Here is a 988,536-nt window from a genome sequence, read left to right on the forward strand (position 1 = left end):
GAACTTCATCTGCGCTGACAATTCCGCTGTCCTGTCGTAAATCTGGTCATGTTCGGGACGAACATAACTAAGGAGGGGTCAGTGTTGTGATTCTACATTGCGCACTGTCATTTAGCGCGATATTGTGTACAGAGGAGAGATGGAAAACAAGAAGGCCTGAGATGTGATTATTAGTTTGGCTCTAGATGTAGTTTATAATTGATTATTAAACGTTCTGTTTTATATCACTTTCGTTGAGGTTATTGCTAAGTTATAGCAATATATATATATATATAATGCCAAAAATTATTGAAAACCAAAAATAAAAATTTAAAATTTTGAATTGTACAATCAATAAAATAATATTCTTCTGTAATAATATAGAAATAATCTCAGACGCAGAAAGTGCAGACATTTAAATCTCCTACATGAACAGAACAGCACAGCACAATCAACAGAGACTTTGGTGTTTTTTTTTGTCATATGTATGACATACATTTATTAAAGCAAATAATAGAAGAAATTGTATGCTAAGTATTGGTACAACATTACATTTAATTGTTATTGCTAGAAATATATTACATATAATTGTAAAAATTAAAGTTGAAGTAAATATTTAATAAGTAGACTAACAGAGTCCATAGAAATGTTGTGCTGATCACATGACATGACCTTTACAACATACAGATTCTGAGTTTGCAAAATCTGAAATTTTGTTCCGATTACTTTGTATCAAATAAAATACACCAGGGGTGGCTAACCTTTTTCTTCCATGCGCCAATTTTTTTTCTCATCTTATTCAGTTCTTTAGAGTATGGTCATTTGTAGATTTGTATTAGGTTAGTTATTCATATTTGTGTGTTGTAGGGGAAGGGATTTAAGAAAAAAAAAACAACAGATAAACTTTACTTAGTAAGTCTGTCTTTGTTAAAATGTTTATATTGCATTTATAATTTTAATTATTATTTCAGTGTGGCCCATAGCCATGAGAAATATGAGCCAACAGGACAGTTGCCTGTCCTGCAATGTGCTATATAATAGCTTACTCAGACCTGGACAGTCTCCACCACGGGGAAGTGCGGTCAGGGCGCCTCATGCGCTCCCAGACTCCATGGGCCTTGTGGGACTTGTTCCAGCACTTAAACCACTTTTCCATTTCTATTTTTTGCACCATAGATTGGCCACCCCTGTAAAAGACAATAGAGAAAATTCAAAAATTGATAAATGTAAATCAACATATTGATAATTGTAAATTTAGATATTGATAAGTAATAAATAACTATCTCTCGTGTCTTCAAGAAATCTTAGTTGATTTGACGACGCAAAATTTTTTGACTCAGAACCGGACACAACAGAATGAGACAACATATGTTCCAAAAGCTTAAAAGCGGGACGAGCGAAACCTGCCTTTGTGGAGCATCAAAAGAGCATGCTGACTATGTTCATCAAAGCTGTATACTATATCAAGAGGCACGAACAAGATTCTGGCCCCAAAACCCTCCTATAGAACAAAAACTATACGGAGAACTGCCTAATCTGGAAACCAATGTCCGGTTCATCTCAGATATAGGATTACTGATCTGAACCCTCCGCCATGTAAAATGAGGACGAAGAAGAAGTGTTTTTAAGATCAAAAGTGAAAAAAAATTATACTAATGCATTTTGAAACTTTTATCTGAAACAGATATATATATATAGTTCGTCCATTGTGGTTCGATGATGACCATTTTGTCATCCAGGGGGCTGAGGGCTTTGCACTGGGGTTTTATGCCTCCTCATGTGGTTGGTGAGACCTATGTGAGCCCGGAATGTTCGGCGGCACACTGGGCAGGTTATTCCAGGGAGGTTTCGGGGTTCAAAATCTCTCGAAATGAAATACCTCCCTGGAATTTAGTGACTTGTTTTGCTTTATTTCATTTTTTTATTGGAGGGGAGATTTTAATTTTAAACAATCACTTGCTCAAGTGATGCCAAGGAGGGTTTGAGGTTAAAAACCCTATCTTCCATTTAAAAAAAATTTAAGCAAACTAGATTTGAGTACAAAATTTAATGAGCTTAGCCATTAGGGACTGGGGTAGTTTTAAATCCTCCTCCAGATGGTTTTGAGTTTCACGCCCCTCTAGAGGGATTCGAGTTTAAAACCTCCTCCAGAGGTTTTTAAGTTTAAAACACCCTTCCAGTGAGTTTTAAAGCTAAATAAAATAAATAAAAAAAAATTAAGCGAACTACAGTCGCCAAATTCCATGAGCGTAGCCATGGAAAGGGGGTTTGACTTTAAAAAAACACACAAAATAAAAACAACGTAGTTTCTATAAATTCCATAAATGTAGCCAATAGGGGTTTTGAGGTTAAAACCCCCCTTTCAATAAAAAGAAAGCATAGCTACAGTCTCTAAATTACATTAGATTAGCTTAAAAGGGGTTTAGAGTTGAACATACCCTGTACTTTTCCAATAAAAAGAACTAGATATAATCACCAAATTTCATGATTGTAGTCAAGTGGGTTAAAATCTATTTAAACCTTTAGAAAGAAAGCTACTTTCATTTTTTAATTCTATTGACTTATTATATAACGGATAACCATACAGTAAAGTTTAAAACCACATAAAAGAAAATAATCAATATCACCACATAGATCTAGCTAAGATTATTAATCTAGGAAACAAAGAAATAATATGCTGGAGTGTTAAGAAACACTTGACCTCTGTAACTAGTATATTGGTATAATAGATCTACATGCTTGACTGACCATGCCAATGTGTTAGTTTTTTGCCTGACCACTCACCACTATTGCGTATGGCCAAGAAAAAAAAACGCATGATGATCAAAACCATCAACTATACACAACACAATATAACTACATATGCAGGCTATATAATAGGTTACAGTGACAAATAAGGAATCCACATCATACATTCTCAACCTCTTTTTTCCATTGCAGACTAAATTAACAGTATATTTAATATATACATAAGTAGTGATGGGAACTAAACTAATCTTTAAAAGTTAAACTAAAACTAGTTTTCAACTAAAATTTCAAATTATAGTTAAACTAAACCAAAGAAAATTAATTAAACTTTTCATAACTTTTTTTTTTTGGGGGGGGGGGGAGCGAGTTGAACTAGACCTATGATATAATCATCCGACTCGATGCCTACGGTTCGATCTTATTCTTTTAACATTGTAAAAATATTTATCCATTATAAAATCAGTAATAAAGAATATGTTTCTTACATAAACGTTAATGTACAATAAAATTTTAAAAAGATGTCTAAATAAATATGTGTGCTTGTATAGGCCTATACGTGTACATCAATCTAGTCAGGTTATTAAAATCAGTCGGACACACCGTCTATTTACTTTCTATTTTAGTGTAAAGATCAACGAACGAAAGGTCTACGAACATGCTTGACTAGCTATGCCAGTGTGTTATTTTCTTGTCTGACCACTCCACATTACTTATTTAGACTAGACTTAGGTCCTCCCGTGCCCTTCGGCGCATTGTGTTGTGCGGCAAGCTGTCTCCATAAAGATCTGTCCTTGGCAATGTCTGAAGCCTCCTCCCACCTGGTGTCCACTGTTCTGAGGTCCTCCATGAAGGTGTGTCGCCAAGTAATACGAGGACGTCCCTGTTTGCGCTTTCCTCGTATTGGCTTCCATGTTATCGCAACTCTTGGTGTGCGTAATTCATTTTGTCGTAAAACATGTCCCGCAAACCACATGCGACGCTCTGTCACAACCTCCCTTAGTGTTCGACTCCCAGTTCGGCATAGGATTTCCCTGTTTGAGACCCGATCTGTGTAAATGACTCCCAAAATCCATCTCAGCCATTTTTGTTGAGCCACATTTAGTCTTTCCTCAAATTTGACAGATGACTTCCATGTCTCACATGCATATATGACGATTGTTTTGAGAAGATGTTTTTTTGTCTCCAGTCCAATGGCTTGGCTAGTCCAAATAGGCTGCAGCTTTTGGAAAATGCTCCCTGCCTGTCCTATTCGGCACGCTACATCATGGTAGGCATCTCCATCATTTGTAATGATGCTGTAATGACTTCTGTATTGCTCGTGCCAGTGCTGCTTTTGGCAGACTTCAAGAACAAGCGTGGCAACGGAGACGATTCAGCATATCCACAAAATTGAAAGTCTACAGTGCTGTTGTTCTCCCGTCACTCCTATATGCATCAGAGTCCTGGACCCTATACTCCCGCCACACCAAAAAAGCTAAATTCCTTCCATATACGCTGTCTAAGGAGTATCCATAAGTGCGTTGGTCCGACCACATACCACACACAGAAATCTTAAAGCTGTCCAACATGCACAGTATCAATGCGACAGTAAAAAGGTAGTCCACATCTAGTCCGCATGCCAGACAATCGCCTTCCCAAGCAACTTCTGTACGGGGAGTTGTGTGCAGGAAAGCACTCCCAAGAAGCCAATACAAGCGCTACAAAGACACATTCAAGAACTCCTTCAAGGAATGCGATATCGACATTCACGGCTGGGAAGCACTAGCTCTCGATCGCTCCTCGTGGCGTGAAGCTGTGAGTCTCGGAGTCTCAAGATTTGAAGAAGAGTGGCCAGGACAAAAGAGCGCGAACTAACAAAAAGTTGAGAGAAGAAGCAGGCCTATCTGAAACTGACCTAACCCACCCATGCCACATATGCGAGGATTGGACTTTACAGCCATCTTCGAGTCCATAAGAAATGAGAAATGTGCTCATCTTCGACCACGAAGGAGGAGCTAGATACAGTACTCTAGGCCTACACGTGTATGTCTAGCTGACCAGGTTATTTAAATCAGTTGGACACAGTCTATTTACTTTATGGCCAGAGAGGGGGTGGATTAAGATTTTTTTTTCTAGAGTTGGTTATCCTAATGCTTTTAGATCTACATAGGCCTAGCTGTCGATTTAGACTTATAACTCAATAATAAGTCTTAAGACTATAAAAAGAGAGTACTTGATGTTCCTGCAGTTAAAAAATTATTGTTTGCAGCAAATGAAAAAAAAATATTAACTACGATTTTAACAAAGCTTTTTTTTTCTAGTTAAACCATGGCCTTAATTTTTTATTTTTTGTTAAACTAAAAGTTTCTAACGTTTTAGTTAACTTTTGCCCATCACTATACGTAGGCCTACCAATTATTTTTTATACTGTAATGCAAGAATGTGGTCTAGCTCCAACACTATTCGGCATCTTCTTTTCAGTGGTACTCACCAGCGCTTTTAAATCCCTGGAAGATGAAGTAGATACGATGAAACGCTATTTAACCTGGCACGCCTTGAAGTCAAAACGAAGAGACGGCGTATCTTGATTAGGGAACTGCTGTTCACCGATGATGGAAACAAAATTTAAAAAGTTAAACTAAAACTAAGTTTGAACTAAAATAAAGTAGTCTAACATGGTTAAACTAAAAGTTAATCATGAATTTTAAAATGTAGTTAAACTAAACTAAACAAAATTAATTAAACTATACAAACTTTTCATAACTTTTTTTTTTTTGGGAGGGGGGGAGGGTGATCTAGACCTAGCAAATCACCCGGCTTACTGTATGCCTGCGTATGGTTTGATCGAATTCTTATACCATTGTTGAAATATTTGTCCAAAATAAAATCAGTAGCCTAACAAGAAAGATGTTTCGTACATAAACGTTATTGCACATTAGGCCTAAAATGTAACAAAAAAGTCTAAATAAATATGTGTGCTTGTATTTCAGCCTTGAATTAAAATCTTTAGAAAAGAAGGGTACTTTTATTTTTAAAAAGTATATTAACTTATTATATAACAGGAAATTTTACTTATACCGGTAAAGTTTAAAATCTCATTAAATAAAATGGATCCAGAATTTCACATTGAAATGTTGTTACGTGAGAATATATAGAAACGAAACAGTTGGAGTTTTATGAAACATTTGACCTGTGTAACTATTTTAGTGTAAACTAGTCTACCCACGGCGAAGCATACACCGTTATTTTACAGGGCTGACCTTGGGCCAATGCAACCTATGCGACCGCAGTGGGCCCCGCACTTTCAAAGGAACCCCACTAATTCACCTGATTTACCAGGAGCTCCATGAAATCTCCTGAAATTTCAAAATATATGAAAAAGTCATGGAAATCACCGGAAATTAATAAAATCTTTTGAAAACTAAAAAAAAAAAACAAAACAAAACAAAAAAAAAATGAAATATATAGACAAAATATTGTCATTTCGGGGTGTCATTCAAAATGGAAAACGCCAATCCTACGCGCGATGAAAAACAAATGGCATTATGCAATACCCGTAATTGTGAAATCTGGTGAAAGAAGCTTCTCGCGCCTCAAACTAATGAAGAATTACTTGAGGTCAACTATTCTCGAAGATAGATTGCAACATTTGGTAATTCTTGCTATTGAGCGTGATTTATGTAGGAAATTTTTATGATATACTGTATGGCTTCGCCTCACCTTAGGCTCGTTAAGTATTTCTGTACGCAGAAAAGGATTAATAAAATGCAATGACGAATGTATTTTCTAATATAAACTCTTAATTTTCACTTATAATCCGTATCCCTACCCAAACTGGGCCCCGCAAAGTCCGTTTCGCATAGGGCTCCACAATGTTTAAGCCTGGCCCTGCTATTTAGTGGCGGGAGAATACAGAGTAGATTACTTGTTATATATATATAGTCAACCCACGGCGTAAGATACGTCGCTATTTTGCAGGGCCGTCCATAGGCCACTGCAACCTATGTGACCGCAGTGGGTCCCATTGGCATTATGCAATACCCGTAATTGTGGAATCTGGTGAAAGAAGCTTATAGCGCCTCAAACTAATGAAGAATTACTTGAGGTCAACAATTCTCAAAGATAGATTAAAACATTTGGTAATTCTTGCTATTGAGCGTGATCTATGTAGAAAACAGAATTATTATGATATACTGTATTATTTTGCAACACGCAAGGCTCGTAAAGTAGTTCTGTACGTAGTAAAGAATGAATAAAATTCAAACTCCCTAACCAAACTTGGCCTCGCGAAATCCGTTATGCATAGGGCCCCACAATAGTTAAGTCCGGTCCTGCTATTTAGTGACGGATAATCTACATAGTAGATTACTTGTTCTCTTTCCATCAATTCTTGGTCACAATGGTTAAGTCCGGCGCTGCTACTTAGTGTTTATAAAATGTTTGTTTGTAAAATGTTTTAAATGTTTCGGATGTTCCTTCAGAGTTGACGGACTGTGACGAAACAAAATAAGCAAGCGTACTAGGGGCTGACTACAACCGCAAGAGCGACCCCTCAAGCACTAAAACACGGCCACCACCCCTCCAATCCTACCCCATCCCTGTGGCACAGACGTCAAATTCAACTATCCCCACCTTGACACGTGCCACACTAGACTATTAACAAGAGTACACCCCCTCTGTCTTGGCAAACATCCGTTGTCCCCCCCCCCCCCCTTTTTGGGGAGCGGCTGGTCACTTCGAAGAGCTCCATTCAACTCAACACCTTGGACGGCGATCTCCCCGACCGTATAGCGCTAGCAGTTATCAAGGTATAATCTCCCTTGATCTGGCCTAGCTCTGATAATCCCCCCCCCCTTTTATATCCTCTGACCACCTGGGCGAACTCCCTGGACTTTCAACTCGCGCCTTCGCGCGATGTCTATTTCCCGGAAACGGTCACGGTCACGCGGGATCCCTTTGTCCAAAGACGCCAGGTAGTCTACGCCACCTTTGCACCCCCCCCCCCCACTCTCCACGTGTATATGGACGAAACTTTATTGTCCGATCTCATTCTCGCTGCAGAGCTGACAGGGAACACTTTGGATTGGTGGTATCTAACTTACTAAAGTGCTTGAGAACCATTGGTGTATATATTTGTGCATTTATTTACTACATTATTATTGTGTACATATTTGTGTATTCCTTATGGATAATGTAAGTAGAATACCTTATGCTTATATTTTATATCATGACTTTTGTGGCTAAATGTTCAAGCCATCTGGACTAGAATTTATTAACAATCTTATCGCATGTATTTAGCTCTTTAGCTATTATTATTTTATCGCTGATATTATCGCTCAGCACGAACCCTTTGTATATTATTACTGATTAATTCCTTGGCAGGGAATTATCATAACATTTCTGTAAGCATATCATCATACTAGCTATTTATGTACTACATTAACCGGCCATGTTGGCCAACACATACTACGTTAGTAAGTCATGTCTATTTGCTTACATTCTATGTTTACTTATGTGAGAGCATAGGCGAGTATCAGTCGTTGATCTCCCCCTCCCCTTTCATCTCATTTATCTAAGCGATGTATGTACTTGCTATTCACCGTGATTGGTGAACATCACTTGTATTACTTTATCATATATCACTTATTACTGTTTATTATTTCCCTTTAGGGGAGTCCCCATCATTATTGTTATTTCCCTTAATGGGATGCACTATTTATTTGTTAGCTACCTTTAGTATTTATGAAACTAGTTTATAGTTTCTCTACATCATTCTGAAGATGTCCTTCACGGAAAGGCATCTACCTCCCAGTGTTATCATTATGGCTAAACCGATTCGTACATCATGTCGTTGCAGCTTTTATTTATAGGCAACATCCGCCTGAAATCTTAGCAACCTAAAGCTGATACCAGATTTGTTGGCACCAGATTTGCAGACATCAGTCCTACTCATCCTTCAAGAGTCCAAGTAACAACGCTAGCCACAGACTCGTCACTGGCTTAACTGAATGGTAGACGCAGCTTAGATCTGCAACCATACAACGTTGGACTGCACCCGGAGCCTGGATCCACTACGTCAGCCCACCAGCAGACAGCATCAGTACCAGCCACACCCGTCTCATCAGTGCAGCACCGGACCAAAAGCTAAGCAACCTGCCTAATGACACTCAGACCATATGGTTCTCAAAATCTAATGATGATAGACCTATATATGTAAATACGCTAGATCCCATCCTAGCAACTGTACATCATTTCACCTTTATATTATCTTTTGTATAATAAACTGTACATATTTTTACATTTAAATATAGTATTTGTTGCCTGCATTATAACGCTGTGCTTGTAGGTTATGTGTGCAAGTGTAGGTTCTCAAACTATAAAATCCCCTAGACACCCAAAACGGCCAAATCTTAATCCAACTTGTCACACGGACGAAGGGGGATGGGAGCGGGCAGGGTTTGATAAATCCAAACGACAGTCCAGCGCGCAAACCGCACGACCAGGCAGCCATCCTTAGTGACCGGTGAATACTTGTTCTCCCCCCCCCCTCTTGTTTTTTCGTCGGGTGACTATCCGCAGAACTAAGAGAGTGATCTTTCCTTTACTTCTTCTTCTCGTCCAAACTCTTGAGCGATGAATTTAATTATATATATATAGACTAGCCATATGTTACCCGCGGGTCTTAATTTGCGTATCACTGAGAGTGTTTTGTAAACAATTAAACTAAATAATAATGTTATAACTAAAGCGAATGCGTGAATGTAAAAATAGTATGAATGGAGCTATCAAATTAGCTTATCAACCTAAATCCATTTTTTCAAATAAAAACATTTGCTTGTAGGCCTACATATATTTGATTAAAGTATGAAATGAATAGACTTTATTTTGTACCAGTTTATCTGTGGGGTTGGGGCATTTGTCTTGGTGTAGACTGCTATTGAAGAATGTATTTTTTTTTAATTACTATGTATAAAGTGTAAGTTAATAAGTAGATCTAGACTTTCTAGAATCTAGATATTTCTAGTATAAGTATAAGTATCATCTAAAGGCTACACAGATGACAGAGATAGATGGTTTACCCAAGCAGAGAATGATTGTGTACAGATCTATATTCTAGACCTAGATCTACTTGTAAAATAAATTTTTGTTGGTTTTTGTTTCAATTATGAAAGCTATATTAGTATATAGGCCTATAGACAAATAGAAGTTGAAATGTTTTCTGTATAATAGTGTAGATCTATAATTAGAAAAGATATATCTAGTAGGTTTTAGATTTATTTTTAAAATGTGTGTTCTCCAAACGTATATTTAAGAGAGTAAAATATTGAACTCTCAATGATTTAAATCTAAAAAATAACGCAAAATTGAGTTTATTAAATTTATTAGTCAAAAGCCAACATCTGTTTTTAATTTTACTTAGAGCCGAAAGTTCATGACCTCAATACGCGTTGACTTGGTAAATACTGTAATAACTTAAGTGAGGCAACTCAACGAGGACATAGACGTTTATTTACACTGAGACATGACAAACACAAAGGGCATCTGCCTTGAGTACAGCATCTCCATATTGGCTCTCTACTTGGGCGGAAATCGTTAGTCTCTTATGTCAACATCCGACTTGTCTGGTCACTGATAGTGCGCACCTTCTTTCTGCACTATCTTGGATGGCGGTGCGCATTGCAAAGTCATAACAAAACTGTAAACATTAGGTGACAAAAAGCAATAAATATATATTTAATAATCAAATCGAACGCGCGAAAGTAATTGTTTATATAACATTGTTAGTTTAATTTTATTTAGATCTAGATCTAGAATTTAAACAATTTGAATGCCACAGTAGTCTAGTCAATAAATAAAAACTTAGAACCTATTATAGTAAAAGACTATACACTTCGTGTTGCCCTAGAAAATAGCCTAGACACAGTATGTTATAGTGTTGACCTAGAAACCGCGCCATGATAAATGGAATTTTTTTGTCAACACAGCAAATGTATATGTGTAGCTATGTTGGTAAGAGGTCTAAGTGCGCATAAGTAAATATGAAAGAAAACAGTAAATTGAAAATAAAGATTCAAAATTAAACCTAATCGGTAGTTGTGATCAACATGCTCAAAACAAAAGCTGCCAACTAGAAAATAAAACTAAATATATCTTGCATATTTACACAGTGTGACATAGATTTAGTAAAAGAAAATATAAAATATTTCTACACTTACAGGCCGTCCCAGGTACAGAATAATAAAATAATTACACGACAGACCACAAGCTGTCACACAGACAGAGATACTGTACTGACCACTGGTCAAATGTACACTCAACTGTTTTAAGACAGAATTTAAGTCATTGGTTAATATGCATGACTAAATGCATGACGCGTAGGACGTAATCATCTTCTTTTTTGAAGTAACGTCTGTATTATATAAGATAAGATAAGACATCACTTTTTTTATATTATCCCGCACTAACCTATATAAAAATATGCGGAAGTACAATTATAAAATCTGACACTAACCTATAAAAATAAAATATATAAAAATAGCTCTAACCTATACAACAAAAAATACATATAAAAATAGCTCTGGGAGCGCAAGCTCACACAATCTTGATAAAACTTGGTAGAAATGTTCCTTGGGTACTAACTTAGACTGTGATATTCTAGCCCTAAAACAAAGTTAGACCCTCAAAAAAAAAAGTTGAACAACTATATGAAAGCGTTATAACTCCATCGATCTAGGCTATGTTTACCATATTTACATGAAAAGATCGAAAGGATCTAGATCTAGATCTAATTTTAGAAACTACGTACACTTCGCACAGATAGTTTTTACTTTGACACATGATAATACAAAATGTTGTCTATTGATTTCATTATTTAATAAAATTAAGCTTCAAGTGTGTGTTTCAAATGCATTTTACATGCATTTTACATAAATTCTGCGAATTTAGAATTTCTGACGAACATTCTTTCATTAGACATTACGCGAAATGTTACACATCTCTCTATTCCTAGGTCTAAAACTCTAATTCCACTCTAAGCTTATACAACTTCTCTTCGCAAAGATAGTTTTATAATTAAACACATGAACATACTAATTATAGCTCATTCATTTCATATTTTAATCAAATTAACATTCAAATTTTTTTTTCTAAAGCATTTTTCATACATTCGTTCGCTAAAGCTGCGAAGTCGTGCTGAGATATATTCTATAATGCATTTGGCGTTGAACAATGGGAGGTGGGGCGACTCGATATAAGAATTTAATTTGTAGCATATATAAGCTACATTATATTAGTGACATTTTTTATTATTTTTATTTTGTAATTTCTTAACTAAAATACAATAAGAAAAAAAGCTTTTGTTTGTCCGATAGGCGCCCCTCCCACCTGGTACAAATCTTCATTATTTTATATTTACTAATGATAAAATTTGAGATCAGAGTCCGTGTGCAACATAATATACAAATGGGTTAAAACATCAGTATAATGTACCTTATAGTCCTTATATTACATTATGTAGATATTCAACTAATTTTTTTAAAAACTATGATTTCTCCATAAAAATAGGACCGCCTCCCCACTATTTTTATGCGATAGGCTTGAAGACATTTTCTGGTAATTGGTAGATCTAATTCTAAGTATAAATAATAATCAAATGAATTCAATATATGAATATATTATAATAATTATATATTATAATTTATATCAATATGATATATTTATATGCTTTTTATATGGGTCTGTTCCGAATTGTTTGGAACCACGGTACTAGTAGCAATGCTAACGATAATTTAGATCTATATGACAGATCAAGTAATGCAATAAGTAATTATTTTTATGTGAAAATGTTTGTGAGTATTGAAAAAAAATGTTTTTCTTGTTTTAGTATAAGTCCATGATTTAGAGTTGACAAATATAAGGGAGATTAATCTGGTTAATTTTTGTTTCTCTCTCTATACTAGTCTCTAATATCCAGGTTAGACATTTTCTGGTAATTGGTAGAAAAGATCTAATTATAAATAATAATCGTAAGAATTAATTATTTGAATATTTTATATTTTACATCAATATGATACATTTATATGCTTTTTTATATGGGTTTGTTCCGAATTTCTTCCGAGTTCTCACGACTCACGTGCCGTGGTTGCACTTGACTTGATTCGACTTGAAACTAATGAATTGAAATTGAAACTTCAACTTGCTGTGTAAAGTGTAACGAGCGTGTGTACAGTGTGTTTACATTGTCGCTGTGCTTAGTTTTTGTTAGTTTAGGGCAGTTTAGGCTTAGGAGTTTAGGACAATATTTAGTGGTCTTAACTTAATTATCATATAATTAATTAGCGCAAAACTATAACTTGTTAATAACACTAATAATAATATTAGTTTTTATTACTAATAACACTAGACCCTAGAGAATCTAGTCTTTTTATACTTTATAGATCATCATATCATCTGAATCTATCATCTAGTCTGACACTAGTCAATCTTATTTATTATTATCAATATCAATCTAGTCCAGACTAGTTCCAACTTGAACTTAACTAAACAGATTTTACAGACAGATAGAATAGATTCTAGATCTAGAATGTCTAGATCTATCTAGATTATTCTAGATCTAAACTCTAAACATTATTAGACTAATACTTAGAATCAGAGGTAATCATGAATGAGAGCGTCAAAAATTATTTTTCGCGACATTACTTGTAACCTTGTTGTCACTGCCTGGCCAAAAACAAATCCAGATTTTTTTTTATCAAAAATAATTTTGGCATCATTAAGTGGTGCCAACTAGAAATGAGAAACACCCATTAACGTACAGATGTATTAATATTAGAGAAAATAATTTAGACCACAATAAAATAGTTCTATTTTTTTTTTTCAGATTTATTGCAATGAATTTTTTTGTGTGCTAAATAGATGTTACTTTTCATTGTCACAGAATTATGAATTATTACATTCTTTGAGTAAATGTGTTTTTACATTAAATATTAAATGCTAGTCGACCCACTGTGTAGCATACGCTGCTACTTTGCAGAGCCGGCCTTAGGTCACTGCAACCTATGCGACCGCAGTGAGTCACGCACTGTCATAGGTGTAAATTATTCAAATAAAACTATTTTATAACTTATAACATATTTTCCGTGGCCTCCTGATTTACAAGAATTAACTTCTGATACGAAGCAACTTAGCATGTAGTGATTTCACTGAAATAAAGTTTATGAGAATAAGATATACAATTGTAATAAACTGGAATAAGTTAATCTGTAGTTCATGTCCGGCCATGCACGCTTTATTATGGGCTTGCAATTCAAAATTCTGTAGCACGTAGTCGTGACGATTTTTTTTTCATTTGCACATAATTATAGCTATCATTATATTTAGTAAAGGCCTATAATATGATAAAATGTTATTTTCTTTTTGTCTCGGAGGAAAAATTCTAGTCAGCTGTCAATTTGAGAAGATCTTTGAATTGGATGGCTGCTTGGTCGTGCGGTTTGCGCTCTGGACTGTCGTTCAGATTTATCAATGGTCCAGGGCTCAAATACTGCACGGTCCCATCCCCCGTCGTCCTGGGGGAGGTTTGGACTAGGAAGTAATTATCTTCAACTCTGAAGGAACAACCGAAACATGTAAAACATTTTACAATCAAACAAAACAACATGTTTGGTGCATTTTAAAATAGTTACTATAAGTGAAACCAGACAAACTGCTTTATGTGTAATCAGTGCCTGCTTCTCGTGTGCTTCTGATGTGTGTTTTAATTGTAATCAATTATTCATCTGTTCTTGAACCAGTTTTCGTGTTGTACGTTGCAGTCTGTCCACCTTAGCATAAGTGGCCGCTCAAAAGCACACCAGCAGTCACATTAATTACATAATCAAAAACCAAATTGACCATGGTGAGGAACACTTCAGGGATGGCATCTTGAGGAAGGCGAGACTATTGGCAGACAAACTATAATAGGTAATGAGTTAGTGCTGCCGATAATTTGTAGTTGACAGACACACCAAGCAAAAAACATTTGTTTGGATTTTGGGATTATTAAAGAACACTGCTTTACTGTCTGTATCTGGATTCGTTAGTTTCTTTGTTAACGTCTCTCTTTTCAAGCAATACTAATGCTCAGTTTAACCAGTTTTGTTTACATCCTTAAACGATGCAAGAGCATGAAACAAGTATTTATCTTCTTATCTAATCCTAACCCATACAGACGTTACTTTAAAAAAGAAGATGATTACGTCCTACGCGTCATGCATTTACAGTGAAATTAATATCGTATAGGTATAGGGGGGGGGCGAGGGGGCACCAGTTCTTTTCTTAAATATGCTCCGGGAAAAAAAACTTGAAGCTACGACTTTGAGCCATAGGTGGCAACTTGCATCCCCCTGCAAAAAATCCTGCGGGCGCCCATGAACACCCGAAATATCTTGTCTATGAAATATACAATGAAATATGTCTTGATGTGAAATGAAATCTACATGTTCTTAGCAGCTTAGCCCAGATACTTAACTACTATTAAAGACGAGCACATCAATTTCAACACATAAAATAGTCAATTACTTCATCCAGACTTTTATAATTGCTTCTCACGTGACTTCTACTGTGACCTAATCACTTCTCTTTACATCGCTACTTTTCTAAAAACGTCTTACAACTCTCAGGTCGACCGACTACTAGCCTACTTAGTTACTAGACTTTGATTTCCTTCTACGTTGTTTTTTTTTTACACGGCTACTACAGCTTGACTTTCTTTTTAAATGGCTTATAGCCTTGCCGATTCTTTTATCCATGGTTCAGTAGAAGCGGGTCACAATGTCATCCTTTCAAGCTCTTTATTAGCCAAAATCACCTAAATATTAGAAACTGCTACAGGATTACTATTTTACCAGTGACTCAAATACAACAGAACAAAACATAATATTGATCTTTATTGTCCGTATGGAAATTTGTCTTACAATTTGTGCATTACACCAAACAAAAAACATAACCATAAGAAACCAAAGTGTACATTCACCCAGACTCACTCATAATTTACATGTGACAAAGTTTAGACCAGATTGTTCATATTTAATGATTTGATTGCCAGGGGAACAAAAGAAAGTTTGTGTCTGTTTGTCTTTGCTATCGGTGTCTTGTATCTCTTTTGTGATGGTAAAATGACAAAATCCTGACACTAAGGGTGATTCTTTATTTCGAGGATCTTGTTACAATTTGTGCATTACACCAAACAAAAAACATAACTATAAGAAACCAAAGTGTACATTCACCCAGACTCACTCATAATTTACATGTGACAAAGTTTATACCAGATTGTTCGTATTTAATGATTTGATTGCCAGGGGAACAAAAGAGAGTTTGTGTCTGTTTGTCTTTGCTATCGGTGTCTTGTATCTCTTTTGTGATGGTAAAATCACAAAATCCTGACACTAAGGGTGTTTCTTTATTTCGAGGATCTTGTTAGCTTTTTTTTTATAGATGTTTGTCTCAAACAACTGCCCAAATGGGGTTTGTTTTTTGCCAATGATTTTATCAGCAGCATTTAGGATTCTATAAAGTTTATTTTTAATTCTCAGATTGTCATACCAGGCAGCGATATTGAAACTTACAATATTGCAGATATGAGCGTGATAAAACATAGCCAAGGCCTTTTCGCTAACATTAAACGAGGACAGTTTTCTTAGTAATCGTAATATTTGCTGCCCTTTTTAGCGGCCCCCGTAAGGGGAAAAAGCCGCTATTAGGTTTGTGCAAAATGTCCGTCTGTCACACTCAGATCTCGAAAACTAGAAGAGATATGAAAAATATTATTTCATCATTAAATGCGGCTTGAAAAGTTTAGGTGCAACGGCTACTTTTGGTTTTCTAAAAGCAAACCGTTTAATTTATAAAATTAATTATGCAAGCGATTTTTTCATAAAAATACACCAATTCTAAAACAATTACGTAAATGTAAGGGAGGCAATGTTACAATATGCTAACAAAGATGTACAATTTTTGTGTATTTTCAGTATCACGAAGTCAAATATATTTAAAAAATGTACACAAAATGTTTACAACAAAAATAAATAATAGTTAAAGATGTTTTTTCTGGTCAACTAGCTGCTAAAATTAAAAGAAAACATTTCTGTTTGTTTATAAAGGCTAATAATGCATTTTGTATGTAAATATCACGCACATTTTTTTTAATGGACTTTTTATGCAGCGATTTTCGTGCAGTAGCGTAACGTCGCTACATGATCAGTTGCTAAACCAATTCCTTAAACTTTTTTAAAAAATCAGATTTTATTTATTTTTGTTTAGTGCCCCCATCCAAATAAAAGAAGATTATTTTTGTGCGTTTTGTCTGTTGGTCGGTCTGTCCGTCACGATTAGATTTAAAAAATCTAGAACTCTAAAAGCTATTGAAAATCTGTTTGTTTGCTCTTCTAATTTATATTACATTCAATTTCCATGCTTAAACGTTGCAAAAACACATTATCAATAATATGTTGTTCCGTTTTTTATGTAAATATCATATTAATGCTAAATCAAAATCTCTATACTGACTTATATTTCATTAAGTGTAAAAATGTTCCGGATATTGTTTTATAAAGCATGAATTATGCCTAATGATTGTTTGAAATCGCATAATTTACTAATATTACACTTATATTATTTGACTATGCGTCACTATAATTTGGTTATCAATATCAAATTGTTCCGTATTTTCATCTTTAAACAAATTTTAAAAATATCGACAATAGGTTGTTCAGGGCTTTAAAAAAAAGTAATTTACTAGAATTAATTACTGAAAATTACTTTTTAGACATTTATTTTTCTTGCTAAAACATAACATAGAAGTTTTGTAATCGATAAAGAAAGTTCCGGATTTTGTTTCTTACAAATCGTCGCCAGAAATTTCCGAATTTATTTAAAAATCTACTAACGCCAAATAATTGTTTGAACTCCCTCTTCTAATTAATTAACAAATAATCTTCTCATTTACGAAATAATGTTTTTACGGATTTTTATGAAAAATATTTTAACTCACTACTCTCTTACAGTACATTTAACTTTCTACCTAAAACATTAAAAAATCTAATTATCGTTAATATTATGTTCCGATTTTTAAGGAAAACAGAATCCAAACACCAAAGTAAGGTATGAAAATCTCTCCACATGGCTGTAGTACATCTAATTTTTATACGAGGCATTCCAAAAAATTTAATTAACGGTATTACATTTAACTGAAATTCTCTTTTTCTTTTACTATTTATTCAAACATCCGGAACAATCTATTATAAACTTTTCAATTGTGTTCATACCTAAAAATTATTGCGATGTTTTGAAACGTAAAATAAAGGTTAATCAATTTTTAATAACTTTTAGTTGTTGTTTTTTTTATATCAAGATGATGGACAGACCGACTGACAGACAAAACGCAAAAACAATGCGGCTTTGATCCTTTTTAAATAAATTCTATTAGAACTCAGTACACCAATGTCCATGAACCCTCGTTAAATATCTCGTGTAAATAAAGACATTTTTTTTTTTATGGTACCGGTACTAGCCTATTGTGAGGTAATGGAATTTTTTTTTCTTTGACGTCATATGAATGGACTCTTTATTTAAATGTAATGTTAAAAGAACGCACTCGGTGCACCAATGTCTATGAACACTCGATAAATGGCTCGTAATAATAAAGGCGATTTTTAGTCTAGCTAGGCCGTGTGACGTAGTGTTTTTTTTTCTTTTGACGTCATATGGAATGAATTCTTTAAAAGAAATGCTAAAAGAACGCACTCGGTGCACCAATGTCTATGAACACTCGATAAATGGCTCGTAATGATGAAGGCGATTTTTATTCTAGCTAGACCGTGTGACGTAGTGTTTTTTTTTTCCTTTGACGTCATATGGAATTAATTCTTCAAATGAAATGAAAAAAGAACTCGGTATAGTGATGTTTATTAAGCCTCGTTATGTGACTCGCGTTTAAAAAATGAATGATATCTTGATTTAGATCTAATCTAGATTTTTTAAACTAGATCTAGATTTTTATTACAGTATATCTAGATCTGGATTTATATTCTAATTAAAATTATTCTAGATCTAGAATTTCTAGATCTAGTTTAGACTAAAATAGACTAGATTAAGATTTAGAATTTCAATTTCTAAACTTAAAGTGTAAAAAAAAAAGTGTAGATTTTCATTTCCAAACGTTTTGATCAATATTGTAATGTTTTAATATACTAAAACTAATCTACTATTTTTATTTAATTTAAATTTAAATTTACGGCAAATGAATCTTTGAAACATTATTACTTTTGACCATCAAAATTAAATCACCTCTTAAATATTATTTGCGAATATGCAGATCCGACAGGGATCCGACTTCGACGGGGGCCGCCTCTGAGTTTGTGTAACACAAACTCTCTTTGTAATCTTTTTTGCTGATATAATCAGTATTTGCAGTAAATTGTTACTCTTATACTGAAAAATTTCTTTTGAATTCTAAATTTTCCAAAACAAAGTCTTTCTTAAAATAATTATTAAATGATAAATTCATGGGCAATTACATAAACTCTGTTGCCATATTTGACTATTGTCTTTTAAAATGTCATGTTTTCGTCTGAAAAGGGGAGTGGGGCGGTAGAGTGAAAACTATTAATCATCGCTCCTTTTTATAATTTCTGCTGAAGATTGCATTTGGCATTAAAGAATAGGTGGTGGGGATATATTCGATATAAGAATTTGATTTATATAGCATAATTTATAAATTATATTAGTGACACATTTGTCCAAGCTAAAGTGCTGTAATTACAGAGGAATCTCTCTACTAAATGTGACTTATAGGCCTAAGATCCTGTCTAGGCTTATAACTAAGAGGCTTGGAAAATATTCAGAAGAAATCTTAGGTGACTACCAATGTGGTTTCAGACCCAATAAATCCACAACCGATCACATCTTCACACTAAGATGTATACTAGAAAAATGCCATGAATATAACATACCAATCCACCAACTCTTTATAGGCTATAAAAAGGATTATGACAGTATCAGAAGGAAATATCTATATGACACTCTACCGGATTTTGGAATACGTTAGCATGTAACAAGACTTATACATATGACATTAAACAACTCAAAAAGTATTGGGGTTATAAGAGCCGTTTCCTATTCTGTTGGTATTACTTCTTCTTCACAAATTGTTGATATTAGTCTGTGTATTTCAGAATGGAAGTCTTTCCCTCCATATTTAATTAGTTCTGGTGTAATTTGGTCCTCTCTTGGTGCTTTGTGATTCTTCATGGTCCTAATTATTTCTGATGTTTCAATGAATGTTGGTGGGTTCACTAAGGGATCTCGTCCTCCATGTGGCAGTTCATATTCTCCATTGTCTCCATCTTCAGTGGTATTTAGCATCTCCTCAAATTATTCAGCCACTCTCTCAATGACCCTGCCGTTTCTGTAATTAGCTGACCATCTTTGTTCTCACACATGTGTGATCTAGCTTGAAATCCGTTCTTTTCATCTTTAATTTTCATATACAATCCTCTCATGTATGTAATAGTATTGTTACGATCTTCTCTATCAGGCCTTCTGTAAACGCTGCCCAACAACACAACACATCTAAAACATCAAGAACTTCAATAAACAATGTGGCGGTTTATTTACAATTACATCAACAACAGCCAATAAATACAATTGGCTATACTAACTTCAAATGCTTTGCTACACAACAGAACTGCCTAACTAATCTAGCTCGTACAGCTACATTTTCGAGGACTCACTTCGTAGCACACAGTCCTTACTGCTTGCTGTCCTGGACTGTACTAACTTCTTTCTAACACACTGTCTCTCGTCTGTAAAGGCTTTTTGGTCATATGACCATAACATTGGTCATGTTGCGTGCATTAGCAGTAATGTCCCTTGTTCAGCAGCCCTTGACCTGTGTGATTGAATCATGTGTGTCAGTAGGCCGCTGTCACAGATTACATTATGGAATTGTTTGTACATTTCACTTTTGAAAGAAATATAAGCCCTCGACATGAGTCTCGGGATTTAATCCTCAAATTTAGACACTTGACATTCAAGTCAGGATTTACCCAAGGGACGTAATTAGTATGTTTGAAATCTATTGGTTGATTTGAATTTAAACAAAGACATTTTTGAAAAGAGTTAGCGCCAGAGAATTGGCGGTAGTAAGAAAGTAAAGTCAGTCGAATAAATAATGTCCTTGTAGTCAGTCACGTTTCTAAGAGCTCTGTTTGAAAAGCCTTTGTAATATGTTCCATGCTCATTGATTTGTAATTTGTACATAAACTGTACTTACGTTGTGTTTAAATAAAGTTCCAGAGTTTTGTTTTATCAAAAGAATCATCAATTGTAATTCTAGATCGTCATTTTTGTTAACTATTGAATTCAAGTAAAATCCCCGGCATCACAACACATCATACCATCAAAATGTTGTGACATAATTGGCACTCTCCGACTAACAAAAGTTCATGGACAACTTTTAACGAAATTTATTCAAGATCTAGGACCAATTTCTAAACTCTTCAAAGGAACTTCATTCTTATTTAACGGAGGACAGAATTTCTGTGTTTAACAGGTCAGTTGGTTATCGATAATTCTTTTATAAAGATTTTCGTTAGAGTTACGTCTAACTCACGAAAACTATTATTATATGTAATTGGCAAAAGGAATAAGACCAATATACATAATAACTGGCATTATTAAAAGACCAGTAAAGCAAATAACTGGCAATATTAAAAGACCAGTAAAGCAAATAACTGGCAATATAAAAGACCAGTAAATCAAATAACTGGCATTACAAAGAAGACCAGTAAATAATCATTTGTGCAGCACAAAGTAAACAGAAGACCAGATTTAACCAACTGTTAAACCAGTAAAAAGTACTCGGCTCAATAGATCTATATATTCAATCATACGACTCCAGTAACTACAAGTCTACTGTCAAGAATTTATCAGCAAATTAAGGCTTCAAGAACTTTGTCACTAGATCTATATTATTATTATATCTGAGATAAAGCCAAAATCCAGATATCGAACATTTTGCTCCAATACAAGAAACTAACAAAAAAATTAAATATGGCTTCCAGTTCTAGAACACAACGATTCTTCGAATTAATAGAATTTGCCAAAGAAAAGCAAATTTCAAAGCCAGACCAGTGGGCAGAGAAACAAGAAGAGAAAGAATATCAAGAGCAAGAAGCTGAAAAACAAAGGCAAGAAGCTGAAAAACAAAGGCAAGAAGCTGAAAAACAAAGGCAAGATTCTGAAAAACGCATGCAATTAGAAGAAAAAAAAAATGCAAGACGCCGAGAAACAAAGGCAAGAAGCCGAGAAACAAAGGCAACATGAAAAAGAAAAAATGGAATTCGAAAAACAAAATAAAGAAAATAAAGAAAGCATTCCAATTCAAGGTCAATCAAATATGTTTGACAAATACAGATTAATGAACAAAATATCGGCTTTCAACGAAAACATTGACAATATGGACTCGTATCTCATAAGATTTGAAGAAATAGCTACAACATCCGGTCTACCTGAAGCACATTGGTCGAGCTCACTCCTCACCCTTTTGACTGGCAAAGCTGTCAACATTTGCTCACAACTGTCCATCAATGAACGCAGCACTTACTCTGATATCAAGGAAGCTCTACTGCGCCAATACGGAGCAACTTCAGCCAACTATAGAAAGAAATTCTATAATGAAAGGCCACAGCAAAATGATGATCCTCAAATTTTTGTAGCTAATATGTCAATGTGGTTTGATAGATGGGTATCCATGGCAAAAATAGAAGAAAGTTACCAAGCTTTTCGTCAACATATTATTATCGACAACATTACCCATGCTCACTCAGAAGATATTCAATCCTATATTATAGAGAGAAATCCTACTGATATCCAGACATTAACCAAGATCATCAGACAGTATAAAGCAGCATATCCAAACAAGTCAGTCAAACCATCTGTTGAAGAAAATTTTGTCTGTTTTGCTCAAGACAAAAATGCAAGATATAAGTCAGATGACAAAATCAAATGCAACAAATGTCATAAACTAGGGCATTTCACGTCTCAATGCCGCAGCAGAACCACAGAATGTTCATATTGTCATAAAAAGGGTCACCAAACTCATGAATGTTGGAAAAAACAGGCAGTCTCCAAAAATCAAAATTTTGATAGACCCACATCACCAACTCAAAGATACAGCAATAGAGAGCAATACAATCTCAACAAAGCACCTGGAAACAATAAACCAGATAACAACAAACCTCGCTACAGAAGTCATTCACAGGACTCCAGACCACAATATATGCCAAACAGAAGCTCATATAACAGAAGCTATTACAATGAGCACTCAACTATGACAGTCATTGCAAAGTCCAATGGTCTCAAATTTTATCCAGGCTTTGTAGGAGACAAGAAGGTGGAAGTTCTTCGTGACACCGGAAGCACGTCCACATTAGTACATGAACGCTTCGTACACGCAAACCGTTTCACAGGCAACCACGTCCAAGCCACTGCATTCAACGGAACTGTCAGCAAGTTACCTGAAGCCATCATTTATGTTACTACACCATTCTTCAGTGGTCAAACAAAAGCATTAGTAACACCCAATCTACCAGTGGACCTAATCATTGGAAACATAGAAGGAGTTAAAGAATGCACTCCTCAAGAACTTACTGAATGTACAAATGCCATAGAGCAAGGTCAAAAATGTTTGGCAGTAATGACAAGATCCATGTCCAGACAACAAGAACATTTGGCACCTGAACAAGTTGGCCAAAATAATCACATGGCTACCTCAGTTACTCAAGTTATGCAGAATGCAACAGAACCAGTTACTAGTCCAGTAGCCAGCAACAATCAAGAACACTCAACATGGACACCCCCAGTTACATCAAGCCCATCCCTACCGGTCATAAGTCCACCTCCAATTCCCGAATGTCCATTGTTGAACTTTGAAGAACAAGACGACATGCCCAGAGTCTCTAACAATGATACAAGAACTCTAACTGGCCAAACTGAAGTCCATCAAGACAAGTCATATTTCACACATGATGACTTCATGCATCAAGACTTGAACAAGACTGCATCTGCATCATTATCTACCAATACTATGGTATTCATTGAAAATTCTTGCTACAATCAAGACAAGTCTCAAGAACCAGAAGCAGAAATTAAAGAAACTTATCTTCAATCAATTTTGGCTATAACAGACAAAAGGAAAACAGTTCAACTTGACTCTAAAATTTATACAAAAATTCCTCATTTGAAAGAATGTGAGTCAACTCAAGAAGCCATTACATCCAAGAACATTGAAAGTCAAAGAATAGTACATGAACACATGAAATCAAGATATTTTGCTCAAGGAGATCAAGTCAATTTACTGTTACCAGATTGGAGTAACAAGCTATTCTACAAATGGCAAGGTCCATTTACCATCACCAGAAAGATTTCCAACCTGCTTTATGAAATCAATGTCAACAAGTTTACCAGAGTATTTCATGTTCATATGTTTGAACATTACCATGAAACAGATAATGAAGACATCAAAGCGGAAGTTGAACATTTTACAAGCTTAGCAACTATTCCTGAGGAAGAAGAAACATCATCAACACCCATTCCTGAGATAGATGTTTCATTACCAACATCAAATAACATTGACATTCCCAAGGTCATCACTCTGAATGACATAGCACTACAAACAGTGAAGAACATTAAAGTATTTACAGACCATGCAGATTTCTTTACCAGTGTTTCTGAGACATTTCCAGTACTGCAATTTGAAAGAAACTCAGAAAGCAATAACATTGACAACACCAAGTTTCATCCTCCGTCCACTCAAGGGGCAACTTTTCTTCAGAAAGGAACAAATGAACTTCTTCAACATTGCTGTATCGACCGATTGAACTCAGACATGTTCAGTCATTGCTCTATTGAACATTATAACGCAAAGCATTCTGCTACCATTGTCCTACAGCATCAAAGTTCATCAACCAGAAAATTGAGTTTTGGTTTCGGACAGTTCTTATTTTCACCAAACTCAAACGCGGTTCAATCAGACATTATCTGTGAGATCATTATGACATGGAGACAACAGCTTCATAAACTGAAAGACCTTTTCTTCAAGTTTAGAAAACGCACATGCACATCCATGTCGGCAATTCAGAAGGGTTCCGAACTTTACATTTCTACTCTACATATGTACTATAGCATATTTAGTGCCACTTGATCCATTATCATTCATACTCGTCAAGGAAGAACAGTATTCAGTTGTACTTAATCAATTAATTTGTCTACTCATTTTCCACAGGTATTCTATATCAGATGTTACATTTATTTTAGCACCAAGCAACCCACTGAGGAAGGTCACTCATTCAAGATACTTTGTTTATTATGTTTCAGCATCTTTGCTTATGACATGCATCAGACATCTTAATTTTTAAATCATGTGCATTTTATTTCAGGTATCTTATTTCAGGTATATTACTATTGCATATATCCTATTATAATAGTACAGATACATGACAGACAATTGGAATTTTTCATTGCTTCACACATGTTGAGATTTATATCACATTGAGTATTATTATTCAGAAGATTGATCACATTGAGTACTATTTTCTCAGAAGATTGTCATGTACTATCACAATTATTTTTTCTCAGAAGATTGTCATGTACTATCACAATTATTTTTTCTATGTCAATTTTTCATATGCAATATATTTTTCCATGTACACATTTTCACATTAGTACTAACCAAATGAGTTATAATGTCATATTTTAATTTTATCATAAGGCACCATGAAGCTTCATAACCTATTCAATTCAAGATTTAATTTATCCAAGTATTATGCTTTGTACAACTTTTGATATTGTTCATGACAAGCATTGTCTCATTTTCATAACCACTTGAATAGTGAAACAGGTGTCCAAAGTCATCAATAATTTTATTCTCTGCATTTACATTTTTTATTATTGTTGTTATCTCCAAGTTGACTTTATTTTGTCATATGTTACCTCAACCATTTTTTCTATAATTTTATATGGTATTTTGTGTATATTTAAATAATTTTAATACATATGAGCATTTCTATTACCATATAAATGCTAAATGGAGGGGGGGGGTAATATGTCACAGATTACATTATGGAATTGTTTGTACATTTCACTTTTGAAAGAAATATAAGCCCTCGACATGAGTCTCGGGATTTAATCCTCAAATTTAGACACTTGACATTCAAGTCAGGATTTACCCAAGGGACGTAATTAGTATGTTTGAAATCTATTGGTTGATTTGAATTTAAACAAAGACATTTTTGAAAAGAGTTAGCGCCAGAGAATTGGCGGTAGTAAGAAAGTAAAGTCAGTCGAATAAATAATGTCCTGGTAGTCAGTCACGTTTCTAAGAGCTCTGTTTGAAAAGCCTTTGTAATATGTTCCATGCTCATTGATTAGTAATTTGTACATAAACTGTACTTACGTTGTGTTTAAATAAAGTTCCAGAGTTTTGTTTTATCAAAAGAATCATCAATTGTAATTCTAGATCGTCATTTTTGTTAACTATTGAATTCAAGTAAAATCCCCGGCATCACAACACATCATACCATCAAAATGTTGTGACAGCCGCATACACATTAACCCTTTCAGTCCGCCACTAGGGTTATAACAGTACCGTATATTACTTTTAGTATTTTATAATATTGCAATATTGATCTAGACATTTGGAAATAAAACATCTACACTTTAGTCTAGAAATTGTAATTAAATTGATTTAGTCTATATAATTCTAAACTAGACATAGAAATTCTATACCTAAAAATCTACAATGATTTTAATTAGAATATAAATGTAAATCTAGTTTAAAAATCTAGATCTAGTGTAAAAAAAATCTAGCTCAATTGTAAACACTTTAGATTAGATCTAAATCTAGCTAGTATGTCTTTTTATAATACGAGAAATATGACGAGGTCTAATAAACATTTAGTCATTAATGCACAGAGTTCTTTTAACATTTCATTTGAAGAATTCATTCCATATAATGTCACACGGCTTAGTTAGACCAAAAAAAATGTCTTTATCATTACGAGCAAATTGTCGATGGTTCATAGACATTGGTGCTTCGAGTTATTTTAGTATTTCATCTAAAGAATTAACTCCATATGACGTCAAAGAAAAAAAATCCATTACGTCACATTGTGCTAGTTAGACTAAAAGCTATTGGAAATCTGTTAACCTTTGATTTCCCTTCTGAAACATTGCAATAGTTAAATATCTATAATAGATTGTTCCGGATGTTTATATATATATATAGTAAGAGAATTCCAGATAAATCTAATACCGTTAATTACATTTTTGGGATCTGGAGTTCGAATCCTGGTGAAGACCGGGATTTTTAATTTCGGGATATTTGGGCGCCTCTGAGTCCACCCAGCTCTAATGGATACCTGACATTAATTGGGGAAAAGTAAGGGCGGTTGGTCGTTGTGCTGGCCACATGACACCCTGGTTAACCGTAGGCCTCAGAAACAGATGACGTTTTCATCATCTGCCCTATAGACCACAAGGTCTGAAAAGGGAACTTTTCTTTACTTTTTGAGATGGTCTCGTATGAAAATTAGATGTACTATAGCCTTGTGGAGAGATTTTCAAACCATACTTTGGTGTTAGGAAGTTGTTTTCCTTAAAACTGGGAACATAATATTAACGATAATTAGATTTTGTAACGTTTTAGCTAGAAAATTAAATGTAGTGTAAGAGAGAAGTGCGATTTTACAGAGTTAAAATGTTTTTCATAAAAAATTCCGGAACAACCAATTTTTGTAAATGAGAAGTTATTTGTTTTATTTATTAGAAAAGGGTTTTCAGTTATTTAGCGTTAGTAGAATTTTCATATAAAATTCGAAAGGATTTTGGCGACGATTTGTAAGAAAATCAAAGTAATGTAGGTCGATTTCTCTTTCAAATAAAAATCCGGAACATATTAAAAAAACAGCTTTAGGCCTATGTTTCAGCAAGAAAATTAAAAAGTGATTATCAATAATCGTTTCTAGTAAACTACTTCCTTATTTTAAAATCATGAACAACCTATTGTCGATATTTTTGAAAAATAAAACCTATTGGTCGATATTTTTGAAGAAAAAAAACAACAACCTACTGTGTAAGTTTAAGTTGAAAATACGGAACAATTTGATATCGATAATTAAACTATAATTCGTATTGTCCAAGAATATAAGTATAATGTAAGTCACTTATGCGATTTCAAACAATCATTTGACATAATTTATTTTTTATAAAACAATATCCGGAACAACTTAATAGTTAATGAAATATAAGTCAATATAGAGATTTTCATTTAGCATTTATATGTTATTTAAATTAAAAAACTGGAACAACGTATGGTTGATCATGTGTTTTTTGACATTGATTTGTTTTTCACAAAAACACCCGCAACAATTTATTATAGATACTTAAAACTATTGCAATGTTTTGGAAGGAACATTAAAGGTTAAATTAGATTTTCAATAGCTTTAAGTGTTTTTTTTTAAAATCTAAATGTGACTGACAAACCGACCAACAGACAAAATGCACAAAAATAAGTCCTGATGGGGGCACTAAAATAAATATGATTATTAAAAATTTTTGAGGGAACTAGTTTAGTACCACGCCTTGCCGTCACGCTATTGCATGAAATTCGCTGCATAAAAAGTCCATTTTAACAAATGTGCGTGATGTTTACATACAAAGTGCATTCTTAGCCTTTATAAACAACAATAAATGTTTTCTTATAATTTTAGCAGCTAGTTGACCAGAAAAAAACACAGTTAACTAATATTTATATTTGTTAAGAACATTTCTTGTACATTTTATAAATATATTTGACTTAGTGATACTGAAAATACAAAAAAAAAAAATCATTCTTTGTTAACATAATGTAACATTAGCTCCCTTAAATGTATGTATTTATATAAAAATACCGCTTGCATAATTAATTTTATAAACTAAACGGTTTTCTTTTAGAAAACCAAAAGTAGCCGTTTCACCTAAACTTTGCAAGCCGCATCGCATGGTGAAATAATATTTTTCATTCCTTTTCTGTTTTTTTGAGATCTGAGTGTGGGATACGGACATTTTGCACAAACCTAATTGCGGCTTTTTCCCTACAGGGACAGCTAAAAATTAACATCTCTAGCAAGCAAAAAAATTTTTTTTTTATAAATAATAGCTACAAATGTTTTAATGTAAAAAAATAAACATGCAATGAAAATATACATGTTACTATCCAGTGAACGATTTGTCAGTGAACCAACTGTTTGTGAATAAATTGTCGATGAGCGATAAGTCGGGTGAACGAATTGTCGTGGAACCATCATTTAGTCGCTGAGGACATTTTGAAGTATTTTAAAATATAATGGTTTTCTTTTTACAACCAAATCATTTAAAACATTCTGTACATTTATCAAATGTATTTATTAATTTTTAGATTCCATTACTTCATGATTGCGTCACGAGGCATACTGTTAAACTGCACGCCTCTTTGCTTCTTTTCTATCATTGTGTCTGCTCCTCTTTACCTCGGCCTGCCTTCATTACCCATCACTTTCTCCTTAACTTAAAAATCTCCTTACTTCTTGAGACCAGTCCGTTTGCCCTGGACTGCGATGGGTAAGGGGGGATAAAGAGATCCTGGTATTTGAGTAGTTGCTTATCTGAGAATAAGCTACTACAACACAGTACTTTGGCTCTATGTTCCTCTAGACCTGAGGCCCAGATGTTTGCTCTGGGTCAACTGGCTGGTCATGCTGAACTACTAGCATGGGTCATCAACCTATGCTGGAGGGCGATGGCTAGAGGGTAAATCACTTTAATCAGCGAGTTGCTGTATCGAACACAGGGCCAATGCAGCAGCTGACTGAATATAGCACCTGTGTAATTCTGGTAAGCTCATGCTGGACATCCGAGTGGCTTTTACGATGCAGGAGACTCTTTGATCTCCACGTGGAAGTCATGCCACACAAGAGTCTGAGCATCAGCTGAGATTTAATCAGCTTGAGACCTGCTGGAATGTTCCGAGTAGGAAATACCGGTAATGGATGGAAGTCACCTATGCCCGTTGCATTACCAGGCGTAGGGATGGTGAAGAAGTAAAAATTATCCTCACATTAGAAACTAGTACACCACCAGAGTACGTTAAGACAAGACACCTATGAGTTTCAATGGGCCCTACATACCTAACCCATGAGGTGCTTTAAGTGCTATGTTTATGGACACGGCAGTCTGCAAAAAGAACACTTTGTGCGCCAGATGTGCTGTCATAGAACAAGGGCTGCACAGCCCAGTTCAAATGCCTTAACTGTCATGCTGGCCACTCAGCTTACTTCAAGGACTGCCCTGTTTTGAAACAGTGAAACGGATGTACCAGTGGTTAAGATAGGAAAGTCCATAGCAACACAGACTGACCCCACCACCCCCTGCTCCTCCTCCAACTCAAAAAAAGACTGCCGCTAAGCTCACCTCCAACGCGGAGTGAGAGACCTGTTGTGAAGATCAGGTTAAAGAACTTCTCTCCATCCAAACCAAAAATACAAAGGTCATGGGAATTAAGGGAAAACTCTCCACGGGCCTTCCTAGGCCCAATACTGCCAATAGCTCCAAGTACATCATTTAATGTATAATGCAATAATTTAAATGCTGTTTAAAATAAATATCTTCATTGTGATGCATAAACTTACTTTAAATGTATTAAATACTGTTATTACCTTTTTTTTTATACTAGGAAATTTGATGTGTTAATCATCAGTGAGGAAAAGCATACAGTATTGGAATAAAACAACAAACTAACAATGAGGTAAATAATTATTTTGAATAAATAAATATTTCTCAAAATTATTGTTAAAGTTACATAAATTTATTGTTATCCAAAAATGGTTCTAGTTTTATTTTTTTTTGAAAATATAATCTTAATGAATTGTAAACAAATAATATTTAAAAAAAAATTAAAATACATTCCTACTTAATGAGACTTATGGTGGTCTATTATTTCTTGAAATTCTTCAATTTTGCAAAAAAAAAAGTCTTTCCAGTGAGCTTTTGCACATCATGTCTATTAACAGTCCAGCTAATGATTTTATAAGGGCATGTGGACTGGAATTTCATGTCTACATAAGACAGTGGTCAAAATGTTCATTTACTCTTTACCAAATACAAAGAAACATCTTTCATAAGAGGGGTACTTCTTGCTAAAGCTGTTGTTTTTTTTTTAACAAATATCCAAATTTAATTATACAATTATTACAATTAAATTATAACTAGAGTTTTTACTGTGTGGCCAATTCAAGTATTTTTTCCCCAAAATATAAATAAGCTGTCAAATTTCTACAACTATCTTTGTACCGGTAGCTATTTTCGCAATACTCGTCCAACTTTCGGTTTCCACCTACCACCCATGAAGAGTTGACAATCTCAATACTCTGTGCCATTCATTTCTTGCTGTTGTTTTCCAAACTTCCTGTTTTTTTTATTTCCAGTTTCAATAAAGATTCGAACAATGTTCACTCATAACAAAAGACCATTTACTTTTTAGATTATTTAAAATACCAGTAATATATACTTTAAAATGATATACAAAAAAAGAAATTCATGGTCATTATTAAGCTGAATTTGAAAAGCAGCAAATTTTTGCACCTTATCTCAGTAATAGGTATCAAAGGCTTAGCTAGGATAAATTTTCAGGGGGAGGGGGTTTCTTCGCACCTCCGCCATATAATATATATTGTAATTTCTTAACTAAAAAATAATGCAGTGTTTCTCAACAAAACAAAGCAAAGCAGCCATGTTGAGACCTTTCTCCTGACAGCTAGAAGGTCTAGAGGAGCGCTGTAAGCTCCCCCAGCCAAAAGCGTTTTCTTGCATTCCTCACTGCAGAAACGCATTTGTGACATCTACAGCTCATTATTCATTTTTTTAAAAAAGGACCTTTTGAAAAATGTTTTACTTGAAAAATATTTTAAAAATATTCTAGAAATACAACCGATTAATTCCTTGAAAATATAAGATACCCTACATATTTAGATTAAGGCTTTGATGATCGCCGCCTAAAAAAAAAAATATTCGAAAAATAATAAAAATAAAAAAAACAGCCATGTTTTACAGCCTTTCTTTTGACAGTTAGGGGGTCTGGGGAAGCGCTGTAAGCTCCCCCAGTGGCGTCCAGGGCGAAGCTCCGACGCCAAAAGCGTTTTCTTGCATTCTTCACTGCAGAAACGCATTCTACTGTATTCATCATATATTCATAAGATTTTTTTTTAAAATCTCATTTGTAAGTGATACATTTTGTTCAGTAGGCATGTTTGTAACTTTGGTTTGTTACAGAACTATAATTCAAAGCTCTAAACAAAAAAATTCGGAAGTGGGAAGAGAAATTAAGTGGACCATTTAGATTCTACTTTAAAATATTTTGCATTTTTAGGATTCAAGTATAATCTATATTGTGAGTTATAGTCCCCATTTTTTTTTTTATAAAATAGAAAAATATCAGTATTAGTAAAGGTTGGAAAAAAGTGTCTAGGAAAATAACATTTGAGTTTAGAACTCATCTCAATTGTTACTCTTATAATGAAAAATTTCGTATTAATTCTAAATTTTCCAAAACAAAGTCTCTCTCCAACTCTTTCAGTCTAAGGCTATCTCTTCGCAATGGTCAGTATCAATGTTTACATCCCTTTTCATCACATCAACGTAACGGAGTTGGGGAGACCAGTTTTTCTTTAGCCAGACGCAAGTTGCTCGTACAGAATGATTTTCGGGATGCGATTGTCCTCCATCCGGCGAACATGTCCGAGCCAGCGCGGCGTTGCCTGAGGACCGTAAAGATGCTGGGAAGGCCTGTTCTCGCGAGTATCTCAGTATTACACATTCTTTTTTACCATGTTATTTTTAAGATCCTTCGAAGGCAGCGCAAGTGGAATGAGTTTAGTTTTCTCTCTTGTTTTATGTAGGTAGTCAACGACTCACTGCCATACAAAAGCGTGCTAGGAACGCATGCATTGTAGACCTCCATTTTGGTCGCTGTGGTGAGATTCTGGTTTTCCCAAACTCTTGGTCGGAGTCTAGCGAAGGTTGATGCGGCCTTCCCTAAGCGTTTTTTGATCTCCTCTTCTAGTGACAGGTCACATTGAATTGTACATCCAAGGTAGCAGAATTCGTTTACGGCATCCAGCTTGTTATCATCAATGAGGATGGATGGTGGTGCTGTAGCAGGTGGTCCAATAACATTAGTTTTCTTTGTGCTAATGGTTAGGCCATACTCTTTGCAAGCCTTAGAAAAGCAGGACATTAGTAACCGAAGCTCCAATTGTGAGTGTGTCACTACCGCTGCGTCGTCCGCGAAGAGCAAATCTCTCATGAGGGTGGTTCTAGTTTTAGTTTTGGCCCTCAGTCTGGCAATATTTAGAAGTTTGCCATGGAATCTGGAATGCAGATATATGCCTTCAGTGGATTTGGCAAACGCGTGGTTGATTAGCATTGAAAAGATTATTCCAAAGAGGGTTGGGACCAGGACACATCCTTGTTTAACTCCGCTGTTGATACTGAAACTTTCGGAGCAGGCGCCGTTGAACTGTACTGTACCCATCATATTTTGGTGGAAAGAGACAATAATATTTAGCAGCTTGGGTGGACAGCCTATCAGCTGTAAGATTTTTAAAGAGGCCATTTCTGCTGACTAGATCAAAGGCCTTTGTCAGGTAGACGAATGCAATGTACAAAGGCATTCTTTGCTCTCTGCACTTTTCCGGAAGTTGAATGATGGGGAAAATCATGTCAATTGTGGATCTCCCTGAGCGTATTCGCACTGTGATTCTGGATAGACTCGATCAGCAAGTTTTCTAGCCTGGAAAGTCTCATTCGAGCAAAGACTTTGCCTACAATGCTTATTAGAGAGATTCCCTTGTAGTTGTTGCAGTCGCTTCTGTCACCTGTGTTCTTATATTGGGTGATGATTTTTGCAAAGGGTTTATGTGGGAAGGGCACTAGATGTATTCGCCCCTACCCCACCCAATCGGCTAACAGGGGAACGACATAACATAAAGATCGGTTAAAATATCAATAACAAGTTTTAATTATATAGATATTTTAATTCATTCTGTTAACAAGCTGGGGTTAGGGTTAGGTTAGGAGGCTCACACCAGTTTATTTTCTGTAGCGAAGGTTGCTCTAAAGTCTAAAGTGTAGACGATGCCATCCTAAATATTTTAAATTGTGTCTACAAACATCTGGACTTACCGAACACTTATGTAAGATTGTTCTTTATAGATTTCTCTCAGCTTTTAACACTATACAACTTCATTTACTCATTGAAAAGATGAAAGCGTTGAAGATTAGTCCATACATAATACTATGGGCTAATGAATTTTTGACCCAGAGATCTCAGAGGGTTAGGGTAAACAATGTTATATCAAATGCACACATAGTTAACACAGGGGTGCCCCAGGGGGCTGTGACATCGCTATTGTGGTTCATTTTGTACACCAATGATTTTCAATCCTATAGTCCTTTTTGCTCCTTCACAAAATTCACTGATGATGCGGCTCTTCTTGCTCTGCTCTCAGAGAGCTCAGACGTAAATGAGTATTTCAGAGAAATAGAACACATTGAAAAATACTGTAAAGATAATTTTTTATTATTAAATGTAGAAAAAAACAAAGAAATGATAATCGATTTTCGTAGGGAAAAGAAGCAAAGTGATATTGTTTCTGTAGCTGGGGAGACTATTGAAATAGTGCAAACTTTTAAATGCCTTGGTACTATCCTAGACAATAAACTAAATTTTATTGCAAATACTTATTATATCAGCAAAAAAGGGCAGCAAAGATTAAGATTACTAAGAAAACTGTCCTGTTTAATGTTAGCGAAAAGGCCTTGGCTATGTTTTATCACGCTCACATCTGCAATATTTTAAGTTTCAATATCACTGCCTGGTATGGTAATCTGAGCATTAAAAATAAAAATAAACTTTATAGAATCCTAAATGTTGCTGTTAAAATCATTGGCAAAAAACAAACCCCATTTGGGCAGTTGTTTGAGACAAACATCTATAAAATATAAGCTAACAAGATCCTCGAAATAAAGAACCACCCTTTGTGTCAGGATTTTGTGATTTTACTATCACAAAAGAGATACAAGACACCGATAGCAAAGACAAACAGACACAAACACTCTTTTGTTCCCCTGGCAATCAAATCATTAAATAGGAACAATCTTTGTCACATGTAAATTATGAGTGAGTCTGGTGTGAATGTATACTTTGGTTTCTTATAGTTATAATGTTTTTTGTTTGGTGTAATGCACAAATTGTAAGACGAATTTCCATACGGACAATAAAGATTATTATTATTATTATTATTTTTATTTACTCCTTTTGAACCTGTAATGTCTTTATTTATTTATTCCCAAAACAACCGATATGGACCATTAAATGCAGAATATAGTGACTCGAAACACAGAAGCTTTTGACTATCAAACTTTTTCAACGTTTCGTAAACTTTGATAATGATTATCACGATTATATTTTTTTGGAGAGATGTGCATTTTGTCTACAATCATCTGACATGCGCGGATTCGGAGGTGCCTACAAATTTATCCAACACACATTTAAGACAAAATGAAGCAACTAGACGCTGAATGTTTTTTTCCCAAAAGCAGGAAAACAGGAAAAAGGGGCTATCTGCCTCCTATTGTCATGGGCAATGTTAGATCACTAAATAACAAAATCGACGAACTTGATTGTTGCTGCAGACATTTCTACCAATTCGTGAAAGATCGCTAATCTGTCTAACTTAAAAATGGCTAAATGAAAGTATTCCTTACACATCAGTAGACTTGGATGCGTTTCTTTTGTACAGATCATACAGAACAACAGATAGTGGCAAAACAAGAGGGGGAGGACTGGTCATTTCTTCAAATAAACAGTATTGCTGTGTCAACAATATTTCAATCAAAACTAAAGTGTGTACGACCGGTGTACGACCGATATTGAACTACTATGTATCAATCTCAGGCCATACTACCTGCCGAGAGAGTTTACACAAATCTACGTCATACTTGTGTATATACCACCCTCAGCCAACACAGAGAAAGCAACAGAACATATAATAGACATTGTACTCAATGTATAGATGAAAAGTCCTGATGCTGTCCGACTAGTTATGGTAGATTTCAATCATCTTTCGTTAGCTCAACACTTGCCAACATATAGTCAATATGTTGATTGTCCTACAAGGCACGATAAAACCTTGGACATGTATTATAGCAACATACAAATGGCCTCCACATCTCGATCGCTATTCCCCCTCGGAGAGTCGGACCACACAATGATCCATCTTACACCCACGTACAAACCGGTTTTAAAAACAACAAAACCCATAGTACAGTCCACCCAGTCATGGTCTGACGACGCTGTCTTACAACTACAAAGCTGTCTGGAGTAAACAGTTTGGGACATGTTTGTAAACAACTGCCCTGACATAGATGAACTTACCACAACCGTTAATTCGTACATCCAGTTCTGTGAAAACATAATTGTACCAAAGAAGAAAATTAAAATATGCAGTTATAATAGACCCTGGATGACCAAAGACATTAAGGAAGCGATTCTATGCAAGAAAAGAATGTTCAATAGCAGTTCTTCTGACTTCATCTCAGCCAAAAAAGCCCTTAAAAAAGACATTATTTGAAGGAAAAGAGAGAACCAAGGAAAAAATTGAAAGCTCTTTCAAGAAAAATAACTCTAAAGCTTGTTGGAGTGGCTTGAAGCAAATTACTGGCTATATACCAAAGCGCGAACCAATGTGCGTCGCTGACAATAACAAATTTGCCAATGATTTCTACAGCCGATTTGACTGCCACAACTTCGAGAAAGATCACCGTGATTTATTGGCATCATTTGAAAACGGCATAATGCAGTCTCAAGAACTGTTTAATAATTAAGAAGTGACTAAAATATTTAAACAAGTAAACACCGCTAAAGCCTCGGGACCCGATAAATTAAGTGGCAAACTTGTAAAACTATGTGCGGAACAACTGGCTTATATCTTTTGTGCTGTATTCAACAAGTCCTGGCAAACGCACAAAATACCTTCCATTTGGAAGACATTTGAAATAATTCCATTACCCAAAAAGAAGTTCATTGCTTCCAACAACGACCTACGTCCCGTAGCCCTTACATCAATTCCTATGAAGTGCCTGGAGAAAATGATTTTAAAATATCTACTGAAAGAAGCCGAAACACGTCTCGATCCGCACCAGTTCGCTTACAAACCGCCAAGAAGTACAGAAGATGCAATACTATTTATGCTGAATTGTCTATACCATCATCTTGATACTCAGAGACACTACGCCAGAGTATTATTCGTAGATCTTTCATCCGCATTCAATACCATGCAACCACCTCGCATGATACAAAAACTATCTGAATTGAACGTTAGCAAAAACATACAAGCTTGGATTCTAAACTTTCTTATCAAACGCCCACAATGGCCACAATATGTAAAAGTGAACGGGCATGTGTCAGGCACGAGAGAGCTTAGCACTGGAGCGCCGCAGGGGTGCGTCCTGTCACCAGTATTGTATACCATATACACAAATGGCATTCAGAGCTCATCAGCTGACACTCCCATCATACAACTTACTGACCACACATCAATCATTGGCCTTATTGCAGGTGACGAAAATATGTACCATTCAACAATTAACACCTTTTACCAATGGTATATAGATAACTTTCTAATTTTAAATGTTCAGAAAACTAATGAAATGATTATTGACTTCAGGAAAAACAAAGTCCATATTGTAGAAATTCAGATAAATAATCAACCCATCGAACAAGTACAAGAATATAAATATCTAGGTATAACTATCAACAACAAACAGAAATGGAGTGAACACTGTCAAAACATGTACAAGAAAATTCACCAGCGACTCTTCTATCTCAGAAAGCTAAGAAAATTTAACACAGACAAAACAATAATCAAACTCTTCTACACAGCAACTATCAGCAGTCTAATCAACTTTGCCATCACCTGCTGGTATGGTAATAGTTCACTGGCACAAAGACAGACTTAATAGACTAATTAAAAAAGCATCGTAAATCACTCAAATACAGCTACCATCTCTTGAAGAGCTTTTTCAAGAAAGATGCATTTCCAAAACATTCACGATTCTTAAAGACAACCTGCACATAAGATCTGAACGAAGTGGTCGTCTCCTTTTCATTAGGACTAAAACAGAAAGATTTAAAAACTCCTTTATTCTACTATCGGTCAGAGTGTTACAAGATCAGCTGTCGTCATCGAGAAGTACATAGAAGCCAAACTCATAAAGCGCTGGTTGTGAATGTGTATGTGTTTTCGCGTGTGAAGGTTGTTCGAATTTTTAATCAATATTGTTTGTTGTAAAGTAGTTACGCTGAGGTTGTCAATTGTAGTCAAACTGAATTTTCATTTGTTTGGATCAATAAAATTATCTTATCTTTATTGACTTGATATAAAATAAATAATCCTAAGTACAAGTCTCTTATACAATGACTTGAAATAAAACATGTTCAGCAGTGTTTTTCAAACATTTTCGGGTGGCGATCCCCTCCATGACAAAGTTTTCGTTCGAGATCGCCCTTAGAAACTGGGGACCTAGAGGAGCAATGTAGGCTCCTACAGTGAGGTCCGTGAGTTTTTCTAAGAATGTAATGAAAAAGAAAAAAAAACAACGTATTCATAATAATAACACAATATTTAAGTTTTATTTTTCATTTATAGTAATTTAACACTGTTAAAAATCCAAAATTACATAATGAGATTTCACTAAAAAGAGTCATTTTTTAGCGGCCCCCGAAAGGGGAAAAGACGCTATTAGTTTTGTGTGAAATGTCTGTCCGTCCGTCCCGTTTAGATCTCGTAAACAAGAAAGATATTGAAAATCCGACATGACAATATTTTAGACCATTCAAAGTTCTAATGCAACGGCTATTTTTTTTTTCTGAAAGCGAAAAATCTAATTTTTTAAAATCAGTTATGCAAGCAGTTTTTTTTTTAAGAGAAAAAGCTAATTAGTATGCATTATAAGTTAGACCTAATTTAAAACGAACAGTAATCTTGTAAACTTAATTTTCCTTTTTTTTTTTTTTTTTTTTTATTATAGAGGATTCGAATTAGAGATAGAGCCTTTTCAAAACAATTAGATCAGTTATGAGACATCAGTTAGGCCAGGGGAGGCGCGGTGGCTGAGCGGTAAAGCGCTTGGCTTCCGAACCGGGGGTCCCGAGTTCTAATCCTGGTGAAGACTGGGATTTTCAACTTTGGAATCTTTGGACGTCTCTAAGTCCACTCAGCTCTAACCTGACATTAGTTGGGGAAAAGTAAAGGCGGTTGGTCGTTTTGCTGGCTACATGACACCCTCGTTAACCGTAGGCCACACAAACTGATGAACTTTACATCATCTGCCTATAGACCACAAGGTCTGAAAGGGCAACTAGTTAGGCCAGGTTCACATCTAACTTTCCATTCACTTTCACCTATCCTTTGATCTGCTGGACCGTTGGGGCACTACAGAAGATCTGTTAACCTTCTTTCTCCATTCTTATCTCTCATTTGTCTTTAATATAATTTCATTCGGATGTTCTTTCTGAAAATATTGAAGCCTGTCTGGGTGGACCAATTCGGGGGCCGATTTCGAGTTTGTTTCCACACAAACTGTCTTTTGTAACCTTGTTTTTTTTTTTTTTTTTGGAATTAGTGTTGCCTACATAATTTAAATAGTTATAGAAGTTCTTTATGGAGATAGAACAACATTAAGCGGGTTTCTGCAAGGGTCTGATTTTGGGGCCGGGCACGGCGCTGAGCGTATTCGGCCGTTTCAAGCTTTTTTTTTTCTTCTCAGAAATTCTTTCTCCTAGCGTCTACCCCTTTTTCTCGTAACAAGAAGAAAGAATATAAAAAAGGCCGACAGTAATGAGTTTTGTTTTGGAACGCACTATTCATCCCAGTAAAAAAATACAATAATAAAGAGACAGCCCTGGTCAATAGTATCTAGGGATATCTAGGTTATATATAGCACACGGACGTCTGTAATGGGCGTGATCTTTTTTAAGATCATCTTCGTGCTACGTACAACGTCTCTGTCGCGGACCTTTTTTCGCACAAAATCGTCACTATAATAGTGTAATAGTCGGAAGAAATTCGACCAATATCAGATAAGAAAATCCAGAAGAATCACACTAGCGGAGACGTTTTGAAATGTTATCTTCAAAATTTTTTTAACCCATATTGTAGCTTACGCCTCTTGCATAAACATTTGACAAGGTCTTATTAGAAGATGAAACGACGTCTCTTACTTAAGATATTTTGATATTTTAATTTATAAACATTGGTAATATTCAAACACGGATTAATAGCTACAATGAAAATAAAACATTCCCCCCCCCCAACAACAATACGTGTATATGTATTATTTTTTATTCATATATTCATATGTAGTAAGTAGAGTCAGTAGACTAAGAATAAAAATTTTTTTTTGACTGATCTGCTTCTTTAAGTGTCATTCGAAACAAATATTACAGAAAACCCGCGAAAATTCAAGGTCAGAAATAGAGGCGCCTGTGGAAAAACCAGTGGGAATCCTTCACACGTTGCTTCATTTTTAGCGGCCCCCGAAAGGGGAAAAGACGCTATTAGTTTTGTGTGAAATGCCTGTCCGTCCGTCCCGTTTAGATCTCGTAAACTAGAAAAGATAGTGAAAATCCGACATCACAATATTTTAGACCATTCAAGGTTCTGATGCAACGGCTACTTTTTTCTTTTCTGAAAGCGAAAAATCTCATTTTTAAAATCACTTATGCAAGCAGTTTTTTCATAAAAATACACCACAACTATTAACTTTCAAACACTCAAACACTTAAGGCTCTTTATTAGGGGAGACGACTGTTCTCCATATTTTTAACACATTTATGCAAATGGTTGTAGATTTTTTGTCAAAAATTTTTGTTTTTATATTTGTATTGTTAAGTTATGTAAGTTCTGTTATACTAAGTTCTTGAGGATACGAATAAGAGATTGAGCCTTTTCAAAACAATAACATCAATTATATGACATCAGTTAGGCCAGGGGAGGCGCGGTGGCTGAGCGGTAAAGCGCTTGGCTTTCGAAATGGGGGTCCCAGGTTCGAATCCTGGTGAAGACTGGGATTTTCAACTTCGGAATTTTGGGCGCCTCTGAGTCCACCCAGCTCTAATGAGTACCTGACATTAGTTTGGGGAAAAGTAAAGGCGGTTGGTCGTTGTGCAGGCTACATGATATGGCCTCCTTCAGTCGCGAAGCGACTATGGATCATCTCATGGAAATGAGATGAATGCCCGGGCGTTAGCTGTGGTCGGAACGATGTCGCCCACACATCAGTTCCCCCCTCTCCACGTAGCTGATGTATCCAAAGAAACTGCAGTGCAGGACTGGGTGCTGCAAACTGCCTTAGGGTCGCCAGCTCCTGACTCCCGAAGCCTTTCCCATGATTGGGTATAGCTGCAAGGCAACAGAGTTTTGAATTCAGAGTTTTCCTTCTCCTAGGTGGGTTCCACAAGGTTGTCATTGCCGGAAGTGGTAATGGATGTAAGCACTCCACTACCTATAAAATGCTTCCTAATGGCATGCTTCTCAAATAGCCTCTGACAACCAGTCCAACTCCTGGCCTTCACGTGTGGCTTAGATTGAGTCCGGCGGAACTGTTCTCACTAACAGGAGAAGGGGAAAAGGCGAGTAACTGGCGCCTTAACCAGTAAGCTTCGGGCAGGATGGGCTCGTTAGCCATGGCTGGCTACCCACCTAGGAGAAGGAAAACTCTGGCTACATAACACTCTCGTTAACCGTAGGCCACAAAAACTGATGAACTTTACATCATCTGCCCTATAGACCACAAGGTCTGAAAGGGTAACTAGTTAGGCCAGGTTTACATCTAACTTTACATTCACTTTAACCTATCCTTTCATCTGTTGGGGGCACTACACAAGATCTGTCAACCTTCTTTCTCCATTCTTACCTGTCATTTGTCTTTGATATAATTTCATTCGGATGTTCTTTCTGAAAATGTTGAAGCCTGCCTGGGTGGACCAAAAACGGGGGCCGATTTTGAGTTTGTGTTTTCACACAAACAAAACACAAACTGTCTTTGTAACCTTATTTTTTTATTATGAAGTTTCCAAAATAGCTTCTTATGTACGAATATCGTTTTTTTTTTTAAATTTTCAAAGGATAATGGAATAATTAGAATTTATATAAAATATTAAATATTTGAGTATTTTTTCATTAAACTAAAAAAAAAAAAAAAAATAAAGGTACCGTTAACCTTGGAATAATGTTTTGGTTTCCGCCTGCGTGCAATGCACACATTGCACAATAGGTAGTGGCGGCCATGGTAATAGTGAGCTATGCTGTTCGCATGGGAAACCGGTTTAGTTATGCGGGCTCATTTTTTTTTTGTAATTTCCTAGCCCGTCTATTCCAATATATCCAATCGAAATTGTGGGAAGAGGTAGGTATCTTGGAGCACTGGCGTCGCTTGGGGGGGGCGAGGGGTGATACCGCACTAGGTGCCACCGACACTGTATCGGGAGGTTTCCATGCTATTCTTAGGTAATCAGTTAACGCTACTCTACTTATTCCATAAGAGTAAGTAGAGTATTATGAAAGACGTGGTGTTGCACTGATTGCTTTAAGTAAAAAATAACGTCAAATGATTTTTAAAAATGTATTACTTTAAACACGACCAAAACAATATTATGGTTTTAATATTCCTGGTCCATTGGTGACTTCGATGGGGGCCGCCTCTGAGTTTGTGTGATAACACAAACTCTCTTTGTAATCTTGTTTTAATTACATCTAATGCGGACAAAACCCTCGTTATGTTATCTTTTCACCTTCTGCGCCTGTTGTCTTTTGATAGTAGTTCAAAAATCAGTTATCTAGTTTGCAGTTTTTATTATGACCAGCCAAGTAGGCCTAAATTTAGATGCTATAACTTTTGTTATAAACTAATTACACTACCGGTATTTAAAATACAATTATTTTTAACCAAGGCAAAAAAGCAAAAATAGAAGTTTACTGTGTTGTCAAAGTTTACTTAGTCAAGATGATCTATCTAAACTTTATTTTGTCATTAAATATTTAAATACATTACGATATACTGTCACATCAACAGTTGATCTTATTGTGGTAATTGCTACATCTAGTAATATTTTATCTCTTATTATCAATATCAATATTTTTTAAAATTATTTCTTTTTTTTTTTTTAGCTCAAATGATAATTGTGTGAAATGTAATCAGTCCATTACCTCTGTTTCACATTTACATGGTGCTTTTTGTAAGTAAGTATTTTTTACAAAGCTTTTATAAACTCATTCTGTCTGCCTGTCTGTCTGGTGAAAAGTTTGTACACGTTACGTTATTTCTCCCACACCCAATTTCGGATTAAGTTGAAATTATTTCTTTTACCTGACTGACAAGGGGGGGGGGTAAAAGGTGGCCGTTTTGGTGCGTCTAGGGGGTTTTAGAGTTTGAGAACCCACACTTGCACAAAATTACATACAGGCACAGCGTTAAAAATGCAGGCAACAGATGCTATGTATAGATGTAAAATTATACAGGTTTATTATACAAAAAAAAAAATAAAAGGTGTAATGTTTTACAGTGAGCTGGGATGAGATCTAGTACATTTATATGGTATATATAATATATCATTATATGCTTGTGGCCAAGTGGTCCCAGTGTCATCAGGCTTTTCTTCTTAGCTTACCTGTGTCCGGTGCTGCCGTAAGGAGACTGGTGCTAACGCTGTCTGCTGGTGGAGTGGATCTAGGCCGTGTGTAGTCCAACTGTTTGTAGGGGCATGGATCAGCTGCGGCTACTGTCAGCAAAGCCAGCGTCGGGTCTTTGGCGAGCGTTGTTGTTTGCACGCAGGTGATGTATTAGTAAGGCTGAGGTATCAACAAATCTAGTATCAGTAGCGAGTCGATAAGTCGCCAAGTGCAGATTACCTATAGATAAAAGCTGCAACGACATGATGTATAAGTCGGTTAGCTATATAATGACACCACTGGGAAGTAGATGCATTTCTGGGAAGGACATCTTCAGAATGATGTAAGGAAACTATAAGCTAGGCTCATAAATTAAGGGAGCTAACAAATAATTATTGTATCCCATCAAGGGATATAACAATAATAATGGGAAATCCAATAAAGGGAAATAACAAGTAGTAATAAGTAATAAGGTAATAATACAAGTAATGTTCACCAGTCGCGGTGAATAGTCATTACATAAATACTGACGAGAAGGAAGGAGAGATCAACAAGTAATACTCACCCATGTCTTAATATAAGTATACAATAAGTAAATTAATATGATTTTACCGAAGTAGTATATTCTGGTCAATGAGGTGGAATACATAAATAATTAAGGGATTCCTTATAAAGGAATGAGAGTAAATACACACTTGGTAATACGACATGTTACAGAAACGTGACTTCCCGTAAACTTAAAGCCATAGATATTGCCTTCTTCAAAATGGACGTGATCTCTTTGCTGTTGCAACAGAGCAACACAGACGTTCTCAGCAATTACAATTCTTGCTTGAAAAAGTTGCTGGACAGCCATGCACCTCTTGTCACTCGTACAGTCTCAGTTAGGCCATCTGCACCCTGGATGACAGAAGACATAAAGACTGCCAAACTTATTCGCCGACGTGCCGAACGTACATTTCAAAAGACAGGTCTGACGATACATCGACAAATATACATACTAGAAAAAAACAAGGTTAACCGTATGATTAGAGACGCAAAAGCTAGTCATATTCGACAAAAAATCGAAACTTCTGATTCATCGAAGTAGCTATTCAGGATCACCGCTGAAATGTTAGGGGGAGCTAATAACGAACGTTTGCCGTCATCTATCCCAGTATCTGAACTCCCTGATTCCTTCAATAGATTCTTCATTGGCAAGATTGAGCAAATCAGACATGACATGTCATCCCTCTCATCACAGCTTGACCACTCTCCAATTTTTCAAAATTCTCCTTTTTGCGAGTTTTAGCGTGTATCTGAAGATTATGTCAAGAGTACTATTTTAAAGATGCCAAATAAGTCATGTGACCTTGATCTCATTCCAACCCCCTTGCTCCTTGAATGTTCAGATGAGATTGTACCCACAATTACTAACATTGTGAACTCTCCACTGAGTTCAGGCATTAATGTTTAATCTAAGCTTTGTTTTTTTTTAAAGCACTTTTTATGTATTTTGGCGGCCCCCGAAAGGGGAAAAGACGCTATTAGTTTTGTGCGAAATGTTTGTCCGTCTGTCCCGTTTAGATCTCGTAAACTAAAAAAGATATTGAAAATCCGACATCACTACTTTTTTTTTTCTGAAAGCGAAAAGTCTAATTTTTAAAATCAGTTATGCAAGCAGTTTTTTTTAAAGAGAAAAAGCTAATTAGTATGCATTATAAGTTAGACCTAAATTAAAACGAATAGTAATCTTGTAAACGTCATTTTCGTGCACACGTGTCATACTATAGGACAATTCTTCACATTTGTATTGCTAAGTTAGGTAAGTTCTGTCATACTAACTACTACATTTACACACACAAATGTTTGCAAGAGAAAAAATCTATTTAGTATACATATAAGTTAGACATAATTTAAAACAACAATTAATAAGTAGTTTTTCATATTGCGTGAACAGCGGAGCAAACAACATAGACCAACAATAGACTAACGAAAAATATACAGTTCTCATAACACACAGTAAGGTCCATGGATGTAGCCAGGATTTTTTTTTCTGGGGGGGGGGATTTTTCTCTTCCCCCCCCCCCCCCGCAAAAAATATGTGTGTTTGTGTGTGTGTACATATGCAGTATTATCCGAGGGTAACCTGTTCTCGCAAATATTGCTGCTAGTGCGTCTCCCACATTTTCGGAAGAAATTCTTTTCAATGGTATTGCTTCTGGAAACCGTGTGCACATGTCTACAACAGTCAATATGTTGCGATGGCCTCTTCCGGATATTACTGGTATTGCTCCATTAATATCTACAGCTATCTTCTCAAATGGCATTTCACTTAAGTCTGTTGTTTGTATTGGAGCTTGCATATATGTTCCCTCTGCTTCATGTATTTGGCAAATATGGCAAGATTTTATATAGGCCTTGACTTCTTGCATAATTCTAGGCAAAAAAAAGAAATCATTCAAGATTCTATTCAATGTTCTCTTTACTCCCATATGTCCGGCAAACGGGGTGTCATGTGCAAGCTTTAAAAAAATTGTTGCTCTATATTTCTTTGGAATTAGCATTTGTTGTGTCTTGCCTGCTTTCAGATGAATTTCTCTCACATACACACCATCTTCGCCTATTTTGATTAACCCTCGTCTTGGTGGAGCTTCACTATCTATGAGTTTTATTAGATCTGGATCCTTTTTCTGTTCACTGACAAATTGTTCTGTTTTAATCTGTAGTGGGTCTTGACTTTCTGTGGAGATTTCATTCGGGTTGTTTACTTGATTATGGCTTCTCATATCGCTATTTTCTGTATTTTCATTTTTATTGTTATAAAGAACTTGTATCTTATCGTTTATATTTAGCACTTCTGCTTTCTTCTGAGCTCTTGTAGTAACCATGGAACATTTCTGTGTGTATTTTTCTTTCCACTTGTTCAATTCTTCTACTGTGCAAGGTTTAGAGCCTTTGATACAGCCTATGATAAGGCCAATGTTGTCAGGGTTATTATCTAGTACTAAAGCCTCATGCCAACCACTGATGAACGGTGTGTGTATGTTGATACGTGCTACCAGATGTGTAGTTACTTGGCCAATGTAACCAACACAGTCTTGTCTTCTTCCGGTGTACTCTTGTGGGTTGACGGGGTGTGGGTTGACGTATTCTTTTGCGACTAAAATTGCGGTTGCACCTGTATCGTACAGTACGTTGGTCATTTGTTCTCCCACAAAGCCTGGGTATACCTGCAGCTTATTAGCGTGTTTGGCAGCAAACGCTCGATCTCTGGGTCTGTTGTTCCAATCTCTATTGCGTCGGTTGTAGAAGCAATAGTCTGTAGTGTGGTTTGTTCTACCGGAAATTTGACATTGGAAACGAACTTTTTACTGATAACGTCTGTATTCTCGTTCCTTTCAGGTATATGTTGGGCTGTTTTCTTCATCCTTCCCTCTTCTATATGTATATGTTGGGCTCTTAGCTGTGTCTTTCTTATATGTATAGGTTGGGCTCTTATCTTCGTTCTTTCTTAGATATCTATGTGTTGGGCTCTTTCTTCGTCTTTCTCTCTTCGATATCTATATGTTGGGCTAATTTCTTCATCTTTCTTCGTTATCTATATGTTGGGCTCATTTCATTAGCTTCCTCTCTTCTTTCTGTATATGTTGGGCTTATGTCAGCGTTCTCTCTTTTATATAGAGGGCTTAGAGTCCTCATTCTTGCAGCGTTGTTCACCATAAAAGCTGATACCGCAGTTGGGTTTTCTCTAGCTAACACTTCCCTTGGGTGTGCAGCCTTATACTGTCTTAGTTGTGCTATCAGGCTGCTGCTGGTCTTTGGCTCTCGCTCTGTGACGCATGTTTTCACGTTATTATTGTAAGCTTCCATCACAGCGTCCATTATGATGTGTTCTCTGAGGGTTTCATATTTGTGATCCACTTCTGACAGGTCTACCCATCGATCGAAGTAAATCGACATGTTGGTGACGAACATTTGTGGATCGTCGTTAGAGGTGTCGACTCTTTCTATCTCCTTCGGTATTCGTAACTTGTGGAGCCAAATTGTCTCAGCAAAGCCTCCTTCACAGCCACGTAATCTTTTCTTTCTACTTCTCTCATCTGTATACAGATGTTCATGGCGCTTCCTTTCAATCGCCCCATTAGGCTTCTTGCCCATTCTGACTGTGGGAGGTTGCAGGCTGTTGCTATGTCCTCAAATCTCAGTAGATATGAGTCAGTGCACTCATTCTGGCTCTCGTCGAATGGAGACATTCTGTCCAATTGTTTGTATTTGTCGAAATGTTCCTCCTTTTCATTTTGCTGTTCTTTGTCTTTCTTTTCTTTAAGTTTAGTTCTTGTTGTAAGATTTCCTTCCTTCTACTATCTTCTTTCTTTTTGGATTCTTCTAGTTGTAAGATTTCCTTCCTTCTTCTTTCCTTCTAATATCTTCTTCTTTCTTTTTGGCATCTTCCCTATTAAATCTCCTTTCTTCCCTTTCTTCCTCCTGTGTTATTTTTAGTGTTATGAACTTTTCCAGTTGTTCGCCTTGCAGGCCATTTTCCTTGCCCGCTTCTCTATATATTTTGTATATCGACATTTTCACTTACTTGTTCCTTTAATTGTAAAGTGCCTTTAATTGTAAAGTATTTAATAGTAACATATGTACAAGGCTAACATTTATAATTTATATACAAAACAACTCCACTAGATGACATCCGTCTTCTTGTTTACAACACACTCGTGACTTCCCGCAAGTCCCTTAACTCCCAGGTACCCAACACTTGACCGTGTGTCACGGTTGACCACACATAGTAACCGTGTCACAACACTTGCTAGTAAATCTGTATTAGGGGTCTGAATTTCAAGCCACACCTCTACACGGGTAACCGGACAATGAGCTTATTCGTAGAAAAATCTTAACTACGGCGCTGGGCTAAGGCCACACGAGTGCCGAGTTTGCTTACTTGGAAATAAATCTCATATAAGAAGCTGGACTAAAGAACACACACCTAAACGAGTGACCTATTGCTATACAGAACACAAACCGCGAGATTTCATAGCCCAGAAAGCCAGTAACTAATTATTTTGTAGATATAAGTACAAGGTTCGCATTTGTGTATATTAGCGTAAAAGACAGGACCAGGGCTATCTTTAAAGGGAGAGCTTAACACCCCCCTACTCCTTATTTTATTTATTTAGTCCCTGACTCTCAATTTATTGATAGACAGTGAGCATTTTTAAGCCAGAATGGATAAACGCAACATGCTAAGACACAGTACTGACACAGTAAATAAATATTACGGTTAAACTACTTTTCCTAACGTGCTTTTTGTTACAGTCACAGAAACCACGATAAAATCAGTAATAATTAAGGAAGATGTATCTTACATACGTTCTTGCATAATAATACGTTCTTGCACAATAAAATAAATAAGAGATGTGCATGTGTGTGTGTGTCTATGTATTTTTGGTCTTGTATCAAAACCTTTAGAAAGAAAGCTTCTTTGATTTTTTAAATTCTATTGACTTATTATATTAAAGTAAAGTATTATACAGTAAAGTTTAAAATCGCATAAAAGAAATTGATCCCAATCACTTCATTTAGATCTAGCAAACAAAGAAAATAATATGCTGAAGTGTTAAACACTTACAAACTCGAAAAACGTTTGTTTGAGAAGTGTCCAAACTTCACTATTGTGAGAGAAATTTTGTCAAATATTTTAAATGCCAACAGCCATGTCAAGGTCAGCATAGGCCTAGCAATATTTTTAAATAAAATACCCAAAGCAAAAAGTAAAAAACTTAGATATGAACTTGATTTTATTAGCAGAGTATAGGATACTTATATGGAACATGTATTTAAAAGCTACTTACGACAACAAAATCCTAAATAGAATTCAAGTAGATCATATATACAGAAGGATTATACAATGTAGGATAGAAAAGTTTTAAATAAAATATATGTTTAAAAAAAAAAGTAAAATGTACATTAAAGTAAATGAATTATTGAAAAAAAAAAAAAAAATAAAAATAAAATTACAGCGAAAAATATGTAAATGTATACATGGAGAAAATGATCCCCTTATACATTTAAAGACCCTTTTGTTCCAAGGCGGAAGGAAAAGAAAAGGAGGGGGGAAGGAAGAGAAAAGGGAAGAAAAAAAAAAGATGGGTAAACAAAGTTACTGTTGTGTGAACATCTAAGTCACTTAGAGGAGTGCCCCAACGCTAGTGCACAAACTCACAAGTGCTTACGGTCCTTCTCTACAAGAAGTCGGAGTCTTACAACACCGACAAGAAATTATGTTATTCGAACTCACACTACTACAAACTTAAAAAATGAAGGAGGAATTCAGACAACGCTAGCGCTCCGAGTTTCGATCCACCAATTGCCTCATAAACAATGAACGCCAATGATATTCTAAACATTAAAGATCAGAAATAGACTGAAAAACTACTTGAGGGTATCTTCATGCCTGTCATCCTTGGTTATTTGGAACTGCGGGCGGTGCGTCCTGCTCAATACTAAGTCCTTTAACTTATTGACAATTATTGCCATATTATCCCAAAATTTTTATTGTTTTTATAATTATGTTTTGTAAGAAAAAGTTTCTTGCATCTTGTCCCTAACTTGTTGCAGTATTATCCCTAAATTTTATTGTTTTTTAGCGGCCCCAGAAAGGGGAAAAGACGCTATTAGTTTTATGTGAAATGTCTGTCCGTCCGTCCCGTCGTAAACTAGAAAAGATAGTGAAAATCCGACATCGCAATGTTTTAGACCATTAAAAGTTCTGATGCAACGGCTACTTTTTTTTTTCTGAAAGCGAAAAATCTAATTTTTTAAATCACTTATGCAAGCAGTTGTTAAAAAGAAAAAGCTAATTAGTATGCATTATAAGTTAGACCTAATTTAAAACGAATAGTAATCTTGTAAACTGCATTTTCTTGAACCATTTTAATTGCAGATGATATAATTTTTTGATAAGATGGCCCATAAAAGAGGCACATAAAGCCCCAAAAAGAGGCAAAGAAAAGAGGCCTAAGGCCCAAGGATTCCTATGATGATAAAGCTAAAACTGAATAGCGCAAATTCTGAGGTTTCCTTTAAAAAAATAAATAATAAGACTTCAGTTAGGCCAGGAGAGGCGCGGTAGCTGAGCGGTAAAGCGCTTGTTATAATTATGTTTTGTAAGAAAAAGTTTCTTGTATCTCGTCCCTAACTTGTTGTGCAATAAAAAGCTTGTTTTACTGCTCTTGGCTCAGCTGATGGGAAATAGGGTCAGTCTGAGATATCATATTAGACACTGAAAGAAGAAATGTTTTAGTTTCAGATTGGTGGGAGTAATAGTCTCTACATTAATTTGTTTATATTTTCAATTTATATATTTTCAAATAATTCACTGATTGATGCATCAAAAGATCATGGATTCCTATACAATTTCATACACAGGTAACGATTTTAATATGTCACGTCCCTAGTTCACAAAATGAGGACATTGTACCTATCTCAAATCAGGTCAGCGTACCCACGCTTAAACGCTTAAGACGCCGATTAAAACTTAATTCAAGGCTACAGCAGGGAAACATAATTAACGTTGGTTAAATTACAAAAACAATTAAAAGGAAAATTAAATGTAAACGGGTCAAGGATGGGTATTGAGATGTCATGGTTCTTTTTTCTAAGAAAAGATATAAAAGGAGGAGTGTTAGCTTGAGACGAGAGAGAGCTAGAAAGTTAGACTTGGAAGTCGCTAGTTTTAAAGTAAATAGTTACTCAGTTTATTCATCATTTTCACTGAATCCTGTATCTGTTATATATAACTTTGTACATACATTTATTGTTTCAAATTCAAGTTTTAAATAATTAAAACTCAAGAAAAACATATCAGCACTTTGTTACTTCATTGATTATTAAAGTGTTTGAACTATAATCAAGGCACCTCCGGACCTGCATATGTCACAAGTTTGTATCATCAAGATCTTCAAGTCGAATAAACATAATAAACACGTGACATTTGACAGATTCTAAGCCTGAACACCAGAAATTTGTGAAAAAAAAACGCAAGCATTCTATTAAATCTTTGTATTTAAATTTGGTATTTTCCAAAAAGGGAAATATAAAGCATACATACAAATGTTTAATGACACAAAATAGACTTCTGTATATTTAAGCGGCCCCTGAAAGGGGAAAAGCCGATTTTAGGTTTGTGCAAAATCTCCGTCTGTCACAGTCAGATCTCGAAAACTAGAAGAGAAATGAAAAATTATATTTCACCATGCTTTGTGGCTTGCAAAGTTTAGGTGCAACGGCTACTTTTTTGTTTTCTAAAAGCAAACCGTTTAGTTTATAAAATTAATTATGTAAGCGATTTTTTTCATAAAAATACACCAATTTAAAAACAATACATAAATTTAAGGGAGATAGTGTTACATTATGTTAACAAAGAAAGATATTTTTTTTTGTGTATTTTCAGTATGACTAAGTCAAATGTATTTATAAAATGTATAAGAAATTTTCACGACAAATATAAATATTAGTTAACTATGTTTTTTTCTGGTCAACTAGTTGCTAAAATGAAAATAAAACATTTATGCTTGTTTATAAAGGCTAAGACTGCACTTTGTATGTAAATATCACGCACATTTTTAAAATGGGCATTTTATGCAGCGACTTTCATGCCGTAACGTAATCGGATTTATTTTCCGTGTAATGCCCCCATCAGGATGAAAGTCGCTTGGGTATATTTACTTATTGTCTGTTAGTCGGTCCGTCACGTTTAGATAAAAATACAAACAACACTAAAATCACTAGGAATCACTTAATATATAATACACAATATACAAATAAAACAGTTCAAGTTAAATATCTTCTTCCAGGCGCGTAATAAAACTAAATCTAACAGTGGTATTGATTCTATAACTCAATTCGCGGTTTATTTAAATAATATTCTGTCTACAACTTTACTTTAAGAGGTCCCGTCTACAACTCTAAAATATCTACAACTGACAAGTTTCAATCGAAGACTTCTCTTTTCTCGCACAAGCCACGCCTATTCATCTATGACGTCACAGTTGTTTGCGCGTCACTTCATTTTATGGTTGTCAGGTACTAAAGTTTCTGGGAATTATTGGGAATTACATGCTCTATTCTTCGAATTCTGGCATGTAGGCGGAGTTAGTTGCTAGGAGACCGCTGGGGAAAGATGAAAATTAGACTCAGCTAGTCTGCTACGTGACAAAATATATTATTTGGCCAACACTAGGATAAGTCTTTTTTTTTTTTTTTTGGCTGGGGGATGTCTTTAACTCAAGTGAAAGTTTGAAAAAGACTAAAACAGCTCTCAAAAAGAACAAGAAGGTTTATTTATTACAATTGAATTGAAACACCATTGCTAAATTTAGAGACACCCAGGGAAAGATGATTAAAGATTAAACCAGCAATAATATTGGGCATGTTTTTTACTCTTTGATATATATTGTGCATCCAATGTGCATCCTTCAACCAACAATTAAAGTCTGTGGCATTTTACGTCTCGAGATAAGATCTTTTTCCTTTGCAACTTCTTGTGTGACTAAAGAGGCCAATCCTTGATACACAGCTGCGGTCACAGATTTGGCATATGTTATCACCAGGCGCCGTTGCATTTTCACCCTTCTTTCTGCTGTTGTTGTGGATGGCATCTGCAATCCTAGAACCTTCCTTTATGCTCTCTCTCCATATGGATCTATCCAGTATAACTTTTTCCCAGTGTCGATTTTGAAGAGCTTCATGTCGCGTTTGCATACATCCGTATACCGTAAAAGTGGGCGACCAGCGGCTCTCCTGCCTTCTGTTAGATCGCCATACAGAATGTCTTGTGGAAGTCGACCTACTGGCATTCTACGAACGTGGCCCAGCCAGCCAAGGCATCTGCTGCGGATGTCCTGGCACCCTGCTCTTCGTAGCACTTTCTCATTGGTTATTTTATCTTGCCACCTTATTTTAAAGGTCCGCCTTAGGCATTGGGGGTGGAAGACATTCAGCTTTTTTTTCCTGCTATGAGTAGGTTGACCATGTTTCACTTTCGTATAGCAAAGTGCTCATCACAAAGGTCCGGTAGACTAGGGCTTTACTATTGTTAGTCAGCAATATGTTGTCCCACACTCTTTTCTGCAACCGTGACATGGTGCACCTTGCTTTGACTATCCTGTTGTTATGTCATTATCCAGAAGAGCATCGTTGGCTATGATGGAGCCAAGATAGCAAAAATGGTCAACAATTTCTAGGGGTTGGCCATTAATGGTTACGTTAGGGGCAGTATTTGTGTTCTGAACTGGTATCGGTGAACTAGTATCTTAGTCTTGCTTTGACAAATATTTAAACCAAACATCTGGCAAGCAGCAGAATTGCCATAAAAGTTGATGCTGAAACCCTTGGAACTCTTGTCCTATGGAAGCTGGCCTCCATTTGCCTGTTTGAACAAATTTTTGTCTTGGAAAGATCCAAACAGATATAAATTAGTACAGTTTCCCTTTCAGACCTTGTGATCTATGTGGCAAATAATAATAAGGTCATCTGTTTTTATGGCCAATGGTTAACAAGCAGGGTGTCATGTGGCCAGCACAACGACCAGCCGCCTTTACGTTCCCTAACTAAAGTCAGGTACCCATTAGAGTCGGGTGGACTCATGGGGTGCCCTAAAAATCCCAAAATTCAAAATCCCAGAGAGATTCAAACCCAGGACCCCAGGTTCAAAAGCTGAGCGCTTAACCCCCTCAGCAACCGGGTCCCCCACATTTAAATTATTACATCCCTATTACAGATGGCTCATATCTAAAAATGCTCTGATTAGATGCCAGGCCAATGGCCGAGCACACTGGGGAAACTCCCCCATATTCCTTCTTTCTTCTACATCAGCCATGGAAGTGTCCGTCATAAAAAGGCTCTTTAAGAAATGGTTTGTGGATAGTGATATATTTTGTTGGGGCTTTCTTCCATCCCTACCAGTTCAATGGACTTGGTCCTTTGGCACCTCAACCCAACCAGAGTTCTTTTTTGCATCCCTATTGGCCTAATTGTTTCAACTAATGACCATTTCCACTCCAGCATAAATGTTTTACAGGACAATTGTTTCTTAGCAACACTTCTTTGTTGTTGTAGCTTACACATTTTATGACAAATCAGCTGTTCTCTGATTTAGTATTTTTTATTTTAGGAATTGCTTCCAAGTTTTTGTTATTCATAAATTTCGAGCAGCTATTGGAAGGACAAAGCTAATTACAAATGGTGAAGATGTCTTGGTTGCATGTTCAGGAGGAGACAACTCTTCTGCATTATTACATCTGATACAACATGTATGTACCTCAAAAATATACAAATAGTCTCTAGTTGTTTTATCACTTCTTTGTTTAAATAAAACATCTGTATAAAGTAAGCCAGAATGTGATTTTTTCTTTATTTAGATTCTTTATGATTCTTTAAAATAGTCTGCAAAAATAGCATGTTCCACTGCTCTAAGCTACTGGCTTAGGGAAGATGTTTCCTAGAGAGAAGTTATTGCCCACCTCCATTTAAATTAAGTCATGAATCTTGATTAGCAGGAATATCATTTAGTAATGTATGTTCTTTGTTTGCTCCATATTACTGTATGGAAACACATAAGACAAATTTTAACTTTCTTTTCTATTACTGAAATGCCTTTTGAAAAAAAAATTATAAGCTGTACTTTCAAATATGTAGTAGAGTTCTTTGAGAGACATAGAGGCTCATAAGAAGATGATGTAAATGTTGCATCTTTTCTGACCATGGAAGTGAGACATGTGAACCACAGGCATCAATGAAAATATATGGGAGGACATAGCCCAAGACAGCATGGAGGCTTACTGTGCATGCAGGTAATAGCCTTCCAGAGAGCAAAAGAAAAGAAGCTGCCTTAGTCCAGATAAAGAAAGCTGCCCTATCGGTTAGCCCTAAAACAGATGCATATACATGCATGAACTGTGGCAAACTCTACAGCTCCTGAATTGGCTTGATTAGTCACATCAGATTCTGCCCCGTCTCAAGACAAAACCAAAACCAGTGACTCATCTGGTCGCATACATTGTCTTCCGAGTCAGAAGGAGCCATATATCATTTATATTTTGTCAATACAGTGTTTTGTTAGCTGTGTTTCCTTTATTCCTTATAAGTAACCTGGGAAAAATATGATATGTAATTTCAAATTTATACTATACTGTATCAAAAGAAAAAAGTTACTACATGTTCTACAGTTAAAAAATAATTAATACCTAACCCAAATCTAGGGTCACACATAACCATGAATGAAACATGCTTACGACTGACTTTCTGGTCTCTAACCCCATTCTTAAGTGGAGACTTACTGTAATAAAAAAAATAAAAATAAGTTCATTTAATTGCCTTTTTTCTTCTATCATGGGGATAATTTGTATTGGGAACAAAGGTTACCCAAAAATGTAAAAATGTTTGTTTTGTTTGTAAAATGTTTAACCTGTTTCAGATGTTCCTTCAGAGTTGAAGATAGTTTACTTCCTAGTCCAAGCCTCCTGCAGGGGATGGGAGTGGGCAGGTTTTGAACCCAGGGTCCATCGTTAAATCCAAACGACAGTCCAGCATGCAGTTTGCACAACTAAATTTGATTTCATAACATACATGTGTAGGTCTAATCCTTAATAAAAAATTTTTTTATTGGTTTTAAAAATTTCTGTTGTATATTTTGATAAAAACAATATTTATATCAATTGTATATTTTGATAAAAATAATATTTATATCAAGTAATATAAACATCAATGCTGTATAACCATATTTTATTGTTAATGATAAGCAAGGCACAACTAGAAGAAAATCTGTGAGTGACAAATAAAGTGATCATTTCACTAAGATAGAATGTCATGTTATCATTACAATGTACTGATGAATATTGTGGCCACGTTAAAATGATTCTAGCACTCACAGGGAAACAATTGAATGTAACTGGGATAAAATATATTTATTTTGAGTTTATTGTTGACCATCCAGATACTTCCACTTGTAAGAACTCCACTAATTATCTTTGGTTGTTCAATACAAAATACAAGACCTCCTAGGAAAATGAACAACCATACAACTGTTAGTAGTCAATGAACTAGTATGAAATACCAGTTAGCTATAAAACACCTGAGTGAATAGGTCTACATTGTAAACATCACTGGGCCTAGAATTGATCCATGAGGTAATCCATACTGAGCTTGCTGAGACTATCCCATTTTCAAATGATGCTTTAGGTTTTTAAAGTCTAGTGAGACAAAAGGAACTTGAGAACATTCCTTTGCCAAGCCTAGCATCACTATAAACATTTTGTGTCTTGTGATACAAATCTAGATTTATTTTTCAGAGGTCTTTAGCCTATGATTTCTACATCTATATAAAACGTATAAGAAATATGATAGAGTTTGAGTTTTTAATGTTTTTGTTCCCTTTGACTAAAAAAATTACAAGCAGAAGTAATAATAATAATAATAATAATAATAATAATAATCTTTATTATCCGTAAGGAAATTTGTCTTACAATTTGTGCATTACACCAAACAAAAAACATTATAACTATAAGAAACCAAAGTGTACATTCACACCAGACGCACTCATAATTTACATGTGACAAAGTTTATACCAGATTGTTCTTATTTAATGATTTGATTGCCAGGGGAACAAAAGAGTGTTTGTGTCTGTTTGTCTTTGCTATCGGTGTCTTGTATCTCTTTTGTGATGGTAAAATCACAAAATCCTGACACAAAGGGTGATTCTTTATTTCGAGGATCTTGTTAGCTTTTTTATAGATGTTTGTCTCAAACAACTGACCAAATGGGGTTTGTTTTTTGCCAATGATTTTGCCAGCAGCATTTAGGATTCTATAAAGTTTATTCCTATTTTTAATGCTCAGATTGCCATACCAGGCAGTGATATTGAAACTTAAAATATTGCAGTAGAATAACTAAATAAAAAATCTTTTCATTGACATAGAGCTTATCTGGGACATATCTGATGTAATGACTAAGTCATATTGACTTTTTTTTTGTTTATTCTGTTTTGCAGGGGAAAAGTGAAAGTGCTCACAGAAAGCTACGATTTATACCTCAAGTTCTTTATGTAGATGGTAATTACACATTTCTTAAAGCATATTCAACAAATTTATTTTAAAGATATTAATTTATATGTTTTAGACCTTGGTAATTTACCTGCCACACCTCATATACTGAAGTCAAGGTCTTAAAATATCATTCAGATTTGTAAATGGTAATTTGTAAATAAATAATTTAATCTGAAATTAGTAGTACCGGTAGCTAAAATGGTCCTGTTAAATTGACATAAGTTATTTGATTAAGGTCCTTAACAAAAAAAGGCTATATTCAAGTAAATTTTTTAAAAAGTCACCTTAACAGGCTCACAATCAAAATATCTCCTGCAGAAAAGGCTGGTTGAAAAAGAATTTAATTCTTTTATTTTAATGTTTGTCTATGAAAAAAAAAGTGCTTTCCTTGTAAACTTTTATCTCCAAACAGTTATTATTCATTTTCCTAGAATATGGTGCTCTAGAAGTGTCATCGGAGGACAGAATGGCAAAAAGAGCAGAGATTTTACAAGTTCTAATTGCAGCAGGCTTTCCAGTCTATGTTTCTAGTTTGGAACAGGTTTTTTTTTTAAATCAAATTTTTAACATTATTTGAATCATAATAGTGTTTAACAATGTGAAGCATAAGTTATACCATTGGCTATATTAGTTAAATTTGGGTTAAATGAGAGACATTGTATCCTTTTATACAGTTTAAATGTTAAAGTTCTTCACTCCTTAGTTTGTTGGACAGCTGGGGTACTGTGACCTTGTATTAGGATAGGTCATAAGACCAGTGGCTTCTGCTGTACTGGCAAGTTAGTCCAGTGGTACTTTGTGGTCCCAAATTATATTATCTAGGCTATTAACTATAGCCTCTAGATATTCAAAACTGCTGAGACAGACAAGTAATAATTCTGAGATTTCAGTTGCAACAAAAAAAAAAGAGTTTATTTAGAAACAAAAAAAAAAGACCATGAAAAGTATAAATGGAAATAAAGGCTCACAAAATAAAATAAAATAATGAAACAAATCAAAGTAGTAAGACAGGTTCAGGTCTACATAATTAAAGAACCACCATCACAGAGGTACAATAATATCTTATGTCAAATACCAAAAAGATGGTTTACAATAATATCATACATGCATTAACAATGAAATGACATCCTCCATGAGACACACTACTGTCTGTATCAAAACAAAAGATGTCTTTTACAAAAAAAAAAACACAGGAGAGGATAAGAGACTAAGTAGACATATATTTACATAAACCAACTTATTACTAACAAATAAATAAAGTCTACTTAACTCATTATCGAAACACTCTTCCCATAACAGTGGCACACTCCTCTTGAGTAACACAGTAATAGAACATCAACACAAGTATTAGATACACTTTGTAGAGATATAGTTCAAACTACACTGGTCAGCTCAAAGACTCCAGAGAGAGTGGCAATTGTAAACAGTTAACAGGGACTTAAATCAAGCACTAAAGGGGACTAACTCTTATTTAAAATACCGTCCCGAGACATGACGTTAAACTGCGCTCCTCTTTCCTTAGCACTTTTGGAGCTCAAAAGTGCCCTACTTCTTTTCTATCATTGTGTCTGCCTCTTCTTTTCCTAAGTCTGCCTTCATTGATCATCACTCTGTCTCCTTAACTTTAAATTCTCACTACGTCCTAGACCAGTCCGTTTGCCGTGGACTTCGACGGGTAAGGGGGGATAAAGAGATCCTGGTGTTTGAGTGGTGGCTATCTGAGGATAAACCACAACAACACAATACTTTGGCTCCAAGTTCCCCTAGACCAGAGACCCAGATGGCCTGCTCTGGGTCAACCGGCTGGTCATGCCGAGCTACCAGCATAGGTCGTCGACCTATGCTGGAGGGCGGTGGCTGGAGGGTCAATCAGGGAGCTGCTGTATCGGACACATGTCTGATGTAGCAGCTGATTGAGTATAGCACCTGTGTAGCCCTGGCGGGCTCATTCTGGACATCCGAATGGCCCGTCCCCTTGTTGGACTCGATGGCGGGTGGGGAGCACAGGTGCCAAATTAACAAAAATATATATGGACAAAAAAACACACACAAAACTACTTGCCCCAGACCTATGTCTGGGCAAGAAACGTCGAATTGATGATAAAAAAGAGGAGGTCCCAAAAAGCTGTGCCACCTGGCCATCATTTCTGGTGGTTAGGTGCACAGAGGAGGGAAAAAGCCTGACAAAGTTGAGCCCTTTTATTATCTATAAGGGACTCAAGTCAGTAGTGGGAGAGCCCAAGAGTGTGTCTAAGCTACACAAATCACTGGAACTCCTTGTAGAAGTAGACAGCAAGACACACTCTGATGGGCTTTTAAGATGCCGAAGACTCTGTGATCTCCAAGTGGAAGTCATGCCACACAAGAGTCTGAACACCAGCAGAGGTGTAATCAGCTCTAGGGACCTACTGGAATGTTCCGAGAAGGAAATAGTGGAGGGCATTGAAGGAGTCACCCATGCCCGGCGCATTACCAGGCGCAGGGAGGGTGAGGAGGTCAAAACAGCCACTATTATCCTCACATTCGGAACTAGGACACCGCCAGAGTATGTGAAGGCAGGATACCTACGAGTTCCAGTGAGGCCCTACATACCTAACCCCATGAGGTGCTTCAAGTTCCAGGGTTATGGACACGGCGCGGCAGTCTGCAAGAGGAACACTGTGTGTGCCAGATGTGCTGGAGAGGGTCATGAGGACAAGGGCTGCACAGCCCAGTTCAAATGCCCAAACTGTCAAGCTGGCCACTCAGCCTACTCCAAGGACTGCCCTGTGTGGAAACAGGAGGTTGCCGTGCAGGAGTACAAGGCAAGAAACGGATGTACCTTTAGCCAGGCGAAATCGGCTGTACTGGCCCTACCCAAGGGCCAATTCGGCTTGACAAAGACCCACGCCCAGGCTGTTGCTAAGAAAGGAAGATCCATAGCCACACAGACGGACACATTGACCCCACCACCCCCTCCTCCTCCTCCAACTCAGAAGAAAACACCGCCAAAGAACACACCTCTGAAGAAACAAGAAAGCCCTGTTGTCATGCTAAAGAACAGGTTCTCTGTGCTCGCTGATGAGAGCATGGAGACTGAGCAGCATGTCCAAACCAATACTCTGAGAGAACCCGGAGACATCATGTCTGACACAGGTTCTCCTCAGAGAACCCAGCCAGACACCCCAACCTCTACCGAGTTAGAGGTTGACCAACTCCCTAAGGGGAGAAATCAAAGCGGAGAGGATGCCCGAGGTGAGAGAGGAGGAAATAACCTCCGCTCTAACCAGAGGGATCTCCCCTCTCCAGAGAGAAAGACTTCCCCCAAAAGGGGGTTGTCCTCCTCTCCATCCAAACCCAAGAATAAAAATACCAAGGTCACTGGAATAAAGGGAAACCCCTCCGGGGGCCTCCCAAGGCCAAATAGCTCCAAGTAGGTCATCTAGAATAAGCCATGGATTCATGAATTGTACAGTGGAATTGTAGAGGCCTCAAGGCCAATTACGAGGAAATGCAGCTACTGATGGACTCTGAGACTCCTGTAGCTGTCTGCTTACAGGAAACATTTCTGAAAGATTCCATCAGCTTCCGAAGCTACAGTGCTTACAGCAAGAATGTTGAGGATGCAGAGAGAGCATCAGGTGGAGTCTGTATCCTTGTGAAGGATAGCATCCCCCATGAGAGGGTAGAACTACAGACCACACTACAGGCCGTAGCAGCTAGGATAACCCTTCACAAGGTTATCACTTACTGCAGCCTGTATCTACCACCAGGCGCTCCATTAAACCGAACAGACATGGAGGACCTATTGAACAACTCCCCCGGCCTTATTTAATCCTTGGGGATTTCAATGCCCATAACACCATGTGGGGATCCAACAATACCGACACAAGAGGTCGTATGCTGGAGGATATCTTCCTCCAACATGATTTATGCATACTTAATGATGCATCACCGACCTACTTGCACCCAGGAACTGGATCACTCACATGCATTGACCTCACCGTATGCGTCCCCGGACTTCTGGACGACTTTAAATGGTCAGTTAGCAATGATCTATGGGGAAGTGATCACTTCCCAATCATCATTACTAACAATCTCCCTTCATTAGGACGACCTCAGCGGTGGAAACTGAATAAGGCCGATTGGGAACAATTCCTAAAAAGATGCTCCGAGGATATCACAGAAAATATCCTCGATGAACAGAACCCAGCTGATACCTTTGCTAGCAAGCTACTAAGTATAGCCAGGAAAGTTGTACCCCTAACCTCTGCAAACCCAAAACGGCCTAGAAAACCATGGTTTGATACAGCTTGCAAAAGTGCTATTGGCGATAGGAAAAAACGACTGGCTGCATTTATAAAGAATCCTTCCCAGGAAAACCTAAAGCTATTTAGGATAGCTAGAGCAAAGGCTAGACAAACCATACGGTCAGCCAAAAGGAATTCCTTGAGAAGTTTTGTCGGCAGTCTGGATGCCAAAACTTCTGCTAGAGCGGTTTGGAAGGCAGTAAGGCGAATCAAAGGGAAAGAATCAAATGCAATAGGGCATTTGAAAAACCAAGGACGAACTGTCACGTCCCCCAGAGAAATAGCTGACTGCCTTGCATCCTCAATAGCAGAAAAATCATCCACTGCACACTACACGCCAGAGTTCCAAAAAGTCAAAACCAGGGAGGAAAGACATCCCATTGATTTCAGGTCAGAGAACAATGAAGACTACAACAAACCGTTCTCGCTTGAGGAACTGAGGGAATCGCTGGACAAGTCACATGACACAGCGCCTGGAGAAGACGAAATCCATTACCAGTTCCTCAAGCACCTTCCCGAACCCTCATTGGCAGTCCTGCTAGGGGTCTATAACTGTGTGTGGCAAACAGGCGCTTTCCCAAACAGCTGGAGGAAAGCCACAGTTATACCGATACCTAAACTGGGAAGAGACGGCTCTGACCCAGCTAACTATCGACCAATAGCACTAACAAGCTGCATCTGCAAAACCATGGAAAGAATGATTAACAGTAGGCTGGTCTGGTACCTGGAAAGGAATAAAGTGATCTCAAACTACCAGTGCTGATTCTGGCAGGGGCGGACAACAACTGACCACCTGGTAAGGCTGGAAGCTTATATTAGAAATGCATTACTCAGAAGAGAACATCTAGTAGCTGTATTCTTCGATATAGAAAAGGCCTATGACACAACCTGGAAACATGGCATTCTACGTGACCTGGCGCTTATGGGGCTTAAGGGACACCTCCCCCGTTTTGTGGAGGAATTCCTGAAAGATCGAAAATTTCAGGTTCGAGTGGGCAACTCCGCTTTTGACACTCATGACCAGGAAATGGGTGTACCCCAGGGCAGCATTCTGTCAGTCACCCTGTTCAACATTAAAATAAATAGCATCATAAATGCGCTGTCCCCTGGCATAGAGTGCTCTTTGTATGTTGATGACTTTGTCATTCTCACTTATGGGAAAAACATGAGCACTTTAGAAAGAAAATTACAGTTATGTTTAAACAAAATTCAGGGTTGGGCAAACTATAATGGTTTCAAATTCTCAGACTCCAAAACAGTTAGTATGCATTTTTGTAATCTAAGGGGACTCCACCCAGACCCTGAACTATTTATACACAAAAAGAAGATCCCTGTCGTGAAAACTACAAAATTTTTAGGCCTCACCTTAGATTCCAAATTTAATTTTCTCCCCCACATTAAGGAACTTAAGAAGAAATGCCAAAAGTCCTTAAACATACTAAGAGTACTCAGCCATACGGACTGGGGAGCTGACAGAGATACCTTGCTGCTGCTCTATCGGAGTCTAATTCGATCCAAGCTAGACTACGGATCCATAATATATGGAGCAGCAAGGAAGTCGTACCTAAAAATACTGGAACCAATACAAAATGCTGCCCTGCGTCTCTGTCTCGGCGCGTTTCGTACATCACCTATCCCAAGTCTCCATGTGGAGGCTGGAGAACTCCCCATGGATATAAGAATGAAAAAGCTTGCAATGCAAGTATATAGTCAAGCTAAAATCCAACCCCACGAACCCTTCTTTTGACTCCATATTTAACCCCACAGAGGTAGAATTATACAATCGAAGGCCTAACGTCATACAGCCGTTGGGCCTTCGAATGAGAGAACCCATCCAAAATTTACCCCCACCCATTGACCAAATCTCTAAAATAGAAACCCCTCAGAACCCTCCTTGGCTAATGAATAAACCCAAATTAAATTTATCCCTCCTTAATTTCAAAAAAGAAAATACAGACCCAAGCATACTACAAGTCCACTTTAGGGAACGGAGATTGTGGCACCATCTACACAGACGGATCCAAAATGGAGGGAAAGGTCACGTGTGCCTGCTCCTTTCGGAACAAAACAATCTCCCGTAGACTCCCTGATGGCTGCTCCATCTTTACGGCCGAATTGCATGCAATATTGCTTGCACTTATGGCCGTAAAAGCATCAGAAAGGAGGAAATTTATAATCTGCTCCGACTCCAAATCTGCATTGCAAGCTTTGGGGCGGATGAAGACTGACATCCCATTGGTACATAAGAGCCTGAAGCTGTTAGACCAAATAACAGCCAACCGTAGGGATGTCACCTTCATCTGGGTCCCCTCCCATGTTGGCATTGAGGGAAACGAAGCCGCAGACAGAGAAGCAAAGAGAGCCCTAAATCATGTGGTGTCAGGAACCCAAATTCCTTACTCGGACCTGAGACAAAGTATTGCCTCTGCCACCTATCGAGAGTGGCAGAACCGATGGGAGGCTGAGACTCACAGTAAACTCAGGCAGATTGTGGCGGATGTCAGGTGGCGGCCCACATCTAAGGGTCTGACAAGGCGTGGTAGCACGACCATGTCCAGACTTAGGATTGGCCACACCTACATCACGCACTCTTTTTGTACTGAAAAGAGAGGAGCCCCCACTTTGTGAGTACTGTGACTCTCGACTCACCGTGGAACATATCCTCGTTGATTGCCCCAGATACCAGGATGTCAGGGTGAAATATTTTAGAGCCACTAATTTAAAAACACTATTTGATAATGTCGACCCTGGTAAGGTACTGGGCTTTATTCGGGAAGTGGGGCTATCTACGAAGATCTGATTTATGAATTTGTGAACATGCACTATTTACATTAGATTTTTACCAAATATTTAAATTTTTACTACCTTTACTATTTTAACTGTGAATAGACCTTGATTTTAATGATATGACTGTATAGAATCTAGCCCTTGTTGTTTAGAGAGAGAGTAGTCCTTAAGGGACTGCAGGCACGATATGGCCTAAATTGTGCCGATGTGCCTCAAATTAAAAATCAAAAATCAAATCTGACTTATTTTTAGACAAAAAGAAGATCTCTTTTTTTAAAACCACTAAATTTTTAGGCCTTACCCTAGATTCAAAATTTAATTTTCTTCCCATATTTAAGAACTTAAGAAGAAGTCATTAAATATACTCAGAGTACTCAGCAATACATACTGTGGAGCTGACAGAGATACCTTGCTGCTGCTATATCAGAGTCTGATCCGATCCAACTTAGACTATGGATCCATAATATATGGAGCAGCTAGGAAATCATACCTAAAAATACTAGAGCCTGTACTAGATGCTGCCCTATGGCTCTGTCTTGATGCATTTCGTACATCACCAATCCCAAGTCTCCATGAGTGGCTGGAGAACTCCCCATGGACATCAGAATGAAAAAGCTTGCAATGCAGTATACAGTTAAATTAAAATCCAACCCCACGAACCATGCTTCCGACTCCATATTTCACCCTACCTATGTAGAACTATACAATTGAAGACCTAATGTAATAAGACCTTCGAAAGAGAGAATTTATTTAAAATTAAACCCCACCCATTAACCAAGTCTCCAAAATGAAATCTCAAAGACCTTGGTTGATGAATAAACCTAATTTAAATTTATACTTCCTTAATTTTAAAAAGAAAATACAGACTCTAACATACTACAAGTCCACTTTAGGGCGTAAAATCTAAAATCCTAAAAATTCTACTAGACTCAAAAAAGAATTTTGAGCTCCTTCAAATTAAATTTTTTTTTCCATGGAACACCATGTGGTGGACTTTGTGTGATAAATAACATCTTACTATTATAAATATTGTTTTTCTATTTCTACAGACCAGATGCTTGCATGCCAAATATTTCTCTTGTACTTTCATAAAATGTTATAGGCTTAATATTATTGTGAAAACATTTTTTTTTCCTTTTAGAGCTTAAAAAACTTAGTAGTGTAAAGAAAGGAATTTTTTTTTCTGTTTCACATGATTTATACACTCAGTTTATTTAACTGTTTTTTTTTTTATAAAACCCTTACAATTCTAATTATTTTTTTTATCTCCAGGCATTAAATCAGAAGAGATCAGAGACTACTGCTAGATCAGTCTTTGTTAAAGCTATTACTTCCAACATACCACTTCCTCCAAATGTTGAAACAAGTGAATTAAAATCTATTCTTTCCAGAATTTCTTCTTTGACTAGCCTTGAAGATTTTATTAAACAGTTAAGGTAAATAGAAACTTCAGAATTTTGAAATTATTAGGAATACAATCATATTTTACAAAGCTTATATCAACTCAGTCAGTCTGTCTGTCTGGTACAAATTTTTTCCACACATTCTCAGATCAAGTTTACATAGTTATTTATTTTACCTAACAAAACATACATCAATTTTTAAAAATTAATCAATTAGTCTATTAATTACTGGTAATCAAAGGATTACGGGCACGACATGGCCTAAATTGTGCCGATGCGCCTAAACTCAAAACTCAAACTCAAACTTAATCCTTTAGAATTAGAGAGATGGCTAAATTTGTGGGGTTTTGTTCATGCTATTTCTTACACCAATTCTCAGATGCCTTAACCAGTAAGCTTTGGGCAAGATTGTCTCATTAGCCATGGATTGCTACCCACCTAGAAAAAGGAAAACTTGCAGCTATACCCAATCATGGGTATTGCTTTGGGAGTCAAACCTGAGTAAAGATCAGGAGCCAGCGACCTTAAGCCAGTTTGCAGCACTTGATGCTACACCCTGGCAGAGCCTGTGATGTCACTGACCCCAAACTATATCGGCACTTGCCATTCCTTTGGATACATCAGCTCTGTGGAGAGGGGGAAAACTGCTTCGTGGGCAACATCTTTCTGACCATAGCTAATGCCCAGGCATTCATCTCATTTCCATGAGATGATCTATAGTTGTTTTGTGACTGAGAGGGGGCATAACAAAAAATAACATAAGGTTCTCAGGTCAATTATTTATTGTACCTAATGAAACATAAATAAATATTTAAAATATATATATATATTTATATAGATGTCTACATTCTGAAACAGATATATGTATTCCCAGGTCTCAAAATGGAAAAACAGGAGTAGCACCATTAAAAGAAGATAATTTAACACATAATGATAATGAAACTAAAGCTAACATCCTAAATAAATACTTTGCTTCAGCATTCTCAGTCCCAGTAGACAAAAACATATATTACTTAATTTGAAACAAATTGACAACATAGGAGTTTTAGAAGTACAAGAAAAGGGAATCCAAAAACTATTAGCATAAATTTAACTGAATAAAGCATCTAGACCTGGTAATACTTTGGCTAGATTACTCAAAAAATTAAGGTAGCACCAGTGTTCAAAATCCTTTTTAGGCATCTCTTAACCAAGGCAAAGTACCAAGGGACTGTAAAAAGGAGAAAAATATTAGCCAGGAAACTACAGACCAGCAATCAATAATCTCTAACCCAATACCTATATCACCTTTAAAGTCTGTCTACTAAAGTAGACAGACTTTGAACGTGACATTTTAGTTAGGACATAGGTATTGGGTTAGAGATTATTGATGTAGACTGTTACGACAGTTACCACTAGACTCTCAAAGGGATAACATAAAATTTTGTTACTGACTCGACTGTGGCCCATTCTGTATTAAAGTTCATTATTCTATTTCATCAAGTGAACTTAGCTACTGTGCATTGATCCTTTTGTGATGGTGTATGTTTCTTGTTCGTACTTGCATATGTAATATACTATAAGTATACCTAAGCATCTAGGATTATTAGCAAGGTACTGCAGAAATACATTAATCATAACTCCCACACATATCCCTTACACCAGTAACACAGGCTAAAAACTTGAAATACTTAGGTGTTATAATAAATGAAAAACTATCATGGAATCCCCATATTGATGAAACTATCAAAAATCAAACAACACCTTTAGTAAAATCACTCTTCAGGATAGTAAAGTAACAATTATACATAAACAATGAACCATAATCTTGAAATACAAAAAATACTCAGAAAGACACAAAGATAAAGGCACATTTCTTGTTCCATATGCTTCCCTAGTGCTATCAGAGCAAAAATGGGTTGCCTGAGGCAGCCAGGAAAACCATGACTTGGCAGAATTTAAGTCATTGATTAGCATGCATGACTAGATTCACCTAGGAACACACGTAGGATGTAATCATCTTCTTTTTATAAGTAAAATCTATATTTAGTAAGATAAAAAAGAAAAATGTGTATTTTGAGGGGCAAAAGTGTATTTTCCTAAATATAAAGAAGTATACTCACAAAAACTAAAATCAATAGAGCACACAACATACATGAAATGCGGCAATCATAAAAATTAATACTGCACTCCTCTTTATTTGGCACATTAGAAGCTCAAAAGTGCTCTATTTCTTTTCTGTCATCATGTCTGCCTCCTCTCTACTTCAGTCTGCCTTCATAACCCAGTGTCTTAGACATAACGTTTAACTGTGCTCCTCTTTGTTTGGCATTTTTGGAGCTCAAATGTGTTTGGCACTTTTGGGGCTCAGATGTGCCCAATTGCGCGTCCTTAGACATGGCATTAAACTGCACTCCTCTTTGCTTAGCATTTTTGGAGCTCAAAAGTGCCCTACTTCTTTTCATTGTGTCTGCCTCCTCTTTACCTCGGTCTGCCTTCATTACTCATCGCTCTGTTTCCTTTTTAATAAGTCAATAGAATTTCCATAATGATTAATAAAGCAGTCTTAGTCGTCTTAGTCTTTCTAAAGGTTTTAATACAAGGCAAAAATTTACACTCCCACACACATGCATATCTGTTTTATTTGTGCAAAGAACGTATGTAAGAAACATCTTCCTTAATTATTACTGATTTTATGTAATAGTAACAAAAGGGCATGGTAGTAAACCTATGGGTGTCAGGTGTGTAATTCATTTCACATGCGCTCTTTGAGTTTATAGCACGGTGAACTAGGTTCTTAGATAGTACTCAGATTCACATTAATTACTAAAATTCAGAAATGGGTAAAATGTAACATATCAAATATAATAAAGGAACATATAACTATGGTTTCAAATATAGACAGCCGTAGTTACATTGATGAAATAATGTATGAAGATATAGCATCGATATAAAATAATACAATACTTATGGGTAAAGAAGTAATAATATAATAATGTAATGACTGGGAACGTGGTTATGTACATACACATTGCTATAAAATAAATATAGTAAAGGTATTCCACCCGCCTGTTTGTCCCTAAGGAAATCTCGTTAAAGAGGCTGTATGAATTTTAGCAGCCCTATCTTAAAATGTTTTAGGGTCTCTCTTTATAGAGATGGGACTGAGTTAATTATACTTTTGTTGGGCAGGTTAACAAGAAAGTTAATAGAAGTTCCCACATGTATCTAAATATTGAAGATTTCAGTCGTCAGATATATTTATTGTTTTCAATCGTCTACTAACGCATGAATAGAAACCTAAACAAATATGTCTCTATCCAGCCTGTGCGACTCTATTTTATGGCCGTGTGTATCTTACCTGGGGAGGGTGTGTGTGTGAATAGTTATTATGCAGCTGTGATTATTGCTAGGGCAGCTTCTAAAGTGTTGTTGGTTATGTCCTAGAGGCAAAAAATTAAAACTAACCATAGAGAAGCTAGTTAATGTTTAAGTCGATTTCTGTCCCTTTAGAGCCAGTACTTTAGTCTTTACGAGGGGAGATTAATCTTAGAAAAATTAGTTTCTGGGTAGAAAAGAAAAGAATAATTATTTAAAAATAAATATTTCTCAGATTTGGTGGGGAAAACTCAAATGAACTTTTGTTTGCAAACTTCTTTTCGTGACAGGAACCAAAATTCCCTGCTTGGGTCTGAGAAGTATAAAATGTCTGTCTCCTATCGAGAGTTAGGGTTAGGATCAATGGGAAACTGAGGCCCATAATAAACTGAAACAAATTGTAGCAGATGTGAGGAGGTGGCCCACATATCGTGGTCTCACATTATGTGGAAATGTGACCATGTACAGACTTAGGATTAGCAACACCTACATCACACACTCATTTGTGTTAAAGGGAGAGGAGGCTCTACTGTGTGGTTATTGTGACTCTGGCCTCACTGTACAGCACATCCTCAATTGCCTCAGATATTAGAGGGAAATATTTTAGAATAAAAAACCTCAAAACGATGTTAGATTAAATTGATCATGGGGAAGTACTGGGCTTTATCCAGGAGGGGAAATTGACAGCTAAAATCTGAGTTGGGCAAAGTACACATATATATATATAACAAAAAGTCTGAAATTTTACCCATGTCTGGTTGGAAGTCAAATGAGTACCTGTTTTAAGCACATCTGTCGTAGTCAAACATTTGTTAAGCCTTACCAAAACACAGGCAACATTGTAACACGACAACACACTTCTTCAATGACAATGTAAATGCCTTAGTATAAAAAATTTGCCGGTTGACTTGTTAATCTGTAAGTTAAAAGGGGCACAAGATTTTTCACAAGATCTATCAGACTGGTTTAATGTCATAAATCTAGTTGAAAATGCAACATAGTCTTGACTTTGACTAGATCAATGACAAGAGAAAAGAAGAAGCAGAAAAACTACAGGATGAATGAAATTAAAACAAGCCAGCTGACAATGCTAACGAAAAAAATAAGAGTCATTACGAAATGATACAATACAAACATTCCTCCACACATCAACAATGAAAAATTTTGAGAATAACAAAAGAATGATCCAACTTTTTCAAGGCTAAACAAGAAAGCATTTGTTTAGTCCATCACATTGAGTCTATAGATAGACAGAGGACCACATTAAGACAACATGTTGACACTGTCTAGACATCACATCCTAGGAGGAAACTGAGTTTGCTTACTTGTAGATAAATCTCAGTTAGGGGACTAGTGGGCCTACATTATACATGCCTACTAGTATGACCTTTGGCCACACAAACTACGAGTATATAATTATGTTTCATTAGTTATAGTAACTTAGCTAAATTTAAAAAATAAAAATATAGCAAAGTTGAAGCTAAAAATATAGTAGTTAACTAAAAGTTAATCAGCAATTAAAAAAAATGTTAAACTAAAGAAAGTAATTAAACTTTGAGAACTTTTCTTACATTTTTTGTGTGCTTTAATTGTTTAATCTAGGCCTAGCTAATCTATCCTGCTGTAGTATAATATAATATAATATAATAATATAATTCTTTTATCATTGTAGAAATATTTCTCCAAAGATGCTTCTTACATATATTTTAGTATGATGTGCTTGTGTATATTTTTGTTTGGAATTAAAACCTTAGAAAAAATAGTTTACTTTCATTTAAAAATTCTATTGACTTTTTAAATAACGGAAAAACTAGTAAAGTAAAAACTGTCGTAAAAGAACTTTACTATTACATCTTGTAACCAAAGGCTGGAGTGTTAAGAAACTTTAGACCTCTGTAACTGTAAGGGTAGGATAGATCTACATGCTAGACTAACTATGCCAATGTGTTATTTTCTTGCCTGACCATTCAACATAAAACAATGACTTTTGTGTATGCATAAGGAAAAAAATGCACAATAGTCATGACCATCATCGTCTATACACTTTACACTAGACTAGTGATGGGAAAATAAACTAACTTTTAAAAGTTAAACTAAAACTAGTTTTCAACTAAAATTAAGTAATTAAACTAAAATTTTATCATGAATTTCAAAATATAGTTAAACTAAACTAAAGAAAATTAATTAAACTATACAAACTTTCTATTTTTTTTGGGGGTGTGGGGGGCAGGGTTGAACTAGACCTATATAGATATAATCATCCGACTGTATGCCTACGGTTCGATCTTATTCTTTTAACATTGTAAAAATATTTATCCATTATAAAATCAGTAATAAAGAATATGTTTCTTACATAAACGTTAATGCACAATAAAATTAAAAAAAAGATGTCTAAATAAATATGTGTGCTTGTACTTTTGCTTTGAATTAAAACCTTTAGAAAAGAATGGTACTCTTTTTTTTAAAATTATATTAGCTGAACTTATTATATAACGAAAAATCTTACCTATACCGGTAAAGTTTAAAATCTCATTAAATAATATAAATTTAGTATTTTAACACTTCTCTCCATAATTATTTTTCTCATTCCGATAGTATTATTCGTTCTGCTCATTTGTATTTCACTATCATGTTATGATTAAGCTTCAATAACCTTTTTGTTTGTTATCAGAAAATGTTATATTTGGTATTGCATTATAGGAGAATGCATGCTCTTTTTGCACAACACAAATTCAAGTTTATAAATCCAAAAGCCAATTTAGTTTAATGGGAGTCAAATCAACGTTGGCATCGTCAGTTAGGAGAGAAAGAGTTAAATTTAGAAACAAATTCGTTGGAGTTTTATAGTGTAAAATACATCTTGCCTAAGCATGCCAATGTGCTATTTTCTTGTCTGACCACTAAATATACAACTAACACTATTGCATAACCGTTAAACGCGCAAGGAAAAAAAACAGGGTGGTCTTGTCATTATGGACTGCACACTCAGTACACTATATAGGCCTACACATGTACGTCTATCTGGCCAGCTTGTTAAAATCAGTCAGACTATCAGTCTATTTACTTTCTGGGAAGGGAGGGTGTGTAATTATTTTATTGTTAAGATATATCTACAAACATGCTTGACTAGCCACGCTTACCAGTGTGTTATTTTCTTGTCCGACCACTCCACATTAATCAAACACTATTGCATAACGCGTAATGAAAAAAATACAGGGTAGTCTTGTAGTATAATCAACTACACACACACAGTACACTAGGCCTATATCTGTATGTCTACCTGACCAGCTTGTTAAAATCAGTTGGACACAGTCTATTTACTTTATGTTCAGAGAGGGTGTGGATTTAGATTTTTTTTTCTATAGTTGGTTATCCTAATGCTTTTAGATCTATATAGGCCTAGCTTTTGATTTAGACTAAGATCTAAATAATATGTCTTAAGAATATAAAAAGGGTGTTCCTGCAGTTAAAAAATTATTGTTTGTCGCAATGAATTGATCAAAACAACAAAATTTAAATAATATTGACCTAACTCAATAATCAGATTCCCACTACAAACAGAAATTAAACAACAACACCAAATGTTTAACGTTTTATAATACTGCTACTTTCAGTTGCAAATATTTACTCCCATAACTTCTACCAGAATCTTACTTTACCCTCTTCAAATGCAGACTGACTAAATAGTTTTTAACTGCATCATTTTTATTTGATAATCAAAGTTATTGATATCACATGACCACATGTTGAAAAGTTATTCAGATTTTAATTAAACTTTTTAGATAGTAACTAAAAAAAAATAATTAAACTATGATTTTAATCAAACTTTTTTTTTTCTAGTTAAACAATGGCCTTAATTATTTTTTTTTTAGTTAAACTAAAAGTTTCTAACTCTTGCCCATCACTACACTAGACCTAATGTATACATCAGGACACATTTTTTTTCACATACTTTTTGGGTTGGGAGGGGGTGAATGAATTTTTTCTTCTAGATATGGTTTTCCTAATTCTCTTTCTCCTAGATTTACAGGGGAAATGCAGATCTTCAAATTTCACTGGCTACTAGGCAGTGTGGAAAGTTAGGGAGACAAATGTTGTTTTTATTATGTGTGTGTGTTTAATAATGCGTGAATGAAACCTTTTTTTTTTCATTTGAACAGTTTTTAATTTTTGTTTCATTCTGTAGAACAAAAAAAAATTTACTGAAATCCAAGGAATGGGGGAATCATACGTTCGCGAAAACTTAAATTGTAATAAATGTATTTGATTAACGATAGAGAAGGCGGACTTGATTTGTTTGATTTTCTGATAGGGAGAGAACAAACTGTAATAATAAATGGCTCTAAATTAACACCAATAACAGTAAACTCAGGCGTACCTCAAGGAACAGTCTTATGTCCACTACTATTTTTGATTTACATTAACGATTTACTACATTGCATTAGTTCAGGAACAAAAGTCAGATTATTCGCAGACGATTGCATAATATATAGAACAATAAAAACAACACAAGATTCAGAAATTTTACAATGAGAATTAGATGAATTACAGAAATAACAGTCATTGATTAACATGCATGACATGAATGATATGATGAATGCATAGGACGTAATTATCTTCTTTTTTGAAGTTATGTCTGTAATGTATAAGATGGGATTAAATTGGAGCATGTCTTACCACCCAGAAAAATGTCAGTTATTAAGAGTAACAAAAAAACTAAAACAGATTAATTCCACTTATCTTATTCATGATAAACCAGTAACACAGACTAAAAACGCAAAATAACTAGGTGTTATAATAAATGAAAAACTGTCATGGAATCCCCATATTGATGAAACTATAAAAAAAATCAAACAAAGCATTAGGGTTTATTAAAAGAAATTTCTATAAATCAAATAAGTTCATAAAAGTAAAATGTTATTTAACCTTGGTTAGGCCAATAATAGAATATGCATTCTCTGTTTGGTACCCCTCAACTCAAGAAAACATTATATAAGATAAGATAAGGAACATCATTTTTATTGCCCCACCACTCCCCTTTCAAAAAGTAAGACCCTCTTTAAAAAGAAGTACATCTTAAGGGTTAAGTTTGTTGTCAACACTCCCCGATCCAACTAGTTATCTATAATCATAATATTTTGCTTTAATGTTGAGTTGGAGGAAGGGGACTGTTTTGGTGACATTTGCTACCCTACTCTCAAACTTAAACTAACATTTACTTACGATTTATAAGTTGATGAATTTTACTTTAGAGGAGCGGGTAATCATCTCTACCATCCCTCCCCTGAATCCAGTGATGTCTATATCATATAATGACTCTTAATAAGGAACCATTTTTTCCCCACATTCTTATGATTACAATAATTTTTCACGTTTTGTCAGTTTTTCTATCTTGAAAATACAGTTAGAAATTGTTATAGTTTCATTTTTGATAATGTAGCCAAAAGTCCATATTTAAGGGTAAAATGTATGTTAAAATTATGCTCAAAATAAAGGTCGCTATTAAAGAGTGACTAATTTTCCAGGTGTTTAAAATACTGGGTGCCTAAATTTCCAGTGCCTAAATTTATAGATTCCATTACAACAATCCAAGATCTTTAGAAAAAAATACAATTAACTTACTAAAAGTGGATATATGACAAAGGTTTTTCAACAGCAACAACATCTGATATAATACCAAACAGTAGTTAAGTGAATAACATGGCTTCATCATACACATTACAGGGCTACTTGCCTTCTATATACTGGTCATTTCGCAAATCAAAACATTGAGGAATCATTCACAGCAACAGTAAATAGGAGTCATCCAGACAAACATTTATAATAAACATACTAAAAAATAAGTGTGAAGATAGTGACAGAGCGTTCATACCCAACTACACTGCACTTACATCAACATTGACAAACCTAATCAAGAAATGTTAGGTAAGCATGATACCTTTTCAACAGAACTATAAAAAACTGTAGATATAATTAAAGACTTTTTTACAGAACTCTATTCTCTACTGTCAACTCTAGAAACCAGGAATTCCAGAATTGAGAAAGTGTTTAACCATAGACTATAATTCACTTTACTGAAAACTAATTAGGTAAACCATTCATTCTTCTCCTATTACAATTTCTCAACACTAGAAAAATTACTAACAGTTACTTAACTGGTTAGAGTTTATTGTTAACTGATTATCAATTTACAGACAAGACCATACTAGGAAAAATGAATGTGTTAGCAGATACTCTTTCAAGATGTACAGTACTTAAATAAAATTGTATTTTTGTACTACTTGTAACTTCATACAATCAATTACATTTTTTTTGTTTCTGTTGATATCAGCTATAAAAATAATATAAAATACACATACTTATTGTTAACACATATTCAATGAGTCACTAAATAATTCCATGTGAACTTTGTTTCATTGATGACACAATTTTTTAAAAATACATTTCATTTTTCACTTCATTAGTATTGTTTCTTACATTAATTTTGTTCACTTTTGGTACATTTTTTTGGTTTTACATAGCAACTAAAACATGTCTCAATGTTACAAATTAAATATTATGTGGGTTAGATAAATTATAATGTCTAGGTCTACATGCTTGTAATATGTGTGTACAAGCATCTTAAGATGGCTTGAGTTAGTGTCATGCTTAAATATATAAGTCAGCTGGTAGAGATGGATCATTAATGTGGATCGAGTAGTGTTTGTGTAATGACCAAGTTAATAGGTTATATTGAAATATATAGCTGTGTCAGATTTAGATAGACTTAGAAAGATAGAAATAGTCAAATATTGTATAACAATCCAGAAGTCTTTTTAGTAGACAGTAAAAAGAAAACAAAGCTAGCTATCAGAGTTGTTGGTCATCAGCATTTCATAGTCAAAATTGTATTCACTGTGCTTTGTTTAACAATAACATATGCATTCTCAATCAAGTTACTCTACTATTCATTTAATTTGTTCAAGTGATTTATGTGAATTTGTTCATTGCTTGATTTATTTATTTTAGTGAAATTAAATTGAAGACATTAAACTTAAGAAAAATTACATTCAACTATTTGTTTCTTCAGTGTGTTTATACAAAGGAACTTCCTTACTTGCAGATGTCATGTTAGTCTGAACATTTTTTTTAAAACTTTATCTCCCCCCCCCCCCCTTTTTTTTTTGGCATTTAAATATTTTTAGTAGCAATGTATTTTTGTATTATATTATTTTTGTAAAATTAAAAAAAAATGATTTATTTTATTTATTTTAAGATGCCAGTTGATTGTGACCATTGCTACCGAACTAGGTATATCTAAAGTACTAACAGCTGAAAACTGCACTAAACTAGCTATTCAAGTTCTGTCTTGTGTGGCTCAGGGAAGGGGATCACAGATTTCTCAGAGCACTGTAAGCTTAATTAAATTCTAAACTTTTTTATGATTTATATATGCATATTTATCATAGATCCTACTCTCCAATGCCTGATATTTTGACTATGTCTTGACATTTGGGACTTGGGAGGATGATAGCAGATTTGCAAAACTTTATAGGAAAGATTATAGGAACATTTAATCAGTTTCAGTGTATCAGTATTTTTTTAGGGAAAAATGCTACGGGATATGTAGGCTACATGTAATCTATTGTCCAAAAAGTTTTTAAACAAGTTTTGATAAAAGTTTGGAAATGAAATTTTTTACAAGCTTACAAGCTTATATCAAGTCACTCTGTCTGGTAAAAATTTTGTACATGTTATTTCTCCCACACCCAATCTCAAATCAAGTTGAAATTTTACAAAATTATTTTTAGTACCTGACTAAACAAGAATCCATAAAAAAACAACAACTAATTAATCAATTAACTAATTGTAATTAATTATTTTGTTTGGCATCTTGGATGAAGGAAAGAAATTGTACTTCACTGAGGTGTTGGCATAAGTTGCATTAGTTCCCTTTATACTTTGTAGAGAGAAAAGTTTGAATTTAACAGTAGATAACTATAAAACCTTCTATTTTCTTAAGCACTTCCCTGGCACATTAGCTTGAGGAAGCTTTAACCCACAAGTTTGAATTCAGGTCGTTCAACGTTTTTTAAATTCAACTTTTTTTTACAAATGCATTTAAAAAGCGAAGATGGTAACATTCACCCAGATACCCCTTCTTTCAGATGTTTCCCAATTGTTTATTGCCTCAAAAAACTGTCCCATTGAAGAAAGATAGCTTAGCTTTCCTTGTATCATATTTTATTCTCATGCATTATATTTGCCTTAATTCATCCTTTACTAATTGGATCATATCATTCCCCAGTAGAGACATTTGATTCACTTCTCAAGTAAATTAATTTTTTAAAAGACAAGGCAAGATGTTCTATACAAAAGCGATTTTTCTTAAAAATTTACATTATTTGAATTCATCAGTACCTATATATCTAGAGACTAAAAATGGTAGCCTAAGCAGTATAAATAGGGATCAAAATATTCTTTAAGGTAAATTTGTCATGGCTAATCTCACTGCCTAAAATAACTGATACCAAGACCTACTAGCATTAGTTCACAGTAGCAGTTCATTTTTCATTTTTTGTTTGAGCTTCATATCTTGGTTTCATTGCCTTAATTTAGTTTAGTTTTTCATCCTGAAAAGTACCTCTTAATTTCTCTCAATATTTTGACAAGGTCATCCTCAACTCAAGAAAACCTAAGAAACTAGAACAGAAATAAAATAGAGCAGTAAATTTATAACAAACAAATATTCACATTTGATTTGAGAAACACCATTGGTAAAATCACTAAATTTAGAGTCACTTTAGTATAGAAGAATAAAAAGTAACATAGAAATAATACATAAAACACTGAACCAAATTTAGAAATAGAAAAACAAGGTTACAAAGGCAGTTTGTGTTTAAAACAAGCTCAAAATTGGCTCCTGAAGTGGTCCACCCAGGCAGATAAAAAGACAGATTTCAATATTTTCAGAAAGAATATCATAATGAAATTCTATCAAAGGCAAATAACAGAGAAGAATGGAGAAAGAAGGTTGACATATCTTTTTTGGTGCACCAATGGTCCAGCAGATTAAGGAATAGGTGAACCTGGCCTAACTGATGTCATATAATGATTTTATAATTGATCTCATTGTTTTGTAAAGGGTCAATCTGTTATTGAAAGCCTCAAAAAAAAAAACAACATTATTTACACTAAAAAAAAAATAGTTTAATGTTTTATGACTTCCATGCTGCACTGCAGTTCAAACGATAATATGAAAAACTACTTATTAATTGTTGTTTTAAATTATGTTCCACTTATATGCATACTAAATAGATTTTTTCTCTTAAAAAAAAGTACACATTTTTAAAAATAAATGTATTAGTTAATATGACAGAACTTAATTAACTTAGCAATAAAATTAAAAAAAAAAAATCTTTGCATAAATGTGTTAAAATATGGTAAATGGTCATGAATAGTTGTAAATTTTTCGCTCTCAGAAAAGAAAACGTAGCCGTTCCATCAGAACTCATAATGGTCTAAAATATACTATCTAGTTTACGAGATCTAAACAGGATGGACGGACAGACAGACAGATCACAAAAAACTAATAGCGTCTATTCCCCTTTCGGCTAAAAACCAACCAACCAATTAGACAATTAATTACTGGTAATTTATTATTTTGTTAAATAGCAACAATGGAAACTAATACTTCAGTATCCACAGATATGGCTAAATTTGTTGGGTTTAGTTCCTAAAATAATTTCCACTATTTCTTCCTCACTCAGTCTCCGATAAAGTTGATACTTTAAACAATTATTTATTGTAATTATTGTTTTAAGGACAGAGTTCTTCCCCTTCATATAAGTTTTTTTTTTTAAATAGGATTTTTTATATTTTGCTTGTTTATATGTACTGTCAGAAATCCCACTCTTGATTGATAACACTCGCTGTAATATCCAATGCATGCATAGTTAAGTTGTGGTTCATTTTGTACACCAATGATTTTCAATCCGATAGTCCTTTTTGCTCTTTCACAAAATTCGCCGATAATGATGCTTTTCTTGTCCTGCTCTTGGAGAGCTCTGATGTAAATGAGTATTTCAGAGAAATAGAACACATTGAAAAATACTGTAAAGATAATTTTTTATTATTAAAATAAAAAAAAACAAAGAAATGATAATCGATTTTTGTAGGGAAAAGAAGGAAAATGATATTGTTTCTGTAGCTGGAGAGACCACTGAAATAGTGCAAGCTTTTAAAATGTTTAATTATTTCATTTTATTCATATAATTAAATATTTATACCCAGGGATTTTCAGATTCAAGAAATAATGTCATGTTTATCCGGCCCTTAAGGTAAGCTTTACACTTACATATTTTATCATATTGTAAAGTTTTAACATTTTATTTTAATTATGGATTTCTGTGAATATAAAAAAAAATATAACATAATTAAATTAAATTGATAAGTAATATCTTCTTCTTATCTTATATAATACAGACGTTACTTCAAAAAAGAAGATGATTACGTCCTACGCGTCATGCATTTAGTCATGCATATTAACCAATGACTTAAATTCTGCCAAGTCACTGGTTTTCCTGGCTAGCTCAGGCAACCCATTCCATGCTCTAATAGCACTAGGGAAGAAGGAGTATTTGTACAAATTTGTCCTAGCATATGGGACGAGGAATGTGCCTTTATCTTTGTGTCTTTCAGAGTATTTTATTAAATTTTGTTTTTGTATTTGAAGATTATGGTTCAGTGTTTTATGTATGATTGCTACTTTACTTTTGAGCCTTCTCTCCTGAAGGCTTTCTAAATTTAGTGATTTTACTAAAGGTGTTACTCTAGTCAAATGTGAATATTCGTTTGTTATGAATCTCACTGCTCTATTTTGTGTCTGTTCCAGTTTCTTAATGTTTTCTTGAGTTGAGGGGTCCCAAACGGAGGATGCATATTCTATTATTGGCCTAACCAAGGTTAAGTAACATTTTAGTTTTATGTTCTTATTTGATTTATAGAAATTTCTTTTAATAAATCCTAATGCTTTGTTTGATTTTTTTGTAGTTTCATCAATATGTGGATTCCATGATAGTTTTTCATTTATTATAACACCTAGGTATTTTGCGTTTTTAGTCTGTGATACTGGTTTGCCATGAATAAGATAAGTGGAATTAATTTGTTTTAGTTTTTTTGTTACTCTTAACAACTGACATTTTTCTGGGTGGAAAGACATGCTCCAATTTGATTCCCATTTCTGTAATTCATCTAATTCTCTTTGTAAAATATCTGTGTCTTGTGTTGTTTTTATTGTTCTATATATTATGCAATCGTCTGCAAATAATCTGACTTTTGTTCCTGAACTAATGCAATTTGGTAAATCATTTATGTAAATTAAAAATAGTAGTGGACCCAAGACTGTACCTTGAGGTACACCTGAGTTTACTGTTATCGGTGTTGATTTAGAGCCATTTATTATTACAGTTTGTTCTCTCCCTATCAGAAAGTCTTTAATCCACTGATGCAGTGGACCATTAATGCCGAAATATTTTAATTTTTTAAGCAAACTATGGTGGTGAACTTTGTCAAAAGCCTTAGAAAAATCTAGTAAGATAGCATCTATTTGTTCACTATTATCTAAACCTTTTGAAAAATCATCAATTAGTCCTATTAGTTGTGTTTCACATGATCTATATTTCCTAAAGCCATGTTGGTATGGTGTGAGGACATTATGTTTGTCTAAGTGGTTTATGATGTTGCTACATATTATGTGTTCTAGGATTTTACATGTGATGCTGGTAAGTGATACTGGTCTGTAGTTCCCTGGGTCAGATTTTTCTCCTTTTTTAAATAGGGGGGTGACATTAGCTTCTTTCCAGTCCTTTGGTACTCTGCCCTGGTTAAGTGAAGCCTGAAAGAGTATTTTGAACACTGGGGCTAGCTCATTACTTAGTTCTTTGAGTAATCTAGCTGGAATACCATCAGGTCCAGAAGCTTTATTTGGTTTGGTGTTGGCTAATAGTTTCTGAATTCCATTTTCTTGTACTACTATATCTTCTATGTTGTCTACTTGGTTCAAATTCAGTAATATGTCTTTGTCTCCTGGGGCTGAGAATGCTGATGCAAAGTATTTGTTTAGAATGTTTGCTTTAGTTTCATTATCATTATGTATTATGTTATGTTCATCTTTTAATGGCGCTACGCCTGTTGTTTCCATTTTCTTAGACTTAATGTATGACCATAGGTTTTTGTTGTTATCTTTAGATATTACATTGTTTATGTATTCACTCTGCAGCTGTCTGCTTACTTTTTGGGTTAAGTGTTTAATTTTTATATACTTTTTGTAAACTCTTTCTGCATTAGTTTCTTTAAATTTTCTATAGAGGTTTTCCTTCTGTTTACAAAGCTTCTTTAGTCTATTATTAAACCAGCATTTATTTATTTTGTTTGATGTGTATTTAGTTGGTATATGATTTTCTATTATGCTTTTAAGATGGTTTTTAATGAAATTCCAGAGGTCATCGACTGGTTGGTTAATGTCTTTTTCTAATAAGAATGTTTGTTGAAAGTTTAGTGCAGCTTGGTGTAGTTGTGTTAGGTTACATTTATTCCAGAGTAAGATTTTTCTTTTGAGTTTTGTATTGGCTACTGCTTTTATCTGACTGTGTATTTTTATGATCTCATGGTCTGATAGACCAGGGATAATTTCATAATCAACTACTAATCCAGGTCTGTTGGTTAAGAAGAGATCTAATGTGTTGTTTAATCTAGTTGGCTTTTTAATGATTTGATCTAAACTTAGGTTGTGTAAAGTTTCTATGAAAAGCTCATTTATGTCCTTAAGGTTTTGGTGTTTATCTATGGTTAGTGTTTTCCAATTTATATCAGGTAGGTTGAAATCACCCATAATCCAAAAAACTGCATTTTTATTTGTCTCTTTAAGTGTAGTAATCTGATTACATAGTTCCTGCATGTATTCTAAACTAGAATTTGGTGGTCTGTAAATGCTGCCTATTATTAGGGATGTTGAGGTGGTATTAATTTTACAAAATGTTGATTCTACATTTTTTGAGTTAGGTAAGGTAATTTCTTCTGCTATAAGAGTGTTTTTTATTGCTAAAAGAACTCCTCCATGATTATCAGCCCTATCTTTTCTAAAAATTTCATAATTACTATTGAAAATTTCTGCATTATAAATTTCAGGATGCAGCCAAGTTTCTGTTCCTGCAATTATGTCTGGTTTCTCACATTCTAATAAAATTTCTAAGTCTGCTGTTTTGTTCCTAATGCTTTGAAAATTTATAACTAAGGTTTTAAGGTATTTTGGTATTACTTCTTTAGTAGGTTTGTTTAGTGAGGCTGTTGTATTAATTTTAGTAGATTTAGGTTTAACAGGAGTGGATCTGGCTAGTGGTTGGTGAGTTTGGTTCGGGATGGTGTTTAGGATGTTGTATGGGTTAGATGTGTCCGCATCAAAGGAATCAAACAGTCCTGATGTAAACTGAGGTAACCCACACGGTACACAGTGCCATGATGCGTCTTTGTTGCCTAAGGCATAATACACAGGTGTATTCATATGGAGACATGATGCATGGTACCATTCATCGCACGTGTCACATTGAATGGCTTTCTGTTTCAGGGTGCATATTTTTTTGCAGATGTTGCATCTATCTTTAGATCTAGGCCCTGGATTTGACTCTACATCTCCTGCCATTAATATTAACAGTGATAGGTATTTATTTCTGCTGTGTCTGATTGAGAACTTCCATTTGTGATGGGTAATCTTCTTTAATGTTATAGATGTGTATGTTAGGTTATTTTTGAAGTTGCATTGTTCTAAAGTGTGATGATTGATTATGACTGTTGTTTCCTTTTTAAGTTTAGTGTTGACAAAGGTAGATCTAGTTCTGTGTTCAGCTAGTGTGCATTTGGTGATTATTAGGATAAATTTTGTATACCAACTATTTACAAACGATTTCTACCTTTTTTTTAAGCAAAATCTAGTACATTGCTTCATTAATTGAAGATTAAATATTCAGATCAATTAGAAAATGAAAGTTTTAGGAGTATACACACTTTCACTGGGAGATTTATAGTGCAGTAAATACATAAATTTAATTAAAATAAATCTCTTCCTAAGTTTTAAAATAAATGAAAATGGCCACACAAAAATAAAGAATATTCAATAAATCATAACACGAAAAACAAAACTTAAAAAAAACAAAGCTAATATGAAGTGTAATTGTATCAATTAGTTTTGTAATTAATGTAATTAAGTTTGTAATAGATCTAGACCAGGTTTCTCAATATGTAATTAAGTTTGTAATAGATCTAGACCAGGGGTTCTCAATCTGTGGGTCGTGACTTTCTTATGGGTTCAAATGACGATATGCCAGGGGTTGCCTGGGACCATTCGCTATGTAATGTTTTTTCTTGTCTTGTCTTCCATTGGAAGTTACTTTTTTTTAATAGTTGTAAAAGTGGTGTATTTATATGAAAAAACTGCTTGCATAAGTGATTTATAAAATTAGATTTTTCGCTTTCAGAAAAGAAAAAAGTAGCTGTTGCATCAGAACTTCGAATGGTCTAAAATATTGAGATGTCGGATTTTCACTATCTTTTCTAGTTTACAAGATCTAAACGGGACAGACAGACAAATATTTCACTCAAAACTAATAGTGTCTTTTCCCCTTTCGGGGGCCGCTAAAAAGAGAATAATTACAGAAATGGGAATGAAATTGGAGTATGTCTTTCCACCCAGAAAAATGCCAGTTATTAAGAGTAACAAAAAAAAAAACTAAAGCAAATAAAAATTACTTCCCAATACTTTATTCATGATAAACCAGTCACACAGACTAAAAATTCAAAATATCTAGGTGTAATAATAAATGACTGAATCTACTCTTGTGAGTGTGCCACTACCCCTGCGTCGTCTGCGAAGAGCATATCTCTTATGGGGGTGGTTCTGGTTTTAGTTTTGTCCCTCAGTCTAGCAATATTTAGAAGTTTGCCATCGAATCTGGAATGGAGATATATGCCTTCGGTGAATTTGTCAACTGCTGGTGGATTAGCATTGCTTCTCTAAGGCTTGCAAAGAGTATGGCCTAACCATTAGCACAAAGAAAACTTAAGTTATGGGACCACCTGCTGCAGCATCACCATCCATCCTCATTGACAATAAACGAATTCTGCTACTTCAGTTCTACAATTCAAGGTGACCTGTCACTAGAAGAGGAGATAAAAAAAAGCGCATAGGGAAGGCCGCATCAACCTTCGCTAGAAAACCAGAAGCTCACCACAGCAACCTAAATGGAGGTCTACAAGGCATGCGTTGTTAGCACGCTACTGGACGGCAGCGAGTCATGGACAACCTACACAAAACAAGAGAGAAAACTAAACTCATTCCACCTACACTCCCTTCAAAGGATCTTAAAAATAACATGAAAAGAAAGAGTGTGTAATACTGAGATCCTCGCAAGAACGGGCCTTTTCAGCATCTTTACAGTCCTCAGGCAACACTGCCTATGCTGGCTTGGACATGTTCGCCGGATGGAGGACAATTGCATCCCAAAAATCATTCTGTACGAGCAGCTTGCGTCTGGCTCATGAAAAACTGGTCACCCCCACCTCTGTTATGTTGATGTGATAAAAAGGGATATAAACATTGATACTGACCATTGGGAAGAGATAGCCTTAGACTGCAAGAGTTAGAGAGAGACAGTGACCAAGAAAGCTATCATTGGCCTCCTTCAGTCGTAGAACGACTATGGTTCATCTCAGAGCACACTTCCTCATGTGGCTGTGGAGCCATATTTTGGAGAGACACTCCCGTCCACAGATAGCGCAGGTTAAGGTGGCTTTTGCTTCTGTGGTAGAGGAGCAGGCCGTTTTTCGGATTGTAAGTTTTTCTTCCTGAGCTGAGACCCATGTACTTTCACTGTCCATAGCTTTTTTGGTCACTGTCTCTCTCCATCTTTTGCGGTCTAGAGCTATGTCAGTATTGATGTTCACTGATTTGAGGTCACATTTTATTACATCTATGTAACAGAGGTGGGGGCGACCAGTTTTTCTTGTGCCAGTCGCGAGTTGACCATAGAGGATGACTTTCGGGATGCGCTTGTCCTCCATCCGGCGAACATGTCCAAGCCAGCGTTGTCTGAGGGCTGTAAAGATGCTGGAAATACCTGATTGCGCAAGGATCTCAGTATTGCACACTTTTTCTTTCCATGTGACATTCAAGATCCTACGGAGACATCTCAAATGGAATGAGTTCAGTTTTCTCTCTTGCTTTGCGTAGGTGGTCCATGATTCACTGCCATACAGCAGTGTACTCAAAACGCATGCCTTGTAGACTTCCATTTTGGTCACCGTAGTTGGCTTATGGTTTTCCCAAACTCTTGACCTGAGTCTAGCGAAGGTCGAGGCAGCCTTCCCTATGTGTTTTTTTATCTCCTCTTCTAGAGACAGGTCATCTGTAATTGTGGATCCCAGATAGCAGAATTCCTTTACAGCGTCCAGCTTGTTATCGTCAATGAGGATGGAGGGTGGTGCTGTAGCAGGTGGTCCCATAACATTTCTTTTCTTTGTGCTAATAGTCAAGCCATATTCTTTACTGGCCTGAGAGAAGCGGGACATTAGTGACTGAAGTTCTTCTTGCGTGTGTGCCACTACCGCTGCGTCATCCGCGGATAGCATATCTCTTAGGAGGGTGGCTCTTATTTTAGTTTTGGCCCTCAGTCTGGCAATATTTAGGAGTTTGCCATCAAATCTGGAATGGAGATAGATGCCTTCGGTGGATTTGTCAAATGCGTTGTGGATTAGCAGTGAAAATAGTATTCCATTGATAGCCTGGCTCAAGAAAAACTGGTCACCCCCACCTCTGTTGTGTTGATGTGATAAAAAGAGATATAAACATTGATACTGACCATTGGGAAGAGATAGCCTTAGACTGCAAGAGTTGGAGAGAGACAGTGACCAAGAAAGCTATAGACAGCGAGAAAACATGGGCCTTGACTCTTGAAGAAAAGCGTGTCACACGGAAAATGGCCAGCTCCTCTACCACCAAAGCGAAAGCTACCTTGACATGAAATATATGTCTCTCCAAAATAGGGCTTAACAGCCATATGAAAAAGTGTTCGAGATGAACCATAGTTGTTTCATGACTGAAGGAGGCCGATGATGAATAATAAATTAAAAGTTATCATGAAATCCCCATATTGATTAACTTGCAAGACTAGATTGACACATGAAATGCGTCTGTATATATTCAAAAGCTGATTTTGATTCAAGTGTCACTCCTGAAAAAATTGACTTAAAAATATTATTTTAAAAGGACATTCATATTTCAGTAATTAATTTGTATGAAGCTTCATTTTGTTACATAACCATAATTAGTCTTGCAAAAGCTAATACTAGAACAAATATAACAAGAAGACTATACTATTGATTTTCTGTATTTGAAGCAGTTTCCTCTGACATAGATATGACTTATAGGCCCAAAGCTATTTATTCAATAGAAAAGTATAAGATTCAGAAAAGGTTAAACTAAGACTAAGACTGCTTTATTGTTCCTTACGGAAATTTGTTGTAATTACAAGGACTCTTTTCTCATATAAAGACAACACAACAGAAAAATACACATAAATACAACAGACACAACATAAAGAGTTCCTTCAGCGACTACACACAGGCATCTTGATGCTTTTCATGTTCCCTGATCAACGAGTGACGGTGATATAGTCTGACAGAGTGAGGTACGAACGAGTTTTTGAATCGCTCTGTTCTTGTTTTGATTGACAGCAGCCGCCCACTTTGCGACAACCTGACGTAGTTCTGATGGAGCGGGTGGCCTTTGTCTTCCAAAATTTTTTTTCATTTTCCTTAGACACTTTTGTTCAAAAAGTTCCATTAAATGTGGTAATGTTGTGAGTGTAATTTTTGATGCCCTTTTTATGATGGTTTCTAGACGTCGCAACAGTTTAGATGAAGCGTTGCCTTGCCAACAAGTTATTCCATATGTTAGCAGATTTTGTATAGTCCGCCGTAAAAAGTATCTAGGATCTTCTTGTTTAGTTTAAAGCTATTGAGTCTGTATAGAAAAAATAGTCGCTGGGCTGTTTTCTTTGTCAGAGTTCCAAGGTGGTCTTCCCATGAAAGTTTGTTATTAATGATAACGCCTAGATATTTATATGCCTTTACTTGTTCTATAGATGTTGTGTTTATTTGCAGTTCTTGTATAGTTTGTTTTTTCTTTCTGAAATCTATTATAAATTCTTTAGTTTTTGTGACATTCAGTTCTAGAAAGTTGTCGGTGCACAAGTTTGTAAACTCTTCTATCGAGCTTTGATAGTGAGTTTCGTCTCCTGAAATAAGACCGACAATGGCAGTATCATCACCGAATTTAATGAGGACAAGGCGACATGGAAAAACAGATTTAATCTCAAAATTCATCTCATTTATTCCACTTACACAATTTTCTTATGAATTAAAATTTTTTTAGAACAAATCCTTTTTTTTTAATAATTGCAAGAAATTCATGACAGAGAATAAAAATGTTAGAACCTGGGAAATTACATTAAACTCTTGCCTTTAAAAGTCATAATTTCTACAGAAAAGGGAAAGGGGGGGGGGGTTTGAATGTAAACAATCAATCAGATAGGTCTCCATTTTATATTTATCCCTAATGATTACATTTGACATGGGGAGTGGAGCTTGTATAAAAAAAAGCTAATATATTACATGTATAACTTATATTAGTGACTGTTTATTTTTACATAAATTTTGTAATTTCCCCTCTAAAATACATCCGTCTACCCCCTTCCCCAATTAAATTGACCCCTCCCCGAAGGGTTAAGGTTGACAGTGAGGGGAAGCGTTACATAACCCATTCCATCTGATAGAATCAGCTAACATATGACAGGGGGGACAACATAATAAAAAAAACAGGCTAAAATATCAATAAGTAGCATGCATTATATAGATATTTGACTAATTTTTTTCACTGTGATTTCTTAAAAAAAAATTAACCTGCCCACCCAATGGAATATGGTCAGGGGTGGGGGCGATAGATGTAATCCCCCCCCCCCACACACACACACCAAACCTCACCAGAGGGGGCGACATAATTTAAAATCTGGTTAAAGTATAAATAAATAGTATATACAATATTCTTAAAAGTTAATTGTTTTGTACACAAATTGAGTGATTTAATGGGGAATGGGTGGGGAGGGCGATCACCCCAACCCCTCGGAGTCACTTCCCACTTAAACATTGAAGTCAACCAAGACTGCAATCTATTCTGTGAAGTTCTGTGAAGTCCACATGCTTAGGACTCACAAAAAAAACACCATAGAATTTTTCCTTGGCATCTGGTTCTATCAACTAGATGGGAGCTTAGACAATAATGACAGTAAAAAATTTGTGGTAGTTTAATTTAAGTGAGATAATCGGTTCAGTTGGTGTGAACTGTAATTTGTATGACCATAAAGCCTACTATCATTTGCCTACTTTCCTAGGAACCTCTCCCAAACCAGTAGAGCATGTATCCATCTCTCCTCTTTTTCAGTGACCCTTGTCCTGCCAAATGCACCTCACTTAGGGCAGCAAGGTACACATCCAGCTGGAATAGTCATTGTCACTGTCTTGAATTGTATGGATATTCTAACTCCTAATTTGAAAGAAAACTGCTTTTGTTATGCTGTTGATATGCTTAATGGTAGACATATCAAACCATCTAAATTTGTTTTCATTGGAATGTCTTTGTCTCTAACACTTAGTTATTTTTCTGGTCTGTATATCTATTTTTGCATTATCATAACTTTAAGTTTTTCTTAATGTTTTTTCTTATCTTCTTTATTTTCTTTTAGGGACCTGAGCTCTTCAGACCTTGCAGCATATAATAAATTGTTTGATGTACCAAGTACAGTTAATCCTATTGTCATTAAGGTAAATAAGCAACATTAGTAATATTTTTAATATATTTTTCCTACTTATGTAAATGCTAATGCATGAAATTCAAGCATTCTGTAAAATAAGCCAATTTTTTAAAATTCTCAGCTTTGGCATTCTAAATTAATATATTCTTTTAGTCATGTATACAACAAAAAGAAATTTCCTAAATGTATTGACTTTGGAGGAACAAATGAAAAGTACTTTTTCTTTAAGTACTTCTATAATTAACTAGGCAAATAAAAGGAAAAGAACTAAACTTCAGAGTCATCACTCACCCAAAACATCTTTTTTTTATTATTGTGAAATGAATTTGTTATGCCTACTTCTACCAGAAAGTACTGTTGCACTCTCTGCTGCCTAAGGTTAACATGATTATTTTTCTTGGTTGACTCATAAAACCCTTCCCATTGTTGAATTAATCTGCACAGCAGCCATGGTATGAACTTAGTTTTCCTTCTTAACCAAGGCTAAATGAGCTCGAAGGCTACTGAGTAATAATTATTATTATTATTTTTTTGATAATTATAAATATCAAAAGCCCACAAAATAAAGAGCCAGTGACAACTGCAGAAAGATAACTTAACTTTTGATAAGTAGGTATTTTTAAAACAATAATAGAATCAAAGATGCAATGCTGGCTTTTTTTTTTTTTTAAAGGAAAATTCTATTTTTATATAGACTTTTCTTTTTTTTTTTATCTCAAGACAGAGTATTAAAAAGGTCTAGGAACAATATATTTTTAGCATTTTTCAAATATTTCTAATCAAGATCCACAAAAATAAACTGTCACACATACGTCAGATTGTTACATTTATATGTGTATTTATGTTTATGTATGTTGTGTGTGTGTTTGTTTTCTTGTAGTCTCCCTTGATTTCACGGTTTACTCTGAAGTGTGTCAGTAGTGTGTAGTCACTGTGTATTAGTCTCTGCTGGTTGTTCTTTCTTTGATTCAAGTTAATAAAAATGGAGTGTAACTTTAAACATCAGTATTGTTAAGTGTATTGTGATAATATAACACAGATAAATGGCCTTATTAGACAGGCTTTTATTAAAGCCAATGAATCTAAAGATAAGAATAATGGAACAAGGCTAGTCATGAAAGTTCATGAGAGAACTTAAGTGAAATGTATCTATTTTTTTTTTTGGTATAGAGCAATTTCTCTTTATCATTTTCAATCATTCTACATTAAATAAATGATTTAAGCAATCCTCACACAATGGTACTAGCATTTTCATTCATCTACTTTTATGTGCTGTCAATTATTAAATAAGTTCATTTTAAACTTACCTAGAAACTTGTTTTTCAAAAGGTTTTATATTTACAAAAGTAACTGTTTTGTATAACGCAGAAAACTTCATCTTTGAGTATTGAACATTTGACAGAAATGTTTGTTCTAAGCTTGCTTAAAGATTTCCCATCCACTGTTAATAACATTAAGAGGTGAGTCACTAATTCTCATTTTTAGGATTTATGAAATGAAACTGTTTTACAATATTATTTGATTACAATCTTGATGTCTTATTAGGCTTATTTGTATAATCGTTCATGTATTTAGAAGTATAAATTGTATTAATTCATTGGCTTATCATGGCTGATTCACTTCTTATATAAGCGTTTTCTTAGCATATGATATTTTTGTCTTAACAAAATAGTTGGAACGGGAATTTTCTGACTATAACCTAAAACAGGTTTTTTTTTTTTTTTATAAATATAATTTAAGAGGAGTTCTAACCCTAGCCAGGGTTTGCCAAATTATTTATAAAGCTTTAATCAACTCACTATGTTTGTCTGTCTGTTAAAAGTTTTTACATGTTATTTCTCCAACACCCAATCTCGGGCGTCCCGAGACATGACGTTAAACTGCGCCCCTCTTTCCTTAGCACTTTTGGAGCTCAAAAGTGAACTACTTCTTTTCTATCATTGTGTCTGCCTCCTCTTTTCCTCAGTATGCCTTCTTTGATCATCACTCTGTCTTCTTATCTTTAAAATCTCACTACGTCCTAGACCAGTCAATTTGCCGTGGACTGAGACGAGTAAGGGGGGATAAAGAGATCCTGGTGTTTGAGTGGTGGCAATCTGAGGATAAACCACCACAACACAATACTTTGGCTCCAGAGGGTTACTTTGGCTCCAAGTTCCCCTAGACCTGAGGCCCAGATGGCCGCTCTGGGTCAACCGGCTGGTCATGTCTATGCTGGAGGGCGGTGGCTGGAGAGTCAATCAGGGAACTGCCGTATCGGACACATGTCCGATGCAGCATCTGACTGACTATAGCATATAGCTCATTCTGGACATCCGAATGGCCCGTCCCCTTGTTGGACTCGATGGCGGGTGGGAAGCACAGGTGCCGAACTAATAAGAACACCTATGGATAAAAAAACACACAAAAAAACTACTTGCCCCAGACCTATGTCTGGGCAAGAGACGCCGTATGGAGGATAAAAAGGAGAAGACCACAAAAAGCTGTGCTACCAGGCCATCATTTCTGGTGGTTAGGTGCACAGAGGAGGGGAAAAGTCTGACAAAGATGAGCCCTTTTCTCATTTACAAGTCAATAGTGGGAGAGCCCAAGAGTGTATCAAAGCTGTATATGTCATCAGAACTTCTTGTAGAAGTCGATAGTAAGATACAATCTAAAGGGCTTCTAAGATGCAGAAGAATCTGTGATCTCCATGTCTCTCATCTCTCATGCCACACAAGAGTCTGAACACTAGCAGAGGTGTAATCAGCTCTAGGGACCAACTGGAATGTTCCGAGAAGGAAATAATGGAGGGCATTGAAGGAATCACCCATGCCCGGCGCATTACCAGGCGCATGGATGGTGAGGAGGTCAAAACCGCCACTATTATCCTCACATTCGGAACTAGGACACCGCCAGAGTATGTGAAGGGTTCCAGTGAGGCCCTACATACCCAACCCCATGAGGTGCTTGAAGTGCCAGGGTTATGGACACGGCGCGGCAGTCTGCAAGAGGAACAATGTGTGTGCCAGATGTGCTGGAGAGGGTCATGAGGACAAGGGCTGCACAGCCCAGTTCAAATGCCCAAACTGTCACGCTGGCCACTCAGCCTACTCCAAGGACTGCCCTGTGTGGAAACAGGAGGTTGCCGTGAAGGAGTACAAGGCAAGAAATGGATATACCTTCAGGCAGGCGAAATCGGCTGTATTGGCCCTACCCAAGGGCCAATTCGGCTTGACAAAGACCTACGCCCAGTCTGTTGCTAAGATAGGAAGATCCATAGCCACACAGATGGACACATTGACCCCACCACCCCCTCCTCCTCCTCCAACTCAGAAGAAAACACCGCCAAAGAACACACCACCGAAGAGACAAGAAAGCCCTGCTGTCATGCTAAAGAACAGGTTCTCTGTGCTCGCTGATGAGAGCATGGAGACTGAGCAGCACGTCAAAACCAACACTCCGGGAGAACCCGGAGACATCATGTCTGACACAAATTCTCCACAGAGAACCCAGCCAGACACCCCAACCTCTATTGAATTAGAGGTTGACCAACTCCCTAAAGGGAGAAATCAAAGCAGAGAAGATGCCCGAGGTGAGGGAGGAGGAAATAACCTCCGCTCTAACCAGAAGGATCTCCCCTCTCCAGAGAGAAAGACTTTCCCCAAATGGGTGTTGCCCTCCATCCAAACCCAAGAATAAAAATACCAAGGTCACTGGAATAAAGGGAAACCCCTCCGGGGGCCTCCCAAGGCCTAATAGCTCCAAGTAGGTCATTTAGAATAAGTCATGGATTCCAGAATTGTACAGTGGAACTGTAGAGGCCTCAAGGCCAATTATGAGGAAATGCAGCTACTGATGGACTCTGAGACTCCTGTAGCTGGCTGCTTACAGGAAACATTTCTGAAAGATAGCATCAGCTTCCGAAGCTACAGTGCTTACAGCAAGAATGTTGAGGATGCAGAGAGAGCATCAGGTGGAGTCTGTATCCTTGTGAAGGATAGCATCCCCCATGAGAGGGTAGAACTACAGACCACACTACAGACCGTAGCAGCTAGGATAACCCTTCACAAGGTTATCATTTGCTGCAGCCTGTATCTACCACCAGGCGCTCCATTAAACCCAACAGACATGGAGGACCTATTGAATCAACTCCCCCGGTCTTATATAATCCTTGGGGATTTCAATGCCCATAACACCATGTGGGGATCCAACAATACCGACACAAGAGGTCGTATGCTGGAGGATATCTTCCTCCAACATGATTTATGCATACTTAATGATGAATCACAGACCTACTTGCACCCAGGAACTGGATCTCTCACCGTATGCTTCCCTGGACTTCTGGACGACTTTAAATGGTCAGTTAGCAATGATCTACAGGGAAGTGATCACTTCCCAATCATCATTACTAACAATCTTCCCTCATTGGGACGACCTCAGCGGTGGAAACTGAATAAGGCCGATTGGGAACAATTCCAAAAAAGATGCTCCGAGGATATCACAGAAAATATCCTCGATGAACAGAACCCAGCTGATACCTTTGCAAGCAAGCTACTTAGTATAGCCAAGAAAGTTGTCCCCCTAACCTCCGCAAATCCAAAACGGCCTAGCAAACCATGGTTTGATACAGCTTGCAAAAGTGCTATTGGCGTTCAGCATAGACCCAGGCACCTGGGAGACAGAGGCACATGACAGGTTGCTGAGGAAAAAAGAACAACGCTGGCAGAAGAAAAACGCCAGATAAGAAAAGCAAGGCAAACGACACTAGCTCCAGCTGGAATAACCTGCCCATTGTGCGGCCGAACATTCCGGGCTCACATAGGTCTCACCAGCCACATGAGGAGGCATAAAACCCCAGTGCAAAGCCCTCAGCCCCCTGGATGACAAAGTGGTCATCATCGAACCACGATGGACGAACTATATATATATATATATCGAGAGTGGCAGAACCGATGGGAGGCTGAGACTCACAACAAACTTTTCTTATGTGACATTTACTTGTGTATGTTACGGTAATCAAAGATGTCTTGTTTAATTTGAGCTGGTGTAGTACTTTTTACCTCGCATGTCTACTTTATTCAGCTCAGCACAACAAATATTGATATTGATCACAAAGTCACCAAGTAGCAGACATTTCTTTTATTATCCGTAAAATAAGATACACATAAAACTGGCAAATCCAGCCATAAAGAAATATATATTGTGCCTCACAAATCCAATGAAATATTCTACGTACACACTTAATATTAAATTGTTGAATCCATTACATTAGACATCCTTACAGCTTGAGAACATGGCCACTATTGCTTCTTGACCATGTGGTTAACTTCCAGAATTCTGATTAGATTTCACTTTCACGTAAAACACAACAAAAAGTTATACTTCGTGATTCCCACTCATTCAGGTCACAAACCTTGATGTGACAACCACTTTGGCCTTTCATGATGTTATCAGCGGCATGGTCATAATTATCTAATCGTTCTCATCTGTCAAAAGATTTCAACTACTTCCACCACACCTTGGCCTTTGATCATTACGTCATGCGCAGGATAATATTATAATATTATATCCCCCACATTCAATAGAAGCGCTATAGCTAAGTGCACGCCCAGATTTACAATATATTATAAGATTTGTCATCAAGAATTTAAAGTGGAAGGGGAAACACTACAAACGCGCGTTTATGCATAGGGTTAAGGTTTGGAAAAATATCCCCCCCCCCTCCAAAGTTCTGGTTGTAGGTTGTTGTTTAATGTTGTGACAGCTAGTACAACTAAACCGATGTAGGCGTGTTATATTTTTTAGTGAAATAAACTTTAATAACTTGAACAACCGTCTTATGTGAACAAGAACTCAACATAGCTATTATTAACAATGTACTCAGATTCAACTTAGATTTAAATCTAATAGTAATAATATGAAATGATATTTTAAACAAAATATGACTCACTACAAAAACACGTCGTAACCTTGGAAAGACACCTACAAATGTTAGATATGCCTTCAGATTATATATATATACAAAATAATTGTAAATATCTATATACAAATGCAATATTGAAACTTTTTATTCTTATGATATGAAAGGAGAGTAATCCCTGAAGGGTTACGGGCACGACATTGTGCCGATGTGCCAAAAACTCAAAACTCAAACTCTTATGATGAAGAGGCTAAAGAAACATTGTCTCTACATGGCATTCTAAAAAAATTGAAAGTAAACGAAGATTATTCTAATTTGCAATACGTCGTAACATTTAGTCAAAGACACAAACTCGGGCCAGTATTTATCCAATGCTATGAAGAACTGTGTTTAAAATATTCAGTTGGCAAGGAAGAATATGGCAAGTGTTAATGAAATTAAAGAACAATATACCAAGTTTACAAAAAGCTTCAATGAATTTTAAACAGCAGCTTTCTCTCAATTGCTTTTGGTGGACTTCATGTGCAAAGTTTAATAAACAGTTTCTCCTGCACAAAATTTAATAATCAGTGAAATAAACAGAAGTGTAGCTCATACTTTTGAAGTATTTCCAAAACTCAAGCATGTTTTGATTTTCAAACACATTTACTCTTTATAGTTGTTTGAGAGAGAAGTTGTTACAATACCAGTAAAGTAGTTATAGAATGCTCAGACTGCCTGGACCCGGATATAAAGCATCTGCAAAAAGCTTTCTCCTCTCATCTATATGTACAAACAATAGTGCCTTGCATGCATTTTGTGTGCATGTGTGCAGTAAAGCTTATGCAGTGTAATTATTATGTAATACATTATTTAAAGAAAATATTAAATAATAATAATAATAATAATAATTTTATTTATAAAGCGCTGTTAACAAACAAAATGTAGGCTCAAGGCGCTGTAACAACATTACAAACATAAACACAACTGCCGAAATAACAGTTAATCTAAAAAAGTTTTAAACAAGTAGGTCTTAATGTTCTTCTTAAAAGTGGTATAGCATGTTGTCTGTCTGAGATCAATGGGGAGTGAGTTCCAAACCTTTGGTCCGTGAACTGAAAATTCAGCAACATTTTTTTTAAGTCGTCGTGACAGGCCAGTTCAAAAACGTGTGTATGTGGGGGGGGGGGGTACAAAATTTCTTTAAAAATTTTTAAAGTCTGTTCCCATCACTGTATAAATTTTTCACTTGTAAATTATGAGTGAGTCTGGTGTGAATGTATATTCTGGTTTTCTATAGTTATCATGTTTTGTTTGGTATAATGCAAAAATTGTACGATAAATTTCCATATGGATAACACAGATTATTATTATTATTTTTAAAAGTAATCTCTGGACTTTGATTTATATATTTTACATGTTTAGAACATCAGAAAAACTGGAGCAAGCTGATCTTAGACTTCCGAAATGTTACATATGCAAGGTGAGATGCTTATTTTTATACAAAATTTACATTTTAAATATACTGGCCATTCTCTCCATTCGACCAATGAAAAACAAATTGTTTTGTTAATTAGGAAATCGATTCGACAGGCTATGGGCCCATGATAGTAATATTTCAGTGACACTGCATGACAGTTTCTGGACATCCTAAAAGTTTGTTTTAATAACGGAGACTTGGACCTATACTTGTTCAGTAGCTTCCTTGTGAGGTATGCGGACAGCTCCGGGTAACAACCAAGTGGGAAAATAATTGCTCTTGCAAACGGAGAACTTTTCCTTCCATCAATTTTATAATTGTTAAATTAAATTAAATTATAGCTTTTATATAGCGCTACTATTATGCTTATAGCATGGTTCCACGACAAAATCGTTCACAACTGATTCACTGACAACTGGTTCACACGACAAATGTCTCACTGATAATTTTTTCACCCACAAATCGTTCACTGAATAGTAACTTTTAGTAATATATTGTTAATATTCTCGTCGCGTGTTTATTTGTTTTCATTAAAAGTACTTATTCCTGGATCAAAATGAGGCAGCGATTGCACGAAGGTATCTGCGTCAAGTTTTTCAAAGATAGCAATGTGTTCAACCTTCGATGACGCCTACTGTCCTTACTAAGACAAAAGAAATGTTTGTCACAGAGCTTCTCTAGGCCGATAATTGCGCCCTACATGCTCAACGTAAATGGACACCCCCTTAACATAGTAGACCATTTTACAATATTTTACATATATGGGAAGCTCCCCTGGCCCCTCTACCAACCCCCCCCCCCTCCAACACACACAGAAGGGGAGGTGCGGGCTAATTTTAGTAAAGAAATCACACAATTACAATTAGTTATATTTTATCCTATTTTTAATCATGTCGCCTCCCCCTCTAGTATGATGACCGATTTGGTGGAGTGGGATTGTATGATCCCGCCCCCTCCCACCTTAAATTTTCGAATGGGGGGGGCAGTCAATATTGTGTGTGTGTGTAGAAATCACAGTTTGTTAACAGGATTAGTTTACATATCTATATGATAAAAGCTTCTTATTTATATTTTAACTGTTCTATATATTATGTTGTTCCCCTTCTGCTATGTTGGTCTGTTGTGGGTGAGGGGTGATTATATATACTGAGGTCCAATTTTTAAGCAGAAATCATAGTGTGTGAACAAAATTAGTTGAATATCTCTATAATATAAGCTCTAATTGATATTTGAACTAGGGGTGCACCGGATAGTAGCTCTGGCTCCTGTCGAATATTCAGCCTTTTTTCCACTATTCGGCTATATTCGGCTCCGGTCGAATATCACTGCAGGATAGTTGGCCGAATAGTAAAAAAAATACCTATTTATTATGCATAAAGTAGACCTCGTTCCATTAATGTCTGTTATAGAATGTATTAACTTTTATATTAAAACATAATAATGTGCTTAAAAATAAGGCCTTATGAATATGCATCAAACATCTTTTATTATATAGACAACGTGTTAATATAAATAGAAACAAAACTTTACATTATAAATGAGCTTTAAATACAGAGCAGCAATGGCCGGCACATTTTTTTCATTTTGTCATGACCTTTGAGTGGGCTAGTTAACATGTTAAGATGTTATATTCCTTGACAATGTCACGCTGATTAGACGTCTGCCTAGCTGTGCGGGGATATCTCCAGAGGTAGAGAGTAATAACTTCCAACCCTTTTTTATTTGTTTGGTCCATCACATTGAGTTCATTGATAGACAGGGGACCACAAGTCAAATAATATGGACGTAGGTTTATTGTTAGCATATTGACACTCTCTAGAGGTCACACCTTACGAGGGAACTGAGTTTGTTTACTTGGCAGTAAATCTTTATTAGGGGGCTGGACTTCGAGCCACACCCCTACACGGGTAAACAGGTATATCTCCAGAGGTAGAGATGAACAACTCCTACCCACTTTTATTTGTTTAGTCCATCACGTTGAGTTCATTGATAGACAGGTGACCACTAGTCAGATACAATGGACCTCTAGAGGTCATACGAGGGAACTAAGTTTGTTTACTTGGTAGTAAATCTTAATTTGGGGGACTGGACTTCAAACCATACCTCTACACGGGTAACTGTACAATGAATTTGCTTATTTGGAGAAAAATCTCAATCACGTGGCTGGACTACAGGTCACATCTCTATACGAATGCCAAGTTTGCTTACTTAGCAAGTTGGACTAAACCTAAACAAGTGACCTTTTGCTACATAGAACACAAACCGCGATATTTCATAGCCCAGTAAGCCAGTAACTAATTATTTTGTAGGAAAAAGTACAAGGGTCAGATGTGTATATATTAGCGTAAAAGACACGACCAGGCCTATCTTTAAAGGGAGAGCTAAACTTCCCCTACTCCTTATTTTATTTATTTAGTCTTTGACATTCAATTTATTGATAGACATTGACCATTTTAAAGCCAGAATTGACAAGTGCAGCTTGCTAAGACAGCATACTGACACTGTAAATAGATATTACGGTTGAATTACTTTTCCTAACGCGTTAACGTGAATATTACTCCTGCGTTAAGTGTCTTGATTTGATAACGGTATTCGTAATAACTTGAGAGTGCCAAGAAACTCCTCTTTACCACTGTTAAAATCGCATAAAAGAAATTGATCTATAATGCCGCAATTAGATCTAGCAAACAAAGGAAAAATATGCTGGAGTGAAACACTTGACCTCTGTAACTAGTGTACGGGTATAATAAATCTACATGCTTGACTTACCATGCCAATGTGTTATTTTTTGCCTGACCACTCAACACTATTGCGTATGCCCAAGGAAAAAAAAACGTGTGATGATCAACACCATCAACTATACTGTTACGTATTTCTGAATCTTCTGGCTAAATATACTAGTAGGCACACAAATAAAAACACTGCAAAGAACTTGACGACTCAATTTTTCAGCTTCATATAACTTTATTGGCTATTAACTCTAACAATTCTTCACTGTAACATGTAGCGTAGAAGACTACAATATCTGTCAGTTTACAGTTAGCTAAACTTCGTTGCAATTCATCTCTTCACTTCGTTGCAATTCATTTCTTCTCAACTTGCATCGAGCCGTATTCCACAGAACAGACCACCGACACACTTTCCAGTGTCGCTACAGGTCTCCCAAAGCTGAACCAAGTCGTATTCAAGTCTACCGAATCAGAGCCGTACACGTCTTACATCGACTGTATCGGCTCAAGTCCACTGTAGTTCGCTGTATAGACTTTAACGACAGTAGTCCACTCCAGTTAACTCTACCCTAGTTAACTTGCATCGAGTCGTACACATCTCTCTTCTACTGTCTCGCACAGTAGACAACAGTAACGACGACTGTACCGACGACTCTACTTACGACTGACTTTCACATTAACTCTCTGGCTTATATAGAGTCCCTAATCGCTCCTCCAAAGTTGCACAAACACTGCTCGTATCTTCTGGAACAACACGTGAGGATACGTCACATCCTGTCTTTGTTTATACACGTAGATTCCAGAGAACACTCGCTGCTGTGTTATCTCGCCGGGGTCACACGTTAACCTCTTCCTGTCACTGGGTCATTTGTAACAATACACACTACACTAGGAATACATGTGTAGGAACACTACGTGTATCTGACGGGTTGTTAAAATCAGTCGAACACTCAGTCTATTTTTTTTTATTGGGCAGAGAGGGTGTGGATGAGTTTTTTCTTCTATATTTGGTTGCTCTTAGATCTATATAACTGTAGATCTAAACATAGATCTCAATAATAGGCTTATAGACTACAATTTAGTCTATGCTTCGGCATCATCTAAGGTTCAAGCTATAAATAGGTAAAATTGAGGTTCCCGCTGTTAATAAAATATCGTTTGCCGCAAACAATAATTATTGACATACAAAGCTTCAGAGTCCAACTGTTAACTAAAGCTAATATCAGTATTTAGCCTTTGAAGCCAGAACCAGAAGTGGTCCTTTGGACTTTAACTTACAAGCCTGATGACAAGTCGTTGGTCTGAAATTCAAGAATACATATATAACAGTTGGTGGCCTCGTAGGCCTACATACACACATCACACAGATTGTGATATGCCTTTTTATAAATACTGTTAAGCTTTAATTCATCAATCAGTAAGAGAATTTAAAACAATAAGGTAAATAAGGTAATAAAAGAAAAAAAAAAACGAATATAGAGTAAAGTGCGAAGTTCGAGCGCATTAAGCCCGCTGGCAGCAATTTTCAAGTTTGGATTTTTATAGCACCGTAACGGTCTGACCTATGAAAAAACTGATGGTATCTCTGAATTCCTCGTCCTTTTTTCTATAAAAATAGATTGGATTTAATGTATCACTAGGCTTAGTTAAAATTAAATACGAAGTCAAAGAGGTGTAGGGTAAGTATCGCCAAGCGTACTTTTCCTCGAGCGGATTTTTCCCCAGTTAGTAAGCTCGATCGGGTTGATGGAAGGTTCGAACAGATCAAAGAAAATATATCTAAAAACATGTTTTAATATTTAATTTTTACTATAAAGTCATTTTCTTTTTACTCCAGCGCAAGAACACCATTCATTGCACCATTTCCAACCCTCCACAACTTCAAATAGTCTCTTTGAGCTGATGAGCCATCAGGCTTAAAAATAGCCCTAAGCCCATTACCCATTTCCTTCACTACCGGGTAGTAAAAAAGAATAATTCCACACCTCCTGAGTTTGACCTCACCATGAACTTAGTCTTTACAAGGAAAAGGAAATAGATCTAGTATGTGTCGGAAGTGAAGAAAAAGGTGCATGCGCAGTAGAAATATAGTAGTAATTTGATAAACATTCAAATAAAAAAGTTATAGCAATAAAAAGTGAACTGTTCGAACCTCTTGTCAAATCGGGACTGCTCGAACTTCGCACTCTAGGTATGTTATTTAAGAGTTTTGCAAAATATTAAGCAACACAAGCTAATTACATGACATGTAGTTATCCGGCTCCGACAGAACACGAACATCATATTGTTATAAACCTGGTGGTGGCACAGATGGGGGTAGTGGTGTGTGTGTAGTCAGCCGACGCAAATCGCCCCAGGCCAGCGCTAGACAAGCGGTCAACCGTGACGAGTTACGACGATCAGCCGAGACGAGTGTCAACACGGCGGTTCGGGAATGATCGACGGCAGTTCGGGAAGGATCGCCGACGTGAACAGAGCTCAGGAGCGTCACGAGAGTTGTAGTCATCTGACCACCTAGAAACGTCGAGCGGCGTTCTGTCCGGTTGGAGAAGGTCAGTAGGGACCCTATATAAGAGCGGAGGTGACGCAGTCAAGACGGTTCAGAAAGCGGGTTCACGACAGGAGTTCAGAACACGGTCGACTACAGCACAGTTCAACGGTGTGGTTCTGTACGGAGCATTACGACGGTTCAGTGCGGAGTACTGTCAAGTACAGTTGAGACGAACGGCGTCTTGATCTTGGTCTGTGATCGAGTCCGACACAACGAGCCCAAGTGTGTGAAGTCAGTCCCGAACTGTTTAACCCAGTGCAAGCCCGGAACGAGACGGAGAGGCCAGTGCAAGACTCGATACGGCGGAACGGTGTTATCGGAGAGATATTTGTTATCGCAGAGCTATTTGTACTGTTCTACGTGCTGCCAATTGTACAGTATTGGCTGTTATTTATGGACATTAAACCTTTACGTTATTTTGGAGCCCTGACTTGTCAAGTTCTTTAAGTTGGTGGTGTATGGTGCAGTTTGCAGAGAGCCTGGATAGTGAGATTCGTAACAATATTTTACTATCCTGTCATATCCGGCCTCCACCGAATATAAAAAAGTACTATCCAATGCACCCAAATTGTAAGACAAATTTCCATACGGACAATAAAGATTATATATATATATATAATGTACACACACTTTATATATATATATATATATATATATATATATATATATATATATATATATATATATATATATATATATATATATATATATATATATATATATATATATATATATATATATATATATATTAAAGTGTGTCTTCCGAGACAGAAGGAGCCACATTCATTCATTAATATAAATATCATTGTTACGGTCGTAGCGCAGCATGGTGTGCATGAATAAAGTTGCGAATTTGTGTAATGAATGGAAGGGATGTTAAAAAGAGGAAGCCGAGAGAAATAGACAGGAAGGGAGATGAAATGCTGATGTTTACATATCTTGTTATAATATTAAAGTATTGCTAGAATCAAACCTGAGAGTGTCTTATTATTTTGAAGAGTCTTGTGTTATAACATGTGGCGCCCAACGGAAAAAGCAAGACCTGCGTTATATCTGTATCTAATTCCTGTCTACTGAGGTATTACTATTACTATAAAGTGCAACAAAATTTCTAGATCTCTAGATCTATTAAGATTGAGAGAGTGTGCGTCATCTAGGCCTCTAAAGCTACGTGCTAAACTCACTGGTAAACATAAACCTTTAGTTGAAACTTAACTAAAAACATTATTGTTGAATTAATCAATTGGCTTAACATTTAAAGCTAGATTTATATCATTATAATTATTATGAAGGCCAATTCTCTACATTCACCAATGTGAATGCGTCGGGGATTACCCACTGTATATGGATGTGTTATCAATTTATCGTCAATAAAAAAAATATTACAAAAAATCATGTCAGTGGCTGCGGAAGTACATGTTCATTATTCCTGCTGGTCATAGTTCTAAAAAATCTTGATGGAAATTTGTTCGATTATTAGTACTGCTTTGGGCAACAATAGTGAATTTTGACTACGGTGGAGAACAGTGCCCAATTAAGAACAACGGATATACACTAACTACGGCATATAGACAAACAACGAAAGACATCATCGGTGGAGAATATACACTAGTGTTGGAAGCTATACCAGCAGGAAGAAGAGTATTCCGGAAAGTAGATACATATTTGTATTCGAATGACAGTAAACGTTTGTTTCATTACATTTCATTTAGATATGAACATTTTTTGGGTCCAGACATTAAGTATATGAGAATCAAATATATTTAATTGATATGGTCAGATAACTCTTTAAAAACAATTTACAAATGGCGGATAAAGCTGAGATAGTTGCTTTGAAAGAAGAAGGGAGACTATTGGAATTAGAAGGAGCAGAGCTGAGAAAATATGTACAAGAAAGATTAATAGAAAGGGAGAAACTAGTCAAGGAAAAGGAAATAGAGAAAGAGAAGTTAGCCATGGAAAAAGAAAGAGAAGTTAGCAATGAAAAAGGAAAGAGAGAAAGATAATTTAGTCATGGAAAAGGAAAAGTTAGCCATGAAAAAAGAAAGAGAGAAAGAGAAGTTAACTATTGAAATTAGCTTGGATAAAGAAATAGAGAAAGAGAAGTTGGCTATCAGTGAAGAGAAATTAGTTGCGGATAAAGAAATTGAGAAAGAAAAGCTAGCTATGGAGAAAGAAAGGTTAGCCATAGAGAAAGAAAAGTTGGCAATAAAAAAAGAAAAAGCTAAAGATGAAGGTACTGGAAAGAAAAATGACGTGTCTGGAAATAAATTGGCAAAATATGAAGGTACAATATTTGATGAGAATAAAATAGACATAGATATTTTCTTAAAGAAGTTTGAAATTGAAATGAAAGAATTGGCTTTTCCTGAAAATAAATGGACATTTTTGTTATCGAAGTCATTTGCAACAGAGGTACCGTCAAAGATTTGCATGAATCAGAATAAATACCAAATAGTAAAGGAGCAATTACTACGAACATTTGGAAAAACTGAGGCGTTTTATCGTCAACAATATGTTAATTGCACCATTGAAACCAACGAGGGTCCCCAAACATTTTTAGACAAGATGAATAGCTACTTTGACAATTGGACAGAGTCATCAAAAATAGAGAAGACGTTTGATGGACTAAAGGTATTTCTTATGCTGGATAAAGTCATTTATGAGAGTCAGGACGAACTAAAAATATTCCTGTTGGAGAGAAAGCCAAAATCTGTAGATGAGATTGTAAAATTAATAAGGACTTACAAAGTGGCACATCCGGAAAAAAGTTAAACAGAGGTAGCGATATTGAAGAAATAGTAGCATTTAATAGAGCTAGAGAAACACAAGACAGTTATAGCAAAAATAGAAGATTTAGATATGAAGAGCAGAATAGGTTTAGAGGACAAGGAAGGAGCCAAATAGATAGTAGGCATGGCCAGTATAATAGCTACAGAGGGCGATATCAAGGAAACAGACAGGGAAGATATGACGGCAGAAGAAATAGAAGAGATCAAATTTTGTCGTTATTGTCGAGTTCAGGAAGTTTAGATTGTTTTCAAACATGTATAGGAAATAAGGCTACAAGAACGATAAGGGACACTGGGAGCACTACTGTTGGAATAAACCGAAAATTGGTCGACGATCATGAATATACTGGGAAAAGCAAAGCATGTATTATGTTTGATGGTAAAACAGTTCGATTACCCGTGGCCCGAGTGAACATTAAAACACCGTATTATACAGGGATCGTAGAGGCATGTGTTATAGACCATGATCAAATTGATTTGATTATTGGCAATATACCAAACATAAAGAAGTGCACGGAAAATGAGATAGAAGATTGGAAAAATTGTTGTGGAATGGCCACTACTCGATCCTGTAGTAAAAATGTAGAGGAAGGAGATTTGGCAAAATTGTTCGAGTTACCAAATAAGGAAAAAGAGTAAGATAAACAACTTGAAAACACAGAAACAATAGAAATAAAAAATATAGTATTTAACAAAGAAAAATTTATCACAAAACAAAAAAATGATCCAGAGTTACGCCAGCTGGCTCAGAAAGGAGGTAGAGGAGGGAGATTCTTTATAGAAAGAGGAGCTCTTGTTAGAGAGATTGAATGGTATGGGAAAAAATAATCCAGCTTGTGGTACCTAGAGAATTCAGGTAGCTTGTTATGGAAAATGGGCACGATGTAGCGCACGCAGGACATATGGGAATACATAAAACGAAACAAAGAATATTTCAGGATTTTTATTGGCCATCTGTTAGTAAGGACATCAAAAACTATGTGACTTCGTGCAAACTATTCCAAATAAAAGGGCAAGAAAAGTAAAAGCGCCATTACAAAGGGTGGATATACCCGATAGACCATTTAGTAAAATAGCGATTGATTTGATTGGTCCAATGCCAGTAGTTTTGAATAGGGGTCACCGTTATATTCTAACTGTGATAGACGTATGCTCAAGATGACCAGAGGCTATTCCACTCAAAAGAATTGAAGCCAGAGACATAGTACAAGCATTATATACGTTATTTACAAGATTTGGATTTCCCAAAGAAATATTATCAGATTATGGGCACTCATTTCAACTGTCAGCTGACTACAACATTCTTGAACATGTTTGGGATTCAGCAAAGGTTTACAGCCCCTTACCACCCACAGAGCAATGGTATTTGCGAACGCTTTAATGGTACGCTAAAGAAAGCATAATCTAAAGTTGTGGACGATAAACCCAAAGAGTGGGATATGGCAATTCCTTCAATACTATTTGCATACAGAGGAAGTCGTAATGAAACAACAGGGTTTTCACCATATCAAATGATTTATGGAGGAAATCCTCTATGTCGAATGATAATAATGAAAGATTTGATTATCCCACATGAACATGTAGGAACTAATGACAGTTATGATATTGTGACAGAAACTAGAAATCAGGTTATAAAGGCATGCAAAGAAGCGGGTAGACAGGTACTAGAGAAAAATGAATTAACACGTTCCAGGGTGAATGAACATAGAAAAATGACGGAATTAGAGGTAGGACAAGATGTTTTGGTCTTACTCAAGGATAAGAATAATGTACTGTTCACAAAATGGCTGGGACCGTACAAAATAACAAGGAAAATTAGCGATGTGGATTATGAAATAGACATTGATTCGAAGATCAAAAATTACATGTAGATTTGTTAAAAGAAATCAGACCAAGACAAAGAAGTGAAGAAATGAGTAAAGATGAGTCAATGACAATGGGTGCCTGTGTGACGGAAGAAATGGAGACAGAGGAAAGGTTTAGATTAATAGAGATAGTGGCAACAGAAAGTAGACAAACGTGGAAGGATGTCACGGTGAATGGAGTTTCTCTTGATAGAGCTAAAGAAATCAAGACACTAATTGAGGATTATAAGAATATTTTTACTGATTTACCTGGAAAAACAAGTATTATAGAACATGATATCAAGTTAACTGGCAAAGTACCGAATAAACTGCCACAATATACGATCCCATTACACCATAGAGAAACATTACAGAAGGAAATTGATGAGCTACTAACACTGGGAGTGATAGAACCATCTAGTTCACCATGTGCTGCACCAGTTGTGCTTGTAAAAAAAAGTATGGTAACTTAAGATTGTGTGTGGATTATCGACAGTTGAATAAAGTCACAGAATTTGATCCATTTCCAATGCCACAAGCAGAAGAAATGTTTACTAAGCTAAAAAATGCAAAGATTTTTAGCACGTTTGATCTGTCTAGAGCAGGGGTGGGCAACCTTTTTGGATCGAGGGCCGCATTTCTTTAAATTTGGGAATGGCGGGCCGCATATGTATATACAACTTAGAAAGATACTCTGCCTATAACTTTTAATTCATAGTCACACTTTATTATATTCACGTTTCTTTTTTTTTCCACACTCCACGTTAATGAATTACAAGAGAGTTAGCTTTTTTTTTAATCAATTAATTTTTTTTTTTAATTGCTGTCGTCTTTTTATATTACAATAACCCCACTAATATACAGTTGTACTTAATGTGCAGCATTTTACTTTTTACACTCGTGCATAATGTTCCGGAACTGTGGAACTAGCTTACTAGTTGTTACCCTTGTGACTGCTGTCAAATTACAGTCAGTCGAAATCGACCAGTAATTATACTTGTATAGTTTCCCCCCACCCAAAATATAATGCTTGTTCACTGGATGAGACAATATATGTTCCGGAAGATAAATATCGGGACGAGCGAAACTTGCCCTTTTGGAGCATTACCAGAGAATGCTGGCCATGTCCTTCAATGGTGCATACTAAATCAGAGACCCGAATATGACTCTAGCCCCAAAGCCCTCCTATAGAACCAAAACTATTTGGAGAACTGCCTGTATCTGGAAAACATTGCGCGGTTCATCTTAGATATAGGATTACTGATCTGAACCCTCCAACATGTAAAATGAGAACAAAGAAGAAGAACAGATGTATGTGTACACTAATAGTGTGAACAGCAGCACATTTTTTAAAGTGTTGACATACAGATTCTGGCACCCATAAGACTCCTATGGAAGTACTGACTAGAAATTCTCTTTGCTCGGAGTTATGTCCTCTGGAGCTAAATCAGCTTCTGCGCTAAATGGTGAGCTAATGGTATTGAAGGCCGGTTCTTGACGTCTTAAAATTTGCTTATATAAATGTGTTGTACTTTTAATCATTTCACTAGAAATAATTTCAACTTTCGGCAAAGGAAAATGACAAAACCTGTTTTCTTTTGCTTGCTTGTAGGAATGGGAAGGCCATTTACCATCCATTTACATTTCATATGCAAGGGACTCATTGCAATGGCAATTATGAAACCTGAAATCTGTCTTCCACTCTTCATTAGAAATATTGGTAACAAAGTCAAAGTCAATGTCCTTCAAGTAACAGAACAATTTCTTCCTTGAGATTTTATAGTGTTCTCGTTTACCTTGCCCATGCTAAGATAGCGGATATATTGGATTACTTTGTTCATAATCGGAACTACCCTAGCTCTAGTATGTTTGATTACTATTTATATTCTGCAATCACGAAATATAAATTTTATGAAGCTTTGTGCAAACTTTCCCGTTTAAAGTTTATGGTTGATGTATTTAAAAAACCCACAATTTTACTCAGTCAAAGAACGAGCTCCACCAGTTGTCACCCTTGCCATCTTCTTCCAAGCATACCCAACATTCAATATAGTTCTTCATAGCATTGAATAAATACTGATCAGAGATTGTGTCTTGAATCGAGTGTATTGATGTATAGCCAATAAGCATAGTCTTCGTTTGCTTGAAAGTTTTTATAATGACAGTTTCAGTAATTTATATTTATATTATTTTTAATATATTTGCATTTTTATAAGTATATACTGTGGGCACACCTGACTTCTGTAGGTGTTGGCGGGCCGCATAAAACACTCCGGCGGGCCGCATGTGGCCCGCGGGCTGTAATTTGCCCACCCCTGGTCTAGAGGATACTGGCAAGTACCTCTAAAACAAGAAGCTAAACCATTATCGGCATTTAAGACACCTTCGGGCATATATCAATGGAATGTGATGAGCTTTGGCTTGGTAAATGCTCCAGCCACGTTTAACAGGATGATGGCCATATTATTCAGCCATAGAAGAGACACAATTTGTTATTTATATGATCTATGCATTTTTAGTGAGCAATGGGATGAGCATATACAAAGCCTTGGCGAGGTTTTTAAAATTATCAAAGAAACATTGAAACCAACAAAGATAAAAATTGGCCTCAGTGAAATTTCATTTTTGGGGTATAAGATTAAAAATGAGTACATTACACCACTAGAAGAAACAGTATCAAAAATATTGGACATTAAGGTACCAAAGACAAAGAAGCAAATCAGAAGCCTATTGGGTCTATGCAACTTTTATAGAAAATTTATCTCAAATTTTTCAGAAATAATTGAACCACTAACAAATCTGACAAAGAAAGGAAAACCTAACAATATAGTGTGGACGGAAGAATGTCAAGAAGCACTGGACATAATTAAAACTTTCTTTTCTGGAGCACCGATTTTGAAATTACCAGACAATACTAAGGAATTTATTTTGGCAATAGATGCATCAGCCATTGCTATAGGAGGCTGTCTAATGCAAAAATGGAATGGTGTCCCACATCCTGTTTTATATGTGAGTAGAAAACTGACAGCAGCTGAGTTGAAATATGCCACCATTGAAAAGGAAGGACTAGCCATTGTATGGTGTATAACAAAATTAGGGTTCTATCTGATGGGAGCTAAATTTGAACTATGGACGGATCACGCTCTCTCGGCCTTCATTAATACAAATAAATTAGGGAACAACAGAATAGCCAGGTGGGCATTGCAACTTATGGATTATAACTTTGATGTCAGGACAATACCAGGGAAAGACAATGTGATAGCTGACACATTATCACGATGTACCAAAGAGAGAGAAGAAATGGAAGTAAGGAAAGGAGCTATGCCACGTCAATTTTGTTTCAGTAAAATCATTTTGATGAGAACATAATGAATAGCAGTGTAATGAATAGGCATGTATAACTGATTGGAATATTTTGTAAATGTACACGTATATGTATATTGGTGTAAGTTAGTGTAATCGAAGACTGTATGGATTGACGAAGCATTGTTACATGCGTGAGGTGTCGAGATATTAATATATGGTGTTATATTGAGAATTTGATGAAACCATTGTTAAACATTTAAAATATATTATTACAGTTACATAGCTAATTATAGTTATAATTGTGAATTATGAGAGTTACTTTGATTGATTCGTTGGGGAAGTCTGGACATTATACATTGGGATGGATGTAAGTAATTTTGAACCTAAAATAATAATATAGTGAATGGTGATATATAATTTTGCTGTTGGATTTTTTTTGTTGTTGTTGGTTTTTACCTGGTTTAACCGAATGAGAATTAATGAAGATAATATAATTATATTGAACAGTGGTTTATAATTTTATTTGATATTTAAATGACGTTCGAGTACATCGAACTTGGCAAACAAGGGGGGTGTTACGGTCGTAGCGCAGCATGGTGTGCATGAATAAAGTTGCGAATTTGTGTAATGAATGGAAGGGATGTTAAAAAGAGGAAGCTAAGAGAAATAGACAGGAAGGGAGATGAAATGCTGATGTTTACATAACTTGTTATAATATTAAAGTATTGCTAGAATAAAACCTGAGAGTGTCTTATTATTTTGAAGAGTCTTGTGTCATAACAATCATATATATATATATATATATATATATATATATATATATATATATATATATATATATATATATATATATATATATATATATATATATATATATATATATATATAGATAGATAGATAGATAGATAGATATAGATAGATAGATAGATAGATATATATATAGATAGATATAGATAGATATATATAGATAGATATATAGATAGATATATATATTTGTTTCTTTTTTTAGTCGCCACTAGATATTCAGATGGAATCATCGTCAGCTCAAAGTGCTCTGAAATTTTCTTATAGTTTGTCACACTCCCAGAGGTACTACATTATATATATATATATTAGCCAGATATGACCCGCGGGCCTTAGATATGTATCTAGCGCCATGGTCCTTTATATAGCTTATATAAAATATTGTGAAAACGGGTTTACACGATTTTTTAAATTTTTTTTTCAATAAAGATACATTTAAATTTTTATTTTATTTTTAGGGCCTTCTTGTTGTAGAAAAGACATTTAACATACACTACGGTCTCCGACGTGATGCAAAAAGCATTCATGCCAAATTTTATCAAGATTGGTCAAACGGTTTTGATTTCTATTCACAACATACGCACACATGCTTTATATATTACTAGCCATATATTGCCCGCGGGTCTTAATTTGCGTATCATTGATATAGTGTATTAGAAACAATAAAACACAATGATACTGTGCAGTGTAAAGCGAATGCGTGAATGTAATAATTTTGTATCCTGCACATGTGTAACTCTTTGGTAGTGTCTAATGTAAGAAGCGCGCGATATCGTGAATGGCTATTAAATGTACGCGAAGACACAGGTCGCAGCATAAGGGAAAAAAATTAAGCAAAAATGCTTTTGAAACATACATTTGAAGGTTAATAATTTTATTAATGAAATGAAAAGATTTTCTACGCATGCGTCACCTATCGGTCTTGTCTCATGTAAACATGGCTATATGACCTAGATCCATGAAATAGTAATACTTTCATAGAGTTGGACAACTTATTTTTTTTTAAGTTTGTTTTAGGGCTACTTTACATATGTTACTTTTTCAGTTCGTACACAAGGAACATTTATGCCAAGTTTGATCAAGGTTGGTTACATACATACATTACATTACATACGCCTTACTTTCTGCTTTATATTATACGAGCCGACCCGCAGCGTAAAATACACCCCCCTCTTTTTTTCTGAGCCTTGCTCGCTCACCGCGAAAAGTTACGTGAGGTAACTCTAGTCCAACATGCAGAAATAAAAGAATTATCTTTCCATGACTTTTTCATCTTAGTGTCTCGCATGGTTGGGCCACGAAGAGAATTATATATATTATATTATGCTATATTATATTATAGCGTGGTATTACCTGCGGCCAGCGGGTCTTGACTTGCGTATCACTGATATAGTCAGTGATATAGTGTGGTAGAAACACACTAAATAATACTGTTATAAAAAAGCTAATAAGTGAAGTAAATATATTATAAATGGAGCTTTTAAAATATCTAATCGACCTAAATCCATTTTAACAAAATTACAAAAGAGTGTGTGTTGTCACACAAACTCAGAGGCGGCTCCCTTGGAGTTTTTATCATGGATCAGCCAAATTCAAGCCATGGTATTGTTTTTATCGTTTAAAGTCATACAATTTTTTAAAACATATTTTTGGCGTTATTTTTCACTTAAAAAGAAAACAGGACAACACATCATCAATAATAAGACTTCTAACTATTCTGACATAAAGATTTGAAATAGAACTCCCTTGAAAGCAGAGCTGCGTCGCCTAATAATCCAAAAACATCACGGAACTTCTCTTATTCTTTTTTTATTTTATTCCACCAAAAGTTTAGTTTGCATGAAACACAAAACAATGAATTTAAATAGCATGTATAATTATTCCAAAATTAAAACTGCTGTCAAAGCATCAATGGATTAAGGATTTTCCGTCAGGAAAAGAACAAAATGTAATAATAAATGGCTCTAAAATGTTTTGTAAAATGTTTTCCATGTTTCGGATGTTCCTTCAGAGTTGAAGATACATTACTTCCTAGTTCAAACCGCAGGATGACGGGGATGTCCGAACGACAGTCCAACGCGCAAACCGTACGACCAGGCAGCCATCCAACAATATAAAGCCTAGGAACCAATCCGGCCATATTAAACAATAAAAAGACAAATCAACGGGCGTAGTAGTTTAATATATAGCAACAAAAATTATCTTGTTATGTAGAGCTTGGTGTAATGTTTTCGACGATACTACAATTATCTTTCTGTATCATATAAAATACGACTAAAGAAAATGTCTGAAAAAAAGTAATATCTTTAACTGTTCATAACTATGTAACTATGATATATAGCAGCTTGAAATTTGGAAATATCATACTTGCTTTGCGTTTCATGTTGTACCAATTCTATGAAATTTACATCACAACTGACCTTCTCTTGGCGCGTTTTTCTAACCTCCAATTTCGACACTTGGCTTAACCAATGAAATAATTTCCTTCAACCTATCTAAATAATTCCCTGTCATGTGTAATAAATGTCATACAGGAGATTTAGAGGTGTCTGCTTACGTCATAGGAAATTCCGTGCTTTACAGGCAAGCTATTTAATCATACTTGACGCATGTAAGTTGCCCATCTCTCACTGCCATAAAGAAGTGTGCTCAGAACGCAGGCATTGTAGACCAGGATTTTTGTAGCCGTTGTCAATTTGATATTTTCCCACACGCGGCTTGGAGAGTTTTGCCTTTGCTGCAGAAGCTTTTCCTATTCTTTTTTGTCACCAAAGTGTCTAAATGTAGATTGCTGGCTATTGTTGTTCCCAAATATGTGTATTCCTGCACCACCTTAAGTTTGTGATTTCCAATATGGTATTTCTGCGACATCTTGTGCCAGGATTTCGGTTTTGGAGAGGCTTATTGTAAGGCTAAACTCTAGACAAGCAGTTGCCAGAGCATTCACAACTCTCTGCAATCCTTATTGTGAATGAGATATCAGTGCGGCAGTTCCCTAATCGAGATACGCCGTCTCTTTGTTTGTTTTTTACTTTAACACATGAACATACAAAATATAGCCCATTCATTTAATTATTTTATCAAATTAACCTTCAAATATGTGTTTCAAAAGCATTTTACATAAATTCGTTCCCTAATGCTGTGACTTTATCCATCTTGACGTACATTTAATAGCCATTCATGATATCGCACGCTTCTTATGCTACATTAGACACTACAAAAGGTCACGCAGAACCTCTCGCGAAGGCTAGATCTACTCTTCGCAAAGATAGTTTTTACTTTAAAACGTGAACATACAAAATATTGTCTATTCATTTCATTAGTTAATAAAATTAACCTTAAAATTTGTGTTTCAAACACATTTTTACATTAACTCGTTCGTTATAGCTACTACTTCAGCCGTGTTGACATACATTTAAATTGTTCCATTCATCATCATGTGTCGCGCACATCTAACATGCGCTGTGTAAATAGTAAATACACTATGATTAGACAAGCTAGATGAGGGATATTAAATATACTAACATACCATAATTAATAAGCTTATTGAATCACTCTTATAATAATAGATCTACATGACTACATCTATTATAGTATCTAGACTCTAGATCAGTGGTTCCCAAACTTTTTTTGTCTCGTAGACCTCCTGCCACGTTTTCCAGTTTTCCCTGCTTCCGTTATATTTCATTTTTGCAAATTCATTAACTTCAAATTTCACGTTTTTTAAACTAATTTATAATCAGTGAATCGAATGGTAAAAAAAAAAGTAATTTACAGCTACAGCTATATTTGTATTAATAAAATTCAGATTTAAACCAAAATACTAGATCCTATGTATTACATACAATTATCAAACACACTGGGAAACGTTTTGGTTTAAAAGGTTTGCAAGTTCACCATCCATTAGAGGCATCGTCTCAAATGATCCTCCAGCTTAATTGGTTTATAACGTCATTAAAAAAAGTCACATAAACACTCGTTTGTTTGACAAGGAAGGCATGAAGTCCAATTTGAAATGCTCAACGCTGTACAGTTTACATTTCTTCTTGTTAAACTTACAATATGACAAAATTAAAGCAATTTAAATAGAGTTATTAAATTAAAGACAACAATTTTTCATTCCAGCATTTAGTAAGGTACAAATCATAAATGTGTGGATAGAATAATTCCATTAACGGGATATCAAAATTCAAGTCATGACCTGCTGAAATGAGATTCATTATCGTAGACCCCCGTGCCCATCTTATAGACCCCCAATTTACTTTTTCACTTTCGTAGACCCCTTGGAAGTCTTCGTAGACCCCTTGGGGTCTATATAGACCACTTTGGGAATCACTGCTCTAGATCAAGCATCCCGAGACATGACGTTAAAGTGCGCTCCTCTTTCCTTAGCACTTTTGGAGCTCAAAAGTGCCCTACTTCTTTTCTATCATTGTAACTGCCTCCTCTTTCTCAGTCTGCCTTCATTATCCATCACTCTGTCTCCTTATCTTTAAAATCTCTCTAGGTCTTAGACCAGTTCGTTTGCCGTGGACTGCGACGGGTAAGGGGGGATAAAGAGATCATTGTATTTGAGTAGGTGTCTATCCGAGGATAAACTACCACAATACAATACTTTGGCTCCAAGTCCCTCTAGACCTGAGGCCCAGATGACCCGCTCTGTGTCAACCGGCTGGTCACGCTGAGCTACCAGTGTAGGTCTCCGACTTATGCTGGAGGGTCAATCAACAACTGACTGAGTATAGCACATGTATAGCCCTGGCGGGCTCATTCTGGACATCCGAATGGCCCGTCCCCTTGTTGGACTCGATGGCTGGTGGGGAGCACAGGTGCCGAATCAATACTAATGTCCATGGATAAAAAAAAAAGAGACGCCGCAAAGACGATAAAAAGGAGGAGGCCACAAAAAGCTGTGCTACCAGGCCATCATTTCTGGTGGTCAATTGCACAGAGGAGGGGAAAAGCCTGACAGATGAGCCCTTTTCTCATTTACAAGGGACTTAAGTCAATAGTGGGAGAGCCCAAGAGTGTATCAAATCTGTATATGTCATCAGAACTTCTTGTAGAAGTCGATAGTAAGATACAATCTAAAGGGCTTCTAAGATGCAGAAGAATCTGTGATCTCCATGTGGAAGTCATGCCACACAAGAGTCTGAACACTAGCAGAGGTGTAATCAGCTCTAGAGACCTACTGGAATGTTCCGAGAAGGAAATAGTGGAGGGCTTTAAAGGAGTCACCCATGCCCGGCGCATTACCAGGCTCAGGGATGGTGAGGAGGTCAAAAACGCCAATATTATCCTCACATTCGGAACTAGGACACCGCCAGAGTATGTGAAGGCAGGATACCTACGAGTTCCAGTGAGGCCCTACATACCTAACCCCATGAGGTCCTTCAAGTGCCAGGGTTATGGACACGGCGCGGCAGTCTGCAAGAGGAACACTGTGTGTGCCACATGTGCTGGAGAGGGTCATGAGGACAAGGGCTGCACAGCCCAGTTCCAATGCCCAAACTGTCACGCTGGTCACTCAGCCTACTCCAAGGACTGCCCTGTGTAGAAACAGGAGGTTGCCGTGCAGGAGTACAGGGCAAGAAATAGATGTACCTTCAGCCAGGCGAAATCCGCTGTATTGGCCCTACCCAAGGGCCAATTCGGCTTGACGAAGACCTACGCCCAGACTGTGGCTAAGATAGGAATATCCATAGCCACACAGACGGACACATTGACCCCCCCCCTCCTCCTCCAACTCAGAAGAAAACACCGCCAAAGAACACACCTCCGAAGAGACAAGAAAGCCCTGTTGTCATGCGAAAGAACAAGTTCTCTGTGCTCGCTGATGAGAGCATGGAGACTGAGCAGCATGTCAAAACCAACACTCCGGGAGAACTCGGAGACATCATGTCTGACACAGGTTTTCCTCAGAGAACCCAGTCAGACACCCCAACCTCTACAGAATTAGAGGTTGACCAACTCCCCAAGGGGAGAAATCAAAGCGGAGAGGATGCCTGAGGTGAGGGAGGAGGAAATAGCCTCCGCTCTTACCGGAGGGATCTCCCCTCTCCAAAAGGGGGGTGTCCTCCTCTCCACCCAAACCAAAGTCGAAAAATACTAAGGTCACTGGAATAAAGGGAAACCCCTCCGGGGGCCTCCCAAGGCCTAATAGATCCTAGTAGGTCATTTAGAATAAGCCATGGATTCCAGAATTGTACAGTGGAACTGTAGAGGCCTCAAGTCCAATTATGAAGAAATGCAGCTACTGATGGACTCATAGACTCCTGTAGCTGTCTGCTTACAGGAAACATTTCTGAAAGATAACACCAGTGCTTAGAACAGGAATGTTGAGGATGCAGAGAGATGCATCAGGTGGAGTCTGTATCCTTGTGAAGGACAGCTCCCCCATGAGAGGGTAGAACTACAGACCACACTGCAGGCTGTAGCAGCTAGGATAACCCTAGACAAGGTTATCACTTGCTGCAGCCTGCATCTACCACCATGCGCTCCATTAAATCCAACAGACATGCAGGACCTATTGAAACCACTCCCTCGGCCATATATAATCCTTGGGGATTTCAATGCCCATAACACTATGTGGGGATCCAACAACACTGACACAAGAGGTCGTGTGCTGGAGGATATCTTCCTCCAACATGATTTATGCATGCTTAATGATGCTTCACCGACCTACTTGCACCCAGGAACTGGATCTCTCACATGCATTGACCTCACTGGATGCGTTTTCGGACTTCTGGACGACTTTAAATGGTCAGTAAGCAATGATCTACGGGGAAGTGATCACTTCCCAATCATCATTACTAACAATCTACCCTTGATATTGCCCGGAAAATTGTTCCCCTAACCTCCGCAAATCCAAAACGGCCTAGTAAACCATGGTTTGATACAGCTTGCAAAAGTGCTATTGGCGATAGGAAAAAACGACTGGCTGCATTTTTAAAGAATCCAAGAAAATCTAAAGCTATTCAGGATAGCTAGAGCAAAGGCTAGACAAACCATACGGTCAGCCAAAAGGAATTCCTGGAGAAATTTTGTCGGCAGTCTGGATGCCAAAACTTCTGCTAGAGCGGTTTGGAAGGCAGTAAGGCGGATCAAAGGGAAAGAATCAAATGCAATAGGGCATTTGAAAAACCAAGGACAAACTGCTACGTCCCCCAGAGATATAGCTGACTGCCTTGCATCCTCAATAGCAGATAAATCATCTACTGCGCACTACATGTCAGAGTTCCAAAAAGTCAAAATCAGGGAGGAAATACACCCCATTGACTTCAGATCAGAGAACAATGAAGACTACATTAAACCGTTTTCGCTTGAAGAACTGAGGGACTCGCTGGACAAATCACATGACACAGCGCCAGGAGAAGATGACATCCATTATCAGTTTCTCAAGCATCTTCCTGAACCCTCATTTGCAATCCTGCTAAAAATCTATAACTGTGTATGGCAAACAGGCGCTTTCCCAAATTGCTGGAGGAAAGCCACAGTTATACCGATATCCAAACCGGGAAGAGATGGGTCTGACTGTGACGAAACGCGTCCCTCCTCAATACAGAACTGATCAGTGCAGAACCCTTCCCTTCTTAACCACTATTTTAGCACCGTATAGCCCCCTCTCAACACTAAACTGACCAGTGTAGAACACAAATATCCTATTACACCAAGGTTAGATCCAACCACCAAATTATAGGCCATAAACACACATTCCAAGTTACGCCCTAAACGCCCACGGCTATTCAAATCGCTCCCGTCCGCTGTACCATCGAGCGATGGTCCAGCCTGATTATTGTTACATGGTTCCGCTTTCATCCTCCCTTGCCTCCCCCCCCCAGGTCGCGAGTTATAGAAGTCAGGTGAGTGAGGCCCAAAACTATTGGTCCAATTTAACAATTTAAGTTCGAAAGACTCGATGGTCATTGGATCGTCACTACTCTAACATACCGCTCGAGAACCTATAAAAGCCGAAGACGAAAGTTTCAGGTTAATGCCATTCTAGATCAGAATCAGTGAGAAGTCAGAAGACTCTCAAGTCAACGACTTCGTTTGGGAACTTGTGTAAGGCAAAGCGGGTGAGTTGGAAAAACTTTATCATTATTATTTAGTGTGTCTTCGCCTGTAACTTTTATATTCATGTATCATTAACATGTTAGCACTTAGTTGAATCTAAACATTGCATTTGTAAAAATCTAAAAATATGTGTTCCTCATTTACTCGTCAATGTTAACTGTACTCCCAGCAGTGGACATCCATCCTACAGTTTAGTTAATTCTATTGTCTATTTATGTACTTGTTATTTTTGCATGCCCATATTCATCTGGACCTACCAACGTCTAGATTATTTCCTTACATGTGCATATATACCTGTATATGAGTACATATATATATATGTATATTTATGCCCCTTTTTGCTATGCACGTACTGTGCTGTTAACATGCCCCCTTAGGCCCGAGAATCAGTCTCGCTTGTCTACCCCATTATATTCGGCGGTTGGCCTGCATTAGTTATGTGCCCTCTTCTACCCCTCCCCCTTTTTCTTGTCACGGTCCTCTGGTCGCGAGCGACCGTGGACTTGTTTACCTGTGGCCCAATGAGGTCACAGGGGCTACAACCCTGTAATATGGTCCCCCTGTTTCCCTCCTCATTTATGCCCCTGCCTTGTACATTTATATATGTATTTGTACTATTATAACTATATTATTTGTAGAACAATTATTTTTAGACCTAGCAAAATGCTGATTAGAACGTATCTTAGTTAGTCTGAGGGAGACACTCCTATCAAGGATGCGCCCCTCGCCAACCAGCCTGCATGGTTTAATAATTCAGGCTCCTCTCACATCTCATCTCATAGCCTCCTACATCAGGGCTGGCGTGTTTTGTTGCCTGAAAGTAGATCTCAGCAGCTCTCCACACATTTCCATCGAGGGTGACTAAGAACTGAAGGCATTCCAGGCTGAAGTCCCAGGACCGGTCTGCACCTACCACAGGAGTAAGCCCACCGCATGGCATCCTCATCCTCATCACATTAGTGCCTGTCTGCTCGCAGGACATCAACCGACTGGCTACCAGCACAGATGAGCCTCAACTCACCCCACCCCCAAGGAGAACCTTGAATACAGATAAGTGAGAGACGGCCGAATAAGCAGACCATACACGAGTTTTATGAGCAACATCCCAGTGATGGTATTGTCGTATAATTTATTATAAATTACCTTGAACATCCCCTCCCCCATAGTCATCGATTGTATTTCTTCTTAGTTGTTCTTCATTAAATATTTGTTCTTCCACAATATTGTTACGTATTTCTGAATCTTCTGGCTAAATGTATTAGTAGGCACACAAATAAAAACACTGCAAAGAACTTGACGACTAAACTCTCAGCTTCATATAACTTTATTGACTATTAACTCTAACAATTTGTTACTGTAACATGTAGCGTAGATGACTGTACAATATCTGTCAGTTTACAGTTAGCTATACTTCGTTGCAATTCATCTCTTCACTTCGTTGCAATTCATCTCTTCTCTACTTTCCTCGAGCCGTATTCCACAGAACAGACCAACGACACACTTCCCAGTGTCGCTCCAGGTCTCCCAAGGCAGAACCAAGTCGTACTCAAGTCTACCGAATCAGAGCCGTACACGTCTTACATCGACTGTATCGACTGTAACGGCTCAAGTCCACTGTAGTACGCTGTATAGACTTTAACGACAGTAGTCCACTCCAGTTAACTCTACCCTAGTTAACTTGCATCGAGTCGTACACATTTCTCTTCCACAGAGCCGCACACGTCTTACATAGTCTGTATCGACTGTAACGGCTCACTGACGACTCCATACGACTCACTTTAACATTAACTCTCTGGCTTATATAGAGTCCCTAATCGCTTGTCCAAAGTTGCACAAACACGGCTAGTATCCTCTGAAATAACACGTGAGGAAACGTCACATCCTGTCTCTGTTTATACATGTAGATTCCAGAAAACATCGGCTGCAGTGTCATCAAGTTGGGGTCACACGTAGTGACCTCTATCTGTCACTGTTCATTAGTAACTGTCCCCCTACTTAGATCTGTTCGTCCCCTGGAACAACACGTGAGGGCACGTCACATCCTGTCTTTGTTTGTACATGTAGATTCCAGAGGACACTCGCTGCTGTGTCATCTCGCCGGGGTCATACGTTGACCTCTACCTATCACTGTTCATTTGTAACAATATCATTAAGCTTTGCGTTTTGCTTGTGCCTGTCTATGTGCCTATATAATACCAACAAAATATTTACCACGTTGTGGCCCTAAGACTTTTCCCCAAGGAGTCACAGGCCATCATCCCCATCGGAAAGTGCAAACGGACCGATCGGCGGACTCATTCCACCACACTGACCCAGCTAACTATCGACCAATAGCACTAACAATCTGCATCTGCAAAACCATGGAAAGGATGATAAAAAATAGGCTGGTCTGGTACCTTGAGAGAAATAAAGTGATCTCCAACTGCCAGTGCGGATTTCGGAGGGGCGGACAACAACTGACCACCTTGTAAGGCTGGAATGCATTGCTAAGACGAGAACATATAGTAGCTGTATTTTTCGACATATTAAAGGCCTACGATACAACCTGGACACATGGCATTCTATGGAAATTTCAGGTTCGAGTGGGCAGCTCCTCTTCTGACACTTATGACCAGGGCAGCATTCTCTCAGTAACCCTGTTCAACATAAAAATAAACAGTATTATAAAGGCTCTGTCCCCTGGCATAGAGTGCTCTCTGTATGTTTATGATTTTGCCATTTTTACATATGGGAAAAACATGAATACTTTAGAAAGATAATTACAATTATGTTTAAATAAAATTCAAAATTGGGCCAACGATAATGGTTTTCAATTTTCGGACTCCAAAAAAGTTAGCATGCATTTTTGTAATTTAAGAGGAATCCACCCAGTCCCTGAACTATTTATACACAAACAGAAGGTCCCTGTTGTGAAAACTACAACATTTTTAGGCCTCATCCTAGATTCCAAATTAAATTTTCTCCCTCACATTAAGGAACTTAAGAAGAAATGCCAAAAGTCATTAAACATATTTAGAGTACTCAGCCATACGGACTGGGGAGCTGACAGAGATACCTTTCTGCTGCTTTATCACGGATCCATGCAACCTTGCAATGCAGTATATAGTCAAGCTAAAATCCAACCCCATGAACCCTGCTTTTGACTCCATATTTAACTCTACAGATGTAGAACTATACAATCGAAGGCCTAACGTCATACAGCCGTCATAAATCCCACAGAACCCTCCTTCGTTGATGAATAAACCCAAATTAAATTTATCCCTCCTTAATTTAAAAAAAGACATTGGTTACAAAGACAGTTTGTGTTTAAACACAAACTTAAAATCGGCCCCCGAAGTGGTCCACCCAGGCAGGCTTCAATATTTCCAGAAAGAACATCCAAATGAAATTATATCAAAGACAAATGAGAGATAAGAATGGAGAAAGAAGGTTGACAGATCTTGTGTAGTGCCCCAACGGTGCTGCAGATCAAAGGATAGGTGCAAGTGAATGCAAAGTTAGATGTGAACCTGGCCTAATTAGTTCCCCTTTCAGACCTTGTGGTCTATAGGGCAGATGATGTAAAGTTCATCTGTTTTTGTGGCCTACGGTTAACAAGGGTGTCATGTAGCCAGCACAACGACCAACCGCCTTTACTTTTCCCCAACTAATGTCAGGTACCCATTAGAGCTGGGTAGACTCAGTGGCGCCCAAGGATTCCAAAGTTGAAAATCCCAGTCTTCACCAGGATTCGAACCCGGGACCCTCGGTTCGGAAGCTAAGCGCTTTACCGAGCCTGTTCTGGTCTTTACATAATGTAATTGTTTTGAAAAAGCTCTATCTTTTATTTAAATTCTCAAATACAATACTTATAAAAGAAAAAAAAATGGTTAAGAAAATGAAGTTTATAAGATTACTATTCGTTTTAAATTAGGTCTAACTTATAATGCATACTAATTAGCTTTTTCTCTTTAAAAAACTGCTTGCATAACTGATTTTATAAATTAGATTTTTCGCTTTCAGGAGAAAAAAAAGTAGCCGTTGCATCAGAACTTTGAATGGTCTAAAATATTGTGAAGTCGGATTTTCAATATCTCTTCTAGTTTACGAGATCTAAACGGGACGGACGGACAGACATTTCGCACAAAACTAATAGCGTCTTTTCCCCTTTCGGGGGCCGCTAAAAATACAGACCCAAGTCCACTTTAGGGAACTGCAGAAGAGCTACGGAGATTGTGGCACCATTTACACTGACGGATCCAAAATGGATGGAAAGGTCGCGTGTGCCTGCTCCTTTCGGAACAAAACAATCTCCCGTAGACTCCCCAATGGATGCTCCATCTTTACGGCCGAATTACATGCAATATCGCATTACTAATGGCCGTCAAAGCATCAGAAAGGAGAAAATGTATCATATGCTCCGACTCCAAATCTGCATTGCAAACTTTGGGGTGGATGAAGACGTTACATTGGTACATAAGAGCCTAAAGCTTTTGGACCAAATAACAGCTGACCATAGGGATGTCACCTTCATCTGGATCCCCTACCATGTGGGCATAGAGGGAAACGAAACTGCAGACAGAGAAGCAAAGAGAGCCCTAAATCAAGCGGTGTCAGGAACCCAAATTCTCTGCTCGGACCTATCGAGAGTGGCAGGATTGATGGGAGGCTGAGACCCACAACAAACTCAGGCTGGTTGTGGCGGTTGTCCGGTGGTGGCCCACATCTAAGGGTCTGACAAGGTGTGGTAGCACGATCATGTCCACACCTACACATTTCGCACTCCTTTGTGCTGAAGAGAGAGGAGCCCCACTTTGTGAGTACTGTGACTCTCGTCTCACTGTGGAACATATCCTCATTGATTGCCCCAGATACCAGGATATTAGGGGAAAATTTTTTAGAGCGCACAACTTAAAAACACTGTTCGATAGTGTCGACCCTGGAAAGGTACTGGGCTTTGTCCGGGAGGTGGGGTCGTCTACGAAGATTTGATTTGTGAAATTGTGAACATATAATATTAACAAAAGATTTTTACTAAATTATTAAATTTTTACTACCTTTACTTTTTAAACTGTAAATAGACCTTGCTATTTATGATTTAACTGTATGAAATTTCATCCCCGGTCACTTCATCCCCTGATCACTTCATCCCCAGGTCACTTCACCCCCTGGTCATTTCATCCCCCGGTCATTTCATCCCCTGATATTTTCATCATCTGATCATTTTATCTAACAAATTTTTAATTTAAAAAGCATTAAATGAGCAATATTTAACACTTTTATTCTAACACTTTAGATTAGAATAAAATTAAAATTAAATGCCATTAAATGCCATTCAAAACTAAAAAAATTTAGCATGTAAAAATAAAGAGGTAATGTAAAAAAAAGTGTTTTTGTGTTCATCTACATCAGTAAGATAGATAAGCTATCGATTGTAAGTACAGAAGACGACCCATAGATTCATATTGATGAATAATGTTTGTTATTCTGTTGTTCTCTTAGCCAGTGTTGCATATTTCTTCCTTGGGCGTTCTTCGGTGCCGCCGCTAGCCTGTAAAACCGATGCCTTCTGCAACTGACTATCCTTTCGTAGACCATTGAAAAATGTCCACATAGTTGGATGGTGGCATGAAAATAGAGATTGGAGGGCGTGATGCCAACCCTCCACAGCGTTATTCGTTCGCGCAACAACACCGATTACGGCCAGGTATTTATTCCATGTACTTGGAGGGAATAAAGCTGAAGCATAGTTATCTCCTCTGCCACTCTTCCAGCAATTTATCATACGTAACTCTGGTTTTGTCCTGAAGCAAGCAGTACAACACGTCGCACTTCTATCTCTCAAAAGATTTCCACTACTTGCACCACACCTTGGCCTTTGATGATTAGTTATCAGCCGCATGGTCATAATTATTCTAATCGCACTTCTATCTGTCAAAAGATTCCCACTACTTGCATTGACCTTGGCCTTTGATCATTACGCTATAGATAAGTACACATCCACATTTACCATATAATATTAGATTTCTCATTAAGAATACAAAGTGGAATAGGAAACACCATAAACGCATTAGTAATATGTCATAAAATGTCAAAAAGAAAGCATTCTACATTATCATATTTATATATAAAATATTTAATTGGGGAAGAAGTGACCGGGAAAAAAAAATATATATATATAAACTATAAACTTTTTTTTTATTTTCAGTACCAAGCAGCAAGAGTTAGCCCATGCAACCTGTTATGGTTGTTGTCTTACTTTAAAAAATTACGTAAGATTTTTTTTTTACTTTTCCAAAAGTTACCATATAACCAGTCTGTTAGAATGTACTTTCTAGCCACCAATAAAGTCGGTTATTGATCAGCTGTACATTCTTCCATGGATGCCCATTTTTCTCATCTTCAAAAAATAGACCTTTTCTCCACACTCTATCATAGGCTTGTTGCAAATCTATAAATACTGTTGTAGTGTGCTTGTTTTCATGAAACCCTTCTACTGTGTCCTGGATAAAACGAAAGAGGTGGTCTTCTGTTCTACTTGCTTTCCTGAAGCCAGCTTGTGTATTATGGAGTGACCAAGTACTTTCCAGCCACCAATAAAGTCGGTTATTAATCATTTTTTCTGCCATTTTGCCAATATTGGATGTTAGAGATATTGGTCTAAACTTTTTGGGTCTTCAGGTGGTTTATTTTTCTTTAAAATGGGTATTATGTTTGCATTTCTCCATTCCTGTGGTATATCTTCAGTTCTCCATGTATGGTTGATAAAGTTTATACAGTTTTGGGCCTGTGGTCCTAGTCTACGGATCATTTCATTTCTTATTTTATCGGGTCCAGGGGATTTTCTTGACTTGAGATTTTTTAGGTCAGTATTCAGCTGATATAGAGTGAAGGGAGTGTCAAAGATCTGGCAGTTGACTATTGGAGCTTTTTCTTCTTTCTTTAGGATATTACTAAAGGCCTGGTCCAGTTGTTTTCTTGGTTTTGTCTTGTTGATGCTGGCAAAGTATTTTTTGTGGATGTTTTGGCCTTTTTAAGGTTTTCTGTTATTAGGTCATCAGTGCCTTTTATAGGTTGGGGGTTTGTTATTTGTTTCTTTCCTGATAGCCGGTGCAGAAGGGTCCAGGCCTTTCGACCAACCTTGTTTAGATCTAGTTGTTCGCATGTTGTGGTCCACTTTTTCTTTTTTTCTGTTTTAATTTTGTATCTACTAATCCCTGTCAATTTGTTGTACTTTGTCTTGTTCTCTCTAGTAGGTTTTTTTTCTATAGTCTTCCTGGCCATGTTTCATTCTTTTATTAATTTATCTAATTCTGGTGTCCAAAAAGGTTTGTATCTCCTAACTTGACCTCGAGGGATGTGTTTTTTTCGCTATTTGTAAGATGTTGGAGACTATAGTTGCGTAGGTTGAGTTGACATCTGTCTCCATTATGCATGATAGTCTTGTGTCTGTTTCTTGAGAAAAAGCTGCCCAGTTAGCTTTTTTTATAGTTCCATCTAGTTGTTTTGCTGGGTTGGTATCTACCTGGTGTTCAAATATTGAGGAGCATAGGCCTGTGGTCACTATATGTCTTCAAGTACAGTTATTTTAGAAGAGTCTGTAATGTCTGTAGAGATAAAAGTTAGGTCATGTCTGCTAGTACTGTTGTGCGCTCTATGGAGAAATGTTGCAGGTGAGGTTTTGTTTTGTAGAAGTTGTAAGTTAGAGGCTTTTGTTACATCCTCTATTTCTTTGCCACTCTTGGTGTAGTATGGGTAGGGTGCGTGTGCATTAAAGTCACCAGCTATTATTGTCCTTGTGTAGTGTGATAGTTGTAGGTCTCATAGACCCCTTGCAACGTTTTCCAGTTTTCGGTAGACCCCCTGATTAAGTAATATTGCTTTTTTTTTGGCAAATTCATTAACTTCATTTATCACTTTTTTTTTTAAACCGAGTTCTAAGTGCAGTGGGTTGAAGAGTGAAATGGTAATTTAAAAGCAACATGTTTTAGATTGCTACATTTATTATAGAAATTCAAATTAAAACTAAGCAAAATTGATGTTAAAATGTATTACATGAAATCCCTAAAAAAAAAAAAACAATAAAATCTTACAAGTGAATGCTATCATCCTGATGCTTTAATAATAAAAGTCAATGTAGAGCTTTAATTTAGGCTCAAACTCTGTTATTATTGTAATGTTAAATCCTTGTCTTCTATATCATTATCATTGGATTTATTATCCATTGAGATAATACCCTTATTTCAGAATATCATCAAACGTCGTTTGAAAATCAGAATGGAGAACATTTAAATGTTCAACATAAGTCAAAACAGTTTGACTGTTTTAAATTCGGAAATAGTGAAAATTCGCCCAGTTCTGATTCACTTATTCAATTTTCGTAAGAAATTCTGACATTATGGTCTTTGTTTGTTTGTTTTTTTTTGTTGTTGTTTTTTTTAATTTAGTTTTATCAATTTGTAACTGCAAGTTATCTCATTTAATTTATGAAATCAGTTCATTCAATAGCAATGTCCAATTTCCGAATGGTGAAAAGAGAAAATTTTGTTTTAAATTTATATCCAAGAATTCCAAGAACTTCGAAAGTGTCAAAAAAAGAAACAAATCTTAGAAATGACTTTTGACAACCATCATACATCAGTGTGAAGGAGCAATTTAATAAAAGTTCTTGTCATCATCTTCATAAACTGAGCAAATAATCGCGTATTCATTACGTTGCTTCAGATGTCTTTAATTGCGTTAATACCAAATTGCTGAGGTTCATGCAATATACTGTATAAATGTTGACGATGAATAAACACAGTATGCTGCTGATATTCTGGGGACATTTCATTTTTAAAGGCTCCAGCTTAAATAGTTTTACAGCGTTTCATAGCATCATTACGCAAACATAACTATTGTCCACCGCTGGTCGATATGGATTCTCTTTTTGCTGTCTGTTCTCGGCAGTGGATTTTCTGCTTGTCTCAACTGTGTATCTCGCAGCTTTTGTAAGTGATCTCGGTTTTTGTTATTCCCGACTCGTATGTACATCTATTCCCGTAACTCATGCGCTTTAACACTTGGGCATCTGGTTGACAAGCTGCAAAAAAGACATCACAAATTCATTTTTATTCTATTAAATCTATAACCCTAATCTTGTTTATTATCCTTTTTTTTTTCTTACAGAAAGATGAGAGCAACAGACCGGCACTACCAGTTTATTTGACAAACTAACAAATCTTCAAAGAAACATTTTAGAATGATAGCACTTTAAAATAGATTTTCACTTGTTTAGACTTTTTTTTTCTGTCTGAATGTTTGTAAAACAAAAAAGGTTTAGAAAAAAGGGTAAGGGAAGTTGTTTCTTGCAAAATTGTACGGTATATAAAATGTTGGTCTGCAACATGTTTTTTAAGAATTATTAGCGAATTAATTCAATAAAAGCAAGCTAATTCAAATTGTACTAAAAATCTATAAGTCATATAAAAAAAAGCATTGAATTTATCAGTTTTTAAACCTAAAATAGTAATTAAAGGAAGATTCGTATTGTGGATCCTAGTCGACTTTTTGGATTAGCATTACCTCATGTATGCTGTAAAGCACACATTTTTATCTTTTTTCTCTGTGTATCTTATTGGTTGAAATATGCGGCGTTGCCCAAACATTCTTAAGGAAAAACCAAAATGATGATTTTTGTGTTCAGTATTCACAAAGTTTGATTAACAGAAACACTCCGATGAGTGGAAAAAGGGATTGCTAATAAAAACTAACAAAGAGTGGAGATCTATCACAATGTGAGAAATGGCGTGGCATCACTTTGTTGTCAGTACCAAGCAAGATTTCCAGCAGAATAAAGGAAACACGTAATGAACACCTAAGGGAAGAACAGGCCGGATTCAGAAAAGGGAGATCTTGTGCTGACCAAATAGTAACACTCGGAATAATTGTAGAACAATGTGTTGAATGGCAAACTCCACTTTATGCAATATTTGTCGACTTTGAAAAGGCCTTTGATAGTATCCACAGGGAAAAACCTTTATGATGGTTTCACCTGTCAAGTAGGCCACTGTGTCAAACTTTCAGAGAAATTTCCAGTCACAACTGGAGTCAAACAGGGATGTGTTATTTCACCACTCGTGTTCATTCTAGTATTGGATTGGGTCACAAAAGAAGCCTACTCTAATTCAGGGAAAGGAATCCAATGGACTTTCACACAAGAGCTGGAATTCGCTGATGGCATAGACTTATTATCACACAGACTACAGAATATGTAAGAAAAGGTCACAGCTTTAAGTGAAGTAGGAGAAAGAGAAGGCCTCAAAATAAACCACCGAAAAACCAAAAGTACCGGTACTTAAACTAAACAACAAACAAATTGGAGACATAGAACTGGAATCTCAGACCATAGACCAAGTAGATAGCATGGGCGTAGCTCCCCCAGCCGGGTTCGGAGCGGAGCCCCGCCGCAAGACACTTTCTCGACATTTAAAACAAAAAAAAAACTCATATTCTGAGGTATCTACAGTGCATTATCCTGCTGTTACAAATTTAAGTTCAAAAACCTAATCTGCTATTCTTACTTACTTAGGACTTAGATCCGCCCACACCGTTCGACGCATTGGGCGGCTAGTTGTCTCCACAAAAATCTGTCACTGGCAATGTCTGACGCCTCTTCCCACCTGGTGTCCACTGCTCTGAGGTCCTTCATGAAAGCGTGGCGCCAAATTATGCTAGGATATCCTGTTTGCGCTTTACTCGTAATGACCTCTATTTCATCGCAACTTTTGGTAAGCGTAATTTATTTTGTCGGAGAACATTTCACGCAAACCTCACGTGACGCTCTGTCACAACCTCACTAAGTGATCGACTGTTAGTTCGGCATAGGATTTCCTTGATTGAGACCCGATCTCTATAACTGGATCCTAAAATCCATCTTAGCCATCTTTGTTGAGCCACATTTGGTCTTTTTAGCGGCCCCCGTAAGGGGAAAAAGCCGCTATTAGGTTTGTGCAAAATGTCCGTCTGTCTGTCTGTCACACTCAGATCTCGAAAACTAGAAGAGATATGAAAAATATTATTTCATCATTAAATGCGGCTTGAAAAGTTTAGGTGCAACGGCTACTTTTGGTTTTCTAAAAGCCAACCGTTTAATTTATAAAATTAATTATGCAAGCGATTTTTTCATAAAAATACACCATATTCTAAAACAATTACGTAAATGTAAGGGAGGCAATGTTACAATATGCTAACAAAGAAGGACAATTTTCATGTATTTTCAGTATCTCTAAGTCAAATATATTTATAAAATGTACAGGAAATGTTTACAACAAATATAAATAATAGTTGAAGATGTTTTTTCTAGTCAACTAGCTGTTAAAGTTAAAAGTTTGTTTGTTTATAAAGGCTAATAATGCTTTTTGTATGTTAATATCACGCACATTTTTTAAAATGGACTTTTTATGCAGCGACTTTCGTGCAGTAGCGTAACGTCGCAACATGACGCAGTGTTAAACCAATTCCTTAAACTTTTTTAAAAAATCAGATTTTACTTATTTTTTGTTTAGTGCCACCATCCGAATAAAAGAAGATTATTTTTGTGCGTTTGTCTGTTGGTCGGTCTGTCCATCACGATTAGATTAACAAATAACACTAGAGGCTCTTCTAACTTTTAGATTTTATTTCCATGCTTAAACATTGCAAGAAACACATTATCTTTAATATATTGTTCCTGTTTTTTTTGTGTGTAAATAGCATATAAATGCTAAATAAAAATATCTATATTGATTTATATTTCATTAACTATAAATTTGTTCCGGATATTGTTTTATAAAAAATAAAAATTATGTCAAATGATTGTTTGAAATCGCATAATTGACTAATATTACACTTATATTCTTTGACACTAGGTCCCTATAGTTTATTTATCAATATCAATTGTTCCGAATTTTTAACTTAAAACAAATTTATGTCAAATAATTTTATTTTTTTCAAAAATATCGACAGGATTTTAAAATAAGAAAGTAATTTACTAGAAACGATTATTGAAAATCACTTTTTAGACTTATTTTACAGTTAATTTTCTTGCCGAAACATAATAAAAGTTGTTTAATCTGTAAAGAATGTTCCGGATTTTGTTTCGAAAAAGAAATCGACCTACATTACCTTAATTTTCTTACAAATCGTCGCCAAAAATGATCCGAATTTTATATGAAAAATCAAATAACGCTAATAAATGTTTGAAATCCCTCTTCTAATAAATAAAACACATAATTTTCTCGTTTACGAAAATTGGTTGTTCCGGATTTTTTATGAAAAATAGTTTAGCTCTAATTATGTAAAAATCGCACTTCTCTCTTACACTACATTTAACTTTCTAGCTAAAACGTTAGAAAATGTAATTATCGTTAATATTATGCTCCGATTTTTAAGGAAAACAACTTCCTAACACCAAAGTATGGTTTAAAAAAATCTCCATAAGGCTATGGTACATCCAATTTTCATAACAGACCATCCCACAAATTTAATTTACGGCATTTGATTAATCTGGAATTCTTATTTTCTCTCACTATAAATATATAAACATCCGGAACAATCTATTATAGAAACTTAAAACTAATGCGATGTTTCGGGAGGGAAATTAGATTTTAATCAGATTTTCAATAGCTTTTAGTCTTTTTTTTCTCGCAATTAACATGACGGACAGACAGACTGACAGACAAAACAAAAAAAAAGCGTCTTTAATCCTTTTATATATATATATTAAGTCTAACTAGCCCATGAAATGAAATGCTAAAAGAACAAACTCGGTGCACCAATGTCTATGATCCCTCGAGAAGCTGCTCGTATAGATGACATTTTTTAGTCTAACTAGGACGTGTGACGTAATGGATTTTTTTTTCCTTTGACGTCATATGGAGTTAATTCTTTAATTGAAATGCTTAAAGAAATCACTCGGTGCACCAATGTCTATGAACCCTCAACAAGCTGCTCGTATAGATGATATTTTTTAGTCTAACTGGGTTGTGTGACGCAGTGGATTTTTTTCCTTTGACGTCACATGGAATAAATTATTTTAATGCTAAAACAACTCGGTATAGTAATGTTTATTAAACCTCGTAATGTGACTCGCATTTTAAAAAGACATAATAGCTAGATTTAGATCTAATCTAGATTTTTTACACTAGATCTAGATTTTTTTTTTTACACTAGAGCTAGATTTTTAAAACTAGATCTAGATTTAAGTTCTAATTAAAATCACACTGCTGGATTTGAATTTTTCCATTCACTCCAATCACACCAAAAGTTACCTAATTTAGTTGGCGTCTATAAACATTTGCATTTTATACTAGGTTCACAAACTAGAAAACGCACAGCTTTGTAAACATTTTATAGAGATTTTTGGACGTGTATCTTAGTTCATTTCGGCTTAGCTTAGTCGAGGAGTAGAGAAAATCTCAAATATTTGGAAGTAGCCTATTCCGTAAAAAATTTATCTACTTATATAATGCTAGAGTCACTTGACCTAAACAATAAAGAACTTGATAAACCAAACAGCGAACCTGAAAGAAGATGGATCTCCAGCTGTTCGGCGCCAGGATTATCCGACCATCACCATCATCAGTACAAGGAACGTCAGGACCATTTACGAGACTGAGAAAACTGCAAGTGGCAGCAAAGATGAGAAACATCAGCGAGTCAAGTTAGACTCTCTCCAACTGTCCCCACGTCTGGCCCATCTGCTTCCAAATTGCGGCACCATATATTCCTGGGCCGTTCCTATCTTTCTCTTTTAAAGTCTGTCGAGTATGATGGTAGTCAGTCTGTTGTAAATATTATCTTCCTCTTCACTATTATCCAAGAAACGTACAAGATTTACCAACAGAGATGTCTGCAAGTGAACTTTGACGACTACAGGTATAAACAAATAGTTTGAGAACACAATAAGCTGTTTGTATTTTTGTAGAGTGGTACGGGCTAGAATGTGACAAGGTGCACCCATGCTGAACGAAGAGCTGCAATGTCGTTCGAAAGCGCTTATGTCAGCATAAGACATGCTAAGAGAAATCCACATGTAATTTGATATTGAGTTCATTTAGATGTGACGTGATGTCTCATAAAATAGCCAAATCCCACAACCTTGAGGGTTGGCCGGATGGAACGACGTCGCGGGCCGCATGTGGCCGTATTTTGGGCATCACTGCTCTAGATATAGAATAAATATCTATATATAGATTATCTATCAGAGAGATAGAGAAAGAGAAAAAGAGACACTTTAGGACTCTAGATCTACTCTAGATTATTTTGTAAATATAGTAGGGTATAGATCTAGATAATAGTCTAATATCTAGATTCAGCCTAAATCTACTAGTTACTGGATTTCTTGTAGATTTAGATGTAAATCTGATCTAGAATAGATTAAAATTTATAGATACAGTGAGGGGAATTTTCCGAAAATTTCATCTGATCCGATTATCTAACAAAAAAAAAATCCAAAATGTTCCCCAACATTTAAAAAAAAAAAAAAAATCCGAATTTTATTATTTTTCCATTTTCGGAAGAATGCGAAATAAGATTTTGATTTATATTGAACATGCGCGCATCCGGTCTTTTGACACAGTTAAAGTTCTATTTTTAGAAAAATCGTATCGTATTGTCTTATAGACTAGACCAGGGGTGGGCAAATTACGAACCGCGGGCCACATGCGGCCCGCCGAGGTGTTTTAAGCGGCCCGCCGACACCTACAGAAATCAGGTGTGCCCACAGTATATAGATATAAAAAAGCAAATATTTTAAAAAAATATCTATATAAATTATTGAACTGTCTCATTAGTTTTAAGTAAACGAAGAATATGCTTATTGGCTATACATCAATTTCAATACAGTCACTTTAAGACACAATGTCTGAGTGTTGGGTAGGCTTGAAACAAGAAAGCAAGTGTAACAACTTATGGAGCTCGATCTTTGACTGAGAACCATAAACTTGAAACAGGAAAGTTTGCACAAAGCTGCATTTAATTTGAACACTAATACATATTAAAGATGTAAACATAGACATAAATAAATATAGACTGGAAGTACGAAGTTATTTTTATTTGGGGGAAGTCAAATATGTTTTATGTACTCTATCTATGTGAAAAAAAAAATGGCGGCAATTGAGCAATAAATTCTTGGACCACATTTCAGCCAATATCTAATTATGATCTTTAGTTTTGAAAAGTACAAAACTGCCATATTCCCAATATTTTGCATTTGTTTCAAAATCATAGACATAGGCAAATATATATAGGTTTGTGATGTGGATCTATGTTTGTCGACACGGCTTCTTTATTAATGTATGGCGGTCGTCTTATCGATTCAAATTGTTAGAATTAGTTTTTAGTAAAAAAAAAAAAAAATGAGCAGAACGTGCTCTAATGTTCGTAGTACGATAGGCCAAGGATAAATTCTAAAGGTTGAAAAAAAAATGAATATTATACACATTAACTTTCAATTCAGTAAGTCAGAATAATTCAGTGTCACTGACACTGTGACTGTCACTAATTTAATATTGATAGATCTAAATCTAATAAATATGACTAATATTTGTAATAACTAGGTCTAATACTTTTCATACTTTTTACTACTAACTATTAAACTAGTCAGTCTATCATCTATGCATGCAGACTATAGACTAGATCTAGTATAAGTATAGATTATAGATCTAGTGACAATCTTGAATCTAGTCCTAGACTATTTATATACTAACTATATAGACTATAGACTAGACAGATTACAATTATAGTTTAAAGTATAGTATAGTAGTATAGTACTAGTAGTAAGTAGTATTTTTTTACTATAGTATTGTTGATGGTCTATTTTGTTGATGAGTATATATATGTTACTGGTGCATGCGAGTCCATATGACACAACAACAGAATGAATCAAGAATATACTTAATAACGCAGGCTGATAACTTCAACAATTTAATAAACAATAAAAAGGGCACAGTCCTCTGTCGTCGCTAGCCTAGCGTCGTCCTCTTAGGCGTCTTGTCCGTTATTCTTTTTGTTCATTATCCTACTCTGTTCTTACTCGTCACATTACTTAGGAAAAACCCGATTCACATCAACTTCTACGCATCTTGTGTCATTACATATTTCCTCCCCCCTTTATCAAAAAAAAATTTTGTCAATTTTTTTTTTTTTCAGTCTAAAACACTATCCCTACTGTCATGTCTGTACAATATACATGGCCAAAATTTTGGGGAAAGACAAAACAAACATATATCTTGATCTTGATGGACATCATCATGTTTCCCATCTTCATCAGTTCCTGGTAAAATTGTCCATGTTCCTATGTCACAAAGTTCACACTGTAGTTGAATGTTGACACCAAGAAAACAATATGTACAGTTCCAATACAGTTATTGGTAAGAAAATATCCGGTATACAGTGTTCTAATCATCACTCATGTCATTGACGATGAAATAGTATAGTACAGTGTAATAGTTTCACCAACTAATAGTACTAAGTCCATCAAGACATGTATACAGTCCCCATACGACGATGCCTTTGTCGATTCCACAGACATAAAACAGAGTTTTTCAGAATAAATACACATGTATATAGTCCACATACGAAGATGCCTTTGCTGACTCCATAGGCATAAAACAGAGTTTTTCAGAGTAAATACTGTTATTGGCTATATGTACGTTGATGGTTGTCTCATATCACACCAAACCCCTCCTGTCAGACAAAATGTAATATTTGTGTCAAAACAACTTTCCAAATTATTCTACCTAACTTTTTTTTGTTGGGTACCAATAAGTATATTTTCTCTCCACTTACCATTTCCAAACTGACCTAGCCTTTTACTAATGGATGATAATGATTATATAAAAAAATAATGACTGTAGATGATCATACTTACTTTAATTTACACCTTTGACTTCAATTATTGAAATTTTATAATTATCTCCCTTGATTTAATAAAATTCCCAATTTATATTTTACTGAGTTATCTTCCTTTAAAGGAAATAAAATATATATAGTCCATATATAAACAACTTATTCATACCCATTGACTAGAACATATACATATATATACATGCATAAACAAATCAAAATGAATAATCATTATTTACAACAGTTTATCTCACTGTAACTCTTGACAACATGTCAGCTACAATATTAATTTCTCCCCTAATAGCCTCCAATTGAAAATTATATTCTTGTAAAATTAGAAACCACCTGTATAATCTACCATTTTTAATACTTTTTTCTTGCATAAACTTAAGAGGCCTGTGATCAGATAACAATATGAATTTGTTTCCCAGTAAATAGCTTTCCAACTTAGTTACAACCCAAACAACAGCTAAAGCCTCCTTCTCTATGACACTGTATCTCTTCTCAGTATCAGATAATTTCCTACTTACATAAATTATTGGGTGTAATTTATCATACTGTTGCATCAAACAACCTCCTATAGCACTACCAGAAGCATCAGTAGTGACATAGAATATTTTAGAAACATCCGGTAATCTCAATATTAAATTTGTAGAAAAAATATGCTTAACTTTCTCTATAGCTTCTACACACTTTCTATTACAAGTCACTTTTCTAGGCTGTCCTTTCTTTAATAACTGGTTTAATGGATCAACTATCTCTGCTAAATTTGGTATGTATTTTCTATAATAGTTTATCATCCCTAGTATTGATTTAATCTGTTTTTGTGTTGTTGGTATTTCTATTTCTAATATCTTCTTTACATTATCTTCAATGGGACTGATAGTATTATTTTTAACTCTATGTCCTAAAAATGTGATTTCTTCTAAGCCTATCTCTACCTTTTCTGCTTGAACTGTTAGACCATTTTGTTTAATTAACTCAAAAATCTCCCTAATTCCTTTTAAATGTTCTTTCCAATCCTCATGAAAAATGCATATATCATCTAAGTAACAGATTACATTTTTTCTATGACCTATAACCGACATCATCATCCTATTAAAGGTAGCTGGAGCATTTATAAGCCCAAAGCTCATAAAGTTCCATTGGAATATTCCATAAGGAGTGATAAATGCAGTATAAGGTTTAGCTCTATTGGTTAAAGGAATTTGCCAATATCCTTTTGTCAGATCCAATTTTGTAAATACTTTAGCATTGGACAATTTGTGTAATATGTCATCAATGTTAGGCATAGGGTAAGGATCAAATTCAGTTATTTTATTTAACTGTCTATAATCTATGCATAACCTTATATCCCCATTCTTTTTCTTTGCTATAACTATTGGTGAAGCATAAGCTGAATTGGATGGTTCTATTATTCCTAGTTTTAATAAGTTGTCTATTTCATCTTTAACTTTTCCCTGTAAGTGTAATGGAATCCTATAAGGCTTCATGAAAATAGGTTTGTCACTAGTTAACTTTATGTCATGCTTTATGATATTTGTTTTTCCTGGCAAACTGGAAAAAATTTCTTTAAAATCATTGATTACATTTATTATGTCTTTTGTTTTTTCTGGAGATAAATTTTCTAAATTCAGTTTTTCCCATGTTTGGTTATCTTTAGTTTCTAGTATAGGAATATTTTTAATATCATTTTCATTAGTTTCCTCATTGATTAAAACAATTAAACATTCATCTACTTGATTTTCATTTTCCACAGTTTCTGTATCTAACTTTTGAGTTTGATTTTCATTGTTTACTTCTGTATCCAAATTTTGAAATTGATTTTCATTTCTCTCATTGTATAACTTCAAATTATTTATATGATATGTTTTTATTTTTCCATTCATATTAATCTTATAGTTTACTTCACTTGTTTTATTTGTAACAACAAATGGACCCTTCCACTGTTTTCCTAATTTGTTTTTTAAGTCAATTACCAAAAGTAATACCTTGTCTCCTACCTCCAATGTTCTTAATTTTCTTTTTTCATTTAAGTTCTCATGTACTGTTTCTTTATATTTCATGTTATTCTCAAAAGCTTCCGCCCATATTTGTTTTAAATCTAAAGCTGTTTCATTGTCATTTTCCTTTTCTATTTTATTTAAGATCAAACTTTCTTTAAAAATTTGTATTTCATCCCTAGGTTTCCTTCCATGTACTAACTCATATGGTGAAAATTGAGTTGCCTCATGAATATTATTTCTAATAGAAAATAGAACAAAATTAATATATTGATCCCAGTTTTTCTGATTATTTTCTACAATTTTAGCTAAGGATCTTTTTATAACACCGTTAAGGCGTTCACAAAGCCCGTTGGCTTCCGGGTGGAATGGCGATGATTTAATGTGTTCTATACCATATTTTAATATCCATCTTTTAAATAACTCAGATGTAAACATAGAAGCATTGTCTGATAGTAATGTTTTTGGTATCCCATGTCTGACTATGAACTTTTGATCTAAAGCATTAATAATATTTTCTGTGTCTATATTGGATAATACCACTGCTTCAGGATATCTACTGAACATGTCTACTATTGTCAATATGTACTTATTATTATGTTCTGTTTTAGTTAAAGGTCCTATGATGTCTATTGCTATTTTTTGAAATGGTTTATTTGGTTCATCCATTGACTGTAATGGAGCTTTACCTAATTTACCCTTAAGTCCCCTTCTTTGACACATATCACATGATCTTATGTATTTTGATATGGTTCCTTTCATTTTAGGCCAAAATACTTGAGTTGCTAAATTTCTAAAACATTTCTTTATACCTCTATGTCCACTTAAATTACTGTCATGTGACAAAATCATGACATCCTTCCAATACTTTTGTGGTAAGACTAATTGTTTTATTTCTCTATCATTTATTTTTGTTTTCCTAAATAGTATTCCTTCTTCTATGACATATTTCTCCATTGGGTTATTATTTCTCCTGTCACTAATTCTGTCATATGTTTTCCCAATGATGTTATCTTGTTTTTGTTCTTGAGCCAATTTGTTTATTCCTTTCAATTTTTCTGTTTTCATTTCTTCAGTTCCATCTTTCTGTTTTTCTGCTTGCGTTTCGTCTTGTTTTTGACCTTGTATTTCAACCTCTTTCTCTTTATCTTCTTCACCATTAACTATTTCATCATTCATATCAATAAGTTCCTGAGTTTCTTGTTTTGGCTTGTTCTTAGATCTGGTTATTACCATATTACTAATGTAATTATCTGTTTCAGTATTCCTATTCTGCTGTAACCTTTCATATTTCTTTTCCCATGCTTCAATTTCCTGTCTTGAACATTCCTTCAAACCTGTTAAGTTTCCAATTAACATATCATGTCTCATGTTAGGCATGGCTACTCCCTCACAATGGCCAGTGTAAAAAGGTGTCTCAATAAACACTTTAAATACTTTAAATTCCTTTATACTGCCATCTGCCAACTCCACTTTCCTTGTATATCCCCTATAATATTGCGCCTCAATGAGATCAGCCCGAACCACGAGTGTGTTACAGCCACTATCTCGGATTGCCTTTATTGGAACATTGTTAATAAAAGCTGGGTAGAAAGCAAAATTGTTTTTATTTTCCCTAACAAAAAACACTCTGTCAGAATCTCTATTTTTATATTCCCTGCTTTTACTCCTATTGTATGTGTTATTATTGTAATTGTTGTTGTAATTGCTGTACCTATTCCTACTGTCTGCTCTGTAATTATTTCTACTATCTGTCCTATTGTAATTATGTGTACTACTTGATTCATTATAATTATTCCTACTGTTTGACCTGTTTTGTGTTCCCCTGCATCTCATAGCCATATGTCCTTTTTTCCCACATCTATAACATGTAACCTCCCTGTTGTTTGACCTATCTCTACTATTGCTATATCTAAAATGTTGGCTATCCCTACTTCTATTTCTACTTCTTTCATTGTTTACCTGTGTATATCCCACTAGATCAATATTCTTTTTATCTTTACATGAAAAAAGGTTGTTGGGATAGGCATTTTTATATGTTCTTATTATCTCAGTAACATCATCCAAAACTTTGGGATTCCTTTCTTTGATAAATGATTGTAATTGAGGGTCACACTTGGCTACAAAATTATCAAGTAATATAAAATTTTTTAATCCCTCAAAGGTACTGTCAATCTTCTCAAATCCCAGCCATTTATTAAAATAGTCTTTTTCCAAATTTATAGTGGTTTGTGGTTCTATCTGATTGGAAGGTGTGTTTTCAAAATATTTTTTTCTGAATGTGCTGGCATTGTGTCCATATGCATTCAGCAATTCCTTTTTTAAAACTTGGTAGCTATTTTGTACGGTATGATTATGGTTTTGACAAATTGTAAGAGCTTGCCCTTGTACAAAGTCTAACAAAATTTGAGACCACTCTTCCTCCCTTATATTACAATTAACCATTTTAATTTCATATCTCTTTAGGTAATCTGAAATGCAATCTCTAGCCTCCTGAAAGGGTTGTAGTTTTTTCCTCAACCAATGGTTGTTATCACTTGAAATATTAGTGTTGTTTGTATGATTATTACTATTATTGGTTTCAATGTGATTGTCTGGGGCACTGGTAGTATTAGTATTAGATCTATCATTAGCATTATTGCTATTAACTTTTTGTTTATTTTGTTTAGCTTCAATTCTCAATTTCTCAAGATCATATTGTAATTTCCTATCTGCTTCTTCTTTTATTAATTGTGCTTCCCTATCTTTTTCTTTCTCCCTTATCTGATCAATTCTATCTCTCTCTATTGTCACCATTTGCTGCACATAGCTAGTTAGGTCCTTTCCTTTAAGTTCTAGCTGTTTAGCCTCAGCAATAATTTGCTGGCGAAAAGTCTCCATATAATCAAAGTTTGGAGCTGTTGCCATTATGCTTATTTTATTTTAAACAATGTCTCAATATAGTTTTGATATGGCCTCCCTATTGGCCTAAATATCCCAATTTAGTTTTCACAAAAACTCACTTTCAAATACTTCTTGTAATATATATATATTTAAATACCTTTGCTCAATGTTATATTAACAAATATTACCTCAGTGGACTTACTCACAGCCACAATACTTGAATACAACTCAAAATTTTATATCACCTTAATTCAGTGGACTTACTTTAGACCACATAAACAAATATCAATACCTCAATACTTAATTCAATGGACTTACTTCTTGCCAATAAATACCCCTAGGACTATTCTAGTCACTAGTCTAGATTCAATACAACTTCAATACAACTTCAAATAGATAAATCAATATTATACCTCCAACAGTAAATCACAATCCAGTGATACTGACAAAAAATTTTATTCTGACCAATTAGACTGTGTTTAAACACATCTATAAAATAATGTCAACCGATTAATCGGGACAAAAGATCTATATATAAATAATTACTCCTTAGACTCAGTTGTCCTCAGGATAAAATAGATCTAAGGCTCTCATAGGTATAACAATTTAGTTAATACCTGGAAACAATCTAGAATTTATAATCTAGATTAAACGTGGCTTACCTTATCTACTTAAGATAAAATTACTAATATATAATAAGAATAGTGTAAAATAAACGTAATAAGACACAAAAAAATAAATCTATTCTAATGAGATGAGACTTTTTAGAGGAAGTATACACTGAAAGAGACAAATAAAGATAACTTCACTTGACTTCTAAAAAAAAATAAAATGTACGTGGATACGAACAAAACAAGACAATCTAAACAATCATTGAGACTTTATTAAATGGAGCAGGTCCACTTTCTAATGTGTCCTATAATGACGCCCTTATCAGGCAACCTGCTCTTAACAAAGATCTACTGTCCCTAATAGACTTAATTTAATAATAATGGAGAGAAAAAATAAACTTATCTTTAGTTAGATCCCCTTTGTTCAGTCCACGGAGCTACAACGGTCAGTTCCACACAAGTTCCCCACTGTCTTAGTCTTAGGCAAGGCAAGGTGTGCTCCCACAAAGGCCACTCGACAGGCAGTACTGAGTTAGGCCAATCTCTCCTGGTGCTGCCACAGTATGGTACGGTTCTCAGATAAAGTCCTCTGGTCAGGTTCCAAGGTTCCGGTTCCACTTGATGATCTGTTGGTGCTGGCTTCTGTCTTCAGGTCAGGAACATAAGTCAATACTGAGACAAGCTGGTGGTGCTGTCTCCAGAGAGGTAAAAAAAAATGACAAAGTCCAACTCTCTCTTTTGATGAATATAAATTAGTCAACTTTACAAGTTGATTAGATGGTCACGCAGTGTGGTAGTAGGGTATACCATCACTCGTGTGTAGATTAGATTGTAAGCTCAGCAACACTGCAACAGTCAATTAATAGCTTGAAAAACAAACCTGACAAGGTGACTCGATCCAACGGTCAGCTTGTAGATACTAGATATGTAGACTCAGATGACTTTCCGTACTCACAATAAACAGATAAACCTGACAAAATGAGGTATCTTCACTCTTGAGTAGTCTTGAGGTATATATATTTAGATAGAGGTATACTGACGACGGACTGCCCTAGATCACTTACACGGACGAAATAGTTCTGGATTCAGACACAATAGATATAGTCAATATAGATCTATATATAGATCCAGGTTCAATCTAAAAATATCTAACCTGGCTGACAAAGCTAGACGCTGGTAACGGTTTCGAATTTTCTCTAATAGAAAGTCTAGATCCACTGGAACAAAGATGCCAAAATCCAGCTGCAGTCCAGATAATTAGCACAGACGTAGGGTAGATCTAGTAGAAATAAACGAATGTTAATCCAGTACTTCTCCAGTGTACTTCGCCAAGTGTAGAATTGTAGATAGATATATCCAGAACACGAAGTTAACTAGATTGTAGATCAAAATGACGCCCTGGCCGTCGTGGGTCGCCACATCTGTTGATGGTCTATTTTGTTGATGAGTATATATATGTTACTGGTGCATGCGAGTCCATATGACACAACAACAGAATGAATCAAGAATATACTTAATAACGCAGGCTGATAACTTCAACAATTTAATAAACAATAAAAAGGGCACAGTCCTCTGTCGTCGCTAGCCTAGCGTCGTCCTCTTAGGCGTCTTGTCCGTTATTCTTTTTGTTCATTATCCTACTCTGTTCTTACTCGTCACATTACTTAGGAAAAACCCGATTCACATCAACTTCTACGCATCTTGTGTCATTACAGTATCTATATAGACTAGATCTAAATCTAGTATTTAAAACTATTTATAATTAGGCACGATTAGAGATATAATAATACAGAAGGGGTTCTATCAATTATATAGGTTATGGCTGATAAAAAAAACAACTATAAATACTTTTAATTTTACACTTCTCATAACTACTGTATAACTCATACAAACTTATCTTTTCCCAAATGTTTCCCATAATAATTTTTACTTTATCGTCCAGTCTATATATATATGGGAAAGGACCAATTGCGAACGCTTTTGTGCCAGTTTTTAGTTTAGAATTTATAACTTCGCAATGGTTAAACTTATTTAAAAAATGAAAACATCTGCGGACTCCTCAGCTATTGGGCGATAAAACTAAATTTGAATCTTTTTTCTATATCAGCTATTAAATTTATAATTCAAGTCAACTTGCGGTAGGGGTCGGACCTAATCAGCGAACGCAATTTTCGCGGGAGTCATAATGAGCGAAAGGCCGTAAAAAATAGCGAAATAGCATGTTAAAATATAGGAAATTATGGTTCAAATAGTTCTATCATCTAACTTCTTCCAAGAAGCATTATAACTATTGTCCTCCTTGTGACATTAGGCCTAAATTTGTTTTCCCTTTTCTCGTGCTCCACATCTCCTTTCTCTGCTTGGAACTGATGTCTATATAGCCTACGAAATTTTCGATCAAATATTTTTCTTTTAGAGAAAGAAAGAAACTACAAAATTCTATCTCGCCTCCTCCCTATAGGCTAGTCCACGTCATTTTACTCCCCATTTCATAAACTCTCGTTACTGTGACTATTTTTTTAAGAACACATGTTCAGTGCACTTAATTTAATCAACATCAGCTCGACCTCCCCCCCCCCCTCACACACACATACGCGCGCTGATTGACCCAAAAAGGCAGATCCCGAATGCGATGGATTGATGATGTATGGGAGGTAGATCTACAACAACTTGGGTTTCGGGCATGGATACGAAAGGCTCAGGAGAGATCTTGTAATTTTATACATGTATATTATATGGTAATTCTTATATTTATTACTAAATATATAGTTAGCGTTTTTTCCGCTCCTGAAATCCAATATTTTCTCCTGGAAAACTCTTGGAAATCTTCTGAAATCCTAATCTCAGAATGGTGGGGGAACCCAGTGAAAATGAATTCTGATCTTCTTTTAAACATCTATACACATATTAATATCATTAATTAGTAACAGCCAGTTAAAAAAAAAAGGAGGACGGCAAAACAGAGGCCCCCCCCCCCCCCGTATAAACCGTATAGGCCTAAGCGCTGTTAAGATCAAATGATGCGTCATTTCACCCTCACTGGCATAGAGGAAAGTAACTGCCAGCATATGACTGTTGGAGAGAGAGGTGCGAGTCAAACATTTTAGACGGAAAGAAAAAGCAGGAAAATATGCTGGTCGTAACTGGGGGTAGTCATGTGAAACACGTAGTGATGCACTCATCCTTAATCTTCGAAATCGAAGACGTTGGGTTAAGGTTAAAAATAGGCCTATTATTTTAATATTTCAGTTAACAAACAATAACAATAGTTAAGACAAAAAGAAAAACAGATTAAATCAGTAACTAAATTATTATTAATGGCTTTTTAAGCTTATAATAGGGGTTTCGCTGAATAGGTTTTCAGTTAAAAAGGTCATTTTGAGCGAACACCCCATAATATTTTTTTTTCAACGGAATGAATAGCCTTAGCTATTCTAGCTAACTATTTCCTCATCAATTTAGAAGCATAATAGGCGATTTTTTTTCGGCCGATGTCCATTGGTGCTTTAAAATCGCCTTAAGTTCGGACCTATTCTCGTTTATCCCGAAACGTTTTGAGAATGAAATTTCCAAGCATGTCAACTTTGACCTTCAGCTATGCTTTATTTCATGAGGGAAAACGAAAGTGAAATGTGGGAAATGTAGAAAAATGGAGCCTTTGTAATACCATTTTATTAGTTCTGCAGTTACTTTTGAAATAAATAAGAATGGATAAAAATTACCGGGAGGTGTTCGCTTTATATGCCATTTCGCTGATGGGCCTTTCCTATATATGTCTATGGGTGTAAAGTAATGGAATGTACAAGAGCTAGGGGAGTTAACCAAGGGCAGCTCTGATTTATGAATCGCAATTGATTGTTTACATATGAAATGTAAGTACATGTTAAATCTTTTCAAACAAGGTTTTCCCATTTCTACAGGCAACCAAAAAAAAATATTTTTTTTTGTCATTTTCCTTTGCTGAAAGGTGAAACTATCTTTAGTGAAATGATTAAAAGTACAACACTTATTAAGAGAAGCCGATTCATCTCCAGAAGACATAACTTAAAGCAAAGAGAAGTTCCAGTCAGCACTACCACGGGATCTTTATGGGTGCCAGAAGCTGTATTTCCACACTTAAAAAAACTTTGCTGCTGTTCACACTATTTGGGTACACATACACCAGTTCTTCTTCTTCGTTATCATTTTACATGTTGAATGGTTCACATCAGTAATCCTATATTTGAGATGAACCGCGTAGTGGTTTCCAGATCAAGCAGTTCTCCCAATAGTCTTTGGAGAGTCTTGTTCGGGTCCCTTGATTTAGTATGCACCATTGAAGGACATGTCAGCATTCTCTGGTGATACTCCACAAGGGCAGGCTTCTCTCGTCCCGACATTTAACTTCCGGAACATAATTTTTTTCATTCAGTGAGCTAGCATTTTTTTGTGGAAACTAAACAAGTATAATCACTGGACATGTCCCGCAAACCTCATGCGTCGCTCTCTCACAATCTTACTAACGGGTCGACAGCAGTCACACACACAGGTAACAACTAGTAAGATAGTTTCACAGTTAAGAAACATTATGCTCGAGTGTAAGAAGTAAAATACTGCACATTAAGTACAACTGTATATTTGTGGGGATATTGTGATATAAAAAGACAATAGCAATTTTTTAAAAATAGTAATACAGTGCATATATGAATTAAAAGACATTCTACACAGCAAGCTTATCTTTCTAAGATATATATGCGGCCCGCCATGCCCAAACTTTTTTTAAAGACCAACTGAAGAGGTTTTGGGGTCAGACGCGGAAACCTGTGTAATACTTTTTTTTAGTTTCATAATGCTTAAAAAAACATACATACGAAATATTAGACATATATTCTTTGTAATTATTTAGATATAGGCTAAGCAATTTAATGTGCGTTTTAGGGACTATTAAATTTCACAATCTCGAAGCCTTTCGAGATCAGTATTTCCCAGACAACCAAGGTCGATGACGTAGTTTAGAGGAGTGCCAGTTTCTGAAAAAAAGGCGACTAAAACACCAATTTATAACAAGGTTACAAAAGACAGTTTGTGTGGAAACACAAACTCAAAATCGGCCCCCGAAGTAAAATGTTTTACATAATTCGGATAATCCTTCAGAGTTGAAGATAGTTTACTTCCTAGTCCAAACCTCCCGCAGGACGACGGGGGATGGGAGCAGGCAGGGTTTGAACCTTCGATCGTCGATAAATCCAAAACGACAGTCCAGCGCGCACACCGCACGACCAGTAGTACACCCAGGTAGGCTTCAATATTTTCAGAAAGAACATCCGAATGAAATTATATCAAAGACAAATGAGAGATAAGAATGGAGAAAGAAGGTTAACAGATCTTGTGTAGTGCCCCAACCGTCCCGCAGATCAAAGAATACGTGAAAATGAATGTAAAGTTAGATGTGAACCTGGCCTAACTAGTTTGTGGTCTATAGAGCAGATGATGTAAAGTTCATCTGTTTTTGTGGCCTACGGTTAACGAGGGTGTCATGTAGCCAGCACAACGACCAACCGCCTTTACTTTTCCCCAACTACTATCAGGTACCCATTAGAGCTGGGTAGACTCAGAAGTTGAAAATCCCAGTCTTCACCAGGATTCGAACCCGGGACCCTCGGTTCGAACTAAATAATTTAATTGTTTTGAAAAGGCTAAATCTCATACTCAATTCCTCAAAAGAAAAAAAAAAATAAATTCCGCTATATAGAAAAAATGTCCACGAAAATGATGTTTATAAGATTACTATTCGTCTTAAATTAGGTCTAACATATAATGCATACTAATTAGTTTTTCTTATAAAAAACTGCTTGCATAATTGATTTTTTAAAAATTAGAATTTTCGCTTTCAGGAAAAAAAAAGTAGCCGTTGCATCAGAACTTTGAATGGTCTAAAATATTAAGAAGTCGGATTTTCAATATCTCTTCTAGTTTACGAGATCTAAACGGGACGGACGGACAGACATTTTGCACAAAACTAATAGCGTCTTTTCCCCTTTCGGAGGCCGCTAAAAAGTGGATGTTAGAGTTGGGGAAATTAGGTCAAGTTACGCAATTTATGGCTTATGTTACTGCTTCAAGCTTATTCTAGTTCTACATCTATTGCTTTTGATCAAGAGCTAGATCTTCTTTTCTCATATCATTAATGATGTATGAAGTAGACTTAAATTTAGATCTAAATTCAATTAGATAAAGTCTAGATCTAGTAATAGTAGTATTGGATATTTAGAGATTAGACCTATATATATAGATCTATCTAGATTCTAGACTAATCCGATCGAGATGCTGGGCCTAGATCTAGAAAAACAAAGTTTAAAATTATATACTCTATCTATACACTTAATAGTGATTATCATGGGCGTAGCCAGGATTTTGTTTCGGGGGGGTGTTGGGTGGATTTTCTCTCCCCCCCCCCCGCAAAAAAATTTATATGTATGTATGTGTGTGTGTGTGTACATTATCTTTATTACATTCTGACCTTTCATTCTTTCAGAAGACGTTTATTGTGCCCTAGAATAGGTTCTTCCTTGAGTTAGTTAAAAATTGTAGATTCCCCGCCATTACTAGCAAGATGGTCTGGGGGAGCGCCAGGAGCTCCCCCAGCGCGGGGCGAAGCCCCGCCGCCAAGCACTATTTCTGATATTGAAAGCCAACAAAATGCATTTTCCTGCTATTAAAAAGTTTATTTTCAAACACCTAATGTGCTACTCTTACTGACTTAGACCCTCCCGCGCCGTTCGGAGCATTAGACGTCAAGCTGTTTCCATAAAAATCTGTCACTGGTAATGTCTGAAGTCTCTTCCCACATGCCTTGAGGACCTCCATGAATGAGTGGCGTCAAGTTGTACTAGGATATCATTGTCCTGACGGTCAGATTGTCTGGTGATGACGTAATCTATGAGGTGCCAGTGTCTTGAGCGGGGATGCATCCAGGAAGTTCACTTTCTCATTGGAAGACTGAATATTGTGTTCGATATGAGCAGCTTGTGTTCAGCACAGGTCTGGAGAAGTAATAATCCGTTGCTGTTGCATTGACCTATCCCAAATTTGCGTAAGACTCCTTTCCAGATGTGATGGTCAGAGCCGACTCTTGCGTTGAAGTCACCGAGAATGAGTAGCTTTTCTGTTTTTGGAATATTAAGCAAGGTGGAGTTTAGTTCTTCGTAAAACTTTACATTGACATCATCTGGGTTGGTCATGGTGGGTGCGTAACAGCTAACATTATATCAAATCTTGCTGTGGTGCAGAGTGTGGAACAGACCACCGCCTCATCATCACAAAACTAAACATTCGTATCCAACCAAAGAGACGTCCGCAAAAATTAAAACCCCTAAAAAGGCTAAAGATGGCCAGCTTAGCAGATGACAAAACTGAAAAGTCGCTTGCAGATGCAATAGAGAACTGCCTCAAGTCCACCGTTCTAATTGAATCAAATGTAGATAAAAGCTGGGAATGCTTCAAAGAAGCTATCTATAGCACAGCATTAAACATACTCGGTCCTATGGAGAGAAAGCATCAGGACTGGTTTGATGAAAACAGTATTGAGATCAGAAAACTATTAGACGAAAAGCACAAGCTCCACAAATTGTGTCTGAACAACCCAAACTCCCAGTCCACTAAAGATGCATTCACTAACATCCGCAAAAAATGTGCAAAAACAGCTACGCCAAATGCAAGATACCTGGCTTAGCAAGAAAGTGGAATCAATACAGGAATTTGCTGACAAGCACGATATGAAGAACTTCTACCATGCCATAAACGAAATCTATGGACCCACAAAGTCAGGCTCATCCCCTCTATTAAATGCTGATGGGACAATCCTATTGACAGATAAGGAAGAAATCCTAAAACGCTGGGCAGAGCACTTCAAAAAGGTTCTCAATACACCTTCCATCATAAATGAAGCGGCCATAGACAGGCTACAGCAAGTACCAATAAATGAAAAAATGGATGACCCACCTACGCTAAAGGAAACCGATCTTGCCATTCAACAGCTTGCAAGCGGAAAAGCCCCAGGAGCTGACTCCATTCCCGCAGAGGTCTACAAAAAAGGTGGATTAGCCCTGATTGAAAGACTTCATAAGCTCTTCTTAATTATGTGGGAAAAAGAGTCAATACCACAAGACTTTAAAGATGCCAAAATTGTTCATTTATACAAGCGAAAAGGAAACCGCCAGATCTGCGACAACCTGAGAGGAATATCTCTTCTCTCTATTGCTGGGAAATCCTTGCACGCATCCTACTAAATCGGCTCATGCAACACATAGAATATGGTCTACTACCAGAAAGCCAGTGCGGCTTCAGAAAAGAGCGTGGAACCATTGACATGATCTTTGCAGCAAGGCAGCTCCAGGAAAAATGCCAAGAACAAAATGCTGACCTGTTATCAATATATGTCGACTTAACAAAGGCATTTGACACTGTTAGCAGAGAAGGACTCTGGAAGATCATGTCAAAGTATGGCTGTCCACAAAAATTCATAACCATGGTGAGACTATTTCATGATGGTATGAAGGCTCGTGTCCAAGAAAGTGGAGAACCATCAGAGTCCTTCGAAGTATCAAACGGGGTAAAACAAGGCTGTGTCCTAGCACCTACACTGTTCAGTATCATGTTCTCCGCTATGCTGACAGATGCATTCACAAATAGAGAAAACAACGGGATAAATATATCATACAGATTTGATGGTAGCCTATTCAACCCGAGGCGGCTTAAAGCAAAATCAAAAACAAATGCAGCAGTAATCAGAGACTTGCTATTTGCTGATGACTGTGCCCTAAATGCCTGCTCTGAAAACGATCTGCAGAGCATCGTCAATGACTTCTCAAGAGCATGCTCAGACTTTGGCCTTACCATCAATACGAACAAGACTGAAGTCTTATATCTACCTGCTCCTGGGAAAGCCTACTCGGATCCAAGCATTACTATAAATGGACAGGATATAAACGCAGTGGACAAATTCACATATCTTGGCAGCACACTCTCCAGAAATGGAAAAATCGATAGTGAAATCGACCTGCGTATCGCCAAGGCCAGTGCATCCTATGGCAGACTGTCAAAAAAAAGTCTGGAACAGACGTGGTATCACCACAAACACCAAGCTAGGGGTCTATAGAGCCGTCATCCTCCCTATATTGCTCTATGCCTCAGAAACATGGACAGTGTACAGTAAACATGCAAAGAGACTAAACCGCTTCCACATGACATGTCTGAGAAAAATACTAAATGTCAAGACAAAATACCAGATACAGAAGTCCTTCGAAGAGCGTGTCTGCAAAGCATCCACACAATCCTGATGCAGTCCCAGCTGCGATGGGCATGTCACGTCTACAGAATGGAAGACCACCGCATCCCAAAACGACTCTTGTATGGCCAACTAAGCGAAGGAAAGCGCTCTCAAGGTGGGCAAAGAAAGCGCTTCAGGGACACCCTCAAAGCTTCTCTGAAGGCGTTCAGCATAGACCCTGGCACCTGGGAGACAAAGGCACACGACAGAGCATCATGGTGTCACGCTGTGAAAACTGGCGCACAGGTTGCTGAGGAAAAAAGAACAACGCAAGCAGAAGAAAAACGCCAGAAAAGAAAAGCAAGACAAACGACACTAGCTCCAGCTGGCATAACCTGCCTAGTGTGCAGCCGAACATTCCGGGCTCACCAGCCACATGAGGAAGCATAAAACCCCAGTGCAAAGCCCTCAGCCCCCTGGATGACAAAGTGGTCATCATCGAACCACGATGGACGAACTATATAGGATATCATTGCAACTCTTCTTATGCGTAATTCATTTTGTCGGAGAACATGTCCCGCAAACCTCATGCGTCGCTCTCTCACAATCTTACTAAGGGGTCGACTCCCAGTTCGGCATAGGATTTCCTTGATTTAGACCCCTTCTCTATAACTGACTCCTAAAATCTGTCTTAGCCATCTTTGTTGAGCCACATTTAGTGTTTTTCAATTTCGGCAGATGACTATTCATTGCAGTTTATTAATGGAGCCCTGCCACTGGTAAAAATGTGTAACCTCTCTTGATAACGCTCTTGGAATTAAGTGACTGTAGTTTGCTTTAGATTTTATATCAAAAAGAGAAGTTGTATCTTCAAAATAATCTGTTGGGGTTTTTCCACCTCAAAATGCTCTGTAGGGAGATCCTAAACTAAAAAAAAAGCCATCTGTAGAAGAGGGGTTCAAACTCAAAACCCCCGATTGGATTGGCTACGCTCAAATAATTTTTGTGTGTTATTTGGTTTTTTTTATATTGAAGAGGTATTTTTAGCATCAAACCCCTCTGAATGGGGGTTTAAACTCAAAACCCTTTTTGACAACGCTCATAACATTTTGAGTGCGTAAATTTTTTTTTATTATTAAAGAGGTATTTTTTACCTTCAAACCCCGCTGAAGTGAGGTTTAAATTCAAAACTGAGTCAAAACCCATTTAGCTACGCTCATAACATTTTGAGGGCGTAATTAGCTTTTTCTTATATTGAAGAGGAGAATTATTGTAAATTTTAAAAATCTTCCTTAACTGTGCTCTTGGAATTAGGGGATTTTCGTTTGCATTTTTTTTTTGTTTTATAGATGAGGGGGGGTTAACTGCAAAAACCCCAGGTAGGGGGCTTAAAACTCAAAACCCCTGGTAGGGGGTTTTAAACTCGAACCTCCCTGGTAGGGGTTTTTAAACTCGAACCCCCCTAGTAGGGGGTTTTAAACTCAAAACCCCTTTGGTTGTGGGGCAAGTGATGGTTTAGTATTAAAATCTCACCTAAAATAAACAAAATCAAAGCAAACAAGATTACAAAGACAGTGTGTGTGGAAACACAAACTCAAAATCGGCACCCGAAGTGGTCCACCCAGGCAGGCTTCAATATTTTCAGAAAGAACATCCAAATGAAATTATATCAAAGACAAATGAGAGATAAGAATGGAGAAAGGTTGACAGATCTTGTGTAGTGCCCCAACGGTACAGCAGATCAAAGGATAGGTGCAAGTGAATGCAAAGTTAAATGTGAACTTGGCCTAACTAGTTCCCCTTTCAGACCCTGTGCTCTAAAGGGCAGATGATGTAAAGTTCATCTGTTTTTGTGGTCTACGCGGTTAACGAGGGTGTCATGTAGCCAGCACAACGTCCAACCGCCTTTACTTTTCCCCAACTAATATCAGGTACCCATTGGAGCTGGGTGGACTCAGAGGCGCCTAAGGATTCCGAAGTTGAAAATCCCAGTCTTCACCAGGATTCGAACCCAGGTCCCCCGGTTCAGAAGCCAAGCGCTTTACCGCTCAGCTACAAGATTACTATTCGTTTTAATTTAGGTCCAACTTATATGTAATGTTGGCGACTGGGCTTAGACTTAACATAGAGGCTAGTCTAGATTACTTTAGATCAGTGGTCTTTAACCTTTTTTGGCCTACCGCCCCCTTTTCGAATTTTTTCTTTAAAAAAATCCGCCAGCGCCCCCCTCTAAGAAAAACAGTTATAAAGAAGCGTGAGAAGGCAAATTGGAACAAAATATCTATCTATTAATTTTTATGCTGTCAATAACACTTATCCCGCTTGGGAGACGACCGCATGCCAAAGGCGATTGTTGTGAACTCCTTGGCCTATGACTGACGAGCTTTGAGGAGCCCCTCTCCCCCGTGAGCGCTATAAAGATTTATTCAGGCGCCATTTCGCTCTCACTGGCATAGAGGAAAGTACCTGGCAGCATCCTCTGGCAGCAGATAGCCTCTGAGAGAAACAGTTCGAGAGCTCTTACAAAAACTGCGGGACAAACATTTGATACTCAAAGAAAAGCCAGCATACAACGGCTTTGTCTGCATAAAATTCGGGAAAATATGTAGGTCGCAGTTGGGTTTCCGTAGTTATGTGAAACACTGGACTCAGCCGTAATCTTCGGAATTAAAGGCAAAAAACAGCCAATATTATCATTATGCAAAAATTAAGTCAAATAATTTGCAGTGATTACACACAAAAATTAATTGTAAAGACTTTCTTTCAAATCCTAAGAATAGTCTCCGTTTGAAGTTTTGAATATTAGGGCCTACTGTTTTTAGGTTTAATTGTAAATTTACTTTTACTTTTTAATATAAATATTATTATTGCTGAATTCACTACAAAATGAAATTAAGCTAATGGTAACCTTGTTTTTTATAATTCCATTTCGACCAAAGTTTGGAATTTTACTGAAACATTAAAATGCAGCTACATCTCTGTTGTGCCTCTAGGGGCGTAGCTAGGAATTTCCATCGTTTGGGGGCCAGGGGGCTTGACATCTTTGGAGGCCGGTGCATTTTGCGTAATATTTAATTTAATTAATTAAAAAAGCAATAATTTGGCCCCCCCTTTAAATGGGGGCCCGGGAGAATTTCAAATTTTCCCCCTCCCCCCACCCTAGCTACGCCAATGTGTGCATCCTATGTTTACATTCTTTTTTACTGAAGACATGATTTTGTAAATTTATTTTTTCATGCAACTCAGTTTGAACGTCTGTAACAGATGTTTAACAATTGTCATTTATATATATTTTTTTAAATTTTAGAAGCGAATCTTAATTTCTTCATAGAGCATTGTTATGTGAATTGCATAGATATCGGTGTCCTTGGGCAGTAATTCATTTGTCAACAAACAAGTTATGTGAGATTGTAAAACTCTTTAAAATAAATTTAATATCTCGATAAAAAGAGAAAATGAGATTATCAATAAAAGTCAATCTCTTTCCTAGCAGTCAGAGGTTCGTTTCATTCATTTGCGTTAGATGCCTACCATGTAAAACAATTTTTTTTTAGCCTGCTTTAAGTCATCGCCAAACGTTGAATCTTCCTGTTTCTCAAAAAAAAAAAAATATTTAAGAGCTTAAAAAACGAGCCAGAACAATTAACAAACCCCTTTCGAAATCCAGCGAACTTCAGTTTACAACAAGTCTATCACCTTTTTCATCATTTGTTTCATAAAACTGTTGAAAGATGCACTTATTTTATGGCATGGGTTTGTATTTTATTTACAGTTTTATAATTAGATTCAAATAGAAATGAAATTGCGGGCTAAACTTTTCTTGTGTATCATAACTCACAATGTGAATAGTGAATAGATTTGTTCTTTATTCTATATTACCTATGAAGTTATTGTAGCGTCCAACCACTGATTGTTTCCTATAAGTCCCCATAAGCTACATAACGAGACAATTTTGAAATAATATTTCATCTCTAACAGAAAAAAAGTGTTTTAGTGTTACACATGTTTTAAAATAAATTTAGTTTTAATCAATTTTTCAACAATATCAAGAATTTTTAAAAAGTTATGCATTTTTCTAAGAAGCCACTAAAACATATCCTGCTTTGCTGTTTTTTTGTTTTAATATTGTTTTAATTGTAGATTTTTATAATTGTTCATGAGTATTCTTAAATTATTTTTGGATATCGCAATATGTTCGTGAAGCCGACTTGGTTTCATAACCTCATCTGAGAATGCCATCAAAGTAGAACTTACTTTTTTTCTAGTGGCAATTCCCTAAATCTCAAGGAAATATTACATGACATACCAGTGAGTTTTCGTAACATTTTATCAATGTTTTTTGTTTTTAAAAAGTTAAATTATTCTATTAAATGTTACCTGTAATGTTTTTTTGCAATTAACATTTACATATTAATATATTAACATATGTCGAAAAAATAAACAATAATCTTAAAGGCGTATTACCTACTTTGTTTATCAAATCTTAAACGTTTATATGCGCAAGATCCATGTCCAATAAATACACTACAATCATAGCAAAACAGTAAGAATTTTTAAAATAGAAAATGGGATTCCCGAACTCAATTTCTAACGCTGTTCCCATTTTTAAATTAGAAGCAAGTTAACTATAATTTTTCTATATTTAGTTTAATCATGGAACTATACTAATGGAACAACAGCTCCTAGTTTTTACTAGGGGAGTGCCGTCGCGCATCATTTTCACGCATGGTGCAATATGGAGAAATTCAGGAGGATGCAAAAGAAGAAATTTACTCCTCCAGTCACTTGGACTGACCTTCAATGAGAGTAAAACTTTCCTAAGCTTTATTTTATTAGATCTCTAAAAACTTCATCCATTTTCTCACAATGTTTTGTGATTTATAAAATTTTCCTGAATAAGGGATCGTCACAAAAGTTATTTTTTTAAGGCCACCCCATTAAAATAGCTGTTTTCAGTATTTTCACATTTATGTATTTTACACAAAATCTGGATTTTTTTTATGTACATTAAATCATTATCATCTGTCCCGGTAACTAAATCCTCCACTTTTCCCGGTCACCAATGTTCTTAACAAGAGAGAGAGAGGCTGGTCCATTATTTGCGTAGTCCAGCCAGCTTTTCTTCTGACAAACCTTTTTTCGTTTATTCTCTTAAAGGATATTTTTTTTTAAAGTTAGTCTTACAAAATACAATTCCAAACCAACTCATGCAGTTATCGTCTTTTCACAGTATTGAGGAGTTATCCTTTTTGCCAGCCAGAGTGTTAACTGGCAAAAGTAAAAAATTCATTATTTTATTTTTTTTAGTAAATATTCACAACTATATCTTTTATATAATAATATATTTTTTTAATAATAATATCTTTTATATAGACATGCTTTAATAGATCTAATCATGGAACTATACTAATGGAACACCAGCTTCGAGATTTTATGATCAGAGTGCCGTCGCGCATCTTTTTTCGCGCACCATACCAATTTGAAAAATCGATGAGGATGCCAAAGAAGAAATTTACTCCGAGAGCCACTTGGATTGACCTTCATTGAGAGTAAAACTTCCCCACACTATATTTTATTAGATCTGTAAAAACTTTATCCATTTTCTGACTATCTGATAAAATAGATACAATTTCCCTGAATAATGGATCGTCACAAAAGATTTTTTTTTAAGGCCACTTCGTTAAAATAGGTGTTTCCAGTACTTCCTCATTTGGGTATTTTACACAAAATCTGGATTTTTTTTAATGTACATGTCATTTTTATCATCTGTCCCGCGCAACCAAACCATCCACTTTTCACGGTCACCAATGTTCTTAACAAGATATCAAGAGAGAGAGGCTGGTCCATTATTTGCGTAGTCCAGCCAGCTTTTTTTTTTTTTGACCTTTTCTCGTTCTCTCTCATGAAGGATATGTTTGAAAATTAGTCTTACAAAATACAATTCCAAACCAACTCATTCAGTTATCGTCTTTTCACAGTATTGATGAGTCATCCTTTTTGCTAGCCAGAGTGTTAATTGGCAAAAGTGAAAAATTCATTTTGTTTAATTTTTTAAAGTAAATATTCATAACTATATCTTTTATATAATAATTTTATATAATAATATATTTTTAAAATAATAATCTTTTATATAGACATGCTTTAATAGATCTAATAAATGATTAACTCGGACCTACCAATATGGGTATATAAATACTTAAATCTGGGTATTTAAAATTTCGAATGCGAATTTTTTAAAAACCGAACTTATATTGATCTAGATTCTAGATCTCTTGTATAATATCTAGAATAATATAGATCTACAACACCTAGACTAAAGTTAAAGACTAAGGTCTAGATTTATTTAACGTTTTAAAAAAAAAATCAATAGATCTAATGTAGACAGATCCACTCTATTTTATCTAGATCTAGACCATACATGAGATCAATAATTGTCAATATGAATATTTATTAAATATTATAGAATAGATTGAGTCTAGATCTATCGATCATCTAGAATCTAGTCTGTCTATAGCTATACTTACTTACTATTATACACTTTTACAGTATATGAGTATACTCATACGAGTCATACTGGCTATACTATAGTATAGACACTATAGTTAGTATAGTTACTACTTTTTAATAGTAGATCTATAATCTATCAATCTATCTAAATCTAGACTTCACTTTCACATCACATTCACACGATTATTGATACAGCTGAGACAGTGAATGAAACGAATGCAGTGGTTATACTGATTATACTTAAAGTGACGATACTACTTATAGATCTACCAGTTGATAAACATCATCATCATAGATAATAATCTGCATCTATAATCATAGTGCCCTTTATTTAGTCAATATAGTCAAGTCAAGATAGTGGAATGTAAACTCGAAGGTTTAATTTTAATTCAATACGGTATGAGTCTATGAGTTAGTATAAGATCAAATTATTTTGTTACTTTGTATGTGACAGTATGTCAATGTCTCAATTAAAATAATTAATATCATCAGCCATATCATTTTAAATATTTAAAAAGTAGACATAGATTTTTATTATATTATAAATAGATAGATTAGATCTACATATAATTTTACAAACTTTAGAAATGATTGATTTTATTTTTTATTGATAAGCCTTCTAGACTAGATTGTCTAGATCTAGCATCTCTAGCTAGACTCTAACATGTAGATTGTAGATCTTTGAATTGGATCGATATTCACCTTCCTAAATTGTCTCTAAAGTATGTAGCTGATTTGAGAGGCCCAACGAGGCAAGACGAGTCTATTAGTACTATGTCTCTTGATCTATCTAGTAGGCCTACTAAGCTAGTGCATTAGCCATAGTGTAGTCAAATCTTGACAACTAGTCTTCTAGATCTAAGCTTCTAGAATAATTAGATCTAGATCCAGTTTAGATTTAGAATATAAAAGTTTTTACTACCTAAAATACTAATTCTACTGATCTAAATTCTACATATATAGATCCAGTTCAGATTAGGATATAAAAATATTCCACTAGCTAAAATTCTAAATCTACTGATCTATACTTAATATGTTAGATATTATATGACATCTACAAAAATTATTATTAAGATATAATTATAGATTCTAGACTAGTTATATATGTACATAAAATATATAAATAAAAGATAAAATTTATGCAGGCCTAGGTCCCATAAATTTATAACTGATCCAGATCTATCAGTAAAAGTTACCTTCGATTGGCAGTTTTACCCAATCTAATCTATACAAGACAATTTATAATCCATGCCTTGCCTACACCCCATATATATTAAATAATAGTTTCCATGCCATACCCAGACCCATGAGTTCATGAAATAATTGATGTGGTGTCAAGTTGGATCTATCCCCTGAAATTCAGTACTTTAATATAAAACTCACATATCTATTTAATTATTTGCTATGACACTCTGATAAACTTGAACTTGTGTGATACATATATGTTTCTTATCAGATTTAATTAATGAAGTTTTGGTGCATTTTAACCAGTAATAAGGCTACAAAAGTAGCATCAGGTGTATTCTAACCATTGGTATTTTTCCTGGCAACATTTCTATTCTAGTCTGTGATAAATTATAAATAAAAAAAATGTTTGTAATGTTTCAGTTATTAACAAGTAGAACCATGGCAACCAGTTCTGATGATGTACCAGATTGGCTCAAGGATCATACTTATACTATTTCTACTCTCTGGGCAGACATTCAATATTTAATGTAAGTACTACTATACAATTTTTTTTTTAGTTATCTAATAGATGTTTTATGAATTGTGTGATTTTCATGGTCAAGCAACATCCAAATATCTGGGATGGAATTTAACATTTTTCTCTAGTTTTTTTTTTTAATTTATAACACTCTTAAGCACATTCATCTTTCATGAATGCCTAATATACCTTGGCTGTTGTGCAGGCCATTCCTTTACAATAAACTGTTTGATGAAATTAGGCAAAATTGTCTGATAATTTGTATGTTTGATACAACGTTTTCAATTTAATAATATTATTTTTTAATTTTAATGTTTTCAAAAGAAATCAACCAATATGCCTAATTGTATAATTACAGTTATGTTTGGAAATGCAAGAAAAAGGCATGCATTCCTGAAAAGTCAATGATTGGTTGCACCTCTTAAAGGTAAGGTACTGCAATTTTTCCCATGTACTTTTCTCATAAGCTGAAGTACTTGTATTTTTGAAAAACTAGTTTTCCATGAAAATGTAAATTATAATATATGTTATAGTTGCTTTTAGATTAGTTCAATGTGCATCAAATTAACTGAACATCTGCCTTCACCTAGATAGTAATAATTCATAACTATTAAGGTCAGGGCCATGTCTACACATTAGCGCAGTAGCTCCTTTTAGGTACAGACTATTTTTAGAATGGCAAAATTATATAACTATAATTAATAACATATATACGTTTAGCATGGTCAACACATATGTCACACATATTTTTTTATTTTTTTTTAAATCCTTTTATTTATTTTTATAACTAGATAACTTTCTGTTATGAGAAAAGATGAGATTCTTGGACTCCTGCATAGCACCACCAGAAAGGAAAATCCCATCATGTTGCAAAATAAAAGTCTTGGACCAATTTTAATTTAAGATATATATATTATACTGTAAGCTGTATACATATTTATGTATATCCTGTCATTCAGCCAACAGGTTTGGATTTAGTATATCTTTAAATCTGTTTGATATTGTACTTGAAAACTATTAATCTGAGCCCCATTAAAACAAGAGGGAGTGCAGTAGATGAGTGGTAAGGGAAATTTTACTTTTTTAAAATTAAAATAAGAATCTAACAAAAGTTAACATATAAAATATGGTGCATTCTCCTTAAAACTAAAACCTGGTGCAAAGGTTTAAAATGTTGGCAAAAAAAAAGCAACATCAATTACATATTCTTAATTCCCTTTGCAAAACTTACTGAGAAGAACATGCATGTTGTTCCCTCATAAGTTTCTTGACAGAGGAAATCTTGTTTATATTAGATTTGAATTAAGCAAATTAAGAAAAAAAAAATTATAATCATTATTTCAAATGGTTTTATCTAAACCTTATGAATTATTTTTCAGTTATAAGTATATTGAAATGAATGGATAATCATGAAATCGTTAAATAATTGCTGCTATCATTTCATTGACTAAAGAACCATAATTTTTTTTTTTAATTAATTTCAAAATGATTTTTTTCAAGCAGAGTTCACATAGATCTTGAGTGAAATTTTTATTTTTTTGACTAATGCTTCAATTTTATTGTATCATTAGTTTTTTATTTTTATTACCCAGAATATTTTAAAAATGAGTACACTATTTTCATGTAATAATGTAACTTGGTATTCATACATCAAAATACGCTATAATCTTTAGGCCATATAGATTTATATAAATATAAATTAACTTGCTTAAATACATTGTAAATGTATATATTGTTTGGATAAGAATAAAGTTTTTCTGTAGACAATTATTGTTCAAGATTTGTTGATGCTCCTGCTTAATAAATTATATATACAGGTCATTAGTTTTAACACACTACTGACACAAGAAAAACTGGTCGCCCCCACTTCCATTACATAGATGTAATAAAACGTGACCTCAAATCAGTGAACATCAATACTGACAATTGGGAAGACATAGCTTTAGACCGCAACAGATGGAGAGACAGTGACCAAGAAAGCTATGGACAGTGAAAGTACATAGGTCTCAGCTCAGGAAGAAAAACGTACAGTCCGAAAAACGGCCAGCTCCTTTACCACCGAAGCAAAAGCCACCTTAACCTGTGCTATCTGTGGACGGGAGTGTCTCCAAAATAGGGCTCCACAGCCACATGAGGAAGTGTGCTCTGAGATGAAACCTTAGTCTTTCTACGACTGAAGGAGGCCAATGATGACGATACAGGTCATTAGTTTTAACACGTCTGATAATAAATGACAGTACAAGTTATTGAATGAAAATTTGTCATTATTTCAGGTGCTTTAGGCCTACATCAATGTGAGGTACCAGTACTTTGATTGTGTCATATTACAATTTAAAGCAACATTTTGAAATGAATAGTGTGTAGAATTGACAGTAAATACATTTAAGTGATGGGCTGTGATCTGCATGAATTGAGAGCTGATCATGTATTGAATTTGTGTTTTTGATCTTTACTTCAAGTAAATGTTAATGAACAATTAATTTTTAATGAATAAATAATTTAAAAATAAATACAAAGAAACCATAAACATCTACTTTATTTTAATAATTTTTTTTCATCAGAACAGAATTTCCAACTTTGCATTCTTAAAATAAAATATAATTTATTTAGAGTAGAGTCAGAACACAAAATCATAGTTTTGAAATTAAGTAAATTAAGTTTTAGAAGCTGTGATCTCTTATAAACATTTGTATATAGACTACACACAATTTAATTATTATTTTTCATCAAATTGCAGGAACTAGTACATGTACTTATGCATATTTGACAATAAAAAACCTTAGTCAATGAAATAGTAATACTAGGAAATGAGATAAAAGTAAACTAAATATCATCAATGCTATTGAAGCCACACTTGTTTCTTTTTATCTTGTTTGGTGGACTGCAATTAAAGTTGCTATTAATTTTACTGATTGTCTTAGCTGAAATGCCAGTGTCGTCTCTTTGAATCCTAAGCTTATTTTCTTGGTTAATGGAAGTCCAGATGTTTGGAGTTTCATTTTAAACACCTATATATTCCGAAATGGCCTTCCGATAGGCAAAACCTATTTGCCTAACATGTCATATGCACATAAAGAGGTACCACAGAAATGCTTTAAAGACAAGCTAAGGCGCCAACTTGCTTTAACTGACATAGAATAAGAGAGCACCTGGTTGCATACAGCTTCAGAATGAGACAGCTGGAGGTCACTTACAAAGGTGTGGTATACACCAATAAAAATTAATTGCCGAGGGTAGACGGCAAAAAGAAAAAAACAACTGATTCTACCACAGGTGGACCATGGTTATGCCTGTGCTCAGTGTGGCATAATATGTAGGTCACAGCTGGGGCTGAGTAGCCACTGGAAACATAGCATTCCTCATAAGTCTTCGGAATCAAAGACAAGCCTATCATTTTTGTAGAATAGTTTGTAGCTTCTGTAAATGCATGAAATGCCGTCACAAATGACACAAGTCCTCTGTGAGTTTGATCATAGTTTGATGGATTATAAACATCTTACTTCTTTGCCTTATATTAAATGGTCCTTCTGTCTGTTCCACTAGGTACTTGCGTTTATCTAAATATCATTGATATATCGTAACATGTCATCAAAATAAAAACTAGAATCTCTGCAACTGGTTTACAAGTCAGAAGTCATCAATAACACTTGCCATTTTAAAAAAACTACAATTTAGATTACTGATTAGTCAAATTAGTGACTGATTATTCAATTCATTTAGGCCTATAATTTTTTTTATGTGAATATATTATATTATCATTATAATGATCCTTTACACTTTGTGACTTTACTAGTAGATCTATACTTTGGAGTAGACTTGTTTGTTATAAGCTAAAGTCGGAAGTACACATTGAATTTTACTGTGATCTAGTAATCATCTAGTCAAATGTAGTGATCTACTAGTACTAGATCTAGATGTAGAGTCTAGTAAAATAGTAGAGAGAGTAGGCCTATGGGCCTATCTGTCATATCGTGATCAGTAGGTGGCTGAAGTTTTATAAATCTATTCCATGACAAAAACCCTGGCTAGATTTAGATCTACTGGTCTAGACATCTAGATCTAACTAGAATTAAACTAGAAAACTGAATTAGAGAAGTAGCTTTCTGGATCTAGAACTAGAATCTATATATTACTAATATTAGATCTAGTTGCGTCAAACGCTTAATTTTTGGTTGCTGTTTTTAATAAATGCACATAAAATACATTGTATTTTGGCAATAAAAATAGTTGGTAGTCAAGTAATTCTAATAATTAATTAATGAATGACTCTATCAGTATTTGTTTTAGATCTATCAGATTAATATGACTTATTATTTATACTTATTTTATATCATTCGTCCAAGAAAATCTAGCTCTGGATCTATTTCATTTTAGATTAGGCTATAGTTGTTTTTTTTTTTTTTTTTGTCATTTTATTTAGGCTACAATATTACCAAGATTAACTTTTTCTTTGTTTCCCACGAGACGTGTATGCCTATAGCCTAGTCCTTTCGATAATAATTAAAAAAAAAAAACGATTAGAAATGCGTAGCTTGGAGTGTCAAAACTGTATTAGGCCTCCTATTTTTATTTCGTGCAATTTAGTATATCGTAACAAATACGCATTTAGCGGAACGGTAGACAGGTCTTCATCCAGATTTAGTGTAAATAAACCAAACACAGAAACACTGAAAGATTGTATTTTCGGAATTTAGATTCTATTTTTTGGAAAATAAGTGGCATTTTATAGGGTGATCGAAAAAAATAACTTTTGTGACGATCTCTTATTCAGGGAAATTGTATCTATTTTATCAGATAGTCAGAAAATGGATAAAGTTTTTACAGATCTAATAAAATATAGTGTGGGGAAGTTTTACTCTCAATGAAGGTCAATCCAAGTGGCTCTCGGAGTAAATTTCTTCTTTGGCATCCTCATCGATTTTTCAAATTGGTATGGTGCGCGAAAAAAGATGCGCGACGGCACTTCGACTCTCTTTGTCTTTGTAAAAAACTCGAAGCTGGTGTTCCATTAGTATAGTTCCATGATCTAATAAATGATTAACGCGGTCCTACCAATATGGCTATATTAATACTTAAATCTGGGTATTTTAAATTTCGAATGCGCATTTTTTAAAAACCGAACTTATCTATAGATCTCTAGAATAATCTAGATCTACAACACCCAGACTTAGACTATGGTTCTAGATCTATTTAAAAGATATTTTTTTAAAAATAACTCAACAGATCTAATAAAGTCATGATTTCCACTCTATTTTCTCTAGATCTAGACCATACATGAGGTAAATATGAATGTTTATAGATCTAGTCTACGTCTAGAACTCTAGATCTATCTATCATGACTATAGTTGACTATAGTCATCATCATAGTCTATAGACTGTATTATACTATACTGTAACTGTATTACTAGTATTATATTAGTGTATAGTGACGGTAATTATAGTCACTATAATCAATAGTGTATTGCCTGTAGATCTAGTACCTGTACTAATATTAGTAGATGTAGATCTATAATAATAATACTTTTTAATAGTAGAAAGTAGATTTATAATCTATCAATTCTATCTAATCTAGATCTAAATCTAGACTTCACTTTCACATCACATGATTATTGATACAGACAGTGAATGAAACGAATGCAGTGATTATATTATAGTTTATACTGACTTATAGCTCTACCAGTTGATTATCATCATCATCATCTGAGGTCATCTCGAATAATAATCTAGACTAGTATGTCAATGTCTCTATTAAAATAATTAATATCATCAGCCATATATCATTTTAAATATTAAAATAGTAGACATAGATTTCTATATTATAAATAGATAGATTAGATCTATAAAATATAATTTTACAAACTTTAGAAATGATTGATTTTATTTTTAATTGATCAGCCTTCTAGACTAGATCTAGCATCTCTAGCTAGACTCTAACCTGTAGTTTGTAGATCTTGGAATTGGATCGAAATTCACCTTCCTAAATTGTCTCTAAAGTCTGTAGCTGATTTGAGAGGCCCAACGAGGCAAGAGTCTATTACTATTAGTACTCTGTCTCTTGATCTATCTAGAAGGCCTACTTAGCTAGTGCATTAGCCTTAGCCATAGTGTAGTCAAATCTTGACAACTAGTCTTCTAGAATAATTAGATCTAGATCCAGTTTAGATTTAGAATATAAAAGTATTTTACTAGCTAAAATACTAAATCTACTGATCTAAATTCTAGATAGATATACAATATATATATAGATCCAGTTTAGATTTGGAATATAAAAATATTTACTAGCTAAAATTCTAAATCTACTGATCTATACTTAATATTTTAGATATTATATGACATCTACAAAAATTATTATTAAGATATAATTATAGAATCTAGACTAGTTATTTATGTACATAAAATATATAAATAAAATATAAAATTTATGCAGGCCTAGATCCCATAAATTTATAATTGATCCAGATCTATCAGTAAAAGTTACCTTCGATGGGAAGTTTTACCCAATCTAATCTATACAAGACAATTTATAATCCATGCCTCGCCTACACCCCATACATTAAATAATAGTTCCCATTCCATGCCATGCCCAGACCCATGAGTTCATGAAATAATAAATGATGTGGTGTCAAGTTGGATCTATCCCCTGAAATTCAGCTTTTTAATATAAAACTCTCATATCTAGTTAATTATTTGCTATGACACTCTGATCAACTTGGACTTGTGTGATACATATATGTTTCTTATCAGATTTAATGAATGAAGTTTTGGTGCATTTTAAGGCTACAAAAGTATCATCAGGTGGATTCTAACCATTGGTATTTTTCCTGGCAACATTTCTATTCTAGTCTGTGATAAATTATAAATTTAAAAAAATTTTGTAATGTTTCAGTTATTAACAAGTAGAACCATGGCAACCAGTTCTGATGATGTACCAGATTGGCTCAAGGATCATACTTATACTATTTCTACTCTCTGGGCAGACATTAATAATATTGGCATCCATTCAATATTTATTGTAAGTACTACTATACAATTTTTATTTTAGTTATCTAAAAGATATTTTATGAAGTGTGATTTTCATGGTCAAGCAACATCCAAATATTGGGGATGGAATTTAACATTTTTCTCTAGTTTTTTTTTATAACACTCTTAAGCAAATTCATCTTTCATGAATGCCTAATATACTTGGCTGTTGTGCAGGCCATTCCTTTACAATAAACTGTTAGATGAAATTAGGCAAAATTATGTCTGATAATTTGTATGTTTGATACAACAATGTATTCAATTTAATAATATTATTTTTTAATTTTAATGTTTTCAAAAGAAATTAGCCATTATGCCTAATTGTATAATTACAGTTATGTTTGGAAATGCAAGAAAAAGGCATGCATTCCTGACAAGTCAATGATTGGTTGCACCTCTTAAAGGTAAGGTACTGCAATTTTTCCCTATGCACTTTTCTCATAAGCTGAAGTACTTGTATTTTTGAAAAACTAGTTTTCCATGAAAATGTAAATCATAATGTATGTTATAGTTGCTTTTAGATGAGTGCAATGTCCATCAAATTAACTGAATATCTGCCTTCACCTTTAGTAATAATCCATAACTATTAAGGTCAGGGCCATGTCTACACATTAACACAGTAGCTCCTTTTAGGTACAGACTATTTTTAGAATAGCAAAATTATATAATTATACTTAATAACATATATACGTTTAGCATGGTCAACACATATGTCACACATATTTTTATTTTTTTTAAATCCTTTTATTTATTTTTATAACTAGATAACTTTCTGTTATGAGAAAAGATGAGATTCTTGGACTCCTGCATAGCACCACCAGAAAGGAAAATCCCATCATGTTGCAAAATAAAAGTCTTGGACCAATTTTAATTTAAGATATATATATTATACTGTAAGCTCTATACATATTTATGTATATCCTGTCATTCAGCCAACAGGTTTGGATTTAGTATTTCTTTAAATCTGTTTGATATTGTACTTGAAAACTATTAATCTGAGCCCCATTAAAACAATAGGGAGTGCAGTGAATGAGTGGTAAAGCACTTGGCTTCTGAACTGAGGGTTCCTGGGTTCAATTAAGACTGGGATTTTCAAATTCAGAATTCAAAAGGCTAGGGATACATGGCAATAGTAAGGAATAAGTAAAGGCAGTTTGGGGATCCATGGCTGAATGGTTAAGTCATGGGTTTGAATCTCTGTGAAGACTCGGGTTAAAATTTTTTTAGATTTTTGGCCCCTGAGTTCACCTAACTCTAATGGGTAGCTGACTTTTGTTTTGGAAAGTAAAGATGGTTGGTTGTTGTGCTGGCCACATGATGCACTGGCCAAAGAATGACCTTAACATCATCTGCCCTATAGATTGTGACGTCTGAAATGGGATTTTTTTTCAAAAGGTGGTTGGTTGTTGTGCTGGGTACATGACACCCTCGCTAACCATGGGGCACAGAAACTGATAAACTTTATATCATCTGCCCCATAGATTGCAAGATATATAAGGGAAATTTTACTTTTTAAAAATTAAAATAAGAATCTATCAAAAGTTAACATAAAATATGGTGCATTCTCCTTAAAACTAAAACCTGGTGCGAAGGTTTAAAATGTTGGCAAAAAAAAGCAACATCATATATTCTTAATTCCCTTTGCAAAACTTACTGAGAAGAACATGCATGTTGTTCCCTCATAATTTTCTTGACAGAGGAAATCTTGTTTATATTAGATTTGAATTAAGCAAATTAAGAAAAAAATTATAATCATTATTTCAAATGGTTGTATCTAAACCTTATGAATTATTTTTCCGTTATAAGTATATTGAGATTAATGGATAATCATGAAATTGTAAAATAATTGCTGCTATCATTCCATTGACTAAAGAACCATATTTTTTTTTTATTTTAAATTAATTTCAAAATGATTTTTTTTCAAGCATAGAGTTCACATAGATCTTGAGTGAATTTTTTTTTTTTATTTGACTAATGCTTCAATTTTATTGTATCATATTAGTTGTTAATTTTTATTACCCAGAATATTTAAAAAATGAGTACACTATTTTCATGTAATAATGTAACTTGGTATTCACACAATGCTCAAAATACACCATAATCTTTAGGCCATACAGATTTGTATAAATTAACTTGTTTAAATACATTGTAAATGTATACTGTTTAGATAAGAATAAAGTTTTTCTGTAGACAATTATTGTTCAAGATTTGTTGATGCTCCTGCTTAATCAATTATATATACAGGTCATTAGTTTTAACACGTCTGATAATAAATGACAGTACAAGTTAATGAATGAAAATTTGTCATTATTTCAGCTGCTTTAGTCCTACATCAATGTGAGGTACCAGTACTTTGATTGTGTCATATAACAATTTAAAGCAACATTTTGAAATGAATAGTCTGTAGAATTGACAGTAAATACATTTAAGTGATGGGCTGTGATCTGCTTGAATTGGGAGCTGATCATGTATTGAATTTGTGTTTTTGATCTTTACTTCAAGTAAATGTTAATGAGCAATTAATTTTTAATGAATAAATAATTTAAAAATAAATACAAAAGAACCATAAACATCTACTTTAGTTTAATTTTTTTTTTCATCAGAACAGAATTTCCAACTTTGCATTCTTAAAATAAAATATAATTTATTTAGAGTAGAGTCAGAACACAAAATCATAGTTTTAAAATATTAAGTAAATTAAGCTAAGCTGTGATCTCTTATAAACATTTGTATATAGACTATACACAATTTAATTATTATTTTTCATCAAATTGCAGGAACTACTACATGTACTTATGCCTATTTGACAATAAAAAACCATAGTCAATGAAATAGTAATACTAGTAAATGAGATAAAAGTAAATTTAATATCATCAATGCTATTGAAGCCACACTTGTTTTTTTTTTATCTTGTTTGGTGGACTGCAATTAAAGTTGCTATTAATTTCACTGATTGTCTTAGCTGAAATGCCAGTGTCGTCTCTTTGAATCCTAAGCTTATTTTCTTGGTAACTGAAAGTCCAGATATTTGGAGTTTCATTTTAAGCACCTATACTTTCCGAAATGGCATTCCGATAGGCTAAACCATTTGCCTAACATGTCATATGCACATAAAGAGGTACCACAGAAATGCTTAGGCGCCAACTTACTTTAACTGACATAGAATAAGAGAGCACCTGGTTGCATACAGCTTCAGAACGAGACAGCAGGAGGTCACTTACAAAGGTGTGGTATACACCAATGAAAATTAATTGCCGAGGGTAGATGGCAAAAAAAAAACAACTGATTCTACCACAGGTGGACAATGGTTATGCCTGTGCTCAGTGTGGCATAATATGTAGGTCACAGCTGGGGCTGAGTAGCCTCTGGAAACAGCATTCCTCATAAGTCTTAGGAATCAAAGACAAGCCTATAATTTTTGTAGCATAGTTTGTAGCTTCTGTAAATGCATGAAATGCCGACACAAGTCCTCTGTGAGTTTGATGGATTATAAACATCTTACTTCTTTGCCTTATATTAAATGGTCCTTCTCTCTGTTCCTCTAGGTACTTGCATTTATCTAAATATCATTGATATATCGTAACATGTCATCAAAATAAAAGCTAGAATCTCTGCAACTCGTTTACAAGTCAGAAGTCATCAATAACACTTGCCATTTAAAAAATAACAATTTAGATTAGTCAAATCAGTGACTGATTATTCGATTCATTTAGGCATTTTAGGCCTATAAATTTTTTATTTGAATATATAATGATCCTTTACACTTTGTGACTTTAATAGTATACTTTGGAGTAGACTTGTTGAGCTAAAGTCGGAAGTACACATTGAGTTTTACTGTGATCTACTAGATTACTAGATCTAGATGTAGATCTATAATCTATATATTATATTAAATATATAAGTAGAGAGAGTATCTCATCAATAGTATCTGTCATATCGTGATCACTAGGCGGCTGCAGGTTTATAGATCTATTCCATGACAAAAACCCTGGCTTGATTTAGATCTACTGGTCTAGACATCTAGATCTAACTAGAATTAAACTAGAAAACTGAATTAGAGAAGTAGCTTTCTGGATCTAGAACCAGAATCTATATTATTAATATTAGATCTAGTTGCGTCGAACGCTTAATTTTTGGTTGTTGTTTTTAATAAATGCACATAAAATACATTGTATTTTGGCAATAAAAATACCCAGTTGGTAGTCCAGTAATTCTAATAATTAATTAATGAATGACTATCAGTATTTGTTTTAGATCTATCAGATTCATATGACTATGACTTATCATTTATACTTATTTTGTATCATTCGTCCAAGAAAATCTAGCTCTAGATCTATTTCATTTTAGATTAGGCTATAGTTGTTTTTTTTTTTTTGTCATTTTATTTAGGCTACAATATTACCGAGATGAACTTTTTCTTTGTTTCCCACGAGACGTGTATGCCTATAGCCTAGTCCTTTCGATAATAATAATAAAAAAAAACGATTAGAAATGCGTAGCTTGGAGTGTCAAAACTATATTAGGCCTCCTATTTTTATTTTTATTTCGTGCAATTTAGTATATCATAACAAATACGCATTTAGAGGAACGGTAGACAGGTCTTCATCCAGATTTAGTGTAAATAAACCAAACACAGAAACACTGAAAGATTGTATTTTCGGAATTTAGATTCTATTTTTTTGAAAAAATGTGGCATTTTATAGGGTGGTCGAAAAAAATAACTTTTGTGACGATCTCTTATTCGGGAAAATTGTATCTATTATATCAGATAGTCAGAAAATGGATGAAGTTTTTACACATCTAATCAAATAGAGCGTACGAAAGTTTTACACCCATTGCAAGGGACTGACGGAGTAAATCTCTTCTTTGGCATCATCATGGATTTCTCCACATTGCACCAAGCGCAAAAATGATGCGCGACGGCACTTCGACTCTCTTTGGCTTTGTAAAAAACTCGAAGCTGGTGTTCCATTAGTATAGTTCCATGGTTTAATGTTGAAGAATTTTAAAATTTGTTTTGTTTCAGAGCACCTCTAGTTTCTTCTTTCCGCCTTTATTATAAACTATTCGTATTATTACAGTGTGTATTACAAGTCAAGTATTATAAACTAGATCTAGTGAGTGACTAGTAAAAGTGTTAGAAGGCCTATATAGGCCTAGCTAGAATTAGAGATAGATAGATCTAGCCATTTAGTTTTGTTATAATAAAAATTATAATAGACTTATATACTGTATAATATACGGTAGTATACCTAGTCTTAGATCTAGTGACTCTAGTCAATCTACTCTACTGAGCTACTCTATCTATAGTAATCTATACTCAGTACTCCAGTGACTAGTCCTAGTAGTAGTAGTAGGCCTAAGTACTAAAGTAGTAGTCCTATCTATTAATCTATCTATAATTATATTAATTAAATAGTCTGCTCTATAATATATTTTGAAAAAGTAGAAGAGTTATCTTCAGGGCATTTTGGTGCATCTCATGATAAGTATCATTTAAAATTGTTTGACAGCTAGATTTAGATAAGTATAGCATCTGCATCGCTATCAATAACGTATCCAGCCATGTCTATTTTTATTTACATTTTCTCAGTCCATTACAAGACCTCACTTCCGCTTTCGGTCATTGAAGCCGATTTTCAAATCTCGTTATTTTTTACACTTTCAAATTACTTTTTCTAATATAAATACACTTTTCTAAAATCTCAAAATTTTAGGAACTAACTTTGATGCTATCTACTATCTAAATCAATCACTATCTCAATTTGGAAAAAAAAAACTCTTCAGTTGGTCTTTAATGCGGCCCGCGATACAAAATGTTGCCCACCCCTGGACTAGACCTATATTTAATTTATCTAGACTACTCTAGACCTAGATCTAGCCTTTGGGTGACCACAGTGGTTTGAATAAGTCTAGATAGATATTGTAATAACTTAAGTGAGGCAACTCAACGAGGACATAGACGTTTATTTACATAGAGACATGACAAACACAAAGGGCATCTGCCTTGAGTACAGCATCTCCATATTGGCTCTCTACTTGGGCGGAAATCGTTAGTCTCCTATGTCAACATCCGACTTGTCTGGTCACTCATAGTGCGCACCTTCTTTCTGCACTATCTTGGATGGCGGTGCGCATGGCAAAGTCATAACAATATATTCTAGATAAGATATCTAGATCTAGTTTCTTTAATTTGAATTCTTTTGATCTAGATTATCTAGAGTCGAGACTTCAATTTCACTGGGTGCTTGCCAGCTTTTGAAAAGTATCAGAGTTGAGAGTTGCCCGGTCGGGCTATGCGCTTTGTCAGGCTTTGAATTTTTACTCTGTTGTTACGATGGCCCCTAGATTTTTTTCTAATTTGAACTCTGCCTGCTGACTTCCATGAGTTCAAATGAGATTAGATTTAGACATCTAGATCTATTATAAGATCTAGAATAAGGCCCACCGGTCATCTATATAGATGTAGGCCTACTTTACATGATTAATGATGATTATAGTGAGTTATTGAGTAGTTTAAGTCTGATGGAATATAAAAAATTATAATAGATCTAGTAATATATTAGGATCTAGAGTCACTAGAGATCTAGATCCAAGTTATTAGATGTAGATCTAGATCTATAGTGAGAAATATATACCGTAGGCTACTAAAAGTTTTTTTCTATATCTAACTAATAACTAATCATTACTAATGCTTTAAAAGCCCAGTGTAGTAAAGATCCACTTCTTGTAAACAACTTGTATCAGCATGAAAAAGAGTCACACAAGGAAGCCTCAATATGCAGTTTTATTGCTTAACATTCTCTTCCTTTAAGCATTGCTCCTCCTCTGGTTGTTCTCCCATGTTTTGCTTAAGTACTCAGCAGAGATTCAGCAGCTTTCTCTCAATTGCTTTTCAAAGCATTCTTTGGTGGACTTTATGTATATAACTGTATAGACCAAGATATATTTCTTTTACGAGAATGTAAACTTTGCTGCATGGTCTCCTGTTATACTGTCAATAGATTAAAACGCATTTGTGACGTCACATAGAAACTCGGTGAAAGTCTGACTGTTTTGGATGCGCAGGAAAATTACGTCGGAAAAACATCAATTACCAAGTTATTATTGCAAAGAAAAAAAAAAGAATTATATATTCATTATCTGTAAATCAAAACACATATTATATCAAAAATTGTCAAAACCATCGGAGTTTCCCTTTAATAAAAAAAAAAATATTCTGTACAAAATTGAATAATCAGTGAAAATAACAGAAGTGTAGATCATACTTTTAAAGTATTTTTAAAACTCAAGCATATTTTGATTTTTAAACTGTTTATAGTTGTTTGAGAGAGAAGTTGTTACAATACCAGTAAAGCAGTGATCTATTATAGAATGTTCAGACTGCCTGAAGACAGATATAAAGCATCTGCAAAAAGCTTTCTCCTCTCATCTATATGTACAAACAATAGTGCCTTGCATGCATTTTGTGTGTATGTGTGCAGTAAAGCTTGTGCAGTGTAATTATTATTTAAAGAAAATCTTAAATAAAATGATTCTACATAATTAAAAAAAAATTCAGCAACATCTTTTTTTTAAAGTCGCGGCCACAGGCCAGTTCAAAAAACGGGGGTGTGCAAAATTGCCTAAAATTTGTTCAAAGTCTGTTCCCATCACTGTAGAAAGATCTAGATCAATATTTAAGTCAAGACTACAACTTGAATCTAGATCTAGACATAGAAGATCAAATAGGCAGTAGATTTGGATCTACATTCAAGACAAAGTTTTCAAATAAGTCCGTACTAGAAAATTAGACAAATTTTAGAATCCTTCTCCTTATTAAATTCTATCCTGTTCTTAGAAATCAGTGTGTTAGATGCAAATCGGAAAAATGTTTTGGCATGATTATAAATGACCCTAGTCATTGAATAAACGAAGCATTACATTAGCGCTTAACCAAATGTAGGCCACAATAGGACGAAATGTAATCATTAATGAATGTTGTATTCAATTTTTCTTTTGATATTAATAAAAATAAAAAAATTATTTTGTCGGAATCCGGACTTCTCGAAACAAAATAAAAGTGCCAATGAGGAACGGCGTAACTTGTGAGTTTTATTTTTATTTTTTCTAGCGGGACGGTTCCGCTTAATGCGGAACAGTAGGCTCATCTGTAAGTAGCACATAAAACTGCACCAGATCTAGTAGAAAAAACCCAACGTTGGAATCCCTACAAAATTATAAAACTGAGTAGGATGATCAAAAATAAAATAATTTTGTGATGGTCTCTTACTCTAAAAAATTATATCTACCATTACAGCTTGTCTGAAAATGGATGAAGTTTTTAAGACTCTTTTTATAAAGAGCTAAAAAAAAACATTTTCTAATTAACAGGGGTAAATCGCGCGCGATCAAAGTGTAAAATCGTTCTTTGTCTCTGTAATTTTTTAAAAATACAGTGCAGGATGCACAAAGACCTGTTTCGAATTTGTTGTTCCTTTAGTATAGTTCTACGGCAAAGAAGGAGTTTACGCCTCGTACGTGCGCGAATTACCCGTGTTGATTAGTAAATGTTTTTTAGCTTTTTATAAACAGATACTTAAAAACCATTCTTATTAGATCTACCTTGAGATAGTATCGCTTTTTTTTTTATTAGATCTATCAGGGGCGTAGCTAGGGATTTGGGGACCCGGGGGTTGACCTCTTTGGGGCCCCTTGCATTTTGACATTCGACATCATGACATTAGATAATGTCTAGTATTTGTGACTTTCTTGACATTAAAGCCATGCTTAGCCTTTCTTGCGTCATCGTGCTCCTGAGATAGTTTTTGATTAATTTGAGATTTTATAATGATCTCTCACATAACGCAATGGAGGTGGCCTGAGTTAACATTATTCGGATGAAGTTTGCAAGATTTGACTACACATCATTGCCAAATGAAGCCAGCTTCCTCAAATTGAACAAGCGATTTGCCTGTATTTCCTCATGCGAACAGGAAAAAGTATCACAGTTTTTCATAAGCGTGTCATCATCCATAGACTCGAAGAAGTGTCCTGGCCCAAGAAGAAACCCAAAGGAGTCCACATGGCTTTTCAGCCTTTGGTATCTGTCTTCCATCTCCATATGAAGTCTATCTAGCACTTCTGACGCAACACGTTTGAATTGCAGTTCTATTGAAAGTCCTACATCAGAACTTAACTGTCCACATGGCTTTTCAGCCTTTGGCATCTGTCTTCCATCTCCATATGAAGTCTATCTAGCACTTCTGACGCAACACGTTTGAATTGCAGTTCTATTGAAAGTCCTACATCAGAACTTAACTCCCCATCAAGTCTTTTCTTTCTCCTGGTTCTTGTTGTTATTTTGATTACAGGGAATCCATAGCATTCACTACCTTCTCTTGCTTTTTCGATAGATTAAGTGATTAATTTCGTCCGTTTCTTATCATTTTGCTGAAAGCATGAAAGGGTTTTAATTTTTTCAGCAGCTTCCCGTATGTGCAGTTCAGGTTTTTAACTCATAACTCTCAACTATATTTATTGGAAGCAAGAGATTTGACTAGTACGGTATTCCAGATAAGTAAAAATTCATAATTTTCCACTGCACGAAGAAGATTCTGTGCACTGTTTCTAGTGTCAATTCTTTCAATTGTTGATTCAGAAAGTTTCTCCAACAGCTTGATTTTGTCGAGATGCAAGGAAACTGCCGACGTAGCTTCTTTTCTTGCGGACCACCTTGTATTGTTCTCCTTTTTTAAACTCCAGGCTCCAGCTTTTTTCAGTTTGCTGGATCTATCTCAGCAGAATGAGAGAGCTATTATCACAGTTCAGAAATGTTGCCTTTGTATTCATGTCTAAGAGACGTTTCTGCAGGCCAGACAGACGGCCACTCATTGTGGCTGCGTTATCATAGATTTGCCCTCTGCACAGATCAAAGTTCAATCCAATGTCTTTAAGAGTTTTCAGAACAAGTTCATCATAATGTTGTTCATCAGGTTTCAAAATTTCAAAGTAACCAATGACTCTTTTATTTCGAAACTATCAACATCCAAGTAACAAACTTGCTTTGACCTACAAGCTTGAGAATATCTTTCAAATGCTGCTGATTTAAAAAAAAACAACTTATGTGACAGTTCGTCTGGTTCTGCCTTAACTTTTCTTCTTCTAACTTCCACTTCAAAAAAGCTTGTCTTTGGCTCCGGCGCATCCAGGAAAGGGGGGGGGGAGGTAGGGGCGAGGACGAATCTTAGTCAAATCACACAATTTGTATACGAATTTATTAGTTATGTTAATAATATATACTAATTATTTATATTTCAACCTATTCTTATACTATTTCGCCGCCCCCTCTCTAGTAAGTTAGCCGATTTGGTGACATGGGGATGTGGCAATGGCATCACTTTCGCCCCCCCCCCCCATAAACGTTCGAGGTGGAAGCGGTCCAATTTATTTGTAGAAATCACAGCTTGTTAACAGAATCCATTAAATATCTATATGATAAAAGCTTTTTATTGATATTTTAACCGGTGGGTGGGGCAAATACATTTTCTGATCTTCCCGCCTAAACCCGAGTAGTTGTCGGACCAGACTAAACTCACTAACTAAAAGAAAGCAAGAACGAAACTTTAATTTAGAATAAATAAAACAAAACGATACTTTATTTACATCAGGGAAAAATAAATCAATAATAAAATATAATATATATTGTTGTAACTCCGCTCCCGAACCACACTGATGGTTCGCATCAGAGCGCCATTAAACACAAGTAGTAGAAGACAGGTTTAGACAGGAAGAAGGACTGTTGTGGAGTCATGGGAGTCTGAACAGTCTGGTGCTGAGCACTGTCCTGTTTGATACTAGGAAACTGTTTGGGAGACCTGGAGCGACACTGGGAAGTGTGTCGGTGGTCTGTTCTGTGTTCTGGTATGAAGTAGGACTCTTAGAAGACATCTTACTCCCTGTGACTTTATAGCAGAAGTCCAAGTCAAACTAGTAACTATTTGTTGTTGCTTATAATAAATAAATACTTCGTTTACTGTTGCCGACCTGCCTTTCGTCGAGTTCCTGTATTACTAACAATATGTACACTAGTAAATGAACCTGACAACTCCACTAACTAAACCCTCATCGAACTATCCTACTATAACACAAACAATATACCAATAGGCGGAATTACAACTACTAATTCTAGCACTAGCCTATAAAAAATATCTAAAAATAGTCCTTACCTATAAAAATAGTAAAAATAAAATACATATAAAAATAGCTCTTGGAGCGCAAGCTCACATATAAATAGATGCTTTCCGATTACCAAAAGATGATGGCTTAGAAAGAAAAAATGGCCAGCGGTAATACCTTAGATCACTAGAGGTATTATTTTATCATATTCTAGAAAACTCTGTGACAAAGATTATAAGTGTAAATATTTTGATAATTATACAAAATGTCTTATATAATTTTATGCTGTGTTAACTTTAGGATTGCTGCATTTCGAGTATATTACGTGCTTGAATAATATTTAGTCTCTCCCGAGTTTATTTCTTTATATTTAGGAAAATACACATTTGCCCCTTAAAATACACATTTCCAGGTCTGGTAATAGACATTTCCATTTTGGCACGTAGGCATCTCTATATCACATCACTATATATTGTATTTTCATGTGTCAAAGTAAAAAACTATGTAAGCCCGCGGGTCTTAATTTGCGTATCACTTTCAATATAGTCACCGAGAGTGATTTGTAAACAATTAAACGAAATAATAATTGCATAAGTAAAGGGAATGCTTGAATGTAAAAATAGTAGGAATGGAGCTATCTAAATAGCTAATGGATCCATTTTTTGTTTTCAAATAAAAACACTTGTTTGTTTGTAAAATGTTTTACATGTTTCGGATGTTCCTTCAGAGTTGAAGATAATTACTTCCTAGTCCAAACCTCCCGCAGGACGACGGGGGATGGGAGCGGGCAGGGTTTGAACCCGGGACCATCGATAAATCTGAACGACAGTCCAGCGTGCAAACCGCACGACCAGGCAGCCATCCTCATCGTCACTTGCTAGTAGGCCTACATATATTTGATTAAAATTTGAAATGAATAGACTTAATTTTGTATGTTCATGTGTTAAAGTATAAAGTAGATCTAGATCTTGAGTTAGACATAGATCTATATCTAAACTAATCTAGAGTCTAGAGTTTATTCTGCGCGTGAAGGCTTCGCTCTGTGCATGTGTGACCTTTTTAAATTAGATTCATGAATGAAACTATTACAATAAATACCTCAACACGGCTTCGAAGCTAGTGAACGAATGTGTGAAAAATGCTTTACGAAAACAAATTTGATTAAAATATGAAATGAATGGACTATAATTAGTATGTTCATATGTTTAATTATAAAACTATCTTTGCGAAGAGAAGTTCTATCATCTTAAAGTTGAATTAAAGTTTTAGACCTAGGAATAGAGATGCGTAACATTTCGCCTAATGTCTAACGAAAGAATGTTCTTCAGGAATTCAAAATTCGCAGATATAAGAAACGAATTTATGTAAAAATGCATTTGAAACACATTATATAATGAAATCAATGGACCTTCTTTTGTATTTTCAAGTGTCAAAGTAAAACAGCTATCTGCGCAAAGTGTAGTTCTTAAAATTAGATCTAGATCTAAATTCTTTCGATCTTTTCTCATGTCAACATAGTAAACATGGCCTAGATTGATGAAGTTATAAAGTTGGTCAACTTTTTTTTTCAGGGTCTTAAGTTTGTTTTAGGGCTACAATACATACACTACGGTTTAAGTTAGCACCCTAGGAACATAACTGCCAAGTTTTATCAAGATTGGTCAGACGGTTTTGATTTCTATTCTTAACATACATACATACAAACAAACATACATACATATATACGCCTTACTTTCTACTTTATAAAGTAGATATATATCTATGGCCTCGGTGAGATGAATGCCTGGGCATTAGCTGTGGTCGGAACGATGTCGCTCACACATCAGTTCCCCCCTCTCCACACAGCAGATGTATCCAAAGGAACGGCAGTGCCGATACAGTTTGGGGTCAGTGGCGTCGCAGGTTCTGCCAGAGTGTAGCACTGGGTGCTGCAAACTGCCTAAGGGTCGCCAGCTCCTGATTTTTCCTCAGGGTTAACTCCCGAAGCCTTTCCCATGATTGTGTATAGCTGCAAGGCTATATATATATACAGTATATACATAGGCTATACAGTGCTTTTTTGTAAAAATTAATAATATACGTTAAAATACAAAAAAAAGTAATACTTTTTCAAAAAGGTGCCGGTACGCCGTACCGGTACGTAACGTCACAAAAATATGTCTATAATCTGAATCTATAAGCCTGTTAGAAAGTTTATCCAGAATATTTTCCAGGAGGGGATAGGGGCGGGGAAATAGTTCAATTTTTTCTATTATTCATTATTCGTTCTTGTTAAAAAATAACATAAGTACACTCTGCGTATGTTCAATAGACAAGATTTCAATCGAATTGGGGCGGAAATCGAATTAATAATGTCTATGGTTTGAATGAAACACGTCATTGAAAACTGAATAGATTTTGAAAACATGTTTCTAGTTCTAGAGAGCTGCTAATAGGAAAAGCTAGAAATGTGATAGGTAGAATTAGATATCAAGGTATTTTCAAAGGTAAGGTCTGTGTTAAATCAGTAAAATAAACGTAAACCTTGTAGATTGGTCTAGTAGATATCTTATTAACTTTTTACAATAGTCTAAAACTATATAGAATATTTCAGTTGAGATATTTACTAGATCTATCTAGATCTAGTTGTTTTTTCTGTGACCTAATATATAGATTCTAGATCTCTAAAAACCTTGTTCTGGTCGTTAAAAACAGAAAATATAAATACGTGCATGTCAGCCTTTAAATATATGCATCATATCCTTTTAGATGATTAAAGTAGTGTTTAAACAAATGAGCCAATGATGGATTGCGATCAAATATTTCCCTGTGAACAAAGTACTGATTATAAAATCGGACACAGAAATATACTACAAGGCACTGAGACTAACAAAGACATCAACTACACTAATGGTCTTTGCAACTCTCTATTTATGAGCTACTGTCAAGATTTTTTGGAATCTACTGAAATCAATCGAACAAATCCAGAACTTCTTCATTTTTTAAGATTTCTTTATAGAGAAGGAGTCGAAAATAATCTCAGAATAAATAGTTCTGACAATCAAGTGCAAAATGAACTGGGAGAACACATTGCCAATTTTTTACAAGATATAAAACGGGGAAAAGATGCTAAAGATTTGCATTCTTCTATCTATCTTTTCCTTGCGTGCTTGCTAGAAAAGTATCTCAAAGTGGGTAATGCAACAGAACCAAAATGTTCACAATACAAAAGTGATCAATCTTTCTGCATTGATTATAACAAAATCAATGATGTATCAAACCTTGACCAGAACAATCACAGAATTATTTGCGTTCCAACACTAAGAATTTTAAGAGATGAATTCAAGCGTGTAATGGATGAAAATATTTCTCTTTGTACAGAGAATCACATGCTCAGGTAAATAATCGATTTCCTTACATTTCTCCTTTTTATTAAATAATGGTTACTTATTTCATCTACGTTACTTATATTTCTTCTTTTGATAAATTTAAAACAAACCTTTCTTTTCACGTTTCATAACATAGAATATTTATTAAAACGAAGCTTTTATTATAGGTTTTCTAGCTAATTGTTAAAAAAAGTAACTGCTTTTTATTCGAATTTTTTGTCTGCTTGGTTATTTCGACTATTATGCTTTCAAAATTATTCTAGTTAAAATAGCTGACGCTCTACGAGTTAATTCCTTCAATAAAAAAAAAAAAAAGATTACAAGAGATTTTGCGTTTAAACTCAGATGCTGTTCATCTGGTGTCTGCAAATTTAACCACCTGTAAATGGGGACCGATAATTTGGCCTTTGGTAAACTGGACACTTTAAATATATATATATATATAGATATATATATATATAGATATATATATATAGATATATATATATATAGATAGATAGATATAGATATATAGATAAATAGATAGATAGATAGATAAGGATTAAAGCCACATTTTTGTGTGCCTTTTGTCTTTCAGTCTGTCTGTCCGTTATGTAAGTATCGAAAACAAAAAGACTAAAAGCTATTGAAAATCTGATTAACCTTTAATTTCCCTTCCGAAACATCACAATAGTATTTAAAATAGATTTTTCCGAATGTTTATATATATATATATATATATATATATATATATATATATATATATATATATATATAGATATATATATATATATATATATATATATATATATATATATTATATATACTATAAAGTAGAATGTGAGGTGTATGTCTGTATGTGACTTATAGACATCAAAACCGCTTGACCAATCTTGATAAAACTAGACAAGAATGTTCCTTGGGAACTAACTTAGACCGTAGTGTATGTATTGTAGCCCTAAAACAAACCTAAGAACCTCAAAAAAAAAAAAAAATTGTCCGACTCTATTAAAGCTATAGTATTTATGGATCTAGGCCATGGTTAACAATGTTGACATGAGAAAAGATCAAAAGGATTTAGACCTAGATCTAATTTTAAGAAATACACTTTGCGCAGATAGTTTTTTTTTACTTTGACACATGAAAATACATAGGAAGGTCCATTGATTTCATTATATAATAAAATTAACCTTCAATTTTGTGTTTCAAAAGCATTTTTTACATAAATTAGTTCCTAATATCTGTGACTACAGATTTCCTGGCGAACATTCCTTCATTAGACAATACCGTAATGAATCGCGTACTAAAAATTAATTCGTTTAATTGTTTACTTTATAATCCCATCCCTTGATCTAAAACTCTAATTCAACTCTGAGATGATTATTCTCTTCGTACAGATAGTTTTATACTTTAACAAATGAACATACTAATTATAGTCCATTCATTTCATATTTTGATCCAATAAACATTCAAATTTGGTTTTCTAAAGCATTTTTAAGAGACTACATTCGTTTACGAAATCTGCGAAGCCGAGTTGAGATAGGCCTAGATCTATATTCATTCATGAATCGCGTACTAAAAATTATTTCGTTTAATTGTTCACTTTATAATCCCATTCATTTAACAAAGCTATCGCTCTTTTTGTTTTTAATAGATATGAATGTGGGTAAACCCATTTTCGCAAAACTAATTTTATTTTCGTAGCGAAAGAGAAAAAAACTTGAAAGGATCATTAGCTAAGTTTAACTTACATCTAAATCCAATCCACTAGATTAGTAAATACAAACTTAGACCCGCAGGCCGCGGGTAATGTCAGGCTAGTATACTATAAAGTAGAATGTTTGGCGTTTGTATGTATGTATGTGACGAATAGACATCAAAATCGCTTGACCAATCTTGATAAAACTTGGCAGGAATGTTCCTTGGGTACTAACTTAGACGGTAGTGTATGTATTGTAGCCCTAAAACAAACCTAAGACCCATAAAAAATAAAGTTGACCGACCCTATTAAAGCTATAGTATTTATGGATCTAGGCCATGTTTACAGTGTTGACATGAAAAAGGATCGAAAGGATTTAGATCTAGATCTAATTTTAAGAAATACACTTTGCGCAGATAGTTTTTTACTTTGACACATGAAAATACAAAGGAAGGTCCATTGATTTCATTATGTAATCAAATTAACCTTCAAATTTGTGTTTCAAAACCATTTTTTACATAAATTAGTTCCATATATTTGTGACTACAGATTTCCTGACGAACATTCCTTCATTAGACAATACCGTAATGTTTCTTTCCATCCCTAGGTCTAAAACTCTAATTCATCTCTAGGATGATAAAACTTCTCTTCGCACAGATAGTTTTATACTTTAACACATGAACATACTAATTATAGTCCATTCATTTCATATTTTGATCAAATAACATTCAAATTTGGTTTTCTAAAGATTTTTAATAGACTACATTCGTTTACTAAAACTGCGAAGCCGAGTTGAGATAGGCCTAGATTCATTCATGAATCACGTACTAAAAATTATTTCGTTTAATTGTTTACTTTATAATCCCATTCATGAATGTATCGGCTTCGGGTAAACCCATTTTCGCAAAACTAATTTTATTTTCGTAGCGAAAGAGAAGAAAACTTAAAAGGATCATTAGCTAAGTTTAACATACATCTAAATCCAATCCACTAGATTAGTAAACACAAACTTACACCCGCAGGCCGCGGATAATGTTAGGCTAGTATATATATATATATATATATATATATATATATATATATATATATATATATATATATATATAGCGAGAGAAAATTAGACTTCTAGATAAATCTAATATCGTTAAATACATTTTTGGGATGGTCTCGTATGAAAATTAGATGTACCATAGCCTTGTGGAGAGAATTTCAAACCATACTTTAGGGTTAGGAGTTGTTTTCCTTGAAAAATCGAAATGTATTATTGACAATAATTAGATTTTGTAATGTTTTAGCTACAAAATTAAATGTAGTGTAAGAGGGAAGTGCGATTTTACATAAATAGAGTTAAAATGTTTTTCATAAAAGATCCGGAACAACCGATTTTCGTAAATGATAATAAGGTTTGTTTTTTTTTTATTAGAAGAGGGATTTCAAACAGTTATTTGGCGTTAGTATATTTTTCATATAAAATTCGGAACAATTTTGGCGACTATTTGTAAGAAACTTAAAGGTCGATTTCTTTTTCAAAACAAAATCCGGAACTTTCTTTACCGATAAAAAAACATCTGTTATGTTTCAGCAAGAAAATTAAATGTAAAATAAGTCTAAAAAAAATGTTCAATAATCGTTTCTAGTAAATTACTTTCTTATTTTAAAATCCTGAAATATTGTCGATATTTTTTAAAAAAAAAAAGTCATTTGACATAGCATTTGTTTTAAGTCTAAAATACGGAACAATTTGATATTGATAATTAAACCATGGAACTATACTAATGGAACACCAGCTTCGAGTTTTTTACAAAGCCAAAGAGAGTCGAAGTGCCGTCGCGCATCATTTTCGCGCATGGTGCAATGTGGAGAAATCCATGATGATGCCAAAGAAAAGATTTACTCCGTCAGTCCCTTGCAATGGGTGTAAAACTTTCGTACGCTCTATTTGATTAGATGTGTAAAAACTTCATCCATTTTCTGACTATCTGATATAATAGATAAAATTTTCCCGAATAAGAGATCGTCACAAAAGTTTTTTTTTTCGACCACCCTATAAAATGCCACTTTTTTTCAAAAAAATAGAATCTAAATTCCGAAAATACAATTTTTCAGTGTTTCTGTGTTTGGTTTATTTACACTAAATCTGGATGAAGACCTGCGTCTACCGTTCCGCTAAATGCGTATTTGTTACGATATATATACTAAATTGCACGAAATAAAAATAAAAATAGGAGGCCTAATACAGTTTTGACACTCCAAGCTACGCATTTCTAATCGTTTTTTTTATTATTATTATCGAAAGGACTAGGCTATAGGCATACACGTCTCATGGGAAACAAAGAAAAAGTTCATCTTGGTAATATTGTAGCCTAAATAAAATGACCAAAAAAAAAAAAAAAAAAACTATAGCCTAATCTAAAATGAAATAGATCTAGATTTTCTTGGACGAATGATATAAAATAAGTATAAATAATAAGTCATATGAATCTGATAGATCTAAAACAAATACTGATAGTCATTCATTAATTAATTATTAGAATTACTTGACTACCAACTGGGTATTTTTATTGCCAAAATACAATGTATTTTATGTGCATTTATTAAAAACAACAACCAAAAATTAAGCGTTCGACGCAACTAGATCTATATAGTAGATTCTTATATTAGGCACACCGTATTCGGGAACTAGGTCAAATTTTTATTTCATTTTTTTATTTGGTGACGGTTTAACTTACAAAAAAACTGAAAGCAGATTCTTATTCTGCAACTAAAGGACTATAAAAATAGCTGTGTTCCTTTGTATTACCACCCATAGTCAAGATTTTATTTTAAAATAAATCAGGTCACTTCATGCTCCTATAATAAACGCAGTTTTTGTGCTTTCTCCTTTAGCGCACATCGAGCACCGTTAAGAAACACCACTATGTTATTGCTAATAAATTATATCTGTGTTAATTAAAAATTATTTAGATTGTATTAAAAGAAGTAGATTCACTTCTGCAATATAATATGTATTTATAGTATATTGCCTCTCTCTCTCTCTAGATATATATATATATATATATATATATATATGCCTACCTATATAATCTATGTGTAGAAACAGACAGAAATAAATTTATATAATTATAGATCTATTAATTATTATAATTTAATAAACATGATATTTTCAACTAGGCTACATGTATTCTTTGTCTCTTTCTTTTAATTCCCATCCAAGGACCCTCTTCTTTTCATAATTTGGATGTTCGTTTTGTTACACCTTAACATCCCCTCCCTCCCATTGATGCTTATAATTCTTTTCATGACTCTCTCCCCCTTCCCTCCACTGCCTGTATGATAGGTTGTGACACTACACGCTTAGTGTATACCTCTCCTCACCACCAGCGCTCGCCTGGCGTGATCACCTGCAGTGGGCATGGTCTCTGGCTTCAAATTAGCAGCCCGCACTTTTTCTTTCATTCATAAATTATATATTCTAGATATCTCGATCTAGGTCACATTTATTTATTGAAAAAAATCATAGATTTATTAATCCCAATAATATTTCTTATTACGATTTTGCCTTGTGCACTATAGGAGAATGTGTTTAATTCATTATTATTTTTTTGAAACACCTCCTTTTTTAATTTTATTTAACAGCTAACAGTATGAATGTGATTGGAATGTCTTTCTACGATCAAACAGGCTCATAATATAGCCTTCATCCCTTATATGGGTATGAATTGCCGGGGGAGGTTTAAACAATAGCTTTACATACTTGGTTACCGAGAATCTAAAAAACTGCCATCTGCTTTGAAAAAGCGGAACAAAAATACAGGAACTTATCTAAAATTGGACATGCACTGTCCCGAAACATCGTTTTTAGCTCCAAACATAAAAACAAATTAATTATAAACAAAAAAAGCGACGTGTTTCTTAAAGGAGATTTCGATGAGCTGTGCCTAATATAAGAAGCTACTATATAATATATATAGATTCTAGTTCTAGATCCAGAAAGCTACTTCTCTAATTCAGTTTTCTAGTTTAATTCTAGTTAGATCTAGATGTCTAGACCAGTAGATCTAAATCTAGCCAGGGTTTTTGTCATCTAGATCTATAAACCTGCAGCCGCCTACTGATCACGATATGACAGATACTACTGATGAGATACTTTCTCTACTTCTATATAATATAGATCTAGTAATCTAGTAGATCACAGTGTACTTCCGACTTCAGCTCAACAAGTCTACTCCAAAGTATACTAGTAAAGTCACAAAGTGTAAAGGATCATTATATATGTGAGCAGGTCAGGCAGGCGCGAGTGGATAGAGAGAGAGACCTATTCTCTGCTGCTCAACATTAAAATTTACCAACAGTAGGCAGATGTTTGCGCTACTGGGTGGGCTCATCTGTGACACCTCAGTCTACGACCAAGGGGCTAGAGTCACCTAAGTAACCAGACATACTAAACTAAACTAAATGGAAACAAGATAACAAACTTTAGTTTAGTATAAATAAACAAAATGAAACTTTATTTACATGGAATCAAATAATAATAAAATATAATATATACACTAACCACTATAAACTACCCTCTAAATCTACACCACTACAAACACTAACAAACTAACCAAACTAACTAACACAAACTGATCAAACCAACTATCTAACAAAATCACTACAACTACTACACTAGACCTAGATCTACACAAACACACTACAATAAACTAGTCTAGATCTACAATATCCTACTATTACACTCATAACACTAACACTATAACAAGAATATCTTATCCTTAGGCTCAGTACCTTACTATTCACTAAGAACAGAACTGAGAAACAAGACTATAAATATAACTATGTTTACTAAGGCGATAATAAAGAAACAAAATAACACTAGCTTAAGCTTCCCTAGAATTAGATCTAGAATAGATCTACAGAAACAATAACAAAACTATCAATAGCAGAAACAAAGTAACACTAGCTTCCCTAGAATTAGATCTAGAATAGATCTACAGAAACAATAACAAAACTATCAATAGCAGAAACAAAATAACACTAGATCCTAGATTCCCTAGAATTAGAATAGATCTAACAACAGCAGTTATAAACAGCAGCTATTAGCAGTAATATTCAACAGCAGCAGCTAAAAGCAGCAGTTAAAAGCAGTAACAATAGCCTGCAATACATAAATGCAAAACTATATTAGATCTATATTCTATTAGGACTAATGGACGCCGCCATCTTCCGTACAGCATGTTGTCAACTATTATGACAAATAGTCCAAGTAGAAAATAAAATAACTACCTTACACATAGTATAGATCAAGTAAAAAATATAAAATATTTCTACACTTACAGGCCGTCCCAGGTACAGGAATAAAAGTATAATTAGACGACAGACCACAAAGATATTCAGCTGTCACAAAGACAGATATGGTACTGACCACTGGTCAACTGTACACTGAACTGTTTTTAAAACAGCGTGGCATCACTTTTTATACACAAAAAGCGGAAGTAGAAATAATAAGTTTGGCACTAGCCTATAAAAATAAAATATATAAAAATATAGCTCTGGGAGCACAAGCTCACATATATTCAAATAAAAAAATTATAGGCCTAAATGAATCGAATAATATCAGTCACTAATTTGACTAATCTAAATTGTTATTTTTTAAATGGCAAGTGTTATTGATGACTTCTGACTTGTACACGAGTTGCAGAGATTCTAGCTTTAATTTGATGACATGTTACGATATATCAATGATATTTAGATAAACGCAAGTACCTAGTGGAACAGAGAGAAGGACCATTTAATATAAGGCAAAGAAGTAAGATGTTTATAATCCATCAAACTCACAGAGGACTTGTGTCATTTGTGACGGCATTTCATGCATTTACAGAAGCTACAAACTATGCTACAAAAATGATAGGCCTGTATTTGATTCCTAAGACTTATGAGGAATGCTATGTTTCCAGAGGCTACTCAGCCCCAGCTGTGACCTACATATTATGCCACACTGAGCACAGGCATAACCATTGTTCACCTGTGGTAGAATCAGTTTTTTTTTTTTGTCGTCTACCCTCAGCAATTAATTTTCATTGGTGTATACCACACCTTTGTAAGTGACCTTCAGCTGTCTCGTTCTGAAGCTGTATGCAACCAGGTGCTCTCTTATTCTATGTCAGTTAAAGTAAGTTGGCGCCTAAGCTTGTCTTTAAAGCATTTCTGTGGTACCTCTTTAAGTGCATATGACATGTTAGGCAAAAGGTTTTGCCTATCGGAATGCCATTTCGGAAATTATAGGTGCTTAAAATGAAACTCCAAATATCTGGACTTCCAGTTACCAAGAAAATAAGCTTAGGTTTCAAAGAGACGACACTGGCATTTCAGCTAAGACGATCAGTAAAATTAATAGGAACTTTAATTGCAGTCCACCAAACAAGATTAAAAAAAAAAAGTGTGGGTTCAATAGCATTGATGATATTTAGTTTACTTTTATCTCATTTACTAGTATTACTTTTTCATTGACTAAGGTTTTTTATTGTCAAATAGGCATAAGTACATGTACTAGTTCCTGCAACTTGATGAAAAATAATAATTAAATTGTGTATAGTCTATATACAAATGTTTATAAGAAATCACAGCTTAGCTTAATTTACTTAATATTTTAAAACTATGATTTTGTGTTCTGACTACTCTAAAAAAATTATATTTTATTTTAAGAATGCAAAGTTGGAAATTCTGTTCTGATGAAAAAAAAATTATTAAACTAAAGTAGATGTTTATGGTTCTTTTGTATTTATTTTGAAATTATTTATTCATTAAAAATTAATTGTTCTTATCTTCTTATCTTATATAATACAGACGTTACTTCAAAAAAGAAGATGATTACGTCCTACGCGTCATGCATTTAGTCATGCATATTAACCAATGACTTAAATTCTGCCAAGTCACTGGTTTTCCTGGCTAGCTCAGGCAACCCATTCCATGCTCTAATAGCACTAGGGAAGAAGGAGTATTTGTACAAATTTGTCCTAGCATATGGGACGAGGAATGTGCCTTTATCTTTGTGTCTTTCAGAGTATTTTATTAAATTTTGTTTTTGTATTTGAAGATTATGGTTCAGTGTTTTATGTATGATTGCTACTTTACTTTTGAGCCTTCTGTCCTGAAGGCTTTCTAAATTTAGTGATTTTACTAAAGGTGTTACTCTAGTCAAATGTGAATATTCGTTTGTTATGAATCTCACTGCTCTATTTTGTGTCTGTTCTAGTTTCTTAATGTTTTCTTGAGTTGAGGGGTCCCAAACGGAGGATGCATATTCTATTATTGGCCTAACCAAGGTTAAGTAACATTTTAGTTTTATGTTCTTATTTGATTTATAGAAATTTCTTTTAATAAATCCTAATGCTTTGTTTGATTTTTTTGTAGTTTCATCAATATGTGGATTCCATGATAGTTTTTCATTTATTATAACACCTAGGTATTTTGCGTTTTTAGTCTGTGATACTGGTTTGCCATGAATAAGATAAGTGGAATTAATTTGTTTTAGTTTTTTTGTTACTCTTAACAACTGACATTTTTCTGGGTGGAAAGACATGCTCCAATTTGATTCCCATTTCTGTAATTCATCTAATTCTCTTTGTAAAATATCTGTGTCTTGTGTTGTTTTTATTGTTCTATATATTATGCAATCGTCTGCAAATAATCTGACTTTTGTTCCTGAACTAATGCAATTTGGTAAATCATTTATGTAAATTAAAAATAGTAGTGGACCCAAGACTGTACCTTGAGGTACACCTGAGTTTACTGTTATCGGTGTTGATTTAGAGCCATTTATTATTACAGTTTGTTCTCTCCCTATCAGAAAGTCTTTAATCCACTGATGCAGTGGACCATTAATGCCGAAATATTTTAATTTTTTAAGCAAACTATGGTGGTGAACTTTGTCAAAAGCCTTAGAAAAATCTAGTAAGATAGCATCTATTTGTTCACTATTATCTAAACCTTTTGAAAAATCATCAATTAGTCCTATTAGTTGTGTTTCACATGATCTATATTTCCTAAAGCCATGTTGGTATGGTGTGAGGACATTATGTTTGTCTAAGTGGTTTATGATGTTGCTACATATTATGTGTTCTAGGATTTTACATGTGATGCTGGTAAGTGATACTGGTCTGTAGTTCCCTGGGTCAGATTTTTCTCCTTTTTTAAATAGGGGGGTGACATTAGCTTCTTTCCAGTCCTTTGGTACTCTGCCCTGGTTAAGTGAAGCCTGAAAGAGTATTTTGAACACTGGGGCTAGCTCATTACTTAGTTCTTTGAGTAATCTAGCTGGAATACCATCAGGTCCAGAAGCTTTATTTGGTTTGGTGTTGGCTTCATTAACATTTACTTGAAGTAAAGATCAAAAACACAAATTCAATACATGATCAGCTATCAATTCATGCAGATCACAGCCCATCACTTAAATGTATTTACTGTCAATTCTACAGACTATTCATTTCAAAATGTTGCTTTAAATTGTTATATGACACAATCAAAGTACTGGTACCTCACATTGATGTAGGCCTAAAGCAGCTGAAATAATGACAAATTTTCATTCACTACTGTCATTTATTATCAGACGTGTTAAAACTAATGGCCTGTATATATAATTGATTAAGCAGGAGTATCAACAAATCTTGAACAATAATTGTCTACAGAAAAACTTTATTCTTATCCAAACAATATACATTTACAATGTATTTAAACAAGTTAATTTATACAAATCTGTATGGCTTAAAGATTATAGCGTATGTTGAGCATTGTGTAAATACCAAGTTACATTATTACATGAAATAGTGTACTCATTTTTTAAATATTCTGGGTAATAAAAATTAAAAACTAATATGATACAATAAAATTGAAGCATAGTCAAATAAAAAAAAAATTCACTCAAGATCTATGTGAACTCTATGCTTGAAAAAAATCATTTTGAAATTAATTAAAAAAAAATAATAATTATGGTACAGTTCTTTAGTCAATGGAATGATAGCAGCAATTATTTAACAATTTCATGATTATCCATTCATCTCAATATACTTATAACTGAAAAATAATTCATAAGGTTTAGATACAACCATTTGAAATAATGATCAAGATTTTTTTCTTAATTTGCTTAATTCAAATCTAATATAAACAAGATTTCCTCTGTCAAGAAACTTATGAGGGAACAACATGCATGTTCTTCTCAGTAAGTTTTGCTAAGGGAATTAAGAATATATGATGTTGCTTTTTTTTTGCCAACATTTTAAACCTTCGCACCAGGTTTTAGTTTTAAGGAGAATGCACCATATTTTATATGTTTACTTTTGTTAGATTCTTATTTTAATTTTAAAAAAGTAAAATTTCCCTTACATATCTTGCAATCTATGGGGCAGATGATATAAAGTTTATCAGTTTATGTGCCCCATGGTTAGCGAGGGTGTCATGTACCCAGCACAACAACCAACCACCTTTTGAAAAAAAATCCCATTTCAGACCTCAAAATCTATAGGGCAGATGATGTTAAGGTCATTTGATTCTTTGGCCAGTGCATCATGTGGCCAGCACAACAACCAACCATCTTTACTTTCCAAAACGAAAGTCAGCTACCCATTAGAGTTAGGTGGACTCAGGGGCACCCAAAAATCTAAAAATTTTAAATCTGAGTCTTCACAGAGATTCAGACCCATGACTTAACCATTCAGCCATGGATCCCCAAACTGCCTTTACTTATTCCTTTATTCCTTACTATTGCCATGTATCCCTAGCCTTTTGAATTCTGAAATTGAAAATCCCAGTCTTAATAGAACCCAGGAACCCTCAATTCAGAAGCCAAGTGCTTTATCACTCATTCACTGCACTCCCTATTGTTTTAATGGGGCTCAGATTAATAGTTTTCAAGTACAATATCAAACAGATTTAAAGAAATACTAAATCCAAACCTGTTGGCTGAATGACAGGATATACATAAATATGTATAGAGCTTACAGTATAATATATATATCTTAAATTAAAATTGGTCCAAGACTTTTATTTTGCAACATGATGGGATTTTCCTTTCTGGTGGTGCTGGAGTCCAAGAATCTCATCTTTTCTCATAACAGAAAGTTATCTAGTTATAAAAATAAATAAAAGGATTTTTAAAAAATATAAAAATATGTGTGACATATGTGTTGACCATGCTAAACGTATATATGTTATTAAGTATAATTATATAATTTTGCCATTCTAAAAATAGTCTGTACCTAAAAGGAGCTACTGTGTTAATGTGTAGACATGGCCCTGACCTTAATAGTTATGAATTATTACTAAAGGTGAAGGCAGATATTCAGTTAATTTGATGGACATTACACTCATCTAAAAGCAACTATAACATATATTATGATTTACATTTTAATGGAAAACTAGTTTTTCAAAAATGCAAGTACTTCAGCTTATGAGAAAAGTGCATAGGGAAAAATTGCAGTACCTTACCTTTAAGAGGTGCAACCAATCATTGACTTGTCAGGAATGCGTGCCTTTTTCTTGCATTTCCAAACATAACTGTAATTATACAATTAGGCATATTGGCTAATTTCTTTTGAAAACATTAAAATAAAAAAATAATATTATTAAATTGAATACATTGTTGTATCAAACATACAAATTATCAGACATAATTTTGCCTAATTTCATCTAACAGTTTATTGTAAAGGAATAGCCTGCACAACAGCCAAGGTATATTAGGCATTCATGAAAGATGAATTTGCTTAAGAGTGTTATGTTAAATTCCATCCCCGATATTTGGATGTTGCTTGACCATGAAAATCATACTTCATAAAACATCTTTTAGATAACTAGTACTTACAATAAATATTGAATGGATGCCAATGTTATTAATGTCTGCCCAGAGAGTAGAAATAGTATAAGTATGATCCTTGAGCCATTCTGGTACATCATCAGAACTGGTTGGCATGGTTCTACTTGTTAATAACTGAAACATTACAAACATTTTTTTAAATTTATAATTTATCACAGACTAGAATAGAAATGTTGCCAGGAAAAATACCAATGGTTAGAATGCACCTGATGATACCTTTGTAGCCTTAAAATGCACCAAAACTTCATTCATTAAATCTGATAAGAAACATATATGTATCACACAAGTCCAAGTTGATCAGAGTGTCATAACAAATAATTAACTAGATATGTGAGTTTTATATTAAAATGCTGAATTTCAGGGGATAGATCCAACTTGACACCACATCATTTATTATTTCATGAACTCATGGGTCTGGGCATGGCATGGGAACTATTATTTAATGTATGGGGTGTAGGCGAGGCATGGATTATAAATTGTCTTGTATAGATTAGATTGGGTAAAACTTCCCGTCAAAGGTAACTTTTACTGATAGATCTGGATCAATTATAAATTTATGGGATCTAGGCCTGCATAAATTTTATCTTTTATTTATATATTTTATGTACATAAATAACTAGTCTAGAATCTATAATTATATCTTAATAATAATTTTTGTAGATGTCATATAATATCTAAAATATTAAGTATAGATCAGTAGATTTAGAATTTTAGCTAGTAAATATTTTTATATTCCAAATTTAAACTGGATCTAGATCTATATATTGTATATCTATCTAGAATTTAGATCAGTAGATTTAGTATTTTAGCTAGTAAAATACATTTATATTCTAAATCTAACCTGTTCTAGATCTAATTATTCTAGAAGCTTAGATCTAGAAGACTAGTTGTCAAGATTTGACTACACTATGGCTAAGGCTAATGCACTAGCTAAGTAGGCCTACTAGATAGATCAAGAGACACAGTCCAGAGTACTAATAGTAATAGACTCTTGCCTCGTTGGGCCTCTCAAATCAACTACAGACTTTAGAGACAATTTAGGAAGAAGGTGAATTTCGATCCAATTTCAAGATCTACAAACTACAAGTTAAAGTAACTTAAAGTCTAGCTTGAAATAGATAGATTAGTATACGACACTAGAAACGCTAAATTAGGTTTCTCTTATATTTTCAGAATATGCAGAAAAAAATGCAGATTACAAATATGTAATTTGATTTCCTCGGAGATAAATAGTTTTTAAAATATATATTTTTAAGTTTTATTTCTTTTTACCATATATTGTCATTGGAAATACGCCATTTTGGTTTTAAGGCTTAGTACTAGAATATCTCCCTTGAATTACTTGCCAACTTTTTTCTGTTGCTGTTTTGTCTTTCTTTCTAGCAGCTATTAGATCTAATATTAAAATTCATTTAAAATGCAAACAATCTTTTGTACTTTGAAAAATAACTAAAAATCGAAATTAAAATCATGTAGTTAAAGTAATAACAACAGACAAAAAAATTAATAGAAAAATAAAAAAAATAACTCTAAGCCTAACAAAATATCTTTTATTGGCAAAATAAAAGTAATTAAATAAATAGATACCGGTACCCTGACTTTAAATACATGAAAATAATGGACATAAAAATTTTTATTTAATGATGAAATTAATGACATGCAAAAGAAAAATGTGGTATCTTTTAAAAAATGGGTATATTTCTATGTATTTTTATGTAATAAAATACAAAGGCAAGAAAAAAAATCAAATAGCAAAATAGATCTAATCTGAATATATTGTAAGATGAAATATTAATCAACACTTAAAAATTTAGGCTAAATCATCATACTCCAAGCAGTGGATTTGTCAAAAAACGGTTACATATGGCCTCTTGTGGTACAACCACATCAAAGTGATTACCATTTGTATGCAATAGTGTTATGTTGCAGCATATATGGTTGTCTGTGTGAGATAGTATGTATGTGTTTGCATCATGAAATAAAGGTTTTAATAATAGCCATGAGTATTTTGTTTTGTTGTGGTTTGGTAAGAATGTATAGATGTCTCTTTGCAGTAGTGTAGCAGCTGCAAGCATTTCTGCAGATTTGTCCCATGTTTTTTCATCAGCTCCATATGCTGCTATAAGTACAAGTTCTTTATCCTTCTCTTATTATGTACGGTAGCTTATAATCATATTGAATGAAAAACAATGCACAATATAAGAACAAGCAATATCTACAACATGGTAGAGAAAGTAATGATAGGCTTGAAGAGTGGAAGGGAACTGCTTTTATAACAGATTCGGGAAATGTTACAATGGCATCACAGTTAGTAACCTTGTGATGGCTCCAAATAGGAATGGGGCGATGAAAATCAAAGGCTTTATCAAATCTCTTTAATGAGATGAAAGAGCTTCAAGATAAAAATACTATGTCACTACTTCTGTGGACCAAATAGGGGAGGGGGACTAGACTCGATGACAATCAGAGTGTATTTGTCATACATAACTACTTCTTGATGTAACTACTTATAGACTGCCGGCCAACACGATATGATCCAACCACGGGAGTTTTTGTCGTACATAACTATCTGTACAAGCTGGCCGACATTATAGGATACAACCAAGAGAGTTTTGATCGTGACATGGTTTATGTTGCATCACGTTTCAGTCTTAGTCTCATCCGACTAGACCTCAGTTGAACTGCATGTCGGTGAAACGAACCGACAAAGAAAGCGAAGAAGGATAAATTTTGACCAAGTAAAACACCGTACCTTGCCCTTCTCCCTTTATGAGCATACCAGCGATCCTAGCAGTAGATGACCTAATATGACCATGGCGCCGGCGAAGCTCCGAGCAGGGGAAGGTGATTACATCACACCTAGTTCTGCCGTAAAGACAAAGATCGCGTTTGACGGCCGGCGCAGCGAGGGTTTAAAGGTACGTAAGAATAAATGGAGACAATCGCCACCTGTACGGTACGGCGGGAGAGAAAAACTTGCTTTGGACTCCGTAACGGAATGTAATACATGGGCGCTAGTGGATCCATGTGAAGAGAAGGGTTGGTAGGTGGAGTCGCTAACCCCCCCCCACAACTACACATCTTAAACAAATTTAGTGTAATAGGTGAGGAGTTTTTTTTTTTTAATGAACTCCGAAAGTAAAGATGCATAAATTATCTAAATAGTAGTGTATATGCTTCTTACCTGTTTCTTTATACATTGGCTTTTGTTCCCCACTCTACGCAAAGTAAATTTCAGATTGTGAAACATGATAGTTTAACAGGTGCTACGTAACGTTTAACAAAGACGTTCGTGATCTAGTTACACTCGACCTATCCTCCCTCCAAGAGAGGTGGAGCCAGAGGTAGTAGTAAGAGTTATAAACACAGACATTAGTCCTATCTGATCATAAAACACACGCCAAAAAATCTCTGGTAGATAGTAGACTCCACTCAGAAGACCTCACGGCGAAAGAGAAAGGGACACTGATCTGTGTCAGCTTCATAAAATTCTTTCTCTTCGTGGTGTGATTTTACGAAAATAGAGAGCGCTCAAAATTCGTTAGAAATGTATAGATCTAACTGTAGTCTTAATCATCAACAGATAAACATAAAAGTATTATTTCTTATAGTAATAAGTTTCCCGTACTAGATCTATATCATTTATTGTCATTGCTCTAAAAAGATCACTAAGTCATAATGCATAATTTTGTTCAAAAAATAATAATAATTAAACATAACATGTATATCTAGATGCGTGTTTCATTTCATTTAATTCATGAATATTTGTTATCATTATTTCGCTTTGGTGAGTTAATATATTAATTATAGATCTAATTGTTAACATATATTTTTTAATTAATAATTTCATAAGTAGAAAAAAAAGAAGAAACAACAAGTTCATCAATTTATTAATAACATTTTATTTAGACCTTCATTTCAGTAAATACACTTAAAAAATCATAAGTTGACAGCATAGGAACAAAACTCTCTTTAAAAAAAAGTTATTGAAAGTTCAAAATAGGTAAGGGAGATAAATATTGTTAACAAACAACACTGTGGTCGGCAAAGGTATCTGCGTATCTAAACTACTACAGCTATAGACTAAGTCACTAAGACTAAGATGATCGGATAGATCTAGACGTAGACTAGATCTATAAACATTCATATTGATCTCATGTATGGTCTGCTGCCTGGTCGTGCGGTTTGCGCGCTGGACTGTCGTTCGGATTTATCGACGGTCGAGGGTTCAAACCCTGCCCGCTCCCATCCCCCGTCGTCCTGCGGGAGGTTTGGACTAGGACATTTGACATAATTTATTTTCTATAAAACAATATCCGGTACAACTTTATGGTTAACGAAATATAAGTCAGTATAGAGATTTTCATTTAGCATTTATATTTTATTTACATTAAAAAACCGTAACAACATATGTAATGTAAGTTAGAAGAGCAAACAAACATTCGTTGACATTGATTTGTTAAACAATCTACTATAGATACTTAAAAACAGGGGTGGGAAACATTTTTCTAAAGAGGGCCGCATTAAAAAAACAGGGGGAATGGGGGGCTGCATGTATATCGATATGAAAACATTTAATTTTGTACACTCACAATTGAGAACTTATAACAAGAGTTAGCGATTTCTGAAACGAATTTTGCGAATAAAGATTTTAAATTTTGTTACTTTCTTTTTACATTACAACATTTCACCACTAGATTACTAGTTGTTATACTTGTGATATATCACATTACAGTCCGTCATAACATCAACCTGTTTTTACACATGTTTATTAAAACAAAAAAAAAAGATTGTTCACATATGTATGTGGACCCAAATAATGTGAAAGTTTAGCTGCAAAGTTTATGGCTTCTGGCATCCATAAAACTCCCGCGGAAGAACTTACTTGAGGTCCTCTTTCAAGTCATAATTTTTTTGGAGGTATGTACCATGAAGCTGAATTAGCTTCTGCATGAAATGGTGAACTGAGGGTATTGAAAACTGTTCCAAGTTCTTGACGTCTTAAAAAAATTGCTTTCAAATTCCACTATAAAAGAGTCCAAATAATTCTTGTACCTTTCAACCATTTCACTAGAAATATTTTCACCTTTTAGCTAAGGAAAATGACAAAAACTGTTTTCAGTTGCTTGCCTGAAGAAATGGGAAAGCTTTATTTTAAAAGATTTAATATGCACATGCATTTCATGTGCAAACAACCCATTGTAATATCTTCAATAAAAAACATGATGTCTGTCTTCTACTCTTCATTAGAAATATTATAAACATAGTCACGGTCAATGTCATTCAAATCAAGGGACATAACTATTTCTTCATTGAGAGTCCATATTCTTCTTAGTTCTCACTGCCTTTCCCATGCTAAGCCATCGGATACTATTGTGTTTCCGAACATCGGAATATTCTGTTTCCAAATTTTCAAGTACTTCTTGGTTAAGACTCCTAGCTCTGATAAGTTTTGATTACTGAGATATTGTGGTGAATATTAGTTATAATATTCAATGCATCTTAGCACAAACATTCCCGTTAAGAGTTTTTGGTTTGGATATTGTTATTTGATTTATTTATAACCTGTTTTTCTCAATCCAAGCACGGGCTTCTGATCAGTTTCTACACTTGCCATCTTATTTCAAGTCAACCAAAACTTTCAACACGGTTATTCATAGCATTGAATAAATACTGACCTGTGTTTGTGTATTAAACTGAAATGTTTCGAAATATTGCCAATAGGAATAATCTTCATTTACTTTAAACTTGTTAGAATGGCATGTATAACCATTGTTTCTTTAGCCTCTTCATCATAAGTGATAAGAAACAGAAGTTCCAATAATTTGTATATTTAAAATAATTTTTTTTTAAATTATTTGCATTTATATATGTTTAGTTTGTGAGCACAAACGCGGCCGCATAAAACACTCTGGCGGGCTGCATATGGCCCGCTTTTCGTAAATTGCCCAGCCCTGATCAAAACTATGGAAATGTTTTGTAAGGAACATTAAAGATTAAATGAGATTTTCAATAGCTTTTAGTGTTTTTTAAAATGTAAACGTGAACGACAGACCGACCAACAGACAAAACGCACGAAAAGTAAGCGCCTTTTATCCTGAACTAAACAAAAAATAAATAAAATCTGATTATTTAAAACTTTTTGAGGGAGCTGGTTTAGTACCATGTTTTGCCGAGGCCGTCACACTACTGCACGAAAGTCGCTGCATAAAAAGTCCATTTTAAAAAATGTGCGTGATATTACCTACAAAGTGCATTCTTAAATGTTTTCTTTTAATTTTATCAGCTAGTTGACCAGAAAAAACACAGTTAATTAATATTTGTTGTGAACATTTCTTGTACATTTTATAAGTATATTTGAATTAGTTATACTGAAAAAATTTTTTTACTTTGCTATTATATTGTAACATTATCTCCCTAACATTTATGCATTGTTTTATAATTGGTGTATTTCTAGGTAAAAATCGCGTGCATAATTCATTTTATACACTAAACGGTTTGCTTTTAGCAAAACAAAAAGTAAAAAGAGGCTTTTTGTTCAACATCCTGGATGTGTAAGTGCATTGAGAGCTTTCTGTTTAGTGTAATGCCTAGATGTTCTGACGTATTTTCGCGTTGGAGTCGCAGCCCACCGAGTTGGAGCTCGAATTGGGCCCCAAAAATGTCGATTCCCAGGCTGAACAGGGACCAGGTCGTTTTGGCAACGTTGATTCGTATCTGCCATTTGGAACAATATGAGGAGTTGGTATGGAGGTCGGCATGTAGGGCTGCCTGTATTTGGTCAGCATTTTCCCCGGTTGACCAGAGGACAATATCATCCGCATAAAGCAGTATGCGAGACCGGAGTAAGCTGGGCAAATCATTAAGATAGGCCATGAAAAGTATGCATAAGAGGGCGGATCCCTGAGGTAACCCTTGGATTTGGGTGTTTTTCTCACTTAGAGAGTACTGGAACTGGGTTCGTGTTTTCCTCTCAGTTAGAAACTGTTTAACCCAGTTATAGGTCCGCCCGCGCACACCCAAGGCTCTAAGCTTAAGATAGAGGCCTGGCATCCACACCCGGTCATTAGCCTGTTTTAGGTCTATAAATACTGCATATGTGCATTCAGACCTCTGGAACCCATCGGCCACCTACTGCATGAAAACTGTGACCTGGTCGATCGGGTTCAAGCCTGCGCTAAAGCCAGCCTGCTCTGGCGCTAGGATACCGGCACACTCAAAGCTCCACACGAGTCGCTCGCTGACCATCCGTTCTGCTATGTTGCCGATAGTGGAGGTCAGGGATGCGGGTCTATAGGACTCTACGCTAGTCGCGTCTTTGCCTTTTTTTTTTGAGTATGGGAACAATGGTTGCACAGCGCTAGGCCCTGGGTAGGCTAGATTCCACCTAGTTTCGATTCACAAACTCCAGGAGTTTGTCTTTCGCTTTACCCCCGAGGTGTTTTTACCATCTTGGGAGTGACATTGTCTGGCCCCGGAGCCTTTCTGTTTTGGCACTTTGCTATCGCTCTGTCCAGCTCAGCACGGCAGAAGGGCGCATTGTACGTGTCAAGGTCTTCTGATCCATTAGACCCCCTCTCGAGTCTCTTACGCTCCTTGTTGAGGGCTATAGACGTGGCTGTCTTTTTTTTTGGACTTGCTTATTGAAGCGAAATGTTTATTAAGCTAATCGGTCATTTTTCTATCTTTTGTCACTCGATCCCCACTGGGTATAAATAATGGGGTGGATTTACGCGCCGTATCTTTGGCCTCAAGATTACGGAGAAGGCGCCAAGCTTTAGTAGTATCCCGAAGATCCAGCCCGGCACAGGCATCCCTCCAGAGGTCCGCCCGTACACGTTGGACCACCTCGCTGGCCTTCCAACACAATGCGTTAAACTCCCTGCGGCATTCAGGAGTACCCTTTCTCTGCGCTCTACGCCTCGCCCGTTACCTGGCCCTACTATCCTATCAAATTCTAGAGACCAGGAGGGTCTATGCTTCCTAGCCGCACCCAAAATCGCTGCACTGATTTCGCCGTATTTGGTGTCGACTGTCCCTTGTCGACTTCCGCCACGTATGCTGGCCAGTCAGCCTTAGTGTAGCTCCATTTTTTTGAGCCGTTTAATGACTACACCCCTGGCTTCTGAGAGGACAATAGGTTGGTAAGGGCTAGGGTGCAAAGGTCCCTCGTCTTCGGCCTCAGGCTCCATTCGGCTTTCTTCACCACCATCAGGATATCTCTCTCTAGTCTCAGCAGTGGGCCAATCGTCTGTTGGTTTCAGACCTTGTCGATGACTTCCATCGTGCAAATGTCCATCACCTTCAACGTCAGGCTTCCTTGGATTCTTCTGACCACTATCATGACTTCTCTCTCTGGTCTGGGCAGCTGGACAAACGCGATGACTTTCGGATCGCAAGGGTCCCTTAACTGCGTTAACAGCTTTATCTGCAGTTGTAATCTCTCTGGTCTTTGCAGCTGGCCACTCGTCTGTTGAGTTTAGACCTTCTTGGTTCCATTCAACTTGCAAATTTCTCTCAGCAACAGGCTTGGAGGCTAACACAATGTTTACTTGATCTGTCTTGCTGTTTGAGGTGCTCATATCAGGTACATCTGCAGGACAACCTTTGATGAAACTATAGGCCTCTTCTCTCGTTTCTTCATCCGTCTCCTTCGCAGAAAGCACAATCTTCATCAGCATTAACGTTGTTTCTGCCTGTTTCTTCAAAGCTTTGGATATGCAGTAGTTCGACGTTTAATGATGGTGCGGCTTCTCCATCTTTCAAATCACTCTGGCAGCATGGGGTTTCTACCAACTCTTTGAAGTTCTCATCAGGGTCTCGTAACTTCCTTCACCGAAGTATACATCTGTTCAAGCCTCCTCGTCTGAGAACTGCCATTTGTCCTGTCATGTACTGGTGTCGAGTTGTTTGTTTTATTCGATTAAGTGTATGTCAGTTGTGTAATTGTCACGTACACTGTATCTATATTTAGCCGCCCAAGGTCTTACTTAGATTGATTTATTATAGAACTATGAAAGAAAAGTAATGAAATTAAATGTGCCGATGTATGATTAGTTATTGTGTTTTAAGTGCTTAATAAATTGTTTACTCTTTAATTGCGTAGGGTGGTGTAGATACCTTTTACATTGTTGTTTATTTTGCTGGTGACCTCCAGCTGTCTCGTTCTGTGCTATCTTCTATGTCAGCTAAGGCAAGTTGGCGCCTAAACTGGTCTTTTAAGCGTTACGGTGTTACGTCGACCACTTTTTAGCTCACCAAAAAAGACTGCCTTTGGCATACGTTCGTCTGAGATTCGTCTCCCATACAGGATACTGCTCTGTCCAGCGTAACTGTCGGACTTAAAGAATTCCATCTATACAAAGGACGCGGATACACATTTGAGACCAAAATAAAATCTGCTGCCGAGGACAGACGCAGACGCTAAAAGAAAATCTTAATCGATCACCGCGGACAATGGTTATGCTTGCCCTGTATGTGGCAAAATATGTAGGTCACAGCTGCAATCCTCATTATTTTTCGGACTCGAAGACAAGCCTTATTATTATTATTATTTTGCTGGTGAATTATTACCATGTGTTCATGCTTCGGTGTCTACTGTCCTGTACCAAAACAAAGGAAATGGTCATAACGCAGCTTCTCTGCGCCTTACTTGCTCACACTAAACATGATATCAATCTAGCGGTCAACGAGTTTGCGTACGCTGCAGCCTCTTTTGATTTAATTATAAACCTCGGTAAAAAGCTTGGAATTAGGGCGTGTTGACGGAAGGCCCAGGAGAGATCTGAATGGAGAGATCTGTAAAAGCAGGCCATATCCCTCCACGGGCTGTAGCACCACTGGGATGGATGGATGGATGACAAAAGCCGTTATGAACTTCTTATAGTCCCACAGTCAGGCTGGGCAGGGCACGTATCCCGTATGGGGGACGAACATATTTTTCGGCGTAACAGAGGTGCCCCACGGAAACGTTTCTTTAGAAAACTAATGCAATGATTTTAAGTCTATTAAGAAAAAAATTGCCATTTTAATTTGTCACAAAGTGCCTATTTTACCCTATAACGTAGAGATTTGCGTCACTTGATGTTTCGTACTAAAGCCATAATGAATATATACTAATTCCATAATTAAATGTCTGAACATAACCATCTGAGAAGTAAGACTGCAAAGACTCTCTTCCAAGCCAATAATAGTAGGCCTACAATAGTTTTACGCAAAAGATGGATTGTAAAACTATAAGACGGATGTTGGTCTAGACTGTAGGAGGACTTAAGAGACTTTATATTTAATCGCCATGTGCAATTACATTTACAACTAACAGAACACTAAAGCAACTCTTCAGATTAGTAGTCTTTATCTGATCGTTCATTTTCGTAATTACAACAATAGCCCAATAGTTTTACGCGAAAGAAGCAATGTAAAACGTTAAGACGTGAGCTGTGGTTTTCTATAGGCCTACTGTTGGGGGGACTTTCTATTCAAATCGCCATGTACAATTACATTGAGAACTAACAGAACGAAAAAGCAACTCTTCGGATTGAGTCTTTACCCGATCGTTCATTTTCGTAATTACAACAATATTCCCAAAATGACTTCCGATATGTATCCTTCCTTCACAAATTATTCATCCGAGCGAGGCTCGGTCACCAGATATTTAAAGTAATTGTTTTAGACTAAGAGAAGTTTCTTCATTGAATATATAATAATATACTTAGATCGTCTTGTCAATTAGTAACTTCTAGATGATCCTATTATCAACTGGCAACTTCTAGATGATCCTATTATCAACTAGCAACTTCTAGATGATCATCTTATCAACTGACGATTTCTGAATCCTCTGCGAACACGGTCAATGATAGTGCAATATAGATCAAGTATAATCGTAACATCCGGCACCATCTTAGATTGTGACATTAGCACTATTGATGATCGTGACAGTAATAATAAATTGCAGCGGTTTCGTGTACTCTTAGAATATTATGGATAGTAAAAAAAACAACACTTAACAATTTCTGTGTTAATAGCAGGAGATGTAGAATCAAACCCATACAACATCTTATACACCTTCTTAAATGAAGCTCACCAACTGGTAGGTAGATCCACTCCTATTAAATCTAAAAAGAGGCAATACCAAAGCAACTTAAAACCCTAGTAATAAACTTCAAAAGCATTAAGAATAAATCAACAGACTTTGAAATTTTATTAGAAAATAAAACCCAGACGTAATTGCAGGAAAATAAACATAGTTAAATCCTGAAATTTATAACTAAAAAATGTTAACAACGATTATGAAATTTTTAGGTAGGATAGGGCAGATAATCATAGAGGATTTCTGTTAGCAATATATATATATATATATATATATATATATATATATATATATATTATATATATATATATAATTCTCTTCATGGCTTAACTGTTTGGGCACCAAGAAGTAAACGAAAGATCACTCTTTTATTTCTGCAAGTCGGACTAGAGTTACCCCACGAAAAAAAAGAGGGGAGGAAGGGTGAACAAGTACTATTCACCCGTCACTAAATATCAGGGCCGGACTTAACCATTGTCATGGAAAGATCACTTTTATTTCTTTCTACCCCACGTAACTTTAGCGGCGAATAGAAAAGGGGGGGGGGGGGACAAATAATCTACTCTGTATCCATCCATCACTAAATGGCAGGGCCGGACTCAACCGTTGTGGGGCCCTATGCGAAACGGATTTCGCGGGGCCAAGTTTGGGTAGGGATACGGATAGTAAGTGAAATTTAAGAGTTTGTATTAGAAAATGAATTCGTCTTTGCATTTTATTAATTCTTTACTACGCACAGAATTACTACACTAGCCTTGCGTGTAGCGAAGTCATACTATTTCCTACATAGATCACGCTCAATAGCAAGAATTACCAAATGTTTCAATCTAATTGTTGACCTCAAGTAATTCTTCATTAGTTTGAGGCGGGAGAAGCTTCTTTCACCAGATTACACAATTACGGGTATTGCCTAATGTCGTTTTTTATCGCGCGTAGGATTGGCGTTTTCCATATTGAATGACACCCCAAAATGACAATTTTGTCTATATATTTCAGGAGATTTGTATGAGTTTTCTAAAGATTTTAATACTTTCCGGAGATTTCCAGGACTTTTTCGTATATTTTGCAATTTCAGTAGATTTCCAGGAGTTCCTGGTAAATTGACAGAAGGCCGCGAGGAATCTATTTAATAATTTATGCACCTAGATTTAGCGCGGGTACTATGAAAGTGCGGGGCCCACTGCGGTCGCATAGGTTGTAGTGACCTAAGGAAGGCCCTGTAAAATAGCGGCGTATGCTACGTCACCGGTTGACTAGTGTAATTATATTTGTAATAAATCTAGACTAATAATAATACATATCTGCGATTACAAATATTTTTATCAATTGCGTTTGCTTAGTGCAATTTCATGCTTTTAGCTTTCTCAATATGCTCTGATCCTATCATTTGTCCGGACCATTTGGAAAGGGGTTGTGGAAGAAAGCAGGGGATATCTGGGTGATCACTCTTTAAATGCAGTTATTAAAAAAAGGTGAATGACCTGAATTGAAACCAAACTACTATGCCAGGGAAGGGCTTATATAAAAGGGGACTAATTCAACTTATACCACTTTATCAGTCTAAGTACAATTTCTTTCCCTTGTTTGAGATATCAAACAAAATAATTAATTAACAATAGTTAATTAACAATTGGAACCTGATGCCTCTCTAATACTATCTCCAGGTAAAATGGTCTGATGACTGTGTGTTGTGATCTCACTACTGCTGGGTTCGTGTGTCTGAGCTTCAACTGCTACACATTTAGTACGCGAGAAACACATCCATTATACACAAACTCGAGTTCGATTTAAAAAGGGAAATGTTTGGAGAACGATGATGGGGGGGGGGGGGGTGAACACCCTGAGCTAAATGCACTGGGGGACACCGACGCCACTGGAACGGTTACAGTTATATGTTTAGTGATGCCAATCGTACATAATTTGACTGTTATTGATCCCATTCATTCAAGTATCCAGTCATTTGGAGCCTAATAGAGAGACCTAGCAATATACTTAGTCATCAATATACTTAGTCATCAATATACTTACTCATCAATATACTTAGTCATCAATATACTTACTCATCAATATACTTACTCATCAATATACTTAGTCATCAATATACTTACTCATCAATATACTTAGTCATCAATATACTTAGTCATCAATATACTTAGTCATCAATTTTCAAAAATATATAGAAGAAAACAACAAATAGTGGTGAAAATAAATAAAAAAGTAAACGAAAGGGCTAGTTAGACATAAAGATTACTAACTATTTTATTCAGATAATATTATGAAATATATATTTAAAAGTAACAGTATTTGTGCATTTGTTAAACATTCGGTCTCTATTTCTCTGATAAAATTCTCAGTGTCCATTGTAATGAGATCCTCCATGTTTGCCTTCTTATGCGGGAACTTGTTAAGGAGGAGGTCATAGCAAGTGGTTGAACGCTCGGTCGGCTTAATACTCCGTTTGTTGGAGAATGATTTCTAAAGAAACAGCATACCGCTCACTGCGTAGCAAAGCATGGACAAATCTAAGTATACGTAAGCCTAAGCTAAACATTACCAGTGGAAAAGCTACATTTCATTGAAAACGTGTGCATTTTTTTGTAAAAGAAAATTATCCTTAACACAAAAAATATATTTTTTATACTGTTGGCTTTTTATTCCTAACAGAAACGAAATTAAGCAGCAAAAGCACACATCTCTGTGTGAATGTAATAAAATATTACAAGCCATCATTAGGTATTGTGAAGAGCAAACGAAAAGCAGCTGTTGGTGTCAATCATGTGGTAACTATTAAGAACTAGCATTAACCAAAAATGTTACGTCCGTTGTTCTTTCACACACTTAACATTGTTTATTGCAAAGGAAATCTACTCGCTTTCTTTGTGCCCTTCCACGGCCATATTCATTGTGTGTGTGCGCGCGTGAGTAATTAATCTTTATTACATTATGACCCTTCATTCTTTCAGAAGACGTTCATTGTAACCTAAAATAGGTTATTCCTGGAGTGAGTGGAATAAACTGTAAACACCCCGTCCTTGCCAGCAAGGGGGTCTGTGGGAGCTCTGTGAGCTCCACCAGCGCAGCCCCGCCGCCATGAACTATTTCCGTTATTTAAAACAAAAAAAAAATTAATGTTCTGAGGTATCTACAGAGCGTTATCCTGCTATAAAAATAATTAGTTCAAAAACCTAATCTGCTATTTTTACTTACTTAGGACTTAGATCTTTCCCGCGTCGTTCGACGCATTGGACGTCAAGCTGTCTCCACTATAATCTGTCTCTGGCAATGTGTGAAACCTCTTCACACCTGGTGTCCACTGCTCTGAGGTTCTCCATGAAAGTGTGGCGCCAAATTATACTATGATTTCCGTTTCCGCTTTCCTCGAAATAGTCTCTATATCATCGCAACTCTTGGTATGCATAATTTATTTTGTCAGAGAACATGTCCCACAAACCTCAAGCAACGCTCTATCACAGCCTCACTAAGTGGTCGACTCTCAGTTCGGCATAGTATTTCCTTTATTGAGACCCGATCTCTATAACTGACTCCTGAAATCCATCTTAGTCATATTTGTTTATCGACATTTAGTCTTTTTCAATTTCAGCAGATGACATCCATGCTATTCACTGCACTTTATTAATGGAGCCCAGCGACTGGTAGAAATGTGTAACCTATCTTGGCTACGCTCTTGGAATTTGGTGATTGTAGTTTGCTTTAGATTTTATATCAAATGGGGAAGTTTTATAGTCAAAACCATCTGTGGTTTTTTTTTAAATAAACAAACTCAAACCCTCGTAGCTACGCTCGTAGAATTAGGTGGCTGTAGTTTGCTTTAGAATAATATTGAATAGGGGGTTTAACCTCAGAACTATCTGTAGGGGGATTTTAAACTCAAAACGATCTGAAGGAGTTTTAAACTGAAAGCCCACTGGAGGAGGGATTTAAACTCAACCCCCCCCCTACGCTAAATGAATTCTGAGTGAGTAATTTGCTTATTTTTTATATTGAAGAGTTGGTTTTTAGGTTCCGCTGGAGTGGGGGTTTAAAACTTTGGAGGGGGTTTGAAATACAAAACCCCTCTTGGCTACGCTCATAGAATCTGGTGACTGATGTATGCTTTAGTCTTATACTGAAGAGGGGGTTTCATTGTAAGAAAAGTTTTGGAGGGGGTTTTTAAATCAAAATCCCCCTTGGCTATGCTCTTGAAATTTGGAGATTTTCGTTTGCCTTATTTTTTTTTGTTTTATATAAGAGGGGGGTTTAATCACAAACCCCCTCGAAAGAGATTTTAAACTCAAAACCCCCATTGGCTGTGCTGGGGCAAGTGATGGTTTAAATATTAAAATCTCACCTAAAATTAACAAAATCGAAGCAAAAATCAGTCACAAAATTCCCTCCCCCTTTCCTTTGAACCCCAAGACCCCCCCCCGGCTACGCCCATAATATATATTCATATTAGAGATGAGAATCGAACCCAACTTTTAAAGTTCGGGTTCGGTTCGGTCAGATTTAAGTTCGAGTTCGGATCGGTCCGATGACGAGTATAGTTCGGATTCGGTTCGGTGTTATGAAATTATGTAATAGCAAAATTAAGTTGTAAAACACTTTCATTTGAATTTTTACATAAAACAAATACTTTGCCACATATAATAGGCCTATGGGCAATACTTTTTCCAAAATAATGTTGCCTACATAAATTTTAAGCGTTGTAAAAATTTCTTAATGGAGATAGAATTGAAGATGCGGCAGGTTTTCGCCTAAGTCGGCAAGGGGTTCAACTCCGGGCGGGACTTGCGTTAAGCGTATTCTAACCTTTTTCTCTTAGTAAGAAGTGAGAATTTAAAAAAAGGTTAATATTGATGTGTTTTCTTTCAGAATGCACTATTCATCCTAATTTTAAAAAAGTCGGGGCAGAAAGTAGGGCGTATATAGGCTATGTATATATGTATGGGTGTATGTCCCGCATAGAAATCACAACCGCTTGACCAGTCTTGATAAAACTTGGCATAAATGTTCCTTGGGTACTAACTGGAACCTTGACGTAGTCCCAACTCTATGAAAGTATTACTATTTCATGGATCTAGGCCATGTTTACAGATACAAGAAGATCAAAAGGATCTAGATCTAATTTTTAGAACTACACTTCGCAAAGATAGTTTTTTACTTTGACACAAAAAAATACAAAGTATTAGTGTACTGATTTCATTATTTAATAAAATTAACCTTCGAATTAATTTGTGTTTCAAAAGCATTTTTACATAAATTTGTTCCTTATATCTGCGAATTGAGACGTCCTGTACTTTATAATCCCATTCAATTAACAAATCGGGTAAACCCGTTTTTATTGTACTTTATATCAAATTCATCTCGCGCTACTTTCATTTTAATTGCTAAATTTATCTTTGTTCGCTTTTAACAAATCGGGTAAATCCGTTTCCATTGTATTTTATATATGATATGGATGTAAACCCATTTTCACAAAACTATTTTATTTTCGTGACGAAATTGAAAAACTTGAAAGGAACATTAGCTAAGTTTGACATAGATATAGAACCAATCCACTAGATTAGTAATACACTAACTAAGGTCCGCAAGCCGCGGGTAATATTCGGCTAGTATTAAATAACGTTTTTGCAAACTGCACGACACGACACAACCAACTCAAAGAACTTGAACATTTTCTTAGGGATTTCAAGAGAAGGGCTTTGGGGATAGGTTTCAGGTCTACAGGATGGGAAATAGTGGCAACGTCATCATCTTCAGCTTTGTCTGGAGGATATATTTGCGGGCTGGTTTGTAACACTCCATATGCAAAGGCCCCTCATCTTCGGCATCTGGCTCCAGTTGAGTTCCTTGACCGTCATCAGGGCTTCTCCCTCTATTCTCAGCAGCGAACCAATCGTCTGTTGGGTTGAGACCTTGTCGACGACTTTATACTTGCAAGGGTCCATCAACTGCATCATCAGGTTTCGGCGGGTATTTATGATCACCATCAGGGCATATCTCGCTGATCTTGGGCATCTAGACAGACATCTGTAGGTTCCAAACCTCTCCAGTAGCTTTGATCATACACCGCGATCAAAGTTTTCAGCACGGGCTTTCTTTCACTGAGGCGTACATCCGTTGTAATCTGGCACAGGTCTCTTTCTGTAAGTCACCCTTCATCACATTCTGAAAGTCAGCCAACATATGTTCTTGAAAGGTAAACAATAGCTCTTCTACATGGGGTTCTAACTCAAACAGGTAGGTGTCCGGATCTTCAGCTTCTTCAGTTAGGTCTTCTTGTAGACGTGCTTATAAGGTTTCCTTGTTTCCGCTTGCCTTCAGCCCTTGCTCACAAAGCGCCTCAGTTTTTTCAATTCAAGTTCATACAGCAGTTTCAGACGAGCCATAGTAGATCCGATCCCACTTCTGACACCAGCTGTAACGTTTCTCACTATCCGGGCTCTCTGCACACTGCACCACACGACACAAACAACTCAAAGAAGTTGAAAACTTAAAGCTCCAAAGTAACGTAACAGTTTAATGTTAAATACATCACAGCCAATACTGTAAAATTGGCAACAACATAGCACTGAATGTAAAAAAAAAACTTGCCTCTGTTCCGGACCGACTTCACACCGTGCTGGTTTTGACTTTGCCTCGTACTGGTGACATTGCGAGGTAACGTGAAGTGCCTTTACTCTGACACATTCGCTCTTATAGGGTTTCTATAGGCCTTCTTGAACCGGATGGAACTTCACTTGACCATTCTAGTTGATAACATAACAACATTCGACGTGACTTGCGAGCGTACTATTTACAACACAGGTCCATCTCAAACTGGCGTGCACTGTCGCTCCTCACTGTTGACCGCTCCTCTTGCGCTGACCTGGGGCGATTTGCGTCGGCCTAAATAACTAGAATTTTATTTTATAACAAACAGTAGGCAGACGGTAGCAGTGGCGTCACTAGGGTCGGTGTCACCCGGTACGTCAAGCCCAGGATGGCACACCCTCCTCCCAAAGAAAAAAAAATCTTCCCCTAAAAAAACGACTTTTTTTTGTTTCTTTATGTTAAATAATAAAATTCTTAGCAAATTAATTGATTGGTTACACACGAATATGGTTTTCGATTCTATTTTAAAATGCCGTTTTCTTTTTACATTTTATCAAAAGTGAGAAACATTTAGTTGAACATATATTTTTTTAAAGATTATTTTAGAGCTTTTTATGGAAAAGGCTTTTAATTATACTAGTATTTCTCAATACTTTCGAGAACGCTATTCTAGCCTGAACAGGTTTACATCCTGCGAAACATCGTCGAGTAAAGCCTGAAATACCAACAAAGGATGTTGATCTGTTTTGTAGATTAAACAAAAGTTTGATAGCATCCATCGGAATCACTCTGGAAAATAGCAAGAGAATATAATAATAATAATAATAATAATCTTTATTATCCGTAAGGAAATTTGTCTTACAATTTGTGCATTACACAAAACAAAAAACATTATAACTATAAGAAACCAAAGTGTACATTCACACCAGACTCACTCATAATTTACATCTGACAACAATTTGTCCAAAATTCAGCGACACATCTAAAGTACATAAATATGTGTGTGTGTGTGTGTGTGTATGTGTGTGTGTATTAGGGGTGTACCGGCTCCGCCCGAAAATCCGGCCACTTATAACTATCTGGTCATATACGCCTCCTGCCGAATATTGCTACAGAATAGTACATATTGTAGCCACATTTCTATTCATCTATTCATTCACCTAAGAAGTGCTTGTGCACAATCTATAAAAGGGGATTGCGAGTTGTTCGACTCAAGGATGAATGAGACATAGAATAAGACGACCAGAAGATTGTGTAGGGGTGGGGGCAGGCCGTTGTAGTGAAGGGTGAGAAAGTATTTCAGGCAAAATAAACATACACCAAGTATTTTAGTTGTAGCAAAGCACGGGTATCATCTAGTATATTCACTCACTTATCACTCTCCCTCATGTACAAAAAAAAGGTAAAGTTCCCCTTTCAGACCTTGTGATCTTTAGTGCAGATGATGTAAAGGTCATCTATTTCTGTGGCAAACGGTTTACGAGGGTGTCATGTGGCCAACACGACAAACCGCAAATCATGTCAGGTACCCATTAGAGCTGGGTGGACTCAGAGGCGCCCAAAGATCCCGAAATTTAAAATCTTCACCAAGTCTTCACCAAGATTCGAACCCGGGACCCCAGTTCGGAAGCCAAGCGCTTAACCTCTCATCCACCGCGCCTCCTTTTCCCTCTAGTTGAGGATAAAAATTAAGAACATTTAACCTGTTTTTACTTGCCTTAGATCTAGAACAACTAAAATATTGTGCGTAAATGACACCTTGGCGAGAAACTTGCTGAATAAAACGATCGGGATCTCTTTTTTACGTCTTCTGCGCTTGTCTTCTTAAAGGCTTATCTTTAGAGCGCTTACGGGGGCAAATCTTCTACGCCGTCCTCCTTTAAGCTTGCCCAAAAGATATTGCCTTTGGAAAGCAGTCTTCTCCAATGCGGGTTAAGTTGCCGCCTTGCGCTGCTGTTTAATGGTAAATAAAGCCTCTGTACTTTCGACACCGACCCATTATAGATCGAAGGTACCATAAAATGAAGCGTTCAATGAGTTTTAGATATCTTCTAAGGAGCACCCAGTTGAGTGGCAAACGTACCATTCTTTATTGTAAAATGTTGATAAACACATAGACATAAGCCCCTTGCGCTCTATTCGACGCATAGTGTTGCAAGAAATCAAAGGCGACACTTTCACAGCCACTTTGCAGCTGGTGCCCCACGAAATTAAGGACTTCTAAAATGTAGACGGCCTTGTTTTTGTGTTGCTCTTTTCGGCTTTCATGTTAAGGCTGACTTTGGTAAACATTTTTCGTCTTGTCTAATGAAAAGTCTCACAAATATCAATCGACGATCAGTCGCCACTTTCCTTAGACGGCGAGTGCCTGTGCGGGAAAAGCTTTCTCTATTTGTTAACATTATCTCGGTATGTTATTCGTAGGAAAACCAGTGACTTGGCAGAATTTAAGTCATTGGTTAATATGCAGGACTAAATGCATGATGCGTAGGACGTAATCATCTTCTTTTTTTGAAGTAACGTCTGAATTATATAAGATAAGATAAGATCCTTCTCAGCCATCACTGCTCAGCCTCTTTTCAACCTACCACGTCTCGAAGCATAGGTGGCCTTTGGAACAAGGATTGTATTGAGTAGGAGGATTTTAATATCCAGGCTAATTAATTTGTTTGTTCAGATAGGACGTACTTTTTGAAAGACGGCTCTTGCTTTCCAATCCGACATGTAACACCAAGATATACAGCTCCATTGCTTGAGATAACACTGCCTAACTAGGTGAACTTTTCTATTTGTATTGGGTAACCTGAACCTAATGTGCATAACTTTGAGGGCGTCATTATCCGTCATCTCGTGTATACATTTCATTGTATTTCAAAGTAATGCTATATCGTCTGCAAAATCCAACTCAGTTTGGTTTAGGCCATGAGAACATTTATTCTCTTGCTGTTTCCCAGAGTGATTCCGATGGACGCTATCATTTTTTTTTTTAAACTACAAAACTGATCAACATCCTTTGTTAGTATTTCAGGCTTTGCTCGATGATGTTTCGCAGGACGTAAACCTGTTCAGTGCTTGATTTGCCTTTTTGGAAGATGAGAAATATTTGTATAATTTAAAACCTTTTCCGTAAGGAGCTCTTAAATAATCTCTAATAAAATGTTTAACTCAACGTTTCTCAATTCAGGTGACACAGATCCTAGTAACGCCTCAGCATACTGTAGAGTTGGTCAGTCAGTCAAGGAGTATTTTCCCGCTACTAATCCCACCGTAATCAGGGATAAGATAGTGGTATCGCGAAGTTCAGGCGGAATGGTTTGTCCCAGCACAAAGTGATATGATTAACTACACATTTTAGTGTGAAATAATAGTTTCATGTTTGCACCTTAACGCACGATTGATATACCTCTAATGACGTAGTGTTATAAAAAAGGAAGTTCCATCGTTTAACATGTATTGTTTTGATCTTTATTTCCATCTACAATAATAATATTAAAAAATTAGAAGATCTATAACAGTCAGGCAACTGCACCGTCACTGGTAACATTTAGCCGTTGAAAATAAAAAGAAAAGTTAGCTTTTATAAAGCTAAAGATCTAGTCTAGATGTCTATATCGATTAGAGTCTAGATCTAAATATAGATCTCAATCTAGTTCAGATCTATGTAGTCTAGTCTAAATCTAGATCTAGATCTACTCCTATCATTGCAAAATAAATACATTCTTAGATTCTAGATCTAGATTCTCCATTTGATATGATTTCTTGTACTGTGACTTAAAGCACGACTAATTCGCACTGCTATTATGTTGTGCACCATCAAAAAAAATGAAATAGACTGCATTCGAAAACGTAATTGTCGAATTCGAAACGCCAATCATCTTCTAAAATTAACATTGAAAAACCTAATGGATAATCCTTATCAAAGCTGTGATAACCTTTTAGAATCTGTATCATCATTGTGTAAAAAGAAATGCTGCGAAAGCAGTTGTGTCAGATGTTGCGATCCCTGTCTCCCTGTGTGTACCTCAAACTCATGTCGATACTCGTCATGCCCTCCTGCACGTCGCTCCATATCACCTTGTCGATATTCATTTTGTTCTCCTGTGCCCAAATCTCCCTGCTGCTATACCTCTTGTCCAGCGCTTTGCACATGTGTCAGTTGCTGTCCACCCAAAGTATGTTCACCACCAATCAAATGTTATTGTCAGAAATGTGTTGACCCTTGCTGTTACTCGACAGTCCGAAAGCTACCCAACTACTGTTGTAAATCACTCTGTTGTAAACCTCTCAAACCTTTATGCTCACCTTGCTCTCCACCTAAGTGCTTTGTGAGGTCAAGAAGCTGCTCACCTGTGTGTTGCCCCAGAGTGAAAACCTTCTGTTGTTCTCCGTGCAAGAAAGGTATGTTTTACAAATTCATTGTAATTCTTTATGTGCATATTTAAACAATAGATTTAGATCTACCTGTTTTGTTGCAATTGTTGTTATTTTGAATAGTACTATTTATAACAATATATTATTAGATAAATGAACCATAGGTCAATTAATTCTGTAGCATATATTTTTTTTACTATATTCGAAGCGATTAAATGAAGTGCATTGTTACAAATGGAACAGGCCAGACTCTTAGAGCACTAGGAGAATATGTCCTTTCCATTAATAGGAATGTCATCGTGTAAAATAAAAATACTTAAAAAATAAAATAAAAGCTTATATTGAGTGAAATTGCATCAATTATTTTGATTCCATCATGCAATTAACTTTTAATAGATCTAGACTAACAATAATAAATTTGTGCGATTGGAAATACTTTATTAATAGTTTTTGTTTAGCGCAGCTTATAGCGTGCTTAGTGCGCTGTTTCAATCACTTTTCTGGACCAGTGGTAGGCGAGGGTAAAGCCGCTTTCTGGGAGAACGACTCCGTTGCTTAAGTCTAAATTTGAACTCGATGTCTCGAGCCTCCATAATGGATGGCCGACGAATAAGCCACTGTTATACAAGTACTTATAAAAATAGAAGGTACTAGTCGACCGGCGGAGTAGCATACGCCGCTATTTTGCAGGGCCGGCCTTAGGCGCCTGCAACCTATGCGACCGCAGTGGGCCCCGCACTTTCATAGGACCCGCACTTTCATAGGGCCCACTCTAATTCAAGGTGTAGAAATTATTAAATTAAACCATTTTATAACTTAAAAAGAGATTTCCCGCGCCCTCCTGTCGATTTACCAGGAACACTTTTATAGGACCCGTACTTTCATAGGACCCACTCTAATTCAAGGTATAGAAATTATTAAATTAAACCATTTTATAACTTAAAAGAGTTTTCCCGCACCCTCCTGTCGATTTACCAGGAGCACTTTCATAGGCCCGCACTTTCATAGGACCCGCGCTAATTCAAGGTGCATAAATTAATTAATTAAACCATTTTATAACTTAAAACAGATTTCCCGCGCCCTCCTGGTGATTTACCAGGAGCTCCTGGAAATCTCCCGAAATCGCAAAATTTACGAAAAAGTTCTTAAAATATACGGAAATATATATACACGAAAATTGTCATTTTCGGTGTCATTCAATATGGAAACCGCCAATCTTACGCGCGACATTATGCATCAGCCGTAATTGTGTAATCTGGTGAAAGAAGCTTCTCGCGCCTCAAACTAATGAAGAATTACTTGAGGTCAACAATTCTCAAAGATAGATTGAAGCATTTGTTAATTCTTGCTATTGAGCGTGATCTATGTAGGAAACAGAATTATTATGATACACTGTATGACATGCAAGGCTCGTAAAGTATTTCTGTACGTAGTAAAGAATGAATAAAACAAATAGACGAATTTATTTTTCTAATACAAACTCTTAAATTTCACTTATTATCCGCTTCCTTACTCAAACTTGGCCCCGCGAAATCCGTTTCGCATAGGGCCCCACAATGGGTAAGTCCGGCCCTGCTATTTACACATACATATATATATATATATTATATATACATAGTAGATTACTTAGATTAGTTCCTAGTTCAAACCTCCCGCTGGACAAAAGGGCAGAGTTTGATACATTTAAACGACAGTCCATCGCGCAGCCAGTCATCCGTAGTGTGAACACTACTCTTCTTTTCTAGTGGACTATACGCAGAAACAAGTTCTTTGCGTTGGTGGTGTAAGGTGCAGATTGCAGAGAGCCTGGATAGTGAGATTCGTAACAATATATAGATTATAAACTTTTAAAAAGTCAATAGTTTAAAATTTTTAGCGAAAGACCTAAATATCTACACAAAGCTTATTTCCCCTTAGTACATTTTCTATATAAAACAAAATTATTTCATTACATCTACTTGATGCAACTGGTTAATTTTTGTGTGGATTCATTTCTTGTCCTGGACCATGAATAATGGCGCAAAGTTTCAACTTGATCCGAGACTGGGAAGTGGAAGAAATAACATGCACAAGATTCCAAGCCAGACAGACAAACAAATAAAGTGAGTTAACATAAGCTTTGAAAAACTGTAACTTCATCCACACGGGTGGCATACATCTAGCACTCCTGGTAGGTTCAATTCTATTGTCCATCTGATTTAAATTACTGAGTTACCTTTTTTTTAAAAATTAATTTACCAACATTATGCTTAAAGATCTGTGCTTTCCTAAATATATATATTTTTCTTTTAACATTCATCTTTTGTTCGAAATACTGTTGTAGTCACCAGCGACTAGCTAAGTTTCATTACTTATGAAGGCCTAAATTAAAAGAATGAAATCAGGGGCATTCAAGTGTGTTTGCAAAAGAAAAGCTTTAATTATGCTAACAAAATTATTAAATTCTTGATTCCTTGCGCCCTCCTTCAATACATGTTTGTTTTATAAAACAACCTAAAACATCAGAAACCAGAATATCTTTATCTTACAACAGCTATTCAGCTGTCTCAACAGCTCAGCTTTTATATTAGAAACAAATTTAATGACTAATTAGGATGACCTTCCTGAAAAACAACACATAGTAAAACAGAAAAAAAAGCACATAGAAAGAAAAAGCAGCCTTAAGAATTTAACTTTAATTTAATTTAATTTTTTGTTAGTGATTATAGAGGATGCCAAAGCTTTCATTGCAAACTCTTGAAAGAATTATCTAAAAGAAGAAAATCTGAATTTTTTGTTAAAATGTGCTAAAATATTTTCAGTGTCTGAATAACTTTTAAAGAAATTGCATATAAACAAAACTACTTTTAAAGACTTTGATGTCACTGTGACGGACCTCGTGCATGACGTGTGTGAATGGCTCGTTTAATGTCTAGGGGATGATTATTTTTTAATTGCCACACACTGGTACATCAGAGATAAATCGGGAGCAGGCACGCAACGAGACAAACAATGGAGAAAGATAAAAATGTTGAAAAATTAAAGAATATTTATTTACATAAATGTACGAGGCAGAATAAAATAGGGGAGGGGATTTGAATCTATCTCGTTAGCAATATTGTGTCATCATACTAAGCCCTTAATTAGAGAGTATGTCACTTTTGTCCTCTGAACTTAGCTGGTTGTCCTACTGATGTCGCAGCTGACTGTGTTCCTGGCTGGAGGTCTTGCAGCTGAAGGTGGCGCTCTAGCTGGTAGAGGGTCGCCGGTGATACAGTTCTTGTGGAGTCTCAATCCAAAGTTGTGATATCTGTAGTGGGCACTGGAGGGCGGGTGGCCGGCTACCGTGGGCACAAGTGTGCTGCGGGCAGAGCTGACCTGCCGTGGGGAGCGTCGTTAGCAGGGTATGTCCAGTGAGTTGCGGACATTTGGCGAAGCTATGACGTCTCGCACAGACACGTGGTCTCTAGGAACGTCGTGCCTAATAGGTTGACAAGTGGATTGTCGAATAGGCAGGCAGGTAGAGCCGATAGCGCCAATTAGGTCGACAAGTGGTGATCTGTAGTGCTGAATAGCACCTAGCAGGCCGATCCAGATAGGTTGACTGGTAGGTAGTCGAACAGTACCAAATAAATAGGCAAGTGATACTAGAAAGGTATGTCCAAATAGGCAGTTGAGTAGTGTCAAGACACTGAATAGCAAATAGACAGACACCTGAGGGAGGCTGAGGATAAACAAAGACAATTTAGGACATGTCTCTCATGCATCTTATCGATGCTCTCGACGGAGGTGCATTCGTCAGATTGGTAAAATTGCTTTTGAGTACAATGGGAGATGATGACAAAAGGGATTGGGAAAACAGATGGCTGATTATAGCAATATAAAATGTACATAGTAAGGGAAATAATAATCTCAATTAAACATCATAAGTTTGAAGAGAGGGGGGGGGGAATGGACGATTGTCAGCGACCATGACGCCATTGCTTACACATGGCCGTCGGCCATGAACAATGGAGCAAGCTTGAATGGGGAGAGCGTCTGTTCAAGGGGCGCAACTCTTGTCAAAGTAAAATGGGTAAAGGGGAGATAACTCATGACTCTTTTCTAAGTGCAGTGTTAATGCGTTAGTAAAATTATCAAGGCGGTCAGCCGAGATAAAGGCAATAAAATAAGGTGTACAAATATATACAAGATTGCGTCAATGATCAATTGTGCAACGTAGTAATAATATTGTGAACATACGTTAATGCAATATAGAAATATGTACATATGCGATGGTTATGTTTCTTACTTACGCCAGTGAGAAATACACAATGCACACATTAAGCATAAAGGAAATATGTAAAATACACATGATAACATCCAGCAGAAATAAAAACTAACTAATTAATATGGAGCTGTGATTAAGTTCGGCTTACAACCAGGTATTCCTCTAGAAGTGAGAAGAAATGATTAGTCCAGACTCAATGTCGGTGAGAATGAGAAATAGAGTGTGTCTATTTCGACCTAGTCTACCTTATAAAGGTCCGGATGAGATGAGCGAAAACAGGAAAGGCGATAGAATAAGTATTATCTCTCACGTGGGTGAGGTCTGGCTCGAGACGGAAGTCGCACCTTGGAGTGTCGAGAGGCGTGTTGACACGAATAATCTCTTTGATCAAAGAGAGACGTGGGTAATGGGTGGAAGAAAGAATGACTTGTACATCCCAGGTGGTGTCAACCGTGACCGTCAGACATCCGGCACGTAAGTGACTGTGTGTTTATCTTTTACCCCGGTCAAGGGGAGATAAGTGAAAGTCGTGGCCTGGTGGTTGGCTCAGTCTAGCGAGACGAGAAAAAGGTGGGGTTCGGGGATGAAATATGGGCTAAAAGTAAGAAATAATTAAATTAAAATAAATAAGTAATAATAAATAATTGAAATAAATAAATAATAATTAATGCTGTGATAAAATTGAGCGACTCTGTCAGCAAGCTTTTGACTTGTGATAGTCACTGATCCAGCTAAGCCAGCCATTAGATCTGGCTTTATTGTAATTTCACTTGTTACAAAAATTTACATTCTTCTGAATGAATTTTCTGTTGCGCTTATTATGGAATGTGAAATAGGCCTACATTAGAGGCATTATGATCATAAAATCATTCCCAAATGACAAGAACGGCATCATTCTAACATAGTCCTCAAAGATTATCAGTGTAAATATTTTGACAAATGTACAAAATGTCTTATATAACCTTATGCTGTGAGTTTGAGTTTTTGGCACATCGGCACAATTTAGGCCATGTCATGCCCGTAATTCTTCAAGGATTACTCACCCTTCATAACTTTATGCTGTGTTAGGATTGCTACACTTCGTGTATATTACGTGCTTTAATGAGTAATTTCTTTAGATATAGGAAAATACACATTTGTCCCTCAAAATACACATTTCCAGGTCTGGGAAAACACATTTCTCTTCTGTCATGTAGGCATTTCTGGATTAGCCAGAGCTATGAAAGTAATGTACAAAGGCTTTAGTCAGATCAATGAAAGTAATGTACAAAGGCTTTAGTCAGATCAATGAAAGTAATGTACAAAGGCTTTAGTCAGATCAATGATAGTAATGTACAAAAGCTTTAGTCAGATCAATGAAAGTAATGTACAAAGGCTTTAGTCAGATCAATGAAAGTAATGTACAAAAGCTTTAGTCAGATCAATGAAAGTAATGTACAAAGGCTTTAGTCAGATCAATGATAGTAATGTACAAAAGCTTTAGTCAGATCAATGAAAGTAATGTACAAAGGCTTTAGTCAGATCAATGAAAGTAATGTACAAAGGCTTTAGTCAGATCAATGATAGTAATGTACAAAAGCTTTAGTCAGATCAATGATAGTAATTGTCAGGTCTTTTTAGAATAATATTACTGCATTATTATTAAATATTAATATGAAGATGTATTACAGTAATTTTGTGAATTACAATTGTGTACTTTGTATTATTTTATAACTTGTAATATTTTAGGCCCAAGTTCAGCCCGACAGTCACAATTGTAATTCACAAAATTACTGTAATACATCTTCACATTGATATGACGAAAGTCACACACACACACACCTCTACGTCACAAGACAAAAACTAGTGACAAGCAACAAGGGGAGATCAGTCCCCGAAACTACACACTAAAATAAAATAGTGCGAATGACGTCATCAATATAGTGATGAACGCCGCACTAAGCAACCAATTCAATGGGTGCGACAGTAATGCACACATGCTTTAGTCAGATCAAAGTAATGTTTAGTCAGATCAATGATAGTGAAAACGGTCATTGAAAGCATCTAATAACGATTCCAAGTGTAGAACATATCTATCAAATGTTGCAGCCGTATTTAATCTTTTTAGTTCCTGACACGTTGAAAAGTGAACATGTTTTTCCCTTGATATTTTGTTTATCCACTGTCGTAACCCCGCTTGCTAAATCGACCATAGTGAACTATGGTTATGCCTGCTCTGGTTGTTGCAAAATATGTAGGTCACAGCTGGGTCTGCGTATCCACAGAAGGTACTGTATTCCTCATTAATCTCACGCAGTCCAAAAAATCTCTTGAATACTTTATGACAGGAGACCCAGCGGATTTCTGTGTACTAGGGAACACAATTAAATTCGTGTTCTATGTCACCCAGAAACATTGAAAATTGGCGATGATTTAAGCCATGGGCACGAATAAAATTGATAACGACTGAAAATTGTCTTAACACATGATGGGAATGTAATGCACTTAATGCTTCTTGGTGAATGATGCACTAAAAATGAGCAAATTTAAAATTAGCACCAGTCTCTTATTTTTGCATTTCTAACCCCAATCATGGTTGGTGTACCATCCGTTGCTAGATTAGCTAGCTCCAACAAAGGTAAATTGTACTGCAATATCTCTTCCTGTAATTTCACAAAAACTTCTTCGCTTGTTGTGGTTCTATGCATAGAACAGCTCAAGTAGTTCCTCATGTATCTCAAAATTCCTGTCAAAGGCCCTTATGAATATAGTCAACTGTGCTACACCAGTTACATTAGTTGACTCATCGAGAGCCAATGAAAAGAATTCAAAATCAGCTATTTTGTTCTTTAATTGTTCAGGCAAGCTGACTGACATGTCATTTATTCTATCTGCCATAGTGTTCCTAGTTAACGCTATTTCTTTGAATACTTTCACCTTTTCTGGACAAATTACTTCCGCAGCTTTAACGACACACTCCTTAATAAAATCACCTTCATGAAATTATTTCAATTAAGTTTGACAAAATGTAGCTGGCTTTTGCTGCACTCACTCTCGTTGTTCAGTTTAACAAATACTGTTTGTTGCCTTCTTAAACTATTTTCAATTCAAGTAGCTTGTCATCCCTCATTTTCCAGGTGTAAGCAGCATACGCCTTTTTGTGATTAACGTAATGTCGTTTGACATTGTACTCTAATGCAGGAATTGCATATTAAGCAGTGAATACCGATGTGTAGAAATAATTTAACTCCCATCTAGAAACGATCTATTTTCGTCCTTAGTTTTTCTTTTAGTACCAGTTACTGCTGTAGTTACTGATTCTTCATCATTCTGGGAAATTAAATTGTCAGTCATCATCATCATCATCAAACTCCATTTGAGTGAGGTCTTGAGAGGCTTAAATCCTCTCTTGCAAAAGCCCTGGACAGAAACTGAATATACAGGGGCCTAGTAGTCACTAAAATGAAATTACATTACAATATTAATCACTCTGTAAGTCTAACTCTAACGTATTGGCTTATTTATGATGTAATTAAAATAGGCCTACATTTTCCAAAATTTACTTGTTTCCAGAAATCTGATCATTAAAGAATACTTCATAAGTTCAACGAAGTTGATTGTTACGTTTTAGTTTTTTTTTTTTTGTTTTTTTTTTTTTTTTTGCAGTAAATATTTTACCTGAAAATTAGTGGTGACTGTTAAACATTTAAAAATTTTAACATTATTTTGATAATTCTTGAGGTGGCCAAGCGGGCCGCGAACGCAGTGTTTGACATGCCTGTACTAGAAGGTAGATTGGTGAATACAGAAATCAGAAACAGATAACATAATAACTCCATAGCGTCACCATCGTGCCTCTTACACATTTTAAGTTTAATCTTAAGAGTCAGGCGCATGGATGCACGTTTAACATGCAATCTCCGACAATCGGTTGTCTTCTAAATGTTACTTTGTTTGTAAAAACAAAACAACAACAAAAAACAACAACAACAACCAATTATCCATAATAATTTTTTTTTCGACGTTTTGGAAAAAAAAGAATGTAAATATCTTAAATAAGCGATTTCCAGCAGTCATTTAACGCTTATATTCGTTTTAATTTTAATATATAACCTATTTTCGATAATAATATTTTTAGACGTTTTGACAAGCGTTGTTGATTTGAAAATGTTATGGCAGTTTAGTTGGGTCTAGGGGATTTTATGTTGAGTCAACACTAACACAAAATTAAAACAGTTACATGCAACTAACAATGAGAACATTGCTATGCAGGCAAATAATAATGAGAATATTTCTTTGCAGACAACTAGCAATGAGAATATTGCTATGCAGGCAACTAACAATGAGAATATTGCTATGCAGGCAACTAATAATGAGAATATTTCTTTGCAGACAACTAGCAATGAGAATATTGCTATGCAGGCAACTAACAATGAGAATATTGCTATGCAGGCAACTAACAATAAGAATATTTCTATGCAGGCAACTAACAATGCAACTGTAGCTATTTTCAATGGTTTATTGAAATTAAAAGTGAAATGAAAATAGGGTGGTAGCTTAACATGGGCAGATGTACATGAACTGCTATATTCGCGTATTTATCATCATCGATTGGAAGTGCTATTTGAGATTGTCCCTATTTACTGTTTGCTTATTTTAGCTGGGTCTCTAGCTTTTGGATGACTGCGGTTGCTCGTTAGTGGTTGTCAGGCTCTAAGTACTGGGCAGTGATTAATGGGCAGTGGCTCTGATCGCTGGGCATATGCAGTAGATAGTAGTGAACACTGAGCGTCGTAGTGGAACTAGTGTAGCTGTAGGGGAGGGAGATAATATGAAGGAGTACAATTTTCTCCATTGTGATGAGTGAGAGGAGTAAAAGGGGGAGGGCAAGTCTCAATGTGTGTCTGGAGTTAGGGGGAGATAATGTTTGGCAAGGTGTTTGAGTTAATTTTGGCTTAATTTTAAGTTAAGCTGGGGGCATTAAATAAAATTAGAAAACCCTCTCCTATTAAAAAGGGTGAAAATATATATATATATAATTCTCTTCTTCCCTCAATGATTTAAACGAGTAGTAAGGAATAAAGGAAAGATCACTCTGTGGATAGTCCACTAGAAAACAAGGGGGGGGGGGAGAACACGTAGTCACAACAGAGCAGGGCAGGACCGTTGCAATATCAATCTTTTTTTTTTTTATTTCTACCTCACGTTAAAAAAAAAAGGGGGGGGGGGTAATATATTCTGTAGCGACAGAGCACGCTCAAGAGTTTGGACAGAATGGAAAGATCACTCTTTTATTTTTGCAACTCGTACGAAGGGAGTTATCCTAGGTAATTTAAGTGAAAAAAAAAAGACAAGTTACGTCTGTATATTTCAGTAGATTGGTTTGAGTTTTCAAAAGATTTTAATAATTTCCGGATATTTCCAGGACTTTTTAGTATATATTGCAATTTCAGGATATTTCCAGGAGCTCCTGTTAAATCGACAGGAGGCCGCGGGAAATCTGTTATAAGTTACAAAATGGTTTAATTTAATAATTTATACACCTGAAATTAGCGCGGGTCCTATAAAATTGCTGGGCCCACTGCGGTCGCATAGGTTGCAGTGGCCTAAGGTTGGCCCTACAAAATATCGGCGTATGCTACGCCGCCGGTCGACTAGTATTAATTAAAAAATGCTATTGACTAATATTTGAGCGGATTTAAATTTGTCACTGACGTCTTGGCAAGAAAATTAAATGTAAACATGTAAAAAAAAACAAACTATTTTCAACACTCATCAATTATCTATATGATTTTTATGGGAAAAAACAACAATCTTGAACACTCATCAATCATTTATCGATATTTTTTTTTCTACCTTTTGACAAAAATATCAAATGTAGGCTAAATATGTCAAATAAGATATTTTTAATGCGTATATGCAGAGTTGTAAAATTGTAAAAGTACGCATCTTGCGTATTTTGTACGCTGATGGACACGAAAATACGCGGGTACGTAGTTGAGTCACTAGGGGTTTGGTCCGCACCGGGTGACACTCATATGGGGGTGACACATAAGCGGGAAAAATAATAGCTAGTTAAAAGGAGACATGAAAAACAAATCGAGTTATTTCCTCAAACATGCACATTTACTGTATCGCTTTAAATCTGTATATTTTATTTGTATTTTTAGCGGCCCCCGTAAGGGGAAAAAGCCCCTATTAGGTTTGTGCAAAATGTCCGTCTGTCCGTCTGTCACACTCAGATCTCGAAAACTAGAAGAGATATGAAAAATATTATTTCATCATTAAATCCGGCTTGAAAAGTTTAGGTGCAACGGCTACTTTTGGTTTTCTAAAAGCAAACCGTTTAATTTATAAAATTAATTATGCAAGCGATTTTTTCATAAAAATACACCAATTCTAAAAAAATTACGTAAATGTAAGGGAGGCAATGTTACAATATGCTAACAAAGATGTACAATTTTTGCGTATTTTCAGTATCACTAAGTCAAATATATTTTAAAAATGTACAGGAAATGTTTACAACAAATATAAATAATAGTTAAAGACGTTTTTTCTGGTCAACTAGCTGCTAAAATTAAAAGAAAACATTTCTGTTTGTTTATAAAGGCTAATAATGCACTTTGTATGTAAATATCACGCACATTTTTTTAAATGGACTTTTTATGCAGCGATTTTCGTGCAGTAGCGTAACGTCGCAACATGATCAGGTGCTAAACCAATTCCTTAAACTTTTTTAAAAAATCAGATTTTATTTATGTTTTGTTTAGTGCCCCCATCCGAATAAAAGAAGCTTATTTTTGTGCGTTTTGTCTGTTGGTCGGTCTGTCCGTCACGATTAGATTTAAAAAACTAGAACTCTAAAAGCTACTGAAAATCTGATTTACCCTTTAATGTTCCTCCCATAACATCTCAATAGTTTTAAGTATCTAAAATTGATTGTTCCGGATTTTTTTGTGCAAAACTAATCAACGCCAACAAATGTTTGTTTGCTCTTCTAACTTATATTACATTCAATTTCCATGCTTAAACGTTGCAAAAACACATTATCAATAATATGTTGTTCTTTTTTTATGTAAATAGCATATTAATGCTAAATCAAAATCTCTATACTGACTTATATTTCATTAAGTGTAAAAATGTTCCGGATATTGTTTTATAAAACATGAATTATGCCTAATGATTGTTTGAAATCGCATAAGGCTTTTAAAAAAAGTAATTTACTAGAATTGATTACTGAAAATTACTTTTTAGACATATAATTTTCTTGTAAAACATAACATAGAAGTTTTGTAATCGATAAAGAAAGTTCCGGATTTTGTTTCTTACAAATCGTCGCCTGAAATTTCCGAATTTATTTAAAAATCTACTAACGCCAAATAATTGTTTGAACTCCCTCTTCTAATTAATAAACAAATAATCTTCTCATTTACGAAATAATGTTTTTACGGATTTTTATGAAAAATATTTTAACTCACTACTCTCTTACAGTACATTTAACTTTCTACCTAAAACATTAAAAAATCTAATTATCGTTAATATTATGTTCCGATTTTTAAGGAAAACAGAATCCAAACACCAAAGTAAGGTATGAAAATCTCTCCACGTGGCTGTAGTACATCTAATTTTTGTACGAGACCATCCAAAAAATTTAATTAACGGTATTACATTTATCTGAAATTCTCTTTTTCTTTTACTATTTATACAAACATCCGGAACAATCTATTATATAAACTTTTCAATTGTGTTCATACCTAAAAATTATTGCGATGTTTTGAAACGTAAAATAAAGGTTAATCAATTTTTAATAACTTTTAGTTGTTTTTTTTTATATCAAGATGACGGACAGAACGACTGACAGACAAAATGCAAAAACAATGCGGCTTTGATCATTTTTAAATAAATTCTATTAGAACTCAGTGCACCAATGTCTATGAACCCTCGTTAAATATCTCGTGTAAATAAAGACATTTTTTTTATGGTACCGGTACTAGCCTATTGTGAGGTAATGGAATTTTTTTTCTTTGACGTCATATGAATGGACTCTTTAAATGTAATGTTAAAAGAACGCACTCGGTGCACCAATGTCTATTAACCCTCGAAAAAATTGCTTGTATTAATGAAAACATATTTTAGTCTAACTAAGCCGTGTGACGTAGTGTTTTTTTTTTCCTTTGACGTCACATGGAATGAATTCTTTAAATGAAATGCTAAAAGAACGCACTCGGTGCACCAATGTCTATGAACACTCGAGAAATGGCTCGTGTTGATGAAGGTGATTTTTAGTCTAGCTAGGCATTGTGACGTAGTGTTTTTTTTCCTTTGACGTCATATGGAATGAATTCTTTAAAAGAAATGCTAAAAGAACGCACTCGGTGCACCAATGTCTATGAATACTCGATAAAAGGCTCGTAATGATGAAGGCAATTTTTATTCTAGCTAGGCCGTGTGACGTAGTGTTTTTTTTTCCTTTGACGTCATATGGAATAAATCCTTTAAATGAAATGCTTAAAGAACGCACTCGGTGCACCAAAGTCTATGAACACTCAATAAATGGCTCTTATAGATGAAGGCGATTTTTATTCTAGCTAGGCCGTGTGACGTAGTGTTTTTTTTCCCTCTGACGTTATATGGAATAAATTATTCAAACGAAATGAAAAAAGAACTCGGCATAGTAATGTTTATTAAGCCTCGTTATGTGACTCGCATTTAAAAAAGGAATGATATCTTGATTTAGATCTAATCTAGATTTTTTAAACTAGATCTAGATTTTTATTACAGTATATCTAGATCTGGATTTATATTCTAATTAAAATTATTTTAGAGTCTAGATCTAGAATTTCTAGATCTAGTTTAGACTAAAATAGACTAAATTAAGATGTAGAATTTCAATTTCTAAACTTAAAGTGTAAAAAAAAGTGTAGATTTTCATTTCCAAACGTTTTGATCAATATTGTAATGTTTTAATATACTAAAACTAATCTACTATTTTTTTTATTAAATTCAAATTTAAATTTACGGCAAATGAATCTTTGAAACATTATTACTTTTGACCATCGGATGGCTGCCTGGTCGTGCGGTTTGCGCGCTAAACTGTCGTTCAGATTTATGGATGGCCCAGGGTTCAAACCCTGCCCGCTCCCATCTCCCGTCGTCCTGCGGGAGGTTTGGACGAGGAAGTAATTATCTTCAACTCTGAAGGAACATCCGAAACGTGTAAAACATTTTACATCAAAATTAAATCACCTCTTGAATATTATTTGCGAATATGTAGATCCGACAGGGATCCGACTTCGACGGGGGCCGCCTCTGAGTTTGTGTAACACAAACTCTCTTTGTAATCTTGTTAACCTATTTTTCTTTGTTGGTTACTGTACGTGTATACAAGGAGATCAAAATATGGTATTTCTTTCAAAATAAAAAAATCGGTTGTATTAGCAAATTATTGCCAAATTTTAAGAAATTTAATTATTATTTTAAAGGACGAGTCGCTTCAATTCTACCTAAGAAACACGATTGATTCCAAACGTTCTTTTAAAGTAAACATTTTAATGCCTCTTCACCAACGCGATTCTATAATCTACTTTCTTTAAGAGGCAGAACGGATCAATTTATCCCATCGTCCCCATCTAAAATAAATTAAATATTAAAAAAAAAAGCAGTTCTTGCTAATCATGTAGGTCTATGTAGATCAGTGGACTATTCTTATTACAGCTATCGCGAGATAGTATCGTTTTTTTAGCGGCCCCCGTAAGGGGAAAAGCCGCTATTAGGTTTGTGGAAAATGTCCGTTTGTCACACTCAGATCTCAAAAACTAGAAGAGAAATGAAAAATATTGTTTCACCATGCTTTGTGGCTTGCAAAGTTTAGGTGCAACGGCTACTTTTTTGTTTTGCTAAAAGCAAACCGTTTAGTTTATAAAATGAATTATGCACGCGATTTTTTCATAAAAATACACCAATTATAAAACAATGCATAAATGTTAGGGAGATAATGTCACAATATAATAACAAAGAAAGATTTATTTTTCAGTATAACTAATTCAAATATACTTATAAAATGTACAAGAAATGTTCACAACAAACATAAATATTAATTAACTGTGTTTTTTCTGGTCAACTAGCTGCTAAAATTAAAAGAAAACAATTATGTTTGTTTATGAAGGCTACGAATGCACTTTGTATGTAAATTTCATGCACATTTTTTTAAAATGGACTTTTTATGCAGCGACTTTCGTGCAGTAGCGTAACGCCGCGACATGATATGGTGCTAAACTAAATCCTTAAAAATTTTTTTAATAATCTGATTTAACCCTTCGTGTTCATTCCGAATCATCGCAATAGTTTTAAGTATCTATAATAAATTGTTCCGGATGTTTTTATGAAAAACAAATCAATGTCAACGAATGTTTGTTTGCTCTTGTAACTTATATTACATTTAATTTCCGTGCTTAAACGGTGCAAAAACTCATAATCCATAATATGTTGTTTCAGGTTTTTTAAAAATAATAAATAGTATGTAAATGCTAAATGAAAATCTCTATACTGAAAAATATTTCATTAACTATAAAGTTGTTCCGGATATTGTTTATAAAAATAAATTACGTCAAACGATTGTTTGAAATCGCATAATTGTCTAATATTACACTTATATTCTGGACAATACGTCACTATAGTCTAATTATGTATATCAAATTAAAACAAATCTATGTCAAATAATTTTTAAAAAAGATATAGACATTATGTTGTTCAAGATTTTAAAACAAGAAAGTAATTTACTACATATGATTATTGAAAATCACTTTTTAGAATTATTTTACATTTAATTTTCTTGCTGAAACATCACAAAGACTTTTTTTTATCGGTAAAGAATTTACGGATTTTATTTTGAAATAGAAATCGACCTACATTACTTTAATTTTCTTACAAATCGTCGCCGATATTGTTCCGAATTTTTAAAATGAAAACTCTACTAACACCAAAAAAAAAAAAAACTGTTTGAAATATCTTCTAATAAAAAAAAACCATAATTTTCTTGGTAACACGTCGCAAAAACTCGTTTACGAAAATCGGTTGTTCCGGTTTTTTAGCGGCCCCCGAAAGAGGAAAAGACGCTATAAGTTTTATGTGAAATGTCTGTCCGTCTGTCCGTCCGTCCCGTTTAGATCTCGTAAACTAGAAAAGATAGTGAAAATCCGATATCATAATATTTTAGTCCATTCAAAGTTCTGATGCAATGGCTACTTTTTTCTTTTTTTAAAGCGAAAAATCTAATTTTTTAAATTACTTATGCATGCAGTTTTTTTCATAAAAATACACCACTTTTACAACTATTCACTATTAATAGTAACAAACACTGGAGTATTTTTAGTAGGGGAGTTATCCAATTTTCATATTTTTAACACATTTATGCTAACGGTTTTGTGAAGATCTGATTTTTGAAATGTAAACATATAATATTTACATAAGATTTTTACCAAATTATTAATTTTTTACTACCTTTACTATTTTAGCTGTGAATAGACCTTGTCTTCAATTATTTAACTGTATAGAAGTTAGCCCTTGTTATGTAAAGGGAGAGTGTTCCTTAAAGGATTATTTGGCACGACATGGCCTAAATTGTGCCGATGTGGCTAAACTCAAAACTCAAACAAACATTTTTTTTTACATTTGTATTGCTTAGTTATGTAAGTTCTGTCATACTATAAACTACATTTACACGAAAAAATAATGTTTACTTTTTTTTTTAAAGAGAAAAAATCTATTTAGAATACATATAAGTTGAACAAAATTTAAAACGTGTGAACTGGTATACACTACTATGAAGTAATACATCTCCACGAATATATAGGAAACTCAATTAAAGGAATTTCAAAGCAAATACATAAATTAAATATTCATTATAAGACATCAGTTAGGCCAGGTTCACATTTAACTTCACATTCACTTTTACCTATCCTTTGGTTTGCTGGACCGCTGGCGCACCACACAAGATCTGTCAACCTTCTTTCTCCATTCTTCTCTGTCATTTGTCTTTGATCGAATTTAATTCTGATGTTCTTTCTGAAAATACTGATACCTGTCTTTTTACCTGCCTGGGTGGACCACTTCGGGGGCCGGTTATGAGTTTGTGTTTTCACACAAACTGTCTTTGTAACCTTGTTTTTTTCTAACATTTTAACTCTATTTATTTAAAATCGCACTTCTAACACTACATTTAATTTTCTAGCTAAAATGTTACAAAATCTAATTATCGTTAATATTATGTTCCGGATTTTTAAGGAAAACAACTTCCTAACACCAAAGTATGGTATAAAAATATCTCCACAAGATACATCTAATTTTTATACTAGACCATCTCTGTATTTGATTTATTTGGGTTACTCTTTTCTTTCTCTCTCTCTCTCCATATATATCATTTCATTAGACATTACCAAATGGTTACACATTAACAGTGATTAACACATCTCTCTACTGAGTCTATTCCTAGGCCTAGGTCTAAGACTCTTATTAAACTCTAAGATGATAAAACTTCTTTTCGCAAAGATAGTTTTATGCTTTAACACATAAATATACTATTTATTGTCCATTCATTTCATATTTTAATCAAATTAACATTCAAATTTGTTTTTCTAAAGCATTTTAATACATTCGTTCGCTGTTCGCTAAAGCTGTGTATCCGTGTTGAGATAGGCCTATATTCATTCATGAAAAAAGGTCACGCATGCGCAACACAGAATGAACTCTATAAAAGCCAATTTTTAACTCTAGATTAGTGTAGATTTAGATCTATGTCTACCTAAAGATCTACTTTATACTGTGACACATGAACATACAAAATTAAGTCTATTCATCTCAAAATTTAATCAAATATATGTAGTCCTACAAGCAAATGTTTTAATTTGAACAAATGGATTTAACCCTATTAGCTATTCTGATTTGATAGCTTCAGTCACACTATTTTTACATTGACACATTCGCTTTACTTATTACATTATTATTTCGTTTAATTGTTTACAAAACACTCTCAGTGACTATATCGAAAGTAATGCGCAAATAAAGACCCACGGGTCGCGGGTAACATATGTCTAGTATATATATATCTATATTATAAAGTAGAATGTGAGGGGTATGTATGTATGTATGTATGTATGTATGTTACTTATAGACATCAAAACCGCTTGACCAATCTTGATAAAACTAGGCAGGAATGTTCCTTGGGTACCAACTTAGACCGTAGTGTATGTATTGTAGCCCTAAAACAAACTTAAGACCCTCAAAAAAAATAAAGTTGTCCGACTCTATTACATCTATAGTATTTTATGGATCTAGGCCATGTCTACAATGTTGACATTAGAAAAGATAGAAAGGATTTAGACCTAGATCTAATTTTAAGAAATACACTTTGCGCAGATAGTTTTTTACTTTGACACATGAAAAGACAAAAGAAGATCCATTGATTTCATTATATAATAAAATTAACCTTCAATTTTGTGTTTCAAAAGCATTTTTTACATTAATTAGTTCTTATATCTGTGATTACAGATTTCCTGACGAACATTCTTTCATTAGACAATTCAGTAATGAATCGCGTACTAAATATTAATTCGTTTAATTGTTTACTTTATAATCCCATCCCTAGATCTAAAACTCTAATTCAACTCTAAGATGATAAAACCTCTCTTCGCACAGATAGTTTTATACTTTAACACATAAACATATTAATTAAAGTCCATTCATTTCATATTTTGATCAAATAAACATTCAAATTTGGTTTTCTAAAGCTACATTCGTTTACGAAAGCTGCGAAGCCGAGTTAAAGGCCTAGATCTATATTCATTCATGAATCGCGTAATAAAAATTATTCCGTTTTATTGTTACTTTATAATCCCATCCCTAGATCTAAAACTCTAATTCAACACTAAGATGATAAAACTTCTCTTCGCACAGATAGTCTTATACTTTAACACATAAACATATTAATTAAAGTCCATTCATTTCATATTTTGATCAAATAAACATTCAAATTTGGTTTTCTAAAGCTACATTCGCATATGAAACTGCGAAGCCGAGTTGAGATAGGCCTAGATCTATATTCATTCATGACTCGCGTACTAAAAATTATTTCGTTTAATTGTTCACTTTATAATCCCATTTATTTAACAAAGCTATCGCTCTTTTCGTTTTTAATAGATAAGAATGTATCGACTTCGGGTAAACCATTTTCGCAAAACTAATTTTATTTTCGTAGCGAAAGAGAAATAACGTGAAAGGATCATTAGCTACGTTTAACATACATCTAAATCCAATCCACTAGATTATTCAAAAGCAAATGTTTTAATTTAAAAAAAAATGGATTTAAGCCTATTAGCTATTTTTACATTGACACATTCGCTTTACTTATTACATTATTATTTCGTTTAATTGTTTACAAAACACTCTCAGTGACTATATCGAAAGTAATGCGCAAATAAAGACCCGCGGGTCGCGGGTAACATATGTCTAGTATATCTATATTATAAAGTAGAATGTGTGGAGTATGTATGTATGTATGTATGTATGTATGTTACTTATAGACATCAAAACCGCTTGACCAATCTTGATAAAACTAGGCAGGAATGTTCCTTGGGTACCATCTTAGACCGTAGTGTATGTATTGTAGCCCTAAAACAAACTTAAGACCCTCAAAAAAAATAAAGTTGTCCGACTCTATTACAGCTATAGTATTTTATGGATCTAGGCCATGTCTACAATGTTGACATGAGAAAAGATAGAAAGGATTTAGACCTCGATCTAATTTTAAGAAATACACTTTGCGCAGATAGTTTTTTACTTTGACACATGAAAATACAAAAGAAGATCCATTGATTTCATTATATAATAAAATTAACCTTCAATTTTGTGTTTCAAAAGCATTTTTTACATTAATTAGTTCATTATATCTGTGATTACAGATTTCCTGACGAACATTCTTTCATTAGACAATTCCGTAATGAATCGCGTACTAAAAATTAATTCGTTTAATTGTTTACTTTATAATCCCATCCCTAGATCTAAAACTCTAATTCAACTCTAAGATGATAAAACTTCTCTTCGAACAGATAGTTTTATACTTTAACACATAAACATATTAATTAAAGTCCATTCATTTCATATTTTGATCAATTAAACATTCAAATTTGGTTTTCTAAAGCTACATTCGTTTACGAAAGCTGCGAAGCCGAGTTGAGATAGGCCTAGATCTATATTCATTCATGAATCGCGTACTAAACATTATTTCGTTTAATTATTCACTTTATAATCCCATTCATTTAACTAAGCTATCGCTCTTTTCGTTTTTAATAGATAAGAATGTATCGACTTCCTTCGGGTAAACCCATTTTCTCAAAACTAATTTTATTTTCGTAGCGAAACAGAAATAACGTGAAAGGATCATTAGCTACGTTTAACATACATCTAAATCCAATCCACTAGATTATCCAAAAGCATTTTTTACATAAATTAGTTCCTGATATCTACAGATTTCCTGGCGAACATTCTTTCATTAGACATTACCAAATGGTTACACATTAACACATCTCTCTTCTGAGGTCTGAGTCTATTCCTAGGCCTAGGTCTAAAACTCTTACTGAACTCTAAGATGATAAAACTTCTTTTCGCAAACATAGTTTTATGCTTTAACACATAAACATACTAATTATTGTCCATTCATTTGATATTTTAATCAAATTAACATTCAAATTTGTTTTTCTAAAGCATTTCTAATACATTCGTTCGCTGTTCGCTAAAGCTGCGTAGCCGTGTTGAGATAGGCCTATATTCATTCATGAAAAAAAGTTCACGCATGCGCAGCACATAACTCTAAATTAGTGTAGATTTAGATCTACGTCTACCTCAAGATCTACTTTATACTTTATACACATGAACATACAAAATTTAGTATATTCATCTCAAATTTTAATCAAATATATGTAGGCCTTCAAGCAAATGTTTTAATTTGAAAAAAAAATGGATTTAATTAAGCCTATTAGCTATTTTGATTTGATAGCTTCATTCACACTATTTTTACATTGACACATTCGCTTTACTTATTACATTATTATTTCGTTTAATTATTTACAAAACACTCTCAGTGACTATATCGAAAGTAATGCGCAAATAAAGACCCGCGGGTCGCGGGTAACATATGTCTAGTATATATATCTATATATATATATATTGTTATAAACCTGGTGGTGGCACAGATGGGGGTAGTGGTGTGTGTGTAGTCAGCCGACGCAAATCGCCCCAGGCCAGCGCTAGACGAGCGGTCAACCGTGACGAGTTACGACTGTCAGCCGAGTCGAGTGTCAACAGGACAGTTCGGGAAGGATCGCCGACGTGAACAGAGCTCAGGAGCGTCACGAGAGTTGTAGTCATCTGACCACCCAGAAACGTCGAGCGGCGTTCTGTCCGGTTCGAGAAGGCCAGCAGGGACCCTATATAAAGTCAGTCACAACTTCCCGATCTACAGTTCGTTACAACGGCTCAGTACAAGTCCGAGACGAGACAGAGAGACCAGTGCTAGAGTTGATACGGCGGAGAGATATTTGTACAGTCTTGTGTTACGTGCTGCCAATTGTACAGTATTGGCTGTTATTTATTGACATTAAACTATTACGTTATTTTCAAGCCCAGAGTTGTCAAGTTCTTTAAGTTGGTGGTGTCGTTTGGTGCAATTTGCAGAGAGCCTGGATAGTGAGATTCGTAACAACTGGTGTCAGAAGTGGGATCTGCAATGGCTACTACGAAAACGCTAGACCAACTCCTTGTGAAGGAACTGAGGCAAGAACTCCGTAATCGAGATCTGAAGACGAGCGGAAACAAAGAAACCTTACAAGCACGCCTTCGGGAAGAACTGGTGAACGAAAAAGAAGATCCGGACACGTATCTTTTTGAAGTTGAACCGGACTTGCTAGAACAGATGGCAGCTATGCAGGGACAGATGGCAGCTATGCAGGGACAGATCGCCAGTAGCAAACAGGAGCAGATGGCAGCGGTTCGTGAGGAGCTAAGAAACACCAATTATAAGATAGACGCCATGGACTAGGGAATCAAAACGGAGTTATTGGCAATGAACCAACGCATACATGCTGTGGAGGAGAGAATCACCAACATTGACGAGCAGATGAATCAGAGGGTCGACGCAGTAGAGAAGGCCATCGACGAAATGAAGATACAAGTCCAACGCAAGCACACAAATGTACCAGAAGCAGATATGACGTCATTTGTACCTGAAGTCTCCGGGAAAATGAAGCCCCCCGTATTTGATGGTTCCGTGTCCTGGTTAGTATACAAGAAACAATTTGACGCAGCAGCCAAAGTTAACAAATGGAACAGTGAGGAGGAAAAAGCAACAGCCCTTGTGTTATCCCTAAGAGGAAAAGCCTCCGAATTGCTACAGTCTCTACCGAACCAGCAAGACTTCGCCGCCCTTGTCCAGGCTATGGAACTCCGATACGGGGATGAACATCTGCAAGAAGTATATCGTGTGCAACTAAAGACCAGACAACAGCGCCCCGATGAAACACTACAGGAGCTAGAGACAGACATCGAACGCCTCGCACATCTGGCCTACCCAACAGCCGCACAAGATTTTCTGGAGGTCATTATCACAGACGCTTTCATTGATGCGCTTCGAGACCCCGAGTTAAAGAAAGCCACCACAGTTAGTGGTAGACGTAAGGCCAGTGAAGCCCTCGTATACGCTCTCTCATATGAAGCCGCCAAAGACGCATCAGGGAGCACTCATCAAGGCCGAAAGCTGGAAGTCAAAGAGGAAGAATTTGAACAACTTGTGAGAAGGGTGACAGAGGCACTAGACGAACGACGAACAAACCAGATACCAGAAAATCAACCTAGGGCTCCTGTACGATGCTGGAATTGTGGTGAACTCGGTCATATACAAAGAAGTTGCACTAGAAGATTTGCACAAACTGGAACCCATTACAGATCAGAAAGGTATGCACGACCAAATTCTCGGGGCTACCAGGGAAACTAGCACGCGCCGGCTTCAAGGGGCAGAACCCGGCGACACAGAGAATGAGAGCCCCTACAACCATCATCCCGGTCGCCGTGCTAGGACAGAGTAAGAATCTGAAAATCATCGGAAAAATTGGATGTCAAAATTATCACTTCCTCCTAGATACTGGTGCCTCACGATCAGTCATCCGGACGGATAAAGTGGACAGTAGCAAGAAAACGCCAGTTAGAGCCTACTCGTTGAAAACAGCCAGTGGAGAACTGATGCCCATAAAAGGCCTGATCGACATAACAGTCGAGATCGGGAATCAGTCATTCGAACACGAATTCCTGATTGCTGACGTCACAGATGACTGCATAATAGGGCTCGACTTCATGCTGAAATATGGCTTTTCCCTAAATATCGGCGGAGGCACTTTACAATGTGGAGACCTCGAAGTACCCTTGCTTGGCGACGAGAATGAAGAAGATGGCCGAGTCAGAAGGATTGAGTTGGTGGAAAATACAACCTTGCCTGCGAAGTCTGAAATGATCATTTGGGGGAAAATTGAGGACGGCTATCCCACGACAGGAACAGCGCTGGTAGAAAGCTTGGACACCAACCACAACGGAATAGCAGTAGGAAAGGCACTAGTCACGATTGGGAAAGACCTAATGGTACCCGTAAGAATTATGAACCTCGGCACAGTACAGAAACACTTTCGGAAAGGTAGCACCATCGCTGGTTGCCATGCTCTTGAGATGATAAGAAACTGTAGCAGTGAAAACCCGGTCGAAAGACTCGAGTCCAGTGAACCGCAGGTTACTAAATTTCTGACAGAAGTCAAAACGATATTGTCGAAAGAACAGTACACCAAAGCAGAACAATTCCTCAGAGAGTTTTCTGACATATTGCCATCTGATGAAATGGACTTTGGGCGGACAAATCTAATCCAGCATCGAATAGACACAGGAAGCACTAGGCCTATACGACAGCAACCACGTCGCCTGCCGCTAGCAAAACACCAAGAAGCTATGGACATCATAGAACGGATGAGGCAGCAAGGGGTTGTTGAACCATCCAACAGCCCATGGTGTTCACCCATCGTCTTGGTAAAGAAGAAAGATGGATCCACGAGATTTTGTGTCGACTATAGATTATTAAATGACGCAACACACAAGGACCGCTACCCGCTTCCTAGGATTGACGACACATTGGACACACTTGCTGGGTCACAGATATTTTCCACCCTTGACCTGAAGAGCGGTTACTGGCAAGTAGGACTACACCCCGAGGACAGAGATAAAACGGCCTTCTCTGCTGGTAATGGTCTCTGGCAATTTACCGTGATGCCTTCTGGACTCTGCAACGCCCCAGCCACCTTTGAAAGACTAATGGAGCATGTGTTAAGAGGACTCAACTGGACCACGTGTCTTGTCTACTTAGATGACATTATCGTCATAGGCAGAACCTTCGAGGAACATATCGCAAACCTGAAGGAAGTATTCGAACGAATCAGAAACGCTGGCATGAAATTGAATCCAAAGAAGTGCTCCTTGTTCAGAAGGAGCGTCAAGTACCTTGGGCATATCGTGTCGAAGGAAGGAGTCAGCACAGACCCGGATAAAGTTGAAGCCGTAAATGAATGGCCGATCCCCGCTAATATCCAGGAGTTAAGAAGCTTTCTTGGACTCTGCACGTACTACAGACGTTTCGTACCAAACTTCTCTAGCCTCTGTAGCGCCCTTCATCAATTGACAGAACCGAAGCGGCCGTTTATTTGGACAACGGAATGCCAGGAGGCCTTTGAGCGACTTAAAAAGGCTCTTGTTTCATCACCCATTCTGGCCTACCCGATACCAGGCGAGACGTTCATACTTGACACCGATGCGAGCAATACTGGAATAGGCGCTGTCTTATCCCAAAAGATAGATGGAACTGAGAGAGTCATAGCTTACTTTAGTCGGAGATTGTCCAAAGCCGAGAGAAACTACTGTGTCACAAGACGTGAGCTACTGGCAGTCGTGGATGCCATACAACATTTCCACAAATACTTATATGGGCAAAAATTCATCCTTAGGACAGATCACGCTGCTCTTCAATGGCTGTTGTCATTTAAAAATCCTGAAGGACAAGTCGCCAGGTGGATTGAACGTTTGCAAACCTATGACTTCGAGACACAGCATCGAAAAGGCCAAACTCACAAGAATGCTGACGCGCTGTCTCGACGGCCTTGCAGAATGGAATGTAAACACTGCAGCAAGGTTGAAGAAAAGGGTGGTATCATTGATTGCCAACGTCTTGGAGTACAAGCTTGTGGATCATGGTCCGACGAAAGAATCCGAGAAGACCAGTTAAAAGATGAAGATCTGGCTCCCATTCTGCTTATGAAGGAAGACGGACAAAGACCGGAATGGCATCACCTTTCTGATAAAGGAGATGCTACCAAGGCATATTGGGCACAATGGGACTCACTGACAATTGACAACAGAGTTCTCAAGAGGGTCTGGGAAACCGCAGATGGAGAAAGCAATCGCTTGCAGCTGTTGCTGCCTAAAGTAAGAGTTGCCGAGGTGTTGCAAGAAATCCATAATAATTCTAGAGGGTCACATTTAGGTGTCAACAAGACCTTTGAAAAAGTGCGCCAGCGGTTTTACTGGTTCGGCTGCCGGGATGATGTAGAAGAATGGTGCCGAAGGTGCGACACGTGTGCAGCAGCGAAGGGCCGCACAGGAGAACGAGGGGACGTATGCAGCAATACAACGTCGGTAATCCCTTCGAAAGAATAGCGATCGATGTAGCCAGCCGGACCATTTCCTGAGTCCCAGAGAGGAAACAAGTACGTTCTAGTGGCGATCGACTATTTTACTAAGTGGCCTGAGGCGTATGCGATACCAAACCAAGAAGCCACCACCATAGTGGAAACCCTTGTAGAAAATTGGATTAGCCGATTCGGTGCTCCCATAGAGTTACACTCCGACCAGGGCCGAAACTTCGAATCCAAGATCTTCCAAGAGATGTGCCAGGTACTCAGCATCGAGAAGACACGCACAACCCCTCTTCACCCCCAGTCAGACGGGATGGTAGAACGATTTAACCGAACACTGGAACAACACCTGTCGAAAGTCGTCGATGATCGTCAAGATGACTGGGACACCTATATACCAATGTTCCTTATGGCATATAGAGGATCGATTCACAGCACCACTGGTTACACTCCAGCAAAGATGTTGTTCGGCCGAGAGCTGCAACTACCATGTGATTTGCTATTCGGGATTCCGGGAGATGTGCCAGCCTCCTCGACAGACTATGTCGCAAATCTCCGAAAACGGATGGAGAAAACTCACGCTCTTGCCCGCAGGAACATCAAGATCAACACTGACCAGGTGAAGACAAGGTACGACAAACGGGCCAACGCCGCTGGGTTTCAGGAGAACGATCTGGTGTGGCTTTACAATCCACAAAGACGAAAAGGCAAGTCCCCAAAGCTTCAAAAAGACTGGGAAGGACCCTACCGAGTGATAAAAAGAATAAACGATGTTGTGTATCGAATACAGAAGAGCCCAAGGTCGAAACTGAAGGTCGTTCACATCGACAGACTCAACAAGTACTATGGTGAAGCTGGATCTGCCCGGGACGGACAGATCTAAGGAGGGGGCAGTGTTATAAACCTGGTGGTGGCACAGATGGGGGTAGTGGTGTGTGTGTAGTCAGCCGACGCAAATCGCCCCAGGCCAGCGCTAGACGAGCGGTCAACCGTGACGAGTTACGACTGTCAGCCGAGTCGAGTGTCAACAGGACAGTTCGGGAAGGATCGCCGACGTGAACAGAGCTCAGGAGCGTCACGAGAGTTGTAGTCATCTGACCACCCAGAAACGTCGAGCGGCGTTCTGTCCGGTTCGAGAAGGCCAGCAGGGACCCTATATAAAGAGCGAAGGTATCAGAGACCAGTCAGTCACAACTTCCCGATCTACAGTTCGTTACAACGGCTCAGTACAAGTCCGAGACGAGACAGAGAGACCAGTGCTAGAGTTGATACGGCGGAGAGATATTTGTACAGTCTTGTGTTACGTGCTGCCAATTGTACAGTATTGGCTGTTATTTATTGACATTAAACTATTACGTTATTTTCAAGCCCAGAGTTGTCAAGTTCTTTAAGTTGGTGGTGTCGTTTGGTGCAATTTGCAGAGAGCCTGGATAGTGAGATTCGTAACAATATATATATATATATATATATATATATATATATATATATATATATATATATATATATATATATATATATATATATAATAAACATCCGAACAATCTATTATAGATACTTTTAACTATTGCGATGTTTCGGAAAATGAATAAAAGGTTAATCAGATTTTCTAAAGCTTTTAATCTCTTTTTTTTTCGATATGACGGACAGATAGACTGACAGACAAAACGCCCAAAAAAAATTCGGCTTTTATCATGATATATATATATAATTAATATTTTAATTTAACAGTTTTTTCTAATATTTATATTTGTTGACAAACATTTCTTGAACATTTTAAGATATATATGAATAAGTGATACTAAAAATACACACAAGACGGTCTATTCTCTGTTCACGCTCGGGACTGGCATTCTCGGGCAACCTTTCCAGCTCTCCCTCAACGGAGTGGCTCTCAGCATGGAAAAGCTACCCAAGTACCTTGGTGTAACTTTAGATAGCAAACTAAAAATGTGTGAGCACATCCAGGATGTTGTAAGAAAGGCCTCAGGGAAACTTTGCATTGTGCGGAAGCTGGCATCCAAGAAGTGGGGAGCCCGAGCAGACATGCTCCGATCCCTGTATTTAGGAGCAGTCCGATCACAGATAGACTACAGCCTACCTGTGCAAATTTATGGCTCTAGGACTGCTCTTGAACAACTTGATAAAATACAGTCCCAAGCACTAAGATTTGTCTGTGGAACCTTTAGGACAAGTCCAGTGAATGCGGCTGAAATAATGGCTAATATAGCTCCACTAACCCTTAGGAGGAAAAGGTCAGTACTGACCTGCTATGAGCGGTATAAAAGGCTGGATGAATACCTCCCAGCTAGAAAACTAGTGGATGGTTGATGCAGAAGACGTATCCAGATGCATTCTTTTATGCATCATGCCACTAGACTATCTGATGAAGCTGGCCTCTCCACCAACCGACAAAACATTCAACGCTTTCATCCCCTTCCCCCTTGGTGTCGCCCAACAACCCCAGACATACGCTTGAAATTAGTAGACCCTAATGCCACTAAGCAAAGCCGTTCATCTAACGACCTTCAAATCCTAGCTCTGGAGACCATTAATACCTTCAAGCCCAGTGCTATTTTTGCATACACTGATGGATCGCATCAATAGATTCTGGAAGAGCAGGCTATGGAGCCTACATCGACTTTCTTGGCTCTCACACAGTCAAAATCTTTGGACCATGTGGTAGTGTTTGCAGTTTTGATGCGGAGACCATGGCAGTCTGTGAAGCCTTAAAAGTCATTGACTCTCAACTCGGCGAGGGACATTTGAGGGCAACACAGATTGTTGTGGTCACTGACTCAAAATCTGTACTACATGCTTTGCAAAGCCCCGGACCATGGCCCCCCAATATCAACACTGTTATCATGGCTTCACATAACATCAAACAACGCTATGGCACCCCTGTAATAATGCAGTGGGTACCGAGTCACATAGGTGTGACTGGCAACACAATCGCAGACTCTTTGGCCCACCAGGGAGGGCAAATTCCACCTACTGATCAGGCTGTAAGCTTTCATCAAGCCTTGGAAAAGTGGTTTGAGTGCTGGGACAAGTCCCAGAAAGCCCGTGGAGTCTGGGAGCGCATGAGGCGCCCTGACCGCACTTCCCCGTGGTGGAGGCTGTCCAGGCCTGAGCAAGCTATTATAGCACAGTGCAGGACAGGCCACTGTCCTGTTGGCTCATATTTCTCGCGGCTATGGCCAAATTTCGATTCACGGTGCCCTCGCTGCGGGGAAGAAGAGGAAACCGTGCCTCATATTCTGTTTGACTGCCCCAGACTTGCTGATCTCCGTCTCGACAGGTCTGGGAAACCCAAAATTCTCGACCTGTATGGCGACATTCATGCACTACGCAAGACAGCAGGGTTTCTGTCCAGGGCTTTTGCAAGAGAGGATTTGAGCCTCTCAAGCCCTCACTCTAATGGAGTTTGATGATGATGATGATGATCATGATATATATATATAATTAATATTTTAATTTAACACTTTTTTCTAATATTTATATTTGTTGACAAACATTTCTTGAACATTTTAAGATATATATGAATAAGTGATACTAAAAATACACACAAATTTTCTTTCTTTGTTCCATATTGTTAACATAATCTCCCTTACATACATAAAAAAATCGATTGCATAATTAAATAATTATAAAAACAAAACTGTTTGATTTTGGAAAACAAAAAGTAGCCGTTGCACCTAAACTTTACAATCAACAACGTATGGTGAAAGAAGATTTTTTATTTTTCTTCTAGTTTTTGAGATGTGAGTATGACAGACGGACTAAAAATATCTATATATATTAAATAACAAAATATTCAAAGCTGCCTTTTTACCTGCCTGCGTTTCCATACAAACTATCTTTGTAAAATTGTTTTTATTACGTTGGATTAGCTATAACTCCAGAATTTTTTTTTTCGGAAGGGAGGTTGGGGTAAACAAATTTGCATACGCTGACGTCTCTTTCGGTCTATCTATAAGCCTCAGGAAAACAGAAGTCATGTTCCAGAAATCGCCCAATTAAACATACTCAGCCCCAAGGATCACCGTATACGGTCAGCCCCTTAATGTGGTAGACTACTTCACATATGTAGGTAGTATAGTGTCAAATGATGCCTTACTTTCAAGGGAAGTTGATAACCGTCTGGCCAGGGCCAGTAGCGCTTTTGGACGCCTTCAGGCGAGAGTTTGCCTGAACAGATCGCTCCGCCTCTTACAAAAATCAGTGGCTACCAGGCGGTGGTTCTCTCAACCCTTCTGTATGGCTCTGAGACATGGACACTATACAGGAAACATCTAAGACTTCTTGAGCGCTTCCACTAAAGATACTTTCGCTCCATCATGGACATACGATGGCAAAACCGCACTACAAACAGCGATGTCCTTGCGAACGCCGGTATGGACAGTATAGAGGGACTTCTTTTGGTCCGACAGTTACGCTGGGTATGGCACGTATCCCGTATAGGAGACGAACGTATGCCAAAGGCAGTCTTTTTTGGTGAGCTAAAAGGTGGTCGAAGTAACAGAGGCGCCCCACGGAAACGCTTCAAAGACCGAATCAGAAACCCCATTAGTAACGAACCATGCTGAGATTACTCCCTTAGAGCACGGAAGAGGAAGCGGGCAGTGAGTTGTAAGGTCGCCTTATCCCCGTACAAGGACAGACCTTTTGCCGCACATGGACCAGTTATCTCTCTCAATTCCTTGTCCCGATCGTCCCTCATGCACAGCTCGGCATTCATAAAGAATGTGCTCTATTGTCTCGTCGTCCTCGATGCAGTGGCGGCACCGTGTGTCGTAGTTCTCCTTCCACCGTCCAAAGTACGTGCCTATTGGACAGTGTCCGACTCGGAACTGGGCTAGGACTGCCTGTTCCGCACGGCAGAGCTCCCAACACGCGTCCTTTCGGTCTGGTCTACTCATCTGCCTGTGTAGCTCTCGGCCCTTCTCGAAAGCGTCCCAACCGTCGTACCAATGTACCAACAAACGGGTGTCGGCTAGGGATCGTACACTTGTGTGAGTGCACGGTTCATCTTATTGGGTGCATGTTGCCGCCGCGGCCTTCGCTAAGAAGTCAGCCTTCTGATGACTGACCAGACCACAATGGGATGGAACCCACTGTATAAAACTATTTACATTGAGCTGTAGAAGTCGCTCCACCACCGCGAGGAGCGCTTCCACCTTCCCGACGCCAGCAAGCTGCCCTTCAAGGGCATCGAGAGCAGAGATTGAATCGGTAAAAATGACCACGTCCGATGGGGCCGTGGACCCATTTCCGACTCTTTCCGACACCCACTTCAATGCTATGAGCATTGCTTCCATCTCAGCTTCCTTGCTGCTTTTCCCATTGCAGGGTCCACTCAACTCTACACTTTCGGGATTACCAGAGAGTCGGACCAGCGAGCGTCTGCACAGATCCGCCCGTGTAGATAGTGGTCACTCCAGCCGGATACGAAGCGATGGTCTCTCTGGCTGCCTGTAGTAGCCGTGTAGGATCACACTGCTTTGTCACCTCCGAGTCAAGAAGGCTCTTCTGTACCGTCGGCATGCCGATAGCTTTGTCAGAGGGGAAGGAACCGGACGGGGAAAGAGAAGCCTGCTCTGTCTGCAGATTCATCTCTCTGACCAGCTCACGTGCCACATGCATAAAGCAGGGCCGGTTTTTGAGACGTCTTTTGCCCTCCCAGTTGTCGACGAGACTTCTGAGCGGGCATCCCTCCTCCAGCCGTCCGTATCTCTCGTGAGCTATCAGGACGGCTCGCTTTCTGTGCAAATTCAACGGCGGCACATTGGCCATAATTTCGCCGGCGGCAATTGGCGTTGTGCGAAACGTGCCACATATGAGTCAAATAGTTTGATTCTGAACAGCATCTGGTTTCGCTAGAGACGTTTGCGATGCCCAGACCTGAAAAGGTAGACTGTAGTCCATATGAGACCGAACTTCACTCGTGTACAGCGATCTCAGCAGGGCAGGTCACGTCTGCAGAATGGAAGACTACCGCATCCCTAAACGACTCTTGTATGGCCAACTAAGCGAAGGAAAGCGCTCGCAAGAGGGTCAAAGAAAGCGCTTCAGGGACACCCTCAAAGCTTCTCTGAAGGCGTTCAGCAAAGACCCAGCCACCTGGGAGACAGAGGCACATGACAGAGCATCATGGCGTCGCGCTGTGAAAACTGGCGCACAGGTTACTGAGGAAAAAAGAACAACGCTGGCAGAAGAAAAACGCCAGAGAAGAAAAACAAGGCAAACGACACTAGCTCCAGCTGGAATAACCTGCCCAGTGTGCGGCCGAACATTCCGGGCTCACATAGGTCTCACCAGCCACATGAGGAGGCACAAAACCCCAGTGCAAAGCCCTCAGCCCCCTGGATGACAAAGTGGTCAGCATTGAACCACGATGGACGAACTATATATAGATATTATATATATATATATATATATATATATATATATATATATATATATATATATATATATATATATATATATATATATATATATATATAATTTGGTGATTGTAGTTTGCTTTACAATAATATTGAAAAGGGGATTTTCAACTTCAAAACTATCTGTAGAGGGATTTTCAACTTCAAAACTATCTGTAGGGGGATTTTAAACTCAAAACCATCTGGAGAGGTTTTAAGTTTATAGCCCTCTGGAGGAGGGGGTTGAAACTCATAGAATTTTGAGTGTATAATGGGCTGTGTTGCTGCACATACAAATTATATATGTGTCAGACGCGAATAGCCCAATTTTTCAGTAATAGAAATTATAAAATTCATTTCTCTATAGAAGAAGTTATGAAGGTTATATAATATAAAACCACAGACCTATATATACTACAATAAATATAGGTATTTGCTCTCTATTTACAATTTATTTAGGTAGGTGCTGTTTTACTATTACACACCAAGTATCATACTATGCTTCCTAGATATGTGAAGAGGTCTACCACGTTAAGGGAACGTCCATTTACGGTGATCTTTAGGGCTGACTTCTGCTTTCCCAAGGTTTATAGATAAACAGAAAGAAGCGGGATCGTATGCGAATTCGTTGACCGCCATCTGGAAATCTAGCAGGGCGCAATCATCAGCATAGAGAAGCTCTGTTATGACCATTTCTTTTGAAGATTGCCGTTCGAACGAAACGTGATGTCGATGCTTTCTTGCAATCGCTGCCTCATTTGACCAAGCATTACGCCAAAGATAGAGTAGGAGCACAGCTTGCTTCACGCAATTTTCTATTGGGAAATGATCGATATATCACCATTGTGTCTAATCTTGCCTTTTTGTCCCACATGAAACTGCTTGAGAATGGATATGAGCGTAGTTGGGCATTTGAGCTTGGCCAAAATCCTCAAATAACCATTGAGCGTGTCGAAAGCCTTGGTAAGGTCCACGAAGGCAGCGTATATATAGGTTTATATAGTGTACTAGACTTAAATGTAGTCTAAAATCAAGACTGTCTAAGACTCTAGATCAAGACTAGATTTGATAGAATTATGACTATTATGACAAGGCCTATGGCATGTGTGAGATCAATTTTTCAAAGCAACTATAATCTAAAACAAGTTCATTCATATATTCACATGCGATTTTTAAAAATATTTATAAGCTTATAAGCTTGCCCTGGATGTGGCAAAATATGTAGGTCACAGCTGGGGCTGCGCAGCCACGGGAAATACTGTATTCCTCACTAATCTTCGGACTCGAAGACAAGCCTTATTATTATTATTATTATAAGCTTAATATTATTTAGGACCAATGTCTCACAACGACTGATAAGAGAAATCAGGTATAAACATCAGAAAACTCAAGAAAACATTAAGAAATTAAAACAGACACATAATAGACAGAGAGATTCATAAGAAACGAATATTCACAATTGATTACAGTAACACCTTTTTAAAAACACCTTTTAAAAAATCATTAAAACTTTAAAATCACAATTTTTTATTTTACAATTATTTTTGTTTGTGAAATTGTGTATCGGAAAATGCCGGTTACTTGAAGTAAGCTAGTCCTAAAAAGAATACACAGATTTAGGGTAACAGACTCATTAAATAAGGTACTGTAAATGCGTAGTTTCACGCCCTAGTTTCAGGTCTTTTATTTTTATAGCCTCTATCGGGTTTTATCCCAGCTATAGCATAATAATGTCAGTTTAATTTAAAAAGAGAACTGAAAAATGCAATATATTAGGAAAAAAGGCACTTCCGGCCCAATTTATGATTCTACTTTTAAATCAAAGAAATGAAACGAATTAGTCCAACATTGCCCTTTTAGCCTTTTTTTATATTAAAGAGGTGATTTTTTTACCTTTAAACCCCACTGGGGGGGGGTTAAACTCAAAACCATCTGGAGGGGTTTTGAACTTAAAGCTCTCTGGAGGAGGGGGGTTTAAACTCAAAACGCCCTTTGGCTACGCTCATAGAATTTTGAGTGTGTAGGTTTTTTTTTTATATTGAAGAGGTCACTTATAGCTTTAAACTCCGCTTGGTTGGGGGGGGGGGTTAAACTCAAAACCTCTCTTGGCTACGCTCATGGAATGGTGACTGATGTATGCTTTAGTCTTAAATTGAAGAGGGGGTATTATCTTAAATTTGAGGATTGATGTTTGCATTTTTTTGTTTTATAGCAGAGAGGGGGGTAACCGCAAATATCTCTGGAATGGGATTTTAAACTAAAAAAAAACCTTCGTTGCACTGAGGCAAGTGATGGTTTAATATGAAAATCTCACCTAAAATAAACAATGTCAAAGTAAAATGTCTGTCACAAAATTCCATCCATTCAATATTTTAAAATCAATAACATAAGTCGTATAATAATTTAACACACACAATACTGGAAGTATAATGACACAATATGAATGAATCAGAATAATAAATTTATGTGTCGAAATGAATAACAATAACAATGATTTTTAAATTTTTTTCCTGTTCTCCAAGCTTGCATTAATGTCGAGAATAAATGTATAGAAAAACAACTTTTATTAAGGTGATGGGACTATGCAAATCGATGTGATTGTATTCTTCTAATAGTTAGTTTTTATTTACCTTTTCTTTTGTAGTTCATGTTTGCTTAATAAAAATTGTTTCAATTGAAGGATGAAAATCGATAAGAGAACTTGAAATAAACATATTATTTCCAATGAACCACTGCACGCGGTAAGGTAGAAATCTCATTGGCCGCGTTGTCCTCACAAAGGTCGGCCTTCTCACTTTTTTGTGATAATATGAAGGACTTCTTCGTCGCGATTGAGGAAATCGGGCTGGCCCAAGATTTGGTGATTCTGCAAAATGGGTGCAATTAAATTATCAACTAGTTAATGGAGGACCATCGAAGAAAGGTCTAGTGAAAGTCGATTTCTCGTGGTCCAGTTAGCCACCTGGACGTATCATTACTTGTTACTTGAATCAGATCTGAACTTTTAATTATTTCTTTTGTTTAGATCCTTGTTCCATTGGTCCTAGTAGACTTGGAGCTGGTTGCAGTACAGGAGGTTGTGGAGGTTACACGCCATCAGGATGGAACAAACTTATGACCAAAGCCAAATTGATGTGTGACGATCCACCGTGTGGATGTTGTTTGTCATCTTGTACATGCAGAGACTGTAGATGTTCACTTGTCAGAAGAAGAGCGAAATGCCGAGCAAACATTTGTACAGATTTTTGTAATTCCCAAACCTCGCCACAAGGTAAGATTGACGATTTAATAACTAGATAGTTTTCTGTATCTATAACACTAGCATTAAACGCTGGCTTCGTCCTTTGATTTTTTTCCCAGGGCATATTTTTTCTGGCTGATAGCCCCCCCCCCTTTTATTTGACAAACAACCGCCTGTTTATGTGAGCTCATATCCCATGGCTAGCTTACAGGTGTTACTGCCTATCCCGCGAAATATCTTCTTCCAGAATGTTCTGTAGAGGCAATTTAGGTGATGACTTTTTGTCATTAAACTGACAGTCAAAAGTAGGTGTCAAGGAGTGTGAAGTGTCTTCTTATAAATCACACAGTATCTATATTGTGTCCATCAAAAAGACAATAACAAAATTCTCTAGATAATTATTGGTGACAAAGTCTAAAGTGTTCACCCATAGACAAGTTATATACTTACTCGTACTAGCTGTACACTCCGGCTACACCCGTTTGTTTGTTCCCAGTCATAAATTGTTTATTATAGCCGGAACACCCACCTTTTTTAATTTTAATAAACGGGCTACATTTTAACGATCAATCTAACATTCTTATTTAGCCCATGAATTAGTGTATCTGTTACAATGAAATTACACAGTCGGCTCTCTCTTTCCTTCTTTCTCTCTCTATATTTCGCTCTCTGGAACCCTTCATTTTTTTTAAACCTATGTATCGTAATTTCTCCGACATAGACTTTTGACTAGATTTGGAAAGACCCGCTTCGTAACACCGAATACATTTCTTCATACTATCAGTTTCAGGCCTAGAGACAAAAAGTGCACTTTCCAAAGGTCCCAATTAAATGACACATTTCCGTTCTCCTTTCTCCATTTATTTTGGTATTTTGTTCAATACGGCTTGTCTTCGAGTCCGAAGATTAACGAGGAATGTAGTATTTGGTATTATTGTGATTGACCCTTTTTGAATATAGTGACATTACAAAAGATCTAAATTTATCTTTTTAATTTAATGCTATTAGGATTTTTTTTTAAATTTAGTCTGCGTCCAAGGGAATCCGCCAATTTATCACCACACACTTTGTAGATTTTGAATCTATATAGCATCTATGGTTAGTTTTAAACTTTTCACATACATCCTTTCATCATAAGAAAACGAATCTAGACAAAGATTATATTTTTAATGCTATTAGGATTTGTTAGGAGGTAAAAGGAACCTGTGTACGAAATTTTAATGCAAATCCGTACGGCAGTTTAAAAGACTTGATCAATGAGTCAGTGATATTTTACAAATATTATAGATTTATACAAAGTTCGTAATATAATTAAATAAGTTGTAAAGTTTAAATGCAAATTGTTTTGAACACAATAATACAATAGAGTCGAAGACAATGTCCACTTAGTAAGGCTTGAACACACTGAATAACTACAGAACACACATCTCTAGCATTTCGTGAACACATTCTTACGGACGAGTTACAAGCACATGTAAACATTTTACATAAGAACGACAACCGATACCGCATATAATTTTTATGACACAAATGCTCATAGCAAAGGTCATAACCTCGCTACGTACGTATAGTCAGTGTCAATTCGTTTAGCAATCGAACGTGCTTTAAAAACTTATATTCATGAAGGTTTTTTTTCCTAAAATAATGTTATACAAATAGTTGAATTGCTAAATAAAATATTTTCTGTTATATAAGATACTTATATTGTTTACTTTTATATAAAAAGAATCCATTTATTATTTACATAAGTCGAATAACAATAAAACAATAAATCATAAACAGTATTTATAAGTGGAGTGTAATTACACCATTCCTACATACATGGAAATATCAACAATGTAATAATAATAACATTAATAAATGTCCGTATCTTGTGGTATCATGTCATTAGTCGGCCTAAAATTACAACAGTACCGGCAACACTTTCGATCAGTACTTCTCTACTTTTTGTATTGGTGGAGAGAGTGTTATGCTTGGTGATAGTTTGCAAATCCTAGCTTCTGATATTCATGCTGAAAATGTTTAAACCTGCATTTTACCACCCTGAGTAAACCACTTTGTTTACACACAAACTATCTATGTAATCTTATTTTTTTTAAATGATGTACACAGCACCAGGTTCGCAAATTAGCCCACTATTTACATAATTTTTTTTTCGGAAATTATATATCTAGAATTTCCATCCATATCTATACTATAAAGTAGAAAGTAAGGCGTATGTATGTGTGTTACCAATAGAAATCTAAACCGTTTGACTAATCTTGATAAAACTTGGCATAAATGTTCCTTGGGTACTAACTGGGACCATAGCGTTTGTATTGTAGCCCTAAAACAAACTTAAGACCCTCAAAAAAAAAGTTGACCAACTCTATGAAAGTATTATAATTTCATTGATCTAGGCTATGTTTACCATGTATAAATCGAAAGAATATAGATCTAGATCTAATTTTAAGAACTACATTTTTCACAGATAGTTTTTTACTTTGACAGATGAAAATTACAAAATATAATCTACTGATTTCATTATTTAATAAAATTAAGCTTCAAATTTGTCTTTCAAAAGCATTTTTGCATAAACTCGTTCCTTATATCTGCGAAGTTAGAAGTCCTAACGTACATTCTTTCATTAGACAAGACTGAAATGTTACACATCTCTCTAATCAACTCTATTCCTAGGTCTAATTCAACTCTGTGATGATAGAACTTCTATTCGCAAAGATAGTTTTATACTTTAACACATGAACATAATAAATATTGTCCATTCATTTCATATTTTAATAAAATTAACTTCCAAATTTGTTTTTCTAAAGCATTTTTACATACATTCGTTTGCTATAGCTGCGAAGCCGTGTTGACATACATTTTAATAGTTCCATTTATGTGTCGCGCACGCCTTACATGCGCAGTGTAAACACTGAGATAGGCAAATGAGGCTCTATATGGGTGATATTAAATATACTAACTTTAAAAAATTAATAAGCTTATTGAACCTTAAATTCAATCTTAAACTGATAGATCAAGAATGTTTAGTGAAAGTAGATGTATTTTACTTAATTTAAACACATGAACCTAAGTTTAATCTAGGTCAAAAACTATTTTAGACTCTAGATCTAGATCTCAATATATATATGCAAGCAACTCTTTTTGTAACAAAAATGGATTTAGGTCGATTAGCTATTTTAATAGCACTATTCTTACTATTTTTACATTCACGCATTCGATTTACTTACATTTTTATTTTATTTAATTGTTTCTAATTATTATTACAGCTTTTATATAGCGCTAATTTAATGCTTTAGAATGCTCAGAGCGCTATGGTGCAATCACACTTGTTTCCGTGCTGCCTTTAGGTGCTCAGTAAACACAGTTCTACTTAAGTCGGGTGTCGAGCCTCCTTCACAGGTAGCCAAGCCAAGCCAAGTTCAAGCGTACTTAGCCTCTCGACCACGCTTCCCACAAACTATTCTAATGCACTAAATCAGTGACCCGCATATTGAGACCCGCGGATAATATACGGCTAGTTTCAAATAAAGACACATCTTATACACCGAAACTTATTTTTCATTGTTAGTTATAGCCCATAAAATTTAAATAACCCCCTGCCACGAACAATTTTATAAAAAACAAAAAAGTTAAAATAAAAAACGTATAATAGATCCTCAGATTCACTTTGTGAGTTAGTTGAGTTTTTAGTTTTAGAACCAGAATACATATCGATATAGATCTAGCCGTAATAAAATAGTGTTTCTAATGCTACAGACACCACACCCACACAAATATATTCAGATATTTGCTCGCGTTCATACAGATATTGTAGGTTCCCGAAAACAGGAAATAACAAATTTATTTTAAAAAAATATTTTTTTATTTTTTTTATCGTGAAAGAACGCAGATCTAATAATTCAGAAGTTCTCAAATTTGTTTGACCCAGGCACCCTTATATAGTCCACACTTGCCACGGACCCCTAAGTAAAAAAAAAGCCACATAAATGCATATAATATATGTAACAAAATGTAAAAAAAAATCTTGTTCAGTAGAGTTTATTGAGATTATACCTTTTTGTTTAAAATAAAATTTAAGAATAATCAATGACTTAGATGATATTGATTAGATTTTATGAGTGTATGTTTATGCCCTGTTGAATGATCACAAATTTCGAGTCAGTTTCTTTTATTTGTGGTGAGTTTCATTGTGGCAATTAATCCCCATTGTGCCAAATAAGAAGATGAGGAAGCAGTAACAAGTTCTTTGCAATCACCCGTACTATAAGGTAAAAATGTGGATATATTTTGTAACCAGAATGTGTATCAATGTTGTACACATTAGTTCCTCGTTTGTGGATATTTCAATACGCTGCTTCTGCATTAATTTGTATTTGGTAATTGCAACTGGTGATCCCTTGGACAGCCACAGTAGCTGGCTCCGGTTACTCAATGGGCTTTTTGAGATTATCCCGAGTATTCCTCTGAACTGCTCTTGTGCGCAATCCAGCCAATAAGCATTTAGTTTTCTTGCCCTAGAAGAGCCTTTTTTTAAGATCATCTTGATGGTGATGTTTAGCTTCCTAAGAACAAGACAATGGTCCGTGTAACAATCGGCGTTTGGTAGTACTGTAGTGTGCATCACATCTTTAACATCGCACTGTCAATGCTTTGAGTGAGGGTGCATTCATGTGGTCTTAAAACGGCTCTTTGGTTTGAAAATTATGCTGATTATTGCAAGCTTTGCTTCAGAGCAGAGTTCCAACATTTTCGTTACAACTACCAATACCAAGTCTACCTAGGACCCCCGGCCAAGCGCTGTAATCGTTCCCCACGCAAGCGTTGAAGTCACCCATGATAATGAGTTTGTCAGCTGTGCCCACCTTGCACAGGACTCTCCTGAGGTCAAAGTAGAATCTTTCCTCGGTATCAGGTTCTGCTTGCAGCGTGGGAGTGTAAGCACTAATGATAGTGACTAGATAGTGTCACGTGTTTATTGTTTATTATGTTTGTTTGATTTGGTGATCTTGATGATTATAAACTTGTGACATACGCGGATTCGGAGGTGCCTTATTTTTAGTTCAAACACTTTACTAATCAATGAAGTAACAAAGTGCTGATATGTTTTCTTGAGTTTTAATTAATGTAAACTTGAACGTGAAACAATAATTGTATGTACAAAATATATAAAACAGATACAGGATTCAGCGAAAATGATCAATAAAATGAGTAAATATTTACTTTAAAACTAGCGACTTCTAAGTCTAACTTTCTAGCTCTCTTTCCCTCTCTCAAGCTAACACTCCGCCTTTTATCTCTTTCTTTAGAATAAAGAACTGTGACATCTCAATACCCATCCTTGACCCGTTTACATTTAATTTTCCTTTTAATTGTTTTTGTAATTTAACCTACGTTAATTATGTTTCCCTGCTGTAGCCTTGAACTAAGTTTTAATCGGCGTCTTAAGCGTTTAAGCGTGGGTACGCTGATCTGATTTGAGATAGGTACAATGTCCTCATTTTGTGAACAATGAGGTGTCACTAGGGACGTGACAGATAGTATCTAGAGCCATCTAGTGGTAGTCTGAGCGACACCAGTAGGTTTGAGTGACCAACAGGGATATCTTGTAGTTTCTTAGCAAGAGATTGTTTTATCATGAAAGCCACCCCCCCCCCAAATTGCACGTGCTCCTCTTCTTCTTCCAAACCAGTAGAGGATCTTCCAACGTCGATTTATAATAGCGAAATCTATTAGGCTACTATAAGGATTGAATTTATAATGGTTATATCTAAACTAGACCTATATAGTAGCAAACCATGCGTGTATATCATCTAGAGGGCATAGTCATCCTAGTTCAAGTTAAAAATTGTACAAGACCACAGAGCTTTAAAACATGACATAGCTTACGGCGGCCACTGAAATCTAATATTTGATACTAGCCAGATATTACAGGCGGCCCGCGGGTCTTTACTTGCGTATCACAGATATAGTCAGTGATACCGTATAGTGTATTAGAAACACTTACAATAATACTGTAATCAGTACAGTGAATGCGTGGATGTCAAAATATTATTAATATTAAAATAGCTAATCGGCCTAAATCTATTTTTCTTAAATCAAAACATTTATACTCTAAACTAGATCTACAGTCTAAAAACTATATATAATAGATGTATATATAAATGTACATTTATGTTTAATCATGATCTCTGATACTTACAGCTTATAGGCCTACTTACTTACTTTGATTTTATATAGGTTACTATAAGAAGTAGATGGTTTACCCAAGCAAAGATGTGACGTTAATTTCATTTTTATCACTACGCGGCGCATGTTAAGTGCTCGCAGTATTATGAATGGAGTTATGAAAATTTATGTCAACACGGTTAAAGCTATTTGCATCTATAGCGAATGAATTTATGTAAAAATGTTTTTGAAACACAAATTTGAAGGTTAATCTGATTAAATAATCAAATGAATAGAATTTATTGTGTTTTAGCACTGGCGAATGACAACATTGCGAGATTCTCTGCTCTGCCCATGCGTGACCTTTCGGTCTTGTCGTATGTAAGCATGGCTATATGACCTAGTACATGAAATTGTAATATTTTCATAGAGTTGGGCAACTTTTTTTTGTTTGTTTTTAGGCTACTTTACATGGTTCGTTTTTCGGTAGTATGCCAAGTTGGATCAAGATTGGTCAAACAATTTTGATTTTCATTCGGGACATACATACATAAATACATACATATACTTTACGCCTAGGCTCTCGGCAAACTCAACCATACACCACGACCGACTCAAAGAACTTGATAACTCAGAACTCCAAAATAAATAACACTTTAATGTCCAATAAATCACAACCAATAATATACAATTGGCAACACGAAACAGTACAAAAGTTTCTGCTTTGATAAACATACGACTGTATCTAATTCTACTGGCCTCTCCGCATCGTCCCAGAATATGCACTGGGTTTCACTGTTCAGGACTGACTTCATACACTGGACTCGTTGAGGTGTCTTCATCATCATCATTATCAAACGCCATTTGAGTGAGGGCTTGAGAGGCGTCTATATTCTATTCCATACTGAACCGTCATAATGCGCAGTGCAGAACCACATCGCTGAACCGTATCGGACTGAACCAAGTCAAGCCATAGTGAACCTTCTTGACTGCGACACCTCCGCTCTTTCTATAGGGTCCTGAAGGTCTTCCAGAAACCGACTGAACGTCGCTCGGTCTTCTGGGTGATCAAATAATCGTATCTGACGTGACTGGCCTGAGTAGTGTTCACATTAGATTTTTCTTGAAATTCTAAAATAAGTAAAGACCAACCAAACATTCCTTCTCCCAGAATTTTATGATCTCCTCTCCCGCTGCTGGAAATGGGTCACGTCCCACAGGGCATGTGTCACGCAAATATAGTCACATTATAAAAGCACAAAGGAGATCGGGGTGATTGCATCAAGTATCTCTTTCCTCAGCATAGTTGGCAAAATGTGTTATAGTGGCACTATCCAGGCTGAATACTGCAGTAGAAATTAAAAGAGACAGACCCCTGTACATCGTATTTGTTGATCTGACGAAAGCCTTTGACATGGTACGCAAAAAAAGGCCTTTTCAAAAAATAGGATGCCCTCCCATCTGCTATTACAATTCATAGTGTTTTCATGCAAAATGTACAGTGAAATGTAATGGAGCCTTTTGAGGTCAACGCAGTGTCAAGCAGGGATGTGTGCTCGCATCTATCTGTTAGGCATTTCTTTTCCTGCCTACTACATTATAACAACATCAACAACGTTGTATTTCTCCATAATGATACTAAAGCCCTAGTCTACTTGACTTATGTGATGAGCACTTTGCTATAAGGTAGTGAAACATGATCAACCTACTCTTGGCAGAAGAAAAAATCTGAATGTCTTCCACATCCGATGCTTAAAGTGGATATTTGAAATAAGGTGGCAAGATAAAATAACCAATGAGGAAAGGCTGTGAAGAGCAGGATGCATGGACATCTGTGCTGTTATCAGCATTAGCCGCCTTATCTGACTTGATAATGCTCACAGTATGCCACAAGGTCGACTCCCAAAAGACATTCTGTATTGTGATCTAATAGAATGCAGGAGAGCCGCTGGTGTCCAATTTTGAGGTATACTGATGACGACTGATGTTTGCATGAAGTTGTTCGCTTCAAAATCGAACTAACAGAAGGAAAAAAGAGGCAATGGATAGCGAGCATGGATTGCAGATGCATACTCAACAGAAGTAGAAAGCTTAAAATTACTAGACAAACATGATCAGGATTTCTAGATCAATCAAGTGCCACCGGTTACCGGTACTAAGGTACATTATGCTGTTCGCGTCCGATCCGCATCTTAATGTGTTTTTAGTCTAGATCTAGATCTAGTCTAGATCTAGAAAGTAAATCTAAATCTAGAATTCTAGATATAGTGTAAGTCTAAAAGATCTAGCAGTAGAAGATGGATTGATGAATACAGATAATATTGCTGCCTCTAAGTCTAGATCTAGGACTAAACTTAATTATAGTCAATGAGCATAGATTATAGATGTAGATCTGAATCTAGATCTATATTCTGTATTTACATTAAGATTTATATCTAGATAAAGTATAGATTATTAGACGCGGTGGCTGTGCGGTAAAGCGCTTATCTTCCAAACCGGGGGTCTCGGGTTCGAATCCTGGGATTTTTTAATTTCGGGATCTTTGCGCACCTCTGAGTCCACCCAGCTCCAATGGGTACCTGACATTAGTTGGAGAAAAGAAAAGGCGGTTGGTCTTTGTCTTGGCCACATGACACCCTTGTTAACAGTAGGCCACAAAAACAGATGACCTTAACACAATCTGCCCTATAGACCACAAGGTCTGTGTCGTACTTTAACATAACAAAAGCCATGTTACAACTAAAGCTTTATTACACTGAATAACAAACAACTACACACATAGTAAAGATCACGACACGAAATATGGCCAGTACACAGTCTAACGTTTAAATTGTATACATACAACACAACAACTGATAGTTAAAGCAAATTACAATGATGAATAAAACATACACATCTAAACACATCAGCAATACTGGTTGATAGCAAACTGTTTATCAAACACATTAGTCAGTTAAACCTTGTAGTTGGGTTTTGATTTCCTTTCTTTTAGGTTGTATCGGCAGGTTGTACTGATAGTACCAACAAAGTTACTTGGCGACTCGATGGTCGGGGCTTCAACCAAGTCCACTTCTTCAGATAAGATTGACTCGTTTGATTGGTTAGCAGGAGGATTCAGAGTAGAGTTCTCTGCGTTGTTTTCTATTTCGCTTTGAAGCGAGGGTGTCGCATTCCCGGAAGAACCGTCTCTAAGTACAAGGGGTCTCACATTTTCTGTGAAACAGTCTTTTTCTTTGGGCGCCAACAATCTTAAAGAAACTGTTTCTTCTCGGCCCGTAGGTGTTCTGATCAGAGCGTAATGAGGGTTGCTGTTCACAAGCTCTACTTCTTCTGTTAATGGGCCATACTTAGAGGATATATTATTTCTTTTTAATAACACGGGACCAGGAGATGTTAACCAAGTTGGTAGGGATGTTCCAGAACTACTTCTGAGATAGAATCCAGAGTCTCTCGTATGGAGTTTTGTTCGTCGCCGTGCACAGGAGTGACCGAATGGAGTGCAACGCGTCTTGTAATACTAGTTCCCATTGAGATGTACTCAAGTCCTGGGAGTGTAAAGCTAAGGTTGTTTTCCAAAGACTACTATTCAGTTTCTCTATTTAACCGTTTCCTCTAGGATTATAAGGCGTGGTCCTGCTCGTAGCCACTCCTCTTTCGTTAAGATACTTCTGTACTTCAGCAGACATAAAAGAAGTACCTCTGTCGGTATGGACATAGGAGGGTAGCCCGAATAAGGCGAACAACTCATTTAGGCATTTAACAACAGTAGCAGATGACATATCTGGAAATGCAAAGGCAAAAGGAAACCTAGAGAATTCGTCGATCATGGTAAGTAGAAGGGAGAGGCCCCTTAAAGTCCATGCTTATTCTTTCGAATGGCTGAGTGACTTTGATTAATTGTCCTGTTGGTTGCCTGAAGAATCGAGGTTTAAGTTCAGCACATGTCTGGCACTGGTTGATCACTGTTCTGACGTCATCACAAGAAAGAGGTAATTTTTTGATCTCACGAAATGTAGCATCCGAGTTACACCAGGGTGACACAAACTATTGTGGAGTAACTTTAATGTTACGTGACATTGCGGATAAGTAGCGATTTCTGCTGAAAGTGTCGGCAGCTGAGTTTTGTGTACCTGATCTGTAAACGATGTCATAGTGAAAGCAGGATACCTCTAGCCGCCACCTTTGGATCTTCTCATTCTTGATCTTGCGTTTATTTTGTCTACAATACATAAAGGACACGGGTCGCTGGTCTGTGACAAGGATAAGAAAGTGTTTCCACTTTCTCTAAGATTCTACTATTGCATACGCTTCTTTTTCCACCGATGAGCGTCTCCTTTCGCTTTTCGATAGTGTCCGGGAAAAGAAATCACAGGCCGGCCCATCTTGGTTTAGTGTAGCTGCTATAGCTATGTCAGAAGCATCTGTCTCCACTGTTAGCGGGCGAGTGTGATCTATGGTGTAAACAGCGGATTCCTCGAGCTCGTCCTTCAGGTCCTGGAATGCTTGTTTGACCTCCTCAGGGACAGGAAGTCGTTTATTTCTAGTTAACAAGCTGATTTTGTCTGAGAAACTAGGAATCTATAGAGAATAATAGGCCAGCAGGCCAACAATTTGTTTCTATTCTCGCAGGTTCAACGGAGCATTTAATTCCCGCAAGGCTCTGAATCTTTCTGGGTCAGGCTTGAGATGACCTTTAGATATTTCATATCCCAGCAGTCTGACACTATGTGTTCCTATCTCAATTTTAGCTTCGTTAAAGGTAATGTCATACTTCTGAGCTACTTTGAAGAATCTCTGCAGGTTTCTATCATGAGATTCGGCATCATGTCCACAGATGGTCACATTGTCCACATAAGCGAATGTATTTTCTAGTTGCTCGTCTTCGATTATTTTATCTACAGTTCGTTGGAAACAAGCCACTCCATTTGTAACTCCAAATGGAATTCTTCGAAACTGGTAAAGTCTACCCCCAGCCAAGAAAGCTGTAAAAGGCCTTTCTTCTTCTATAATCGGTATCCGATGATGGGCATTCTTGAGGTCCAGAATGATGAAGACAGAAATTGTGCTATCTTTTCTGCTAATTGATCCATTCTTGGCATGGGATAGGCGTCTAACAGCGTAAATCTGTTGATCGTCTTTTGTGCCTCTCATTGGCTGTTATTAGAATCTGTGCCCGCCAGGGGGATTTTGAAGGTTCTATTACTTCTTCCTTTAGTAGTCTCTGAAACTCAGCATTAATAAACTTAGTGTCCTGTAATGAGTGTCTGCCCGACTTAGTTGCCACTGGAGTGCACATGGGCGTAGCCAGGATTTTTTACCGGGGGGGGGGGGGTTCTACCCCTCGCCCCCTCCCGAAAAAAATTGTAGACTCCTCGACAACAAGGGGTCTGGGGGAGTGCTCAGAGCTCCCCCAGCGCGGTGCAGAGCCCCGCCGCCAAGTACTATTTATGGTATTGAAAACCAAATAAATGCATATTCTGAGGTACCTACAGTGCATTATTTTGCTATTAAAAAGTTTTATTTCAAAAACCTAATGTGTTATTCTTTCCGAACTAAAACCTCCCGCACCGTTCGGCGCATTTGCTGGCAAGCTGTTTCCACAAAAATCTGTCACTGGCAATGTCCGAAGTTCTGAGGACCTCCATGAAAGTGTGGCGCCAAGTTGTACTAGAATGTCATCGCAACTCTTATTATGCGTAATTCATTTTGTCGGAGAACATGTCTCGCAAACCTCATGCGACGCTCTGTCACAACCTTACTAAGGGGCCGGCTCCCATTTCGGCAAATTGTAGATTCCCCGCCATTACTAGCAATGGAGTCTGGGGGAGCGCCAAGCACTATTTCTGATATTGAAAGCCAACAAAATGCATATTCTGAGGTATGTACAGTGCATTTTCCTGCTATTAAAAAGTTCTATTTCAAAAACCTAATGTGCTATTCTTACTGACTTAGATCCTCCCGAGCCGTTCGGCGCATTGCCGTCAAGCTGTTTCCATGAAATTGTAGACTCCACGACATTTCTAGCAAGGGGATCTGGGGGAGCGCTAGGAGCTCCCCCAGCGCGGGGCGAAGCCCCGCCGCCAAGCACTATTTCTGGTATTAAAAGCCAACAAAGTGCATATTCTGAGGTATCTACACTGCATTTTCCTGCTATTAAAAAGTTTTATTTTAAAAACCTAATGTGCTATTCTTACTGACTTAGACCCTCCCGCGCCGTTCGGCGCATTTGCCGTCAAGCTGTTTCCATAAAAATCTGTCACTGGTAATGTCTGAAGCCTCTTCCCACCTGCCATGAGGACCTCCATGAATGAGTGACGTCAAGTTGTACTAGGATATCATTGCACCTTTTCTTATGCGTAATTCATTTTGTCAGAGAACATGTCCCGCTAACCTCATGCGTCGCTTACTCACAATCTTACTAAGGGGTCGACTCCCAGTTCGGCATAGGATTTCCTTGATTTAGACCAGATCTCTATAACTGACTCCTAAAATACGTCTTAGCCATCTTTTTTGAACCACATTTAGTGCTTTTCAATTTCATTGCACTTTATTAATGAAGCCCAGCCACTGGTAGACATGTGTAACTTCTCTTGACTACGATTTTGGAATTAGGTGACTATTTTGCTTTAGATGTTATATCGAAAAGGGAAGTTTTATCGTCAAAATCATCTGTTGGGGGTTTTAAACTAAATTATATCTGGAGTTGTTGTTTTTTTTAAATTCAAAACCACATTTAGCTACGGTCATAGAATTTGGTGACTGTGGTTTGCTTTAGAAATAATATTGAAGAGAGAGGCTTTCAACCTTAGAAAAGCTCTGTAGAGGGATTTTAAACTCAAAACTATCTTGAGGGGTTTTAAACTTAAAAAAAAACATCTGGAGGAGAAGGGTTGAAACTCAAAACCACCATTGGCTTGGCTACGCTCAAAGAATTTTAGTGTGTAATTTGCTTTTTTTTTATATTGAAGAGGTATTTTTTAGCATCAAACCCATCTGAAGGGAAATTTTATCTCAAAACTCCCGATAGCCTTGGCTACGCTCATAGCATTTTGATTGCGAAAGTTTTGTTTTTTTATTTTGAAGATTTATATTTTAGCTTCAAACCCCGCTGGCTAGGGGTTTAAACTAAAAACCTCTTTGGCTATGCTCATAGCATTTTGAGTGCGTAATTTGTTTTTTTTTATATTGAAGAGGTATTTTTAGCTTCAAACCCAGCTCAAGAGGGGTTTAAACTCAGAACATACAATACAATTTTGAGTGTGTAATTTGCTTTTGTATATTGAAGAGGGGTTTATCGTAAATTTTGGAGAGGGGTTTAAAATCAAAATCTTCATTAGATGTGTTCTTAGAATTTTGGGATTGTCGTTAGCATTTTTTTTTTGTTTTATAAAAAAGGGGGATTTAAATGCAAAACACCCTAGTAGGGGTTTTCAAACTCAAAACCCCCTGGTAAGGGGTTTCAAACTCAAAATCCCTTGGTTGAGGTTTCAAATTCAAAACCCCTCTAAACCCCCTGGTAGGGATTTCCAACTCAAAACCCCCTGGTAGGCGGTTTTAAACTCAAAATCCCTTTGGCTGTGCTGGGGCAAGTGATGGTTTAGTATTAAAATTTCACCTAAAATAAACAAAATTAAAGCAAACAAGGTTAAAAAAGACAGTTTGTGGAAACACAAACTCAAAATCGGCCCCCGAAGAGGTCCACCCAGGCAATTTCCATATTTTCAGAAAGAACATCCAAATGAAATTATATCAAAGACAAATGAGAGATAAGAATGGAGAAAGAAGGTTAACAGATCTTGTGTAGAGCCCCAACGGTCCCGCAGATCAAAGCATAGGTGTAAGTGAATGTAAAGTTAGATGTGAACCTGGCCTAACTAGTTCCCCTTTTAGACCTTGTGGTCTATAGGGTTAGCGAGGGTGTCATGTAGCCAGCACAACAACCAACCGCCTATACTTTTCCCCAACTAATGTCAGGTACCCATTAGAGCTGAGTGGACTCAGAGGCGCCCAAAGATTTCAAAGTTGAAAATCCCAGTCCTCACCAGGATTCGAACCCGGGACCCCCGGTTCGGAAGCTAAGCGCTTTACCGCTCAGCCACCGCGCCTCCCCTGGCCTAACTGATGTCTTATAATTGATCTAATTGTTTTGAAAAGGCTCAATCTCTTATTCGAATCCTCAAAAAAAAAAATAAAAAAAATACATTATTTCCGCAATAAAAAAAATGTTCAGAAAAATGGAGTCTATAAGATTACTATTCGACTTAAATTAGGTCTAACTTATAATGCATACTAATTAGCTTTTTCTCTTTAAAAAACTGCTTGCATAACTGATTTTAAAAATTAGATTTTTCGCTTTAAGAAAAAAAAAAAGTAGCCGTTGCATCAGAATTTTGAATGGTCTAAAATATTGTGATGTCGGATTTTCAATATCTTTTCTAGTTTACGAGATCTAAACGGGACGGACGGACAGACGAACAGACATTTCGCACAAAACTAATAGCGTCTTTTCCCCTTTCGGGGGCCGCTAAATATATAGAAGTTCAGATCTTAGAGAGGAAGTGGAGATGGATTGGTCACACCCTTAGAAAAGATACCAGCAACAGAGCTAGGCAGACCTTAGAGTGGAACCCCCAGGGAACAAGACGCAGAGGAAGACCAAAAAGAACATGGCGACGCAGTGTACTTGAAGAAGTAAAAAAGACCGGGAAGAGCTGGCAAACCATAAAAAGCTAGCAAGAGACCATGGAGAGTGGCGTGTTTTTGTCGAGGCCCTATGTTCTATGAGGAACTCAGAGGAGTGATGATGATGATGATGAAAGCAAAAGATCAGTCACTAAACTCCGACACCCCTGCGGGGGGGGATTTCATTTCACCTCCCCCCCCCCCGGCTACGCCCATGGGAGTGCAGTTTGGAGATAAGTTACCAAAACGACTAGACGCCTCTACTTTACCTGGTGTAAGAGTACTTACACACAGAGTTGGCCTCTTTCCACTAAAGGGAATCTGTAGATTCTCGTGTAGGCTTAAGAAATCTAAGCCTAGAATTACATCTGAACATAATCCATCTAAAAGTGACAGTTTAATATTTTCATGTTTCATCCTTGAGTCGAATGGTATCAAAGATATGACCTTCAGTAACTCGAGACAAGTGAGTAGAAGCTATAAATATTCTATCCACGGAGGTTTTTATCAGCCATTTGTGACTTCTGACAACTCGTGATGATACAAAACTTTCACAACTTCCAGTGTCTATCAGGGCTTTAAGTAGCACCTCATTGAGAAGAATCAAGGAGGTTGATTTTCCTAGTCCTAAAGAGTGCAACGTAGCGAGGGCAAATGCTGTAGATTTTCTTGACTTGCAAGATCTCTGAAAATGTCCCTTCTTGCCACACAGATTACATGTTGCTTCACGTGCGGGGCACTCAAACTCTTCCTCAGCCGCAGTAGTAAGACTTGCTAAATGTAGCGTTTTGCTTGAGCCGAAGTAACTGAGGCTCGTAGATCAGGCAACTGGGGAGCGACAGAATCAGCAGTGTTCTCTTACAGTATTTCTAGTAGCCCCACAAGTGGTTTCTGGCTGTGACTCGTACAACAACGAATGTTATTTAGTGACTGAATAGCATCTTCATACGTTTCTTTGTCACTTATCATCTGGTTCACCGATGACGAAATGTAGTTTATAAATAGCTTCTTGTTATCAATGTTTTCTATGGTAACAACAGATAAAAATGTTTTTAAAGGTCTCATACCAGTGTAGCCACTTTTCTGATGCTTGTGGTGCGGTAGGTTCAACATCAAACCATTCCGGTCGAACAATCTATCCATGTTTAGAATCAATACCACACCTATTAGATTCAGTATAATAAATTGTCGTACTTTAACATAACAAAAACCATGTTACATCTAAAGCTTTATTACACTGAATGACAAACAACTACACACATAGTAAAGATCACGACACGAAAAATGGTCAGTACACAGTCTAACAAATGTAAACAAACACTAGGGGGGACAATCGAACAAACAAATACACGACAGTCTGAAAAGAAAGCTATACTGTAGATTAGATTAACATAGATCTATATGTAGAAAAATAAGACTAAAGCTATACGCTGAAAACGACATTAAATAATCTACAATATCATTATAGCTTGGTTAGCCTACTTTGACCTTTTACCCTTTACCTATCCCTTAGTCTATTGGACCGTTGTAAAATGTTTTACATGTTTGGGATGTTCCTTCAGAGTTGAAGATTGTTATTTCTTAGTCCAAACCTCCCGCAGGACGACGGGGGATGGGAGCGGGCAGGGTTTGAACCCTGACCATCGATAAATCTGAACGACAGTCCAGCGCGCAAACCGCACGACCAGGCAGCCATCCTGGGGCACCAAGCAAGATTTGTCGACGTCTTTCTCCATTCCTCCCTGCCTTCCTCTTTTGCCAAGTCTAAAACCTCTATCAATGGTAGGCCCGTCCATTCTTTTATGTTGTCCTCCCATCGCTTTCTCTGTCTACCTCTTCTTTTTCCTGGTACTGTCATGGGGTCCGATCGCTGCAGAAACCCCATCTCTAATCTCTTGGTATGTGATGCGGTCTTTGAAAGTGATGCCTAGGATCCTTCTGTAGCATCTCAATTCCATAGCTAGGATCCTCCTCTCTAGCTCTTCAGTCAGCGTCTGCTGTGGACTGTGCTATTCGGGCCAGTAGTTCGGGTTTTGTTCCCTCATCTGAGACAATAGCTCCGAGGTATTTGAAGCTGTTAACACAAGTCAGCTTTTCACCTCCAATACAAAGCTACTTTGACTACATTTTTTTAAAATTAATATAATACAACAAAAATGATTTGTGTAGAGCTTAATTTCGGAATTACAGCCATATCAAGATTATTTTTTTTAATGTCATATGGGAAAGAAGTTAATGCATTTTATGTGTATACAATTTGTCGATAGAAAGTATCAGAGAAACTGAGACCGACAAAAATTGCATAATTTAAATAAAAAACGCATTAGAGACGCAAGAAGCTATTTATGTGTTACCAGTTATATCTAGATATAGATTTCGATATGAGGGCAGTGATTGACACCTCTAAACTTGATATGGGACAAACCTAGTTGATATAGATCTACCTGTAAATAAATATCTAAATTTATTTTTAGATCTAAACATCTCTATTAGATTTAGATATTGGCCTATGTAGAAAAATAGGGCTAGATCTAATAATATAAACTGAAAACGACATTAAATAATTCACAAAATCTTCTAGATCTACATATAGGTCAAGAAATGTAGATTTCGTTAGATACTGTGACACACATTTTTTAAATTAGTATGGTTACGTATTTCTGAATCTTCTGGCTAGATGTATTAGTTGGCACACAAATAAAAACACAGCAAAGAATCTGACGACTAAACTTTCAGTTTCATATAACTTTAATGACTATTAACTCTAACAATTCGTTACTGTAACATGTACCGTAGAAGACTGTACAATATCTGTCAGTTTACAGTTAGCTATACTTCGTTTTAATGCATCTCTTTTCTTCGTTGCAATTCCTCTCTTCTCAACTTGCATCGAGCCGTATTCCGCAGAACAGACCAACGACACACTTCCCAGTGTCGCTCCAGGTCTCCTAAAGCTGAACCAAGTCGTACTCAAGTCTACCGAATCAGAGCCGCCACACGACTGTATCGACTGTAACGGCTCAAGTCCACTGTAGTTCGCTGTATAGACTTTAACGACAGTAGTCCACTCCAGTTAACTCTACCCTAGTTAACTTGCATCGAGTCGTACACATTTCTCTTCCACAGAGCCGCACACGTCTTACATCGTCTGTATCGACTGTAACGGCTCACTCACGACTCCATACGACTGACTTTCACATTAACTCTCTGGCTTATATAGAGTCCCTAATCGCTTGTCCAAAGTTGCACAAACACGGCTAGTATCCTCTGGAATAACACGTGAGGAAACGTCACATCCTGTCTTTGTTTATACATGTAGATTCCAGAAAACATCGGCTGCAGTGTCATCTTACCGGGGTCACAAGTTGTGACCTCTATCTGTCACTGGACATTGCTAGTACCTTCTGGAATAACACGTAAGGACACGTCACATCCTGTCTTTGTTGATACATGTACATTCCAGAGAACAACCGCTGCTGTGTTATCTCGCCGGGGTCATACGTTGACCTCTATCTATCACTGTCATTTGTAACAGTATATATCAACAAACATTATCTTGTTATGTAGTAATGTTTACAATTATATTTCTGTATCATATAAGATAGGTGTTACGCGTTTCATGTGTAGGTCTTTGTAACTGGACTAAAGAAAATTTCTGAAAAACTGTGCTTCGAAAAATGATAGATAGCAGCATGAAATTTGAATCAATTATACTTGCTTTTTAAATTCATTGCTTTGCTTTTCATGCAAAATAAACATTTGGTGGGAATAAAACAATGTAGATAAATAAAACATTAGGTTTCTAGAAAATACGAAAACAACAATAATAAAGTGTGAACGAATTTGAAAGTGCGCTTACCTTTAATCAAGATAAACTATTTTTAAAATCTATTTGTATAGCGCAACTTTCATTGTTATGCATTCTCAGTGCGCTGAGACTACTCCAATTGTTGTGGAGAATAAACGTATCTGGAAGGTTTTCGTGCTGTTTGTAGGTGTCAGTTAACGCAGCTCTGCTTTCCATGGAGCTCTATTTTAAATCCTTATTCCAGAAGAGTTTGAAAAGCCTTATTATTGATGACGTATTTTCCTATTTGCTTTTAAATGAAAAAAAAAACGCAAATGATTTTTTGAATTTTTATTACTTAAAACGATCAGAACAAGCTTGAATATTCCTGGTCCATGGATGAATTGGACGGAGGTGATAACACTAACCCTCTTTGTAATTTTTTTTTAAGACTGACTAAGAAGGGATACATTTAATTTTGGTTTATTCTTCAAACCAAGGTGGGTTCTGTGAGATTTCTATTTTAGAGATGGACGATGGGTGGGGTTAAATTTTGAATGGATTCTTTCATACGAAGGCCGAACAGTTGTACAACGTTAGGCCTTCGATTGTTGAGCCTACATCGGTTAAAGTAGGATTTCTTGGCGTTGGATTTTACCTTGACTATATACTGCATTGCAACACTATTCGACAATGTCGACCCAGGGAAGATACTGGGCTTTGTCCAGAAGGTGGGGTTGACTACGAAGATCTGATTTGTGAAATTGTGATCCTATAATATTTACATAAAATTTTTACTAATTATTAAATTTTTACTACCTTTACTATTTTAACTGTGAATAGACCTTGTTTTTAATGATTTAACTGTTTAGCTCTTGTAATGGATAGTAATCCTTGAAGGATTACGGACAGGACATGGCCTAAATTGTGCCGAAGTGCCAAAAACTCAAACTCATTCTGATGTCCATAGGGTGTTCTCCAGTCTCCACGTCTTGGGATTGGTGATGTATGAAACGCGCCGAGACAAAAAATTATTATTTCGTTTAACTGTTTACAAAGCACTCTCAGTGACTATATCGAAAGTGATACGCAAATTAAGACCCGAGGGCCGCGGGTAAATTATGTCTAGTAGAAAATAAAACTCATTAAAATGCGGTATATTTACACATTGCAGCGCTCTCTACCTATTAACTGAATTAGTACATGCCCCTTCGTGGAGAAGATTGCCCACCCCATAAATAAACCTGACCCTCATTGGACACGATGGAGACACCAAGAGGCATTTAACACCAGCGATTCTCAAAAAGATGACATAAATTACATTAAAATCCTACCCATCACATGCCATCTACTGCTACTCGATGGGTCGGTGTTGAGAGACCCCGATATATCAGGGTAAGGGACCTAATAGTCTACCCAGACAGGATCCAACCAGACAAGCTCTCTGATCCATGCTACATAGACGCTCAACTAACATGGATAACTAGGGCGTTTGAGGCTATTAGAGCTAGAATTTCCAACAAAGAAACCAGAGCGACTGTTGTCATACTGGAAAATGGCAATGGACTCTCTCAGTCTTTAAGCCATGGGTGGCGGCGGGGTAGGGTCACCTGTAATAGAAGAGGTAGTTGGCGCCGCCGATTTTTTAGAGCTGTCGTTTTTATGCAGTGGACGTCCTCGCATTGCGATTTGGGAGGGGGGGGGGATGAGCCAGCAGACGTCCTCGCAAGAGAGGGCGCTTTGTCAGCTACGTATCTCGAAGCACCAAGCCCGTTTCTACAGGCAAAGGCAGAAATCCGAGAATTTATTGAAAATAATTTAATAAACGTGTAAGTCTACCTAATTAATGTACCGGTTGCCTAATAGAGCTAGTAGGCCTATGTTAAATTGCAGACGGTATTTATAAGCCTAGAATAGTTCTAATATGATATTACTTAAAACCATGTTAATAAAGTAGGCTACTACAAATCTGGGTATATTTAAACATAGATGTAGGTATTTTCCTTAATGGAAATATATGGCCTTCTTCAGTCGCGAAGCGACTATGGATCATCTCATGGAAATCAGATGAATGCCTGGGCATTAGCTGTGGTCGGAACGATGTCGCTCACACATCAGTTCCCCCTACTCCACGCAGCTGATGTATCCAAAGGAACGGCAGTGCCGATACAGTTTGGGGTCAGCGGCGACGCAGGTTCTGCCAGAGATCTACAGTGTTTACAAAAAAATAAAATTCCGTAATCTTTAAGTATTGTAATTGTGTCTGATCTATGCTGTAATGCTTGAATTCTAAACCTAAATGATGAGTTTTCAGTTTGACTACATTAACACTAATGGTTAAAAATCTAGATCTACATTACAAATTACAGAGATAGATCAATAGAGCCCGACAAAATTTTGGAATCTATTTTAGATCTAATAAATCCTACCTTTAGGCTACCTTAGGGATAAATTCAAACAAAATCTAGAACTTACTTCACAGTCGTAACCTGTAGTATGCTAACTAATAGATCTACATTCTAGATCTACTACTCTAGATCGAGAATAAATAACTAGTTTAACTAGAGAGAGAGAGAGAGAGAGACTCTAGATTATTTTCTAAACCTAATAATACTGCAGCTTGTCTTCTAGTCCGAAGATTAGTGAGGAATGTAGTATTTCCCGTGGCTGCCCCAGCTGTCCATACCAGAAGTCGCAAGGACATCTCTGTTTGTAGTGTGGTCTTCCCACCATGCGTCCATGCTGAGCGCAAGCATCTTAAGAGAAAGCGCTCAAGTCTTACAAAGCAACTAAAACTACTTCTAAATACTTATGGAATGTTAGTGATCAACACAAATGTTCCTCGTTACATAACAGCTTGTCTGAAAATGGATGAAGTTTTTAAAAATCTGCTTGAATAGTGCAAACAAAAATGTTTTAATCAATACGGGTAAATCGCGCGCGGTCGAGGCGTATAATCTTTTTTTATTATCTCAATTTTTTTTAATACAGTGCAGCATGAGCAGATAGGACGTAATCATCTTCTTTTTTTTAAGTAACGTCTGTATTATATAAGATAAGATAAGGACGCGCAAAGATGCAGTTTGAAGTTACTGTTCCTTTAGTACAGTTCCATGGTTACATTTCCGAAAATACATTTTTTGAGCTAGTGCGCGCAATCCTTGAAATTTCGAAAAATGCGCAGCATTTTCCATTAAAACGGCACCATCTTGTAATATACCATCCAAAACACGTACTGAATGTGTTTTTCTTTTCAAATAATTTGTGTATGGAAGTAAAAGAAGTAGCCTAAGGCTTAATATAATTTCCTTTTGTGCCTAGATTAAATGAGATCTATAGTAAGTCATGGTATAAATTATTTTAGTCATCTTAGCGCCAAGTCTAGTGAGTAGAAATAACGAGATCTTACTTTACATAAAAAAACAACAGTAAATCTCTTCATGTTTAACTATCAGTAGGTCACATTGGCAACCAGTCCGATAAGACTCTATAAGAGTCTATAGCATACTTTGTGTTGTAGTTGGAATGTTATCAGCAAACAAGATATTAAGTTCAGATAGTAATAGCTATCAAGTCAAAGGATCACATTACAATAAAATGAAACATCGGTATTTAGAAAATCAACAAAATCAGCGTACTCCACGTAGAGATCCTAAAATGGATCATCTTATTATAGAACCAGAGACCGTCGCAAATTATGACCCTTACACAAAAGCTAAAATCAGAAGACAGGTTGCTGACTGCCTCAAGGAAGAAATACAAAAAGCAAAAGCTTTCGTAGATCGAGAAACGAAGCGATGCCGAAGTTATTTTAACTACACTGGGAAAGAAATTCAACTAAAAAATGTGGACAAGAGAAAAATTAACCCTATGAGTAGTGATTATTTAGATGAACTTGATGAAGTCCTTAGAAAGAAAGGTACAGTAGAAGAATGTCGCATTTTCAACCAGAATAGCAAACAAAGTCAGCAGAAGCTTAAGCGTAGAGCTAAGAAAAACGTTTCTAGTTGTTTCAAAGAAGAAAAACAATCGAAAAAATGTTTGAGCAAAAAAAAGACATGGACACAATTGAAAGTTAATACTTCACGTGAAAAAGTCGAACCAAAATGTTCTTCGTTAGACACAAAGAAAAACAACTTCTCATTAGAATTTCTACAAAATGATTCGGAAAGAAATCTTTTTGGCTGGAATGATAAAACCTCTACAGCTCTGTCCTCTACATCTTCGCCTACTTCTTGTCTCAGACAAGGTCAGTTTTTTAAAACATATTTTGAAAAAGATCAAGTAAACTTTTTAGAAAATCTCACAAACGATTTTAATTTGAAAAAATCAAAATCCTTCATGAAATCCTTAGCATCAATTATACAAGAGAAAACAAAAACTCTCTGTGATTCATCGTGCCTTAATATAGATCCTACCCATACTTGTTGTTGGGATCATCACAGAATAAGAGAAAATAAACCATTTACAACCAAAACTACCAATTCAGCAATAAATGTAGCTGTTGATTCTCAATGTTTATCGCAAACCAACAAGAATTCAGAAAGGGCCAAAACATCTAACTACTTCAATTCTGAAAGACAAGAACCTTTAACCTATTTGTCTAATCATGATGCATTTCAGAACAGTTCTTTCTCAATGAATGGATCAGTTCCACAGAATGAAATCAATGAAATAAATTTGTGTTACAAATATAGACCAAGATATTTGAATACTTCAAGACAACATCTACATTCTGATACACAGATAGATCTAGAAGATACACCTTTGTGTGGCTTCATAAAAAGTTCAATTTCTAAAAACGAGTTATTTGCACATAAATATAAAGATGAAATATTGCCACCCTTACCATCTCCAGCACACACACAAGACAAATCATGTTATCACTATTCCAATAAAACGTTAAATGGTGATGAATTAGTTTACCACAAAAGCTGTTTTCCTGTAGAACCACCACTAGAAAGACCAACCAGTGAAATGTCACACATTTTGTCGATTATAAACAGTAGATGTAATCAGAACAAGTATTTGACAAAGTCTAGGTCTGAATGGAACCCTATTCACGATAATACAATGTATGGAACAAAGAAAAGCATAAATCGAAATAAAGATTCAAACTTTGCAAGTTCTGCAAGACCGTGCCCACATAAATATGATATTGAACAATGCGACAAGTTTTCTAATTCTCGATGCACTTATCCATTGAAAGTCGTAAGCACTGACGATCAAACATTGAGTACTTTTAACACTTTGAGTCCTAATCCTAATAACGTAGCTAGCCTAAATGAAACTATCTCGTTCAACCATTCGTCTTTCAACAGTTCGCCAAAGTCAAGTTTTGACTTGCATGAAGTGAATCTAACACCAAGAAATACTTTATGGAATGTTAGTGATCAACACAAATTTTCCTCGTTACATATGATTGACTTAGATAATCTTTCCTATTCATTTGAAACAGCTGATAGTCCAACATCTTTGACCTGTAAAATATCACAGTTGAATAAACGTTTTCAAAAGAGCGATAAGTATGAAAAAGATTTTACTTATGACAATCGTGACAACGACCTCCAGAAGACCACCAAAGAAATTTCAGTCGAAGAGAAATTTGATATAAAACCCTTTTTAAAACACAGTGAACTTGCTCCACAAGACCTGAAGGGTGATTTATTAGAAAAGCAACAAAGAGATTATACATTTTACATGAAGGAGAAACAAGTTAATAGAAAATTAGAAAGTAATCTGCGAAATACCTGGTACAGAGATCGTACTCTACAAAGTGCAACAAACAAAAGTGACTTTTCACAACAAAAAGATGATTTACGATCTATAGATTTGTGTAAGGACGTCAATCAACACTATGAACTGGACAGAAAATGTAATATAGGAAGTATATACAACAGAAACTTTAGTGAATTAGATAACACTAGCAAATATAAGCTAGATACTTATAGAAAATTTGATCAAGGAGATACTGGTAACAGAGAAGATAATCTACTAGATACTGACCACAGAAAATGTAATCAGGGAGATACTGGTAACAGAGAAGATAATCTACTAGATACTGACCACAAAAAATGTGATCAGGGAGATACTGGTAACAGAGAAGATAATCTACTAGATACTCACCACAGAAAATGTGATCAGGGAGATACTGGTAACAGAGAAGATAATCTACTAGATACTGACCACAGAAAATGTGATCAGGGAGATACTGGTAACAGAGAAGATAATCTACTAGATACTCACCACAGAAAATGTGATCAGGGAGATACTGGTAACAGAGAAGATAATCTACTAGATACTGACCACAGAAAATGTGATCAGGGAGATACTGATAACAGAGAAGATAATCTACTAGATACTCACCACAGAAAATGTGATCAGGGAGATACTGGTAACAGAAAAGATAATCTACTAGATACTGACCACAGAAAATGTGATCAGGGAGATACTGGTAACAGAGAAGGTGATATAGGAAATATGGAATACGGAAAAAGAAGCTTGCGAGATACAGACCACACTGAAGGTAATGTACACGATACAGATAAGAACGACATTAATCCGCAACTTGACAGGAAAGTATTTAATGCTTATACTGGGAACAGAGAAAGTGATATACGAAATATAGACAACAAAGACGACAATCGCCAGTATAAGATGGACTGGGAATGCTATCCACAAGGTACAGAGGACAGAAAATGTAAGTTACAAAATAAAAACGACAACGATATTCAACTACAAAAAAGCAAATTTCAAGTGAGTTTCTATCAGACCAATGTTACTGGAAAAAATCCTCGAAATATTGGCTATAATACCGTACTCTCACAGCAAACTAACAAGCTTGACGTTGGTGACATAGACAAAAGTATGCGATTTACTCCAAACACTAAAACTATTGAGAGTTATACAGAAGATATTAATTCTAGTAAACGAGATGAAAAAATAATTCAAACGAAGTTAATTACGTCAGAAAATAGTCTTCGAAAAGTTTTAACTGCAATTAAAGGAAATGAATTTAAGAAAATATCCAAGATAGAAAAACGTGCCAATTACACAAATGTTAACTGTTTGGACAAAAGATGCAGCCCGGGAAAAGTTTCAGCAAAACTTCTATCTACACCAATTACAGACATTGATAAAGATAGTTACAAAAATATTCTGAAATCAAAACTTAGTGTTGAAAGTCTAGAAAATGTTTCACACCTTACTTTACACAGATCTGAACAAGAAAGTGATGCCAGTATGTACAAAGGTTTCTCAAAGAAATGTGTGGGTCCTCGTACATTAGATGAGGAGATCCACACAATAACATTGGATTGCAAAAATGACAGTTTTTTATTGAATAATAAAATGATACTGAAGAGTTCTTCGGATAATCCAATGCCTCTGGCTTTAACATGTCTTGATCACGTTGCTCACAAATTATTGAACGAAGAAAAACCTGACCTTGGTAGAGCTTTAAACTTTTTGGAAACCTTCTCACATGTCAAACCAGTCATTGCGAATACGAAATATCAACAGCTGCTAACATCCTTATCTCCTAGTAAAGTTGATATGTTTGATGATGACACTAGTACATGGACTACATCTTCCACCATTATTAGATCTAATGAAAACGTTCTTTGTAATGAAAACAATAAAATTCCTACTGCAGGTTCATATTGCCATGCCCTAGTTGATAACGAACGAAATGAAATGAACAAAAAAGATAAGATGACTATGATCAAGGACATAAAGAGGAAAGAGAATAATAACAATGAATATGAGAAAGACTTTATCAATAATGAAACCAGTCCAACTAATAAGATAACAATTGATAGCATGACTCATAACAGAATAGACAAACAAAGTCAAATCCTTCCAACTGCAAACAATTTGAACCTTTCACACGATCCACTAGTTGTGACAAAGGTAGAGACGATAAGTGATACAAAGGATGATAAAGATATAAATTTGGACCAGTCAAACGGTGCATATTATTTTGAAACTATTGAGCCGTCTGTTGATATGTCATGTACACAGTTTGCTAGAAAGTCTTTAAGTTTAAAAACAAAACAACAATGTCAAGATAATGTATGCAGAAAACACGACATAACATTTACAGCATATAAAATAAACAATAAACAAAAAGAACGTAGCGTCAAGTGGCGTGATATTAATGTACACAAAGATTATATCGCTACAGAAAGCACTGAGAAGCATAATATACATTTTGAACCAAACAAAGAAAGTTTTAATTTGGAAAAGACTCGTGAATGTGAAGAAAACATTGAACAAAAAGTGACAAAACCCTTACCCAAGAAATGTGCATTCAACAAAACTCGTAGCTCAATTCCTGTAGTGAATCAAGCTAAAAAATTTGCAAAAACAAGTAAAGAAGTCTTGAGACAAACTTCACCAGCAATTTTACACAAAATTAAAATGAAAACGTCCCTTAAAGCACAATCTACATTACTTGGACTTCCTGACTGTATTGTGCCATGCACTAGAGGAGTTCGAGTTAAGACATTTCACGGTCAGAATGTTTTGTCAGGTTTAGAGTCAAAATTAAGACTTCAGGAATCAAAGCAGCTATCTTTTGCTATTACTAAGAATGTCAATAATCACACAAAATATTCTAAGACCTATTTAAAACCAGAATCTAGTGTTTGTTCAAAGAAATATAACATAATAAAGAGACTAGCTGAAAGCAGTAGGGCTGTTGTCTCCCCATTCAATACCAAAAAGGCTCGAACTCAAGCAGTACCCTATGAACAATGGATCACAAAGTTATCCCAAAGTACAAAACTGAATAGGATGGTTGAAACACAAGATCTTGTGGTTATTGACCTAGATGATGAAACCCTTACGAGACCACCTGTGACAATTAAAACATATGGTTCAAAATCAGCATTACCAGTAAATATTGAAACTTATGAAATAAAATTATCATCTCCTCAATTTACAGTTAAAACTCAAAGATACCCAGTACATCAGTCAAATCAGTCAAGCAAAATGTTCTCTTCTGTTTGCTTGACAGGAAATCAATGACATCAGTTTGATTCAAGTCAACATGATGTCACGCTGCCTTACATTTTGCTTTGTGTTCATTCGGATATTTGAATGAACTGTAAAACATTTCAGAACGAAAGTTCCAGACCTAAAGCATATTGGAGCACTTGCAATCAAACAAATAGTTTGTGTAAGATATTCAATTGTTTGGTAGATATGCTCGTTCCATTGAGAATTGTCTGAACACATAATTAAACATTAGTGATGATATGAGATTCGATTAAAAGTTGGAAATTGTTATTTTTACTTTGCAAAAGGAATGGAAAAACTTACATTTAAAATTCCCTTTTTTATTTGTTTTATTTCTGGAAATTGTACGACCTATCTAGTTGCTAGCTATGAGAGCTCTGAAGCACGGCTTTAGCTTGTTCTAAAGGTATGCGTCAATATCATTTTATTCCCCGAGAATATTAAAGGCTGTATACGCCGAGAGAATACGTAGCACTCTGTAGTGTGACATTTCAATTCTTGATGAAATATCTATTCAATTTACACCAAACTCTATAAAAGTAGATCAAATGTTTACCGAATTTAAACAAGTTGTAACTTTACAATGTCTTCCTATTGCATGTATCAACTAGAAATATTAAACTATACGTTTCAAAGCATTTATCGTATAATTTGAAAAAAAAATTGATTACAAACTTTCCTTACAACAAACTGACGTCATTGTTAAGATCCATGTGTTAGTGCTTGTGTTCAGTTCACTGGGGCATATTGACGCAAATAGTTATATGATTTGACCGATTGCTCGAATTGGGCCCCGCAATTTAACCGTCATGGCTATTGTCACAGGCTTTTAAAGATGTAGGATATATATGTGGCCTCCTTCAGTCGTAGAACGACTATGGTTCATCTCAGAGCACACTTCCTCATGTGGCTGTGGAGCCCTATTTTGGAGAGACACTCCCGTCCACAGATAGCGCAGATTAAGGTGGCTTTTGCTTTGGTGGTAGAGGAGCTGCCCGTTTTTCGGATTGTACGTTTTTCTTTCTGAGGTGAGACTCATGTACTTTCACTGTCCATAGCTTTCTTGGTCACTGTCTCTCCCCATCTGGTGCGGTCTAGAGCTATGTCTTCCCAATTGTCAGTATTAATGTTCACTGATTTGAGGTCACGTTTTATTACGTCTATGTAACGGAGGTGGGGGCGACCAGTTTTTCTTGGATATATATATAGAGACGTCTAGATCTAAATCTCATGGAGGTAGTCAGGGGGGGGGGGGTCAGAATTTAGTGACAGATTCTTTGCTTTGATTATTTTAGGTGAGATTTTAATACTAAACCATCACTTTCCCCAGCACAGCCAAGGGTGTTTTGAGTTTAAACCCCCTACCAGGGGGGTTTGCAGTTAAATCTCCTCTCTTCTATAAAACAAAACAAAAAAAAATGTAAACGACAATCTGTGACAGGTTTTCGCGTGTGACGTGTGTTTGGCTTGTTTAACGTCTAGGGGATGATTATTTTTGAAGCAATCACACACCAACCCATCAGCATATAAATCGGGAGCAGGCACGCAACGAAACAAGCAATGAAAGAGAGATAAAAAGTTAAAAATTGAAGAATATTAATTTACATAAATATTTACATAGAAGAATAAAAAGGGGGAGGGTTTGCATCTATCTCTAATCAATACTATATTTAATCATCACTCTTGCACTTAATAAGAGAGTATGTCACTTTGTCTTCTGAACTTAGCTGGTTGTCCTGCTTGGGTCGCAGCTGGCTGTGTCCTGGCTTGAGGTTCAGCAGCTGGTGGTGGCGCTCTGGCGGGTAGAGGGACGCCGGTGATACAGTTCTTGTGGAGTCTCAATCTAAAGTTCTGATATCTGTAGTGGACTCAGATAGTGAGGGTGGCCGGCTTACGTGGGCACACTTGTACTGCGGGCAAAGCGGATCTGCCGTGGGCAGCATAGTTAACAGGATAAGTCCAGTGAGTTGCGGAGATCTGGCGGAGCTATGACGTCTCGCACAGACACGTGGTCTATAGGGACGTCGTAACTAATAAGTTGACAAATACGCAGGTGAGTAGAGCCGATAGCGCCAAGTAGTATCTCGCAGTGCTGACTAGCACCAAATAGAATAGTTGATTGATGTGGAATAAGTAGGCAAGTGATCCGATAAATAGTTAAGTAGATCCCAGTAGGCAGGAGATGATACTCAATAACAAATAGGCAGGTGATCCAAACAAATAGGCAGAAGTGCAGTGCTGAATAGCACTAAGTACAAAGGCAGACAGGGAGGCTGCGGATAAACAAAGACAGATTAGGACATGTCTCTCATGCTCTCAGATTATCGATGCCCTCGGCTGAGGTGTATTTGTCAGATTGCACAATTGCTTTTGAGCACAATGGGGAGATGATGACAAATGGAATTTGGAAAATAGATGGCTGATAGTAGCAATATAAAAATGTATATAAAAGGGGAAATAATAATCTCAAATAAACAACACAAGTGGAAAGAGAAAAAAAAAAGGGGGGGGGGCGGACGCTGGTCAGCGACCATGACGCTATTGTTTGTCGGACACAAACAAAGGAGCGAGCTTGAAAAGGGAGAGCGAGCTTGAAAAGGGAGAGCGTCCATTCAAGGGACGCAACTCTCGTCAAGGTAGAAGACTAAAGGGGAGATAATTCTTATCTCTTTTCTAAGTGCAGTATTAATGCACTAGTAAAATTATCAAGGCGGTCAGCCGAGATAAGGGGAATAAAATAAGAGGTACAAATATATACAATGTTGCGTCAAGGATCAATTGAGCAACGTGGCAATAATATTGTGGACATAGGTGAATGTAATATATAAATATACACATATGCAATGTTTTGTTTCCTACTTACGACAGTGAGAAATGCACAAAGCACTAATTAAGCATAAATGACATAATAAAATACACATGATAATATCCAGTGAGAAATATGCACAAAGTAATTAAGTGGAACTGTGATTAAGTTCGGCTTACCACCAGGTATTCCTCCAAGAGTAAGAATGTATGAAATGGTCCAGTCTCGATCGCCAGCGATAGAGAAATGAGCGAGTCTGGTTTGACTTAGTCTACCTTATAAAGGTCTGGAAGAGGTGGGCGGAAACAGAAAATGTCCTAGGCTAAAGATAATCTCTCACGTGGGTGAATTTGACTCGAAAGAGTGATTTGTATTGCACCCAAGGTGGAGTCAACTAGGACCGTCAGACATCCGGCGGGTAAGACCAAATAGACTGCGTGTTTATCTTTCCCCGATCAAGGGGAGATAAGTGAAAGCTGTGGCCTAGTTATCTCCAAGGTGGTGGTCTAATGAACGCATAGTTAACACAGGGGCGCCCCAGGGGGCTGTGACATCGCCTTTGTGGTTCATTTTGTACACCAATGATTTTCAATCCGATAGTTCTTGTTGCTCCTTCACAAAATTCGCTGATGATGCGGCTCTTCTTGCCCTGCTCTCAGAGAGCTCAGACGTAAATGAGTATTTCAAAGAATTAGAACACATTGAAGAATACTGTAAAGATAATTTTTTATTATTAAATGTAAAAAAAACCAAAGAAATGATAATCGATTTTGGCAGGGACAAGAAGGAAAATGATATTGTTTCTGTAGCTGGGGAGACTATTGAAATTGTGCAAACCTTTAAATACCTTGGTACTATCCTAGACAATAAACTAAATTTTACTGCAAATACTGATTATATCAGCAAAAAAGGGCAGCAAAGATTACGACTACTAAGAAAACTGTCCTCGTTTAATGTTAGCGAAAAGGCCTTGGCTATGTTTTATCACGCTCACATCTGCAATGTTTTCAGTTTCAATATCACTGCCTGGTATGGCAATCTGAGCATTAAAAATAGGAATAAACTTAACAGAATCCTCAATGCTGCTGGCAAAATCATTGGCAAAAAACAAACCCCATTTGGGCAGTTGTTTGAGACAAACATCTATAAAAAAGCTAACAAGATCCTCGAAATAAAGAATCACACTTTGTGTCAGGATTTTGTGATTTTACCATCACAAAAGAGATACAAGACACCGATAGCAAAGACAAACAGACACAAACACTCTTTTGTTCCCCTGGCAATCAAATCATTAAATAAGAACAATCTGGTACAAACTTTGTCACATGTAAATTATGAGTGAGTCTGGTGTGAATGTACACTTTGGTTTCTTATAGTTATAATGTTTTTTTGTTTGGTAATGCACAAATTGTAAGACAAATTTCCTTACGGATAATAAAGATTATTATTATTATTATTATTAAGTCTAGCGAGAAGAGGAAAGGTGGGGCGGGTGATGAAATTGGGGATAGAACGGGGAAATAATTAAAATAAGATAAATAAATAATAAATAATATGTTAATGCTGTGATAAAAATGAGTGACTCTGACAGCAAGCTTTTGACTTGTCACACAATCCCCAAATTCCAAGAGCAAAGTTAAGGAAGATTTTGATTTTAAAACCCCTCCAAAATTTACGATAAACCCCCTCTTCAATATAAAAAAAGCAAATTACACACTCGAAATTCGATGAGTGTAGCCAAAGGGTTTTGAGTTTAACCCCCCCCCCCTCTTCAGTAGGGTTTGAAGCTAAAAAATACCTCTTCAATATGAAAAAAGCAAATTACACAATAAAATTATTTGAGGGTTGCCAAGCCAATTGGGGGTTTTCAGTTTAAACCCCTCTCCTACAGATGGCTATTTTTAAAGTTTAAACCCCTCCAGATGGTTTTGAGTTTAAAATCCTCCTACAGATCGTTTTGAGGTGGAAAACATCTATCTTCAATATTATTCTAAAGCAAACTACAGTTACCAGTAGCTAAATAGGGTTTTGAATTTAAAAACAAAAACAACTCCAGAGATTTTTTAGTTTAAAAACCCCAACAGATGATTTTGACGATAAAACTTCCCTTTTAGATATAAAATCTAAAGCAAACTACAGTCACCTAATTCCAAGAGCGTATTCAAGAGAGGTTACACATTTCTACCAGTGGCAGGGCTCCATTAAGTGCAGTGAATAGTCATCTGCCGAAATTGAAAAATACTAAATGTGACTCAACAAAGATGGCTAAGACAGATTTTAGGAGTCAGTTATAAAGATCGGGTCAAAATCAAGGAAATCCATTGTAGAACTGGGAGTCGACCCCTTAGTAAGATTGTGACAGAGCGTCGCATGAGGTTTACGGGACATGTTTTCCGACAAAATGAATTACGCATAATAAGAGTTGCGATGATATCCTTGGCGCAACACATTCATGGAGATCCTCAGAGCAGGTGGGAAGAGGCTTCAGACATTACCAGTGACAGATTTTTGTGGCTTGACGGCAAATGCGTCGATTGACACGGGAGAGTCTAAGTCAGTAAGAAAAGCACATTAGGTTTTTAAAATAAGACTTTTTAATAGTAGGAAAATGCACTGTAGATACCTCAGAATATGCATTTTGTTGGCTTTCAAAACCGGAAATAGTGATCCTAGCGCTTCCCCAGACCCCCTTGCTGGCAATGGCGGGGAGTCTACAATTTTCCCACTAACTCCAGGAAGAACCTATTCTAGGGAACAATAAACGTCTTCCGAAAGAATGAAGGGTCAGAATGTAATAAAGATTATGTACACACACACATACACATGCTAAATCTACATCTAGTCTAGATCTAAATCTACATCTATTCTATATCTAAATCTAATATGAATGGCGGTATGCAAGGCAAGATTATAACAATATTTATTAAATCCATAGAGACAGAAAGCTATTATTATAAAAAGAATGTATCATCATATAAATATAGATCCAATAGACCTAGATCTAGACTAGTAATCATAGCAATAAATAATATACACAATCCTCTTTTCATATAGGTCTGTGAGCAGCACATATCTATGTACGGTATTTCTTTTAATTTACTTTCGAAGACTTTAGTAATTTCAAAATGGAAAATTATAATCAAAAATTTGCGCCTCACATATATATTTACACTTGCGTAAATATGCCCCATTATGATTTTTTTATATCAGTTCTAAAGTCATTGAGTTTAAAGTCAATTATCACGCTAACTCAAAGGCGGCACACAAGCACCAGGAATATTCAAGCCATGGTCTTGTTTTAATCTTCAAGGTAATAAATTTTTTTAAAAATCATTAGCGTTATTTTTCACTTAAAAGCAAACAGGACAACAATAATAAGACTCTTCTAACTCTTCTGGAATAAGGATTTAAACTAGAGCTCCCTTGGTACAGCACGGAAACCTCCCAGATACGTACATCTCCCCAACTATTTTACCGAATATATTGGAGTGCAGTGCACTGTGCATGCACAAGAATGAAAGTTGAAATATTCTATCTTGATTCAAATTAAGCGCATTTTCCAATTCGATAACATTTCTCACTTTATAATTAGTGAATTCTTTTTCGTATTTTCACTACATTGTTATATTCCACTTCTGGTTTATTTTTGCATGAAATGCAAAGCTGTGAATTTAAGAAGGATGTAATCATTGTAATGAAGTTATGAACAGGTTTATAGAGTCTAGATCTAGGAACTCTATGAGTTCAGGTTTATAGAATCTAGATTTAGGAACTCTATGAGTTCAGGTTTATAGAATCTAGATCTAGGAACTCTACGAGTTCAGGTTTATAGAATCTAGATCTAGGAACTCTATGAGTTCAGGTTTATAGAATCTAGATCTAGGAATTCTACGAGTTCAGGTTTATAGAATCTAGATTTAGGAATTCTACGAGTTCAGGTTTATAGAATCTAGATTTAGGAACTCTATGAGTTCAGGTTTATAGAATCTAGATCTAGGAACACTATGAGTTCAGGTTTATAGAATCTAGATCTAGGAACTCTATGAGTTCAGGTTGATAGAATCTATATCTAGGAACCCTATGAGTTCAGGTTTATAGAATCTAGATCTAGGAACTCTATGAGTTCAGGTTTATAGAATCTAGATCTAGGAACTCTATGAGTTCAGGTTTATAGAATCTAGATTTAGGAACTCTATGAGTTCAGGTTTATAGAATCTAGATCTAGGAATTCTACGAGTTCAGGTTTATAGAATCTAGATTTAGGAATTCTACGAGTTCAGGTTTATAGAATCTAGATTTAGGAACTCTATGAGTTCAGGTTTATAGAATCTAGATCTAGGAACTCTACGAGTTCAGGTTTATAGAATCTAGATCTAGGTCTCTGAGTTCAGGTTTATAGAATCTAGATCTAGGAACTCTATGAGTTCAGGTTTATAGAATCTAGATCTAGGAACTCTATGAGTTCAGGTTTATAGAATCTAGATTTAGGAACTCTATGAGTTCAGGTTTATAGATGACATGGAAAATCAACAAGCACACTGGAGCACGGTGCTAGAAATGTCGATCAAAGTTTTATGTCACTCTAGTGGATTAAACCAAACATCTGAATGCAGAACGTAGGCCCCTAATTTCCATTTGGAATCTCCTAGTAAGCTCCCATTAAGGTAGCCTGCTTCTGAAACACATAGATATCTTCTCGATAGTTCAATTCGCATCCGCTAAAGATACTTACGACGATCATAATAACAGTTTTAAATCAATGGACTACACTCTGAAATTAATTCAACATGTATGGCATGTGCAAGAACCAAATGTGAAGCAATCGTAAGTAAAGCTTTGGCCGCTTTATAATGAACAAAGCAAAGAAGCAGGTAAGTGATGCCCAGTTTTTAACAGCGTTCACTGATGCTTTTTATATTTCTGCCACCCTTCACGGGAAATAATTTTTTTAAAAGCGAATTCTTCGATTCGTTGATAGCAGAATTTCTAGGTATGGAAAGACCAGAGGGTTAGTTCTAAAGTCTAAAGCCTTCGGTGGTGAAACTAGAGCTATATCCTGCTTTGAAATAATTTCTCTTCACAAGAGAAGTGTCCCACCATATCAAAAGCTTCTTTGAAAAACAGTGTGCTGAATCGTGGCTGCGTTTTGTATACAACTTTACGTCAATACTCCATGCCGAGGTTTTGTTTATTAAAGTACAGAATGTACCATGTAGTTTAGAGAGAGAAGTGGCCCTTCGACAGGTTGATGCTTTTAGAGCAGTGATGCCCAACCTTATTTGGTCTGCGGGCCATTTTAATTCTTGGCATTCGTGTCGCGGGCCATATCACCAAAAAGAAAAAAAAATACAATAAGCTATTTTTATTAGTTTTATTTTTGGACCTACTTACATAAATTCATGTGATGCATGGAGTTTATCCAAAACCATCTTCTGAATATTTGTCTGCATAGATGAAACACCAAGTAGGAGCACTGAATCTAGATGTTCATCCGTGAGTCGATTACGTAACATGGATTTCGCATATTTCATCACTGAAAAAGTTTGTTCACACAAATAAGTGCTTTGAAAACTTGTGATCACCCTTGTAAGTCAATCAGTTCCAGTTGCAGATCTGTCGAAGCACTTGACACATCGGCAGCAAATGGATTTTGAAAAAGACGGATTTCATTTTTTAAATTATGAAAATCCACAAATCTTTCACTGAAATTATCCAAGAGCCTCAGAAGTTGGATCATTTTTTCTTTATTTAGCTGCTCATCATTTTGTAGAGTGGTTCAGGTTGGAAGTGTTGAATGAAGAGTTGCAATTTTGTTTGGAAAGCGCTTATGTCTGCATACACATGTCTGCATACACATGCGAAATCAATTTGTCTTTCCCTTGTAGTTTGGTATTGAGTTCATTTAGATGTGATGTCGCATAAAATAGCCAAAATCCCACAACCATGAGGGGTCGTTCAGTTGTGGCACTTGTTTTGATTTTTCCATCATAAATATTTCAATTTTGTGTCTCAAATAAAAAAACAACGTATTAACACCTTTCCTCGGCTTAACCAGCCCCCGCACTTCACTGTGAAATAGAACGTCTTCATATTTCTGTCAGAAAATCTTTGATAGTTCTGTGAGTCAACACTTGTGATTTGATGGAATGTACAGTACTGAACACAATCAGCATCACATGGTCTAGATTCAAAACCTTTCCTCAGAGATTTTGTTGGTGAATGATGCAGTGAAGCCGCAGGGGTTCAGTTCCATTTGACTCAACAACTTTTTAAAATAACTCTTGCTGTCAGTCCGCTGTGAGATCCAGGCATATTTCTAGCGCAATCAGTAATCACTCCAACTAATTTATTCCAAGGAAGAGCAAGGTCCTCTATGATGGCTGACACTTCTTTGAACATGTCTTCTGCAGTTGTAGTCCCATGCATGCTCCTCATAGCTGCTAACTCCTCTTATATCAAAATTTTTGTTTGTACCGCGAATAAATACCAAGAGTTACGCGGTATCAGTTATGTCAGTGGACTCATCAGCAGCAATAGAAAACATTTCGAATTCTGCTGCTCTGTCTTTTAATGTGAATGGAAATTGTGTAGTGTCATGCGAGAAAAGCTGACAGCTTCTAATGCATTCTTCTTTTCAGGACACATTTCTTCCATCACTGCTAGCAAGCACTTTTTTTTTACACATTCGCCATTGGATAAAGGCTTCATTGCTCTATTTAGGATGTGAGCTGTAGCTGGCCCTTATCGCCGACTCATTTTCTTGTCTCTTTTTGTTAAATATTCTCGTCAATCCCACGATCTCTATTCGTAACTTGGCAATCTTGTCTTCATGGCTCAAATCAAGAATGTCACCATTTGTGTTTATGTATTTGGTTTCATAATGCCTTTTAATGTTATGTTCTTTAAAAACAGCCACACTTTCTTTACAAATGAAAAATGTTGGCTTATTATCGAATTCCGCAAAAAAGTAAAGATCTGTTCACTTTTTAAAAAGTTTCTACATGCAGAATCCACTTTTCGTTTCTTAGGTTTTCCCATTTTATTAAATCACAAACGTTAAACACTACGGTACCAATCGCTTTGACATCAAAAGAACACGACCCAAAACGAGGCATCAATGATGCTCTGTGTTGTACACACAAGGTGTCAAGGACACGGCTAGCTCAAGATAGTAGCGGAATTTTTCAAGATTTTAAAAATAGCTGTCAAGTTTTATCGCCATTGACAAAAAACAACACTTGTGTTCTTACAATAAAAAAAAATATTGAATATGAATATTAGAATACCAAACATAAAGATGGAATTAACCAAAAAAAAGAGTGAGAATTCTAACTTAAAGAAAATATCAAATTTAACTTTCTCATTTTTACATTTTTTTAATCATTTTGTTCCAATGTTTTGGCGGGCCGGATTGAAGCACGTCGCGGGCCGGATCTGGCCCGCGGGCCGTAGTTTGGGCATCGCTGTTTTAGAGGAATCGGACATAAAGATGTTCTTAAATATCGAGGAAAACGTTTTAGAAAGCCTGCAATTATTTAAATTAGTGTGTGTAAATTGTGTGTGTCATGGGCGTAGCCAGGGGGGGGGGTTCAACCCCCCCCCCCCCCCGAAATGAAATGGGGGAGACGGAGTTAATGTTTTTTTGCTTAATTTTATTTATTTTAGGTGAGATTTTATGCTAAACCATCTCTGCCCCAACGCAGCCAAGGGGGTTTTGATTTTAAAACCCCTACCAGTACATTCTGTACTTCAATAAACAAAACCTCTGCATAGAGTATTGACGTAAAGTTGAGTTTAAAAACAAAAAAATGCAAACGACAATCCCCAAATTCCAAAAAATATTTTGATTTTAAAACCCCTCCAGAATTTACGATAAACCCCCTCTTCAATATGAAAAAAAAAGCAAATTATGCACTCAAAATGTTATGAGCGTAGCCAAAGGGGTTTGGAGTTTAAACCCCCTACCAGGTTTTTTTTCAGTTAAATCCCCCCTCGTCTATAAAACAAAACAAAAAAAAAATGCATACGACAATCCCCAAATTCCAAGAGCACAGTTAAGGAAGATTTTGATTTTAAAACCCCCTCCAAAATTTACGATAAACCCCTCTTCAATATGAAAAAAAAAGCAAATTATGCACTCAAAATGTTATAAGCGTAGTTAAATGGGTTTTGACTCAGTTTTAAGTTTAAACTCCACTCCAGTGGAGTTTGAAGCTAAAAAATACATCTTCAATAAAAAAAAATAAATTACACACTCTAAAATCTATGAGCGTAGCTAAAGGGGTTTTGAGTTTAAACCCCCCTCCAGCGGGATTTGAAGCTAAAAAATACCTCTTCAATATAAAAAAAAAAACAAATCACACACTAAAATTATTTGAGCGTAGCCATTGGCGGGTTTTGAGTTTAAACTCCTCTCCTCCAGATGGTTTTGAGTTTAATATCCCCCTACAGAGCGTTTTGAGGTGGAAAACCTCTATCTTCAATATTACTCTAAAGCAAACTACAGTTACCAAATTCTATGATCGTAGCTAAATGGGGTTTTGAATTTAAAAAAAAACAACAAAGTTCTGAGATTTTTTAACGATAAAACTTCCCTTTTCGATATAAAATCTAAAGCAAACTACAGTCAATTCCAAGAGCGTATTCAAGAGAGGTTACACATGTCTACCAGTGGCGGGCTCCATTAATAAAGTGCAGTGAATAGTCATCTGCCGAAATTGAAAAACACTAAATATATGGCTCAACAAAGATGGCTAAGACAGATTTTAGGAGTTAGTTATAGAGATCGGGTCTAAATCAAGGAAATCCTTTGCCGAACTGAAAGTCGACCCCTTAGTAAGATTGTCACAGAGCGTCGCATGAGGTTTACGGGACATGTTCTCCGACAAAATGAATTACGCATAATAAGAAATGGGATGACATCCTAGTACAACTTGTCGCCACACATTCATGGAGGTCCTCAGAGAGCAGGTGGGAAGAGGCTTCAGACATTACCAGTGACAGATTTTTGTGGAAGCAGCTTAACGGCAAATGCGCGAACGGTGAGGGATGGTCAAAGTCAGTAAGAATAGCACACTAGGTTTTTGAAATAAGACTTTTTAATAGCAGGAAAATGCACTGTAGATACCTCAGAATATGCATTTTGTTGGCATTCAATACCAGAAATAGGGCTCTTGGCGGCGGGGCTCCGCCCCGCGCTGAGGGGAACTCCTAGCGCTCCCCCAGACCCACTTGCTAGCAATGGCTGGGAGTCAAACAATTTTTCCACAAACTACAGGAATAACTTATTCTAGGGCACAATAAACGTCTTCCGAAAGAATGAAGGGTCAGAATGTAATAAAGATTATGTACACAAACACATACAACATACAAAAAAATTTTTTCGCGGGGCTACGCCCATGGTGTGTGTACATTCTTATGTATTGTAATAAAGTCTAATCTGTTGAAAGCATGAGTGCTCGAAAAAAATCTAGGCCTGTCCTATTTATGTCTCATGATCGACATGTGTCCCGCTTTCGCTCCCATCTATTCACAGTTCAGCTAAACCCGAGGGACACCTAGAGTCTAGAAAAGTAGTAAGAAATTAGTGTACTTTCTAGTCAATTAAAATATTAGAGAGCTGTAACCTATATATTATATATTTGTAAAATACCACTGACTCATTGATCACAAAGAAGCGGTCCAAATAAAAAACAAAACCAACCCTAATAGCATTAAGGAGATGGATCTAGAGATCTAGAATATTTTTTTTGAGAGAGAGAGAGCAAGTAATGGTACATTGTAACAATATAAAAAAACATTTATTTCTAATAGCATTGAAAAGATAAATCTAAATTTGTCATTTAGCTACATTCAAATGGGGTCAAATAAACTATTACAAATTTACAATTAATAAAACCAAATTGATATTGCTTTTTATTTAGAGAACAAAGTACCTAGATGAAATGTATAAATGGGAACGAAGGACTCACTTTTTGGCGTGGTTGGAGGGAGGGACAAGTGGCTCTTTCCTAATCAAGTCTTTGGGGGACACAAGTATGTTGCGCAGGTAAAAATAAACGAAATGGGACTTTCAGAGAGAGAGAGAGAGAGAGATGAAAAGAGGGAGCGGGCCGTGAAATTTCATTGTAAGAGATGCAGTAATTCACGGGCTAAAAAAGTATGTTATGTTTAGAGTTAAAATGCAGCACGTTTATTAAAATAAAAAAAGGGGGGAGGGTCTGGCCGTAATAAACATTATAAAGCCTTGAACCAAATCAACGGGTGTAGCCGGTGTGTACTACTAGTAAATAAATATCTACTTCAAATTTTGTTTCACCTAGACACTGGTTATAGTGGCCTAAGTACTAACCTCACTAACCTCAAACGGTTGAGCCGCAAAATAGTCTCAAATAATTTATTGACTAATATTTCTTGTGTTACGGTGAGGCTAGTGTAGAGTAGAGAATTCTGTTGTGTGCTTAGATTTAGGTTCCTCTGCATCCGGAAGAAAAGGCAATTTGGTCTCTCCCCTATCCAAGTGGGACATGAACATAGTTGTTTTCCATGTCATGAATTTAATACAGGAATAATTTTGGCACAGTTTTACCTTTTCAAGCGGACACTTGTACATTCATAGAATTGAATCCAGTGAATTAGTCAACACATCACTGAGTCATAGAATTGAATCCAGTGAATTAGTCAACACATCACTGAGTCATAGAATTGAATCCAGTGAATTAGTCAACACATCACTGAGTCATAGAATTGAATCCAGTGAATTAGTCAACACATCACTGAGTCATAGAATTGAATCCAGTGAATTAGTCAACACATCACTAAGTCATAGAATTGAATCCAGTGAATTAGTCAACACATCACTGAGTCATAGAATTGAATCCAGTGAATTAGTCAACACATCACTGAGTCATAGAATTGAATCCAGTGAATTAGTCAACACATCACTGAGTCAACAAATAACCAGGTGCTTCCTAACATGAATGCTTTTAAGAAGACCTTGACCTGACACGACCCACAGACCCATCCTATACCACTTTAAACTATCCGTGGCATTTTACATTTCGAAAACCAATTATTTCCCTTAAACCATCTAATATGACTTCAGTCCTCGATGACATGGTCACAAAATGAGCTTTAAAAACACCAGAGGCTACAACGTTTTCAGCCTTTTGTTTTGTTTTGTAAGTTTGCGATCCAGGATTTTCCCTTTATGCTTGTCCTCCAAGTTGGCCTTACCTGTTTTGTTTCTCTTTCTGTAAGCTATGCTTATAATGCTATTTACTTATAATTTACATCAAGAACTTATATATATATATTTATTTTTTTAGATGAAAGTGGAAGTAATAGTAAAAATCGACCAAGTTTGAAATTACTAGGAGAATTGGCATTTCAACTAGAGAGACGCATTTTGGACTATGTCTTTGGAATGGTGAGACCATTTTTACAAAGCTTCAACTCACTCTTTCTTTCTGTCTGGATAGAATCTTGTACATTGTATTTCTCCCCCCCCCCCCCCCACTTCCCATTCTCATATCAAGCTGAAACTTTGCACAATTATTAAATGTCACTAAAAAAAAACAGGAATCGACAAATCGACTAATTTGTTATGCATTAATCATCATAATTAATTAACTTCGTTCTATAGAGAAAGTAATGGGGGCGATAACCATTAGTAAAGAATTAGGTCTGAAAATTGAAACTAACAGATATCTAAAAAATCTATTTTCATAAGCACTAGGCTGGCTTAGTGGCTAGTGTGTTGGCTTAATGAGTCTTGGGGCTTCAATTTTGAATTCAAGTCGAAAAACATTTTTCATTTCAAAAAAGCCATCTCTGAATTTGTTTTCTCAGATACCCTTTCTCAACCACCTCCATCCCGTCCATACACAAGTAATTGGATCATAGTGCATTAAGCATGATAAAAGCATGAAATTGCGCTAAACCAAAACAATTCTTAAACTTTTTTTTTATTGTCAGTCAAGATCTAATACAATTTATTACCTGATCAATTCAAAATAATTGATACAATTACGCTTAATATAATTTTTGTTTTAAAATTTTAAAAAAAGGTCTTATTAGTGTACAAATATCAAAAGACATTTACAATCAGAGTATCAATCATAAACCGATTTTTTAAATTCAAATCTTACAAAGTAAGGTTAAGGTAACTTATAAAACTTAGAATCTGAAAGAAACAAGATTACAAAGAGAGTTTGTGATTTAAACAAACTCAACCACTGTTTGGTCAGAAATACAGGTTTCGATATTTTTTGCGCACAAATGTCAGAAGTTATAAAGCATGAAGTAAGCAGAAACACATTCACTCTCCATACACAATAGAGGCGGTGAGAAAGTGGTGCCGGTTTGATGGAATCGTTTGGTCAAGCTGATGTTGCTATTATTACATTGTTAATATCCATAAGTATTCGGTGACCGGTCATTTCATCCCGGACACTTCATCCCCGGTCATTTAATCTTTGGTCACTTCATCCCCGGTCATCCTGTATATTTCATCCCCAATTAAATATTTTTCCTAGTCATTGTGTAATTGTGTTGTAATGGCTTTGCCTTTAAGCCCTCATTTCATCTAATATATAAATATGTTTATTCAGAATGCTTTTTTGATAGTTTTGGTATCTCATTATAGTGTTTATAGTGTTCCCCATCCTCTCTTCATATTGTTTAGAAATGACAGAATATATGCAAATAAGTAGATCTAAGGGGTTTGTATTTAGTTCTATTGTTTCTATTTGAGATGAGATGTCAATATTTAAGTTCCCCCTTTCAGACCATGTGGTCTATAGGGCAGACGAGAGGGCAGATGATGCGGTCTACAGTTAACGAGGCCAGCACAAAGAACAACCGCCTTTACTTTTCTACAACTAATGTCAGGTACCCATTAGAGCTGGGTGAACTCAGAGGCGCATGAAGATCCCGAAATTAAAAATTCCAGACTTCACTAGGATTCGAACCCAGACCCCGGTTCGGAAGCCAAGCGCTTTAACATTCGGCCACCGCGCCTCCGATGTCAATATTATTATGCGCATATTGCATGATGAAATGATCAAAGGCCAAGGTGTGGAGGAAGTTGTGGAAATCTTTTGAAAGATGAGAATGATTAGAATACTTATGATCATGCCGCTGATAAATCTCGTGAAGGCCATCTTTCACTTTAGTTTTATTTGTCAATCGTTCTTTCTTGAATTTAGGCGTACGATTTTTATTATCCTCTCGACCTGATTAATTTCGTCAATATAGGTTTTGTTTTAATCTCCATTATAACATAAAAGTAATAAATTCTGGCAATGAAGAACGTCCTAGGAAGAAATATACAACACTGCGCAAGAATTTACAAACGATGGATAGCAATAGGAATCAACGAATCTTCTTCTTTACCTACGTACTGTCTATCTTATTGATTTAGACACGCAAAAACAATTTCTACATTAGCTCTGTTGATAACTGTGCTGAGACATCAAAGTACAAGCACGATATATATGTTCTTTTGTTTTATTTTTTTAAATCACAAATCAATGTTGAAAGATTATCTAAAATCGCTCGTCTGACATATTGTACATATCCGGTAGATGCCATGCCGTAATGTGTAATATATCTCTTTATTAATAATAGGCTATTAGTTTGTTATTAAGTTAAGAGCAATGCCTGGTAGTGCGGTTAGCGTGCTGAACTGATTATCTCGACGGTCCCGGGTTGTTTGTTTTACTTGTTTCGGATGTTCCTTCAGTGTTAGAGATAGTTTACTTCCTAGTCCAAACCACCCGCAGGACGACGGCGGATGGGAGCGGTCAGGGTTTGAACCAGGGACCATCGATAAATCCGAACTACAGTCCAGCGCGCATTTTTTTTTACAACGACTAATGAATCTTTGTTTCTTTTGAACAACCAAAATTAAATCACGTCTTGAATATTGCTTGCGAATAGGCGGATCTGACAGGGATTTAACTCTCTTTGTAATCTTGTTTTATATTGAAGACGTATTTTTTAGCTTCCAACCCCGCTGAAGGGGGGTTTAAACTCTAAACCCCTTTGGCTACGCTCATAGAATTTTGAGTGTGTAATTTGCTTATTTATATTGAAGAGGGGATTTTATCATAAATTTCGGAGGGGGTTTAAACTAAAACCCCTTTGGCTACTCTCATAGATTTTATTCGAGTGTGTAATTTTCTTTTTTTTTTATATTGGAGAGGTATTTTTTTTAGCTTCAAACCCCTCTGAAGGGGAGTTTAAACTCAAAACCTCTTTGGCTAAGCCGCCGCTAAGCTCAAAGAATTTGGAGTGTGTAATTTGCTTATTTATATTGAAAAAAAGGGGGGGGTATCGTAAATTTCGGAGGGGGGTTTCAAATCAAAATCTTCCTTAACTGTGCTTTTAGAATTTGGGGATTGTCGTTTTCATTTTTTTTTTGTTTTATAAAAGAAGAGGATTTTACTGCGAATCCCCATGGTAGGGCGTTTTAAACTCAAAACCCCTTTGGCTGTGCTGGGGCAAGTTATGGTTTAGTATTAAAATCTCACCTAAGATAAACAAAATCAAATCATCAGTCATTAAATTCCAACCTCCCCCCCCAGGGGGGATTTCATTTCGGGGAGGGTTTGAACACCCCCCCCCCGGAGGTTACGCCCATGGATATGCCTAGAACTATAAAAGTCTGACTGCAAGTCTAGATCTAGAGTTCTATCTAGATTCTTGATCAAAAAGATATTACTATTATTACTGGGTGATTTTGATTAGATGGATCTAGAGATTAATAGTCTAGAAAATTATATTGATAATGACATGGGCGTAGCCAGGATTTTTTTTCGGGGGGGGGGGTTGGACTTTTTTCTCCCCCCCCCCCCCCCGCGAATTTCTGATATTGAAAGCCAACAAAATGCATATTCTGAGGTATCTACAGAGCATTTTCCTGCTATTAAAAAGTTCTATTTCAAAAACCTAATGTGCTATTCTTATTGACTTAGATCCTCCCGAGTCGTTCGGCGCATTTGCCGTCAAGCTGTTTCCATGAAATTGTAGACTCCCCGACATTTCTAGCAAGGGGGTCTGGGGGAGCGCTAGGAGCTCCCCCAGCGCGGGGCCGCCAAGCACTATTTCTGGTATTGAAAGCCCACAAAGTGCATATTCTGAGGTATCTACACTGCATTTTCCTGCTATTAAAAAAGTTTTATTTTAAAAACCTAATGTGCTATTCTTACTGACTTAGATCCTCCCGAGTCGTTCGGCGCATTTGCCGTCAAGCTGTTTCCATAAAAATCTGTCACTGGTAATGTCTAAAGCCTCTTCCCACCTGCCTTGAGGACCTCCATGAATGAGTGGCGTCAAGTTGTACTAGGATATCATTGCACCTCTTCTTATGCGTAATTCATTTTGTCAGAGAACATGTCCCGCTAACCTCATGGGTCGCTTACTCACAATCTAACTAAGGGGTCGACTACCAGTTCGGCATAGGATTTCCTTGATTTCTATAACTGAGTCCTAAAATCTGTCTTAGCCATCTTTGTTGAGCCACATTTAGTGTTTTTCAATTTCGGCAGATGACTATTCACTGCAGTTTATTAATGGAGCCCTGCCACTGGTAAAAATGTATAACCTCTCTTGAATACGCTCTTGGAATTAAGTGACTGTAGTTTGCTTTAGATTTTATATCGAAAAGGGAAGTTTTATCGTTGTAGTGTAACTGATTTGATTTTCTGCGTGCGTCCAGCGTGTCTGAAGGTCATGGCCATTGTTGTGTTTCATGTCCAGTGTGTGTGTGTGTGTGTATAGACTGCATCAGTGGTATGCTAGACGTGCTGGTTTCATTCACTGTTTACTGTAGTCTAATTTTGTCGAATAAAGCCATGTTATTGGTATTCTAGTCGTTATCATTTCATTACAATTTATTCGACAAAATTATGTATCTGGATTAGTGTTGGATTCCTTAATCTACAATGGATAAATTACTCAGACCGAAAGAGTTGGACATTGATCCTAATGCTCCTCTGGCCTCAGAAAAAATGGACTCATTGGTATGACACATTTCAGAATTTTCTTTCGTCCATCAAGGATATTAACGAAGACTTTAAACTAAAGTTGTTGAAGAATCACGTATCTGCTACGGTTTATATGCTCATCAGTGATGTATCGTCCTATTCGATGGCCATAGACACACTCAAGACTACTTATATTAAGGTAAAGAATGACATTTTTGCTAGACATTTGGTTGCTACATGTAAACAGCAGCCGGGCCAAACGGTAGAGTCCTTTATGCTAAAGTTGCAAAGCCTGGCCCGGGACTGTGACTTTAAAGAAGTAACTGCTGAACAGCACAGAGACATTTGCATTAGAGACGCCTTCATAACGGGTCTGGCATCCAACACTATTAGACAGCGGTTACTGGAAAAGACATCTCTTACTCTACAAAGCGCTTTTGACGAAGCTAGAGTGTTAGAAACAGCCACAACGCATGCTCAGGCTTACAATTCAACGAACGAAATCTCCTGTGGGGCAATGAGAACACCAACAAGCTCCCATCTAGAAACATACATTTCTAACGAAGACCAGCAATTAAATGCCATTAAGTCGCTATGCTACTTTTGTGGTAGGAGGAGACACTCTAGAACTGAATGCCCTGCTCGAAATGCATTATGTCATCAGTGCGGTAAAAAGGGGCACTTCCAAACTGTTTGTAAATCAAGTAAAACAACAGCCAACAAAGCTGACAGCAAAATATCACTGACCAGTGTGATAACTCCATGTACCTTGTCATCAACGCATTTCTCTGGGCTTACACAGTGTACGGCACAAGTGAACGTCAACGGGTTGCTGTTGCAAGCTCTCATAGACACTGGCATCTGTGAAAGCTACATATCAGAAGCCATCGTCAAGAGAAATAAATGGCCAGTACGTCCGTCTACAAACAGAATATTCATGGCCACTACACATCTTTCTGAAAAGACATTAGGACATACATTTGCCGATGTCCAGTACAAGGGAGAACACTACAAAAAGGTCAAACTTTCTCTACTTGCTGGATTGTGCTCGGATGTAATCCTTGGTGTAGACTTTATAAGTCTTCATAAGGAATTGACCATACCGTACGGAGGAAAACGCAATCCTCTACACATCTGTGGTCTTAAAGCAGCACGAGTCGAAACACCGAGCCTATTCAGTAATCTAACTTCTGACTGCAGACCAGTGGCTACTAAGTCCCGAAAGCACTCAATAGGTGATAACAAATTTATTGAGTCTGAAGTTAGAAAACTCCTCTCGGACAAAATCATTGAACCTTCAAAGTCTCCCTGGAGAGCACAGGTGCTTGTGACAACAAACGAGAGACATAAAAGAAGGATGGTCATTGATTACAGTCAAACAATAAATCGCTTCACCTTACTGGATGCATACCCAATGCCCCGAGTCGATGAACTGGTAGAACGGATATCCAACTATTCCGTTTTTAGTACTCTAGACCTCAAAAGTGCCTACCATCAAATACCAATCAAGACTGAGGAAAGACCGTTTACTGCATTTGAGGCATGTGGCAAACTCTACCAGTTCTGTCGCATCCCTTTCGGTGTATCCAACGGAGTTGCATGCTTTCAGAGAACAATAAATCAAATTATTGAGAATGAAAAGTTGCAGGACACCTTTGCATACGTGGACAATGTAACGGTATGGGGTCATGATCAAGAGTCGCACGATGAGAATATGCAAAGATTTCTAGATGCTTCTAGAAAGTATGGGATCACATTTAATGAAGACAAAAGTACGATAGCCACTGACAAAGTTTGCCTATTGGGATACGAAATTTCTAAAGGCCTTCTCAAGCCAGACCCTGAAAGATTCCAGGCTTTAAGAAACCTTCCTCCCCCTCATTATATGCGCTCACAAAAACGGATCGTGGGCATGTTGGCGTACTACTCACAATGGATACCACATTTTTCTAACAAAATAAATGTTTTGGCAAATAACACGTCGTTCCCTCTTTCAGAAACAGTAAAGACAGCCCTTAACGAATTAAAGCAGGAGCTGGAGAAAACTGCCATCTTCACCATCGACTATACTCGACCTCTGACGGTTGAAACAGACGCTTCGGATGTTGCAATAGCTGCCACCCTCAACCAGGATGGCCGTCCCGTGACGTTCTTTTCAAGAACACTCTCGAAAAGTGAAAGGCGGGACTCAGCTATAGAAAAAGAAGCTTATGCCATTGTAGAATCTTTAAGGAAATGGCACCACTACTTAGTAGGAAATCGCTTTACCCTTGTCACGGATCAACGCTCTGTGGCCTTCATGTATGACAAACAGAGCAAAGGGAAAATAAAGAATGAGAAAATTCAAAGGTGGAGACTGGAACTGAGCTGTTTCCACTACGATGTCTTGTATAGACCAGGCAAACACAATGTAGCGGCTGATACGTTTTCTAGAAACGGGTGTGTGTCAGCTATGAGTCGAAATGAATTGAAACTGCTCCATGACTCTCTGTGTCATCCGGGAGTAACAAGACTATGGCATTTAGTGCGAGCGAAAAACTTACTTTTCTCTTGTGAAGATGTTAGGCTGGTTGTCAACCAGTGCAGAATCTGTGCCGAAGTAAAACCCAGATATTCAGTAATTCTAATGGAACTCTAATTAAGGCGATGCAACCTTTCCAGAGACTAAGTATGGACTTCAAAGGACCGCTCCCTTCTACATCTCGGAACACATACCTGCTAACTATAGTTGACGAATTTTCAAGATTCCCGTTTGCATACGCCTGTTCTGATATGTCGGCTTCAACAGTAATCAGATGTCTAGATAATTTATTTGGACTATTCGGAATGCCTGACTATGTACACTCTGATAGAGGTACCTCATTCATGTCAAGAGAGGTGCAGGAATTTTTACACGAGAGAGGGGTGGCCACAAGCAGGACGACCCCTTATAATCCCAGAGGGAACTCTCAAGTAGAAAGGCTAAACGGGTCATTATGGAAAGCTATAACTCTGGCCTTAAAAACTCAAGGACTCCCGGTTTCCAAATGGGAGCAGGCGTTAAACCAAGCCCTGCACTCTCTTCGTTCTCTGCTCTGTACCGCTACAAACGAGACACCTCACGAGAGAATATTCAAGTTCTATCGCAGGTCCACCTTCGGCAAATCACTCCCGACATGGTTAGCTCAACCAGGAAAAGTGTTGTTAAAAAAGGGAGTCCGTGCATCAAAATATGACGATGGTACAATAGCTGTGGACTTAATTACATGCAACCCACAGTATGCCATTGTAAGACTTCCTGATGGAAGAGAAGAAACAGTGTCATTGCGACATTTGGCCCCCTTTCCAAGAGAGGGAGAATCAGAAGTGTATCAACATATGGAACATGAAGACTTTGAGCCGGAGACAAACCCTATAACACAGATGCAGGTGCCTACTGACCATGTGACTATAGAACCAATGGCTGCTCCTAACACATATGTACAACAAGGGGAAAATGGACATCAAGAAGAAGTAAATGCAGGGGCTGAGTCTCCTGTTAGAGAGCCGCCGATGTCACCAACTCCAAGCGACGGCAGTATTGGTCCTGGTAGATATAACCTAAGACCAAGAACAAGCAGACCTAATTATAAGGTCTAACATTTATTTAATTATTTTTCCATATCACAAGTTCTAACTCAGTATCTGTAGGCTTAATATGACACACTTTGAACTGATCATTTTATAGTGTATAGCTTTTCTAGTTAGACTTTTTGTATTGTATTACTTATTATTATTCAAGACAACTGGTCTTAATATTTGTATGCATAAGGGACTGATAATTTTATAGTGTATAACGTGTTTGTTTATAGTTATACAATGCTTTTCAATAGAGTAAATCTGTAACTATTCTGTAGGGATACTAAGGCCTCTTATATCGCTGTCCTTCACTATTATTTACATGTTTATGTTCCTATAACTTTTAGGCGGGGTGATTGTAGTGTAACTGAGTTGATTTTCTGCGTGCGTCCAGCGTGTCTGAAGGTCATGGCCATTGTTGTGTTTCATGTCCAGTGTGTGTGTGTGTGTATAGACTGCATCAGTGGTATGCTAGACGTGCTGGTTTCATTCACTGTTTACTGTAGTCTAATTTTGTCGAATAAAGCCATGTTATTGGTATTGGTTATCATTTCATTACAATCGTCAAAATAATCTGTTGGGTGTTTTCCACCTCAAAATGCTCTGTAGGGGATCTTAAAGTCAAAACCATCTGGAGGGGTTTTAAACTTTAAAAAAGCCATCTGTAGAAGAGGGGTTTAAACTCAAAACCCCCGATAGGATTGGCTACGCTCAAATAATTTTAGTGTGTAATTTTGCTTTTTTTTTATATTGAAGAGGTATTTTCAGAATCAAACCCCTCTGAATGGGGGTTTAAACTCAGAACCCCTTTTGGCCGTCAAATATAAGTAGCTCGTCAAGGTTGTACAAATATCTCTCCGATAACACCGTTCCGCCGTATCAACTCTTGCACTGGCCTCTCCGTCTCGTTCCGGGCTTGCACTGGGTTCAACAGTTCTGGACTGACTTCACACACTAGGCTCGTTGTGTCGGACTCGATCGCAGACCAAGATCAAGACGCCGTTCGTCTCAACTGTACATGCCTTAAGCCCTCGTTGACGGAGTTCTTGCTTCAGTTCTCTAAATTCAAGTTCGTACAGCAGTTTCAGACGAGCCATAGTATGTTCGATCGCAGACCAAGATCAAGACGCCGTTCGTCTCAACTGTACTTGACAGTACTCCGCACTGAACCGTCGTAATGCTACGTACAGAACCACACCGTTGAACTGTGCTGTAGTCGACCGTGTTCTGAACTCCTGTCGTGAACTCGCTTTCTGAACTCTCTTGACTGCGTCGCCTCCGCTCTTATATAGGGTCCCTACTGGCCTTCTCGAACCGGACAGAACGCCGCTCGACGTTTCTAGGTGGTCAGATGACTACAACTCTCGTGACGCTCCTGAGCTCTTGTTCACGACGGCGATCTTTCCCGAACTGTCCTGTTGACACTCGACTCGGCTGACCGTCGTAGCTCGTCACGGTTGACCGCTCGTCTAGCGCTGGCCTGGGGCGATTTGCGTCGGCTGACTACACATACACCACTACCCCTCTCTGTGCCACCACCAAGTTTATAACAATATATTTAACAACACACTACGCCCAATGTACAATATATTTAACAACACACTACGCCCAATGTACAATATATTTAACAACACACTACGCCCAATGTACAATATATTTAACAACACACTACGCCCAATGTACAATATATTTAACAACACACTACGCCCAATGTACAATATATTTAACAACACACTACGCCCAATGTACAATATATTTAACAACACACTACGCCCAATGTACAATATATTTAACAACACACTACGCCCAATGTACAATATATTTAACAACACACTACGCCCAATGTACAATATATTTAACAACACACTACGCCCATTGCAACACTAAGTCCTATACCTAAAAACACGATGATTAGACAATATGAAATGGGATGCCAATGTTACGAATGAATTAGCAGATTTTAAGACTCTAATTAACACATACGGCTAGAATGACACATAGATACGCGTAGGACGCAATTATCTTGTGTCAAGAAGATACGTCTGTTATTTATAAAATACTATCAGAGTTTTAAGCAAAAGCAACTTTAGGTTTATATTTAACAATGATATGTTCTAACAGCACTCAACTCTGTCTTCTACTACATTCTTAAATCATTAATAAAGAGGTGTTTTTTTTGTCTAATAATTAATTTTCACACCTAACACTAATTCACATTTATTTTTAGCGGCCTCCGAAAGTTAAAAAGCCGTTATTAGTTTTGTGTTGTCTGTCTGTCCGTGTATATATTGTTGGTGGTATTTAAAAACAGCACAACTTTTAACGGAGTTAAATCTTTTGCTTTATTTTACCGTACTTATTTAAAATGATTCTCTATATATTAGCAATAGTATATCGGACTGGTAAGTTCATTCATTTGTATTAGTCTAGGTCAGTGTTTTTCAAACTTTTACCATCGGCATCTTATTTAAAAAAAAAATGGTTCGCCCAACCCACTATTAGCTTTCTGGAGTCCCAGGGCGTTATAAGCTCCTACAGTGGGGTCCAGGACGGTCGTAATGAATAAGAAAAGAAACTTAAATACAACATTCTCCGGTTTTTCTTTGCATATTTTCTTATGTTTTAACTGTACATAATTAATGCTCATTATAGCTAGCCCGTTTAGTGTTTCAGAAAAAGTGTTTATAATATTTTGTTGATTAGGACTAGAACAAAAAATTAGAATATTTTGTTGATTAGGACTAGAACAAAAAATAAGTCATCATGGTGATAGTATTAAGAGGCAGCTGGCGCCCCCTCCAGTCAGCAAGACGTTTATGGGAGCGTAGAAAGCATTCCCAGCACATGGCTCACCTACGTCTGTAATGAACATGATCGTATTAAGATCCTCTTCGTGTTAATGAAGTAAGACTTTTTATCAAGGAACTTTTTTTTATTTTTTTCCGCAAAAGTCGTCAACATAACGATGTTGCAAAGGCATTTCGAGAAAACGGTCATGCTTTTATAACGGGGTCCTATTTCAAAGATGAAACAGGATGTGCCACCCTTCTAACAGTTTGAGAAACTCTGGTCTATGTCTTTCAATATTAAAAATGGCATGTAATGAATAGAAATTTATATCTAGGAGGACTCAAAGCGGCGGCGTTTCTATGGTTACACGGTCAGTAATATTTTCTCAATGATGGAGAAAGAATCTAAAAGCCCAAAGGGTGGAAGTGACGTAATTACCAAAAGTGAATTGGCAGGTAGATTGAAGAAATTACTCACTGCATTGGAAAAGTATGGATACAATATTAAGGTAACTTAAAAGGTTAGCTTCAATATTTCATTCAAATCACAAATACGGCAATATAAATAAAAGTATTACCATTCAGACCCCTGCATGTCATTCATAATACAAAATTTTAACGAAATACAATACAATTTTCTACCCGTGTTATATAGCTCCTCCTTCGTGGTCCTAGATGAGCACATTTCTCATTTCCTATGGACTCGAAGATGACTGTAAAGTCCAATCATCACTTTAAAAAGCCGGCCGCATACGTGTAGCATGGATGGGTATGGTCAATTGCAGATAGGCCTGCTTCTTCTCTCAGCGTTTTGTTGGTTCGGCGCTCTTTCACCCTGGCCACTCTTCTTGCCTCAAATCTTGAGACTCCGAGTCTCACAGCTTCACGCCATGAGGAGCGATCGAGAGCTAGTGCTTCCCAGCCGTGAATGTCGATATCGCATTCCTTGAAGGAGCACTAGAGAGTGTCTTTATAGCGTTTGTATTGCCTTCCCTGGTAGCGCTTTCCTGAACACAACTCGCCGTACAGAAGTCGTTTAGGGAAGCGATTGCCTGGCATGCGGACTACATGTCCCGCTCATCGAAGTTGGGACCTTTTTGCTGTCGCATTGATACTTTTCATGTTGGAAAGCTTTAAGATTTCTGTGTCTGGCATGTGGTCGGACCAACGCATCTTATGGATACTCCTTAGACAGCGTAGGTGGAAGGAGTTTAGCGTTTTGATGTTGCGGGAATATAAGGTCCAAGACGGGAGAACTACAGCACTGTAGACTTTCAGTTTTGTGGATATGCTGAGTATGGAAGATGAGAATGTGACTTGCGCGATGAAAATTTATTAAAGTAAGGGAGATTTGCGCTACATCAGCATCACTCTCTCGCCCCTTGCCAGCTAAATCCAGTGGCAGAACAGAGTCCAGACAACTGGAGCTGGTTTGGGGTCCAGTGGATGTCCAGTGTGCTCTACGTGTCCCACAGTGCTCCAAAACGTTCCACGGCGTTTGCTAGGTGACGCCTGATGGTCCTGGTAGTCCTATTCGACTTGAGCGCCATGCAGCCGCAACTAGATTTCACATGCTGATGGTGGACAGATACTAGCTTTGGCTAACCCTCACCTGGTTTGGCCCGTCAGTCGAGACGGTTTGCCGAGGTGTGGCCTTTGCCGCATGCAGACAACTGCTTGGAGCCACACGTGTTAACTGGTCTCTGAGTGGAGACCAAGGTCAATGAGCTGCTCAGAGAACCCGACTGCCTACTACTTCTCCTACAGAACCCCATACACCCCAACTCATTTACCATAACATTATCGAGGGATATGAAAAATCAACCAGGTGAATAGGTCTGACCTTACCTTTTGCCTATCCCTTAGTCTGTTGGACCGTTGGGGCACCATGCAGGATTTGTCGATCGTCTTTCTCCATTTCTCTCTGTCTTTTGCCTTAGATAGAACCTCTTTCAATGGCAGGCCCGTCCATTCTTTTATATTGTCTTCCCATCGCTTTCCCTGTCTGCCTCTTCTTTTTTTCGTGGTACTGTTCCTTGAATAAAGGTTCTCTCTTTTTTTTTTTTTTGGTTGTTAAGTTGGAGTTAACAATGAAATAAACCACTTTGTGCGGAAAACTACCACAACGCCAAAACGGCAGCACCAAACGGTCGCACTAAAACGGCAGCGCCAAAAGGATAGGGAATGTGTTTACTTAATATACATATACTATAGTAAAAAAAAAGTTAATTAGATTTATTATTGACAGAGTTTCTTCGTGCCTAAACGGCTCGCACCAAAACGATTGGTGTTGTTAGTGGGTAGCCCTGTGCCTATTATTGCCGAATCCACGAAGGCGGAGGTGTACATCTTCGGTAGATAGGTGCATAAAGGGGGAGGTCCCGTAGAAGCCAATTCGAAGGCGGGGAACTGTCAACTTTAGGTGACTATGTCGTAAAGCCCGAGTACCACGGTAGTCCAACAACCAGGCCGTAGTTAGCGCCACCGCCTAGTTTTACGACAATGTTGTTCACGGATTGATGTGAGTGAATGTACATGAGTGAATGAACATAAGTGAATGAACATGTTATATGGAGGACGTTCGAAGTGTGTATATAGTTTTGCAATGCTATCCAATATGGGCCACTTCTTGGTTTGTTTGAAAACAAATACTACCTTTCCAACTTGTCTGCGAGTAACTTTGTTTTGTTTTTTTTATTTTTAGATTCACGGAGAATTCGCCCAGGAAATGGTGAATAAATATGGATTGCTGGCGTGCCCACCGGATGAATCAACCATTCAAATGTTTGGACTTAATGATTCCTCTTCGATAGCATGCTTAATTCAACAATTAGCACAAGGTCCTAGCGAAATAAGCAACTTCACCATTTTACTGAATTGCTTAAAATACTTGTGCAAATGTGATAAAAGACCACTTTTCATGTGGTGATCATTACAACTCAATTCCAATAACTTTAAATAATCTTAACATTGCTGTTGTACTATGTAAAGAAACAAATAACAAAAACTTAAAACCTAATAACTCATTAGATTTGCGCATCCTGTGTAAAGCAACAAAAAAGGTACTTTATTTGAAAAACAAAAGAAAATGTAGCTGCAGTGTTGAAACCGCGAATATGCAGTTACATCTAGAACATATCAAGGCTAAAAAAAATTACAAAAACACAAATAGGTTTGTTAATGTAGTAGTCAATTCTAGTTCTTTTACAGGATATAATTTTGGAAGTTGAGTGATCAGTGCATAGGAAATTAGTACTTAAGAAAAGGTACCGTGATAAAAACAAGAAAGTTAATTATTTAAGATCCATAAACCTTAAAAAATCAAGTTTCTTTATTTGAAGTTTCATTAAGAGATGTAACCAAACTTCTCATGTTGTTTTTATTTTCCTGCCAATTACTTACGAGAAGTCATGTTTCCGATTTCAAAATAATTGACATTTAATTTGTTGAACTAAAATAACTTACAGCAAAAAAATATTGTGAAAAAAATAGTATCATCTTTTAACAACACTGTATCATTCTACTTATCCAACTCTACCAATGACTTGATCACCTATAAATCAATGATACCAGCGCAAAGTAAATAAAGTTGTTGAACAACATACCTCAGTCGTATCATTCTATAAGTGTCAGTTGTGTGTAAGGTAATAACTCTGAATTTTAAAATGGCCTTGTCAGTTTCATGAAAATAAGGAAAACGCAACCACCCCGAAATGAAATCCCCACGCGGGGGGGGGGGGGGGGGAGTGGACCTTTGTGACTGATTTTTTGCTTTGATTTTGTCTATTTTAGGTGAGATTCTAATATTAAACCATCTCTTGCCCCAGTGCAGCCAAGGGGGCTTGAGCTTAAAATCCCCTTCCAGGTTTTTTTGTGGTTTAAACCCCCCTCTTCTATAAAACAAATAAAAATTAATGCAAACAATCCCCAAATCCTTAAAACCTTATCTAGAGGGGTTTTAGTTTAAAACTCCCCTCCAGCGGGGTGGGTTTAAAGCTACAAACCACCTCTTCAATTTAAAAAAAAAGGAAACTACACACTCAAAATTCTATGAGCGTAGGCATGGGGGGTTTGAGTTTAAACCCCCTCCTCCAAAGAGCTTTGAGTTTAAAATCCCCCTACAGATAGTTTTTAGTTTGAAGGTTGTTTTTTTTTTAAACTCCCCAACAGATGGTTTTGATGATAAAACTTCCCTTTTCGATATAAACAAACTACAATCACCAAATTCCAAGAACGTAGCCAAGAGAGGTTACCAATTTCTACCAGTCGCTGGGCTCCATTAATAAAATGCAGTGAATATTATGGAAGTCATCTGCCGAAATAGAAAAAAAGACTAAAAAATGTGGCTCAACAAAGATGGCTAAGACGGATTTTAGGAGTCAGTTATAGAGATCGGGTCTCAAACAAGGAAATCCTATACCCAACTGGGAGTCGAATACTTAGGTTGTGACAGAGCGTCGCATGAGGTTTGCGGGACATGTTCTCCGACAAAAAAGAATTACGCATATCAAAAGTTGTAATGACAAATCTGTACTAATGCTCCTTCTTTCCGTGCTATTAGAGCATGGATGGGTTGCCTGAGACAGCCAAGAAAACCTGTGAGTTGGCAGAATTTAAGTAATTGGTTAACATGCATGACTAGATGCATGACGAAATCATTTTCTTTTTTGAAGTAACGTCTGTTTTATATAAGATAAGAAAGATAACATAGAAATGATCGTTACACTAGTGTTCTTATAAATTAAACATTTTAACATGAGCGTAGGCATGGGGGGGGGGGGTTAAACCCCTCCTCCAAAGAGCTTTAAGTTCAAAACCCCAAACCCTAACCCTTTCTTCGAAAGTTTAAATTTCGTTGTGTTGACATTTTCTTAGGACTGATACAAGCCAACTACAAGAGGTTTCTCCTAACGTGGAGATAATCTTACGAGGAATATACAAAAAAAGACATACTTACATACGTGCCTCAATTGTCATTCACACTTTAGTGTCGGCCCATGCCACCACCTACTTTGTTTCACTTAATTTGACCTACCTTTTTTAATAGGATGAATAGACATAGACGTCAGGATGCTACGATCATCAATAGTGCTAGATGTTACGATCACACTTGATGTCAAGATGTCACGTTAAAGCACAATCAATGATCGTAATTGCCGAGGATTCAGAAATCGTTAGTTGCCAATTGATAAGAGGATCATCTAGAAGTTACTGGTTGACAAGACGATCTAAGTATATTATTATATATTCAATGAAGAAACCTCTCTTCGTCTAAAACAAATACTTTAATTCAAAACTTTGAAAAGCTATTCACAAATAATTACAATGGTTAAATGTACTTGAATAAAATAATTGATCTACACAATAATATAATTGAGTTCTAACACTAGACTCTCGTATATGTTATCTCTAACACGTTCGGTTAAATGTACTTGAATAAAATAACTGATCTACACAATAATATAATTGAGTTCTAACACTAGACTCTCGTATATGTTATCTCTAACACGTTCCACACAAGACTGCCGCAATCTAGAATCTTTCCCGGCCTCTAGAGCGTAACCACGTGACTAACATCTCTACAATGCAAGGCCAACCAATAAATGCAGCTCAAAGTACAATAATTAATATTTCTAACCAAACACATTCACTCCAAAACATACGTTTGTTGCGTGATGGAAATTCTCGAGCTAACAAGTTCTAGCTGGTAACCTTGGGCGGCTAAATATAGATACAGTGTACGTGACACAGGAGAATGCGCTTGTGCTTTTAAGAATGCAAGAGAACGCTTGGCATTGGAGCAGAAGAGGAACACCAACGTAATTTGTTTTCGCTGAATGTTGAGAAACACTGCTCTCAAATATCCAACACAAACGGAGGAGCTGGCATACTAATTGAATGTGCCCAAAAACAAACCAAACTAATTGAATGGCCCAATGGACAAAAGACGGGAAAAGTCAATTACAGCAGGCGATCTCTCAGAAAGCGATAGAGCAGAAAGGCAAGCAATGGAACTAGCATCTACCATACTAATAAACTACCCATGTACACCAAACACCCATGTTCAGCAATGTGGCTCTAATAAATAATGAAGCTTGTAAACAAATCGGGTAAACCCTTTTACACAGAAGTTTAGAAAAGACCAGTGGCGTAGCAAGGTACCCGTAGGCCCGGATTCAAGAATATTTTAGTGGGTACCCCACCCCTCAATAAGACAAATTTAGTGTGTGACAAACAAAAAAAATAAATGTGATCTGAATGTAACAGTACATTTACCAAAAGACATTCCAATGCAAGGATTGTACTTTTTTTTTAGAATTAAAAATGTCATTACGTTTGATTTAGTTAGGACTCCTTACCAGTCTCGAAGGTCAATGTTTGTACGTAAAACTTCTTGACACAATTAAACCACGTCAGGTGTTCCAAACGAAAATGTAAAGTATTGTTCTATATAAAAATTGTAAAAAATGTTCTATGTCAATTATTTAACAGTAAATAGATCTAACATGTATTAACTAAAATTGATTTTTTTTTGCCTTCTAAGTAGCATCTATTTCTAAATTTTTTGCTGCTTTTAGTTCAATGAAAAGAACATCAAGTGAAGCCAACCTGTGTCATAGAAATTCTGATGTTTTGATCAATTTCGAGAATGACCTGCTGAGCTATCAAGTCTTCTCTACACTTTTATTTTTATTTTTCACAGTAGTTAGTGGTAGCCTCACCAAATGGCCTTTTAACTTTCCGCAACCGTGTAGAGCAAAAAACTAGATCACAATGCAAGATCGATCTACATAAATAGCCTCATTTTTACACTATCGAAGTCATTCAATCTAGATCTTCTCCAGTTGATTTTCTGCTTTTATTTAGATCTTGTTGCTCACTTTCCAACATTTTTTTAAACCACGTTGGTTGCTTTTCCAATTTTGTACTCGGCAATATGCAGAACAATAGTATTGAATATTTCAAATCAACCCATAAATGTCTCAGCCTCCAGACTTTCTTTTTTCTTTGATTAAAACAAAGTAATTTGTATTAACATCTTTCATTAATACATCAAAATACCTAAATCTCATTCTTTGAAGCCATATTTTTATATACAATGTAGTCAGGGTCCTATAAACTATGCTCTCCCAAATGGATTCAAAAGGCGCCACGTGAGCTAAAAGGACATGACATACCAAGTCATAGAAATCTGCAATTTCTTGAACACAGCTGACGGAAACATTGAAGACCAAATAAACGTTGTGGTTAGCACCGTGAACATAATGCACTAGCCGCCGCTAGCGGCTACTTTTGATAAAGAAATGCTTGATGAACATTGTACTATCCACTCATATAAGAGGCACCATCATAGCATTAGCTACGCAGTTTATGTAAGGATAATTGGGAATTTATCATTACTTTAAGCATTTCTTCAGCCATTACTCATAAAAATATGAAAACCTAGATATGGTTCTCTAATTCTTTGGTAATTTCGTCATCGATGATCACAAATTTTGCTAATTGGATCAATTTTTCTTATGTATTGGTGATGTCACCAATAAAAAAAGAAAAGCGAATCAATTTAGTCCTCTCCCTATTAGCTAGATTTTGTTATAATTGGTTTCACTATTCATTGCAATAACACAAAAAATTCAACATCTCTAACGATTGCAGAAGATTTGTTTTTGCTTGCTAATATTTAATGTAAAGTCTAGATATAGATTTAGGCATAAAGTGCAAATATTAGCAGCTGTCTGAAATTTTAATTCGTGACCATCAGAATCTAATTGTCATCCCTTACTTTTTGTGTGTCCTACACATCAATATTCTCTTCATGAAACTCTCTATCTCTTTCTCACTCCCCCCCCCCTCCACAGATTCCTTTAATAGGGGACTATTATCAATGGTTTTATTCACATACAGGAAAGAAAAAGAATGGGATGATCTAGCAACATTTGTCACCACAAACGCATGTTTAGGCCTAGCCACCACTACCTGATCAAAGTAGTTCTATTCATTAAAAAAGTCCTTACAACCAAGCCTTACAACTCGGGTTAACGTTTTGAAGATTATATAGAGCGTCATATGAAATGTAGGGCCATTGTATTTTGTAGGGCATTTTGAGGGAACTTTTTTTATTTTATTTTTAATTGGTTTTTATAATAGTGTTATTATTTTTGTTCAAGTTCTCATGTGGACCCCCAACTGGTCATGAGCCATAGGCCCAAGCGCAATGAACCCCTTTGGGCCATGGTTGCTGCATCCCAGGCTATGGGCCCCTAATTGTCATGGGCCCGGGTTCATTGAACACCTTCGCGCCATGGATGCTACGCCACTGGATATGACGGGTAAACTCACCGATTCTCAGTTCGCCGGTATCTTTCTGATTGCAAAAGCACAATCCAACTATGATCAGTCAATACTCGTAGTAAAAAAAAAATAATTTCACAGCCTACTACTAATGAAATTTACACATATCCTGATTCACAAAAACAAATTAAAGAAAAACAATCCTCAGTCGAAAAATCAATGATCATAACTCAAATTCCTAAACACATCAACACACTCGCCCAGGTCACAACTTATACAAAATTCAAACAGTTCTCACGTGGAAAAATGGTTATCATAGGGTCTAGGGAACAGGGTTACAACAATATATATATATATACTAGTCGACCGGTGGCGTAGCATACGCCCCTATTTTGCAGGGCCGGCCTTAGGCCACTGCAACCTGTGCGACCGCAGTGGGCCCGCACTTTTATAGGATCCGCACTTTCATATTACCCGCGTTAATTCAAGGTGTATAAATTATTAAATTAAACCATTTTATAACTCAAACTCAGATTTCCCGCGCCCTCCTTTCGATTTACCAGAAGCTCCTGGAAATCTCCCGAAATTGCAAAATATACGAAAAAGTCCTTAAAATTAACGGAATATATGATCTATCCATGTGATCTATGTGGGGTTCAGGGGTCGTGTCGGATTGCCCAAAACCTTATATGTCTGGGACCATGGAGAAGTACAGGAAATTATTAAGAACCAACAGAAATGCTATTTAATAGACGTGTATAACATTCACTTAATCTTTGTGTTCAACATTCTTGTTCAGAAAATGTTTTGTGTCGAGCATTTATTGCAGTGGCGTAACTAAGATTAGGGAGGGGGGAGAATTTTAAAATCCCCCCGGGCCCACACCTGGGGGGCCCAAATGGGTGTACGAAATTTATTTGTAAATACATAAATTAATATATTTGATTGACAAATAGTGTCAACGGGTGTCCTTTTTTTTTCAACATTTATGGATTAAATTTATAACAAAGACTAAAATTAGATCTAGGTCTATCAGTACGTTGACTTTGTTGACATTTTAAAAATATTTTTCCCTACAGAGATCAAAGTTTTTTTTTTAAAGTTGGTTTTACATTTTAAACTTTGTTGCCACGAATAAAACTGCATGATATACAGCGAATTACAGGTATCTCGTTACCTTTACTAATAATAGATCTAAATGGCGAGTATTTTATGACTACACTAATTAACCTTGTGTTAATATTAGAAGATATTACGTCATTGTTTGTTGTTTTTGTTTTATGCGAAAGCAAAGACTCGGACGGAAATAAAAGTTAGTTATATATGTCTACCTTGATCAAAACAGTCTCGTTATTATCATTATTAAATAATTTATTATTAATCTGTGACTACAGAACATGCAAGTCCCAGATACCCTCAATCAAATGGACAAAGTGAGGTGTATGTTGGTATCGTAAAGCAGATATTCAACAAAGCATACAAAAGTGGGAAAGATCCATATCTCGCTATGCTCGAGTATAGAAATACTCCGATAAGCGGACTGCTTTATTCGCCATCACAACTGCTGATGAGTAGAAGACTCAGGGACATCATTCCAACTGATTCCAAACTATTGAAACCATCGGTAGCTGAAAATGCAGAGACATTACTCAACGAAAGACAGAGGAAAAGCAAAGTGAGGTACGATGCAAAAGCAAGGTTACCTAAAGACTACTCTGTCGGGGAGAAGGTGAGAGTTCGTCTAGGACAAACATGGCAGAAAGCAGTCGTCATTAAGAAACATCCATCACCCAGATCTTACATCATAAAGACAAATGATGGGAAAACATACAGACGAAATCAACGGTTTTTAAACAAGAGCTACGAAGAAGACATCTCTGGGTACTATGACACCGACGAAGACAATGATCAGCAAACTGTTAGAACAAAAGAAATTGACAATTATAAACCAACATCTAGAACTTGCTGTGCCGGTTAAGACAACCAGAAGTGGTCGAGTTGTCAAAATTCCTTGTAAATATAAGTATTAAGAACTTTAAAAGGAAGGATGTGATGATAGCTTCAAAAGGAAGGATATGTTAATATTAGAAGATATTACGTCATTGTTTGTTGTTTATGTTTTATGCGAAAGCAGAGACTCGGACGGAAATAAAAGTTAGTTATATATGTCTACCTTGATCAAAACAGTCTCGTTATTATCATTATTAAATAGTAACGTTTACAGTAATTTATTATTAATCTGTGACTACAGAACAAACCTTGAAGCAAAATTTAAAGAATCGAGTATAACAGATCTAAAAGTTATTCTTAATAATGCGAAAATAGTCCATTATTCGGGTTTGGCGTCTATAATTTCAGAATTAAACTTCACACTCGAGTTATTACCCCTCTGTTAATCTTTCCTCCATTCAATAGAAACTCCCTTTTTATTTCCATCTAATCCTTTTGCTTTCGCACAAAACATAAACAACAAACTATGACGTAATATCATATAATATTAGCACATCCTTCCTTTTGAAGTTCTTAAGACTGATATCTACTAGGAACTTTAACAATTCGACCACTTCTGGTTGTCTTGACTGGCACAACAAGTTCTCTAGACGTTGGTCTATAACTGTCTGTTTCGTTTGTTCCAACAGTTTGCAGTTCTTTGTCTTCATCGGTATCATAGTACCCAGAGATGTCTTCATCGAAACTCTTATTCAAAAAGCGTTGATTTCTTCTGTATATTTTTCCATCGATTGTCTTTATGATGTAAGATCTGGGTGCTTTCTGCCATGTTTGTCCTAAACTAACTCTCCAACAGAATAATCTTTAGGTAGTCTTGTTTTTGCATCGTATTTCACTTTGCTTTTCATCTGTAGTTCGTTGAGTAATGTTTCTGCATTTTCAACTACCAATGGCTTCAATAGTTTGGGATCAGTTGGAATGATTCCCTGAGTCTTCTACTCGTCAGCAGTTGTGATGGTGAATACGGCAGTCCGCTTATCGGAGTATTTCTATACTCGAGCATAACGAGATATGGATCTTTCTAACTTTTGTATGCTTTGAATACTTTTGCTTTCGCACAAAACATAAACAACCAACAATGACGTAATATCATATAATATTAGCACAGAATCTTCTTCATGCAGTGGAAAATTAAGAATTTTTTGCCTATCTGGAATTCTGGTCAAAGCTCCTGCGCTCAATTAATATAGTTCAGAAGAAACTACATAAGTCTGGGCTGCATATACGGGAAGCTGCTGAAGAAATTAGTACTCTTTCATGCTTTCTGCATGATGAGAATGATGAGAAACTGACAAAAACCCAATCCATCGAAAAAGCAAAAGAAGGTAGTGAATACTATGGATTCCCTGTAATCAAAACAACCAGAAGAAAGAAAAGACTTGATGGGAATTTGAGTTCTAATATAGGACTGTCAATAGAACTGCAATTCAAACGTGTTGCGACAGAAGTACTGGACAGATTTCATATGGAGATGAAGGGCAGATTCCAAAGGCTGGAAGAAAAATGGATACCTTTGGGTTTCTTCTTGAACCTGAAGTCACGCTTATGACTTATGACAACTGTGCTACTTTTCCTGTTTGTATGATGAAATAAATGCCAAATCGCTTTTTCAATGATGTCATTGATGCACGAGCACTTTTCATCAACAAACCAGTAATACAATCACCAATAGACATATTGAGGAAACAGGCTTCATATGGTAATTACGTGTGCTCAAACCTTGCAACCGCCTCCGAATACCGCTAACTCAGGCCACTTACATTACGTCATGTGAGAGATCAATCTCAAAGCTCAAGTTCATCAAAAACTATCTCAGGAGCACAATGACGCAAGAAAGGCTTATCATGGCTTTAATGTCAGTGAAGTCACAAGTACTAGAAAGTATGATGTAGATTGAGATTTGTCACTTCTGCATTATTTAACTAATAAACAACGGTATTATTCATTAAAAGAGTCTTAATGATTATTTTTTGTTAAGTTTACTGATATACTGAACCAATTTGATTTTGGGCTTATATATTTTTGCGTACATTATCTCATGTCATATGTCGAATGTCAAAATGCAAGGGGCCCCTAAAAAGGTCAATACCCCCCGGGACCACAAATCCCTAGTTACGCCCCTGATTTATTTTACGATAGAAATACTTTATTCTGACATTAGAGCCTCTAGAGGCGCAGCTTTAGGTCTTTTATTTGACCTAATAAATTGAATCTAATTAAGTAGTGGTCTCTTGAAAATTCGAGGTTGGGAATAAGGGCTTTACGTAATGAAGAAGACATGTCAACAAAAATAGATCCATATCACAAACCTATATATATTTTCCTATGTCTATGATTATCAAACAAATATTGGGAACTAGACATATGTTACCCGCGACCCGCGGGTCTTTATTTGCGCATTACTGTCGATATAGTCACTGAGAGTGTTTTGTAAACAATTAAACGAAATAATAATGTAATAAGTAAAGCGAATGTGTCAATGTAAAAATAGTGTGAATGAAGCTATCAAATCAGAATAGCTAATAGGCTTAAATCCATTTGTTCAAATTAAAACATTTGCTTTTGAATAATCTAGTGGATTGGATTTAGATGTATGTTAAACGTAGCTAATGATCCTTTCACGTTATTTCTCTTTCGCTACGAAAATAAAATATAGTTTTGCGAAAATGGGTTTACCCGAAGTCGATACATTCTTATCTATTAAAAACGAAAGGAGCGATAGCTTTGTTAAATGGATGGGATTATAAAGTGAACAATTAAACGAAATAATGTTTAGTACGCGATTCATGAATGAATATAGATCTAGGCCTATCTCAACTCGGCTTCGCAGCTTTCGTAAACGAATGTAGCTATAGAAAACCAAATTTGAATGTTTATTTGATCAAAATATGAAATGAATGGACTTTAATTAATATGTTTATGTGTTAAAGTATAAAACTATCTGTGCGAAGAGAAGTTTTATCATCTTAGAGTTGAATTAGAGTTTTAGATCTAGGGATGGGATTATAAAGCAAACAATTAAACGAATTAATTTTTAGTGCGCGATTCATTACGGTAAGAATGTTCGTCAGGAAATCTGTAATCACAGATATAAGGAACTAATTAATGTAAAAAATGCTTTTGAAACACAAAATTGAAGGTTAATTTTATTATATAATGAAATCAATGGATCTTCTTTTGTCTTTTCATGTGTCAAAGTAAAAAACTATCTGCGCAAAGTGTATTTCTTAAAATTAGATCTAGGTCTAAATCCTTTCGATCTTTTCTCATGTCAACATTGTAGACATGGCCTAGATCCATAAAATACTATAGCTGTAATACAGTCGGACAACTTTATTTTTTTTTAGGGTCTTAAGTTTGTTTTAGGGCTACAATACATACACTACGGTCTAAGTTGGTACCCAAGGAACATTCCTGCCTAGTTTTATCAAGATTGGTCAAGCGGCTTTGATGTCTATAAGTAACATACATCCATACATACACCTCACATTCTACTTTATAGTATAGAAGATATGGCAGTTTTGTACTATTCAAAACTAAAGATCATAGTTAGAATATATATAGGCTGAAATTTACGTCCTATCATTTATAGCTCAATTGTTTTTTACAAAGATAGAGTACATAAAACATATTTGACTCTCCCCAAATAAAAATAACTTCCTACTTCCAGTCCCTATTTATTTATGTCTATGGTCTTCCCTCTTAAACACGGGTTTGTTATTTGTGTAATACAAATATTCTACAAGGGCTTCGCTGGCTTTGCGCTTGCCTCGTGATTCTGACAGCTTTCTTTAGCTCCGGGTCTCGAATGTCATCGATGACTACCTCTAGAAACTCTAAGAAAGCTAATTAAAATATCTCTATCTTCACTTCGTCAACGCAAATTTTGAAGCAACTTAATCTCGTTTGTTTCAGAGTACCTACAATTTCTTCTTTCATTTCTACTTGCCCCTTTTGAGCCAGCGCCCCCCCCATTTGCACCACCTTTGTAGCTAGCTCCCCTTTGGTTCCCAGTGCAACCATTTCATGAAATCGCTTTTCTGGGGGTGGGGGGGGGGGGGTGGGGGTGCAGTGATCTAGAATCTAGACGATTTACGACAAACCTCAAACCACACGACCAGGCAGCCATACTAATAGCCTATTAGCGACGAAAACATTAAATTGTATAAGATTAAAGACATAGACTATGTATTACATGGAGTGCCAACTCTACGCACTAAGCCTATATTTTTCAATAAACAAGTCCCGTTCATGGTTGCATGGTAAATTGACTTCCGGTAGATTTTTTTTACTATATAAAGAAACCATTCCCGAAGATTTTTACCACCACTTTTACAGCAAATCACAGTGGCGTAGCTAGAGTATATGATGCCTGGTGCGGTACCTCATCTTGATGCCCCCCCCCCCCTCAAAAAAAAAATAATTCAAAATAATATGTATCCATTAATCAAATATTGTTAATTCAAAAAAATCACTTTTACATAAACATACTACAAATGAATTTTATGCGCTTTCTTGCTGGCAAAAGTATCAATAATTTTATAGAAAACAATTTATTCCACTAGCACTTGTTCAATGGACAAAATGGCCAAATTAGTGAGTCGTAAATTTGTCGTCGTTGATCGCAAGTAATTCTTGATCAGTTTAAGTTTGGAAAAACTTCTCTCGCATGTAGTGACGTTTACCGCAATAGTAAAAAATATGCGAATCATGATGACGATATTCGGGACTGAATTATCTAGTTGATATTTTTTTATAAAATTCAAGAGCTCAACAGGTCCTTGTTTTGGAAGTTCGGAGGCTTCTGATGAAACTGTGACAAACCGTTGAAGCCTCTTTCACTCCAGCAGAAATTCGTTTTTATCAATGTCGCTAGGATTACTATCGAGATTTATTTCGACCCGAGGATTTAATAGCTGGGAAGGCGACAAAAATTCATATCCATCTGCTACATCATGAAGTTGCTCGAATCGGGTGATTATTTCTTGAACAATTCTGTCCAAGGTAGAATAAATTTTCCTTCGTAGCTCTTCTTTGTGTGTAAGTACAGAGTAGTCACTTTTCTCACCAGGCATCTTTTTCTTATGGCCAATACGTTTTTGAAGTTCTGTACTGATTCTCAGATCTGAACACACGCTTTCGGCAAAGGTAATGCTGACTTCAGCGATGTCCTCTCGATTACTACTTAAAAATGTCTCTAATGTTTTTAGTTTGAGTGAGCAGTCTCGAATAGACAATCCTTGTTTTTGAAGGTAGACTTGCGCATCATTAATTTCATTTAATACAGGAGCCCAAAATTCAAGATAGGTGAGAAAATTAAAAGACTGAATAGCAACCAATAATCCACCTGCTTCAGATCTAGTCGATGAATATTCATCTCTGCTAGTTAATGTCTCCAGAGTTTCTATAATTTTAGAAAATTTATCTCTAACTATCTTGACGGCTTCTCCTCTGGCGCTCCAGCGGGTTTCAACTAGACGTTTAAGTATAACGTTCAGGTTATTTTGATGAGGATATCCCAGCGGTGTGTTGAAGTTGAGAAAAAAGAGTGTGAACCGTCCAATGTACCAAAAATGACAAGGCCTAAAGTTTAATAACATTCTTTTTTTTTGTGGGAAAGGTTGAGATGAAGTTATGTTCTTTGGTATATTTGATTCATTGTTGATACATTACAATACTCTGATGAATTACAAGTTATCTGTATTCAGTGCTTTATGTTTTTGCATGATTTTACATTGCAAATTTTGACATGTATAAGTATATTTTATTCTTTTTGACTGTTGTTTAATTATTACTGTATCGTTGACACTGTCTGGTGGTTCAGCTTCTTCAGTAGGAACTGTTTGAGGAGTGTACTAAAGACATGCTTGTGTGGCTGTCCTTTAGTCTCTAGAACCTGCGGTATTGAAGTAGTTTCTTCTTTTTCATCATTCAGGATGTCGGCCTCATCATTTTTTTCTGGATTCAATGATAATCGTCTCATCTTGCTTTGTTGCTTTTAATTGTTCAGTTAATTCATACCCAATAACAGCTCGCCTATAGTCGGTGGACTCTGGCAATGATGTGACTTGAAATTGTCTCGATGCTTCTTTAACTTAAGAAATTTAAGAAACGCGGATGACATTGTCCTCGGTCAACCGGGAAGAAAGCCGACTAAATACAGGCGGCATTACAAGCAGACCTCCAAACCATCTCCTCGTATTGCGACAAATGACAGATTCAGATAAACATTGCCAAAACGACCTGGTCCATGTTCAGCCTAGGGATCGACATTCTTAAGGCTCCATTCGAGCTTCAACTCGGTGGGCTGCGACTCCAACGTGAAAACACGCCAAAATAACTAAGGGCAACCCTGGATAGAAAGTTGTTAATGTTCGAGCACGTCCAGGAAGTTGAAAGAAAAGCCTCGGAGAAGTTGGCGTTACTAAGAAAGCTGGCCAGCACAAAGTGGGGTACCAAAGCTTACATGCTACGCACATTGTACTTAGGGACAGAGTACAGCTATACAGTTCAAGTATATGCTAGTAAAACTGCCTTCGAATCACTCGACCGAGTACAATTACAGGCACTAACGTTCATTTGTGTCACCTTTCGGACAAGCCCAACAAACGCTGCTGAAATATTAACAAACGTGGCCCCATTACATCTTAAGAGGGCGGTACTTACGGCCTACGAGCGCTACAAAAGGGGCGACTGAAGGCTACCCACCACAATCTTAGTGCAACAGTGGAGAGAGAGGAACCGCATAAACATGCGATCGTTCCTCCACATTGCAGCTAATTTGTCAAAATCAACTGGGCTCTCCACTGACAGAATCCCGATTAGAAGGATTAGTACTTGCCCTGCGTGGAGGAGATTGCCGGCCCCACAAATAAACATGTCCCTTATAGGGCAAGAGGGAGCCACCAAGAGGCGATTAACGCCTGCCATACTCCAAAACTTGGCATCAGCTACACTAAAGTCCTACCCATCAGATGCCATTTTCTGCTATACCGATGGGTAGGTAATGAGGGACCCCGATAGATCTGGGTATGCGGCCATTATAGTCTACCCAGACCGGACAGAACCAGAGATGCCGATTTCTCCGTCTGAGCTTAAAAGGGTTTTAAGACGCCGGCCAGACTATTCAGCACTGTTTATCTTTTTTTTTTTTAAGTTACAGTATTACAATAAACTAGTTAGTTAAAAAAAAAACTCGTAGAAAACAAAGGTTAGCTTATTTTAAAATATTGACATTACAATATTAAAAATTAAAAAATTTAACTATAAAGAATCATAAAGAAATGAATAAACCAAGACAATTATTTAGAGCTAGAGTTTAGAAATAAATTTGTAAACTCAATATCTAGATTAAACCAATGGACTAAACAAAGAAGTAAAAAAAGGTTGGCCTATCTTCTTCTTCTTCTTTATATTACAGAGCATTGATCAGTGTAGTAACAACATGTACCGTGTGTCCGAAATAAATCTAGTAAATTAGATTCAAACTGTTCTATAGTTTACATTGTATGAAAGAAATAGTCAAGGAGATGAAATAAAATAGCGACATGACTAGTTTATAAATCGTTAGTTCATGTTTAAAATACAATAGTTTATGTTTGTTCGTGTCCATACAATTAGTCGTTTTTACTGAAACGCTCAGGGAAGTAGGAAATTAATACACACTGGGGGAATTTTGGTGCCCCTCTCCACTTGGTGCCCTGTGAGGCCCGCACCACCCGCACATTGGTAGCTACGCCACTGGCAAATCATGAATGGAAACTGAATTGTTATAGAAGATGTTACAGAGGTAAGTGTGCACAAATCAATTTCTGACTTAGATCTATAACTGTAAAGCTTTATAACTGATTTTCTTAGCCAACATAGACTAATTAGCCAAGCCTGTATTTCGTGTATTTTCTTGTTTACGACATTGATTGAACTGAGGTTCTTGTGATAATATAGCCTATATATATATAAACCAAATATAAGACTTATTCAGAAGGATAACCCGGTACATTTAGATCTATATGCTCTTACCATAATAGGCTAAAATGACCTTTCGTTTATAAGTTGTAAAAAAGTCCTATATTATGTGTAGGCCTAAAGTAAAGGTAATACGTCTAGATGTAAAGTTTTCTCCGAGTTGAAAAATGTAAGAAAAATATGTTTGGTCTATATATGGTGTCGATGATAAAATAGAAAAAGTACATTCTGTGATGTTTTATGGCAAGTTATTATAACAGTGCAGGACAGGCCACTGTCCTGCTGCCTCATGTTTCTCACGGCTATGGCCAAATTTCGAATCCCGAAGCCCCCGTGCCTCATATTATGTTTGACTGCCCTAGACTTGCTGATCTCCGTCTCAATAGGTCAGAGAAACCAAAAATTCTCGACCTGTATGGTGACATGTATGCACTACGCAAGAAAGCAGGGTAATTCTGTCCAGGGCTTTTGCAAGAGAGGATTTGAGACTCTCAAGCCCTCACTCAAATGAAGTTTGATGATGTTGACTTTTTATGCCCTTTTTTCTGTCTTGGTGAGAGTTATCGTAAGACCTGCAGCTGTCGAAGTATTGACTAGCCTTTGTAATCATTACTGCGAACGGTAGTGAGAGCTGCATCGTCATCAAACATCAGTTCCCTAATCAGGTTATGTCGTCTTCTCGTTTTGGTCAAGCCAGTTAAAGAAGCCTTCCATCCATTTTCCAAGGCGCTATGAGAGTACAGACGAAACAATTCCGAATAGTGTTGATGGCCAAAACCCATCCTTGTTTTACCCTGCTCTTGATAGATAATACCGGTACCTAAAAGTCTTAGAGTAAGAACTGTCAAACTTTACAGTTCCTATCATGTGAAGCTGACAGTAGTTTCAATAGCTTATTAGGACAGACAATTTTCACTAGTAAAAACCTCTTCTGCTTAGTGTGAGCATATTGCTAAATGAAGTTCATATTTCTATTACTTTCTACTCAAGTCACCCAAGAGAAATTTTATTTAAAACGAAAACTTTTTATAATGCATTTTCTTTTTACTAAAGGAGCATACTACTTCTGAAAACCTGATTTGATTGTCATTAATTGTCATTAAATTTCAAATTAAAGGGGATCTACTACAAGTGAGATTTTTTTTTTACTTTCTCCAATAACATTGTGTGTTGTAATTTTTAAAAACATACATGTATCACTTTAAATTACTTGTCATTGTGAAATAATAGGTAAAAAAACACCTTAAGTACATGTTATATTTAATCCTATGCTTAAAATTTATTTACATAAAAAAAAATCAGTAAAGCAGGCCTAATTGTAGAGAAAAAAATTATTTCTTGTGATTGCATTGAAATCAGCTTTAAAGATACTGTCCATTGTTGTAACATAAAGTAATCTTACATTTTTTATTAGCAAATATATATATATTTATAACATGTCTAAACTAGTTTGAATTTCTTTTCTTTTTTTCTCAGCTGCTCATGAATTTTGAGATTGTACAGCAAATAGAGGAACAAATTTTATCTGCTTCCACTTAGACAAACAGCATGGAAATGTGCTATTGTAATGAGTAGAAGATATTTGTCATTTAGAGTATCATGTGTCATTGACTTATGAAAACAAAATGCAACAGCAAATTATCAGTCCGCACATTTCAAGACGAGGAAAAGAACAGTATAAGCTACATTCATTGATTTATACAAAAATGTATAGTCAACCCAGTCATCACTCCATTTTTTTATGAAGCCAGTTACAGTTACAATGAAGGGATGAAATTTCAGATAATATTTTGTTTGTTTTATGAAATGAGAATAGGCCTACATCAGAAATTTAAATGGTCATCTTCAGTATTTAATGTTTCATTTAAAAATGATAATTATATTAATACAGATTTGATGTACAAACAAATGAAAACCATTCAAACACTTTTTTTTGTGAAGTATAGATGATTAAACTTGTAAGTGTCTGAACAATACTACATCGACTTTAACTTATTATTATAGACTTTTTACAGGAATGTATCTTAAGCTTGACTGAAAGAGAAAGTTGCTATAATTTAAATAATAAAATTTAATAGTCTGAACATGTAACTAAAAATTGAATAATGCTAACATTTATTGACAAGTGAATATTGGTAATGATGTGCTGTCTATTTTAATAAGTCAATAATATTAGTAAGAACAATATTATCTTTACTTTCTTAATATTATAAACACAATATTGCCTGAAAAGATTTTTTTAAATTATAGAAATAATGCTCAAGTCTTCAGAAATGGTAGTTTTCAGAATCATCAAATCAAGGACAACATAGTATTCATGAACTTCCAGCTATCAGCAAGCTCCTAGTAGGTAATATGGAGCACATTCTCCTTCAACTCAGAGGATCACAGGCACTGGACAAATTCTTGTACTGTTGATGGAAGAGAAACAACATACATTAAATTCATAACAAGTCACCAATTCAATCTTAGTTTCATATAGTACCAAACTTCCATATGTTCAAGTCCTTTACGGATATAATCAATTCTGAAAACATCTAACAAAACAGTTCCTTAAAAATTATATTAGGAGTATAGTAAAGTATATTAGAGGTTTTACGTAAAAAAATGCTATGGGAACATATTATGAAACTAAAATATTACAAAAAAAAAAAAGGAATAGTATAATAATAACAATATTTAATCTTTGACATTATATTCAGTAATATTATGAACATCCAAGCTTATGCCCCTACAGAGGATGCAGAAGATACCATCAAAGATAATTTCTATAATCAACTACAAACCACTCTTGATGAAACACCTACTCACGACCTAATTCTACTTATGGGAGACTTTAACGCCAAAATCAATCCCAACCGAACTGGCTTTGAATATGTAATGGGACCATATGGCTCTGCAGAAAACATCAGTGATAATGGCGAGCGCTTGATTTCTCTCTGCGCATCCAACAGCCTTTCAATTTGAAACACATATTTTAAGCACAAACAAATACACAAAAAAAACATGGCGATCACCAAATGGAGAAACCTTCAACGAGATAGATTACATTTGCATCTCCAAACGATGGAGGCCATCTCTGTTAGACGTGCGGACCCGCAGAGGAGCTGATATCGGCTCAGACCACTACCTTGTCAGTGGCAAATGTAAACTCCGATTGAAACGCCAAACAAAACGAGCCACACGACCCCGCCCATTTAATGTAGAGAAGCTTAAAGACGGCAATACTGCAGCACAGTTCCAATTGAAACTAACGAACCGCTTTGAGGCTCTTGCAGATATATTGACCCTTGAAGAAGAGTGGGCCAACTTCAAAGATACCACTATTGGGTGCGCGGAAGAAGTTATCGGAAGGAGGCGAGGTTCATACAAGGAACGGTGGATACAAGACAGAACATGGAAATTGATAGATGAGAGGAAAGAGGCCAAATGTAGACGAGATCAGAAAAATGAAACACAGGATCGCAGCCTAGCGGAAGAAGCCTATAGGGAAGCAGATCTGAAAGTAAAGAGAAGCTGTCGGCAAGATAAACGGGACTGGATTGAGCAGAAGGGACAAGAGGCACAAGCAGCTGCAAGCAGAAATGACACAAAAACCCTCCATCGTATTGTCCGAGATCTCACTGGGGCACCAATAAAAGACAAGCAAGGCAAAACTTTGTTAACGAAAGAAGAACAGGATGCAAGATGGGTAGAGCACTTTAAAGAGACCCTTAACAAACTGTCGCCAGACCTAACTTACATATTCAAGGACCCCTCTCCAGACAATGATCTCAAGGTCAAGACAGACCCAATAACTGCTGAGGAGGTTACCATGGCCATTGCAGTGCTAAAGAATAACAAAGCACCAGGACTAGACATGATATCAGCAGAAATGCTAAAATATGGGGGACAGTGTATTGTTAACAGAATGACTGATCTCTTAAATCTCTGTTGGCGAACTTCAAAAGTCCCAGAGGACTGGCAAAAGGGAGTGATTGTAAAGCTTCCAAAAAAGGGCAACTTGGCAGACTGCAACAACTGGAGGGGCATTACTCTCCTCTCTGTCCCAGGCAAAGTTTTCAGCACTGTTTTGTTGAGACGGCTTCAACAGTCTGTAGATGAAAGGCTCAGAGAAGAACAAGCAGGTTTCCGAAGAGGCAGACCATGTACAGAGCAGATTTTCGTTTTACGAAATATCATAGAACAAAGTCTTGAGTACCAACAACGGCTAACGATCAGTTTCGTGGACTTCAAAAAAGCGTTTGATAGTGTAGACCGAGAATCACTATGGAAAATAGTTAGAGAATACGGTATCCCAGAAAAATTCGTCCAGATCCTACGACACCTTTACAGTCAGTCTAGTTGCTGCATTAAAACAGAAGAGGGAACAACAGAGTTTTGTACAATCGAGACAGGTGTGAGACAGGGGTGCATCTTATCTCCCTTCCTTTTCCTCCTAGCCATCGACTACATAATGAGGAGAGCAATGAATCAGACTGCCTTTGGTATTCCATGGCATGAACAACTCCGATTGACGGACTTGGACTTTGCTGATGATGTTGCATTACTCGGGGCTACAAATAAATGCATTCAAGAAATGACGGAGAACCTAGACAGAGAGACACCCAAAATCGGCCTCCGCATAAACTTGGATAAGACTAAAATTATGCGAGTGGGATATAAGGCAAAGGGAATCCCCGTCAGACTTGGCGAGTCAAAGCTTGAAGAGCTGGACAAGTACCTTGGCAGCATAATAACAAATGATGGAGATGCTTACCATGATGTAGCGTGCCGAATAGGAAAGGCAGGGAGCATTTTCCAAAGGCTGCAGCCTATTTGGACTAGCCAAGCCATTGGACTCGAGACAAAAATACACCTTCTCAACACAATCGTCATTCCAACTGCTACATATGCATGTGAGACGTGGAAGTATTCTGTCAAAATTGAGAAAAGACTAAATGTGGCTCAACAGAGATGGATGAGAGGGATTTTGGGAGTCAGTTACATAGACTGGATCTCAAACAAGGAAATCCTTTGCCGAACTGGGAGTCGAACACTTAATGAGGTTGTGACTGAGCGTCGCATGAGGTTTGCGGGACATGTTCTACGTCAAAATGAATTACGCACACCAAGAGTTGCGATAACATGGAAGAGGAAAGCGCAAACAGGGACGTCCTCGTATTACCTGGCGACACACCTTCATGGAGGACCTCAGAACAGTGGACACCAGGTGGAAGGAGGCTTCAGACATTGCCAGTGACAGATCATTATGGAGACAGCTTGCCGCCCAATGCGCCGAACGGCGCAGGAGGACCTAAGTAAGTCTAAATATTATGAAAATTTAATGAATCATTAAATGCACTTGAAAGTGAAGGGAACAGATTTTAAAAAAAATTCAGGAAAATTTCTGCACAACATGCTGAGGTAACCCAAATAAAGAGAGTCATTGAATATTGTACTGAGTGATTGAAACATAATTTTTTACTGCATACATTAAATTATAAACATATCTTTGCAAATGTAAAGGAAGAATTCGAAGACTGCTTTTATTCTTTTTGCACTTACTGGAAGGAGGCCTGGTGTCTTAGCGGTAAAGCGCTTGGCTTCCGAACTGGGCACCGGGGTTCGAATCCTGGAATTTTTAATTTGAGTCTGAGTCCACTCAGCTCTAATGGGTACCTGACATAATTTGGGGAAAGTAAAGGCGGTTGGTTATTGTGCTGGTCACATGACACCCTCGTTAACCGTAGGCAACAGATTGTCAGAAACAGATGATCTTTACATCATCTGCCCTATCAATCGCAAGGTCTGAAAGGGGAAACTTTTTTTTTTTACTTACTGGAAGTTTCGTAGGAAGAGTTTCTGGCATAACAAGTGAGTTTTGTGGCATCCATCCTATTGATAAACTCTTAGGAATAAGAAAGCATCATTTCTTCTTGAAATATACATCTGCGGAAAAGAACAATTGCTTTTAATGTGAGCAATAATAAAATTCTTATTAAATTTTTTAAATCTCCAAAATATTTATAGTGACTTAGTTCAAAGAATTATGTAAAGACTTTCTTTAAGCATTTTCTCAACTCATCTGACATCCTTTTCCACCAAGATAACTGGTTAATCTGCACTTCTAATTGAGAATTGTTGCAAAATATATTTAATTCTTATGCAAGAAAGTATAATTTGAAGGAAAACACCTTAGATAACAAAAGAGTGGTATTGGCCTGCATGAGCCAATTATCACTTTAAAAATACCCTGCACAGGCTGGAGGGAATATAATATGTTTTATTTACAACATAACAACAATATTGTGTAAATATTCACCTATAAGTTAGCTTTAAATAAAATAGCACATGGATTCTTACAATTAAAATAGACTTACATAACGTTTAAAAATAAATTATTAATTACTTAAAAACTTACTGTTAAATGTATTTATACAGCTTCTGGCACTGTGTGCAAACTCCTTTGAAAACAATAAGAACATATTGTGGCAGTATCTGGGTAAATACTTGAATCCACACATTAAATGGTAGCAATTAGAGCCCTTTGGGTACCATTCAACATCCTTTGTGTAGAATATTTGCATTACACAAATAACAAACTAGTGTTTAAGAGGGAAGACCATAGACATAAATAAATATAGACTGGAAAAAGGAAATAACTTCATGTAACTTGAAAACATGTATATCTATTGTATTCATATTTCCGAATTCTGAAAAATTGAAAAATTGCATGATCTTCAGTCTTAGAAGCAAAACTCCTAGACATAAATAAAGTACACAGAAATGCAAGTCACAAATTTTCGTTTCATAAAACTCTATTATCGGCCAGTCTATATTTATTTATGTCTATGGGGAAGACATATTAGGAACTCATTTATTACGTAAACACAAGCGGTGTTGCACTGACGCGCTAGTGTGCAAATGTACATATAATACTATTATGTTACACTTTGTGTACTTCTTTGGTAATTAAGAGAAAAGTTAAGATCTAGATCTTCAGTGAATAATAGCACAATTTGGTACCTACTGGAATGTCTGAGAATAATGAAAAAAGAAAATATAACCAATTAGAATGTCTAGTCTAATCTAGTACAGTTGTTTATATATATGCAAGATATAAGTTGTTATCAAAAGAGCTAGATCTAGTACAAGAGTAGGGCCTATGTTAATGGGCAATGGCTGTAGACAGTAGTATTGCTCATCAGAAACATTAAATCTGTAGTGTGTAATCAGTGTATAGTGTACAGGAATAGTATAAGAGTCTAGGTCTATTATTATTATATAAAATATAGATATTGTTACGTTTCTCTATAAACCCTTGACTAGACAATGTGGCCAATTCAAGAACCAGACAACATGGACTCTGATATAACGAGGCACTTTAATGAGTGTAATAAATAATGAAGAGAAAACAATCAAATACTTTACAAATGGGAAGGAGTCAATGTCTCAATATAACAGCTATACACAACTTGTAAAAATGAATGTTCTTTTTCCTTAACTTTCTTGTTCCTCTCTCAGTCCGCCAGACTTGACCCAACCTTTCTTATAAACAACACATAGTTCAGTCAGATAACCAAAAAACACTGTTGACCTACACGGAGAATGTTTACATCAGTCCTTTTTAAGTACACAGGCCTGTGACACATGTGTCGGTTGATTACCCATAGGGTTACACTGACCAGCATAACAGTCCAGTTACAACAATATAAACTAGATATAGATTAAAGTCATTAGTAAAGATAAAGTAAATGTCACCGGTTTATTTTATATGTTATGAATGTGGCTGTGGTTATCAATGTAGGCGTGGTGGTGACATTGGGTTCTTGTTACAAATCACAGAATAATGAAATGACGCTGGGTGTAGCAGACACAATAAGTTTAATATAACACCACATAGTGAATACACCATACAACTCGACCCAGGAATGGTCAGTATTAATCCAACAGTAATATACTGTAATAACTTAAGTGAGGCAACTCAACGAGGACATTGACGTTTATTTACACGGAGACATGACAAACACAAAGGACATCTGCCTTGAGCACAGCATCTCCATATTGGCTCTAGACTTGGGCGGAAATCGTTAGTCTCTTATGTCAACATCCGACTTGTCTGTTCACTGATAGTGCGCACCTTCTTTCTGCACCATCTTGAATGGCGGTGCGCATGGCAAAGTCATAACATTGCCCCCGTCTTAGCACTTTTCGTCCCGAAAAGAAACACTGCAGCTGAGGTTTGACAGTTCAGGTGGAGGTCGATCAGTCGGAGCCACAGGCGGCAGGGAGCGTGTTCCCCACGAAGCCATCCGCATTGTTTTCCTCCAGTGCCGCTTTCTCTTTCTCCAGTTGACCAGGCTGTTGTTGCGATGATGACGTGGCCGTTTGCCACACAAAGAGATAGTGTCGGGCACTGTTTTCTTCAGCACAGACGTTGATCGGACACGCTGTCTCAGCAGACCTTCCCGACAGACGCCTCTCAAGGGAGCTTCAGGTTCGCTTGCAGCCACGTTGCAAGCAAAGTCCAATGCACCGAAGTCATCCTCAGACAACAGTCTTACGTCCAGAAGATAGGTCTCTTCAGGTTCAAGTGGAAAATGTCTTCCTCTTGACAGCTCAGATTTAGAGTGGTTTGATTGACATTCATCTATGTCAATGTCGATGATGATGGTAGAAGTACATATGTCCTGTTGGTGGTTTTCTTGGCATCTAAATTTTATGTGTGATGCGCCGCACGTACAATTCATGGTTAACTTCATGATGCAGTTGTCGAGCTTCGAATTTCCTTCGTAGGCACCGGAAGATAGGCAGAGGTCTTTAAAGTCCACAGCAACAGGCTTGAACGCAGACCCAACGTTGTTATGATCTGTCCGGCTCATTGAGGTACTGGTAACAGGTACAACAGGAACAAACGCTTCAGGCACATAACAGACTTCAGTTTCTTCCTTTGTCTCCTTCCGTTCGACTCGGTACATCCCGTTGAGATCATCACAGCAATCGCCATCACGTTTCTCGTCTTGAAAGTCACAACCACAAGACTTGCCCACAACACAGACACAGACGGCGCTCAAATCCCCAGCGTCTCCGTCACCACTGTTTGTGCAACCACAGTCTTGACCACGCAACTTCTTGACCAACGATTCTACAGGCAACTGCTCCTTTACCAACGAGTCTACTCCTTCTTTCAGCTGAGACACCATTTTATCTACCTTGTTCCCCATACTGTTCATTTGTTCACACATTGCATCAATACCTTCATTTATCTTGCCAATAAGCTCATAAATCTCCGGTTCAATTTCAAATAGGTAGGTCTCCGGATCTTCGTCTTCATCAATTAGGGCTTGCCGGAGACGAGCTGTAAGCACCTCCTTGCTACCACCAAGCTTTAGACGTCTGTAACGAAGTTCCTGCCTTAGCTCTTTAACTAAAAGCTGGTCTAGTTGTTTCAAAGATGCCATTGTGCTAGAATCCTACCTCCTCTCGTTGAGTCGCCTATAATCCCACTTCTGACACCAATGTAATAACTTAACAACTCGACCCAGGAATGGTCAGTATTAATCCAACAGTAATATACTGTAATAACTTAAGTGAGGCAACTCAACGAGGACATTGACGTTTATTTACACGGAGACATGACAAACACAAAGGACATCTGCCTTGAGCACAGCATCTCCATATTGGCTCTAGACTTGGGCGGAAATCGTTAGTCTCTTATGTCAACATCCGACTTGTCTGTTCACTGATAGTGCGCACCTTCTTTCTGCACCATCTTGGATGGCGGTGCGCATGGCAAAGTCATAACAATACGAATATCACAACTTAGTAATTATTCTATAACCAACTACTTTAAACATCTAACTCTACTGCTTATATATTAAGTGACTCAATACAAGTGCTTGCTACAAGATCTCTATGTGGACTGACTGCCTTTAACTCCCTGGTTCACCTAAGGTCAAAAGTGTTCACCTTAGTGCAACATGGGTTGTGAATAAGATTCACAATATGGAATTAACATACACAATACAGAATTAGGGTTTCTACTCTATGGCACCAACTTTGAGGTGGTGACAGTAAATCTTCAAATAGTTTAAAGAACACTGTGACACAGTGAGCCAAGCACTCTCATACTTCCATTCATGATTCACATATGAAGAAGCTAAGGCTAAGAAGAAGTTTACGTTAACAAGCCAGGAAGTTAGATTAATCATCATGTTGATCGTGCCATGATCAAGGTAAGATGAAGCTGATTATCTAGACTTGAGATTTATCCTAGATCTAGTCTAGAGCTAGATTCTATATAATAGGGGGCCTATATAGATTCTATATCTTGATTCTCTGGGTTTACCAGACACACAAAGATGATGAATCTAGCAACTCGACGTTCATAATATTTTTAGTCATAATTTTATTAATAGTATTATAGGCATAGCCAGATTTTTATAAAAACACATTATTATTTTATCAACTTAAAAAAGGGGCATTTAAATAAATGGTGTACTATTATATACATATAAATATATATATATATCATGGGCGTATCCAGGATTTTTTTTCGGGGGGGGGAATATTTTTTCTCCCCCCCCCCCGGCAAAAAAAAAATATTTATATGTATGTATGTGTGTGTATACATTCTGACCCATCATTCTTTCGGAAGACGCTTATTGTGCACTATTTCTGATATTGAAAGCCAACAAAATGCATATTTTGAGGTATGTACAGTGCATTTTACTGCTATTAAAAAGTTTTATTTCAAAAACCTAATATGCTATTCTTACTGACTTAGACCCTCCCGCGCCGTTAGGCGCATTTGCTGTCAAGCTTTTTCCACAAAAATCTGTCACTGATAATGTCTGAAGCCTCTTCCCACCTGCTCTGAGGACCTCCATGACTGTGTGGCGCCAAGTTGTACTAGGATGTCATCGCAACTCATATTATTGCGTAATTCATCTTGTCAGAGAACATGCCCCGCAAACCCCATGGGACGCTCTATCACAATCTTACTAAGGGGTCGACTCCCAGTTCGGCAAAGGATTTCCTTGATTTACACCTGATCTCTATAACTGACTCCTAAAATCTGTCTTAGCCATCTTTGTTGAGCCACATTTAGTGTTTTTCAATTTCGACAGATGACTATTCACTGCACTTTATTAATTGAGCCCCGCCACTGTTAGAAATGTGTAACCTCTTTTGAATACGCTCTTGGAATTAAGTGACTGTAGTTTGCTTTAGATTTTATATCGAAAAGGGAAGTTTTATCGTCAAAATCATCTGTTTGGGATTTTAAACTAAAAAATCTCAGGAGTATACGCTCTTGGAATTAAGTGACTGTAGTTTGCTTTAGATTTTATATCGAAAAGGGAAGTTTTATCGTCAAAATCATCTGTTTGGGATTTTAAACTAAAAAATCTCTGGAGTTATGTTGTTTTTCAAAATTCAAAACCCCATTTCGCTACGGTCATAGAATTTAGTAACTGTAGTTTGCTTTAGAATAATATTGAAGATAGAGGTTTTCCACCTCAAAACGCTCTGTAAGGGGATTTTAAACTCAAAACCATCTGGATGGGTTTTAAACTTTTAAAAAATTATGAGTGCATAATTTGCTTTTAATTTCATATTGAAGAGGTATTTTTAGCTTGAAACTCAAAATTCAAAACTGAGTCAAAACCCATTTAGCTACGCTCATAACATTTTGAGTGCGTAATTTGCGTTTTTTTTTATACCAGGTATTGAAGAGGTATTTTTTAGCTTCAAACCCTACTGAAGAGAGGGTAGGGGGTAACTCAAAACCCCTTTGGCTACGCTCATAGAATTTTGAGTGAGTAATTTTCTTTTTTTCATATTGAAGAGGGGGTTTATCGTAAATTTGGAAGGTGGTTAAAAATCAAAATCTTCCTTAACTGTGCTTGTAAAATTTGGGGGATTGTCGTTTGCATTTATTTATTTTCTTTTGTTTTAAAGAAGTGGGAAATTTTTAACTGCGAAAACCCCTGGTAGGGGGTTTTAAACTTAAACCCACTGGTAGGGGGTTTTAAACTTACCCCCCCCCCCCTTGTAGGGGTTGTAAACTCAAAAACACCTGGTAGGGGGGGGTTTGAAACTCAAAACCTCATTAGCTGTGCTGGGGCAAGTTTTCTTCTTCTTCATCGTTCTCATTGTTATGTTGGAGTGTTCATATGACTAGACCAATACATGAGATGAACTGCGCAGTGGTTTCCAAATCAGGGAGCTTTCCATATAGTTTTCTTTCTATTGGGGTGATTTGGGGCCAATGTCTTATACGGGCCTCTTGGTAGAGAGAGCAGTTTTGGAGGCCGTGGTCGGCATTTTCTAGTGATACTCCACATGGGCAGATTTCACTGGTTCCAATTTAGAGCTTCCGGTACATGTGTTGTCGCATTCTGTTGTGTCCGGTCCTGAGTCGAAAGATTAGACGTTGGTCTTGTCGGGATAGCTTATAGTAAGCGTCATCTTGCTTGTGATTTGGATGGGAGCTCGTCCATTTCTTATTTATTTTATCTACATTTAATTTCTTCTGGATAGAGTGCAGAGTTTACTTGTGAGTTTGTTCTCCCACTCTTGGCGAGTGTGTCAGCCTTCTCATTTCCTGCTAGTTGTATGTGAGCTGGTATCCATTGAATAACAGTTTTTTTGCTGTTGTTATTGAGCTTTGTAAGTGCTGTTCTGAGGTTTTTAATATAAGGGGATCAGAGTTTTGCAAGCTTTGCAGGGTTGTTTTCGCGTCTGTTAGAAAGACAATCTGACTGTGATAGGAACTTGGATGATTTGCTAGCATGGTAGCAGCTAGTGCTAGTGCTTCCCTTTCTGCTCTGTCAGAGAGATCTCCAGTTGCAATGGATTTTTCTAGTTTTCCTCCATCTGGCCATTCGATAAGTATTCCATCTCCTCCATTTGTGGTGGCTTTATGGGATGAGCCATCCGTGTAAACTCTGATCCACTGAATGATAGGGTAATTGGTATGTAGAAAACAGTTCACTATTTCCTTGAGTTCTGTTGGTCTGTAATCAGATTTTCTTTTTATGTTTTCAATATGGTCCCTTATAGTAGGAAGAGGGCTTTCGTCCAGGGTGGAGATTCATTATAGTGTATCGAGGATTCCAGAGTAATTTTTCAAGTCGGTGTTTCTTTTTTTAGGTTTAGATATTCCTGTATGAAATCTGGGGCAAGTGATAGTTTAGTATTAAAATCTCACCTAAAATAAACAAAATCAAAGCAAAAAATCAGTCACCAAATTCCGATCCCCCAGGGGGGGGGGATTTCATTTTGGGGTGGGGGGTTGAACACCCCCTGGCTACGCCCATGATATATATATATATATATATATATATATATATATATATATATATATATCATGGGCGTATATATATATATATATATATATATATATATATATATATATATATATATATATATATATATATATATATCAAAGAAATAGAACACATTGAAAAATACTGTAAGGATAATTTTTTATTATTAAATGTGAAAAAAACCAAAGAGATGATAATCGATTTTCGTAGGGACAAGAAGGAAAATGATATTGTTTCTGTAACTGGAGAGACTATTGAAATTGTGCAAACCTTTAAATACCTTGGTACTATCCTAGACAATAAACTAAATTTTACTGCAAATACTGATTATATCAGCAAAAAAGGGCAGCAAAGATTACGATTACTAAGAAAACTGTCCTCGTTTAATGTTAGCGAAAAGGTCTTTGCTATGTTTTATCACGCTCACATCTGCAATATTTTAAGTTTCAATATCACTGCCTGGCATGGCCTTCTGAGCATTAAAAATAAAAATAAACTTTATAGAATCATAAATGCTGCTGGTAAAATCATTGGCAAAAAACAAACCCCATTTGGGCAGTTGTTTGAGACAAACATCTATAAAAAAGCTAACAAGATCCTCGAAATAAAGAATCACCCTTTGTGTCAGGATTTTGTGATTTTACCATCACAAAAGAGATACATTTAAGACACCGATAGCAAAGACAAACAGACACAAACACTCTTTTGTTCCCCTGGCAATCAAATCATTAAATAAGAACAATCTGGTATAAACTTTGCCACATGTAAATTATGTCTGGTGTGAATGTACACTTTGGTTTCTTATAGTTATAATGTTTTTTGTTTGGTGTAATGCACAAATTGTAAGACAAATTTCCATACGGATAATAAAGATTATTATTATTATTATATAATTATATATATAATATATATATATATTAGTGTGTTGTGTGTACGGTCGTATTTGTATATAAAGTTTATAGCCATAGGTCACTACATCTGGGTGAAAGTCTACATGTTTATGTGTACAATCACTTTCTCACTTTGTATGGGTATAGGGCCTAATGATTCTAAAATTTTATTGGGCGAAGAATTATTCGAAACAATATCAGATCTTTTTATAGCTTTTAGAAGAATTGAATGTTATTTGAGATTCTAGTTTGTTAAAAAAAAAACAACAAAAAAAAAACAAAACGTGAAGGCCGATATTTTTATGCAGATTTTTCAGTTAGTCATACATACATAATTGATTTCATTTTTTGTATGGTTGATTTTCCATGACTATAGATAAAAATGCACATTATCTTGAAATTAAAATCAAATTGAATAAAAAAAAATATTTGTAGATCTAAACAAAAGTTGGTAAAGATGTAAGATTGTAGGCTTATTGACTCACTATATTGTTATTTTATTTAGACTGACTCATTCACAGACTTAACTTAAGCCTATATCACCCATTATATACAAAGTTAATAAATGACACTCTCAAAAATGTATTGACTCTTTCAGTAAATCGCTTATCACATTTAAAATATACATTGTAATAATAATAATAATAATAATAATAATAATAATGAAATGTGATTAAAAAAAAAAGAAAAACAAATAATCCAAACTGGCAGCACCAATTAGCAGACAATCAATGTCGTAAACAAGAATACACGAAATACAGGCTTGGCTAATTAGTCTATATTGGCTAAGAAAACCAGTTACAAAGCTTTATAGTCATAGATCTAGGTCACAAATTGATTTGTGCACACCTACCTCTGTAACATCGTATATGACAATTAAGTTTCCATTTATGATTTGCTGTAAAAGTGGTGATAAAAATCTTCGTGAATGGTTTCTTTATATAGTAAAAAATTCTAGCGGAAGTCAATTTACCATGCAACCAAGGACGCCTCGGTGAATGGAACTTATTCTAATTCTTAGTTACCTTAGTCTTAGTGCTGGCAGTCCATTTTTGTAATATAATAATTAATAGATCTATATAGATCTAGATCTAGTCTATGATTAAAGATTATTATTATTTTATTAGATCTACTGTACTGATGTCAGTGATAAACCAACCATTCGGTATCCATAAATATGACTTTAATTGAATGGAAAGAATCATAGTCTAGTCTAGAATCTAGATCTACATATTAGATCTAGATCTAGTACATATTCATCGTATCAGTAATCAGACTATCTAGTAGTAGATCTAGACTTAGACGAGACTTGGACATTCTATTATTTCTATTTCTAGTTATTTAGTACTTAGTAACTAGATCTATTGATCTAACTAGACTTACTAGACTAGACAGACATATATAGTTAATATAGATCTAGTAATCTAGTTCTAGGAATCTTCAATAAAATCTAGATAATTTTAATTTATCTAGATCTATCTAGTAGATAGATCTAGATCTAGATTTCATCTGGACTTTATCTGGATTTTTTACTAAGTCCTAAGAGTAAGAGTAAAAGTCTAGTTACTTAATTTCTTATTATCTAGATCTAGATACTATTATAGATATCTAGATCTAACAGCTCTTATACTCTAGAATATTCTAGAAATCTAGATTATAGTAGATCATAGTCATAGTAGATCTAGATCTGATTAATAGCCTATAGACTATAGAATAGCCGATAGTTGGATAGCTATACATACAGTATACTCAGTAATACTGGCTATACTACATATAATGATTTATAAAATAATGGCATTAATTTAATATAATAATATTTAGGCTATATTATTACTATATAATAATTTTATTATTTAATATATTAATAATCTAGATCTAGTCCTCTTGACTAGTCACTAGTGACTTCACTTCTACTTAATCTAGTCATTCTAGTGGTGATCAAGAGTGTACTGGTTTTTATATAGAGACTAGTGATCTAGTCAAGAGGAGATTATGATAAATATTTTTTTTTATAAGGCATTAGCTTAGCCTAGGATGTCTAGATATAGATTATAGAATAGAGTTAACTATAATAGTAGAATAACTGGTAAAACTTAAAATTTACATCACCTGGTAAAACTTTACATCGAAGGCCCCTAGTAAGACTTAATAGACTAGATTCCTAGTTTCGATTGACTAGAATACTAGATAGATCTAGAATGATGGGAAGTTTTACCGAATAATCTAGATCTAGAATCTAGATGATGAAGATGAGATCTAGACTCTAACTCTAGATCTAGAGTAGGTACTTTGATAAAAATTTCAAGTTCATTGTATTGTAATGAAACTATTAAAAATCTATTATTATTAGATCTATATATATCTAGATTAGATTTTAGATCTAATCTAGTAATACTAAGTAGTAATTTATAACTAGATATATACATTATATATATAATAGTTAGATCTATAATCATTTAACTGAAATAGGATAAAACCAATTATTATTCTACCTATAATTATCTATACTCTATACTATACCTGATTGGATTATTCTAGATAGATTATTCTAGATAGAATCTATAGATTAGATGCAATGAAAAATAAAAGGTAAAAATTATTTTTTTTCAAAGACAAGTAGAGTAAAATGTTTGTTTGTTTCTAAAATGTTTTATTAAAATATATTTTGGGTGTTTCTTCAGATTTAAAGTTAAGATAATCTATTACTTCATAGTCCAAATTTTACCTCCTGGACTCCTGCAAGATGATCTGGGATGGCAGTAGGCAGGGTATGATACTGGGACCATTGAGATGACCAAACAACAGTCCATAAACCAGGCAGCCATTAAGATCTAGCAGTGAAGTAGTTATATCCAGAAGTAGATCTACTAAATTCTACTTCTAGCTATATTTCCTAGATTTCTAGAAATATTGGCGATATAGAATAATCTAGATCTAATCTATATAGAATCAATATAGATTCTCCTATAATATAGGCATAAATTTAATAGAATTTCTAAACTAGAATAATTGAATAATTTTTAAAAACAATTAATTTATTAGTAATTGAATAGATCTAGAATACTAATTATTCTACTATAATTTACTATATAGTTTCAATCTAGCATCAAAGGTCAAGAGTCTAGTTCTAATTCTAGAGATGATTTCTAGTAGAATTATCTAGACTCAGAATCTACAATATAAAATTCTTAGTCCTGATCACTCATTGACTCACAGTCACTAATTCTCCTACTTGCTGTGGACTTAAAATGTGAAAATTTAACATTCTATTACTTAACTGAGCCAAGGACAACAAAGCTGTTTTCAAGATCAAAACCACAGTGGTTCATCAGTTTACCAAAATGATTTTTATTCACAATTTCTAACAACTATATCTTTGAAAGCCTAAATTGTGCCGATGTGCCTCAAATCAACAAACAAACAAACAAACAAACCAACATCTAAAATTCAAAATAAATTATAATTCCTTTCACTTAAAAAATGTTTGTAAAATGTTCTACGTTTTGGATGTTCCTTTAGATGGGGGATGGGAGTGGGCTCTTGCATTGTTTAAAACTGTGCTTTGTGAGCCTTTCATTTAGAGGAATAAAAACAAAAAGGAGTGTCTTGAAAATTTGAGGTTAGGAATGAGGGCTTTCTATTAGCGAATGCCAAAAAATGATGCAATATTATTGTAATACTTGCTGTACCACTGAATATACAAGGGCCAAGAAAGTGTATTGTTGGGTGAGGGGTGTTTCAATGAAAAATAATGGGGGGGGGGGGCGCATTATAATGCAGGTAGATAAGAAGGCTGTAACTTATGGGCCTAAAATGTGTTTGTGCACACTCCATAATAGGGGTTTTTGGTCTGTTGGATTGAAGGATAAAAGAGACAAAAATAAAAGCGAATTATAGAATTTGACAGCTACAATATTGTGTCAGCTTGGGGGTAACATTGTAATGCAGACCGTTTTATTGATGGATTTCCATTTGTAAATCATGTTTACTGGCATGCGCCTTGATAAACATCAAATATGATAGCCCATTTCATTGGAATGAGTTATTGTAACATTAATTTTCTTTAAATAGGCTAAAGCTGCTTTTTACAGTCAACCTATTTAATAATTAAATGCCTTCTTTCCATTACATTATTATCTGTAGAAATCTCAATTTCTCCTTTCATGCTTGCATTTTATGGAATTTACATTAGAAGCATTTGAGATTTGTTGATGTCTGAAGACTGAAGTCATTTGATAATTATTGACTAATTGTTAGTCTCCTGAAATAACGAGACTAACCACCATTTCCATAGCTTCAATGAAAACAGTTCTTTAAATCAATTTAGTGTTCATATCCATGCAACTGGTACATAGTTGAAGGTATTTCCCCAAATTTTTTTGTAGCAAAAAAAAATGTTCTGGTATGTAATCACTTGCACATATTTTTTTAAAATGTCTGCTGTTGCAAAAGTGCTTTGTTTGTTCACTTGGGAGTCACACACTGGTGGTCACCTGCTGCAGCCCAATCCCCCTTCCCCCCCATGACGCCACTGGTACCTTAGTTAATCTTGTTACATTTAATCTTGTTTTTCCAATTAAAAAATAATATTTTTTTTTACATTTTTCTAAATTAATTAACTAGTTTGTTTTTGTCTACATGTACCGGTAACTAACTAATATTAAACATTTGGGAGGCAGATGATATAAATGATACTAGAAATCCCAGATGCTATAATAGACAGGACCAAAAGTATGTGCGGAGGAGAGTTCAAATATGGGTTGATCCATGGGTGTAGCCAGAGGGGGGATCTTGGGGTTAAAAATTCCCCCCCCTCCTGAAGGGTAAGAGGAATTTTGTGACAGATTTCTGCTTTGATTTTGTTTATTTTAGGTTAGATTTTAATACCGGTACCAGGAGGTTTTGTGGTTAAACTCCCCTCTTCTATAAAACAAAAAAAAATGAAGCAAACAATCCCCAAATTCAAAGAGGATAGCTAAGGGGGATTTCGATTTTAAAACCCCCTTCAAAATTTTTTTTTTACGATAAACCCCCCTCTTCAATTTTAGACTAAAGCATACATCTGTCACCAGACTCTTTGAGAGTATCCAGAGGGCTTCAAGAATTAGGTTTTGAGATTAAAATCCCCCCTACAGATAGTTTTGAGGTTGAAAACCCCCTCTTCAATATTATTCTAAAGGAAACTACAGCCACCTAATTCTATGAGCGTGGCTAAGGGGGTTTTGAGTTTGTTTTAAAAAAAAAGACTCCAGAGATTTTTTAGTTTAAAACCCTACAACAGATGGTTTTGCCGATAAAACTGCCCTTTTCGATATAAAATCTAAAGCAAACTATAGTCACTACGAATTTCTACCAGTCCATTAATAAAGTGCAGTGAATTGCATGGAAGTCACCTGCCAAAATTGAAAAAAAGACTAAATGTGGCTCAACAAAGATTTCTAAGACGGATTTTAGAAGTCAGTTATAAAGATCGGGTCCCAATCAAGGAAATCCTATGCCGAACAACTTAGTGAAGTGACAGAGCATAGCATAATGTTTGTGAGACATGTTCCCAGACAAAATGAATTACGCATACCAAAAGTTGCGATGACATGGAGGCCAGTACGAGGAAAGCGCAAACAAGGACATCTAAGTATAACTTGGCGCCATACTTTCATGGACACCAGGTGGGAAGAAGCGTCAGATATATCCAGTGTCATTTCTTTGTGGAGACAGCTCTTCAATGTGCCGAACGGCATGGAAGAATCCAAGTCTAAGTCCTAAGTAAGTATGAATACAAGATTAGGTTTTTGAACTAAATTTTTTTAATATAATTTAACGGTTTCGCCAGGCTCAGTAACTGAACCACACGTGAAGGCCAGGAGTTGGACTGGTTGTCAGAGGCTATTTGAGACGCATGCCATGCCATTGAAAGCATTTTATAGGTAATGATGGGCTTAAGCTACTAAATGTAATCGTATCTTTCCACCAAAATAGGATGGGTACAGTGTAATTCAACGGTGCCAGCTCCGAAAGTTTCAGTATAAACAGCGGAGTTATAGGCCTACGAGTATGTGTCCTGGCCCCAACCCTCTTTGGAATACTATTTTCACTGCTAATCCACAACGCGTTTGACAAATCCACCGAGGGTATATATCTCCATTCTAGATTTGATGGCAAACTCCTAAATATTGCCAGACTGAGGGTCAAAACTAAAATCATAACCACCCTCGTAAGAGATATGTTATTCGCGAATGACGCAGCGGTAGTGGCACACACACAAGAGGAACTTCAGTCACTAATGTCCCGCTTCTCTCAGACCTGTAAAGAATATCGCCTAACTATTAGCGCGAAGAAAACAAACGTAATGGGACCACCTGCTACAGCACCACCCTCCATCCTCATTGACGATAACAAGCTGAACGCCGTAAATGAGTTCTGCTATCTGGGATCCACAATTCAAGATGACCTGTCTATAGAAGAGGCGATAAAAAAACGTATATGGAAGGCTGCCTCGACCTTTGCTAGACTCAGGTCAAGTGTTTGGGAAAACCAGAAGCCCACTACAGTGACCGAAATGGAAGTCTACAAGGCATGCGTTATGAGTACACTACTGTATGGCAGTGAATCATGGACCACCTACTCAAAGCAAGAGAGAAAACTAAACTCATTCCATTTGCGATGTCTCCGTAGGATCTTAAAAATCACATGGAAAGTAAAAGTGCAATACTGAGATCCTTGCACGAACAGGTATTCACAGCATCTTTACAGCCCTCAGACAACGCCGCTTGCGCTGGCTTTGACATGTTCGCCGGATGGAGGACAAGCGCATCCCGAAAGTCATCCTCTACGGACAACTCGCGACTGGCTCAAGAAAAACTGGTCGCCCCCACCTCCGTTACATAGATGTAATAAAACGGGACCTCAAATCAGTGAACATCAATACTGACCATTGGGAAGACATAGCTCTAGACAGCACCAGATGGAGAGAGAGACTGACCAAGAAAGCTATGGACAGTGAAAGAACGTGGGTCTAAGCTCAGGAAGAAAAACGTACAATACGAAAAATGGCCAGCTCCTCCACCACCGAAGCAAAAGCCACCTTAACCTGCGATATTTGTGGACGGGAGTGTCTCTCCAAAAAGGGCTCCACAGCCACATGAGGAAGTGTGCGAGATGAACCGTAGTTGTTCTACGACTTAAGGAGGCCAACAAATATATACATATGTATATACATGGCGCGGGGTGGGGAGGGGGAGAAAAAAATGATGGCTATGTCCATGGGCTGATCTATTGCAAGTTCAAAAAGGGGGGGGGGGGAGGAGGAGGGTGTGTTTAGCAATAATACAAAATGTAGCCTACATATTCTTAATAGAAAATATAATGCTTCTTTCTATGCAGTTCCATATTTGGACTTAAAAAGCTATTTAAGATACGGGTCCCTTTATAAATCCAGATATTATACGTCATTGCTAAATAATTCTTGGGGGCCCTAAGATAATGCCTTTGTTGCTTATATGTAGGCCTAAATCTGGTCCTGATCTGAACCAACACCTGTCAATATCAACATTTGTGCTGGGTAATTTTTTCTATCAAAACAAAAAATTGTGATTGGCCATAAAGTTTTGTTATTGAAAAAAAAATTAAGTCATAATTAACCAGTAGCATATCACATACAAATCCAAATTTGCAAAATTACCAGAGTGTAATACTTTTTGTTTTTTAATAATTAAAAAATGTATCAAGTTGAATTAGAATATTTAGACTATTTATAATTTATACATTAGTCTATTAAAAACTTACTAGAAAATAAAGAAGATTCAAAAGGATCTGTTTTTCAAACATTAACATTGCGATCCAGTGGCGTCATTGGTGGATGAGACGGGTCCGCCCCAGTTCACACCCACGAGAAGAAACCACAACAGAAAAAAAAGTTGCATCTCTACAAAAGAATACAACTTTTATAACTATAAGTATCAGTAGCTAGATCCTCGAACGACAATGCATACATTTTTATATGTTATTGTGACAGATGCATACAAAGATGGATTGCAAGATTCGGAATTTAAGAATTATCCGAATCCGCGGAAAGTCAGCGAAGCCCTGTCCTAGTTTGGTGAGGGCCACACACTCTATGCACTCTATGCCAGTGATGCCCAATCTTATTAGTCCCGCTGGCCATTTTAATCTCCAGCACTCGTGTCACGGGCCACATCAACGAAAACGTATATATATATATAGACGATAGAAAATTGACTTGAATTTGAAGTTATTTGATTAGAAACCCTTGGATCTATATTAAGTACTTACATTAATGAATTGTATATTTGAAGCTATTTTTTTTTCACGCGTCAGATAATGGCCTAATTTCTGTACCGTACTTAAAATATGAGCAATTTTATAGCTAGCTTTACAACCGACTCATTTTCTTGTCTCTTTTTAGTAAATATTCCTATCGATCTACACTCTGTAGGCATAGTTAAGCTATCATTTATTCGCGGCTTAAATCGAGAATGCCGCCATATTTGTTTTATAATGCCGTTTATACGTTTTTCTTTTTTAAACAGTCACACTTTCTTTACAAATCAAATATGTCAGCTGATTATTTTGTTCCACAAAAAGTAAAGATCCGTACACCTTTTCTGATAGATTCTACATTCAGAGCCCCATTTAACAAGCATACAAATATTAAAGGTCATAGTACCAATTAACTAAAGAAAAAATTGGGGGCCGTAACGTAGATAAAGATACATTTGTCAACCTTTTTTTTTTTTTTTGAATGGGGGATTTTCTACACATTGTCGGGCCGGATGGAACCACGTCGCGGGCTGGATCTGGCCCGCGTGCCGTATTTTTGGCATCACTGCTCTATCCGGACGAAAGAATATAAGGGAGCAGGATCACAGCTGCATTTAAGAGTGGAGGAGGTTATAGACGAACGCCAATCCCACCAACTTATCAGACAAAACAGAGCCGCCATTCGTTGCTGGACTTGTAATATCCCTGGCCAATTAATAATAATTATAGCTTTTATATAGCGTTACTTTCATGCTTAAAGCATGCTCAGAGCGCTATAGTCCAATCCCATTGGGGGAGGGGAGGGGGCATGCAAAGGAATTGTCACAGGACGTTTCGAGGCCTTGAGTTTGAACGGTCAGAACGGCAACCGGGGAAACTAATGTATGCCGGGAGTATTATTAACCCTCCCAAGAGTCTAAATAGTACCATGCCCTGTGACGATATTGTATCTATCTTCGTTGGCGAAACTGATGGAAGCCCTCGATATGCTAGAGCGTATGAAACAACAAAATATTATTGAACCATCAAACTACTCACCAGTTGTGCTGGTTAAAAAGGAAGATGGGACTTAGCGATTGTGTGTTCACTACAGGGCATTGAACATGTCACTCAGGACATTTATCTTTTTCCCTGCATTGATGACACATTGGATACACTCGCTAAATCACGAATTTTCTCGATTCTAGATCTTAACAGGTGATATTGTTAAATAAAATTCATCCCAAAGATAAAGAGAAGACGACCATTAGACTTGTGCTGGCCACTTTGGAGAGAGTGATGGAGCAGGTTATAAGAAACTGCAATATGTACTAATCTTGATGGCGTTATCCTACTTGGAAAAATATTAGACGAACATTTGAGCCGTTTGTGTGAGCTATTTCAACGGATTCCAAGTGCAGGCATGAGCTCAAATCCAACACATTTGAATTGTTCAAAAAGGTTTTAAAATATTTGGAACGTGTTGCATCGGACGAAGGCATAAGCATGTGTCACGAATGAATGTGTGTATTATATATTTTTACTTGTATATGTCAGTTGTAACGTATGCGCGAATGACCAGATGTGTTGTTTTTTTTTAAATTACAGCTGAACTCGTGGTCACCTAGACTTATTGAGAAACTAAGGTAGTTTCTATAGAACTATATTAAATAGAAAGCTGTAACAGTTTCTGTGCACCGAAATGTAATGGATACTGTGCAGTTCAATGGTGCCCACTCCGAAATTTTCAGCAAATACAGCTGAATACTCTTCTCACTTCTAATCCACCAAGCGTTTGACTAATCCACCGAAGGCATCTACCACCACTCCAGATTTGATGGCAAACTTTTAAATATTTCCAGACTGAGGGCCAAAAGGAAAATCATAACCAGCCTCTGCCTCTAAAGGATCCCGATCTCTCGAGAATAGTGCTCCACAGTCACATGAAAAAGTGTTCTATTAGATGACCCATAGTTGTTCTACTACTGAAGGAGGCAAAAAAAAAGAACAACCCGTGGTGAGTCTACAGTCTACATTTCCAGAAGTTGTTACCACCACAAGTGCAGTTGAAGTTAGCCGCTAATTGTTTCCGCCTCCGCCAGTTGTTACTGCGCATATTTAGGTGAGTTCGAATCCTGCGGCTAGCCTACAGATGTTAATTCCAAATCCGTGGAAGGTCCCCTCCAAGAATGCTCTGTACTGTGGCGGCCGATTATGTGATAACGATTGTCCTAAACTGACAGGCAATAATGATCTTTGTCAAGGAGTATGAAGTTCCTTCGTATAATCCATACTGTTATAAACTTGGTGGTGGCACAGATGGGGGTAGTGGTGTGAGTGTAGTCAGCCGACGCAATTCGCCCTAGGCTAGCGCTAGACGAGCGGTCAACCGTGACGAGTTACGACTGTCAGCCGAGACGAGTGTCAACACGGCGGTTCGGGAAGGATCGACGGCGGTCCGGGAAGGATCGACGTCGTGAACAGAGCTCAGGAGCGTCACGAGAGTTGTAGTCATCTGACCGCCTGGAAACGTCGAGCGGCGTTCTGTCCGGTTCGAGAAGGCCATTAGGACCCTATATAAGAGCGGAGGTGTCGCAGTCAAGACGGTCGAGAAAAGGGGCTCAATACAGCAAGGTTCAGAAAGGAGGTTCACGACAAGAGTTCAGAACACGGTCGACTACAGCACAGTTCAACGGTGTGGTTCTGTATAGAGCATTACGACGGTTCCGTGCGGAGTACTAGCAAGTACAGTTGAGGCGAACGGCGTCTTGATCTTTGTCTGTGATCGAGTCCGACACAACGAGCCTAGTGTGTGAAGTCAGTCCTGAACTGTTGAACGCAGTGCAAGCCCGGAACGAGACGGAGAGGCCAGTGCAAGAGTTGATACGGCGGAACGGTGTTATCGGAGAGATATTTGTACAGTGTACGTGTTGCCAATTTTACAGTATTGGCTGTTATTTATTCAACTATTAAAGTGTTACGTTACTTTGGAGCCCTGAGTTGTCAAGTTCTTTAAGTTGGTGGTGTATGGTGCAGTTTGCAGAGAGCCTGGATAGTGAGATTCGTAACAACTGGTGTCAGAAGTGGGATAGGATCGGAATCGGATTGGATCGGATCTACTATGGCTCGTCTGAAACTGCTGTACGAACTTGAATTTAGAGAACTGAAGCAAGAACTCCATGATCGAGATCTGAAAACGATCGGAAATAAAGAAACCTTACAAACACGCCTCCGAGAATGCATAGTTGAAGAAGAGGAAGATCCAGACACGTATCTGTTTGAAGTCGCACCAGATTTTGGAAAGTTCATGAACTCTGTACGAGACGGTATTCGGGCTATGAGTGTGACACTGAAGAAGTGCACCGAGGACTTCTGTAGCGAGATTAAAGAGATGGGTACCTCAGTGAAGGAAGTGACGAGCCCCGTGGTGAAAACGATGGACGTGGTGGAAGAAACCCTGTACGACCAAAGAGACTTGAAAGATAAAGGAACTGCGCCACCGTTAAACAATGAACTACTACCCACCCAAAGCTTTGAAGAAATATGCAGTGACAACGGCAATGCTGATGAATGTGGTGCTGCCTGTGAATCTGAAAACAAGGAGTACAGACCTGTGGAGCCGAAAGAGACAGACGAAGAGACAATGGAAGCTGCCCATAGTTCGAACGAATCTTGTGCTGAAGCTTTACCTGATATGAGCATCTCAAACAGCAAAACAGATCAAGAGAACGCTGATTCTGCCTACAAGCCTGTTGCTGATGGACGTTTACATGATGAAAGCTACCAGCGAGGCTTGGACCCTACAGAAGTTCGTCCAGATGCTAAGCTCAGCGAGAGAAGCCCTGGTGGAGATCATGAGAACCCATTGAAACCTGACGAAGCCGTTGAGAGACATATGCAAGTCGAGAGATACCAGCCAGGTCCGCACCTAACAGACGTTGGTCCAGCCGCCAAGACTGGAGAGGAAAGTCCTTATGGTGGTAAAGAGAATCCAAGGAAGCTTGACGTTGAAGTTGATGGAAATTGGCACGATGAAAGTCATCGACCAGGTCTGAAACCAACAGGCAATTGGCCCGTTACTGAGACGAGGGAGAGAGGTCCTGATGCTGGTGAAGAAAGCCGAATGGAGCCTGAAGCCGAAGACGAGGGACCTTTGCATGAGGAGTGTTACCAACCTGCCCCACGAGCATGCCCTCCAGACAAGGCTGAAAATGATGACATGTCCCACAATTCCCTGTCCTGTGGATTTGAAGCCCATCCCAGTCCTTCTTCGCAAAGCCCTGTGAAGTCACCTCTTTGGCCAACGATCTTGGTATCCCCAGCCCTTACATCCTATACCTTTCCATTTGCCAAACGGCTGCCCTCAATACCGAACGACAAGAGAGCGACGCAACCACGACATCACTGCAGTCAGATGAAGACCAACTGGCGGAGAAGAAGAAGGCTACTTTTGTTGAATGCAAGATGGATGACAATGCAACCTCGATATCACTGCAGCCACATGAAGACCAACTGGCGGAGAAGAAGAAGAAGGCGACTTTTGCTGAGTGCAATATGGACGACCATGCGATCACGAGGTCGATACAACCAGATGAAGGCTAACTGGAGGAAAAGAAGAAAACGTTTTCTGAACTCAACGTGGATGGCGATGAAAGCACGACGGCGAAGCAACCAGGTTAAGGCCAACTGGAGGAAGAGAAGGAAGCGACAATTGCTGACTGCAACATGGATGGCTCCATCAAGCTCAAGAGGCAAGCCAACTGCCACTGATCGACCCCCGCCTGCAGCGATGAAACTTTACAGCCAATGTCATGATGTTGATTCTGTCCGGGACGGACGGATCTAAGGAGGGGGCAGTGTTATAAACTTGGTGGTGGCACAGGTGTGAGTGTAGTCAGCCGACGCAATTCGCCCCAGGCTAGCGCTAGACGAGCGGTCAACCGTGACGAGTTACGACTGTCAGCCAAGACGAGTGTCAACACGGCGGTTCGGGAAGGATCGACGGCGGTCCGGGAAGGATCGACGTCGTGAACAGAGCTCAGGAGCGTCACGAGAGTTGTAGTCATCTAACCGCCTGGAAACGTCGAGCGGCGTTCTGTCCGGTTCGAGAAGGCCAGCAGGGACCCTATATAAGAGCGGAGGTGTCGCAGTCAAGACGGTCGAGAAAAGGGGCTCAATACAGCAAGGTTCAGAAAGGAGGTTCACGACAAGAGTTCAGAACACGGTCGACTACAGCACAGTTCAACGGTGTGGTTCTGTATAGAGCATTACGACGGTTCCGTGCGGAGTACTAGCAAGTACAGTTGAGGCGAACGGCGTCTTGATCTTGGTCTGTGATCGAGTCCGACACAACGAGCCTAGTGTGTGAAGTCAGTCCTGAACTGTTGAACGCAGTGCAAGCCCGGAACGAGACGGAGAGGCCAGTGCAAGAGTTGATACGGCGGAACGGTGTTATCGGAGAGATATTTGTACAGTGTACGTGTTGCCAATTTTACAGTATTGGCTGTTATTTATTCAACTATTAAAGTGTTACGTTACTTTGGAGCCCTGAGTTGTCAAGTTCTTTAAGTTGGTGGTGTATGGTGCAGTTTGCAGAGAGCCTGGATAGTGAGATTCGTAACAATACGATATTTATATTTCATTCAGTCAAACGAAAAGAATAAATTGAGAGTCGAAAGGCTTCTCTAAAAGTTTCTTGGTGTCACTTTTTTATACCGGGTATTTAGAGTGTTCACTCGAAGACAAGTTATATTTATATATAAACAAAGTTCATAGAACTACGAAATCAGTGTGGCATTTTACTTCTCGAGAGACAATCTTTTCCCTTTGTGTGACTACCTAGGCCAATCCTTGATACACAGCTGCTTTCACAGGTTAGGCATCTGTAATCACCAGGCGCCGTTGCATTTTCACCCTTCTTTCTACTACTATTGTATATGGCTTCTGCTATCCGGGAACCTTCCTTTAAGCTCGCTCTCCATTAGGATCTATCCAGTGCCACTTTTTCCCAGCTGTTAGTAACGATTTTGAAGAGTTTCATGTCGCGTTTGCATACGTCAATATTCCGTAAAAGTGGACGACCAGCGGCTCTCTGCCTTCTGTTAGATCACCGTACAGAATGTCTTGTGGAAGTCGACCTTCTGGCATTCTATGAATGTGGCCAAGCCAGCCAAGTTGTATGCTGCTGATAACACTGCGGATATCTTGGCACCATGCTCTTCGTAGCACTCCCTCATTTGTTATTTTTGGTTATTTTATCTTGCCTCTTTTTTTTAAAGATCCGCCTTAGGTATCGGAGGTGGAAGATATTGAGCTTTTTTTTCTGCTATGAGTAGGTTGACCATGTTTCACTTCCGTATAGCAAAGTGCTTATCACACAGGTCCAGTAGACCAAGGCTTTGGTATTGTTAGTCAGCAAAGTATTGTCCCACCCTCTTTTCTGCAACCTTGACATTGTGCCCATTGCTTTGGCTATCCTTTTGTTAATGTCTTTATCCAGAAGAACATCGTTGGATATGATGGATAGCAAAAAATGTCAACAATTTCTAGTGGCTGGCCATCAATGGCCTCGTGAATTATTATTTTAGTCTTGCTTTGACTAATATTTAAGCCGAACTTCTGGTAAGCAGCATATAGTTTGTCAACCAGTGTCTGAAGCTGAGAAATCAGTAGACAAGTTTAAATGCAAAGATTCAGAGCACAGGAGTTTACGCACGGACGTGATATTCTTGAAGAGCCTGTTAAGCTACGGATGGAGGCAAGATTCTGTCATGGGACAAAAAGCTAAGTTATTATTCTCGATCAGAAACTGATTATGTGCGACCATATCCAGCATGTACGCGATTCAGCCTCTAAGAGGTTGAACATCGTAGATAAGCTAGCTAGAACAAAGTGGGGTTCGAGAGCTGATGTGTTGTGTAGCTCTAGATGGAAACAGTGAGCTCTCAGATGGATTACAGTCTACATTTTCAGGTCTGGGCATCGCAAACGTCTGTAGCGTGCTTGGATGCTGTTAAGAATCGAGCCATCAGACTGATTTGTGGCAGATTCAGAACAACGCCGATTGCCGCCTGCGAAATTATGGCGAATGTACCTCCGTTGATATTGCGCAGAGAGCGAGCTATCATATTCTCACGAGAGGTATAGACGGCTGGAGGAGAGTTGCCCCCTCAGAAGTCTGGTCGACAACTGTGAGAGTAAGAGACGACTCAAAAACTGACCATGCTTCATGTATGCGGCTCGTGCTCTGGTAAGAGAGATGAATCTACCCGGTGGAGTGGACTGTCCTGTTCTTCCCCTCACCGAGCAAGGCCTTCGGCATGCCGACGATACCGAAGTGCCTACTTGACCCGGTGATGACCAGACAAAGTGACCCAACCCGGCTATACCAAGTAGCCAGAGAAAGCATCGGATGGTATCTAGCAAGAGTGACTAATATCCACACAGACGGATCTGTGCTGATGCTCAAGGGAACTATGAGGACTGGAATGGTGTGTTAGCACGATTCCCTGGCATTCCCGAAAGTGGCGAGCTGTTGGGTCCTTGCTACAGAAAAAGCAGAATTGGATGCGATACACAAAGCATTGGAATGGGTGGAAGAGAGGATCTGTGATGGAACTGCGCCAGTTGAGAACGTGGTCATATTTACGGATTCGATCTCCGCCCTAGAGACCCTCGAAGGGCAGAGTGCAGGGCTCGGAAAGATCTTCCTAGCGATTCTGGAACGTCTTTAACTGAAATGTATACAATGGGTGCCCGTCAATTATGGTCTGGTCGGCCACGAGCGCCCCGACATTTTGGCCCTAAAACCGCGGTCCGAACGGCACTCGTAAATGATGTACACACAGTAGTATAAGATCCCTAGCCGACAACCGATTATTGGCACGTTGGAATGATGGCTGAGACGCTCCGGATATGGACCGTAAGCTCTGGAGGCGGATGAGTTGACCAGGCCAAAAGAATGCGTGGTGGTAACTTAATCGTGCGGAACAGGCAGTCATAGCATGATAGCACATTCCGAATCGGTCACTTTCAATTGGTGCTTACTTCGGGCGGTTTCCAGAGCATTACAAGACACCCTGTCGCCACTGCATGGAGGACGACGAAACAATAACCCACATTTTTTTTTATGAATGACGCGTTTTGCATGAAGGGTGATAGGGACAATGAAATGAGAGAGAAAGAACTGGTCCGTGTTCGGCAACGGGTCTTTCCTTGTACAGGGACAAGGCGACCTTAAGACTCACTGCCCGATTTCTTTCATGTGCTCTAAGGGAGTAATCTCAGCAGGATTTCTTACTAAAGTGGTTTCTGATACGGTCAGATCTATATTCGCGTTTGGGTTCGGTTGGATGTTATGAAATTAGTAACAGCAAAACTAAGTACATGTGCATAAGTTAAACACTTGAACTTGAAATTTTGCATAATTAAAAAAAAATAAAACACAAAAAATGAAAAACGTATTAAGCAGTTACGTATTTCTGCAGTCAAAGTACACTAAACATCGAAGCAATAATTGTGATAATGATTCCACATTGAACACAGATAATGGTTAGTGTTTGATATATGTCATTATTTCTCAAGTTTCTATGTTTAGCCTAGCTATTATATCTCTAATTCGTCCCGAGACATGACGTTAAACTGCGCTCCTCTTTCCTTAGCACTTTTGGAGCTCAAAAGTGCCCTACTTCTTTTCTATCATTGTGTCTGCCTCCTCTTTTCCTAAGTCTGCCTTCATTGATCATCACACTGTCTCCTTAACTTTAAATTCTCACTACGTCCTAGACCAGTCCGTTTGCCGTGGACTGCGACGGGTAAGGGGGGATAAAGAGATCCTGATGTTTGAGTGGTGGCTATCTGAGGATAAACCACAACAACACAATACTTTGGCTCCAAGTTCCCCTAGACCTGAGACCCAGATGGCCCGCTCTGGGTCAACCGGCTGGTCATGCCGAGCTACCAGCATAGGTCGTCGACCTATGCTGGAGGGCGGTGGCTGGAGGGTCAATCAGGGAGCTGCTGTATCGGACACATGTCCGATGTAGCAGCTGACTGAGTATAGCACCTGTGTAGCCCTGGCGGGCTCATTCTGGACATCCGAATGGCCCGTCCCCTTGTTGGACTCGATGGCGGGTGGGGAGCACAGGTGCCGAATTAACCAAAATATATATGGACAAAAAAACACACACAAAACTACTTGCCCCAGACCTATGTCTGGGCAAGAAACGACGAATTGACGATAAAGAGGAGGTCCCAAAAAGCTCCCAAAAAGCTGTGCCACCTGGCCATCATTTCTGGTGGTTAGATGCACAGAGGAGGGAAAAAGCCTGACCAAGTTGAGCCCTTTTATTATCTATAAGGGACTCCAAGTCAGTAGTGGGAGAGCCCAAGAGTGTGTCTAAGCTACACAAAACAATAGAACTCCTTGTAGAAGTAGACAGCAAGACACACTCTGATGGGCTTTTAAGATGCAGAAGACTCTGTGATCTCCAAGTGGAAGTCATGCCACACAAGAGTCTGAACACCAGCAGAGGTGTAATCAGCTCTAGGGACCTACTGGAATGTTCCGAGAAGGAAATAGTGGAGGGCATTGAAGGAGTCACCCATGCCCGGCGCATTACCAGGCGCAGGGAGGGTGAGGAGGTCAAAACCGCCACTATTATCCTCACATTCGGAACTAGGACACCGCCAGAGTATGTGAAGGCAGGATACCTACGAGTTCCAGTGAGGCCCTACATACCTAACCCCATGAGGTGCTTCAAGTGCCAGGGTTATGGACACGGCGCGGCAGTCTGCAAGAGGAACACTGTGTGTGCCAGATGTGCTGGAGAGGGTCATGAGGACAAGGGCTGCACAGCCCAGTTCAAATGCCCAAACTGTCAAGCTGGCCACTCAGCCTACTCCAAGGACTGCCCTGTGTGGAAACAGGAGGTTGCCGTGCAGGAGTACAAGGCAAGAAACGGATGTACCTTTAGCCAGGCGAAATCGGCTGTACTGGCCCTACCCAAGGGCCAATTCGGCTTGACAAAGACCTACGCCCAGGCTGTTGCTAAGAAAGGAAGATCCTAACCACACAGACGGACACATTGACCCCACCACCCCCTCCTCCTCCCCCAACTCAGAAGAAAACACCGCCAAAGAACACACCTCTGAAGAAACAAGAAAGCCCTGTTGTCATGCTAAAGAACAGGTTCTCTGTGCTCGCTGATGAGAGCATGGAGACTGAGCAGCATGTCAAAACCAATACTCCGGGAGAACCCGGAGACATCATGTCTGACACAGGTTCTCCTCAGAGAACCCAGCCAGACACCCCAACCTCTACTGAGTTAGAGGTTAACCAACTCCCTAAGGGGAGAAATCAAAGCGGAGAGGATGCCCGAGGTGAGAGAGGAGGAAATAACCTCCGCTCTAACCAGAGGGATCTCCCCTCTCCAGAGAGAAAGACTTCCCCCAAAAGGGGGTTGTCCTCCTCTCCATCCAAACCCAAGAATAAAAATACCAAGGTCACTGGAATAAAGGGAAACCCCTCCGGGGGCCTCCCAAGGCCAAATAGCTCCAAGTAGGTCATCTAGAATAAGCCATGGATTCCAGAATTGTACAGTGGAATTGTAGAGGCCTCAAGGCCAATTACGAGGAAATGCAGCTACTGATGGACTCTGAGACTCCTGTAGCTGTCTGCTTACAGGAAACATTTCTAAAAGATTGCATCAGCTTCCGAAGCTACCGTGCTTACACCAAGAATGTTGAGGATGCAGAGAGAGCATCAGGTGGAGTCTGTATCCTTGTGAAGGATAGCATCCCCCATGAGAGGGTAGAACTACAGACCACCCTTCACAAGGTTATCACTTGCTGCAGCCTGTATCTACCACCAGGCGCTCCATTAAACCGAACAGACATGGAGGACCTATTGAAACAACTCCCCCGGCCTTATTTAATCCTTGGGGATTTCAATGCCCATAACACCATGTGGGGATCCAACAATACCGACACAAGAGGTCGTATGCTGGAGGATATCTTCCTCCAACATGATTTTTGCATACTTAATGATGCATCACCGACCTACTTGCACCCAGGAACTGGATCATTCACATGCATTGACCTCACCGTATGCGTCCCCGGACTTCTGGACGATTTTAAATGGTCAGTTAGCAATGATCTACGGGGAAGTGATCACTTCCCAATCATCATTACTAACAATCTCCCTTCATTGGGACGACCTCAGCGGTGGAAACTGAATAAGGCCGATTGGGAACAATTCCAAAAAAGATGCTCTGAGGATATCACAGAAAATATCCTCCATGAACAGAACCCAGCTGATACCTTTGCTAGCAAGCTACTAAGTATAGCCAGGAAAGTTGTACCCCTAACCTCTGCAAATCCAAAACGGCCTAGCAAACCATGGTTTGATACAGCTTGCAAAAGTGCTATTGGTGATAGGAAAAAACGACTGGCTGCATTTATAAAGAATCCTTCCCAGGAAAACATAAAGCTATTCAGGATAGCTAGAGCAAAGGCTAGACAAACCATACGGTCAGCCAAAAGGAATTCCTGGAGAAGTTTTGTCGGCAGTCTGGATGCCAAAACTTCTGCTAGAGCGGTTTGGAAGGCAGTAAGGCGAATCAAAGGGAAAGAATCAAATGCAATAGGGCATTTGAAAAACCAAGGACGAACTGTCACGTCCCCCAGAGAAATAGCTGACTGCCTTGCATCCTCAATAGCAGAAAAATCATCCACTGCACACTACACGCCAGAGTTCCAAAAAGTCAAAACCAGGGAGGAAAGACACCCCATTGATTTCAGGTCAGAGAACAATGAAGACTACAACAAACCGTTCTCGCTTGAGGAACTGAGGGAATCGCTGGACAAGTCACATGACACAGCGCCTGGAGAAGACGAAATCCATTACCAGTTCCTCAAGCACCTTGCCGAACCCTCACTGGCAGTCCTACTAGGGGTCTATAACTGTGTGTGGCAAACAGGCGCTTTCCCAAACAGCTGGAGGAAAGCCACAGTTATACCGATACCTAAACCGGGAAGAGACGGCTCTGACCCAGCTAACTATCGACCAATAGCACTAACAAGCTGCATCTGCAAAACCATGGAAAGAATGATTAACAGTAGGCTGGTCTGGTACCTGGAAAGGAATAAAGTGATCTCAAACTACCAGTGCGGATTCCGGCAGGGGCGGACAACAACTGACCACCTGGTAAGGCTGGAAGCTTATATTAGAAATGCATTACTCAGAAGAGAACATCTAGTAGCTGTATTCTTCGATATAGAAAAGGCCTATGACACAACCTGGAAACATGGCATTCTACGTGACCTGGCGCTTATGGGGCTTAAGGGACACCTCCCCCGTTTTGTGGAGGAATTCCTGAAAGATCGAAAATTTCAGGTCCGAGTGGGCAACTCCGCTTCTGACACTCATGACCAGGAAATGGGTGTACCCCAGGGCAGCATTCTGTCAGTCACCCTGTTCAACATTAAAATAAATAGCATCATAAATGAGCTGTCCCCTGGCATAGAGTGCTCTTTGTATGTTGATGACTTTGTCATTCTTACTTATGGGAAAAACATGAACACCTTAGAAAGGAAATTACAGTTATGTTTAAACAAAATTCAGGGTTGGGCAAACTATAATGGTTTCAAATTCTCTGACTCCAAAACAGTTAGTATGCATTTTTGTAATCTAAGGGGGCTCCACCCAGACCCTGAACTATTTATACACAAAAAGAAGATCCCTGTCGTGAAAACTACAAAATTTTTAGGCCCCACCTTAGATTCCAAATTTAATTTTCTCCCCAACATTAAGGAACTTAAGAAGAAATGCCAAAAGTCATTAAACATACTAAGAGTACTCAGCCATACGGACTGGGGAGCTGACAGAGATACCTTGCTGCTGCTCTATCGGAGTCTAATTCGATCCAAGCTAGACTACGGATCCATAATATATGGAGCAGCAAGGAAGTCGTACCTAAAAATACTGGAACCAATACAAAATGCTGCCCTGCGTCTCTGTCTCGGCGCGTTTCGTACATCACCTATCCCAAGTCTCCATGTGGAGGCTGGAGAACTCCCCATGGATATAAGAATGAAAAAGCTTGCAATGCAGTATATAGTCAAGCTAAAATCCAACCCCACGAACCCTGCTTTTGACTCCATATTTAACCCCACAGAGGTAGAATTATACAATCGAAGGCCTAACGTCATACAGCCGTTGGGCCTTCGAATGAGAGAACCCATCCAAAATTTAACCCCACCCATTGACCAAATCTCTAAAATAGAAACCCCTCAGAATCCTCCTTGGCTAATGAATAAACCTAAATTAAATTTATTTCTCCTTAATTTCAAAAAAGAAAATACAGACCCAAGAATACTACAAGTCCACTTTAGGGAACTGCAGGAGAGCTACGGAGATTGTGGCACCATCTACACAGACGGATCCAAAATGGAGGGAAAGGTCGCGTGTGCCTGCTCCTTTCGGAACAAAACAATCTCCCGTAGACTCCCCGATGGCTGCTCCATCTTTACAGCCGAATTGCACGCAATATTGCTTGCACTTATGGCCGTAAAAGCATCAGAAAGGAGTAAATTTATAATCTGCTCCGACTCCAAATCTGCATTGCAAGCTTTGGGGCGGATGAAGACTGACATCCCATTGGTACATAAGAGCCTGAAGCTGTTGGACCTAATAACAGCCGACCGTAGGCATGTCACCTTCATCTGGGTCCCCCCCCCCATGTTGGCATTGAGGGAAACGAAGCCGCAGACAGAGAAGCAAAGAGAGCCCTAAATCATGCGGTGTCAGGAACCCAAATTCCCTACTCGGACCTGAGACAAAGTATTGCCTCTGCCACCTATCAAGAGTGGCAGAACCGATGGGAGGCTGAGACTCACAGTAAACTCAGGCAGATTGTGGCGGATGTCAGGTGGCGGCCCACATCTAAGGGTCTGACAAGGCGTGGTAGCACAACCATGTCCAGACTTAGGATTGGCCACACCTACATCACGCACTCTTTTGTACTGAAGAGAGAGGAGCCCCCACTTTGCGAGTACTGTGACTCTCGCCTCACCGTGGAACATATCCTCGTTGATTGCCCCAGATACCAGGATGTCAGGGCGAAACATTTTAGAGCCACTAATCTAAAAACACTATTTAATAATGTCGACCCTGGGAAGGTACTGGGCTTTATTCGGGAAGTGGGGCTATCTACGAAGATCTGATTTCTGAATTTGTGAACATGCACTATTTACATTAGATTTTTACCAAATATTTAAATTTTTACTACCTTTACTATTTTAACTGTGAATAGACCTTAATTTTAATTATATTACTGTATAGAATCTGGCCCTTGTTGTTTATAGAGAGAGTAGTCCTTAAGGGACTGCAGGCACGACCGGCCTAAATTGTGCCGATGTGCCTCAAATCAACAAATCAAATCAAATATCTCTAATTCTAATCTAATCTCTAATTCTTACTGCAAACAGTGAAAATACCCTTTCACTGGTAATACTTGTGGCAGGAATAGTCAACATCATTTTAGCAATCGATGCCATCGTCGGGATGTTCAAATATCATCTTCTTTCCAAAGTTTGCAAGGCATCGCAGTCAGTCAAGAGCAGTGCCAAGAAAATTTCAAGCTCTTGTCTCGTCTCATTACTATCAGCATTAGACAAATGAGTCACAGCTGTCTTATAGTCTAATACCGATACTAAATCATATGATACAGGGTTAACTTTTACTCTTTTGGAAAGGGCTATTAAACCGAATGGCTGAATTCCCTAAAACTGTCTTTATGTGCTCTGTCTGAATGCTTTGATACCATCAGGTTTATTAAAGAGGAAAGGACTGTTAAGTCGTTGGCGAATGCCTGTGCGAGTCTAGATTTAACTGACCGTCTGACCAGAGTGGGGTACCAGAGGTCCCGGGACCTGTACAAACTGAGAATGGGCCCATAATAACGGACGGCAAAGGGGCAGAGGCATTGAACACATATTTCGCTGGTGTCTTTAAAGCATAAGAAAAAACTTCCATGTCGGTGGCTCTTGACAGCATCAGGATAGCTAAAGAAAAACGCGGCTTTCACCTTGATGGAGATGATGCCCCCCCCAGCGGAACGCAGTAGTACATTATAGGATTATGACCTCGCATGAGTTTGGGGAACCCATTGAATCGGCTCAATGGACCGTGACCCATGAAAAACGAATGTTATTAAATGATCATCTTGTTGATGGGGGCCTCCACACAGAAGGGTCTGGGGAGAACAATTCTTCACCATGACCACGGGATAAAATCCTTTCCATGTTCAAAGGTTCATATAACGGATTTATCTCGAACCTTTTTGGACATCTCAACAGCTAAGCTATTCCTCGGGAACTCGCTCCGCTAGTTAATCGTCTGGTCAGAGTCATAGATAAGGAATCGAACAAGCTTATCAACATTAAGGACGAGACACTAGAAATGTATCGAGATCGTGATATAGAAATATTTATAATGTAAATTGTCCACTACATGTTTAAAAAAGGTGGTATCTGGTTACAATAAAAATAAAAAAAAATTTCAAACAAGCAAATCACTGGTAATCGTTACTAGGATATTTCTTACACCATGTCTATACGATATTCCCAGATTGTTAAAAATAAGTCAAATATCTTTTTTTAAAAAATATTAGTTGCACTACTTAGTAGAACATTTATCTTTATATATTGACAGAAAGAAACAATTAACTGTTCGATTCATCCCCGAGACTGAAGACGAGATAGTTGACAAGGATCATCCCGAATCAAGTACTCTTATATCAGGAAAAGAAATGCTTGCAAGAAAAACTACAAAACAGATCAAAAGGAAAAAGACAACAGTTCGAAAATCAGAAAAGTCTTTGGTAATTGAAACATCTTTTAATTATATGTAAATATTTATGTAGGTTGATCTAAATTTAGGTAAATTCCTGCTCTACTGTAAAGGTTGTGATTTCCGATATTATCGCGGCTATTTCAGAGACGTCTAAGGCCAGGATTTCAGTCTTTGTTAGACTTCCATCTGATTAGTGGCGGAGTTGTCAAATTGAACAGTGCCCTGCATGCTTTCGTTAAAAGCTGACACTATTTTCCGTAATTTATTTGGAGAGCAAATTTTCTCTCTTATTTTGAAGACTTCTGCTGATAAGATCGAAAGCCTTGGTCAAATCTATACAAGCTATGTAGAGGCGTTGTTTTGTTATCTGCCGTAGGAAGAAAATCATGTCTGCTGTAGATCTACCTGCATTAAAGCCACACTGTGACTGGATGACAAAGTTCAGACAAGATCTGTAGCCGTTTCAGTATCCATTTGCAAAGGCCTTTTCCCGACATTGCTAAGTAATGAAATACCCCTGTAGCTGTTACAATCAGAGCAATCCCCTTTATTTGTAAAAGTTCCTTTACAATTTATAAAGTCTAATTCCTCAAAACTTGAAATGTTGGGAAGCTAGACAAATCGACTTTTCGATCTGGTAGAGTTCTGCATAATGCTCTACCCATCTCTCCATTTATAGCGCACGATCAGTGATGCCATCATTTTACTTGAGTGGGGTACACTTGCTGGTCTGAGGTTCAAAGACTTTTCTCCAATGCTATCTCAGTCAGCACAAGATGTTTTTACACTGTTCCTGACCAGTATTTGTTAGCGCACTGAGGTGACAAAAAGAATGGAAAAGCTTCTGCAACAATGACAAAACTTTCTAATCGTGTGTGGGAAATACCAAACTGTCCACAGCAACCAACAATTCCTACATAGTGAGCACTCTTCTTTATGGTAGTGAGAGCTGGTCATCTACGTGCATCAAGAGCATAGAACAGTTTTCACTTGCGCTGCCTGAGACGCATAATGTGTATCTTCTGGAGGGAACGTGTCTTTAATAGAGGATGTTTTGAAATTGGCTAATACATACTATATCTATGCTCTTTTGACACAAAAAAGACTACGATGGCTCGAACATGTCACCCGCTTGCCAGATGAAATAATTCCGAAGGACATCCTTTTGGGTTGCCAAGAATAACCTATAGAGATTCTGCAAGCGAGATCTGAGGCATCAATGAAAGTATGTGGAAGGTAGTCGCAAAATATCGGACAGTATGGAGGTGGTCTGTACGTTCTGGTACAAAGCTCGCGAAGAGCAAAAGGAATGAAGCGGCTCTAGAAAAAAAAAGTAAGGGGGAAAAAAGCTGCCTTATCAGCAGGGCCGGTCTTAAGCCTCTGCAACCTATGCGACCGCAGTGGGCCCCGCGCTTTCATAGGCCCCGCGCTAAGTATATCTGTAATTGCATAATGATGCAAAATATACGAAAAAGTCGTGGGAATTATTTTAAAAATCTCCTGAAAATTAGACAAAATTGTTATATGGAAAACACAAATCTTACGCGAATAAAAAAAAGCATTGTCAGCTTTCATATTTAATAAAAATATAATAATAGTGCGAATTTTAACCGAAATGAAAGTTCCAATAGAACTAGAATACGTTTTTGAAACGATCAAAACCCGAAAATGAGAACATAATCACTTCTAGTGAGACAGCTGAAACAGATTCTATGAGGAATGCAAAAACTGCAGTGGTGAATGTCGTAAGAGAAGAAGAAAATGATGTAACACTAACAACTGTCGTAAGAAATGAAGGCAATAATGTAATAACTGATCAACATGTAGTTATAGATAATGAGCTAAATGTGGTTGATTCATTGAGAAATCTGGATTATCCTTCCATGTGTCTAGAAAAAATGGAAAAATCTGGTATTGACTATTTATTACAAAAAGGTCCACTTGAGATTACTTTGGAGAATTTTCCGAAAAATAAGGATGGTAGACATTTCACTTAAGTGCATTGCAAACAAAACCTGAGTAATGGTGAAAGTGTTTTGCGTCCTTGGCTGATATATTCTGTGTCTGCAGACAAGTTCTATTGTTTCTACTGTCGTCTACTGGAAAAACAAAAAAAGTTCCTTTTTAAATGAAGGATTTGACCAGTGGCAAAGCTGTACCACAAGGCTAGCAGAGCATGAAACATCGCAAAGGCATTTAGACGCCATGACCAGTTGCTTGAAGCTGAAGCAAGACTAAGTAAAAAAAAACAGTTCACCAGGAGATGCTTTATTCTGAAACTAAACGTTGAACTAGTTGCAATTGTACGATTTCTAGCGAAGCGCAATTTAGCTTTCAGAGGGACCATGAAAGACTTAAAGAGCCAAGTAATGGGAATTTCCTGGTCTAGTAGAAAAGTTTGATCCAGTAATGGGGGAACAACTTCGACGTGTTACCAATGCAGAAATTCATGATCAATATATGGGAAAGAAGATTCAAAACGAACTTATTACTGTAGTAGCTGATGCTGTGGGGATCAAGAATGCAGTGATATTGGATTGTACTCCAGACATAAGTCACAACGAGCAGATGTTATCGGTATCTCTCAGATAAGGGTTAATGTGAAAGAGCTTGTGGTTCTGTATGAACGTTTTAAGTTTCTTCCTGTTGTTTCTTCTTGTGACAGCGAAAAGAAGTTGTCTGGAAACATGGATGTTGTTGCAATCTTTCCAGCCAAAAGTCAAAGGAAAAGGCAGTGTGATAAATCTGTGGAAAACTTCACACATCGAAAAGCTGAAGTTGCTACAGGATAAAATGCTTCAACAGAATTGTGAACACTGCAATTTACTCCTTGCAGCTGAGATTTGAACTGTTACTGTGGCATCTTGTGAAAGAAGTTTCTCGCGTCTTAAACTAATCAATAATTACTTAAGGTCAACAATTCACGAAGAGAGATTGAACAATGTGGCAATTCTTGCTATTGAGCGTGATCTATGTAGGAAACAGAATTTTGATGATCTACTGTATGACTTCGCTACACACAAGGCTCGTAAAGTAAAGTTAATTTGATCGTGATTTTGTACTTAGTTAAGAATGTATAAAATGCAAAGACGAATTTATTTTTTAAATACAAAATTTTAATTTTCACTTATTATCCTTATCCCTACCCAGAATAGGCCCCGCGCAATCCGTTTCGCATAGGGCCCCGCAATGGCTAGGACCGGAACTGCCTATCAGATATCCCTAAAACAGATGCATTCACATGCATTAACTGTGGCAAACCTTGCCGCTCAATAGTCAGCTTGTTTAGCCACTGCAAATTCAGCTCGAACTTATGAAAAAAATCTTAACCACTAGTTCATCTGGGCGCAACCATTGTCTTCCTAAACAGAAGGAGCCATATAATTATTTATGTGTATAAAAATAAGTTGCTTTTGTTAAAAAAAGATCTGTTTCAAAGGCTTTATTAAACAATAAACAATAACAAAACAATTCATTACAACCCAGTACACACAAGCTGACCTGGACTCTAAGCTAGCTTGATACACCAGTACAGAACAGTTTACAGCACAAAAGACACATAAATGCACAACATTCACACACACCTCCCCCCCCCCCCCCCCCGTTTAGTTTTTTTTTTAGCCCTACTACTGAGATTATACCAGGATATCAGAGAAAATATTTTAATTTAAACTATCTTAAAACATTTTTTGACAGCGTAGATCCTGGAAAGGCACTGGGTTTTATCTGGGAAGTAGGAATAACTGCTAAAATTTAAGGCAGTTGAGTTGGGATAAGGCTCATATACCCCGGCACATAAATATTGTTATAACTCCGCCATGCGCACCGCCATCTAAGCTAGAAGGTGCGCACTGTGATAAACTAGACTTAAAAGGATGTCAAAATTAGGAGGAAGAGAGGAGAACGATTTCCGCCCAAGTTGAGAGCCGAAGTGAAAAGACTGTGCCTAAGAAAGATGATGTTTTATGAGCTTGTGATGTCGTGTAAATAAAGATATATTTGCCTCGTTGAGTTTGCCTCCCATCAGTTATTACTGTGGTGTCAGAAGTGGGATCTTAGGCAACTCAACGAGAGGATGTAGGCTTTGATTACAATGACATATTTGAAGCTAATACATCAGCTCTCAATTAAAGAGATAAGACAAGAGCTTCGGGACCGAGGTTTAAAATCCCTCGGTAGCAGGGAAACGCTCACGGCTCGTCTGAGGCAAGCTCTGATCAATGAAAAAGAAGATCCGGAGACCTACACATTTGAAATTGAACTTGGGATTGTTGAGTTCATTGGCAAGATCCAGGACTTTGTGGATGCATTTGATAAACAACTGAACATAAGCAGGAACATAATGTTGAACAAAGTAGATGAAAGTGTATTGCAAGTAGAAGGCCAAATGGACCAAAGTGATAAAATTGTGTCGCAAGCAAAAGGAGGAATAAACTCGTTAGGGAAGGAGCAGTTGCCTGGTCAGGACTGTGGCTGCACAAACAGTGGTGATGGAGGCGCTGGGGATTGGAGCGCTGTCTGTGACTGTGTTGTGGGCAAGTCTGGCGGGGATGACTATCATGGTGAGAAACGTGACAACGATTGCTGCGGCGATATCAATGGAATATACAGAATTGAAAGAAAAGAAACAAATGAAGAAACTAGAGAAGTCTGTTATGAGCCTGAAACTTTTGTTCCTGGTATACCTGCAACGAGCCGGACAGATCAAGACAACGTTGGGTCTGCGTCCAAGCTGGCTGCTGTAGACATTAAAGACCTCTGTTTATCTGTCAGTACCTTTGATGAGAACTCAAACCATGAAAGCCTCAAGACCGTTTCTGATTCCTTGCCTTGGATGTCGTCGGGTGAAATTGCGAATACGGGCCCCAACAATGGCCGAGGCAGAAACAACGAATTTGACTTTGGCAGCTGCATAAGAAAGAACTCGATGCTAGGCAGCTGCATCCAGGCGATTGACATGAACTGTATATGCGGCGTCCTGCGGGGACAGTGCCCATGCCAAGAAACCAAGCTACAAGATCTGAACTTGACAGAAATGTGTACTTCTGCCCACATCAATGAAAGTGACTTGAACGGTGGTGAATTGATCCCAGCAAAACCTGATGTAATGGTAGAGGAACATTACAAGGATGCTTCATGGGCATACCTTACAGATGAAGCTGAGAAAGACTATGTGCTTGAAACCATGGCTAGCTGTGGGCCTACAACGTCCATGGAAAAGGTCCGCTGACTCAGCGTCTTAGAACAACAACCCTGGAATCTACCGTGATCGCCACAACATCCATTTGTGTTACGTGGCTGGCAACCCTGACCTCCCACTAACTCTCCATGTGTCAGCTGGCTGGCATCAGCGACTATCGTCATGAGGTCGAAGCACCGACAACGATATCGCATCAAGCGTAGACTGGCCAACTGGAAGAAGAGGAAGCGACGACCAAGGGAAACTGTACAGATGGCTTTGTGGGCAACAGGCACCCTAACGTCTGTGGTTCCCACCGATCGACCTCCACCTGAACTGTCAAAGCTCCACTGCACTGTTTCTTTTCGGGACGAAAAGCTCTAAGAAGGGGGCAATGTTATAACTCCGCCATGCGCACCTCCATCTAAGCTAGAAGGTGCGCACTGTGATAAACTAGACTAAAAAGGATGTCAACATTAGGAGGAAGAGAGGAGAACGATTTCCGCCCAAGTTGAGAACCGAAGTGAAAAGACTGTGCCTAAGAAAGATGATGTTTTATGAGCTTGTGATGTCGTGTAAATAAAGATATATGTGCCTCGTTGAGTTTGCCTCCCATCAGTTATTACAATATATATATATTTTTTAAATACATGGCTTATTTTAATACTTAAACAGTAACCTCTATAGCTTTTAACATTGATACTGTACTTGTTGAATACTGGAAAGAATCCTTGGAAAACTAAGGGCACTACATTTCCTAAATTGTGCTGATGTTCCAAAAAAATGTAAATCTAGAGTCTAAAACAAGCGTAACCATATTCTCTGCAGGCGTCTCCATGTCACCTTTAGAAACCACTGAGCGTTTTGTTAACAGGAGCTAATTGAAGTGGAGATACCTCAGACGATATCTCAATGTCTCTCGAAGCTAAATCATGTCATGAGAACTAGTGTCGCTTCTCGGATCCAAATGATGTTGTGAGAACTCCTTCCCGCCCATTGGAAGACATATTCGGGCTGTTACGTGCGCAGCGTAGTGTGAATGTGGAATGGTGTGAAGGCGTGTTGAAAGAGGAAGAAAGAAAAAAGAACAGAAACTTGGAGTACTGTGAACGAGGATATTATTGACATTATTATTCGTTGAACAGGATTAAAGTTCTCATAATCTACGACTTGTAGTGTGTGCTGTATGATTAGAAGAGTCTCATCTGCTCGTAACAAGTGGCGCCCAACGTAAAGGTAAAACGGACGTATTAATCTTTTCATAATTGTTGTGTCAACGGACTTTGTGACGCTCAAATCTAGATCTAGTGACAGTATAAAGTTCCCCTTTCAGACCTTGTGGTCTATAGGGAAAATGATGTTAAGGTCATCTGTTTCTGTGGTTTATGGCTAACGAGGATTTCATGTGGCCAGCACAACAACCAACCACCTTTACTTTTCCCCAAATAATGTCAGGTACCAATTAGAGCTGAGTGGACTCAGAGGCGTCCAAAGATTCCGAAATTAAAAATCCCAGTCTTCACCAGGATTCGAACCCGGAATATGAATTCAAAATATGATAACTGTAATACCCTGAAGACAAATGAACATTCTTGCTGTCTAGGTTATTTACAGCGAAGGTCTCTTCAGAAATATGCATGAACCACGTTAACTACAGTGTTGTGAGAGAGCAACTGCTTCGAATTCCGGGAGAATAGAGTCGCCAACAGTTTGTTAATTGTGAGATAGAACCAGAGGATGACCCGCAGACATTCCTGGACAGAATGAGAAGCCATTTCGACAACTGGATAGAAACCGCTGAAGTAGAAAAAAAAAACTTTGACAGTCTTAAGACATTTCTCATGTTGGACAATGTACCGGTAATTTAAGTTGTCAGGAGGAATTTAGAATATTTATGTTTGAGGGGAAACCGAAATCCATAGAAGACATATTAAGACTGATAAGGGCCTATAAAGTGAAGCTTAGCCATAACAGACGCTATACGTATGAAAGACAAAATGATAAATGCAATAGACAAGATCAAGGAAAGAAACAGGAAAGAAAAGACTGGGCAAAAGGTGAAATAGATAGAGCAAGGTTTAGCATTGTCATCTGGTAATAATAATAATAATTGTATTTATAAAGCGCTGTTAACAAACAAAATGTAGACTCAAGGCGCCTTGATAACATTAGAAACATTAACACGAGAGCTGAAATGACAAACTTTTCCTTTATTCCTATTGGACAAGACGGCTAATACCATTAAGGATACCAGAAGCACTGTTGTTGGAGTGAATAAGAAATTAGTGGAAGATTCTTAATATACCGGCAAAATCTAAGAAGTGTGTTATGTTTGATGGGAAGATTGTATAATAACCGATTGTTAGAGTTAACATTAACACACCGTATTTTACTGGGATAGTGGATACTTGTGTTGTAGATCAGGGTGAGATTTTAATATTAGTAAAATATTCTTTGGGTGAAAATATGTTCAGAGAGGGGGATATAGAATTGAAAGAAATACTATGAGATAAAGTCAACTCGATGTAGAACTGGAAAGGTAGAATAGGTATTCGATCCCATCAATCAGAGGTAGCAGAGGATATTGTTATGTATTTCTGATCTTCAGGCTAAATGTACTAGTAGGCACACAAATAAAAACACTGCAAAGAACTTGACGACTCAACTTTCAGCTTTATATAACTTTATTGAATAATAATAATTAACAATTCGTCACTGCAACATGTAGCGTATACGTCTTACATCGACTGTAACGGCTGAAGTCCACTCTCTTCTACTGTCTCGCACAGTAGACAACAGTAACGACGACTGTACTGACTCTTTTTACATCAACTCTCTGGTTTATAAAGAGTCCCTAATCGCTTGTCTATTGTTGCAAAAACACTGCTAGTATCCTCTGGAACAACATGGGAGGAAACATCACATCCTGTCGTTGTTTATACATGTCGATTCCAGAGAACACCTGCTGCAGTGTCAACTCGCTGAGGTCACACGTAGTGACCTCTAACTGTCACTGTTCATTTGTAACACTGCCCCCTTCGTAGATCTGTTCGTCCTCTGGAACAACACGTGAGGGCACGTCACATCCTGTCTTTGTTTACACACATAGATTTCAGAGAACACTCGGTGCTGTGTCATTTCGCCGGGGTCACACATAGTGACCTCTACCTGTTACTGTACATTCGTAACAATATAATAATAAAGAATTAAGAAATATGGTAGAAAGAAATGCAATTCAAATAGTGCAACAACAAAGTAAATTAAAGCCATTCGGGGCATGGATATAAACCCTCTTATAGACTTACAAATCCATACATCCTGTGTATTAATTGTGGGGGAAAGGGACATACTAAGCAACAGTGTCATCATAAATCAGAGTTAAGGAGTTAAGTTACTATAGTAGACAGTACTTTAGTGGGCTCACAATGGGAGATCACTGCTAGGGAGGGAAACGGAAAGGATGGCATGTCAATAATGTCAGGTCAATGAATGCAATGTACAAAGGCATCCTTTGCTCTCTGCACTTTTCCTGAAGTTGACGGATGGAGAAAATCATGTCAATTGTGGACCTCCTTGAGCGAAAGCCGCACTGTGATTCTAGATAGACCCGATCAGCAAGTTTGTGTATCCTGGGAAGTATCACTCGAGCAAAGACTTTGCCTACAATACTTAGGAGGTGGATTCTCCTGTAATTGTTGCAGTCTCTTCTGTCACCTTTGTTCTTGTATAGGGTAACGATCTTAGCATCCCGCAGATCCTGTGGCACAGCACCTTCTTGCTAACATTTGCAAAGAAGTTCATGTAGAGGTTGGCTTAGTGTAGTTTTGCATTATTTTAGAAGATCTGGGAAGGGGGGGGGGATACCGTCACATCCAGGGACTTTGCAGGCAGCCATGCTGTCTATGGCTTTGTTGAGCTCTAACAGGGTGGGTACTTCGTCTAGCTCGTTCATTGTGGGTAATTGTATGATGGCCTTAAGGGCTGAGGCAGAGACTGAGCTTGTTGTGGCATAGAGTTGGCAGTAATGTTCGACCCATCAGTATATTTGTTGGCTCTTGTCAGTGATAATTTCCCCAGAGGTTGATAGATGAAATTAATCAACTGTGTAAAGTAGATTTTTGTGTAATTATCTTCATTTCACAAATCTCCTGCTACGCTTAAATATAGTGCCGCTAGACTTACATTTGGAAATGTAGATTTGTATTAACCACGCAATACCAGCGTCACATTTACGTAACTGGATCGACCCTTCCACTATGATCATTAATTTGAATGCCTGACTGATCTTTATATATGCACTCTGGACTTTCTTCTAGTTGGTCCTGGGTTCGAAAACTGCCCGCCGCCATTCCCCGCTCCCTGATAGAGGTTTGGGTAATGAAGAAACACCCGAAGCATGAAAAAAAAAAACTCTCTTAAATATTGTGTAAACTCAGTTTTATGCTATTTATGTTCCAAACACTGTAGCAATGAATTAGATCATACATTTGTTTTTTCTCAATAGAATATTTTAGACAAGAAAGTGGAAAAGATGAAATCAAACAGTGCAAGCTTTGATAACTTTATTTCTAAAATACAAGAATGGATGCGAATAAAAGCTGGGATCGCAAAACAAATGTTTGAACTTATTGACAGAGAAGGCGAGGGTCTACTAACCTATGACCAATTTAAAGCAGGTATTTAAATAAATTGTACTGAAACGTTAGCACATCCAAAGAAATGGGAAAGGTTGGTGCTCTTATAAATTGATAGATATTCTCTGTCCATTAGGTTATAATAAATCACTTTCTCTGTTTTAACATTCCTTATTCTTCACTAATAGGGAACTGTTACCAAATGGTAGATTTGATATGGCAATGCGGGATTTACCCATATGTTGAAGTTTCGCTAATGTGTAAGGCTTTAGTGTCATGGCTGATTTCTAGAAAATGGACCTCATTCACCAATTGTAAACAAAACAACATTTAGCCACGTGATAATATTGATAAAACAACGAGAGAAAAAAACGTAGTGTGTTACGTAATTTGTATAGAAGAGATAGAGAATCACGAGAATTTCTGCACAATTATTTCTTGTACCTGACAAAACAACAATCAGTAAAACGAAATTAACCAATTAGTTAATTAACTATTGGTAATTAATGATTTTATTTGGTATCTTGAACAAGGGAAAGAAATTGTACATGACTGAAGTAGTTGTATGAGCTGATTTTGATCCCTTTATAGGTCGCTGCTTTAAAGTAAGTGGAAAACAAACTATTTATAACTATACAATCATCTTTTTTCATAAGCACCTCACTAGCAGAGTAGTTGGTATGTGGGCTTCAGTCATGAGTTTGAATTCAGGTCGTCCCCCTTTTAAATTTTATTTTTAAAAAGCTATTATGGTAAAATTCCCCCAGATATCCCTTTCTTTCTCCCCCCCCCCCATTTCCTCATTTTCCTAACTAGTCCAAATAAGTGATAAGATCATAGCGTATTGAAAATGCTGAAAGAAAATAATAGCGCTAAACAAAAACAATTGGTACAAATATTTCTAATCGCACAGAGAAGTGATTGGTTTTAGATCTTTTACAAATTAAATGACATGACTGATTCAAACTAATTGATACAATTTCCTTTCGTATAAGCTTTGTGTGTTTTTTCAAAGTATTTTATTTGTAGTTTTCTTGTTTTCTTCGCTATCATTCCTTAGTTATTCAGAGCAAAGTCATCGCTTTTACCAAATGTCATCAGCTTCAGAAAGAAGAATTGTATTTTTAGCGACCCCCGAAAGGGAAATAGCCGCTATAGTTTTGTGTGGTCTGTCCATCCGTTCGTCCCGTTTCGATCTCGTAAACTAGAAAAGATATTGAAAATCCGACATGATATTTTAGACCTTTCAAAATTTCTGATGCAACGATGCTTTTTTTCTTTTCTGAAAGCGAAAATTTTAATTTTGAAAATCATCATCATCAAACTCCATTTGAGTGAGAGCTTGAGAGTTCAAATCCTCTCTTGCAAAAGCCCTGGACAGAAACCCTGCTTTCTTGCGTAGTGCATACATGTCACCATACAGGTCGAGAATTTTGGGTTTCCCAGACCTGTCGAAACGGAGATCAGCAAGTCTGGGGCAGTCAAAAGAATATGAGACACGGTTTCCTCTTCTTCCTCGCAGCGGGGAACTGTGAGTCGAAATTTAGCCATAGCCGTGAGAAATATGAGCCAACAGGACAGTGGCCTATCCTGCACTGTGCTATAATAGCTTGCTCAGGCCTGGAAAGCCTTTCACTACGGGGAAGTGCCAGCTGTCAGAGCGCCTCATTGCTCCTAGACTCCACGGGCTTTTTGGGACTTGTCCCAGCACTCGAAACACTTTTCCATTTCTGTTTTTTTTTTTATTATAGCCAGAGCATGATGAAAATTCACAGCCTGCTCGGTGAGTGGTGTTTACCTTCCCTGCTGGACTAAGGAGTCTGCAATGGTGTTGTCAGTCACACCTATATGAATCGGTACCCATTGCATTACTACAGGGGTGCCATAGCGTTGCGTTATGTTATGTGAAGCCATGATGACAGTATTGATATTGGGGGACCATGGTCCAGGGCTTTGCAAAGCCTGTAGTACAGATTTTGAGTCAGTGACCACAACAATCTGTGTTGCCCTCAAATGTCCCTCGCCGAGATGAGAGTCAATGACTGGCTGTTATAAAAATTATATACTATATCGGTTGTCGTTCTTATGTTTACATGTGCTTGTAGCTCGTCCATAAAAATGTGTTCATGAAATGTGTGTTGTGTAGTCATTCAGTGTATTAAAGCCAGACTAAGTGGACCTGGTTTTCGACTTTATTATTATGTTCATCCACATGGGGAGAGCATAAAGGAAGGGTCTCGGATTGCAGATGCCATACAGTACAGAAGCATAAAGGAAGGGTCTCGGATTGCAGATGCCATACAGTACAGAAGCATAAAGGAAGGGTCTCGGATTGCAGATGCCATACAGTACAGAAGCATAAAGGAAGGGTCTCGGATTGCAGATGCCATACAGTACAGAAGCATAAAGGAAGGGTCTCGGATTGCAGATGCCATACAGTACAGAAGCAGAAAGAAGGGTGAAAATGCAACGGCGCCTGGTGATTACATATGCCCAACCTGCGACCGCAGCTGTGTATCAAGAATTGGCCTCTTTAGTCACACAAAAGGTTGCAAAGGGAAAGGATTCTCTCTCGAGACGTAAAATGCCACAGATTATGATCATAACATCGTCCCGAGACATGACGTTAAACTGCGCTCCTCTTTCCTTAGCACTTTTGGAGATCAAAAGTGCCCTACTTCTTTTCTATCATTGTGTCTGCCTCCTCTTTTCCTAAGTCTGCCTTCATTGATCATCACACTGTCTCCTTAACTTTAAATTCTCACTACGTCCTAGACGAGTCCGTTTGCCGTGGACTGCGACGGGTAAGGGGGCATAAAGAGATCCTGGTGTTTGAGTGGTGGCTATCTGAGGATAAACCACAACAACACAATACTTTGGCTCCAAGTTCCCCTAGACCTGAGGCCCAGATGGCCCGCTCTGGGTCAACCGGCTGGTCATGCCGAGCTACCAGCATAGGTATTCGACCTATGCTGGAGGGCGGTGGCTGGAGGGTCAATCAGGGAGCTGCTGTATCTGACACATGTCCGATGCAGCAGCTGACTGAGTATAGCACCTGTGTAGCCCTGGCGTGCTCATTCTGGACATCCGAATGGCCCGTCGCCTTGTTGGACTCGATGGCGGGTGGAGAGCACAGGTGCCGAACTAACAAGAAAATATATATGGATAAAAAAAACCCCAATAAACTACTTTAAGTCTGGGCAAGAGACCCCGTTTTGAGGCAAAAAAGGAGGAGGCCATAAAAAGCTATACTACCTGGCCATCATTTTTGGTAGTCAGGTGCACAGAGGAGCGGAAAAGCCTGACAAAGCTGAGCCCGTCCCGAGACATGACGTTAAACTGCGCTCCTCTTTCCTTAGCACTTTTGGAGCTCAAAAGTGCCCTACTTCTTTTCTATCATTGTGTCTGCCTCCTCTTTTCCTAAGTCTGCCTTCATTGATCATCACACTGTCTCCTTAACTTTAAATTCTCACTACGTCCTAGACCAGTCCGTTTGCCGTGGACTGCGACGGGTAAGGGGGGATAAAGAGATTCTGGTGTTTGAGTGGTGGCTATCTGAGGATAAACCACAACAACACAATACTTTGGCTCCAAGTTCCCCTAGACCTGAGACCCAGATGGCCCGCTCTGGGTCAACCGGCTGGTCATGCCGAGCTACCAGCATAGGTCGTCGACCTATGCTGGAGGGCGGTGGCTGGAGGGTCAATCAGGGAGCTGCTGTATCGGACACATGTCCGATGTAGCAGCTGACTGAGTATAGCACCTGTGTAGCCCTGGCGGGCTCATTCTGGACATCCGAATGGCCCGTCCCCTTGTTGGACTCGATGGCGGGTGGGGAGCACAGGTGCCGAATTAACCAAAATATATATGGACAAAAAAACACACACAAAACTACTTGCCCCAGACCTATGTCTGGGCAAGAAACGTCGAATTGACGATAAAAAAGAGGAGGTCCCAAAAAGCTGTGCCACCTGGCCATCATTTCTGGTGGTTAGGTGCACAGAGGAGGGTAAAAGCCTGACAAAGTTGAGCCCTTTTATTATCTATAAGGGACTCAAGTCAGTAGTGGGAGAGCCCAAGAGTGTGTCTAAGCTACACAAATCAATGGAACTCCTTGTAGAAGTAGACAGCAAGACACACTCTGATGGGCTTTTAAGATGCAGAAGACTCTGTGATCTCCAAGTGGAAGTCATGCCACACAAGAGTCTGAACACCAGCAGAGGTGTAATCAGCTCTAGGGACCTACTGGAATGTTCCGAGAAGGAAATAGTGGAGGGCATTGAAGGAGTCACCCATGCCCGGCGCATTACCAGGCGCAGGAAGGGTGAGGAGGTCAAAACCGCCACTATTATCCTCACATTCGGAACTAGGACACCGCCAGAGTATGTGAAGGCAGGATACCTACGAGTTCCAGTGAGGCCCTACATACCTAACCCCATGAGGTGCTTCAAGTGCCAGGGTTATGGACACGGCGCGGCAGTCTGCAAGAGGAACACTGTGTGTGCCAGATGTGCTGGAGAGGGTCATGAGGACAAGGGCTGCACAGCCCAGTTCAAATGCCCAAACTGTCAAGCTGGCCACTCAGCCTACTCCAAGGACTGCCCTGTGTGGAAACAGGAGGTTGCCGTGCAGGAGTACAAGGCAAGAAACGGATGTACCTTTAGCCAGGCGAAATCGGCTGTACTGGCCCTACCCAAGGGCCAATTCGGCTTGACAAAGACCTACGCCCATGCTGTTGCTAAGAAAGGAAGATCCATAGCCACACAGACGGACACATTGACCCCACCACCCCCTCCTCCTCCTCCAACTCAGAAGAAAACACCGCCAAAGAACACACCTCTGAAGAAACAAGAAAGCCCTGTTGTCATGCTAAAGAACAGGTTCTCTGTGCTCGCTGATGAGAGCATGGAGACTGAGCAGCATGTCAAAACCAATACTCCGGGAGAACCCGGAGACATCATGTCTGACACAGGTTCTCCTCAGAGAACCCAGCCAGACACCCCAACCTCTACCGAGTTAGAGGTTGACCAACTCAAAGGGGAGAAATCAAAGCGGAGAGGATGCCCGAGGTGAGAGAGGAGGAAATAACCTCCGCTCTAACCAGAGGGATCTCCCCTCTCCAGAGAGAAAGACTTCCCCCAAAAGGGGGTTGTCCTCCTCTCCATCCAAACCCAAGAATAAAAATACCAAGGTCACTGGAATAAAGGGAAACCCCTCCGGGGGCCTCCCAAGGCCAAATAGCTCCAAGTAGGTCATCTAGAATAAGCCATGGATTCCAGAATTGTACAGTGGAATTGTAGAGGCCTCAAGGCCAATTACGAGGAAATGCAGCTACTGATGGACTCTGAGACTCCTTTAGCTGTCTGCTTACAGGAAACATTTCTGAAAGATTGCATCAGCTTCCGAAGCTACCGTGCTTACACCAAGAATGTTGAGGATGCAGAGAGAGCATCAGGTGGAGTCTGTATCCTTGTGAAGGATAGCATCCCCCATGAGAGGGTAGAACTACAGACCACACTACAGGCCGTAGCAGCTAGGATAACCCTTCACAAGGTTATCACTTGCTGCAGCCTGTATCTACCACCAGGCGCTCCATTAAACCGAACAGACATGGAGGACCTATTGAAACAACTCCCCCGGCCTTATTTAATCCTTGGGGATTTCAATGCCCATAACACCATGTGGGGATCCAACAATACCGACACAAGAGGTCATATGCTGGAGGATATCTTCCTCCAACATGATTTATGCATACTTAATGATGCATCACCGACCTACTTGCACCCAGGAACTGGATCATTCACATGCATTGACCTCACCGTATGCGTCCCCGGACTTCTGGACGATTTTAAATGGTCAGTTAGCAATGATCTACGGGGAAGTGATCACTTCCCAATCATCATTACTAACAATCTCCCTTCATTGGAACGACCTCAGCCTTGGAAACTGAATAAGGCCGATTGGGAACAATTCCAAAAAAGATGCTCTGAGGATATCACAGAAAATATCCTCCATGAACAGAATCCAGCTGATACCTTTGCTAGCAAGCTACTAAGTATAGCCAGGAAAGTTGTACCCCTAACCTCTGCAAATCCAAAACGGCCTAGCAAACCATGGTTTGATACAGCTTGCAAAAGTGCTATTGGTGATAGGAAAAAACGACTGGCTGCATTTATAAAGAATCCTTCCCAGGAAAACATAAAGCTATTCAGGATAGCTAGAGCAAAGGCTAGACAAACCATACGGTCAGCCAAAAGGAATTCCTGGAGAAGTTTTGTCGGCAGTCTGGATGCCAAAACTTCTGCTAGAGCGGTTTGGAAGGCAGTAAGGCGAATCAAAGGGAAAGAATCAAATGCAATAGGGCATTTGAAAAACCAAGGACGAACTGTCACGTCCCCCAGAGAAATAGCTGACTGCCTTGCATCCTCAATAGCAGAAAAATCATCCACTGCACACTACACGCCAGAGTTCCAAAAAGTCAAAACCAGGGAGGAAAGACACCCCATTGATTTCAGGTCAGAGAACAATGAAGACTACAACAAACCGTTCTCGCTTGAGGAACTGAGGGAATCGCTGGACAAGTCACATGACACAGCGCCTGGAGAAGACGAAATCCATTACCAGTTCCTCAAGCACCTTGCCGAACCCTCATTGGCAGTCCTACTAGGGGTCTATAACTGTGTGTGGCAAACAGGCGCTTTCCCAAACAGCTGGAGGATAGCCACAGTTATACCGATACCTAAACCGGGAAGAGACGGCTCTGACCCAGCTAACTATCGACCAATAGCACTAACAAGCTGCATCTGCAAAACCATGGAAAGAATGATTAACAGTAGGCTGGTCTGGTACCTGGAAAGGAATAAAGTGATCTCAAACTACCAGTGCGGATTCCGGCAGGGGCGGACAACAACTGACCACCTGGTAAGGCTGGAAGCTTATATTAGAAATGCATTACTCAGAAGAGAACATCTAGTAGCTGTATTCTTCGATATAGAAAAGGCCTATGACACAACCTGGAAACATGGCATTCTACGTGACCTGGCGCTTATGGGGCTTAAGGGACACCTCCCCCGTTTTGTGGAGGAATTCCTGAAAGATCGAAAATTTCAGGTCCGAGTGGGCAACTCCGCTTCTGACACTCATGACCAGGAAATGGGTGTACCCCAGGGCAGCATTCTGTCAGTCACCCTGTTCAACATTAAAATAAATAGCATCATAAATGCGCTGTCCCCTGGCATAGAGTGCTCTTTGTATGTTGATGACTTTGTCATTCTTACTTATGGGAAAAACATGAACACCTTAGAAAGGAAATTACAGTTATGTTTAAACAAAATTCAGGGTTGGGCAAACTATAATGGTTTCAAATTCTCTGACTCCAAAACAGTTAGTATGCATTTTTGTAATCTAAGGGGGCTCCACCCAGACCCTGAACTATTTATACACAAAAAGAAGATCCCTGTCGTGAAAACTACAAAATTTTTAGGCCTCACCTTAGATTCCAAATTTAATTTTCTCCCCCACATTAAGGAACTTAAGAAGAAATGCCAAAAGTCATTAAACATACTAAGAGTACTCAGCCATACGGACTGGGGAGCTGACAGAGATACCTTGCTGCTGCTCTATCGGAGTCTAATTCGATCCAAGCTAGACTACGGATCCATAATATATGGAGCAGCAAGGAAGTCGTACCTAAAAATACTGGAACCAATACAAAATGCTGCCCTGCGTCTCTGTCTCGGCGCGTTTCGTACATCACCTATCCCAAGTCTCCATGTGGAGGCTGGAGAACTCCCCATGGATATAAGAATGAAAAAGCTTGCAATGCAGTATATAGTCAAGCTAAAATCCAACCCCACGAACCCTGCTTTTGACTCCATATTTAACCCCACAGAGGTAGAATTATACAATCGAAGGCCTAACGTCATACAGCCGTTGGGCCTTCGAATGAGAGAACCCATCCAAAATTTAACCCCACCCATTGACCAAATCTCTAAAATAGAAACCCCTCAGAATCCTCCTTGGCTAATGAATAAACCCAAATTAAATTTATCCCTCCTTAATTTCAAAATAGAAAATACAGACCCAAGCATACTACAAGTCCACTTTAGGGAACTGCAGGAGAGCTACGGAGATTGTGGCACCGTCTACACAGAAGGATCCAAAATGGAGGGAAAGGTCGCGTGTGCCTGCTCCTTTCGGAACAAAACAATCTCCCGTAGACTCCCCGATGGCTGCTCCATCTTTACGGCCGAATTGCACGCAATATTGCTTGCACTTATGGCCGTAAAAGCATCAGAAAGGAGTAAATTTATAATCTGCTCCGACTCCAAATCTGCATTGCAAGCTTTGGGGCGGATGAAGACTGACATCCCATTGGTACATAAGAGCCTGAAGCTGTTGGACCAAATAACAGCCGACCGTAGGCATGCCACCTTCACCTGGGTCCCCTCCCATGTTGGCATTGAGGGAAACGAAGCCGCAGACAGAGAAGCAAAGAGAGCCCTAAATCATGCGGTGTCAGGAACCCAAATTCCCTACTCGGACCTGAGACAAAGTATTGCCTCTGCCACCTATCGAGAGTGGCAGAACCGATGGGAGGCTGAGACTCACAGTAAACTCAGGCAGATTGTGGCGGATGTCAGGTGGCGGCCCACATCTAAGGGTCTGACAAGGCGTGGTAGCACAACCATGTCTAGACTTAGGATTGGCCACACCTACATCACGCACTCTTTTGTACTGAAGAGAGAGGAGCCCCCACTTTGCGAGTACTGTGACTCTCGCCTCACCGTGGAACATATCCTCGTTGATTGCCCCAGATACCAGGATGTCAGGGCGAAATATTTTAGAACCACTAATCTAAAAACACTATTTAATAATGTCGACCCTGGGAAGGTACTGGGCTTTATTCGGGAAGTGGGGCTATCTACGAAGATGTGATTTCTGAATTTGTGAACATGCACTATTTACATTAGATTTTTACCAAATATTTAAATTTTTACTACCTTTACTATTTTAACTGTGAATAGACCTTGATTTTAATTATATGACTGTATAGAATCTGGCCCTTGTTGTTTAGAGAGTGAGTAGTCCTTAAGGGACTGCAGGCACGACATGGCCTAAATTGTGCCGATGTGCCTCAAATCAACAAATCAAATCAACAAAGCTGAGCCCGTTCCTTATCTATAAGGGACTCAAGTCAGTAATGGGAGAGCCCAAGAGCGTGTCTAAGCTACACAAATCAATGGAACTTCTTGTAGAAGTAGATGGCAAGACACACTCTGATGGGCTTTTAAGATGCAGAAGACTCTGTGATCTCCAAGTGGAAGTCATGCCACACAAGAGTCTGAACACCAGCAGAGGTGTAATCAGCTCTAGGTACCTACTGGAATGTTCCGAGAAGGAAATAGTGGAGGGCATTGAAGGAGTCACCCATGTCCGGCGCATTACGAGGCGCAGGGATGGTGAGGAGGTCAAAACCGCCACTATTATCCTCACATTCGGAACTAGGACACCGCCAGAGTATGTGAAGGCAGGATACCTACGAGTTCCAGTGAGGCCCTACATACCTAACCCCATCAGGTGCTTCAAGTGCCAGGGTTATGGACACGGCGCGGCAGTCTGCAAGAGGAACACTGTGTGTGCTAGATGTGCTGGAGAGGGTCATGAGGACAAGGGCTGCACAGCCCAGTTCAAATGCCCAAACAGTCACGCTGGCCACTCAGCCTACTCCAAGGACTGCCCTGTGTGGAAACAGGAGGTTGCCGTGCAGGAGTACAAGGCAAGAAATGGATGTACCTTCAGCCAGGCGAAATCGGCTGTATTGGCCCTACCCAAGGGCCATTTCGGCTTGACAAAGACCTACGCCCAGGCTGTTGCTAAGATAGGAAGATCCATGGCCACACAGACGGACACATTGACCCCACCACCCCCTCCTCCTCCTCCAACTCAGAAGAAAACACCGCCAAAGAACACACCTCCAAAGAAAAAGGAAAGCCCTGTTGTCATGCTAAAGAACAGGTTCTCTGTGCTCACTGATGAGAGCATGGAGACTGAGCAGCATGTTAAAACCAACACTCCGGGAGAACCCGGAGACATCATGTCCGACACAGGTTCTCCTCAGAGAACCCAGCCAGACACCCCAACCTCTACCGAATTAGAGGTTGACCAACTCCCTAAGGGGAGAAATCAAAGCGGAGAGGATGCCCGAGGTGAGAGAGGAGGAAATAACCTCCGCTCTAACCAGAGGGATCTCCCCTCTCCAGAGAGAAAGACTTCCCCCAAAAGGGGTTGTCCTCCTCTCCATCCAAACCCAAGAATAAAAATACCAAGGTCACTGGAATAAAGGGAAACCCCTCCGGGGGCCTCCCAAGGCCAAATAGCTCCAAGTAGGTCATCTAGAGTAAGCCATGGATTCCAGAATTGTACAGTGGAATAGTAGAGGTCTCAAGGCCAATTATGAGGAAATGCAGCTACTGATAGACTCTGAGACTCCTGTAGCTGTCTGCTTACAGGAAACATTTCTGAAAGATAGCATCAGCTTCCGAAGCTACAGTGCTTACAGCAAGAATGTTGAGGATACAGAGAGAGCATCAGGTGGAGTCTGTATCCTTGTGAAGGATAGCATTCCCCATGAGAGGGTAGAACTACAGACCACACTACAGGCCGTAGCAGCTAGCATAACCCTTCACAAGGTTATCACTTGCTGCAGCCTGTATCTACCACCAGGCGCTCCATTAAACCCAACAGACATGGAGGACCTATTGAAACAACTTCCCCGGCCTTATATAATCCTTGGGGATTTCAATGCCCATAACACCATGTGGGGATCCAACAATACCGACACAAGAGGTCGTATGCTGGAAGATATCTTCCTCCAACATGATTTATGCATTAATGATGCATCACCGACCTACTTGCATCCAGGAACTGGATCACTCACATGCATTGACCTCACCGTATGCGTCCCCGGACTTCTGGACGATTTTAAATGGTCAGTTAGCAATGATCTACGGGAAAGTGATCACTTCCCAATCATCATTACTAACAATCTCCCCTCATTGGGACGACCTCAGCGGTGGAAACTGAATAAGGCCGATTGGGAACAATTCCAAAAAAGATGCTCCGAGGATATCACAGAAAATATCCTCGATGAACAGAACCCAGCTGATACCTTTGTTAGCAAGCTACTAAGTATAGCCAGGAAAGTTGTACCCTTAACCTCCGCAAATCCAAAACGGCCTAGCAAACCATGGTTTGATACAGCTTGCAGAAGTGCTATTGGCGATAGGAAAAAACGACTGGCTGGCTGCATTTATAAAGAATCCTTCCCAGGAAAACCTAAAGCTATTCAGGATTGCTAGAGCAAAGGCTAGACAAACCATACGGTCAGCCAAAAGGAATTCCTGGAGAATTTTTGTCGGCAGTCTGGACGCCAAAACTTCTGCTAGAGCGGTTTGGAAGGCAGTAAGGCGAATCAAAGGAAAAGAATCAAATGCAGTAGGGCATCTGAAAAACCAAGGACGAACTGTCACGTCCCCCAGAGAAATAGCTGACTGCCTTGCAACCTCAATAGCTGAAAAGTCATCCACTGCACACTACACGCCAAAAAGTCAAAACCAGGGAGGAAAGACACCCCATTGATTTCAGGTCAGAGAACAATGAAGACTACAACAAACCGTTCTCGCTTGAGGAACTGAGGAAATCGCTGGACAAGTCACATGACACAGCGCCTGAAGAAGATGAAATACATTACCAGTTCCTCAAGCACCTTCCCGAACCCTCATTGGCAGTCACGCTTGGGGTCTATAACTGTGTGTGGCAAACAGGCGCTTTCCCAAACAGCTAGAGGAAAGCCACAGTTATGCCGATACCTAAACCGGGAAGAGACGGCTCCGACCCAGCTAACTATCGACCAATAGCACTAATAAGCTGCATCTGCAAAACCATGGAAAGAATGATTAACAGAAGGCTGGTCTGGTACCTGGGGAGGAATAAAGTGATCTCCAACTACCAGTGTGGATTCCGGCAGGGGCGGACAACAACTGACCACCTGGTAAGGCTGGAAGCTTATATTAGAAATGCAAACCTTTAAATACCTTGGTACTATCCTAGACAATAAACTAAATTTTACTGCAAATACTGATTATATCAGCAAAAAAGGGCAGCAAAGATTACGACTACTAAGAAAACTGTCCTCGTTTAATGTTAGCGAAAAGGCCTTGGCTTTGTTTTATCACGCTCATATCTGCAATATTTTCAGTTTCAATATCACTGCCTGGTATGGCAATCTGAGCATTAAAAATAGGAATAAACTTAATAGAATCCTCAGTGCTGCTGGCAAAATCATTGGCAAAAAACAAACCCCATTTGGGCAGTTGTTTGAGACAAACATCTATAAAAAAGCTAACAAGATCCTCGAAATAAAGAATCACCCTTTGTGTCAGGATTTTGTGATTTTACCATCACAAAAGAGATACAAGACACCGATAGCAAAGACAAACAGACACAAACACTCTTTTGTTTCCCTGGCAATCAAATCATTAAATAAGAACAATCTGGTATAAATTATTATTATTATTATTACTCAGAAGAGAACATCTAGTATCTGTATTCTTCGATATAGAAAAGGCCTATGACACAACCTGGAAACATGGCATTCTACGTGACCTGGAGCTTATGGGGCTTAAGGGACACCTCCCCCGTTTTGTGGGGGAATTCCTGAAACATCGAAAATTTCAGGTTCGAGTGGGCAACTCCGCTTCTGACACTCGTGACCAGGAAATGGGTGTACCCCAGGGCAGCATTCTGTCAGTCACCCTGTTCAACATTAAAATAAATAGCATCATAAATGCGCTGTCCCCTGGCATAGAGTGCTCTTTGTATGTTGATGACTGTCATTTTTACTTATGGGAAAAACATGAACACCTTTGAAAGAAAATTACAGTTATGTTTAAACAAAATTCAGGGTTGGGCAAACGATAATGGTTTTAAATTTTCAGACTCCAAAACAGTTAGTATGCATTTTTGTAATCTAAGGGGACTCCACCCAGACGTTGAACTATTTATACACAAAAAGGGTTAGGGAGTATATATTTTAATAATTGTGCAACTATTATTCAGTTCATGTTATGTTGGATATTAATTTATATTGGAGATTTCATTTGCCAGAAGTTGTCTGTATTTTATTTGTTTTTTCAATAAACAAGTTATATGTCCGTGAATCGGGCATTCTGAAGCTTCATGCCATTTCTATCTTTCTATTTGTCGTCACGGTTATGTTCATGTCTCGGTTATTTTTGGTAGTCAGAATTGAAGTACACATACATGTATCAAGTATCAACTTATGGACTTAGGATGTGGACATGTAGATGCTGGCAGTGTTAGAAGCAAAAAATACAACCCATATACTTATCAAAAATACTCTGGAGAAGAAAAGAGCCTGACAATTGGTAATAATGTCCTTTTGACTTAATATTCAGATATGGAACATCTAGGCCTAGAATGCATATGGTACTGATTTCTTTCCTTAGGGATAATAAAGATTATTATTATTACAAAAAAAAAGACCTCCTCTATACCCAATTTGCAGTAAGTAACGTTTTGGATATTTGTACCAAAAATAATACATAAAATATTTAAATATCTAGATCCATATATTTAACGATCATACACACGTCTAGATGCGTATCTAGATACAGTCAATCATTTTTCAAAAGTTATTTACTTTTTTAATTTCTATTTGAGTGTCACCGCCAGATGTGTGCACCCATGCTTTTGCCACTGATCTATCTAGCTCGGTATAACAGTGCTGTGGCAAGTGCCTAGGTCTTCTCATTTATCCGGCTTACTTACATGAGTATTTTTTTTTCGATCAGCTCATTAACGCAAATGTTGAGCAGGTCGACCACTTTCTGACTGAAGAATAATAAGTTTCACTAAGTGAAAACAAGGGGACAGCTTAACGCGCCATACTTGTGGTCTCATGGTTACAGAGATTTCTCCAATCTTACGAGGTAACTGCCCCCCCCCAAACCAAAAAAAAATAGTCCTGTCGTACGCGTCGGGTCATCTTGCTTTTCAATAGAGCCTGTTCTATTCCCCTTTTAGTAGGTTTCCTTCTGAGACGTTTCCTGTTCTTCACTACGTTTTGCCAATCTTGAGACCAGTTGGGTTATACCAGGATATGTTCTCGGAATGGGCTACATTGCCCCACTAATTTGAAACTGTCAGGTAGAGTTGAGCCATAAGCTCTTGAAACTCTAGGCCCGCAAAAGCGAACAAGAGCTCCCTCTTACCGGTCTGATTGAACAGTGTGTTCTGTCTGGGAGAGGGTCTTAGGAGTGTCTAGTTTGACTCTTTTATTTCCAGTCACACGGTCACTCCGGACTCGCGGACTAGAGACGCGGCCGAAGACCGTGTACACCGGAAACCTCCGCCATTTCTCTACCCTTTGCCATGCTAACGGCGCCGGACACGCCATATATAAAACGGCACTTTGAGGAACGGCGCCTTCCACAGGAGTCATGATTCACTACACACTTGGCCTAATCATTTCCTTCTACGATCGTTTCCACCCGGGCGCCAAAATGAGGCAGGGTAGCATGCCTGGGCCTTGCCCCACCATTTGAAAATTCTCTAGTTGAGTTGTGCGTCGCACTTGGAACTCTTAGGCCAGCAAAAGCGAACATAAGCTCCCTTTCACCAACCTGAAATGGGCGGCGAGTTCCTCCTTCCCGCCACTCTGTCCTACGGGGGGTGAGACTCGGGGTTAAACTTACAGTTTGATTTTGCGTTCACTTCCAGTGGAGACGGACACTACGAACTCGCGGACTAGAGACGCGGCCGAAGGCCGCACCATTGGGACCCCCGTCGTATTCCTATACTATACCAGGCAAACCTTGCGGGACACGCCATTTATGTAACGGTCCCTTGAGGGACGGCGCCTGGACGTTGACAGATCGCTGCGGAAGCTCTTTTTCATCCCCGCAGGACTGAGTTCTGGTCAGCCTGGGTCTCCTGTAGAGGAGAAGGGGGGCAATTGTTTTGGATTGTTTTACTTGGTGAGATGTTTTTGTTGAATATAATGTAACTCATAATAAGGCAGTGTGGTTTTGTTCCTAGTCCAGGACAGTTGGACTTTTGGATATAGATAGAGTCGAAGTGTAGACTCTAATTATTTTTCTGTGTTGTCACTATTCAGTCTATGGAATATTAAGCTGTTAGATTTTTAATTGATACTGGATATTTCAAATGTCTGAACTGATTCTGTATTATAGTACAGATAATGTAATAAACATGTTATATGTCTGTGAATTGGCATTCTGAATCTTTATTCTGTCATTGTATGTGTCGTTAGGGTATTGCCCAGGACTTGGGTACATTTAGTAATACACATACGTATATTAGAGGAAATGAGTCTTGACATTTTGGGGGCCCGTCCAAAACAACTACATGCGATGGATGCATCAATCTCGAGTGAAGCATCTGCTGCATCCAGATAGCGCATATCTCTGAGTACTGTAACCCGAAGTATCTGCTGCATCCAGACAGCGCATATCTCTGAGTACTGTAACCTGAAGTATCTGCTGCACCCAGACAGCGCATATCTCTGAGTACTGTAACCTGAAGTATCTGCTGCACCCAGACAGCGCATATCTCTGAGTACTGTAACCTGAAGTATCTGCTGCACCCAGACAGCGCATATCTCTGAGTACAGTAACCTGAAGTATCTGCTGCACCCAGACAACGCATATCTTTGAGTACAGTAACCTGAAGTATCTGCTGCACCCAGACAGCGCATATCTCTGAGTACAGTAACCTGAAGTATCTGCTGCACCCAGACAGCGCATATCTCCGAGTGTGTACTAATGAAAGAGTTCAAGTCCATAAGGAGCGGAAACTCGTCGTCTGTATTTTAGGCTGTTACTATCTAATAATAATGATTTAACATGCCGAATGTGTTCACTATTAGCAAGTAATAGTAGCACCCCTTCGTACGTCTAAACATAAGTGTATAGGCAAGGGCAATTTCGTTCCTCATAATTGGATTACCAATACGCTCATTCCTTGGATTATACTTAAGAAGCTGCTGCTGGATCTCATACTTATATGAATTTAACATTTGTGGTACATTCCATTTGGATTATACTGAAGAAGCTGCTGCTGGATCTAATACTTAAATGAATTTAACTTTTGTGGTACATTCCAAGTACCGGTACTGCGCTTAGGTATAAAGCCATGTTGGGATTACCTGTTGGATTATCTACCTGAAATAGACTAAGAGAAAGCACATTATTGGATAACCTTGGACTATTATCTTTAACCTGTTGGAGTACCAGTTGAACAACATTAGTAGGAGCAGAGGTATTAGTATTATTTTAATTTTGCTTTAATTCGTTTTGTATGTATATCATTTTGTGAGGTAATATTGTAATAAAGGACACTACTCTAGGAAAATGTCAGAGTTTATATCTCGTCCATTTGAGGAGATAGTAGCCCAGGCTCAGATGTTGGGGTTTAAGGGCAAAACGTTAAAGAAATTTATAGATGCCCAACAGAAAATTGACTTAGATAGACTGACAAGGGAAGCGGAGGAGAGAAGACATATAAGAGAGATGGAGGACAAACAACTAGCAAGACAACATGAAATGGATAAGAAAGACATGACAGTTAACGACAACCCCCAACAGAATAAACAGTTAGACAAAAACCTAAAATGCATGACAGACAACGAGGACTTGTTATTCTACTTAGAACTGTTCGAAACGACTGCTACTGCTAACGACATACCCAAGACAAGATGGCCACTTGTCCTCACTCACAAATTAAATGAAAAACTAAAATTGTTTATGATACAAACAAAACTGATACATAACACTGACTATGACTTTGTTAAGGGGGAGCTCCTAAAACAAGCCCAACTCACGGAAGAAGCCTGCCGAACACTGTGGCATGAACTTTCCCCAAAGACGGACGATATGAAAGATTTTTATGTCCATTTGAAAAGGGCCTTTGACAACTGGCTTAAAACATCACAAACCCCAATGACAGTAGACGGTATAATTGACCTTATAATGAGAGACAGACTTTACAGTGTGCTATCTTCTGAGGCACTGAAAGATATTTTGCTACGAAAGCCTACTTCAGCCCAAGAGGTTTTAGACTGTATCGATCAATTTAGAGATGCCACGAAAGGCTCTACACATATTGTAAAGGGAAGTAACAAAGTAACTAGTAACGATATCCCATATGTAGCATTTGGTGCCACTGGTCAATCTAACAGTCGTCGCCCGAATAATATAAACACAGAGGGGACACAAGTGATATGCTATAGATGTGGAAAGGGCGGACACATTGCTCCAGGGTGTCGGGTAAAGCTAAATGAGAATAGAGGTCCAACACAGCAATAACTAAGAGTATTACCAGAAAGGGGGCAACAAGTGGGATTGTTTGCATGTCACACTGATACATTTGATTGTTTTAGATTATAAATATAAATCAGTAGGTGGATTGAAAATAGTTGAGGGATTTTTAGGAGATCGAAGGGTTTCTGTTCTACGAGATAAAGGGGCGAGCATAATTGGGGTCCGAGAAAGTTTAATAGAAGAAAGTCAGAAGATAGATGTTTTTTTTACTTTAAAATTAATAGATGGACAAACCTTTCAGTATCCACTTGCTTGGATAGACATTGATGCTCCACTTTTAAAAGCAGTCTTTGTAGCGGCCATGTTCAAGGACCCGATAGCAGATATTATTATTGGAAATGTTGATCAGGCTAAAGCATTTTTATATGGGAATGCTGTTACTAGGGCAATGGCGAAAGCAGAAGACACTAGGGTCAAATCGGAAGATAATGACAGGATTGGCTTAAGTAAGTGGATGGAATTGGACAGTGATTTTAGAGAGGATCAAAGAATGATAGTTCTTTATTTAGATTATGGGAAAAAGCGAATGCAGGAACAGTCGAGGATAAGAAGAAGGGATTGGTATCGTTTATAGTTGAAGAAGGTCTACTTTACAAAGAATTTGAAAGAAAAGATAGCCCTGGGGTAATAGAGCGACAACTTGTAATCCCTACGAATAGACGTGAACTAATAGCACACTCTACACCTTTAGCTGGACACATGTCTATAAATAGAACCAAGTATAGGGTATATTCGCATTTCTTTTGGCCTGGGGTAGATAAAGATATAAAAACATACATTAAATGTTGTGACCTTTGTCAAAGAGGTAGACACCCAGGAAAAGCTGGAAAAGTAGAACTAGGGCGCATGAATATTATTTCCTCTCCATTTACTAAAGTTGCTATTGATATAGGACCACTCCAAATGACAGATCGGAAGAATAGATTCATTTTAACGTTGCTTGATTTGGCAACAAGATGGCCGGAAGCTGTACCACTCCCTAATACAACAACACCAGTAGTAATAGAAGCTCTAAGTGCTATTTTTACTAGTCTAGGATTCCCGGAACAGATACTCTCTGATAATGGATCTCAGTTAAGATCCGAATTATACAAAGAAATAGGTCAGTTTTTTAGCGGCCCCCGAAAGGGGAAAAGACGCTATTAGTTTTGTGCGAAATGTCTGTCCGTCTGTCCGTCCGTCCCGTTTAGATCTCGTAAACTAGAAGAGATATTGAAAATCCGACTTCACAATATTTTAGACCATTCAAAGTTCTGATGCAACGGCTACTTTTTTTTTCCTGAAAGCGAAAATTCTAATTTTTAAAAATCAATTATGCAAGAAGTTTTTTTATAAGAAAAAGCTAATTAGTATGCATTATATGTTACACCTAATTTAAGACGAATAGTAATCTTATAAATATCATTTTCGTGAACATTTTTCTATATAGCGGAATTTTTTTTTTTTTTTTTTTTTTTTGAGAATTCGAAAATGAGATTGAGTCTTTTCAATAAATTAACTTATTTAGTTCGAACTGAGGGTCCCGGGTTCGAATCCTGGTGAAGACTGGGACTTTCAACTTCTGAGTCTACCCAGCTCTAATGGGTACCTGACATTAGTTGGGGAAAAGCAAAGGCGGTTGGTCGTTGTGCTGGCTACATGACACCCTCGTTAACCGTAGGCCACGACAGATGAACTTTACATCATCTGCCCTATAGACCACAAACTAGTTAGGCCAGGTTCACATCTAACTTTACATTCACTTTCACGTATCCTTTGATCTGCGGGACGGTTGGGGCACTACACAAGATCTGTTAACCTTCTTTCTCCATTCTTATCTCTCATTTGTCTTTGATATAATTTCATTCGGATGTTCTTTCTGAAAATATTGAAGCCTACCTGGGTGGACCACTGGTCGTGCGGTTTGCGCGCTGGACTGTCGTTTGGATTTATCGACGATCGAAGGTTCAAACCCTGCCTGCTCCCATCCCCCGTCGTCCTGCGGGAGGTTTGGACTAGGAAGTAAACTATCTTCAACTCTGAAGGATTATCCGAATTATGTAAAATATTTTACTTCGGGGGCCGATTTTGAGTTTGTGTTTCCACACAAACTGTCTTTTGTAACCTTGTTAAAATAAAGATTGTTAAATCAACCCCATTCCACGCCATGTTAAATGGGGGTGTAGTGCTGAGAAAGACGGCCGAAGCAGAACCTAACAATTGGGATAGAGTTATAAATGCACTTCTGTTTGCGTACAGAGAGGTACCAAATGAGTATACTAACATTTCCCTTATGAAATGTTGTATGGAAGGAAAGTCAGGGGGCCTATGTCAATTCTAGAAGATCTTTTTACTAATCAACAGGTAGAACCAGAAATAAAGAATGTGTTTGACTATTTATTAGACCTAAAAAGTAGTCTGGCTGTGGCTTGTCAAATAGCTCAGAATAATAGCTCAAAATGTAAGAAAAGTTATAAAAGGTACCGGTATTATGATAGAAATAGCAAAGAAAAAGATATTCAAACAGGTGATTCTGTGCTTTTACTGAAACCACAGAGACAAAATAAGTTAGCCTTGCACTGGGAGGGGCATTATAAAGTAGAAAAAAGAATTAACAAGTTTAATGTAAAAATAAAGAAAGATTAGTAAAATATCATGAAAAAAACAACACCGAATGTACGGTTAGGGAAAATAGTGATCTACAACTCTTGGGAACTGCGTCACATGTCTCGAATGTGGGTCAAGGGGAAGAATAATTACATGCGTGCATAGCATCCCTTGTAACCGACCAGGAAGATGATAACCAAGAGGATGAAGTTACAGAGTTACCTACTCTTGAGAGTACACATTCCAGGGAACATATTAATATCAATACTGAATTAACCGAAACCCAAAGAGAACAAATTCAGACGCTAGTTGAGAAGTATAAAGATATAATTACTGATATATCGGGTAAAGCGAAGGTTAAAGCATTCAACATTGAGCTCACAACAGAAAAGCCTATTACACTGAGGCCATACGCAGTTCCTATTCATATGAGAAATGTCTTAGACAAGGAGATAGAGAACATGATTGAAATGGACATTATTGAAGAGTCTCAATCGCCCTATGCATTTCCTGTTGTTTTGGGTAAGAAAAAAAGATTCAACAGTACGTACTTGCATAGATTTTCGGAAATTAAAGGCGGTTACCAAATTTGACGCGGAGGCTATTCCAGACCATAGACTATATATTACATGGACTGCCAACACTAAGGAAACTAAGCATAAGTTCCATTCACCGAGGCGTCCTTGGTTGCGTGGTAAATTGACTTCCGGTAGAATTTGTTACTATATAAAGAAACTATTCCCGAAGATTTTTACCATCAATTTTACAGCAAATCATAAATGGAAACTTAATTGTCATATACGTTGTTACAGAGGTAAGTGTGCACAAATCAATTTGTGACTTAGATCTATGACTATAAAGCTTTGTAACTGATTTTCTTAGCCAATATAGATAATTAGCCAAGCCTGTATTTCGTGTATTCTTGTTTACGACATTAATTGTCTGCTAATTGGTGCTGCCAGTTTGGATTATTTGTTTTTCTTTTTTTTTTCATCACATTTGATAATTATTATCATTATTTTTACAATGTATATTTTAAATGTGATAAGCGATTTACTGAAAGAGTCAATACATTTCTGAGAGTGTCATTTATTAATTTTGTATATAATTGGTGATATAGGCCTAAGTTAAATCTGTGAATGAGTCAGTCTAAATAAAATAACAATATAGTGAGTCAATAATTTTAAGCCTACAATCTTACATCTTTACCAACTTTTGTTCAGATCTACAAATATTTTTTTTTATTCAATTTGATTTTAATTTCAAGATAATGTGCATTTTTATCTATAGTAATGGAAAATCAACCTTAAAAAAAAAATCATCGATTAACTGAAAAATCTGCATAAAAATTTCGGCCTTCAAGTTTTTAGTGGGTTTTTTTTTTTTTAACTAACTAGAATCCCAAATAACATCCAATTCTTCTAAAAGCTATAAAAAGATCTGATATTGTTTCGAATATATTCGCCCAATAAAATTTTAGAATCATTAGGCTCTTCTTCACTAGAAAGTGATTGTACACATAAACATGTAGACTTTCACCCAGATGTAGTGACCTATGGCTATAAACTTTATCTACAAATACGAACTTACACACAACACACTACTACACTACTATATATATAATGTTATGACTTTGACATGCGCACCGCCATCCAAGATAGTGCAGAAAGAAGGTGCGCACTATCAGTGACCAGACAAGTCGGATGTTGACATAAGAGACTAACGATTTCCGCCCAAGTCTAGAGCCAATATGGAGATGCTGTGCTCAAGGCAGATGTCCTTTGTGTTTGTCATGTCTCCGTGTAAATAAACGTCAATGTCCTCGTTGAGTTGCCTCACTTGAGTTATTACATTGGTGTCAGAAGTGGGATTATAGGCAACTCAACGAGAGGAGGTAGGATTTACAATGGCAACTTTGAAACAATTAGACCAACTCTCGGTTAGAGAGCTTAGGAAGGAACTTCGTAACCGATATGAGATAATTGGTGGTACCAAGGAGGTGCTTACAGCTCGTCTCCGGCAAGCCCTAATTGATGAAGACGAAGATCCGGAGACCTACCTATTTGAAATTGAACCGGAGATTTATGAGCTTATTGGCAAGATAAATGAAGGTATTGATGCAATGTGTGAACAAATTAACAGTATGGGGAACAAGGTAGATAAAATGGTGTCTCAGCTGAAAGAAGGAGTAGACTCGTTGGTAAAGGAGCAGTTGCCTGTAGACTCGTTGGTCAAGAAGTTGCGTGGTCAAGACTGTGGTTGCACAAACAGTGGTGACGGAGACGCTGGGGATTTGAGCGCCGTCTGTGTTGTGGGCAAGTCTTGTGGTTGTGACTTTCAAGACGAGAAACGTGATGGCGATTGCTGTGATGATCTCAACGGGATGTACCGAGTCGAACGGAAAGAGACAAATGAAGAAACTGAAGACTGTTACGTGCCTGAAGCGTTTGTTCCTGTTGTACCTGTTACCAGTACCTTAACTGAAGTCTGTTATGTGCCTGAAGCGTATGTTCCTGTTGTACCTGTTACCAGTACCTCAATGAGCCTGACGGAGCAAGACAACGTTGGGTCTGCGTTCAAGCCTGTTGCTATGGACCTTAAAGACCTCTGCCTATCTGTCGGTGCTCAAGAGGGAAATTCGAAGCTTGACAACTGCATTCAGAAGCTTAGCATGAACTGTACGTGCGGCGCATCACACATAGAATTTAGATGCCAAGAAAACCACCAACAGGGCATATGTACTTCTACCATCATCATCGACATTGGCATAGATGAATGTCAATCGGACCACTCTAAATCTGAGCCGTCAAGAGGAAGACATTTTCCACTTGAAACTGAAGAGACCTGTATTCTGGACGTGAGACTGTTGTCTGAGGATGACTGCGGTGCATTGGACTTTGTTTGCAACGTGGCTGGATGTGAACCTGCAGCTCCCTTGAGAGGCGTCTGTCGGGAAGGTCTGCTGAGACAGCGTGTCCGATCAACGTCTGTGCTGAAGAAAACAGTGCTCGACACTATCTCTTTGTGTGGCAAACGGCCACGTCATCGTCGCAACAACAGCCTGGTCAACTGGAGAAAGAGAAAGCGGCACTGGAGGAAAACAATGCGGATGGCTTCGTGGGGAACACGCTCCCTGCCGCCTGTGGCTCCGACTGATCGACCTCCACCTGAACTGTCAAACCTCAGCTGCAGTGTTTCTTTTCGGGACGAAAAGTGCTAAGACGGGGGCAATGTTATGACTTTGACATGCGCACCGCCATCCAAGATAGTGCAGAAAGAAGGTGCGCACTATCAGTGACCAGACAAGTCGGATGTTGACATAAGAGACTAACGATTTCCGCCCAAGTCTAGAGCCAATATGGAGATGCTGTGCTCAAGGCAGATGTCCTTTGTGTTTGTCATGTCTCCGTGTAAATAAACGTCAATGTCCTCGTTGAGTTGCCTCACTTAAGTTATTACAATATATATATATATATATATACATACATATATATATATATATATATAATAGAACACTAAACACTATTTATGTAAATGCCCATTTTTAAGTTTGTAAAATAATAATTTGTTTTTATCAAAAATCTGGCTATGCCTATAGTACTCTTAACAAAATTATGACTAAAAATATTATGAACGTCGAGTCTCTAGATTCACCATCTTTGTGTGTCTGATAAACCCAGAGAATGAAGATATAGAATCTATATAGGCCCCCTATTATATAGAATCTAGCTCTAGTTGACTCTAGACTAGATCTAGGATAATTTCAAGTCTAGATGTTCAGCTTCATCTTACCTTGATCATGATGATTAATTTTAATCTGACTTCCTGACTTGTTAACTTAAACTTAAACTTCGTCTTACTTAGCCCTTAGGCGCCTTAGCCTTAGCTTCTTCATATGTGAATCATGAATGGAAGTGCTTGGCTCACAGTGTCACAGATCGTTCTTTAAACTATTTGAAGATCTGAAGATGCAGGCCAATACCACTCTTTTGTTATCTAAGGTGTTTTCCTTCAAATTATACTTTCTTGCATAAGAATTAAATATATTATGCAACCATTCTCAATTAGAAGTACAGATTAACCAGTTATCTTGGTGGAAAAGGATGTCAGATGAGTTGAGAAAATGCTTAAAGAAAGTCTTTACATAATTCTTTGAACTAAGTCACTATAAATATTTTGGAGATTTAAAAAATTTAATTAGAATTTTATTATTGCTCACATTAAAAGCAATTGTTCTTTTCTTTTCTGCAGATGTATATTTCAAGAAGAAATGATGCTTTCTTATTTCTAAGAGTTTATCAATAGGATGAATGCCACAAAACTCACTTGTTATGCCAGAAACTCTTCCTACGAAACTTCCAGTAAGTAAAAAAAAAAAGTAAAGTTTCCCTTCCAGACCTTGTGATCGATAAGGCAGATGATGTAAAGATTATCTGTTTCTGACCATTCTGTTGCCTACGGTTAACGAGGGTGTCATGTGGCCAGCACAGTGACCAACCGCCATTACTTTCCCCAACTAATGGCAGGTACCCATTAGAGCTGAGTGGACTCAGACTCAAATTAAAAATTCCAGTCTACACCAGGATTTGAACCCCGGTCCCTGGTTCGGAAGCCAAGCGCTTTACCGCTAAGCCACCAGGCCTCCTTCCAGTAAGTAGGGCAGCTTAAAATTTAATACTTTTATCTTAGTGCAAAAAGAATAAAAGCTGTCTTCAAATTCTCCCTTTAAATTTGCAAAGATATGTTTATAATTTAATGTATGCAGTAAAAAATTATGTTTCAAACACTCAGTACAATATTCAATGACTCTCTTTATTTTGGTTACCTCAGCATGCTTGTGCAGAAAATTTCCTGAATTTTTTTAAAAATCTGTTCCCTTCACTTTCAAGTGCATTTAATCATTCATTAAATTTTCATAATATTACTGAATATAATGCCAAAGATTAAATATTGTTATTATTATACTATTCCTTTTTTTTTGTAATATTTTAGTTTCATAATATGTTCCCATAGCATTTTTGTGTAAAACCTCTGATATACTTTACTATACTCCTAATATACTTTTTAAGGAACTGTTTTGTTAGATGTTTTCAGAATTGATTTTACCCGTAAAGGACTTGAACATATGGAAGTTTGGTACTATATGAAACTAAGATTGAATTGGTGACTTGTTATGAATTTAATGTATGTTGTTTCTATTCCATCAACAGTACTAGAATTTGTCCAGTGCCTGTGATCCTCTGAGTTGAAGGAGAATGTGCTCCATAATACCTACTAGGAGCTTGCTGATAGCTGGAAGTTCATGAATACTATGTTGTCCTTGATTTGATGATTCTGAAAACTACCATTTCTGAAGACTTGAGCATTATTTCTATAATTTAAAAAAATCTTTTCAGGAAATATTGTGTTTATAATATTAAGAAAGTGAAGATAATATTGTTCTTACTAATATTATTGACTTATTAAAATAGAAAGCACATCATTACCAATATTCATTTGTCAATAAATGTTAGCATTATTCAATTTTTAGTTACATGTTCAAACTATTAAATTTTATTATTTAAATTATAGCAACTTTTTCTTTCAGTCCAGCTTAAGATACATTCCTGTAAAAAGTCTATAATAATAAGTTAATGTCGATGTAATATTGTTCAGACACTTACAAGTTTAATCATCTATACTTCACAAAAAAAAGTGTTTGAATGGTTTTCATTTGTTTGTACATCAAATATGTATTAATATAATTATCATTTTTAGATGAAACATTAAATACTGAAGATGACCATCTCAATTTCTGATGTAGGCCTATTCTCATTTCATGAAATAAACAGAATATTATCTGAAATTTCATCCCTTCATGGTAACTGTAACTGGCTTCATAAAAAAATGGAGTGATGACTGGGTTGACTATACATTTTTGTATAAATAATGCATCAATGAATGGAGCTTATACTGTTCTTTTCCTCATCTTGAAATGTGTGGACTGATAATTAGCTGTTGCATGATACTCTAAATGACAAATATCTTCTACTCATTACAATAGCATATTTCCATGCTGTTTGGCTAAGTGGAAGCAGATAAAATTTGTTCCTCTATTAGCTGTAAAATCTCGAAATTCATGAGCAGCTGAGAAAAAAAGAAAAGAAATTCAAACTAGTTTAGACATGTTATAAATATATATATTTGCTAATTTAAAAATGTAAGACTACTTTATGTTACAACAATGGACAGCATCTTTAAAGTTGATTTCAATGCAATCACAAGAAATAATTTTTTCTCTACAATTAGGCCTGCTTTAATGATTTTTTTTTATGTAAATAAATTTTATGCATAGGATTAAATATAACATGTACTTAAGGAGATTTTTTACCTATTATTTCACAATTACAATTTAAAGTGATACATGTATTGATAACACAATGTTATTGGAGAAAGTAAAAAAAAATCTCACTTGTAGTAGATCCCTTTCAATTTGAAAGTTAGTGACAATCAAATCAGGTTTGTGGAAGTAGTATGCTCCTTAAGTAAAAAAAAAACAAAAACAACGAAAAATGCATTATAAAAAGTTTTCGCTTTAAATAAAATTTCTCTTGGGTGACTTGAGTAGAAAGTAATAGAAATATGAACTTCATTTAGCAATATGCTCACACTAAGCAGAAGTGGTTTTTACTAGTGAAAATTGTCTGTCCAAATAAGCTATTGAAACTACTGTTAGCTTCACATGATATGAACTGTAAAGTTTGACAGTTCTTCCTCTAAGACTTTTAGGTACCGGTATTATCTATCAAGAGCAGGGTAAAACAAGGATGGGTTTTGGCCATCAACACTATTCGGAATTGTTTCGTCTGTACTCTCATAGCGCCTTGGAAGATGGGGTAGGCCCTATATATCCACAGTAGATCGGATGGAATGCTTCTTAAACTGGCTTGACCAAAACGAGGAAACTACATAACCTGATTAGGGAACTGATGTTTGACGACGATGCTGCTCTCACTACCTTTCGCAGTAATTATTACAAAGGCTAGTCAATACTTCGACAGCTGCAGATCAATAGTTCAGTCTTACAATAACTCTCACCAAGACAGAAAAAAGGGCATAAAAAGTCAACATCATCAAACTCCATTTGAGTGAGGGCTTGAGAGGCTCAAATCCTCTCTTGCAAAAGCCCTGGACAGAAACCCTGCTGTATTGCGTAGTGCATACATGTCACCATACAGATCGAGAATTTTTGGTTCTGACCTGTTGAGACGGAGATCAGCAAGTCTGGGGCAGTCAAAAAGAAAATGAGGCACGGGGGCACCAGGATTCGAAATTTGGCCATAGCCGTGAGAAACATGAGGCAACAGGACAGTGGCCTGTCCTGCACTGTGTTATAATAACTTGCCATAAAACATCACAGAATGTACTTTTTCTAATTTATCAACGACAGCATCTAAATGCCAAACATACTTTTCTTACATTTTTCAACTCGGAGAAAACTTTACATCTAGACTTATTACTTTTACTTTAGGCCTACACATAATATAGGACTTTTTTACAACTTATAAACGAAAGGTCATTTTAGCCTATTATATTAAGAGCATATAGATTTAAATTTACCGGGTTATCCTTCTGAATAAGTCCTACTATTTGGTTTATATATATATATATATATATATATATATATATATATATATAGGCTATGTCTCACAAGAACCTCAATTCAATCAATGTCGTAAACAAGAAAATACACGAAATACAGGCTTGGCTAATTAGTCTATATTGGCTAAGAAAATCAGCTATAAAGCTTTACAGTTATAGATCTAAGTCAGAAATTGATTTGTGCACACTTACCTCTGTAACATCTTCTTTAACAATTCAGTTTCCATTCATGATTTGCTGTAAAAGTGGTGGTAAAAATCTTCGAGAATGGTTTCTTTATACGTAAAAAAAAATCTACCGGAAGTCAATTTACCACGCAACCAAGGACGCCTCCGTGAACGGGACTTGTTTATTGAAAAATATAGGCTTAGTGCGTAGAGTTGGCAGTCCATGTAATATATAGTCTATGTCCAGACCAAGAAGATCTTTTCTTACATCTTAATAGTGCCAATTGTTTTACAAAGATAGATCTAACAAAAGGCTTCTGGCAAATACCAATAGAAGAGAATAGTAGGAAGTACACTGCATTCAGTGATCACTTTCAATTTAAATATCTACCGTTTGGTCTGCTTAATTCTCCTAGTTTTTTTAATCGCACTGTTAGGACCATTCTTAAAGAACTGGAAAATGTTGTGTTTTATTTTGATGACATTTGTGTATTCGGGCATGATTGGTCATCACACTTAATAGCACTAGAGAAAGTGTTGTCCAGGCTAAAAGAATATGGGTTTACTATCAAGCCAAGCAAACTTGAAATCGCGTATCCTAAAATAACTTTCTTGGGTAATATTGTAGGTGAAGGAAACATATACCCAGAACCCAATAACAGAAACAAGGTATTAAATATAAAATCACCAAAAACGAAAAAAGAGGTTCGATGTTTGCTAGGTATTGCTAATTTTTATAGCAGATTTATTCCAGCGTTTGCGGAAATAGTATTTCCAATTACTGGATTGTTAAAAAAAGGGACACCGACGAGAGTCAATTGGACTCCAGAATGTGACCGGGCATTAAGAAAAATTCAAATGTGCATGACACGGGATCCTATACTGAAATTACCAGACGTTAATAGACCATTTATTGTGCAAACAGACGCGTCGGACATAGCCATATCATGTTGTCTTTTGCAGGAAGTAAAAGGAATATTCCATCCTGTAAAGTTCTTGAGCAGAAAACTGTTGCCCAGTGAACAACGGTATTCAGTAATAGAGAGAGAATGCCTTGCCATTGTTTGGGGGGTACAACGCTTGTCCAGATATTTATATGGCGCTAAATTCACAATTCAATGTGACCATAGACCACTGGCCTTTTTGAAGAGCGCAACATATGGGATTAATAGAATTTGTCGTTGGGCTCTATTATTACAATCATTTAACTTTAATGTAGAACATCTAAAGGGCAAACTAAATGTAATTGCTAACTTTCTATCTAGACTAACAGAATAGACCAAAATGATATTGATTACAGATAACTGAAATATAATATTTATTCATTTCAAAGTTATTTGTTTGTTAGGATTGGCGATATGTAATTAACCGCCTTTTACAAAAGGTAGAATATATGTTTTCACACTATTTTTTGTTTACATGTTGATATATATATAAATATAATTATAATTGCTTAGTATGTTGTATATAACATTTACATTTCAGATGGATATAACTTTTTTTTCTTACAAAATGTAAAAAAAAGAAAAATATGCTTGTTCACTGACTATTTTTTTGTTTACATGTTGATATATACATATAATTATAATTGCCTAGCAGACTGTGGATAGTATTGATATTTCATGTGGATACATCGTTTGTTTTTTTTTTTGTTTTTTACAAACTGTATGTAAGCTATGTTTTAGTACCAAGATTACTTTTGTTTGCATGTTGATATATGTACGTTTTGAAAATCCCTTTATTAGAAGTTTGTTTGTTTTAAATGAACCCAGAAACAGACAGAAATTAGAGGGGGGAGAAATGTCAGGACTGAGTTCTGGTCAGCCTGGGTCTCCTGTTTACTGTAGAGGAGAAGGGTTGTTGACTTCAAAACTGTTATTGTTTTGGATTGTTTTACTTGGTGAGATGTTTTTGTTGAATATAATGTAACTCATAATAAGGCAGTGTGGTTTTGTTCCTAGTCCAGGACAGTTGGACTTTTGGATATAGATAGAGTCGAAGTGTAGACTCTAATTATTTTTCTTTGTTGTCACTATTCAGTCTATGGAATATTAAGCTGTTAGATTTTTAATTGATACTGGATATTTCAAATGTCTGAACTGACTCTGTATTATAGTACAGATAATGTAATAAATATGTTATATGTCTGTGAATTGGCATTCTGAATCTTTATTCTGTCGTTGTATGTGTCGTTAGGGTATTGCCCATGACTTGGGTACATTTAGTAATACACATACGTATATTAGAGAGGAAATGAGTCTTGACACTATACCAGGCAAACCTTGCGGGACACGCCATTTATGTAACGGTCCCTTGAGGGACGGCGCCAGGACGTTGACAGATCGCTGCGGAAGCTCTTTTTCATCCCCGCACAGTGCAATGAGAATGCTCTCGCACCCTCTTATGCGGGAGCCTTTGTTTCGCTACCCTTTGGTCTAGTCATTCCCTCTCACGACCGTTTCCACCCGGGCGCCACGATAAGGAAGGGCAGCAAGCCCGGGCCTTGCCCCACCAAACAATGCCTAGTGATATTGCTGAATAAATCAGTTGTCAGAATGTTCGTATACATTTTGTCTAATGCCATTTTTTTACCATGTTGTTAATACCCAAAGTTGAAAATTAACCGCCCTAAATTTTTATCTGCCATCATTAGCATTAGCAATGACTTGTGTAATTGTGTTCATTACAGGCATGTTTGACATGAGAGTACCAGCAACCAAAGTAGAACTACATCTTCTATGCAGACTGCTAGATACGAATGACAACGGCAAAATAGATTACAAACATTTAGAAAATATTTTACAATCGGTCAGGTAATAATAGAATAGTTTATAGTAGTTTTCCTAACCCAGTGATACTCAAGCTGGTCTATATTTGGTTCTCAAACTATGTTGGCAGATGAGACCAATAGCTGGTTGCCACGTCGTACAGACCTTTGACATGGCAACGAGCTATTGGTCTACACAGCCCACAGGTTGCGACGTTGCAGGTCTGTGTACAGGCCTTCAATAACTATTGGTATCGCGTATATCCCTTGCTATGTTTTCCACTTTTCATTAGACCCCCTGCTTAGATAATTATGCATTTTTTTTAAATTCATCAACATCAAATGTTTTTTTTTTCTAAGTCGTATTTATTTATTAATGAAACTTAGATTAAAACAAGGCAAAATGAAATTTAATATGTAGTGCATGCCTTCACCAAACAGAAAAAAAAAAGAAACGCCATTTAGTGGGTTGCTTTAGTTAAAAAAATGTCAATATCGGGCTTCAACTAAAACCCCTTTCACTAGATTTAAAAAAATTTAAACAATAGAATTTTTCTGATGATATTTCATAATATCTGATAAGTATCATGTATAATCTTTTTGAAGTAGAAGAGCTAAAATCTCTGGCCAAATAAATTGTTCGTGGTGCTGTTTTCCAACGTTTTTGTGATGTGGAACATTTTGTGGAACTAGTCATTTTTTATCTTGGAGTGTTGGAAAAAAATAAAAAATTTATAATCTATTTATCATGGTTTCATCGTCTCAGATGATTCTCCAGCTGGTTTCATGGCGTCATTGCTTAAAATTTTGTTGCATTAAAGGCACATAGGCAAAGAAGGAAGGAATGAAGCTAAATTTCAAATCAGCTCTGAACTGTCTTGTTGGATTTAGCCATGTTTAATATTAGTTTCATGTAGATATCCTATACTCCAAAGAAAGCAATTCTTGTATGTATGTATGTATTTATATAATTAATTTTTTTATATAGGCATATGTATAGTATTAAATGAGAAAAAAATGACAACTCGTTGGTCACATTGCGAAATCTCGAGGTCGAGTTATATTGGTTTAAATTCATAAAGCGCTGGTTGCGAATGTGTTTGTGTATCGTGTGTGAATGTTGTTCGAATTTTTCATCTATACTGTTATTGTGCAGTAGTTAGCTGATGTTGTCAATTGTAGTCATACTGAATTTCCATTTGATTGGATCAATAAAATTATCTTATCTTACCTTTAAACATGTTTCATTATCGTAAACTGACTTCGAGTATATATCCTTCCTTAAGATATAATTCAAATGAGCGTGGCTCGGTCACTTAGTACTTTAACAATATTGTGTCTGTTTCATTGTCGTAAACTGACTTCGGGTATCTATCCTTCCTTAAGATATAATTCAACTGAGCGTGGCTCGGTCACCTAGTACTTATATAAATATTGTGTCTGTTTCATTAAAGCCATCCTTAATGGGAGCAACAAAAGTAGCATTTCTAAGAATTTTGGAAGTACGTACATCAGGAATATACGACAAATGGGGTGAAACTCCAAATATAATGGGTAAAATATCTGGATTTGTTGAGATTTTTAATCAAAACTAACCGCGAACAATGAAGATAGCTTGAGACAAGTTGGTAGTGGGTAAGAAGATTTCAAAACTTCAGTGCTATTGAAACAGTTTTGATATTTTCAGAATACCTTTTAATGTGGATTTAGTAGTAGTGAAACCAGACTTGCAGCTTGAAATAATTGAGCTGCTATGTAATAAAAGAATTATCTCAAACATTTCTAAATGATCACTTTCTCATGGGCTTGTCAAAGGTTTTCAGTAATGATATTATTGAAGTTCGTGTGTGAGCTCCTTTAGTTTGACACATGAATAGAGAGTTCTTATACTCCATGTTCCAATAATTGTGCTCATGTTTGGTATATTTATTGTTTTAAGGTGTGTCTCAGTAGGGTTTATGGGTTTAATAGGATTTAGTGGCACCCATCTCCTCTCCAATACTAATTTTTCCTTGGGGTTTTCTCCAGAAGATGGAAAGTCGTACGTGACTTAGGAGCTCCATCTGCTCAAGGTTGATGATGGTTTTGGTCCGTCCCGGATATTTGATTTCTCCGGTACCAGCCATATCTGGTGGGGATTCCCTTATCCGCCACTTCGGGAGGTGCTCGATGGGAGAACCACAACTCCACACTGTAGATGGCTTTAGTTTTTATTCAAGAGCTCGTTTTTAACCTCAAAATCCTCTGAGAGGCGTTTGAACTCAAAACCCCAACCTTGGCTGTGCCATAGACTTTGGTGACTGTAGTTTGCTTTAGTGTTATATTGAACAGGATGTTTTTAACCTCACAACCCGCTGAAGGGGGTTTTAAACTCACAACCCTCTGGAGGGGGTTTTAAACTCAAAACCCCTTTCGGCTTCGCTCATAGAATTTGGTGAGTTTTGTTTGCTTTAGTTTTGTATTTTTAAAAAATCTCTAGGAGGGTTTTGAACTCAACCCCTTTACCCAGGATACGCTATTGGACTTTGGACGTTTGTTTTATTTTTTGTTTAACCTCCAAATCCCCTGGAGGTGGATTTTAACCTCAAAACCCCACTTGGCTGCGCTGGGGCGAGTGATGGTTTAACATTAAAAGCTCACCTATAATTAACAAAAATAGAGATTAGAGTGAAAAAAAAAAAGTGTCCTAAATTTTAAAACTAAGTATTTTTGAAAGAATTATTGCAGTCTATTAGAGCTAATGTAAATGAACTAAATAATACTTTGTTTGACTGTTAATGAGGTAGTGATGATATGAGCTAAGTACAAATTATTGAAGATGGATTGAAGCCTCGTGTTTTGTTTCTTTTTTTTCTTTCTTTTTTTTTTTTTTTTGAATAAAAGGTGTGAGACATATGTTAATATCTAATATGCATGTACACATGATAGATAGAGTATGACTGTTTGAGATAAACGACCTTTAGAAATGTAGCTACTTTATATTTTCGCAATAACATTTTTGAGGAGGACGAACTCATTATTCTATTATTATTATGCTATCGTTTGACTTGAAATAAACATTTTAAACATGTAATATTAAAACATTGTATTCCTACACAATTATATTGACCAGGATAACTAGTTTAATTGAATTCATTTTAATTTTTAAAAGCTTCCACCAAGTCTAATTTTTACATATTTAGAGTTATGGAAGCTCCATACAACACAGCAATGATCAATGGAAAAATAACTTTCAATAGGTAATAAAAACAAATTACTTTAACCTTTTATTCGGCTTTTAATTTCTTTCCATTTCATGTGTTGCTAACAGGCAAATAAGAGACAGTGAACTAGAGCAATTCAACGAGCATCAGCTGCTCCTAGCTACTAGTCAGAAAACACTGCCTTGTCCTTGTTGTCCAATGCTTAGAGTTGAGCCTACTAAGGATCTAGAGTCAAGGTATACTCTATACTCAATATATATCAAGACTACGAAAAATAACTAACTTCAAATTATATACACGAGTCTTTATTAGATTTTAGCTTATTTAACCTAGATTTTGAAGCATTTTTGTTTCACTTTTGACTTTATTTATTATATTTTTCTAATATATTAATATTTATTTGTCGCTTTTTCCAAGGCCTCTAAAGCAGAATTACACGGAACTAGAAAACCGAACAACGTACCACCCCTACTGTGAAAAAAAGTGACTAATAAGGCTTTCTTTTATAGCCGCCAATTGCAATGACCTCTGTTCCATATTACAGTTTATAGGAAGTCATTTCCCTTCACTATTGATGTCTCTATTTCCTCTCTAGTGACTGGCTAGGTTGAAACGTGTGTGTGTGTGTGTGTTTATTAATTATCTTCTTGTTTACATAGTATACGTTGAGTAGTTTGAAATTGTAAAGTATTTAATAAGTTTTGAGTCTACAGACCTAAAGGCAGTGCCGTAGTATTTGATGCCTAGTACGGCAGGTCATTTTCATGCCCTCCAAAAAAAAAAATTCGAATTAAAACACCTAGCATTATTTTTTTTCAAAACAACGTATATTTGAATATTCTCGTGTTGCTCAAACTTGACCATATGACACTTTCATAGCAACAAAATGTCCGTTCGTTCCCTCTACCAACATCCAGGTGTACGGGAGAGCTGTAAGTTCCGCTAGCGCGGTCCGGTGTTGGGCCCCAGTGCTTAGCGTTTTCCTGCTTTCTAAACTGCATAAATGAATTATACTGGCGACTACATTTCACTCTAGAAACGGGCGACTCTGGCTAATACTGACGTGTGAAGAACATTCGAAACACATCTAGATAATACTATGTTTTGTAATGGCTCACACATTCTATTTCGTTCAAATCAAAGTGCCGTGAATTGGAACTATTTTGGTCACGTAAAAGGCGGAAACATAACAATGGTATATCACGCGGACTATTGTATTTGTTGTATTTAGGTAGCATTATTTTTTACAGAAATATCTACATTTACTACACTTTATACACACTCATTTCCCTGTTAGTTAAAGCCCGTAAATATCAAATAGCCCCACCCTTACGAACCTACACGAACCGTATTATACAACAAATCCTCCTAAAACACCCACACACACACACATTTCTCTGGACAAATGTTGTTGTCATAAATGACATTCATGTTTGTTTATACTCATGACATGACAGGCTCAATCTAGAGATTTTACCTTGGCTGTTGACCAAGGCTATCACGAGGGTGTGATATTCTAGTCAAAAGGTTCATGGGGTGTGTCGGATTTGGACACTAAGAGTGCAGATATTGTCAGAGTTGGACACTTAGAGTGCAGATATTGTCAGAGCTGGACACTTAGAGTGCAGATATTGTCAGAGTTGGACACTTAGAGTGCAGATATTGTCAGAGCTGGACACTTAGAGTGCAGATATTGTCAGAGTTGGACACTTAGAGTGCAGATATTGTCAGAGCTGGACACTTAGAGAGCAGATATTGTCAGAGTTGGACACTTAGAGAGCAGATATTGTCAGAGCTGGACACTTAGAGAGCAGATATTGTCAGAGTTGGACACTTAGAGTGCAGATATTGTCAGAGCTGGACACTTAGAGTGCAGATATTGTCAGAGTTGGACACTTAGAGTGCAGATATTGTCAGAGCTGGACACTTAGAGAGCAGATATTGTCAGAGTTGGACACTTAGAGTGCAGATATTGTCAGAGCTGGACACTTAGAGTGCAGATATTGTCAGAGCTGGACACTTAGAGAGCAGATATTGTCAGAGTTGGACACTTAGAGTGCAGATATTGTCAGAGCTGGACACTTAGAGTGCAGATATTGTCAGAGTTGGACACTTAGAGTGCAGATATTGTCAGAGCTGGACACTTAGAGAGCAGATATTGTCAGTGTTGGACACTTAGAGAGCAGATATTGTCAGAGTTGGACACTTAGAGTGCAGATATTGTCAGAGCTGGACACTTAGAGAGCAGATATTGTCAGAGTTGGACACTTAGAGTGCAGATATTGTCAGAGCTGGACACTTAGAGTGCAGATATTGTCAGAGTTGGACACTTAGAGTGCAGATATTGTCAGAGCTGGACACTTAGAGAGCAGATATTGTCAGAGTTGGACACTTAGAGAGCAGATATTGTCAGAGTTGGACACTTAGAGTGCAGATATTGTCAGAGTTGGACACTTAGAGAGCAGATATTGTCAGAGTTGGACACTTAGAGTGCAGATATTGTCAGAGTTGGACACTTAGAGAGCAGATATTGTCAGAGTTGGACACTTAGAGTGCAGATATTGTCAGAGTTGGACACTTAGAGAGCAGATATTGTCAGAGTTGGACACTTAGAGAGCAGATATTGTCAGAGTTGGACACTTAGAGTGCAGATATTGTCAGAGTTGGACACTAAGAGTGCAGATATTGTCAGAGTTGGACACTTAGAGAGCAGATATTGTCAGAGTTGGACACTTAGAGAGCAGATATTGTCAGAGTTGGACACTTAGAGAGCAGATATTGTCAGAGTTGGACACTTAGAGAGCAGATATTGTCAGAGTTGGACACTTAGAGAGCAGATATTGTCAGAGTTGGACACTTAGAGTGCAGATATTGTCAGAGTTGGACACTTAGAGAGCAGATATTGTCAGAGTTGGACACTTAGAGAGCAGATATTGTCACAGTTGGACACTTAGAGAGCAGATATTGTCAGAGTTGGACACTTAGAGTGCAGATATTGTCAGAGTTGGACACTTAGAGAGCAGATATTGTCAGAGTTGGACACTTAGAGAGCAGATATTGTCAGAGTTGGACACTTAGAGTGCAGATATTGTCAGAGTTGGACACTTAGAGTGCAGATATTGTCAGAGTTGGACACTTAGAGTGCAGATATTGTCAGAGTTGGACACTTAGAGAGCAGATATTGTCAGAGTTGGACACTTAGAGTGCAGATATTGTCAGAGTTGGACACTTAGAGTGCAGATATTGTCATAGTTGGACATTTAGAGTGCAGATATTGTCAGGGTTTTCGACAATTGGGATCTACATCCAGGATCAACTTCAGCTCGTTCGCCATCACTGATGTCTGTATCTAGAGGAATTTTGGGCTGTCTCTATCGTGGTCTTGATGTGATTAATGGTGGCACGTTCGGATTAACTGTGGACTCTTCCTTCATAACGTCATTTGGAGTAGGAGATGACTTGCGAGACTTTTTCATCGGTGTGGAGCTGACATTTGTAACAGTATATCAGTATATCTAGATCGGCTTGATCTTCTTTGTTTATTACTCATTCGTCTGTTCATACCTCCTTCAGGTATTGGAGTGATCGTTACTAGTGTTACGATCAAACTTGATATATCTTTTGTCTATTTCAAAATCTGCTGGAAAAATGTGGGAAGCGTTGTCGAAAAGCTAAGTGCGGTTGAACTTGGCTTGGCTTGACTACCTATGAAGGTGGCTCGATGTTCGACACCCGACTTGGGCAGAGTTGTGTTTATTGAGGGCCTAAAGGCAGCACGGAAAAACCTTATCCTAGATACCCCCTCCCCCCTTCCCACTGGTCTACAACTGAGATTGGACCAAAGCATGAAAGTAGCGCTATATAAAAGCCATAATTTAATTTAATTTAATTAATTTCATAAATGCAGATGATCGTCCTATGACAAGTGGGTTACCAATTAGAAATGAGATATTATTGAATACGCCAAAATCTCACTTGTGGAGTAGACTAATTCTAGCTTGGAGGAGGCCACAAGAAGCTGTACTACCTGGCCATCATTTCTGAGGCCTGACAAAGATGAGCCCTTTTCTCATCTACAAGGGACATAAGTCAGTAGTAGGAGAGCCCAAGAGTGTATCTAAGCTGCACAAGTCATCGGAACCTCTCGTATAGGTTGATTGTAAGATACACTCTGATGGGCTTTTACGATGCAGAAGAATTTTTGATCTCCAAGTGAAAGTCATGCCACACAAGAGTTTGAACACCAGCAGAGGTGAGGTCTTCTGGACTTCTGGACGATTTAAATGGTCAGTTAGCAATGATCTACGGGGAAGTGATCACTTCCCAATCATCATTGCTAACAATCTCCCCTCATGGGGACGACCTCAGCGGTGGAAGCTGAGTAAAGCTGATTGGGAACAATTCCAAAAAAGATGCTCCGAGGATATCACAGAAAATATCCTTAATGAACAGATCTAGTATATTGGCCGATTTAGGTGATTGCATCAGTCCCGCCCCCTAACTTCCGATTGGAGGGGGCGGTCCAATTTTTTAATTGAAATCAGTTTGTTAACATAATTAGTTGTATCTATATGATAGAAGCTACTTATTGATAAATATTTTAACGAATCTTATAGGCCTACTAATGTCGTTCTCCTTATGGTATCTTGGGCGCTTCTGTGGCGGTGGGCGGGGGGAAGGGAGGTGCGATTGTATGTAGATTTTTTAGAGGAGGGGCGGTCTAATTTTTAAGCAAAAATCATAGTGTGTGAACAAAATTAGTTGAATATCTTTATAATATAAGTTACTTATTGATATTTGATCCCATTTGTATATTATGTCACACCACACTTTAATCTCAAATCAAATCATTAGTAGCCTAAATATAAAATGAAAGAGGGTTGTACCCACCATGCAGATCAATGGTTTTTTCTTTTGTATTCAAGAAATAACATTTTTTGTTACAAAAAAATCTGTCAGTTATAAAAGTTATGTATGCTATAAATTAAATTCTTATATCGAGTCCCCCCAAGCCCTATTCTTTAATGCCAAATGCAATCTTTAACAATAATTATAAAAAGGAGCGAGGAGTCTTACATGATAATCGATAATCGAAAACATGATAATTTTTTAAACAGAATAGTCAAATATGGCGACAGAGTCTATGTAATTGTGCATAAATTGAAAATATTTTTTATAAAAGTCTATGTTTTGGAAAATTTAGAATTCATAAGAAACTTTTAAATATAAGAGTAAACTATTGAGATGAGTTCTGAAACCAAATATTTTTCCCTAGTCGTCTTTTTCCAATCTTTACTCAATCTGAGATTTGTCTAATGTATAAATAACTTTGGGACTATAACTCACAATTTATACTCGAATCCTAAAAATACAAACAATGAGTAGATAATACAACCTAATTGGTCTACTTCATTTCTCCTCCGTCTTCCCAATTTTGTTTGTTTGTTCAGAGCTTTCAATTAGAGTGCTGTAACAAAAAAGCGAAGTTACAAAAGTTATAATCTTTATTCAAAAGATTCTTAAAAATCAGACATTTTGTGCGCGTCAAAAGAGTGGAACATCCAAAAAGCGTTTCACCATCGTTCTATTGACAGGCCTACTGCAAGGGGTCTCGCTTAACAGGAGTAGGCAACCGTTCCCCAGCCGTTTGAATTGTTCGTATGCTAACATAATGGCTCGTTCCCTCCGCAGCGCCAGAGGGGAAATGTCTGCCATTATTTCACCAGCGGTTATTGGCGTTGGTTGAAATGGAACAGATTAGCCGTATAGCTTGGTTTAGGAAAATTAACCCCTGTCGATTCGATCGTGAAACGAGCTTAGTTGTTCTAGGTACACGGTAAGTACTAACAGGTTATATTTTCGACTCAGTTAATGAGTTAGTCAGCGAGCTAGTACTTTCATGTGTATCTTTTTTTCAGATGCATTTTGCTAGAATTACGAGCCATCGCATTTGATATGGTCAACAATCACCCTGGTCATTTCAAAATTTTAGTTCACTCCAAGTTACCAGTCTGTGGACTTGTTCAAACAATTATTAGCCAAACAGGAATCAGTTCAACAAAGCTGGCAATATTCTACGACAAAACTCGCTTTGCAGAGTCCGTTTTGTCTCCAAATATGACTCTTGAAGAGTGTGGATTTATTGGAGATTTCAAGGGATGTCCTGAGGAGGTCACCTTGTTCTACGATTACACAGTTGAGTTCACTGAATGTCCATTATTGATGAGCGACTTTTATTTTGAATAAAATATAGTCCATGTTATTACCTCCAGCAACTTGTATTTGCATAATAAACAATTTCATTGTGGTGAAATAGTTACTATTTGTTTATGTTTGTGTAACGCCGTGAGAATGTGTTCACAACATTGATTTAGTGTGCTACTGTCCAAGTCTCTTTCGTCAGTTCCTGTGTCGTTCTAGTTGAATAAAGCCTTGTTTTAGGCTACTCTTCAGTGTTCCTTTATTTCTTATTACAATTTATTAAACTAGAAATTTTCAATTCAATGGATCAATTGTGTCTCACGTATCTTCATTCAACACTATTCTCAGTCTGTAAGAAAAAATTGTAATACAAATGGAACGTCTATTTAGGCCAAAAGAGCTAGACATAGAGCCTAGCTCGCCATCGGCTGCCGAGAAGTGGCTGCACTGGCTCAGAACATTTGAGAATTTCATCTCCTCAGTCTCTCATTGCGAGATTGACAAAAAGAAATTACTGGAAAACTACGTTTCTTCGAGCGTATTTCAGTACATAAGTGAGTGTACCACGTTCGAAGAATCAATCAAAGTTGTACAAAATGTCTACGTGAAGCCTAACAGCGAAATTTTGCACGGCACATGATAACTCTTTGTCGACAAGAGAACGGACAAACCGTTGATTCCTTCCTACTTAAGCTTAAAAGTATGGCCAAAGCTGTCACCGCTGAAGAACACAGAGACATCTTCATAAGAGACGCCTTCATTACTGGACTGGCTTCAAACAGCATAAGGCTGCGACTCTTAGAAAAATCTAACTCTACAGTGCGGCTGTGAAGAGGCAAAACAACTTGAACATGCCCATAACCATGCCATGGCATATAACATCTACTCTGAAACCCCCTGTGGAGCTAGCGCCGACGTGGAGAGGCTTTCTCCAAAGACAAAATTAGAACACGAGGTGAGTGCGGCGACTAGTAAAAGATGCTTCTTTTGTGGAAACACCCCACATCAACGCTTTAGATGTCCAGCCCGTGACGCTACATGCAACTCAGAAAGTCTGTAGATCGACCAGACAGACATAACCTCAGCCATAGTGAAAGCAGATTATAAGACGTCACGGACTACAACCGTTGGATCTTCCTGGGCATCGACACCAGCGTCCGGCCTTACTAAATCTACTATTTCAATACTCGTCAATAGAGTACCATTGGATGCTCTCGTAGATACGGGGAGCAGTGAAAGCTATATATCTTCTTCCATTGCTAAAAGGTACAAATGGAAATTAGAAACGTCCAGAAACAGAATCTACATGGCCTCTACACATCTTTCTCGCACTACTCACGGACATGTTTTAGCTAAAATAAAGTACAAAGATGAACAATACGAAAGTGTGAAGCTCTCATTACTAGATGGACTAGTATCTGATGTAATATTAGGGCTAGATATCATCAGCCATCACGACAAACTGATGACCCCATTTGAGGGAAAACGGAGCACTCTTCAGGTCTGTACGCTGGAAGCTGCACGAGTTGAAGCCCCTCGCCTCTTCGCTAATCTTTCTCCTGACTGCCACCCCATAGCCTCTAAATCTAGAAAATATTCTATGCCTGACTCCAAATTCATTCAAAATGAAATCAAGAGACTTCTATCTGACAAAATTATTGAGCCTTCCACGTCCCCGTGGCGAGCCCAAATAATTGTAACAACTGTTGTGGGCTAATCTAATCTGACTTCATGTTGTGCAATTATTACTTTAACATTAGCCACAGAACATTACAAAATAGATATACTTGATAACAACATTCAGTTCTATAAAATGATGCTTTATTACCACTGGGAAATCCGTCCAGTCTTTCTAAAACGTCGCTATAACTAACTACTATTCAATTACTATTCAAAACATCCTACTTCTAACATAACGCCATATTGGTCTCTTGTTCGCCTAAGTCTACTACGTTATTAGTCTGTCTTACTACGTCATTACTTTTACCGTCGCTAAAACTATACACAATATATTTAACTAACAAAACTAACCTACTCTCTAAACTAGTGCATTACACAACGAATGAAAGGCACAAAAAGAGAATGGTTATCGACTATAGTCAAACCATCAATCGATTCACTTACCTCGACGCGTACCACGTGCCAAAAGTTGATGAACTGGTGCACGAAATATCTAAATACTCAATATACAGTACATTTGACCTCAAAAGCGCTTACCACCAGATACCTAGCAGGGATGATGAAAAGCAGTACACGGCGTTCGAGGCTTGCGGAAAGCTTTATCAGTTTTGTCGCATTCCTTTTGGAGTGACAAACGGAGTTGCTGCATTTCAAAGGACGATCAACACAATAATTGAGGAGGAAGGGCTACAGGATAATGTTACCATCTGCGGACGTGACTCCAGTAGCCACGACCAGAATCTACAGAGATTTCTCATATCCGCTAAAAAGTACGGTATCACCTTCAACGATGATAAAAGTGCTATTGCGACTAATAAAGTATGCCTCCTAGACTACGAAATCTCACAAGGGCAATTAAGACCAGGCCCCGAAAGATTTCAAGCGTTGAGAAATCTACCTCCACCACAAGACATGAAATCACAAAAGCGGTTGATTGGACTACTGTCCTATTATTCTCAATGGATCCCAAATTTCTCCAACAAGATCCATTTATTGGTAAACAACAAAACCTTTCCTCCCCCTGAACAAGTACAAGAAGCTTTTAAACAGCTAAAACACGAACATGAAAACGCTGCTGTGTCGACGATAGACTACAATCGACCACAAACAGTCGAAACAGATGCCTCTAACATCGCGATCGCCGCCACTCTTAATCAAGACGGCCGTCCTGTCGCCTTCTTTTCAAGAACACTCACTAACAGTGAACGCAGACACTCAGCAGTTGAAAAGGAAGCATACGCTATCGTAGAAGCCCTGAGAAAATGGCAACATTACCTATTCAGTAGACCCTTCACATTTGTTACAGATCAACGCTCAGTGTCTTTTATGTTTGACCAGCAAAACAAGGGCAAGATCAAAAACGAAAAGATTCAAAGATGGCGACTGGAGTTTAGTTGTTTCCAATATGACGTCGTATATCGACCCGGGAAACAAAACGCTGCTGCGAATAGCTTTTCAAGGAACCACTTTGTGTCAGCAATGACTGGAGAAGACCTCAAACTGTTACACAGCAACCTCTGTCACCCAGGGGTCACGAGACTCCTCCATTTCGTTCGGACTAAGAACTTACCTTTTTCCTGCGAGGACGTCCGCAAAGTGGTAAACCAATGTAAAACTTGCGCTGAACTGAAGCCTAGATTCTTCAAACAGTTTTCAGACACCCTCATTAAGGCTACCCAACCATTTCAGAGAGTAAGCATCGATTTTAAGGGGCCACTCCCATCTGCTACTCACAATAAATATTTATTAACAATGGTGGATGAGTACTCACGCTTCCCATTTGCCTACCCATGTCCCGATATGTCCTCATCTACTGTCAAGTGTTTAAATCAGCTGTTTTCCTTAGTTGGGATGCCCCAGTACGTCCATTCTGACAGAGGTACGTCCTTTATGTCGAGGGAGGTGCAATCCTTTCTGCACGAGAGGGGAATAGCTACAAGTAGAACAACCGCTTTTAATCCTTCAGGCAACGGGCAAATTGAACGACTAAACAAAACTCTATGGAACGCTGTTACTTTAGCACTGAAAGACCTCGATCTCTCGATCTCAAGATGGGAGCTTGTCTTGAACCAGGCCCTATACTCGATTAGATCATTACTATCTACGGCAACAAACGAAACTCCACATGAGAGAGTTTTCCGGTTCAACCGGAAAGCCTCCTTCGGGATATCTATCCCCACTTGGCTATCTAGCCCAGGTCGAGTGTTGCTGAGAAGAGAGAACCGATCTTCAAAGTATGATCCTCTCACGGAAGAAGTTGAATTGCTGATGTGTAACCCCCAATATGCCGTCGTACGGTTGCCCAGCAGTAAAGAGGAGACGGTCTCTCTAAGACGCTTGGCTCCCACCCCCTCCCCATCCACAACAACAAGTGAACCTTCGTTCTTCGCTCAGGGTGAGGATAATGAATATCCTTCAGAAGCTCAAAACACGGAAGTACTAGTCAACACCCCTACGGTGATACAAGAAAGGAAAGAACCCCTGGAAGGCTCTGAGGACCTTCGAGCGCTTCCTCTTGAAAATACCCCACTTGACGCTCAGGAACTCACTAGTGACTCCCAAACTGTAGAACAGGATAGTCAACCCCGTTACAACTTAAGAGAGAGAATAACCAGACCAAACTATATGGTCTAGAGTTGTTTATCTAGTGCACTACTTATACTGACTACACAAACTGGCATTGTTAATCTCTTGCTGCTGATACTAGATTTTACTTGTTCACTTACTTACGTACATGTTTACTTACTACACTATTTGTTATTGCTTAAAACAGAAACTAGTAATTGTTTATAAGTCATACTACATATACTGGTTTTTAGGTTTCTTTGTATCACCATTCACTATTGTTTACAAGAAAAACTAATATTTCGACATTATTTATTGATCTATTGTATTACAGGCACTGGCATTCTCTTTTTATTTATGCTATTGGCCTACTATATTACTATACTTGCTATTTTAATTCTAGGCGGGGTGAATGTGGTGAAATAGTTACTATTTGTTTATGTTTGTGTAACGTCGTGAGAATGTGTTCACAACATTGATTTAGTGTGCTACTGTCCAAGTCTCTTTCGTCAGTTCCTGTGTCGTTCTAGTTGAATAAAGCCTTGTTTTAGGCTACTCTTCCGAGTTCCTTTATTTCTTATTACATTCATTAACATAGAAGTTAATCAATAATTGAGCTCATTAAGTTTTTTACTTGTTAAGAGTGGTTTGGCGGCTTCAATTTGTTTTTGTTTTTTATTTTCTTATATGCAATATGTTTTTTTTTTAAATATAATCCACTAAACGACTAATATTTGCTAATACTGTTTAAGTACATCTTATCAATCTGGTGGCCGGGAAGTAGCACTTTTAGCACTTCCATTTCAATTAGTTGTTTTTAATGTGGAGAGAAAATAATGATTGCGAAACAAACAAAATTCAAATTTAAACAACACGCACCACACACATAGTTTTGTTTAATTTAGGAAAACTTGTGCATAACTCATGTCAAACTAGATGACAGATTTGTTTAATCATACGCCATAACCGGATTCAGGACAGACTGTGCAGCTTCACAGAACCTAACTACAATATAGACAGCTCCACAATTTAGGGGGTCTCCATTAATCTATGGGATCTCCACAATCAACGGGGTCTCCACAATTTTAAACATATCCAAACTTTAAACTAAATATGCATACTTAAAATTTAAAAAGAAAATGAAAATATGATTAACTTTCAAATCTTAAACCTGATTAGTTTGCAACTTACTTACTTAGACTTAAATCCTCCCGCGCCGTTCGGCGCATTGGGCAGCACGCTGTCTCCATAAAGATCTGTCACTGGCAATGTCTGAAGCCTCCTCCCACCTGGTGTCCACTGTTCTGAGGTCCTCCATAAAGGTGTGGCGCCAAGTAATACGATGACGTCCCTGTTTGCGCATTCCTCGTTTTGGCTTCCATGTCATTGCAACTCTTGGTATGCGTAGTTCATTTTGTCGTAGAACATGTCCCGCAAACCTCATGCGACGCTCTGTCACAACCTCACTAAGTGTTCGACTCCCAGTTCGGCAAAGGATTTCCTTGATTGAGACCCGATCTGTGTAACTGACTCCCAAAATCCTTCTCAGCCATTTTTGTTGAGCCACATTTAGTCTTTTCTCAATTTTGACAGATGACTTCCATGTCTCACATGCATATGTTGCAGTTGGGAGACAAGTGTATTGAGAAGGTGTATTTTTGTCTCAAGCCCAATGGCTTGGCTTGTCCAAATAGGCTGCAGCCTTTGGAAAATGATCCCTGCCTTTCCTATTCGGCACGCTACATCATTTGCTATGATGCTGCCAAGCTAAGTGAACTTGTCCAGCTCTTCAAGCTTTGACTCGCCAAGTCTAACGGGGGCACTCCACTCGCAAAATTTTGGTCTTATCTAAGTTTATGCGGAGGCCAATTTTGGGTGCTTCTCTATCTAGGCTCTCCGTCATTTCTTGTGTGCCTTTATTTGTAGCCCCGAGTAGTGCAACGTCATCAGCAAAGTCCAAGTCCGTTATTCGATTTTGTTCACGCCATGGAATACCAAAGGCAGTCTGGTTCATTGATCTCCTCATTATGTAGTCGATGGCTTGGAGGAAAAGGAAGGGAGATAAAATGCACGCCTGTCTCTCACCTGTCTCGATGCAACAAATTTTTAAAATAGTATTTGCTAATTAAAATTCAAATGATTGTCTAGTCTATCTTTAAACAAGATTGCAAAGAGAGTTTCTGGAGAGTGGCTGTTTTTAAGGAACATGTAGTTAACTGGATTATGGTTGCATCTTTGGTTCGGGCCGCAAAGAGAAAATTTCTAAATTACTTCAACGAAGTGTAGTTGGATGAAAATATTTACCCAGAAGAGATGAAAGATTGTGTGAGATGAAAAAGATTACCAAGATATTTTGTGTGAGATGAAAAAGATTACCGAGATATTTTGTGTGAGATGAAAAAGATTACCGAGATATTTTGTGTGAGATGAAAAAGATTACCGAGATATTTTGTGTGAGATGAAAAAGATTACCGAGATATTTTGTGTGAGATGAAAAAGATTACCGAGATATTTTGTGTGAGATGAAAAAGATTACCGAGATATTTTGTGTGAGATGAAAAAGATTACCGAGATATTTTGTGTGGAAACAAACTCAGAAACGGCCCACAAAGTGGCTCATTAGGGGTAGGTTTCAATGTTTTTCAGAATGAATACCAGAAGCTATCAACAACCACAACCCTATCTACGTCTCTAAAGACAGGTGTGTCGAAAGTGTTGTGGATATAATTGTTTGTTAGGCCGACTTGATACCACAGGGTACGGGTTATTGCTATAAATTTCCAGGAAAACACTCAACAGGTTAATGATAACATAGATAAGGATTTAATGATTAAATAAATAACACACACAAACTACAGAATGTCAGTTTGTTCTAGATCTAGTTTGATTCAGCAAAATAAGCTGGCATTTACTATCATGTCTCTACACCCCCAATCAAACGGAATGGTGGAACGCTTTGACAGAATTCTAGAACAACACCTAACGAAGGTCGCCAGTGAACGACAAGATGACTGGGACACATAAATCCCAATGTTCCTCATGGCGTACAGGGGATCCGTTCATGGCACCACAAATTATACACCAGCGAAGATATTGTTTGGCCGAGAACTGCGATTACCATATGACTTGCTATTCGGGGTTCCAGGTGATAAGCCAGCTACTTCGACGGAGTAGGTCACTAATCTCCGAAAACGAATGGAGGAAGCCCATTCTCTGGCCCGCAGAATATCAAGATGAACACTGACCAGATGAAGACAAGATACGACAAACGGGCCAATGCCTCCGGGTTCCACGAGGATGATCTAATGTGGCTGTACAATCCGCAGAGATGATAGGGCAGGTCTCCAAAGCTTCAGAGAGACTGGGAAGGTCCATACCGCATCATTAAAAGAATCAACGACGTCGTGTACCGCATTCAGAAAAGTCCCCGGTCTAAGCTGAAGGTCCATGTGGATCGAATTCATCAGTACTGTGACAGTACAGGTTCTGTTCGGGACGAACAGGTTTGAGAAGGGGGGAGCAGTGTTGTAACTCTATTCCCGCACTGAGATACATGGTGCGCACTAGACACTGTTCCACACGAGCGTGTCTAGTGCCATTGGGCCCAATATGCCTTGGTAGCGGTTCCCCTATCAGAGATGTGTTGCCAATCTGGCGGTGGTCCATCTTCCTTCATTAGGAGAATGGGAGCCAGATCTTCGTCTCTTAGCTGATCCTCTCGGATTTTTTTTCGTCCGACCACGGTCCGGAAGCTTCTACCCCAAGACAATGGCAATCGACGACCGCCTCCTTTTCTTCGACCTTTCTACAGTGCTTGCATTCAGTTTTGCAAGGTCTTCGGGACAGCGCATCAGCATTCTGGTGAGTCTGTCCTTTTCGGTGCTGAATCTCAAAGTCATAGGTTTGCAGACTTGACCTTCGGGACTCTTAAATGAAAGCAGCCATTGTATAGCGGCGTGATCACTTCTAAGGGTGAACGTCTGCCCATATAAGTATTTGTGGAAATGTTTTATGGCGTCCACAACGGCTAGAAGCTCACGTCTCGTGATGCAGTAGTTCCTTTCAGCCTTTGACAAACTACGACTGAAATAGGCAATGACTCGTTCACTTTCATCCACTTTTTGGGACAAGACGGCGCCTATTCCGGTACCACTCGCATCTGTGTCCAGTATGAATGTCATGCCTGGTATAGGGTAGGCCAATATGGAAGATGAGGCAAGTGTGTTTTTCAGATTTTCAAATGCCTGTTGACATTCCGTCGTCCAAATAAATGGCTTCTTTTGTTCTGTCAGTAAATGAAGAGCCCTACAAATGTTTGAGAAAATAGGCACTAAACGTCTGTAATATGTACCAAACCCCAGAAAGCTTCTCAATTCATGAATATTCGTTGGGGTAGGCTATTGCCTTACTGCCTCAACCTTGTCGGGATCAGTGCTAACTCCGTCTCCTGATGCATTCCAACCTGCCAATACCCGTTTTTTAAATCGAGAGTAGAGAATATCTGTTCTACTGTAAGCGTGTCAAATGTGTCGTCAATTCTAGGTAGAGGATAACTGTCCTTATGGGTGACCTCGTTCAACGATCTATAATCTACACAGAATCAAATAGAACCGTCTTTTTTTTTTCACTAGGACTATAGGTGAGCACCAAGGACTATTTGAGGGCTTAATAACTCCCTGTTGTCTCATGCATTCTATCCTGTCCATTTCTTATTTCGGTCAATAAGGCACTTTATGCGGACGACCTTTTAATTTGGACTACAGAGAAATATCCAGTGCTGACTAGATCCAATTTATTCAATCTTTAGCCACAGCAACAAAACAGCAAAAAGAAACTACATCCTAAAAATAGACTCACAGCCAATAAATAAAGAAGAAAATCCAACATATCTTGGTGTAAAACTAGACCAAAGGCTGTCTCTAAAACACTTTATGGCAGATTTAAAAAAAAAGGCATCACAAAGATTAAACATAATAAAACACCTAGCAGGAACATCCTGGGGAGCTGAAAAGAAAACCTTAAGACAGTTATACACTGGATATGTCAGATCTGTAATGGATAACTGTCTCTCCATACAAGTAGCTGCCAACAAAACATATCAATCATCATTAGACACAATCCAAAACCAAGCCTTGCGGCTAATTAGTGGAGGTATGAGAACTACTCCCACAGCAGCCTGTGAAATAAACTCCAATATTGAACCTCTTAAGTTAAGGCGCAACAGAGCAGCATTAGAAGCTATTATGAGATATAGAAGGTTGGGGGACTATCATCCAAATAAATTACTAACACAGAGAAATAGGAAAAACAACCAAAAAAATGCAAAGGACTCTGATCCAACTTACTGACGAACTAGCCCTAAAACACCACCTACCCAATAACAGAAAAAAATTACCAGATTTTCAAACATTATACCCGGACTAAACTACAAACAACCAACCATCAAAACACATTTACTAAATAACACCTTAACAAAAGAATCAAATCCACTGGAGCTCAAAGTAGGCACGCTTAAAACAATTGAAAGCTATCAAAAAAACAGCTATCCATATTTATACAGAGGATCGGCTTTCAAGGCCACCATTAATGCTGGTCTTGGTGCCTTCCTGGTCTTCCCTAAAAATAAACACTTTGAGATAAGCACACCCTGTGGCGATTACTGCTCAAACTTCCAAGCCGAAATTGAGGCAATTACCATAGCACTACAGACAGTGGAAAACAAATTATATGAAGGAGTGCAACCACCATCAGATATTGTTGTCTTTACAGACTCCCAATCTACTCTGCAAGCACTTAACAGCAGCACCTCAAACAGCCCAAGAGAGTTGACAACCCTAACCCTAACCCTAACCCTAATCCATCAAATGATATCAAAATTAAATATCAATATCACACTACAGTGGATCCCTGGACACATTGGCATCATGGGAAATGAAAAGGCAGATAAGCTATCAAAGGCAGGTTCATCTATGGAACAACCAGATAGACCTGTTAACTACCTCACCCTAAGGTCAATGTTAGTCAACAATCACAAAGAGGAGTGGCTCAACCAATGGGCATCAGGAAACACAGGCAGAGCCATGTACAGAGAAATGACTAGGCCTAACAAACTGGACAGTATTAACTTCCTCCCCCGCAAAGAACAATCTACAATCTTCCAACTAAGAACAGGACACACACCACTATTAAATTACCACCTGAACAAAATAAACTCCACACAACTACCCCTTTGCAGACACTGCGCCCACCCCTTTGAAACCGTAAACCATATCCTCTTTGAATGCCCCTCCCTAATCCACCTTAGGCAGACCCTACTTCCACTACAGCCCAACATAACCAACACCCTGTACGGCAGTGCTGAACAACTGAAGAAAACAGCACACTCTTTTTCCTTGGCACAGTCTGCAAAAGAGCTCACAGCCCAGCAGCAATAAAGCTGGCTAGAAGAAGAAGAAGAAGAAGAATCATGTCCATGGTTTCTTGTTGTTTTGCCAGTGGAAGATGACGTGGTGGATGTCGAATTGGTCTGGTGTTTCCTGTGTCAATATGATGTTGAACCATATTCGTCCGCCCGCAATCTGTCTCATCAGTCGGAAAAATATCACTAAACTCACAAACCATATTTCCTTACTGACATATTGTTCATCCGATAAATTCGTCTTAATCTCCCACAGGAGCTTTTTAATATACGGGTGGGCTGATGCAGTGCTGTCCCTGATGATGTTATCATCTCTGCAATTTTGTATCAGGTCGACCGTATAGCAAACAGCTATGATGCTGTGTTTTCTTTTTTTTTTTTTCACCCAAGCCAAGGTTCATAAATCTAATAGGTACTTTCTGATCTCTATCGATCATGACCAACGTCTTACCTACAGCAAATTCACTGTAGTTATCTTCCTTGCCCTCGACCAGTGCCGTTCTCGTTTTTCTATGACCAGGCTCCAATTTTCCCCAAATAATCAATTCAGATTGTGCAGGCAAGCTTGTATCCTCCGTCAACATGATTTTTCTGATTCGACCATTCTCTTCCTCATCCTCATCACATTTAGTAAAGCTCCTCAGCCAATGTCAATAGAAAAACCGAATTTCTGCATAAAGTCGACTCCTATAATGCAGTCATCGGTTATATTGGCGATCAGGAATTCATGAATGAAAAACTGATTCCCGAGCTCGAATTTAACACTCGTCAATCCTTGTATAGGCATCAACTCACCACTGGCGGTTTTTAAGGAATATGAGTTAACTTTGGTTATAATGTTTTTGTTCACGACCTCTGGCCGAATGACTGATCGAGAAGCACCAGTGTCCAGCAGAAAACGATAATTTTCAGCACCGATTTTGCCTTCTACCTTCAAACTCTTATTCTGCCCCAGCACGGCGACTTGGATGACGGTTGTGGGGGCTCTGATTCTCTGTGTCGCCGGCTTCCGCCCCTTGAAGCCGGTGCGTGCTAGTTTCCCTGGTAGCCCCGGGACCCAGTTCGTGCATACATTTCTGATCTGTGATGGGTTCCGGTTTGTCGAGATCTTCCAGTGCAGCTTCTTTGAATATGGCCAAGTTCACCACAATTCAAACATCGTATAGGGGCCCTGGGTTGATTTTCTGGTATCTGGGTTGTTCGCCTTTCGTCCAGTGCCTCTGTCACCCTTCTGACAAGTTGTGCGAATTCTTCCTCCTTGACGTCCAGCCTTCGGCCCTGGTGAGTGCCCCCAGATTCGTCTTTGGCAGCCTCGTATAACAGAGCGTAAACTAGGGCTTCGCTTGCCCTGCGTTTATCACTAACTCTTGTGGCTTTCTTCAAGTCAGGGTCTTGAAGCGCATCAATGAAAGCGTCTGTGATGATGACCTCCAAGAAATCTTGTGCGGCGGTTGGGTAGGCCATATGTGCGAGGCGTTCGATTTCTGTCTCTAGCTCCTGTAGTGGTTCATCGGGGCGCTGTTGTCGGGTTTTAGTTGCACTCTATAGACTTCTTGCAAATGTTCATCCCCGTATCGGAGTTCCATAGCTTGGACAAGAGCGGCGAAATCCTGCTGGTTCGGTAGAGACTGAAGCAGTTCGGAGGCTTTTCCTCTTAGAGATAACACAAAGGCGGTGGCTTTCTCTTCCTCACTGTTCCATTTGTTAACTTTTGCCGCTGCGTCAAATTGCTTCTTATACACGGACCAGGACACGGAACCATCAAATACGGGGGGCTTCATTTTCTTGGAGACTTCAGGTACAAATGACGTCATATCGGCATCTGGTACATTTCTGTGCTTGCATTGAGCTTGTATCTTCATTTCATCGATGACCTTCTCCACTGCGTCTACCCTCTGTTTCATCTGTTTGTCCATGTTGGTGATTCTCTCCTCCACAGCTTGCACGCGTTCGTTCATAGCCAATAACTCGGTTTTGATTCCCGATTCCTTGACATCTATCTTGGTGTCCACGACATCTAGCTTGTCATTGGTGTTTCCTAGCCCTGCATTCAACTGTTCTCGCATAGAACCAATATTTTCGAGCACAGCTGCCATCTGTTGTTGCATAAATTCCATATCTGGTTCGACTTCAAAAAAATAGGTGTCCGGATCTGCTTCTTCCTCCATCAAACCCTCCCGTATGCGTGCCTGTAGGGTCTCCTTATTTCCAATTGTCTTCAGACCTCGGTCACGGAGTTCCCGCTTCACTTCCTTCATAAGGGGTTTGTCTAGCGTTTTCGTGGTAGCCATTATAAATCCCACTTCTGACACCAATTGCTATAAATTTCCAGGAAAACACTCAACAGGTTAATGATAACATAGATAAGGATTTAATGTTTAAATAAATAACACACACAAACTACAGAATGTCAGTTTGTTCTAGATCTAGTTTGGTTCAGCAAAATAAGCTGGCATTTACTATCATGTCTCCATTTCCTTCTCCTCTTGTTCCACGCTCGTGTGGAACAGTGTCTAGTGCGCATCATGTATCTCAGTGAGGGAATAGAGTTACAACATTATATATTAATGCCATTATTATTGTAACTGCTCTCTCTATCCGGGCTCTCTGAAACACTGCATTATATGACACAACCAACTCAAAGGCATTAACTGTACAATTGTCAACACGTAAAAACTGTCTGTACAAATACTTCACTATTGATAACCATAATGCACAACTGGCCTCTCCGTCTCGTCCTGGACTTTCACTGGGTTAAGCTGGGTTCCGGACGGACAGTGGACTGACTATATTTGATCTTGAATCTTGACTTCGTCTCCTACTCGCGAAGTGACGAAATCCAGCTTATAGCACTAGGTTCAGTCAAGTACAATTTCCTTCCCTCCTAATCGTTAATTAATTAATTTGTCGAGGCAAATTGGACAGAATGGCAACTATCACCACAGTGCTGTTTAGCACTCTAGAGCAGGACCAGACACACAGAAAGTCTCTGGTCATCCACTGCACCCAAACTCGTCCACGGATGTCTTAACCAGAGTTGATATAAGCTTTGTAATAAAAATGTAATGTAGAATTGATATTGTTTTTAAAAAATACATTGACCGTATCATTTCTAAAGATAACTGTGCTAATATGTTGATATTACGTTATTGTTTGGTGTGAATGTTTTGTGCGAAACAAAAGGATGTGACGGAAATAAAAAAAAATAGACTACATTATGCATGGGCGTAGCCAGGATTTTTTTCGGGGGGGGGGGATATATATATATATATGTATGTGTTGTGTATCTATCTATCTATCTATCTATCTATCTATCTATCTATCTATATATATATATATATATATATATATATATTGTTACGAATCTCACTATCCAGGCTCTCTGCAAACTGCACCTTACACCACCAACTTAAAGAACTTGACAACTCAGGGCTCCAAAGTAACGTAACACTTAAATAGTTGAATAAATAATAGCCCATACTGTACAATTGGCAGCACGTAACACAAGACTGTACAAATATCTCTTCGATAACACCGTTCCGCCGTATCAACTCTTGCACTGGCCTCTCCGTCTCGTTCCGGGCTTGCACTGGGTTCAACAGTTCAGGACTGACTTCACACACTAGGCTCGTTGTGTCGGACTCGATCGCAGACCAAGATCAAGACGCCAGTCGTCTCAACTGTACTTGACAGTACTCCGCACTGAACCGTCGTAATGCTCCGTACAGAACCACACCGCTGAACTGTGCTGTAGTCGACCGGACTGTAGTGAACCGGGCTCTGAACCCCTGCCGTTAACCTTGCTGTAATGAGCCCCTTTCTCGACCGTCTTGACTGCGATACCTCCGCTCTTATATAGGGTCCCTACTGGCCTTCTCGAACCGGACAGAACGCCGCTCGACGTTTCCAGGTGGTCAGATGACTAAAACTCTCGTGACGCTCCTGAGCTCTGTTCACGAACCGCCGTCGATCCTTCCCGAACCGCCGTGTTGACACTCGACTCGGCTGACCATCGTAACTCGTCACGGTTGACCGCTCGTCTAGCGCTGGCCTGGGGCGATTTGCGTCGGCTGACTACACTCACACCACTACCCCCATCTGTGCCACCACCAGGTTTATAGCAATATATATATATATATATAGAGAGAGAGAGAGATAGATAGATATAGATATATATATATAGGCCTATATAACATCATCTACATCTATACTTTCTAGTATTTGTGACTTCACTGACATTAAAGCCATGATGAGCATTTCTTTCGTCATTGTGCTCCTGGGATAGTTTTTGATAAGCTTGAGCTTTGAGAATGTTCTCTCACATGACGCAATGGAAGTGGCCAGAGTTAGCGGTTTTCGGAGGAGGTTGCAAGGTTTGAGCACACGTAATTACCATATGAAGCCTGTTGGTGTCTTGGTTCAAGAAGAAACCCAAAGGTATCCATTTTCTTTCCAGCCTTTGTAATCTGCCCTTCATCTCCATATGAAATCTGTGCAGTACTTCTGTCGCAACACGTTTGAATTGCAGTTCTATTGGCAGTCCTATATTAGAACTCAACTTCCCATCAAGTCTTTTCTTTCTTCTGGTTGTTTTGATTACAGGGAATCCATAGTATTCACTACCTTCTTTTGTTTTTTCGAGGGATTGGGTTTTTGTAAGTTTCTCACCATTTTGCAGAAAGCATGAAGGGTACTAATTTCTTCAGCAGCTTCCCGTATGTGCAGTCCAGACTTTTGTAGTTTCTTCTGAACTATATTAGGAGCTTTGACCAGAATTCCAGATAGGCAAGAAATTCTTAATCTTCCACTGCATGAAGAAGATTCTGTGCTAATATTATATGATATTACAGTGGCGTAAATAGGGTGTTTGATGCCCAGTGCGGCCTCTCCTAATGATGCCCCCCCCCCCTCTGATATAAAACAGCGAAAACACGTTATTATACGTTAACAAAATATACTACAAATAAATATTTCGAGCTTTCTTGGTCGCAAAACTATCAATAATTTTAATGAAATCATTTTTCCACCAATTGACTTGTTAGTGAAACGCATCGCTGATTGCTATTAATTCTTGATCAACTTAATTAAGTCGGAAAAACTTCGCTCGCATAAAGCCACACTTACCGCAATTGTCAGAAATATGTTAAAATCTGATAATGCTACCTGAAGAGAATCTTGGACATGATTTTATTTCTCTCAAAGCATAATCTGGCATTCAATAGGCATCACGAATATTTAGACAATATTTAGAGCTGAATCATTTTGTGGCATTCTAGCTGATATCTTTTTTTTTCGCTTGGCTTATTTTTATTGTAGTCAATATGTCTTTGATATTCTGCACTAATCCTCAGATCAGAGCACTTTTGCTGATAGTAATAATGGCTTCGGCGTTGCCCTTCCAATTAGAAAATTAAGAATGCATAGCAACTAGCGATCCGCCTACTTAAGAGATTTTGTCTTTACAATTGTTCTTCAACTCGTTTGTGATGACCATTGAGGGCCAGATTCTGCTTTGAGAGAAAAGGAATCCAAGATTCATTTCATTATCAGAATTTTACCTTTAGGACCCTTTGATCACTGCCGTCAACCATTTTAAATAGAGAAGACAATTTCTCCATCTAAGCTAGCACTATAAGCGCCAGCCAGACTTATCAACTTGAGCAGCGCCCATAATATTAACAGTGGCAAAATAAATCAATTTTGTAAATCAAATACAGTAGTTTGTTCATGTGTGCGGTTTTTACTGAAAAATGTTGTGCTCAGTTTGATGCCCCGTGCGGCCCGCACCACACACACATGGCTAGCTACACCACTGTGATATTACATCATTGTTGGTTGTTTATGTTTCGTGCAAAAGCATTCAAACCATAATTAGTAAAGATTCATTTCTCGCTATGCCCGAGTATAGAAATACTCCGATAAGCGGACTGCCGTATTCACAATCACAACTGCTGATGAGTAGAAGACTCAGGAAAATCATTCCAACTGATCCCAAACTATTGAAACCATCGGTAGCTGAAAAAGCGAGACATTACTCAACGAACGATAGATTAAAAGCAAAGTGAAATACGATGCAAAAGCAAGACTACCTAAAGATTACTCGCTTTTTGAACAAGAGTTTCGATGAAGACATCTCTGGGTACTATGATAACGATGAAGACAATGAACAGCAAACTGTTGGAACAAACGAAACAGACAGTTATAGACCAACGTCTAGAAAACTTGTGCCAGTCAAGTCAACCAAAAGTGGTCGAATTGTTAAAATTCCTAGTAGAACTTTAAAAGGAAGGATGTGCTATAGACTATATATATATATAATATACAGGACTGCCAACTGTGCGCACCACGCCTATATTTTTCAATTAAATAAGTCCCGTACACCGAGGCGTCCTTTGTTGCAGCCCAGTTGCAGGGTAGTGTTAGTAGAATGACTTCCGGTGAATTAGTTTACAATATAAAGAAGCCATCACTAAATATTTTAATCACCACTTTTACACCAAATGATGAATGGAAACTCAATTGTCATCGAAGATTTTTCAGAGGTAAGTGTGCACAAATCAATTTATGACTTAAATCTATAAATGTAAAGCTTTAGAACTTTTTTTCTTAGCCAATATAGACTAATTAGCCAAGCTTGTAGTTCGTGTATCGTCTTATTTACGACACTGATAAAATTAGATTCATTTAGCATATACCGGTATACTCTTACTATAATAGACCTAAATGAAATTTCGTTTATAAGTTTAAAAATAGTCCTGTATTAGTCCTATGTCACGTTTCATGCCATTTTTTCTGTATTGGTGAGACCTTTGTAAGATTGAACTATTTACCTGTAGCTCAGTGACTCTATTATTATAATTTTATTTAGACTGACTCACTCACAGACTGACCTTATATCATCCATTATATACGCTACCTAGGTAATAAATAACACTCTTGAAAATGTATTGATTCTTCCATTAATCGCTTTTTTAACTCCTATTTATAGAAAAAATGTAAACATGCAAAAATAATATAAATAATTATGTCAAATATGATGAAAAGAGAAAAAAAAATTATCCAAGCTGGCAGCATAATTCAAACATCGTAAATGTCGTAAAATAAGTTTATACCGGAAGTACCTCGACTCACATTTTGGAGTTGAATTAAACTTATGCTTAGTTACCCTTAGTGTTGGCAGCGGTTCTCAACCTTTTAAGCTAGGCGACCCCTTTTTACAATATACCACACTGCCCCCCCCCCCAATAGACACACACAGCAATAGAAGAATAGACAATAACAATCCTTATTTTTTATAGTCTTAGGCGACCCCCAAAGGGGTCGCGACTCACAGGTTGAGAACCCCTGGTCTATGGGATGTGCAAACATTATATAATATTACGTCATTGTTTGTTGTTTATGTTTTGTGCGAAAGCAAAAGGATTTGACGGAAATAAAAAAAAAAGAGTCTTCTATGTCTACTTTGATAATCACAGTCTCTCGTATAATTATCATTAATTAATGTCTACAGTATATTAATATCTATCGTGCACTGCTTTTAGTGTCCATTCTCTCAGTTGTTGATTCTAAAAGACAATATGATGATTTTGTCGAGATGCAATCAAACTGCCGACGTACGGTAGCTTCTCTTATATTACTCTTTTTGTTTTTTAAATCCCGGTTTCATCTTCTTTCAGTTTGGCCCATCTATGGGGTAAATTTGGAAAAAAAAAAAGTGATAATAGTTGGATCTATCTCAGCAGAATGAAAAGTTGCCAGGTTGAGAGAGTGATTATCACAGTTCAGAAATGTTGCTTTTGGATTTATGCCCAACAGACGTATCCGCAGGCTAGACACTCATTGTGGCTGTGTTATCATAGGTTTAACCTTTGCGTCACGCTGTTTTGTAGCTCCACTCTGGTCAACTCGGCAAGGGGGAAGTTCCCATAGAAAGAATAAAAAAAAATTAATTTCATAAATAAAAAACATGCCATGATTGTGAAATTTCCTCTGACGAAAAGACATACATTTAGTTTTTTTTTATTCATTTTCCCACCTTTGCAATTCAGTCTTTTATCACTCTATAAGAACGGTTTATTTATTTTTTTATTTAGAAAAATATGTTTTTATTGGATTGAGGAAGGATGAATAGAGGGGCAATAACTCAAGTGTGAAGTTTAGTTCTGAAATTATAGGAGCCAAACCCGAATAAGTCTTTGTTATAAATTTAATTCATTAATGTTGATAAAGAAGACACCCGTTGACACTATTTGTAAATCAAATATATTAATGCATGTATTTACAAACAAATTTCAGACACCCTGCAGTATTGACAGTACCGGTACAAACTCACGTGTCTTCTTTTTCTAGTATCTGATATCCATCCAGCATTTTACTGTTACATTTATTGTCATAGCATTTTTTCCCATAGAGTAACTTCTGTTTCTTCATTATTGTTAGTTATTAGTAAATGCCACCATTTTGATCCACCAAGGAATACTTTGCTTTTATCCCTTACCATGTATGGATCTCATTAGACAAACGTGTTCTTAATTTTTTTATTAGTATTACCTTGAATCTTGATATTAGAAATTAGTCAACAACGTCAAAACTATATGTATTGAATAAACTTGGCGTTCAGAATAATGATTTTGTGATGTTGTTAAACAAGCACTGACCAAGACCCTGAAGACCTATAAACTACACAGATTTGATATGCAGCCACCCTGATTACCGTCATTTACATTGAATTAAAAAATATAATTTTAAACTTACTATTTTAGAATCGCTTTTTAATCTTTAAATGAATTTATTAACTTAAAAAGTGTCATAACAATATTCAAATTTATTAACTCAACAAGTAAATGTGCTAACAAATTCACCAGATATTCAGATCTATTTAGCCCTAATAAAAAAATAAAATGTAAGCATGGACAAGAAGCTAGCTTATCTTTAAAGAAAAGTTTTTCCCTCATAAATAAATGAGGAAATAAATATAGACAACATAATTACAAAATAGAAAAGGATACATTTAACGTTATATGAAAAAATGAAAAATTATTGAATCAAATTCAGAATAGGTTTAAAAAAAAAAAAGGAAACAAAATTAATATTAGACTGAAAAAAAAAAAAGAAATGTTTAAAATTGTCTTTTTCTGCTGTAAAATAATAATCTTGCCAAATAAACAATCATTTCTCTTCTTTGTTCTTTAGTTAGAAGATTTTCATAGCCTAAGCTCCAAAATGGCTTTTCATCTTTTATAAATGGTAAATCTGGTGCATTACACACTAAATTCTCAATTTCTTGATATTCCTGTTCTGTTAGCTGACAATCAATATCAGCTATGTGATAAAGCTTTGAAACTTGAACTTCTTCATGATCACACTGCTCATCAGATTGAACACTAGCAAGCTGAACAATTCCTTCATCAACCATAGCTTTTAGTAGGTTGATGTTGCTATCAATGCCATCAAACAACAGGACTGTTTTGGGCTTCAACTTGACTACTCTGGCAATAACAGGAAGGCCAAAAAGGCGATCACGTATATTGTGCTGAATCTCTGAGGTCCACTTTTGTTCATATTTCTCTGGAGGTAATAGTGGTAGATGACACCTCCAAGCCATGACTGGAATGTCATAGGCCTCTGGACACATTGGTCTTAGTCTGTCATATGGTAGGAGTTCTGTTGTGCCAAAATCAAAATAAATAACTAAACACATATTACAATGAGGATAATTTTTCACAAGTACAGCTCTGTACCATCTGTTATCTTCAGTGTAATTACCTGAAATATGATCAAATTTATCAATAATTATTATAAAAGAAACTAAAACTAAAAAGATAATGAGATTATGTAAATTATTTAATTGAAATTCATCAAAGAGAAAGTAAACTATAACCATCTGTTACATCCAAAACTATTAGTGTTGGAAAGAGCTATTACAGAGATTATATTTTTGATTTGTTTAAATTCTGAGTAATGCTCACACCATCAGTCCATTTATATCACAAGGTCTCTTTTGACTTGAACGAGACACACTTCCAAGTGAGAACTACACATACTTTTCTCATACATTCCTCTAATGCAGGGGTGGGCAAATTATAACCCTCTGGACACATGTGGCCCACCAAGGTATTTCATACGGCCCGTAGACACTTACTTATATAAGTATGCCACAGATTATATATCTAAAATATGCATATATATTAATAATAAGTAATTTTAAATAACTATATAAATAATTGATACTTCTGATTCTTATGACGAAGAGGCTAAAGAATGAATGTCTATTTATGTCATTCAAAAAAGTTTAAAGATTTTTCTAATTCGCAATATATAGAAACAGTCAAAGACGCAAATAAAGATTTTTCTAATTCGCAATATGTAGAATCAGTCAAAGACGCAAACCCATGCCAGTATTTATTCAATACTATGAAGAACTGTGTTGAAAGTGTTGAGATGGCATGGAACAAGATAGAAGTATAATAATTTATTGTGTCCGTGCTTTGACTGAGAAAAATAAAAAGGTTTGTTAATAAAATTAAAGAACAATATCCCAGCCATAAACTCTACAGGGTAAAGTTTGAGAATAGCTGCATTAAATAACAAACATGTTATTGACCAATTATCTCAGTGATCAAACTTAGAGTTAGGAGTCTTAAACACAAGCAGTTTTGAGAAGTACTTGAAGATGTTTGGTACCACCATCATCATCATCATCAAATCCCATTAGAGTGAGGGCTTGAGAGGCTTAAATCCTTTCTTGCAAAAGCCCTGGACAGAAACCCTGCTGTCTTGTTTGGTACCACAAAAGTATCCACTGGCTTAGCATGGGCAATGTATTGAGAAGAATATGGGAACTCAAGGAAGAAATTATGTTCTTTAAAGAAAATTGACTGTGACTTTGTTACTTATATTTCTAATAAAGAGTGGAAGACTTCATGTTCGCCATCGACACAATTGCAATGGGTTGTTTGCACATGAAATGTATGTGCATTTTAAATCTTTTCAGGAAGGCAAGTGAAAAAGTTTTTGTCATTTTTTGATGATTCTTTGCTGATAGGTAAACTAGGTAGTGAAGTGGTTGAAAAGTTAAAAACTTATTTGGATTCCTTGAATGTAGAATTTGAAAGAAAAATTTCAGACATCAAGAACTTGGAACTCGTTTTCAATGCCCTTATTTCACCATTAAGTGCAGAAGCCAAAATATACATTCACTCCAGACTCACTCAAAATTTACATGTGAAATGTTATTTCAGATAGCGGAATTGTAATTAATGATTTGATTGCCAGGGGAACAAAGAGTTTTTGTGTCTGTTTGTCTTATTCTTTTTGTAATTCTTCGATTGGGAGTGTAAAAAGATAAATGTAAGAGTATAATACAGTATAATTGTGAATTAAAAGACATTATAAAAAATTAGCTATTAAAGTTGTAAGTATGTCTTCACTCATATCCTGCCAATGTATTAATTCCTCTTTACCTAATAGTGTTTTAAGATGAATTATTGCCTCAATTCAACTTTTCCATAGTGTTTCAGATAATGAATTTTGATAATTTTGTTGTCAAAATGTTTCATCTATGATAGGAGCTAGGTAAGTTTTTTTTATATTATTAAACTAATAGTTTTTAAAAAATATTAATCAGAATAATGTTTTGGTGACCCCAAATTTGGTACACATGCACAAATAAGATTACCAGACACTGATAACACAAGAACACTTTTGTTTCCTTGGCAATTAAATCATTGAATACAAAGTAACTTCACATGTAATATTTAGTTTTCTATTGTTATATTTAGTTAATGTAAACATTTCAACATTGATAAAAAGATATATTATTAAACAAGATTGCAATTAGGCTTTAACACTATTCTGCATTTTCTTTCCATGGTCCTTGCCAATATATTGAAACTCCATGAGTTGAGTAGATCTGATGGAAAGTTTTTTAACCCAGCTCAGCCTAAAGCCAAAAACAAAAAACAGTATATCCTGAACTACTGTTTGCTGCTGCTGCACTCACCTCCATTTATAAGCAGGATTTCAAAGGTTTGTGAATTGTTTGGCAACTGCATTGTCAAGAACTCAGCCTTACAATTAGTCTCACCAAAACTAAATTTCTATCACAGAAATACAAGAGTTAAGCATTAAAAATCACACCCTTACAGTGCTGCAAGAATTTACCTACATGGGATCAATTTTTGTTAGAAAACAAAAATATAGACAACAAAGTAACAAAACGGATTGAAAAGGCCTCTGCAGCCATAATGAAACTCTCTAAAGTCAAAATATATCAAATTGACCAGGCAATCAAAATTCTAGTCTACAATGCCTGTGCATTAAACAATATAGAAGTGAAATAATGTCTCCAAACTGTTTTAAGTAGGAAACTTTGAAATAGGCCAATACACAAGTGAAGACTATGTTGGCTTGGACATGTCACCCGTTAGTTTGGGACTTGGACATGTCACCCACATGCCAGACAAAAACCAGACACAAGAAGGACATCCAAGACTAACCTAAGGAGATGTCCGCAAGAAGAATCTTTAGACTACAGTTATCAGACAATGAAAGGCATGGAGACAGTTTGCCTTCTGGAACGACCTTTGCAGAAAGCAAAAGAGCTGTGGTGGCCATAGACGAGAAAGAGGAAGACAGCTTCTCAATTCATCAAGGTGCATCCATAGTCTTTTGAGACACAAGTAGCTTTATAATCTGTTACAATTACACCTAAGTATTTAGAATGCAGTTGTACAGATGTTCTTGTTTTTTTTTGTTTTTTTTTTTTCAAACTAGTTATTCCATAACAATTCAAACATTCACTTATCTAATATATAAAGCAAATTGTAAGGAGCATGTATGCATGTCCCAAATAAAAATCAAAACCGTTTGACCAATCTTGGCATTTACTTCGCATAAATGATCCTTAGATCATGGCGGGGACCGTAGTGTATGTTTAATGTCTCTCCCACAACCTGAGGGCGAAGCAGGAAATTTTGGTGCAGCTGTTTTGGTGTGACTGTTAATATCATGGTCCCAAGTAAAGATCCGACCTTTCATACTTTCTATGTTTCATGCTTTAAATGTTCCCTCAGAATTAAGGATTATAACATTCTAATACAAACCTGCCACAGGATGGTTGAGGATTGCGGCGAGAAGGGTTTGAACCCGGAACTTTCAAGATCATGCATCTAGAGACAATACCTTATGACCAGGAAGCCATCCATAGTTCACAATATGTCAATCAATCAATCTGACTAACCATTTAATGGTGATGTTTTTGTTTCACATCATTTTCTTTGTCTTGTGCATGTTTGTTTATTAAGAGGCCCATTTTTATTTTAAAAGTAAGAACAAGGTCACAAAGACAGTTTGTGTGGAAACACAAACTCAAAATCAGCCCCCGAAATGGTCCACCCAGGCAGGTAAATAGGCCGGTATCAATATTTTCAGAAAGAATATCAGAATTAAATTCTATTGAAGACAAATGACAGAGAAGAATGGAGAAAGAAGGTTGACAGATCTTGTGTGGTGCCCCAGTGGTCCAGCAGCCAAAGGATAGGTGTAAGTGAATATGAAATTAAATGCGAACCTTGCCTAACTGATGACTTATAATGAATATCTAATTGATCTAATTGTTTTGGGTCAATCTCTTAATCAAATCCTCAAAAAAAGAAACAAATACACTAAATTTCGACCTACCTAATCTAATCTATATATCTAGATCAAATTCTTCATTATTACTATTTATTTGTGATAAATTTTAGAATAATTATAAAGTTTCTTCAGTAATAAACATTGTGGGTGTCTTGTGTCTAGCATAGTCATGGCAACGTTTTTTTTACATTGTAAAAAAAAAAAAAGGAAAAAATAAATGTCTTAAATAAAGCTTCTAATTTCTATGCAAACAAACTTTTATAACTCTTTTATAAAGTAAAAATAGTTCCACTGTTGTTAGTTAAAAATTTTTATTTAAAAATGCAACGAAACAAAGGTAGGGTAAGAACGTCTATGGGATAGATGTTCCGTGTGTTTAGGGGCAGACAGACCGTCTATGAGATAGACGCTCCGCACTGAATGAGTTAAATTATAGTCAGAATATCTCGTGCCAAAATGACCCTTGCGCCAAAACGGTCAAACGTCACGTACCGACCTGAGGGCCCTAAAATAAAAAAAAACCCACCTAAATTTATCTCTTTAAATAACAAAACTTTTTAACAAATCAGGTAAACCTATTTTCAAACTCTACTTTTGTTTTAGTTGCAAAAAAAAAAAAAAAAAAAAATGTGAAGGGAACATTCTCTATTTTTGACAGATCTAAATTCAATCAAAGTAGATCAGTAATAGCAAACTAAGGCTGGCACAAGCCACAGGTTATATTCAGCTAGTTTTGAATATTTTTAAAGGTTCACACATCAAAATCATTTATTTATATGGAATTTTGTGTAACTGAGTTTAAACTTAAACCATTTAAAAAAAAAAATTAAGCTGATGAGCAGATTCCAGGATCCCTATGAGTGATTTGGTGAAATAATTTCAAAATCAATGCTCAACAGATCTAATTGCTGAGTCAGTTTCATTTTAAGGCTTCTATTGATTTTTTTTTTTGGTCATAAAATGACTATGGGTCATCACCTGAAGATTGGATCAGTTTAATACATGGGCATTATTGGGCATTATCTATGGCTGAAATGTTGTCACCCACCCACCCCTCCCTCTATGCTGCTTTTGGGTCCAACTTGAAAGACTCAACTAATTTTTTTTTCATCAATGTGACATAGATCTTATTGTAAGGATGATAGTTTCATGTGAGTCAAAAGGTTTAATATTAAGGTCACATGTCTATAACTTTTATGTGGTGTCATTATCTACTCATGACATATTGAAAATATAAAAAAAAATGAAGTCAGTCCCTCAGTGTTAACAGTTCTTTCTTTATATAGATTAAAATATATTTCTTCAAATATAACTTTTTCAAAATCTTACTATGTAAAAACCAAACATAAGAAAAAAAAAGTAAAATCAATAGTATTTTGCACATTATGTAAAACTGAAGAAATTAAACAAACCTTCTATTAATTTTCCTTCTTCAAATGTCATGTCTTTAACGATAGGCTTAGAGTTTTCATTTATTTTCTCCATAAATTTTTCAAACTTTAGAATTTTGCTATTCCATCTGATATCTTGATCTGAAGAACTGAAATAAACCATGGTGAAAAATGAAAGAAAAGAAACTTTGTACATGAATAAATTCATGCTTACTTTCTCAAAACTAATGTTAAGTAGTTAAGTCAGAGAAGGAATTTCGAGATATAGAATATAGTTCATTAAAAAATATGTATCTGTTTTCAACAAAAAATGTAAATGTAACTTTATGGATACAGTTTTTTAAAAATATTAGGATATTCAAGTATTTACAGATAGTCCTGGCCTAATGGGAGGGGGGGGGGGGGAGGTTTTTGTAAATAATTCATATGGACATGGAAGCTTGGATTTTTTTGGAAAATTCCATAGTTTTGACAATTTTTGATGTGTGTTATGTATATTATTCTTTTTATAAAAAAAAACAAACAAACTTGGTAATTAATGATTTTCTGACGTAATTTTTCTGCACATCCAAAACTGATTTTCAACAGGTTTCTATGTGATGTGAGAAATTTTGGTTACATACTATAGTAGACTAGGATTGGCCGACATATGTATGTGTATCTTGAGATGATTACAGTTTTTGTGCCTAATTTGTGAAGATTTTATATTTATGATTGTGTTTACAATACAATGCTTGTTTTTCTTTTGTGTATTAATAATGGCATAAACAGAATCCCAGGTCGGGGGGAATATAAAATGACTAAAATACACTGAAGAAACTTCTATATTCTTTTTTCTTTCTACTAATGAACTCCATCAATTACTATCCATGCAGTACTACTTGACATATTCTTACAAAACCATTGAAATAATAAATCCACAACATAGAAGCACTTAAATATACAGATACCTTTTCTATCATCTTAACGTAGAATTTACTTTCACTAATAAATGACTTCAAAGCTATAAAGTACTCAATGACTTACTACAACTTATGGCCCCTGAACATCTCTGGGACATGCGACAGCTCAAGGACATTGACTTACTCACTTTCCCCCAATTTATACCTTTTAAAATTGACTTTTCTAGAACCCTAGAAACTTCTTTTCTAAATATTTCATTAGCTATAACCTTCTAGAAACTGATGTTCGCGACTTTTTTTTATGACCTCTTACTCTGATTGGTTAATTATAATTAATATGTATTTACTCTATGAACTTCTTTTGACCTGACCTTTTCTAGAAAGAAGTAGAACATGGTCACAGTATGGATTTGTAACATTTGACCAGGTTGTTAAAATAGGTCGGACAGAAAGCCTATTTACTTTTTTTTTTTTTTTTTTTTTTTGGGGGGGGGGGGGGGGGGGGGGGTTTGAGAAGAGATCAAATTAAAATTTGTGAGTAGTTTTGTGTCTTGATTTTTTTTTTTAAGTGTGTGAGACTATATCAGTGACTATCCCTATCATAGGTTATGGATGGACAAGGCCTAGCAGTAATTGTAAGAATGAAGCATTTGTAGCCTTTGTGACCTACTTTGAAAATGTTGAAGTGATACAATAGGTTAGATCTAGTGAGGAATGACAAAGGCATAAGTATGTCAATAACTCAAATTTGAAAAACCATCAGTTTCTCTTTAACCTATCTTTATATTTTTTCTCTCTAGTATATACCTACAGTATTTGAATGCACAGTACTAATCATATTATAGTGTACTGCAGTTATTTAGTATGTTTGTGATATAAAAATGTTTTACTGCATTTCATAGCTTTGAAAATCATTGTTTTCTTATCTTATCAATCAGAGACAGTTCTTCAAAAGAGAAGATAATTACATTCTACTCATATCTATGTGTTACTAAAACTCTGTGTAGTGTATGATAATTAAAGACATAAACAATGCTAAGTCATTGGTTTTCCTAGCTGATTAAGGCAATCCATTCCATGTTCTAATGACACAAGGGAAGAAGAAGCACTTGTATACATTTTTCCTAACATGTGGAATAAGAAATGTGCCTTTCTATATAGTACTGTATTCTTTATAGTAGCTAGTTATATTTTTATTAAAATATTTAGAATTGTACTTTATATATGCTTTTAATTTTTTTTTTAAGAAACACCTGTAACTGTTCTGTACAGATATACCAATACATGGTATATAAAGAAAATTCATCTAGAGAACAAATTACATACAGTAATACACATGTGCTTCAAAAATTTTGGTTGGTCAGACACAGGGCTAATGTAACTTCAAAATTTCAATGTACTAGAAAATAGTGTGTCAATCAAACCTTAAATAAAAATGTTCAAAAGCCAACTATATTCTTTTAGGAATATATACATTTCTGTTACTACCATTATTATAAATCTGAATAACCAAAGGCTTACATATAACTTTTTTTTTCACCTTTCAAAAGAAGAGTTATCTTTTCAGCTAAAATCTAAAAAAAAGTTTCCAAGAGGCAAAATGAATAAGAATAGATATATCAAAGATAATGAAGACTTACTCAACTAAGGCTGGTTGCAAATAAATTACATCAGGGCTCTCAATGTGAGTTATTTGTGCTTTAAAGATGTCATTTAAGTGAACAAATTCTAGCTGAGGGCACTGAGAGATGCTATGAAATGCTTGTCCAATCATCCTGCTATGTGCAAGAATGTGCCTATCCTCACTGATGCACAAAGCCTCACCTTTGTTGATCAGATACTCTATTAAATTGAAGCCATCTTCAGCACGAGATAAGTCCACCTAATAAAAGATATGGCTTAAATGCAATTCATTTTTTGTTTAATTTAAAGTTTAATAAGCAATATTTACAACTTTTGTAGCATAGCATTCAATATTTATAACTTAGGCTGTGTTTTGCTTCACAGTTGCAATGATAAATTGTAATAGATTCTTTGTCTTCTCACAGACTAACAAACTTATAAATGAATAATAATAATAATAATAATAATAATAATAATAAGGGTTGTCTTCGAGTCCAAAGATTAATGAGGAATACGATATTTCCCATGGCTACACAGCCCCATCTGTGACCTACGTATTTTAACACATACAAAGCAAGCATAACCATTGTCCCCCAGTGGTCAATTAAGATTTGGCCTCAAATGTGTAACCATCGGCCTTTGTGAGTGACCCCGAGCTGTCTCCTTCTGAAGCCGCATGCAACCAAGTGCTCTCTTCTATGTCTGCCTAGGCAAGTTGGCACCTAAGCTGGTCTTCAAAGTGTTTCCGTGGGGCACCTCTGTCCACCTTTTAGCTCACCAAAAAAAGACAGATTTTAGCATACTTTAGTCCCCCATTCGGGATACATGCCCTGCCCAGCGTACTTTCAGACCATAAGAAGTCCCACTATACTGTCCATACTAGCTGTTTGTAGTTCGGTATGTCCATGATGGTGAAAGCATTCAAGTAGTATTAGTTGCTTTCTGTATAATACCCATGTCTCAGATCCATATAGAAGGGTTGAGAAAACCACTGCCTGGTAGACATTGATTTTTGTAGGCATGAAGAGCAATTTATTCCGCCAGACTCTCGCCTGGAAGGGCCCAAAAGCACTACTGGCCCTGGCCAGAAGGTTATCAACTTCCCTTGAAAAGGAGGCGTCATTTAATACTATGCTTCCTAGATATATGAAGTGGTCTACCACGTTAAGAGGCTGTCCATTTACGGTGATCTTTGGGGCTGAGTAAGTTTTATTTAGTGACTTCTGGAACATGACTTCTGTTTTCCTGAGGTTTATTGATAAACTAAAAGAGGTGGCAGCGTATGCAAATTTATTAACCGCGACCTAGAGATCATGTTCAGTGATCTAGCAAGGTGCAATCTTCAGCATAGAGAAGCTCTGTTATGACCATTTCTTTTGTTTTGATATGGGATAGTAGATGTCACAGTGCCGTCTGAGCAACACAATTATGAATCACAATATTACAATTAAAAAATATAGAGAAGCAAAGTTAGGAGTTGAATAGAGGTATTGTAAAAAGTAGCTCTATTAGAATAGAGTTTAATCTTTATTTTAGGGTAAAATTAACATTTTGATTATAATTGTAGTTTCAAGATATATTTGAAATTGACAGTGATCCTGATTTGATCTGGCACAATTAGATTTTTAATAATTATTATTAAACACGAATTAGGTGAGGATGTATGGTAAGGTGACCAAATTGAATAAAGTAACAAAAAAAATTTAATTAAAATATAAATATGTAGTTTTTTTGTTGCTTGTATTCCTTGGAAAAACTTATATGAGCATTGCACATCTTGTTTTCAAGCTTTATATTGTTTTGGTCAAAACATTCCCTCATTTTAGGAATAATTGGGCCACTTATTAACATAATTTTTCTTTCCTTCTCTTTCTCTTCACTCAGTCTATCTCTTTTTGTTTTTTCACCCCACGCATTGTTATGTTCTCTGAAATAAAGTTTTAGCTTGAATAGGAACTACCTGCTTCATAAAACTCCCAACACATACTTTTCTACCGTAAATTCTAGGTATATCTCTTTTAATTTATTCTCCACAACCCAAACAAAAAAATTCATTCTGTATACAATCTCTGACTTTTTACTTAGCTTCTCAATTAAATATTGAATATTCAACATAACTATGTTGCCTTTCCAACAGCTTCTCAATGTTATATTGAAATATATACATAGTTTTGGTTGTATTTCCAACAGACCACCCAGACACACATCGATCCCCCCTGTTCACTACTTTCTATCGAACATTTGTACTTTATTTTTGATATTTCCCCAAAAGGCTGAAGCCTATAAAGAAAGAATAAATAGAAATATCTCACAAATGCCGTATTTTTAAAGCAATTTTTTTTTCTTTTTTTTTTTTTAAGTCTACCTTTTTTTAAAAATATGCCTTACATCATTTTCGCTTCTTTTTAGATGCAGTTTAAAAAAAACTATCCTAATAGCATTAAAAAGATAGATCTAGATCTATTAACCTTTCGCTACACTCAAAACGGTTAAAAAAAACTATTACAATAAATAAAACCAAATTGATATTTCTTTTTTAGAAAACCAAATACCAAATACATTGCGGGGCCCAATGCGAAACGGATTGCGCAGGGCCCAGTTTGGATAGGGATATGGATAATAAGTGAAAATTAAGAGGTTTATTAGAAAATAAATTTGTCTTTGCATTTTATTCTTTCTTTACTACATACACAATTACTTTACGAGCCTTGGGTGTAGGGAAGTCATACAGTATATCATAAAAATTCTGTTTCCTACTTAGATCACGCTCAGTGGCAAGAATTACCAAATGTTTCAATCTAGCTTTGAGAATTGTTGACCTCAAGTAATTACTCAGTTTGAGGGGCGAGAAGCTTCTTTCACCTGATTCTACAATTAGGGGTATTGTATAATGCCTTTTTTATCATCACGCGTAGGATTGGTGTTTTCCATATTGAATGACACTCCTAAATGATAATTTTGTCTATATTTCAGGAGATTTTTATGACTTTTCAAAAGATTTTAATAATTTCCGGAGATTTACAGGAATTTTTTGTATTGTTGCAATTTTAGGACATTTCCAGGAGCACCTGGTAAATCAGGAGGCCGCGGAATATCTGTTATAAGTTATAAAATGGTTTAATTTAATAATTTACACCTAGGATTAGCGTGGGGCCTTGTCACAGTCTTAGTTGACATTGCATGATCTAAAGTTCACGTCATGTTAAGAGTTTAAAAGACATGTTCAAGGCTATCCCACATCTGCATGCCGAGATGCATCAATTATGTAAAATGTAAATGTATGTTGAATGGTGTAAAGTTGCAGAATGCGAATGTCGTGTAATGCTGGTTTCTTGCTTCCTGAAGTACTCTTGACACGTGACAAGACAAATATTATAAACTGACTGTTGAAGTCCGTTTCAGCAGACAAATATGAAGTTTATTTACAACACAATAATAATAATACTGCACTCCTTGTTAGTGCTACAAGTCAAGAAGCAATAAACAATCCTATCCGCATAACAGCGGTTTCAAATGTATCCAATATATGTTAGTTACAAATCACGTCCGCATCTCAGCGGGTAACAATAAGAACAATTACTACTAGTGACACTGGAGCTCCAACTATAGATATCCATTGAAATACGAATAATACTTTAATATTCAATAAGCACATAATGAAATCAACTCTCAAATATAATTAATCAACAATCATTAGTCAATCGACTTTCATGCTATATACATATATATACACCAGTCCAGGAAGCAACGTCCAACCTTCCTGGACCGGGAGCAAAACCTTACTTACTTGACTTGACTGAACTCCAAGTCAACTTTATTCATTCTACTTCCTGTTTTCTACATCAGGAATTCCACATGTCTTTTAAACTCTTAACATGAAGTGAACTTTAGATCATGCAATGTCAACTAAGACTGTGACAGGCCTATAAAAGTGCGGGGCCCACTGCGGTTGTATAGGCTGCAGTGGCCTAAGGCAGGCCTGCAAAATAATGCTGTGCTGTTGGTCAACTAGTATAATTTTATTTCTTAACAAGCATGAAGAGAAGAGGGGAAACATTATAACTTTAACCCTGAGCGCCTAAAGGCAGCACGGAAAACCAACTCCTAGATACCCCCTCCCCCCACTGGTCCACAAATGAGATTGGACCAAATCGCTCTGAGCATGCTATAAGCATGAAAGTAGCGCTATATAAAAGCTATAATAATAATAATAATAATAACACTATAACAATTTGCCAAAAATATCAAAGAGTATTCTAAAAAACATTTATATAATATATAACAGCACAGCTACAAAATTAAATAACTAAAAAAAAATTAATTTGGGATGAAATGACTGGGGATGATGTAATCGGAGATGAAATGACTGGGGATGAAGTGATCTGTCACTTTTTTAACTGAAGATATGAAGAAATGTATGTGGTGTGGGGGGTCAAGGTAAAAAATATAATACAGATTGAATTGAGAAGATTGTGCTATTAAATTTGAATTATATTCAGATGGATTGATTACACTCAAACTTATAAACCCCTAAAAGAAAAAAAAAAGCACAGCACAAACAAAATAAAACGGAAGGTGCAGGGGTCAATTCTGAAATATGAGGAACTTTAAGTCATATACAGCACATGATATACTAGATCTAGATTTGTTCAACTTTGGTTATGAATAAAAGAAGCAAAATGGCGATCAAGATGGCGGCCGATCTAGTACTAGATCTATTCATTATAGTAAAGATCAACTCCTCAAACTTTGTTCAAAGAGGAAGCCTCTTCCACCATGTTATGCACATATAAATTGTCTCTACCCTTCCTCTGTTAGTACAAAGAAAAGAGGTAAAAAAGGAGGGCTACGGCAAAGGCTGAGAAGAAGAGGTTTTCACCCACCACTTCCTACGATTATTCTAGCTAATGTCTGCTCAATTAGAAACAAAGTGGATGAGATATGTGCCCTTGTACGCTACGACCGCATTTTCAGGGAAAGTTGTCTATTGGCATTTACTGAGACATGGTTAGAGGAGGATGACAATGACAACCTGATTGCTATTGATGGTTTCTCTTGCGTGAGATCTGACAGAACGACTGAGTCTAAGAAGAAGAAAGGTAGGGTGCTGTGTGTGTACATCAACCTCAAATACTGTACCAACTACACGGTTAAAAAGAGAATGTGCTGTCCAGATCTAGAACTACTGGCGCTCTCATTAAGACCTTTTTATTTGCCTCGAGACTTTGGTGTTATTTACATAGTCCTGGTTTATGTTCCGCCTAAAGCCAAGACGGAAGTTGCAGCTGCAATCATCGCTGATGTAGTGCACAAGTTTCAGACAAGGTCACTGGACGCACCAGTAGTTATACTGGGTGATTTTAATAAATGCACCTCGAAGGTTGACCTACCCACCTTCTATCAACACATCTCATGTCCGACGAGAGAACAGAACTCTGGACTTATGTTACTGTAACATCAAAGGAGCATTCACATCTCGTGAAAAACCACCACTAGGATCATCGGACCACAAAACACTACAACTGCTGCCTACTTACCGCACGAAACTTAAAGAAGGAAAAATCATTCAAAGAAACGTACAAGAATGGACTCAAGACAACATTCTCAAACTGCAGGGTTGTCTAGACTGCAATGACTGGAATTTGTTTAAAGAGACCACTTCAAAGTTGGAAGAATGGGTTGACGCAGTGACAAATTACATCAAATTCTGTGAAAACGTGTATCAGCACTAAGGGTATCAAGATATACCCCAACAATAAACCATGGATCATTGCTAAAATAAAACGGGAAATAAATAGAAAAGAGCATATATGAGTGGCGATGGACAGACAAGGAAAAGAGCTCAACGAAATCTCAATGTCGTTCTTGAGGAAGGGAGGAGAAACTACCGCACCAAGCTAGAAGACTCGATTAAGACAAGTAACATGAGACAGGCGTGGGGTATCATAAACAAAATGTCAGGAGCACAAGTCAAAAGTAAAATTAATCTTGCTACAAGAGACGAAAAAACATTATCCAACGAGCTAAATGATTTCTATTGTTGCTTTGACACGAAAGATTTTAATTATCTAAGACTCAAAGCCCTTGAGGATGTCAATGTTAACAACTGTTTAGAATTAGCGATTACTAAAGAGCAAGTCTGCAACATTTTCAAAAACGTCAACCCAATGAAAGCTGGTGGGCCTGATGGAATAAAAGGGCGAATCTTAAAAGAATGTGCTGAACAACTAGCTGAACCTTTCCAAGATATTTTTTCTACTTCATTACAAAACCATGAGATACCATCTGTGTGGAAGTCAGCTATAATTGTACCTGTGCCAATAGTTTCCGAACCAAAGGAATTGAATGACTATAGACCTGTTTCACTTACTTCCATTGTGTCTAAATGTTTAGAAAAATTGGTTAAAATGTTTCTTCTGAATGATCTTTGTAGTAAGTTAGACCCTTTACAATTTGCTTACCAAAAGGGTAAAGGTGTAGACGATGCCATCCTAAATATTTTAAATTGTGTCTACAAACATCTGCACTTCCGAACACTTATGTAAGATTGTTCTTCATTGATTTGTCATCAGCTTTTAACACTATAACAACTTCATTTACTCATTGAAAAGATAAAAGCGTTGAAAATTAGTCCATACATAATACTATGGGCTAATGAATTTTTGACCCAGAGATCTCAGAGGGTTAGGGTAAACAATTTTATATCAAATGCACGCATAGTTAACACAGGGGCGCCCCAGGGGCTGTGACATCGCCATTGTCGTTCATTTTGTACACCAATGATTTACAATCAGATAGTCCTTTTTGCTCCTTCACAAAATTCGCTGATGATGCGGCTCTTCTTGCCCTGCTCTCAGAGAGCTCAGACGTAAATGAGTATTTCAGAGAAATAGAACACATTGAAAAATACTATAAAGATAATTTTTTATTATTAAATGTCAAAAAAACCCCAAAGAAATGATAATCGATTTTCGTAGTGAAAAGAAGGAAAATGATATTGTTTCTGTAGCTGGAGAGACTATTGAAATAGCGCAAACCTTTAAATACCTTGGTACTATCCTAGACAATAAACTAAATTTTACTGCAAATACTGATTATATTAGCAAAAAAGGGCAGCAAAGATTACGATTACTGAGAAAACTGTCCTCGTTTAATGTTAGTGAAAAGGTCTTGGCTATGTTTTATTACACTCACATCTGCAATATTTTAAGTTTCAATATGGTACGGCAATCTGAGCATTAAAAATAAACTTTATAGAATCCTAAATGCTGCTGGCAAAATCATTGGCAAAAAACAAACCCCATTCCGGCAGTTGTTTGAGATAAACATTTATAAAAAAGCTAATAAGATCCTTGAAATAAAGAATCACCCTCTGTGTCAGGATTTTGTGATTTTACCATCACAAAAGAGAGTTTGAGTTTTGAGTTTAGGCACATCAGCACAATTTAGGCCATGTCGAGCCCGTAATCCTTTAAGGATCACTCTCCCTTTACATAACAAGGGCTAACTTCTATACAATTATATCATTAAAAACAAGGTCTATTCACAGTTAAAATAGTAAAGGTGGTAAAAATTTAATAATTTGGTAAAAATCTTATGCAAATATTATATGTTCACAGTTCAAAAATCAGATCTTCGTAGACAACCCCACCTCCCAGACAAAGCCCAGTACCTTCCCAGGGTCGACATTGTCGAATAGTGTTTTCAAGGTGTGTGTGTTCTAAACAATTTCTCCCTGACATCCTGGTATCTGGGGCAATCAATGAGGATATGTTCCACGGTGAGGCAAGAGTCACAGTACTCACATAGAGGGGGCTCCTCTCTCTTCAGCACAAAAGAGTGCGTGATGTAGGTGTGGCCAATCCTAAGTCTGGACATGGTCGTGCTACCACGCCTTTTCAGACCCTTAGATGTGGGCCGCCACCTGACATCCGCCACAATCTGCCTGAGTTTATTGTGAGTCTCAGCCTCCCATCGGTCCTGCCACTCTCAATAGGTGGCAGAGGCAATACTTTAGTGTCAGGTCCGAGCAGGGAATTTGGGTTCCTGACACAGCATGATTTAGGGCTCTCTTTGCTTCTCTGTCTGTGGCTTCGTTTCCCTCAATGCCACATGGGAGGGGACCCAGATGAGGGTGACATCCCTATGGTCGGCTGTTATTTGGTCAAAAAGCTTCAGGATCTTATGTACCAATGGAATGCCAGTCTTCATCCGCCCCAAAGCTTGCAATGCAGATTTGGAGTCGGAGCAGATTATAAATTTTCTCCTTTCTGATGCTTTTACGGCCATAAGTGCAAGCGATATTGCATGCAATACGGCATGCAATACAGCTGTAAAGATGGAGCAGCCATTGGGGAGTCTACGGGAGATTGTTTTGTTCCGAAAGGAGCAAGCACACGCAACCTTTCCATCCATTTTAGATCCGTCTGTGTAGATGGTGCCACAATCTCCGTAGCTCTCCTGCAGTTCCCTAAAGTGGACTTGTAGTATGCTTGGGTCTGTATTTTCTTTTTTGAAATTAAGGATGGATAAATTTAATTTGGGTTTATTCATTAGCCAAGGAGGATTCTGAGGGGTTTCTATTTTAGAGATTTGGTCAATGGGTGGGGTTAAATTTTGGATGGGTTCTCTCATTCGAAGGCCCAATGGCTGTATGACGTTAGGCCTTTGATTGTATAGTTCTACCTCTGTAGGGTTAAATATGGAGTCGAAAGCAGGGTTTGTGGGGTTGGCTTTTAGCTTGACTATGTACTGCATTGCAAGCTTTTTCATTCTTATATCCATGGGGAGTTCTCCAGCCTCCACATGGAGACTTGGGATAGGTGATGTACAAAACGCGCCGAGACAGAGACGCAGGGCAGCATTTTGTATTGGTTCCAGTATTTTTAGATAACACTTCCTTGCTGCTCCATATATTATGGATCCGTAGTCTAGCTTGGATCGAATTAGACTAAGATATAGCAGCAGCAAGGTATCTCTGTCAGCTCCCAAGTCCATATGGCTGAGTACTCTAAGTATGTTTAATGACTTTTGGCTTTTCTTCTTAAGCCCCTTAATATGGGGGAGAAAATTAAATTTGGAATCTAGGGTGAGGCCTAAAAATTTTACAGTTTTCACGACAGGGATCTTCTTTTGTGTAAAAACAGTTCAGGGTCTGGGTGGAGTCCCCTTAAATTACAAAAATGCATACTAACTGTTTTGGAGTCCGAAAATTTAAAACCATTATCTTTTGCCCAATTTTGAATTTTCTTTCTAAGGTGTTCATGTTTTTGCCACATGCAAGAATGACAAAGTCCTTTTTGCTCCTTCACAAACTTCGCTGATGATGCGGTTCTTCTTGACCTGCTCTCAGAGAGCTCAGACGTAAATGAGTATTTTAGAGAAATAGAATACATTGAAAAATGTTTGATGCTAAAAAATACCTCTTCAATATAAAAAAAGCAAATTACACACTAAAATTATTTCAGCGTAGCCAAGCCAATTGGGGGTTTTGACTTTAAACTCCTCTCCTCCAGATGGTTTTGAGTTTCAAATCCCCTACAGAGCGTTTTGAGGTGGAAAACCTCTATCTTCAATAATATTCTAAAGCAAAACTACAGTTACCAAATTCTATGATTGTAGCTAAATGGGGTTTTAAATTTTTAAAAAACCCAAGTAAGTCCTGAGATTTTTTAGTTTAAAACCCCCAACAGATGATTTTGATGATAAAACTTCCCTTTTCGATATAAAATCTAAAGCAAACTACAGTCACCTAATTCCAAGAGAGTATTCAAGAGAGGTTACACATTTGTACCAGTGGCAGGGCTCCATTAATAAAGTGCAGTGAGTCAGTTATAGAGATCTGATCTAAATTAAGGAAATCCTATGCCGAAGTGGGAGTCGACCCCTTAGTAAGGTTGTGACAGAGCATCGCATGAGGTTTGCGGGACATGTTCTCCAACAAAATGAATTAGGCATAAGAAGAGTTGCGATGACATCCTAGATCCTAGTACACATTCATGGAGGTCCTCAGAGCAGGTGGGAAGAGGCTTCAGACATTACCAGTGACAGATTTTTGTGGAAACAGCTTGATGGCAAATGCGCCGAATGGTGCGGGAGGGTCTAAGTCAGTAAGAATAACATACTAGGTTTTTGAATTAAGACTTTTTAATAGCAGGAAAATGCACTGTAGATACCTCAGAATATGCATTTTATTGGCATTCAATACCAGAAATAGTGCTCTTGGTGGCGGGGCGGAGGGCTGGGGGAAGCTCCTAGCACTGCTAGCAATGGCTGGGAAGCAACAATTTTTCCACTAACTACAGGAAGAACCTATTCTAGGGCACAATAAACGTGTTCCGAAAGAATGAAGGGTCAGAATGTAATAAAGATTATGTACACACACACACATACATTTTTTTTTGCCGGGGGGGGGGGGGACACGGGACCTCCGAAAACAATTCCTGGCTACGCCCATGCTGCCTGGTATCGCAATCTAAGCATTAAAAATAAAAAATAAACTTTATAGAATCCTAAATGCTGCTGGTAAAATCATTGGCAAAAAACAAACCCCATTTGGGCAGTTGTTTGAGACAAACATCTATAAAAAAGCTAACAAGATCCTCGAAATAAAGAATCACCCTTTGTGTCAGGATTTTGTGATTTTACCATCACAAAAGAGATACAAGACACCGATGGCAAAGACAAACAGACACAAACACTCTTTTGTTCCCCTGGCAATCGAATCATTAAATAAGAACAATCTGATATAAACCTTGTCACATGTAAATTATGAGTGCGTCTGGTGTGAATGTACACTTTGGTTTCTTATAGTTATAATGTTTTTTGTTTGGTGTAATGCACAAATTGTAAGACAACTTTCCATATGGACAATAAAGATTATTATTATTATTATAACATACAGAGAGCACTCTATGCCAGGGGACAGAGCATTTATAATGCTGTTTATTTTTATGTTGAACAGGGTTACTGAGAGAATGCTGCCCTGGGGTACACCCATTTCCTGTTCATAAGTGTCAGAAGAGGAGTTGCCCACTCTAACTTGAAATTTCCGGTCTTTTAGGAATTCCCTCATAAAGCAGGGAAGGAGTCCCTTAAGCCCCATAAGCTCCAGGTCACGTAGAATGCCATGTTTCCAGGTTGTATCGTAGGCCTTTTCTATGTCGAAAAATACAGCCACTAGATGTTCTTAGCAATGTATTTCTGATGAAAGCTTCCAGCCTTACCAGGTGGTCAGTTGTTGTCCACCCCTGCCGAAATCCGCACTGGTAGTTGGAGATAACCTTGTTTCTCTCAAGGTACCAGACCAGCCTATTGTTAATCATCCTTTCCAAGGTTTTGCAGATGCAGCTTGTAAGTGCTATTGGGCGATAGTTAGCTGGGTCAGATCCATCTCTTCCCGGTTTGGGTATCGGTATAACTGTGGCTTTCCTCCAGCTGTTTGGGAAAGCGCCTGTTTGCCACACACAGTTATAGATTTTTAGTAGTGTCGCCAATGTCGTGCGCATCTTGTTTGTTATTTTCTTTTGAGCACCATAAGGTTTCGTAAGTTTCTGTTCCTAAGGATGCGCTATATTGGTGTCATTGTTCTCTTGTTTTGCCTTGAGATGGAGTTCTCTGTGTGGTGTTCTTCCCCAGTATTCAGTAAGTTAGTTTATTTGACTACCTTCTAAATGTCGTAGATCTAAAATCGTCTTTTTAATCGTGCGAATGGCGGTATCAAAGGAGTGTGTATTTTTCTTATCTAGGGAAGCAGGCTTGGACTCTGCTGGAGTCGAGTCTGAGTTTTAGGCTTGGTATTTGACTCTTGCCCGTGGCGTTGGGTTGGCGTTGTGAGGCCTGATCGACTATGGCACCGAGATTAAGGTGTGCTATAGTTCCTTTGAATGTAATTTGTAATTGCTTTATAAATGCTATTGATAATTATTCGTAATGTATGCTTTATCATAGCAATCTTGTTGTTAAATAATGTACATTAACTTACGTTGTCATTAATATTGTTCACGTTGAACAACTGTTGGTATTCACCGAGGTGGGGAACCTGGGAACTCGAGTGACGAGATCGACCTGAAACTGTGTGTCTTGCTGGTTGGTGTACCGGAACCGTCCTGAAGTTAGAAGCCTTGGTCTGCTCCAGTAGCTGTGGCTGTCTGTGGCTTTTCTCTTCTGCGGAGCGTGGAGTAAGGCGAATTTCTTTCGAAATTCAAATGCCCTACTGCATTTGATTCTTTCCCTTTGATTGGCCTTACTGCCTTCCAAACCTCTCTAGCAGAAATTTTGGCATCCAGACGGCTGACAAAAATCCTCCAGGAATTCCTTTTGGCTGACCGTATGGTTTGTCTAGCCTTTGCTCTAGGTATCCTGAATAGATTTAGGTTTTCCTGGGAAGGATTCTTTATAAATGCAGCCAGTCGTTTTTTCCTATCGCCAATAGCACTTTTGCAAGCTGTATCAAACCATGGTTTGCTAGGCCGTTTTGGATTTGCGGAGGTTAGGGGTACAACTTTCCTGGCTATACTAAGTATCTTGCTAGCAAAGGTATCAGCTGGGTTCTGTTCATCAAGGATATTTTCTGTGATATCCTTGGAGCATCTTTTTTGGAATTGTTCCCAATCGGCCTTATTCAGTTTCCACCGCTGAGGTCGTCCCAATGAGGGGAGATTGTTAGTACCTGACCATTTAAAGTCGTCCAGAAGTCTGGGGACGCATACGGTGAGGTTAATGCAACTAGGTCGGTGATGCATCATTAAGTATGCATAAATCATGCTGGAGGAAGATATCCTCCAGCATACGACCTCTTGTGTTAGTATTGTTGGATCCCCACATGGTGTTATGGGCATTGAAATCCCCAAGGATTATATAAGGCTGGGGGAGTTATTTCAATAGGTCCTGCATGTCTGTTGGGTTTAAGGGAGCGCCTGGGCGTAGATACAGGCTGCAGCAAGTGATAACCTTGTGTAGGGTTATCCTAGCTGCTACAGCCTGCAGTGTGGTCTGTAGTTCTACCCTCTCATGGAGGAGCTGTCCTTCACAAGGATACAGACTTCACCTGATGCATCTCTCTGCATCCTCAACATTCCTGTTCTAAGCACTGATGTTATCTTTCAGAAATGTTTCCTGTAAGCAGACAGCTACAGGAGTCTCAGGAGTCCATCAGCAGCTGCATTTCCTCATAATTGGCCTTGAGGCCTCTACAGTTCCACTGTACAATTCTGGAATCCATGGCTTATTCTAAATGACCTACTTGGAGCTATTAGGCCTTGGGAGGCCCCGGAGGGGTTTCCCTTTATTCCAGTGACCTTGGTATTTTTATTCTTGGGTTTGGATGGAGAGGAGGACAACCCCTTTTGGGGGAAGTTTTTCTCTCTGGAGAGGGGAGATCCCTCTGGTTAGAGCGGAGGTTATTTCCTCCTCCCTCACCTCGGGCATCCTCTCCGCTTTGATTTCTTCACTTAGGGAGTTGGTAAACCTCTAATTCAGTAGAGGATGGGGTGTCTGGCTGGGTTCTCTGAGGAGAACCTATGTCAGACATGATGTCTCGGGGTTCTCCCGGAGTGTTGGTTTTGACATGCTGCTCAGTCTCCATGCTCTCATCAGCGAGCACAGAGAACCTGTTCTTTAGCATGACAACAGGGCTTTCTTGTCTCTTCGGAGGTGTGTTTTTTGGCCATGTTTTCTTCTGAGTTGGAGGAGGAGGAGGGGGTGGTGGGGTCAATGTGTCCGTCTGTGTGGCTATGGATCTTCCTATCTTAGTCAGCCTGGGCATAGGTCTTTGTCAAGTCAAATTGGCCCTTGGGTAGGGCCAATACAGCCGATTTCGCCTGGCTGAAGGTACATCCATTTCTTGCCTTGTACTCCTGCACGGCAACCTCCTGTTTCCACACAGGGCAGTCCTTGGAGTAGGCTGAGTGGCCAGCGTGACAGTTTGGGTATTTGAACTGGGCTGTGCAGCCCTTGTCCTCATGATCATCTCCAGCACATCTGGCACACACAGTGTTCCTCTTGCAGACTGCCGCACTGTGTCCATAACCCTGGCACTTGAAGCACCTCATAGGGTTAGGTATGTAGGGCCTCACTGGAACTTGTAGGTATCCTGCCTTCACATACTCTGGCGGTGTCCTAGTTCTGAATGTAAGGATAATAGTGGCAGTTTTGACCTCCTCACCATCCACGCGCCTGGTAATGCGCCGGGCATGGAAGACTCCTTCAATGCCCTCCACTATTTCCTTCTTGGAACATTCCAACAGGTCTCTAGAGCAGATAACACCTCTGCTGGTGTTCAAACTCTTGTGTGGCATGACTTCCACTTGGAGATCACAGATTCTCCTGCATCGTAAAAGCCCATCAGAGTGTACCCTTCTACTAGAAGTTCCAAAAACTTGTGTAGCTTAGACACACTCTTGGGCTCTCCCACTACTGACTTAAGTCCCTTGTAGATAAGAATAGGGCTCATCTTTGTCAGACTTTTCCCCTCCTCTGTGCACTTAACCATCAGAAATGATGGCCAGGTAGCGCAGCTTTTTGTGGCCTCCTCCTTTTCATCCTCCATACGACGTAGTTTTTTTTTGTGTTTTCTTATCCATAGGTGTTCTTATTAGTTCGGCACCTGTGCTCCCCACCCGCCATCAAGTCCAACAAGGGGACGGGCCATTCGGATGTCCAGAATGAGCCAGCCAGGGCTACACAGGTGCTATACTCAGTCAGCTGCTGCATCGGGCATGTGTCTGATACAGCAGCTCCCTGATTGACCCTCCAGCCACCGCCCTCCTGGTAGCTTGGCATGACCAGCCGGTTGACCCAGAGCAGGTCATCTGGGCCTCAGGTCTAGGGGAACTTGAGCCAAAGTATTGTGTTGTGATGGTTTATCCTCAGATAGCCAGCCACCTACTCAAACACCAGGATCTCTTAATCCCCCCTTACCCATCGCAGTCCACGGCAAACGGACTGGTCGAGGACATAGTGAGATTTTAAAGATAAGGAGACAGAGTGATGATCAAAGAAGGCAGACTGAGAAAAAGAGGAGGCAGACACAATGACAGAAAAGAAGTAGGGCACTTTTGAGCTCCAAAAGTGCTAAGGAAAGAGGAGCGCAGTTTAACGTCATGTCTCGGAGCGATCACAAAAGAGATACACGACACCGATAGCAAAGACAAACAGACACAAACACTCTTTTGTTCCCCTGGCAGTCAAATCATTAAATAGGAACAATTTGATATAAGCTATGTCACATGTAAATTATGAGTGAGTCTGGTGTGAATGTACACTTTGGTTTCTTATAGTTATAATGTTTTTTGTTTGGTGTAATGCACAAATTGTAATACAAATTTCCATACGACAATAAAGATTATTATTATTATGTCTATAATGGACATGATAATCACAAGAATATAGATCACTTTGGTTAAAGCAAGATGGTTCAGTGGTAGGAGCAGACTTTGCAAAAATTTTAGGATATTTTTTACCCCCACATTTGTAAACAGACATGTCACAGAAGTAAATACTAAGTTTTTAAATAAATAAATTTTGGATGTTTTTTTTTGTCAGAGAAATATCGTGAGAAAAATCCTATTTTATGTCTGAAAAAAATGGATCTGAAGAAATTTTTGGAATTCCAAAATTTTCTAAAAATTCTCATCACTGAGAAAAATAAGCATAAGAATTATTAGCATAATTATCCTTAAGAAACTTTTTTTTTTTGCAGAGCATCTATTGTTTCAAGTAAAAAATGAGACTGTTAATACTTACAGTTATTAGATGAGTTGATTCTTCAATATCTCTGACCACAATATTACTTTCCACAGAAATGATTAGTTTGTTTATTTCTTTTATTGTTGACGGATTCAAAACAGGAGTTGGAAATAATGAAATGTCATCAAGTTTCAAACTGTAACACATTCTATGTTTGTCAACTAGATGGGAAGGTATCTTTTCTAGATCTATCAGATTTACCCATGCAGAATTACCAAAATCTAGGTAAAATACCTGTCCAAAAATAATTAGAGATCTGTTAAAAAATGTAATACCAAGTGACAATTTTTAAACAAAAACTTTATTATAGTGTTTACTTCAAAAAGTTGTTTTACAAAAAGTCAACCCTGGTTAGATTATAAGAAAAACCAATTACTGGTTATTATTCTAGAACACAGACAATTAATATACAATCCAAAGAGATAACTTATTTTAATTTTGTAAAAAAGATTGTATTTGTTTCCTTTCTCCCATAAGGCAGGTATACAGCTGAGTATTTTTGTAGTTAATATTGTTTATATGCATGCCTAATAAATTACAAATGTTTCCTAATAAAAAATGATTTTTAAAAACCTTAAGTAGGAAATTGCACCATTAGAGAACAATGAAAATGAAATTGGAATTTCAAAGTAGCCCTAATTATTTTCTTTAAACATTGTTGTGTAATTTTAAAAGTTAATGAGAATGTTTGATGAAAAAAAAAAAAGGTAATTAAATATTTAGGGATGTATGATAATATGTATCTCAAAGAGGTATGTGTTTTTAATTTTAAATAGGTGTAGATGGGAGAAAAGTTTATATTTAAAGCTGATGTATTAGGGTTAATATTGACAATGTTTCAATGGGAAAAGACGGACTATTAAAATAACACTTGATTGCTGAAAGTCATTGAAAATGACCTCTACTTGACTTTTCTACCTGATGAGCCTAGAAAAAGGTTAACAAAAGATATTTTTGCAATAAAGAACAACTATTCAGAAGATATTTTGGCAATGAATAACATCTATTAAGACCACTGGAATTTCCAATATGAAGAAAGACAGCTGGAAATGGAAAAATATGACAATTCACAAATACAAGTAGAAGAGTGTCAAAAGTAATTATGAAAATACTGTAGGCCTTGATCAATTTAATATTTAAAAAAAAAGGATTATGGATATGTTTACATTTTCATAAAATGTTTACTATATCTCATTCTAAGCAAATTAATTGAATGCTTTTCAATTATTTCATACATTTAGTCAAGCATAACAAAATTTCATGAGATGTTAAAAAACAATTCTCAGTTGGATTTCAATTACAGTTTAGTATAGATCTTAGGTTGTTGTTTTTTTTTTGTGTTAAAGATAATGAAATTTTTGTTGCTTAGTATAAAGATTAAACTTATGGAAAAAATGAAAAAAAAAAAAAAAGAAAATTAGTTTGTTAAATAAAGGTCAATTAACTTTTCCAGATCTGCCATTTGAAAAAAAAAATGAAAAAGGCTTTATGCTAACAATTAAAAAAAAAAGATTAAAAAAAAAACAGCAATACAAAAAAATTACCTCAGCCCTGCATTTGCAGATATCTTTAATTTCAGCTCTGTACCAGAGTTTATCATTTTCGAATGGTGATACACATATGTCTCCTATTCTCCAGACTATCATGTTCTGTTTTATTGACTAAGAAATATAAAATGCTAAATCTTTGGAAAATAACAGCAAATATTTTTTTTTACATTTTTACATCTATCTTCCTTTTAAAATAAAAAAAGTCAAGAACATTATGAAATCATTATATAGAAATGCAATAAACATATAACTATAAATTCATATATTGTCTTAATGTTAAAATTTAGTGACAAGAAAATATAATTCAGACCCATCCAAAACAACATTTTTTAGTGGGAATAGACACTATTAGTTTTGTGTGGTTGTCTGTCCGTCCCATTTAGATCTCGTTAACTAGCAAAGATATTGAAAATCCGACATCATAATATTTTAGACCTTTCAAAGTTCTGATGCAACGGCTACTTTTTCTTTTCTGAAAGCGAAAAATTTAATTTTTAAAATCAACTCTTTTTTTTACAAAATGTATTGATAAATTAAGTAAGTTCTGTCATAGTAACTACTACATAAACAAAAAAAAAAAAAGATCCCTTTTTTTAAAGAGAAAAAATATATTTAATATGCATATAAGTGGAACATAATTTAAAACAACAATTAATAAGTAGTTTTTCATATTATCGCATGAGCTGCAGCGTAATAGGACATTTAACTAAAGGAAATACATTTTTTTTTAACAGAATTTTTTTTTCTTGAGACTTTGAATAAAACAAAATAATTGGATAATTAAATAATCATTTTATGACATCAGTTAGGCCAAGTTCACAATTAACATCACCTTCACTTTCCCCTATCCATTGGTCTGCTGGACCATTGGGGCACCACACAGGATCTGTCAACCTTCTTTCTCCATTCTTCTCTGTCATTTGCCTTTGATAGAATTTCATTATGATATTCTTTCTGAAAATATTGCATCCTGCCTTTCTACCTGCATTGGTGGACCACTTCGGGAGCCGATTTTTAGTTTGTTTCCACAGAAACTATCTTTGCAATCTTGTTTTGAATATTAAGAAATTGAGCAACACACAATAATAGCAATGTCTTTGATTCCAAAGATTAGGAATGAGTGCTGGATTTCACATAACTATGAAACACATTTTGAGCGTACAGATGAAAAATATTTCGACCAAATATTAAATTTTTCATGTCAGTTTTGCAAAAACAATTTGAAGCATACTGCATCAATATGAACCTTTTATAAACTGAATGCATGCCATTAAATTAAAAGTTAAAGTTGAAAGAATATGATTATTTGGCACAATTTACGTTAGGCCATGTCATACCCTAAAAATTTAAACATTTACCTTTGAGTTGAAAGCTCCAAATATATTCAACAGCTCTTGACACAGCTGAGTAACATCAGATGACCAAGATATAGGTTGTGACCAAATTACTCCATCATCTGTGATGTGGGTAACTACAACTGACAGTGTAGATCCCACAGATGGTAAAGGTGGGAATGGTACTTGAAAGACATTGTCCTATGTGTACAATTCATAATATATTTTTTTTATTATTATTATTACATTTAATTTTTTAATGAACAGAGTGCAAGAAGATTTAAGTCATTTATAAATATTTTTTAACACTACAGTAAAATAGGGTTGTATATACAAAAAGTGTTGAACATCAACCATTAGTTCATTATTTAACAAATACAATGGAATCGGCATAATTCAATACAGTGGAATTTGATTTATTCAATGTAGCAGGAAAAAGGAGGTGACTTCGAATTAAGTGAATTACTTCAACAAGTAATAAGGCTAATAGTAATAATAAGGCTAGTCTTCGAGTCCGAAGATTAGTGAGGAATGCAGTATTTCCTGTGGCTGCCCAGTCCCAGCTGTGACCTACATATTTTGCCACAACCAGGGCAAGCATAACCATTGTCTGCAGGTGGTCGATTTAGATTTTCTTTTCGCCGTCTGCATTTGTCCTCGGTGAAAAGTAAAGTAACCTAATAAAACTGCATTAAAAATGAGCAATTCAAAACAGAATCACAATGGCAATTGTGCCCCAAGGAGTCTGAAATAGTGTTGCCAGTCATACCTATGTGACTTAGTACCCACTGCATTATTACAGGGGTGCCATTGTCTTTTCCATAGGCCCATCCATTCCTTTATGTTATCCTCCCATCGCTTCTACTGTCTGACTCTCCTTTTCCTTGTAGAAAAGTTTGCGAGCCCTGAGGATCTCATTAAATGGCCGTGCAGTCATCATAGCACCCAATCATCAATGGATTCTCATGTTGTAATGCAGTCTTTATATGTAAAATCTAGAATTCTTTTGTTACAATGCAATGCAACACCTTTGGCACATGTGCCAAAGATTGGCCACCCCTGATCTAAAACATCTAAAAAAGAAAAACCTGATTGCAAAAAATGAGTATAGGGCGCTAAAACTCTAAATGATGAAGCTCGTCAGCTTGGGATAGAAATTCCTCTAGGAGAGACAACTCTTTGTTCAACAGACAGATGGGGCTTAAAAGAAGTGTTAGACTAAGCCATTCAACATGATGTAACACACAATGTGATGCTAGAAATTAATCATCAGCAATGTTTATTGAAGGCAACAAAATGAGTACAGCACAGAGAAATTTGAGACATTATACAAATTATCAGGAGCCAGACATAACTGACTTCAAATCAAACTATTTTTTTTAATAAGGACAGAAGGAATAGACCCAAACAATAAAGAGAATTCAAATTAATCAGAACCTCAATATATGAGAGCTCTATTATCTGAATTCTACTATACTTTATGTTTAATGTCATTTATAGCTATTAAGTTTTCCTCATTATTTGTGGCAGTTAATGAATACTTGCTGTTATGACATGATTAGGATTTAGTTATTTGTTTTGGGAATAAGGGGAAAGTTTTAATTAGCGACAAGTGACGTGACAGATCTTTTAAAAATAAGAACGCTCTTAGTGACGCTAAAAGGAAGACGCTTCTTGTAGAGTAGTAGACTTGAGTACGACATTATTGACATCGGACGATTCCCTTCTTGAGTATTAAACATATTTGTAGAACAACATATCAGCGTCGACTACATATTTGATTGTTTCGGCCTTTCGCCGGTGTTACTGAAGTGTTGAGTTCAGCGTTACTTCCAGTCAGATCTACACTAGACAGATTGCCAAGAATCAACACCGCGCGGAGGCCTTTAACACTTGCAAATAAACTTTGTTAACACTTTTAACAGGGATAATTATATAAACATTGTATTGACATCTAGAAAAAATTAAATGCTTAAATAATTACAGACTAAATAGAAACAGACAACATAAAGAGTTCATTCAGCGACTACACACAGGCATCTTGGTCCTTTTCATGTTTCCTGATCAATGAGTGGCATTGATATAGTCTGAACGACTAAGGAACAAACAAGTTTTTATACTGTTCTGTCTTGATTGACAGAAGTTGCCCACTTCGCAACGACTTGACGTAGTTATGATGGAGTGGGTGGCTGTTGTCTTCCAAGATTTTTCCAAGACATTATTGTTCAAAAAATTCATTCAAGTATGGTAGTGTTGTGCATGTGATTTTTGATGCCCTGTTTATAGTTTTTTCTAAGCAGCGCAACAGTTTAGATGAAGCCTTGCCTTGCCAACAAGTTATTCAGGTTAAGTATGTTTCAGAAGAAAAAAAAAAAATTCAATCATTATTTTAAAGTAAAAAATGTAATAAATTAATGCTCACATTTTTAGAACAAAAATCCAAGTTATTTATCACACCAGTTTTAGTGTTTTCACCTTCATCTGTACTTAAACTATTTTCAAAACTACAAGGTAAAAATGGTTCACTTTTGGTAACTTTCTCTGATCTTGCTTTAACATTTGCTTCAGACAACTCAGATGGCACTAAATGTTCATTGTGTTGACCATCAACCTGGATAAATATATAACAAAAACAAAATAATAAAACTTTTTTTTTCTGATGTTCTTCATCTATCTATATATATTATATTCACAAGTGATCATTTTTGTATTAAAAGCCAAAAATTTTTTTTAGACTTTAGACATAATATAATAACTACATTTTTGTGCAAATAGCACTCACAAATTTATCTGAAAAATCAAAAAATTTAGCACAATATGACAGAGTTCAAATATTTCATGATTTAGGCCTACTTTTATATTACAAAAATTGGTTGAACCAACCTGAAATTGAATTAGGCCATGGCAGTTAATTTGAGAAATCCATAAAAAATTTGCCTTTTGTAACAAAAAATAATGATTTGAAAAATTTCATAAGTTTCAGTTTTCTAAATGTCAATTAATTAAAACCTCACCTCAAAGATATACATTTTATTTTATTAATAGTAGAAAGAAAAGTATTGCCGAATGTCATTTAGTTTTGTATGCTTATATTGAATTATATAATTACCTCATATATTATTCTGTTCAATATCAAATCACTATGACTTTTATTGGATAGAGATTTTTTGGCAGGCATAGCAAGACCTTGTTTCAGAATACACTGACGCAAAGAATGATAAGAGTGAGTTGCAGGATCAAATGCAGTTTCTGGCTTCTCTTCCTCCATAATGATATCAACAGGCAAACCAAGTTCTGTTGGATCACCTTCTTGTTTAATGTATAGAATCCTGAAAATTAATAATAAAAATTAAAGATTTAAAAATATGATTCTAAAAGAGTCCACCTTCTTCAGATCTGAAGTAATATTATAACTTAATTTTTAAAAAAAGTCTAGTACAAATTTCAAACCTAAATTTAACTCGTGAAATCTCTATACATCTAAGTAAAAGCCCTGACTCAATCATTACTTATTCTACCACTTACAGGAAAAAAAAAATACAACAAGGTTACAAAGACAATTTGTGTGGAAACACAAACTCAAAATCAGCCCCCGAAGTGGTTCACCCAGGCAGGAAAAAAGGCAGGGTTCAATATTTTCAGAAGAATATCGGTATTAAATTCTATCAGAAGTGGTCCACTCAGGCAGGTAAAAAGGCAGGTTTCAATATTTTCAGAAAGAATATCATAATGAAATTCTATCAAAGGCAAAGGACAGAAGAATGGAGAAAGAAGGTTGACAGATCCTGTGTGGTGCCCCAAAGGTCCAGAAGACCAAGGGATACATGAAAGTGAATGTGAAGTTAGACATGGCCCTGGCCTAACTGATGTCTTATAATGGGTATCTAATTGTTTTGTAAAGGGTCAATCTCTTATTCAAAGCCTCAAGAAAAAAATATTTCCGTAAAAAAAATAAATTTAGTTTTGCATTATATGATGCAATGTTCACGCGATAATATGAAAAACTACTATTAATTGTTGTTTTAAATTATGTCCAACTTATTTGCATAGTAAACAGATTTTTTCTCTTTAAAAAAAAGTTAAAATTTTTGTTCTAAATGTAGTATTTAGCATAACAGAACTTACATAACTTAGCAATAAAATTGTAAAAAATAATATTTTTTGATCATAAATCTAAAACCATTTGCATAAATATGTTAAAAAAATGGTAAATATATATCTCCCTTACTAAAAAGCCTCCAGTTTTTGTTACTATTAATAGTGAATAGTTATAAAAATGGTGTATTTTTATGAAAAAACTGCTTGCATATTTGATTTAAAAAATTAGATTTTTCGCTTTCAGAAAAGAAAAAAGTAGCCGTTGCATCAGAACTTTGAATGATCTAAAATATCATGATGTCCGATTTTCATTTTCTATTCTAGTTTCTGAGACAAATGAGCCACACAAAACTAATAATGTCTTTTCCCCTTTCAGGGGCCGCTAAAAATTTAACCTGTTATTACTTGCCTAGGTTTGAACAACCACGTGGTTAAATTTACCAAAATATATTTTTTATTTACCATTTCAACCCATTATGTTTTTTTTAAAGCCAACATGTAAAAAATTAAAGATTTATCTTTACATTTTTAAGCTTTTTTAAGCACTATTTAAACTTTTTTAGTGTGTAAATTTCAATAGTAATCTTTAGCGCAAAACTAGCTTTAGTGGACAATGTATAAAAACCCTTTTTTTTTTGTCAAATAAAGCCAATATTGACTGAATATGTATTTTTGTGTGTAAAAATGTATTTTTAAAAAATGAAATGTTAGTATACCCTTATTTTGTGTGTCGAGGGTGGATGTAAAAAAAAAGATAATAGAATTCTTAGGTGAGAAAGCATTACAACGACAGAGTGATAACATGAAAGGTCTAATCAAAAGCAACATAAGAAACTATGAAATTCTTTAATAATAAATGTTTTTTTTTTTTACAAAGAAAAGTCAATGATTTTATGTAGTAATAATTTTAAGGGGTGCTGACAGGGGGAAGTGTGAAAAACGTGATACTAGAATTCTCAGGCCAGAAGTTTGTGTTTGTTGTGTTTAATTAAACTTAACATACTATAAATCATGGACCAAAAATTTTTTAGGGGACATTAAAATGTTTTTTTCCCACAAAATATTATGTGAGCATTCGATGCCTAGGATGCAATAATAAAAATGGGGTCTGGCCAAAAAGTATCAAAGAACCATTTTAATATATTTAAATAAAGAGCTGCAAAACTGAAGAGTATTTTCTAAAGCAGTGTTTCCTAAACTTTTTCCTTAATGGAACACTTCGCACATTCTGAGTATTTAGCAAATACTTTGCTTATTATTATAGAAAGATTAATTCATGTGGTGGTTTACTAGTCAAGTAGTTAATGGAACACCTATTCAGGCCTCGCGGAACACTAGGGTTCTACAGAACACAGTTTAGGAAACACTAAGTTGTGGGGTGAGGGGAAATTAAGTGATACTTGTAACTGAATTCATGGGTAAATAGTAGTATATTATATGTAAGTTTTCCCAGTATGTTACCACCAATATTTAGATCTAGTTTTAATTTTTTTACAGGCCGATATTGTAATCTATGTCTGAAACTTGGGGGAGCTACCACCTTCTACCAAGCGCGTCCCCAGGTGGCGGATAGGGGAAAGACGCTTAGATATAAGGATTAGTTGTGAATAGCAAATAAACAGCCACGGACCAACTGGTTTGCAGTCATGGAGGATGAGGTGAAGTATTCCAGTGGTTAGAATATTTACTAAAAACATCTCAGAAATACAGGGAAATGATTGCAAAAAGCGAGTATAGGGCGCTCTAACTCTAACCCGGGTAGATAAAACTCGTTAGCTAGGGATAGCAGTTCATCTAGGAGAGAAAACTCAGAAAATAAACACCTGATGCCTTGCAGATGATCTTGGATGATAAAAGGCTATGGGAGCACACCCAGAAAGAAAAGCAGACTGAAGTCGGAGTCAATGGGCCTCCTGGCGCATAACACATTGACACGCAACCTCATCCATGTCTGAAAACAGCCCATATTTTTAAGATTTTAAGCACAAACTACACACATTATTCCAGTAGCTATTCGAGGCATTTGAAGATGAATCAAAATTAGATCTAGATACATTTTGAGGGCGACTCCAGTTTCCACACTCACTTTCATTCAACAGTGTAGATCTAATTCTATCTGTGTGTGTGTGTTTGTATATATATATATATATATATATATATATATATATATATATATATATATTAGCTGATAACCATGTTAGGCTATAGTTGGTATAATGTTTATTTTGGCCTGAATACTTATAAACCCTCAATAAAACAGCCTGCATTTGCAACATTCCCCCCTCCCAACACAATATTCTAGCCTATTATAGATTATACACAAACGCTTCTTAGGCCCACAGTTAGGCTAAATTAGTTCTAATAAAATGCCGGTTCCACGACAATTCGTTCACTGACATTTCGTTCACACGACAAATCGCTCACTGGATAGTAACTTATTGTTAATATTATATATTCTCATCGCATGTTTAATTTGTTCACCTTAAAATTTTATAAGTAGTGGTTCCCTGTCTGATATAGTTTTATTACTTCTCGAGCCGCCATTCTGCCTAGCACTCAACTAGAAGTTAACTGGAGTATCCAGCTGAATGGGTAGATAAAAAAAAAAAAGGGGAGTTATAGTTAGAGGAAGGCCTCAAAGAGTGCTGACCATAACGGCATGATGGAATAGATATGTTAATTAAACATCTGGACCGCTATTAAGAAGATAAGCAAATGTGGGTGGGGTGAACAAGACTACGTGACGGACATGAGTGTAAACGAAGGCTTACAAGATGAAAGTAAAAATATTGGGTTCTGGGACTTGATGTCTGAAGTCCATGCCTGTTTGTACTGTAAATAAATACCTAGTTTATTGTTACCTCCTGCCTTTCGTTGAGTGCCTACCTTAGAGTTACAACAGTATTAACAATATGTTACTATCCAGTGAACGATTAGTCAGTGAACGATTTGTCAGTGAATGAATTGTCAGTGAACAATTTGTCATGTGAACAATATGTCGGGGGTGAACAAATAGTCAAGTGAACGAATTGTGGGGTGAACGAAAAGTCATGTCCCCTAAATGTCTGTCCTTGAATTCTAAATATGCATACAAATTTTAAATCCATCAATAAAATGGCCCGCATTACAATGCTTTCTCACAGCTAACACAATTTTCTGTCCCTCTAATTCTATAAGTCCCCTTTATTTTTGTCTCTTTCATCCTTCAATCCAACTGATCACAAACCCATATTATGGAGTATGCACAAATACTTCTTAAATCCAACATCTGTAGTCTTCTTATCTACCTGCATTAAATTACCCCCACTATTTTTAATGAAATGCCCCTCCCAAACTTTTTGGCCCTTATATACTCAGTATTCAGCCAGAATAACAATAATATCTCTATTTGCAACTTAGTCCACTCATTACATATTTAATTTAGTAATTTAGAATAACCCTTTACAAACCATTTATACTACACTTTCAATAGGCCTTTATATTAACTGTGACAATTTCTAGGCTTTAGCTTTAGAATAGAAGACTACTTTTAGATCTAGATTAGTCGTTTGTTCAACACACACAAGATTTCATACAGGTGTAAAAACACACTTGATGATCACAATAATCTAAGGATAATCCCTCACATTCACTCTGACAATGATCTCCACCTAGAGGAGAATTGCATTTAAGATCTAGATCTGTGAAGAAATATACATAACTAATTGGAATGAAAGAAAGTTATGCATAAAAAATGTGTTCATAAGTGCTTAAGTGGAAGGAATAATTGTTTTGTACCTTAGACATTAAAATGTCAGCTGTCAAATACATAGTTTGTTGTATGCAAATAAAAATTCATTTTTGGTAATTTAGAATACACAGGCCAACAGGTGCATTGTTGAAATGCTATCAATTTTAATGAAAGTGCAAAAAGGGGTTGTACCACCAGAAAATTATGTGAGCATCAAGATTTGCAGAATGTAATACAATAAAGAGCCCAGTCCAAAAAATATCATAGAGCCTATCAAATATTTCAAATAAAACTGAAAAGCAGAAGAATAGTCAGATGGTGTAAGTAAGACTTGTAAGGCAGTTGGGGGGACAGGGGGAGTGATACTCGAATTTACAGGCCAGTCCAATTTAAAGTAATAGATACTAGAATTTGATGGCCAAAGGAATGGAGCGTTTACTCGTGAGCGTTTTTAATATTTTGTTATAAGTAAGAAAAAAAGGGAGGGAATCCATGGCAAAACGCTCCACAAAAACAATATATAGCCTGGGAACAAATCAACAGGAGTAGCTAGTGGATAATGATGGAAGAATATAACAATACAAGCATTTTTTGCAATGAATAATTCTAAGAAATATGACATTTAATCATGCTTAATGAATATGAAAAGTGAAATTCTTATGGGTCACAAGATTGAAGGCCTGGCAAATCAGACTTGAATAAAACTAGGCAAAAAAGAGAAAAGAAAGGAGTAATATAGACCATATAAATGTGCCAAAACCTAAATTTTTCTTTAAATAGACAAATTATTAAAAAAAAAAAAAGGGGGGGGGGGGAAATCTAAACCCTAGTAACCCAAATTTTTAGGGTATCCTTGAAGTCAAATCCCTGTTGGCTATGTTAAACATTGCACTCTCTTTACTCTCCACAACTGAGTGCCTCAGTTTGAAAGCAAAGAAATTAAAAGTCATGCATAAAAACAACCCTAATTGAGAACAAATCTAATGTTAGCTTTTAATATGGCAATGTCTTCAATATTTCTACGTAACATTATATTTAAGTAATATTCTATGTGCATAATAAGGCCATTTAGATTATGGTATTACAGAGAAGTGCAGTATTTCACATGGCTATGCAGTCTTAGCTGTGATCTACATATTTTGCCACAGCCACCAGCACTGACATAACATGTGTCTGCCTGTGGTCGGTTTAGGTTCTCTTTTTGCCATCTAGTAGATTTCTTTTTGGTCTCAAATGTGTTTTCCATGATATTTGTAATAAATCTCCATCTGTCTCTTTCGGAAGCCACCTGCTACCAGGTGTCCTCTTCTATATCAGTTAACATGTTTTTTCCACTAACCTTACCATAGAGTCATGGTATAATGAAGATACAAGTGAGAGAAATTGGTTAAGCTGATCTGCTAACAACATACCAAGTCACATGGCTAAGAGACTAAAAGAATTTATTACTCACTTATCCTTTATTGCTTGATACATATATTCACCGGCAGTTTTAGACCAGTTATTCTTATCCATTGAACCTGCTGGAAGCAGTTCAGCTAAATGGCATCTGAATATTTTGGTGATAAAAAAAAAAGCAATTATAAATCGGATTGACTTTTGTATTTTAGACTTAATGATTTAATGTACTTTTAAAAATTTTAGTTAATCAAATGCAAAATATGATATCACAAGCTTTAAAAATAAAACAGTTCAGTTTATGAATGATATAAATTGACAAAATGAGATTGTAAAATAAGATTGTTAAAGTAAAAACACATTGAATATTTTTACTTTGGTCCGGCAGGATTTCCTGCAGGTATTTCTATTTTTTTAGAGTACCAAGTCAAATGCAGCAGTCAAACTTTATATACAGTTAGTTGGGTTTAAGCAATGTATAAAAAAATGTTAAATATATCTGGAAAGGATTTCAGGTATGTGGGAAGCATGGGCTAAGTAGGCTTGAACTTGCTTAGCTACCTATGAAAGTGGCTTGAGGTTCCACGCTCAACTCAAGCAGAGTTGTGTTTACTGAGCGCCTAAAGACAGCATGGAAAAACCTTCTCCCAGATTCCCCCTTCCCCCACTGGTCCACAAATGATATAGGACCATAGTGCTCTGAGCATGCTATAAGCATGAAAGTAGCGTTATATAAAAGCTATAATTATTATGGTTACTTTCTATTGCAATAGATTAAAAAAAAAGATTTTCATCTTTTTATTATACTATTCTACTATTTCCGTCTTGTAACAATATCCTTTGCTGCTTGAATTTTCCACTTACTCATCCTTTGCCCATGGTGCTGATAACACTGCAATGACTGACAAAATAAAGAAGCTATCTTTTTACTATTGGTTAGGACAAGGCCAAGTTAATCATGTCATGGAGGTCACAATTTAGGTAGGCATATTCACAGAGTAGAGAATGATATAGTGTGAAGGAGGAAAGAATTGGTTTGTGTTAACTATGTTCCATTATTGGTCCCTTAACCTTCAGAATTATGTCATTAGCCACTGTTTTGCTTCACCATACATGTGATATGATTAGTGGGAGGCTTAGACTTATATTTTTTAAAATCTTTTGAGCTCCCCCCCACCTCCAAAAAAGGGCAAAGCTTAGAGTTGATAGAATATTGATAGTCAAGTCATTGATATCTTCCAATGTAAAAAATATGTGATTCATTTGTGCCTCATGTCTTGGTTTATAATAAATGAAGTTCTATTTACAAGTAGTATACAAGTTTTACATATTTTTTTTCTATCTTAACACTTTTAAAAGAAATTTATATTGAGTTTGTGTTTATTAGCCACAGAAAAAGAAATGTTTATATGCTATTTTAGTCTAGAGTGTACTTTCTGTTTTTACCCAAATCCTGTTTTTTTTAAAAACCTTACGCAGGTCATTGTATCATGGCAAACAAGAGGAGAAAAATAAAAAAAACTGTATATAAATATATATAATTGTACCTAACTGCTGTACATTCTAGCTTGGTCCCAAATTCATTTGTTAGACGTCTCATGTCACAGCTTTCAAGCTTATGTTCATAGCCATAATCAACTGAATGTAGGACATATTCATGATCAGATAACTTTTCAATGATATTGCAGCGATACCATTTGTTATCTGAAAACCTGTGTACATATACAATGTAGAATTTTAAAAATATAATCATTTGTTTGTTATCAACACTGTCACATAAGTACCATAACCTTAAAAGAACCTATCATTATTTAAAAATATATCATGTTATAATGTTGATAAACAAGAAAAACATAAAAAATACTTTAAAAAAAACAATAACAAAGCTTAAATTAAGAGTAGTTGTATCAATTAGTTGAGATCAGTCATGTAATTAAATTTGCAATAGACCTCTTTTTTTATTCATTGGCCTCCTTCAGTTGTAGAACGACTATGGTTCATCTCAAAACTTTTTTATATGGCTGTGGAGCCCTACTTTGGAGGGTGACCCGTCAAAATAGCTCAAAATTTCCTGACAAAATAGTGCTGACTTATATATGATATGTATAAAAGTACCCGATTATTAGTAATTTAATGTCCTGACTATGTTCGACTCTTCAAGAAACAGCTGGAGCTAAGACCAACTCTTGCTCCACAGAGTGTGATGTTAGATTTTGAGAAGGCAAGTCAAATTGCAGTAAGCACAGTGTTCCCTGCGACAAGATTTAAATGTATGCATGTTTGTCAAGATGGTGTTAGCCCTTTCATTTGTTCCACCTGCCGATGTAAATACTGCCTTTGAAGAATTAAATGAAGCTCGACCAGAGAGTGACTCCACGAATTCCGATAGCATTATGGAATGTTAGAGATCGAGTACAGACAATACCGCAGAGTGATGGCACCATGCATTTAATTTCAGCTATCTATTGATGGTCATCACCCTAATGTCTACAAGTTAATCTCTCACTTCATCAGAGAACAGGAGAACATCGAGAACAAGATTCTGAGGTACAATGCTGGAGAATGAAGTAAAGCTGCAAGCAAGACAAAGTACCTCCAACTTGACTGACGTCATGCAGCTATAGTGCAGAAGTACGGAAACAAGTCAGTTATGGAATTTCTACGTGACATTTCCTACAATTTAACTTTGTGAAAGTTTGTTGTGTGTGTAAATTTGACAAGTATCTTTGCGTGTTTTCGAAGTACACTTTTATAAAGTAAATAAATGCTATATTTTGAAATTATTCATTTTACCTTATTATGATTTTTGCTTATTTATGTTTTAAGATATCTAAAGTGTTTCCTGTAAAATGACTGGAAAATTAAGATAACATTAAAACAAACAAAAAATATTGGCTCTATTCATATTTTACAATATCTAAAGTATTTCTTTCAAAATGACTAAAATATATTTTGTTCTGCGCTATTTTGTTGGCGCTATTTTGACGGGGTACCATTTTGGAGAGACATTCCCATCCAGGTCAAGGTGGCTTTCGCTTTGGTGGTAGAGGAGCTGGCCATTTTTCATATGGCACGCTTTTCTTCAAGAGCTGAAATGTTCACTGGTTTTAGATCTCGTTTCATCACATCCACCTTAAGGAGGTGGGGTGGGCCAGTTTTTCTTGAGCCAATGCAAGTTGCCTGTAGAGAATGATTTTTGGGATGCGATTGTCGTCCATCCGGCAAACATGTCCGAGCCAGTGCAGGGGGCGTTGCCCGACGACTGTACAGATGCTGAGAAGGCCCGTTCGCGTAAGGGATCTCAGTATTGCTGCTACTGCACACTCTTTCTTTCCATGTTATTTTCAAGATCCTTCAGAGGCAGTGCAAGAGGAATGAGTTTAGTTTTCTCTTGCTTTGAGTAGGTAGTCCATGACTCACTGCCGTACAGTAGCGTACTAAGAACGCATGACTTGTAGACCTCCATTTTGGTCACTTTAGAGAGCTTCTGGTTTTCCCAAACTCTTGGTCGGAGTCTAGCGAAGGTCAATGCTGCCTTCCCTATTTGTTTATCTCCTTTTCTCCTTTGAATTGTAGATCCAAGATACCAGAATTCATCAACAGTATCCAGCTTGTTATCATTAATGACGATGGAGGGTGGTGCTGTAGCAGGTGGTCCCATAACATAACATAGCATTCAATAGATCTAGACTAACAATAATAAATCTGTGCAATTACAAATATTTTTACCAATTGTTTTTGTTTAGCACAATCTGATGCTTTTAGCTTTCTCAATACGATATGACCCTATCACTTTTCTGGACCAGTTAGAAAGGGGTAGGGGGAGAAAGAAGGGGATATCAGGGTCATCACTTTTTAAATGCATTTCTAAGAAAAAAAAAGGTGAATGATCTGAATTCGTATTCGAACTCATGACGTAAACCTCCTCTAACCACTCTGCTAGTGAGTGTGTATGAAAATAGAAATTTGTACAATTATCTATTGTTTGTTCAGACTTACTTTAAAGCGGCTACCAAATTCAGCTTATATCTCCACCTAAGTCAAGTGCAATTTCTTTCCATTGTTCAATACCCAGCAAAATAGTTAATTAACTATTTAGTTAATTTTTTAAATTGATTCTTGTTTAGTCAGGTAAAAGAAATAATTGTGCAAAATTTAAAAAACGTTTTACCAGACAGAGTGAGTTGATATAAGCTCTGTAAAAATGATCTACATCTCAGCAGGCAAAAAAAAATAAAAAATTATGAGACTGCAAATCATGAAAAATGTACTGTTATTACTGGATTAACCAGTCAGTAAAAACACTATTCATTTCCATAGGTATAATATAATTATTACTTACTTTGCAGTGCAATAATCATTTACTTTCCATCTAATAGAAGTTTCATGAATAGATCCTGCATAGAAAGCTTGTAGACCTTCCATTAGCTTTTTTAGATTGTCTTCTTTATCAATAATCTAAAATTCATAAAAATTCTATTTTGGGCATTTTCAAAAAAAATTATTACAAGTTTTTCAAACTTTGCAAAAATATATATGACCATTTGGATCTTATCAAATACAGATCTTACTTCAAAAAAAATGATTACGCTCTAGGTCAATCTAGTTATGCATGTTAAGCAATGACTTAAATTCTGCCAAGTCATTGGTTTTCCTGGCTGGCTCAGGCTACCCATTCCATGCTCTAATAGCACTAGGGAAGAAGGAGCATTCAGACAAATTAGTCCTAGTATATGGGACAAGGAATGTGCCTTTCTGAGTATTTTATTAGGTTTTGTTTTAGTAATTGGCTCAGTGTTTTATGTATAATTGCTACTTTACTTTTAAGTCTTCTATCCTGAAGGCTTTCTAAACAATACAGTAGAAGTGTATTTTATTGAATCACACTGCTTACAATAATTTTTTTTTTCCAAAAAGTGTTAGCTAATTATCAATTTTTAACTTACCCGTACATAAAAATCAGATGGACTTTTATAAAAAGACATTAGCACTTTAATACAAGAAGAAAGTGTGAAAGACTTTGATGAATCGGAGATGATTTTAACAGAGCTTTGATTTTCTTGGGGAAGTTCCTTGTTAAGGTCATCCTTCAAGTTTGATTTAGAGTAAACATTTGCTTTTTGCTTTCTGAATTTCTTAAAATTATTCAAATCTGGCTCTGGATTAATTGGCAATTCATTATGGTGGATTTCTGAAGAAGTGTTGACTTGTACAGCAATTAAATTTTCTTGATCCTCTGGTGTACAAGGTGGACTTGTATTTTCTAAAATATTTTTCCCTTCATCAAGGCTACATAGTTGTAATTCCTTTTCTTTTTTTACATCATCGATATCAAAAAGAGTGCTTTGCTTTATTGAAGGTAATTCAACATTTTTTGCTAAATTCATTTCAACTAATTTATTGTTGATACTTTCACACACAACTGTATCTGTTTCTTTTCCAAGCCAAAGAAATACTTCTGCAAAGTTACTCCACCTAAGACAAAAAAATTGTCAAAGTATTATTTCCTTTTTACTATGTTAAAACATTGAATAAAATTGGCAATTCATTAAAAAAAAAACATGTCAAAGTGAATTGTTGAATAAAAAAGTTCAAATATGATTGTATTTCATTCAATATCCAATTAGAAGCCTTAAGAGGGGACAAAACTAACTCTAAATTGTGAACTCTTTCAGGTTGAAAAAAAATGTAACAGTAGACAGTTCATAAATGAAAGCTAAAACAAGGTAAAATATCATTACCTTATTAATACATTGTATCAGAGTTAAAATTTTATAAGAATAATGTTGTTACAATATAGAAAGGACATAGCAAATAAAATTTACATTCTTTAAGCAATAAAATGTAGTGAAATGAAGTAAAGTATATAATATATACAAATATATATATTAAAAAAAAACATACGCAAATAAAAAGGGAATTCAAGAGAGCTTTCGAAAGAATTAGACAAATAAAAACATCAAGGACACTATGGTGAAAGATAATGTTGCCAATGAAAAATAAAAATTACTTTGCATACAAGTAAAAGAGCTTAGAAATTAGGTTCTGAAGAGCTTAAAAGTACACAATTATTAATATTATTTGTTTTATAAAATGTGAGTTTGAGTTTTGAGTTTAGGCACATCGGCACAATTTATCAATACTCCTTCCATATTTTGTTCACCGGATAAACAAAAAAGCTTGCTATTTATGGATTTGCTACCACATATGAAAGAGTCAACACCTATTTACTTTTGCTTGTGGTGCCCCATTAAACAAAAAGAATTTTGTTCACGCTTCTATTAGCTAGCTGGGCCCTTGGAGATCGTTGTATGCTCTCACAGTGGGGTCTGAGAGGGCTTTTAGAATGTAATGAAAAAGAAAAGAAACTTACAACCTAACAAACATTTCTGCTTTTATTTTCTATAAATATTTACAATATGTTCAGAGAACAAATTTATGTATCAAATGTCCATTAAAGCTAGACCATTGTTTTTGTAGATAATGTTTATGTGTTTTTTATACTAAAGAATGTTCCTTCTTGAGATAGTATTTAAGATGCAGTAGTCTCCACCATCCATCCAGCAAGGGGAACTGTATATAAGCTTCCTCAGTGGAGCAGAGCCCAGGGGCCAAGTTTTTTCCAGCATTCTGAGCGTCAGAACTCATTTTTTGTCATAATAAGAAGAGTGCAAGTCAAAAAAGGTGAAAGTCAAAAAAGGATGGGACTGGCCAATATTGAAGTGTTTTCTTACAACACAGTTCACTTTTCAATCTAGTTAACAAAAAATGGAAATCAAATTAAATCTAATAAAGAATGAGTCAGCACTGGTCAATATTATTATGCGAGAACATTTGAATCTAGCTTGCATATGTCCATGTTAAGTAAGACGCCTTGCCGGACTTTTTAACTTTTTTGTCACACATAAGTTGTCAACACAACAATGTACAATAGTCAGGAGAATTTTGACAGTCCCAATGTTTAAGAAAATGTCAAGAAGAATCAAGTAAGCATAGACATTTTGAAAAGCTTTCTTCAAAAAATTTTTAGTTCATGTTGAGAATGCCTCTCACGAAACGGCATACATTTTAATAGGTCATTATTAAAAGATGTAGTGACATTTAAAATATTTTAATCTGTCAAATGTTGGTAATAATGCCATTTTACTTGGTTAATTGTAAAAAAATAAAAAATGTATAACTACTATGAAATACAGCTTATTTTTGCCCCTTGAAAAAGAAATTGTGTGGCAGCCTCCCCTATTTTGTCAGCTAGAGGGTGCACCTCAAAGTTTGAGAAACGCTGACTTAGACCCTTTAATTTGTTGCCTATTACAAATGTATTTATATAATTGCTAATTGATTTTAGAAAGTATTACACACAATTTTCCAGCATATTTTTATAGCAAATTATGAGTCCAAGTCTATATAGGTTTTACAACTTTTTTATTGAATAAGAATTATTAAGATGTTGTTCTGAAAAATAGTTGTTTTCTAATTTTCATTTTATATATTTTAAAGATTATTTATAAAAACAACTTTTTCTGAAATCTGAAAATGCTCCAAAAAAGGGGTAACTGAGGGCTGCTCAGACTCTAATGGCTTATTAAATAGTCATCTGAAACTGAAACTAACCATAAGTTCACATTCAAGCACCCAGTGTTTAGGTTTAAGGTGTATTCAAGCCAAGTTTCATAAAGATTGGTCAAACAATGTTGACAAATCATAAGAAAAAACTAAGAATTGAATTTCTTTTAGAATTGAGAAAATTTATTTTTTAAAGAAAAGCACACTTTTAAATATTCAAATTCAGATTTCTGAACATCCATCATGTATTCTATTATAGTACACCATACACTATAACAGGGGTGGGCAACCTTTTTTCTATCGAGGGCCACATTTTAAAAATTTGAGAATGAGTCCGTGCATATATATATATATATATATATATATATATATATATATATATATATATATATATATATATATATTATAAAGCAGAAAGTAAGGCATATGTATGGGTATATGTCCCACATAGAAATCACAACTGTTTGACCAATCTTGATCAAAGTTGTCATAAATGTTCCTTGGGTACTAACTGGAACTGTAACGTATGTACAGTAGCCCTAAAACAAACTAAGACCCTCAAAAAAAAAAGTTGCCCAACTCTATGAAAGTGTTACTATTTCATGGATCTAGGCCATGTTTACAGAGACAAGATCGAAAGGATCTAGATCTGATTTTAAGAACTACACTTTGCACAGATAGTTTTTTACTTTGACACATGAAAATACAAAATATAATTTGTGTTTCAAAAGCATTTTTACATAAATTCGTTCCATATATCTGCGAATTTAGACTTCCTGGCGTACTTTATAATCCCCTTCAATTAACAAATTGGGTAAACCCGTTTTAATTGTACTTTATATCCCATTCATCTCGAAATACTTTCATGTTTTTTGCTTAAGTTATCTCTGTTTGATTTTAACAAATCAGGTAAATACGTTTCCATAGTATTTTATATTTGAGATGGATGTAAACCCATTTTCGCAAAACTACTTTTATTTTTGTGTCGAAAGAGAAAAATTTGAAAGGAACATTAGCTAAGTTTGACATAGATATAAATCCAATCCACTAGATTAGTAATACACAAACTAAGGCCTGGTAATTTCGCATTTTCGGGTAAATACGTTGAACTTCTAAAATCATTTTAAAATGTAGAAATAAATTCAGAATCTAGATCTCTAGACTATATCTAGCCTCTAGGCCTGGTTTCAATTTTTATGCCGGCAGATCAAACTTATTAGAATAAGATCTTACTAAATTAGGCGTCTCAGGCCGGGGCTATACGGATTTGTTTCTAACTTTTGTTTACGTTTTTGATACAAAGCGAAAGTTCAGAAATAAGCGCATGCGCCGTAACTTAAGAATTGTAACATCCTGTCTTTCTTTGAATTCGACTTATTAAGTTTTAGTTTGAAAGATCAAAACTTTATTGAATGTGAAATAAAAAGTCTGATACCGAGCTGGCAATCAGTTGGACTTGGGTTTGCTGGCTATAGCCAGCTGTCTTGCATCCATGTGTGATACCGAACATCAGAATGTTTTGTTTCCAAATTTTCAAGTAGATCTCAGAACTACCTGTTGTTAAGAACCCTAGCTCTGATAAGTTTGATCATTGAGATTGAAAGGTCAATAATATGTTTGATATTTAATGCACCTTTGAGCAAACTTTTCCATTTAGAGTTTATGGTTGGGATATTGTTCTTTAATTTATTAAAAAACCTGTTTTTCTCAGACAAAGCATGGGATCCATCAGTTGTTACATTCGACATCTTGTTCCAATCCAGCCCAGCACTTTCACACAGTTCTTCACAGCATTGAATAATACTGGCCTGACTTTGTGTCTTTGACTGAATATCTCGAAACATTGCCAATAAGAATAATCTTCATTTACTTTAAACTTTTTAGAATGATATGTAGATGCAATGTTTCTTTAGCCTCTTTTTCTTAAGAAGTTTCAATAATTTCAATAGTTATTTGCAATTATTTAATTTTAATATATTAGCAATTTTATATAATAATCCGTGGGCACACCTGATTTTTATAGATGTCAGAAGGCCGCATAAAACACTCTGGAAGACAGCACGTTTTGTGTATTTATGTTTCTTGTTGTTTTTTTAACTGATATGTGCTGGTGTGTCAAACTGACTTGGTGTGTACTGTGTTATTATGAACTTATCAGGGTTCATAGCCAATTTCATGAATGATTTTCCAGGTATTTTCCAGGTTTTCAAGGTAGAATTTTAGATTTTCAAGGTATACATTGCACCATAGCAAGCAATATATATGTAAACATGTTTACATATAGATGACATAAATATGTAAAAAGAACAAAATATATATGTATTTAGTACTGAAAAAAGTATATATATATATGTGTGTGTCTGTCTGTCCTGTTGGTTTGTGTGATAGATTTTAAATATCTTGCCAACATCCCACTTAGAACATAAACAACGTCCATCAGCTGGTATGTCCACAGAAAATGTAATGAAAGTTATCTTTTAATCAAGTATCAATGTACTTGACTGCCATCCCAAAACCTCAAACAACCTTTTTTTTTTCAAAGATTTATTAAAGAACATTACATTTTTTCCATTTTTTTTTAAATAAGAAACATTCTTAAAGATGCCTTCATAATGTGTATTCTCTGTGATGGAAATGTACATTATTAGTTCCTATGTGTACCGTAGAGCAGGGGTGGGCAAATTACGGAGCGCTGGCCACATGCGGCCCACTGAAGATTTTTATGTGGCCCGCTGACACCTAGAGAAATCAGGTGTGCCCAAACATTACACACATATAAAAATGCAAATATATTAAAAATAAATAATTGTAAATAACTATAGAAATTACTGAAATGTTTGATTCTTATCAGTTACAATGAAGAGGCTAAAGAAACATTGTCTCTAAACGTCATTCTAAAAAGTTTTACTTTTAAATGGCAATGTTTCGAAAAATTCAAAGACACAAGTTCACACCAGTAATTATTCAATGCTATGAAGAACTGTGTTGAAAGTGTTGGGTTGGCTTGTAAAAGATGGCAAGGGTAACAACTGATGGAGCCCGTGCTTTGACTGAGAAAAACGGGCTTTTTAATAAAATAAAGAACAATTTCCCAACCATAAACTCATAACGGGGAAGTTTACATAAAGCTGCATTGAATTACAATGTTGAAATGTCTATACACCTAAAATATCTTAAGCATAGGTAAACTATGCAGCTTCCCAGGACATACATATGTTGTGCCCCTTGCACATGATGCATATTCCAGTAAATTAGAGAAAAAATAGAGAAACTTCTTCTCAATGTTATTTTTGAAGTACACCAGGATTTTAATAAATTGCAAACTTTTAGTTTTTTGGCTGTAAATTTTTATTTTTCTATTTTATTTTAGGCAACCAAATTCACTTCGGCTAGGGCCTCCAATTATCTAAAGTTGTTCCCGACTGGCAGTTCCGATTTGATGATAATTAATTGAATTAATAAATATTAAGATGACATGATAAATTCATGTGATTTGATGATGATTAATGAAGATTTGGAAACAAAACATTCCAATGTTCGGTAACACAGTAGTAACCGCTGGCCTAGCATTAGAAGAACATGGAATCTCAAGGAAGAAATCATTAGGTTCCTTGAAGGAAATTGACTGGGACTTTGTTACAAATATTTCTATTGAAAAGTTGAAGAAAGACTTCATGTTTATCATCCGAAGCATTGCTATAGGTTGCTTACACTTGAAATGTATGTGCATCTTAAATCTTTTCAAACAAAGCTATTCCATTTCTTGAGACCAGCAAGTGAAATCAGGATTTGTCATTTTCATTGCTGAAAAGGTGAAACAGTTGAAAAGTACAAGACTCAATTGGATTCCTTGATTGTGGAATTTGAAAGCAAATTTCAAGACTTCAAGAATCTGGAACCAGTTTTACCCTCAGCTTAACAATTTAATGCCGAAGCTGATTCAGCTCCAGAGGACATATCTCCAGATGACATACCTTCAAGCAAATTATGAACTGAAAGGGAAGTTTCAATAAGTTCTTCCGCTGGAGTGTCATGGATACCAGAAACTGTATATCTGCACTTGAAAAAACTTTGCTGCTAAACTTTCACATTATATGGAACCACAATCATCTGTGAACAAGCTTTTTTTTTCGTTTGAAAATTATCAAGTGTTAAAACAGATCGTTGCTGATTGACGTTATTTCACAGTAGTCACAAGAAAAAAACAACAACTCGTAAGCTAGTTCCACGGTTTCGGAACATTATGCACGAGAGTAAACAGTTTTGTACTTCATATTTAGTACTACTCTATATTTGTGGTGAAATGTTGGGATGTAAACAGACAATAGCAAAATTTTTTTAAATCGTTTGTAAAATTAGTTCAAGAAATTGCTTACTCTTGTTGTAATTCCTCAATTGGGAGGACAATATAATATATATATATATATGTATATACTTTTTTATATCTTTAATTATACTGCCCTCCAGTCCCCAAATTTTTTTAATGCGGCCCTCAGTAGAAAAAGGTTGCTCACCCCTGCCGTAGAGTCATGGAGGGCATTTGGGGTAATGTTTTATTCTTGTATTACCTGAACTTAAATCCTCCTCATAAACAGAGCCTGTAATATATAGGCCTATTTGGTTGTTTAATTGACATTTGCTTACTAAGTACATGTAATGGCTTTTGGGGGGGGGGGGGGGGTATTAGACCTTTTGTGATTTTTTTTCCAACTAGATCTATCTACATGTAGTTTCCCTGGCTTTTACGACCGAAATAACTGTTACGGACTTTTCACACCTGTGTGCGAAATATTTTCAGTAAATCTACAGTAGATCTAGACTCTTGATCTAAGTCACTAAAATTCGCGAACGTTTCACGGCTGTGTGCAAATTATCTTCAATGAATCTACCATAAATCTAGACTCTAGATCTAAGTCACTAAAATTCGCGGACTTTTCACGAAATTCAAGGCTTTTTCAAGGCCTTGAATTTAATATGAAATTCAAGGTGTTTTCCAGGTTTTCAAGGTGGCTATGAATTCTGACTTATGCACTGGCAGATCCAGAACTTTGGAGTGGGGGCGATTTTTTTCCAAACCCTAACCCTAACGCCCAGTAAACCCTAACCCTATGCATAAACGTGCGTACAGCATATATATATATATATATATATATATATATATATTCGACATATGAGAATAAAATAAGACTGTTTCTCAATCTTCGGCGAAAAAAAACAGAAAAAAAAACAGTCTTTCTCTTGCAAGCTTGGGTGTCTGAGAGAGCGCTGTAAGCTTCTTCAGTGGGGTTCGGGGCGAAGCCCCGACGCCAAAAACGTTTTCTTGCATTTTTCACGGCTGAAACGCATTCTCCTGACATCTACAGCTCATTACTTATTAGTGGTGTTCGGGGCGAAGCCCCGACGCCAAAAGCGTTTTCTTGCATTTTTCACGGCTGAAACGCATTCTCCAGACATCTACAGCTCATTACTTATTAGTGGTGTTCGGGGCGAAGCCTCGACGCTAAAAGCGTTTTCTTGCATTCTTCACTGCAGTAACGCATTCTCCTGACCTACAGCTCATTATTCATTCTATTATAAAGTGCCTTTTGAATAATTAGAAAAATATTCTAATATGAATTTATAGTCCCTTAATACATTGCAAATACAACTGATTTGTTCTTTGAAAAGATTAGATACCCCACATATTTAGATTAAGGTTTTGAGGATCGCCGCCGAAAAAAAAAATCGATTAATAATATTCAATAAAATTCTAGCATAAATTGTGAGTTATAGTCCTAAATTTATTTAACTAGAAAAATATGAGATAGAGTAAAGGTTGGAAAAAGTCGACTAGGAAAAGATTATCTGGCTTTTGAACTCATCTCAACCGTGACTGTTATATTGAAAAATTTCGTTTGAATTATAACTTTTCCAAAGCAAAGTCTTTCTTAAAATAGTTATGATAAATTTATGTCAAATTACACAAACTCTGTCTGGCAAGGGGAAGGGCGGTAAAATGAAAACGATTAATTCTCGCTCCTTTTTATAATTTCTGCTATTGATTGCATTTTGCATTAAAGAATAGGGGTTGGGCGACTCGATATAAGAATTTACTTTATAGCATATATAAATTATATTAGTGACAGATTTTTTAAAATTTTGTAATTTCTTACTATCATACAAAAAGAAAAAGTATTGATTTGTCCGATGGGGGGAAGGGGATTGCATGTATCGCACTTCCACCTGTTTATATTATATAGATATTAGACTAATTTTGTTCACATACTATGATTTCTCCATAAAAGTAGGACCGCCCCCCCCCACTCAAAGGGTTTAGATGGGAAGGGCGGTGGAGGTATTCGCTCTTCCCCTTCCAATGGGCCAACAGGTGAACGAAATTATACAAAGACCGGTTAAAATACCAATAACAAGTTTTAATCATTTAGATATTTAATTGATTCTGTTAGCAAACTATGATTTCTACAAATAAATAGGACCGCCCCCCCCCCTACTCGAAAGTTTATGGTGGGGGGGGGGGGGCGGATTGGTGCCATCGCCCCCTCCCAACCCTACCAAATCGTCCAAAATACTAGAAGGGGGGCGAAATAATCTAAAAATAGGTTGAAATATAAATAATTAGTATATATTATTAACAGAAGTAATAAATTTGCATACAAATTGTGTGAATTCTATACTATAATTCGTCCGCCCCCCCCCCTTGGGGGGGGGGGGGGGTTGGCCGAGTTGGGGGGGGGGGGACGATCGCCCCTACCGCCCCCCCCCCCTGGATCCGCCAGTGGACTTATGTGGCCCGCATGACATAATTTGCCCACCCCTGCACTATAATGTTTGATACAAATCTCATGAAAAATTAGGTCTCTAAAATCAAGATAAACAAAGGAGATTAAAGAGATTTAAATTCTTTGAGACTCACTTCATAACTTTGATGCATGCTTCAGACCCCAGGACAACTTTTTGAAACCAATTTTCTTCAGTGATTGTGGATGAACCATCTAACGGACAAATGGCAGACAGCTTGCAATGTACAGCCTATTTAATATTATATGTATGATAAATATTATTAGTCATATAAAGAAATTAGTTATTGTTTTCAAACTAAACAACTAGTACTATTTGTGAAAAACATTATTACCTGAACAGGAAGTTTCAAGAAGTCACAATGTAATTTTTTTAAATGATCAAAAGTCACAACTTGGACAGCGCCAGTATCAACATAGTTTACAGTTGCCTGAAATATTTGGATAATTGGTAAGTTTTTTTAAGCAATCAATTAAATAAGACATTTTAGGGTCTAATTATATACATATTTAAAAAAGATGTTTACAAAAATAAGATTCAACTAGTAGACTGGCGGCGTAGCATACGCCACTATTTTGCAGGTCTGGCCTTAGGCCACTGCAACCTATGCAACCGCATTTGGCCCCGCACTTTCATAGGACCCGCGCTAATTCTAGGTGGAAATTCTTGCTATTGAGCGTGATCTATGTAGGAAACAGAATTATTATGATATACTGTATGACTTTGCTACACGCAAGGCTTGTAAAGTAATTTTGTACGTAGTAAAGAATAAATAAAATGCATAGACGAATTTATTTTCGAATACTAACTCTTAAATTTCACTAATTGTCCGCTTCCCTACCCAAACTTGGCCCTGCGAAAGCTGTTTCGCATAGGGCCCCACAATGCTTTAAGTCCGGCCCTGCTATTTAGTGACGGGGAATATACATAGTAGATTACTTGTTCTCTTTCCATGACTTCTTGGTCACAATGGTTAAGTCCGGCGCTGCTATTTAGTGTTTGTAAAATGTTTGTTTGTAAAATGTTTTACATGTTTCGGTGTTGTTCCTTTAGAGTTAAAGATAGTTTACTTCTTAGTCCAAACCACCTGCAGGACGAAGGGGGATGGGAACGGGCAGGGTTTCACAGTCCAGCGAGCAGTCATCCATAGCGAGGCGTGAATACCCACTTGTTCTCCCCCCCCCCCCCCCTTGTTTTTTCGTGGGGTGACTATCTGCAGAAATAAGAGAGTGATCTTTCCTTTATTTCTTGCTAGTCCAAACTGTTGAGCGAAGAAGAGAAATATATATATAGATCTTTTAAAGTTACCTGTTTGTTTTTTGATGAAGAAAGGATCCTGCCTCTATACCATTTATTATTTTCATTCTTTACAGAGCAGACATTGCCAGCTCGAGGATAGTAGAGACCATATGTGTTAGTAAAGTCTTTGTTGTACACTTCCTGCATCTGTTGAAATGTTGTGTTATAATAATCTTGGCCAGAGTCTGTGAGGGCTACAAAGAAGTCCCAGGGTGAAATTGCACATGTGACAATAACATCAAATGTTGAACCAACTGTCAAAGCTTTTGGCTAAATAAAAAATAAAGCATGTAATAAATATAAAAAAATAAAAATAATAGGACATAATTGTTACAACTCATCAATATATGTCACAATGCTTATTTTGAAAATATAAACTTACGTAGTATTTTCTCCAAATACATCTGACATGCGGATTCGGAGGTCTTAAAATTATATTTCAAACCCCTTTAAGAAACAATGAAGTGACACATGCAGATATATTTTTCTAGATTTTGATGTTTTCAAACTCAGACAAAAAACAATAAACAACAGCTCATGTACAGTAGATACAGGATACAAAAATGATTAATAAACTAACCAACTATTATTTTAAACTAGCCACATCTAGATATAACTTTCTAACCAATAATTCCAAGCTCTCCTTTACTAAGATTCTCTAGCCTTTAATGCCTTTATCATAGAATCTTCTATAATAATTACGTCACATGATGCTACTCTAATAACCCTCAACTTGGGTTTTATTTTATTTTTTCTTTGTCATCCTTTTTTTCCTTGACCTATATTAAATTAGATTTTTCTGCTATAACCTTGAACTAATTTTCGATCAATGTCTGTCTGGCAATTTTTTTTTTTTATGTGGCATAAAATATGACATATTTTGACTAGCCAAACTGTCCTACAATTTGTGAATGATCTTGAAATCCATACAAGGTTGTTTATGTTGTCTGTTGTATTTATGTGTATTTTTCTGTTGTGTTGTCTTTATATGAGAAACGAGTCCTTGTAATCACCACAAATTTCCGTAAGGATCAATAAAGCAGTCTTAGTCTTAGTCTTAATTAAGGTAAATAGTTAATTTAATATATACAATAAACCTTGTGTCCTACTCGCCTTTCTTTTTTTCCTCAATATAATTTATAAAAAAATGGTTTTTATCCCATTTTGTGCAGTTTTTATCAGATCAATAAAAGGCATTTTATACATCATGTTTTCAATTATTATTTATTTAAATATTAATTAATTTGATTTACTTAAATAAGAAAAAAAAAATTAATTAACCAACCTGAATAAAATCAACCTTTTGATATGATGCTGCTTGTGGAATATTCAGAGCCTCATTGCTAAACATCTTGAATCTTCCTAATTCTAAAAAAACTAATATGTCTCTGACTGACACAAAACCATCATCGAGAACATTTTCTGTGGGCATGAATACCAAGTCAACTTCATGTAGCTCACCTTGCTTTGATAGCACAGAAAGAAGAAATATCTATAAAGATATAAAAAAAAAGTATTAAAATATTACCTAGGAATACTGTTACTAGTCAAATTTATTTCTCTGAAGTCCCAATCAAACTTTACAAAAATGTGGCACCGTAATGAAAGAGATTTTCATTTAGTTGAATATATGTTAAGACTTTTGATATATTGGACCTTTAAAAAAATATTTGAAGCAAATGGATCATATAACATTTTAAAAACATTTGATTTATTGGACCTTTAAAAAATATTTGAAGCAAATGGATCATATAATAACATTTTAAAAACATTTATAAAACATGACTAAAGCAAATTGTGCATTACATTCTTACACAACATGAACAAAAAAATTGTGCAGAGTTACTTACATGATTTTGAGTCATTTGATGAAAATCTTGAATGGCTTCTAGTGACCAAGGTTTGTTTTCAAGATAAGGTGCAATATCAAACAGTGAACAATGAATTGCAAAGACAGGCACTTTTGCAAATCTTTTTTCCATTTTACACAGGTCTTTTAAACAAACTTCTTCTTCATTTCCAAAGTCAATGTATGTTACCAATATCTAAAAATGAAAAAAAAAGTTTTACATAAAAAGATGTAATACATCAATTACACATAATAGAACCTAGATAAGCTTAAGTATGTTAACTTTAAGCATATCTATGTGCCTAAACTTTTATTTCATTGAATTATAGACATTATATGAAAAATTAAGTTTTTGCATTAAAAGATGATATAAACGTCATCTGTTTCTGTGGCCCATGGTTAACTAAGACCAACCGCCTATACCTTTCCAACTAAAATCAGATGGCCATTTAATTTGGGTGAACTCCGAGGCGCCTAAAAAATCCAGAAATTCAAAATCCTAGTCTTCACCAGGTTTTGAACCTAAGATTCACTGGTTCAGAAGCTAAGTGTTTTACAACTCAGTCACCATGCTCCCAAATGTTAAATAAAACTTCTTAATGTTCGCCAAAAAAAACAAAAGTTGTTTTGTTGTACTGTTGTCCTCCACTAGACTGAAAGCTTGTAGTATAGCTAAAAATAACTCATAAAAGTCTTAAGATTGTTTAAAATTTCTCAAGACTGCAATAAGCATTATTTGGATATTTCAAGATCTCTTCTTAGATTGAAGATAGATGTAAAAAGAGACAAATCATGTTCATTTTTTTTTCTTGATTTGTTTCATTAATTTCACCATGGATTTATTAATTCAATTCATTTATAATGTGTCGTTATACCTTAAGTAATGTGTGTGATTATTTAATGTACTATTTAAGTTTATGATATTAAAGTGTATCCCATTTTCTAAATTTGTGTTTATTTCACAGAGCCCCAGCTATGCTGGGATTTGTTGTCACTAGATAATGTCAATGGAAGGCATTTAACTCCATTCTAGATACAATAGTCTATTCAAAATAGCTAGGTTAAGGGGAAAAACAAAAATTAAAGCTATCCTTTTAAGAGACATGCTATTCTCTGATGATGCAGGAGTGGTGACACACATGCAGGAGGAGCTCCATTTATTAATCTCATGTACCAGCAAAGCAAATGCCACCTGTGTTGTATGTAGACAGGAATATCCCTTCAGTCACATGAAAAAGTCTTCTACCAAATGAGCCATATTTGTTCTACGACTGAAGAAGACCAACATTGTACAATGAGACAATATTTTAAATTGAATAAATAAACCTACACTGAAATTACTGAAACAGAATGCAAATGAACAACTGACAGCACAAACTTTCTTATCTTCACCTTACACTCTGTTCTTAATTAACTTTTCTATTATCTTCACCTTAAACTCTGCTCAAAATTATAAAATTAAACCATATTATAACTTAAAACAGATTTCCCGAGCCCTGCTGTCCTAGAAATCTCCAGAAATTGCAAAATATACGAAATAGTCCTTAAAATATACCAAAATATATAGACAAAAATTGTCATTTTGGGGTGTCATTCAAATATGGAAAACGCCAATCCTATGCACGAAAAATAAAAACGGCATTACGCATTAGCCATAATTGTGTAATCTGGTGAAAGAAGCTTCTTGCACCTCAAACTAATGAAGAATTACTTGAGGTCAACAATTCTCAAAGATAGATTGAAACATTTGGAAATTCTTGCTATTGAGGAAACAGAATTATTATGAAATATACTGTATGACTTTGCTACACGCAAGGCTTGTAAAGTAATTCTGTATGTAGTGAAGAATGAATAAAATGCATAGACGAATTTATTTTCTAATACAAACTCTTAAATTTCACTTATTATCTGCTTCCCTACCAAAAATTGGCCCGGCAAAATCTGTTTTGCATAGGACCCCAAAATGGTTAAGTCCGGCCCTGCTATTTAGTGACGGGTGAATATACATAGCAGATTACTTGTTCTCTTTCCATGACTTCTTGGTCACAATGGTTAAGTTCGGCGCTGCTATTTAGTGTTTGTAAAATGTTTTACATGTTTCAGATGTTCCTTTAGAGTTAAAGATAGTTTACTTCTTAATCCAAACCTCCCCCAGGACAAAGGGGGATGGGAACGGGCAGAGTTTGACAGTCCAGCGCGCAGCCATCCGTAGTGATGTGTGAACACCCACTTGTCCCCCCCCCCCTTGTTTTTCCGTGGAGTGACTATCAGCAGAAATAAAAGAGTGATCTTTCCTTTACTTCTTGCTCGTCCAAACTGTTGAGTGAAGAAGAGAATTATATATAGATATTGAATGGTCTTTAGTGTTTGTAAAATGTTTTACATGTTTCAGATGTTCCTTTAAAGTTAAAGATAGTTTACTTCTTAATCCAAACCTCCCCCAGGACAAAGGGGGATGGGAGCGGGCAGAGTTTGACAGTCCAGCGCGCAGCCATCCGTAGCGACGTGTGAACACCCACTTGTTCCCCCCCCCCCCTTGTTTTTTCATGGGGTGACTATCCACAGAAATAAGAGAGTGATCTTTCCTTTACTTCTTGCTCGTTCAAACTGTTGAGCGAAGAAGAGAATTATATATAGATAGTGAATGGTCTTAGCGCTTTTAACAAACCTTTAACAAAACATTGCACCTAAAAAACTACCAGTATTTTTTTACCATATCTCTATTCAAGCCATGCTTTCGGAGTGGACAAAACCTTTTGGGTGGGTAGACATGTTTCTCGAGAATGACACTAATGATTTTCCTAGAAATTTGAAAAATTGATGTATATTGTTGGTAAAAGTATTAAGTAGCTTATTGGCCACACAGGGAAAACACTAGTTTGACTGTTATAATTTTTCAAAAATATATAAAAAGAAAATAATTTAATTAGGGTACAGAACTAGAAAATTCTCGTCTTTAACATTCTTCAGGTAATGTGGTAATGTTCAGCAACATTTCTAAGTCTATATCTAAAAGGGATGGTGGGGGTGGGGGTAGGTGGGGGGGGGGGGGGGTAAATTCTATTTTCTTTAAAATCTAACATTCATTAGTTAAGAGCAAAATAATCACTCTATAAGATGTATAAGACAAAGGATTTTAAAAATATTTTTCTTGTTTTACAAATTCAACTAAGCTTGAACTATTTCAGTTAATATTTATAAACTGAAGGAAAAAAAAGTTTAATGATTCTGTTGACACATAATTCCATTATATTTTCCTAAAGACTGCATTTATATTAAATTAATTCCTTCAATATTTCTCTGCTTCCCCTTTTTTTTTTTTTTTTTTTTTTTTTTTTTACATCCTGTGCATCATAAAGCATAAATAAACTTTGACTGGAGCGACCTGCTTTAAAATGCCCAACACAACACACACCCATACTTTAGACCAGTGAAATCTAATTCCACTTTCCCCTCTTGGGAAATTTGTCCTTAATGTGCATAACAAACACATAATTCTCTGGCAAGCAATGGTCACAAAGTCACCCATGCTCAATAAGGTGGCACCAGCTAGACTTCTGCATCACTCACAGGATGGATCTGAATAGTATCAGTCACACCCACTCATACCATAGCATGGATTGCAACTCTGACCATTCACTAGTGATAAGCAAGGTCAAACTACTTCTTAAGACATATGGTGATTACAGATGCCCAATCTGTGAGTGTAGTTATGTATCAACAATTGGCCTCTTTAGTGACATAAGAAGAAATAGCAAAGGGAAGATCATCTCTTGAGACATAAAATGCCACAATGGTTAAGTCCGGCCCTGCTATTTACATATAGTAGATTAGTTCCTAGTCCAAACCTCCCGCAAGACAAAGGGGATGGGAACGGGCAGGGTTTGATACATTTAAACGACAGTCAAGCGCGCAGCCAGTCATCCGTAGTGTGAATACTACTCATTTTCTCGTGGACAGAAATACTTCTTACTACTCAACAAACTTTTGAGGGAAGAAGAGATTTATATATAATATATATAGATTATTAAATTTTGTACAGGAAAAACTGTTTATTAAACTTTGTACATCAAGTCCACCAAAAAAATACTTTGAAAAGCAATGGAGAGAAAGCTGCTAAATCTCTGCTGAGTTCTTAAGCAAGACAAGCAAGAATAACCAGATGAAGAGCAATGCTAAAGAGGAAGAGAATGTTAAGCAATAAACTGCATATATTATATTGAGGCTTCATAAATCCTTATGTGACTCTTTTTCATGCAGAGATACAATTTGTTTACAAGAAGTGGATCTCTACCACACTGGGCTTTTTAAGCATTAGTAATGATTATTTATTATTTAGATATAGAAAAAAACTTTAATATATAATAATATATATTTCTCACTATAGATCTAGACTCTAGATAATTTAGATCTACTTAAATCTAATAGCTTGGATCTACATCTTTAGTGACTCTTGATCCAATATATTATTATTAGATCTATATTCTATTAGACTTATACTCAGTAACTCACTATAATATAGTCATGTAAAGTAGGCATAGACCTATAAAATCTCTATATAGATGTCGGTAGGTCTACTAGATCTAGATCTTATAATTCTTATAGATCTAGATGTCTAAATCTAATCCCATTTGAACTCATGGAAGTTGGCAGGCAGGGTTCAAATTTTAAAAATCTAGGGGCCATTGTATCAACAGAGTAAAAATGAATAGCGCAAAGCGGCCGGGCATCATGATACTCTGATACTTTTCTGAACTTTTCAAAAGCTGGCGAGCAGCCATTGAAGTCTACCTCTAGACCAGTGTTTCTCAAACTGTGTGCCACGGCACACTAGTGTGCCGCCGAAGATTTGCAAATGTGTCGCGGGAGTTTTCAGAAGGCCATATGTGCAGCGTCCCAAGGTCTGCCTAATATTAAATTTTTATTTTACCTTGCGACGACATTCCCACTTGTAACGACCAGTAATTGTAGTCTGCACTCTCCCATTTTCTCTGCCCTGCTAAATCGGATTGCTCCATTTTGACGGAAAGGAGTGTTAGCCATTCAGGTTATTAATTTTTCCACTATATTTATATTATTATAATGATTAAAACGTAGGCCAACTAAGCAGACGCACAGCTATTTTTGAATTGGTAACGATAATAATAAGCGATGCGTTTCATGTAAATTTTTTAGGTGTATGGTAATAATAACAAATTATCAATAAGCATTATTCATTGTTATCCCTGGAGAAATACGTTAACAAGGATGAAACTGCGAAAGCGTTAAATGAAAAGCAAGGAACCAAACGAAGGTACAAAGAAGATTACATCGGATATGGTTTCATATCTTCGGGACCTGAAGATGTTCTTTTGCCAATCTGTCTGATCTGGAATGCAACTCTGTCGAATGAGGCGCTTGTTCCAAGCAAATTGAAGAGACACTTGGAAACAAAACATCCAGCTGTAAAAACGCAACCGAAGGAATACTTGGAAAACATCAGGGCTCAACAAAATAAACAAGCAGAGAAACTTACGAACTACCTAAGAACACACACACAGAAGTTGAATCCGTCATTGCACCAGCTTTAGCAAGAGTTCATGAAACTATTCTAGGACTCGATGCCGACGAAAAAGTTAAAAAAGTTCCTTTGTCAAATGATACTATCTCGCGCAGAATTGAAGACTTATCGTCAGATCTACAAGATCAAATCTGCGAACACTTAGATGTGACTGACAATGAAGTGTCTCTGCTGTGCTCCCTTCAAGTTGATAATTCCACTGACGTTAGAGGAAAAGCCCAGCTGCTAGCTTTTATTTGGTGCATAAAGGATGAAAAATGTGTCAACGAATTCTTATTTTGCAAAGACTTAAAGACTACAACCAAATGCGAAGATATTTTCAATGTGGTGAACGTAAACATTTTGCTCTTCAAACTACAGTGGGAAAACTGTGTCAGCGTTTGCACTGATGGCTGTCCTTCCATGCAGGGAATAAGAGAGGGATTCGTCACTCTTGTGCGTCTAGAAAATCCAAATGTTTAGTTGTTCACTGCATGATCCACAGAGAAGCTCTTGCTTTCAAGTCTTTGCGAAAGATTTGATGTCTGTTCTGGATCAAGTGATTGAAGTTGTAAACTTCATCAAATCTCGACTGCTTGCATCCCGACTTCTCTCTCAGCTCTGTGAAGCAATGGATTCAGACTACAAATGTCTTCTGTATCACACCAACGTTCGTTGGCTCTCCAGGGGGAAAAATGTTAAAGCGTGTCGTCCAACTCAAGGCTGAACTAATTTCATTCTTGGAGGCTTAAAAAAAAAACTTTGGATTTTCTATTCATGACAAGATCCGGTGGGTTAAGGTGACATTTCTCTCTGATTTATTTGACAAATTAAATTAATTGAATTTAATTCTTCAAGGACCATCACTGCATCCTCAAAACTGAGGTCACTTGGTGAAAATTTGTCTTTGTGGCAAAGTAAGATCTCGAAAGGAGTCTTCGACTGCTTTCCTACTTACAACGAATGTACTTAAACTAAAGAAATTACCCCCGAAATTCTGAACACTTTGACACACCTGCAGTCAGCATTGCAGTATTACTTCCCAACAGTTAAAAGTCTTGAATATGGATGGGTCAGCTATCCATATGGAAACAATGAAGCTACAAATCTTACAACTGAAGAAGAAGAGCAGCTTATTGATTTTAAAAAATCATGCAGTTCTTAAGTCAAATTTTGCAGAGTTGTGCCTTCTTATGTTTTGGATTTCAATCAACAAGTTATATCCTGCAATCAGTTTATATCTTCATGATTTTATGAATTTGGATTTTCAGTACTGACTGAAATCAAGTCTAAGAAAAGAGAGAGACTTCTTACAATAGACGATGAAATGCGAGTATGTCTATCGACTTTAGAGTCTCGATTAGATCGCATTTCCTCTCAAAAACAGGCACACCTTTCACATTGAATGTAATACTTAAAAACAGGTAATAATAATTTTTCCATGTTATTATAGAACACCTGTTGTTCATCCTAGTGTGCCGCGAAATTTTAGTAGTTTTTTTACTGTGCCGGCAGACAAAAAAGTTTGAGAAACACTGCTCTAGACCTATTCTAGATAATCTAGATCAAAAGTATTCAAATTAAAGAAACTAGATATATCTTATCTAGATATCTATCTAGAATCTAGATTCTAGACTTATAAGAACACAAGATATTTTTAAAAAATAGAACTTATAACTGTTTCAAAAGACCGGATGTGCGCATGTTCAAAATAAATCAAAAATCTTATTTCGCATTCGTCCAAAAATGGAAGAATAATAAAATCTGATTTTATTTTTTTTTTAAATGTCAGGAAAATTTCTGATTTTTTTTTTGCTAGAAAATCGGATCAGAAGAAATTTTAGGAAAATTCCCATCACTGCTATATATATGGAATTTTCTTATCTTTATATTTTTTAAAAAGTCAATTTAATTATAACAAAAATGTCCCTTTCAGGATGAATAAAAGTTTCTTAGTCTTGAAAAAGCAATAAAAATAGGAAATTCATAATAATAATGTTAGGCTGGAACAAAACATAAGTTTAAGAACAATTGAAAAACCCTGACTTAACTTCCCTGACGTGGTGCTTATCTAGGTTTGAACCCATAAGGCTCTAGTTAGGCCTAGCTCTAACCCTAACTTTAATCTTTTATACAAACCAAGCCTTACCTTCAGTTGTCCTTCTCCATGTTTTGACTCATACACATCAATTATTCTTGCTCTATACCACATTTTATCAGCAGAGTATCGTGCCAAAACAAACATATTTTTTGCAACAGCAAAAGGAATTTTCTTGGCTCCCATCTCTCGTTGGCACCATGAATTTATACTTTGAGATAGTGTAAACAACTGTGCTTTGCTACTTTGTAGCTGTACATAAAAGTTGTTAGGTGACCTGATGTGAGTTACAATTACATGTTGTGGTAATCCTTTGACAGTTAAGTTACTGTTATCTTTTATTATGAAATGAGAGGAGCATTCTGATATAGTTATTTTTTCTGTAAAGTCTTTGGTATTTAGATCTGAAGTTTTATCACTTTCATTATTGGCTCTAGCAGAAACTGAAGTTTCATTATATTCCAAAGTGGAAACAGATACAGCAATGTCCATAACAGTATGTTTATTTGCATCAGTTTCATTAGATTTAATACTGATTTTAGCATTCTCACTGCTTATGTTCCCAGCTTCCTCTAGAGTTTTAAAATCAATAAGTAACTGTTGCTTTCCCTTGATTTCCCCAAAAGCATTTATAGACTGTAACAAGTTGTTACAATTGGATTCAACCCAATTAATGGGTTCAATGTCTGCTTCTATCTTTTTATCAACAATGCAAGGGATTTTTTTAGCACCTTTGAGTATCTCAAGTAAAGTCTCTGCATCTATTAATAATGCATTATTTTCAATTAGTTTGTTTGCATCTTTAATTGCTGCTTCTAATAAAGTTTTTTCTTTAGAAAGAAGTAACTTTTGTTCTTCTATGTGTAGCAAATTTTCCTTTAATGAATATGTCAAAGAGTTAATCAACTCCATTTCTCTTACTTGTAGTAATGCATGAAGAGTCAAAAAACTTGTGTTGATGCTCTCTATGACTGATTTAGTTTCATCTTTAACTACTGGAAGAGTCTGAGTAATTTGTTTGTCTATTTTATTCAAAAAGTCTAAAACATCAACAGCTCTTTTCAATTCGCTGTCAATATCATTTATAACACTCTTGTTTTTTTCTTCGTAAGAAATGATTGAATGATTTTTATGATCCCCTAAAATGTAGCAACGTGAACAGATTGAAAATGAGTCATCTTGGCAGAAATATTCAATAGGGCGATTGTGATCTTTACAGATTGTTTCTAAAGCTAAATCCTTTTTATTTTTTGAAATGTTTGTTGAAATTTGGAAAGGCACTGGCTTGTGTTCTTCCATTTGAGCAGATATGGCATGAACTTTTTGAAAACAAGTATGACACAATAAACTTTCACAGTCATCACATTTATAAATATAATTTCTGCTTTTGCACACCTTACAAAAAAAGTTTTTTTGTTTAACATTATAACAAAATTGTGACTCTTCTTCCTTTTGTATTAAAGCTCTATTTGGACATAGAGAAACTTGAGAAAGATGTGCAAGTTGACTATCAAGCTTGGCATGTTGATTGATATCTATGTAAGATAAAAGATAAACATCTAATGGCAAATCTTTTAAGCCATTTTGTAGAAATGTAACTTTCGTACACGTTGGACAATGCACTTGAGATGTGTACACATATGATTCATTTTTTTCCAATTTACGTGTTAAACATAATTCACAAAACGTGTGCCCACATTTCAGAATCAAGGGCTGTTTAGATGCAACCTTAGAAGCAGCATTGAAGTGAGTGTTACCATATCTTTTATTACAATTGGTACACCGCATTGCCTTCATGATTGATTTTATAAAGGGTGCTAAGCCAAGCCAGTACAAAAAAGAGACTATTTCTTGAATCTTTAATCTTAGTAGATCTACAAGATCTAGCTTAAGACTTAAGTTATTAAGAAAATTCTATAATTCTAGAGTCTAGCTAGATTCTGCTAACTCTAGATATCTATATCATCACCATGATGATCATAATAATAATATTACTTAATGAGACTCAGTCACAGATATACTGATACATAGGGACTAAGCCTTTAGAAGCATGTAAGATCACTTATCCACATCAGTAGATAGTGATAGATTTAATCTCTATATACTGAGTTATTTATAGATCTAGACCTAGATAATCTTATAGAATTAGTTATTAGTAATAATATTATTTTTATTAGATCTTCGGATTCTTCCTTTTCTAGATTTAGATCTAATTCTAATGTCTAATGATCTAGAATAATGTAGATTATAATAATAGATCTATAATTGTATAAATAATTTCATAATAATATAATAATATTATATTTTAGAGTCTAGCTAGATCTAATCTAGACGTCTATAACTGTAAGTTAAGTAGTCTTAGACTTGGTTATTTTTTTGGTAGTGTAGATAGTGATTAAGCCTTAAATCTAATCTAAGACAATATTATAAGATAATAAGTCATTGAGTAAGTGGCTTAGGCTTAGGCTTTTAAGCTCACAGTGACAGTAGACGAGTAGTCAGTAGAGTAGGCTCAGTAGCTTAAGTAGCTGGAGTCGTAGACTAGCCTCTAGACCCTAAGTCTAGATATAGTGACGACTAGTCGTACATAGTGTCAGCAGAGGATATTAGATCTAGATCTCTATTGAGTCTACATCATTCTATATCTAGATCTAGGCATTAGAGCTGTTTCATATGTTGAGTGCGAAATTACGGGACAGAGATTGATACTTCAGATATGTTTTCAAAAAGACCAAGTATGGCACTTGAAAAAATCCCAAGATTTGAGATATATAGATATAGGTAAAATATAATTTGTCAATAATTGTCAATAACCTTGACTTAGACATCGAGCTGACTGGATAGGAAAAGCTACCACAGCATTGGCAAAACTCTCCAAGCGCGTCTGGGAAAATGGTAAATTGACCACAGCGACCAAAATCCTAGTCTACAACGCCTGTGTTGTGAGCACTCTCCTTTATGGCAGTGAAAGCTGGTCAACATACATGTACCAAGAGCACGCAGATTGAATAGTTTCCACTTGCGCTGCCTGAGACGCATAATGGGCATCTCTTGGAGGGACCATGTCTCCAATCAGGAAGTTTTGAGATTGGCCAATACGAACAGCATGTATGCTCTCCTGACACAAAGAAGATTACGCTAGCTCGGACATGTCACCCGCATGCCAGATGGTAGAATCACGAAAGATATCTTATATGCTGAGCGTGTGGAAGGAGTCAGACCCAAGGGCCGCCCAAGACTTAACATATAGAGATGTCTGCAAGCGAGACATATGAGAGCCACAGGCATCAGCGAAAATATGTGGGAAAACATAGCCAAAGACCGGAGTGCATGAAGACAGACTGTGCGTGCTGGGACAACCCTTGCTGAGAACAAAAAAATTGAAGCGGCCTTAATCAAGAGGAAAAAAAAAAAAGCTGCCCTGTCCGCTAGCCCTAAATCAGAGGCATACAGATGTATGAATTGTGGCAAAGTCTGCCGTTCTAGAATTGGCTTGATTAGCCACACCAGATTCTGCCCCGTCTCAAGATTAAGCCAAAACCAGTAGGCTACTGACTCTTTTGGGCGCATCCATTGCCTTTCGAGACAAAAGGAGCCATTTAGCATAACTATTAAAAAGTTTTATTTCAAAAACCTAATGTGCTATTCTTACAGACTTAGACCCTCCCGCGCCGTTCGGCGCATTTGCCGTCAAGCTGTTTCCATAAAAATCTGTCACAGGCAATGTCTGAATCTCTTCCCACCTGCTCTGAGGACCTCTATGAAAGTGTGGTGTGAAGTTGTACTAGGATGTTTCTGTTTGTGATTTCCTCGTAATGGCCTCCATGTCATCGCAACTCTTAGTATGCGTAATTCATTTTGTCGGAGAACATGTCCCGCAAACTTCATGCGATGCTCTGTCACATTAACCTTACTAAGGGGTCGACTCCCAGTTCGGCCTAGGATTTCTTTGATTGAAACCCGATCTCTATAACTGACTCCTAAAATCCGACTTAGCCATCTTAGTTGAGCCACATTTATTCTTTTTCAATTTCCACTATCCACTACACTTTATTAATGCGGCCCAGCCACTGGTAGAAATTTGTAACCTCTCTTGGTTACGCTCTTTGAATTAGGTTTGCTTTAGATTTTAGATTTTATATCGAAAAGGGAAGTTTTATCGTTAAAGTCATCTGTTGGGGGGTTTAAACTAAAAAATCTCTGGAGTTTTTTTTTACAAATTCATGTCTCCAACCAGGACGTTTTGAAACTGGCCAATATGCACAGCATCCATGCTTTTCTTACACAGAGAAGACTATTCTATATGCTCAGCTTGCAGAGGGATTCAGACCCAAGGGCTGCCCTAGACTAATGGCGTCACTAGGGTCGGTGTCACCCGGTGCGGTTAGCTCAGGGTGTCACCCCCCCCCGTATCAACTTTATCTCCTTTTCATAATAGAAATTCATTTTGTTGAACCAATACTGTAAGCTTAATCATCGATTTTTGCCAAATGTAAATGTAATCAATTCTTTTTCAAAAACCCATTGTTTATGACGTACCGTATGTCTTAAGATCATTTTCATGTTCAGTAAGAAGCCTTGTCACGATCTTCTTAGTTTTTATCACACAAAGGTGATCAACTTAAGTTAAACACTTGAGAGAATTTCGAGCATTCTGACGATGGAATTTTGACCATTCTGACCATTCAAAAAGAGTCAGGCCAGTAGAGACGTTTTGATATATATGTCTTCTTCAAAAAGTTTCTAATCTATATTTTAGCAGACGCTTCATACAAAAACGGTATACATTTTAAAAGATCCTTATTAGTAGATGATAGGCCTACGAAGTCTTTATCTTACACTACTTTAACTTTTTAAATATTGATAATGTCATTACACTGGGTTAATATTCAAAATTTGATTGATAACTACAATGAGCTTTTTAATTTTACCCATGTAAAATAATTTGAATTGCTTCACACTCTCCTCATTTCTCAGGATGTCGCGCCCTCATGAGAGATCGTCGGCCCCCCTCCCAAGGGGTGACCCCCCCCCCTCCACAGCTTGAGGAAAGCTACAGTAGTTCATGCGAGTTTGTAAAAGGCTTGTTGTCCTAAGATCATCCGTACTGCCGTAAAAATAGGGTAGACTCTATAATCAAGAAGAATCTTTTGAATCGATCTTGCTGCTAATTTAACATAGAAAGGTTATATCTGGACGATAAAACAACGTAATATGATAAATAATTTATTTTTCCTTAAAATGTAAATCTCTTTCGCCTAATTAATACTAAAATATAAAATAACTACAATGCAAATACAAACAATATTTGTTCTAAAAAGCTGCCTTTGCGTCTCCCTTGCTCACATAGACTTGTTCATCGACAACTTGTTTACCGACAGTTGGTTCACGACAAATCGTTCACTGACAATTCGTTCGTGAAAGAAATGTCAGTGAACGAATATTCGTGTCCCCTCAAAAGTCTATGTTGGAGAAATTACGATGCACAGGTAAAAATAAATGGGAGTTCACGAGAGAGAGAGAGAGAGAGAAAGGAAGCGGGTCGTGCAATTTCATTGCAATAGATACTCTAATTCACGGCTAAAAAGTATGTTATTTTGATCGTTAAAATGTTGCTCGTTTATTGAAATAAAAAGAAGGAGGTTTCCGGCCATTTTAAACAATATATAAAGCCTAGGAACAAATCAACGGGCGTAACCGTGACCTCCCATGTCGAAGGTGCCGGCGTAACCGGTGTGAATTGCTACTGTTCCCTCGATAGAAAAAGGTTGCCCGCCCACCCCTTGTTTAGTCAGACCTAGATCTAGAGATTTACGATTACAATTAGAAGCTGGGTATTTTACAATGTTTAAATCTAGTTTAAAAATACGGAACGGAAGCACTGTACTGATACATCTGGTTGACAACTAAAGACTAGAGAGATCTGCTTTAGATGTAGTCTGTCTAGACTTGAAACGTCACTCTAGAGAACTAGATCTAGATTCTAGATATATTCAATTCTTTTCTTTATGGAGTACAACTAGATCTTTAAGTCTATATCTATTGCTAGAATACATCCTTAAGATTTATAGTGATAATAGTCACATACTGACATAATCTCTATTGAATAGTACTAGATCTAGATCTAGTAATCATATTCATAGACATCACTCATCCATGTCCATGATAATGATGATTATGGTGAGACTGTGACTGTCAGTGAGTTGAGTGAGTGAGTTAAATTAATACTGTGACATGATTACATGATTTATGATAGTCATAGTGTCCATAGTCATAGTGATAGTCATAGACTTAGTTAAGATAGATCATACAGTACAGTTGATACAGAGAATCATGATTGATTCTAATTGAAAGAAGTATAGAATAGATCTATGGCATTCTATGGTCTATGGTAGATTCTTATAACTGAACACCGACTTTCGGGAACTATAGTAGCTTCTTATATTAGGCACAGCTCATCGAATTCTCCTTTAAGAAACACGTCGCTTTTTTTGTTTATAATTAACTTGTTTTTATGTTTGGAGCTAAAAACGATGTTTCGAGCACCGTTAAGATACACCACTATTTGGCACTATGCTATTGCTAATAAATTATATCTGTGTTAATTAAAAATTATTTAGATTGTATTAAAAGAAGTAGATTCACTTCTGCAATATGTATTTATAGTATATTGCCTCTCTCTCGCTCTCTAGATATATATATATATATATAATATATATATATGCCTACCTATATAATCTATGTGTAGAAACAGACAGAAATAAATCTATATAATTATAGATCTATAAATTAATTATTATAATTTAATAAACATGATATTTTCAACTAGGCTACATGTATTCTCTGTCTCTTTCTTTTAATTCCCATCCAAGGACCCTCTTCTTTTCATAATTTGGATGTTCGTTTTGTTACACCTTAACATCCCCTCCCTCCCATAGATGCTTATAATTCTTTTCATGACTCTCTCCCCCTTCCCTCCACTGCCTGTATGATAGGTTGTGACACTACACGCTTAGTGTATACCTCTCCTCACCACCAGCTCTCGCCTAGCGTGATCACCTGCAGTGGGCATGGTCTCTGGCTTCAAATTAGCAGCCCGCACTTTTTCTTTCATTCATAAATTATATATTCTAGATATCTCGATCTAGGTCACATTTATTTATTGATAAAAATCATAGATTTATTAATCCCAATAATATTTCTTATTACGATTTTGCCTTGTGCACTATAGGAGAATGTGTTTAATTCATTATTATTCATTGAAACACCTCCTTTTTTAATTTTATTTAACAGCTAACAGTATGAATGTGATTGGAATGTCTTTCTAAAGATGTTTGGAAGCTTATTTTGATAGATCCACCAGCCTACGATCAAACAGGCTCATAATATAGCCTTCATCCCTTATATGGGTATGAATTGCCGGGGGAGGTTAAAACAACAGCTTTACATACATGGTTACAGAGAATCTAAAAAACTGCCATCTGCTTTGGAAAAACGGAACAAAATTACCGGAACTTATCTAAAATTGTACATGCGCAGTCCCGAATCGTTTATTTTTGCTCCAAACATAAAAACAAATGAATTACAAACAAAAAAAACGACGCATTCAAGAAAGGAGAATGTGATGAAGTGTTCCTCTAAATACTAATTGACTAAATAAACTTTTATTTTTATAAGATTGGATTGGGTTTATGCACTTGAAGTGGCTGTCAGTGTCACTAGAAAGTAAAATCAGTGTCACTCACTCACTGTGTAGTGTGAGTGTATGATTTGCAAAGGGTAAATTAAAATTTGAAATTAATGTAAATCTAGATCATATATTAATATTTTTATAATATATAAACTCATTGAGTGCGGAGCGTCTATCCCATAGACGGTCTGACTGCCCCTAAACGCACGGAACGTCTATCCCATAGACATTCATACCCTACCTTTGTTTCGTTGCATTTTTAAATTAAACTTTTTAACTAACAACAGTGGAACTATTTTTACTTTATAAAAGAGTTCTTCATCCTTTGTTTACATAGAAATTAGAAACTTTTGGCTTTATTTAGACATTTATTTTTACATTTTTTACGATGTAAAAAAACGTCGCCATGACTACGCTAGTCCAAGACACACCCACAATGTTTACTACTGAAGAAACTTTATAATTATTCTAAAATTTATCACAAATAAATAGTAATAATGAAGAATTTGATCTAGATATTACCTAGATTTAGTAGATTAGATCCAGGTAAGTCTAAATTTAGCGTATTTATATCTATTTAATCTATATTATTAGTATTTAGATCTAAATCTATTATTGTCAGTAGGCTAGGTGTAGTGTCTGTAGAGTGTAGATCGAGATTGACTAGATCTAAGCTTTTATCTCTAGATTTAGACTCTAGATCTAAGCTTATGATAAATAAAAAGAAAGGAATGGTAGATCTACATGAAATAATCATCCACTGTGGGCATTTTTTGCCCATTTTCTATTTTTTTTTTTAGTATTGTTTATCTGTAAAAATCTACAACATCATGGCTATGCTTGTCCAAGACACACCCACAATTTTTACAACTGAAGAAGTTTTATAATTGTTCTATTTATACTTATATGAATAGTAATAATGAAAATTTAGATCTTGATCTACATTTAGCATAGGATGAAACAGACTTGGACATTATTAGCATTTAGATTTAGATCTAGTATAAGTAGTATTGTCCTTAGGCTTAGGCTTGGTCTGGAATGTAGATAAAGGTTGACTAGATCTATGCTTTTATCTTTACACCTGGTTAGATCCCTATAGATCTAAGCCTAAGATAAATGAAAACAACAGAAATGGTAGATCTAAATACAATATTCATCCACCATGCTGGGCTTTTTCTTGGTATATTTTGTAGCAATTGTTATTTAGTATGTTTATCAGTAAAAATCATCACCATGACTATAGGCCTACTTATACAGGTTCAAGTTGCACTCTGTCTTGTAAGTACTCCAAAAGGTTTACTACTAAATAAAAGTGAAATATAAAACTATTCTAGGATCCATAATTTATTACAAATGAATAGTAATAATGATCTAGGTCTAGATCTTAGGTATAATGAATTAGAATTTTTATTGTCCTTCAGCTAGATTCTAGTGAGAGATTTATGCTTTGATCTCTCGCTAGCCTATGTCTTGCACTGGTCTAGTATTAGAATGAAAGATGTTCTAAGCTAATAAAAAGAAGACAAATCTAGATCTATATCCCATTGATTCAAATGTACATAATATTTGAGTGCATTTGGTTGATAGATTTAGTACTGGTATCTATTGTTATTGGTAGTAATGAAAAGCGCAATAATTTTCACTTTTTTTTCTGACTAAAAAAATAATAATATAATCAATGATTCATCATCTTTTATTGACTGTTTTATCACATTTCTTTTTGAAAATGCTGTAAATAGTCTAAATATGCTGTTTCAACAGTAATACAAAGAACAAAATCTAAATTTAGGTCTCAAAAAATCTAAAGTTGGCATCCATTTTTTTTCTGAGTGTCATATCATTTAGATTATAATTTGTATCTTATATTTAGTATTAGAATGAAAAATGTTCTAGGCAAATAAAAAGAAGACAAATCTAGATCTATATCCCATTGATTCAAATGTACATAATATTTGAGTGCATTTGGTTGATAGATTTAGTACTGGTATCTATTGTTATTGGTAGTAATGAAAAGCGCAATAATTTTCACTTTTTTCTGACTAAAAAACCAGGTAAAAATAATAATATATTCAATGATTCATCATCTTTTATTGACTGTTTTATCACATTTCTTTTTGAAAATGCTGTAAATAGTCTAAATATGCTGTTTCAACAGTAATACAAAGAACAAAATCTAAATTTAGGTCTAAAAAATCTAAAGTTAACATCCATTTTTTTTTCTGAGTGTCATATTATTTAGATTATAATTTGTATCTTATATTTAAATATAAAGATGTTTACATGTTCACATTCTCCATTCATTTACCTTTACTTTGATACCAAATATGCTACTATAGCATTATTGGTACTTAAACAATACATTTTTGTTTTAGCCATGTTTGGAACATTTTCTTATTTAAAAAAAAAAGTAGCATTTTTTTGAAAAAAAAAAACAACGCAGTCAAAGAGTTAATATATAGGCCCTATATATATAGTCAATAGTCATACATTTCATACAATACATAGATCTAGTCATAGTAGGGCGTTCAGTGATAAAATAGTTATTTATTTATATGACTTACATGCAAGGATAATTTTCAGATATAAATGACACAAAAAGAATTTTGAAAATCGGATAAGTTCAAAAGTTATAAATTTTTTAGTTAATTATTTTGACCTCTTCTTTGCCTTTGTATTTTACATATTTTTTTGTCCCACTTTTGGTTACTTGTCTTACATTGTCACTTTGAATTAAAAAAAAAATCTATATAGATCTAAATATTCCCTTAAAAATATATATTAACATTTTAAGATTCATTAAAATTAATATTCCTGTGATTTTTTAATTTTATTTGACTTTTAATTAACATTATGAAATAATATTTTAAGTGTGAAAATGCGTCCAAAATGTCATTCATAGCCAGCCCCCCCCCCCCCCCAATCCTGGCGATATCTAGATCTAATTCAAATGTACATTGGAGTTGTGACCATGTCATAAAAAAATGGCCTAAAATCAAATGTATTAAAAAAGAAATACAAAATCAACTAAATTGTTTGTTTTTACGGCTAAATACATTGATAAACACAATAAAAGAAAAATTCATTTGACCCATTTATACAGCCTATAAGCACAAGAGGATTGGCTGGACCCAGTCAGGTGACCTACTATTGATATCGCGAATTACTTTCAATCAAAAGCAGCTGTGTCCATACTTACAAAAAAACTAATTACACACATAGAATTGGCAATTGATGAGCTTTGAAATTTTCTTGGGGGTCAACAGAATACAAAGATGTTACAAAGAATAAACTTCAACCTGCTATAGTTTCGTACTTGCTTAAGCTATTTTCAAATTTCAAACAGGAATTGATAGGTCATCCATTTCTTCGTACAGCGGTGTATCACATGATTATATGATTTATATTTACAAGAGACTTTTAAAAAGAAAATGGGATACCCCAACCTCGTTTCGCGGCGAAGTGGGACAAAAAAAAACCAACATGACAATTATGTCACGCCTTCTGCAGCTACATCACTGCACGTTATGCCCATTGCCGATGATGTTTTTCAGTTTTTAGTCATGAATGAAAGGCAGTACATTCTATATATTTAAACTGGAACAGCCCGCTTAGTAATGCCCTCCCAAACACCCTCCCAATTACACTCCTTACCAGTTAACTCAATATCACTTATTTCTCTCTCTCTCTCTCCTCCCTCCCCCCCCCCCCCCCCCTCAGCCTCTTAGAAACTTGAATTTTATAATCATAATTCATGTGCAAAATATATGTGTGGGGCGATGGGGTATTATAATGCTGGCATTCCTAAGATGCAAATTTAATCTAAAGAAAAGTGTGCTTTGTTTTTAAGTATTGTGTGTGTGTGTGGCGTTATAATTCAGGCAAATGAGAAGGTTATGGGCATAAGAAGTGTTTGTGCATACCGGTACCCTTTATTAGGGTATGCAGGCCATTCTTTCATAAATTGCAAATCTGTGAAAACCATTTCTTAGCAAGCACCTAAGAGGCTAAAGGAACTTAAATAAATCAATGGGATTTTGCACTTGTAAATTCTTCCAAAGGCATGTATCTTAAATAGCCTCATGACTAGACCAACTCACCGTCTTTATATGTGACTCAGATATTGGGTCTTTCGAAAAACTGACAGGAGAAGTGACAAAGGCGAGTAAGCTTCAGGCTAACCACCTATTAGAAGAAAGCTCTGAATTCAAACCTCTGCTGTCATACTTAAACATGGGAAAGGCGACCCTTGGGCAGCTTGAAGCACTCAGTGCTTCACCCTGGCAGAACCTGTGCTGCTGATCTCAAACTGTATCAGCACTTGCTGTGTGAGGTACATCATTCCAACAAAAAAAAAGCTAATGTCCAGGCATTAATTTTATTTCTGTGAGAGGATCCATAGTTGCTTCGTGAAAATATAGATATATGAGTTTCTCCAGTGAAAATATAGATATACAAGTTTCTCCAGTACCTGTACTATATCAACACTTTAAGAAAAAGTATCGAACTTTAGAATAATTAGCTAAAAAATTTGTATTGTATGTCAGAACTTTAGAGAGAAAATTTTCTGGTATAATTCAATATTTTTGATCATTATTAAAAATGTTATATATTTTTTCATAGGTAAAGAACTGAACACATAGCTTCTTAATTATTGTTTTAAACTTTAAATTTTTATTTTATCTAGATCTAGCCTGATAAATAGAATGGAGACATTTGACAATAGTTCTTCAGTGAATATTAATTCAAGTACAGACACAAGCAGACTTATTAAAGAACTTGAAGAACTGGCAGTAAAGGAAGAGTCTGGTAAAGTAGTAGTATCACTTTAATCAGATAGGCTTTTAAATAAATAAAACAATATTGGAAATATGGTGACATATAAGGCTTTGCTGTTTTGAAATTAGAAATATCATTATTGAGTCGAAAGTAGATAATTTTTTATGCCAACTGTTAATGAGGCCATTATTCAAATGCGCTCAGTATGAGGACTTACCCCAGCATGCGGGCATATTAACCTTCTTAAGATGACGCGGACGATCTATCAGCCCAAGGCTATTTGGCGAAAAAGACGACGCGGCCGATGTTTCCAACCATAAGATTGGCTAGCCAGTGTTAGTATCAGCCAATCAGATTAGTTATTACTATTCTTACACATTGGTACACTTTAATGGCGGCTTCCTTTGCTTTTTTTTGTACGATAAGTAATTTGTTTTCATTTTTTAAAGTTAGCTAGTGTTGGGTACAAATTTCAAAATGTCAGACAATGAAATTGATGAGAGTATTCTCACAGACTCTGATTGTAGTGACTCTGATAGCCACAATAATAATCAGGGCAGTAATTTGGAGGGCTTTGAAAGTGATAGCTCTAGATCTAGTAGATCTAGTGTTGACGATGTAGACGATGCCCATCCATGGTTTAGACTTAGTGGTGATGAGCTTGATAGGGATGACCCATACGAGTTTTTGGAAACTGTTGGTCCTGTAAATATGCCCCAAGGTATTAGCACCCCTGTAGACTATTTCATGCTTTATTTTACTTTAAATTTAGTTCAGATGTTTGTTAGGGAGACAAATAAGTAATCTGCCAACTTTCTGTCCAACACACAACTTAAAAGAAGATCCCTGGGTCATAAATGGGTGGCTGTCACTGTGGTTGAAATGAAGGCGTTTATTTCCATGTTTCTCAATATGGGCCTGATAAGAAAGCCAACCATCAAATCCTACTGGAGTACATCTAGCTCTCAAATAACACCCTGGTTTCCCCAGGTTATGAGTAGGGATAGGTTTGAACTCATCCTGAAATTTTTCGTATGGTGGACAGTACACACTTGCCTAGACCAGGACAGGACGGCTACGACCCTTGTGCACGGTTTGACCCTCTCATTGAACATGCTAACCAAGTTTCAAGGCATTACTACAAACCCCATAGAGAGATATGTATTGATGAAAGCCTGATTGGTACTAAAGGCAAGACTCAGTTGATTCAATATCTCCCTAATAAACATCACCATAAATGGGGAATAAAACTTTCTATGCTTTGGGATTCTGTGACAGCCTATCTCCTTGGATTTTTGTGTATAAGGGAAAGCGAGATACCATCAATGACTAGGCAGACAATGAAAGAGGACTAGCCCACAAAGTTGTCATGAGATTGCTGAGATTGGGCTCATATTTGAGGAGGGGATACCACCTTTTTGTAGACAATTTTTTTACAAGTATGCCACTTATCCAGGAATTGGCTGACCAACATACCCATTTGACAGGAACTGTTCGGGGCAACAGAAAGGAACTCCATCAAGGTCTAAAAGCTAAAATGAAACCTGGTGAAATCATAATATACAGGCAAGGGAAGACATTGGCAACAGCATTTACTGAAAAAAAAATCCCAGAAAAACTCTGTACTGCTCTTGTCTACAAAAAATAAGGCTGAAACAAGGGATGTTCCTGTTCGGAGAAGAGGATTACCTCAAGGAGGAGATGCACCACAGACAATAAAAAAAAAACAGTGACAGTTTTAGATTATAATAAGCACATGGGTGGAGTGGATCAGACTGATATGATGCTTTATTTTTATCTAGATGAGAGAAGGACCATCAAGTACTGGAAGAAAGTAACTTTCAACATTCTGTCCCATATGCTGCTCAACGCCTACATTTTATATAAGGAGCATGCAACCGGCAAAGTTATTAACAGATATGATTTTAATACTTATGTTATTGAAGCCCTTGTCCAAGGACACATAAGCAAGAAAAATGGCCCTGAAGCTGCCACAGGAACTGGGATATGCCCCATCCCCAACAATGGTGAAAAAGACTGCTCAGTCTGTAGTAACAGAAAAATACCTGGGGGGTGGAAAAGAAGTAGAACTATGTGTCTGAAGTGTCTCCATGAGCCTTGTTTCCCCAAACATAAGTGTTAGGACTATTTGAAGCCTAAAACCTCTTAAAAATTCACAGTTTTTGTTAATCTTTTCTGTTTTTTAATTTATTTTTTTTTAATTGTTCGCATAAATTATGCAAATTAGATGAGTTAATTTAAATAAATGTAAATATTTTTGTTGGATTCTTTCAGATTGTATTAGTTAATTCATTTCTGTTCAATAATATATATAGTTTTATGTATGTAAAGTAGTTAGTTTATTTGTTATGAATTTTTTTGTAAGAGAAGTGTAAAGGCTGGAAATAGTGCTCCGTCTTTTTGGCACAATACATGCTAAAATGCACAGTCTTAAGAGGGTTAAATTCCAGAAAAAAATGTATATAAAATAACATTCTTACCTTGAACTTGGGTTTATCCTTGACCCTTGATTTGAGAGCATAGGGTTAGCTTTACCCTGGTACTTGATGAGGCAGCCATCTTTCATATTATTATACAAGTTGCAAGTTTAATGTTGAACATTTTAAAAATGTGTATCAGCTCATCACTGTTGTTGTCCCATAGTTTTATGCATGCATTACATCTAGATGCAATAATATTGATTATTCTCAATCATTGTAAAATTTTTTAATAAAAATAAGTTAATAAATATACATATGTACTATGTAATAATTGTATATATATATGTCGAAAAGAGAACGTAGAAAAATTTTATTAATAAAATTGCAATTAAAGTTTGATTTATTTCAGGTGTTAAAACTAATTTTTTTGTTGTAATTAGCTCATTTTCACAAAATTTTAATGATTATTATCAAGGTGGGTTTTACATGTTTATCTATGGGATGATATAATTAAACAGGTTCCCCACTTCAACAGGCTAATGCATTAATCAAAGAACAACAGCAAACGAAGTTGGTTTCATAATAACCAAACTGTAAATAAGTGGTCAGCGATCGTTGAACAATAACAGTATTTAATACTAAATAATACAAATAATTAATTTTCAGAATATGTATGAATCATGGGATAATAGGTTAATGCATTAAGTACACAAATGAACATACCTCACGCCTTGCACACTCGGTATCGGCCACTCTTCAAATACTACAACACGGATATGCAAGGCTCAAACCAATCAAGAGTCAGTCACGTCTCCAAGTCAACCTCAAAACCACCCACTCCATTGTAGCACCAAGCCCAATACCCCAAAACAAAGAATAACATAGATCTAACTATGCCACTAAATCATAGAACTTAAATTAATAACACTTGTACTGAAATATTAACCTGATTCGACACATAAATGTGAGGTGTGTTCATTTGTGTATATACAGTTAAAACGGGAAACCGTGAAAACTGTAGGGTTAATTGAATCTACTGTCAGAAGGCCCCCTCCGATAAATGATAAAGCTAAGCTTGACATAAAAACATTATTTTTGACAACAAAAGAAGCCCAGTACAAACTGTTTCCTGTACCTGAAAACACAACTATTAAACGAGAAAGAAAACTTCATGCACACTTCCAAATTGGTTTCTTATTATTACAGTAATTCCTTTTTTTTTTGTATTGACAGGTGAATTAAGTGTAAAGAACAGCTACAAGTTTGATGGAAATAAAATGTAAATAATGTACTACTTTTTAAAAGTGTTTTTGTGAGGATTTAATAATCTTATTTTTTAAACCAATCTCAGATCAAGCTGAAATTTTGCACAATTATTTCTTTTATCTGACAAGAGTCATAAAAAAAAAATTAACCAATTAGTTAATTAACTATTGGTAATTAATTATTTTTGTTTGATATCTTGAACAAGGGAAAGAAATTGTACTTAACTGATATGGTGGTATAAGTTGAATTAGTCCCCTTTTTACTTTGTAGAGAGACAAATTTGAAACTGACAATAGAAAACTATAAAACCTTCTATAAGCATACCCCTGGCACAGTGCTTAGGCTTTAGCCTCGAGTTCAAATTCAGAGCGTTCAGTTTTAAATAACCCCTCATTACTCCCCCTACCCCTTTCCAACTGAATCAGACAAATGATAGGATCATAGTATATTAACAAAGCTAAAAGCATGAAAGTTTTGCAAAAAAATGTGTACTCACACAGATTTATTATTGTTAGTCTATATTTATTACAAATTTAATTACATGACTTATCCAATCTAATTGATACAGCTACACTTAATATAAGCTTTGTTTTTAAACAGAAGTATTTTTTTTTTCTTTTTTAAGTATGGCACATAATGAAGCCCATTAAATATAAATTTTAAAAACTTTTTGTGTCAAAAATGTCTTATTATAATATTTCGGCTCTTATCACTTGTCAACCATAGTATTTTATTCATTAATAATTGTTTGTTACAGGCCTTTGTCAGAAGGAATTGGAGATTCTGAAACATTGTCTCAAGCATTGAAAACTGTTGTTGGTGGTAATAGATTGCCGCAGATTATGTAAGTAAAATTGATTTTTAATAGCTATTTATTAAATGTTGACTTCAAATATACTCAGTATTTTCTTCTTCTTAAACTGTCAGGTAGAGTTGAATATGAGGTTGTATGAGGTTGACAATGCTTTACTACTACCATGTGCATGCTGCTAGTGTTGTCTCTATATATAATACTCAATTTTGTCTGCCAAATTTTTAAAAAGTGACCTGTACATAATGACTATATAGTATTTGTTTGGTTATATATCTCCCTTTAAACTTTGCTTTTTATTTTTTATTTTATTTATTTTCCATAGAAATCTTGCTGACAATGATGATAAGACAAGTGTTAGCGTTTATAATCCAGAAGTTGAAGTATATGTAGCCCCTAATACTGCTAGCTTTGTAGAAAAATCATCTGGTAGTAATAAGGTAATGAAGTAACAATTAGGTGTGAACAAAAAGATGCAGTTTATGAAACAAAAAAAATCAGCCAGCAAATTTTAAAATTAGTGTGGATAACATTTTAAACCAATATTATTTATTGTGTGACCTTTTTGATTACCAAAAGTTAATATGATTAAATTTAAGATAATCGGATTGTGACTTTTCTGATTTTTCAGGTTAAAATTACACCAGTTGTAAATCATGTATGGGAAATGAGATATTACCATGGCAACTTAGTGGCAGTTCATAGAGATTCCATATTTGTTGCATATGTTTTAAAAGGTAATGCATTCCTTTGTCAAGGGTTCTTAGTGCTCCTAAAATATCCTAAAAAAATGAAAAGTCTCTAAAAATCCTAAAATTATCAAAAAATGTGTCCACTCCTTAAATTTTTACCCAATAGTTTTTGAAATATAATTTTTCTTATTTGTTGCTAAAAATGTGAAAAAGCAACAGCATGTTTAGGCATTCTTTCTGGCTGTGCTAATGAGCTGTCCGGTGATGTGTTTACACCACCATTCAGCCATCTGTGTGCTTAAGTGTGACCTTACGTTTGAAGACTGCCAGAATTTCACCAGACATAATTTTTTCTGCAGGCAGTGAAGAAATGGTTGTTTCCTCTCAGTATTACGACTGAGGACGCACTAGATCTAGTCTACAGTCTAAAGCTTATACAGTATAATTATTATGTAAAACAACATTAATTAAATAAAATATTAAATAAAATGATTCTACTTAATTAAAAAAAATTCAGCAACATCTTTTTTAAGACCAGTTCAAAATTTTTTTTTTCCTAAAATTTTTTAAAAGTCTGTTCCCATTACTGTCTTTGAATGTTACTTTGGTCAATCTTAAACCCCCCCCCCCCCCTGCCCCCTCCCAAACGCCATGATTCAGTATGCAAATGTCAGCGTTATTGTCAACTTAGCTTTGCCTTAACCCACCCCTCCTTTAGCATGAAGGAGCAATACTTTTATCTAGTTTTTAGTCTGTTGCCCATCATTTTGTTTACAAATACAGTCTAGTTTTGTGTATGTTTTTCATTGTATCACACACGGGTGCACACACATAAATGTGTCATACATTTCCTCCTTAAAATACCCCCTAAAATCTCCTAAAATTTTGTCATGAAAAAGTGCTATTAGAGTTTTTACAAAAATTACATTATTAATTCTTTAGACATTTAAGTAAGCTAATACTTATCATAGCAGTCTGCTTATTGATAGTCTGAAAATTGCATTTTGAAAGTCAACTTTATAAATCCTGTTTGCATGCACCAACAATGTTTAACACGAGGAATAGATGACATTTTCTGTATCTATTGAGTCTTACTAAAATAAAGTAAATTTATTCTATGTGAGAGTAACATAACAATGGTGAACCTCTATGCATGTCAGAGGATGAGCATCAGTGACAATGGTCATGAAGAAGTTGAATCAATGACCACGACATTGTCTTTAGAAAGGACTGGAGAAAGAGAAAGCAGCACATGCAGAGAACAGTGCAGATGGACCAGAGGGGAACTGTCTCTCTTCTGTCTGTGGCTCCCACAGAGCGACCTCCAATCTGAACTGACCAACGTCCACTACCTTGTAGTGCACCTGAATCTGTTCAGGACGAACAGAGCTAAGAAGAGGGCAATGCTATAACCCTGCTTCTGCGCCAACACTTATGGTGCGCAACAGCACACTGTTCAACAAGAGTAATTAACGACATATTGATTCAAGAAGGACTGTTTTTACATCCGGCTGAATTGATCTGCAAGATATTGGAGTCTAAGCTGTGTGGGACTAAGGGCTCTCCTTCGTGCTACCAGTGAACTGTATTGAGGAGCGACACTGGGAATTGTGTCAGTGGCCCGTACTAGTGTTGAGATAGAAAAGGACTTGTAGAACTTCCATTGACTTCCATTGACTTTATACCTGAAGTTCATGTTTGCTTTGTATTTTATAACTGTCAATAAATACATTGTCTATTATTACCTTCTTTTGTTGAGTGCTTGCTGTAGATTTACTACAATATGTATGTATCTATCTATATGATTTATGATATGTATTAAGGTCTTATGAATTAGTATCTGGTTCTTATCAATGTATTCAAGAGAGAGGCTGTATTCAATACAACACTTAAGTCAACGTTTAGGATAATTTAGCTATGAAATTGCTCTGTAAAAGTGCATATGAAAAAAATATGCTATCATTCATTATTTTGTTAGTTTATTGATTTTCTTTGTTTCTTTTCTCTTTTTTTGGCATGGAATTCTATTGTGTAAAAGGCTAAATGTATCTGATGATCTTGCAATCTAATTTTGATGTTAATGAGACTCTTTGACAAACAATCTATATGGTCTTCAAATCAGAATTGCATGATGGTCCACAAAACAAAATTACACAATTCTTCTCTTCTTTAAGGTCTTCCAGAGTTTTATCCATATTTTTTATTGCCATTGTGAAGGATAGTGAAAAGCAAAAATTTGTAAGTCCTCAGCTGTCAATTTCCTAATGAAATGAGCTTTTTGAATTTTAATAAAATACACTTATTTCTATTATGTTGCTGTTAATGTATTTTTATTGAAGTAGCCTTTTAAACAAACCGATGCAATTATTGGACTTTTTTCACAAATGAAACAATTATAACCTTCTGTTTTAGAAAAAAACCCACAACTTTTCTATGTTATTTTTTAACAAGTGAGGTAACTTTATGTTTATTTTTTTTTATCTTAGGCAAACCACCAAATATTGGAAATGTTCGTGTGATTTCTCGTAAGACTGCCCATAGAGTCCTTTTGAAGGATTTCCAAGGTTGTGTTATGGATATAGCTTTTGCCTTATCAGATGATGTTATTTTAGCAGCAGCAGATGAGGAAGGAAATTTATTTGTTTATTCTATAATAATGAATGGAGACAGCATATTGTATCCTTATTAAACTATATCCAAATTTGCAAGAACTAGATAAATTAATATTCATTTTAACTTGATATTTATAAACCCAATAAATAAATACTATTGCGATAAAATGCAGTAATTCACTTAAAATTGCTTAGTTTCTGTGCTTTGTTTTATTATGGGCTTGAAGAATTGAAAAATAACTACATTTAAAAAGTTTCTGAAAAATGTCAGTATTTAATCTAAGGCTTGAAAAGTAAAAGATTATTCCACATATTTAATGTCACCACTCAATTTGACAAGAACAAAGGTATGGCCTTTGTCATTTCACTGATTGCAGAGTTTTGGCTATTATGAATTCAATTAAACATATTTACTAGTTCTTTCTAACAAGACCAAAAAAAGAATGTAGAAATGCTATTAGAATTATTTTGAAGCTTAGTGTTTGGAGAACTGTACAAAAGTAAATGAGAACGGATTTGAGGTTCATTTGTTCATCCTGATTAGTTGTATTCAAACTTAGATTTGATAGTTTATTGTAGTTTGTGAATTTAATTAAAGTCTTTGAGTTTGTAGTTAAAGGTTGAGTGAGCTTTTGTGCTTCTTTTTACCATCATTTAGACTGATTTATTTGACAATGTAAATAGTAGATATAGTTCTAGATGTAGGGGAATGATGATGAATTGAAAAAAATTAAGGATCTTTTGTAACTATTGATTGTCAATGTACTCTCAAAGAAAACTTGCCTTCTTTCATCAGATAAGGTGCTAAATGTTATAAATGTTACATTGGAATTGTATGGAGTTCACATTACAATAACTGGTAATATTGGATTCATTATTTCTAAAAAAAAAGCATTACTACAGTGAAACAATATTTCTATTTTGCCTTCTGCTATTCATCATTTATCAAACCTCACTGACATCTGAAAGACTCAAGGTAAAAGAATTCATTAATCTTTCAAAAAGTCAGCATTCCTAAATAAGATGCATTAAAATGGAGTGAAGAGAAATTATCAAAAAAAAAAGATGAAAGGAAGAAATGAGATAAAAGAGAAAAAGAAGAATGAGAATATTAACCTGTCTACAATAGAACAAGCTAATGCAGATCATATAACAATGATTGTCATTAGAAATATTGAATCAACTTAACAAATGACAAACCTGTGAAATCACTACCATATGCTCTACCAATTCACCATATAGACTTCCTTTATAAAGAAATCTATTTAATTTATAGAACAATACATCAAAAAACATTCCAATTCATCTTGTGTAGCTTCAATCATGCTTTGTAAAATGACAGCGTCTTCAATGCCAAAGAAAGTGTGTCTGAGATTTTAATCCATGTTAAGCATTTCCTACATTTATTTTTTACAATGTATCAGTGACATAACAACATCCCCGAACCACTAGCAAGTAAAACATTTGTACACATGCTGTCATTTTAATAGAAAGTGACTATTTTGGGGGGGAAGGGGTGGAGAGGAAGTATATTTTTTTAAGATGTTCCTTATAGAAATAATATTATAATTGCATAAGAGCTTTAGGGCTCTTATCTGTTTTAGAACACTTGTTTTTATTGATTTCATTCTTGCCATATTTTATTGTTCTTAGTTTTTTTTTCTGTTTCTGTATTCCACATATAAAAATAAAAATTTACTTGTCCTGAGAACTCCAAAAAAGAGATATAAAGTAAAGTTCTTATCTCCCCTTTCTCCATCATTATTATTATTATTTTAGTTGTTGTATATAATTTCTATAGGTTTAAATATGCTGTAATTTGGACATACCATTTTAGTTATTTTATATAATTATAATTAGCTGTGTTTGATTATTAATATTTTTAAAGTCTTGTTTTTAAAATGCCATACATTAGTTAACAAATAAGAGGTCACATTTATGTAGCTTACTAAGAAACTTTGTTTTATTTTTTTTACTGTAAACATTAGAATATGTTTTTAGATATGTGAATCTAACAGTTTTATTGATGTTTTTTTTTTGTTCATTTTATTTAATGTTGTGAAAATTTAAATTCTATTTATATAAATCTTAATTCAAAAAGATCAAATTTAATCCTTCATATTAATGGCCATGAGTCAAGCTATAGAAGTCTTATCCGAGTTATTTGGTGCCCATACATGCCTGAGGATGATGCAGAGCACGAAAGCTTAGATCCAGCTAAGATGCTAGTTTATCTACATGGAACACAGGTACTTAGAATTTTATTTAATTTTTTAAGTTAATATTGTATAAAGTTTTATGAAGTTCAAAACATAAATTATTAGTGCTTATCGTTAGCACAAATAATTTACTTTGTTTCTGTAGCATTTAGCATGTTTGAAGCTTGCAACACTTTTTTTTCTTTGTTGATCATACTATTATTGAGTTTTATTGTAAATAAGCACAATTCTGTGTGAACATAATCTGTTCTAGGCTGAAGTATGGAATGTCGATCTTGTTTCAAAAGGACAAGGCTGTGGGCCTCACTCTTACAAGGATGTTCTCTCTGGTGTCATGTGTGTGGACCCTTATGAGCCAATGATGGTAATAAAAAAATCAAAGCAAACTATTAGAACACTCTTTAGTTAGTGTTTTGCTACATTGAAAAACTGATGCATATTATTTCTAGTAAAAGCTGTTTGCATCCCTTTTTAACATGTGACTAAGAATTCCAGTATCCTTTAAGGATGAACTTGTATCTGATAAGAACGAAAATCAATCTGAGCAGAACAGCTCCTCTACCATTATACTTAATTTAGATCTTGCACACACACTTTTTTGGTCCATCATTTCTAGATTATATGGGTGGAAATACCTTTGCATAAATTACTTTCTTAGTATGAGAAATTATGGGTAACAAATTGCTTCTGTTAGTTTTTGTTTTTCAGCTTTAAAAGTTTAGTGCTATCAGTTATTTTAATTTATAATTTTGACTTAATAATAACATTTATATAGCACTGTTTAAAAAAAATTGAAGGCTCAAGGAGGTTTGAAAAAAAAAAACATTTAAAAAAGAGCTTTGAAGTGCTTTCTTAGCAAATCTAGGATATTTTATTATTTTCAGCATGATACTTTTTTTTTTTTTTAGCAAACTATTTAATTAATGATTATTTGTGTTTAGAATCATTTACATTAACAAAAAAAAAACAAAGACACAAAGAATAGCCTTTGACGTAGATATTCGAAAAAACAACAACACACTTTTAAATTGATAACGGCTTTTTCTGGATCAGTACTGTCAAAATATGCAGGTCACAACTGCGTTTGAGTTGTGATGTGATTTACTCTCTTGCAACCATATCCTTTATCTTCATAATTGAAAACAAGCCTTTTATGAAAATCTTTTAGATAAAATTGATCACATTTATAATGGAGGTGTGTGAGATGTAAATTAGTGCCATTAATAATATTGAAGTATAGATTATTAGAAATATAATCATTTTTCTCTCATTAAAAGTGCAGAAAAAAAAATCTATATTGGGTAATAAAATCTAGATCTGTGTATATATACCAAGGTCAGTTTTTATAGGAAGAGTTTTATTTTTAGAATCATATGGAGTAGATCTAGTTAGATTTCTAAATGTTCATCTCATGCAAAAAATCATTGTGATCTACTAGATTCTAGATCTAGTCTAGATAGCAGATAGATCTAGGTCTAAAATCTAAAATTACAAAGATCTGTAATATTATAGTATAGATAGATCTTACCAATTTACAGCCTGCGTTCGATCCTGTTCTTTTTGATTCTGTAATCCTACAGTTGGCTGAGTTGCCAAGGGTTTATTTTAATTTATTAGATCTAGATCTAATCTATATCTAGATCTAGACTCTATATTAAATATAAAAAAATATAATCTAAAAATATATATAGTCAGGGCTTTTTTTTGTGACAGTGTACTGGCACCTTTTTCAATGTGGGGAAGAATTATTACTTTTCTTGTATTTTGACGTTTATTATTAATTTATTATATAGTAGTTAAAAATAAGGCAATCCTCCACTGAGTGCCGGCACCCCATTTTTTTTTTTACAAAAAAGCACTGCGCATATATGTATTTGAATTGTTTATATAGTAACAAATTTAGCTGGGTACTCAAGTGCAGGGAAATAAAATTTACATTGCACTTGACATTTTTTTATCAGAAATTTTTAATAAGAAAATTAAAAATACAACCTAAATTTAATGCAAAAAAAATAATTAAAAAATCACCTTTAGTTGTTGTTAATTGGTTGCCAATAAATAGCTTTTTCTAGTTAATGAACTAGAAAAAGTACTTATCAGGTCAGCAAATTACTAATTATTAGGTTAGTAAATTACTATATGGTATACAAAAAAGTTAAATTTGAAAAATTGATGAAATATTCTGGCATATTTAAATAAAAAAAACCATGAATAATTACTCATAGCAACTAGCCAATAACTTTTTTTGTATTGCTTGAATTTTCAGTCTGTTGTAAATGCAGCCTTTGCTCCAGATGGTTCTGCAATTGCTGTAGCTTATGAATCTGGAATAGTCAAGTTTTTCTTAGTGGAGCTTGAAGGAGATTGCCCGGAAGCAGAGTTAGCATTGTTTTTAGCAGCCCCTGAAAGGGGAAAAGCTGCTTCTAGATTTGTGTTATGTCTGTCCATCTCTCCCATCCATCATGTTTAGTGATCTAAAAAAAACTAGAAAAGATATTAAAATCAGATTTCATGATATTTTGCACAGTGCTATGGTAACAGCTACTCTGAAAGTGGACTGTTTGTTTTTAAATTAAATATATAAGATCTTTTTTTAAAACATACATCATTAGTAAAACTATTATAAGTTAAAAAAAAAAGGGAATCTTGTTAAGAAAGGAACATGATTATTTTATAAGTTTTGTACCTTTTATGTTTACAGTTTTGTTATTTCTCAAAATAAAGTTTAAAAAAAAAATTAAATGATATATTTTCTGTTGTATGAGTTACTAACAATGTACGAAATACATTTATTTTTGTTTTAAATTGAAAAAAAAAGTTTGTATGAACATATATTAATGACATTTTTTAAAACAAGAGCTAGTAGGAAGTGTTTTTTGTGTTATTTATTAATGTTCATTATTGTACTGTAGCTAATTTAATCATATCTATTATGAAAGGCTTTCACTGAACCATATCTTTATTGATATTATTATTATATTTTTTATAATGCAATGTATTATAAATTACAATACAGAGGCTTTGTCTTTGATTTGTTATAAATTAGAAAATTCACATGAGGTTAATCTCACATTGGTTATGTCTGCCTAAGCAATTTATTGTATTGTATTTAGCTATCAATACACTAATTTTGTAGTTTACTAGCCTTATTTTAATATTTAAAATTTTGCTTCTTTTCTAGATGTATGTATGATTGGAATCCCCATGATGGAGCTCCTTTAACCAGTCTTTTCTTTCTTGATGATCACAAGCATCCTGTCTCTGAGTAAGACTTTATTTTTGGGCTTTGATATTATATTTTCTAATATTTATCTAACGTTCACCTATGTAGAGAATTATTTACTCATTGTTTTATTAAAAAGCTTTATTTTAAGATACTTAGGACATTATCAAAAAATATAAATTCATTTTTGTTTTTTTCTTTGGTATAATGCTTTGTGAAAAAGTAAACGCTTGAAAGATGCTACAAGCTGAGTTATTGCACCTGCAATTATTTCCCCATTACTGTTTACCATCTTGGCGACATGGCCTAAATTGTGTTGATGTGCCAAACTCCCCCCCCCCCCCCCTCCCAAAAAATCCCTTACCATCTTGGATGATAATTGTGTACATCAGAGAGAAAGGTTATCAACCTTTGATATGCTCTCATACTTTGATTTGCTGTCATAAGCTGTGATTATCATTGTTACTAGCTACACTGTTAAGGTTAAATGAACTGTGCTTTCTTATGGAGCACTTAAATTTCTCCTATAGAAATACTTCCTTTGTGTAATCACTGAGGTTGAGTGCACTTATCTCTCTTGATCTTTGGCGAAACATTCTAATAGACCAGTCACTTCAGAATGCCAATTTGCACATATTTTCATGTAACCATTCTCTATTTAATACTATTCGATTCACATTGTCCAGTGTGACATCGGAAGTTACATCATTATGCATATATTTATTTAAGTGATCACAGCTTTTTGCTACCTTGGCTTTGCCTTTTTCTTTCTAAACATATTGACACTGTATTTAGAAATGTGGTTACTTACTTACCCATCCACCCCTCGTACAAATTTATCTACATGAGCTGTATCTCTTAGAACGAGATCATCTCTTCACTTTGTTAAAGTTTTATTGGCTACAGGTAACCATCTCATTGCTTAAGTTGGCATTAACAGTGTAACATCTCCCATTCACACCATTTACCATTTTGTAAACAATGACTTGACTGGGCTTTTGGTCATTTCAGTTACACTCCCTCTATGTTGTTATCTTCTCTGGTGTATTAATTAATGTACTTCTCCCTTTTTTAACTGTCGTATTTATTTATTCTCATTGACTAGCATTGTTTGTATTTAATGTATTGTGTGATTCTTGGTGTCAGTCTGATGGACTTCTCAGTGCACTAGAGTATGCGTTATCTGCTCTAAATGAAGTTTGGTAATAGTGTTATTTTCTGCATTCTTGCTGGTTCCTGTTAGCAACTATGCTCATGAGCTAGACTCTTGACCTGAGTCATAGATCAGTCCAGATCTTACATCTGGTAAAACCCTTTCACAATCATTGACTGGAAGAAGGCATTACAAGATCTGCATGCACCTGTTCTTCTTCTCAGTTCTCATTAATCTGAGATGAACTTCCCAGTGCTTTCCAGATCAGGCAACTCTCCATAGTTTTTCTTCCAAAGGTCTGTTTAAGGGGCAGTTTCTGTTCGGACATCTTGATGGAGAATGAAGTTTTGAAAGACATGATCAACATTCTTTGGTGACAATTTACAAGGGCAAATTTCTCTAATTCCAATTTTCAGCTTCCTGAACATATGTTTTTGCATTCTGTTGTGTCTGAATCTGTGAAACATTAGATTTTGTTCATGTCAGGAGAGCTTATAATTTGCTTCATCTTTCTTGTAATTTGGTTGAGAGCTTGTCCATGCCTTATTTATTCTACTCACTATTAGTTTCTTGTACAAGGAAATGTATAAGTTTCTTGTACAGGGATATGATGGTGGCATTGTGAAGTTCAGGTGGAATAGTACATCTGTCCCATCACAAAGTAAAGAAGCCTGTTAACCTTTCCATGAGATCAGCTCCACTCAATGACTGCAACATTACTGTAAGTAGAAGGAATTATCCTTTCCGGAATACTTCTTGATCGACTGACCAACTCTATAGTGGCAATGTGTTCTCTTAGAATCAGTGTGTTTGTGGGTTACGTCAAATGTAGGGAAAATACAGGAAAGAAAACCTGAACTTTTATACTGCTCTCGTCAATCTCACCAATGCGTTTGACACAGTGAGTCGCAATGGTTTTTGGAGGATTTTGTCCAAGCACTAATGGCCTCCAAGGTTCCTATCCATTCTCAAGCAGCTTATTGTTAGACAAAAAGGACAAATAAGACACAAAATTGACCAATTTGATCACTTCCCCATAGAACTAATGGTAGCAGTTTTTAGTTCTGTTGGGTTTTAAACAATGATTCATTGCAAAGTGTTAATTGCTTTTGAATAAAAAAGAATTAATGTGAAATGTTTATTACTTCTAATTTTGTTTTGATCTACAGCATTCAGTCGTTTCTAAAATTTTATTTTTTATTCTTATACTAACAGCCTACAGTTGTGGAAGTTTGCTTTGACCGGTGCTAAACAAAATACAGAAATTAAATTATGGAGTTGTGAAACATGGGCTTGTGTTCAAACTTTAAAGTAAGATATCCTTTGTTATCGATATAGTATTAGATGACTGCCTGGTCGTGTGGTAGTTCTTGACTGTCGTCTTAATGATTCTGGATTCAAATTCTTCTAGTTGCCATCCCCCACCATCCTGCAGGAAGTTTTGTCTAGGATGTAATAATCTTCAATTCAGAAGGAACAACTGAAACATGTTAAAAAAACAAGGGGCATAGATAAAGCTGTTTCATTTTTTTTTAATGCTGGCTGTTACTTATCCTCTTAGGTTCAACGCTCCACTGAGTCAGCCAAATGTATTGCTACAGATGAAATCTGAAATAGATCTGACATCCAAGTATCTAGCATTATCTGATATTCACTCTCGGGTTTGTATTATTCTTGTATATAAACTTAACATTTTTAAAAATATTATATTAGCCTCTGGTAAGCTATGCTGGGATTACACAATGGCCCATTTATTCTTAACAAGTAAAGAATCAGCTTTGTTGGAAACTTGAAAACGTATTGTTAATATGTTTTTTGAATTTCTCATTGTAGCTTTTAGATATATTTTATTTCAATTTTATAGTAATTTTCTTTGTTTCTAAATAAATAAATGTCATACATAACTGGAACTAATGTTAATATTTTTTAATTACATTTAACTCACTTAGCTTTAGTACTTTCTTTGACACACACAAAGCAGTGTGGTTATTAATCTATTGCAAAGGATAGCATGATGTGATGGACCATGCCTCTTGAGGCACATGCAGTCCTAGTAACTGCTTGTTAAGATGAAGAGGTGCTGCATAGGCCTTGCTGTGTAGAGGCAATGTACTGGCAAGAGACTTAATAATTGCTAAATTTTTCACATATACACTGCTTGCCACCATTGAAAAACATAGTATAGTTTTGACACACTAGACATATCACACAATCATTTGACAGACCAAAACCAAAGGAATAGACAAGTACTGACATCATACCTTTTGTTATTGATGACTGACCTTGGAAGTAGTTGATGATTTCTGTTACCTTGGCTTCAAAATCTTAATGGATGTGTCACTTGATAAAAGGAAATTATAATAGATAACAACTTGTAAGCTTTTTTCTAAATGGTAGTGAGACCTGAACCACCTGCCTTATGACCAGATAAGAAACTCAACATTTTCCAAAAAAAGTGGCAAGACAAAATCACCAGTTAGGAAGTATTGCGAAGAGCAGGGTGCCAGTTAATCTACACTGTAGGCATCTTAGCTGGCTTGGATATGTTCACCAGATACTACAGGGCCACAGTTGCTGGACATTCTCAGCTTAAGTAAGCTTATATTTGCTAGAATGAGAGGAACGCTTCAACATTAATATCAACAGCTTGGAGATAATAAGCACATGAGAGATCTACTTGGATGCCAATTATAATAAGGGATCTTGGATAACAGAAGAATAACACTAGTGGTCAGGAAAAATGCTGGAAGTGTTGCGACCTCTTGTACTTTTAAATGTATTCCCTGTAACACTACATGTGACATTAGGATTGGCCTTATTAGCCACATAAGATGTTGAAAAGGAAAGGATCCTCTTGAGATGAAAAATTGCAATTGATTGATAATATTCCCTGTTACAAACTGTTTTCAAGATTTTGACAAGAATTTTTTCAAGCAGTATCACTATGCTTGATTAAAAGAGATTTTATAACAAACTAGTTTTCTCTTAAGTCTTCAGGATAGATTTGCATTTCATTACAATAAAATTTGTGTTCCTTATGTCACTTTATATTTCCATTTTTACTTAATTCATAAAAAAGTTAAGTTTATGCTAATTTGCTTCCACTATTTGCATTAGCCATGCAACCTCCATTATGAGATATTATTTAACGCTTAAATATTTAATGCCTAGATATTAGTGAATTGGTCATTTATTTCATATAGTGCAGCAACTTTTATGTCTAATTTTTAGTATCATCTTCCCAAGATTAGATCTTTTTATTAAAAATGGTTAATGTTGAGCATTTAATTTATTTAAATGTAGTTTTTTCAACTGAAATGGGATATTCCAGAGATGCCTACATGTAGGGATCTTGCATACTTAGTACCGGTATGCAAATGGACATGAAAATATGTTCTATCATCTAAAAATTTGCATTTTTCCCTGTAAAAGCAATAAAAAAAAATTAAATAAGAAAAAATAAAAAGTTGTTGCTAAACATATAGAAGCATATAGATCAGTGCCTGTAAATGGACTATTCTTATTAGAGCTACCATGAGATATACCTTTTTTTTTCATGCGCCAATGTGCAAAAACTTAAAATAATTACTAGATCTATATAGATCTTGCTGATGCAGATAAAGCAGAGTTCCTTTCAATGTGTCTGTTTATTTCTGCTCTTCTAGTCTTCAAACCGATTGGGAATTAATTGATTGTTTAGTTCTTATTCATTGGACTTTTATAGATCTAGTATTGTGTTAAAAAGTTATACGATGTCAGGCAACACAAATTTACGTAAATCTAGATTTTGAATTGAGATCTAAATCGATCTAGATTCTCTATTTCTTGTTTTCTAGATCTAGATGTGACCAGTTGTAAGTACTAGATTTGGATCTAGAGAGAACTAATCTAGATAAAAGTAGATATACTTATCGATCTAGATTTAGACTACTTACTACTGACCAGGTCTAGATAAACTCATAAGTGGCACCTTCTGCCATCTTATAAAGAGATTTATTGATCACCTTTCTTATCTTTTGTGAAATCTAAAATTTAAAAAAATGGCAAAATTGGCTGTTCTAACTTACAGGACAGTAGCCTACAATCCCACAGGATTGTTTAAATACCTTTTAAAAGCCTTGATAATGAAGCTGCCTCTAGACTCTAGATCTAGATTTCATTTTTTGTAAACCACCAAATTTCAGAGATGAAAGTGAGAAGGACAGAGGTTTTAATGGAAGAAATGATGGTTAATCTCACTTCACATGACAAAGGGAATCAAACTGATGTGCCCTGACTTTAAAATTACAGAAAGAAGCAGATCTAAGCTACCATTACTTATGAAAGACTAAAAACAAAATTCAAAGAATAAAATCAGGTACATTGAAGGCCGACTTTGTTTACTAAAGAAAAGTTTTTGCTTATGCAGAAAAAAAAATGCATTAAATTCTTGATTCCTTGCGTCTCCTTCAACACCTCTTTTTTTTTTAAAAAAACTTCAAGGATCAGAACCCAGAATAAAAAACTTTATCTTACATCAGCTAGGTAGTTTATACATTCAACAGACTCAATAGCCCAACTTCTATATTAGAAACAAGTTCAATGACTAATAAGAATTATCTGTCTGAAAACAAATCTTTTAATTTTTCTTTAATTAGTGATTGTAGAGGATGCCAAAGCTTTCATTGCTGACTCTGTATATAATGGTCTGAAAGAAGAAAATCTAAATTCTTTCAAAATGTGATAAAATATTTCATTGTCTGCATACCTTAAAAAGAAATCCCCCATTAACAAAACTAGATGTCACCAAGCCAGTCAAGCAAACCATTGCATCTGGTTTAAGCTTAAATTCACTTCTAGCTGTTTTCTACAAACCAATTATCCTAGCAATCAGTGGATCAGAGTTTACACGGATGGCTCATCCCATAAAGCCACCACAAATGGAGGAGCTGAATGGATGGCCAGATGGAGGAAAACTAGAAAAACTATCCAGAAGAATTGAAGAAATTAATTGTAAATAAAATAAATGAGTAATGGACGGGCTCTCATCCAAATCACAAGAAAGATGACGCTTACTATAAGCTATCCCGACAAGATCAACGTCTAATCTTTCGACTCAGGACCGGACACAACAGAATGCGACAACACATGTACCGGAAGCGCAAAATTGGAACCAGTGAAATCTGCCCATGTGGAGTATCACCAGAGAATGCTGACCACGTCCTCCAAAACTGCTCTCTTTACCAAGAGGTCAGTATAAGACACTGGCCCCAAAACACCCCAATAGAAAGAAAACTATATGGAGAGCTCCCTGATTTGGAAACCACTGTGCAGTTCATCTCATGTATTGGTCTAGTCATCTGAACACTCCAACATAACAATGAGAACGAAGAAGAATTTGACTTCTAGCATAAAGTCCCGTTCTTTTAAATTAATTTCTGTTGGTGCTATTATGGAATCAGGAATAAAACTCTAGAGGCATTATGATCATAAAATCATTGCCAAGTGACAAGAATGGCAACATTCTAACATATTCTAAAAATATGTAAATAATTTGAAAAATGCACCGAATGTCTCATATAACTTTATGCTGTGTTAATTTATTTTTTATTGCTGCATTTCTTGTATGTTACATGCTTGAATTATTTTAGTCTTTCCTGACTATATTTCTTTATATTTAGAAAGATACAACTTTGCCCCTTAAAGTACACATATCCAGGTCTGGGATTACACATTACAATTTTGCCATGTAGGCATCTCTGGATATTCATGTTTTTGTTTTTTTTAACATTTGAAACTATCAAATTGTTTTTTAATTTTCAGGTTTTATACATTCTACAAATTCATCAAGACTATAGGAGCAGTACAGCTCATGTCAGCTCTCTATCACAGTTCACTCTCACACAGCCTTGTCTTAGTTTTGCAATTTTTGAAGCAGGCTTAAAAAAATTTAAACATGCCGAGAATGATTCTCATTTAGATGAAATTACTACTGGTAATTGATATTTTTTTTTTTTTTTTTTTAAGAAATTGATCCTTTAAAATATTATTCTTGATTTACTCCTACCCAGTTAAAATGTAAGAATAGCTATTTTAGTTTTACACTAGAATTAGTTACAAAAAAAGTCTTGTATAAGACTATATCAATTTTATATTCATTCATTCTTTATATTTGAAAAATTTCTTTTGACGGAAACAAAATTATTCATCTTTTTGTTTATCTGCCATGGAAATTTTGGACAGTTAAATATGGATATGGTAGCATGTATTTTTATTTGTGATCCTTTTACTAGGATTAGTCTTCAGATCAGTGACCTACTGACAAGTAGGTCCTGTGGTATTTGATGATCCTGAATTGTATTACCTAGGTTTTTCTAGGTATATAATCTACATGCATGCAAATAAATGAGCTATCAAAGTCGCATTTAAACAAATTACATAGGACTTTATTAAAAAAAAAGATTGCTAGCAAATACTTAAATAAAGGGCTGTATGCTCACACTTGTGTCTCATATCACAATAATAATCGCCATCCTGAGATACCAAATTCCTATCTACTCTGATTATAAAAGTATAAACCAAGAACTAAAATTAATAAAGGTGAAAATGTTCTAACTAGTGATTTCTGAAGACTAAGTAGATTTAAAGTGCGATTCATAAGTCTCTGTCTCTAAAACTTTAATAAAACAACAGTAAGAACAAACCTTCAGTATCAGTTATGAAACGATGAACAAAGAGCGGTATTTTACTGTTTTAAATCAAAGTCTGTTGTCCTTCAGTGGAAATGACAATCGACATTGGTTCTGATGTTTTTCTGCATTATCCTTTTTTATTACTGCATCCTGGGCATCAAATGCTCACCTTCTCCCCACTTTAATGCTTCCCTAACATTATTTTGGCCCGTGATTTATAGTTGTTACATTGAATTAGAACAGCCTTCTTATGTCGACCTTCCATGCACAAACACTTACTTCTGACCTGAGAATTCTAGTTTTACTTTTTGAACTTTCCCCTGTCACCACAACTTAATAAAAGATTTACATACAATCACTAACTTTACTTTGGCTTCAATATTTAAGTATTTCATAAGCCCTTCTTTTTGTTGGATACCTTTTATTTTAGTATCACTCTCTCACCCAGGAATTCAATTATCTTTTTTTTTTTTACCTCCACCCTTAACACACAAAATAATATGGTTATACCTACATTTCATTTTTTAAAATAATTTCTTACACAAAAACATGTATTTAGTCAATGTCAGCTTCATAAAAAAAAAAGATTATTTTATACAATGTCTACAAAAGCAAGTTTTGTGCCAAGGAGAAATGTACACAAAAAATTTAAATTGTGCTTAAAAACGGAAGGCAATCTATTCTTGCACTTTTTGATTTGTTGGCTCTAAAAATAACTATTGGGTCTAAATTTGTGAATAGTTTTTGGAAAATTTAACCACAATGGTTTCAAGTGTGAAAGGTGCTACGTTGTTCTTAGCACACAGAAAGTAACAACAGGTTAAATTTTCATATTTTTTGCAAGTGAGAGAAGTAGTGACAATAATAACAACATAAATATATATATTTATAATATTTATATACCCAGCAGTAGGGCTTGAAGAGTCCAAAGGAGGAGTGCAGTACTTTTTGTTGCAAAACATTGCATTTCCTCTAGTCTACGCTCAGTAATTTTAAAGTGGCATTCAGCTTGCGCAGGCCAATACCACTCTTTACACTAGATGTCATTCACAGTGGCACCAAAGTCTGAGAGGGCTGTGAACAACAAATAGTTGTAGCCTTTATTTCAGAGCTCCCAAGGCAACAGAACCCAGTCTGCCAAAGGCCAATTTAAAATAGTTCATCTTTCCTTCAGCACTTTTGGCCTGTGATTCCTTTCAGTCTCTTAAGTCTTTCATCAGCTTTGCAAGCCTTATCAATGTTTTTGAACATTGAGGACTTTTTTGCAGATTTATGGATTTTAGCAAATTAAAGGAGAGAAAAAACAGGAGTGAAACCAACTGGGACGATATATAGCCAACCTCTTCAGTACCTTGCTTATGCTGATCACATTGCCTTATTGGGTAAAGACACCTGACCTTTCTAGAGTTTTCACACAACTTTAGCAATATTTACAAAAAAATCATATCAACAAACCTTTTGTATGGACTGAGGTAGAGTTGAAGTTTTTGATAGTTTGTAGATCAAAGCATCTGATATTCTTGCTGAAAATATTGAAACCTGCCAGTGTGGACCACTTAGGGTCCTCTTCTGATTTTGTGTTTACACATAATTTTAATGTATGCATTATATATAATGTATTTATACAATCATCTAGATGTTACATCTTACTAAGTTATGGTCTAATTTTGAAGGAGAACTTGGAGAAATTCATGAAGAAACTGATGCCCATAATGGAAGAGAGAATGCTATTATAGATGGAGAATTAAGTTCTGGTGTCCAATTAAAAATGTTTGGTGTTCACACCAAGTAAGTTAACACTTTTTTCTTTGCAGTTTTTCTTTTTCAGCGTAAATTTTTTTTTTCACATTTCTCAAATATGCATGCAAATATTACAAGCCAAATTTAATCTAGAAATAAAATATTGAAAAATATTACAAGCCATATTTAATCTAGACTCGTATTGCTTATAGAGCTCTTCAAGAATTGCTGATAAGATATCGTCCTGAATCAAGTGCTCCAGTAGCTCATTCTGCTAGTGTTGGTTCAATATCTCTTGATGAATTGGGTTAGTTTTGTTTTTGTTATTTTTAAATTTATACTCAACATAGCCCTATTCATACATTTTGTTTAGTAATGAGAGTTGCTTGGGATGTATGCGGATATTCATTTAGAACTTTTATAGCATATAAATAATACATAATTTATAATTACCCAGTAACTACTTGTGTGTAGTAGTACTATAGTACTTCTATAGCAATGATTACCATGCTCTCTTAAATGTTTTACACATTTCAGTATATATAATTGTGGCTTCACAGGAATAAGTCTAGTAAGTCATGTGCATATTCCTGTGAACGCCCAGGGTAGCATAGGGTCACATATAGAGCTAATTTTTAAAGCATCACTGTGGAGACACCTCTGTTAAAAGTGTTTGGGAAGCCTTTACCAAAGTGCTGAGAGAACTGCAGCTTGTTAGACACTGTTATTATTATGGCAATCTGTTTTGCTATACTCTTGCTGTCAATCAATTTTTGTTTATGCTGCCGCTTCAATAAAGAAAATAGAGAAAGTCCCAGGATTTTCCCAATGGAATCTACTCAGCCTCAGCCCTTTTTGAGTAATTGGGAAGGATGGCATCCACTTTTAAGAGAATTAGATAATCATCTGGTTAAAGCTAGCAGTACCTTCAAACCAATGAATAATGATAAAATAATATAGCAATCTTTTAGTAAAAAATGTAAAACCTACCAATTAAGGTGGTATCTGATCTTAAAAATAAAAAATCTAAAGCAAAGCTAAAATTTACAATAATTAAATTTGTTATTGTTCCGAATGAGATGTGATGGAATCTTCTTAGAAATTTGTGGTATTTTACCTCTTGAGAGATGATCTTTTCCCTTTGCAATTTCTTGTGTGACTAAAGAGGCCAATCCTTGATGCAGTGTTACGTTAAAAGTTTCATCTTGATCTGAGAACTTTAAAACTCTCCATTGCTGAGGGAAGCCAGGTCGATAAATTTGCGAGTGCTGGGCTGCCCACATGTCAACATTCGCCTCTCTTCCATACTGACTGAGTCCAGAGGAATGGAAAGCCATCGCAATTTGGGGTCAGGTGGCTGCAGGAGTTTGCTAGAGAGCAGTTGTCTTACCACTTGTCACGTACACTGTATCTATATTTAGCTGCCCAAGGTTACCAGCCAGGACTTGTTAGCTCGGGAATTTCCATCACGCAACAAACGTATGTTTTGGAGTGAATGTGTTTGGTTAGAAATATTAATTATTGTACTTTGTGACGATACGAAACTTACATACATAAGTTCATTTTAGTTTTTCCCAGCAAACCGTGAGAAACTTTAATTTTTAACTTAAACAATTATTTTCTTGTCCACCCATAACTAATTTCTTGTAGGATTTATCCCCCCTCGCACGTTTCTCACGGGACGAATCTCGACATAAAACATTAACTAGCTTCTCTAGGGCTAACTTTTAATTATTGACCGCTGGACAGGTGACACTATGAAGTCGCTGCACCCGCGCTACACGCCGCGCCCTAATAACTTCTCACACCTAACCCCCCCCCCCCCCGCAGGATACACATCGCTCTAAGAATAGCATTGCACTCGGGCTGGACAGATACATATTCGCTTAAGACTTTACTCTCACGGTAGGCAATGAATATTGACCATAAATCTGACCTGACGCCTGACATCTCCGGTACATCGATACATGTGAGAAAATCAGCTAGCTTTCTTCCCCACCCGTTAAACGAAAAGTCCCATCTATATATAGAGAGACCCAAACATTCTAAATTAGGCCCGCTAGGATTCATACAGTCTCCTCTGTTAGGAAGTTTAGTTGTGAGATTTCATTAGGGACAAACGGGTAAGTGTAAACATTTTTCTACACTCATTTTATCTTATAGGAATGTGTGAGTACACATTAGTACACAACCACGTTCCCCGTCATTATATTATGACTTTATTATGTATATACATTGTACTTTTTTATGTCGATACTATATCTTCATTTAGTATCATTAATGCCGCTATGGTTGTCTACATTTGAAACTATAGTCATTATATTTAATTTGTTATGTTTCATCCATTCCTGTATTTTAGTGATGGATGTAAACAATAACCTTTCGTGAATCTAAGTACTGTCTAAGAGCTTAGATCACAGTGCTCTAAACTTACAGAGCCCATGTGAAATTAGTTATTTCACATTTCTATTGTATATCCCTCATCCATGTTATTATGTCTCCCACCCTTGTGAACTTATAGTTCCTTGGATGAATGTAATTTTGATTAACTATATCAAACCCTTATTACTGTAGCCATATCCCTAATATTTTATTTTCATCTTATCCTTTAGTATATAATATGCTCATTCCCCATTTTACTGTAACTGATTACTTATCGTCGTAATCTCATTTAATGGATGAATCTTAGCTAGTATCATCCTACATTATATGATGACACATTTACTGTAGTTATCTTACCTGTATTTTGTTTGCTATTGAGTTATACGCGTACTTTAAAGTTTTATACATGATTGTCTTTAATGCCTTATTGGGATTGATACCAATGCCTACATCTGAATGATTGCAAGGCATATGGGAATCCCTGCTCAATGCCTTTAGGAGGTTCCTAATTGTCTGTCTTATCCCCAGCCTGGTTGCTACCCCTGATTGCTACCTCTGATTGCTACCCAAGGTTACTACACACGATTGCTACAACTACCAGATCTCCATAGAAAGCTGTAACCGAGGCAGACCACACCAGATACACCCCCCCCCCCCCCCCAATTACATACCTGTTAGCAAAAAGGCATTGCCTACTGTCCTTGGCCCTAACATATTGCCCAGTGTCCACAGTGCCCTATACTGCCCAGTATCATCTGCCCAGTGCCCAGCCCAAACTGTCCACTGCCCAATAGTTATTGCCTAATGCCGACAGATTAGAGCAACCTTCGCAGCAGAAGATAAACTGGTGTTGAGTTAGCACGGCTCTCTACGAGCTAGAGATCACAGCTGAGAGATCGTCCCACTACAACTTAGTCTGCAGCACCAACCATCTCTATTGCTAAACAGGCAGCGGCCTCACCCTAGAGCCAGCTTGCCTACAGCATAGAGAATATCCCGAGCCGACGTCCTAAGACAGAGCCGGATGACTCATCCTTCTGAGTGCCAGTCCTACAACCGCCAGAAGACGACCCACGGGCTAGCAGCTAAGAAAAATAAGTAGCAGACATAGGAACATTCTTCTCCTCCAATCACTCAATAATTAGCAATCTATGATGAGCAGTTATTTTAGATATTAGCACCTTCATTTCTTTTCTTAATTATAATTTTATTTAATCATTTATCTCTTGTAAACTTTCATTTATTAAATTATTTTATTTATAAACGTATAATATTGGTCTGTTCTTACTGTTAGTTGCGGTGTGCCTGTACAAAATCTTATATGTGAGCGGGATAAAATTAATAAAATTTCCCCTAGACATAACTAAACAAGCCAAATAATAACTAAATAACATCTCGTCACATACTTTGAGCTGCATTTATTGGTTGGCCTTGCATTGTAGAGATGTTAGTCACGTGATTACGCTCTAGAGCCCGGGAAGATTCTAGATTGACGCCAGTCTTGTGTGGAACGTGTTAGAGTTAACATGTACGAGAGTCTAGTGTTAGAACTCAATTATATTATTGTGTAGATCAGTTATTTTATTCAAGTACATTTAACCATTGTAATTATTTGTGAATAGCTTTTTCAAGTTTTGAATTAAAGTTATTGTTTTAGACAAAGAGAAGTTTCTTCATTGAATATATAATAATATACTTAGATCGTCTTGTCAATTAGTAACTTCTTGATGATCTTATTATCAACTGGCAACTTCTAGATGATCCTATTATCAACTGGCAACTTCTAGATGATCCTATTATCAACTAGCAACTTCTAGATAATCATCTTATCAACTGACGATTTCTGAATCCTCTCCGAACACGGTCAATGATAGTGCAATATAGATCAAGTATAATCGTAACATCTGGCACCATCTTAAATTGTGACATTAGCACTATTGATGATCATGACACCACTATTAACCTATAGCTAGGGAGGAGGCGCAATGGTTAAGCGGTAAAGTGCTTGGCTTCCGAACCGGGGGTCTGGGTTCGAATCCTAGTGAAGACTGGAATTTTTAATTTTGGGATCTGTGGGCGCCTCTGAGTCCACCCAGCTCTAAATGGGTACCTGACATCTGACATTAGTTGGGGAAAAGTAAAGGCGGTTGGTCGTTATGCTGACCACATGACACCCTGGTTAACCGTAGGCCACAGAAACAGACGACCTTTACATCATCTGCCCTATAGACCACAATGTCTGAAAGGGGAACTTTACTTTTACTTGATAGCTAAGGGTTTGGTTTGTGGGCAGCAGGACATGTCTGCATGCTGACTGGCCATGACTGCCTCACATCTTGGGGACAAATTTCCTCCAAGACCCCTGCAGATTTGCCTGAGGCTTTAAGCCTCAGTTTCCATCTGTCACCATGAGGAGGTGCTGCATAGGACTTGCTGTGGTGAGGCTATGTACTGGCAAGAGAAACTTACAAAATTGCTCCCCTTTTACAGATGCTAGCCAGGGGTGGCAACAAGTTAAGCTACCACACAAAAAATAATAATAGCATCCCAATGCATTCTACTGCATTAGACCAAAATCATAGGCACTGCAACCTATTGTAATAGGCATTATTGGGTTAATAAAACTTAACATATATTTCCTTTTTTTTAAGTTAACACAGAGCCAAAATAAATATAGTTTTGGGGATCGGAAAAGGGGGGCATTTCACCTTTTGGCTTGACACTGATGGTTTGCAGTGTCTAATACCGTACATTCTCAAGGCTATGGCCAAATTTCAATTCACTGTGCCCCCGCTGCGGGGAAGAAGAGGAAACCGTGCCTCATATTCTGTTTGAGGGCCCCAGACTTGCTGATCTGCACCTCAACAGGTCTGAGAAGCTAAAAATTCTCGACCTGTATGGTGACATATACGCACTAAGCAAAGCAGCAGGGCTTTTGCAAGAGAGGATTTAAACCTCTCAAGCCCTCACTCAAATGGAGTTTTATGATGATGATGAATACCATACATTGCTTACCTTATTATAGAAGGATGCCAAAAGAAATGCTGAAATTAACAAAAGGTGCTATATTTTTGATGTGTGTGTGCATTGTAGGATGCTGGAAGAAAAAGTTAGGATTTTGTTCTTAAAATATATGTTGTTTTTGTTTTTAGTTATTTATAGTCTAATAAAATAAATGAATACAGTATAAATTATTTATTAAATAAATGAATTAGGTTATAAATATTTTTTTGTGAAAAATCTTAATTTTTTTTTTTAAATATTGAAAGGCAAAGCCTAGACCATTTGTTATTGTGTGAGTCATTTTAAAAAATAATTTAAAACTATTAATAAAAATAAATTTTATGTTTTTAGTATTGTATTTTAAGATAATAATCTTTGGAAACTTCCTACTTGTATTTTCTTTTTTTCTTCATTGTATGAAATAATCTCTTATTTTTACAAAGCTTATAGCAACTCACTTCGTGTGTCTGGATGGAATCAGTACATGTTATGTCTCCCACTTCCCATTCTCGGATCAAATTGAGACTAAGCACAATAATTTAGACCCCCTCTCTCCCCAATAGCATAGCATGCTATAAGCATGAAAGTTGCACAACGCTAAGCAAAAAAATAAATAAAAAATATTTCAAATTACACAAATTTATTATTATTATTCTAGATCTATTAAAAATTAATTACATGATTGATTAAAATGATTAAAAGTATTTTTTATTTTACTTTTTAGGTCTTAGGGACAGACTTTCAGATGTAAGCATAGATCAAAGTGAACATATTCAAAATTTCACACCTATTTCTCATCCTCCAGCATTGATGACACCACAAGCATTTTCTTCTTCAAGGTTGGTTGTTTAGCTGTCTAGTGGTTCATTCTCTTTACCAAACATCATTCTCAGTTAGCTATCAGCATTGTATTTTACTCAATATGTGGTCTGTCATTTTTCACTATATTTTCTAGTACTTCACTATCTCTTGCTAATAATACTACAGATCAATATAATAACATTAACTCATAAACCTTTTAGTGAAGTGGAGTATAGAAAAAAAAATGTTTTCAAGATCTTCAGTACGATAGGCAATATAGTTAAGTTTAATTTTTTCAGTAGCTATCAGTTAATAATAGTGACATGTCACCAGAATTATGAGAAATCTAACCAATTACAGGGTTCGTAGCGCTCCTAAAATTTTCTTAAAAAATGAAGTCTCCTATGATCCTAAAATTCTACTAAAAATTGCCAGGATTCTCCTAAAATTTTACCCAATATTTTTAAAAAATATAATTTTGCTTATTTCTTGCTAAAAATGTTTGTATGGGGGAACAACAGCGTAACAGGCATTCTGATCGCATGGCAGACCTGCCTACCAAAAAAAGTCCAAAAGCGTAACGCTGATGGTCAAAATGCGTATTTTGGCACCAGAATGCGTAACACTTACGCGATCCACTATTTTGTCATATATATAATATTAGATCTAGATGTCATGATTAGATCTACAATCTAAATCTAGATCAGTACGACAATAGAGATGATATCTAGACTAGATCTGGATCTATGTCTATATAATGAATATAATCTACTCTAAATCTGGGCTGTGTTACCGATGCCGTGGATCCGCTACAAGCGTAGGTCTGCTCCAAACTTTCGTAGGCCTACCTTCATCCTTGATCTATTCTATACTAAGACTAAGAATGTCTTGTCTAGATCTGGACTAGATAGTAGTAGATGTTATCGATCTAGATCTAGATCTAGTCAATCTAAATCATACTACAACTAACACTAAATTGGAACTAGATTGTAGAGTAAAGTAGAGAATCATGACATAACGTAATGACTAGCTAGATCTAGATCTATTCCTGTATAACAAGTTATCTAGATTCTAGCTCTAAAATCCAGATCTAGACTAGATATCTACAATGTCACTCAATGTGTTTTGAATCGATAGCACTTCGATATTTATTTTCTATACAAATGAATACGGGAATCAGGGATTCAACATATTTAATTTCTACTAATGAACTTACAAAAAAAAAAAAAGTCACGTTGGTTTATCAGCTAACTGACGGTACCAACCTTGGTACCAACCCGCCAGTCCCTCACTCTTCATTTCTATACTAAATCTAATTGCTTTTAAGAACCAATCAACGTATAAATCTGGACACAATGTGTTCCCCCACCTTTTCTGTCCCCCCCCCCCCCCCCCCCCCCAACAGGACGGCTTAGCGTGACCTCCGTGACCGCTCGTAAGCTAGTCAAGAGGGGGAGGGGAAAGGATACGAAATGCGTAACGCGACGGGTTAAATGCGTATTTGCGTACTGACTGTCATTTTTCGGAGATTTTGCGAATACGCATTTTGCGTAACGGTAGGCAGGTCTGTCGCATGGTGTTATGGGCTGGCTGTGTTAATGAGCTGACTAGTGACACGTTTACACCTCCTTTCACCCACTTGTGAAGCACGACCTGGTGATTGAAGATGGCCTTTCATCTGGCTTTATTTGTCTGAAGGCAGTTTCCTTCCATTGTTACAACTGAAAAAATGACATGCTAGATCTAGTCTTTAGTCACTATTGTCTGTAATTAGAGCAATTACCAGCCTAATGTGTAGGCATCCACTTGTGAAGCACAACCTCGTGATTGAAGATGGCCTTGGCTCAAGCAAGCATTTCACCTTGCTTTATTTGTCTGAAGGCAGTTTCCTTCACCTCACCTAAAATCTTCTTGTAAGAGTGACTTCACTTGGAAATTGGGTAAATCATATAGCTAGAAATAGGATCTAGAATTAGATCTAGTGAAAATAATTTGCACGTAACCTGTTAACTCAGTTAATTTTAGTCAATTTAATGATCTCGATACATCTAATGTCTAGATTATTCTAGAAATATGCTAGATTCTAGATTTACGCTAAATCACTAGAATCTGATGAAGAAAACTCGCACGCAGCTGTGAAAAGCCAGCACATTTTAGTGACTTAAATCTTGACTCTAGATTTATTATAGATTCAGTGAAGATAATTCTCAAACAGCAGTGAAAAGTCTGAGAATTTTAGTGCCTAAGATCTAGAGTCTAGATTTACGGTAGATCCAGTGAAGGTAAAATAGGCCTACTGTAGATTTAACAAAAATATTTTGCACACAGTCCAGAAAAGTTATTTCGGTCGTAAAAGCCAGGGAAATTAAGCCATTTTCTGACGCGTGAAAAAAAAAATCACTTCAGATATCCAATTCCTTAATGTAAGTACTAGCTCCATGGGTTTCTAATAGTTTCAAATTCAGGTAAATTTCTTTTCTTTTTTTTAATTTTGGTTTTATGTGGCCCGCGACACGAGTGTCAGAAATTAAAATGGCCTGCAGGTCGAATTAGGTTGGGCATCACTGATCTAGAATAGATCTTTAGCATCTAGTAGCCTAGATTTCGATGGCTGCTTGCCAACTTTTGAAAAGTTCAGAAAAGTATCAGAGTATCTTGATTCCCGGCTGTTATGCGCTATTAATTTATACTCTGTTGATACGATGGCCCCTAAATTTTTCTAAATTGAACCCTGCCTGCCGACTTCCATGAGTTCAAATGGGATTAGATTTAGACATCTAGATCTATAAGAATTATAAGATCTAGATCTAGTAGACCTACCGGCCATCTATATAGAGATTTTATAGATGTATGCCTACTTTACATGACTATAGTGAGTTACTGAGTATAAGTCTGATAGAATATAGATCTAATAATAATATATTGGATCTAGAGTCACTAGAGATGTAGATCAAAGTTATTATATTTAAGTAGATCTAGAATCTAGATTATCTAGATATATAGTGAGAAATTTATATATTAAAGTTTTTTTCTATATCTAACTATTAACTAATCATTACTAATGTTTTAAAAGCCCAGTGTGGTAGAGATCCACTTCAGGAAATTTGATAAATTTTGCAGATGCTTTATATCTGGGTCCAGGCAGTCTGAGCATTCTATAATAGATAACTGCTTTACTTGTATTGTAACAACTTCTCTCTCAAACAACTATAAAGAGTTAATGTATTCGAAAATCAAAACATGCTTGAGTTTTGGAAATCCTTCAAAAGTATGAAGTACACTTCTGTTTGTTTCACTGATTATTAAAGTTTGTACAGGAGAAACTGTTTATTCAACTTTGCACATTTAAGTCCACCAAAAATGCTTTGAAAAGGAATTGAAAGAAAGCTGCTTAATCTCTGCTGTGTTCTTAATAAGCAAGACAAGCAAAACAACCAGATGAGAAGCAATGCTTAGAGGAAGAGAATGTTAAGCAATAAAACTGCATATTGAGGCTACCTAAATCCTTATGTGACTCTTTTTCATGCTGATATAAGTTGTTTACAAGAAGTCAAAAAAATTTTAATGTCTGTTCCCATCACTGTTGAGACCTGATCTCTATAACTGACTCCTAAATTCCGTCTTAGTCATCTTTGTTGAGCCACACTTAGTCTTTTTCAATTTCGGCAGATGACTATTCACTGCACTTTATTAATGGAGCCCAGTCAAAACTCTCTGTAAGGAGATTTTAAACCATATGGAGGGGGTTTTAAACCTTTTTAAGAAACCCTTTGGAGATTGGGGGTTTTATCTCAAAGTTAAGTGGTGAGAAATAAGAGAAAACAATTATACCTTCTTGTATTTTCTATTCTATCCATATATAGGAAAGGCCCATCAGCGAAATGGCATATAAAGCGAACACCTCCCGGTAATTTTTATCCATTCTTATTTATTTCAAAAGTAATTGCAGAACTAATAAAATGATATTACAAAGACTCCATTTCTCTACATTTCCCACATATTCACTTTCGTTTTCCCTCATACAATAAAGCATAGCTGAAAGTCAAAGTTGACATGTATGGAAATTTCATTCTCAAAATGTTTCCGGATAAACGAGAATAGGTCCGAACTTAAGGCGATTTTAAAGCACCAATGGACATCGTCCGAAAAAGATTTGCATATTGTACTTCTAAATAGATGAGGAAATAGTTAGCTATAATAGCTAAGGATATTTATTCCGTTGAAAAAAATATATTATGGGGTGTTCGCTCAAAATGACCTTTTTAACTGAAAACCTATTCAGCGAAAGCCCCTATAATAAGCTTAAAAAGCCATTTAATGATAAATTAATGACTGATTTAATCTATTTTTCTTTTTGTCTTATCTATTGTTATTGTTTGTAAACTGAAATATTAAAATAATAGGCCTATTTTTAACCTTAACCCAATGTCTTCGATTTTGAAGATTAAAGATGAGTGCATTACGTGTTTCACATGACTACGCCCAGTTACGACCAGCATATTTTTCCCGCATTTTCTTTCCGTCTAAAATGTTTGACTCGCAGCTCTCCAACAGTCTCTCAGATGTCATATGCTGGCAGTTACTTTCCTCTGTGCCAGTGAGGATGAAATGACGCTTCAATTGATCTTAACAGCACTTAGGCCTATACGGCTTATACGGAGGGGGGGGGGGGTACCTCTGTTTTGCCTTCCTCCTTTTTTAAACTGGCTGGTTAACCTCTTGTTACTAATTAATGATATTAATATGTGTATAAATTTTTAAAAGATCAGAATTCATTTTCACAGGGTTCCCCCACCATTCTGAGATACCCAAGCTGTTTTAGATCTGCCTCCCATACATCATCAATCCATCGCATTCGGGATCTGCCTTTGGGGCAGTCAGCGCGCGCGTGTTTGTGTGTGTGTGTGTGTGGGGATCGAGTTGATGGTGATTAAGTGCACTGAACATGTGTTCTTAAAAAAAATAGTCGCAGTAACGAGAGTTTATGAAATGGATAGTAAAACGACGTGGACTAGCCTATAGGGAGGAGGCGAGATAGAATTTTGTAGTTTCTTTCTTTTAAAAAAAAATATTTGATCGCAAATTTCATAGGCTATATAGACATCAGTTCCAAGCAGAGAATGGAGATGTGGAGCACAAGAAAAGTGAAAAAAAATTTAGGCCTAATGCCACAATGAGGACAATAGTTATAATGCTTCATGGAAGAAGTCAAATGATAGAACTAAATGAAGCATAATTTCCTATATTTTAACATCCTATTTTGCTATTTTTTACGGCCTTTCGCTCATTATGACTCCCGCGAAAATTGCGTTCGCTGATTAGGTCCAACCCCTACCGTAAGTCGACTTGACTTATAAATTTAATAGCTGATTTGGAAAAAAAGAGTCAAATTTAGTTTTATCGCCCAATAGCTGAGGAATCCGCAGATGTTTTCATTTTTTTTTATAAGTTTAACCATTGCGGAGTTATAAATTCTAAACTAAAAACTGGCACAGAAGCGATCGCCATTGGTCCTTTCCCATAGATGACATTTAGTAATCTCTAATAAAAATTTAAGTTTTGAAAATATAAGAAATATTAGGGCTATTTCTTAATGATCCAAATCAGATCTATTAAATGATTCAACACCATATCTATTTTCATTCTACAAGGGTGGTTGCTAGAAAAACAGCAACTTTGTCAAACAGATATTTATTTTTATAAAGATTAACTTAAAAATTATTTTTTTTTAAAGGAATTTGTTATATTAAATTTATAGATGCTCAAAATGTTATCCGTGCACTTCAGAGCAGCATCTTAACATAAAAGCTTGTGTAGTAATTTGTATCATTCCAAGCACTTCCCAACCTTGTTTTCAAATCATCAATAAAGTCTGTCACATCAACACTTGTGAAGCCTGTATATTATAGCTAACAGTCATTTTTGCTTAACTTCGTTTTCATCTGTTGGTCATCATCACACATATACTTTGATCATTTATTTAGATGCCTGGCTAAAGTTTTGATATAAATGACTTATTCAAACAGAGGAAATTCTTTAGTTGAAGGAAGTTCACAGCTATGTTTATCTAGCACCAGTAGTTTTACTAATGTAACTGCAATGAATGAAGAAATAGAGGCTCATTCCAACCATGGTTCTTTGGATCAGTCTCTTATGTTAGTTTCAAGCACAACTCAGGTAAATATTTATTATACATGTTTGTCTATTTTTTTAAGTTAACTTTTTGTGTCTATCTTGTTTAAATTGTTTTTGTTGTTTTGGGGAGAGGGGCCACTACGATTTAAGTGACAAAAAGTAACCAGGGAGACTTTGAGACATTTTAAGATATCTGTATTCTGTTTGGGGTTTGGTGTTTCTGTAGCTAGTGGTTTTTCTACAGGGTAGGGTAGCTAGCCCTATGCCCAACCCTCCTCATTTCTCAGCCAGGCTTGGGACCATCCTATGGCGGAGTATTCTGTATGTTAACTAAACTAAATGATTTACATAAAATTTATTTCATTAAAATATGTACATGTATAATAGATATGTAAGTCTACATTTGAATGAGAACAATTTTAATAGTATTTTGAGAAAATCTGAGAACAAAATCTTAAGACATCATTGAAATTTAAAATGATGACAGTAAAGGGGGTTCCTGTGTATGCATGCATGAGACAGGAAACATTTTTATATCAAGATTGTGTAACTTAGTGTGTTAAAATCTTGGTTCTGAGATACAGTTGCCAAAAACAACATTAAAAATTAGCTCTGCATATATTCTCTATTCACTTACTGGACTTGTGGCTCGTATAGTATGAGTGCTCTGATGATGTGCACAAGAAAGGTTCTTTGCTTTACCATGATGGCAGGTCTAGTCCTTATTGTTCAACTGGATTATTTCCTGGGTAACCTTTTGGTTGCCTTATACTGGTTGTTTATCCAAAGTATCCCAACCCTACCTTTTTTTTGATCATTGAATGGGAAGTTATCATTCCTGTTTCTCCCCTTAACTAAGGACTATGACAAACTCATTTGATTTCTATTACTGACATGTAGCACTAGGCTACAGTAGATAATGAAAGAAGAAGGTGAATGAAGTATGGTAAGACACCTTCTTCTCAATAAATTTTTACCTGCTAAAGCTTTTAACTCCATTTATGTTTTCTATCACTGCCATCTCAATTCTAGTAGTCTTCTCTGATGTATTTAACCATATAAGAGTAGTGATTAGTGCAATTTTAAGTTTACTGGAAAGCTTTTTTTTTTTTTTTTTTTTACTATTCCCATTTCTTTTTTTTTTTTTACTTTGATAAAATTACATATCCCTTAAACAACTGTATGGTATGGATGTAAATATTTTATTTTGACAGAGTCCTCAAAACAGACCAACACCTAAAGGAAATCTAGAAGCACCTATTCTTCCATCATCATCTGTGGAGGGAACTGAATTAAACTCACCAATTAACAGCAGAATTAAATCCAGTCAACCTTTAAATACTTCACGATCTAATGAGGACATCCTAGAGGATTTATTCTCTTCCACTCAATCACTTAACAAATCCTTAGATAAAGCTTCAAGCACTGGATCATTTCCTGTTGGAAGATTAATGGTATATTATATTAATAACATTAAAACATTTTAACTATATTTGACAAAATTTCAACGAAATGTAAAAAAACATTCATTGAAAAAAAAAAAAATCAATTAGATCTATTTGTATACAAATTAAAAAAAAATTTTGATATTTGTTTCACTTTATTTTTATAAATATTCATGTAAATAATAAATTTACTTTAAAAAAAAATGTTATAAATGAACAGAAAATATGTTATGATTGGCTAAATAAAAATTTTGCAAATTGTTAGGTCAAAGACAATAGTCTTGAAGATCAAAAATTCACTCAATAGTCTAGTCTACAACTTTAAATTTAATTTACTTTATATATATTTTCTTCCCATTGTTTAAAAAGAATTTTGAAATAGGAAAGAAAATATATATGTAGTAGTTTCAATTATAAGCATTATTAACTCTTAAAAACTCTTAGGACGTAATCATCTTCTTTTTTGTAACGTCTGTATTATATAAGATAAACCGTAATTTTTTTCTCATTCTACCGGAATTTTTTTTTTTTCCCACAATTTTTATCACATATGCCTATTTATAAACGTCATACTGTTTTTTCTGTTTGTTAAAACATAGACATGTTATATAAAATTTTGTTGGAAATTGAATGTACTACAATATAATTTATCTTTTAGTGTTATAGATAGTCACTGGGAAAAAAAAATTAGGTAATTTCAGAGATGAAAATTTTTTTTTTTTTAATTTTAATATGTAAAAATTGACTTACCCAAGTAATAAAGAATATTGCAACAGTCCTTATTCATTATTATAGTATGAAATATTAAAACTCTATTCCAATAATCTACTGAAAAAACATAACACTGTCAAACTTGATCAATATTTACACTTTTAGTGATCCTTTTAATCACAGTCTCATTCCAAAACAAAATTATGAAAATAACAAAAAATGAAACTTGAAGATATATATATATAATATACATTTTGTACACAAAATCAAACTATTTACAGGTACTGTGTACACCAGATTAAAAATTAACTTTGGTGTTCCATATCTCAAAACAGTGTTTTGGATGGAGATGAGGATGACCTTCACAGCCTTTGCGAATAAAGTTGCAGCATTTTACTTGTTTAGGCGTGCTGCATACCTTACATCTTCTGTCTTGTTCGGTGTAAGCAATACAGTGTTTGGCTCCTTCTAGACGTTCAATTGGATTAGACAATCGAGGACATCCAGGTTTTGTGAAAATTGTTCTGGTTGGATCAGGCATGATTGCGGAGGCTTTGCAGCACAGCTCGTCGATGACTCGTTGCTTGTAGCTTTTCAGAGTCATTTCATGTTTCTTCATTGTTGGTGGTCTTGTAAGGCACCAGAGGATATAGGCATTTACTGTGGTTATCTCTAAAGACCAGTAAAAAATCTTTTTCCACCATTTTTTTGTTCTACGAGTGTGGATGCCATAGTAGCCAATCATCTGATCAGCACGATCCTAGCCATTCATGCTGTAGTTAAAAGCATGGATGGCTCCTGGTTTTACTTTGCCCCTTTGCACTGTGACATCCTCTTTTACTTTGCCCCTTTGCACTGTGACATCCTCTGCTGTAGCACTTGTTGAAGCAAGGATGACTGGCTTTTTTTGCTTTTTTGTCCTTCCAGGTTAAACACAAGATTTTATCCTGGAGCATCCAGTATTTGCTTTGCATGTGTTTGAGCACTATAGTTTTCAGAGCTTTGGGGAAGCCAACACGGTTGTTTTGTACTGTCCCTGTATAGTACTGTCCTTGATCCAGAAGATGGTCAATCAAACCCCTTGTTGTGTACCATCTATCTGCATAAATATGGTAACCTTTACCCAAATGTTTCAAGAGGGTGTCAAATATTTTGATTGCCATTCCACCATTCGGATCAGCTTCGGGATCGTATGATGTATTTGCTCCATAGTATATAAGGAGGTTCAATACATAGCCAGTACCACTGTCAACTAGACCAAAACTTTTAATATGGTACTTGTATGGTTTAGCAGCATTGAACATTTTGTACCTCCACCTTCCTTTCCATTCAATAATCATCTCATCTATGGAGACAGACTGATTTGGAGTGAACGCAAACTGAAATCTTTCAGTAAGGCTATTTACAAATGGTACTATTTTGTTTTTGTCTTCAGCACCTGGCTCTCCCACATGAAGCATTGAAGAGTAAATTGTTTCAAATCTCTCCCTTTGAAACATCTTGTGATAAAAGCCTGTGTAGAGGTTGTCAGCGGTTGAGAAGTAGTCTCGAATTGACGGTCCCTAACCCATGTTGATAATGACGGCTAAAAATTTGAGCCATTCGTACTCTGTGAAATTATGCCAATTGTCTCTGTTGAACCTTGATCTGGACAATGCAGGGCTATTTTTTACAATCATTTGTTCAGCATAATTGTTGACAGATCAAATAAAATCATCAGTAATATCAGATGTCATCAGAGAACCAAAAAAATGAAGTGGGGTAGAATTTTCATCTAGGCCAGTAGCAGGATTTATTCATGGCTGACGACCATCTTTAGGCAAAAACCTAAAATTATTATGAGTAGATGGTGCTGGATGCAGATCTACTTCTTCCCATTCAGTTTGTTCTACATGTAGTACATCAGCTGTAGCAATGCGAGGTTGCTTACTAGATCTACTAGGGCCTGGCTGGAGCGACGTCCCCTTTCGTTTACTACTATAACTAGATCTAGGCCTAGGGATATCTAATTCACTATCAGACTCGCTTGAAGGCTGAAAATCGCTTTCAGAGCTTCCAGGATAACTTTCTAAGTCACTCAAGTCACTATCATCCATATCTAAGAAGATGTTTAGTGCCTGATCAGCAGTAAAACGGCGAGCTGGCCTAGAGCCAGACGAAGAAGAACAAGAAGGCTTGTCAGCCATGATGTAAAGAAACGAAAAATTCACAAGTCACTTACGATAAAAAATATTTAAAACAAAAACAGCGTAGATCCACTAAGTATCAGAAGAAAAAAACTTTCAAAATGGCCGCCCTAGCATTTCCTTAGACCATTTAAGGGATTAAAAACGTGGATTAGAAAAGAAAAAGAAGTAAACAGGGAAATAGTGATCGGACGCTGTCAGCGTCATTACGTTAGCACGGCCGGGAGACTGGTCGATGTCAGCGTCATTACGGTCTTGAAGAGTTAAATTTAAAATTGCAGGGTAATTTTACTTGTGCTTTTGTTCTCAAAGAAGCTGAAATAGGAAAAATTCAGTGATGCATTTTTACCTTATAACTGAAACATATTTTTTTATACACACCGATGCATAGAGAAAAGATTTGTTAATGTATATACCTGGAAGAAGAAAATATATATGTATTAATTTCAATAATAAGCATTATTAAATTGAAAATTGCAAGATTTATTTTCTCGTCCTTTTTTTTTCAAAGAAACTGAAATAGGGAAAATTCATTGATGCATTTTTACCTTATAATCAAAACATTTATTTTATGCACTAACTTATGGAGAATATGTCTATATAATTAATATTGCAGGAGGAAACACAACAGGAAGAAGGATATGATGAAGATGACAAAGAAGTAGCTACAGCACTAGGACTTAAAGAAGTTGAGAAGGATGGTCTTACTGAGAGACCATCAGATGAATATGAGGATAAAAATGAAGTGATTTGGCCAGATCCCCCAGATGTTTCAAAGGAAACAAAGCTTTTGGTGAATCAACATAGGTACTTTTAAATGTTTTTTCTTTTTCTGTTCATATTTTTAAGGCAGTAGTATCATTTGTTTCTACAGTATATCTTGTGGCTAGTCTTGTAATCTATTTTGTCAACATGCATGAGTCATATTTGTTTTTTTTTTAATTCACCATACACAAAGTTTTGAAAAATGGTTTCAACCAATTTATTTAAAACTTCATTAGCTGTTTTCTCTAATTGTATGCTTGAATATGTATATTTTTTTCCAGATTTATAAACAAAATGTTATTTTATTTTTTTATTAACTAATACCACAATCACACAGATTTATGTAATAAAAAAAATGTGTTCCAGTATTTGTGAAGATTTTAAAGAGCCTGAATTTTCTGATGAAAATGATGAGGCTGAAGTTGAGGAAATTATTCAAAGTCATGTTGAGGATAATGAGACTCGTTCTGTTGACAATGATTTTTCAAGCAGAACAAAAAGGTAATGAGTAAACTATATAATAATAAAGTCATAAAGTAGATTAAAGCAATTTGTCAGTAAAATATCCCATCCCTTTTCACATTTTATTTTTCAAAATTTAAAATGATCGGTTTTAAACTTGCTTTATAATGTAATATGATTAGTTTCAATGATGAAATCATTATCATTTTTCTTTGCTCTTTACAAAATGGCACTAAACTAAAATAATAAAAATGAACCGACCCGCAGGGTAGCATACGCCTCCCCCCCCCCTTTTTTTTTTCTTCTGAGCCTTGCTCTCTGTTACAGCAAAATTTACGTGGGGTAACTCTAGTCCGACTTGCATAAATAAAAGAGTTATCTTTCCATGACATTTTCATCATGGTGTCCCACATGATTGGGCCACGAAGAGAATTATATACAAGGTGCATCAAAAAAATGAATACACACTTTGAACTATCATAGACAATTTATTTCCCGTTCTACAATGCTAAATTTCAGCACTTGGAACGCTTAATGTCTAATTGGAAAAATAAATGTGATTAATATGAGTAATGTTCAAACTGGTGGCCTTCAGCGTCAATACATTGCTGAGTACGAGTCAACACTAATTCCGTACATCGTACCAAAGTGTCCACTGAGATTTCTGCGCACACTGCCTGACTCTCATTCCACAGTGTGTCCAGGTTACGTGGTTTACGTTTGTACACCTCATCTTTAACTGTTCCCCATAAGAAGAAATCCAGTGCCGTGATATCTGGAGAGCGTGCAGGAAACTCGATTGGTTCCCTGCGTCCTATCCACTGGCCTTGCACATTGTGATCCAGGTATGCTTGTATTTCCCTATGATAGTGCGGCGGGGCTCCATCTTGTTGGAAATAAAACTCATCATTACCGTATAATGCATGAATGGCAGGGAATATGGAGTCAGCAAGCATTGTTAGGTACGTTTCTCCAGTAACAGTACCTTCAAAGCGGAAAGGCCCAGTGAGTCCCATTGCAGACAAACCACACCACACGTTTATGCCAGGCAAATTCACTGCCTTTTCAACTGTAATGCGAGGATTTACTTCAGCCCAGTACACAAAATTGTGCCTATTGACAGTTCCATTAAGTTTGAATTGGGCTTCATCTGGCCAAATTATGCCACCCATAAATCCCGGTTCACGTCTCACCCTCTCCTGAACCCGTTCACAAAATTCTAATCTTTGATCTGGATCGTCATCACTTAGCTGTTGCACCAGCCTTTGAATGTACACATGAAACCTGCCTTTCCTCAGAATGCGTAGCACACTACTAGCACTTACATTTCTCTCATGTGCCGCTTGCCTGACGATTTTTGAGGTGAACGCTGAAACAGTTCCAAGACCGCAATTGTGGACTCATCACTTGTAGCTGTACGAGGTCGCCCTGATTGACCTTTATGCACATCACACACTGGTCCATGGATTTCAAATTTGTCTCGTAGACGTGTAATTGTTAACCTTGAAGGTGGTTCTGTACCATACTCATGTCTCCACTGTCTTCGAGCCACAGCTACATTCTCAAACTTCCAATACCACTTAATTATCTGCTTCCGCTCTTCAAAACTCAAACGCACATCCGCTTTGTTGCACTTACTTCCTTGCCACTCCGGCACTGTGTGTGGTACAGAACCACCTTCACATTTATTTTTCCAATTAGACATTAAGCTTTCCACGTGCTGAAATTTAGCATTGTAGAATGGGAAATAAATTGTCTATGACAGTTCAAAGTGTGTATACATTTTTTTGACGCACCCTGTATATATAGATTACTTAATATTTTCAAAAATATTTTTTTGTTGCCTCTAAAAAAGTCTCCCACAAGATTTTATTTTTCATTAGATTAATACTAGTTTTTAATATTCACTTCTTTATGTTTTTTTTTGTGTTGAGATTAATCAACATACTTTTAATTACCTCTTAACAACTTTTTAAGCAAAGGACAAGAGAATAATTTTTAAAATTAAAAATGTAAAATTATTTTAACATTTAATCTGAGTGATATTTAAATTTTGTGTACATTTTAAAAAAATCAGTTTGAATAATAAAACGAAACTCAAAATGTCTCTATACTCTAATTTTTTATTATTTAATTTCTTTTATAAATGCAGACTTGATTCAGGGCAGACTCGTGTGCTGACAAGTGTAAGTTGTTATATACTTATATTTTTTACATTTACGTTTTAACTTGACTTTTGATTAGAGACTTTCTAATGGCCTAGCTTAGGGACTTATCTGTTGCAGCTAAATGTTATTGTAGTCTTTGTCAGAATGCTAGAATAAAGCATTAGGATGGTGTGGCTAAAAAAATGTGTCATGTCATTGTGCTTCAAAAACAAACAAGGAGGAAATGGAACAATAATTTTAGCAATATTTGAAATTTGTATTACTGGATGAGTCTCATTTTGTTTCCCTTAGAGTATGAACTCATAAATGCTTTGTAGATCTTTCAAATCTTGTAAAATACTTTAACTCTTCATTTAGATATCTAGTCAAACCTTTAAGTATGACTAATTCATTTTATGTATTTTACAAAAACTTGTGAATTTAAAGAAAAGTTGGGACAAAGGGTTTGAAAGCTTGTCTAACATCCTCACTACTAAAACTTGCAATTTACTCATTCCAAAGTAGGTTTTATTCCCTTTACTTGCTAACCAGTCCTAATCCTATTTATAATTTTTCCACCATGACATCACATTAAGAAGTTTGAAACTCCTGACATTTTAAACTCTTTTATGTACATTTCAACAAGAGTTAGGTTGAAGACTCTTGAACAAAGGAAATGATTTTGACCTTCATCTACAAAAGGCTCTTCACTGAAGATCTCTTATCAACTAATCATTTAGTTATAGCCATTTTTTGTTTTGGCTTCTTGAGTCACAAATATTGGAAATGGATAGGTTTATACAGAAGGGATTCCTTTGTATTTCTACACTGTTCCACCATTCTATAGGAGACGGGTTTTCCTTCCCTACCCATTTCCTCTTATCAATGTTTCCAGGAGGCCTGCATAATAATGCAAAGAAAAAAAACTTGATTTGTGACCTCTTTTACTGTGTTCATTCTATATTTCTTTTGCTGACTTTTATTTTTAGTGATGATCTTTTGTTTGTGTAATACTGTCATGTTTAGATTTCTCAAACTAAAAGTGCTATTGAAAAAAGCCCTCCCACCCATTCCAGAAAAAAATACATTGACAATTCTTCTGCACTGATCTAGATTTTAATATATCTAATAAAATTCCCTTTAAAATTTTAGTGATTTAACACAAACATACATTTGAATTAAGAATCTTGATTTACAACAGTAATAATAAAAAGAAGAGTTTAGAAATAATATTGAACAGAATATTTGTTTATGTATCTCTTTAATTGTTATTATTTGTATTTCTTTTAGATTGATGCTAGTATAGCTAATTTAGCTTCACAGCTTCATCAACAGCAGAAATTAATGCAAGAAATGCAAGCAGAACTTAATCATCAAAGAGAAATTCAGCTTCAACTTCATCGACACCAAATGGAACATCAGCAGCTTCAGCAGATAACTGTACAACAACCTTCTCTTGAAAAAGATATAAACAAATTAGAAGACATCCTTATATCACGTATGGAGCATTCTTTGGCACAGCATATGCAAAAAGAAAATATCCTTTATTTAGCTATTTTGTAATTTTTATGAAAATAACAAGAAAAACGTAAACAAAAATACTATTAAAAAAAAAGCTTATATTAATTGTAATTGTATCAATTTTTAAATTGATTCTTGTGTTGTCAGGTAAAATAAATAATTGTGCAAAATTTCAGCTTAATCAAAGATTGGGAGTGGGAGAAAATGTGTACAACCTTTTTTGCTAGACAGACAGAGTTGATACAAGCTTTGTAAAAAAAAGCTTTGACCTTAGTAGAATTTAACTACAGCTTATTATCATTATATTTATCAATATTCAATTGGAACTAATATTACTTTTCCATTTATAGGTTGTTGTTTTTTCTTTAAATTTTCAGCAAATTTTCCAACTGAATATGTGAGACATTAACTCTTTGGCTCCGCAACAACGCACATTTTAAAAAAGGGGAAAAAAGTCGGACCAATGCTGGGGGCATTGTCTATTTAAAATTTATTTTTTTTCGTTTCTATTTCTCCATTTCTTGTTTTTTATTGCTTAATTTTTTATCTAGAATAGTTTCCCTTTGCTAAACATCCGGAATTTCCTTCATTTAACGTGTTTTTATTTTGTACGAAGTTTGTAAAGAGATTACATTTATTTTTTCTGTGTGCATGTTTTTTTAACATGGAGCTTCAACCAAGGCCATATAAACTTTGTAGATCTAAATATTTCTTTGATGAAGAAGTATAATAATTCAGATGACAGTGATTTTGTTTCATCTGATGGTGATATTGATAAATCTAATTATATAGATCTAGATCTAGTAAATTAATTTATAGATCTAGACCTAGGGCTCGGTCTAGTAATGATGAAGTTTATCAGCTGATGAAGCAGTTCCACCCCCAGCAAATGTTCAATGTAGATCTAGAACTAATTTAGCTGTCTCTACATCATCTAGATCTAAATCTAATCAGATAGAGGTAGATCTCTAGATCTATCATCTAGGCGCTGAAACAGATCAATTTCAGATTTGTTCCACCAAGAAATTGGGCTGTCAATCTAGACTTAGTCAGCACTGCATCTATTGAGCTGGAATGTTGTTGTTTTTTCATTGACAATCACATTGTTGATAGTCTTGTCAGCAAAATAAATAGCTATGCTGACCATAGGATTAAATTGAACACCCCTGCTAGAATAAGATCCATTTTCAGAGAATGGAGACCTATAACTATAAAGAAAGACAGAGTATGTAAACACTGTTGGTCAGGAAGAACGGTTTATGTTTGCGCTGGATGGGAGTTGAACCCACACATTCATATTGACTGCTTCCATGAATATCGCAACTAGAAGGAATATTTATATACTAAGTACATGAAGAACTTAAGAAGAAAATACTATAAATATATTGTTACGAATCTCACTATCCAGGCTCTCTGCAAACTGCACCAAACACCACCAACTTATAGAACTTGACAACTCAGGGCTCCAAAGTAATGTAACACTTTAATAGTTGAATAAATAACAGCCAATACTGTACAATTGGCAGCACGTAACACAAGACTGTACAAATATCTCTCCGATAACACCGTACCGCAGTATCAACTGTTGCACTGGCCTCTCCGTCTCGTTCCGGGCTTGCACTGGGTTCAACAGTTCAGGACTGACTTCACACACTAGGCTCGTTGTGTCGGACTCGATCACAGACCAAGATCAAGACGCCGTTCGTCTCAACTGTACTTGAAAGTACTCCGCACTGAACCGTCGTAATGCTCCGTACAGAACCACACCGCTGAACTGTGCTGTAGTCGACCGGACTGTAGTGAACCGGGCTCTGAACCCCTGCCGTGAACCCGCTTTCTGAACCTTGCTGTATTGAGCCCCTTTTCTCGACCGTCTTGACTGCGACACCCCTCTCTTATATAGGGTCCCTACTGGCCTTCTCGAACCGGACAGAACGCCGCTCGACGTTTCCAGGTGGTCAGATGACTACAACTCTCGTGACGCTCCTGAGCTCTGTTCACGACGTCGATCCTTCCCGAACTGACGTCGATCCTTCCCGAACCGACGTGTTGACGGCTGACCGTCGTAACTCGTCACGGTTGACCGCTCGTCTAGCACTGGCCTGGAACGATTTGCGTCGGCTGACTACACACACACCACTACCCCTCTCTGTGCCACCACCAGGTTTATAACAATATATATGCTGTACAGTTGGACTAGTTTTAGGGTAAAAGTTTTTCGTTCCAAGAGTGTTGCTTTTTTTATGGGCTTTTTCATTAAAGTAGTGACATTGGATTATTAGTTCCAGTTTATTATTTTTTGCATCTATTGCTGTTTCTTCTATGGTGTTCTGTAAACAAATGGATAAAAATGAGAAAAAAAGCTATTTGGATTCAATTTGAACAATAAATTTCTTGTAACATGCACTTGGATGGATATTTTTAATATCAGTTGGTGAGTTTTTCATTTTTAATTTTTATATTCAAAACTCAAAATTACAAAGACAACATGATTTGCAAACTAGAAAACATAAGAAATGGAAAGAGCATCCATTTCTCTTTAATTCTATATCAAATTTATTATTTTCCAATAATAAATAAAAAAGTTATACAAGTTATATTGAAGCAAAGTAGCACACTCTGAAATGGCGGAAAAATTAATTCCGTCCAAAGGTGGAAAAAAAACTAATACATAATTATAATAAATATATGAATTATTTGTTAGAAATGTCTTTAACAAATCTACCTCAAAGATTACAAGAAAGTTTAAAGAAAAGTGATTCCATAAGAAAACAGAGAGATGAATCCCTTCAGACTAGTGTTGTTACTGAAGTGTCTAAAACAGTCAAAGATACTGTGACAAATACATTACGTACTGAAATCAAGCAAACAGTTACACCTGGTAAGAATCAGGAAAGGATTTAAGAATTGAATATCATAATTGAACACATGTATTTATTGGGTATTATAAATAAGTATAAGTAAAATATTTTTATAAAGAGAATCTAAAAAATTAAAAAAAAAAAAAGACTATGGCAATTTAAAAATAGATTGATATATCTTAGCATTTTTTTTTAAACTTAAAATTCTTGAAAGGTATGCAAAAAAGTATTGATTGCCTTTTTCAGCATTGCATCGTTTTATTGAACCAATGAAAGACAAGATACATCAAGAGGTGGCCCACAGGCTCACTGCCTGTGATACATTACTGAAAGAAAATATTAGCAAAGCTGTTAAATCTAGAGTAGGTTTGTTTTTTTATTTTTTTATCTTTCAACTATTAATAAAGTTTGACTCATGTTTGCTTAAAAATGTAGCAGTTCAGTAAAATTGTAACACTTCTCATGTATTTTTCTTATAGTCCACTATGGATGTACTGGCCCATGCTGTGGGTGATGTCGTATATCAACAAATGCAACAAGCATATACTGAAACATTCAAAATTGTTATGCTCCCTGCTTTTAAAAGTACAATGGAAAAGACAGTCAGTGATGTGCATGGTGTTTTTCAACAGGGAACAAAAGAATGTAATTATATAAACTAGCTTAATACCTTAGTATAATTGTTGTTTTTGTATAAATTTAAGAGAGATTAAAAATTTCAAATAATTATTATAGACCATTAAAAATTTTCATATAGATCAGTTATACATTCGTCAAAATTTGGATCAAATGCTACGTGACCGCGTGGCAGCACAAGAAATTGTCTCTAGAATGGAAGCAGTAGAGCAGCAGTTTATTCATAGTGTTGGACAAATGAAAAATGTCCTGGTTAATAGCATCAGGGATGATCTTGCCGGACAAGTAGCCCAAGCGTTTAATAGGTAATTGTTTTATTTCATAATAGTTTTACTACAAACTGTTCGTGTAAGTAGCAATAGTGTTAATCTGACAAATTGAGTACTTTCTAGTTTCTATTCTTGTAGATCCCACATGTGGCACTAGAATTTAAGAGGTTACATATGAAGTTAAAACAACAAATTGTTTGGTTACATTGTGATTTAATTTCTACTTATTTTTCCTCTTTCCCACCAATGTAGCCTACTTACAAGTTATTGTATACATAGAATGAAAAACACATTTTTATATTACTAACTTGTTCAAACTTAGCACTAAAACAAACAATTATTAAAAATATTTACAAAATAGCAGCATGAGACCTTAGTATTGTGTTAGGATAGCATTGGAAATTTATGTATGCTAGGGAGGAAGTGATCATATTCAGCTTTTGGGGTGATATGACATCCACTGTAGTGGAGTTAAACACAACCAATTTAATTCTTCAAGACTTAGAGTAAATTACCCCAATTGCGCACACGTTGGCGCATTTTTTCAGTTTTTAATTTTTAACTTCCTAATGGTTAGATCTAGGAAAAATATGAAAGTATATATAAACTCATCAGCTATTGGTCAATAAAAATAGATTAGTTGCTTTGATTGCCAACACCTTTTTATACTTAGAATTTAACTCAACTTGTGTTTGTAAAGCTTTGCAAGCGCAAAAAACACAAGTGTTAACGTTTGCCAATGCCAGGAAAACATTGCGTTTAAAGCATAAAGAATATATGTTAAAACCAATATATTATCTTCAAATTCATTTCATTGAGCAATTTTATTTAAATACTAGACCTAGCTTGATGGTTATCACTCTGAACCCACAAAATATTTCCCTTCTCTGCTTGTAACTGATGTCACACCTAACCCCACCTCTCACCATGCCCCAATTTTTACCTGCTGGCCTTGCCTCGCCTCGCCTACGATACTGGTCATTCCATCTCTTCTGAAACAGGTGGGGGGAGGGCGCTAAGCCAACAATTATCAATTATCAGCTTGATTTTTTTCCTCAGGGAAATGCAAGCAGAGCTTAATCATCAACACCCCCCCCCCCCCCCCCCCCCAGCTCCAGAGTTAGATTACTGAATGAACCCTACCATACATGACATACTTGACTACACATCTCTAGGTGACTTTTCTTGCACACTTGCCATTGTTGGCTGTGTGGTCCCTATTTATTTGTTGTATGTAAGCGTTTCTCAACCTTCTTTTGCATCAATAGACTATTACGAGGAAAATAATTTCCAAGTGTGATGTATTGTGCATTAGCAAAGTTTTTATGTGGAATTAGTTGTGGAATGCCCAGTTTGATTCTTTGCGTTGACAGCGCATTTTTTTCTCATTGCCAGAAGAATGTTAACTTTAAAAAAAGGAATGGGACAATATTGAATATGTTTACCTTCTCCTAGCATTTATCTCAGTTCTTCATCCCTGTTATAGCTCTGTTATAGCTCTAGATCATGTTTATCCATAATGGGCATGGTCGTAGAAATATTTTCAAGTGAAATAAGACTTCTTGACACATGTCTTTTTTTGTCATACAAAAGTCATTGACACAATTTAACCATGCACGACAGTAGATAGAAGAAAACAGAACGTTCTGGCATGAAAAATTCAAGTAAAATCATATGAAAGGCTACATGCATTGAAATATCGTCTTTATCAAAAAGTTTGGAGTCCCTCTAGTTGCATATAGTGTTGCACATTCCCTTTTTACTTTTGCGAAAACTATAGGCCTACAGCTAGGCCTGCATTCTATAAAGTCTCACTTAAGTGATCAAACGACACCTCTGAATTCAATCAATTTACCCTTTGAAACATTGTAAATAAGGTCGATTTTAGGTATTGTATTAAATACAACAATTTGCTTCTCTTGAAAAGTAAGTGAATGTCTTTGTGTTGTTGTGTTGTGTGCAATGGCTTACATAGTAAAATATAGAAACAATTGCGTATAAGCCTATTTATTCTATTTTAGTTTAATGGACTATGCTGGCTATGAAGTACACATATTTCCATAAAAGTGTTTTATGTGGGTCTTCTTTGGTTAATAGCCAATGAAATTTAAAAATTGTCTTAAGCCCGGACCTATTCTCGTTTTTCTGAAAACATTCCATCAATGGGAATTCCCATACATGCAAGTTTGGACCTTTTGCTAAAAATTGTTAGAGAAAAGCGAAAGTAAAAGAGTCAGAAATGTAAAAACAAATGAAGCCTGAGCAATTCTGATAAAGTAGTCTCGCAATAAATACAGAAATAAATAAGTTATGGATAATATTAGGGTGACTTGTACACAATGCTTAACGCGTCGCAATCAGTGATTTACTCTACTACTTTATTGAAGAATGGTATTGATGTCAATTACCTGTCCCATAGGTTTTAACTGATCTCCACCAATGCCCTATTTGAATATGACTTCTTTTGTTCCCCCAAATACCATTACAACATGAAATAGGTTTCAGGAATCAGCCTGTGCAGGAAAACCAATGACTTAATAGAGTGACTCTCATTCACAGGGACAACTAAGTTATCTCATGCTAAGCTTATGACCATATAACCATAATTTTTAAATGAATGCCTGTAATTTATAAGATTAACACCATAAGAATTAAAAAATTCATTTTCAAAGACTTTCTCTTATGAACTTTGACCTCTGTTTATCATTTATTGTAATGTCTTTAGGAAAAGGGCAGCTAAATATGTTTTATTCTTTTGTTGTTCAGCCTTAAAGATGAACTTTTGAAGGATATAACAAAAATTGTTAAGGAAGAACTTGGGCAATCAATAACTGAGCATGGATCACACATCAGTAATCAACTGACTACATTACTTCGATCAGGTGCTGCAACGCCTGTTCCTTTATCATTAGATGAAGATAACAGCAAAGACAGAATAATGAGAGAATTAAGGAATGGTAGAATCAATGAAGCATTTCAGTGTGTAAGTTTTCATTAGCTTTGATTAAATATTACTTTTCTATCATAGTTTCAACATTCTAAGATCAAGTGAATAAAATGGCTGGTTGGTAGTCTTTTTTAGTGGCCCCTTTAAGGTTAAAAGCTGCTATTAGGTTTGTGCAAAATGTCCGTCTGTCAGATCTCAAAAACTAGAAGTGAAATGAAAAATATTATTTCACCATGTGTTGTGGCTTGCAAAGTTTATTATTATTATTGCAAAATATATATATATATTTATATACAGTGCTTTTTTTTTTGTAAAAAAAAAAAAAAAAAAAGGTGCCGGTACGCAGTGATTGGGTACCGGTAGTCAATGATGAATTACCTAACTTTTAACTACTAATATATTAATAATAAACGTTAAAATACCGGTACAAGAAAAGTAATAATTTTTTCCCCACATTGAAAAAAGTGCGTACCATCACAAAAAAAGCCCTGTATATATATACAGTTAGGGTTATACACTTATTAAAGCTAATCTACTATTTTTAAATTTAATGTTGCTTTCAGATTATTGATAGATTATCTAGGCTTTTTTATGTAAAAACGTGATACGTTTTTTTGCCATTGTTTTATCAATATTATCACGTGGCTAAATGTTGTTTGTTTATGATTGGTGAATGAGGTCCATTACAACTTAATTATTTCAAATTTAGATTTTCGATCTGGTAGATATAGGCTAATACATTAGGGATACAGCGGGGGCCACCACTGAGTTTGTATGATAACACAAACTTTCTTTGTAATCTTGTCTTTTATGTATCTGAACATTTCGCATTAAGTTTCTGATTTGAAGTGACTTACTAAGAAACAATTTATTTTCAACTCTAGCTTCTACATGCCACAAATCATATGTCAGTCAATGATAACTTATGAATCACACATTTTCTTCGAGAATCCAACACTTAAAAACATAATCCTGTTTCAGGGAAGGAATAATTAAAAGAAAATTGTTAAACAACTCTAAATTCATCTTGGCATTTAGCTCATAGATGCAAAAGAGAATAGAATAAAAATTACTTTAAATTCTATGGCTATAAAAATTAACAAACAAAACCATTATAAATATAGAGTAGAATGGAATACTAATTATAAACACAAGAAACTGAGTAATGTAGGTATATAATCCACCTTTTGTTACGGTGTGTTACATAATGATGGGGTTGCTTCTAAAGAGCACCCATGATATGAACAAATGTGATTTATTTATGTTACCTAGTAGCAGGTATAGCTATAGTCTATGAGATGTATCGTTAATAACAGTCCCTGTGTGACTTATTGTTAAAAACGAGCTCCCATGTGACCTATAGCTAGAATTAGGTTATAAAGATCAAATGATCAGTGTTTAAGGTATGCTGGCGCGTTCTTCCAGTGGTATATTGGTCCCTACTTATATTTCCTAGGTTATTAAATATAACCTCTAGGTATATAATTACAAGAATGTATGCAAAGTAAGACTTAACTCAATGAGTGCGGAGCGTCTATCCCATAGACGGTCTGTCTGCCCTAAACGCACGGAACGTCTATCCCAAAGACGTTCTTACCCTACCTTTGTTTCGTTGCATTTTTAAATTAAAAATTTTAACTAACAACAGTGGAACTATTTTTACTTTATAAAAGAGTTCTTCATCCTTTGTTTACATAGAAATTAGAAGCTTTTGGCTTTATTTAGACATTTATTTATTACTTTTTTTACAATGTAAAAAAACGTCGCCATGACTACGCTAGTCCAAGACACACCCACAATGTTGACTACTGAAGAAACTTTATAATTATTCTAAAAATTATCACAAATAAATAGTAATAATGAAGAATTTGATCTAGATGTATAGATTAGATTCAGGTAGGTCTAAATTTACTCATTTAGCGTATTTATATGATTATATCTATATTATTAGTATTTAGATCTAAATCTATTATTGTCAGTAGGCTAGGTGTAGTCTGTAGATCGAGATTGACTAGATCTAAGCTTTTATCTCTAGACTTGGACTCTAGATCTAGATATATCTTTAGATCTAAGCTTCTGGTAAATAAAAAGAAAGGAAATGGTACATCTACATCAAATAATCATCCACTGTGGGCATTTTTTCCCCATTTTCTTTTTTTTTTTAGTATTGTTTATCTGTAAAAATCTACATCTGGCTATGCTTGTCCAAGACACACCCACAATGTTTACTACTGAAGAAGCTTTATTATTGTTTTATTTATACTTCTATGAATTGTAATAATGAAGATCTTGATCAAGATTTAGCATAGGATGAAACAGACTTGGACATTATTAGCATTTAGATTTAGATCTAGATCTAGTATTGCCTTATACGCTTAGGCTTAGGCCTTAGCCTTAGACTAGGGCTAGGTCTTGAATGTAGATCAAGGTTGACTAGATCTATGCTTTTATCTTTACACCTTTGTAGATTCCTATAGATCTAACCCTTAGATAAATGAAAACAACAGAAATGGCAGATCTAAATCCACCATGCTGGGCCTTTTCTTGGTATATTTTCTAGCAATTTTTTTTAGTATTGTTTTTTGGTAAAAATCATCACCATCACTATACTGGTTCAAGTTGCACTCCAAAAGGTTTACTACTAAATAAAAGTAAAATATAAAACTATTCTAAATCCATAATTTATCACAAAGGAACAGTAATAATGATCTATTTGATGTCTAAATCTTAGGTAAAATGAATTAGGATTTTTATTGTCCTTCATCTAGTTAGAGATTTAGGCTTTGATCTCTCGCTAGCCTATGTCTTGCACTGGTCTAGTATTAGAATGAAAGATGTTCTATGCAAATAAAAAGAAGACAAATCTAGATCTATATCCCATTGATTCAAATGTACATAATATTTCAGTGCATTTGGTTGATAGATTTAGTACTGGTATCTATTGTTATTGGTAAAAATGAAAAGCGCAATAATTTTCACTTTTTTTCTGACTAAAAAACCAGGTAAAAATAATAATATAATCAATGATTCAGCATCTTTTATTGACTGTTTTATCACATTTCTTTTTGAAAATATCACAAAGGAACAGTAATCTGATCTATTTGATGTCTAAATCTTAGGTAAAATGAATTATGATTTTTATTGTCCTTCATCTAGTTAGAGATTTAGGCTTTGATCTCTCACTAGCCTATGTCTTGCACTGGTCTAGTATTAGAATGAAAGATGTTCTATGCAAATAAAAAGAAGACAAATCTAGATCTATATCCCATTGATTCAAATGTACATAATATTTGAGTGCATTTGGTTGATAGATTTAGTACTGGTATCTATTGTTATTGGTAGTAATGAAAAGCGCAATAATTTTCACTTTTTTTTCTGACTAAAAAACAAGGTAAAAATAATAATATAATCAATGATTCATCATCTTTTATTGACTGTTTTATCACATTTCTTTTTGAAAATGCTGTAAATAGTCTAAATATGCTGTTTCAACAGTAATACAAAGAACAAAATCTAAATTTAGGTCTCAAAAGTTCTAAAGTTGGCTTCCATTTTTTTTTCTGAGTGTCATATTATTTAGATTATAATTTGCATCTTATATTTAAATCGAAAGATGTTTACATTTTCACATTCTCCATTCATTTACCTTTACTTTGATACCAAATATGTTACTAAAGCATCATTGGTACTTAAACAATAAATTTTTGTTTTAGCCATGTTTGGAACATTTTCTTATTTTTTTTAAAAAAGTAGCATTTTTTGGAAAACAAAACACAGCAGTCAATGAGTTAACAAAGTCCCAGGTAAACATGTATGCAAATAAGTTTATCTTATATTATATTCCTAAGGGCCCTGATTCATGTACTGACTGGCATATCATTAATTCTCTCACTTGCCGTGGACGAAAAATATAGAAAATTTAACCAGTTACTACTTTCTGTGTGCCTTTACAATTGAACACCTTACAAGATTAAATTAAATTTACCGAAAAGGATTTTTTATTTGTGATTTAGACCCAATATGGATTTTAGAGCTGTCAGATCAAAAAGTACAAGATAAAGCTTTCTTCAATTTGAAGCACTATTTAATTTTTTTTTTTGTCCATACATTTCTCCTTGGAGTGAAACTTTCTTTTGTAGACATTGTATAAAATATTATTTTATCATATGAAGCCGAAATTGACTGAGAACGTATTTTTGTGTAAGAATATATAAAAACAATTTTAAAATATTATTTTGTGTATTGAGACTGGAAGTAAAAAAAAGAGCGTTGCTACACCAGAGTGATAAAAATAAAATGGGTTCAACCAAGAGATATGAAGTACTTAAATATTGAAATAAGAAGCCAAAGAAAAGTCAACCAAGAGATATGAAGTACTTAAATATTGAAATAAGAAGCCGAAGAAAAGTCAGTGATTGTATGTAAAATCATTTTTAGGGGTGGTAAAGGGGAAGCTACATAAGCGAACCTACATAATTCTCAGTCCAAAAGCATGTGTTTGTGTGTGGGAGGTTGAAGCGCTCGGTTGTAAATGAACGTAACAAACTATAAATCACAAGCCAAAAATATGTTACAGAGTTAAAATGGGGTTGGAGTGTTCCTGACAAAATATGTGAGTGTTCAATGTGCAGGATTCAATATTTAAAAAATCTCATGCCAAAAAGCATCAGAGAGCCTTTGAAATATTTCGATAAAGAGCTGAAAATTCGATGAATACTCAGAGATTGAATGTAGGACTATTTCCTAAGGCGTAGGATGGAGGAGAGGGAATAAGTGATGCCGATCAAATTCACGTATATCAAGTATACAGTTGGAAGGGATAGCGTTAATAAAAAAAATTACCAATTATTCAATTAATAACAAAGGAAATTAATCCTTCAGTATTCACAATCACGGTTAAATATGTAGGTTTTTATCATCTCCCACACCCTTCTCACACGGTATTTCTCCCACACCCATTCTCAGTTTAAATTTAAACTTTAAAAAAAAATTTTTTGTATCTAACAAAAAATGAATAAATTTAAAAATTAACCAATTAGTCAATTAATTATTTGTAATTAATTAGTCTATTAATTATTGGTAATTAATTTTGTATATTGGATAAGGGATAAGCTTCTACATTATTGAGAGATATTTGTAAGTGCAGAGCTCTTTCCCTTAGACAAGCTTTATTTTTTAAAAAAAGATTCTTAAAAAATATTTTGCTTGTTTCTATTTTTGTTGTTTTCATTTAAATCGAACAAAAAATTTTGATCAAATAGCAATAGTTATTATTATTATAGCTTTTATATAGCGCTACTTTCATGCTTATAGCATGCTCAGAGCGCTTTTGGTCCAATCTCATTTGTGGACCAGTGGGGGGGGAGGGGGTATCTAGGAGTTGGTTTTCCGTGCTGCCTTTAGGCGCTCAGTAAACACAACTCTGCCCGAGTCAGGTGTCGAACCTCGAGCCCCCTTCTAGGTAGCCAAGTTGAAGCGTACTTGGCCTCTCGGCCATGCTTGTATTAGCACTTCACTTTTCTACCTTATGATACAACTATATAACTAAATTTTAACAAAAACACGTAGTAATGAAATAAATTTTTTTTTGCAGGCATTATCTGCTAGTAACCTGGATTTAGTTGTGTATACATGTGAAGCAGCAAAACATTTAGAGATATTTGCCAACAAATATTGCCCCTTAACACAGCCAGTTCTTTTGTCATTAATAAGTCAACTGTCTGCCCATTTGGAGAAAAATTTTGAACTTAAACTGAAGTAAGTAATTTTAAAACTTTATTTGTCTTTTCAATGTGCACACTTCATGATAAACATCTTGTTTGTGAATCTTTGTATTGCTAACCAGGGCCGCATTCAGACTTGATAAGGTCCTAAGCTATTGGAGATACAGGCTCACAGTCACAGAGAAAAAAAAACAACTACTTTTGAATTTGTAATAAGAAGGAAAAAGTGCATTGAGAACATGAGTCATGGGCTCTGGGCTTTTGAATACTATATACAAGGGGAGGGGACTCTACCTAAATGCTATATCATATGAAAACGTGAAACCTTACTTTCAGATGTATACCAGCTGCATGTATTTTTATGAACACTGCTTTGATTGAAAAAAATGTTTTAATCGTTGTGCTGGCCTCATGACACTCTGCTTGTAAACCATTGGCTAAAGAACATCATCTGCTCTGTAGGAACAAGGTCATATACTGATTTCTCAATAACTGGGAAACCTAGTTAGACTGTCTGCATCTTAGAGCTGACTAACATACACAACAGAACATGTTCACTTGTTCGAAGGTGATTTACATTCAGTAAAACCAATGCTGTCAAATTTTTAAAAAATATTTTAGCAAAGCCTCTTTGTATTTCAACTTAAGTCTATATCTTTGTCGTATTGGTATTAGTGTTTCTTATGGCGTAGAACCCGTTCATTCATAAATGCTGTCATCATAAGGTTGTGAATCTCTAGTGCTTGTGAGAAGACATTCATAATTTTACTACATTTTTTTTTTGCACAGGATTCCAGCAATTAATGCTTTTTACATTACCATTTTCTTCTCCTTCTTTTTGGATTCTTTTGCATTTTGTTTCCAATCCACGCATTGCTACACTGTTCAAGATAATAATTATGATTTTCGAAGGACTTCGTAGCCAACTCGAGATCATGCAACAACTCAACCAAACCAATAAGAATTCTTATGTGACTGGACATGTCAATTATCGGACTTGGAACATTGTTGTTGTTCCTTTTAAAGATTCATCTGAATATATTCACACTAACGTCGATCTCTACAAGAAATAAAGGTTTATTGTTTATCGTTTGCATCTATAAGGAAATAACATCTACTAGAAGCACTATATAGGCCTGCGGATGTAGTGTATTTACGACAATGCTTTAGATTATTATTAGACTTTAAAGTGTATAAGATGTTATGTTGTTGTTTTTTTAATCACTATGCTCAAAGTGTTGCTTTTAAAGAGAATATAATAATAATAATAAGAGCTTTTATATAGCGCTACTTTCATGCTTATAGCATGCTCAGAGTGCTATGGCCCAATCTCATTTGTGGACCAGTGGAGGGAGGGGGTATCTGTGAGAAGGTTTTCCGTTCTGCCTTTAGGCACTCAGTAGACACAACTCTGCTCGTCGGGTGTCGAACCTCGAGCCCCCTTCATAGGTAGCCAAGCCAAGCAAAGTTCAAGCGTTCTTAGCTTCTCAACCACGCTTCCCACAATTTACTGGTATTCATACGGTTTCCTTACCAGCCCAATTAGGTACCGGCTCACCAGGTATTTGCCCAAATGCCCATATAGCCAGTCCGCCCCTGATCTAGTGTCTATAGTGTCTATATCTAGGCTAAATCTAATGTAGGTAGTTCAAAAATAGTGACTTAGATCTAGATAATAATATTAATAATAATAATCTTTATTGTCCGTAAGGAAATGTCTTACAATTTGTGCATTACACCAAACAAAACATTATAACTAGATCTTCTGATGATAGTTAACACATAGCTGTGAAAAGTCTGCAAATTTAAACCACTTAGATCTAGATAGGATGTATATTTATAATAATCTAGTGTCTATGCTAAATTTAGTGAAGATAATACGCACACAGCTGTGAAACGCCATTGTAAAAGTTATTTGAAAAGTTCATGAATGTTACTGGATGCCACTGGATCTCTAACCAAAATATTTTAAGAAATGCTTATTTCAATTTTGTTTCCACAGATATTTGGAGGATGCTGTAATCAATCTTGACCCAGAGCAACCAATGACAGCAGAACATATTCCTAATGTACTAGGTGCTCTTGTGCAGCGGTTACAAGTGACTGATGCTCATGGAGGAGATGCAAAAAAGATCAGAGCTATTAGAATGATAGTTATGGCAGCCAAATCTTTACTTTCCTGATAAATCTTTGTTTGTTTTTTTTTTTTTGTGAACAATATTAGTTTTTTAACTGGTTCTTTGTTTACTGATATAATGCTTCAATAAAATTAAGTGTCATTTATGTTGAATTCAATTTATTGTATTAAATCCCAATTTTGTAAACAATGATAATTAGCTATTCTAAGTAGTTAACTGCAATATTAACAGAAAATAAACCATTTCAACAAGGAAAAAATGTCACTTCGTCTTGGATTTTTTTTTTCATCTGCTTACCACTGGTTTACTTTTTTTTTTTCATATTGAGTCAGAGCTTAATGGAGTTTCATTCTTCTTCTTCTTCTTCTTCTTCTAGCCAGCTTTATTGCTGCTGAGCTGTGAGCTCTTTTGCAGACTGTGCCAAGGAAAAAGAGTGTGCTGTTTTCTTCAGTTGTTCAGCACTGCCGTACAGGGTGTTGGTTATGTTGGGCTGTAGTGGAAGTAGGGTCTGCCTAAGGTGGATTAGGGAGGGGCATTCAAAGAGGATATGGTTTACGGTTTCAAAGGGGAGGGCGCAGTGTCTGCAAAGGGGTAGTTGTGTGGAGTTTATTTTGTTCAGGTGGTAATTTAATAGTGGTGTGTGTCCTGTTCTTAGTTGGAAGATTGTAGATTGTTCTTTGCGGGGTAGGAAGTTAATACTGTCCAGTTTGTTAGGCCTAGTCATTTCTCTGTACATGGCTCTGCCTGTGTTTCCTGATGCCCATTGGTTGAGCCACTCCTCTTTGTGATTGTTGACTAACATTGACCTTAGGGTGAGGTAGTTAACAGGTCTATCTGGTTGTTCCATGACAAAACAGTTCACATAACACAGTACACACACACACAAGCTGACCTGGACACCATGACATTTTGACACACTAGTACAGATCAGTTCACAACACACAACAGGAAACATATAATACACAACATTCACCCCCCGTTTAGTTTCTTTTCGCTCTACTTCTGAGATTATACGAGTGCTGTAAGGGCGTATCTCTGGCAGGTGAATTTTGTCCATTTTCAATCATGTTTTATTGAACAAGAATCCTGTGGATTAATTGTGCTTCTAACCTTAAGTATGGATCGTTTTCTAAGACCTGAAAGATTGGTGGTGGATCCTAATGATCCGGGCGCTCAAATGATCTGGAAGCACTGGCTTCACACATTTGAAAAATTCGCATTAAAACTAGCTGTATCAGAAGGTGAGAAGTTCGATCTACTATGTAACTTTATCTCACATGCTGTGTACGAATTGATATCTGACTGTACTGACTTTGAATCTGCTGTTAACACACTTAACGGACTCTATGTGAAACAAACCAATGAGGTTTATGCTCGCTATATCATATCCAATTGGAAACAGGAAACAGGACAGAGTGTTGACAGGTATATTCAAAAATTGAGATTGCTAGCTAAAGACTGCCATTTCAGAGCAGTCACTGCCCTCGAAAACCAGAACGAGGCCATCAGAGACGCATTCATTAGTGGCATGTCATCACCAGAGATTAGGCAGAGACTTTTGGAGTACTCATCTCTGGATCTCGCAAAGTCATTGGAAGTAGCTAGATCTTCGTTTTCTCTATCTCGTGCTGTAATGAAGATACAAGTAAACAACATTACCCTTGACGCCCTCATCGATACAGTTAGTTCGGACAGTTACATTTCTGCATCGGCTGTCAGAAAGTATAGATTCAAAACTTTTCATTCATCAAAACATATATCTATGGCCAACACGAACCTAACTGGTTATACTCGAGGCCATGTTAATGCTGACATTAAGAGTAAAGGCTCCACTTATAAAGACTTCAAGTTACACATACTTGACAACCTCTGTGAGGATGTTATTTTAGGCCATGACTTCCTCGAACAACATGAGAGTGTACAGATCACTTTTCAGGGGCCTAAACCAACAATGGTGTTAAATGGAATGAAAGCTGCTAATGTCGAACCCGCTCCTCTTTTCCAAAATATGCTTAAAGAGTGTCGACCTATCGCCACAAAATCCAGACGATATTCTGTAAACGACACTCTATTCATCAATTCAGAAGTTGAGAGACTCTTAAAAGATGGCATCATTGAGCCCTCGTCATCTCCATGGCGGGCTCAAGTCTTAATAACAACTAACGAACGACACAAACGAAGAATGGTAGTGGACTACAGCCAAACTGTTAATCGGTTCACACTTCGGGATGCTTATCCCTTACCTCGCATTGATGATATGGTCTCTCAAATAGCTAAATATGAAATATTTAGCACCCTTGATCTGCGCAACGCATACCATCAGATCCCCTAAGGAAGACTGATCGCCCCTATACTGCCTTTGAAGCTGGAGGGAAATTATACCAATTCTGTAGGATACCCTTTGGAGTAACTAACGGGGTAGCCTGTTTTCAACGGACAATCGACAAGATCATAGAACAAGAGTCACTGGAGGGTACATATGCTTATATTGATAACATCACCATTTGTGGTAAGGACAGAGAAGAGCATGATAAAAATCTGCATAAATTTCTTGGGGCTATAAAAAAATATGGACTAACTCTTAATGAGGAAAAGTGTGCATACGCATCCTCAAGAATAAGATTACTAGGTTATGAAGTCTCCCATAATGAGATGAAGCCAGACCCCGACAGACTACTGCCCTTGCGTCAACTTCTTCCACCCGAGAAACTAAATGCACAAAGGCGAGCTGTTGGTCTATTCTCCTACTATGCCAACTGGATAGGACATTTCTCAGATAAGATCCATCCTTTGGTACACAACAGAACTTACCCACTCCCTGAGAGAGTCAAAGATACATTTCAAGCGTTAAAAAAAGAACTAGAAATGGCTGTTGTCACTAATGTAGACCACAAAACGCCGCTGGAGGTTGAAACAGATGCATCAGATATCGCTATATCCGCTACATTATCCCAGAACAAAAGACCAGTTGCCTTCTTCTCCAGAACACTATCTCTTAGCGAGAGACGTCAATCCTCCGCAGAGAAAGAAGCAATGGCTATCGTGGAATCAATCAAGAAATGGAGACATTTTCTATTAGGGTCGCATTTCAAACTCACCACGAATCAAAGGTCCGTATCCTTCATGCTTAACTCTCGCCATCACGGTAAAATAAAAAACGACAAAATTCAGAGGTGGAGAATAGAACTATCAATGTACAGTTTTAATGTGTGTTACCGGCCGGGGGCTGACAACATGGCTGCCGATGCTCTTTCTCGTGGATTCTGTGCAAGTACAACCACCCCTAGGTCTTTGAAAGAACTTCACAACACTCTTTGTCATCCTGGCATAGTGCGAATGCTCCATTTCGTCCGGTCAAAGAACCTTCCGTATGCAGTTGAAGAAATAAGAACTGTAGTAAAAAATTGCCCCATCTGTGCAGAGATAAAACCTCATTTTTATCAACCATCTGCCGGCAGCTTAGTAAAAGCCACATCACCATTTGAGAGACTTAGTGTTGACTTTAAGGGACCACTCCCTTCTACCACTAAAAATAAATATTTATTGACAATTATTGATGAGTACTCAAGGTTTCCTTTTGCATATGCATGTCCTGACATGTCTACTCAAACAGTAATTAGATGCTTCACAAACCTATTCAGCATTTTCGGCACGCCCTCGTATTTACATTCCGACCGGGGATCAGCCTTCATGTCTGAAGAGCTACGATCTTTCCTCAGAAGTAAAGGCATAGTAACAAGCAGAACCACAGCATACAATGCCAAAGGAAACGGGCAAGTTGAAAAACTGAACTCGACTCTCTGGAAGTCAATTCTTCTTGTCGTCAGGTCAAGAGGACTACCTAATACACAATGGGAGCTAGCCCTAAACGACGCTCTCCATTCAATTAGATCTCTACTGTGCACTGCTACAAACATAACGCCTCACGAAAGACTTTTCCTATAAAAGAAGGTCCGCCTGTGGTGTCTCTCTGCCGACCTGTTCCAGGGCCTGTCCTGATGAGAAGACATGCGAGGCAAAGCAAAAATGATCCGCTGGTAGATGAAGTGGAGCTTATTGAAGCTAACCAGAACTATGCCCACATACGTCTTCCAAATGGACAGGAAGAAACTGTATCACTACACCATTTGGCTCCGAGAGGCGACTCATCTTCAGAGACCGTAGTACATGAGTTCGCTCCAAGAGACTTTGAAACATCTTCTGAGGTCTTTCAACATCAACTGACTCCTGGTAACACTGTGACTTCTCCGGGTGTCTCCCAACACTCAATGGCTTCTAGGGGTGACATAGAGACATCTGTAGAGAACATGGTTCCACCTGCTTTAAGAGCAGAAGAAAACATGATTGAAAATGGACAAAATTCACCTGCCAGAGATACGCCCTTACAGCACTCGTATAATCTCAGAAGTAGAGCGAAAAGAAACTAAACGGGGGGTGAATGTTGTGTATTTATGTTTCCTGTTGTGTGTTGTGAACTGATCTGTTCTAGTGTGTCAAAATGTCATGGTGTCCAGGTCAGCTTGTGTGTGTGTGTGTGTACTGTGTTATGTGAACTGTTTTGTCATTCTTGTTCAATAAAGCCTAGCTTCAAGACATGTCTTCCTGTAGTGTTTTATTAGGTCACTACAATGTGTTTTGATGGTTGGTTGTTTGTAGTTTAGTCCGGGTGTAATGTTTGAAAACCTGGTAATTTTTTCTCTGTTATTGGGTAGGTGGTGTTTTAGGGCTAGTTCGTCAGTAAGTTGGATCAGAGTCCGTTGCTTTTTTTGGTTGTTTTTCCTATTTCTCTGTGTTAGTAATTTATTTTTTCATATTGAGTCAGAGCTTAATGGAGTTTCATGAATAAAGGATGTTATTCCCTACAGTGCTTTATTTGAGCCATTAATTTACATTTCCTCTAAAAAGATTTTCTTTCCAACTTCCTATTATAGACAGCATGTTTGTAGAATTGAAGTCTAGTTTCACTATGTCGTGTTAATAAGCAGTTGTTTGTATACTATTAGGCAAATAAGTGTAAAGCATCATTTTGTCCAGTAAACAAATGGTACATTTTGTAGTGAGAGGTAATATTTTAAAAGTTAAAATAGTATCTAATAATAAAAATCTTTATTACCCATAAGGAAATGTGTGCGTTACACCAAACTAAAGATTATAACTATAGAAAACCAAAATACAGATTCGCACCAGACTCACTCATAATTTACATGTGAAAAGTTTATATGAGATAATTGAATTTTAGTTAAGGGGAGGATTCACCGTTTTTATTTTTTGTCCGATTTACTAAATTTTTTCACTACCATTCTCATCTGAAATGCTAGAATCCTATTTGTATCAACAGTATAATTAGTTGTAAAATGAATTACCATTTGTCGAATAAACACATTTCCTTTAAGTAATAATTATTCCGACCAATCAGAGAGCTCTTTGCAAAAGATTATGGTAGCTTTACCATAAACAGTTCCGGCGCATGCTTTTGTTTACATCGCTAGTCTAGTGTTTATTTCTTCAATATTATGGATATAATGATAAAGTAATAAAAGAAGGAAGAAGTCAATAAAAGCGTAAATTTAGAGGGAATAAATATACTGGAAGATGAAAACAATCTAGACTTATTGGCGATGCTAATACTAGTACTAGATCTCTAGTACCCGTGGGGAGGACACATAGCTCATTAGCTGAGACTACTACTAGATCTAGAATAATCTAGGTCTAATGAAGGAGACTATCGTGAAACTGATGTTATTGATGTATGTTTCTTTATCTAGATCTAGTTCAAAACTAAAATATAGTGTATCTATAACTAAGGAGAGTAGACCTACTAAAGTTCTAATCTAAAAGGATATCTATTTGTTGACATTCAAGCCCTTATTTCCTCGATACAACTATTACACATATCACGTACTTATGCTAATCTATATTGTTACGTATTTCTGAATCTTCTGGCTAGATGTATTAGTTGGCACACAAATAAAAACACTGTAAAGAACTTGACGACTAAACTTTCAGTTTCATATAACTTTAATGACTATTAACTCTAACAATTTGTTACTGTAACATGTAGCGTAGAAGACCGTACAATATCTGTCATTTTACAGTTAGCTATACTTCGTTGCACTGCATCTCTTCACTTCTTTGCAATTCCTCTCTTCTCAGTTTGCATCGAGCCGTATTCCACAGAACAGACCAACGACACACTTCCCAGTGTCGCTCCAGGTCTCCCAAAGCTGAACCAAGTCGTACTCAAGTCTACCAAATCAGAGCCGCACACGTCTTACATCGACTGTAACGGCTCAAGTCCACTGTAGTTCGCTGTATAGACTTTAACGACAGTAGTCCACTCCAGTTAACTCTACCGTAGTTAACTTGCATCGAGTCGTACACATTTCTCTTTCACAGAGCCGCACACGTCTTACATAGTCTGTATCGACTGTAACGGCTCACTCACGACTCCATACGACTGACTTTCACATTAACTTTTTGGCTTATATAGAGTCCCTAATCGCATCTCCAAAGTTGCACAAACACTCATAGTATCCTCTGGAATAACATGTCTGGAAACGTCACATCCTGTCTTTATTTATACATGTAGATTCCAGAAAACACTCGCTGCAGTGTCATTAAGTCGGGGTCACACGTAGTGACCTTTATCTGTCACTGTTCATTAGTAACTGTCCCCCTACTTAGATCTGTTCGTCCCCTGGAACAACACGTGTGGACACGTCACATCCTGTCTTTGTTTGTACATGTAGATTCCAGGGAACACTAGCTGCTGTGTCATCTCGCCGAGGTCATACGTTGACCTCTACCTATCACTGTTCATTTGTAACAATATTATAAAGTAGAATGTGAGGTGTATGTATGTATGTTACTTATAGACAACAAAACCGCTTGACCAATCTTGATACAACTAGGCAGGAATGTTCCTTGGGTACTAACCTAGACCGTAGTGTATGTATTGTAGCCCTAAAACAAACTTAAGACCCTCAAAAAAAAAAAAAAAAAAAAGTTGTCCGACTCTATTACAGCTATAGTATTTTATGAATCTAGGCCATGGTTAACAATGTTGACATGAGAAAAGATCGAAAGGATTTAGACCTAGATCTAATTTTGCGCAGATAGTTTTTTACTTTGACACATGAAAATACAAAAGAAGATCCATTGATTTTATTATATAATATTTATTATTTATTTATTTAGATATTTATTATATAATAAAATTAACCTTCAATTTTGTGTTTTTAAAGCATTATTTACATAAATTAGTTCCTGATATCTGTGACTACAGATTTCCTGGCGAACATTCTTTCATTAGACATTACCAAATGGTTACACATTAACACATCTCTCTACTGAGTCTATTCCTAGGCCTAGGTCTAAAACTCTTATTGAACTCTAAGATGATAAAACTTCTTTTCACAAAGATAGTTTTATGCTTTAACACATAAACATACTAATTATTGTCCAGTCATTTCATATTTTAATCAAATTAACATTCAAATTTGTTTTTCTAAAGCATTTTTAATACATTCGTTCGCTAATGCTGCGTAGCCGTGTTGAGATAGGCCTAATATTCATTCATGAAAAAAAGGTCACGCATGCGCAACACAGAATGAACTGTATAAAAGCCAATTTTTAACTCTAGATTAGTGTAGATTTAGATCTATGTCTAACTCAAGATCTACTTTATACTTTAACACATGAACATACAAAATTAAGTCTATTCATCTCAAATTTTAATCAAATATATGTAGGCCTACAAGCAAATGTTTTAATTTGAAAAAAATGGATTCAAGTAGATTAGCTATTTTGATTTGATAGCTTCATTCACACTATTTTTACATTGACACATTCGCTTTACTTATTACATTATTATTTCGTTTAGTTGTTTAGAAAACACTCTCAGTGACTATATCGACAGTAATGCGCAAATAAAGACCCGCGGGTCGCGGGTAACATATGTCTAGTCAATCATAAAAATAAAATCAGGATGAAAACCATGTGTAAACTAGATCTAAATATCCCCAGGCTATTCAGTAACTGAAAGAAAGTAAGGCTTGTCAAGTAAGATAGTTTTTCATTGCAGCCATTCTTCAGATGAGTTTTTATTTGAAACTTCTCCCTATGAATATATAAATATGAGCTTTCAACTAACTAGCTATATGTATAGTGTAGTTATCAACAGAGATACAGTCCCTATCCCAATCCCTAGCCCATATGAATATTGCAGCCCAACCCAACTGAAAGTACTGCTAATGAAAGCATGTTGTCAGCAGCTAATAAAATGAAAAAAAAAAAACATGAACAGATAACCGCATCATGTGATGGTATATGGCAGAGAAGAGGCTTTATAAGCAAAAATGGAATAGCAACTATTCTGTCATTCCTCATAAAGCCAGTAAAGTTTTACATTTTGAGGTTATGTCTAACTAATTATTGTGATGTTTGTACCAAACCTTAAAAAAATATTTTCATCAGAAATCTTCCTTGAAAGGGGTTTCATTGTTGGACACTATTGTAAATAGAGATGTCACTCGTTGAACAAAAAGCAGATAAAGGCCGGGGGGGGGGGAAACAAAACATAGAAAAATACACAAAGTAACAGTAAAAAGGCAGGATAAAAGAATGCAAGTGGAATAAAAGGCCATGGCAGATGATTCACATCTCTGGGGGGCTTTTAAGTTAGTATTCATTAAAAAAAAAATTTCCCTTTATATTTCATTTTTCTCCATTTTAATTTTTTTGACAAATTTCTTGACATGGATTCAAATTATTTCAAAAGTTGTTTATATATCTTTATGAAAATTGGCACATATCAAGAATAGTATGTTTTGAACACACCCTACTACTTTGGCTTTAATTAAATGAAAAGTTTTAAAATTATGGTCATTTGTAAAATGTTATTTTGAGGTTTCTGCTTACAAAAAAACCTCCATAAACAAAAAAAATATTTTCAAAGGGTAATACACTTCAGAATATAATAATTTTAGTAGGGCATGTTGATAATATATGTATAAACATATTTGCAAAGTTTCAGCTCAAAATCTTTTATACTTTTTGAGAAATTTGTTCCCAAATGTTTGTTACTATTTATAGTAACACGCAGTGGTGACGTCATACTAAATGTCAAAATTGACATTTGACTTTTTTTTTTATTCGTTTTATGTGTTTATCAAACTATTTGGAAACTTTCATGGCTGTAGTACCATTCTAAGACATACTTTTGTTTTAAGGTGAAACCTCCCCTTAATGATTTGATTGCCAGGGGAACAAAAGAGTGTTTGTGTCTGTTTGTCTTTGTTATATGTGTCTCTTTGTGATGGTAAAATCACAAAATTCTGACCCAAAGGGTGATTTTTTTTAGCGGCCCCCGAAAGTGGTAAAGACGTTTTTTGTGTGTCATGTCTGTCCGTCCGTCCTGTTTAGATCTCAGAAACTAGAAGAGAAAAATGAAAATCGGACATCATGATATTTTAGAGCATTTAAAGTTCTGATGCAACGGCTACTTTTTTCTTTTCTGAAAGTGGACCATCTAATTTTAAAAATAATCTATGCAAGCAGATTTTCAAAAAAATACACCACTTTTCAATGAAAATCTTCAGGTGAGGTTAGTCTTTTAAAAAGGTCACAGACTTCATTAATAAATCAAGCTTCATTCATAGATTCGCGCATTGGTACAAAAATTGCTTCTAAGGTCACAATGGAAAAAGTATCATTGGATCATTAAAAAATAGATTTATCATTTATTAACTAACTCATGGAACTGTTGTTTTTTAAAAAGAATTTTGACACGAACTTCGTTTTAGTTATAAGTTTACAAAATAACGAACTACTTTTATAGCGCGCAGTTTTGACATATCCTCATTATAGGGGCCTTATACACTTGACAGTCTAAATAAGACTAAAGTCATACGAGTTCTAGTCTAGATATAGACTAGTAGATTCTATCTATATCTATTTCAGATCTAGATGTAGACTTAGATCTAGATGGAGACTTAGATTTAATTCTTGATCTAGAGTTCTAGACTTACATCTAGTTCTAAATATAGACTTACAGTTACTACATCTAGACCTTGAATCTATATTTCGATCTAGAACTAGGTCTAGATCTAGCTAGATTTAGGTCTAGTGTGTATGACAACGGAGATATTAATTTTAAATGCGAGGACCGCACGCCCTAGTGACGCCACTGCTCTGTACGTTAACAAAACCAGTGATAGGTTTTCATATTTGTAAGAACCAGAAGTATGCAGAATTGGCTGATCAAATAAACAAATTAATGAAAAATTACCATAGTCATTCAATAAAATGCTAGAGCAAGGATGGTGCTTCTAATATGAGTGGACAGCCAATAAAGAAAGTTCTTTGAGAGTGTAAAAATTAGGCTTCTGGAGTAACTCGATCTTGGAATGTTAAAAGACAATTAGATGAGCCTATTGCTGACTTCAGTGAAGAGACCATTCAAGATGCAGAGACATTCGAAGTCAAAATTTTACCGAACTATCGATGTCATTGTGTCTCGATTACATGACAGATTTTATGGGCATAAAAAATTTTCAGCATGTTTCGTTCGTTAGTGCTCAGTTTCACTTCAAGTGCAAACGACAATGAGGTATATGATGCCGCCATGCTTCTAGTGTCATTTTACCCTGATGGTATTGCCAAAGAATACTGATCAGAAATGTAATCCTTCAAAGAAGCATACAAAAAATACATTAAGTCTGTGTTCAATACGAGATTTGGCTTTTTTTTTTTTTTCATCATAGAAAACTATATTTTATTAAGTTTTGTAATAATTGTCACATCATTCATTTACTTCATTCACGTATTTTCTGACAGATTATTCAGTAGAGTGGTCATCCTCGAAGTTGCAATTGATAAAAAAATACAGAGCAAGTTGGCTTCACTTCCACTGAGCGTGAAAGAGACAAAAGTTTAGAAATAGATGCACTGATTTTGGACTTGCTAATCAGAAGGCCCAAAAATTATTTTTTTTTATTAAATGAGCATGAGATCTATCATATGCTCTTAAATGTGCAATTCTTGTGTATATAATATATATATATATACACACACACACATATATATATATATACATAACGAATCTCACTGTCCAGGCTCTCTGCAAACTGCACAACAGGACACTACCAACTAAAGAACTTGACAACTCAAGGCTCCAAATAACGTAATAGTTTAATGTCCATTTTATTGAATTGAGTTTGAAAGTATTCAACTGAAGACAATTATTCAGTACCGGTACTGAGTTGCTTCATTATGTCTTGTGGTGTGTTGGATAGATTTGCAGGTACATTCGAATCCGCGTATGCCAGATGGTTAATCGTGGAGATCAAACAAGCTCTACAAAATATGTCTGACATAATAATTGATTATTGTATATATATCAAATAACTCGTACATTTCAAAATAAAAGTACATACAACTTTATAAAATTGAAATACCCATTTAATAATGGCGACCAGCATTTATTCTTATGCTCTCTGACGTCCTCCATCTTAACATCATCACATTCATGCATGTATTCGACCCAAGCTGCACATCACATTCATGCATTCAACCCAAGCTGCACATCACATTCATGCATGTATCGACCCAAGCTGCACATCACATTCATGCATGTAATGGACCCAAGCTGCACAATTTAATTTTGCCAAAGGAAATGTACACAGATGTGAAAGTCATAATACACTCAACACAACTATTACAATATTTTTTAGAGTTAACAAATTGTGTCCAGTCTAGAGATTTCTATGGCCTTAAACGCAATACATGTCTAGAAGCATTTAAGGAAAAGCGACTCCAAAGAAACCATGGCCAGCAGCATTAAAACATTTGTAGGAGCATAACAATGCCCTTACAGGAATAGAACCAGAGCAAGATCCCAGTTTCAGGTCCTGTGAATCAATAGAAAAATACAATTAGTTATACTTAGTAACTCCCTTTATATTTACTCTAGCTAACTAACATTAGCATATGTATGACTCCTTATATCTCGGAAGACAATGGATGCGCCCAGGTGAGTCAGTGGCTTTGGTTTCGTCTTGAGACAGGGCAGCATATAGTAGCTAAATAATTGATCACTCTGAGCTGTACATGTATAGGGTTACATTACAGTTTACAAATGATTGACAATTACTTATGTGACTATCAAAGTAGTATCAGGCATTTAAATAACTATAATTGTAGAATGTCCATACAATTTTAATTTTAAAAAATTGACTTAAGTATGAATTATGTACCATAGCGAGATTTCTGGCACAAGAGTATTATTAAAAGAGTGCAACATTGTCAAGGAATTTGTTTATAATGAAATAAAGTTAATTTCAGGTGCCATAAGTTGAAGACATTACTGTCGAAGCAGAACTTAAGGTGGGCGTCTTTATGTAAGCGATGTTTCATCAGTATTAGGACAAAAAGATGTCTGTGCTGCTAATGTGGACAGATTAGAGGTTATGATTACTGTTCAACAATTGCGCTGAGTTGGGAAGAAAGTATGCAAAAGCTGTTTTCAGCGAGTTTAAAGGAAGGCAGCATTAGAAAGCGACACTGGAAGACCAGCTCAGAGCGTAGTCTACGTTTTCCGCGAGTATAAAGGCAGATAGACCTTACCATCAGAGAAGTGCCCACTGGAAGACCAGCTCAGAGCTTATGTCTTCCGCGAGTTTAAAGAAATACAGCATTAAAAAGGCGCTCACTGGAAGACTAGCTCCGACATGAGTTAAATAGGCGTAAAGTAGAACTTCGTCTGACATAAGAAACATGTAGGTCACATCAGGTCTACGCGGGAATTACAATAATATTTCTTAATCTTCAGACTCAAGGACAATGAAATTACTATTGACACTTTTTGATCAAACACATAAAAATAATGTTGAAAATATCCGACTTTTATGTTTCTGCTGTGAACAACGTGTAATCTCACCTTTTTGGCATCAATGAATCGGACACATTCCAACCAAGTGTTTAGAAATGCATGGCTACAAACAGCACATTTGCTGGACTGAGTTAACATATAACGAACATCTGGATAGTATCTTAGAGCTTTACGTAAAGGCGATAATCTGAAATTGATTTTAAAAAATTAGTGGTAAATTTCAACACAAACATTGGAAACCTTTTAATACAATCGTAGGCCTATTTTATAATTATCGAACAAAAAATTCTATTGTGGAACACAAATGAATTCAGTGCAACAAAACAACCGTGAAACAATTGAAAAACTAAATTAAAATTTTTAAAAATTCTGAGTAATATATAACTGAAAGAAACACATTTAGAATTATCTATAGATAATTATCTTCTTCCCACAACAGTTTAAACGAGAAGAAGTAAAGGAAAGATCACGCTCTTATTTCTTCGGATAGTCACCCCACAAAAACACAAGAGTAGTGTTCACACTACAGATGGCTGCCAGTGCGCTGGACTGTCGTTTAAATTTATCAAACCCTGCCCGCTCCCATCCCCCTTTGTCCTGAGGAAGGTTTGGACTAGGAAGTAAACTATCTTCAACTCTGAAGGAATAACCGAAACATTGTAAAACATTTTACAAACCAACATTTTACAAACACTAAATAGCAGCGCCGGACTTAACCACTGCGACTAAGAAGTCATGGAGAGAGATTAAGTAATCTACTATGTATATATATTATATATATGTAAATAGCAGCGCCGAACTTAACCGTTGTGGGGCCCTATGTGAAGCGGATTTCGCGGGGCCAAGTTTGGTTAGGGAAGCGGATAATAAGTGAAATTTAAGAGTTTGTATTAGAAAATAAATTCGTCTATGCATTTTATTCATTCTTTACTACGTACAGAATTACTTTACGAGCCATGCATGTAGCAAAGTCATACAGTAGGCTATATGATAATAATTCTGTTTCCTACATAGATCACGCTTAATAGCAAGAATTACCAAATGTTTCAATTCATCTTTGAGAACTGTTGACCTCAGGTAATTCTTCATTAGTTTGAGGCGCGAGAAGCTTCTTTCGCCAGATTACACAATTACGACTGATGCATCGTTAAAGCCTCCGCGCGGTGTTGATTCTTGACAATATGTCTAGTGTGGATCTGACTGGAAGTAACGCTGAACTCAACTAATTCAGTAACACCGGCGAAAGGCCGAAACAATCAAATATGTAGTCGACGCTGATGTTGTTCTATAAAGATATTTAATAATCAAGAAGGGAATCGTCCGATGTCAGCTATGTCCGTAAATCCGTATATCTATTGTACTCAAGTCTACTACTCTACAAGAAGCATCTTCCTTTTTGCGTCGCTTAGAGCGTTCTTGTTTTTTAACCAACTTTACGTCATCGTCGCTAAGTAAAACTTTACCCTATTCCCGAAACAAATAACTAATTCCTAATCATGTCATAACAACTCCTCCCCCTCCCGCTAAAAAAAATTGCCTGTCAATTTTTTAATCTACTGTCTTAGTCTTACAATGTGCAAGGGCCAAAATGTAGGGAAACATAAAAGACAACACAACTTGAGTCTTGATTGCGATTTCAACTTCTCTTTCTGTGTCCACAATCAAGAACACATATTTCCCTCACGTGTCACTAACTGATACTGTCCAATGTGATGTGCCATAGGTGACCGCAGATATAGTTCGTTTGCGCTGACACTCTAGGTGTGTCTATCTATACTTCATCACATCACGTTCCAGAGGTTATACCGCTTTCCCTCACACGTCAGGACAGACAATTTACCTAATATGACAAATCGACATTTATCAATACTCGTTCTCCCACTATACACCTAACGTTCTTTCGGGCATTTACAAGTGTATTTTATTTCCTCTCTCCACTTACTTGTCCCCACACGACCTAACTCTTGACTGATGTATGATCATGATCAAATACAAAGAATAAATTATAAAACTTACTTTTTCGTGATGTAACTACATCGTCGCCTTATAAATGCCCTTTCTATTCATACAAACATACATACAATTCATACATACTACCCGAAATCAATAACCAACATGAGCTAATCTAAATAATAACGCAATAGCATATATATTATAACATAAATATCCTATTCAAAGATACCTTAACCCAACCTAATATCGTCTAATTATGACTACTAGTTAAGTCAATTAATTAAGAATAAACAATTGAAATAAAATCCAACTTATTTACACACTACGATCTCATAGTGCTATGTTTCACAAACTATCTACACGACCCATACATTTGTTCTCTCCACCTGGAGTTAACATCTCTTCTTACACCACTATAGCCCGCTTGTGGCCTTCTACCTCTGTATGACTTGCGATTACCGCTACCACAGTCATCTCTTCTACCATCACTGTCGGATACAGACCTGTGCCTCCTATCCGAACTCGCAATCTTCTGTTTAGACTGTTCTGCCATACTCCAACAGTCTTTAGCGATGTGCCCATGTTTATGGCAGTTAAAACAAATTATGTCCTTTCTAGGTTTGTTTCGCTTCATGTTGCCATACCTGCTTTTCCAACTTCTAACCTGTTTGTCAGAAGCGGCTCTGACACCTGCTACATTTCCAAGTAAAACATCTCTAGATAACCTTGGCATGGCTACCCCTTCGCAATACCCTGTGTATAATGGAGATCGAAGGAACACTTTGCATGCTTCGAATCTCTTAACTGCGCCGTCTGCCAACCTGACTGATTTGGTATAGCCTAAATAATCCTTAGATTTCACTAATCCCCCTCGAACCGCGAGTGTACTGCTAGCTGTGTCCTGGATCACATTTACCTGTTTATTATTTATCATGCCTGGATATAGTTTAAATCTATCTTCCCCACAATCAACGTAATTAATTTCTTCATCTGGTTCACTATGTCCACTATCACGATCCCTGTCTTGGATGCTCCTTACAAAATTAACCCTATCTGGTGGCCGATTATCCCTCTCTTGTCTACGATTATCACTAGTGCCACTATTATCCTGTGTATTCCCATTGCCAGTTCCATTCCCTCTGTTTCCTACACTGGTATGCCATGTGTCCCTTTTCCTGACAGTTAAAACATGTAACATCCCTAAGGTTTCTATCACCCGCTTTAGGTCTATCTATTCTCCTATCATAACTTTCCCTGCCATTGTTTTCATTTTCCCAGGATCTATCCCTTACTTACTTACTTAGACTTAGGTCCTCCCGCGCCGTTCGGCGCATTGGGCGGCAAGCTGTCTCCATAATGATCTGTCACTGGCAATGTCTGGAGCCTCCTCCCATCTGGTGTCCACTGTTCTGAGGTCCTCCATGAAGGTGTGTCGCCAGGTAATACGAGGACGTCCCTGTTTGCGCTTTCCTCGTTTTGGCTTCCAGGTTATCGCAACTCTTGGTGTGCGTAATTCATTTTGACGTAGAACATGTCCCGCAAACCTCATGCGACGCTCAGTCACAACCTCACTAAGTGTTCGACTCCCAGTTCGGCATAGGATTTCCTTGTTTGAGATCCGGTCTGTGTAACTGACTCCCAAAATCCGTCTCAGCCATCTCTGTTGAGCCACATTTAGTCTTTTCTCAATTTTGACAGATGACTTCCACGTCTCACATGCATATGTAGCAGTTGGAATGACGATTGTGTTGAGAAGGTGTATTTTTGTCTCGAGTCCAATGGCTTGGCTAGTCCAAATAGGCTGCAGCCTTTGGAAAATGCTCCCTGCCTTTCCTATTCGACATGCTACATCATGGTAAGCATCTCCATCATTTGTTATGATGCTGCCAAGGCCAAGATCTATCCCTTATGCCACCATAACTATCCCGACCATTGTTCCCACGTTCCCTGGACCTATCATTTCTTCTACCATAATCCCTATCACTAACATCATTTCTCTTTACCTTTACATAATTTACCAGGTCATTAACTTTTTTGTGGTCGCTAACTGAAAGTGGGTTGTTTGGGTAAGCATTCTCAAAGATCCTAATGATTTCTACCAAGTCTTCAATTACCTTAGGGTTTCTTTCTTTTACAAAGGACTGTAGCTGAGGGTCGCACTTATTGATGAAATTGTCAATCAGAATAAAGTTCCTCAACCCCTCGTAGGTGTTCTCAACATTCTCGAATCCGAGCCATTTAGTGAAGAAGTCCTTTTCTGAGTTGATGTTTTTTTGTGGATCAACTTGGCTGGATGGAGTGTTTTCGTAATACTTCTTTCGGAATGTTTCCGCGTTGTGCCCGTATGCGTTTAGCAGTTCCTTCTTTAGCACCTGATAGCTGTTTTGCATCGAGTGGTCATGGTTTTGGCAAATCGTGAGGGCTTTCCCAAGTACGAAGTCCAACAAGATTTCGGACCACTCCTTCTCCTGGACATTAAACTTTGCAAGTTTAATTTCAAAACGTTTTAGATAGTCGCCGATGTCGTCGTTGTCTTCCGCAAAAGGTTGGATTTTCTTTTTCATCCATGCGGCGCTACTATGGCTTTCTATGTTGGCGCTATTGTTGCTGTTTCCTTCGGTGGGCACACTTACACCAGCCTCTATCCTCCTCTGTTCAACTTGAATTCTCACTTTTCTGTCCGCTTCTTCTTTTTTCTCCCTCTCTACACGTGCCGCCTCTTCTTTTTTCTCCCTCTCTACACGTTCCGCCTCTCTAACCTTTTCCCGCTCTCTGCGATCTGCCTCTTCTTTTTCTTTTTCTCTGCCTCTAGTTTTCTCTCTCTCCAAGCGTTCTGCTTTTGCCGCCACCATCTACTGTACATAGGCAGTTAGTTCTTTGCCGCGCAGTTCTAGTTCTGTCTTGGCTTCATGAATTAGCTTTTTTCTAAATTCTTCCAGGTCGTATCCTGAAGTAGTTGCCATATTACCTTTATTTTACTTTAAATCAAATTACCTTTTGAGCGTAACCTCGCTCCGCGGCTTCCTAATATCTCTTGATTCAAATGAATTAAATTCCTCACTCTACCCTCGGCGTCTAAACTACCAACTCCGACTTGTAATAACTTCTGTACTTTCCAAGATACACTTAGTATCCTTGGTACCAGTGTGTAGGCTACACTCTGACCCGACTGAATACGATGTGCGACACACGCACACTCAACCGACTACGTGTTACTCAACACGAGTCGCCGGTAAATAGACCAACCTGTCTATTTCCAAATACTAAAATTACAAATGAGCAATCAGGCTTCACCTCGATTATCCCTCAGATCTAGTCTAGATTACGCTAGATCGTAGTTACTTCTTACCTGTTTTCTCAGCCAGGAGTGTATATAACTTGCTCATACAAATAAACTATGAAAATAAACTTAAATACGATAAACACCAAACTATAAATCTAGTTCTAATGAATGAGACTTTCGTCTGACAGTAAGACTTAAGACGGGAGTATTGCAAACAATCAATACACAACGTTACTACAAAAAAAACTTAACTAAATGATTCACATTCACATACGGGACGACTTAACAGCTAAACGTATATCTGGACCTCTTGCTAGATTACACCTAATTTTAAGGATATCCCCAATCCACCACGATTTAACCTGGTAGTGATAATCTAGCGAGTGGTCACTTCCCTACAGACTCTAATTATTCTAAGGAGAAAGTAGTTAAATAACACTTGACTTATCTGTCTAAGAAGCGGCGATAACTCCACAGTCAGTCTCGGGTCCACTCTTCCTACGCTAATGTCTGTCCCGGCGGCAAGGCTCACGGCGATGTCTTCCCTAGCGGTGAGATAAGGACAGCGAACGTTTCGGCTCTCCAAGGTCCTTCGGTACTGGTATGCAACGGCTCCGGTTCTTCGGTGGTACGGCGTCTGGTTCTGGTTCACGGTGATCTGTCGTCTGGCTCCGGTTCGTCGGTGACGTAGAGTCTGGTTCCGACGCAGGTACGGTGGTTCCAGATGGTCGTCTGTCCAAAGTGAAACTGGAACGGTCCAACAGTTGACACAGCGACAAAGTCAAAGTCCAGTGCTAAAATACCGGCTTTCTGGCTATCTAACGTGTAGCACAGATTCAGCCGAGCCGTAGAGCAATATAGCACTACTGCACTTAAGTGTCGTAGGCAGTACGACGGCTCCTACGTCAAAAGTTCTTTGGCGTGACCTCAACGGTCGATCTTGGCCTTGCAGAGGTGACCTTCACGTTCGTTCTCAAGATGCCGGGCAGGCGATATCTCTTCAGTACGGCTTCGACAGGACGGTTTTCTTCCCTTCAGCATCTGTAGCCTTCTCGAAACCGAATTACAGGCTTCAATACGATGCCCCAACGTATGGGCGTTTACAAATTCCAAATGTAGATCTAGATCTATATTTCGTTACCTCCTAGGTCTACGAGTCCAGGATCTCACTGGCTTTCCTTCGCCGACGTGGCTGTATAATCAGGGTCTAGCTGCAGACTAGGCCGATGACGTTAACTTCTGCCTCCTCCTAACAGAGGGCTTCTATTCTTCTTGATGTTGCTGCAAGTAAGCTCCGAGTCAGGGGTCGCCACGTTGTTAAAGCCTCCGCGCGGTGTTGATTCTTGACAATATGTCTAGTGTAGATCTGACTGGAAGTAACGCTGAACTCAACTAATTCAGTAACACCGGCGAAAAGCCGAAACAATCAAATATGTAGTCAACGCTGATGTTGTTCTATAAAGATATTTAATAATTAAGAAGGGAATCGTCCGATGTCAGCTATGTCCGTAAATCCGTATATCTATTGTACTCAAGTCTTACTACTCTACAAGAAGCGTCTTCCTTTTTGCGTCGCTTAGAGCGTTCTTGTTTTTTAACCAACTTTACGTCATCGTCGCTAAGTAAAACTTTACCCTATTCCCGAAACAAATAACTAATTCCTAATCATGTCATAACACATAATGCCGCGCGTAAGATTGGCGTTTTCCATATTGAATGACTACCCAAAATGACAATTTTTGTGTATATATTTCCGTATATTTTCAGGACTTTTTCGTATATTTTGCGATTTCCGGTGATTTCCAGGAGCTCCTGGTAAATCGACAGGAGGACGCGGGAAATCTGTTTTAAGTTATATAATGGTTTAATTTAATAATTTTTACACCTTGAATTAGCGCGGGTCCTATGAAAGTGCGGAGCCGTAAAAGAAAAATTCACTCTGCGTAATAAAAAAAAAGGGGGGGGGCCGGGGGAGAACATATAGTATTTACAAGTCACAATAAAGAAGGGCCGGACTTAACCGTTGTGACCGAGAAATCATGAAAAAATTACTCTTTTTTATTTCAACCCCACGTAATTTTAGCGGCGAAAAAAAAAGAGGGCAGGGGAGGAAAACAAATAAACTCTGTATTCACCCGTCACTAAATAGCTGGGCCCTATGCGAAACGGATTTCGCGGGGCCAAGTTTGGGTAAGAGTTTGTATTAGAAAATAAATTCGTCTTTGCATTTTATTCATTCTTTACTAAGTATAGAACTACTTTACGAACCTTGCGTGTAGCGAATTCATATAGTATATCATAAGAATTCTATTTCCTGCATAGATCACGCTCAAAAGCAAGAATTACCAAATATTTCAATTTATCTACGAGAATTATTGACCTAAAGTAGGCCTAATTCTTCATTAGTTTGAGGCGCGAGAAGCTTCTTTCACTAGATTCCACAGTTACTGGTATTGCATAATGCCGTTTTTTATCGCACGTAGGATTTCCGGATATTTTCAAGACTATTTCGCAAATTTTTGCAATTTCAGGAGATTTCCAGGAGCACCTGTTAAATCAACAGGAGGCCGCGGGAAATCTGTTATAATTTATAAAATGGTTTAATTTAAATATTTATACACCTAGACTTAGCGCGGGTCCTATGAAAGTGCGGGTGCCCACTGCGGTCACTGCCTTAGGCCGGCCCTGCAAAATAACGGCGTATGCTACGCCGCGGGTCGACTAGTTTAGAATGGAGGGCTCAGTAGTTCAAAGTCTCAAGTTTGCTTGCTTTTGTTTTGATCAGTTAGAATTAAAATCTTTCAAGTGGTTGAGCTGTTTGTAGATAGATATACTTTTTAAAAAATCATAACGGTCAAACTAGAGTTATCTCAGTGTGGCCTACGAGCTAGTACTATTTTCTCGACGATACACATAAACTGTTAGATTTCTAGGAAAATCGTTAGAGCCATTTTTGATATCCGTGTTTCCTCCCCCCCCCCCCAGGTTCCTCCACCCTCCATGAAGTTGTGACCCTAATAGAGGTATTGTTTTAAAAAAAGGCTAATAAACACCGGTATTTAATTTAAAAAAACAAAACGGTTCTCTTTCAGAAGAAAAACATGTTACATCAATGTTTCAAATCAGTCGAAGTGGCTGGTCAAATCGGGAAACACCCTATTTCGCTCCATAATGACCGGAAAATTGGCGAAGCATTTTAGAAAAATTGCTTCATCCTGCTGTAGGCTTACCTGGCAGATCATGGAACAAGAAAAATCTAAATATTATTTAAAAGACTATACCGCTTTAATAACTCCACCAGAGGTCATAATGTCAGGATAAAGGAGGAGGGCAGGGAGTAGGGCTTCCTACACTTTCTGTATCCATTGTTGTAATGAATTAGTAATGCCAAAATATTTTAATTTTTATAAGCAAATTATGGTGGTGAACTAGAAAAGTCTAATTAAGTAACATCTATTTGCTTATAATTATGTAATTCCTTTGAAAAATAAAAAATAATCAAATAAATAATTTTCATGACCAATATTTCATAATACCATGTTTTTTAGGAGTAAGGACATTATGCGTGTTTATCTAAAAGATTTATGATGTTGCTACATATTATGTGTTCTAGGCGGCAGGTCAAGGTTTTTAGCAGTCGAGTTTGTGTTTTTATATTAGCCCTTCCTGGTTCAGAGTTATTCAGACTTATAAACTTATGATAGAGTGATCATTTTGTATAATCAACTAATCTGACTGAATTTGGTAATTATCAGTCTATATCCTGGCAGTGGTGTCACTAGGATGGGTGTCACCTGGTGCGGTAGGCTCAGGGTGTCACCCCCCTTCCCAACAACAGTCTTCAAACATATCCCAATATTATTACACAAATATAAAATGAGTATCTATTCTATTTTAATTGAGATTGATCATGTCCTTTTGTCTATGGTTACTAACTTACTACGTACATTAAAATACAATTTATTAAATAAGAAATAGACTTTACATTTAACTGAAAATGTTTTTCTTTCTTAGACTTTAAGTCACATTATGGAAACTGTTTAACATTCTTCTAACATTATTCAAACTTTTACTACCATCTAAAATATTTTAGAATCTAGACCAGAAAAAGTTTGCCGCCTCTTAGACATTTATTGGTCAAGCTTTTTTCAGTGCTTCTGAGCTTCAGAAACTCATTTTCTTTGGTGTTAGGTTGCATCATTTCTCCTTGTAAGAAATCGCAGGTTAAAAAAAAATTAATTAAGAAGAGGTGGACCAGCCGAATTTGAAGTGTGAGAAACATTCTAGGCAAATGAACAGTGCTTTTCAAACTTTTTCACTTTGGTTTTTTCCTAGAAACTTTGTTTTCTCGCATCCCTTTAGTCACCTAAAAGGGGAAACCGACGAAGGCTCTAACAATGGGTTTCGGAAGGCTTTAAGAATGTAATGAAAAAGAAAAGATACTTAAAGACATATAATTATGATAAAATTTTACGGTTTAATTTTTAATAAATATTCACATTCTGTTTAGAACCGAAATGTACAAAGTGAATTCATTAAAAGCTAGTCCATCGAGCCTTTGGTTTCGTAAATGTTGATTTGTAGATATTTGTTTTTAGACAACAAATGTCTTGCTGGAAATAGCATAAGAGATAAATTAGTCCCCTTCTGCTCCTTGCAAAAAAATCTAGGGGAAGCTCCGTAAGCTTGGCTTGACGCCTTCCTGCGTTCTGGGCTTCATAATTTTTTTTCTGCCGTCTACGCAGTCAGAAGGCAATATTCATTCAAATTTTAAAAAGTAATATTCGCAAGCGAAGCTAAGTCTAATAAAGAAAGAATCAATATTTGGTCAATACTGTTATACTATTACTTTCGAGCTTCATATAGCGCACGTATGTCTGTAGTGAGCGTGATGGTCTTAAGATCGTTTTCTTGTTCAGTAAGAACTTACACTGCGGAGCTTTCATTTTTGGCACACAAAAGTCGTCAAAATAAATATATTCAACAGTTGTGAGAATTGCTGGCCTAAGAAAGACTTTTGACTGGGTTCATATTAGAACATTGATTAATTACTGAAATAAAAATACAACTTTTTAATTTTACAACTTGAAAAATAAATTGAAAGGCTTCGACCCCTCCACATTAGTCATGCCCCCCACAGTTTGAGAAACACTGCAGTATAACAAACAAGTTTTGAATGGGCTTGATCGTCATTTGATCATATTCGTGTTCAGCAAGAGGGCCTGTAGCAGGCCTGTTCACGAACCATACGTCAATGGTACGATTGTATTTCCGTCAGAAAAAATGTATCAGTTCTGTCATAAGAAGGTATATCACATTGTTGGAGACCCATTGAAAAGTCTTATTTAAAAAAAAAAACAACCCAGAAACAATTGAATCGATCTTGTAGTTAATGGCAAAAGGTTCGAAAGGTTCTAGTTAAAAGAATTTATTTTAAAAATTTTGGCAATAATGCGTTTTTACTTGATTAATAATAAAATATGAAAGAATTGTAATGCAAATACAACCGACTTGTTGTCCTTAAAAGAAAGACAACCTTTGCATCTCAATTTTCAACACTTAGCATTTTGGACATTTGCAGGTCTACCAAAAATAAAGTAAATTAAAATATATAGATCAAAGTATGTTTGGGTTTCTAGCTAATCACTTATTTTCTTCTAAGTTGTCTGTTTTTTTCCAAAGTAAAATTTTTATCCACTTCCCCCTGGTGGGTGTCACCCAGTGCGGACCGCACCACCCACACATGCCTAGTGACGCCACTGTATCCTGGTTTATTGTTTCAATTCTCTGTGCACTAACCTATCCTTAAGTTCCTCCATTACAAATCTTGCACAAAGCTCCTGGAAAAAAAAAAGAGAACACAGTAGTTATATACCAATGCTTATAAAACAGCTAAGGAATAAACTGGTTTAGTTACTGGATCAGATCAGACAATGAGTTAGCCATTGTAGCATACATCTGTACAAAATGAAGTATATAGGTGCTAGCCTGAGGCTACAATATTGTAGAACTATTTATAAAACATGAGATTCACCAGCACGTGCCACAGCAGAACCTATTTTTTTTTCTTTTTATTAACGAGTCTCCCATCTCATCTATTCCTTGACTTTCTTGTAGGGGTGCTGTGACAGTTTGTCTTAGGGATGTTGTGACAGTTCGCATAACCAAATCACTCCACTATTCCTGGTCAGCAGCTATTCTTAGCAGGATAATCAGAGAGCATTATCCAGTCACCTTTCTTTGTGCTCCCTTTTCTGAACCTTTTGATAGTGAGTCATGTCTTAGAATATCTTATCTATCTTATTTAATACAGACGTTACTTCAAAAAAGAAGATGATTACGTCCTACGCGTCATGCATTCAGTCATGCATATTAACCAATGACTTAAATTCTGCCCCAAGTCACTGATTTTCCTGGCTAGCTCAGGCAACCCATTCCATGCTCTATTAGTGCTAGGGAAAAAGGAGCATTTGTACAAATTTGTCCTAGCATATGGGATGATTCGAAAAATGTGCCTTTATCTTTGTGTCTTTCTGAGTATTTTATTAAATTTTGTTTTTGTTTTTGAAGATTATGGTTCAGTGTTTTATGTAGGCTATAATTGCTACTTTACTTCTGAGTCTTCTGTCCTGAAGGCTTTCTAAATTTAGTAATTTTACTAAAGGTGTTACTCTAGTCAAATGTGAATATTCGTTTGTTATGAATCTCACTGCTCTATTTTGTGTCTGTTCCAGTTTCTTAATGTTTTCTTGAGTTGAGGGGTCCCAAACAGAGGATGCATATTCTATTATTGGCCTAACCAAGGTTAAATAACATTTTAGTTTTATATGTTCTTATTTGATTTATAGAAATTTCTTTTAACAAAACCTAATGCTTTGTTTGATTTTTTGATAGTTTCATCAATATGTGGATTCCATGACAGTTTTTCATTTATTATAACACCTAGGTATTTTGCGTTTCTAGTCTGTGTTACTGGTTTGCCATGAATAAGATAAGTGGAATTCGTTTTAGTTTTTTTGTTACTCTTAACAACTGACATTTTTATGGGTGGAAAGACATGCTCCAATTTGATTCCCATTTCTGTAATTCATCTAATTCTCTTTGTAAAATATCTGTGTCTTGTGTTGTTTTTATTGTTCTATATATTATGCAATTGTCTGTGATTAATCTGACTTTTGTTCCTGAAGTAATGCAATTTGGTAAATCGTTTATGTAAATTAAAAATAGTAGTGGACCTAAGACTGTTCCTTGAGGTACACCCGAGTTTACTGTTATTGGTGTTGATTTAGAGCCATTTATTATTACAGTTTGTTCTCTCCCTATCAGAAAATCTTTAATCCACTGATGCAAATATTTAAGGACCATCAATGCCAAAATATTTTAATTTTTTAAGCAAACTATGGTGGTGAACTTTGTCAAAAGCTTTGGAAAAATCTAATAAGATAGCACCTATTTGCTCACTGATATCTAAACCTTTTGAAAAATCATCAATTAGTCCTATTTGTGTTTCACATGATCTAAGGCCCCTATTTTCTAAAGCCATGTTGGTATGGAGTAAGGACACTATATTTGTCTAAGTGGTTTATGATGTTGCTGGTTAAGAGATGCCTGAAAAAGTATTTTGAACACTGGTGCTGGCTCATTGCTTAGTTCTTTTGAGTAATCTAGCTGGAATACCATCAGGTCCAGATGCTTTATTCGGTTTGATGTTGGCTAATAGTTTTTGGATTCCTTTTTCTTGTACTTCTATATCTCCTATGTTGTCTACTTGGTTCAAATTAAGTAATATGTCTTTGTCTCCTGGGGCTGAGAATGCTGATGCAAAGTATTTTTTTAGGATGTTAGCTTTAGTTTCATTATCATTATGTGTTAAGTTGTCTTCTCCTTTTAATGGCGCTATGCCTGTTGTTTCCATTTTCTTAGACTTAATATATGACCATAGGTTTTTGTTGTTATCTTTAGATATTACATTGTTTATGTAATGACTCTGCAGCTGTCTGATTACTTTTTGGTTTAGGTGTTTAATTTTTATGTACTTTTTATGAACTCTTTCTGCCTTAGTTTCTTTAAATTTTCTATATAGGTTTTCCTTCTGTTTACAAAGCTTCTTTAATCTATTATTAAACCAGCATTTATTTATTTTGTTTGATGCATATTTAGTTGGTATATAATTTTCTATAATGTTTTTAAGATAGTTTTTTATGAAATTCCAGAGGTCATTGACTGGTTGGTTAATGTCTTTTTCTGATAAGAATGTTTGTTGAAAGCTTGGTGTAGTTGTGTTAGGTTGCATTTGTTCCAGAGTAAGATTTTTCTTTTGGGTTTTATATTGGCTACTGCTTTTATCTGACTGTATTTTAATGATATGACCCAACCAGCTCAGCTTTTGTCTTTTTAAAGTATTGAAGAGTTCTTTGCCAGCCAGAGTGTTGACTTTGGTAAAATACAAACTCATTTGTCTTCTTTTCCTTGCATTTGATACAAACATTTTTCCGTAGCATTTACTCTTCAATGTTTGGATTCCCCTTTCATCCTCAGCATTCAGAATTCAACTTTCACAAAGACCACTAGGGAAGAATAAAATTTTTTAATTTAATTTGACTGGGAAGCTGACGGCTAATGATCAGTTTCGTGGACTTCAAAAAAGTGTTTGATAGTGTCAACTAGAATCACTATGGAAAATTTTTGAGAATACGGCATCCCAGAAAAATTCGTACAGATCCTACGACACCTTTACAGTCAGTCTAGTTGCTGCATTAAGACAGAAGAGGGAACAACAGAGTTTTTTACAATCGAGACAGGTGTGAGACAGGGGTGCATCTTATCTCCCTTCCTTTTCCTCCTAGCCATCGACTATATAATGAGGAGAGCAATGAACCAGACTGCCTTTGGTATTCCATGGCGTGAACAACACCCATTGACGGACTTGGACTTTGCTGATGATGTTGCACTACTCGGGGCTACAAATAAATGCATTCAAGAAATGACAGTGAGCCTAAACAGAGAGGCATCCAAAATTGGCCTCCGCATAAACTTGGATAAGACTAAAATTATGCGAGTGGGATATAAGGCAAAAGGGTGTCCCCATCAGACTTGGCAAGTCAAAGCTTGAAGAGCTGGACAAGTTCACGTAACTTGGCAGCATAACAAATGATGGAGATGCCTACAATGATGTAGCATGCCGAATAGGAAAGGCAGGGAGCATTTTCCAAAGGCTGCAGTCTATTTGGACTTGCCAAGCCATTCGACTCGAGATAAAAATACACCTTCTCAACACAATGGTCATTCCAACTGCTACATATGCATGTGAGACATGGAAGTCATCTGTCAAAATTGAGAAATGTGGCTCAACAAAAATGGCTGAGACGGATTTTGAGAGTCAATTACACCGATCGGGTCTCAAACAAGGAAATCCTATGCCATACTGGGAGTCGAACATTTAGTGAGGTTGTGACAGAGCGTCGCATGAGGTTTGCGGGACATGTCTTACGTCAAAATGAATTACGCATACCAAGAGTTGCGATAACATGGAAGCCAATACAAGGAAAGTGCAAACAGGGACGTCCTCGTATTACTTGGTGACACACCTTCATGGAGGACCTCAGAACAGTGGACACCAGGTGGGAGGAGGCTTCAGACATTGCCAATGACAGATCTTTATGGAGACAGCTTGCCCCCCAATGCGCCGAACGGTGCGGGAGGACCTAAGTCTAAGTAAGTAAGTCTTTTCCAGTACAATTAAATTCCTGGAAGATAGAGTATAGATCTATATCCACAATAGATCCAATAAAAAGTTTTTTCACTTGGCTCAACTTAAGGTAGTCCAAGTAAAAGAAGAAAAACTATAAAGAAAAAAAAAAAAAAAAAAAAAAGACAGTACCTCCATCATACAAGTTACAATAACATATAGTATTGAAAAATAATTAATTAAAATTTCTTTTTAGCAAAAGCAAAAGCAGGGCTAAGGTGGCCTTTGTGTTATGGTTATCTTTTTAGAGGCTCTACTATATAGTGTCCAATCCAGACCTGGATTAGTAGTTGATTATGATATTATCCCTGGTCTATCAGACCATGAGATCATAAAAATACACAGTCAGATAAAAGCAGTAGCCAATACAAAACCCAAAAGAAAAATCTTACTCTGGAATAAATGTAACCTAACACAACTACACCAAGCTGCATTAAACTTTCAACAAACATTCTTATTAGAAAAAGACATTAACCAACCAGTCGATGACCTCTGGAATTTCATTAAAAACCATCTTAAAAGCATTATAGAAAATCATATACCAACTAAATACACATCAAACAAAATAAATAAATGCTGGTTTAATAATAGACTAAAGAAGCTTTGTAAACAGAAGGAAAACCTATATAGAAAATTTAAAGAAACTAATGCAGAAAGAGTTTACAAAAAGTATATAAAAATTAAAAACTTAACCCAAAAAGTAAGCAGACAGCTGCAGAGTGAATACATAAACAATGTAATATCTAAAGATAACAACAAAAACCTATGGTCATACATTAAGTCTAAGAAAATGGAAACAACAGGCGTAGCGCCATTAAAAGATGAACATAACATAATACATAATGATAATGAAACTAAAGCAAACATTCTAAACAAATACTTTGCATCAGCATTCTCAGCCCCAGGAGACAAAGACATATTACTGAATTTGAACCAAGTAGACAACATAGAAGATATAGTAGTACAAGAAAATGGAATTCAAAAACTATTAGCCAACACCAAACCAAATAAAGCTTCTGGACCTAATGGTATTCCAGCTAGATTACTCAAAGAACTAAGTAATGAGCTAGCCCCAGTGTTCAAAATACTCTTTCAGGCTTCACTTAACCAGGGCAGAGTACCAAAGGACTGGAAAGAAGCTAATGTCACCCCCCTATTTAAAAAAGGAGAAAAATCTGACCCAGGAAACTACAGACCAGTATCACTTACCAGCATCACATGTAAAATCCTAGAACACATAATATGTAGCAGTATCATAAACCACTTAGACAAACATAATGTCCTCACACCATACCAACATGGCTTTAGGAAATATAGATCATGTGAAACACAACTAATAGGACTAATTGATGATTTTTCAAAAGGTTTAGATAATAGTGAACAAATAGATGCTATCTTACTAGATTTTTCTAAGGCTTTTGACAAAGTTCACCACCATAGTTTGCTTAAAAAATTAAAATATTTCGGCATTAATGGTCCAATGCATCAGTGGATTAAAGACTTTCTGATAGGGAGAGAACAAACTGTAATAATAAATGGCTCTAAATCAACACCGATAACAGTAAACTCAGGTGTACCTCAAGGAACAGTCTTGGGTCCACTACTATTTTTAATTTACATAAATGATTTACCAAATTGCATTACTTCAGGAACAAAAGTCAGATTATTTGCAGACGATTGCATAATATATAGCACAATAAAAACAACACAAGACACAGATATTTTACAAAGAGAATTAGATGAATTACAGAAATGGGAATCAAATTGGAGCATGTCTTTCCACCCAGAAAAATGTCAGTTGTTAAGAGTAACAAAAAAACTAAAACAAATTAATTCCACTTATCTTATTCATGGCAAACCAGTAACACAGACTAAAAACGCAAAATACCTAGGTGTTATAATAAATGAAAAACTGTCATGGAATCCACATATTGATGAAACTACAAAAAAATCAAACAAAGCATTAGGATTTATTAAAAGAAATTTCTATAAATCAAATAAGAACATAAAACTAAAATGTTATTTAACCTTGGTTAGGCCAATAATAGAATATGCATCCTCTGTTTGGGACCCCTCAACTCAAGAAAACATTAAGAAACTAGAACAGACACAAAATAGAGCAGTGCGATTCATAACAAACGAATATTCACATTTGACTAGAGTAACACCTTTAGTAAAATCACTAAATTTAGAAAGCCTTCAGGATAGAAGGCTCAAAAGTAAAGTAGCAATAATACATAAAACACTGAACCATAATCTTCAAATACAAAAACAAAATTTAATAAAATACTCTGAAAGACACAAAGATAAAGGCACATTCCTCGTCCCATATGCTAGGACAAATTTGTACAAATACTCCTTCTTCCCTAGTGCTATTAGAGCATGGAATGGGTTGCCTGAGCTAGCCAGGAAAACCAGTGACTTGGCAGAATTTAAGTCATTGGTTAATATGCATGACTAAATGCATGACTCGTAGGACGTAATCATCTTCTTATTTGAAGTAACGTCTGTATTATATAAGATAAGATAAGATAATACTTGTATTGTCAACTCTTTTTATCTCCCCTGCTAACATTTCCATCTGATTGTGTACTCATGTTAGTTCTCTTGATTGTAATTAATGTCCTTAATAAGTTGTTCAACACTGATCAACAATAACAAGATTTAAAAAAAAAGAACAACCTTCAGTGATAGAATCTCTTCCTCCTGAACTGAGTGGACAGGTACATTTTGCAACAATGGATTTTCCTCACAAAAAAGTTCTGTTAGAGGAAGATTAGTGAGCTGAAAAAAAAATCACATTTCAATATACAGACAAAAAAAGTAATTTTGTAATTTTATAAATCCTTTTGAAAACATCACCATTAAATCATTGAAAATACAAGCCATTTTTATACAATAGAAATTGAAATGATATTACCAATAATAAATAATTTGCTATTAAAACATAATGGTACCATCTTATGTAATGGGTATGGTATGTTTGCACATTTTAAAATAGCGGAAATCTATTTTACAGATAAAAAAAAACAACTAGTTTTATTGATGCATACTTTAGATGTCAAATTTCCCAACTGATAGGATTTGGGGGAAACTCAAATTGCATTGTTTTGTAACTTACAAAATATGATTTTTTTTTTTCATTTACTTCAATAGTTCATAATGGTTCTGGAAAGGGCAATTCCTTCATAAAATGTAAAAGCTAAAGGTTGTCATAAACATATAAATGTAAGTGACTGATTTAGACGTTTTCTTCAAGAAATATTGATTGCATACGGTACCTGAGCAATGTCTGATATATCAATAATCACATTTGCTCATATGCTTAAATATATTAACGATCATTTTTTAAATCAAAAGCTCATAATTTTGGTAATTTTAAACATTAGTATTACAATTACAGTGTGTTTGATTTATAATATGATTGTTTATTTATCATTATTTTATAAGATAAAAGACAACAAATTTTCTACCCTGATTTAAAAAAAAAAAATGTTTCCCTTTTTGGGTGGTTGTACATAATTGTAGGTCTAATGTTACACCAAAATTAACAAAAACAAAGAAATCCTAACACACACATACATATGTTTTTTGGCCCCAAATGAAATAGAAAAAGAAAAAAAAAAACTCAGAAAAAATTAATGTTAATCCTGTCTGTATCTATATCTAAATCAACAAATAGCTGAAATACATTATGACAATAATTTCAAAAATGTTTAAGAGACTCAATCTTGGATGATTTAAGACTTAATCTATAGATTCTACTCCAGACCTATCCCATATTGATCAGCTCAATGTTATTATAAGGTATGTTTTACCAGATGATGGTCTCCATATTGAACGTTTTCTAACTTTCCTTGAGATGGAGAAAAGTAAGGCTAAGATTGTGCACAGCTTAACTACAAATGTGTGTAAAATAGATTTTATTCAAAGTCGAGGCCATTCATGTCTATCAAATTAAAGAGAATGCAGGTTCAATTCATTCATTCATGTTCAATCTCTGAATCTTGTTGATAGTGCAGCGAATGACAGCAGTAAACTTTGTAAAGAATTGTTAAAAATATATACCAATCTATATACTTCTTAATTGTAAGTTAAACCTTCTAAATATCAGAAATCATATTTAGTATACTGATATCTAGGCTCATATAGTTTATTATTATTTTTAAGTCTGAATCTGGCCCAGATCTTATGCTGCTGGCCTTAAAGAACTTAAAATTCATGAGCTACTTTCCTAAGTTAACCACACCTTATAAGTTGCAGTAAGACCATTTGCACCCATTACACCACAGTTACATCAAATCTGGACAAAGTGGTCAGCTTCTCTCCATTAAGGCTAGAACTCAGTCATCGAAATGAATCAAGAAGGAGCCCAATTCTTAAGCACTGGTTTTTGTGTGTTTGTGTGTGTGCGCACAGTTTTATATAAATAATTTTATTGTTTGTATTTGTATCAATATTGTTATTGTCATAGAAGTTATGATGAGGTGGACAATTATAGTCAAACTGAATTTCCATTTGTTTGGACCAATAAAATTATCTTACCTTATATTATCATATTCTATCTTTAAAAAATGCATTAATTCTTTAAGAGCAGGATTTCAACTATCTTAATTTTTAAGTAATTAAATGATCTGTAAAAAAAATGTATTTTAAAAAGTTCTTTTTTTATGATCAGCTTATATAATAATTGATCAAGCATAATTTATGCAGAGACACTTACAAGTGAACATGTATATGTTGAGTGATTATTACCTCTGTTGGAAAAATTCTTAATTCATTAGCAGCAACATCTAAATAGTGAAGCTTGTAGCATTTACCAAGGCTCTAAAAATAATTATTAAAACAGCATTCAAACATGAAAGTAAGAAGTATTATATAAAGTGCATTAATGTTACCTAAATTAATTCAATATCTTTTTGTTAATCAAGTGATAATAGTCTATAAGCTTCAATAAGTAATGTATACTTTGTATATTGTTGCACAAATAAGACTACTACTCTCATGGAGGGAGGATCAAGAAAACAACTCTGTATGGGTGCAATGGTGCATGCAGCTTACAAAGATTATCTCTACAGATGTATCGGTATCACCTGCATTCAGGTAAGTTTATGTTTTTTACATACACTCTCATAATTCAAGCCCAAATAACTTTCTTAAAACTTGTAGTTGGATCAAACAATACCTAGAAAAAGATGGTGCATACAACACAATTTTTTTTTATTAGGCATAACTACTTCCCTTAGTTATACTACTTATACTTAAATATACCATTTTTAGTCCTTAACTTAACTGTTATTTTGAATTTCTGAGTCCATCCAAATCTAATGGATACCTGACATTAGTTAGTGAAATGTAAAAGGGAGTTGGTCATTGTACATTCACATGACACCCTCGTAACTGTGGGCTGTGGAAACAGATGACCTTTACATCGTTTGCCCCATACATTGTAAGGTTGGAAAGGGGTAATTTACTACTTTTTATTGGAAAAGTCTGTAGACGAATTTAAAGTAATTCAATGAGAAAATTAATAAGTACGGGGGTAACACAAACACAAATGACTTCTGCAACTATGTGTTACCTCTGGAAGCTCTCTTATTTTATTCTGTTGTAAAAATAACTTCTCTAAGTTAATGAGATATCCAAACTCCAATGGTAAAGATATTAGTTTATTCCCTGCAGCATGAAATTCTTTCAATGAGATTAAAGCACAAAATTCTACAGGCAAATCAGTGAGCAGATTATTGTCAATAGATAAATCTTGTATGCTAGACAAACTGAAAATAGAAACAGAAACCATTCTGAAGTCACCTTTATAGCTTTTTTTTAATATCTTGTCATTATTATTAATGTACGTACTTGCAAATTTCCTTTGGCAAAGTTCTTAACTTGTTTCCATTCAAATTCAAAAAAGTCAAATTTTTCAAACCAACTGAAACAACATCACACAATATTGATCATAACACAATGGAAATAAAATATAACAAAAGTAAACTTTTTAAAAAGAAAGTCTATAAGAAATAAAACATCTAATAAATGTGTAAAATACAACAAAAGTTTACAATACTTTAAAGAGAACGAAAAAAAAGGTTTTAAGATAGGTTCCTTGGAGATGTTATCCAAGACAGATAAGAAGGTTAATAATAGCAAAATGGTAAAAGAAAAAGGGGACAGGAAAAAGAGCTAATTTTAATTATTGATTATTTCACAAGCTTACGAATTTCAGCTGGAATTTGTAAGCAAGCATGAAGCATTCATGAAAGGGGAAAGATTAATAACTAGTATTTAATTACCTGTAGTTAGTCTCTTACCAACTATGTACATTAGATCAGTGATGCCCAAAATACGTCCTGCGGGCCGGATATATGTTGTTCAATCCGGTCCGCCGAAAATTCGACACAAAGCGTAAAAAATTTTCCTCCAAAAAAAAGTCAAAAAATTATTAACCTACGTTAGGACTCTCACATTTTCTCTGATGAATTGGTCCCCATGACTTTTAACATTTGTGCGTTTATGAAATGTAGAATCTACCAGGAAGAGTGTACGCATTTTACTTTTTTTTTGAGTGGATATTGAGATAACATATTTGATTTGTAACAAATGTGTGGATGTTTAAAAAAAAAGGACAAACATATAACGGCATTATAAAACGAATGTGAAAGCATTCTTGGTTTGAGCCGCGAATAAAAGATTGTTAAATCTTTTAAAGCCTAGGTGGTAGAGTATCGATGGGACTATTGACCAAAAAGCGACAAGAAAATGAGTCGGTTGTAACGCTAACTACGATATTGCTCAGTAGACAAATGAAGCCATTTTCTGACGCGTGAAAAAAAAAGATAAACTTCAAATATCTCATTAATTAATGTATTAGATCCACGAATTTGTAATAAAATAATTTCTTGTCCATTTCATTTCTTTTTTCTACCTTTTGGCTCATGTGGCCCGTTACATGAGTGTCGGAAATTAAAATGGCCCGCTGGGGGAATTAGGTTGGGCATAACTGCATTAGATGGTCAACATTCTCTTTAAGTTCTCTAATGCTTATTGTATGCAAGTCTTTCTTGCAAACTGATTTGCAGATTTTCTTTTTGCTTTTTACAAAGCTTATATCAACTCACTCTATCTGCCTGTTTGTTTGTCTGTCTGGTCAAAAGTTTCACATTATTTCTCCCACACCCAATTTCAGATCAAGCTGAAAATTTGCACAATTATTTCTTTTACCTGACAACACAAGAATCAATAAAAAACATTAACCAATTAGTTAATTAATTATTGGTTATTATTTATTTTGTTTGGTATCTTAAGCAAGGGAAAGAATATGTACTTGACTGAAGTGGTGGTATAAGCTGAATTAGTCCCCTTTATACATCATTGTCTGAGTCTTAATTAGTAGTGAACAAAACATGAACAATATAGGACGAGACTATAGAAACAATAAATAACTATACAATCTTCCATGTTCGTAGGCTTTCCACTAGTAGAGTAGTTACCGTATTGGCTAGAGAAGTCTGTGAAGACTAGCCATGAGTTCAACTTCAGGTCGTTCCCATTTGTTTTTATTTTAAAATCTTTACTGGTGGTCTAGATCTATTAAAAATTTAATTACATGACTGATCCAAACTAATTGATACAAGTACGCTAATATAAGCTTTGTTTTTTCTTTATATTTTTTTTTGTTTTTCTTGTTTGTTTTATTTTGTTTTAAATAATCACAGCTTCAGGAAGATAAGTTTTTGCTTTAACAGACTATATGATATCTCTTCAGATAGCCTGTTTCTGATCAATAGGCCTATGATTTAAAGTTGGTCAAAGTTTTCTAAAAAGTTTACATTCCAAACATGGTTAAAGTAAATGAAAAACTGAACTTGTTTATATTCCAAAAAAAGGAACTAAACAGCTCCCTATTAGCTTTGGCACACATATTTCCTAACTAAAAAGAAAACAGTGTAAACATACTTAATAAATTTCCATTTATGGACATTATCTTATTTCCAAACAGATGAAGTCTTTGAAGGCTTTCAAGATGTTGAAAAACTGAGTCAAATTCTTCAAATTCATTGTTACCCAAATTAAGTGATTGGAGCTGTTAATTAAAATATGTAAATGTATGTATTTAAAAGTAAAATGAAAGATGAATCATAATTTAAATATAGATTATAGATTTTTTAAAAGTGTACATTAAGTGGAATGAACATCATATGATTATAACTGACTTAACTGTACATTTTGTTTGTCTGTCACTACTTAATTGTATTTATAGGTTTTAGAAGTAAAATTATAATAGCTATTAACTGATGTGGATTATTATTTACACCTTTATTTTTCAAAAATACTACCCCCACCTCTTTTGTTTATCAATTCTAGTAGCCTGATTAGTAATGTACATCTGGCCCTTGAAGATTATAAAAAAATAGGGTAGCCTATCTAATCCCTCCTCACTTTTCTTTTGCTATTAGTTACAACCCTTTAGTATCTCTTTAATATACTGCTTTATGCAAGCTATAGACCATATTTTTCTCATTTATTAACTAGTTTTAGTCAGTAAATATTATATAATATTTTTATTTTAACTCTTGGCTTTCTCTAAGGCATATTTTCAACATTGTGGATTGCATAGTGAAATTTTAAAAAAGACAAATTAAAGAATATTTCCTTCTACTGATGTAAACAAAAACGAGTCAGAACACAGTATATAGGCTATAGGTGTATCTCTTTTCAAGGAGCTTTCAATAATAAAACAATTATAAAAAAAAATAAAGAGTTAAGCAAATGCTAATAGATCCTATAAGCTAAAAATAAAAGAAAAACTAAAAAAAAAAAACAAGAGAAAATTCCTTTTCTACATTATTAGTGAAAAAACAATAACAAAAAAAAATGGTTTAGCAGATCTAGATCTATAGCTAGACTACATGCAAATTATAATTTATTTTCATTTTTTTTTCAAATATAATTTTTCATTGTTGATGTTTTACAAAATTTAAATATCTGCTAATAGAACTAGCTGATGACATTGCAATGTATTGTATTGTCTACAAGTAAATGCTTAAAAAAATTATGGAGAGCCTAGATAGAGAGGTACCCAAAATTGGCCTCTGCATAAACTTGGATGAAACAAAATTATTAGAGTGGCATATAAGGCAAAATGTGCCCACATAAGACTTGGTAAGACAAAGCTTGAAGAGATGGATAAGTTAGGATATCAAAGCAGCATCATAGCAAACAATGGGGATGCCTACCATGATGTACCATAGCATGCCAAATAGGAAAGGCAGGGATCATTTTCCAAAAGCTGCGCTATTGGACTTGAGACAAAAATCTACATATTTAACACAATCATCATCCCAACAGTGATGTATGCATGTGAGACATGGATTAAGTCATTTGCCAAAATCGAGAGAAGACAAAATGTGGCTCAGCAAAAATGGAATGGCTAAGACTGATTTTAGAAGTCAGTTTGTTATGTGTGCATGTTAGTGTAAATGTAGAACGGTGCGAATGAGTGTTGAAAGGAAAGAACCAAAATGAAGGAATAGAAACTAAATAGTGGTTTTAGTGTTCATGAAGATTAAATTAATTATAATCTATGACGCTGACGTTTTGTGTTGTTGTAATATTAAAAGAATCTTTTCACATAACAAAATGTAAAAGTTACTGAGATCAAGTCTCAAACAAAGAAATCCTATGCCGAAATCGGACTTGACCACTATATGAGGTTGTGACCAAGCATCATATGAGGTTTGAGGACATGTCCTTTGACAGAATGAATTACACATACCAAGAGTTGCAATGGCATGGAGGCCAATATGAGGAAAGCCCAAACATTAGGCTACTCTTACAATGTTGTCACGCATTGTAAATAACAGATCTTTATAGAGATAGCTTGCTGCCCAATGCTCCAAACAGGGCTGGAGGATCTAAGACTAAGAAGTATAAGTATATCTAGTAGGACTATTTTTACTAGACTTTTATTAATTATAGGCCCACTATTTTGGGCTGGCTAAAAAAAAATAGATCTGCAGATCTAGATAATTATCTAGTCCACTGTTGTCTGAAGAATCTAGAGTTTAGATGCATAATTCATAATCAAAATTTATTTAATCTTACTAGAAATAATAGTCATTAGAGATTATTATAATTATGATTATGAATAGATGTTAGATATCTAAAAGTATAGATCCACAGTCTGATTTCATCTTATAAAGCCACCACAAATGGAGGAACAGGAATACTCTTTGAATGGGCCATTTCAAATAAAGAAAAACTAGAAAAATCCATTGCAACTGGAGAGCTGACAGCCAAAGAGCAGAGAGGGAAGCACTAGAACTAGCTACCACGCTAGAAAATCATCCAAGTACTCTGCACAGTCAGATTGTCTTTTTAACCAATGCGAAAACAGCCCTCCAAAGTTTGGAGTTTGAGTTTTGAGTTTAGGCACATCGGCACAATTTAGGCTATGTTGTGCCCATAATCCTTAATAAACCAATTCAGGACAACACTTATAAAGCTCAACAACAGCAAAGAAAATGATATTCAATGGATACCAGCACTTATTGAACTAGACGGAAATGAGAAGGCTGACACACTTGCCAAAAGTGGGAGAACAAACACACAATTAAAGATTGCACTCTATCCAGAAGAAATTAAGAAACTAATAGCGAATAGATTAAATGAGAAATGGATATTAAGCTCTCATCCAAATCACATGAAAGTTGATGCCTATTATAAGCTATCCTAACAATATCAATATCTAATCTTTCCCTTCAGAGCTGGACACAACAGAATGAGACAACATATTTCCCAAAGCTAAAAATTGGAACTAGCGAAATCTGCTCATGTGGAGTGTCACCAGAGATTGCTGACCGTGTCATTCAAAACTGCATTCTTTATCAAGAGGCCTGAACAAGACACTGGCCCCAAAACATCCCTATAGAAAGAAAACTTAAAGGAGAGCTCCCTGATTTGGAAAACACTGCACAGTTCATCTTGTATACTGGTCTAGTCATCTGAACGCTTCAACATAATAATGAGAATGAGGAAGAAGAAGAAGATATACTGATTCTCTTGTCACACTTTAATTACAATACCTCATTCAAGTCAGTACTTATTTTAAAAAATGAAAACATCTGCGAACTCCTCATCTATCGGGCAATAAAACTAAATTTGACTTTTTTTGCCATATCAGCTATTAAATTTATAATTCATGTCAAATGGCAGTAGGGGCCGGACCTAATCTGCGAACGTAATTTTCATGGGACCTGAAAACTGGAAGGTGGGCGGAGGGTGGAACCTGGATGTTGATCTCAAAAGTGGCTCTAATGATTTTCCTAGAAATTTAACATTGCTGAGAAAATAATTACTATTTATAGCTCATTGGCCACACAGGGAAACTCTAGCTTGACTTATATTTTTCAAGTAAAAAAAGAAAGAAATTTTAATTTGGCTAGAGAACTAGATCAATTAGGTCTAGATCGAAAATTGGTTAGGATAGGACTATCACATTTGGGAATTTCTGAATGTAAGGCATTTTTAATAATTAATAATCAATTCAAGAATTTAATAAATTAATGTTCAAGAAAATTTTGCGCATCATCTTCTTAGTCTAGAGATCTAAAGGCCTATCACTGGAATTTTATAATCTAGTATAGATCTATATATTCGCGCCTTAACCAGGATTCTTTCTTGGAGGAGGGGGTGAAATGTTGCACAGTAAATATAACATTCATTAGTGATTAAGAAAACAATAAACACTCTTTTTTGTTGTATAAAGGAGGTAGTCTTTTTAAAAAATATATTTAGTATGTTTTTTTTTGTTGTGAATAAGTTTGTGAGCATTAAAGTTTTAGTGAGTTATGTTAAATTTGCAGTAGGTGTATGCCACACACTCACAGCTAAGTCATAATGACATTTCAACAGTGTAAATATACCTCTAGCCTCTAGCAAATCAAGTTCTTTGACAGTTTTTTTAAACTTGATATTGTAATCTAACATTCATTAGTTACTATAATACGAGAAAAACAGTCACTCTACACTACTCTAAAATAATAGACTTGAATGACTCAATAAAATATTATGTAATCTACATCTAGATTATATAGAAAAATTAAAAGATTAAAAAATTTCATTAAATTGCAAAACGACGACGTCCAATGTTAATTAAATGTTACTCTTTCTTAGTAAATCTTACTTGTTAATTCTATTTCTACCTTTGTCTTTGAGTTTTAGGCTTATTTACCTTATAAAGTGTGATAAATTCTTCGGGAAGTGTCTTTATTTTATTATTTTTTAATTGTAATTGACAAATACAGTCAAGTTTCCCAATAATTTTTGGAATAAACTCCAAGTTTTTATTGCATAACGATAATTTTTTAGGTTTTGATTTTAATGCCAATAAAAGGAGCTTGTCGGCCATTTAGAGTAGAATCTTTCTTGTTGTCTGGGAGATGACGCCTCTACAGTTAAGTAGACCATGGAACTATACTAGATCTAAATTCTAAAATCTAAATCTAGACTCTAGACAAAGAACTATGGGAAAGGACCAATGGCGAACGCTTTTGTGCCAGTTTTTAGATTAGAATTTAGACTCTATAGCTCCGCAATGGTGAAACTTATTTTAAAAAAATGAACTCCTCATCTATCGGGCGATAAAACTAAATTTGACTTTTTTTTTGCCATATCAGCTATTAAATTTAAAATTCAAGTCAAATTGCGGTAGGGGTCGGACCTAATCTGCGAACGTAATTTTCGCGGGAGTCATAATGAGCGAAAGGGCGTAAAAAATAGCGAAATAGCATGTTAAAATATAGTAATTATAGTTCTATCATCTAATTTCTTCCATGAAGCATTATAACTATTGTCCTCCTTCTGGCATTAAATTTATTTTCACTTTTCCCGTGCTCCACATCTCCTTTTTCTGTTTGGAACTCATGTCTATTTAGCCTACGAAACTTGTGATCAAATATTTCTTTTATAGAAAGAAAGGAACTACAAAAATTCGAATTCGCGCCCAGTGGCGTAGCTAGGGTGGGGAGGAGGGGGGGAATTTGAAGATCCCCCGGCCCCCACTTGAGGGTGGCCCCCAAATGAATGTCCGAAATTAAATATTACGTCACTGTCATGTAATATTGCTTTTCACGTTGTTATATAAGTTAGTGACACTGTTGTATGTATTCAAGACACATTATTAACACTTTCTGTGCTCTCAATTTCAAGGAGTAGCTCTGACTATTGCCGTGTTACTATCAGGAAGTAGTAGTTTAGGTAGTTTATTTCATCATCCTTTTCTTTTAACAAGAAACCTGATAAGAGTACTGAAAACAAAAAGAGACCTTGAACGTGTCGAAGATGATTCATACAAAGATACAGCAGCCGAAGAAGTGAAAATGTCTCTTTATGAGAGAAGAAGTGCTGAAGAGACTCCATGGGAATACATTTTACCATAGTCAGATAAAACATCTGAAGTAAGTGATGATAACTCAAGCGATGGTCTTCCAAAATCACTTTCTCCAGAAGTGGAAGAAGATGTAATTAAGTACAAAGACTTCGGATATATCCAGCCTGGAATTTTATCCTAGCAACTGCGAGCAAAGATTGTGTTAAAGGGTGGCTTATTTTTCCAAAACAAAGATCAACGGTATCTTTTTTCAGTAGAGTTTACCAAAAATAAATCACGAAGTTTGACATTATCATGGTTCACTAGAAAGCTTCCAACAGGAGAAATCTGCAATCTTTGCTCCTCTTCTCTCCACACTAGGGATGTCTGTTTTGTATTGCTTGTGTACTGTTTTCTGAGGCATCATAAAAGACATTCAGTGCATTGAGAAAACATGGAGTTGGTTTCACCAAATGGAAGAAACCTGAAAGACCGAAAGAACATAAAGAAAGAGTCCACCACAGACAAGCTCTTTTGAAGAGGAAGTTAGAAGAAGAAAAGATAAAGGCAGAACCAGATGAACTGTCACATATGTTTCATGCGCAAATTTTGAAAAATCAGCAGTGTTGGAGAGATATTCTGAAACGTGTAGCAGTAGCTATTACGTAGCCTACTTAGCAAAAACAAACTCAAGCTTACCTGGTCAAAACGAAAAACTGAATTCACCCAATCTTGGTAACTTCCTAGCATATTTGACTTGCAGAATTTGATGAAGTTAGGAAACACCACTTACATAGGATCGAACATTATTTGTCCCCAGAAATTCAAAATGAGTTTAGCAACTTGATAGGCAACAAAGTTAGGGAATTAATTGTTGGGAAAGTCAAGCAAGTTTGTTACTTTTCTCTGATGCTTGATTCCACCCTAGATGTTTCTCATCAAGAACAGGTTTTCCTAATAATTCGTTACTTGGATGTTGATAATTTCGACATAAAAGAGTCATTCAATGGTTACTTTGAAATTTTGAAACCTATGAGCAACATTATGAAGAACTTGTTCTTAAAACTCTTAAAGACATTGGATTGAACTATGATCTGTGCAAAGGTCAAATCTATACGCCTGCAGAAATGTCTCTTGGACATAAATCCAAAGGCAACATTTCTGAACTGTGATAAGCACTCTATCAACCTGGCAGCTCTTCATTCTGCTGAGATCCAGCAATTGTCACCTTTTATTTTGGAACTGTACATGAATTGTTCAACTTTTTTTGCCAATTCACACCAGAGATGGGCCAAACTGAAAGAAGCTGGAGCCTGAAGTTTAAAAGAGATCGAAGAGTAATACAAGGTGGTCCGCTAGAGAAGAAGCTACGTCGGCAGTTTCCTTGCCCTTGCATCTGGATAAAATCATCAAGCTGTTGGAGAAACTTTCTGAATCAAAAACTTAAAGAATGGACACTAGAAGCAATGCACAGAATCTTCTTCATAGAGTGGGAAATTATGAATTTTTTTGCTTATCTGTAATTCTGGTCAAATCTCCTGCGCCAAATTAATATAGTTCAGAACAAACTACAAAAGTCTGGACTGCACATACGGGAAGCTGCTGAAGGAAATTAAAACCCTTTCATGCTTTATGCAAATGATGAAAAACTGACGAAACTGATCAGCCAATCCATCGAAAAAGCAAAAGAAGGTAGTGAATGCTATGGATTTCCTGTAATCAAAATAATCAGAAGAAATAAAAGACTTGATGGGGAGATGAGTTCTGATGTAGGACAGCCAATATAACTGCAATTCAAACTTGTTGCGATAGAAGTGTTGGACAGACTTCATATGGAGATGAAGGACAGATTCCAAAGGCTGGAAAACCATGTGGACACCTTTGGGTTTCTTTTTGAACCAAGACACCTCTTGGAGTCAATGGAAAATGACACGTTGATGAAAAACTGTGTTACTTTTCCTTTTTGATGAAATGCATGCAAATCGCTTGTTCAATGTCATTGATACACGAGCAATTTTCATTAACAAACCATTGCCACAATCACCAATCGACATATTGAGGAAGCTGGCTTCCTATGGTAATGATGTGTGCTCAAACTTTGCAATAACTCAGGCAACTTCCATTGTATTATGTGAGAGATCATTCTCAAAGCTCAAGTTAATCAAAAACGATCTCAGGAGCACAATGATGCGAAAAGGCTAGGCATGGCTTTAATGTCAGTGGAGTCACAAATACTAGACAGTATCGATCAGGGGCGGACTGGGTATCAAAATCGGCCCGGGCATTACCATATAAACCGGCCCACTAATGTCATGTCATATTTTTTCGGTGTGTGTGTGGGGGAGGGGATTTTAAACTTCTCCGCAATTTATATATATATATATATATATATATATATATATATATATATATATATATATATATATATATATATAAAAATAAATAAATAAATAAATATATATATATATATATATATATATATATATATATATATATATATATATATAAATAAATAAATAAATAAATAAATAAATAAATATATATATATATATATATATATATATATATATATATATATATATATATATATATATATATATATTAGTGTGTGTCTATATGTAATTAATCTTCATTACATTCTTATCTTTCATTCTTTCAAACGTTTTTTTCTACCCTAGAAATACTCTCTTCCTATAATTAGTGAAAGGCAGTATACACCGACAAGGGACAGCTAGGGAGTCTGGCGGAGGGCTGTAAGCTCCCCCAGTGGAGTCCGGGGCAAAGCCCCGGATCCAAGCATTATTTCCGTTATTTTAAGCTTTAAAAAATGCATATTTTGAGGTATCTACAGTGCAATTAGCCTGCTACTCTTCCACTAAAAAAATGAAAAACTAAATCGTCTATTCAGTGAAGTCCAGCGACTGGTAGAAAAAGGTAAAATGCTTTAGTTTTTGTATTGGAGGTGGTGGGGGGAGAGGGAAACCACAAAACCCCTTTTGGCTACGCTCATGAAATTTGGTGACTGTAGTTTGCTTAAGTTGGCTGCACTGGGGAAGTAAGTAAAGTTTCCCTTTCAGACAATGAGATCTGAGGCCGGTGATGGTTTGAACTCCTCCCCTCTCGGCTACGCCCATGTGTTTTATCATAGGTGTAAGCCTAATTCTATTCAAAATATATAAAGTTTGATAACGCACCGAAAACTGGATATATGCTTTCTTAGGCTTACATAATGTATTCTATATATACATGTATGTAGTCTGAAAACTATAAACACTACAATATCAGCCTTAATGAGTTTCAAACCTTTTGGTATTACTTATAGATTACAGACGTTTCTTCAAAAAAAAAAAAATAATTAGGTCCTACGCATTTCACGTGTCAATCTAGTCATGCATATAGATCTGTGACTTAAAATATGCTAAGTCATTGGTTTTCCTGGCTGATTCAGGCAACCCATTCCTTTAAAGTGGTATCACAACAAATACAAAACTAGGGGTCTATCGAGCCGTCATCCTCCTCTACATTGCTCTATGCCTCAGAAACATGGATAGTGTACAGTTAACATGCAAAGAAACTGAATCACTACCACATGTCTGTGAAAAATACTGAATGTCAAATGGCAAGACAAAATACCAGATACTGAAGTCCTTCAAAGAGCAGGTCTGCAAAGCATCCACACAATCGTAATGTAGTCCCAGCTGCGATGGGCACGACACGTATGCAGCATGGAAGACCACCGCATCCCTAAACGACTCTTGTATAGCCAACTAAGCGAAGGAAAGCGCTCGCAAGGTTGTCAAGAAAGCGCTTCAGGGACACCCTCAAAGCTTCTCTGAAGGCGTTCAGCATAGACCCAGCCACCTGGGAGACAGAAGCACATGACAGAGCATGGAAACCGGCGCTCAGGTTGCTGAAGAAAAGAGAACAAAGCTGGCAGAAGAAAAACGCCAGAGAAGAAAAGCAAGGCCAATGACACTAGCTCCAGCTGGAATAACCTGCCTAGTGTGCGGCCGAACATTCCGGGCTCACATAGGTTTCACCAGCCACACGAGGAGACATAAAACCCCAGTGCAAAGCCCTCAGCCCCCTGGATGACAAGGTGGTCATAATCGAACTACGATGGACGAACTATATATATTCCTTTACAAGATAAGAGAAAGCAGAACGGTTAGAGAGGTACTTCTAAATGTGAAAAGCTCTTGCTTCGTCCTAGTACATTCTCAAAAACGCGATTTGTAAATATATTATTTAAAATATAAATGATTCTAAATCTCCTTTCATTAAATATCGGATGTGACAGCGCTACATAAATTATTGTAATTATTGTAATAATTTTCATCATCAATGACTTCATACTAAGCATAAGTTTGCCATTAATCATATAATCATAATGGTGCAAATATCGATTTCGATCTAGATTTATATTTTAATTAAATAATTATTTTTTTTGTAAGCCATAAGTGTAGTATTTTTAGATCTACGTTATTACAAATAAACAACAAGAAACTTACTTTTTTCTTTTGAAATCTCAGAAACTAGAACTTTATACGATTATACCCATATTGAGCTATGAATAAGTTGGGTGGTTTGCAATTTCGCGGTTGTGTGTATGTGTTTAAGTTAACTTCTATTAAGTTTTTTTAACGCGCTAATTGTCTCCCCTTTTGCCGCGTCATATCAATGTTTTCTAACTTAACCTCTCCCATCCCTCTTTTTCGTTAACTTTCATGAACCATCAAAAGACGGGAGAGGGAAGGAGTAAAACAAAAATAGGAGTGCCATCAAAGGCCCATGCCGACCAGCAAAATGATCAGGCCAAACAGAGTCTTGAAGACATCAAAGTGGTGTTGAAGGCCAAGCCGCTCGTGCATAGCAGAAAGTACGGTCTAACGTTTTACAAATGATAACACGTACAGTGTATAGTGTAATTCTTAAATTTATTCATGTTGAATTTCAAACAAAATTAATTGTAATAATAATTTATAAAAAAACAACAAGAAAACGTGCTCGGCCTTTGTGCCTTGCTGCTGTCATTTTTTTTAAAGTTGTCTGCATTGACATTTGTTTATTTTTGGTCGCGACCAGACCGGCCCATTTGGTACCGGCCCACCGGGCATTTGCCCGTTTGCCCATATAGCCAGTCCGCCCCTGGTATCGATGTAGATTGTAGATGATGTTATAGATGCCTTTGCTGCACAGAAAGTACGACGTGAAGCGATATGAATTGAGATTTGTCACTTGCGCATTTCTTCACCAATAAACAATGGTATTATTCATTAAAAGATTCTTAATGATTATTTCTTGTTAATTTTACTGATATTCTTACCAATTAGAATGTAGGCTTATATATTTATTAAGTACATTATCTAATGTCATGATGTCAAATGTCAAAATGCAAGGGGCCCCCAAAGAGGTCAACCCCCGGTCTCCAAATCCCTAGCTACGCCCCTGCTCGCGCCTCCTTCCTATAGGCTAGCGTCCACGTCGTTTTACTCTCCATTTAATAAACTCTCGCCACTGCGACTATTTTTTTTAAGATCGCGTGTTCTGTGCGGCCACTTAATCACCATCAACTCGATCTCACAAGAAGTCCCCCCCCCCCCGCACTGATTGACTCTAAGGCAGATCCCGAATGATATGGATTGATGATGTATGGAGGCAGATCTACAACAGCTTGGGTTTCGGGCGAGGAGACGAAAGGCTCAGGAGAGATCTGATAATGTAGGGATGTGTTGAAGCAGGCAACACTCAAAACAATCTTGAAAGAAAAAAGCATAGAGCTAACTCTCTTCACTAAATCAGACTGATGAGATCCTTGGTCATGCCCATGTTTTTATAATGCTTGCGAATCTTGGAAGCTAACAGCAGAATTAGAGAAAAGACTATTAAAGTAGGCCTAATGGAACTGAGATGCAATACAAATTCGCATCACAAACTAATAAGATATTAGAAACAGGATCACAATATATATTTGTCACGTACACTATGACCATATATGGTAACAGTTTCGGGTTGTTTGCTGACATAGCTTGACATAGCTGGGAAAAAAAAACCAAGCATGTAATTAAATGAACTCCATTGGTTCCGAAAGTTAATTGTTGTACATTAGACTGCAATGATTGGTTGGTCTGGGAGGGGTAAGTTGTTGATCACGTGATTACGAGCTGAAACCCGGCGAAGATGCAAAATAGCCTCAGTCTTGTCTCGGAAGTTGTAGTATTAACATCTAACTTGTATGTAACGTGAATTTGAGAATATATATTTTATTTGTATCAAGACTCAGATATACTATTGTGTAGATTCAATTCAAGTATATTTTAACCATTGTAACTATTTGTGAATAGTGTTTTCAAGTTATTAATTAAAGTAATTATTTTTGGACGAAGAGAAGTTTCTTCATTGAATTTAGAACGTACTTAGATCATATCTGTCAAGTAGTAACTCCTAGACCTAGATGATCCTCTTATCAATTGGCAACATTCTGTATGATCGTATTATCAACATAGATCTGTCTACTTCTATACGATCATCTTATCGAAAGATCATTTTAAGATCCTCGGCAATCACGATCATTGATGGTGCAATATAGTTCAAGTCTGATTGCGACAGCATATCACAATCAAGATTGAGCGTGACATCTGACACCATCTTAGATTGTGACATCAACACCATGGCATTGATGATCGTGACAATATTTTTAGACCTTATTGATGATCTGCTAACCACTTTTTTTTAAAAAAATGTGTGGCCTATTACAACGTACCCAGGGCTCGCAAAAACCTTATATAAAAAAATTCATTCATGTCGAAAATTTTCCTATATTCGATAATGCGCGCACGTTTTTTTTTTTTTATAGCCTATAGGTAGGCCATTCCATGGGTATTCCTATAAAAAAATAGGTGCGTAAATTATACTTATGAAAATGAATTCTGCACTTCTTTTAAACATTTATACACATTAATATCATTAACAAGTAACAAGAGGTTAGGCCTATAACGAGCCAGTATAAAAAAAAAAGGAAGACGGCAAAACAGAGGTGCCCTCCCCCATCCCCACCCGTATAAAGATCAACTGAGGCGCCATTTCACCCTCACTGGCATAGAGGAAAGTAGCTGGCAGCAGATGGTCTCTGAGAGAGACTGTTGGAGCGCTCTCACATTTATAGGCTGCTAGACAAACATTTTAGACGGAAAGAAAATAGACCGTCAGTGGACAATGGCCTGCACGAAATGCGGGAAAATATGCTGGTCGCAGCTGGGCTTGCACGTAGGCCTATATATACTGCACTCATCCTTAGTCTTCAAAATCGAAGACATTGCCATTCATATAAAAATAGGCCTATTATTATAATATTTCAATTTACAAACAACAACAATAAATAAGACAAAAAGAAAAACAGATAAATTAATTAATCACTAAATTATCAATGGCTTTTATGCTTATTATTGGGATGTTCGTAGAAAAGTTTTTTAGTTAAAAGGTCATTTTGAGCGAACACCCCTCAATAATTTATTTTCAACGGAATGAATAGCCTTGGGTTATTCTAGCTAACTATTTCCTCATCTATTTAGAAGCATAATATGCGATTTTAAGCTTATTATTGGGGTGTTCGTAGAAAAGTTTTTCAGTTAAAAGGTCATTTTGAGCGAACACTCCTCAATATTTTTTTTTCAACGGAATGAATAGCCTTGGCTATTCTAGCTAACTATTTCCTCATCTATTTAGAAGCATAATATGCGATTTGTTTTTCGGCCGATGTCCATTGGTGCTTTAAAACGTCTTAAGTTCGGACCTATTCACGTTTATCAGGAAACGTTTTGACAATGAAATTTATTGTATGAGGAAAAACGAAAGTGAATATATGGGAAATGTAGAAAAATGGAGTTTTTGTGATACCAATTTATTGCCTATAGACTTATAATTACGGGGAGGTGTTCGCTTTATATGCTATTTCGCTGATGGGTCCCTTAAAATAGTTAACTAGCAATATAGAAAAAAATAAAAATACTTTTAAACACTTTGGCGAGACGCATGGGAAACGTTGCTAAAAGGAAAAAAAAGTTAAATTTCGAATGCTGATTTGGATTGTTTATCATTCAAACTGCGGCTATAGAGTCTAGTCTAGACTCTTGTTAATATTGGCAATAGAGTCTAGTGCCAATAGACTTCTATCTAGTCTAGATTTTTTTTTTAAAAGTCTAGATCAAGAAATACAGTCAGTACTAATAGAATACAGATCTAAAGATCTATATCTATTTTCTAGATCTATGTCTATATATAGAATAGATATCTGTATATCATTATCTATCTCTATTGTATTGTTTCTAGACATGCTACTAGTACTACTACTTGTGCTTCTACTGTTCTAAGCGGAAATTACCCTGGGCCTTAGACTTAGACTGACTCTAGAGCTACTCAGCTAGAGAGTTAGAGTCTATTGACTATTGTGATTGCTGAGTGATTAGTTATAATAAATATAATAATAATATACTATTAGTATTATTACTATTGTAATTATTAATTATAATAGAATCATTAATTATCATTCAATGTATAGTCATAGTCATAATAATTAGTAATCTAGACTCTAGTGACTTTAGACTTGAGTATAGAATTCTAGATCTCTAGAATTTGCCTACTAGACTTTAATTTTGTAAACAAAATTCTTTACTAGACTAAAGTGTGAAGTTCGATCGCATTAAGCCCGCTGGCAGCAATTTTCACCTTTGGATTTTTATAGCACAGTAATGGTCTGACCTATGAAAAAACTGATGATATCTCTAAATTCCTCGTCTTTTTGTCTATAAAAATAGATCTGATTGAATGTATCACTAGGCTTATTTAAATTAAATATGAGGTCAAAGAGGTGTAGGGTGGGTATCGCCAAGCTTATTTTCCCTGATCGGATTTCTCCCCTAGTTAGTAAGCTCGATCTGGCTGATGGAAGGCTCAATCAGATCAAAGAAAATATATATCTAAAACATGTTTTAATCTTTAATTTTCACTATGAAGTTGTTTTCAAGAACACCATCTACTACCGCCTTTCCCATGCTACACAATATCAAATAGTCTCTTTGAGCTGATGAGCCATCAGACTTAAAAATAGCCATAAGCCCATGACCCATTTCCTTCACTAACGGGTAGTAAAAAATAATAATTCCACACCTCTTGAGTTTGACCTCATCATGAACTTAGCCTTTACAAGGAAAAAGAAATAGAATGTGTCGGAAGTGAAGAAAAAAGATGCCTGCGCAGTAGTAATATAGTAGTAATTTGGTAAACATTCAAATAAAAAAGTTTTAGCAATAAAAAATGAACCAATCGAACATCTATAAAAAATGGGGCTGATCGAGCTTAGCACTTTACTATATATCTATATTATATACTGTAATACTATATAGATCTAGTATCTATTAATCATATTTAATCTGTATCTAGTGAATAGTCATAGTCTAGATCTATTATAGTATTATATTTATACTACTACTATTAGTACTAGATTCTACTAGATCTCTAGTTAACTCTAGTAGTAGTAGATCTATAATCATGTCACTCAATGTAAATCACTAAAATCTGACTAAATGTCTTGATCTACTAAGTCACCTATAATGTCTATGTTAGGTATAATGTTTATGTAGTAATACTGCTTACTGATCTAGATCTATCCCTATACTAGATTCTAGATCTATCTATAATGCTATATATGGCTATACTCACTGGCTATAACTATAGTGATATACTGCCTATAGACTTATAATACTTGTATCTAGTAGTATACTCTTAAGTCTAAGTCTATCACTGAGTTGTATGATATAATACTATAGCTATACTAGTGTATAGACGACTCTAGAGTCTATATATAGATCTAATCTATAGTAATGTAACATCCCTCAAACCATTTTTTTTTAACATAAAAATATATGTCCCTTTTGTTCCCATTAAGAATTGAGGATAGCATTGATAGTGATCTTCAGCATCAAAGTCAAGGCTCTTATAAATAATACCCCCTGTGCATTATCATTCAGATTGGTACTTTCATCCATTAAAATAGTGCAGAAGCTGCTAATCTTTGATGCTAACAATGACTTGAAATTTGTATCATTTGATTTGACTCTTGATGTCCTTACCTTACCTATATCCCTTAGTCTGTTGGACCATTGTGTCACCAAGCAAGATTTGTTGACTGTCTTTCTCCATTCCTCTCTGTCTTTTGCCTTGTTTAAAACCTCTATCAATGCAATGGTAGGCCTGTCCATTCTTTTATGTTGTCCTCCCATCGCTTTCTCTGTCTGCCTCTTCTAATTTTTCATGGTACTATTCGCTGAAGGAAGGTCTTTGCGAGTCCCGTGGATCTTGAAATATGGTCATATATTTTAAGCTTGCGTTTCTTTACAATAGTTAGCAGGTCATCATGGGGTCCGATCGCTGCAGCAACCATCTCTAATCTCTTGGTTTGTGATGCGATCTTTGAAAGTGATGCCTAGGATCCTTCTGTAGCATCTCAATTCCATTGCTAGGATCCTCCTCTCTAGCTCTGCAGTCAGCGTCCAAGACTCGTAAGCATATAAAAATGTGGCCATGACCAGGGAGTGCATCAGTCTGATTTTGTTGCAGAGGGCCAAGCCCTTGTCTTTCCAAATTATTTTCAGTTTTGAATGGGCTGCTGTGGACTGTGCTATTCAGGCCAGTAGTTCAGGTTTTGTTCCCTCTTTTGAGACAATAGCTCCGAGGTATTTGAAGCTGTTAACACTAGTCAGCTTTTCACCTCCAATACTGATGCATCTTTTAAAGCCCTGTTGGCTATTGGTCATAATTTGTTTTTTTTTTTGGCATTTATTTGTATGCCATATGCTGCGGAAGTCTTGTTAATGTGCATCACTAGGTCAGCTAGTTCTTCTTCTGTCCCTGCTAGGCCATCAATGTCATCTGTGAAGCGCAAGTTAGTGATTCTTCTTCCTCCAATGCTAACAGTATCGTCATAGCCCTCGAGAGCATCTACCATTATCCTTTCAAGGAAGATATTGAAGAGTGTTGGTGAAAGTAGGCAGCATTGTCTTACTCCAAATGTGGTTTTGAACCAGTCCCCAACATTATTGTTGAAGTTCACCGCACTGGTGGCATCCTTGTAGAGGTTCTGGATAACTTTGATTATGTTTTTATTAATGTTGTACTTCTCCATTGTTGCCCAGAGTGCCCTGTGCCATACTTGATCGAAAGCTTTCTTGAAATCAATAAAGACATGGAAAAGATTCTCTTGGTGTTGGAGATATTTTTCACAGAGTATTCTTGATGTCCAGTTATGTTATAGTTTGTTTTTTTTTTTACATAAATTAAGTTTCAAAATCCTTTTCTATCCAGAAAAACTTTGCAAACTTGAATCATACATTGTTAACAAATTCTAATTTAGAAGGTTTTTAAATTACATTTAATAATATTGTACGCTACAATGTAACTTGCATATTATGCAGCTTTCTGAGAAGTGTCAACTATTAAACAAAAATTTTGGTGACCTAATAATTCTTTTCAGAAATCTTCAGCTTTTTTTTCTTGGATGCATAAAAATGTTATTATTTTTTTTTTAGAACTGAAGTATGAGAAATATTATGTCCTTATAAACGGCATCAGTTTTATTGCATATATATAAGACAGTAATTTGTCTTGTTATATAAATGATGGCAATTTAACTCATCTTATAAAAAAAAAGACATTCTGAATGACCTTTATGTTTTTATTCCATATTTTTAGAACTTGCATCTAGTGTGTGTAATTTACAAAAACTAGATCTAGAACAGTTGCGTGTTTGAATAACATTTCACGTACATCGTGTTTGTGCACATTTTCAATTCAGTGAATCATAGAATAAAAATTTGCAATATTACTCCAAAGGTTCAACTTTTATTGAATACTAGAATTTTCATATTGTGAGTGAAACTGTTATTTTAAAATATTGTTTCAAAGCATATTGCCGCTTTAAACCTCTCTAGCCAGTGGGCCATTGTTTGCCCATCACTGGTTTAGTACAGGGTCCTATTCCATTAAGACTAATACAAATAGATCTATCAAATGAACCAGATTGGAGTTGCCTTTTTTACATTATCTGTGGCATTTTACATCTCGAGAGACAATCTTTTCCCTTTGCAACTTCTTGTGTGACTAAAGAGGCCAATCCTTGATACACAGCTGCGATCGCAGGTTGGGCATATATAATCACCAGGCGCTGTTGCATTTTCACCATTCTTTCTGCTTCTGTTGTGTATGACATCTGCAATCCGTGACCCTTCCTTTATGCTCTCTCCATGTGGATCTGTCCAGTGCAACTGCTAGTGTCGATTTTGAAGTGCTATATGTCACGTTTGCATACATCAGTATACCACAAAAATAGGCAACACAGGTCCGGTAGACTAGGGCTTTAGTACTGCTAGTCAGCAATATGTGGTCCCAGACTCTTTTCTGCAACCGTGACATGGTGGCCATTGCCTTGGCTATCCTGTTGTTTATGTCTTTATCCAATAGAGTGTTGTTGGATATGATGGAGCCAAGGTAACAAAAGTGATCAACAATTTCTAGTGGTTGGCCATTAATGCTTACTTGAGGTGCAGTGTTTGTGTTTTGGACAAGTATCTTAGTCTTGCTTTGACTGATATTTAAGCCGAACTTCTGGCAAGTAGCAGATAGTTTGTCAACCAGGGACTGTAGCTGAATATCAGAATCAGCCACAATTGCTGCATCATCAGCATACAGGAGTTCCCTGATGAGTAGCTTCCTAACCTTGGTTTTTGCCCGCAGCCTTGATACATTAAATAGTTTTCCAGAGGATCTTGTATGGAGAAACACACCTTCGTTTATGTCGTTGTACGCATAATGCAGTAGACAGGAGAAGAATATGCCAAACAGAGTAGGTGCGAGCACACATCCCTGCTTGACACCACTGCAAACCTCAAAAGGTCCTGATTGGGCTCCATTGAATTTGACAGTACATTTAGTTTCCTCGTGGAAGAACTCAATGAACTTCAGTAGTTTGGGAGGGCAACCTATTCTCCTCAGGAGTTTGAAAAGGCCACTTCTGCTGATCATGTCAAAAGCTTTAGTCAGATCAACAAAAACGATGTAAAGGGGTCTGTCTCTCTCTCTCTCTCTCTGAATTTCTCCTGCAGTAGTTGTAGAGAAGATATCATGTCTATAGTGGATCTACCACTCCTGAATCCACACTGAGACTCTGGGTAGACTCTAGAAGCTATCACTTGCAGCCTGGATAGTGCCACTCTAGCAAAGATTTTGCCCACTATACTGAGGAGAGAGATACCCCTGTAATTGTTGCAGTCACTCCGATCCCCTTTGTTCTTGTATATTGTGACTATATTTGCGTTGGACATGACCTGTTTCCCAACAGCGGCAGAGGAGAATTTAGTGTTCAGGTAGCAGGAGTGATTCGTTGACTTTAACTACTTCCATTGGGATACCATCACTCCCTGGAGATTTTCTATTTTTTAAGCAGTTAATTGCTTTTTTGAGGTCACTAAGACTCAGAAGCTCATCTAGGCATTCCAATACTGGAAGATCTGGTAGAGAAGCCAAGGCAACATCGTCTACTGTATTCTGTGTGGCATAGATTTCGAGGTAGTGTTCTGTCCATCGTTCTAGCTGCTTGGTTTGATCTGTAATTTTTTCTCCTGATTTGAATAGAAGGGGGCAGGCTTAGATACTGTTGGACCCAGGGCCGCTTTATTGCCATCAAACAGAGCTTTGCTATTTCCGTCTTCTTCTTCTTCATCGTTCTCATTGTTATGTTGGAGTGTTCAGATGAGTAGACCAATACATGAGATGAACTGCGCAGTGGTTTCCAAATCAGGGAGCTCTCCATATAGTTTCCTTTCTATTGGGGTGATTTGGGGCCAATGTCTTATACGGGCCTCTTGGTAAAGAGAGCAGTTTTGGAGGACGTGGTCTGCATTCTCTGGTGATACTCCACATGGGCAGATTTCACTGGTTCCAATTTTGAGCTTCCGGAACATGTGTTGTCGCATTCTGTTGTGTCCGGTCCTGAGTCGAAATATTACACGTTGGTCTTGTTGGGATAGCTTATAGTAAGCATCATCTTTCTTGTGATTTGGATGAGAGCTCGTCCATTTCTCATTTATTTTATTTACAATTAATTTCTTCTATTCTTCTGGATAGAGTGCAGAGTTTATTAGTGAGTTAGTTGGGGGAGCTACCACCTTCTACCAAGCGCATCCCCAGGTGGCGGATAGGGGAAAGACCCTTAGATATAAGGGTTAGCTGTGAATAGCAAATAAACAGCCGCGGACCAACTGGTTTGCAGTCATGGAGGATGAGGTGACGTATTCCAGTGGTTAGAATATTTACTAAAAACATCTCAGAAATCCATGGAATGATTGCAAAAAGCGAGTATAGGGCGCTCTAACTCTAAACCCGAGTAGATGAAACTCATTAGCTATGGATAGCAGTTCATCTAGGAGAGAAAACTCCGAAAATAAACACCTGCTGCCATGCAGATGATCTTGGATGATCAAAGGCTATGGGAGCACACCCAGAAAGAAAAGCAGGCTGAAGTCGGAGTCAATGGGCCCCCTGGCGCATAACACAGGGTTCGTAGCGCTCCTAAAAACTCCTAAAATCTCCTAAAAAATGAAAAGTCTCCTAAAATCCTAAAATTCTCCTAAAAATTGCCGAAAATCTCCTAAAATTTTGTCCACTCTCCTAAAATTTTTAATTTTGCTTATTTCTTGCTAAAAATGCGGGGGAAAAAAAGCAGCCTAACCAGGCATTCTGATCGCATAACCTTACGGGCTGGCTGTGTTAATGAGCTGACCAGTGACGCTTCTACACCGCCTTTCACCCACTTGGGAAGCGCGACCTCGTGATTGAGGATGGCCTTGGCTCAAGCAAGCATTTCACCTGGCAGTATTTTTCTGAAGTCAGCGTAGAAATGTTTGTTTCCATTTATTGTTACCACTAAAGACGCGCTAGATCTAGTCTGTAGTGACTATTGTCTATAATTAGTGCAATTACCAGACAAATTTGTAGGCTACACCCCTCCGGGCCCTCCCTCACCTAAAATCTTCTTGTTGTGAGTGTAAGAGTGACTTCGCGTGGAAAGTCCGTAAATCTTCTAGATCTAGCTAGTATCTAGTATCTAGTAATAGTATCTAGATCTAATTTAGATCTAAGTTAGATCTAGTGAAGATAATTCGCACCTAACCTGAAAACTCAGTGAATTTTAGTCAATTTAATGATCTCGATACATCTAATGTCTAGATTACTCTAGAAATACGCTAGATTCTAGATTTACGCTCTTGGGGGAGCTACCACCTTACTCTAGAAATACGCTAGATTCTAGATTTACGCTCTTGGGGGAGCTACCACCTTCTACCAAGCGCGTCCCCAGGTGGCGGATAGGGGAAAGACCCTTAGATATAAGGGTTAGCTGTGAATGGCAAATAAACAGCCGCGGACCAACTGGTTTGCAGTCATGGAGGATGAGGTGAAGTATTCCAGTGTTTAGAATATTTACTAAAAACATCTCAGAAATCCAGGGAAATGATTGCAAAAAGCGAGTATAGGGCGCTCTAACTCTAAACCCGGGTAGATGAAACCCGTTAGCTAGGGATAGCAGTTCATCTAGGAGAGAAAACTCCGAAAATAAACACCTGCTGCCTTGCAGATGATCTTGGATGATCAAAGGCTATGGGAGCACACCCAGAAAGAAAAGCAGGCTGAAGTCGGAGTCAATGGGCCTCCTGGCGCATAACACATTGACACGCAACCTCATCTATGTTGGAGTTCAGTAACGATTCTAATAGATGTGGCGTCCTGCCTGTGGAATCCCGCCGCGCAGGTAGGGGGCCGGGCTCTCCGCCTCGAAGGAGCCCACACAAGCGAGCTGGTGGTTCTTCTATCTCTGCCTGTGGAGCCAGGAGCAGGGACAAGAAAGTAAATACTACTGGCCAACACTCCAAGACCAAAAGTCTAAAAATCTTACAATGGAACGCAGAGGGCATCCAAAAGAAAAAAGAAGCTCTAAAAATATTTCTGCATGAGAAAGAAATTGATGTAGCTTGCATCCAAGAAACTCATTTGAACAGTAATCTTCGTTTCTCCATTAGAGGCTACACCTGCATCAGACAAGATAGAGAAATCAGACCCAAAGGAGGAATCCTCACCCTCATTAAAAATGATATCCCTACCACAGACATAACTATGCCCAACTCCTCAGAATCAGAAATAATGGGAACTAAGCTAATTCTCCCAGATGGAAATATTAATCTATTTAACTGCTACTTCCCACCAGACAAGGAAATAGAGATTGACCACATTCAAATACCTGACCAAGAAGACTGTCTAATCTTAGGAGATATGAATAGTCACTCTCAGAGCTGGGGATACCCAGACCTAAATGCCAGGGGAGAAGAAATTGAAGAATGGCAAGCAGAGAACAGACTTATCTTGCTAAATAAACCTGAGGACAAACCAACCTTTTTTTCAAGAGCCTTGCTAACATCAACCACTCCAGATCTAGCCTTTGCAACAGACAACTTATCCAAAAAGTGCACTAGAGAAGTTGCAGACCAGCTAGCCACCAGCGACCACAGACCCATATTGATCAGTATCGATACCTCCTTCAAAATATCAGAAAACTCCACCATCCCCAGATGGAACTACAAAAAAGCCAACTGGCACCTATTCTCAAAGCTCACAGACCTATATACAACTTCAATAAACTGCAAATCAAATCAGGTTAATAAGTCATTCTCAGCTTTCTCCAAAGCAATACTCCTAGCAGCTAAGGAATCAATTCCTAGAGGAGCAAGAAAAGATTATATCCCCAACTGGTCTGATCACCTTCAACAACTCCACAATGCCACTATTGAAGCCAGAAACACAGTAGAAAATAACCCTTGTATAGAAAATAACATAAATCTAAAAGCAGCTAACGCAGTTTTCAGGAAAAATTACCTTTCCGCCATGAGGAAAAGTTGGCATGAAAAAACAGAACAACTAAACATAGATAGAGATGGCCACAAACTCTGGCGTATAGCCAAATGTCTCAACCAGGAAGAAAACAGAATAACTCCTATAGTAATAGAAAAGGACAACAAACCTCTGAAAGGCCAAGAAGCAGCAAATGAATTCATTAAGTTTTTCCAAAGCATAGGACAAATACAAATTAATGAAAGTAGAAATAAAGATGTAAACTCAGAAATCCAAGATAAATTTAAAGAAAACAATCCAGCTTACTCCTTGGGAATGACCACTAATCTTAAAATGAAGGAACTAGATTAATCCCTAAAAGCCCTCAAACCAAAACAAGCCCCGGGCCCAGACAAAATATCAAATGACATGCTTCTTCACTTGGGTCCTCAAGCCAAAAGAAAACTGCTACAATTATTCAATGCTAGCTGGAAATCTGGCAGAATTCCAAACATCTGGAAAAAAACCATTATGATCCCTATACTAAAGCACGGCAAGCCAAGAAATAAACTGGATAGCTACCGTCCCATCAGCCTCACTAGCTGTACCTGCAAACTGATGGAAAGAGTGATAAATAGAAGGCTGACATGGATCCTTGAGTCAAATAACCTACTCACTGAAGCCCAGGCTGGCTTTAGAAAAGGCAGATCAACAGAAGATCAAATTGCCTTCATCACACAAGAAATAGAAGACGGCTTTCAAGAAAAGAAACCAACAACAATTGTGTGGGTTGACTTAGAAAAAGCATTTGACAAAGTCTGGGAACAAGGTCTCTTGCTCAAGCTAATCCAGCATCACATATCCCACAGAATGTACAACTGGATAAAGGAATACCTAAATAATAGAAAAGCCTTAGTTTGCATGCAAGGACAAAGAAGCCACACAGTGGGTATAAAAAATGGTGTCCCCCAAGGAGGAGTCCTATCCCCAACACTTTTCCTAATATTCATAAACGATCTAAATCAAAACCTACCCAAAAAAGTTAAGAGCAGCATGTATGCAGATGACCTTGCCTTAATTAGCACAGAAGAATATGTAGGAACATCGAAATTTCGATTACAAGATGCTCTTGATAAACTCAATAATTGGTCCAAAGACTGGGGCATGTCCATTAACACAAAAAAGACAACATATACCATATTCTCACTGTCAACAAAACAACAAACAATAAAATTAACATTAGATAAGGAAGCTTTAGAAAAAAATGACAGCCCTACTTATCTTGGAGTCACCTATGACCCGAGACTAACCTGGAAAAACCAAATAAATAAAACACAGAGTAAAGGCATCCAGAGACTATCTCTCTTGAAAAAATTAGCTGGCACAGATTGGGGAGCAAATCACAACATCCTGAAAAAGACCTATACCAGTTATGTAAGACCTGTACTAGAATATGGTGCCACAGCATGGGGCTCAGCAGCCCAAACCAACCTTAGAAAAATAGACAAGGTTCAAAATATTGGTCTAAGGATAATGACAGGAGCAATCAAAACAACACCCATAAGAGCTATGGAGGAAACCGCTGCCCTGATCTCTCTGGATGAAAGAAGAGAAATAAAAATCCTTTCCCAATTCACAAAATTGGAAACCTTGGAGAGGCACCCACTCAGAACAAAAATCCACAAAACTGGCACAAAAAACCGTCTCAAAAGGACCAATTTCATACAGGAATCTCTAAACCTAAAAAAGAAACACCAACTTGAAAAAATTACTCTGGAATCCTCGATACACTATAATGAATCTCCACCCTGGGACGAAAGCCCTCTTCCTACTATAAGGGACCATATTGAAAACATAAAAAGAAAATCTGATTACAGACCAACAGAGCTCAAGGAAATAGTGAACTGTTTTCTACATACCAATTACCCTAGCAATCAGTGGATCAGAGTTTACACGGATGGCTCATCCCATAAAGCCACCACAAATGGAGGAGCTGGAATACTTATCGAATGGCCAGATGGAGGAAAACTAGAAAAATCCTTTGCAACTGGAGAGCTCTCTGACAGTCACAGAGCAGAAAGGGAAGCACTAGCACTAGCTGCTACCATGCTAGCAAATCATCCAAGTTCCCCTCACAGTCAGATTGTCTTTCTAACAGACGCAAAAACAACCCTCCAAAGCCTGCAAAACTCTGATTCCCCTTATATTAAAAACCTCAGAACAGCACTCACAAAGCTCAACCACAACAGCAAAAAAACTGTCATTCAATGGATACCAGCTCACATACAACTAGCAGGAAATGAGAAGGCTGACACACTCGCCAAGAGTGGGAGAACAAACTCACAAGTAAACTCTGCTCTCTATCCAGAAGAAAAGAAGAAATTAATTGTAGATAAAATAAATGAGAAATGGACGAGCTCCCATCCAAATCACAAGAAAGATGATGCTTACTATAAGCTATCCCGACAAGACCAACGTCTAATCTTTCGACTCAGGACCGGACACAACAGAATGCGACAACACATGTTCCGGAAGCTCAAAATTGGAACCAGTGAAATCTGCCCATGTGGAGTATCACCAGAAAATGCCGACCACGTCCTCCAAAACTGCTCTCTCTACCAAGAGGCCCGTATAAGACATTGGCCCCAAATCACCCCAATAGAAAGAAAACTATATGGAGAGCTCCCTGATTTGGAAACCACTGCGCAGTTCATCTCATGTATTGGTCTAGTCATATGAACACTCCAACATAACAATGAGAACGATGAAGAAGAAAAGTAGATTTACGCTAAATCACTTAGAGTCTAGTGAAGATAATTAGCACAAAGAAGAGAAAAGCCGGCAAATTTAGTGACTTAGATCTAGACTAGATCTACGGTATATTCAGTGAAGATAATTCGCACACTGCCGCGAAAAGTCCGCAAATTTTAGTGACTTAGATCTAGACTCTAGATCTACGGTATATTCAGTGAATATAATTCACACGCAGCCGCGAAAAGTCCGCGAATTTTAGTGACTTATATCTAGACTCTAGATTTACTCGAAATCACTAGAATCTAGTGAAGATAATTCTCACACAGCCTTGAAAAGTCCGCAAAATTTAGTGACTTAGAGTTAAAGTCCGCGAATTTTAGCGAATTAGTCTAGATCTTCTGTAAATTTAGTGAAGATAATATTCACACAGCAGTGAAAAGTCCGCGAATTTTTGTGACTTTGATCTAGGCTCTAGATCTACTGTAAATTCAGTGAAGATAATTCTCTCACAGCCGTGAAAAGTCCGCGCATTTTAGTGACTTAGATCAAGAGTCTAGATCTACTGTGGATTTAACGAAAATATTTCGCATACAGCTGTGAAAAGTCCGCAAAAATTATTTCACTCGTAAAAGCCAGGGAAACTATAGGCCTATGGTTGAAAAAGATTCTGCTAGGAAAAAAAAAATGTGAATAGGTCTAATCCCCCCCCCCCCCCCCACACCCCCAAATCCAAAAGCCTTTTTTAGTAAGCAATTGTCAACTAAACATTCAAATAGGCCTATATTGCCCTTTATATTACACTTTTTACAGGCTCTGTTTATGAGAAGGATTTAAGTTAGCTAATAAAAGAATAAAACATTACCTCAAATGCACACCATGACTCTAGTATCTATAAGATACATATAGGAACTAATAATGTACATTTCCATCACAGAGAATACACATTATGAAGGCATCTCTAAGAATGTTTCATATTTAAAAAAATGGAAAAGCAACCATTTGTAATGTTTTTAAATAAATCTTTGAAAAAAAAAAATGGTTGTTTGAGGTTTTGGATGACAGTCAAGTTGTTACTTGATTAAAAGATAACTTTCATTACATTTTCTGTGGACATACCACAGTTGATAACATTGTTTCTGTGGCATATTGGCAAGATATTTATTATTTTTAAAATCAAATAACAATAATTGATTTGATAAATGCTTTGTTTTGTGTATGTTTTACTATGTATCACACAAACGGATAGAAAACACTCACACATATCATACATTTCATACTTTAAAAAAACCTCCTAAAATCTCCTAAAATTTTGTCATGGAAAAGTGCTACTAACCCTGATAACACATTGACACGCAACCTCATGCTATTTCCTGAGTAGAGACTGTTTTGGATTCTGTTGCAGGTATCCCTCCAAAACTTGTTAGCACATTGTCTAGCCATTTGTTTCGCCTCTTTATTAGCACTTTTGAAGGCCTCCAAAGATTTTGGACTAGGCTTTGTCTTGTGAGCGAGGTGTGCAGATCACTTTTTCTCGATGCAAGGTTCCATATGTGCTAGATTCACCTCAAACCAGTCTACATTTTTGTGTTTTTGAGGCCCAAAGGCGGTGATTGCCGAACTGTAGATTACATCTCTTAATTTGTCCCATCTGATAGAGATGTCTTCTTCATTTTTACATTATAAGAGCTATGGTATACCATAGTGCTATGTGAATAAATTAGTTTTAAAAACTGTTTAGACATTTTAATAAAGAAATAATAAAAAATTAACATCAGTAAATGAAATTTTAACTGTAAAGAAAGAAACATAAGGTATCAATTTCAACATAATATTGAATGTTTTTATTTCAGCATGGCATCTTTAGAACTTGATGATGATATTCATAGACTGGAAGGCACCAGTGGGAAAGAGACTGGGGGGTTAATCATAATGAAGAAAGGACCATCAAAAGATGGGGATACAGCTCACACTTTTAAAAGGCCAGATATGCCTAAGGTGTCATTGTTAGGCTTAGACAAATTGGCTGCTTCAAAAAGAGAAATAGATAGTGAGATACATATGACACCCAAAAGGTCAAAAGTATCTTCTTATAAAGAAGATGATGAGAATGATGTTGAAGATGATGATTATAAAAAGATGTCCAAAAAAACAAACAAGGATAAAGAAAGGTTAGTGAAAGGCATATCAATAAAGGATTAACCAAAGTCCACAGTTCTTGCTTTAGCACACTGAATAGGAAAAAGATGTGTTCAACACATAGTAAGGTTATGTGATGATTTAATGTACATTTTATAAGGAATTCCTTTCATTTGAGCTATTTAAATTAAGCGTAACATGAATACGAAAGAAAATATGTATATATATCTTCAGAGTCATCTTCACATGTTTGTTATTGGTTGTACGTAAAGATAAACCTATGTAGGTTTTTTAAAAGTCCTGTTTATAAGTTTTTATTTTCAACTAGCCAGATATGACCTGCAGCCTGCAGGTCTTAGTTTGGGTATTAATTATCTAGTGCATTGGATTTCAATCTATTTCTAACATTGCAAATGTTTCCTTCACATTTTATAGATTTTATCATAAAATAAAAGTAGAGTGAGAAAATGGGTTTACCTGTTTAGCTGACATATTCATTTCAAATATAAAATACTGTAAAAATAGTTTTATTCGATTTGTTAAAAAGTTTAATTTTTTTAATAGAGATATATCATTGTTTCTTTTTATTATTAGGGCCTTCCAGTTGTGGGAAGGACATTAAACATATACTATTGTTTCCGCCATGAACTAAAGAACATTTATGCCAATTTTTATCAAGATTGGTCAAAGATTTTGATTGCTATGTGGGACAAACATACATACATACATACATGCGTCTTAATTTTAGCTTTATATGTTAAATATTAAATAACAACATTCTCTCTTTAACCAGAATGTGATAAATGTCTGCAAGTGCCAGGCAAATAATTTAAGTAATAATTATTTTCGCAAATAAATCGTATCATCACTCACCCCAAAAAGAAGTTCATTGATGACAACAACTGTATCTTCACTGTTATTTATCAGATAAGTCGGACCACCACTCATAAGTTTTGACCCTACAAGATATGTTATGTTATTAGTTACCTTTGTACTTTGTAGAGAGAAAATTTTGCAACTAACATTAGATAACTATAAAACTTTCTATTTTCATAAGCACCACCCTGACACATGAATAAGTGTTCTATCTTAAAGAGGCTTTAGCCTTTGAATTCAAATTCAGGTCATTCACTTAAAAAAAATAATTAGAAAATGCAGTTAAAAAGTGATCACCGAGATACCCCTTTCTTTTTCCCCTACTCCTTTCCAACTGGTCCAGACAAGTGATAGGATCATAGTGTATTGAGAAAGCTAAAAGCATGAAATTGCTCTAGATCTATTATAATTTTAATGACATGACTGATAGAAACTAATTGAAACAACTACCTTGAATATAAGCTTTGTTTAAAAAATTATTTATTATATTTTTTTTGTTAATTATTTTTATTATTCTTGTTGTTATTATAATTTAGATATTATCGACATCCTCAAGAAGAAACACCCTCACATCCAGGTGGTGTTAACTCTGAAGCTAAACACAGACTTCAGAAACATAGTAGGTACAAAGATCGTGGTATTTCAGCTTACTCATCTAGCAAAGAAAAGAAAAGAGAGAAAGAGAGAAGAAGAGATAAAGGTAATTAAAAATATTAAACTTTAAAAAAAAATTCCTTTGTTTTAAATTTAAATTAATTTATACAGTAACTTAACAGTAAAATATGTTTTATTTATTATTTATAGATTCCTACAGTGAAAGAAAATCTTTCTATGATGATAGATCAGCTAGATCCTACAGATCTGAGAGAGCATCTAGAGATTGGGAAGAAACACCTGATTCAAGAAGATCATATTATCATGATTCAGTTCAAACTCCTAGTTATAAAATAAAAGGTTAGATTAACATTGATTGGAAGTTCTTTATATAATTAGGTCATTATGTCATATTGATTTAAGAGGGATGTCCCAAGTGGCTTATTAATTCTTCATTAAATAGGGTGAAGGTAAAAAGAAGTCACTTGTTTGAAAACAATATTATATAAACAAGCAAAATCTCTTCAAGGTTATAAGATTTGTGCTTTAGACTGTAGTCACAATGGTTCCTATTTGAAATCCTGCCTGCTGTGAGCCCCTGTCAGTCAGATGGGATGTAGTGATCTTCATTTCTAAAGGAACGTCTGAAACATGCACAACAATGATCCTGTGCAATAATAGTGTATTCATTAAAAGACCTAAGTACTAATTTCTTCTATCCTTTATATAGCCCTTGCAAATAATCTTGACACCAATATTTTCAATCATTTCTATGGGTTAACAGAAGACTTTCTAAGAAGGAACTTAGTTTCTCTTGCATGTGATGTTGGGATTAGTGACATGACAATATATATTTGTCATTTGGTCAGTTTGTGGGATTATATTAAATCTGATTAGACACTATCATTTATGTTGCTTTGATGAGATCACTTCATTTTGATTGCTGCATTAATTCGAAGAAAGCTTGTTTTGGGAGGATGATCAAGCCACTTAAATAATTAAAAGTTAAAAATACAAGACTTAGGTAACTTGTGGTATGTAGCTTTTTTTTGTTCTTGTTGTTGTTGTTTTTGAAAGACCATTGTAGAGGCTAAGTAAGTCCTAATTGTTTACTGTGTTTAGAACATTGATCAGCTCCGATTGATTCCATGTAGATGTTGGAATATGTTTTAGTACAATGTTTTTGAATCGTTGTTTCCCACAGATACCCCATCAAGATCATCTTGGGATGACGATGATTTGCCAAGCAATTCTAAGTCATCATGGGATATGCCCACACCATCACGAGATCATTCTAGTACAAAGGAAATAAAGTCAGTCAGGGGTAACAACAAAAGTGTAGACAATAGGCAAAGCAGTCGATCAGAAAGAGACAACAAGCCATCAAGGTACATATTATTTTAAGTAATGAACTGCTATTATTGCTGAATGTGACCTGTTTTAGTATTCATAGAAAATAAAAATATCTTGGAAATTCACTTTTCACATTTGATCTCACACATGACTTTATTTATTTTATTTTTTTCATGTAAATTTGTGAAACTAAAAGTATTTACACTATATATATATGACTAAATATTTCCTTTCCCATCATTATTATACTCCTGTTCCTATTGCAAGCTTCAGTTGTTATTTGACAGGATAGGAAAACTCACATTAACTTCATTAGTAGAATTCTGTGCATTTATGAATATCTTTAATGGCTACTCTATTTGTTAAAATCAAGGAAACAAAGTGATTACACTCCTAAAGCCACACCCACTTATAAATATAATGAATGGATGAAAGACAAGAAAACTATTCAGTACACACCAAAAGAAGAAATGAAGTCTGGTAAATATATTAGAAAGAAAAATGATGAAAATCTTCATTTAAGTTTCTAGAAATGTATAAAAACTCATGCAGTTAATATTTCAACACAGAAAATAAAGCAAAGTTTTAATTCCACAAACTTTTTTCAATTCTGCTTACTCTTTTGAACTGAAGGTAAAGAAAATGTTTTAGAGTTTGAGTCTGAGGAAGATCGCCAAGAATGGGAAAATGAGCAAAAACGTTTGGATAGAGAATGGTACAATCTTGATGAAGGTTATGATGATGAACACAATCCATTTTCTGGAACATCGCAAGCTTACACCAAGAAGAAAGAAGAAGAACTAGAGCAAAAGAAAAAAAAGCGCATGTCAGCACAACAGAGGCAGATCAATAAAGTAAGCATTTATTTTTATTGACTGTGTCCAATTATTGTTTCTTTAACAGTAGCTTTCATTCTTTGAGTCTTTAGCGTATCCTAAATTTCACAAGTTTCTTTTAGATGCCCAGACTTGTCTGACACCTGAGCTTGTCTACAAAGTGTTTAAGGAATCTTTTTTTGTATGCTTGACTAAAACATTGTCTTAGGCATAAAATCTGGCTAATCGTAAGCCACAAAAAGAGAATTTACAATGACTTCCAACATAAATGTCTTTGTTAGTTTGATTTGTGGCAAAATATATAGGTCACAGCTGGGTCTGCATCACTATATAAAATATTGCTCTGTACCTAAATCTCTGAGATGATGCCTTATTATTTATATTTGTTTTTTTTAAGTTAAGTAATGGGCACTGTAGGAACGAAAAGGATTCTTTAAAAAATGTTCTATAATTATAAGAAAAAACACTTTAAATAAATAAAAAAAATTTTTAAAACAAATATATTTCTTACTAATGCCTTTTCACCGTTAATAATCATTTTTATCTGATTTAGAGATAATTTGCTTCTGCAACTATAGTTCCTCATGCTTCTTCATCAAAAAGTTGTTGTCTTTGTGTGTGTGTGTGTGTGCGTGTGTGTGTGTGTGTGTGCTCCTTTTACTGTTGTACACTTCTCTTAAACAGTCACTTCATATTAGAATGTATTTTTGTTACCTAACATTCCCTATTTTACTCCTTCCATGGTAGTATGCACTTATTTCTTCTTGAAATTTATTACATTGTAAATTATGCCTGATACACACTTCAGCTTATCCTTCTATATGTAATTCCACTGATATTACCCTGTGATGATCACTTAATGACTTTATAGAATTGACTGATATTTTACTCTTCTTTTAGTAGTCTAATTTATGTGTAATTTCATTGATAGTGAAATATTTAGCTAATAACATTCATTAATCACTATATTTATGTACTTAGGACAATGAGCTCTGGGAGACTAACAGAATGTTACGAAGTGGTGTTGTCAACAGAGTCAACTTTGATGAAGACTTTGATGATGAAAATGAAGCCAGGGTTCACCTGCAAGTCCTCAACATAGTTCCTCCATTTCTAGATGGTAGGATTGTATTTACCAAACAACCTGAACCCGTGGTTCCTCTCAGGGTATGTGTAACACAGTACCTCTATTTCTACTTAGTAGAGGTCTTTATCAAAAAACAACTGGGGTTCCACTCTTGTATACTTTAAAAAATTCTTCATTTCTAGAGTCCTCCTTACCTAATTGACTGCTCTTGATTAGTCTCTGGCCACTAATAGAAAATATTCAATAAACATTTTTAAAAAGTTATAGAAATTATATTACTTTAACATGACATGGTTATTATTTTTTATGTTTTTTTTTTAATGAAACTGTATTTGTATTTGATTAAACTTATATAAATAATTGTTTTATTCCTGTAGAGTCAAGTTTTTTTTCCAAATGATCTCTGCATATTTTCTGTTATTTACATCTCTTTTCTCTTTTCTTGGTTGCTTCACTCATACATTTATTTTTTTCAGGATCCTACCTCAGACATGGCTGTAGTATCCAGAAAAGGTTGTCCGGTGGTCAGAATACACAGAGAACAAAAAGAGAGGAAGAAAGCACAAAAAAAAGAATGGGAATTGGCTGGCACCAACATTGGAAACATAATGGGCATTAAGAAAGTAGACGATGAAGAGGTAAGACATAAGCAAACCAATTTTGTTATTATAGTCTTAGAATTTTAGTTGTTTTTACAAAGCATAAAAAGTAAAAAGTTTGAACATATTTTTTATCCCACTTCCCATTCTCGGATCAAGTTGAAATTTTGCATAATTATCCATAGTCTATGACAATGCACGAATAAATCCAAAAATTAACCAGTCATTTAATCAATTAAAACTAATTCATTTGTTTTAAATTATATGGCATAAAAGGGAGCTAAACTCTGTCATTTTTCAGATAAATGGCAGTAATTAGTGGTTCTTTCCCTTAGATAGGCTTTGTTTTTGTTTTTTAAAAGTAATCTTCTTTTCTTTTGCTTGTTAATATTTTGTACACTACTAAATCATTTGCCAAGAATGCCAACTATGCTCCAAGACTAATTTAATATATAGTAATAATATTTATTATCCATTGGGAAATGTGTCTTACAATTTGTGCATTGCACCAAACAAACATTATAACTATAGAAAACCAAAATAGACATTCACACCAGACCAGAAATATGTTATTTATGTAAGGTAAACATGAGAAAAACCAGAGTGTACAGATACAACCATTTATAACAGTATTGGTTCTACTTTCTGTTTCGATCCAGTAATGTAGGACCAGAAATGCTTAAGTATTTTAACTGGCCATCAAATGTGTTAAGACTAATTATGCATGCAGTAAAAATTATACTCTTAATATGACATTACTACATTAGTGCTGTACTCAGTGTTTTATGATGTTGAATAATGTCTTTAAATAGGACAAAACCTTGGAACCCAACTTCAAAGAAGATCACAAATTTGCAGATGTGATGCAGGAGAAAAATGAAGCTGTTAGTGAGTTTGCTTTAAAAAGATCTATAAGAGAGCAGAGGCAATACTTGCCAATATTTGCTGTTAGAAACCAGGTCAGTTGTTCCTTTATTAATTGTAAATTAATTATTGTTTCTTTATTTGTTATTCTGTACTACATAATCATGTTTGTTTAACTATGCCTGTATTTAGGGCTAATTCGTCAGTAAGTTGGATCAGAGTTTTTTGCTTATTTTGCTTTTTTTGGTTTTTTTCCTATTTCTCTGTGTTAGTAGTTTATTAAGATGATCGTCCTCCAACCTTCTGTATCTTTCTATAGCTTCTAATGCTGCTCTGTTGCGCCTTAACTTAAGAGGTTCAGTATTGGAGTCTATTTCACAGGCTGCTGTGGGAGTAGTTCTCATACCTCCACTAATTAGACGCAAGGCTTGGTTTTGGTTTGTGTCTAATGATGATTGATAGGTTTTGTTGGCAGCTACTTGTATGGAGAGACAGTTATCCATTACTGATCTGACGTATCCAGTGTATAACTGTCTTGAGGTTTTCTTTTCAGCTCCCCAGGATGTTCCTGCTAGGTGTTTTATCATGTTTAATCTTTGTGATGCCTTTTCTTTTAAATCTGCCATAAAGTGTTTTAGAGACAGTCTTTGGCCTAATTTTACACCAAGATATGTTGGATTTTCTTCTTTATTTATTGGTTGTGAGTCTATTTTTAGGATGTAGTTTCTTTTTGCTGTTTTGTTGCTGTGGCTAAAGATTGAATAAACTGCCTTTTCTTTGTTTATTTCCATTTTCCATAATTTTGAATACGTGGAGATAGTTGTGAGGGCTCTATTTAGTTTGGATCTTGTCAACACTGGATATTTCTCTGTAGTCCAAATTAAAAGCTCGTCTGCGTAAAGTGCCTTATTGACCGAAATGAGGTCTGGGAGGTCATTCATGAAGATTAGAAAGAGAGTGCAGCTAAGGGCTGAACCTTGTGGTAGTCCTTCTTTTTTTACTAGAGATGGCACCTTCGAATCAGGTTTGGATGGTTCTGTTTTTTAAGAATGCCCTGATCCAGCTGTACATTCTTCCATGGATGCCCATTTTTCTCATCTTCAAAAATAGACCTTTTCTCCACACTCTATCATAGGCTTGTTGCAAATCTATAAATACAGCTGTAGTGTGCTTGTTTTCATGAAACCCTTCTACTGTGTCCTGGATAAAAGGAAAGAGGTGGTCTTCTGTTCTACTTGCTTTCCTGAAGCCAGCTTGTGTATTATGGAGTCAGCAAGTACTTTCTAGCCACCAATAAAGTCGGTTATTGATCATTTTTTCTGCCATTTTGCCAATATTGGATGTTAGAGATATTGGTCTATAGCTTTTTGGGTCTCCAGGTAGTTTATTTTTCTTTAAAATGGGTATTATGTTTGCATTTCTCCATTCCTGTGGTATATCTTCAGTTCTCCATGTATGGTTGATAAAGTTAAGTATACAGTTTTGCGCCTTTGATCCTAGTCCTCGGATCATTTCATTCTTATTTTATCGGGTCCAGGAGATTTTCTTGACTTGAGATTTTTTAGGTCAGTATTCAGCTCATATAGAGTGAAGGGAGTGTCAAAGATCTGGTAGTTGACTGTTGGAGCTTATTCTTCTTTCTTCTACTAAAGGCCTGGTCCAGTTGTTTTCTTGGTTTTGTCTTGTTGATGCTGGCAAAGTATTTATTGAAGGTTTTGACCTTTTTAAGGTCATCAGTGCCTTTTATAGGTTGGGGGTTTGTTATTTGTTTCTTTCCTGCTAGCCGGTGCAGAAGGGTCCAGGCCTTTCGACCAACCTTGTTTAGATCTAGTTGTTCGCATGTTGTGGTCCACTTTTTCTTTTTTTCTGTTTTAATTTTGTATCTACTAATCCCTGTCAATTTGTTGTACTTTGTCTTGTTCTCTCTAGTAGTTTTTTTTTCTATAGTCTTCCTGGCCATGTTTCTTTTTTTACTAATTTATCTAATTCTGGTGTCCAAAAAGGTTTGTATCTCCTAACTTGACCTCGAGGGATGTGTTTTTTTTGCTATTTGTAAGATGTTGGAGACTATATTTGCGTAGGTTGAGTTGACATCTGTCTCCTAAATGCTTGATAGTCTTGTGTCTGTTTCTTGAGAAAAAGCTGCCCAGTTTTTTATAGTTCCATCTAGTTGTTTTGCTGGGTTGGTATCTACCTGGTGTTCCAATATTGATGAGTATAGGCCTGTGGTCACTACCTATGTCTTCAAGTACAGTTATTTTAGAAGAGTCTATTGTAATGTCTGTAGAGATAAAAGTTAGGTAGGTCTGCTAGTTGTGTTGTGCGCTCTATGGAGGAATGTCGGAGGTGAGATTTTGTTTTGCAGAAGTTGTAGGTTAGAGGCATTTGTTACATCCTCTATTTAAATATAAATATTAAATATCAATATTACACTACAGTGGATCCCTGGACACATTGGCATCATGGGAAATGAAAAGGCAGATAAGCTATCAAAGGCAGGTTCATCTATGGAACAACCAGATAGACCTGTTAACTACCTCACCCTAAGGTCAATGTTAGTCAACAATCACAAAGAGGAGTGGCTCAACCAATGGGCATCAGGAAACACAGGCAGAGCCATGTACAGAGAAATGACTACGCCTAACAAACTGGACAGTATTAACTTCTTCCCCCCGCAAAGAACAATCTACAATCTTCCAACCAAGAACAGGACACACACCACTATTAAATTACCACCTGAACAAAATAAACTCCACACAACTACCCCTTTGCAGACATTGCGCCCACCCCTTTGAAACCGTAAACCATATCCTCTTTGAATGCCCCTCCCTAATCCACCTTAGGCAGACCCTATTTCCACTACAGCCCAACATAACCAACACCCTGTACAGCAGTGCTGAACAACTGAAGAAAACAGCACACTTTTTTTCCTTTGCACAGTCTGCAAAAGAGCTCACAGCTCAGCAGCAATAAAGCTGGCTAGAAGAAGAAGAAGAACATTCTCTATTTCTTTGCCACTCATGTTGTAGTGTGGGTAGCCTAGGGAGGGTGCGTGTGCATTAAAGTCACCAGCTATTATTGTCCTTGTGTAGTGTGATAGTTGTAGGTCTATTTCTGCTGTTGAAGATGGTGGGCAATAGAAGTTTTTGATGGTTTACTTAGTTCCTCCTCTCCAAAGAAGTATTTCCTGCATGTCGATGTCTGTATTGTTCTGTACATGTTTTACTGTTGCTTGAGTGTTGTTTTTTATGAGGGTCATAATTCCCTGACATTAGGTGCAAAGGCATCTGTACTGTGTGTAGCCTGTGATGTTTATTTTTTTCTTGGGCAGTAGTGTTTCTTGTAATAGTGCTATGTGTATATCATGCTTCTTAAGTATGTGTTGGAGTTCTGTTGTCTTGTTTTGTAGGCCTAAATTGTTGAGTTGCAAAAGGTTTAGGTGTTTGCTGCTTGTCTGTTTTTTTTTTCCAGTAGCTGACTTATCATAGGCAGTCCTGGAAGAAACTACCATGCGCAGACCTTTTACGAGGCAACGTCTGAGCTTGTATGGATTTTTCGTAAAATTCCTTGGCATTTAGTGTAGGCTGGGTGTTTCCTCTGGCTTTTTTTTTTAAATGTATAATCCCCGCTATTTAAGGAAGTTTTCGGTCTTGGCAATTTTCTTCATTACTGACATAAAAAGAACATCTGGGTCTAAAGACTGTAACCGGAATATCCATGGGACAAGGTGGGGTTGGCCAATGGTCCATTCTCCGCAATCCACAGAACTCTCCAAATGAAACTATTCTGCAGTAGAAAGCTTAAGGTGGACTGTGCCCTGGGTATGCCCTTTGGAATTGTCACATCCTGGATCCAGGCCCCTTCACGCTATCACATTCATCAGATCCAGAAAAAATTTCATGATGGATTTAAATCCAGTAGTAGAGTGTAGTGAGATATAGACCTCCGTCTGGGGTAGTGCAATCCAGACGTCTGTCAAAAAGCACCTAGGGGGGGGGGGGGGGGGGGGGAAGTTCCACTATTATTCGCTTATTGAAATGCAAGTGGAAAGGCAGTGGGGTTATTTATTACTCTTGGTCATTTCCAAGCCCCGATACCCAAATGGGGGAATTTCGCCACAAAGTGGAGGTTTGGAGTCAGAGTTTTCCTTCTCCTAGATGGGTTGGGTTATTTAGGCTGACATGCCCCATCGACACGAAGCTAAACTGGTTTTGAGGCGCCAGTGTTCCGCCTTTCAACCCTTCTGTCAGTTTGTAAGAACAGGTTCTGCCGGATTTTGGGGAAAAATCACACGTGAAGGCCAGGAGCTGGATTTGACTGTCAGAGGCATTTAGAGACACAAGCCTTGGGAGCATTTCTTGGAAAGTGGGAGCTTATCCCCACTTTCACCCTCGGCATTGACAGTCCTTGGAACCCTCCTACTCCTCTGCCATAATGAATGGGTGCTTTAGGTTTTTCTAGCTTGACCATGTGTTAGGTGACACTAGCTTTGGTGGCTCTAGCTTGTAACTGAGTGCTTGTTAGCCACCAAGTTCTCTGTGTGATGGTTCATCAAGGAGACTACCTCTGTAACTGAGTGCTCCTTAGCCACCAAGTTCTCTGTGTGATGCAAGGACTGTGATTACCGTATAGTGAGAAATAATGCCACCTTGTAATAGGCTACAGAATACGCAGTTCAGGAACAATCATGCAGTGTCAAAATCAGGTGCTTCCAATCTGGAATGTTAAGTTCTATAAAACCAATTTCTACCTTAGAAGCTGACTTAAAAAAACAGGTTCAAGCACAAAGTGTTGATCGTATCAGAAAGCAGAAAAATTTGATTTTTTAACCGGGAACGGAGACTTTAAATTCCAGACACTAAGTGTGAAAATGAGAATGAATGTAGATCTAAGAATGCACACCTCTTGAACACTTGGATAGGAGAGAAATTACCAAAATAGTATACCTTTGATAATTTATCATGGATCATGGGATTGATTAAACAAGAAAATATAAAAAATGCTTTAAAAAAAAAAAATAAAGCTTATAATAAGCATAGTTATATAAATTAGTTTGGATCAGTCTTGTAATTAAATTTGTAATAAATCTAGACTAACAAAAATATATCTGTGCAACTAGAATATTTTGCCCATTGTTTTGTTTTAGAGCAATTTCATACTTTTAGCTTTCTAAATATGCTATGATCCTATCACTTGTCAGGACTCGTTGGGAAAGGTGTGGGGGAAGAAAGAAGGGGGTTATATGGGGGGATATTACAGTGATTGCTTTTTCAATAAAATAAAGTTTTAAAAAGTTGAACTACCTGGATTTGAACTTGAGGGCACTAGCCTCTTCAAACTTTCTCAAGCTAACACACCTACTACTGTACTAGAGAAGTGCTTATGAAAATAGAAGGTTTTATAGTTATCTATTGTTAGTTGCAAACTTTAAAGCAAAGTATAAAGGGGACTAATTCAAATTATACCACCACATCAATCAAGTACAATTTCCTTCCCTTGTTCAATACCAGTAGTTATGCTGAGGTTGTCAGTTGTCAAACGGAATTTCCATTTGATTGGATCAATAAAAATTATCTTATCTTATCTAAATAAATAATTAATTACCAATAGTTAGTTAATTTTATAAATCAGTTTCTCAAACTTTTTTGTCTGCCAGCACAGTAAAAAAAACTACAAAAATTTCGCGGCACACCACGAAGAGCAATAGTTGTTTTATAATAAAAAGAAAAAAAGATTTGACCTGTTTTTAAGTATTACATTTAATGTGAAGGGTGTGCTGGTTTTTTATAGCAAATGCAATCTAATGAGGCTCCAAAGTCGACAAACAAACTCGCATTTCATCGTCTATTGCAAGAAGTCTCTCTCTTTTCTTAGACTTGATTTCAGTCAGTGCTGAAAATCCAAACTCACAAAACTATGAAGATGCAAATGGAAGAATTATTTTGATTGCTTTTAAACTGATTGCAGGATATAACTTGTTGATTGAAATCCAAAACACATCCAGGCTTTTCTCTGTTAAACTTGACTTAAGAACTGCATCATTTTTTAAAATCAATAAGCTGCTCTTCTTCTTCAGTTGTAAGATTTGTAGCTTCATTGTTTCCAAATGGACCCATCCATACTCATTACTTCAAACTGTTGGAAAGTAATGCTGCAATTCTGACTGCAGGTGTGTTAAATTGTACAGAATTTCTGGGGTGATTTCTTTAGTTGAAGCACATTCATTGTAAGTAGGAGAAGCGAAGACACCTTTCAAGATCTTACTTTGCCACGAAGACAATTTTTTCACCAAATGACTTTCAGTTTTGAGGATGCAGTGATGAAGGTTTCCGATGGTCCTTGAAGACTTAAATTCAATTAATTTAATTTGTCAAATAAATCAGAGAGAAGTGTCATCTTAACCCACCAGATCTCGTCATGAATAGTCTTTTTTTCTGCCTCCAAGAATGAAATCAGCTCAGCCTTGAGTTGGATGACAGGCTTTAACACTTTTCCCCTGGAGAGCCAACGAACGTTGGTGTGTTACAGGAGACATTTGTAGTCTGAATTCACAAAGCTCTGAGAAAAGTCGGGATGCAAACGGTCAAGATTTGATGAAGTTTACAACTTCAATCACTTGATCCAGAGCAGACATCAAATCTTTTGACAAAGATTTGAAGACAAGAGCTTCTCTGTGGATCATGCAGTCAACAACTAATTTATTTTGATTTTCTTGACGCACAAGAGTGACGAATCCCTTTCTATTTCCCTGCATGGAAGGACAGCCATCGGTGCAAACGCTGACACAGTTTTTCCACTGTAGATTGAATAACAAAATGTTTTCATTCACCACTTTGAAAATATCTTTGCCTTTGGTCGTAGTCTTTGCAAAATAAGAATTCGTTGACACACTTTTCATCCATTATGAACTGAATAAAAGCTAGCAGCTGGGCTTTGCCGCTAACGTTAGTGGATTCATCAACTTGAAGAGGCCACAGCAGAGACACTTTATCGTCAGTCACGTCAAAGTGTTCGCAGATTTCATCTTGTAAATCTGACGATAAGTCTTTAATTCTGCGCGAGATAGTATCATTTGACAAAAGATTTTTTAACACTTTTTTAACTTGTTTAAACTCCAAGGATACTTTCAACAACTAATGCTAAAGCTAGTGCAATGACTGATTCAGCCTATGTGTGTGCTTTTTTGCGTTTTGCTAATAGCTGAGCAACCTTATAACTTGCAATCAATCCGTTTTCTGGCAGCTTTAGGTAGTTCGTAAGTTTTTAGCTTGTTTATTTTGTTGAGCCCAGATGTTTTCAAAGTATTCCTTCGGTTGTGTTTTTACAGCTGGATGTTTTGTTTCCAAGTGCCTCTTAAATTTGCTTGGAACAAGCGCCTTATTCGACAGAGTTGCATTGCAGATCAGACAGAATGGCAATGGAGATTCTTCAGGTCCAGAAGATATGAAACTATATCCTATGTAATCTTCTTTGTATCTTCGTTTGGTTCCTTGCTTTTCATTTAACGCTTTCGCAGTTTCATTCTTAATAACATATTTCTCCATGGATAACAATAAATAATGCTTATTGATAATTTGTTATTATTAGCATACACCTAAACAATTTACATGAAACACATCGCTTATTATTATCGTTACCAATTCAAGAACTGCTGTCAGTGCGGTGCGTCTGCTAAAGCAGCCAACATTTGAGTCATTATAATAATATATTATGTATAGTGGACAATTCCATAACCTGAATAGCTAACACCCCTTTCCGTCAAAATGGAGTGCTTAACTACTATTACTGGTCGTTGCAAGTGGGGATGTCATCGCAATGTAAAATAAACTTTAAATAGTAGGCAGGCCTGTGTAACGCTGCATGTGTGGTGTTCTGAAAACTCCCGCAGCACACCAGCAAATCTTCGGCGGCACAGTGCCATGGCACACAGTTTGAGAAACACTGTTTTAAATTGATAAATTTTGTCAGGCTAATAAAATAATTGTGCAAGATTTCAGGTTGATCAGAAATTGGGTGTGGGAGAAATAACATGTACAAACTTTTTACCAGACAGACAGAGTGAGTTAAGCTTTGTAAAATAGTTTATCACTTGGTCAAGAATGGCATACCTAAGCAAAAGACAAAGAAGACAGGAGATGGGTACTTAAAGTTTTGAATTGGTCAATTGAGATAAGCCAAACATTAGCCAGATAAAAAGAGCGATGGCCAGCTTATGTCATTACCAAGTCTAATATCTAAGTCTGTCAATCGTTTGGCAGTCAAAAAGATAGATGATTGAGCTGGGTAGGCAAAAGAAAGCAGTAGCTACAAAATGATTCTTTGATGTTTATTGTTAGTGAGCTAAGGAGTGTTCTCCTTAGGAACATTACAAGTGGAGACTACTAGAGGCCAAAATTATCTCCACTGTATCAATTTGAGCAACATAAAAATTTGTGATCCTTGGTTTAAATGCTTGTGTCTAGTTTTGTGCAATTATTTTATGTTCTAATGTCATTTCTATTTTCAATCATAGCTTTTAACAATCATCAGAGACAACAATGTAATCATTATTGTTGGTGAGACAGGCTCTGGAAAAACAACTCAGCTGACACAGGTATGTATCAGATTTTTTTTTGTCAGAAGTGTGTATCATAAAATAAATATCTTATCTTATATAATACAGACGTTACTTCAAAAAAGAAGATGATTACGTCCTACGCGTCATGCATTTAGTCATGCATATTAACCAATGACTTAAATTCTGCCAAGTCACTGGTTTTCCTGGCTAGCTCAGGCAACCCATTCCATGCTCTAATAGCACTAGGGAAGAAGGAGTATTTGTACAAATTTGTCCTAGCATATGGGACGAGGAATGTGCCTTTATCTTTGTGTCTTTCAGAGTATTTTATTAAATTTTGTTTTTGTATTTGAAGATTATGGTTCAGTGTTTTATGTATTATTGCTACTTTACTTTTGAGCCTTTTGTCCTGAAGGCTTTCTAAATTTAGTGATTTTACTAAAGGTGTTACTCTAGTCAAATGTGAATATTCGTTTGTTATGAATCACACTGCTCTATTTTGTGTCTGTTCTAGTTTCTTAATGTTTTCTTGAGTTGAGGGGTCCCAAACAGAGGATGCATATTCTATTATTGGCCTAACCAAGGTTAAATAACATTTTAGTTTTATGTTCTTATTTGATTTAAAGAAATTTCTTTTAATAAATCCTAATGCTTTGTTTGATTTTTTTGTAGTTTCATCAATATGTGGATTCCATGACAGTTTTTCATTTATTATAACACCTAGGTATTTTGCGTTTTTAGTCTGTGTTACTGGTTTGCCATGAATAAGATAAGTGGAATTAATTTGTTTTAGTTTTTTTGTTACTCTTAACAACTGACATTTTTCTGGGTGGAAAGACATGCTCCAATTTGATTCCCATTTCTGTAATTCATCTAATTCTCTTTGTAAAATATCTGTGTCTTGTGTTGTTTTTATTGTTCTATATATTATGCAATCGTCTGCAAATAATCTGACTTTTGTTCCTGAAGTAATGCAATTTGGTAAATCATTTATGTAAATTAAAAATAGTAGTGGACCCAAGACTGTTCCTTGAGGTACACCTGAGTTTACTGTTATCGGTGTTGATTTAGAGCCATTTATTATTACAGTTTGTTCTCTCCCTATCAGAAAGTCTTTAATCCACTGATGCAGTGGACCATTAATGCCGAAATATTTTAATTTTTTAAGCAAACTATGGTGGTGAACTTTGTCAAAAGCCTTAGAAAAATCTAGTAAGATAGCATCTATTTGTTCACTATTATCTAAACCTTTTGAAAAATCATCAATTAGTCCTATTAGTTGTGTTTCACATGATCTATATTTCCTAAAGCCATGTTGGTATGGTGTGAGGACATTATGTTTGTCTAAGTGGTTTATGATGTTGCTACATATTATGTGTTCTAGGATTTTACATGTGATGCTGGTAAGTGATACTGGTCTGTAGTTTCCTGGGTCAGATTTTTCTCCTTTTTTAAATAGGGGGGTGACATTAGCTTCTTTCCAGTCCTTTGGTACTCTGCCCTGGTTAAGTGAAGCCTGAAAGAGTATTTTGAACACTGGGGCTAGCTCATTACTTAGTTCTTTGAGTAATCTAGCTGGAATACCATCAGGTCCAGAAGCTTTATTTGGTTTGGTGTTGGCTAATAGTTTTTGAATTCCATTTTCTTGTACTACTATATCTTCTATGTTGTCTACTTGGTTCAAATTCAGTAATATGTCTTTGTCTCCTGGGGCTGAGAATGCTGATGCAAAGTATTTGTTTAGAATGTTTGCTTTAGTTTCATTATCATTATGTATTATGTTATGTTCATCTTTTAATGGCGCTACGCCTGTTGTTTCCATTTTCTTAGACTTAATGTATGACCATAGGTTTTTGTTGTTATCTTTAGATATTACATTGTTTATGTATTCACTCTGCAGCTGTCTGCTTACTTTTTGGGTTAAGTGTTTAATTTTTATATACTTTTTGTAAACTCTTTCTGCATTAGTTTCTTTAAATTTTCTATATAGGTTTTCCTTCTGTTTACAAAGCTTCTTTAGTCTATTATTAAACCAGCATTTATTTATTTTGTTTGATGTGTATTTAGTTGGTATATGATTTTCTATAATGCTTTTAAGATGGTTTTTAATGAAATTCCAGAGGTCATCGACTGGTTGGTTAATGTCTTTTTCTAATAAGAATGTTTGTTGAAAGTTTAATGCAGCTTGGTGTAGTTGTGTTAGGTTACATTTATTCCAGAGTAAGATTTTTCTTTTGGGTTTTGTATTGGCTACTGCTTTTATCTGACTGTGTATTTTTATGATCTCATGGTCTGATAGACCAGGGATAATATCATAATCAACTACTAATCCAGGTCTGTTGGTTAAGAAGAGATCTAATGTGTTGTTTAATCTAGTTGGCTTTTTAATGATTTGATCTAAACTTAGGTTGTGCAAAGTTTCTATGAAAAGCTCATTTATGTCCTTAAGGTTTTGGTGTTTATCTATGGTTAGTGTTTTCCAATTTATATCAGGTAGGTTGAAATCACCCATAATCCAAATATGAAGTTTAACTATCAACATAATGCATAATAATAGCCCAAACCTCCAGCAAGTTAGTTAATGAATGGGCAGGACATGACCTGAATTGTGCCAATGTGCCAAATATCCAAAATTAAACTAAACAATACTTTTAACAAAGTTTATAATTCCTATCTAAAAATAAATACTAAATTAACTTACACCTTAAAAACTTAGCTTGGTGGTTCACTATTATGTGCTCTTCTATCCTCTTAGCCAAGGCTTGCATACAATTTTGGCCTGGCTATCAATGTAAAAAAAAGACAAGTTCAACACCAACCATCTCCCAATAAAATATTCATAAACCAAACATACTCATAGATAGCCAGAAACTAGCAAATGTAAAAAAGTTTGTCTATTTAGGAAGTACTATATCAGTAAATGCCTACCTAGGTAGAATTCTGTGTTGTATGTACCATTGCCAGACTTCAAGAATATGTTTGGTCACTCAGCACATCTACAAAACTGTAAGTTGATAGTGCTGCTCCCATCACTTTTATTTGCTTCAGAGTCCTGGACCTTATATTCCCTCCAAATCAAAAAGCTGAACTCCGCCTTCACTGTCACAGATGAACAGTATCCATGTCACAGCAAAAAAGTCCTGGCTATGATGGGCGGGACATGTAGTCCGTATGCCTGAAAATCATCTCCCCAAAAGACTTTTTTATGGTGAGCTGTGTGCTGGCAAGTGGTATCTAGGGGGCTAAAAGACACTCTCAAGAGCTCCCTCAAAGAATTAGAAATTGGCACCATGACTGCAGAATGCTAACCCTTGATCACTTGTCCTGGTGTGAAGCATTGTATTCTACAAGACAATGACAGCACTCCTCAAAGAACACAGATCACAAAAAAGCTGAGGAAAAAATCTGACAACTTAGCAACAGACCCAACCTACCTGTCTGTCTGTTTGTCTGTCTTTCTGCCTGTCTGTCTGCCTGTCTGTCGGTCTTGTCTGTCCCAACCTACCTGTCTGTCTTCCTGTCTGTCTGTTTTTCTGTCTTATCTATCTATCTTCTCTCTCTCTCTAGATATATATATATATCTAAAATGTAAAGAGGAAAGTAAGGTGCATATATGTATGTATGTATATCCTGCATAGAAATCAAAACCTTTTGATCAAGCTTAATAAAACTTGGCACAAATACTCCTTAGATCATGGCAGAGACCATAGTGTATGTTTAATGTAACACCCACAACCTGAAAGCCCTAAAAATAAAAAAAAAACCTAAATAGATCTCTATTAAAGCACAAAACTTTTTAACAAATAGGGCAACTCTGTTTTCAAGGTATGTTATATTTGATATGAAGGGTTGAAACCATTTTCACACTCTATTTTCAATTTTGTGGCAAAATAAAAAAAAATTGATACGGAAACATTCGCCATGTTTGACTTAGATCTACATCCATTCCACTAGATCTATAATTCACAAACTAAGGCCAGCAGGTGCTGATAATATCCTGATAGTGTGTCATTATTTCCATTGATTTACTTTTTTAACTTTTTGAAACTGACTTGAAATTGAAATGCTTAAAAGATGTACATCTATCAAGAAATGTTTTGGAAGTAAAACTGTTAATGTTTAAGTATATTATTGTATACCAGGTTATGGTAAAGCTGATTGCATTAAATGATATTATTACCACAGTATCTTCATGAAGATGGCTATACCAAGCTAGGTATGATAGGCTGTACTCAGCCTAGACGTGTGGCAGCGATGTCAGTAGCTAAACGTGTAGCTGAAGAGATGAATGTCAAACTTGGTGAAGAAATTGGCTATGCTATTAGATTTGAAGATTGTACATCTGAGGTGAGCATTGAGGGAGTTATTAGTTTATTGACTATTGAGCATGCTGTAAAGAACTTAGGTTATTCACAGCCCCCAAATGTAAAGGGCTTGGGTTCTCTACTATAGATAAATGGCTCGATGTACCAAGGGTATGATTCTATGAAGGGCGTAAATTAATGCCCCAACTGTCGATCTTACAAGCGTATAAGTATTATAAAGTACACTCAACAAAGGAGGTATAGAATCAATATTTATTTACAGCAAACAATGTGTTACACATATAATATAGAATACATAATCCTCACTAGTAAGTGTATCTAAATGTGCCCAAATTAAATACTACAGGGCGCCTAGACTAGATGCAATAATAGCTTACATAAGGGTATCGTGAAACAACAGAATGTTACCCCAAATATTCAGTACACACACATAGCAAGAATAATAATATAACAACTCCTTACGCTAGGCATAATAACTGATAAACAATCACAAGCACCATACTCAGACCAGGTCAGCTCTCCAACTAACTAGACTGACCACAGGAAACATTTTATTGTCCCCCCCCCCCCCCTCCAGTGCTAAAGCAGTTCACCCTCACAACTAATAAAATAAACAAACACACACACAATCTCACATCTTACACACCCCTGCTCTTGACACACGCCTTATAACATATTATTTGTTTTTTGAAGACTCAGATGCTCTTTCCTAAATGAAGCTTATTACATCCTTGTCCAAGCCGCCTGCAGGCTGGAAGTGTCCAGGAGACCATCATGATCACAGTCCAACTTGCATACCACATGACCAGGCAGCAAACCAACCAGCCATTTTGTTTGACTTAATTACTTCAATAAGTAGATTGCATTTGATGTTTCAGAAAACTATGATAAAGTATATGACAGATGGTATATTATTGAGAGAATCTTTGAGAGAATCTGATTTAGATAACTACAGTGCTATCATTATGGATGAAGCTCATGAAAGATCGTTGAATACAGATGTTCTGTTTGGTTTACTCAGAAATGTAAGAATTACAGCTAGACTATATAAAAAAAAAAAAAAAAAAACTTTATGACTTAATTTATTACTGTCATACATACATACATTAACTGTTACATACATTAATATTTAGAAACAAATACATTTTTTAATGTATATGAACTTTTATTGTAGTTTAAAAAATAAAAATAATTTAAAAAGTAAATGTTTTGGATTTGTAAAACTTTCAGATGAAGGATTATCATAAGATTTTGTCTAGAAATAATTTGGGAAGCTTAAATTTTTCTTTTGTTTTGTCAGCAGTGACTCTTATTTATTTTGTAGATGTCTCTATTTTAACAATTTTGAACAAAAATTATGTTTTGATTGGACTAGCATTTGGATTTGACAAAATTAATTCTAGTCTTAAGGAACTGAAAAATCAACTGCAAAACTAACAATATATATACGCAATAATTGACCTCTATGGTTAGAATAGCTTTATGGTTTAGTAATAGTAAGACTGGTATTCTACTCTTGTTATTTTGTATTAATTAGGTGGTGGCTCGCAGACATGACTTAAAGCTGATTGTCACATCTGCAACCATGGATGCCACCAAGTTTGCCATGTTTTTTGGCAATGTTCCTGTGTTCACAATCCCTGGACGTACTTTCCCTGTGGACATCTTGTACTCCAAAAATCCCCAGGAAGACTATGTTGATGCTGCTGTTAAACAAGCTCTGCAAGTACATCTCGGAGGACAGCCAGGCAAGTCCTACAGTCAATTGTATAAAGAATATACAAACTCTGTTCCATGTATATATATATGTATATATAGTCGGCACATCTTGTTGACTTAGATTCAATGAAATATAACATAGTTTTTTATGAGTTAAGAATTAACATTAGATATAATTATGTAGTACAAGACAGTACATTCCACTATAAGCCCTGACTGTAAATTTTAAAGTATAAATTATTTAATGACAGGTATGGAAAAAGATGACATTGCATTAGGTATGAATTTGATAGTAAAACATTTTTTATCATAAGTTAAAAAAAACAACATGCTGCTTTTTTCAGGAGATATGCTGATCTTTATGCCTGGTCAAGAAGATATTGAAGTTACTTGTGAACTTATTGCTGGTTAGTTATCATAAATTAGATATCTAGGTTATATGACTTGCTTGACCTTAATCAGTATTTATAACATGCTCTTAGTTTTCTAGATAACGCTATCATGTATTTAATTACAAAAATTTAGGCTAATGCTAATTATGTGCTTTTATCACTAGAGCGACTGGGTGAGCTGGATGAAGCTCCTCCTCTGGCTATTCTCCCAATTTATTCCCAGTTGCCTAGTGACTTGCAAGCCAAGATATTTCAAAAAGCACCAGATGGTATTCGTAAATGTGTTGTGGCAACTAACATTGCTGAAACTTCATTAACAGGTAATGTTACACATTTCATTACATTTTAGTCCTTAACCGATGGTAGCAACAAAAATATTGGGCTATAACAACTTCAATCTTTAGATTTTAGTCATTTGACTTGACTGGCATACATTTGATCACATAAGGATCTTTATCTTTATATTATTGATGAAAGATATTTCTCCTTTAAAATTGAACATCAAAAACATTATCACACCTTTTTGCTATTTATAGCATCTTCATTGAATTCTCGCCTCATTTAATTTCTGTATTCCTAGACATAAAAGAAACATACACAAATTTATATGAAAGCACACAAAGTCTGTATTAATATTTTAGATTTTGAATCAAATGTTTCTTCAGGGTGCTTATACTTTTAAATCTTCCAAACTTTCTAGTGGAACTTTAAACCAGTCTTCTAACCATAGGAAATTTAAATCTTAATTAATTTTTTTTCTTTGGAAAACTAGCATTCTAGAAACAAATCACAGACATTCGTTAGCAAAATATTATTTAACAAAGGTTTTTGAAAAGAAATATTTTCTATATTTGACAGTTGATGGCATTATGTTTGTGATTGACTCTGGATACTGTAAACTCAAGGTCTACAACCCAAAGATTGGTATGGATGCCTTGCAGATTTTCCCTATAAGTCAGGTGAACCATCTGTGTATGATAGTCAAGTGGAATAACTCTGTATTCACTAGGGTTGCGTTCTAGCTTCAACTGGATATCAGGCCATTTTTCACTTTCAAGTCATATTCGGCTCTGGCAGGATATCATTGCTGGTGGCTGGATAGGCAAAAGTATATTTTAGTGCCTACATTTATATTAATATGTATAAAGTGGACATGGTTTTATTAACTTACTTTTTTAATGGTATTCATGTGTTTAAATTTAGTATTAACATTAATATATTTATATCATGTTTTAAATATATCTATTTAAAATTAAATATTGTGCTTTTAATAGTAATAAATGGTAGGTAGGTGTGGTTATTATTTATGAGCTTGCTTAATATGAATTGAAATAAAACTTTACATAATAAATGCACCAAATATACATGAGGTGTTTCTATGCTTTTACATAGCAGCAATGGCTCTCACATACTAGACACATTTTTTTTAGTTTGTGCACCTTGACCTTGGACTGGGTCAATTAATACAACATGTTTGATTCTTTAACACCTAACTAAATAACTAAATGACAACTGACCAGATGTCTGTCTAGTGGTACAGAGAGAGAGCTGAACACCCCACCTCCAAATTTAAGTCCTTTACATTGAGTTAATAGAAAAACATTGACCACATCAATTCAGAAGAGATTAAAGTACTTTGCTAAGACAACATATTGACACTGAGTTTGTTTACTTGGAGATAAATCTCAATTTGGGTCCTGGACTATAGGGCACACCCATACATTATCTAATGACCATCATTCAAAATTTATTCCAGACAATAAGGAAAAGTTTATTTTCTTAAAAATAATTGAACTCTGATGTAACAAGTAGTGAAATCTTTTGAAATTTTTATCTCATCATATACATTTATTTTTCAGTTGTAAATGTGTATTGGCATTATTTTATATTAGCAATATGTATTATTTTGTAAATATAAATTGCTGTTGATTTACTTTTTTAAACATACTATTTTGAATCTTACTTCTGTGTTAAGTGTCCTGAATTGTTAACTGCATTCTACTTAACAATTTGGGAGTATCATTTAACTCCTCATTATTACCCATTATATTTACTTGGCCACTATGAGTATCAGGCCCTACACGCCAGGACCAGAAGCAGAAGCCTTTAAAACATGAACTTGATGACCAGTTGATGGTCTAAAATACATGAACACGTACATCTACCCACTAAACATCCCATGCTATACTCTACCATTTAGAGCTTTACATTAGTTAAATGTACATCTATATATATTCTAGATTGACCAACCCACACACGCTCTTTACAGTTGGTGGCATGGTACACACAAACTGTTGTATGTTACACAGATTATTCTGTGGTATCTGTTAATAAATGATGATCAACTTTAATTCATCAACCAATAATAAAGTTATTATTTTACTATCCAACCAAATGTGGCTCTGGCCTGATATCAAAAAGTACTTGTGTCCCACTAGTATTCCTTAAGAGTGACAACTCAGTGAAAATGTGTTTGGGAGGACAAGAACTATATTGTTTCTGGTAGGCTATTCTAGTTGTCCAAGTCATTGATGATGAGAAAGGCTTCACTAACCCATTCCAATCCATTAAATATTTTCAAGGTGCTTTGGCTTAGTTTTGTGTGGACATTCTGTAAAGATCATTTACTGTCTTATTTCTGGTACCATGTATTGTTAGAGGAGCCAAAACTAATGTGTTATAGATTGATTGGCTATTGATCATTGAGATCCCATATTAGCCACCACTGTCATTTTGAATGAATGTATGCTCTAATTCTTATGATCTATATATCTTCAATTCACCCAGGAAAGTTTAGAGAATTGTAATAAGTTTTAATTCAAGAAAGTCCATCTGTCCCATAATATAAAATGGCTTCTAAAATTATTTAATAGTATGTTAATAATACTTTATAATGTAATAATTTCCTTCAATTTTGTATTTCTCCAGGCTAATGCCAACCAGAGAGCAGGCCGAGCTGGAAGAACTGGTCCAGGGTAAGCACCAAAAGCTATTATCAAACCATTTTTTTTTTTAAATGCATCTTTCTTGTATGGTTCTTTTATGTTTGGATTTTTGCAATCAATTTTTCAACCACTTCTATTCATTCAATCATCTTCAAAATGTGCTTGCAAGATCATACTTGATGATGACACAGGAATAAAAAAAAATCAACCAATTAATTAATCAAATAGTTGTTATTAATTAATGTTGTTTTTAAATAGAAAATGTACTTAGCTAAGAAAAGCTAACTCATGGGTGGTATGTAATCATAACACAACACACCTGTGTCAATTCTTTTGGTGAATGGTGAGGCCAAAGTGTGACACACATAAATTGAATGTTTAGGTCACAAATTTTAATTACCATTTTCACAAATGTTTTTTTCCTTGTACAAAAAGACTATTAAATAGTTTACTCAAACAGGCTAGTTTGAAACTATAACCATTTTTATATCAAATATATTAATTTTAAAGTAAAACTATTTTCATATCATTATGTGGGTCTCATTACATATTGAAATCCTATTGTATGTTATTATAATTTTTTTTTTTTTTTAAAAAGCATTAAAAGTATTGATTATCCAACATTTTTCTTCAATCTCTTTTGAGCTCTGCAATATAATAGGGTTTGTTGCTGAACATAAAATTAATATATGTGTCAGACGCGAATAGCCCAATTTTCAGTAAAAGAAATTACAAAAAGGCATTTCTCTATAGAAGAAGTTACGAAGGCTATATAAAATACAACCACAGACCTATATATACTACAATAAATATAGGTTTTTGATTGCTAGTTACGATTTATTTAGGTAGGTGCTGTTTTACTATTACATACCAAGTCTTAGAGTTTAGAAAAACTTTGTTTCTTGAGCAACGCTATTAGCTAACACCTCATATCATCTCTCCATTAATATATTTAGATCTATAATCTAATTCTAGTCTAGATCTATATAAAAAAATCGAATAGATGTAGTAATAGTATAGATTCTATCTTGAGACTAGATTGCCGAGTCTAGCCTATGCTATGCCTATAGTCAGTTTTTATAAGAAAAAAGTCTAGATATTAATAAAGACTAAAGTTTTTTAATTATTAGATTATTAGAATTAATTAGATATAGACATAGACATAAGACATAGATCTAATAATACTGTAATACGTTTACTATACTCTATACTTAATCTACTAAACTAGAGATCTATCTATAGATCTATCTATAATATAGTCAATCTAGATCTATACAATATTCATTATAATATTATAATACTTCTACTTTTAATGACTTATTTAATAAGTTAGTACTTAGACTTAGATCGATTTTAGTTTATTAATAGATTTACTTTTCAATGCATAGACCTAAAATTAAAATTGCGAATGATGTCTATAATGACTGATTATTTTTTTTTTATAATAATAGGCCTATTAAATCTAGGTCTAGACTCTACTTAAATCTAGTCTAAAATAATGACTGTCTAAGACTCTAGATGATTGAGAAGTTCACATAGAGGTGTTTTTAATAATACGGCATGTCGGCTGAAAGTATATAAAGTTCTTTTTATTTTGTAAAAATAAAAAAGAGGCTACTGTACTCAGTAATAGATTGCCTAACTTTCAACTAATAATAAATTAACAATTAACGTTGAATTACAAGAAAAGTAATCATTTTTCCCGACATTGAAAAAAGGTGCCGGTACCCCGTACCGGTGCGTACCGTCACAAAAATATATGTATATCTCAATCTTCTTTCATTTAATTTTTTTTTGTGGGGTTATTGCTACTTAATACATTGATACCAGATCGATTTAAATAGGGCCTAAGTATACAAGCAGGATTTTGAGCATTGGATAAATTTATTTTTTAAGTACAAATTTTTATGGAAGAGGCAATATATTAGTTGTTTGAAGATTGTAACTTCTTAAATTCAGGCTAAAAATATCGAAGCCTACATTTTTACTCTCATTTCTAAATAGTCAGAAGAGATGGACTGACTCATAGTGTAGCTTGTGTACATCTGCAAAAACACAAACTCAGTTAGACTTTCAAAACTATTAAAAGAAAAACTTAGTGATTATTTTTACTGTATAATTCTATTATTATTCCTTTTTAGAATTAGGATATAAACAAAAATTTGCCATATGACTTTATCTAACAGAAAAAAAAATTAAACTTACATCTATTTATGCGGTTATTTATAGTTACCTAGTAATATAAAATATATTGAACTAACACGTACATTCATCATAATGCAGCCATGCGATTTTTCGTTTATAAACATAGCATTATTTAGGACCAATATTTTACAAAGGCTGCTTGGAGAAATCAGGTATACCCATTAGGAGAAAAACGACCCCTTTACTCAAGAAAAATTTAAGAAACTAGAACAGACACAAAATAAACAGTGACATTCATAACAAAATAATATTCAAATTGATTAGAGTAACACCTTTTTAAGTAATCATTTAAAGTTTAAAATCACTACAATTTTTTTCAACAATTACTTTGTGTATTAAATTGTGTATCGGAAAATGCCGGGTACATGAAATAAGCTAGTCCTAAAAAAACAACACAGATCTTGGGTAAAATACTCATAAAATAAATAAATAAAAAAAGCGACTTCCGGCCCAATACTTTTTAATCAAAGAAACGAAACGGACTAGTCCAACAAACCCTATTTTAAACAATTGGTTACAATTCTTTTGATTCCATTTTATAAAGTTGGACTATATTCTTATATAGTAAATTCAAAAAATACTATTAAGTATATGGCTCCTTTTGTCTCGAAAGGCAATGGATGCGCCCAAGTGAGTCACTGGTTTTGGCTTAATCTTGAGACGGGGCAGAATCTGGTGTGGCTAATCAAGCCAATTCTAGAACGGCAGACTTTGCCACAATTCGTACATTTGTATGCCTCTGATTTAGGGCTAGCAGACAGGGCAGCTTTCTTTTTTTCCCTCTTGATTAAAGCCGCTTCAATTCTTTTGTTCTCAGCAAGGGTTGTCCCAGCACGCACAGTCTGTCTCCATGCACTCCGGTCTTTGGCTATGTTTTCCCACATACTTTCACTGATGCCTGAGGCTCTCATGTCTCGCTTGCAGACATCTCTATATGTTAGTCTTGGGCGGCCCTTGGGTCTGACTCCTTCCACAAGCTCAGCATATAAGATATCTTTCGGGATTCTACCATCTGGCATGCGGGTGACATGTCCGAGCCAGCGTAATCTCCTTTGTGTCAGGAGAGCATACATGCTGTTCATATTGGCCAATCTCAAAACTTCCTGATTGGAGACATGGTCCCTCCAAGAGATGCCCATTATGCGTCTCAGGCAGCGCAAGTGGAAACTATTCAATCTGTGCTCTTGGTACATGTATGTTGACCAGCTTTCACTGCCATAAAGGAGAGTGCTCACAACACAGGCGTTGTAGACTAGGATTTTGGTCGCTGTGGTCAATTTACCATTTTCCCAGACGCGCTTGGAGAGTTTTGCCAATGCTGTGGTAGCTTTTCCTATCCTTTTTGTCAGCTCGATGTCTAAGTCTAGGTTACTGACAATTGTTGAACCCAAGTAGGTAAATTCCTGCACCACTGAAAGGGTGTGGTTCCCAATTTGTATTATAGGTATTTCTGCAACGTCTTGTGCCAGGATTTCGGTCTTGGAGAGACTTATAGTAAGGCTAAACTCTTGACAAGCAGCTGCTAAGGCGTTCACTAGCTTCTGTAGACCTCCTTGTGAGTGAGATACGAGTGCCGCGTCATCGGCAAACAGCAGCTCCCTTATCAAGATACGACGCCTTTTCGTTTTGGCTTTAAGACGTGCCAGGTTAAAGAGCCTTCCATCGGATCTGCTATGGATGTATATTCCGTCTTCCAGGGATTTAAAAGCACTGGATAGTACGACTGAGAAGAAGATGCCAAATAGTGTAGGGGCCAGTACACATCCTTGTTTTACACCGCTCTTAATGGAGAATGGCCTGGAGGAAGAACTTTCAAACTGAACGGTGCCCTGCATATTTTCGTGAAAAGCTGACACTAGTTTTCTTAACTTATTTGGACAGCCGATTCTCTCTAGTACAGCAAACAGACCGCTTCTGCTGACAAGGTCAAAGGCCTTGGTCAAATCAATAAAAGCTATGAAGAGGGGCTGCTTTTGTTCTCTGCTCTTCTCCTGTAGCTGCCGCAGAGAGAAAATCATATCTGTTGTAGATCTTCCTGCCCTAAAGCCACACTGCGACTCTGGATAAACACGATCTGCCAGGATCTGTAATCGCTTTAGTAACACTCTAGCAAAAGCCTTTCCGACTATGCTAAGCAGTGAGATGCCTCTGTAATTGTTACAATCAGAGCGGTCGCCTTTATTTTTATAAATTGTAACAATGTTGGAGTCTTTCAATTCCTGGGGGACCATTCCTTGTTCCCAGCACAAGCTTAGCAGTTCATGGAGTGGTTTGATTAGGGCATGTTTTCCAGCCTGAATTACTTCAGCAGGAATGCCATCTCCTCCGGGTGTTTTCCCATGTGCAAGCATGTCAATGGCAATGCTCAGCTCCTTTACTGAGGGCGTTTCGTCTAATTCCGTCAAAACTGGAAGTGATGGGAAGTTGGAAACAGCATTTGGTGAGATGGCGTTTTCAATCTGGTAGAGTTCTGCATAGTGTTCTACCCATCGTTCCATTTGCAGCGCACGATCGCTGATGATTGAGCCATCTTTTGACTTGAGCGGAGCACACTTGCTGGTGTGAGGTCCAAAGGCTTTTCTCATGCCCTCATATAGTCCTCTTATGTTACCACAGTCGGCACAAGATTGAATATCTTCGCATAGCTCCTGCCAGTATTTGTTAGCACATTGTCTCGCTACTCTTTGGGCATTGTTACGTGCAGCTCTGAGCCTTTTTAAGTTGCTTGGGGTGGGATCCTTCTTGTAGATTAGCATGGCTGCTCTCTTGTTCGTAGTGGCAGTTTCCATTTCTGGTAGACTAGCTTCAAACCAGTCTTCGCTTTTCTTGGTTTTGTTTCCAAAGACCAGTGATGATGTTTGGTAGATTATATCACGCATAAACGTCCAGCTTTTTTCTACCTCAGTCGCAGAGAAGTTTTTAAAAGCTTCCTCTAATTTGTTCTCAAATTCGGTGCAAAGATCAGGATTTTTTGTGCTAGTAGTATTCAGGCGTGATTTTCTTTTTCCCTGTGAAGTGTGGATCTTAGTTGGCAGCAGTCTTGTCCGGCATGACACTAAAGTATGATCAGTATCACAATCCGCGCTTTGGTAGCTACGTGTCAGCAGTATATTTCCAATGTCCTTTTTTCGTGTCAGTATCATATCCAGCTGGTGCCAGTGCCCAGACCTAGGGTGCCTCCATGAGACACAGTGCTGTGGTTTTGTTCTGAAGTATGTGTTGGTAATGCAGAGCTTATGGTATGTGCAGAATTCAAGCAGTCTTTGTCCGTTCTCATTCATCTTTCCGATTCCAAAAAGCCCAAGACAGTCTGGCCAGGTAGTGTGATCTGATCCTACTCTGGCATTGAAGTCACCTAGAAGGATCATATGTTCTTTTTGAGGAATGTTTGCAATGGCTTCTTTGAGGTCTTCATAGAACTTGTCTTTGTCCTCCTGAGGCGAGCATAGTGTGGGGGCATAGGCACTAATTAGAGTGACTTTTCCAGATGCTGTCATCATACTTATGCTTAGTAGCCGTTCTGAGCCACCAACTGGAGGGACTATCATGGGAAGAAGACTGTTCTTGACAGCAAAGCCCACACCATGTATTCGAGTCTCATCCTGTGCTTTCCCTTTCCAAAAGAAAGTGTAGTCAGTCTCGCGGAGCATGCCGTTTTCGGCCAGTCGGGTTTCTTGCAGGGCTGCAATGTCAATATGTAGCCTTTTTAGCTCGTTGTTTATAACTGCCGTCTTCCTTGCATCGTCGATCTGCCTTAGATCATCAGTGAGACCAGGACACATTGTCCTGACATTCCAAGTGGCCAGTCGCATGACAGGGATTTTCTTTTTCAGTTTAATTTTTCTTCTTTTGTTGCTTGGTGCAAGTTTCCAGCCTACTTGTCGTTTTAAACTAAGCTCTAAGCACCCATTAGAGCAGGCAGGCTGTGGCGGATCAGCACCTAACTGACTGGGGGCTGCCCAGGTTGAGGCGGGCGGTAGCTGATCAGTGAGGCGCGAAGACCTCTCCCACCGTCAGAGACAACCCGTGGCGTCCATACATTACGCCAATCAAGTTGGACTTATAACCCGTAACTGTTGTCTCCCGTGTTGTTTTAGCCGCTTTGCAGCAGCACCAGAGTTTCCTCTCCGGGGCGCATTCCTGGGCCTTGGATAAAGGGGTCATGGGTGGCCCATGCGTCATGATCCCTCTCTCGACCTTGCTGATGTGATCCAAAGGAACGCATCGCATTACATTTGGCACCAACTCAGTTGCAGAAGCTGCCGGAGGGAATTTCATAGCTGATACTCCCAACGCCTAAGGGGCTTCACTCCTGATTTCTCCTCGAGGTTGTCTCCTGAAGCCTCAGTACCGCAAGGCAGCGGGGGTTTGAAGTCAGAGTACCCCACTCCTAGATGAACTGCCTTACTAGGCTGACGAGCTCCATCTGCCCGAAGCTCCCGGTTTTGTGGCGCCAGGTATCCGCCTTCACCCCTTCACCTGTTAGTAAGAGCAGTTTCGCCGGGCTTAATATCTAAGTATTAAGTATAGTTATTACATATATGCATAGTTTAATTTTCTTAGTTATCTTTGAATTGGACTTCAAAATTGTAAAAAGGCTTTTTCCCTTGTTTGCACCACAAATTTCTCAGGCAAGCCTACAGACTCTATACTCACAGACAATACAAGGATGAACTGCTCATTACTACAGTACCAGAGATACAGAGAACCAATTTGGCCAATGTTGTTTTATTACTGAAATCTCTGGGTGTTCAAGATCTGCTCCAGTTTCATTTTATGGATCCTCCACCAGAGGTAATTGGAGACACTTTTTATATAGTTTGATAAACTTTATCTTCTTCTTCTTCTTCTTCATTCTCATTTTTCATGTTAGAGGGTTCAGATCAGTAATCCTATATCTGAGATGAACCGTGCAGTGGTTTCCAGATCAGGCAGTTCTCCTTATAGTTTTTCTTCTATAGGAGGGTTTTGGGGCCAGAGTCTTGTTCAGGCCTCTTGATATAGTGAGCAACTTTGAAGGACATGGTCAGCTTGCTCCACAAGGACAAGTTTTGCTAGTCCCAACTTTAAGCTTCAGGAACATATCTTGTGTCATTCTGTAGTGTCTGATTCTGAGTATAAAAATTATGCATTGGTCATATCGATATAGCTTATAATAGGTGTCCTTTTTTTTGTTATTGGGATATGAGCTGGTCCAATTCTCATTTATTCTACACTCTATCATTGTCATTACTTCTTGTAGATAGAGAGGAATTTTTTATTTGTTTGTTCGATCCTCCATCTTTGGCGAGTAAGTCTGCTTTTTCATTACCTTCAAATTCAAAGTGTGCTGGAATCCATTAAGTTTTACAAGATCTGTTGCATTTTATAGGAATTATCTGAGTTTTTCAGGCTTTGAAGGACTGTTTTGGCATCTGTCAGTAAGACAATTTGGCTGTTTGTTGTACATGGGTAGATAACTTTGTCAATAATACCTTCCTTGGTTACTAAATTATTGTTAAACTTGAACTATTTTATCCAGGACAACATCTTGAACTCAATGTATCAACTCTGGGTCTTAGGAGCTTTGGATAACACAGGAACATTAACACCCTTAGGACGCAACATGGTAGAGTTTCCATTAGACCCTGCACTTTCCAAGATGCTTATCGTGTCCGTTGATATGGGATGTAGTGCTGATTGTTTGGTGAGTACTTTTATATTTAGTTGCTTGTGTGGGTGGGGTGTGTGTATGGATACAGTAGATACTTTTTATGGTATGATTAAAATCTGTAAGTTGTCAGCAGCATAAAGTAACACATTTCTAATAGTGTAAGTTGCAAGCATTAGGCAGGTCCCAAGCATTAGGCAGGTCCCAAGTATATGCCATTTGTCCTTAAGTGTCCTTGAAACATGTTACCAACAAATAGGTCTTTGTTTTTATACAAACTACCTTAATGATAGCATCTCCCATAGTTTGAATTTTATTTATTATATACATTGGTTCATTCTATTGTTTTAGTACTTTGTTTTATGTTTTGGTTTCAAGAATGTCTTCACACTTTGGTTAATATCAACATTTGTTCTAGCTATTACCTTAGTACTTTGTTTAAATCAATATTAGTTAACATTCTTGTAGTTAGACTTGTCTATTTGAATGGTATGGAATTTGGCGTTGGTAATATCAACCATAGTATTCCTTGAGACATTAATGAAACTAAGTTGGTGTCAAATTTATGTCTCCTTCTGTTTTGAAAGACTTTTGATATAGATTTTCCTGCATTTCTGATTGATTAAGTCAGTGGTTGTCTAATTTGTCTACCAAAAGAGCCAGATATTAAAAATACAAAATTGAAATTAACAGAAAGAGCCATTTTTTAAATGTAAGCTTTGCTTAATGTGCTTTACAGGTAGAATTAATTAGGTTTTAAACTCTCAAGCTTATCTTTGCTTAAAATGTCTTAGTTTAACTAGCGGCACATTACATAAAACCTCGAATCATACTTATATAAAGATAATATAGGCCTATATTTAAAATTCTAACAAGTTATATAGTAGGATCCATAAATGATAGCCTTAAAAACTACAAATACTCCAATAATGTGAACAATTGTGTTGCATTTCCTTGGAAAGTAAAGTAAGTCAGGTTTTTAAATTCAAGGCTTAACTCTTAAGTTTTAATTCATTGGCCAATTTCTTAATGTACATTTGATAAAGTTTATGCTTGAAAATAATTGTTTGCTATTGTTAGCTGGTTTCTTCAGTTGATCATATGAATCAGGAATGTTATTCCAGGAGCTACAAATTAAAACATGTTGCCTCTCCAGATCTTTCAAAACAAAATATGAAAAATTTTTATTGCAACAACTAAAAATTGTTACAAAGACCTTAGAATTTTGATGTCTTCAATTATTTTTTAATCCAGCACTAAATTTCAAAGCTGCAAATATCAATATTAAGGGCTAAAAATTGGTTTCTGTTTTATTGAAATGTATTTTAGAAGAAAAAATTTGAAACCTGCTGAGAAAAGCTCCTTTGATATTTAACATTTCTGTTCTGAAATAGCAAACGGCAATATTCAAATTAATTTGTAGATAATATTTCAGTTATTAATGGGAATGGAAAGTGAATTGAGTTTCTCTTTCAAAGTCTTCAGAAAATGGGACTTCGAAAAAATTGTGTTTCCTTTTCAATTAAAATAAAGATTTAGATGAGATGGATCAGCTTTAAAAGCCACCATAAATGTTGGTCTTGGTATTCTTCTGTGGGCTGTTTCATTAGAGGATGCAAAAGAAAGGTTTCTGGCAATATGTGATGGTGGTGTATTGCTACCATTTCAAGGAAGCAAAAAAAAAAAAAAAAAAGACCTATCAAAATATATACCTATACCATTTTTAGCGGCCCCCGTAAGGGGAAAAAGCCGCTATTAGGTCTGTGCAAAATGTCCGTCTGTCACACTCAGATCTCGAAAACTAGAAGAGATATGAAAAATATTATTTCATCATTAAATGCGGCTTGAAAAGTTTAGGTGCAACTGCTACTTTTGGTTTTCTAAAAGCAAACCGTTTAATTTATAAAATTAATTATGCAAGCGATTTTTTCATAAAAATACACCAATTCTAAAACAATTACGTAAATGTAAGGGAGGCAATGTTACAATATGCTAACAAAGATGGACAATTTTTGTGTATTTTCAGTATCACTAAGTCAAATATATTTTTAAAATGTACAGGAAATGTTTACAACAAATATAAATAATAGTTAACGATGTTTTTTTCTGGTCAACTTGCTGCTAAAATTAAAAGAAAACATTTCTGTTTGTTTATAAAGGCTAATAAGGCATTTTGTATGTAAATATCACGCACATTTTTTTAATGGACTTTTTATGCAGCGATTTTCGTGCAGTAGCGTAAAGTCGCTACATGACCAGGTGCTAAACCAATTCCTTAAACTTTTTTAAAAAATCAGATTTTATTTATTTTTTCTTTAGTGCCCCCATCCGAATAAAAGAAGATTATTTTTGTGCGTTTTGTCTGTTGGTCGGTCTGTCCGTCACGATTAGATTAAAAAAAACTAGAACTCTAAAAGCTATTGAAAATCTGATTTACACTTTAATGTTCCTCCCGTAACATCTCAATAGTTTTAAGTATCTAAAAATTGATTGTTCCGGATTTTTTTGTGCAAAACTAATCAACCCCAACAAATGTTTGTTTGCTCTTCTAATTTATATTACATTCAATTTCCATGCTTAAACGTTGCAAAAACACATTATCAATAATATGTTGTTCCATTTTTTATGGAAATAGCATATTAATGCTAAATCAAAATCTCTATACTGACTTAAATTTCATTAAGTGTAAAAATGTTCCGGATATTGTTTTATAAAACATGAATTATGCCTAATGATTGTTTGAAATCGCATAATTTACTAATATTATACTTATATTATTTGACAATGCGTCACTATAATTTGGTTATCAATATCAAATTGTTCCGTATTTTCATCTTTAAACAAATTTTAAAAATATCGACAATAGGTTGTTCAGGGCTTTAAAAAAAAGTAATTTACTAGAATTGAATACTGAAAATTACTTTTTAGACATTTAATTTTTTTGCTAAAACATAACATAGAAGTTTTGTAATCGATAAAGAAAGTTCCGGATTTTGTTTCTTATAAATCGTCGCCAGAAATTTCCGAATGTATTTAAAAATCTACTAACGCCAAATAATTGTTTGAACTCCCTCTTCTAATTAATAAACAAATAATCTTCTCATTTACGAAATAATGTTTTTACGGATTTTTATGAAAAATATTTTAACTCACTACTCTCTTACAGTACATTTAACTTTCTACCTAAAACATAAAAAAATCTAATTATCGTTAATATTATGTTCCGATTTTTAAGGAAAACAGAATCCAAACACCAAAGTAAGGTATGAAAATCTCTCCACATGCCTGTAGTACATCTAATTTTTATATGAGACCATCGAAAAAATTTAATTAATGGTATTTCATTTATCTGAAATTCTCTTTTTCTTTTACTATTTATACAAACATCCGGAACAATCTATTACATAAACTTTTCAATTGTGTTCATACCTAAAAATTATTGCGATGTTTTGAAACGTAGAATAAAGGTTAATCAATTTTTAATAACTTTTAGTTGTTGTTTTTTTTTATATCAAGATGACGGACAGACCGACTGACAGACAAAACGCAAAAACAATGCGGCTTTGATCCTTTTTAAGTAAATTCTATTAGAACTCAGTGCACCAATGTCTATGAACCCTCGTTAAATATCCCGTGTAAATAAAGACATTTTTTTTATGGTACCGGTACTAGCCTATTGTGAGGTAATGGAATTTTTTTTCTTTGACGTCATATGAATGGACTCTTTCAATGTAATGTTAAAAGAACGCACTCGGTGCACCAATGTCTATTAACCCTCGAAAAATTGCTTGTATTAATAAAAACATATTTTAGTCTAACTAAGCCGTGTGACGTAGTGTTTTTTTTTTCCTTTGACGTCATATGGAATGAATTCTTTAAAAGAAATGCTAAAAGAATGCACTCGGTGCACCAATGTCTATGAACACTCGATAAATGGCTCGTAATGATGAAGGCGATTTTTATTCTAGCTAGGCCGTGTGACTTAGTGTTTTTTTTTCCTTTGACGTCATATGGAATGAATTCTTTAAATGAAATGCTAAAAGAACGCACTCGGTGCACCAATGTCTATGAACACTCGATAAATGGCTCGTAATGATGAAGGCGATTTTTATTCTAGCTAGGCCGTGTGACGTAGTGTTTTTTTTTTTCCTCTGACGTTATATGGAATTAATTCTTCAAATGAAATGAAAAAAGAACTCGGTATAGTAATGTTTATTAAGCCTCGTTATGTGACTCGCGTTTAAAAAAGGAATGATATCTTGATTTAGTTCTAATCTAGATTTTTTAAACTAGATCTAGATTTTTATTACAGTATATCTAGATCTGGATTTATATTCTAATTAAAATTATTTTAGAGTCTATATCTAGAATTTGTAGATCTAGTTTAGACTAAAATAGACTAGATTAAGATGTAGAATTTCAATTTCTAAACTTAAAGTGTAAAAAAAAAGTGTAGATTTTCATTTCCAAACATTTTGATCAATATTGTAATGGCTTAATATACTAAAACTAATCTACTATTTTTTTATTTAATTTAAATTTAAATTTACGGCAAAGGAATCTTTGAAACATTATTACTTTTGACCATCGGATGGCTGCCTGGTCGTGCGGTTTTCGCGCTAGACTGTCGTTCAGATTTATGGATGGTCCAGGGTTCAAACCCTGCCCGCTCCCATCCCCCGTCGTCCTGCGGGAGTTTGGACTAGGAAGTAATTATCTTCAACTCTGAAGGAACATCCGAAACATGTAAAACATTTTACATCAAAATTAAATCACTTCTTGAATATTATTTGCGAATATGCAGATCCGACAGGGATCCGACTTCGACGGGGGCCGCCTCTGAGTTTTGTGTTTTTGTAATCTTGTTTTTTTTAAGATACCGAAGGACAAAAAATTTTCTGGTCAAAACAATCAACTTACATCAACTATTTCTGCTTGGTATCAGCTTGTATTTGTAGTGAAAAGAAAATTATTTAACAGTTGGATATTTTGAGATTATGAAGTTTGTTGATAGATTTATCATTTAGAAATGATAAATTATAACAATCTTGTCATAGTCTAAATAAATCATTATGCATACATTATTTAAAAAGATTTTTTACTGGTATTTTATAGGATGTAATGTTAAAAACATATTTTATCTTCATGGTTCTTGGAATCTTTACAAACAGTACACTGAGTTTACCAGTAAAGTAAATTTGATAAAATTGTGAATAAGTTTTGACACTTTGGATTCTGTCCTGATTTGTGGTGAACTAAATAAGCACTTTAATTTGTGTAATTAAACAGCAACTATTTTATTTTAAAGCCATTTTTTTTTTAGTACGAACTAGTTAACCGGCGGTGTAGCATACACCGCTATTTTGCAGGGCCAGCCTTAGGCCACTGCAACCTATGCGACCGCAGTGGGCCCCGCACTTTTATTTTCATTTGGGGTGTCATTCAATATGGAAAACGCCAATCCTACATAAATAAAAACGGCATTATGCATTAGCCGTAATTGTGTAATCTGGTGAAAGAAGCTTCTCGCGCCTCAAACTAATGAAGAATTACTTGATGTCAACAATTCTCAAAGATAGATTGAAGCATTTGGTAATTCTTGCTATTTTTCTTGGGGTGACTTATTCTTCTCGTCCAAACTCTTGAGCGACGAAGAAAATTATATATATAGATTCTATTGACTAGCTCTTACAATCTCCTAAGTGGGCTTGCTTTTCAGTTTGCATGAACATTTGGCTTGTGTAACAAGGCAATATCAAAACAAAGCATTTTATTTGTACACAAAACGCATTATATTTTCTATAGGTTGCAGTAAAATAAAAAAAATGAACATAATTGAAGAAATAAATCACTGAAACAATTCTTTCCATCAATCCTTGTTTTGTTTTACAAAACAGTCGTAGGAACAAGTCATGAAAAAAAAAACAACTTTTCTTCTCAATTTTCTTCTTCTTCTCTTTTTTTTTCCTTTGAATTTGTCTCGAAAGTGATAGTATTAAGAATATTTTAAACCATGAAATAGGTGCATAATCATTTTGATGTTGAGTTTGATGTATTGATTATATTGTTACAATATTATTGGTTTTCTCATCAAATGATCATGATGCACTGCTGTGTTTAAATGATAAAATGAAGATTGACTAGTAACTAGAAATGTGAGTGTTACCCATGGATATGGACAAATGTTAAGGTATGATTCCTCTGTTTTGCATATCTGTTGCATTGTACAGAAGAACCTATATCACAGTTAGAATTGTCTAGCCTCTCAACGTAGAATTGTCTATACTCACACAATGTTAGAATGGTCTATCGTTTTGATGTTTATTGGTCAGGTAGATTACTTGACATCCTTTTGAAAAGTTTTTTTTTAAATAATTAAGTGTCCTGAGTAACAAGACCTTGACCTACTTATGTTTGTTGTTTCCATAGCTCATCTTCTGAATCAATGTGACCTTCTGGACATGACTTCATTACACATACACAAGCATGTTCATTGGTTGATTTCACTTGACCATCATGGTGCTTCATTTGAAATCCTATCAACTTTTGTTCTTGTGTTGTTTGCTTGTTCAGTTGGCCACACTTCTTTCTGACTTGTCTATCCTTGACTAGAATTAAGATAACAACCACTATACATGGGACCAAAAATAGTATTCCAGCCATTATACCTACAAGTATTTTCATAGAATTTTCATTCCAGTGAGCACAGGCCTCTTTAACAGCTGTTGCATTGACCATGGCATGAACACATATAACATAGTCTTCATCTTCATGCAGTGAGTGCAGAGTGAAGGCTCGGACATATTTACCTAATTTGGAAGAATCAAAGTGTTCTCTTTTATTAATGCGATATGTCACTAGAAAGCCAGTTACTTGAGTATTGTTAGACTCATATGTCCAGTAAGCTGTAACAGAATCCTTGTAGCTTTGCAATGTGATGGTCAGTTGAGTGGAGTTCCAGTTATTATCCACATCATTTAGAGTAGCTACTTGTGTCTTTTCAAGTCCTTTTGCATTAGCATATGGCTTCAATCGTGTGAAAGTATTTTCTGGTCTGTTTGCTTTGTTGGCTTTTGAATTAGGTGTTGAGTGGAGCTTAACTGTTGTTTGAGGTGTTGACTGGAGCTTAACAGCTGTTTGTGGTGTTGTATGGAGTTTAACAGCTGTTTGAAAATCTATATTCTGTTCAAATATATGTCTTTCATTTTGTAAGGTAGCATTTTCCTTGTGTATGCCATCTGAAGCAGAAGGTACAGTTTTGAGTGTATTGAGACTGTTCTTTGTGCTGTTATATATTTCTTCAGCATTCATTTTTTGACTTTCAGTCTGACTCTCTTGATTTGTTTGGGGCCACTTAGTAAAACTTGATACATTATTATTTTCTTTATTTACAGTATTATGTGTAGTTAAGTCTCTCTGTTGATTAATACCCTGCTGTGGCATTAACACTTCTCTTAGATTGATTTCAGATAACTCTGGCTCTTCTCTTACATTAAGATCATCTTGTGACATTGATACATCCACTAGATTTTTGTTAGATGATACTGACACTTCCATAAGTTTGAGGTCAGTTGACATTGTCACACCTGTGTGTATGTTGTCACCCTGACTTGTATTGCTTAAAGAGTTCATTATTTCTATTTTATTACTAAGCAGTGAGCCAATGGCTGACCCAGGTTCAGGTTCATTAGTATTATGTGTTTTGGTCAATGAGTTTGGATTGACCTGCTGAGAGAAATACTCAATACTATTGTCCAGTGTTTCGTGACTAGATACAGATGTTTCATTTGGTGTGGTCAGCATGGCAGTGAAGTTGAGCTGCCTTGTAGAGTGAGGTCTACTTGAGAAGTTTTGATCTCTGTGTGATAGTGAATGTGACATCGAAGTGACATTGCTCACAGTGTTCCAGTCTAGCAGTAAAGATGAGGATGTTATGCTAGGCAAGGCTGATATCACACTAATGTACGTCAGATGATTGTAGAACACAACAAAAAACAGTTCCATCATAAATCTGGAAAAAAAAAAACAAAAAAAACAAGAAGATGTATCCTAATTATGTTCACATTTGAAACTTAGTTTTAGAATCTAGAATGAACTTTGTTTCCATCTAGTCTTCAAATTTTAGTCTACAATCCTAAGACTAAGCGACTGCTTTATTGATCCTTATGGAGGTTTGTTGTGATTACAAGGGCTCTTTTCTGATATAAAGACAACATTTGGGGTGGGTGGGTGGGGGGAGATATAAGAAACATGTTAAGATGTTAAGAAACCCAGTGTCAATGTATTTCCATAGTTTTACCACTACTCTCTTCTATACTCTTGTTCTTTTTCCCAGAACATGAGAGACTTTATTGACCTAGGAGTGTATGGGCCTTGCATCGCTAACAAATAAAACCCTGACTCAAAATATGTGCAGGCTTTCAAAATTACTAGTTCGTTGAATGTTTTTATGAGGAAACAAAATGTTCAGTAAAATTGAATGGAGCCCAATCAGCACCTTTTGAGGTCATCAGTAGTGTCAAACAGAGATGCGTTCTCGCATGTAGTCTGTTTGGTATATTATGTTATAATCCTGTCCACTACGTTATGCTTACATCGACATCACTGCACCCTACGTGACCATTAATGGCCAGCCTCTGGAAATAGTTAACCATTTTTTGTGTGTGTCATCTTGTCTTTCATCACCTCCAATAATGTGTTACTAGACTAAACAACAGGATAGCTAAAGCAATGGGGACTATTTGACGGCTGCAGAAAAGAGTGTGGGACAATACCTTGTTGATTGCCAATACCAAAGCTCTAGTCTACCGGACCTGTGTGATGATTGCCAATACCAAAGCTCTAGTCTACCGGACCTGTGCGATGAATGCCAATACCAAAGCTTTAGTCTACCGGACCTGTGTGATGAATGCCAATACCAAAGCTCTAGTCTACCGGACCTGTGCGATGAATGCCAATACCAAAGCTCTAGTCTACCGGACCTGTGCGATGATTGCCAATACCAAAGCTCTAGTCTACCGGACCTGTGTGATGAATGCCAATACCAAAGCTCTAGTCTACCGGACCTGTGCGATGAATGCCAATACCAAAGCTCTAGTCTACCGGACCTGTGCGATGAATGCCAATACCAAAGCTCTAGTCTACCGGACCTGTGCGATGATTGCCAATACCAAAGCTCTAGTCTACCGGACCTGTGTGATGAATGCCAATACCAAAGCTCTAGTCTACCGGACCTGTGCGATGAATGCCAATACCAAAGCTCTAGTCTACCGGACCTGTGCGATGAATGCCAATACCAAAGCTCTAGTCTACCGGACCTGTGCGATGATTGCCAATACCAAAGCTCTAGTCTACCGGACCTGTGTGATGAATACCAATACCAAAGCTCTAGTCTACCGGACCTGTGCGATGAATGCCAATACCAAAGCTCTAGTCTACCGGACCTGTGCGATGAATGCCAATACCAAAGCTCTAGTCTACCGGACCTGTGCGATGAATGCCAATACCAAAGCTCTAGTCTACCGGACCTGTGTGATGAATGCCAATACCAAAGCTCTAGTCTACCGGACCTGTACGATGAGCACTCAGCTATATGGCATTGAAACATGGTCCCCCTATTCTTGTCAGGAAAAAAAAACAAAAGATGCCTAAGACGTATTCTTAAAGTAAGGCGGCAAGATAACGAGGAAGTCCTGCGAAGAGTAGGGTGCCAGTTTTCAATTTATTTATTGAATCATGATGAATTGTTATTATTTTGACAAAGATTATATCAATTCACTCTGTCTGTCTGTCTGGTAACAAGTTTGAAAATGTTTTTTTTCCTATTTCCCATTCTCGGATCAAGTAAAACATTTGCACAATTATTCATTGAACCTGACAAGATTTGAATCAACAAAAAAAAAATTAACCTATTAGTTTATTAATTTTTGGTGATTAATTATTTTGTTTAATATCGAAATAAAGGGAGTTAAGGCTACTTAATGAGATATGTAGATATATATATCTATACGGATTTAATCCTTTTATTACGTTTTGACACTTATTTTCTCCCTTTTTCCATTCTCGGATCAATTTGAAAATTTGCATAATTATTCACAGTCCAGAATCAATCCAAAAACTAACAAATTATTTAATCATTCAGTACTAATAAATTAATTTTGTTTTATATAGCAGATAAATGATTGTAATTAGCGGTACTTTCCCTTAGATAAGCTTTGTTTTTAAAAAAGTATTATTGTTTTCTATTGTTGTTTTTTTTTTATTTCCTGCTTAAGTTAAATAGCTGGAATGGCAGATAGGTACTTACAACTGGATGTGACATTATATTATTAGAATTGAAATTTACAAACAAGTTTGTTCTCGTGATGCCTTAAATCGCATTTAATTTTCGGATTTGAAGATTGATTGCAAATGCCGTTATTGACCTTTTTCTGTCCAACGTAAGCATTTAATGACAGAGACACAGTTTCAACTACAATTCCACACCTACCAAAATGAAATATATCAACAATATTTTTTCAATATTAAGTGACTTGAAAGAAAAATACCTTTATGCAATATTTTATGTACCATTCTTGCTATAAGGTATACGGTGTGTGATGTGTGGCTGAGTGACAAGAGTCGTTTGGCTACTTATCAAGTGGGCTCCAGTTTAATCCCCACTCGAGTAGAGTTCTGTTTGCTGAGCGCCTAAAGGCAGGAAGGAAACCAGGTGTCCCCTCCACCGTCCCACTTGGACCTTAGCGCTATGTGAAGGTTATAAGAAGGAAAGGGTGTTTACTTTTTTTTTTTATTTTCTTGCTGTAGGCCGTAAGCGGTGTCAAGTTTTTTTTTTACCCTTTGACAGTCATTCAGAAAGTTTTCATTCATAACTATTATAACCAAAATTAATGTTTTGATAATGAAACATTTTCAAACCGATATAAAGGTCGACATCGAGTTTTTCTTATGTGGCCAATAAGCTGAGAATTCTTTTCTCATTTATATTGAAATTTAAAGAAAATTGTTAGAACCACTTTCGAAATCAAATATATAAATATATATACCTCCCATGTTTAAGAACTACTGTTTCTTATATTTATGGCTTTGCGTCACTTCATTTTATCGTAGTGGGAGCAAACTATTGGTGAAGTGGAAAGGTTGGGGGGGGGGGGGCTTTGGAAGGTGTCTGTGCAATAAAACGTAGTGTTTCCTATCTTCACTAGTGTATAGTTTACATAACCACCTTTAGAAGTCTGTACAATTATACTTTTTGTTTTGTATTTTACATGTATAGTATTGACACACTCTCTGGGAGGACTGGACATTTCCCTCTCAACAATTAACACTGTCTGGTACAATTTGTTTGTCGGTAAATACAAAAAACAACTAATTAGTTAATTAATTATTGGAAACTATTTATTTTGCTTGTTATCTAACTAGGGTATGGACTGGTAATTGATTGATGTGGAGGTATAAAGTTGAATTTGACCGCTTTATACGTTGTGTCGACCAGATTACTTTAAAACCTTATATTTTCATAAACCTTTCGCTGGCTAAGTGGTTAGTGTATTGCCTTGAGGAGGCTTAAGCCCTAGAGTTAGAATTCAAGTCGTACAACTTTTAAAAAAAAAGTATAAATTGCTTTTAAAAATCTATCAGTGTTAACTTCACTCAGATACCTCCCCCCCCCAACTGGTTCTAAGTTTTGACTGTAGCGCATTGAGCAAGCTAAAAGCATGAAATTGCGCTAAACAAAAAAAAAAAAATTGGTAAAAATAATTCTAATCGCATAGTTTTTGTTATTCTTAGTTTAGATCTATTACAAATTTAATTACACGACTGATCCAAACTATTAATACAATTACACTTGATATAAGATTTTTTTTTTATTTAAATCAATCAATGGACATACCCTTTTTACTTTTCTGTACTATCACATTTAAACTATTGTTAAAAAACAACAACAACGAATTCTGCCCATTGAATGTATAAACCAAATGTTTCCGCTTGTAACAAGGTTTAATGTGAACTTCTAACGTCACTTTCTTGACGGGTTCATCGAGACAAATCTTTATAGTAAGCAACGTGTGGTCGGTGGAGACCAATCGCTCGTTGCCACGTCACATGTCTGTGTTCAGGCCTACTAGAATGACTGGTCTCGGTTGTGCTAAATTCACTAAGACCTTGTTACTCTACATAGCAGCTTCGAAACTTGTGAAAAAATCGAATGAAAATAAGAGAAAACTATTCAGGACTAATGTTGTTTCCAGATAGTCTAGAATCTAGAGCACTCTAAAAACAAACGTGAACGTGTTGGTCTGTATCGAGTCTTAAGTTTCTAGATTTGATATTCAGTTCTTTCTACCTTACACTACCAATAGTGTAGTGAAACAACTATTACTGTTAAATATCAGCTTTGTTTCAACTCTAGTCCAATCCATTGTGTCTGTGTTGTTGCTCTAGAAGTCACTGGGAGATACACTTCTCATTGTATTCAGAGAACAGAATTATCGAGTTTTGGAAAACCAAGAATTAATTGGTTCATTAATAGGTTGTGCTATGTAATAGGTTGTGTTATGTAATAGGCTGTGTTATGTAATAGACTGTTATGTAATAGGTTGTGTTATGTAATAGGCTGTGTTATGTAATAGACTGTGTTATGTAATAGGCTGGATACTTCCCAGGCTACAAAAACTTGCTGATTGGGTCTATTCAGAATCACAGTGCGGCTTTCACAATTGACATGATTTTCTCCATCCGTCAACTTCAGGAAAATGCCTTTGAACATTGCATTCATTGACCTGACAAAGGCTGTTGATCTAGCCAGCAGAGAAAGCCTCTTTAAAATCCTACAGATAATAGGTTGTCCACCCAAGCTGCTAAATGTTATTATCTCTTTCACGAAAATATAATGGGTACTGTGCAGTTCAACGGCGCCTGCTCCGAATTTTTCAGTATAAACGGCGGAGTCAAACAAGGTTGTGCTCTGGCCCCAACCCTCTTTGGAATACTCTTTTCAATGTTAATCCACCACGCGTTTGACTAATCCACCGAAGGCATCTATCTCCATTCCAGGGCAAACTTCTAAATATTGCTAGACTGAGGGCCAAAACTAAAACCAAAACCACCCTCGTAAGAGGTATGCTATTCGCGGTTGACGCAGCGGTAGTGGCACACTCATAAGAGGAGCTTCAGTCACTAATGTCCCGCTTCTCTTAGGCTTGTAAAGAGTATGGCCTAACCATTAGCACAAAGAAAACTAATGTTATAGGACCACCTGCTACAGCACCATCCTCCATTCTCATTGACGATGAGCTGAATGCCGTAAATTAATTTTGCTATCTTGGTTCTACAATTCAAGATGACTTGTCTCTAAAAGAGGAAATCAAAAAACGCATAGGGAAGGCCGCATCAACCTTCGCTAGACACGACCAAGAGTTTAGGAAAACCAGAATCTCACCACAGCGACCAAAATGGAGGTCTACAAGGCATGCGCTCTTAGCACGCTTTTGTATGGCAGTGAGTCGTTGACTACCTACACAAAGCAAGAGAGAAAACTAAACTCACTCCACTTGCGCTGCCTTCGAAGGATCTTGAAAATAACATGGAAAGAAAGAGTGTGTAATACTGAGATCCTCGCGAGAACGGGCCTTCCCAGCATCTTTACAGTTCTCAGGCAACGCCGCCTGCGCTTGCTCGGACATGTTCGCCGTTGGAAGACAATCGCATCCCGAAAATCATTCTGTACGGGCAACTCACGTCTGGCTCAAGAAAAACAGCTCGCCCTTAACTCCGTTACGTGGATGTGATTAAAAGAGATTTAAAATCAGTGAACATTGATACTGACCATTGGAAAGACATAGCCCTAGACCGCAGCAGTTGGAGAGAGACAGTGACCAAGAAAGCTATGGACAAGGAGAAAACATCGGCCTCAGCTCTTGAAGAATAGCATGCCATACGTAGAATGGCCCGGCTCCTCTACCACCAAAGCGAAAGCCACCTTGACCTGCAATATATGTGGGCGGGAGAGTGTCTCTCCAAAATAGGGCTCCACAGCCATATGAAAACGTGTTCGAGATGAACCTTAGTCGTTCTACGACTGAAGGAGGCCAATATGTAATAGACTGTGTTATGTAATAGTCTGTTATTATTATGTTGTTTTGTGTAATATGCTGCGTTATGTAATATGCTGTGTAATGTAATAGGTAGTGTTATGTTATAGGCGAACTTCCATTACCGTAACTCATTATCTCTAAATGTAAAAAAAATATATATATATAAATAATCCTGCAATATTTACGCTGGCTGTTTGCAGGCAAGCGACATGTAGCATTTTGTGTATTATTTGTACTGGTTGCTGTTGATAGTTTAAACTTCAAACAATTATCTATTGTACCTAATAAAACATTAACCAATTAGGCAATTAATTATTGGTAATCATTTTTTTTATATTGAATAGGTAATAACTTCTACATTATTGAGAGATATATTTGTAAGTGTAGAGTTCTTCCCCTTGGATAAGCTTTTTTTTTTTTTTTTTTGTTTTATATTTTGCTTCTTTTGTTTTTTTTTCCTCTATCATTAGATAAAGCCTTACCTCAAATTTGTTTCACATCTACTATGTAATGCATGTCTAAAGACTCTAAGTAACTCCGGCAGTTAGGATAATATTGGAAAATGGAATTGAAAATGTCTGTAAAATCAGCAAACAATTCCGAAGTTGAATAATAGTACGATAAAGATTTAAATCTAATACCCAGACAAAACTATGCGAGACTCACTGGAAATCAATGAGGACACAGATTTATATATCTAAGTTGCAGACAAAACTATGCGAGACTCACTGGAAAGGAATGAGGACAAAGGTCTAGGTACCAGACGCTATATTTGCACACGTTGCTTTGAACGCAATGTTGAGTTTACTGAACCGAGAAACTCTACACCGAAATCAAACAGCCATATCATCATTTCTTGTGATCTATGCTCTAGATCTACCTTGTCTGAGTTGGTATTTGTGATCACGACCTACACTGCTGACAAATAAAAAAATACAGGGACTTTTATAGAACATTCAATGTTATCATTATTTAAATTACCTACGTTTTGAGAGTAGAACACTTAGTTAACTTTAGATATAGTTCAAACTCAACAAAAGAGTCCTATAATACATTTGTTTAGGTTTTCAGAATTCACGCATTAGTGTGGCCTTAACTTGTGGGGTAAAACCTGAACATAGGGTCATTACTATGTTATGTATTTTACATTTTTTTACGAGCCCCTCAACAGATTTACTTAATATGAACTTCTCATTAATAACTGTTCTTACCGTAGTAGGCGTCGATAATTATTAAATCCCATTCGAATCCAGTAACACTGTCAGCTCCTGTGTCATTGCTAATTAGCTGATCATTTCATTAACTGGTGGAATGTAATCAACACATCACTTCTTATCACTAGCACCAACCCCTATCTCAATAAGGTCAGTAGCATGCAGTAAATTAGGCCATTGAAAGTGTCTCATTGATAAGATACATCTATCTATCTATCTATCTGTCTATCTATCTGTCTATTTATCAATCTAATATATCTGTCTTCTTGTGTTTTTCAACACTGTTATTCAATAGCCTTCTTGGTAAACTTGGAAACCCAATGATAATGTGCTTGCTTCCAGTGTAAAAAGTAGTGAGTTCGAATTCTGGTAGAAACTATTCAGGCACCAAACTGTCAGGTAGAGTTGAGCCGAAAACTCTTCAAACTCTAGGCCAGCAAAAACGAACAAAGAGATCCCTTTCACCGGCTTAATTGAACAGAATCCTTCTGTCTGGAAGACATCCAGGTGAGTGTCTATATACCACACTACCATTTCAGTGATCCGGACGCACGGACTAGAGTTCGAAGTCCGAGCACACCGGGAACCGCACTAAACGTGTTGGACGGCTCCTTAAGGAACGGCGTGTGAATTGTTGACATGGTTATTGGGGGCTGTTTTAAAACCCTGTCCAGAGCAATGCGAATGCTCTCGCACCACTTAGGCACTCCCAGGGGACTCCTGTTAGCTTCTCATATGTTTAATGCATTACCCACAACCGGAGGATCCTATAAATTAAAAAATAAAATCTAAATTGATCTCTATTAAAGAACGCAACCTTTTATTTCATTGGGTAAACCGCAACCATTCGTTACAGAAGGCCTCAACACTTACTTGCATCGTGGCAAGCTGTGGGCAGTGGTATTTGTCTCGGGTAAACCCGTTTTCACACTATTCTGGATTTGATAGGAATATGTCGGCTAAACGAGTAAATCAATTTTCACACTCTACTTTTTTTTTCGTGGCAAAATAAATAAAAAATGTGAAAGGAACATGGTCCATGTTTTGCATAGATCTAAATCCAATCCACTCTCTATATATTTATAACTACTTTTTAAGTTGAGTTTGTGTTATTTTATAGCTAGATGAGATCAAGCATGTTTGACCCACAATGGCTAGGAGTTTGTGTAACACTGGCTTCGTTGATAATCCTATTTTAAAAATACTTTCACAAAATAGCAAATGTAAAAACGTGCATAATGGCGATTCGCTTAGGATGCCTTTTCTTGGTTTCCACTGGCTGTTTTTCTGTCATGAACAATTCGTCTAGGTTTTATTCGTAGAAAAGAGAATGCAGTTGTGTGTTTGTGTGTGTGTGTGTGTGTGATTGTTTATTTGATTAGGCTAGAACTTTGACTCACCTTGATAACTTGCCTTCAAACCACGACATAACACAATTGCTAGTCCAATACGTTTAGTTGCCTTTAGACCACATGTGGAATGTATGGTTACATTAATACTCTTTGATTAAAGCCCTATGGGATTTCATTTATCTGGGACCCTTACTGCCTTCCTATGATGTTGCTTGAGGTCAGAGGTCAAGTAAGTGTTGACAAATCTGAGTTGTGTTTGTTGTCCAGTGTTGGTCATCAGCTAGACTCTGTTTGCAGAAGCGCAATCCTCCACTCTGTGTAAACAGGCTTCTTTCTGTATGACATCACATGAAGCCACATTCAACATAGACATTCTCCACTTAGACTTTCTATTCCCCACTTAGACTTTCTATTCTACACTTAGACTTTCTATTCCCCACTTAGACTTTCTATTCTACACTTAGACTTTCTATTCTACACTTAGACTTTCTATTCTACACTTAGACTTCCTATTCCCCACTTAGACTTTCTATTCTCCACTTAGACTTTCTATTCTCCACTTAGACTTTCTATTCCCCACTTAGACTTTCTATTCTACACTTAGACTTTCTATTCTACACTTAGACTTTCTATTCCCCACAGACTTTCTATTCTACACTTAGACTTCCTATTCCCCACTTAGACTTTCTATTCTACACTTAGACTTTCTATTCTCCACTTAGACTTTCTATTCTCCACTTAGACTTTCTATTCTACACTTAGACTTTCTATTCCCCACTTAGACTTTCTATTCTCCACTTAGACTTTCTATTCTAGACTTGAGAGGCTAAAACTGCCCGACAAATGGTAGAATTGATAGAAACGTTATTGAGTGTTGTACTCAACACAAATAGTAAGCAATGGGATGTCATTGATGCCCAAAATACGGTCCATGGGTCACATCCGGCCCGCGACGTGGATTCATCCCGCCCGACTAAACGTCGGATCAAAGTGTTGAAATCCACTCTCCAAATTAATTATCTTTACCTACGGAAGCGTCCTCACTTTTTCAATTATAGATTGGTACAGTGGCATTTAACATTAGTGGGTTTATGAAATGGGACTCTGAATGTAGAATCTACCAGAAAAGTGAACGATCTTAATTTTTTTTTTTATGGAACAAGATAATAAGCCAACATATTGTTTTTTTTAAATGAAAGTGTGGCTGCTTTAAAAAAAACAACAGCAACATAAAAACGGCTTTAAAAAATATGGTTTAAGCCGCAAATAAAAGATTGTTAAACTACGCCTAGAGATTGGAGGATCGATGGGAATATTTACCAAAAATAAGCAAGGAAAAGAGTCGTAGGTAAAGCTAGCTACAAAGTTGCTCAAATTTAAAGTAGAGAAATGAAGCCATTTTTTGTCGAGTAAAAAAAATGTATATGTAAGTGCAAGATCCACTGGTTTATAATCAAATAGTTTCAGGTCAATTTCATTTCGTTTTTGCACCTTTTCCTTGTTATGGCCCGCAACACAAATAAGGTTGGGCATCACTGGGCTATGTTGTTGCAAGTAAAAAAAAACACTTTCAACTAACTTATTGTTTAATTTTTCCTTAATATTGATCTAGACTATGTTGAAACAAGGTGAGTCCTTAATATTTTTACCTGTGTCTGTGGCAACAAGCTCTTGCTCTCCACCGACCACTAGGCTATATATTGTTGGGTTTCTTTTGGCCATGGAACCCTACCATGTTTTTAGATACTTGTAACAATATAATGATATAACGTTAAACGCTATCCCATATAATTCTAGTATCTGCTAGGTCGAATTGGAGCAGCCGGTAAATTCGAGTATCATTTCTTTTTTGTACGAAAGAATCTCTCGTGGGTCTATGCCTCTGATCTCGCTACACAGTAGTGGCTAGTCAAAGACTCAACAAGCAATGACCCCGCAAACAAGATTGGATCAAATGATAGTTGAGGACTTTCTCATAGAGGTGTTGTTGATTTCTCATAGAGGTGTTGATTTCTCATAGAGGTGTTGTTGGTTTCTCATAGAGGTGTTGTTGGTTTCTCATAGAGGTGTTGTTGATTTCTCATAGAGGTGTTGTTGGTTTCTCATAGAGGTGTTGTTGATTTCTCATTGAGGTGTTGTTGGTTTCTCATAGCGGTGTTGTTGATTTCTCATTGAGGTGTTGTTGATTTCTCATAGCGGTGTTGATTTCTCATAGAGGTGTTGATTTCTCATAGAGGTGTTGTTGGTTTCTCATAGAGGTGTTGTTGATTTCTCATAGAGGTGTTGTTGGTTTCTCATAGAGGTGTTGTTGATTTCTCATAGAGGTGTTGTTGGTTTCTCATAGAGGTGTTGTTGATTTCTCATTGAGGTGTTGTTGGTTTCTCATAGAGGTGTTGTTGATTTCTCATTGAGGTGTTGTTGATTTCTCATAGAGGTGTTGTTGGTTTCTCATTGAGGTGTTGTTGATTTCTCATAGAGGTGTTGTTGATTTCTCATAGAGGTGTTGTTGATTTCTCATAGAGGTGTTGTTGGTTTCTCATAGAGGTGTTATTGGTTTCTCATAGAGGTGTTGTTGATTTCTCATTGAGGTGTTGTTGATTTCTCATAGAGGTGTTGTTGATTTCTCATAGAGGTGTTGTTGATTTCTCATAGAGGTGTTGTGATTTCTCATAGAGGTGTTGTTGGTTTCTCATAGAGGTGTTGTTGATTTCTCATAGAGGTGTTGTTGGTTTCTCATAGAGGTGTTGTTGATTTCTCATTGAGGTGTTGTTGATTTCTCATAGAGGTGTTGTTGATTTCTCATAGAGGTGTTGTTGATTTCTCATAGAGGTGTTGATTTCTCATAGAGGTGTTGTTGGTTTCTCATAGAGGTGTTGTTGGTTTCTCATAGAGGTGTTGTTGGTTTCTCATAGAGGTGTTGATTTCTCATAGAGGTGTTGTTGGTTTCTCATAGAGGTGTTGTTGATTTCTCATAGAGGTGTTGTTGGTTTCTCATAGAGGTGTTGTTGATTTCTCATTGAGGTGTTGTTGATTTCTCATAGAGGTGTTGTTGATTTCTCATAGAGGTGTTGTTGATTTCTCATAGAGGTGTTGATTTCTCATAGAGGTGTTGTTGGTTTCTCATAGAGGTGTTGTTGGTTTCTCATAGAGGTGTTGTTGGTTTCTCATAGAGGTGTTGATTTCTCATAGAGGTGTTGTTGGTTTCTCATAGAGGTGTTGTTGATTTCTCATAGAGGTGTTGTTGGTTTCTCATAGAGGTGTTGTTGATTTCTCATAGAGGTGTTGTTGGTTTCTCATAGAGGTGTTGTTGATTTCTCATTGAGGTGTTGTTGATTTCTCATAGCGGTGTTGATTTCTCATAGAGGTGTTGATTTCTCATAGAGGTGTTGTTGGTTTCTCATAGAGGTGTTGTTGATTTCTCATAGAGGTGTTGTTTGTTTCTCATAGAGGTGTTGTTGATTTCTCATAGAGATGTTGTTGGTTTCTCATAGAGGTGTTGTTGATTTCTCATTGAGGTGTTGTTGGTTTCTCATAGAGGTGTTGTTGATTTCTCATTGAGGTGTTGTTGATTTCTCATAGAGGTGTTGTTGGTTTCTCATAGAGGTGTTGTTGATTTCTCATAGAGGTGTTGTTGGTTTCTCATAGAGGTGTTGTTGGTTTCTCATAGAGGTGTTGTTGATTTCTCATAGAGGTGTTGTTGATTTCTCATAGAGGTGTTGATTTCTCATAGAGGTGTTGTTGGTTTCTCATAGAGGTGTTGTTGGTTTCTCATAGAGGTGTTGTTGGTTTCTCATAGAGGTGTTGTTGGTTTCTCATAGAGGTGTTGATTTCTCATAGAGGTGTTGTTGGTTTCTCATAGAGGTGTTGTTGATTTCTCATAGAGGTGTTGTTGGTTTCTCATAGAGGTGTTGTTGATTTCTCATTGAGGTGTTGTTGATTTCTCATAGAGGTGTTGTTGATTTCTCATAGAGGTGTTGTTGATTTCTCATAGAGGTGTTGATTTCTCATAGAGGTGTTGTTGGTTTCTCATAGAGGTGTTGTTGGTTTCTCATAGAGGTGTTGTTGGTTTCTCATAGAGGTGTTGATTTCTCATAGAGGTGTTGTTGGTTTCTCATAGAGGTGTTGTTGATTTCTCATTGAGGTGTTGTTGGTTTCTCATAGAGGTGTTGTTGGTTTCTCATAGAGGTGTTGTTGATTTCTCATAGAGGTGTTGTTGGTTTCTCATAGAGGTGTTGTTGATTTCTCATTGAGGTGTTGTTGATTTCTCATAGCGGTGTTGATTTCTCATAGAGGTGTTGATTTCTCATAGAGGTGTTGTTGGTTTCTCATAGAGGTGTTGTTGATTTCTCATAGAGGTGTTGTTGGTTTCTCATAGAGGTGTTGTTGATTTCTCATAGAGATGTTGTTGGTTTCTCATAGAGGTGTTGTTGATTTCTCATTGAGGTGTTGTTGGTTTCTCATAGAGGTGTTGTTGATTTCTCATTGAGGTGTTGTTGATTTCTCATAGAGGTGTTGTTGGTTTCTCATAGAGGTGTTGTTGATTTCTCATAGAGGTGTTGTTGGTTTCTCATAGAGGTGTTGTTGGTTTCTCATAGAGGTGTTGTTGGTTTCTCATAGAGGTGTTGATTTCTCATAGAGGTGTTGTTGGTTTCTCATAGAGGTGTTGTTGATTTCTCATTGAGGTGTTGTTGATTTCTCATAGAGGTGTTGTTGATTTCTCATAGAGGTGTTGTTGATTTCTCATAGAGGTGTTGTTGATTTCTCATAGAGGTGTTGTGATTTCTCATAGAGGTGTTGTTGGTTTCTCATAGAGGTGTTGTTGATTTCTCATAGAGGTGTTGTTGGTTTCTCATAGAGGTGTTGTTGATTTCTCATTGAGGTGTTGTTGATTTCTCATAGAGGTGTTGTTGATTTCTCATAGAGGTGTTGTTGATTTCTCATAGAGGTGTTGATTTCTCATAGAGGTGTTGTTGGTTTCTCATAGAGGTGTTGTTGGTTTCTCATAGAGGTGTTGTTGGTTTCTCATAGAGGTGTTGATTTCTCATAGAGGTGTTGTTGGTTTCTCATAGAGGTGTTGTTGATTTCTCATAGAGGTGTTGTTGGTTTCTCATAGAGGTGTTGTTGATTTCTCATTGAGGTGTTGTTGATTTCTCATAGAGGTGTTGTTGATTTCTCATAGAGGTGTTGTTGATTTCTCATAGAGGTGTTGATTTCTCATAGAGGTGTTGTTGGTTTCTCATAGAGGTGTTGTTGGTTTCTCATAGAGGTGTTGTTGGTTTCTCATAGAGGTGTTGATTTCTCATAGAGGTGTTGTTGGTTTCTCATAGAGGTGTTGTTGATTTCTCATAGAGGTGTTGTTGGTTTCTCATAGAGGTGTTGTTGATTTCTCATAGAGGTGTTGTTGGTTTCTCATAGAGGTGTTGTTGATTTCTCATTGAGGTGTTGTTGATTTCTCATAGCGGTGTTGTTTTCTTATAGAGGTGTTGATTTCTCATAGAGGTGTTGTTGGTTTCTCATAGAGGTGTTGTTGATTTCTCATAGAGGTGTTGTTGGTTTCTCATAGAGGTGTTGTTGATTTCTCATAGAGATGTTGTTGGTTTCTCATAGAGGTGTTGTTGATTTCTCATTGAGGTGTTGTTGGTTTCTCATAGAGGTGTTGTTGATTTCTCATTGAGGTGTTGTTGATTTCTCATAGAGGTGTTGTTGGTTTCTCATAGAGGTGTTGTTGATTTCTCATAGAGGTGTTGTTGGCTTCTCATAGAGGTGTTGTTGGTTTCTCATAGAGGTGTTGTTGGTTTCTCATAGAGGTGTTGTTGGTTTCTCATAGAGGTGTTGATTTCTCATAGAGGTGTTGTTGGTTTCTCATAGAGGTGTTGTTGATTTCTCATTGAGGTGTTGTTGATTTCTCATAGAGGTGTTGTTGATTTCTCATAGAGGTGTTGTTGATTTCTCATAGAGGTGTTGTTGATTTCTCATAGAGGTGTTGATTTCTCATAGAGGTGTTGTTGGTTTCTCATAGAGGTGTTGTTGGTTTCTCATAGAGGTGTTGATTTCTCATAGAGGTGTTGTTGGTTTCTCATAGAGGTGTTGTTGATTTCTCATTGAGGTGTTGTTGGTTTCTCATAGAGGTGTTGTTGGTTTCTCATAGAGGTGTTGTTGATTTCTCATAGAGGTGTTGTTGGTTTCTCATAGAGGTGTTGTTGATTTCTCATTGAGGTGTTGTTGATTTCTCATAGCGGTGTTGATTTCTCATAGAGGTGTTGTTGATTTCTCATAGAGGTGTTGTTGGTTTCTCATAGAGGTGTTGTTGATTTCTCATAGAGGTGTTGTTGGTTTCTCATAGAGGTGTTGTTGATTTCTCATAGAGATGTTGTTGGTTTCTCATAGAGGTGTTGTTGATTTCTCATTGAGGTGTTGTTGGTTTCTCATAGAGGTGTTGTTGATTTCTCATTGAGGTGTTGTTGATTTCTCATAGAGGTGTTGTTGGTTTCTCATAGAGGTGTTGTTGATTTCTCATAGAGGTGTTGTTGGTTTCTCATAGAGGTGTTGTTGGTTTCTCATAGAGGTGTTGATTTCTCATAGAGGTGTTGTTGGTTTCTCATAGAGGTCTTGTTGATTTCTCATTGAGGTGTTGTTGATTTCTCATAGAGGTGTTGTTGATTTCTCATAGAGGTGTTGTTGGTTTCTCATAGAGGTGTTATTGATTAGCCAATCTCTCATGTGAGAAAAGATTCTTCACTTTGATGAAGTGTCTTTATATCATAATTATGTGTCTGATAGAAGCGGACATGCTACTAATAAATATTTCTGACCATTTAATCATAATGTAATTTAATTTTAAGAAGCAACTATAAACAGCAGTTATAGTGCGTATCAGTGCACAGTCCACAGGAGACAAGACTTGTCTAGTTTGTCCAGATCTAAACATTCAATTATATGTTACATAGGTTAGGGTTGAACAAAAAATTACTTCTTATATTTATTTCAGCTTTTTAAAAAAGTTTTCACGTCATTTTTTGTAGTGCTATATATTTCCATGTCCAGTCTAGGTATAATATATGTCTGTGTGTTAGATATTTCCATGTCCAGTCTAGGTATAATATATGTCTGTGTGTTAGATATTTCCATGTCCAGTCTAGGTATAATATATGTCTTTGTCTTAAATATTTCCATGTCCAGTCTAGGTATAATATATGTCTGTGTGTTAGATATTTCCATGTCCAGTCTAGGTATAATATATGTCTGTGTGTTAGATATTTCCATGTCCAGTCTAGGTATAATATATGTCTGTGTGTTAGATATTTCCATGTCCAGTCTAGGTATAATATATGTCTGTGTGTTAGATATTTCCATGTCCAGTCTAGGTATAATATATGTCTGTGTGTTAGATATTTCCATGTCCAGTCTAGGTATAATATATGTCTGTGTGTTAGATATTTCCATGTCCAGTCTAGGTATAATATATGTCTGTGTCTTAGATATTTCCATGTCTAGTCTAGGTATAATATATGTCTGTGTCTTAGATATTTCCATGTCCAGTCTAGGTATAATATATGTCTGTGTGTTAGATATTTCCATGTCCAGTCTAGGTATAATATATGTCTGTGTGTTAGATATTTCCATGTCCAGTCTAGGTATAATATATGTCTGTGTGTTAGATATTTCCATGTCCAGTCTAGGTATAGTATATGTCTGTGTGTTAGATATTTCCATGTCCAGTCTAGGTATAATATATGTCTGTTTCTTAGATATTTCCATGTCCAGTCTAGGTATAATATATGTCTGTGTCTTAGATATTTCCATGTCCAGTCTAGGTATAATATATGTCTGTGTCTTAGATATTTCCATGTCCAGTCTAGGTATAATATATGTCTGTGTGTTAGATATTTCCATGTCCAGTCTAGGTATAAATATATGTCTGTGTGTTAGATATTTCCATGTCCAGTCTAGGTATAATATATGTCTGTGTGTTATATATTTCCATGTCCAGTCTAGGTATAATATATGTCTGTGTGTTAGATATTTTCATGTCCAGTCTAGGTATAATATATGTCTGTGTCTTAGATATTTCCATGTCCAGTCTAGGTATAATATATGTCTGTCTGTTAGATATTTCCATGTCCAGTCTAGGTATAATATATGTCTGTGTGTTAGATATTTCCATGTCCAGTCTAGGTATAATATATGTCTGTGTGTTAGATATTTCCATGTCCAGTCTAGGTATAATATATGTCTGTGTCTTAGATATTTCCATGTCCAGTCTAGGTATAATATATGTCTGTGTGTTAGATATTTCCATGTCCAGTCTAGGTATAATATATGTCTGTGTCTTAGATATTTCCATGTCCAGTCTAAGGTATAATATATGTCTGTGTGTTAGATATTTCCATGTCCAGTCTAGGTATAATATATGTCTGTGTGTTAGATATTTCCATGTCCAGTCTAGGTATAATATATGTCTGTGTGTTAGATATTTCCATGTCCAGTCTAGGTATAATATATGTCTGTGTGTTAGATATTTCCATGTCCAGTCTAGGTATAATATATGTCTGTGTCTTAGATATTTCCATGTCCAGTCTAGGTATAATATATGTCTGTGTCTTAGATATTTTCATGTCCAGTCTAGGTATAATATATGTCTGTGTGTTAGATATTTCCATGTCCAGTCTAGGTGTAATATATGTCTGTGTGTTAGATATTTCCATGTCCAGTTTAGGTATTATATATGTCTGTGCTTTCTTAATGTCTTTTACAGAAAACGTTGACAGTATGCGACTGATACATATATAAGTTTTACTTACAGCAACCTAGCCCTTTGAAACAAGAAAAACATTCTTCAATTAATTACTGGCGATTAATTATTCTATTTTGGTTCCGACAATGTAAATTAATAATTCAGTATTCAAAGACAGTGCCAAATATTTGGATGTTTTGTCCCTTGAAATAATTGTACACGTTATTTCTCCCAACCCATTCTCGAATGAAGCTGAAACTTTGAACAATTATTTATTGGACCTAACAAAACACGAATCAATAAAAAAAAATTAACCAATTAGTCAATTGTTTATTAGTAATAAATTATTTTATTTGATATCAAAAAAGGAAAATAAGTCGTACATTATTGAGAGATATAGCCTTGGGTTCTTCCCTTTAGATAAGCTTTTTAAAAAAATATTTTCATATTTTGCTAGCTTTTATTTACACATTTTGTTATTTACACTGTCTAATACATTAGCAAGCTTGGTAGCATTTTGTAAAAGTGTATGATTCATTATACAAATAATGTAATGGTCATTTAGTTTTTAGACAAGTAATATAATGTTAATTGGTGCATTATTGTACTACTAATCTAATGGTCAATGAGGCATTATACAAATAATAAATGTTCATTGGTGTATTATTGTACTACTAATCTAATGGTCATTGAGGCATTATACAAATAATATAATGGTCATTGAGGCATTATACAAATAATATAATGGTCCTTGAGGCATTATACAAATAATATAATGGTCATTGAGGCATTATACAAATAATCTAATGGTCATTGAGGCATTATACAAATAATAAATGGTCATTGAGGCATTATACAAATAATCTAATGGTCATTGAGGCATTATACAAATAATAAATGGTCATTGAGGCATTATACAAATAATAAATGGTCATTGAGGCATTATACAAATAATAAATGGTCATTGAGGCATTATACAAATAATAAATGGTCCTTGAGGCATTATACAAATAATATAATGGAAATTGAGACTGTAAGACTAAGACGAAGCTTTATTAATCCTTGTGGAAATGTGTTGTGATGACAAGGACTCTTTTCTCACATAAATAGAACAAGACACAACATAAAGAATTCACTCAGTGAGAACACACAAGCATCTGTATACAATCAATATAATGGTCATTGATGCATTATGCAAATAATGTAATGATCATTGTGGCATTATACAAATAATCTAATCTTTTTGCATTATACAAATAATAGTAAACTTATGTTTTGTTGTCATTTCATGCAGGGCCGGCCCTTACAATTGCGGGGCCTTGAGCTAAACGGATTGAGCGGGGTCCAGTCTGGGTAGGGATACGGATAAAAGTGAAAATTAAGATTTTGTATTAGAAAATAAATTCGTCTTTGCATTTTATTCATTCTTTACTAAGTAAAAAATCACGATCAAATTTACTTTACTTTACGAGCGTTACATGTAGCGAAGTCATACAGTATTTCATCGAAATTCTGTTTCTACATAGATCACTCTCAGTTGCAAGAATTGTTTGTGCATTTTTGACCTCATGTAATTCTTTATTCGTTTGAGGCACGAGAAGCTTCTTTCACCGGATGTCACAGATACGGGTATTGTTACAAATATTCTGAGTGCAGTAAAAGCAGTATCTTTAATAAGTGGACAGAAAAGCTTAAATTTATTGCGGGTGTTTTGGTAGTATTTTGTAGAATATGACACAGATTCCAGATGGCAGATTCATCTTCTAATTCTCGCTAATTTCAGCTGTTCAAATCTCGGCTGCAAGGATCAAATTGCAGTGTCCACAATTCTGTAGAAGCAATTTATTCTGTAGTCATCTTCATCATTTCCAGATGAGTTTTTCACAGATTTATCATACTGCTTTTTTCTTTGACATTTGACTGGAAAGATTGCAACAACTTCCTTGTGCTTAGCCAACTCCTTTGCTGTCTCAAGAATCTGAACAAACCCATCAACTCTCAGTTTCCTTAGCCAAGTCATCAAATTGTTGTACGAGTCCCTTGCAGTGCTCAGATCTACTGTTTCACCTTGCAGTTCTTAACTCACAAAATTGACTTGGAAGAGCACGTCGTACCATAACACAAGTGACTCTAAGAATTTGTACTGCTTCAATGTTTCATACAGTGTTTCTGATTCATTTTAAATTATCGCATCATTAGTCTCTTCAGCTAATTCATCGAGTGCGTCGCATATTTCAGGCAATTGATAGCAAAGTGCTTTGACACTATCTATTCTACATTCCCACCTTAATTCGCATAGAAGTCTTACAGACAGATTGGAAACCTGCTTTCGGTGTTATGACTATCTTTTTGTATCAGCAGAAAATATAGTGTACACGCTTTGTATAGTTCTAAAAAGGTTAACGCATTATGGCATATTTTGAACATGTCTGTACCACCATTCACCAGATTGTAATTATAATTTTTTTATCGCTCGTAGAATTGGCGTTTTTCATAAAGAATGACACCTCACAAATTAAAATAATTTTTATTGATATAATCAAATGGAAATTCAGTTTGACTACAATTGACAACCTCAGCGTAACTACTGTACAATAACAATATAGATGAAAACTTCGAACACCATTCACACACGAAACACATACACAACCAGAGCTTTATGAGTTTGACTTCTATGAACTTCTCGATGACGACAGATGACCTTGTAACACTCTGACCGAAAGTGGGATAAAGGAGTTTTTAAATCTTTCTGTTTTAGTCGTAATGGAAAGGAGACGACCACTTCGTTCAGATCTTATGTAACAGTGGTTTAATGGGTGCAGGTTGTCTTTAAGAATCGTGAGTGTTTTGGAAATGCATCTTTCATGAAAAAGCTCTTCAAGAGATGGTAGCTGTATATGAGTGATATATGATGCTTTTTAAATTAGTCTATTTAGTCTAAGTCTTGGTGCCAGTGAAGAATTGAAACGTTTGTCTATTTTTCAGGAGATTTTATGAGGTTTCAGGATATTTGTATGAGTTTTCAGATTTCCAGGACTTTTTCATATATTTTGCAATTTCAGGATTTACACCAAGAATTAGCGCGGGGCCTATGAAAGTGTGGGGCCCACTGCGGCCGCATTGGTTGCAGTGGCATAAGGCGAGCCCTAATTACATGTGAGTGGAGTTCCGTAATTGTATCTCTAGTGGTAGATCCGGGGCTTTGCCTGAATTGAACACGTCGTCTGTTGGTTGTGGCAATACGCTCTGACTAGCCATGACTGATAACTGAGTAATGCTTAGTACTACCGTATCTGTTGATGATAAATGGGTATTTTTAAGCTGCCTGTCTAGATTAGAAGTCGCTCCTTGAGGACTAATATAATCTGAGTTTGGAATGAAATTATTTGGATTGATTGCATTCAAACCAAACTGTCCACAGGACTGTAGCCTAGAACTGTTTTCCTCAGCACACAAAGTGTTGACATAGCCCTGATTGCTGCAGCTGGTAGTTTCATTAGTGACACCTATCGTTGAGTCTAATGTGTCCTGTGATATTTTGATATCTATGGCCAGTGGCTGTGTTTGACTTGATGTAAGCAGTTTATCATAGGCAAACATCATCTTCTTATCTTTTCTTAACAACCAAATTAAAGCTAGGACGCAAGGTATAAGGAAGACTACCCCAGCCATGATACCAACTACGATTTTCATGGAATCTTGATTGTAGTTGGTACAAGCATGTGAGAGCACACTTGTGTTACCTACAACATATACACATATTGTATAGGTCATGTCTCTGTCTAGTGATGGGAGGTCAAACTCCCTGGAAGTTTTCTCTAGTACTGGGGAATCATAATGCTCATTTTTCTCATTGCTGTAGGTGACGGCAAATCCTGTGAACTGGGTTAGGTTGTACTCACATGTCCAAATAGCGGTCACGTGATCAACGCCTGGTTTGACAGATAGAGTCAGTTTGGAATCATTTCCTGGTGTTTGATCCAGTGTTAGCTGCACGTCATGGAGACTTAAGAGAGATCTTCTCTGTCTGTTTGTCACTGGAAATTGGTTACATTCACCAGGTGCAAACATAGAAATCATACACCACTGCGCCAACATCATAGTTACCTAATGGGATAGAGTAGAGAGAAGCATACTAATTTGAGACTAACATCAAATTATAAAGTATATATATATATATCATTTTCTACGTGTATGTTTTGTCTTCATTTTACCAAGACATTGGAAGTGTGCCAAGCCAGTGATATTCCTCTTTCATTCCTACATGTTGGAGCAACACTTTGATTAGGTTAGGATTTTTTTTTCTATTTAATGCTTCCATCCGGCCCCCCAAAATGTCGGCACAAATTGTAGAAAATCTCCTGTCCACAATAAAAGTTTTAAAAAATATTTCCCTACGTTAGGGTAAATAGTTTGGTAACAAGACACCATATTACTTTTATAAAGAAAGAGTGGCTTTTTGAAACGTTTGTACAGCTTTATCAAACCAGACACATCAATCAGTAAGACGGCATTCTTGGTTTGAGATGTGATTGTTACATTACACATAGAGTGGAGGATTAATGAGCATATTTGCAAAGTCAAAATGAGTCCCCTGTAAAGCTAGTTCACGTTTTCGGTCGTGAATGCATACAAACTTTCAATGTGTTTACTAGCAGTGATGGAAGAAATGAGCCATGAAAAGAAGAATGCTGCTGAAGATGTCAACCTAAGGAGGTGATGTTCTCGTGTAGCAGTGACTTGATGAGTGAGAATGTGCTGATGTACTTACATACCTATCACTTGATGATGATGAGTTTATGTTCTTACATAGCAATAACTTGATAATTGGGAGCTTATATTCTTACATTACAATCGTTAGCTATGGTCTGTGGATGTTCTTACATGGCATTCACCTGATGATTGTGAGATTATGTTCTTACATAGCTACCATTTAATAATTGTGTGTTGGTGTTCTCAGGTAGTGAGTGAGTTGATGTCTTTTACTAATGTTGCCTACATGTATAGTTTGAATAGCCTGGCAGGTCAAACACATGTAACCTACAGGTATAGTTTGAATAGCCTGGCAGGTCAAACACATGTAGCCTACAGGTATAGTTTGAATAGCCTGGCAGGTCAAACACATGTAGCCTACAGGTATAGTTTGAATAGCCTGGCAGGTCATACACATGTAGCCTACAGGTATAGTTTGAATAACCTGGCAGGTCAAACACATGTAGCCTACAGGTATAGTTTGAATAGCCTGGCAGGTCAAACACATGCAGCCCACAGGTATAGTTTGAATAGCCTGGCAGGTCAAACACATGTAGCCTACAGGTCTAGTTTGAATAGCCTGGCAGGTCAAACACATGTAGCCTACAGATCTAGTTTGAATAGCCTGTCAGGTCTAACACATGTAACCTACAGATCTAGTTTGAATAGCCTGTGCAGGTCAAACACATGTAGCCTACAGGTCTAGTTTGAATAGCCTGTCAGGTCAAACATCAAGAAAGACATGATTACGCCATTTGTCAATGTGACATTCTGTTGAAGTTTTGGAGCATCAACTATTGAACGTTGCAAAACACACTTCTTCCATGTAGTTTATAATCTTTGAGTTTTTTTGTTTTTGTTCTCTGTCACATGTCTACATTGCTTTGTGTCTGACAACAGAATAGATTTCAACACTAATACTGCACATACTCATGTAAATACATTAGAAACAAGAGACATGTTTTATCTAAGACACAGAGTACACTTTTAAGATCTAGACAATTAAAGACAAGATACCGATGTTTGTGAGAGAGAAAGATTGAATATTAAGTTGAAGTCCCGATACTTACACTCCACATTGTCTTCTGTTCTTTACGTTCCTGTAATTGTTACCATGAAGTCTGCCTCTAGTCTATCTGAACAGTGTCAAGTATGGCTATCTTTTCACATCCCATCTTTCTCTATAGTCCATTTCCACCCGTTAGATTTCACTCGACACAATTTTTCACTCAATCCAAAAGTTCTGCTCTAAAATTGCATACGTCTTCTTTCAAATAGTTTGCACACGAAACCTTCAATGTTGATCATTCAAAAGAAATGATTATCTTATCAAAGTGTCGCCCTAAGAAACAGAAAGGCTGTGCAAGCGTTCAAATATTATACATTGGTTAGTTACAAAGTGACTTACTATTGTCTTTAGAAAAGAAAACAGATTTTATTTTTACAAAGCTAAAATCATTTCGCCTTTTCTGTCTGTCTAGTAAAAAGTTTGTACATGTTATTTCTCCCACACCCAATCTTGGATCAAGGTGTAATTTTGCACAATTATTTCTTTTATCTGATAACATAAGAATCAATTTTAAAAAATTAATCCCGTAAATTAACTATTGGTAATTAATTACATGTATTACATGTAGTTTGTTTAGCATCTCGAACAAGGGAAAGAAATTGTAGTTGACTGAAGTAGTGGTATAAGCAGAATTAGTCTTCTTTATATGTCGCCACTTATAAAGTAAATTTGTATCAGATTGAAATAAACAATACCTAACTACAATCTTCTATAGTCATACGCATCTCACTAGCAGAGGGATTATGATGTTGGCTTGAGGAGGATTGGGCCATGAGCTGGAATTCAGGTCGTTCTCCTTGTTTATTTTTATTTTTTTTTTTAAATGCTTTTAAAAATCGATGACTGTAAAATTCACCCAAACATCCCTTCCTCTCCTCCCCCCTCCTCCAATTTCCCCACTGGTCCAGAGAAGTGATAGGATCATAGCGTAGTGAGAAAGCTAAAAGCATGAACTAAGCGCTAAACAAAAGCGGTAAAACATTTCTAATCGCACAGATTTGTTGTTGTTGGTCTTTGATCTATTACAAATTTAATTACATAATTGATCCAAACTAATTGATACAATTACACTTAGTATAAGATTTTTTAAAAAAAAGTGATTTTCTTGCATACAATCTGTACACACAGTTAGATGTTCTGTACGTACAGTCAGGTGTTCTGTACACACAGTCAGATGTTCTGTACACACAGTCAGATGTTCTGCACACACAGTCGGGTGTTCTGTACATACAGTCAGGTGTTCTGTACACACAGTCAGATGTTCTGCACACACAGACAGGTGTTCTGTACATACAGTCAGGTGTTCTGTACACACAGTCAGATGTTCTGTACACACAGTCAGGTGTTCTGTACACACAGTCAGATGTTCTGTACACACAGTCAGGTGTTCTGTACACACAGTCAGATGTTCTGTACACACAGTCAGGTGTTCTGTACACACAGTCAGATGTTCTGTACACACAGTCAGATGTTTTGTACACACAGTCAGATGTTCTGCACACACAGTCAGGTGTTCTGTACATACAGTCAGGTGTTCTGTACACACAGTCAGATGTTCTGTACACACAGTCAGGTGTTCTGTACACACAGTCAGATGTTCTGCACACACAGTCAGGTGTTCTGTACACACAGTCAGATGTTCTAGGATTACATTTTTGTCCCTGTTAGGATGTCAAACCTGAAACTAATGCACGAATGTGTTTCTTTTGTTTTTGTTTTTCTTCTTTGACGCAGTCGATCATTGAAAAGATTTATTTGAACTTTTGAGTTTCAGTAGAAAGTATACATTGACTCTATTGTCAACTGATTGTATACTTCACATTGGATTGACTAGTTTTAATGCTCCTAATTAGCTCTTTTAAAAATCATTAACATTAACCAAAAAAAAATGAAGTAAAAATATTTTTTTAATTGACAATAGCATAATAGTTCCGTACAAATCGAAATAATTTTGTTAACATCAAAGTAATTTTCAAAATAGATGTAGACTGTCATCTGAGTCTCTGAGCTTTAAAACTATTACATGATTTTATTATTAATAATTATTATTTTTTATTTTGCAGTGTCCTATTTAGATTAACAGAGATTGAAAAACACTAATGGGTTAACAGCGTAGACCTGGGAGGGAGCTGTACCTAAAGAATGTGGCGATAGTTTTATGGGCCGCTGTGTGGTCCCACCTCTCCCTTATCAAGCTGCCTGAAGCATACGTCTGAACTTTACAAGTCCTTTGACAATTTATAAACGTTAGAGAGATAGTTGTAATCTATACCAAACTTGAGCTCAATTATTCTCTAATAGAACAAAAAAAAAAAAAAAGGCGGGGAGGGCGTGGGGCGAAAGAAGGAAAGAGAGAGAGAGAGAGGAGTTGGAGAGAGAAAGACTTTTGTGTCAAGTCATAGACTACAGCGCTACAATTTAGGATGTACACACTTTAAGGCGCAATGGCGACAAGAGATCAATGCTTGGAAGAGAGAAAGATTGAACTGTCAGTTGAAGTCCCGACTCATCATCTTGTCTTGTTGACTTTCTTAGAATTGTTAACATATAAGTGTAGTTCTATAGTCAATGGAATGGTATCGAGGTGATAATAAGCGTAGTTCTAGTCAATGGAATGGTATCGAGCTAATATTAAGCGTAGTTCTAAACATAAAGTAATTTTTTTAGTCTATGTAGGCTTTTATCCTTTTCACCCGTTAGTTTCACTCGGCACCATTTGTTCACTCCGCCCAACAAGATTACCTACGTCTTTTGTTGAAATAGTTTGCACACGAAACCTTCGACGTTGATCCCTCCAAAAAAGTTTGTTTCATTGTGTAAGATTTCTGTTGTTTCCTGTCACCGAGCTGAGCTGTTTGTTATTTAGGCCTAACTCAATGGCTATGGCGATCATCGCAACTTGCCATCTTTCTGTCCTTCTTTGTCTTGTTCACTAGAATCGACTTTCGGCGTGTAAAAGGGAAAGAATGTTTATGCTAGTTACAATTATGTTCACGTACGTCAGATGTGAGACTTGTGTAATGAGATTTCTCCTCGTGTGCTCCCTCGAACTCTCTCTAGTCCAGAATGTCTTAGAGCTAGAATCTACTGAAACAAAACCCAAACAAACAGGTGTCACGAATTGCTTTGAACCTTCTCAAACAGAAAGATTCAGGCTGGGGTAGGGAACTTAGCATTGATTTATAATGCCACAATACATAATGGCAATAAAAAATCTGGTGGAAAATATTCCTTAGTAAAATGTTTGTTTACCCAGAACCTTTACAACACATCACTTATTAACAACTGTGGTTATCCAAACCCGTTAATATTTTGTCACCTATTAATGTATGTGCTCAGTCACAAATAAGATCACATGACATGATTTATACATTTGACCATCACAGATCACATGACATGATTTATACATTTGACCATCACAGATCACATGACATGATTTATACATTTGACCATCACAGATCACATGACATGATTTATACATTTGACCATCACAGACGATTGCATGACTTATACATTTGACCATCACAGAGAAGACCTCCTGACATGTCTTAAATGTTTGATCATCACAGACATCGACCACAAAAACAAACAGACATAAAAGCTCCTCTTGGCAATCAAATCATTAGTGTAAACTTCATATGTAATGTTTGAGTGAAACTGCTATGGTTATAATTTTTTGTTATGTGTGGTGCACAAATTGTAAAACAAATTTCCTCAAGGATAATAGAAGTATTATTGTTATTATTCTTTAATTATGTCATGCCCTATATCTAGTTTGTAATCTCTCTGCTGGTGCAGCTGTCTTTGTGACTTAGCAACCTAAATGAGATTTTGGCTTGAGACATTTTTATTTTAATTTTGTGTTGGGCAATGTACTTTATATCTTACATTGAGTTGGGATACAATTTGAAGTTACTTCTGATATTAGGTTTTCACAATACAGCTGTTAGGTAGTTAAACTTATACACTTTGAAGTTAATTCTGGGATTAGGTTTTCACAATACAGCTATTAGGTAGTTAAACTTATACACTTTGAAGTTACTTCTGGTATTAGGTTTTCACAATACAGCTGTTAGGTAGTTAAACTTATACACTTTGAAGTTACTTCTGATATTAGGATTTCACAATACAGCTGTTAGGTAGATAAGCTTATTCCTTTTGAAGTTACTTCTAGTATTAGGTTTTCACAATACAGCTGTTGGCTAGTTAAATTATACACTTTGAAGTTATTTCTGGTATTAGGTTTTCACAATACAGCTGTTAGGTAGTTAAACTTATACATTTCTATAATTTTTCAGACCATTGTCTCCATGTTGTCTGTACCTGCAATTTTCTATCGGCCAAAAGGCAGGGAAGAAGATTCTGACGCAGCCAGAGAAAAGTTTATGGTACCAGAGAGTGACCATTTGACCTATCTCAATGTTTATCAACAGTGGAAGAGGAATGGGTATTGTATCTTACAATGACAGTTAAATTGTTTAAGAAAATCTATACAAATTTTTTGCTAATATGCATCAATTTCAATTGTGATGCTTGTTCCTGATTTTAATTTTAGTTAAATTAATATTTAATATATGTTGGCTCTGTTAGGTCAAGGAGTTGCAAAAGGAATAAAGGGGGGGGGGGAGTGTGAGTAAGTAGGATGTAAGTTAGGCCAATAATAGAATATGCATCCTCTGTTAGGGATCCCTCAACTCAAGAACACATAAAGAAACAAGAACAACTGCAAAATAGAGCAGTAAGATTTATAACAAATGAATATTCACGTTTGATTGGAGTAGCACCATTAGTAAAATCACTAAATTTACAGACACTTCAGGACAGAAGAATAAACAGTAAAGTAGCTATAACACATAAAACACTGAATCATAATTATAAATAGAAAAATGAAGCCTAATAAAATTCTAAGAGAGACACAAAGATAGAGGCGCATTTCTTATTACATATATGATATACTAGGACAAATTGGTACAGATACTCCTTCTTCTCTAGTGCCATTAGAGAAAGTCATGGGTTAATGAGTCAGCTAGGAAAACTAACGATATAGCAGAGCTTAAATAACTGATTAACTTCCAAAAATAGATTGACACATGAATTGCGTAGGATGTAATTATCTTCTTTTTTGACGTAACATCTGTAATGTATAAGATAAGTAAGTGCTTTTCTAAACACGGTGTCAAAACCTTCAGAAAGAAACAAGGCTACACCAATGTAGTGACCAGTAATGTGGATGGAGCGTCATAGAAGAGCTGAACACTGATTTGCAACATAGCAACCTGTGGGCAGTGGAGACCAATAGCTTGCTGCCATGTCTTAGGTCTGTACAATGTGGCAACAAGCTATTGGTCTCCACTGCCCACAGGTCAGTGTGGAGGCCTTCTATAACAAATGGTCTCAGAGTGTCATAGTTAATAATACTGATAAGAATATTACCAATAATAAATTGAGCTATATAGAAAGAATAATAATATCAACACATGATAAATATAGTTATTACAGAGACATGAAAATATAAATTGGAATTTAATCTCCAAAAAATGGAGTTAGGATGGCAAATAGTTTGAACTCAATTTGTATCTACTTACATATGTAAGAAATCAATTACCCATGTAAGAAATATGAATACACACTTCATATACAGTGAACTCATGAAAATTCCACTCACCACTCAATGTCCATAAATATAGAAATGAGTTAGAGAATTTAGAAACTATGAATATCTACTTCCTAGCATTCCTCACTGAAAAGGGAAGAACTAAGTGAAATGAGACAGAGTTGAGCCTTATAAATTATTGGGCTGGAAATGGGGAGTCCAAGATGTGCTGTTTGGTCAATAAGAAAGCTTATTATAAGGTCAAAGGAGACATAAGATTCCATGTTATGTGGTCAATAGATGATGAGCATAGAAGCTTAAACATGTTGTTGAGCCAATGACCGGCTTAAACATTAAGTAAGATAAATTGACCACTGGCCAGCTCATCTATCTCCTTGTTGATCAAGCATTGTATCTGAATTGCAGTGGTGGTTTTGACATTTAAAAAATGCTAATACTACTGTTTGAAGCTACTAATTTGATATTAGGTACAAAATACTAAATTGATTTAAACTACTATATTACCTTATCATTGAACCTTGGAAAGAACAATAGAACTGGCAGACATGGGGATTGCCTATCACACAAGGTCTAGGAATGTGTGGCTGAGTGGCCTACCCTCCCTTCCGCCCCATAGCACAGTGTGTAAAGGAATTTAAAAAACAACTAAGTAGTTTAATGTTAGTGATTTGCAGTTATTCCTACACAAATGGCTATACCTTTATGAAAACAATCCTTTTTCTCTCTACCAGGTACTCCTCCTCTTGGTGTAATCAACATTTTATACATGCTAAGGCAATGAGAAAGGTGAGAGTGATGCTGTGATGTTTTCTAATTGTATGTTCCTTCAGAGAGCTGAAGGGAAGGTGAAATATTTTCTCCAGCCAGTGGTTTAATGTTTAGATTATTATTATAAAACTGTTTACTTTTCAGGTACTTTTTATTATTATTTTTTTTCTCAACTTTTACATTATTTATCTAACTGTGGCTATTTTGCGATTTTGCTTTTGCTCTGTTTTTGTGATGACATGTAAGTTTCAGGATGTTCCTTCTGAAATGATGATTTTTACATCCTAGCCCAAAGCTCTTGTAGGATGGCAGGGGATAGCGCCGGACAGTGTTCAAACCCAGGACCATCATGATGACAGTCTGAAGCAAATACCACATGTCCAGGCAGTTTCATTAAGGCTTTTGTATGAAATAGTTGCTTATAGTAAACAGAAGATAAACATGTTTTTTGTTAATATCTACATTATTGTTTATAGTCATGAGTCTTGTATAATTGGCCTTATAACTGGTATTTTTTAACCTTTAAAAAACTACATCCTAACAATAATTCTTTTTTTCCATTTTTCTTTTTCTGTTTTAAATACTTTTCTAATTACTAACTTCTTATAAACATACTACTGTTTTTGTATTATAAAAATACTACTGTTCTGATATTTTAAAAGTATTATTGATTTAATATAAAGATACTATTGTTTTGATATTATAAAGATACTACATTTTAAAATGATAATACCATTTTGACATTTAAAAAAATGCTAACACTCTTGTTTGAATATTTGAAGCTTTTGAAACTGACTGAACAAGTACTTTGTTATTATATGCTGACTACTACACTAATTACTAAACGACTTCCTCATTGATGACAGGTACGTGAAGTTCAACAACAGCTAAGAGAGATCATGGAACAGCAGAAGATGGACCTTGTCTCTTGTGGTACTGAGTGGGACATTATCAGGAAATGTATTTGTTCAGCATATTTTCATCAGGCAGCTAGACTTAAGGTAAATTGTCCTACTGAACTTGGGATTCTCCATTTTACTTGGAATGAGTTTTAATTTAATGTTCCCACAGAAGTGAATATATTTATATATATTCATTCCACTTCCTACTATGTATACAACAAATCCCTATGGGCAACTTGCAATGTGCACAGTGTGGTCACATCACCTTCATGTAATAAAATTGGATCTTAAAGCATTACAGAGAATTATGGGTATTAATAGCAATCTTTGATACAAAGGTGAAAATGAAAATTATAATTTTGTCTTATTGTTCCAAATACAATTGCAGATGATGCTACCAATAATTATTTGTACAAATAATTTGTTTGTAAATATATTTTTACAATACCTCTATTCAACTGATATCATCGTGAAACCTGGACATGGATCTTGAAAAGGGCTCTATCAAGTTCCCTAGAACTTGACAGTTGCTGTATATCATTGGGGAAAGAATTACTCGCTTGTTGGCCATACTGGAAAGACTGGTTGGACTGTTATAATTTTTCAAAGTAAAAAAAGAATTACATTTTAATTTGGTTAGAGAATGTGAAAATATTTATCTTCTATAGATTATACATTTAAGGGTAGTTCCACATGTAGGCATTATTCAACAGTTCAATAAATTATTTTTCAGGAATATTTTGCACACTTTCTTTTAAGTCTAGATCTAAAGCCCCATTATTGGTATTTTGTAAAGTCTAGTAGATCTATATATACGCTAAACCAGGTTTCTTTTGGGTGTTTGGGGGGGGGGGGGGGGGGGGGGAAAGTTAGGGTAAAAAAATACTCCATTTTTTTTAAATCTCACATTCATTAGTGATTAAGTGCACTCTATTAGTTGTACTAAGGAGGTCTTTTTAAACGAATATATTTTGTATGTTTTTCTAGTTAGTGAATAAGTTTGTGAGCATTAAAGTTTTAGTCATTATGTTTGCAGTAGATGTATGCCACACAGCTAAGTCATATTAGCATTTCAACAGTGTAAATATACCTCTAGCAAATGAAGTTCTTTGACAGTTTTTTTTTTTTTAAACTTGATTGAACTTGTGATCTGATGAAATAATTTTGACTGACCTTGTATTTATGTTATTGTAAATAACTCACTTTATATTCTACTTTCACTTTCTCACTACACCTGTGTAGTACAATAACATGACTAGAATTACCAATTTTTTGGCTTTGTTGAATAAGATTCATCTAACTAGCACATACATATCTCAGATGACTGATTGTCGAAGTACTATGGACACACAATGGAATGACCTTCAGACACACTGGACACACACAGAAAATACTTTTTTACATTGGACATGAATAACATTATTGATCCTCTTCAGGGCCTAGGTGAATATGTCAACACAAGAACAGGCATGCCTTGTCACCTGCACCCAACTAGTGCACTATTTGGTATGGGATACACCCCTGATTACATAGTTTATCATGAACTTGTCATGACTTCTAAGGTAAGACCTTGTTGACTGCTTTTGATATAGTCTTTAACTGTGTAATGCTAGTTGGATCCCCTCTCCCTGCACACACACACACACATGTGCATGGATCTCCTTTGGCAATGCTACCTTAACTTAGTCAAGTTCAAGTGCTGTCACTTGTTGAACATCTTTTATGTTTACCATGCAATTTAATGTGTTTCTGTTGGTTTTTGACTCAGGAATATATGCAATGTGTCACTGCTGTAGATGGACACTGGTTAGCTGAGTTAGGGCCCATGTTCTACAGCATAAAAGATGCTAAAAAATCACGACAGGTAAGTGAAACTGATGATTGCCAATTTCCTATTCTCTTAACAGTCAGAATATCAATGGCCTCCTTGAGTTGCGAAGTGATTAATCATCTCATGGAAATTGAATGAATGCCTGGGTGTTAGCTGTGGTCAGAACGATGTCGCCCACACATCAGTTCCCCCTCTCCACGCAGCTGATGTATCCAAAGGAATAGCAGTGCCGATACAGTTTGGGGTCGGCTGCATTTTTTGTCATGTAGAGGCAAGTGATGAGGGAGTTCAGCTTAGATAAAAACATTTTTTATTTTATCAAAGCCCCATATCAAAATTCGAATAGTTCAGTACTTCTGAACAACAAAATTGGATAAAGTTTAAGGACATCCATAGGAATTTTTTCTTTTCAGATTGTACATTGTAAGAAAAGTGCCTCTCACTGGAATGTGTAGTTCTCTCTATTTCCCATTGCATATTAATTAGCAAAACTGTCTTTTCAACTTTAATATTATGCCTCAGAATACAAAATAAACAGTAGCAGATCTTGGAATATTTTGAATAACTGGTTTTATTTTAACAGTCTTGAAAATCAAACATCTGTTCAAGAAGAAATATTGTCACCTTACTTGCTGTCTATTGGTGAGTTTATGCTATTGATCCAGAAGATATAAAGGAATAAAGCACATTGATGGATTATATCCAATTGTGAAAAAGCGGGACATTTTTATACTTAAGGCCAATGCCTGCTGGATGGAGGACAGAATCCCAAAAAGGAGGACATGGCCTCTTTTCGCCAGACGTCTGGTAACCCTACTCGTTGGAGAAAATGTAGACCATGTGCAACATCTTACTTCAAACTGGATGCTGCAGATAGAGCAGTTGATATGGAAATCAGTGCTGAAAAGAACAAAATATTAGTTTGTGTTGGAGATAGTATGAGATGTTGCATACAGTTGAATGGCCAAAGATTAGCAGAAGTTGTCTCATTTAAATACCTAGGGTCAAACATAACAAGAGTTGGAGGATCACTTAAAGAGATAAAACCCCATTTAGGTTTGGCATCTACTGCCATGAGCAAACTGGAAAATCTAATATCAGCTTCCCAGTAAAATTAAAGCTGTGTCTTTGCTAGTGGTCTCTGTACTCCTATTTGGTTGTGAAAGTTGGACACTGAACACTGAGGCTGAAAGAAGAATTCAACCCTTTGAGAGTAAATGCTATAGAAAAATGCTGTTTATCAGATACCAGGAAAAGAAAACAAATGAGTTTGTAGATTTACAAGTCATAACTCTGGCTGGCAACAAGGAAGAACTGCTCAATACTGTGAAGAGATGAAAGCTGAGCTGGTTTGGTCATATTGTAAGACATGACTCACTATCAAAAGTCATTCTTCAAGTTACAATGGAGGGAGTGCAAAGAAAGGGTCATCCAAAGAAAAACTGGCTGGATAACATAAAAGAATGGACTGGCATCTCTCTTGATATCCCGCTAAGAACAAGCTGCTGACTGGGAAAAGTGGTGGGATTTGGCTACGCGAACTGTCACCACTAGGACAAAAGTCAAGGGACAGATGATGATAATGATCTCTTATTGTTTAATACTGGTAGTTGAACTTGCAGGTTTCTTTCACATTTTTTCTTCTCTTATTCTTGCCTATTATTCTGCTATTGTGTTTAAATAAATATTAAAAAATGTTATTTTATAACATGACTGTGAATGATTATGTTTTGTAGGAAAGAAAAAAACAAGAGATTGAAGAAATGCAAACCATGGAAGATGAGATGAAGAGGGCAGAAGAGCTCATTAAGGCTAGAAAGGAACAACATGACAGAATACCAATGTCTGTGAGAAGGTCGGTCATGTATGCTATGTAATCTATTATATATTTGTAAAATACCACTGACTGACTCATTCATTAATCAGATCTCTTAAACTGTCATACATATCTGTATCAAATTTTGTATAAAGGTTCCTTTTACCTCCTAGGTACTCACTAAGAACCATTTTTGACAGATTCGCAACTGGACGACCACTATTTGCAAAAAAAACGTTAACTCTATCAAACCTTTGTATTTTATTTTTGTAATTCCCCAAAAGGCTGTATTCCATATAGAAAGCAAATCTCACAAATTTCATATTTTTAGAGCAAATGTTTATATTTTAATATGCCTTATGTCATTTCCACTTCCTTTTAGATGCTGTCTCAATAAATAACAAAACCAATCCAAATAGCAGTAATAAGATAGATTTGACTTTTTCTTTTTTTTTGAGAGAGAGAGGCTTTGTACTTTGTAACACTGTAAAAAACAAAAACAACTAAATCCTAATAGCATTAAAAAGGAAATCTAAATCTATTGTCATCAGGCTACATTGAAAAGGAGTGAGATCAATGATTAGTTAGTAAAACCAAATTGATTTTTTTTTTATTTAGAGAACAAAAACAACAAAATAAATGTAGAAAGGGGAACGTGAATGCAGCATTCAATTGGGGCCTTTGGGAAATGTCTTTTTTTTCTTCTAGGCCTGAAACTAATGATATGAAGAAATATATTCAGTGTCTAATATTATACATTGCTCGCATTAAGGTTAAAAGTTGAAAAAAAATTGTCAATGTCTGTCAGTCTGTGAGAAGGCTGGTGAATTACAGCAGTATACAATGAAATACATTTGTTCAAGATCGAAAGTCATACCATCATATTTATTTGATTCAACACACAATGTTTTAGTTCTTTTCCATCAATTTTATTGGTTCAGGTGCTAAACAAAACATATTTTAAAATTTAGATTTTATTTAAATAGTACATCAATATATGGGCTTGAAATGTAAGAAATACTCAAACCAGCAAAATTCTAGAACAAAGAGAATAGAAACTAAATCAAAAAAATGAACATGGCTGCATCTAGGGAGTTTAAAACAATGTGTTGAAGTTGGGGTAAAAGCCAAAGCCACCATGTCATTTTTGTGTGTCTGCTTTAGTCCTGATTGAGTAGCTTTTTGATGATATTGTAATTGAATTTATCAGTAAGATTTATGTAACAATTTCTCATGCCCTGAAATATTAGATTAAAAAAAACATTGTCCTTTGTACCTGGTTTACACCAACTTTTTACATTTTTTTTCTCTCATTTACAGTGCCTCCAGGATTATAACACCCGGTCATGGAGAATCACCTAGAACACCTAAACGGACACCAAAGTTTGGTTTGTAGCGGGCAACAGATTGGACTTGAAACTAAACCTAGTACACCTAAATGTACACCAAAGTTTGTTCCGAAAAGTAAATCTTTGAAAACAAGTAGTCTGTACTATCTGACTACTTGTTATTCAGATTTAATGAGTTAGTACCACATTTCTTCTCATTAGCTAAGGAACAGAAAAGTTTTTAAAAAATTTTAAAAGTACTGCTTGACAGTGTGATATGTATTTTTTTTTTTATTTTACGAATAATATAGCAGAAATCTTGATCTTTATTGTAATACTGGTTGGTATGACAGAGAAATTAAAATGATTACTTCAAAATGGTTATGACTGAAAGATATGCTAATTTCAGAAGTGTATGACAGAAAAATATGAACGTTTGTGGCAGTTTACTCACATAGGAAAAGTTGAATATTTATTAGATTTTTTGGTCCAAGATTTTGTTTTAAATGTCTTGCAATAAATTTAATACAATTAGAAAAGTGTTGATTTTTTAAAATATATTCTCATCTAACCTTTCCTTAACTTTTGTTGATGTAGGGGTTCTGTGACAATGCTCATAACTAATCCACTCTTTTAGTCAGCAGCTGTTCCTAACAGAATATCAAAAGAGAGGCTGGTTCATTCTTTTACAGTTATCCAGCCAGATTTTCTTTGGACAAAGCTTTGGTTTCAATATAATATATCCACAAGCCTGTGCTATCATGATTGAGTTAATTTAAACTATTCAGAAAATTGATTATCAATGCAAAAATTTAGTTCAACCATGCATTTACATTCTACCTTAAACTATTGCTCTTTTATATATTGCATTAGAGGAAATAATTCATAAAATGTAAAATTTGACTAGGTCTAAGAGAAAGTTACCTTTCAGATTTGTTTTGTAGTTTTTCTTGGGTGATGACCGTATGACATCTAGCTACATTCTTTGCTTGATATTTTTATTGGACAACTGGTACTCTCAAAATTTATATTTTCCATAGTAAAGTTTTATACATAAGTTGATAAGTAAGGATAAGTTGATGTTTTTCCTAAATTCATGAATCTTTATAATTTTCTTTTCTTTCTTTATTCCAAACACAATCCACTGCCTCTTTTACTCAATTAAAAAAACAAATAAACTAATATCTACTGATCTAAAAAGTACTATAACTCTTAAAATATAGAGATACTGAAGAAATATTGATCAATAATTTGATTGTATATTGATCCTTTCATGTTGTTGCTGAAAATGGTTGATACAATTCAGTAGTGTATCAGACAATCTGTTAAAGCACTTGAATAAAATATCTTGATGAATCCTCTGACTTGATTGAAGAGTACCCCTGTGAGGTCTTAGTACCTGCAACAAAGAGTAGGACCTGTCAGGCTCTAGTACCTGCAACAAAAAGTAGTACCTGTCAGGCTCTAGTACCTGTCAGGCTAAGCATATTATAATATGTCTTATCTTTTAAAATTTGGACATTGCTTAAAAAAAAAAAGAGAAAAGATGATTATGTCCATGCTCTAATAGCACTAGAAAGAGTATTTGTACACATTTTTCTGAGTATTTTATTAGATTTTTTGTATTTGAAGATTATGGTTCAGTGTTTTATGTATAATTGCTTCTTTACCTTTGAGTCTTCTATCCATAAGGCTTTCTAAATTTAATGATTTTACTAAAGGTATTACTCTAGTCAAAAGTGAATATTCGTTTGTTACGAATCTCACTGCTCTATTTTGTGTCTGTTCCAGTTTCTTAATGTTTTCTTGAGTTGAGGGGTCCCTAACAGATGATGCATATTCTATTATTGGCCTAACAAAGGTTAAATAACATTTTAAATGAAAAACTTCAGTGGGAGTAAGTCTTATTAAAAGTTCACAGTCTTCTAATAAATCAAACTTCATTCATAGATTCGTGCATTGGTTAAAAAAAATGCACCTAAGGTCATTATAAAATTGATTTGCCATTTATTAACTATCTCATGGAATAGAATACTGATTCAAATGTTGTTTTTAAAAAGAATTTTAATACGAACTTTCAATTGTAAGTTTAAATTAAAAAACGAATTACATTTATACCACGCAGTTTTCACACATTTGACAACAATCTAAATTACAATAAATAGAGGCCAGAAATAGAGCTAGATTTAGATTTAATTGTATTAAACAATTTGAACAAAATTTACATGTATAATCCATTAAGGAAATAGTTAATCTTCTAATTGGAGCATGTCTTTCCACCCAGAAAAATGTCAATTGTTAAGAGTAACAAAAAAACACTAAAACAAATTAATTATCTTATTCATGGCAAACCAGTAACACAGACTAAAAACGCAAGATACCTATATAGGTGTTATAATAAATGAAAAAAAAATGTCCTGGAATCCACATATTGATGAAACTATTAAAAAAATCCAACAAAGCATTAGGATTTATTAAAAGAAATTTATATAAATCAAATAAGAACATAAAACTTAAATGTTATTTAACCTTGGTTAGGCCAACAATAGAATATGCGTCCTCCATTTGGGACCCCTCAACTCAAGAAAACATTAAGAAACTGGAACAGACACAAAATAGAGCAGTGAGATTCATAACAAACGAATATTCACATTTGACTAGAGGAACATCTTTAGTAAAATCACTAAATTTAGAAAGCCTTCAGGACAGAAGACTCAAAAGTAAAGTAGAAATTATACATAAAACACTGAACCATAATCTTCAAATACAAAACAAAATTTAATAAAATACTCAGAAAGACACAAAGATACAGACACTTTACTCGTCCCATATGCTAGGACACATTTCTACAAATACTCCTTCTTCCCTAGTGCTATTAGAGCATGGAATGGGTTACCTGAACTAGCCAGGAAAACCAGTGACTTGGCAGAATTTAAGTAATTGGTTAATATGCATGGCGCGTAGGACGTAATATAATCATCTTCTTTTTTGAAGTAACGTCTGTATTATATAAGATAAGATAGTATGTAAGCAGTAGTATCACATCAAGAAGTGAATCTGATGCGAACAGCACATAGTGCACTATAACCCAGTAGTAGGCCTTCTAATCCTGATCATAATAATTAATATTGACCTAGATCTAGCTCTAATAGATCTACATTCTATTTCAAGATTTAGTCTAGATTGTAGTCTAGGCTATAGATTTAGTTCTGGATCTTGATCTAGAGTCTATTTAGTCTAAACCTATAAATCTAAATCTAGACCTAGTCTAGAGTCTAAATCGAGATCTAAATCTAGAATCTAGATCAAGAGTCTTTGTCCAGATCAAGAGTCTAGATCCAGATCTAAACTAGGAATTTAAGAAATGTAGGCACTGGATATTTAGGCACCCGGATAATTAGGCACTTTTTGACAAGGCGGAAAATTAATTAGGCACTCTTTAATTAGCGACCTTAATTTTGAAAATAATTTTAAAATGTTAACATATATTTTATCCTTAGGCTATGGGCTATCGGTGACGTTATAATAAATAGACACTATAACGATTCTAACTAAAGAAATGCTGACAAAATGGGGAAAAATGACAATCATGAGAATGTGTGGAAAAAATGACAACTGAGTCATTATATAATATAGACATCACAGGATTCAGGGGAGGTAGAGATGATTCTCCGCTCATTGCTTAATTCCCTCCATCACCAACCCCTAAGGTTGACTGGTGAGTTTTTTTAAATTGATGATTATGCAATTTGTATAAATATTTAGTTACTAATGTAAATACTTTAGATTAAAAAGTATTATAAAATATTTTATTATATCGGGGAGTGTTTGCGATAAATATGATCGCAATCGCCCTCTGCTTGTGGGAAAGGGAGGGTTCGTACTTTTAAATTGGGATAGGTGGGGGGGGGGCACACACTCCCACTTAAGGGTGAGGATTTCTCGCAGATAGATGTAAACTTGGTCGTAAAAGTTACCTAGTGAATCTTAAGGGGTCAAAGGTATGGAACAGCATAGGTGCTAAATTGGAAGTCTGGAGAAACTTGTCTCTATGGGAATCAGGAGGAGGCTTTGCTTGCGTTACTTATAGGGATTAGATATGTTAATAAACTAAAGTAGTATTCATTTTTTATAACAGCATTAATCTCTATTATCAACCTCTTTAGGAAGATCTATTGTGTGAGTGTATAGGTGTGTTACCTCCTTCAATTTTTTTTTCGTTGTAATTAATTTTTACCTATACCTACGCATATATTCAATATATGCAAATTTATGTTCTATAATATTTATATAAAATATATATGGTTGGACATTGCAAAATGGCTAGAAATTGCGATAAAATATAATGCTTTGAAATAAAAAAAAAAGAGTGATGGAAAAGATAGATGAGTTGAAAATTTCTATATTAATTTTTGGAATATTTGTTAATCTGTTTATAACAAATGAGAATCTTTAAAGTTCTTACAAATTACAAATAATCTTATAAACTTCATTTTTGTGAACTTTTTTTTATTGCGGAATTTTTAAATTTTTTTTTTGAGGATTCGATTGAGCCTTTTCAAAACAATTAGATCAATTATAATACATCAGTTAGGCCAGGGGAGGCGCGGTGGCTGAGCGGTAAAGAAAATCTTATAGTGTGAACCAATCATCTCTTTTACAAACACAAGAGAGATATGGAACACCAAAAACATTATAAAAATAAATGACAACATAGTTTTCTAAAAATAAATCAACTAGTTGTTCTACATAAAACTAATATATACATTGTTTGAAGAGTTTCGCTCTTTCCTTTCCTTACAAAAACTATAATTAAATATAACAAATCTATACACTCATCACTCACAAATATACTGTTTCTTAAAAGCCAGCATCTAAACACTTGTTGTAAAAATACATTTACAAGATGGACAGTTGACATTCTATATAGAATATTACAGGTACGCATTTCAATAAATGAATTCATCTACATGCTGGCTTCTAAAACTAAGAATAGTCCAACATGAGCAAAAACCGCGGTAATGATATTCTATACAAACTACTTATTAAAATTACAATCTAATATGAATAAGTAAAATGTGATTACCTGCAGCCATACGTAAACACATGGTGTAGAACCAGGCACAAAAGGGAGTGGAGACGACGTAGGTCCAGTAACATACGGACACTACAGTGACAAAAGATGCCGGTAGAATGGACAGTACCCACTTTGTCTGCTTTTTTATGCGCGGACACAAGGTGCCATCTAGGGGGAAGGGTCACGTGGATATCGGGGTGGCCGGTGTTTCCTGAAAAGGTATCCACTCCACTACTTATATATTACGCAAATAATCTTACTTTTATTCCTGAACATCAAATCAAATCAAATCAACCTGAACATTTTTGTAAATTAGGAAGAGTAGTGGGCCTGAGTTTACTGTTATTGGTGTTGATTTAGAGCCATTTATTATTACAGTTGTTCTCTCCCTATCAAAAATCCTAAACCCATTATGTAATGAACCAGCAATGCCAAAATATTTAATTTTTTAAGCACGCTATGGTGGTAAACTTTGTCAAATGGCTTTTGAAAAATCTGATAAAATAGCATTTATCCGCCCATTATTATGTAAACCTTTTGAAAAATCATCAATTTCTCCTATTAGATTGTGTTTCGCATGATCTAAATTTCCTAAAGATACGTTGTTATGGACTTAATGGTTTAGGATGCTACTACATATTATGTGTTCTAGGATTTTACATGTGATACTGGTCTGTAGTTTCCTGGGTCAGATTTTTCTCCTTTTTTGAATAGGGGAGTGACGTTAGCTTCTTTCCAGTCCCTGATTAATTAAGAGATGCCTGAAAAAGTATTTTAAACACTGGTGCTAGCTCATTGCTTAGTTCTTTGAGTAATCTAGCTGGAATACCATCAGGTCCAGACGCTTTATTAGGTTTGATGTTTGCTAATCATTTTTGGATCCCCTTTTCTTGTAGTTCTATATGTCCTATGTTTTCCACTTGGTTCAAAGTATTGTTTTTCCTTAAAAATCTGGAACATAATATTAATGATAATGAGATTTTTGTTATGTTTTAGTAAGAAATTGGGTTCCAAAGGACTGTCAATGCCGGGGATGAAAGTGGGGATAAGCTCCCACTTTCCAAGAAATGCTCCCATGGCTTGCGTCTCTAAATGCCTCTGACAGTCAAATCCAGCGCCTGACCTTCACGTGTGATTTTTCCAAAAATCCGGCGGAACCTCTTCTTACAAACTGACAGGAGAAGGGATGAAAGGTGGAACACTGGCGCCTCAAAACCAGTTTAGCATCGTGTTGATGGGGCACGTCAGCCTGAATAACGCAACCCATCTAGGAGAAGGAAAACTATGACTCCAAACCTCCACTTTGTGGCGATACTTTATCGGGGCATGGAAATGACCAAGAGTAATAAATATTCCCACTGCCTTTCCACTTGCATTTCAATAAGCGAATAATAGTTCCCCCCCCCCCGGTGCTTTTTGACGGAGATCTGTATTGCACTACACTCCAGACGGAGGTCTATGTCTCACTACACTCTACTACTGGATATAAACCCATGATGAAGTTTTTCTGGATCTGGTGAATGTGATAGCGTGAAGGAGCCTAGATCCACAGGGCATACGCAGGGCACAGTACACATTAAGCTTTCTACTGCAGAATAGTTACATTTGGAGAGCTCTGTGGATGGCGGAGAATGGACCATTGGCCAAACCCACCTCCCCCCCTTGTTCCATGGATATTCCGGTTACAGTCTTTAGACGCAGATGTTCTTTTATGTCAGTATTGGAGAAAATTGCCAAGACCACAATTTTCCTTAAAATGCGGGGACTATATATTTAAAAAAAAAAGCCCGAGGAAACACCCAGCCTACACTAAATGCCAAGGAATTTTACGAAACATCCATACAAGCTCAGACATCGCCTCGTAAAAGGTCTGCGCATGGTAGTTTCTTCCAGGACTGCCTATGATAAGTCAGCTACTGGAAATAAAAAAAACAGACAAGCAGCAAACACCTAAACCTTTTGCAACTCAACATCTTAGGCCTACAAAACAAGACAACAGAACTCCAACACATACTTAAGAAGCATGATATACACATAGCACTATTACAAGAAACACTACTGCCCAAGAAAAAAAAACATCACAGGCTACACACAGTACAGATGCCTTTGCACCTAATGTCAGGGAATTATGACCCTCATAAGAAACGACACTCAAGCCACAGTAGAACACGTACAGAACACTACAGATATCGACATGCAGGAAACACTTCTTTGGAGAGGAGGAACCATCTTTAACAGCAGAAATAGACCTACAACTACCACACTACACAAGGACAATAATAGCTGGTAACTTTAATGCACACGCACCCTCCCTAGGCTACCCATACTACAAGAGTGGCAAAGGATGTAACAAATGCCTCTAACCTACAACTTCTGCAAAACAAAACCTCACCTCCAACATTCCTCCATAGAGCACACAACACAACTAGCAGACCTGACCTAACTTTTATCTCTACAGACATTACTAACTCTTCTAAAATAACAGTTTTTGAAGACATAGGTAGTACACCAGGGCCGGTCTTAGGCCAATGCAACCTATGCGGTCGCAGTGGGCCACGCGCTTTCATAGGCCCCGCGCTAATTCTAGGTGTAATTATTAAATTGCAAAATATATACGAAAAATTCCTGGAAATCTCCTGAATTTATTAAAATCTACTGAAAACATAAAAATCTCTTGAAAAATATACAAAATTGTCATTTGTGGGCGTCATTTATTGCGGAAAACGAAAATCCTAACGCGCGATAAAAGAAAAAAGGCATTGTCAGCTTTCAAGTAATAAAATGTAATAATCGGGTGAATTTTCACCTTAATCGGAAGCTACAATACTTTATTTACTTTTATAGTTACTGGCATATAAATATGCCATGGGTTGCAAGGTTCGTAAAGTAAAGTTAATTTGATCGCAATTTTGTACTTAGTAAAGTCGATTTTTTATTCTAATACAAAATCTTAATTTTCACTTATTATCCTTATTCCCACCCAGACTAGGCCCCGCGTAATCAGTTTCGCGTAGGGCCCGCAATTGTTAGGACCGGCCCTGACCAGGCCTTAATCCTCAATATTGGAACACCAGGTAGATACCAACCCAGCAAAACAACTAGATGGAACTATAAAAAAGCTAGCTGGGCATCTTTTTTACAAGAAACAATACACCAGAATTAGATAAAGTAGTAAAAGAAAGAAACATGGCCAGGAAGACTATAGAAAAAAAAAACATACTAGAGAGAACAAGACAAAGTACAACAAATTGACAGGGCTTATAAGATACAAAATTAAAACAGAAAAAAAGAAAAAGTGGACTACAACATGCGAACAACTAGATCTAAACAAGGTTGGTCGAAAGGCCTGGACCCTTCTGCACCGGCTAGCAGGAAAGAAACAAATAACAAACCCCCAACCTATAAAAGGCGCCATCTCTAGTTTTAAAAAAGTTTGGAAGAAGGACTACTACAAGGTTCAGCCCTAAGCACTCTCTTTCTAATCTTTATGAATGACCTCCCGGATCTCATTTCGGTCAATAAGGCACTTGACGCAGACGACCTTTTAATTTGGACTACAGAGAAATATCCAGTGCTGACTAGATCCAAACTAAATAGAGCCCTCACAACTATCTCCAGCTATTCAAAATTATGGAAAATGGAAATAAACAAAAAATAGTCAGTTTACTCAATCTTTAGCCACAGCAACAAAACAGCAAAAAGAAACCACATCCTAAAAATAGACTCACAACCAATAAATAAAGAAGAAAATCCAACATATCTTGATGTAAAATTAGGCCAAAGACTGTCTCTAAAACACTTTATGGCAGATTTAAAAGAAAAGGCGTCACAAAGATTAAACATAATAAAACACCTTGCAGGAACATCCTGGGGAGCTGAATAGAAAACCTTAAGACATTTATACACCGGATACGTCAGATCTGTAATGGATAACTGTCTCTTCATACAAGTAGCCGCCAACAAAACCCATCAATCATCATTAGACACAATCCAAAACCAAGCCATGAGTCTAATTAGTGGAGGTATTAGAACTACTCCCACAGCAGCATGTGAAATAGACTCCAATATTGAGTTAAGGCGCAACAGAGCAGCATTAAAAGCTATTGAGAGATACAGAAGGTTTGAGGACGATTATCCTAATAAACTACCAACACAGAGTAATATGAAAAAACAACCAAACAAAAGCAAAGAACTCTGATCCAACTTACTGACGAACTAGCCCTAATACCACCTACCCAATAACAGAGAAAAAATTACCAGATTTTCAAACGTAACGCCCGGACCTTACAACCAACCATTAAAACACATTTGCATTTACATAAAACCTTAACAAAAGAATCAAATCCACTGGAGCTTAAAGTTGGCACGCTCGAAACAATTGAAAGCTATCCAAAAAACAGCTATATATTTATATACCGACGGATCGGCCTTCAAAGCCACCATCAATGCTGGTCTTGGTGCCTTCCTGGTCTTCCCTAAAAATAAACACTTTGAAATAAGTGCACCCTGTGGCGATTACTGCTCAAACTTTCAAGCCGAAATCGTTTCAAAACTGCGCACTCAAACTGAAAACATTAAAAAAACATTCTTAACTAATGAGAGAACATCGATGAAACCAGTATTACCTTTGCAGAAATCTGGGGATTGATACAGAACTTCTTGACGTATTAGTCGCAAGATAAACATGCCAGGCGATATAGATGAAGATTCTGTATTAACACACAAGAAAGAGCTACGAAGAGAAATGTATTCTTCCTTGGACCGTTTGATTGTCTAAAGAGCTGAGCCGAAGGCTCTTCGAGCTCTAGGCGTGTAAGCCTGTTTGAACAACCGTTCTGTCTGGAAGAGATCCAAGTCAATGCTTATGTAAAGCATTGCTATTTCCGATATATCTTGCACTCCGGGCGCATGGACTAGAATGCATGGCCGAAGGCCGAGTATACCGGGAATCTCCGCCATTTTCCTATGTTGTACCAAGCTAACCGTGCAGGATTCCCCATTAGTGTAACGGTCCCTTGAGGAAAGGCGCATGGATTATCGACAGGGTCGTGGAAGCTCCCTTTCAACTCCGCACCGTGCAATGGGAAAGCTCTCGCATTCCCTAGGGCGGGCACTTCCACAGGAGTTTTGTTTTGCTATTCATTTGGCCTAATCAGATTGGGGACTAGTGCAGAACCTCATTGACGTAATGGCAACAGTTGAAAAAGAGGAGGGCAATGTATACTTTATTGGACCACAGTGTTTACGAAATAATCACCGAAACTGATCTATAATGTGGCTGATAAATATGATTTTTTTTTCGCCATTCCAACAATGGAATTCTCATATTTAAACAAGTCTCAACAGTGTTAGGGGTCGTTCGTAAATGACGTCACGCAAAAAATGACCTTTTTTGACCCCCTCACCCCTTATCACAAAGTATCACAAATTCTCAGACCCCCCCCCCTCTGCGTCACGTCACAAATAAAAAAAATTTTCCGGAAATTTAAGATTAGTATTTTTGAGAAGAACAACGTGAAATTCTCAGTCGGCAGTGCCAGAATGATGTTTTCAGCTTAACTCCTCAAACAAGACTGAAATATCTCTATAATTCAATGCTTTTTATTTGAGAATAAAACTACATGAGAAGTTCATGTTGAGTACCTAAAAAAATGTTATTATTTTTCGAAGATTTTTGAAGATTAAAAAAATATTTTATTTGTGTTTTTTTCTGAATTGTAAATTTTTGACGTCACAAAATCGCTACCCCCCCCTTTCCCCCTTGTCACAAAGAGTCACATTTTCTCAAACCCCCCTCCCCCATAGAGCGTGACGTCATTTACGAACAACCCCTTAACGACATTAACTAAAGCGAATTCGTCTAAGGCAAAATAGGCTCTAATGGTTTATCTTCGTTTATTTCGAAGCCTCCAAACCTTCTGAAACAAAAACCTAATGAGCTCCTGAATTTAAAAAAAAGTTTGATAGTTCAGTCCCGAATATTGTCTTCTTGATTCACATATCTCTGACGATTGTGACTACATACCAGCGATTTGTTTTCAAACTAAATTTGATCAAGAATTATTTGCGATCAACGATGACCAATTTATGACTCTCTAATTTGGATTTTTTTTAGATTACTTTATGTGTGTGTGTGTAACATTGATTTTTTTCGATTTTGTGTGAAAAAAAAAAACGCCAAACGATTTTTTACAATTTTATTAATTTAAACGATCAAAACAAGACTATGGCTTAAATATTCATGGTCCATTGATCCATTGGTGACTTCGATAGCGGCGCCTCTGAGTTTGTTTGATAACACAAACTTTCTTTGTAATCTTGTTTCTTCTAATAATGATACAACATATTTTAAGGAATATTTTAATTGATTCTATTTTTAATTCAAGACAGTGGTCATATTGATTTTCTATTTAACCTTAGGATACTGAACAGTGACAAAGTTTGAGCACCATTGTAGCAGCTTAGAAATAAACAGGTAAAAAGTTGTTATATATTATACCTACTCTCAGGTAAACTCAGTTGAAACGTACCAAGTAAGCAAGTGGTTTGTTTCCTCAACCGTGACCTAGTAGAAAGATATTTCTTCTTGAACAGTTTCAAGAACCAAGGCAAGTAAACTTCATCATATTGGACATTTTATTGACAATTTTAAAAACATGTTTAGAATGAATGCATTCATAAAAATGCTGCTTTTTGACATAAATGAAAAGTAGCGTAAAGAACGTTGACATTTCGGACAAAGTATCTGATTGACAACTAGTTCTACATATTAGAGACTTGTACGTTCATTTCTTGAGAACACACTTTTTAACCTAGGGTATAATACAAACAAAAAAATAATATTGCTACATTATATTATAAATTGTTAGATACATAGATAGTTAGATAGATAGAAAGAGAGAGAGAGAGAGGTATGGAGAGAGAGAAGATGAAAACAATGCACTTAAGAAAGGAAGTGACAAAAGTTAGAAACAAAATCTATTTTTGTAAATAAAATAATCTATGAGCTTGTTGACCTTCCCAAAACTCTTGTGTCTAAACTCAGGGACCCTCTAATTCCAGTTCTAAAAAGGGATTTCAGTTTCTACCACACGATATCTAAGTTTCTGTTTACCCAATACCTCCAGACCTCTGTGCTGCACTCCTAGGCAATGCAAACAAAGCCGAATAACTGTGAGCTTACTATTGATATCATGTCTACGAGATTACTTTCTAGTGGACTCTTGGGATAGCTCTGACAAAGTCTAATAGTTTTCACAGACTTCAATGGTGTCCTTTTTGTCGTCCTTTTTGTCCTCCTCTGGGTGTACATATCTTTTGAATATTAAAGACAAAAAAACTCCATTTTACGATGAGATATTGTAAGTAAAAAAACAAACAAACACGAACACACAAAAATTAAGCCCACACATGAATTATATGAACAGAAATATTGACATTCCTCTGTGTAGCTCTGAGTCTAAACTGTCACAAGAAGTTCATAACCAGAGTAAAACAAAAACAAGAAAATAAAAAAATAAAAACATTTTTAAAATTAAAAAAAACAAAGCTTATCTAAGGGGAAGAGCCACACAATCAGTGGCTCATAAATCTAAATACTGCAGGAATAAGCTCCATTTTTTATATGTAGAATTTCAACTTGATCTGACGGAAGTGAAAAAAAAACGTGGAAAAAACGTAACAAGGGGAAGTACTCCACATATACATCCACATCTCTTAATTAGTATAATAATGTTAATGTATAGTCCTTGTTCAATACCTAACAAAATAATTACCAATACCGGTAATTAATTAACTAATTGGTTAATTTTTTGATTGATTAATGTACAAAAAATAATTGTGTAAAGTTTAAAATTGATCCTATAATGGGTGTGGGAGAAATAACATGTATAAAAAAGTGTACCATTCAGACTGAGTTGTTAAAACCTTTGTAAAAATCTGCAAGTACTAATCTCGTATCTACTAAACTAAATTGTCTTTTTAATTATACGCAACTAACAAAATTCGTTCACCATGGGTCAGAATCTTATTGGCTATAAAGTGAAGTATGTAGCACATGGCCAACCAGGACAAATGAATGTAAAGTAGTTGGGTACAAGCAAATGTCAAGGCTAGCTGATGAATTATGAATGAAACTTGGGTTGCATCGAGTAACCGGCTTGTTTATCTTCAAGTGCAAGTGTGTTGTTTACTGTGGAGTGTATTTGAGAAATAATTTTGGAAATGAAAAACACTATGTTGTAAAAATATATGTAAGTAATGAAATCTTATGTATTCTACTAGTAATGTACGTGTATGTGGTTTGTATTAATGTTAAAAATTGAATAAATATATATATTTTTTGTTAAGAAATAGGTGCTGGTACTCAGTGATGGATTGCCTAACTTTTAACTACTAGCAAATTAATAATAAACTTTAAAATACAAGAAAAGTAATAATTTTCCCCCACATTGAAAAAGGTTCCGGTACGCCGTACCGGTGCGTACCGTCACATAAAAAGGCCTATATATGTATATATATATATATATATAATATATATATATATATATATATATATATATATGTGTGTGTGTGTGTGTGTGTGTATGTGTATCAGATCCACTCTGGGACAATACTATGTAACAGAATAATAAGTTTTGACACTAAGACATTCAGCCAAGACATAATAAAGTAGATACATTTTACTTTTGGAATGTAACACATCTAAAACAAAACATTTCTAGCCTACGCCTGCAATGGTGAACTTACCACGAAAGAGCTCTACTAGAGGAGAGGCAAAAGAGGATTCATATTTCAGTGTCATGTAAGGACAAAGTCGGTCAAATAATCCTTGGTTTAATTAAAACACTACCGAGTGTTACTGGTGGGTAAAACTCATAATATATGTCTTATTTTAAATGTCCTATTTTAAATGTCTTATTTTAAATGTCTTGTCAAGGGTTGGGGTCACAAGACATGATTAAAACTATTCTAGCAAATATTCTTTCACTCGATAGCGAGAGATGCATCTGTTCATCAAACCGCCCTGTCCATTGTACACTTCCCCTAGAACCTACTCCTGACACTATGTGCAATAAATTGACTCACTCAGCCCATATCGGTCAAGTTTAACTTTACACCAAAAGTGAATACCATAAGACTTGCAGTTTCACGTCCATTTGATTTACATAGCCTTCTGACACTTGAGTTGTGAATGCAGGACTTGTTATAGTAATTGTGAGTTTTAGTTTCATTACTTTTAAACTAGTCGCTAACAACTAGATTGGCTATTCAAACGTGAACGTTGACATTCTATGAATACCACAAGCTACAAACACTGTGAATAAGTGTAACTAAATGTGCATGATTGGAACTGTAGAGAGAAGTTGAGAACCATTTCATTTTTTTTATGGCGTTCGAAACCCCCAGCACACATATATGAGCCAGACATTACATAAGATACAATAAATTGAAGTATGCCTTTAAAACAGGTAAACATATTAGCCAGGTGTGTAGTCAATGTACTAGTCTACATCCCGTGCCTCCCTGGAATGTAAGAAGAAAAAAAAACAACAAATGTGTGTTATTTTTAAAGGGACATTGAAGTAGCAAGCAAGAAACCGAAAATAAAGTGGAACACGAAGAGATCTCGTGAGAAAAAAAGATATGAGGAGGCATATAAATATACATATGTTATTAATATTACGATCTATCTATATCTATATCTATCTATCTATCTATCTATCTATCTATCTATCTATCTATCTATCTATCTATCTATCTATCTATCTATCTATCTATCTATCTATCTATCTATCTACCGGCACCTCTCTCTCTCTTTATATATATATATATATATATATATATATATATATATATATATATATATATATATATATATATATAAACACATTTGTTACGCTAAGATATATTCCAAACAATTTCTCACTGGTGACATTGTTGATCGAAACGTTTTGTTCTTGTAGATTAACATCCTAAGTAGGCCTACTTTGGCTCCCCTGAGGTTTAACATCCTAAGTAGGCCTACTTTGGCTCCTCTGTAGTTTAACATCCTAAGTAGGTTTACTTTGGCTCCCCTGAGGTTTAACATCGTAAGTAGGCCTACTTTGGCTCCTCTGAGGTTTAACATCATAAGTAGGCCTACTTTGGCTCCCCTGAGGTTAAACATACTAAGCATGCCTACTTTGGCTCCTCTGTAGTTTAACATCCTAAGTAGGCCTACTTTGGCTCCTCTGAAGTTTAACATCGTAAGTAGGCCTACTTTGGCTCCTCTGAAGTTTAACATCCTAAGTAGGCCTACTTTGGCTCCTCTGAGGTTTGTTTTCTCTAGAGTTCGCCAGTAACGTGAACGTTGCCTGGTGGAAGGTATCTCACAGAATTCGATTATGAGATTCAGACGTCGAATCTCATTTCTGAAGTCTGAAATTTACAGTGACCAGGTCTTACAAACATACTAGATTATACCACTGGCGGATCCAGTGATCGCCCCCCCACTCGACACCTCTCCATAGTGGCGGGCGTATCTTTTGTGGAGCATATACACAATCTGTGTAAATAAGTAGTTCGTACTTATATAATATATCTGCTACTTATTGATATTTATCGTATGCAATTACGCGTCGATACTCCTCTGAGTCCACTCTCTACCCTATACAAAAAGAGTTACTGGATGGCCATAGCAGAGCCCGGCAGTTCACGCAATAATAGGAAAACCTACTTATTAATTGTTGTTTTAAATTATATCCACAACTTATATGCATACTAAATAGATTTTGTTCTCTTTAAAAAAGTTAACATTATTTTTGGGTAAATGTATTAGCTAGTAGGACAGAACTTACATAACCTAGCAATACAAATGTTAAAAATTTTTTTAAACAAAAAGTCTAAAACCATTTGCATAAATGTGTTAAAAATATGATATGTATATGTTTCCCCTACTAAAGAGCCTCCCATGTTTGTTACTATTAATAGTGAATAGTTTTAAAAGTGGTGTATTTTTATGAAAAAACTGCTTGCATAAGTGATTTAAAAAATTAGAGTTTTCGCTTTTAGAAAAGAAAAAAGTAGCCGTTGCATCAGAACTTTGAATGGACTAAAATATTATGATGTCGGATTTTCACAATCTTTTCTAGTTTACGAGATCTAAACGGGACGGACAGACGGACAGACATTTCACACAAAACTAATAGCATCTTTTCCCCTTTCAGGTGGCCGCTAAAAAAACCTGGATAGTCCATTATGGTTTCAATGCTTGCATAATTTCCAAGGATACAAAACCTGTATTTTTTTTTACATCAATTAATCATCAGTAATCATAGAAAGGTCTTTTTACTCATCTCTACAATATTTTGTCCCTACTTGACAAAATCGAAGGTTTGTATTGAACGAAATGAATTGCTTGAGATAATGAGCTTGTTTGCATGTTATAGATAGTTGCGAGAGTTCAGTGGTTCTCAGCCTGTGACATGCTGACAAGAGGGGCGTGAAGGTGTTTATTTTAGTTCAAGGGAATATCTTTGCCTTCATTGAATTTATGATCATGTATAAACGAGATTAATGATTAAGAAATATAGATACATGTAATCAAATCAAAAGAAGTTGTCTATCTCTCTATCTATCTATGCCCATAATAAATAAATTACCGCGAAAAAACGAAATCTGGTGAAAGTCGACAGTCAACATTCACATAGTCTCTTGGCGTACATCCGACACATTTGCTAAAAACCCTTTTTTTCTGACTTACATCGGCAAATGTCGACCTTCTCCACGCATAGTGACTGTTGAATGGTGACTGTTGACTAGGTCGGAGATTTCTGGTTTCTACTCCGTATTTCAGTCGCTGTAAAACGTTGACAGTTAAAACGTCACATGGATGACGTCACTTTTTCGCCTCTTTTTCTGAGAGGAGTGACCAATCAAGTTGAGGAGAGTGATTCGTCACTCTGTAGAGAAGTTTTTAACTAACCCCAGAAAATTTAAATGCCTAGGTCAATTTATAGGACAGTTTGATAGCGTGAGTAGAAGGGATGCTCGCTCTTCCTTGCCTTCTAAATATTGATTACAGTAGTACTTGAATAAAGTTAGGGCTTCAGATTTTATTGTGTAAGTTTGTTCCAATAAATGTGTACCGCGGTGGACATGTCTTCTATGGATCATACTTTATTAGTAAAATACATTGCACTATTTGTCCAAAGTGAAGAAAGTTGAAGTAACAGCACATGGACAGAAACTATCGAACTTACAACAGTGCATTGTCAGATTGTAATGGAGAACAGAAAATAACAGTAATAAAAAAAACACGTACTAAGTTCAGTGATTGAAGTCTTGTTGATTACAACTGAAACTTTGAGGACGTTTTGAAGTGCACAAGAGTCTCTTGCTTTTACTGCATTTATTTGTGGGGCACTTGCATTTTTATTTGCCAGTTTATAGAAGTTGGAATCTCCAATTCCTACAACCGCTGACACACCAGGGACTTGTATTCATACAGTATCACCAATTTGAGCAGGAGGAAATTGTTTTTGTCAGGTTCGTAACATTTTTGTTGCTTGCAGTAGAAGAATCTCTTTCGCGGCCCCGCTCTTTTTCTAGAAATATACTCAACGAGCTGTTGAGGCAGGACTTAACTAAAGACGTAGATAGTAGGTCATGTTGTTTAGTCAGTACTTAACTAAAGACTTAGATAGTAGGTCATGTTGTTTAGTCAGTACTTGTGTGATGACGTAGATAGTAGGTCATGTTGTTTAGTCAGTACTTGGTGTGAAGACGTAGATAGTAGGTCATGTTGTTTAGTCAGTACTTAACTAAAGACTTAGATAGTAGGTCATGTTGTTTAGTCAGTACTTGTGTGATGACGTAGATAGTAGGTCATGTTGTTTAGTCAGTACTTGGTGTGAAGACGTAGATAGTAGGTCATGTTGTTTAGTCAGTACTTGGTGTAAAGACGTAGATAGTAGGTCATGTTGTTTAGTCAGGACTTAACTGAAGACGTAGATAGTAGGTCATGTTGTTTAGTCATGACTTGGTGTGATGACGTAGATAGTAGGTCATGTTGTTTAGTCAGTACTTGGTGTGAAGACGTAGATAGTAGGTCATGTTGTTTAGTCAGTACTTAACTAAAGACTTAGATAGTAGGTCATGTTGTTTAGTCAGTACTTGTGTAATGACGTAGATAGTAGGTCATGTTGTTTAGTCAGTACTTGGTGTGAAGACGTAGATAGTACGTCATGTTGTTTAGTCAGGACTTAACTAAAGACTTAGATAGTAGGTCATGTTGTTTAGTCAGTACTTAACTAAAGACTTAGATAGTAGGTCATGTTGTTTAGTCAGTACTTGTGTGATGACGTAGATAGTAGGTCATGTTGTTTAGTCAGTACTTGGTGTGAAGACGTAGATAGTAGGTCATGTTGTTTAGTCAGTACTTAACTAAAGACTTAGATAGTAGGTCATGTTGTTTAGTCAGTACTTGTGTGATGACGTAGATAGTAGGTCATGTTGTTTAGTCAGTACTTGGTGTGAAGACGTAGATAGTAGGTCATGTTGTTTAGTCAGTACTTGGTGTAAAGACGTAGATAGTAGGTCATGTTGTTTAGTCAGGACTTAACTGAAGACGTAGATAGTAGGTCATGTTGTTTAGTCATGACTTGGTGTGAAGACGTAGATAGTAGGTAATGTTGTTTAGCCAGGACTTAACTGAAGACGTAGATAGTAGGTCATGCTGTTTAGTCAGGACTTAGCGTGAAGACGTAGATAGACGTGGTAGATTGTAGGTCATGTTGTTTAGTCAGGACTTGGTGTGAAGACGTTGATAGTAGGTCATGTTGTTTAGTCAGTACTTGTATGAAGACGTAGATAGTAGGTCATGTTGTTTAGTCAGGACTTAACTGAAGACGTAGATAGTAGGTCATGTTGTTTAGTCAAGACTTGGTATGAAGACGTAGATAGTAGGTCATGTTGTTTAGTCAGTACTGGTGTGAAGACGTAGATAGTAGGTCATGTTGTTTAGTCAGTACTTAACTGAAGACATAGATAGTAGGTCATGTTGTTTAGTCAGGTTTTGGCGTGAAGACGTAGATAGTAGGTCATGTTGTTTAGTCAGTACTTGTGTGATGACGTAGATAGTAGGTCATGTTGTTTAGTCAGTACTTGGTGTGAAGACGTAGATAGTAGGTCATGTCGTTTAGTCAGTACTTAACTAAAGACTTAGATAGTAGGTCATGTTGTTTAGTCAGTACTTAACTGAAGACGGAGATAGTAGGTCATGTTGTTTAGTCAGAACTTGGCGTGAATACGTAGATAGTAGGTCATGTTGTTTAGTCAGGACTTGGCGTGAAGACATAGATAGTAGGTCATGTTGTTTAGTCAGGTTTTGGCGTGAAGACATAGATAGTAGGTCATGTTGTTTAGTCAGTATTTGTGTAATGACGTAGATAGTAGGTCATGTTGTTTAGTCAGTACTTGTGTGATGACGTAGATAGTAGGTCATGTTGTTTAGTCAGTACTTGGTGTGAAGACGTAGATAGTACGTCATGTTGTTTAGTCAGGACTTAACTAAAGACTTAGATAGTAGGTCATGTTGTTTAGTCAGTACTTTTGTGATGACGTAGATAGTAGGTCATGTTGTTTAGTCAGTACTTGGTGTGAAGATGTAGATAGTAGGTCATGTTGTTTAGTCAGTACTTGTGAAATGACGTAGATAGTAGGTCATGTTGTTTAGTCAGGACTTAACTAAAGACTTAGATAGTAGGTCATGTTGTTTAGTCAGTACTTGTGAAATGACGTAGATAGTAGGTCATGTTGTTTAGTCAGTACTTAACTAAAGACTTAGATAGTAGGTCATGTTGTTTAGTCAGTACTTGTGTGATGACGTAGATAGTAGGTCATGTTGTTTAGTCAGTACTTGGTGTGAAGACGTAGATAGTAGGTCATGTTGTTTAGTCAGTACTTAACTAAAGACTTAGATAGTAGGTCATGTTGTTTGGTCAGTACTTGGTGTAAAGACGTAGATAGTAGGTCATGTTGTTTAGTCAGTACTTGGTGTAAAGACGTAGATAGTAGGTCATGTTGTTTAGTCAGGACTTAACTGAAAACGTAGATAGTAGGTCATGTTGTTTAGTCATGACTTGGTGTGAAGACGTAGATAGTAGGTAATGTTGTTTAGCCAGGACTTAACTGAAGACGTAGATAGTAGGTCATGCTGTTTAGTCAGGACTTAGCGTGAAGACGTAGATAGACGTGGTAGATTGTAGGTCATGTTGTTTAGTCAGGACTTGGTGTGAAGACGTTGATAGTAGGTCATGTTGTTTAGTCAGTACTTGTGTGAAGACGTAGATAGTAGGTCATGTTGTTTAGTCAGGACTTAACTGAAGACGTAGATAGTAGGTCATGTTGTTTAGTCAAGACTTGGTATGAAGACGTAGATAGTAGGTCATGTTGTTTAGTCAGTACTGGTGTGAAGACGTAGATAGTAGGTCATGTTGTTTAGTCAGTACTTAACTGAAGACGGAGATAGTAGGTCATGTTGTTTAGTCAGAACTTGGCGTGAATACGTAGATAGTAGGTCATGTTGTTTAGTCAGGACTTGGCGTGAAGACATAGATAGTAGGTCATGTTGTTTAGTCAGGTTTTGGCGTGAAGACGTAGATAGTAGGTCATGTTGTTTAGTCAGTACTTGTGTGATGACGTATATAGTAGGTCATGTTGTTTAGTCAGTACTTGATGTGAAGACGTAGATAATAGGTCATGTTGTTTAGTCAGTACTTGGTGTGAAGACGTAGATAGTAGGTCATGTTGTTTACTCAGTACTTGTGTGTTGACGTAGATAGTAGGTCATGTTGTTTAGTCAAGACTTGGTATGAAGACGTAGATAGTAGGTCATGTTGTTTAGTCAGTACTGGTGTGAAGACGTAGATAGTAGGTCATGTTGTTTAGTCAGTACTTAACTGAAGACGGAGATAGTAGGTCATGTTGTTTAGTCATGACTTGGTGTGATGACGTAGATAGTAGGTCATGTTGTTTAGTCAGTACTTGGTGTGAAGACGTAGATAGTAGGTCATGTTGTTTAGTCAGTACTTAACTAAAGACTTAGATAGTAGGTCATGTTGTTTAGTCAGTACTTGTGTAATGACGTAGATAGTAGGTCATGTTGTTTAGTCAGTACTTGGTGTGAAGACGTAGATAGTACGTCATGTTGTTTAGTCAGGACTTAACTAAAGACTTAGATAGTAGGTCATGTTGTTTAGTCAGTACTTAACTAAAGACTTAGATAGTAGGTCATGTTGTTTAGTCAGTACTTGTGTGATGACGTAGATAGTAGGTCATGTTGTTTAGTCAGTACTTGGTGTGAAGACGTAGATAGTAGGTCATGTTGTTTAGTCAGTACTTAACTAAAGACTTAGATAGTAGGTCATGTTGTTTAGTCAGTACTTGTGTGATGACGTAGATAGTAGGTCATGTTGTTTAGTCAGTACTTGGTTTGAAGACGTAGATAGTAGGTCATGTTGTTTAGTCAGTACTTGGTGTAAAGACGTAGATAGTAGGTCATGTTGTTTAGTCAGGACTTAACTGAAGACGTAGATAGTAGGTCATGTTGTTTAGTCATGACTTGGTGTGAAGACGTAGATAGTAGGTAATGTTGTTTAGCCAGGACTTAACTGAAGACGTAGATAGTAGGTCATGCTGTTTAGTCAGGACTTAGCGTGAAGACGTAGATAGACGTGGTAGATTGTAGGTCATGTTGTTTTGTCAGGACTTGGTGTGAAGACGTTGATAGTAGGTCATGTTGTTTAGTCAGTACTTGTATGAAGACGTAGATAGTAGGTCATGTTGTTTAGTCAGGACTTAACTGAAGACGTAGATAGTAGGTCATGTTGTTTAGTCAAGACTTGGTATGAAGACGTAGATAGTAGGTCATGTTGTTTAGTCAGTACTGGTGTGAAGACGTAGATAGTAGGTCATGTTGTTTAGTCAGTACTTAACTGAAGACGGAGATAGTAGGTCATGTTGTTTAGTCAGAACTTGGCGTGAATACGTAGATAGTAGGTCATGTTGTTTAGTCAGGACTTGGCGTGAAGACATAGATAGTAGGTCATGTTGTTTAGTCAGGTTTTGGCGTGAAGACGTAGATAGTAGGTCATGTTGTTTAGTCAGTACTTGTGTGATGACGTAGATAGTAGGTCATGTTGTTTAGTCAGTACTTGGTGTGAAGACGTAGATAGTAGGTCATGTTGTTTAGTCAGTACTTAACTAAAGACTTAGATAGTAGGTCATGTTGTTTAGTCAGTACTTAACTGAAGACGGAGATAGTAGGTCATGTTGTTTAGTCAGAACTTGGCGTGAATACGTAGATAGTAGGTCATGTTGTTTAGTCAGGACTTGGCGTGAAGACATAGATAGTAGGTCATGTTGTTTAGTCAGGTTTTGGCGTGAAGACGTAGATAGTAGGTCATGTTGTTTAGTCAGTACTTGTGTGATGACGTAGATAGTAGGTCATGTTGTTTAGTCAGTACTTGGCATGAAGACGTAGATAGTAGGTCATGTTGTTTAGTCAGTACTTGTGTGATGACGTAGATAGTAGGTCATGTTGTTTAGTCAGTACTTAACTAAAGACTTAGATAGTAGGTCATGTTGTTTAGTCAGTATTTGTGTAATGACGTAGATAGTAGGTCATGTTGTTTAGTCAGTACTTGTGTGATGACGTAGATAGTAGGTCATGTTGTTTAGTCAGTACTTGGTGTGAAGACGTAGATAGTACGTCATGTTGTTTAGTCAGGACTTAACTAAAGACTTAGATAGTAGGTCATGTTGTTTAGTCAGTACTTGTGTGATGACGTAGATAGTAGGTCATGTTGTTTAGTCAGTACTTGGTGTGAAGATGTAGATAGTAGGTCATGTTGTTTAGTCAGTACTTGTGAAATGACGTAGATAGTAGGTCATGTTGTTTAGTCAGGACTTAACTAAAGACTTAGATAGTAGGTCATGTTGTTTAGTCAGTACTTGTGAAATGACGTAGATAGTAGGTCATGTTGTTTAGTCAGTACTTAACTAAAGACTTAGATAGTAGGTCATGTTGTTTAGTCAGTACTTGTGTGATGACGTAGAAAGTAGGTCATGTTGTTTAGTCAGTACTTGGTGTGAAGACGTAGATAGTAGGTCATGTTGTTTAGTCAGTACTTAACTAAAGACTTAGATAGTAGGTCATGTTGTTTAGTCAGTACTTGGTGTGAAGACGTAGATAGTAGGTCATGTTGTTTAGTCAGTACTTGGTGTAAAGACGTAGATAGTAGGTCATGTTGTTTAGTCAGGACTTAACTGAAGACGTAGATAGTAGGTCATGTTGTTTAGTCATGACTTGGTGTGAAGACGTAGATAGTAGGTAATGTTGTTTAGCCAGGACTTAACTGAAGACGTAGATAGTAGGTCATGCTGTTTAGTCAGGACTTAGCGTGAAGACGTAGATAGACGTGGTAGATTGTAGGTCATGTTGTTTAGTCAGGACTTGGTGTGAAGACGTTGATAGTAGGTCATGTTGTTTAGTCAGTACTTGTGTGAAGACGTAGATAGTAGGTCATGTTGTTTAGTCAGGACTTAACTGAAGACGTAGATAGTAGGTCATGTTGTTTAGTCAAGACTTGGTATGAAGACGTAGATAGTAGGTCATGTTGTTTAGTCAGTACTGGTGTGAAGACGTAGATAGTAGGTCATGTTGTTTAGTCAGTACTTAACTGAAGACGGAGATAGTAGGTCATGTTGTTTAGTCAGAACTTGGCGTGAATACGTAGATAGTAGGTCATGTTGTTTAGTCAGGACTTGGCGTGAAGACATAGATAGTAGGTCATGTTGTTTAGTCAGGTTTTGGCGTGAAGACGTAGATAGTAGGTCATGTTGTTTAGTCAGTACTTGTGTGATGACGTATATAGTAGGTCATGTTGTTTAGTCAGTACTTGATGTGAAGACGTAGATAATAGGTCATGTTGTTTAGTCAGTACTTGGTGTGAAGACGTAGATAGTAGGTCATGTTGTTTACTCAGTACTTGTGTGTTGACGTAGATAGTAGGTCATGTTGTTTAGTCAAGACTTGGTATGAAGACGTAGATAGTAGGTCATGTTGTTTAGTCAGTACTGGTGTGAAGACGTAGATAGTAGGTCATGTTGTTTAGTCAGGACTTGGTGTGAAGACGTAGATAGTAGGTCATGTTGTTTAGTTATTACTTGTGTGTTGACGTAGATAGTAGGTCATGCTGTTTAGTCAGTACTTGTGTGATGACGTAGATAGTAGGTCATGTTGTTTAGTCAGTACTTGGTGTGAAGACGTAGATAGTAGGTCATGTTGTTTAGTCAGTACTTGATGTGAAGACGTAGATAGTAGGTCATGTTGTTTAGTCAGTACTGGTGTGATGACGTAGATAGTAGGTCATGTTGTTTAGTCAGTACTGGTGTGATGACGTAGATAGTAGGTCATGTTGTTTAGTCAGTACTGGTGTGATGACGTAGATAGTAGGTCATGTTGTTTAGTCAGTTCTGGTGTGATGACGTAGATAGTAGGTCATGTTGTTTAGTCAGTACTGGTGTGATGATCTAGATAGTAGGTCATGTTGTTTAGTCAGGACTTGGTGTGATGACGTAGATAGTAGGTCATGTTGTTTAGTCAGTACTGGTGTGATGATCTAGATAGTAGGTCATGTTGTTTAGTCAGTACTGGTGTGATGATCTAGATAGTAGGTCATGTTGTTTAGTCAGTACTGGTGTGATGATCTAGATAGTAGGTCATGTTGTTTAGTCAGGACTTGGTGTGATGACGTAGATAGTAGGTCATGTTGTTTAGTCAGTACTGGTGTGATGACGTAGATAGTAGGTCATGTTGTTTAGTCAGTACTGGTGTGATGACGTAGATAGTAGGTCATGTTGTTTAGTCAGTACTGGTGTGATGATCTAGATAGTAGGTCATGTTGTTTAGTCAGGACTTGGTGTGATGACGAGGTAGATTGTAGTTCGTGTTGTCTGCTCACTATGCTAAAAAGACGATGCTATACCTTTTATTTGATTTCATGCCAAACATGGCTTCATGAAGAATTTGTGCAATTTAATTTTTTTTTTTACAAATTGAACAAATGGCACACCATCTTATCATTTATTTGATTTGTTATCATTCCTATTCTCTAGATCTTGATTGGTTCTATCCTCTCTGTACGACCTTCACCAGGGCGTATTGTGCTTGTCGACAAGCACCAGTGAGAGTCCGAATGTACAAGTTTGTAATGAAATACTCGCTCTTTCACTGATGTATATGGTGTGTGACTGTGTGTTGACATTCACCGGTGAAAACCAATACCTATACTCTTCGGTCTTTCATAGTAAGAAACATACACACACACACACACACACACATACATACATACATACATACATACATACATGCATACATACATACATACATATGTAGCTGGTGAGACCTACTTGAGCCCGGAATTGTTCGGCTGCACACTGGGCAGGTTATTCCAGCTGGAGCTTGTGTCTCTGGTCTTGCTTTATGTTCTCTCCAACGTTTTTGTCTTCTGCCAGCGCTGTTCTCTTGTCCTCTGCAATTTGTGCGACAGTTTTCACAGCGCGACGCCATGATGCTCTATCATGTTCTTCCATCTCTCACGTGGCAGGTTCAATGCTGAAGGCTTTCAGAGAAGCTTTGAGGGTGCCTCTGAAGCTTTTTCTTTGTCTAGCTTGCGATCGCTTCCCTTAAAGGAATGGTTAAGGAATGCGAGAGTCTTAAATTCTGTCGATGTGGCCTGCCCATAGCAGCTGGGACTGCATCAGAACACACTCATAATTTACATGTGAAAAAGTTCATATCAAATTGTTTCTATTTAATGATCTGATTGCCAGGGGACAAAAGAGTGTTTGTGTCTGTTTGTCTTTGCTAGCGGTGTATCTCTTTTGTGCTGGAAAAAACTATCATATAGTTATATTGTTATATTTTTCTGAAACTTTTTGCCTTGGCTAGTTGTGAACCTTTGGGAACACTGAAAGCTCTCACAGTGAGGTAGGGCAATATATTGAAAATGAAAAGAAACTTACACTTATAACACAATTTTCCTGTTAAAATTTACACAAATATTTAAAATATGTTACAATAAATTCCTATCGAGAGTTTCAAAGAGTTTTATAGAATAGAAACGTTTCTTTCTGGAGTATTGAAAAAGCAACAGATTCACTCTTCATCCAGTATGGAGGTCTGGAGAAGCGCTGTAAGCTATCTCAGTGGGGTCAGGTGGGGTCAGGTGCGGAGCGTTTTCTAACGTATGAGTGGAACTAGTGGGAACGTAGATTTTGTTTCAATAGTTATCATGTATTTGTAATGTACAGAATGTATGGCAAATGTCCTAATGGATAATAAAGATTATTATTTTTATCGTAGAAACGAATGATTATTCATTCTCTGACATGCTGCTAGGGTCGAGTTTCTGTAAGAGAGAAACAAAATTCATTGTAGTCTCCCTTTTTCACTGTCTCCTCTGGTGATGTGGCAGGTCTGAAGCTACCGCCCTCTGACAGCCAACGAGAATCTATCTATCTATCTATCTATCTATCTATCTATCTATCTATCTATCTATCTATCTATCTATCTATCTATCTATCTATCTATCTATCTATCTATTTATCTATCTATCCTACCGACACCTCTCTCTCTCTTTATATATATATATATATATAAACACATTTGTTACGCTAAGATATATTCCAAACAATTTCTCACTGGTTACATTGTTGATCGAAACGTTTTGTTCTTGTAGGAATGTTAAGGAGCAAGGGCTTTGAAGATATCTTATCTTCTTATCTTATATAATACAGACGTTACTTCAAAAAAAAAAGATGATGATTACGTCCTACGCGTCATGCATCTAGTCATGCATGTTAACCAATGACTTAAATTCTTGGCTGGCTCTGCCGCTCAGGGCTCAGGCAACCCATTCCATGCTCTAATAACACTAGGGAAGAAGGAGCATTTATACAACTAGTCGACTGGCGGCGTAGCATACGCCGCTATTTTGCAGGGCCATTATGCGACCTCAGTGGGCCCAGCACTTTTATAGGACCCGCGCTAATGTTAGGTGTATATATTATTAAATTAAACCATTTTATAACTTATAACTGATTACCCGCGGCCTCCAGTCGATTTAACAGGAGGTCCTGGAAATCTCCTGAAATTGCAAAATATACGAAAAAGTCCTGGAAATATCCGGAAAATTATTAAAATCTTTTGAAAACTCATATAAATCTCCTGAAATATACAGACAAAAATTGTCTTTTTTTTCGCTCTTAAATTACTTAGGATAACTCCCTCCGTCCGAGTTGCAAAAATAAGAGTGATCTTTCCATTGTGTCCAAACTCTTGAGAGTGCTCTGTCGCCTCGATACTTACTAGAAAGTAGATTACTCCCCCCCCCCCTTTTTTTTTAAACATGAGGTAGAAATAAATAAAAAAAAAGAGTGACATTGCAACGGTCCTGCCCTGCTATGTTGTGACTACGTGTTCTCTCTCCCCCCCCCTCTTGTTTTCTCGTGGACTATCCGCAGAGTGATCTTTCCTTTACTTCTTACTACTCGACAAAACTCTTGAGGGAAGAAGAGAATTATATATATAGATTTTGTCCTAGCATGTGGAAAGAGGAATGTGCCTTTATCTTTGTGTCTTTCTGAGTATTTTATTAGATTTTGTTTTTATATTAGAGGATTATGGTTCAGTGTTTTATGTATAATTGGTACTTTACTTTTGAGTCTTCTATCCTGAAGGCTTTCTAAATTTAGTGATTTTACTAAAGGTGTTACTCTAGTCAAATGTGAATATTTGTTTGTTATGAATCTCACTGCTCTATTTTGTGTCTGTTCCAGTTTCTTAATGTTTTCTTGAGTTGAGGGGTCCCAAACAGAGGATGCATAATCTATTATTGGCCTAACCAAGGTTAAATAACATTTTAGTTTTATGTTCTTATTTGATTTATAGAAATTTCTTTAATGCTTTGTTTGATTTTTGCCCAATTTGATTCCCATTTCTGTAATTTTCTTGCAAAATTTCTGCATCTTGTGTTGTTTTTATTGTTCTATGTATTATGCAACTAATCAGACTTTTGTTCCCGAACTAATGCAATTTGGTAAATCTTTTATGTAAATTAAAAACGAAAACATTAAAATTAAAAATGTTGATTTAGAGCCATTGATTATTACAGTTTGTTTTCTCCCTATCAGAAAATCTTTAATCCTCTGACGCAATGGACGATAAATGCCAAAATATATTATTTTTTTTAAGCAAATTATGGTGGTGAACTTTGTCAAAAGCCTTGGAAAAATCTAATAAGATAGCATCCATTTGCTCACTATATCTGGGGGATCAGTTGTCATTATCTCCTCTGTTGATATTATTATTATTATTGCATCTATTCGTAAAACTTTTGGCCTGTTATTGGCTAGGTAGAAAGTCTTTGCAGTGTAACTTCTCAAATGGTTACGTTCAGACATTTCATATTGCAATTAGTATATTCATTATGGCTTAAGTACGAAACATCAAGTGACGTCTCACTTCGGACTGAAAGCCGTTAACAACTACATAATGAAAAAATAATCTAAGGCGATAAAGTTCCAACCCTGGCACTAGTTTCATGTTCAAACTAGATATACAAAACAAACAAAAACAACCCTGGAATAATGAACAACAAATCTAAACACTATAGAAACACAAAATGTGACACATTGCCTGTACTTGGATCCGAGCATTTATTGGTGCCACTAAACAAACGCAATTCATAGCATGACTACTTGACCTTTCAACTCTGAGACCCAGCAGACTTGAACATTGCGGGGGACAAGAGTTGAACAGGTTTTAGTTTAAATAGTTGATGCGTTAAAAAAATGTGTTTATTAAGCTATACTGAATTGCTTTCAGGTAGACTCCATAGACTGCAAACCGGAGTGAAACAGTTGGCATCATGCCGAGATTTAGCAATCATCCTGGGCGTTATGGTCCTCTATTTACAAGGTTAGTTTTATATGGTACCAGCAACGTACGATATGCTTTCAGGGAAAGTAGGGAAGATCTTAGCAATATTTTCTTCTTCGCCTAATCTTTGTGTAGTATAGAATGACTAGAACTCTTGAGGCCAAAATATATCATGCATTGTTATTGATTGCATTGTCTATAGAAATTCACGCGATAATATGAAAAACTACTTATTAATTGTTGTTTTAAATTATGTCCAACTTATTTGCATAGTAAATAGTTTTTTTCTTTTAAAAAAAAGTTAACATTTTGTTTGTAAATGTAATATTTAGTATGACAGAACGTAACTTAGCAATACAATTGTAAAAATTTTTTTATTTGACCAAAAATCTAAACAGATTTGCATAAATGTGTTTAAAAAATGGTAAATAGTTATCTCCCTTATTAAAAAGCCTCCAGTGTTTGTTTCTATTAATAGTGAATAGTTGTAAAAATGGTGTATTTTTTTGAAAAAAAAAACTGCTTGCATAATTGATTTAAAAAATTAGATTTTTCGCTTTCAGAAAAAAAAGTAGACGAGCCGTTGCATCAGAAATTTGAATGATCTAAAATATCATGATGTCCGATTTTCATTTTCTCTTCTAGTTTCTGATATCTAAACGGGACGGACGGACAGACGGACAGACAGGCCACACAAAACTAATAGCGTCTTTTCCCCTTCGGAGGCCGCTCAAAATGAAATTTATTATATATGTACTGTCTAACTGACTCTTCATTCACCACTCATCACTAACTTTCCCACTTAGGACATAAGTGTAATAGATGTTAAAAAATAGTAATATCTAACCGGTTATTAGTTATCTTATCTTGTGCTTTGAACAACTAAACACTTTTCACGATAGAAACGGCTGTGATTAATATTCTACAAAACGAATTTTTATTCGCCGTTTCGTCCCAGTACGTTTTTATAAAGCCGACACAGAATCTAGTAACGTTTGTTAGCAAAAAAAAATCTCACTTGTTAATTAAGAGTTTAGCCTTACAATACGTCTCTCCAAGACAAATCCTGGCACAAGACGTCGCAGAAATACCTGTGATACATATTGAAAGCCACACCCTTACGGTGGTGCAGGAATTTACTTACATATACTAAGAGTAGGCCTACAGATTGAAGAGTTTCCACTTGCGCTGCACGAGACGTATAATGTGGGTCTCTTGGAGGGATCATGTCTCGAATCAGAAAGTTTTGAAACGGGCCAATATGTACATCATCTATGCTCTCCTAACACAGAGAAGATGTCACCCACATGCCAGATGGTAGAATCCCGAAATATATCTTATATGCTAAGCTTGTGAAGGGAGTCAGACCCAAGGGCCACCCAAGACTAACCTACAGAGATGTCTGCAAGCGAGACATAAGAACCACAGGCATCAACGAAAGTATATGGGAGGAAATAGCCCAAGACCAGACAGCATGGAGACAGACTGAGCGTGTTGGCACGATCCTTGCTGAGAGCAATAGAAATGAAGCGGCCCTTAGTTAAGAGAAAGAAAAAGAAAGTTGCTCTATCAGCTAGCCCTAAAGCAGATGCATATACATGCTCGAACAGTGGCAAAATATGCCGCTTCAGAATTGGCCCGATTAGTCACACCAGATTATGCCTGTCTCAAGACGAAACCAAAACCAGTGACTCATCTGGGCGCACCCTTTGTCTTTCGAGACAGAAGGAGCCATATATATATGTAATTAAAACTCTAAATATTAAAATTCGCTATAAGTTTATTTTTTGTAACTTATATAGATTTCAGAAATCTTTTCTTTTTTTTTTTTGGGGGGGGGGGGGAAGTTGAGCCTTCGTGAGGACTAGATAGTCCTTGAAGGATTAATTGGTACGACATTGCCTAAAATTGTTTTAGATATTTCAGATGTTTTTTTCAGAATTGACAATTATTACACCCTTGCCGATACCTTCCTAATGTAGGCGAGGCCAGACTGTGGGCAGGCTTCGAACACGGGGTCATCGAGACGAAAGTTACCACATGATGTACCAAAGTAACCGGGGCAGGGGGGAGAAAAAGAGCTACTAGAATTCTCGGGCCAAAAGTCGGTGTGTGTGGCGAGGGGTGGGCGTGGTATGATGTACAGATGCAAATTTAAAAAAGGGGGTTTTCCTTTTTATTATAAGTGGAAAAAATGGGTGGGGGTATTAGTCAAAATAAACCAATAAATAGCCTGGGTACAAATCAACGGGTGTTGTGTAATGCTAGTAGAAGGTATAACAGTAATTAGTCTAGCAATAGTTCAAGTAGTAGTGGTCATGAGGGACATCAAACTTTCACCCACCTTGTAGTAACCTTTTAGACTTTAAACCAATTTATGGGTATGCAAAGACCTAGCTCCGTCCGCCCGATTTATTGGTCTCGAGTACCTCTTAGACCACGGTGCCCGTAATAAAAAAAAAACGCACTATGATCAGGAATATTCCAGCTGACGTCGCCTCAGCTTGGCGCCTCCGTGGAAATGTCCGCCTGGTGAAGTGGATAGGCTAAGAACGAGAGTGAATATTGCCTCCAGTGGGCTACCAAAGTTATGTGCTGAGGATGGAAGAAAGGCTTGCTAACTCAGTCCGGTCCATCGCATCGTTACCCAGAGGGGACCATACGGGTGGTGTTTATCTGCACTTCTTGACAACGACAATTATTTCATGTCAATGTTGTGACAATATTCATCACCCGAGTGGCCGCTGCAGAAAATTCTAGGAGAGGACCATTCTAAGTATTGGGTCACCTAAACAGGCGTAGTAAAATCTATCTATCTATCTATCTATCTATCTATCTATCTATCTATCTATCTATCTATCTATCTATCTATCTATCTAATCTATCTACATGGGCGTAGCCAGGATTTTTTTTCGGGGGGGGTTTGGGGGGGATTTTTTTTCTCCCCCCCCCGCGACCCCCCCCCTCCCGAGAATTTTTTTTTATATGTCTTTATGTGTGTGTGTGTGTGTACATAATCTTTATTGCATTCTGACTCTTCATTCTTTCGGAAGACGTTTATTGTGCCCTAGAATAGGTTCTTCCATGAGTTAGTGGAAAAATTGTAGATTCCCCGCGAATACTAGCAAAGGGGGTCTGGGGGGAGCGCTAGGAGCTCCCCCAGCGCGGGGCGAAGCCCCGCCGACAAGCACTACTTCTGATATTGAAAGCCAACAAAATGCATATTCTGAGGTATCTACAGTGCATTTTCCTGCTATTAAAAAGTTTTATTTCAAATACCTAATGTGCTATTTTACTGACTTAGACCCTCCCGCGCCATTTGGCGCATTTGCCGTCAAGCTGTTTCCATAAAATTGTAGATTCCCTGCCATTACTAGCAATGGGGTCTGGGGAGCGCTAGCGCGGGGCGAAGCCCCGCCGCCAAGCACTATTTCTGGTATTGAAAGCATATTCTGAGGTATCTACAGTGCATTTTTCTGCTATTAAAAAGCTTTATTTCAAAAACCTAATGTGCTATTCTTACTGACCCTACCGCGCCGTTCGGAGCATTTGACGTCAAGCTGTTTCCATAAAAATCTGTCACTGGTAATGTCTGAAGCCTCCTCCCACCTGCCATGAGGACATCAATGAATGAGTGGCGTCAAGTTGTACTAGGATATCATTGCAACTCTTCTTATGCGTAAAATTCATTTTGTCGGAGAACATGTCCCGCAAACCTCATGCGTCGCTCTCTCACAATCCTACTAAAGGATCGACTCCCAGTTCGGCATAGGATTTCCTTGATTTAAACCCGATCTCTATAACGGACTTCTAAAATCTGTCTTAGCCATCTTTATTGAGCCACTGTACATTTAGTATTATTCAATTTCGGCAGATGACTATTCACTGTAGTTTATTAAGGGAGCCCTGCCACTGGTAAAAATGTGTAACCACTTGTACGCTCTTGGAATTAAGTGACTGTAGTTTGCTTTAGATTTTATATCGAAAAGAGAAATTTTATAGTCAAAATCATCTGTTGGGGGTTTTCCACCTCAAAATGCTCTGTAGGGGGATCTTAAACTCAAAACCATCTGAAGGGGTTTTAAACTTTAAACAAACGCCATCTGTAGAAGAGGGGTTTAAACTCAAAACCCCCGATTGGATTGGCTACGCTCAAATAATTTTAGTGTGTAATTTGCTTTTTATTTTTATATTGAAGAGGTATTTTTAGCATTAAACCCCTCTGAATGGGGGTTGAAACTCAAAACCCCTTTTGGCAACGCTCATAGCATTTTGAGTGCGTAATTTGCTTTTTTTTTTACACTGAAGATGTATTTTTTAGCCTCAAACCCCCCTGACGGGGGGTTTAAACTCAAAACCCCTTTGGCTGCGTTCATAGATTTTAGTGTGAGTAATTTGCTTTTATTTATATTGAAGAAGTACTTTTTAGCTTCAAACTCCACTGGAGGGGAGTTTAATCTCAAAACCCCTTTGACTACACACAAAACATTTTGAGTGTATAATTTGCTTTGTTTTTATTATTAAAGAGGTATTTTTTACCTTCAAACCCCGCTGAAGTGGGGTTTAAACTAAAAACTAAGTCAAAACCCATTTAGCTACGCTCATAACATTTTGAGTGCGTAATTAACTTTTTTTTTATATTGAAGAGGGGGTTTATCGTAAATTTTGGAGGGGGTTTTAAAATCAAAATCTCCCTTAACTGTGCTCTTGGAATTAGGGGATTTTCGCTTACATTTTTGTTTTGTTTTGTTTTATAGAAGAGGGGGGGGGGTTAACTGCAAAAACCCAAGTAGGGGGTTTAAAACTCAAAACCCCTAGTAGGGGGTTTTAAACTCAAAACCCCATTGGTTGTGCTGGGGCAATTGATGGTTTAGTATTAAAATCTCATCTAAAATAAACAAAATCAAAGCAAAAAATCATTCACTAAATTCCGATCCCCCCCCCAAGGGGGGGGGATTTCATTTCAGGGGGGGTTTGAACCCCAAACCCCCCCCCCTGGCTACGCCCATGTCTATCTATCTATCTATCTATCTATCTATCTATCTATCTATCTATCTATCTATCTATCTATCACGTAGCATAATGAAGCTAAGTTTAATTTTAGTTCTCTGCAACGTCTACATAGCAACGTCATGGTTGATTGTCGACAGGATCTTGCAGCTATCTTGGAAAACAAAAAATTCAATGACCATAAAAGGAGAAGCGAAGATATAAGCTTTATAAATGTTGCTTTTAATGGGATATCAACATAACAAGCCTCATAGTGTCCATTGTCTCTTGCAGTGTCGGTTTCAGAAGCTATTTTCTTAAACTGATTTTTCTTTGAAAAATACGTCACCGTACCCTCAGTCAAGCCGTTTAAATGAACTCAACCGTACCCTCAGTCAAGCCGTTTAAATGAACCCAACCGTACCCTCAGTCAAGCCGATCTGTCCACTTTCTGGTAATTCTTCCTCGCGCATTGATGACTCCGAGCCCTATGGGTTTAATTGCCCCGTTAATTGTTCAAGAATTATTTTTGTAAATATCTTTATCTACAAACTGAGCCTATGAAAGGTGTAAGCCACAACTATATCTGACAAATAAAAAATACATATCAACATTTTCTGTTTACAAAGACCCATAAAATACATTACTTATCATTAAGGTCTGTTTACCTGGATCCTTGCGGATCCAAGGTTGAAGGTGGATACCTGCTACACGTATTGTTTGTTTAGAAATGACTCAAGTAATCTAAAATGTATTGACCAATCTATTGCTTTTTATTAAAGTCATATTTTGACACATTCTTATATTGTATCGCCCCCACCCCCCAGTTTAAAGTTAAATTATTTGTCAACATAAATGAAGGGGAGCGGTACTGTTCCGACGCCAATTCAAAGTTAATGGTGACCTTAGTATATAAGATAAGATAATTTTTATTGGTCCGAACAAATGATAATAAAAAAGTTAGACTACAATTTACCACCTATGCTATTGCAATAGACCCCACCCCCCATTTGATGTACCTCATTCCTATGAAGGAAGGTGCGTATTTCTATGTAACAATGACACAATTTGTATACAAATGCTGTTACCAAACTAAATGATCCATGCATTGGATTGATTTCAACACGTCGCCTCCTACGCTATAACTAACCCTAAGTCTACGATAATATGGCATATATTCTTAATTGAAACTTTATCATTGGTGTTTAAAACTCTAGCTACTTATCTAAAATATCTAAGCTATTTATTTATATTTGATCAGATTCTTTATATTTTGACGCCCGAACCCTCTCCATCTAAAATCAATCAATAGTAAATATAATTTGAAAGGGGAAGTCGATGTACCCATCAACCTTCCCTCTCCCGTGGGGACCAAAAAGTTAATCATAATATTAGTACAGGCGGATTGGGGATGGGCGTTAGATAAAATTTACCTTTTTTTGGGGGGCGGGGGGAGGGGAGGAAACATATTTATGTGGAGAAATTACACACTTGGTGTAGACAAAGAAATTATTTGTTTGAGTTAGGAATGCTACATATGACATTCTTTAATTGTCACCCATCTTTATAATATACAATCATTAGTAATTGTAAAAAGGAGATAAGAGGGCGGTACCAATTGTTTTCAACCATCTCCTTACGCCATAAACACTTTGTACATTTGTTCAATATTTATACAATTTTAATATTAAGATACCATTTATCGTACTTTATAAACTCTTCAGAATCTCAGGACTTTGTAAAACTTCTCAAAAAGAAGCTACATAAACACGTAACGATGAAACTCAATTGCTTCTGGACAGCCAATGACTTGGCAGAGCCTAAGTCATGGATTAACATGCATGACAAGACTGACCGAGGGACACGCGTAGGACGTAATCATCTTCTTTTTTGAAATAACTTCTGTATTTTATAAGATAAGAAGATAATATGCAGGGTTTTTACAAAGCTTGTTCCTTATATTGACACACTCCATTTGTCTGTCTGGGTGAATTTTTTTAAAACGTTTTTTTCTCCCACTTCCCATTCTCAGACCGAATGGACATTGTACACAACACGTAAAGCAATAACACAATTAACCAATTAGTTAATCGATAAGTGGAAGAATTCATTTTTAGTTTTAAATAGAAAAGAGGAGATAAACCTTACAATATTCAGAGATATGGTATTATTTAAACGGTGATTTCCCTTCACTCCATGTAAGCACTTCTACTCTGTCTGTCTGGCCAAAAGTTTGTTCACGTTATTTCTCCTACACCCAATCTCGGATCAAGCTGAAATTTCGAACAATTATTTCTTTTCCATGCCAACACAAGAATCAATAAAAAAATTGACTGATTAGTTAATTAACTATTGGTAATTAATTATTTGTTTGGTATCTATAACAAGGGAAAGACATTTTACATGACTGATAAGGTGGTATAAATTGAATTAGTCCCCTTTAGTGTTTGTAGAAAGAAAAGTTGTAAGTTACTATAAAACATATTTCCAAAAGCAGCTCCCTGGCACAGTGGTTACCTTACTGGCTTGTGGAAGCTAAAGAGGTCTTAGCCCTCAAATTCAGGTGGCTCACTTAAAAAAAAACATTTAAAAAGCGATCACCCAAATACTCCCCTTCTTTCTCCCTTCTCCCCCTTTCCAACTGGTCCAGAAAAGTGATAGGATCATAGCGTAGTGAGAAAGTTAAAAGCATGAAATTGTGATAAACAAAAACATATTTATTTTTGATAGTCTAGATTGACTCTAGATCTATTACAAATTAAACTACATCACTGATCCAAACAAATTTGATACAGCTACTCTTAATATAAGTTTTTGCGGTCCCCGAAAGTGGAAAAGACGCTATTAGTTTTGTGTGGCCTGTCTGTCCGTCCCGTTTAGATGTCAGAAATATATTTTAGATCATTCAAAGTTCTGATGCAACGGCTACTTTTTTCTTTTCCGAAAGTGAACCATCTAATTTTTTAAATTATCTATGCAAACAGATAAAAAAACAACAACCCACTTTTAAATGAAAAACTTCAGGGGAGGTAAGACATTTAAAAAGGTCACAGACTTCTTCATTAATAAATCAAGCTTCATTCATAGATTCGCGCACTGGTACAAACAATTTGAATGTAAGTATAGGTCACAATGGAAAAAGTATCAATGGATCATTATAAAATAGATTTTCCATTTATTAACTAACTCATGGAATAGAATACTGATTCAAATGTTGTTTTTAAAAATAATTTGAATACGAACTTCGTTTTAGTTGAAAGTAAAAAAAAAACAACTACTTTTATAGCGCGTAGTTTTGACATCTTCATGATACACTTGACAACAATACTCAATAGAGGCCAGATGTAGATCTAGATTTAGATTTAAACGCATTAAACAATTTGAACAAAATTTACATCTATAAATTATTAAGGAAATAGTTTATCTTCCTACAGTTTAGGGGTGCAAATTTATTTATTATGTAAACAGTAGTATCACAATAAGAAGTGAATGTGATGCGAACAGCATAGTGCATTATTTTCCAGTAGTAGGCCTACTCAATCTACATCTAATCATGATCATACTATTGGCCTAACTCTAGGTCTAGTAATTTTAAGATTTAATGTCATACGAATTCTATTTTAGATCTAGATTATATATCTAGATTCTAGGTCTAGTCTACATTCTAGTCTAGATTCTAGATATAGCCTGGATTCTAGATAGTAACTAAATATTTACACAACTTGCATAAACATCAATTTAAAAACTCACGAGTCAACATTAGGCCTATAGGGGCTGGTGATGGACTAAAGCAATGAGCGAAGAATCATCTCTACCTCCCCTCCCCTGAATCCTGTGATGTCTATATTATATAATGACTTAGGAGTCATTTTTCCACACATTCTCATGATTGTCATTTTTTCTCCATTTTGTTAACCTTTCTTTAGTTAGAATCGATATAGTTGCTATTTATTATAACGTCACTGATAGCCCATAGCCTAAGGATAAAATATACCTTAACATTTTAAAATTATTTTCAAAATTAAGGTCGCTAATTAAAGAGTGCCTAATTATCCGGTGCCTAATTTTCCGCCTTGTCAAAAGAGCCTAATCTTTCGGTGCCTAAATTTCCGGGTGCCTAATTATCCGGGTGTCTAAATTTCCGGGTGCCTAAATATCCGGGTGCCTAAATTTTCGGGTGCCTAAATATCCGGTGCCTAAATTTCCAGATACCTACGTCTAGACATAGATATCTAGACTACATCTAGAGCTAGTCTAGAAATCTAGATCTATTCTAGCTCTAGATTCTATATATATTCTATATTCTATATTCTGGAGCTATAGCTAGACTTATAAAGTAGATAGAGCGATTATGATCAGGATTAGTAGGCCTACTAGTGGGTAATAGTGCACTATGCTGTTGGCAGTGGAAACTGGTTATTTGTACGGGCTATTTTTTAAAATTTCCTAGCCCGTCTACTCCAATATATCAATCTACATTGTTGGGGAGAGGTACGTACGTATCTGGGAGCAGTAGCGTCACTAGGAGATGCGAAGGGTGCGGTCGCACCGGGTGAAACCATTTTGGGGATCACAACCAAGTTGAAAAAATTATATTTTGACAAAAGCAGACACATCGGAAAAGATAATTAATTAAAATCTCTAGATATATGCCCAAACATGTCTAGGCACGTCTAGATGGTAGCTTAAGTTGAAATGTCAAAGCACAACGTTATACCACTTCTGTCATAAAGTATAACAAAAGAAACCTGTTCAGGTGATGTTAAGTCTGTTTCTAATTTTAATTAAATATCATTGTAAAATTTGCAATAACAATTGAATAAATGTCATATACAGTGGTATTTTAAAATAGAATCGACACTTATTTTACATTTGAGTAAAAATCAATAATAGTAGGTAATCAGCCCACTGTATTTGTTCAACAAAAAGAACTAACTAGCAATAGCGTTTATTGGAACATATTTGAAGAAAGTTGATGGGAAGGGATGACACCCTAAGCTACCGCACCAGGTGCCACCGACACTGTCTGGGAGGTTTCCATTCTGTTTTTAAGTGATCAGTTGGATCTCTACTCTACTTTTTAGGTGATCAGTTGGATCTCTACTCTACTTATTCCAGAAGAGTCTTATCAAAGACGAAGTGTTGTCCTATTTGCGTTTATGTGAAAAAAACGCCCAAATGATTTTTTACAATTTTATTAATTTAAACCATCAAAATAAGACTATGGCTTAAATATTCTGGGTCCATTGGTGACTTTGATCATCATCATCATCAAACTCCATTTGAGTGAGGGCTTGAGAGTCTCAAATCCTCTCTTCCAAAAGCCTGGACAGAAACCCTGCTGTCTTACGTAGTGCATACATGTCACCATACAGGTCGAGAATTTTTGGTTTCCCAGACCTGTCGAGATGGAGATCAGGGGCCGCCTTTGAGTTTGCGTGATAACACAAACTCTCTTTGTAATCGTATTTTTAAATGTAAAGTTGTTTTTTTTTTGTATTTCGCTTGTTTTAAAAAGTATTAGTATTTTTTTTTTACTTTGCTTTGTTTATATTTTAAAGACAGATGTGTTTTTGCATTGTAGATAAAAATCTATATTTGAATATTTAACAAGCATAAGCGATATTACCAATATTTAAAAAATAAAATAATTAAATTAAGAAGCGTCGTTTCATTTTTTAGGGTTTTGGGGCAAGATCAACTCATGACTTTCTTTATAAGAAATTATTTTAATACCTTAACTCCATGTTGTTGTTTTTTATAACTTTCACCTGATTGATTAGTGCGACGCCTTGAGAAAAAGCATTTTAGATTCTCAGAATGTATAAAAACTTTTAAGGGGGAAGGTCAATAGAATTTCTTTTCATTAATTAACACATTTAGGGTCTCGTTCTTAGTGTGTATTGATTTGTATGTTCGATTTCCCCCCACCCCCTCATATAATTAGACGGTGACGGGGTTATAAACAAGTCCAGATAGAGAACTCCCCTCTCTTATGTCTCTCATTTGAGCCAGACGCCAGGTGTGACTCGCTGACACAGACATGTTTAGACTAATACACCTGAAGGTCAAACCACGAATGTAGGTGGTTGTGACTTGGCCATGACAATTATCGTGCCCCTTCCACAATATTTCAACAAATCAACGTGAATGTCTATTTTTGTCGACCACTATACGTACCTGTGCTTCATAAAGTCTAACGAGGAGTCAATGTCTAGAGAAATAGACAATGGTATTGTTAAGGCCAACAACGTGCTTCTTGTCGCCTGAGAGTATGTCAAAAAGATCTCTCGCCTACCAGCACATCTCAATATCTATAAATCATAGTGGTTCTCACACTTTTGCATGGGTGCTTTATAAGGCTCCTCTAACGCTTCCACCAAGGGTGCCTATGCTCCATAACGGACATACGCTAGCAGGACTACCATATAAATAAATAAACAAACATGTTCTGCTGGAGGCTGGCGTGGACAGTATGGAAGCATTACTTACCGTACCTTTTGACAGCTGCACTGAGTCGGATACCTATCTCGCATGCTTGATTAACATATGCCAAAAGAGTAAAAGCGAGCTGAAAAGAAAACGGCGCAACAGAGGTGCCCTACAGTCATGTAGCATAAAGCAGCTTTAGCATTAAGTTTATTTTTAGATTTCTGCAGTGTTGCAGAGCAAGATCATGGTTGTGTTGTTGAAGAGTTTCTCGGAACTGCAAGCTAATTCCAGACCATGAAAGGAGTGGGGGAGAAATAGAGCAGGGCGAAAGGAGATCGTTTGTTTGGTCAAACGTAATTAAAAGACATACATTCGGTTTGGGGCTTCAACGACGACAGTAAATTGTTTAATTAAATTGTATTTACAATGTGTATATATTAAAGTCATTCGTAGATCCAGAATTAAAGCTTTGTTGTTGTAGGATCTTAGTTGTTTTGAATTAATAGTTTACATTTGAATCACCGGCATCACGATATTGTTTGAGTGTTCAATAATTGTTTAAAAGTGGACATTTATACCAAATTATAACATTAGAAACTCATTGTCTGATCAACACCATCTCATCGTAACATCAAAGCATCCTCACATATAGCACTCAATAGAAATATCGTCATACCCACATTAAATCAAGTGCTATTTGCCTGTATGGCGAAGAGGAAAGCAGCTGGCATCTGAAAGAGAAAACTGGAGAGCCCTTACGAAGGTCGCGTGACACCTATTTGAGGCACAGGGAAAATCCCTTCCCGAATACAGGGACAGACAACGGAAAGAAACTTTAAATAGACAACGGTTTCGTCTGCATAAGCGTGACAAAATATGCAGATCGCAATTTATTCCCGTTTAGACAGAGGCGGCTCAAGAACAAAATTTTATGTGGGCGAAGTAAAGTTCTCTTATACCTATATTCTATATACTACTAGATAATGGACACAAAACGGTCAAATTTACTGTCACGAGTCGAGTCTGTGACCTATTTCGACCAGTTTCTAGAAGCTCGAGGTCAAACCAGTGCAAGTGTCCAGCGTAAACAAGTTTAGGTATCCAATCAAAGAAAGAGGTTAAGGGAAAAAAATAGCACACGTCAGTTTCTAGAAGGTCAAAGTTACTAAAATAATTAGGGGAGAAGTTTCCATGATTCTGGAATGTACGATTAAGAAAGTTATAAATTAAGGGAAAGTCAGTTAGACGGGGTCCTCGCTTAGTCCTCGATTAGATATGGTTATAAGTTTTATGATATTAGCGGGTCCATTAATTAAAGTTTTATTAGTTAAAGTTGAATGTTATACTAAGTGAAGTTTCATGTATCTTTAAGTTTTATTTATGAAGTATCAAGTCAAGTTGTTATTGAATTGAGAAGTCATTTTATGTGAAAGAAGTATTATTAAAGAAGTTTTAAGAAAATACTGAGAGATGTTTCTTTCTTTATTTCATTGAGTTGTTAAGTTTGATAATATAATCCCTGGCAAGTGTGATCGTCACATTTACATTCTTAAAAATGCCATTTATAAAAAAAAAAAAATGGAATTCTATCAACATACTATTTTCTTCTCTAGGTCTTATTGAAATGCTTGACTTACAATTACATAGTGTTGTGTATTTCTTGACTTGTAGTCTTCAATCATTTTCTTTTCAGTTGACTTGCGAGCAGTTCCGGACCGCTAGTTTTGATTATGTTTCATTCACTTTTTTTTTCTGTTATAGAATGTTTAAATGTTTAGTAACAGGAACAAGGTTATATAACTCTTCATATGATTAGAAAGGGGAAGCAACCGCTGTAATCCACCCTTTTTCAGACTTTGCAATCTATGGGACAGATGATGTTAAGGTTCTTTTCTGCTATTTTTGAAGTTTGTGTTTGACAAAATCTTAAGATAATCTATGTAGTCAGCCATTATGAAAAGAAGTTGAAGTAATTGATAAACCTTCGAGGCGCGAGGCCGTCTGCGGTTGCCCACCTTGCCTACTTCTTGTGCCGCTTTTGCGTTCAGATGCTCTGAATGAATCCTTCCTTGTTTGCACGTTTATTGTGAAAGCACATCCTACGACTCTAGTCACGTGTCAAGATTATGTGTTAAAAAAATCAAGTAACAGGATCATGAGCGTAGCCAGGGGGGGGGGGGTTTGGGGTTCAACCCCCCCCCCCCCCCGAAATGAAATCCCCCCCCCCCCTGGGGGGGAACGAAATTAAGTGACTCATTTTTGCTTTCATTTTGTTTATTTTAGGTGTGATTTTAATACTAAATCATCACTTACTACAGCACAGCCGAGGGGTTTTTGAGTTAAAAACCATCTACCAGCAGGGGGTTTTAAGTTTAAAACCCCCTACCTGGGGGTTTTGAGATTTAAAAAAACCTAATCAGGGGGTTTTGAGATACAAATCCCTCTACCAGGGGGTTTTGAGTTTAAAACCCCCTACCAGGGGCTTTGAGTTTAAAACCCCCTATAGGGGGTTTTGAGTTTTAAACCCCCTACCAGAGGTTTTTGCAGTTAAATCGCCCTCTTCTATAAAACAAAACAAAAAAGGAAACAAAAATCCACAAATTTCAACAGCAAAGTTCAGGAAAATTTTGATTTTAAAACCCCCTCCAATATTTACGATAACCCCCCTCTTCAATATAAAAAAAAAGCAAATTACACACTCAAAATTCTATGAGCGTAGCCAAAGGGGTTTTGAGTTTAATTCCCCCCCCCCCCTCCAGTTGGGGTTTGAAGCTAAATAGTACCTATTCAATATAAAAAAAGCAAATTACACACTATAAAATCTGTGAGCGTAGCCAAAGGGGTTTGAGTTTAAAACCCCCTGCCAGCTTGGTTTGAAGCTGAAAACTACCTCTTCAATATTTAAAAAAAAAAAGCAAATTGCGCACTTAAAATGCTATGAGCGTAGCCAAAGGGAGTTTTGAGTTTAAACCCCCCTCCTCCAGATGGCTTTTTCTTTAAAGTTTAAAACCCCTCCAGATGGTTTTGAGTTTAAAATTCCCCTACAGAGCGTTTAGAGTTGTAAACCTCTCCCTTCAATATTATTTTAAAGCAAACTACAGTCACAAATTCTATGATCGTAGCTAAATGGGGTTTTGAATTAAAAAAAAAACAAACTCCAGAGATTTTTTAGTTTAAAACCCCTCAACAGCTGATTTTGACGAAAAAACCTTTCCTTTTCGATATAAAATCTAAAGCGAAATACAGGCGTGTAATTCCAGGAGCGTAGTCAATAAAGGTTACACATTTCTACCAGTGGCTTGGGCCCCATTAATAAAGTGTGAAGTCTTCTGCCGAAATTGAAAAACACTAAATGTGGCTCAACAAAGATGGCTAAGACATATTTTAGGAGTCAGTCATAGAGATCGGGACTAAATCAAAGAAATCCTATGCCGAACTGGGAGTCGACCCCTTAGTAAGGTTGTGACAGAGCGTCGCATGAGGTTTTGCGGGACATGTTCTCCGACAAAATGAATTACGCAAAATAAGAGTAGCGGAAACAGCTTGCCGGAAAATGCGCCGAACGTCGCGAGAGGGTCTAAGTCAGTAAGAATAGCACATTAGGTTTTTGAAATAAAACTTTTTAATCGCAGGTAAATGCTCTGTAGATACCTCAGAATATGCATTTTTTTGACTTTCAAGACGAGAAATAGTGCTCGGCGTCGGGGCTTCGCCCCGCGCTGGGGGAGCGCTGCGACCTCCCCCAGACCCCTTTGCTAGCAAAGGAGGGGAGTCTACACGTTTTCCACTAATTCCGAGAAGAATCTATTCTAGGGCACATTAAGCGTCTTCCGAAAGGGTCAGAATGTAATAAAGATTAATATGTACACACACACACATTTTTTTTTCGCGGGGGGGGGGGGATGGAGGTAATTCCCCCCCCCCCCCGAAAAAAAATCCTGGCTACGCCCATGAACAGGATACAACAATTAAAAGTGCACTGGTGTAGACAGTATTCACTTGACATGACCTACAATATAGAATTAGACCTAGCCATGGACGTGGAAAGGAAACACCTTGGAACATATTGAGGCTCGACTGTTGTAGGGAACATGTTCTTTACTTTAGGTTTTAACAAAATTCCTTTCTGTTTTTTTACTCTTTTTTATTTTTATTTTCGCATCACTTTTTACCAAAATTACATTTTCCCCACTTTCTTTTCATTCACTTACTTTTCATTCACACACTTACTTTTCATTCACTTACTTTTCATTCACTTACTTTTCATTCACTTACTTTTCATTCACTTACTTTTCATTCAATTACTTTTCCTTCACTTACTTTTCATTCACTTACTTTTCATTCACACACTTACTTTTCATTCACTTACTTTTCATTCACTTACTTTTCATTCAATTACTTTTCCTTCACTTACTTTTCATTCACTTACTTTTCCTTACACTTTTTTTTCGTCAATTTCTTTAGTCAGATATTTTTTTTTTACCTCTAAAGGATGTAAGTAAAAAAACAACAACATGTTTAACATTTAATTAAAAAAAAGTAATTGTTAACAATGTAATAAATATCTAGACAATTATTTATTTAAACTAAATGCCAACACATTAGCTGACTGACTTATTCATCACTTATTGTCCACGTTTTCAGATGTATTCTAAACACTTCAACTTTGCTCACGCTCGAAATGACTAGAGGATTTTTTTCTATAAATATGTTCTAATTAAGCCGAAATTCTTTCCACTAATCCTTTAGGGCGTAAATCAAAGATATTTCTGTTTTCTTTCCTAGTAACTATCAGGGGCGGACTAGCTATATGGGCAAACGGGCAAATGTCCGGTGGGCCGGTACCAAAAAGGCCGGCCTGGTCGCGACCAAAGAAAAAAAAATTAAATACAGACAACTTTAAAAAAAAGTGACAGCAGCAAGACACAAAGGCCGAACACGTTTTCTTGTTTGTTTGTTTTTACATTCTTATTACAATTAATTTTGTTTGACATTCAACAAGAATATCAAGAAAAATACACTATACACTGTACGTATTATCATTTGCAAAACGTTAGACCGTACTTTCTGCTATGCACGAGCGGCATGGACTGCTTTGATGTCTTCGAGGCTGTGTTTGGCCTAATCATTTTTGCTGGTCGGCATGGACCTTTGATGGCGCTCCCATTTTATTTTGCTCCTTCCCTTCCCCGTCTTCCGATGGTTCCATTGTCAGTTAACGAAAAAGAGGGATGAGAGAGGTTAAGTGAGAAAACATTGATATAACGCAGCAATAGGCGCTACAATTAGCTCTTTAACAATACTTAATAGAAATTAACACATACACACAGCCGCGAAATTGCAAACCGCCCAAATTATTCTAAGCTCAATATGGGTATAAAGTTCTACTTTCTGTGATTTAAAAAGAAGTAGTAAGTTTGTTTTTGTTTATTTTTAAAACATAGATTTAAAAATACTACACTTAAAGCTTACAAAAAAAAATTATTTAATTAAAAAATAAATCTAGATCTAAATAAATTATAATTAATGTCAAACTTATGCTTAGTATGAAGTCATTAATGATGAAAATTATTACAATAATTACAATAATTTATATAGCGCTGTCACATCCGATATTTAATGAAAGGAGATTTAATTTATATTTTAAATAATGGGTCATGGTATATTCATATATATAGAAATCGCGTTTTTGAGAATGTACTAGGAGGAAGCAAGAGCATTTCACATTAAGTAAGTACCTCTTTAACCTTTCTGCTTTCTCTTATCTTTTAATGGAATGGGTTGCCTTAGTCAGACAGGAAACAAATGATTTAGCATATTTTAAATCACAGATGAACATGCTTGACTAGATTGACACATGAAATGCGAAGGACGTAACTATCTTTTTTTTTTAAGAAACGTCTGTAATCTATAAGTAATACCAAAAAGCTTCAAACTCATTCGTCTGCTATTGTATTGTTTATAGTTTCCAGACTACATACATGTATAAATAGAATCCATTATGTAATCCTACGAATGCATCCATCCAGTTTTCGATGCGTTATCAAACTGTATTTATTTTGTAGAGAATTAGGCTTACATCTATACTATAACACATGGGCGTGGTCGGGAGGGAAGGGGTTTAAACCATCACTTGCCTCAGACCTCATTGTCTGAAAAGGAAACTTTACTTACTGCCCCAGTGCAGCCAACTTAAGCAAACTACAGTCACCAAATTTCATGAGCGTAGCCAAAAGGGGTTTTGTGGTTGCACTCCCCCCTCAAATACAAAAACTAAAGCATTTTACCATTTTCTACCAGTCGCTGAACTCCATTGAATAGCAAATTTAGTTTTTGATTTTTTTTAGCAGAACAGTAGCAGGCTAATTGCACTGTATATACCTCAGAATATGCATTTTTTAAAGTTTAAAATAACGGAAATGATGCTTGGTTCCGGAGCTCACAGCCCTCCCCCGGACTCCCTACCTGTCAATTGGCGGTGTGTATTGTCTTTCCATTAATTATAGGAAGAGAATATTCTAGGGTAGAAAAAACCTTTGAAAGAATGAAAGATCAGAATGTAATGAAGATTAATTACATATACACACACACACTAATATATATAATATAAATTGCGGAGTGGGGTAAAAATCCCCCCCCACCGAAAATATATGACATGCCATTTGTTGGCCGGTTTATATGGTAATGCCGGGCCAATTTTGATACCCAGTCTGCCCCTGGTAACTATAGGTGTGTTTATGAGAACAAAGTTGAAATGTTGAACGGGCTAGATTTACATCTAGATATAGAATTGGAAGCCGAAGTATGTAGGATTTGTTTTGGCCGGGAGGAGGCACGGGTAAGTGATACCATAAATCCATAATTCACGAGTTAAAACTATGTGCGTGGGAGGGTTATAATGTGGGCTGTTCCATTAGGGCAGTGGCTCTCAAATTTTTTGAGAGCGTAGATCCCTTACCGTGTTTTTCGATTTTAGGTAGACCTCTAATAATGCAATTTACCTCTTAGACTTTTAGCGACTAAATTCTTTCAATGAATAACGTAGTGTAGTTCTAACATGGAATAGTTTGTTTTTAAAGGCTTTCAAATCCACAGCAGCGCCCAAGCATAACCTATTGGTTCTCCATCCATTGCTGCTCATTTAAATTTGATAAAGGGATTTCTTTTTCTTAAATCGATTCTCTAAAATACTCAATATGTTTGTTCGACATCGAGACTATCGAACGACAGTCCAGTGCGCACACACCTCTGAACTTTATTGTAGCTTAAAGGAATTCTTTTAACAAATACAAAGACTCAAACTCCATTTATTTATTCAAAAAACTATCAAATTTTACTTAATGTGACTATCAAACACCGCCAGTGACGTCGCTAACAAACAGCTCTCAAAATTTAAAGAAACTATCAAAAATGTTTTATTTATTTATTATTTTGTATCACTTGCAGACAGCAGCCCCCCTCCACTCTGGTGTTCAGAAACTCAAGTTTACCTTTTTATAACTATATGACGACTGCTCATTACTACATCTATGGCAATGAATCAACAGAAGCCTTAGTTACACCTGCTAGACCCAATGTAGAACTGAAACAGGAAGCAGCTAGTAAGTTTTTGTTCATATACTTCTAAATATACGAGCAAATATAGGATTAAATTATAACAAAATATTTGTGTCAAAACTGTGAAGCGTTCAAAGGGCAATGCAAATAATGGCAAAGAAAGTAACTAGAAAATAAAGTTCCATCATCTGCGCTCATCACAAGGTCTGAAAGGGGAACTTGACTTACTTTACATCTGCACTTATTACAAGGTCTGAAAGGGGAGCTTGACTTACTTTACATCTGCGCTCATCGCAAGATCTGAAAGGGGAACTTGACTTACTTTACATCTGTTTGACTTACTTTACATCTGCACTTATCTTAAGGTCTGAAAGGGGAACTTTACTTACTTTACATCTGCACTTATTACAAGGTCTGAAAGGGGAACTTTACTTACTTTACATTTGTTTGACTTACTTTACATCTGCACTTATCTTAAGATCTGAAAGGGGAACTTTACTTACTTTACATTTGTTTGACTTACTTTAGATCTGTTTGACTTACTTTACATCTGTTTGACTTACTTTACATCTGCACTTATCTTAAGGTCTGAAAGGGGAACTTTACTTACTTTACATTTGTTTAACTTACTCTACATCTACACCTATCTCAAGGTCTGAAAGGGAACTTTACTTACTTTACATTTGTTTGACTTACTCTACATCTAAATCTATCTCAAGGGTTGAAAGGGGAACTTTACTTACTTTACATCTACACCTATCTCAAGGTCTGAAAGGGGAACTTTACTTACTTTACATTTGCACTTATCTCAAGGTCTGAAAGGGGAACTTGACTTACTTAACATTTGCACGTATCGCAAGGTCTGCAAGGGGAACTTGGCTTAATTAACATCTGCACTCGGCTTATTGAGCAGCTCAATAATATAAACTAGCACACCTTCCTTGTTGATTTCGTCTAGAATTGACATCATGCAACAACTGGCCATTTCATACTGTATCAAGTACTATAGAGAACACCCGCTTTTATAATACTTAAATAAACAAAATAAAAAATACAACTCTGTTTGTCTGTCTGGTAAAAAGTTTGTACATGTTATTTCTCCGACACCCAATCTCGATTAAGCTGAAATTTGGCACAATTATTTCTTTTACATGATAACACAAGAATCAATATTTTTTTTCTTAACCATTTAGTTAATTACCTATTTGTAATTAATTATTGTGTTTGGTTTATTGAACAAGGGAAAGAAATCGTACTTGGCATATGTGGTAGTATAAGTTGAATAAGTCCCCTTGTGGACTCTTGAGCCCTGAGCAGTGGCGTCACTAGGTTGGGTGTCACCCGGTGCGGTCAGCTCAGGGTGTCACCCCCGCCCCTTCCCTTTTTTTTCGTTTGTTTGTTGCGCTGTAATACATATAGTTTATAATGACCTACGTTATTCGATTGTTCAACGACTATAAAATGAGTGTCTATGAAATTTTAAAATTCAGTTGTTTATTACAGTTTAACTAAAGGTTTATGGGCTTACATAGTCATGTGTAGCTCTGCACGCATCCTTAATCTTTGGAATCGAAGACATTGCCATTAATCTATAGTTCACTTTTTTTTTCTAGATTTCAAACTTGAAAACTTATCATTAACTGTATCACAATCAATGTCTCTAACGATTTCATTTTTAATAAAATTGCCCGTTGTGAAAGTGTCGTTTGTTCCTATGTCTCAAACAGTTCTTAATTTTAATTTTTGAAATCCTTTTCCACATGAGACGCCATAGATAAGCAAGTTTTAAGAAACGGTTGAAGGCTTTGTTAAAGGATTTAGACATTTTATTTAAGGTCTTAGTGGCATATGAATCATGCACTGTCAACTTTTATTTGCTTCAAGAATAACTTTTGTTGCCTTTAGATCTCTTCTCAGTCATCTTATTTCTGTTTGAATGTCGCCTTTTGAAAAATCTTATGTACGCCAATATTTTGAAACGGACATCTACAATACTTCGTCGGTTGTGGAGCTAAAGAATTTTTGGTTGGATTGCTCCAAATTTATCTGCTACATCAATGATTGCTTCCAGTAGAAGTTGAAGCTCTGATTTAAAAAAAAAAAAAAAGATCAACGCACAACATAAGAATGAACCTCTTTTTCTCTTCTTACGCAGTGAGTCCAGCATCTTGGGATTGTTCGCCTGACTTTTTTCTTCTTGTTTTTAATATTTTTTTCTTCTGAATCACAGTGCTTTATTTTAGAAGAGCTAAAATGTTATGCCTTTGTTAAAGAAAAGGTTCAATTAGTCACAACATTGTCAATAGTTTAATGAGAGGCCTTTACTCTTGTGTGTCTTTCACCTTCTTTTACATCTCCCCTCCCCTTTCCACCAAAAAAAAGGGAAGAAAGGTCAAAAAAAAATCTTAAGCTGCACCTCTAGTGGCTATAATTCCAGAACGAAGAAAGTATTTCAATCGTATAAAAAATGCTAGGCAAAAAGCTAATTTCTGAAAAATAATGTTGACCACATAGATTGAGTGAATGTTATACACATCCATTAAATAGCCATTCTGTTGGTTCAAAATAAATTTCCTGTACTCCTCCATGGCTCCAGATATTGAAGCTGCATTTTCATACCTTTGAGCTCCACATATAAATTAATGCTCAACCTTTTCTAGACATTTTAAGATTTAAGTTGATCTACTCAGCTTTTTAGGTCTCCCTTAAAATTGTATAACTTCTGGATCTGATCAGTGTATGCTATGTAAGGTGTGCTATGTCAGGTGTGTTGTCAATCAAAATACAAAGGTGCTTACTGTCATTCTGACTCTAATATCTTTTAAGTCGTTTGTTAAAACATTTATAAACTTTTTAACATTACAGATGTACTTTCAGCAATGGGTCTGATCTACATAACATTTCTATCATCTCATGGAAATTCTATATTCAATAAAGACTCGTTGGTAATATGGTCACAAAATGTTAAATATTCTGCTTTTATAGAAACAGTCCGTGCAATTTATCCTTCCATTGTTTTTCTTCTTTACATCAATCACAGCAACGACTTCCTTGTCAATTGTATTTGTTGCCGGATGCTCTTGTTTTCCAATTTCCCAATCCAGATGAATTCTTCATACGTCTTTTATTATTCCAATTTCGGACATTATTTCAACCACACATTAGATTAAGTTACAAATTCCTATTTCATTTCAATACAATTAGTTTAAAATAGTTGACAACAAAAGAATACATTTTTTTTCTATTAAATGACTAAATCGTCACCATTAGGAAGCATCAGAACCATTCTTAGCACAAGCCAAGAAGAGAAATCCTCTGCAATATTCAAGTATAACATTCGACTGACACATTGTAATAATTCCTTCATCTTGGCTACAGCTTCCTTAACAGAAAAATGAAATAACATCATTATCTTCAGAAATCTCAATTTCCACTTATTTACTTTCCAATTCTACAAAATTTACATTAATCACATGTGAGATTTTAATATTTATGACTGAAGAATGTCTTCATTTGTTAAACAGTGACTATTGGTTGGCATCCTGATATTACGGTGCTAGTTACTAATGCAATAGATTCAATTAAAACATTTATTTGAATCAAAGCAGTGTTCATAAACACACACGCAGCTGGTCTACAATGGAAAGTCAGGTGTCACGTTTTCCTTCTGGTATTAAGTATGATATAATAATTTAAACCTTTTGATAGAATTTCATTAGAAAATTAAAATATGTTTAGTCGAAATGAAAAAAAAAAGTAGATAGATCTATTGATTCAGTAAGAATAACATGTTCCAATATTTGGCCACTGTCGTTTTTTTTTTTTTGTTAAATTGTCAGTTATTCACAAAGTTGCATTTTTTTACTTGGGTGTCACCCCCCCCCCCAACGGGTGTCACCCAGTGCGGACCGCACCCCCTAGTGACGCCACTGGCCCTGAGTGAACCTTTTTTAAATGCATTTAAAAAAAACGATCATATAAACATTGACCAAGATACCTCCTTCTTACCTCCCCCTTTCCCAACTGGTCCAGACACGTGATAGGATCACAGAGCATTCAGAAATCTAAAAGCTAAACAAAAATAATTGGTACAAATATTTCTCATCGCACAGATTTATTATGTTTAGCTCCACCATGCATATAATTCAATGACTGATCCAATTCTAATTGATACTATTACACTTAATATAAGATTTGTTTTTTAAAATGTATTTTTGAATGTTTTCTTGTTGTTAAGATTGAGTACTAGTCTGGTGTGTTAGTTCTTACTGCTGTGGTCTTTTGTTTTCTTACTTGATTCAATGCATATGTTCTTTGCCTAAATAGTTCCCCGTGTTTACACCCTGACCTATGAAAATGTTGTTCAGTGTTGTGTTTGAAGTTTACAGCGGGAACTATGTAGATTATTGATTTGTCCCCACATTCTCAAGAAATAAAAATGTGTATAACATAATCGCTGCTTAGGATTTTGACTTCCTGTATTAGACTAGTTTGAAAGAAGTGTAACAGTTGATGAATATCTCCTAGAAAGGAATGACTAGCTCCTTGGCCACATTTGGAAATCTCTAGTTTGTCCGTTATAATTGTTCAAAGAAAAAAGAAATACATTTAAATTTGACTAGAGAACTAGGACTAGATATAGATCCAACATCCGTTTTGAAAGGACTATCAAGTACGCACATTTCTGAATGTAAGAGTTTAATAAACTAATGTTCAGTAAAAATAGTGCGCATCGTCTGCAAAGTCTAGATCTAAAGGCCTAAAATTGGAATATTATGAATTGTAGTAGATCTAAAAAAAAAAAAGTCGCTCTATGAGTTGTTTCAAGGAGGTAGTGTCTTTTTGTTCTAACTTTAGAAACACAGTCTCCTGGAAGATGTAATTCTAAGTAAACAAAATTGCATGTTGCTTATTGAATAACCTCACTACTCACGTTGGCTGTCTATGTAAAGAGTCAACAAACGCCGTGCAGTGTCAGGACTGCGGTTAATAATCTTACCAGTGCTCTAGTGATCTCAGGCAGTGTTAATAAGGCATACAGTTTACGTGCAGAAACGTTTAATTGGAATTATTCGTATCTTATTGTTTGTGATATGCTTTCTTGAAGGTTTCCTATTTCTTGTTAAACCAATTAGTACTATAAAAAGTTGCTACTTACTTATTGCTATTTCCAAAGTGATAAGAACTAATGAAAACTTATTTCATAATTCACTTGCTCCAACTATCAGCACATACCCATTTAAGTATAATATATAGTCTTCCATTCTGCTTTAATCATGGTCCCTGCGCTCTGGTCTAATATCTTGGGTAGACATGTGGGTTGAGGATGTTCTGCAAACACAAGAGACAAATCTCAATAAAAAAAAAAACTGTCTAGTCTACATCAGGATATGAACTCTAGCTCTTTTCGTTTGAAATGATATATGCCACTCAACCACACATAACTTTGACCAACTTATACTCCTAAAAAAACGACTGACTCAAGAGGCGCCCTCCAAGTTTGTGTGAAAACAGAAACTTCTTATGTTCTCTTGTTTCTTTAGCTTTTGATTTGACTTTCCATTGTGGACGTTCTTTTTTTTTTTCACATTTTTAAAATTATATTATGTGATTTTATGTTCGTTTGATTTCACTTTCCACTTACTTTGCTAGTTCCACTGTTTTGTTACCTCTCACAATGTCAATCATTTGCATGTGTTCGTTGCATATCATTGTAACTTGTGGCCTGTCTTTCTGTTTCGTTGAGTGCAACATTGGGCTGGGTTACTCTGTTACCTGTCGAGCTCAATTGTTTCAGTCAAATAAAATAGGCCATGGGAAGGAGGTGTTCTCAATTTCTTGAAGTATGTGCCTCGTTACTATGCTCAAACTAAAAGACACCTTAAATTGCTGTCTATCTATTCTTCCACCCATCCATGCAACCAACTATTAATCCAATTCACGAATACACCCATAAATAATATTTTTAAGCCTGGGGGCTTGTCCAGGTTTAATTTAGTTTAAAAATGTATGAATTTGAATTAATGAGTTACAATGTGAAATTACAATATTATTAGTATTAGATCTATATTATTATACTTAAATATACAGTTTCAACATGAATGTGTCATCAGCATCATCTGGTGAGGTATAAAGTTAAGTAAGTAGGTCTTATGTAATTAGTGCAACAATTTACATTTACATTGAGCATGAACAGTACTAATCCAAACATCGACACTGGCATGAAACTCCACCACTAAGATCAACTCCTACACTAACATCAACTCCTACACTAAGATCAACTCCTACACTAAGATCAACTTCTGCATAAAGATCAACTCCTACACTAAGATCAACTACACCACTAAGATCAACTCCACCACTAAGATCAACTCCTACACTAAGATCAACTCCTACACTAAGATCAACTTCTGCATAAAGATCAACTCCTACACTAAGATCAACTACACCACTAAGATCAACTACACCACTTAGATCAACTACACCACTAAGATCAACTTCACCACTAAGATCAGCTCCACCACTTAGATCAACTTCTACACTAAGATCAACTCCACCACTTAGATCAACTCTTACACTAAGATCAACTCCTACACTAAGATAAACTCCACCACTTAGATCAACTCTTACACTAAGATCAACTCCTACACTAAGATCAACTTCTACACTAAGATCAACTCTTACACTAAGATCAACTCTTAGACTGGCATGAAACTCCAACAGTAAGATCAACTCCTACAATAAGATCAACTCTTACACTAAGATCAACTCCACCACTTAGATCAACTCTTACACTAAGATCAACTCCTACACTAAGATAAACTCCACAACTAAGATCAACTCCACCACTAAGATCACCTCCACCACTTAGATCAACTCCTACACTAAGATCAACTCTTACACTAAGATCAACTCCACCACTAAGATCAACTCCTACACTTAGATCAACTCCAACACTAAGATCAACTCCTACACTACTTACACTGGCATTAAACTCCACCACTGAGATCAACTCCTACAATAGCATGAAACTGCACCACTAAGATCAACTTCTACACTAAGATCAACCCCACCACTAAGATCAACTCCACCACTAAGATCAACTTCTACACTAAGATCAACTTCTACACTAAGATCAACTTCTACACTAAGATCAACTCCTACACTAAGATCAACTTCTACACTAAGATCAACTTCTACACTAAGATCAACTTCTACACTAAGATCAACTTCTACACTAAGATCAACTCCTACACTGGCATGAAACTGCAAAGATCAACTCCAACACTGGCACGAAACTCCACCACTAAGATCAACTCCACCACTAAGACCAACTCCTTCACTAAAATCAACTCCACCACTAAGACCAACTCCTACACTAAGATCAACCCCATACACTAAGATCAATTCCTACACTGGCATGAAACTCCACCACTAAGATCAACTCCACCACTAAGACCAACTCCTTCACTAAAATCAACTCCACCACTAAGACCAACTCCTACACTAAGATCATCCCCATACACTAAGATCAATTCCTACACTGGCATGAAACTCCTTCACTAAAATCAACTCCACCACTAAGACCAACTCCTACACTAAGATCAACCCCATATACTAAGATCAATTCCTACACTGGCATGAAACTCCACCACTAAGATCAACTCCAACATTAAGACCAACTTCTACATTAAGATCAATTCCTACACTGGCATGAAACTGCACCACTAAGATCAATTCCTACACTGGCATGAAACTGCACCACTAAGATCAATTCCTACACTGGCATGAAACTCCACCACTAAGATCAACTCCACCATTAAGACCAACTTCTACATTAAGATCAATTCCTACACTGGCATGAAACTGCACCACTAAGATCAATTCCTACACTGGCATGAAACTCCACCACTAAGACCAACTCCACCACTAAGATCAACTCCACCATTAAGACCAACTCCACCATTAAGATCAACTCCACCACTAAGATCAACTCCACCATTAAGACCAACTCCACCACTAAGATCAACTCCACCACTAAGACCAACTCCTACACTAAGATCAACCCCATACACTAAGATCAATTCCTACACTGGCATGAAACTCCACCACTAAGATCAACTCCACCATTAAGACCAACTTCTACATTAAGATCTCCTACACTGGCATGAAACTGCACCACTAAGATCAATTCCTACACTGGCATGAAACTCCACCACTAAGATCAACTCCACCATTAAGACCAACTCCTACATTAAGATCAGCTCCTACACTGACACCATATAGAAAATAAAACACAAGCCAGCTCCAAGTCAAAAGCAAGAAAGACAAATGCTAAGGCCAGAAGAATGACGTCATTTCTAAAAAAAATTAAACATGTGTTCAATAAAGAAAACGAGTCACCCGACCAAGAAATTACAAATATAGAAGTTCATAAAGCATATAATCTCTAAGCCACACTTAAAGCATATAATCTCTAAGCCACACATAAAGCATATTATCTCTAAGCCACACATAAAGCATATAATCTCTAAGCCATACATTCGACAGTGCCATATGATGTCTGTTAGAACTAGCTTCATAATCATTAAGCACTTCGAAGTTTCGTATGACTAAATAAATGTGATGTAATCTTTCAGTACACTAACGCCTCATTTTATTAGTAATATCCCTCAACACAATAGGAAAATGGTAGTCCAATGTAAAAAGAGAACCGCTGTAACCTTTGAACCCGACTCTAACCTTTTTGCTCTGAATCACTGAACAGGAAATGCTGAGTTAAGTTTGAGCTACTTTGAGAGACTGGGAAGTAAATTAACCTTTGAACTCTCGACATGGAGAATAATAATGTATAACACAACTGGGGTCTACGTGTAACTACTACAATGCTCTCACTTTCCCCCCCCCCCCCCCCGCTAACTAGCTTACTGTTAGATCACTTGTGTTTTTAATATTGAGTGCAGTAGAGTAGAGTACTGTTAGATCATTTGTGTTTTTAATATTGAGTGCAGTAGAGTAGAGTACTGTTAGATCACTTGTGTTTTTAATATTGAGTGCAGAAGAGTAGAGTAATGTTAGATCACTTGTGTTTTTAAGATCGAGTGCAGTAGCTTACTGTAAGATCACTTGAGTTTTTAAAATTGGGTGCAGCAGAGTACTGTTAGATCACTTGTGTTTTTAAAATTGGGTGCAGTAGAGTACTGTTACAACACTTGTGTTTTTAAAATTGGGTGCAGTAGAGTACTGTTACAACACTTGTGTTTTTAAAATTGGGTGCAGTAGAGTACTGTTACAACACTTGTGTTTTTAAAATTGGGTGCAGTAGAGTACTGTTACAACACTTGTGTTTTTAAAATTGGGTGCAGTAGAGTACTGTTACAACACTTGTGTTTTTAAAATTGGGTGCAGTAGAGTACTGTTACAACACTTGTGTTTTTAAAATTGGGTGCAGTAGAGAACTGTTACAACACTTGTATTTTTAAAATTGGGTGCAGTAGCTTATTGTAAGATCACTTGTGTTCTAAGATCGAGTGCTATGATCTTAAGATTGGTAATAAGAAGTACTTCTCTCTCTCTCTCTTTCTCTCGAAGCCGATCTGTGGTAGCGCTGTAAGCGACATTCTACTTGTGTCTTTAAAGCACACTAAGAAAAAGAACGCAGGTCCCATAAAGAGGCTGCGAAATGACGCCACGATGTCACGATGTGAGAGACACACACGTTTGTACTAGGCTGGAGTGTCAGTCAGATTCCTGGCAATATGTCTCTGGACACGGTTTATTTTTGGTATCGCAAAAGATAACAGAAGGGAGGTAAGGCGCTAAGTAAAAAAAAAAATTGTCCTTTTTGACATATAAACAAGGCCGCCGCGAGGGTTGTGGCCTCCTGCGTGCGAAATTTTAAAATGCCGCCCCCCCCCCTTTTTTTTTCTAGAAAATGAAATTCATTAGACTGGGCTGGACACTGGACCAAAAGCGTCCTTTGATTTAAATCCATTTTTGTAGACCGTTCCTTTCCTATTCGCACCGTCGTCGTATCACTCATGCCCTCTAAGATGTTTTATTTCAAATTCTGACCTTCATTTTTTTTTTTTTTTTTTTGTACGATGTCACAAAGTCCTTCTCCAGACTCAAGTAATTGGGCGAAACCGCAGAAAATTTTCATGTATTTCAACATTAGGTTATGAGGACCATAAAATGCAGAATAAATTCCTTGAAATATAAAAGTCATTGATAGTGAATCTTTTTCTTTTTCCGTAATTTTTTATAATAATTATCACGATTGTATTTTGGAGAGACGTGCATTGTCTCCACAATCATCTGACATACGCGGATTCGGAAGTGCGTACAAATTTATCCAATACACCAACAGGACAAAATGAAGCAACATAGCGCTGAATATTTTTCTTGCGTTAATACAAAATAAATAATCAAAAGTACAGGTTACTTATACAATGATTTGAAATAAAACAGAGTAAGGCAGTGTTTCTCGGACATTGCTGAGTGCGACCCCACATGACAAAATGATCGCTCGAGCCTTCCTTAAAAGCTGTGGATCTAGAGCAGCGCTCCCACAGTGAGGTACGAGCCTTCCTTAGAAGCTGTGGATCTAGAGCAGCGCTCCCACAGTGAGGTACGAGCCTTCCTTAGAAGCTGTGGATCTAGAGCAGCGCTCCCACAGTGAGGTACGTGCATTATTTTAAAGGAAGTCATGAAAAAGAAAAGAAACTTATTCATAATTTCTTTTTATTGTTTCAACTTATAGTAATTTAACGCTATGTTTAGAATCGAAATTAACATAATGAAATTTCACAAAAAGAGTCCGTCGTTGATTTTTGTGTGTGTTCAGAAATAGTGTTGCCTATACAAGTTTTAGGCGTTGTAAAAATTTCTTCCTGGAGATAGAAATGAAGATGCGGATGGTTTCCGCTAAAGTCAGCAAGGCGTCTGATGTCGGGACGGAGCCCTGGCGCATTCCGGCGTTTTCATCTTCAGAAATTCTTTCTCCTAGCGTCTACAGCTCATTTTGTCTTGTAGTAAGAAGAGAGTATATCGAAAAACGCCAATGTTGTTGTGTTTTCGTTCAGAAACTTAACCTAGTAAAAAATAAGTTGAGGGCCATATCAAATCTAATAACAAAGAGGCAGCCCTGGTCAATAGTGTTATGTGAGGGACATTCTAGGTACGTATATCGCACGGTCGTCTGTAATGGGCGTGATGTTTTTTAAGACCATCTTTGTGTTAAGTTCATCTGTCGTGGACCATTTTTTTCCCACACAAATTCGAAACTATAATAAAGTGCTATGGTCGGAATAGATTCGACAATTCTGAGACAAGAAAATCTGGATGAATCACACTAGCGGAAACATTTTGCAATGTTTTCTTCCAAAAGATTTGACCATAGCGTTGCAAACAGCTCTCGAGAAAATGGTCTACACCTGACAGGGTCTTATTAGAAATTGAAACGGTGCCTCTAACTTATGATATTTTAATTTGTTAATAATTGGTAATTATGTAACTTTAATAATATTTTGACATGGATTAACAAGTTGCCCTCCCCCTCCAATACATTGTTGTTGGTCGGTAGTTGGCTTGTAGCTCCGAGCAGCTAATACAGGTGAACCGATGTAGGCTTATTATATTTTAAATAAATAAACTTTAAATAACTTGAAGAAACTTCTTTTGTGTACGAAAAACTCAATATAACTGTTATAACAATACACTTGCTTAAATAACAGCCATTAAAAAAAAAGTGAAAACATTGACTTTTGAATTACTAGATCTACTTACAGGGCGGGCAATTCGACTTAACAATAGTAGTTATAGATCTATGTAGTAAGTAGATACTAATAAGAAAAAAATTGTTGACTGATCAGCTTCTCTAAGTGTCATTCAAAACAAATATTACAAACCCGTAAAATTCAAGGCCAGAAATGAGTATGCGCCTATGGAAAATTCCGCCCCTGCCGCTCCGCCCTATTTTTTTTTTTTTTTTTTTTGATAAATTTCCAAAATAACTTTTATGCACGAATATCGTTTTTTTTTGTTTAAGTTATTAAAAGGATGCTGGAATAATTAGAACTAATATAAAATATTTCAATATTGAAGTATTTAAAAAAACTATTTAAAAAATAATAATGAAGAATGATTTGGCCGCCCCTTAACTTCGGCCGCCTGCGTGCAATGCACACATTACAGAATAGTTAGCGGCGGCCCTGCATATAAACAATCTACTATTAATATTACAAATTGCATACAACGTTACCTAAATACATAAAAAAAAATGAACAAACCCGTGGTGCTTACGCAGTGAATAAAAAAAATATTAATGCTAAATTACACCGGGAAATTCTAGTTTGACCTTTTAATTTTTGAAAGTATAAAAAGAAATAAAATTAAATTTGGCTAAAAAAGTAGAAAATATTGATCTTGAACGGACTCTGTGTATTGGTGTATTTCTGCATTCATTGAAGAGTTTAATAAATTAATGTTCAGGATCATTTTGTGAATCGTATTCTAAATTTAGATCTTGGACTCTGGAGTATTAAAATGTCTAGTAGACAAAACGCTTGGCTTACAAACAGAGAAGGTCCCGAGTTCAAACACTGGGATTTTAAATTTCGGGATCTTTTGAGTGCCTCTGAGTCCACCCAGCTCTAATGGGTACCGGACATTAGTTGGGGAAAAGTAAAGGCGGTCGTTCGTTGGGCTGGCCACATGACAGCCTCGTTAACAATGGGCCACAGAAACATATGGCCTATACATCATCTAGTCCTTTAGATCGCAAGGTCTGAAAGAGGAACTTAACTTACTTTTGTGCTGAGGTCAGTGTTAAAATTTTAAGCTTACTTACTGCTAACACATTGATGTTTGGTAATAATGAATATTGAACCCAAATAAATAGAAGACATTGGAGAGTTTATATCTAACCTGCATACAGTAGCCTGCAATACAGTAGCCTGCATACAGTAGCCTGCATACAGTAGCCTGCAATACAGTAACCTGCATACAGTAGCCTGCATACAGTAGCCTGCATACAGTAGCCTGCAATACAGTAACCTGCATACAGTAACCTGCATACAGTAGCCTGCATACAGTAGCCTGCATACAGTAGCCTGCATACAGTAGCCTGCAATACAGTAACCTGCATACAGTAGCCTGCATACAGTAGCCTGCAATACAGTAGCCTGCATACAGTAGCCTGCATACAGTAGCCTGCAATACAGTAACCTGCATACAGTAACCTGCATACAGTAGCCTGCATACAGTAGCCTTCAATACAGTAACCTGCATACAGTAACCTGCATACAGTAGCCTGCATACAGTAACCTGCATACAGTAACCTGCATACAGTAGCCTGCATACAGTAGCCTGCAATACAGTAGCCTGCATACAATAGCCTGCATACAGTAGCCTGCAATACAGTAACCTGCATACAGTAACCTGCATACAGTAGCCTGCATACAGTAGCCTGCATACAGTAGCCTGCATACAGTAGCCTGCATACAGTAGCCTGCATACAGTAACCTGCATACAGTAACCTGCATACAGTAGCCTGCAATACAGTAGCCTGCAATACAGTAGCCTGCAATACAGTAGCCTGCATACAGTAGCCTGCATACAGTAACCTGCATACAGTAACCTGCATACAGTAACCTGCATACAGTAACCTGCATACAGTAGCCTGCATACAGTAGCCTGCATACAGTAGCCTGCATACAGTAACCTGCATACAGTAACCTGCATACAGTAGCCTGCATACAGTAGCCTGCATACAGTAGCCTGCATACAGTAGCCTGCAATACAGTAGCCTGCAATACAGTAGCCTGCATACAGTAGCCTGCAATACAGTAGCCTGCATACAGTAACCTGCATACAGTAACCTGCATACAGTAACCTGCACACAGTAGCCTGCATACAGTAGCCTGCAATACAGTAGCCTGCATACAGTAACCTGCATACAGTAACCTGCATACAGTAGCCTGCATACAGTAGCCTGCAATACAGTAGCCTGCAATACAGTAGCCTGCATACAGTAGCCTGCATACAGTAGCCTGCATACAGTAGCGTGCTTACAGTAACCTGCATACAGTAGCGTGCTTACAGTAACCTGCATACAGTAGCCTGCATACAGTAGCCTGCATACAGTAGCGTGCTTACAGTAACCTGCATACAGTAGCCTGCATACAGTAGCCTGCATACAGTAGCGTGCTTACAGTAGCCTGCAATACAGTAGCCTGCATACAGTATCCTGCTACATTTCCAATGTAACCACTTTGGTCTGCGCATGGTTCAAAATCCTACACGATTTCAATATGTTCCTTAAATTTGCATTTGACCTTAGGTCAAACCTTGACTTGATTTTCACGTGTGCTGTCTCTTTAAGCAAATGTTTTACTTTTATCTAATCTCCAGGTGATCAGTAGTTTTTGTCTACATCACCTGTTGAGTAAATCCGCCACTGCAAACAGTAAAAAAAAAGATTCTGCTTTTTATGTGCACTGCATCTTGTTGGTGACGTTGCAGTGTCAATGTACCGCATGCAGACACAGTAGCTACGTGATGAGACTACATAGGGTTCTACTTTAATGAGCTATACTAACATCTAGTTGTACCTACAGCTGTGTTAGCACTGAAAGAGATGTGTCGGAGGGAATTTGACTTGTAGTATATGTACATCTATTAGCAGAGTGTGTGGTTTTAAAGAGTGAACTTTTGTCTTCATTTGTGGAATGATTTCAAAATGTTTGGAAACTTTGTAGTTTATTTTTCAAAAGTGATTGGGATTAAGATAAAGTGCTCACGTGTATAACTAGATTGAATTAAAAGCAACAGTTGCAGAGTTGTCTGAGCCATTGTTTGTTTTGATGAAGTGTTCGCACTACCGTGACGTCGTGTCTTAGCAACTTAATGTTTTCTTCTAGTCAATAGTTAAGTTTCTATTTAGTAATGGAATATGGAGTTTCTCTAGTTGTCAATGTTTAGATGTGATCTGTAGCATTTCATTAGATTCAATTTAATGTCATTCGGGCTCCGATTATTTATTCACTAACAAATTATGGCTTTTTTTTTTTGGATTTGATGATTTCTGACTATTTAAACTACGGCCCTAATTACTGGGCCTTCTGATTGATATTTGCTCCTGCCCACAGTATGCAATACGTCTGATTGTTTTCACAAGTTCAATTTGATGACCCAAAGTCCACTGTATGCCGGGATAAAAAAAATAACAAAATTTCTCTTGAGGAAATAAACCAATGTCACTCTCCTAGTATTACAGCATGAAGACACGCTAGAACTTTGTTCCAGTAGATACACTGATGTAGAAACTGAGCCTGAAGTCATTTATTTACTTCTCTCACTTCTTGAAGTTATATCCTCCCTAAACTTATCCATTACGTTGCAAAGAACCAGAATCTTCTATTTGAAATATCTTGAATGATCTCTATTTACTTTAAAAACAAAACAACTCCCTAGGTTTATTACAAAGCTTCTATCAACTCACTCTGTCTGTCTGTGTGATAAAAAGTTTGTACATATTATTTCTCCGACACCCAATCTCGGATCAAGCTGAAACTTTGCACAATTATTTCTTTTACCTAACAACACAAGAATCCATAAAAAATATCAATTAGTTAATTAGCTATTGCTAATTAATTATTTTGTTTGTTATGGTATCTCGAACAAAGGAAATAAATTGCATTTGACTGACGTGTTGGTATAAGCTGAATTAGTCCCTTTTATAGGTCGCTGCTTTAAAGTATGTTTGAAGCAAACAATAGATGAAACAAACAGGATACAACCTCCTAGTTTCACATTAGCAGAGTGGTTAGAATGTCGGCTTGAGGAGGCTTGAATCAATGAATTCGAATTCAGGTCGTTCCCACCCCTTTTTTATGAATAAATACTTTTATAAAAAGATTAAGTCTCACAGATATTCCTTTCACCCTCCCCATTTTCCTAATTGGTCAAGACAAGTGTTAGGATCATAGCGTAGTGAGACAAGTGATAGGATCATAGCGTAGTGAGACAAGTGATAGGATCATAGCGTAGTGAGACAAGTGTTATGATCATAGCGTAGTGAGACAAGTGATAGGATCATAGCGTAGTGAGACAAGTGTTAGGATCATAGCGTAGTGAGACAAGTGTTAGGATCATAGCGTAGTGAGACAAGTGTTAGGATCATAGCGTAGTGAGACAAGTGTTAGGATCATAGCGTAGTGAGACAAGTGTTAGGATCATAGCGTAGTGAGACAAGTGATAGGATCATAGCGTAGTGAGACAAGTGTTAGGATCATAGCGTAGTGAGACAAGTGTTAGGATCATAGCGTAGTGAGACAAGTGTTAGGATCATAGCGTAGTGAGACAAGTGTTAGGATCATAGCGTAGTGAGACAAGTGTTAGGATCATAGCGTAGTGAGACAAGTGTTAGGATCATAGCGTAGTGAGACAAGTGTTAGGATCATAGCGTAGTGAGACAAGTGTTAGGATCATAGCGTAGTGAGACAAGTGTTAGGATCATAGCGTAGTGAGACAAGTGTTAGGATCATAGCGTAGTGAGACAAGTGTTAGGATCATAGCGTAGTGAGACAAGTGTTAGGATCATAGTGTAGTGAGGCAAGTGTTAGGATCATAGCGTAGTGAGACAAGTGTTAGGATCATAGCGTAGTGAGAAAGCTAAAAGCAAGAAATAGCGCTAAACAAATACGATGGGTAAAAATATTTATAATCTCCCAGATTTATTCTTGTTAGTCTAGATCTATTATAAACTTAATGACATGACTGATCCAAACTAATTGCTACAACTACACTTCGTATAAGCTTTTTCTAAAAAATATTTTGTATGCTTTTTCTTGTTATTTATACAATTAAAACAACCTTGACAAGTGACAGTTCCACTTAGACTATGAAACGACGTCACTTCATTCAATAATTTTATTTTTTGAAACATTAATGTCGTTTTGACATGATTAATAGTCAAACAGGAATTGAGTAGTAGAATGAGTATAACCAGACGCCCCCCCCTCCCCCGCTTGATTGCAGATTTTGTTTTCAGACTTTTTAGTTCAGAATTTCGGCAATTTCATGATTTTTAGGTCTTTTTTTTTCCAGCAGAAAAAACGCTCACATTTACACTATCTGGTTAATAACTCATTAATAAAATGCTAAGACTTAGATCCTTCCGCGCCGTTCGGCAAGCTGTCTCCACAAAGATCTGTCATTGGCAATGTCTGAAGCCTCTTCCCACCTGGTGTTCACTGCTCTGAAGTCCTCCATGACAGTGTAGCGCCAAGTTATAGGAAGATGTCCCTATTTGTGCTTTCCTCGTATTGGCCTTCATGTCATCGCAACTCTTGGTATGCGCAACTCGTTTTGTCGGAGAACATGTACAGTATACCTCATATGACGCTCTGTCACAACCTCACTAAGTAGTCGACTCCCAGTTCAGCATAGAATTTCCTTGTTTAAGACCCGATCTCTAAAACTGACTCCTAAAATCCTCAGGCATCTTTGTTAAGCCATATTTGGTCTTTCCTCAATTTTGGCTTAAGACTTTCATGTATCGCTTGCATATATTGCTGTTGGGATGACTATTGTATCAAGTAGGTGTATTTTTGTCTTAAGTCCAATATCTTGACTTGTCCAAATAGGTCGCAGCCTTTGGATAAACTACTTACCTTTCCTATTCGGCACGCTACGTAATGGTAGGCATCCCCCATCGTTTGTTATGATGCTGCCTAGGTAGGCCTATGTTGTTGAACTCTTCAAACTCTGACTCACCAAGTCTGAGGGGGGCACACTTTATATCCCACTCGTATAACATAATAAACAAAAGTTTTTAAAAACTCACTAAAATGGAAAATAAAAAAAAATATAATGATCAAAACGTTGGGTTTGTTTCGTAGGAGTGAGAATGAAATTCATACCAAACGTTTTGATTAACTATTTTCCACCCCTGATGTTTGTATGCAGCTAGGACTAATAATGATCAAATTTAATAGAACATTAATACAAGACAATGTTAATTACCAAATCCATTACAAAGGTTTTTTTTATAATTGATATAATGTTTACATTTTGATTCTTGTATTAACTCTATATATCTCTCAATGCTAAACTCTCATTTTCTACATAAGGCTGAGCTCCCCTAAACTTTGTACACTTTCTATAAATAACAAGGTTACAAAGACAGTTTGTAGACAGTTTGTGTGGAAACACAAACTCAAAATCGGCCCCCGAAGTGGTCCCTCCAGGCTGGTAAAAAGGCAGGTTTCAATATTTTCTGAAAGAATATCAGGATGAAATTCTATCAAAGACATTGACAGATAAGAATGGAGAAAGAACGTTGACAGATCTTGTGTGGTGCCTCAGCGTTCTAGCAGACCAAAGGATAGGTGAAAGTGAATGTAAAGTTGTGAACCTGGCCTAACTGATGTCTTATAATGAATATCTAATTGATCTAATTGTTTTGTAAATGGTCAATCTCTTATTCAAATCCTCAAGAAAAGAAAAACATTTCCGTAAAAAAAAATTCCCTTTGATTAAGTGTTCTATAGTATAAGTGTGGAGTTGCAATTCACGCGATAATATGAAAACCTACTTATTAATTGTTGTTTTACATTATGTCCAACTTATATACTTAAATTTTTTCTCTTTAAAAAAAGTAAACATTTCTTTTGTGTAAATGTAGTAGTTAGTATGACAGAACTTACTTAACTTAGCAATAAAAATGTAAAAAAAAAAATTTGACAAAAACCATTTGCATAAATGTGTGGAAGATATGGTATATAGACATCTACCCTACTAAAGAGTCCCGTGTTTGTTACTATTAATAGTGTATAGTTGTAAAAGTAGTGGATTTGTTATGAAAAAACTGCTTGCATAAGTAATTTAAAAAATTAGATTTTTCGCTTTTAGAAAAGAAAAAAGTAGCCGTAGCATCAGAACTTTGAATGGTCTAAAATATTGTGATGTCGGATTTTCTCTATCTTTTCTAGTTTACGAGATCTAAACGGGAAGGACGGACGGATGGACAGACATCCCACACAAAACTAATATATAGCATCTTTTCCCCTTTCGGGGGTCGCTAAAAAACAACTAAATCATCTAATTACGACCAATTCATCAACTTAGTGGTTCCTTTTTTTTTATTGATTCATGTGTTGTCATCAAGCATGAGCTTTTTGCAAAATTTGTTGACGATCGAATGAGTAGAAAATGGATAGCAAAAATCCAAACATGCACACAAAAAAAAGATACAAAACATACAAGAAAGATACACCGCAAGTTACAAACAAAATAGAAAAGAGAGATGCTACAGTACAACTAGGACATGGTAATGAGTTTCTATGAAAATTTCAGTGACAAGCTTTCGTTTCTTCCTACTGCTGAGGACGACGCAGCTGTCCTAATCTAACACTAACTATGAACTACATGTATATACCGTTGATGTTACACTATTATTGTTTCTATCATTTAAAGTACGACTTAGTTCATTAGTATTAACGAGTAAGGCTGCACATACTATTCGCTACGAAAGCATATTGTAGTGTATATAATATAATACATAGGCGTTTTCCAACTGCAAAATTTTCTGATCCGTGGGAGGGGAAGGAACGTAACCTCCACGTAGAATAGTTTTTTGCTGCCCTTGAAAAAATATAAGACCGACCTCGAGCCTCCGCCCCCGGCGCTCACCACAATTTGAGAAACGCTACTACATAGAGTAACCGAGTTGCTGTGAACACATTTACTTGAAAATAGGTGGTTGCTGTCCATAAGGTCTGAACACTTAGCTTTGGAGCATTGTTATAGACTAGATTCATTTTGTGATCTTCCCTTTAAGAAAAATGTGCTACTAGTTAATGTCTGTAAGATATAGACTGGCTTCATTGTTCATTACAAGTATGGAACTAGAGAAAAATTCAAGCTTTTAAGGTTCTATACAACAATGGGCTGTGCTTCAAGCGTATGTTGTAAACATTCTCTTATAAAGGACTGTGTCATTATAACTTGCTTAAAGAAAAGTCAACCTGGTGACTCCAGAACTACGGTGTGGGATTCAGTTCATGGTCCAGGTCGGCGCACGCCTCTGCCTTCAAGTGGAAACGAGTTACCTTCAAACATAATATTAGGTTAGACCTGTTATTTACTTGCAATAAATATAAGACAGAACACTAGGAAGCGTAATAGCAGTTTCGAATTAAACCTTTTATGTTCCTTCAAACTTTTTAGATGAGACATTTATTGTTCTACTTTTAAGCAGATTAGTTTTAAAATTTCATTTACCCCCAACTATTAGTATTCTCTCATTGTTTGCTCAACGTATTATTGTGTAATGCACAATTGTCAAATGTACTCACGGATAGTAAAGATTATTATTATTTTTATTATTAGAAATTCTAAAGTAAAAAAAAAAAGTTTTCCTTACAGACCTTGTGTTGTATAGGGCAGATGATGTAAAGGTCAAGGGTTTCTTTGACCGACGGTTAATGAGGGTGTCATGTGGCCAGCACAAAGACTAACCCTCTTTACTTTCCCCAACTAATGTTAGGTAGCCATTAGTCTTACGTGGGCTCAGGGGCTTCGTGAAAATCCCGAAATACTTGTAAAGTCGATGACAACACATGAACCACTGCAAATTTGAACACGGGACCCCTCGGTTCGGCAGCTAAAGACTTTACTACTCAGCCCCACTCAGCCCCACCTCAATTAGTAGCTTTAAGGTGGTCCACAATATTTATTATTGGGGTCTCTTAATATGTATGACAGTCAACGCCTTAATTACTTAGATAATATTACGTAAGACCTTATTGACCATTCAATGTAATATTCAGTTCAACATTGAATGTATACTACTAAGTCTCAGACATACACATCGATTACGTTGTTGACATTCAAACTTAGTAAGTTAGTAGATAGCATTGTTCCAATAGACCTAGTTTGATTAATGTACGTACGTGGCATCGTGAGATCGTGGTGACTTTCCATTCGATAGGACAGACCTATTGTGTTGAGTTCAAAGGTGTAATTTGATAACACACATTTTTGTAAAGGTAAATCTAGTAAGTAAATGAAACTGATCTGTTGTAATGCATTTAGGAAGCGACTTTATTGCCTATTAGAATATTTGTCTTATTGTTACTTTACAGTTACCTAGTATTATGTGTAATTTCCTACAAAGTAGCATATCAAAACGTATATATTAGAGAGAGAAGTAACTTTAAGATGGTCAACAGTATTTTTTTTTGTCTAATAATATTTAGCGCGGCTTGGGCACCAACAATGTGATGACTTCTGACACGTCAATTCTTTAAATTAGTCCTTTGAAGTAACACAAATTGAACTAAAGAGAGTCCCATTAGTTATTGACAAGGTGATCTAAAAAAAAGCTCCCCTTTCAGACCTTTTGGTCTATAGGGCAGATGATGTAAGGGTCAACTTTTTCTGTGGCCTACGGTTAACTAAGGTGTCATGTGGCCAGCACAACGACAAACCGCCTTTACTTTTCCCCGGGTAATTTCAGGTACCCATTAGAGCTGGCTGGACTCAGAGGCGCCCAAAGATCCCTAAATAAAAAAAATCCTAGTCTTTACCAGGATTTGAACCAGGCACCCCGGTTCGGAAGCCAAGCTCTTTACCGCCCAGTCACCGCACCTCCATTGTGATCTAAAGAGATTCCCATTAGTAGTAGAAAAGGTGTTCTAAAGAGATTCCCATTAGTAGTAGACAAAGTGATCTAAAGAGATTCCCATTAGTAGTAGACAAGGTGATCTAAAGAGATTCCCATTAGTAGTAGAAAAGGTGTTCTAAAGAGATTCCCATTAGTAGTAGGCAAAGTGATCTAAAGAGATTCCCATTAGTAGTAGAAAAGGTGTTCTAAAGAGATTCCCATTAGTAGTAGACAAAGTGATCTAAAGAGATTCCCATTAGTAGTAGACAAAGTGATCTAAAGAGATTCCCATTAGTAGTAGACAAAGTGATCTAAAGAGATTCCCATTAGTAGTAGACAAGGTGTTCTAAAGATATTCCTATTGGTAGTAGACAAGGTGTTCTAAAGATATTCCCATTAGTAGTATAGTATACAAGTTGTTCTAAAGAGATTCCTATTGGTAGTAGACAAGGTGTTCTAAAGAGATTTACGTTAGTAGTAGATAAAGTGTTCGAAAGAGATTCCCATTAGTAGTAGACAAAGTGTTCGAAAGAGATTCCCATTAGTAGTAGACAAAGTGTTCTAAAGAGATTCCCATTAGTAGTAGACAAGGTGTTCTAAAGAGATTCCCATTAGTAGTAGACAAGGTGATCTAAAGAGATTCCCATTAGTAGTAGAAAAGGTGTTCTAAAGAGATTCCCATTAGTAGTAGGCAAAGTGATCTAAAGAGATTCCCATTAGTAGTAGAAAAGGTGTTCTAAAGAGATTCCCATTAGTAGTAGACAAAGTGATCTAAAGAGATTCCCATTAGTAGTAGACAAAGTGATCTAAAGAGATTCCCATTAGTAGTAGACAAAGTGATCTAAAGAGATTCCCATTAGTAGTAGACAAGGTGTTCTAAAGATATTCCTATTGGTAGTAGACAAGGTGTTCTAAAGATATTCCCATTAGTAGTATAGTATACAAGTTGTTCTAAAGAGATTCCTATTGGTAGTAGACAAGGTGTTCTAAAGAGATTTACGTTAGTAGTAGATAAAGTGTTCGAAAGAGATTCCCATTAGTAGTAGACAAAGTGTTCGAAAGAGATTCCCATTAGTAGTAGACAAAGTGTTCTAAAGAGATTCCCATTAGTAGTAGACAAGGTGTTCTAAAGAGATTCCCATTAGTAGTAGACAAGGTGTTCTAAAGAGATTCCCGTTAGTAGTAGACAAGGTGTTCTAAAGAGATTCCCATTAGTAGTAGACAAAGTGATCTAAAGAGATTCCCATTAGTAGTAGACAAGGTGTTCTAAAGAGATTCCCATTAGTAGTAAACAAGGTGTTCTAAAGAGATTCCCGTTAGTAGTAGATAAAGTGTTCGAAAGAGATTCCCATTAGTAGTAGACAAGGTGTTCTAAAGAGATTCCCATTAGTAGTAAACAAGGTGTTCTAAAGAGATTCCCATTAGTAGTAAACAAGGTGTTCTAAAGAGATTCCCATTAGTAGTAAACAAGGTGTTCTAAAGAGATTCCCGTTAGTAGTAGATAAAGTGTTCGAAAGAGATTCCCATTAGTAGTAGACAAGGTGTTCTAAAGAGATTCCCATTAGTAGTAGACAAGGTTTTCTAAAGAGATTCCCATTAGTAGTAGACAAGGTGTTCTAAAGAGATTCCCATTAGTTTAAGATCAAACTTGTGTGTTTCTTTCAGACCCAGATACAGACAAAGTGTTGACAGTCGTGTTGGTTGATTTCAAAATTCCAAGCAACACAAAAACTCACAAAACAGATAAGTTCGACATAGTCAAATCAAAGACCAACCCAAAACTTGTTGTTAGGCGTGGTCTGTCATTCTTAATTGATGTGACATTTTCAAAAGATTACGATGAAAGTAAAGATGATGTCAGAGTAGTCTTTGATATTGGTATGTACACACTACCTTTACTGTTTCAATTAATGCTAAAATAAACATGAACTCTAACCTCAGAACACATGGTATCTGTAGTAGAAGAGTGTATATACCTTAAAGCACATCAAAGCTTTGATAACTCTGTTCCCCGCATGTACCATTGTTATACTAGATAGGTTTAATATCTCATTACTTGTAAAGTCTGAATCAAATCTGTCTACTGTCTGAATAATTCCAACATTTTTATCCATTCTTTTTATTCCTAGTAGTCCGATGTAATGCCCCATTACTTAGAAATGATGGGAGGGGTATCCAGTGCTCTCGTATTACCTGGACTGAGGGGGTAACCAGTACTTTTGTATTCCTGCACTCATAGGTGTTGTGCTTTCGTATTCCCTGCAATGAAACTTACTACATGAAAAGAAAGTATTCAATCAATACTTCAAGTGCAAAGAGTCCATCAAGCATTGCATGTCTATTAAATCTAGGAATCAATAGAAGTCTGACGTTCATTATCTTTAGATGAACAGTGGACAATTACATTTACCCAAACAATAAAATTTAGACTCAATGTTAACATTAAAAGTAGAAATAGTACAAATGATACTAATTTTTTATATTCAATTAATATTTGTGCAACCATTGTCAAGAAGTTGTATCTTTATCTTTTCATATTCAGGTGAGAATCCTCTGGTCAGCAAAGGAACTAATGTAGAGTTTATTTTATCTGATGAGGATAGACCTAAAGAATGGGGAGCTAAAATTGTCTCTCAAAAGGTAAGAAAACAATTATTTTAAAAATATTCTAGTCTTTGATCTATTTATGTTGCAGATAGATTCAAATATAAGAAAGCTATTGAGCTATTGAGGCTATAAACAAGTACCATAACTCAATACTCAACTCTTGAGTTACACATGTTTGTAATTTCAGGGCAAAGTTTTGACTTTGGAGATCTTCACACCGCCATCATGTCTAGTTGGCAAGTGGAAACTGAAACTTGACGTCGTGAAGAAAGAAAACAACACAGTTAGCATCTATAGATATGAGCATAAAGATGTTATTTATATCCTATTTAATCCTTGGTGTAAAGGTAGGAACTTATAATTGACATGTTTTTATAATGTATACTCATCAATGATATTACCACATTTAAGCTATTTAACATAGGTTTTACTTTATAATAGTACATGAAACGTTGAAAGTATTAGTCCTAGGTTTTACTTAACAATAGTAGGCTACATTCATACTAATTAAACTATTAGACATAGGTTTTACTTAGCAATAGTGAGTACAAGTTATAACTATATAACTATTTCACAATGGCACGTACACATTAAATATATTCTGTAATTTCTTTTCAAAACAATTATCTCCCCTTAATCTTTTCCTAGAAGCACAAGTATAGCCCCAACAACACAGGTCGATACGTGACGTTTCGGCGCGACCGTTTTGGCGCGAGACGATTTGACGCAAGAGACGTTTTGGCGCGAGACGATTTGACGCAAGAGACGTTTTGGCGCGAGATATTCTGACTAAAATTTAAGAAACACGTATTTTTTTATAATAAAGTTTATTTCACTCTACTATATTATTGTATGTATATTATTTTTTTATATTATGAATTCTAAGTCAGATTCCTACCTGAAACAATGATATGCTTCCCTCTCCCCTTAAATTGTATGCGAACTCTGCTGGGTGTACACAGGATTAGGATCTACATCAATTCATTTCTATTTCTATTTCCAAAAGACGTTTTAAAACAAGTATTGACATTAGTTTCATGTCCGTACAAGTTAAAAAACAAACAAACAAGAAATAAACTAAAATAAAATAAATTGGAAAAAACTATATTGTTCTCTTGACGCAGATAAAGACGAGCAACTGAAGAGAAGATTTTTTCAGAGCATAGTTTAAATATAGAGCTAGACGTTCTCAGCAATTACAATTCTTGCTTGAAAAAGTTGCTGGACAGCCATGCACCTCTTGTCACTCGTACAGTCTCAGTTAGGCCATCTGCACCCTGGTTGACGGAAGACATAAAGACTGCCAAACTTATTCGCCGACGTGCCGAACGTACATTTCAAAAGACAGGTCTGACGATACATCGACAAATATACATACGAGAAAAAAACAAGGTTAACCGTATGATTAGAGACGCAAAAGCTAGTCATATTCGACAAAAAATCGAAAATTCTGGTTCTTCAAAGGAGCTATTCAGGATCACCGCTGAAATGTTAGGGGGAGCAAATAACGAACGTTTGCCGTCATCTATCCCATTATCTGAACTTCCTGATTCCTTCAATAGATTCTTCATTGGGAAGATTGAGCAGATTAGAAATGACATGCCATCCCTCTCATCACAGCTTGACCACTCTCCAATTTTTCAAAATACTCCTTTTTGCGAGTTTCAGCGTGTATCTGAAGATTATGTCAAAAGTACTATTTTGAAGATGCCAAATAAGTCATGTGACCTTGATCCCATTCCAACCTCCTTGCTCCTTGAATGTTTAGATGAGCTTGTACCTACAATTACCAACATTGTGAACTCTTCACTGACTTCAGGCATTGTACCACAGCAATTTAAGCATGCACTTCTTATTAAAGAAATCCAGTCTTGACCCGGAATGTCTAAAAAACTATCGCCCGGTTTCAAATCTTCCCTTCCTGTCAAAGCTTCTGGAGCGCATCGTGTTAGTGCAAATTCTTTCTCATCTTGAACAGTACTGTCTCTTGGAAGAATTTCAATCTGCATATAGGAAGTGCCGTAGCACAGAGACAGCAGTGGTCAGGGTACTAAACGACTTACTTCACAATTCCGACAAAGGCCACATATCAATTCTTTCTATGCTGGACTTGTCCGCAGCCTTTGATACGCTAGACCATGAAATTATGATGGCCAGATTCTCTGCAACTTTTGGTTTAGCAGGAGTCGTCCTAAAGTGGCTTGGATCCTACCTGACGGAACGCACCCAAAGTGTCGTTGTTAGCGGGACGGAATCAACAAGCTTACTTTTGAAGTACGGAGTACCCCAAGGATCAGTTCTAGGCCCAGTACTGTTCACTATGTACACATATCCACTCAGCGGTGTCATACGGCCAACCGGCATCTTATACCATTTCTTTGCCGATGACTCACAGTTATACGATTCATCAGTACCCTCAGAGGTGTCCCATCTGGCAGAGAATATCAGTGGTACCGTTGCAAGGGTGAGCGATTGGATGGTTGAAAATAAACTCAAGATGAACGAAGACAAGACAGAAATAATTAAGATTGGCACTAGGAACAATGTCTCAAAAGTTAAAAGCACAGATTCTCTCTTTATCACGAACTGCCATGTTCCTTTTGTCCATGTAGTGCGGAATCTTGGAGTTTTCTTTGACTCAACACTATCTTTCGACCCACACATAAATCAGCTCTGCAAAGGTCTTTATCTGCAGATTATGCGCAGATTAGGCCAGATCCGACCATATTTAACAACGGAGTCAACAAAAACGCTAGCTGTGGCATTCATACTCTCCCGCCTTGACTACTGCAACGCCGTGCTAGCAGGTATACCTGATGACAAAATAGCCAAGCTGCAACGTATACAGAACAACGCCGCTCGAATAGTCCTTAAAAAAACTAGACAAGATTCTGCTACTACGCTCTTGCGCACGCTCCATTGGCTTCCCGTGAAAGCGAGAATCGATTACAAGGTCGCCACACTTTGTCATCAGTGTATATATAACAATGAGATGCCCTTGTGCCTTAGCGAACTGATTACTCCATATGTCCCCCAGAGAACCCTGCGCTCAATGGACTCAACGCTTTTAGTAGTGCCACGTTTCTCCCTCAAAAGCTACGGTCTGCGTGCTTTTTCAGTTCACGGACCAAAGGTTTGGAACTCACTCCCCATTGATCTCAGACAGACAACATGCTATACCACTTTTAAGAAGAACATTAAGACCTACTTGTTTAAAACTTTTTTAGATTAACTGTTATTTCGGCAGTTGTGTTTATGTTTGTAATGTTGTTACAGCGCCTTGAGCCTACATTTTGTTTGTTAACAGCGCTTTATAAATAAAATTATTATTATTATTATTAATATTAACATAACTAGACCTAGTGTTTTAACCAATATTATGATCATGATTAGTAAACCTACTACTGGATAATAATGCACTATGCTGTTGGCATCACACTCACTTCTTAATGTGATACTACTGTTTACATAATAAATAACTCTGCACTCCTAAGCTGTAAGAAGATAAACTATTTCCTTAATAATTTATAAATATAAATTTTTTTCAAATTATTAAATACGTTCAAATCTAAATCTAGATCTACATCTGGCCTCTATTGAGTCTAATTTAGATTGTTGTCAAGTGTATCATGAAGATATGTCAAAACCGCGCTATAAAAGTAGTTTTTTTTTAAATATTTCAACTAAAACGAAGTTCTTATTAAAATTCTTTTTTTAAAACTGCATTTGAATCAGTATTCTATTCCATGAGTTAGTTAATAAATGAAAAATATATTTTATAATGATCCATTGATACTTTTTACATTGCGACCATAGATGCAAAAATTTTGTACCAGTGCGCGAATCTATGAATGAAGCTTGATTTATCAATGAAGAAGTCTGTGACCTCTACAGAATACTTACCATCCCTAAAGTTTTTCATTTAAAAGTGGTGTATTTTTTTGAAAAATCTGCTTGCATAGAAAATTTTTAAATTAGATGGTTCAATTTCGGAAAAGAAAAAAGTAGCCGTTGCATCAGAACTTTGAATGATCTAAAATATCATGATGTCCGATGTTCATTTTCTCCTCTAGTTTCTGAGATCTAAACGGGACGGTCGGACGGACAGGCCACACAAAACTAATAGCGTCTTTTCCCCTTTCGGGGCCGCTAAAAATAACACAATAAACATAAACGTGATCAGAACATTTCGCACTAAAACGTCCCCTGCACCAAAAGACCATCGCGCCATAATGGCAGATCCAAAAGGTCCTTCTTTGAGCACAGGTATAGCTCCAACAGCACAGGTATAGCTCCAACAGCACACGTACAGAAAGTACAGCCCCTACAGCACACGTACAGAAAGTACAGCCCTTACAGCACAGGTATAGAAAGTACAGCCCCTACAGCACAGGTATAGAAAGTACAGCCCCTAAAGCACAGGTATAGAAAGTACAGCCCCTACAAAACACGTATAGAAAATACAGCCCTTACAGCACAGGTATAGAAAGTACAGCCCCTACAGCACACGTAAAGCCTCAAAAAAAAGATCAAGCAAATACAAAAACACAATTCGTCTAATTCCCCCCCCCCCCACACACACACACTTTTAATGGCCTTTTTTTTTTTGTAAAGCTCATTCGATGTTTTACTTGCATGTACAGATGAATACCATTTTTTTCCCTAGATGATTCTGTATATATGAGTAATGATCGACTCTTGAAAGAATACGTGTTGAATGAGACTGGATTTATTTACTCTGGAAATAAAAACAGCATTACTCCCAAACCATGGAATTTCGGACAGGTAAAAGTCAACCTTGTAGTTCGGCAATGAAATACGCTTTGTTAAAGCAAATTCATGTACATCTTTGAACATATTTGTGTACGTTTGTATTCGTTACTTTAAGCAACTATGTGATTATGTAGTGTACGCTACATAGCCTACTGATTGCTTATGAGCATGCTATTCAGTGGTGGATTTAGAGCATAAATATTGGTACTATTGAATAATTTTATCTTATACCAGACAGACAGATAGACAGAGTGAGTTGATAAAAGCTTTGATAAAATGATTTAACGTATTGTCACGTCTGCCGGCTGTAAAGAACAACAAATGTTCAACACGTGCTCGTGTAAGGGAAACACGCAGGGGCGTTCTCAGTGACTGCACGTGTAGACAGTAAAATAAAGGAAATACTTGATACTTGTTACTTGTATCTTAAATACAGAGGAAATCATTGTTAAAATTACCGACACCTCACATATTTTATTACAAAATTCTCAATAATATATTTTAGTATAAATGTGACAATTTATCACACGGACAGTTTTTGGGGGCCCCCGATAAGTTTGTGTTGCCCACTGGTAAAACATTAGCCAGCATTGGTCACCGAGCTCTCTGATACAAGCTTTCAAGCATCCACTGAAGAAACACTCATTTAGTCCCTACTATTTTGTTCACAAAGCTTGCATCATCTCTGTCTGGCAACATTTGTGCACACGTTGTTTCTCCCACGCCCAACCTCGGATAAAGCCCTTTTCCAACTGGTCCAAACAAGTGCATTGCGCATTGAGAAAGTTAAAAGCTGAAAAAAAAATCAATTGGTAAAATATTTCTAATCGCACAGATTTATTATTTCTACGTTACTCAGGAGTACAATGACACGACTGATCCAAACTAAGCTACTCCTTACACTTCATATAAACTTTGTTGTTATTTTTGAAACATGTTGTTCTTGTTTGTACTCTCCTGTCCTAAAAGTACAACAACAAACTGAGTTTTATTGAAAGAAACTTGTTAGCAGGCCACGTGACGGGCACAAAGTTCAAACCAGCAACACTCTCTCGCTTGTCTCTTCCACAGACGAGACACAAACGTACAAGACAAGACCAATAATTTGACACTGTGAACAGCCTGCAAAGACACATTCGTTACAAAGATCATACAAAAAATTTGTTTTTTTACTTCATAACATAGTGTTTCATATCATTTTTGGTCCTTTCTCTGCGCGTTAATGTTTTTGATTGAACTAGACCTTGGCCTAGTCGCAGTTCTTACCTACACCTTAGTACACTTATCATCGTTCATGACGATTACCGCCCTTTTACCCGCTACCAAGTCTTTTACCCCCCCCCCCCCACTGCCCCTTTTCAAACCGAAATGGTCGATTTATTTCTACAAAGGCTTTACAAATTATGTCGCTAGATCTTATCCAGCGTTTCTCAAACTGTTACTTCCTGACATGTGGGGAGGGGGGGACGAACCAATTCATTTTTCACGAGTCAAACTTTTGCATTGTTAGTGTAATGGCATTAAAATATAAATATAACTAAACTATTTGAAGTAAGAAATATGTATACTCTTCTTCGCGAGAGGCGTTTCAATTATATCGATTCAAAACTCTTTGAACGCCTCTCCGCTAAAGTGATTCTTTGCGACTTTCTTGTGTCAGAATGGTCAAAATTATGAGCGCTATTTGAGCTGGACTGTCGTTCGGACTTCTTGATGGTCCCGGGTTCTAACGCTGTCATCTGGCATCTCCCGTCGTCCTGCGTGATGTTTGGACTAGGAAGTAAATTATCTTCAACTCTAAAGGAACATCCCAAACATGTAAAGCATTTTACAAACATATGATACTTTTTGGAATGTCTCTCACATATTGCCACCTCTATATTTATTAGACTTTTTTTACTGGGATGAATAGTGCAAGAAAACATAAGTTCTGACTACTTACTGTTTCCAGCCCTATGTCTGACTTCTTCTAGATCTGTTACCAGCTCTGACTAGGTCTACTAGGCCCTGACTTCTTCTAGATCTGTTACCAGCCCTGACTAGGTCTACTAGGCCGTGACTTCTTCTTGATCTGATACCAGCCCTGACTACGTCTACTAGGCCCCGACTCCTTCTTGATCTGATACCAGCCCTGACTACGTCTACTAGGCCCCGACTCCTTCTTGATCTGATACCAGCCCTGACTACGTCTACTAGGCCCCGACTCCTTCTTGATCTGATACCAGCCCTGACTACGTCTACTAGGCCCCGACTCCTTCTTGATCTGATACCAGCCCTGACTACGTCTACTAGGCCCCGACTCCTTCTTGATCTGATACCAGCCCTGACTACGTCTACTAGGCCCCGACTCCTTCTTGATCTGATACCAGCCCTGACTAAGTCTACTAGGCCCCGACTCCTTCTTGATCTGATACCAGCCCTGACTAAGTCTACTAGGCCCCGACTCCTTCTTGATCTGATACCAGCCCTGACTAAGTCTACTAGGCCCCGACTCCTTCTTGATCTGATACCAGCCCTGACTAAGTCTACTAGGCCCCGACTCCTTCTTGATCTGATACCAGCCCTGACTAAGTCTACTAGGCCCCGACTCCTTCTTGATCTGATACCAGCCCTGACTACGTCTACTAGGCCCCGACTCCTTCTTGATCTGATACCAGCCCTGACTACGTCTACTAGGCCCCGACTCCTTCTTGATCTGATACCAGCCCTGACTAAGTCTACTAGGCCCCGACTCCTTCTTGATCTGATACCAGCCCTGACTAAGTCTACTAGGCCTTGACTGCCACGTCTACGATACCAGAGATTTTCTGTCGCTCCCCGATTTTGTATCACGTGATTGTGACTTGATGTGCTTGTATTGGTCTCCAATAGTATTTAGCTGATCTTCACATAAATACAACTCAATACTAAATACCGCACAGAAGATATTCCTTACATAGTAAATCAATCTTGTGAATGAAATACATTGAACAAGTGTAGTGTTGTCTTGGAATCACACCAATTCAATTCCAAAGAAATATCTCCATGAGTATTTCTGGTCTCGTGTTTCCCCAATTTAGCTCGATACGAGTTAAACTGTTGAACTGAAAGTCAGATTATTTGCAGACAATTGCATAATATATAGAACAATAAAAACAACACAAGACACAGATATTTTACAAAGAGAATTAGATGAATTACAGAAATGGGAATCAAATTGGAGCATGTCTTTTCACCCAGAAAAATGTCAGTTGTTAAGAGTAACAAAAAAACTAAAACAAATTAATTCCACTTATCTTATTCATGGCAAACCAGTAACACAGACTAAAAACGCAAAATACCTAGGTGTTATAATAAATGAAAAACTGTCATGGAATCCACATATTGATGAAACTATAAAAAAAAATCAAACAAAGCAATAGGGTTTATTAAAAGAAATTTCTATAAAATCAAATAAGAACATGAAACTAAAATGTTATTTAACCTTGGTTAGGCCAATAATAGAATATGCATCCTCCGTTTGGGACCCTTCAACTCAAGAAAACATTAAGAAATTTGAACAGACACAAAATAGAACAGTGAGATTCATAACAAACGAATATTCACATTTGACTAGAGTAACACCTTTAGTAAAATCACTAAATTTAGAAAGCCTTCAGGACAGAAGACTCAAAAGTAAAGTAGCAATTATACATAAAATACTGAACCATAATCTTCAAATACAAAAACAAAATTTAATAAAATACTCTGAAAGACACAAAGATAAAGGCACATTCCTCATCCCATATGCTAGGACAAATTTGTACAAATACTCCTTCTTCCCTAGTGCTATTAGAGCATGGAATGGGTTGCCTGAGCTAGCCAGGAAAACCAGTGACTTGGCAGAATTTAAGTCATTGGTTAATATGCATGACTAAATGCATGACGCGTAGGACGTAATCATCTTCTTTTTTGAAGTAACGTCTGTGTTATATAAGATAAGAAAGAAGAACTGTAACGTCACAGTAATATTTTGTTCTCAGAAACTTATTTCAAATGAGCATTTTATTTTTATTTCAGTTTGAGACTTGCATCCTTGATGTGGCGTTGTATTTGTTAGACATTTCTGAACTCAAATGGGAGGTCAGGGGGAATCCTATCAATGTTGTCAGGAAAATTTCAGCTTTGGTAAGAGACCAAAACTTTATCAATAGTTTTGGTAATTTATTTAGTTGAATGATGGACTATTACTCTTGATGTAACATTTATATGACTAACTTAATAGCACTTAGATATAAATACATATTTAAATGACCAAATAATTTCTGTGTTTTGTTTGACAGTCTATCCGATGTATCAAGTAACTTAGAATATTCTTATCAATTGTATCAGGTCAATTCCTCGGATGAAGGTGGTGTTCTTGCTGGTAACTGGTCAGGAGACTACAGAGGTGGTCGATCTCCACTGTCTTGGACGGGGTCAGCAGCAATCTTAGAGGAGTATTGGCAAACCAAGTGTCCAGTCAAATTTGGCCAGTGTTGGGTTTTCTCTGGTCTCTCCACTACAAGTTGGTTCTTTATGTTGCCCATTTTAGTTCAATTTTAAAGTACTAGGCAGTAGTATTAGAGTAACTCATCCAAGAATCTGTTTCAACGTGTTCTTATTGTCTATGACAACATTTAGTTTGTAGAGCTCTGGGTATCCCAGCAAGAAGTGTCACCAATTATGCTTCGGCACATGACACTGATGGTTCCATCACAATTGATGTCCATTTCACAAGTGATGGAGCAAGCAATGATGCTCTCAACTATGACTCAATCTGGTAAATATTTCAAGTCTCCATTTCATACGTAAACAGAGTTAAGTTAAAATCATAGTGTCAACTATGACTCAATCTGGTAAATATTTCAAGTCTCCGTTTCATACGTAAACAGAGTTAAGTTAAAATCATACGTGTCAACTATGACCCAATCTGGTAAATACTTCAAGTCTCAATTTCATACGTAAACAGAGTTAAAATCATGCGTGTCAACTTGATACCATGCCCGATAATGAGCAATGGAGGTGCAGTGGGTGAGTGGTAAAGTGTTTGGCTTTCAAACTGGAGGGTTTGAATCCTGGTGAAGACTGGGATTTTTAATGTCGGGATCTTTATGGCTTTTCCGAGTCCACCCAGCTCTAATGGCTACCTGACGTGACCGTAAAGGCGATTGGTTGTTGTGCTGACCACATGTTACCCTCATTAACCATGGGCCAAAGAAACAGATGGCCTTTACATCATCTGCCCTATAGATCACAAGTTGTGAAAAGGGAGCAATAAAACCCAATATCTCCACCTGTATTTCTTTTAAGTCTTTTCTAATGTTTCTAACATTTAACATTTCCAATGCCAAATATGGACAGAAACTTTGGGCTCAACTATTCAATGATTTTTTTTTCCTGCAATAAAAACCAACATGTTCTCTTTCAGGAACTTTCATGTTTGGAATGAAGCTTGGATGGCTAGACCAGATCTTCCCAATGGATATGGTGGTTGGCAAGCATTTGATGCTACACCACAAGAGGCATCTGACTGTAAATACTTCTTTCATCCTACTTAATGTCTAACTAAGGCAATGTCTTCACAGGACTACACAAACCCATTTGTGACCTACATATTTTTTCCACACCTAATGCAGACAAGGTCGCTATATATTTAATGTAAAAACCAAACACTTATACATTGTATCTGACTAGGGTTTGGTATCCAGCTAGCATATGCATGAAGCAAAAGATATTTATTACAAATAAATTGTTATTCATCATGCTATAGTAAGACTATAGACGATTAGAAAGAATAATTGGACATAAAGTTTGTTTTTAGTTGACACTCTTTGAAATCTATTTAGTAAGAGTTTTTTTTTTCTGATTAGCAAAGTTAAATTTCTAGCTATCGTTAGATTTGTTCAGTAGGCCTATAGGTTTCTACGTGCTTCTATGAGAGATAACCAATATTTCACTAATCTATCTTGATATATAAAGGATGCCCTCCCTTTATTTTCTAATCAATGTGGTGTTACGTTTTGAAAGTTGAAGTTTTTGTTTAATTTAATTCACTTTTGTCTCTGAATACTACGTACACACTCTTAAATTCTAATAAGAATACACTCAAGAACACGGTATGTTTATTAAGAAGAATGAAGTTTACCCCTTATTGGGTGTCACCCAGTGCGGACCGCACCCCCTTAGTGACGCCACTGAGTTTCACTACCTCATGTAGCCAAACCTTTTTAAAAAGCTTATCTTGACTAGTATCACAACCTTGCACTGATTAACTTCAAAAGAAGTGTAGAGAGAGTTAATAATACTCTACTTATTGTCTTGTGTTTAGATGTGTACTGCTGTGGACCAACCTCTGTTGCTGCAGTGAAACAAGGGGAGGTTAATCTTCCCTATGATGGTCCTTTCGTGTTTGCAGAAGTCAATGCTGATCGTATTTATTGGGTGCCAGACTCCGAAGGAAAACTGAAGTCTGTGTACACAGATAAAAGACTGTGAGTCTATCAGACTTTTGTTTCTGTATACATAAATATAATAATAATAATAATAATAATAAAAGTAATTGTAATTTGTTTTGAAGGATTGGAAAAAATATCAGCACTAAAGCGGCCAACTCTGATGATAGAGAGGACATAACACTGACCTATAAATCAGAGGAAGGTAACGAATTTAGTGTTTAGAATTTAATACGAATTGTGCTTTTATTTCTGTTAGAATAAATTTTCACTGGAATAAATAATGAAGTGCTGATCTAAATATAAATAGTCTACACCATTGGAAATATTGTAATAAACCTGTTGGTGACACAGGTGGGGGTAGTGTTGTGTGTAGACACGGGGCCGGCTCTAGCAATTGCGGGGCCCTATGCGAAACGGATTGCACTGGGCGTAGTCTCTAAGTAGAGATAAGCATAATGTCAAAATTATGATTTTTTTTTTATTAGAAAATACTTTCGTCTTTGCAATAAATTTTTATTACATGAAAGCTCACAAAACTGTTTTTATTTATTGGCACTCCAAAGATGACAATCTTGTCAATTTTTCAGGAGATTTGCATAATTTCAGGAGATTTCCAGGACTTTTTCATGTACTTTTCCTTTTCAGGAGATTTCCTTAAAATCAGGAGGCCACAGAAGCCCTGTTATTATATATAGTTATAATGGTTTAATTTAATAATTTACACTTAGAATTAGTGCGGGGCCTAAGAAAGTGCGGGGCCCACTGCAACCGCATAGGTTGCAGTTGCCTAAGGCCGGCCCTGTGTAGACAGCCAAAGCAAATTGCCCCAGTCCAGCGCTAGACAAGAGGTCAACCGTGACAAGTTGCAACGGTCAGCCTAGACAGTTCGGGAAGGATCTGTGTTGTGAATAGTGCTCAGGAGCGTCACGAGGGATGTAGTCATATTATCAACCAGAATGGTCGGGCAATGTTCTGTCCGGTTCTTGAAGGCCAGCAGTGACCCTATATTATAGCGAAGGTGTCAGAGTCAAGTGACTTCATGTTACCTCGCAACTTCACAAGTGCGAGTCGAAGTCTGAGTCAAGAACCAGTCTAGTGTGAAGTCCGTCCGGAACAAGACTGGAGAGGCCGTTGCAAGAGTCGCTACACCGTTAAACAGTTGATACGTTAGAGTGTGAAGCTTTTGTACAGTCAGTATTAAGTTGTTGCCAATTGTACAGTAAAAAGTAAAAGTAAAGTTCCCCTTTCAGACCTTGTGGTCTATAGGCCAGATGATGTAAAGGTTTCTGAGGCCTATGGATAACGAGGGTGTCATGTGGGCAGCACAACAACCAGCCGCCTTTACTTTTCCCCAACTAATGTCAGGTACCCATTAGAGTTGGGTGGACTCAGAGGCGCCCGAAGATCCCGGAATTAAAAATCCCGGTCTTCACCAGGATTCGAACCCCCAGACCTCGGTTCGGAAGCCAAGCACTTTACCGCTCAACCAACACATCTCCAATTGTACAGTATTGGCTGTGATTTCTTTGACATTAAACTGTTATGTTATTTTGGAGCCTTGAGTTGTCAAGTTCTTTAAGTTGGTGGTGTTGTGTGGTACAGTTTGCAGTGAGCCTGGATAGGGAGAAACGTAACAATATGGTTATCCCTGGAAACCTATTTTCTAAGTTAAATACGGGTTGATGAATTAGTTCATTGATTACCAAGTTAAAAACATTAATCTAGATGGATAAGAGTTGTTATGATAAAAGCTAAATGAATGGACATATAGCGGCAGACATAAAGACATATTCATTAAAAGGATAAATTACATTTAGATTACATAAAGGAGATATAGAAACTAGTTTGTAGAAAGTCGGTTGGTAGGCAGGCAGGTAAGTAGATAGATAAAAGAATGACTAACAACTAATCTATCTATCTAATCTATCTATTTTTCCATTAGGTTCAGCTGAAGAAAGAGTTGCAGTGCTCAGAGCTAACCAAGTTGGCTCCAACAGAAAAGATATCTATATTCAAAAATCTAATGTAAGCAACATAAAAAAGATGTTACAAGTGAATAGTCTCTAACTATAAAATGAAAGATATAAAACTGTTTAAACAGTAGACAAAGTTTTTATCTTTTTTGTAGAAACATTCTATTGACATATCATATTTCTTTTTCTCTTTTAATTTTCAATCTTACTAACACAAAAAAAAAGATTTTGTCTTGTGAGCTATTTATAGGAAGTCTTTGTGTATATGTAAATGTGTTTCTAAACAGTAGTGGCGTTGAGAAAGAGAAAAAAAAAAGTTTAAAAAAAAAGAAAGAAGAAAAAAAGGGATAAAAAAAAACAACAAGAGACGCATTAATAGAATCAAAGAAAACGGTAGATGAAAAAAAATAGAATTGAAAGCTGAAAAACAAAAAAAAAAGAGAGAAAGAGAATGAGATAGAAAGGTATAAAGACTAATAAAAAGAAAGAAATATTTTTTTAATCAACACATTAAGAACATCTTTAAGTACTTTTCTTGATGTGTTTATGTACGTATTGAACATGCATACAAAACATACATCACTCATCTTTAAATCAGTCAATCTTTATCAGTCAATCTTTATTTAGACTTTAGACTAACTCCCTAATTGTCTATTTCAAAGGACATTGAGTTTTCTGTTGATCAAGACGAAAGTGCCACATTTGTTGGGGGGAACTTTGAGCTGAGATTTCGAATGAAGAATGGTGGAGTTGAAGTCCGGACAGTAACTGGTCGTATTGAGGTGAAGAGCATGTATTACACTGGCGTAGTGGCTGAACCAGTCACCTCAAACCCTTTTGGTCCTGTTACCATAAACCCAGGGGAAGGTAATCTGGAACTGATTAGTTGCAATTTTACTTACAAGGCTTTTTATTCACATTTTAGAACTAATCAATTGGTCTATATCAATAAAAGAACAACTCAGTAACTATCAGTCATTTAATGAGCAATCATTAAACTAGCAACTTTTTAATTCATTTGTTCACATATTTTGTTTGTTCTTTCTTTGGCTAGAGCAATCCGTTTTTGTTGTCGCTACTCAGGCTGACTACGATGGTAAGCTCAAAGATTGTTGTATGCTGGATGTTACAATTTGGGCAGTTGTACAAGAAACGGAGCAGTATTTCACCAAGAAAGATGATTTTAGACTTCGTAAGCCCCATCTTGCAATTAAGGTAATTTTGTTCTAAATTTGAGTCCTAGTAACTAAATCCGTAATATTGTTTGCCACATAGGCACCAAGTGAAGCAGTAACCTTGTGACAAATACTTTGTTTCATAGGCACCAAGTGAAGCAGTAAGTGGCCAGCAGTTCACTGTTGATGTTTCCTTCACTAATCCACTCAACAGAGACCTCACTAATTGTTATGTTGTTGTGGATGGCTTGGCTCAATCTTTCAAGTTCCCACAAACGTGAGTCCAAGACTGACTGAATAATAAACTATAGTGCTTCAATGCTTACAAGTTGAACAGAATATTGCCTTGGCATAGATTTAAACTTTACTTTAACTTTACACACATGCTTTATAAAACCTATGAGAAAATGTAGGTCCTGTCCAGACAGCAGAAATGGACTCTTCAAGAATGAGAATCTAGTATTTAGAAACTTAAAACAAATATCTAATTTGCATGTAATAGAAATGAAAAGCCATCGAATTGTACAAGTAGACATGAAAAAAAAAGAGTAAAACAGAAAGGTGAATACAAAAAGAAGACATCTTACACTCACTATGTCACAATATCAAATTACATTTAATTCTTAATTTGGAATTGCCTGCTATTTGATGTGCTAGTGTAGATGCACAAACAGCCCCCTCCCTGCGCTGATATTATTATAGTTCTTTTGTATTATACATTAAGCCCAATTTTGTAATAACCCTTTTGTCATTTCTATTTTTTCTCCCAGTAATGTAGCAGCTAACAGCACATTTATGGCAACTCTTCCTATAATTCCTACCAAAGTTGGCAAGACTGACCTCATTATCAGCTTTAATTCAGACCAATTGGAAGACATCAATGTGTCACACCACATTCTCTTGAAAAAATAGTGAGACAATATTAGCAGACCAAAAGTATTGGATGCTTGCTTTTCAATAAAATGCTTTGAATGTATGTATTTAATATAAACAACGAAATATTGTTAATGTCTAATCTAGTGTTGATGAATCATCTTGTTGACCATCGCTGTGACAGTATTGTAGAATTAGATCTTTGAAGTACTCCTTCTTTTGAAATTTTCTATCTACACTTTGTGCTGTTCAACACTCTAGAGCCTCGTTTTAGTTAATTTTTGTTTTTTCTTTTGAGAAATTTCTACGAATGTCTAGACTAAATGTCAGATAGACAGTCACAATGCTATGTTGCACAATTGTTAATTTTAGCAATTGGCCTACTCCATTAGGGGTCACGATTGAACTTTGAATTTCAAATTTCATTTAGGGTTTCTAAGTAATAGATGGATAGACAGTATTGGAAGGTTTTTAAATGATGGATAGTGATAGGATTGAAGGAAGTTTCTTTTAGAAATGAAACAGACTGATATGCATTCTATACAAACTTCAAGAAGCAATGTGTAAAAATCGGCTGGTCCAGAAAGTTTATACCAAGCATGATCAGTTTAGACCAACAATATTGATGCATATAACTTTGATTGTTTTAATTACAAAGTGATGCAATGTTTTACTAATCTAATATTATAATGTGTTTCATACATCAATTTTCTAGCACTCATTTCTTTGACTGAACTAGGTTCAAACCTTCAAATAATCCCTTGTCCATGTCGCTAGTATCATTTTATTCTGACATAGTCTTTATCCTTTGGCATTGAACTTGCTCATGGCTTATTTACTTGTCAGACACTTGATTTAACAAACACAGCACACTATGATGGTCATGCATGCTGCTATTGTTGTTGTGTAATATTTACATGTACTTCATGTTATTATCAATACAGAATTCAGTGTCCGAAAAATCTGAAAGTTTTAAAAATGTTTTTTTTTAATTGAACTACCATTTCATTGTTAAACATGCCAGTAGGCAATGTAGGCTACATTAGTACAGCCAGTAGGCAATGGAGGCTACATTAGTACAGCCAGTAGGCAATGGAGGCTACATTAGTACAGCCAGTAGGCAATGGAGGCTACATTAGTACAGCCAGTAGGCAATGTAGGCTACATTAGTACAGCCAGTAGGCAATGGAGGCTACATTAGTACAGCCAGTAGGCAATGGAGGCTACATTAGTACAGCCAGTAGGCAATGGAGGCTACATTAGTACAGCCAGTAGGCAATGGAGGCTACATTAGTACAGCCAGTAGGCAATGGAGGCTACATTAGTACACATTAAAAGTACGTTTAGAGCTAGGGCGCTGTTATCACCCCTAATAAACTCAGGTAAACGCCACCCCGGGCAATGCATCTCAATTTCAATGTGGTGCCCAGGTGGAAAGGTTTGTTAGAGGAGACAAATAGGCCAACAAGGAAACAGAATCTCGCGCCCCACCCCCCAGCAGGACCAAATTGAATCGAAACAAATGAGAGTGGCGGGAGGTCAGAATCAACAAGTCGTGTCCATGGTTGACTCCCACACGGCAGTTGAGGTGGACAGAGGGAAAATGAGAGCCGTGTATCTGGAATGATTGACCTTTGGCCTTGCGTCTAGTCCCGAGTACCTTAGGAAAAAAACTGGTTTAACGAATTTGCATCTGCTTGTAACCTGTCAAATAAAAGCTTTCGCTCAAACCTGGTTTAGAGCTGTTGAGAGCAGTTGAGAGCTGTCTAACCAAGTGAAATGGGGGAGGAGAGCTTCCTCTGATCTAGAGCAGTGAGCAAGTTTCTAACACACCAATCACTGGTAGTAAGCAAGTTTCTAACACACCAATCACTGGGAGTAAGCAAGTTTCTAACACACCAATCACTGGGAGTAAGCAAGTTTCTAACACACCAATCACTGGGAGTAAGCAAGTTTCTAACACACCAATCACTGGGAGTAAGCAAGTTTCTAACACACCAATAACTGGGAGTAAGCAAGTTTCTAACACACCAATCACTGGGAGTAAGCAAGTTTCTAACACACCAATCACTGGGAGTAAGCAAGTTTCTAACACACCAATCACTGGCAGTGAGCAAGTTTCTAACACACCTATCACTGGCAGTGAGCAAGTTTCTAACACACCTATCACTGGCAGTGAGCAAGTTTCTAACACACATTTCACTGGCAGTGAGCAAGTTTCTAACACACCTATCACTGGCAGTGAGCAAGTTTCTAACACACCTATCACTGGCAGTGAGCAAGTTTCTAACACACCTATCACTGGCAGTGAGCAAGTTTCTAACACACCACTCACTGGGAGTGAGCAAGTTTCTAACACACCTATCACTGGCAGTGAGCACGTTTCTAACACACCAATAACTGGGAGTGAGCAAGTTTCTAACACACCAATAACTGGGAGTGAGCAAGTTTCTAACACACCTATCACTGGGAGTGAGCAAGTTTCTAACACACCACTCACTGGGAGTGAGCAAGTTTCTAACACACCAATCACTGGGAGTGAGCAAGTTTCTAACACACCACTCACTGGGAGTGAGCAAGTTTCTAACACACCTATCACTGGCAAGTTCACTGCAAAAAAAAAAGTTAAATTGTACCCGAGCCTCAACACTTCATATAATTTCATGGGTCTTGGCCGTATGTACATTTATAAAAAAAGGAGAACGACCTGAATTGGAACTCATGACTCAAACCTCCTCAAGCTGACATTCTAACCACTCTGCTAGAGCGGTGTGTATGAAAACAGAAGATCTCATGATTCAAGCCTCCTCAAGCTGACATTCTAACCACTCTGCTAGAGAGGTGTGTATGAAAACAGAAGAACTCATGACTCAAACCTCCTCAAGCTGACATTCTAACCACTCTGCTAGAGCGGTGTGTATGAAAACAGAAGAACTCATGATTCAAACTGACATTCTAACCTCTCTGCTAGAGAGGTGTGTATGAAAACAGAAGATCTCATGATTCAAACTGACATTCTAACCACTCTGCTAGAGAGGTGTGTATGAAAACAGAAGATAGTATACTTATCTGTTATTTGTTTCAAACTTGCTTTAAATCGGCGACCTATAAAGGGGACTAATTTAGCGTATACCACCACATCTGTCAGTACCATTTCTTTCACTTGTTCGAGATACCAAACAAAATGATTAATTACCAATAGTTAATTAACTTTTTTTTTTACATTTTTGGTTGTTGTTTTGTCAGGTAAAAGGAATAATTGTGCAAATGTTTAGTTTAATCCGAGATTAGGTGTGGAAGAAATAATGATTCCAAACTCCCCCCCCCCCACCTCTACCTACACCACTGAATTGTTAGTCTAGATCTATTAACAATTAATTACATGACTGATTCAAAATAAATGATGTAATTACTTTCATTATAAGCGAAGTTTAATTTTTTTTTTAAAATTTCCATCTTCCTTTTTTTGTCTTGAATCGACACAATATCAAGGGATGTAACTGTTGGCTTTATTGACTTTCTTGTAAAGATGGCTTGAATTGTCTTCATTGATCTAAGACTTTAGAGACATTCCTAGTTCAAAGTAGATCATGCACAAGGACTAAAATGACACTCGATTGCTGAACTCTACAGTAGATTGTAGTCTAGACTGTGATTTAGCAGGAAATAGAGAAAAAGTCATTTAACAGTGCCCAGGGGCATTCCTTGCAATGAAAGTGTGGGTCCTGTTATTGACACAAAACTCAATATCTGACTGATAGAACTGGGACGATTTAATCCAATAGTACAAGACTTATACAAGGTTACGTTATTTATTTTAGATTCTCCTGATAAATGACTTTCTGTTTTGTGTGTTGTGAAAAAACATAGATATAGGTCTTGATCAACATTATTAAAGGGAGTTAATACAAGATATGAAAAGCTTCATTTCATAACCCCAGAAAAAAAAAGTAGCAGAAGAGGGGAAACGAAAATGTGATCTGGAATGAAAGAATAAGAAAGAGATGGAGAGAAGCTAGAAAGTCAACCCTAATAAAATTACCGAAAGGAAAAAAAAGAGATTGAGAAAATAAACAAGAGAGCAGTCATTCTTCCTTTCTTTCTCAAGGTTTTTTTTTGTTGCTTATTGTTATTATACTTTGAATGTATTACTTCGTCTGTGCCATTTTTTAGCGGCCCGCGAAAGGGGAAAAGACGGTAGTGTTTATATGTGTGGCCTGTCTGTCCGTCCGTCCTCCCGGTTAGATCTCAGAAACTAGAAGAGAAAATGAAAATTGGACGTCAAGATATTTTAGACCATTCAAAGTTCTAATGCAATACTTTTTTCTTTTCCGAAAGTGAATCATCTAATTTTAAAAATTATATATGCAAGTATATTTTTCATAAAAATACACCACTTTTACAACTATTCACTATTAATAGTAACAAACACCGGAGGTTTTATTTACGCTGTAACTCTAGCAAAACATATATTCAGCACATTTATGCAAACGGTTGTAGATTTTTTGTCAAAAAAATTTTTTTGTTTACATTTGTATTGCTAAGTTAAGTAAGTTCTGTCATACAAACTACTACATTTACACATAAAAATGTTAACTATTTTTTTTAAAGAGAAAAAATCTATTTAGTATGCATATAAGTTTGACAGAATTTAAAATAGGTAGTTTTTGAAATTATCACGTGAACCGCAGTGTCACTACAATGGCATCGTAACTCAACCAAGAGGAAAAATATTTTTTTTTTTCTTGGGATTTGAATAAGAGATTGTCCCTTTACAAAACAATTAGATCAATTAGATATTCATTTTAAGACATCAGTTGGGCGAGGATCAATTCACATTCACTTTCATCTATCCTTTGGTCTGCTGGAACGCTGGGGCACCACACAAGATCTGTCAACCTTCTTTCTCCATTTTTCTCTGTCATTTGTCTTTGATAGAATTTCATTCTGATGCCCTTTGAAACCTGCCTTTTTACCTGCCTGGGTGGACCACTTCGGGGACCGATTTTGAGTTTGTGTTTTCACACAAACTGTCTTTGTAACCTTGTTTTATGTCATTTTGTTTTTAGTTTTGAATGTAATGAATGGTCTACGTATTCGTCTGTCTGACTGTTCAGATTTCAAAAACTAAATAATCTGGGCTTTCTTGAACGAACGTTTTAAAAAAAATTAATTATGAAAACTATTTATCACGCGAGCCATCATCGCACAAAGCCTGGACTATGAACTCTTATTAGCTTCTCCCGTAGTGCCCTGGCGAGAAACTGTTCGGCGTACTAGTCTAGTGAGTCTGCTGACACGTGCCTCGTAGCTCCCATACAGGTCTAGTGAGTCTGCTGATACGTGCCTCGTAGCTCCCATACAGGTCTAGTGAATCTTCAGATAGATGCCTCATAGCTCACAATACTAGTCTAGTGAGTCTGCTGATACGTGCCTCGTAGCTCCCATACAGGTCTAGTGAATCTTCAGATAGATGCCTCATAGCTCACAATACTAGTCTAATGAATCTGCTGACACGTGCCTCGTAGCCCCCATACAGGTCTAGTGAATCTGCTGACACGTGCCTCGTAGCCCCCATACAGGTCTAGTGAATCTGCTGACACGTGCCTCGTAGCCCCCATACAGGTCTAGTGAATCTGCTGACACGTGCCTCATAGCTCCCAAACAGGTCTAGTGAATCTGCTGACACGTGCCTCGTAGCTCCCAAACAGGTCTAGTGAATCTGCTGACACGTGCCTCGTAGCTCCCAAACAGGTCTAGTGAATCTGCTGACACGTGCCTCGTAGCTCCCATACAGGTCTAGTGAATCTGCTGACACGTGCCTCATAGCTCCCAAACAGGTCTAGTGAATCTGCTGACACGTGCCTCGTAGCTCCCAAACAGGTCTAGTGAATCTGCTGACACGTGCCTCGTAGCCCCCATACAGGTCAAGTGAATCTTCAGACACGTGCCTCGTAGCTCCCATACAGGTCTAGTAAATCTGCTGATACGTGCCTCGTAGCTCACAATACTGGTCTAGTGATTCTGCTGGCACGTGCCTCATAGCCCCCATACAGGTCTAATGAATCTTCAGATAGATGCCTCATAGCTCACAATACTGGTCTAGTGACTCTGCAGGTCTCGGAGCTGCGGACACTCATGCAAGAGATGCGCTACTGTCTTCACTGACTGTTCAGTGTCGGAACCGGGCAGAGTAAGCACCTATGGGTCAGTGTCTCTTTCTGCACTGCGCTATTCTTGTTTATTCCGACTTTTTTTTTTTAGCTTCTACCACGGATCGCCACAGTCCGGAGGACGTAAATGCTGCCAGACACCCTGGCCATTGGATCCATCTAAGGATTTCATAGTCGTAGCCTGGTTAAATGTGCTTGGGGCCACCGCACGGTGAGTGCTCTTTCACCAACTACAGCATCAGCATTGCCCCTCACGCCGCAGTACGCGGGCGGGAGGGTCCAAATGCAAGGAGACCACAGATTCAATACACCACCTGATATTATCTGCGGCGCCGATTGCCTCTTCTACCAAAGGAGACTTTCCTCCAAAGCCACTCATAGCTTGGACCGTGAGTCAGTGACCAGTACAACAGAAGTTGTGACTGTTTCCTTTTTTTTACGAATCTTTTCCCTAGTATGTCTTAATGACTGTAATCGCCGTGATTTCGAGACGCAAACTGCGAGGCCACGTGCACCCGACAAGCTCGAGGTCAGGGTAACTAATATATAGGACCCATGCCCAGTGGATCAAGCTGAAATATTGCACTTATTTCTTTTACCTGACAATAGAAGAACCAATACAAAAAATAAATCACTACTTTGCTAATTAATTATTTTGTGTGATACCAAGTAAGGTAAATAGCTTCGACATTATTGAGAGACGCAGTGGCAAGTGCGGAGTTCTTCCCCTTCGATAAACTTTGTTTTCTTTTACAAATTAATTATTTTGCTTGTTCTAAATGGGAGATAGGTCTACGGTCTACGTCTGACTCGGAAGTCTATGATCTAAGTCTGACTCGGAGGTCTACGGTCTAAGTCTGACTCGGAGATCTATGGTCTAAGTCTGACTCGGAGGTCTATGGTCTAAGTCTGACTCGGAGGTCTATGGCCTAAGTCTGACTCGGAGGTCTATGGCCTAAGACTGACTCGGAGGTCTATGGTCTACGTCAGACTCGGAGGTCTATGGTCTAAGTCTGACTCGGAGGTCTATGTTCTACGTCTAACTCCGAGGTCTATGGTCTAAGTCTGACTCCGAGGTCTATGGTCTAAGTCTGATTCGGAGGTCTATGGTCTAAGTCTGACTCGGAGGTCTATGTTCTACGTCTGAGTCTGACTCGGAGGTCTATGGTCTAAGTCTGACTCGGAGGTCTATGTTCTACGTCTGACTCCGAGGTCTATGGTCTAAGTCTGACTCGGAGGTCTATGGTCTAAGTCTGACTCGGAGGTCTATGTTCTACGTCTGACTCCGAGGTCTATGGTCTAAGTCTGACTCGGAGGTCTATGGTCTAAGTCTGACTCGGAGGTCTATGGTCTAAGTCTGACTCGGAATCCTCTGAGCATACAAAAGAAATGTTTGTGTTTAAATCTCGATGGTTTCACTAGTACAATAGAATAAAACGAAAGACAATGACTTTGAAATATATTTTATTGGAGATACACAATGCAAGTGAGACATAGTTCTAGGTTGAACAGAAAATTGCATACAGTCTTAAACAACAAATATCTGGAGAGAACAGTTTGAGTCGAACATGGAATGTAACAAACAAAAAAAAAGGGGGGGGGGGGAAATGTTCATTTAAAATGGTAGAAACAAAGTTACAATTCACTTGCAAACCACACAATAAAATACTGTAGAGACTTTGTTGCAAACTAGTCTCTTTGTTTCTTTGTTATTTTCTTTATACTTTTGGTGTTAAAGACTCGAGTAGAACAAGTCACTCCATTTTGAACTGAAACAAATTGACTGCGAAAAGCACTTTGTAGAACTTAAGCCTTCACTCGCCCGTTCGTGTAAATATTTAGCCTGTATGATAATTCAATTATCTTATATTATTTTGAGTGTCTATTCCACTCTAATAATAATAATAATAATAATACCAAGAACTTTAGGATTTTTATACTAAGCTAAATGAAAAGAACATGGAGGTTTAAAGAATGTTTTCTAAGTGATAATTCTCTTCAGAAACCTTGGTACAGGTTAGCACCAGTTAAAGACACAATAAATCATGAAATTATTTCGTCTGTAACTAGTGCAGAACTAAAGCTCCGGTACTTTGTATGTATAGAATGTATCAAGACAAGGGAAGAGAAGAATGATCAAAAGCCAAAATCAACCTTGATACTATGTCAAGACGATTTCTATGTCATTCATGATATCGTATCAGTACCTATCACGACAATGTCCCTTAGTCTCATTTATTCCAGTCAATTTCAATGAATATAATTGTATTAGTCGTGATGGGTAGTCAGAGTGCAACAGAGATTCCATTCCTTTGGTTCAAGGAAAGATAATTGGGATACAAGTTAGAGATGATGTCATTAATGTCTGACTTAGGCCGTTGTTGGTCTAAGTCTGACCAATCTTGTGGTTTGTATAAGACGTCCAGCCCCCCAACCTTTGTCCAGTTTTCACGGCACTTCACAAATGACTATTTTCAACGATACCGATGCTACGTAAATATTTGACATTGACCTTGTTTAATTAAGTCATTATTTTTGTTAGGTTGAAAATCATGATGTTTATTTTGAAATGTGATTAACAGCACACACGTAAACCATTCGCATGCCTTTTAGTCTTCAACTCCTAAGAACGTTGTTAAGATGAAGTTCATAAACAAACAGAAACAGCATAGAAGCTGAAGCCACGTGACCAAGAAACCAAGCAGGAGAGGGTGGTAGGCAAGACTATGCGACCGTCTAGAGCTTTCAAATGGTGCTGTTGTATCTATGTGGAAGGGGAGGGAAGTGAGGATAGTGTGTATCAAGTGATGGTAGTGTGTATGAAATGATGGTAGTGTGTATCAAGTGATGGTAGCGTGTATTATCGAAGAAGTGACAGTACTAAAGAGGAAGTGACGTTATAAAACAGGAAGTGACGTGAAGGACTAGGTTCTATAGGGAGACGCCTCTGAACACAATTTCACAGACTTCAGTTCTAAATTCATAATTAAAGCATATTCCTTTAAAATGGCAATACAATAATACTCTAATAATACGAATATCATAAATATACATTTACCGGTATATACATTTTTGGTGCGCCGGTTAGTAGTTGAAGACCTAGCGTAGTGATGCGACAAGGACTGGAGCGGAGTTTAGTCATCAACAACTTAAGAACCAAACCTTGTGCATCCATCATTCTTGGCTGATCATTCAGTTTGCTTTTCAAATCTCTTTGTCCCACACAGAACACACAACACACAGTAAAAATCAAAACAGAATTCGTTCTAAACGAAACAAAGCAAAGTAAGAATTCAATAAATGCTATTAACATACTGTCCACACAGAGTTAGTGACCTCAAAGTAATAATTCAATAAATGCTATTAACATACTGTTCACTCAGAGTTAGTGACCTCAAAGTAAATTCGACAAAATGATCAATGTAATGAAAACCATAAACGCGCCAAAGTGGTATAATTGTTTCCTCTTGGGGACAAAGTTCCAAATATGTCTACATTAGATAGCAATCAAGAGATAATAAACATTCTGCTTACACACATATGTAAGGCAAGTCCCACCTAAACTAAACTTCGGAATTTGACCGATAGGAAATAAATATATAGAAATAATTATATATTCATTAAAAAATTTGAATTAAAAAAATAGAAATGTTTATATACAAAGTTTGAACCATATATGTACACATGCGTTTTGTCATGTTATATTTATACATTAGGGTTATGACTTTTTCCACATTGCAACTGTAAATTCCAGTAACAAATGTCAGAAATAATTGAACTGAATATTTTTTTAAATTTTTATTAGTTACTTTTTCTCAGCTCAGCTTGATTTCAATTTCCGTTTGATTCAACAAACCAGTTCTTAACATTTGAATGCCAATAACTAAACGAGACAATGTATACAAATATGTTGATCTGGTGGCTACAAAGCATACGTTATAGAACTCCCATATTAATTCAACCGTTTTATGTTGTGCCGTGTAAAATGTGTTTTCAAGATGTTCGTCATTACTTATGCCCATCACTTACAGTCCAAATTGATGTCTTCTGCGCCTGTCTTCGGCAAGGGATTCTCTTTGAGTCTCAAATGTGTGTCCCTTGACCTTCGTGAAAGCTCTCCAACTGTCTCTTTCCGATATCATCCGCTGCCAGCTTCTGTCCTCTGTCTTGATCTGTCTATTGCATCGGATAGAACCTCTTTCAATTGCAAGCCCGTCCATTTTTTAATGTTGTCTTCCCATCGCTTTCTCTGTCTGCCAATTCTTCTTTCCCTGAAGGAAGGTCTTTGCAAGCCCCGAAGACCTTGTAATATGGCCATAGAACTCTAGTTTCCGTTTTTTTTTACTATAGCTAGCAGGTCATCGTGGGGTCAAATCGCTGTAGTAACCCTATCTCTAATCTCTTGGTTTGTGATGCGGTCTTTGAATGTGATACCTAGGATCCTTCTGTAGCAACACAATTCCATTGCTAGGATCCTACTCTCTAGCTCTGCAGTCATTATTATAAGTGGACCAAGTTTTTAAAGTCATAACCCTGGTAGATAAATAATAAATAATGTTTTTATCTGTAAAGTTAGGAAAGTTGAAATATAAATTTTAAAGAAACAAAAAAGATATTTACATTATAAGTTATATTTTTTCTTGCATTTTCAACATATATCATTTGCCTACTGTTCAATGTGTAGAAGTTAGTTGATGCTATTCTGATGACTGTGTAGATCCTCTAAAGATTGATACAAGTGAACGCTGCAGACATCCGTCCCTTGCTCAAGTCGATCGTAATTTAAACAATGTTCACAGTCTTTGTCACTGCCACAGCCCGAGTGACAAGATGGCGTCATCAGGAGAGAGTCTCTTTCACACTGGTCGTTAGAGGATGTGATGACCACGCTGTTAGTAGCCAACACTGTATGAACATCCTCACCTGCTGCTTTCTTGGACGCCTTCTGATCTAAAGAATCTTCGGATTGTCTCAGTTTGATACGTCTTTCTTTGGTGCGGCGTGCAGCGAGTGGTGCTTCGTATATGACAGAACATGTGCTGGTGGAGTTAGAGCGAGACACCGTGCTTGTATTTGGGGACACTGTATAAAACTGAGCTGACCTACGTTTATGTTTAGTATCAGCTTTCTCAAGAATGTGTTCGCCTGCTGAGCTCTTGATGATTTCCAGTGAGGAGGGTACACTGGATCTATTCTTACGATGTTTTGGTAAAGCTGTTTCTGGATCAGACGCCTTAGTGCCACCGGAACTATGACTGTCACTGCTGGCTCGCTTTCTCTTTTTCTTTTCTTTCCCATTGTAATGTTTACTCTCTAAAGAAGCACTAGTAAGTTTCAGAGCGTCGTCTATAAATACCGAATTACTTTTTTTACATACACTTTGCGATGTGTTGTAAATATCCGCCTTTTTTAAAGAGGGGTCAGAATTAATGTAGTTGTTTGAGTTGACCTCTGAATATAAAGGTGGAGCTGAAGCCTTGTTAAATGGATCTTCGCGTAGCTCCAGACTGTCTTTGAAGATATCTGTGTATCTAGGCAAGCGATCACCTATTTCTGCATAATCAGCATCACACGCTTTTTGGTCGGTGTCACTCTCCTCGGGGGACGACTTTTCATTGATCTCTGTTGCCTGTTGAGTGTCGTCTTCATCTACAAGAAAAAAAAACAACAAATTTTATAATTAAAGTACAAAATTAATAACTAAGTGAAATAAAAATACATGTTTTAATATGAACGTTTCTTTCAGCACAAAAAGTCCCAGCTCTCTGTCTAGAGAGCAAGTAAACCAACTTATACAATTGTATACAACAGTGATGCCCAACCTAATTCGACCTGCGGGCCATTTTAATTTCTGACACTCGTGTCGTGGGCCACATGAACGAAAATGTACACATTAAAAAAATGAAATTGACCTGAATTTGAAACTATTAGATTAGAAAAACACGTGGAGCTAGTACTTACATTAAGGAATGGGATATCTGGAGTGATTTGTTTTTTTCACGCGTCAGAAAATGGCTGAATTTCTGTACTTAAAAAAAGAACAACATTGTAGCTACCTTTGACGTCGACTCATTTTCTTGTCGCTTTTTGGTAAATATTTCCAACAATTCTCCAATCTCTAGGCGTAGTCTAACAATCTTTTTATTCGAGGCTCAAACCAAGAATATTTGTTTCATAATGACGTTTATAATTTGTTCTTTTTAGAAACAGCCACACTTTTTTTTATATAGATCAAATAAGATCCACAAAAAAAAAGTTAAGATCCGTTCTCTTTTTCAGGTAGATTCTCATTTCATAAACACAATAATGTTAAAGGTCATTATACCAATCAATTAAAGAAAAATTAAGGGCCCTAACATAGGTAAAGATACATAAGTCAACTTTTTTTTCGATGGGGTTGTCTACACTTTGTGCCGACATTTCGGCGGGCCGGATGGAACCACGTCGCGGGCCGGATCTGGCCCGCGGGCCGTATTTTGGGCATCACTGGAATGTATTGTTGCCATTTTTTATCAAAGCAAAGGATAGCTGCTCTATAAATGACATTTGAAAAACATTGCAGTGTTGTAGAAAAATCAACCTTAACTGTAAAAAAATCATTATTGATCAGTACACTTCAATGTTTTTCAGTACACATTAATGTAAACCAATGAAATCAGTGCATCACAATTTTCAATCAGTATATTCACTTCACATCCATGAAAATGCGTACACCTTACACCTAACTGAAATAGCGTAGACATAAAGTGGATAATACATTTCAACCTAATGTAAGTCCAAATAGTTTGAAGAGCAATCAACAACTGAAACAGTTGCAACAGTTGATACATTTTAATTAACAATCTAATTCTAAACTTGAATAACATTTACAGAAAAGAATAAAAAGATGCTGGTGATCATAAAATCAAAGAGAATAAAGAAGATGTGAATGCACACGACAGCTAAGTCCTTGGCATTGACTTGTACATTTTCATTGTTCAAACAAGATATCAACGCTTTTACCATAACATCATAGTGGGTAACATGATCCTTAACTACTCAAGTCTCAGCTTTCTAAGAGTTCATCTTTATTCAATCAATCTTAAGTTTAAACATTCAAAGTAGTAATGTTATACAAAGATAAAACACAAACTTCTTTTTACAAAACTTATATCAATTTAGTTATAAACGTGTCAAAGCAAAGAACAGACTTGATAGAACAGACTTGATAAAACAGACTTGATAGAACAGGCTTGATAGAACAGACTAGATAGAACAGACAAGATAGAACAGACTTGATAGACTAGACAGACTTGATACAACAGACTTGATACAGCAGGCAAGATAGAACAGACTTGATAGAACAGACAAGACAGAACAGACTTGATAGACTAGATAGAACAGACAAGACAGAACAGACTTGATAGAACAGACTTCATAGAACAGACTAGATAGAACAGACTTAATAGAACAGACTAGATATAGCAGACTAGATAGAACAGACTAGATAGAACAGACTTAATAGAACAGACTAGATAGAACAGACTAGATAGAACAGATTTGATAGAACAGACTTGATAGATCAGACTTGATAGAACAGACGTATCTTACCAGCACTTGCATAGATATGGCTAACAGGGTCGCAAGGAGGCTGACACCTAGTGAAGAATCAATTTAAAAAGTTATTCAAATGACTATTACTATTATTACTATGCAATACCTATAGATGAATATGATAAAAGAGGTACCTGGATTTCTTAGTGTAAAATGTGATGGCAAAAATAATGATGACTATAACAACACAGGCTGCTGTTGAGCCCAGAACGATGGCCAGAAACTTTTCATCCGTGGAGTCAAAGTTGGTGGCTTGTATTCCTTTAGCTGTCAAGAGAAAATACAAAGAATTCATGAATAAAACAGTTTAATTTTTCTAAAGCATATATCAACTCATTGGGTCTGTTTGGTAAAAAGTTTGTACGCGTTATTTCTCCCACACCCAATCTCGGATCAAGCTGAAATTTTGCACAATTATTTCTTATACCTGATAAAACAAGAATAAATGAAAAAAAATTAACATATTAGTTAATTTACTATTTGTTTGGTATCGAACAAGGGAAAGAAATTGTACATGACTGATGTGGTCGTATAAGCTGAATTAGTTCTCTTTATACTTTATGGAGAGAAGCAGGTCGCCGCTTTAAAGTTTGAAACTTACAAACAAATGAATATAAAAAAACTTCTATTTTTATTAACAATTGGTAAAAATATTTCTAATCGCTAAAATGTATTTTTGTTAGTCTAAATCTATAACAAGTTTGATTATATGACTGATATAACTAATTGATACACTTTTGTGGTATTTTACGCCTCGGGGTATAATCTCTGCCAGTTGCAACTTCTTGTGTGACTAAATAGACTAATCCTTGATACACAGCTGCGGTCACAAGTTGGTATATGTAATCTTCAGGGGCTGTTGCACTTTCACCCTTCTATCTACTACGGTTCTGTACGACATCTGCAATCCGGGACCTTTCCTTTATGCTCTCTCTCTATGTGGATCTATCCAGTGTCACGTTTTCCCAACTGTTAGTATCGATTTTGAAGAGCTTCATTTCGCGTTCGCATATATATATATATTCCTTAGAAGAGGTTAACCAGCGTCTCTCCTGTCTTCTCCATCACCATACAGAATGTCTTGTGGAATTCTATGAATGTGGCCAAGCCAGCCAAGGCGTCTGCTGCTGATAACAGCGCTGATGTCCTGGCAGCCTGCTCTTCGCAGCACTGATACAATGATACTTGGCATAAGCTTTGTTTTTCTTATATTAATCAATGTAATCTGTCTGTCTATTTATCTAAGGTTATGTAATATCGCTTTTGTTGTAGCTATTTTTTAAACTATTAAGCTCATGGTGAGTATTGTCTACATTTCTAGTCCAAGGAACTTTGAATGTAGGAATGATAGAGCCAGAAGAAATGTAGACGTTGTTAGAATGATGTCAAATCTTCAAAACTCAAGTCTAGAATCTATAAGCCACACTAAGAGAAAACCTAAACAAATGGCGTCTAAAACGTGTCCTTGTTGTGTCAAGTACTGTTTGCTTAAAGTGTCTAGTTCAAACCTTCTTTGCAATCTGTGTCTCCTTCACAACAGCCGTACTCCAACTTGTACTGCTTGATTTCTCGTGGTGGCACGGTCACGTGATCCAATCTACAGGGAGGAGAAATCATGCTGACATTAAAATTCTAACGACTTTCTTTGGTCAGAAAAAAAACAAATCAGCTGATAAAAAAAATATTAAAACTTTCTGTCATGTTTGATTGCATTACTAGTATGGTCGTATGGTATGCGCTTTGACTATCGATCAATGGTCACAATAATCCCGGGTTTGAACCTTGCCCGCCGCCATCCACCATCGTCCTGAGGGAGATTTGGGCTAGGATGTCATTACTCTAAAATCTAAAGGAACAAGTTTCAAACCAACGAAACGATGATTGATCGAAACGTTTACAGGAAAGAGCTCGGTAACATTGGTATCTAACAATTTGTGATTTCGAAGATGAATGAATGAAACAAATGCATGTACAGATCTCCTCGTAAAATCAACTATTTGAAGTTCGGCAATATGATACGGTAGATTGATTTTCATAATAAACATGCATGTATTCTTACTTATTTTTTTAGACAACAGTAATATATACATACATGCTATAAACTCCAAAATTTTCATACTATTTCATTCCATTTAATTTCACGCTTTTCAATTGGCATTTTAAAAAGACTGAATAAACTGTTAATAATAGGACAGTTTCTTCTAGCTCAAAGATAAAGGAAGAGTGCACGCAGAACCAAGACAAAATTATTCATTTCTTTTTTAGGTCGTACTAAAGGCATTGGGAACGCCCCTAATATTATATTATATTTCTAACTTACCACTGACTGACTCATTGATCAAGAGATCTTTTAAACAACCGTAGTGATTCGCATGAAATTTCGTACACAGGTTCCATTTATATCCTAGGCGATTGGTAAGAACCAGTTTTGACAGATTCGCAACTTGACCACCGCAATTCACGAAAAAACGCAAACTTTCTATCAACCCTTTGTATTTTATTTAAGGTATTTCCCTAAAAGGTGCAGTCTATATATAAAGTTTAAATAGAAGAAGTAGCACAATAATAGGACTCCCTGTATAGTATTTCTTTTCCCCTAAGTAAACTTTAAACTTGCCTTACGTCACTTCCGCTTCCCTTTAGATCCTTACTAAATAAAATATAAAAAAAAACTAAACCTAATAGCATCCAAAAGATAAAACTATATTTGTTGTCTACATTTGCTACATTTAAAAGGCTCAACGAGTACAATTAATAAAGCCAAATGAATAGTTCTTTGATTTAGAGGACACAAAACCAAAACAAAAATGTCGAGTGGGGAACGGGCATTCAATCTTCGGAACATGTCCAGTTATTTTCTTCAAGCCCCGGGATGTAGTTTAATGTTTGCCGAGTCTCCGTTCATTGCTTACTCCAAGATTAAAGGAGGATAAACAAATAAAAGGAAAAAAAAAACAACCACAAAGTTGCTGGATACAGAAATCAAATGCTGTGTGCTCTCTCAGTTCTCAAAACAGTACGAAGTCGTCTCACTGGTCAGACCTGATGGAACTTGTTACGATATGGTCATATGTATCGGTCACTCATGCATGATACCAGGACGTAAGTCACTAGCGGATCCAGAACTTTGGAGTGGGGGGGGGGGGCGATTTTTTTTCCAAACCCTAACCCTAACGCCCAGTAAGCCCTAAATCTAAGCATAAACGCGCGTACAGCATATATATATATATATTTATTTATTAGAATGTTTAAAAAAAAGCAGTGTTTCTCAACCTTCGGCTTAAAAAAAGCACAAAATAGTCATGTGGAGGCCTTTCTGTAGACAGCAAGGGGGTCTGGGGGAACGCTGTAAGCTCCCCCAGTGGGGATCGGGGCGAAGCCCCGACGTCAAAATCGTTTTCTTGCATTCTTCACTGCAGAAACGCATTCTCCTGACAAGTACAGCTCATCTTTCATCAGTGGGGTTCGGGCGAAGCCCCGACGCCAAAAACGTTTTCTTGCATTCTTCACAGAAGAAACGCATTCTTCTGAACTAAAGCTCATTATTCATACTATTAAAAAAAGGACCTTTTAAATAATGTTGTACTTGAAAAATATTCTAATATGAATTTATAGGCCCTTAATACATTGCAAATAAAACCGATTTGTTCCTTGAAAAGATAAGATACCCCACATATTTAGATTTTGGTTTTGAGGATCGCCGCCGAAAAAAAATTATTCGATAAATAACATTCAATAAAATTTGAGAATAAGTTGTGAGTTATAGTCTCAAATTTATTTAACTAGAAAAATATCCGATTGAGTAAAGGTTGGGAAACGGCGACTATGAGTGCATTTTTTCGGTTTAGAACTCATCTCAATCATGACTCTTATACTGAAAAATTTCGTTTGAATTCTAACTTTTCCAATGCAAAGTCTTTCTTAAAATAATTATGATAAATTCATGTGAAATTACATAAACTCTGGAAATGGGAGGGGCGGTTTAATCCTAGCTTAATAATTTCTGCTAAAGATTGCATTTGGCATTAAAGAATAAAAAAAAAGTAGGGCGACTCGATATAAGAATTTAATTTATAGTATATATAAATTATATTACTGACAGATTTTTTGAATTTTGTAATTTCTTAACTATAATACTAAAAGAAAAAGTATTGGTTTGTCCGATGGGGGAAATGCGATTGCATGTATCGCCCCTCCCACCTGGTACAACCCTTTTTCATTTAAATTTACTAATGATAAAATTTGAGATTAGAGTGTGGTACGACATAATATACAATGGGTTGACATATCAATACGTAGTTTATATTATATAGATATACCACTAATTTTGTTCACAAACTATGATTCTCCATAAAAATAGGACCGCCCCCCCCCACTCAGACGGCTAGTACATGCAATCGCCCTCCCCTCAACCCCACCGAATCGGCCAAGATACCAGAACGGGAGCGACATAATATAAAATTTATATATTAATTCAACTAATTTTGTTCACAAACTACGATTTCTCAATAAAAGTAGGACCGCCCCCCCCCTCAAAAGGTTTATAGTGGGAAGGGCAGTAGAGGTATTAGCCCCCCCCCCCCCAAACCGGCAAACAGGGAACGACATAATATAAAGATCGGTTAAAATATCAATAACAAGTTTTAATCATATAGATATTTAATTGATTCTGTTAGCAAGCTGTGATTTCTACAAATAAATTGGACCGCCCCCCCACTCGAAAGTGTATGGGGGGGCGGGATTGATACCATCGCCCCTCCCGACTCCACCAAATCGGTCAACATACTAGAGGGGGGGGGCGAAATAATAAAAAAATAGGTTGAAATATTAATAATTAGTATATATTATTAACATAAGTAATAAATTCGTATACAAATTGTGTGAATTCTATACTAAAATTCGCCCCTACCGCCCGCCCCCCCCCCTGGATCCGCCAGTGACATAAGTTCAATTAAAACAATAATAAGGTATAGCAAAGTAGTCACCCTTTCCCTCTTCTACAAAGTATATTTCTTATTTGACTAGACTCCAATTGGTGTTATGATATTATAATTAAAATCTTATCCCGTCTGTTAATGATCATTGCCAAGTCACTTTCTCAACTTTGACATGATGTAGCAGTAAATCTAACTTTGTGTTGAATGATTAAATTTTGTGTGAGCTTCACGGCAGCCCATCTGGTTTAGAAAGCTCTGTCTTGTGTCAGCTTCACGGCAGCCCATCTGGTTTAAAAAGCTCTGTCTTGTGTCAGCTTCACGGCAGCCCATCTGGTTTAAAAAGCTCTGTCTTGTGTCAGCTTCACGGCAGCCCATCTGGTTTAGAAAGCTCTGTCTTGTGTCAGATTCACGGCAGCCCATCTGGTTTAAAAAGCTCTGTCTTGTGTCAGCTGAATGGAATTTCAAAATGTGAGAATTCCTATAAATATCAACCCATAGAAAATATATGCTTCAAAAGAAAAAAAAAAAAAAAACTTGCGATGTCAATAAACGCATTGTGTATGTGGTCAGTGATTCCTGTAAAACCTTTGAATAATGTCAGTGTACAGAAACTAGATTATAGCTGAGATTATATTCATTGCTTTGATAAACACTATTTTCTATTGCAATCGATTTCTACATATTCTGACAATTTTAGAATCAATAACGCTTGAGATTTCATCTAATATCGTGAAGCTGTCGGAAATAGCCAAAGATACGAGTTGATACGCATGTTTTCATGTGTTTGTATCGACAACATGAAGAAATAATCAATGCGGTTTTATTGATTCCTTTGAGTTTGATCTGGCTTGAAGTAGAACTAAATAAGTTGAGATCATTGCACAAAGGTTACACACTAGCAGACAAAAGTCTGAGAAACATGGAAATATGTAATGTTATGTAAGGTCTTCATGCGCCAAGTGTGTGCAATAAACTCAGTCATACGTCAAGTGTGCAATAAATTCAGTCATGTGTCAAGTGAGCAATGAATTCAGTCATGTATCAAGTGAGCAATGAATTCAGTCATGTGTCAAGTGAGCAACGAATTCAGTCATGTGTCAAGTGAGCAATGAATTCAGTCATGTGTCAAGTGTGCAATAAATTCAGTCATGTGTCAAGTGAGCAATGAATTCAGTCATGTGTCAAGTGAGCAAGTTAAGCACATAAAATGTTGACCACTCGCTATCCCATAGATTTCATGTTAGTAAACATTGTGTAAAACACAAACATATAAATTAAGTAAGTGAAACTGAGTGAAGACTGAAGAAGTTAAACTGAATAAAGACAGAAGAAGTCAAACTGAGTGAAGACTGAGTGAAGACTGAAGAAGTTAAACTGAATAAAGACTGAAGAAGTTAAACTGAATAAAGACTGAAGAAGTCAAACTGAATAAAGACTGAAGAAGTCAAACTGAATAAAGACTGAAGAAGTCAAACTGAATAAAGACTGAAGAAGTCAAACTGAATAAAGACTGAAGAAGTCAAACTGAATAAAGACTGAAGAAGTCAAACTGAGTAAAGACTGAAGAGGTCAAACTGAGTGAAGACTGAAGAAGTCAAACTGAGTGAAGACTGAAGAAGTCAAACTGAGTGAAGACTGAAGAAGTTAAACTGAGTAAAGACTGAAGAAGTCAAACTGAGTGAAGACTGAAGAAGTCAAACTGAGTGAAGACTGTATGGGCGTTACAAATGTTTAGCAGGTATGTGGTGAGACTGAGACCTAATGACAACAGTAAAATGTAGATATCATCAACATTGATGCAAAGTAAAAGGATTCTGACTTCATTGAGTGTTGATCATTTAGCAAAATAAAAAAAAATACATATAAATTAGTTGGTTAATTAGAAGTTCGTTGATTTAAAAAAGTAATAATAAGTTAGTTGATTATTTCAGTTGAGATGTCAAGCCATTCTTAGTTATTTACCTTAACGGCTTAGCAAAGTTGTATATTTAGCACTTGTGAATTTTAAAAAGACTTAAATCGTAATAAATATCCGACGAGTCCTCGAAAGAAAATTTCTCATTAAATGTTAGATCCAGTTGGCCCCTGCTCCATGACTTAAGATTTTGTTTTATTGCCCTTAGGATGTTGAGTCCTCTTGAAGTCAAAAACAAACTTAGGACATTGCAGCAGACATTTGTATTCCTTTGTATCTTTGTTCATTCAGAAGTGTAAGAAACCCAATAAGTCTGCGGCCCAAATTTCGTCCTGGACGTGAAAATGAAACATGTGACTAAATATTTGACCATTTTGACTCCATGACTCATCATTGTGTCTGTGTGTTTGGGAGGCAGACAACTCAAGGTAGACAACCATGTTATCTCATCAGTAAGGAGTTGACAAGGAAATAAGCCTTAGAGAATTTCGTAGATGGATTTTTTTTCAACTGTCAAAATGTAGCCCCCTCCCTTTCCCAATCGCTTTCCCGTAGAAAAAAAAGGATAGTTAGGAGTGTGGGAAAAACAATTATCGTGGGCTACGATCAATTCCGCCATCTTTTCTCTCCTGGGATTTCATTCTGGTGTGAGATCGCGTTTCTAATCTGTCGTGTTGCCCCCAGAGGAGAGAGAGAGAAATAGAGCGACAAGAGTAGAAGTAAACTAGGCAGGATTGTATTGCACTAGCTCCAGACAAATGTTTCCTTGTGGCGCCACGCTGTTTTAGTACAAACACTTCTGACCATAATATATGTGCATATGAGGTTGAAAGAAAATGACTCAATGTTTTTATAATCAAGATAACTAATAGAAGAAAGGTTTGACTATCACATGAATAAACATCGCTATGTAACGATAGGTCTGCTTTCAACACACACAAATAGGTGAGGTGCGCGAAACCGAGGCCAATCTTCATAGAAGGCCTGAACACTGATCTGAAGGATTGAACACTGATCTGAAGGCCTGAACACTGATCCGAAGGCCTGAACACTGATCTACAAAGTCGCAACCTGTGGGCAGAAAAGAACTATAGCTCGTTGCCATGTATGCGGCCCCGACTTTTTAAAGCGACTGTTGGCCATATTCGAGTTCATAGGCTATGAGATCCAGAAAGAGGAGGGGGGGGGGGAGCTGAAGGTCGTGCACGCGCAGACACACCCTGAATTGGGAGTCGCCGAATTGTAGCTATTTTTTCATTTTCAAATTTCTTTAACGTTTTCTAATGGCAACTGTAGTGCTTCCACTGGAGAAATTTATTTTTGTCAATGTCGCTATAGCACTATCGAGATTGATTTCAATTTGAGGATCCAATAGTTGGGATGGCGACAAAATTCATATTCACCAACCACATTATGATATGATCATATTGGGGGCTTGTTTCTTGAACTATCACGTCCAAGGAAGATTAAATCTCAATCCGTAGCTCGTTTTTATGTGTTTATACAAAATCTTCACCTTTTTCGCTTGGATTCTTTTTATTGCTGCCAAACGTCTTTGATGTTCTGCATTAATCCTTAGATCAGAGTACTTACTTTCGCTGAAGGTAATAATGGCTTCAGTGTTGCCCTTCCGTGCACTTAATATCGTATAAGGATGGGGGCTCTTGTCGTTTTGTTCAAGGTCGCAACTTGCACCCCCCTGCACAAAATCTAAATATATATAAAGGAGGAGGGTTGGGCGCGCAGGGCTAGCTACCTTACCCTGTAGAAAAACCAGTAGCAACAGAAACACCAAACAGCAAATCAACAGACCTGGGAGAGGATGGACCTCCTGCTGGAAGGCTTATGAGACCATCATCTCTACCAGAACCACCACTACCATTGGTACATGGAATGTTCGGACCATGTATGAGACTGGGAAGACAGCGCAAGTGGCAGCTGAGATGAAAAGGTACAACCTCACCATCCTAGGAATCAGTGAGTCAAGATGGACTGGTTCCGGGCAGAAAAGACTGACTTCGGAGGAGCTACTTTTATACTCAGAATATATATATATATATTGAAAATCTCTAATAAATTAAAATACCATTTTACGATACGAAAATCTTGAATTTTTACATTGCATCTGGTAATTTTTTAAAATTTTGATTTTAAAGTATGTGACGGGCCGAATTGAACCTTTCACTGGTCATCATTGCTGGACAATGTGATTCTCATCATAAAACACGTTCTTACAATATAGATTATCTTAAGTATCGGTTCTAAGTCCAGTGCTGTTTACCATGTACACTTGATAACTCAAAGGTGTTACATAGATCACTGGTATTTCATTTTTTCAGCAATGATGACCCAATTAGAGCTCGATATCCCGTGTCTGGCAACCAAACTGAGTGAAGTTGTCGCAGCCAAACTTAGTGAAGTTGTCGCAACCAAACTGAGTGAAGTTGTCGCAACCAAACTGAGTGAAGTTGTCGCAGCCAAACTGAGTGAAGTTGTCGCAACCAAACTGAGTGAAGTTGTCGCAACCAAACTGAGTGAAGTTGTCGCAGCCAAACAGAGTGAAGTTGTCGCAGCCAAACAGAGTGAAGTTGTCGCAGCCAAACTGAGTGAAGTTGTCGCAGCCAAACTTAGTGAAGTTGTCGCAACCAAACTGAGTGAAGTTGTCTCAGCCAAACAGAGTGAAGTTGTCGCAGCCAAACAGAGTGAAGTTGTCACAGCCAAACAGAGTGAAGTTGTCGCAGCCAAATTTAGTGAAGTTGTCGCAGCCAAACAGAGTGAAGTTGTCGCAAGTGTAAACACCTAGTCAACCATCAAGTCAAGAAAAACGAGGATAAGACTGACATTCAAATCATCGCCATTCGGAACAATAAAAGGAAGTACAGACTCACTTCTCATCACGAATCCTAACACTTTGTAATTCTAGAGTTCCCTTTGAATTAACAATGAGGTCTAATGATGCACCGTATCTTAATGCAGCTACGTAAAGAACGATTCTGCAAGTTTCTGAAGCACACACAAAGCTGGAAACAAAAAAGCCTCTTAAGGTTTTTAAGAACGCTCTTCAAATAGCTGGAAAATGGAAAAAACTGTCTGTGTGGGGGGGGGGGGGGGGCAGTAACAAGCTTTGTGAGTTTTGCAGTGAACTACTGTTGGGGAATTTGAAGGCATAAATTTCTGACAGTTACTAAGATTCCAACAACAAACTATTTCCATATATTGTTGGTGTTTTTTGTTTTCACTTGTAACAATCCTTTCTATTAAATAACTTCTTCTATTCATTCATCAAATAAGAATAAGGCTTGTCTTTCAGTCCGAAGATGAATCAGGAATGCAGTATTTCCCATGGCTACGCGGCCTCATCTGTGACTAACATATTTTGACACATCTAGCCACAATGGCCTGCGCTAATTAATAATTAGGACTCTTAAAGTAGTATTCAACACTATCATTTGACAACATAACAATGTGACACTGACAAAGAAAACAATATCTATCCAGGTAACAAATCGGCAGGATTGGCCGGTGTTCAATGCTAGTATATACAGTAATATGTATGTATGTATATGTATGTATGAGTGTGTGTGAGAGAATGTATGTATGTATATGTATGTATGAGTGTGTGTGAGAGAGAAAGTGTTACTAAACATTTGTGTGTTTTCATTAGATGCTTGGCTTCTCATACATATACACTTGATTTTTTGTTGTTATACTTTATTCGCATCAGATGCCAGGATTAAATTAATTGCAAATAATAATAGTACATTTGTTTCCCTTTAACGAAATTATATATACTGGCAGTGCCAGAGAAGGTTATAAATCTATAAATAAATTTATAATAATAATAAAATTAATAAAAATTTTTAACATTTCAACTACTACGATTTTTTTGTTATCAGGGCTATTTCCCTTATCATACTCTGTTAGATTTTGAGTAAAACAGCAACAAGGCAGCAGGAGCCCGGAGAACGACTTGAAATAAACGTTTGAAACTAGTGACAACTTTGAGTCATTTTCTTTTCTTTCAATGTCCTCGTTTGAAAACAATCATGGATAACGTTGTCGGTCTAATTGATTAAAGAAGACTATTTGACTGACAAGAGCACTAATCAATTTGCTTTTTAACGTAGTACAGTGAAATGTTTTGACACGCTAGTTCTTCTTTTCCTTTTCCTAATGTAATTGAAATAAATGTGTGTGTGTGTGTGTGTGACTCCAATGTGCAAAGTGAAGTGACTTTGTAAGAGAGCGTACATCTAGCAGTAGTCGCTCCTCGTGTTCCCCATCTCCCCCCCCCCTTTTATTTGATCCAAAAGCTGAGAGTGTTATCCTCAGTGGAGCAGATATTGATTAGACCGCCACAGATCTCATCACAAAACGATTTTTATTTCCCCTTTTTTCTGTTTTGGCAAGACTGGCCTTTGGCATATATGGGTTCAATTTAAACTGATGGGAGCTCAGGGGCTAGGAGAAGGGTAAGGTGTGGGTGTGCAGGAACTTTTGAATAGATTATAGGTTTTGATGTGAAGGCATATCACAATCGTTTTGATGGACTGACTTCCTTGAAGGGAATGTCATTAAAAACACAGTGCACAATAAAAGTCCATCAAGATTACACCTATTTTCTCTCTCTCTCTCAATCTATTTATCTGTCTCTCCCCCCCCTCTCTCTCAATCTATTTATCTGTCTCTCCCCCCCTCTCTCTCAATCTATTTATCTGTCTCTCCCCCCCTCTCTCTCAATCTATTTATCTGTCTCTCCCCCCTCTCTCTCAATCTATTTATCTGTCTCTCCCCCCTCTCTCTCAAACTATTTATCTGTCTCTCCCCCTCTCTCTCAATCTATTTATCTGTCTCTCCCCCCTCTCAATCTATTTATCTGTCTCCCCCCCTCTCTCTCATCTATCTATAAAGTTTGCAAACGTGATTTCTCCTACACCTTATCTCGAAGCAAACAAAATTTCGCACAATTGTTTCTTTTATCTGACAAAACCAGAATCAATAAAAAAAAAACAATTAGTAATTGACTATTGGTAATTAATTATTTTGTTTGGTATCAAACATGGGAATTATTTTGTTTGGTATCAAATATGGGAATGAGATTATACTTGACTTCTCTGGTTGATTTAGTCTGAGCCTTAGTGAACACACAAATATGGGAATGAGATTATACTTGACTTCTCTGGTTGATTTAGACTGAGCCTTAGTGAACACACAAATATGGGAATGAGATTATACTTGACTTCTCTGGTTGATTTAGTCTGAGCCTTAGTGAACACACAAATATGGGAATGAGATTATACTTGACTTCTCTGGTTGATTTAGTCTGAGCCTTAGTGAACACACAAATATGGGAATGAGATTATACTTGACTTCTCTGGTTGATTTAGTCTGAGCCTTAGTGGACACACAAATATGGGAATGAGATTATACTTGACTTCTCTGGTTGATTTAGTCTGAGCCTTAGTGGACACACAAATATGGGAATGAGATTATACTTGACTTCTCTGGTTGATTTAGTCTGAGCCTTAGTAAACACACAAATATGGGAATGAGATTATACTTGACTTCTCTGGTTGATTTAGTCTGAGCCTTAGTGGACACACAAATATGGGAATGAGATTATACTTGACTTCTCTGGTTGATTTAGTCTGAGCCTTAGTGGACACACAAATATGGGAATGAGATTATACTTGACTTCTCTGGTTGATTTAGTCTGAGCCTTAGTGGACACACAAATATGGGAATGAGATTATACTTGACTTCTCTGGTTGATTTAGTCTGAGCCTTAGTGGACACACAAATATGGGAATGAGATTATACTTGACTTCTCTGGTTGATTTAGTCTGAGCCTTAGTGGACACACAAATATGGGAATGAGATTATACTTGACTTCTCTGGTTGATTTAGTCTGAGCCTTAGTGAACACACAAATATGGGAATGAGATTATACTTGACTTCTCTGGTTGATTTAGTCTGAGCCTTAGTGAACACACAAATATGGGAATGCGATTATACTTGACTTCTCTGGTTGATTTAGTCTGAGCCTTAGTGAACACACAAATATGGGAATGCGATTATACTTGACTTCTCTGGTTGATTTAGTCTGAGCCTTAGTGAACACACAAATATGGGAATGCGATTATACTTGACTTCTCTGGTTGATTTAGTCTGAGCCTTAGTGGACACACAAATATGGGAATGAGATTATACTTGACTTCTCTGGTTGATTTAGTCTGAGCCTTAGTGGACACACAAATATGGGAATGAGATTATACTTGACTTCTCTGGTTGATTTAGTCTGAGCCTTAGTGGACACACAAATATGGGAATGAGATTATACTTGACTTCTCTGGTTGATTTAGTCTGAGCCTTAGTGGACACACAAATATGGGAATGAGATTATACTTGACTTCTCTGGTTGATTTAGTCTGAGCCTTAGTGGACACACAAATATGGGAATGAGATTATACTTGACTTCTCTGGTTGATTTAGTCTGAGCCTTAGTGGACACACAAATATGGGAATGAGATTATACTTGACTTCTCTGGTTGATTTAGTCTGAGCCTTAGTGGACACACAAATATGGGAATGAGATTATACTTGACTTCTCTGGTTGATTTAGTCTGAGCCTTAGTGGACACACAAATATGGGAATGAGATTATACTTGACTTCTCTGGTTGATTTAGTCTGAGCCTTAGTGAACACACAAATATGGGAATGAGATTATACTTGACTTCTCTGGTTGATTTAGTCTGAGCCTTAGTGAACACACAAATATGGGAATGCGATTATACTTGACTTCTCTGGTTGATTTAGTCTGAGCCTTAGTGAACACACAAATATGGGAATGCGATTATACTTGACTTCTCTGGTTGATTTAGTCTGAGCCTTAGTGAACACACAAATATGGGAATGCGATTATACTTGACTTCTCTGGTTGATTTAGTCTGAGCCTTAGTGAACACACAAATATGGGAATGAGATTATACTTGACTTCTCTGGTTGATTTAGTCTGAGCCTTAGTGAACACACAAATATGGGAATGAGATTATACTTGACTTCTCTGGTTGATTTAGTCTGAGCCTTAGTGAACACACAAATATGGGAATGAGATTATACTTGACTTCTCTGGTTGATTTAGTCTGAGCCTTAGTGGACACACAAATATGGGAATGAGATTATACTTGACTTCTCTGGTTGATTTAGTCTGAGCCTTAGTGGACACACAAATATGGGAATGAGATTATACTTGACTTCTCTGGTTGATTTAGTCTGAGCCTTAGTGGACACACAAATATGGGAATGAGATTATACTTGACTTCTCTGGTTGATTTAGTCTGAGCCTTAGTGGACACACAAATATGGGAATGAGATTATACTTGACTTCTCTGGTTGATTTAGTCTGAGCCTTAGTGGACACACAAATATGGGAATGAGATTATACTTGACTTCTCTGGTTGATTTAGTCTGAGCCTTAGTGGACACACAAATATGGGAATGAGATTATACTTGACTTCTCTGGTTGATTTAGTCTGAGCCTTAGTGAACACACAAATATGGGAATGAGATTATACTTGACTTCTCTGGTTGATTTAGTCTGAGCCTTAGTGAACACAAACAGGAAACAGAAACAATAGATAACTACACGAACTGACATGTTCCTAAGCTCCTCGATAGCAGAGTGGTTATCGTGTTGGTTTAGGAAGCCCAAGAAGGCGAGTTCGATATTAGATCTTTCCCCCTTTAAAACAAAATACATTTAAAAGCGATCACCCCAATACCACGTTCTTTCTCCCCCTACCCCTTTCCAGCTGGTCCAGAAAAATGATAGGATCATAGCGTCTTGAGAAAGCTAAATGCATGAAATTGCGCTGAACAAAAACAATTAGTAACACTATTTCTAATGGCACAGATTTATTTTCTCGTTGGTCTAGATCTCTTACATAATGAATGACATGACTGATCCAAAACTAATTGATACAACTAGACTTAATGTACGTTTTGTTTTTAAACGTATCTCTTATGTTTTTCTTGTTTACTTTGTACATCCTGTATATTGAGTGTATATCATAATGTTCACATAATACTTTGTACATCCTGTATATTGAGTGTATATCATAATGTTCACATAATACTTTGGGCGTAACCCCCCCCCACACACACACACCAACCACCACCACCACCTTATTCAAGTAAGTGATACTTTTAATTGGAATGGCTGCTTTAAAACGCCCTCCGAATCAAAGACTTTATGAAGCTTTTCAGCATGAGCTTTTTTTATTATTGCATTCAGCGCATCGAACACTCACATGAACGCATCGAACACTCACATGAACGCATCGAACACTCACATGAACGCATCGAACACTCACATGATATATCTTTGCTGAGCCCCCCTCCCCCAATTTTAACTCTCCCTAAAATAATTATGGAGGCTCGGTGACTGAGTGACAAAGCGCTTTGCTTCCGAACCAGGGGTCACGAGTTCCAATCCTGACGAAGACTTGGATTTTCAATTTCGGGATCTTATGGCGTTACCCAGCTCTAATGGGTACCTGATATAAGTTGGGGAAAGTAAAGACGGTTGGTCGTTGTGCTGGCCACATGACACCCTCGTTAACCGTGGGCCACAGAAACAGATGACCTTTACATCATATACCCTATAGATCGCAAAGTCTGAAAGGGGAACTTTACTTTAAAATAATTATGGCCCATGATTTACAGTTTGTTACATTGAATAACAACGGCCCGCTTATATTGCCCTCCCACACACAAACACATACTTCTGGACTGAGAATTTTAGTTTCACATTTTTATGATGGGATATCTAATTTATACTTGAAACTTAAAATCTGTCCTGATTTGTCACAAAATGTCACAAATGTTGTTGTTCTAGTTTGAACGTCTATGTCTATCACATCAAGTAAACACAAGCTCAGGAAACTGATTCAAAACCAACTTTAGGGCATTAAAGCGGAAGATCAACTGAAAAAAAAAGACCATTACTGAGTGAAAACATTATTAGAGGTCATTTAGAGGTCTTGACAGTTTTCAAATCTACAGATCATCTTACCAAGACATTTCGGACTATTCCGAACAGAAAATACCTTAAAAATCTCATAGAGTACAGTATTTAGTAAAAACATAATATACAGTGTATCTCATGGCGTACAATGATTTTCTATTTTTCACAGTGTTAAAATGTTACGATAATTGTGAGAATTGTATTTCTTACAGGATACGTTTTTTTTTTTACTTTTTTTTTCAGCCATTTTCCATTTCAAGATTTTTTCTTAAGAGATTATTTTTATTGCGTTTTTAACGCTTCTTTCTATTTCTGTGAAATGTGTGACAAGGATGAAGTACCGAGATAAAGTATTGAGATAAAGTATTGAGATAAACTACTGAGATAAAGTACTGAGATAAAGTACTGAGATAAACTATTGAGATAAAGTATTGAGATAAAGTATTGAGATAAAGTATTGAGATAAAGTATTGAGATAAAGTATTGAGATAAAGTACTGAGATAAAGTATTGAGATAAATTACTGAGATAAAGTATTGAGATAAAGTATTGTGATAAACTACTGAGATAAAGTACTGAGATAAAGTACTGAGATAAACTATTGAGATAAAGTATTGAGATAAAGTATTGAGATAAAGTATTGAGATAAAGTATTGAGATAAAGTATTGAGATAAAGTACTGAGATAAAGTATTGAGATAAATTACTGAGATAAAGTATTGAGATAAAGTATTGAGATAAACTACTGAGATAAAGTATTGAGATAAAGTATTGAGATAAAGTATTGAGATAAAGTATTGAGATAAACTACTGAGATAAAGTACTGAGATAAAGTACTGAGATAAACTATTGAGATAAAGTATTGAGATAAAGTATTGAGATAAACTACTGAGATAAAGTACCGAGATAAAGTATTGAGATAAACTATTGAGATAAAGTATTGAGATAAACTATTGAGATAAAGTACTGAGATAAACTATTGAGGTGAACTACTGAGATAAAGTACCAAGATAAAGTATTGAGATAAACTACTGAGATAAAGTACCGAGATAAAGTATTGAGATAAACTATTGAGATAGAGTATTGAGATAAACTATTGAGATAAATTACTGAGATAAACTATTGAGATAAACTACTGAGATAAAGTACCGAGATAAACTATTGAGATAAAGTATTGAGATAAAATATTGAGGTAAAGTATTGAGATAAAGTATTGAGATAAACTACTGAGATAAAGTACCGAGATGAAGTATTGAGATAAACTACTGAGATAAAGCACCGAGATAAAGTATCGAGATAAACTACTGAGATAAAGTACCGAGATAAAGTATTGAGATAAACTACTGAGATAAAGTACTGAGATAAACTATTGAGATAAACTACTGAGATAAAGTACCGAGATAAAGTATTGAGATAAACTACTGAGATAAAGTACCGAGATAAAGTATTGAGATAAACTATTGAGATAAAGTATTGAGATAAACTATTGAGATAAAGTACTGAGATAAACTATTGAGATAAACTACTGAGATAAAGTACCGAGAAAAACTATTGAGATAAACTATTGAGATAAACTATTGAGATAAAGTATTGAGATAAACTACTGAGATAAAGTATTGAGATTAACTACTGAGATAAAGTATTGAGATAAAGTATGGAGATAAACTATTGAGGTAAAGTATTGAGATAAAGTATTGAGATAAAGTATTGAGATAATTGAAACGGTACTAAAGATGTACTCATTATCAACAGTTGTTGGCTATTGTCTGTACACTTATAAAACTATAATGGACATAAGTCTAAACCACTTTATATTAATTAAAGATGTTTATAGGTGCTACAATGATGCTATCAGAAGCAACACATCCTAGGACAGACAGGTTCAAGTTGTTGTGTCTGACGTGCCATTCTGTTCAATCTCTCTTTGATTCAACTGGAGGCTTCACTAGATCTAGGGATCAGTTCTCTCAGTTTGTTTTTCAAAACATTTTCAACATTCATAACTTTACAGAAACTGCTAAATTATTAGGGAAACAATATTCTGAAACAGCATTCACTGCAACCTTCTTTCGCATCACTTCAGACACACTTTTAGATATTTAGATTTTAATAGCGTCCGTGAATACAACACATTTACTGGGGATAAATGTTCAAATATCGTATTGTTATGATTTAAGAGAATCAGTGACTTACCTATATTTGGTGCCACAGTCAACCTTAGTCAGCCACGCCCAGGCTTTGTCCCAGTTTGAGCAAGTAGCTGGTACACGTCTCAGTACAGTCACTTTTTTGGTAGGAATTGTTTGAACTCTGGCCAAAAAAAGATGAACATTTTATTATTAGAGCTCTACACCTAGTCTATGTTGTAGATAATATTCTTATTTTGCATCCATCAAATCCTCAATAGGGAAATTGAGAGTCTGTCGCATTATTTTTAAATCATAGTGTTGTTTGTAGTTGATATTAGGTCATGATACAACATATTTTTTACATTATTATTTGTGTATAAATGAGTATTTTAGAATATTTGAATCGCTTCGGAAATTCTATTTTGAAGTTATTTCCAAAAACTATTTTTGAATTCTACCAAAAAAATAGTTCATTGCCCGGCAGTGTTTCTTTTTAAATTATTTGTGTATACAGTAGAGAGGTTATTCAGTTATTTTTGGGAAAAATTTTGTAATTAGCATTACCCACCGGCTTCGCCCGTTGATTTGTTCCCAGGCCATATATTGTTTATTTTGCCATGAACTTCTGCCATTTTGTGTTACTCATAACAATATAATGATAAAGTAAAACGCTCCCACATACTTCATTGAAATCTTGTTCTAATATCAATTACGTTGAATTAGAAAATAGTCCTATGTCTATATTGTAAACTTGTTCCCGCCAACTGACCACTTTTTCCACGTGATAACTTTTTGAATTTTGTTTATGGTTGAAGGCGAAACTGACCTGAGCGAGTGTGCTGATGTGTAAAGTAACTGGTGTTATGATCGCGGATTTTTTTCGACGGAGGATTTGTTTTTCTTGAATCGGTGTTTGTGAATAGGGTATCTACATTTTATTAGGAGAACTGTGAAATTATTTCTATTACTTGGAGTACTGACTGTTCATAGTGGATTGCGCTTCTGCAATCAGAACCTGACAATCAGTGAGTTAACTTTCTTTAGTCTACTCCAAAGTCGTAACAATATTATAATCACAAAGGGCCCTGAGTGATCGATTCATTCAGTGATTCTGCAACTTGCATTGGACGAAAAAATACGAACATTTAACCGGCTACTACTTTCTGTGTGCATACAAGAACTAAGCATTTCTCACGGTTAAGTTTACCGTTTTTTGAAAATCCAACATTTTTTAAAATGACAAGATTATACTTTTGTTTACGTTTTGTGCTTTCAATAACACCCCCCCCCGGGGTTTGCTCCGTCAGACTTTAGAGATCATCAGTTCAGTGGTTCACATTTCTAAAGGGTTTACCCGTTTAGCTGACATATTGATATGCCGTTAGCCGCTTTTTTCTGTAACTTTTATGTATACATATTTATATATCAATTGTGTTATTGCACAATTTACGTTTAGTAATTCGATCTACATAAAAGTTGAAAGGGAATTCGTAAGAAGTATGTATGTCCCGCAGAGAAATTAAAACCATTTGACCAGTCTTGATAAAACTTGGCATAATAGTTTTTAGATCATGGCGGAGACCGCAGTGTAAGTTTAATGTCCCTCCCGTAACCGAAGGCCCGAAAAATAAAAAACAACTAAATTTATCTCTATTAAAGAACAAAATCTGGTAAACCCTTTTTCAAAGTATTTTATAAGTGATATCAATACGTCGGCTAAACTGGTAAACCCTTTTTCAAAGTATTTTATAAGTGATATCAATATGTCAGCTAAACGGGTAAACCCTTTTTCATAGTATAGTATAGTATTGTTATAAACCTGGTGGTGGCACAGATGGGGGTAGTGGTGTGTGTGTAGTCAGCCGACGCAAATCGCCCCAGGCCAGCGTTAGACGAGCGGTCAACCGTGACGAGCTACGACGAGTCGAGTGTCAACAGGTCGGTTCGGGCAGGATCGCCGTCGTGAACAGAGCTCAGAAGCGTCACGAGAGTTGTAGTCATCTGACCACCTAGAAACGTCGAGCGGCGTTCTGTCCGGTTCGAGAAGGCCAGTAGGGACCCTATATAAGAGAGGAGGTGCCGCAGTCAAGATGGTTGAGAAAAGGGGCTCAATACAGCGAGGTTCACGACAGAAGGTCCACTACAGCCCGGTTCAATACAGTCCGGTCGACTACAGCACAGTTCAACAGTGTGGTTCTGTACGGAGCATTACGACGGTTCAGTGCGGAGTACTGTCAAGTACAGTTGAGACGAACGGCGTCTTGATCTTGGTCTGCGATCGAGGGCTTTGGCGTATATAACAGATAGAGAGACATTATGCAATGCAGTCATTCTGGGGAAATACCGAAAATTAAATATAAAGATTGCAAATCTAAATAAACATTGTCATGCAACTTTGTTCAGTTCGTGCATTTTTACGCGCCCTCCCAAAATATTTAATGCCCTTGAATTCGACTATTTGTAACGATTAATTAGAACGGACCGACTAATAAGAACCGTCACACACCAATACTATGAGCCAGTGAATTCTAGTATCACGTTTATCTCCATTCCTCCAATCCACCCCCCCCCCCAAAAAAAAAAATTTAATTCTACATAAATTCTCTGATTATTTCTTCTCAATTCTGATAAGTGGTAAATGAATCAGTCAGCTACGACTTTTGCGTATATATTGTAGATAGTTGACATGGGCGCCCGCAGCATTTTTTGCAGGGTGGTGCAAATTGCGACCTATGGCTCATTGTCGTAGCTTTAACTTTCTTATTACTGTCTAGTTACGCAGATTATAAAAGAAAAGTGATGATTTAGTGCCCTAATCCTTATGGGATATTAAATTTACTGTAAATACTTGTTTCATGAAATTTATATAAAAAGCTAAGCATATGTAGGCCTACGCGTTGTTAAGTTTATCCGTGCGGCTCGAGCCTTCATGAGGTCGATCAAAGGAAAACTAAAAACGTGGCTCCCGAAACTGTCTATAACTTTACTGAGGAATTGCTTCTTGTCGCGACAGTCTTCGTCAAGTTCCAGCTCTTGTAGTGTTGAGACAAAACAACTCCTGATTAGTTTATTGCAATAACAGCTTCTCCTTGAAACTGTGCTTCAATGGAAGAACTACTGGTTAAGATGCTACTTTCAAGAAGTTCATTGATTGAAGGTGCTACAATTCAGAAAGGGAGAGGTGTTGTGCACGTACATGGTCCGCGGATAATCCTGGAGAGTAGTTTTTGTTTGGTGTAATGTACGACATTGTACGACAAATTTCTTTATGGATAATATAGATTATTATTAATAGTACTAGTAGTACTATTAGTCTAATACAATACCTTTTCCTTACAGCTGTACTTCAGTGGAAGCACTACGCTGGAAGTACTATAGTTGCACTACAGTTGCAATACAGTTGCTTCTTAGAAGAATTTAGCGGATATGAAGGTGTACAATTTGTCTACAATTTGGTTCATCAGAATTCAAAGGGGTGCACGACCTTGCATCCTCCTACAGGCGCCCATGATAGTTGATCTAGCTCTAATAAAATACAGTACTTTACATGGTCTAATGCTTTAACACCTACACATATACATGTCTATGAAATAACACCTCATACTCTAGCAATATTGCCCCCACACGTGAGCGCGCCATCCGTGTTTTCGAAAAAAGACAAAATCCAATTGGCTATTTTAAAATGTTTACGTTTATTTCGATCGTTAAGGAACGAGAGTAGTTTATAAGAGGATAGGAAGAAATAAAAACACAATATGACGTAATTAAAAAAGTGTAGGATCACAGGTCTATATATATATTATATCTGGACTGGAAAACGGAAACAAATTCTTATTCGCTATTGACAAATTCACTGATCTATATATAATTATTGTTATGTTACGTAGCACTTTTTCAAGCTGTGAAATCGCACCGAATCTAGGAAAATCGATATTTTCTGTCTTTGAAAAGTAATGTTCTTTAGTTTTCAAAGTTTAGACACAATGCAATACCATTTTCTCGGATTTTAATTAAAATGGACTATTAATCACAGAACTATATATTCATGTAAATATATGAAACAAAGTCATTTCCTGCTAGTTTTCATTGAGAAAATCCTAGGTGTCTGATGATTTTAATAATCGTATGCACATTTAAATAGATTGATTACCTAGATGTTTTTAGATTATTAATCGAATCGAAAAATTGCAAAATAATAATTATGAGTGCTCTTATTCTTGATGCTCAATTACTAGATCTAGATCTACAAATTAAATTGTATGTTACATAGGTTAGGGTTGAACCAACAACAATGTAACTTCTTAGAATGACTTTCCAAAACAACGCCTTGATCCAGCTTTTTTGTTTTTCACGACTTTTTTTTTTTGCAGCTCTCCATGTCCAGTCTAGATATAGTAAATCTAGTATATAAAGGTCTGTGTGTAGGATTAAATATTAAAATTGGAAGGAAATAAAACGTACAATAATCAATTTGGAAAAAAAAGGACCCAAGTGTTCACATATTGTCCGAAGTTCAACTGGTTTCTAAAAGTTAATGTTAAGAATTACTGAGTTTTAAAAAAATCTTTTTAGCGCTTCTAAGTAGGAGAATCAGTGAATCGGCTTCTGGCTTCTATCTTGAACTATTTGATAGGCTCTATGTTTATTGTAAACAAAAAAAAAAGAGAAAGAAGATGTATTTGCTATTCAATTTGACTCTTTAGGCTTTATAAAACATACTGGGACAAAACATAGAATAAAAAATCGTGTTTGGAAAAATGAACCGCTGCCAATTTGATTTATGCCAGGGATTAGTTGTTCTAGTCACAAGGAAAGTCATTACATTAAATTATCTTATTTATTCGTCCAGCCCAAGAGGAAGTAAAGAGTGAGTGTCTATACTAATTTATAATAGATTTCAACGAAATAGGCTTCTACTTACGGGACTGCTTTTGTACATCTCTCAGCCAGGGCCGTCACCACCAGAATCAGCTGAAGTACCCAGGTTTGGACCATGTTTGGCGAAGGCGTATTTGACGATGGAGTTTTTGCAATGGATATGTCCATATAAGTACATCCAGCCTAGTGTTAGACCATTTATCACTAGTACTACATACAACGTAGCGTTAAAAGCTATGACCATATCACTACTTCCAGTGTAGCATTAGAAATATATATATATTGTCATAATTACATCCGACGAGGCTTTACACTAGTTCGTCACATAATCACATCCAGTGTAGCGTTGCAGTAGTTCTTCACATAGTTACATCCAGCGAAGGTGTAGACACGTTTGTTGAACTAAATTGAAATAAATCCCCCAAGAGCATCTCGTTTTCGCTGATCTTGATTTATTTCAAATTGCTGAACTGCGTTGTGATTGTTACATCCAACTGAAAGAAATGTATCATGGCCATGCTATGTGTCAATACCGGTGGCAATCACTTCATTTTGTTATCAATTATTTCGATATAATGTTTACTATTGAAACTTATAAGGCACATTAAGCCTAGATCTAGATGTTTATCATATCACTTTCAGCAGAAAGGGAACATTTCCTCGTGGTGTTTATGGACATAAATAGAAGTTATACCTGGAGAAACAAAAAGAAATAAAAGAAACTTCAGGTCTATATATTATACATACATATATATATAACAGACACACATACACACAATAAATGTAAACATATAATTAAAAATAAAAAGATAGTTAAGATGTACGCATGTGAACAATAGATTAGAGCTAGTTTAGATTAGAGATGGGAATCGAACCCAACTTTTAAAGTTCGGGGATCGGTTCGGTTCGATGACGAGTATAGTTCGGGTTCGATTCGGTTCAGTCAGGTCTAAAGTTCGGGTTTGGTTCGATGTTATGAAATTAGGTAATAGCAAAATTGTGTACATATAATAATGTACAATTCAATTGTTAATGACATAAAACAGCAATGTGTAACCTTACTTTAATTTCCCACACTCGTGTCGCCGGCCAAAGATACAAAAATCATTAAATAAAAAAATTGAGCACTTTTTATTAAAAACCAGTGGATATAATAAAAAAAGTTTCCTTTCAGACCTTACGACCTATAGGGCAGAGGATGTAAAGTTCATCTGTTTCTGTGGTCCACGATTTAACGAGGGTGTCATGTGACCATCACAATGACCAACCGTTTATATTTTTCCCCAAAATAAACATTAGAGTATGGTGGACTCAGAGGTGACCTTAAGATCCCGAAATAAAAAATCTCAGTCTTCACCAGGATTCAAACCTGGAACCCCTCGGATCGCAAGCCAAGCGCTTTACTACTCAGGCACCGCCGCCACGTGAATATAATATTTACACTAATTCATGGGATGTAGGAATATATAAAACCAACTTCAGAAGATCCCACTGCACCATGGTGAAGCACTGAATCTAGATGCTCGTCTGTGGGGCGATTACGTCACATTGGTTTCACCTCTTATCGCGACCTAAATGAAGAGTTACTATTTCGTTTAGAAAGCGCTTAGGCTTAATTCAACTTCTTGCCACCAGATCGCTACAACACTCAGACATACTTCTGGTGGTATTATTGGTCACTCCCACTAATTGTTCCCAAAGGAAAGAAGCCTCCTCCTCCATGATGTCTGAAACTTCTTTGCCAGTGCTGGTCCCAATGCATGTTCCTCATAGCAGATCTTTTCTGTGATTTAAACATTGCTTTTCATACCGCAAGAGTTGAGCGCTATCAGATATGTCGGCGCTGATGGTAAACATTTCCGACTTTGATGCTCTTAGTTGTTAATTGAGATTTCTAATTACCATGCGAGAAAAGGGTGATGGCTTTAAATGTATTTTTATTTTCATGACACATTTCTTCCATCACTGATAGTAACCCTTCTCTAAAGCATTCCCCGCCGTCGAAAACAAGGCTTTTTTCCCAACTGACCAACTCTGTACCATGCCCTTACCGCCGACTCATTTTCTTCTCTCCCATGGTAAATATTTTCGTCAATCCTTTAATTTCTAGGCTTTTCTTAGCAGTCTTTTCTTGGTGAATGCCGAAATATTTATTAATGTTTTTGATTTCATAATGCTGTTTAAAGTTACTTTCCTGGTAGTTTCTACATTCAGAGTGTACTTTAGTTTCTTCGACTCTCCAATTTCATAAACACACAAATATTAAATGTTACGGTAGCATTCGAGGTGAATCAAAAGAAAAAGGTCAAAATCATCCAGCTGAGGTTTACAAAAAATTAAAAAATAATTGTCAAATCATCTCATTGAAACTAAGGTTTTATTTTGTCTTAATAACAGAGATATTGTAAAATCGTTCGGTTCGGTTCGTACTGATCAGTTTTAAAATTCGGGTTCAGTTCGGTCGTAAGTGAGGAGGTTCCATTTCGTTCGTTCGGTTCGGATTCGGTTCGTTTCCAATCTCAAGTTGAGATGTATACATGTGAGCAATAGATTGAAGTAAGTTGAGATGTACACATTTGTGAGCTTTTATAAGTCTTACTTTTGTACAATAAGCTTTACTTTATCTCAATTACTGTATGCTCTACTTTTGTACAGTAAGCTTTACTTTATCTCAATTACTGTATGCCCTACTTTTGTACAGTAAGCTTTACTTTATCTCAATTACTGTATTCCCTACTTTTGTACAGTAAGCTTTACTTTATCTCAATTACTGTATGCCCTACTTTTGTACAGTAAGCTTTACTTTATCTCAATTACTGTATGCCCTACTTTTGTACAGTAAGCTTTACTTTATCTCAATTACTGTATGCCCTACTTTTGTACAGTAAGCTTTACTTTATCTCAATTACTGTATGCCCTACTTTTGAACAATAAGCTTTACTTTATCTCAATTACTGTATGCCCTACGTTTGTACAGTAAGCTTTACTTTATCTCAATTACTGTATGCCCTACTTTTGTACAATAAGCTTTTCTTTATCTCAATTACTGTATGCTCTACTTTTGTACAGTAACCTTTACTTTACCTTATTTACTGTATGCCCTACTTTTGTACAGAACGCTTTACTTTATCTCAAATACTATATGCCCTACTTTTGTACAGAAAGCTTTACTTTATCTCAATTACTGTATGCCCTACTTTTGTACAGAACGCTTTACTTTATCTCAATTACTATATGCCCTACTTTTGTACAGAAAGCTTTACTTTATCTCAATTACTGTATGCCCTACTTTTGTACAGAACGCTTTACTTTATCTCAATTACTATATGCCCTACTTTTGTACAGAAAGCTTTACTTTATCTCAATTACTGTATACCCTACTTTTGTACTGAAAGCTTTACTTTATCTCTCTACATTGTATACAGTATGTCTGTGGTACTCTTGATCCTCATTTGTCTTGGTCCTGTTAGCTGATATGATGGGATGGATCAGATGTAAAGCTGATATGATGGGATGGATCAGATGTAAAGCTGATATGATGGGATGGATCAGATGTAAAGCTGATATGATGGGATGGATCAGATGAAAGCTGATATGATGGGATGGATCAGATGTAAGCTGATATGATGGGATGGATCAGATGTAAGCTGATATGATGGGATGGATCAGATGTAAGCTGATATGATGGGATGGATCAGATGGAAGCTGATATGATGGGATGGATCAGATGTAACCTGATATAATGGGATGGATCAGATGTAACCTGATATGATGGGATGGATCAGATGTAAGCTGATATGATGGGATAGATCAGATGAAGCTGATATGATGGGATGGATTAGATGTAACCTGATATGATGGGATGGATCAGATGGAAGCTGATATGATGGGATAGATCAGATGAAGCTGATATGATGGGATGGATCAGATGTAAGCTGATAGGATGGGATGGATCAGATGTAAGCTGATATGATGGGATGGATCAGATGTAAGCTGATATGATGGGATGGATCAGATGTAAGCTGATATGATGGGATGGATCAGATGGAAGCTGATATGATGGGATGGATCAGATGAAAGCTGATATGATGGGATGGATCAGATGGAAGCTGATATGATGGGATGGATCAGATGGAAGCTGATATGATGGGATAGATCAGATGGAAGCTGATATGATGGGATGGATCAGATGGAAGCTGATATGATGGGATGGATCAGATGTAAGCTGATATGATGGGATGGATCAGATGAAAGCTGATATGATGGGATGGATCAGATGTAAGCTGATATGATGGGATGGATCAGATGGAAGCTGATATGATGGGATGGATCAGATGGAAGCTGATATGATGGGATGGATCAGATGGAAGCTGATATGATGCGGTGGATCAGATGGAAGCTGATATGATGGGATGGATCAGATGGAAGCTGATATGATGGGATGGATCAGATGTAAGCTGATATGATGGGATGGATCAGATGTAAGCTGATATGATGCGGTGGATCAGATGGAAGCTGATATGATGGGATGGATCAGATGTAAGCTGATATGATGGGGTGGATAAGATGTAAGCTGATATGATGGGATGGACAGATGTAAGCTGATATGATGGGATGGATCAGATGTAAGCTGATATGATGGAATGGATCAGATGTAACCTGATATGATGGGATGGATCAGATGTAAGCTGATATGATGGGATGGATCAGATGGAAGCTAATATGATGAAATGGATCAGATGGAAGCTGATATGATGGGATGGATCAGATGGAAGCTGATATGATGGGATGGATCAGATGAAAGCTGATATGATGGGATGGATCAGATGGAAGCTGATATGATGGGATTGATCAGATGGAAGCTGATATGATGGGATAGATCAGATGGAAGCTGATATGATGGGATGGATCAGATGTAAGCTGATATGATGGGATGGATCAGATGAAAGCTGATATGATGGGATGGATCAGATGTAAGCTGATATGATGGGATGGATGAGATGTAACCTGATATAATGGGATGGATCAGATGTAAGCTGATATGATGAAATGGATCAGATGGAAGCTGATATGATGGGATGGATCAGATGGAAGCTGATTAGATGGGATATATCAGATGGAAGCTGATATGATGGGATGGATCAGATGTAAGCTGATATGATGGGGTGGATCAGATGAAAGCTGATATGATGGGATGGATCAGATGTAAGCTGATATGATGGGGTTGATCAGATGTAAGCTGGTATGTTGGGATGAATCAGATGTAAGCTGATATGATTGGATGGATCAGATGTAAGCTGATATGATGGGATGGACAGATGTAAGCTGATATGCTGGGATGGGCCAGATGTAACCTGATATGATGGGATGGATCAGATGTAACCTGATATGATGGGATGGACAGATGTAAGCTGATAGGATGGGATGGATGAAATGAAAGCTGATATGATGGGATGGATCAGATGTAAGCTGATATAATGGGATGGATCAGATGTAAGCTGATATGATGGGATGGATCAGATGTAAGCTGATATGATGGGATGGATCAGATGTAAGCTGATATGATGGGATGGATCAGATGAAAGCTGATATGATGGGATGGATCAGATGGAAGCTGATATGATGGGATGGATCAGATGAAAGCTGATATGATGGGATGGATCAGATGGAAGCTGATATGATGGGAAGGATCAGATGGAAGCTGATATGATGGGATTGATCAGATGAAAGCTGATATGATGGGGTGGATCAGATGAAAGCTGATATGATGGGATGGATCAGATTGAAGCTGATATGATGGGATAGATCAGATGTAACCTGATATAATGGGATGGATCAGATGTAACCTGATATGATGGGATGGATCAGATGTAAGCTGATATGATGGGATAGATCAGATGAAGCTGATATGATGGGATGGATTAGATGTAACCTGATATGATGGGATGGATCAGATGGAAGCTGATAGGATGGGATGGATCAGATGTAAGCTGATATGATGGGATGGATCAGATGGAAGCTGATATGATGGGATGGATCAGATGGAAGCTGATATGATGGGATGGATCAGATGAAAGCTGATATGATGGGATGGATCAGATGGAAGCTGATATGATGGGATGGATCAGATGGAAGCTGATATGATGGGATAGATCAGATGGAAGCTGATATGATGGGATGGATCAGATGGAAGCTGATATGATGGGATGGATCAGATGAAAGCTGATATGATGGGATGGATCAGATGTAAGCTGATATGATGGGATGGATCAGATGGAAGCTGATATGATGGGATGGATCAGATGGAAGCTGATATGATGGGATGGATCAGATGGAAGCTGATATGATGCGGTGGATCAGATGGAAGCTGATATGATGGGATGGATCAGATGTAAGCTGATATGATGGGATGGATCAGATGTAAGCTGATATGATGGGATGGATCAGATGTAAGCTGATATGATGGAGTGGATCAGATGTAAGCTGATATGATGGGATGGATCAGATGTAAGCTGATATGATGGGGTGGATAAGATGTAAGCTGATATGATGGGATGGACAGATGTAAGCTGATATGATGGAATGGATCAGATGTAACCTGATATGATGGGATGGATCAGATGTAAGCTGATATGATGGGATGGATCAGATGGAAGCTGATATGATGAAATGGATCAGATGGAAGCTGATATGATGGGATGGATCAGATGGAAGCTGATATGATGGGATGGATCAGATGAAAGCTGATATGATGGGATGGATCAGATGGAAGCTGATATGATGGGATTGATCAGATGGAAGCTGATATGATGGGATAGATCAGATGGAAGCTGATATGATGGGATGGATCAGATGTAAGCTGATATGATGAGATGGATCAGATGAAAGCTGATATGATGGGATGGATCAGATGTAAGCTGATATGATGGGATGGATGAGATGTAACCTGATATAATGGGATGGATCAGATGTAAGCTGATATGATGAAATGGATCAGATGGAAGCTGATATGATGGGATGGATCAGATGGAAGCTGATTAGATGGGATATATCAGATGGAAGCTGATATGATGGGATGGATCAGATGTAAGCTGATATGATGGGGTGGATCAGATGAAAGCTGATATGATGGGATGGATCAGATGTAAGCTGATATGATGGGGTTGATCAGATGTAAGCTGGTATGTTGGGATGAATCAGATGTAAGCTGATATGATTGGATGGATCAGATGTAAGATGATATGATGGGATGGACAGATGTAAGCTGATATGCTGGGATGGGCCAGATGTAACCTGATATGATGGGATGGATCAGATGTAACCTGATATGATGGGATGGACAGATGTAAGCTGATAGGATGGGATGGATGAAATGAAAGCTGATATGATGGGATGGATCAGATGTAAGCTGATATAATGGGATGGATCAGATGTAAGCTGATATGATGGGATGGATCAGATGTAAGCTGATATGATGGGATGGATCAGATGGAAGCTGAAATGATGGGATGGATCAGATGAAAGCTGATATGATGGGATGGATCAGATGGAAGCTGATATGATGGGATGGATCAGATGAAAGCTGATATGATGGGATGGATCAGATGGAAGCTGATATGATGGGATGGATCAGATGGAAGCTGATATGATGGGATGGATCAGATGAAAGCTGATATGATGGGGTGGATCAGATGAAAGCTGATATGATGGGATGGATCAGATTGAAGCTGATATGATGGGATAGATCAGATGGAAGCTGATATGATGGGATGGACAGATGGAAGCTGATATGATGGGATGGATCAGATGTAAGCTGATATGATGCGGTGGATCAGATGTAAGCTGATATGATGGGATGGATCAGATGTAAGCTGATATGATGGGATGGATCAGATGTAAGCTGATATGATGGGATGGATCAGATGTAATCTGACATGATGGAATGGATCAGATGTAACCTGATATGATGGGATGGATCAGATGTAAGCTGATATGATGGGATGGATCAGATGGAAGCTGATATGATGAAATGGATCAGATGGAAGCTGATATGATGGGATGGATCAGATGGAAGCTGATATGATGGGATGGATTAGATGAAAGCTTATATAATGGGATAGATCAGATGGAAGCTGATATGATGGGATAGATCAGATGGAAGCTGATATGATGGGATGGATCAGATGTAAGCTGATATGATGGGATGGATCAGATGAAAGCTGATATGATGGGATGGATCAGATGTAAGCTGATATGATGGGATGGATGAGATGTAACCTGATATAATGGGATGGATCAGATGTAAGCTGATATGATGAAATGGATCAGATGGAAGCTGATATGATGGGATGGATCAGATGGAAGCTGATATGATGGGATATATCAGATGGAAGCTGATATGATGGGATGGATCAGATGTAAGCTGATATGATGGGATGGATCAGATGAAAGCTGATATGATGGGATGGATCAGATGTAAGCTGATATGATGGGGTTGATCAGATGTAAGCTGGTATGTTGGGATGAATCAGATGTAAGCTGATATGATTGGATGGATCAGATGTAAGATGATATGATGGGATGGACAGATGTAAGCTGATATGGTGGGATGGACCAGATGTAACCTGATATGATGGGATGGATCAGATGTAACCTGATATGATGGGATGGACAGATGTAAGCTGATAGGATGGGATGGATAAAATGAAAGCTGATATGATGGGATGGATCAGATGTAAGCTGATGTAATGGGATGGATCAGATGTAAGCTGATATGATGGGATGGATCAGATGTAAGCTGATATGATGGGATGGATCAGATGGAAGCTGAAATGATGGGATGGATCAGATGAAAGCTGATATGATGGGATGGATCAGATGGAAGCTGATATGATGGGATGGATCAGATGTAAGCTGATATGATGGGATGGATCAGATGTAAGCTGATATGATGGGATGGATCAGATGGAAGCTGATATGATGGGATGGATCAGATGAAAGCTGATATGATGGGATGGATCAGATGAAAGCTGATATGATGGGATGGATCAGATGGAAGCTGATATGATGGGATGGATCAGATGAAAGCTGATATGATGGGATAGATCAGATGGAAGCTGATATGATGGGATGGACAGATGTAAGCTGATATGATGGGATGGATCAGATGTAAGCTGATATGATGGGATGGATCAGATGGAAGCTGATATGATGGGATAGATCAGATGAAGCTGATATGATGGGATGGATCAGATGAAGCTGATATGATGGGATGGATCAGATGTAACCTGATATGATGGGATGGATCAGATGTAAGCTGATATGATGGGATGGATCAGATGAAAGCTGATATGATGGGATGGATGAGATGTAACCTGATATGATGGGATGGATCAGATGTAAGCTGATATGATGGGATGGATCAGATGGAAGCTGATATGATGGGATGGATCAGATGTAAGCTGATATGATGAGGTGGATCAGATGTAAGCTGATATGATGGGATGGATCAGATGTAAGCTGATATGATGGGGTGGATCAGATGTAAGCTGATATGATGGGATGGACAGATGTAAGCTGATATGATGGGATGGATCAGATGTAAGCTGATATGATGGGATGGATCAGATGTAACCTGATATGATGGGATGGATCAGATGTAAGCTGATATGATGGGATGGATCACATGGAAGCTGATATGATGGGATGGATCAGATGGAAGCTGATATGATGGGATGGATCAGATGGAAGCTGATATGATGGGATGGATCAGATGAAAGCTGATATAATGGGATAGATCAGATGGAAGCTGATATGATGGGATTGATCAGATGGAAGCTGATAGGATGGGATAGATCAGATGGAAGCTGATATGATGGGATGGATCAGATGTAAGCTGAAATAATGGGATGGATCAGATGAAAGCTGATATGATGGGATAGATCAGATGTAACCTGATATAATGTGATGGATCAGATGTAACCTGATATAATGGGATGGATCAGATGTAAGCTGATATGATGGGATGGATCAGATGGAAGCTGATATGATGGGATAGATCAGATGAAGCTGATATGTTGGGATGTATCAGATGTAAGCTGATATGATGGGATGGATCAGATGTAAGCTGATATGCTGGGATGGATCAGATGTAACCTGATATGATGGGATGGATCAGATGTAAGCTGATATGATAGGATGGACAGATGTAACCTGATATGATGGGATGGACAGATGGAAGCTGATATGCTGGGATGGATCAGATGTAAACTGATATGATGGGATGGATCAGATGGAAGCTCTAGTAATGACATGAAAAAATAAACAAATCTTCTTCACTACTTTCGAGGTCGATACTTCTGCGTCCTAAAGTATCTTGTTGATAATTTCTGTCACGTGACTTATCATTAGGATTGCGTAACGTCATGTTAAGTTGGCTAGGTGTATACTTTCTAAGTCTGTTGTTATGTTTAATTACTAAGTACATGTTGATCATTATAATGTTTCCCTAATATCTAACCCTACCTAACAAAGACCCATTAGTCTGTTTGTGCAGTTGTTTTTCATTATAGACCAGGGGCGGACTGGCTGTATGAGCATTTGGGCAAATTCCCGGCGGGCCGGTACCCAAATAGGCCGGTAAGACCACCTAAAGGGCCTTATGAATAAGACTATAGAAAGTGTTACATTAACCCATTAACCGCCAAAACTTTATTACTGCATTAAATATAAATTTTCTATTAAATATCAATTTCTATTGGTCAAACTAAGACACAGCAAAAAGAATTTTTGAAAAATTCAATGTAGTAACGATTCTGTGAGATGTACACTGGCAGTGTACATAGCAGGAAGTGGCCCCGTAAGGAACATTATATAAAAAAATTAATATTTTTTTCTTACAATCTTTAAATGAAAACAGATTAGTTTTAACATTGAAAAACACACAAATTAAGCATTTTAATGCAAAAAAAGTTTATTTTAATGCTTTTTTTACATCTGATCCATCCCATCATATCAGCTTCCATCTGATCCACCGCATCATATCAGCTTACATCTGATCCATCCCATCATATCAGCTTACATCTGATCCATCCCATCATATCAGCTTCCATCTGATCCATCCCATCATATCAGCTTCCATCTGATCCACCGCATCATATCAGCTTCCATCTGATCCATCCCATCATATCATATACAAGATGTAAGCTGATATGATGGGATGGACAGATGTAAGCTGATATGATGGGATGGATCAGATGTAAGCTGATATGATGGAATGGATCAGATGTAACCTGATATGATGGGATGGATCAGATGTAAGCTGATATGATGGGATGGATCAGATGGAAGCTAATATGATGAAATGGATCAGATGGAAGCTGATATGATGGGATGGATCAGATGGAAGCTGATATGATGGGATGGATCAGATGTAAGCTGATATGATGGGATGGACAGATGTAAGCTGATATGCTGGGATGGGCCAGATGTAACCTGATATGATGGGATGGATCAGATGTAACCTGATATGATGGGATGGACAGATGTAAGCTGATAGGATGGGATGGATGAAATGAAAGCTGATATGATGGGATGGATCAGATGTAAGCTGATATAATGGGATGGATCAGATGTAAGCTGATATGATGGGATGGATCAGATGTAAGCTGATATGATGGGATGGATCAGATGTAAGCTGATATGATGGGATGGATCAGATGAAAGCTGATATGATGGGATGGATCAGATGGAAGCTGATATGATGGGATGGATCAGATGAAAGCTGATATGATGGGATGGATCAGATGGAAGCTGATATGATGGGATTGATCAGATGAAAGCTGATATGATGGGGTGGATCAGATGAAAGCTGATATGATGGGATGGATCAGATTGAAGCTGATATGATGGGATAGATCAGATGTAACCTGATATAATGGGATGGATCAGATGTAACCTGATATGATGGGATGGATCAGATGTAAGCTGATATGATGGGATAGATCAGATGAAGCTGATATGATGGGATGGATTAGATGTAACCTGATATGATGGGATGGATCAGATGGAAGCTGATAGGATGGGATGGATCAGATGTAAGCTGATATGATGGGATGGATCAGATGGAAGCTGATATGATGGGATGGATCAGATGGAAGCTGATATGATGGGATGGATCAGATGAAAGCTGATATGATGGGATGGATCAGATGGAAGCTGATATGATGGGATGGATCAGATGGAAGCTGATATGATGGGATAGATCAGATGGAAGCTGATATGATGGGATGGATCAGATGGAAGCTGATATGATGGGATGGATCAGATGAAAGCTGATATGATGGGATGGATCAGATGTAAGCTGATATGATGGGATGGATCAGATGGAAGCTGATATGATGGGATGGATCAGATGGAAGCTGATATGATGGGATGGATCAGATGGAAGCTGATATGATGCGGTGGATCAGATGGAAGCTGATATGATGGGATGGATCAGATGTAAGCTGATATGATGGGATGGATCAGATGTAAGCTGATATGATGGGATGGATCAGATGTAAGCTGATATGATGGAGTGGATCAGATGTAAGCTGATATGATGGGATGGATCAGATGTAAGCTGATATGATGGGGTGGATAAGATGTAAGCTGATATGATGGGATGGACAGATGTAAGCTGATATGATGGAATGGATCAGATGTAACCTGATATGATGGGATGGATCAGATGTAAGCTGATATGATGGGATGGATCAGATGGAAGCTGATATGATGAAATGGATCAGATGGAAGCTGATATGATGGGATGGATCAGATGGAAGCTGATATGATGGGATGGATCAGATGAAAGCTGATATGATGGGATGGATCAGATGGAAGCTGATATGATGGGATTGATCAGATGGAAGCTGATATGATGGGATAGATCAGATGGAAGCTGATATGATGGGATGGATCAGATGTAAGCTGATATGATGAGATGGATCAGATGAAAGCTGATATGATGGGATGGATCAGATGTAAGCTGATATGATGGGATGGATGAGATGTAACCTGATATAATGGGATGGATCAGATGTAAGCTGATATGATGAAATGGATCAGATGGAAGCTGATATGATGGGATGGATCAGATGGAAGCTGATTAGATGGGATATATCAGATGGAAGCTGATATGATGGGATGGATCAGATGTAAGCTGATATGATGGGGTGGATCAGATGAAAGCTGATATGATGGGATGGATCAGATGTAAGCTGATATGATGGGGTTGATCAGATGTAAGCTGGTATGTTGGGATGAATCAGATGTAAGCTGATATGATTGGATGGATCAGATGTAAGATGATATGATGGGATGGACAGATGTAAGCTGATATGCTGGGATGGGCCAGATGTAACCTGATATGATGGGATGGATCAGATGTAACCTGATATGATGGGATGGACAGATGTAAGCTGATAGGATGGGATGGATGAAATGAAAGCTGATATGATGGGATGGATCAGATGTAAGCTGATATAATGGGATGGATCAGATGTAAGCTGATATGATGGGATGGATCAGATGTAAGCTGATATGATGGGATGGATCAGATGGAAGCTGAAATGATGGGATGGATCAGATGAAAGCTGATATGATGGGATGGATCAGATGGAAGCTGATATGATGGGATGGATCAGATGAAAGCTGATATGATGGGATGGATCAGATGGAAGCTGATATGATGGGATGGATCAGATGGAAGCTGATATGATGGGATGGATCAGATGAAAGCTGATATGATGGGGTGGATCAGATGAAAGCTGATATGATGGGATGGATCAGATTGAAGCTGATATGATGGGATAGATCAGATGGAAGCTGATATGATGGGATGGACAGATGGAAGCTGATATGATGGGATGGATCAGATGTAAGCTGATATGATGCGGTGGATCAGATGTAAGCTGATATGATGGGATGGATCAGATGTAAGCTGATATGATGGGATGGATCAGATGTAAGCTGATATGATGGGATGGATCAGATGTAATCTGACATGATGGAATGGATCAGATGTAACCTGATATGATGGGATGGATCAGATGTAAGCTGATATGATGGGATGGATCAGATGGAAGCTGATATGATGAAATGGATCAGATGGAAGCTGATATGATGGGATGGATCAGATGGAAGCTGATATGATGGGATGGATTAGATGAAAGCTTATATAATGGGATAGATCAGATGGAAGCTGATATGATGGGATAGATCAGATGGAAGCTGATATGATGGGATGGATCAGATGTAAGCTGATATGATGGGATGGATCAGATGAAAGCTGATATGATGGGATGGATCAGATGTAAGCTGATATGATGGGATGGATGAGATGTAACCTGATATAATGGGATGGATCAGATGTAAGCTGATATGATGAAATGGATCAGATGGAAGCTGATATGATGGGATGGATCAGATGGAAGCTGATATGATGGGATATATCAGATGGAAGCTGATATGATGGGATGGATCAGATGTAAGCTGATATGATGGGATGGATCAGATGAAAGCTGATATGATGGGATGGATCAGATGTAAGCTGATATGATGGGGTTGATCAGATGTAAGCTGGTATGTTGGGATGAATCAGATGTAAGCTGATATGATTGGATGGATCAGATGTAAGATGATATGATGGGATGGACAGATGTAAGCTGATATGGTGGGATGGACCAGATGTAACCTGATATGATGGGATGGATCAGATGTAACCTGATATGATGGGATGGACAGATGTAAGCTGATAGGATGGGATGGATAAAATGAAAGCTGATATGATGGGATGGATCAGATGTAAGCTGATGTAATGGGATGGATCAGATGTAAGCTGATATGATGGGATGGATCAGATGTAAGCTGATATGATGGGATGGATCAGATGGAAGCTGAAATGATGGGATGGATCAGATGAAAGCTGATATGATGGGATGGATCAGATGGAAGCTGATATGATGGGATGGATCAGATGTAAGCTGATATGATGGGATGGATCAGATGTAAGCTGATATGATGGGATGGATCAGATGGAAGCTGATATGATGGGATGGATCAGATGAAAGCTGATATGATGGGATGGATCAGATGAAAGCTGATATGATGGGATGGATCAGATGGAAGCTGATATGATGGGATGGATCAGATGAAAGCTGATATGATGGGATAGATCAGATGGAAGCTGATATGATGGGATGGACAGATGTAAGCTGATATGATGGGATGGATCAGATGTAAGCTGATATGATGGGATGGATCAGATGGAAGCTGATATGATGGGATAGATCAGATGAAGCTGATATGATGGGATGGATCAGATGAAGCTGATATGATGGGATGGATCAGATGTAACCTGATATGATGGGATGGATCAGATGTAAGCTGATATGATGGGATGGATCAGATGAAAGCTGATATGATGGGATGGATGAGATGTAACCTGATATGATGGGATGGATCAGATGTAAGCTGATATGATGGGATGGATCAGATGGAAGCTGATATGATGGGATGGATCAGATGTAAGCTGATATGATGAGGTGGATCAGATGTAAGCTGATATGATGGGATGGATCAGATGTAAGCTGATATGATGGGGTGGATCAGATGTAAGCTGATATGATGGGATGGACAGATGTAAGCTGATATGATGGGATGGATCAGATGTAAGCTGATATGATGGGATGGATCAGATGTAACCTGATATGATGGGATGGATCAGATGTAAGCTGATATGATGGGATGGATCACATGGAAGCTGATATGATGGGATGGATCAGATGGAAGCTGATATGATGGGATGGATCAGATGGAAGCTGATATGATGGGATGGATCAGATGAAAGCTGATATAATGGGATAGATCAGATGGAAGCTGATATGATGGGATTGATCAGATGGAAGCTGATAGGATGGGATAGATCAGATGGAAGCTGATATGATGGGATGGATCAGATGTAAGCTGAAATAATGGGATGGATCAGATGAAAGCTGATATGATGGGATAGATCAGATGTAACCTGATATAATGTGATGGATCAGATGTAACCTGATATAATGGGATGGATCAGATGTAAGCTGATATGATGGGATGGATCAGATGGAAGCTGATATGATGGGATAGATCAGATGAAGCTGATATGTTGGGATGTATCAGATGTAAGCTGATATGATGGGATGGATCAGATGTAAGCTGATATGCTGGGATGGATCAGATGTAACCTGATATGATGGGATGGATCAGATGTAAGCTGATATGATAGGATGGACAGATGTAACCTGATATGATGGGATGGACAGATGGAAGCTGATATGCTGGGATGGATCAGATGTAAACTGATATGATGGGATGGATCAGATGGAAGCTCTAGTAATGACATGAAAAAATAAACAAATCTTCTTCACTACTTTCGAGGTCGATACTTCTGCGTCCTAAAGTATCTTGTTGATAATTTCTGTCACGTGACTTATCATTAGGATTGCGTAACGTCATGTTAAGTTGGCTAGGTGTATACTTTCTAAGTCTGTTGTTATGTTTAATTACTAAGTACATGTTGATCATTATAATGTTTCCCTAATATCTAACCCTACCTAACAAAGACCCATTAGTCTGTTTGTGCAGTTGTTTTTCATTATAGACCAGGGGCGGACTGGCTGTATGAGCATTTGGGCAAATTCCCGGCGGGCCGGTACCCAAATAGGCCGGTAAGGCCACCTAAAGGGCCTTATGAATAAGACTATAGAAAGTGTTACATTAAATTGTTAAATGTTTTATACTATTCTCTTCTGAGCTTCGTGTTTTTTTTACAGACTCTATAGTGTGATTAATACTAATTTAATCTAACACATTTTCCCGAAATAATGTAATAGCCTATATCCGTTGGCAGTGCTACTAGTAGGCTTCATCCTTTTAGGGCCTACACACTTGGCGATTAAAAAGCAACATAAGGCCTATATATTTCTTACTTATGAAGATTCATTGTATGCACGCGTTCAGTTATCGATACATTAGGTAGACCTAGAATTGGATGCCACTCGTATGATATAAGCCTACAATTTGTGAGCCGGATTGTATAGAAATGCCCGGGCCGATCTTAACACCCAGTCCGCCCCTGTTATAGACAGATTAAACCTTCAAAAATATTTTTTTCTGAGGGTATTGTTTTCTTTATATTATTATTAATTAATAATTTATATTAATTAATTCATTAATTTCAGTATGAAGGAAGTATTACAGTTTCAGTCAATGACTTGAAAGTTATTTCAAACCAAATGGTCAATTAACTAGCGGGAATAAAGGAGATTGGTCAAAAAGATGAACTGGCGCTCATTAAGTTGTAACAACTAGAGCTCAATTCTATTTCATTTCTTTAGCAACATCAAGCGTTCTGAACTGTGTTGAGTTGATCATCTGTCATTACAAATATAAAAAAAATTATAGATGTGTGATTGCCATATCTCATACTTTCATGGAACCTGTGAAAAGTAAAGTTCTCCTTTCAGACCATGCGGTCTCTACGGCAGATGATGTGAAGGTCATCTGTTTCTGAGTCCCAAGGAGTGTCATGTAGCCAGCACAACGACCTACCACCTGTAATTTTCATCAACTAATGTCAGGTATCCATTAGAGCTGGGTGGACTCAGAGGCGCCCTAAACTAAAAATTCCAGTCTTCACCGGGATTTGAACCCGGTACCTCTCGGTTCGGAAGCCAAGCGCTTTACCACTTAGCTACCTTCCTTATGGAACCTGGGAGGGCTCAAACAAGCTAGACAGGGAGCTCTAAAAGGACTCTAACGATTTTCCTAGAAATTTGACATTTGCTGTATATCGTTGGGAAAAGAATTACTCGCTTGTTGGCCCCACTGGGAAAACTCTCGCTTGACCGTTATCATTTGTTAAAGTCAAGAAAAAAAGAACTTTAAGCTTTAATTTGGCTAGAGTATGAGAAAATATTTATCTTGTACGGACTAGACGTCTTCGGACTAGACGTCTTCGGACTAGACGTCTTCGGGTATTTCCGCTTGTAGGCATTATTCCATCTGGAGTTTAATAAATTAATGTTCAAGAAAATTTAGCGCGTCTAGATTGGAAGACCTATTTTTAGAAAGTTTAGTAGAACTATACATTCGCTAAACCAGGATTCTTTCTCGGGAGGGTGTGTGTGTGTAAAAATGTTCCATTTTTTTTCATTGTAATATTCATTAACTATTGAGAGCAAAACAATTGCTCTTTAAATTGTTGAAATGAGGTACCCGGTACTGTCTTTAACAAAAAATGAAAAAAAAAATGTTTTTTTCTTGTTTTGCATGTATTCTGGTAAGTAACTACTAACAGTTTATAGAAAATATTGATTACATTTTTGTTAAGTCTTGCCTAGTGTGCATATATTCATATTGAACACGATTCAATAGGCAGTGACTCGTGCTAGTCATTAACGGCACCACTGCTGATGCTTGGATCAATCATTTCTATCGTTGTCTAATTGTAGATTATCAGACAATGCTTGCGCTGGCTGTATTCAGATAGGCAATAAGCAAGACTTGAGCATTGGAATGATAGCAATCATGCTAAAAATGTTTAGTTTGTATGGAAGAAGATAGGACTCAGGTTGATAGTTTGTATGGAAGAAGATAGGACTCAGGTTGATAGTTTGTATGGAAGATAGGACTCAGGATGATAGTTTGTATGGAAGAAGATAGGACTCAGGATGATAGTTTGTATGGAAGAAGATAGGACTCAGGATGATAGTTTGTATGGAAGAAGATGAGACTCAGGATATTGATAGTTTGTAGATCACTGTTTCAGATATCTACACATACAACTTTAATATAGCTTTTTTTTTTAACCCAAAAGGTTTCGTTTAGTTTTCAGTTTAACCACATTTATAATTACAACTCTACACACGGTCACAAGGGCTATGAGGAACGACTTTTAACAATTAGAGTTTCTTACCGGAGGCCCATGCTTCCCTCCTCTGCTACCATTAGCAGTTCATCCAAGGTTCATGTCCAATGTGTTATGGATTTCGTAACATAATTTACGTATTACAATTCAAATTCATGAATGCGTTATTCAACCTTTTATTCAAACGTACACCGTTATGTCCAAATATCACAGATTTTTCACCGTTGTCTAATGTGACAAATTTAATGTCTAGGACCTTAAAACAATAACATCCATGTTAATTGTAAATGTAATACTGACTCTTGACCTAATAGAATATAGACGACAGACTTATAAGTTTATAAGTAATGATTTATCATGCATTGATCTGCATTAATTTGCACTTATACAAAATATATTTTTTTTTGCTAGACAATTAAAATGTCCCAAATTAATTCTGATTCAGTTGTCTGCAACATCTAGCCTGGAATAACAATAGAGTAAGTAAAGTTCAATGCAGAACAAATTTGTATATGACAAGTTTTACATGTCAGAATGGGGAAAAAATATGTTCGATGATCATAAGCGACCCCTGATAAATTGTCAATCGACCCCCAAAGGGGTGGTGACCCACAGGTTGAGAACATCTGAGCTAGTGGGTCTGTAAGCTACGGGGCCAATCGCTTACCTACAGCTTCCGAAATTCAGTATCTGTTGGTCTATAAGCACACTTTATTCTTAGTAAGAAAAGCGCAAGTCCAAGTCAAATGAAGAAAGTCAAATTAGAATATTATTCGACTTTAAAAGAGCTTTATGAATTGATCTTATTGAAGACGCTTCTCACAAAAACAGTAGGAAAGGTCCTACATAGGAGATGAAATAACTTCACTTTATTTTGTTAAATATTGGTAATAATATCATATTTACTTAACTAATACTGGATATAAATATCAGTTAATTCTTGAAAACAAATTTCGCACCCCTTTGTCAGAGTCCAGAAGGTGGGAGGGGCGGGTGCCCTACGCTGGCTTCAACAATTAAACAAGACAAACAGAATTAGAACTTACATTATTCTAAGTTGTAAACAAAATGTGATTGTAGATCTAGATCTAGCAAATAAAAGTTTCTATTAAATAATTTTATTGAACTCTGTTATAACAGTTTTACTGTTCACTTAACTATAATCTATAATCAGATTTGTTATAAGTACAAGATTTTTACATTTACATTCTAAATCCAATTATATTTCTACATGCCTATTGACAAATTGTGATATACACAGCGCATTGTATCCAACACGGTGAATACATCAGATTAAACTCGGGTGTTTTGTAGAATTAAACTAAACATAACGATAGATCAAGTAACAACATTAGTCATTAGATCTATGCCAAAATGTTTACTAGTTAAACATAATTTTAAAAAATATAAAATATCCTGCAAATCGTATTTGTATTTGAAATCTGTTGGATCCCGTCTGCGTGTAACGCCCCTCTGAGAGTGGTCCCCGGGGTATGATGCCCCTTCTCAATACGCCTCTGGTTCTTACTTGACTGTCTTTGGCCACTAAATTTCGTATAGATAAAATACCATTTCTTTCTTTCTCCGATGGAGTAGTACAATTTCTATGCCCCCCTCTAATGTGTTATATTATAGTGCTATAATATAAAAATAGAGGTGCACCGCATAGTACTTTTTGATATTCGGCAGGAGCCGAATATTGCCGAATAGTAAAATATGATACTCGGCCGAAGCCGAATAGCTACATGTCTTGAAAATAGCTTGTGTTGTTGAACATTTTGCAAAACTGTTCAATAACATATCGTGTTCTTTTTTTTTGTCTTGTATATACCTGATTGTTTAAAACTCTGTGACTAATTGATGAATTAAAGCTTAACAGTATTTATAAACAGATATACTTAACTAATCTGTGTAGCATGTGTGTGTGTTTATGTACGAGGCCACCAACTGTAAAGGGTGTGTGAGGAAAGCTCAATGTAAAATATGTAAGTATATATTTTACTAGGTACTAATGTAAATCTCTCAAAAGTAAAGTGCAATCTGGATGTATGTATTCATGAATTTCAGACCAATAAAACTGATCATCAGGCTTGTAATTTCAAGTCCAAGGACCGGTCCAGATTCTGGCTTCAAGGGCTTAATGCTGATACATCTTCCTTAATTGTTACTGATTTTATCGTGGTTTCTGTAACTGTTACAAAAGGGCACGACAGTAAGCCTATGGGTGTCAGGTGTGTAAAAAGTCGTCCTGGCCTGATACACAGTGGGTAAGTATGCATCGTAAGTAAAAAAAAAACCCAGTAATAACGAGGAGTTACTTGACCCTCTTAAATTATTAATAATATCGTTATCAAATCAAGACACTTAACTGCAGGAGCAATATTCAAGTTAACATGTTAGGTAAAGTAATTCAACCGTAATATTTATTTACAGTGTAGTATGATTTCTTAGCATGTTGTGTTTTTCCATGCTAGCTTAAAAATGCTTAATGTCTATCAATAAATTGAGTGTCAATGAAAAAATAAATAAAATAAGGAGTAGGGGGTGTTTAGCTCTCCCCTTTACACTAATATACACAAATCTGAGCCTTGTAGTTTTTTCTACAAAACTATTAGTTACAGGCTTACTGGGCTATGAAATCGGTTTGTGTTCTGTATAGCAAAAGGCCACTCTTTAGTCCAGCTTAATAATTGAGATGTATATCCAAGCAAGCAAACTAGGCATTCGTGAAGAGGTGTGGCCTGTAGTCCAGCCACGTGATTGTGATTAAGCAAACTCATTGTCCGTTTACCCCTGTAGAGGTGTGGCTAAAAGTCCAGCCCCTAATTAAGATTAGCTAAGTAAACAAACTCAGTTCCCTCTCGTGACCTCTACAGAGTACCTACGTCCATTGTATTTGATTTGTGGTCACCTGTCTATCAATGAAATAAACTTGATGGACTATACAAATAAAAGGGGGTGGGAGTTGTTCATCTCTACCCTTGTTACCTGTGTAGAGGTGTGGTTTGAAGTCCCCCTAATAAAGATTCTTCTCCAAGTAAACAAACTCAGTTCTCTCATAAGGTGTGACCTCTAGACAGTGTCAACATGTTGACATCTGGCTTAATATGGTCAGCTGTTTATCTATGAACTTAACAAACAAACAAACAAAAGAAGGTGGGGGCTGTTCCTCTCTACCTCTGGAGAATGGAGATATACCCGCACATCTAGACAGACGTCTGGTCAGCGTGACAGAGTTACGGAATATTACATGTTAAGTAGCCCACTCAAAGGTCAAGAAAAAAATGATTAAAATGTGTCAGCCATCGCTGCTATGTATTTAATGCGAATTTATAATGTAGAGTTTTATTTCTATTTAGATTAACACACCTTGTCTTTGTACTAAAGATGTTTGGTGCATAGTCATAGTGTTAAAAGCACATTTTTTTTTATTTGAAACATAAACGTTAATGTATTTCTGAATTGACACAATTGAATCATGTCCACTGTAGGAATATTAGCAACTTTTGATTGAGATTGAGATTCTTGTTTGACAACGTTTATCGGCGTCGACTACCTTATATTGTTGGCCTTTCGTCTGCTTTGTTTCGATATTCAAGTGATACCTCCGTTTGACTTATCTGGAAAAGCGAAGGCGCCTAACAAAATTATTAGAAATATAGGTTAGGGTTACGGTGTAGATGTTATTACCCGGCTTACTATTCGGCAGTGATATTCGGCCGAAGCCTGATGTTGTTGAACAGCGTAAATTCGAAGCCGGATTGACTATCCAGTGCATTACTGTAACAAAACATATGTCTACAGATGAGATAACTTGCAGGAGGATCAAGATAGGGTGAAGAAAAGTTGAATCAAATAATTATTGTAGATAGCCAGTTAAATGGGCTAGTGAGTAAAAGTTGTATAAATTTAGATGAAATTAAAAAAAAAATTGATTTACATACACGTAATTTTGTATTAAATTTTAAAATTACGATATTAAAAAAAAAGCAAATTCATGAAAAACAATTGGTACCATTAAAATCTAAAAGAGTGATCTCCCTTCAACTCAGCCAGAGTTACTAAATATAGATCAAGATGTATTATGGGAGAAAACAATCTTCGGTGTACAAAAAAAAAAGAAAAGGTATAAATGAGAAGGTGAAATGAAAACATTTCCCCATGTGTTGAGGTGCCAGCAACAAAAATTTACCAGCTTCGTTTTCACACACAAAAAAACAGGGTATGGACTATATTTACTATCAGCATGCAAGGGTATGGACTATATTTACTATCAGCATGCAAGGGTATGGACTATATTCACTATCAGCATGCAAGGGTATGGACTATATTTACTATCAGCATGCAAGGGTATGGACTATATTCACTATCAGCATGCAAGGGTATGGACTATATTTACTATCAGCATGCAAGGGTATGGACTATATTTACTATCAGCATGCAAGGGTATGGACTATATTCACTATCAGCATGCAAGGGTATGGACTATATTCACTATCAGCATGCAAGGGTATGGACTATATTCACTATCAGCATGCAAGGGTATGGACTATATTTACTATCAGCATGCAAGGGTATGGACTATATTCACTATCAGCATGCAAGGGTATGGACTATATTCACTATCAGCATGCAAGGGTATGGACTATATTTACTATCAGCATGCAAGGGTATGGACTATATTCACTATCAGCATGCAAGGGTATGGACTATATTTACTATCAGCATGCAAGGGTATGGACTATATTCACTATCAGCATGCAAGGGTATGGACTATATTCACTATCAGCATGCAAGGGTATGGACTATATTTACTATCAGCATGCAAGGGTATGGAATATATTCACTATCAGCATGCTAGGGTACGGACTATATTTACTATCAGCATGCAAGGGTATGGACTATATTTACTATCAGCATGCAAGGGTATGGACTATATTTACTATCAGCATGCAAGGGTATGGACTATATTCACTATCAGCATGCTAGGGTATGGACTATATTTACTATCAGCATGCAAGGGTATGGACTATATTTACTATCAGCATGCAAGGGTATGAACTATATTAACTATCAGCATGCAAGGGTATGGACTATATTTACTATCAGCATGCAAGGGTATGGTCTATATTCACTATCAGCATGCAAGGGTATGGACTATATTTACTATCAGTATGCAAGGGTATGGACTATATTCACTATCAGTATGCAAGGGTATGGACTATATTTACTATCAGTATGCAAGGAATATTGACCTATTTATTTCTCCTCTCTACAGGCGCAATGGACGATTTCCAAACTGTTACAAATGTAATGTTTGACATTTCTTATCTTATCATATATAATACAGAGATTTAGAGATGAACAGGGAATTCTTTTTAATTTTTTGACACGAGGGTACAGTTTGAAGTTCAAACAATAGAACTGTCGGTTTCTAGCGGGCCCCGAAAGGAGAATAGCGAATATTTTTTATGTGTGGTCTGTCTGTCCACCCTTTTTATATCGCAAAAAACTAGAATCATACTATTTTGGATCTTGCAAAGTTCTGTTGCAAGGACTACTGTTGTTTTTCTGAAAGCTAGACATTTAATTTTTAAAATTAAATATGCAAGCATTGTTTTTTATTTTATAAAATACACCATTTTTACAACTATTCACTATTAATCATAAAAAAGCATGGAATACTTATAGGTGAGCACATACCATTATGCATTTTTAAAGCATTATGCAAATGTTTATTTTACATTAAATAATACTATAAAAATGTTGGAATTAGGCTACTAAATTTAGTATTTTCTGTTCTATAAGCTACTATCTTTTTACATACAATGTTGACTTATGTTTTAAAAGAGAAAGAATGTCTTTAGTATGTATGAAAGTCAATTATAGTTTAAAACAACATTTACTAAGCAGTGTTTAGAATTATTCAAGTGGAGTGCAGCATGTAGTACAATGTGTCCCTTTAAACACTTAATTTAATGGAAAGGCTTCATCCTTAAGGTTTTGAATGAGAGATTGACGCTTTACAAAACCATCAATTAGATAACATCACCTATACCTATATCTTCAAAGCAAATAATTCACTGGATATCATTACATGTTAACAGTGTGCAATAAACTGTAAAGTATTCTCTGAAGTAGAAAGGTTTTTATTTATTATATATTCATTAAAAACTCGCCTTGATGTCAATCCTATAATACATTTTCGAGGCCTTAAATATAGTTAGGAATGTTTTTGGTGCAATTAAGAGAATGTTATGCTCCTAAATAAAACCCATAAACTACCCCAGCTTGGATACTATTTCCATCCATATGAAACCATGGGAGTAGGCATGTTTCGGGATTCAATCCCCCCCCACACACACACGAAATGATATCCCCCCCCCGGGGAGAATTTAGTCACTGATTTTTTGTTATAGTTTTGCTTATTTTAGGTGAGATTTAAACGTTAAACCATCACTTGCCCCAACGCAGCCAGGGGGTTTTGAGGTTAAAACCCCCCTCTTCTACAAAACAAAAAATAATGCAAACGACAGTCACCAAATTCCATGGGTTTGAGTTTAAAACCCTCTCCAATTTTTTTTTAAATGATAAAACCCCCCTCTTCAATATAAGACCAAAGCATGCAACAGTCACCAGATTCTATGAGCGTAGCCAAAAGCTGTTTTAAGTTTAAAAACTCACTCCATCGGCGTTTGAGGTAAAACAAACAACACCTCTTCAATATGAAATTGAAGCAATCTACTGTCACAAAATTCTATGAGAGTAGCCAAGGGGGGCCCTCTAGTGTCTAGTACCAGAAAAAGAGCGCGATTGATCATCAAAGTCCCTCCAAAGAGTTGTCAACATTTACTATAAACATACCTTGTAACTCTATAGTCAAATGGCTAAATCGAGGAGGCTGTGAAAATAATGAGAAATTTGATTCAGAAAAATGTCAACTGGGAACACACAGGTCTCACTGAATCTATTGGTGAGCTGATCAATGCACTGGTTCAGTTGAAATGTACTTTATAGATGATGACGAGTTAATACTAAAAGCACTAAAAATACAAGTTGAGGGAAGTGATTAATGGAAAAACAACAAGACCAGAGACAAGAAAGAAACATTAGGATCAACAAACAGAAGGTTGTACACTAAACAATAGGATCAACAAACAGAAGGTTGTACACTAAACAATAGGATCAACAAACAGAAGGTTGTACACTAAACATTAGGATCAACAAACAGAAGGCTGTACACTAAACATTAGGATCAACAAACAGAAGGTTGTACACTAAACATTAGGATCAACAAACAGAAGGCTGTACACTAAACATTAGGATCAACAAACAGAAGGCTGTACACTAAACATTAGGATCAACAAACAGAAGGTTGTACACTAAACATTAGGATCAACAAACAGAAGGCTGTACACTAAACATTAGGATCAACAAACAGAAGGCTGTACACTAAACATTAGGATCAACAAACAGAAGGTTGTACACTAAACATTAGGATCAACAAACAGAAGGTTGTACACTAAACATTAGGATCAACAAACAGAAGGCTTTACACTAAACATTAGGATCAACAAACAGAAGGTTGTACACTAAACATTAGGATCAACAAACAGAAAGTTGTACACTGCTAGATTAAGACCAATTGGTGGATTTACATGAATCGCAGAATCAAGGGAGATAATATAGATATATTTTTGACACTGTTGAAGACCTCAGAAAATTTTCTTGACATGAACAATTAAAGTCTAATATGTTTAATTTCTTACAGCATGTAACTTACTTTCTCTATCACCTGTCTGGACCAGTTGCGAAAAAGGGGGTGGCTGAATCAAAGGTATATCTTCAAGGTTACCGTAGTCGCCCTTTAAATGCATTAAACAAAAGTTGTACGACTCTACTTAAAACTAAAGGCTCTAGCCTCTTCAAGGGGACTAATTTAACTTATAACACCACATGAATGAAGTACAATTTCTTTCCCTTGTTTGATACCAACTGTTAATTAACTAACTATTTAATGTTTTAATTGATTCTTGTTTTGTCAGGTACAAAAAAAAATAATTACGCAAAAGTTCAACTTGATCCGAGATTGGGTGCGGGAGAAAAAACGTGTCCAAACCTTCTACCAGACAGACAGACAGATAGAAGCTTTGTAACGAGTCATTCACAATACAGAGAACAATGTAAAAACTTGTATGACATACAACAATAGAGTTGAATTAGAACACAGCGAAGAAACACTCGATCAAATAGGAATCCAGTAAAGATCAAACAAACTAAATAAGCCACATGGAACAATGATGACTAGCTACAGTGACCAATGACTAGTGACCAATGACTAAGTAACCAATGACTAGTGACCTCGATAGAGATGTATTGAAAAAAAACGGTTGAAAAAGCATCCCAGAGCCTATGAAATATTTCACTTAAGAACCGAAAAGCGTAGGGTGAGGAGAGGAGAAGTGATAATAGAAGTCACGGACCGTTCATTTCACGTAATAGATTTCAGAATTTGAGGGGAGGGGTTACTTGCGGGCCTTTCTATTATTATAAATGTAAAAAAATCAAAATAAACAATATAGCCTGGTTACAAATCAACGGACGTAGCCGGCGGGTAATATATTGACAGGTACTGTGCGACTCGTGTGATAATCCTGATTTGTACTTGGCATTACTCGCATTTTCAACTATTCTCTCCCCACTTTTGTCCCACTGCAGGAGGCTTGTTCAACTTGTGCTAGAGATTCTATCACAACATCTGTAGCATTGGTTTACGGCGTCTGTTTCTGGTTTACCTAACACTAATTACAAGATGCCAGTGTTTGTTCAACCAAACAAGAAAGTGCTGAGTCGTGCAAGGGTGTGTCTGGGTGGCCTAGACAAGTTGGGAGATTAGGGGAGACAATGTATCTGGGTGGCCTAGACAAGTTGGGAGATTAGGGGAGACAATGTATCTGGGTGGCCTAGACAAGTTGGGAGATTAGGGGAGACAATGTACCTGGGTGGCCTAGACAAGTTGGGAGATTAGGGGAGACAATGTACCTACCAAACACACGCAAAACAAATGTCGAAAAAAACGATCCCTAAAGAAATCAACTAAATCATTGTTCTAGTCTCAAGTCTATTCCATTAAAGACTACACTGCTGATAAGTTCCTAAACCCTATGGAAGTATGACATCACTTGCAGCGTGCTCCAGACCATGCTCTACAGCGCCAAAGGCAGCGACTACAGTTTATCTGGCACATGTCCCACTGGTTTGACATCAGATCTTTCAATAATGTTCATGGTGTTGATGAATTTAAGTCAACTTTGTTAGACTGATGTTAAGCAGCCAAGTCTTTGTTAAACTGATGTCAAGTAGCCAAGTCTTTGTTAAACTGATGTCAAGTAGCCAAGTCTTTGTTAAACTGATGTCAAGTAGCCAAGTCTTTGTTAAACTGATGTCAAGTAGCCAAGTCTTTGTTAAACTTGTTAGATGTTAAGGAGCCAGAAAATTTCCTAAGTTCTTTGGTACACTATTCACTCAGTATCGTTACAGAGCATATCAAGTGTTGTTATATTTTTGATGTTCAGATAATAATGATTCGTCTAATGTTTTTCGGTTCGATATTTTGAGCTACCATATTCTTGCCCATGGATACTACCATGACATTTGTTTTGGTTAAGCAAAGACTAACAATGACTTTAGGTCACATCATTTCAGTATGACGTCTATGTTGTTAAATTTGTTTAAATAAAAGCAATTAATTTTATGTGCTTTTGATGGAACATGTGATCTCTCGTTTGTATAAGTGTCAGTGTTTCTCCTGACATCTTGTATTTCCCATTAACACTTGTATCTGTGCAGTTTCGTAGCTTGAAAAAGCTTTTCCGTTTTGTTGTGTTCATTCCTAGCATGATGTCAGATATTACACAGAAGTCAGTTGTTGTTTTACGATTGTTAATTTGGACAATTGATTTAAGTTACTTTCAATGAATGAAAAAATGAAATGATTACTCCCACTGCAGAGAAGAGTTGCGAAGAGACACATGCATACACCAGCCTGAAGTGTTAGCTCAAAACAATGACTGTCTATTAACATCAACTGTTTGCATCTCAGGCTGAAGGTTGTACTATGTTGACGTTACTCTTTGAGACAAGATTTACTTCTCAGTAGACGTCATTAGTCATCAATTCAATAGTAACATTGCATGGCTGTGTTAGACACCTTATTTATATAGGTTAGTTAGTTAGTGACGCACCATAGAAGACGCATATTGAACGGGACTAGTGACGTTTGGGATATGTTGGGTTAGAGACCGGAAAATCAGTTAGCGATAGAACACTCCAGGGTAACGACGTGTTTAGTGACAGAGACTTCTACTGTGGCCTTTTATCAGAATAAACCTATGTACAATTGTTCATCAGAGTCGACTACATCTCTTCACTAGTTAAAAACCGATGTTAATTGTTCCTGTCTGTATTGTTGTTCAACTACACGGAATACACCCGAACATCTATACTCAAACGCTTGCAGAGTAATTTGGTTGAAATCCAACAGTCATCCATAGTTGACTTCAAGACAGCCTGAACTAGTAACATCACAGTGGCGACCCCCGACGCTCGAAGCCCGAACCTCGAAGCCGAACATCGTACCGGACCTCGAAGCAGAACGTTTACTCAGGTGAGGGTCGTGCACTCGAAGATATAAGATTTCATCGGAGTACGGCTGAACACAGCATCATCGCAGAGTGACTTTGTTCTAGATCTACATGTTCTTGATCGTACGTTCAACGAGCCGTTAGCTCAGGGTGACCTTCGTCAGGACAGTAATCATCGCAACGTCTGGTCTACTTAACCAGTATATTATCAAAGCCTGATCTTCATATGCTGAATCGACCTACAACCAGAGAAACCGTTCATTCATAACGGGTGAGAGATCGTTAGTGAACCTGTTGGACATATTTTTTCTTCGTCGTAGGAGCCACATCGAGTATCAAGTTTTACCTCGTCAGTTTCGAGAAGGACAGTTTGCCCGCTGTCAGAAGTATTGTGAGTACTACAAGTTAGGTAGCTAACTAAATCGAAACCGCTCTGTCGTCTTACCCTTGGAGATATTCTTGTGGAGCAGTTTGCTCATTGAACCGGTTGCTTGCCACTTTTATAACGGTCACTGTGTTTAACCTTTGGAAGGTTAGTAAAATCGTATTTTTCGTTGCTGGACATTGATATATCTAGTATTCGTCGGTCTAGACCATATCTAGATTTGTTGATATTGAAGTTGTGGAAACAGCTACATCCACTTAATTTCGTTGAAAACCGTTAGTCGTATAACGGAACGTCGTCGGAGGTGACCTTGGTTCACCTAGTCTACATTGGACAGTTTGGTCTAGTGAAGCAGAGTACAACAGCAAACTTCGTCGTACTACCAGAGTAGCAGCAGAAGCAGTGAACTATTTTAGAGAACCGTTATTCGTCAGCCCAGATCAAGTCATCGTCAAGAAAGCCGTTATTCGTCAACCCAGATCAAGTCATCGTCAAGAAATTCGTTATTCGTCAGTCGTCCAGATCAAGTTGCCGTCAAGAGACTGTTATTTGTCAGTAGTCGTCTACACAAATCAAGTCATCGCCAGAAGAACCGTTAACCTATTCGTCAGTAACTGTGTACACAAAGTCGTCGGAACTACACATACGGTCATCAACAGTCGCCGAAGGAACTGAAACATTTTGCTGTGGCATATCAGGACATCTGTGGCATTACGTGGGATACTGGTAGCACCGGAGAACAGAGTCAGAACTGGAAGAGAGGCAGTGGAATTTGTTGTGATCTAGCATATTCGGGAGTCCGAACAAAGGGATCTTTCTTATCAAAAGCTAAGTGCCATTTTTCTTATTAGTATATGTTTAGATTGCCCTTAGAAATAGATTTTGTCTAAATTTGGTATGTTAGCCTGAGTAAAATTCAGGTGGTGCTGAAGCCTTAAACCCGTTCGGGGTAAAGACATAATTTAGATGAAAAGCTATATTATACGTTTAGGGTTGTAATTTGTTTTGTTTGTGTAAACGTCATATCCGTTGTTGCCTAGTTACTTCGTGACGTTATCATTGTGTGCCATATTGTCATATCCCAACCCATAGCGATAGTCTCATTTAATTATTTCATTTGTTTATATTATTTTAAATTATTTATTTTTATTAATTTAATTAGATCTGTATTTTTTTTCACTTAATGATAGAAAGTGCGGGTAGGATTCTTTTACTGTGAATCAGACTAAAATAATTTTAGTTTGAGCGGTTAAAATCAAATATGATTTTGCCATGAGAATAATGCCGAAACTGGCTATGTAGTCAAACACTGTCGTCTGGCTAAATTTAGATCTGCAAATTGTTGTACATCTCTTTGGTACATTTGATTATCTAGACTCGAATTTGGAATATTATCATTAATTGAAAAATGAATGAAGGTAGTACATTCTAGATATATATATCTTGTTGAAGATATATTTGACATTGTATACATATATGTATTTCGTATGGTTAAATAGAACCATAATCTACTCTAGATCTAGACTCTAGACAGTCTTAGAGTCCACGCTAGACACTTCAGTCACATCAGATTTTAAAATTGATCATAGTTATTCATACAAATAGTCATAGTGCTCTTAATAACTAGATCTAAATGGTAATATTATACATACTATAATATACTAGATTTAAATTTGTGTGATACTAGATCTAATATACAGATCTGAATATAACTCAGACTAGACTTACTCATTTACTAAATCTATAGATAGAGACATAACACTTAAAACTTGTATAAAAGTTTGTAAAAACCTAAATATAAAATAAATTTAAAGTATAGCCATAACCAATATAGGCTAAGTAAAAATATATATAAAATATAAAATACAATGGCTACATCATCATATGTGGACCTTAAGGAGGTTAAGGAAACAGCTATGCAGGATGGAAAGGCCATGGAGTTAAAAGGAAAGGACTTAGCAGCTTATGTACAGCAAGTTGTGAGGGAAGAAACAGAACGTCAAAGACAAGAGATAGAGAGGCAAGAAAGGATCAGAAAGGAAGAATATGAGAAGCAAAAAGAGGACCAAGATAGGCAAGACAAAGAGAGAGAAAAAATTAGAGAGCATGAAGCTAAAATGGAAAAGATGAGATTGGATGCAGCACAAGCCAGAACTCAAGCTGAACAAGGAAATAACACAAATAACTCAAATAATTATACCACTCAAAGAGACAACCCGAATTCACAGACATGGCTAAAGAGAAAGATACAAAGTTTTGATGAACAGAAGGATGACATTGGTGATTTCCTGAAAAGATATGAGGCAAAAATGTCTACATTTAATATGCCTGAAGAAGAATGGTCTGAAATACTGATAGACTTCGTTCATGGTCAAGCTCTAACAATATGCCAAAATCATGACCATCATATTGATGATAGCTATCAGGTTTTGAAAAAAGAATTATTGAATGCCTATGGTCATAATGCTACAACTTTTAGAAAGAAATATTTTGACAATATACCATCATTAGGAATAGAACCCCAAACTACTATTAATATGGAAAAGGATTTTTTCAATAAATGGGTAAAATTAGAAAAAGTAATAAACTCTTATGAGGGATTAAAAAATTTTATTTTAGTGGACAACTTTGTAAATAAATGTGATCCTCAATTACAATCTTTTATTAGAGAAAGAAACCCAAAAACTATAGATGAAATAACAGAGATAATGAGAGTATACAAAAATGCCTATCCAAAAAAAACATTTTCTGATAGAGATAAGAGCAAAGTAGATTTAATAGGATACACCAAAGAAAATGTTGATAGAAGTAGAAATAGAAACAGATCAAATAGTGGAAATAGGAAATATAGTGAAATAACCTGTTTTAAATGTCAAGGAAAAGGTCATATAGCAGCTAACTGTAGAAGAGGGAATAGTAGGTCTGGAAGTAGAAATAGATACAATGAACAAAATAACAGTAGATATAGGAGTAGAGATAGGAATGACAGGGAAAATTATAGAAATAGGAGTTACAGTAGGGAATACAAAAATAAAGGTACAGATAGGATATATTTCATGGAAGGAAATAGGAACAATTTTGCAGTGTACCCAGGGTTTGTAGATAGAATTCCGGTGGAATTAATCAGGGATTCAGGTTGTAACACTTTGGCAGTAAAAACTAAATTTGTCAAACCTCATTGGTATAAAGGGTTTACTAAGAAAGTAGAATTAGCAGATGGCACCGTAAGGGAATTTAAAGCTATAAGGGTATACATTGAAACTCCATTTTTCACTGGTTATTGTGATGGCATTGCAATACCAGAAATGAGATATGATATGTTAGTAGGAAACATAAAAGGAGTTAAAGAATGTTCAAGAAAAGAATTAGAAGACTGGCAAAACAAATACAAAAACATAAGACAAAATCATGAAAACATAGAAACACAAAATATAACAAGTATGATAATAACAAGATCAATGGATAAAAAAGATGAGAAACAGGAAAATACAATAAATGTAATAAGTAATGATGAAGAAAAAGAAGCCAGTAATGTAATACAAATAGAAAATACAGATGTTAAGGAAAGAGAGATAGAAAATGAAACACAAAATAGTCTTGAAACACAAATATCTCAAAGTGAAAAAGAAACAATACCCAAATTTGCATTAGAACAAATGAATGACAATATTATTGGGAAAATTTATTCAAGAATATCAGATAAAAACAATAATAATCCAATGGAGAAATTTTGTATAGAGAATAAAATATTATTTAGACAAACAAGTAATGATAACAAGAAAATAAAACAACTTGTCTTACCACAGAAATATTGGAAAGATGTTTTAATCATGACACATGATAATAATTTAGCAGCACATAGGGGAGTAAAGAAATGTTATAGGAATTTGTCAAAACAAGTATTTTGGCCCAAAATGAAAGCAACAATCAATAAATACATAAACTCATGTGACATATGTCAAAAGAGATCTAACAAAAGCCTAGTGAATAAAGCACCTATTCAAGAAATGGATGAACCTACAGCACCATTTCAGAAAGTATCTATTGATTTAATAGGTCCTTTAATTCAAACTGAAAATAATAACAAATACATTCTAACAGTAATAGACATGTTTAGTAGATATCCAGAGGCAATCCCATTATCAAATACAAGTGCAGAAAATATCATTAATGCCATAACTCAAAAAGTAATTACAAGACATGGTATACCTAAAATTATATTGAGTGATCAGGGATCTCAGTTTAAGTCAGAACAATTTAAGAAATGGACTAAACAATATAACATACAACACATATACTCTTCGGTTTACCACCCAGAGAGTAACGGTTTATGTGAACGATATGGTGGTTCATTAAAAAGATCATTAACAAAGATAATTCAGAATAATCAGAACAAGTGGGATCATTACATTAACTATGTACTATTTGCTCATAGAAACAACATCCATGAAGCAACACAATTTTCACCATATGAAATAATACATGGAAGAAAACCCAGAGATGAATTAGATGTTTTTAAAGAAAATCTAATAGACAATGAGAATAAATTAAATAATGACAGTGAAACAACAATCACAACAGAACTGAAAGAAATATGGACTCAAGCATATAACAACAATAAGAAGTACAAACAAAGTGCTCATAAGAATCTAAATAAGAAAAGACAATTGAAAACACTAGAAGTAGGAAACAATGTATTAATATTAATAAATGACCTGAAAAATAAAATTGGTAAACAATGGAAAGGTCCATTTAAGGTGATAAAACAAATTAGTGATGTGAATTATCAAATTGAAATGAATGGGAAAATTAAAACATATCACATAAATAATTTGAAACTGTATCATGATAGAGAAGATGAGTTGATACAAAACATTCAGGAGAAAATAGGAAATACATTTTCAGAAAGAGAAGAATGCTTGATGATAATAACAAATGAAAATCACAATGAAAATGATATTAAGGAAATACCTGTAATAGAAACAAAAGAGAATCAAACTTGGCAAAAGATTAATCTTAATAATTTAACTAAGGAAAAGTCAAAAGATATAACTAAAATAATACAAGAATACAAAGAAAATTTTTCCAGTATACCAGGAAAAACTAATATTATTAAACATGACATTAAAGTAACAGACCCAAAACCTATCAAGCTTAAGCCATATAGAATACCGCTACATTTACAAGACAAAGTAAAGAAAGAAATAGACAATTTACTAGAATCAGGTATAATTGAACCATCAACATCTCCTTATGCTTCACCAATTGTAATAGCCAAAAAGAAGAATGGAGATATACGGTTATGTATTGATTATAGGAAACTTAACAACATCACAGAATTTGACCCATATCCAATGCCAAATATAGAGGATATTTTACATAAATTAAATGGAGCAAAATTTTTTACTAAATTGGATTTAACTAAAGGTTATTGGCAAATACCTTTAACAGAAAAGGCAAAACCTTACACAGCATTTGTAACACCATATGGTATTTTTCAATGGAATTATATGAGTTTTGGATTAGTAAATGCACCTGCCACATTTAATAGAATGATGAACATGATAATTGGAAACAAAGAAAATGTTGTTTGCTATTAGGATGACATATGTATTTTTAATAATAGTTGGGAGGAACATTTGGTAGATGTAAAAGAAGTGTTCAAAATAATAAAAGAAAGTGGACTTACAATTCAAGCAGAAAAAGTAGAAATAGGATTGGAGGAAATAATTTTCTTAGGACATAAAGTAAATAACAACATGATTAGCCCTATTGAAGATAACATAAAGAAAGTACTTAATATTGAAATACCTACAACAAAAAGACAAATTAAAAGCATATTAGGAATAGTAAATTATTACAGAAAGTTTATAAAGAACTTAGCAGAAATAGTGAATCCATTAAATGACTTACTTAAAAAAGGAAAACCTCAAAAAGTAGTTTGCAATGAGGAATGTGTGAAAGCTATTGACAGAATTAAAGATGTTTTTAGTCATGAATTAATATTAAGACTACCTGATAAAGACAAAATATTTTATGTCACAACTGATGCATCTGGTAATGCTATTGGTGGTTGTCTAATGCAGAACTATGATAACTTACATCCTATATTATATGTAAGCAGAAAATTGTCAGAGGCAGAGAAAAAATATAGTGTCATTGAACGAGAAGCCTTAGCTGTAATATGGGTAATTACTAAGCTAGAGAGCTATTTAATAGGAAGGAAATTCATATTATTAACTGATCATAAACCTATTCAGTATATACAGCAAAAGAGCATGAAAAACAGTCGTGTTTATAGATGGTTCTTAGCACTACAGGAATATAAATTTGAAGTGAAAGCTATTAGTGGATCTGTGAATATTGTAGCTGATCTATTGTCTAGAATGACATTGAAGTGAAATAATTTTGTAAATAAACTATGATTATATTGAGTATGTAATATATATTAATATATTGACACCATTTATATGTTATGGAAAAGGGAGATAAGTAAATTTGATGTTAAGCATTTAAAAGTAAGTATGGATATTTTTTTTTTTTTTTGTGTGAATCATTTCATATATCATTGACGAAAGTTAGTTCTATGGAAAAGGGTGAGTATAAAAGAAAAATGGACAAAAGCGTATAAAAGGGTGGTAAGAAAAAATTTATTGAATGTGTAAATAAAGTCTATAATTGTTTTTTTGAAATATTGTATTTTATCAGATTACTGCCAGTGAAGAACATTTGTGATGTATGACGTGCCCATAAGATGCCACATTTTCCTCCATGATGAACTGTGTACTAATGAAGATGATTCTGGAATGTTATGAACATTGACATTGAATATGAGGAACTGTCAAGTCAAGATGAAGATGTCAAGATTTTATGTTTGTTGTCTTCCCCTTAAATTGAAAATGCCCTTGTAAGACTTGACAGTAGTGGAAAAATATTGACATATTTTTTTTTCAAGGGGGGGGAGGAATCTGTTAGACACCTTATTTATATAGGTTAGTTATTTAGCGACGCACCATAGAAGACGCATATTGAACGGGACTAGTGACGTTTGGGATATGTTGGGTTAGAGACCGGAAAATCAGTTAGCGATAGAACACTCCAGGGTAACGACGTGTTTAGTGACAGAGACTTCTACTGTGGCCTTTTATCAGAATAAACCTATGAACAATTGTTCATCAGAGTCGACTACATCTCTTCACTAGTTAAAAACCGATGTTAATTGTTCCTGTCTGTATTGTTGTTCAACTACACGGAATACACCCGAACATCTATACTCAAACGCTTGCAGAGTAATTTGGTTGAAATCCAACAGTCATCCATAGTTGACCTCAAGACAGCCTGAACTAGTAACATCACAGCTGTCATTTATTTAATTGTCATTGTTATTAATGTTTCATACTTCCACGTTGAATAGATGAAGACCTACAAGGCTGTGAGCTAATGTCTGTATGTCTTAAGGTCACACTACAGAGTGTAGAAGAATGTATTCTAATTAAGGACAAGGATGGGTGGGAATCTTTGTGAATAAAATAACATAGAGTCTTAAATGAACCAATGAAAAGAAATGCCTAGTCTAGAGAAAATTATGTTAACACCATTCCGTGGCATTTAGATTGCATATTTAACACCATTTCGTGTCATTTTGATTAACGTTTTGATATAGTTTAATGATGAACTGAGAACATTGAGATCAATTTGTTGAGTGAGTTTTGTTCCAGTCTGTTTGGTCTGCACTTATTGAAAAGTTAGATTTTCATGGTGACCAAGTCACTTAGTTGACCAAGCCAAACTAGTTGTTGTTTTTTTTTTTAACAAAAATTGTGTAATAAACTTAATTGCATAGTTGAGAAAATTCAGAATGACATTTTCATTGGCCCCTGAAAGGGAAATAGCCGCTATTAGTTTAGTGTGGTCTGTCAATCCGCCCCGTTTACATCTTAGAAACTGGAAAAGAAAATGAAAATCGGACATCATTATATTTTAGATCATTCAAAGTTCTGATGCAACGGCTACTTTTTTCTTTTTCGAAAGCGAACCATCTGATTTTAAAAATTAACTATATAAGCTAATAGTTCCAAATGAAGAGGCTTCTTTAATGAGGCTTGATAGAGAGACTGGCACATACAAAACCATCTGAAATTCTCTTTGAAACACCTAAAGTCCTTTTGTAATCTTGCTTAAAATTGTGTTGATTGTATTCTAATTCATAAAGAAAAAAAAAGGTTACACTGTTCAACTGTTAAATGTTAAATGTTTTACAGTTAAACGTCATCTTTGTACATTTGGATAGTTTCTGTGAACTTCTTTGTTATACTACACAATCAATTGATTAGTTGAAGTAAAAATGGAAGAGGCGTCTCCATTATCTTCCCACTAATCAATGATGGTAGTGGATAAACCCATTAGAACGTATATTCTAGATCTACATTCATTGTTAAACACTGGTAGAACACTGTTCATACCAATCGAGGCTTCTCATTCCTAAATAGTCTGACAACAAACAACAACCTACTACCACCCTCACCAAGACATGGTCAAATAATAGCCCAAGCAATTTAGAAAACATGTGGTAAGTCTGTAGAACAGTAATTATTTAGAAGTATTTAGTGGAGTGTTTCATCTCTAACTGGCTGTATCCAATGTACGAACTAAAGAAAGTTTGGACAACTTGTGTATACGTATACGATAATGTATGCATATTTTAGCACTTCCTAATAAAAGAGAGTTGCTAGGAAGATCAACTACTAGGCATTGAGCTAGTCATCAATTATAGCTCTATCTTTTATATTGAGTTGGCAACAGTGAAGTTCATTGAAAAGTCCTTGACCTTTGCAATTGATCGTGATAATCTCCCCTATCCTGCATGTACAGAACAAAAACTCGATTTAATGTATTGTGAAATAATTGAATAAGTCTCAACAATATATTAATTTTTTTTTTTATGAATAATGTAATTCTAATAAATACAAAAAAATAATAGAACAATCTTATGAAAGGGAGGAAAACTGATTCCATACACACTGTATCAATCAATAGTTATTCAATGCATAAAATTGTAAGAAAATCGTAAGTAGAAACAAGACTAACCACAATATTTCTATTTATTATCTACTTTAGGCTAATGGGTTTATAACGAAGAATCAAACAATGCAAACTTTCGTAAAATACATTTACAGAGATCGGGTCTCAAATAAGGAAATCCTATGCCGAACCGGGACATGAGGATTTAGTGACGTGACAGAGCGTTGCATGAGGTTTGCGGGGCATGTTATCCGACAGAATGAATTACACACACCAAGAGTTGCGATGGACATGGAGGCCGATTCAAGGAAAGCGCAAACAAGGACGTCCACATATAAATTGGCGTCACACTTCCATGGAAGACCACAGAGCAATGGACACCAGGCACTAGGGGATCCAGAACTTTAAAGTGGGGGCGGGCGATTTTTTTTCAAACCCTAACCCTAGCGCCCAGTAAACCCTAACCCTATGCATAATCGTGCGTACAGCATACTGAAGAAAAGTATTCTCTTGACATATACAGCTCATTATTAATCAATGGAGTTCGGGGCGAAGCCCCGACTCCAAAAGCGTTTTCTTGCAATCTTCACTGCAGAAACCCCTTCTCCTGACATCTACAGCTCATTATTCATTATTCTTTTTTATTTCTTCAGCTCATTATTCATCAGTGGAGTTCGGGGCGAAGCCCCGACTCCAAAAGCGTTTTCTTGCAATCTTCACTGCAGAAACCCCTTCTCCTGACATCTACAGCTCATTATTCATTATTCTTTTTTATTTCTTCAGCTCATTATTCATCAGTGGAGTTCGGGGCGAAGCCCCGACGCCAAAAGTGTTTTCTTGCATTCTTCACCGAAGAAACGCTTTCTCCTGACCTAAAGCTCACTATTAAAAAGGGACCTTTTGAATAGTGTTGTATACTATTCTAATATGAATTTATAGGCCCTTAATACATTGCAAATAAAACCGATTTGTTCCTTGAAAAGATTAGATACCCCACATATTTAGATTAAGGCTTTGAGGATCGCCGCCGAAGAAAAAATTATTCGATAAATAATATTCAATAAAATTCAAGCGTAAATTGTGAGTTATAGTCCCAAATGTATGTAACTAGAAGATATCAGATTGAGTAAAGGTTGGAAAAGGCTACTAGGAATTAATTTTTCTGGTTTAGAACTCATCTCAATCGTGACTATTGTACTGAAAAATTTCGTTTGAATTCTAACTTTTCCAAAGCTAAGTCTTTCTTAAAATAATTATGATAAATTCATGTGAAATTACATAAACTCTGTCTGGGAGGGGCGATAGAGTGAAAACGCTCCTTTTTATAATTTCTGCTAATGATTGCATTTGGCATTAAAGAATAGGAGTGGGGCGACTAGATATAAGAATTTAATTTATAGCATATATAAATTATATCAGTGACAGATTTTTTTTTATTTTGTAATTTCTTAACTATAATACAAAAAGAAAAAAGTATTTGTTTGTCGATGGGAGGGAAGGCGATTGCATGTATCGCCCCTCCCACCTGGTACAATCCTTTTTCATTTTATATTTTTCATTTTTTTATTTAATAATCATAAAATTTGAGATTAGAGTGTGGTGCGATATAATATACAATGGATTCACATATCAATACGTAGTTTATATTATATAGATATTCAACTAATTGTGTTTGCAAACTTTGACTTATGCATAAAAATAGGACCGCCCCCCCCCCACTAAGAGGGCTAGAGTGGGGAGGGCAGTACATGCAATCGCCCCCGCCCCTCACCCCACCGAATCGGCCAAAATACCAGAAGGAGAGAGACATAATATATAATTTATATATTAATTCAACTAATTTTGTTCACAAACTATGATTTGTCCATAAAAGTAGGACCGCCCCCCCCCCCACTCAAAGGGTTTAGGTGGGAAGGGCAGTAGAGGTATTCGCCCCCTCCCCCCAAATCGGTCAACAGAGGAACGACATAATATAAAGATCGGTTAAAATATCAATAACAAGTTTTAATCATATAGATATTTAATTGATTCTGTTAACAAGCTGTGATTTCTACAAATAAATTGGACCGCCACCCCACTCAAAAGTTTATTGTGGGGGGGGGGGGGGGGGGACGGATTGATGTCATCGCCCCCTCCCGACCCCACCAAATCGGCCAACATACTAGAGGGGGGGGCGAAATATTCTAAAAATATGTTGAAAATATAAATAATTAGTATATATTACTAGCATAAGTAATAAATTCGTATACAAACTGTGTGAATTCTAATCTAAAATTTGTCCGCCCCCCCTTGGGGGGGGGTCGGCCGAGTGGGGGGGGCGATAGCCCCTACCGCCCCACCCCTGGATCCGCCAGTGACACCAGGTGGGAAGAGGCTTCAGTCGTTGCCAGTGATAGATCTTTGTGGAGACAGCTTGCCGCCCAATGCGCTGAACGGCGCAGGAGGATCTAAGTCTAAGTATCATTTTCATTCATAAATTATGTGCTATTGATAATTGGCAAGCTGAAGCATATCTTAAAGTATTTAAATCTATAGTCTCTTTGGACTGACTTATTGTAACATTTCATTTGAAATGGCTAAAGCTGTTTGCATAGTCAGAGTCTCAATTACACGCCTTCGTTTCAAATACATTTATTTTCTGTAGAAATCTTAGTTTCTTCTTGCATACTTTCCAATTTTACAGAATTTATATTAATGAGATTTGAGCTTTGGGAATAGCTAATGTCTGAAGACTGTCGTCAACTGTATGTCTCCTGATGTAACGATGATAGCCTTCATTACAATGGTTTCGATTAAACAATTATGTACATTTAAACAATGTTCATACCCATGCAGTGGCGCATAGCTTTAAATAAAAAAAAAAGATTTACTGCTTCAGTGGAGAACAACTCCATAGAAAAAAAAAATGCAGATAGGAAATCATGCTAGACCAAAGTAAAAACAAAGAACGTTTGTACCACGAGGCCTTGTTGAGATATAAGCCAACAAAAAAAAAAAAACAATGAGCACAAAATAGCTAACTGATCTGTCTGATGTTATTGATATCTAGCGAGGCAGAAATGAAAGACAACACCACTCTGTACCCCCCCCCCACGTGAGGCCACAGATAGAAGGTATGGCCTAGGCGTGTGGTCAATAACGATGTACTTGAAATTAAAAGTGTTTATTCTACTTTGGCCGGCCGAATAGCCGGAAACTCCCTGGCCAATACCCGATGTGCTGATTTAAGACTGTCCGGTAAGCGGTGCAGCAGTAAATTCCTTTGTAATATCGGTTGCTGTGACAATAATTTTTGTTTTGGCCGGTCAAGCAATAACAGCCAGTTCTCGAAACTGAGAATTGATTTGCACTCTACAGACGTTTGTTCTAAACTCTTCTTTGCAATATTGGCCTTTTAATTTAGTGACTTTTTATTTCAAATATTTGTTTCAAAATCTCAAACATTATTCTTTTCATTTTCTTACAGATTTCTGTTGATTCCATTACATCACCCTGTCATTTCTCCACATTGCCTTCTCTTCTTGTTCTTATTAACTAACATTCCAGGCTCACATAGATCTCACCAGCCACACGAGGAGGCACAAAACTCCAGTGCAAAGCCCTCAGCCTCATGGATGACAAAAGTGGTCATCATCGAACCACGATGGACGAACTATATCATTATAGTTGATTAAAAAATCTAAACTGGACCCTGGAAATGAAAATCTAAACTGGACCTTGGAAATGAAAATCTAAACTGGACCTTGGAACTGAAAATGTAAACAAACTGTGATAAAATTAATAAAAATAATAGAAACTGTGGTAAAATTAATCAAGAAAATCTCCAATATTCTATTTTGCAGTTTCTTTAATATTGTGCGAAATTATTCAAATATTCTTGACTTCTTTGTCTTTTCTTCAAAAAAACATTTCTTTTGTCATCTGAGATTAAAGAGCCGTCCATTTTTCTATCAATTTGATTAATTTGATTGTTCCAACAATACGTGTATAAAGCTTGTCTTAACGATTTGATAACAATGTACATTTGTACGATTCCTCTCGTGTGTTGTCTGACAGACAGTCATTAGACAGAAGACAGTTTCTTATCATCAATCGGTGTTGTCACTTTCTTCTTCAATTTCTTGTCTGTAGTTTGAATTCTCTTAATTTCAATCTGGTCAGAAACCCACGTGACAGCATATTATATTTATATATATTATATTATGGGTGATCTGAATTGTTATGATATTAATTAATAAGTAATATTTGCTTTGATAGCTTTCATGGGCGTAGCGGGGGGGGGGGTCAACATTTTTTTTTGTAGCATTCATTAGTTATTAAGAGAAAAATAATTGCTCTATAAATTGTATAAAGGAGGTTTTGTTTGATATAAAATAGTATGTTTTAATTTTTGTTTTATTTTTAGCCATCAGTATACATTTGAATATATAGAAATTACTTATGCCTTTATGTTTTGGCCTCTCTAGCTCACTAGCTTGACCCTGTACCAAGCTCCTTAGCTTGACCCTGTACCAAGCTCCTTAGCTTGACCCTGTACCAAGCTCACTAGCTTGACCCTGTACCAAGCTCCTTAGCTTGACCCTGTACCAAGCTCACTAGCTTGACCCTGTACCAAGCTCACTAGCTTGACCCTGTACCAAGCTCACTAGCTTGACCCTGTACCAAGCTCACTAGCTTGACCCTGTACCAAGCTCACTAGCTTGACCCTGTACCAAGCTCACTAGCTTGACCATGTACCAAGCTCACTAGCTTGACCCTGTACCAAGCTCACTAGCTTGACCCTGTACCAAGCTCCTTAGCTTGACCCTGTACCAAGCTCACTAGCTTGACCCTGTACCAAGCTCCGTAGCTTGACCCTGTACCAAGCTCACTAGCTTGACCCTGTACCAAGCTCACTAGCTTGACCCTGTACCAAGTGACTAGCGTATAGATAGCTAATAAAAAACAGCTACTATTTTGGTATAGACTTGTAAGTGATTATAAAACAATTTGTATTTTTCATTGTTTGAATTTCTAAAGTGCCACCTAGTTCTGAGTTAATGAGAGGATGTCTTGTAACATTTTGTAACTTTGTCAAATATGTAAGTGATCAAGGTACTGTACTCTTTGTAATCGTTAACTTGTACGAAAAAATGTCAGTGAAACTAATTCTATTTTTGGACTCATGGGCGTAGCCAGAGGGGGGGACCCGAAATGAATTTATTGACTGATTTTTGCTTTATTCTATTTATTTTAGGTGAGATTTTAATACTAAACCATCACTTGCCCCAGCGCAGCAAAGGGGGTTTTGAGTTTAAAATCTCGTACCAGGGGGTTTTGCAGTCTAATCCCCCTCTTCTATAAAACAAAACCAAAAAAAAAAAATAATGCAAACGACAATCCCTTAATTCCAATAACATAGCTAAGGAAGATGTTGATTTTAACCCCCCCTCCGAACCCCCCTACGATAAAACCCCCTCTTCATTATAAGACTATCCATACATCAGTCACCAGATTCTATGAGCGTAGCCAAGAGGGGTTTTGTGTTTATAAACCCCCCTTCAGCGGGTTTAGAGCTACATACCAACTCTTCAATATAAAAAAGCAAATGACACACTAAAATTCTATGAGCGTAGCCAAAGGGTTTTTGAGTTTAAATCCCCCTTCAGCGAGGTTTAAAGCTAAAAAAAATACTTCGATATAAAAAAAGGAAATGAGTTACGCATAATAAGAGTTGCGATGACATTGAGGCCATAACGAGGAAACCGCAAACAGGGACATCCTAGTACAACTTCGTGCTACACTTTCATGGAGGTCCTCAGAGCAGGTGGGATGATCTCCAGATATTGCCAGTGACAGATTTTTGTGGAAGCAGCTTGCCGCCCAATTCGCCGAACGCGGGAGAGTCTAACTCAGTAAGAATAGCAGTTTAGGTTTTTAAAATAAAACATTTTAATAGCAGGATAATGCACAGTAGATACCTCAGAATATGCATTTTCTTAGCTTTTAATACCGGAAATAGTGTTTGGCGGCGGGGCCTCGCCCCGCGCTGCGCTTGGGGCGGCTCACAGAGCTGCCTCAGACCCCCTTGCTGGCAGGTGTCTACAATTTTTCCACAAACTCCAGGAAGAACCTATTCTAGGGAACAATAAACGTCTTCCGAAAGAATGAAGGGTCAGAATGTAATAAGGATTAATTATATACACACACACACACGAGTTTTTTTCCTGGAGGGGGGTAGAAAAAAATCCCCCCAACCCCCATCCCCCGAAAACAAAAATCCTGGCTACGCCCATGTTTGGACTTCAAAAGTTCTGAGATACGTTTGAAATTATAATTATCAAAAAATTAGACATGTTCATTGTAGTTTCCATATTTATGTCAGGTTTGAAAGTATGTGTCTCAATAGAGTTTGAAAGTATGTGTCTCAATAGAGTTTGAAAGTATGTGTCTCAATAGAGTTTGAAAGTATGTGCCTCAATAGAGTTTGAAAGTATGTGCCTCAATAGAGTTTGAAAGTATGTGCCTCAATAGAGTTTGAAAGTATGTGCCTCAATAGAGTTTGAAAGTATGTGTCTCAATAGAGTTTGAAAGTATGTGTCTCAATAGAGTTTGAAAGTATGTGTCTCAATTGTTTCATAAGAAATTTTCCTAGTTGAACTAAAGTATCTTGTACTCTCACGCTGAGAGTTCTTCAACCGTAATTTGAAAGTTGAACTTATCCCAAAACAACATATTTAAAGCTTAGTGAAGTTGTAGTTTTGTTTTGCACTTGTTGGATGTGAATCTAGTGAAAAAATAAATTTATACACTAGTTTCATACATCAAAAGCCGAGGACTATTTTTCATCTCGGTTTGTTTGTTTGTTTGTTGTTTTAGTTTTTATTTTCTATCTTTTCTCGATTAGCGTATTGGAATTAACGCTAGAAAGTTTTTCCAAGAGCGTTTAATTTAGTTTTATTTTCTGATGATAATCCACAGGCTTTCTGGCAATTTTAAAAGCTTTTAAGCTGTCGGTATTGAGGAGGATCGAGGATGCTGAGGTTTGAGTGGTGTTCCTGTCACGTGTAAACCAAGACGTCGCTACAAGATACGAAGTTATTTACAGAGAACTGGGAGTAAACAAAATTCACCAGCAATCAGGCAATAGTGTGACATTTGGTTGAATAGATTTGTTGTTGTTGTCAATAGCAATCGGTTTTTCTTTATAAGATTTTAATGCCAATCGTTAATGTATAGGTAAGTGCTAGAGTGCAACACTTTGGAATTCTGAAGTTCTAAATAGAAGTGTAAATAGTGCCATTTGAAATATCATAAGGTTCAAGTAAGTCAGGACAAAAGTAGTTTAGCTTTTAGGTTACATAATAGTCAGTTCAAATATATTCAGAAGTTTTTTTTAAAATCACATTTCCTTGATTATCCATGTCACATATACCCAGATAAGGTTGTGACCACTAAATGTCCACGTTACACTGATCCAGATAAGGTTGTGACCACTAAATGTCCACGTTACACTGATCCAGATAAGGTTGTGACCACTAAATATCCACGTTACACTGATCCAGATAAGGTTGTGACCACTAAATGATCACGTTACATTGACCCAGATAGAGTTGTGACCACTAAATGTCCACGTTACATTGACCCAGATAGGGTTTCGACCGCTAAATGTCCACCTTACATAGACGTAGGTAGGGTTGTGACCAATGAAGTTTTCCATAATTTTAAGTGTTGAAAGATTAGCCTTCAGTTAAGATAGGGTTAACTCTCTTGTTAGATCTTGGATGGCTAAAACATGCCAATAGCCTTATAAGAAATACAATATTAGTTTAAACAATTTTAAAATGCACTAAAACAACTATTAATATTCATTTAACGTCAGTCAGTAGCTTAAGATATGTTCATAATAAGTACTTAGCATTAAATAGTGTAAAGTATCACTTTGCAAAGAGCTTGTTCCTTCTTTGTTGTACTTCATGTGATAATAAAAGCGGTTTGATTAGTTGCCAATGTATCCATATCAGCCTGTCAATTTGTCTGTTTTCAAAACTTGGCACTTCTTCCGGCGACCGAGAAACCTTCCTTGATATATACCTTCCAAGTGAGACAATTCTTTGACATTCTCCTAAAGTTGTTGCTATCGATGCAATGAAATTTAAACACATGACTTGAAAAAAGCGAGAAAATGTGAAGGTTTGCTGACAGGATAAAAATAGACCTGAATTCATTGAACGCAAAAGGTCTTGCGTAAGTTGTCCCTTCTAGACATTCAATGTCTTTGAAATGTCAATAGCTAAAATAGTTTGCACGACTATGCATGCGTTCTGATAAGAATAATTGAAGAATTATTTCCCTAGCAACGACCATGCTTGTATTGATCTGTCAGCAAAGTCTTCGCCTCACTCTAAAGCTCGCCTGAAAGTTTCATCTACTGCAAAACACTCGAAGTACTTGAAGGCACATGAGACTTTTGTTTCTATCAAAACTGTTGGTGGGAAGCGTGGTCGAACTTGGCTTGGCTTGGCTACCTAGGAGGGGGCTCGAGGTTCGACACCCAACTCGGGCAGAGTTGTGTTTACTGAGCGCCTAAAGGCAGCACGGAAAACCAACTCCTAGATACCCCCTCCCCCCCCCCCCAAAGCGCTCTGAGCATGCTATAAGCATGAAAGTAGCGCTATATAAAAGCTATAATAATAATAATAATAAGAAACCTTGATAAAGCTGACCAACAAGCTCTCATTGTGGGAAATTCACAGAAAAATTAGAAATTCCTCCTTTTCACTTAAGTGTAAATACAGAACAATAGATGCTGCTTAGTGTGGCGGGAAGGGAGGTGTTCTAACACTTACTACAACGTCCGAAAAGATCTAAGAAGCATTCATGGCAAGTCTCAGAGAGATCTAAGAAGCATTCATGGCAAGTCTCAGAGAGATCTAAGAAGTATTCATGGCAAGCCTCAGAGAGATCTAAGAAGCATTCTTGGCAAGCCTCAGAGAGATCTAAGAAGTATTCATGGCAAGCCTCAGAGAGATCTAAGAAGCATTCTTGGCAAGCCTCAGAGAGATCTAAGAAGCATTCATGGTAAGCCACAGAGAGATCTAAGAAGCATTCATGGCAAGCCTCAGAGAGATCTAAGAAGCATTCATGGCAAGTCTCAGAGAGATCTAAGAAGCATTCATGGCAAGTCTCAGAGAGATCTAAGAAGCATTCATGGCAAGTCTCAGAGAGATCTAAGGTCAAACAATATGGATTTCTATAAGGGTCATACAAATTTAAAGTGAAAGTTTCCCAAGGCAAATGTAATCCAATGCGATAAATGTTTACCAAAAGACAATGATAACAATGTTCAAAGTTTACCAAAGACAATGATAACAATGTTCAAAGTTTACCAAAGACTATGTGATTGATAAAATTAATGAAATTTCACCAAAGACTCTGTGACTGATAAAGAGAATAAAAGTTTATCCAAGCCTAAAGAATGATTTTGAGCTTTGAGAACACTTAATCTATTAAGCTATTTCTATTAAGAAAACAATGTGTATGAGTAATCTGAATGTCGGTAGGTTGCTAGGCATTGAACATACTGAGTGAGGAAACAAATAACTCCTTTTGTTCTTAAACATATTTATCACGTGACCCTCTGAGGACAAGTTCCTTGCTTAGAGGTCAAAGTTCCCAATGTGTCCCCAAGTTCTGGATCTTGCCAATAAACACCTAGGACTTACAAACTACAGTAAGGGGACAAAACTAACGTTCTACTTTAGCGACTTCATGTCAGGTCTGGAACTTTGTCCAGTGTGATCTATATAGGTGTCATGTGATATGTGATGTGATATGTGTGATTCGATATGTGTACTGTGATAATGTGTAATGTTATATGTGATGTCGTAAGTGCGGTGTAAAAAATTACGATATGTATGATGTGATATAAGTGATTTGGTATTTTGAAAGCGCTATGTGTGACATACCTGTGGTGATAGCAGATCGTCGTGTGACTCAATAGCCATTGTCATCTTGTTTCAAATCCTCTCAAATGAGATGCAATTTTTTGTAGGTGATACCTAGGATCCTGATAAGGCATCTCAATTGCATTGCTAGGGTCCTTCTCTCTGATTCTACAATTAGCGTCCAAGATTAGCATACAAGAATGTGACTAAGACCAAGAAGCGCATCAGTCTGATTTGAGTGTCGAGGGCTGGACCTCTGTCTTGCCAGATTGTTTTAAGCTTCACAAGTCTGTGGACTGTGCAATTCCAGCTCCAACTGTGGTATAATGGATGCAAATGATCTTTAAGAATTTTATGTTTTGGAAAGGAATCTTCCAAAAACTAGTTCAAGAGCTGTGTTCAAGTCACATGTTTGTTTTTAAATGTCTATTCGATATCTTTGTGCCATTGAAGTATTACCAACATAGCAGGCACTAACCAAAGGAATCAGACTATTGGAGGGGCCTGTGTCAACTAAAATAGAAAAGTCTTTGATGTATCTTGGTGTAAAGATTTTGACAGTGCTCATGTCGGCTAGTTGTTTATGATTGTCACTAGATATTTATATTCTTGCACTTGGTCAATCGTTTGATTGTTTGAGTCTCTGCAAGCTGTTCTTTATGCTATCTATAATCCACAGTCATTTCATTAGTTTTCTGGTCATTCAAAATTTTAAATTTATTTCTCATTGATAGAAGATATTAATAATTGAATGGTACAGTCTCTTGCCATCAGCGATGATGTGACGTGTAACGTGATCTATTTATGTTTGATGTGTGGTGTTATATATGTGATGTGAGATGAATAGGTTGTTTGAAATACATGTCAGCTTTGCCTGTTGTATGAGTGATATTGTGTTGTTTGAAATACATATATTATGTGGGTGGGTGTCTTTGGACATTGGTGAATTGACAGAAGATGGAGGCTAATCCATAAATTTCAAAAGTATATAATACAGAAGTAATGAAAATCTAAACCTTTGAAAATCCTCTAATAATCTTCACTGTCTGGTACAAAGCTTATATCAAGTCACTCTGTCTTGTACAAAGCTTATATCAAGTCACTCTGTCTGGTACAAAGCTTATATCAAGTCACTCTGTCTGGTACAAAGCTTATATCAAGTCACTCTGTCTGGTACAAAGCTTATATCAAGTCACTCTGTCTGGTACAAAGCTTATATCAAGTCACTCTGTCTGGTACACATTGTGTACATTCTATTTCTCCTACACTCACTCTGAAATCAAGTTAAAAATTTTCCACTTCCCATTATCGGGTCAAGTTGAAATTTTGCACAATTATTTAATTTAATAAATTTAAATAAAAAATATTATTTTGCTTGTTTAATGTAGAATCAAAACTATAAGCAAAGAGCACGGTGAATAATTTTCAGTTTGAACATCTCCAAATAAATGTCTTGCCGTGATAGTAGGCCTAATAGGATATTTATCCAATAAAGTAATCTCAAGGAATATTTATCCAATAAAGTATTCTAAAGGTATATTTATCCAATAAAGTATTCTAAAGGGAAATTTATCCGATAAAGTATTCTCAATGGAAATGTATCAAATAAAGTATTCTCAATGGAAATTTATGAAATAAAGTATTCTCAAGGGAAATTTATCCGATAAAGTATTCTTAAGGGAAATTTATCTGATAAAGTATTCTTAAGGGAAATTTATCCGATAAAGTATTCATAAGAGATATTTATCCGATAAAGTATTCTAAATGGATATTTATCTGATAAAGTATTCTAAAGGGATATTTATCTGATGAAGTTTTCTAAAGGAATATTTATCCGATAAAGTATTCTTAAGGGATATTTATCCGATAAAGTATTCTTAAGGGATATTTATCCAATAAAGTATTCTAAAGGGAAATTTATCCGATAAAGTATTCTTAAGGGAAATTTATCCGATAAAGTATTCTTAAGGGATATTTATCAGATAAAGTATTCTAAAGGGATATTTATCCGATAAAGTATTTTAAATGGAGATTTATCTGATGAAGTATTCTAAAGGGATATTTATCCGATAAAGTATTCTTAAGGGATTTTTATCCAATAAAGTATTCTTAAGGAATATTTATCCAATAAAGTATTCTAAAGGGATATTTATCCAATAAAGTATTCGGGATATTTATCCAATAAAGTATTCTTAAGGGATATTTATCCGATATAGTATTCTAAAGGGATATTTATCCAATAAAGTATTCTGAATGGATATTTATCCGATAAAGTATTCTAAAGGGACATTTATCCAATAAAGTATTCGGGATATTTATCCAATAAAGTATTCTTAAGGGATATTTATCCGATATAGTATTCTAAAGGGATATTTATCCAATAAAGTATTCTGAAGGGATATTTATCCGATAAAGTATTCTAGAAGGATATTTTAATGAAGAAATAGAATTTGCAAATAAAATGAAAGGGAGAAACTGTATGAAAGACAGAACAGAGAAAGTCATGAGTATAAAAGTACCGGATTATTAGTCAGGTAATGTCCTGGGCATCATTTTCGTTGATGTCTCTTATCTTTTTCAATATTAATAGATCTGTAAGTATGCCATATTTGCATAGAACGAGAGTACTTTAAATTGTATATCATTCCCCGTTTTCACCGTTCATTAAAATGCATAACTTGCTAAAAATAGAATTTTGATATGTGGTGACCCGACAAAATTGGATTGGAAAATACGAAAGTGTGTTATACTATAATTAGAAACTGCGGCATCTTTCTTTGATCAAACATTGGCAAACTTTGAGGTGTGTCAGGATAAGTTAAGATGGCGATAACATTTCTTATCTCGCCAAATGTTTGTTTAACCTCAGGCAGTGACTGACCAATTCAATCACTGATTTTGCTATTTCCTGCCCGTCTTTGTCCATCAAATAGATATCAAATTTAGGAGAGTCCGTTTGGATTGTAGGCCTGAATCAACATGATGATACCATAGCAGAATTATCCCAACACAATCCTAGTTCAAGTGCTGAGAAGATAGAGGTGGAAAAAGCCAAAATGCTTGATTCGTGGAACGATCTGTGGCCACTGTTGAGAGACCAAGACACACCGTCCTGCAGTGCAGCAGTAACCTGTCTGATCAAGCAATAACTATGATACCAACATTTACTGATTCACACAGTCACCTGTCTGATCAAGCAATAACTATGATACCAACATTTACTGCTTCACAGAGAACAATTGAACGTAAACGAACACGCGAACAGGTTTCATTACCGACACCTCAATCTTTAGGGGAAATTAGTACTTACAAATCGCAATGACAATTTTCTACAATGGGACTCGGGAGAAAGTGACGATCGTCGCATGTTTATATTTGGAACAGACATCAACCTACAGCTACTTGAAACACATCCACACTGGTTCATTGATGGTACATTTAAAGTTCCACCTGAGTTATTTGTGCAGCTCTTTACTGATTGATCAATGTGCTGTATCACTTATATATGTACTACTGCCATCTAAACAGGAAGCTGCTGAAGCTAAGACCAACTCTTGTTCCACAGAGTGTGATGTTAGATTTTGAGAAGGCATGTCGGTTGTCTATTCCATCATGGACAAAGTCTCCATCGTAAAGTACAAGATGAAAATCTCGAAGCTACATACCGGGAAGATAAAAATGTACGCATGTTTGTCAAGATGCTGTTAACCCTTTCATTTGTTCCACCTGCCGATGTAAATACTGCCTTTGAAGAATTAAATGAAGCTCGGCCAGATGGTGTATGACTATTGGTGGGACAACTATATTGGTCGCCAGAGACGAAACCGCAGAGTGACTCCAAGAATTCCGATAGCATTATGGAATGTTAGAGATCGTGTGCAGGACAATCTACCACGAACAAACAATTCAGTGGAGGGATGGCACCATGCATTTCAACTGTCTATGGCGGTCATCACTCCAATGTGTACAAGTTAATCTCTCACTTCCTCAGCGAACAGGAGAACACTGAGAACAAGATTCTGAGGTACAATGCTGGAGAACGAAGTAAAGCTGCAAGCAGGACAAAGTACCTCCAACTTAACAGACGACTTGAAGCTATATTGCTAATGTACGGAAACAAGCCAGTCATGGAATTTCTACGTGACATTTCCTACAATTTAACTTTGTGAAAGTTTGTTTGTGTGTTTGTGTGTGTAAATTTGACAAGTATCTTTGCGTGTTTTCGAAGTACACTTTTATAATGTCAATAAATGCTATATTTTGAAATTATTCATTTTACCTTATTATGATTTTTGCTTATTTATGTTTTAAGATATCTAAAGTGTTTCCTGCAAAATGACTGAAAAATTATGATAACATTAGAACAAAACAAAAATTGGCTCTATTCATATTTTACGATATCTAAAGTATTTCTTTCAAAATGACTCAAATATATTTTTTTCTGCGATATTTAGTCGGCGCTATTTTGACGGGGTACCATCTAGATCTGGGTTCTTTTTAGTCTTATTTAGACTGTCAAGTGTAAGCCCCTATAATGAGGATATGTCAAAACTGCGCGCTATAAAAGTAGTTGTTTTTTTTAAAACTTATAACTAAAACGAAGTTCGTATCAAAATAATTCTGTTATAAAAACAACATTTGAATCAGTATTATATTCAGAGAGTTAGTTAATAAATGGACAATATATTTTATAATGATCCATTATATCATGTCATACCATTGTGACCGTAGATGCAAATATTTTGTACCAATGCGTGAATCTATGAATGAAGCTTGAGTTATTAATGAAGAAGTCCATGACCTTTTAAAAACGTTACCTCCCCTGAAGTTTTTCATTGAAAAGTGGTGTAATTTTTTTAAAACCTGCTTGCATATATAGTTTTAAAAAATAGGTGGTTCACTTTCGGAAAAGAAAAAAGTAGCCGTTGCATTAGAACTTTGAATGATCTAAATATCATGATGTCCTATTTTCATTTTCTCTTCTAGTTTCTGAGATCTAAACGGGACGGACGAACGAACAGACAGACACAGAACTAAAAGCGTCTTTTCCCCTTTCGGGGGCAATTAAAAAAATAAAATATTGAATAGACAGTTAAAAAAAGAATAATAGAGACAGAGAGATAGATTTGTAGGTCTCTCTCTTTCTCTCTCTCTATCTCTCTGTATATATATATATAGAGAGAGAGAGAGGGGGGAGAGAGAAAGTGAGAGAGAGTGAAAAGAGAAAGGGATGATGTGGAGTCAGTGAGTAAAAAAAATAACTTGATTTAGAGATCAAGAAAATGTTCTATCCAGGCCTGGCAGAGTGTCATAAGTTGCTACTGTGTAGAACAAGACAAGATAGAAACCCATCCAGCTAGATCAATACTTAGGTCTGCACAACTCACTCTGCAGGTAAACAATGTGAACTGGTTGGCCCATCTTATGATCACACTCCCAGATCTATATTGTTTTCAATGCGATTCTACAAAATGTCTTCCGGTCTTTCAATGCCAAAAGTTGTTAGCATGCTCGAATTGGTATGTATCAACTTGAGCCTGCTTTACTTTTGCCGGCTCGAATCGGTATTTATCTACTAGATCTCTAGAACTAAACTAATTTATTTGATCTCCAGAACCAAACTTATCTACACTAAAAATGTGTACAGCGTATATTGGAAAGTGAAAACTACAACTTTTTAGCACCGCATTGAGATCATTTGACGTCGTCTAGAAGACTGAGCTGGTATAATATCAAACTTTCCAGTTTTTTAGAATTTACAAATTCTCTTTTAAGCAACAAAAGGTTTTGTTTGTTTGTAATAATCTCAGAAATTCTAAACACTTTTGAGATGCAATTAGTTCCCCTACAAATGAACCAATGAAATGAATGAAGACGGCCGCCCAGGCTAATAAGCTTTGAGACACAAGGAAAACGTATGACAACAAGCGACATAGAGGAATAGCTTTCAGTCATGGCATTAGAGGAATAGCTTCCAGTCATGGCAATAAAGGAATAGCTTCCAGTCATGGCAATAGAGGAATAGCTTCCAGTCATGGGAATAGAGGAATAGCTTTCAGTCATGGCAATAGAGGAATAGCTTTCAGTCATGGCAATAGAGGAATAGCTTCCAGTCATGGCAATAAAGGAATAGCTTCCAGTCATGGCAATAGAGGAATAGCTTCCAGTCATGGCAATAGAGGAATAGCTTTCAGTCATGGCAATAGAGGAATAGCTTTCAGTCATGGCAATAGAGGAATAGCTTTCAGTCATGGCAATAGAGGAATAGCTTTCAGTCATGGCAATAGAGGAATAGCTTTCAGTCATGGCAATAGAGGAATAGCTTTCAGTCATGGCAATAGAGGAACAGCTTTCAGTCATGGCAATAGAGGAATAGCTTTCAGTCATGGCAATAGAGGAATAGCTTTCAGTCATGGCAATAGAGGAATAGCTTTCAGTCATGGCAATAGAGGAATAGCTTTCAGTCATGGCAATAGAGGAATAGCTTTCAGTCATGGCAATAGAGGAACAGCTTTCAGTCATGGCAATAGAGGAATAGCTTTCAGTCATGGCAATAGAGGAATAGCTTTCAGTCATGGCAATAGAGGAATAGCTTTCAGTCATGGCAATAGAGGAATAGCTTTCAGTCATGGCAATAGAGGAATAGCTTTCAGTCATGGCAATAGAGGAACAGCTTTCAGTCATGACAATAGAGGAATAGCTTTCAGTCATGGCAATAGAGAAATAGTTTTCATTCGTGGCAATAGAGCAATGCTTCGGGCACGACATGGCCTAAAGTGTGCAGATGTGTCAAACAAATCAAAACTCAAACTCCAATTGGGTTGAATTAATGCAACGAATCTACTTACACACTTGAACAATAAATTGGTTATTACTTAAACATCAAAATCTAAGAAAGGTTTATCCTTATTTTCTTCAAAATATTACATTTCTAAAAAAGATTTACAGAATCGATTAGTCGTGATGAAATTGTTGGGTCTTATTTCTAGAGTTCATAAGTTTTTCACAGAAAAATAATAATTTTGTGTGTGTGCAACAAATGAATTGCTGTGTCTATTGATTAGCGTTATGTGTAATTTTGTTGAACTGGAGAAAGATTTCTTTTGATTAAAAAAACAAACAGGTCTAGAGACTAAGAGTCGAAATGTTATTTTTGTATTACGAACCTATTTCGATGTATTAGAAACCTATTTTGTAGTATTACAGTAGTATTATTTTAGTATTTCAAAAGTCTTGAGAACACATATGTAATAATCCAAAGTGAAGATTATGAAATAAACTTAATGTTTTTTGAGCCGCCCCTAGACCGTCGTTGCATGACTCAGTACGACTCCATACAGTTTGGGACACGCGGCTATACTCAGTACGACTGCATACAGTTTGAGGCACGCAGCTATACTTAGTACGACTGCATACAGTTTGAGACACGCAGGTAGACTCAGTACGACTGCATACAGTTTGAGACACGCAGGTAGACTCAGTACGACTCCATACAGTTTGAGACACGCAGGTAGACTCAGTACGACTGCATACAGTTTGAGGCACGCAGCTATACTCAGTACGACTGCATACAGTTTGAGACACGCAGGTAGACTCAGTACGACTGCATACAGTTTGAGACACGCAGCTATACTCAGTACGACTGCATACAGTTTGAGACACGCAGCTAGACTTAGTACGACTGCATACAGTTTGAGACACGCAGGTAGACTCAGTACGACTGCATACAGTTTGAGGCACGCAGCTAGACTTAGTACGACTGCATACAGTTTGAGACACGCTGCTCTACATCCTAACTGAACGTGGACCGAGCTGAAGCCTTATGTTTCCTCAACTCTACAATCCTCAGACAGTAGCCTAGAAACACTGAAGGTCTACTCTTTTTCAACCTAGTCTAAACTCCACGGCCCTACATGATATATTCATGAGGAACTAATTTACTAATTAGAAGCTTGCATATATCACAAGTACTATAAAATACATTTCACTTTTAATTTAATTTTATTAGATAGATAGATAGATAGATAGATAGATAGATAGATAGATAGATAGATAGATAGATAAATAGTAGATAGATGGATGGATGGATGGATGGATAGATAGATAGATAGATGGATGGATGGATGGATGGATGGATCAACTGTTTGTGATGAGTGTTTAGCTTGGGGTCTTAAGTTCAGCAATATTTTGCTAACATATTTTCTTGTTGGGTTTTTAAATGTCTTTTTCTAGAATGTCTTTTAAGGATTTGTAAAATAGTGTTTCAATGTGGTTTGATAGGTGCAACTAACTTCAACGTGAATTAGCTCTAGCTGGATAGCGGGCCAGGCACTTGTTGACACTAGTACATCTAAAAACACATTTCCTGATTACAGATGTTGGTTTCTTCAATCTGCATTGCCACACGCAGAGTTCGTTAAGGTGTATGTGTTGAGTCTCAGAGCTGAGCAATATGGACTTACTCTCTACCTGGTAACATGTGACGTTCAAGACTCACAGGAAATCAAAAACACAATTTTCTAGAACACTATGTGAGTGTGTCAATGTGCAATAAATACAGTAACACAATGACACAGAAATAAAGAACATCGAGATGCTAAGTATCTACATTAAGGTATAAACAAAACTGTATAGACACCAAATATGTATGTTGTATATCCAGGTATCTGGCTAACACAAATATAGATCCCATGAGTGGATGTGAACTATTGGTCAATGACTGTACGCTTGGTAAGATATTCCGCTGTAGCCCAGTGTTTCTAAAATTGGTTGTGAATGTAGCCTAGCTATAAATTCATATTTTAGGATTAATCAAGTAAAAACGATATTGAAAAACACATTTAATCCTCAAAGTAGGACGTGTGTGTGATAAATGTCTTCAACAAAATCAACTGAAAACCTGATTTCTCGAGTCTCGCCTTCTTTCCAACGTTTTATTCGTCTGAACGGTTCCAATTACTTCCCAGTGAATTAGCAACAGTTCTGTTGGCGTGTTACGTGAAAACCAAAGGCCCAGGACACAATGATCATCTTAGGACACACCCACGCCCATTACAAACGTACATGTCCTACAGACTCGAATGTTTCTCAAAGTTCAGTCCACCGCCCCTTGTCCTGAACAGAAGAAATAGTGCATTGTAAGACAGCAAAAGGATGAATTCCTAACGTTCGAATGCAGGCGCCCCACTGGCGGAGCTTATAGCATTCCGCCATCTTACCAAGTTGGCAAAGTGGTGGGGGCGCGACCGTAAATCCATCCATCCATCCATCAGGAGCGGACTGGCTATAAGGGCGAATGGGCAAATGCCCGGTAGGCCGGCACCAAATGGGTCGCGACCAAAGACAAAAAAATTCAATGCTGACGGTAAAAAAAAGTGACAGCATCAAGACACAGTTGCCTAAACACGTTTTCTTGTGGGTTTTTTTTTTTTGACAACTAATTTTGTTTGAAATTCAACAAGAAAATCAACAAAATTACACTAAATAAATTGTACTTATTATCATTTGCAAAACTTTTGACCGTACTCTTTGCTATGTGTGTACGAGCGGCATGGACTTTGATGTCTTCGAGGTTGTGTTTGGCCTAATCGTTCTGCTTGTCAGCATGGACGTTTGATGGTACTCCCATTTGTTTTTGCTCCTTCCCTCTCCCGTCTTTTGATGGTTACATTGACAATGTTACCGAAAAAGAGGGGAGAGAGAGAGGGTTAACCACTGATGTAACAGAACAAAAAAAAATAAGGGTGACAATTAGCTCTTTAACAATACTTAATAGAAATTAACTTAAAAACACAGCCGCGAAATTGCTAAGCACCCAACTTATTGACAGCTCAATATGAGTATAGAGGTCTACTTTCTGCGATTTGTAAACAAAAAATAAGCTTTCTTTTTGTGTATTTGTAATAACATTATAGATCTAAAAATACTAACGTAAGGCTTACAACAACAAAATGTTTGCTGTATATTTTTAAAAAACCTAACCTACATCAAAATCAAAATCACTTTTTCTGTAGTGTAATTAATGACAAACTTATGCTTAGTTTGAAGTTATTAATGACGGAAATGTTTATAATTATGATCTCATGGGCGTAGCCAGGGGGGGGGGTTCTTGGGGTTCAACCCCCCCCCCCGAAATGAAATCCCCCCCGCGGGGGGGGGGGAACGGAATTAAGTGACTGATTTTTGCTTTCATTTTGTTTATTTTAGGTGAGATTTTTATAATAAATCATCACTTACCACAGCACAGCCGAGGGGGTTTTGAGTTTAAAACTCCCTACCTGGGGGTTTTAGGGGGTTTTAAGATTTTAAAAAACCATATCAGGAGGTTTTGAGATACAAATCTCTCTACCAGGGGGTTTTGAATTTAAAACCCCCTACCAGGGGCTTTGAGTTTAAAACCCCCTACAGGGGGTTTTGAGTTTTAAACCCCCTACCAGAGGTTTTTGCAGTTAAATCCCCCTCTTCTATAAAACAAAACAAAAAAAATGCAAACAACAATCCCCAAATTCCAACAGCACAGTTAAGGAAGATTTTGATTTTAAAAACCCCTCCAAAATTTACGATAAACCCCCTCTTCAGTATAAAAAAGCAAATTACACATTCAAAATTCTATGAGAGTAGCCAAAGGGTTTTGAGTTTAACCCCCCCCCCTCCAGTTGGGGTTTGAAGCTAAATGTGCCTCTTCAATATTAAAAAAAAAAGCAAATTACACACTATAAAATCTATGAGCGTAGCCAAAGGGGTTTTGAGTTTAAATCCCCTTCTCCAGATGGCTTTTTCTTTAAAGTTTAAAACCCCTCCAGATGGTTTTGAGTTTAAAATTCCCCTACAGAGCGTTTAGAGTTGAAAACCTCTCTCTTCAATATTATTTTAAAGCAAACTACAGTCACCAACTTCTATGATCGTAGTTAAATGGGGTTTTGAATTAAAAAAAAAACAAAAAAAAAAACAGAGATTTTTTAGTTTAAAACCCCTCAACAGATGATTTGACGAAAAAACTGTCCTTGTCGATATAAAATCTAAAGCGAAATACAGGCATGTAATTCCAAGAGCGTAATCAAGAAAGGTTACACATTTCTACCAGTGGTTTGGGCTCCATTAATAAAGTGTGAATAGTCTTCTGCCAAAATTGAAAAACACTAAATGTGGCTCAACAAAGATGGCTAAGACAGATTTTAGGAGTCAGTAATAGAGATCGGGTCTAAATCAAAGAAATCATATGCCGAACTGGGAGTCGAATCCTTAGTAAGATTGTGACAGAGCGTCGCATGAGGTTTTGCGGGACATGTTCTCCGACAAAATGAATTATGCAAAATAAGAGTTGCGGAAACAGCTTGTCGGTAAATGCGCCGAATGGTGCGAGAGGGTCTAAGTCAGTAAGAATAGCACATTGGGTTTTTGAAATAAAACTTTTTAATAGCAAGATAATGCACTGTAGATACCTCAGAATATGCCTTTTGTTGGCTTTCAATACCAGAAAATAGTGGGTTGCCTGAGTCAGACAGGAAAACCAACGACTTAGCAGAGTTTAATTTACAGATCAACATGCAGGGCTAGATTGACTCATGAAATGCGTGGGAGGTAATTAACTCATTTCTTGAAGTGTCTGTAATCTGTAAGTAATACCAAACAGTTTCTAAAACATTAAATAATTTATTCATTTCAAACTCATTAATGCTGCTATTGTACTGTTTATAGTGTTCAGACCACATACATGTATAAAACAAATGGCCGAAATAATGAAAGGTCAATATGTAACGAAGATTAATTACGTACACACACGTACACACACACTCATATAAATATATTTGTGCGGAGGGGAGGAGGAAAAAAAAATCCCCCCCCCCCCGAAAAATGCCATGGCTACACTCCTGATATTTGTATGTCAGTTTTGTATGGTAATCTCCGGGCCGAGTCTGATACCCAGTCCGCCCCTGCTATCTATCTATCTATCTATCTAATCTATCTATCTATCTATCTATCTATCTATTTATCTATCTAATCTAATCTATCTAATCTAATCTATCTGATCTATCTATCTATCTATCTATCTATCTATCTATCTATCTATCTATCTATCTATCTATCTATCTATCTATCTATCTATCTATCTATCTATCTAATCTATCTAATCTAATCTATCTTATCTAATCTATCTATCTTATCTAATCTATCTATCTATCTATCTATCTATCTATCTATCTATCTATCTATCTATCTATCTATCTATCTATCTAATCTATCTAATCTATCTAATCTATCTATCTAATCTATCTATCTATCTATCTATCTATCTAATCTATCTATCTAATCTATCTAATCTATCTATCTATCTATCTATCTATCTATCTATCTATCTATCTATCTATCTAATCTATCTATCTATCTATCTATCTATCTATCTATCTATCTATCTATCTATCTATCTATCTATCTAATCTAATCTATCTTATCTAATCTATCTTATCTAATCTAATCTATCTAATCTAATCTATCTAATCTAATATATTCTATCTATCTATCTATCTATCTATCTATCTATCTATCATATGTGTGTGTAAATCTTCATAGCAGACTTAAAGAGACATGTTGAACCATACCTATACCAGATAGAAAAATCTACCATCGCACAGAGTTCTGACGAAATGTTCGCTTTATGAAAGCCGAATGCGCCTTGACAGAGTTGCAATGTAAATATATTTGTTATGTACTTCATCTAATAGACATTGTGTCGTATTACTGTTGTTACAGCTAGACACTCAGTGTAAGAAAAGAATGTTACAAAAAGTATAGTAGGGTAGGACGAGATGAGCTCACCGATTGGATCTGTTCCAGTCCATCTAGTGTCTATTAAGACACACGTCTATTTAAGCAATGCCATTAAATAATTCTAGGGCAAATGAGGAAGGTAGCGCCTAGAGACGCAATAGAGTCAACATTAGGACAAGATAGTTTTTTATTGTATACCATTTTTTTTCTCTCACTGCTATTCTATAAGGAATGGAAAAAATGAAATATAAGATAAAAGATAAGATATAAGATAAGATATTAGATACGAGAAATGTTCTATCTAAAGTACATGCTAGATAATGGACAATTTTGTTTCCTGGCCTAAAGAACATTGAAGTTTTGTTACTAATTCTAGTGTAACTTCATATGTCCATCCCTTCAACTCTTTCTTATAGCATTAAACTGAGTTGATCATCTTTCTAAACAGGCCCAAGAACAATGAGTCTAGTACTGGCCTACTGTTGTTCTAGTATTTACTCTAAAAGAAATTGTGTAAACATACCATTGGGACTAAAACGAACGTAAGAACATAAATCCTGTACACAAAAGGGCAACACACCAAGCACTCACCTAGACATGAACATAATTTCCTATTCTATTGATATATCCGTGACAGTGAAATAAATAAATCCATGACCTATTTTCTCAGGCATCCAACACGCCAGCACGATCATAGCCGCTAGAATACGTGGTCTGTTCCAGAGCAAGGGTTTCACCATGCGAGAACTAGATTGATATCAATTCACTCCACGCGTGCGGGAGACATTGGTGTGGAATGAACGCAGGTACACACAACTGGCTGCCTGCTACCACGCCATCACGTTCAGGCCAAGTAAACTCGATTCTTCTGTCATGATTCAATGTTCTACTCGAGGTCTGTCATTGAAATGTCACATTTTGTCTCAGAGTTCAAGTCACAGATTGGGTCATGTCATCGAGTTCATGTCACAGATTTGGTCATGTTTAATTGTCATGGACTTAGTAAATCTTGACATAGAAGTCTTTATATCAACAGTTGGAACGTCAAAGATGTACTTGTTATTTTGTTGGACCTAACAAAACATAAATCAATAAAAAAAAAATAACCAATTACAATTAATTTTTTTTAGGTAATAAATTATTTTGTTTGATATCGAAAAAAGGAAATAATTTCTACATTATTGTAAGATGTAGTTGTAAGTGTGGCGTTTTTTCCCCCTTACATTATAAAACTAAAATGTGTTGTCCTAACTGATTAGTAATATGTTATGACTTGTAAGTAGAAGCATTTAGTTTCTCAACACTTTTGTCTCCCCCCCCCCCCTTTGTACTGCATGTTCCCAAACAGTGAGAAACAAGAGTATGAAGGTATCAAGCTTAGAATGGACTCTTTACAGTTGCATAAATACTAATCATTGAATACGTTGAATTCTAAGGCTACTATAGTTTTCTATTGGAAAGCAATCGATACGCCGCTGCTGCTTCTTAGAATTGCATTCAAAACTATTTGATTTCCTTTTCTAGGTGAGTCCCTCCATTGAGAAGGTAATCAGATACATGAAGTGCAAACTTACCAGAGCCAGCTATTGAAATTTTGTTACTGTTGTGTATCTAATGAAGTACTGTGTTATATCTATTTAAGTCAGACATTGCACAGACATCCAAGCCGTTATGTTTACATGACACTCTTGTCCACCCTTCAAAGACCAAAAAGATCAAATAGTTCAAGCTCTCTTGTTTTGGAGCTTGTCCAGCTGCTACAGTGCCATTGGCACTGGATTGCCGAGGTTGAGCTATAATGTCACCTGGGAATATGTCGCCAGATCATCGGATTCTGGCGCCCAGATAGCTGTGGGTTGCGCGATGAAATTTTTTTAAAGTGAGGGAGATTTGCGTAGCATCAGCCTCACTCTCTGGCCCCTTGCCAGATAAATCCAGTGGCGGAACAGATTCCAGACAACTAGTGGAGCTGGTTTGGGGTGTAGTGGATGACCAGTGTGCTCTACATGTCCCACAGTGATCCAAAACGTTCCACGGCGTTTGGTAGGTGACGCCTGCTGGCCCTGGTAGTCCAATTCGGCGACTTAAGCGCCTGTGATGTTGCTTGTTCTGGCTGTCTTGAGGTCAACTATAGATGACTGTTGAATTTCAACCAATTACTCTGCAAGCGTTTGGGTTTTATTGTTCGGGTGTATTCAGTGTAGTTGATCAACAATTCAGACAAAACGAGACACATCGGTTTTTAACAAGTGAAGAGATGTAGTCAACACTGAAGAACAATTATCCTATGTTTATTCTAATAAAAGGCCACAGTAAAAGTCTCTGTCACTAAACACGTCATTACCCTAGAGGATTATATCGCTAACTGATTTTCCGGTCTCTAACCCAAGATATCCCAAACGTCACTAGTCCCGTTCAATATGCATCTTCTGTGGTGCGTCGCTAAATAACTAAACTATAAATAAGGTGTCTAACACGCCATAGAGCCGTAACAAGACTTCGTCAGTCAAAACATGCAGACAACTGCTTGGAACCACAAGTGAGAGCTGGTATCTTAGTGGAGACCAAGGTCAATGAGCTGCTCAAGGAGCCCGACTGCCCATTTGACAGAGGTACTACTCCTACAGAGCCTCATACATCCCAGATATCACGCCTCTTGTGAATCTAATGCCTAAATCACGCCTCGTGGGAATCTGATGCCTAGATCACGCCTCTTGTGAATCTGATGCCTAGATCACGCCTCTTGTGAAACTGAAGCCTAGATCATGCCTCGTGGGAATCTGATGCCTAGATCACGCCTTTTGTGAATCTGATGCCTAGATCATGCCTCGTGGGAATCTGATGCCTAGATTAGGCCTCTTGTGAATCTGATGCCTAGATCACGCCTCTTGTGAATCTGATGCCTAGATCACGCCTCTTGTGAATCTGATGCCTAGATCACGCCTTTTGAGAATCTGATGCCTAGATCACGCCTCTTGTGAATCTGATGCCTAGATCACGCCTCTTATGAATCTGATGCCTAGCTCACGCCTCTTGTGAATCTGATGCCTAGATCACGCCTCTTGTGAATCTGATGCCTAGATCATGCCTCGTGGGAATCTGTCCCCCAGATCTTACAAATGGAAATATGATGTCTAGATCAAGCTTCAAGGGAATCTGGTGTCTAGATCAAGCCTCAAGGGAATCTGGTGTCTAGATCAAGCCTCATGTGAATCTGGTGTCTAGATCAAGCCTCATGGGAATCTGGTGTCTAGATCAAGCCTCATGGGAATCTGGTGCCTAAATCAAGCCTCATGGGAGTCTGGTGCCTAGATAAACCCTCATGAAAATATCTCCCAGATCTTACCTCATGTGAAACTGGTGCCCAGATCATGTCTCTTGGAATCTTGGAACCCAGATCTTTTTGCATTGTGGTAGTTGATAAAATTTAAGTAGTAACAGCATTAGGTCTTGCACTGGGTTAGAAATCAACAGTAAAAAATGTTTATATACGGGCTCGTTCTATCTAGGCCCGATGTTTCTTTTCTAGTAACGTTTGATTTCTGCAGTATTTCATATGTAAACAAATTCAGTTCAAGCCTAGATCTAATTGTAGTGTTCACGCTGGGAAGAACGCTACATTATTACACAATAACAGAAGACTACTGCGTCTGCCAATCGATGATGTAGGCACGTCTTGCCCAAGCCATCTTGTTTGGAAGAACAATTCAATACTTTAGCGTTCCATGTTTCTAGCTGATAATAGCAGGACTGATAATAGGGCAATTAGGAATCGGCAAGTTTGTGTGTGTAAATATGGCGACGAGTCGATGCCAAGTAGTGGATGGGAAGGCATTGTAGCAGATCTCTAGTTGAGACTACTGTGTCCCTACAGTGTTATTGATGTCAGAAACCTGCAGTCTAGCACAGTTTCAACTCTCTGGAGCTCTTGCAGCCTAGTCATTAAATCCGGAAATAGAAAAGCATGTTGACTTAGTGATGGACGTCTGCCACAAAAGTTGACTTAAAACTTAGGCCACAAAAATGTACATAAAACGCCTGACACATAAGTTTACATAAAGCCTCTACCACAAAAGTGTACATAAGACGTCTACGTCAAACATTTACATAATACCTATACCACAGTCCACAAGATTACAAACAATATGTACCTTCAAATATATAGAATAGAAAAATGAAGCTCTGTACATAGAAGAGGATTTTTGAATAACTCTCCAGCTTTTCAATCACCTATCATCACAGCAAAATGAGACGCCTATGAAGCCCATGCAATCTGCATGTACTGTACTACTGAAAGAGGCTGGGCTGCGTGCAATGACAGCACAGACACTAGGCCGGGATGGGTCCTGTCAAGCTCAATCATCAGAGGACACGTACGGTGCTTTACAAAACACCTGAAACCAACAAAAAACAATTCAGAACTTCTCAAGTCATCTACAGACAAATGAAAACAGGTGGATACATGGTCTGAAAACTATTCTATGCTACACACAACTAACAATCTGTCTCAGAATCTGATTTTGACGCTGTAAGGAATTCAGTCTAGAAGAACTTAATAAATCCATAGACAAGACCGCTGCAGGTCCTGGCAGCGATGATATCCCATTTCCAGACCTTCCAAAATAAGTGAAGGACTCAATAAGTTGAATCAATGAACTAACTGTTCCTGTAAGCATTGTGAGCAGAATCTTCTCTCAAGTCGTGCAACCGCGGCTGTACAAACTTAGTACTGATAGCCTACTCTTCTCAGATAAATACAATCTCTAACATCTAGAAGAAAACCTCAGAGATTAAAGAATGTCTTTGTGCATTGACTAAAGACATGAAAAAGTCAGCAAAGCTAAATGATAAAACATGAAGAGTTCAACGCTTTGTGCTCAGTAAGTTTCAAGTAAAACGTATAAAACGTACGCAAAACACAAAACAAAGATGTGTCTTTGATCCAAAGCTCTATAAAGTAAAAGGATGTGTCTTTGATCTAAAGCTCTATAAAGAAATAAGGACCTGTCTTTGATCAAAAGCTCTTTAAAGAATAAGGACCTGTCTTTGATCCAAAGCTCTAAATGGTAAAAGGACAGGATGTATTTTTGATCCAAAGCTCTATAAAAGAAAAGGATGTGTCTTTGATCCAAAGCTCTATAAAAGTAAAAGGATGTGTCTTTGATTTAAAGCCTTAAAAAGAACAAGGATGTGTCTTTGATCCAAAGCTCTTTAAAGAATAAGGACCTGTCTTTGATCCAAAGCTCTATAAAGTAAAAGGATGTGTCTTTGATCCAAAGCTCTGTAAAGAACAAGGATGTGTCTTTGATCCAAAGCTCTTTAAAGAATAAGGACCTGTCTTTGATCCAAAGCTCTATAAAGTAAAAGGATGTGTCTTTGACCTAAAGCTCTATAAAGTAAAAGGATGTGTCTTTGATCTAAAGCTCTATAAAGTAAAAGGATGTGTCTTTGATCTAAAGCTCTATAAAGTAAAAGGATGTGTCTTTGATCCAAAGCTCTATAAAGTAAAAGGATGTGTTTTTGATCTAAAGCTCTGTAAAGAACAAGGATGTGTCTTTGATTCAAAGCTCTAAAGAATAAGGACCTTGTCTTTGATCCAAAGCTCTATAAAGTAAAAGGATGTGTCTTTGATCCAAAGCTCTATAAAGAATAAGGACCTGTCTTTGATCCAAAGATCTATAAAGTAAAAGGATGTGTCTTTGATCCAAAGCTCTGTAAAGAACAAGGATGTGTCTTTGATCCAAAGCTCTATAAAGAATAAGGACCTGTCTTTGATCCAAAGCTCTATAAAGTAAAAGGATGTGTCTTTGATCTAAAGCTCTATAAAGTAAAAGGATGTTTCTTTGATCCAAAGCTTTAGAATATTCTCTTTTCGATGCTCATCCACTATGAGTTTGACAATCACAGAAAGAGCTCTAGTCACTTTCATTTCTCTCCTGCAAAGATTATGGTTGAACAATCAGCACAAGACAAATGTCTTGAAGCAGTCAATCCTAAGAAATCCTCCAGATAGAAAAAAAATTGGTTTGTCAGATAGAAACATTGTGTTGTCAGATAGAAACATTGGCTTGTCATATAGAAACATTGGTTTGTCAGAGAGAAACATTGGTTTGTCAGAAACATTGGCATGTCAGATAGAAACATTGGTTTGTCAGATATGGGCATCTGTTAGTGAAGTCCATTTTGATCAATAAAGTGTCAGTGAAATTTTTTTTTTAAGTAAACCATTTTCTGGTGAACCATTTTATAGTGACTAATTTGTATGGGGTCCATTTTATGATTGCCAGTTTGTTTGGCGTATTTGTTCTTTCTATCACTCTTATATATTAGATTTGATTTGATGTTTGATTTGATTTGATGTTTGTGTGTATGTGTTATTTGATTTGGCTCGTTACAGTTTCTTTGAGTCCCCCGACAGGAAACTTTCATTCGTAAATTCAGTGACCATGATGATTAAGCAGCGGGGTGACAAATAATAGATTCAATGATGAACATCGGTACATGATAAAATCCAAGACACATCGATAAATGCTAAAACATTAGCTCATACATGAATAGCTTAACGAATTTATTAAAAACACGCACAGACGCACATACTATTCTTAGGGATATAGAGTCCCTACTCAAAAGTTGTGGATTCGCCCTTGCATAGCTGCCAAGTTTCCTCTCAGTAATTCTAAGGACTAAAGAGCGTAGAGTGCTGGACAGATCCCCCCAGAGTTAAGTAAGATTACTTGCTAGCCCAGGGAGCAAGACGACAAGAGCATATCGTAATGACATGGTTATTCCAACTAACGAGGTCGTTTCAGGAATGGCCAGTCCCTGAGCATCGACTTTAGTTAAAACCCAGGCCAACATTTGAGATGAGCCGACATCCATTGTCCTGTCTACTTAAATCTAGATGTTTTTGTTTCTTCTTGTTTAGAATACTTGAGATAGGATCGTAGGGTATTAATATAGGCATTATCACACCACTATCAGTCTTTAGAGAATGTGTCCTCTATTGAATGTAGTCTATAGATCTTATAGTTCCTGTTTCTTTGCGTTATCTCCTGATAATGGGCTAGGTTTGAAAGGATGCTTCCATCTAGAACTATGAATTGACTATATACATACTTGTCGCTTACCGTCAGCTCCTTGTACGAACGATCCCACCCATTAGGTAAATATTTATTGGTACTTTCATTATATTGACATCTAGAACTAGATCTAGACTTCTGATTTTCTAGACTCCTAAGATCTAGTCTAAATCTAGATCTACTAAATTTAGAATCTAGATTTTAAACTTAGATAATCTATTAATACACTTTAAGCAACTTTACATGTAATAAACAACGGGCTTTGTTGCGCTAAATGCGTTTCGTTTCTTTGATTTAAAACTAGAATTATAAATTGGACCGGAAGCACTAGCGGATCCAGAACTTTGGAGTGGTTGGGGCGATTTTTTTCCAAACCCTAACCCTAACAGCCAGTAAACCCTAACCCTTAGCATAAATGCGCGTACAAGATATATATTTATATCCCACCTGATACAACCCTTTTTCATTTTATATTTACTAATGATAAAACTTGAGATCAGAGTGTGTATGCGACATAATATACAAATGGGTTAAAACATCAATATGTAGCTTATATTATATAGATATTCAGCTAATTTTGTTCACAAACTATGATTTCTCCGTATAAGCAATCGCCCCCCCCCCCCTCACCGAATCGGCTAAATACCAGAAATTAAACTAATTTTGTTCACAAACTATGATTGCTAATTAAATGTAGGACCATCCCCCCCCCAACTCAAAAGGTTTAGGTTGGAAGGGCAGTAGATGTATTCGCTCCCCCCCCACGCACCCAATCGGTTAACAGGGGGATGACATAATGCATAGATTGGTTAAAATATCAATAACGAGTTTTAATTATATAGATATTTAATTGCTTCCGTTAACTAAGTGTGATTTCTACAAATAAATTGGACCGCCCCCACTCGAAAGTTTATGGTTGGGTGGGGCGGGATTGATGCCATCGCCACCTCCCCATCCCACCAAATCGGCCAACATACTAAAAGGGAAGGGGGGTAGAAATAATCTAAAAATAGGTATAGATATAAATAATTAGTATATATTATTAACATAAGTAATAATTTCGTATACAATTAATAAATAATAAATTCGTGTGATTTCTTTACTACTAAAATTCGTCCACCCACCCCCTATTGCAGGGGGGTGGTCGACCGATTTGAGAGAGGGGCGATCGCCTACCGCCCCCCCCCCACCCTGGATCCGCCAGTGGGCCGGAAGTACCTTTGTCCGTATGTATCCTTTGTATTTTTCAGATCTCTTTTTAAATTTAAACTGACATTATTATGCTATAATTGTAAGTGTGCCTGATAGAGAAAAACATTCTGCACAAAAATACGGGTAGTTGGGATAAAACCCGATAGAGGTTATAGAAAGAATAGACCTGAAACTTCACATTTACAGTATTTTATTTGACGATTATTTTACCCAAGATCTGTGTAATTTTTAGGACTAGCTTACTTCAAGTACCCGGCATTTTCCGATACACAATTTCACATACATAAATAATTGTATAGAAATAAAAATTTGTGTGACTTTAAAACTTTTAATGATTTTTTTTTTTAAAAAGGTGTTACTATAATAAATTGTGAATATTCGTTTGTTATGTATCTCACTGTCTATTTTGTGTCGGTTTTAATTTCTTACTTATTTCTTGATTTAAGGGGTCGTGTTTTCTCCTGATGTTTATACCTGATTTCTCTTATCAGCCGTTGTGAGACGTTGGTCAAAAATAATTGTAAGCTTATAAATATACTTTTTTTTTATAGATAAGTCCATTGATTATAGATGATTTGAAACATTGATCTCACACATGCCATGGACCTTGTCATAACAATCATATATCTATAAAAATCTATTTATAATATGTAATCTATATAATCATAAATATTCACGTTAAATTCGAATCGTAACTATAGATTCAGTATAGATCTACTTCTAGAATATATATATATATATATATATATATATATATACTATATAAATATAGTATCTAAGAATCTAAGATAATCAGAATTTACTCTAGACTGTAACTCTAGGCAGTCTAGATCTAGAGTCTTAGACTAAGTCTTTATTTTAGACTGCATTCTAGTGTAGTATACTATATAAACCTATATAAACGCAGCATTCGTGGACATCGCCAAGGCTTTCGACACGGTCAATGGTTTATGAAGGATTTTGTCCAGGCTCCGATGCCCAACTACGCTCCAATCCATTCTCACAGCAGTTTCATGTGAGACATTAGACAAAATGATGACCTGTCGATCATTTCCCAATTTAAAAAAATGGCGCAAAGCAGGGCTGTGTACTTGCTCCTACCCTATTCGCTATCTTCTTTGGCGTAATGCTGGTTCAAATGAGGCAGCGATTGCACGAAGGCATCTACATCAGGTATTGTTCGGACGGCAATATGTCCAATCATCGACGTCAACTATCCCATACAAAAACAAAAAAATGGTCATAACAGAGCCTATCTAAGCCGATAATTGCACCCCGCTAGCCCACAATGAACATGATATCCAGATTGCGGTCAACGAATTCTCATACGCTGCCGCCTCTTTCTGTTTATCTATAAACCTCGGGAAAACAGAGGTCATGTTCCAAAAGTGTAGGCCTATCCTAATTAATGAACTTTAGCCAGGTAGAATAAAAAGCTGAATGTCTTCCACCTCCGATGCCTAAGGCGGAACTTTAAAATAAGGTGGCAAGATAAGATAATCAATGAGGAAGTGCTAAGAAGAGCAGGGTGCCAGGACATCCGCTCTGTTATCAGCACAGACGCCTTGGCTGGTGTGGCCACGTTCGTAGAATGCCAGTCGGTCGACTTCCACAGTACATCCTGTATGACGATCTAATAGAAGGCAGGAGATCCGCTGGTCGCCCACTTTTACGTTATACGGATGTATGCAAACGCGACATGAAGCTCTTCAAAATCGACATTAGCAGCTGGGAAGAGGTGGCACTGGATAGATCCACATGGAGAGAGCATAAAGGAAGGGTCGCGGATTGCAGATGTCATACACAACAGAAGCAGAAAGAAGGGGGAAAATACAACGGCGCCTAGTGATTATATATGCCCAACCTGCGATCGCAGCTGTGTATCAAGGATTGGCCTCTTTAGTCACACAAGAAGTTGCAAAGGGAAAAGATCGTCTCCCGAGATGTAAAATGCCACAGAGTCAGGTAGAGCTAGATCTAGACTAGTGACAATCTAATTTCAAGATAGAATCTAGATTTCTAAACTAGAAACGATCTTAAATGTAGATCTAGATATAGAGTCTACTTAATGACAATGCCAGTGATTCCGAAGATTCGGTGTTTACTATTTATTTGAATGTTTCACGAATCACATGTGCCCATGTGGTGATATGACTAGCCTAAGGTATACGCAAAACCGTCTATGGCGTGAACTGTATACCCAGAACCTATTGCGACTTTACGGCCTTTGTAAGTTTGTCTGCTGTGCTGCACGATCTAATCTCATTTATAATATGTAGCTCTAGATCTACTATATTACAAACGCATTCATACAGATTTTAATATAAAGATCTAATTATACTAATAAAGATATGAAGGCCTAATTTAGATCTATTGGGTGTTAGCGAATAGAAGCGTTACACAAAAAACGAACCTGGGTTTTTCTGAAATCTGATGCTTGGTGTGTAATAGTAAAACAGCACCTACCTAAATAAATCGTAAATAGAGAGCAAATACCTATATTTATTGTAGTATATATAGGTCTGTGGTTTTGATATTATAAAGCTTTCGTAACTTCTTCTATAGAGAAATGACTTTTGTAATTCCTTTTACTGAAAATTTGGGCTATTCACATCTCACACATATATTTTTTATGTGCAGCAACAAAGCCCAATTATGCAATCATTTTACTCAAGTTTTTAGCCAAATTTTTTATTAATTTTTTTTTTTACTTTGAAAACTTCTAAAAGTCAAACCAGAGTTTTCACCGTGTTCTCAACGAGCTAGTCATTCTGTTCTCAGCCATATACAGTAACTGTACAATTTCCCTCCACCTTCCATGAAGTTTTGACTTGAATAGAGGTATTTAAAAATAATCTTAAAAGACAACTCCTCCTTTTTAAAGCTGATGACTATTTTGTTAGAGTGATTACTTCCCTCTTGATACTTAATGAATGATACATAAAATGGACAATGTTTACTCCGTCCTAATTCCCCCGCCACGAAACCAGATGCCTATTACTTACGTGTATCACTCTAGACTAAATCTGTTCATGCTCGACAATGTATTTCTCCTAGTAGTGACTTAATACATGCAGCACTAACTCGTTTTCAAACTAGACACATTTTATTTTATAATAATTATATTTGAAAAATTATAACAGTCAAACCAGAGTTGTCCCTGTCTGGCCAATAATCTGGTATTTTTCTCCCAAATATAATAATAATAATAATAATCTTTATTATCCATAAGAACATTAGTTTTACAAAATGTGCATTACACCAAACAAAACATTATTAATATAGAAAATCGAAATATACCTTCACATCAGACCAGTGCACCCATAGACATAAAGTCTCACTTTTCTAGAGACGTTTTCGAAATCCGTGTCCAGGTTCCAGGAAGGTTCCAAGAATAATGTGCATGCTAATGTGAAGTATTAAACAAAAACTTTAACAAAAAATATGATGGGTTGAGAAAATGCTTTTTTTTTAGGGGGAGAGGGAATTTAGAATTGAATGGGCTTGTGGTACTTGTTTTTTTTTGGGAGGAGAGGGAATTTAGAATGGAATGGGCTTGTGGTACTTGTTTTTTTTAGGGAGAGAGGGAATTTAGAATTGAATGGGCTTGTGGTACTTGCTTTTTAGGGAGAGAGGGAATTTAGAATTGAATGGGCTTGTGGTACTTGTTTTTTTTAGGGAGAGAGGGAATTTAGAATTGAATGGGCTTGTGGTACTTGTTTTTTTAGGGAGAGAGGGAATTTAGAATTGAATGGGCTTGTGGTACTTGTTTTTTTTAGGGAGAGAGGGAATTTAGAATGGGCTTGTGGTTCTTGTTTTTTAGGGAGAGAGGGAATTTAGAATTGAATGGGCTTGTGGTACTTGTTTTTTAGGGAGAGAGGGAATTTAGAATTGAATGGGCTGTGGTACTTGTTTTTTAGGGGGAGAGGGAATTTAGAATTGAATGGGCTTGTGGTACTTTTTTTTTTTAGGGGGAGAGGGAATTTAGAATTGAATGGGCTTGTGGTACTTGTTTTTTTTTAGGGGGAGAGGGAATTAAGAATTGAATGGGCTTGTGGTACTTGTTTTTTTTTTAGGGGGAGAGGGAATTTAGAATTGAATGGGCTTGTAGTACTTGTTTTTTTTTTAGGGGGAGAGGGAAAAAATTGAATGGGCTTGTAGTACTTTTTTTGTGTGTGTGCAAGGAATGTCATCCTATCGTTTCTACGGTTTCTGTGCTCATGTTGTGTGTTTGATAGGGTTTCAAAGAGAGAACTAACTTAGTGGCAAAAAAAAACATTTCTGTTCTAGAGTATTTGATAAGAATACACTGCATCGGCTGCACTAATAACATTCTTAGGCTATTACCAGAAGAGAGATGGTAATACAAAGCAGATGGAAAGGCTAATGGATTGTGTGGAGGTAGGCCAGTGTAAGAACAATGTATGGGAGGCAGTCTCCTGAGACTCCAGCTGAAATATACCAGTAGATCTCTTGTCAGGGAGGTTACAAATTATATGTTGACCTATATACTCCCTTCATCTTGTTTGTTTATCACATAAAGATCAATTGTTTGTTTTAACTGAAGTCTGTAGACGTTCTCCTAGATAAGTAGAGAGAAGAAATAAAGTACAAAATAAATAAGGTGTATACCCAACAGCCTTACATCTAATAATTTGTCCTGACATATGTAACAGTCAATTCCTCTGCGACTTAGTTCCATATGTCCATTTTCATGCCGATAGAATAGATTTAGTTGTTCAGTCGAGACAAACTGAGTTCAGAAATTACTTTGCAACTATTCCGTTATATTAGTTAGTTTCCTGAAATAAATTACTTTGGTTTCATTGAAATGAAATCGGTAATAGAGAGACATTGACAGAGAGAAAGAGAGAGAGAGAAAAGAGAGAGAGAGAGAGAGAGAGAGAGAGTGAGTGAGAGCGCTATTGTATCATTTTTCTCATGTTTGAATGAATTCTTCTTTCTTGTTAATTTTGCCATGTGCTTGTTGAAAGAGCTTACTCCCTAGGAGTTCCATCTTGGCCTCTTCTCTCTGCTATTCTTACGAGCAGACTGTAGAAGATTAATAAATCTTTTTGTCTGCCTGCTTTCAGCCCAGTATTTTCTTAATTGCCAATGACGTAGCTTGTCTTGAATAGAACACAGACAGAAAGTGCATACAAGCCAACACGTAGAACTTGTAGTCATGGCACCACAGAGATGATGGTCAAGGAAACATTTTCTCATTTCATCTAAATCTTGTCCTTACAAACCTTTTTTTTCCCGATTCAATACAATGTACTGCGATACACTTGGCTTATAAAGTCGTTTTATTTCAACCGGAAATTAGAACACTATAGTCGCTTTTTTTAACCTTATAGTAATCATGACATTTTTGTGACCTTTGAACCAGGAGTCAGATACAGTTAGTTTTAGATAGCAACTACGGAGTCATTTTTATTACAAAGCTTGTATCACCATGCACTAGCGGATCCAGAACTTTGGAGGGAGGGGGCCATTTTTTTCCAAACCCTAATGCCCAGTAAACCCTAACTCTGTGCATAAACGCGCGTATAGCACATATATATATATGTGTGTGTGTGCGTGTGAATAAAAAAAAGCGGTGTTTCTCAACCTTCGGCAAAAAAAAACAACAACTATAAAAGACAGCCATGTTGAGGCCTTTCTCTTGACAGCTATGTGGTCTGGGGGAGCGTTTTCTTGCATCCTTCACTGCAGAAACGCATTCTCCTGACCTCTACAGCTCATTATTCATCCTATTAAAAAAGGACCTTTTAAATAATGTTTTACTTGAAAAATATTCTAATATAAATTAACAGGCCCTTACTACATTGCTAATTCAACCGATTTGTTTCTTGAAAAGATAAGATACACCACACATTTAGATTAAGGCTTTTATATAGAAACAGAGACTAACAAAAAAGGTCATATTACAACTAGAGCAGTGTTTCTCAAAGTTCGGCAAAAATAAAAAAGTCACGTTGGTGGCTAGGGGGTTTCGGGGAACTTCTCCCAACGGGGTTCGGGGCGAAGCCCCGACGCCAAGTGTCTTCTGGCATTCTTCACTGCAGAAACGCATTCTCCTGACATCCACAGATCATTATTCATTCTATTTAAAAAGGCAGGTTAAATTTAGTAAAATAAAGTAACGTGGGGACCATGGCCGATACTGAAGTGTGAGTGACAATCGAGATACAATTAGTGTAAGTATATATTTATCCCGCGTATTTATCGTAATATTATTTTCATGGAAAGCGAGACCTCTTTTAGTATTTTTTGGGGTCAGAATAAGACGCCATAAGAACGATGGTTAAACGCTCTTTACATATTGAACTGTTTTGACGCGCGCAAAATGCCTAAATTTTAAGAACCCTTTGAATAATGTTTTTACTTTTAAAAAATTATTATATAAATGTATGGGGCCTAAGTATATTGCAAATACAACAGATGTGTTCCTTGAAAAAAGATACTCTACAGATTTAGATTAAGGCTTTTGTTCAAACACTATGATTTCTGCATAAAAATTGGACCGCCCCCACCCTCTCAAAAGTCTAGAGTGGGGAGGGCAGTAGATGTAATCGCCCCCCCCCCAATCCCCACCTCCACAGAAACAGCCAAGATACTAGAAAAGGAACGACATAATGTAAAGATTTGTTATAATATATATCAATAAGTAGCTTTTATCATATAGATATGTAACTAAATATGTTAACCTGTGATTTCTGTAAAAAAATTTGACCACCCCTCACTCAAAAGTTAAGGGTGGGGGGAGGGCAGATTTATGCTATTGCCCAACTGCTAGACTGAAGTACAGACAACTGCTAGACTGAAGTACAGACAACTGCTAGACTGAAGTACAGACAACTGATAGACTGAAGTACAGACAACTGATAGACTTTGTTAAAACAATTCTTGAATCCAATGGTACAGTTGAACATTAAAAAGTTTCAAGCAAATAACATTTGATGCCATTCTTTTATTAGATATGCTGCAAGATGAACTGACATTTCATAAATCTCGATACTATATTGTTATTTTATTGTTTTTCAAAATATTGGCTTTTTATGCTTCACCTCTAACGAAGAAAAACTTTTTTTTTCACTTCTAGTATTCAAATGTTACAGAAGTTTTTTTTATTTTTCTGTTGTTTTGTTTTTTGTTGTTGTTGTTGGTTTTTTTAACTTTCAGTTTGTGAAGAGGTGAGCATTTAAAAGAAAAAGAAAAGAAACAAACAGACAAAATTAAAAAAAAAGAGAAATTTTGTTCTCTTGGCTGTGCTTTTAAAAAAGATGATGATGATTGCTAGAAGCCATGTGAATGCTGACACAATCATGTTAATTTGTTGACTGGGAAAGGATAATGGTATGAACCGGATGGAAGCTTCTTGCTGAGTCCATTTCGTTCTAGAAGAGGTTATGAGATTAAACTGGGGCGAACACTTAGTGGACCTTAGACCTCATAGTGAGCTCTTGACAATCTCACAGACCTTCTTCTCATCTTTAAAAAGAAAAGTCCATTAGTGGGTTTTCTTGTTATCAGCCAGACTTAAGACATTGTCACATAAACAAAGAAATTCATTCATATTTCTTTTAGAAAAAAAAAATTTTGAACTCATAAAAATGAAAGACAAAACTTCACGTGTATGTGTAGTCTGGTGCTCAGTAGAGTCTGGTGCAGGCAAAAAAAATTCATTACACTTGTATTAGCTTTAAAAAAATTCGTTTAAGGCAGCGCCGCGAGATCCTGACAAGGAAAAGGAGGGGGGGGGGGGGAGAGGAGACGAAGCCGTCAATTTGTTGTACAAAGCTTATATCAACTCAACTCTGTTTGTCTGTGTGGATTATTGTACAAGTTATTTCTTGCATTTCTATTTCTCAGATCGAGTAGAAATTTTACACAATTATTTATTGTCGCTGAATCAATAAAGAACACGATAACAACGAGAGTTTGTGTTATCACACAAACTCAGAGGCGGCCTCCATCGAAGTCACCAAGTTACCTTTGAACCAATGGACCAGGAATATTTCAGCCATAGTCTTGTTTTGATAGTTTAAATTAATAAAATTGTAAAAAAATCATTTGGCGTTTTTTTTTCACATAAAAAATCAAACAGGACAATACTTTATCTTTGATAATACTCTTCAAACTCTTCTGGAATAAGTAGAGATTCAACTGATCACCTAAAAAGTAGAGTAGACATTCAACTGATCACCTAAAAAGTAGAGTAGAGATTCAACTGATCACCTAAAAAGTAGAGTAGAGATTCAACTGATCACCTAAAAACAGAATGGAAACCTCCCAGACAGCGTCGGTGGCACCTGGTGCGGTAGCTCAGGGTGTCATCCCTTCCCATCAACTTTCTTCAAATATGTTCCAATAAACACTATTCCTAGTTAGTTCCTTTTGTTGAACACATGTAACTCAGCTGTTGGGTTTTATGGGTGTGTAGTTCATCTCTTAGTGTTTAGTCAACGCTTGTAAGGCTTGCACAACAAATATTAGAATACACTAGGTAACATACTTGTCAGCAGACGATAGATACATAACATTGTACTAGTGATTCAATAGCTACATAACATTGTACCAGTGATTCAATAGCTACATAACATTGTACCAGTGATTCAATAGCTACATAACATTGTACCAGTGATTCAATAGCTACATAACATTGTACCAGTGATTCAATAGCTACATAACATTGTACCAGTGATTCAATAGCTACATAACATTGTACCAGTGATTCAATAGCTACATAACATTGTACCAGTGATTCAATAGCTACATAACATTGTACCAGTGATTCAATAGCTACATAACATTGTACCAGTGATTCAATAGCTACATAACATTGTACCAGTGATTCAATAGCTACATAACATTGTACCAGTGATTCAATAGCTACATAACATTGTACCAGTGATTCAATAATTACATAACATTGTACCAGTGATTCAATAGCTACATAACATTGTACCAGTGATTCAATAGCTACATAACATTGTACCAGTGATTCAATAGCTACATAACATTGTACCAGTGATTCAATAGCTACATAATATTGTACAAGTAAATCAATAGCTACATAACATTGTACCAGTGATTCAATAGCTACATAACATTGTACCAGTGATTCAATAGCTACATAATATTGTACAAGTAAATCAATAGCTACATAACATTGTACCAGTGATTCAATAGCTACATAACATTGTACCAGTGAGCGAAATGTTCCCTTTTGAAAAAAAAACCTCAAAACCCTTTTTCAGCTACACCTGTGTAATTTAGTTACCCTAGCTTTGCTTTTCTTTTTATTATAAGGGAGTTTTAACCTTTAAAAACCTTTGCTACATTTATGAAATGTAGTTTTTATAGTTTGCTTTAGTTTTCTTAAACTCAAAACCCCATTGGCTACGATTTTGTAACCGGGTGACTATTTCGCTTTCGAATTTTTTAAACACCAAAACCCCATTGAGGGGGCTTTGTTCGGGAGGGGGTTTAAACTCAAAACCTGTTTGGATACGCTTTTGGAATCAGGTGAATTTAGTTTGCTTTAGTTTTTTTTTATTATTGAAGAGGGGTTTGACCCTCAAAACCCCTTAGCAACGCTTGGGAAAGTGTTTGGACAACAATCACAAAAGTCTACGGGTAGTTTTTGTTCATTTCGTGGAGGGGGATTAAATTCCCAAAGCTCCTCCCCCACTGCAACGCCTACTCCTCAAGCAGCATCAGATTAGTCTCTTCCAGGCTTTAGAACGTTTATTTACCGGAAGTCGAGAGAAAATCTTTTTTTGTTTGAATAGGTTGGGGTTCCAATCTTGATTAATTTATACAATTTCATGAATCAATCAATAGATTTTGTTCCTGATGCAAGTCACGACAAGAATGTTTTCATCTTCATCTGATGCTCTTGATTTCAAAACGTGGAATTAAAACTGCCCTAAATACATCTGACGTCATTGCCTCTCTTGGGACCGAGACCATGTTACATTCAATGCGTGCCCTGATTGCTGAGTTCTAGCCAGTCAGATCAGGAAAACATACATACAAAATCAAACGTTTAGTGATAATGAGACTCATTTATTTTGTCCCAGTCGCTGAGCGGTCTTCAAGCTGGCTTGTTGGAACTGGTTGGAACTGGTTTAATAGTCGAGTAACATCCAAGAAAATAGTTTTCAACTTTTCTTTGTGTCCACTTAAGTATTGAAAAGATTATGTAAATGTTATATTACAGTTTTCATTTTATTTAATAAATAAATTAATTTAATTTCTTTTTTTTTTATAGCGCAATGTTCATGCTTACAGTAAGCTCAGTGCTATGGTCCTCTCTCTCTTTTGTGGACCAGTGGGGCCGGGGGGGGGGGTATCTATGGCATGTTTTCCGTGTTGCTTTTAGGCGCTCTGTAAACACAACTCTGCTTGAATTGGGACTCGAGCTCGAGCCCCCTAGTTAGGTAGTCAAGCCACAGCCTAGCGGTTTTGGTCTCTCAGCCCCAGATCCCGTAAAGTTTCTTAACGATAATATGGCAATATATTTTTTTTCTAACTTATAACTTGAACCGACCCGTAAATTTTAGTAACACTCCTCCCCCCTCCCCCAATTCTCCACCTTAATAAATAGTCTTATTTACACTATCTGACTATTCTTATGCTTTTAATATTTCGAAATATATTTTTTTGGCATGGGCATTTTTTACTTTTTACAACCGGCACATCGTCAAGTTTTACTTTGACCATGCCCTCCCCCTCTCTTGTTTTTACACTTTCAATACAACGTATTGAGCAATACACTTTGTATTCTAGTACGTGATACGTTTCATTGGAAAGGCCCGCTTTAAATTGCCCTCCCAAGAACACTTACTTCTGACCTGACAATTCTATATAATTTTTGTCTCCACCCCAGCTTCTATTAAAACCTTGAATTTTATCATCTGTAACATCTAATTGACAAGACTCGCTTTATAACGCTACCCTTCCAACCATATACTTATTACCCTTAAATTCGATTCCCAGTCTCTCTGGAGCCTTATTCTTACTGCATCCTGCGCAGTGAACACTCACATATTTTGGTTGAAACTTTTCCCAGCAAATTTGAACTCTCCCTTGACATAATTTTGGCCCCTGATTTACAGTGTGTTACGTTGAATTACACCGGCCTCCCACACACACAGACTTCTGGTCTGAGACTTTGAGTATCACATTTCTAGCTTTCCCCGTCACCAAAACAATCATTTGAAAGACAATCACGTGACTTTCCTTCTTGGTTTAATATTGAAGTAGTTCATTAGCTTTTGGTCGGACCATTTTAGTCGTGATCACGTGGTAACCATCTCTCACCCAAGAATTCTCTACTTTTTTTTACCTCCACCATCAACACAAAATACTAGAGGGAAACATTTCCTTTTGTTTTATATATTTTTACAAAACATTTCCTTTTGTTTTATATATTTTTACAAAACATTTCCTTTTGTTTTATATATTTTTACAAAACATTTCCTTTTGTTTTATACATTTTTACAAAACATTTCATTTTGTTTTATATATTTTTACAAAACATTTCCTTTTGTTTTATACATTTTTACAAAACATTTCATTTTGTTTTATACATTTTTACAAAACATTTCATTTTGTTTTATACATTTTTACAAAACATTTCATTTTGTTTTATACATTTTTACAAAACATTTCCTTTTGTTTTATACATTTTTACAAAACATTTCCTTTTGTTTTATACATTTTTACAAAACATTTCCTTTTGTTTTATACATTTTTACAAAACATTTCCTTTTGTTTTATACATTTTTACAAAACATTTCCTTTTGTTTTATACATTTTTACAAAACATTTCCTTTTGTTTTATACATTTTTACAAAACATTTCATTTTGTTTTATACATTTTTACAAAACATTTCCTTTTGTTTTAAACATTTTGACATACAAAAACACGTAAGCCAATATCGGCTTCATGTGACAAAAAAGAATAATTTTATACCATGTCTACAAGGAAAAATGTACGCACAAAAACAAAAAAAAAAGTTAAAATAGTGCTTAAAAACAGAAGAAAGTTTAATCGTCTACTTTTTTATATCGGCTTTTAAAAAACAAAACTTATTGGGTAAAATTGCGATTAAAATATCGTTTTCGGTCAAATTAACCACTGCGGTTTTGATTGTGAAAGATGCTTAGTTGTTTGTAATGGGCACACAGAAAGTAGTAACTGGTTAAATTGTCATATTTTTAGTCCACAGCTATTGGGAAAAATTAGAAATATGTCAGTCCGTGAATCAGGGCCCTTTGCGTTGATAATATAGATTGCTTTAGACGTCATCAATTTATCCATGTATTAACAAAGCTATTTTATGTCTAACTTATTTATATACCTATAACACTTCGGAGAGTTAAGTTGGCTCGTAGACTCTGGATCACAGAAACAGATGAGCTTTACATATCTCCACAGATCGCAATTTTTTTTTTTTTTACTTTTTAAAAAATAACTTTTCAATATAGCCTACAAAGACATCATCTGGAGATATTTAGTCATTTTGTTCTCTTATAATATTTTTGCCACTTCTGTGTGTGTTTTTGTTTAGTTCTTTCTTGAGTATTTCGCTGAGACACTCTAAGAGATAAGAATCAATGCACACATACAAGTCAGTTAATCCAACTAACCCTTCAGACATTTCAGACTTGTTCCTACTAAGTAAGTATGTCTCTTTCTCTGTTCTCAGAAACTGAACCACTAGTGGAGGACGTTAGTTTGTATTCAATAGCCAAGACTTTGCTGTCAGTGAAAACAAGACTTGGAAATGATTGGTGTGGGGGATGGGGGCAAAGGTCAACAGAATGTATTGACACAAGATGATCGGCTTTCCTAGTTAAGTAGCCCGGATGTTGAACAGCTCACAGAGTGCTCTGCCTATTTATTGCTCAGTATATCAGGGGCGGATAAATACAACAACATAAGTTTAATGACACAATCTACTTACATTGAAGCCAATTATAAAATACTTTCACTTGGATTGAATACTATCTTGAATTACAAAATATGTTCTTTTTTTAGCGACCTCCGAAAGGGGAAAAGACGCTATTAGTTTGTTTTGTGTGGAATGTCTGTCCGTCTTTACGTCCGTCCCGTTTAGATATCGTAAACTAGAAAAGATATTGAAAATCCGACATCATGATATTTTAGACTTTTCAAAGTTCTGATGCAACGGCAACTTTTTTCTTTTCTGAAAGTGAAAAATTTAATTATTAAAATCAACTATGCAAGCAGTTTTTTTTCAAAAATATATACCATTTTTTAGGGGTGCACCGGATAGTACTTTTTGATATCCGGCCGGGGCCGGATATGACCGGATAGTAAAATTTGATATTCGGCCGGGGCCGGAGCCGGAGTCGGATAAATAAGTGTCTTGTTAATAGCTTGTGTTGCTGAACATTTTACGAAACTGTTAAATAACATACCTATATTGGTTGGTTTTATTTTTTTTCCTTTTATATACCTTATTGTTTTAAACTCTGTTACTGATTGATTTATTTAAGCTTAATAGTATTTCTAAAAATATGTATAGCATGAGTGTGTCTGTGTGTATGTACGATGCCACCAACTGTAAAGGATGTGTGTAGGAAGGTCAATGTAAATAATGTTAGTATATATTTAACTAGTTAATAATGTTAATCTCCTAAATTAAGTGCAATCTGCCTTGTATAGTGGTCGGATGTATGTGTTCATGAATTTCAGACTAACAGCCTGGTCAGATATACCTAGTGAGCCTACACATGTAGTCCTAATGTAGTGTGTATAGTTGTTTGTTTTAACCATCAAGCATTGTTTTTTTACTTGAGCATACGCACGCAATAGAGTTGGGTGTCAGTCAAAAAAGATAACACATAGGCATGGTCAGTCAAGCATATAGATTAAATGCAAAGAACGTATGTTAGAAACATATTCCTTAATTATTACTTATTAATTATTTTATTCGTGGTTTCAGTAACTGTTACAAAAGGGAACGATAGTAAGCCTATGGATGTCAGGTGTGTAAAAGTCGTCCTAGCCTGATACACAGTGGCTAAGAACGCATCTTAAGTAAAAAAAAATAGTAATAACAAGGAGTTAATTGACTGTCACAAATTATTAAGACTATTGTTATCAAATCAAGACACTTAACTGAAGGAGTAATATTCAAGTTAACACGTTAGAAAAATTATTTAACCGTAAAATTTATTGACAATGTAATATCCTTTGTTAGCACGTTGTGTTTTTTCATTCTGGCTTAAAAATGGTCAATGTCTATCAATACATTGGGTGTCAAGGACCAAAGAAATAAAATAAAGAGTAGGGGGTGTTTAGCTCTCCATTTAAAGGTAGCCCAGGTCGTGTCTTCTACAAAATAATTAGTTACTGGCTTACTGGGCTATATGTGTTCTGTGTAGCTAAAGGTCACTCGTTTAGGTGCGTGTGATCTTTAGTCCAGCTTTATAATTGAGATTTATGTTCAAGTAACTCTGCACACTTGAAAAGGTGTGGCCTCTAGCCCAACCACGTGATTAAGATTTTCTCCAAATAAGCAAACTCTTTGTCCGGATACCCGTGTAGATGTTTGGCTTGAAGTCCAGTCCCCCCCCCCAATTAAGATTAACTACTAAGAAAACAAACATAGTTCCCTCGTGTGACCTCTAGAGAGTGCTTACGTCCATCGTATCTGACTTGGGGTCACCTGTCAATCAATGAACTCAATGTGATGGACTAAACAAATAAAAGGGGGAGGGAGTTGTTCATCTGGAAATATACCTAGTCCTAGTTACCTTAGAGGTGTGGCTATGGTAGTCCAGCCCCCGTAATAAAGATTAGCTACTAAGTAAACAAACTCAGTTCCCTCGAAAGGTGTGACCTCTAGAGAGTGTCAATACGCTGACATTAAAACCTACGTCCATCGTATTTAACTTGTTGTCAACTGCCTATAAAAAAAACTTAATGTGATGGACTAAACAAATAAAATGGGGTGGGAGTTGTTCATCTCTACCTCTGGAGATATACCCGCACAGCTAGACAGACGTCTGGTCAGCATGACGTAGTCTAGGAATGTAGCATTTTAACATGTTAACTAACCTACTCAATGGTCAAGACAAATTGAAAAAAGTGTCAGCCATTGCTGCTCTGTATGTAAAGCGCATTTATGATGTAAAGTTTCATTTCTATTTATATTAATAATAATAATAATAATAATGTTACAGCAATACAGGACAGAGTAATCAGGACAAAAAATTACGAGAAGCATATCCTGAAACTCAATGTTGTCGACAAATGCCGAAAATGTGGAAATGTGGGCGAGTTGATTGAACACATTATGGCAGGATGTCCAGCCCTATCAGAATCAGCCTACCTAGGTCGCCATAACCAAGTTGCAAAGTTAATACACCAACACCTGGCTTTGACGTACAAATTGATCGGTAAGGACACTCCCCCTTATTATAAATACTCTCCGCAAGAGGTTCTCGAGTCTACTGAACATCTGCTGTACTGGGATAGGCCTATTCTGACCGACAAAACGGTAGATTTCAATCGCCCGGATCTGCTGTTCATCAATAAAAAAGAAAAAACCGCTACCATTATCGATATCGCCGTACCACTGTCTCATAATTTAAGAAAAACTGAGATAGAAAAACAAAGAAAATATGGGAACCTAGGCTTGGAGATTAAGCGTCTATGGAAATTGTCCAAAATAACAATATACCCCATTGTTATATCAACCGAGGGGATAATAACAACTGACCTCACAGACACCTTCAAAGCCCTTAACATTCCTAGGAACATCTTCGTTGCCTGTCAGAGGGCGGTACTGCTGCAGACCTGCCACATCACCAGAAAATTCCTCAGTGGAAACTGTTAAAGGGACTACGATGAATTTTGTTTCTCTTTAGCGAAACTCGACCCTGGCAGCGCCAGAGAATGACTACTCGTTCATTCCTAACATAATAATAATAATAATCTTTATTATCCGTAAGGAAATTTGTCTTACAATTTGTGCATTACACCAAACAAAAAACATTATAACTATAAGAAACCAAAGTGTACATTCACACCAGACGCAATCATAATTTACATGTGACAAAGTTTATACCAGATTGTTCTTATTTAATGATTTGATTGCCAGGGGAACAAAAGAGTGTTTGTGTCTGTCTTTGCTATCGGTGTCTTGTATCTCTTTTGTGATGGTAAAATCACAAAATCCTGACACAAAGGGTGATTCTTTATTTCGAGGATCTTGTTAGCTTTTTTATAGATGTTTGTCTCAAACAACTGCCCAAATGGGGTTTGTTTTTTGCCAATGATTTTGCCAGCAGCATTTAGGATTCTATTAAGTTTATTTTTATTTTTAATGCTCAGATTGCCATACCAGGCAGTGATATTGAAACTTAAAATATTGCAGATGTGAGCGTGATAAAACATAGCCAAGGCCTTTTCGCTAACATTAAACGAGGACAGTTTTCTTAGTAGTCGTAATCTTTGCTGCCCTTTTTTGCTGATATAATCAGTATTTGCAGTAAAATTTAGTTTATTGTCTAGGATAGTACCAAGGTATTTAAAGGTTTGCACAATTTCAATAGTCTCTCCAGCTACAGAAACAATATCATTTCCCTTCTTGTCCCTACGAAAATCGATTATCATTTCTTTGTTTTTTTTTACATTTAATAATAAAAAATTATCTTTACAGTATTCCTCAATGTGTTCTAGTTCTTTGAAATACTCATTTACGTCTGAGCTCTCTGAGAGCAGGGCAAGAAGAGCCGCATCATCAGCGAATTTTGTGAAGGAGCAACAAGAACTATCGGATTGAAAATCATTGGTGTACAAAATGAACCACAATGGCGATGTTACAGCCCCCTGGGGCGCCCCTGTGTTAACTATGCGTTCATTAGATATAACATTGTTTACCCTAACCCTCTGAGCTCTCTGGGTCAAAAATTCATTAGCCCATAGTATTACGTATGGACTAATCTGCAACGCTTTCATCTTTTCAATGAGTAAATGAAGTTGTATAGTGTTAAAAGCTGATGAGAAATCCATAAAGAGCAATCTTACATAAGTGTTCGGTAAGTCCAGATGTTTGTAGACACAGTTTAAAATATTTAGGATGGCATCGTCTACACCTTTACCCTTTTGGTAAGCAAATTGTAAAGGGTCTAACTTATTACAAAGATCATTCAGAAGAAACATTTTAACCAATTTTTCTAAACATTTAGACACAATGGAAGTAAGTGAAACAGGTCTATAGTCATTCATTTCCTTCGGTTTGGAAACCTTTGGCACAGGTACAATTATAGATGACTTCCACACAGGTGGTATCTCATGGTTTAGTAATGAAGTAGAAAAAATATCTTGGAAAGGTTCAGCTAGTTGTTCAGCACATTCTTTTAAGATTCGCCCTTTTATTCCATCAGGCCCACCAGCTTTCATTGGGTTGACGTTTTTGAAAATGTTACAAACTTGCTCTTTAGTAATCGCTAATTCTAAGCAGTTGTTAACATTGACATCCTCAAGGGCTTTGAGTCTTAGATAATTAAAATCTTTCGTGTCGAAGCGACAATAGAAATCATTTAACTCGTTGGCCAATGTTTTTTCGTCTCTTGTAGCAAGATTATTTTTAAATTTGACTTGTGCTCCTGCCATTTTGTTCATGATGCCCCACGCCTGTCTCATGTCACTTGTATTAATTGAGTCTTCCAGCTTGGTGCGGTAGTTTCTCCTCCCTTCCTCAAGAACGACGTTGAGATTTCGTTGAGCAATTTTCCTTGTCTGTCCATCGCCACTCATAAATGCTCTTTTCTTTTTGATTATTTCCCGTTTTATTTTTGCAGTGACCCATGGTATATTGTTGGGGTATATCTTGATGCTCTTAGTACTGACACACATGTTTTCACAGAATTTGATGTAATTTGTCACTGCGTCGACCCATTCTTCCAGATTTGAAGTGGTCTCTTTGAACAATTAACACGCCTTGTCTTTATAATAAACGATGTTTGGTGCATATTCATAATGGCTCTATTTTTAAGCACATTATTTTGTTTTAGTATTAACATTAATACATTCTACAACAGACATTAATGGAACGAGGTCCACTTTATGCATATTAGATAGGTGTATTTTTTACTATCTGGTTTACTATCCGGTAGTGATATCCGACCGGAGCCGAATAGCACCGGATAGTAAAAAATGCCGGATATTCGGCAGAAGCCGGAGCCGGAGCGACTATCCGGTGCACCCCTACCATTTTTACAACTATTACTATTAATAGGAACAAACACAGGAGGTTTTTTGGTAAGGGAAATAACCATGTACCATATTTTTAAGACATTTATACAAACGGTTTTAGATATTTTGTCAAATTTTTTTTTATGTAAATGTATTGCTAAGTTATGTAATATCTATCACACTAACTACTATATTTACAAAAAAAAAATGGTTACTATTTTTTTTCAAAGAGAAAAAATCTATTTAATATGCACATAATTGGAACATAATTTAAAACAACAAAAATAAGTAGTTTGCCATATTATCACGTGAACAACACATCCTACACCCTATATATAACACACTCCTAATTAAGGATTTTTAAAAAAAGAGGCTTGAGCTTCTTTCACTAGATTCCACAATTACGGATATTGCATAATGCCGTTTTTTTATCGCGCGTAGGATTAGTGTTTTCCATATTGAATGACACCCCAAAATGCCAATTTTGTCTATATATTTCAGGATATTTTTATGAGTTTTCAAAAGATTTTAATAATTTCCGGAGATTTCCATGACTTTTTCGTATATTTTGCAATTTCAGGAGATTTCCAGGAGCTCCTGGTAAATCAGGAGGCCGCGGAAAATCTGTTATATGTTTATAAAATGGTTTAATTTAATAATTTATACACCTAGAATTAGCGCGGGTCCTATGAAAGTGCGGGGTCCACTGCGGTCGCAGAAGTTGCAGTGCCCTAAGCCGACCCTGCAAAATAGCGGCGTATGCTACGCTTACGGTCGACTAGTGCTATATATCATAGCTCGTCCATCGTGGTTCGTTGATGACCACTTTTATCATCCGTGGTGCTGAGGGCTATGCACTCGTGTTTTGTGCCTTCTCATGTGACTGGTGAGACCTATGTGAGCAGGTTATTCGAGCTGGAGCTAGTGTCATTGGCCTTGCTTTTTTCTCTGACGCTTTTCTTCTGCCAGCACTGATGCTATATTGTGTGCTTCTGTCTTCCAGGTGGCTGGGCATATTTTTTTTTTTTGGGGGGGGGATGACTAAGTGACTTTTGAAAATTTGGATTAAAGTGAGGAGGATTCGTGCAACACGTCGACCTCACTCTCTCGCCCTAAAGCCCATCCTTTTCAAGCGACATTTGGTGAAGACATCGGGGACCAGTTTGGGTGTAGTGGATGACCTGTGACATTCTAGTCAACCAGAAATGCTATATATTGAATTCAAAAGCTGAAAAGTGTGTAGTGATCAATCGGAGGGTGCTAAAAAAATTAAGAGTTGACTTTGTAATAAAAAAAGTTAAAAAGTGTGAAAGTCTGTGTGTGGGTGTGTGTGGAGGGGGGTCAACATCGCGTATTTTAAAATAGTGAGAAACCGAAGTAAAAGTCAGATATTGCTCGTAGGACTTGGGGGAAGGATCGGGGGATGGAGGATAGTAAAATATGTGCGTATATGTGTCATGGGGGCTGGCGTTATAGTAAAATTGATATGTGCGTATATGTGTCATGGGGGCTGGCGTTATAGTAAAATTGATATGTGCGTATATGTGTCATGGGGGCTGGCGTTATAGTAAAATTGTTATGTGCGTATATGTGTCATGGGGGCTGGCGTTATAGTAAAATTGATATGTGCGTATATGTGTCATGGGGGCTGGCGTTATAGTAAAATTGATATGTGCGTATATGTGTCATGGGGGCTGGCGTTATAGTAAAATTGATATGTGCGTATATGTGTCATGGGGGCTGGCGTTATAGTAAAATTGATATGTGCGTATATGTGTCATGGGGGCTGGCGTTATAGTAAAATGGATATGTGCGTATATGTGTCATGGGGGCTGGCGTTATAGTAAAATGGATATGTGCGTATATGTGTCATGGGGCTGGCGTTATAGTAAAATGGATATGTGCGTATATGTGTCATGGGGGCTGGCGTTATAGTAAAATTGATATGTGCGTATATGTGTCATGGGGCTGGCGTTATAGTAAAATGGATATGTGCGTATATGTGTCATGGGGCTGGCGTTATAGTAAAATTGATATGTGCGTATATGTGTCATGGGGGCTGGCGTTATAGTAAAATTGATATGTGCGTATATGTGTCATGGGGGCTGGCGTTATAGTAAAATTGATATGTGCGTATATGTGTCATGGGGGCTGGCGTTATAGTAAAATGGATATGTGCGTATATGTGTCATGGGGCTGGCGTTATAGTAAAAATGATATGTGCGTATATGTGTCATGGGGGCTGGCGTTATAGTAAAATTGATATATGCGTATATGTGTCATGGGGGCTGGCGTTATAGTAAAATTGATATGTGCGTATATGTGTCAAGGGGGCTGGCGTTATAGTAAAATTGATATGTGCGTATATGTGTCATGGGGGCTGGCGTTATAGTAAAATTGATATGTGCGTATATGTGTCATGGGGCTGGCGTTATAGTAAAATTGAAATGTGCGTATATGTGTCATGGGGGCTGGCGTTATAGTAAAATTGATATGTGCGTATATGTGTCATGGGGGCTGGCGTTATAGTAAAATTGATATGTGCGTATATGTGTCATGGGGCTGGCGTTATAGTAAAATGGATATGTGCGTATATGTGTCATGGGGCTGGCGTTATAGTAAAATTGATATGTGCGTATATGTGTCATGGGGGCTGGCGTTATAGTAAAATTGATATGTGCGTATATGTGTCATGGGGGCTGGCGTTATAGTAAAATTGATATGTGCGTATATGTGTCATGGGGGCTGGCGTTATAGTAAAATGGATATGTGCGTATATGTGTCATGGGGCTGGCGTTATAGTAAAAATGATATGTGCGTATATGTGTCATGGGGGCTGGCGTTATAGTAAAATTGATATATGCGTATATGTGTCATGGGGGCTGGCGTTATAGTAAAATTGATATGTGCGTATATGTGTCATGGGGGCTGGCGTTATAGTAAAATTGATATGTGCGTATATGTGTCATGGGGGCTGGCGTTATAGTAAAATTGATATGTGCGTATATGTGTCATGGGGCTGGCGTTATAGTAAAATTGAAATGTGCGTATATGTGTCATGGGGCTGGCGTTTTAAAGCGAGTCTTTGCAAATTAAATCAGACGTCTATGTCGGTAAATGGCGATGCGCAGGTGGAAAAAAATAACAAAAAGGTGAGTTCCATAAAAATAGAGAGAGAGAGAGAAGAAAAGAGAAAGAGAGAGAGAGAGAGAAGAGAGAGCGGGCGGTTCTATTTCATTGTAACTTTTAGAATAATTCACGGGCTTGGCTTAAATTTTTGTTAGGAATAGTGAAAATGTGACCCCAGAATTAGTAATTCAAAAATAAAGGAGGGAATGGCCCAGCCAGATAAAATAATAGAAAGCCAGGGAACAAATCAACGGGCGAGGCCGGTGTGTAACGCTTATATCTATCTATATCTATATACCATAGACCGTAGACAAGTCTAGACGTATCGAAGTGTCATATAAAATATATATATAGTACAAAAGACATAGAACCCCAAAAGATCAATTTGAGTGTGGTTTAGCTCCAGTGATTGCTCTAAGTAACTATTCCTATTATTTCTAGATGAAGCTTAAATTTGAAGATTATTTGAAACTGTGTTGTTTGTTGGCCTTCTTCAGTCGTATAACGACCATGGTTCATCTCACACACTTTCTCGTGTTTTTGGGGTTAGGGCTTTGAAAAAGTGAGATGAAAGCCTGGGCATTGTTTATGGTCGGAACGATGTCGCCCACACAGCAGTTCCCCCCTCTCCGCACAGCTGATGTTTATAACTGTACACCAAGTGTAATCATGTTTCAAAACTTTTCCCGGAAGTAAGTATTTATGTCATGCCTATTAGCAAAAAGAAAATGAACAGGTTAGAAACCTTATCTCTGGACGCCCAAGGCCTTTGCTCACGATGGGTTTGAAAGTCTCGCCAGCACCGTTCTAATCTATTGAACTGTTCATTATTGAGAGTTGTTTCCCTTGTCAGTGCCCCAGGAATCCCGTGCTTAAAGTTTGGAAGTGATGGGAGAGCTTGTCCTTTGGCCTTCTGTCTCTAGCTGGCCGCCATTTCAAAGCTGCTGGGATAGAGATCTAGATCTGTTTGTGTATGGAACTCTCCAATAGAGATGGAAATGAAGAGTTAATGTCTCTTGATTGAAATCCGAAGAATCTCTGCGTGTGAAAGAAATCAAACGTTTAACTGGTTACACTTTATTTTATCTTCTCTCTAGTCTCAGAAAGCCTTTGACACATCCTTGATCTCATCTAGATGTAGATCTAACACTTTAAAATATATTTACCTTTAGTTCAAGAACTGAATGTTGGTCATTTATGGAATAGACCTCTAGAACTTCAAATAAATACATTCATTGTGTTTAAATAGTTTATTTACTGAATCAGATAGTTCATCATAGATCTACGCTGTGTTGGTTGAGTAGATCAAATGTGTACAGTTTTAGTAAATGTATAAACAACGTTAGTGCAGCTTGCAAAGTGACCAAGGAATACTCATGTTAACTTAACATGGTGTGTTTTTAAAGAATGGAATCTCTAGATCTAAGCATTCGATAATATCTATTTTGCCATAGCCATAAATTTTATAAATATATTTTTGAACATGTGAACGTATGAGAGCTTTAAAAATATTTTTAAAAAAATAGAGTTTCTACCAGTCGAGCTTTGGAGACTTACGAGTATTTAAAAAAAACCTTGACACATGGTCTTGACACTAAAACGGAAATAAATATCTAGTATTGATTGTTAATGTTTTAATGATATCATATGATAATTTAAGGCTCGATAAACTCTATGACTTCTGTAGAGGATAAAATTGTAGATGTTCGTTCTACTGTTCGTAGAGATTGGACAATGTTGTGATTTCAGGGTTTCAATTAGGCTAATACTCGGACATCTACTAACAGATGAAGCTGTCTTTGACCAGGTGTCAGTGATGAAGGCTAAGTTCCTGACCAGGTGTCAGTGATGAAGGCTAAGTTCCTGAAAAAGAGATTCCGGATTTAGAATTTGTTATGTATTTACGTCACCCAGTGTGTTTTTTTTTGGGAAGGGGATTTCTTGTTGTCCCCGAAGTTCTATGGTATATTTGTGACAAGTTTAATCTCGGCTGATATTAAAGTATGATCGACAATTTTAATTTTGTCATTTGAGCTTATGTCATCTGGCGATGGTTATGTATGTAGGCCTATGTGTGTTTGTATATTGTAACTGTTATAGTAGCAATGCCATAGTGAACTATTGTAATCAAAACAAGTAAATTTTTTTTTTTAAATTCGCTTATATTGATTGAAATCGCATCCATTATTTTGAATCTAACATGTCATTCATTTTCATAGTTTTAGACTAAAAATAATAAATGTGTGCGATTGGAAATATTTTTAATAATTGTTTTTGTTTAGCGCAACTTTCATGCTTGGAGTATGCTCAGTGTTTTATTGTCCAATCACTTTTTGTACTATTGGAGGGGGGGGGGCAGGTGTGTATCTGGGGGGAGGTTTCCGTACTGCCATTTCAAAACTAATTTTTTTTTGTTCCACTCGGAATTCGAGCTCGAGTTGTCAAGCCTCCGTTATGGAAGTCCGACGTACTAGCCACTTTGTTTTTGAAAGGAACACTTTGCACATTTTGAGTATTTAGCGGAACACTTGGCTTAGTTTTTTTTTTTTTTTTGCAGGGATTAATATACGAGGTGGCCTACTAGTTAATTATTCCAGCAGTTTGTGGATCACCATTCAGGCCTCGCGGAACAGTGGAGTTGCGCGGAACACAGTTTGGGAAACACTGCACTAGGCTATCCAAGTAATCATACAAATTAGATGGTCTTATAGACTATTGTCAGTTTAACATTTTTACCGAACGCCCTAATTCTCTACACAAGGCTCATCTACCCTAAGCTTAGTACATTTTCTATATTAAACAATATTTCATTACAACAAAATGATTAAACAATGGGTTAATTTCTAGATTGATTCATGAGCTGTGAATAATTGTGCAAACTTTCGACTTGATCCGAGAAAATGGGAGATATAACGTGTACAAGAAGACAAACAGTGAGTTCATATCAGCTTTATACAAATGTCCATTTATTTGATACGATCAAGTTGTCTTATGTTATCTTATCACCTGGTTGGTTGGCATTGCAGGTCCAAACAAAGGTATCGCCAGTATTACGAAGATAAAGAAAAATTTAAAGTATAATAGCGTTTGTTTTTTTTTTTACATAGGATTAGTGTCCTATTATAATGAAACTACTTGTTAATGTGAAGAACTAAGCGTCACTTAAGACTCTATAGTTCTGCTGATGTGTGGGTATTAGAAACTAGTTGTTAATGTGAAGAACTAAGCGTCACTTAAGACTCTATAGTTCTACTGATGTGTGGGTATTAGAAACTAAGAACTACACACTATCAATCACTTGAAACCTTCTTCCTACAAAATGTACATTCAACACGACATACTGCCTGTCACTCTACAGTATATGACAAGCTTATGGCGACTCTATCAATAGAAGTAGAATGGAACACTACTAATTTAATATTTTTATGTGTATAAATATGTTTACATAAACAGATATAAAAGTTTCTGGTATAACATGAATACATTATACACCAGTAAAAATATAAATAAGTAACATATAAATAAGTAATATATAAATAAGTAACATATAAATAAGTAACATATAAATAAGTAATATATAAATAAGTAACATATAAATAAGTAATATATAAATAAGTAGCATATAAATAAGTAACATATAAATAAGTAATATATAAATAAGTAACATATAAATAAGTAACATATAAATAAGTAACATATAAATAAGTAATATATAAATAAGTAACATATAAATCAGTAACATATAAATCAGTAACATAAATCAGTAATATATAAATAAGTAACATATAAATAAGTAACATATAAATCAGTAATATATAAATCAGTAATATATAAATAAGTAACATATAAATCAGTAATATATAAATCAGTAATATATAAATCAGTAATATATAAATAAGTAACATATAAATAAGTAACATATAAATAAGTAACATATAAATCAGTAATATATAAATCAGTAATATATAAATAGGTAACATATAAATAAGTAACATATAAATCAGTAATATATAAATAAGTAACATATAAATTAGTAACATATAAATAAGTAACATATAAATCAGTAATATATAAATCAGTAATATATACACAATTATTGTTGTACAAAAAATACTTCACATTGAGATATTAGAAGAAAAGCACAGGCATTATTAAACCGATTGTGTTCTCCTGCAAGGTGTATCCTTCTAATCATTACTATGGCATTCAAATGTTACTGACCAGCGGAATCCTATCTTACTATGGCATTCAAATGTTACTGACCAGCGGGATCCTATCTTACTATGGCATTTAAATGTTACTGACCAGCGGAATCCTATCTTACTATGACATTTAAATGTTACTGACCAGCGGGATCCTATCTTACTATGACATTTAAATGTTACTGACCAGCGGGATCCTATCTTACTATGGCATTTAAATGTTACTGACCAGCGGAATCCTATCTTACTATGACATTTAAATGTTACTGACCAGCGGGATCCTATCTTACTATGGCATTTAAATGTTACTGACCAGCGGGATCCTATCTTACTATGGCATTTAAATGTTACTGACCAGCGGGATCCTATCTTACTATGACATTTAAATGTTACTGACCAGCGGGATCCTATCTTACTATGACATTTAAATGTTACTGACCAGCGGGATCCTATCTATCACATACAAGGATCGCATCACAGAAGAAAAGATAAGAAACAGGATCACAACGGTACATCGGCAAATCGGGCCCCACGATGACCTGCTAACCACCGTTAAAAAAAAGCAAAATAAACTTTACGACCATATCACAAGGTTCTAAGGGCCCGCATGAAGCCAGGAGATTGACTCAAGTCTTCATTAGTCACGATTCTCTGGACTTGTCAGCTCCACTGAGTGAAAGATACAAACTAGAGTCAGGATGTGCCCTAGAGCATCTGGAACTGAGATGTATTGTTGTGGAAACAAAAGAGTTCTTTCCCTTCTTTTTTTTTTGTATCTTGACTTCAGAAGTAGCTCTCACATTTTTCTGGCAGAGTTATTTTCTTTTCATTTACATTTTGAGAAATAGATTTGAACCAATAATTAAAGAACCACTGTTGATATACTAGTACTAAAAGAATAATTTAATGAGATACAAAATCAATATGTTTGACAACAGATGTTTGGTCAAACAATTTAGAACACAATTTTGCCCTTCCTGTCTTGAGAGAGAATCGAGTTTAGGTTGTTTGTTTTTCTAACAGCGTGACTTACATTTAGATGTATCCAAATTTGAATTGACTGAAATACTTACCATGGTTTCGTAAAAGACACAGAAAATACATTGAACGAAATTTTCTTTGACAATGTTTTTCAATATAAATGATGCAAGTATTATCAAATCAAATTCTGCTTCACGATTTATATTATAGTAAAGCTTGATCAACAATGAAATACAATATTAACAAAATTAAAAACAAGTTTAAATGTCTGGATACATCTGCAATATTTGTTTGCAACACTTTGTACTGATCAAATTGCTTTGTAGTCAATGTGCGCTGTTGAGCCTATAAGCCTCAAGGGACATAATGTAATTCACCTGTTTACTTCCCTTGTCTAACTAGTATTCTTTAGCACAACGAACATAACAAGATTCGCTTATTGGCTGTATCTGGGCCAGGCAGTTCTACATCTCGTAATCTGACAAATCAAAGGTTACCTATGGCATGTTACTGACGGCAAGCAATATTTGCTCTTCACAACCAACTGTCTTGTGTAAAAACGTATTCTGTAAAATAAACTCGTACGTCTTGGGTGACTTTCAGTCAGTGTGTCTGTGTGTGTGTTTGTATGTGTGTCTGTGTGTGTCACTGTAGGTGGGGGTGAGGTGTTCGGGTTAATTTAAACGTTTCAACTAAATTTGAAAGCAAGTTAAATAATAAACTGTTTGAAATCTCATTATGTATTATTCTTTCAATGAATCCAAATGTTTAGATATTAAATATTCACATTAAATAGACATCATTCCCTACATAGTTATTGTGACTAACTTTACCCACCGGCTACGCCTGTTGATTTGTTCTCAAATATATCACTCTGTAATCTTGTTTGAAAAATTACAAGAAGCTTTAAGAACCTGAGCCAATATCTATAAAATTCTGTTATCTCTCTCATAAAATGTCACCTCTCATACCATTTCACCTCTCATACCTTGTCAACTATCATCTCTCTTATAACATCTCACCTCTATCACGCCCTGTCATCTCTCTGATAACATCTCACCTCTATCACGCCCTGTCATCTCTCTTATAACATCTCACCTCTATCACGCCCTGTCATCTCTCTTATAACATCTCACCTATATCACGCCCTGTCATCTCTCTTATAACATCTCACCTCTATCACGCCCTGTCATCTCTCTTAAACATCTCACCTCTATCACGCCCTGTCATCTCTCTTAAAACATCTCACCTCTATCACGCCCTGTCATCTTTCTTATAACATCTCACCTCTATCACGCCCTGTCATCTCTCTTATAACATCTCACCTCTATCACGCCCTGTCATCTCTCTTATAACATCTCACCTCTATCACGCCCTGTCATCTCTCTTATAACATCTCACCTCTATCATGCCCTGTCATCTCTCTTATAACATCTCACCTCTATCACGCCCTGTCATCTCTCTTATAACATCTCACCTCTATCATGCCCTGTCATCTCTCTCATAACATCTCACCTCTATCATGTTCTGTCATCTCTCACATAACATCTCACCTCTATCATGTTCTGTCTTCTCTATCATAACATCTCACCTCTATCATGCCCTGTCATCTCTCACATAACACATCTCACCTCTATCATGTCCTGTCTTCTTTCACATAACATCTCACCTCTATCATGCCCTGTCATCTCTCTTATAACATCTCACCTCTATCACGCCCTGTCATCTCTCTCATAACATCTCACCTCTATCATGTTCTGTCATTTCTCACATAACATCTCAATTCTATCATGTTCTGTCATCTCTCACATAACATCTCACCTCTATCATGCCCTGTCATCTCTCTCATAACATCTCACCTCTATCATGCCCTGTCATCTCTCTCATAACATCTCACCTCTATCATGCCCTGTCATCTCTCTCATAACATCTCACCTCTATCATGCCCTGTCATCTCTCTCATAACATCTCACTTCTATCATGCCCTGTCATCTCTCTCATAACCTCTCACCTCTATCATGCCCTGTCATCTCTCTTATAACATCTCACCTCTATCATACCCTGTTATCTCTCTCATAACATCTCAACTCTATCATGTCCTGTCATCTCTCCCATAACATCTCACCTCTATCATGCCCTGCCATCTCTCTCATAACATCTCACCTCTATCACGCCCTGTCATCTCTCTTATAACATCTCACCTCTATCATGCCCTGTCATCTCTCTTATAACATCTCACCTCTATCATGCCCTGTCATCTCTCTTATAACATCTCACCTCTATCACGCCCTGTCATATCTCTTATAACATCTCACCTCTATCACGCCCTGTCATCTCTCTCATAACATCTCACCTCTATCATGTTCTGTCATCTCTCACATAACATCTCACCTCTATCATGTTCTGTCTTCTCTCTCATAACATCTCACCTCTATATTGCCCTGTCATCTCTCTTATAACATCTCACCTCTATCACGCCCTGTCATCTCTCTCATAACATCTCACCTCTATCATGTTCTGTCATCTCTCACATAACATCTCACCCCTATCATGTTCTGTCTTCTCTCTCATAACATCTCACCTCTATCATGCCCTGTCATCTCTCTTATAACATCTCACCTCTATCATGTCCTGTCTTCTTTCACATAACATCTCACCTCTATCATGTTCTGTCATCTCTCACATAACATCTCACCTCTATCATGTTCTGTCTTCTCTCTCATAACATCTCACCTCTATCATGCCCTGTCATCTCTCTTATAACATCTAACCTCTATCACGCCCTGTCATCTCTCTCATAACATCTCACCTCTATTATGTTCTGTCATCTCTCACATAACATCTCACCTGTAATCTCTATCATAACATCTCACCTCTATCATGCCCTGTCATCTCTCTCATAACATCTCACCTCTATCATGCCCTGTTATCTCTCTCATAACATCTCACCTCTATCATGCCCTGTCTTCTCTCTCATAACATTTCACCTCTCATACCTTGTCAACTATCATCTCTCTTATAACATCTCACCTCTATCATGCCCTGTCAACTCTCTCATAACATCTCACATCTATCATGCCCTGTCATCTCTTTCATAACATTTCACCTCTATCATGCCCTGTCATCTCTCTCATATTATCTCACCTCTATCATGCCCTGTCATCTCTCTCATAACATTTCAACTCTATCATGCCCTGTCATCTCTCTCATAACATCTCACCTCTATCATGTCCTATCATCTCTCTCATAACATGTCACCTCTATCATGCCCTGTCATCTCTCTCATAACATCTCACCTCTATCATGCCCTGTCATCTCTCTCATAACATCTCACCTCTATCATGCCCTGTCATCTCTCTCATAACATTTCACCTCTCATACCTTGTCAACTATCATCTGTCTTATAACATCTCACCTCTATCATGCCCTGTCATCTCTCTCATAACATCTCACCTCTATCATGTCCTATCATCTCTCTCATAACATTTCACCTCTCATACCTTGTCAACTATCATCTCTCTTATAACATCTCACCTCTATCATGCCCTGTCATCTCTCTCATAACATCTCACCTCTATCATGTCCTATCATCTCTCTCATAACATGTCACCTCTATCATGCCCTGTCATCTCTCTCATAACATCTCACCTGTAATCTCTATCATAACATCTCACCTCTATCATGCCCTGTCATCTCTATCATAACATGTCACCTCTATCATGCCCAGTCATCTCTCTCATAACATCTCACCTGTAATCTCTATCATAACATCTCACCTCTATCATGCCCTGTCATCTCTCTCATAAGATCTCACCTCTATCATGCCCTGTCATCTCTCTCATAACATCTCACCTCTATCATGCCCTGTCATCTCTCTCATAACATTTCAACTCTATCATGCCCTGTCATCTCTCTCATAACATCTCACCTCTATCATGTCCTATCATCTCTCTCATAACATGTCACCTCTATCATGCCCTGTCATCTCTCTCATAACATCTCACCTGTCATCTCTATTATGCCCTGTCATCTCTCTCATAACATCTCACCTCTATCATGGCCTGTCATCTCTCTCATAACATCTCACCTGTCATCTCTATTATGCCCTGTCATCTCTCTCATAACATCTCACCTCTATCATGCCCTATCATCTATCTCATAACATCTCACCTTTATCACGCCCTGTCATCTCTATCATAACATCTCACCTGTCATCTCTATCATGCCCTGTCATCTCTCTCATAACATCTCACCTCTATCATGCCCTATCATCTATCTCATAACATCTCACCTTTATCACGCCCTGTCATCTCTCTCATAACATCTCACCTCTATCATGTCCTGTCATCTCTCTCATAACATCTCACCTCTATCATGCCCTATCATCTCTCTCATAACATCTCACCTCTATCATGCCCTGTCATCTCTCTCATAACATCTCACCTGTCATCTTTATCATAACATCTCACCTGTCATCTCTCTCATAACATCTCACCTCTATCATGCCCTATCATCTCTCTCATAACATGTCACCTGTCATCTCTATCATGCCCTGTCATCTCTCTCAATCAGGGACGAGGTCTCAGCCAGGGTTGTTCAATCAGAGACGAACCTAGTCAGCCTTAACAATCTTTAACGTCTTCATCCTTATCCCCCCCCCCACACACACACATACTAATCCCTGACCAGTCTCTATTCTCCAACACTGTGAGCTTCATGATGCCTTTGAACCAGAGTTGGCTTCACAGCACTTTCAGATGGGAATCTCAGCAAGTGTGAACATACATTTATTTATAATATAGATAAAAATCAAGTTGATTTAAAATAAAATAAATGTACTAGACTTTTGTAATAATATTTCTGAACAAAATCTAGCTCTCTACAATAACACAATCCTTCAAGTTCTGGATATGCCACATAGCTTGTAACATTCAAAAGCAATGGCTAATCTCTTCCCATTGTCACCATAGAAACACACAACACACACACACACTCACACACAGTCCATAACACTCCGCAATCAGTGATAATACAGACACTACTACTATGGCCTCCTTCAGTCGCGAAGTGACAATGGATCATCTCATGGAAATAGATTGGGCATTAGCTTTGGTCGAAACGATGTCGCGCACACATCAGTTCACGCAGCTGATGTATCCAAAGGAACGGCAGTGCCGATACAGTTTGGAGTCAGCGGCGTCGCAGGTTCTGCCAGGGTGTAGCACTGGGTGCTACAAACTGCCTTAGGGTCGCCAGCTCCTGACTTTCCCTCATGGGAAAGGCTCCGGGTTACAGACACATATGCAACAGACATTTACATATATCTTATAGGTCCTCTTTAAATATTTTAAATTATTTAATGTATGTGTTATACATATTTTTATTATGCACTTAACACATATATAACTTCCTCGTTGTTTGCTCACGGTATGCCTTTTATTGTTGACGAGTTTACATTTCCAAGACAACGACCAAATTCAATCACAATAACACTTTGTGTAGTAGAAATAAAGTTCATAACAACAATACAATCAAATTGATTTAGACAGTGGCGAAACTAGTGTCGGTGTTACCCGGTGCGTTAAGATCATGGTATCACCACCCACATTAACTCCCCCCCCCTCCAAAAAAAAATGTAACAATGTAACAAAAAAATATAAAAGACCTATTATTGAACAGGTTACCATTAATAGACTTTCTTGTTTAATACAATGCATCTTCAAATGTATTTAAAAGCTTATTAGAATTACACAGTCACTTTAATTATTATAGATTATAAGTCTTTATTTTTGGATGATATAAGGAATATTTGACCACTTAAATAATTACTGGATCTAGGTCAAGACTAGATGTAAAAGCGCTGCATTTTTATGTTAGTAAGTCTACTGTTTGACTCCAAAGTTGAACAAGGTCACCTTCAGTGAAGTCCAGTAGGGCGTCGGCACCGTATGCGCCATTATCCCCTTGGTGGTTAGAAAGGCCTTTATCCAACTAACAGGCCTGGGCATGGGGCTCCTCACCCCTGTCCTGTTTGAGGGCTCCTAACGGTAGACGGTCATATCGGTTGACTGGGCCAGACCGGGCCGTGCCGTGTACACAGCGCTCCGTCCCCGTTCCTGGACCCCACTCGCTACAAGTGGCCGAGAACAGAGCTAACTGCGGGGAGCTTGTCTCATATTCCTATACTGTAACCGCCACTGTTCCGTGCAGGGACCGCCACTCCAGCCACGGGTCTCTGATGACGGCCCCCTTTGTGGAACGGCGTGGCGGACTTTTTGGACTGGTGTGCGGGCTACTTGTTCCATCCCTACCCCGAATGAGATAAAAAAAAAAAAAAGCTCACCCAGAGAGTCCCGCAAGGGCCTGATTCGCTACTCGTACTTAGCCTATCTAGGTCCACCTCTAGACGCTTCCACCGGAGGCGCCACGCTGAGGCGACGGGTAACTGGAATCCTCCGGAAAAACAAAGTCACCAATAGTGCCAACCTGTTTCCTATCTCTTCGATGTTTTCTCCCGACACTTCCTGGTTTGAGACCCTTTAGTCGCCATTTAGTTTTGTTTTTGTCTTCAGCAGGACCTTACAGAAACGAGTTCGCGTTAGAGCGACAGTTTTCTATATTTCTAGCTTGTATTTTGTTCATCAGGTCTGATCTTTATTTGCAAACACTTTCAGATGTCTTGATCTACAAAGAAATACTATTACGGATTAGCAAGACATCTGACGGCCAATGATAGAAAAATGAAGGTCAGAGAGTTGGGCACTCTTTGAACCAAACGACAAATCTCGTGCTTTTCAATGTCGGCCCAGAATAAAAATGAATAGTTTAATGATACCTCCCTGCTTTGCTCAGAAACAATGCAATTTTATCTTATGCTGTTCTAATAGTATTTAACATGCAAATAACAACATAAGGAATTAGTTAATAAGTAATAATTTCAACTAGGCTAACACAATTATTTGAATTAACTTTAGCATTGTTGATCAGAAAACTTTGAGAACCTTGAAAACGCCCTGTCAACTCTGGGATTCTGCTATTGATCTGATAATTATCTTAATGAGAAAATAACTTTTGCTTTTCTTTTTTACGGACTCTGTAAAAGAATTTATTTTGTTTAAATAAAGAAAGTGTACAGGATCAAATGAGTAAAACAAGTTGATTGCTTTTGGTATAAAAACAATAAAACAAGTATAGAATGTCAAGTTATGACAAAAAAAAACAACAACATATCTTTGTATGGCCGAAATATCCCATCCTTTTTTTAAACATTTCAATAAACTGGGTAGCTATGAGCATACAAGTTTAAATGATTTAAAAAAATGCAATGTAAACTCTAAAATTGTTCTTATAAAAAACATATCACTGTATTAGTAAATTTATAATTTTGAATGACGTATTGGTTTTCAGATGGTTTAATGATTGGTACACAACATTCAATCTAGATCTAGAGCTGAAAAAACAAACATCAAGGTGGTTGTTGGTATATGTGTTGTACATACCTATGGCCCCTTTCATTCAGTTCCTGTACTACGGATTAGGTTTCACACTGTGAACATGAAGTGCATTTTAAAAAAAAATCTTCTTAAACATCATTAAAGGCGTATGCATACAATATACAGACTTCAATTTAAAGGCAAAACAATGCACACTTTTTAGAAGATAACATGTAGTCTTTGTAACTACTTTTAGCATTTTATATTTAGAAATATCGTGGTCTCATGAAATTTGTAATTAAAATATCTATCTATCTATCTATCTATCTATCTATCTATCTATCTATCTATCTATCTATCTATCTATCTATCTATCTATCTATCTATCTATCTATCTATCTGTCTGTCTGTCTGTCTTTCTGTCTGTCTTTCTGTCTGTTTGTCTATCTATCTGTCTCTGTCTATATTTCTCATTGTCCATCTATATTTACTTTCTTGTCACTTTTCTCGTTCCCTGTTCATCCTTTCATTTTCTACCGCCTTCTCTCTGGCTTTTTAAAATGTCTTTCGCCCTTTCACTGTTTCTACAGCCGCTTTCTCTCTCTGTCTCTCTCTGTCTCTCTCTGTCTCTCTCTGTTTCTTCTCCCCCGCCTCTCATTCTACAAATGCACATGCTGCTGTAGACTTGCGAAATGACATAGTTTGTATTTTTGATTTCTGAACCAATACATTGATATTTGACTGACATTTCGCAAGACGTCTTTCTACTAGCCTACCTCATACACAGCTCCAATAGATAGTACACATGCTTAATACATCGCATTGGGATGGCCGATGTCATTTTAGAACGATTTAGAAAGCAGCTGTAAAACTCAGATGGCACATGCTCCAGTGTAAAAAAAACTGTCAGAATACATTCTAAGTGTAAAACATTCTATTCGCCTAACTGAAACAAATTAAAGCAAAACTAGTCACGAAATTTCATCCCCCTGTATGTCTGGGGGGGGGAGGGGGAAATTTTGTTTTGTTTTAATTTTTAAAAAAATTTTAATTGATTTTAATGTTAAACCATCACTTTCCCCATCCGTTGCCAAAGGGGTGGGTGGTTAAAAAACCTCTTCAATAAAAATAATAGAAATATTTAAAAAATAAAAAATAAAGCGAATTACAGTAACCAAATTTCATGAGCGTAGACAAAGGGGGGGGGGTATTTGAGGCTGAACTGTATCCCCCCCAAAAAAGTTCAACAAATGTATCTTTTTTTTCTACCAGTCATTGGACTCCATTAATAAAGTGCAGTGAATAGCAGATTTAAACTAGATGTAAAATTTTTCAATAAAAGAGTAGCAGAATATTGCACTGTAGAAACCTCAGAATATGCATTAGTTTAGTTTGAAAAAGAGGAAGTAATGCTTGGCTCCGCTCTGACCCTCTAGTTGGTAAGGGAGGGGTGTCTACTGCAGAAGAAATCTACTTTAGGGTACAAAAGACGTCCGAAAAAATGAAGGGACCAGATTTTATGAAGATTACGTAGATATGTAGACTTATGATGGAAGGAAATGACAGGCAGGTTTCCAAGTTTGTACACATTCTTCCTCCCACATCCAATCTCGGATCAAGCTGAAATTTAGCACGATTATTTCTTAGGGAACACAAACAAGAAACCAATGACTATACGGCACGTTCATGTGTGTCTGGAGAAACCAATGACTATAAGGCTCGTTAGGTGTGTCTGGAGAGACCAATGACTATAAGGCACGTTCATATGTGTCTTGAGAGACCAATGACTATAAGGCACGTTCATGTGTGTCTGGAGAGACCAAAGACTATAAGGCTCGTTCATGTGTGTCTGGAGAAACCAATGACTATAAGGCACGTTCATGTGTGTCTGCAGAAACCAATGACTATAAGGCACGTTCATGTGTGTCTGCAGAAACCAATGACTATAAGGCACGTTCATATGTGTCTGGAGAAACCAATGACTATAAGGCACGTTCATATGTGTCTGGAGAGACCAATGACTATAAGGCACGTTCATGTGTGTCTGGAGAGACCAAAGACTATAAGGCACGTTCATGTGTGTCTGGAGAGACCAATGACTATAAGGCACGTTCATGTGTGTCTGGAGAGACCAATGACTATAAGGCACGTTCATATGTGTCTGGAGAAACCAATGACTATAAGGCACGTTCATATGTGTCTGGAGAAACCAATGACTATAAGGCACGTTCATGTGTGTCTGGAGAAACCAATGACTATAAGGCACGTTCATGTGTGTCTGGAGAGACCAATGACTATAAGGCACGTTCATGTGTGTCTGGAGAAACCAATGACTATAAGGCACGTTCATATGTGTCTGGAGAAACCAATGACTATACGGCACGTTAGGTGTGTCTGGAGAGACCAATGACTATAAGGCACGTTCATATGTGTCTGGAGAGACCAATGACTATATGGCACGTTAGGTGTGTCTGGAGAAACGAATGACTATAAATCAAATGTTTAGATCAGAAAGTCAAATAAAACGTGAGACTTCTTTTTTGTTTTAATAATAATAATAATAATAATAATAATAATCTTTATTATCCGTAAGGAAATTTGTCTTACAATTTGTGCATTACACCAAACAAAAAACATTATAACTATAAGAAACCAAAGTGTACATTCACACCAGACTCACTCATAATTTACATGTGACAAAGTTTATACCAGATTGTTCTTATTTAATGATTTGATTGCCATGGGAACAAATGAGTGTTTGTGTCTGTTTGTCTTCGCTATCGGTGTCTTGTATCTCTTTTGTGATGGTAAAATCACAAAATCCTGACAGAAAGGGTGATTCTTTATTTCGAGGATCTTGTTAGCTTTTTTATAGATGTTTTTTGCCAATGATTTTACCATCCGCATTTAAGATTCTATAAAGTTTATTTTTATTTTTAATGCTCAGATTGCCATACCAGGCAGTGATATTGAAACTTAAAATATTGCAGATATGAGCGTGATAAACATAGCCAAGGCCTTTTCGCTAACATTAAACGAGGACAGTTTTCTTAGTAATCGTAATCTTTGCAGCCCTTTTTTGCTGATATAATCAGTATTTGCAGTAAAATTTAGTTTATTTTCTAGGATAGTACCAAGGTATTCAAAGGTTTACACAATTGTCTCTCCAGCTACAGAAACGATATCATTTTCCTTCTTTTCCCTACGAAAATCGATTATCATTTCTTTGTTTATTTTTACATTTAATAATAAAAAATTATCTTAACAGTATTTTTCAATGTGTTCTATTTCTTTGAAATACTCATTTACGTCTGAGCTCTGTGAGAGCAGGGCAAGAAGAGCCGCATCATCAGCGAATTTTGTGAAGGAGCAAAAAGAACTATCGGATTGAAATTCATTGGTGTACAAAATGAACCACAATGGCGATGTCACAGCCTCCTGGGGCGCCCCTGTGTTAACTATGCGTTCATTTGAAATAACATTGTTTACCCTCTTAATCAATATTTGTCCAGCATTTGTCCAGATTGACCAGCATTTGTCCAGATTGTCCAGCATTTGTCCAGCACTTGGCTTTACTATGAAGGTAGTTCAGGTCTTATCTCCTTCTAACAATCAGCATGTCCTCAGGGAGTTCACCACAAGAGGTAAATAACACAAGCCTGGCTGAGACTCATGGGATTTGAAGAAACTAAGTCCTGACTATTTGCTCTGTGGTAAGACATTTCATTTTGTTTCAATGATTTTGTTCGATCAACATTTTAAACTGTTCAGATTTGAAATCTGCCAGCGCGTGTCTTCAACTAAACTACTGAATGAAATTGTGATAACATTTGAGGAGGACATAACTCTGTAATCATTTTGCCTGACGTGACATGGTGCGCACAATCTTTGCTATCTATTTATTGATTTCTTTCGCTAGAAGTCTAGCACGTAGCTTAAGATGTAACTCTCTCCGTGTCGCAGGGCTCAATTTATGGGTCTACTATATCCAGGGATATGTTATAGGGATATGTTATAGGAAAACAATTTGATATCATATACATCTATGTTAATTTGTTTAAATTCCAAAACAATTGTGAAACTCCATACAATACTGATACGTAATTATACGGAAATAATTGACTAGAACTATCATTTCAAAGAGCTTTCTAAAATACAATTCTAGTGTTTTTATTGGTAGTGTTTGTATGGGTAGTGTTTGTATGGGTAGTGTTTGTATGGTTAGTGTTAGTATGGGTAGTGTTTGCATGGGTAGTGGTATGGGTAGTGTTTGTATGGGTAGTGTTTGTATGAGTAGTATTTGTATGGGTAGTATTTGTATGGGTAGAGTTTGTATGTTTAGTGTTAGTATGGGTAGTGTTTGCATGGGTAGTGGTATGGGTAGTGTTTGTATGGGTAGTGTTTGTATGAGTAGTATTTGTATGGGTAGTATTTGTATGGGTAGAGTTTGTATTGGTAGTGTTTGTATTGGTAGTGTTTGTATGGGTAGTGTTTGTATGTGTAGTATTTGTATGGGTAGTGTTTGTATGGGTAGTGTTAGTATGGGTAGTGTTTGTATGGGTAGTGGTATGGGTAGTATTTGTTTGGGTAGTATTTGTATGGGTAGTGTTTGTATGGGTAGAGTTTGTATAGGTAGGGTTTGTATGGGTAATGTTTGTATGAGTAGTATTTGTATGGGTAGTGTTTGTATGGGTATTGTTTGTATGGGTAGTGTTTGTATGGGTAGTGTTTGTATGAGTAGTATTTGTATGGGTAGTATTTGTATGGGTATTATTTGTAAGGGTAGTATTTGTATGGGTAGTGTTTGTATGGGTATTGTTTGTATGGGTAGTGTTTGTATGGGTAGTATTTGTATGGGCAGAGTTTGTATAGGTAGTGTTTGTATGGGTATTGTTTGTATGGGTAGTATTTGTATGGGTAGTGTTTGTATGGGTAGTGTTTGTATGGGTAGTATTTGTATGGGTAGTATTTGTAAGGGTAGTATTTGTATGAGTTGTATTTGTATGGGTAGTGTTTGTATGGGTAGTATTTGTATGGGTAGTGTTTGTATGAATAGTATTTGTATGAGTTGTATTTGTATGAGTAGTATTTGTATGGGTAGTATTTGTATGGGTAGTGTTTGTATGAATAGTGTTTGTATGAGTAGTATTTGTATGGGTAGTATTTGTATGGGTAGTGTTTGTATGAGTAGTATTTGTATGGGTAGTATTTGTATGGGTAGTATTTGTATGGGTAGTGTTTGTATGAATAGTGTTTGTATGAGTAGTATTTGTATGGGTAGTATTTGTATGGGTAGTATTTGTATGGGTAGTGTTTGTATGGATATAATCTACTCTAATTAGTATGTCTCACTTTACTCAATATTTTGAAAAAAAATATTTCTAAAATAAGTTTTAGGAAATTGAATAAAATGTGTTTAGATCTATACTAGTCGAGTTTGTGTTTATATTATACTTAATGTATACTTGTGGGTTTGTGGCTAGATTTAAATATTGTCTTCACTAGTCTTCAAATAAGTGTTGTCATGAAGTTGTGTAATGCAAATAGTTCATTATCTATACTAGACATATATTACCAGCGGCCTGCTGGTCTTAATTTGCGTATCACTGTCGATATAGTCATTGAGAGTGTTTTGTAAACAATTAAACGAAATAATAATGTTATAAGTAAAGCGAATGCGTGAATGTAAAAATATTATGTATAGAGATATCAAAATAGCAAATCGACCTAAATCAATTTAAAAAAAAACAACATTTGCTTGTAGGCCTACATATATTTGATTAAAATATGAAATGAATAGACTTTATTTTGTATGTTCATGTGTTAAAGAATAAAGTAGATCTACCATCTTTGAATTAGATCTTGAGCTAGAGATAGATCTAGACTAATGGACTAGAGTTAAATATTGGCTTGGATAGAGTTTATTCTGCGCATGAAGGTTAATTTTATTAAATAATGAAATCAATAGACTATATGTTGTATTTTCATGTCTCAAAGTAAAAAACTATCTGTGCAAAATGTAGTTTTAAAAATTAGATCTAGATCTAGATCCTTTCGATTTATCCATGGTAAAAATGGCCTAGGCCGATGAAATTATAATACTTTCATAGAGTTTTTTTTTTGGAGGGTCATCCTAGTACAACTTGGCGCCACACATTCATGGAGGTCCTCAGAGCATTTGGGAAGAGGCTTTAGACATTACCAGTGACAGATTGATGTCATCGCAACTCTTATTATGCGTAATACATTTTGTCGGAGAACATGTCCCGCAAACCTCATGCGACGCTCTGTCACAATCTTACTAAGGGGTCGACTCTCAATTCGGCATAGCATTCCCTTGATTGAGACCCGATCTCTATAACTGACTCCTAAAATCTGTCTTAGCCATCTTTGTTGAGCCACATTTAGTGTTTTTTCAATCTCGCAGATGACTTATTCACTGCACTTTATTAATGGAGCCCGCCACTGGTAGAAATGTGTAATCTCTTGAATACGCTGTTGTGACTGTATGTGACTGTAGCTTGCTTTAGATTTTATATCGAAAAGGGAATTTTTATCGTCAAAATCATCTGTTGGGGGTTTTAAACTAAAAAATCTCTGGATTTTTTTTTAAATTCAAAACCCCATTTAGCTACGTCATAGAATTTGGTAACTGTAGTTTGCTTTAGAATAATATTGAAGATAGAGGTTTTCCACCTTTTAAACTCAAAACCATCTGAAGGGGTTTTAAACTCTAAAAAAAAGCCATCTGTAAGAGCGGGGTTTAAACTCAAAACCCCCAATTGGCTTGGCTATGCTAAAATAATTTTAATTTGTAATTTGCTTTTTTTTTATATTGAAGAGGTATTTTAGCATCAAACTCCTCTGAAGGGGGGTTTAATCTCAAAACCCCTTTGGCAACGCTCATAGCATTTTGAGTGCGTAATTTGCTTTTTTTTTTACATTGAAGATGTATTTTTTAGCTTCAAACTCCGCTGGCGGTGGGTTAAAACTCAAAACCCCTTTGAATACACTCATAGAATTTTTAGTGTATAATTTGCTTTGTTTTTAATATTAAAAAGGTATTTTTTTACCTTCAAACCCCGCTGAAGGGGGGGTTTAAACTGAAAACTGAGTCAAAACCCATTTAGCTACGCTCATAACATTTTGAGTGTGTAATAAGCTTTTTTTATATATAGAAGAGGTATTTTTTTAGCTTCGAACCCTACTGAAAAGGGGGCGGGGGTTAAACTCAAAACCCCTTCAAAATTTTGAGTGTGTAATTCCTTAACTGTGCTCTTGGAATTTGGGTATTGTCGTTTGCATTTTTTTGGGGGTTTTGTTTTATAGAAGAGAGGGATTTAACTGCAAAAACCCCTGGTAGGGGGTTTGAAACTCAAAAGCCCCTGGCAAGGGGTTTTAAACAAAAACCATTGTCTGTGCTGGGGCAAGTGATGGTTTACTATTAAAATCTCACCTAAAATAAACAAAATCAAAGCAAAAAATCAGTCACTAGATTCCGACCCATTTCCCAGCCGGGGGGGGGGGGATTTCATTTCGAGGGGGGGGGTTGAACCCCATTATATATATATATATATATATATATATATATATATATATATATATATATATATATTATAAAGTAGAATGTGAGGGGTATGTATGTATGTATGTATGTTACTTATAGACATCAAAACCGCTTGACCAATCTTGATAAAACTAGGCAGGAATGTTCCTTGGGTACCAACTTAGACCTTAGTGAATGTATTGTAGCCCTAAAACAAATGTAAGACCCTCAAAAAAAATAAAGTTGTCCGACTCTACTACAGCTATAGTATTTTATGGATCTAGGCCATGTCTACAATGTTGACATGAGAAAAGATAGAAAGGATTTAGACCTAGATCTAATTTTAAAAAATACACTTTGCGCAGATAGTTTTTTACTTTGACACATGAAAAGACAAAAGAAGATCCATTGATTTCATTATATAATAAAATTAACCTTCAATTTTGTGTTTCAAAAGCATTTTTTACATTAATTAGTTCCTTATATCTGTGACTACAGATTTCCTGACGAACATTCTTTCATTAGACAATACCGTAATGAATCGCGTACTAAAAATTAATTCGTTTAATTGTTTACTTTATAATCCCATCCCTAGATCTAAAACTCTAATTCAACTCTAAGATGATAAAACTTCTCTTCGCACAGATAGTTTTATACTTTAACACATAAACATATTAATTAAAGTCCATTCATTTCATATTTTGATCAAATAAACATTCAAATTTGGTTTTCTAAAGCTACACTCGTTTACGAAAGCTGCGAAGCCGAGTTGAGATAGGCCTAGATCTATATTCATTCATGAATCGCGTACTAAATATTATTTCGTTTAATTGTTCACTTTATAATCCCATTTATTGAACAAAGCTATCGCTCTTTTCGTTTTTAATAGATAAGAATGTATAGACTTCGGGTAAACCATTTTCGCAAACCTAATTTTATTTTCGTAGCGAAAGAGAAATAACGTGAAAGGATCATTAGCTACGTTTAACATACATCTAAATCCTATCCACTAGATTATTCAAACGCAAATGTTTTAATTAAAAAAAAAAATGGATTTAAGCCTATTAGCTATTTTTACATTGACACATTCGCTTTACTTATTACATTATTATTTCGTTTAATTGTTTACAAAACACTCTCAGTGACTAAATCGAAAGTAATGCGCAAATAAAGACCCGCGGGTCGCGGGTAACATATGTCTAGTATATATATATATATATATATTAAGAGACAGAGAGAGAGAGAGAGAGAGAGATACTTGAACTGCTGGCTAGATTTAATTAGGTATCAAATCATAAAGTTACTCTTATCAATCAGACTTGATAACAAATATTTTATTATTTTGTAAACTACAAACTGATATGTACTATTTATTTCTAGCACGTTTCTATTGGTGACAGTAGAAGCAGTGAAAGAATATCTTCGGTTTGGTTTCTCTGAGGGATTGGCGAACACCTTTCAATAAGTCTAGTAGTTAGTTGGCATCATTGAGTAGAGACAATATGGACAGAAGACTTGAAAGTGTATAAAGTCAACACTTTGAACAGTTTTCAGTAATCCTGTCATAAATCTACACTCAATATGTCAGTGATTGCTATTCACTGTCCATAAAAGCAAACACTAAAAATCTTCAAATGTTCAACCTAGATTCATAGTCTGATAGTTCATTAATACTATAAAAAAAAACTTTAACAAATAAAATTAGGAAAAAAAAAATACAACCAACAGAGTAGGTGCTAGCCATTTTATTGATCTCTATAGTTTAAGGTTTTTAAATTAATTTTTTGATCTTCGGATGTGGATATTTTTTTGATTAATTAGAATTAATACTTAACCTGCTCTCTATTTCTCCACTCAGTCATAGAGAGTTGAAAACATCCTTACTAAACTGTTTCAGCAGGGGGAAAGTTATAGATAGTTGACAACATCCTTACTAAACTGTTTCAGCAGGGGGAAAGTTATAGATAGTTGACAACATCCTTACTAAACTGTTTCAGCAGGGGGAAGTCATAGAGAGTTGAAAACATCCTTACTAAACTGTTTCAGCAGGGGGAAGTCATAGAGAGTTGACAACATCCTTACTAAACTGTTTCAGCAGGGGGAAGTCATAGAGAGTTGAAAACATCCTTACTAAACTGTTTCAGTAGGGGGAAAGTTATAGATAGTTGACAACATCCTTACTAAACTGTTTCAGCAGGGGAAAGTCATAGAGAGTTGAAAACATCCTTACTAAACTGTTTCAGTAGGGGGAAAGTTATAGAGAGTTGACAACATCCTTACTAAACTGTTTCAGCAGGGGAAAGTCATAGAGAGTTGAAAACATCCTTACTAAACTGTTTCAGTAGGGGGAAAGTTATAGAGAGTTGACAACAACCTTACTAAACTGTTTCAGCATGGGGAAGTCATAGAGAGTTGACAACATCCTTACTAAACTGTTTCAGCAGGGGGAAGTCATAGAGAGTTGACAACATCCTTACTAAACTGTTTCAGCAGGGGGAAGTCATAGAGAGTTGACAACATCCTTACTAAACTGTTTCAGCAGGGGGAAGTCATAGAGAGTTGACAACATCCTTACTAAACTGTTTCAGCAGTGGAAAGTTATAGAGAGTTGACAACATCCTTACTAAACTGTTTCAGCAGGGGGAAGTCATAGAGAGTTGACAACATCCTTACTAAACTGTTTCAGCAGGGGGAAGTCATAGAGAGTTGTCAACATCCTTACTAAACTGTTTCAGCAGTGGAAAGTTATAGAGAGTTGACAACATCCTTACTAAACTGTTTCAGCAGGGGGAAGTCATAGAGAGTTGACAACATCCTTACTAAACTGTTTCAGCAGGGGAAAGTCATAGAGAGTTGACAACATCCTTACTAAACTGTTTCAGCAGTGGAAAGTTATAGAGAGTTGACAACATCCTTACTAAACTGTTTCAGCAGGGGGAAGTCATAGAGAGTTGAAAACATCCTTACTAAACTGTTTCAGTAGGGGGAAAGTTATAGATAGTTGACAACATCCTTACTAAACTGTTTCAGCAGGGGAAAGTCATAGAGAGTTGAAAACATCCTTACTAAACTGTTTCAGTAGGGGGAAAGTTATAGAGAGTTGACAACATCCTTACTAAACTGTTTCAGCAGGGGGAAGTCATAGAGAGTTGACAACATCCTTACTAAACTGTTTCAGCAGGGGAAAGTTATAGAGAGTTGAAAACATCCTTACTAAACTGTTTCAGCAGGGGGAAAGTTATAGATAGTTGACAACATCCTTACTAAACTGTTTCAGCAGGGGGAAAGTTATAGATAGTTGACAACATCCTTACTAAACTGTTTCAGCAGGGGGAAAGTTATAGATAGTTGACAGCATCCTTACTAAACTGTTTCAGCAGGGGGAAAGTTATAGATAGTTGACAACATCCTTACTAAACTGTTTCAGCAGGGGGAAAGTTATAGATAGTTGACAACATCCTTACTAAACTGTTTCAGCAGTGGGAAAGTTATAGATAGTTGACAACATCCTTACTAAACTGTTTCAGCAGGGGGAAGTCATAGAGAGTTGACAACATCCTTACTAAACTGTTTCAGCAGGGGGAAGTCATAGAGAGTTGACAACATCCTTACTAAACTGTTTCAGCAGGGGGAAGTCATAGAGAGTTGACAACATCCTTACTAAACTGTTTCAGCAGTGGAAAGTTATAGAGAGTTGACAACATCCTTACTAAACTGTTTCAGCAGTGGAAAGTTATAGATAGTTGACAACATCCTTACTAAACTGTTTCAGCAGGGGGAAGTCATAGAGAGTTGACAACATCCTTACTAAACTGTTTCAGCAGTGGAAAGTTATAGAGAGTTGAAAACATCCTTACTAAACTGTTTCAGCAAGGGGAAAGTTATAGATAGTTGACAACATCCTTACTAAACTGTTTCAGCAGGGGGAAGTCATAGAGAGTTAACAACATCCTTACTAAACTTTTTCAGCAGGGGGAAGTCATAGAGAGTTGACAACATCCTTACTAACCTGTTTCAGCAGGGGAAAGTCATAGAGAGTTGAAAACATCCTTACTAAACTGTTTCAGTAGGGGGAAAGTTATAGAGAGTTGACAACATCCTTACTAAACTGTTTCAGCAGGGGGAAGTCATAGAGAGTTGACAACATCCTTACTAAACTGTTTCAGCAGGGGAAAGTTATAGAGAGTTGTCAACATCCTTACTAAACTGTTTCAGCAGGGGGAAAGTTGTAGATAGTTGACAACATCCTTACTAAACTGTTTCAGCAGGGGGAAAGTTATAGATAGTTGACAACATCCTTACTAAACTGTTTCAGCAGGGGGAAAGTTATAGATAGTTGACAACATCCTTACTAAACTGTTTCAGCAGGGGGAAAGTTATAGATAGTTGACAACATCCTTACTAAACTGTTTCAGCAGGGGGAAAGTTATAGATAGTTGACAACATCCTTACTAAACTGTTTCAGCAGTGGGAAAGTTATAGATAGTTGACAACATCCTTACTAACTGTTTCAGCAGGGGGAAGTCATAGAGAGTTGACAACATCCTTACTAAACTGTTTCAGCAGGGGGAAGTCATAGAGAGTTGACAACATCCTTACTAAACTGTTTCAGCAGGGGGAAGTCATAGAGAGTTGACAACATCCTTACTAAACTGTTTCAGCAGTGGAAAGTTATAGAGAGTTGACAACATCCTTACTAAACTGTTTCAGCAGGGGGAAGTCATAGAGAGTTGACAACATCCTTACTAAACTGTTTCAGCAGGGGGAAGTCATAGAGAGTTGTCAACATCCTTACTAAACTGTTTCAGCAGTGGAAAGTTATAGAGAGTTGACAACATCCTTACTAAACTGTTTCAGCAGGGGGAAGTCATAGAGAGTTGACAACATCCTTACTAAACTGTTTCAGCAGGGGAAAGTCATAGAGAGTTGACAACATCCTTACTAAACTGTTTCAGCAGTGGAAAGTTATAGAGAGTTGACAACATCCTTACTAAACTGTTTCAGCAGGGGGAAGTCATAGAGAGTTGAAAACATCCTTACTAAACTGTTTCAGTAGGGGGAAAGTTATAGATAGTTGACAACATCCTTACTAAACTGTTTCAGCAGGGGAAAGTCATAGAGAGTTGAAAACATCCTTACTAAACTGTTTCAGTAGGGGGAAAGTTATAGAGAGTTGACAACATCCTTACTAAACTGTTTCAGCAGGGGGAAGTCATAGAGAGTTGACAACATCCTTACTAAACTGTTTCAGCAGGGGAAAGTTATAGAGAGTTGAAAACATCCTTACTAAACTGTTTCAGCAGGGGGAAAGTTATAGATAGTTGACAACATCCTTACTAAACTGTTTCAGCAGGGGGAAAGTTATAGATAGTTGACAACATCCTTACTAAACTGTTTCAGCAGGGGGAAAGTTATAGATAGTTGACAGCATCCTTACTAAACTGTTTCAGCAGGGGGAAAGTTATAGATAGTTGACAACATCCTTACTAAACTGTTTCAGCAGGGGGAAAGTTATAGATAGTTGACAACATCCTTACTAAACTGTTTCAGCAGTGGGAAAGTTATAGATAGTTGACAACATCCTTACTAAACTGTTTCAGCAGGGGGAAGTCATAGAGAGTTGACAACATCCTTACTAAACTGTTTCAGCAGGGGGAAGTCATAGAGAGTTGACAACATCCTTACTAAACTGTTTCAGCAGGGGGAAGTCATAGAGAGTTGACAACATCCTTACTAAACTGTTTCAGCAGTGGAAAGTTATAGAGAGTTGACAACATCCTTACTAAACTGTTTCAGCAGTGGAAAGTTATAGATAGTTGACAACATCCTTACTAAACTGTTTCAGCAGGGGGAAGTCATAGAGAGTTGACAACATCCTTACTAAACTGTTTCAGCAGTGGAAAGTTATAGAGAGTTGAAAACATCCTTACTAAACTGTTTCAGCAAGGGGAAAGTTATAGATAGTTGACAACATCCTTACTAAACTGTTTCAGCAGGGGGAAGTCATAGAGAGTTAACAACATCCTTACTAAACTTTTTCAGCAGGGGGAAGTCATAGAGAGTTGACAACATCCTTACTAACCTGTTTCAGCAGGGGAAAGTCATAGAGAGTTGAAAACATCCTTACTAAACTGTTTCAGTAGGGGGAAAGTTATAGAGAGTTGACAACATCCTTACTAAACTGTTTCAGCAGGGGGAAGTCATAGAGAGTTGACAACATCCTTACTAAACTGTTTCAGCAGGGGAAAGTTATAGAGAGTTGTCAACATCCTTACTAAACTGTTTCAGCAGGGGGAAAGTTGTAGATAGTTGACAACATCCTTACTAAACTGTTTCAGCAGGGGGAAAGTTATAGATAGTTGACAACATCCTTACTAAACTGTTTCAGCAGGGGGAAAGTTATAGATAGTTGACAACATCCTTACTAAACTGTTTCAGCAGGGGGAAAGTTATAGATAGTTGACAACATCCTTACTAAACTGTTTCAGCAGGGGGAAAGTTATAGATAGTTGACAACATCCTTACTAAACTGTTTCAGCAGTGGGAAAGTTATAGATAGTTGACAACATCCTTACTAACTGTTTCAGCAGGGGGAAGTCATAGAGAGTTGACAACATCCTTACTAAACTGTTTCAGCAGGGGGAAGTCATAGAGAGTTGACAACATCCTTACTAAACTGTTTCAGCAGGGGGAAGTCATAGAGAGTTGACAACATCCTTACTAAACTGTTTCAGCAGTGGAAAGTTATAGAGAGTTGACAACATCCTTACTAAACTGTTTCAGCAGGGGGAAGTCATAGAGAGTTGAAAACATCCTTACTAAACTGTTTCAGCAGGGGGAAGTCATAGAGAGTTGACAACATCCTTACTAAACTGTTTCAGCAGGGGGAAGTCATAGAGAGTTGAAAACATCCTTACTAAACTGTTTCAGTAGGGGGAAAGTTATAGATAGTTGACAACATCCTTACTAAACTGTTTCAGCAGGGGGAAGTCATAGAGAGTTGAAAACATCCTTACTAAACTGTTTCAGTAGGGGGAAAGTTATAGAGAGTTGACAACATCCTTACTAAACTGTTTTAGCATGGGGAAGTCATAGAGAGTTGACAACATCCTTACTAAACTGTTTCAGCAGGAAGAAGTCATAGAGAGTTGACAACATCCTTACTAAACTGTTTCAGCAGGGGGAAGTCATAGAGAGTTGACAACATCCTTACTAAACTGTTTCAGCAGGGGGAAGTCATAGAGAGTTGACAACATCCTTACTAAACTGTTTCAGCAGTGGAAAGTTATAGAGAGTTGACAACATCCTTACTAAACTGTTTCAGCAGGGGGAAGTCATAGAGAGTTGACAACATCCTTACTAAACTGTTTCAGCAGGGGGAAGTCATAGAGAGTTGTCAACATCCTTACTAAACTGTTTCAGCAGTGGAAAGTTATAGAGAGTTGACAACATCCTTACTAAACTGTTTCAGCAGGGGGAAGTCATAGAGAGTTGACAACATCCTTACTAAACTGTTTCAGCAGGGGAAAGTCATAGAGAGTTGACAACATCCTTACTAAACTGTTTCAGCAGTGGAAAGTTATAGAGAGTTGACAACATCCTTACTAAACTGTTTCAGCAGGGGGAAGTCATAGAGAGTTGACAACATCCTTACTAAACTGTATCAGCAGGGGAAAGTCATAGAGAGTTGACAACATCCTTACTAAACTGTTTCAGCAGGGGAAAGTCATAAAGAGTTGACAACATCCTTACTAAACTTTTTCAGCAGGGGAAAGTCATAGAGAGTTGACAACATCCTTACTAAACTGTTTCAGCAGGGGGAAGTCATAGAGAGTTGACAACATCCTTACTAAACTGTTTCAGCAGGGGGAAGTCATAGAGAGTTGACAACATCCTTACTAAACTGTTTCAGCAGGGGGAAGTCATAGAGAGTTGACAACATCCTTACTAAAATGTTTCAGCAGGGGAAAGTCATAGAGAGTTGACAACATCCTTACTAAACTGTTTCAGCAGGGGGAAGTCATAGAGAGTTGACAACATCCTTACTAAACTGTTTCAGCAGGGGGAAGTCATAGAGAGTTGACAACATCCTTACTAAACTGTTTCAGCAGGGGGAAGTCATAGAGAGTTGACAACATCCTTACTAAACTGTTTCAGCAGGGGAAAGTCATAGAGAGTTGACAACATCCTAACTAAACTTTTTCAGCAGGGGGAAGTCATAGAGAGTTGACAACATCCTTACTAAACTGTTTCAGCAGGGGGAAGTCATAGAGAGTTGACAACATCCTTACTAAACTGTTTCAGCAGGGGAAAGTCATAAAGAGTTGACAACATCCTTACTAAACTTTTTCAGCAGGGGAAAGTCATAGAGAGTTGACAACATCCTTACTAAACTGTTTCAGCAGGGGGAAGTCATAGAGAGTTGACAACATCCTTACTAAACTGTTTCAGCAGGGGAAAGTCATAGAGAGTTGACAACATCCTTACTAAACTGTTTCAGCAGGGGGAAGTCATAGAGAGTTGACAACATCCTTACTAAACTGTTTCAGCAGGGGGAAGTCATAGAGAGTTGACAACATCCTTACTAAACTTTTTCAGCAGGGGGAAGTCATAGAGAGTTGACAACATCCTTACTAAACTGTTTCAGCAGTGGAAAGTCATAGAGAGTTGACAACATCCTTACTAAACTGTTTCAGCAGGGGGAAGTCATAGAGAGTTGACAACATCCTTACTAAACTGTTTCAGCAGGGGGAAGTCATAGAGAGTTGACAACATCCTTACTAAACTGTTTCAGCAGTGGAAAGTCATAGAGAGTTGACAACATCCTTACTAAACTGTTTCAGCAGGGGGAAGTCATAGAGAGTTGACAACATCCTTACTAAACTGTTTCAGCAGGGGGAAGTCATAGAGAGTTGACAACATCCTTACTAAACTGTTTCAGCAGGGGGAAGTCATAGAGAGTTGACAACATCCTTACTAAACTGTTTCAGCAGGGGGAAGTCATAGAGAGTTGACAACATCCTTACTAAACTGTTTCAGCAGGGGGAAGTCATAGAGAGTTGACAACATCCTTACTAAACTTTTTCAGCAGGGGGAAGTCATAGAGAGTTGACAACATCCTTACTAAACTGTTTCAGCAGGGGGAAGTCATAGAGAGTTGACAACATCCTTACTAAACTGTTTCAGCAGGGGGAAGTCATAGAGAGTTGACAACATCCTTACTAAACTGTTTCAGCAGGGGAAAGTCATAAAGAGTTGACAACATCCTTACTAAACTTTTTCAGCAGGGGAAAGTCATAGAGAGTTGACAACATCCTTACTAAACTGTTTCAGCAGGGGGAAGTCATAGAGAGTTGACAACATCCTTACTAAACTGTTTCAGCAGGGGAAAGTCATAGAGAGTTGACAACATCCTTACTAAACTGTTTCAGCAGGGGGAAGTCATAGAGAGTTGACAACATCCTTACTAAACTGTTTCAGCAGGGGGAAGTCATAGAGAGTTGACAACATCCTTACTAAACTGTTTCAGCAGGGGGAAGTCATAGAGAGTTGACAACATCCTTAAAAAATGTTTCAGCAGGGGAAAGTCATAGAGAGTTGACAACATCCTTACTAAACTGTTTCAGCAGGGGGAAGTCATAGAGAGTTGCCAACATCCTTACTAAACTGTTTCAGCAGGGGGAAGTCATAGAGAGTTGACAACATCCTTACTAAACTGTTTCAGCAGGGGGAAGTCATAGAGAGTTGACAACATCCTTACTAAACTGTTTCAGCAGGGGGAAGTCATAGAGAGTTGACAACATCCTTACTAAACTGTTTCAGCAGTGGAAAGTCATAGAGAGTTGACAACATCCTTACTAAACTGTTTCAGCAGGGGGAAGTCATAGAGAGTTGACAACATCCTTACTAAACTGTTTCAGCAGGGGAAAGTCATAAAGAGTTGACAACATCCTTACTAAACTTTTTCAGCAGGGGAAAGTCATAGAGAGTTGACAACATCCTTACTAAACTGTTTCAGCAGGGGGAAGTCATAGAGAGTTGACAACATCCTTACTAAACTGTTTCAGCAGGGGAAAGTCATAGAGAGTTGACAACATCCTTACTAAACTGTTTCAGCAGGGGGAAGTCATAGAGAGTTGACAACATCCTTACTAAACTGTTTCAGCAGGGGGAAGTCATAGAGAGTTGACAACATCCTTACTAAACTGTTTCAGCAGGGGGAAGTCATAGAGAGTTGACAACATCCTTAAAAAATGTTTCAGCAGGGGAAAGTCATAGAGAGTTGACAACATCCTTACTAAACTGTTTCAGCAGGGGGAAGTCATAGAGAGTTGCCAACATCCTTTCTAAACTGTTTCAGCAGGGGGAAGTCATAGAGAGTTGACAACATCCTTACTAAACTGTTTCAGCAGGGGGAAGTCATAGAGAGTTGACAACATCCTTACTAAACTTTTTCAGCAGGGGGAAGTCATAGAGAGTTGACAACATCCTTACTAAACTGTTTCAGCAGGGGGAAGTCATAGAGAGTTGACAACATCCTTACTAAACTGTTTCAGCAGGGGGAAGTCATAGAGAGTTGACAACATCCTTACTAAACTGTTTCAGCAGGGGAAAGTCATAGAGAGTTGACAACATCCTTACTAAACTGTTTCAGCAGGGGGAAGTCATAGAGAGTTGACAACATCCTTACTAAACTGTTTCAGCAGTGGAAAGTTATAGAGAGTTGACAACATCCTTACTAAACTTTTTCAGCAGTGAAAGTGAACTGTCTCAGACTGGAAGTGAACTGTCTCAGACTGGAAGTGAACTGTCTCAGACTGGAAGTGAACTGTCTCAGACTGGAAGTGAACTGTCTCAGACTGGAAGTGAATTGTCTCAGACTGGAAGTGAACTGTCTCAGACTGGAAGTGAACTGTCTCAGACTGGAAGTGAACTGTCTCAGACTGGAAGTGAACTGTCTCAGACTGGAAGTGAACTGTCTCAGACTGGAAGTGAACTGTCTCAGACTGGAAGTGAACTGTCTCAGACTGGAAGTGAACTGTCTCAGACTGGAAGTGAACTGTCTCAGAGTGAAGGTGAAACAATGATCATCGCTTTCCTAAAAATATAGAACAAGATTTGGCAAACAGAAAAGTGAAACGATCAATGAACACAAAACTCCGCCATGTTAGCTTACAATGTCATTACGTCTACTAACTCTGATAGGTACCGGGAACCTTGTAGAAGTAGAGGCGATTGGTCGTTGCTCTGGCCACATGATACCCTTGTTAATCTCTGTCCTAGAAACAGATGTGAATAAGCCTTACATCCTCTGTCTCCAAAGATCATTTATTTCAGCAAGAAACAGTCAAAGCGAAAGCAAGTCATAAGAACGTCCAAGTTGCTATCAAGGAATAGACAGAACTTCTGAGATTAAATGTTAACAAATAGACAGAACTTTTGACATAACATGTTAACAAATAGACAGAACTTCTGAGATAAAATGTTAACAAATAGACAGAACTTCTGAGATAAAATGTTAACAAATAGACAGAACTTCTGACATAAAATGTTAACAAATAGACAGAACTTCTGAGATAAAATGTTAACAAATAGACAGAACTTCTGACATAAAATGTTAACAAATAGACAGAACTTCTGACATAAAATGTTAACAAATAGACAGAACTTCTGAGATAAAATGTTAACAAATAGACAGAACTTCTGAGATAAAATGTTAACAAATAGACAGAACTTCTGAGATAAAATGTTAACAAATAGACAGAACTTCTGAGATAAAATGTTAACAAATAGACAGAACTTCTGACATAAAATGTTAACAAATAGACAGAACTTTTGACATAACATGTTAACAAATAGACAGAACTTCTGACATAAAATGTTAACAAATAGACAGAACTTCTGACATAAAATGTTAACAAATAGACAGAACTTCTGAGATAAAATGTTAACAAATAGACAGAACTTCTGAGATAAACTCCAAATTTGTCAAATTATTGACAATAAACTCCAAACTCTAATGGCCATTTTTTTTTTAAATTTTGTATTTTTTTTTTGTCACCTTCTTTTTTTTTTTTTAGCGTCCCTCCCGTTTAGATGTCGTAAACTAGAAAAGATAGTGAACATTTGAAATCACGATATTTTAGACCGTTCTGATGCAACGGCTACTTTTTTTTTTTTTCTGAAAGCGAAAAATTATTTTTTTTAAATCAACTATGCAAGCAGTTTTTTCATTAAAATACACCATTTTAACAACTATTTACTATTAATAGTAACAAACACTGGAGGCTATCAAGTAAAGGAGACAACTATATACCATATTTTTAACACATTTATGCAAACCTTTTTAGATTTTTTTGTTAATTTCTTTTTTAACAAATGTATTGCTTATTTAAGTAAGTTCTGTCATATTAATTACTACATTTACAAAAAGAAATGTTTACGTTTTTTTAAAGAGAAAAATGTATTTAATATACATATAAGTGAAGCATAATTTAAAACAACAATTAATAAGTAGTTTTTCATATTATCGCGTGAACTACAGTGTTGCCATGCACGAATAGGACACTTAACTAAAGGAGGTCTACGGAAATGTTTTTTTTTTGAGATATTGACCATTTACAAAACAATTAGATCAATTAGATAATCATTATAGGCCAAGTTTACATTGAACTTCACTATTACCTATCCCTTGGTCTGCTGTTCCGCTGGGGACCACACAAGATCAGTCAACATTCTTTCTCCATTCTTCTATGTCATTTGCTTTTGATAGAATTTCATTATGATATTCTTTCTGAAAATATTGAAACCTGCCTTTTTACTTGCCTGGGTGGACCACTTCGGTGGCCGATTTTGAGTTTGTGTTTCCACATAAATTGTCTTTGTAACCTTGTTTTTTTTTTGTTTTTTTTTTTTAAAGTTCAGCATTTCGAACGTTTGAGCAAATTTTCAATTCAATACACTTGATCTATTCCAAAAAAACTTGGTTCAAATCTGTTCATTGCCTAAAAACGTGGTTCAGCCTAAAAAAACAGTTTAAATCTGCTCATTACCTACAAAGACGATTCAGCTCTGTTCATTGTCTAAAAAAACGTTTAAATCTGCTCATTGCCTAAAAAGACGGTTCAAATCTGTTCTATTCCTAAAAAGACGTTTTAGATCTGTTCATTGTCTAAAAAGAAGGTTCAATATCCCCAAGAAAAAACAAACAAAAACAAGATTACAAAGAGAGTTTGTGTTGCCTCACAAACTCAGAGGCGACCCCGGGGGAGACGGATCCCTGGTCGACTGAGGATGGCATCGAGCAGGGTATGAAACCGAGACCGTAGAGATAATCAGTCCTGCGCGCTAACCGCACGACCAGGCATTGCTCTTAATCTAATGACAATCTGGTTACAAACTAATAGCCTACTGTTGATAATATACCTACACATTACGGAATGACAACTACCGGATATGTACAATATGTCAGAAGAGCGATTTTAGATAATCTTTTGGTATTGAGCATTTTCATTTAGGCCTAAATGGAACTAGAATGAGGATGTAAATCTACCTAAATTAAACTACTAATTTAGCACTCTCAATATCTATATCTACTAGATCTAGATCTAAAATATATATTTGGGATAATGTAGATGTAATTTAGATAAGATTTATAAAAAAAAAACACTAGATAATCAATTCATAGACTAATTGCAATATGAAATATTAAAATAGTAGATTAGTTTTAGTATTTTATAACATTACAATATTGACATATTGACAATCTAGACTTTAGAAATAAAAATCTACACTTTAAGCCTAGAAATTAAAATTATAGATCTTGATCTAGTCTAAATCATGGCTATCTGGTAGTGCGGTTTGCGCGCTGAACTGTCGTTTGGATTCATCGATGGTCCCAGGTTCAAACCCTGCCCGCTCCCATCCCCGTCGTCCTACGGGAGGTTTGGACTACAACTCTGAAGGAACATCCGAAACATGTAAAACAACAAACATTCCAAACTAGATCAAGAAATTCTAAATCTAGATTCTATAATGATTTTAATTAGAACTTAAAATCTAAATCTAGTGTAAAAAATCTAGCTCTAGTGTAAAAAAATAATCTAGATCTAGTGTATTAAATCTAGATTAGATCTAAATCTAGCTATTATGTCTTTTTAAAATGCGAGTAACATTACGAGGTTTAATAAACATTACTATACCGAGTTGTTTTAGCATTTTAAGAATTTATTCCATATGACGTCAAAGGAAAAAAAATCCACAACGTGACACGGCCTAGTTAGACTAAAAAATATCATCTAAACGAGCAGCTTGTTGAGGGTTCATAGACATTGGTGCACCGAGTGAGATCTTTTAGCATTTCATTTAAAGAATTAACTCCATATGACTTCAAAGGAAAAAAAATCCATTACGTCACACGGCTTATATATATATATATATATATATATATATATATAGATATATATATATATATATATATATATATATATATATTATATATATATATATTATATATATATATATATATATAAGAGGATTAAAGACGCTTTTTTTTTTGTTTTGTCTGTCAGTCTGTCTGTCCGTTATGTTAATAGCGAAAAAAAAAAAGACTAAAAGCTATTGAAAATCTGATTAAAATCTAATTTCCCTTCCGAAACATCGCATTAGTTTTAAGTTTCTACAATAGATTGTTCCGGATGTTTATATCTTTATAGTGAGAGAAAATAAGAATTCCAGATTTATCAAATGCCGTTAATTAAATTTGTGGGATGGTCTGTTATGAAAATTAGATTACCATAGCCTTATGGAATTTTTTTCAAACCATACTTTGGTGTTAGAAAGTTGTTTTCCTTAAAAATCTGAGCATAATATTAACAATAATTACAATTTCTAACGTTTTAGCTAGAAAGTTAAATGTAGTGTAAGAGAGAAGTGCTATTTTACATAAATAGAGTTAAATTATTTTTCATTAAAAATCCGGAACAACCAATTTTCCCTAAATGAGAAAATTATGTGTTTTATTTATTAGAAGAGGGATTTCAAACATTTATTAGCGTTATTAGATTTTTCATATAAAATTCGGATCATTTTTTGGCGACGATTTGTAAGAAAATTAAGGTAATGTAGGTCGATTTCTTTTTCGAAACAAAATCCGGAACATTATTTACCGATTAAACAACTTTTATTATGTTTCGGCAAGAAAATATCTGTAAAATAAGTCTAAAAATTGATTTTCAATAATCGTTTCTAGTAAATTACTTTCTTATTTTAAAATCCAGAATAACCTATTGTCGATATTTAAAAAAAAATAAAATTATTTGACATAAAGTTGTTTTAAATTAAAAATTCGGAACAATTGATATTAATAAATAAACTATAGTTACGTAGTGTCAAAGAATATAAGTGTAATATTAGTCAATTATGCAATTTCAAACAATCATTTGACATAATTTATTTTTTATAAAACAATATCCGGAACAACTTTATAGTTAATGAAATATAAATCAGTATAGATATTTTTATTTAGCATTTATATGCTATTTACATTAAAAAACCGGAACAATATATTAAAGATCATGTGTTTCTTGCAACGTTTAAGCATGGAAATAAAATCTAATATAAGTTAGAAGAGCAAACAAATATTCGTTGGCATGATTTTGTTTTTCACAAAACATCCGGAACAATCTATTATAGATACTTAAAACTATTGCAATATTTCTGAATGAAAAATTAAAGGCTAAATCAGATTTACAATAGCCTCTAGTGTTATTTATTAATCTAATCGTGACGGACAGACAGACCAAAAGACAAAACGCACAAAAATAATCTTCTTTTATTCGGATGGGGGCACTAAACAAAAAATAAATAAAATCTGATTTTTTAAAAAAGTTTAAGGAATTGGTTCAGCACCATAACATGTTGCGGCGTTACGAAAGTCGCTGCATAAAAAGACCATTTTAAAAAATGTGCGTGATATTTACATACAAAATGCATTATTAGCCTTTATAAACAAACAGAAATGTTTTCTTTTAATTTTAGCAGCTAGTTGACCAGAAAAAACACCTTTAACTATTATTTATATTAGTTGTAAACATTTCTTGTACATTTTATAAACATATTTGACTTAGTGATACTGAAAATACACAAAAATTGTATATCTTTGTTAGCATATTGTAACATTGCCTCCCTTACATTTACCTAATTGTTTTAGAATTGGTGTATTTTTATGTAAAAAAAAAAACGCTTGCATAATTAATTTTATAAATTAAACGGTTTGCTTTTTGAAAACCAAAAGTAGCCGTTGCACCTAAACTTTTCAAGCCGCATTTAATGATGAAATAATATTTTTCATATCTCTTCTAGTTTTCAAGATCTGAGTGTGACAGACGGACAGACGGACATTTTGCACAAACCTAATAGCGGCTTTTTCCCCTTACGGGGGCCGCTAAAAAACGAGCAATTTGCTTATATCTCTGTAGTATTAAAAATATAATTGTAATAAATTAAAATCTCACTTTGAAAATGTTTAAGTTTCAATAGACCTCAACTTTGCTTTAGATAAATCAGTTTTTCTTTTAAACTTGTTTCAAATAAAATAGAAATTGTTTTAAGCCCAGCCCCGCGCATCAAAAGTCAAATCAATGGTATTTTGATAAAATGTCAATAAATTATTTTCGTACAAAAAGAAGTGTGTATATTTTTAATTCTCTGGTCAATGAAATGTCTTTACTGAAAATATCTTTCTATTCTACTGTTGTTCCAACTGGTTGTCAGGTTAGTCTAGAGTCATTTGAGTTGTAATTTCTTTATTAGTATTCAGAGTGGACATAAAATATAAAGCCAACAAGAGGCGGGAGAGGAAGGACAGCGTCTCCTCAACATGTGCCATAAAATACATTTTCACGGTTTCCCGGGCACAAATTCGTTGATGAGTGTGCTGTGCCGGCAGCTAGGAAAAGGCGGAACTGATTGCATTCAGTGCGATCAATTCGGCACCGACAGTAAGGGGCGGTAATTGTGTCTCGTCTCCTGGGAGGTGATAGCTGGAAGTCCTAACCTCAGTTAAACTAGGCACTCCAATACTTTGACACAACTAGCTTACTATTACATTCTTATTTAGGTCGAGGTGAAAACAAAACAACAAATAAAGTTGTAGTATTTTATGTAATACTGTAATCATTTTGGGAACTATTTAATAATTGCATGTTTGTTTACACATAAAATTGTTGCTTTAGCAGCTTTTAAAACATTATACAACACAGTTAAATATAATCTCACATAATGTCCATCTAGGTTTTCATTTCAGTGATCATTGACTAGTCATTACTTAAGAAGTAGAAAACTCAATCAAAGCCAATAGACATTGTTCTAGAGCAGAAGATCGACTCACGTGACCAAAGAGTAGGCTACTTATTCGCCTTTCAAAACTTCGCTTAAACGAAAAGCTGTGTATCTGTGTGGTGTCCCTTGGTATGACCTAAATAATTTCTTTACTTTTTACAAAGTCACTCTGTCTGTTTGTCTGTCTAGCAAAAAGTTTGTACACGTTATTTCTCCGACACACAATATCAGATCAAGCTGAAATTTCTCACAATAATTTCTTTTGCCTGACAACACAAGAATCAATAAAAAAAAAATAACCAATCCAATTAAGTAATTAACAATTGGTAATTAATTATTTTGTTCGGTTTCTCGAACAAGGGAAAGAAATTGTAATTGACGGAGGTTGTGTTATAAGCTGAATTTGTCCCTTAAATTAATGTTGAAACAAACAATAGATAAATATACAATCTTATATTTACATCCTCACATATAATAACAAAATGGTTATATTACACTTGCGGATCGGGGGGGAGGGGGGGGCGGACGAATTTCGGTAAAGAAATCACACAATGTGTATACGAATTTATTAGTTATATATTTTGCCGAATGTTGAGAAATACTGCTTTATTTTTTAATTCTTATAGTATATATATATATATATATATATATATATATATATATATATATATATATATATATATATATATATATATATATATGCTGTACGCACGTTTATGCTTAGTATTATGGTTTGGAGAAATCTCTCCCCCCCCCCCAATCCAAAGTTCTGGATCCGCTAGTGTTAGAATATCGGCTTGAGTCATGTGTTCGAATTCAGGTCGTGCTCCCCCCCCCTTTTTTTAAACCATTTTTTTTTAAATTTATTGCGGTAAAATTTACCCAGACATGTACTAGTATCACTTGTGGCACCAGTTTCTAAACACTAAATGATACATTATAGTTTCATGTATGGCCTACTAGCGTCACTTGTGGCACCAGTTTCCAAACACTAAATGATACATTATAGTTTCATGTTCTAGCGTCACTTGTGGCACCAGTTTCCAAACACTAAATGATACATTATAGTTTCAAGTTCTAGCGTCACTTGTGGCACCAGTCTCCAAACACTAAATGATACATTATAGTTTCATGTACTAGCGTCACTTGTGGCACCAGTTTCCAAACACTAAATGATACATTATAGTTTCATGTTCTAGCGTCACTTGTGGCACCAGTTTCTAAACACTAAATGATACATTATACATATATATAGAGATAAAAAGATACATATAAAATAACTTTCAGTACGACTCTAATTGGTCCCTGTGACCAGCCACAGAGAAATTGTTTCTGAACAGAAACTCCCGATATACTGACTCTAGCAGACAGGATTTCCACCTTGATGATGAGGGAGTAGTTTTCCAAATCTCAAGGGAGGAAATCAAAAATTGTCTTTAAAAGGGAGACAACAAAAGAAACAATATAAAAGTTTAAATGCCTATGTTCGCATACGTGTGTACACACATAGATGTGTATGTATGTTCGATAGAAGTTAATATAAAGAACTGGGGTAATGTAGCAAAGCACAAAGGAAACAACCATAAGCAATGTAGACAAAGTGGGAAAAAAATGTGACTACGATGTTTAAAATGTTTTAATATCATTTAAGTTTCTACTTTCACTCTTTGATTGTTTCTATTTAATTACCTATTGTTGACATTCTCACCACATATATTTTAAGACCTTAAAGTTCAAAAATATTCATTATATGCTATTGGAAAAAAATAACGCCATATACAAAGCAATTTAAAACATTAAAATATTAGGACAACCTAAATGTAACTATATGCATTGCTATGTTTTGCAAACATTGTACTTTAAAATGTAACTACTTAATTTGTACGCTTACTAATAAAATATGCACCTTTTTTTTATTTAAAAAAAAAAAAAAAAAAAAAAAAAAAAAAAAAAAAAAAAAAAAGCCCAATAAAGAGGCAAATAGCCCAAAAAAGAGGCAAAGAAAAGAGGCAAAGGCCCAAGGATTCCTAGGATGTAAAAAGCTCGACAACTGAAGTCAAAAGCTAAAAAGCTGAGGTATCCTAAAAAAAAAAAAAAAAAAAAGTTTCATGTACTAGCGTCACTTGTGGCACCAGTTTCCAAACACTAAATGATACATTATAGTTTCATGTTCTAGCGTCACTTGTGGCACCAGTTTCCGAACACTAAATGATACATTATAGTTTCATGTACTAGCGTCACTTGTGGCACCAGTTTCCAAACACTAAATGATACATTATAGTTTCATGTAGGGCCTACTAGCGTCACTTGTGGTACCAGTTTCTAAACACTAAATGATACATTATAGTTTCATGTTCTAGCGTCACTTGTGGCACCAGTTTCCAAACACTAAATGATACATTATAGTTTCATGTAGGGCCTACTAACGTCACTTGTGGCACCAGTTTCTAAACACTAAATGGTACATTATAGTTTCATGTACTAGCGTCACTTGTGGCACCAGTTTCCAAACACTAAATGGTACATTATAGTTTCATGTACTAGCGTCACTTGTGGCACCAGTTTCCAAACACTAAATGATACATTATAGTTTCATGTTCTAGCGTCACTTGTGACACCAGTTTCCAAACACTAAATGATACATTATAGTTTCATGTACTAGCGTCACTTGTGACACCAGTTTCTAAACACTAAATGATACATTATAGTTTCATGTTCTAGCGTCACTTGTGGCACCAGTTTCTAAACACTAAATGGTACATTATAGTTTCATGTACTAGCGTCACTTGTGGCACCAGTTTCCAAACACTAAATGGTACATTATAGTTTCATGTACTAGCGTCACTTGTGGCACCAGTTTCCAAACACTAAATGATACATTATAGTTTCATGTTCTAGCGTCACTTGTGACACCAGTTTCCAAACACTAAATGATACATTATAGTTTCATGTACTAGCGTCACTTGTGACACCAGTTTCTAAACACTAAATGATACATTATAGTTTCATGTTCTAGCGTCACTTGTGGCACCAGTTTCTAAACACTAAATGATACATTATAGTTTCATGTTCTAGCGTCACTTGTGGCACCAGTTTCCAAACACTAAATGATACATTATAGTTTCATGTTCTAGCGTCACTTGTGACACCAGTTTCCAAACACTAAATGATACATTATAGTTTCATGTACTAGCGTCACTTGTGACACCAGTTTCAAAACACTAAATGATACATTATAGTTTCATGTTCTAGCGTCACTTGTGGCACCAGTTTCCAAACACTAAATGATACATTATAGTTTCATGTAGGGCCTACTAGCGTCACTTGTGGCACCAGTTTCTAAACACTAAATGATACATTATAGTTTCATGTTCTAGCGTCACTTGTGGCACCAGTTTCTAAACACTAAATGATACATTATAGTTTCATGTAGGGCCTACTAACTTCACTTGTGGCACCAGTTTCTAAACACTAAATCATACATTATAGTTTCATGTTCTAGCGTCACTTGTGGCACCAGTTTCCAAACACTAAATGGTACATTATAGTTTCATGTACTAGCGTCACTTGTGGCACCAGTTTCCAAACACTAAATGGTACATTATAGTTTCATGTACTTGCGTCACTTTTGGCACCAGTTTCCAAACACTAAATGATACATTATAGTTTCATGTTCTAGCGTCACTTGTGACACCAGTTTCCAAACACTAAATGATACATTATAGTTTCATGTACTAGCGTCACTTGTGACACCAGTTTCTAAACACTAAATGATACATTATAGTTTCATGTTCTAGCGTCACTTGTGACACCAGTTTCGAAACACTAAATGATACATTATAGTTTCATGTAGGGCATACTAGCGTCACTTGTGGCACCAGTTTCTAAACACTAAATGATACATTATAGTTTCATGTTCTAGCGTCACTTGTGGCACCAGTTTCCAAACACTAAATGATACATTATAGTTTCATGTTCTAGCGTCACTTGTGGCACCAGTTTCCAAACACTAAATGATACATTATAGTTTCATGTTCTAGCGTCACTTGTAACACCAGTTTCGAAACACTAAATGATACATTATAGTTTCATGTAGGGCATACTAGCGTCACTTGTGGCACCAGTTTCTAAACACTAAATGATACATTATAGTTTCATGTTCTAGCGTCACTTGTGGCACCAGTTTCCAAACACTAAATGATACATTATAGTTTCATGTTCTAGCGTCACTTGTGGCATCAGTTTCCAAACACTAAATGATACATTATAGTTTCATGTTCTAGCGTCACTTGTGGCACAGGTTTCTAAACACTAAATGATACATTATAGTTTCATGTACTAGCGTCACTTGTGGCACCAGTTTCCAAACACTAAATGGTACATTATAGTTTCATGTACTAGCGTCACTTGTGGCACCAGTTTCCAAACACTAAATGATACATTATAGTTTCATGTACTAGCATCACTTGTGGCACCAGTTTCCAAACACTAAATGATACAGTATAGTTTCATGTTCTAGCGTCACTTGTGACACCAGTTTCCAAACACTAAATGGTACATTATAGTTTCATGTACTAGCGTCACTTGTGGCACCAGTTTCCAAACACTAAATGGTACATTATAGTTTCATGTACTAGCGTCACTTGTGGCACCAGTTTCCAAACACTAAATGATACATTATAGTTTCATGTTCTAGCGTCACTTGTGACACCAGTTTCCAAACACTAAATGATACATTATAGTTTCATGTACTAGCGTCACTTGTGACACCAGTTTCCAAACACTAAATGATACATTATAGTTTCATGTTCTAGCGTCACTTGTGACACCAGTTTACGTTTAGAAAAAAAAAAAGACACCCAACTGGACACTATTAAATTGAAGCATGCAAAGTTTGTTGAGTCGCGATAGTTTGTAACTGATCTTAATTCACTTGATGTATGAAGTAGATGAATACATTTTCTCCATAACTTCCAATGTGGCAGGTGAAACTCTTAGATCTGTGTCTAACATACACTTAAGATCCACGAGCTAATGGAACACGATTACAGGAGAACATTAATCAAACTAACAATTGTTTTCTGTTAACATGTACTTACTTCTAACAAATGTTTTCTGTTGTATTGTAAACATGTATTTACTTCTAGCAAATGTTTTCTGTTGTATTGTAAACATGTATTTACTTCTAGCAAATGTTTTCTGTTAACATGTATTTACTTCTAGCAAATGTTTTCTGTTAACATGTATTTACTTCTAGCAAATGTTTTCTGTTAACATGTATTTACTTCTAGCAAATGTTTTCTGTTAACATGTATTTACTTCTAGCAAATGTTTTCTGTTAACATGTATTTACTTCTAGCAAATGTTTTCTGTTAACATGTATTTACTTCTAGCAAATGTTTTCTGTTAACATGTATTTATTTCTAACAAATGTTTTATGTTTATATGTATTTACTTCTAGCAAATGTTTTCTTTTAACATGTATTTACTTCTAGCAAATGTTTTCTGTTTATATGTATTTACTTCTAGCAAAAAAGTTTTCTGTTAACATGTATTTATTTCTAGCAAATGTTTTCTGTTAACATTTATTTATTTCTAACAAATGTTTTCTGTTTATATGTATTTACTTCTAGCAAATGTTTTCTGTAATACCGAGCAGGTTGTTGTTTGTAAGGATGTACCAAAGCGAACTCCTCACTGGAGCTATTTTATCATCTGCGGCGGTGGTCAAATGTAGACTTCAAAAGAAAGACATTTTTATGGAGTGGTGACACTTAGGTTTGTGTAGCTTCCAGAAGCATAGAGTTGTTTGTATATATGAAAAGGGAGAAGAATTTCATGCAGTTAGTTATAAGTGACTTTCTATTCTAAAGGTTTGTATGTTATTTCGTTGAAGTTCATTTTATTCTATTAAACTACCTGTTCATATACTTAGATTATGCTTCAACTATTAGCGTTCAGGTTATTGTTTTATCAGCCCTGTTCCAAACAACATATTTGGTGATTTGTTTTCGCATTCTCTGAGACTTAGCACATTCGATTATGTGAATACATACTATGACAAGGTTACATCTGGAATACAAGCTAGATATTCTTTTTCTCCAAGACACCAACAGAACTAGATGAACTGCCTGCAAGATGAAGTCTAAAGAGTATAGAAAGAAAGTATTTATTGATAGACTACTATAGTGTCAAACCCGTTCTACTAAACATCCTAGTTAGATCTTCCCAAAGTGTTTCTATTGTTGACACTTGATTGTTCCAGTTTGGGCTCTACCATGCCATGAGAACTGCCGATCCTTGTTCTACAGGAGAACACTATTAATAACGTCACGCGATAATATCAATGTCATTGTTGTGTATACGAGTGAACAGTCGACCAGTTTCAATAACCATCTCTCCTATAACTCACACACGTCAGACAACAAAACAACTTCATGCTATCGATCCAACCCACTCACGCCCTGCCAGTTCACAATGGACAAAGTCGGACGTGCCACAAGCAAGAGACATGCCAGATAAAAGCTATTCATTTCTACACGGACCATTTTTTAATCTAGTCTGAGTTTCTGAGCAACCAATATATATTCCTATATAGGACAAACACATTTTAGAATATCCGACATAGTTGACATATTTGAGAACGTCTACTCTGCGTTGACAAAAACTTGTAAGAACTAGATCTCGTCTTTTTTCCCTTGCTAAATAGATAGAACAGAGAGTATTATTTATTGGCCAACGAGTTCAACGAGGCTCCCATCATGCCACTTAACATCTTAGCGGCAGACGAGAGTGTTAGGAAGAAAGAAATCTACAAGCACGCTATTGTTCCACTGCTGGCGGGTAATGCTGGTGTGCTGTGTCAGGGCGTATTCGTCAGAAAGAAAAAATCAATGACATTTTCGTAAAACTAATTTCATCTCGGTTTCATTTATCTCATTACACAGTTAACACATCGACTTTATTGACGTGATCATTTCAATACAATAACACTAAGACTACTGCCGCGACTTTATTGACGTGATCATTTCAATACAATAACACTCAGACTACTGCCGCGACTTTATTGACGTGATCATTTCAATACAATAACACTCAGACTACTGCCTCGACTTTATTGACGTGATCATTTCAATACAATAACACATCGACTACTGCCGCGACTTTATTGACGTGATCATTTCAATACAATAACACATCGACTACTGCCGCGACTTTATCGACGTGATCATTTCAAGACAATAATACACAGACTACTGCAGCGACTTTATTGACGTGATCATTTCAAGACAATAATACACAGACTACTGCAGCGACTTTATTGACGTGATCATTTCAAGACAATAATACACAGACTACTGCCGCGACTTTATTGACGTGATCATTTCAAGACAATAATACACAGACTACTGAAGCGACTTTATTGACGTGATCATTTCAAGACAATAATACACAGACTACTGCCGCAACTTTATTGACGTGATCATTTCAAGACAATAATACACAGACTACTGCAGCGACTTTATTGACGTGATCATTTCAAGACAATAATACACAGACTACTGCAGCGATTTCATTGACGTGATCATTTCAAGACAATAATATACAGACTACTGCCGCGACTTTATTGACGTGATCATTTCAAGACAATAATACACAGACTACTGAAGCGACTTTATTGACGTGATCATTTCAAGACAATAATACACAGACTACTGCCGCGACTTTATTGACGTGATCATTTCAAGACAATAATACAAAGACTACTGCAGCGACTTTATTGACGTGATCATTTCAAGACAATAATACACAGACTACTGCCGCGACTTTATTGACGTGATCATTTCAAGACAATAATACACAGACTACTGCCGCGACTTTATTGACGTGATCATTTCAAGACAATAATACACAGACTACTGCCGCGACTTTATTGACTTGATCATTTCAAGACAATAATACACAGACTACTGCAGCGACTTTATTGACGTGATCATTTCAAGACAATAATACACAGACTACTGCCGCAACTTTATTGACGTGATCATTTCAAGACAATAATACACAGACTACTGCAGCGACTTTATTGACGTGATCATTTCAAGACAATAATACAAAGACTACTGCCGCGACTTTATTGACGTGATCATTTCAAGACAATAATACACAGACTACTGCCACGACTTTATTGACGTGATCATTTCAAGACAATAATACACAGACTACTGCCGCGACTTTATTGACGTGATCATTTCAAGACAATAATACACAGACTACTGCCGCGACTTTATTGACGTGATCATTTCAAGACAATAATACAAAGACTACTGCAGCGACTTTATTGACGTGATCATTTCAAGACAATAATACACAGACTACTGCCGCGACTTTATTGACGTGATCATTTCAAGACAATAATACACAGACTACTGCCGCGACTTTATTGACGTGATCATTTCAAGACAATAATACACAGACTACTGCCGCGACTTTATTGACTTGATCATTTCAAGACAATAATACACAGACTACTGCAGCGACTTTATTGACGTGATCATTTCAAGACAATAATACACAGACTACTGCCGCAACTTTATTGACGTGATCATTTCAAGACAATAATACACAGACTACTGCAGCGACTTTATTGACGTGATCATTTCAAGACAATAATACAAAGACTACTGCCGCGACTTTATTGACGTAATCATTTCAAGACAATAATACACAGACTACTGCCGCGACTTTATTGACGTGATCATTTCAAGACAATAATACACAGACTACTGCCGCAACTTTATTGACGTGATCATTTCAAGACAATAATACACAGACTACTGCAGCGACTTTATTGACGTGATCATTTCAAGACAATAATACACAGACTACTGCCGCGACTTTAGTGACATGATCATTTCAAGACAATAATACACAGACTACTGCAGTGACTTTATTGACGTGATCATTTCAAGACAATAACACAGACTTATGCACAGATTTTTTTGCTGTAATCATTTCAATACAATAACTTACAGACTGCTGCACAAACTTGATTAAATTGATCATTTCAAGACAATAACACAAAGACTACTGTACAGACTATTGACATGATCATTTCAAGACAATAATTTTCTAATTTCATTTATTTTAAAAAGAAAATCATTGTTTGATTGTCTTTTTTTTCAAATGTTTAAAATAGAAAGTAATAGAGAAATATGTCATGAAAGTTTTCCTGATAAACTAGAAAGTGTGATACATTTCATTACGTTTATTAAAAGTTTACGATCTGACTTTCGTATCAAAATGTCATGAAGCTTTGATGATATGGTAAAATCAAAAAGCTTTGATCATATGGAAAACTAAGAAAGCTTTTTGAAAAGACAAAAAGCTTTGATCAAATGAAAAGACAACCAAAAAAAAAATCTAATCCCACAGACGATATGGTCACTGTATGGAAAGACTGTTTGATAAAATAGTTTATCCTACAGACTATATGGTCACTGTATGGAAAGACTCAAAAGCTCAGACGACGCGGAAGAAAAACAACAACCCATTACACAAAAACTCAACAAAAAAAAAACACTCTTAAAGAAAGGCATTTTTTTTAAATTTGAGACAAACTGAACTACCGTCATGCAATGCAAACAAGATTACAAAGAGAGTTTGTGTTATCACACAAACTTAGAGGCGGCCCCCATCAAATTCACCAAGGGACCAGAAATATATTCAAGCAAAAGTCCTTTTTTGATCGTTAAAAGTAATTTTAAAAATCATTTGGCGTTATTTTTCACATATAAACAAACAGTGCAACACGTCGTCTTTGAAAAAAGTCTTCTAACTCTTCTGGAATAAGTAGAGCAGCGTTAACTGCTCACATAAGATCAGCATGGAAACCTCCCAATACTGTGTCGGTGGCGCCTAGTGCGGTAGTTCAGAGTGTCACCCCTTCCTCATCAACTTTCTTTAAATATGTTCCAACAAACACTATTGCTAGCTAGTTCTTTTTGTTGAACCAATAGAGTGAGCTGATTACCTAATTTTATTGATTTTTACCATATGTTAATGAAATTTATTCAAATTTTATTGCAAATTTTACAATGATATTTAATAAAAATTATAAACAGACTTAACATAATATGAACAGGTTTCGTTTGTTATAATTTAAGACAGAAATGGTATAACGTTGTGCTGTGTCATTTACACTTAAACTACCATCTAGATGTGTCTAGGCATATTTGGGCATATATCTTGAGATTTCATTGTTATTTATTCCGATGTGTCTGCTTTTGTCAAGTTATACGTTTTTCAACTTGGTTGTCATCCCCAAAATGGTTTGGACCGTTGTGAACCGCACCCCTCACACACCCTTAGTGACGCCACTGCTCCAGGATATATCTCGAGATTTTATTATTATCTTTTCCGGTGGACCGGTGCGGATCGCACCCCACGCCCTTCCCCCAGTGACGACCACTGCTCCAAGATACCTATCTCTTCCCAACAATATCGATTAATATACTGGGGTAGAAGGACTAGAAATTTTTAAAAAATGAGCCCACACAACTAAACAGGTTTCCCATGTGAACAGCATAGGCGTAATACACTATTACCCACTAGTAGGCCTACTAATCCTGATCATAATCGCTCTAGTTACTTTAGGCCTATAGGTCTAGACTAGATCCAGAATATAGAATATATCTAGAATCTAGATCTAGACAAGATTCTAGATTTCTAGACTAGTTCTAGATATAGTCTAGATCTAGATTTACATCTAGACTAGATCTAGTACAATAATCGGTCCAACCTGATAACGCTAGCCCGACATACTATACAAATAGGTTAAAAGATCAATAAGTAGCATAAATAGTTATTGGACAAATTGTGTTCACAAACTGGGATCGAACAGCCCCACCCACTTTCTCGAAGGGTTTTTGCTGGCCGGGTTGCGGCGGCGGAAGATGAAATCTCTCAACGCACACCACAGAATCGACCAATATACCATAGGTGAAGAGCGACCAAGAAATACGTTCAAATATCAATAAGCAGCAGATAGTATACAGATATTTGACTCATTGTGTTCACCAACTGGGATTTCTGCTTAAAAATTAAATCGCCCCCCACGCAAAGGGTTATGGTTGTTGGGGGCGGTAGATGCATTCACCCACCCCCACACACACACACTCACCTGACACATGTAAATAATTAGTGGAATTGTGTACACAAATTGTGTGATAGCCTGTTCCACGAACCCGCCAGTGCATATTATACTCATTTCTCTTTGGCCAGAGAGCTTTACGTCATCTTTGTCATGATACCGAAAGGGAACTTATTTTACTTTTTAAAAAAATAATTTTATCTCCAAATTGACAACATTATATTGGATTTAAGTCGTTTCTAATCATGTACATCTTCTGCCCTCCTTGTGTACACATAAATCCTATCGATGATATTACTGACCCATTGGTCTAACTGATTTTAATCGTTAAAGCTGGTGTCCAGTTCACTTTAATTTGTCCGGTGCAAGGGTCGTTTATCATCCCAGCAAGTTAACATCTCTAGCTGTCCTCTAGGAACTGCTCGACCCTGTGTATAATCGCAGTTTCTAAGCTCCTCGGTCGCCCAGGCGGTCAATAAAGTTTGGGAAGCTAAGCCATGTTTTGACGTTGTCCATCCATCTGTTGTGACGGCCTCATCAATAAACTAAGAGAGGGGAGAGGTACGGGGTGAAAGGCAGAATTAATTTTTCATGTTATTCGGTTTGGTTACGGTTTCTCTGATGCATCCTACAAGAGCACTCATTCTTTTCGCGGATCTGCTTAAAGCTTTCCCAGTCTGACAGTAGAATAGATGTAATCTCCTGTGACATGTCTCTCAACTTCTCACTGGCTAAGTATTAACAATTGTCACTTATTCTGGTTGAGAAAAGGAACTCTCCTATCGTATACAGTACGCCAATAATTTAGATGAGGGGCCCTTTGCCCTTATTGGGATGTCACTATTGTATAGATAAAGAGCAAACATTTCTTTCAAAAGTTCAATAATTCTAATCGTTTATTTGGAGATTTCAATCATTTTAAAGGAAATATTAAACAATAAAAATAAAAAGTTCTCGAAAATATCTATAAGGTCTTAGAATCATTGTCCTACACAAATATGTAATTATTTATCTCTGTTTCTAAGTTGTAGGCCCCTGTAACAGATGTAATAATGTAAACCAGTAATAATGTAAACCAGTAATAATGTAAACCAGTAATAATGTAAACCAGTAATAGATGTTTGAAACAAAAATATGATAAGCTAAAAAACGTTCAGCCAAATGTTTTTTTCCTATTTTATTCTCACACATGATAAGAACTATGTTTATCCAGTGATAGTATTCTCACACATGATGAGAACTATGTTTATCCAGTGATTGTATTCTCACACATGATGAGAACTATGTTTATCCAGTGATTGTATTCTCACACATGATGAGAACTATGTTTATCCAGTGATTGTATTCTCACACATGATGAGAACTATGTTTATCCAGTGATTGTATTCTCACACATGATGAGAACTATGTTTATCCAGTGATTGTATTCTCACACATGATGAGAACTATGTTTATCCAGTGATTGTATTCTCACACATGATGAGAACTATGTTTATCCAGTGATTGTATTCTCACACATGATGAGAACTATGCTTATCCAGTGATTGTATTCTCACACATGATAAGAACTATGTTTATCCAGTGATTGTATTCTCACACATGATAAGAACTATGTTTATCCAGTGATTGTATTCTCACACATGATGAGAACTATGTTTATCCAGTGATTGTATTCTCACACATGATAAGAACTATGTTTATCCAGTGATTGTATTCTCACACATGATGAGAACTATGTTTATCAAGTGATTGTATTCTCACGTGAAACTATGATGTGAACACTTTAATTTCTTGAACTCATTTCTTAATAAGAACTGTTCCTCTAATTTCTCAAAATACACTCTCCTATATTATATAATGGGCTTTGTTGCTGAACATAAAAATTATATATGTGTCAGACGCGAATAGCCCAATTTTTCAGTACAAGAAATTACAAAAGTCATTTCTCTATAGAAGAAGTTACGAAAGCTATGTAATATACAACCACAGACCTATAAATACTACAATAAATATAGGTTTTTGATTTCTATTTACGATTTATTTAGGTAGGTGCTGTTTTACTACTTCATACCAAGTATTAGAGTTTAGAAAAACCCAGGTTTGTTTCTTGTGCAACGCTATTAGCTAACACCGCATATCATCTCTCCATTAGTATATTTAGATCTATAATCAAATTCTAGTCTAGATCTATATATAAAAATCGAATAGATCTAGTAATAGTATTGATTGAGAATAGATTGCCGAGTCTAGCCTCTGCTATGCCTATAGTCAGTTTTTATTAGAATAAAGTCTAGATATTACTAAAGACTTAAGTTTATTAATTATCAGATTATTAGATACATAGGACATAGATCTAATAATACTATAATACATTTACCATACTCTATACTTAATCTACTAGACTAGAGATGTATCTATAGATCTATCTATAATCTAGTCAATCTAGATCTATACAATATTCATTATAATACTTCTACTTATTTAATAAGTTAGTACTTAGACTTAGATCTATTATAGTTTATTAATAGATTTACTTTTCAATGCCTAGACCTATTAATAAAATTGCTAATGATGTCTAATGATTGGTCATTATTTTTTTATAGTAATAGGCCTACTAGATCTAGGTCTAGACTCTTCTTAAATCTAGTCTAAAATAATGACTGTCTAAGACTCTAGATGATTGAGACTTTCACATATAGGTGTTGTTAATAATACGGCATGTCGGCCGAAAGTAAGCTGTATACAAAGTATACATATATAAAGTGCTTTTTTTTGTAAAAAAAAAAAAAATAGGTGCCGGTACTAAGTGATAGATTGACTAAATTTTAACTACTAATCAATTAACGTTGAAATACAAGAAAAGTAATAATTTTCCCGACATTGAAAAAAGGTGCCGGTACCCCGTACCGGTGCGTACCGTTACAAAAATATATGTATATCTCAATCTTCTTTCATTAAATTGCATTTTGCGGGGTTATTGCTACTTAATACATTGATACCGGATCGATTCATATAGGGCCTAAGTATACAAGCAGGATCTCGAGCATTGGATAAATTTATTTTTTAAATACAAAGTTTTATAGAAGAGGCAATATATTAGTTGTTTGAAGTTTGTAACTTCTTGAATTCAAGCTAAAAATATCGAAGCCTACATTTTTACACTCATTTCTAAACTCATAATGTACCTTGTGTACATTTGCAAAAACACAAACTCTCTTTGTAATCTTATCAGTTAGACTTTCTAAAATATTTTAAAAAATTAGTGATTATTTTTACTGTATAATTCTATTTATTATTTCTTTTTAGAATAAGGATATAAAGAAAAATTTGCCATATGACTTTGTCTAACAGAAAAAAATGAAACTTACGTCTATTTATACGGTTATTGTTTTTCTCTATCAGGCACACTTATAATTATAGCATAATAATGTCAGTTTAATTTAAAAAGAGAACTGAAAAAATGCAAAGATATATAAGGAAAAAGGCCACTTCCGGCCCAATTTGTGATTCAACTTACTTTTTATTAATCAAAGAAACGAAACGGACTAGTCCAACATAGCCCATTAAACTGTATTAAATAACAATATAATTATTTCACTAGAGCCACTATTAACTTCCTGAATCTCAAATTTCCTCTAACCTCCCCTTTTATACTTCCAAAAATATAGATAACTCCGATAGCCTTCAGATATTCATTCATAAATTAATGTTAGCTTTTATAGTTACAACTAACAAAATTCAAAAGAGTAATGAATTAACAGTATTATTGCTTCAAAAAGAACTTCCAAAATGTTATGGTGCTGCCGTCTTTATGTTTGTCAGCCATATCATCATATACTACTTGATACATTAACAATTTCCTTATTTTCTGATTGTACATTTTTTAAGAAAAAAAAGTTTTATAAAAGGAAATAAAACTTGAGCAGTTTCTCTACTAATCCTATAAGTGACTAACAGATCAGACTTAGTCCAGACCTTGCAGACACAGAGTTGTTAAAGCTACAGATCTCCTCCTCACTGTTGTTTGTTTGAATAGAGCAACCAAATAAAAGATGATGTAATGGAATGAATTGAAGTTTCAATAATGTACATGAAAAATAAAAAAAAAATAAAATAAAACAATGAATGACAAACAAGACAAAAAAACACATCAAAACTTGGATTAAATCTCAAACATGGCAAAGCAAAGTTACTGTATGTTACAATAGCTATAAGTTTTTACTTGACTCAAGGATTATTAACAAAATATTAGATATACTTGTTAGACTACCAATATGTTAAATTAAAGTTAAAAGACTTTTTGGTGAAAATGTCGAGACCATAGACTTATATATTATATCTAGACTGGAAACCGGAAATAAATTCTTATCCGCCATTGATGGATTCACAGACCTATACATATATAGATTTTTATGTACGTAAACTCTTTTTTCAGGCTCTAAGGGGAGTCGCCCCAATCAATCGTTTCTGTCTTAGAAAAGTAATGATCTATGATCTTTAGTTTTCAAAGTTTAGAAATAATGCAAAATCATTTCTCGGATATTCACGCAAATATATGAAACAAAGCCATTTCCTGTTTGTTTACATTGAGATAATGTTTCAAAATCCTAGATGGAAATAATTCATGTTGATTTAAATCATCGTATGTACATTTAAATATATTGATTACCTAGGACCTAAATCTTTCTAGATTATGTTTCTAAAAAGATAAATTACTTCTTTTAACTACTTTACAAAACAACGCCTTGATCCAACTTTCTAAAAATGTTCACATTTTTTGTGGTGTTAAAAAATCTCCATGTCCAGTCTAGATATAGTATATATATAAGTCTATGGTCGAGACCTTATTTCGAGTCTGGTGCATCAAAACGCAAAGGAAAAGTGGTATGACTTTAGAAGAATCAACTAATTGGCAGGCACAAGTCTTTAACATGGTCACGGAAGATTCAGGCTCAAGCAAAGGAGAATCAACATATCGGCTTTGATTAGAAAGATTTAGGCTTATGGTCATCTTCAATTAGCAATAATGAACATGCCAAAACATTTTGATTGATTTTGATATAGATACAGATATGTTTTTATTAAATTGCGTGATTTTAATTTTTCGTTGTTTTTTAATTTTCATTTGGGGCCTTCGACTATGGCCTCAAATTAGCCTATCTTAGGCCGCCCAGCGGGATCACAAGCTAATCTTGAAGCTCGTACCAGGGGCGGTCCAACAGATTGCGGGCCCCTATGCGAAACGGAATGCGAGGGGGCCAGTCTGGGTAGGGATAAGTATAATAATTAAGATTTAGTATTAGAAAATAAATTCGTCTTTGCATTTTATTCATACTTTACTAAGTACAAAATCACTGTCAAATTAACTTTACGAGCCATCTACGGTAGATAGTTGTTTTCCAGCAAAAAGGCGATAAACATTTAAATCTGTCTTTTAAACTTACTATCGACTAGCAAAATATCGCTTTTTTTTTTTTAAGAGGTCGAGATAGATTTAGATCTATATTTATCTGCCAGTGACTATTCTTAAAATAAATTAAGTATTTGAACTACTTGTTTTGGTTAAAAATTCGCCTTATTAGTCCATTTTCATTAAATGAAAACTGATAATGCCGTTTTTTTTTTTAATCGCGAGTAGGATTGGAGTTTTCCATATTGAATGACGCCCCGAAATGACAATTTTGTCTGTTTTTAAGTAGATTTGCATGAGTTTTCTTCAGATTTTAATAATTTCAGGAGATTTTCGTGACTCTTTTTGTGTGTATATTTTGCAATTCTAGAATTCCAGGAACCCTTTAATAATAAGTTAAAATGGTTTAATTTAATAATTTACAACTTGAATTCGCGCGGGGCCTATGAAAGTGCGGGGCCTACTGCGGCGCAATGGTTGCAGTGGCCTAAGACGGCCCTGGCTCATACTATAGTAAGTACTTTATTTGTTCTTTTCCAAACTAAATCTTTTAGTTTGTACAAAGCTGTGCTTTTCAGACCTCAAGTGCTAGCTTTATACATATCGCTATTTCTATCTTTGTTCAAATGTTATCTTCGTGTAAACCGGAGAGTCAGATCTGTTTAGATTCAACCTACGAAAGTAAACGTAAACTGAAGAGCATCTGAACAAAATCCCAAGAATTGATGTATCCAAATAACTAGAAAAATATTTTTTTAATTCTTAAAAAAACAAAACAAAGCTTATCTAAGGGAAAGAATCTTACACTTACAACTACATCTCTCAATAATGTAGAAGTTTAATTAATGTAGTCTCTATACCAATAAATAATTGTGCAAAATTTAGACTTAATCAGAGAATGGGAGTGGAAGAAATAAAGTGTACATACTTTTTACCAGACAGACAGACAGAGTGAGTTGATATAAGCGTTGAGAACATGAAGCTAGATAAAAATAATCCAAAATTGGGCCACTGTGTATGATAATTATACAAAACTTCCACGACATCCTGACTTTTTGTATGCTTTGCGTTAACATTTAATAGCATTGAAATAGCAAATTGTACTATCACTATGTCACTTAGAAATGTTATGTCATTAGGAAAGCTAAAATGTATTTGTTATAAATTGATTCTCTTTAGTTTATGTACATGGTGGTTGTACGTCCGAAAAAAAAAAACAACAGTGATGGAAAGAATCCTGCCAAGTATTGGGGGGAGGAAAAGAAATGTAATTTTTTTTCTGTGGCGACGTCATAAATGGATGATCCCTTAGAAGGACGAACCATCTTAACTTGTGAGATTTCATCCTCACGTTCCGAAAAAGAATAATCAATAGTGTTTAGTACTTATGTCTGATTCAATTCTCGCTGAAGTAAGTGGGCCAGCGTGATTCTGTCTTCTAGGCCACATAGCGTTAGAGTTCTGAACCACGTTCAGCTTGAATGTAATGTTTAGCGTGGGTACAAACTGGTTCTTGTTTCTTTCATTAAAATATCACAGACATTTTCTTAAAGTAGATTTATCGTCGCGTTCATTATAGGTCGAACTTAAAGTCAGATAAATCTCAAGGGAGGCAACAAGTAATGTTGATATAGACTCAAAGTTTAGGCATATATTACTTCATTATAAAACCAAACATCGCAGAGATTTATTAAAAAGTCAAACTTTACACGGAACCTTTGAGTACGTTGCTCTTTGTAAACTCTCTGATTTCAATGCTTCCATTCAGATTCATGTAACATTAATACGATGAATGCTTGCTGTTATGTGATGCTTTGATTGTGTGTATCTTCTCAGTTGCAATTCTTCTTCTTCATCGTTCTCATTGTTATGTTGGAGTGTTCATATGACTAGACCAATACATGAGATGAACTGCGCAGTGGTTTCCAAATCAGAGAGCTCTCCAAATAGTTTTCTTTCTATTGGGGTGATTTGGTGCCAATGTCTTATACGGGCCTCTTGGTAAAGAGAGCAGTTTTGGAGGACGTGGTCGGCATTCTCTGGTGATACTCCACATGGGCAAATTTCACTGGTTCCAATTTTGAGCTTCCGGTACATGTGTTGCATTCTGTTGTGTCCGGTCCTGAGTCGAAAGATTAGACCTTTCGTCTTGTCGGGATAGCTTATAGTAAGCATCATCTTTCTTGTGATTTGGATGAGAGCTCGTCCATTTCTCATTTATTTTATTAACAATTAATTTCTTCATTTCTTCTGGATAGAGTGCAGAGTTTATTTGTGAGTTAGTTCTCCCACTCTTGGCGAGTGTGTCAGCCTTCTCATTTCCTTCTAGTTGTATATTAGCTGGTATCCATTGAATAACAGTTTTTTTGCTGTTGTTGTTGAGCTTTGTAAGTGCTGTTCTGAGGTTTTTAATATAAGAGGAATCAGAGTTTTGCAAGCTTTGGAGGGTTGTTTTCGCATCGGTTAGAAAGACAATCTGACAGTGTGGGGAACTTGGATGATTTGCTAGCATGGTAGCAGCTAGTGCTAGTGCTTCCCTTTCTGCTCTGTGACTGTCAGAGAGCTCTCCAGTTGCAATGGAATTTTCTAGTTTTCCTCCATCTGGCCATTCGATAAGTATTCCAGCTCCTTCATTTGTGGTGGCTTTATGGGATGAGCCATCCGTGTAAACTCTGATCCACTGATTGCTAGGGTAATTGGTATGTAGAAAACAGTTCACTATTTCCTTGAGCTCTGTTGGTCTGTAATCAGATTTTCTTTTTATGTTTTCAAAATGGTCCCTTATAGTAGGAAGAGGGCTTTCGTCCCGGGGTGGAGATTCATTATAGTGTATCGAGGATTCCAGAGTAATTTTTTTCAAGTTGGTGTTTCTTTTTTAGGTTTAGAGATTCTTGTATGAAATTGGTCCTTTTGAGACGGTTTTTTGTGCCAGTTTTGTGGATTTTTGTTCTGAGTGGGTGCCTCTCCAAGGTTTCCAATTTAGTGAATTGGGAAAGGATTTTTATTTCTCTTCTTTCATCCAGAGAGATCAGGGCAGCGGTTTCCTCTATAGCTCTTATGGGTGTTGTTTTGATTGCTCCTGTCATTATCATTAGACCAATATTTTGAACCTTGTCTATTTTTCTTAGGTTGGTTTGGGCTGCTGAGCCCCATGCTGTGGCACCATATTCTAGTACAGGTCTTACATAACTGGTATAGGTCTTTTTCAGGATGTTGTGATTAGCTCTCCAATCTGTGCGAGCTAATTTTTTCAAGAGGGATAGTCTCTGGATGCCTTTACTCTGTGTTTTATCTATTTGGTTTTTCCAGGTTAGTCTCGGGTCATAGGTGACTCCAAGATATGTAGGGCTGTCATTTTTTTCTAAAGCTTCCTTATCTAATGTTAATTTTATTGTTTGTTGTTTTGTTGACAGTGAGAATATGGTATATGTTGTCTTTTTTGTGTTGATGGACATGCCCCAGTCTTTGGACCAATTATTGAGTTTATCAAGAGCATCTTGTAATCGAAATTTCGAGGCTGATGGGACGGTAGCTATCCAGTTTATTTCTTGGTTTGCCGTGCTTTAGTATAGGGATCATAATGGCTTTTTTCCAGATGTTTGGAATTCTGCCAGATTTCCAGCTAGCATTGAATTTTTGTAGCAGTTTTATTTTGGCTTGAGGACCCAAGTGAAGAAGCATGTCATTAGATATTTTGTCAGTTGCAATGAAAGATTGTACTTTTACACAACGCACAAGGTGAACGTAAATGTGGATATGTGTTCGGAGTTCAATCCCAGAATTGAAACACCACCCCCATAGTAGAGGGGATTGGAATTTTGAGACTGTTTTTTTTTTCTTTAAGTTTCTTTTATTTAGTGCTAAGCCATAAATTGCACCAGCGTTGTCGAAAGGGGGGGGGATTAAGGTTAAAAATCGCCTCTAAAATAAAAAAGAATTACATGACAGCAGCCAAGGGAGGCTTTGAATTTGAATAGAAAAGCCCCCTTCAGAGGATTTGTAGTTTAAAATACCACCTCCAGAGGGTTTGAGGTTAAAAGCCCAACTATTCAATAAAAAAATAAAGCAAACGACAGTCATAAATTCCATGAGCGTAGCCGAGGGGTATTGAGTTTAACCCCCCTCCAGAGGGTTGTGATTTAAAACCCTTCCAGAGGGGCGTGAGTTTAAAACCCTCCTCCAGACGGTTTTCAGTTTAAACCCTCCTCCATAGAGTTCTGAGGTGAAAAAAATAACTCTTCTATTTAAAACTAAAGCAAGCTACAGTCACCAAATTCTTTGAGCCAATGGGGTTTTGAGTTTAAAAATCCCCTCCTGAGGGTTCTGAGGTTAAAAACCACGTTTTGAAAGAAATTTAAAGCAAACTTATCACCAAATTCCAGAAGCGTTGTCATGGGGGAGGGTGAAGGATGAGTTTAAAACTCTCCAATAAAAACCTAAAGGAGAACTACAGTTCCCCCCCCCCACACACACTTTCTTAAAAAAAAATGATGGACAACTAGTTACCAAATTCCATAATCGTAGCCAAAGACTCGCCCCTGTCCCCGTTCAGAAGCCAAGAGTTTTACCAACTCAGCCACCGCGCTTCCGCTTATGGATATGTTTATTTGGCACAACTTTGAGTAGACACTCTAGACTGGCGGCTCGATAGTCCAAGGATCGCATTGTGCACGCCTTCAAGGACACTCCTTTACTCAGCCACGCCTTCAAGGACATTCCTCTACTCAGCCACGCCTTCATCTTTCAAGGACTACTATTCCTCTACTCAGCCACGCCTTCAAGTACATTCCTCTACTCAGCCACGCCTTCGTCTTTCAAGGACTATTATTCCTCTACTCAGCCACGCCTTCAAGCACATTCCTCTACTCAGCCAGGCCTTCAAGTACATTCCTCTACTCAGCCACGCCTTCGTCTTTCAAGGACTATTATTCCTCTACTCAGCCACGCCTTCAAGCACATTCCTCTACTCAGCCACGCCTTCATCTTTCAAAGTCTATTATTCCTCTTCTCAGCCACGCCTTCATCTTTCAAGGACTATTCTTCCTCTACTCAGCCACGCCTTCATCTTTCAAGGACTATTCTTCCTCTACTCAGCCAAACCTAAACGGGATGCTTGATAATGATGGTCTCTAAAAAAAAGTCCTTGTTACAATCTCTTCCGCTTCTCAAAGTAAATGTTTCTTTTTTGGGGTGAAAAATAAAAAATAAAAATAAATACTCCTTCCCCACCTGAAACAATCTCTAAAAAAAAAGTTTAGATCTAGATTAACGGGAATGTCTTTAATTCCGAAGATAAAGTATGACCCAACCCAGTTGCGACCTGCACATTTTTTCCGTATCTCGTGCAGATAAAGCTATTGTTCGTCATTTTGGTCTTCTGCGTTTGTCTTCAATAAGGTTTTTTCTTTGGGTCGCAAATGTGTGTCCTGCGGCCTTTGTAAGAGCTCTCCAAATGTCTCTTTCAGAGGCCATCTGCTGCCAGCTACATTCCTCTATGCCAGTGAGGGTGAAATGAATTGATTTTTATAGCACTTTCAAAGGGCACCTTTGTTACGCCGTCCTCCTTTAAGCTCGCCAAAGAAGATCTCCTTTGGCATGCGGTCGTCTCCCATGCGGAATAATTGTCCGACCTAGTGCAGCTGTCGAATGGTAATTAGTCCTCTACAGTGTCCACACCAGCCTCCAGCAGAAGATAGTTATTTATAATGTAGTCTTGCCAGCGTAAGCCCATCATAAGGCATAGAACATCCAGGCCTCTGGGTTATACAAAAGTGAGGTGAGAACCACTGCCCTATAAACATTGCTCTTTGTTGCTAGTAAAGAAAACTATTTTGCCATACTCAGTTTTAGGCCACCAAAAACGCTGTTGGCTTTTGCGAGACGGTTGTCTCTGGACAGTGACGCAACGTTGGACACAGTGCTGCCCAGTTAGTTTAAGTGGTCAACAACATTAAGGAGATGGCCATTCACATTAGCGGAGCTGTGTTAGTTCGTTCCGATTGGGGACTTTAGAAGCGTGACCTCCGTTTTTTAGACAATATAGATATGTGTATATATATATATATATATATATATATATATATATATATGTTTATATATAAGGTTTCGGAGGGTTAGGGTTAGGCATTGGAAAAACATCGCCCCAATGAAGCGAGAAAAAATCAAACGTTGCAATAAATAATTTCTAGAATGAGAAGCAGCAACAAATATGGGAGAACTAACAGAAAGGTGAATGCAAATCGAAGTATTCCCCCTCGCCTCCAACACTGGCAGCAAACACACACACATATTCCACATAAAACAATGATCCTGGCGATGAAATCAATGTCCATTTCACATATTTCCAATGAGTTTCCATTCTGCTTCATTGAATTTCAGATTAAAAAGAGGCGTGATCATGGTGACGCTTCCTTTTCTTTTGTTCTCGGCTGGAAGCCGGAAGTTGATTTTATTTTACTTTGTTTTAGATAAAACGCTTTTCTAAACGCTATCACAAAGTAAAAATCACGTTTTTTACGCTAGGCAGTACTTCATCAGAGAGAGAGAGAGAGAGAGAGAGAGAATAGGTCACGTGATGTATTAAATATCGACACTGATTAGTCATTGTAAGGTATGCGTTTTATTACAAAGGTAATTTTTTTTTAATGCAAAGAATTGTCTAAGTGCAAATGTTTATTCAGAGGCGTAGCAAGCAATTTGCGGTGGTGAGGGCCGCATGGGACATCCAGTGGTGAAGGGCATTAAACTTTACTCTAGTATGTACAAAGCATCTATTCACCTGAACTCTTCATTAAAAGCTACACATTGCTCATATATGAAGAAACACAAACTATTGTATTTAAAACGTTAACCAGAAATGTGCTTAGTAAATCTCCTAAATTCTTAAATTAAATGCTGTTCAGCCGCCTGAATTAAATTTACCAGATAAATGTGTACTTGTCCACGCTGATAGAATCTGGTGACTGTTGTTTGCTTTAGACTTATATTGAATAAAAGATGATTTAACATTAAAATCTCTGGGTTTTTTTTTTTTGTTTTGTTTTTTTGTGGTTCTTATTTTGTCATGTAAAAGAAATAATTCTGCGATCTAAGATTTGGTCTGGGAGAAATCACGTATACAAACGTGGTAGCAGACAGAGAGCGAGTGGATATAATCTTTGGAAACAAATATAAAACTCTTGGCTGGACTACACTGAAGAGGAAGAGAGGCATAGTTTGTAGCCAATAGTTTTCATGAGAGTTTGGCAGAGACTCTAATGGTAAGAGTTTGAGTTCCCCTCCCTCCCGCCCCTACCCCACCCAAACTAAAGGCTACAGATCAAAATGTCTGGAAATAAAAACAAAACAAAGAAAAAAAAAACACTGCATTTAACGTGAGGGAAGATATTCTAAGCAGATAGAGTTAACTTCCATAACATTCTAAGCAGATAGAGTTAACTTCCATAACATTCTAAGCAGATAGAGTTAACTTCCATAACATTCTAAGCAGATAGAGTTAACTTCCATAACATTCTAAGCAGATAGAGTTAACTTCCATAACCTTCTAAGCAGATAGAGTTAACTTCCATAACATTCTAAGCAGATAGAGTTAACTTCCATAACATTCTAAGCAGATAGAGTTAACTTCCATAACATTCTAAGCAGATAGAGTTAACTTCCATAACATTCTAAGCAGATAGAGTTAACTTCCATAACATTCTAAGCAGATAGAGTTAACTTCCATAACCTTCTAAGCAGATAGAGTTAACTTCCATAACATTCTAAGCAGATAGAGTTAACTTCCATAACATTCTAAGCAGATAGAGTTAACTTCCATAACATTCTAAGCAGATAGAGTTAACTTCCATAACATTCTAAGCAGATAGAGTTAACTTCCATAACATTCTAAGCAGATAGAGTTAACTTCCATAACATTCTAAGCAGATAGAGTTAACTTCCATAACATTCTAAGCAGATAGAGTTAACTTCCATAACATTCTAAGCAGATAGAGTTAACTTCCATAACATTCTAAGCAGATAGAGTTAACTTCCATAACATTCTAAGCAGATAGAGTTAACTTCCATAACATTCTAAGCAGATAGAGTTAACTTCCATAACATTCTAAGCAGATAGAGTTAACTTCCATAACATTCTAAGCAGATAGAGTTAACTTCCATAACATTCTAAGCAGATAGAGTTAACTTCCATAACATTCTAAGCAGATAGAGTTAACTTCCATAACATTCTAAGCAGATAGAGTTAACTTCCATAACATTCTAAGCAGATAGAGTTAACTTCCATAACATTCTAAGCAGATAGAGTTAACTTCCATAACATTCTAAGCAGATAGAGTTAACTTCCATAACAGGAAGATTGGAACCACTATTTGCACTGACCATCTGGCTGACTTTGTCAAACCTCTTATCAGTTGGGATGATGGAGAACTCCATAGACTCGTGCTCATTGGTTGGAATCAGTGCACGTGACTACTTCTCGCTGAAAGTACTTGGCACTTAAAAAAGACATTTTCATTCGTTTCCTAGCGGAACAACGTCCATTCAGAATCGCCCACTGCTTTTTTTTTTTGGCCTGCAGTTACATTTATGTATTAATGTGTTATGGACAACTTTCATGAGAACCTAACTGTTGTATTGGAATAGCCATTGAAACCGAAAATCATTGTCAGATAAGTTTTTGACCAATAAAACTTCAGGTTTGTCATCTCTTTAATTACAGACGCACGTTCAAAACCTGTACACAATGACATGACACGTCTTGAGATCGACCCTCTGGGCATGTCATAGTAAAAGAATGCTGTTTAAAATATTTATAATAAAATGTTTTCTCATTTCAATTCTTGCTGTTATATTGGTCTAATTGACTTTAAGTCCCGCCCAGAAAAAGAAACAAGAAGATATAAAAAAATACTTTAAAAAAAAACAAAGCTTATATTAAGTATAGTTGTATCAATTAGTTTGGATCAGTCATGTAATTAAATTTGTAATAGATTTAGACTAACAATAAAAAAAAGCATTAATAAAAATATTTTTAAAAAAGTGAGTGACCTGAACTCGAACTCATGGCCTCAAGTCTTTTCAGGCTTCTCAAAACAAAACGGCAACCACTCTGCTAATGGAGAGTCTATGAACATGGAAGATTATAGAGTTAAATATTGCTTCTACAGTTCCATCCTAATTTTAAAGTTGTGTTCACTAAGACTCACACAACCAACTCTAAAGTAGACTAACTCTGCTTATACCACCACTTCAGTCAAGTAAACATTCTTTGCCTTGAGATACCAAACTAAACCTTGCGATCTATGGTAATTTTTTTGTATTGATTCTTGTGTTGTCAGTTAGAAGAAAAAACTTTCAGCTTGAACCGAGATAGCAAACTTAGAGCATTTGCAAATAAACAAAGTTGATATAAGCTTTGTACAGAGAGTAACATTCCCCAGTGAGTGACTTCCCCACCCCCCACTAAGTACTAATGGAAAAAATGTCGGGCATGAAGTTCCATACGCTCTTTTCTTTTCTAGTGTCAATGATAAACTGGCTGTAAACATTCCCGTCGTTTAGGACAAACTGAATGTGTCATTTTAAAACTTTAGGATCTACAAATACTTTTCATTAAATTCTTTGTAAACCTAGTTGTTTGTTTTCTGTCCACTTTTGTAAGGCTTCGGGGGTATCTAGTACCGGTATATTTAAACTAATTTGAAGATATCTAGTACCGGTATATTTAAACTAATTTGAAGATATCTAGTACCGGTATATTTAAACTAATTTGAAGGTATCTAGTACCGGTATATTTGAAATTTGAACTAATTTGACGGTATCTAGTACCGGTATATTTGAAATTTGAACTAATTTGAAGGTATCTAGTACCGGTATATTTGAAATTTGAACTAATTTGAAGATATCTAGTACCGGTATATTTAAACTAATTTGAAGATATCTAGTACCGGTATATTTAAACTAATTTGAAGGTATCTAGTACCGGTATATTTAAACTAATTTGAAGGTATCTAGTACCGGTATATCTCAGTTGGTGTTACAGCGTTTTTCTTTCTCAAAAAGATTTCTAAGTGGAAGAGTTGGGAAATAAATGCGAACAAACAGAACCAACATTTGTCTTTGCTTTATTGACACATTTTTAAAATGACCTTTCATTATATAAATTCAGACAACCTATTGGAACATTAATTTATTCATATTGTATTTAAGAATAAACTAACAAAAATAATTTAAAATAATAAGCGGCCTTCAAGAGTATGTGCGGACGAGTATGTGTGTGTCTGTGTGTGTGTGTGGGGGGGGGGGGTGATCGGCCCTACCGTTCTTCGACTTGGGTCTTCCAATGTGCTCAAAAAGCTTAGAATAATTTAAAAAATATAACTCTTTTGTGTAAGAAATACTATATAAACTGAAAACACATTTGTGCGGCATCAATCAGATGTGAGATGTAAATAAACTAAGGTAGGTCAATTCGTTTTTCTTTGGTTTGACATCAACATTATGACATTTTATTAAATCAAGATGATGCACAAGACGTGTGTACGTGTGTGTGCGCGCGTGTTTACTGTGGCCCTGGTAAGGGAATGTATCTTTCCGAAACTTTGGCTACGTAGGAAAAACAAATGACTGATGGAAGATACTTAAGATTTAGTTACAGGAAACAAGTTAAAAGTGAAAACAATGAACTGAGGCGCTCCCAGAGCTATTTTTATATGTAATTTTAGCTATTTTTATTTGCAATTTTATTTTTCTACTTTTATAGGTCAGAGCTATTTTATGTATTCTATTTTTTTATAGGCTAGTGCCAGAATTAATATTTGTACTTCCGCTTTTTGTTGTATGGGTTAGGGCGGGTAGTATAAATAGTTAACTCCATGCTACATCCTGTACGGTTGACCAGCGGTCAGTAAAGCATATCACTGTCTGTGTGACAGTTGATGATCTTAGTGATCTGGCGTATACTTATTTAATCATTTCTATATTTCTGTATGTGTAGAAATATTTTATATTTTCTTTTACTAGATCTGTCACACTGTGTGTAAATATGCTAGATATATTTTAATTTAGTTTTATTTTCTAGTTGGCAGTTGTTTCCAACATGCTGGATTAAAAATGGCGGCGCCCAGCTTAGCCTGATATGAATATGTTGTTCATGCTCTAGATCTAGTAGAATATATGATTTTGTATTTATAGTTTTGCATTTATGTATTGCAAGCTATTGTTACTGCTGAATATTACTGCTGTTTTAACTGCTGAAATACATGCAGCTATTCTTACTGCTATTACTTTGCTACTATAATTGCTGTTGTAGATCTAGACTAGTGACTAGTGTTATTTTGTTTCTGTAGAGTGTAGTGTTGCCTTAGACGCCTTAGTCTTAGTGGCTTAGTGAACTTAGTCTGAGTAATACTAATAGTAAGGTACTAACTAAGGAGGAAGGTGTTCTTGTTTTAATTTTAGTTATGGGTTGGTTGTAGTAGTAGAATATTGTAGATCTAGTCTAGTTTATTGTAGTGTGTTTGTGTAGACCTAGGTCTAGTGTAGTAGTTGTAGTGATTTAGTTAGATAGTTGGTTTGATCAGTTTGTGTTAGATAGTTGGTTTGGTTAGTTTGTTGGTGTTTGTAGTGGCGTAGATTTAGAGGGTTGTTTATAGTGGTTAGTGTATATATTACATTTTTTATTATTAATTTTTTTTTGTATATGTAAATAAAGTTTCATTTTTAGTATTTAATTTCAAATAAAGTTTGTTCTGGCTTTTATTTAGTTTAGGTTAGTATAGTTTAGTATGTGTGGTTACTTAGGCGACTCTAGCCCCTTGGTCGCAGACTGAGGTGTCACAGATGAAACCCACCCAGTAGCGCTAACATCTGCCTACTGTTATAGAATTTAATGTTGAGCAGAAAAAAAGGTCTTCTCGCGCCTCCTGACCTGCTCACATCATTATCACAGAGTTTCTCATTGTCTTGCCACGCGACAATTATTTTAACTGGAATTAAACTTCATTTTCTTGTGTTTACTAAATTAGGGTCTACTTCAAATCGCGGTCATCAGTTCGTTATTTGTGCAGACCTCCATTATCATGAGAAAACTTGTTTAAGGACACGATTTGATAGTCAGAAAATTCTAATGAATTTTTGTGTTTCCCTTCAACTAAGTACAGACATGGCGAAATGAAAAGACGAATTAACTCATGATCTTATATGCAAATAAAAATAACACCACCAGGAAATAATTTAACCATCATACTCAATCCCTAGTAAAAATAATATTTAAAAAAGCTTAAAGACAAGAACGATAGTTTTCTTGCATTTCAATGTAATATAAAATAGAACCAGTTTTTTTTTTTAATTTCATGGACATTTTTTATCTGCTTATTATTAACGTAGATGGATAGATGTAGGTATATATATATAGAGAGATATATCTAGAGATTAGCACAAATATGTGCTGTGATGTACAATGTGTAGCAACCCCTTACTCCTTTAGGACTTTGATCTTAGCCGGAAATGAAGACTCCTGTCACTCCGCAGCCAGTTGGTATCTACAGCTGAGGTTACAAATCACAGCGTGACCGCTTCCCCCCCCCCCCCCACCTCTCCCTTCGCCAAGCTGGCTGGCCTACTTCTTTTTCTATAGACTTGACCGACTCTGTCCTTAGAGATCATTTCTTCAGTGAAAGAAGGGAAGGGATCCAAAGCCACAAACTCTCCCTATTCAAAGATATGTAAAAAATTAAAACAACTTTCCGGTGACCATGTCCATGTTTCATCTTGAACACGAAATAAACCATTGTAGTCTCGCATGGGAACAATGTAACTTACATTCTCATTGTAAAATAATAGAGACAGATAAGACGAAAGCATCTAGATCTATAGAAGCTTCGGATTATTGGTTATCAACATCTAATTACACCTTATCCTTGACCTAGTTGAAGGGGAATCTTAGCATTTTTTACTCCCTCCCAAATGGAGAGCTCAGCTTGTGACTTATTGCAAATATACGACCAAAGACAAGGTTTTCAAATCAGCAAAGCAACAAACAGAAAGCTGATACAAGTGGCTGTGTGCTGCTGTCTCCAAACAGAACTATTATAAGTCATTAAGATGGTGCAAGAAAAACATCAACAAAACCCCTTATTTGTACTTATATAACTATTCTGCTGTTCTCCAATTCCCCAAAACACTGTTAATTACTATATAGAACTATAAATATAATGATACCCCGGTATAGGATAATATATTATTATTCAATACAGTATTATAATTATTTATAGTTTATTAAACTTTATGATATTATAATTTTTAAAATCTTTTTTAGTTCTTGCTTGAAAGATACGGGAGTTGATGAGCTTATTATGTATTTTAGATTTCAAGATGTAAAAGTGACAGATGGACAGACAGACAACACAAAACGAAGTGTAGCTTTTCTCTATAGAAGCCTCTAAAAAAAACTAAATTCAAAGAAAATAAGATTACAAAATATTTTTATGTTATCACACAAACTCAGAGGCGGCCCCTACTCGCACCAAAAGATAAGAAATATTTAGAATGACGTCAGAGGAAAAAAAACAATTTTCACTACATCCCACGGCCAAGTTAGACTACAAAATTTCTTTTTCTACACAAGTAAGTTGGCGAGGGTTAGTAAAAGTTTTTGCATCAGTTCTTATAACTTTTCATTTAACGAAATCATTTCGAACGATGTCACGGCCTAGTTAGACTAAAATTGTTTATCAATACAAGAGCGTTGACGCAGGTTGATAGACATTGGCGTACGAGTTTTTAAAGAATTTTATATAATAAAATAATTCCGAACGACGTGAAAGGAAAAAGCTTTTCTCTACGTCACACGATCTATTTAGATTAAAAATGTCTTATTAAACACGAGAAAGTTGAATTGGGTTGGTGTACAAGTTGTTATTTTCAAAATCCCGGAATAGTCAAATAGCGATAATTACATTTTTAGGATGGTTTAGTATAAAAATTAGATTTACTATAACTTAGAAGACAGATTTGATACAATCCTTTGGAGTTGATTACCTTAAAAAGACGGAATATAATATTACAGATAATTAGATTTTTATGACATTTTAGTAAGAAATATTAAATGTAGTATAAACTATAAACTAGAAGTGCGATTTTAAACAATTATTTAAAGTTTAAATGTTTTCCATAAAATATCTGGAACAACCGATTTTCGATAATGAGTTTTATTGCGACGTTTAAGAAAGAAAATTTATTATTATATATGCCTACATATTAGAAGAGCGATTTCAGTCATTTGCCGTAAGTAGAATTGTCATTAAAAAAATCTTTCTTTGAGAATTAAAGTTTAGCGACGATTGGCAAGAAAGTAAAAGTAATTTAGATCAAAGAGCTATTTCAATCCATTACTTAGCATTAATTTGTTTTTCAAAACAAACTCCAGAACAAACTTTTATCAATAAAAAGTCTTTTGTGATGTTTTGGCAAGAAAATTAAATGTAAAATAAGTCAAAATAGCGATTTTCACCAATCGTTTGTAGTAAATGACTTTCTCCTTTAATAATACAGAACAACATATTAACAAGTCGCTTGACATAAATTTGTTATACGTTGACAATCTGGAACTATTTATTATGGATAATTAAACTATAGTGACGTATTGTCCAAGACGATTAAATGTAATATAAGTCAGAAGTGCAATTTCGAAGAATCGTTTGACGTAATGTTTATTTATAAAACAATTTCCAAACCAGCTTCTATCGGTATTGAAATATAATTCAGTACAGAGACTTCAAACAATCATTTAGTGTTTGTATGTTATTTATTTCAAAAATTCGTAACAGCTTTTTTTTTTATCATGAGCTTTTGCGACGTTTAAGGAAGAAATTTTATGTTATATAAGTTAGAAGAGCAATAGCAAACATTCATTGGCTTTAATTTACTTTCCACAAAATCATCTTTAAAGCATAAAAAGAAAATCAAAAGTGAAATTAGATTTTTTTTCAATAGCCTTTTATCTTATTTATTTATTTATGTTTGCAAAACGTGACGGAAAAGCAGACCAACAGACAAAACGCACAAATGTAAGTGGCTTTTACACTGACGGGGTCTAAAAAATATGTAATAAAATCTTATTGGTACAATGTGGCCGCGGGCGACACGCTACTGCACAGAAGTCGCTGCATTTAAAAAAATGTGTCATAACATTTAGATCTACATACAAAGTGCATTTTTAGTATTTATAAACAAATATAAATGTATATTTTTAATTCTAGTGGCTTGTTTATCAGAAAAAACAACAACAGTTAATTAATATATTTGTTTTAAACACTTCTTTTACAAGTTACGGATATATATGAATAAGTGATGCTAAAAATAAATGAAAATATCTTTCTTTGTCAACATATTGTTAACATAAAACTCCCTTACATTTATGTATTGTTTTTAGAAGTGGTGTTGTAATTAATTTAAAAAACAAAACGGTTTTCTATTAGAAAATAAAAAGCAGCCATTGCATCTAAACTGCAATCTACAACGCATGCTGAAATATGATTTTTCTTTTATCTTTTAGTTTTTGAGATCTGAATGTGACAGACTGACATTTTGCACAAAATTAATAGCGGGTTTTCACCTTACGGCACTGATCTAACGAATGTAGTGTTTACTGTGTTTGACCTATGTTGGAGTAACAAAAATAACATACAAGATATAACCAAAAAAAAAACACCCAAAAACAAACAAACAAAAAACATAGCCTGTATTAAGTGTAATTGTATCAATTAGTTCGGATCAGTCATGTAATTAAATTTAAGATAGAACTAGACTATCATTATTAATAATTATTAATAAATCTGTGCGATTGGAAATACATTTATCAATTAGTATTATTTAGCGCAATTTTATGCTTTTAGGTTTTTCAATTGGCTATGATCCTATCACTTCTCTAAACTATTTGGGAAAGTAGAGAGGGGGGGGGGAATGTTTCCGTGATTCCATTTTTAAAAAGTTGCAAGATTTGAATTCGAACTTGAGGGCTCAAGCCTCCTCAAGAGGGCTATACCACCGCATCTGTCAAGTACATATTCTTTCCCTTGTTCAATATCAAACAAAATATTAATTACCAATAGTTAATTAACTAATTGGTTATTTTTTAAATTGATTTTTGTTTTGTCTGCTACAAGGAATAATTTTTCAAAATTTCAACTTAGTCAGAGGTTGTGTGTGGGATAACTAACGTGTACAAACTTTTGACAGACAGACAGTGTGAGTTGATCTAGGCTTTGTAAATAAGGAAACAAGTCTACACAAAATACTCTGTATTTGCCAAAAAACCTAAGAGACAAAGCTTCATTAATTACATGTATTTATTTTTAAAAAATTGTCACACAACTTCTACAAGCACTAAAAACAAGTAGACCAATCCTTCAGGCTTTCTAAGTTGATCATTTTAAGGAAATCAAGTAAGTTTCGGTAGGGCCCTCATGACTTATTTTGCAGTGTTTCTCTTGTCCTATTCTTTGCTGTTTTTTAGATCTCCTCATGATCATTGGACACTGTTTGACATTTCCCCAGAACATTTCGGATCAAACTAGCAACAGCTCGTTGGTGTATCCGGTATACACACTCCAGAAAGTGTGGAGCAGGAATAGTGTGTGTGTGTGTGTGTACGTTTGAGTTCTGCAGATTCAAATGTTCTTCTCTCTCCGTTTTTAGCAAACATTAATTTCAATAGGGAGTAAGCATTAGACTCTGTGACCTAAACTTATTTTAAAACAAAGGATCAAATACCTAGCGGCAATCAAAGAAATTGATACAAAGACCAACTGCAGCGCACTGAGAAATTGTTAGACTCCAGCTCAATTCTTTTATATTTTGGTTGGCAACAGTAAAGTTGTAAACATTGTCTTGACATTATCTATGGTGAAAATCAGTTTTGAATGTCATGAGTATTGGTACAGATAGTTCTTTTATCTTGGTCCCTATTGGTAAGGTGGTGAGAAAATTAATCAAAGGGAGATGAACAGGGATTTGTTACTTCACGAAGTGGTGTTAACCAAATCTTTGCATTAATAGCTACAATTTTTTTTTTTTGTAGCTCATTTGGTACATAGTTTGATTAGACGTGACTAGGGTAATCACAAAATAGTTGGGATTTATATGTTGTATTGAGTGCTATTTAGTACATTATTCTTTAAGACACTAATCTGTTAAAATATCTAGACCAGGTAAAAGATTTTATGTTAATAACGGTTCCATATTAGTGTCTAATATTAAAATTCTCTGAATAGTCCTTCTCAAATGTTTGGTGTAAGAGTGAAGACCTATTATCGAAATGTGACATAGATCTATTTAATTTATTATTTTACACATTATTCTTAAATGCAATCAAATAGTCCCAACAAATAGGGTCTAACATTGTATATTCTTGTGATATGTATTAAATTAATGACCGTTTATGCTCTTCCTGGAAAACAACTATACCTAAGAGCAAAGTGTCATTGAATGCAATGTCTTACTCACAAACATGTGTTACCTTACAGCCTTACACACAGAGTCAACACTCAATCCACATACATTCATTAACAATGAATTTACAAATAATTATGTAGCTATTTGTTTTTAAATTCATGGAAGACACACAGTCACCCTCCACCCAGTCACCCTCCACCCAATTCCTGTAACAACACGTTAGGTTCCCGCGATGGTCATAGCCGCAGGCAGGCTCATTTGATCTGCAACGGTAGTACATTTTAAATAGTTTCAGAATTTCTGAACTTCTATTTCGGAGTTTCTTATTATTAGTATATGTCAATGTGCATGTATAAACAGGTGAACAATTATTGCTAATCATTGAAACAGTCTAAATATACATTTTCGCAGTAAATATTTCTAACAAAATTTACCAATTTAACTACAAGTTCTTATGAAATAAAACTTTTTTTTTTCCATTGCCTTTATCCATAGCCCTATATTTGACGTCTAGAGAGATGATCTTTCCCCTTTGCAATTTCTCGATGACTAAAGAAGCCGATTCTTGATACACAACTGCGATCAAAAGCTGAACATCTGTAATCACCAGATGCCGCTGAATTTTAACCTTATTTCTACTTATGGCATGTGTACCCCCAGTACGCTAGCGCTATTCTGCCTCAAAGTGGCACTCGGGTGGAAAACGCTAGAGGAAGTGAGTAGGCTAAATGAATAGCAAAACAAGACTTCTGTGGGAGTATGTGTGATAATCCATACGCCGTTCCTCAAGGGATCGTTACACTAATGACTATACATGTACGGTTAGCTTGGTAAAACATAGGAAAATGGCGGGGTTTCCTGGTGTGCTTGGCCTTCGGCCATGCATTCTAGTATTTGAGCCCGGTGTGCCAGATACATCTGAAATAACAATGTTTTACATAGACATTGACTTGGACCTCTACCAGACAGAGCGGTTTGTTCAAGCAGGCTTACACGCCTAGAGTTAATAGAGCCTTCGGCTCAACTCTGTTGACAATCACACGGTATGTGTACCATCCAAGTGTCGATTTTGAAGAGCTTCATGTCGGGTTTGCATACATCCGTATAACGTAAAAGTGGGCGACCAGCGGCTCTCCTGCCTTCTATTAGATCGCCATACAGAATGTCCTGTGGAAGTCGACCTACTGGCATTCTACGAACGTGGCCAAGCCAGCCAAGGCGTCTGCTGCTGATACCAGAGCGGATGTCCTGGCAACCTGCTCTTCGTAGCACTTCCTCATTGGTTATCTTATCTTGCCACCTTATTTTAAAGATCCGCCTAGGCATCGGAGGTGGAAGACAAATGTAGATCACCAAAGAAAAAATGGTATGTCCATCTAAGACGTCTACTACTGATAACAGCGCGGATGTCCTGGCACCCTGGCATTATTATGCTATAATTTTAAGTGTGCCTGATAGAGAAAAAAATTCTGTATAACGATAGAGGTTATAGAAAGAAACGACCTGAAACAAGTGCCTGAAATTACCATTTACAGTACTTTATTTGACGAGTCTTTTACCCAAGATTTTTTTTTAGGACTAGCTTATTTCAAGTACCCGGCATTTTCCGA

General features: G+C 36.4%; 13 protein-coding genes, 11 long non-coding RNA genes and 1 pseudogene across 62 annotated transcripts; 14 read left to right on the forward strand and 11 right to left on the reverse strand.

The window, feature by feature from the left end:
• Positions 1–288: 288 nt before the first annotated feature.
• On the reverse strand, positions 289–5,953 carry LOC106078734 (uncharacterized). Its single transcript, XR_001219881.2, has 3 exons — positions 5,785–5,953; positions 5,198–5,305; positions 289–1,166 (listed from the first exon to the last, which is right to left on the reverse strand). It is a non-coding gene; the product is annotated as an uncharacterized LOC106078734 (long non-coding RNA).
• Positions 5,954–10,196: 4,243 nt separating this feature from the next.
• On the reverse strand, positions 10,197–11,160 carry LOC129927448 (uncharacterized). The gene is made up of 2 exons (XR_008779058.1): positions 10,923–11,160; positions 10,197–10,402 (listed from the first exon to the last, which is right to left on the reverse strand). It is a non-coding gene; the product is annotated as an uncharacterized LOC129927448 (long non-coding RNA).
• A 1,453-nt stretch (positions 11,161–12,613) lies between these two features.
• LOC106078733 (cytoplasmic tRNA 2-thiolation protein 2-B-like) lies at positions 12,614–128,069 on the forward strand. 6 transcript variants are annotated; one of them, XM_056036724.1, is made up of 18 exons: positions 12,623–12,694; positions 14,520–14,667; positions 30,491–30,562; positions 43,044–43,115; positions 54,703–54,841; positions 57,577–57,637; positions 58,063–58,172; positions 65,980–66,143; positions 76,723–76,858; positions 79,740–79,786; positions 89,297–89,375; positions 90,734–90,825; positions 96,672–96,729; positions 110,958–111,037; positions 111,798–111,835; positions 124,310–124,514; positions 125,016–125,079; positions 127,976–128,069. In XM_056036724.1, the coding sequence occupies exons 3-16, from the start codon at positions 30,558–30,560 to the stop codon at positions 124,384–124,386; spliced, it is 1,158 nt and encodes a 385-aa protein (XP_055892699.1). In that variant the 5' UTR covers positions 12,623–12,694; positions 14,520–14,667; positions 30,491–30,557; the 3' UTR covers positions 124,387–124,514; positions 125,016–125,079; positions 127,976–128,069. The 6 variants fall into 6 exon arrangements, with proteins under 6 accessions (XP_055892700.1, XP_055892699.1, XP_055892698.1 ...); XM_056036725.1 differs by lacking the exon at positions 14,520–14,667 and having other exon boundaries at positions 12,614–12,694; XM_056036723.1 differs by lacking the exon at positions 12,623–12,694 and having other exon boundaries at positions 14,499–14,667.
• Positions 58,182–64,497, forward strand: LOC129927441 (uncharacterized). The gene is made up of 2 exons (XM_056036722.1): positions 58,182–61,349; positions 63,624–64,497. The coding sequence occupies exon 1, from the start codon at positions 59,662–59,664 to the stop codon at positions 61,045–61,047; it is 1,386 nt and encodes a 461-aa protein (XP_055892697.1). The 5' UTR covers positions 58,182–59,661; the 3' UTR covers positions 61,048–61,349; positions 63,624–64,497.
• Positions 128,070–156,534: 28,465 nt separating the features above from the next.
• LOC129927447 (uncharacterized) lies at positions 156,535–160,301 on the forward strand. Of its 2 annotated transcripts, XR_008779057.1 has the most exons (4): positions 156,535–156,748; positions 158,533–158,639; positions 158,988–159,056; positions 159,421–160,301. It is a non-coding gene; the product is annotated as an uncharacterized LOC129927447 (long non-coding RNA). The 2 variants fall into 2 exon arrangements; XR_008779056.1 differs by lacking the exon at positions 156,535–156,748 and having other exon boundaries at positions 158,284–158,639; positions 159,421–160,298.
• A 3,479-nt stretch (positions 160,302–163,780) lies between these two features.
• On the forward strand, positions 163,781–168,561 carry LOC129927446 (uncharacterized). 2 transcript variants are annotated; one of them, XR_008779055.1, is made up of 5 exons: positions 163,781–163,908; positions 164,202–164,360; positions 165,516–165,641; positions 165,985–166,053; positions 166,414–168,561. It is a non-coding gene; the product is annotated as an uncharacterized LOC129927446 (long non-coding RNA). The 2 variants fall into 2 exon arrangements; XR_008779054.1 differs by lacking the exon at positions 163,781–163,908 and having other exon boundaries at positions 164,024–164,360.
• Positions 168,562–179,030: 10,469 nt separating this feature from the next.
• LOC129927442 (uncharacterized) lies at positions 179,031–208,053 on the forward strand. 3 transcript variants are annotated; one of them, XM_056036747.1, is made up of 4 exons: positions 179,031–179,297; positions 179,555–180,182; positions 206,470–206,585; positions 207,407–208,053. In XM_056036747.1, the coding sequence occupies exons 2-4, from the start codon at positions 179,587–179,589 to the stop codon at positions 207,460–207,462; spliced, it is 768 nt and encodes a 255-aa protein (XP_055892722.1). In that variant the 5' UTR covers positions 179,031–179,297; positions 179,555–179,586; the 3' UTR covers positions 207,463–208,053. The 3 variants fall into 3 exon arrangements, 2 of the variants coding, with proteins under 2 accessions (XP_055892722.1, XP_055892721.1); XM_056036746.1 differs by having other exon boundaries at positions 179,031–179,292; XR_008779049.1 differs by lacking the exons at positions 179,031–179,297; positions 179,555–180,182; positions 207,407–208,053 and adding an exon at positions 203,741–203,805 and having other exon boundaries at positions 206,470–206,749.
• LOC129927450 (uncharacterized) lies at positions 190,527–192,566 on the reverse strand. Its single transcript, XR_008779060.1, has 2 exons — positions 192,332–192,566; positions 190,527–191,969 (listed from the first exon to the last, which is right to left on the reverse strand). It is a non-coding gene; the product is annotated as an uncharacterized LOC129927450 (long non-coding RNA).
• LOC129927451 (uncharacterized) lies at positions 192,702–196,470 on the reverse strand. Its single transcript, XR_008779061.1, has 3 exons — positions 195,901–196,470; positions 193,989–194,835; positions 192,702–192,830 (listed from the first exon to the last, which is right to left on the reverse strand). It is a non-coding gene; the product is annotated as an uncharacterized LOC129927451 (long non-coding RNA).
• A 63,207-nt stretch (positions 208,054–271,260) lies between the features above and the next one.
• On the forward strand, positions 271,261–305,870 carry LOC106073725 (uncharacterized). 8 transcript variants are annotated; one of them, XM_056036697.1, is made up of 5 exons: positions 271,261–277,247; positions 283,104–283,203; positions 284,643–284,764; positions 291,221–291,321; positions 304,973–305,870. In XM_056036697.1, the coding sequence occupies exon 1, from the start codon at positions 271,592–271,594 to the stop codon at positions 277,094–277,096; it is 5,505 nt and encodes a 1,834-aa protein (XP_055892672.1). In that variant the 5' UTR covers positions 271,261–271,591; the 3' UTR covers positions 277,097–277,247; positions 283,104–283,203; positions 284,643–284,764; positions 291,221–291,321; positions 304,973–305,870. The 8 variants fall into 8 exon arrangements, with proteins under 8 accessions (XP_055892672.1, XP_055892677.1, XP_055892678.1 ...); XM_056036702.1 differs by having other exon boundaries at positions 284,643–284,717; XM_056036703.1 differs by lacking the exon at positions 304,973–305,870 and adding an exon at positions 302,590–302,762.
• Positions 295,841–302,583, forward strand: LOC129927347 (uncharacterized; annotated as a pseudogene).
• Positions 305,871–321,846: 15,976 nt separating the features above from the next.
• LOC129927449 (uncharacterized) lies at positions 321,847–328,478 on the reverse strand. The gene is made up of 3 exons (XR_008779059.1): positions 326,939–328,478; positions 326,357–326,466; positions 321,847–322,946 (listed from the first exon to the last, which is right to left on the reverse strand). It is a non-coding gene; the product is annotated as an uncharacterized LOC129927449 (long non-coding RNA).
• Positions 328,479–332,314: 3,836 nt separating this feature from the next.
• Positions 332,315–408,760, forward strand: LOC106051098 (microtubule-actin cross-linking factor 1, isoforms 6/7-like). 8 transcript variants are annotated; one of them, XM_056036737.1, is made up of 6 exons: positions 332,315–332,335; positions 358,707–358,875; positions 368,531–368,702; positions 399,167–399,290; positions 402,555–402,683; positions 408,366–408,760. In XM_056036737.1, exons 2-6 carry the CDS (start codon positions 358,804–358,806, stop codon positions 408,691–408,693), a joined length of 825 nt encoding a protein of 274 aa, XP_055892712.1. In that variant the 5' UTR covers positions 332,315–332,335; positions 358,707–358,803; the 3' UTR covers positions 408,694–408,760. The 8 variants fall into 8 exon arrangements, with proteins under 8 accessions (XP_055892712.1, XP_055892704.1, XP_055892706.1 ...); XM_056036729.1 differs by lacking the exon at positions 332,315–332,335 and adding an exon at positions 335,431–335,732; XM_056036731.1 differs by lacking the exon at positions 332,315–332,335 and adding an exon at positions 335,720–335,792.
• On the forward strand, positions 392,646–394,148 carry LOC129927443 (uncharacterized). The gene is made up of 2 exons (XR_008779050.1): positions 392,646–393,030; positions 393,880–394,148. It is a non-coding gene; the product is annotated as an uncharacterized LOC129927443 (long non-coding RNA).
• Positions 394,328–396,732, reverse strand: LOC129927444 (uncharacterized). The gene is made up of 3 exons (XR_008779051.1): positions 396,503–396,732; positions 395,121–395,188; positions 394,328–394,795 (listed from the first exon to the last, which is right to left on the reverse strand). It is a non-coding gene; the product is annotated as an uncharacterized LOC129927444 (long non-coding RNA).
• A 14,782-nt stretch (positions 408,761–423,542) lies between the features above and the next one.
• LOC106075558 (uncharacterized) lies at positions 423,543–433,585 on the forward strand. Its single transcript, XR_001219166.2, has 2 exons — positions 423,543–425,853; positions 430,823–433,585. It is a non-coding gene; the product is annotated as an uncharacterized LOC106075558 (long non-coding RNA).
• Positions 428,121–492,117, reverse strand: LOC106070283 (RING finger protein 17-like). Its single transcript, XM_056036705.1, has 18 exons — positions 489,920–492,117; positions 482,233–482,427; positions 481,668–481,874; positions 480,392–480,652; positions 479,418–479,513; positions 479,199–479,314; positions 469,666–470,194; positions 469,062–469,177; positions 466,267–466,431; positions 464,775–464,870; positions 458,603–458,822; positions 457,916–458,104; positions 455,518–455,694; positions 454,154–454,270; positions 452,607–452,843; positions 436,880–437,121; positions 434,359–434,486; positions 428,121–429,076 (listed from the first exon to the last, which is right to left on the reverse strand). The coding sequence occupies exons 1-18, from the start codon at positions 491,663–491,665 to the stop codon at positions 428,430–428,432; spliced, it is 5,484 nt and encodes a 1,827-aa protein (XP_055892680.1). The 5' UTR covers positions 491,666–492,117; the 3' UTR covers positions 428,121–428,429.
• Positions 492,118–495,856: 3,739 nt separating this feature from the next.
• Positions 495,857–561,558, forward strand: LOC106070295 (enhancer of mRNA-decapping protein 4-like). Of its 7 annotated transcripts, none has more exons than XM_056036706.1 (30): positions 495,857–495,881; positions 502,243–502,364; positions 506,009–506,054; positions 506,799–506,885; positions 507,178–507,292; positions 507,484–507,589; positions 510,031–510,220; positions 512,258–512,405; positions 512,629–512,739; positions 514,642–514,754; positions 515,557–515,640; positions 517,967–518,062; positions 518,313–518,412; positions 522,554–522,725; positions 525,096–525,210; positions 525,375–525,469; positions 531,272–531,386; positions 537,375–537,525; positions 538,698–538,937; positions 542,442–542,632; positions 542,957–543,091; positions 545,205–545,238; positions 546,490–546,736; positions 549,446–549,601; positions 549,828–549,943; positions 550,061–550,226; positions 550,339–550,522; positions 553,253–553,469; positions 559,027–559,190; positions 561,159–561,558. In XM_056036706.1, exons 1-30 carry the CDS (start codon positions 495,877–495,879, stop codon positions 561,337–561,339), a joined length of 4,002 nt encoding a protein of 1,333 aa, XP_055892681.1. In that variant the 5' UTR covers positions 495,857–495,876; the 3' UTR covers positions 561,340–561,558. The 7 variants fall into 7 exon arrangements, with proteins under 7 accessions (XP_055892681.1, XP_013085619.2, XP_055892685.1 ...); XM_013230165.2 differs by lacking the exon at positions 495,857–495,881 and adding an exon at positions 496,000–496,075; XM_056036710.1 differs by lacking the exon at positions 495,857–495,881 and adding an exon at positions 496,059–496,079.
• Positions 561,559–565,941: 4,383 nt separating this feature from the next.
• Positions 565,942–572,849, forward strand: LOC129927452 (uncharacterized). The gene is made up of 2 exons (XR_008779062.1): positions 565,942–566,357; positions 572,131–572,849. It is a non-coding gene; the product is annotated as an uncharacterized LOC129927452 (long non-coding RNA).
• LOC106069783 (leucine-rich repeat-containing protein 69-like) lies at positions 572,467–601,604 on the reverse strand. Its single transcript, XM_013229525.2, has 9 exons — positions 601,400–601,604; positions 597,124–597,250; positions 595,027–595,099; positions 594,749–594,944; positions 593,923–593,994; positions 591,850–591,951; positions 585,219–585,259; positions 574,232–574,370; positions 572,467–573,203 (listed from the first exon to the last, which is right to left on the reverse strand). Exons 1-9 carry the CDS (start codon positions 601,574–601,576, stop codon positions 573,093–573,095), a joined length of 1,038 nt encoding a protein of 345 aa, XP_013084979.1. The 5' UTR covers positions 601,577–601,604; the 3' UTR covers positions 572,467–573,092.
• A 9,002-nt stretch (positions 601,605–610,606) lies between these two features.
• On the forward strand, positions 610,607–700,379 carry LOC106070821 (pre-mRNA-splicing factor ATP-dependent RNA helicase PRP16-like). The gene is made up of 27 exons (XM_056036713.1): positions 610,607–610,751; positions 624,070–624,387; positions 625,768–625,931; positions 626,036–626,185; positions 627,030–627,213; positions 627,552–627,658; positions 627,812–628,032; positions 628,996–629,181; positions 629,578–629,739; positions 630,513–630,659; positions 639,077–639,157; positions 643,307–643,468; positions 644,325–644,471; positions 644,984–645,194; positions 645,510–645,572; positions 645,722–645,877; positions 646,416–646,516; positions 648,486–648,532; positions 655,339–655,501; positions 656,229–656,393; positions 691,873–692,021; positions 693,920–693,974; positions 694,823–694,957; positions 696,295–696,420; positions 696,627–696,722; positions 698,426–698,544; positions 699,826–700,379. Exons 2-27 carry the CDS (start codon positions 624,071–624,073, stop codon positions 699,899–699,901), a joined length of 3,690 nt encoding a protein of 1,229 aa, XP_055892688.1. The 5' UTR covers positions 610,607–610,751; position 624,070; the 3' UTR covers positions 699,902–700,379.
• On the reverse strand, positions 662,111–673,847 carry LOC129927440 (uncharacterized). 3 transcript variants are annotated; one of them, XM_056036719.1, is made up of 2 exons: positions 673,068–673,847; positions 662,111–664,368 (listed from the first exon to the last, which is right to left on the reverse strand). In XM_056036719.1, the coding sequence occupies exons 1-2, from the start codon at positions 673,094–673,096 to the stop codon at positions 662,766–662,768; spliced, it is 1,632 nt and encodes a 543-aa protein (XP_055892694.1). In that variant the 5' UTR covers positions 673,097–673,847; the 3' UTR covers positions 662,111–662,765. The 3 variants fall into 3 exon arrangements, with proteins under 3 accessions (XP_055892694.1, XP_055892693.1, XP_055892696.1); XM_056036718.1 differs by lacking the exon at positions 673,068–673,847 and adding an exon at positions 671,665–671,825; XM_056036721.1 differs by lacking the exon at positions 673,068–673,847 and adding an exon at positions 671,183–671,635.
• LOC106051975 (uncharacterized) lies at positions 682,076–687,742 on the reverse strand. The gene is made up of 2 exons (XM_013207210.2): positions 687,576–687,742; positions 682,076–685,860 (listed from the first exon to the last, which is right to left on the reverse strand). Exons 1-2 carry the CDS (start codon positions 687,582–687,584, stop codon positions 684,904–684,906), a joined length of 966 nt encoding a protein of 321 aa, XP_013062664.2. The 5' UTR covers positions 687,585–687,742; the 3' UTR covers positions 682,076–684,903.
• Positions 700,380–711,363: 10,984 nt separating the features above from the next.
• Positions 711,364–788,369, forward strand: LOC106051973 (hemocyte protein-glutamine gamma-glutamyltransferase-like). 4 transcript variants are annotated; one of them, XM_056036714.1, is made up of 18 exons: positions 711,364–711,522; positions 728,847–728,935; positions 747,764–747,918; positions 771,210–771,422; positions 772,087–772,184; positions 772,339–772,498; positions 776,818–776,936; positions 780,963–781,070; positions 781,275–781,449; positions 781,566–781,704; positions 782,353–782,456; positions 783,253–783,415; positions 783,502–783,581; positions 785,322–785,404; positions 786,015–786,219; positions 786,407–786,567; positions 786,674–786,804; positions 787,298–788,369. In XM_056036714.1, exons 2-18 carry the CDS (start codon positions 728,886–728,888, stop codon positions 787,437–787,439), a joined length of 2,286 nt encoding a protein of 761 aa, XP_055892689.1. In that variant the 5' UTR covers positions 711,364–711,522; positions 728,847–728,885; the 3' UTR covers positions 787,440–788,369. The 4 variants fall into 4 exon arrangements, with proteins under 4 accessions (XP_055892689.1, XP_055892691.1, XP_055892690.1 ...); XM_056036716.1 differs by having other exon boundaries at positions 711,415–711,518; XM_056036715.1 differs by lacking the exon at positions 711,364–711,522 and adding an exon at positions 713,014–713,162 and having other exon boundaries at positions 728,843–728,935.
• Positions 788,370–795,971: 7,602 nt separating this feature from the next.
• Positions 795,972–893,094, reverse strand: LOC106051972 (uncharacterized). 5 transcript variants are annotated; one of them, XM_056035404.1, is made up of 9 exons: positions 892,869–893,094; positions 889,893–890,135; positions 886,333–886,814; positions 824,093–824,743; positions 819,236–819,352; positions 802,675–802,763; positions 801,301–801,433; positions 801,164–801,210; positions 795,972–799,222 (listed from the first exon to the last, which is right to left on the reverse strand). In XM_056035404.1, the coding sequence occupies exons 4-9, from the start codon at positions 824,215–824,217 to the stop codon at positions 798,261–798,263; spliced, it is 1,473 nt and encodes a 490-aa protein (XP_055891379.1). In that variant the 5' UTR covers positions 824,218–824,743; positions 886,333–886,814; positions 889,893–890,135; positions 892,869–893,094; the 3' UTR covers positions 795,972–798,260. The 5 variants fall into 5 exon arrangements, with proteins under 5 accessions (XP_055891379.1, XP_055891382.1, XP_055891380.1 ...); XM_056035407.1 differs by having other exon boundaries at positions 886,265–886,814; XM_056035405.1 differs by lacking the exon at positions 889,893–890,135.
• Positions 893,095–988,536: the final 95,442 nt, after the last annotated feature.

The sequence above is a fragment of the Biomphalaria glabrata genome, chromosome 7 (genome assembly GCF_947242115.1).
Source record: "Biomphalaria glabrata chromosome 7, xgBioGlab47.1, whole genome shotgun sequence".
Classification (NCBI taxonomy): Eukaryota; Metazoa; Mollusca; class Gastropoda; family Planorbidae; genus Biomphalaria; species Biomphalaria glabrata.

Excerpts from the sequence above, each read along its gene's own strand:
- LOC106073725 (XM_056036697.1), top strand. The coding sequence starts at position 271,592 with ATGTTATCAGCAAACAAGATATTAAGTTCAGATAGTAATAGCTATCAA.
- LOC106069783 (XM_013229525.2), bottom strand. The coding sequence starts at position 601,576 with ATGGCCGACAAGCTCCTTTTATTGGCATTAAAATCAAAACCTAAAAAA. Across the intron at positions 597,251-601,399 it reads AATTTATCACACTTTATAAG|CTCCAATCACTTAATTTGGG; the intron begins GTAAATAAGCCT and ends TTTAATTAACAG. Across the intron at positions 591,952-593,922 it reads TAAGAATTTTTCCAACAGAG|CTCACTAATCTTCCTCTAAC; the intron begins GTAATAATCACT and ends TTTTTTTTTCAG.
- LOC106078733 (XM_056036725.1), top strand. Across the intron at positions 66,144-76,722 it reads GATTTTATTAAACAGTTAAG|ATGCCAGTTGATTGTGACCA; the intron begins GTAAATAGAAAC and ends ATTTATTTTAAG. Across the intron at positions 96,730-110,957 it reads CGAAATGTTACATATGCAAG|TCGCCACTAGATATTCAGAT; the intron begins GTGAGATGCTTA and ends TTCTTTTTTTAG.
- LOC106070295 (XM_013230156.2), top strand. Across the intron at positions 542,633-542,956 it reads CTTTTGGTGAATCAACATAG|TATTTGTGAAGATTTTAAAG; the intron begins GTACTTTTAAAT and ends AATGTGTTCCAG. Across the intron at positions 549,944-550,060 it reads GCAAAGCTGTTAAATCTAGA|TCCACTATGGATGTACTGGC; the intron begins GTAGGTTTGTTT and ends TTTTTCTTATAG.
- LOC129927440 (XM_056036718.1), bottom strand. The coding sequence starts at position 671,696 with ATGGGATTTAATAATTATCGACGCCTACTACG. Across the intron at positions 664,369-671,664 it reads AATTATCGACGCCTACTACG|ATTTATGATGGAACTGTTTT; the intron begins GTAAGAACAGTT and ends TTTTTTTTCCAG.
- LOC106070821 (XM_056036713.1), top strand. The coding sequence starts at position 624,071 with ATGGCATCTTTAGAACTTGATGATGATATTCATAGACTGGAAGGCACC. Across the intron at positions 656,394-691,872 it reads GATGTAGTGCTGATTGTTTG|ACCATTGTCTCCATGTTGTC; the intron begins GTGAGTACTTTT and ends ATAATTTTTCAG. Across the intron at positions 698,545-699,825 it reads ATACCAATGTCTGTGAGAAG|TGCCTCCAGGATTATAACAC; the intron begins GTCGGTCATGTA and ends TCTCATTTACAG.
- LOC129927441 (XM_056036722.1), top strand. The coding sequence starts at position 59,662 with ATGGACAAAAAAACACACACAAAACTACTTGCCCCAGACCTATGTCTG.
- LOC106070283 (XM_056036705.1), bottom strand. The coding sequence starts at position 491,665 with ATGAAGGCAATGCGGTGTACCAATTGTAATAAAAGATATGGTAACACT. Across the intron at positions 482,428-489,919 it reads ATGGAGAAGGACAACTGAAG|ATATTGGTAACATACATTGA; the intron begins GTAAGGCTTGGT and ends TTTCATTTTTAG. Across the intron at positions 458,105-458,602 it reads TGAACAGAATAATATATGAG|GTTGATGGTCAACACAATGA; the intron begins GTAATTATATAA and ends ATATTTATCCAG.
- LOC106051973 (XM_056036714.1), top strand. The coding sequence starts at position 728,886 with ATGCCGAGATTTAGCAATCATCCTGGGCGTTATGGTCCTCTATTTACA. Across the intron at positions 776,937-780,962 it reads AACCATGGAATTTCGGACAG|TTTGAGACTTGCATCCTTGA; the intron begins GTAAAAGTCAAC and ends TTTTTATTTCAG. Across the intron at positions 781,450-781,565 it reads CTCTGGTCTCTCCACTACAA|TTTGTAGAGCTCTGGGTATC; the intron begins GTTGGTTCTTTA and ends GACAACATTTAG.
- LOC106051098 (XM_056036729.1), top strand. The coding sequence starts at position 335,608 with ATGACAATTAAGTTTCCATTTATGATTTGCTGTAAAAGTGGTGATAAA. Across the intron at positions 358,876-368,530 it reads GAAAATCAGAAAAGTCTTTG|AATATTTTAGACAAGAAAGT; the intron begins GTAATTGAAACA and ends TTTTCTCAATAG. Across the intron at positions 402,684-408,365 it reads ACTAAGGATCTAGAGTCAAG|ATGCATTTTGCTAGAATTAC; the intron begins GTATACTCTATA and ends TCTTTTTTTCAG.
- LOC129927442 (XM_056036747.1), top strand. The coding sequence starts at position 179,587 with ATGATGGATTGCGATCAAATATTTCCCTGTGAACAAAGTACTGATTAT. Across the intron at positions 180,183-206,469 it reads ACAGAGAATCACATGCTCAG|AAACGAAATTAAGCAGCAAA; the intron begins GTAAATAATCGA and ends TATTCCTAACAG. Across the intron at positions 206,586-207,406 it reads CTGTTGGTGTCAATCATGTG|CAGATGACATCCATGCTATT; the intron begins GTAACTATTAAG and ends TTTCAATTTCAG.
- LOC106051972 (XM_056035405.1), bottom strand. The coding sequence starts at position 824,217 with ATGGACATATCCATTGCAAAAACTCCATCGTCAAATACGCCTTCGCCA. Across the intron at positions 819,353-824,092 it reads AGATGTACAAAAGCAGTCCC|AGTTCAAACAATTCCTACCA; the intron begins GTAAGTAGAAGC and ends TTTTTTGGCCAG. Across the intron at positions 802,764-819,235 it reads GACTGTGGCACCAAATATAG|ATTGGATCACGTGACCGTGC; the intron begins GTAAGTCACTGA and ends TCCTCCCTGTAG.